We start from the raw sequence: 1,153,433 nt of genomic DNA on the forward strand, positions 1-1,153,433 counted from the left end.
CGTAGAGACTGTAGAAAGAGAAATATCTAAACAGTTCCCATGGCAGTAATCTCCCCATTCAATGATCTCCCTGGTTTGCCAATCCACCAACGGATTATGTTTCACCAACCAGGGTAGACCGAAAACAATTGGGGTGGGAAGACCTTCCAGGGCATAGCAAGGGATTATCTCCCAATGAACCGACCCCACCTTCAGTTTTACATTGTTTACAATCTGAGTGAAAGGTTTCTGTGCAAGTGGCACTGAGTCAATGGCAAAGATGGGAATAGGGATATTCTAGTTAATATTCTATTATAGTACAGCAAGCTATCAACCATGCTGACTCCATCTCCACTGTCAACAAACACAGACATTTTTGCTCTCTAGCACCACCTCTGCTATCAGGACAAACCGGGAACTGCAGGTTGATGATAAATGCACCCCTTGCTTATTCAACTCCAGACTACCAAGGGTTAATCGAGTTTCCTTTTGCTTAGGAATTGAAGGACAGGCCCCAATAAAATGTCCCTTTTTCCCACACAAAAAAAATGTTTGTTTTTTTTGCGAATCTCTGGGTAAATGTATAATGCAGAGGCACCCCCTAACTGCATGGGTTTCTCCACCTCCCCGATGACTGGTTCACTGCCAGACCACTGCTCCAGCAAGGGGGCATAACCCCAACAAGAAGGCCCCGGAGCAGGTTGTCTCACCCTCTTATCCCGAAGGCGTCTATCAACATGTATAGCCAACGACATGGCAGACTCCAAGGACTCAGGGGTTCATACACTGCCAAAGTATCTTTCAACCTTTCAGTAAGGCCCTGACAAAATTGGCTTCTAAGAGCTGAGTCATTCCATTTTGTATCCATTGCCCATCTACGGAATTCAGAGCTGTACGTCTCCACTGACCGATTCCCCTGCTGAAGGCGACATAGTCTAGACTCAGCCAAGGAGACTCGGTCAGGGTCACCATAGATGAAGGCCAAGGCCCCCAAAAAAACCTCCACAGTCTGGAGACAAACCGAATCCTGCGGTAAAGAAAAAGTCCAGGATTGAGGATCTCCCTTCAACAGTGAGATCACAATTCCCACTCGTTGCTCCTCATTTCCAGATGAGTAAGGACAAAGTTTAAAATACAGTTTGCAGGCCTCATTGAACACAAAAAAACTTGTCCCTACCGCCTGAAAGCCTGTCCGGGAGGCAACATTGGGTTCAAGCTGGACCGGCCTACCTGCCGCAACATTAGCGACCTGCAGCCGTTGATGCTGATGCTGAAACTCACAGCGGAGGTTAGTCAGCTCCAGAGACAGACAGCGCAGCTGCTCTATCAGCTCTGCAACCCAATCCATAGCCAAAGGAGGAAGAGAAAAAAAAAACACGCCCGAAAAAAAACCCCACACAAATAAAACCACGTGTCAGGTTTTTTTTCTAAATATATATGCACGGCCAGTGATAATGTCACGCACAGTGTAGGAAAACAAAGTGCAACACGAAGGGATGAGGGGAAGGGAGCCCAGACAATAGGGAAAGGGAGAGTGGAGACCTCCTAGGCTGATCTAATATCACCCTGTCTCCCCTCCATCCCTATATTGGTTCATCACCAATCACTGAACAGGAAACTTAAGCCCTGTATATACCTAGAGCTTGGCCTTGGATAGGGAAGGGGGGTGAGCACTAGTCAGTCCCCACTAACAACTAAAGGCAACAAGGAAGACAAACAGGGGGAAGCAACTTAGATTGAGCCGACTTCAGAGAGATTACACAAAATGTCCTCCAAGCACCAGAGAGGAAGTAAGTAGACTGCAATAGCTCCAAGCCTTCACAACGGAACACGTGAACATCACCCGCGTCTCCCTGTAGCAAACAAAATATTTAAACACCCAGGCCAGGGTGTCAATCAGAGAAGGAGGGAGGTAGCCGCTGGGTCCTAAAGTAAGATGTCACTGACTGGCATGAGCGTGGTTAGTGATCCCACTAGACCATGAACCGAGGAGTGCCTGGAGGGGCTGACTAAGTATCAACTCGATCCGACCAAGGTCGCATGGTGGCTCAATTGACTCCGTGAACCAGGGAGGAACCGAGCAGAGGGACCAGGTGCTACTCCAGGTCAAACCCCAGTCACAGCTGTTGACCCACACCGGGGAATGCAGGAGCAGGCAGGTTAGGCTGGCATACTGACAGGTGGGTACTGGCAGGCACGGCTGGTATGCAGACAGGTGGGTACTGGAAGACATGGCTGGTATGCAGACAGGTGGATACTAGCAGGTAGAAACGCAGGCAGGATAGGGACCAGTACAGACTGGGATTCAGGAACAGAGCACCAAGTGCATCAGACAAGCAGAACAGAGCAAAACCCGCAGGTGTGGTAGACGAGCAGAGCAGAGCAAAACCCGAAGGTGCGGTAGACAAGCTGAGCAGAGCAAAACCCGCAGGTGCGGTAGATAAGCAGAGCAGAGCAAAACCCGCAGGTGCGGTAGACAAGCAGAGCAGAACAAAACCCGCAGGTGCGGTAGACAAGCAGAGCAGAGCAAAACCAGCAGGTGCGATAGACAAGCAGAGCAGAGCAAAACCCGCAGGTGCATTAGACAAGCAGAGCAGAGCAAAACCCGCAGGTGCGGTAGACAAGCAGAGCAGAACAAAACCCGCCGGTGCGGTTGACAAGCAGAGCAGAGCAAAACCTACAGATGCGGTAGACAAGCAGAGCAGAGAAAAGCCCGCAGGTGCGGTAGACAAGCAGAGCAGAGAAGAACCCGCAGGTGCGGTAGACAAGCAGAGCAGAGCAAAACCCGCAGGTGCGGTAGACAAGCAGAGCAGAGCAAAACCCGCAGGTGCAGTAGACAAGCAGAGTTGAGCAAAACCCGCAGGTGCGGTACACAAGCAGAGCAGAGCAAAACCCGCAGGTGCGGTAGACAGGCAGAGCAGAGCAAAACCCGCAGATGCGGTAGACAAGCAGAGCAGAGCAAAACCCGCAGGTGCGGTAGACAAGCAGAGCAGAGCAAAACCCGCAGGTGCGGTAGACAAGCAGAGCAGAGCAAAACCTGCTGGTGCGGTAGACAAGCAGAACAGAGCAAAACCCGCAGGTGCGGTAGACAAGCAGAGCAGAGCGAAACCCGCAGGTGCGGTAGACAAGCAGAGTAGAGCAAAACCCGCAGGTGCGGCAGACAAGCAGAACAGAGCAAAACCCGCAGGTATGGTAGACAAGCAGAACAGAGCTAAACCCGCTGGTGTGGTAGACAAGCAGAGCACAGCAAAACACGCAGGTGCGGTAGACAAGCAGAGCAAATACACACAAGGTACTTACAAAGAAGTAGCGAGTGGACACTAAACTCACAAACAGAAGTACAGAGACGAGTTGGAGTTAGGTGCAGGTTCAGACACTGCAGGAAAAGGAAAGATATGAACATTGAGACAAACAAGTAATAGGCTAGGACACTGGTCAGACAGGAACTGAACCAGGAACAAGATACAGGAACAAACCTGGTAACTCAGCCCCCAGGGTGGTGGAAACAGACTAGAGGTCACAGATACAGGCAACGGGCCTGGGTATACAGCCCCCAGGGTGGTGGAACAGACTAGAAGTCACAGATACAGGTAACAGGCGTGGGTACTCAGCCCCCAGAGTGACGGAAACAGACAAGATACAGAACAGGACCTGGCAACTCAGTTGCACAGAACACACTGAAAGTGTTGCTCAGTCCCCTCCTACTGGGTGGAGGGGTTTAAGTATCCAGTGACTCACAACAATTGGCTGGGGACACATTAGGAGTGCGCACACAGTAACTATAAGAATCAGGCAGTATCCGCACCGCCGCCCTAAGCAATCAGACCAGAGACATGCACACAGAAGGTACTGGAGCAAAGTGTACAGCCTGGACTGATAGGTAAGATGGCGGTCTTGCATGGTGGGAGGTGGTAAACCATCCCAGCACGCCGCCAGGGATGTTACAGTACCCCCCCTTTACGCCCCCTCTTCTTCAAGCCTGCAAGGATTTTCTGCAGAGAATTTGGAGACCGATCCTTCTCTTCAAGAAGATTACCTCTTCTGTCCACTAGAGGGAACGAAACTGGTCTCACCATCTTGGTGACTAGGATGCTTCCTCCCATCGAGCCATCCTCAGCAACAGATGAAGTGAGTGAAGTACCAGGAACAAGACACAGGAAGGTCTCTCTCCATTTGTTAATATCAGGTAGCACCCCAAAGTATTCACGGGACAGTTGGAAGTCCTCCGTCTGATTGGAAGGGTGCATAGACTTGGAGGTAGCCACCGCCTTGATGGACTTATTGCCAGATTTATTAGAGATGGAGGATCCTTGTTTAGGGACCAACTTTAGTCTGGTTTCTGAGATGACACGTCGGCAAGGCGGGGCAGTACCTGAAGCCAGATCATTGGTACAATCGTCGAGACTGTGTGGGGACAATGCCTCCGCTTCCCTTCCTTCGGAGACTTCAGCGCACAGTGAGTCAGCGACTAGCAGATCTGGTGAAGAGGAAGAAGAAGACACTGCTGACTGTCCTGAAGATATGGGGACTGGACACCCCTTGTACTTCAGCAGTCCCCCAGGAAACACCATGCAGGATCTCCAGACCTGAGTGGGCACTAGATCTCTCGGCTCTAGACGACCTGTGGGTAAACCAGACAGCACCTGGAATGTGAACTTCTTCATGTGTAATGCTCCAATCTGGAGCTTAATTTGTACAGACATATTTTGAGTGTTTCTGAGTAGGGCTCGTCCTTCCGCTGACAATGCCCAAACCGGATTCTGGAGTTGTCGGACGGGAATCAGACACCGACTCTTCAAGGCTTTATGCCCGAAGCTTCCGGTTAATCCAAGGCCTTCACTTGCCACGGAGACAGTCACGGTCATCTGTGGAGAGGAAACACTAACGCCAAGGGCAGCCTCTCCTACAGGCCTAATGTCTTGGGATTCTCCAACCTTCGCTGGACAAAGACCGTCAAGGGGTCCCAAACAACCGCAGCGGGACAGCAATCCGATTTTGTGACTGAGTTCCGGCCTCTGCTTTGCCTGACAAACATGGTCATCCTTCATAGATTCTGTGTGGATAGCTGCCTCTACAGGCTGGGGAACAGGAGGTCTTTGGGAGGACAGAACCTGGCGTGACAGTTTACTTCTACGCCTTGCACGTCTGGACTGCCTCTTGAGGTTGGGAAGAGAAGTATTCTGTGGAGCATTGTCATCCTGTGTGGATTCTGTGTGGGCAGCAGCCTGAAGAGGTGGGCAACTGGTGGGCTACCTACACGCATCACCCATCGGAACTGCTCCAGGATATTGGGAAGGGAAGCTTTAGCAGAAGCTTCAGGGTTAGGGTCATCGAAGACCATTAGAAAGGCCACCAGGAAGGCCTGCAGGTCAGAGACGATAGGATCCCATACTTTCCATAGGGGAGGTGATCCAATTCAAGGCATCACCCGCTAGGTAGGACATCAGAAATGCTACTTTAACCCGATCAGTGGGAAAATAGTGAGCATAGAATTTGAAATGCAGCATGCATTGCTCCACAAGCGCATAGCTTTGTTTTGGATCCCCATAGTACCGTGGTGGATCCGCAGGAACGAGTGCTAATAGCTCCATTTGGGCTGGTGCGTAAATCTCCTGGACCTCAGCTTGAGAAAAAATGTTTTCCTTGGTGCACGTATTCGCCAGACAAGGATTCAAATGTCTCCAAGAGCAAAGGGCCGTGGGGCTCAACGGGGACCATGGCCTGAGCAAACTGTTACGCTCACGCCCGGACTGACTGGCGTGAGCGTGGTTAGGGATCCCACTAGACCATGAACCGAGGAGTGCCTGGAAGGGCGTGACTAAGTATCAACTCGGTCCAACCAAGGTCGCATAGCGGCTCAATCGACTCCGTTAACCAGGGAGGAACCGAGCAGAGGGACCAGGTGCTTCTCCAGGTCAGACCCCGGTCACAGCTGTTGACCCACAACGGGGAATGCAGGAACAGGCAGGTTAGGCTGGCATACTGACAGGTGGGTACTGACAGGCACAGCTGGTATGCATACAGGTGGGTACTGGCAGGCACGGCTGGTATGCAGACAGGTGGATACTAGCAGGTAGAAACGCAGGCAAGATAGGGAACAGTACAGACTGGGATACAGGAACAGAGCCGCAAGTGCGGTAGACAAGCAGAGCAGAGCAAAACCCGTAGGTGTGGTAGACAAGCAGAGCAGAGCAAAACCCACAGGTGCGGTAGACAAGCTGAGCAGAGCAAAACCCGCAGGTGCGGTAGACAAGCAGAGCAGAGCAAAACCCGCAGGTGCGGTAGACAAGCAGAGCAGAGCAAAACCCACAGGTGCGGTAGACAAGCAGAGCAGAGCAAAACCCGCAGGTGCGATGGACAAGCAGAGCAGAGCAAAACTCGCAGGTGTGGTAGACAAGGAGAGCAGAGCAAAACGCGCAGGTGCGGTAGACAAGCAGAGCAAAGCCCGCAGGTGCGGTAGACAAGCAGAGCAAAACCCGCAGGTGTGCTGCGTCCCATCCGCAGCGAACACTTATCGTGTGCACATAGGGTGCACCCTTAGGGTTTCTCTCAATGGTCTATAGTTAGTGGGTATTATTACCCTACATTTTCATGCATACCTGGAAACTCCGTATTAAGATGTTTAACATTTATAATTTAATTATTGAACATATGCAGAATTTGCCAGTGATGTTTCCATTTTAATGATAAAGGTAAACTTATACTGTATATGTTTTACATTGTGCTGAATAAAGGGTCACCTGGTAATTTTTCTTATTTTTCTGATTCTTTTTCAAGTGAAGCATGAGTTCTATCTCCTCTTTTCAGACACATCACTGAATATGTTATGCTATGATTGCTACCACAGTTATGAGAGACGCAGGAGTAAATTCAGTAGGGATGGAATGTGTAATGTGGAAAAATTTGGAGCTACGAGTCTTTTTGAAGTCTTGAATGTCTGAAAAATTACTTCTTACGCCTGGAGTTGTACATAAGTAAAAGAAAAGAAAATGTATTTTTTTATATGGTACATGGAAAATTGAGTTATAATGTACTTTGTAAAGAAAATGTGACAAAAAAATCTGATTATTTGATATGCTTTTCTGTTATGTATGCTGTAATGCAATCATTTACAATGTAACATTACATGCACTTTTATTTAAAAAAAAAAACAAATTTGTGACCCACTGACTATGTATGTCATGCAAAATATGGGCTTTATATTTCCATTCACATTCAGATTTTTCAGCTTTACTTACCAAAGAGCTCCACTGGTATTATTATTCTTATTTATTAGCTACTGTATATGGGCAGCCTCTCTGCTGTTTACCACTAGTGGATCTCAAACTTTTTAGCCTTGAAAGACAAATTTCCATTTAACCGATGCTGTGGAAAAACATTAACTATGCTGTCATTTTTAGGGCATGTGCACACAATGTTTTTTTCAGGCAGATTCCACATGGAAGCCAACTGAAAAACTGCTAAAAAAATGCCCAAAAGAAATGACTTGCTGTGCATAGGTTCCATCTTTTGTCATATCTTTTGACTTTTTTTTAGGACTTTTTCAAGCAGGTTTCATGCCGTACTCTTTATGGTCTATCATTAGGCTCAAAAGCTGATTCATAATGGTCTTACTCCTAGATCGCCTTCCAAACACTGTCCCAGGCATGGTGGAGGAAAACAAACGATAAAATCTGATTTTATGAAAATTAATTCTAAAAATTATTAAAGAAGTTATCGAACAATAAACTATTTATTTCATTTGTCAAACTAATTTCCATCAGTGTGCTGGATCAGATTTTCTTCAATGTTTGGTCTATATGCCCGTTTTTACATTCCATATTTTACCCTTCTTATTCTCATGGAAAAAAAAATCCAAACTTTTACAACAGAACCTATTAACAGTAAAAAATTGGCAGCACTTGGATGGCATTTGTCTGTTTTTTTACAGACTCATTGATTTGAATGGGGGGGGGGGATGCTCCATGACTTGGATAAATATGTCTCTGTTTTTTTGGTGGACACACAGCCACATGACGAGCCACACAGATAATAATGAGTATGTGTTCTATGCGTGAAAAAAAAACACGCGGGTGCTTGTAAAATGTATGTCTGAATTAGGCCTTAATTAAAAATAAAATGTTCCTGTGACTAGATATTGCTATTACATATTATACTCTCTGAAAAAACACATAATGCCCAGTGTCAATAAGAAGAAACAATAATATTTTTTTTAATTTTTATAGCGCGAACATATTCCGTGGCACTTTACAATTTTAGGGGGGACTTGTACAGATAATACCGATGTTACAGAATAAGCATAACTCAGATATCAAAAGGAGTGAGGGCCCTACTCGCAAGCTTACAGTTTATAAAGAAATAGGGGGGACACAAAAGGTAACATGTGCATATGTTGTATAATACAGCCATGATATGCTAAATAGGGTATGTACATAACACTACACAAACTGGTCGCCAGTCAGTATGTGTACTGTAGAGACAGAGGCTATTAAGTGCATATATGGTATGAACATGATTTTTCAGAAAATTTTAATATGAGCCAAACTAGGGCAGTTAGATAAGTATGTTGAGATGATAGGCCAGTCTAAAGAAATGTTTTTTTACGGCACACTTAAAATTGTGGGTATTGGGAATTAATTGAATTGTCCTGGGTACTGAATTCCAAAGAATTGGTGCAGCACGTGAGAAATCTTGGAGACGGGAGTGGCAAATTCGGATTATGGATGATTTTAGTTTTAAGTCATTGGCAGAACGGAGGGCTGAGATGAGGGAGGATATGTAGGGTGGTGCTGAAGCATGGAGCACTTTGTGGGTAAGAGTGATAAGTTTATATTGAACTCTGTAGTGGAAGGGCAACCAGTGCAATGACTGGCACATGGAAGAGGCATCGGTGTAGCGATTGGCGAGGAATATGATCCAGGCTGCTGCGTCCAAGACAGATTGGAGAGGGGAAAGTTTAGTAAGAGGGAGACCGATTAGTAAAGAGTTGCGAAAGTCCAGAGGAGAATGATTAAGAGCTACAGTAAGAGTTTTGCCGAGTCAAAGGTAGGAAAAGTTATGATTCTAGAGATGTTTTTGAGGTGTAGATGGCATGAGCAAGCGAGTGATTTGATGTGAGGGGTGAAGGAAAGAAACAGTTTCTAGAGTATTAACATAGTGAATATTGCACATTTAGCCAAAAAAGTTGGCATAGAATTGTAGTATTTTTCTTAGGATACTTACTAGTGATGAGCGAGCACTAAAATGCTCGGGTGCTTGATATTCAGGTTGAGCACACTGGAATACTCGGGTGCTCGACCCGAGCAACGAGCCCAATGTAAATCTATGGTAAACTTGAGCATTTTTCAGGCGGCTCCCCCCGGCGGTCGGCAGAGGGCCTAAAAATTGCCCAAATCGATGGGAACAGTGCTCAAATGACATGGGGACAGTATGGAAAAGACCCCTGGAAGCATTTCTGACTCCCAGATCACTTCTGTCAACAACGTTGTCAGAGGTATTACGCCACTTTTGCGGACTCACAATAAAATATACCAAAACGAAACCAAAATGGATTTTCCTGGGAAATATGTTAAGGAACATCCTTTCCAGGGTAATGATTTGTATATAAAGCAAAATAAATAACCAAAAACAAAAATGCTCCTCCACACCTTGGGCTATGTTCACATGTAGCGTTTTTGATGCGTTTTTTCCCTTTTGCATTGCTTTCAACCGTGACAAATGCATTCACCAGGAAATGTAATTTTAACATTTTACAACCTTATCTGGCCATGTGGTGTGTGAGATATCATCAGACACATCGTGATTCATTTATGAAGGAGGGACTCTCAAAGTCACAAAGCCTATTTTTATAGGGCCATCAGGCGGCCTTTACTATTCTTAAAGGGCCAGCAATCGGCCCTCATTATTCTTAGAGAGCCATCAGCTGGCTATGTTTTATTGTTCCCATTACTAAAGAGTGGGTCTCCTATACTGTTATTGAACATGCAGTGAGTGGCAGGGCTGCCCAAAATTTGGATGCACCCCAATACCACTTTGAAAATTTGGATGCACCTCAATACCCCTTTGAAGAGACTTAGAGGAGGGCCTACTGAAAACAATGTTCACATTATTAGGAAGTGGGTCTCCCATTGTGTTTGCCTATGCAGTGAATGCAAGGGTTGCCAAAAATTTGGAGGCACTCCAATGCCCCTTGGAAGAAAAGTAGAGGAGGGCCTCCTGAAAAAAAAATGTTCCCATTATTAGGAAGTGGGTCTCCCATTGTGTTTGCCTATGCAGTGAATGCAAGAGCTGCCAAAAATTGATAGGCACTCCATAGTCCCTTGGAAGAGACGTGGAGGAGGGCCTCATAAAAAAATGTTCCCATTAGAAAGGAGCGGGCCTCCTATACTTTTAATGCCCATGCACTAAGTGTATGGGCTGACAAACATTTACCCATGGGGGGTATACATGAACTGAACATACTGTATAAAAATTTTTTTTTACGGGCATCATAAACACCCTTTAAAAAAACTATGTGGGTGTAGCATCACGGAGCACGTTCACCTTGGTGATATGGTGGTGGAGGATGAGGATGAGGAGAAGAAGGAGGATAAGAGCAAATAGCCAAAATCAGGAAGCGTATACCCAAGTGTGGGAGTGAGGAGGTGCATGGGAATACACCTCCCAAAAAAAGACACTGGATTTGAGTTTATGTTACGTTGCTATCATTCGGTGGTGTTGAGAAGTCTGGCCCAATACAGCTCTTGTTAATTTTTATAAGAGTCAGACTGTCAGCATTTTCAGTTGACAGGCAGATGCACTTATCAGTTATAATTCCACCAGCAGCACTAAAAACACGCTGTGATAAAACGCTGGCGGCAGGACAGGCCAGGACCTCCAAGTCATAGAGAGCCAGTTCATTCCACGTATCCAGCTTGGATACCCAATAATTATAAGGTACAGAAGAATCATGGAGGACGTTGGTATGGTCGGCAAGGTACTCCCTTTGCACTCCTTGTGAGAGTACCCCGCTCCTCAGGGCTTGTGCGATGGGAGGGACTGAGAAAATTCTCCAAGAACTTTGACAGTGTTCCCCTGCCTCTGCTGGATTGAAGTTGTGTCTCTCTAGCCTGTACTCCTTGGTTGTCCAGCGAACTGTGACCTCTACCTCCAGCGTTTTCAGATGGGAATTTTTTTAATAGTTCCGCAACAAGGGCCTTCTGGTACAGCCCCATTTTTGTAGACCTGTCCGCCTCAGGAATAAGAGATATAAAGTTCTCCTTGTAGTGTGGGTCTAGAAGTGTCACCAACCAGTAATGACTGTCACCCAAAATTTTGAGAACGCGAGGGTCATGGGAAAGGCAGCGTAACATAAACTCAGCCATGCACGCCAGACTGCTAAAAGGCAAGACTTCCGTGTCCTCACCAAGAGGATGACTGACCATGCTCTCCTCCTCCTCCTCCTCTCTGTCCTCTGGCCATCCACGCTAAATAGAAGGTATGACAGCCGTGCAGGTAGTACCATCTATAGTGCATGAAACTAGCTCCTGTTCTTCCTCCTCCTCCTCTTCCTCACTGTCACCCAATCCACATTGGGATGAGATGAGGCTGGGCTGTGTGTAATCACCCTGTAAGGTTCCTTGCTACATCGTGCTCTGCCTGCAATGCATCCTTTTTGATTGTGAGCAGAGAGCATTTCAGAAGACAGAGAAGCGGATGGTGACGCTAATTATGGAGTCATCGCCGCACACCATCTTGGTGGAGTTCTCAAAATTTTGGAGGATGGTACATATGTCTGACATCCATGTCCACTCCTGAGGTCTTATGTGTGGAGTCTGAACTGAGTCTGTACTGACTACCGACGGCCTTGTTGATGCTGGTACTCAACAAATGCCCTCTTCTACTCACAAATCCTTCCCAACATCTGCAGTGTAGAGTTTCAATGTGTGGGAACATCACACACCAGTCTGTGAGCCAGAAGCTGCAAACATTGCTGAAACATGGCTGTAGGTGACTTTCTAAATTGGGCACACAGGCGGCATACTTTAACAAGCAGATCCGGCAGCTCTGGGTAGGATTTGAGAAACCGCTGAACCACGAGGTTAAGCACATGGGCCAGGCATGGTAGGTGTGTGAACTAGGTTCCGGCCGTTGTCACACAAGACCATGCCTGGCTATAAGTTCAGCAGTGTGAGCCACAGATCTGCCTGCTCTTTCAGAACTGTCCACAACTCTTCAGCATTGTGTGGTTTGTCACCTTAGCATATTAGCTTCAGCACAGCTTGTTGCCGCTTGGCAGAGGCAGTGCTGCAGTGCTTCCAGCTTGTGACTGATGTGGTCATTTCGGAGATAGAGGCTGAAGAGGAGGAGGAGGCTGAGGAGGATGAGGTGCAGGAGCTGTAGACCGTGGGGGCAAGCCTGATTGACCTAGGGCCCTCAATCCTTGGCCTCGGGAGGACGTGTTCTGTCCCAAGGTCCGACTGGGTTCTGGCTTCCACTATGTTAACCTAGTGAGCCGTCAGCAAGATGTATCTTCCCTGCCCACAAGCACTTGTCCACGTGTCCGTTGTTAGGTGGACTTTCCCAGTAACTGCGTTGTTGCGGGCACGGCTAATGTTTTGGGACACGTGCTTGTGTAATGTGGGGACGGCACACCGGGAGAAATAGTGGCGGCTGGGGACCGAGTACCGAGGGACGGACGCCGCCATCAGGTTACGGAATGGTTCCATCTCCACGAGCCAAAAAGGCAACATTTCGAGCGCAAGCAGTCATGAAATGTGAGAATTTAGTAGTGTGGCCTGTGGGGCGTTGGCTGCGTATTTGCGCTTGCTTTCCAAGGACTGGGGTATGGACAACTGAACACTGCGCTGGGACAAGGATGTGGACATGCTTCCTGATGTGCTACTTGAGAGTGTGCAATGACAGGTGCAAGGCAGGAGGCATCTTTGCATGCACCATGGACAGGGGATTGGCTTGCATGCACAACAGCGGAAGAAGCAACGGTGCCACCCACAGACACTGTTCCTGGACCCTGGGGTTTGGCCCACCAAGTCGGGTGCTTTGCTGCCATGTGGCTGATCATGCTGGTCGTTTTACCACCCCTGCTGATGCTGGCCTGGCAGGTGGTGCAAATGGCCTTTTTGGGGTTATCGGCAGAGCCTTTAAAAAACAACCAGACTCGGGAAGACCTAACAGTTGTACTGGCAACTTGCTTCGTGTTGGTATTACGGGGACTGGTTGCCTGCCTTCTGTCTGCGGCCACCGGGAATTGGATGTTTCACCCCCAGCAGTTTGCCCCCAGCAGTTCGCCCCCAGCAATTCACCCCCGGGTACATTTCGCACCCGCACATTTCATCCCCAGCATTTGGCCCCAGGATGTTTTGCCCCCGCACATTTCATCCCCGCACATATCGCCCCCAGTTCACCCCGATCCCGGGGCGAAACGTGTGGGGATGAAATGTGCGGGGGTGAATCTTCCTGGGGACGAAATGATAGGGGTTAAATGTGCGGGGGCGAAATGTACCTGGGGGCAAATTGCTGGGGGCGAACTGCTGAGGACGAAACTTCCTATAACCGCGGCCACCACACTGCTTCTTCCTGCCTGTTGGGGTGCTCTGCCTCCCTCCCCCTGTGTGCTGCTGTCCTCGCTCTGCATGTCCTCCTGCCTGGTTGGGTCAGTTACTATATCATCCACCACCTTGTCTTCCACTTCCGCACCCTGGTCCTCCTCCTGACTTTCTGGCAATTGTGTGTCATCATCGTCCACCTCTTGTGACACTTTCCCACCAATGCCTTCATGTGACCGTGGCTACTCAAATATTTGGGCATCTCTACATGCGATCTCCTCTTGCCCCTCTTCAAGTGGACCGAGCGAGAGGCCCGAATCTATAAATGGAAAGGTGAACAGCTCTTCAGAGTGTCCAAGAGTGGAATCCTTTGTCTCCGGACACTCGGCATGGTGGGAGGAAGGAGGATCAGGGTGAGGGATATGTGGTCCAGACTCACGGCTACTGAGACTTGACCGTGTGGAAGACAGGGTGGTGGCGGCTAAGTGACTGGAAGCATTATCCGCTATCCAACCAACAACCTTTTGACACTGCTCTGGGTTCAATAGTGGTGTGCTGTGGTCCCCTAGGAATTGGGACAGGAATGTCGGGCGAGAAGATGTGCGTGTTTGTTGTGGTACAATTTCAGCTTGCCCACAGCCTTGGCCTCGGCCTCTGCATGCACCATCACCATCACATTCAGTTCCCCGTCCCTTGCCATGTGCCTTGCCTATTTTAAATGGAGGATAATATCTTCCACGCTCACTACAAATGGCTGAATTTGGAGCGAAGTTATATGTAATCCGTGTGATGGAGAAACCACAGTTTTAAATACCTGGCCTGTAGGTAACTATTTTGAACAGCAAACCGGTGCCAAAAACTTTGCTGACACACTGAAAAAAAAATTTGAATGGAGGCCAAAAATGGCAGTATGTTCAGCACAATTATATGTGAATGTGGTCCATGTGACGGAGAAACCACAGTTTTAAATACTTGGCCTGTAGGTAACTGTTTTGAACAGCAAACCGGTGTCAAAAACTTAGCTGACACAGTGAAAAAAAATATGAATGGAGGCCAAAAATGGCAGTATTTTCAGCGCAAATATATGTGATCTGTGTGACGGACAAACCACAATTTTAAATAGCTGGATTTTTAGCTCTGTCATATGGAAAGGACCTGGCTGTATTCTGCAGTGCCAACAAGCAAATGGCGCAGAAAAACGGTGTTCTCTGGATTGCTTTTTCTCCGCAGATGGTTTAGTCCTAAGAAGGACTGTTAGTTAAGATGGATATGTGTATCATATATGGTGGTATACCTACACTAACTAAGAAACAAGCAAATCTCTCCCTAGCTCAGCAGCACCTCTTTCTACACTGCCTGATTGCGGAGTAGACTGATGAGCACAACGACTGATATAGACCTGATGACGCTGTGCGGCCAGCCAATCACTGTAATGCCACAACCACCATGGCTGCGGCATTACAATGAGTGGCAGGCAATCCCTGCATGTTGATTGGCGCACTAAAGAGCGCCAAACATGCAGGGAGGGGACCCGAGCATCCGTCTGAGCATCTCGCAAGTACTCGGCGAGCTCCAAGCATCTTGAGTACTGAGATGCTCATGTGATGCTCACAGCCCACCCTGGGAAATGGGGTTACTCGGAACCGGGTCAGTGTAGGTGTCTCGAGGTTGCAGTCGTGGCCCGGATCCGGTCTGTGCCCAGAGCGGTCACATAAAAGATTTAATGGGCTTTCAGGGTTGAGTGGTATTTTCCAACTACGCCACCTACGGTTCCCGGTGATGGACACCAGCGCTGCTTCAGTCCACTGAGGCCGGTGTTACAGGCAGCTTAGATGGGACGGCTCCCCGCAGGCGGAGCAGGCCTCAGGGCAGTGTGAGGAAGGAATGGTGGGTGCAGTGCCGCGCAGGAAATAACAGGCTGAAGCGGGGTGTGAAGTCATCCAGGGTTTTTACTCACATTAAGATGAACTTTAGCCGCAAAGCTTCACCCTGTGTTCGCCGCATACTGCAGCCACCGGGAAGGGGGTCCAGCACTTTCCAGGTAGATCAGGAGCACCTATCGAGACCCCTCTGGTGTGTGTGTTCCTCTCCTTGGTGAGTTCTCCACTAAGTCTTCTCCTGACTGTATGTGTGGTTAGAACTAGGTGTAAGGCAGGGTCCCTCTGGATAAACGCAGGTAGAGAGATACAGGTGGGGTATGCCGCTCCGTCCGTATCCCTCCTGGGATCCAGTAAGCCTCCGGGCTTTTCTGACTGAGACGTGAAGTAACAAAGTCAGATATCGGAGGCCGGTCACCCCTCTTGCAGCAGAAGTCCCTTTGACTAGGCCAGAGTAAGAAATACAGGTGGCGTATGCCGCTCCGTCCATATCCCCCTGGGATCCTTTTGCCTGTGGAGCTTGTCTCCTCTGCTCCCCTCCAGGCCTTCTTAGGTCAGGACCTTGACTGGGTAGAGGCAGTGGTTAACTCTGACACGCTCCTCGCCTCAAGGCCAGAGAACGAGGACCGTGTATCTTCAGTTGGATGAGGCCTATTGATGAACTCTGGTGGGTGACCACAATCAGAGACGGAGACCACAATCACTGATGAAGATCACAATCAAAGACTTTGAACCTAAGATGGTTGTAGATTAAATATGAATGAGTAAGTGTACCCTAAAAGTGTGTCCTCCACCCTCACCCACTACATGATTCCCCCTATCTTTGGTTCCCCCCATCTCCTATATTCCGGGACGGGGCAGCACCCTGGTGCATTTAGGCCCCCTGCAGGACAGGAGTGGTGTAATGTTGAATGGTGAAGTGGGGTCCTGAGAATTGCTCCATCCTTACCTGGAAGAGGAGATACCACACCTCGGGCTGAGGTGCAGTACCCCTGTGGCGACTGAACCCTCAGGGGCGCCACACTCAGGCGAGTACCGAGTACTTGCGCGTATGCTTGCTTATCACTAATATTTACACATTTATACAGTCCTTGTCTCAGAGCACTATATCAGAGTTTCTGCCAGAATCACTGAAAAACAGTGTACTGACTTGAACGCTTATAGAGCCCCAATGGAACCATTAAATTAAATGAAGCCGACAATGTTATTGTGGCTACTGTCTGGCATCAGTTCAGGCAGTATTCGTCTTTTTAAACATATATAAAAACATGATCTGACGCTTTTTTCTGCATGTCTGAAAAAAGACTTATACTGGTAGACCACTTTTTTATGCATGTCTAAAAAAGATGAATACTTCCAGGACAGGAGCCAGACAGTGTCCACAGTGACTCCATCAGCTTCATTCAAGTGAATGGCTCCAACAGGAATTGCTCTATTAGCAGCCCTGACATAGTGGAGAACACTATATTTCTATGAACCCAGCCTTAGAAGTTGATATGTATGCATTTTTATGAAGGAGTAATTTTGAGGCAGAATCAAATATTTTTAGACAGTCTAATACTTGCACTTACAGAAGTTGATTTGGGAAAGATTCTCAGTGATTTTAATTCTTTGTTTGTAGCAAGGCTCTATAAGTCTGCAAGGCACAGGGTGACAGATGCACCATGTCATTCAAACTGACATAGATGTTAGAATCTGCGTTTTCATTTCGTAGTATTTTGAAGAAAGCCACAAAAACACATCTTTCATCTTATCACCAAAGATTGCAGTCTCAATCACTTTCCATTGAAAAGATAAAAATAAAGAGAGATCATTTGAAAATCTCTGATCCTTTTAAAAATCCACATATATATTATCCTGTCAGCCAAATTTTCTTCTTTAACCCTAAAAGCTTTGTATATGAACAGAACTCAGAATTAATAAATATTGATTTTTAGATTAGCTGAAACCCAAAAGATGAATTCGTACAAACTAGCTGTATTTTTATTTCACTCTGCTTGAATTTGCTTTTCAGAGCATATTATATTACCTCATTCTTGTCTAGGAGACATCACATAGTGCCTAAACTGCAGATGTAATCAGGATTCTGGACACATTCATGCAAATTAGCACATTCTGAGTCAATTCTTTAGCATCTGCCCTTTGCAGGGATATCTCAAAGCATTAGCTTTCTGCATTAAGCAGTTTGGATGGTTAAACCTGGGTTAAGGACATACACAGACAAAGATGCACTTGGGAATACCAAAGACACCCCACTGGAGCTCATCAAACTAATTTCCAATATAAAGCATTGTGTAATAGATTTTCTACTGCATTTATTGTTTTGACTTTAGGACTTTAATTTACTATTATGCTCAGTTATCTGTGCGTGAAGATTTGGAACATCTGGCAATAGAACATTTTTAGTTACAGACTCCCAGTGCTATTTAATGTGATGTAGCAAGGAACAATTAGTTATCGTACAGAGCATTATAAAGTGAACACTTCATTTTTATTCCATGTTGGTGGACCTGCTTTCAATAGTCAATAGGATTAAGAAAAAAATGGCATTTGCTTCCTTCCATATCAATTGGTTAACCTTGATGTTCTTAAAGGTTTGATAGTATGAATCAGAACCTGGCTGCACAATTGCAGCCAGGTATGTTTTTTTCTTAATCGCTCTGACGTTTCAGAAAAATCATAGCTTTAGATTCAGTTGGGAGAGATGAGACAAGTCTGATGCAGCTTCTCCTCACCCTGTTCCAGGCAATTAACAAGGCTCTCCCTATCTACATACAGCAGAGGTGACTCTTGGTCTTCCTTTGCTGGGGCAGTCCTCATGTGAGCCAGTTTCTTTGTAGCGCTTGATGGTTTTTGCAACTGCACTTAGGGACACTTTCAAAGTTTTCCCAATTTTTCGCACTGACTGACCTTCATTTCTTAAAGTAATGATGGCCACTCATTTTTCTTTACTTAGCTGCTTTTTTCTTGCTATAATACAAATTCTAAGAGTCTATTCAGTAGGACTATCAGCTGTGTATCCACCAGACTTCTGCACAACACAACTGATGGTCCCAACCCCATTTATAAGGCAAGAAATCCCACTTATTAAACCTGACAGGGCACACCTGTGAAGTGAAAACCATTTCCGGTGACTACCTCTTGAAGCTCATCAAGAGAATGCCAAGAGTGTGCAAAGCAGTCATCAAAGCAAAAGGTGGCTACTTTGAAGAACCTAGAATATAAGACATATTTTCAGTTGTTTCACACTTTTTTGTTAAGTATATAATTCCACATGTGTTAATTCATAGTTTTGATGACTTCAGTGTGAATGTACAATTTTCATAGTCATGAAAATACAGAAAAATCTTTAAATGAGAAGGTGTGTCCAAACTTTTGGTCTGCACTGTACATGGAAGAAACTTGTCAATCCCCTGTAGTGGGACAGGGAAAAGCCCCATCAGTCTCGTCTCAACTTTCTTGCCTGGTTCTTGAAACTATGTTTTCTCTAAAAGCTTACCTGGCTGCAGTAGTGCAGCCAGGCTCTAATTCATTCTGCCCATGGTTTGGCAGCATGGATCAATTGACATGTCCCCTTTAAAGACTTTACGTTTATGAAAACTTTTAGTTGTGGATTTATATACTATACTTTATGTCTATTTAACATTATAATCAGCTTGACTGTCAGTGAGCTATAAAAATATCATTCATCTTATGTTCAAGCCAACACCATTGTGACGGCCACTCTGCAGCAGCCGTGAGTTTTTTGAATCTGTGAGCTTAAATCTCCACAGAGGTAGATATCACTTTAAATTGTTCAATCACAGGCAAATAACATCTTTATGGACACACTGGAAAACCATAATAATTAAATAGTAGATAATAAAATATAATTCTAATAAATAAACATTTCTTTTTAAAGCTTATCAAACTTATATGAACACATGATGGTAATTACAATCATAATGACCTGCACAAGTTCCTTCAACTTCAAAGAAAATTCAGACAGTTCAAATATCTTTACAGAGACAAAAAAATATCTCCTTTTTTTACAGACTGTGTAAATTTACAGATGTTTGGCAACACTGGCTGTGTACTGCTATCGCTAAATCTAGGGGATTGAAAGCGGAAAAACAGAAAGATATGACATTACCAAAAGCAATGTGCTATCTCAAAATTATCAAAGCAGCCAGTTATGTGCATGAGATGCACAGGCTCTACGGCGACACTATATACATAGATTATTAATTTTGCTTTTATAAAGCAAATGAACAATAAAATGAATTTCAGTGCAAAAGTGTTTGTAGCTTTAACCTCTAGAGGCACCACGACATATATGTACATCATATAACTCCTTTATCTACGCACCATGTGTACATGCACATTTCACTTATTATATGTGCACAAAAGCCGGGCTCATGGAACCCTCATAGAGACCAACAGTGATCGATAGTTGATCTCCTGCTGTAGCAGCTGTAATCAGAGAAACCTCTGAGTCAAGCTGTTTAATCCTTTAGAATTGGGCAGTCAATAGCAACGGTTTACAGTGGGAGGAGGATCCCTCTAAGATGCCTGTGGAGCCAAACCAACCAAAATTGCAGCCACCAATAAAATAAGGTTAATTTAATGGTACCATTAAAAAATGTCACCAATCTCACTGAGAACAAACAGGTTAGAACTCTCTGGAATCAGTATTTAGTATTTCCATCAGGAAACATGCTTTTATTGAGGCAAGCACTAAAATGTCAATAAAACTAGATTTATTTGGTGTCAACATGTTTGTACCGAACCCAGACAATAAAGTTTTAATACAAAGAACAATGCATTTTCAAGACAAAAAATCTATAAATGCTAATCAATAAATCATATGTACCCCAAAATAATGTCATTGAAAAATATAACTTGTCCTGTAAAATACAGTTCCTCAGACAGATGCATGGATAGATAAATAGAAAAGTTATAGCTCTTGAAATCTGATCAATTCCAAGAAAATGATAATCACTTTGTTCTTAACCTCTTCCCAATATGTGAAGTAATTGTACGTCCCATGTTGGCTGTCGATATTTGGCATGGAAGAAACTTCATAACGCATCTCTCAACTGAGTTAAGTTTTGGTACTATATTTATTTGCTGTGCTTGGTTCTGGTTGTTTATGCATGTGCTGTGATTTGTTCTGGCACCATATATATGTACTGGACTTTCTTCTGGTAAAATATTTATGTATAATACAAAGCTAATTTATGGTACCCTATTTATGAATTATGCATGCTTCTATTACCATATTTATGAACTTGTTTCTGTTACTTTATATATGTATCGAGTATATCTTGGTGCCATATATTTATTTATTAAGCTTAGTTCATCTTATATATTCATTATTCATGAACTGAGCATGGTTCTCACACAGTATTTATGTAACAAACTGTGTTCCAATACTATATTAATATACTAAAATTATTTTTGGTACCATATTTATGTAATGTGCTTTTTTCCTAAATACATCTATGATTCTGAGTATGTTTGTATAATGGAAGAGTTTTATAGTGAATGTGAGTAGCTTGGTATGCTGTTTATTTATTTGCATGCAAGTAATATACTGCCAAGTGTATGCAGCATATGATCAAAAGTTTTATAAATCTTGCATACTTTTAAAAAATGTATTCTGTAAAATTTAAAAGTAAAAAAAAATTGTTTTTCTTTCTTCCTTATCTGTCCTCTATCCCCATTCCCAGCCTGGACTTGAAAAATGTATTATGCAGCCATTCATGTATTATTATGAAATAAAATGCCAGACCGCTTAAGGTTCAAAATAGCGATTCTATTAAAATGTAAAGAAATGTAATTATAAATTCTTAAATTTAGATTTAGCAAAGCACACTAATTTTATCCAAGAACATAGTAACTATAGAACTAAACTGGTTCCTGTCTTGTTATACTGACAGAAACCTGTCCTAAAATGTTAAGAGGACAGGTACATATGAACGCATGCAGTAGATGTCTCCACTGCTGAGACCTAGAGATAATCTATACCACATACTGTCAATCTGTCGCCAGATTATAGCAGCTACTTAGCATTTAGAAAGAAAAGGGACACAGAAGTTGGATTGTCTTCCTCATATCTTAGTATAGTTGGTAAAATTAGATCAGAAAGACAGGGTGGACAGCAGTATGTGCAGTGTGAGTGGCCTCTTGCACTGATGGTATCTTTGGTATTATATCAGAAAGACAGGGTGGGGAGCAGTGTGAGCAACCACTCATAACTTCAGTACCCATGGTATCTCCAGAACTAGATAAAAAAAGACAGGATGGAGAGCAGTGTGAGCTGCCTCTTCTTACGTTAGCACTCCTGGTATCTCCAGTAGTAGATTAGAAAGACATTATAGACAGTAATGTTAACAGCCTTACCTTACATCAGCACATCTGATATCTAATGCATTAGATCAGAAAGACAGGGTGGACAGTGGTATAAGTGGTATTTTCTTAACTCAGTACTCAAGGTATCTCCAGTACTAGATAAGGCAGACGTGGTGGAAAGCAGTGTGATTGATCAAAATATCTCCAGGAGCATGGTCTAAGAGGCTTCTGTCAATGTAATACTGACAGATGATGTATAATGTATTGCAGTGCTGGTGCATTGCAATGCAAGATACCAGCGATCAAATCAATGAAAGTTAAAGTCCAATAAAGGGACTAAGTAAAAAGTAAAAACGTTTAAAAAAATAAAAATAAAATAGTAAAATATTTTTTTTAAAAAATCACAAAATAACAAAAAAAAGAAAAAAATGTTTTACCCATAAATACGTATGTTTATATATATATATATATATATCTATATATATAAATATATATAAAAAATAAACTAAAAAAGTACACATATATGGTATTGCAATGTCCAGAACGACCTAATCTATAAAACTGTCATACTAGTTAACCCCTTCAGTGAGCACCGTAAAAAGAAAAAAATTTGCAAAAAACTATGCTTTTTAATCATATTGTCCAAAAAAATGGAATTAAATGGAATCAAAAGTCAAATGTAAATAAAAATGGTATTACTGAAAACATTATCTCATCCCACAAAAAACATGCCACCATATAGCTCCATCAGTGGACAAAAAAAAAGCTGTTTTTATTGTGTAAAAGCTGCAAAACATAAAAAAATGATGTCAAGGAATTTATCACAGGCCAGGAAGATCACGCAGAACCACCCAGTGTTGAACAGCCCTCTGCTTCACCCTATCGCCCGGACAATTACGCGATTGGCCGACCATCAACGGAGGAGGCCACATGCTGTCTCCACTAATAGGCCGGTTATCGGAAAACTAACAGTAAGTGTATGGTATATACACCTCCTGATTCCAGCGCATGCAGTATATTTATATACCCCCCGTATGATCACTGCTAACTCCACCCCAGACTACTTGCTGCCACCACCAGTCGTTTTTTAAAATACCTGCTGACTGGAGGCCCGGTTCTGGTTCTGGTAGTGTATGGCTTTGGGCGCAGATAACAGAACAAAAGGAACGGAACTATTCCATTTTATATTTAATCCAAAGGAAGGCAGTGTTTATGAAAACTATACAAAAGATTTTTACAAAGGGGAAAAAAAAAAAAATAGCATATACAGTTACAGAAAATGAAAGGGATTAACAATGAAAACTTACTATGCAGCTCGCAGAGACGAGTCAACTTAGCCAAAGGAGAGTGCTTTGCTTAAGGCCGTTCAGTAAACAAGATTCCTGCATACACAATGTGTATATCTCTACATGAACACAGATCATAATTCGGCTTGATCTTTTATCAGCCCCTGAGTTCCAACCACACCCCCCCTGTGATAACTTATGCTATAACTTCTCTTCAGATAATCGCAGAAGTTCACGATTGCCGCCATCTTTTCCATCGGAATGTTATCTTTACTTAGAGATCAAACATGGCATGGCTGTTGTCAATTATCTGGTCACAATGGATTTGTGGCTCATAGACAGGGGTTACAGTTATGAGAAAAACTGCGTATTCTTCCCTGGTTCGCCCTGACTTTGAAGATGTATAGCCCATCCCTCTCAGATTTATACAAACTCCAATATTCTGTCAGGAATTGTGGTTCTGTGCTCCCACCTGGGAATGGATCAAGTCTGGTGATATGCTACACTGGTCGCAGGCGCTGCCATTGTCCTGACCCTGGAGGTGGAGTTACTACTCATGCAGGCAAACCATCCCAATCTTATGGAGCATCACGTTCTGGTGTTATAGGATGTGTGAGGGTGCGGGATGCCATGTCTCTCACTGATTTCTCTGCCCAGGGAACATGGGATACTGTGTTCCCCGGTTGTCAGGCAATGCAGGACGCTGCTGATGCTGGCACTAAGCAGTGATGGAATATTGTCCATTCAGCTTGATGACACCCTCCCAGCGTCCATACCCTCATGACCGGTATTTTTGACAAGGAGGGAAAAGTTTTAAAAGATGATCAAGCAATACTTGGCTGACTAAAACGGCATACTCCATAATGCCTCTGCGACCTGTTGGGTCTCAAATGCCTTGGTGGTGTTGTGCTGCCCTGCAGCTAGCGTCTTTTTTGAGTGGATTTTTAGTGCCACAGGGGGGTCATAACAGACAGGTGCTTTCGCCCGTCAACAGAAAGTGCGAGCATTAGGAATTGCTCGGTTCGAGTAACAGGCATATGAGCATTTTAGTGCTCGCTCATCTCTAGTTAATCACCCACCAAAAGAAATTCAGTGACTTTTGCACTCGCAAATCCAAATGCCCCCTTCCTTCTGGGCCCCAGTGTGCCTAAAACACATTTAGCATCTACAAGTTTGGCATTTATGTAGCGATGAGTACAGGTCTCCAGAAGCACAAGCTGGGCATAATGTATTGGGCACTACAACATACTGGACACTGCAATGTACACGCACTACAATGGCAGATTTGCAATTTTCACTTAGCAACATTCATTGCTGCTTGTTATCTGGAAAGCACCCATTGAGTCAAAATCATCACTACACCTTTAGATAAATTCCCAAAGGGGTGTAATTTCCAAAATGGGGTCACTTGAAGGGAGGATTATTCTCTTTTGGCACTTAGGGGCTCTGTATATGGAGTCCGCAAACTATTCTACGATTTGTTCTTCAAGTGTCAAATAGTGTTATGTCCCTCCTGAGTCTCACCGTGTTGCTAAGCAGTACTGTACAGCCACAAATTCGGTATTGCCACGTTATTTCCATGTTAAGCAGAAATTGTGACACATTTTAGTGCCATTTTTACCCATAAAATCTGAGGGTAAAACAAAATGTTTGTGGTAAAAATGTAACTATTTTTTACTCACTGCCCAGTGGTATAAAATTCTATGACACATTTGTGGTGTCAATTAGAGATGAGCGTTGTTCTACTCGAACTGTTCGCCAATCTCAAATTCGAGCTGTTTTGGGCGGTGTTCGAGCCGGTCGGCGAACACGAACAATTTGAGAAAAATTCGGCTGTTCGAGGTTATGTTCGATAACTGTTCGTGCACCAAAATCATAACTGGATTTTTTCTCAGTAATGATGAAAATTAATGTTAATACGCAGTTTGAGTGTACAGCGGGGCGGGGGGAGGGGCAGGGGATGGATCTCTGCAGGAACAATGAAGATCTCCATTTTTTTTTCTCTTTCCCGCATTTGCAGTGGGGAGGTGCAATCTGTCAGCCTATCAGCAGCGCACACACGGAGCGAAGTGCTTTTTTTCACACAAGCAAGGGCATGTGTGATTGGCAGTGTATGTCACATGTCCTTGCCCTATAAGACCAAGCCATTTTCCCCGTCGCCACCATTTTCTCACTGCTGCAGCTGCGTGTTAGACGGCACCGCTGTTGCTGTGTGCGCTATACCTTGTTAATTTCAAGCCAATTTTCGCACAAATATACAGATAGCTTGGGAGTAGGGAATAGTTGTGATTGCAGTCCTTTTAAGGACTAGGTTACAGCATTTCCTACGACTTTTATCAGGCAGGTCTGTGCTCTTAAATAGATAGATTGTGGGAGTAAAGACTAATTGTAATTGGAGTCCTTTTCAGGACTAGGTTACATCAGTTCCTATCAGTTTTTGCCAGGCAGGTCTGTGCCAGTGCTGTGCAAGTTTTTTTCACAGCATTTGGCTGAATCTAGCAAAGCTAATCCTTTTTGGCCTATTGCAGAGTGTGTTAGTCAGTGGAGTAGCCTATCTGTGTTGCAAGATATACCACCTGTGTATAGAATACCAATTTTTTTACTGCACCTAGTGAAGTAAAATCTTTTGGGCATAGCATCATTCTATTAGTCCATCTATACTGACCTCCATCAGGTTGCAAACTGAATATAATTTTTTTCTGCATCTAGCTCTGAAAAAATATTTGGGCTTCTAGCAGTGTGTGGGACTTGGTCTATTAGTCCATCTATACTGACCTCCATCAGGTTGCAAATTAAAAATAATTTTTTTCTTCATTTAGCTCTGAAAAAATATTTGGGCTTCTAGCAGTGTGTGGGACTTGTTCTATTAGTCCTTCTATACTGACCTCCAGCAGGTTGCAAATTGAATATAATTTTTTTCTGCATCTAGCTCTGAAAAAATATTTGGGCTTCTAGTGGTGTGTGGGACTTGGTCTATTAGTCCATCTATACTGACCTCCATCAGGTTGCAAATTAAAAATATTTTTTTTCTGCATCTAGCTCTGAAAAAATATTTGGGCTTCTAGCAGTGTGTGGGACTTGGTCTATTAGTCCATCTATACTGACCTCCATCAGGTTGCAAATTAAAAATAATTTTTTTCTGCATCTAGCTCTGAAAAAATATTTGGGCTTCTAGCAGTGTGTGGGACTTGGTCTATTAGTCCATCTATACTGACCTCCATCAGGTTGCAAATTGAATAAAAAAATTTTCTGCATCTAGCTCTGAAAAAATATTTGGGCTTCTAGCGGTGTGTGGGACTTGGTCTATTAGTCCATCTATACTGACCTCCATCAGGTTGCAAATTAAAAATAATTTTTTTCTGCATCTAGCTCTGAAAAAATATTTGGGCTTCTAGCAGTGTGTGGGACTTGGTCTATTAGTCCATCTATACTGACCTCCATCAGGTTGCAAATTAAAAATAATTTTTTTCTTCATTTAGCTCTGAAAAAATATTTGGGCTTCTAGCAGTGTGTGGGACTTGTTCTATTAGTCCTTCTATACTGACGTCCAGCAGGTTGCAAATTGAATATAATTTTTTTCTGCATCTAGCTCTGAAAAAATATTTGGGCTTCTAGCGGTGTGTGGGACTTGGTCTATTAGTCCATCTATACTGACCTCCATCAGGTTTCAAATTAAAAATAATTTTTTTCTGCATCTAACCCAGCCAATAGTTTTGGCCTAATACCACAGTTTGGCCACTCAGCTCTGCTCGGTTACCATCCATTGTTTTTTTGTGCAAACAACTCCAGAGTTGTGAATTAGTTAACCACCAAAATGAGTGGAAAAAGGCCTGCTGCTGGTGGAAAGGGGAATAGGCGTGTTGGGAAGGGGAAAAAAAGGTTGTGTCCGTGGGGTAGGTGCAGAAGAAAGACCATCTTCCAGCCAAACTAAAATGTCTACTTCTTTTAGCGGACAATGTGATAAGATCCCTTTCTTACGGCCACGCCAATCGCTACAAATTCCAGATGAGGCACAAAAACAGCAGGTGCTTCAACGGATATCAAGTGCTCCTTTAAGTGGGCTCTCCTCCACATCAACTTCAACATCACAAATACTCCAGTCCTCAAAGGTGTCACCCAAATCGCACTTGCTTCCTCACAGCTCCCAAATCTCCAGCTGCCCGTCTGAGTATGAGGTAGAACAGATGGTTGAGTCTGCAGAGCTGTTTACTCATACTATAGCCTGGGAATCAGAGGTCGACTCCAGCGCTTCTGTGAATCCAGACGAGGAAATGATCTGCACTGATGCCCAGAATCTTTATGAGTCGGATCCAGGACCAAACGCAGAAGGTTCTGACCATAATGTAGACCCTCATTCCCAAACTGTAACTCCTGTTGGTGGAGACAATGAGGAAGACGATGATAAGACTCAAATACCTGATTGGAGCGACAACTTTAGTTTTTTGTCAGGGCAGGAACAGGTTGGCTCTGAGGACGACGGGTGTGATAACGCACAGGGTGATGATGATGAGGTCGGAGATCCCACTTACTGTCAACCCACAGTCAGCCAAGAGATGAGGTCAGCAGAGGAGGTGGAGGAAGATGCTAGTGACGACGAGGTCAGGTTGCGCCTTCCTGGACAGAGACGTAGTACTGGAAGCACGTCAACAACTGCATCCTCAAACACAACTCTGCCTCTCACCACAAGTCGTGGTGGCTCTTCAGGTCGCATGGGTGCTAAGCCTTGCATAGCCTGGGCATTTTTTCAGATCGATAAAGATGACCCAACTCGTGTTATCTGTAACATTTGTCAGCAAAAGCTAAGTAGAGGCCAAAAAATACATAGTTTGAGTACTTCATGCATGAACCGGCACATGGACATGAAGCATAAGTTGCAGTGGGAAGCTCAGTGTGCTACAATGCGGTCTAGCCGGCCGGGCCAACCACCGTCTGCCATATCTTGTGCATCCGCGGCCTCTTCATCCTCTGTGACTGGGGGGACAGCAGTCACACCTGTTTTGGGGCGCAGACCTGCCACCTCTTTACCCGCAACAGCCAGCGTGATTGGCAGGTCATCATTTTCTTTGGAGGTGGTAACACCAGCTGGTCTTGAGCGCTGTCCGACATCGATAGCACCACCTTTGGATCAAGGCAACCTAACATGTCCGCCTGCATCTTCCTCACAGACCGGCAGTTTGCCGGGGACACCCTTATCAACCCCGTCTAAGCACAATAGCCAGCCCTCGGTCCCTCAGATGTGGACAAGTAAAAGACCATTTCCTCCTAGCCATGAGAAAGCTAAGAGGTTGAATTTCACCATCTGCAAGCTCTTGGCTACAGAAATGCTGCCTTTCCGCCTGGTGGACACAGAGGATTTTCGAGACCTTATGTCCGTCGCAGTGCCCCAGTACCAGATGCCCAGTCGGCACTACTTCTCAAAGAAAGGTGTGCCTGCGCTCCACCAGCATGTCGCACACAACATCACCGCTTCTTTGAGAAACTCTGTGTGTGACAGGGTGCATTTCACCACAGACACTTGGACGAGTAGGCATGGACAGGGGCGTTACATGTCGCTGACTGGGCACTGGGTAACTATGGTGACAGCAGGACAAGGGGCTGCTGTCCAAGTCTTGCCGTCCCCACGAGTTGTGCGTCAATCCTCTTTATGTCATTTTTCCTCCACTGCTTCTGCCTCCTCAACCTCCTCTCGGTCTTCCACCTGCACCCAAAGCCTGTCTGGTCATGCCACAAGCTTTCTACCTGCGCAGAAGGGATCCTGCACACCTCCTTACTATGCTGGCAGTAGGGCTCAACGTCATCAGGCGGTTTTTACATTGAAATGTCTGGGAAATGTGAGTCACACAGCTGAGGAGTTGTGGTCAGCTCTGGAGAACCAATTTCATGAATGGTTGTCTCCACTGGACCTGAAACCAGGGAAGGCCGTGTGCGACAATGCTGCAAACCTGGGTGCGGCCCTTCGCCGGGGCAATGTCACACACGTGCCTTGTATGGCTCACGTGTTGAACCTGGTTGTCCAGCAATTTTTAGCCCACTATCCCAGACTAGATGGCCTTCTGCAGAGGGCACGGTCGCTGTGTGCTCACTTCCGCCGTTCGCATCCCGCAGCTCAGCGACTTACATCTCTACAGAAGTCGTTGGGCCTGCCACTTCACCGGCTAAAATGCGATGTGCCTACCCGGTGGAATTCAACTCTGCACATGTTGCAGCGACTGTGGCAGCACCGACAAGCCCTGGTGCAATACGTTCTGACGTATAGCCTGGGCCAGCGAGATTCAGAGGTGGGTCAAATCACGCTGGAGGAGTGGTCTCAGATCAGGGACCTATGCACCCTTCTGCACAGTTTTGAAATGGCGACGAAGATGTTTAGTGCTGACGATGCCATTATCAGCATGACTATTCCGGTGATTTACATGCTGGAGCACATGTTAAACAGAATTCGGAGTCAGGTGGTGGCACAAGAGGAGGTGGAGGAAGTAGAGGAGGAGGAGTTGTATGCGGAAGGGCTAACATCTGCAAGGTTCAGACGGTCGGCAGCACCAGGGCGGCAGGCATGTGAGGGTGGGGGAGATGATTTTACCAGGGTGCATGGTAGCAGCCAAACTAGTGAGGAAGGTGCAGGAGCCCAGGAAGAAGTGGAGGACGAACTGATGGAAGACTCATCAGATGAGGGAGACCTTGATCACATTTCTGTTGTGCGAGGTTGGGGGGAGAGGACAGAGGAAGGAAGCATGATTGTTACCTCGCCACCAACACAACAGGGACTTGGTGCTCCTGGATGCGCAACACACATGAGTGCCTTCTTGCTGCACTACCTGCAACATGACCCTCGAATTGTGAGAATTAGAAATAATCCTGGCTACTGGGTTGCCACACTGTTAGATCCCCGGTACAAAAGTAAATTTGCAGAAATTATTCCTGCCATAGAAAGGGATGCACGCATGCAGGAGTATCAGCAGAGACTGTTGCAGAATCTTACATGTGCTTTTCCACAAAATACCAGTGGTGCACGTAGTGAATCTCACAGTTCCAACTTGCCAACCGTGGTCTGTATGGAATTGTTCAATAAAGGGCCCAAAATTAAGATAACATAGATGGGAGAGGTCTCTATGAATAGGAATTCCTAAGTATTTGATACCCTGTGAGGGCCAGGCAAAGGGAAAGTTGGACTGGATGGAATCCTATATGGATTTAGGGAGGGAGACATCGAGGGCCTCAGACTTCGCTGCATTGATTTTAAAATCTTACCATGTAACAAAGTGATCTATTTCAGCCATAACAGCAGGGATGGATATATGTGATTGAGTGATATATACTAGGACATCATCAGCAAATAGAGAGTACTCGGTGCCTCCCACCTCAATCCACCTAATATTGGGGTTATGGCGAATTGATGAGAGCAGGTGCTCCGTCACTAGGATGTATAAGAGAGGGGACAGAGGACATCCCTGCCTTGTCCCATTGGTGATTGTGAAAGGTGATGAAAATGTTCTGACGCACCCCCTGGGCTTGGGACACCCGGAGCCGGACCCTTTTTGGTGGATGCTGGTGGTTGTAGTCTTCGTGGCGGCGATCCGGTTCCGTGGCTCAGGGCGGTCAAACCAGTGGCGGAACTATTTATGTGGTTTTGATGTTTAAATGTCCGACTACGCCACCCGTGGATTTCGGTCAGAGTGAACCGCCGCTACAGGGCAGACCGCTAAGGCTGGTGTTGTGGGTGCAGCAGAGCGTAGCATAACTCCCCACGGGAGGAGTATAGCCTCAGGGCAGTGTATGCGGAGGATGGGGGTGATGGTGCAGGGCAGCAGCAGTAACGACACGGAGTCAGTGATGCAGTTCAGGGCCTTTACTCACAGTTCTTATTATCCAGACCACGTCTGCAGGTAACGGCTGCCCACGTCGTACTGTGCTCACCAGGTGAGGGGCTCAGACAACTCCCAGATAACTTTGGAGCGCTTCACAGGACCCCCTTTGTGTGTCCTTTGTCTGGCCTTTCTTACCAACACTTCTGTCCGGCTGCCTCGGGCCTCCTCTTGGTAAACTTGGCGCCAGTTTCCCTGACCCTATGTGGTGCCTTCCTAGCGGGTGGAGCAAGGGGCTGCGCCACATAAAATGTCAGAGCCTCCGGTTTCTAGCTGAGGGTCGTTTCCTGCCTCCACTAGTTCGGGGACCGGTCTCCCCCTTTGGCCTGACCCCTCCACGCAGGTGGATTCGGGCGTGCGGTGGCGACTCGCCCGTCCGCACCCCTGGGATCCCTTCATTCCTCGTTCCTGGAGCCTTCTCCGCTCCTCTTCCTTCCTTCTCCCTCTTGCAGGCCTGGGCCTCTGTTACTAGGCCCGCCTCCGGAGCAGAGCTCATGCAGAGCCCCTGCTCCCTGCCACTTCTGCTCAGACTTCTCTGCACTGAACTAAGATGGTGCCCACCTTTTATACTCCCTTCTCAATGCACCCAGGAACTGCTTCCTCCCTGCTCCTGCACTGCAGGGTTCCCCTTCCTCAGTGTTCCCTCCCCCCACTCCAGCCAGGGACAGGGACTGTCGTGCCCATCTCAGGGGCATATTGGTCGCCCTGCCCCACGGCAATGTGGTGTAATGCATGCAGGTGTCGGGTCCTGATCCACACTCCATCCTTATCTGAGAGTGAGATATCACACCTCTGGGTGAGGTGCAATACGTCTGTAGCAACCGAGCCCTCGGTGCTACAGTTCCATTTATCTTCAGCCTAGGTGACGTATTGTGATACAGGGCCGTGATTTTGGCTATAAAAGGGTCCCCTAGACCCCTACCCCAAGCTTTTTAAGAGAATCATATATGGCGTGCCAGGAGACTCTATGGAATGCTTTCTCAGCATCCAACGAGAGTATCTACTTACAAATTTTTAACTGCATCTAGCCCAGGAAATACTTTGTGCCTAGTAGCAGTGTCTGCTAGTCAGCGGATTATCCCGGCTGTTAAGCAAGCTACACCACCTGTAGTTTGGACACTTAATTTTTTCAAAGGAAATGCTTCGGGACCACGGGATACTTAGTGAAGAGCATCAGGAGGCACCCCAAGGCATAGGGGCTGGGACTGGCACTAGGATGCCTTGCGGTGGACAGCCGAGCTCGATCCTTATAAAAGCTTTTTAACTGCAGCAGCTTTAGTGGACGCTACTGGAGCTGGAATTACGCGGCTGCTGGCATGAGACTTGCCCTCCAATAGATCCTTGTAAATGGATTTAAAGTGTATTCATTCAAATTAGAGGGACAATTTAAATTAAAAAGCTTAGAGCTGCCTCCACCACAGGGGGGCTCTCTCGACCCACCAGCGGACAGGCACCAGTATTGGGAGAGGGGGGCTGGCCGTCAGGGTTCACCGCGGCTCTGGCACAAACCCGGCGACACGGAGGTGGCACGGGCAGGAGCGGACTGGCCGTCTCGGCTTCTCACTTTTTGGATTTTAGAAGGGCATGACATGCCTATATCTGTGTCTCCCCCTCCTTTTACTCCTCCACCTCTTTTCTTTTCGCATGACTATATGTACTTGTCACTTTTCCATGTGTTAGTTGTGTCTTCTGAGCAGTTTGTCAGCTTTTGGACACCTTTGAAGGTGTTTTCTATGTGTTTCTATGTGTTTTTGTTTGCCTGCCATTGGTTTTAACGGTGTTCGAAGGTGTTCGACGAACAGTTCGACGAACAGTTCGGCGAACACACGGGTGTTCGACGAACCGAACCGAACTCGAACACTACGGGGGTGGCTCAACACTAGTGTCAATATGATCTCTGCACCCTTTGATGAATTCATTGATAGGTGTAGTTTGTAAAATGCGGTCACTTATGGGGGGGATTCTGCTGTTATGGCACCTCAACGGCACTTACAGTGTGTCATGGCACCCGCAAACCATAACAGCAAAATTTGCACTATAATATGACGCTTCTTTCCTTCTGAGCTTTGCACTGTGTCTGAAAAGTAGTTCTCAAATACATGTAAGGTATTGGCGCACTCAGAAGAAAATGCAGAACAAACTGTGAGGTCCAATTTTTCCTATTAGCCCTTACAAAAATTAAAAATTTAGGACTAAAACAACATTTTAGTGGTAAAAATGTAACTATTCTTTCTTCACCGTCAAATTGTATAAAATTCTGTGAGACACATGTGGTGTCAACATGCTCACCCATAGATGAATTCACTGGGGGTGTATTTTGTAAAATTGGATCACTTATGGTGGGTTCTGCTGTTCTGGCATGTCAGGAACTCTGCCAATGTGATATGCCCCCCTCAACCATTCGAGCAAAATCTGAACTCCAATATGGCACTTCTTCCCTTCTGAGCTTTGCACTATGCCTCATTTGGGGTATTGGCGTACTCAGGAGAAATTGCGTAACAAATTGTACAGTTAATTTTCTCCTATTATCCCTTTTGAAAATTAAAAACATGGGGCTAAATCAACATTTTAGTGAAAAAATGGTAATTTTTTTATTTACTCAGCCCAATGTTAGACAATTTTGTGAATCGCCTGATGGTTAAAAATGCTTGCTACACCTCTAAATGAATTCCGTGATAGGTATAGGTTTTCAAAATGGGGTTACTTTGGGTGTTTCTGCTGTTTTGGCATGTCAGAGGCTCTTCAAATGTGACATGGCATCTGCAATCTATTCCAGCCAAAATTGCACTCCAGAGCTCAAATGGCGCTCCTTCCTGTCTGAGCCCCACCATGTGCTCAAACAGTAGTTTTGCACCACATATGGGGTATGAAAAATACCCTTTGTGAAAATGAAAAATTTGAGGCTGAAGCAACATTTTTGCTGTAAAATTATTTTTTTCATTTTCACGGCTCAACATCATAAAATTGTGTGAAGCACCTGTGGGTTCAAGGTGCTCACCACACCCTACATAAATTCCTTGAGTTGTGTAGTATCTAAAATAGGGTCACTTGTGGGGCTCTGCAAACGTGACATGGCATCCGCTATCTTTTCCACTTAGTTTTGCAATCCAAAAGTCAAATGGTGCTCCTTCTCTTCCTAACACTGCTGTGCACCTAAACACCACATATGGGGTATTAGTATACTCAGGAGAAATTGGAAAACAAATTTTATGGTCTGTTTTTCTCCTGTTTCGCTTGTGAAATGCAACATTTAGGGCTAAAACAACATTTTTATTGGAAAAAGGTAATTTTTTATTTTCACTGCTCAACATTATAAAACTCTATGAAACATCTGCGAGTTCAAGATGCTCACCACACCTCTAGATAAGTTCCTTGAGGGGTGTAGCTTCCAAATTAAGGTCACTTGTGGGGGGTTTCCATTGTTTGAGCACATTAGGGGCTCTGCAAACACGACTTGGTGTCTGCTATCAGACAATTTTGTGTTCCAAAAGTCAAATGGTGCTCCTTCCCTTCCGAACACTGCCATGCATCCAAATAGTAGTTTTTCACCACATGTGGGGTATCGTCATACTCAGGAGCAACTGCACAACCAATTTCTATGGTCCATTTTCTGTAGTTACTCTTGTGAAATTGCAAAATGTGGGGTTTAAGCAACATTTTTATGGGAAAAAGTAACATTTTAATTTTTTCTTCGACATTATTTAATTCCTGTGAAACACTTGAAGGGTTAAAAAACTTACTGAATGTAGTTTTGAGCACTTTGAGGGATGCGCTTTTTAAAATGTTGTCACTTTTGGGTATTTTATGTCACACAGGCCCCACAAAGTCACTTCAAATGTCATGTGGCACCTACAAAAAATGGTTTTGTCAATTTTGTTGGAAAAATGAGAAATTGCTGTAAAACTTTTAACCCTTCTAACCTCCTAACAAAATAAAATATATTTCAAAAATAATGTTGATGTAAAGTAGATATGTGGTAAATGTTATTTATTAACTTTTTGTGTGATATAATTATCCGGTTTAAGGGATTAAAATTAAAAGTTTGAAAATTGTGAAATTTTCAAAATTTAAACCCTTTTTGACATTGTCAGTAATAGTACGTCCCTGTGCCCTGGGCCTATTGTACTATTACGCACAATGTGATCGTGTCCGTTCAGAAGCTGTGCAGGGCGATCGCCGCAAAGTGTACTGTGTGCCAGGAGCGGTCCCGCACCACTCCCCTCACATTAACCCCTAAAATGCTAAAATCTAAGTTGATCACAGCATTTCTGGGGCAGGCAGAGGCAGGGTCGGACTGGGGTGCCTAGGGCCCACCAGGGGAACCGACTCTAGGGGCCCACACTATAGCCACCATAAACGGTACTATAATACATGATTGGGCGCACTGTGGAGCACCAAGCGGCAGGACTTTGTTTGAATAGTCATTCCGTACTGACAGAGTCCCTTTAATGGTAACTTGTCACCTTGAGAAACACTATTTATTTGCAGATATGGGGTTAATCTGCAGGTAAATAGGGTTTAAAGCCTGGTTAGATGGCTTAATGAAATAGTGTTGGCTACAGGGAGAAAATTATGTTTTATTCTCCCTGCCGCCACTCGCTTCCTGTCATAGGGTCTGTGCAAGGAGGGAGACATTACAGTCACCGCTAACTACAAAGTAAGCGTACTGCAATAACGTCTGGCACCTTGATTGGGATATCTTCCATGGAGCCCAACCTCAGGCTGAGCTTCATTGAATGACTAATATGGCAGCAACACCTGGCAACTAGTGCTGAGCTAGCGTGGCCGGATAAGGTGTGATCCGCGCATGCTCGGGTGTTATCTGAGTATCTTGCAATGCTCTGCTAATGTGCTTGAGTCCCCGAGGTAGCATGTTTTGCAGCGGTAGACAGATGCAACACATGCAGGAATTGCCTGTTTATTAGGTAATCCCTGCATGCGTTGCTTCTGTCTACCGCAAAACATGCTACCACAGGGACTCGATCATATTAGCAGAGCACGCCGAAGATACTCAGATAACATCCAAGCATGCTGAGATAACACCTTATCTGACCATGCTCACTCAGCACTAATGGCAACCTATCAGCAACCTGCAACTGCATCACAGGGGGCTGAAGGGAGCAGATGACTGCATGCACCAGCCATCGTGCTATCTAAATGCCACTGTCAGTGATTGACAAGGGCACTTAAATACTCATAACAGCAGCAATCAAGGTGAGCTCTGAACACTGCTGTTACAGGCAGACGCTGGCGATGTATCACAGCCTACATGTGCCTGGTATGGAGCAGGCTCAGCTCCTGAACCCGCTCCATACAAGCACATCCCTATGGTGACAGTTATGAAGAGGTTAGCAAATTTCACTTGTCTGTTCCCAAATGTGGAAAGACAAATGGAATTCCCTAACACATGTGAAAGAGTCCTAATAGATTTAGTAAATGTGCGCCGAGCATATGAAAGTTATTACACACCATAATGCACTGTTACAGTGCTGGCCAAAAGTATTGGCACCCCTGCAATTCTGTCAGATAATACTCAGTTTCTTCCTGAAAATGATTGCAATCACAAATTCTTTGGTATTATTCTCTTCATTTAATTTTCTTGCAAGGAAAAAACACAAAAGAGAATGAAGCAAAAATCAAATCATTGATCATTTCACACAAAACTCCAAAAAAGGGCCGGACAAAAGTATTGGCACCCTCAGCCTAATACTTGGTTGCACAACCTTTAGCCAAAATAACTGCAAACAACCACTTCCGGTAACCATCAATGAGTTTCTTACAATGCTCTGCTGGAATTGTAGACCATTCTTCTTTGGCAAACTGCTCCAGGTCCCTGATATTTGAAGGGTGCCTTCTCCAAACTGCCATTTTGAGATCTCTCCACAGGTGTTCTATGGGATTCAGGTCTGGATTCATTGCTGGCCACCTTAGAAGTCTCCAGTGCTTTCTCTCAAACCATTTTATAGTGCTTTTGGAAGTGTGTTTTGGGTCATTGTCCTGCTGGAAGACCCATGACCTCTGAGGGAGACCCAGCTTTCTCACACTGGGCCCTACATTATGCTGCAAAATTTGTTGGTAGTCTTCAGACTTCATAATGCCATGCACACGGTCAAGCAGTCCAGTGCCAGAGGCAGCAAAGCAACCCCAAAACATCAGGGAACCTCCGCCATGTTTGACTGTAGGGACCGTGTTCTTTTCTTTGAATGCCTCTTTTTTTTTCCTGTACACTCTATGTTGATGCTTTTTCCCAAAAAGCTCTACTTTTGTCTCATCTGACCTGAGAACATTCTTCCAAAACGTTTTAGGCTTTCTCAGGTAAGTTTTGGCAAACTCCAGCCTGGCTTTTTTATGTCTCGAGGTAAGAAGTGGGGTCTTCCTGGGTATCCTACCATACAGTCCCTTTTCATTCAGACGCCGACGGATAGTACAGGTTGACACTGTTGTACCCTCGGACTGCAGGGCAGCTTGAACTTGTTTGGATGTTAGTCGAGGTTCTTTATCCACCATCCGCACAATCTTGCGTTGAAATCTCTCGTCAATTTTCCTTTTCCGTCCACATCTAGGGAGGTTAGCCACAGTGCCATGGGCTTTAAACTTCTTGATGACACAGGAACATTCAGGTCTTTGGAGATGGACTTGTAGCCTTGAGATTGCTCATGCTTCTTCACAATTTGGTTTCTCAAGTCCTCAGACAGTTCTTTGGTCTTCTTTCTTTTCTCCAAGCTCAATGTGGTACACACAAGGACACAGGACAGAGGTTGAGTCAACTTTAATCCATGTTAACTGGCTGCAAGTGTGATTTAGTTATTGCCAACACCTGTTAGGTGCCACAAGTAAGTTACAGGTGCTGTTAATTACACGAATTAGAGAAGCATCACATGATTTTTCAAACAGTGCCAATACTTTTGTCCACCCCCTTTTTTAGGTTTGGTGTGGAATTATATCCAATTTGGCTTTAGGGCAATTCTTTTTGTGTTTTTTCATTGAAGACAAATTAAAGGAAGAGAATAATACCAAAGAATTTGTGATTGCAATCATTTTCAGGAAGAAACTGAGTATTATCTGACAGAATTGCAGGGGTGCCAATACTTTTGGTCTGCACTGTACATACACACATCTTACAAAAATACATACAAAATTACATACGCAAACACGCAGAAGCGCACAAACACTTAAGTACATGAATACATCATCTGAACCACCATCAATTGTAATGTCAGTTCAGCCCCATATATCTTTGTATCGCATGAACCTACAACTCCCAGTATGTAATTAACAATAGAGATACTGGGAGTTGTTGTTACCAATCATCATCAGACTGTGGACCATACAGGAACAACAGTATTGATGATATGTAGTCAGTATCATAAATAAACATTTACATCCAGGTACCTTACCTGAGACGTCTTCTCTGATTAGAGTCGTTCTCTTTCTTTTCATCTCCATCTTGTCCAGACCCCTTCAGGACTTTTTTCATCCACAGCCGTCCCTGCAGACTTCCATCTTCTCTGGTCTTCTGCAGCACATCCCGACACGGTGCCCTTAAAGATAGCAGTGTGATTATAATGCTCCTGAGTAAATATATCTTCCCTACACTGAGCCCCTGAATAAACTTAACTCTTACAATGCTCCCTCCACAAAATATGACCCCTACACTCTCCCTCTTATGGCACATGCTCACCACACTGCCCCCTCCTTACCACACTGAACCCCCTCTTCACACTGTCCTCTAATATGGTGTCCCCCCTATACCGCCTAGTCTCTATTCTGTGCACCTTCATCACACTCCCCCTCCTCAGCATACTGTTCCCTCCTTGCTGTGCCCTCACACTGTTCCCCCCATACTGCCGCATCTCTCTACCTTTCCCCACACTACCTAGTCTCTATTCTGTGACCCCTCACACTTATCTCCCGCAATACTGTCTCCTCACACTATTCCCCCACTCTCCATACTGTCTCCTCATATATCACCCCTTCCCTAGTTCACCAAACTGTTTCTACACACATCTCCCCATACGGTCTCCTAAAATTTCTCTCCCATCTCTTCCCAAATATAATAAACCTTCCGAAGAGCACACAGACATGCACAAAGACACACACAAACATGCAGAAGCGCGCATACACACACGAAAACAAGCGCACACACAGGCATACACTAAGGCTTTTTTCACACGTCAATGTTTTCGGTACATGTGGTGACAGTTTCCACACGTACTGGAAACACTTACACATGTAGACCCATCAAATGAATGTGTCTGTGCACACCTCAGTGTGTTTTCACTTTCCACAGACCATGTGTCCGTCGGCAAAACATGCTGACATGTCTGTTTTTTACCCGCTGCACGGGCCGCAAAACGTCCCACACTGATGACATGGATGATAATTAGCGCTGTTCCCAAGTGCCAGGTGCTGAACTCTGTCCTCATCATTGTTCCCTGTCAGTGCTGCGATCAGCACCAGCAAGGACAGTGATGAGGGTAGTAGTGTCTGCTCCCGTAGTGTCTAACTGTAAAAATAAGAATAAAATAAAAAAATCCTTAAACTCACCTCTCCTAAGTGTCCCCCGCTGTATTCCATGCGACTGCTGATGCTGAGGAGAATGACTCCTGCAGCGAGCGGGCCCCGGAGCTGCGCTCAGTGAATGACAGGACACCACTTGTTGAGCGCAGCTCCGGGGCCCGCTCGCTGCAGGAGTCATTCTCCTCGGCGTGAGCAGTCGCATGGAATACAGCGGGGGACACTTAGTAGAGGTGAGTATGAGGATTTTTTATTTTATTCTTATTTTTTCAGTTGTACACTGTGGGAGTAGACCACTACTCTCATCATTGTTCCTGCTGGTGCTGATCGCAGCGCTGTCAGGGGACTATGATGAGGGCAGCGTTCACCACCGAGCACTTGGGCACAGCGCTAATTGTACCGCTGATTCCCAGGCGCCAGTACATGTGCTCCTTGTGTGGCACACATGTGCCACTCAGGTGGACACCGATATCTCCGATACTGGTTTCTCCAGTCCCGTAAATATCAGGACATGTGAAAGAGCCCTAATATATGACGCGCCCCCTCGGCCTGTGTTGTGAAGGGAATACCCGGAGCCGGATCGCTGGGGGTTGTAGTCTCCATGGCGCTGACCCGGTCCGTGCCCAGGGTGGTCAATTCAGTGGCAGTCTTATTAGTGAGATAATAGTCCGACTACGCCACCCATGGATTGCGGTCAGTGGGGACAGCCGCTGCAAGGCAGACTGCTGAGGCCGGTGTTGTGTGTGCAGCTAAGAACGGGATGACTCCCCACGGAAGGAGTATAGCCTCAGGGCAGTTAGTGTGGATGATGGGAGTGATGGTGCGCGAGTGCAGCAGGAATAACTCAGAGTCCATGCAGTGCAGTTCAGGGTCTTTACTGATGTTGTAAAGCAGACCCTCCCGGGAGTACTGGCTAGCAGTAGAGGCCTTGTCAGTCTGAGAGCTAGCAGGATCTCCCCTGGCCAGGTGGAGTTGTAGGCCTCCCCGTCTATCTGTACTCTTTCCTGGCTACCTTGCTGTGTGCGGGTAGGAGTAGCCCACGTCCCTGAGTATACCGTGTGGTGCTCACCCGTACGGCTGGTGACTTGGGGCCTTCTGTTAGCCTCCGCTTCACGATGGCGGTGCTGGTCCCTTGCTTATGACCGTGCCTCCGGGCTTCTCTGGCCAGAGGACATGGAATCCCCTGCCGGTTGGATTCTGCTGCTGGACCTGGATGTCCCCACAGCCTTGGACTCCGTGTCCGGTCTTAATGTCTTCAGCCAGGGCGAGCTATCTAGCTTCCAGCCCCTGGCACTCGCTCCTGCTCCTACAGAGCTCCTTGCTGACACTTTTGCTGTGTCTGGAACTGTCTCCAGGCTCTGACTCATTTAATCCCGCCCCAGACTAGCTTATAAGGGTAGATTCCTCCCCTCCCAGGTCTGGGCGGGCGGTGTTGCATGCTTAGGGCTCCTGACTAGAGATGAGCGGTGTTCGACTTGAACTGTTCGCCAATCTCAAATTCGAGCTGTTTTGGGTGGTATTCGAGCCGTTCGGCGAACACGAACGATTTGAAAAAAATTCGGCTGTTCGAGGTTATGTTCGATAACTGTTCGTGCACCAAAATCATAACTGGATTTTTTCTCAGTAATGATGAAAATTAATGTTAATACGCAGTTTGAGTGTACAGCGGGGCAGGGGGAGGGGCAGGGGATGGATCTCTGCAGGAATAATGAAGATCTCCATTTTTTTTTTCTCTTTCCCGCATTTACAGTGGGGAGGTGTAATCTGTCAGCCTATCAGCAGCGCACACACGGAGCGAAGTGCTTTTTTTCACACAAGCAAGGGCATGTGTCATTGGCAGTGTATGTCACATGTCCTTGCCCTATAAGACCAAGCCATTTTCCCTGTCGCCACCATTTTCTCACTGCTGCAGCTGCGTGTTAGACGGCACCGCTGTTGCTGTGTGCGCTATACCTTGTTAATTTCAAGCCAATTTTCTCACAAATCTACAGATAGCTTGGGAGTAGGGAATAGTTGTGATTGCAGTCCTTTTAAGGACTAGGTTACAGCATTTCCTACGACTTTTATCAGGCAGGTCTGTGCTCTTAAATAGATAGGTTGGCAGTAAAGACTAATTGTAATTGCAGTCCTTTTCAGGACTAAGTTAGATCAGTTCCTATCAGTTTTTGCCAGGCAGGTCTGTGCCAGTGCTGTGCAAGTTTTTTTCACAGCATTTCGCTAAATCTAGCAAAGCTAATCCATTTTGGCCTATTGCAGAGTGTGTTAGTCAGTGGAGTAGCCTATCTGTGTTGCAAGCTACACCACCTGTGTATAGAATACCAATTTTTTTACTGCACCTAGTGATGTAAAACCTTTTGGACATAGCATCATTCTATTAGTCCATCTATACTGACCTCCATCAGGTTGCAAATTGAATATAATTTTTTTCTGCATCTAGCTCTGAAAAAATTTTTGGCCTTCTAGCAGTGTGTGGGACTTGTTCTATTAGTCCATCTATACTGACCTCCATCAGGTTGCAAACTGAATATAATCTTTTTCTGCATCTACCTCTGAAAAAATATTTGGGCTTCTAGCTGTGTGTGGAACTTGTTCTATTACTCCATCTATACTGACCTCCATCAGGTTGCAAACTGAATATAATCTTTTTCTGCATCTACCTCTGAAAAAATATTTGGGCTTCTAGCTGTGGGTGGGACTTGTTCTATTAGTCCATCTATACTGACCTCCATCAGGTTGCAAATTGAATATAATATTTTTCTGCATCTAGCTCTGAAAAAATATTTGGCCTTCTAACAGTGTGTGGGACTTGTTCTATTAGTTCATCTATACTGACCTCCATCAGGTTGCAAATTGAATATATTATTTTTCTGCATCTAGCTCTGAAAAAATATTTGGCCTTCTAGCAGTGTGTGGGACTTGTTCTATTAGTCCATCTATACTGACCTCCATCAGGTTGCAAATTGAATATAATTTTTTTCTGCATCTAGCTCTGAAAAAATATTTGGGCTTCTAGCTGTGTGTGGGACTTGTTCTATTAGTCCATCTATACTGACCTCCATTAGGTTGCAAATTGAATATAATATTTTTCTGCATCTAGCTCTGAAAAAATATTTGGCCTTCTAGCAGTGTGTGGGACTTGTTCTATTAGTCCATCTATACTGACCTCCATCAGGTTGCAAATTGAATATAATATTTTTCTGCATCTAGCTCTGAAAAAATATTTGGGCTTCTAGCAGTGTGTGGGACTTGTTCTATTAGTCCATCTATACTGACCTCCATCAGGTTGCAAATTGAATATAATATTTTTCTGCATCTAGCTCTGAAAAAATATTTGGCCTTCTAGCAGTGTGTGGGACTTGTTCTATTAGTCCATCTATACTGACCTCCATCAGGTTGCAAATTGAATATCATTTTTTTCTGCATCTACCTCTGAAAAAATATTTGGGCTTCTAGCTGTGTATGGGACTTGTTCTATTAGTCCATCTATACTGACCTCCATCAGGTTGCAAATTGAATATAATATTTTTCTGCATCTAGCTCTGAAAAAATATTTGGCCTTCTAGCAGTGTGGGGGACTTGTTCTATTAGTCCATCTATACTGACCTCCATCAGGTTGCAAATTGAATATAATATTTTTCTGCATCTAGCTCTGAAAAAATATTTGGGCTTCTAGCTGTGTGTGGGACTTGTTCTGTTAGTCCATCTATACTGACCTCCATCAGGTTGCAAACTGAATATAATTTTTTTCTGCATCTACCTCTGAAAAAATATTTGCGCTTCTAGCTGTGTGTGGGACTTCTTCTATTAGTCCATCTATACTGACCTCCATCAGGTTGCAAATTGAATATAATATTTTTCTGCATCTAGCTCTGAAAAAATATTTGGCCTTCTAGCAGTGTGTGGGACTTGTTCTATTAGTCCATCTATACTGACCTCCATCAGGTTGCAAATTGAATATCATTTTTTTCTGCATCTACCTCTGAAAAAATATTTGGGCTTCTAGCTGTGTATGGGACTTGTTCTATTAGTCCATCTATACTGACCTCCATCAGGTTGCAAATTGAATATATTATTTTTCTGCATCTAGCTCTGAAAAAATATTTGGCCTTCTAGCAGTGTGGGGGACTTGTTCTATTAGTCCATCTATACTGACCTCCATCAGGTTGCAAATTGAATATAATATTTTTCTGCATCTAGCTCTGAAAAAATATTTGGGCTTCTAGCTGTGTGTGGGACTTGTTCTGTTAGTCCATCTATACTGACCTCCATCAGGTTGCAAACTGAATATAATTTTTTTCTGCATCTACCTCTGAAAAAATATTTGCGCTTCTAGCTGTGTGTGGGACTTGTTCTATTAGTCCATCTATACTGACCTCCATCAGGTTGCAAATTGAATATAATATTTTTCTGCATCTAGCTCTGAAAAAATATTTGGCCTTCTAGCAGTGTGTGGGACTTGTTCTATTAGTCCATCTATACTGACCTCCATCAGGTTGCAAATTGAATATAATATTTTTCTGCATCTAGCTCTGAAAAAATATTTGGTCTTTTAGCAGTGTGTGGGACTTGTTCTATTAGTTCATCTATACTGACCTCCATCAGGTTGCAAATTGAATATAATATTTTTCTGCATCTAGCTCTGAAAAAATATTTGGCCTTCTAGCAGTGTGTGGGACTTGTTCTATTAGTCCATCTATACTGACCTCCATCAGGTTGCAAATTGAATATAATTTTTTTCTGCATCTACCTCTGAAAAAATATTTGGGCTTCTAGCTGTGTGTGGGACTTGTTCTGTTAGTCCATCTATACTGACCTCCATCAGGTTGCAAACTGAATATAATTTTTTTCTGCATCTACCTCTGAAAAAATATTTGGGCTTCTAGCTGTGTGTGGGACTTGTTCTATTAGTCCATCTATACTGACCTCCATCAGGTTGCAAATTGAATATAATATTTTTCTGAATCTAGCTCTGAAAAAATATTTGGGCTTCTAGCAGTGTGTGGGACTTGTTCTATTAGTCCATCTATACTGACCTCCATCAGGTTGCAAATTGAATATGATATTTTTCTGCATCTAGCTCTGAAAAAATATTTGGGCTTCTAGCTGTGTGTGGGACTTGTTCTATTAGTCCATCTATACTAACCTGCATCAGGTTGCAAATTGAATATAATATTTTTCTGCATCTAGCTCTGATAAAATATTTGGGCTTCTAGCAGTGTGTGGGACTTGTTCTATTAGTCCATCTATACTGACCTCCATCAGGTGGCAAATTGAATATAATATTTTTCTGCATCTAGCTCTGAAAAAATATTTGGGCATCTAGCAGTGTGTGGGACTTGTTCTATTAGTCCATCTATACTGACCTCCATCAAGTTGCAAATTGAATATGATATTTTTCTGCATCTAGCTCTGAAAAAATATTTGGCCTTCTAGCAGTGTGTGGGACTTGTTCTATTAGTCCATCTATACTGACCTCCATCAGGTTGCAAATTGAGTATAATTTTTTTCTGCATCTACCTCTGAAAAAATATTTGGGCTTCTAGCTGTGTGTGGGACTTGTTCTATTAGTCCATCTATACTGACCTCCATCAGGTTGCAAATTGAATATAATATTTTTCTGCATCTAGCTCTGAAAAAATATTTGGCCTTCTAGCAGTGTGTGGGACTTGTTCTATTAGTCCATCTATACTGACCTCCATCAGGTTGCAAATTGAATATAATATTTTTCTGCATCTAGCTCTGAAAAAATATTTGGCCTTCTAGCAGTGTGAGGGACTTGTTCTATTAGTCCATCTATACTGACCTCCATCAGGTTGCAAATTGAATATAATATTTTTCTGCATCTAGCTCTGAAAAAATATTTAACCTTCTAGCAGTGTGTGGGACTTGTTCTATTAGTCCATCTATACTGACCTCCATCAGGTTGCAAATTGAATATAATTTTTTTTTGCATCTACCTATGAAAAAATATTTGGACTTCTAGCTGTGTGTGGGACTTGTTCTATTAGTCCATCTATACTGACCTCCATCAGGTTGCAAATTGAATATAATATTTTTCTGCATCTAGCTCTGAAAAAATATTTGGCCTTCTAGCAGTGTGTGGGACTTGTTCTATTAGTCCATCTATACTGACCTCCATCAGGTTGCAAATTGAATATAATATTTTTCTGCATCTAGCTCTGAAAAAATATTTGGCCTTCTAGCAGTGTGTGAGACTTGTTCTATTAGTCGTTCTATACTGACCTCCATCAGGTTGCAAATTGAATATAATACATTTCTGCATCTAGCTCTGAAAAAATATTTGGCCTTCTAGCAGGGTGTTGGACTTGTTCTATAAATCCATCTATACTGACCTCCATCAGGTTGCAAATTGAATATAATTTTTTTCTGCATCTACCTCTGAAAAAATATTTGGGCTTCTAGCTGTGTGTGGGACTTGTTCTATTAGTCCATCTATACTGACCTCCATCAGGTTGCAAATTGAATATAATATTTTTCTGCATCTAGCTCTGAAAAAATATTTGGCCTTCTAGCAGTGTGGGACTTGTTCTATTAGTCCATCTATACTGACCTCCATCAGGTTGCAAATTGAATATAATACTTTTCTGCATCTACCTCTGAAAAAATATTTGGGCTTCTAGCTGTGTGTGGGACTTGTTCTATTAGTCCATCTATACTGACCTCCATCAGGTTGCAAATTGAATATAATATTTTTCTGCATCTAGCTCTGAAAAAATATTTGGGCTTCTAGCAGTGTGTGGGACTTGTTCTATTAGTCCATCTATACTGACCTCCATCAGGTTGCAAATTGAATATAATATTTTTCTGCATCTACCTCTGAAAAAATATTTGGGCTTCTAGCTGTGTGTGGGACTTGTTCTATTAGTCCATCTATACTGACCTCCATCAGGTTGCAAATTGAATATAATATTTTTCTGCATCTAGCTCTGAAAAAATATTCGGCCTTCTAGCAGTGTGTGGGACTTGTTCTATTAGTCCATCTATACTGACCTCCATCAGGTTGCAAATTGAATATAATATTTTTCTGCATCTAGCTCTGAAAAAATATTTGGGCTTCTAGCAGTGTGTGGGACTTGTTCTATTAGTCCTTCTATACTGACCTCCATCAGGTTGCAAATTGAATATAATATTTTTCTGCATCTAGCTCTGAAAAAATGTTTGGCCTTCTAGCAGGGTGTTGGACTTGTTCTATTAGACCATCTATACTGACCTCCATCAGGTTGCAAATTGAATATAATTTTTTTCTGCATCTACCTCTGAAAAAATATTTGGGCTTCTAGCTGTGTGTGGGACTTGTTCTATTAGTCCATCTATACTGACCTTCATCAGGTTGCAAATTGAATATAATATTTTTCTGCATCTACCTCTGAAAAAATATTTGGGCTTCTAGCTGTGTGTGGGACTTGTTCTATTAGTCCATCTATACTGACCTCCATCAGGTTGCAAATTGAATATAATATTTTTCTGCATCTAGCTCTGAAAAAATATTTGGCCTTCTAGCAGTGTGTGGGCCTTGTTCTATTAGTCCATCTATACTGACCTCCATCAGGTTGCAAATTGAATATAATTTTTTTCTGCATCTACCTCTGAAAATATATTTGGGCTTCTAGCTGTGTGTGGGACTTATTCTATTAGTCCATCTATACTGACCTCCATCAGGTTGCAAATTGAATATAATTTTTTTCTGCATCTAGCTCTGAAAAAACATTTGGCCTTCTAGCTGTGTGTGGGATTTGTTCTATTAGTCCATCTATACTGACCTCCATCAGGTTGCAAATTGAATATAATTTTTTTCTGCATCTAGCTCTGAAAAAATATTTGGCCTTCTAGCTGTGTGTTGGACTTGTTCTATTAGTCCATCTATACTGACCTCCATCTGGTTGCAAATTGAATATAATATTTTTCTGCATCTAGCTCTGAAAAAATATTTGGCCTTCTAGCAGTGTGTGGGAATTGTTCTATTAGTCCATCCATACTGACCTCCATTAGGTTGCAAATTGAATATAATATTTTTCTGCATCTAGCTCTGAAAAAATATTTGGCCTTCCAGCAGTGTGTGGGACTTGTTCTATTAGTCCATCTATACTGACCTCCATCAGGTTGCAAATTGAATATAATATTTTTCTGCATCTAGCTCTGAAAAATATTTGGCCTTCTAGCAGTGTGTGGGACTTGTTCTATTAGTTCATCTATACTGACCTCCATCAGGTTGCAAATTGAATATAATTTTTTTCTGCATCTAGCTCTGATAAAATATTTGGCCTTCTAGCAGTGTGTGGGACTTGTTCTATTAGTCCATCTATACTGACCTCCATCAGGTTGCAAATTGAATATAATATTTTTCTGCATCTAGCTCTGAAAAAATATTTGGCCTTCTAGCAGTGTGTGGGACTTGTTCTATTAGTCCATCTATACTGACCTCCATCAGGTTGCAAATTGAATATAATATTTTTCTGCATCTAGCTCTGAAAAAATATTTGGCCTTCTTGCAGTTTGTGGGACTTGTTCTATTAGTCCATCTATACTGACCTCCATCACGTTGCCAATTGAATATAATTTTTTTCTGCATCTAGCTCTGAAAAAATATTTGGGCTTCTAGCTGTGTGTGGGACTTGTTCTATTTGTCCATCTATACTGACCTCCATCAGGTTGCAAACTGAATATAATTTTTTTCTGCATTTAACCCAGACAATAGTTTAGGCCTAATACCACAGTTTGGCCACTCAGCTCTGCTCGGTTCCCATCCATTGTTTTTTTGTGCAAACAACTCCAGAGTTGTAAATTAGTTATCCACCAAAATGAGTGGAAAAAGGCCTGCTGCTGGTGGAAAGGGGAATAGGCGTGTTGGGAAGGGGAAACAAGGTTGTGTCCATAGAGTAGGTGTTAAAGCAACAGTAACATCTGCAGAAGAAAGACCATCTTCCAGCAAAACTAAAATGTCTACTTCTTTTAGCAGACAATGTGATAAGATCCCTTTCTTACAGCCACGCCAATCGCTACAAATTCCAGATGAGGCACAAAAACAGCAGGTGCTTCAACGGATATCAAGTGCTCCTTTAAGTGGGCTCTCCTCCACATCAACTTAAACATCACAAATACTCCAGTACTCAGAGGTGTCACCTCAATCGCACTTGCTTCCTCACAGCTCCCAAATCTCCAGCTGCCCGTCTGAGTATGAGGTAGAACAGATGGTTGAGTCTGCAGAGCTGTTTACTCATACTATAGCCTGGGAATCAGAGGACGGCTCCAGCGCTTCTGTGAATCCAGACGAGGAAATGATCTGCACTGATGCCCAGAATCTTTATGAGTCGGATCCAATACCAGACGCTGAAGGTTCTGACCATAATGTAGACCCTCATTCCCAAACTGTAACTCCTGTTGGTGGAGACAATGAGGAAGACGATGATGAGACTCAAATACCTGATTGGAGCGACAACTTTAGTTTTTTGTCAGGGCAGGAACAGGTTGGCTCTGAGGACGACGGGTGTGATAACACACAGGGTGATGATGATGAGGTTGGAGATCCCACTTACTGTCAACCCACAGTCAGCCAAGAGATGAGGTCAGCAGAGGAGGTGGAGGAGGATGCTAGTGACGACGAGGTCAGGTTGCGCCTTCCTGGACAGAGACGTAGTACTGGAAACACGTCAACAACTGCATCCTCAAACACAACTCTGCCTCTGACCACAAGTCGTGGTGGCTCTTCAGGTCGCATGGGTGCTAAGCCTTGCATAGCCTGGGCATTTTTTCAGATCGATAAAGATGACCCAACTCGTGTTATCTGTAACATTTGTCAACAAAAGCTAAGTAGAGGCCAAAAAATACATAGTTTGAGTACTTCATGCATGAAACGGCACAAGGACATGAAGCATAAGTTGCAGTGGGAAGCTCACTGTGCTACAATGCGGCCTAGCCGGCCGGGCCAACCACCGTCTGCCCCATCTTGTGCATCTGCGGCCTCTTCATCCTCTGTGACTAGGGGGGACAGCAGTCACACCTGTTTGGGACGCAGACCTGCCACCTCTTTACCCGCAACAGCCAGCGTGATTGGCAGGTCATCATTTTCTTTGGAGGTGGTAACACCAGCTGGTGTTGAGCGCTGTCCGACATCGATAGCACCACCTTTGGATCAAGGCAACCTAACATGTCCGCCTGCATCTTCCTCACAGACCGGCAGTTTGCCGGGGACACCCTTATCAACCCCGTCTAAGCACAACAGCCAGCCCTCAGTCCCTCAGATGTGGACAAGTAATAGACAATTTCCTCCTAGCCATGAGAAAGCTAAGAGGTTGAATCTGCAAGTTCTTGGCTACAGAAATGCTGCCTTTCCGCCTGGTGGACACAGAGGATTTTCGAGACCTTATGTCCGTCGCAGTGCCCCAGTACCAGATGCCCAGTCGGCACTACTTCTCAAAGAAAGGTGTGCCTGCGCTCCACCAGCATGTCGCACACAACATCACCGCTTCTTTGAGAAACTCTGTGTGTGACAGGGTGCATTTCACCACAGACACTTGGACGAGTAGGCATGGACAGGGGCGTTACATGTCTCTGACTGGGCACTGGGTAACTATGGTGACAGCAGGACAAGGGGCTGCTGTCCAAGTCTTGCCGTCCCCACGAGTTGTGCGTCAATCCTCTTTATGTCAAAGTTCCTCCACTGCTTCTGCCTCCTCAACCTCCTCTCGGTCCTCCACCTGCACCCAAAGCCTGTCTGGTCATGCCACAAGCTTTCTAACTGCGCAGAAGGGATCCTGCACACCTCCTTACCAAGCTGGCAGTAGGGCTCAACGTCATCAGGCGGTTTTTACTTTGAAATGTCTGGGAAATGTGAGTCACACAGCTGAGGAGTTGTGGTCAGCTCTGGAGAACCAATTTCATGAATGGTTGTCTCCACTGGACCTGAAACCAGGGAAGGCCGTGTGCGACAATGCTGCAAACCTGGGTGCGGCCCTTCGCTGGGGCAATGTCACACACGTGCCTTGTATGGCTCACGTGTTGAACCTGGTTGTCCAGCAATTTTTAGCCCACTATCCCGGACTAGATGGCCTTCTGCAGAGGGCACGGTCGCTGTGTGCTCACTTCCGCCGTTCGCATCCCGCAGCTCAGCGACTTACATCTCTACAGAAGTCGTTGGGCCTGCCACTTCACCGGCTAAAATGCGATGTGCCTACCCGGTGGAATTCAACTCTGCACATGTTGCAGCGACTGTGGCAGCACCGACAAGCCCTGGTGCAATACGTTCTGACGTATAGCCTGGGCCAACGGGATCCAGAGGTGGGGCAAATCACGCTGGAGGAGTGGTCTCAGATCAGGGACCTATGCACCCTTCTGCACAGTTTTGAAATGGCGACGAAGATGTTTAGTGGTGACGATGCCATTATCAGCATGACTATTCCGGTGATTTACATGCTGGAGCACATGTTAAACAGAATTCGGAGTCAGGTGGTGGCACAAGAGGAGGTGGAGGAAGTAGAGGAGGAGGAGTTGTATGCGGAAGGGCTAACATCTGCAAGGTCCAGGAGACAAGAAGTCTGACACATAGTTAACGCCTAGACACGATGGTACAGGAGTATCTCCAAGTAAACATTGAAGCCATGACTGTGTCACTAGTAGTGTTGAGCCACCCCCGTAGTGTTCGGGTTCGGTTCGGTTCGTCGAACACCGGGATGTTCGAGGAACTGTTCGTCGAACTGTTCGTCGAACACCTAAGAACACCGTCAAACACCGTTAAAACCAATGGCAGGCAAACAAAAACACATAGAAACACATAGAAAACACCTTCAAAGGTGTCCAAAAGCTGACAAACTGCTCAGAAGACGCTCTCTTTAAAAAAGCCGGCCGGCAATTCAGCAGCGGTACCCGACAATTTATAACAGAAAGAATAGAGCATCACACATAGATAGATATAAACATGCCAATCACATATATAATAAGTACAGTGACAGTGTTGGTTACTGTACTTGTCATTTAGTGTAAAGGATTTATTTTAAAAAATAATAGTGTTTTCATGCACCGTCTCTTTAAAAAAGCCGGCCGGCAATTCAGCCTCGGTACCCGACAATTTAGAACAGAAAGATAGAGCATCACACACAGATTAGATAGATAGAAACATGTCAGTCACATATATAAGAAGTACAGTGATAGTGCTGATCACTGTATTTGTCATTTAGTGTTAAAATAAAGGATTTATTAAAAAAAAAATTGGCGTGGGTTTCCCCGTAATTTTAGGCTCTAGCGGAGGTTAAGCAGACGCTGGGGCAGATGTTTGAAGCCTGGGAAGGGGGTAATACCCACGGAGCTTCCCAGGCTACTAATATCAGCCCCCAGCTGAATACATAGCCTTTACTAGCTATTAAAATGGGGGACCCCCCCAAAAAAATGACGTGGGGTCCCCCCTATTTAAATAGCTAGCAAAGGCTAAGCAGACAGCTGGGGGCTGATATTAATAGCCCAGGAAGGGTGCCATGAATATTGGCCCCCTCCCAGGCTAGAAACACCAGCCATCAGCTGTCCCAGAAATGGCGCTTCCATAGGATGTGCCAATTCTGGCACTTAGCCTCGCTCTTCCCACTGCCCTGTAGCGGTGGCAGTGGGGTAATAGGGCTAGGGTTGATGTCAGCTTATAATGCCAGCTGACATCAAGCCCAGGTTAGTAATGGAGAGGCGTCTATAAGACACCCCCATTACTAACCCCATAGTCAAAGTTAAAAGAAAACACAAACACCCAGAATAAAGTCCTTTAATTGAAATAAACACACAATTCTTTATTGTTCTAAATTAAACCATACTTACCATCACGCCCATTCCAGCTGAAGCCAACGATCTCCTGCAATAAAAGTAAAATAATAAACCAACCTCATCCTTACCTTTCCATGGTTCCCACGACAGCTTCAGCTCTGCTACATCGAGATGACAGGCTGGACCGCAGCAGAACGGTGCCATCCAGCCTGTCATACCGCAGACACTGAGAAGCGCAGGCATGCTTGCGCTCCTCAGTGTCTGGCTGTGACGGCATAAAGATGAGCCGAGGTCATGTCCAATGATCTCAGCTCACCTCATGCACGTCACTGACAGCGTGGGAGAATTCTCACGCTGAAGCGCTGAGTGCAGGAAAATTTTCCCACGCTGTCAGTGATGAGCATGAGGCTGATATTTAAATTTGGCGCACAAATCGGTGATTGGTCGCGGGCAGCGTCCGCGACCAATCAGCACAGTAGTGTTTAACTTTGGCGGCAAGATCAGTGATTGGTCACGGTCAAGACGGTGACCAATCACCGATTTGTGCGGCACATTTAAATAGCGGCCGCGACCAATTGGTTGTCAGCGCCGCTCCCCGGTTCTCCCTTCACGCCCTAGCCGCATGGATGTCAGCGGCGCTGCCTGTGCGGATACTTCCGCTGCGAGAACCCGGGACATGAGCGGGCGCTCGGAGCAGAAGTATCCCGACCCGCAGCGCCGCTCCCCGGTCCTCCCTTCACACCCTAGCCGCTGATGTCCCCACAGTATCCGCATGGTGTTACAAAGGTCCGGACATTTGTGTTAAAAATCGCTGATTGGTCGCTGGCGCTGCCCGCGACCAATCACCGATTTGGGCGCCAAATTTAAATATCGGCCGCGACCAATCATCCATCTTGGCTCCACATTTAAACACCGCTGTACTGATTGGTCGCGGACGCTATTTAAATGTGGCGCCAAAATCGGTGATTGGTCGCGTCCAGCGTCGGCGACCAATCAGCACAGCGGTGTTTAAATGTGGAGCCAAGATCGGTGATTGGTTGTGGCCGATATTTCAATTTGGCGCCCAAATCGGTGATTGGTCGCGGGCAGCGCCAGCGACCAATCAGCGATTTTTAACACAAATGTCCGGATCTTTGTAACACCATGCGGATACTGTGGGGAGATCAGCGGCTAGGGTGTCAAGGGAAGACCGGGGAGCGGAGCTGCGGGTCGGGATACATCTGCTGCGAGCAGTCGCTCATCTCCCGGCTTCTCGCAGCGGAAGCATCCGACCAGGCAGCGGCGCTCCCCGGTCCTCACCAATACGATTCGCTGATTGGTCGCGCTCTCCGCACGCGACCAATCAGTGATCTTGGCGCTAAAGTTAAACACCGCTCTGCTGATTGGTCGCGGAAACTGCCCGCGACCAATCACCGATTTGGGTGCCACATTTAAATAGCGGCTGCCACCAATCAGTGAGATTGGCGCCAAATTTAAACAACGCTCTGCTGATTGGTCGCGGACTCCAGCCGCGACTAATCAGCATTATTGGCGCCAAATTTAAACACCGCTCTGCTGATTGATCGCGGTCGCCGTCTGCAACCAATCAGCAGTATTGGCGCCAAATTTAAACCCTGCTCGGCTGATTGATCATGGTTGCTGGCCGTGACCAATCAGCAGTATTGGCGCCAAATTTAAACCCCGCTCTGCTGATGGGTCACGGTTGCCGGCCTCGACCAATCAGCGATTTTGGCGCCAAATTGAAACACCGCTCTGCTGATTGGTCGCGGCCGGCGATTGCGACCAATCAGCATTATTCGCGGCAAATTTAAACCCCGCTCTGCTGATTGGTCGCGACTGCCGGCCGCGACTAATCAACATTGTTGTCACCAAATTTAAACACCGCCCTGCTGAATGGTCGCGGTCGTGACCAATCACCGTTATTGGCGCCAAATTTAAACACCGCTTTGCTGATTGGTCGCAACCGCAACCAATCAGCATTATTGGCGCAAAATTTAAACACCGCTTTGCTGATTGGTCGCGACTGCGACCAATCAGCATTATTGGCGCAAAATTTAAACCCCGCTCTGCTGATTAGTCGCAACCGCCGGCCGTGACCAATCAGCGATATAGTCGCCAAATTTCAACACCGCTTTGCTGATTGGTCGCGGTTGCTGGCTGCGACCAGTCAGCGATTTTGGCGCCAAATTTAAACACCGCTCTGCTGATTGCGCCGGGTCTGCCGCATACATATTCTAGAATACCCGATGCGTTAGAATCGGGCCACCATCTAGTTTCATGAAATAATTAAAAAAAAAATTGACGTGGGGCTTCGCACTATATTTGTGTCCAGCCAGGTACAGCAGGCAGGAACGGGCTGCCCCCAACCACCAGCTGCCTATTTGTACCTGGTTGGACACAACAATATAGGGAAGCCCTTTTTTTCTTAATTATTTCATGAATTTCATGAAATAATTAAAAAAAAAAATACGTGAGGCTTTGCCCTATTTTTGTGTCCAGCCAGGTACAACTAGGCAGCTGGGGGCTGGAATCTGCAGCGCAGGGAGGCCCAAGCTTTCTGGGTCCCCCCCGCTGCAAATTGCAGTCCGCAGCCACTCCGGAAAATGGCGCGTTCATAGAAGCGCCATCTTCTGGCGCTGTACCCAACTCATCCAGGGCCCTGGTGCGGTGGCTCACTGGGTAATAAAGAGGTTAGGGCCAGCTTGGCATTATCAGCTGGCCCTAAGCCCGAAATTCATGGGGTCACGCCAATATTAGACATGACCGCCATGAATTTCTAGTAAAGTATTTAAAAAAAACACAAACACCCAGAAAAAAGTCCTTTAATTGAAATAAACACACAATTCTTTATTGTTCTAAATTAAACCATACTTACAGTCATGCCCATTCCAGCTGAAGCCAACGATCTCCTGCAATAAAAGTAAAATAATAAAGCAACCTCATCCTTACCTTTCCATGGTTCCCACGACAGCTTCAGCTCTGCTACATCGAGATGACAGGCTGGACCGCAGCAGAACGCTGCCATCCAGCCTGTCATCCCGCAGACACTGAGAAGGGCAGGCATGCTTGCGCTCCTCAGTGTCTCGCTGTGACGGCATAAAGATGAGCCGAGTTCATGTCCAATGATCTCAGCTCACCTCATGCACGTCACTGACAGCGTGGGAAAATTCTCCTGCACTCAGCGCTACAGCTTGAGAATTCTCCCACGCCGTCAGTGACGTGCATGAGGTGAGCTGAGATCATTGGACATGAATGAGCTCACCTCATGCACGTCACTGACAGCGTGGGAAAATTCTCACGCTGTAGCGCTGAGTGCAGGAGAATTCTCCCACGCTGTCAGTGACGTGCATGAGGTGAGCTGAGTTCATTGGACATGAACTCGTCTCATCTTTATGCCGTCACAGCGAGACACTGAGGAGCGCAAGCATGCCTGCGCTTCTCAGTGTCCGCGGCATGGCAAGCTGGATGGCAGCGTTCTGCTGCGGTCCAGCCTGTCATCTCGATGTAGCAGAGCTGAAGCTGTCGTGGGAACCATGGAAAGGTAAGGATGAGGTTGCTTTATTATTTTACTTTTATTGCAGGAGATCGTTGGCTTCAGCTGGAATGGGCGTGGTGGTAAGTATGGTTTAATTTAGAACAATAAAGGAATGTGTCTTTATTTCAATTAAAGGACTTTATTCTGGGTGTTTGTGTTTTTTTTTAACTTTGACTATGGGATTAGTAATGGGGGTGTCTTATAGACGCTTCTCCATTACTAACCTGGGCTTGATGTCAGCTGGCATTATAAGCTGACATCAACCCTAGCCCTATTACCCCACTGCCACCGCTACAGGGCAGTGTGGAAGAGCGAGGCTAAGTGCCAGAATTGGCGCATCCTATGGATGCGCCATTTCTGGGGCTGCTGACGGCTGGTGTTTCTAGCCTGGGAGGGGGCCAATATTCATGGCACCCTTCCTGGGCTATTAATATCAGCCCCCAGCTGTCTGTCTAGCCTTTGCTAGCTATTAAAATAGGGGGGACCCCACGTCATTTTTTTGGGGGGTGTCCCTCATTTTAATAGCTAGTAAAGGCTAGGTATTCAGCTGGGGGCTGATATTAGTAGCCTGGGAAGCTCCATGGGTATTACCCCCCTCCCAGGCTTCAAACATCTGCCCCAGCCGTCTGCTTAACCTCCGCTAGAGCCTAAAATTATGGGGACCCCCACGCCAATTTTTTTAAAAATAAATCCTTTATTTTAACACTAAATGACAAGTACAGTAAGCAACACTGTCACTGTACTTCATATATATGTGACTGACATGTTTCTATCTATCTAATCTATGTGTGATTCTCTATTCCTTCTATTCTAAATTGTCGGGTACCGCTGCTAAATTGCCGGCCGGCTTTTTTTAAAGAGACAGTGCATGAAAACACTATTATTTTTTTTAATAAATCCTTTACACTAAATGACAAGTACAGTAAGCAACACTGTCACTGTACTTCATACATGTGACTGACATGTTTCTATCTATCTAATCTATGTGTGATTCTCTATTCTTTCTATTCTAAATTGTCGGGTACCGCTGCTGAATTGCCAGCCGGCTTTTTTAAAGAGACGGTGCATGAAAACACTATTATTTTTTTTGATAAATCCTTTACACTAAATGACAAGTACAGTAAGCAACACTATCACTGTACTTCGTATATATGTGGCTGACTTGTTTCTATCTATGTAATCTATGTGTGATGCTCTATTCTTTCTGTTCTAAATTGTCGGGTACCGGTGTATGCCGCTGCTGAATTGCCGCTTTTCATGTTTCACTGTGAGCACTGTTCCCATCGATTTGGGCAATCACTGTAATGCCACAACCACCATGGCTGTGGCATTACAGTGAGTGGCAGGCAATCCCTGCATGATTGGTGCTCAAAATAGCGCCAGACATGCAGGACACGCTTTTGGTGCACGAACAGTTATCGAACATAACATCGAACAGCCGAATTTTTTGCAAATCGTTTGGGTTCGTCGAACAACTCGAACACCGCCCAAAACAGCTCGAATTTGAGATTGGCGAACAGTTCTAGTAGAACACTGCTCATCTCTAGTCACTAGACCCTTGCTCTTTTTGGGCTTCCAATCTGGATAAATGGCCGGAGCTCACCACTTACGCCTTGGAGATCTTGTCATGCCCCGCAGCCAGCGTTCTGTCTGAACGTGTGTTCAGCACTGCTGGTGGTGTGCTGACAGATAAGCGCACGCGGCTCTCCACTGATAATGTAGACAGACTCACGTTCATAAAGATGAACAAATCATGGAACCGAAACGACTTTTCTACCCCTGTGTCATCCTGGGTAGAGTAAAATCTTGATGATTGGTTAAAATCGCCTCACCAACCGTTTTAAGCTTTCAAATTACTAATCATGTTTATTTGTATATTGGCTGGAAAATAATTTGGGCTTTGTAGCAGTGTGCAGTACTGATTCTATTAGGCCATCTATACTAAGCTCCACCAGATTTAAAATTAATAATAATTTTTAGCTGCATCTAGCCCGGAAAATAATTTTGGGGCTCCGAGATGCGCAAGACACATAAGTGCCTTCTTGCTGCACTACCTGCAACATGACCCTCAGATTGTCAGAATTCGAAGTAATCCTGACTACTGGGTTGCCACACTCTTAGATCCCCCACACTCTTCGATCAACCTTTTCATTTTAATAAAGACCAAAAAAATGGTCATTTTTGAAATTATAAGCATTAGCAGGTTATTAGAAACTGAAATCAAACAGTTTTCAACTCAAAACTTTATTCTAGGTGATGTTACATTTGCACATAGGACCCTTGTTCGAAAGGAGCTTCTGAACTCTCTCATCCATTGAATTTGTCAGGTTTTGGATGGTTTCTGCTTCAATTGTTTTGCATGAGGACAGAATACCCTCCCAGAGCTGTTGCTTAGATGTGAACTGCCTCCCGCCATCATAGACACTACTTTTGATGATGCTCCAGAGGTTCTGAATGGGGTAGAGGTCAGGGGAGCATGGGGGTCACACCATAAGTTTGTCCCCTTTTATGCCCATATCAGCCAGAGATGCAGATGTGTTATGTGCAGCATGAGACGGTGCATTATCATGCATGAAAATGATCTTGCTGCGGAATACACGGTTTTTCTTCTTGAACCATGGCAGGAAGTGCTGTTTGAGAAACTCCACATACATTATGGAGTTCATCTTTACCCCTTCAGGGATCCTAAAGGGGCTGACAATCTCTCTTCCCATGATTCCAGCCCAAAACATTACTCCACCTCCTCCTTGCTGGCGCTGTTGTTCGGGGGACGTTGGAGGCACCAGCAGCTTCAAAAACTTGTCTGCTGCTATGACAAGGCTTTTTTGCCGCTGCTCTTTTAACCTGACATAATTGCCTGTAGGAAAGAGTCCTCAATTTGCCCCAATCAGCACGCACACGTGTGTACTGTAAATCAGCTACATACTTCTTGATTGCCAAGACACTTCATCCTGATCATCGCACAATGTTGATTGTAGTCATGCCTTGACCTAAACACTCCACAATTTGTTGCTTCTCAGCAGCCGACACATCCTTTTTCTTTCCCATTTTGGCAGAAAATGTAGGCTGCTTAATAATGTGGGACAGCCTTCTTAAGTAGTCTTGCCGTTCATTGGACACACCTGCCAAACTAATTAGCACAGGTGTGTGCAATTGCTTACAGTGATATAAAGAGCCCTGACACACATCACCATCAATGAGTTTAACTGACAAACAAATTCTTCCCTTATCACTCCTAAACACATTTTGCATAATAATTTGGAACACAGTGTACATGTGCTTTTCCACAAAACACCAGTGGTTCACGTAGTAAATCTTACAGTTCTAACTTGCCAACCGTGGTCTGTTTGGAGTTGTTCAATAAAGGGCCCAAAATTAAGATAACATAGACGGGAGAGGTCTCTATGAATAGGAATTCCTAAGAATTTGATACCCTGTGAGGGCCAGGCAAAGGGAAAGTTGGACTGGATGGAATCCTGTATGCATTTGGGGAGGGAGACATCGAGGGCCTCAGACTTCGCTGTATTGATTTTAAAATTTGACCATGTAACAAAGTGATCTATTTCAGCCATAACAGCAGGGATGGATATATGTGATTGAGTGATATATACTAGGACATCATCAGCAAATAGAGAGCACTTGTACTCGGTGCCTCCCACCTCAATCCACCTAATATTGGGGTTATGGCGAATTGATGAGAGCAGGTGCTCCGTCACTAGGATGTATAAGAGAGGGGACAGAGGACATCCCTGCCTTGTCCCATTGGTGATTATGAAAGGTGATGAAAATGTTCTGATGCGCCCCCTGGGCCTTGGGACATCCGGAGCCGGACCCTTTTTGGTGGATGCTGGTGGTTGTAGTCTCCGTGGCGGCGACCCGGTTCCGTGGCTCAGGGCGGTCAAACCAGTGGCGGAACTATTTATGTGGTTTTGATGTTTAAATGTCCGACTACACCACCTGTGGATTGCGGTCAGAGTGAACTGCCGCTGCAGGGCAGACCGCTGAGGCTGGTGTTGTGGGTGCAGCAGAGCGTAGCATAACTCCCCACGGGAGGAGTATAGCCTCAGGGCAGTGTATGCGGAGGATGGGGGTGATGGTGCAGGGCAGCAGCAGTAATGACACGGAGTCAGTGATGCAGTCCAGGGCCTTTACTCACAGTTCTTATTATCCAGACCACTTCTGCAGGTAACGGCTGCCCACGTCGTACTGTGCTCACCAGGTGAGGGGCTCAGACAACTCCCAGATAACTTTGGAGCGCTTCACAGGACCCCCTTTGTGTGTCCTTTGTCTGGCCTTTCTTACCAACCCTTCTGTCCGGCTGCCTCGGGCCTCCTCTTGGTAAACTTGGCGCCTGTTTCCCTGACCCTATGTGCTGCCCTACTAGCGGGTGTAGCGAGGGGCTGCGCCACATAAAATGTCACAGCCTCTGGTTTCTAGCTGAGGGTCATTTTCCGCCTCCACTAGTTTCGGGGACCGGTCTCCCCCTTTGGCCTGACCCCTCCACGCAGGTGGATTCGGGCGTGCGGTGGCGACTCGCCCATGCACACCCCTGGGATCCCTTCGTTCCTCGTTCCTGGAGCCTTCTCCGCTCCTCTTCCTTCCTTCTCCCTCTTCCAGGCCTTGGCCTCTGTTACTAGGCCCGCCTCTGGAGCAGAGCTCATGCAGAGCCCCTGCTCCCTGTCACTTCTGCTCAGACTTCTCTGCACTGAACTAAGATGGTGCCCACCTTTTATACTCCCTTCTCAATGCACCCAGGAACTGCTTCCTCCCTGCTCCTGCACTACAGGTTTCCCCTTCCTCAGTGTTCCCTCCCCCCACTCCAGCCAGGGACAGGGACTGTCGTGCCCATCTCAGGGGCATATTGGTCCCCCTGCCCCACGGCAATATGGTGTAATGCATGCACGTGTCGGGGTCCTGATCCACACTCCATCCTTACCTGAGGGTGAGATATCACACCTCTGGGTGAGGTGCAATACGTCTGCAGCAACCGAGCCCTCGGGTTGCTACAGTTCCATTTATCTTCAGCCTACGTGACGCATTGCGATACAGGGCCGTGATTTTGGCTATAAAAGGGTCCCCTAGACCCCTACCCAAAGCTTTTTAAGAGAATAATATATGGTGTGCCAGGAGACTCTATGAAATGCTTTCTCAGCATCCAACGAGAGTATCTAATTACAAATTTTTAACTGCATCTAGCCCAGGAAATACTTTGTGCCTAGTAGCAGTGTCTGCTAGTCAGCGGATTATCCTGGCTGTTAAGCAAGCTACACCACCTGTAGTTTGGACACTTAATTTTTTCAAAGGAAATGCTTCGGGACCATGGGATACTCAGTGAAGAGCATCAGGAGGCACCCCAAGGCATAGGGGCTGGGACTGGCGGTAGGACGCCTTGCGGTGGACAGCCGAGCTCGATCCTTATAAAAGCTGTTTAACTGCATCAGCTTTAGTGGATGCTACTGGAGCTGGAATTACGCGGCTGCTGGCATGAGACTTGCTCTTCAATAGATCCTTGTAAAAGGATTTAAAGTGTATTCATTCAAGTTAGAGAGACAATTTAAATTAAAAAGCTTAGAGCTGCCTCCACCACAGGGGGGGCTCGCTCGACCCACCAGCGGACAGGCACCAGTATTGGGAGAGGGGGGCTGGCCGTCAGGGTCCACCGCGGCTCTGGCACAAACGGAGGTGGCACGGGCAGGAACGGACTGGCCGTGTCGGCTTCTCACTTTTTGGATTTTAGAAGGGCATGACATGCCTATATCTGTGTCTCCCCCTCCCTTTACTCCTCCACCTCTTTTCTTTTCTCATGACTATATGTACTTGTCACTTTTCCATGTGTTAGTTATGTCTTCTGAGCAGTTTGTCAGGTTTTCGACACCTTTGAAGGTGTTTTCTATGTGTTTCTATGTGTTTTTGTTTGTCTGCCATTGGTTTTAACGGTGTTCGAAGGTGTTTGACGAACAGTTCGACGAACAGTTCGGCGAACACAAGGGTGTTCGACGAACCGAACTCGAACACTACGGGGTGGCTCAACACTACTCCTGACCAGAGAAACCTCCCACTTGCTCTCAGACGTAATATTTCTATTACTGTGGTAACCAGACCCCTGGGGTGCCACATTCCCCCCTAGTAAAATTTAGTACTCCTGGACTAAACATATTTTTAAAGAAACATAAATGCAGGGTATAAGAATAACAAGACAACATCAAAAAGTACATTTTGTGGTCACGGCGTTTCCGTAACCGGGTGTCCATATCACCCAAGGAGAAGTTTTTGAGAAGAGGTAGGGGACCTGTCCAAAGAAAACCCCTTGCGTTGGCCTTGGGCGTGGCTGCAAGGCTGAAGCTAGCTACTTTGGGCCGCAAGGAGGCCACGCCAGACAGGTTTTCTCTTCCGCGGCCGTCTTTGCAAGAGGCACAATGTACAACTATCTACTAGAATTTTTCCGGTTATCCAGCGTCCATAACCTGTTAGTCCATAGAAATCTGCAGGGTAACTGAGAAACATAATTAATAACAGGCAACAACAAAAGCCATAAACATTTTCAAGAAACAGGTAAATTTACAGTGCATTATTTTATATTCTCCAGCGAGCGGGCATCTGACCTCTAGTGACTCTAGTGGACCTAGGGAGCTCACTAACTGGTCCTGCACTACAGGGTGTAGGAGGTGTTATGGGTAAGCTGGGCAGCTGTCTGCATACTCTTTGGCTCACTAGGGGCACTTCAGGCTCACTACTAGCAGAGGGTTGATCCTCCTGCTCTGCTGGTGTGGACTCTTCTGCCTCCTGGGCCGGCTGCTCTTCCAGCTCTACCTGGTCTTCTGTAGGCACTTGAGGGGCTGGCTGGAGAAAGGTGAGGACGGGCACCACGATAGCGTTGTTTACTTGTGTCCAGGACCGGGGAAAATCTCCGAGTACGGTGCTGATCATTTCCTCCTTTTCTTCTACGGGTTGAGGGTCTTCCTGATCTTCATCCGTGCTTTGAAACTTCTCGGGGCACTTTTTCAGGTGGTCTCTGGAGACAGTGGCTGTGGTCTCTCCTCCATCCTTGCTGATGACGTACACCTTTGGATTATTGTGGCTTGAGGGCAGTACGGTGTACGGTTCCTTTTCCCACTGGTCGTACAACTTATGGAGCCGCCTTTTTCTTTTCAAGACCTGCTCTCCAGGTACCAGGGGAACAGCGGGAGCATGTTGGTTATAAGTCCTCTCATGCCTTTCTCTTGATTGACAGAGACTTCGCTCGACGCTCTCCTGTACTTTCCGGTACTGCTGCTGCCGTTCTGTATCCCAGTCTGCCTCCGGCGAGGTGTCCTCGGGTGTCAGGACTCCCATATCCAGGTCAACAGGCAGCTTACCAGGTCTTGCTCACATTAGGTAAGCCGGGGTACAGTTGGTGGAACCTACCGGGATGTGGTTATACAGGTCCACCAGATCGGGCAGTTTCTCAGGCCACAGACTGCTTTCTTCCAGGGGCAATGTTTTTAGCAGATCTATCACCACCTGGTTCATCTTCTCGCAGAGTCCATTGGTTTGGGGGTGATAGGGCGTTGTTATTATCTTCTTGCAGCCATAAAGGTTGCAGAACTCCTGGAAGACCTCCGCTTCGAAGGCTGGTCCTTGGTCCGTCAGTACTTGGTCCGGGTACCCGTGTGGGCGGCAGAAGTGCAGCTGGAAGGCTCTGGCTGCTGTCTGAGCCATCAAGTCTTTGACAGGGACCACCACCAGGAACCGGGAGTAGTGATCCATGATGGTTAGGGCGTAGACATACCCGCTTCTGCTTGGAGCCAGTTTAACATGGTCCAGAGCGACCAGTTCCACCGGCTGCCTGGTGAGGATGGGCTGCAGGGGAGTCCTCTGGCTGGCACGGTCCCTTCTTCTTAGATTGCACGGGCCACAGTCTCTACACCATCTCTCAATGGCTCTTCTCATGCCTATCCAGTAGAACCGTTCACGCAGCAGGAACTCCAGCTCTTCCATCCGAAGTGCCCTGCCCCATTGTGGTAGGCCTCCAGCCTCGGTACCACAACCTGCCAGATCAGTTAATGAGTCCGGGAATTGACCACTCTGCGGCACAACTTCTCCTTGTAGAGAAACAGTCTGCTTTTTTCCGTCCACAGTTGCTTGGTCTCTTCCGGAGCGTCTGGGTCCAGGCTGGCGTCAGCCTGGGTCAGCATCTCCTTCACCAGACGGACTGCGGGGTCACTGTCTTGCATCTCCGCCCAGTTGTAGTGGGGTAAGGGTTTGAACATAGCAGATCGCTGGCCCCTCACACGGTGGGAATACTGGGTAATCCCATGACGGTGGAACGCAGGGAGCTCGACCTCTTCCAGTTCTTCTGGATCTTCCCCTCCGTCCGGTAGGTTTGGCATCCTGGACAGGGCGTCCGTGTTGGTATTGGAGCGTCCTGCCCGGTATTTGATCGGGAACTCATAATTGGACAGGCGGGCCATCCATCTCTGCTCCAGGGCACCCAGTCTTGCAGTGTCCAGGTGTGTCAACGGGTTGTTGTCCGTGTATACGGTGAACCTGGAAGAGGCAAGGTAATGCTTAAAACGTTCGGTTACCGCCCACACCACTGCCAGGAACTCTAGCTTAAACGAGCTGTAATTCTCAGGGTTTCTTTCCGTGGGTCGCAGTTTTCGGCTGGCGTAAGCAGTTACCCGTTCTCTCCCCTGCTGGATCTGGGACAGTACGGCTCCTAGCCCGATGTTGCTTGCGTCCGTGTGGAGGATAAAGGGCTGGGGTACGCCAGGATTTCATCCCCCGTGAGAGCCATCTTCAGCTGGCGGAATGACTCCTCTTCCAGCTTTTCCCATCTGAAGGGTGGCTTCTGGTTTTTGGCCTTCCTGGACTGGCCTATCAGGAGGTCCTGCATAGGAGCTGCCTTCTTGGTAAAACCGGGAATGAATCTTCGGTAGTAGCCTACCAACCCGAGGAACTGCCGCACTTCCTTTATGCTGGATGGTCTTGGCCAGTCCTTAATCATGGTGATCTTGTCAGGGTCGGGGGCCACTCCGTCAGCACTCACCACGTGTCCCAGGTACTGTACCTTTGGCTTCAGTAGATGACACTTTGAGGGTTTTACCTTTAGGCCATAGTTTGCCAGGGCTTCAAACACTTCTGCCAGGTGTTCCAGATGGTCCTCAAAGGTCTTGGAATAGACGATGACATCGTCCAGGTATAATAGGACGGTCTCGAAGTTCCGGTGTCCCAGAGAGCATTCCATCAACCGTTGGAAGGTTCCTGGTGCGTTGCAGAGCCCGAACGGCATAAAGTTAAATTCGCTGAGTCCCATCGGGGTGGTGAATGCGGTCTTCTCCCGGTCCGCCTCTGCTACAGGAACCTGCCAGTACCCGCTAGTGAGATCCAAAGTAGAGAAGAAGTTAGCAGATTTTAATGCAGCTAAGGACTCTTCTATCCTTGGTAACGGGTACGCATCTTTGTGTGTGATACGGTTGACCTTCCTGTAGTCCACACACATTCTCATGGTGTTGTCTTTCTTTTTCACTAGGACTAGAGGAGCTGCCCAGGGGCTACAGCTGTCCCTAATTACCCCAGCCTCCTTCATGTCTTTTAGCATCCCCTTGGCGTGTTGATAGTGTGCAGGGGGTACGGGTCGGTATCTCTCCTTTATGGGAGGATGGCCTCCCGTCGGGATGTGATGTTCTACCCCCTTTACTCGCCCAAAGTCCAGCGGGTGTTTACTAAACACTCTCTCGTACTCTTGAACCACCCGATAGACTCCCTGTTTTTGGTGTGAGGGAGTGGAGTCAGTACCCAAATGCAGTTGCTGACACCAGTCCTCTATTGGTTTCTTAGAGCCGTTACCTTCCTCTGGTTGAGATGGAGGCAAGGGTTCCATGGCCTGTACAGAGTTCTGGTTGATGGTGAACAATTTGGCTAGCGTGGCATACCGGGGCAGGTATACTTCTCTCTCCCCGATATTTATGATGCGGACGGGCACCCTCCCATGGCGTACATCGACCACCCCCCGTGCTGTCAAAATGGTGGGCCTACTGTCTGAGTAGACGGGTTCTACCATTGCTTGGTTGTCTCTACCTCTTAGACAAATAGCTGCCCGGCACCAAATCATCATCTCACTTTTCGGGGGCATGGCGACAGGGAACGGGTCACACATTCTCACGCTACCAATCTCACCACCAGATAGTTCCACCTGTTGCCGTTTCATCAGTGCCCGGATCTCTTTTTGGAGGACACGCTGCTGGCTGGAACTGGCGTTCTTGGCAACCTGTTGCAAAATAAGAATCACCTCTGCAAGACAGTTTTCGATTACGTTAGTACCTAGGGTTATTTTTGGGTGACTCTCGCGACGGTCAATGTCCACAATGATCAGTCCTTGTGCCGGCAGTTCAACTTTACCGACCTTGATGGTCACCTCTTTAAATCCTATCTGTGGCACGGGCTGACCATTGCTGGCGATAATGCTCAGGTCGTCATCTGGGTAGCGGGTTATGTCCGAGTCATTCCATTACCGCTTGAAGAGCACGTACGGGATGGTAGTCATCTGTGACCCAGTGTCTAGTAGGGCACTCATAGGAATGCCATCCAGTACCACAGGCAAGACCGGACGTCCCCCTACGCATTTATCACGCCAGTTCGATGGGCCTGATGATCTTATGCCTGGGGGTTGGCCCTCTACCCCAGGTTGTGCCCGTTTAAATGATAGTACCTTGCCATATGTCCGGGTTGATTGCAGCGGCGGCAGAGGGGTTGTCCGTCCTCGTTGTATCGGTCGCTGGGTCTTCCTCTGGCCGGTGGGGTCCTCCTCAGTCGGCGCAACGGGACGTCCTCCGGTCCGGATGCCAGCTGGATCTTTTCTGGAGAAGAGACCTGTAAAGACTGCACAGTTCTGGTTAGCGCGGCAACGCTCTTAGTCAGCTCTTGGACCTGATGGTGCAGGTCTGTAGCCGGGTTATTGTTCAAAGCCTGCGCATCAGCTCCCACAGGCCCTGCAGGCAAGGGCGCCGCGTCCTGGTGATAAGTGATAGCAGGGCGCCTGTGGGTCACAGCGCCACCTGGTGCCGGTTCTCGGAGCACGCGGATGGCTCTGTCCTTGAACTGTGCAAAGTCCAGGTCAGGGTCCTGTAAGGCCATTGCCCGCAACTGGGTTCGGTGGGTATTGCACAGTAGACCCTCAATAAATTGTTCGGTCAACAGCTTGTCTTCATTCCCCACGCTGTCAGGGTCTGCCTGCTTAATGGCTCTCAGGGCCTCTTGTAGGTTTAGAGCATAGTCTCTTATACTTTCATGTGCCCATTGTTTGCACACGTAAAATCTGAGCTTTATTTCGGCTGAGGTGCGGGTATCAAATGTGTCTTTCAGCCGGGCTAGTATTTCTCTGACAGTCCTCTTCTTCCTAGGTGGCCAGGACTTTACCTCCCTTTGGGCTGCCCCAATTAACTGGGCCACCAGGATGCTCATTTTTTGCTCTTCCATGAGGGGGTATACCTGGAAGAGGCTATCCAGTCTTTCCCTAAAGTCACTTAGGGTATGCGACTCCCCTGAGTACTGGGGTAGCCAGGTTGCCCCCGGGATATAGGGCATGGTGAATGGCATGACCGCAGCAGCGGTTGCGCTGGCGGCAGCTGTGGCGGTGGAGCTCCCCTCGGTATCCGACATCCTCCTTCCCCCCTAGTGAACCGTGGCCTACCTTGCGATGCTCTTCTTCTGTAGGCCGCGGCTCCGCAATCGAACGTCGGGGTCGAGGACCTTGCGTCGCGCTCCTGTGACGTCAGCGTCGCTCCCTCTCCCTTCCAGGACCTTGCGCAGCATCAGCGCGTGGGGCGGAGCTTCGGATCTCGCGCGCTTTCGGCGTCCACGCCCCTCTTCTTCCCGCGCGGTGTCCCCAAGATGGCGTCCGTTGGCGGGAAGTGGCTGCGGATGGCGGGAAGACGACAGAAGATGGCGGGAAACCACCCAAGATGGCGTCCGATGGCGGGAAACGACTCCGGACGGCGGGAAACTTCTCTCAGGTAAGTGCAAAAGTCTTTTTTCAGGCACGCAATACCCGTTGGGGCGGGTTGGTTTGAATCCTGCCGACTACGCCAAAGTTGACGTGCCCCCTGGGCCTGTGCTGTGCAGGGAATACCCGGAGTCGGATCGCTGGGGGTTGTAGTCTCCGTGGCGCTGACCCGGTCCGTGCCCAGGGTGGTCAATTCAGTGGCAGTCTTATTAGTGAGATAATAGTCCGACTACGCCACCCGTGGATTGCGGTCAGTGGGGACCGCCGCTGCAAGGCAGACCACTGAGGCCGGTGTTGTGTGTGCAGCTAAGAACGGGATGACTCCCCACGGGAGGAGTATAGCCTCAGGGCAGTTAGTGTGGATGATGGGAGTGATGGTGCGCGAGCGCAGCAGGAATAACTCAGAGTCCGTGCAGTGCAGTTCAGGGTCTTTACTGATGTTATAAAGCAGACCCTCCCGGGAGTACTGGCTAGCAGTAGAGGCCTGGTCAGTCTGAGAGCTAGCTGGATCTCCCCTGGCCTGGTGGAGTTGTAGGCCTCCCCGTCTATCTGTACTCTTTCCTGGCTACCTTGCTGTGTGCGGGTAGAAGTAGCCCACGTCCCTGAGTATACCGTGTGGTGCTCACCTGTACGGCCGGTGACTTGGGGCCTTCTGTTAGCCTCCGCTTCACGATGGCGGTGCTGGTCCCTTGCTTGTGACCGTGCCTCCGGGCTTCTCTGGCCAGAGGACATGGAATCCCCTGCCGGTTGGATTCTGCTACTGGACCTGGATGTCCCCACAGCCTCGGACTCCGTGTCCGGTCTTAATGTCTTCAGCCAGGGCGAGCTATCTAGCTTCCAGCCCCTGGCACTCGCTCCTGCTCCTACAGAGCTCCTTGCTGACACTTTCCCTGTGTCTGGAACTGTCTCCAGGCTCTGACTCACTTAATCCCGCCCCAGACCCAGTTTATAAGGGCAGATTCCTCCCCTCCCAGGTCTGGGCGGGCGGTGTTGCATGCTTAGGGCTCCTGACCAGAGAAACCTCCCACTTGCTCTCAGACGTAATATTTCTATTACTGTGGTAACCAGACCCCTGGGGTGCCACAATATACACCCGCAGATACACATACTCACAGAAATGGGGACACGTACACACGCAGGCAAGCACACACAGAAATGCACACACACACTCAGACAATCACACATACAAAAATGCAGACATGCAGGGAAGCACGCACACACGTGTGAAAACACATATACACATGTAGACACGCACACACAGACATGCAGGCACTCAAATACATACACACAAATGCACACATAAACACAGACACGCACAGAAATGCATATGCAGACACACACATGAAGGCATAGACACACACACATGCATGCAGGCATATATACACACACACACACATACACATATCCAGGCATATATACACACACACACATGCAGGCATATATACACAAACACATATGCAGGCTTATATACACACGCACACACATGCACATGCAGGCATATACACACTTGCAGGCATATACACACACACACATGCAGGCATATACACACACACACACATACAGGCATATATATACACACACACACGCAGGCATATACACACATACACATGCAGGCATATACATAAAAACTCATAGAAACACACACAAATGTTACACTACCTTGGCTTGTCTCCAGTGTGGCCCATAGAGTATACAGAAGCTCTCCTAAGGCAGGAGACTGCAGTGCAGGGCGCGCTGTGATGTCACTTTTAGCAGACATGCGGCCAAGTCTGCTAAGTGTGACGCTGCAGTGCAGCCCCTGCTCTCCTGCTCCCAGGCCACGCCCGCTACTGTCCTGGGCATCGCGGCGGTGAAAGTACGTGCGCGAGGCCATTAAAGGGCCCGTGACCACTTTTTTTTTTTTTTTTAATTCTCCGCTGACTTCGACACTGTCTTCTCTGCAGGTGGCCCGGGGCCCACGGGGAATTTTCCCGGCACCCTGCCAGGCCAGTCCGAGCCAGGGCAGAGGTAAGAGTGCGCCTTGAATCAGAGACCCTGTGCTGTGTGCGCGGCGTCCCGATCGTTGCCATGGTGACATGATGTCGTCATGACGACATCCGGGTCACCAGGCATCAGAAAGTTAGATAGATCATGCTCAATGCACGATCTATCTAACTTGTGTCTGCAGGGCTGATAGGCTGCCTAGCATAGGGATGCTGCTGCTACTGCATCTCTATACTATGCAAGCGATCGCCTGCAAAACATGAAAGTCCCATAGTGGTACAAAATGTAAAAGTGAAGAACATTGTCAGAAAGTGAAAAAAAATTAAATAGTTTTTAAAAAATATATATATATGTAAAAAAGAAAAAATAATCCCCAAAAAATTAAAATATACTGTACCCATATTATTATGAAAAAAAACCCAAAACAATAAAAGTACACATATTTGGTATCGCCGCATCCGGAATGACCTAACCTATAAAACTGTTCCATTAGTTAACCCCTTTAGTGAACACGGTAAAAAAATAAATAAAAAATGAAGCAAAAAACGATGCTTTATCATCATACCGCCAAACAAAAAATGGAATAAAACGCGATCAAAAAGACGAATGTAAATAAAAATGGTACTGCTGAAAACGTTATCTAGCTCTATCAGCCAAAAAATAAAAAAGTTATAGCTCTCAGAATAAAGCGAAATTTTTTTTTTTTTTCTATAAAATAGTTTTTATTGTGTAAAAGCGGCAAAACATAAAAAAGATATAAATGTAGTATCGTTGTAAATGTACTGACCCGAAGACTAAAGCTGCCTTATCAATTTTACCACATGCGGAATGGCATAAAGAAAGCCCCCCAAAAAAATAATTCCTGAATTGTTGGTTTTTGTTTATTCTGCCTCCCGAAAATCAGAATAGAAAGCGATCAAAAATGTAATTTACCCGAAAATGGTACCAATAAAAACATCAACTTGTCCCGCAAAAAACAAAAAACAAGGCATTATATGACTCTTTCAGCCGAAATATGGAAAAATAATTGCAAAAACTAGTCTTTGCAAAAAAAAGCGTCTTTTAGTGTGTGACAGCTGGCAAACGTAAAAACCTGATATGAATCGCACCGACCTGAAGAATAAAATCGTCTAATCACTTATACTGCACGAGGAACGGCATAAAAATAAACTCAATGGTTAGGGATGTGTTGGAGTTAGGGTTATGGTTGTGCTAGGGTTATGGTTGTGCTAGGGTTAGGGTTGTGCCCAGAGTTAGGGTTGTGCTAGGGTTAGGATCATGCTAGGGTTAGGGTTGTGCTAGGGGTAGGGTTGTGCTAGGGTTAGGATTGTGCTAGGGTTGTGTTAGGGTTAGGGTTGTGCTAGGGCTGTGTTAGAGTTAGGGTTGTGCTAGGGTTAGGGTTGTGTTAGGGATGTTTTAGAGATGGGGTTGTATTAGGGTTGTGGTTAGGGTTGTGTTCGGGTTGGGATTTTTTCAAAAGTAAAGAAAAAAAATGATGACGATATGGTGACTAGTGTTGAGCCCAAGTGCTCGCTACTTGAGTTTGCATTGGGTGCTCGGGTATGCACCGAGTATCGCGGGTGCTCGAGTGACATGCTCGAGTCTCCTCCCCATATGTTTCACGTCTGTTATACAGCCAAAAAAACCTCACGGGGGTTGCCTGCCATGCATGAGCGATCCCTGCATCTTTTTATGGATAAAATAACCGTGAAACATGCAGGGCGGGGACTCGAGCATGTCACTCGAGCTCCCGCAATACATGATGCATACCCGAGTACCTGATGCAAACTCAAGTAGAGAGCACTTGCGCTCAAGACTAATGATAACTTATTCAATATGATGACCTAATGTTATCAAATTCTGTGTCGTATCTCTGGGCTCAAAATGTTCACTATACCCCTTGATAAAATCCTGGAGGGGTCTAGTTTCCAAAATGGGGTCACTTGGAGGCGGTTTCCACTGTTTTTTGGGTCTATTTTTTCATTTTACCCTTGTGAAAACAAAAAATTTGGGACTAAAAGATAATTTTGTGGAAAAAGTTTGATTTTTTTATTTACATGGCTCTACGTTATAAACTTCTGTGAAGCACCTGTGGGTTCAGGGTACTTAACACACATCTAGAGAAGTTCCTTGAGGGGTCTAGTTTCCAAAATGTCAGTTCTCGGAGGTTTCCACTGTTTAGGCACATCAGGGGCTCTCCAAACGCGACATGGTGTCCGCTAATTATTCAAGCAAATTTTACATTCAAAAAGTCAAATGGCGCTCCTTGCCTTCCGACCCCTGCCGTGTACCAAAACAGTGTTTTTCCCCCACATATGGCATATCGGCATGCTCAGGAGAAATTGCACAATAAATTTTGTGGTCCATTTTTTCCTGTAACCCTTGCAAAAATAAAAAAATTGGGTCTAAATTAATGGTGAAAAAAATGTAAAAGTTAATTTTTTTCTTCCACATTTCAAACATTTCTGTGAAGCACCTGAAGGTTTAATAAACTTCTTGAATGTGGTTTTAAGCACCTTGAGGGGTGCAGTTTTCAAAATGGTGCAACTTTTGGGTATTTTCTGTCACAAAGGCCCCTCAAAGTCACTTCAAATGTGATGTGGTCCCTAAAAAAATGGTTTTGTAAATTTTGTTGGGAAAATGAGAAATCGCTGGTCAAATTTTAACCCTTATAACATCCTAACAAAAAAAAAAATTTTGTTCCAAAATTGCGCTGATGTAAAGTAGACATGTGGGAAATGTTATTTACAGTGGGTATGGTACGTATTCAGACCCCTTTAAATTTTTCACTCTTTGTTTCATTACAGCCATTTGGTAAATTCTAAAACGTTCATTTTTTTTCTCATTAAAGTACACTCTGCACCCCATCTTGACTGAAGAAAAACAGAAGTGTAGACATTTTTGCAAATTTATTGAAAAGAAAAACCGAAATATCCCATGGTCATAAGTATTCAGACACTCATATTTAAGTCACATGCTGTCCATTTCCTTGTGATCCTCCTTGAGATGGTTCTACTCCTTCATTGGAGTCCAGCTGTGTTTAATTAAACTGATAGGACTTGATTTGGAAAGGCACACACCTGTCTATATAAGACCTCACAGCTCACAGTGCATGTCAGACCAAATGAGAATCATGAGCTCAAAGGAACTGCCCAAGGAGCTCAGAGACAGAATTGTGGCAAGGCACAGATCTAGCCAAGGTTACAAAAGAATTTCCGCAGTTCATAAGAGCACAGTGGCCTCCATAATCCTTAAATGGAAGAAGTTGGGGACTAACAGAAGTCTTCCTAGAGCTGGCCGTCCAGCCTAACTGAGCAATCATGGGAGAAGAGCCTTGGTGAGCGAGGTAAAGAAGACATCAAAGATCACTGTGATTGAGCTCCAGAGATGCAGTAGGGAGATGGGAGAAAGTTCCACGAAGTCAACTGTCACTGCAGCCCTCCACCAGTCGGGCCTTTATGGCAGAGTGGCCCAACGGAAGCCTCTCCTCAGTGCAAAACATCTGAAAGCGCGCTTAGAGTTTACTCAAAAACACATGAAGGACTCCCAGACTACGAGAAATAAAATTCTCTGGTCTGATAAGAAGATGATAAAACTTTTCGGTAAGAATTCTAAGCGGTATGTGTGGAGAAAACCAGGCACTGCTCATCACCTGCCCAATACAATCCCAACAGTGAAACATGGTGGTGGCAGCATCATGTTATGGGGGTGTTTTTCAGCTGCAGCGACAGGACAACTGGTTGCAATTGAAGGAAACATGAATGCGGCCAAGTACAGAGATATCCTGGATGAAAACCTCTTTCAGAGTGCACTGGACCTCAGACTTGGCCTAAGGTTCACCTTCCAACAAGACAATGACCCTAAGCACACAGCTAAAATAACAAAGGAGTGGCTTTAGAACAACTCTGTGACCATTCTTGACTGGCCCAGCCAGAGCTCTGACCTAAACCCAATTGAGCATCTCTGGAGAGACCCGAAAATGGCTGTACAGCAACGTTCACCATCCAACCTCACGGAACTGGAGGGGATCTGCAAGGAAGAATGGCAGAGGATTCCCAAATCCAGGTGTGAATAACTTGTTGCATCATTCCCAAGAAGACTCATGGCTTTACTAGCTCAAAAGGGTTCTTCTACTCAATACTGAGCAAAGGGTCTGAATACTTATGACCATGTGATATTTCAGTTTTTCTTTTTTAATAAATTTCCAAAAATGTCTACATTTCTGTTTTTTTTCAGTCAAGATGGGGTGCAGAGTGTACATTAATGAGAAAAAAATGAACTTTTTAGAATTTACCAAATGGCTGCAATGAAACAAAGAAAAATTTAAAGGGGTTACTTTCTGTACCCACTGTATTAACTATTTTGTGTGACATATCTCTCTGATTTAAGGGCATGAATATTCAAAGTTTGAAAATTGCAAAATTTTCATCATTTTCGCCAAATTTTCGATTTTTTCACAAAGTAACGCAATTCATATAGAAGAAATTTTATCACTATCATGAAGTACAATATGTCATGAAAAAACAATCTTAGAATCAGGGGGATCAGTTGAAGTGTTCCAGAGTTATTACCTCATAAAATAACAGTGGTCAGAATTGTAAAAATTGCCCTGGTCATTAACGTGCAAACCACCTTCGGGGGTAAAGGGATTAAGGATTCCAAATACATTTATTTTTTTTATTTTTTCATTTTTTTTTATTTTTAACATGGGAAGACTGGTTGATTTGAATTTTTATTTTTTTTAAATTGTACTTTTATATTTTTAACAACTTTTTAAGTTTTATTTTTTAGTTCACTCAGGGGACTTGAATCTGCAATTGCTTAATTGCTTTTATTACATTCTGTAATTGTCACGCTGTCTCTGTATACTGGAGGTAGGGGGCCTAAGCTGACCCTAAGCTGGGGCCCTGACTAGTCCCTCAACCTGGAGGTACTGTTAAAGGTACAGAGGTCCAGGCCGCCAGCGTAACCCCTACCTCCTGAGGATCCCTGCACCTAAGTAATCTAGTCCTGAGAAGGACCCCGATCACAACAAAAGGGGACAAGTAATAATATGCCCACACACAGTACTTAGACGAACGAGACAGTACAAGGGAAAAACCAAAACCACCTTGCATACAACAACTACACAACTACAACAGAGGGAACACCAACGGGAAAGGAGATAAATGATAAAGCAAGGAAGGGAAAAAACACTCTAAATACACTTATCTCAGAAACTCCAAACACCACGATCCGCTCTGTTAGTCTGAATGAAATGCTTTCACCGACACTTCCCAAACAGACCAGCAGGCATTTGAAGGAGTCTCACTACAGCAGTATTGATTGCAGCTGGGCGAGGCTGGACCTCGTCTAGCACAGAGAGAGAGAGAATTAACTCCCTCACTGCCGAAAAACACAAAGCACCAACAAGTCAGCTGCGAGAAGTCAGGCTGTGTACTCGTGACGATCTTCGTGGCGACACACCCGTGACAGTACCCCCCCTTCTACGAGGGGCCTCCGGACCCTCAGGGCCAGGTTTATCCGGGTGAGTCGTGTGGAAGGCCCGAACTAATCGGTCTGCGTTAATATCCGACGCAGGAACCCACATCCTCTCCTCAGGACCATACCCTTTCCAATGAACCAGGTACTGAAGGGACCGGCGATTAAAGCGTGAATCGATGACCCTCGATACCTGGAACTCCAAGTTACCATTGACCACCACTGGAGGGGGAGGTAAAGGTGACGGTACCACCGGCGCCACATACCTCTTAAGCAACGATCTGTGGAACACGTTGTGAATTTTAAACGTAGGGGGGAGGTCAAGACGGAATGCCACCGGATTAATAATAGAACTGATTCTGTACGGCCCGATGAACCTGGGACCCAGTTTCCAGGAGGGAACCTTAAGTTTAATATTCCTGGTAGACAACCATACCCGATCGTTCACACTTAGGTCCGGACCAGACACTCTCCTCCTATCAGCCATACGTTTGTATCGGTTCCCAATAGTATTCAGATTCTTCAGCACCCCTCTCCATACTGAAGCGAGTGATGAGGAAAATCGTTCCTCCTCAGGAACCCCCGAAGAGCCCCCCCTACTGAAAGTACAAAACTGGGGGTGAAACCCATATGCCCCAAAAAACGGGGACTTACCAGTGGACTCGCTCCACCTATTATTAAGAGCAAACTCTGCCAGAGGTAAGAAAGAAGCCCAGTCCTCCTGGTTCTCTGACACAAAACACCGGAGATATGTCTCCAAGCTCTGGTTCATACGTTCCGTCTGACCATTGGTCTGAGGATGAAAAGCCGATGAGAATGACAAATGCATCCCCCGCCGTGCACAAAACGCCTTCCAGAACTTGGACACAAACTGAGACCCCCGATCAGACACCACCTCGGAGGGTACCCCGTGAAGCCTCACAATCTCCCCAATGAACACCTGCGCAAGAGTTTTAGCATTAGGGAGAGCCGGAAGAGCGATAAAATGTGCCATCTTGCTGAACCTGTCCACTACAACGAGTATGACCGTTTTACCCGAAGACGGAGGGAGGTCCGTAATAAAGTCCATAGACAGATGAGTCCAAGGACGCTCCGGGATCTTCAAAGGTAAGAAGGCCCCAGACGGACGGGTATGTGAGGTCTTAGAGCGCGCACAAACCCCACAGGACGCGACAAAAGTTACCACCTCCTTATGTAAGTTAGGCCACCAAAACCGACGCGAGAGGAGATCCACAGTTGCTTTACTCCCCGGGTGTCCTGCAAAAACTGAGTTATGGTGTGCCTCGATCACCTTTTGTCGCAACTGATCTGGAACAAACAGTCTCCCCGGAGGTCCAACAGGGGCGTCCCCCTGAGCCTCCAATACCTCCTCCTCCAGCTCAGAGCATACTGCCGAAACCACCACCCCCTCCTGAAGGATAGGAATCGGGTCGTCCGTATTCCCGGCCCCAGGGAAACTACGAGATAAGGCATCCGCCTTTACATTTTTTGACCCAGGACGATATGTAACGACAAAATTAAACCTGGTAAAAAACAATGACCACCTAGCTTGTCTGGGATTCAGACGTTTCGCGGACTCCAGATATAGCAGGTTCTTGTGATCGGTGATGACGGTGACCGGATGGACTGCCCCCTCCAAAAAATGGCGCCACTCCTCAAAAGCTAACTTAATGGCCAAGAGTTCCCTATTGCCGACATCGTAATTCCTCTCAGCGGACGACAATTTTTTAGAGAAAAAGGCGCACGGATGCCACTTACCAGGGGACGAACCCTGTGACAATACTGCTCCCACCCCTACCTCGGAAGCGTCTACCTCTACAATGAATGGCTGTGACGCATCAGGTTGAATGAGTATGGGTGCCGAGGCAAAACATTTTTTCAAGGAGGAGAATGCTTGACAAGCCTTGTCAGACCACCTAGAAAAATCCATCCCCTTTTTAGTCATGTCTGTGAGAGGCTTAACCATGGACGAGAAATTACGAATGAACTTCCGGTAATAATTAGCAAACCCCAGGAAACGTTGTAGTGCCTTAAGATTCTCTGGCCGATCCCACTCAAGAACTGCCCGCACTTTCCCAGGGTCCATACGAAAACCGGACGCTGAAACCAGGAAGCCTAAAAACTGGAGTTACTGTACGGCGAACACACACTTTTCCCATTTGGCATACAGTTTATTATCCCGCAAGATCTGTAACACCTGCCTAACGTGCTCCTGTAGAGACACCAGATCCGGCGAGTAAATTAAGATATCATCCAGATATATGACAACAAACTGTCCCACCAGGCGGCGAAAAATGTCATTAACAAAGTGTTGGAACACCGCCGGGGCATTAGTCAGACCGAATGGCATGACAAGGTTCTCATAATGCCCCTCCGGAGTGTTAAACGCCGTCTTCCACTCATCCCCCTCCTTCATCCTAATCAGATTGTACGCCCCCCTGAGATCCAACTTAGAGAACCATTTGGCGCCCACGATCTGATTAAAGAGATCGGGAATAAGTGGGAGCGGATACGGATCTCGGACCGTAATCCGATTAAGTTCACGGAAATCCAGGCAAGGGCGTAGGCCTCCATCTTTCTTCTTAACAAAGAAGAACCCCGCAGCCACCGGTGAAGATGAAGGTCTAATATGCCCCTTAGCCAGACTTTCTGAAATATAATCCTTCATGGCCTGCCTCTCAGGACCAGAAAGGTTATACAACCTAGCTTTAGGTAACTTGGCCTCAGGGAGCAGTTTTACAGAACAGTCATACTCGCGATGAGGAGGTAGTTCCTGACACCCTTTCTCCGAGAATACATCCTCAAAGTCTGCCAGAAATGGAGGTAAGACCCAAGGAGTAACCGCACCGATGACCGTGCTCATGCAGTTTTTATTACAGAATTGACTCCATTGGCTTATCTCTCTGGTTTGCCAATTAATAACCGGGTTATGCTTAGCTAACCAAGGAAGGCCCAACACTATAGGAGTGGGAAGACCCTCCAACACGTAGCAAGACAACAGTTCTTTATGTATCGCCCCCACTTGAAGTTTTACGTCATGCACAGCTTGCAAAAAACTTCCCTGACCGAGAGGCCTGGCATCGATCGAGAATATGGGGATGGGTTTAGCCAACTCACTCAATCGCATACCTTGAACCCGGGCAAACCGAGCATCAACCAGATTAGCCCCGGCCCCACTATCCAGAAGAACAGATATCCTCTCAGTTCTCGTACCCACCACCACCTCCGCCGGTACGAGAAACTGAGACGAACCTAGGGACGAAATACCTACTCCCAGATTGCCGTCCACCACACAACCTGGGATCAACAGTTTTCCGACGACTCTTCACTCTGCAAGGGACGGGATGGACACCCCCCAATAAAATGTCCCTTTCTCCCGCAGAAGAAACACCTTCCTGTCTTATGGCGCACCACCGGTCCCCTCCCCCGAAATGATGTCCCTCCTAATTGCATAGGCTCCTCTGGACTGACCAGGGGAACCACCATATGAGGGGACCTTGTAGGAGGTGGAGTCATCACAGGGGGTAGAGTTATCCCGCACCTCTCCCGAAGCCGTCTGTCAACGCGAATAGCAAGGGCCATAGCGGCTTCCAGTGACGCGGGAGAGTCATACTGTGCCAACACATCCTGTAATTTGTAGGATAAACCATGACAAAACTGGCTCCTAAGAGCCGGGTCATTCCACTGGGTGTCCGTGGCCCACCTACGGAACTCCGAACAGAATTCCTCCGCCGGACGATCTCCCTGCTGGATCCTACGTAACTTAGACTCAGCAAGGGAGATCCGATCTGGGTCATCATATACGAGTCCCAGAGCAGCGAAAAACCTATCCACTGACTGGAGAGCCGGGGAGCCCGGGGGAAGAGAGAACGCCCAAGATTGTGGGTCCCCTTGTAGGAGCGAGATGACAATTCCCACCCTTTGTTCTTCACTCCCCGATGACCGAGGCCGCAGCCGAAAGTACAACTTGCATGCCTCCCGGAAAAGAAAAAACTTGTCCCGCCCCTCAGTGAACCTGTCAGGGAGAGCTACTTTAGGTTCTGGTCCGGCTTGCTCCTGAGGATGCAAAACCTTGGACCTAACGTCCGCCAGCTCCATGGACAAACTCTGCAACTGCCGAGCTAGACCGGCTACTGGATCCATGGTAGCTGGAGAAAAACTAAGTGGGTCGGTGAAAATGTCACGCTGTCTCTGTATACTGGAGGTAGGGGGCCTAAGCTGACCCTAAGCTGGGGCCCTGACTAGTCCCTCAACCTGGAGGTACTGTTAAAGGTACAGAGGTCCAGGCCGCCAGCGTAACCCCTACCTCCTGAGGATCCCTGCACCTAAGTAATCTAGTCCTGAGAAGGACCCCGATCACAACAAAAGGGGACAAGTAATAATATGCCCACACACAGTACTTAGACGAACGAGACAGTACAAGGGAAAAACCAAAACCACCTTGCATACAACAACTACACAACTACAACAGAGGGAACACCAACGGGAAAGGAGATAAATGATAAAGCGAGGAAGGGAAAAAACACTCCAAATACACTTATCTCAGAAACTCCAAACACCACGATCCGCTCTGTTAGTCTGAATGAAATGCTTTCACCGACACTTCCCAAACAGACCAGCAGGCATTTGAAGGAGTCTCACTACAGCAGTATTGATTGCAGCTGGGCGAGGCTGGACCTCATCTAGCACAGAGAGAGAGAGAATTAACTCCCTCACTGCCGAAAAACACAAAGCACCAACAAGTCAGCTGCGAGAAGTCAGGCTGTGTACTCGTGACGATCTTCGTGGCGACACACCCGTGACAGTACCCCCCCTTCTACGAGGGGCCTCCGGACCCTCAGGGCCAGGTTTATCCGGGTGAGTCGTGTGGAAGGCCCGAACTAATCGGTCTGCGTTAATATCCGACGCAGGAACCCACATCCTCTCCTCAGGACCATACCCTTTCCAATGAACCAGGTACTGAAGGGACCGGCGATTAAAGCGTGAATCGATGACCCTCGATACCTGGAACTCCAAGTTACCATTGACCACCACTGGAGGGGGAGGTAAAGGTGACGGTACCACCGGCGCCACATACCTCTTAAGCAACGATCTGTGGAACACGTTGTGAATTTTAAACGTAGGGGGGAGGTCAAGACGGAATGCCACCGGATTAATAATAGAACTGATTCTGTACGGCCCGATGAACCTGGGACCCAGTTTCCAGGAGGGAACCTTAAGTTTAATATTCCTGGTAGACAACCATACCCGATCGTTCACACTTAGGTCCGGACCAGACACTCTCCTCCTATCAGCCATACGTTTGTATCGGTTCCCCATAGTATTCAGATTCTTCAGCACCCCTCTCCATACTGAAGCGAGTGATGAGGAAAATCGTTCCTCCTCAGGAACCCCCGAAGAGCCCCCCCTACTGAAAGTACAAAACTGGGGGTGAAACCCATATGCCCCAAAAAACAGGGACTTACCAGTGGACTCGCTCCACCTATTATTAAGAGCAAACTCTGCCAGAGGTAAGAAAGAAGCCCAGTCCTCCTGGTTCTCTGACACAAAACACCGGAGATATGTCTCCAAGCTCTGGTTCATACGTTCCGTCTGACCATTGGTCTGAGGATGAAAAGCCGCTGAGAATGACAAATGCATCCCCCGCCGTGCACAAAACGCCTTCCAGAACTTGGACACAAACTGAGACCCCCGATCAGACACCACCTCGGAGGGTACCCCGTGAAGCCTCACAATCTCCCCAATGAACACCTGCGCAAGAGTTTTAGCATTAGGGAGAGCCGGAAGAGCGATAAAATGTGCCATCTTGCTGAACCTGTCCACTACAACGAGTATGACCGTTTTACCCGAAGACGGAGGGAGGTCCGTAATAAAGTCCATAGACAGATGAGTCCAAGGACGCTCCGGGATCTTCAAAGGTAAGAGGGCCCCAGACGGACGGGTATGTGAGGTCTTAGAGCGCGCACAAACCCCACAGGACGCGACAAAAGTTATCACCTCCTTATGTAAGTTAGGCCACCAAAACCGACGCGAGAGGAGATCCACAGTTGCTTTACTCCCCGGGTGTCCTGCAAAAACTGAGTTATGGTGTGCCTCGATCACCTTTTGTCGCAACTGATCTGGAACAAACAGTCTCCCCGGAGGTCCAACAGGGGCGTCCCCCTGAGCCTCCAATACCTCCTCCTCCAGCTCAGAGCATACTGCTGAAACCACCACCCCCTCCTGAAGGATAGGAATCGGGTCGTCCGTATTCCCGGCCCCAGGGAAACTACGAGATAAGGCATCCGCCTTTACATTTTTTGACCCAGGACGATATGTAACGACAAAATTAAACCTGGTAAAAAACAATGACCACCTAGCTTGTCTGGGATTCAGACGTTTCGCGGACTCCAGACTGCCCCCTCCAAAAAATGGCGCCACTCCTCAAAAGCTAACTTAATGGCCAAGAGTTCCCTATTGCCGACATCGTAATTCCTCTCAGCGGACGACAATTTTTTAGAGAAAAAGGCGCACGGATGCCACTTACCAGGGGACGAACCCTGTGACAATACTGCTCCCACCCCTACCTCGGAAGCGTCTACCTCTACAATGAATGGCTGTGACGCATCAGGTTGAATGAGTATGGGTGCCGAGGCAAAACATTTTTTCAAGGAGGAGAATGCTTGACAAGCCTTGTCAGACCACCTAGAAAAATCCATCCCCTTTTTAGTCATGTCTGTGAGAGGCTTAACCATGGACGAGAAATTACGAATGAACTTCCGGTAATAATTAGCAAACCCCAGGAAACGTTGTAGTGCCTTAAGATTCTCTGGCCGATCCCACTCAAGAACTGCCCGCACTTTCCCAGGGTCCATACGAAAACCGGACGCTGAAACCAGGAAGCCTAAAAACTGGAGTTCCTGTACGGCGAACACACACTTTTCCCATTTGGCATACAGTTTATTATCCTGCAAGATCTGTAACACCTGCCTAACGTGCTCCTGTAGAGACACCAGATCCGGCGAGTAAATTAAGATATCATCCAGATATATGACAACAAACTGTCCCACCAGGCGGCGAAAAATGTCATTAACAAAGTGTTGGAACACCGCCGGGGCATTAGTCAGACCGAATGGCATGACAAGGTTCTCATAATGCCCCTCCGGAGTGTTAAACGCCGTCTTCCACTCATCCCCCTCCTTCATCCTAATCAGATTGTACGCCCCCCTGAGATCCAACTTAGAGAACCATTTGGCGCCCACGATCTGATTAAAGAGATCGGGAATAAGTGGGAGCGGATACGGATCTCGGACCGTAATCCGATTAAGTTCACGGAAATCCAGGCAAGGGCGTAGGCCTCCATCTTTCTTCTTAACAAAGAAGAACCCCGCAGCCACCGGTGAAGATGAAGGTCTAATATGCCCCTTAGCCAGACTTTCTGAAATATAATCCTTCATGGCCTGCCTCTCAGGACCAGAAAGGTTATACAACCTAGCTTTAGGTAACTTGGCCTCAGGGAGCAGTTTTACAGAACAGTCATATTCGCGATGAGGAGGTAGTTCCTGACACCCTTTCTCCGAGAATACATCCTCAAAGTCTGCCAGAAATGGAGGTAAGACCCAAGGAGTAACCGCACCGATGACCGTGCTCATGCAGTTTTTATTACAGAATTGACTCCATTGGCTTATCTCTCTGGTTTGCCAATTAATAACCGGGTTATGCTTAGCTAACCAAGGAAGGCCCAACACTATAGGAGTGGGAAGACCCTCCAACACGTAGCAAGACAACAGTTCTTTATGTATCGCCCCCACTTGAAGTTTTACGTCATGCACAGCTTGCAAAAAACTTCCCTGACCGAGAGGCCTGGCATCGATCGAGAATATGGGGATGGGTTTAGCCAACTCACTCAATCGCATACCTTGAACCCGGGCAAACCGAGCATCAACCAGATTAGCCCCGGCCCCACTATCCAGAAGAACAGATATCCTCTCAGTTCTCGTACCCACCACCACCTCCGCCGGTACGAGAAACTGAGACGAACCTAGGGACGAAATACCTACTCCCAGATTGCCATCCACCACACAACCTGGGATCAACAGTTTTCCGACGACTCTTCACTCTGCAAGGGACGGGATGGACACCCCCCAATAAAATGTCCCTTTCTCCCGCAGAAGAAACACCTTCCTGTCTTATGGCGCACCACCGGTCCCCTCCCCCGAAATGATGTCCCTCCTAATTGCATAGGCTCCTCTGGACTGACCAGGGGAACCACCATATGAGGGGACCTTGTAGGAGGTGGAGTCATCACAGGGGGTAGAGTTATCCCGCACCTCTCCCGAAGCCTCTGTCAACGCGAATAGCAAGGGCCATAGCGGCTTCCAGTGACGCGGGAGAGTCATACTGTGCCAACACATCCTGTAATTTGTCGGATAAACCATGACAAAACTGGCTCCTAAGAGCCGGGTCATTCCACTGGGTGTCCGTGGCCCACCTACGGAACTCCGAACAGAATTCCTCCGCCGGACGATCTCCCTGCTGGATCCTACGTAACTTAGACTCAGCAAGGGAGATCCGATCTGGGTCATCATATACGAGTCCCAGAGCAGCGAAAAACCTATCCACTGACTGGAGAGCCGGGGAGCCCGGGGGAAGAGAGAACGCCCAAGATTGTGGGTCCCCTTGTAGGAGCGAGATGACAATTCCCACCCTTTGTTCTTCACTCCCCGATGACCGAGGCTGCAGCCGAAAGTACAACTTGCATGCCTCCCGGAAAACAAAAAACTTGTCCCGTCCCCCAGTGAACCTGTCAGGGAGAGCTACTTTAGGTTCTGGTCCGGCTTGCTCCTGAGGATGCAAAACCTTGGACCTAACGTCCGCCAGCTCCATGGACAAACTCTGCAACTGCTGAGCTAGACCGGCTACTGGATCCATGGTAGCTGGAGAAAAACTAAGTGGGTCGGTGAAAATGTCACGCTGTCTCTGTATACTGGAGGTAGGGGGCCTAAGCTGACCCTAAGCTGGGGCCCTGACTAGTCCCTCAACCTGGAGGTACTGTTAAAGGTACAGAGGTCCAGGCCGCCAGCGTAACCCCTACCTCCTGAGGATCCCTGCACCTAAGTAATCTAGTCCTGAGAAGGACCCCGATCACAACAAAAGGGGACAAGTAATAATATGCCCACACACAGTACTTAGACGAACGAGACAGTACAAGGGAAAAACCAAAACCACCTTGCATACAACAACTACACAACTACAACAGAGGGAACACCAACGGGAAAGGAGATAAATGATAAAGCGAGGAAGGGAAAAAACACTCCAAATACACTTATCTCAGAAACTCCAAACACCACGATCCGCTCTGTTAGTCTGAATGAAATGCTTTCACCGACACTTCCCAAACAGACCAGCAGGCATTTGAAGGAGTCTCACTACAGCAGTATTGATTGCAGCTGGGCGAGGCTGGACCTCGTCTAGCACAGAGAGAGAGAGAATTAACTCCCTCACTGCCGAAAAACACAAAGCACCAACAAGTCAGCTGCGAGAAGTCAGGCTGTGTACTCGTGACGATCTTCGTGGCGACACACCCGTGACAGTAATACAACAGTTTTGTAATATAAAATGAAAATATTGGGCTCTTTTGAAGCTCAATGTGGTGTTAAGCTTCAAAGGAGCACCTAGATGACAGAGACAGGGGTTTTCAGAAGATCCCTAGCTATCATGGTAATCCATAAGTTCCCCACAATCGCATTGTGGAAAGCCGGTGCTTTTGAGCACTGGTGCACATTCCATTAAAATGCCAGTGTAATAAACTGAGTGTTTAAACAATTAACACCACTGATTAAAGATTAGCTCTGTTTGAGGCTGTTAGATACAGATGCCGGCTATTTAATTTAGCCAGCATCTGATACGTATGGAGCCGTCTGAGTTCCTGAGCCTACTCCACAAACTCAAATCCGCTCCATGCTGAATATTTCTGTAATAAATTGTTGGGGTTAAAAAGTTTTTTTAAAATATATTTACAAAAATACATTTTCTTTAGTCATTTATTTTTTTTCTATATGAGATTAAACACAAAAGTAAAATTCTCATTTCACAGCATTGGATTACTGTAAAATATATTTACAGTTTTTTATACTCTTCTTTTGATTATTTTTGGGTTCATGCTCATACAAGTATAACTGAAAATATATGAAACTTGGCAGGCTTTTTAAAGCACATTGAATAGAATGGAATGGAAATGTTAATCTTTTCAGTAATGTTGTGAGAGAATGGACTGTGCCATCAAGTGCTTAAGTATACATTTTAGAACATCAATGAAATACACATTTGTTTAATTTGAAATATTACTGGTAATGCCAAAACCTTGTATATTCATTTCCACAACAAGATACCCCCGAATTGGGTTACTGCCCAGTTCATTCTGTCGGAGTCCTCTCTCTTCAAACTTTACACTCAGTGTCTGTACCAGATGACTGCAAGTACACAAATAATGGGCGCTTTGTAAGATTAACAGGCATGTTCTAGTCCATCTCTCACTTGCTATGGAAAACAAAGAATATTGACAAACAGAACCAGTTCTGCGGCTGCTATTTAGGCAGTAATCTTCCAATATTGCTATTATTTCTTCATGAATAAAAGAATCCAAGTGACAGATGTAGCAGTTCAAATTTCATCTTCCCCTCTTCAAGGCTCTATGACAAAAGACACTGAAGTTTCTATCTCTTTCTTCTTTAATGATAAAGCTGGCATTACAGCCTGAAGTTACCATCAGTTACTATCATTATATACAGTTATTTTTACTAGTAGAAAAAATTGATGTGTTTTTTAGCTCTAGAGACTCACTTGTTGAAACAGGCTGAGAAATAAGCTATATCTGAACTTAGTTTAATCTCTATTTACAAGTGGTTGTCCTAAAATCTCCACTATTATAGTATATTGCTAGAATTGCATCCGTGTGCACCTGACTTCAAAACATATTGTGAAATCAAATTCTCTTGTCTTATTCTGTTAAAACCAAGTACGTATAGTGTTGACTCATTACTTAGGCTACAAATGTGTTCTAAGCCAAAAAGAAAAGTTATTCAGTCCATGACGAAGTGAAAAAAGTCTAGATATGATAAAAAGTAAAACATAGGAGTTGTAAAGTACTGCCTTTCTTTTTTACAGCTTATTTTGCTAAAGACCGGTAACATGGAAACATCTCGTACACAGTAAATATAAATCGATGTTTAAAAGAGAAGTTAAAGCACCACTCCAGCATTTCTTTTTTTCAGAGCTGGAGTGGCACTTTAAATATAAGCCCCTTATCTCTCTGGTCATAAACTCTCCTTTGGCGTCTTCACTGTTTTTCAGCACCGCTCCGGTCTTGCACCATTTTGTGAGCGCAGCTTTCTGACTGGCCGGAAGTAAGAAGCTATGTCACAGGCTCTCAATGCAAGTCTATGAGAGAAAGAATGAGGCTCTAATAGACTTGTATTGAAAAGTGACCTCCGTGCCGCTCCATGAAACACTGGAGTTGCTGGCAGGTTCCTTTACGCCGGAGACCGACGGGAGCAACACTGGAAAATGATGAAGTTTGCAGCAGGTGAGTATGAGACAGGGGGCAGGAGAATTACATTTAAAGCACCACTCCAGCGGTGCAATAAAAAAAACATCTGGAGTGGTGCATTAAGAAAATATGTATACATCTATGAATTGAAAAAAAAATATGTTGTCCTCCTCCTACTCTGTCTAATATCATATGAATGTACAAAAAATGCTCAATTATTAAAAATACTACAACATACAGTAATTTATTGAATGACAATACTATGTGCCAATAAAACAGGTAAGGGTATGTGTACACATTAAGTATTTGTTGTAGACATTTCTGCATCAAAAACATGTCTCTTGACAGTAAGCCCACGTTCACACATTCAGTATTTGGTGAATTTTTTTTACATCAATATTTGTAAGCCAAAACCAGGAGTGGGTGAAAAATACAGAAGTGGTGACGTGTTTCTATTATACTTTTCCTCTGATTGTGCCACTCGTGATTTTGACTTACAAATACTGAAGTAAAATAATGACCAAATACTGAAAGTGTGCACCTGGCATAAATATGCTACTTAAAAAATGTGCGCTTTTGCCACATTTTTTATTTTTCCCCCAATCATTAACCCCTTCGTGACCTTGTCATTTTCTGTTTTTGTGCTTTCGTTTTTTCCTCCCCTTCTTCACAGAGCCATAACTTTTTTACTTTTTTATTTTTCCATCAATATAGCCATATGAGGGCTTATTTTTGTGGGACAAGTTGTACTTTTGAATGACACCAGCGATACCAAATATGTGTATTTTTTTTATTGTTTTATTTACAATGGGGCAAAGGGGGGGTGATTTGAACTTTTGTGTTTCTTTATTTTTATAATACACTGCTCAAAAAAATAAAGGGAACACTTAAACAACAGAATATAACTTCAAGTGAATCAAACTTCTCTGAAATCAAACTGTCCACTTAGGAAGCAACACTGATTGACAATCAATTTCACATGCTGTTGTGCAAATGGAATAGACAATAGATGGAAATTATTGGCAATTATTAAGACACCCTCAATAAAGGAGTGGTTCTGCAGGTGGGGACCACAGACCACATCTCAGTACCCATGCTTTCTGGCTGATGTTTTGGTCACTTTGAATGTTGGTTGTGCTTTCACACTCGTAGTAGCATGAGACGGACTCTACAACCCACAGAAGTTTCTCAGATAGTGCAGCTCATCCAGGATGGCACATCAATGTGAGCTGTGGCAAGAAGGTTTGCTGTGTCTGTCAGCGTAGTGTCCAGAGGCTGGAGGCACTAACAGGAGACAGGCCAGTACACCAGGAGACATGGAGGGGCCGTAGGAGGGCAACAACCCAGCAGCAGGACCACTACCTCCGCCTTTGTGCAAAGAGGAACAGGAGGAGCACTGCCAGAGCCCTGCAAAATGACCTCCAGCAGGCCACAAATGTGCATGTGTCTGCACAAACGGTTAGAAACCGACTCCATGAGGGTGGTATGAGGGCCCAACGTCCAAAAATGGGGGCTGTGCTCACAGCCCAACACCGTGCAGGATGCTTGGCATTTGCCACAGAACACCAGGATTGGCAAAGTCACCACTGGCGCCCTGTGCTCTTCACAGATGAAAGCAGGTTTACACTGAGCACATGTGACAGGCGTGACAGAGTCTGGAGACGCCATAGAGAGCGAGCTGCTGCCTGCAACATCCTTCAGCATGACCCGTTTGGCAGTGGGTCAGTAATGGTGTGGAGTGGCATTTCTTTGGAGGGCCGCACAGCCCTCTATGTGCTCGCCAGAGGTAGCCTGACTGCCATTTGGTACCAAGATGAGATCCTCAGACCCCTTGTGAGACCATATGCTGGTGCGGTTGGCCCTGGGTTCCTCCTAATGCAGGATAATGCCAGACCTCATGTGGCTGGAGTGTGTCAGCAGTTCCTGCTAGATGAAGGCATTGAAGCTATGGACTGTCTCGCCAGTTCCCCAGACCTGAATCCGATTGAGCACATCTGGGACATCATGTCTCGCTCCATCCACCAACGTCACGTTGCACCACAGACTGTCCAGAAGTTGGCGGATGCTTTAGTCCATGTCTGGGAGGAGATCCCACAGGAGACCATCTGCAACCTCATCAGGATCATGCCCAGGCATTGTAGGGAGGTCATACAGGCATGTGGAGGCCACACACATTACTGAGCCTCATTTTGACTTGTTTTAAGGACATTACATCAAAGTTGGATCAGCCTGTAGTGTGTTTTTCCACTTTAATTTTGGGGGTGACTCCAAATCCAGGCCTCCATTGGTTAATAAATCTGATTTCCATTGATGATTTTTGTGTGATTTTGTTGTCAGCACATTCAACTTTGTACAGAACAAAATATTCAATGAGAATATTTCATTCATTCAGATCTAGGATGTGTTATTTGAGTGTTCCCTTTATTTTTTTGAGCAGTGTATTTTTTTAAATTTTTTTCTTTACTTTTTACTGACTTCAATAGTCCCCTTAGTAGACCTGAAGCTGCAATCATCCGATCGCCTGTGCTACATATAGCAGTGCATCAGCACTAGAAATGAGCGAATGTTTCAATATTCGGTTCGGATTATGATCGTCGAATTTGCAATATTCGCCGATTTATTTGTTGAATATTCACCGAACATTACGGAACACCATAGGATTCAATGGGGGGCAAAAACAAATGCCTACACAACACCTTCAAATGGGCCCAAAAGCTGCCAAAACACATCAAATTAGGGGCAGACACCAGGAAAGAGCCATCAATTGACGCAGAGTACAAGTACTAAAATTATCATTATTATTTTTATAGTGACAATTATTTTGTGGTGCTTTATATGTGAAAAGAGGTCACCGTCTGGTGTAAGAGGAGAGAGGACCCTGCCCGCGAGGGCACACAAACAATCTACAAGGAATAGGTGAGGATACAGTAGGTCACTACAGCTGGTTGTGCAGCGGTATGCTGGAGCGAGGGTTACAGCAGATTGTACGCTTGTCAAAAGAAGTGGGTCTTCAGATTCCTTTTCAAGGTTTCCACGGTAGGCGAGAGTCTGATGTGTTAGGGTAGCGGAGATGCATGGGACAAATCTTGTATGCGATTGTGGCAAGAAGAGATAAGAGGGAAGTAGAGAAGAAGATGGAGGTTGGGAGGTTGCATGCAGGTAACTAGAAGAGGGAGACTAGGTCACACATATATATGAATGAGACAGGTTTTCAATGGCTGGTATGTCAAAGTCAGGCTTTTCAACTGGAATCTCTGGGCAACAGGAAGCCAGCACAGGGATTGACAGTGCGGAGAAGACTAGGAATAGTGGGGTGACAGGTGGATTAGTCGGTCAGCACAGTTTAGGATACATTGGGTAGGATAGGGTGCGAGAGTGGTAGAAGGGAGGCCACAGAGCAGGAGCTTGTAGTAGTCGAGGAAGATGACGGTGTGCACTGGTGTTTTTGTAGATTTACGGTTGAGGAATGTGCGGATCCCTGAGATATAGGAGTTGGAGTCAGCAGCAAGTGGAAAGGGCTTGGATCTGATGTTTGAAGGACAGATGAAAGTCAAGCTTGCGGAATGGGGACAGTGGGCAGCCATTCACTTTGATGGATAGGTCAGTTGGGGGGGATGAATGAGATGATGGAAAGATGATGAATTTGTTTTTTTCCATGTTAGGTTTTACAAATCTAGCAGAGAAGAAAGATGAAATAGTGGACACACATTGTGGGATTCTGGTTAGTAAGGAAGGGATATCAGGTCCAGAGAGGTAGATCTGTGTGTCATCAGCATAAAAGTGATACTGAAAGCCGTGAGACTATGAGCTGTTTCAGGCAGAAGGTGTAGATGAAGAAGAGCCTGGGTCCTAGAACTGAACCTTGGGGGACACCGACACATAAGGGGTAAGATGAGGAGGTGGTGTGTGAGTGGGAGACACTGAATGTCCGGTCGGTTAGGTGTGAAAAGATCCAAGATAGGGCCAAGTCTGTGATGCCGAGAGATGAGAGTCTGTAGTAAGAGGGAATGGTCTACTGTGTCTAAGGCAGATGACAGGTCTAGGAGGAGGAGGACAGAGTAGTGTTGCTTGGATTTGGCACTTAGTATGTCTTTGGTGACTTTAGTCAGGGCAGTTTCAGTGGAATGGAGCTGTCGGAAGCCAGATTGTAAGCAGTCAAAGAGGGAGCAGGAGGAGAGGTGGGAAGACCGTTCAAAATGGACGTGTTGTTCCAGTAGTTTGGAGGCATAGGGGAGAAGTGAAATGGGGCGATAGCTAGACATAGGATGGGTCAAGGGAGGGCTTTTTGAGGATGGGTGTGATCGAGGTATGTTAGTGACAGGTTGAAGAGCAAGGTTAGGCTTGGGATGAAGACTGTAGTACGGTTTGGAATGAGGTAGGATGGTATTGGGTCAAGTTCACAGGTGGTGAGATGTGATTTGGAGCATAAAGATGATCTTCCATGATGGCGGAGAAGCTGGTTTTGGAGGAGGATAGTTGAGTAGTTATGAGGAGGGGCTGTGGGGACTTTAAGCAAAAGCTTTGCCCTATGTTGTCAATCTTCTGCTTGAAGAATGAGGCTAAGTCTTCAGCTGAGATGAGAGAAGATGGAGGGGGAGCTGGTCGACAGAGGTGAGACTTGAAAGTACTGAATAGCTGTTTAGGGTTGTGAGACAAGTATGATATGAGAGATGAGAAGTAGGTTTGTTTTGCTGCAGTGAGAAATTGTGCAGCATTTTGACAACTTCTGTTACTGGGCTCCACTCCCTTTCTTTGGCAGCCGCACAGGGGTACACCTTGTAGATGAGGGCCAGAAAGAACATGTGCTCCAGTAGATGACAAGCGCTGCATCAAGTGGCCTCTGCCTCTCTTCTTCCACCTTAACATCACATACAGTACAGTCCTCAGAGGTGGAACCCCAATTACTCTTGTTTTCACCCGTGTCACAACTCTCCAACTGCCCAACTGACTGTGGGGAAGCACAGATGGGCAAGTCTGCAGAGCTGTTTACACAGTCTATTACGGGGTGTCAGAGGTCTGATCCAAAGCTTCACAGACTCAAGAGGGGAGAAAAAGGGGAAGCAATGCCCCAAATTTTTTTCAGTTGATCCAGGCCAGGACGAAGTAGGGTCCGAGCAGAATCCAAACCCTCATCACTAGATGTTAACCCCTGGGGTGGGCATGGATGGGTTGGAGAACGAAACAAATACACACCAGAACATGGAGAACTAAACTAACATACAACAAGGGCTGGAAAACTAAACTACTAAACAGCTAGGGTTGGAGAACTAAACTACTACACACAAGGGGATGGAGAACTAAACCACTAGGCACCAGAAGATGGAGAACCAAACTAATAGACAACAGGGGTTGGAGAACTAAAATACTAAACAGCTAAGGTTGGAGATTGAAACAAATACACACAAGAACATGGAGAACTAAACTAATAGAAAACAGGAGTTGGATAACTAAACTAATAAGACTTCAGGGGTTGGAAAACTAACCTACTAAACAGCTAGGGTTGGAGAACTAAACCACTACACACCAGGGGATGGAGAACTAAACCACTAGACACCAAAGTGTCACTAGACAGAAAGTGTTGGAATCCCCAAGGCTTGCGGGACAAATCTCTATATCTAACACTTCCTCCAGCGCTTCTTCACCTCCTCTAGGGCCTCCACCTGTGCCCTCAAACTCTGCCTTAATGAGACACATGTTCCAACAGTGCAGATACAACCCCCCCACCTCTGTACAGCGCAGCCAGGTCTCACCGCAATCAAGCAGTGTTAAAATTAATATGCCTTGGAGATCGCAGTCATACAGCTGAAGGGTTGTGGACAGCTCTCCAGACTGAGTTTGAGCAATGACTGTCTCCACTGAACCTGGAGAAAGGGAAGGCTGTGTGCGATAACGGTGCAAATCTGGTGGCGGCCCTACGCCAAGGTAACCTCACACACGTGCCTTGCATGGCTTGCATCCTCAACCTGATGGTACAGCAATTTCTCCACCACTATCCCGGCCTGGATGCACTGCTTCAGAAACCATGATCTCTGCATGCTCACTTAAAACTATAAAAACACCAGGATCTTAGTATAAAAAACAGACTTGTCAATGTAACCTCTTAATTCTCGCAAGCTTCAACACAATGTTCACAAGGTAGACAGTAGCGGTGGTTGGTCCTCTAGGCAATGAGCAAACTCCTTCATGATCATGAGGCCCCATCTCCTTAGCTTGCTGGTACTTTTCTGTGGGAATGAGCTTGTCTCCAACCAGCCAGGAATATCCAGTGAATGGCATGCCATGGTTTGGTATTAGCACCCAGTACCAGAAGCAAAGCCATCCACAATTCCCATACCTCAGGAATTTTATTTGGTAGACTGGCTTCCCAAACATTAGTTTCTCACAAAGGAGCAGTAGGTTCAAGTTTCTCCAGCATGACCTGTTGTTTTTGTTAGATATCAGAGGGAGAACAGAATTGGGCTTTGCCAAGGTGCCATATTGCATCTTCAGTCTTATAGACCCTGCACTTGCAGGCTTATATTCTGCAGGATGGTGGGGAAAGAGACAGTAGGTTGTGAAGTTGCAGTAGCTCCGGTGGTGTTGAGGTGGCAGTGTGGTAATGGCAGACTGTAGGCTGTTTTGAAGAGATGGGTTTTCAGATTCCGTCTGAAGGATCCAAATGTGGTGGCTAATCGGACATGTTAAGGCACAGAATTCCAGAGGATAGGGGATATTTGGTAGAAGTCTTGGAGGCGATTGGGTGAGGAACAAATAAGTGTGGAGCAGAGAAGGAGGTCTTGGGAAGACCGGAGATTACGTAAGGGAATATATCGGGAGATTAGTTGAGAGATGTACGGAGAAGAAAGGTTATGGATGACTTTGTAGGTCAGTGTTAGTAGTTTGAACTGGATACGCTGGGAAATTGGGAGCCAGTGAAGCAATCTTATAGATTGAAATCTTATAGATTGCTGGAGCCAGTCTATAGTTAAAAAGCAGCCATAGAGTATCTGTGAACCTTCACACAGACTTTTCTTAGCCAGGGCTGCTTCTCGGCAGGGTTGGACGGGCCCACCAGAGAACCGGATACTCCTCCGGTGGGCCCTGAGTTCTCCTTCAGGAGAGTTCATAGTGCAAACCTTGCAGCTGCTATGGGGCTCTTGAGCGGGGGAGAAAGGTTGTCCCTCAGAATCAAATCCTCTGGTGGGCCCAATGTTCTTTAGTCTGACACTGCTTCTTTAGCTCAGTGAAAGGACTGGCTGTCACGCAAGGTGTAGGAAAGACTAAGTGCAACATGAAGGGAAGAGGAGAAGGGAGCCCAGACACTAGGGAAAGGGGGAGTGGAGACCTCCTAGGCTTATCTGATATCACCTTATCTCCCCTAATGTCCCTATATTGGATCATCACCAATCGCCGCAAAGGAACCTAAACCCTGTATTTCCCTAGAGCTTGGCCCTGGGTAGGGAAGGGGGGAGGGTGAGCACTCGTCAGTCCCCACTAACAACTAAAGACAACAAGGGAGACAAACACGGGGGACAGAAACTTAGCTTGAGCCGACTTTAGAGAGATTACACCAAACGTCCTCCTAGGCACCAGAGAGGAAATAGGCAGACTGCAATAGCTCCAAGCCTTCAGAAGGGAACATGTGAATATCACCAGCACCTCCCTGTAGCAAACAGAAAGTATTTAAACACCTAGGCCTAGATGTCAATTAGCAGGAGGGAGGTAGCCACTGGGTCCTAGAGTGAGACAGATCTAAAAAGGTGTCTGTAATGCCAAACGAAGAGATATTCTGCAACCAAGAGTAGGACGACTGTCTGTCACATCTGACACACCCGTGACACTGGCATAGAGGGAAACTGTATCTACTTCGGCTGTCATTTCTCCCAGGAAAGTCCTCTAATGCAGCTTGTTCCATAAGCAATGACAGCCCATCCAACATCAGCTAACAGTTCTCGGTGGTGCTTCGACATACAAAGATCTTTCTTTGCACCTTGAATTTCATGACTACAGAGTTGGGCAATGGCCAGACACAGAAGATAGAGACCCAACCAGGAGTGTTCACATTTCAAAAAATTAGGGCCTGACACCACTATTTCCGTGGCCAACAAATTGGAGATGGTGGAGTTCAATCTCTTAGCTTTGTTGTGTGTGGGAGCAAACAATCTTTTATGTGACCACAACTACGGGACCGAGAGCTGGCGGCAGTGCTGAGAGAAGGCGGAGTATGGTGAACCGGTACAAACTGCTAGACCATGAGTGAGGTGCAGGTGGAGATGTTACGATGGATTAATAAATTTGTGGTGTGCTTATTCTCTGAGATCAGTCAAAAACAGCAGGAATGTCCACTTCTGTTACAACTGACAGGCTCTCACTCAACCTGACTGGAGCGGGTAAAGAACCAGAGGTTCTGTGGTCAGAGACCTGCTTGACAATACTTAGCACAGTAACAGAGGAGGAGGAAGAAGCAGCAGATGTGATTGATGGGGCGGCTGATGGTTGTTGAGGTCCGCTTGCCCGCATTTTATCGCAGTGAGATTGCCAGTGTAAAGCATGTTAATTGCGTATTTGTTGGCTCATGAATGTAGTAGTCAAATAATTGCAGTTTTTCCCTCTACTGAGTTTTTTCTTGCAAAGTTTGCAGATAACGTGAATTGGCTCATCCTTTCCGGTCTCAAAAAAAGCCATGGCTAGGCAACCCTTGCCACCCCTGTGAGCTGCAGACCCACGACCGCTGCTGGCCACAGCCACAGTCAGAGCCGGTGTCAGCACCCGGCGCACCCGGGCAAGTGCCGGGGCCCTGAACAGGTGGGGGGCCCAATCGCTGTTGGGCACCCCGCCGGGCTATGGGCGGAGGAAGCGGTGTCAGCGCCCACCCTTCTCCCCCGCTTGCTCAGGGCCCCAGCAGCCGGACACTTACCTCTCCCTGTGCCCCCGCAGATCTGCTGTCTTCCTTCTGTGCGCTCCCTGTGACGGCTCAGGTCAGAGGGTGCGGTGACGTCTCTCCACAGCACCCTCCCCTGAGCTGTCACAGGCAGCACACAGCGGGACGACGCCGGCGGCGCTGGAGTCCGCACCTGAGAAGCAGGTGAGGAGGAGTGAGGTATTTAATTTTTTTTTTAATGTATGGAGGCATGGGCATTATATGGGGGGAGACATCCTGCATGGGCCATTATAAAGAGGGGGGTGACATCCTGCATGGGGCATTATATGGGGGGGTGACATCCTGCATGGGGCATTATATGGTGGGGGAAAGGGACATCCTGCATGGGGCATTATATGGGGGGGAGGTCACATCCTGCATGGGCCATTATATGGAGGGGAAAGGGACATCCTGCATGGGGCATTATATGGGGGGGAGGGACATCCTGAATGGGACATTATATGGGGGGGCATCCTGCATGGGGCATTATATGGGGGGGAGAAGTGACATCCTGCATGGGGCATTATATGAGGGGTGACATCCTGCATGGGGCATTATATGGGGGGTGACATTATAAGGGGGGAACAGCCTGCATAGGGCATTGTGTGGGGGGAACAGCCTGCATGGAGCATTATATGGGGGCCAGTATCCTGTATGGAGCGTTATAAGGGGACCAGTATCCTGTACAGAGCATTATATGGGGGCCAGTATCCTGTATGGAGCGTTATATGGGGGCCAGTATTCTGTATGGAGCATTTTATAGGGGCCAGTATACTGTGTGGAGCGATTCACCGGTTTCTGAGCTAGTGTAGAATTTACAATAGATATCGGTCATGTAATGTAAAAAGTGAAATCTTTGCATTGTACTATACCTATATTTCTCTGCGGTATCTGTGCATCAGGAATCGTGGTATGTGTTAAAGGGGCCCACTGAGACTCTTTCGCCCGGGGCCCAGAAAAATCTGGAGCCGGCCCTGGCCACAGTTGTGGCTAAGGATGCTGTGTCTGTGCCAGAGGACGCAAGGTAACCTCCTCGTGTTCCTCCTCCTTTACCGCCTCAGATAAGCTACTCAGCTGTGTTCCTCTGGGTTCACATCAAGTGGGATCCACAACCTCATCATCATCCAATGTGTTATCCCATTCCTCGCCGTAACAGTCACCCTCCTCCTCTTCTTGTACTGACAGCACAGTACAGTCTTGGTGACCCTCAGGTATCTGAGTCTCATCAGGATAACCTCCCCCCAGTAGTTAATGTCTAGTGATGAGGGTCAGGAAGCTGCTCGGACCCAACTCCCCCCCCCCCCCGTATGGAGAACAATATTTGCCCCAAATAATTTTAAGCTGAGATGTAGTCTTCTTTCTATACCAATTCTATACTAATTTATCATGTCTGTGTACCCCTGTGTGGAGAACAATATCTGCACCAAAAAATTAAAAGAATTAAAATATAGCCTGTTTTATATTCCATCGTAGAAAGAAAACCAATTTCTATTTTATCATGTGTACCCCTGTGAAAATAATATCTACATCAAAGAATTAATTTCAATAGAGTATAACTATTATAATGGGGACCAACACCTCTTCCACTACAGCGAACCCAGCAAACGGAGACACAATCAGGAGTGTTCACATTTCCCTAAATTAGGGCCTAACACCACTGAAGTAGCATCAATTTTATTAGAGTAGAAGTAGTATAATGGGGGCAGACACATTTTCCACTACAGCCAACCCAGTAGATGGAGACCCAATCAGGATTCCCCACATTTACAAAAATTAGTGGCAGACACCAGCGAAGTGGCATCAATTTCAGTACAGTAGAAATTGTACAATTAGCAATGACACTTCTTCCACTACAACCAACCCAGTAGATGGAGACCAAATTAGGATTATCCATATTTACAAAAATTAGCGGCAGACACCAGCAAAGTGGCATCTATTCCAGTACAGTAGAAATTGTAGAATTAGGAATGACACCTCTTCCACTATACCCAACCCAGCAGATGGAGACACAATCAGGACTGTTCACATTTAAAAAAATTAGGGCCTAAGACCACCAATTCCATGGCCAACAAATTGGAGATGGTGGAGTTCAACCCCTTAGCTTTGTCATGTGTAAGAGGAAACAATCTTTTACGCGACCACAACTGTGGGACCGAGGGCTGGCTGCAAGAGAGGGCGAAGTACGGTGAAACAGACAAACGGTTGGACCGTGAGTGAGGTGCAGACAGAGATGTTACGGTGGATTGAGAAACATGGGGTGTGCTCGGTGAAAGAAACAAAGCAGGCATGTCCGCTTCCTTTACATCTGATGGGCTCTCACTCAGCCTGACTGGAGCGGGTAAAGAACCGGAGGTTCTTCAATCAGAGACATGCATGACAATACTTGGCACAGTAACAGAGGAGGAGGAAGAAGCAGCAGATGCGTTTGATGGGGCAGATGATGGTTGTTTATTGAAAACCAATTTTGAGTTTATCATATTTGTGTATCCCAGTGTGGAAAACAATATCTGCACCAACAAATTAATTTCACTAGAGTATAACTATTATAATGGAGACCAAAACCTCTTCCACTACAGGCAACCCAGCAGTTGGAGGCCCAACCAGGAGTGTTCACATTAAAAAAATTAGGGCCTGACGCCTCCGAAGTGGCATCAATTTCAGTAGATTAGAAGTAGTTTAATGGGGGTAGACACATCTTCCACTACAGCCAACCCAGTAGATGGAGATCCAATCAGGATTCTCCATATTTATAAAATTAGTGGCAGAGACTATCAAAGTGGCATCAATTTCAGTACAGAAGAAATAGTAGAATTAGGACCAATACCTCTTCCACTACAGCCAACCCAGCAGATGGAGACTCAATCAGGAGTGCATCATCCTGTCCAGTCGTTCACCATGTGTCAGACTTGTACTTTGTTGTGCTGGTGCACGAGCTGATCTAAAAAATGTGTGAAAGGACTCACAGAAATTGCTTCTGCCACTTACTCTACTGCTGCTGCTAAAATTTTGGCGTTAACGAATAGACGTGCCGGAGGTTGGAAGTGTATATCTGCGATGCACATTGCGTGCCTCACTGCTGTCTTGGGGAAAACCTACCTTATGATTGTGTAAAAGCATGTTTTGATACTCCAGCATTCACGGGTCCCTTTCCAGGGCGGGAACCATCTGGCAAAATATACTCTTATAACGTGGATCTAACAGAGTGGCAACCCAGTAGTCAGCACTACTTCAAATCGTAACTATACAGGGATCATGTTGCAGATAGTGCAGCAAGAAGGTACTCATATGTCAGGCTCTTCCATAAGGTTCAAGCCCATGCTGTGTTGGTGGCTGGGTAACTCTGATGCTTGTTTCCTCCGCCTCCTCCCGCCAAACACGAACAGAGAGAGGGTGATTATCCTCGTCATCTTCTGACTGTTGCTTGCCTATCATAGAATCATAGAATCATAGAATGGTAGAGTTGGAAGGGACCTCCTGGGTCATCTGGTCCAACCCCCTGCTCAAAGCAGGATTCACTAGATCATCTCAGACAGATGTCTGTCCAGCCTCTGTTTGAAGACGTCCATTGAAGGGGAACTCACCACCTCTCGTGGCAGCCTGTTCCACTCATTAATCACCCTAACTGTCAAAAAGTTTTTTCTAATATCTAATCTGTGTCTCCTCCCATTTAGTTTCATCCCATTGCTTCTAGTCTTTCCTTGTGCAAATGAGAATAAAGATGATCCTTCTACAATGTGACAGCCCTTGACATATTTGTAGACAGCTATTAAGTCTCCTCTCAGTCTTCTTTTTTGCAAGCTAAACATTCCCAAATCCTGCAACCGTTCCTCATAGGACATGGTTTGCAGACCAGTCACCATTCTGGTCGCTCTTCTCTGAACTTGCTCCAGTTTGTCTATGTCTTTTTTAAAATGTGGTGCCCAAAACTGTACACAGTATTCCAGATGAGGTCTGACCAAAGAGGAGTAAAGACCGATAATGACTTCACGTGATCTAGACTGTATGCTTCTGTTAATACATCCCAGAATTGTATTTGCCTTTTTTGCTGCTGCATCACACTGTTGACTCATGTTCAGTCTATGATCTATTAGTATACCTAAGTCTTTTTCACATGTACTGTTGCTTAGCTCTATTCCTCCCATTCTGTATATGCTTTTTTCATTTTTATTGCCCAGATGTAGTACTTTGCATTTTTCCCTGTTAAAAACCATTCTGTTGGTTGCTGCCCACTGCTCCAGTTTATTTAGGTCTTTTTGAATCCTCTCTCTCTCTTCTCTAGTATTAGCTATCCCTCCTAGCTTTGTGTCATCAGCAAATTTAATCAGTTTACCCTCAATTCCTTCATTTAAATCATTGATAAAGATGTTGAACAATACAGGTCCCAGGACGGAGCCCTGTGGTACCCCACTTGAGACATTCATCCAGCTGGATGTGAAGCCATTTACAACCACCCTTTGAGTCCGATCACTAAGCCAGTTATGAATCCACCTAACAGTTGCCTGGTCCATTGCATACTTGGTCATTTTTTCAATAAGGATGATGTGAGATACTTTGTCAAATGCTTTGCTGAAGTCAAGATATACTATATCTACAGCATTTCCCTGATCCACCCAGTCAGTGATTCTGTCATAGAAGGAAATTAAGTTAGTCTGACATGACTTGTTAGTTACAAACCCATGCTGACTCTGGTTAATCACTTCATTCTTATCCATGTACTTACTTACTTACTTACTTATCCATGTACTTACTTATCTTCCTCTTCAATTTGTTCCTTGCCTCTTGCACCTTTACTAACAGTTTGTCTGGTATCACCAACCCCCCTTGATCGCAGTGATCCAACCTCCCTTGGCACCCTGAGATGTCACCTACTGTATGATGTTATTAACAGAAGAAAGTATTTTTTTGTGTGAATGATGCCTTTATAACATTCGAGATATTCTCCAAACTATTTCAAACTGAGATGTCCCCTGCTGTATAATGTTAGAAACAGAAGAAAAAGTATATTTTTTATTGTGGATGAGGCCTGTATAGCATACAAGATATTCTCCAAACTATTTCAAACTGAGATGTCCCCTGCTGTATAACGTTAGAAACAGAAGAAAGTATTTTTTTTATTGTGGATGAAGCCTGTATAACATACGAGACATTCTCCAAACTATCTCAAACTGAGATGTCCCCTCCTGTATAATGTTAGGAACGGAATAAAGTACTTTTTTTACTGTGAATGAGGCCTGTATAACATAGAATATATGCTCCCAGATATTTCAAACTCAGATCTAGCCTTCTGTATCACATTAGTCACAGCAAAAAATAGATTTTTTTTCTCTGTGTTAGCTCTACATACAGCTGAATTTCACCGCCACAAAAGGACTGGGTGGCGTATGGCAGACTATATCACGTTTGTCACAGAAAAAAATATTTTTTGGACTGACTAGAAATTGAAAAAAATCTATTTTTTTACTCTGAAAACAGCTGAAGTTCAATGCCACTAAAGTACTAGGTGGCTCATAGAGTGTATCACGTTTGCGACAAAAAATTTTTTTTTGTGAACTCTGGCTAGCAACACAAAATTTTTTATTTTAACTCTGAAAACAGCTGACGTTCAATGTCACTCAAGTACTAGGTGGCTTATAGCAGAGTGTATCATGTTTGTGACAGAAAAAAAAATCTCTTTTGGATTCTGCCAAGCAACAGAATTTTTTTTTTTTTTTACTGTGCATACAGCTGAATTTCACCTACAAAAAATGACAAGGTGGGCTACTATAGCTTGCGCTAACACATTAGCAAATGAAAAAAAAAGAGTTTTGTGCTCTGCAGAGTCTGTATATTGCTGAATTTCAAATGCAAAAAATGAAAAGGTGGGCTACTAGGGCTTGCTTGCTTTATCACATTAGCAAGTTAAAAAAATATATGGAAGGGATACTGGTGCATAGAGCACAACACAGTTCTATGCCATGGGCCCTGCTGTTTTTTTCTGAACCTCAGTAATTGCACAAGAAAAAAAAAAGTGCTGCAAGGTTGATTTCACAGGCACACAGCAGACTACATTTCTAAATTATCTGACTTCCAAACAACCACCTATCTATCTAGTTAAAATCGCTCTTTACACAGAAGCACAGTCAGCAGCAGCGTCTGTGAGCAGTGGCATGCATAAAATGGCACTGAGGTAACATGACCTTTCTTTATATAGAGAGGACATGTCATTTCAGCAGTCAATGGCAGAAGCCCTTGTGTCTGGACAGTGTGGATGCTTCCTGTGCTTTGATTGGCTAGCCACGATTTGCACACTTAAAGTTACAGAGAAAATCTTCTGCAGACCCCTGCTGTCATGACGCCCCGTGATCACATGACAGGGTTGCATATGGGCGGGATTTGTGACGTGCTTCTGGCAGTCGCATTTTGAATGCCGCTGTCAATGATTGACAGCGGCATTTAACTGATTAACAGCCATGGGTGGTGGTTTGAGGCTTAAGTTAATCAGCCGCCAAGTGCGGGGAAAAATGTGGACTCAGCGTCAGAGCCCGATTCATTGGCTGGGACACCTGTACGTCAAAGGTCGTGAAGAGGTTAAAATGGGTAAAAAACTGTAAAAACGCTGAAAGAATTAAAATATTGCAGATTTGAAACTGCTTCAAATGTGCAAGAAAAGAATAAGCAACAAGTACATGAGATTTCAGAAATCATATTCACTTTGCTAGGACAGTAAAATTCTGTATTTTTTACGGTTAAAAACTAACAGCAAAAATGAGACAAAAACACAACGTGTGAAAATACCCTGAGTGTGCAACATGGAGGTATGGTTGCATGACCCATGCCCCTTGGTATTATAACAGCCAACATACAGTACAGACCAAAAGTTTGGACACACCTTCTCATTTAAAGATTTTTCTGCATTTCCATGACTATGAAAATTGTACATTCACACTGAAGGCATCAAAGCTATGAATTAACACATGTGGAATTATATACGTAACAAAAAAGTGTGAAACAACTGAAAATATGTCTTATATTCTAGGTTCTTCAAAGTAGCCACCTTTTGCTTTGATGACTGCTTTGCACACTCTTGGCATTCTCTTGATGAGCTTCAAGAGGTAGTCACCGGAAATGGTTTTCACTTCACAGGTGTGCTCTGTCAGGTTTAATAAGTGGGATTTCTTGCCTTATAAATGGGGTTGAGACCATCAGTTGTGTTGTGCAGAAGTCTAGTGTATACACAGCTGATAGTCCTACTGAATAGACTATTAGAATTTGCATTATGGCAAGAAAAAAGCAGCTAAGTAAAGAAAAACGAGAGGCCATCATTACTTTAAGAAATGAAGGTCAGTCAGTCTGAAAAATTGGGCAAACTTTGAAAGTGTCCCCAAGTGCAGTTGCAAAAACCATCAAGCGCTACAAAGAAACTGGCTCACATGAGGGCCGCTCCAGGAAAGGAAGACCAAGAGTCACCTCTGCTTCTGAGGATAAGTTTATCTGAGTCACCAGCCTCAGAAATCGCAGGTTAACAGCAGCTCAGATTAGAGACCAGGTCAATGCCACACAGAGTTCTAGCAGCAGACACATCTCTTGAACAACTGTTAAGAGGAGACTTTATGCAGCAGGCCTTCATGGTAAAATAGCTGGTAGGAAACCACTGCTAAGGACAGGCAACAAGCAGAAGAGACTTGTTTAGGCTAAAGAACACAAGAAATGGACATTAGACCAGTGGAAATCTGTGCTTTGGTCTGATGAGTCCAAATTTGAGATCTTTGGTTCCAACCACCGTGTCTTTGTGCGACGCAGAAAAGGTGAACGGATGGACTCTACATGCCTGGCTCCCACCGTGAAGCATGGAGGAGGAGGTGTGATGGTGTGGGGGTGCTTTGCTGGTGACACTGCTGGGGATTTATTCAAAACTGAAGGCTTACTGAACCAGCATGGATACCACAGCATCTTGCAGCGGCATGCTATTCCGTCCGGTTTGCGCTTAGTTGGACCATCAATTATTTTTCAACAGGACAATGACCCCAAACACACCTCCAGGCTGTGTAAGGGCTATTTGACCAAGAAGGAGAGTGATGGCGTGCTACACCAGATGACCTGGCCTACACAGTCACCAGACCTGAACCCAATCGAGATGGTTTTGGGTGAGCTGGACCGCAGAGTGAAGGCAAAAGGGCCAACAAGTGCTAAGCATCTCTGGGAACTCCTTCAAGATTGTTGGAAGACCATTTCCGGTGACTACCTCTTGAAGCTCATCAAGAGAATGCCAAGAGTGTGCAAAGCAGTCATGAAAGCAAAAGGTGGCTACTTTGAAGAACCTAGAATATAAGACATATTTTCAGTTGTTTCACACTTTTTTGTTAAGTATATAATTCCACATGTGTTAATTCATAGTTTTGATGCCTTCAGTGTGAATGTACAATTTTCATAGTCAAGAAAATACAGAAAAATCTTTAAATGAGAAGGTGTGTCCAAACTTTTGGTCTGTACTGTATATATTCATCATATTTATGGATTCTATTTTGTATCGAGCTCTGGACTACTTTTGCATTGTAAAAAATGTAGGAAGTAGCGGCATCCTGTTTTTTGTAAATGCTAGAGGCAAAATTATTTTTTTCTAAAGCCAAACATATTTGTGTAGATTATTATGACTATTTCTTTTTAAGACCAATTTGTTTTAGGTGCAAAAAACTGAATTTAGGGTACATAACATACTATAAGTATACTTACAAAACATAAACATTATCCCAAACGTAATGGTTACCTTGAGGCACCTTGTGAGACTTGGGAAATGTGGAGATATTTTTATAAACATTTTTTGCAACCAGAGTTTTTTTTGGCCAAACTTTGTTTTAAACTGCTAAAGGGCTGAGTGTGCTGAATAATGAGGAGTACTTCTACTAAACATGCTGCTGATTTTACAGCACTTACATTCATTTATTTATTCTTCTCTTCACATTAATTCTACAGAAAAAAAAAATATAGGAACATTGTACTTGAGAATTTGCTGAAATGTTTATGATAACAAAGTTAGTGTAATAAACCATTTGACTGCAGAGATCAGAAATTATAGTGTATCTTCAGTTCCAGTGTTTCTGCTGCTTAAATGTTATTGAGATAAAGTAAATCACAAATTATCCACTGGGTCATTGATCAGTAACTGAATCAATACAATGTGAGCTTAATGGGCCTTGACATTTGGTCTCTTTGATTTGTAGTTAAAATCAATAACAGAACTTAAAATACTTTAGGCGCAATGTCTTTGTCAGTCACCCAAAGAAGTCTAGCTCTAGAGCACTGTAATCAATAAAGGAAGTCTGTCAGCACAAAATGACCGTTCAAACCAAGCACAGAACCTTGCAGGGGACATATTCAGAATAAAAAAATAAAAATCAAGTAGGTGGATAGGATCACTTAACTGCTCAGCCACACAGAAAGCGCTCCGAGCACCTAATTAGCAGACTTAAATAAAGAAGGTTTCTGGCAAACACAACAGATTTGGACACTAAAGGTATGATCTGAATTGATGCGTCTTTGGACACACATTCAATTGAAATGTATTGCCAAGTTCTCTACACAACAATACCAATGCCAGCAGCTGACAACGGCGTGGCGGCCCAGCGGCATATGATGTCACTGCCATGCGCCATGTCAGTTGCTGGCATTGGTATTACTGTGTAGAGAGCTTGTCTCTGTGTGGCAATACATTTCAATTAAATGTGCATTCAAGAACACACCTTCAACTGCAATAAAGCACTATCCTCAGTCGACCCCCAAACCGGGCCACGATCGTCAAGGGGTGTAGTGTGCTTGCGAGAAGCATGAAGCAGCCTCAGGGGCCGCATGCGGCCAGGGGTCACATGTTTGAGACCACTGCTTTAAGCAAAGTAGGTGCAAGGCCGCAGCGCTTCTGAGATAACCCTGCTTATTAGACATGGTCCCTCCTGAGCCCTCTCCTACAACAGCCAAGCAGGGACGTTCCTTATTCCCAGGCCATTAGAACTTCTATTTAGAGATGACTGATAGTAGCTTAGGACAAAGAGACATCTCTCATGCAGCAGCTACCGTTGGCTGTCTAGTGTGACAAAGGAGTGTTCTGATAGGGTAGACATCTTTATTGATTGAAAGACAAAGTTAGCTGTTTGTATGATGAGCTCAACGTGTGTGATTGCTGTTTGAGTTCTGTACTGGTACTTGTTGGCTCACATAGTAATGGTGGGGGGGAAGCAGAAGCCTAATGCTAAAGTACAAGTTCTTAGGAACAGAATGTTCCTCTGGTTTACAGAAGAAATCTCACATTGACTTATGCTGTGCTGATTACTGGGCTCTACTATTATTATTAGCTGCTTATATGCCTTATTTTTTTTAACACTAATATGAGGCATAGTGATATTTCAAATGGAAAGCACATTGAATTATTTAATATACCTGTGAGGTGGATTTCTTTACTAAAGGGAGGTACATGGGAGTAATATGATGTTCATTGGGTTTCCTACTATCAATGTGGAATCAGCAAATTAGAATAAATCTTTAACATCACATGCTTCTCATTAAGCCTGCTTCCGCAAGTCACAGTTAAATGGTATTTTTCTCCTTTACTTTTTTTCAAAATCGCAGCCCCATGTGCTTTACATTAATGATCAGTATCATGTGTCTTTAACAGGGCAGTGCCCAGTTACCAAACTGTTCTGCTTAACAAGTAGGGTTAGAGGGAGAATTGCTTTAGAGTGGTTCTCAAGTGAATGGTCTTTGTCTTGATTACATAATATGGCAAAGCAAAAAATTATTGGACTGTGCCCTAGTCTCCTATAGTTTTTAGCTAACCAACTCTTGATTATATGTTATATTGTTTTAATATAGGTGATTGCTAAATGTTTAACGATGAATAAAAACATGGAAGGTGGTGGTACTAAAATTGTAAAAAATATATTGTTATCACTCATGTTGGTAATATTGTATTAGCCAATAGTTATAACACAAGCTTTTTTCCCCATTATCTTCAATAGATTAAAATGCAAATGGGTGATATTTTTACAGCTTTTACAGTGTGCATGGTTGTTAGAAAAAATAACACTTTCTTTCTTTTTTAAGTAAGAGCACGACAAGGAATGATTGGACGTTCAATATAAAATTGTGTGGATAAAACAAAACGGTTTAATGTTCATTCAACAGTGGTTACAAAAATGAAGAAAAATAAGTTGATAGCGCCCAATAAAAAAGTTTTAGGTTACAAAAGAGAAAACAAAACATTCATTGGTTCTTAATGTGGTTCATGTTGAGATTCCCAAAGAATGAGAGATCTGACCTCCACTTATCTCTAGGCCGGTCTAAATACTATTTTCTTCCATAGACTTACATTAGTTACTATTTTTTCTCTCTCATTGCCGCATATGGTGGCATGCTTGTGTCAAGGTAGTTTCTACCATATTAGAAGAACTCCACTGACTTGTGGAATATGCATTTTAGTTTTTTGCATATTACCTCATTTTGGGACACTTAAAACCTGTATCTATAACATTTGAGTACTGCATTTGTTATTCTCAAATAGCCATTTTGACATTTCAGTCCTATAGTTCTGACATACAGACCAGCCGTCTCAGTCAAGATTCTCAGAATAACTCAGTTACTCTCTAATACTAAAGTATTTACTTGAGATCCTAAGCATCTTAGATTTTGTAGACTGTGAGCCCTCGCGGGCAGGGTCCTCTCTCTTCCTGTACCAGTCGCTGACTCGTTTTTGTTCAAATTATTGTACTCGTCGTTTGATGTGTATACCCCTTTTAAACATATAAAGTGCCATGGAATCAATGGCGCTATAATAATAAATAATAATTTTAATACATATATATATACAGTGGTGGCCAAAAGTATTGGCACCCCTGCAATTCTGTCAGATAATACTCAGTTTCTTCCTGAAAATGATTGCAATCACAAATTCTTTGGTATTATTATCTTCATTTAATTTGTCTTCAATGAAAAAACACAAAAAGAATTGCCCTAAAGCCAAATTGGATATAATTCCCCACCTAACCTAAAAAAGGGGGTGGACAAAAGTATTGGCACTGTTTGAAAAATCATGTGATGCTTCTCTAATTCGTGTAATTAACAGCACCTGTAACTTACCTGTGGCACCTAACAGGAGTTGGCAATAACTAAATCACACTTGCAGCCAGTTAACATGGATTAAAGTTGACTCAACCTCTGTCCTGGGTCGTTGTGTGTACCACATTAAGCATGGAGAAAAGAAAGAAGACCAAAACTGTCTGAGGACTTGAGAAACCAAATTGTGAGGAAGCATGAGCAATCTCAAGGCTACAAGTCCATCTCCAAAGACCTGAATGTTCCTGTGTCTTCCGTGCGCAGTGTAATCAAGAAGTTTAAAGTCCATGGCACTGTGGCTAACCTCCCTAGATGTGGATGGAAAAGAAAAATTGACGAGAGATTTCAGCGCAAGATTGTGCGGATGGTGGATAAAGAACCTCGACTAACATCCAAACAAGTTCAAGCTGCCCTGCAGTCCGAGTGTACAACAGTGTCAACCCGTACTATCCGTCAGCGTCTGAATGAAAAGGTACTGTACATTCACACTGAAGGCATCAAAACTATGAATTAACACATGTGGAATTATATACTTAACAAAAAAGTGTGAAACAACTGAAAATATGTCTTATATTCTAGGTTCTTCAAAGTAGCCGGCAGGCAATTCAGTGTTAGAACCTTGCTCTTAGGTTTTTTCCTTTGCTGGTCACATGACCTTGTTGGCCTATTTAATCCTGCTCCGCCCTTCTGGCTTTGCTGGACTTCATTGTATAACTACTTTCTAGCTAGCCTGTGCTCTGTATCTAACTCTGTTAGTTTGCTTGGTCTACGGACCTCTATGTTCTATATATTTTGTTTGTTCGTCTGTCTGCTACTATTTCTGTTAGGAGGTGTCCCATTTTCCTCCCAGTCCTTAGTACTTGTAGGGATTCCTTCCCCACATCTATAGGTCTCCGTACAGACTAGCTTAGGACTTTAGCAGGTCTGATCGCAGGATCAGGTTCCCTGTTACATCATAGGGATTCAGCTGAGTTCTATCGTAGGGACAGATCTCCTCTCTTTCCTTAGCTCTGGTAGCAGAACATAACAGTAAGTCCAGCCTGCAAATTCTCTAAGGAAAGATTTTTCTGTTCCATCATGGTGTCGGTTCAGGATTTGGCTAAACACCTGCAGGGACTCTCTCTGGAGGTGGCCGAGCTCCGTCAGCACGTGAGTAACTGTCCTGGAGCACATTTCTTGGAGCCTAAGGTATGTTTGCCGGATTTATTTTTTGGTGAACACCGAGAATTTTTTTCATTTAAAAATGCTTGCTTATTGTATTTTCGTTTGAGACCCAAGTCCTCTGGGGATGAATCCCAGCGCATAGGGTTCATAATGTCACTTTTGTGCAAAGAGCCTCAGGAGTGGGCCTTTTCTTTGCAACCTAGTGATACATGCTTCAGATCAGTGGATAGTTTTTTTCTGCTTTGGGACTATTATATGATGATCCTGACCGTGTCGCATCAGCTGAGACTGAGTTGAGACGTTTGAAACAGGGATCAGGTAATGTGGAAAAATATTGTACTCATTTCCGTCGATGGTCTACTCAAACAGGGTGGAACGATTCTGCTCTGAAAAGTCTATTTCTTGCTGGGCTCAATGAAAGGGTTAAAGACCTGCTAATTGCTTATCCTACACCTGAAGATTTGCAACAGGCTATGCAATTAGCTATACGGGTGGATAGGAGACTGCGTGCAAGGGTTAATGAGAGCAAATCCTCTGCTATGTCAGTTTCTGGTTATGTGAATGTGTGTACTAACAGTGGTGAACCGATGGAGATTGGATCGGTGGCACCTCGTTCTCAAGAAAAAGACCGTCGATTTTCTGAAGGCTTGTGTTTCTATTGCGGAAAATCTGGTCATTTGATTAAAGGCTGTGATGCCCGTATTGCCTGTTTAAATTCCAAGGGTGTATTTTTAGCTGCTTCCACGATTGCTCAGGAAAAATTAATGGAATTTCGGGTGTTTGTTGATTGTGGGTCTACTCTGAATGTAATTGATGGGGGATTCTTGGAAAGACTCAATTTAAAACCCGAACCTTTATCATCCCCCATTGCTGTGGTTTCTGTGGATGGTTCCCCTTTGAAGAATATTACTCTCAAGGTCTGTGAATTTCCTCTCACTATTAATGGTGTTCACCATGAGAAATTGGATTTGGTAGTTTTGAATAACTTGCCTTCTCCAGTAATATTGGGATTGCCCTGGTTAAAATTTCACAATCCTGTACTGGATTGGTCTACCAGTGAAATTAAATCCTGGAGCCATAAATGTTATGACAAGTGTTGTAACGGGCGTATTGCAGCTTTGGATAGGGGAGAATTGCCTGTTCCTATTCAGGATTTTTAGAGAGTTTTTTCTGAGAAGGAATCGCAGGTTTTGCCTCCCCATAGAGACTATGATTGTTCTATTGAATTTGTCCCTGGAGCGACTCTTCCAAAAAAAAAAGTTTATTTAACCTTACTATTCCTGAGAGGAAGGCTTTGGAGGAATACATACAGACAAGTTTGGCCGCCGGTCACATTAGGCCCTCTAAGTCTCCTGTGGCGGTTGGATTTTTTTTTGTAAAAAAAAAGGACGGCGGTTTACGTCCTTGTCTGGATTTTCGTGAGATTAACAAAATTACTGTACGCAATCCTTACCCACTGCCATTGATTCCTGATCTGTTTAACCAGTTAATGGGGGCCAAGTGGTTCTCTAAAATTGACCTTAAGGGGGCATACAATCTGTTGCGCATGAAGGAGGGTGATGAATGGAAGACTGCTTTTAACACTCCTGTGGGTCATTTTGAGAACCTGGTTATGCCTTTTGGTCTTACTAATGCTCCTGCATTTTTTCAGAATCTTATTAATGACATCCTTAGACCTTTGATCGGCAAAAATGTGGTTGTGTATTTGGATGACATTTTGATTTATTCGCCGGATCTGGAGTCTCATTGGCGGAGCGCACGTGAGGTATTACAGTTATTAATGGACAATTCGCTTTTTGCTAAGCTGGAGAAATGTGAGTTCGCTGTACAGAGAATCAGTTTTTTGGGTTACATTATCTCCAGCGAAGGTTTTGAGATGGACCCGGTTAAAGTTCAAGCTGTACAGGAATGGCCTAGGCCTATTGGTTTGAAATCGATACAGAGGTTTTTGGGTTTCGCCAATTATTACAGAAAATTCATAAAAAATTTTTCTAGTATTGTCAAACCTCTGACCGATCTCACCAGGAAAGGTGCTGATGCGGTTCAGTGGTCTTCTGAGGCCATTGAAGCTTTTGTGTATCTCAAGGAGAGGTTCACCTCTGCTCCCATCCTTATGCAGCCTGATGTGACTAAGCCGTTTTTGGTTGAGGTTGATGCTTCCTCTGTGGGGTTTGGCGCAGTATTGTCTCAGGATAACGGGGATGGATTACATCCCTGTGCCTTTTTTTCAAAAACATTTGCGGAGACTGAACTGAATTACGATATTGGTAATCGGGAATTATTGGCTATTAAACTCGCATTTGAACACTGGCGCCACTTCTTGGAAGGTGCGGAATTTCCCGTTCAGGTTCTTACGGATCATAAAAATCTGATATATCTTGATGCTGCCAAGCGCCTGAATGCCCGTCAGGCTAGGTGGGCACTGTTTTTCTCGCGGTTTAATTTCTCCATTACTTACATCCCTGGTGCTAAGAATGTTAAGACGGATGCCTTGTCTCGCAGTTTTTCTCCCATAGTCGGTGCTGAGAAAGAGGAGAACATTTTACAAGAAGGTGTTGTGATAGCTGCTTTGGACTCCGTTTTGGAAGATGAGATTCTTAAAGCACAGGAGAATGCCCCATCTAACACTCCTCATGGGAGGTTGTTTGTGCCTGGGACCTTTAGGAGAGATTTGTTTGTTGAGTGTCACGAATCTCGGTTGGCAGGTCATCCCGGAATCTCTGAGACCAAGAGACTGGTGGGTCGCAGTTTTTGGTGGCCTGGATGGCAGAAGGAAGTCATTAAGTGGGTGCGTCAATGTACTATATGTGCTAGATCTAAGTCCTCACATACTCCTGCTGCGGGGTTGCTTTGTCCTTTGGAGGTTCCCAGTGCTCCTTGGACACATTTGGCTATGGACTTTATAACTGACCTTCCCCCCTCTGAGGGTTTTACTGTCATCTGGGTGGTCGTGGACCGTTTTAGCAAGATGTGTCACTTGGTTCCCTTCGTCAAACTGCCCTGCGCTAAAACTCTCGCTAAGGCCTTTGTCAAGGAAATTGTCAGACTTCATGGCGTTCCTACTGACATTGTTTCTGATAGGGGTCCTCAGTTCGTGGCTCGTTTTTGGCGTGCCTTTTGTGACAGGTTGGGAGTTCATTTGTCGTTCTCGTCCGGATATCATCCTGAATCTAATGGCCAGACAGAAAGGAAAAACCAGGATGTTGAGCAGTTCTTGCGTTGTTTTGTGGCAGACAATCAAGAGGGGTGGTCTGAGTTTCTGCCACTTGCTGAATTTGCTCTGAACAATCATACATCTTCTTCTGCTGGTTGTTCGCCTTTTTTTTTGTTGTTTTGGGAGACATCCGTCGTTTGGGTCGTTCTCCAAGTTGGGATCTGCCGTGCCTGAGGAGGAGAATTTTTCCGGTGATTTGGAGAGAGTTTGGACGGATGTGCGTGGTAATCTTCAGGAGGCCAACAGAAAATCTAAAGACTACTTTGATAGGAAACGACAGGAGGTTTTGTTCGCTGTTGGTGACATGGTCTGGTTGTCCTCTAGGAATCTGCGGTTGAGGATTCCTTCTAAGAAATTGGGTCCCAAGTTTGTAGGGCCCTTTAAGGTGCTCCAGGTTGTCAACCAATCTGCTGTTAGGTTGGAGGTTCCTACCTCCTGGAGAATTAATCCGGTATTTCATGTCTCTCTGTTAAAAAAAGCTGTTGTGTCGGATGGTGACGCCTCTGCCTCTGTTCCTCCGGTGGTGGAGGACGGGGAATATGAAATTTCTCGCATCCTTAACTCTAGACGGTATAGAGGTAGTTGGCAATATCTTGTGGCCTGGAAAGGTTTCGGACCCGAGGATAACTCTTGGGTGAGGTCAGATGATGTTTCCGCGTCCAGACTTATCAGAGCGTTTCACAGGAGATTTCCTGATAAGCCTGGTCCTAGGGGATCCGGAGGATCCTCTTAGAAGGGGGGGTACTGTTAGAACCTTGCTCTTAGGTTTTTTCCTTTGCTGGTCACATGACCTTGTTGGCCTACTTAATCCTGCTCCGCCCTTCTGGCTTTGCTGGACTTCATTGTATAACTACTTTCTAGCTAGCCTGTGCTCTGTATCTAACTCTGTTAGTTTGCTTGGTCTACGGACCTCTATGTTCTATATATTTTGTTTGTTCGTCTGTCTGCTACTATTTCTGTTAGGAGGTGTCCCATTTTCCTCCCAGTCCTTAGTACTTGTAGGGATTCCTTCCCCACATCTATAGGTCTCCGTACAGACTAGCTTAGGACTTTAGCAGGTCTGATCGCAGGATCAGGTTCCCTGTTACATCGTAGGGATTCAGCTGAGTTCTATCGTAGGGACAGATCTCCTCTCTTTCCTTAGCTCTGGTAGCAGAACATAACATTCAGCATCTGTACCCGACAATTTAGAATAGAAGGAATAGAGAATCATACATAGATTAGATAGATAGAAACATGTGGGAGTCTGACTAGTCTGCTTTAAGAACAAGAGATCATGCAGAAGAAGAGTGGGAGTCGCTCCAAACCACGCACAGTCTTTACTTTACCCCGTTTATTGTTAATAATTTAACTTTAAGACATTTAAATTATTTCATGAGATGCAACTGATAAGGAACCTGACACATTGTTCTGCAGTAATATCTTTGGGAAGCATGGTATACAGCAAATTGAACCAAGGAGACAAATAATACATATTGTTGATAAAAATTCTTGTATTTCAGTGCTTAGGAGTCCCATGGATTGACAGGCTTCCTTATGTACAGAGGTATATGTCAAGCACTAAGGTATGACTGCCCACTGGGATCATAAACCAGATATGAACAGGGATTTAAATAAATGAAATACAATTTATACTGAGTCTTTCTATACAAAACTATATCCCAATCTATCCAGCTCTTCCTACACTAGTATATGCTGTACCCAGATCAGAACCCATGTTCAGCATTACATGTTTCTTTTAAGGCTGGATAATATCATATTGACTTACGCAAAGAAGAGCTGATGAGTTTTGCTCTATGGTTTGCGCTACTTAAAATATAATTTTGATATTTCTGAAATTCTAGCTTTAAAACAGACACACGTAAGCTTGTAGAGTTTTGCAGTTTTCTTTGTTCATTGTTTTACTAATTTTAAGTGATTTTCGTTTTCTCCATTCATATGCATTGGATTGATACAGTTGTCTAAAGATCTGTTGCTCACTTACCGATGCAAAAGTGAGAAGGTTTGGGCAACCCCTTTAACAAGTGTAACTGTTAGCATAAACTAGAACTGTGTGACGTCTGTGATACAAAAATGCAGAAAACTGGTAGTAGTTTATAAATTCTACATTTATTTTTAGACATGATCAGAGATGATATTGTCATATACTTGGAGCAAGAAAAGCAAAGTTTTCCAAAGTTACCCAAGTTTCTGTATATATTTTAACCATGGTATCATAATAGAAGTTTTCCTTTCAATCCTAGTCTTTCCCATTGACTTTCCAAGTAGTCTTAAAAACATATTTTCCTCCTTCTTTCCTTTGAATGGATAGAGTTAACAGCTGAATAACACGCAGTACAGATCTATATCCACCACACAAGTGAGTCTGCCGAAATTGATCGTCAGTGAGTCTGTGCAAAAAAAAAAGTCTTCTCAGAGGAATATCCTCTGCAATATATATTGATCGGAAATTCTGTTTCAGAACCTTGTAGCTGCATTATATGATTAAGAAGTTATCTGTATAGTGAGGACAAAGACATGAAGATCCCGCTGCATAGATAGGGAATGTGACATGGTAAGATCTTGCCTTAGGGACTTGCTGCACAATGTTGCTATTCATAAAGTAGTTATCTGTAAGTTATCCCTTGCATCAGTCCGAGGGTTTATTGTCTGGAAGAGTGTCTTTAGTGAAATGTTGCTCATACTTAACAAGCAGGTAGAACTAGTCCAACTTTTCAAGTCTTTCAAATGTTATGATGACCTCTAGCCTATTTTAGAAACAGAAAAAAGGGCCATATGAACACATAAAATTTTCTAAGTACTTATAAATGAAAGGGACAAAACAGCTAAAAACACTTAAAATATACAAATACAAAACTGTTGGGGCGGTCATATGGCTTACATTGGTGTGTTGGCGCAGGCACAAAAGTATATTACAGTTTAACGACCATATAACTTATTTTGTGTCACTAGGTCTGGAGGTTGTGTTCACAGCAATGAGCAAGGCAAACACGATAATAAATCTTACTCACCTTCTCTATGTCAAGAGAAGGTAAACCACAGCTGCACAATCTCTTGCAAGCTGCTTACTATGCAGTGACGTTTTAGAACGTCACTGCAGAGTAAAGTGTGGACTTCCAAGATGTTTACAGTCTATGAGCAAACCAGAAATAGTTGTACATTTTAGACTTGGAGCTCACACATTGCTTCCTCTTCACCAATTCACCAAGGAGTGCCAGCAATATCTTTTAAGTTAGCTATTGTTTATGTAGGTGAAGAATATTTGGGGTAATTTTTAGTGTCTTTGGCAATGAATCTTTCTGTCTTAGTCTTTGCTGCCTCGATTTTTAAAGCCTTGACACTGCCCTGTCGTTTTAGTAGTCTAAACTTTGATTTTATTCTGCCATTTATTGCGCCCCTTCCAAATTTATTGAGCCAAAGTGATTTTCTCCTATTTTTGTGTATTCCCATATGGAATATACAGTTGAAACCAGAAGTTTACATACACTATATAAAAAGACACATATGCATGTTTTTCTCAATATCTGACATGAAATCAGAATAAACCTTTCCCATTTTAGGTCAGTTAGGATTACCATAATTTTTAATATTTGCCAAATGCCAGAATAATGCGAGAGAGAAAGTTTTAAGGCATTTTTATTACTTACTGCAAAGTCAAAAGTTTGCATACAATAAGATTACTATGCCTTTAAACAATTCTTGACTGCCTACATGATGATGTCATGTGTTTGGAAGCTTCGGATAGGTTTTTTTGGCAACATCTGAGTTAATTAGAGACACACCTGTGGATGTATTTTAATGCACACCTGAAACACACTGATTCTTTGTGTAGCATCATGGGAAAGTCAAAAGAAATCAGCCAAAATATCAGGAAGAGAATTGTGGACTTTGCACAAGTCTGGCTCATCCTTGGGTAAAAATCCAGGTACCTGAAGGTGCCTAATTCTGTACAAATAATTATATGCAAGTACAAACAAGATGGGAATGTCTAGCCATCATATCGCTCAGAAAGAAGATGGGTTCTGTGTCCCAGAAATGAACGTGTTTTGGTCCCACATGTGCATATCAACCCAAGAACAAAAGCAAAAGACCTTGTGAAGATGATGGCAGAAGCCGGTAAGATTTTGTCAATATCCACAGTGAAACGAGTACTGTATCAACATGGGCTGAAAGGCTACTGTACCAGGAAGAAGTCATTACTCCAAAAGAAACAAAAAAGCCAGATTAGTGTTTGCAAATGCACAAAGGAACAAAGACCTTAATTTTTGGAGACTTGTCCTGTTGTCTGATGAAACTAAAATGGAACTTTTTGGGCATAATGACCATCGTTACGTTTGGAGAAAAAAGAGAGAAGCTTTGAAGCTTAAGAACACCATCCCAACTATGAAACACGGGGGGTGGCAGCATCATGTTGTGGGGTTGTTTTGCTGCATGAGGGACTGGTGCACATCACAAAATAGATGGCATCATGAGAAAAGAAGATTATGTGGCAATACTGAAGCAACATCTCAAGACACCAGCCAGGAAGTTAAAGCTTGGGCGGAAATGGGTCTTCCAAATGGACAATGACCCAAAGCATACTGCCAAAATGGTAACAAAGTGGCTTAAGGATAAAAAAGTCAATGTTTTGGAGTGGTCATCAGAAAGCCCTGATCTCAATCCTATTGAAAATTTAAGGGCAAAGCTGAAAAGGCAGGTGCGAGCAAGGCGACCTACAAACCTGGATCAGTTACACCAGTTTTGCCAGGAGGAATGGGCCCAAATTCCGACCAACTTTTGTGAGAAGCTTGTGGAAGGATATCCTAAACATTTGACCCAAGTCATTCAGTTTAAGGGCAATAGTACTAAATACTAATGAAATGTATGTAAACTTTTGACTTTGCAGTAAGTAATAAAAATTCCTTAAAACATTCTCTCTCTTTCATTATTCTGGTATTTGACAAATGTGGATCACTAAAAAAAATGCCGGAACCATTTCACACACAATGCCTTGCAGTTATTACATCACATGATCTTGAGGATTTTACTTATGACTTGAAGGCCAGAGCTCACAACTCATCATTAGAGAAATGGATGGAAAGGCCTAAAACAGAATGTCACATTTGGATTTATGTGGATCGCTAAAAAAATGCCATTAACATTTCCCACATAATGCCTTGCAGCTATAACATCACATGGTCTAGAACAGCAAATCATGGGGGTCTATCACAGACACTATGAAAGATGAGGCAGGAAACCATTTTAGGATTTTATTTATAGCTAAGAGGCCTGAGTGCACATCATTACAGACAGGGATAGAAAGGCCTAAACGAACTATTGTATAATGCTGCAGCACTGAAGAACATAGAAAATGGGAGTTGTAGTCTCAGACTATGAGCAATACATAGATTTAAGTGAAGGGGAAGTGTAACATACCTGGCGACGTCCTTGCATCATGGTCCATCTCCCACTGTGCAAGAGCGCGCACTTGACTTCCAGTCCAGACTATCACTTTGGCTTCTTTCCATATGGTCTGCTCTGCTCTGCTCTGTCTGCTTAGGGCGACGCCCGCTGAACTTCCTGTTTCTTGTAGCTGCTGCAGACACACCCCTGAAGCTTCCTCAGCCTATTGCTGTCTGTCACCTGGTATTTAACCCAGCTCCTCCCTGGAATCCTTGCCTGAGCATCTTGTTCTGTCAGTTGGCGTCTAGCCACTGATGTGCCAGGTCCTGTCTATGTTTCCTGCCTTGCGGTATCAGTTCCCATGTCTGAACTGTGTCCTGTCTGTGTACTCTAGCCAGCTGCCTTTCCTGGAGGCTGTAATTCCAGGCCCGTGCGAACACGCTCTTAGCCTGTTCCTTCCGCCCTCTAGGGGCCGCATACCTAGATCTGTTGTCTGTGTCCTTTCCCAGAGTCTGTTCCTGCCCTAACCATCTTCCAGCCTGTGTCCCGTTTCTCTCTACGCCCATATCTTCCCTTTTTCTGCAGAGTCTGAACTCGTACCTAACTCCTGCTCGTTGTCACTGTACTTCCGTTTGTGAGTTTGTGGTCCACTCACTACTTCACTGCAAGTACCCTGTGGGTATCTGGTTCTGCCTTTCCCTTCCTGTCTGTTCCGTGTGAACAGAGCCCTGTACCCTCTGCTTTACCTTGCTCGCCGCTCCGGCGGTTCTTGCCTGCTGTGCCTTGCTCACCGCTCCAGCGGTTCTTGCCTGCTCTGCCTTTGCTCTCCGCTCCAGACGGTCTCGCTCTGCTCTGCATTTGCTCACCGCTCCAGGCGGTCTCGCTCTGCTCTGACCCTTTGCTCGCTGCTCCGGCAGTCTCATCCTGCTCTGACCCTTTGCTCGCTGCTCCGGCAGTCTCGCTCTGCTCTGACCCTTTGCTCACTGCTCCAGCAGTCTCGCTCTGCTCTGACCCTTTGCTCGCTGCTCCAGCAGTCTCGCTCTGCTCTGACCCTTTGCTCGCTGCTCCGGCAGTTTTGTTCTGCTCTGACCCTTTGCTCGCTGCTCCGGCAGTCTCGCTCTGCTCTGACCCTTTGCTCGCTGCTCCGGAAGTCTCACTCTGCTCTGACCCTTTGCTCGCTGCTCCGGCAGTCTCTCTCTGCTCTGACCCTTTGCTCTCTGCTCCAGGCAGCCTCGTCCTGCTCTACTCTCGCTCACCGCTCCAGGCGGTCTCATCTTGCTCTGCTCTTGCTCGCCGCTCCGGGTGGCCTCACTCTGCTGTGTTTGTCCACCGCATCTGCGGTTCTGTTCCTGAGTCCCAGTCTGTACTGGGTCCTATCCACTCTGTGCTCCAACCTGTCGTACCTGCCAATACCTCCCTGCCTGCATACCAGTCGTGCTTACCAACATCCACCTGCCTGCATACCGGCCGTACCTGCCAGTACCTCCCTGTTTGCATACCAGTCGTGCTTGCCAGCATCCACCGTCTGAATACCTGCCATGTCTGCCTGTACCCACCAGTCTGTGTGCCAGCCTAACCTGCCTGTTCCTGTATTCCCCTGTGTGGGTCAACAGTAGAGATGAGCGGTGTTCGACTAGAACTGTTCGCCAATCTCAAATTCGAGCTGTTTTGGACGGTGTTCGAGTTGTTCGACGAACCCGAACGATTTGCAAAAAATTCGGCTGTTCGAGGCTATGTTCGATAACTGTTCGTGCACCAAAAGCGTGTCCTGCATGTCTGGCGCTATTTAGAGCACCAATCATGCAGGGATTGTCTGCCACTCACTGTAATGCCACAGCCATGGTGGTTGTGGCATTACAGTGATTGCCCAAAATCGATGGGAACAGTGCTCACAGTGAAACATGAAAAGCCGGCAATTCAGCAGCGGCATACACCGGTACCTGACAATTTAGAACAGAAAGAATAGAGCTTCACACATAGATTAGATAGATAGAACCATGTCAGCCACATATATATGAAGTACAGTGACAGTGTTGCTTACTGTACTTGTCATTTAGTGTAAAGGATTTATCAAAAAAAATAATAGTGTTTTCATGCACCGTCTCTTTAAAAAAGCCGGCCGGCAATTCAGCAGCGGTACCCGACAATTTAGAATAGAAAGAATAGAGAATCACACATAGATTAGATAGATAGAAACATGTCAGTCACATATATGTGAAGTACAGTGACAGTGTTGCTTACTGTACTTGTCATTTAGTGTAAAGGATTTATTAAAAAAAATATTAGTGTTTTCATGCACTGTCTCTTTAAAAAAGCCGGCAGGCAATTCAGCATCTGTACCCGACAATTTAGAATAGAAGGAATAGAGAATCATACATAGATTAGATAGATAGAAACATGTCAGTCACATATATATGAAGTACAGTGATAGTGTTGATTACTGTACTTGTCATTTAGTGTTAAAATAAAGGATTTATTTAAAAAAAAATTGGCGTGGGGTTCCCCGTAATTTTAGGCTCTAGCGGAGGTTAAGCAGACAGCTGGGGCAGATGTTTGAAGCCTGGGAAGGGTGTAATACCCACGGAGCTTCCCAGGCTACTAATATCAGCCCCCAGCGGAATACCTAGCCTTTACTAGCTATTAAAATGGGGGACCCCCCAAAAAAATGACGTGGGGTCCCCCCTATTTTAATAGCTAGCAAAGGCTAGGCAGACAGCTGGGGGCTGATATTAATAGCCCAGGAAGGGTGCCATGAATATTGGCCCCCTCCCAGGCTAGAAACACCAGCCGTCAGCCGCCCCAGAAATGGCGGATCCATAGGATGCGCCAACTCTGGCACTTAGCCTCGCTCTTCCCACTGCCCTGTAGCGGTGGCAGTGGGGTAATAGGGCTGGGGTTGATGTCAGCTTATAATGCCAGCTGACATCAAGCCCAGGTTAGTAATGGAGAGGCGTCTATAAGACACCACCATTACTAACCCCATAGTCAAAGTTAAAAGAAAACACAAACACCCAGAATAAAGTCCTTTAATTGAAATAAAGACACAATCCTTTATTGTTCTAAATTAAACCATACTTACCGTCACGCCCATTCCAGCTGAAGCCAACGATCTCCTGCAATAAAAGTAAAATAATAAAGCAACCTCATCCTTACCTTTCCATGGTTCCCACGACAGCTTCAGCTCTGCTACATCGAGATGACAGGCTGGACCTGCAGAACGCTGCCATCCAGCCTGTCATCCCGCAGACACTGAGAAGCGCAGGCATGCTTGCGCTCCTCAGTGTCTCTCTGTGACGGCATCCAGATGAGCCGACAATGAACTCGGCTCACCTCATGCACGTCACTGACAGCGTGGGAGAATTCTCACGCTGAAGCGCTGAGTGCAGGAGAATTTTCCCACGCTGTCAGTGACGTGCATGAGGTGAGCTCATTTATGTCCATTGAACTCAGCTGACCTCATGTACGTCACTGACAGCGTGGGAGAATTCTCACGCTGAAGCGCTGAGTGCAGGAGAATTCTTCCACGTTGTCAGTGACGTACATGAGGTGAGCTGAGTTCATTGGACATGACCTCGGCTCATCTGGATGCCGTCACAGCCAGACACTGAGGAGCGCAAGCAAGCCTGCGCTTCTCAGTGTCTGCGGGATGACAGGCTGGATGGCAGCGTTCTGCTGCGGTCCAGCCTGTCATCTCGATGTAGCAGAGCTGAAGCTGTCGTGGGAACCATGGAAAGGTAAGGATGAGGTTGCTTTATTATTTTTCTTTTATTGCAGGAGATCGTTGGCTTCAGCTGGAATGGGCGTGATGGTAAGTATGGTTTAATTTAGAACAATTAAAGAATTGTGTGTTTATTTCAATTAAAGGACTTTTTTCTGGGTGTTGTGTTTTTTTGTAACTTTGACTATGGGGTTAGTAATGGGGGTGTCTTATAGACGCCTCTCCATTACTAACCTGAGCTTGATGTCAGCTGGCATTATAAGCTGACATCAACCCCAGCCCTATTACCCCACTGCCACCGCTACAGGGCAGTGGGAAGAGCGAGGCTAAGTGCCAGAATTGGCGCATCCTATGGATGCTCCATTTCTGGGGCGGCTGACGGCTGGTGTTTCTAGCCTGGGAGGGGGCCAATATTCATGGCACCCTTCCTGGGCTATTAATATCAGCCCCCAGCTGTCTGCCTAGCCTTTGCTAGCTATTAAAATAGGGGGGACCCCACATCATTTTTTGGGGGGGGTCCCCCATTTTAATAGCTAGTAAAGGCTAGGTATTCAGCTGGGGGCTGATATTAGTAGCCTGGGAAGCTCCGTGGGTATTACCCCCTTCCCAGGCTTCAAACATCTGCCCCAGCCGTCTGCTTAACCTCCGCTAGAGCCTAAAATTACGGGGACCCCCACGCCAATTTTTTTTTTAATAAATCCTTTATTCTAACACTAAATGACAAGTACAGTAATCAACACTGTCACTGTACTTCTTATATATGTGACTGACATGTTTCTATCTATCTAATCTATGTGTGATTCTCTATTCCTTCTATTCTAAATTATCGGGTACAGATGCTGAATTGCCAGCCGGCTTTTTTAAAGAGACAGTGCATGAAAACACTATTATTTTTTTAAATAAATCCTTTACACTAAATGACAAGTACAGTAAGCAACACTGTCACTGTACTTCATATATATGTGACTGACATGTTTCTATCTATCTAATCTATGTGTGATTCTTTATTCTTTCTATTCTAAATTGTCGGGTACTGAATTGCCGGCCGGCTTTTTTAAAGAGACGGTGCATGAAAACACTATTATTTTTTTAAATAAATCCTTTACACTAAATGACAAGTACAGTAACCAACACTATCACTGTACTTATTATATATGTGATTGGCATGTTTATATCTATCTATGTGTGAAGCTCTATTCTTTCTGTTATAAATTGTCGGGTACCGCTGCTGAATTGCCGGCCGGCTTTTTTAAATAGACGGTGCACGAAAACACTATTATTTTTTTAAATAAATCCTTTACACTAAATGACAAGTACAGTAAGCAACACTGTCACTGTGCTTCTTATATGTGTGACTGACATGTTTCTATCTATCTAATCTATGGGTGATGCTCTATTCCTTCTTGTCTAAATTGTCGGGTACCGGTGTATGCCGCTGCTGAATTGCCGGCCGGCTTTTTTAAAGAGAGCGTCTTCTGAGCAGTTTGTCAGCTTTTGGACACCTTTGAAGGTGTTTTCTATGTGTTTCTATGTGTTTTTGTTTGCCTGCCATTGGTTTTAACGGTGTTCGACGGTGTTCTAAGGTGTTCGACGAACAGTTCGACGAACAGTTCCTCGAACATCCCGGTGTTCGACGAACCGAACCGAACCCGAACACTACGGGGGTGGCTCAACACTAGTCAACAGCCGTGTCCGGGGTCTGACCTAGAGTAGCACCTGGTCCCTCTGCTCGGTCCCTCCTTGGTGCACTGGCATCGTATGCCGTTGTGCGACCTTGGTCGGATTGGGTGGATACTTAGTTATGCCCCTCCAGGCATTCACTCTCCGGTACGGTCCAGTGGAATCACTACATATACACGCACACGCCAGTCAGTCCGGGCGTGTGCATTACAGGAAGATAGAGATAGAAGAGGTGCAGGAGATACAGAATCTACTTAACTATGGCTTGATTGATCCGTGATATATAGAAGTACCGTATTTTTTGGACTATAAGACGCACCGGACCCTAAGACGCACCTAGGTTTTAGAGGAGGAAAAAAAAAAAAAAGTAAGCAAAATATGTGGTCATGATGCACTTTTAAGAGGAAGGGGGTCTTCTGCTGACTTTGGTATAGGGGTAATGTCCCCCAATTCTGACAATATCCCCCATCCTGGTATATATGCCCCCCCCCCTTCCTTTTGTACGTGGTCCCCATCCCCATGCCTGGCATCCCTCCATCTTGGTATGCATGGAACCCCTCCATCCTGGTATGCATGGCACCCCTCATCCTTATCCTAGCATGCATGGCACCCCTCATCCCTATCCTGGTATGCATGGCACCCCTCGTCCCTGTACTGGTATGTATGGCACCCCTCATCCCTGTCCTGGTATGCATGGCACCCCTAATCCCTATCCTGGTATGCATGGCACCCCTCATCCCTGTCCTGGTATGCATGGCACCCCTAATCCCTATCCTGGTATGCATGGCACCCCTCATCCCTGTCCTGGTATGCATGGCACCCCACATCCCTGTCTTGGTATGCATGGCACCCCTAATCCCTATCCTGGTATGCATGGCACCCCTAATCCCTATCCTGGTATGCATGGCACAGCAATCCCCAATCCTGGTATGCATGGCACAGCAATCCCCATCCTGGTATGCATGGCACCCCTCATCCCTATCCTGATATGCATGGCACCCCTCATCCCTGTCTTAGTATGCATGGCACCCCTCATCTGTGTCCTAGTATGCATGGCACCCCTCATCTCTGTCCTGGTATGGATGGCACCCCTCATTCCTGTCCTGGTATGCATGGCACCCCTCATCCCTGTCCTGGTATGCATGGCACCCCTAATCCCTATCCTGGTATGCATGGCACCCCTAATCCCTATCCTGGTATGCATGGCACCCCTCATCCCTGTCCTGGTATGCATGGCACCCCTCATCCCTGTCCTGGTATGCATGGCACCCCTAATCCCTATCCTGGTATGTATGGCCCCCTCATCCTTACCCTGGTATGTATGGCCCCCTTATCCTTACCCTAGTATGCATGGCCCCTCTAATCCCCATCAGGCTGCACATAAAAAAAATAAACACTCCTACTCACCTCTCTTCTCTCTCCTCCAGCGCTGCGTCCTGTCTGCCCGCACTGATCTCTCCATGTGAGCCGCGCATGACGTCACTACCATGCGTGGCTCACAAGGAGAGATCAGCTGCCGGAAGTCACTGCTCCTCACGCCAGGACTGTGTGCGCGGGGAGCAGTGACTTCACTCTCCTTCATAGCCGGCACACAGCAGAGCCGCGCTGCGGCTCCTGCTGCTGCCGGCTATCTCGTGTGCCCGCTTATTAAAGGGCATGAATATTCACCCCCTCCCCACGCCCATGGGCATGGAGAAGTTGAATATTCATGCCCTTTAACAGCGGGCACAGGCGATTCCGGCAGCAGCAGGAGACGCAGCGTGGCTACACTGAGTGCCGCTATTAAGGAGCATGAATATTCAGTGCTCCTCACGCCCCATGGGCGTGGGGAGCAGTGAATATTCATTTTCTTTAGCAGCGGGGACAGTGTAGGCTGCAGCGGGCGGCTGCTGCCTCCTGTGCCCCACTCCTCCACCACTACTGCTCCCCCCACACCCCACATATATATACCCCCCAACATTTGGACTATAAGACTCACCCCCCATTTTCCTCCAAAATTTTGGAGGAAAAAAGTGCGACTTATAGTCTGAAAAATAAGATACATAGTCTTTATTACATCAATGTTTTTCATTAAAGGAGAATTCCCATCTCCAAGATCCTATCCCAATATGTAGTGGTTGTAATAATAATAATAATAATAGCAAATACTTCCAATTAGAAATGTAGTATAGTTTTTCTGATTTGCTTTGTAGCTTACCTTATGTGCAGGGCATTGCAGTAGCTTAAGTATCCATGGTTACGACCACTAGCAACTAACTATCTATGACTATGTGAGTGGTTGCAACCATTGATATCTAAGCTATTGCAATGCCCTGCATATGGATATTTGCTAATACTATTATTATTACACCTACTACATATTAGGATAGGACCTTGGAGATGGGAATACCCCTTTAAGTTTAAATCCCCTCATTCTTTCCTAAAGCTTGTCTGTCTGAGAGAATGTGCTTCATGGCTCATAAGACTGACATCTTATTGCATTTACTTTTTTCTGTTTGCAAAAGACAAAAGAAAATTCCAAACAGTGAGAGGTAGGGGAAAATGCGATAAAGCGCTGCCACACTGGATTATAAGTCAACCTGACATGTTAGCAGTCCAGCCCATTTTGGGAGGTGTGCACAGATGAGAGGTGCAAAGTAAGGAAAAGTCCTGCTACTGGGTGGTGGAGAAAATGAGTCAGCAGTGAGTAGTGAAGTGAAGCAAGTTCCAGGGAGTGTGACAGACAAGGCCACATAGCGATAAATGTGTGAATGGAAGAAGTAGAACAGAGATAGCAAGATTCTGTAACTGTATCCAGTGGTAATAAGACTGGAGAACTCTGGATCCTGTGTGGTGAAGTGTATTAGAGAAAGAAGGAGAATTCAGCTGCAGTTTGATGCATCTAGGAGCCCAAAGCAGCCATACCTGTGGGTTAGTGGGTAACTCTGAGACAGCACAGGCGAAGTGGGGCAGTAACCAGGGCCAGACTGGGACAAAAAAGCAGCCCTGGCACAGAAACACCACCAGCCCACATACTATAACACCCATCACCCCCGATCAGTGAATTTTACTTTTACTTTGTCTTACCCCTCAGCACTCTCCTAAAGGAGTTATTTGAAGAGCCACATATGAATGGCACACTAGTGCACATGATTGACCACAGCTCCTTTTACATGGTGCTCTTAAGAGCTCTTTTTCTTGGGATCGTGGGGTCGCAGCATTCTGATTCCCAGTGATTGTAAAATTATCATATATCCAGAAGATAGGTGAGGACTTCCAAATTTGGGATAACCAATTTCAACAGTTTTTTCAAGATTTATTTTTATTTGCTCAGGAATGTAGAAAAAAACCTCAATAATGACAATCCTGAAATCCAATGAAGCCTCTCCAACAACAGGACAGAAGTGGTACTGTGCAGTGTATGTTGAGCTACTTGAATTGTTCAAGTTTGATTGTTTTACTGCAAACAACAAAAAAATTTACTCATAGATGCAACTTTTAATGAGGGTTGAATCATTTTGATTGCAACTATAAGTGCTAGCAATAGCACCTGACAGTGCCAATATAGTATATCTAGAGCTCAAATGTCAATTTTTTAACCCTGCAAAACCAATATTTTATTGATTTTGGAACGATATTAAACAGTGTATAAATTCAAATTGTATACATTATTAATCCTCAATGTGTTCATTAATATCCCAAATTAATCAAATGTTGTCATTGGCAATACTTTTTTGCTGATCAGCATTTTTCTGGTAACTGGCTCTAGCAACAATTGAAAAATATAAATAGTAGTTACCTGGCATCTGTTGTTTGCATGTCGTACGTTGGCCATCTGGAGTTGGAGATAACTGATATATTACAATTCTAAACTAGGGATGTTACTTAAATGAACCTTGCAAGTAGAAATGTTGGTGTGTATTGGACTTGTCAAGTGTATCTTTTATATCCTCTAATCATGGTTTAGCTTCAACATCTGGTTGCACGGCAGATAAAATACATATCTGTGATATGGAAATAGATGTAGTGATATGTGTCTCAAATGTAAAATATGCAAACCTGTGATTGGGGTAATGCACTTAATTACTTTATGAAATTATTGAAATATAAAAATTTAGTAATTAAGGGATTAAAGCGAACTTGTCACCATATTTCACCGATGTGAGATAAGTCCACCACCTTTCAGGCCTGATACACAGCATTCTATAATGCTGTATGTATGCTCCCAACCTGACCTGCAAGGCAAGAAAAAGAGCTTTCATTATACTCACCTGGGGGGCGGTCCGTTCCAAGGGGTGTCGCTGTTCCTGGTCCGGCACCTCCCTTCTTCTTTAGATGTCGTCCTTCTTCTTCCTTTGTGTGGATGACGCATCCCTACGTCATCCACACAGTCTCACTGGCATTACGCTCCTGCGCAGGCATACTTCTCTACTCTGACGAGGGCAGAGCAAAGTACTGCAGTGTGTACAGTAGTTACCGGGAAAGGTCAAGGAGCCCTGGCACCTGTGCACTGCAGTACTTTACTCTGCCTTAGCCAGGGCAAAGAAGTACGCCTGTGCAGGAGCGTGATTCCAGGGAGACCGTATGGATGACATAGGGATGCTTCATCCACATGAAGCAAGAAGGAGGACGGCATCGAAAGAAGGGAGGCATTGGACCAGGACCAGCTACACCCCTCGGACAGGACTGCCCCCAGGTGTGTATAATAAAAGCTCTTTTTTTTTGTTTTGCAGGTTGGGTTAGGGGCATATATACAGCATTATAGAATTCTGTATATCAGGGCTGAAAGGTGGTCGGCTTATCTCATACCGGTCAAACCTGGTGAAAGGTTCCCTTTAAAGACCTGAAATAGCTAAATACCCACTGATGGAGTGGGCATCCGAATAGTGTGGAATATACCATCAGTGTGCTTCGTTAACACAGTTTTAATCATTCACTAAGGTAGATACCTATTACAACTGAAGAAATCATAACACCCAAACCCTTAATTTATCAAGTTGCCTCCCTCCCGATAAGACGGTCCTCAAATAAACTCACTGAACACATTACTCTTTGTTGGAGGGAGTCGACCACAGCTTTAATTTTCCTCTTTTACATGACCATTCTCTTTTACCATAAAATGTGTGTATCAGCCGGAGTCTGAAATGGTATGCATCATCGGACTCCCAGTGAGCAAGTCTTCAGCTCCATACTATCCATACCAATAGATTTTACTGCCATAACGGGGCTTGTGTAGCCCTATATTGAGACCCAACCTCCACTTTGCAAAAACAAGGCCTGCTCGATCCCGTCCTGAAGGCCTGATAGGAATATGTCCATGCTTATGTCGATCACGTGAACACTGTCCTGACCCATCATGTGGCTGTTATCCCAGTCCAACTGCCTATGACATACAACAACCACGGACTTGGTCTTACAGGCTTTTTGAACAGCGACAGCATCCCAAGCACCCTGCCAAGTGATTCGTGGGATTATCTCGGACCATACCAATGTCACCTTAGAGACAAAAACAGCGATTCGGTCTGAACGCATCAGCGTTATCTGCTCAGTCATTTTGAGGAAGCATAAATCATTATCCCCTGCATGTACTACCAAACTAATTGGGGAACAAGCTAATTTCCATAATTTCAGGTAAGACCTGAGACGAGGTAGGGCTGCAGATTCCTCTCCACATCACCTCAATATCTTGGAAACCCAAGATCTTTCCACCAGGTCTGCATATGGCTCTCTGGGCAGCCCAAAAATGTAAGAATGCCTCAGTATCTACAATGAGGAACCCCAAGAACTTGTAAATAAAAAACTAATTAATTTAACAGCTCGAGGCAAATATAACCCGCAAAACAATCTAACTGTAAACATTCAATTAGTTTGACCTCCCCATGAGACATGCCCACTCTTGATGTTTCTGTAGCTGCTCTGATCCTGAAAGAATGATTGTCAAAATCCCTGGGCTATACACCAATCTGGACCAAGCAACTCTTCAATGCAGCCTGAAATTGATAGCGTAAATGTGGTACCACTCCAGCCTGGCTTGCCCCATGGCACGACCTCATGGCCAACTGAGAAGGCTCCCACCTCTTACGTTGGCTAGACCTGCTCAAAGCAAAACTGCAAGAACTGTCACCGGACGAGGATGGTGAACGCCACAGAGATGATCAGGAGCAGTGCGATCTCCTGCTCCTTCTGGACAATCTAGAAGAATGTCTGAGGTGACGTCCGCACCTTTCAGAGCCTTTGAAACAAGACTGGCGTATAGACCTTGATGAAGCCCTCCTGACGCAGTACCTGGAGCAGTAGCTTGGGAAATGGTTCCCATATGGGGTCTGGGAAGAGGGTGCTCAGAGGCATAATAGAATCTGGCCTCACTCTCAGTTCTAGCTGAGGCCTGCATAGGGTACACTGTGACCCCTTCCCTAGGCTGAGTAGCTGGGGGAAGTCAAAGGTTCCTCCACAGAGGAGCTGCTTGGCTTATTGCCCATGTTTGGAACTAGTGCCAGCAGCAACACAACCTGAGGACAGCACTGATAATGTAGAAGATGGTGCTGAAGGAAAAAAGGGGCAGAGCTACGCTCTGTGTACCAGGAAGTGCTGAGGAAACCTCAGACACTGCCTGGGCCTCCAATCTCCTAACTTATACGGCGTCGGGTGACTGCAGTGGAGCTGGGACTGAGTCTCTGTGGTGGACGGGAACCCCGAGCGGACTGCTGACCACCCGCACTAACCTGCACACCCAATAATGTCAGGGAAACAGGAGCTGGGGAAGCATCAAGGTCAGACAGAAAGCACAGGATAAAACCCTGACCCTCAGCCTGCATGCATGCTCTCAGGGTGGATAACAGCTCTTCGTCGGACATCTATCTGCTGGTGGGACACTCCGCAGATGAAGCTCAAACAGCAGTTACTGGTGAAGGGACAGAAAAAGCCCGGGAGACAACATTAATTAAGGGAAAGTACTAGTGTTGAGCCACCCCCGTAGTGTTCGGGTTCAGTTCGTCGAACATCAGGATGTTCGTGGAACTGTTCGTTGAACACCTTGGAACACCGTCGAACACCGTTAAAACCAATGGCAGGCAAACAAAAACACATAGAGACACATAGAAAACACATAGAAAACACCTTCAAAGGTGTCCAAAAGCTCACAAACTGCTCAGAAGACACTCCCTTTAAAAAAGCCGGCCGGCAATTCAGCAGCGGCATACACCAGTACCCGACAATTTAGAACAGAAAGAATAGAGCATCACACATAGATTAGATAGATAGAAACATGTCAGTCACATATATAATAAGTACAGTGACAGTGTTGGTTACTGTACTTGTCATTTAGTGTTAAAGGATTTATGAAAAAAAATAATAGTGTTTTCATGCACCATCTCTTTAAAAAAGCCGGCCGGCAATTCAGCAGCGGCATACACCAGTATCCGACAATTTAGAATAGAAAGAATAGAGCATCACACATAGATTAGATACATAGAAACATGTCAGTCACATATATAAGAAGTACAGTGATAGTGTTGATTACTGTACTTGTCATTTAGTGTTAAAATAAAGGATTTATTAAAAATAAAATTGGCGTGGGGTTCCCCGTAATTTTAGTCTCTAGCGGAGGTTAAGCAGACGGCTGGGGCAGATGTTTGAAGCCTGGGAAGGGGGTAATACCCACGGAGCTTCCCAGGCTACTAATATCAGCCCCCAGCTGAATACCTAGCCTTTACTAGCTATTAAAATGGGGGACCCCAAAAAAAATGATGTGGGGTCCCCCCTATTTTAATAGCTAGCAAATGCTAGGCAGACAGCTGGGGGCTGATATTAATAGCCCACGAAGGGTGCCATGAATATTGGCCCCCTCCCAGACTAGAAACACCAGCCATCAGCCACCCCAGAAATGGCGCATCCATAGGATGCGCCAATTCTGGCACTTACCCTCGCTCTTCCCACTGCCCTGTAGCCAGTGGGCTAAAAGGGCTGGGGTTGATGTCAGCTTATAATGCCAGCTGACATCAAGCCCAGGTTAGTAATGGAGGGGCGTCTATAAGACACCCCCATTACTAACCCCATAGTCAAAGTTAAAAAAAAAAACACAAACACCCAGAATAAAGTCATTTAATTGAAATAAACACACAATTCTTTATTGTTCTAAATTAAACCATACTTACCATCATGCCCATTCCAGCTGAAGCCAATGTCTTCTGCAATAAAAGTAAAATAATAAATTAACATCATCCTTACCTTTCCATGGTTCCCACAACGGCTCCAGCTCTGCTACATTCCCATGACAGGCTGGATCGCAGCCGAAAGCTGCCATCCAGCTTGCCATGCTGCAGACACTGAGAAGCGCAGGCATGCTTGCGCTCCTCAGTGTCTGGCTGTGACGGCATAAAGATGAGCCGAGGTCATGTCCAATGAACTCAGCTTACCTCATGCACGTCACTAACAGCGTGGGAGAATTCTTGCGCTTGCAGTGAGCGTGAGAGAATTCCCCCTGCTGAAGCGCCGAGCGCAGGAGAATTTTCCCACGCTGTCAGTGACGTGCATGAGGTGAGCTCATGTCCAATGAACTCAGCTCATCTCATGCACGTCACTGACAGAGTGGGAGAATTCTCTTGCGCTTGCAGTGAGCGTGAGAGAATTCTCCTGCTGAAGCGCTGAGCGCAGGAGAATTTTCCCACGCTGTCAGTGACGTGCATGAGGTGAGCTCATGTCCAATGAACTCAGTTCACCTCATGCACGTCACTTGCAGCGTGGGAGAATTCTCCTACGCTCAGCGCTTGAACAGGAGAATTCTCCTATGCTGGGATGGCATTGAGATGACTGGCTGGATCGCAGCTGAGCGCTGCCATCCAGCTTGTCATATTTCAGAGACACTGCAGAGCGCAAGCATGTCTGTGCTCTGCAGTGTCTATGAAGGATGGCATGCTGGATGGCAGCGCTCAGCTGCGATCCAGCCTGTCATCTCAATGCCATTCCAGCGTGGGAGAATTCTCCTGCTGAAGCGCTGAGCGTAGGAGAATTTTCCCACGCTGTCAGTGACGTGCATGAGGTGAGGTGAGTTCATTGGACATGAACTTGACTCATCTGGATGCCATCACAGCCAGACACTGAGGAGCACAAGCATGCCTGCGCTTCTCAGTGTCTGTGGCATAGCAAGCTGGATGGCAGCTTTCGGCTGCGATCCAGCCTGTCATGTGAATGTAGCAACGCTGAAGCTGTCCTGGGAACCATGGAAAGGTAAGGATGAGGTTGCTTTATTATTTTACTTTTATTGCAGAAGACATTGGCTTCAGCTGGAATGGGCGTGATGGTAAGTATGGTTTAATTTAGAACAATAAAGAATTGTGTGTTTATTTCAATTAAAGGACTTTATTCTGGGTGTTTGTGTTTTTTTTTAACTTTGACTATGGGATTAGTAATGGGGGTGTCTTATAGACGCCTCTCCATTACTAACCTGGGCTTGATGTCAGCTGGCATTATAAGCTGACATCAAACCCAGCCCTATTACCCCACTGCCACCGCTACAGGGCAGTGGGAAGAGCGAGGCTAAGTGCCAGAATTGGCGCATCCTATGGATGCGCCATTTCTGGGGCGGCTGACGGCTGGTGTTTCTAGCCTGGGAGGGGGCCAATATTCATGGCACCCTTCCTGGGCTATTAATATCAGCCCTCAGCTGTCTGCCTAGCCTTTGCTAGCTATTAAAATAGGGGGGATCCCGCGTGGGGTCCCTCATTTTAATAGTTAGTAAAGGCTAGGTATTCAGCTGGGGGCTGATATTAGTAGCCTGGGAAGCTCAGTGGGTATTTCCCCCTTCCCACACTTCAAACATCTTCCCCAGCTGTCTGCTTAACCTCCGCTAGAGACTAAAATTACGGGGAACCCCACGCCAATTTTTTTTTAAATAAATCCTTTATTTTAACACTAAATGACAAGTACAGTAATCAACACTATCACTGTACTTCTTATATATGTGACTGACATGTTTCTATGTATCTAATCTATGTGTGATGCTCTATTCTTTCTATTCTAAATTGTTGGGTACCGATGCTGAATTGCCGGCCGGCTTTTTTAAAGAGACTGTGCATGAAAACACTATTATTTTTTTAAATAAATCCTTTAAAACTAAATGACAAGTACAGTAACCAACACTGTCACTGTACTTCTTATATACATTATGTGACTGACATGTTTCTATGTAACTAATCTATGTGTGATGCTCTATTCTTTCTGTTCTAAATTGTCGGGTACCGGTGTATGCTGCTGCTGAATTGCCGGCTTTTCATGTTTCACTGTGAGCACTGTTCCCATCGATTTGGGCAACCACTGTAATGCCACAACCACCATGGCTGTGGCATTACAGTGAGTGGCAGACAATCCCTGCATGATTGGTGCTCTAAATAGTGCCAGACATGCAGGACATGCTTTTGGTGCACGAACAGTTATCGAACATAACCTCGAACAGCCGAATTTTTTGCAAATCTTTCGCGTTCGTCGAACGACTCGAACACCCCCCAAAACAGCTCGAATTTGAGGTTGGCGAACAGTTCTAGTCAAACACCGCTCATCTCTAGAAAGTACCAACTACAAATCAAAAGATGAGGGCAGGAACAGAAACTCAACCCCAACAGTTATTATGTATCTATAAGAGAGGAGGAGAAAATGGGGGAAAAAAGTGACCACCCCTGGTACAATAGGACAATGCCCTGTACCTAAATGTTTAACCCCGAAAACTCTAGCATCAGAAAAGAAAGGGAAAAAACAGCGAGGAGGGAGGAAAGAGTCTAAAACATATAACTTTATTATCCTCAATGTCTCTGCAGTCATGGACCCCTTCCCTATTTGGCCCGTGGTCCTCAAATCACAAGATAGTTGTGCTGTTAATGAATGAGATGAGGGTGTTTAGCAGTTTAATGCTTGTGAAAATGCATATAACTGATCACTGCATGAAAGGCTGTTATCATTTAATAGTAGAGCAGGAAATAACAATGCTCCCTAGGTTGAACTGGTGCTCACTTTAATGCAATTGTGATATGTAGATGTAATATATGAACATCTTTAGGGGTGACATAAAGTACTTTACAAAAGTTTTAGGCAGCTGTGAAAAAGTTCTTCAAAGTAAGACTGCTTTCAAAAATATGTGTTAAAAGTATATTTTTATTAACAAAATGCTAACTGAATTAAAGAAGGAGAAATCTGAATCAAATAAATATTTGGTATGACCACCCTTTGTCTTCAAATCAGCACATTTTTGTCTAGGTACTTTTGCACAAAGTCAGGGATTTTGTAGGATTAAAGAGGACCTTTGACCACATTTTTCATGTTAAATTAGACAGAATATAATAGACGATGCAGATAATAAAAAAACATCTTTATTTTTATTTTGCCTCAATATTTTGGAGCTATTAGCAATTTGCCACTGGAACAGTTAATTTTTTCAAGTCCAAGTGGGCATTATCAAATAGATTTCACTGGAGGCATGCATGTCTTATTATTTCTGACTAGCTATTGAACCCGTTCTACGCCCGGGTGGCGAGCATTTTTATTGGTATATGGTCTCCCATGCTGGTATGTGCTGTCCCCCTCCTTGTATTTGTGCTGCCCCCATCCTGTCCCCACCATCCAATCCTGGTATGCGTGGCACCCCTCACCCCCAATCCTGGTATGCGTGGCACCCCTCACCCCCAATCCTGGTGTGCGTGGCACCCCTCACCCCCAATCCTGGTATGCGTGGCACCCCTCACCCCCAATCCTGGTATGCGTGGCACCCCTCATCCCTATCCTGGTGTGTATGGTATCCCTCATCCTGGTATGCATGGCAACCTATCCCTCACTCCCAATCCCGGTATGCGTGGCACCCCTCATCCCCAATCCCGCTATGCGTGGCACCCTTCATCCCCAATCCCGGTATGCGTGGCACCCCTCATCCCCAATCCCGGTATGCGTGGCACCCCTCATCCCCAATCCTGGTATGTGTGGCACCCCTCATCCCCAATCCCGGTATGAGTGGCACCCCTCACCCTCAATCCTAGTATACATGGCCCCCTCACCCCTCAATCCTGGTATGCATGGTACCCCTCACCCCCCAATCCTGGTATGCGTGGTACCCCTCACCCCCCAATCCTGGTATGTGTGGCACCCCTCACCCCCCAATCCTGGTATGCGTGGCACCCCTCACCCCCCAATCCTGGTATGTGTGGTATCCCTCACCCCCCAATCCTGGTATGTGTGGCACCCCTCACCCCCCATCCTGGTACGTGTGGCACCCCTCACCGCCCAATCCTGGTATGCGTGGTACCCCTCACCCCCAATCCTGGTATGTGTGGTACCCCTCACTCCCCAATCCTGATATATGCATGGTCCCCTCACTCCACAATCCTGTTATGTGTGGCCCCCTCATCCCTTTCACACTGTACACACATACAAAAAAAATAAACAGCTATACTCACCTTTCTTCTCTGTACTCCAGCGCTGCTGCGTCCTTCTGCCGGAGGCCGGGGGAGGAGTGCGGCGCTGGAGCACCGCGCTGTCCAGCGCCATTTTGCTGAAGACACACTCCGCCCCCGGTCTCCAGCGAAGAGAGGCGCCGCGGCAACGCTCCTCCCGGTCAGGTAAGTATCTAAGTATGGCGCCGGAGATCGCTGTATGCTTTCAGTGTCTACGCATACCGCGATCTCCGGCGCCATACACCCCCTCTAACCTGTAATGTCTGGATGCCTGCTTCTGTCTGGAGCCAGACTGCGCGTCACGCATGAGCAGTCTATCGAGGCTTCAGACAGAGACACGCATCCCCGGTTATATTATAGATACTGAAAAATCAAAAGCAGGCAGTAACACACTTGGCAAAGAAGAGCAAGCCCCCACAATGGCAATGGCAAAGAATCAGCTCTCCTTACTGCATTGTGATGAGATGCTGAAGCACAGCAGATATGAGCGTGATTGACTGACTACTTTCAGCTCTCATCTCTGACAGTCTCGTTATAAACACTTCTAGTATCTCTCCTCTCAGAATGCTGCCAGCTCTGAAAATCATAAGCTGGCATCCATATACAAGGAGAAAAAGAACACGCCTCCATTATAGCTTAGAAAAGGACGTGTGTGACACATAATGACACAGCATTCAGTGAGGGAGAAGGTGCAGTACATCAGAGTTGGCAGCACTACACTTTCTTTGGTAATTCTAATGTGTATGTGACCATCATTTGAATTTGAGAATAGAGTTACTAGAAGTGTTTCTAATGTTACTCAATTTCTGCAATGCAGCCCAGCTCCCCACACTAAATGCCTGAGATGAGAGAGTTAAGCCCCCGTCTCACATAGCGAGATCGCTGCTGAGTCACGGTTTTGGTGATGCAACAGCGACCTCACCAGCGATGTCGCTATGTGTGACACTTTGCAGCGATCAGGCCCCTGCTGTGAGGTCGCTGATCGCTGCAAAGTGTCCTGGACCATTTTTGGTCGTTGCCCTCCCGCTGGTCAGCACACATCGCTGTGTGTGACCAGCGGGAGCAGTGATCAGGCTGGTAACCATGATAAACATCGGGTTACTAGGGGCACACGCGCACCTAGTAACCCGTTGTTTATCATGGTTACCAGCCTGCTAAAGTGAGCGGTAACCTCCCGCTCACTGTAGCAGAGTGGTAACCATGATAAACAACGGGTTACTAGGTGCGCGTGTGCCCCTAGTAACCCGATGTTTATCATGGTTACGAGCCTGCTAAAGTGAGCGTTAACCTCCTGCTCACTGTAGCAGAGTGGTAACCATGATAAACAACGGGTTACTAGGTGCGCGTGTGCCCCTAGTAACCCGATGTTTATCATGGTTACGAGCCTGCTAAAGTAAGCGGTAACCTCCCGCTCACTGTAGCAGAGTGGTAACCATGATAAACAACGGTTTACTAGGTGCGCGTGTGCCCCTAGTAACCCGATGTTTACCATGGTTTCCAGCCTGCTCCTGCTTCAGCAGGCTGGTAACCAGGAGCAGAACATCGTGGAAAGATTGTATGGCTGTATGCTGCAGTGCCAACAAGCAAATGGAGCAGAAAAATGGTGTACTCTGGATTGCTTTTTAAGCAAATAACCAGGATTAAGATAAAAAAAAAATGCCTTTCTATGTCTAGAAATATCTGTAATTATTACAGCAGCAGCAGACAGGACGTTCAATGGACCCTCTTGTGTTGTATCATACACTGCAGTCTGCCACATACACTGCCTGCCTAGCACGGATTATATGCAGCTGGATTAGTCCTCAGAAGGACTGTTAGTTCAGATGAATATTATAGATATATGTTGTGGAATACCTATACTAACTCTAAACAAGCAAATCTCTCCCTGACGCAGCAGCACCTCTCCCTACTCTGCCTGATTCCGGGGTAGACTGTGATGAGCATGGCGGCACCCGGTCTTATATACACCTGATGATGCTGTGCGGCCAGCCAATCACTATAATGCCCACAACCAATATGGCTATGGCATTAAAGTGCGTTGCAGGCAATTCCTGCATGTTCATTGGCTCTCTAAAGAGCACCAAACATGCAGGGAGGAGACCCAAACTCCCTCCCGAACAACCCGGAAATACTCACCGAGCATCTCGAGCAGTGAGATGCTCGGGCAAGTACCGAGCAGTGGCGAGCATGTTTGTTCATCACTAATGGACACCCAATCAGGATTCTCCACATTTCCAAAAATTAGTGGCAGACACCATCAAAGTGGCATCAATTTCACCAGAGTAGAAGCAGTTTAATGGAGACAGAAACCTCTTTCACTACAGGCAAACCCAATAGATGGAGACTCAATCAGGATTCTCCACATTTCCAATAGTTAGTGGCAGAAACCAGCAAAGTGGCATCAATTTCACTACAGTAGAAATAGTGTAATTAGGACCGATGCCTCTTCCAGTACAGCCAACCCCGTAGATGGAGACACAATCAGGAAAGTTCTCATTTAAAAAAATTAGGGCCTAAGACCTTTCTGTGGCCTACAGATTGGAGATGGTGGAGTTCAACCTCTTAGCTTTGTCATGTGTAGGAGGAAACAATCTTTTACGTGATCACAACTGCAGGACCGAGGGCTGGCTGCAGTGCTGAGAGAGGACGGAGTAAGGTGAAACGGACAAACTGCTAGACCATGAGTGAGATGCAGGCGGAGATGTTACGGTGGATTGAGAAACGTGGTGTGCTCAGTGAAACAAACAAAGCAGGCATGTCCGCTTCTGTTACAGCTGACGGGCTCTCACTCAGCCTTACTGGAGCAAGTATACAACTATAGGTTCTGCGGTCGGAGACCTGCATGACAATACTTGGCACGGTAACAGAGGAGGAGGAAGAATCAGCAGATGCATTTGATGGTTGTTTATTGAAAATCAATTCTGAGTTTATCATGTTTGTGTACCCCTTTGTGGAGAACAATATCTGCACCAAATAACTAATTTCACTACAGTATAACTATAATGATGGATGGAGACCAAAACCTCTTCCACTACAGACAACTCAGGAGATGGAGACTTAACCAGGAGTGTTCACATTTCCCTAAATTAGGGCCTAACACCAACAAAGTGGCATCAATTTCACTAGAGTAAAGTAGTATAATGGAGGCCAAAATCTCATCCACCACAGTCAACCCAGTAGACGGAGACCCAATCAGGATTCTCTACATTTCTAAAAATTAGTTGCAGACACCAGTAAAGTGCCATTAATTTCACCAGATTAGAAGTAGTTTAATGCAGACAGAAACCTCTTCTACTACAGCCAAACCCAATAGATGGAAACCCAATCTGGAGTTTTCACATTTTAATAAATTAGGGCCTAAAACCACCAAAGTGGCATAAATTTCACTAGTGTTTAAGTAGTATAATGGGGACCGACATCAGTTCCACTACAGCCAACCCAATAGATGTAGACCCTATCAGGATTCCCCACATTTCCAAAAATTTGTGGTAGACACCAGCAAAGTGGCATAAATTTTACTACAGTAGAAATTGTACAATTAGGAATCAAAACCTCTTCCACTACAGCCAACCCAGTAGATGGAGACTCAATCAGGAGTGCACCATACTCTCCAGTCGTTCACCACGTGTGAGACTTGTACTCTGTTGCGCAGGTGCACGAGGTAGTCTAAAAAATGTGTGAAAGGACTCACAGAAATTGCTTCTGCCACTTACACTACTGCTGCTTCTAGTATTTTGGCATTGACAAATTGACGTGCCGGAGGTTGGAAGTGTAGAGCTGAGATGAACTCTGTGTGCCTCACTGTTGGCTTGGGGAAAACCTATGTTAAGGTTGTGTAATAGCGTGCTTCGATACTCCAGCATTCGCGGGTCCTTTTCCAGGGCGGGAAGCATCTGGCAAAATTTACTCCTATAACGTGGATCAAATAGAGTGGCAACCAAGTAGTCAGCATTATTTTGAATCATAACTATACGGGGATCATGTTGCAGATAGTGCAACAAGAATGCACTCATATGTGGGGCTCCTTCATGAGGTTCAAGCCCATGCTGTGTTGGTGGCTGGGTAATTCTGATGATTGTCTCCTCCGTCCCCTCCCGCCAAAAATGAACAGAGAGGGGATGATTATCCTCTTCATGTTCTGACTGTTTCTTGCCCATCACCTTTTTTTCTTCCATTTGTTCCTCGCCTTCACTAACACCTTCACTAACAGGTTTTCTGGTATCACCAACCCCCCTCAATCGCAATGAACCACACTTCCTTGGCACCCTGAGATGTCCCCTAGTGTATGACATTAGTAACAGAAGAAAGTATTCGTTTTACTGTGGATGAGGTCTATATAACATACGAGATATTCTCCAAACTATTTCAAACTCCGATCTAGCCTGCTGTATCACGTTAAGAACAGCAAAAAATAGATTTTTTTACTCTGCATAAGCTCTGAATACAGCTGAATTTCACCGCCACTAAAAGGACTAGGTAGCTTATAGCAGAGTGTATCATGTTTGCCACACAAAAAAATCTTTGGTGTACTGTGGCTAGCAACAGAAAAAAAATTTTTTTTTACTGTGAAAGCAGCTGAAGTTCACCGCCACTAACGTAGTACCTGAAGTATAGCAGAGTATATGACGTTTGCCACACAAATAAATCCTTGGTGGACTCTGCCTAGCAAGACAAAAAATATTTTTTTTTACTTTGAAAACAGCTGAGGTTCACCACCACTAAGATAGAAGATGGCTTTTAGCAGAGTGTATTACGTTTGCCACACCAAAAAATCTTTGGTGGACTGTGGCTAGCAACAGAAAAAATATATTTTTTTACTCTGAAAACAGCTGACGTAGAGCAGAGTGTATCACGTTTGCGACACAAAAAAAATGTTTGGGACTCTTCCAGCCAACAGATAAAATATATTTGTCTTACTGTGCATACAGCTAAAGTTTACCCACCAAAAAAATGACAAAATGGTCTATCACAGCTTGCACTATCACATTAGCACATGAAAAAAAAAGGTTTTTGTGCTCTGCACTCAGAAGCTCTGCACTGACAAGCTCTGCAGATAGCTGAATTTCAACCCCACAGAATGAAAAAGTGGCCCACAAGGGCTTGCTTGCTTGCTTTATCTCATTAGCAAGTGAAAAAATAGATTGAAGGTATACTCCCTCATGGAACACAGTACAACAGGTGCACAACACTGTTTTATGGCATGGGCCCTGCTCTTTCTGTCAGAATCTCAGTAACTGCATAAGAAAAAAAAAGTGCTGCAAGGTGAATCTCAGTAACTGCATAAGAAAAAAAAAGTGCTGCAAGGTTGATTGAACAGGTACACAGCACAGGACTTATCGACACTATCTTACTACCACACAAGCGCCCATCTATCTAGCTAATATCTCTCAGTACACGGGCGCACACTGAGCAGCATCTGTCTCCAGCAGTGTGACATGGATAAAATGGCCAGTTTTTATATAGAGAGGACATGTGATTTCAGCAGCCAATTGCAGAAGCCCTTGTGTCTGGACACAGTGGATGCTTCCTGCTCTCTGATTGGCTAACCGCGCTTTCCTACAGGGAAGAAAAAAAAAAAAGCGCTGACCTGTTCTGAGCAATCACCAGCCCCCCCACTTATCTACCACGTCCCCCCGCTCATCATACAGAAGCACTATGCTAGCAAAACTGTTAAAAACACTGTAGTTGCCCCGCAATCACGGTCTCGCATTTATTTGCCAAACGTTGCTGATTTTTCCCAAATTTAAGAAATTTTGCTCGCATTTGTGATCATGAATCCGAATGTGCCATATTTGTGTCGAATTTCAGTTGTAAGTTCGGATTACGAACAAATTTGCTCATCACTACTGGTTGAGATTAAAGCTGCATTTACACTGCAAGATAATTGTGAATGAGCATTATTTAAAAAGCTAATATTCTTTCAGTGTAAACAAGCTGACGATCACATAAATGAGCAAAACGCTTGTTAATTGGGTGAAATGATCTTTTGTGCACCACATAAAATCATTGTTCTCAGAGGTGCATTGTTATTTGTAAACAGGACTCACACTGCCAAGAACCATGGCAGCCTATGTGCACTAAGCGATCCATTACAAATCTCACTGTGCACATTGTTTACTTTGACATACTTGTGTAAACAGGCAATTAAATGACCATATGTGGACTGGTAAATAAAGCAGACACATATTGATGAATTCATATTCATGAAAGACTTTTAGATATGATTGGCCACGTTTCTGAGGCTGCATAGGAATTTGATAGGTACCAGTACAGTTTGTCTGTTATATGTACTAATAACATGGAATGCTATATCTATAATTACTTTGTCCTTTGAATATACTCATGAGTAATTTAGTTTGTGCTTTTAGATTCCCACTAAAGGATACATCTAGACATCATTAATGGCTATGATGGTAATTTAAGGCAAGTCTTCTTTTTGCAAGTGAACCAGTTTTGCTGAGGAACCTTTGCTATGAGTCATAGAGTTAGAATATAGATAGTACCTTCTTTTGAATAACTAGCTCCTGTATTCCATTATCTTTGAAGGCCTCTTGTCTATTTGGTGTACCATAAATTGTGTAATATATATGTGGTTTTTCTTTGTTTTTTTTAATGTAATTTATCAATAAATAATGTATTAGGGGATAGGTTTCTGTAAGTTTTTCAGCTATTTATGCTATTGATCTTCTTTATGTAATCCATACTGGACTGCCAATGGCGAAGGAAGAGAAGGGGATATAAATTAGGTGTACATATTACGCAGTCTTGTTGTGTGCTATTTTTAACACCTTCACCACCTTGCCATTTTCCGTTTTTACACTTTAGTTTTTTCCTTCCTTTCTTCCCAGAGCCATAACCTTTTTATTTGTCTGTCAATATAGCTGTACGAGGTTTTGTTTTTTTGCAAGACAAGTTGTACTTTTGAATGACACCACTGATTTTACCATATAGTGTACTGGAAAACAGGGAAAAAATTCCAAGTGTGGTAAAATTGCCAAAACAATACAATTCCACAAATGTTTCTTGGGTTTTTAATTTACCATATTCACTAAATGCTAAAACAGATCATCCAGTATGATTCTCCAGGTCAGCACGAGTACGATGATACCAAACATGTATTGGTTCTTTTTTATTTAAGTGGTGAAAATTTTTTTTTATTTATAAAAGTTTATATATATATAAAAAAAGTCGTCATTTTCCGAGTACCATGGTGTCTCCATTTTTCGTGTTCTGGTGCTGGGTAAGAGCTTATTTTTTGTGCGACGAGCTGATGTTTTTATTGATACCATTTTGGGTTAGATATGATGTTTTTATCAGCTGTTATTGCATTTAATTGCAATGTTGCGGCGACCAAAAAAACGTAATTCTGGTGTTTTGATTTTTTTTCTGTTATGCCGTTTACCGATCGGATAACTTTACTTTATATCTTGATAGTTTGGACATTTTTGAATGTAGTCATAGTAAATATGTAATTTTTTTATTCTTTTATTTTGAATGGGGCAAAAGTGGAATGATTTGAACTTTTTTCTTAATATTATTTAACCCGTTTACCCCGAAGATGGTTTGCACGTTAATGACCGGGCCAATTTTTACAATTCTGACCACTGTCACTTTATGAGGTAATTACTCTGGAACGCTTCAATGGATCCCCCTGATTCTGAGAATGTTTTTTCATGACATAATGTACTTCATGATTGTGGTAAAATTTCTTCGATATCACTTGCGTTTATTTGTGAAAAAAACAGAAATTTGGCGAAAATTGTGAAAATTTTGCAATTTTCAAAATTTTAATTTTTATGCCCTTAAATCAGAGAGATATGTCACACAAAATAGTTAATAAATAACATTTCCCACATGTCTACTTTACATCAGCACAATTTTGGAACCACAATTTTTTTTTGTTAGGGAGCTATAAGGTTAAAATTTGACCAGCGATTTCTCATTTTTCCAGCAAAATTTACAAAAACATTTTTTTAGGGACCACATCACATTTGAAGTGACTTTGAGGGGCCTTTGTGACAAAAAATACCCAAAAGTGACACCATTCTAAAAACTGCACCCCTCAAGGTGCTCAACACCACATTTAAGAACTTTATTAACCCTTCAGGTGCTTCACAGGAATTTTTGGAATGTGGAAGAAAAAAATTAACATTTAACTTTTTTCACAAAAATGTTGCTTTAGATCAAATTTTTTTATTTTCGCAGAGGTAACAAGAAAAAATAGACCCAAATTTTTTTTGGGCAATTTCCCTTGAGCACGCAGATACCCCACACATGGGGAAAAAACACTGTTTGGGCGCACGGCAGGGTTCGGAAGGGAAGGAGTGTCATTTGACTTTTTGATTGTAAAATTAGCTTGAATAATTAGCGGACCCCATGTTGAGTTTGGAGAGCCCCTGATGTGCCTAAACAGTGGAAACCCCCCACAAGTGACACCATTTTGGAAACTAGACCCCTCAGGGAACTTATCTAGATGTATGGTGAGCACCTTGAACCCCCAGGTGCTTCACAGAAGTTTAGAACATTGAGCTGTAAAAATAAAATTTTCACATTTATGCAACAAAAATGTTTTTAGCCTCCAATTTTGCATTTTTATGAGGGTAACAGGAGAAATTGCACCATGCAATTTGTTGTGCAATTCCTCCTGAGTATGCCGATACCCCATATGTGGGGGAAAACCACTGTTTGGGCGCACGGCAGGGCTCGGAAGAGAAGGAGCGTCCTTTCAATTTTTGAATGTAAAATTTGCTTGAATAATTAGTGGATGTGCCCCTGATGTGCCTAAACAGTGGAAAACTCCCACAAGTGACACCATTTTGGAAACTAGACCCCTCAGGGAACTTATCTAGATGTGCGGTAAGCACCCTGAACCCCCAAGTGCTTTATAGAAGTTTATAACATGGAGCTGTGAAAATAAAAAAATCAAACTTTTCCGCAAAAATGATGTTTTAGCCCCAATTTTTTTATTTTCACAAGGGTAAGAGGAGAAAATGGACCCAAAAAACTGTTGTGCAATTTCTCCTGAGTACGCCAATACCCCATATGTGGGGAAAATACAGTGTTTGGGCGCACGGCAGAGTTCAGAAGGGAAGGAGCACTGTGTGATTTTTTGAACGCAAAATTGGCTGGAATTGAGAGCGGATGCCTTGTCGCGTTTGGAGAGCCACTGATGTGCCTAAATAGTGGAAACCTCCCACAAGTGACCCCATTTTGGAAACTACACCCCTCTAGGATTTTATCAAAGGGTATAGTGAACATTTTGAACCCAGAGGTACGACACAGAATTTGATAACATTAGGTCATCATATTGAATAAGTTGTCATTAGTCTTGAGTGCAAGTGCTCAATATTTGAGTTTGCACCGGGTACTCGGGTATGCACCATGTATCGTGCGTGCTCGAGTGACATGCTCGAGTCCCCGCTCACATGTTTCACGGTTATTAGCCACCCAAAAAAAACCATGCGGGGATCGCTCGTGCATGGCAAGCAATCCTCGCGAGTTTTTTTGGCCACGAAGCATATGTGGTGGAGACTCGAGCATGTCACTCGAGCACCCGCGATACTCAGTGCATACCCGAGCACCCGATGCAAACTCCAGTAGCAAGCACTTGCGCTCAACACTAGTCGCCATATTGTCATCCTTTTTTTTTACTTTTGAAAAAAATCCCAACCCTAATACAACCCCAACCCTAAACCTAGCCCAACCCCAACCCTAACCCTAGCCCAACCCTAACCCTAACCCCAACCCTAGCTCAACCCTAACCCCAACTCTAATACAACCCAAACCCTAACCCTAGCCCAACCCTAACCCCAACCTCAACCCTAGCCCAACCCTAACCCAAACCCTAACCCCAAACCTAGCCCAACCCTAACCCCAACCCTAACACAACCCAAACCCTAGAGTTTATTTTTTTACGCCGTTCCTCGTGCGGTATAAGTGATTAGACGACTTTATTCTTCGAGTCGGTGCGATTACAGCGATACCAAAATCATATCGGGTTTTTATGATTGACAGCTGTCACACACTAAAAGACGCATTTTTTTTGAAAATCTAGTTTTTGCATCGCCATATTTTGAGTGCTATAATTTTTCCATATTTTGGCTGACAGTCATGTGACTGCTTGTTTTTTGCGGGACGAGTTGACGTTTTTGTTGGTACCATTTTCTGGCACTTGACATTTTTTGATCATTTTCTATTCCGATTTTTGGGAGGCAGAATAAACAAAAACCAGCAATTCCGGAATTGTTTTTATGGTTTTTTTTTTATGCTGTTCCGCGTGTGGTAAAATTGATAAGGTAGCTTTATTCTTCGGGTCAGTACGTTTACAGCGACACTACATTTATATAGTTTTTCGATGTTTTGGCGCTTTTACACAATAAAAGCTAATTTATAGAAAAAAATATTTTTTTGCATCGCTTTATTCTGAGAGCTAAAACTTTTTTATTTTTAGGCTGATTGAGCTGTATGGCAGCTTGTTTTTTGCGGGACAAGATGACGTTTTTAGCGGTAACATTTTTATTTATATTCGTTTTTTTGATCGCGTGTTATTCCATTTTTTATTTGGCGGTATGATGATAAAGCATTGTTTTTTGCTTAGCTTTTTTTTTTTTTTTTTTTTTTACCGTGTTCACTAAAGGGGTTAACTAGTAGGCCAGTTTTATAGGTCAGGTCATTCCGGACGCGGCAATACCAAATATGTCTACTTTTATTGTTTGTTTGTTTTTTTCATAATAATATTTATTGATGGTTACATTATATTTTTATTTTTGGTGGATTATTTTTTTTTATATTTTTACAATTTTTTTTTTCATTTTTTAACACTTTTCGACTTTTATTTTGTGTCCCACTATGGGTCTTTCACTTTTTTTATTCTGATCGACTGTATAGCACAGGGATGGAGCACCATCCCTGTGCTATATAGGCTGTCAGCGCTGCAGATGCAGAAGATACTTTGGTCATGCACTGCGCATGACCAAAATATCTTCCTGCTGTCTGGTGACCTGGATTTTGTTATGACAACATCGGGTGGTCATGGCAACATCCGGGAAGCCGCGGCAGACAGCTCTGGAGGCCGGGAGAGGAAGTAGAATTATAGAATTATAGAATTATAGAATGGTAGAGTTGGAAGGGACCTCCTGGGTCATCTGGTCCAACCCCCTGCTCAAAGCAGGATTCACTAAATCATCTCAGACAGATGTCTGTCCAGCCTCTGTTTGAAGACGTCCATTGAACGGGAACTCACCACCTCTCGTGGCAGCCTGTTCCACTCATTAATCACCCTAACTGTCAAAAAGTTTTTTCTAATATCTAATCTGTGTCTCCTCCCATTTAGTTTCATCCCATTGCTTCTAGTCTTTCCTTGTGCAAATGAGAATAAAGATGATCCTTCTACAATGTGACAGCCCTTGACATATTTGTAGACAGCTATTAAGTCTCCTCTCAGTCTTCTTTTTTGCAAGCTAAACATTCCCAAATCCTGCAACCGTTCCTCATAGGATATGGTTTGCAGACCAGTCACCATTCTGGTCGCTCTTCTCTGAACTTGCTCCAGTTCGTCTATGTCTTTTTTAAAATGTGGTGCCCAAAACTGTACACAGTATTCCAGATGAGGTCTGACCAAAGAGGAGTAAAGACCGATAATGACTTCACGTGATCTAGACTGTATGCTTCTGTTAATACATCCCAGAATTGTATTTGCCTTTTTTGCTGCTGCATCACACTGTTGACTCATGTTCAGTCTATGATCTATTAGTATACCTAAGTCTTTTTCACAAGTACTGTTGCTTAGCTCTATTCCTCCCATTCTGTATATGCTTTTTTCATTTTTATTGCCCAGATGTAGTACTTTGCATTTTTCCCTGTTAAAAAACATTCTGTTGGTTGCTGCCCACTGCTCCAGTTTATTTAGGTCTTTTTGAATCATCTCTCTCTCTTCTCTAGTATTAGCTATCCCTCCTAGCTTTGTGTCATCAGCAAATTTAATCAGTTTACCCTCAATTCCTTCATCTAAATCATTGATAAAGATGTTGAACAATACAGGTCCCAGGACGGAGCCCTGTGGTACCCCACTTGAGACATTCATCCAGCTGGATGTGAAGCCATTTACAACCACCCTTTGAGTCCGATCACTAAGCCAGTTATGAATCCACCTAACAGTTGCCTGATCCATTGCATACTTGGTCATTTTTTCAATAAGGATGGTGTGAGATACTTTGTCAAATGCTTTGCTGAAGTCAAGATATACTATATCTACAGCATTTCCCTGATCCACCCAGTCAGTGATTCTGTCATAGAAGGAAATTAAGTTAGTCTGACATGACTTGTTAGTTACAAACCCATGCTGACTCTGGTTAATCACTTCATTCTTATCCAGGTACTTACATACATGTTGTTTAATAATTTGTTCAAAGATCTTTCCTGGTATAGAAGTCAGACTCACCGGCCTATAGTTCCCTGGGTCCACCTTCTTCCTCTTTTTGAAGATAGGAACAACATTTGCTCTTCTCCAGTCTTCTGGGACTTCTCCTGTTCTCCAAGAATTTTCAAAGATTATGGAGAGTGGTTCTAAAATTTCTTCTACGATCTCCTTCAGTACTCTGGGGTGTAATTCATCTGGACCTGGAGACTTGAACTCATTTATGTTAGCTAAATATTCCCTCACAATCTTTCTGTTTACAGATAACTTGGATTCTTCTATTCCTTTAAAAGGACAGTGAAGATCAGTTGATGTTACATTTTCTTTCTGAGAGAAAACAGATGCAAAATAGGAATTAAAAAGTTTGGCCTTCTCAACATCCTCTCTTACCATTTCTCCATTTTCATCCTGTAAAAATCCTATAGCATCTTTGACTTTTCTTTTACTTTTGACATACCCCCCAAATCCTTTTTTATTGCTTTTGACATCTCTTGCAAGCCTTAATTCATTGTCAGCTTTAGCTAACCTGATACTTGCCCTGCAGGATCTGCAGACTGCATTATAATCTTCTTTAGATATGCCTCCCTCTTGCCATTTAATAAACATTTCTTTCTTTCTTTTTAGCATGTGTTTAAGTTCTGTGTTCATCCATCCTGGTTTCCTTAAATGCTTCCTATTCTTCCTACTTTTCGGGATTGTTAACGATTGTGCTTTGAGAATCTCATTTTTAAAAATTTCCCATCCTTCCTGGACATTTTTGTCCTTAAGGACATCCAGCCATTGGATCCCTCCTATTCTCTTTCTGAGGCTCTTAAAATCTGCCTTTCTAAAATCTAACCTTGAAGTTTGAGTCTTCACATGTCTTCCTCCTCTAGTTATCCAAAATTCTATAATAGCATGATCGCTGCCTCCTAGGGTCCCAGCCACCTTTACCTCCTCAACCATTTCCTCCCTGTTTATAAGGATTAGATCCAAAGTAGCAGATCCCCTTGTTTTCTCCCCTACATTTGGAAGATAAAGTTGTCAGCAAGAGAGGATAAGAATTTGCTTGACCTGTTAGTTTTACTTGAGAGAGATTCCCAACAAATGTCTGGATAGTTGAAATCTCCCATGACCACTACGTCATATTTTTTTGAGAACTTGGTCATTTGATACATAAAGAGTTCATCCATATCTTCAGCTTGCCCAGGTGGCCTGTAGTAAATGCCTACAATGGTGTCCTTTCCGTTGTTCTCTCCTTGTATTCTTACCCAAACAGTTTCCACAGAACTCCCAGTCTCTGAAGCTTCAATCTCTGTGCAGATATATGCTTTTCTAACATACAATGCGACACCTCCTCCTCGCTTATCAAGTCTGTTTCTTGCAAATAAGTTGTATCCTTTTAGCCTTTTATTCCAATCATGTGTATCGTCCCACCAAGTTTCAGTGATTCCAATGACATCATATTTCTTTTCTTGCGTTAGTAGTTCCAATTCTCCTTGTTTGTTGCCCATGCTTTGTGCATTTGTATAAAAACATTTTAGTTTGTGATTGGTTTCTCTTCCTCCCATATTTTTATTATTTAAATTGTTTTGTCTTTGTTCTTCCTTTCCACTTCCAGTAGCAGAGATCTCAATAGTATTTGTCAGCAGTATGGCTTTTTCTGGCCTTTTGCTTCCCTTCCCACATTGTTCTAGTTTAAAGCTCTCCTGATGAGTGTAGCAAGGCGACTTCCAAATACATGTTTTCCAGTCTTCGTAAGGTGCACCCCATCTCTAGCAAGTAGTCCATCGTATAGGTAATAGGTAAGTGAGGTATAGGTATAGGTAAGTGAGTATTGCAATCACCTCCCCTTGCCCCCGCAATGCTGCGATCGACTTTGATCGCAGCATTGAGGGGGTTAATGTGCCGGGAGCGGTGCAGGACCGCTCCTTGCACATAGCACCGGGTGTCAGCTGTGACTATCAGTTGATACCCGGCAGCGATCACCCGGCACCGCTTGTGTGCGGGCGCGATCGCCATGTGAGCTAATAGTACTTCATTGGTCCAATCGGCCCAGGTCACCATGACGTACTATTATGTCACACGTCAGAAAGGGGTTTAAAATATTATTTTTTACTTTTTACTGGCTTCACTAATCCCCTTAGGAGACTTGAAGTTGCCATCATCTGATCGCCTGTGTTACACATAGAAGGGCTTAAGCCCTGTTATGTGTAACATAAATCATGATCTCCAATGAATGTTGAACAAGGGCCAGCATTCATTGGAGATTTTCAATGACAAGCTCTCATGACAACCCATCAGCGCCCCTGTCAAGTGATCGGGGAGTGTGTCTAGTGAAGCGCTTTTGCTCGGCACAGGTTAAATGTCGCTGTCAGAGATTGATAGCGGCATTTAACTTGTTAACAGCAGCGGGTGGATCGCAAATTCATGCACATGAATGCTGATGAGAATAGTTGTCATGTGCATGGAAAGATGCAGGCTCAGCGCCAGGACCCACATCAAAGGCAGTGACATGACTTGATCTTGGATGTACCTATACGTCCAAGGTCATAAAGGGGTTAATATAGCAATAAAAGTTTAATTTTATGTGTATTTAAACGCTTATTCAGTGAAATTTTCATCTTCGGGATTTATAGATGATACAGTCGAGCATCAGTGATTTAATTATTGGAATACACCTCTATATAATTGTACTGCATTATTATTATTTCCAATTAAATTTAGGATATTTTATATTAGAAAAACTCAAATTATTAGTAGGTGGCTCAAACTGAAATAAAACACAATTAGATATTTTAGCAATAAACTGCTTAGTGAGCCATAGAGATTGCCTTCTGCCAAATGAGCCATTTAAGTCTTCAGAACAGCTTCAAGATTTTCAGATATTCTTTCAACATTTTTTAATGAAATAAAGGAAGCAAAAAACTTACATTTCACCAGCTTATTTCAGTATGATGGTTTATGTTCATAAATTTACTTTAGCAAGCATCTTTCCTCTATATTTACCCACCATTTAGATTTTATATATTTTTCCTTGTCTAGGGCACAGAATATGATTTTCTCTATTGATTGCCTCATTTGTATTTTTTAAATGTTTTTATTTTTTTATAGTATTGTGTGTCATGACTGTTTTAGCTGTATCATAAAAAGTATACACTATATTTATTTGGTTTTTAGATGTGTGCATAATTTTTGTGTATAGCTTTTTTAATATTTCTTTAACAATTTGGTCTTTTTATACACATACAGCCCTGCCACCAGGAATTTCAGGGCCTCTTACTGGCAAAATTTTCAGGCCCCTTTGAGACTCCGCCCAGGCTCCACCCCAGCTCTGCCTCCACCCCTCGAACCTTCCACAGTTACACCGCCCACTTTTGAAAAAACTCCACTTCAGCACCTTGTCCTCAACAATCACATATTAACAGTTCCCATCGAACACCATATAACACACATAGCCAGCAGCTTTTGTTTTGGCCAAAAGATTTTTTAAGTCGCCACCCGACAAGGTAGACTCTTCTAGAAGGGCCCTATTCTACTCTAACCTATTCAAAATTTGTTAAAATACACCAGTGACATTATAGACAGGAGCTCTGTGTATAGTGTCAGTGTACAGATAATACAATGATCACCGGCGATATTATAAACAGGAGACCTCTGTATATAGTGTCAGTGTATAGTGTAAGTGTACAGGTAACACACTGACGTACCAGTGACCTAGTTGAAGATATTCATTTTCGCTTTGCTTCTTCATTCAGTGCATACTGTCATCACTTCTTCCAGCCAGGACTCCTCTCTGCAGAAAATATCACAGTTATCATCTAGAGCACATTTCCTAATTTTTCCCAAACTTCTACACTATGCCAGATCAAGAACAAAAGCAAGTGTCACCCTGCACAGTAACAGGGACTCCCTATAGTTCGTACAGTAATAATGTTCTACATCCTGGCCCCTTCCTGTTAAAACGTCCCCTATGTGTCTCCATCTTGCTACCATATGTCCTCCCATCATGGTCCCATGTGTTTCTATCCTGCTTCCCCCCCCACATGTCTCCATCCTGCCCCACCCACATGTCCTCTCACCCTGGCCCCACATGTCTCCATCCCATCCTGCCCCCATATATGTCCTGCCATCCTTGCCCCCTTGTGTATCATTCCTGGCCCCCTTGTGTCTCATTCCTGACCCCATGTGTCTCCATCCTGCTCCCATATGTCCTCCCATCATGGCCCCATATGTCTCCATCCTGCCCCCCACATGTCTCCATCCTGCCCCCCATATGTCTCCATCCTGCCCCCCATATGTCTCCATCCTGCCCCCCCCCACATGTCTCCATCCTGCTCCCCTCAAGTCTCCATTATGCCCCCCATATGTCTTATCCTGGCCCCACATGTCTCCATCCAGCCCCCATATATGTCCTCTCATTTTGGCCTCACATGTCTCAATCCTGCCCCATCACATGTCTCAATCCTGCCCCCCTATGTCTCCAACCTGCCCCCCCCACAGGTCTCCATCCTGTTCCCCCACAAGTCTCCATCCTGCCCCCCTACATCTCCCTCCTGCCCCCCACATGTCTCCATCCTGCCCCTCCCAACATGTCTCCATCCTGCCCACATATATGCCCTCTCATCCTGACCCCAAATGTTTCCATCCTGCCCCAATATACGTCCTCTCATCGTGGCCCCACATGTCTCCATCATGCCCCTGTGGCGTCCTGCTGCGCATTGTGCCACAGATCCTCGAGGGGTGCATGGACTGATTCCTCCACAAGAGGCCCTCGTAGCATTCACCTTCCACCTCAGACCACCAGAGGGAGCCCATTAGGGATATAAATAGGGAAGGTGGAGCTAGGCAGTTCAGTCTGGAGTAAGTCTGAAGTCTGTAAGGAGTCCAGTTACAGTCAGTCTGGAATCTGCAGTCAGTCTGCTGCAGCCAGAGAGGTTGTAAGTCCAGCCCAGACTCAGGGAGCTCAGGTTAGTGAGCCCAAGGCGTGCCGACGCCATAAGAGTGGTGAAGAGTAGCGAGGCCTACTGCCAGTGTGAAGCCTAGTGAGGGCCCCGAGCGCGGCCGAAGGCAAGTGGAGTAAGCGAGCTACATAGGAGGCAGAGGAGCTTAGCCAGCTCACCCCAAGACCATATACCGGACATCGGGTCCGTGTCTGCAAGGATCTCTAGGACCAGCAGAAACAACTGGAACCCCTGGTGAACTACTTGTCCCAGGAACACCAGAAGCTGACCATTATCCCAGGGTCAGGAATCAGAGAGACCCAAGAGACCAGGGAGTGTGATCTCCAACAGAAGGCCCTACCACCAGGCCAGCAGGTGCAAGACAGAGACCAAGTTAGGCCTAGCTTCAGGCAGGTAATAAACTTATCAGGAAAAGGCAAGAAACAGAAGGCCCCACACCCACTCACTGGGGAGAGCCCTGAAATGCTCCCTTCACCCTACAGTGCCCTGGAGCGTGCCTGAAACACCACCAGTAAAAGTACTGAAGTGAACTGTTATGTGTGTGCCTATTCTTCTCCTGACCCGGCTGGGTCCCCTCTGTCCTGCATCCCTTCTCCTACACTGCCCTGAGGCCCCACTCCACCTGTGGGGAGCCGCACCAACTAAGCTGCCTGACCACTGGCCTCAGAGGACTGTAGCAGCGCTGGTGATCCTCACCAGACACCACGGGTGGCGTCACGAACTTTCCCTATCCCATACACCTTTCCCACCATTCCTTGCTTTTAAGAGTGACCCCAGGGTACGGCCTCGGGAGCCGGCCACCGCGGCATCCCCCCAAAACTAACAGCAAGGCCTGGGCGCCGAGTCATCCCCATCCCCTGGGCGCGTCATCTCTTCCTGGCATCACGAACAGAATTCTGTGCCCGCTGCAATGACGGAGTGTTGTGCCCGTTGCCACCGGGTACTGTGCGCCTTTAATCAAAAACTGTGTATTTAACTGTGGCGAAGATTGCCGCCATTGTTGGGCAGCCGAGCGGGAAGAAGGGCGTAACCGCGGGAAACTGAGAGGCATACCTACTGAAGCCCCGGACACGCCCCACGCCTCAACGTCAAACCAGGAAGCGCCAGGTCCTGGAAGGAGCGCCGGTGAACGCTCTGACGTAGGACGCAAGCGACGCAAGGTCCTGAAGAAGGCCGTCACCTGCGGAGCTGCGGCCTACTGGAAGAAAAGAAAAGAAGGTAGGCCACGGTTCGCTAGGGGGGCGCCAGAATGTCCGAAGAACAGCACAACGCCGGAGTACCGGTTAACCGCCCTGATGTTCAACCCGCCGCTCGGCGCCGAGAAGGCCGAACCAGCCGCTCCACCATGTAACCTGTAACCCCTGTCATACCCATGGCTCTACCGTACATCCCTGGAGCGAAGTGGCTCCCCCAGTACAGCGGCAAACCAGATACCCTGTCTGGATTCAAAAGGAAGATATGCGGTATACTGGACATGTACTCTATGACAGGCAAGCAAAGAGCCGCTGTTGTATTGGGACAATTGACTGGTGCTGCGGAGCGAGAAGTAGAAACCTGGTTGGCCACAGACCAGAAGTCAGTGTCCGCAATCTTTGAAAAGTTACAGACTGTCTTTGAGAATCGTACTGAGACAGACCAACGGTTAAGGTTCTACAACTGCTCTCAGCAACCGGAGGACAGTGTCCGGGACTATGCCTGGCATTTACAAGGGGCCCTGCGAGCTCTGAAACAGGTTAGTCCAACCAGCATCGATAATGAAAATAAAAGCTGAAGGAACAGTTTATCCGGGGACTGAGGTCCCAAGAGGAGAGCAGGACTGTGCGTTGGTGGTCCCTGGATCATCAAGATGCCACCTTTGACACCCTGGAAACAACTGCTATCTAGTGTTGAGCGAGCATGCTCGACACTGCTCGGTACTCGCCCGAGCATCACGCTACTCGGGATGTTCGGCGAGCACTGAGCATTTTCGGGTTACTCGGGCGGGAGCTCGGGTCTCCGCCCTGCATGTTTGGCGCTCTTTACAGAGCCAATGAGCATGCAGGGATTGCCAGCCAGTCACTGTAATGCCGCAGCCATGTTGGTTGTGGGCATTACATTGATTGGCTGGCCGCACAGTGTCACCTCGAGTATTTAAAACCGGGCGTCGCCATCTTGAACACAGACGGCTGGGATCAGACAGTGTAGGGACAGCGCTGCTGATTTAGGGAGAGATATATACTGCGAAATAGTTAGTGTAGGGTCTGTAAAGGCTGCCAGATCAAACAAACAGTCCTTCTCAGGACTAATATCCATCCCAGATATCAGGCAGGTGGGCAGGCTGTATAGGAGACGCAGTGGTTATACCAGCAAACCCTGCATTACAGTCCTGTGTGCTCCTGTTGGTGAAATTGCTGGACTTAGCTCCAGGTCTTGGGGGCCAGGAAAAATCCTATTTTTTCCATCTAAATCCTCTTTTTTTTTTCCTCCTTCACACTGTATAAATACCCGTCTTATTAACCTTTTGGTGTCCCCCCCCCTCCAAAAAAAAAAAAGTGTGTCTCTGATTTTTCAGACACAAATATATCTGTTGAAAATAGTCTGGTGTAGGCTAGAGAAACAGAAGTGTTGTTTTGCAGTTCCACGGTTCAAACCAATGTATTATCCACTTTTGGGCCATTTGTATCTAAAAAAAAACAGTTTGAGTGTGTCGCTCACTGTTCAGCCGCAAATATATATATTTAAAAAAGTCTGGTATACACCAGTAAATTATAACTGTGGATTTGCTGTTCCACGGTAAAAAATCTCTATTATCCTGCTTTTGGCATTTTTTGTCATAAAAAAAAAACTAATAGTGTCTCCCTGATTTTTCAGACACAAATATATCTGTTGGAAATAGTCTGGTGAAGGCCAGAGAAATAGAAGTGTGGTTTTGCAGTTCCATGGTTCAAACCTCTGTATTATCCACTTTTGGGCCATTTGTATCTAAAAAAAAACAGTTTGAGTGTGTCGCTCAATGTTCAGCCGCAAATATATATATTTAAAAAAGTCTGGTATGCACCAGTAAATTATAACTGTGGTTTTGCTGTTCCACGTTAAAAAATCTCTATTATCCTGCTTTTGGCATTTTTTGCCATAAAAAAAAACCTAATAGTGTCTCCCTGATTTTTCAGACACAAATATATCTGTTGAAAATAGTCTGGTGTAGGCCCGAGAAATAGAAGTGTGGTTTTGCAGTTCCACTGGTCAAATCTCTGTATTATCCTGCTTTTGGCATTTTTTGCCATAAAAAAACCTAATAGTGTCTCCTGATTGTTCAGACACAAATATATCTGTTGAAAATAGTCTGGTGTAGGCCCGAGAAATAGAAGTGTGGTTTTGCTGTTCCACTGGTCAAATCTCTGTATTATCCTGCTTTTGGCATTTTTTGCCGTAAACAAAAACTAATAGTGTCTCCCTGATTTTTCAGACACAAATATATCTGTTGAAAATAGTCTGGTGTAGACCCGAGAAATAAAAGTGTGGTTTTGCCGTTCCACGGGTCAATTCTCTGTATTTTCATGATTTTGGCATTTTTTGCCGTAAAAAAAAAATAATAGTGTCTTCCTGATTTTTTCAGACACAAATATATCTGTTGAAAATAGTCTGGTGTAGGCCAGAGAAACAGAAGTGGGTTTTGCAGTTCCATGGTTCAAACCTCTGTATTATCCACTTTTGGGCCATTTGTATTTAAAAAAAAACAGTTTGAGTGTGTCGCTCACTGTTCAGCCGCAAATATATATATTTAAAAAAGTCTGGTATACACCAGTAAATTATAACTGTGGTTTTGCTGTTCCACGTTAAAAAATCTCTATTATCCTGCTTTTGGCATTTTTTGCCATAAAAAAAACCTAATAGTGTCTCCCTGATTTTTCAGACACAAATATATCTGTTGAAAATAGTCTGGTGTAGGCCCAAGAAATAGAAGTGTGGTTTTGCAGTTCCATGGGTCAAATCTCTGTATTATCCTGCTTTTGCCATTTTTTGCCATAAAAAAACCTAATAGTGTCTCCTGATTGTTCAGACACAAATATATCTGTTGAAAATAGTCTGGTGTAGGCCCGAGAAATAGAAGTGTGGTTTTGCAGTTCCACGGGTCAAATCTCTGTATTATCCTGCTTTTGCCATTTTTTGCCGTAAAAAAAAACTAATAGTGTCTCCTGATTGTTCAGACACAAATATATCTGTTGAAAATAGTCTGGTGTAGGCCCGAGAAATAGAAGTGTGGTTTTGCAGTTCCACGGGTCAAATCTCTGTATTATCCTGCTTTTGGCATTTTTTGCCGTAAAGAAAAACTAATAGTGTCTCCCTGATTTTTTAGACACAAATATATCTGTTGAAAATAGTCTGGTGTAGGCCCGAGAAATAGAAGTCTGGTTTTGCAGTTCCACGGGTCAATTCTCTGTATTATCATGATTTTGGCATTTTTTGCCGTAAAAAAAAAATAATAGTGTCTTCCTGATTTTTCAGACACAAATATATCTGTTGAAAATAGTCTGGTGTAGGCCAGAGAAACAGAAGTGGGTTTTGCAGTTCCATGGTTCAAACCTCTGTATTATCCACTTTTGGGCCATTTGTATCTAAAAAAAAACAGTTTGAGTGCGTCGCTCACTGTTCAGCCGCAAATATATATATTTAAAAAAGTCTGGTATACACCAGTAAATTATAACTGTGGTTTTGCTGTTCCACGTTAAAAAATCTCTATTATCCTGCTTTTGGCATTTTTTGCCATAAAAAAAAACCTAATAGTGTCTCCCTGATTTTTCAGACACAAATATATCTGTTGAAAATAGTCTGGTGTAGGCCCGAGAAATAGAAGTGTGGTTTTGCAGTTCCATGGGTCAAATCTCTGTATTATCCTGCTTTTGCCATTTTTGCCATAAAAAACCTAATAGTGTCTCCTGATTGTTCAGACACAAATATATCTGTTGAAAATTGTCTGGAGTAGGCCCGAGAAATAGAAGTGTGGTTTTGCAGTTCCACGGGTCAAATCTCTGTATTATCCTGCTTTTGCCATTTTTTGCCGTAAAAAAAAAACTAATAGTGTCTCCTGATTGTTCAGACACAAATATATCTGTTGAAAATAGTCTGGTGTAGGCCCGAGAAATAGAAGTGTGGTTTTGCAGTTCCACGGGTCAAATCTCTGTATTATCCTGCTTTTGGCATTTTTTGCCGTAAAGAAAAACTAATAGTGTCTCCCTGATTTTTTAGACACAAATATATCTGTTGAAAATAGTCTGGTGTAGGCCCGAGAAACAGAAGTGGGTTTTGCAGTTCCATAGTTCAAACCTCTGTATTATCCACTTTTGGGCCATTTGTATCTAAAAAAAAACAGTTTGAGTGCGTCGCTCACTGTTCAGCCGCAAATATATATATTTAAAAAAGTCTGGTATACACCAGTAAACAATAACTGTGGTTTTGCTGTTCCACAGTAAGAAATCTCTATTATTCAGCTTTTGGTATTTTTTCCGTAAAGAAAAACAGTAATAGTTTCTCCCTGATTGTTCAGATTGTTTAAAAGAGTCGGATGTAGGCCAGAGAAATAGAACTGTGGTTTTCCTCTTCCACGGTTCTAATCTACTTTTTATTACCCTTTTTCCATTGATAGTGCGAGTGTAAGCTATTTTACTTCCTTTACAATGGGCAAGGCGCGTGGCAAGGGACATGGAACTGGACGTTCTGGTGATGGTGCGTGCAGAGGACGGGGCCGTGGCCAAGGTGAAAATGTGCCACAACCAACAGCCACATCTTCTCACTCACACTTCTTGACCGAACTACTAGGGAAGCACAGAACAACACCAGTATTGCGAACTGATCAGTGTGAACAGGTTATTAATTGGATAGCAGATAATACTTCCAGTTACCTGGGCACCACCACCTCCAGTCTGTCTTCCACACGGTCAACTCTTAGTAGTCGTGAGTCTCGACCATATACTCCTCCTCATCCTGATGCTCTTTCCTCCCACCATGCCGAGTGTCATCAGACAGCAACTGATCCTACACTTGGACACTCTGAAGAGCTGTTCACTGGTCCATTTCCAGATTTGTGCCCCTCGCCTGCTCTGCTTGAAGTGGTGGAAGAGGAGATCCCATGTAGCGATGCCCAAATATTTGAACAGCCACGGCCACAGGAAGTCCACGCTGGCAATTTGTCACAAGAGGTGGACGATGACGAGACACAATTGCCAGGAAGTGAGGAGGAGGATCGTGGTCCGCAAGTGGAAGAGGAGGAGGTGGTGGATGATCTAGTAACTGACCCAACGTGGCAGGGGGACATGCAGAGCGAGGCCAGCAGCACACAGGGTGAGGGAGGCCGAGTACCCCAACAGGCAGGAAGAAGCAGTGTGGTGGCCGCACACAGAAGGCAGGCAACAGTTCCCCGTAAAACCAACACGAGGGACGTTGCCAGTACAACCTGTAGGTCTTCCAGAGTCTGGAATTTTTTTAAAGACTCTGCTGATAACCCCAAAAAGGCCATTTGTACCACCTGCCATGCCAGCATCAGAAGGGGTGACAAAACTACCAGCCTGACCACCACCAGCATGATCAGGCACATGGCAGCAAAGCACCCGACTTTGTGGGGTGAACCCCAGGGACCACGACCAGTGTCAGCGGGTGTCACCACTGCTTCTTCCGCTGTTGTGCGTGCAATAGAACCCCCTGTTGTGTGTGCAAGGCAATGCCCTGTCCATAACGCATGCAAAGATGCCCCCTCCTCTCAGTCTTCACTTGTTCTGGCAGTTTCTCAAGAAACAGCATCAACGTCCACGTCCCACCGCATCGTTCAATTGTCCATATCCCAGACCTTTGAACGAAAGCGGAAATTCGCAGCCAATGCCCCACAGGCCACAGTACTAAATTCGCACATTTCACGACAGCTTGCATTGGGAATGCTGCCTTTTAGGCTTGTGGAGACGGAATCCTTCTGCAACCTTATGGCGGTGGCTGTCCCTCGGTACTTGGTCCCCAGCCGACAATATTTTGCCCGGTGTGCCATCCCCGCACTACACAAGCACGTGTCCCAAAACATCTGCCGTGCCCTCAACAACGCAGTTACAGGGAAAGTCCACCTGACAACGGACACGTGGACAAATGCTTGTGGCCAGGGACGGTACATCTCCCTAACGGCACACTGGGTAAACATAGTGGAAGCCGGGACCCAGTCGGACCTTGGGATGGAACACATCCACCCCACACCGAGGATTGCGGGCCCTATGTCAGTCAGAGTTGCCCCCACAGTGTATAGCTCCTGCGCTTCATCCTCCTCCTCCTCCTCATGTTCAGCCTCCATCTCAGATATCACCACATCAGTTACAAGCTGGAAGCACTGCAGTACTGCCTCCGCCAAGCAGCAACAGGCTGTGCTGAAACTCATAAGCTTAGGCGAGAAACCTCACACTGCTTGTAAGTTGTGGACAGCTGTGAAAGAGCAGGCAGATCTATGGCTGAGACCACTGAACCTACATCCAGGCATGGTCGTGTGTGACAATGGCCGTAACCTGGTGGCGGCTCTGAGGTGAGGCGAGATCACACACGTATCATGCCTGGCTCATGTGCTTAACCTCGTGGTTCAGCGGTTTCTTAAATCCTACCACGAGTTGCCAGATCTGCTCGTCAAAGTACGCCGCCTGTCAGCTCATTTTTGCAAGTCGGCTACAGCTTCCACCGCCCTTGCTGTGTTGCAGCAGCGTTTGCAGCTTCCGCCACACCGACTGGTGTGTGATGTCCCCACACGTTGGAACTCTACCCTCCACATGTTGCAAAGGATTTGTGAGCAGAAGAGAGCAGTTATGGAGTACCAGCTGCAACAAGGCCGTCGATATTCAACTCAGACTCCACACATAAGACCTCAGGAGTGGACCTGGATGTCTGACATATGTACCATCTTGACAAACTTTGAGGAGTGGCGATGATGCCATCATTAGCGTCAGCATTCCACTTGTCTGTCTTTTGCAACGCTCTCTGCAGAGAATTAAAAGGGAGGCATTGCAGCCAGAGTATGATGAGATGGATCAAGCAGACGTAGCGGTCGATTACACACAGCCCAGCCTCATCTCATCCCAACGTGCATTGGGGGACAATGAGGGAGAGGAGGAGGAGGAGGAAGAACAGGAGCTTGTATCATGCGCTGTAGATGGTAGTACCTGTACAACTGTCATATCGTCGGTTCAACGTGGGTGGCCTGAGGACAGGGAGGAGGAGGTGGAGAGCATGGTCAGTCGTCATCTTGGTGAGGACACGGAAGTCTTGCCTGTTACCAGTCTGGCACGCATGGCTGACTTTATGTTACGCTGCCTTAACCATGACCCTCGCATTGTCAAAATGTTGGGTGACAGTCATTACTGGTTGGTGACACTTTTAGACCCCCGCTACTAGGAGAACTTTCACTCTCTTATTCCTGAGGTGGAGAGGTCTACAAAAATGGGGCAGTACCAAAAGGCGCTTGCTGCAGAACTGTTAAAAAAATTCCCATCTGAACACGCTAGCGGCAGAGGTCACAGTTCATTGCCCAACCAAGGCGTACATGCGAGAGAGACGCAACTCCAATCCAGCAGAGGCAGGGGAACACTGTCAACGTTCTGGGACAGTTTTCTCAGACCATCCCTTCGGACAGACCCTGAGGCGCGGGGTACTCTCACAAGGAGTGGAAAGTTTCAAAAGATGGTGAGGGAGTACCTTGCTGACCGTACCAGCGTCCTCCGTGATTCCTCTGTGCCTTTTAATTATTGGGTATCCAAGCTGGACACTTGGAATGAACTTTCTCTGTACACCTTGGAGGTCCTGGCCTGCCCTGCCGCTAGCGTGTTATCGGAGCGTGTTTTTAGTGCCGCTGGGGGAATTAAAACTGATAAGCGCACTCGCCTGTCAACTGACAATGCTGACAAGCTGACCCTTATCAAAATGAACAAGGGCTGGATTGGGCCAGACGTCTCATCACCACCAAATGACAGCAGAGTAACATAAAGTCAAATCCACTGTGTTATTTCGGGAGGTGTATTCACATGCACAGCTTCACACCCACACATGGGTATACGCTTCCTCATTTCGGCTGTTTTATGTTCTTCTCCTTATCCTCAGCCTCCACCACCACTATACCACCAGGGTGCCCGTTGTCCATGTTGCCATTGTTGAAAGTTCCTCCGTCCTTATTTTTGTCAGCTTTTGCTTGGAAGGCATAAGCAAAGACTGCGGGAGACCCACTCCCCAATAATGGGAATAATATTTTTAAGATGCTGTACTGTATGGCTCTTTTAAGGGGCATTAAAACCGTATTGTTAAGCTACTGGGACCTCCACGTCTCTTGCAAGGGGCATTCAAACCATCTTGTTAAGCTACTGCGACCTCCACCACTTTTCCAAGGGGCATTCAAACCGTCTTGTTAAGCTACTGTGACCTCCACCACTTTTCCAGGGGGCATTAAAATCGTCTTGTTAAGCTACTGGGACCTCCACGTCTCTTCTGAGGGGCATTAAAAGTGTCTTGTTAAGCTAATGTGACCTCCACCACTATTCCAAGGGGCATTAAAACCGTCTTGTTAAGCTACTGGGACCTCCACATCTCTTCCAAGGGGCATTCAAACTGTCTTGTAAAGCTACTGGGACCTCCACGTCTCTTCCAAGGGGCATTCAAACCACCTTGTTAAGCTACTGCGACCTCCACCACTTTTCCAAGGGGCATTAACACCGTCTTGATAAGCTACTGTGACCTCCACCACTTTTCCAAAGGGCATTCAAACCGTCTTGTTAAGCTACTGTGACCTCCACCACTTTTCCAAAGGTCATTAAAACCGTCTTGTTAAGCTACTGAGAACTCCACGTCTCTTCTGAGGGGCATTAAAAGTGTCTTGTTAAACCACTCTGAACTCCACAGCTCTTCCAAGGGGCATTGAAATGTTGTTTTTAATTAACTCTAACCTCCACGACTCTTCGAACGGGCATTGCATTTCCTCCTAATTTTTGGCAGCTTTTGCTTGGAAGGCATGAGCAAAGACTATGGGAGAACCACTCCCCAATAATGGGAATAATGTTTGTAATATGCTGTACTGCATGGCTCTTGTAAGGGGCATTAAAATCGTCTTGTTAAGCTACTGTGACCTTCACCACTTTTCCAAGGGGCATTAAAACTGTCTTGTTAAGCTACTGGGACCTCCACATCTCTTCTGAGGGGCATTAAAAGCGTCTTGTTAAGCTACTGCGACCTCCACCACTTTTCCGAGGGGCATTAAAACCATCTTGTTAAGCTACTGGGACCTCCATGTCTCTTCCAAGGGGCATTCAAACCGTCTTGTTAAGCTACTGCGACCTCCACCACTTTTCCAAGAGGCATTCAAACCGTCTTGTTAAGCTACTGTGACTTCCACCACTTTTCCAAGGGGCATTAAAACCATCTTGTTAAGCTACTGGGACCTCCACGTCTCTTCCGAGGGGCATTAAGACTGTCTTGTTAAGCTACTGTGACCTCCACGTCTCTTCAAAGGGGCATTAAAAGCGTCTTCTTAAGCCACTCTGAACTCCACAGCTCTTCCAAGGGGCATTGAAATGTTGTTTTTAATTACCTCTAACCTCCACGACTCTTCCAACGGGCAATGCATTTCCTCCTAATTTTAGTCAGCTTTTGCTTTTCAATGCAAAGGCGAAAACTAAGGGAGACCCACTCCCCAATCATGGGTAGAAGGTTTTTAGTATGCTGTAATCCACGTCTGTTTCAAGGGGCATTGCAGTTCCTCATAATTTTTGGAAAGCCTTCCATTCACTGCTTAGGCCAACAGTGTACAGGAGACCCAGTTGCTATAAATGGAAAAAACGGTTTAGTTAAGGCCCTCTGACCTCCATGTCATTTCCAAGGGGCATTGGAGTGCCTCAAAATTTTTGGTAGGCATTGCACTCACTGTATGCCCTATAACTGTGTAGCCGAACCGCTCCTTTTGTTACAGAAACATATCCTACAAGACATATGTGGTTGACTGGCCTGATATTGATGTGAATGGTCCCTGTTCCTCCTGCTCTTTCTCCTTTGCCACCACCTCATCCATCATTTATCACCTGAAGCTTTGTTTTAACAGGAGTCATAGAACTGGGATAGTAGCAGGAAAACATCCAGCAATCCTCGGAGGAGGTAGGATATGCGCCAAAACGCTGACCACCTCAGGCCTAGCTGCTATTACATACATGCGCTTGCATTCCAAGAAAACAAAGCAGATGCTAACTTCTATCATCATCATCATGCTCCTCACCTTGGCACTCTCAACTCCCCTGATGGAGAAGCCAGGGCCCACCGGAGGAGTCTGGTTCTCTGGTGGGCTCGTCCAATGATGCCCTAAAGCAGGCCGGGCTAAGAAAAGTGTGTGGGGGAAGTTGACAGGAGAAATAGGGGCGGCTGGGGACCATTTTTGGACACCCGGCCGCCCCCAGGCGGCTGGGGACTGTGTGTGGACACTCGTCCGCGGGGCGGCTGGGGACCGAGTATGGACACCCAGCTGCCCCCTGGCGGCTGGGGACCGAGTGTGGACATCCGGCCGCCTGGCGGCTGGGGACTGAGTATGGATACCAGGCCGCCAACGCAGCCATGACGTGGTGGCCTGATTCCGCCTCCACATGCCTAAAAGGCCCAATTTCAAGTGCAAGCAAGCAGTATGGTATTGCAGCCTGGGGGTGGGTGTGTGGCAGGATGCATACTTGCGCTTGCATTGCAAGGAATGGGAGAGGTACAATTGAACACTGCCCTGGGAAAAGGACTTGAACGGGGATAGTTGCAAGTCTGCAACGACAGGTGCAGGGTGGAAGGCATCTTCGCATGTACCATGAAAAGGGGTTTGGCATGAACACACTACAGCGGAATAGGCTGTCCTTCCCACTAAATGCACTGGGGAGGGCACAGGTAATGTTTTGTTATGCGCGCTTAATCTTATGTATAAGGCACACCGGGACAAATAGGGGCGGCTGGGGGCTGAGTATGGATACCTCGCTGCCGAAGCAGCCATGAGGTAGTGGCCAGCTTCGGCCTCCTCCAAACTAAAAGGCCCCATTTTAAGTGCAAGCTAGCAGTATGGTATTGCAGCCTGGGGGTGGGTGGGTGGCAGGCTGCACACTTACGCTTGCATTCCAAGAAAACAAAGCAGATGCTAACTTCTATCATCATCATCATGCTCCTCACCTTGGCACTCTCAACTCCCCTGATGGAGAAGCCAGGGCCTACCGGAAGAGTCTGGTCCTCTCGTGGGCTCGTCCAATGCTGCCCTAAAGCAGGCCAGGCTGAGAAAAGTGTGTGGGAAGGTGACAGGAGAAATAGGGGCGGCTGGGGACCGTTTATGGACACCCGACCGCCCCCAGGCGGCGCCTCTGCAAGACCTCCTGGTAGGACAGTCCCCCAGAGGCAGAAATCCCCCGTTCCAGTGGGGTAAGGAGCAAGCTGAATCCTTTAATGTGATGAAGGAGATCCTGACCGGCGAAGAGATCCTAGCCTACCCTGACTACAGCCAACCGTTCCTGTTGTACACTGATGCCAGCAATGAAGGATTAGGAGCTGTACTGAGTCAGAAGCAGAATGGCAAAGAGAAGGTGATCCCCTATGCAAGCAGGAAGCTCCTCCCGACCGAGAGGAACCCGGAGAACTATAGCAGCTTCAAGCTAGAGTTCCTGACCCTGGTCTGGGCCATCACCGAGCGGTTCAAGCACTACCTAGCCTCCAGTAAATTCACTGCCTTCACTGATAACAACCCCTTGACTCATCTAGAAACAGCCAGGTTAGGAGCCATGGAGCAACGATGGATGGCTAGGCTGTCAAGCTACCAATTCACTATTAAGTACTGGGGGGGCCGCAAGAACGCCAACGCCGATGCCCTGTCCAGGATGCCTCACCAGTCGGACACTGAAGAAGAAGTGGATGACCTGGAGGAGATTGAACTACCTGCCTTTCATCGGAATGGAATGGTCCACGAGCAACGGGCCTCCAGGAGGCCTCGTGATAAGACACTAAACCCCCTGCCTCACCACTGCTGGGAGGAGACCCAGGACAGCGACCCGGTTGTCAGCCGTATTAAAGAACTGATAACCCAGGAAGGTTCCTCCCTGGAGAAGGAAGCATCTCTCCAAGCCAAGCTTGGAATGAGAAGAGCCGGCTGTTCATCTATAGAGAGAAGCTGTGCCAGAGGTACGTCAACCCCAAAACCCATGAGATGGTATGCCAGATAGTGGTGCCCAAGACAGACATCCAGATGGTGTTGGAAGCCTACCACGATCAGGCGGGGAACTTTGGCTGGAAGAAGCTAGAAACTCTGCTGAAATGTCGGTTTTATTGGGTAGGAATGCGCAGTTCCATTGAGAGGTGGTGCCGGAATTGTGGACCCTGTAGCCTCAGAAGAAAAGACTACAGCAGCCAGAAGGCACCCCTGCAACCCATCAAGACAACTCGTCCCTTGGAGATCGTGGCCCTGGACCATGTCAAGCTGTCACCCAGCAGGTCAGGATATTCTTATGCCCTGACCATGGTGGATCACTACTCCCGGTTCCTGGTGGTCGCCCTCGTCAAGGATCTGACGGCAGAAACTGCGGCGAAGACGTTTCAGGCGTACTTCTGCAGGCCCCATGGATACCCGGAGCAGGTGCTGACAGATCAAGGCCCAGCCTTTGAAGCCGAACTGTTCAAGGAGTTCTGCCATCTGTACGGGTGTAAAAAGATCAGGACTACACCTTACCAACCCCAAACAAACGGTCTCTGTGAAAAGATGAATAACATCGTCATCGACCTGCTGAAGACCTTACCACTAGAGGAAAGAAATCAGTGGCCAGACCTACTACCCGACCTGGTAGATCTGTACAACCATATGCCTGTGAGTTCCACCAATTGTACTCCAGCATATCTCATGCGAGCCCAACCCGGGAAGTTGCCCATGGACCTGGAGCTTGGTGTAGTAGAACAAGAAGCAGATATGTCCACTGAGGACTGGGACACGACCAGACAGGAGCAGTACAGAAGAGTACAGTCCTGTGTCGAAGACAGTCTCACTCGGGTGAGGGACAAGCAGGAAGCCCACTACAATAAAAGTGCGCCCGCAGAACCCTTCACACCAGGAGAAGTGGTGTTAAAGAGGAAAAGGAGAAACCACAAACTTGATGACCAGTGGGAGAGAGAACCCTACACTGTGTTAAATTCAAGATTTAATAGCAAGAAGACCTGTTTGATGAGCAAAGACGGAGGAATAACGACTGCAACGGTATCTAGAGACCACCTGAAGTTGTGTCCAGACCTGCTAAAGCCCCAAGAAGAAGTGCCTCTCACCGTACCGGAGGAGCCTAAAGAAGCGGTACTCCATACTGACTGAGATTTCCCGGCAGATTGGCCTCAACTAGGAGGAGCAGTAATAATCCCTGTGATCCACTTCTTTCAACAGCCAGAAGACCCTCCACAGCAAGTAGAGCCTGTAAGTGCTTCAGAAGAGCCAGCTCAAGAAGAATCCCCGGAAGAAGGATCCCTGGTTGGAGCAGAGCAAGAAGGCCCAGCCAATGGTACACTTGCCAGTCCAATAGAGAGGTTAAGGCAGTTTTACAATCTACCCACACGTAGAACTGACAGGGTAGCAGACGGTGCAGACACAGATACCATCCACACTCCCGTACTACCAGATCGACACGTAGCACATGAGGTCAGACCCCTGTCAGATACAGAGAGTAAAGAAGGAAACTCTGACAGTGTAAATAGTTGCCCCTGGGGTATTACATTGTGTATTTTCATATATGTATTTAATAACTTGTGTTTTGCCTTATAATGGACAATCTAAGTGAATTGAACACTTTTCTTGTTTGCCTCTAACTACCCATCAGGGTACATACAGAACTTTGTGGCTGAGGACTATGTGCAGCCCAAAAACTATTTCTTGTAAATAATTGCACTCCCTGGAGTGCCCCTTTAGGTGACCTCAGAAGGAAAACCTGTCTGGTGTGGCACTAACGGAGGTCCAACTCAGGATCGCCATGCCCTGCAGCCACCCCAGGGCCTACGTTGAGGATTTGGGACAGGTCCCTCAAGCTACCAAGTACTCTACCCTGTGAGATGGACAGCCTGTTGGGAACCTCACCGAAAGAGACTTGAATTCTGGGGTTGCTTATTGTATGTATATATCTATTTATTATTTATAATGTTTTATATGTAACGTTTAAGCCAAGTGCCTCTCATAAAGGGAAGAGTTATTATTGTTGTTATAAAAAGTACTTCAGTCCGGGAGTACTGAGCTTTGCTAGGGGGGGAATGTGACGCCCTGCTGCGCATTGTGCCACAGATCCTCGAGGGGTGCATGGACGGATTCCTCCACAAGAGGCCCTCGTAGCATTCACACACCTCCACCTTCTACCTAAGACCACAAGAGGGAGCCCGTTAGGGATATAAATAGGGAAGGTGGAGCTAAGCAGTTCAGTCTGGAGTAAGTCTGAAGTCTGCAAGGAGTCCAGTTACAGTCAGTCTGGAATCTACAGTCAGTCTGCTGCAGCCAGAGAGGTTGTAAGTCCAGCCCAGACTCAGGGAGCTCAGGTCAGTGAGCCTAAGGCGTGCCGACGCCATAAGAGTGGTGAAGAGTAGCGAGGCCTACTGCCAGTGTGAAGCCTAGTGAGGGCGCCGAGCGCGGCCGAAGGCAAGTGGAGTAAGCGAGCTACATAGGGGGCAGAGGAGCTTAGCCAGCTCACCCCAAGACCATATCCCGGACACCGGGTCCGTGTCTGCAAGGATCTCTAGGACCAGCAGAAACAACCGGAACCCCTGGCGAACTACATGTCCCAGGAACACCAGAAGCTGACCGTTATCCCAGGGTCAGGAATCACAGAGACCCAAGAGACCAGGGAGTGTGATCTCCAACAGAAGGCCCTACCACCAAGCCAGTAGGTGCAAGACAGAGACCAAGTTAGGTCTAGCTTCAGGCAGGTCATAAACTTATCAGGAAAAGGCAAGAAACAGGAGGCCCCACACCTGCTCACTGGGGAGAGTCCTGAAATGCATCCTTCACCCTACAGTGCCCTGGATCGTGCCTGAAACACCACCAGTAAAGGTACTGAAGTGAACTGTTGTGTGTGTGCCTATTCTTCTCCTGACCTGGCTGGGTCCCCTCTGTCCTGCATCCCTTCTCCTACGCTGCCCTGAGGCCCCGCTCCACCTGTGGGGAGCCGCACCAACTAAGCTGCCTGACCACCGGCCTCAGAGGACTGTAGCAGCGCTGGTGATCCTCACCAGACACCACGGGTGGCGTCACGAACTTTCCCTATCCCATGCACCTTTCCCACCATTCCTTGCTTTTAAGAGTGACCCCAGGGTACAGCCTCGGGAGCCGGCCACCGCGGCATCCCCCCAAAACTAACAGCAAGGCCCGGGTGCCTAGTCGTCCCCATCCCCTGGGCGCGTAATCTCTTCCGTTTTGTGATGCCCTCCCTGAGCGGTGGGGTTACTCGCAGCCGGGTCAGTGTAGGTGTTGCGGGGATGCAGTCATGGCCTTGACCCGTTCCGTGCCCAGGGCTGTCACATGAAAAATGGGCTTTTGGATAAGTGGTTGTTCGACTACGCCACCTGTGGTTTCTGGTGAAGGCCACCAGCGCTGCAACAGTCCTCTGAGGCTGATGTTCTGGCAGCTTGGTTGGTACTACTCCCCACAGGCGGAGTAGGCCTCAGGGCAGTGTTTGATGAACTGTGTGGAGGTATGGTGGGTGCAGTGCCGCGCCGGAATAAACAAGCGGAGGCGGTAAATGAAGTCATCCAGGTCTTTACTCACTTTAGATGAACTTTCAGCCGCAAAGCTTCTCTCTGCTACACACGGCGTACTGCGGCCACCAGGAAGGGGATTCAGCACTTCCCAGGTAGATCAAGACCACCTGTCAAGACCCCGCTGGTGTGTTGCTCTCCTTAGTAAGTTCTCCCACTGAGTCTTCTCCTGACTATGTGTGTTATGAACGTGGGGTAAGGCCGGGTCCCACTGGGTAAACGCAGTTTGAGAGATACAGGTGGCGACTCAGCTCTGTCCGTATCCCCCTGGGATCCACTAAGCCTCGGGGCTTTTCTGACTGAGACGTGAAGTGACAAAGTCAGATATCGGGGGCTGGTTACCCCTTTTGCAGCAGGAATCCCTCTGGCTAGGCCAGAGTGAAGAATACAGGTGGCGACTCCGCTCCGTCCGTATCCCCCTGGAATCCTTTTGCCTGTGGAGCCTATTGTAACGGGTCTGGGAGGCGGAACCTCTGAGCTACTATACAAGGGGGCGGTCCTTGTAAGGGAGCGGGTGGCGACCAGGCAGGCAGTCACAGCAGGTGACCGGGACAGTCTCTGGAAGAACGGGCAGGAGATCACGACAAGTGACTGGGGCAGTCTCTGGGTGAACGGGCAGATGGTCACGGCAAGTGACCGGGACAGTCTCTGGAAGAACGGGCAGATGGTCACGGCAAGTGACCGGGGCAGTCTCTGGGTAAAGGGTTGGTACGACCTGTGGCGGCTGATGGTAGACTTGAGCTCCCAGGTGAGCAGGCGAGAGTCTCTGGATAAACGGGTGGTCACAGCATGTGACGGCGGAGCCTCCAGGAAGACCAACAGACAGGCGGCAGATGAGCGCTCCCAGGTGAGCGGGCAGAAGTCTCTGGACAGGCGGGTGGTCACAGCACGTGACGGCAGAGCCTCCAGGTAGGCTAGCAGACAGGCAGCAGATGAGCGCTCCCAGGTGAGCGAGCAGGAGTCACAGGACAGGCAGGTGGTCACAGCATGTGACGGCGGAGCCTCCAGGTAGACTAGCAGGCAGGTAGCAGGTGTGTGCTCCCAGGTGAGCGGGCAAGCTGGTCCATAGACAGACTGACGGGAGTAGGAAGGCAGACCGTCGGACCTCAGGCAAGCAGGCAGGTGGCTGGTGTGCGCTCCCAGGTGAGCGGGCAGGCTGGTCCTTAGACAGACTGACAGGAGTAGTAAGGCAGACCTTCGGACCTCAGACTAGCAGGCAGGTAGCAGATAATCAGGCAGGAATCTGGCAGGTAACTGGCAGGTAACTGGCAACGGGACCTGAGGGCTGAAGCAGAGTAGTGAACAGTGCAACAACATTGCTCGGGCACCTCCATTTTGGAGGAGGTGCCTTATATATGGTGAAGTCCTCCGGCCATTGGCCGGGGACTCCTTAGGACGGCGCGCGCGGCCCCTTTAAGAGGAAGGGAGAGCGCGCGCGCGCGCCCTAAGCACAGTGGCCGGGAAGGAGCGCGCGCTGCCAGCAGAGCGGGAGGAGGACGCCGGGCACGGAGCAGGGAGGTGAGGGGAACAGCGTCCCTGCCTAGCAGAGGGCAGGGACGCCGGCGCTACAGTACCCCCCCCTTTAGGCCCCCCCTTTTTTAGGCCAGACAGAAATTTAGCAAGGATAAGAGGGGCATGGATGTTCTCCCGGGGCTCCCACGTTCTCTCCTCAGGACCAAACCCCTTCCAATCTACTAGAAAAAAGGTCTTTCCTCTTACCCTTTTGGTGGCAAGAATGTTCTCTACCTCAAACTCGTCCTCAGCAGAAACCGGAGCAGGAGGCGTACTTGTAGACTTGGAAAAAGAGTTAAGTACCACAGGTTTGAGGAGAGATACATGGAAGGAGTTAGGGATCCGTAAGTTGGCTGGGAGTTTCAATTTATAGGCCACCGGGTTGATCTGACTGATGACCTCCAGGGGGCCGATGAACCGAGGCCCTAACTTGTAAGAAGGTATCTTGAGCCGGACATATTTAGATGAGAGCCAGACTTTATCTCCGGGACGAAATTGTGGAGGATCCAGGCGTTTTTTGTCAGCGTGTCTTTTCATCCGTTCGGACGACTGAAGGAGTGCGGATCGGGTACTCTCCCAAATGGAGGAAAATTTGCTAACGAGAGATTCCGCAGCCGGGTTGTCCACAGAGGTGGAGACAGGAAAAGGAATCCGAGGATGCTGACCGAAGACTACAAAAAACGGGGATTTGGAGGAGGATTCGCTCTCGTGATTATTATAAGAGAACTCTGCCCATGGTAGGAGATCCACCCAGTCAGAATGATGGGCATTAACGAAGTGCCGGAGGTAACTGGTCAGGTTCTGATTGATCCGCTCCACTTGACCATTGGACTGTGGGTGGTAAGCGGAAGAGAAGTCCAGGGTGACATCTAGCAGTTTACAAGTGGCTCTCCAGAAGCGTGAGGTGAACTGTACCCCACGATCCGACACGATGTGGAGGGGCAGGCCATGAAGACGAAAGATGTGATGAATAAAGTCTTTAGCTAGCTCGGGTGCAGACGGGAGGCCTGGCAGGGGAACGAAATGAGCCATCTTGGAGAAGCGGTCAGCGACCACCCAAATGACCGTACAACCGGCAGAGACTGGGAGGTCTGTTATAAAGTCCATTGCTATATGCTGCCAGGGGGCAGCAGGTACTGGGAGCGGAAGGAGGCGACCGGCTGGCAGATGTCTCGGAACCTTGTTGCGGGCGCAGGACACACAGGCAGAAACAAAGTCTATTACGTCCTTGTGCAGGGTAGGCCACCAGTAGTGCCGGGTAATAAGCTGGAGGGTCTTTTTCTGACCGGCATGGCCAGCTAGTTTAGACGAGTGACCCCAGTGAAGGATCTTCTCCCGATCAGGTACTGATACGAACGTCTTTCCGGGAGGGAGACGATTTAGACTCACGGGAGCCACCTGCATTACTCTGGCGGGATCGATGATGTGTTTCGGATCTTCCTCGAGATCAGACACCAGAAAGGATCGAGACAAGGCGTCCGCCTTGACGTTTTTGTCAGCCGGGCGAAAATGAAGAACAAAATCAAAGCGAGCAAAAAACAAGGACCACCGAGCTTGGCGCGGGTTAAGTCTCTGGGCATGCTGGAGGTAAGCCAAGTTCTTGTGGTCAGTGTAAATTATTACCGGGTGAAGAGCCCCCTCGAGCAGGTAACGCCACTCCTCCAATGCCAGCTTGATGGCCAATAACTCTCGGTCTCCTATGGAATAATTGCGCTCAGAGGAGGAGAAGAGTTTAGAGAAGAAGCCGCAAGTTACCATCCTCCCGGAAGATGATTTTTGAGTAAGTACCGCTCCGGCTCCAGAGGAGGAGGCGTCAACTTCCAGGAAGAACTGCTTGTTGCCGTCCGGGCGATGCAGCACCGGGGTGGAAGAGAAGGCCTGTTTTAAGGAAAGAAAGGCCTCCTCTGCTTCGGGCGGCCACTCTTTGGGATTAGTACCCTTACGGGTGAGCGCGGAAATTGGGGCAGTCCGGGAAGAGAAGTGTGGTATGAAGAGGCGGTAGTAGTTGGCGAAGCCCAGGAACCGCTGAATGGCCTTCAACCCCTCCAGTCGGGGCCATTTCTCGATGGCAGACAGTTTCTCTGGATCCATTCGTAGGCCGGTCTGAGAAATAATGTAGCCCAAAAACGGAAGCGAGGTCTGCTCAAAGAGGCACTTCTCGTATTTAGCGAAGAGGTGATTCTGCCTGAGCCTGAGCAGGACCTGACGAACGTCCCTCCGGTGAGTCTGGAGATCCGGAGAGAAGACCAAGATGTCGTCCAGGTACACCACTACGCAGGAGTAGAGAAGGTCCCGGAAGATGTCATTGACCAACTCTTGAAAGACGGCAGGAGCGTTACAGAGACCAAAGGGCATTACCAGATATTCATAGTGGCCGTCCCGGGTGTTGAATGCCGTCTTCCATTCATCCCCCTGACGGATACGAACCAGGTTGTAAGCCCCACGGAGGTCCAGTTTGGTGAAGATTCTAGCCCCTCTCAGACGATCAAATAACTCCGGAATGAGCGGAAGGGGGTACTTATTTTTCACCGTGATCTGGTTAAGACCTCTATAGTCTATACAGGGACGGAGAGAGCCGTCCTTCTTTTTTACGAAGAAGAAGCCTGCTCCCGCCGGGGAGGTAGACTTCCGGATGAATCCCCTGGCCAGATTCTCCTCAATATATTCGGACATCGACCGGGTCTCAGCAGCGGATAATGGATAAATACGCCCACGGGGAGGAGTAGTACCGGGTAACAAGTCGATAGGGCAGTCGTATGGTCTATGAGGGGGTAGTGTCTCTGCTTCCTTTTTATTAAAGACATCAGCATAAGATCAATAAGGAATCGGAAGTCCAGGTAGATTAGCTGGGGTAGGAGAAGGACGGACGGGATGGACGGGAACCAGACAGGTCTTATGGCAGTCCTGTCCCCAGCGAAGGACTTCTCCGGTCTGCCAGTCAAGCACGGGTGCATGTCTCTGGAGCCAAGGTAGACCTAGCAGGAGGGCGTGAGAGAGTCCAGGCAGAACATGAAAGGAGATACTCTCAGAATGCAGCATTCCCACCTGCAGAGTAATGGATTCGGTGATGAGTTGGATGGGGCGTGGTAAGAGACCCCCATCCACGGCAGCAACAGACAAGGGTACAGCCAGGGGTTTGGTGGGGATGCGGTACTTCTCTACCAGGGACTGTGAAATAAGATTCCCGGCTGCTCCAGAGTCCAGTTGGGCTAGTTCGAAATAACGGTTCTCCCCGCAGACGATTGAAACTGACAGCAGCAGAGATGGAGAGGATTTATTCTTGTCTAGGTCGACCTCTCTGAGCGAACCTAGACACAGGCGTTTCCCGACCTCTCTGGGCAGGCACGGATCCGGTGCTCCTTACTGCCACAGTAGAAGCAGCTCCCCTCGGCATGGCGTAAGTCCTGACGGGTTTTGACCATCTTGGTCTGGTCGACCTGCATAGGCTCAGGAGAGTGTACCTGGGGAGAGACGGAGGGAGTGACGGGTTTCTGAAAAGTAGGAGCTAGACGTGGAAACCTCCTCTCACGGGTGACCTCTTTGGCACGCTCCAGGAACCGTAGGTCAATCCGGGTGGCAAGAGTTATTAGGTCATCGAGAGTGGTAGGAACGTCCCGACCGGCAAGTTCATCTTTAATACGGCCGGACAGACCCTCCCAGAAGACGGATACCAGAGCGTCGTTATCCCAGGCCAGCTCCGAGGCAAGGGTACGGAACCGTATGGCATATTGGCCCACGGTGAGACTTCCCTGACGGAGGCGTAGCAGAGACGATGCGGATGAGGTCTTCCGTCCGGGTTCGTCGAAGACTTTCCGGAAAGCCGTGAGGAAGGCAGGCAAGTCGGACACCAGGGGGTCTCCTCTCTCCCATAGAGGATTTAGCCAGGCCAGGGCCTCCCCGGTGAGATGGGACATGATGAAGGCAATTTTGGCCCGGTCGGAGTTAAACTGGTGGGACAATAGTTCAAAGTGCAGGGTGCACTGATTAATGAAGCCCCGAGCCTGGGCGGAGTCGCCTCCGAAGCGAGGAGGTGCAGAAAGCCGGGGTCCGGGGTAGGATACCATGGTATTGGTGGGCAGCGGAGCTGCCGGGTTGCGAGTCATGGCACTGGCGGTGGTTGCTGGTGGAGCAGTCAGAGTGTCCAGGCGAGAATTGACATTCCGCAGGTGACCCAGGATGGACTCCTGTTGGGACCTCTGACGGGACAGTTCATGACAGAGGTCCGAGAGCGAGGGAGCTTGGGTGCCACCGGGTTCCATGGCCCGAGCAAACTGTAACGGGTCTGGGAGGCGGAACCTCTGAGCTACTATACAAGGGGGCGGTCCTTGTAAGGGAGCGGGTGGCGACCAGGCAGGCAGTCACAGCAGGTGACCGGGACAGTCTCTGGAAGAACGGGCAGGAGATCACGACAAGTGACTGGGGCAGTCTCTGGGTGAACGGGCAGATGGTCACGGCAAGTGACCGGGACAGTCTCTGGAAGAACGGGCAGATGGTCACGGCAAGTGACCGGGGCAGTCTCTGGGTAAAGGGTTGGTACGACCTGTGGCGGCTGATGGTAGACTTGAGCTCCCAGGTGAGCAGGCGAGAGTCTCTGGATAAACGGGTGGTCACAGCATGTGACGGCGGAGCCTCCAGGAAGACCAACAGACAGGCGGCAGATGAGCGCTCCCAGGTGAGCGGGCAGAAGTCTCTGGACAGGCGGGTGGTCACAGCACGTGACGGCAGAGCCTCCAGGTAGGCTAGCAGACAGGCAGCAGATGAGCGCTCCCAGGTGAGCGAACAGGAGTCACAGGACAGGCAGGTGGTCACAGCATGTGACGGCGGAGCCTCCAGGTAGACTAGCAGGCAGGTAGCAGGTGTGTGCTCCCAGGTGAGCGGGCAAGCTGGTCCATAGACAGACTGACGGGAGTAGGAAGGCAGACCGTCGGACCTCAGGCAAGCAGGCAGGTGGCTGGTGTGCGCTCCCAGGTGAGCGGGCAGGCTGGTCCTTAGACAGACTGACAGGAGTAGTAAGGCAGACCGTCGGACCTCAGACTAGCAGGCAGGTAGCAGATAATCAGGCAGGAATCTGGCAGGTAACTGGCAGGTAACTGGCAACGGGACCTGAGGGCTGAAGCAGAGTAGTGAACAGTGCAACAACATTGCTCGGGCACCTCCATTTTGGAGGAGGTGCCTTATATATGGTGAAGTCCTCCGGCCATTGGCCGGGGACTCCTTAGGACGGCGCGCGCGGCCCCTTTAAGAGGAAGGGAGAGCGCGCGCGCGCGCCCTAAGCACAGTGGCCGGGAAGGAGCGCGCGCTGCCAGCAGAGCGGGAGGAGGACGCCGGGCACGGAGCAGGGAGGTGAGGGGAACAGCGTCCCTGCCTAGCAGAGGGCAGGGACGCCGGCGCTACACCTATCTCCTCTGCTCCCCTCCGAGGCCTTCTTAGAACAGGACCCTGACCGGGCAGAGACACTTGTTAACTCTGACCCGCTTCTCGTCTCAAGGCCAGAGAGCGAGAACCGCGAATCTTCAGCCAGCTACAGACTCTTGCTGGACCCTGACAGAAGACCCTCAATCAAAAGACCTTGAACTAAAGATGGCCATATATTATATATGATTCTATAAGTGCTTCCTGTAAGTGTTTCCTCCACCCTCACCCACTACTTGGTTCCCCCTATCTTTGGTTCCCCCCATCTCCTCTATCCCGGGCCGGGGGAGCACCCTGGTGCATTTAGGCCCCCTACAGGACAGGAGTGGTGTAGTGTTGAGTGTGAAGTTGGGTCCTGAGTGATGCTCCATCCTTACCTGGAAGAGGAGATACCACACCTCTATCTGAGGTGCAGTACCCCTGTGGCGACTGAACCCTCAGGGGCGCCACCCCCCCCATATGTTCTCTCATCCTGCCCCCCCACATGTCTCCATCCTGCCTCCATATATGTCCTCTCATCCTGACCCCAAATTTCTCTATTATACCCCCATATATGTCCCCTCATCCTAGTTCCACATGTCTCCATCATGCCCCCATAGGTCCTCTCATCCTTCCCTACCACATGTCTCCATCCTGCCCCACCACATGTCTCCATCCTGCCCACCACATGTCTCCATCATGCCCCCCACATGTATCCATCTTGTCCCCCTATGTCTCCATCCTACCTCCCCACATGTCTCCATCCTGTCCACCCCACATGTCTCCATCCTGCCCCTCATATGTCTCCACCCTGCCCCCCATATATGTCCTCTCATGCTGGCCTCAAATGTCTCCATCCTGCCCCCATATATGTCCTCTCATCCTGGCCCCACATGTCTCCACCCAGACCCCATATATGTCCCCTCATCCTGGCCTCACATGTCTCCATCATGCCCCCCACATGTCTCCATCCTGCCCCCATATATGTCCTCTCATCATGGCCCCAAATGTCTCCATCCTGCCTCCATATATGTCCTCTCATCCTGGCCCCAAATGTCTTCATCTTGCCCCCATATGTGTTCTCTCATCCTGGCCTCACATTTCTCCATCCTGGCCCCACATATGTCTCCCCATATGGCGGATATTAGTTAAAAAAAAAAAAAAGTTTATCCTTAACCGGCCGTGGTCCAGCAGTGTCCTGTCCTCTTCGTCAACCATTTGAGGCGCGGTCTCGCCGGCACATGAGAGTGACAACATATGCCAGCGACGTGCATGCTGATGTCAGCTGCCAGTCTCTGATTGGCTGGTGGCTCCTATTGCTGTATAGGAAGCGGCTCCTGCACGGCAACAGAGTTCAATTGAGTGAGTGGCCGACTCCTGCCCCTGGGTCCCCGTGAGAAGGGGGCCCCAGATTGGGCCCCCTCCTCACTGTGCCGCATATGCCAGTAAGGGCAGTAATGCCCTGATGGTGGCCCTGTACACATAGGCAGCACTCTTATTTACTTTTATGGTGGTGCTTACGTTTTGTACTTTCAATAAATTTGAGATGGTCTTTCAACGTCTAAAAAAATACTCCAGTCCAATCCAGAAGCAAAAACATTTAAAATCATCAGAAATACCTTCTACATCTGTAGAAGTTGTCAAACCAATTTTTCACGATGTTGTACTGCTGTCAACACCGTACAGCAGTCAATCACTGTCTATTTACTTAATTCTTCTTATGGCACATGAAGGGAAATCTGAAAAAATGTAACGGACTTGTCCATTTTAGCTTTATTTTAAGAAATGTGTTGGAGACATGATTTTGTGCCTTTTCTTGCAGTGGCTTGCGAAAGTATTCACACCCCCAAGCTCCCTGGCATTTCTTGTATTTGGCTAACAACCTGGAATTTCACTGCTTTCACTGTCATTTTCTCCTGGCATTTTTTGTATTTTGCTATCTAACAACCTGGAATTTCACTGTAGTTCATGTAAAGAACATGCTTACAACTGTGAACAAGTAGGGTATGTGCACACGATGCAGAAATGAAGCAGAAAATTTCTGCATCATTTCTGCATCTCCCTGGCAGAAAAAACGCATGCAGATTGTGCATGCGTTTTTCCTGCAGAATACATGCGGATCCACATGCAGATTCACATGCGTTTCCGCATGCAGATTGACAAGCGCTTTCCAGGCGATTTTAGCATCACCTGGAAAGTGCTTGATAACTAGGTCACACTATATAAATCCATGCAAACAGCATGGATTTATACAGTGTGAACCGAGAGAGTGTATATACTTACCTCTGATGGCCCGCGCTGTCCTGCTCACTCCGTTCTCCCGGCTGCCGGCAACTTTGAATTGAAAGACCTGCCGACGTCAGCGTCACGTGACCCGTCACATGACTCTGACGTCACCGCAGGTCCTACAACTCACTGCAAGTGCCGGGAACCAAGCGGGAGCGCTGCGCGGGCCGACAGAAGGTAAGAATACATTTATTTTTTATTTTATTCTTCTTTTTACAGCTTTTTTAATGGTACCTGGGTGTGGATGAGACTCTCCTCTCCTCCACACCAGGGTACCATCCGCACATTAGAACGCACCAATTACGCAAGTACAAATGCTGTCTTGCGGAATTGGCGCGTTCTAATGCAAGTCAATGGCGGCGAAATCGCCGCGTTTCCGCAAAATTAATTGACATGCTGCGGATTTTTGACCGCAGCGTTAACGCTGCGGAAAAATCCGCATCATGGGCACAGCACATGCGGATTTCCATTGGGGAACATTGCTGCCCTTCTACCATGCGTTTTTCATGCGTTTCCGCGGCGTTTACGCAACTGCAAAAACGCCGCGGAAACGCATGAAATACGCATCGTGTGAACACAGCCTTAGTTTTTTTTATTATTATGAAGCAAACAACAGATAAGACAAAATAACTGAAAACTTAAGTGTGCATAACTATTCACCCTCCTAACTCTGCAGTTCCTTCAGGGTTATCATTAGTCTCTGTGCTTCCTCTCAGATTAATGCCCTCCTTGCCAGGGCTGAGAGTTTTGGTGGGAGGCCCTCTTTTAGCAGGTTTGCTGTGGTACCATGTTCTTTCCAGTTGATGATAATGGATTTAAAGGTGCTCCGGGGGATCATCACAGATTGGAATACTTTTTTATAACTCAACCCTGAATTGTACTTCTCAACAACTTTGTCCCTGACTTCTTTGGAGATCTCCTTGGTCTTCATTGTGTTGTTTGGTTAGTGGTGCCTTAATGGTGTTGTAGCCTCTTTTGCCTTTCAGAAAAGGTGTTCATATACTGACAGACCATGAAACTTAGATTGCACACAGTTGGACTTCCTTTCACTAAGCTTGTGACTTATGAAGGTAATTGCTTGCAAAATAAATTTTTAGGGGCTTCATAACAAAGGGGATGAATACATATCACATGCACATGCCAATTTTTAGTTATTTGATCCCATAAATTAAATGTATGCCTATATTTTTCTCACTTTATCAACCTAGACTATTTAGTGCAATCATACACAAATCAGATTACAAAATGTTTAAACACAGGATGTAATTAGTAATGAGTGAACGTGCTCGCCACTGCTCGGTCAGGTCCCCTCCCTGCATGTTTGGCGCTCTTTAGAGAGCCAATGAACATGCAGGGATTGCCTGCCATGCACTGTAATGACGTAGTCATGTTGGTTGTGGGCATTACAGTGATTGGCTGGCGGCACATCATCATCAGGTGTATATAAGACCGGACGCCGCCATGCTCGTCACAGTCTACAGTCATGGCCAAAAGTATTGAGAATGAGACAAATAGTAATTTTTCCAAAGTTTACTGCTTCATTTTTTGTAATGGCAATTTGCATATACTCCTGAATGTCAAAGAGTGATCAGCTTAACAGCAATTACTGTACTTGCAAAGTCAATATTTGCCCAGAAAATGAACTTTAACCCCCAAAACACATTTCAACATCGTTGCAGTCCTGCCTTAAAAGGAGCAGCTAACATCGTTTTAGTGATTGATCCATTAACACAGGTGTGGGTGTTGATGAGGACAGGGCTGGCGATCAATCAGTCATGATTAAGTAAGAATGACATCACTGGACACTTTAAAAGTAGGCTGGTTCTTGGTATCATTGTTTCTCTTCAGTTAACCATGGTTATCTCTAAAGAAACACGTGCAGCCATCATTGCACTGCACAAAAATGGCCTAACAGGGAAGAGTATCGCAGCTACAAAGATTGCACCTCAGTCAACAATCTATCGCATCATCAAGAACTTCAAGGAGAGAGCTTCCATTGTTGTCAAAAAGGCTCCAGGGCGCCCAAGAAAGACCAGCAAGCGCTAGGACCGTATCTTAAAACTGTTTCTGCTGCGGGATCGGACTACCAGCAGTGCCGAGCTTGCTCAGGAATGGCAGCAGGCTGGTGTGAGTGCTTCTGCACGCACTGTGAGGCGGAGACTCTTTGAGCAAGGGCTGGTTTCAAGGAGGGCAGCAAAGAAGCCACTTCTCTCCAGAAGAAACATCAGGGACCGACTGATATTCTGCAAAAGGTACAGGGAGTGGACTGCTGAGGACTGGGGCAAAGTCATTTTCTCTGATGAATCCCCTTTTCGATTGTTTGGGACATCTGGAAAACAGCTTATTCGGAGAAGAAGAGGTGAGCGCTACCACCAGTCTTGTCTCATGCCAACTTTAAAGCATCCTGAAACCATTCATGTGTGGGGTTGCTTCTCAGCCAAGGGAATCGGCTCACTCACAGTCTTGCCTAAAAACACAGCCATGAATAAAGAATGGTACCAGAATGTCCTCCAAGAGCAACTTCTCCCAACCGTCCAAGAGCAGTTTGGCGCCCAACAATGCCTTTTCCAGCATGATGGAGCACCTTGCCATAAAGCAAAGGTGATAACTAAATGGCTCATGGAACTAAACATAGAGATTTTGGGTCCATGGCCTGGAAACTCCCCAGATCTTAATCCCATTGAGAACTTGTGGTCAATCATCAAGAGACGGGTGGACAACCAAAAACCAACAAATTCTGGCAAAATGCAATCATTGATTATGCAAGAATGGACTGCTATCAGTCAGGATTTGGTCCAAAAGTTGATTGAGAGCATGCCAGGGAGAATTACAGAGGTCTTGAAGAAGAAGGGGCAACACTGCAAATATTGACTTGCTGCATTAACTCATTCTAACTGTCAATATAACCTATTGGTACTCATAATATGATTGCAATTATATTTCTGTATGTGATATAAACATCAGACAAACACTAATAAAAACCAGAGGCCAGCAGATCATGTGAAAATATAATTTTGGTGTCATTCTCAAAACTTTTGGCCATGACTGTACCCCGGAATGAGGCAGAGTAGGGAGAGCTGCTGCTGCATCAGGAAGAGATTTGCTTGCTTAGAGTTAGTATAGGCACTCCACAACATATATCTATATCCATCTGAACTAACAGTCCTTCTGAGGACTAATCCAGCTGCATATATTCAGTGGTGATAGCAGGAGTTAGGCAGGCAGGCAGTGTATGTGGCAGACTGCAGTGCATGATACAGCACAAGAGGGTCCATTGATCGTCCTGTTAGTATAGGTATTCCACAACACATATGTATATATCCATCTGAACTAACAGTCCTTCTGAGGACTAATCCAGCTGCATATATTCAATGCTAGGCAGGCAGGCAGTGTATTTGGCAGACTGCAGTGTATGATGCAGCACAAGAGGGTCCATTAAACGTCCTGTCTGCTGCTGTAATAATTACAGATATTTCTAGACATAGAAAGGCAAATTTTTGTTTGATCTTAATCCTGGTTATTTGCTTAAAAAGCAATCCAGAGTACACCATTTTTCTGCTCCATTTGCTTGTTCTCACTGCAGAATAAAGCCATATCTGTTCCATATTTCAGAGATAAAAATCCCAAAAATCCAAAAATTTGAACTGAACGTGGAAAACATTGGCATCCTTTTCCATTCTATTTCAGTGTGTCGGTGAAGACTGTTCAAAAATCAGACATTTCTTCCATTTTTATTCTGTTGCAGTGTGTCCGTCAAGCTATTCACACTAGCTGTCTGTGAAGGATAGTATTAGCAAATTAAAGGCCAGCTATTTAAAACCGTGGTTATCTGTCAGACATAACACCTATAAGAGTTTTCCAAAATCAGACATTTCTTCCATTTTCATTTTGTTGCAGTGTGCCGGTCAAGGTATTCACACTAGGTGTCTGTGAAGAATAGTATTAGCAAATTACAGGCCTGCTATTTAAAATTATGGTTCTCTGTCAGACGTATCACATATAACTGCTTTCCAAAATCAGCCATTTCTCGTGAACGTGGAAAATATTGTCCTCCATTAACCCCTTAACAACATTTGACGTACTAATACGCGTCTGTGTCCTGGGACTTAAGAGCCAGACCTGTATTAGTACGTCATGGCGATGGCGCGCGCACACAGGCTGTGCGGGCGCGATCGCCGCTGGGTGTCAGCTGATTGTCACAGCTGACACCCGGTACTATGTGCAGGGAGCGGTCATGCACCGCTCCCAGCACATTAACCCCCGCGATGCTGCAATCGAAGTCGATCGCAGCATTGCGGTGGCAAGGGGAGGTGATCGCAGATACTCACCTCCTCTTCCGGCTTCCAGTGCTGTCTGCCGTGGCTTCCAGGATGTTGTCATGACGACCCGATGTCGTCATGACAACATCCGGGTCACCAGACAGCAGGAAGATTTTTTGGACATGCGCAGTGCATCTCCAAACAATCTTCTCCCTGTCCGGCGCTGACAACCTGCATGGTGATGGTGCTGCATTCCTGTGCCATGCAGGCGATCAGAGAAAAAAAAGTGAAAGTACCATAATGGGACAAAGTGATAAAGTATAAAAACTATCAGAAAGTGAAAAAAAAATAAAAAAAAAATTGCAAAAATATAAAAAAATAAATAAATAAAATAATCCACCAAAAATAAAAATATAATGTACCCATCAATAAATATTATTATAAAAAAAAAAACAAAAAAACAATAAAGTACACATATTTGGTATCGCCGCGTCCGGAACAACCTGACCTATAAAACTGTCCCACTAGTTAACCCCTTCAGTGAACACGGTAAAAAAAAAAAAAAAAAAACGAAGCAAAAAACAATGCTTTATCACCATACCGCCAAACAAAAAATGGAATAACACGTGATCAAAAAGACAAATATAAATAAAAATGGTACTGCTGAAAACATCATCTTGTCCCGCAAAAAATAAGCTGCCATACAGCTCCATCAGCCGAAAAATAAAAAAGTTATAGCTCTCAGAATAAAGCTATGCTAAAAAATAATTTTTTCTATAAAAATGCTTTTGTTATGTAAAAGTGCAAAACATAGAAAAACGATATAAATGTGGTACCGCTGTAAACGTACTGACCCAAAGAATAAAGCTGCCTTATCAATTTTACCTCACGCGGAACAGAATAAAAAAAAACAAAAAAAACAATTCCTGAATTGTTGGTTTTTGTTTATTCTGCCTCCCAAAAATCGGAATAGAAAGCGATCAAAAAATGTCACATGCCTGAAAATGGCACCAATAACAACGTCAACTCATCCCGCAAAAAACGAGCCGTCACATGACTGTCTGCCAAAATCTGGAAAATTATAGCTCTCAAAATATGCCGATGCAAAAACTAGATATTACAAAAAATGTGTCTTTTAGTGTGTGACAGCTGTCAGTCATAAAAACCCCATATGATTCTGGTATTGCTGCAATCACACCGACCCGAAGAATAAAGTCGTCTAATCACTTATACCGCACGAGGAACGGCGTAAAAAATAAACTCTCGTGTTAGGGTTGGGCTAGGGTTAGGGCTGGGTTTGGGGTTAGGGTTGTGATGGGGTTGGGATTTTTTTCAAAAGTAAGAAAAAAAGATGACGATATGGCGACTAGCGTTGAGCGCAAGTGCTCGCTACTTGAGTTTGCATCGGGTGCTCTGGTATGCATTGAGTATCGTGGGTATTTGAGTGACATGCTCGAGTCTCCGCCCCATATGCTTCGCGGCCAAATAAACTTTGCGGGGATTGCCTGCCATGCACGAGCGATCCCCGCATGTTTTTTTGGGGTGTCTAATAACCGTGAAACATGCGGAGCAGGGACTCGAGCATGTCACTCGAGCACACGCTGTACATGGTGCATACCTGAGTACCCGATGCAAACTGAAGTAGCGAGCACTTGCGCTCAAGACTAATGACAACTTATTCTATATGATGACCTAATGTTATCAAATTCTGTGTCGTACCTCTGGGTTCAAAATGTTCACTATACACCTTAATAAAATCCTTGAGGGGTATAGTTTCCAAAATGGGGTCACTTGTGGGGGAGCTCCACTGTTTAGGCACATCAGGGGCTCTCCAAACGAGACATGGTGTCCGCTAACAAATTGAATGGAAAATCGGCTCAAATTGTTAGCGGACGCCATGTTGCGTTTGGAGAGCCCCTGCGTGACTAAACATTGGAGCTCCCCCACAAGTGACCCCATTTTGGAAACTAGACCCCCCAAGGCACCTATATAGATGCATAGTGAGCACTTGGAACCCCCAGGTGCTTCACAAATTGATTCGTAAAAATGAAAAAGTGAAAAAAAAACACTTTTTCATTTTTATGAATCAATTTGTGAAGCACCTGGGGGTTCCAAGTGCTCACTATGCATCTAGATAGGTGCCTTGGGGGGTCTAGTTTCCAAAATGGGGTCACTTGTGGGGGAGCTCCAATGTTTGGGCACACAGGGGCTCTCCAAATGCAACATGGTGTCCGCTAACAATTTGAGGGGACAATTTGTTAGCGGATACCATGTTGCATTTGGAGAGTGTTTTTTTTTTCACTTTTTCATTTTTATGAATCAATTTGTGAAGCACCTGGGGGTTCCAAGTGCTCACTATGCATCTAGATAGGTACCTTGGGGGGTCTAGTTTCGAAAATGGGGTCACTTGTGGGGGAGCTCCAATGTTTGGGCACACAGGGGCTCTCCAAACGCAACATGGTGTCCGCTAACAATTTGAGCCGATTTTCCATTCAATTTGTTAGCGGACACCATGTTGCATTTGGAGAGTCCCTGTGTGCCCAAACATTGGAGCTCCCCCACAAGTGACCCCATTTTGGAAACTAGACCCCCCAAGGCACCTATCTAGATGCATAGTGAGCACTTGGAACCCCCAGGTGCTTCACAAATTGATTCATAAAAATGAAAAAGTGTTTTTTTTTTCACTTTTTCATTTTTATGAATCAATTTGTGAAGCACCTGGGGGTTCCAAGTGCTCACTATGCATCTAGATAGGTGCCTTGGGGGGTCTAGTTTCCAAAATGGGGTCACTTGTGGGGGAGCTCCAATGTTTGGGCACACAGGGGCTCTCCAAACGCAATATGGTGTCCGCTAATTATTCAAGCAAATTTTACAATCAAAAAGTCAAATGGCACTCCTTCCCTTCTGAGCCCTGCCGTGCGCCCAAACAGTGTTTTTTCCCCACATATGGGGTATCTGCGTGCCCAGGGGAAATTTCACAACAAATTTTGGGGTCCATTTTTTCTTGTTACCCCTGTGAAAATAAAAAAAATTTGGTCTAAAATAACATTTTTGTGAAAAAAGTTAAATGTTCATTTTTTTCTTCCACATTCCAAAAATTCCTGTGAAGCACCTGAAGGGTTAATAAAGTTCTTGAATGTGGTTTTGAGCACCTTGAGGGGTGCAGTTTTTAGAATGGTGTCATTTTTGGGTATTTCTGTCATAAAGACCTCTCAAAGTGACTTCAAATGTGATGTGGTCCCTAAAAAAATGGTTTTCTAAATTTTGTTGGAAAATTGAGAAATTTCTGGTTAACTTTTAACCCTTATAGCTCCCTAACAAAAAAAAATTTTGGTTCCAAAATTGTGCTGATGTAAAGTAGATATGTGGGAAATGTTATTTATTAACTCTTTTGTGTGACATATCTCTCTGATTTAAGGGCATAAAAATTCAAATTTTGAATATTGCAAAATTTTCAAAATTTTCGACAATTTTCAGTTTTTTTCACAAATAAACGCAAGTGATATCGAAGAAATTTTACCACAATCATGAAGTACAATATGTCACGAAAAAACTTTCTCAGAATCAGGGGGATCCGTTAAAGTGTTCCAGAGTAATTACCTCATAAAGTGACAGTGGTCAGAATTGTAAAAATTGGCCTGGTCATTAACGTGCAAACCACCCTCGGGGGTTAAGGGGTTAAAAATGGGCAATGTGCGTGGCAAGGGATGGGGAAGTGGACATGATGGTGATGGTGCATGCAGAGGCCGAGGACGTGGTGTTGGGCAAGCTGAAATTGTGCCACAAAAAACACCCACATCTTGTCGCTCAACCTTCCTGTCCCAATTAATAGGGGACCGCAGAACACAACTACTGAACATAGAGCAGTGTTAAAAGGTTGTTGGTTGGATAGCGGTTAATGCTTCCAGTCACTTAGCCACCACCACCACTACCACCCTGTCTTCCACACGGTCAAGTCTCAGTAGCCGTGAATCTGGACCGCATATTCCTCACCCTGATCCTCCTTCCTCCCAACATGCCGAGTGCCAGGAGACAACTGATCCCACACTTGGACACTCAGAAGAGCTGTTCACTTTTCCATTTGTAGATTCGGGCCTCTCGCCCGGCCAGCTTCAAGCGAGTCAAGAGAGCGCGTGTAGCGATGCCCAAATATTGGCGCAGCCACAGTCACTTGAAGGTGACGGTGAGAAAGTGCAATTACTGTAACAAGAGGTGGATGATGATGATGATGAGACACAATTGCCAGAAAGTCAGGAGGAGAACCAGGGTGCGGAAGTGGAAGACGAGGTAGTGGATGATATAGTAACTGACCCAACCTGGCTGGGGAACATACAGCGCGAGGAAAGCAGCACATAGGGGTAGGGAAGCGTAGCACCACAACAGGCAGGAAGAAGCAGTGAGGTGGCCGCAGACACAAGGCAGGAAAGCATTCCTCGTAACGCCAACATGACGGAAGTTGCCAGCACAACTGTTAGGTCTTCCCGAGTCTAGTTATTTTTTAAAGACTGCAGATAAACCCATTTGCACCACCTTCCAGGCCAGCATCAGCAGGGGTAGCAAAACTAGAAGCCTGACCACCACCAGCATGATCAGGCACATGGCAGCAAAGCACGTGACTAAGTGGGCCGAACCCCAGGGTCCAGCAACAGTGTCTGCGGGTGACACCACTGCTTGTTCCGCTATTGTGCATGCGCGCCAATCCCCTGTCCATGGCGCATGCCAAGATGCCTCCCATCCTGCATCTTTCATTGCACACTCTCAACTAGCACTATCAGCAAGTACGTCCACATCCTTGTGCCAGCGCAGCGTTCAGTTGTCCCTACCCCAGTCCTTGGAACTCAAGCGCGAATACGCAGCCAACGCCCCACAGGCCACACTACTAAATTCACACATTTCGTGTATGCTTGTGCTCGAAATGTTGCCCTTTAGGTTCGCGGAGACGGAAGCTTTCTGCAGCTTGATGGCGGTGGCCGTCCCTCGGTACTCGGTCCCCAGCCGCCACTATTTCTCCCTGTGTGCCACTCCTGCATTACACAAGCACGAGTCCCACAACATTAGACGTGCCCTCAAAAACGCAGTTACTGGGAAAATCAACCTAACCACGGACACATGGACAAGTGCTTGTGGGCAGGGATGGTACATCTCTCTAACGGCACACTGGGTTAATATAGTGGAAGCTGGGACCCAGTAGGACCTTGGGACGGTACACATCCTCCCTATGCCAAGGATTGCGGGCCCTGGGTCAATCAGGGTTGCCCCCACATTCTACAGCTCCTGCACCTCCTCCTCCTTTTCAGCCTCCATCTCCGAAATGACCACATCAGTCGCAAGCTGGAAACACTGCAGCACTGCCTCGGCCAAGCGGCAACAGACTGTGCTGAAGCTAATATGCTTAGGTGACAAACCACACAACGCTGAAGAGTTGTGGACAGTTCTGAAAGAGCAGGCAGATCTGTGGCTGACACCGCTGAACCTACAGCTAGGCATGGTCGTGTGTGACAATGGCCGGAACCTGGTGGCGGCTTTGAGTCGAGGTGAGCTCACACACGTACCATGCCTGGCCCATGTGCTTAACCTCATACTTCAGCGGTTTATCAAAATCTACCCGGATCTGTCGGATCTGCTTGTCAAAGTACGCCGCCTGTGTGCCCATTTTAGAAAGTCAGTTACAGCTTCCGCCACCCTTGCCGTGCTTCAGCAGTGTTTGCAGCTTCCAGCTCACCGACTTTCTGCGATGTCCCCACACATTGGAACTCTATATTGCAGATGTTGGGAAGGATTTGTAAGCAGGAGAGGGCATGTGTTGACTACCAGCATCAACAAGGCCATCGGTATTCAGGTCAGACTCCACACATGAGACCTCAGGAATGGGCATGGATGTCAGACATGTGTACCATCCTTCAAAACTTTGAGGACTCCACCAAGATGATGAGCGGCGATGAAGCCATAATTAGCATCACCATCCCGCTTCTCTGTCTTTTGAAACGCTCTCTGCTCACAATTAAAGAGGATGCATTGCAGGCAAAGCATGATGAGATGGAGCAAGGAACTATACAGGGTGATTACACACAGCCCAGTCTCATCTCATCTGGGTGCAATGAGGAAGAGGAGGAGGAGGAAGAACAGGAGTTAGTTTCCTGCGCTATAGACGGTACTACCTGCACAACTGTCATATCGTCTGTTCAGCGTGGATGATCTTAGGACAGGGAGGAGGAAGAAGAGGAGAGAATGGTCAGTCGTCCTCTTGGTGAGGACACGGAAGTCTTGCCTCTTTGAAGTCTGGCACACATGTCTGAGTTTATGTTATGCTGCCTTTCCCATGACCCTCGCGTTGTCCAAATTTTGGGTGACAGCCATTATTGGTTGGTGACACTTCTAGACCCACGCTACAAGGAGAACTTTCTGTCTCTTATTCCCTTGCAGGACAGGCCTAATAAAATGGTGCAGTACTAGAAGGCCCTTGTTGCGCATAGTGAAAAAATTCCCAACTGAAAACACTGGCGGCAGAGGTCACAGTTCGTTGGACAACTAAGGAGTACAGGTGAGAGACACACAAATGCAATTGAGCAGAGGCAGAGGAACACTGTCAAAGTTCTGGGACAGTTTTCTCAAACTGACCCTCCCATCGCACAAGTCCTGATGCTCGGGGTACTCTCTCAATGAAGGAAAAGTTTCAGAAGATGGTGAGAGAGTGCTTTGCCAACCGTACCAATGTCCTCCGTGATTCCTCTGTGCCTTACAATTATTGGGTATCCAAGCTGGACATGTGGCATGAACTGGCTCTCTACGCCTTGGAGGTCCTTTTCTGCCCTGCCGCTAGCATTTTGTCAGAGCGGGTTTTTAGTGCCGCCGGTGAATTTATAACTGATAATAACAGAACGGGCTGACTCTTATAAAAATGAACAATGACTTGATTGGGCCAGACTTCTCAAGACCACCGAATGATAGCAGCGTAACATAAACTCAAATACGGTGTATTTTTTTTGGAGGTCTAACTCTATTCCCATGCACCTCAGTCTTCACACCCAGACATGGGTACATGCTTCCTGATTTTGTCTTATTTGCTCTTGTCCTCCTCCTTCTCCGCATTCTCATCCACCACTACTATATCACCACCATATGTACCATATCAACATATCTACGTCTCTTGCAAGGAACATTGGAGTTCCTCCAAATTTTTGGCAGCTGTTGCTTCACTGCATAGGCAAACAGTATGGGAGACCCACTTCTTAATAATAGGAACATTGTTTTCACGAGGCCCGCCGAACATCTACGTCTCTTGCAAGGGGCATTGGAGTTCCTCCAAATTCTTGGCAGCCGTTTCTTCACTGCATAGGCAAACAGTATGGGAAACACACTTACTAATAATGGGAGCATTTTTTGCAGGAGGCCCTCCGACCTCTACGTCTCTTGCAAGGGGCGTTGGAGTTCCTCCAAATTTTTCGCAGCCGTTGCTTCACTGCATAGGCAAACAGTTTTGGAGACACACTTCCTAATAATGGGAGCATTTTTTGCAGGAGGTCCTCTGACCTCTACGTCTCTTACAAGGAGCATTGGAGTTCCTCCAAATTTTTGGCAGCTGTTGCAGTCACTGCATGCGCAATAACAGTATAGGAGACCCACTTGTTAATAATGGGAACAACAAAGCATAGCCGGCTGATGGCTCTCATAGCAAGAGCCGACTGCTGGCCCTTTAAGAATAGTAAGGGTCGCCTGATGGCCCTATAAAAATAGGCTTTGTGACTTTCAGAGTCCCTCCATCATAAATGAAACAGGATGTGTCTGATGATGTGTCACACACCACATGGTCAGATAAAGTTGTAAAATGTTAAAATTACATTTCCTGGTGAATGCATTTGTCTTGGTATTTGTATGTTTTATTGTGAGTCCGTAAAAGTGACGTAATACCTCTGACAATGTTGTTGACAGCAGTGACCTGTGAGTCAGAAATGCTTCCAGGGGTCTTCCCCATGCTGTTCCCGTGTCATTTAAGTACTGTTCCCATCGATTTGGGCAATTTTAGGCCCTCTGCAGACTGTCGGGGGCAGCCAGAAAAATGCTCGAGTTTCCCATAGACTTACATTGGGCTCATTACTCGGTCCGAGCACTCGAGCATTCCAATTTGCTCGACTTGAACAACGAGTACCTGAGCATTTTAGTGCTCGCTCATCACTAGTTGTAATGTAACAAAATAGGTAAAAATCCAAGGGGATGAATACTTTTGCAAGCCACTTGATACACTCAACATTGAAATTGCAACACCAGAAAGGAAAAGTTGTGGAATAATGAAAATCACAGGATTGATAGACATGTTAATAATATAAAAATTATGACAAAATGGAAACAACATTTTCAAAATACCTTGATTTATTCTGTATTGAGTACGAACGCCACATACTCACAAATCTTGTTTGCTGTCATTGAAGTTTTTAATGGTTGTCTGAGGAATACCACACTGAATGCACTTGGGCACTCAAATAATCAAGATCTGCTGCTGTCAGTTTTCTTTGCAATGCCATCACAGATATGCTCAATGGGAGACACATCCCGGAGATGCTGCAGGCCATGGTAACACATTTAGGCCACGCATGCTGCTCACAGTAGCACAAGCAACACGTGGCTTACCATTTTCATGTTGAAAAATGGCTCCTGGGATACTTTGAAGATATGGCCATACCACTGGTCCAGAACCAAATCAATATAACGCTAAAATGTTAGTGTCCCTGGAAAGAAGACTAGAGGTGTCTAGGCTACTGTACATTACAATCACAGGAATATAATCAATGTCTTGTTACCTTGTAAAGTAATCTTCATGGTGTTTCCCACAAGGTCTCCACATAAATATCTAGCTATCATTGTGTCCAAGACAAAGCAGGCCTCATCACTGAAAAGAATAGACCTCCATTCCCGCCCCATTGTCATCTTGCTCCACACCGTTAATTATAGCCTTTGAGAGTGGTAGCATGAGGACAATGCAATATCTGTCACTTGAAGTGCATACAATTAGGATCAATTTTGGAACTAGTGGTAGAACCATTTCTCCAAGCTGTACCAACAACCGTTTTTCAACACAACAGTGCCAGGTCATATGCTGCTTGTGCTACCGTAAGCAGCCTACGTGGCCTAAACATGCTACTATAGCATGCAGTATCTTTGGACTTGTTTTTCCTATTTAGTGTATGTGGAACATCTTTGGTCAGCAATTGCATAGGGAATCCTCCACGGGCAGCAATTTTGTTGACCAGATAACTGTGCAGTCTGTGATAAAGGCTGAACTAACAAATGCTAGAGGAGAAACTGTAATTCTTAATTATTAATAAGTGCCACAAATCATATCCACAGCACATTTGGGGAATTTCTCACACTATAGTGGAAGTTTATTTTACAAATTATATTTAGAAAAGTAATAAAAAAATAAACTTTAAGTTGTATTTAGGCTGTAAGCATTTTCATACACTGATTTTTATCGAAATCCAATGGGGTATCCCCGCACAGGTTCGAATCCTGTTCGTGACGCCAAACTGAGTCGGTCGACAGGGGTAGGGGTACTCGGATACCGGAATGGATGGGTTACTTCTGTGGGGATCACGGTTGGTCGGTTCCCGGTTCCGTGCCCTGGACTGTCAGTAAAGGGATGGGGGTCAGGTTGATGGGAGTATTGTCTCTTTTTCCTGACGCCTCCTGTGGTAACTGGTAAAATCGGTTACAAGCACTGTGTATGGTTGCTGAGGTGATCGGCATATGGCTTGTTCGAACGCTATGGGCAGTAATGTCAAAGTAGGCACACACACACATTAAGTCTTTGTTTCAGGACCTTTCTTTTACTGATGTCCGGTAACAGGTACAGTTCAGGAGGGTAACCAGGTTTTCGGTGCAGGTAGAGATATTAACTCTGGAGATTTGTGAGGCCTCCTCTAACAATGTGTGCGTTGTTTGGGATCAGTCCTGCCTTAAGCTGAACCTGCCACCTTTTACTTTCTTTTGGGTCCTTCTCCACAACTGACAATGAGGACCTTTCCTTGGTGCTATTAATTCTCTTTCTGGGCCCCTGGTCCTATACTTGGTCAAGTTTGGCAACTCTTTCCCCTTCTTCTTCAGGAGGAGTAGATCCTCCTGATCTGTCCGGGTTTTCTATGCTATTCCTGAATTAATAGTAATCTCGGACTCTGGTGTCCGGGTGAGCTAAAGGGATAATAGTTTTATCTCTTTCTCTCTCCTTTTAGCCTCCATCCCTCTCTCTAGGGTGCTTCACAACTCAATACAGTTTCCTAGTTCAGGGCTTCACTGGTCCTCAGCCAACAGCTCTCTGTCTCACTCCTCCTTCACCCCTCACAAGACCAACTGCCGCTTTGCTGTCTCCCTGGAAACTGACTCCTCCCCTCAGACCTGGGGTGGAAGGTGTTGTGTGTGCCCAAGTGTACATCTCCCCCTGCACCTATGGATCCTGTGGTAATCCCCCGCAGGACCAGTTAAGCCCTGAGCTAGGAAACAGTTCTGTGTTGTGAAGCGCCCTAGAGAGAGGGGCGGAGGCTAGAAGGAGAAAGAAAGATAAAACTATTATCCCTTTAGCTCACCCGGACACCGGAGTCCGAGATTGCTATTAAATTCAGGAATAACATAGAAAACCCGGACAGATCAGGAGGATCTACTCCCCCTGAAGAAGAAGGGGAGACAGTTGCCAAACTTGACCAAGTATAGGACCAGGGGCCCAGAAAGAGAATTGGTAGCCCCAAGGAAAGGTCCTCATTGTCAGTTGTGGAGAAGGACCCCAAAGAAAGTGAAGGTGGCAGGTTCAGCTTAACGCAGGACTGATCCCAAACAACGCACACATTGTTAGAGGAGGCCTCACAAATCTCCAGAGTGAAAATCTCTACCTGCACCGAAAACCTGGTTACCCTCCTGAACTGTACCTGTTACCGGACATCAGTAAAAAAAAGGTACTGAATCAAAGTCTTAATGTGTGTGTGTGCCTACTTTGGCATTACTGCCTATAGCGTTCGTACAAGCCGTAAGCAGATCACCTCAGCAACCATACACAGCGCTGGTAGCCGATTTTACCAGTTACCACAGGAGGCGTCAGGACACAATACTCCCATCTTCCTGACCCCCATCCCTTTACTGACGGTCCAGGGCACGGAACCGGGAATCGACCAACCGTGATCCCCATAGAAGTAACCCATCCATCCCGGTATCCGAGTACCCCTACCCCTGTCGACCGAACAGTTTGGCGTCACGAACAGGATACCGGGCCCGGTAGAACCGGGTACTGTTTGCTTAAATTGGACTTTATTGAAAGTTTGTGTACTGTAAAACGGGCCGTCATTACTGCGTCAAAGAGAAATTAAACTGCGTCACAGAGCGGAGAGAGTTGTGTGGGCGCGGCTAAAGGAGCTCGAGGATAGCCCCGCCGTTTTTTTTTTTTAGAGTCACCGGTTACTGAAGGAGTAAATTGTAGTGGCTGGCAACGGTTAACTAGGGGGGCACCATCATGAGTGAAGCAAACAATATCCGACACCTTGAGGAAGGGAATGCCCAAGACACAGCAGCAGCCGGTTCCTCAGTTGGTGAAGGAGCCACAGCATCTGGAGCGATGGCCCCGATAATGCCAATTGCCTTGCCGTATGTCCCGGGGGCCAAATGGTTACCGACGTATGAAGGTAAACCCGGTACCTTAGCAGCTTTCAAACGTAAAATGTGTGCAGTGCTGGACATGTATGCAATGACAGGAAAGCAGTGAGCCTCCGTTGTGCAGGGACAATTAATAGGTGCAGCGGAGCAAGAAGCTGAGACTTGGAGTGATGCTGATGGAGACTCTATAGAAAATGTGTTTGATAAGCTCAAAGCTGCTTTTGAAAAACGCACACAGTCTGAACTAAGGATGCTATTCTACCAATGCAAGCAGAGACCGCAAGATACCATCAGAGACTTTGCCCTACGTTTACAAGCGGCACTCCGGTCCATAAAACAGGTAGATCCAGCAAGTGTGCAAGACGAAGATAAATTGCTTGCAGAACAGTTTATGAATGGGTTGAGATCAGACTTTCACCATCAGCAGGTGCACATGTGGGTCCTAGATCATCCAGATGTGGATTTTAATACCTTAAAGGACTGTGCTATAACTGTACTACGAGACCCATTACCTGCAAAACCTGCAATCCCATCCTGGCAGGTTAATTCCTCTCACATGAACTTAGAGCCTACCCCTAAAAACTCTGTAGAAGCGGTAGGGCAAGCTGTTGCACCCGAATCTGCTGATGACCTACGTAATCAGGTGTTACAACTAACCAAAAACATGGACTACGTGTTAAAACTCTTGCAAGCCAGACCGGAGGCACAACCACCAAGCAAAATCCAGTTAGCTGAATCCCCTGAGGATGTTCCGTGGATGAGAAGAAAGTTCATGTCGCCTGTACAGGGGACCAACGCACCATTCCAACGCAGAGTCATGTCGCCCATGGAGGGAATCAACAAGTCGCCCGTTCAGGGGACCAATGCACCATTCCGACGCAGAGCCACCGACCACACGGATTCTTCAGGACAACCTATTTGCCTTCGTTGCAACAAACCGGGCCACTTTGCAAGAAGATGCCGTTTAAACCCGAGATTCCTTTGTCCCAGGGCCAACCCCCAGGAATAAAACAGCAGGGCCCATATAACTGGAGTAGTCGGTATGTGGGAGGCCGCCCGTACCTCAACATTACGCTAGAAGGAATCCCCACATCGGCCCTATTGGACACTGGGTCACAAATCACCACCATCCCACATATCCTTTACAAGCAATTTTGGTCTGATGCTGATCTTAGTCCCCCAGACTCTAGTCTTGTCATTTTAGCAGCTAATGGTCAACCACTGAATCAGGTTGGGTTTAGAGAAGTGACAATAAAGCTGGGGAGGGTGGAGTTGAGAGGCCAAGGGTTATGTGTGGTAGAAGATGACCCCAATAACAAATGTCCTTACATGGTGCTTGGTACTAATGTGATTGAAAACTGCCTTGAAGAAGTGATGTTTTTACTCCAACAGATTACAGAGACTGCTGGCATTGGGCGGAGGAGAGTCCTTCAAAGAGAAATCCGTGCCTTAATTCACAAGCAACAGGTAAATCTGTCTGGGGGGGAGATTGGCAGTGCGCTGGTAACAGACCCGTTTCCCATTGTATTACCACCAAACAGTGAAATGATGATATGGTGTCGAGCAGCTATGGGTATCAGAAGAAAGGAATACCAGGCAATTGTAGAACCGGTATATTCAGAGCATAGACCTACACTGCTGACAGCTAGAGGGGTGGTGGATGTACGCAGGGGAAGAGTACCAATCCGTATGTTGAATTGTGGTGAGGAAGAAGTGAAACTACCCTGGTATGCTACTGTAGCAAAGCTGTACACTGTCAGTAATAACAACATACAGACACTAGAGCCCTTGCCCCCATCAAGTCAGGCGGAGGACAACAACCCCAAGGGACAGCTGGAGGAGTGGTGTCAGCAGTTGCACATAGGGACTGATGCCACTCCCGACCACCAGAAGCAAGGAGTTTACCGGGTAGTGCAAGAGTTTAGCCAAGTATTCAGTAAGCATCCATTAGATTTTGGGAGGATAAAAGGGGTACGCCATCACATACCAACAGGAGATCATCCCCCGATTAAAGTGAGACATAGACCCATCCCACCAAACCACTACCAGTGTGCTAAAGAGATGCTGCAGGACATGAAGGAGGCCGGGGTTATAAGAGATAGCTGTAGTCCCTGGGCGGCCCCCTTAGTCTTAGTCAGAAAGAAGGATGGCACTATGAGGATGTGTGTGGATTACAGGGAGGTCAATAAGATCACTCACAAAGATGCTTACCCGTTACCCCGGATAGAGGAGTCTCTTGCTGCATTAAAGACTGCTAAGTATTTCTCCACATTAGATCTCACTAGTGGGTATTGGCAGGTCTCCGTTGCAGAAGAAGACCGGGAGAAAACAGCATTCACAACACCAATGGGCCTATGCGAATTCAATAGCATGCCATTTGGGTTATGCAATGCACCGGGGACGTTTCAGAGACTCATGGAGTGCTGCCTGGGACACCGGAATTTTGAGACGGTACTTTTATACCTGGATGACGTCATAGTGTATTCCAAAACCTATGAAGAACATCTGGAACACCTGGTGGAGGTATTTACAGCTCTAACAAAGTATGGAATGAAGCTCAAACCATCTAAATGTTACCTGCTGAAGCCAAAAGTCCAATACCTAGGGCATGTGGTCAGCGCGGATGGCGTAGCACCAGATCCGGAAAAAGTGACAGCTATCCATGACTGGCAGAGGCCAACCATCATCAGAGAGGTACGTCAGTTCTTAGGTTTGGTTGGGTATTACAGAAGATTTATTAAGGGCTACACGAAGATGGCAGCGCCCCTACAAGATCTTCTAGTAGGCCAAGCTAAGAAGAGAAGGTCTGCAGAGCCGCCGTTGGAATGGGGAAAGAAACAAGAACACTCCTTCCAACAAATGAAACAGGCCCTGACCGGTGAGGAAATCTTGGTGTACCCAGATTATAACCTACCATTTGTCCTCTACACGGATGCAAGTAATGTAGGTCTGGGAGCAGTACTGTCCCAAATACAAGAAGGCAAGGAAAGAGTAATTGTCTACGCCAGTAGAAGACTTCGACCTACCGAGAAGAACCCGGAAAATTACAGTTCCTTTAAGTTGGAGTTCCTGGCCTTGGTCTGGGCAGTCACGGAGAGGTTCAAGCATTACTTAGCAGCTTCAAAATTTACCATCTAAAAAGACAATAATCCGCTAACACACTTGGATACTGCAAAGCTTGGTGAATTGGAGCAGCGCTGGATGGCCCGGCTATCGAACTACGACTTTACCATCAAGTACCGAGCAGGCCGTGGAAATGCAAATGCTGATGCCCTCTCCAGAAACCCTCAAGTACATTTGCAAGGGCTTGAAGAAGAAACAGGTGACTTGGAGGAAATAGAACTTCCAGCTTTCCATAAAAGTAGAAAATGGAAAATGACAGAAACCCATATCTACCAGAACCGTCAGGATGTTGCACTAAACCCGCTGCCTCATTATGGATGGAAAGAAACCCAAGACAGCGATCCGGCAGTGAGCCTAGTGAAGAGGCTGGTAACCCAACCGGATTCCAAAATTGAGAAGAATGCTCCCCCAGAGGCCCAATACCTGTGGAAAGAAAGAAGCAGGTTATTTATCTATAAAAACCAATTGTGCAGACGGTATATCAATCCAAGGACGCATGAAATGGTATGGCAAGTTGTGGTTCCAAAGAGAGACGTCCAAATGGTATTGGAAGCATACCATAATGGAGCAGGACACTTTGGATGGAGAAAACTGGAAATACTGTTACGTGAGAGGTTTTATTGGATTGGCATGAGGTCTTCCATAGAAAAATGGAGTAAAAATTGTGGCCCATGCTCATTAAGAAGAGGAGATCGTAACAACCAGAAAGCACCACTCCAGCCTATCATAACCAAACAGCCCTTGGAACTAGTAGCCTTGGATCATGTCAAACTCACACCCAGTAGATCAGGCTATACTTATGCTCTTACCATGGTGGACCACTATTCCAGATTCCTAGTGGTAGCTCCTGTGAAGGACTTGACAGCTCAGACAGCAGCAAGAACCTTTCAAGCTTATTTCTGCAGGCCACATGGATATCCAGAACAGGTATTGACAGATCAGGGTCCTGCCTTTGAAGCGGAAATATTTCAAGAGTTTTGTAGCTTGTATGGATGCAAGAAAATTCGTACCACGCCTTACCATCCCCAAACTAACGGAATGTGTGAAAAAATGAATCACGTGGTAATAGAATTGCTGAAGACTCTACCCTTGGAAGACAGAAACAAATGGCCAGAGAAATTACCAGATCTTATTGACATCCATAACAACATCCCAGTAAGCTCAACTAATTGTACCCCGGCATATTTGATGAGAGCAAGATCAGGAAAATTGTCAGTGGACTTTGAAATGGGCATTGTAGTTCCTGAGGAAAACTCCTCAAGTACAGATTGGGATACTAGAAGAACAGAACAATACAAGAAAATACAGGAGTGTGTTGAGAAAAGTCTAGAAAAATCCAGAGAAAGACAAGAAACCAATTTCAATAAAAACGCACAAGAAATCCCGTTAACCCCCGGAGAATTGGTTTTGAAAAGGAAAAAGAGACTTCATAAGCTAGATAATCAATGGGAAGAAGAACCATACACTGTATTACCATCCAATTTTGACAACCAGAAAACTTGTCTAATCAGCAAGGATGACGGAAAAACAACAGCAACAGTGTCCCGAGACCACTTAAAGAAGTGTCCTCAACCCTTACAGCAAAAAGAATATATCCCTTGTCCCATACCAGAAGAAGAGACGCCAAGGACAATTAAAACAATCTTAGGAGAGTTACCCGCAGATTGGCCCCAAATAGAAGGAGCATATTTAATTCCCATGTTGACATTCCCACAACCAGTAGAAGGAATAAGAGCAGAAGAACCACCTGCTGCAGCCGAGCTAGGGAATCCTGCAATCGGTGTACCTGCCATTCCCACTAGGGGAGTGGGAAGACACTCCGGCATACCTGTGCTACGTAGACCAACACAAGAGTCAGTAAGTAGTGTTCGCTCCACACCAGGCTTACGCACCAGTGGGATACCAGTTTTACGGAGGTCATCACGTATTAATTTTGGACACCCACCACTCAGATACAGGGAGTAAACCATAACAAAAGGGAAATGTAAATAGGTTCAAAAATGTAAATATGTAGTTAAAGTCAGTATATAGAAGGGTGACGAGTAGACCAAAACAGGTTACACCAGGTACACAACATAAAAAAGGGGTGAGTAGAGTTGGCGTAAGAAGCGGTCTAGGGAGAGCAAAATCTTGGCCAATAGGTGACCCCAGGGCCAAAGGGCCTACAGTGCTTATGACCGGGAGAGGCCCCTGCAGTACCTAGGACCCTTGCGCCGAGGCACACGTAGTAAATGTTTTGTTGTGTATTGTGAATTATTAAGTCTATTTGAATCTTTAAGCCTAAAGAGACTATACCTGTTTGGACATCTGAAACTTTTTGCAAATTTTTAAAAATGGACCGAAGCCACAGGACTGGTGGTGTCAAAAACACTTTCCCTTTAACAGCTTGCAGCAGATAGACTAGCGTTGTATGGACTGGTTATCCATCTTTCCCATTATCCCTGGTTTTTGTAAATTTTATTTTTGAGACTCTGTTCAAATTACAAATATAAATGTTAATGTTATGTTATCTTTGTTAAAAAAAAAAATGTTTCAGTCCCGGAGGACTGAAGTTAACTAGGGGGGAATGTGGCACCCCTGCGGGGGATTACCACAGGATCCATAGGTGCAGGGAGAGATGTACACTTGGGCACACTCAACACCTTCCACCCCAGGTCTGAGGGGAGGAGTCAGTTTCCAGGGAGACAGCAAAGTGGCAGTTGGTCTTGAGACGGGTGAAGGAGGAGGGGAGACAGAGAGAGCTGTTGGCTGAGGACCAGTTAAGCCCTGAACTAGGAAACAGGTCGGTGTTGTGAAGCGCCCTAGAGAGAGGGACGGAGGCTAGAAGGAGAAAGAAAGATAAAACTATTATCCCTTTAGCTCACCCGGACACCGGAGTCCGAGATTGCTATTAAATTCAGGAATAGCATAGAAAACCCGGACAGATCAGGAGGATCTACTCCCCCTGAAGAAGAAGGGGAGACAGTTGCCAAACTTGACCAAGTATAGGACCAGGGGCCCAGAAAGAGAATTGGTAGCCGCAAGGAAAAGTCCTCATTGTCAGTTGTGGAGAAGGACCCCAAAGAAAGTGAAGGTGGCAGGTTCAGCTTAAGGCAGGACTGATCCCAAACAACGCACACATTGTTAGAGTAGGCCTCACAAATCTCCAGAGTGAATATCTCTACCTGCACCGAAAACCTGGTTACCCTCCTGAACTGTACCTGTTACCGGACATCAGTAAAAGAAAGGTCCTGAAACAAAGTCTTAATGTGTGTGTGTGCCTACTTTGACATTATTGCCTATAGCGTTCGTACAAGCCGTAAGCAGATCACCTCAGCAACCATACACAGCGCTGGTAACCTATTTTACCAGTTACCACAGGAGGCGTCTGGACACAATACTCCCATCTTCCTGACCCGCATCCCTTTACTGACGGTCCAGGGCACGGAACCGGGAATCGACCAACCGTGATCCCCACAGAAGTAACCCATCCATCCCGGTATCCGAGTACCCCTACCCCTGTCGACCGACTCATATCCACAGCACATTTGGGGAATTTCTCACACTATAGTGGAAGCTTATTTTACAAATTATATTTAGAAAAGCAATAAAAAAATAAACTTTAAGTTGTATTTAGGCTGTAAGCATTTTCATACACTGATTTTTATTTTATTCGTAATTTTTCAAAAGCCCTAGGAAATAAAATGAAGTAATTTATGTGTGGTTTGAAAAAAGGAAATTCATTGTAAATTTTCTAATGCATTTTCCACACACATCCAGCCTACTGAAAGTTACTATATTGGTGAACATGATATGTGAAATATATAATATCTGCGATTAACAGTAGCTGATGCATTTCCTAAAATAACTGTTTTGGGTCTATGGCAGCTTTGCAAGTTTATTAGGTTGTCAACACAAAGAACATCCATTTGTAAACCTATATGTGCAAGTGGAGTTTTATAGCACTATTCACTAACTATCAATGAGATATCATTAACGAATTGTCAATAAGATAGCTCTTTTATCACATAGAACATGGACAGATATGGAGAGGATGAGATACGGAGAGGAAAACATGCACAGATATGGAGAGAAGCAGTCAATATCTGTGACTGACCAAAAACCAAAGAATTTATCAGCAGAATGTATGCAGTAATTTGCAAACACTAAATATAGGCCATTTAGACTGCATTGCTGCTATATAGAATGTACTTATAAAACAAAGATATTTAGAACACAAATTGGCCAATTGTGTGCACCCTCCAGCTAACACAAGGCGACCTTTCTCTGGAGGGATCCTAATCATTTCTATCAGACAGCCTCTTCTAGGTCAGAAACCTACAATTTTAAAGGGCAGGTAGGATCCAGCACTTCTCTAAGGGAATCTGTCAGTAGGATCAGCCCTCCTAAGCCGTCTCTATGGGCATGTAGGTCATAGGAATCTGAATAAAGTGATATGTTGATATCAGTTTTTCTTATTGTGGCACCCTGCTACACACAGGTGCCACAGGACCCAAAAGTGTACATGGACGGACTTCTCCACAAGAGGCCCTTAGTACACACAGACACCTCCACCCTTCCACCTCATACCACCAGAGGGAGCCTGTTAGGGATATATATACAGGAGGGTGGAGTTAGGTAGGCAGAGTGTGCTGGCACTTGAGATCAGTGAAGAGGCAGCACCTGTTGAGCTGCTGTGCTGAGGGCAAGCTAAGGCCTAAAGCATGTGCTGAAGCCTGAGGGCCTAGAGCATGGCCGGAGGCAAGGAGAGGAGAGAGAAGTGTTGGGGGGCAGAGGAGCATCTTAGGCTCACCCCACAACACAAGCTGGACACCTGGTCCGCGCCTACGGGGTCCTCTATGCCCAGTAGGAATAACTGGTATACCAAGGGGATTCTAGACCCCTGGTCAACCTGAAGCTACAATCATCTACAGAACTAGGAACCACAAATGCCCCAGCGTCCAGGGATAGTGGTAGCCAGAGAAAAGTTCTTACTACCAAGCAGACAGGTGAGAGAGTGAAACAGTGCAGAAGCTAGGCCTAGTTTCAGGCTGGTCAGGAGCTTCAGAGAGAGAGAGGAAGAAACAGATCAGGAGGCCTACTACCCGCTCACTGGGGAGAGTCCAGAAGTGCACCCTTCCTACTAATTACCCTGGACCATACCTGCCATTCACACCAGTAAAGGTACTGAAGCGAATCCCCTGTGTGCTTGCCTGTTATTCCCCCCCTGACCCAGCTGGGCCACTGCTCACCTGCATCCCTTCCATCAACCCTGCCCCGGGGCCCTCTCCGCCTGTGGGGAGCAGAAACATCTCAGCTGCCATCCCATCACCCCCAGAGGACTGCAGCAGTGCTGGTTCCTATTACCAGGAACAACAGGTGGCGTCACGAGGCAAAACCGTTTATCATCCCTTCAAGCAACTGTACCCTCTAGCCAACACAAGGCGACCTTTCTCTGGAGGGATCCTAATCATTTCTATCAGACTGCCTCTTCTAGGCCAGAAGCCTACAATTTTAAAGGGTAGGTAGGATCCAGCACTAGTCTAAGGGAATCTGTCAGTAGGATCAGCCCTCCTAAGCCGTCTCTATGGGCATGTAGGCCATAGGAATTTGAATAAAGTGATACGCTGATATCTGTTTTTCTTATGTGTAAATGTTAAGATGTTCAGATCTATGGGCTGTTTTACATGAGAATCTGCCTCCAGGACTTATTTTATTTTGTTTTTCAATCACTTTTATTAACATTACATAACAAGTAAATAGGGGAAAAGGGGTGTGGGATAGGGGAAGGCTTGAAGGGAATGGGAAGAATAATTTATTAACATTTTATAACAGATTAAGAGGAGAGGATGGGGTAAAGGGGAAGTGAATTTTGGGGAAAGGGAAAGGAATGTATAGGAAGTTGGAAGGAGTAAGGGAAAGGAGAAATCAAAATTAAATAGAAATTCATCAACATTAGAATATATTATAACAACAAATAATTTAAGATGATAGATTTGTAAATATAAAATAACCCAATCGATCTTGATAGAAACCCACCGATATAGAATGAATAAGTAGATAAGTAAAATTGAGTAGCAATCAGGAGTGTTCTTCAGGCCAATGTGCCCATTGGATTTATAGTTATTTTTTTGAATCTGGGAAGGGTGAAAATATCAATTATGAATAGATCTATACGTGATGCCGAATTATGAGCATCCGAGAAGTGTGTGTATTCCTTTGAGGAGGTATTAATACATCTAAATATGTCGAAAAGTTCATTTTTATATAGCCAATTGTTTAGCGTGGAAGAAAGGTGACGCGTTGGGGAAGATAAAATCCATAAGACCGTCAGGGACAATGTTGAAGTCTCCAATTAGAATTAGTTCCCCCTTTTTAATTGTTGAGACCTTTTTAATTAACTTGTCTAAGAAATTAAAGTGGTGTTTATTAGGGGCATATACATTAGTAATTGTGTAAAGTTGTTTATTTAATTGACAAACCAGGATATGGAATCTTCCTGGGCAATCACAGTATTCTTCTATAAATTCAAAAGGGATGGTATTTTTGATTATTGTGGCCACTCCTGCTTTCTTTCTTGTATTTAATGATTCGTATACTGTATATGAGGGAAATTTTTGTGGAAAAATCTGGAATGGTTTTCTTTTGAAAATTTTGTTTCCTGAAGACAGATTAGATCAGCATGTGATTTCCTAATCTCCTTCCACAAGGAGAATTTTTTATGAGGGTTGTTAAGTCCTCTAACGTCATATGTCATTAGATTGATACTCATAGCGGTGGGTTATAGCATAAATAATGAAATTATAATGTAGTAGTTTTCTGAACTTATGTGTTGTTAAGGAATATCACGTGGGTACTCCAAGATCAACCAGGCTATGCATCGTCAAAAGTGAAAATTTAAAGTTGATTACAAAGTTTAATAAGTAACAATAACAAAATATATTACTAAAAGAACAATACAATACAAAGTTGGTTAATACCAAATAACAAAGTCCTCCAGAATGTATCCAATAAATAGGTGGATACTGTTTCTTCTTCTTGGGGGGGGAAAGTTTGTGAAAGAGGACTGTGGGTGGGTATCCATAGATATGAAAAGGAAGCAGAATAAGATAAATTTTGAAACCAATATTATATCTTAGCAGTAAAGAAATAAATATTGTAACAATTATTAGTAGATTAATCAGGAACAAGCGGGTATTGATTAATTAAATTTTACAGTTTAATGTATAGCCGTAGGGGAGGAGGGAGGGTTATTATTTTGGTAAGAGGTTTTTTTTTATGGATGAAATAAAGTTTAAGCCTTCTTCGGGGGAGTTAAGGGTGATGGTTCTCCCCTTATAATATACTAAGAGTTTTGTTGGGAAACCCCATCTATAGGTTATGTTCAAATTTCTTAGGGTAGAAGTAGTATCTCTGAAGGATTTGTGAGTGTCTATTGTTTCCTTTGATAAGTCAGCAAAAATTTTTAGGTGGTTATATGGTTCTGGGAATTTTTTCTCTTCTTTAATAAAATTCTGAATCCTCTCTTTAGTATTGAAAAAATGGATTCAGAGAATTGTGTCTCCGGGGGAATCTACGGACATGGATGCTGGGCGGGGTAGACGATGGATTCTACCAATTATTAGTTCGGTATTAGTTAAGTTTGGGATAATTTTTTTTGAAAAATGTTTTAGTATAGTCTAAAAGGTTTATGGGGTTATGTTCTCTGGGTTCCCCCGAATTTTTAAATTGTTTCTTCTACTGTGGTCTTCTAGGCCCGCTAGTTTGTTTTTTAATCTTCGAATCTCTATATTTGTGTCTAGGTTGGTTTTTAAAAGTTTGTCAGTGTTAGTTTCAACTATAGTTAGTCTCTTATCATGGTCGTCTAGATTTTTATTAAAGATGTTGAATGTTGATTGAAAAAGATCAGCCTGTCTTTCAAAACCTATGTTCATATTTTTGTTTATTTTGTTAGCTAGGTCCGCCAAATAATTTTTTGCATTGCTTGTTCCTGGTCTGGGAAGTTCTATCAGATTAAATGAGGTGAGGTTAGTAATACCAGAAGGGGAGGTGTAGTCAAAATATTTTTTTGAGTGGTTCTTGACCGGACTTAGGTTTGGGAATGAGTTGTTGTATTCAACCTCAGAGACATCATGAGACGAAGAGTATTTTTGGCCCCAATTGCCCGGTTCTTTCCTTTTGGAAGATATAGATATGTCCATAACTTCTGATAAAGTTTTAGTTAGTGATAATTTTGTTTTTGACTCCAAATTAGAGGTTTTGTCTAAGTTTCCCTCATTTGTAGAAGTAGAAGAAGGGTTAGCTAAGAAAGGTTTTGTCAAGTCTCCTTTTTTAACAGAAATGGAGTAAGAAGGTGATGTGATTGGTTTGGTTAGTTCAAGTAGGGAGTCGTTCTTTTTAAGGGGGGACCTAGATTTAAAAGGGCTAGTGGTATTAGGAGAATCATCTGAGGGGTTGCATAGAGAATGTTGTTGGGAGTATTTCCCCTTTTGGGGTTTGGGTGGATTGTTTAAGGAAGAGATGGTGGTTTTGGGTTTAGCGCCAATTTTACTCATTTTGTTTGTGTAAAACTCGGTTAACAAAGAGATATAAGTCAAAATATACTTATATGACATATAGAAAGGAGAAACAGATTAATTGCTTTACCAGCGAGAATGACTAAAATAGTAATATTTGAATTTTATAACGAACCGATTACTGAAAACTCAACCTGAAAAGTACCAGGGTAAAGAGTTTTAAGTGTTAGGTAATTCCTATGTAATCAGATTTTAGTTATAAAATTAGTTCTATTTAATATAATCCTATATTATGTAACTAAATTAGTGTTGAGCGAGCATGCTTGACACTGCTCGGTACTCACCCGAGCATCTAACTACTCGGGATGTTCGGCGAGCACCGAGCATTTCCGGGTTACTCGGGCGGGAGCTTGGGTCTCCGCCCTGCATGTTTGGCGCTCTTTACAGAGCCAATGAACATGCAGGGATTTCCAGCCAGTCACTGTAATGCCGCAGCCATGTTGTTTGTGGGCATTACAATGATTGGCTAGCTGACCAGCGTCACCTCGAGTATTTAAAACCGGGTGCTGCCATCTTGGATCTCGCTCCGGATCAGAAGGTGTAGGGAGAGTGCTGCTGAGCTAGGGAGAGATTTATTCTGCGAAATAGGTAGTGTAGGATCTCTAAAGCCTGCAAAATCAAACAAACATTCCTTCTCAGGACTAATATCCATCCCAGATATCAGCCACTCAGACAGGCAGGCTGTATAGGAGACGCAGTGGTTATACCAACAAACACTGCATTACAGTCCTGTGTGCTCCTTTTCAAATTGCTAGACTTAGCCCCAGGTCTCAGTGGCCAGGAAAAATCCTTTTTTTTTCATCTAAATCCTCTTTTTTTTTTTTTTTCCCTCAGTCAGACTGTAGAAATACCCGTCTTATTAACCTTTTGGCATTCCCCCCCCCCCCAAAAAAAAATAAATTGAGTGTGTCTGTGAGTGTTCAGACACAAATATGTCTGTTTAAAAGAGTCTGGTGTAGGCCAGATAACTAGAACTGTGGTTTTGCAGTTCCACGGTTCAAATCTCTGTATTATCCACTTTTTTGCCTTTTTTCCATAAAAAAAAACATTTTGAGTGTCTCGCTGACTGTTCAGACACAAATATATCTGTTTAAAAGATTCTGGTGTAGGCCAGATAACTAAAACTGTGGTTTTCCTCTTCCACGGTTCAAATCGGGGTGTAATCCATCTTTTTGCATAAAAAAAAAACAGTTTCAGTGTCTCGCTGACTATTCAGACACAAATATATCTGTTTAAAAGAGTCTGGTGTAGGCCAGATAACTAGAACTGTGGTTTTCCTCTTCCACAGTTCAAATCTGGGTGTAATCCACCTACTTGCATAAAAAAAAAAACATTTTGAGCGTCTCGCTGACTGTTCAGACACAAATATATCTGTTTAAAAGAGTCTAGTGTAGGCCAGATAACTAGAACTGTGGTTTTCCTCTTCCACGGCTCAAATCTCTGTATTATCCACTTTTTTGCCTTTTTTCAATAAAAAAAGCATTTTGAGTGTCTCGCTGACTGTTCAGACACAAATATATCTGTTTAAAAGATTCTGGTGTAGGCCAGATAACTAGAACTGTGGTTTTCCTCTTCCACGGTTCAAATCTGGGTGTAATCCACCTTTTTGCATAAAACAAAACATTTTGAGTGTCTCGCTGACTGTTCAGACACAAATATATCTGTTTAAAAGAGTCTGGTGTAGGCCAGATAACTAGAACTGTGGTTTTGCAGTTCCACGGTTCAAATCTCTGTATTATCCACTTTTTTGCCTTTTTTCAATAAAAAAAAACATTTTGAGTGTCTCGCTGACTGTTCAGACACAAATATATCTGTTTAAAAGAGTCTGGTATAGGCCAGATAACTAGAACTGTGGTTTTCCTCTTCCACGGTTCAAATCTCTGTATTATCCACTTTTTTGCATTTTTTCAATAAAAAAAACATTTTGAGTGTCTCGCTGACGGTTCAGACACAAATATATCTGTTTAAAAGAGTCTGGTGTATGCCAGATAACTAGAACTGTGGTTTTCCTCTTCCACGGTTCAAATCTCCTTTTTATTACCCTTTTGCCATTGATAGTGTGAGTGTAAGCTATTTTACTTCATTTACAATGGGCAAGGCGCGTGGCAAGGGACGTGGAACTGGACGTTCTGGTGATGGTGCGTGCAGAGGACGGAGCCGTGGCCAAGGTGAAAATGTGCCACAGCCGACAGCCAAATCTTCTCGCTCCCAGTTCTTGACCGAATTACTAGGGAAGCACACAACAGCACCACTATTGCAAACTGATTAGTGTGAACAGGCTATTAATTGGAAAGCAGATAATACTTCCATTCACCTGGGCACCACCACCTCCGGTCTGTCTTCCACACGGTCAAGTGTTAGTAGCCGTCAGTCTCGACTGCATACTCCTCCTCACCCTGATGCTCCTTCCTCCCACCATGCCGAGTATCATCAGACAGCAACTGATCCCACAGTTGGACACTCTGAAGAGCTGTTCACTGGTCCATTTCCATATTTGGGCCCCTCGCCTACTCCGCTTGAAGTGGTGGAAGAGGAGATCCCATGTAGCGATGGCCAAATATTTGAACAGCAACGGCCACAGGAAGGCGACGCTGGCAATTTGTCACAAGAGGTGGACGATGACGAGACACAATTGTCACGAAGTGAGGAGGATGACCGTGGTGCGGAAGTGGAAGAGGAGGAGGTGGTGGATGATCTAGTAACTGACCCAACGTGGTAGGAGAACACGCAGAGCGAGGCCAGCAGCACACAGGGTGAGGGAGGCAGAGTACCCCAACAGGCAGGCCGCAGACAGAAGGCGAGAAACCATTCCCCGTAACACCAACACGAGGGACGTTGCCAGTACAACCTGTAGGTCTTCCAGAGTCTGGAATTTTTTTAAAGACTCTGCTGATAACCCCAAAAAGGCCATTTGTACCACCTGCCAGGCCAGCATCAGCAGGGGTGACAAAACTACCAGCCTGACCATCACCTGCATGATCAGGCACATGTCAGCAAAGCACCCGACTTTGTGGGGTGAACCCCAGGGTCCACGACCAGTGTCAGCGGGTGTCACCACTGCTTCTTCTGCTGTTGTGCGTGTCAGAAAAACCCCTGTTGTGCGTGCAAGGCAATCCCCTGTCCATACTGCATGCAAAGATGCCCCCTCCTCTCAGTCTTCACTTGTTATGGCAGTTTCTCAAGAAACAGCATCAACGTCCACGTCCACATCCCACCGCAGCGTTCAATTGTCCATATCCCAGACCTTTGAACGAAAGCGCAAATTCGCAGCCCACGCCCCACAGGCCACAGTCCTAAATTCGCACATTTCATGACTGCTTGCGTTGGAAATGCTGCCTTTTAGGCCGGTGAAGATGGAACCTTCCGCAACCTTATGGCGGTGGCCGTCCCTCGGTACTCGGTCCCCAACTGACACTATTTTGCCCGGTGTGCCATCCCCGCACAACACAAGCACGTGTCCCAAAACATCTGCCGTGCCCTCAACACCGCAGTTACAGGGAGAGTCCACCTGACACCGGACACGTGGACAAATGCTTGTGGACAGGGACGGTACATCTCCCTAACGGCACACTGGGTAAACATAGTGGAAGCCAGGACCCAGTCGGACCTTGGGACGGAACACATCCTCCCCACACCGAGAATTGCGGGCCCTATGTCAGTCAGAGTTGCCCCCACAGTGTACAGCTCCTGCGCATCATCCTCCTACTCATGTTCAGCCTCCATCTCAGATATCACCACATCAGTTACAAGCTGGAAGCATTGCAGTACTGCCTCCGCCAAGCGGCAACAGGCTGTGCTGAAACTCATAAGCTTAGGTGATAAACCTCACACTGCTTGTGAGTTGTGGACAGCTGTGAAAGAGCAGGCAGATCTGTGGCTGAGACCGCTGAACCTACATCCAGGCATGGTCGTGTGTGACAATGGCCGTAACCTGGTGGCGGCTCTGAGGCGAGGTGAGATCACACACGTACCATGCCTGGCTCATGTGCTTAACCTCGTGATTCAGTGGTTTCTTAAATCGTACCCCGAGTTGCCAGATCTGCTCGTCAAAGTACGCCGCCTGTCAGCTCATTTTTGGAAGTCGGCTACAGCTTCCGCCGCCCTTGCTGTGTTGCAGCAGCGTTTGCAGCTTCTGGCACACCGACTGGTGTGTGATGTCCCCACACGTTGGAATTCTACCATCCACATGTTGCAAAGGATTTGTGAGCAGAAGAGAGCAGTTGTGGAGTACCAGCTGCAACAAGGCCGTCTTTATTCAGGTCAGACTCCACACATAAGACCTCAGGAGTGGACCTGGATGTCTGACATATGTACCATCCTGACAACCTTTGAGGAGTTCACCAAGATCGTGAGTGGCGATGACGCCATCATTAGCGTCAGCATCCCACTTGTCTGTCTTTTGCAACGCTCTCTGCAGAGAATTAAAGAGGAGGCATTGCAGCCAGAGTATGATGAGATGGATCAAGAAGCCGCAGCGGGTGATTACACACAGCCAAGCCTCATCTCATCCCAACGTGCATTGGGGGACAATGAGGGAGAGGAGGAGGAGTAGGAGGAGGAAGAACAGGAGCTGATATCATGCGCTGTAGACGGTAGTACCTGTACAACTGTCATACCGTTGGTTCAGCGTGGGTGGCCTGAGGACAGGGGGGAGGAGGAGAGCATGGTCAGTCATCATCTTGGTGAGGACATGGACGTCTTGCCCATTACAAGTCTGGCACGCATGGCTGACTTTATGTTACGCTGCCTTAACTGTGACCATCGCGTTGTCAAAATGTTGGGTGACAGTCATTACTGGTTGGTGACACTTTTAGACCCCCGCTACAAGGAGAACTTTCACTCTCTTATTCCTGAGGTGGTCTACAAAAATGGGGCAGTACCAGAAGGCCCTTACTGCAGAACTGTTAAAAAAATTCCCATCTGAATATGCTAGCGGCAGAGGTCACAGTTCGTTGCCCAACCAAGGCGTACAGGTGGGAGAGACGCAACTCCAATCTAGCAGAGGCAGGGGAACACTGTCAATGTTCTGGGACAGTCTTCTGAGACCCGCCCAGCTTACAGGCCCTGAGGCGCGGGGTACTCTCACAAGGAGTGGAAAGTTTCAAAAGATGGTGAGGGAGTACCTTGCCGACCGTACCATCGTCCTCCATGATTCCTCTGTGCCTTTTAATTATTGGGTATCCAAGCTGGACACTTGGAATGAACATGCTCTGTACGCCTTGGAGGTCCAGGCCTGCCCTGCCACTAGCGTGTTATCGGAGCGTGTTTTTAGTGCCGCTGGGGGAATTATAACTGATAAGTGCACTCGCCTGTCAACTGACAATGCTGACAAGCTGACCCTTATCAAAATGAACAAGGGCTGGATTGGGCCAGACTTCTCATCACCACCAAATGACAGCAGAGTAACATAAAATCAAATTCACTGTGTTATTTCGGGAGGTGTATTCACATGCACCGCTTCACACCCACACATGGGTATACGCTTCCTCATTTCGGCTGTTTTTTGCTCTTCTCCTTATCCTCTGCCTCCAACACCACTATACCACCAGGGTGACCATGGTCCGTCTTGCCAGCATTGTAAGTTCCTCCATCCTAATTTTTGGCAGCTTTTGCTTGGAAGGCATAGGCAAAGACTATGGGAGACCCACTCCCTAATAATGGGAATAATGTTTTTCATATGCTGTACTACATTACTCTTATAAGGGGCATTAAAACCGTCTTGTTAAGCTACTGTGACCTTCACGTCTCTACCAAGGGGCATTAAAACCGTCTTGTTAAACCACTCTGAACTCCACGTCTCTTCCAAGGGGCATTAAAATCGCCTTGTTAAGCTACTGTGACAACCACATCTCTTCCAAGGGGCACTGATATTGTCTTTTTATTCCACTGCGACCTCCACCACTCTTCCAAGGGGCATTGATATTGTCTTTTTATTCCACTGTAACCTCCACCACTCTTCCAAGGGGCATTGATATGGTCTTTTTATACCACTGGAGCCTCCATGTCTCTTCCAAGGGGCATTAAAACCGTCTTGTTAAACCACTCTGAACTCCACATCACTTCCAAGGGGCATTAAAATCGCCTTGTTAAGCTACTGTGACAACCACATCTCTTCCAAGGGGCACTGATATTGTCTTTTTATTCCACTGCGACCTCCACCACTCTTCCAAGGGACATTGATATGGTCTTTTTATTCCACTGTAACCTCCACCACTCTTCCAAGGGGCATTGATATGGTCTTTTTATACCACTGGAACCTCCATGTCTCTTCCAAGGGGCATTAAAACCGTCTTGTTAGACCACTCAGAACATAACATCTCTTCCAACAGGCATTAACACTGTCTTGTTAAACCACTCTGAACTCCACGTCTCTTCCAAAGGGCATTAAAACCATCTTGTTAAGCTACTGTGACCTCCACGTCTCTACCAAGGGGCATTAAAACCATCTTGTTATACCACTCTGAACTCCACGTCTCGTCCAAGGGGCATTAAAATCGCCTTGTTAAGCTACTGTGACAACCACATCTCTTCCAAGGGTCACTGATATTGTCTTTTTATTCCACTGCGACCTCCACCACTCTTCCAAGGGGCATTGATATTGTCTTTTTATTCCACTGTAACCTCCACCACTCTTCCAAGGGGTATTGATATGGTCTTTTTATACCACTGGAACCTCCATGACTCTTCCAAGGGGCATTAAAACCGTCTTGTTAAACCACTCTGAACTCCACGTCTCTTCCAAGGGGCATTAAAACCATCTTGTAAAACCACTCTGAACACCACGTCTCATCCAAGGGGCATTAAAACCATCTTGTTAAGCTACTGTGACCTCCACTTCTCTTCAAAGGGGCATTAAAACCATCTTGTTAAACCACTCTGAACTCCACGTCTCTTCCAAGGGGCATTAAAATCGTCTTGTTAAGCTACTGTGACCTCCACGTCTCTTCCAAGGGGCATTGATATTGTCTTTTTATTCCACTGCAACCTCTTCCACTCTTCTAAGGGGCATTGATATTGTCTTTTTATTCCACTGTAAACTCCACCACTCTTCCATGGGGCATTGATATTGTCTTTTTATTCCACTGTAACCTCCACCACTCTTCCAAGGGGCATTGATATTGTCTTTTTATTCCACTGGGACCTTCACGTCTCTTCCAAGGGGCATTAAAACCATCTTGTTAAACCACTCTGAACTTCATGTCTCTTCCAAGAGGCATTAAAACCGTCTTGTTAAGCTACTGTGACCTCCACGTCTCTTCCAAGGGGCATTAAAACCGTCTTGTTAAACCACTCTGAACTCCACGTCTCTTCCAAGGGGTATTAAAATCGTCTTGTTAAGCTATTGTGACCTCCACGTCGCTCCCAAAGGGGCTTGATATTGTCTTTTTATTCCACTGCTACTTCCACCATTTTTCCAGGGGGCATTGATATTGTCTTTTTATTCCACTGTAACCTCCACCACTCTTCCAAGGGGCATTGATATTGTCTTTTTATTCCACTGAGACCTCCAAGTCTCTTCTAAGGGGCATTAAAACCGTCTTGTTAAGCTACTGTGACCTCCACGTCTCTACCAAGGGGCATTGATATTGTCTTTTTATTCCACTGCATCATCCACCACTTTTCCAAATGGAATTGATATTGTCTTTTTATTCCACTGTAACCTCCACCACTCTTCCAAGGGGCATTGATATTGTCTTTTTATTCCACTGTAACCTCCACCACTCTTCCAAGGGGCATTGATATTTTCTTTTTATTCCACTGTAACCTCCACCACTCTTCCAAGGGGCATTCATATTGTCTTTTTATTCCACTGGGACCTCCACCACTCTTCCAAGGGGCATTGATATTGTCTTTATATTCCACTGAGACCTCCAAGTCTATTCTAAGGGGCATTAAAACCGTCTTGTTAAGCTACTGTGACCTCCACGTCTCTTCCAAGGGTCATTGATATTGTCTTTTTATTCCACTGCATCCTCCACCACTCTTCCAAGGGGAATTGATATTGTCTTTTAATTCCACTGTAACCTCCACCACTCTTCCAAGGGGCATTGATATTGTCTTCTTATTCCACTGTAACCTCCACCACTCTTCCAAGGGGAATTGATATTTTCTTTTTATTCCAATGTAACCTCCACATCTCTTCCAAGGGGCATTATATCCGTCTTGTTAAACCACTCTGAACTCCACGTCTCTTCCAAGGGGCATTAAAACCGTCTTGTTAAGCTACTGTGACCTCCACGTCTCTTCCAAGGGGCATTAAAACCGTCTTGTTAAACCACTCTGAACTCCACGTCTCTTCCAAGGAGTATTAAAATCGTCTTGTTAAGCTATTGTGACCTCCACGTCGCTTCCAAGGGGCTTGATATTGTCTTTTTATTCCACTGCGACTTCCACCATTTTTCCAGGGGGCATTGATATTGTCTTTTTATTCCACTGTAACCTCCACCACTCTTCCAAGGGGCATTGATATTGTCTTTTTATTCCACTGAGACCTCCAAGTCTCTTCTAAGGGGCATTAAAACCGTCTTGTTAAGCTACTGTGACCTCCACGTCTCTACCAAGGGGCATTGATATTGTCTTTTTATTCCACTGCATCATCCACCACTTTTCCAAGGGGAATTGATATTGTCTTTTTATTCCACTGTAACCTCCACCACTCTTCAAAGGGGCATTGATATTGTCTTTTTATTCCACTGTAACCTCCACCACTCTTCCAAGGGGCATTGATATTTTCTTTTTATTCCACTGTAACCTCCACGTCTCTTCCAAGGGGCATTAAAACCGTCTTGTTAAACCACTCTGAACTCCACGTCTCTTCCAAGGGGCATTAAAACCGTCTTGTTAAGCTACTGTGACCTCCACGTCTCTTCCAAGGGGCATTAAAACCGTCTTGTTAAACCACTCTGAACTCCACGTCTCTTCCAAGGGGCATTAAAATTGTCTTGTTAAGCTACTGTGACCTCTACGTCTCTTCCAAGGGGCTTGATAATGTCTTTTTATTCCACTGCGACTTCCACCATTTTTCCAAGGGGCATTGATATTGTCTTTTAATTCCACTATAACCTCCACCACTCTTCCAAGGGGCATTGATATTGTCTTTTTATTCCACTGAGACCTCCAATTCTCTTCTAAATGGCATTAAAACCGTCTTGTTAAGCTACTGTGACCTCCACGTCTCTTCCAAGGGGCATTGATATTGTCTTTTTATTGCACTGCATCCTCCACCACTCTTCCAAGGGGAATTGATATTGTCTTTTTATTCCACTGTAACCTCCACCACTCTTCCAAGGGGCATTGATATTTTCTTTTTATTCCACTGTAACCTCCACCACTCTTCCAAGGGGCATTGATATTGTCTTTTTATTCCACTGGGACCTCCACCACTCTTCCAAGGGGCATTCATATTGTCTTTTTATTGCACTGCATCCTCCACCAATCTTCCAAGGGGAATTGATATTGTCTTTTTATTCCTCTGTAACCTCCACCACTCTTCAAAGGGGCATTGATATTGTCTTTTTATTCCACTGTAACCTCCACGTCTCTTCCAAGGGGCATTGATATTTTCATTTTATTCCACTGTAACCTCCACCACTCTTCAAAGGGGCATTGATATTGTCTTTTTATTCCACTGGGACCTCCACCACTCTTCCAAGGGGCATTAATATTGTCTTTTTATTCCACTGGAACCTCCACGTCTCTTCCAAGGGGCATTAAAACCATCTTGTTAAACCACTCTGAACTCCACGTCTCTTCAAAGGGGCATTAAAACCATCTTGTTAAACCACTCTGGACTCCACGTCTCTTCCAAGGGGCATTAAAACCGTCTTGTTAAGCTACTGTGACCTCCACGTCTCTTCCAAGGGGCATTAAAACCGTCTTGTTAAACCACTCTGAAATCCACGTCTCTTCCAAGGGGCATTAAAACCGTCTTGTTAAGCTACTGTGACTTCCAAGCCTCTTCCAAGGGGCACTAAAACTGTCTTGTTAAACCATTCTGAACTCCACCACTCTTCCAAGGGGCATTGATATTGTCTTTTTATTCCACTGTAACCTCCACCACTCTTCCAAGGGGCATTGATATTGTCTTTTTATTCCACTGGGACCTCCGTGTCTCTTCCAGGGGGCAGTAAAACCGTCTTGTTAAACCACTCTGAACTCCACGTCTCTTCCAAGGGTCATTAAAACCGCCTTGTTAAGCTACTGTGACCTCCACGTCTCTTCCCAGGGGCATTAAAACCGTCTTGTTAAACTACTCTGAACTCCACGTCTCTTCCAAAGGATCATTAAAACCGTCTTTTTAAGTTACTGTGACCTCCACGTCTCTTCCAAGGGGTATTGATATTGTCTTTTTATTCCACTGCGAACTCCACCACTCTTCCAAGGGGCATTGATAGTGTCATTTCATTCCACTGTAACCTCCACCACTCTTCCAAGGGGCATTGATATTGTCTTTTTATTCCACTCGGACCTCCACGTCTCTTCCAAGGGGCATTAAAACCATTTTGTTATGCTACTGTGACCTCCACGTCTCTTGCAAGGAGCATTAAAACCGTCTTGTTAAGCTACTGTGACCTCCACGTCTCTTCCAAGGGGCATTAAAACCGTCTTGTTAAACCACTCTGACCTCCATGTCTCTTCCAAGGGGCATTAAAACCGTCTTGTTAAACCACTCTGTGATCTCCACGTTTCTTCCAAGGGGCATTAAAACCGTCTTGTTAAACCACTCTGAACTCCACGTCTCTTCCAAGGGGCATTAAAATCATCTTGTTAAGCTACTGTGACCTCAACGTCTCTTCCAAGGTGCATTAAAACCGTCTGGTTAAACCACTCTGAACTTCACGTCTCTTCCAAGGGGCATTAAAATCGTCTTGCTAAGCTACTGTTACCACCACGTCTCTTCCAACGGGCATTAAAACAGTCTTGTTAAACCACTCTGAACTCCACAGCTCTTCCAAGGGGCATTGAATTGTTGTTTTTACTTACCTCTAACCTCCACGACTCTTCCAACGTGCATTGCATTTCCTCCTAATTTTAGTCAGCTTTTGCTTTTCAATGCGTAGTCAAACACTAAGGGAGACCCACTCCCCAATAATGGGTAGAAGGTTTTTAGTACGCTGTAATCCACGTCTGTTTCAAGGGGCATTGCAGTTCCTCATAATTTTTGGAAAGCCTTCCATTCACTGCTTAGGCCAACAGTGTACAGCAGACCCAGTTGCTATAAATGGAAAAAACGGTTTAGTTAATGCCCTCTGTCCTCCCTGTCACTTCCAAGGGGCATTGGAGTGCCTCGAAATTTTTGGTAGGCATTGCACTTACTGTATGCCCTATAACTGTGTAGCCGAACCGCTCCTTTTGTTACATAAGCATATCCTACAAGACATATGTGGTTGACTGGCCTGATATTGATGTGAATGGTCCCTGTTCCTCCTGCTCTTTCTCCTTTGCCACCACTTCATCCATCATTTTTCACCTGAAGCTTTGCTTTAATCGGAGTCATAGAACTGGGATAGTAGCAGGAAAACATCCAGCAATCCTCGGAGGAGGTAGGATATGCGCCAAAACACTGACCACCTCAGGCCTAGCCGCTACTACATACATGCGCTTGCATTCCAAGGAACAGAAAGCAAAGAAGATGGATGGCCTCATGATCATGAATAATTTACTCGTTGTGTAAGAGGCCGACCACTGCTGCTGTCTACCTTCTGAACTTTGTGTTGAAGCCTGATTGACCCAGGACCCGCAATCCTCTATGTCAGGAGGACATGTTGCATCCCAGTGTCCAACTGTGTCCCGGCTTCCACAATATTAACCCAGTGTGAAGGCGTCAGTGAGATGGACCATCCCTGGCCACATTCACTTGTCCACGTGTTTGTGGTTAGGCTGTCCTTCCCACTAAATGCACTGGGGAGGGCACAGGTAATGTTTTGGTATGCGCTCTTGTGTATAAGGCGCACTGGGACAAATAGGGGCGGCTGGGGACCGTTTATGGACACCCGGCCTCCCCCAGGAGGCTGGGGATCATGTGTGGGCCGATGCTTCCAGGGGTCTTCCCCATGCTGTTCCCATGTCTTTTCAGCACTGTATGCAGATGTCACACAGCACATGGCCAGGTAAGGTTGTAAAATGGTAAAATGACATTTCCCGGTAAATGCATTTGTCACGGTTGAAAGCAATACAAAAGTGCAAAAACGCATTAAAAATGCTACTTGTGAACATAGCCCAAGGTGTGGAGGAGTATTTTTGTTTTTCGTTATTTATTTTACCTTATACACAAGTCTTTACCCTGGAAAGGATGTTCCTTAACGTATTTCACAGGAAAGCAGTTTCAGTTTAATTTTTGAACTTTTTATTGTGAGCCCGTAAAAGTGCCTTAATACCTCTGACCACATTGTTGACAGCAGTCACCTGGGAGTCAGAAATGCTTCCTGGGGCAATCCCCATGCTGTCCCCATGTCATTTGAGCACTGTCACTATCGTTTTGGGCACTTTGTAGGCTTTCTACAGACTGCCGGGGGTGTCGCCGCAAAAATGCTCGAGTCTCCCATAGACTAACATTGGGATCATTGCTCGGGTCGAGCACCCGAGTATCACGGTGAGCTTGGCCTGAGCTTCGAGCACCCGAGCATTTTAGTGCTCGCTCAACACTAAACTACATCCAAGAATTTTGGAATAAATTATTTGTGATTTATTTAGTATTTGTATTTGTCTGGTTAGTGAAGTGGTAAGGTAATCCAAGACATTATTATGACAAAAGTATTGGACTATACCATAGAAGTGAGATAAGAAGTCTAAATGTAGAAATTGCAGAGAAAAGTATTGAATCCACTGTGTTGTAACTCAGTACAATGATATCCGCTGATTAAGATGTTGATAATAGCTTTGTTTTGCCAGTCAGTTTGGAAAACCTTTCCACAATTGGGTCCTCTACCTCAAAAGGATGCAAATGGATCCACAGAAACTGGACAGATCCCAATAACAGGTAGCTTTCTGCTGGGTCAGAGGAGTATGCTGTAAATCATAAGACAGATGTCCACACCCTCTGGTGGGTTGTCAATGAGATTCACAGACTCCGCCGCTGATCCAGCAGGCGCTGTATCTCGAGTGCGGTTCGTTCTCAGGAAGAGCAATGGGAGCATGAGCCGACCTGGCCACGCGGTCTCAGAGCGGGTGGCAGCGGAGATAAGCAGTGTCAGTAATGATGTATTTAGTATGCAGTAGCTGTGTCACCAAATGTAATAGCCGTGGAATTTGAGGTTTTGTTATCGGTAGATAGCGATCTCCTGACAGCCACGGCTAATTTGCAGGGTGCCGGCTTTTCTGTTGGCAGGAGCGCGAGCGAATTTGAATTCCCGGCTCTACTCACAGCTGTTTAGGGTGACTGAAGCGCTGAACGGGGTTATGAGGAAATTAAATCCAATATCTAGCGGTTGTGACTCCGAGCACAGCAGCTGTGAACTTCGCTGCCCTCGCCACCGGACAACAGCAATCTCTTATCTTTCATAGCTGAGCCAAAGGACACCAGCTCCTCTGTCAGCAGGAGAGCGAGCGCGCCCGAAATCCCGACACCATACCCAGCTGTACAGGGAGATGGCGGAAATGAACGGGATTATAAGGGACTGAAGTATGGTGTTGTCATTTGTCTAGTGATCCCCGGGTATCACTGGGACTTGTGGTACTCCGGTAAGACGGTAGTTAAAAGCGCACTCTGCCTGTTTAACAGAATGCTCTGAGGTAAAATTCCTGCTTGACAGACACTGCAGGTGAGGTCACACTGGGCTTATTTTAAATAGAGTTACCAGTGTGAAATGTAATGGCCGCTCTCTGCTCTCCAGATCTCACTGCAGAGCTGTGTGTGATTATAACTGATACATCTGCAGGTTCCTCTCAGCTTTTGCTTCCATCTCAAGGCAGCCAGTGTTGTAATATTGTTGTAATACAGCAGAACTGTGGGAGCTGCAGCAAATATGTTTGTAATGAGACATAGTTCAGTTCTACTGTCCTGTGATTGTTACATGTCTCACATTGGTAATGCCTCTTTCATTTAAAATAAGCTCTGGAGGTGGAGTCTCATGCAGATCAGTGTCCGGCCCATAGTCCTGAAGAGCCTGTTTACATATAAGAAAAATGTGGACTATTCTGGAATTACACATTGGCTCGAAGATCTCAAGGTATGATTTTATGCAGCTTTCTGTGACCTATATGCCCATATAGGCTTAGGAGAGTTGATACTACTGAAAAATTCCCTTTAAAACAGCATTAAACTGATGGGAGGAATGGTCAGCCAACTATGGAGGCAGTAATTGCTTTCAGTCGCATGGAGTTAGTGACTGAGTGACAAGGCTACAAAAGGGTTACCTTTAACTACAACTTTCTCAGTTGGCAGAGCTGGAGCATAAAAAGTTGCTCTAATGAAGAAAACATTTTTAGGCTCATGTACCTATTTTTTTTCAAAATTAATTTTTAAATCTTATGGCCGGCATCTTTTGATTTTGTGATACGATGGAATTTGGTGTATGGGGTGATATGATTAAGAAGTGATATCATTCAGATTATTTCACCCTTCTAATAAAATAACCCATGTCTAAGCGGCATGTGCCAATCAAAGTATGTCATTAGTAAATTCAACAGTGGTCAGTCTACCATCTATTTTATTGTGTGGAAATTTCCTTCTTGACATAGATGTCAGAGCCTATCTGGGCTTTCCTTCCTAAGTGCCCTGGGCATTCACATTAAATAGAATTTGATAGTTCTAAAATTAGATCCTGTGTTCATAACCCATTCAGTGCTGTGAAGGGACCAAATAGCAACACTCCTTGCCCTTGCAGCTCTAAGTGGATTTAACATGGTAATGAAACCCTTCTGTTCTCAGATGACACAGCGGAGACATTGAAATCTGCCACAGAGGCAGTTGATGTGATGTGTTGACGCAGGAGTCATGTTGCTATAATAGGAAGTGTTTATTTGAATAATAAGGTCAGGGAGTTAAGTATTTGGTATTCCACTCAGATGAAGCCGTTTGCACAGTGTCACTAATAATTAAAGGGCTTTTTTTCAACTAATCTAGCAGCTCTACCTAAATATACTCCACAATGTTCAAGAAACTCATCAAAGCAGTAAAGTGATCTTCGAGGTTATTAATCTCTTCTGCTCCACAGCTGGAGCAAATTTATTTGCTTGAATTAGCATGTAATAAACTTATGATAAAGCTGCCACATTCCTGGTTTTAGAGAGATACTATTGGTAAATGGTTGGCAATATCATTCAATCAAAAATCATATTCACCATTTTATCACCTCCAGAGCCACAGTAAAAATTCAATATTAGTCCAAATAAGTAGCTAAAGTGTACCACGATGAAAGTTTAGCTGTAATAATGATAATAATAATAAGCACCTTTCTTACATAGAGCAGCCCAAATCTATGGGGAATTTGCTTCTACTTGGTTATATTGACCCTGGACTCTCCTTGCTGTAGTCATTAATTTTTCTATGAATTTCAATGAATTTTATATTGCAATGCCTACATTTAACCCTTTTAAAAGAGATTCCCATATGTACTTGAATCTGAAGACTATTTTATTTATTAGAAATTTGACTGTTCATGCAGATCTGTTCTGGAAAGCTTACTAAACATATTGATTGAGGTTCTAACTTTTGTAGTTGATAAACAGCTGGTTAATATAATGAGTTGGTGTCTCATCACATCTATTAAATGGCCCCAGCTTACAGCAACTGTCAACAACATTAGCAAAGTTTTTACAAAATTGCTTTGAGCATATAAAGTTCCATTTTTAAGCTAGGTTGTACTGTACATACTACGAATATGAAAATTGTGCCAATATCAGAATACATGTTGTGGGACAAAGCTGCACCACACCAATCATGAATATTGGGCAAAAATGCCACAGCAAAGGCATCGCCGAAAGTGTGGGCATCATTTAAAAAATTTCAGAAAATTAAGTATTTCTCCCAAGAAGGTTATTACAATTATGCATGTTTTATTATACATATGTTTATTTCCTTTGTGTGTATTGGAACAACACAAAAAAACTGAGGAAAAAAGGCAAATTGGACATCATTTCACACTAAACCCCAAAAATGAGCCAGACAAAATTGTTTGCACCTGTCCAAAAATGTGGATAAACAACTTTGTTTCAAGCATGTGATGCTCATTCAAACTCACCTGTGGAAAGTAACAGGTGTGGGTAATATGAAAATCACACCTGAAACCAGATAAAAAGCAGAGAAGTTGACTCAATCTACACATTGTGTGTCACACACTATGCATGGAGAACAGAAAGAGAAGAAAATTGTCTGAGGACTTGAGAACCAAAATTGTTGAAAAATATATGAACAATCTCAAGGTTACTCAAGATTACGAGTCCGTCTCTAGAGATTGTGATGTTCCATTGTCCACAAAACATGTGTAATTGCAATCATTTTCTGGGAGAAATAATTCATTTTTTCGAACAATTTCAAGGGTGCCAACACTTTTAGCCATGACTGTATACTTTTTTTGTAATTGCAGAAAGCCATTTTTTTTGCTAACAACTAAATGTAGAAAATGTTTATTGAGCATCTTCTGTAACATGAGATGATTCTTCTAGTGTGGCATAAGTGTGTCTCACAAGATGCTGCACATCTGCTAATAAATATGGTCCATATAATAAGTAATGCATAGCAATGCTTATAAGAAGAAAAGTAGGTGAAAACTACAGGTAATCAGTCTCTGACTCATTTTATTGACAACTAAAATTGCTTGAAAACAGGTACTGTATAAAGTAGGAAGTTAAATAACATTTGTAAATTTCTGGACAATCCTTAAAAAATGTATATATATATTTTCTCCAGTAAAAAACACAATAGGGTCTTATCCGATAAACTGGTTTATGATGGAAAGAACATGAACGCCATGCCAAACACTGTAGAGGAACACGGGAAGATGGAATGAGCAGGCGTGAGATTTCCAGATGAGCTCCCAATGTCATAGGGACAGAGTGAACTCTGGGAGGTGATAAATAGGATAATGTTAATCTTCTTTGTTGATCTATGGAAAATATTGAATACAAGACTACAGATCTATCATAATTAGTGATGAGCGAACGTGCTCGCCACTGCTCAGTACTCGCCCGAGCATCACTGTGCTCGACGAGCTTGGCGCTCGGCGAGTATTTCCGGGTTGCTCGGGCGGGAACTCAGGTCCCCTCCCTGCATGTTTGGTGCTCTTTAGAGAGCCAATGAACATGCATGGATTGCCTGCCATGCACTGTAATGCTGTAGCTATGTTGGTTGTGGGCATTACAGTGATTGGCAGGCCGCACAGCATCATCAGGTGTATATAAGACCAGGCGCCACCATGCTCGTCACAGTCTACCCCGGAATCAGGCAAAGTAGGGAGAGCTGCTGCTGCATCAGGGAGAGATTTGCTTCTTCACAGTTAGTATTGGTATTCCACAACATATATATACAGTGGGTACGGAAAGTATTCAGACCCCTTCATTTTTTTCTCATTAAAGTACACTCTGTACCCCATCTTTACCGAAAAAAAACAGAAATGTAGACATTTTTTGCAAATTTATTAAAAAATAAAAACTGAAATATCACATGGTCAGTGTTCAGACCCTTTGCTCAGACACTTATATTTAAGTCACATGCTGTCCATTTCCTTGTGATCCTCCTTGAGATGGTTCTACTCCTTCATTGGAATCCAGCTGTGTTTAATTAAACTGATAGGACTTGATTTGGAAAGGCACACACCTGTCTATATAAGACTTCAAAGCTCACAGTGCATGTCAGACCAAATGAGACTCATGAGCTCAAAGGATCTGCCCAAGGAGCTCAGAGACAGAATTGTGGCAAGGCACAGATCTGGCCAAGGTAACAAAATAATTTCTGCATTACTCAAGGCTCCTAAGAGCACAGAGGCCTCCATAATCCTTAAATTGAAGAAGTTTAGGACCACCGGAAGTCTTCCTAGACCTGGCCGTCCAGCCAAACTGAGCAATCATGGGAGAAGAGCCTTGGTGAGAGAGGTAAAGAAAAACCCCAAGATTATTGTGGCGGAGCTCCAAAGATGCAGTAGGGAGATGGGAGAAAGTTCCACAAAGTCCATCACGGCAGCCCTCCACTAGTTAGGCCTTTATGGCAGAGTGGCCCGACGGAAGCCTCTCCTCAGTGCAAGACATATGAAAGCCGGCATAGAGTTTGCTCAAAAACACATGAATGATTCCCACACTATGAGAAATAAGATTCTCTGGTCTGATGAGATGAAGATAGAACTTTTTGGTGATAATTCTAAGCAATATGCGTGGAGAAAACCAGGCACTGCTCATCACCTACCCAATACAATCCCAACAGTGAAACATGATGGGGGCAGCATTATGCCATGGGGGTGTTTTTCAGCTGCAGGGACAGGATAACTGGATGCAATTGAAGGAAACATGAATGTGGCCAAGAACAGAGATATCCTGGAAAAAAAAACTCTTCCAGAGTGCACTGGACCTGAGACTTGGCCGAAGTTTCACCTTCCAATAAAACAATGACTCTAAGCACACAGCTAAAATAACAAAGGAGTGGCTTCAGAACAACTTTGTGACCATTCTTGACTGGCCCAGCCAGAGCCCTGACCTAAACCCAATTGAGCATCTCTGGAGAAACCTGAAAATGGCTGTCCGCCAACGTTCACCATCCAACCTGACGGAACTGGAGAGGATCTGCAAGGAAGAATGGCAGAGGATCCCCAAATCCAGGTGTGAATAACTTACATCATTCCCAAGAAGACTCATGGCTGTACTAGCTCAAAAGGGTGCTTCTACTCAATACTGAGCAAAGGTTCTGAATACTTATGACAATGTGATATTTCAGTTTTTCTTTTTTTATAAATTTGCAAAAATTTCCACATTTCTTGTTTATTCAGTCAAGATGGGGTGCAGAGTGTACTTTAATGAGAAAAAAAATGAACTTTTTAGAATTTACCAAATGGCTGCAATGAAACAAAGAGTGAAAAATTTAAAGGGGTCTGAATACTTTCCATACCCACTGTATATCCAACTGAACTAACAGTCCTTCTGAGGACTAATCCAGCTGCATATATTCAGTGGCGATAGCAGGAGTTAGGCAGGCAAGCAGTGTATGTGGCAGACTGTAGTGCATGATGCAGCACAAGAGGGTCCATTGAACGTCCTGTTAGTATAGGTATTCCACAACATATATATATATATATATATATATATATATATATATATATATACAGTACAGACCAAAAGTTTGGACACACCTTCTCATTTAAAGATTTTTCTGTATTGTCATGACTATGAAAATTGTACATTCACACTGAAGGCATCAAAACTATGAATTAACACATGTGGAATTATATACTTAACAAAAAAGTGTGAAACAACTGAAAATATGTCTTATATTCTAGGTTCTTCAAAGTAGCCACCTTTTGCTTTGATGACTTCTTTGCACACTCTTGGCATTCTCTTGATGAGCTTCAAGAGGTAGTCACCGGAAATGGTCTTCCAACAATCTTGAATATATATGTATATATATATATGCATCTGAATTAACAGTCCTTCTGAGGACAAATCCAGCTGCATATATTCAGTGGTGATAGCAGGAATTAGGCAGGCATGCAGTGTATGTGGCCCATTGCAGTGCATATAGTGCAAAAGGGTCCATTGAACATTCCTGCTGCTCCTGTTCTTACAGATATTTGTAGACATAGCCCCAGATATCAGGGGCCAGGGAAACATTTTTTTTATCTTAATCCTGATCCTGGTTATTTGCTTAGAAAGCAATCCAGAGTACACAATTTTTCTGCTTCATTTGCTTGTTCTCACTGCAGAATAAAGCCAGATCTGTCCCATATTTCAGCAATAAAAATCCAGAAATTTAAACTGAATGTGAAAAATATTGGTCTCCTTTTCCATTCTGTTGCAGTGTGTCGGTGAAGCTATTCACACTAGGTGTCTGTGAAGGATAGTATTAGCAAATTACAGGCCTGCTATTTAAAACTGTGGTTCTCTGTCTGACATAACACCTATAAGAGTGTTCCAAAATCAGACATTTCTTCCATTTTCATTCCATTGCAGTGTGTTGGACAAGCTATTCACACTAGGTGTCTGTGAAGGATAGTATTAGCAAATTAAAGGCCTGTTATTTAAAACCGTGGTTCTCTGTCAGACATAACACCTATAAGAGTGTTCAAAAATCTGACATTTCTTCCATTTTCATTCCGTTGCAGTGTGTCGGTCAAGCTATTCACACTAGGTGTCTGTGAAGGATAGTATTAGCAAATTAAATGCCTGCTATTTAAAACCATGGTTCTCTGTCAGACATAACACCTATATGAGTGTTCCAAAATCAGACATTTCTTCCATTTTCATTCCGTTGCAGTGTGTCGGTCAAGCTATTCACACTAGGTGAAGGATAGTATTAGCAAATTAAAGGCCTGAAATTTAAAATTGTGGTTCTCTGTCAGACGTATTACATATAAATGCATTCCAAAATCAGCCATTTCTCGTGAACATGGAAAATATTGTCCTCCATTAAAAATTGGCAAGGTGCGTGGCAAGGGGCAGGGAAGTGGACGTGATGGTGATGGTGCATGCAGAGGCCAAGGCCAAGGCCGTGGACAAGCTGAAATTGTGCCACAACAAACACCCACATCTTGTCACTCGACCTTCATGTCCCAATTAATAGGGGACCTCAGAACACCACTATTGAACACACAGCAGTGTCAAAAGGTTATTGGTTGGATAGCAGATAATGCTTCCAGTCACTTAGCCACCACCACCACTACCACCCTGTCTTCCTCACGGTGAAGTCTCAGTAGCTGTGAATCTGGACCCCATATTCTTCACCATGATCCTCCTTCCTCCCAACATGCCAAGTGCCCGGAGACAACTGATCCCACACATGGACAATCAAAAGAGCTGTTCACTTTTCTATTTGTAGATTTGGGCCTCTCGCCCAGCCAGCTTCAAGCGAGTCAAGAGGAGAACGCGTGTAGTGATGCCCAAATATTGGAGCAGCCACGGTCACACGAAGGAGACGGTGAGAAAGTGCAATTACTGTTGCAAGAAGTGGATGATGATGATGAGACACAATTGCCAGAAAGTCAGGAGGAGGACCAGGGTGCGGAAGTGGAAGACGAGGTGGTGGATGATATAGTAACTGACCCAACCTGACAGGGAGACATACAGAGTGAGTACAGCAGCACACAGGGGGAGGGAAGCGTAGCACTACAACAGGCAGGAAGAAGCAGAGTGGTGGCTGCAGACACAAGGCGGGAAAGTGTTCCTCATAACTCCAACACGACAGAAGTTGCCAGTACAACTGTTAGGTCTTCCCGAGTCTGTTTTTTTCTTAAAGACTCTGCAGATAACCTCAAAAAGGCCATTTATACCACCTGCCAGGCAAGCATCAGCAGGGGTAGCAAAACTAGCAGCCTGACCACCACCAGCATGATCAGGTACATGGCAGCAAAGCACCTGACTAAGTGGGCCGAACGCCAGGGTCCAGCAACAGTGTCTGCGGGTGACACCACTGCTTGTTCCGCTGTTGTGCGTGCACGCCAATCCCCTGTCCATGGCACATGACAAGATTCCACCCGTCCTGCACCTGTCAATGCAGACTCACAACTAGTACCATCAGCAAGCATGTCTACATCCTTGTTCCAGCACAGCGTTCAGTTGTCCCTACCCCAGTCCTTGGAATGCAAGCGCGAATATGCAGCCAACGCCCCACAGGCCACACTACTAAATTCACACATTTAGTGAATGCTTGCACTCGAAATATTGCCTTTTAGGCTCGTGGAGACGGAAAATGATGGCAGCGGCTTTCCCTCGGTACTCGGTCCCCAGTCACCACTATTTCTCCCAGTGTGCCATCCCCTCATTACACGAGCACATGTCCCACAACATTAGACATGCCCTCAACAACGCAGTTACTGTGAAAGTCCACCTAACCATGGACACATGGACAAGTGCTTGTGGTCAGGGATGGTACATCTCGCTGATGCACACTGGGTCAATATAGTGGAAGCCGGGACCTAGTCGGACATTGGGATGGAACACGTCCTCCCGACGCCGAGAATTGCGGGCCCTGGGTCAATCAGGGTTGCCCCAACATTCTACAGCTCCTGCACCTTCTCCCCATCAGCCTCCATCTCCGAAATGACCACATCAGTCACAAGCTGGATGCACTGCAGCACTGCCTCGGCCAAGAGGCAACAGGCTATGTTGAAGCTAATATGCTTAGGTGACAAACCGCACAATGCTGAAGAGTTGTCGACATCTCTGAAAGAGCAGGCATATTTGTGCCTAACACCGCTGAACATACTGCCAGGCATGGTTGAGTGTGACAATGGTCAGAACCTGGTGGTGGCTCTGAGGCGAGGCGAGCTCACACACGTACCATGCCTGGCCCATGTGCTTAACCTCGTGGTTCATCGGTTTCTCAAAACCTACTCGAATCTGTCGGATCTGCTTGTCAAAGTATGCCACCTGTGTGCCCATTTTAGAAAGTCAGCTACAGCTTCCACCACCCTTGCCGTGTTTCAGCAGCATTTGCAGCTTCCAGCTCACTGACTGATCTGCGATTTCCCCACGCGTTGGAACTCTACATTTCAGATGTTAGGAAGGATTTGTGAGCAGAAGAGGGCAGTTGTTGACTACCAGCATCAACAAGGCCATCGGTATTCAGGTCAGACTCCACACATAAATCCTCGGAATGGACATGGATGTCAGAAATATGTACCATCCTCCAAAACTTTGAGGACTCCACCAAGATGGTGAGCGGTGATGATGCCATTATTAGTGTCATCATCCCGCTTCTCTGTCTTCTAAAATGCTCTCTACTCACAATTAAAGAGGATGCATTGTAGGCGGAGCACGATGAGATGGAGCAAGAAACCATACAGGGTGATTCCACACAGCCCAGCCTCATCTCATCCCAAAATGGATTGGGTGTCAATGAGGAAGAGGAGGAGGAAGGACAGGAGCTAGTTTTCTGCACTATAGCCGGTACTACCTGCACAACTGTCATACCGTCTGTTCAGCGTAGATGGCCTGAGGACAGGGAGAAGGAAGAGGAGGAGGAGGAGGAGGAGAGCATGGTCAGTCGTCCTCTTGGTGAGGACACGGAAGTCTTGCCTCCTTGCAGTCTGGCACACATGCCTGAGTTTATGTTATGCTGTCTTTCCCGTGACCCTCGCGTTGTCCAAATTTTGGGTGACAGTCATTACTGGTTGGTGACACTTCTAGACCCACGCTGCAAGGAGAACTTTCTGTCTCTTATTCCCTTGCAAGACAGGCCTAATAAAATGGGGCAGTATGAGAAGGCCCTTGTTGCGGAATGATTAAAAAAATTCCCATCTGAAAACACTAGCGGCAGAGGTCACAGTTCATTGGACAACCAAGGAGTACAGACAAGAGAGACACAAATGCAATTGAGCAGAGGCAGAGCAACACTGTCAAAGTTCTGGGACAATTTTCCCAGACCCTCCCATCGCACAAGCCCTGATGCTCGGGGTACTCTCTCAAGGAAGGAAAAGTTTTGGAAGATGGTGATGTTGTACCTTGCTGACCGTACCAACGTCCTCCGTGATTCCTCTGTGCCTTATAATTATTGGGTATCCAAGCTGAACACGTGGCATGAACTGGCTCCCTCCGCTAGCGTTTTATCAGAGCGGGTTTTTAGTGCCGTCGGTGTAATTATAACCGATAGGTGCATCCGCCTGTCAACTGAAAATGCTGACAGGCTGACTCTTATAAAAATGAACAAGGGCTGGATTGGGTCAGACTTCTCAACACCACGGGATGATAGCAGCATAACATAAACTCAAATACAGTGTATTTTTTTTGGGAGGTCTAACTCTATTCCCATGCACCTCTGTCTTCAAACCCAGACATGGGTATACGCTTCCTGATTTTGTCTATTTGCTCTTGTCCTCCTCCTGGGCATCCTCATCCTCCACCACCATATCACCACCATATGTACCATATCAACATATCAGCGTCTCTTGCAAGGGGCATTGGAGTTCCTTCAAGTTTTTGGCAGCTGTTGCTTCACTGCAGAGGCAAACACTATGGGAGACACACTTCAGGAGGCCCTCCGACCTCTACGTTTCTTGCAATGGGCATTGGAGTTCCTCCAAATTTTTGGCAGCCGCTGCTTCACTGCATAGGCAAACAGAATAGGCGACCCACTTCCTAATAATGGGAACATTGTTTTCAGGAGGCCCTCCGACCTCTACGTCTCTTGCATGGGGCATTGGAGTTCCTCCAAATTTTTGGCAGCCGTTGCTTCACTGCATAGGCAAACAGTATGGGAGACACACTTCCTTATAATGGGAGCATTTTTTACAGGGGGCCCTCCGACCTCTACGTCTCTTGCAAGGGGCATTGGAGTTTCTCCAAATTTTTGGCAGCTATTGCAGTCATTGCATATGCAATACGCAATAACAGTATAGGAGACCCACTCATTAATAATGGGAACAACAAAGCATAGCCAGCTGATGGCTCTCTAACAATAGCGAGGGCCGACTGCTGGCCCTTTAAGAATAGTAAGGGTCGCCTGATGGCCCTATAAAAATAGGCTTTGTGACTTTCAGAGTCCCTCCATCATAAATGAAACAGGATGTGTCTGATGATGTGTCACACACCACATGGCCCGATAAGGTTGTAAAAGGTTAAAATAACATTTCCTGGTGAATGCATTTGTCTTGGTTGAAAAGAATGCAAAAGTGCAAAAACGCATCAAAAACGCTACGTGTGAACATAGCCCAAGGTGTGGAGGAGCATTTTTGTTTTTGTATATTTATTTTGCCTTATATACAAGTCATTACCCTGGAAAGGATGTTCCTTAACATATTTCCCAGGAAAATCCATTTTGGTTTCGTTTTTGTATGTTTTATTGTGAGTCCGTAAAAGTGGCGTAATATCACTGACAAAGTTGATGACAGCAGTGACCTGGGAGTCAGAAATTCTTCCAGGGGTCTTCCCCATGCTGTTCACATGTCATTTGAGCACTGTTCCCATCGATTTGGGATATTTTTAGGCCCTCTGCAGACCGCTGGGGGGAGCTGCCGGAAAAATGCTTGAGTTTCCCATAGACTTACTTTGGGCTCGTTACTCGGTCTGAGCACTCGAACATTCCAATTTGCTTGACTCGAACAATGAGTACCCGAGCATTTTAGTGCTCACTCATCACTAATCATAATCTTTGTTGGTGCCTCCTGTGTTACCATAACACATTTTCCGCTATTTAGTAAATCAGAGTCTTGAAACTGACTGCATTTAATTTCTTTTGCTACTTACCAGTGATCTTTTATACCTGTGATTCAAGTTTACTTATTTGCCTTGTGAACTTAGAAACTAAATTAAATGCCAAATCTGACATGAGAGGGATCTGTTGATCTCTTCACCATGTGGTATATATGGAAATTTAGACCAACTTTTATTCTTCCTAGTTATAGCTTTACTGTTTTAGACACTCTGATAACTCCAACTTGACATTAATGGTTGACTAATAATCTAGCAGTCTGTTAGGATATACAGTGGCATGGAAAATTTTAGGCACCCCTGGCCAAAATTACTGTTATTGTGAATAGCTTAGCAAGTTGAAGATGCAATGATCTCTAAAGTGCCCAAACTTAAAGATAACACATTACCTTTGTATTTTTTACATTTTAAAAATTACAAAAAGGAAAATGGGCCAATGCAAAAGTTTGGCCACCCTTGAAGATTTGTGTGCTCAGATTACTTTGACCAAGGTTTCAGACCTTTATTAGCCTGTTATGGTTATGGCTCGTTCACTATCAGCATTGGGAAAGGCCAGGTGATGCAAATTTCCTGGCTTTATAAAAACCCAGCCTCCTCTAACCTTGCACCAAAAACAGCAGCCATGGGTTCTTCTAAGTAGTTGCCTAGCACTCTGAAAATGAAAGTCGTAGAGGCCCACAAAGCAGGAGAAGGCTATAAAAAGATATCAAAGTGTTTTCAAGTTGTCTTTTCCTCAGTTTGAAATGTAATTAAGAAATGGCAGTTAACAGGAACAGTGGAGGTCAAGATAAGTTCCTGGAAGACCAAGCAAAATTTCAGTGAAAGCTGCCAGTAGGATTGCTAGAGGGGAAAATCAGAACCCCTGCTTGACTGCAAAAGACCTTCAGGAAGATTTAGCAGACTCTGGAGTTGTTGTACATTGTTCTACTGTTCAGAGACAATTGCACAAATATGACCTTCATGGAAGAGTCAGCAAAAGAAAACCTCTCCTATGTCCTCACCATACAATTCAGCGTCAGAAGCATGCAAAAGAACATCTAAATACAGGTGCATCTCACTAAATTAGAATATCATCAAAAAGTTAATTTATTTCAGTTCTTCAATACAAAAAGTGAAACTCATATATAGTGTCATTGTAAACAGAGTGATCTATTTCAAATGCTTATTTCTGTTAATGTTAATGATTATGGCTTACAGCCAATGAAAACACAAAAGTCATTAACTCAGTAAATTAGAATACTTAACAAAAACATCTGCAAAAGCTTCCAAAGCATTTAAAAAGGTCCCTTAGTCTGTTTCAGTAGGCTCCATAATCATGGGGAAGACTGCTGACTTGACAGATGTTCCCCAACTCCAGTCCTTAAGAGCCACCGAAAGGTCATGTTTTCAGGATTACTTCAGTATTGCACAGTTGAAGGAATTATTGCCTGTGGAGGTGATTCAATTATCTCCTGGTGAATACTAAGGAAATCCTGAAAACATGACCTGTTTGTGGTTCTTGAGGACTGGAGTTGGGGAGCACTGATCTAAGTGGAAGTAGAAGAAAAAAAATAGAGTAGTGAGGAAAAGATAGGGAATTTTAAATTAAAGTACAGTACATACCAAAAGTTTGGACACACCTTATCATTTAAAGATTTTTCTGTATTTTCATGACTATGAAAATTGTACATTCACACTGAAGGCATCAAAACTATGAATTAACACATGTGGAATTATATACTTAACAAAAATGTGTGAAACAACTGAAAATATGTCTTATATTTTAGGTTAAAGGTTGTTGGAAGACTATTTCCGGTGACTACCTCTTGAAGCTCATCAAGATAATGCCAAGAGTGTGCAAAGCAGTCATCAAAGCAAAAGGTGGCTACTTTGAAGAACCTAGAATATAAGACATATTTTCAGTTGTTTCACACTTTTTTGTTAAGTATATAATTCCACATGCGTTAATTCATAGTTTTGATGCCTTCAGTGTGAATGTACAATTTTCATAGTTCTGAAAATACAGAAAAATCTTTAAATGAGAACGTGTGTCCAAACTTTTGGTCTGTACTGTATATTAGAAAAAAAGATTAGATTTTGACACTAAATAGATAGAAATTTAGGAGTAAAATAAAATTTACTTTCAAACCCCTTTCAATAGTCTCTTTTTTTGGGTTTAAAGTTAACTAATTCATCAATTTATATAAAAATTTTCTGGGGGTTAAGGGAAAAGACTGTAATTTAGACATTGATTTTGCATATAAAACTTTGTGGCTTGTCTTTGCTGAAAAACATGTAGTTTTATTCTATAATATTGATACTAGAGATGAGCAGATCAATTCACGGAGGATCGAGTTGAAGTTGAATTTCCTGAAATTTGTGCTTTTATGCGAATTCGAACATTCTAAAATTCAATTTTCAGCTGGCAAAAAAAAAAACTTGCCCTGCACCTTTTCCCACACTGCAAGAGGGCTGATGTAATTTTGCGTTGCTGCACAGGCCTCCCCATAATGCCCAGAAGCTATGTCATCTTACGGATTATCATACCTTGTACAGTGGTTGTCAGTAACTGGGCCATCATAGATATGCGGTTCCTAGTGGAAGCGGAGGATAGTGTGTACGGCAGAGTCATTTTTATCTCCAGAGTCACTGGATAAGTCTCTCTCTTCTGTAGAGTGTAGACTCTTATGGTCAGCAGGGTTCTCTTGCTGTCTCTCCTTTCCTGTAGAGTGTAAGCTCGTTATGATCACAAGAATCCTCTCTGTCTTTCTCTTATAGAGTGTAAGCTCTAATGGTCAGCAAGGTTCTCTCTCTCCTGTAGAGTGTAAGATCTTATGGACCCTGTAGAGTGTAAGATCTTATGGACAGCAGGGTCCTCCCTCTCCTCCAAAACGTATTTTCTGAAAAAAATGTATTCTCCACAAATTGAGTTTTTAGGGAAAATTTCTCAGTCGACAAATTTTAATTTCAAGAGATCCGCTCATCTCTAATTACCATATAAACAGTGAGGAAATTTGACACAGTGCCGATTTTACAATTTTTCCCACCTAAAAAGAATGGAGATAACTGTAATTTTTATCGTAGGTACACTTCAACTGTGAGAGACAGAATCTAAAAAAAAATCCAGAAAATCACATCGTATGAGTTTTACATACCTTATATTTTGGACTATAAGACGCACTGAACCATAAGACGCACCTAGGTTTTAGAGGAGGAAAATAGGAAAAAAAAATGTAAGCAAAAATGCTATTGGGGAAAATGTACCCAAATTCTGTTAATATCCCCCTTCCTGGTATATATGGCCCCCTCCTTCCTGTTATACGTGGCCCTCATCCCCATCCTGATATGCATGGCACCCCAATCCACCATCCTGGTATGCATGGCACCCCAATCCCCCATCCTGGTATGTATGGCCCTCCTCATCCCTCTTCATGGTATGTATGGCCCCCCCATCCCTCATCTTGGTATGTATGGCACACCTCATCCCCATCCTGGTATGTATGGCACCTTCATCCCTCTTCCTGGTATGTATGGCACCTTCATTTCTCTTCCTGGTATGTATGGCACTCTTCATCCCTGTATGTATGGCCCCCCTCATCCTGGTATGTATGGCTCCCTTCATCCCTGTATGTATGGCCCCCTTCATCCCGGCATGTATGGCTGCCTTCATCCCTGTATGTATGGCCCCCTTCATCCTTCATCCCTGTATGTATGGCCCCCCTCATCCCCATCCTGGTACGTATGGCACCTTCTTCCCTCTTCCTGGTATGTATGGCTCCCCATCCCTCATCCAGGTATGTATGGCACCCTTCATCCCCATCCTGGTTTGTGTGGCACCTTCATTCCTCTACCTGGTATGTATGGCACTTTTCATCCCTGTATGTATGGCTCCTTCATCCCGGTACGCACGGTCCCCTTCATCCCTGCATGCACGGCCCCCCTCATGCCTCATCCCTGTACGTATGGCCCCCTCATCCTTGTATGCACGGCCCCCCTCATCCCGGTATGTATGGCCCCCATCATCCCTTTTCCTGGTATGTATGGTACCCTTTATCCCTGTATGTATGGCCCCCCTCATCGTGGTATGCTTTCCACCCCCTGATCCCCGTCACGCTGCACAGAAAAAAAATAAACAATTATACTCACCTCCTCTCTCCTCCAGCGCTGCGTCCTGCTCTGTTGCTGACAGGGTTCTCACTGTGCGAGCCGCACATGGCGTAAACTGCCATGCACTCTCACACAGCAAGATGCTCTCGTGGAATAGTCTCTGCTCCCCATGCCGGGACTGTGTGCATGGGAGCAATGATAATTCATTCCCCCTAATAGCACGCACACTGTAGCCGCAGCGCGGCTCCTGCTGCGCTCGGCGGTCAGTGTGCCCGCTATTAAAGTGCATGAATATTCACCACACCCATGGGAGTGGGTGTGGTGAATATGAGTGAAGCTGATACCAAAAGGTTCTATTTTGGTCTCATCTGGCCACATTATCTTCTCGCATGCCTCCTCTGGATCATCCAGATGGTAATTGGTAAACTTCAAATGGGCCTGGACATATGCTGGCATGAGCAAGGGGACCTTGCATATCCTGCAGGATTTTAATCCATGATGGCGTAGTGTGTTACTAACGGTAATGTTTGAGACTGTGGTCCCAGCTCTCTTCAGGTCATTGACCAGGTCCTCTCATGTATTTCTGGGTTAATTCCTAACCTTTCTCAGAATCATCCTAACCCCAAGAGGTGAGATCTTGCATGGAGCCCAAGACCGAGGAAGGTTGACAGTCATCTTGTGTTTCTTCCATTTTCTAATAATTGCGCCAACAGCTGTTGCCTTCTCACCAAGCTGCTTGCCTATTGTCCTATAGTCCATCCAAGCCCTATGCAGGTCTACAATTTTTTACCCTGGTGTCCTTAGACAGCTCTTTGGGTTTTACCATGGTGGAGAGGTTGGAGCATGATTGATTGTGTGGACAGGTGTCTTTTATACAGGTAACAAGTTCAAACTGATGCAATTAATACAGGTAATGAGTGCAAAGTAGGAAGGCTTTCTAAAGAAAAACTAACAGGTCTGTGGGAGCTAGAATTCTTGCTGGTTGGTAGGTGATCAAATATTTATTTCATGCAATAAAATGCAATTTCACTATTTAAAAATCATACAATGTGATTTTCTGGATTTTTTTTTAGATTCCATCTCTCACAGTTGAAGTGTACCTACAATAAAAATTACAGACCTCTCTTTTATTTGTAGGTGGGAAAACTTGCAAAGTTGTCAGTGTATCAAATACTTATTTTCCCCACTGTATATTTCGAAATTTATATTTTACTACTTTTTCACAATAATTGAACATCTCTTACTTTGTCTAATCCGTTGTTCGCTATTGTGCCTGCATGACCACCATGAAGTACAGTTGAGACCAAATATTTTGAGACTGATACAAATTTTGGTATTCACAAAGTTAGCTACTTCAGTTTTTATAGTGGCAATTTGCATTAACTCTACATTGTTATGAAGAGTGCTCAGATGAATTGCAAAAAATTTAAAAGTCAATCCTTGCCATAAAAGTTAATTTAATTATAAAAACTCCATTTTCCCTGAATTTCAGCCCTGTTACAAAAAGTCCTGCTTACATACTATATTTTTAGTGAAGGAAGAAAGTAAAAGTGGCACTCATTATAAGTGTCTTTTATCTTCATTAGGGATAAAAAAAAGTGGCAGCTAGGATACAGCTGGAGAAAGTTGGTGAATGTGGGCAATGGCCATTTTGCACTGCTCTGCGCTTCGTCAGGCCTATGTAACGATCATCACCCACATGCAACAGCTTACTTCTGCTATATCCTAATATGCCTAATAAAGATACAATACACTTATGGTGAGAGCTGCTTCTTCTTTCTTCCTTATATTTTTTTACTCTACTGATTTTTTTCATACAAAGCACCACCTGTTGTCATCTTTGCAGAGTAGACAGAGTTATTTGTTGCACATCTAGTTACCTTTGTGCCATTCAGTATTTGCCATCGATAGCCTTCAAACACACAAGAGAAGACTGGTTGCTTTAAAAGGGGGCTACTACTTGAAATCATTGTCTTCTTCTATGAACCATGGTTACCTCCAAGGAAACGTGCAGTCATCATTGCTTTGCATTCAAAGGGCTTTATGGGCAAGGACATTGCTGATGGCCCCATAATCAACTATTTATCGGATCATCAAGAACTTCAAAGAGAGAGATTCATTTGTTGCTAAGAAGGCATCAGTGCGACCCAAAAAGTACAGCAAGTGCCATGACCATCTCCTAAAGCAGAGCTTGCTCAGGAATGGCAGCAGGCACAGTGAGGTGAAGGCTTTTGGAGGCCTCTCTGGTGTCAAGAAGCTACTTCTCTCCTACAAAGATATAAAGGGTAGACAAAGATACTGCGTTTGGACTGCAGAGGACTGGAGGAAAGGTATTTTTTCTGATAAAAGCCCCACTTAGGCTGCGTTCACACATTGCGCATTTTCACGCGCTTTTTTGCGCGCGCTTTTTCAAAATACGCAATGTGCCTTGTGTCTGCCAGCAAAGTGAATGGGAAATTCACTTTGCCATTCAGACACTGTGTTATTTTACGCAGCGCGAAAGCGCAGCTGCGTAAAGAATTGACATGTCAATTCTTTACGCAGCTGCGTCCTGCGCTTTCTCCTATTGTGCCCATTATAAGCGATGGAATTACGCAGCGGTGTTCACACACTGAGTAATTCCAGTGCTTTATTATGGAGGCGCAGGAGAAACTATGGATACTCACCTATCCGATGGATGGGAGAGGCGTCTGCTCCGGTCCCGCGGCTTCCAGCATCTGCCGGAGAACCGTTCAGTTGACTGATCGCTTCACGGCAGATGCTGGAAGCCGCGGGACTGGAGCGGACGCCTCTCCCATCCATCGGATAGGTGAGTATCCATAGTTTTTTTCTTTTAAAGCAGTGTATGTGACGCGCCCCTGGGCCTGTGTCGCGCTGCGTTGCGCACGCGGGAGCTTACCCGGAGCCGGATCTGTTGAGAGTTGTAGTCTCGTGGCGGTGACCCGGTCCGTGCCCAGGGAGTCAAACTGAGCGGCGATGTATCAGCGGAGATGTTGGACGACTACGCCACCCGTTGAGTACAGCTAAGGAGCTGCTGCTGCAGGGCAGACCGCTGAGGCCGGTGGTAGGATTGTGCAGCGTGATAGTATAACCCCCAACGGGAGGGGTATGGCCTCAGGGCAGCCGACGTGGATGATGGGGGTAGCAGGAACCACTCGGAGACGGTACGGTGTAGTTCAGGGTCTTTACTGGTGACAAAGATAGACCCTCCCGGAGTACTGGCTAGCGATTGGGGCCTGGTCAGTCCTTGAGCAGATGGGATCTCCCCTGGCCAGGCGGAGTTGTAGGCCTCCCAAACTAACTGTACTCTTCTGGCTACCTTGCTAGAGGCGGGTATAAGTAGCCCACGTCCCTGAGTGTACCGTGTGGTGCTCACCCGTATGGCCGGTGACTCGGGGCCTTCTAGTAGCTTCCGCTCCACGACGGCGGTGCTGGTCCCACGCGTGTGACCGTGCCTTCGGGTTTCTTGGCCAGAGGACCTGGAATCCCCTGCCTGACGGATTCTGCTGCTGGGTAGGAGTTAGTCCCCTCAGCCTCGGACTCCGGGTCCGGTAAGAAATCTTCTCAGTCAGGGCGAGCTCTGCAGCTGCCAGCCCCTGACTCCTTGTAACACTGCTCCCACAGAGCTCCTGATGTTCTGTTCCTATATTTGCTTCTTTTCTCTGTCTCTACTTCTTCTCTACTCACTAACCCTGCCTCAGCCCCAGTTTTATATAGGGGAAGTTCTTCCCCTCCCAGGACTGTGCAGGAGGTGTGGTATGCATAGGATTCCTGACCAAGAGACCTCCCACCTGCTCTCAGACGTAATATCTCTATCACTGTGGCAACCAGACCCCTGGGGTGTCACATTCCCCCCTAGTGAAATTTAGTACTCCGGGACTAAACATATTTTAGAAAAACATAACAAGATATAACAATAACAATACAATAAAGAAACACATAAAGGTGGTCACGGCATGTCCGTAACCGGGTGCAGTCTTTGAAGAAAGCAAGGTGTCCATTTCACCAAAACAGGGAGACGTAACCAGGTAGGGGTCTGTCCTGCCCCGAGTCCTTAACAGTCTTTAGTCCGTCCTGGGTTACGCTCCAACTATGTACACAGGATTCCCGGTAAATCCACCAAAGACTCCTATAAACAACTAGAAACACATAATTATACACAAGCAACAAGAAAAACAGGTAACCACAAATAAAACAATTTATACACTTCAAATCCTCCAACGTGCGGGTAACTGGCCTCTAGTGGCCCTAGTGGACCTACGGAGCTGACTGTCTGGCCCTGAACTACAGGGTGTAGGAGCTGTCAAGGGTAAATTGGGCAGCTGTCTACGGGCCCTTTGGCTCACTAGGGATATGGCAGGCTCACTGCAAGCAGAGGGTTGATCCTCCTGATCTGCTGGTGTGGGGTCTTCTGCCTCCTGGACCGGCTGTTCTTCCAGCTCTACCTGTTGCTCCGTAGGTGCTTGGGATGCTGGTTGGAGGAAGGTGAGTACGGGTACCACAACTGCACCATTGACTTGAGTCCAAGACCGAGGGAAGTCTCCGAGCACAGTACTAACCATATCTTCCCTTTCCTCTACGGGTCGATGGTCTTCTTGTTCCTCTTCAGGGTTCCGTAGCTGTTCAGGACACTTCTTCAGGTGATCCCGGGATACAATGGCTGTGGTCTCCCCTCCGTCTTTACTGATGGTACAGACCTTCGGGTTCTCGTGGCTTGAGGGCAGTACGGTTTACGGGTCCTTCTCCCACTGGTCGTCCAACTTATGGAGCCGTCTTTTCCTCTTCAAGACCTGCTCTCCGGGCACCAGGGGAACAGCGGGAGCATACTGGTTGTAAGTTTTCTCTTGTCTCTCCCTAGCCTGACAGAGACTTTGCTCCACGCTCTCCTGTACTTTCCGGTACTGCTGCTGCCTCTCTGTGTCCCAGTCTGCTTCTGGTGAAGTGTCCTCGGGTGTCAGGACTCCCATTTCCAGGTCAACAGGTAACTTACCAGGTCTCGCCCTCATTAGGTAAGCCGGGGTACAGTTGGTTGAACCTACCGGGATGTGGTTGTATAGGTCCACCAGATCGGGCAGCTTCTCAGGCCACAGACTGCGTTCTTCCAGGGGCAACGTTTTCAGAAGATCCATTACCACCTGGTTCATTTTCTCACAAAGTCCATTAGTTTGCGGATGATAGGGTGTCGTCCTTATCTTCCGGCAGCCATACAGATTGCAGAATTCCTGGAAGACCTCCGCTTCAAAGGCAGGTCCCTGGTCCGTCAGCACTTGGTCCGGGTACCCGTGTGGACGGCAGAAGTGCTGCTGGAAGGCTCTAGCTGCTGTTTGAGCCGTTAAGTCCTTGACGGGGATGACAACCAAGAACCGGGAGTAATGATCCACGATGGTTAACGCGTAGACGTAGCCACTTCTGCTTGGGGTCAGTTTTACATGATCCAAGGCTACCAGTTCCAACGGCTGCCGGGTGACGATGGACTGCAGGGGAGTCTTCTGGCTGGCACGGTCCTTCCTCCTCAGGTTGCAAGGGCCACAGTCTCTGCACCACCTCTCGATGGATCCCCTCATGCCTACCCAATGGAACCGCCCGCGCAGCAGGAACTCCAGCTTCTTCCATCCGAAATGCCCAGCTCCATCGTGGTATGCCTCCATCACCATGGCTGCGTCTCGTCGTGGCACCACTACTTGCCAGATTAGTTCATGCGTCCGGGAGTTAACCATCCTGCGGCACAACTTCCCCTTGTAAAGGAACAGTCTACTCTTTTCTGCCCACAGTTGCTTGGCTTCCTCCGGAGCGTCTGGGTCAAGGCGAGCCTCTGGCCGAGTTAGCATCTCCTTCACCAGCCGGACGGCAGGGTCACTGTCTTGCGTTTCCGCCCAGTTGTAGTGAGGTAAGGGGTTAAGCGTAGCGCCTTGCTTACTCCTTACCCGATGGGAATACTGGATAGTCCCATGACGGTGAAACGCGGGGAGTTCGACTTCTTCCAGTCCCTCTGGATCTTCTCCTACGTCCGGTAGGTTTGGCATCCTGGACAGGGCGTCCGCGTTGGTATTGGAGCGTCCTGCCCGGTATTTGATGGTGAACTCGTAGTTGGACAGGCGGGCCATCCATCTCTGCTCTAGGGCACCGAGTCTTGCCGTGTCCAGGTGTGTCAACGGGTTGTTATCCGTGTACACGACGAACCGGGAAGAAGCGAGGTAGTGCTTAAAGCGTTCGGTGACTGCCCACACCACTGCCAGGAACTCTAGCTTAAATGAGCTGTAATTCTCAGGGTTTCTTTCGGTGGGTCGCAGTTTTCGGCTGGCGTAAGCGATTACTCGCTCTTTCCCCTGCTGGATCTGGGACAGCACGGCTCCTAGCCCGATGTTACTTGCATCGGTGTAGAGGATAAAGGGCTGGCTGTAATCCGGGTACGCCAGGATTTCATCCCCCGTGAGGGCCATCTTCAGCTGGCGGAAGGACTCTTCTTCCAACTTCTCCCATCTGAAGGGCGGCTTCTGGTTCTTGGCCTTCCGGGACTGGCCTATCAGGAGGTCCTGCATAGGAGCTGCCTTTTTGGTGAAACCGGGGATGAACCTGCGGTAGTAGCCTACCAACCCGAGGAACTGCCGCACTTCCTTTACACTGGAGGGACTTGGCCATTCCTTAATTGCGGTGATCTTATCAGGGTCGGGAGCCACTCCGTCAGCGCTCACCACGTGTCCCAGGTACTGCACCTTTGGTTTCAGGAGGTGACACTTGGAGGGTTTCACCTTTAGGCCGTAGCTTGCCAGAGCTTCGAACACTTCCGCCAGGTGTTTCAGGTGGTCCTCATAAGTCTTAGAATATACGATGACATCCTCCAGGTACAACAGGACCGTCTCGAAGTTTCTGCGGCCCAGACAGCACTCCATTAATCGTTGGAAGGTTCCTGGTGCGTTGCAGAGTCCGAACGGCATACAGGTAAACTCGCTAAGTCCCATCGGGGTGGTGAATGCGGTCTTCTCCCGGTCCGCCTCTGCTACAGGAGCCTGCCAGTACCCACTAGTGAGATCCAAGGTAGAGAAGAAGTTAGCAGATCTTAAAGCAGCCAAAGACTCCTCTATCCTTGGTAAGGGGTACGCATCCTTGTGTGTGATACGGTTGATTTTCCGGTAATCTACACACATCCTCATGGTGTTGTCTTTCTTTTTGACTAAGACTAGTGGAGCTGCCCAGGGGCTACAGCTATCCCTGATCACCCCAGCCTCCTTCATGTCTCTAAGCATCCCCTTGGCGTGTTGGTAGTGTGCAGGGGGTACGGGTCGATACCTCTCTTTTATGGGAGGATGGTCTCCCGTGGGGATGTGGTGTTCTACCCCCTTGACTCGCCCGAAGTCTAACGGGTGTTTACTAAACACTCTCTCGTACTCTTGAACCACCCGATAGACTCCCTGTTTCTGGTGTGAGGGAGTGGAGTCAGTACCCAAATGTAGTTGCTGACACCAGTCCTCCATTGTTTTCTTAGAGCCATTACCTTCCTCCGGGTGAGATGGAGGCAAGGGTTCCACAGATTGTATAGCATTTTGGTTAATGGTATATAATTTGGCTAGCGTGGCATACCGGAGCAGGTACACTTCCCTCTTCCCGATATTGATTATGCGAACGGGCACCCTCCCATGGCGTACATTAACCACCCTCCGTGCTGTCAAGATGGTGGGCCTACTGTCTGAGTAAACTGGTTCTACCATTGCCTGGTAATCTCTACCTCTCAGACCAATAGCTGCCCGGCACCAAATCATCATTTCACTTTTTGGGGGCATGGCAATAGGGAAAGGGTCACACATTCTCACGCTACCAATCTCACTGCCGGAGAGTTCCACCTGTTGCCGTCGCATCAGTGCCCGGATCTCTTTTTGGAGCACTCGCTGCTCGCCGGAGCTGGCGTTCTTGGCAACCTGCTGTAAAAGGAAAATCACCTCTGCAAGACAATTTTCAATTACATTAGTTCCTAGAGTTATCTTTGAGTGACTCTCGTGTTTGTCAATGTCTACAATGATCAGTCCCTGTGCTGCCAGTTCAACTCTACCAATTTTAATGGTCACCTCTTTAAATCCGATCTGTGGCACGGGCTGACCATTGCTGGCGATGATACTCAAGTCGTCGTCAGGGTAGCGGGTAATATCCGAGTCATTCCAGTACTGCTTGAAGAGCACGTACGGGATGGTGGTGACCTGTGACCCGGTGTCCAGTAGGGCACTCATAGGAATGCCATCCAGTACCACAGGCAAGACTGGACGTCCTCCCACATATTTGTCGCGCCAGTTCGATGGGCCTGATGATCTTTTTCCTAGGGGTTGGCCCTCTACCCTAGGTTGTGCCAGTTTAAAGGACAGTACCTTGCCATATGTCCGGGTTGATTACAGCGGCGGCAGATGGGTCGTCCGTCCTCGTTGTATCGGTCGCTGGGTCTTCCTCTGGCCGGTGGGGTCCTCCTTGGTCGACGCCACGGGATGTCCTCCGGTCCGGATGCCAGCTGGATCTTCCCTGGAGTAGAAACCTGTAAAGACTGCACAGTTCGGGTTAGCGCAGCAACGCTTTTAGCTAGCTCTTGGACCTGATGGTGCAGGTCTGGAGCCGGGTCATTGTTCAAAGCCTGCGCATCAGCTCCCACAGGCCCTGCCGACAAGGGCGCCGCCTCCTGGTGGTAAGTGGTAGTGGGGCGTCTGGGGGTCACAACGCCACTTGGTGCCGGTTCTCGAAGCCCCCGGATGGCTCTGTCCTTGAACTGTGCAAATCCCAGATGAGGGTCCTGTAAGGCCATTGCCCGCAACTGGGTTCGGTGGGCATTGCAATATAAACCCTCTATAAATTGTTCAGTCAACAGCCTGTCCTCGTCTCCCACGCCGTCAGGGTCGGTCTGCTTAATGGCTCTCAGGGCCTCTTGTAGGTTCAGGGCATAGTCCCTTATACTCTCATGTGCCCGCTGTTTGCACCCGTAGAATCTAAGCTTGATCTCGGCTGAGGTGCGGGTATCAAAGGTGTCCCTCAGCCGGGTTAGTATCCCTGCGACAGTCCTCCCCCCAGGTGGCCAGGACTTTACCTCCCTTCGGGCTACCCCAGTTAATTGGGACACCAGGATGCTCACTTTTTGCTCTTCTGTGAGGGGATACACCTGGAAGAGGCTATCCAGCTTTTCTCTAAAGTCATGCAGGGTATGTGACTCCCCTGAGTACTGGGGTAGCCAGGCCGCTCCCGGGATATAGGGCATGGTGAAAGGCATGACTGCAGCAGCGGTGGCGCTGGCGGGGGTTGAGGCAGTGAAGCTCTCCTCCGTATCCGACATCCTCCTCCCCCCTAGTGGACCGTGGCCTACCTTGCGATGATCCTCTTCCGTAGGCCGCGGCTCCGCAGTAGATCGTCAGGGTTGAGGACCTTCCGTCGCGCTCCTGTGACGTCGGCTTCTGCTGGGCTCCTTCCAGGACCATACGCGACGTCCGGACGTGAGGCGGGGCTTCAGTTCTCGCGCGCTTTCGGAGTCCACGCCCCTCTTCTTCCCGCGCGACGTCTTCAAGATGGCGTCCAACGGCGGGAAAACTCCACGGAAGGCGGGAAGAAGGCTGGAAATGGCGCCGGATGGCGGGAATCTTCACCGATGGGGGAAGAAGGCTGAAGATGGCGCCGGATGGCGGGAATCTTCACCACAGGTAAGTTTGAACAGTCTTTTTCAGGCACGCAGTACCCGGTGGTTGCGGGCACGAGATCCTGCCGACTACGCCAAAAGTTGACGCGCCCCTGGGCCTGTGTCGCGCTGCGTTGCGCACGCGGGAGCTTACCCGGAGCCGGATCTGTTGAGGGTTGTAGTCTCGTGGCGGTGACCCGGTCCGTGCCCAGGGAGTCAAACTGAGCGGCGATGTATCAGCGGAGATGTTGGACGACTACGCCACCCGTTGAGTACAGCTAAGGAGCTGCTGCTGCAGGGCAGACCGCTGAGGCCGGTGGTAGGATTGTGCAGCGTGATAGTATAACCCCCAACGGGAGGGGTATGGCCTCAGGGCAGCCGACGTGGATGATGGGGGTAGCAGGAACCACTCGGAGACGGTACGGTGTAGTTCAGGGTCTTTAGTGGTGACAAAGATAGACCCTCCCGGAGTACTGGCTAGCGATTGGGGCCTGGTCAGTCCTTGAGCAGATGGGATCTCCCCTGGCCAGGCGGAGTTGTAGGCCTCCCAAACTAACTGTACTCTTCTGGCTACCTTGCTAGAGGCGGGTATAAGTAGCCCACGTCCCTGAGTGTACCGTGTGGTGCTCACCCGTATGGCCGGTGACTCGGGGCCTTCTAGTAGCTTCCGCTCCACGACGGCGGTGCTGGTCCCACGCGTGTGACCGTGCCTTTGGGTTTCTTGGCCAGAGGACCTGGAATCCCCTGCCTGACGGATTCTGCTGCTGGGTAGTAGTTAGTCCCCACAGCCTCGAACTCCGGGTCCGGTAAGAAATCTTCTCAGTCAGGGCGAGCTCTGCAGCTGCCAGCCCCTGACTCCTTGTAACACTGCTCCCACAGAGCTCCTGATGTTCTGTTCCTATATTTGCTTCTTTTCTCTGTCTCTACTTCTTCTCTACTCACTAACCCTGCCTCAGCCCCAGTTTTATATAGGGGAAGTTCTTCCCCTCCCAGGACTGTGCAGGAGGTGTGGTATGCATAGGATTCCTGACCAAGAGACCTCCCACCTGCTCTCAGACGTAATATCTATTTCACTGTGGCAACCAGACCCCTGGGGTGTCACATATGTACTGCAGCCAGAAGCTGTCTGTACATACACTGCTAGGGGGACACTCACACACACGACACATAGACACAGACAGTACACACAGACACATAAATTACATTACATACAGGTGTCTATGCTCCTCACACTTCATTTCTCCTGCACCTGCGTAAAAAAACGCAGGAAAAAACGCAGTGTGTGAATGGAGATGCAGTTTTTACCTGCGTAAAAAAACGCAGGAAAAAACTGCAGGAAAATACGCGCGCGTAAAAAATACGCAATGTGTGAACGCAGCCTAAGACTCTTTAGGACATCTGGAAGAATGATTATATCATGGAAAAGAAATGTGAGTGATACCATGAGTCCTTTGTCAGGCCAATAGTAAAGCATCCTGAAACCATTCATGTGTGGGGTTGCTTTTCATCCAAGAGAGTGGGCTCACTCTAAATGTTGCCTAAGAACACTGTCACCAATAAAGAATTTAATCATCCTCCAAGAGCAACTTCTCCCAACGATCTGGGAACAATTTTTGGATGAACAATGTTTTCTCCATCATTATAGAGCACATGTCACAAGAGAAAAGTGATAACTACAGTGAAGGAAATAATTATTTGATCTCTTGCTGTCTATAATTTTAAGGGTAGGTTAATTTTAACATTGAGAGATAGAATATCGCCCAAAAATCAAGAAAATCACATTGTATAAATTAGATAAATTTATTTGCATTTTGCAGTGAGAAATAAGTATTTGATCCACTACAAACCATTATGAGTTCTGCCTCCTACAAACCAGTTAGACGCTCCTAATCAACTTGTTACCTGCATTAAAGACAGCAGTCTTACATAGTCACCTGTATAAAAGACTCCTGTCCCCAGACTCAATTAATCAGTCAGACTCTAACCTCTACAACATGGACAAGACCAAAGAGCTTTCTAAGGATGTCAGGGACAAGATCATAGACCTGCACAAAGCTGGAATGGGCTACAAAACCATAAGTAAGACGATGGGTGAGAAGGGGACAACTGTTGGTGCAATAGTAAGAAAATGGAAGAAATACAAAATGACTGTCAATCGACATCGATCTGGGGCATCATGCATAATCTCACCTCGTGGGGTATCCTTGATCATGAGAAAGGTGAGAGATCAGCCTAATACTACACAGGGGAACTTGTTAATGATCTCAAGGCAGCTGGGACCACAGTCACCAAGAAAACCATTGGTAATACATTACACCTTAAAGGTTTAAAATCCTGCAGTGCCCGCAAGGTCCCCCTGCTCAAGAAGGCACATGTGCAGGCCCATCTGAAGTTTGCCAATGAACACCTGGATGATCCTGTGAGTTATTGGGAGAAGGTGCTGTGGTCAGATGAGACAAAAATTTGGCATTAACTCAACTCGCCGTGTTTGGAGGAAGAGAAATGCTGCCTATGACCCAAAGAACACTGTCCCCACTGTCAAGCATGGAGGTGGAAACATTATGTTTTGGGGGTGTTTCTCTGCTAAGAGCACAAGACTACTTCACCACATCAATGGGAGAATGGATGCAGCCATGTACCGTAAAATCCTGAGTGACAACCCCCTTCCGTCCGCCAGGACATTAAAAATGGGTCGTAACTGGGTCTTTCAGCAAGACAATGACCCAAAACATACAGTCAAGGCAACAAAGGAGTGGCTCAAAAAGAAGCACATTAAGTTCATGCAGTGGCCTAACCAGTCTCCAGACCTTAATCTTATAGAAAACTTATGGAGGGAGTTGAAGCTCCGAGTTGCCAAGCGACAGCCTCAAAATCTGAATGATTTAGAGATGATCTGCAAAGAGGAGCGGACCAAAATTCCTCCTGACGTGTGCGTAACCCTCATCATCAACTACAAACAACGTCTGACTGCTGTGCTTGTCAACAAGGGTTTTGCCACCAAGTATTAAGTGTTGTTTGGCAGAGGCGTCAAATACTTATTTCTCACTGCAAAATGCAAATAAATTATACAATGTGATTTTCTTGATTTTTTTTTGGATATTCTATCTCTCAATGTTAAAATTAACCTACCCTTAAAATTATAGACTGTTCATGTCTTTGTCAGTGGGCAAACTTACAAAAACAGCAAGTGAACAAATAATTATTTCTTTCACTATAAGTGGATCAGTGGACAAAACATCACAATTTTTGATCTATGGCAGAAAAATCCCCAGATCTCAATCCTAGTGAGAACCTGTGGTCAATCCTTATAAAAATAGCTGAACAAACAAAAACACAGAAATTGTGACAAATTACAAGCACTGATTAGTAAAGAATAGGTTGCCATCAGTCAGAATTTGGCCAAAAGGTGATGTTCAGCATGTCAGAGATAATTGTAGAAATTTTTTTTAAATAAAGGTCAACACTGTAACTATTGAGTCTTTGCATAAACTTGATGTATTTGTCGATAAAAGTTTAAATACTTATAACTGTACTTCAGTAACCATAGAAACATGGGAATAAAAAATCTAAAAAAATAAAGCCGCAAACTTTGTGAAAAACAAAATTTGTCAGTCACTACTGTACAGTAACTTGCCTTTTGGTGCCTTAAACGGGTATTCACATCTACAAGATGCTATCCCAATGTGTAGTAGGTGTAATAATAATAATATTAGTAAATACCTCTAATTAGAAATGTAGTATAGTTCTCCTGATAACCTATGTTGCTTACCCCATGCAAGGAATTGTATTTACTTAAGTATCCATGGTTACGACCACTAACAGCTGACTAACTGTCACTATATGAGTGGTCATAACCATGGATACCTAAGCTACTGCAATGCCCTGCACATGGGGTAAGAGACATAGAGAATCCGAAGAACTAAACTACATAGGAGGTTTTTACTAATATTATTATTATTATTACTACATCTACTAAATATTGAGATACGATCTTGAAGATGGGAATACCCTTTAAATGTATGCAGATCTTAAGCATCAGGGTTCAGAAATATAATATAAAAAATAAGGAAAACATTGCCAATCAGTTACTACTTTCAAATTCTTTTTTTCTTCGCAGTAAACCTTGCAAAAATGATTTTGTTTTATTTATTATGCAAACAGCAACTACGTGATCAGTGACATGAAAATACTAGCCCATAAAACTACTGAACATTTCCCAATTGTTTCTGATTGGTAAAGCAGATCAGTGTTGAGAAGAGGTTGTCGTAAGCATCAGTATTTTATGTGCCTGAGATAAGATATGCTTCAATGGAGCAGCAACTGATGTTATTGAGCAGATTTTATGTACATATCTGGGATATATGCCAGATATAATGTGGATAATAGGAAAAAATAAAATACCAACCGCAAAATAGCAATGAATGCTCATTGAACTTCCTGGACATCTACATTTGGTCCACCAACTAAAAGGCTACACCAATGGCAGATATAACACTGTCTCCCACCAATAATGTAACTTTTTCATGAAATTTTTTTTCCATCACATGCTTGTAAAATGCTCTACATCCTCTTATTATTTTGCAATGGTAGTGACTTTTCAATAACTCACTTCCAATGAGTAAAGCCTTTTATGTTTCCTATGAAAAATTATGAAAAATTACTTTAATCGCAACAATTTAGTCTTTACCAATTCATCAACTGACATTACATATTTTCTAAAGATAAAGTTTATGTAGCACAACATTTTTCAAGCAAAAATCCACAAATTGCAATATTCGTTTTAAAAGCTAATTCACATTCATGACAGATTAAACATGCATTTATGTTAATATATGCCAATTTAGTGATTGAGTAGCTGTAGTTTCTTGTAATCAAGGATTTTGAACCTTCAATACTATTTATTACACACCCTTACAGTTATAATAAATTATAGTGATTTCAAATGATAACAGATCTCTTGGCTGTTCTAAGGTTACTTAATAATATTATGTTACACAGTAAATTAGCTCAATCGTCTACTGGCAAACCCAGTAGTGTTGAGCCACCCCCGTAGTGTTCGAGTTCGGTTCGGTTCGTCGAACACCCGTGTGTTCGCCGAACTGTTCGTCGAACTGTTCGTCGAACACCTTCGAACACCGTTAAAACCAATGGCAGGCAAACAAAAACACATAGAAACACATAGAAAACACCTTCAAAGGTGTCCAAAAGCTGACAAACTGCTCAGAAGACACAACTAACACATGGAAAAGTGACAAGTACATATAGTCATGCGAAAAGAAAAGAGGTGGAGGAGTAAAAGGAGGGGGAGACACAGATATAGGCATGTCATGCCCTTCTAAAATCCAAAAAGTGAGAAGCCGAGACGGCCAGTCCGCTCCTGCCCGTGCCACCTCCGTGTCGCCGGGTTTGTGCCAGAGCCGCGGTGAACCCTGACGGCCAGCCCCCCTCTCCCAATACTGGTGCCTGTCCGCTGGTGGGTCGAGAGAGCCCCCCTGTGGTGGAGGCAGCTCTAAGCTTTTTAATTTAAATTGTCCCTCTAATTTGAATGAATACACTTTAAATCCATTTACAAGGATCTATTGGAGGGCAAGTCTCATGCCAGCAGCCGCATAATTCCAGCTCCAGTAGCGTCCACTAAAGCTGCTGCAGTTAAAAAGCTTTTATAAGGATCGAGCTCGGCTGTCCACCGCAAGGCATCCTAGTGCCAGTCCCAGCCCCTATGCCTTGGGGTGCCTCCTGATGCTCTTCACTAAGTATCCCGTGGTCCCGAAGCATTTCCTTTGAAAAAATTAAGTGTCCAAACTACAGGTGGTGTAGCTTGCTTAACAGCCGGGATAATCCGCTGACTAGCAGACACTGTTACTAGGCACAAAGTATTTCCTGGGCTAGATGCAGTTAAAAATTTGTAAGTAGATACTCTCGTTGGATGCTGAGAAAGCATTCCATAGAGTCTCCTTGCACGCCATATATGATTCTCTTAAAAAGCTTGGGGTAGGGGTCTAGGGGACCCTTTTATAGCCAAAATCACGGCCCTGTATCACAATACGTCACCTAGGCTGAAGATAAATGGAACTGTAGCACCGAGGGCTCGGTTGCTACAGATGTATTGAACCTCACACAGAGGTGTGATATCTCACTCTCAGATAAGGATGGAGTGTGGATCAGGACCCGACACCTGCATGCATTACACCACATTGCCGTGGGGCAGGGCGACCAATATGCCCCTGAGATGGGCACGACAGTCCCTGTCCCTGGCTGGAGTGGGGGGAGGGAACACTGAGGAAGGGGAACCCTGCAGTGCAGGAGCAGGGAGGAAGCAGTTCCTGGGTGCATTGAGAAGGGAGTATAAAAGGTGGGCACCATCTTAGTTCAGTGCAGAGAAGTCTGAGCAGAAGTGGCAGGGAGCAGGGGCTCTGCATGAGCTCTGCTCCGGAGGCGGGCCTAGTAACAGAGGCCCAGGCCTGCAAGAGGGAGAAGGAAGGAAGAGGAGCGGAGAAGGCTCCAGGAATGAGGAATGAAGGGATCCCAGGGGTGCGGACGGGCGAGTCGCCACCGCACGCCCGAATCCACCTGCGTGGAGGGGTCAGGCCAAAGGGGGAGACCGGTCCCCGAACTAGTGGAGGCAGGAAACGACCCTCAGCTAGAAACCGGAGGCTCTGACATTTTATGTGGCGCAGCCCCTTGCTCCACCCGCTAGGAAGGCACCACATAGGGTCAGGGAAACTGGCGCCAAGTTTACCAAGAGGAGGCCCGAGGCAGCCGGACAGAAGTGTTGGTAAGAAAGGGCAGACAAAGGACACACAAAGGGGGTCCTGTGAAGCGCTCCAAAGTTATCTGGGAGTTGTCTGAGCCCCTCACCTGGTGAGCACAGTACGACGTGGGCAGCCGTTACCTGCAGACGTGGTCTGGATAATAAGAACTGTGAGTAAAGGCCCTGAACTGCATCACTGACTCCGTGTCGTTACTGCTGCTGCCCTGCACCATCACCCCCATCCTCCGCATACACTGCCCTGAGGCTATACTCCTCCCGTGGGGAGTTATGCTACGCTCTGCTGCACCCACAACACCAGCCTTAGCGGTCTGCCCTGTAGCGGCGGTTCACTCTGACCGCAATCCACGGGTGGCGTAGTCGGACATTTAAACATCAAAACCACATAAATAGTTCCGCCACTGGTTTGACCGCCCTGAGCCACGGAACCGGATCGCCGCCACGAAGACTACAACCACCAGCATCCACCAAAAAGGGTCCGGCTCCGGGTGTCCCAAGGCCCAGGGGGTGCGTCAGAACATTTTCATCACCTTTCACAATCACCAATGGGACAAGGCAGGGATGTCCTCTGTCCCCTCTCTTATACATCCTAGTGACGGAGCACCTGCTCTCATCAATTCGCCATAACCCCAATATTAGGTGGATTGAGGTGGGAGGCACCGAGTACAAGTGCTCTCTATTTGCTGATGATGTCCTAGTATATATCACTCAATCACATATATCCATCCCTGCTGTTATGGCTGAAATAGATCACTTTGTTACATGGTAAAATTTTAAAATCAATGCAGCAAAGTCTGAGGCCCTCGATGTCTCCCTCCCTAAATCCATATAGGATTCCATCCAGTCCAACTTTCCCTTTGCCTGGCCCTCACAGGGTATCAAATACTTAGGAATTCCTATTCATAGAGACCTCTCCCATCTATGTTATCTTAATTTTGGGCCCTTTATTGAACAATTCCATACAGACCACGGTTGGCAAGTTAGAACTGTAAGATTCACTACGTGAACCACTGGTGTTTTGTGGAAAAGCACATGTACACCGCGTTCCAAATTATTATGCAAAAAGTGTTTAGGAGTGATAAGGGAAGAATTTGTTTGTTTGTCAGTTAAACTCATTGATGGTGATGTGTGTCAGGGCTCTTTATATCACTGTAAGCAATTGCAGACACCTGTGCTAATTAGTTTGGCAGGTGTGTCCAATGAAAGGCAAGACTACTTAAGAAGGCTCTCTCACATTATTAAGCAGCCTACATTTTCTGCCAAAATGGGAAAGAAAAAGGATGTGTCGGCTGCTGAGAAGCAACAAATTGTGGAGTGTTTAGGTCAAGGCATGACTACAATCAACATTGTGCGATGATCAGGATGAAGTGTCTTGGCAATCAAGAAGTATGTAGCTGATTCACAGTACACACGTGTGCGTGCTGATAAGGGCAAATTGAGGACTCTTTCCTACAGGCAATTACGTCAGGTTGAAAGAGCAGCGGCAAAAAAGCCTTGTCATAGCAGCAGACAAGTTTTTGAAGCTGCTTGTGCCTCCAACGTCCCCCGAACAACAAGATGCAGGGTCCTTCAGAGGTTTGCAGCTGTGCATACGCCATCCTGTCGACCTCCTCTATCCACTTCACACAAGCAGAAACGGCTCCAGTGGGCCAAACATTACATGAAGACTGATTTCAAAACTGTTTTGTTCACGGATGAGTGCCGTGCAGCGCTCGATGGTCCAGATGAATGGAGTGGAGGATGGCTGGTTGATGGACACCCCACGCAAACACGGCTACAGCGCCAACAAGGAGGAGGTGGAGTAATGTTTTGGGCTGGAATCATGGGGAGAGAGATTGTCGGCCCCTTTAGGATCCCTGAAGGCGCTAAAGATGAACTCCATAATGTATGTGGATTTTCTCAAACAGCACTTCCTGCCATGGTTCAAGAAGAAGAACCGTGTATTTCACAGCAAGATCATTTTTCTGCATGATAATGCACCATCTCATGCTGCACATAAAACATCTGCATCTCTGGCTGATATGGGCATAAAAGGGGACAAACTTATGGTGTGACCCCCATGCTCCCCTGACCTCTACCCCATTCAGAACCTTTGGAGCATCATTAAAAGGAGTGTCTATGATGGCGGGAGGCAGTTCACATCTAAGCAACAGCTCTGGGAGGGTATTCTGTCCTCATGCAAAACAATTGAAGCAGAAACCATCCAAAACCTGACAAATTCAATGGACGAGAGAGTTCAGAAGCTCCTTTCGAACAAGGGGTCCTATGTGAAAATGTAACATCACCTAGAATAAAGTTTTGAGTTGAAAACTGTTTGATTTCAGTTTCTAACAACCTGCTAATGCTTATAATTTCAAAAATGACCATTTTTTTGGTCTTTATTAAAATGAAAAGGTTGATCGAAAAGTTTGGGGGATCTAAGAGTGTGGCAACCCAGTAGTCATGATTACTTCGAATTCTGACAATATGAGGGTCATGCTGCAGGTAGTGCAGCAAGAAGGCACTTATGTGTCTTGCGCATCTCGGAGCCCCAAAATTATTTTCCGGGCTAGATGCAGCTAAAAATTATTTTTAATTTTAAATCTGGTGAAGCTTATTATAGATGGCCTAATAGGATCAGTGCTGCACACTGCTACAAAGCCCAAATTATTTTCCAGTCAAGATACAGATAAACATGATTAGTAATTTGAAAGCTTAAAACGGTTGGTAGGGTGATTTTAACCAATCATCAAGCTTTTACTCTCCCCAGGATGACACAGGGGTAGAAAAGTCGTTTCGGATCCATGATTTGTTCATCTTTATGAACGTGAGTCTGTCTACATTATCAGTGGAGAGCCGCGTGCGCTTATCTGTCAGCACACCACCAGCAGCGCTGAACACACGTTCAGACAGAACGCTGGCTGCGGGGCATGACAAGATCTCCAAGGCGTAAGTGGCTAGCTCCGGCCATTTATCCAGATTGGAAGCCCAAAAAGAGCAAGGGTCCAGTGACACAGTCGTGGCTTCAATGTTTACTTGGAGATACTCCTGTACCATCGTCTCTAGGCGTTGACTATGTGTCAGACTTCTTGTCTCCTGTGGCCTTGCAAAGGATGGGCTAAAAAAGTGGTGAAATGATTCCGCAAAATTGATGTTACCAGCAGATACTGTGGTTCTGTTACGGTTTGAGTGCTGAACACTTGACGGTCCCACGGTTGGCAAGTTGGAACTGTGAGATTCACTACGTGCACCACTGGTATTTTGTGGAAAAGCACATGTAAGATTCTGCAACAGTCTCTGCTGATACTCCTGCATGCGTGCATCCCTTTCTATGGCAGGAATAATTTCTGCAAATTTACTTTTGTACCGGGGATCTAACAGTGTGGCAACCCAGTAGTCAGGATTATTTCTAATTCTCACAATTCGAGGGTCATGTTGCAGGTAGTGCAGCAAGAAGGCACTCATGTGTGTTGCGCATCCAGGAGCACCAAGTCCCTGTTGTGTTGGTGGCGAGGTAACAATCATGCTTCCTTCCTCTGTCCTCTCCCCCCAACCTCGCACAACAGAAATGTGATCAAGGTCTCCCTCATCTGATGAGTCTTCCATCAGTTCGTCCTCCACTTCTTCCTGGGCTCCTGCACCTTCCTCACTAGTTTGGCTGCTACCATGCGCCCTGGTTAAACCATCTCCCCCACCCTCACATGCCTGCCGCCTTGGTGCTGCCGACCGTCTGGACCTTGCAGATGTTAGCCCTTCCGCATACAACTCCTCCTCCTCTACTTCCTCCACCTCCTCTTGTGCCACCACCTGACTCCGAATTCTGTTTAACATGTGCTCCAGCATGTAAATCACCGGAATAGTCATGCTGATAATGGCATCGTCAGCACTAAACATCTTCGTCGCCATTTCAAAACTGTGCAGAAGGGTGCATAGGTCCCTGATCTGAGACCACTCCTCCAGCGTGATTTGCCCCACCTCTGAATCTCGTTGGCCCAGGCTATACGTCAGAACGTATTGCACCAGGGCTTGTCGGTGCAGCCACAGTCGCTGCAACATGTGCAGAGTTGAATTCCACCGGGTAGGCACATCGCATTTTAGCCGGTGAAGTGGCAGGCCCAACGACTTCTGTAGAGATGTAAGTCGCTGAGCTGCGGGATGCGAACGGCGTAAGTGAGCACACAGCGACCGTGCCCTCTGCAGAAGGCCATCTAGTCTGGGATAGTGGGCTAAAAATTGCTGGACAACCAGGTTCAACACGTGAGCCATACAAGGCACGTGTGTGACATTGCCCCGGCGAAGGGCCGCACCCAGGTTTGCAGCATTGTCGCACACGGCCTTCCCTGGTTTCAGGTCCAGTGGAGACAACCATTCATGAAATTGGTTCTCCAGAGCTGACCACAACTCCTCAGCTGTGTGACTCACATTTCCCAGACATTTCAATGTAAAAACCGCCTGATGACGTTGAGCCCTACTGCCAGCATAGTAAGGAGGTGTGCAGGATCCCTTCTGCGCAGTTAGAAAGCTTGTGGCATGACCAGACAGGCTTTGGGTGCAGGTGGAAGACCGAGAGGAGGTTGAGGAGGCAGAAGCAGTGGAGGAAAAATGACATAAAGAGGATTGACGCACAACTCGTGGGGACGGCAAGACTTGGACAGCAGCCCCTTGTCCTGCTGTCACCATAGTTACCCAGTGCCCAGTCAGCGACATGTAACGCCCCTGTCCATGCCTACTCGTCCAAGTGTCTGTGGTGAAATGCACCCTGTCACACACAGAGTTTCTCAAAGAAGCGGTGATGTTGTGTGCGACATGCTGGTGGAGCGCAGGCACACCTTTCTTTGAGAAGTAGTGCCGACTGGCCATCTGGTACTGGGGCACTGCGGCGGACATAAGGTCTCGAAAATCCTCTGTGTCCACCAGGCGGAAAGGCAGCATTTCTATAGCCAAGAGCTTGCAGATGGTGAAATTCAACCTCTTAGCTTTCTCATGGCTAGGAGGAAATGGTCTTTTACTTGTCCACATCTGAGGGACCGAGGGCTGGCTATTGTGCTTAGACGGGGTTGATAAGGGTGTCCCCGGCAAACTGCCGGTCTGTGAGGAAGATGCAGGCGGACATGTTAGGTTGCCTTGATCCAAAGGTGGTGCTATCGATGTCGGACAGCGCTCAAGACCAGCTGGTGTTACCACCTCCAAAGAAAATGATGACCTGCCAATCACGCTGGCTGTTGCGGGTAAAGAGGTGGCAGGTCTGCGCCCCAAAACAGGTGTGACTGCTGTCCCCCCAGTCACAGAGGATGAAGAGGCCGCGGATGCACAAGATATGGCAGACGGTGGTTGGCCCGGCCGGCTAGACCGCATTGTAGCACACTGAGCTTCCCACTGCAACTTATGCTTCATGTCCATGTGCCGGTTCATGCATGAAGTACTCAAACTATGTATTTTTTGGCCTCTACTTAGCTTTTGCTGACAAATGTTACAGATAACACGAGTTGGGTCATCTTTATCGATCTGAAAAAATGCCCAGGCTATGCAAGGCTTAGCACCCATGCGACCTGAAGAGCCACCACGACTTGTGGTGAGAGGCAGAGTTGTGTTTGAGGATGCAGTTGTTGACGTGCTTCCAGTACTACGTCTCTGTCCAGGAAGGCGCAACCTGACCTCGTCATCACTAGCATCTTCCTCCACCTCCTCTGCTGACCTCATCTCTTGGCTGACTGTGGGTTGACAGTAAGTGGGATCTCCGACCTCATCATCATCACCCTGTGCGTTATCACACCCGTCGTCCTCAGAGCCAACCTGTTCCTGCCCTGACAAAAAACTAAAGTTGTCGCTCCAATCAGGTATTTGAGTCTTATCATCGTCTTCCTCATTGTCTCCACCAACAGGAGTTACAGTTTGGGAATGAGGGTCTACATTATGGTCAGAACCTTCTGCGTCTGGTCCTGGATCCGACTCATAAAGATTCTGGGCATCAGTGCAGATCATTTCCTCGTCTGGATTCACAGAAGCGCTGGAGTCGACCTCTGATTCCCAGGCTATAGTATGAGTAAACAGCTCTGCAGACTCAACCATCTGTTCTACCTCATACTCAGACGGGCAGCTGGAGATTTGGGAGCTGTGAGGAAGCAAGTGCGATTTGGGTGACACCTTTGAGGACTGGAGTATTTGTGATGTTGAAGTTGATGTGGAGGAGAGCCCACTTAAAGGAGCACTTGATATCCGTTGAAGCACCTGCTGTTTTTGTGCCTCATCTGGAATTTGTAGCGATTGGCGTGGCCGTAAGAAAAGGATCTTATCACATTGTCCGCTAAAAGAAGTAGACATTTTAGTTTGGCTGGAAGATGGTCTTTCTTCTGCACCTACCCCACGGACACAACCTTTTTTCCCCTTCCCAACACGCCTATTCCCCTTTCCACCAGCAGCAGGCCTTTTTCCACTCATTTTGGTGGTTAACTAATTCACAACTCTGGAGTTGTTTGCACAAAAAAACAATGGATGGTAACCGAGCAGAGCTGAGTGGCCAAACTGTGGTATTAGGCCAAAACTATTGGCTGGGTTAGATGCAGAAAAAAATTATTTTTAATTTGCAACCTGATGGAGGTCAGTATAGATGGACTAATAGACCAAGTCCCACACACCGCTAGAAGCCCAAATATTTTTTCAGAGCTAGATGCAGAAAATTTTTTTATTCAATTTGCAACCTGATGGAGGTCAGTATAGATGGACTAATAGACCAAGTCCCACACACTGCTAGAAGCCCAAATATTTTTTCAGAGCTAGATGCAGAAAAAAATTATTTTTAATTTGCAACCTGATGGAGGTCAGTATAGATGGACTAATAGACCAAGTCCCACACACTGCTAGAAGCCCAAATATTTTTTCAGAGCTAGATGCAGAAAAAAATTATTTTTAATTTGCAACCTGATGGAGGTCAGTATAGATGGACTAATAGAACAAGTCCCACACGCTGCTAGAAGCCCAAATATTTTTTCAGAGATAAATGAAGAAAAAAATTATTTTTAATTTGCAACCTGATGGAGGTCAGTATAGATGGACTAATAGACCAAGTCCCACACACTGCTAGAAGCCCAAATATTTTTTCAGAGCTAGATGCAGAAAAAAAATATTTTTAATTTGCAACCTGATGGAGGTCAGTATAGATGGACTAATAGACCAAGTCCCACACACTGCTAGAAGCCCAAATATTTTTTCAGAGCTAGATGCAGAAAAAAATTATTTTTAATTTGCAACCTGATGGAGGTCAGTATAGATGGACTAATAGACCAAGTCCCACACACCGCTAGAAGCCCAAATATTTTTTCAGAGCTAGATGCAGAAAATTTTTTTATTCAATTTGCAACCTGATGGAGGTCAGTATAGATGGACTAATAGACCAAGTCCCACACACTGCTAGAAGCCCAAATATTTTTTCAGAGCTAGATGCAGAAAAAAATTATTTTTAATTTGCAACCTGATGGAGGTCAGTATAGATGGACGAATAGACCAAGTCCCACACACTGCTAGAAGCCCAAATATTTTTTCAGAGCTAGATGCAGAAAAAAATTATTTTTAATTTGCAACCTGATGGAGGTCAGTATAGATGGACTAATAGACCAAGTCCCACACACTGCTAGAAGCCCAAATATTTTTTCAGAGCTAGATGCAGAAAAAAATTATTTTTAATTTGCAACCTGATGGAGGTCAGTATAGATGGACTAATAGAACAAGTCCCACATGCTGCTAGAAGCCCAAATATTTTTTCAGAGATAAATGAAGAAAAAAATTATTTTTAATTTGCAACCTGATGGAGGTCAGTATAGATGGACTAATAGACCAAGTCCCACACACTGCTAGAAGCCCAAATATTTTTTCAGAGCTAGATGCAGAAAAAAATTATTTTTAATTTGCAACCTGATGGAGGTCAGTATAGATGGACTAATAGACCAAGTCCCACACACCGCTAGAAGCCCAAATATTTTTTCAGAGCTAGATGCAGAAAAAAATTATATTCAGTTTGCAACCTGATGGAGGTCAGTATAGATGGACTAATAGAATGATGCTATGCCCAAAAGATTTTACTTCACTAGGTGCAGTAAAAAAATTGGTATTCTATACACAGGTGGTATATCTTGCAACACAGATAGGCTACTCCACTGACTAACACACTCTGCAATAGGCCAAAAAGGATTAGCTTTGCTAGATTCAGCCAAATGCTGTGAAAAAAACTTGCACAGCACTGGCACAGACCTGCCTGGCAAAAACTGATAGGAACTGATGTAACCTAGTCCTGAAAAGGACTCCAATTACAATTAGTCTTTACTCCCACAATCTATCTATTTAAGAGCACAGACCTGCCTGATAAAAGTCGTAGGAAATGCTGTAACCTAGTCCTTAAAAGGACTGCAATCACAACTATTCCCTACTCCCAAGCTATCTGTATATTTGTGCGAAAATTGGCTTGAAATTAACAAGGTATATCGCACACAGCAACAGTGGTGCCGTCTAACACGCAGCTGCAGCAGTGAGAAAATGGTGGCGACGGGGAAAATGGCTTGGTCTTATAGGGCAAGGACATGTGACATACACTGCCAATCACACATGCCCTTGCTTGTGTGAAAAAAAGCACTTCGCTCCGTGTGTGCGCTGCTGATAGGCTGACAGATTGCACCTCCCCACTGCAAATGCGGGAAAGAGAAAAAAAAATGGAGATCTTCATTGTTCCTGCAGAGATCCATCCCCTGCCCCTCCCCCCGCCCCGCTGTACACTCAAACTGCGTATTAACATTAATTTTCATCATTACTGAGAAAAAATCCAGTTATGATTTTGGTGCACGAACAGTTATCGAACATAACCTCGAACAGCCGAATTTTTCTCAAATTGTTCGTGTTCGCCGACCGGCTCGAACACCGCCCAAAACAGCTCGAATTTGAGATTGGCGAACAGTTCGAGTAGAACAACGCTCATCTCTAAAACCCAGCCTGAACACATTCTTTAATTTTTCTTTGCAAAGTGACAAAACTGTGTAGACTATAAAGTTACCCACATCTCATATCATAATAGATTGAAGGCCCTGATTCATCATTTACGTTTTTTTAAGTCACTTTCCTTTTTTGTATTACAGTATTAATTGCCTTTTTTGTGCCAAATTCTTGAATATGGGGCACACAATTCATGAATTTGGAACAAAGTCAAAAATGGTCTTTGTGAAGACACGGGTTCTTCCGTGGGCATAATACTACTCAGACAACACAGGGTGAGAGTAAAATAGTGTGGCAAAAGTTTATCGAACCACAAAACAGGCATTAAACACATAGAACAGTCCCAACAAATTCCCAAGATGGTACAACATTACACAGTCTCACCCTTCCGTTGGCCTGCCTGGGATAGAACAGCTGCGACTTTGGGACTTCCAGGGCCAACTACCTCAACCAGTGGCCCCCTGCTTCTGGTGGGCCCCCACAGATAGAAGATAGCGGCAAGCTTAGGAAGCTAGCAGTCCATCGAGGTACAAGGCCAGGAGACCCAAGGGTCCCACCCTGGCCTCTCCGAGAGTTTCTATGGGGCCAGATGACTGACTGGTCCCAATCTGGCTTCTCCGAATGTCTCCATGGGTTCCAGGCGACAGGAGGGTCCCACCTGGCAACCCCAAACAACATATCCATGGGGCCAGGTGACTTCATCGTCCCAACCTGGTCTTCCCAAATGTATCCATGGGCTCTCTGATGGTCAATGGAGCAGATCCATATCTTTCCAGTCAGGGCCATATACCCTTAGGCTGGAATTTTGTAGAATCCAAATCTGTGTCCCTGTGTCTTTGGATAAATCCATGCTACCAAGCTGATGTTCTGAAGAGAGTCTGATCTTTGATTCTCCTTCTAAAGTCTCTTTCAATTCTCTGTTTCAAATCTCCCTGCTACAGAGGCATATGTTCCTTAAATAGTTCACATTTGTTTTTCAAGTACAAATCCACAGGGCAAGGATTAGGGAGGGCATTATTCCATAGGGCTCAAGTCTCATTGTTTGAGCCTTTAATCAACCCACACAGCCTACATAGCAGGGGGCTCTCTAAATCAACATCTAGCTGGCTTTAGTAGAATATGCAATCAGCATAGTAACAAACATCAATGTTTTAAAACCAAGAGAAGACAACAATCAGGGTTACACAAATACTGGTCTGTCCTTCTTGACCAACCATAGAAACACACATACATTCACAAGTCAACACAAACAAAATAGGGTATTTCTCTTGGCTTAACAAATCTAGATGTCTGGCTGATTAAGTTTAGAAGCTGTATCATGACTGTATTCTTTTCTGCTCTGAACATTTTTCGTGTTAAAAGTCGCACATTTTGCAAATGGCACAAAATTGCACCAAAATACTGGCATACTCAAAAATGCACCAAGTGGGACTCGAGTGGAGATGTGCCAAGTTTTAAAATTGTAAAAATTCACAATTCATGAATCAGGTGAAAACATTTGGAATCTCTAAACTTTGACCACAAAGTGAAAAACAAAAAGACAAATAAAAAAACAGTGAGCACATATAAAATAGACTTCAAAAAAAGGTGCTAATAGACTAAAGAATTGGGTCCAAACAAAATAAAAGGTGCAAAACACACATAAAAAGAGGCGCATAGGCAATGATGAATCGGGGCCCAAGAATCATGTGAAAAGTAGTACAGAAAGGGAAAAAAAGTTCAAAATATTGAGACATGCCTTTGTTCACTACTGTTTAATACAAAGCATCACAGATAAAAACGCCAATGAAGTTTGCAGTCACTTTGTGTGACTGCCAACCTCTGAATCCTCACAGCGTGCAGTGTGCACGCTGTCAGGATTCTCTGGCGCATGACTGGTTACATGTCAACTAGACGTGCACGACCTCGCTTAATACCGCAACAACGGACATGTCGAGACTGAATGTGGCTGGAAGCATGCAAATCACATACTTGCAGTCACATGACCATCCTCTCCTGGCACCAGTCTTGGAAATTCCTCACAGCGCTCACTATAAGGATTCTCAAGTCTGCAGTCACGTGACACAAGTGACTGCAGACATGAACCACAAGCCTGGACAACCCCTTTAATGTTTAAAACTGGTGTTTGGAGACATTGCAGAGTAGACAAGGATGAACCCTCCTGCTATGTTTTAAGAAAGATTGCTATATCAGTGGAGAACATAGCTCTAAGAAAATGTACATTCTGGATGATTATTAGTGTCATAGCCAGATGAAATTAATGGGAAAAAGGTATATAATTGTCTTGTGAACAATTATGACATTTTCTACTATACCCGTGAATCTATTTGATGGTCTTCATTATGTCTGCCCACAGTCATTACATACAAATCTTCACTGTTTGTTTCCAAGAGATGAATATCTGTCCTGATCAGCCCGAATAACTGTACTATAACTTATGTCGCAAATTATACTAGAAGACTGGTATAACATTTCATCATGTCAAGAATAAATTTCAAGGAGTTATCCCATGAATTATTTTCATACCAAAAGATCTAAAAGGTTGTTAATAGCTGTTTAAATGTAATAAAGCTGTGTTTCTGGTATAAAAATATATTTCTCGTCATTTTATTGTTTACATGTTTGCAACTTATTGTTCCTTCTAAGTTCTGCACAGAATCAGCCTCCCTCCTCTTCTGGCATCTAACAATATAGTACTTTTCATACTTTTCCTGCAAAATATGTCTTCTGAGTTTTACTACCATGCTACTGTAGATAGGAAATTGATAAGGAATTATTATCTTTACCATAGATAACCTGGATAACTTTTTGGAACACAACTTTCAGTCGAACCATTATAATGTGGTATTGATGCAAATTTAATTGAATATCTCACATGGAACATGTTTCAAGGCTCCAATAGCCCATTTGCCATTATGGTAATTCTCAGGGCTCTTGAACCTCCATATTGTACATTTTTGTGGATATTTAGCAGTCACCTGACAAAAGATGCTGTATATCCCACTGATATTGAAATGAAAAGAAATAATATGATTTTTATGTAGTCTCTCAGGCTCATAACATAAATGTCTTAGGTTCATGGCATAGTGAGAGTGGAATACTAGTTTTGGCTCTTAAATTTAATCTTTTGTGAAATCAAGGATGCCAAGTTGCCAATCATTTATGCCTTTCATTGTCTATTTAATAGGACCCGTTCATTTTATAGGTGAAACTTCATAGCTCTTATGAAACTTTATAGCTCTTATTGGAGCCTAAATATCACTCAATATTGTGTATAGTATTATATTATAGTGTTATATACATAGTTATATAGTGTTATATTGAATTCTGGAAAATCGTCATCGTTCAGCAATGATTTATATATAACACTGGGTGCAGAAAATATTCACCTATTTTTCTACAGCTCGATAGTCGTAGAGACAGACAAGTGTCAGCTAAATAAAACTTTTGTTTATTGTAGTATTTACTAACTGTATTACATCACTTCTTTGTGTGTATATAATTACAGCATTATATCACAGTAATATAGAGTTTCATTCTATTTCCCTGCTTCAGTGCCCAAATGTAAATTGGCATTTCTCGTCCAAAGCAATTAATAATCCTGCACAATAGTTTTCTGAAGCCATACAGAATCTGATCTATTTAAAATTAGAAGCTGAATATGTGGAAAAAAATTATTAACTGTTTGCATCTTCACATAATGCATATTTCACATGGTACACTAATTCATTGCAGTTCTATTCAAGCTGTTGGATCACATGACCCAGAAAGTATATATATATATATATATATATATATATATATATATACAGCACAGACCAAAAGTTTGGACACACCTTCTCATTTAAAGATTTTTCTGTATTTTCATGACTATGAAAATTGTACATTCACACTGAAGGCATCAAAACTATGAATTAACACATGTGGAATTATATACTTAACCTGTCAGGTTTAATAAGTGGGATTTCTTGCCTTATAAATGGGGTTGTGACCATCAGTTGTGTTGTGCAGAAGTCTGGTGGATACACAGCTGATAGTCCTACTGAATAGACTGTTAGAATTTGTATTATGGCAAGAAAAAATCAGCTAAGTAAATGTGTCACCCTGGCCTGGATGCCACAAATATAATAAAGCTGTGTCTGAGAGCAAGGGGGAGGTTCTCTGGTCAGGGGAACATTAGCATGCAATACCTCCTGTCTCAGGCCAGTAGGGGGAGCAGGCTGCCCCTATAAAAGGTGGAACTGGGGGCAGGGTTAGAGAGAACAGGAACGACCTGTCTCTGGATTGAGAGGTGTCCCAGAGCCGTGAGGGACAGTTGTATTGCACCCTAAGAGGACGTGTGGCAGTAGGAGAGCCACAAGCCAGGGACAAGAGGTGAAGTGCGCCTGTCCTGGCAGACAAAGAACCCAATTTACCAGACTTTGGCGTCTGAGGCTGTGAGGATTCCACATCCTACAGCAGATAACCAGTCCGCAGGGGACTGTATGTTCCTTGGCCTAAGAAGCCCGGAGGTTCCGCCACACCAGAAGGGACCAGCAAAGCCGTACCAGGCCGGGAATAGAAAGGGACCCAAGTTGCAGGCCATACGGGCGAGAAGACACGGTGAGCTCGGGAACGTGGGCTGTTACCCTATAAGGAAGAAATAGCCAGAAGGAGCGCAGAGAGCACGGTAGGCCTACACTCTCACCCTGACCAGGGCCAATTTCCCGTTTGCTCTCAGACGTCCAGGCCCCCTCCTCCTAGCCGGGCCTGTTTGTGGGTCAGTTCACCTGTTCTAGTAAAGACCCTGGACTTCAACCTGTTGTCTGTGTGCTCCTTGCTCCTCCAGCACTAACGGCGCTGGGACGCCCTACACCATCACCCCCATCTTCCACTATACTGCCCTGGGGCCACACTCTTCCCGTGGGGAGTCACACTACCCCAGCTGCATACACCATCAGCCTCAGCGGTCTGCTCGCAGCGGCGGTTCGCACTGACCGCAATCCACGGGTGGCGTAGTCGGACATAACCAACAGCGCATGGCAGGTTACCAATGGTCTGACCACCCTGAGCCATGGAACCGGGTTGCCACTACTACCCCCATTGTTTCCCGATTGCCCGGCTCCGAGTGCCCCATGGCCCAGGGGGCGAGTCAGCTTTGGCGTAGTCGGCAGGATAGTAACTAAACAGGTATTGCGTGCCTGAAAAAGACTATACACGCACCTGAAAAGAGGTTTCCCGCCATCCGGAGCCGTCTCCCGCCATCTTCCATCGGTTCCCGCCATCTTCAGCCGTGTTCCCGCCAGCGGACGCCATCTTCAGGACACCGCGCGGGAAGAAGAGGGGCGTGGACGTCCAAACCGCGCGAGACCCGAAGCTCCGCCCCACGCACCGATGCTGCGCAAGGTCCTGGAAGGGAGAGAGAGCGACGCTGACGTCACCAGGACGCGACGCAAGGTCCTCGTCCGGAGCAGCACCAGCGGAGCCGCGGCCTACAGAAGAGGATCGTCGGAAGATAGACGACGCTTAACTAGGGGGGAGGAAGATGTCAGACACGGAGGCGCCCACTACCACCAGCGCAGCTGCAGCAGCGGTGATGCCATTTTCCCTGCCTTACATCCCTGGAGCGGCCTGGCTGCCTATGTATTCAGGGGAGCCCCATGCCCTAACTGACTTTAAGGAAAGGCTGTACAGTTTATTCCAAGTTTACCCCCTGACAGAGGAACAGAAGGTTAGCATACTGACAGGGCAGTTAACTGGCGCAGTCCAGCGGGAGGTAAAGTCATGGCCCACTGAGGAGAAAAGAACTGTGAAGGGTATTCTGGCCCGACTGCGGGGTACCTTTGACACATGTACCTCTGCTGAAATTAAAATGAGGTTCTATGGATGTAAGCAGCGGACACAGGACAGCATCAGAGACTATGCCCTAAATTTGCAGGAAGCCTTGAGGGCTATCCAACAAACTGACCCTGGCAGCGTGCAAGATACGGATAAGCTACTAACGGAACAGTTTATAGAAGGCCTGCTGTCTAGGGCCCACAGGACCCAGCTGCGCCTCATGTCCTTTCAGAACCCTGGTCTGACCTTTGCCCAATTCAAGGACAGGGCCATAAGGGTGCTCCGTGAACCCGCAACCAGTGGCGCTATAAACCCTCGGCGCCCTGCTCTCACCTACCTCCAGGAGGCAGCGTCCTCCCCTATGGACTCTGTGGAGGCTGGTGTTGACCAGGACCGTCCAGGTGTTACAAGTGGAACCGTCAAGACCCATCGAGCTGGCTTCAAGTCCGGAGGATGTCCCGTGGCGTCGACAGAGGAGGATCCCGTCGTTCCGAGGGAGGTCCACAGACTGCTACGCAGAGGATGGACAGCCCATTTGCTGTCGATGCAACCAGCCCGGACACATTTCCAGGTACTGTAATTTAAACGGGTCCAACCTGGGGCAGAGGGCCAACCCCCAGGCATAAGGTCACCAGGCCCTTATAATTGGCGTGATAAGTACGCTGGGGGGCGCCCGGTTTTACTCGTGGTGCTGGACGGTATCCCTATGAGCGCCTTGCTGGATACTGGGTCGCAAGTAACCACTATCCCTTATGTACTTTTTAAGCAGTATTGGACTGATGCTGATATAACGCGGTATCCAGACAGTAACTTGAGCATCATCGCCAGTAATGGCTTGCCCGTGTCGCAGATGGGGTTTAAGGAGATGACCATTAAAATTGGTAAAGTTGAACTACCGGCACAGGGAGTGATTATTGTGGACATTGACCGTCGTGAAAGTCACCCTAAAATAACTGTGGGTACTAATGTGATTGAAAATTGTCTTTCAGAGGTAATTGTAATTCTACAACAGGTGGCGGTGAATGCTAGTTCCAGCCAACAGAGAATCCTCAACAAGGAGATAAAAGCCCTGATGAGATGGCAGCAGGTAGAACTGTCTGGTGGTGAGATCGGTAGCGTAAGACTGAGTGACCCATTCCCCATTTCCATGCCTCCCAAAAGTGAAATGATGATCTGGTGTCGGACTGCAATCGGGTTGAGAGGTAGAGACTACCAAGCCATGGTAGAACCCGTGTACTCAGACAGCAGGCCCACCATTTTGACCGCCCGGGGGGTGGTTGATGTCCGTCATGGGAGGGTGCCCGTTCGCATTCTCAACATTGGGGAGAGAGAGGTACACTTACCCAGGTACGCTACACTTGCCAAACTGTTTGTTGTCGAACACAAAGCTATCAGGACCGTGGAGCCTTTGCCTCCATCTCCACAGGCGGATGGTAATGGCTCCCAGAAACAAAAGGAGGACTGGTGCCAGAAACTCCATGTGGGTGCTGACTCCACTCCCCTGCACCAAAAACAAGGAGTCTACCGGGTGGTATAGGAGTACGAGAGAGTCTTTAGTAAGCACCCGCTGGACTTCGGCAGAGTAAAAGGGATAGAACACCACATCCCCACAGGGAGCCACCCACCAATAAAAGAGAGACACAGGCTTGTACCCCCTGCACATTATCAGAACGCAAAGGGTATGCTGCGGGAAATGAAAGAAGCTGGGGTCATTAGAGATAGCTGTAGCCCCTGGGCAGCCCCCCTGGTTCTGGTAAAAAAGAAAGACGGCACCATGAGAATGTGCGTGGACTATAGACAAATCAACCGTATCACCCACAAAGACGCATATCCGCTGCCTAGAATAGAGGAGTCTTTAGCCGCACTAAAATCAGCTAACTTCTTTTCTACTTTGGACCTTACTAGCGGGTACTGGCAGGTTCCTGTGGCAGAGGCTGACAAGGAGAAGACCGCCTTCACCACCCCGATGGGACTGAGTGAGTTCAACTGTATGCCCTTCGGGCTCTGCAACGCACCAGGGACCTTCCAGAAGCTGATGGAATGCTGTCTAGGGCACCGAAACTTCGAGACGGTCCTCCTTTACCTGGACGACGTGATCGTCTATTCGAAGACTTACGAGGACCATCTAAAGCACCTGGCCGAGGTGTTTGAAGCCCTGGCAGGCTATGGTCTGAAGGTGAAACCATCAAAGTGTCACCTGTTGAAACAGAAGGTCCAGTACCTATGGCACGTGGTAAGTGTGGAAGGAGTAGCCCCCGACCCTGACAAGGTCAAGGCAATCAAGAGTTGGCCAAGCCCCTCGAACATCAAAGAAGTGAGGCAGTTCCTCGGGTTGGTAGGCTACTACCAAAGGTTCATCCCCGGGTTCACTAAGATGGCAGCTCCTATGCAGGACCTCCTGATAGGACAGTCTAAGTCCAGAAGCCAAAAGCCACCCTTCAAGTGGGATAAGCCAGAAGAGGAGTCCTTCCGCCAGTTGAAAATGGCCCTCACAGGGGATGAGATCCTGGCCTACCCTGATTATGGCCAGCCTTTTATTCTCCACACAGACGCCAGTAATGTGGGACTGGGAGCCGTACTGTCACAAAACCAACAGGGCAGAGAAAGGGTGATCGCATACGCCAGCCGGAAGCTGAGGCCCACCGAGAGGAAACCAGAGAATTACCACTCCTTCAAGCTAGAATTCTTGGCAGTGGTGTGGGCCATAACGGAACGCTTCAAGCATTACCTGGCCTCCGCAAAGTTCACTGTGTATACGGATAACAACCCGTTAACACACCTAGACAGTGCAAGACTTGGTGCCCTGGAACAGCAGTGGATGGCCCGTCTCTCCACTTATGACTTCGTGATCAAGTACCGGGCAGGCAAAACCAATGCCAACGCTGACGCCCTATCGAGAATGCCTCACTTACCTGAAGGTGACGAAGACCCGGAAGAGCTGGAGGAGGAAAAACTCCCCGCGTTTCACCGGTATGGAGCCGCTCAATACTCCCACCGTGTGAAGGAGGAGGATTTAACAACTGTTATGATCAATCCCCTACCTCACCACAGCTGGGCCGAGACCCAAGATAGTGACCCTGCAATCCGCCTGGTGAAAGATCTGCTGACCCAGGAAGACGCCCGCTTAGGTCCGGATGCTCCAGAGGAAGCCAAGCAGCTATGGAAAGAGCAGAGCAAGCTGTTCCTCTACGAAGGCAAGCTGTGAAGACCACTTGTCAACCACCGGACTCACGAGCTGACCTGGCAAGTCGTGGTCCCAAGGCGGGATGCAGCTATGGTCCTGGGGGCTTACCATGACAGAGCGGGGCACTTCGGTTGGAAGAAACTGGAGTTCCTGCTAAGAGGACGTTTTTTTTGGGTCGGCATGAGAGGGGCTGTAGAGAAGTGGTGCAGGGACTGTGGCCCTTGTAACTTAAGGAGAAAAGACCGCACCAGCCAGAAGGCACCCTTGAAGCCCATCGTCACCCAGCAGCCTCTTGAGCTGGTAGCCCTGGACCACGTCAAATTGGCTCCAAGCCGGTCAGGATACATCTACGCCCTGACAATCGTGGACCACTATTCCCGTTTTTTAGTGGTGGTCCCGGTAAAAGACTTGACAGCCCAAACGGCGGCCAGAGCCTTCCAGCAATACTTCTGCCGCCCACACGGGTATCCAGAACAAGTTCTGACAGACCAGGGTCCAGCGTTCGAGGCCGAAATCTTCTGCAACCTGTATGGCTGTAAGAAGATTCGGACAACGCCTTACCACCCACAAACCAACGGGATGTGTGAGAAAATGAACAATATAGTCATTGATCTCCTGAAGACGTTGCCCCTGGAGGAATGCAGCCTGTAGCCAGAAAAACTGCCGGATCTAATAGACTTATACAACCATATCCCGGTGAATGCTACAAACTGCACCCCGGCTTACCTGATGCGAGCCAGACCAGGTAAGCTGCCAGTAGACCTGGAGATGGGAGTCCTAACACCTGAGGACACCTCCCTGGATGCGGACTGGGATACGGAAAGGCGACTGCAGTACAAGAAGGTACAGGAGAGTGTGGAGAAGAGCTTGGCCCAGGTGAGAGAAAGGCAAGAAAGATTCTTCAACCAACATGCCCCTGCTGGTCCCCTAGAACCTGGTGAGCAGGTCCTGAAGCGCAAGAGAAGGCTACATAAGTTGGACGACCAGTGGGAAAGGGAACCCTACACTGTACTGCAGTCTGACCACGACAACTCGAAGGTGTGCGTGATCACCAGGGATGGAGGAGAAACCACTAGTACCGTCTCCAGAGACCACCTAAAAAGGTGCTCCGAGCAACTCCGTAATGCAGAAGAGGATCAAAGTGACCTTGAACCCGCAGAGGACAAGGAAGAAATGATCAGCACCATTCTCGGAGAGTTTCCTCAGTCCTGGACTCGAATAAACGATGCCATAGTGGTACCCGTCCTGCATTTCCTGCAACCGGCTCAGCAACAACCTACACCAGAGCCGGAAGGTGAAGAAGAGCAAGCAGCTCCAGAGGCAGAAGAGCCTGTACCAGCAGCCCAGGAGTCAACCCTCTGCTGACAGTTAGCCTGCCATGCCTGCGGTAAGCCAAAGGACCCGCAGACAGCTGCCTGCCCTACCTGTACACCAAGCTGGTAGCTGTACCCCTAACGCTAGTGGGGAAAGCCAGGTTGGTCCACCACCAGGCAGTGGGTTACGCAGGTCAACCAGGAGCACAAAGGGGCAGATACCCGCTCGCTGGAGAATATAGGGTGCACTAAAATTGTAAATAACCCTGTTGCCAAGTGTTGAAATGTTTGCAAAGTTACATGCATGATTGGTAATTCTGTGTTTCAGTTTCTTACAGTTACCGTACGGACTCAAAGGTTATGGACTTTTAATAACCGGGACTTTGTATGGACTGCGTATGGAGCGTGACAAAGGAATGAACTAATACTGTAAAGGACTTGGGGCTAGGACAGACCGCAACCTGGTTAATGTGTTGGTGATATGGACACCCGGTCACAGACCACACTGTGACCTTAAGAACTCAATCTGTGCGTCGTTTGTCTACTAATGTTTTATAGTCATGTATATTATCTTTGTTTACTGTTTAGTCCCGGAGTACTAAATTCTACTAGAGGGGAATGTGTCACCCTGGCCTGGATGCCACAAATATAATAAAGCTGTGTCTGAGAGCAAGGGGGAGGTTCTCTGGTCAGGGGAGCATTAGCATGCAATACCTCCTGTCTCAGGCCAGTAGGGGGAGCAGGCTGCCCCTATAAAAGCTGGAACTGGGGGCAGGGTTAGAGAGAACTGGACGACCTGTCTCTGGATTGAGAGGTGTCCCAGAGCAGTGAGGGACAGTTGTATTGCACCCTAAGAGGACGTGTGGCAGTAGGAGAACCATAAGCCAGGGACAAGAGGTGAAGCGCGCCTGTCCTGGCAGACAAAGAACCCAATTTACCTGACTTTGGCGTCTGAGGCTGTGAGGATTCCACGTCCTACAGCAGATAACCAGTCCGCAGGGGACTGTATGTTCCCTGGCCTAAGAAGCCCTGAGGTTCCGCCACACCAGAAGGGACCAGCAAAGCCGTACCAGGCCGGGAATAAAAAGGGACCCAAGTTGCAGGCCATACGGGCGAGAAGACACGGTGAGCTCGGGAACGTGGGCTGTTACCCTATAAGGAGGAAATAGCCAGAAGGAGTGCAGAGAGCACGGTAGGCCTACACTCTCACCCTGACCAGGGCCAATTTCCCGTTTGCTCTCAGACGTCCAGGCCCCCCCCCCTCCTAGCCGGGCCTATTTGTGGGTCAGTTCACCTGTTCTAGTAAAGACCCTGGACTTCAACCTGTTGTTTGTGTGCTCCTTGCTCCTCCAGCACTAACGGCGCTGGGACGCCCTACACCATCACCCCCATCTTCCACTATACTGCCCTGGGGCCGCACTCTTGCCGTGGGGAGTCACACTACTCCAGCTGCATACACCATCAGCCCCAGCGGTCTGCCTCGCAGCGGCGGTTTGCACTGACCGCAATCCACGGGTGGCGTAGTCGGACATAACCAACAGCGCATGGCAGGTTACCAATGGTCTGACCACCCTGAGCCACGGAACCGGGTTGCCACTACTACCCCCATCGCTTCCCGATTGCCCGGCTCCGAGTGCCCCACGGCCCAGGGGGCGAGTCATAAAGAAAAACGAGTGGCCATCATTACTTTAAGAAATGAAGGTCAGTCAGTGCGAAAAATTGGGAAAACTTTGAAAGTGTCCCCAAGTGCAGTTGCAAAAACCATCAAGCGCTACAAAGAAACTGGCTCACATGAGGACCGCCCCAGGAAAGGAAGACCAAGAGTCACTTCTGCTTCTGAGGATAAGTGTATCCGAGTCACCAGCCTCAGAAATAGCAGGTTAAGAGCAGCTCAGATTAGAGACCAGGTCAATGCCACACAGAGTTCTAGCAGCAGACACATCTCTTCAACAACTGTTAAGAGGAGACTTTGTGCAGTAGGCCTCCATAGTAACATAGCTGCTAGGAAACCAATGCTAAGGACAGGCAACAAGCAGAAGAGACTTGTTTGGGCTAAAGAACACAAGAAATGGACATTAGACCCGTGGAAATCTGTGCTTTGGTCTGATGAGTCCAAATTTGAGATCTTTGGTTCCAACCACCATGTCTTTGTGCGACACAGAAAAGGTGAACGGATGGACTCTACATGCCTGGTTCCCACCGTGAAGCATGGAGGAGGAGGTGTGATGGTGTGGGGGTGATTTGCTGGTGACACTGCTGGGGATTTATTCAAAATTGAAGGCATACTGAACCAGCATGGCGACCACAGCATCTTGAAGCGGCATGCTATTCCATCCGATTTGCGTTTAGTTGGACCATCATTTATTTTTCAACAGGACAATGACCCCAAACACACCTCCAGGCTGTGTAAGGGCTATTTGACCAAGTAGGAGAGTGATGGGGTGCTACGCCTGATGACCTGGTCTCCACAGTCACCAGACCTGAACCCAATCGAGATGGTTTGGGGTGAGCTGAACCGCAGAGTGAAGAGGCCAACAAGTGCTAAGCATCTCTGGGAACTCCTTCAAGATTGTTGGAAGACCATTTCCGGTGACTACCTCTTGAAGCTCATCAAGAAAATGTCAAGAGTGTGCAAAGCAGTCATCAAAGCAAAAGGTGGCTACTTTGAAGAACCTACAATATAAGACATATTTTCAGTTGTTTCACGCTTTTTTGTTAAGTATATAATTCCACATGTGTTAATTCATAGTTTTGATGCCTTCAGTGTGAATGTACAATTTTCATAGTTATGAAAATGCAGAAAAATCTTTAAATGAGGTGTGTCCAAACTTTTGGTCTGTACTGTATATATATTTATAATACTATGCAGATGTTTCAGGCAAATGTAAAGTGAATGAGAAAAAGAAAATCAATATTTCTTGTCACCACCATTTCTCTGCAAAATGGCATCAGAACATCAATTCTTCTAAGTACACTTGCACACAGTTTTTGTAGACACAGATCTTCTTTGGATATAGGATTGCAAATATTTTTCTATCTCTTCATGTAATTCCACACACACTTGATGATGAGATCAGGGCTCGGTGGAGGCTATGTGTAGTAGAGGGGTTACAAGGACACTAAACTTCAGGAAGGCAAATTTCCAACAGTTGAGAGATGAACTTAGTGCAATAAATTGGGACGATATCCTGAAACATTAAGCTACACAAAGCAAATGGGAGACTTTTATTAGCATCCTGAATAGGACCTGTGCACAATATATACCCTATGGGAATAAACATGCTAGAAATAGGAGGAAACCACTATGGCTAAATAGAGCTGTAAAGGGCGCAATAAGTGAAAAAAAGAAAGCATTTAGAGAACTAAAGCAAGTAGGTAGTGATGAGGCATTGAATAAATATAGAAAATTAAATAAATTCTGTAAAAAACAAATCAAGGCAGCAAAGATTGAGGCAGAGAGAATCATTGCCAGAGAAAGTAAAAATAACCCCAAAATATTGCTACATAAATAGTAAAAAACTAAAAAATTATAGTGTTGGCCCCCTTAAAAATAGTCTGGGTGAAATGGTGGATGAGGATGAGGAAAAAGCCAATATGCTAAATGATTTTTTTTCAACCGTATTTACACAAGAAAATCGCATGACAGAAAACATAATTAGTGATAACAAAAATTCTCCAGTAAATGTCACTTGCTTAACCCAGCAGGAAGTACAGCGACGTCTAAAAATCACTAAAGTTGACAAATCCCCGGGTATGGATGGGATACACCAGCGAGTACTGCAGGAATTAAGTAACGTCATAGATAGACCATTATTTTTAATCTTTAAAGATTCCATAATAACAGGGTCTGTACCACAGGACTGGCGTATAGCAAATGTGGTGCCAATATTCAAAAAGGTGACAAAAACTGAACTTGGAAATTATAGGCCAGTAAGCTTAACCTCTACTGTGGGTAAAATCCTGGAGGGTTTCCTAAGAGATGCTATACTAGAGTGTCTGAAGAACAATAACCTCATGACTAGTGTTGAGCGATACCTTCCGATATCAGGAAATATCGTATCGGATTGGATCGGGCCGATACCCAAAAAGTATCGGATATCGCCGATTCCGATACCGGAAACCAATGCAAGTCAATGGGACACAAATATCGGAATGAAAATAAACCCTTTCTTTCCTTGTAGGTTAATTCTACATGAAGTAAAACAACTAAGAATAATGTAGAATGACATGAAAAGCCGGCAATTCATCAGCGGCATTCACCGGTACCCGACAATTTACAACAGAAAGAATAGAGCTTCACACATAGATTAGGTAGATAGAACCATGTCAGTCACATATATATGAAGTACTGTGACAGTGTTGCTTACTGTACTTGTCATTTAGTGTAAAGGATTTATTTAAAAAAATATTAGTGTTTTCATGCACCGTCTCTTTAAGAAAGCCGGCCGGCAATTCAGCATCTGTACCCGACAATTTATAATAGACAGAATAGAGCTTCACACATAGATTAGATAGATAGAAACATGTCAGTCACATATATATGAAGTACTGTGACAGTGTTGCTTACTGTACTTGTCATTTAGTGTAAAGGATTTATTTAAAAAAATATTAGTGTTTTCGTGCACCGTCTCTTTAAAAAAGCCGGCCGGCAATTCAGCATCTGTACCCGACAATTTATAACAGACAGAATAGAGCTTCACACATAGATTAGATAGATAGAAACATGTCAGTCACATATATATGAAGTACAGTAATAGTGTTGATTACTGTACTTGTCATTTAGTATTAAAATAAAGGATTTATTTAAAAAAAAAATGGCGTGGGGTTCCCCTTAATTTTAGGCTCTAGCGGAGGTTAAGCAGACAGCTGGGGCAAATGTTTGAAGCCTGGGAAGGGGGTAATACCCACGGAGCTTCCCAGGCTACTAATATCAGCCCCCAGCTGAATACCTAGCCTTTACTAGCTATTAAAATGGGGGAACCCCCCCAAAAAAATAACGTGGGGTCCCCCCTAATTTAATAGCTAGCACAGGCTAGGCAGACAGCTGGGGGCTGATATTAATAGCCCAGGAAGGGTGCCATGAATATTGGCCCCCTCCCAGGCTAGAAACACCAGCCGTCAGCCGCCCCAGAAATGGCGCATCCATAGGATGCGCCAATTCTGGCACTTAGCCTCGCTCTTCCCACTGCCCTGTAGTGGTGGCAGTGGGGTAATAGGGCTGGGGTTGATGTCAGCTTATAATGCCAGATGACATCAAGCCCAGGTTAGTAATGGAGAGGCGTCTATAAGACACCCCCATTACTAACCCCATAGTCAAAGTTAAAGAAAAACACAAACACCCAGAATAAAGTCCTTTAATTGAAATAAACACACAATTCTTTATTGTTCTAAATTAAACCATACTTACCATCACGCCCATTCCAGCTGAAGCCAACGATCTCCTGCAATAAAAGAAAAATAATAAAGCAACATCATCCTTACCTTTCAATGGTTCCCAGGACAGCTCCAGCTCTGCTACATCGAGATGACAGGCTGGACCGCAGCAGAACGCTGCCATCCAGCCTGTCATCCCGCAGACACTGAGAAGCGCAGGCATGCTTGCGCTCCTCAGTGTCTCTCTGTGACGTCATCCAGATGAGCCGAGTTCATGTCCAATGAACTCAGCTCACCTCATGCACGTCACTGACAGCGTGGGAAAATTCTCACGCTGAAGTGCTGAGTGCAGGAGAATTTTCCCACGCTGTCAGTGACGTACATGAGGTGAGCTGAGTTCATTGGACATGACCTCGGCTCATCTGGATGCCGTCACAGCCAGACACTGAGGAGTGGAAGTATGCCTGCGCTTCTCAGTGTCTGCGGGATGACAGGATGGATGGCAGCGTTCTGCTGCGGTCCAGCCTGTCATCTCGATGTAGCAGAGCTGAAGCTGTCGTGGGAGCCATGGAAAGGTAAGGATGAGGTTGCTTTATTATTTTACTTTTATTGCAGGAGATCGTTGGCTTCAGCTGGAATGGGCGTGATGGTAAGTATGGTTTAATTTAGAACAATAAAGAATTGTGTGTTTATTTCAATTAAAGGACTTTATTCTGGGTGTTGTGTTTTTTTAAATACTTTACTAGAAATTCATGGTGGTCATGTCTAATATTGGCGTGACCCCATGAATTTCGGGCTTAGGGCCAGCTGATAATGCCAAGCTGGCCTTAACCCCTTTATTACCCAGTGAGCCACCGCACCAGGGCCCTGGATGAGTTGGGTACAGCGCCAGAAGATGGCGCTTCTATGAACGCGCCATTTTCCGGGGCGGCTGCGGACTGCAATTTGCAGCGGGGGTGGCCCAGAAAGCTTGGGTCTCCCTGCGCTGCGGATTCCAGCCCCCAGCTGCCTAGTTGTATCTGGCTGGGCACAAAAATAGGGCGAAGCCCCACGCATTTTTTTTTTTAATTATTTCATGAAATTCATGGAATAATTAAGAAAAAAAGGGCTTCCCTATATTGTTGTGTCCGGCTAGGTACAAATAGGCAGCTGGTGGTTGGGGGCAGCCCGTTCCTGCCTGCTGTACCTGACTGGACACAAATATAGGGCGAAGCCCCACATAATTTTTTTTAAATTATTTCATGAATTTCCTGAAATAATTAAAAAAAAATTGACGTGGGGCTTTGCACTATATTTGTGTCCAGCCAGGTACAGCAGGCAGGAACGGGCTGCCCCCAACCACCAGCTGCCTATTTGTACCTGGTTGGACACAACAATATAGGGAAGCCCTTTTTTTCTTAATTATTCCATGAATTTCATGAAATAATTAAAAAAAACAAAACGTGGAGCTTCTCCCTATTTTTGTGTCCAGCCAGGTACAACTAGACAGCTGGGGGATGGAATCTGCAGCGCAGGGAGGCCCAAGCTTTCTGCCCCCCCGCTGAAAATTGCAGTCTGCAGCCGCCCCGGAAAATGGCGCGTTCATAGAAGCTGGATGCTGTACCTGGCTGGCATACAAAAATATGGCGAAGCCCACGTCAAAAGTTTTGGGAAAAATTAATTAAAAAATAAATAATAATTTAGGGACTGCATCTTTATTAACTCCTCAAATGTCATTTAGTGTTAAAATAAAGGATTTACTTAAAAAAAAATGGCGTGGGATCCCCCATAATTTTAGTCTCTAGCGGAGGTTAAGCAGACGGCTGGGGCAGATGTTTGAAGCCTGGGAAGGGGGTAAAACCCACGGAGCTTCCCAGGCTACTAATATCAGCCCCCAGCTGAATACCTAGCCTTTACTAGCTATTAAAATGGGGGACCCCCCCCAAAAAAATGACGTGGGGTCCCCCCTATTTTAATAGCTAGCAAAGGCTAGGCAGACAGCTGGGGGCTGATATTAATAGCCCAGGAAGGGTGCCATGAATAATGGCACTTAGCCTCGCTCTTCCACGCTGCCCTGGTGCGGTGGCAGGGGGTAATAGTGGTGGGGTTCATGTCAGCGCCAGCTGCCATGAAGCCCAGGTTAGTAATGATGGGCGTCTATAAGACACCCCCATTACTAACCTACAAAGTGTTAAAAAGAAAAAACACACACTACACCCAGAAAAAAATAATTTATTTGAAATAAAACACACAATTTTATTTAATTCTTAGTTTACTAAAAATAATAGTTACCTGTCCACGTTCCTGCGCTGATCTCCCATGCACAGCTGTCACATCTGGAGATGGTGACAGCTGTCATGGCTGCTGTAAGCTCACGCTGCCGGGAACACGTCCGCTCCCGGCAGCGGGAGCCACTGACTGAGGTCACCGGAGTGCATTCAGGCAGCGCAGCTCCGGAGACCTCCTTTACGGCACTGCTGTACCGTGGGAATTTCTCACGATACAGCAGGGCCGTAAAGGAGCTAACCGGAGCAGCGCTGCCTGAACTCCGGTGAACCCTTACGGCCCCGTCATTCTAGCAGCGGCAGCGGTTCAGAGCGGTCACATTCTATGTGGCTGCTCTGAACTGGAGATCTTCGTGGGACACTCGTGGACTACTCCGGAGGGGTAAGGATAAGGTTGTGGTTTATTATTTTATATTTTATTACAGGAGATCGATGGCTTCGGGGAATTAGGTGTCTAGGTGAGTATAGGTGTAGTTTTTTATTTTTTACTTTATTTTAGGTGGCGATCGGCGGGGACAGGTAATGTATGAACTAATTTCTTTTAGGTAACCACTGGCCACCAATGACATGTATTTAACATTTATTGGGGACACAGTAGGGCAATTTAAATAGCAGGATCAGGCTGATGGGAACTACTGCTCCCATCGAGCTGATCCTGCTGGCAGGAGTGGACGGGGGACAGACATAGGCCGATGGGAGTAGTAGTGTCACATCGGCCTATGTCTGCCTGCACGCACAGACACCGCGCACACCCGCACAAACATCGCACAGACACCCCGCACACACACCCCGCACACATCGCACAGACACCGCACACACCCGCACAAACATCGCACACACACCCCGCACACACACCCCGCACACACACTAATCATGACGGGTCTGGGAGGTGAGGCTGACCTGTGCGGCCGTGGGAAAGTTCATGTGAGTTCATGCAGTCAAGCATGAACTCACATGAACCCTCTGAGGGCACCGCGGCGACTTCAAATGAACAGCTGATCGGCATCACCTGATACCTCAGCTGTTCATTTGAAATAACCGGCGGGAAAGCGCAGCACAGAACGGGAAAGCCGGCGGTGAAGTCTTTTCACTACCGGCTTCCCCGCCCGGGTCCTTCGCTCCTTGGTGCTGCGCTCCCCGCCCGGTCCTAATTTACGATTGGGATTGGAGGTGGCGAGGGGAGCGGAGGATCGGGGTGGGAGGCTGCGGGGAAGCAGTATGGGGCTGTGTGATTGTTTAAAAGCCAGCGGCTTTTACCGCCCGCCGGCTTTTAAACAATCAGGAGAATTCTCCCCCGCTGGGATGGCATTCTGATGACAGGCTGGATCTCAGCTGAGCGCTGCCATCCAACTTGTCATCCTTCACAGACACTGCAGAGCGCAGGCATTATGGGAACTTCCGATTCCGGTATCCGATATTGTAAAAGTATCGGAATTAAGTATCAGAATTCCGATACCGCGAATATCGGCCGATACCCGATATTACAGTATCGGAATGCTCAACACTACTCATGACCCAATATCAACATGGGTTTACGAGGGACCGTTCCTGTCAAACTAATCTGATCAGTTTTTATGAGGTGGCTAGTTCCGGACTGGACCAAGGAAATGCTGTGGATGTTGTGTATATGGACTTTTCAAAAGCTTTTGATACAGTTCCACACAAAAGGTTGATACATAAAATGAGAACAATGGGGATAGGGGAAAATATATGTATGTGGGTTAAGAATTGGCTCAGTGATAGGAAACAAAGGGTGGTTATTAATGGAAAACACTCAGACTGGGTCTCAGTTAACAGTGGGGTACCACAGGGGTCAGTATTGGGCCCCCTTCTTTTTAACATATTTATTAATGACCTTGTAGGAGGCATACAGAGTAATATTTCAATATTTGCAGATGACTCTAAACTCTGCAGGGTAATCAATACAGAGGAGGACAATTTTATATTACAGGAGGATCTATGTAAACTAGAAGCTTGGGCTGATAAATGGCAAATGAGCTTTAATGGGGATAAATGTAAGATAATGCACTTGGGCAGAGGAAATAAAATGTATAATTATATGCTTAATTGTAAAACACTTGGCAAAACTGTAGCTGAAAAAGACCTGGGTGTATTGGTGGACGACAAGCTCACGTTTAGTGGTCAGTGTCAGGCAGCTGCTGCAAAGGCAAATAAAATAATGGGATGCGTTAAAAGAGGCATAGATGCTCATGAGGAGAACATAATTTTACCTCTATACAAGTCATTTGTGCGACTACACTTAGAATACTGTGTACAGTTCTGGTCTCCGGTGTATAAGAAAGACATAGCTGAACTAGAGAGGGTGCAGAGAAGAGCGACCAAGGTTATTAGAGGAATGGGGGGGTCTGCATTACCAAGACAGGTTATTACACTTGGGGTTATTGACTGTGGAAAATCAAATGCTTAGAGGTGATCTTATTACTATTTACAAGTATATGAGGGGACAGTACAAAGACCTGTCTACAGATCTTTTTACTCTGAGGCCAGAGACGGGGACAAGGGGGCATCTTCTACGTCTGGAGGAAAGAAGGTTTAAGCATAATCACAGACGGGGATTCTTTACTGTAAGAGCAGTGAGACTATGGAACTCTATGCCGCATGATGTGGTAATGAGTGATTCACTATTAAAATTTAAGAAGGGCATGGATGCCTTTCTTGAAAAATATAATAATACAGGTTATATATACTAGATTCCTTGATAGGGCGTTGATCCAGGGAACTAGTCTGATTGTCGCATGGAATCGGGAAGGAATTTAAATTCTTTTCCCCAATGTGGAGCTTAGTGTTTTCCACATGTTTTTTTTTGCCTTCCTCTGGATCAACATGTTAGGCTATGGGTTGAACTAGATGGACTTAGTCTTCCTTCAACCTTAAAAACTATGTTACTATGTTACTTCTAGGACTCCTTGTTCTTCTTTACACTGACAACAGTACTTAATCATATTGTTTGTATTATTGTATGCTGCAGATAGAGCCAATCAGATGCCTCCCTGATGGTATTGCATTATAGATAAGTATTTGCCTATATATCTCTATGCGTAAAACACCAAGAAATACTAACGTTCAGTACAGTACAGTAGAAGCAGTGACAGGCCAACAAATTTTAGCGTAGCAGATGAAAGACACATCATGCTTACTTCCCTTCGACTGTTCTACATATTTTAAAAAGTTGTCAGGCTCAGTTATGAAATGAGCCATTTATTGATGATTTTGACCTTCTAAATTCAAATTTGACAATGAAAATTTGTTTTTGGCTCTTGTTTTTTTTATGTTCGGAAGTTATAAGGGTTAAAAGTTGACCAGCAATTTCTCATTTTTCCAACAAAATTTACAGAACCATTTTTTTAGGGACCACATCACATTTGAAGTGACTTTGAGGGATTTATATGATAGAAAATACCCAAAAGTGACACCATTCTAAAAACTGCACCCCTCACGGTGCTCAAAACCACATTCAAGAAGTTTATTAACCCTTCACGTGCTTCACAGGAACTGAAGCAATGTGGAAGGAAAAAATTAACATTTAACTTTTTTTCACAAGATCTTTACTTCAGACCCAATTTCTTTATTTTCACAAGGGTAACAACCACAACATTTGTTGTGCAATTCCTCCTGAGTAAGCTTATACCCCATATGTGGGGGAAAACGACTGTTTGGGCGCACGGCATGGTTCGGAAGGGAAGAAGCGCTATTTGACTTTTGAATGTAAAATTTGCATGAATAATTAGCGGACACCATATCGTGTTTGGAGAGCCCCTGATGTGCCTAAACAGTGGAAACCCCCCACAAGCAACACCATTTTGGAAACTAGACCCCTTATGGAATGTATCTAGATGTGTGGTTAACACCTTGAACCCCCAGGTGCTTCACAGAAGTTTAAAACATTGAGCCATAAAAATACAATTTTCACATTTTTCCAACAAAAATGTATTTCAGCCTTCAATTTTGCATTTTCCTAAAGGGTAACAGGAGAAATTGCACCATACCATTTGTTGCGCAATTCCTCCTGAGTAAGCCGATGCCCCATATGTAGGGAAAAACTGTTTGGAGCCCGGCAGGGTTTGGAAGGGAAGGAGCACAATTTGGCTTTTTGAATGTAAAATGTGCTTGAATAATTAGCGGATGCCATGTCATGTTTGGGGAGCCCCTGATGTGCCTAAACAGTGGAAACCCCCCACAAGCAACACCATCTTGGAAACTAGACCCCTTATGGAACTTATCTAGATGTGTGGTTAACACCTTGAACCCCCAGGTGCTTCACAGAAGTTTAAAACATTGAGCCGTAAAAATACAATTTTCACATTTTTCCAACAAAAATGTTTTTCAGCCCTCAATTTTGAATTTTCCTAAGGGTATCAGGAGAAATTGCACCATAGCATTTGTTGCGTAATTCCTCCTGAGTAAGCCGATACCCCATATGTAGGGAAAAACCACTGTTTGGGAGCCCAGCAGGGTTTGGAAGGGAAGGAGCACAATTTGACTTTTTGAATGTAAAATTTGCTTGAATAATTAGCGGAGGCCATGTCGTGTTTGGGGAGCCCCTGATGTGCCTAAACAGTGGAAACCCCCCACAAGCAACACCATTTTGGAAACTAGACCCCTTATGGAACTTATCTAGATGTGTGGTTAACACCTTGAATCCCCAGGTGCTTCACAGAGGTTTATAACATTGAGCCATAAAAATAAAATTTTCACATTTTTCCCTCAAAAATGTTTTTCAGCCCCCAATTTTGCCTTTTTATAAGGGTAACAGGAGAAATTGCCCCATACCTTGAACTGCCAGGTGCTTCACAGAAGTTTATAATGTAGAGCCGTGAAACTAAGGAATCAAATTGTTTGCCACAAAAATTTACTTTTAGCCCCAATTTTTTTATTTTCACAAGGCTAACAAAAGAAAATAGATCCCAAAACTTGTTGTGCAATTGCTCCCAAGTACGGGCATACCCTATATGTAGAGGAAAACTATTGTTTGGGAATACAGCAGGGCTTAGAAAGGAAGGAGTGACGTTTGGAACACAGATTTTGATGGAATGGTTACTGGTGTCATGTCACGTTTGGAGAGCCCCTGATGTGCCTAAACAGTGGAAAACCCCGACAAGTTACCCCATTTTGGAAACTACACCCCTCAAGGATTTTATCCAGGGGTAGAGTGAGCATTTTGAACTCACAGGTACTACACAGAATTTGATAACATTAGGTGGTCATGCTAAATGAAGTTTTAGCCCCAAATTTGTAATTTTTGCAATGGATAATAGAAGAAAATGGACCCCATAATTTGTTATGCTATTTCTCCCAAACGCGATGATGCCCCATATGTCAACATAAATTACTGTTAGGCCACACGTCAGGGCTGAGAAGGAAGGAGCACTATTTGGCTTTTGGAGCATAGATTTTGGTAAAATAGTTTGTCGGCGACATTTGCGGAGCCCCTAAGGTGTCAGAATAGCAGAAAAACCCCAAAAGTGAACCCATTGTAGAAATTTCACATCTCAATGAATTCATTTACTGCTGCAGTGACTATTATGTAACATCTACGCCAGGCTTTATTCTTATGCCAGTTCAGTGCCCATACATTGTGCCCCCATAAAGTGTAGTGCCCCCATACTCCTGGTGACACATATCCTGTAAATGAAGTGCTCTCCCCGCTACAATAATGCCAAACATGTGGCTTCTTACTGCAGTTTAGGCACAGTGAGGCTCAGAAAGAAGGGGCATTTGGATTTAGGATCGCGGAATTCACTGGAATTTATTTGAGGGGTCGGGAGCCATGTCGCTTTTCCAGAGTCTTTGTTCTACCAGTAATGTGGGATCCCCTATAATCCCAGTAACAGATGATGGACCTGAGAGGGGGCTGGTTTTGTGTGGGATAAATTAGGGGTTTTATTGGTAACATTTTGGGGTAAATAATTTTCGATTGCTTCCAGAATAAGGCTGGATCACATTCTTGTGTTCTACACTGAGCATTTATGTCGGGGTCTCCGTGTAAATCCCACAAAAATCCGATTCTGATGAAACCCCCAACGGAACCACCCACCACAAAGAGGCTGATCGAGACACTTCGGAGTCCATTTGGCGTCTGCTCCGGTGGTATCCATCTTTTTAGTCATGCCCAGATCTGGATTATGACTTATCTTCAGAGCTTCCATTAAACTGTTGATGTTCTCACATGCCACAAGATCACCCTACATGAAAAAGTATTGGACAAGATCTTTATCGTGGTTGCAGAACAAAGGAATCCAAAAATCACCTGCTAGGAGATTCCACTGCTGTTGCTGTAACCTTAGAGCTCAGCCTTACTCTTGGGCAGATTCACATCTCTAAAAAGATCATTCAGTTCACTTTGTGTTATAACATGTGGTTCAGTTGAGGTTGCTGACAGAAAGTTTGGGTCATGAGAGTAAGATGCTTCATGACACCAAGCACCCTCTGCTTCCTTGACTCGACTAATAATAATCATTTTATTTCTATAGTGCCAACATATTCTGCAGCACTTTACATTTTAGTGGGGACTTGTACAGACTTGTAGTCGACTGAAAATGTTTCTGGTGCTTTTGGAACAGACAGTTTTTCTGTATGTGGTACTAGGCGTATTTTAGAAGGAATGGTTAAATATTGTAAAGTCCACTTCTTCTTCCTTGAAAATACTTTCCTAATGGGGGGCACCATGCAGAAATAGTAACTGGTAAATTAGTATTGCCATCGGTTGGCTCTCTCCAGATCATTGGGACTGAAAAATGCATAGATTGTAGATAATTGTAAAGCGCTGCGTAATATTAAAAGGTTATTATTATTATTATTAGATTGATTCTTCCCATGGAAACAGTGGGCAAGATGTGATGAACATCTATTGCAGCATATGTGTGGATCCCAACTCTTGTCCTGATCTCCTATTCTGCAACCAAAATACAGGTTGTAGGCTTTCCTTATCACGGTAGTGAAGTTTTGCCTTTGTGACATAAAAGTGACCTCTCCATGTTAATAATGCAAGAATGAGGCATATCTGAAAAAAACATATAGAAACATGTCAATCTGCTAAAAAAATAGCTAAAAAATTCTAAAATGGTATACCTTACACAGAGAGCATTTATAAAAAATAGGTGATGCAACTGTAATTAGGATTACGTCATCGGAGCTGAGTTGGCATTTTTTGATTGGTCACCCTAAGATGATAGAATACTGATGGCTCAATAGACTAAATAGTTGATGTAATAGACTAGCTACTAACAATGCAATAATAATAGGGCAGCATGGTGGCTGACTGGATAGCACTGCAGCCTTGCAGCAAGGGATCCTGGGTTCAAGTCCCACCAAGGACAACATCTGCAAGGAGTTTGTATGTTCTCCCTGGGTTTGCATGGGTTTCCTCCAGGTTCTCTGATTTCCTTCCACACCCCAAAGACATACTGATAGGGAATTTAGATTGTGAGCCCCAATGGGGACAGTGCCCATAATGTCTGTAAAGCGCTGTGGAATTAATGGTGCTATATAAATGAGTAAAATAAATAAATAAATGATGGTGAAATAATAAACACACAATAATTTCTATAAGCCTGCATGAAAGGTATCATAATTAATTACAACCTCCTCTGGATCTTGAAAATTAGAGCCAATCAGCAAATTTAAGCATTATATTTGTTTTCAGCACCACAAAATTAGTTGGGTTCAACTGTTTTCATCCCTGAACCAACAGTTGAACCCAACAGTAGAACAGTGCGTACAAGGTCCAGCAGTGAGATCAGCTCAGAATTGGCAGCAGCCACTGAGACCCAGCTATACCCATCTACTGTTTGGATAATTCTAGCCATAAGTGGTCTTCATGGAAGAATTGTGGACATAAACCATATATTCGACATGAAAACAAGGCCAAGTTACTTAACTGCACTAACATAGGAAATGGGGTGCAGAGTAATGGCAGCAGGTACTCTGTACTGATGAGTTCAAATGTAAAATATTTGACTGTAAAAGAAAGCAGTTTGTTTATGAAGGGTATCGGAGCAGTACAATTATCAACATTGTAGCATGATGGAGATTCTTTCCAAGTTTGAGGCTGCATTTCAGCAAATGGAGTTGGGAATTTGGTCAGGATTTATGCTGCCCTCAATGCTAAGAAATACCAGCAGTAACTTATTCATGTAATACCATCAGAGAGGCATCTGGTTAGCTCCAAATTCATCTTGCAGCAGCACAATGACTGCAAGTGTGGCACCCCAGGGGTCTGGTTTTCCACAGTAATGTAATGTTATGTCTGAGAGCAGGTGGGAGGTCCTTTGGTCAGGGATCCTGTGCATGCCACACCTCCTGCCCAGTCTTGGGAGGGGAAGAACTTCCCCTGTAAAAACCCGGGGCTGAGGCAGGGAGAGTCAGACAAGGAGAGTGGAGACAAGAAGCAGCATAGGAAACAGCAGAGTTACAAGGAGTCAGGGGCTGGCAGCTGCAGAGCTCGCCCTGACTAAGAAGATTCTTTACCGGACCCGGAGTCCGAGGCTGTGGGGACTAACTCCTACCCAGCAGCAGAATCCGTCAGGCAGGGGATTTCAGGTCCTCTGGCCCAGAAGCCCGAAGGCACGGTCACACGCGTGGGACCAGCACCGCCATCGTGGAGCGGAAGCCATTAGAAGGCCCCGAGTCACCGGCCATACGGGTGAGCACCACACGGTACACTCAGGGACGTGGGCTACTTACATCAGCTTCTAGCAAGGTAGCCAGAAGAGTACAGTCAGTTTGGGAGGCCTACAACTACGCCTGGCCAGGGGAGATCCCATCTGCTCAAAGACTGACCAGGCCCCGTTTGCTAGCAAGTACTCCGGGAGGGTCTATCGTTGTTACCAGTAAAGACCCTGAACTACACCGTACCGTCTCTGAGTGGTTCCTGCTACCCCCATCATCCACGTCGGCTGCCCTGAGGCCATACCCCTCCCGTTGGGGGTTATACTATCACGCTGCACAATCCTACCACCGGCCTCAGCGGTCTGCCCTGCAGCAGCAGCTCCCTGGCTGCACTCAACGGGTGGCGTAGTCATCAACTATTTACTACTAATAGACAGCCGTCTAGTTTGACTCCCTGGGCACGGACCGGGTCACCGCCACGAGACTACAACCCTCCACTGATCCGGCTCCGGGTAGGCTCCCGCGTGCGCAACGCAGCGCGACACAGGCCCAGGGGCGCGTCACAAGCATAACATCCAATGTCATTAAGATATATATTTAGAAAAGCAAGACATCATGCAAGTGATGATATGGCCCCCACATAGCCCTGATCTCAACATCATCAAGTCTGTCTGTGATTACATAAAGAAAATGATGGATATACAGTGCATTGTGAAAGTATTTGGCCCCCTTGAACTTTTATACCTTTTGCCACATTTCTGGCTTCAAACCAAACATAAAGATATAAAATTCAAATTTTTTTGGGAAGATTCAACAACAAGTGGGACACAATCGTGAAGTGGAACGAAATTTATTGGATATTTTAAACTTTTTTAACAAATTAAAAACTGAAAAGTGGGGAGTGCAATATTATTCGGCCCCCTTGAGTTAATACTTTGTAGCGCCACCTTTTGCTGTGATTACAGCTGCAAGTCGCTTGGGGTATGTCTCTATCAGTTTTGCACATCGAGAGGCTGAAATTCTTGCCCATTCTTCCTTGCAAAACAGCTCGAGCTCATTGAGGTTGGATGGGGGCGTTTGTGAACAGCAGTTTTCAGCTCTTTCCACAGATTCTCGATTACATTCAGGTCTGGACTTTGACTTGGCCATTCTAACACCTGGATATGTTTATTTTTGAACCATACCATTGTAGATTTTGCTTTATGTTTGGGATCATTGTCTTGTTGGAAGATAAATCTCCATCACAGTCTCAGGTCTTTTGCAGACTCTAACAGGTTTTCTTCCAGAATGGTCCTGTATTTAGCTCCGTTCATCTTCCCATCAATTTTAACCATCTTCCCTTTCCCTGCTGAAGAAAAGCAGGCCCAAACCATGATGCTGCCACCACCATGTTTGACAGTGGGGATGGTGTTTTGAGGGTGATGAGCTGTGTTGCTTTTACGCCAAACATATCGTTTTGTATTGTGGCCAAAAAGTTCGATTTTGGTTTCATCTGACCAGAGCACCTTATTCCACATGTTGGTGTGTCTCCCAGGTGGCTTGTGGCAAACTTCAAATGAGACTTTCTATGGATATCTTTGAGAAATGGTTTTCTTCTTGCCACTCTTCCATAAATTCCAGATTTGTGCAGTGTACGACTGATTGTTGTCTTATGGACAGACTCTCCCGCCTCAGCTGTAGATCTCTGCAGTTCATCCAGAGTGATCATGGGCCTTTTGGCTGCATCTCTGATCAGTCTTCTCCATGTTCGAGATGAAAGTTTAGAGGGACGGCCGGGTCTTGGTAGATTTACAGTGGTCTGATACGCCTTCCATTTCAATATTATCGCTTGCACAGTGCTCCTTGAGATGTTTAAAACTTGGGAAATCTTTTTGTATCTAAATCCAGCTTTAAACTTCGCCACAACAGTATCTCAGACCTGCCTGGTGTATTCCTTGGTCTTCATGATGCTCTCTGCACTTGAAACAGAGCCCTGAGACTATCACAGAGCAGGTGCATTTATACGGAGATTTGATTACACACAGGTGGATTCTATTTATCATTACCAGTCATTTAGGACAACATTGGATCATTCAGAGATCCTCACTGAACTTCTGGAGTGAGTTTGCTGCACTGAAAGTAAAGGGGCCGAATAATATTTAGACTTTTCAGTTTTTAATTTGTTAAAAAAGTTTAAAATATCCAATAAATTTCGTTCCACTTCACGATTTTGTCCCACTTGTTGTTGATTCTTCCCCAAAAAATTAGAATTTTATATGTTTATGTTTGAAGCCAGAAATGTGGCAAAAGGTATAAAAGTTCAAGGGGGCCAAATACTTTCACAATGCACTGTATGCAAGCCGCGGAAGGTCTGTGGTTAGTTCTCCAAGATGTTTGGAACCGCCTCCTTGCTGAGTTCCTTCGAAAACTGTGTGCAAGCGTACCTAGAAGGATTGATGTTTTATTGCTGTTTTGAAGGCAAAGGGTGGTCACACCAAATATTGCTTTGATTTAGATTTCTCTTTTGTTAATTCACTTTGCAATTTATTTTTTCATATAATTAAACTATTAACAATCCAATTTTTAAAAACATTCTTACTTTGCATCATTTTTTCCACACATGCATAAAACTTTTGCACAGTTACAGTATGTATACACACCTTGTATATATATATATAAACTGGTAATCTGTTCACTGCATATTTTTGAAACATCTATTAAAAATAGTTAAATATAAAGTACAATAATGAACCACTTAAACTTCCCAGGTAAAAAAACTAATTACTTTTGATTTCTACCTCTATATTATACACAGGAGGACAGCTCCGGAAAGGCTTTGAGATTATACAACATTTTACTACTTATTCTCAGTCTTCTTTTAACTTTTAATTAGGAGAAGTTACTAAAAATGTGTTCATAAAATAGAAAAATGGAAAAATCAAAGTCTTCAGGTTTTTTTTCCATCTATTGGCTAACACGGTACAGAGATATATTTTTCCTGTTATTAAAATGCAAACATTAGGTTTTAGTTTTTACAGTATATTATCAACAATTGTACATAATGGAATTAAATTTACTACATTATATTAACAATTCTTCCCCCAAAAGTTAAATATTGTTACATACCTTCACAACTTTCCCACTTCATTATGTACTATTATTTCATGGGCAACAGTGTTGGACTTAGGTGCCTAGGTCCCACAGGTAGAATTAGCACTATAGAGCCACACTATACCTATACTCAAATAACTGTTAAGGTATGTGCCCACGATGCAGAAATGCTCAGGATTTTTTCCTGAGCGTTTCTGCATCTCCCTGGCAGAAAAACCGCATGCGGATTGTACATGCGTTTTTCCTGTCAGGGACATGCGAAAGTGAAGCGTTCTTCACATGCATTTCCGCATGCGGGTTGACAAGCACTTTCCAAGCGATTTTAGCATCACTTGGAAAGTGCTTGACAACTTGGTAACACTATATAAATCCATGCAACCGCATGGATTTATATAGTGTGACCGAAAGAATGTTAAAAAATAAAAAAATAAATATATACTTACCTTCTGATGGCTCCCGGAGTCTTGCTTCGCTCCGTCCTGGCTTGCCGGCAGCTCGGGGTACACTACACTGAAGGACCTGCCGTCACATGACTATGACGTCAGCGCAGGTCCTTCAGTCCACGGCGAGCTGCCGGCAAGTGAAGACGAGCGCACCGCGGGCCATCAGAAGGTAAATATAATATTTATTTTTTATTTTATTCTTTTTTTTTACAGGTTCTATTATACCCGGGTAAGGAGGAGAGTCTCCTCTCCTCCACACCCGGGTACCATCCGCACATTGAAATGTTTGGATTCCGCATGTACAGATGCAGTGATGCGTAATCCATGCGTTCCAATGAAAGTCAATGGCGGCAAAAACGCAGCGCTTCCGCAAAATAATTGGTAGTGCTGCGTTTTTTTCTGCAATGATAACCCGCAGCGGAAATTTCCGCAGCATGTGCACAGCACATGCGGATAATCATTGGGGAACATGGAGGCCTTCTACCATGCGTTTTTTAATAGTTTCTGCAGCGTTTTTGCAGCTGCGGAAACGCTTAAAAAACGCATCGTGGGCACACAGCCTTAGGCATTATCCTCTTTAGACTGTAATGTTGACTGTAAAATACAGATGGCTCCTGCATATCTGCTGTGCCCACACCATACTCTGTTGTGCAATTATGATGGCTTGCATCAAAAAGCTACTCTGGTGAAAACAAGATGGATGATAACTTATTGATCATTGGTGGTCTGACCCCTGGGAACCATACCAATCGGCAAATTGGTGAACAATTATTCTTGAATGTGAATTTAAATCTCCATTTCAAAATTTAGCACCACAACTGATGCCAGACTGCCAGTCAATTCATTCTCTATGGGGGCGCAAGAAAAAGCAGAGATTAAATGGAGTGGCAATTGAATATGCTGCTCCACTCTAAAGAGATTAAAAGTTCCCTGTTTTGCTGATTGTTGCGGGTCCCATCAGTCAGAATACCAATGAGATACGCAAACAGAACATACAAGCTCCTTGCTGTCCTTTGTGGGATTTGAACTCAGGATCCTAATGCTGCAAAGCAACAGTGCTAACCACTGAGCCACTGTGCTACCTAGATACAGGCCTACATATAAGGTACATATACCATAACATCATGACCAGACTACATATTACAACAACATAGTGTCACGCAAGGTGTGGGAAAGACTTAGTGCAACACAAATGGAAGAGGGAGAGGGAGCCCAGACTCTAAGGAAAGGGGGGAAATGGAGACCTCCTAGGTGGATCTAGCTTCATCCTGTCTCCCCTAACAACCCAGTATTGGCTCTTCACCAATCGCCGCACGTATACCTTGCCCTGTCTTTCCCTGGCGTATGGCTCCTGCCCAGGAGCTGTGGTATGTTCTGACCATGTTCCTGTACGGTCAGACACAGACATTACACAGTACACATCAGGGGAACATTTATAAGATTATCTCAGCACAGGAACATTTTTTTAATACATCCAGTTGTGAAACGTATTTTTATTCCAAGATCTATTGATAAAAGTATATTATGTTAGTGGAACAACTTCTCTAATACTCTCATATTGCCCATTAGAATACATTATCTTACTGCTCATTATAAAAAACAGTACTAGCACTAATATTACCACCAATGACAGTAATACAAAGGAGCTTTGCACTTAGTATATAGAGTTTAATATAAGTGTACAGGTATATCCAGTGACTTACCGATGACGTTTCCAATTGAAGTAACTAATTTTTCCTTTCTTTCTTCATCAGGCACAGACAACTATGACTTCTTACAGCCAGAACTCATCTCTGCAGAATGCAATAGACAGACATATATTGCTAATCGCTTCTAGAGCACCCTTGTTCCTCCACTTATAAATGCGATAGATGTAGAGAAAAGTGCTGAAGCGCCATGCTGGTGCCCTACATAGTAGCAGTACTCTGCTATGTTCCCTCCACAGTACCAGTATCCACAAAGGTATTTAGAAAAATAGCATATCATACAGTATGGATGTTTCCCTTTCTGACCCCTTCAGAGTATAAATGTCATCCTCTGTGGCCCCCATACAGTACTAATGCATGTTTCCCCTTTTGTGCCCCCTGTACAATAGTAAAATTCCCCATTGTGCCCCCATACAGTAGTAATGTCTGTCTTTGTGTTCAGATACAGCAGTAATGCCCCACTCCCCAATGGCATCCATACAATTGTAACATCCACCTTTTCTGCACCATACACTAATAACATCCACCTTTTATACAGTTGGAAAATTGTGGCTTCTAAATTAAAAATGTATGAGGCCCCATACAGTAATATTCTTCCCATTCTGGCATCAAGCAGTACTAATGTGCCCATTGTGGCAATTATACCGTAATAATGTTCCCCATTCTTGCCTCCATGCATTAGTAATGCACCCCATTTTGGCCCCCTTACACTAATAATATTTCCTATTCTGGCCCCATACAATAATTATTATTATTATTTATTTTTAGAGCACAATTGATTACATGGTGCTGTACATAAGAAGGGATTACATACAAAATACAGATATCACTTATAGTGAAGAAACTACAATGCCAGACTGGTACAGAGGGGGAGAGGGATAATGGGGAAGGAGACAGTAGGTTGACGGGGTTGCAGCAGCTTCAGTGGTGGTGAGGTGGCACCAGGGTTATTGCAGGCTGTAAGCTTTCTTAAAGAGATGCATTTTAAAGTTTCGTCTGAATGTCCCAAAACCGGCGGATAATCGGACATGTTGGGGCACGGAATTCCAGAGTATGGGGGATGTTTGTGAGACGCCTTGGAGGCGATGAGGTGAGAAACGTGTAAGTGTGCCGGAGAGAAGGTCTTGAGAGGGCCGGAGATTACATGTTGGAACATAACGGGAGATTAGTTCGGAGATATACGGAGGAGGCAGATTTTGGATGGCTTTGTAGTCAATGTTGATATTTTGAACTGGATACATAGGTGGATTGGGAGCCAATAAAGGGATTTGTAGAGGGGAGAAGCGGAGAACTAGCGAGAGGTGGATTAGTTGTGCAGCAGAATTAAGGACGGACTAGAGAGGTATGAGAGTGTTAGCAGAGAGGCCACAGAGGAGGATAATAATACTATTTATTCTGGCCTCAGTGCAGTAATATAATAAGGTACCCCATTTTGGTGCTCTTAGCATAGCAATTTATAAATAAAACAAAACAACAACAAAAACTAACCTGATTCCTCGCACCTGTCACTGCTGTCACAATCAGCGGCTTCTTCTTTCTCCTTCTTCTCCATTCGCAAGCAACGCAAGCCAATGATATCATTTCATCACCTGCGATGGAACAACATCAGTTTCATGCCACTGAAGGGCTAGAGGTGTGTACAGGTACGGTGGAGAAGGGAAACAGGGATTCTCTGCTCTGCATTACTCTTCATTTGGATCTATATTCAAGGATGTACATCCAGCTTCAAGTAGCGCAGGAACCGGCAAGCCATAATCAGCCCCATGCCCAGTTGTTGCACCTCTATAACCCTGCTCAAGGGCCTACTAAGCAATTCCCTAGTCCCCCGATGGGCCAATCCAAGTCTTAAGGGAACTATGCATTATCCACAAATGAACATAACTGTAAAGAGCTATGCATTCAGTGTTAGGTTTATTAGACAGGCCAACACTGACAGTGAAGGCCCCACCTCTTTCAGGCCCCACCTGTCTAAACACATACAGATTTTCATGCATTATTCACTTAAAACACACACATATGAGTACCTCAGACCATGATAGCTGTTACCCTATCAGCTATCATGAAAAATAATTATTGGGTGAATCAGGGTGACTATGTGTGCTTATCTAGTGAGGGCTTAACAGGATGCCTGTTAGAGTTGCACTGACAGGCATAATAAGACATAATCACACGTAAGTGATGTTTTTGAAGTCTACAAAAAGAGACTATTTTTCATCAGTGTGCTGGTCCATTATTCATCTGTTTTAGGTCCATGCGTCCATTTTTACTATCCAGTAGTCATTTGTTCTCCTTGTATGCATAAAAAAAGAATGGTGGTTTTCCAAGATTCTCTTAGAATTCAGTCAAGGAATATTGACAGGACTGGATTCAACCAGGATGACATCTGTGTGATGATCAATTTTTTGTATACCTAGTCACTAAAATGGGCTAGCTCTTTCCTCAAAATAGACCAGAGTAGAACATGTCTTCATTTTAATTCGGACAAAAACTGACATGTGAATAGCTCCAAATGATTTAATGTGTCATTGTTCATCCCACAAAAAATAGAATAAAAAGAAATAAAACAGAATTATTTTTTTATTCAAAATGATTCCAATGAAAATGTCAACAACTCCCACAAAAAAATAAAATGTTATATCTCTCAGAATATGACTACACAAAATCATTTTTTAAAGCATTTTTATGTTATAAAAGTTGTAAAAACATACAGTATTGTTCAAATGTTTTAGGCAGGTGTGGAAAAAAATGGTGCAAATAAAGAAAGTTTCAAAAATAACAGTGTTAATAGTTTATTTATTATCAATTAACAAAATGCAAATTGAATGAACTAAAGAGAAATCTCAAAGTAATATTTGGTGTGACCACCCTCTGTCTTCAAAAGAGCATCAATTCTTCTAGGGAGATACCCACAGTTTTTGGAGGATATTGGCAGGGAGATTATTCCAAGCATCTAGCAGAACCAAGAACAGATTTACTATGGATATAGGCTTAATGTGGATGTAATCCTTAATGTTCTTAATACAATATCAGACAGCCTCGATGATGTTGAGATCAAGGTTCCGTGAGGGCAATATCTGCACTTCCAGGTCTCATTGTTCTTTTTTGCAACGTTGATCATTTGGTCAGAATTAGAGATGAGCGTTGTTCGACTCGAACTGTTCGCCAATCTCAAATTCGAGCTGTTTTGGGCGGTGTTCGAGCCGTTCGGCGAACACGAACGATTTGAGAAAAATTCGGCTGTTCGAGGTTATGTTCGATAACTGTTCGTGCACCAAAATCATAACTGGATTTTTTCTCAGTAATGATGAAAATTAATGTTAATACGCAGTTTGAGTGTACAGCGGGGTGGGGGGAGGGGCAGGGGATGGATCTCTGCAGGAATAATGAAGATCTCCATTTTTTTTTCTCTTTCCCGCATTTACAGTGGGGAGGTGCAATCTGTCAGCCTATCAGCAGCGCACACACGGAGCGAAGTGCTTTTTTTCACACAAGCAAGGGCATGTGTCATTGGCAGTGTATGTCACATGTCCTTGCCCTATAAGACCAAGCCATTTTCCCCGTCGCCACCATTTTCTCACTGCTGCAGCTGCGTGTTAGACGGCACCGCTGTTGCTGTGTGCGATATACCTTGTTAATTTCAAGCCAATTTTCGCACAAATCTACATATAGCTTGGGAGTAGGGAATAGTTGTGATTGCAGTCCTTTTAAGGACTAGGTTACAGCATTTCCTACGACTTTTATCAGGCAGGTCTGTGCTCTTAAATAGATAGATTGTGGGAGTAAAGACTAATTGTAATTGCAGTCCTTTTCAGGACTAGGTTACATCAGTTCCTATCTGTTTTTGCCAGGCAGGTCTGTGCCAGTGCTGTGCAAGTTTTTTTCACAGCATTTGGCTGAATCTAGCAAAGCTAATCCTTTTTAGCCTATTGCAGAGTGTTTTAGTCAGTGGAGTAGCCAATTTTTTTACTGCACCTAGTGAAGTAAAATCTTTTGGGCATAGCATCATTCTATTAGTCCATCTATACTGACCTCCATCAGGTTGCAAATTGAATATAATTTTTTTCTGCATCTAGCTCTGAAAAAATATTTGGGCTTCTAGCAGTGTGTGGGACTTGTTCTATTAGTCCATCTATACTGACCTCCATCAGGTTGCAAACTGAATATAATTTTTTTATGCATCTAGCTCTGAAAAAATATTTGGCCTTCTAGCAGTGTGTGGGACTTTCTCTATTAGTCCATCTATACTGACCTCCATCAGGTTGCAAATTAAAAATAATTTATATCTGCATCTAGCTCTGAAAAAATATTTGGCCTTCTAGCAGTGTGTGGGACTTTCTCTATTAGTCCATCTATACTGACCTCCATCAGGTTGCAAATTAAAAATAATTTTTTGTCTGCATCTAGCTCTGAAAAAATATTTGGCCTTCTAGCAGTGTGTGGGACTTTCTCTATTAGTCCATCTATACTGACCTCCATCAGGTTGCAAACTGAATATATTTTTTTTCTGCATCTACCTCTGAAAAAATATTGGGCTTCTAGCTGTGTGTGGGACTTGTTCTATTAATCCATCTATACAGACCTCCATCAGGTTGCAAACTGAATATATTTTTTTTCTGCATCTACCTCTGAAAAAATATTTGGGCTTCTAGCTGTGTGTGGGACTTGTTCTATTAATCCATCTTTACAGACCTCCATCAGGTTGCAAACTGAATATAATTTTTTTCTGCATCTACCTCTGAAAAAATATTTGGGCTTCTAGCTGTGTGTGGGACTTGTTCTATTAGTCCATCTATACTGACCTCCATCAGGTTGCAAACTGAATATAATTTTTTTCTGCATCTAGCTCTGAAAAAATATTTGGCCTTCTAGCAGTGTGTGGGACTTTCTCTATTAGTCCATCTATACTGACCTCCATCAGGTTGCAAATTAAAAATAATTTTTATGTGCATCTAGCTCTGGAAAAATATTTGGCCTTCTAGCAGTGTGTGGGACTTTCTCTATTAGTCCATCTATACTGACCTCCATCAGGTTGCAAATTAAAAATAATTTTTTGTCTGCATCTAGCTCTGAAAAAATATTTGGCCTTCTAGCAGTGTGTGGGACTTTCTCTATTAGTCCATCTATACTGACCTCCATCAGGTTGCAAATTGAATATAATTTTTTTCTGCATCTAACCCAGCCAATAGTTTTGGCCTAATACCACAGTTTGGCCACTCAGCTCTGCTCGGTTCCCATCCATTGTTTTTTTGTGCAAACAACTCCAGAGTTGTGAATTAGTTAACCACCAAAATGAGTGGAAAAAGGCCTGCTGCTGGTGGAAAGGGGAATAGGCGTGTTGGGAAGGGGAAAAAAGGTTGTGTCCATGGGGTAGGTGTTAAAGCAACAGTAACATCTGCAGAAGAAAGACCATCTTCCAGCCAAACTAAAATGTCTACTTCTTTTAGCGGACAATGTGATAAGATCCCTTTCTTACGGCCACGCCAATCGCTACAAATTCCAGATGAGGCACAAAAACAGCAGGTGCTTCAACGGATATCAAGTGCTCCTTTAAGTGGCCTCTCCTCCACATCAACTTCAACATCACAAATACTCCAGTCCTCAAAGGTGTCACCCCAATCGCACTTGCTTCCTCACAGCTCCCAAATCTCCAGCTGCCCGTCTGATTATGAGGTAGAACAGATGGTTGAGTCTGCAGAGCTGTTTACTCATACTATAGCCTGGGAATCAGAGGTCGACTCCAGCGCTTCTGTGAATCCAGACGAGGAAATGATCTGCACTGATGCCCAGAATCTTTATGAGTCAGATCCAGGACCAGACGCAGAAGGTTCTGACCATAATGTAGACCCTCATTCCCAAACTGTAACTCCTGTTGGTGGAGACAATGAGGAAGACGATGATGAGACTCAAATACCTGATTGCAGCGACAACTTTAGTTTTTTGTCAGGGCAGGAACAGGTTGGCTCTGAGGACGACGGGTGTGATAACGCACAGGGTGATGAGGATGAGGTTGGAGATCCCACTTACTGTCAACCCACAGTCAGCCAAGAGATGAGGTCAGCAGAGGAGGTGGAGGAAGATGCTAGTGACGACGAGGTCAGGTTGCGCCTTCCTGGACAGAAACATAGTACTGGAAGCACGTCAACAACTGCATCCTCAAACACAACTCTGCCTCTCACCACAAGTTGTGGTGGCTTTTCAGGTCGCATGGGTGCTAAGCCTTGCATAGCCTGGGCATTTTTTCAGATCGATAAAGATGACCCAACTCGTGTTATCTGTAACATTTGTCAGCAAAAGCTAAGTAGAGGCCAAAAAATACATAGTTTGAGTACTTCATGCATGAACCGGCACATGGACATGAAGCATAAGTTGCAGTGGGAAGCTCAGTGTGCTACAATGCGGCCTAGCCGGCCGGGCCAACCACCGTCTGCAATATCTTGTGCATCCGCGGCCTCTTCATCCTCTGTAACTGGGGGGACAGCAGTCACACCTGTTTTGGGGCGCAGACCTGCCACCTCTTTACCCGCAACAGCCAGCGTGATTGGCAGGTCATCATTTTCTTTGGAGGTGGTAACACCAGCTGGTGTTGAGCGCTGTCCGACATCGATAGCACCACCTTTGGATCAAGGCAACCTAACCTGTCCGCCTGCATCTTCCTCACAGACCGGCAGTTTGCCGGGGACACCCTTATCAACCCCGTCTAAGCACAATAGCCAGCCCTCGGTCCCTCAGATGTGGACAAGTAAAAGACCATTTCCTCCTAGCCATGAGAAAGCTAAAAGGTTGAATTTCACCATCTGCAAGCTCTTGGCTACAGAAATGCTGCCTTTCCGCCTGGTGGACACAGAGGATTTTCGAGACCTTATGTCCGTCGCAGTGCCCCAGTACCAGATGCCCAGTCGGCACTACTTCTCAAAGAAAGGTGTGCCTGCGCTCCACCAGCATGTCGCACACAACATCACCGCTTCTTTGAGAAACTCTGTGTGTGACAGGGTGCATTTCACCACAGACACTTGGACGAGTAGGCATGGACAGGGGCGTTACATGTCGCTGACTGGGCACTGGGTAACTATGGTGACAGCAGGACTAGGGTCTGCTGTCCAAGTCTTGCCGTCCCCACGAGTTGTGTGTCAATCCTCTTTATGTCAAAGTTCCTCCACTGCTTCTGCCTCCTCAACCTCCTCTCGGTCTTCCACCTGCACCCAAAGCCTGTCTGGTCATGCCACAAGCTTTCTAACTGCGCAGAAGGGATCCTGCACACCTCCTTACTATGCTGGCAGTAGGGCTCAACGTCATGAGGCGGTTTTTACTTTGAAATGTCTGGGAAATGTGAGTCACACAGCTGAGGAGTTGTGGTCAGCTCTGGAGAACCAATTTCATGAATGGTTGCCTCCACTGGACCTGAAACCAGGGAAGGCCGTGTGCGACAATGCTGCAAACCTGGGTGCGGCCCTTCACCGGTGCAATGTCACACACGTGCCTTGTATGGCTCACGTGTTGAACCTGGTTGTCCAGCAATTTTTAGCCCACTATCCAAGACTAGATGGCCTTCTGCAGAGGGCACGGTCGCTGTGTGCTCACTTCCGCCGTTCGCATCCCGCAGCTCAGCGACTTACATCTCTACAGAAGTCGTTGGGCCTGACACTTCACCGGCTAAAATGCGATGTGCCTACCCGGTGGAATTCAACTCTGCACATGTTGCAGCGACTGTGGCAGCACTGACAAGCCCTGGTGCAATACGTTCTGACGTATAGCCTGGGCCAGCGAGATCCAGGGGTGGTGCAAATCACGCTGGAGGAGTGGTCTCAGATCAGGGACCTATGCACCCTTCTGCACAGTTTTGAAATGGCGACGAAGATGTTTAGTGCTGACGATGCCATTATCAGCATGACTATTCCGGTGATTTACATGCTGGAGCACATGTTAAACAGAATTCGGAGTCAGGTGGTGGCACAAGAGGAGGTGGAGGAAGTAGAGGAGGAGGAGTTGTATGCGGAAGGGCTAACATCTGCAAGGTCCAGACGGTCGGCAGCACCAAGGCGGCAGGCATGTGAGGGTGGGGGAGATGGTTTTACCAGGGCGCATGGTAGCAGCCAAACTAGTGAGGAAGGTGCAGGAGCCCAGGAAGAAGTGGAGGACGAACTGATGGAAGACTCATCAGATGAGGGAGACCTTGATCACATTTCTGTTGTGCGAGGTTGGGGGGAGAGGACAGAGGAAGGAAGCATGATTGTTACCTCGCCACCAACACAACAGGGACTTGGTGCTCCTGGATGCGCAACACACATGAGTGCCTTCTTGCTGCACTACCTGCAACATGACCCTCGAATTGTGAGAATTAGAAATAATCCTGACTACTGGGTTGCCACACTGTTAGATCCCCGGTACAAAAGTAAATTTGCAGAAATTATTCCTGCCATAGAAAGGGATGCACGCATGCAGGAGTATCAGCAGAGACTGTTGCAGCCTCTTACATGTGCTTTTCCACAAAACACCAGTGGTGCACGTAGTGAATCTCACAGTTCCAACTTGCCAACCGTGGGACCGTCAAGTGTTCAGCACTCAAACCGTAACAGAACCACAGTATCTGCTGGTAACATCAATTTTGCGGAATCATTTCACCACTTTTTTAGCCCATCCTTTGCAAGGCCACAGGAGACAAGAAGTCTGACACATAGTCAACGCCTAGAGACGATGGTACAGGAGTATCTCCAAGTAAACATTGAAGCCATGACTGTGTCACTGGACCCTTGCTCTTTTTGGGCTTCCAATCTGAATAAATGGCCGGAGCTAGCCACTTACGCCTTGGAGATATTGTCATGCCCCGCAGCCAGCGTTCTGTCTGAACGTGTGTTCAGCGCTGCTGGTGGTGTGCTGACAGATAAGCGCACGCGGCTCTCCACTGATAATGTAGACAGACTCACGTTCATAAAGATGAACAAATCATGGATCCGAAACGACTTTTCTACCCCTGTGTCATCCTGGGGAGAGTAAAAGCTTGATGATTGGTTAAAATCACCCTACCAACCGTTTTAAGCTTTCAAATTACTAATCATGTTTATCTGTATCTTGGCTGGAAAATAATTTGGGCTTTGTAGCAGTGTGCAGCACTGATTCTATTAGGCCATCTATAATAAGCTCCACCAGATTTAAAATTACTAGTCATGTTTATCTGTATCTTGACTGGAAAATAATTTGGGCTTTGTAGCAGTGTGCAGCACTGATCCTATTAGGCCATCTATACTAAGCTCCACCAGATTTAAAATTAATAATAATTTTTAGCTGCATCTAGCCCGGAAAATAATTTTGGGGCTCCGAGATGCGCAAGACACATAAGTGCCTTCTTGCTGCACTACCTGCAACATGACCCTCATATTGTCAGAATTCGAAGTAATCATGACTACTGGGTTGCCACACTCTTAGATCCCCAAAACTTTTCGATCAACCTTTTCATTTTAATAAAGACCAAAAAAATAGTCATTTTTGAAATTATAAGCATTAGCAGGTTATTAGAAACTGAAATCAAACAGTTTTCAACTCAAAACTTTATTCTAGGTGATGTTACATTTTCACATAGGACCCCTTGTTCGAAAGGAGCTTCTGAACTCTCTTGTCCATTGAATTTGTCAGGTTTTGGATGGTTTCTGCTTCAATTGTTTTGCATGAGGACAGAATACCCTCCCAGAGCTGTTGCTTAGATGTGAACTGCCTCCCGCCATCATAGACACTCCTTTTGATGATGCTCCAGAGGTTCTGAATGGGGTAGAGGTCAGGGGAGCATGGGGGTGTGACACCCCAGGGGTCTGGTTGCCACAGTGATAGAGATATTACGTCTGAGAGCAGGTGGGAGGTCTCTTGGTCAGGAATCCTATGCATGCCACACCTCCTGCACAGTCCTGCGAGGGGAAGAACTTCCCCTATATAAAACTGGGGCTGAGGCAGGGTTAGTGAGTAGAGAAGAAGTAGAGACAGAGAAAAGAAGCAAATATAGGAACAGAACATCAGGAGCTCTGTGGGAGCAGTGTTACAAGGAGTCAGGGGCTGGCAGCTGCAGAGCTCGCCCTGACTGAGAAGATTTCTTACCGGACCCGGAGTCCGAGGCTGTGGGGACTAACTCCTACCCAGCAGCAGAATCCGTCAGGCAGGGGATTCCAGGTCCTCTGGCCAAGAAACCCGAAGGCACGGTCACACGCATGGGACCAGCACCGCCGTCGTGGAGCGGAAGCTACTAGAAGGCCCCGAGTCACCGGCCATACGGGTGAGCACCACACGGTACACTCAGGGACGTGGGCTACTTACACCCGTCTCTAGCAAGGTAGCCAGAAGAGTACAGTTAGTTTGGGAGGCCTACAACTCCGCCTGGCCAGGGGAGATCCCATCTGCTCAAGGACTGACCAGGCCCCAATCGCTAGCCAGTACTCCGGGAGGGTCTATCTTTGTCACCAGTAAAGACCCTGAACTACACCGTACCGTCTCCGAGTGGTTCCTGCTACCCCCATCATCCACGTCGGCTGCCCTGAGGCCATACCCCTCCCGTTGGGGGTTATACTATCACGCTGCACAATCCTACCACCGGCCTCAGCGGTCTGCCCTGCAGCAGCAGCTCCTTAGCTGTACTCAACGGGTGGCGTAGTCGTCCAACATCTACCGCTGATACATCGCCGCTCAGTTTGACTCCCTGGGCACGGACCGGGTCACCGCCACGAGACTACAACCCTCAACAGATCCGGCTCCGGGTAAGCTCCCGCGTGCGCAACGAAGCGCGACACAGGCCCAGGGGCGCGTCAACTTTTGGCGTAGTCGGCAGGATTTCGTGCCCGCAACCACCGGGTACTGCGTGCCTGAAAGAGACTGTTCAAACTTACCTGTGGTGAAGATTCCCGCCATCCGGCGCCATCTTCAGCCTTCTTCCCGCCATCGGTGAAGATTCCCGCCATCCGGCGCCATTTTCAGCCTTCTTCCCGCCTTCCGTGGAGTTTTCCCGCCGTTGGACGCCATCTTGAAGACGCCGCGCTGGAAGAAGAGGGGCGTGGACTCCGAAAGCGCGGGAGAACTGAAGCCCCGCCTCACGTCCGGACGTCGTGTAAGCTCCTGGAAGGAGCCCAGCAGACGCCGACGTCACAGGAGCGCGACGGAAGGTCCTCAACCCTGACGATCTACTGCGGAGCCGCGGCCTACGGAAGAGGATCATCGCAAGGTAGGCCACGGTCCACTAGGGGCGAGGAGGATGTCGGATACGGAGGAGAGCTTCACTGCCTCAACCCCCGCCAGCGCCATCGCTGCTGCAGTCATGCCTTTCACCATGCCCTATATCCCGGGAGCGGCCTGGCTACCCCAGTACTCAGGGGAGTCACATACCCTGCATGACTTTAGAGAAAAGCTGGATAGCCTCTTCCAGGTGTACCCCCTCACAGAAGAGCAAAAAGTGAGCATCCTGGTGGCCCAATTAACTGGGGCAGCCCGAAGGGAGGTAAAGTCCTGGCCACCTGGGGGGAGGACTGTCGCAGGGATACTAACCCGACTGAGGGACACCTTTGATACCCGCACCTCAGCCAAGATCAAGCTTAGATTCTACGGGTGCAAACAGCGGGCACATGAGAGTATAAGGGACTATGCCCTGAACCTACAAGAGGCCCTGAGAGCCATTAAGCAGACCGACCCTGACGGCGTGGGAGACGAGGACAGGCTGTTGACTGAACAATTTATAGAGGGTTTATATTGCAATGCCCACCGAACCCAGTTGCGGGCAATGGCCTTACAGGACCCTCATCTGGGATTTGCACAGTTCAAGGACAGAGCCATCCGGGTGCTCCGAGAACCGGCACCAGGTGGCGTTGTGACCCACAGACGCCCCACTACTACTTACCACCAGGAGGCGGCGCCCTTGTCGGCAGGGCCTGTGGGAGCTGATGCGCAGGCTTTGAGCAATGACCCGGCTCCAGACCTGCACCATCAGGTCCAAGAGCTAGCTAAAAGCGTTGCTGCGCTAACCCGAACTGTGCAGTCTTTACAGGTTTCTACTCCAGGGAAGATCCAGCTGGCTTCCAGACCGGAGGACATCCCGTGGCGTCGACCAAGGAGGACCCCACCGGCCAGAGGAAGACCCAGCGACCGATACAACGAGGACGGACGACCCATCTGCCGCCGCTGTAATCAACCCGGACATATGGCAAGGTACTGTCCTTTAAACTGGCACAACCTAGGGTAGAGGGCCAACCCCTAGGAAAAAGATCATCAGGCCCATCGAACTGGCGCGACAAATATGTGGGAGGACGTCCAGTCTTGCCTGTGGTACTGGATGGCATTCCTATGAGTGCCCTACTGGACACCGGGTCACAGGTCACCACCATCCCGTACGTGCTCTTCAAGCAGTACTGGAATGACTCGGATATTACCCGCTACCCTGACGACGACTTGAGTATCATCGCCAGCAATGGTCAGCCCGTGCCACAGATCGGATTTAAAGAGGTGACCATTAAAATTGGTAGAGTTGAACTGGCAGCACAGGGACTGATCATTGTAGACATTGACAAACACGAGAGTCACCCAAAGATAACTCTAGGAACTAATGTAATTGAAAATTGTCTTGCAGAGGTGATTTTCCTTTTACAGCAGGTTGCCAAGAACGCCAGCTCCGGCGAGCAGCGAGTGCTCCAAAAAGAGATCCGGGCACTGATGCGACGGCAACAGGTGGAACTCTCCGGCGGTGAGATTGGTAGCGTGAGAATGTGTAACCCTTTCCCTATTGCCATGCCCCCAAAAAGTGAAATGATGATTTGGTGCCGGGCAGCTATTGGTCTGAGAGGTAGAGATTACCAGGCAATGGTAGAACCAGTTTACTCAGACAGTAGGCCCACCATCTTGACAGCACGGGGGGTGGTTAATGTACGCCATGGGAGGGTGCCCGTTCGCATAATCAATATCGGGAAGAGGGAAGTGTACCTGCCCCGGTATGCCACGCTAGCCAAATTATATACCACTAACCAAAATGCTATACAATCTGTGGAACCCTTGCCTCCATCTCACCCGGAGGAAGGTAACGGCTCTAAGAAAACAATGGAGGACTGGTGTCAGCAACTACATTTGGGTACTGACTCCACTCCCTCACACCAGAAACAGGGAGTCTATCGGGTGGTTCAAGAGTACGAGAGAGTGTTTAGTAAACACCCGTTAGACTTCGGGCGAGTCAAGGGGGTAGAACACCACATCCCCACGGGAGACCATCCTCCCATAAAAGAGAGGTATCGACCCGTACCCCCTGCACACTACCAACACGCCAAGGGGATGCTTAGAGACATGAAGGAGGCTGGGGTGATCAGGGATAGCTGTAGCCCCTGGGCAGCTCCACTAGTCTTAGTCAAAAAGAAAGACAACACCGTGAGGATGTGTGTAGATTACCGGAAAATCAACCGTATCACACACAAGGATGCGTACCCCTTACCAAGGATAGAGGAGTCTTTGGCTGCTTTAAGATCTGCTAACTTCTTCTCTACCTTGGATCTCACTAGTGGGTACTGGCAGGTTCCTGTAGCAGAGGCGGACCGGGAGAAGACCGCATTCACCACCCCGATGGGACTTAGCGAGTTTACCTGCATGCCGTTCGGACTCTGCAACGCACCAGGAACCTTCCAACGATTAATGGAGTGCTGTCTGGGCCACAGAAACTTCGAGACGGTCCTGTTGTACCTGGACGATGTCATCGTATATTCTAAGACTTATGAGGACCACCTGAAACACCTGGCGGAAGTGTTCGAAGCTCTGGCAAGCTACGGCCTAAAGGTGAAACCCTCCAAGTGTCACCTCCTGAAACCAAAGGTGCAGTACCTGGGACACGTGGTGAGCGCTGACGGAGTGGCTCCCGACCCTGATAAGATCACCGCAATTAAGGAATGGCCAAGTCCCTCCAGTGTAAAGGAAGTGCGGCAGTTCCTCGGGTTGGTAGGCTACTACCGCAGGTTTATCCCCGGTTTCACCAAAAAGGCAGCTCGTATGCAGGACCTCCTGATAGGCCAGTCCCGGAAGGCCAAGAACCAGAAGCCGCCCTTCAGATGGGAGAAGTTGGAAGAAGAGTCCTTCCGCCAGCTGAAGATGGCCCTCACGGGGGATGAAATCCTGGCGTACCCGGATTACAGCCAGCCCTTTATCCTCTACACCGACGCAAGTAACATCGGGCTAGGAGCCGTGCTGTCCCAGATCCAGCAGGGGAAAGAGCGAGTAATCGCTTACGCCAGCCGAAAACTGCGACCCACCGAAAGAAACCCTGAGAATTACAGCTCATTTAAGCTAGAGTTCCTGGCAGTGGTGTGGGCAGTCACCGAACGCTTTAAGCACTACCTCGCTTCTTCCCGGTTCGTCGTGTACACGGATAACAACCCGTTGACACACCTGGACACGGCAAGACTCGGTGCCCTAGAGCAGAGATGGATGGCCCGCCTGTCCAACTACGAGTTCACCATCAAATACCGGGCAGGACGCTCCAATACCAACGCGGACGCCCTGTCCAGGATGCCAAACCTACCGGACGTAGGAGAAGATCCAGAGGGACTGGAAGAAGTCGAACTCCCCGCGTTTCACCGTCATGGGACTATCCAGTATTCCCATCGGGTAAGGAGTAAGCAAGGCGCTACGCTTAACCCCTTACCTCACTACAACTGGGCGGAAACGCAAGACAGTGACCCTGCCGTCCGGCTGGTGAAGGAGATGCTGACTCGGCCAGAGGCTCGCCTTGACCCAGACGCTCCGGAGGAAGCCAAGCAACTGTGGGCAGAAAAGAGTAGACTGTTCCTTTACAAGGGGAAGTTGTGCCGCAGGATGGTTAACTCCCGGACGCATGAACTAATCTGGCAAGTAGTGGTGCCACGACGAGACGCAGCCATGGTGATGGAGGCATACCATGATGGAGCTGGGCATTTCGGATGGAAGAAGCTGGAGTTCCTGCTGCGCGGGCGGTTCCATTGGGTAGGCATGAGGGGAACCATCGAGAGGTGGTGCAGAGACTGTGGCCCGTGCAACCTGAGGAGGAAGGACTGTGCCAGCCAGAAGACTCCCCTGCAGTCCATCGTCACCCGGCAGCCGTTGGAACTGGTAGCCTTGGATCATGTAAAACTGACCCCAAGCAGAAGTGGCTACGTCTACGCGTTAACCATCGTGGATCATTACTCCCGGTTCTTGGTTGTCGTCCCCGTCAAGGACTTAACGGCTCAAACAGCAGCTAGAGCCTTAGAGCAGCACTTCTGCCATCCACACGGGTACCCGGACCAAGTGCTGACGGACCAGGGACCTGCCTTTGAAGCGGAGGTCTTCCAGGAATTCTGCAATCTGTATGGCTGCCGGAAGATAAGGACGACACCCTATCATCCGCAAACTAATGGACTTTGTGAGAAAATGAACCAGGTGGTAATGGATCTTCTGAAAACGTTGCCCCTGGAAGAACGCAGTCTGTGGCCTGAGAAGCTGCCTGATCTGGTGGACCTATACAACCACATCCCGGTAGGTTCCACCAACTGTACCCCGGCTTACCTAATGAGGGCGAGACCTGGTAAGTTACCTGTTGACCTGGAAATGGGAGTCCTGACACCCGAGGACACTTCACCAGAAGCAGACTGGGACACAGAGAGGCAGCAGCAGTACCGGAAAGTACAGGAGAGCGTGGAGCGAAGTCTCTGTCAGGCTAGGGAGAGACAAGAGAAAACTTACAACCAGTATGCTCCCGCTGTTCCCCTGGTGCCCGGAGAGCAGGTCTTGAAGAGGAAAAGATGGCTCCACAAGTTGGACGACCAGTGGGAGAAGGACCCGTACACCGTACTGCCCTCAAGCCACGAGAACCCGAAGGTCTGTACCATCAGTAAAGACGGAGGGGAGACCACAGCCATTGTATCCCGGGATCACCTGAAGAAGTGTCCTGAACAGCTACGGAATCCTGAAGAGGAACAAGAAGACCATCGACCCATAGAGGAAAGGGAAGATATGGTTAGTACTGTGCTCGGAGACTTCCCTCGGTCTTGGACTCAAGTCAATGGTGCAGTTGTGGTACCCGTACTCACCTTCCTCCAACCAGCATCCCAAGCACCTACGGAGCAACAGGTAGAGCTGGAAGAACAGCCGGTCCAGGAGGCAGAAGACCCCACACCAGCAGATCAGGAGGATAAACCCTCTGCTTGCAGTGAGCCTGCCATATCCCTAGTGAGCCAAAGGGCCCATAGACAGCTGCCCAATTTACCCTTGACAGCTCCTACACCCTGTAGTTCAGGGCCAGACAGTCAGCTCCGTAGGTCCACTAGGGCCACTAGAGGCCAGTTACCCGCACGTTGGAGGATTTGAAGTGTATAAATTGTTTTATTTGTGGTTACCTGTTTTTCTTGTTGCTTGTGTATAATTATGTGTTTCTAGTTGTTTATAGGAGTCTTTGGTGGATTTACCGGGAATCCTGTGTACATAGTTGGAGCGTAACCCAGGACGGACTAAAGACTGTTAAGGACTCGGGGCAGGACAGACCCCTACCTGGTTACGTCTCCCTGTTTTGGTGAAATGGACACCTTGCTTTCTTCAAAGACTGCACCCGGTTACGGATATGCCGTGACCACCTTTATGTGTTTCTTTATTGTATTGTTATTGTTATATCTTGTTATGTTTTTCTAAAATATGTTTAGTCCCGGAGTACTAAATTTCACTAGGGGGGAATGTGACACCCCAGGGGTCTGGTTGCCACAGTGATAGAGATATTACGTCTGAGAGCAGGTGGGAGGTCTCTTGGTCAGGAATCCTATGCATGCCACACCTCCTGCACAGTCCTGGGAGGGGAAGAACTTCCCCTATATAAAACTGGGGCTGAGGCAGGGTTAGTGAGTAGAGAAGAAGTAGAGACAGAGAAAAGAAGCAAATATAGGAACAGAACATCAGGAGCTCTGTGGGAGCAGTGTTACAAGGAGTCAGGGGCTGGCAGCTGCAGAGCTCGCCCTGACTGAGAAGATTTCTTACCGGACCCGGAGTCCGAGGCTGAGGGGACTAACTCCTACCCAGCAGCAGAATCCGTCAGGCAGGGGATTCCAGGTCCTCTGGCCAAGAAACCCGAAGGCACGGTCATACGCATGGGACCAGCACCGCCGTCGTGGAGCGGAAGCTACTAGAAGGCCCCGAGTCACCGGCCATACGGGTGAGCACCACACGGTACACTCAGGGACGTGGGCTACTTATACCCGCCTCTAGCAAGGTAGCCAGAAGAGTACAGTTAGTTTGGGAGGCCTACAACTCCGCCTGGCCAGGGGAGATCCCATCTGCTCAAGGACTGACCAGGCCCCAATCGCTAGCCAGTACTCCGGGAGGGTCTATCTTTGTCACCAGTAAAGACCCTGAACTACACCGTACCGTCTCCGAGTGGTTCCTGCTACCCCCATCATCCACGTCGGCTGCCCTGAGGCCATACCCCTCCCGTTGGGGGTTATACTATCACGCTGCACAATCCTACCACCGGCCTCAGCGGTCTGCCCTGCAGCAGCAGCTCCTTAGCTGTACTCAACGGGTGGCGTAGTCGTCCAACATCTACCGCTGATACATCGCCGCTCAGTTTGACTCCCTGGGCACGGACCGGGTCACCGCCACGAGACTACAACCCTCAACAGATCCGGCTCCGGGTAAGCTCCCGCGTGCGCAACGCAGCGCGACACAGGCCCATGGGCGCGTCAGGGGTCACACCATAAGTTTGTCCCCTTTTATGCCCATATCAGCCAGAGATGCAGATGTTTTATGTGCAGCATGAGATGGTGCATTATCATGCAAAAAAATGATCTTGCTGTGAAATACACGGTTCTTCTTCTTGAACCATGGCAGGAAGTGCTGTTTGAGAAAATCCACATACATTATGGAGTTCATCTTTAGCGCCTTCAGGGATCCTAAAGGGGCCGACAATCTCTCTCCCCATGATTCCAGCCCAAAACATTACTCCACCTCCTCCTTGTTGGCGCTGTAGCCGTGTTTGCGTGGGGTGTCCATCAACCAGCCATCCTCCACTCCATTCATCTGGACCATCGAGCGCTGCACGGCACTCATCCGTGAACAAAACAGTTTTGAAATCAGTCTTCATGTAATGTTTGGCCCACTGGAGCCGTTTCTGCTTGTGTGAAGTGGATAGAGGAGGTCGACAGGATGGCGTGTGCACAGCTGCAAACCTCTGAAGGACCCTGCATCTTGTTGTTCGGGGGACGTTGGAGGCACCAGCAGCTTCAAAAACTTGTCTGCTGCTATGACAAGGCTTTTTTGCCGCTGCTCTTTTAACCTGATGTAATTGCCTGTAGGAAAGAGTCCTCAATTTGCCCTTATCAGCACGCACACGTGTGTGCTGTGAATCAGCTACATACTTCTTGATTGCCAAGACACTTCATCCTGATCATCGCACAATGTTGATTGTAGTCATGCCTTGACCTAAACACTCCACAATTTGTTGCTTCTCAGCAAGGCTGTTTAATAATGTGAGACAGCCTTCTTAAGTAGTCTTGCCTTTCATTGGACACACCTGCCAAACTAATTAGCACAGGTGTCTGCAATTGCTTACAGTGATATAAAGAGCCCTGACACACATCACCATCAATGAGTTTAACTGACAAACAAACAAATTCTTCCCTTATCACTCCTAAACACTTTTTGCATAATAATTTGGAACACAGTGTACATGTGCTTTTCCACAAAACACCAGTGGTTCACGTAGTGAATCTTACAGTTCTAACTTGCCAACCGTGGTCTGTATGGAGTTGTTCAATAAAGGGCCCAAAATTAAGATAACATAGATGGGAGAGGTCTCTATGAATAGGAATTCCTAAGTATTTGATACCCTGTGAGGGCCAGGCAAAGGGAAAGTTGGACTGGATGGAATCCTATATGGATTTGGGGAGGGAGACATCGAGGGCCTCAGACTTCGCTGCATTGATTTTAAAATTTGACCATGTAACAAAGTGATCTATTTCAGCTATAACAGCATGGATGGATATATGTGATTGAGTGATATATACTAGGACATCATCAGCAAATAGAGAGCACTTGTACTCGGTGCCTCCCACCTCAATCCACCTAATATTGGGGTTATGGCGAATTGATGAGAGCAGGTGCTCTGTCACTAGGATGTATAAGAGAGGGGACAGAGGACATCCCTGCCTTGTCCCATTGGTGATTGTGAAAGGTGATGAAAATGTTCTGATGCACCCCCTGGGCCTTGGAAACACCCGGAGCCGGATCCTTTTTGGTGGATGCTGGTGGTTGTAGTCTTCGTGGCGGCGACCCGGTTCCGTGGCTCAGGGTGGTCAAACCAGTGGCGGAACTATTTATGTGGTTTTGATGTTTAAATGTCCGACTACGCCACCCGTTGATTGCGGTCAGAGTGAACCGCCGCTGCAGGGCAGACCGCTGAGGCTGGTGTTGTGGGTGCAGCAGAGCGTAGCATAACTCCCCATGGGAGGAGTATAGCCTCAGGGCAGTGTATGCGGAGGATGGGGGTGATGGTGCAGGGCAGCAGCAGTAACGACACGGAGTCAGTGATGCAGTCCAGGGCCTTTACTCACAGTTCTTATTATCCAGACCACGTCTGCAGGTAATGGCTGCCCACGTCGTACTGTGCTCACCAGGTGAGGGGCTCAGACAACTCCCAGATAACTTTGGAGCGCTTCACAGGACCCCCTTTGTGTGTCCTTTGTCTGACCTTTCTTACCAACCCTTCTGTCCGGCTGCCTTGGGCCTCCTCTTGGTAAACTTGGCGCCAGTTTCCCTGACCCTATGTGGTGCCTTCCTAGCGGGTGTAGCGAGGGGCTGCGCCACATAAAATGTCACAGCCTCCTGTTTCTAGCTGAGGGTCGTTTCCTGCCTCCACTAGTTTCGGGGACCGGTCTCCCCCTTTGGCCTGACCCCTCCACGCAGGTGGATTCGGGCGTGCGGTGGCGACTCGCCCGTCCGCACCCCTGGGATCCCTTCATTCCTCGTTCCTGGAGCCTTCTCCGCTCCTCTTCCTTCCTTCTCCCTCTTCCAGGCCTGGGCCTCTGTTACTAGACCCGCCTCCGGAGCAGAGCTCATGCAGAGCCCCTGCTCCCTGCCACTTCTGCTCAGACTTCTCTGCACTGAACTAAGATGGTGCCCACCTTTTATACTCCCTTCTCAATGCACCCAGGAACTGCTTCCTCCCTGCTCCTGCACTACAGGGTTCCCCTTCCTCAGTGTTCCCTCCCCCCACTCCAGCCAGGGACAGGGACTGTCGTGCCCATCTCAGGGGCATATTGGTCGCCCTGCCCCACGGCAATGTGGTGTAATGCATGCAGGTGTCGGGTCCTGATCCACACTCCATCCTTACCTGAGAGTGAGATATCACACCTCTGGGTGAGGTGCAATACCTCTGTAGCAACCGAGCCCTCAGGGTGCTACAGTTCCATTTATCTTCAGCCTAGGTGACGTATTGTGATACAGGGCCGTGATTTTGGCTATAAAAGGGTCCCCTAGACCCCTACCCCAAGCTTTTTAAGAGAATCATATATGGCGTGCCAGGAGACTCTATGGAATGCTTTCTCAGCATCCAACGAGAGTATCTAATTACAAATTTTTAACTGCATCTAGCCCAGGAAATACTTTGTGCCTAGTAGCAGTGTCTGCTAGTCAGCGGATTATCCCGGCTGTTAAGCAAGCTACACCACCTGTAGTTTGGACACTTAATTTTTTCAAAGGAAATGCTTCGGGACCACGGGATACTCAGTGAAGAGCATCAGGAGGCACCCCAAGGCATAGGGGCTGGGACTGGCAGTAGGATGCCTTGCGGTGGACAGCCGAGCTCGATCCTTATAAAAGCTTTTTAACTGCAGCAGCTTTAGTGGACGCTACTGGAGCTGGAATTACGCAGCTGCTGGCATGAGACTTGCCCTCCAATAGATCCTTGTAAATGGATTTAAAGTGTATTCATTCAAATTAGAGAGACAATTTAAATTAAAAAGCTTAGAGCTGCCTCCACCACAGGGGGGCTCGCTCGACCCACCAGCGGACAGGCACCAGTATTGGGAGAGGGGGGCTGGCTGTCAGGGTTCACCGCGGCTCTAGCACAAACCCGGCGACACGGAGGTGGCACGGGCAGGAGCGGACTGATCGTGTCGGCTTCTCACTTTTTGGATTTTAGAAGGGCATGACATGCCTATATCTGTGTCTCCCCCTCCTTTTACTCCTCCACCTCTTTTATTTTCGAATGACTATATGTACTTGTCACTTTTCCATGTGTTAGTTGTGTCTTCTGAGCAGTTTGTCAGCTTTTGGACACCTTTGAAGATGTTTTCTATGTGTTTCTATGTGTTTTTGTTTGCCTGCCATTGGTTTTAACGGTGTTCTAAGGTGTTCGACGAACAGTTCGACGAACAGTTCGGCGAACACACGGGTGTTCGACGAACCGAACCGAACTCGAACACTACGGGGGTGGCTCAACACTAGTCAGAATTTATGTTGTCGTCAATGCTGAGAAACACAGGCTGATACTTAGTAATTATGCAATAACATCAGTGAGGCTTCTGATTGGGTCCAAATTTATTCTGCAGCAGGAAAACAGCCCCGAACACATGGCCAATGACATTAAGTACTGGTTTCAGCATAAAGAAGAACAAGGCATCATGGAAATGATGACATGGCCTCCACGGATCCCTGATCTGACCATCATCAAGGCTGTCTGGGATTTTATGAAGAGAATGATGTACAGTGCTACCTACCATTATTGGCACCCCTTCATTTTTTTCATAGACTGTACAATATTACAATATCTTCAGAAATAAAAGGAAATTTACCAAAGTTATATCCTCAGGATTTTTTAATTAGTGGTCCAAAGTAATACAACAATAAAACATAGTTTTTCAACTTCCATGTTGCAATTTCAAAGAAGAAACAGAATAAACAGCATGTGCAGCAATAAAGGCACCCCTAATTAATACTTGGTTGCACCCTCTTTGGCATTGATGACAACCTCCAAATGTTTCTTGTAGCCATCTATAAGCTTCTTGCACTTCTCAGCTGGAATTTCCTCCCACTCTTCCTTTGCAGTTTGTTTAAGCTCTTGAATGTTTGCAGGGTTCTTTTTCCCAATGGCAGATTTCAGCTCACCCCAAAGATTTCCAATGGGATTGAGATCAGGACTCATTGCTGGCCATTTTAAAACAGTCCATTTTTTCTTTTTCAACCATTCCTGTGTACTTTTGGAAGTGTGCTTTGGGTCATTGTCTTACTGGAGGACCCATGGGTAGAGCATTTCACTCTAAAATCTCTTCATAATTCTCTGATTTTATGATTCCTGTGATACGGTCAAGGCCTCCAGTACCAGACCCAGCAAAGCAATCCTACAATATGATAGATCCTCCACTAAGCTTAACTGTTGGTAGGGTGTTCTTTTCCTTATAAGCTTCATTGCGCCTTCTGTAAACAACCTTTTGCACCTTCTGTAAACAACCTTTTGCTTTGCATTGCCAAAAAGCTCTATTTTTGTTTCATCTGTCCACAGAACATTTTCCCAGAAGGATTGTGGTTTGTGGAGGTACTCTTTGGCAAAGATCAGTCGTTCCTTTTGATGTCTTTTCTTCAGCAATGGTTTCTTCCTTGGCCTTCGCCCATAAAGCTCTGATTGGTTTAGTGTGAAGCATATAGTACTGTTCCAGGTTGGCCTTCAGGTCTTTGGATGTTTGATATGGTGCTTTTTCCACCATTTGCACTAACCTTGGAAGACATCTCTTTCCTCTTTCCACCACATCCAAGGAGGTTCTTGACGGTTCCATGCTTGGCTAACCTCCTAATAACATTGCGCACTATTGAAACTGGGATACCACGGTCTTTGGAGATAGCCTTATACCCTTTGGAAGTCTTGTGTTTGCTAATAATAGCAGTTCTGATGTCCTCAGACAGCTCCTTTGTATTCACCATTGTGAAAAAGGATCAGGGCCTACCATGTGGCTTTTTAAAACACTGAAGTCATCATTCATTGGCTAATTCATGTCACATGGGCACCGAAAATTAATCACAGGTGAATATCTTTTGTGATTTACCACAGGCGAGTCAAAATGTGTTTCCATACTAAATTAATGTAAAAGGTGCCAATACCAGTGACACAGCAAGCTTTAGCTTTTTCTATTTTTCCCTCCCATTGCTTTTTGTTTAAAATTATTGTTTATCAATTTCTCTTTTGTATTTAACACGAGTGCTCTACACAAAAAAACTGTTTTACTTGATTAATTTTTTTCAGGAGAAATTCCATTCCATTATGTACTTAAACTTCATGGGTGTTGTGAAGAATATTCTAGAATAATCACATGTGCCCTGGTTGTCAGGTCTCCAGGCATAGTGTAATTCGACCCGCAGCTGTAGGAGATGAAGGATGGGGGCTTCAATATGAGTGTCTCTCTGCAGTGTGAGCTGAGTGGACAGGAAGGGCCACCTTTAGTGATCCCTTCCTTTCTTACACAACATGTGCTCTATTGTGTAAGGTACTATACTTCCATACCGAGTTGTGGAAGAACTATATGTCCCAGCTCTTCACAAAATGGATTTTCTAGCTCAGGGGGAGATAGCAAATTCCAGACTGCATCCCAGCCCAATCTAGCGGGTAGGGATGAGGAGATACACGTCCCTGCCTTTTAGAAACTCCTAGGACCAGTGAGTTTGGTCTCCAAGCGTAGCAGGGGCCCAGCTGGATCCGATGACTCCAGAACCGGTTCTCTAGGAGCATCCAGTAAGGAATTGTAGCTCATTTTAGTTTTTGGAGTCTCTTAGCTAAGAGGGAACAGGGGTGGAGATTCGCACTTGAGCAGGGGGCAGTAGGGGGAGTAACCCAAAGAGTTTAAAAACTCCTGCAGGTCTCCTCCCAGCTGTCTTTTCCTGGGGGAGCTCATGACATCAAGACACGTGGGAGAAGTCCACTAGCCAAGCAGGGCCCACAACCTCCCCCATATGGCCGCCTTTCCTCCTAGCCAGGCTTTCCATCTAAACTGGTAACTGACTTTAATTTCTGCTTAGACTTGTTGTACCATGCTTTTATATTTGTAACTCTGACCACTGTATAAGTATAACCCTGATGTACAGTGCATTGTGAAAGTATTTGGCCCCCTTGAACTTTTCTACCTTTTGCCACAAAATCTTTGTGGCAAAAGGTAGAAAAGTTCAAGGGGGCCAAATACTTTCACAATGCACCGTATATAGTAGATTGTTTAGTGAGCCCTTATGGTGATTAAATATATAATTTAATCTTGGGCTGTTCTTTATTCTTGACCCCCGAACCTTTCGTGTGTTGTTCGGTCCAACGAACACGCTGTTCTTCAGGATTCTTCATTGTCCTCAATGCCGCTGAATGGGTGCCCTGTTGCTGCCTGCAACTGACTAGCTGATTTTTATCCCATGGATTAGAGAGGTGATGTAGTGGACTCAAACTGCTGAGCCCAGTGTTTGGCTGCAGCGGTCACATGCTCTGTAGTCATGATGTCACTGCTGTAACCTGTCAACAAAAACAGGGCAGCGGCAGAGAGGCAGTGCTGGAACTAGTGAGAATGAGTTTAGCTGTTTTTGTTATTTTTTATTTCTGTAAGGGGCCAATGGGAATTAATCCCAGACAAACGCTATGTAATGTTTCATCATTTCCTTTTCCTTTTCAATCCTGCGTTAGCCATAAGACTAACATGTAAGCCAATGAATTACAGGTTGTTGTAGGTCATCCATACAGTGGTAGAGGAGGGCTGTGAGAAATCCTAAAAACCAGCATATTATCAAGCTTTGTATTATTTTAACTAATTGTATTATTTAAACTATTTTAATATTTTTTTTCACCTGAAAGATGTCTTTAATCTCTTGATATTTAGATACTATTTATTCAATTTGCTTCTTTTTCCTTTAAATACAGACATTTTATCTCTGCAATTAACAGTGAATATTTTGTTACTATGAGATATGAGTGCCGACATGTCAATTTCTAACCATAGTATTATCAGTATGTGATCCTTATGACAGTAGATTCAAGACTTGCTGGTAAATAAGACAATTTATGTATTAAAATGACATCTCCAGCACTAGATAATCCTATGGAATAGAAAATGGAAAAGCATCTTGTCAGCCATTTATATTAAAGTTACCTTCCTTATCTGATATCAATGAGTTATAATATGCTGAAAATAATAGCGTTGGCTGTCATCTCCTCGAAGTGGAACCTTTTGCCTTTTGAGCCTGTGCTACATTATCTAGGCCACAAGAAACACAGATATTTTAAGATGAGGATGTCAGGAAGGGTCATTTTCAACTTGGTTATCAAAACGAGCAGTCAAGATGAGAGGATGTACCTCAGACTGCTGGGGCACATCAATCACACTGACAAGCCCTAATCAGACAAAAGGAGTCTTTTCAGAAGTTGTGTGGAGATTAAAAAGGTGGTGGAAAGAGTATTATTGTTCAAATCAAACAAATGATTTAGGAAGGAAGTTTTAAGCCAACAAGCAAGACCCTTAGCCCTAACATCACTCGCATGTGGTCCTGCAATCTTATATATTTCTAGTCATCTGCTTCTGCTCTGTCAGATCTTTCCTCTGCTTTCATTTTTTTCATTTTCAGGTGACATTACTGTCTTTCTTTCAAATTTCTGCTCCCATTTTCCAATCTTGATTCTGATCTCGGCTAACGTGACTGGGATGCTCAAATGTATCTTTGCAGGGAGGTAAGGTAAATAGAAACATATCGGTGTTATTTTTCAAACAGCTTTTTGTCAGGGCTGTAAGATGACAGAATTATTCATATGGAAAGGTGGAGAGAGACTTTTGTTTCGCTTCTACATATTCAGAGAGCCTGACAGAACACAGCACAGTTTTTGGAGAATGCAAGATGAAGAAAAAACAAACAAAAAAAAACCGCATCTAATATAAAAGAAAACAAAATATACCAGCATTTTTTACAGATTGACTCATCGAAAATAGAAAACTGCCTCTTTTGTTCTCTAATCAATATTAAATTACCAAATGTTAAGTAAGACCATGTGGATAATTGGGATATTTAATAAAATACACTGGGGGTGGGGGGTTCAATTAGTTGTCTGAGTTGAAAAAAAAATAAATTTAATTCTCCTGTGTCCAGATATTGCTGTTACATACAAAGGTTACACCTTCTTAACACGACATACAACGTCACCGATTCATTAAGACTAGCGTTGTACATGCCATTCCTAATGAAGGTGCATGATGGAGTAAGAGGCACCAGATTTATTAAGAGGTGCACACCTCTTAAAGAGGTGGTCTGAAACTAAAAATGTATTTTAATCGTAAATCTCTAGTTAATGTCATAATCTAATCTCTTTTCTAATATACTTTAATTAAAAAATCGCTATTCCCTCACTACTGTATCTAACTGTTTTATTATTTTTTTTCTACTTCCTGTGTGATGATACCTCATTTGAAAATCCCAGTGCATGCTGGGACTCCCAAAGCATCATCAGTTACATCTGTTTCAGAGGCTGGGCTAGTCCCTGCTCTACTGAGCATGCATTAGATGTCAATTCCGACAGAAGCTCAGTAGGATCTTGTCACTGTGCAATTTTCTTCTCAGTGCACAGTGACAATGCGCTCCTTTGCTGGTTCTGATAATAAGTGAGAATGCACTGTCAGGGTGCGTGCCCACGATGCATTTTTCAAGCGTTTTTGCTGCGGAATTTGTTCAGCGTAAACGCTTGTAAAACGCTTGGCAATCAGTCCCCCATGGTCACCAATGACATTCCGCAAGTTCAATGCCCATGTTGCGGAATTTTCCGCAGCTTTTTTGATGTGCGGAAATATCCGCAGCATGTCCATTATTTGTGCATTTACGCATGCGGAATTGCCTTCTTCAATGCATTAGAAAAACGCAAGGCAATTCCGCATATCCAAAACACTTAAAAAACTCTCGAAAAATGCGTGTGAAATTCCGCATGCGTTTTTCCAGGCAAGGACATGCAGAAATGAAGCGGAAATTTTCCGCTTCATTTCTGCATCGTGGGCACATAGCCTTAGTGTGCATTGTAAGGAGAGAACAAGTGAGCAGAGACCAGCCCAACCCCCACAAGTGATATCATGTACTGGGAATGTCAAACGATACATCATTACATAGGAGCTAGTAAAACAAAAAAATAAAGATGTTAGATAGAGTAGAGAGGGAATGATTGGGACATTTTGACTAAAGTATATTAGAAAAAAGATTAAATTATGACATTAAATAGACAGACATTTAAGATTAAGGTAAATTTTAGTTTTGGACCACCTCTTTTAATGAATCAGGCACATCTTAGTGGAGTGCACATTGCCAAAACTTTTACTCCAGTCCGTAAGTGGATTAAGATTTCTAGCATAAGGTATGCCACTTCTTGTCATAAATTATAGGGTTGGCATTGTCACGCTCCTGTCCCACTGATGATCTACCCATTTCAGTGGTGTTGGCTGGTACTGGCGTGAAAACGTCAAAAGTCACAAAATTCTTGTGCAACTTCACGAAGGAACAAAAAAACTTTTCAGAGTGTTTTACCACAGTTTTCTGAATCAATGCATGTGTCATGGTAAGAAACATTAATCATCAAGACTGGTGCATTGCACAGTTGAAATTGTGACAAACAATGAATTTGGTGAATCTTTCTACAGCGCACTAAGAAGTGTGGACCTTTTAAAGAACTTAAACTTTTTAGCTGCTCTGCACCAGTGTAAGACACATACGCCAATCAAGGGCTGCAGTACATTCCTGTCACAATTTATGCCATAATATTTGCCTTTTTTGGCGTAATTTATGATGAAATTGTGGGGCGCAGTCGAACTTGCATCCTCCCTGCTAAGCTTTGCCCACTTTTCTGTAACTTGGCAAAGCTGGCTGAGACTAGTGAAAAACTAGCAGGAGTCAATGAATTTTGAGCAAGTACTGGTTGTGCAAATATTTTGAGACATTTCAATCAGTTTAAAACAGACAATTGGCAAAAACGGCTTGAATTTGGTGCCTCATAGTGTTCTTTATGTTTCCTCTTAGTACATCCACTTAAAGTAGTTGTCCAGTACTTTAATACCCATGGCTTATCTTTAGGATAGAACGGCTCACAAAGGACATGAATTCAAGAAAAAACACAAAAATACGGCCTTACCAATAGAGTTGAGCTACCCCCGTAGTGGTCGAGTTCAGTTCGGTTCGTCGAACACCCGTATGTTCGCCGAACTGTTCTTCGAACTGTTCGTTGAACACCGTCGAACACCGTTAAAACCAATGGCAGGCAAACAAAAACACATAGAAACACATAGAAAACACCTTCAAAGGTGTCAAAAACCTGACAAACTGCTCAGAAGACACAACTAACACATGGAAAAGTGACAAGTACATATAGTCATGCGAAAAGAAAAGAGGTGGAGGAGTAAAAGGAGGGGGAGACACAGATATAGGCATGTCATGCCCTTCTAAAACCAAAAAAGTGCGAAGCTGACACGGCCAGTCCTTTCCTGCCCGTGCGACCTCCGTGTCGCCGGGTTTGTGCCAGAGCTGCAATGGACCCTGACGGCCAGCCCCCCTCTCCCAATACTGGTGCCTGTCCGCTGGTGGGTCGAGCGAGCCCCCCTGCGGTGGAGGCAGGTCTGAGCTTTTTAATTTAAATTGTCTCTGTAATTTGAATGAGTACACTTTAAATCTTTTTACAAGGATTTATTGGAGGGCAAGTCTGATGCCAGCAGCCGCGGGAATTCCAGCTCCAGTAGCGTCCACTAAAGCTGCTGCAGTTAAAAAGCTTTTATAAGGATCGAGCTTGGCGGTCCACCGCAAGGCGTCCTACCGCCAGTCCCAGCCCCTGTGCCTTGGGGTGCCTCCATGATGCTCTTCACTGAGTGTCCCAGGGGCCCGAAGCATTTCCTTTGAAAAAATTAAGTGTCCAAACTACAGGTGGAGTAGCTTGCTTAACAGGTGGGATAATCCGCTGACTAGCAGACACTGCTATTAGGTCCAAAGTATTTCCTGGGCTAGATGCAGTTAAAAATTTGTAATTAGATCTACAGGCGGTGGCTACTCCGCTGACTAGCAGACACTGCTACTAGGCCCAAAGTATTGCCTGGGCTAGATGCGGTTAAAAATTTGTAATTAGATACTCTCATTGGATGCTGAGAAAGCATTCCATAGAGTCTCCTGGCACGCCATATATTATTCTCTTAAAAAGCTTGGGGTAGGGGTCTAGGGGACCCTTTTATAGCCAAAATCATGGCCCTGTATCGCAATCCGTCAGCTAGGCTGAAGATAAATAGAACATTTTCATCATCTTTCATAATCACCAATGGGACAAGGCAGGGATGTCCTCTGTCCCCTCTCTTATACATCATAGTGATGGAGCACCTGCTCTCATCAATTCGCGATAACCCCAATATTAGGTGGATTGAGGTGGGTGGCACCGAGTACAAGTGCTCTGCATTTGCTGATGATGTCCTAGTATATATCACTCAATCACATATATATATCCCTGCTGTTATGGCTGAAATAGATCACTTTGTTACATAGTCAAATTTTAAAATCAATGCAGCGAAGTCTGAGGCCCTCGATGTCTCCCTCCCCAAATCCATACAGGATTCCATCCAGTCCAACTTTCCCTTTGCCTGGCCCTCACAGGGTATCAAATACTTAGGAATTCGTATTCATGGAGACCTCTCCCATCTATTTTATCTTAATTTTGGGCCCTTTATTGAATAACTCCATAAAGATCTTATTTCTTGGACGGTGAAGGATTTTTCCTGGTTCGGCAGAATAAGAATACTAAAAATGAACGTCCTACCTAAACTCTTATACCTCTTCCAAACCATTCCCGTGGTAATTCCCTCAAATTTTTGGAAAAGACTATGCAGTAGCTTTTAGTCTCCCCAGGATGACACAGGTGGGGCAGATGGTGGTTGTCCCGGCCGGCTAGGCCGCATTGTAGCACAGTGAGCTTCGCACTGCAACTTATGCTTCATATCCATGTGACGGTTCATGCATGAAGTACTCAAACTATGTATTTTTTGGCCTCTACTTAGCTTTTGGTGACAAATGTTACAGATAACACGAGTTGGGTCATCCTTAGCGATCTGAAAAAATGCACAGGCTATGCAAGGTTTAGAGCCCATGCGACTCTGCTACTAGCAATACTATCAAATGATTGGCTGAGTTAGATGCAGAGCGTCTGGGTTTGGTTGGGGGTCCCCACAGTCTGCCTAGGCTAGATGCAGTTAAAAATTCTCATTAGACACACAGGCGGTGCAGCTTGCTTCACAGCTGGGCTAATACACCCAAAGTATTGGTAGACTCTATACTAAATAAGGAAGGATTCACTGACTGTGGTGGCCCCTCCGTGGGCCCTGGCGATTGGTGGAGATTTGGTGGATGATTATATGAGAAAGCTCCTTAATAGAGAAAATACACGTGTACCAGCGGGGTTAAACATCAGACATGATTTGATGTATCATTATGAGTAGAGATGTGCGGTGTTCGACTCGAACTGTTCGCCAATCTCAAATTCGAGCTGTTTTGGGCGGTGTTCGAGCCGTTCAGCGAACACGAACAATTTGAAAAAAATTCGGCTGTTCGAGGTTATGTTCAATAACTGTTCGAGCACCAAAATCATAACTGGATTTTTTCTCAGTAATGCTGAAAATTAATGTTAATACGCAGTTTGAGTGTACAGAGGGGCGGGGGGAGGGGCAGGGGATGGATCTCTGCATAAATATTGAAGATCTCAATTTTTTTTTCTCTTTCCCGCATTTACAGTGGGGAGGTGCAATCTGTCAGCCTATCAGCAGTGCACACATGGAGCGAACTGCTTTTTTTCACACGAGCAAGGGCATATGTCATTGGCAGTGTATGTCACATGTCCTTGCCCTATAAGACCCAGCCATTTTCCCCGTCGCCACCATTATCTCACTGCTGCAGCTGTATGTTAGACGGCACCGCTGTTGCTGTGTGCGCTATACTTTCAGTGTTAATTTCAAGCCAATTTTCGCACAAATCTACAGATAGCTTGGGAGTAGGGAATAGTTGTGATTGCAGTCCTTTGAGGACTAGGTTACATCATTTCCTACGACTTTTATCATGCAGGTCCGTGCTCTTAAATAGATAGGTTGGGAGTAAAGACTAATTGTAATTGCAGTCCTTTTGAGGGCTAGGTTACATCAGTTCCTATCACTTTTATCAGGCATGTCTGTGCTCTTAAATAGATAGGTTGGGAGTAAAGACTAATTGCAATTGCAGTCCTTTTGAGGGCTAGGTTACATCAGTTCCTATTACTTCTTGCCAGGCAGGTCTGTGCCAGAGCTGTGCAAGTTTATTTCACAGCATTTGGCTAAATCTAGCAAAGCAAATCCTTTTTGGCCTCTTGCAGTGTGTGTTAGTCAGTGGAGTAGCCTATCTGTGTTGCAAGCTACACCACCTGTGTATAAAATACAATTTTTTTACTGCACCTAGTGAAGTAAAACCTTTTGGGCATAGCATCATTCTATTAGTCCATCTATACTAACCTCCACCAGGTTGCAAATTCAAAATAATTTTTATCTGCATCTAACCCAGCCAATACTTTTGGGCTAATACCACAGTTTGGCCACTCAGCTCACTCGGTTCCCATCCATTGTTTTTTGTGCAAACAACTCCAGAGTTGTCAATTATTTAACCACCAAAATGAGTGGATAAAGGCCTTCTGCTGGTGGAAAGGGGAATAGGCGTGTTGGGAAGGGAAAAAAAGGTTGTGTCCGTGGGTTAGGTGTTAAAGCAACAGTAACATCTGCAGAAGAAAGACCATCTTCCAGCCAAACTAAGATGTCTACTTCTTTTAGCGGACAATGTGATAAGATCCCTTTCTTATGGCCACGCCAATTGCTACAAATTCCAGATGAGGCACAAAAACAGCAGGTGCTTCAACGGATATCAAGTGCTCCTTTAAGTGGGCTCTCCTCCACCTCAACTTCAACATTACAAATACTCCAGTCCTCAGAGGTGTCACCCCAATCGCACTTGCTTCCTCACAGCTCCCAAGTCTCCAGCTGCCCATCTGAGTATGGGGTAGAACAGATGGTTGAGTCTGCAGAGCTGTTTATCCATACTATAGCCTGGGAATCAGAGGTCGGCTCCAGAGCTTCTGTGAATCCAGATGACGAAATGATCTGCACTGATGCCCAGAACCTTTATGAGTCGGATCCAGGACCAGACGCAGAAGGTTCTGACCATAATGTAGACCCTCATTCCCAAACTGTAACTCCTGTTGGTGGAGACAATGAGGAAGACGATGATGAGACTCAAATACCTGATTGGAGCGACAACTTGAGTTTTTTGTCAGGGCAGGAAGAAGTTTGCTCTGAGGACGACGGGTGTGATAACACACAGGGTGATGATGACGAGGTTGAAGATCCCACTTACTGTCAACCGACAGTCAGCCAGTCGATGAGGTCAGCAGAGGAGGTAGAGGAGGATGCTAGTGACGACGAGGTCAGGTTGCGCCTTCCTGGACAGAGACGTAGTACTGGAAGCACGTCAAGAACTGCATCCTCAAACACAACTCTGCATCTGACCACAAGTCGAGGTGGCTCTTCAGGTCGCATGGGTGCTAAGCCTTGCATAGCCTGTGCAATTTTTCAGATCGATAAGGATGACCCAACTCGTGTTATCTGTAACATTTGTCAGCAAAAGCTAAGTAGAGGCCAAAAAATACATAGTTTGAGTACTTCATGCATGAACCGGCACATGGATATGAAGCATAAGTTGCAGTGGGAAGCTCACTGTGCTACAATGCGGCCTAGCCGGCCGGGCCAACCACCATCTGCCACATCTTGTGCATCCACGGCCTCTTCATCCTCTGTAACTGGGGGGACAGCAGTCACACCTGTTTTGGGACGCAGACCTGCCACCTCTTTAACAGCAACAGCCAGCGTGATTGGCAGGTCATCATTTTCTTTGGAGGTGGAAACACCAGCTGGTGTTCAGCGCTGTCCGACATTGATAGCACCACCTTTGGATCAAGGCAACCTAACCTGTCCGCCTGCATCTTCCTCACAGACCGGCAGTTTGTCGGGGACACCCTTCTCAACCCCGTCTAAGCACAACAGCCAGCCCTTGGTCCCTCAGATGTGGACAATTAAAAGACCATTTCCTCCTAGCCATGAGAAAGCTAAGAGGTTGAATTTGACCATCTGCAAGCTCTTGGCTACAGAAGTGCTGCCTTTCTGCCTGGTGGAGACAGAGGATTTTCGAGACCTTATGTCCGTCGCAGTGCCCCAGTACCAGATGCCCAGTCGGCACTACTTCTCAAAGAAAGGTGTTCCTGCGCTCCACCAGCATGTCACACACAACATCACCGCTTCTTTGAGAAACTCTGTGTGTGACAGGGTGCATTTCACCACAGACACTTGGACGAGTAGGCATGGACAGGGGCGTTACATGTCGCTGACTGGGCACTGGGTAACTATGGTGACAGCAGGACAAGGGGCTGCTGTCCAAGTCTTGCTGTCCCCACGAGTTGTGCATCAATCCTCTTTATCTAGAAGTTCCTCCACTGCTTCTGCCTCCTCAACCTCCTCTCAGTCCTCCACCTGCATCCAAAGCCTATCTGGTCATGCCACAAGCTTTCTAACTGCGCAGAAGGGATCCTGCACACCTCCTTACTATGCTGGCAGCAGGGCTCAACGTCATCAGGCAGTTTTTACTTTGAAATGTATGGGAAATGTGAGTCACACAGCTGAGGAGTTGTGGTCAGCTCTGGAGAACCAGTTTCATGAATGGTTGTCTCCACTGGACCTGAAACCAGGGAAGGCCGTGTGCGACAATGCTGCAAACCTGGGTGCGGCCCTTCGCCAGGGCACTGTCACACACGTGCCTTGTATGGCTCACGTGTTGAACCTGGTTGTCCAGCAATTTTTAGCCCACTATCCCGGACTAGATGGCCTTCTGCGGAGGGCACGGTCGCTGTGTGCTCACTTCCGCCGTTCACATCCCGCAGCTCAGCGACTTACATCTCTACAGAAGTCGTTGGGCCTGCCACTTCACCGGCTAAAATGCGATGTGCCTACCTGGTGGAATTCAACTCTGCACATGTTGCAGCGACTGTGGCAGCACCGACAAGCCCTGGTGCAATACGTTCTGATGTATAGCCTGGGCCAACGAGATCCAGAGGTGGGGCAAATCACGCTGGAGGAGTGGTCTCAGATCAGGGACCTATGCACCCTTCTGCACAGTTTTAAAATGGCGATGAAGATGTTTAGTGCTGACGATGCCATTATCAGCATGACTATTCTGGTGATTTATATGCTGGAGCACATGTTAAACAGAATTCGGAGTCAGGTGGTGGCACAAGAGGAGGTGGATGAAGTAGAGGAGGAGGAGTTGTATGCCAAAGGGCTAACATCTGCAAGGTCAAGACGGTCAGCAGCTCCAAGGCGGCAGGCATGTGAGGGTGAGGGAGATGGTTTTACCAGGGTGCATGGTAGCAGCCAAACTAGTGAGGAAGTTGTAGGAGCCCAGGAAGAAGTGGAGGACGAACTGATTAAAGACTCATCAGATGAGGGAGACCTTGATCACATTTCTGTTGTGCGAGGTTGGGGGGAGAGGGCAGAGGAAGGAAGCATGATTGTTGCCTCGCCACCAACACAACAGGGACTTGGTGCTCCTGGATGCGCACGACACATGAGTGCCTTCTTGCTGCACTACCTACAACATGACCCTCGAATTGTGAGAATTAGAAATAATCCTGACTACTGGGTGGCCACACTGTTAGATCCCTGGTGCAAAAGTAAATTTGCAGAAATTTTTCCAGCCATAGAAAGAGATGCACGCATGCAGGAGTATCAGCAGAGACTGTTGCAGAATCTTACATGTGCTTTTCCACAAAACACTAGTGGTGCACGTAGTGAATCTCACAGTTCCAACTTGCCAACCGTGGGACCGTCGAGTGTTCAGCACTCAAACCGTAACAGAAACACAGTATCTGCTGCTAACATCAATTTTGCGGAATCATTTCACCACTTTTTTAGCCAATCCTTTGCAATGCCACAGGAGACAAGAAGTCTGACACATAGTCAACGCCTAGAGACGATGGTACAGGAATATCTCCAAGTAAACATTGAAGCCATGACTGTGTCACTGGACCCTTGCTCTTTTTGGGCTTCCAGTCTGGATAAATGGCCAGAGCTCGCCACTTACGCCTTGGAGATACTGTCATGCCCCGCAGCCAGCGTTCTGTCTGAACGTGTGTTCAGCGCTGCTGGTGGTGTGCTGACAGATAAGCGCACGCGGCTCTCCACTGATAATGTAGACAGGCTCACGTTCATAAAGATGAACAAATCATGGATCCGAAACGACTTTTCTACCCCTGTGTCATCCTGGGGAGAGTAAAAGCTTGATGATTTGTTAAAATCACCTCACCAACCGTTTTAAGCTTTCAAATTACTAATCATGTTTATCTGAATCTTGGCTGGAAAATAATTTGGGCCTTGTAGCAGTGGGCAGTACTGATTCTATTAGGCCATCTATACTAAACTCCACCAGATTTAAAATTACTAATCATGTTTATCTGTATCTTGGCTGGAAAATAATTTGGGCCTTGTAGTAGTTTGCAGTACTGATTCTATTAGGCCATCTATACTAAACTCCACCAGCTTTCAAATTTATAATAATTTTTAGCTGCATCTAGCCCGGAAAATAATTTTGGGTCTCATAGATGCGCAAGACACATGAGTGCCTTCTTGCTGCATTACCTGCAACATGACCTTCAGATTGCCAGAATTCGAAATAATCCTGACTACTGGGTTGCCACACTCTTAGATCCCCCACACTCTTCGATAAACCTTTTCATTTTAATAAAGAACAAAAAAATGGTCATTTTTGAAATTATAAGCATTAGCAGGTTATTAGAAACTGAAATCAAACAGTTTTCAACTCAAAACTTTATTCTAGGTGATGTTACATTTTCACATAGGACCCCTTGTTCGAAAGGAGCTTCTGAACTCTCTCGTCCATTGAATTTGTCAGGTTTTGCATGGTTTCTGCTTCAATTGTTTTGCATGAGGACAGAATACCCTCCCAGAGCTGTTGCTTAGATGTGAACTGCCTCCCGCCATCAAAGACACTACTTTTGATGATGCTCCAGAGGTTCTCAATGGGGTTGAGGTCAGGGGAGCATGGGGGACACACCATAAGTTTGTCCCCTTTTATGCCCATATCAGCCAGAGATGCAGATGTGTTATGTGCAGCATGAGACGGTGCATTATCATGCATGAAAATGAACTTGCTGCGGAATACACGGTTCTTCTTCTTGAACCATGGCAGGAAGTGCTGTTTGAGAAACTCCACATACATTATGGAGTTCATCTTTACCCCTTCAGGGATCCTAAAGGGGCCGACAATCTCTCTCCCCATGATTCCAGCCCAAAACATTACTCCACGTCCTCCTTGTTGGCGCCGTAGCCGTGTTTGCATTGGGTGTCCATCAACCAGCCATCCTCCACTCCATCCATCTGGACTATCGAGCGCTACACTGCACTCATCAGTGAACAAAACAGTTTTGAAGTCAGTCTTCATGTATTGTTTGGCCCACTGGAGCCGTTTCTGCTTGTGTACAGCGGATAGAGGAGGTCGACAGGATGGCTTACGCACAGCTGCAAACCTCTGAAGGACCCTTCATCTTGTTGTTCGGGGGACGTTGGAGGCACCAGCAGCTTCAAAAACTTGTCTGCTGCTATGACAAGGCTTTTTTGCCGCTGCTCTTTTAACCTGACGTAATTGCCTGTAGGAAAGAGTCCTCAATTTTCCCTTATCAGCATGCACATGTGTGTACTGTGAATCAGCTACATACTTCTTGATTGTGCGATGATCAGGATGAAGTGTCTTGGCAATGTTGATTGTAGTCATGCCTTGACCTAAACACTCCACAATTTGTTGCTTCTCAGCAGCCGACACATCCTTTTTCTTTCCCATTTTGGCAGAAAATGTAGGCTGCTTAATAATGTGGGACAGCCTTCTTAAGTAGTCTTACCTTTCATTGGACACACCTGCCAAACTAATTAGCACAGGTGTCTGCAATTGCTTACAGTGATATAAAGAGCCCTGACACACATCACCATCAATGAGTTTAACTGACAAACAAAAAAATTCTTACCTTATCACTCCTAAACACTTTTTGCATAATAATTTGGAACACAGTATACATGTGCTTTTCCACAAAACACCAGTGGTTCACGTAGTGAATCTTACAGTTCTAACTTGCCAACCGTGGTCTGTATGGAGTTGTTCAATAAAGGGCCAAAAATGAAGATAACATAGACAGGACAGGTCTCTATTAGTGTTGAGCGAACATGCTCGACACTGCTCGGTACTCGCCCGAGCATCACGCTACTCGGGATGTTCGGCGAGCACCGAGCATTTCCGGGTTACTCGGGCGGGAGCTCGGGTCTCCGCCCTGCATGTTTGGCGCTCTTTACAGAGCCATTGAACGTGCAGGGATTGCCAGCCAGTCACTGTAATGCTGCAGCCATGTTGGTTGTGGGCATTACAGTGATTGGCTGGCCGCACAGCGTCACCTCGAGTATTTAAAACCGGGCGCCGCCATCTTGGACACAGTCGCTCCGGATTAGACAGTGTAGGGACAGCGCTGCTCATTTAGGGAGAGATATAAACTGCGAAATAGTGTAGGGTCTGTAAAGGCTGCCAGAACAAACAAACAGTCCTTTTCAGGACTAATATCCATCCCAGATACCAGGCAGGCAGGCTGTATAGGAGACACAGTGGTTATACCAGCAAACGCTGCATTACAGTCCTGTGTGCTCCTGTTGCTCAAATTGCTGGACTTAGCACCAGGTGTCGGGGGCCAGGAAAAATCCTTTTTTTTTCCATCTAAATCCTCCTTTTTTTTCCTCCTTCACACTGTACAAATACCCGTCTTATTAACCTTTTGGTGTGTCCCCCCCCCCCCCAAAAAAAAAAGCGTGTCTCTGATTTTTCAGACACAAATATAACTGTTGAAAATAGTCTGGTGTAGGCTAGAGAAACAGAAGTGTTGTTTTGCACTTCCACGGTTCAAACCTCTGTATTATCCATTTTGGGCCTTTGGTATCTAAAAAAAAAGCAGTTTGAGTGTGTCGCTCACTGTTCAGCCGCAAATATCTCTATTTAAAAAAGTGTGGTATACCCCAGTAAACAATAACTGTGGTTTTGCCATCCCGCGGTAAAAAATCTCTATTATTCAGCTTTTGGTAGTTTTTTCCGTAAAGAAAAACAGTAGTGTCTCCTGACTGTTGTGACACAAAAATATATCTGTTGAAAATAGTCTTGTGTAGGCCCGACATCCCAGTGTGGTTTCGCAGTTCCATGGCTCAAATCGCTGTACTATCCAGTTTTGGGCCTTTGGTATCTAAAAAAAAAGCAGTTTGAGTGTGTCGCTCACTGTTCAGCCGCAAATATCTCTATTTAAAAAAGTGTGGTATACCCCAGTAAACAATAACTGTGGTTTTGCCATCCCACGGTAAAAAATCTCTATTATTCAGCTTTTGGTATTTTTTTCCGTAAAGAAAAACAGTAGTGTCTCCTGACTGTTGTGACACAAAAATATATCTGTTGAAAATAGTCTTGTGTAGGCCCGACATCTCAGTGTGGTTTCGCAGTTCCACGGGTCAAATCGCTGTACTATCTAGTTTTGGGCCTTTGGTATCTAAAAAAAAAGCAGTTTGAGTGTGTCGCTCACTGTTCAGCCGCAAATATCTCTATTTAAAAAAGTGTGGTATACCCCAGTAAACAATAACTGTGGTTTTCCTCTTCCACGGTTCTAATCTACTCTTTATTACCCTTTTTCCATTGATAGTGCAAGTGTAAGCTATTTTACTTCATTTGCAATGGGCAAGGCGCGTGGCAAGGGACGTGGAAGTGGACGTTCTGGTGATGGCTTGTGCAGAGGACGGGGCCGTGGCCAAGGTGAAAATGTGCCACAACCAACAGCCACATCTTCTCGCTCCCACTTCTTGACCGAATTACTAGGGAAGCACAGAACAACAATAGTATTGAGAACTGATCAGTGTGAACAGGTTATTAATTGGATAGCAGACAATACTTCCAGTTACCTGGGCACCACCACCTCCGGTCTGTCTACCACACGGTCAACTCTTAGTAGCCGTGAGTCTCGACCGCATACTCCTCCTCACCCTGATGCTCCTTCCTCCCACCATGCCGAGTGTCGTCAGACAGCAAGTGATCCCACACTTGGACACTCTGAAGAGCTGTTCACTGGTCCATTTCCATATTTGGGCCCCTCGCCTGCTCTGCTTGAAGTGGTGGAAGAGGAGATCCCATGTTGCGATGCCCAAATATTTGAACAGCCACGGCCACAGGAAGTCGACGTTGGCAATCTGTCACAAGAGGTGGACGATGACGAGACACAATTGCCAGGAAGTGAGGAGGAGGATCGTGGTGCGCAAGTGGAAGAGGAGGAGGTGGTGGATGATCTAGTAACTGACCCAACGTGGAAGGAGGACATGCAGAGTGAGGCCAGCAGCACTCAGGGGGAGGGAGGCAGAGTACCCCAACAGGCAGGAAGAAGCAGTGTGGTGGCCGCAGACAGAAGGCAGGCAACCGTTCCCCGTAACACCAACACAAGGGACGTTGCCAGTACAAGCGGTAGGTCTTCCAGAGTCTGGAATTTTTTTAAAGACTCTGCTGATAACCCCAAAAAGGCCATATGTTCCACCTGCCATGCCAGCATCAGCAGGGGTAACAAAACTACCAGCCTGACCACCACCAGCATGATCAGGCACATGGCAGCAAAGCACCCGACTTTGTGGGGCGAAACCCAGGGTCCACGACCAGTGTCAGCGGGTGTCACCACTGCTTCTTCCACTGTTGTGCGTGCAATAGAACCCCCTGTTGTGTGTGCAAGGCAATCCCCTGTCCATACTGCATGTAAAGATGCCCCCTCCTCTCAGTCTTCACTTGTTATGGCAGTTTCTCAAGAAACAGCATCAACGTCCACGTCCCACCGCAGCGTTCAATTGTCCATATCCCAGACCTTTGAACAAAAGCGGAAATTCGCAGCTAACGCCCCATAGGCCACAGTCCTAAATTCGCACATTTCACGACTGCTTGCATTGGAAATGCTGCCTTTTAGGCTGGTGGAGACGGAATCCTTCCGCAATCTTATGGCGGTGGCCGTCCCTCGGTACTCGGTCCCCAGCCGACACTATTTTGCCCGGTGTGCCATCCCCGCACTACACAAGCACGTGTCCCAAAGCATCTGTCGTGCCCTCAACAACGCAGTTACTGGGAGAGTCCACCTGACAACGGACACGTGGACAAGTGCTTGTGGCCAGGGACGGTACATCTCTCTGACGGCACACTGGGTAAACATAGTGGAAGCCGGGACCCAGTCGGACCTTGGGACGGAACACATCCTCCCCACACCGAGGATTGCGGGCCCTATGTCAGTCAGAGTTGCCCCCACAGTGTACAGCTCCTGCGCATCCTCCTCCTCCTCCTCCTCATGTTCAGCCTCCATCTCAGATATCACCACATCAGTTACAAGCTGGAAGCATTGCAGTACTGCCTCCGCCAAGCGGCAACAGGCTGTGCTGAAACTCATAAGCTTAGGTGATAAACCTCACACTGCTTGTGAGTTGTGGACAGCTGTGAAAGAGCAGGCAGATCTGTGGCTGAGACCGCTGAACCTACATCCCGGCATGGTCGTGTGTGACAATGGCCGTAAACTGGTGGCGGCTCTGAGGCGAGGTGAGATCACACACGTACCATGCCTGGCTCATGTGCTTAACCTCGTGGTTCAGCGGTTTCTTAAATCGTACCCCGAGTTGCCAGATCTGCTCGTGAAAGTACGCCGCCTGTCAGCTCATTTTCGCAAGTCGGCTACAGCTTCCGCCGCCCTTGCTGTGTTGCAGCAGCGTTTGCAGCTTCCGGCACACCGACTGGTGTGTGATGTCCCCACACGTTGGAACTCTACCCTCCACATGTTGCAAAGGATTTGTGAGCAGAAGAAAGCAGTTGTGGAGTACCAGCTGCAACAAGGCCGTCGATATTCAGGTCAGACTCCACACATAAGACCTCAGGAGTGGACCTGGATGTCTGACATATGTACCATCCTGACAAACTTTGAGGAGGCCACCAAGATGGTGAGTGGCGATGACACCATCATTAGTGTCAGCATCCCACTTGTCTGTCTTTTGCAACGCTCTCTGCAGAGAATTAAAGAGGAGGCATTGCAGCCAGAGTATGATGAGATGGATCAAGAAGCCGTAGCGGGCGATTACACACAGCCCAGCCTCATCTCATCCCAACGTGCATTGGGGGACAATGAGGGAGAGGAGGAGGAGGAGGAGGAAGAACAGGAGCTGCTATTATGCGTTGTAGACGGTAGTACCTGTACAAGTGTCATACCGTCGGTTCAGCGTGGGTGGCCTGAGGACAGGGGGTAGGAGGAAGAGGAGGAGGAGAAGGAGAGCATGGTCAGTCGTCATCTTGATGAGGACACGGAAATCTTGCCCATTACCAGTCTGGCACGCATGGCTGACTTTATGTTACGCTGCCTTAACCGTGACCCTCGCGTTGTCAAAATGTTGGGTGACAGTCATTACTGGTTGGTGACACTTGTAGACCCCCCGCTACAAGGAGAACTTTCACTCTCTTATTCCTGAGGTGGAGAGGTCTACAAAAATGGGGCAATACCAGAAGGCCCTTGCTGCAGAACTCTTAAAAAAATTCCCATCTGAACACGCTAGCGGCAGAGGTCATAGTTCGTTGCCCAACCAAGGCGTACAGGCGAGAGAGATGCAATTCCAATCCAGCAGAGGCAGGGGAACACTGTCAACGTTCTGGGACAGTTTTCTGACACCCGCCCAGCTTACAGGCCCTGAGGCGCGGCGTACTCTCACAAGGAGTGGAAAGTTTCAAAAGATGGTGAGGGAGTACCTTGCCGATCGTACCAGAGTCCTCCGTGATTCCTCTGTGCCTTTTAATTATTGGTTATCCAAGCTGGACACTTGGAATGAACTCGCTCTGTACGCCTTGGAGGTCCTGGCCTGCCCTGCCGCTAGCGTGTTATCGGAGCGTGTTTTTAGTGCCGCTGGGGGAATTATAACTGATAAGCGCAATCGCCTGTCAACTGACAATGCTGACAAGCTGACCCTTATCAAAATGAACAAGGGCTGGATTGGGCCAGACTTCTCATCACCACCAAATGACAGCAGAGTAACATAAAGTCAAATCCACTGTGTTATTTCGGGAGGTGTATTCACATGCACCGCTTCACACCCACACATGGGTATACGCTTCCTCGTTTCGGCTGTTTAATCTTCTTCTCCTTATCCTCCGCCTCCACCACCACTATACCACCATGGTGCCAGCATTGCAAGTTCCTCCGTCCTAATTTTTGGCAGCTTTTGCTGGGAAAGCGTAAGCAAATACCATGGGACACCCACTCCTCAATAATGGGACTTATGTTTGTAATATGCTGTACTGCATGGCTCTTGTAAGGGGCATTGCAAGTTGCTCCGTCCTAATTTTTGGCAGCTTTTGCTGGGAAAGCATAAGCAAATACTATGGGAGACCCACTCCCCAATAATGGGACTTATGTTTGTAATATGCTGTACTGCATGGCTCTTGTAAGGGGCATTGCAAGTTGCTCCGTCCTAATTTTTGGCAGCTTTTGCTGGGAAAGCATAAGCAAATACTATGGGAGACCCACTCCCCAATAATGGGACTTATGTTTGTAATATGCTGTACTGCATGGCTCTTGTAAATGGCATTGCAAGTTGCTCCGTCCTAATTTTTGGCAGCTTTTGCTTGCAAGGCATAAGCAAATACTATGGGACACCCACTCCGCAATAATGGGACTTATGTTTGTAATATGCTGTACTGCATGTGACGCGCCCCCTGGGCCGTGTGTACACGTGTGTGGGATACCCGGTGCCGGGTCTCTGGGGTCTGTAGTCTCCGTAGCGGTGACCCGGTCCCGTGGCTCAGGCTGGTCAAACCAGTGGCAGTCTTTCTTAGGTTTTGAGGTTAATTGTCCGACTGCGCCACCCGTGGATTGCGGTCAGGGAGTACCACCGCTGCGAGGCAGACCGCTGAGGCTGGTGTTGTGTGCGCAGCATAGAATGGGATAACTCCCCTCGGGAGGAGTATAGCCTCAGGGCAGTGAGTGTGGATGATGGGGGTGATGGTGCACGAGCGCAGCAGGAACGACTCAGAGTCTTTGCAGTGCAGTTCAGGGTCTTTACTGATGATTATAAGGTAGACCCTCCCAGGAGTACTGGCTAGCGTAAGAGGCCTGGTCAGTCTGTGAGCAAGCAGGAGTTCCCCTGGCCAGGTGGAGTTGTAGGCCTCCCCGTCTGTCTGCACTCTTCCTGGCTACCTTGCTGTAAGCGGGTAGAAGTAGCCCACGTCCCTGAGTGTACCGTGTAGTGCTCACCCGTATGGCTGGTGACTTGGGGCCTTCTGTTAGCCTCCGCTCCACGACGGCGGTGCTGGTCCCTTGCTTGTGACTGAGCCTCCGGGCTTCTATGGCCAGAGGACCTGAAATCCTCTGCCGGCTGGTTTCTGCTGCTGGATATATAAGTCCTCACAGCTTCGGACTCCTGTGTCCGGTTCCTATTGTCTTCTGCCAGGGTGAGCTTTGCTCAGCTTCCAGCCCCTGGTCTTTAGCTCCTAGCTCCTACAGAGCTCCTTGCTGTTACTTTCCCTTGCTCTCACTCTGACTGTTCTCTGACTCACTCAACCTCACCCCAGATCCAGTTTATAAGGCTAGAATTCTCCCCTCCCAGGACTGGGGCAGGAGGATGTTGCATGTTTAAGGGATCCTGACCAGGAAACCTCCCACTTGCTCTCCGACGTAATATCTCTATTACTGTGGTGACCAGACCCCTGGGGTGCCACACATGGCTCTTGTAAGGGGCATTGCAGTTCCTCATATTTTTGGAAAGCCTTCCATTCACTGCTTAGGCCAACAGTGCACGGGAGACCCAGTTGCTATAAATCGAAAAAAAGGTTTAGTTAACGCCTTCTGACCTCCATGTCATTTCCAAGGGGCATTGGAGTGGCTCGAAATTTTTGGTAGGCATTGCACTCACTGTATGCCCTATAACGGTGTAGCCGAACCGCTCCTTTTGTTACAGAAACATATCCTACAAGACATATCTGGTTGACTGGCCTGATATTGATGTGAATGGTCCCTGTTCCTCTTGCTCTTTCTCCTTTGCCACCACCTCATCCATCATTTATCACCTGAAGCTTTGTTTTAACGGGAGTCATAGAACTGGGATAGTAGCAGGAAAACATCCAGCAATCCTCGGAGGAGGTAGGATATGAGCCAAAACGCGGACCACCTCAGGCCTAGCCGCTACTACATACATGCACTTGCATTCCAAGAAAACAAAGCAGATGCTAACTTCTATCATCATCATCATGCTCCTCACCTAGGCACTCTCAACTCCCCTGATGGAGAAGCCAGGGCCCACCGGAGGAGTCTGGTTCTCTGATGGGCTCGTCCAATGCTACGCTAAAGCAGGCCAGGCTAAGAAAAGTGTGGGGGAAGGTGACAGGAGAAATCAGGGCGGCTGGGGACCGAGTATGAACACCTGGCCGCCACCTGGCGGCTGGGGACCGAGCGTGGACACCCGGCCGCCGGGCGGCTGGGGACAGAGTATGGATACATCGCTGCCGAAGTGGCCATGAGGTAGTGGCCAGCTTCGGCCTCCTCCAAACTAAAAGGCCCCATTTCAAGTGAAAGCTAGCAGTATGGTATTGCAGCCTGCGGGTGGGTGGGTGGTTGGCTGCATACTTGCGCTTGTATTGCAAGCTATGTGGGAGGTACAATTGAACACTGCCCTGGGACAAGGACTTGCACGGGGATAGTTGCAAGTCTGCATCTTCTGATGCGGCAAGGATCACTTCTGATGGGCTCACTTTTAGGCAGTGACCTGGGTGTCAGAGATGCTTCCAGGGGTCTTCCCCATGCTGTTCCCATGTCTTTTTAGCACTGTATGCATGTGTCACACAGCACATGGCCAGATAAGGTTGTAAAATGTTAAAATGACATTTCCCGGTGAATGCATTTGTCACGGTTGAAAGCAATACAAACGTGCAAAAACGCATAAAAAATGCTACTTGTGAACATAGCCCAAGGTGTGGAGGAGTATTTTTGTTTTTGGTTATTTATTTTACCTTATTCACAAGTCTTTACCCTGGAAAGGATGTTCCTTAACCCCTTTCCTACCTGGTCAGTAATAGTACGCACCAGGTCGGGAAGGCCGGTTCAGCGGGGGCTCCGGCGGTGAGCCCGCACTGAAGCGAGCACATGTCAGCTGATTATTGGAATCGCAATCCACCCGCGGCTGTTAACATGTTAAATCTCTAACAGTGGCATTTAACTCGCGCTTCCGGGAGTCCTAAGCCCCGCCCATCAGTGACCCCGTCACGTGATCGCGGGTCACCAATGGGTGGGCATGACAACTCAGGGTCTGCAGCAGACGCCTGTGGTTGTCATGTCTCAATTGTTATGAGCGCCACCTAGTGGTCAGCGCTCATAGCAAGTGAGCATTTCTCCTGCATACAAGCGATCTGCTCCTCTGGAGACTATAGAAGCAAGCAGAAAGTTGAAAAAAAAAGTTTTAAAAAAAATAAAAAAAATAAAAAATATATAAAAGTTTAAGTCACCCCCCTTTCGCCCCATTCAAAATAAAATATATATATATAAAAAAAAAACACATACACATATTTGGTATCGCCGCATTCAGAATCGCCCGATCTATCAATATAAAAGAAGAATTAATACAATCAGTAAACGGCGTAACGAGAAAAAAATTTTAAATGCCAGAATTACGTTTTTTTGGTCGCTACAACTTTGCAATAAAATGCAATAACGGGCGATCAAAACATCAGATCTACCCCAAAATGGTATCAATAAAAACGTCAGCCCGACACGCAAAAAATAAGCCCTCAACTGGCCCCAGATCCCGAAAAATGGAGAAGCTAAGGGTCTCGGAAAATGGCGTCATTTTTTTTTGTTTTTTTAGCAAGCTTTGGATTTTTTTTTCACCACTTAAATAAAAAAGAACCTATACATGTTTGGTGTCTATGAACTCGTAACGACCTGGAAAATAATTATGGCAGGTCAGTTTTAGCAATCTGTGAACGTGGTAAAAAAAGGACCCAAAAAACAACTGTGGAATTGCATTTTTTTTGCAGTTTCACTGCACTTGGAATTTTTTTCCCATTTTCCAGCACACGATATGGTAAAACCAGTGATGGTGTTTAAAAGTACAACTCGTGCCGCAAAAAATAAGCCCTCACATGGCCATATTGAACGAAAATTAAAAAAGTTCTGGCTCTGGGAAGAAGGGGAGCAAAAAAGGAAAACACAAAAACAGAAAGACCCATGGTCGTTAAGGGGTTAACATATTTCACAGGAAAGCACTTTCACTTTCGTTTTTGAACGTTTTATTGTGAGCCTGTAAAAGTGGCTTAATACCTCTGACCACGTTGTTGACAGCAGTGACCTGGGGGTCAGAAATGCTTCCAGGGGCGATCCCCATGCTGTCCCCATGTCATTTGAGCACTGTCACTATCGTTTTGGGCACTTTTTAAGCTTTCTACAGACTGCCGGGTGAGCCGCCGCAAAAATGTTCAGGTCTCCCATAGACTAACATTGGGCTCGTTGCTCGGGTCGAGCACTCGAGTATTACAGTGAGCTCGGCCCGAGCTTCGAGCACCCGAGCATTTTAGTGCTCGCTCAACACTAGTCTGTATGAATACGAATTCCTAAGTATTTGATACCCTGTGAGGGCCAGGCAAAGGAAAAGTTGGACTGGATGGAATCCTGTATGGATTTGGGGAGGGAGACATCGAGGGCCTCAGACTTCGCTGCATTGATTTTAAAATTTTACCATGTAACAAAGTGATCTATTTCAGCCATAACAGCAGGGATGGATATATGTGATTGAGTGATATATACTAGGACATCATCAACAAATGCAGAGCACTTGTACTCGGTGCCACCCACCTCAATCCACCTAATATTGGGGTTATCGCAAATTGATGAGAGCAGGTGCTCCGTCACTATGATGTATAAGAGAGGGGACAGAGGACATCCCTGCCTTGTCCCATTGGTGATTATGAAAGGTGATGAAAATGTTCCATTTATCTTCAGCCTAGGTGACGTATTGCGATACAGGGCCGTGATTTTGCCTATAATGGGGTCCCCTAGACCCCTACCCCAAGCTTTTTAAGAGAATAATATATGGCGTGCCAGGAGACTCTATGGAATGCTTTCTCAGCATTCAACAAGAGTATCTAATTACAAATTTTTAACTGCATCTAGCCCAGGAAATACTTTGTGCCTAGTAGCAGTGTCTGCTAGTCAGCGGATTATCCCAGCTGCTAAGCAAGCTACACCACCTGTAGTTTGGACACTTAATTTTTTCAAAGGAAATGGTTCGGGCCCCCGGGACACTCAGTGAAGAGCATCGGGGAGGCACACCAAGGCACGCAGGCTGGGACTGGCGGTAAGACGCCTTGCGGTGGACCGCCAAGCTCGATCCTTATAAAAGCTTTTTAACTGCAGCAGCTTTAGTGGACGCTACTGGAGCTGGAATTACGCGGCTGCTGGCATCAGACTTGCCCTCCAATAGATCCTTGTAAAAGGATTTAAAGTGTACTCATTCAAATTAGAGAGACAATTTAAATTAAAAAGATTAGACCTGCCTCCACCGCAGGGGGGCTCGCTCGACCCACCAGCGGACAGGCACCAGTATTGGGAGAGGGGGGCTGGCCATCAGGGTCCACCGCGGCTGTTGCACAAACCCGGCGACACGGAGGTCGCACGGGCAGGAACGGACTGGCCGTGTCGGCTTTGCACTTTTTTGGTTTTAGAAGGGCATGACATGCCTATATCTGTATCTCCCCCTCCTTTTACTCCTCCACCTCTTTTCTTTTCACATGACTATATGTACTTGTCACTTTTCCATGTGTTAGTTGTGTCTTCTGAGCAGTTTGTCAGCTCTTGGACACCTTTGAAGTGTTTTCTATGTGTTTCTATGTGTTTTTGTTTGCCTGCCATTGGTTTTAACGGTGTTCGAAGGTGTTCGACCAACAGTTCGACGAACAGTTCGGCGAACATATGGGTGTTCGACGAACCGAACCGAACTCGAACACTATGGGGGTGGCTCAACACTAATTATGAGTGATCATTTATAGATTATTATTATATATATGCTCCTTTTTTCTTCTTTTCTTTTTCTTTTTGATTATTTACATTTATATGCATTGTTTCTATGCTATACGATTTTAACATGGTATGTGTGTTTAAATTTCTGATTAACTCAGCCTTGAACAGGTGCATAGCAGGACATGACATTTAAATACCACTTCCTTGCTGTTTTTTTGCTATGCAATGATTAAGAACTCGTATATATATTGTGCAGAAAGAAGGGTGAAAGTCTGCCCAGGTGGAAGGAAATTGGAATTTCATAACACATATTTGAACTGGAGAGGTATTAGAGGCCTGCAATGGCCACAGGTACTAATGGAGGTAATCAAGGTAGGGAGAGAGGCAAGAGGTCCGGTCATCTTAGTTATACAGGCCGGGGGAAACGACATAGCTTATCACAAGAGCGCATAACTAATGGCAATAATGAAACTAGACACTGAGCGCTTCAGAGAATTTTTCACAAAACTAACTATAGTATGGTCAGAGATTGTGCCGAGAACAGTATGGCAAGGTGCGTGAGACATCACGGCCATCGAACGGGCAAGGCATGTTATAAAAATTCGGATGGCAAAATTTATAAGAGACAGAGGCTGTGTAGTGATACGACACCGACAACTGGAAGGAGATAAAGCAGGCCTCATACGGCCCGACGGTGTTCACTTAATGGATATTGGACTGGACATATTACTGTCAGGACTCCAGGACGGAGTGGAACAAGCGTTAAGAGTGATGGATGGGGGTCAGAGTCCTGCATACGAGTAAGCAGGATCCTCCGTGGCCTGGAAATAGAAAGGACATGATGGAGAGTTACACTTGTTGGCCAACTTGCCGTTGTGGAGACTGGAGACACAGGGCATGCTGCAACAAGCTGGATTATTTTAGAAATAAAATACATTTCTAATGGAATGAGTATAAACAGTTAATAAAGCTGTGACCGATCCTCACCCATCCAGTTGTAAGAGTTACATGATTGTATTGTCAATGAAAGGGGGGCGTTAGGGGCTGAGCGTCTGGGTTTGGTTAGGGGTCCCCACAGTCTGCCTAGGCTATATGCATTTAAAAATCATTATTAGATACACAGGCGGTGCAGCTTGCTTCGCAGCTGGGTTACTACGCTGACTAGCAGACACTGAAGCTTTGGAGCAGACCTCTGAGTAAACAGCTCTTCAGACTCAACCATCTGTGTTACCCCAAGCCATAGTGTATGTATTTTCTTATGGTTAAAAGGGGGGGGGGGGGGAGACCCAACCCACCTCTAATTGACGATGGCAACGTCACGTAAAACAAAGCAAGGGGACTCCAAAAAGAGTCTCCATTTTTTCCAAAAATTTGTGGCACAGACACCACTTAAGTGGCATCAATTGCCCCAGAGTTGCTTAAAACGGTTGGTTAGACTGAGCACCACACACTGCTACTATGCCCAAAATTATTTTCCAGACAAGATGCAGCTAAAAATTATTTGTAATTTGCAAGCTGGTGGAGCGTAGTATAGATGGCCTAATAGAATGAGTATCACACACTGCTACAGGCCCAAAATTATTTTCCAGACAAGATGCAGCTAAAAATTATTAGTAATTTGCAAGCTGGTGGAGCTTAGTATAGATGGCATAATAGAATGAGTACCGCACACTGCTACAGGCCCAAAATTATTTTCCAGACAAGATGCAGCTAAAAATGATTAGTAATTTGAAAGCTTAAAACGGTTAGTGAGGTGATTTTACAAAATCCTCAAGCTTTTACTCTCCCCAGGATGACACAGGAGTAGAAAAGTCCTTGCGGATCCATGATTTGTTCATCTTTATGAACGTGAGTCTGTCTACATTCTCAGTGGACAGCCACGTGCGCTTATCTGTCAGCACACCACCAGCAGCGCTGAACACATGTTCAGAGAGAACGCTGGCTGCGGGGCATGACAAGATCTCTAAGGCGTAAGAGGCGAGCTCCGGCCATTTATCCAGATTGGAAGCCCAAAAAGAGCAAGGGTCCAGTGACACAGTCATGGCTTCGATGTTTACTTGGAGATACTCCTGTACCATCGTCTCTAGGTGTTGACTATGTGTCAGACTTCTTGTCTCCTGTGGCCTTGCTAAGGATGGGCTAAAAAAGCTGTGAAATGATTACGCAAAATTGCTGTTACCAGCAGATGCTGTGTTTCTGTTACGGTTTGAGTGCTGAACACTCGACAGTCCCTGATCTAAGACCACTCCTCCAGCGTGATTTGTCCCACCTCTGGATCCCGTTGGCCCAGGCTATACGTCAGAACGTATTGCACCAGGGCTTGTCGGTGCTGCCACAGTCGCTGCAACATGTGCAGAGTTGAATTCCACCGGGTAGGCACATCGCATTTTAGCCGGTGAAGTGACAGGCCCAACGACTTCTGTAGAGATGTAAGTCGCTGAGCTGCGTGATGCGAACGGTGGAAGTGAGCACCCAGTGACCGTGCCCTCTGCAGAAGGCCATCTAGTCCGGGATAGTTGGCTAAAAATTGCTGGACAACCAGGTTCACCACTGAGCCATACAAGGCACGTGTGTGACATTGCCCCGGCGAAGGGCCGCACCGAGGTTTGCAGCATTGTCGCACACAGCCTTCCCTGGTTTCAGGTCCAGTGGAGACAACCATTCATGAAACTGGTGGAGCTTAGTATAGATGGCCTAATAGAATGAGTACCACACACTGCTACTATGCCCAAAATGATTTTCCAGACAAGAGGCAGCTAAAAATTATTTGTAATTTGCAAGCTGGTGGAGCTGAGTATAGATGGCCTAATAGAATGAGTACCACACACTGCTGCTATGCCCAAAATTATTTTCCGAGCTAGATGCAGCTAAAAATTATTTGTATTTTGCAAGCTGGTGGAGCTTAGTATAGATGGACTAATAGAATAAGTCCCACACACTGCTACAGGCCCAAAATTATTTTCCAAGCTAGATGCAGCTAAAAATTATTTGTAATTTGCAAGCTGGTAGAGCTTAGTATAGATGGCCTAATAGAATGAGCACCACACACTGCTACTATGCCCAAAATTATTTTCCAGACAAGATGCAGCTAAAAATTATTTGTAATTTGCAAGCTGGTGGAGCTTAGTATAGATTGACTAATAGAATAAGTCCCACACACTGCTACAAGCCCAAAATTATTTTCCAAGCTAGATGCAGATAAAAATTATTAGTAATTTGCAAGCTGGTGGATCTTAGTATAGATGGCCTAATAGAATGATGCTATGCCAAAAAGGTTTTACTTCGCTAGGTGCAGTAAAAAAATTGTATTCTATACACAGGTGGTGTAGCTTGCAACACAGATACGCTACTCCACTGACTAACACACACTGCAAGAGGCCAAAAAGGATTTGCTTAGCTAGATTTAGCCAAATGCTGTGAAAAACACTTGCACAGCACTGGCACAAACCTGCCTGGCAAAAAGTCCTAGGAAATGCTGTAACCTAGTCCTCAAAAGGACTGCAATTACAACTAATCCCTACTCCCAAGCTGTCTATTTAAGAGCACAGACCTGCCTGCTAAAAATCATAGGAAATGCTGTAACCTAGTCCTCAAAAGGACTGCAATTACAAGTAGACCCTACTCCCAACCTATCTATTTAAGAGCACAGACCTGCCTGCTAAAAGTCGTAGGAAATGCTGTAACCTAGTCCTCAAAAGGACTGCAATCACAACTATTCCCTACTCCCAAGCTATCTGTATATTTCTGTGAAAATGTGCTTGAAATTAACACTGAAAGTATAGCACACACAGCAACAGCGGTGCCGTCTAACACGCAGCTGCAGCAGTGAGAAAATGGTGGCAACGGGGAAAATGGCTGGGTCTTATAGGGCAAGGACATGTGACATACACAGCCTATGACACATGCCCTTGCTTGTGTGAAAAAAAGCAGTTCGCTCCGTGTGTGCGCTGCTGATAGGCTGACAGACTGCACCTCCCCACTGTAAATGCGGGAAAGAAAAAAAAAAATGGAGATCCTCATTATTTATGCAGAGATCCATCCCCTGCCCCGCTGTACACTCAAACTGCGTATTAACATTGATTATCAGCATTACTGTGAAAAAATCCAGTTATGATTTTGGTGCACGAACAGTTATCGAACATAACCTCGAACAGCCAAATTTTTTTCAACTCGTTCGTGTTCGCCGAACGGCTCGAACACCGCTCAAAACAGCTCGAATTTGAGATTGGCGAACAGTTTGAGTCGAACACCGCTCATCTCTACTTACCTACTCCAGGTCAGATTACCAATACACTAGCAGGATGCAGCAGACCCCCATGATAGAGATGGGGGCAGCATAGGTGTAAAATACTGATGGAGCAATCACTCACAGACCTACCAATTCAAGGAGGGGGTGGTTGAATTGCATTAACCCTCCGTCACATACAATATCGGTTCTAACGAGTTCACATACAATGTGACTGTCAGGCGCAGGCTAGAAAAATACCTATAATATCTAATGTTTGCAATTTCAGTGCTCTAAAAGTGATCAGTGACCTTCATAGGGATGTAATAAAAGAGACTACACATAATCAGGTGCAAAAAAAAATCATTTACTTAACATAAAACTAATAACTCTGAAATTCAAACATTTCAAAACTCCCGCCAAATAGTCCCCAGTTCGACTCTGTCAAAAAACTCTACAAAGAAAATTTATGGAAACAAACTTAATTTTAAGGTACCTTAAGTACTATTAACCCCTTTACAACCCAAGGTGGTTTGCACGTTAATGACCAGGCCAATTTTTACAATTCTGACCACTGTCACTTTATGAGGTAATTACTCTGGAACACTTCAATGGATCCCCCTGATTCTGAGACTATTTTTTCGTGACATATTGTACTTCATGATTGTGGTAAAATTTCTTCGATATCACTTGCGTTTATTTGTGAAAAAAATGGAAATTTGGCGAAAATTTTGAAAATTTTGCAATTTTCAAAATTTGAATTTTTATGCCCTTAAATCAGAGAGATATGTCACACAAAAGAGTTAATAAATAACATTTCCCACATGTCTACTTTACATCAGCACAATTTTGGAACCAAAATTTTTTTTTGTTAGGGAGCTATAAGGGTTAAAAGTTGACCAGCGATTTCTCATTTTTCCAACAAAATTTACAAAACAATTTTTTTTAGGGACCACATCACATTTGAAGTCACTTGGAGAGGTCTTTATGACAGAAAATACCCAAAAGTGACACCATTCTAAAAACTGCACCCCTCAAGGTGCTCAAAACCACATTCAAGAACTTTATTAACCCTTCAGGTGCTTCACTGGAATTTTTGGAATGTGGAAGAAAAAAATGAACATTTAACTTTTTTCACAAAAATGTTACTTTAGACCTAATATTTTTTATTTTCGCAGGGGTAACAGGAAAATATGGACCCCAAAATTTGTTGTGCGATTTCCCCTGGGCACGCTGATACCCCATATGTGAGGAAAAACCACTGTTTGGGCGCACGGCAGGGCTCGGAAGGGAAGGAGCGCCATTTGACTTTTTGATTGTAAAATTTGCTTGAATAATTAGCGGATGCCATGTTGCATTTGGAGAGCCCCTGATGTGCCTAAACAGTGGAAACCCCCCACAAGTGACCCCATTTTGGAAACTAGACCCCCCAAGGCACCTATCTAGATGCATAGTGAGAACTTGGAACCCCTAGGTGCTTCACAAATTGATTCGTAAAAATGAAAAAGTATTTTTTTTCCCACTTTTTCATTTTTACGAATCAATTTGTGAAGCACCTGAGGGTTCCAAGTGCTCACTATGCATCTAGATAGGTGCCTTTGGGGGTCTAGTTTCCAAAATGGGGTCACTTGTGGGGGAGCTCCACTGTTTAGGCACATCAGGAGCTCTCCAAACGCAACATGGTGTCCGCTAACAAATTGAATGGAATATCGGCTCAAATTGTTAGCGGACACCATGTTGCGTTTGGAGAGCCCCTGATGTGCCTAAACAGTGGAGCTCCCCCACAAGTGACCCCATTTTGGAAACTAGACCCCCCAAGGCACCTATCTAGACACATAGTGAGCACTTGGAACCCTCAGGTGCTTCACAAATTGATTCGTAAAAATGAAAAAGTGGGAAAAAAAATACTTTTTCATTTTTACGAATCAATTTGTGAAGCACCTAGGGGTTCCAAGTTCTCACTATGCATCTAGATAGGTGCCTTGGGGGGTCTAGTTTCCAAAATGGGGTCACTTGTGGGGGAGCTCCACTGTTTAGGCACATCAGGGGCTCTCCAAACGCAACATGGTGTCCGCTAACAATTTGAGACGATTTTCCATTCAATTTGTTAGCGGACACCATGTCGCGTTTGGAGAGTCCCTGATGTGCCTAAACAGTGGAGCTCCCCCACAAGTGACCCCATTTTGGAAACTATACCCCTCAAGGATTTTATTAAGGGGTATAGCGAACATTTTGAACCCAGAGATACGACACAGAATTTGATAACATTAGGTCATCATATTGAATAAGTTGTCATTACTCTTGAGCGCAAGTGCTCTCTACTTGAGTTTGCATCGGGTACTCAGGTATGCACCATGTATCACGGGTGCGCAAGTGAAATGCTTGAGTTCCCGCCCGCATGTTTCACGGTTATTAGACACCCCCAAAAAAACACACGGGGATCGCTCGTGCATGGCAGGCAATCCCCGCGAGGTTTTTTGGGTGCGAAGCATATGGGGCGGAGACTCGAGCACCCGCGATACTCAGTGCATACCCGAGCACCCGATGCAAACTCAAGTAGCGAACACTTGCGCTCAACACTAGTCACCATATCGTCATCTTTTTTTTTTTTTTTTTTTACATTGGAAAAAAAAAACAACCCCAACCCTAACATTAGCACAACCACAACCCCAGCCCTAGCGTTTATTTTTTACGCCGTTCCTCATGCGGTATAAGTGATGAGATTACTTTATTCTTCGGATCGGTGCAATTACAGCGATACCAGAATCATATCGGGTTTTTATGATTGACAGCTGTCACACACTAAAAGACACATATTTTGTAAAATCTAGTTTTTGCATCGCCATATTTTGGCCGACAGAGTCATGTGATGGCTTGTTTTTTGCGGGATGAGTTGATGTTTTTATTGGTGCCATTTTCAGGCACGTGACATTTTTTGATCGCTTTCTATTCCTATTTTTGGGAGGCAGAATAAACAAAAACCAACAATTCAGGAATTGTGTTTTTACATTTTTTTATTCTGCTCCGGGTGTGGTAAAATTGATAAGGCAGCTTTATTTTTCAGGTCAGTACATTTACAGCGGTACCACATTTATATAGTTTTTCTATGTTTTGGCGCTTTTACACAGTAAAAGCTATTTTATAGAAAAAATTATTTTTTTGCATCGCTTTATTCTGAGAGTCCTAACTTTTTGATTTTTCAGATGATGGAGCTGTATGGTGGCTTGATTTTTGCGGGATGAGATGACGTTTTCAGCGGTACCATTTTTATTTATATTCGTCTTTTTGATCGCGTGTTATTCCATTTTTTGTTTGGCGGTATGATGATAAAGCATTGTTTTTTGCTTTGTTTTTTTACCGTGTTCACTGAAGGGGTTAACTAGTGGAACAGTTTTCTAGGTTAGGTCGTTACGGACGCGGCGATACCAAATATGTGTACTTTTATTGTTTGTTTGTTTTTTTTCATAATAATATTTATTGATGGGTACTTTATATTTTTATTTTTAGTGGATTATTTTTTTTATTTTTTATTAATATTTTTACAATTTTTTTTTAATTTTTTTTTTCACTTTCAGACAGTTTTTTACTTTTTTACTTTGTCCCACTATGGAACTTTCACTTTTTTTATTCTGATCGCCTGCATGGCACAGGAATGCAGCACCATCCCTGTGCCATGCAGGCTGTCAGCGCTGGACAGGGAGAAGATTGTTTGGAGATGCACTGCGCATGTCCAAACAATCTTCCTGCTGTCTGGTGACCCGGATGTTGTCATGACGACATCGGGTCGTCATGGCAACACCAGGGAAGCCGCGGCAGACATCGCTGGAAGCCGGAAGAGGAAGTGAGTATCGGCGATCACCTCCCCTTGCCACCGCAATGCTGCGATCGACTTCGATCGCAGCATCGCGGAGGTTAATGTGCTGGGCGTGGTGCAGGACCGCTCCCTGCACATAGTATCGGGTGTCAGCTGTGACAATCAGCTGACACCCGGCGGCGATCGCCATGACGTACTAATACGGGTCAGGCTTTTAAAGCCCAGGGCACAGACGCGTATTAGTATGTCATGGGCTTTAAAGGGGTTAAACACATATTCAATCAGAATTAGATCCTGAAGTTTCCCCAGAAAAATTACACTTGCAGAGCAAACAGCAAGAATTACACATCATTTTTGCATGTGTCAGGCAGATTGCATTATGACATTTGCGACATTCATAATTAGAAAGCCTTCTGATTCCGCTTTCCGTGGTGCAGGTGGTGCATCTCCTTCTTGTGGGAGGTGGTGCAGGTGGTGAATTTTCACTATCATCTTCTGGGCGAAATCTTTTGAGCTGAACTTGAAGGCGAGAGGGGATATCGATTGTTTTCATACTTCTGCGTAGCTCTCCAAGCACTAGTTCATGGGCCAATTTTTTCAGATAGAATCGTCTACGGAGTGGTTCAAGCTTGTTTTCAAGGTAAATGACTTGTGAATTTATACCACCCAAATTCAACATAGCAAAAAATATGACCATTGGCCAGCGTTTGGTGTTTCTGCTGACGTTGAAAGTTGAGCACATCTGATCAGCTGTATCAACACCCCCTTTGGTTGCGTTATAAAATGTAATTATTTCCGGGGTTTTTTGTGCCTCAGTCCCAGGATCGATGGCATCATCATTATGAAGTGTTGATAGAAGAAGTACAATTTTTTTTGCTTGTGGTACATAGGAAACCATAACCTTTCCATTATGGAATGCAAACATACTGCTGTACTGTTGTCTCCCTTTCACACTTACAAACTGTGTAGGCAATTCTTTTTTATTTTTTCTTACAGTTCCGACATATGAAAGCTTCTGCATTTTCAGATAATCAATCAGATCACAATTTGAAAACCAATTGTCAGCTGTTATATTGCGACCCGATCCAAATAAGTGCTCAGCCAGTCTTTTTACAACATCACTGGATTTGTTGCTGACACAGTAAGGACCTTCTGGTTGTTTTCCTGCATAAACTTCCAGGTTGTAAGTGTAGGTCTTACTGGCATCAACAAGGGCATACATTTTTATTCCATATTTGTTAGGCTTTGATGGAATATATTGACGAAAGGCACATTTACCATGAAAATCAGGGAGCATTTCGTCAATAGTGAGATTCTCCCAAGGGCAATAGCTTTTTTTACAGTTTTCAACAAATTTTTGGAATATATCATGAATTGGAGCAAGTCGGTCATGTGTTTTACGTTCGGTTCGGGTAGTTCTGTCGTCAAACCGAAGGCAACGAATTAGAAGCTTGAATCTGTTTATGGACATAACAAGGCCAAATTTTTCAACTCCATCCCCATCTTTACTCCAAAGTTCCTCGAAACTTTGTCTATTTGCCCTATAAGCTCCTGCAAGGTATAATAATCCAAAAAAAGCACGCAGTTCTATTTCATCTGTGGCCTTGATGGTTCTGTTGCAGATGAACTTGTCCTTTATAATGTCTATATATTGGTTGGTATATGTGACAATAGAGTTCAGAATGTCATCTGTGAATAAACTATTCCAGCATTCAACTGCAGTTTTTGCATTACTTGCAGTTCCTATAACTGCAGGAAGGTGAGTAATAACGTTTTGAGGTTCCCTACGTTTTTTCTGGAGTGGCTTCTTGTTCCATTGTTTTTTTTTATCTTTTCCCATATAATAAGATTCTACATCTTCATCCTCATCACTGTCACCATCTTGCTCTGTTTCAGAATCCACTTCACATACTTCCACCTCATCATCAGAATCAATCTCACTTTCCTCTCCTAAATCCTCATTCAGTGTGGGGTCTGCATCATCTAACAGCATGTTTGTTACTTCCTCAGCATCAAGGTTTTTTGATAAATTGTACATTTTCCTCTCCATTTCAGCAGATAATCTGAAGCAAGAGAAGGAATATGTGTTAGGGAACTACTGTATATGCCTGAGCAGCACACTTTCTTTTTTAATCTGCCTTATTTCTATGAAATATCCTCACACTTTGTGCTATACATTCATAAAACAAGCTAAATAAACAATTGTGATGAATAAAAACATAAAATACCAACCTTATTGAGTGTGACGTGTTCACATACAATGAGCCTGAGAGATTAGCGCAGTTATATCTGTCCTCCTGAAGCTCTGCAATCCAACTGTGGTATGAGGTTTCACAGAGCTGCTAGAGACAGGAGACTATCTGGAGGGAGGGGATTTCCTCACAATCTGATGAGGAAGGAGAAATGAAAGTAAAAGAGATGTGCCTGTCAGGCCTATTGTATGTGACGGAGGGTTAAAAATGCACACAGATGAGGCTTGCATAGGACACCAGTCACACAGGTACGTTTGATGCACAGTGTTTGGCTTAGAGCCTATCTATGACACCCATACTATTAGTTCAAGCAGGCTGCCCAGCTCTATATAAGTGCACCCCACATCATCCAACCAACAGTAAAGGGCCTGACTGAACCCTGCAAAAAGGTGGAAAAATGATGTATGAAATCCATGAGATATTGGTCTATATTTTGGCCAAATATGCAAGCTCGCAACCCACGTCAAGGGTCCTCATATTTGCGAGTGCTAACACTAAATTAAAAAATGGCTCACATAGGACATGAATTCAAGAAAAAACTCAAAAATACAGCCTGTCCAACTTCAGGTCAGATTACCAATACACTAGCAGGATGCAGCAGACCCACATGATAGAGGTGGGGACAGCACAGGTGCAAAATACAGATGGAGCAACCACTCACATCCAATACCTCATGGATTTTATACATCATTTGTCCACATTTTTGCAGGGTACAGCCAGGTCCCTTACTGTTGTTGGGTGATTTGGAGTTTCTGTCGTGTGCACTTATACACTGTGTTCCAAATTATTATGCAAATAATATTTTCTCAGATTTTCCCAAATTACCTATATGAATTGCAGTCATTGTAATTTTCCAGTCAAATAACTATTAGAGTACAAATGAAAGGTTTTTGTACAAACTGCCTATGATAACAGTATATTAAAAAAAAAATAAAACACTCAAACTGCACTCAAAATGCATGTTCCAAATGATTATGCACAGCAGAGTTTTCAACCTTTTCATTTTAATAAAGAACAAAAAAATGGTCATTTTTGAAATTATAAGCATTAGCAGGTTATTACAAACTGAAATCAAACAGTTTTCAACTCAAAACTTTATTCTAGATGATGTAACATTTGCACATAGGACCCCTTGTTCGAAAGGAGCTTCTGAACTCTCTCATTCATTGAATTTGTCAGGTTTTGGATGGTTTCTGCTTCAATTGCTTTGCATGAGGACAGAATACCCTCCCAGAGCTGTTGCTTAGATGTGAACTGCCTCCCGCCATCATAGACACTCTTTTTGATGATGCTCCAGAGGTTCTCAATGGGGTTGAGGTCAGGGGAGCATGGGGGCCACAACATAAGTTTGTCCCCTTTTATGCCCACAGCAGCCAGAGATGCAGATGTGTTATGTGCAGCATGAGACGGGGCATTATCATGCATTGTTGGTTTTGCTCATAGAGCAAAAGCTAGGATTCTCATAAAGCCATGGAAGCCATGGATATTTAGGCCATGATAGTGTGGCACCCCAGGGGTCCGGTTGCCACAGTGGCATTGCCTCCCTCACAAGAGGTGATGCCATGCCTGGAAGCAAGCAGGGGTCCCCTAATTAGTTTTTGCTAAGCATGCAACACTGTCCTGGCTCCAGACCAGCAAGGGGAGCTCCTCCCCTTGGCAACTGAGATCTGGGGGCGGGGTTAGCTAGACTTAATGTGAGGAGTTGAAGTGAGGATGTCGAGAAGAGAGGAGCTGGGGATTGGAGCTGCGCGGCAGTTCACCCCAGAAGGAACCAACACAGAGGAACCGGACACGGGAGTCCGAGGCTGTGGGGCACTGAAGGCCCAGCAGCAGAAACCGGAGGTCAGGAGACTGCAGGTCTCCTGGCCCCATCAGACGCCCGGAGGCTCAGCAGCACCGCAGGGCACAGCACCGCCACGTGGGAGTGATGCATCAGCAAGGCCCGAGCTGCCTGCCATACGGGTGAGCACAAAGACGTTGCACTCAGGGACGAGGGCCACCGCACAGCTACAAGCAGCAGGGCCAAAGAGATTAGTGGAAAGGGAAGGCCTCCAACTTCACCTGGTGAGGTGGATTCCATACTTGCTTCCAGGCTGCCCTGACTTCCACTTTTAGCCAGTACCCTAGTCCCGGTTTGCCTAATCACCGCCAGTAAAGATAAGAGGAAACCGCCATTAAGTTGTGGACTGATTATTGCTGCGCCATCAACCCCTGCACTACAATGCCCAGCATCACCTATAACATCTACACTGCCCTGGAGCTAAGCTCTACCTGTGGTAGAGTGTAGCTTTGCTGCACTAACATCAGCTCCAGAGGACCTGCTCCGCAGCGCCGGCTCCCTCACAAACTTTGTACATAAATACTATAAAATCCCCTTTTTACTGACCGTCCTGGGTCACGGACCGGGTCACCGCCACTGTGACATCTCCCCTAGCAACGACCGGCCCGGCACCGAGTACCCCAAGGCCCAGGCGGCGCGTCAACTTGGCGTCACGAACAGGATTCACGAAGCCCGGTATAACCGGGTCCTGTGTGCCATAGACTACTAAACGGTGTTATCACGTGGTTTGCTGCCCGCCGAGGAAAAGCAAAAGGCCCGATCCGGAACCGCCGGGTAAGAGATCCCTCCGCCTGCAGAGCAGCATACTGGTATGTCAGCAGACGCCCAGGACCTGGCTGAGGTTCACTGGGGGGAGGAAGATGCCCAACCAGGGGGAGGATTCAGCCGCAGGCGCGGCTGCCGCCACTGTAATGCCGTTAACAATGCCGTACATACCGGGGGCGGCGTGGTTGCCCCAGTACTCAGGGGAGTCGCACACCCTGAACGACTTTGAGGAGAGACTGCGCAGTTTGTTTAAAGTGTACCCCCTGTCTGAGGAACAAAAAGTCAGCATCCTCATAGGCCAGCTAATCGGTGCAGCCCAGAGAGAGGTGAAGTCCTAGCCGGGCAGAGACAAAGGCACTGTAAATTAAATACAGGCCAGATTGAAGGATACCTTTGACACCCGCACCGCAGCAGAAATTAAGATGAAGTTCTACGGGTGCAAACAAAAGATGCAGGACAGTGTACGGGACTATGCTCTAAACCTGCAGGAGGCGCTGCGGGCCATCAAACAGGTAGACACCGACAGTGTGAGAGATGAGGACAGCTTGCTGACTGAGCAGTTTATTGAGGGGCTCCTGTCTGGCGCTCACAGGATACAGCTGCGCATTATGGCTCTGCAAAACCCTGATCTGGGCTTTGCGCAATTTAAAGACCGAGCCATCCGGGTGCTGCGAGAATCAACTCCAGGCAGCGCTGCATCCCTCCGGCGCCCCGCTATCACATACCACCAGGAGGTGGTGTCCTTTTCCCCAGCACCTGTGGAGGCTGACGCGCAGACCCTAGATAATGATCCCTCTGCAGACCTGCGCCTTCAGGTCCAGGAGCTGACCAAAAGTGTGGCTACACTAACCAAAACCGTGCAGGCCATGCAAGTGTCTCCCAAGGAAAAGATCCAGCTGGCTTCCAATCCAGATGACGTCCCGTGGTGACGACAGAGAAAAATTCCACTGACGAGGGAGGAACAGCGATCGCTACGACCAGGACTGACAACCCATCTGCCGCCGCTGTCAAAAGGCGGGGCACTACGCAAGATTCTGTAATTTAAACGAGAAACCCCTGGGGTAAAGGGCCAACCCCCAGGAGTAAGATGACCGGGCCCACAAAGCTGGCGAGGCAAGTGCGTGGGAGGACGACCGGTCCTGCCTGTCGTACTTGATGGCATCCCAATGAACGCGTTGCTGGACACTGGGTCCCAGGTGACCATGATGCCATATATCCTTTATAAGCAATACTGGACTGATTCAGAAATTACCCGACGTCCAGATGAACATCTTAGTATCTATGCCAGCAATGGTCAGCCCTTGCCTCAGATGGAGTATAAAGAGGTGACCATAAAAGTTGGCAAAGTAGAATTGCCATCACAAGGAATGATTATTGTTGATATTGATCGCCGAGAAAGTCACCCTATGATAACCTTAGGCACCAATGTGATAGAAAATTGTCTTGGAGAAATAATTTTTTTGTTGCAACAGGTCGCAGAGACTGCCAGTTCCAGTCAGCAGCGAGTTCTGCAGAAGGAAATCAGAGCCCTGATGAAAAGACAACAGGTAGAGTTGTCTGGTGGAGAAGTTGGCAGTGTCAGGATGAGTGATCCATTCCCCATTGCAATGCCCCCTAGGACTGAAATGTTAATATGGTGTCGGGCAGCAATAGGTCTCTGTGGTCAAGATTATCAGGCCCTGGTAGAACCCGTGTACTCTGACAGTAGGCCCACCATCTTGACAGCCAGGGGGGTAGTTGATGTCCGCAAGGGGAGAGTACCGATACGCATCCTGAATTGTGGGGAGAAAGAGGTCCGTTTACCCTGGTATGCTACCCTTGCTAAGCTGTTCACTGTCAGTAACAATGCAATAAAGGCAGTGGAACACTTGCCTCCATCCAAACCGGTGGAGGATAACGGCTCCAAGGGGCAGATGCAGGATTGGTGTCAGAAGCTACAAGTAGGCGCTGACTCCACCCCTTTGCACCAAAAGCATGGAGTATACCGGGTGGTCCAAGAATATGAGCGAGTCTTCAGCAAACACCCACTAGACTTTGGGCAGGTAAAAGGGGTCCCACGCCATATCCCCACAGGAGATCATTGGCCCATTAAAGAGAGGTACCGGCCTGTACCCCCAGATCACTATCAATGTGCCAAAGGAATTTTATGGGAGATGAAGGAGGCTGGGGTGATCAGAGATAGTTGTAGCCCCTGGGCAGCTCCATTAGTTCTTGTCAGAAAGAAAGATGGTACAATGAGGATGTGTGTTGATTACAGGCAGATTAACCGCATTACACATAAGGACGCCTACCCATTACCCAGAATTGAGAAATCATTAGCTGCACTAAGATCTGCTAATTATTTCTCCACTTTGGATCTTACCAGTGGGTACTGGCAGGTTCCCGTGGCAGAGGCGGACAGAGAAAAGACCGTGTTTACAACACCAATGGGCCTCAGCGAGTTCAACAGCATGCCATTCGGGCTCTGCAATGCCCCAGGAACCTTCCAGCGGTTAATGGAGTGTTGTCTAAGACACAAAAAATTTGAAACCGTCCTGCTGTACCTAGACAATGTAATTGTCTACTCGAAGACAAATGAAGACCACCTGGAGCACCTGGCCGAGGTGTTCGAAGCCCTATCTGGTTTTGGCCTGAAGGTAAAGCCGTCCAAGTGCCACCTGCTGAAGCCCAAGGTGCAGTACCTAGGTCATGTGGTAAGCGCCGAAGGTGTAGCACCAGACCCAGAAAAAGTCACCCTGATCAAAGACTGGCCAAGACCCTCCACTATTAAGGAAGTGTGGCAGTTCCTCGGACTGGTAGGCTACTACAGGAGATTTATCAAGGATTTCACCAAGATAGCGGCACCAATGCAGGACCTCCTAGTGGGCCAGTCCAAGAAGGCCAAGAACCAGAAAGCTCCGTTCAAATGGGGTAAACCAGAAGACGAATCTTTCATTCGACTGAAAATGGCTCTTACTGGAGACGAAGTCCTGGCCTACCCCGACTATGGCCAACCCTTTATACTTCATACTGATGCCAGCAATGTGGGATTGGGAGCGGTGCTGTCCCAGGTACAGCAAGGCAGAGAGAGAGTGATTGCCTACACCAGCAGGAAGCTCCGTCCTACGGAAAGGAACCCCGACAACTACAGTTCCTTCAAGTTGGAGTTTCTCGCCATAGTCTGGGCTGTAACAGAGGGCTTCAAACACTATCTCGCCTCCTCCAGATTTACAGTCTTCACAGATAACAACCCGCTGACGCACCTGGAGACTGCGAAGCTTGGTGCCCTAGGACAACAATGGATGGCCCGACTGTCTAACTATGAGTTTACCATCAAGTATCGGGCGGGGCATAAAAATGCAAATGCTGATGCGCTGTCCAGGATGCCCAACTTGCCAGAAGACCCGGAAGAGCTGGAGGAGATAGAGCTACCCGTTTTCCATCGTCACGGGGTGATCCAGTGCTCCCACTGTTTAAGGGACAAGCGCTCCGCCAACAGAGAGGCCACATTCAACCCATTGCCCCACCATGGATGGGCAGAAACGCAAGATAGCGACCAGGCTATCCACCTGGTAAAAGAGTTGCTGACACAGGCGGACTCGCACCCTAATCCAGATGCTCCACAGGAGACCCAACAGTTGTGGAAGGAGAAGGGCAAGCTGTGCCGAAGGGAAAGCTGTGTTGAAGAAGTATCAACTCCCGGACACACGAACTGGTCTGGCAGGTGGTAGTCCCGAGGCGGGATGCGCCAATGGTCTTAGAAGAGTACCACAATGGAGCAGGACACTTCGGGTGGAAAAAATTGGAAGTCCTGCTACGTGAGCGATTCTACTGGGTTGGCATGAGGAAAGCAATCGAGAGATGGTGTCGAGAATGTGGTCCATGCAACCTGAGACGGAAAGACCGAGACAGCCGGAGGGCTCCCCTGCAGCCCATAATCACCAAACAACCACTTGAACTGATAGCCTTGGACCACTTGAAACTAGCTCCAAGCCGGTCAGGCTATGTCTACGCTCTCACCATAGTAGACCACTACTCCCGGTTCTTGGTAGTAGTGCCAGTGAAAGACCAGACGGCTCAGACGGCAGCCAAAGCGTTCCAACAGCACTTTTGTCGCCCGCACGGTTACCCTGAACGGGTGCTTACCGACCAAGGTCCAGCCTTTGAAGCAGAGGTGTTCCAGGAATTTTGTAACTTGTACGGCTACAAGAAAATAAGGACAACGCCGTATCATCCCCAGACCAACGGGTTGTGTGAGAAGATGAACCAGGTGGTAATAGACCTGTTGAAGACATTGCCCCTTGAAGAACGTAGCCTGTGGCCAGAGAAGTTACCAGATTTGGTGGACCTATATAACCACATCCCGGTGAACTCCACCAACTGTACACCCGCTGAATTGGTAAGTCTGTGAGTGGTTGCTCAATCAGTATTTTGCACCTGTGCTGCCCCTGCCTCTATAATGGAGGTCTGTTGCATCCTGCTAGTGTGTAGTAATCTGACCTGAAGTTGGTAAAGCTCTATCCTTAGGATAGGTCATCAATATCCTATTCTCTGCTGATCCCCAGTTTCTGGTGCCGGTGGTGACTGGATGCGCTTAGTTGCAGAGTTGAACAATACAGCTGTTATTTTAAAGAATGTGGGACAAAAAATGGCAACAAATACCACAAGACAAAAAAGAAAAGAGACTTAAAAAATGTAAAATAATGAATCAGGGTCTATGGTTTTTCTGAACACCGAATAAAGATTTAGGGGCCTAGTCACCAAGGATGCTTAGGCTGTGCCAGTCTTGCTGTAGTAGAAGGTACCAAATTCATTAAGAGACACACACTGGTTAATATATTTGGCACCTCTTCTGAGTGCTATGTGCCTCTGTGCACAGCATCAGAAATACTCCTTCAGTCGATGACTGGAGTAACATTTCTGATGTACAAAACACTGGCTCTCTTGATGAATTTCATGAGTGCGCATTGCCACACCATGCCCCGTCCCAACACGGCTCCTCCCCAGCTCTGCCTAGTTCAACTAAGCTGATTCAAACTAATGTGAAAACACCACAAGTTAGTAATGGAGAGTTGCGCAAAAAAATTGTGACTTTTCAAAGCTTTTATGCCAGTTTTCTTGTATAAAAGCTTTGATAAATCGGCACCATATTGTTTTAAAGCCTGGATGCTGTGACCATTACTGCTACTGTGCAACAACTCATTAGCACCTGCGCTATAAGGGAATATGGACTTTCCCACAGGGAATTCCCTTATTCCTGCCCCAGAGTAGTCTCTGTTAGATACAGTGATCTGCAACAACACCTTAATGGACAGTGGCATCTTTTTTTGTTGGTTTTGCTCATAGAGCAAAAGCTAGGATTCTCATAAAGCCATGGAAGCCATGGATATTTAGGCCATGATGGTGTGGCACCCCAGGGGTCCGGTTGCCACAGTGGCATTGCCTCCCTCACAAGAGGTGATGCCATGCCTGGAAGCAAGCAGGGGTCCCCTAATTAGGTTTTGTTAAGCATGCAACACTGTCCTGGCGCCAGACCAGCAAGGGGAGCTCCTCCCCTTGGCAACTGAGATCTGGGGGCGGGGTTAGTTAGACTTAATGTGAGGAGTTGAAGTGAGGACATCGACGAGAGAGGAGCTGGGGATTGTAGCTGCGCGGCAGTTCACCCCAGAAGGAACCAACACAGAGGAACAGGACACGGGAGTCCGATGCTGTGGGGCACTGAAGGCCCAGCAGCAGAAACCGGAGGGCAGGAGACTGCAGGTCTCCTGGCCCCATCAGACGCCCGGAGGCTCAGTAGCACCGCAGGGCCCAGCACCGCCACGCGGGAGCGACGCATCAGCAAGGCCCGAGTTGCCTGCCATACGGGTGAGCACAAAGACGTTGCACTCAGCGACGAGGGCCAACGCACAGCTACAAGCAGCAGGGCCAAAGAGATTAGTGGAAAGGGAAGGCCTCCAACTTCACCTGGTGAGGTGGATTCCTTACTTGCTTCCAGGCTGCTCGGACTTCACCTTCTATCCAGTACCCTAGTCCCGGTTTGCCTAATCAAGGCCAGTAAAGATAAGAGGAAACCGCCATTAAGTTGTGGACTGATTATTGCTGCGCCATCAACCCCTGCACTACAACGCCCAGCATCACCTATAACATCTACACTGCCCTGGAGCTAAGCTCTACCTGTGGAGAGCCACACCAGCTTTGCTGCACTAACATCAGCTCCAGAGGACCTGCTCCGCAGCGGCGGCTCTCTTTAGCCGCATACCACAGGTGGCGTCCCGAACTTTGTACATAAAAACTATAAAATCCCCTTTTTACAGACCGTCCTGGGTCACGGACTGGGTCACCGCCACTGTGACATCTCCCCTAGCAACGACCGGCCCGGCACCGAGTAACCCACGGCCCAGGGGGCGCGTCAATAGAATCAGAAGCATTTACTCATTTAATTCACACTGGCCTTTTAAAAGGCCACAAGTCTGCACATGACCCAGAATAAAGCAGTGCAATGCAGGAATATAACAGTTTGGAGGAGAACAGCAGGACCAGCGAAAGAATGCTGAGCCCTGAGGCATGTAAGTTGATGTTCCATTCCCACTCTATTACAAACCAATATGGCTGTAAGGTTTCAACAAAATCCCTTCCCTGACATGGGGGCTAGGCATCAGTCGAATCGCCTGGGGTAGTGCAATCCAGAGAACTGGCGCAGCATGAGACAAGTCTTGGAGACGGAGGTGTGAGGTTCGGATTATGGGGGATGTTAGTCTCCATTCTACAAATGACCTAAGGCTAACATCCCCCATAATTCGAACCTCGCACCTCCGTCTCCAAGACTTCTCTCGTGCTGCGCCAGTTCTCTGGAATGCACTACCCCAGGCGATCCGACTGATGCCTAGCCCCCATGTCTTCAAGTTCGCTTTAAAAACCCATCTCTTTAAACAAGCCTAACTTTCCCCTGTTCCCTCCTAAATATTATTCTGAATCTGTTCCCTACTCTTCATCTGTCTCCACACCCTCCATGCACAAGATAACTACACTCGGTACTTGAGTATTGCACTTAAACATACTGGCTGATGACCAGATCATACAGCTTTATATGAAAATCCCTATTTATTATAATTGCCAGACCTGAAATAACAAACACTTTTCACCTATTGTGTCCCCCCATTTCCTTGTAGATTGTAAGCTTGTGAGCAGGGACCTCACTGTTTAAACTGTCTCACCTTGTACTGAATTTATTGTATGTAAATGTTCCCGCTTAATTGTAAAATGCTGCGGAATATGTTGGCACTATATAAATAAACATTATTATTATTATTCCCTACTATTCTCTCAGAAGATGAGGTATGGTAACTTACATCACCTAGTGAAGCCCCTGAGATGTCTGACAAAGAAAAATGGAAGGTATCAGTTATGCAATGGTAAGCAATGTTCTACCATTACAAACTGGAGAGACACTCATGTAGGCCCAAATTAATAAATATAAACTTAAAAAAGTATAAATCAGTAAGTACCCCACTAACAAATTTCTATTATTCCCATAGCAGAGAGGGTTCTGGGAGGGTGCATGGATAGCTTGATGGACATTCAAGGCAAGAGTGTGTCCAAGGGTTGAATATTCAGGACTTGGGGTGAAAGTTAAGATTCAAAAACTTTAATACATATACATAAATATTGTTGCCAGTAGCAGAAAGGCCAAGTGTTTCAACAAAAACAATGTTGCTCTTGGTCAAAATAACAAATATTTGATCAGTTTGCAAAATTTTCCACATGATCTTGACACAGTTTTCCCAGTTCCATTCTTGTTTATAGGTTAAACATGGACAAATTCTTTCATAAAATATGTATTATTATATATGATGTGCTACAGAGTCATCAGTACCTTAATGTACTTATTTAAATAATACGTGCCTTGTAAGTGTCTGGGAGAGTAAAGTTTTATTTATGAGTGTCCTTAAGTAAACCACCGTAACCAGATAATGGTTTTGAAGCTAATGATCAGTGGATAATTGCAGAAAAGTTCTTGACGAAATTAAATATTGCAGGCAAAGTTAAAATTATGTTTTATTACTGTTATATTCAGTTTTGTTTTTGGAGGTTTTATGTTATTGAGAACATTTTAATGAAGTTGTGACCAATTAATAAAAAGTTGATAGAATAGGATAAAATGCTGAATATATAAAATATGACAATATACCTATTTTTTTCCCAATGGGTTGATACATACAGTACAGACCAAAAGTTTGGACACACCTTCTCATTTCAAGATTTTTCTGTATTTTCATGACTATGAAAATGGTACGTTCACACTGAAGGCATCAAAACTATGAATTAACACATGTGGAATTATATATTTAACAAAAAAGTGTGAAACAACTGAAAATATGTCTTATATTCTAGATTCTTCAAAGTAGCCACCTTTTGCTTTGATGACTGCTTTGCGCACTCTTGGCATTCTCTTGATGAGCTTCAAGAAGTAGTTACCGGAAATGGTCTTCCAACAATCTTGAAGGAGTTCCCAGAGATGCTTAGCACTTGTGGCCTTCACTCTGTGGTCCAGATCACCCCAAACCATCTCGATTGGGTTCAGGTCTGGCGACGGTGGAGGCCAGGTCATCTGGCGTAGCACCCCATCACTCTCCTTCTTAGTCAAATAGCCCTTACACAGCCTGGAGGTGTGTTTGGAGTCATTGTCCTGTTGAAAAAGAAATGATGGTCCAACTAAACGCAAACCGGATGGAATAGCATGCCGCTGCAAGATGCTGTGGTAGCCATGCTGGTTCAGTATGCCTTCAATTTTGAATAAATCACCAACAGTGTCACCAGCAAAGCACCCCCACACCATCACACCTCCTCCTCAATGCTTCACGGTGGGAACCAGGCATGTAAAGTCCATCCGTTCACCTTTTCTGCATCGCACAAAGACAAGGTGGTTGGAACCAAAGATCTCAAATTTGGACTCATCAGACCAAAGCACAGATTTCCACTGGTCTAATGTCCATTCCTTATGTCATTTAGCCTAAAGAAGTCTCTTCTGCTTGTTGCCTGTCCTTAGCAGTGGTTTCCTAGCAGCTATTTTACCATGAAGGCCTGCTGCACAAAGTCTCCTTTTAACAGTTGTTGAAGAGATGTGTCTGCTGCTAGAACTCTGTGTGGCATTGACCTGGTCTCTAATCTGAGCTGCTGTTAACCTGCGATTTCTGAGGCTGGTGACTCGGATAAACTTATCCTCAGAAGCAGAGGTGACTCTTGGTCTTCCTTTCCTGGGGCGGTCCTCATGTGAGCCAGTTTCTTTGTAGCGCTTGATGGTTTTTGCAACTGCACTTGGGGACATTTTCAAAGTTTTCCCAATTTTTCAGACTGACTAGCCTTCATTTCCTAAAGTAATGATGGGCACTCGTTTTTCTTTACTTAGAATTTGTATTATGGCAAAAAAAAAAGCAGCTAACAGTCTATTCAGTAGGACTATCAGCTGTGTATCCACCAGACTTCTGCACAACACAACTGATGGTCCCAACCCCATTTATAAGGCAAGAAATCCCACTTATTAACCTGACAGGGCACACCTGTGATGTGAAAACCATTTCCGGTGACTACCTCTTGAAGCTCATCAAGAGAATGCCAAGAGTGTGCAAAGCAGTCATCAAAGCAAAAGGTGGCTACTTTGAAGAACCTAGAATATAAGACATATTTTCAGTTGTTTCACACTTTTTTGTTAAGTATATAATTCCACATGTGTTAATTCATAGTTTTGATGCCTTCAGTGTGAATGTACATTTTTCATAGTCATGAAAATACAGAAAAATCTTTAAATGAGAAGGTGTGTCCAAACTTTTGGTCTGTACTGTATATATTAACAGTACAAATTGAAGATCACTTCTTTATCTGCTTTGGAGATTTTTATTTTGATACTATTTTACATAAAGAAAAATTCACTAGAGATTTCATTCCAACTTTTCAGTCTGTGTGCATAAATTTGTCAAATATTTTTGGTTACTAGCGGAAATAGCAGATCAAAAAGAGACTTGCGTGAGTGTGTGTTGTGCTTCCCATCTCAATTTTCACCTTATGCTCTAGATTTCAGGTTTAAAATTCTTTTGAAAACTTGATAAAAATTCAATGCAAGATAAAAAAAGAAAAATAGATGTATGAAATGTAATAGGCGTTCAGTGTGCATAGAATGTGTGTGTCTTTATTTAAAATTTCATCTGTTCAATAGACTCATTGAGATGCCAAATCTTGTTTCACTATGTATCCAGAGGGACTCTGGGCCACCATAAAGGAACTTCAATAAATCAGTTGTTCTACTCACATATATAAACCATGAGCTTGTAGAACTAAGAAATGGAAATATACCAATAAAGACTGTCTGTTGCAATACAGGTAGCATAACAGCTTATTAAAAATGAATAACTACCTCCCATACATAGTCAATGGAGATCTTTACCCACTGAGCGCAGACATAACATATCAATAATTCTGTAAATGGCTTTAAAATAATTTACTTTGCTAAACAGTTCTGATGTTTATAGATAAAACAACAGTGGGAAGCAAATTCTTGACCACTTAGAAGATACCCAGAATACAGATCCTCTGTTTGTAGGAGCTATTGAAGGAAAATAAAATAGCTGTAAGTACAGGAATAATATTATTGATCACTCTGCACATAATCTTTTTATGAATTCTAATAAGCCTAAACAAAATCTTAGTCCCTTTGGACAAGTATAAAGAAAAAACGTGGGTTATTGATAATTTAGTGACAAAAAATGTATAACTGGTGGAGAAAGGTTGAACTTGATGGACCTACATCTTTCAACCGATGTAACTATGAAGTTAAATGATAGGCAACTAAAAGATTTACAAAGCCATATTTTACATTCCTGACCAGGTAAAAATTTTCAAGTCAAATTTTTCGGATTATAAGACGCATTTTTTTTCCTCCAAATTTGAAGTGAGCTTACTGGGTGGGCAGGCGGTTGTGGAGCGGGGTCACAGGAGGCGGGGTCGCTGCTTCAGTAGGCCGGCGACGGCAGGAGTGGGGTGATGTTGCAGGCCCTGGGTTTTCATAACATGTCGGTGCCGGTGAGCGGAGATTTCCCTTCAGTGGGCTTAGGAAAAATGGTCGCCTCCGGTGGCTCATGTGCAGGTTACGTTTGCGGGAGACGTTCTACCAAGATCTCAATCGACGCATGTGCCACCTCCAGCGACCATTTTCCTAAGCCCACCGCAGGGGAATCTACGGGAAAGGGGTTTTCACTCACCGGCGCCGACATCTTATGAGAGCTCAGGACATGCAGCATCGCCCCACTCCTGCCGCCGCCGGTCTACTGAAGCAGTGACATTGCCTCCTGTGACCCCGCTACCATTGAAAAAGACTATAAGACACACTACCATTTTATTTAAAAATGTTTTCTTCCTATTTTCCACTCCAAAATTTCGGGTGCGTCTTATGGTCTTGTGCGTCTTATAGTCCGCAAAATACGGTAGGTGGTAATAATTCTGTAATGATTCTAAATATCCCAGTGATTCATTTTGTGATACATTGTGCTTTGCTTTTTTGTAAAGTTAGGGCGATATGATTTGCATTTTCATGAAAATTTGGCCAAAATTTTGAAAAATTGACAATTTACAAATTTAGATTTTTTTATGCCCCCAAGGCGCACTAATACATATCTGGGCCCTGGGCCTTATGGACCAGATTCGTATTAGTACGCCTTGGCGATTTCGCCCGCACACAAGCGGTGTGGGCAAGATCTCCGCCGGGTGTCAGCTGATTGTCACAGTTGACACCCGGTGCTATGTGCAGGGAGTGGTCCCGCACCGATTCCTGCACATTAACCCCCATAATGCTGCGATCGAAATCAATTGCAGCATTCCGGTGGCATGAGGAGGTAAGCGCGATATTTTCCTTCTCTGCCGGCATCCCGCGGCGTCTGAGTCCGGTCCCGGATGTTGTCATGGTGACCCGATGTCATCAAGACAACATCCGGGTCACCAGAAGGCAGGAAGTTACTTTGGTCATGCGCAGTGCACGACCAAAGTAACTTCTCCCTGTGCAGCGCTGACAGGCTGCATAGCATAGGGAGCTGCTGCTCTGTCTGCTATACAGCCGATCAGGCTGCAAAAAGTGAAAGTCCCATAGTGGGACAATGTGCAAAAGTAATAAAAACGTCAGGAAGTGAAAAAAAAAAAAATTGTAAAAAAAAAAATAAAAAAAAAAATAAAAAAAAGATATATATTGTACCCATAAATAAATAATCTTATGAAAAAATAAATAAACCAATAAAAGTACACATATTTGGTATCGCTGCGTCCGGAACCACCTGAACTATAAAACTGTCCCTCTAGTTAACCCTTTAGTGAACACTGTAAAAAAAATAAATAAATAAACTTAAAACGATGCTTTATCATCATACCGCTAAACAAAAAATAGAATATGTTATGCTCGCGCCTGCACTGACTGGCATGAGCGTGATTAGTGATCCCACTGTACCACGAACCGAGGAGTGCCTGGAGGGGCGTAACTAAGTATCAACTCGGTCCGACCAAGGTCGCACGGCGGCTCAGTCGACTCCGTGAACCAGGGAGGAACCGAGCAGAGGGACAAGGTGCTACTCCAGGTCAGACCCTGGTCACAGCTGTTGACCCACACCGGGGAATGGCAGGTTAGCTGGTATGACGGCAGGTGGGTACTGGCAGGCGCGGCTGGTATGCAGACAGGCGGGTGCTGACAGGCATGGCTGGAATTCAGACAGGCAGATACTGACAGGTAAGAACGCAGGCTGGATAGGGACCAGTACAGACTGGGATACAGGAACAGAACCACAGGTGCGGTGGACTAGCAGAGCAAAACTGCAGGAGCGGTGAACAAGCAGAGTGGAGCAAAACCGCAGGTGCGGTGAACAAGCAGAGCGGAGCAAAACCGCAGCTGCGGTGAACAAGCAAAGTGGAGCAAAACCGCAGGTGCGGTGAGCAAGCAGAGCGGAGCAAAACCGCAGGTGCGGTGAACAAGCAGAGCGGAGCAAAACCGCAGGTGCGGTGAACAAGCAGAGAAGAGCAAAACCGCAGGTGCGGAGAAGCAGCAAAGCGGAGCAAAACCGCAGGTGCGGAGAACAAGCAGAGCGGTGCAAAACCGCAGGTGCGGTGAACAAGCAGAGCGGAGCTAAACCACAGGTGCGGTGAACAAGCAGAGTGGAGCAAAACCGCAGGTGCGGAGAACAAGCAAAGCGGAGCAGAACCGCAGGTGCGGTAAGCAAGCGAAGCAGAACGGAACCGCCGGAGCGGTGAACAAGCAGAGCAGAACAGAACCACAGGTGCTGTAAACAAGCGGAACAGAGAGGAACCGCCGGAGCGGTGAACAAGCAGAGCAGAACAGAACCGCAGGTGCGGTAAACAAGCGGAGCAGAGCGGAACCGCCAGAGCGGTGAACAAGCAGAGCAGAACAGAGCAGAAGGTGAAGGCAAAAAGGACAGGGCTCTGTTCACATGGAACAGACTGGAAAATACAGGAAGATGGCTAGAACACAGGAGGTAGATACGGAGGCAGGGAAAGGGGACAAGCAGAACCAGATACACACAAGGTACTTACAATGAAGTAGCGAGTGGATACAAAACTCACAAACAAAAGTACAGAGACAACGAGTTGGAGTTAGTTGCAGGTTCAGACACTGCAGGCAAAGGGAAGGTACGGACATAGAGAGAAACAAGTAACGGGCTAGGACACCGTTCAGACAGGAACTGAACCAGGAACAAGATACAGGAACGAGCCTGGGAACTCAGCCCTCAGGGTGGCGGAAACAGACTAGAAGTCAGAGATACAGGTAGCGGCCCTGGGTACTCAGCCCCCAGGGTGGCAGAAGCAGACTAGAAGTCACAGGTACAGGAAAAGGCCCTGTATACTCAGCCCCCAGGGTGGTGGACAGACTAAAGTCAGGACAGGACCTGGCACCTCAGTGGCAAAATACAAACTGAGTGAAAGTGTTACTCAGGCACCTCCTCCTGGGTGGAGGGGGTTTAAGTATCCAGTGACTCACAGCAATAGGCTGGAGATGCATTAGGACTGTGCACACAGTAGCTATAAGAAACAAGCAGAAAGCCGCGCCGACGCCCTAAGCAATCAGACAAGAGACACGGACACAGCAGGTACTGGAGCAAAGACTGCAGCATGGACTGACAGGTATGATTGCGGTCTTGCATGGTGGGAGGTGGTGCACCATGCAAGCACGCCGCCAGGGATGTTACAGAATAAAACGCGATCAAAAAGACCAATGTAAATAAAAATGTTACCGCTGAAAACATCATCTTGTCCCGCAAAAAAGAAGCTGCCATACAGCTCAAACGGCCGAAAAATAAAAAAGTTATAGCTCTCAGAATAAAGCGATGCAAAAAACAATTCTTTTTTCTATAAAATAGTTTTTATTGTGTAAAAATGCCAAAACATAAAAAAACAATATAAATGTGGTAACGCTGTAAACGTACTGACCCGAAGAATAAAGCTGCCTCATCAATTTTACCACACGCAGAAAAAAAAAAAAAAAACAATTCCTGAATTATTGGTTTTTGTTTATTCTGCCTCACAAAAATCGGAATAGAAAGCGATCAAAAAATGTCACGTGCCCAAAAATGGTACCCATAAAGAATAAAGTCGTCTAATCACTTATACAGCATGAAGAACGGCGTAAAAAATAAACTCTAGGGTTAGGGTTGTGCTAGGGTTAGGGTTGTGCTAGGGTTAGGGTTGGGCTAGAGTTAGGGTTGGGCTAGAGTTAGGGTTAGGGTTGTATTAGGGTTGGGGTTAGGCTTGTGTTGGGGTTGGGATTTTTTCATAAATAAAGAAAAAAATGATGACGATATGGTGACTAATGTTGAACGGAAGTGCTCGCTACTTGAGTTTGCATCGGGTGCTCGGGTATGCACCGAGTATAGCGGGTGCTCGAGTGACATGCTCGAGTCTCTGCCCCAAATGTTTTGAAGCTGTTATACAGCCAAATAAACCTTGTGGGAATTGCCTGCCATGCACGAGCAATCCCCGCAAGTTTTATTTTGTGGGTGTCTAATAACTGTGAAACATGCGGGCGGGGACTCAAGCATGTCACTTGAGCACCCGCGATACTTGGTGCATACCCGAGTACCCGATGCAAAATCAAGTAGCGAGCATTTGCAAGACTAATGACAACTTATTCAATATGATGACCTAATGTTATAAAATTCTGTGTCGTACCTCTGGGTTAAAAATGTTCACTATACACCTTGATAAAATCCTTGAGGGGTCTAGTTTCCAAAATGGAGTCACTTGAGGGGGTTTCCATTGTTTAGGCACATCAGGGACTCCCCAAACGCAACATGGAGTCCGCTAATTATTCGAGCAAATTTTACATTCAAAAAGTCAAATGGCGCTCCTTCCCTTCCGAACACAGCCGTGCACCCAAACAGTGGTTTTCCCCCACATATGGGGTATTGTTTTACTCAGGAGAAATTGCACAACAAATTTCATGGTGCAATTTCTCCTGTTACCCTTATGAAAATGCAAACTTGGAGGCTGAAAAACATTTTTGTTGGAAAAATATGAAAATTTTATTTTTACGGCTCAATGTTATAAACTTCTGTGAAGCACCTGGGGGTCCAGGGTGCTCACCATATATCTAGATAAGTTTCCTGGGGGTTCTAGTTTCCAAAATGGGGTCACTTGTGGTCGGTTTCCACTGTTTAGGCACATCAGGGGCTCCCCAAGCGCAACATGGCATCCGCTAATTATTCAAGCAAATTTTACATTCAAAAAATCAAATGGCATTCCTTCCCTTCCGAACCCTGCCGTGCGCCCAAACAGTGGTTTTCCCCCACATATGGGCTATCAGCGTGCTCAGGCGGAATTGAACAACAAATTTTGAGGTTAATTTTTTAATGATACCCTTGCGAAAATAAAAAAATTGGGGTCTAAAGTAACATTTTTGTGAAAAAAAATAAATGTTCATTTTTTTCTTCCACATTCCAAAATTCCTGTGACACACCTGAAGGGTTAATAAACTTCTTGAATGTGGTTTTGAGCACCTTAAGGGGTGCAGTTTTTAGAATGGTGTCACTTTTGGGTATTTTCTGTCATAAAGGCCCCTCAACGTCACTTCAAATGTGATGTGGTACCTAAAAAAATGGTTTTGTAAATTTTGTTGTAAAAATGAAAAATCGCTGGTCAATTTTTAACCCTTATAGCTCCCTAACAAAAAAAAATTTGGTTTCAAAATTGTGCTAATGTAAAATAGACATGTAGGAAATGTTATTTATTAACTATTTTGTGTGACATATCTCTCTGATTTAGGCTATGTGCCCACGATGCAGAAAGCACCGGATTTTTCCTGAGTGTTTCTGCATCTCCCTGGCAGAAAAAAACGCATGCGGATTGTACATGCATTTTTCCTGCCAGGGACATGCAGATGTGAAGCGTTCATCACATGCATTTCCGCATGTGGGTTGACAAGTGCTTTCCAAGCGATTTTAGCATCACTTGGAAAGTGCTTGTCAACTTGGTCACACTATATAATCCATGCAACCGGCATGTATTTATATAGTGTGACCGAAAGAATGTCAAAAAATAAAAAATAAATCTATAGTTACCTTCTGATGGCCCCCGGAGTCTTGCTTCACTGGGTCCTGGCTGCCGGCAGATCGCTGTACACTGAAGGACCTGCCGACGTCAGCGTCGCGTGACCCGTCACATGACTATGACGTCAGCACAGGTCCTCCAGTCCATCGCGATCTGCCGGCAAGGGAGGAGGAGCTCACCGGGGGCCGTCAGAAGGTAAGTATCATATTTATTTTTCAATTTATTCTTTTTTTTTTAGAGTTTCTATGGTACCCGGGTCCGGAGCTCTAGACCTGGGTACCATCCGCACATTGAACGCATGTATTCCGCATGTGCTTATCTAGTGAAGTGGAATACATGCGTTCTAATGCCAGTCAATGGCGGCGAAAATGCAGCGCTTCCGGAAAATAATTGGTAGTGCTGTGTTTTTTTCCGCAATGATAATCTGCAGCGGAAATTTCTGCAGCATGTGCACAGCACATGCAGATTATCATTGGGGAACATGGGAGGCCTTCTACCATGCGTTTTTTAAACGTTTCTGCAGCATTTTTGCCGCTGCGGAAATGCTTAAAAAACGCATCGTGGGCACACAGCCTTAAGAGCATGGAAATTCAAAGTTTGAAAATTGCGAAAGTTTCAAAATTTTCGCCAAATTTCTGTTTTTTTCACAAATAAACGCAAGTGATGTCGAAGAAATGTTACTACTATCATGAAGTACAATATGTCACAAAAAAATATTCTCACAATCAGTGGGATCCATTGAAGCGTTCCAGAGTAATTACCTCATAAAGTGACAGTGGTCAGAATTGTAAAAATTGGCCTGGTCATTAACGTGCAAACCACCCTCGGGGATAAAGGGGTAAAAGAGAAACTTTAATTGCATGAATCAATAGTATACATTAAAATACATAACTTTATAATACACTAAATCTTATCAGAGAAAACTGCTTTGTTCTCCACCAGGACTGATCATTCATTTTCAAAATTCTCAATTCATGGGTAAAATCTGCATTCAGTGAAGACAGATTTTTAACTTACTGAGGTAGGAGATGACAGATTTTATCTAGGAATTGAGAATTTTGAGAATGAATAATCAGTCCAGGAAGAGAGAGAAGCAGATTTCTCAAATAAGATATATTACAAAGTTACTTATTTTCACATGTAATATTGAATTATGAAATGAAAATGTAAACAATGATTACTGTTTAAATCATACAGTTATAAAACCATACAGTTATATAAAGTCATACCATACAAAATAGTTAATAGATCTACCATGTATCTATTTTACTTTAGCATCATTTTTCATACATCTTTTTTTTAGAATATTAAAAGTAGAAATGAGTAGATTGCTTTTGTGTAACCCTGGTCCATGGTCCAGATCCAATGCTCTTTGGCTGTGGACAGGAACTGTGCAAATTTCAGGAAATACGTGCAGCTTCTGTCCACTGCCAGAGGGCACTGACTTGGATTGTGGACTATGGGCTAGGCAAAGAAATCTACTCATCTTTAGCAATCCGTTTACCAGCAATTTTTCAGTTTTTTCAATAAAATTTACAAACCCTGTTTTTTTTAGAGAACACTTCACTTTTGAAATGACTTTGAGGGGACTAGATGTCAGAAAACACACAAAGAAGATCATATTTAAAAACTGCATCCCAAGATATTCAAAACTGCATTCAGAACATTTGCCAACCCTTCAAGGGCTTCAATTTTTTAATTTCCACAGGGGTGATAGAAGAAGAAATTTCTTCTGAGTATGCGAATTCCTGAAATGTGTCCAGAAACTACAGGGAAGGACCGCTAATTGACTTTTGGAACATAAATTTGGCAGTAAACTATGACTGATGCCATTGAATATTTGCAGAGCCCCTGAGGAACCAAAAGCAGAAACCTCCTCCTCACAAGTGACCCCATTTTAAACATCCCTTAAAGAGATTGGCCACTTCTTTTTAATTGATGAGGATAGGCCATCAATATCTGATCAGTAGGGGTGCGACACCCAGAATCCTGATGATCAGCGGTTTCCTGCCGCTGGAAGTTGTTAGATGTTGCCAGAACACAGCAGCTCCGTATAAACTATAGTGGCTGTGACCAAGTACTACACATCCACCCCCTATTCATTTAAATCATCAAAAGGAGTGGTGAGCATTTCGCTTTTGCCCTCAATTTGTTTGTTTTCACAAGAGGGAACAGGAGAAAATGAGCCCCGCAATTTCCTGTGCAATTATCTTTAGTACGTTGATACCCGTTTGTCGTAAATGCATGTTTGGGCACAGGGCAGGGCATAGAAGGGAAGAAACACTTTTTGCCTTTTGAAATGCAGTTTTAACTGACCTAGATTGCAGATGTAATGACACATTTTCAGTGCCCCTGAGGTGAAAAAACCCCTTCAAATGACCCCATTTTGGAAACTGCACTACTCAAGTAATTAATCTACGGGTGTGGTGAGCATCTTAAACCCACAGGTGATTTACAGAATTTTTTTTAACAGTGGGCCATGAAAATGAAAAATCACATTTTCTCCACTAAAATGTTGCTGAAGCCCCAAATTTTTAATTTTCTAAGGGTATTAAAAGAGAAAATGGACCCCACAGTTTATCATGTAATTCATCTTGAGTATACCAATACCTCATATGTGGCTAAAAATTAGAGTTCTGGCACACTGCTTATCTGAAAAGGGAAGTAGTGCCATTTTGGAGTACAAATTTTGCTGTAATGGTTTGTGGATGCCATGTTACATCACCAGAGCCTCTAAGGTGCCAGAAATGCTGACCATTCTTCCCCAAAAGTGACCCAATTTACAAACTACACCCCTCAATGAAATCATCCAGAGGTTTAGTGAGCATGATGACATCATAGATGTTTAGTGTAATTTTATACATTTGGATGGTGAAGATAAAAAATACTTAATTTTTTTAAAAAAATGTTACTTTAGCCCCAGATTTTACATTCTTATGAGGGTACACCAAAATGTGTTGTGCAATTTTTTCCAAATGCAACACTATCTCTTACCATACGTGGTCATATAGTATTGTAGGGAAAATGGAAGAGCTTGTAAGTAAGCAGCACTAGTTGACTTTTGCAGTACAGATTATCCTAGAATATATTGTGGTCATCATTTGCCGAACCCCTGAGGTGCCAGAACAGCTGAACATGTTCCAAAGTGTTCCCATTTTGCAATTTATATATTCTGGGAATTTCTCTATGGTTGAGGTGACTATTTTGACTTCAAAAGGTGTTTTTCAGAAATGAACACTCAATTGATGTTGCAAAATGAAAATTGTAAATATGCCAGCTTAGTGCCTGCTATATTGTACCCAGCTTTTGATTCTGGAGATATGCACCCTGTGGGCTCTTATAGCTACAGTACTACCAAACATGTGGACACTAACTGTGGTTTGGACACACTGTGGCGCGCAGCAGGGGTGAGAGCATTTGGATTTGGGAGCACAGATTTGTCTGGATTATTTTGGGTGGGGCCATGTCACTTTTTCAGAGCCTTTGTGCTACTAGTATCTTGGAAACGTCCTATCCATGAATATGGAGGACTACATGGTAGCAAGTTTACTAGATCTCTCGTGATAATTACCTTCTGATAAAACAGTGATTCTATAAAAACTACAGCAAGCAGCCCAGTAAGTGACACATTGCTGTAATCAAGATGCCTGTCTCTATATTATCCTGCATTCAGATTAGGTGGCAAAAACCTGGTGACATATTTACCTGAGGTTAGGCTAAGGACAATCTAGATTTACATTTATTTTGTATTTTTATACAAAGAGATGTATCATATGATGCGTGACACTTCGATAAATATGTTGATGTTGCCAAGATCACTCAGACTCAGGGGCGGACATACCGCCACTGCAGCCATGGCAGATGCAACAAGACCCATAGGTGGAGGCGGGCCCTTGGAGGGTGGCTAATAATGAGGCCAATCTGGCCTGTTTCTCAGAGCTTGAGGCACCGGTGGGTACCATGGCCAGACTACCCTCATCATGTGCGGCAGCAGAGAGTGATTTCTGCAGCTCCACTGCCTACAGGAGAAAATGGCAGCTGAGCTGCAGGAATCCTGCTTTGCTTCCTGCCTGGCACTTTCTGTCTGACACAGACGCATGCGGCATGATGACGTCAGCATGCCTGTGTGAGAGAGGAAGTTGCTGGCGACAATGATGCTGCGGGAGAACGGACAGAGAGGTGAGTGTTGTGGTGTTTTGTTTTTTTTTTCTCTTTTTTAACAATACATGGGGGAGAACAATGATGGAGGTGGGGGAGAATAATGATGGAGGTGGTGGGGGAGAACAATGATTTTTTTATCAGATGAAACACGGACTCGTAGAGTTTTCTAGGTCCATTCACACATCAGTGAAAATCACGGATATGAGAATGAGATCCTTGTGGGTCTGAGAATGTCCTGTTCTGATCCGATTTTGAGGATCAGAATAGGACATGCTCAATGCATCTGTAAAAGCAGGCAGCACACCGACACTGCACACGGATAAAGGAATGTAGTCTTATTATGTATAGCACAGTCCCTTAGTATATAGTGTACTCACTTATTATGTATTGCGCCGTCCTTAGTTACATACAGTAGATAGTTACATAGTTTCCTCTTTTATTATGTATAACACTGTCCCTTATTACGTACCATCCTCTCTAGTTATTTATGGTGTTGGCCCTTATTATATAGCTTCCTCTTCTGTTATGTACAGTGCTGTCCCTTACATAGAGTATTCCTGTTATTTTTGTTATTCACAGCACCCTCTTTTATAACATAGTTCTCTCTTGCTAGATATAAAATGACTGCTGATGGAACAGTCGGTGACCAGAAGACCAGTTCATCAGCCACCTCCATTAGAAAATAAGCTTTCCCAAGCTTCATCAGCAGTCAATGCATTATATATCTAACAAGAGAGGACGCTATGTAATAAAAAACAGGGCTCTATATAATCCGATATGTAAGGGACGGAGCTGTACCAAACAAGAGAGGGCACTGTGCAATAAGGGGCAGCAATGTACATAATAAAGGAGACAATGTAATATATATATATATATATATATATATATATATATATATATATATATATATATATATATATATATCTCTCTATATCTATATCTATCTATCTATCTATCTATATACCTGTCCTGGTATGCATGGCACCCCTAATCCCTGTCCTAGTATGCATGGTCCCTCTAATCCCCTTCAGGCTGCACATTAAAAAAAACAAACACTCCTACTCACCTCTCTTTTCTCCTCCAGCGCTGCATCTGGTCTGCCTTCACTGATCTCTCCATGTGAGCCACGCATCACGTCACTGAAGTGCGCGGCTCACAAGGAGAGATCAGCTGCCAGAAGTCACTGCTCCCCACGCCAGGACTATGTGTGCGGGGAGCAGTGACTTCACTCTCCTTCATAGCCGGCACACAGCGGAGCCGCGCTGTAGCTGCTGCTGCTGCCGGCTATCTCCTGTGCCCGCTCATTAAAGGGCATGAATATTCACCCCCTCCCCACGCCCATGGGCGTGGAGAGATGTTGAATATTCATGCCCTTTAACAGAGGGCACAGGAGATGGCCAGCAGCAGCAGCAGCCGCAGCGCGGCTGCACTGTATACCACTGTTAAGGAGCAGTGGGGCGTGGGGAGCAGTGAATATTCATTTTCTTTAGCAGCGGGGACAGTGTAGGCTGCAGCGGGCAGCTGCTGCCTCCTGTGCCCCGCTCCTCCACCGATACCACTCCCCCCACACCACACATAAATATACACCCCGCCCAACATTCAGACTGTAAGACGCACCCCCCATTTTCCTCCAAAATTTTGCAGGAAAAAAGTTTGTCTTATGGTCCGAAAAATACGGTAGCTCTTTGGCATTAACTCAACTAGCCATGTTCGGAGGAAGAAAAAGGATGAGTACAACCCTAAGAACATCGTCCCAACCGTGAAGCATTGTTGGGGGAAACATTATACTTTTGGGGTGCTTTTCTGCAAAGGGGATATGATGAATGCACCGTACTGAAGGGAAGATGGATGGGGTCACGTATCGCGAGATTTTGGCCAACAACTTCCTTCCCTCAGTAAAAGCATTGAAGATGGGTCATGGCTGGGTATTCCAGCATGACAATGACCCAAATCGTACAGCCAAGGCAACAAAGGAGTGGCTCAAAAAGAAGCACAGTAAGGTCATGGAGTGGCCTAGTCAGTCTCCAGACCTTAATCCCATAGAAAACTTATGGAGGAAGTTGAAGCTCTGACTTGCCAAGCGACATCCTCAAAATCTTAATGATTTAGCGATGATCTGCAAAGAGGAGTGGACCAAAATTCCTCCTGCCAAGTGCGCAAACCTCATCAACTACAAAAAACGTCTGACTGCTGTGCTTGCCAACAAGGGTTTTGCCACCAAGTATTAAGTGTTGTTTGCCAGGGGAATCAAATACTTATTTCTCACTGCAAAATGCAAATAAATGTATTTAATTTATACAATGTGATTTTCTAGATTTTTTTGGGATATTCGATCTCTCAATGTTACAATTAACCTACCCTTAAAATTGTAGACTGTTCATGTCTTGTCAGTGGGAAAACTTACAAAAACAGCAAGTGATCAAATACTTATTTCCCCCACTGTATACATATACATACACATATTATATATACCGTACAGACCAAAAGTTTGGACACACCTTCTCATTTCAAGATTTTTCTGTATTTTCATGACTTTGAAAATTGTACATTCACACTGAAGGCATCAAAACTATGAATTGACACATGTGGAATTATATACTTAACAAAAAAGTGTGAAACAACTGAAAATATGTCTTATATTCTAGGTTCTTCAAAGTAGCCACCTTTTGCTTTGATGACTGCTTTGCACACTCTTGGCATTCTCTTGATGAGCTTCAAGAGGTAGTCACTGGAAATGGTTTTCACTTCACAGGTGTGCCCTGTCAGGTTTAATAAGTGGGATTTCTTGCCTTATAAATGGGGTTGGGACCATCAGTTGTGTTGTGCAGAAGTCAGGTGGATACACAGCTGATAGTCCTACTGAATAGACTGTTAGAATTTGTATTATGGCAAGAAAAAAGCAGCTAAGTAAAGAAAAATGAGTGGCCATCATTACTTTAAGAAATGAAGGTCAGTAAGTCTGAAAAATTGGGCAAACTTTGAATGTGTCCCCAAGTGCAGTTGCAAAAACCATCAAGCGCTACAAAGAAACTGGCTCACATGAGGACCGCCCCAGGAAAGGAAGACCAAGAGTCACCTCTGCTTCTGAGGATAAGTTTATCCGAGTCACCAGCCTCAGAAATCGCAGGTTAACACCAGCTCAGATTAGAGACTAGGTCAATGCCACACAGAGTTCTAGCAGCTGACACATCTCTACAACAACTGTTAAGAGGAGACTTTGTGCAGCAGGCCTTCATGGTAAAATATATAAACCTATAAAGATATCACTAGAAAAGTGAGATCAATCCCCAATATAGTGAAAAACCAAAAACAACGAATTCCCAAATCTATATCACCAAACTGGTGATCTATCATTATTATATTCCATTAGGAACAGACAGGAATTCAGGCAAACTGTGGGGCCAGTTTTATGAAAAGATGATAAATTTTATTCAATACAATATAAATATACAGCATAGAAATAGATTATATAAAAGGTTTGGGATGAAAAAAAGAAAGGACTGACATGGCATTATGCACAAAATAATGAAATGTCCATCACAGTGAGGGAGTTACAGAGACACACTGGATCCCACGCATATGAGTGAGGTTTCCTAATGATCATATAAAGCCATGGAGCATACTGAGATGTTACTGGTGATTAGTTTTATAGGTCATCACAAAGGATTGTATGCAACCTGATTCTATCCCTGTATGTCCCAATATAGGCTTAGGGACAGTATATAGTATAGGAATTACCTTGTGTCATGATGTACGATAAATTAGAATATGCTGGGGGTCCGTACGCTAGCCTCGACGCGCGTTTCACCTTCCGGCTTCGTCAGGAGGCGTGGTTTAGAAGTTAAAAGCAGGTGCTATATCAGGAAATGAGACAAACCGCTAGCGAATCGGCGCGCAGCTCGTCATGTTGCTCCACCCCGTGGCGCGGCCAGCCGGCGTCCGCAGAGAATGACGGGGAGGAGGACAGACGTCACCCCGGCAACCCGTCCTGCCAGCGACGCCACACGGCGTGAGCAGCGCATGTACGAGGCGCGTCTGCGCCATATGAAAAGAGGGGCATAATGAGATTAAAGTAAGTGTATTTAAATGTATAAACCTGCACCTATGTCTATATTAATAAAGGAAAAAGATATCAAGCTCTCACCCATCCGGACTCGATCCTTCCACACCTATGTTACTATGTGGAAGGAAAGAGTGACATTGGCCAGATACTACATGTAGTGTTCTCCCCTAATATAACAGATAGATAACTTATACAATAATCTTATATCACAAATAACGGTACCATCAACAGTATAATATCCCAGCCAGATGAAAAGCATCACCATTTACCACAATAAGCAATCAAATGTACAATACAAGATTATACTATAATCTACAATCATATGACATCATTTCTAAAAAAAAAAATGGCTATTTCAACATACATGTAATTCCACATATATATATATATATAAAGAGACCTACGCACGCACATGAAGTGCACATGCCAGCACTATATGTATGGGGATGATCACATCACTGGAATATCATATCTATTTATAAATATAATAATTATCTGATAATGTACATACATCCACACACACACAGAAACTGCATACAAATATAGCAGCCATTAAATCTTACATGTGGATCCACACACATATATGGACCGTGCGTACATCCTAAATGCACACACCAGCACCATATGATGGGGATGGCCACATTACAAATGTATTGTGATTATTAATGCGTATATTAATTACTTGATCATACACGTACATTAGCATGCACATAGGAACTACGTGCACATATCCAAAGGTGTACATACCAGTGTCAAAACAGTCACTTTTCAGATAAAACATCAAGCAGTAATGAGTGTCATATTTTTAAGATCTTATTATAATATACAAGGAAAGCCACCATATAGACAAAAATGGTAATGGTTGAAAACATAAAATACATATCGGATGAAGGGATTATCAAAATACAATCATCAGGTAATAGATCAATAATAGATCTTCTTAAATGTTTGTCAGATGAGAACGAATCATTTGAGAATTCCTGATCAGAAGAGTAAGGGCAGGCAATTAGGCTTGTATTCTTCAAATGGCTGCAAGATGGAAGATCGCGGCGAGGAAAAGTTCCAAAACTAAGAGAAATAAGCAGACAAAAATCAAACACATATCTATATAAAATCACACCTAGCACCTGCGATTAAAATAAAAAAAGCAGTCAAGGAAATTAAAGAAAAGACTTGAAACTGATGGCTTCATTAAGGCCGTTGGGGACTAGCGTATCCAATGTGACCATCCATTTTGTTTCTTTTTGTAACAGTTTTTGTTTGATGTTCCCGCCTCTAATCCCTATATAAATGCGATCAATGCCACAAGCCGCAAAACCCTTGGGGCTACAGTTGTGGCGTTCAAAGAAATGTCTGGGGATTGTTTTTAGTAGTTGGGGTTCAGTACAGTTGATTGCATTTTTTATATCTCGAATATGTTCCTGTATTCTTATTTTTAATGCTCTGGTGGTCATGCCTATATATAAGCCCACAAGGGCATTTAATATAATAGACCACTGCTTCTGTCTCGCATGTGATCTGATGGACAATTTTAAAATCCTTGTTATTTTTAGAGTTGGAGAAAGACTTAGTCCTCAGGATATATTTGCATGCCGAGCAGCCTCCGCATGAAAAACATCCCCAAGTGGGACCGGGGCTGTCAAATAGGAATTTACTTTTAGGTGGTACATAGTGGCTTTTGCAAAGTATATCTCCCAATGTACGCGATTTTCGCCAGGTAATAGATGGGTATTTTGGAAGTTCGTATTGCAAACTTCTGTCTGTCCATAGTACTGACCAGTGCTTAGATAGAATCCTTTTAATATCCTTCCAATTTGTGTTGAAGGTAGTAATAAATCTTGGTGGAGCATGCATTACGGGTGGTGTTTTTCTATCCTGTCCCATTAGAAGGGCCTGTCTGTTGGTTTCCTTTGCACGATTAAAGCCTCTGCAAATGTCCCGGTATTTGTAGCCCCTATGTAAAAATCTACATGATAGATCCTTTCAGGGGCGGACACAGACTGTAATGGGCCCCTGTGCAAGAAATTTTTGGGCCCCCCCCTCCTGCCCTTCATAAGGCAACAAAGTTATGTAAACATAACCCCCCCCATGTGCATCTCTCATCCCCCCCCATGTGCATCTCTCATACCCCCCATGTGCATCTCTCATCCCCCCCCCATGTGCATCTCTCATCCCCCCCGTGCATCTCATCCCCCCCGTGCATCTCATCCCCCCCGTTCCTAGTTAATTAATTGTATTTAAAAAAAATAAAACTTGTTATACTTACCCCCATGCGATCCCTGCAGAATCCTGGCGCTCGTCCACGTCGCTGTCACCAGGTTCTCCTGACGTTCGGCCATGTGACGGCGCCACATACATAGCCAGCAGCTTTTGTTTTGGCCAAAAGATTTTTAAAGCCGCCACCACGATAAGGTAGACTCTTCTGGCCGGGCCCTACTCTAACCTATTAAAATTTTCTTAAAATATCCAATACTCTTTTTAGATATATTTTTATTTCGTTTTCTTTAAGGGAATGTGTCATATACATTTTTTTTTTAAATGACCAATAATACCACATACAGGGAATACCGCCACACCATGACCAGACCACATATTACCACAACATAGTGACCGAATAATACCACACAGAAGGAAGAAAAACTGCCACACCATGACCAGACCACATATTACCACCACATTACTAATATTACCACCACATTACTAATATTACCATAAGTGTCATTATACACGGGAGCTCTATACATGGTATGTATAATTTAAGTGTCCAGGTAATCTAGTGATCACCAGTGACATTATACACAGGAGCTCTGTATATAGTGTCAGTGTACAGGTAATACAGTGATCACCAGTGACATTATACACAGGAGCTCTGTATATAGTGTCAGTGTACAGGTAATACAGTGATCACCAGTGACATTATACACAGGAGCTCTGTATATAGTGTCAGTGTACAGGTAATACAGTGATCACCAGTGACATTATACACAGGAGCTCTGTATATAGTGTCAGTGTACAGGTAATACAGTGATCACCAGTGACATTATACACAGGAGCTCTGTATATAGTGTCAGTGTACAGGTAATACAGTGATCACCAGTGACATTATACACAGGAGCCCGGTACATAGTATATAGTGTAAGTGTACATGTAATACACTGACTCACTGGTGACGTCTCTAGGTGAAGTCCTTCAGCTACGCTTTTCTCCTTCATCCAGCACAGACCGCCATCACGTCTTCCAGCCAGGACTCGTCTCTGCATAAAATAACACAGTTATCTAGAGCACATTCCCCAACTTCTACATTACGCAGCTGAATACAGACGTGCACCCACCATTAATATATAGTTATTATGCAACCCACCATTCCAAATATAAATAGTAATCCACCCCGGTGCCCCCATTAACTGTAAATAGGCACTTAATATATAATTTAATTAGAACCTCTACTCTTTCCACCAATTTGTTACCAGTTACACTCCTGCATCCGCAACGCCCCCTACTCTATACTTCCTGCTCCCCGCATTCATTATTTACATGCACCCCCTGCCCCAATTCATTATATCATGTCCGTGCTCTCCCCACCCCATCATCATTTACTCTCCCCCACCCCACATTCATTATGGGCAGCTCATTATCCCCCTACTCCCAATTCCCCCATGTGCAGCTCATTTTCTCCCAATTCCCCCATGTGCAGCTCTCATCCCCCCCATGTGCACATCTCTCATCCCCCTCCCCCACATGTGTCCCTCTCTCATCCCACCCCATGTGCATCTCTCATCCCCCCACATGTGCAGCTCTCACCACCCCCCCATGTGCCCCTCTCTCATCCCCCCCATGTGCACCTCTCTCATCCCCCTCCCCCACATGTGCACCTCTCTCATCCCCCTCCCCCACGTGCACCTCTCTCATCCCCCTCCCCCACATGCACCTCTCTCATCCCCCTCCCCCCCAAGTGCACCTCTCTCATCCCCCTACCCCCCATGTGCATCTCCCATTCCCCCCCCGTGTGCATCTCCCATTCCCCCCCATGTGCATCTCCCATTCCCCCCCCCCATATGTGCATCTCCCATTTCCCCCCACTCCTAGTTAATTGTATTTAAAAAAAATAATAAAACTTGTTATACTTACCCCCATGCGATCCCTGCAGAATCCTGGCGCTCGTCCAAATCGCTGACACCAGGTTCTCCTGACTTCCGGTCATGTGACGGCGCGGTCACATGACCGGAAGTCAGGGGAATCATAAAGGCGCTCCCGCAGCAGAGCAGCGCAGCGCTGAGATGTCCCGGACCCGGCGCTTAGCATGGGGCCGGGGGCCCCATGAGGAGAGAGACGCACAAGAGGGGGGGCTCCGAGGGGGCCCCTACCGGCCGGGCCCCATACTGGAGTCAGGGCAGTCATGCCCTGATGGCGGCCCTGCTGGAGGCTGGAGGGGCCCCCTCTCCCTGGGGGCCCCCGTTCAATGAACCGGCTGCACGGTCGGTAGTTCCGCCCCTGGATCCTTTGCCTGCTCATAAAAACGTGAATCGTCTGAGCAGATGCGACGTGCTCTAAGATATTGGCCTACTGGGATAGATTTTTTAAAATTGGGTGGATGTGATGACTCAAAGTGCAAAAGTATTAATTGATGTTTCTTTTCTAAAGATATCTGTTCTTATGGTACCGTCCGATGATTTGATGATAAGTAAATAGAGGAAATCAATCTGAACTTGACTATACTTCCACGTAAGCCTAATATTGATATCATTACTATTGAGTTGGTTAAGGAACATGTCAAGCTGCGATGTGGAGCCCTGCCATACAAACAGTATGTCGTCGATATACCGTGACCAGGAGACCACATGCTGATGACCAGATGTGCCAAGGACCGTATCCCTCTCCCACAGCCCCAGGAAAAGGTTGGCATATGAGGGCACACAAGAGGCCCCCATCACCGTTCCCTGGAGCTGTAGGAAGGGGCGGTCCTGGAACACAAAACAATTGTGTGTCAGAGCAAATTGTAATAAAGATACAATAAAGGTAATCAGATCCGAATCCAAATTAGTCATGCTTAGATAGAATCTTGCGGCCTCAATCCCATGGTCGTGGCATATCTACGTGTAAAGGGACTCCACGTCGCAGGTGACAAGCCACATATCTTCGTCCAGAACAATCCCCTCAAGTCTCCTCAGTACATCAGTAGTATCCCTCACAAATGAGGGAAGAGTTTCTACACATTTTTGTAGGTAAAAATCAATAAATTGGCAGGCAGGTTCACAAAGACCCCCTATGCCGGATACTATGGGTCTCCCCGGTGGGCAGAGGGGGTCTTTGTGAACTTTGGGGAGCAAATAAAAAGTGGGTACAATAGGGTATTCAGGTAGTAATGCCTTTCCCATTTTTGGGGGGATGATGGATGATGCAACTCCCTCAAAGTAAATCAGAAAGTTGTTGTTTAAATTTAGATGAGGGGATTGTATCTAATTTTTTGTACCAGTCTATTCTATTGCCTTATAAATGGGGTTGGGACCATCAGTTGTGTTGTGCAGAAGTCAGGTGGATACACAGCTGATAGTCCTACTGAATAGACTGTTAGAATTTGTATTATGGCAAGAAAAAATCAGCTAAGTAAAGAAAAATGAGTGGCCATCATTACTTTAAGAAATGAAGGTCAGTCAGTCCGAAAAATTGGGCAAACTTTGATGTGTCCCCAAGTGCAGTTGCAAAAACCATCAAGCGCTACAAAGAAACTGGCTCACATGAGGACCGCCCCAGGAAAGGAAGACCAAGAGTCACCTCTGCTTCTGAGGATAAGTTTATCCGAGTCACCAACCTCAGAAATCGCAGGTTAACAGCAGCTCAGATTAGAGACCAGGTCAATGCCACACAGAGTTCTAGCAGCAGACACATCTCTACATCAACTGTTAAGAGGAGACTTTGTGCAGCAGGCCTTCATGGTAAAATAGCTGCTAGGAAACCACTGCTAAGGACAGGCAACAAGCAGAAGAGACAAGTTTGGGCTAAAGAACACAAGGAATGGATATTAGACCAGTGGAAATCTGTGCTTTGGTCTGATGAGTCCATATTTGAGATCTTTGGTTCCAACCACTGTGTCTTTGTGCGATGCAGAAAAGGTGAACGGATGGACTCTACATGCCTGGTTCCCACCGTGAAGCATGGAGGAGGAGGTGTGATGGTGTGGAGGTGCTTTGCTGGTGACACTGTTGGGGATTTATTCAAAATTGAAGGTATACTGAACCAGCATGGCTACCACAGCATCTTGCAGCAGTATGCTATTCCATCCGGTTTGCGTTTAGTTGGACCATCATTTATTTTTCAACAGGACAATGACCCCAAACACACCTCCAGGCTGTGTAAGGGCTATTTGACCAAGAAGGAGAGTGATGGGATGCTACGCCAGATGACCTGGCCTCCACAGTCACCAGACCTGAACCCAATCGAGATGGTTTGGGGTGAGCTGGAGCGCAGAGTGAAGGCAAAAGGCCCAACAAGTGCTAAGCATATCTGGGAACTCCTTCAAGATTGTTGGAAGACCATTTCCGGTGACTACCTCTTGAAGCTCATCAAGAGAATGCCAAGAGAGTGCAAAGCAGTTATCAAAGCAAAAGGTGGCTACTTTGAAGAACCTAGAATATGAGACAGATTTTCAGTTGTTTCACACTTTTTTGTTAAGTATATAATTCCACATGTGTTAATTCATAGTTTTGATGCCTTCAGTGTGAATGTACAATTTTCAAAGTCAGGAAATACAGAAAAATCACTGATTGACAATCAATTTCACATGCTTTTGTGCAAATGGAATAGAAAATAGATGGAAATTAGTGGCAATTATCAAGACACCCTCAATAAAGGAGTGGTTCTGCAGGTGGGGACCACAGACCACATCTCAGTACCAATGCTTTCTGGCTGATGATTTGGTCACTTTTGAATGTTAGTTGTGCTTTCACACTCATGGTAGCATGAGACATTCTATCTCTCAATGTTAAAATTAACCTACCCGTAAAAGTATAGACTGTTCATGCCTTTGTCAGTGGGCAAACTTCCAAAAACAGCAAGGGATCAAATACTTATTTCCCCACTGTATATATGTGTATGTATATATATATATATACATACATATATTGTAATGCAGCGACTCGCTGACTTTACGGTAATGGTCTAGGATGTGTTTTACCTGACCATATGCCTTTCCCCTCAGGTGACTGGTCACATGACTGTGACATCACACAGGTCCTGTATGCACAGTAAAGGTCTGTACACATGACTGGGACAGCACACAGGACCTATACACACAGCTGACTGATCACATGACTGTGACATCAGCAAGGTCCTGTCAGTATGTGTGTGTGTGTGTGCACAGGATATATAAACCCTGGTAATTTGAGACAGGTGTGTTCGGTGTGAGGCCTGTGCTCCGTGTGTGTGGGACACCGTTTGTGAGAGGCCTAGTGAGGCCGAGAGTGAAGCCTGGCAGCCTGAAAGTCCGAGCCTAGATCCTGTGCGTGGATGTCAGTGGCCTTTGAGGGAGAGCCGGCTTGGTGCAGAACCCTGAAAGGCGCAGGCTGGATGTCAAGTGTGGAAGACATACCAGTAGCCTACGAGGGGACGACGGCTAGAGACTCCCACCTTGGAAAGCCGCAAAGCCACAGTGGTGGCGGAATAAACTGACTGTAGCAGCCAAAACCCGCTAAAGGTAAAAACGCTGCGTTATATGGACATTTATGTTGTAGCCTAGCCGAGGGCTATAATGGGAGCCAAGTGGACGTATCTGTCGCTGGAAAGGCTCCCGAATTGTGATTGTGTAATATGCCGGTCTGCCACTTGAGAAGCTCCCGGAGGTAATAGGTGTAAACATGCCGGGCGTATACTAAGATGGACTGTGTGATTAGCGGTTTATGACGAAATAATAAACTGCATTATGAATTATCGGAAGGACATTGCTTATGTGCCTTAATTGACCCGGTGCAGCGAGTATCCCCCATTATGATGACTAGCGCTGCCTTACATATGGTTCGAGAATGCGGGTGACTCGCCCCCTGGGCCGTGGGGCACTCGGATCCGGGCAGTAGGGGAACGATGGGAGTAGTAGTGGCAACCCGGTTCCGTGGCTCAGGGTGGTCAGGCCAGTGGTAGTCCGTTATGCGCTGATGATTATGTCCGACTACGCCACCCGTGGATTGCGGTTATTAGGAACTGCCACTGCATGCAGACCGCTGGGGCTGATGAGGTGTGCAGCTAGGGTAGTGTCACTCCCCACGGGAAGAGTGCGGCCCCAGGGCAGTATAATGGATGGTGGGAGTGATGGTGGTGAGAGTCCCAGTACCGGTAGTGCAGGTGGCGCGAAGGAGCACACAGACAACAGGTTGCTGTCCAGGGCCTTTACTAAAACAGGTAAACTGACCCATAAACAGTCCCGGCTAGGAGGGGACCTGGATGTCTGAGAGCAATGGGGAAATTGGCCCTGGTCAGGGTGAGGGTGTAGGCCTACCATGCTTTCTGTGCTCCTTCTGGCTATCTCCTCCTTATAGAGTAACAGCCCACGTTTCCGAGCTTTCCGTGTACTCTCGCCTGTATGGCCTGCGACGTGGGTTCCTTTCTGCTCCCGGCCTGGCACGGCTTTACTGGTCCCTTCTGTTGTGGCAGAGCCTCCAGGTTTCTTAGGCCAAGGAACATACAGTCCCCTGCGGACTGGTTATCTGCTGTGGGATGTGGAATCCTCCCAGCCTCAGACACCAAAGTCTGGTAAATTAAGTCCTTTATCTGCTAAGACAGGCACACTTCGCCTCTTGTCTCTGGCTTGTGGCTCTCCTCCTGCCACACTTCCTCTTAGGTGCAATACAACTTTCTGTCCCTGCTCTGCTCCGGGACAAGTCTCAGTACTGAGACAGGTCATCCAGTTCTCTCTAACCCTGCCCCCAGTTCCAGCTTTTATAGGGGCAGCCTGCTCCCCCTACTGGCCTGAGACAGGAGGTACTGCATGCTAATGTTACCCTGACTAGAGAACCTCCCCCTTGCTCTCAGACACAGCTTTATTATACTTGTGGCATCCAGGCCAGGGTGACACATTCCCCCCTAGTAAAATTTAGTACTCTGGGACTAAACAATAAACAAAGACAATATGCAAAACCATAAAACATTATCAGGAAAGTGACGCACAAATTGAGTTCTTAAGGTCACCGTGTGGTCTGTGACCGGGTGTCCATATCACCAATACAACGGGGAGCCTTAACCAGGTGGGGGTCTGTCCTACCCCAAGTCCTTTACAGTCTTAGTTCATCCCTTGGTTAGGCTCCGAACGCAGTCCATACAAGGTCCCGGTTATAAAAAAGTCCATAACCTTTGAGTCCTTACGGTAACTGCAATAAACTGAAACACAGAATTACCAAACATGCATGTAACTTTGCAAACATTTCAACATTTGGCAACAGGGTTATTTACAATTTTAGTGCACCCTATATTCTCCAGCGAGCGGGTATCTGCCCCTTTTTGCTCCTGGTTGACCTCCTTAACCCACTGTCTGGTGGTGGACCGACCAGGCTTTCCCCACTAGCGTTAAGGGTACAGCTACCAGCTTGACTTACAGGCAGGGCATGCAGCCGTCTGCGGGTCCTTTGGCTTACAGCAGGCATGGCAGGCTCACTGTCAGCAGAGGGTTGATTCTCCTGGGCTGCTGGTACAGGCTCTTCTGCCTTTGGAGCTGCTTGCTCCTCTTCACCTTCCGGCTCTGGTGTTGGTTGTTGTTGTGCCGGTTGCAGGAAATGCAGGACAGGTACCACTATGGCATCGTTTATTCAAGTCCAGGACTGAGGGAGCTCTCAGAGAACGGTGCTGATCATTTCTTCCTTGTCCTCTGCGGGTTCAAGGTCACTTTGATCCTCTTCTGCACTACGGAGTTGCTCGGGGCATCTTTTGAGGTGGTCCCTGGAGACGGTACTAGTGGTTTCTCCTCCGTCCTTGGTGATTAAGCACACCTTCGGGTTGTCGTGATCAAACTGCAGTACGGTGTAGGGTTCCCTTTCCCACTGGTCGTCCAACTTGTGAAGCCTTCTCTTTCGCTTCAGGACCTGCTCACCAGGTTCTAGGGGACCAGCAGGGGCGTGTTGGTTGAAGAGTTTTTCTTGCCTCTCTCTCACCTGGGCCAGGCTCTTCTCCACACTCTCCTGTACCTTCTTGTACTGCAGTTGCCTTTCTGTATCCCAGTCCGCATCCGGGGAGGTGTCCTCAGGTGTTAGGACTCCCATCTCCAGATCTACGGGCAGCTTACCTGGTCTGGCTCGCATCAGGTAAGCCGGGGTGCAGTTTGTAGCATTCACCGGGATATGATTGTATAAGTCTATCAGGTCCGGCAGTTTTTCTGGCCACAGGCTGTGTTCCTCCAGGGGCAACGTCTTCAGGAGATCAATGACTATATTGTTCATTTTCTCACACATCCCGTTGGTTTGTGGATGGTAAGGCGTTGTCCGAATCTTCTTACAGCCATAGAGGTTGCAGAACTCTTGGAAGATTTCAGCCTCGAATGCTGGACCCTGGTCCGTCAGGACCTGTTCCGGATACCCATGTGGATGGCAGAAGTATTGCTGGAAGGCTCTGGCCGCCGTTTGGGCTGTCAAATCTTTCACCGGGACCACCACTAGAAAACGGGAATAGTGGTCCACGATTGTCAGGGCGTAGATGTATCCTGACCGGCTTGGAGCCAATTTGACGTGGTCCAGAGCTACCAGCTCAAGAGGCTGCGTGGTGACGATGGGCCTCAAGGGTGTCTTCTGGCTGGCACAGTCCTTCCTCCTTAGGTGACAAGGGCCACAGTCTCTGCACCACTTCTCTACAGCTCCTCTCATGCCAACCCAAAAGAACTGTCCTCTTAGCAGGAACTCCAGTTTCTTCCAACCGAAGTGCCCCGCTCTGTCATGGTAAGCCCCCAGGACCATAGCTGCATCCCGCCTTGGAACCACGACTTGCCAGGTCAGCTCGTGCGTCCGGTGGTTGACAATCCTTCTACACAGCTTGCCTTCGTAGAGGAACAGCTTGCTCTTCTCTTTCCATAGCTGCTTGGCTTCCTCTGGAGCATCCGGATCCATGCGGGTGTCTTCCTGGGTCAGCAGATCTTTCACTAGGCGGATGGCACGGTCACTATCTTGGGTCTCAGCCCAGCTGTGGTGAGGTAGGGGATTGATCATCACGGTTGTTAGATCCTCCTCCTTCACGCGGTGGGAGTATTGAGCGGCTCCATACCGGTGAAACGCGGGGAGTTCTACCTCCTCCAGCTCTTCTGGGTCTTCGTCACCTTCAGGTAAGTGAGGCATCCTCGATAGGGCGTCAGCGTTGGCATTGGTTTTGCCAGCCCGGTACTTGATCACGAAGTCATAGTTGGAGAGACGGGCCATCCACCGCTGTTCTAGGGCACCCAGTCTTGCATTGTCCAGGTGTGTCAACAGGTTATTGTCCGTGTGCACGGTGAACTTTGCGGAGGCCAGGTTATGCTTGAAGCGTTCTGTCACGGCCCACACCACCGCCAAGAATTCTAGCTTGAAGGAGCTGTAATTCTCCGGGTTCCTCTCGGTGGGCCTCAGCTTCCGGCTGGCGTACGCGATCACCCTTTCTCTGCCCTGTTGGTTTTGGGACAGTACGGCTCCCAGTCCCACATTACTGGGGTCCGTGTGGAGAAGAAAAGGCTGACCATAATCAGGGTAGGCCAGGATCTGATCCGCCGTGAGGGCCATCTTCAACTGGCGGAAGGACACCTCTTCCGGTTTATCCCACTTGAAGGGCGGCTTTTGGCTCCTGGATTTAGACTGTCCGATTAGGAGGTCCTGCATAGGAGCTGCCATCCTAGTGAACCCGGGGATGAACCTTCGGTAGTAGCCTACCAATCCGAGAAACTGTCTCACCTCTTTGATGTTCGAGGGGCATGGCCAGCTCTTGATTGCCGTGACCTTGTCAGGGTCGGGGGCCACTCCTTCCGCGCTTACCACGTGCCCTAGGTACTGGACCTTTGGTTTCAGCAGGTGACACTTCGATGGTTTCACCTTCAGGCCGTAGCCTGCCAGGGCTTCGAACACCTCGGCCAGGTACTTTAGATGGTCCTCGTAGGTCTATGAATAGACGATCGCGTCGTCCAGGTAAAGGAGGACCGTCTCGAAGTTTCGGTGCCCTAGACAGCATTCCATCAGCCTCTGGAAGGTCCCTGGTGCGTTGCAGAGCCCAAAGGGCATACAGTTGAACTCACTCAGTCCCATCGGGGTGGTGAAGGCGGTCTTTTCCTTGTCAGCCTCTGCCACAGGAACCTGCCAGTACCCGCTAGTAAGGTCCAAAGTAGAAAAGAAGTTAGCTGATTTTAGTGCGGCTAAAGACTCCTCTATTCTAGGCAGCGGATATGCGTCTTTGTGGGTGATACGGTTGATTTGTCTATAGTCCACGCACATTCTCATGGTGCCGTCTTTCTTTTTTACCAGAACCAGGGGGCTGCCCAGGGGCTACAGCTATCTCTAATGACCCCAGCTTCTTTCATTTCCCGCAGCATACCCTTGGCATTCTGATAATGTGCAGGGGGTACAGGCCTGTGTCTCTCTTTTATTGGTGGGTGGCTCCCTGTGGGGATATGGTGTTCTATCCCTTTTACTCTGCCGAAGTCCAGCGGGTGCTTACTAAAGACTCTCTTGTACTCCTGTACCACCCGGTAGACTCCTTGTTTTTGGTGCAGGGGAGTGGAGTCAGCACCCACATGGAGTTTCTGGCACCAGTCCTCCTGTTGTTTCTGGGAGCCATTACCCTCTGCCTGAGGAGATGGAGGCAAGGGTTCCACGACCCTGATAGCTTTGTGGTCGACAACAAACAGTTTGGCAAGTGTAGAGTAACTGGGTAAGTGTACCTCTCTCTCCCCAATGTTGAGAATGCGAACGGGCACCCTCCCATGGCGGACATCAACCACCCCCCTGGCTGTCAAAATGGTGGGCCTGCTGTCTGAGTACACTGGTTCTACCATGGCTTGGTAGTCTCTACCTCTCAACCCGATTGCAGTCCGACACCAGATCATCATTTCACTTTTGGGAGGCATGGAAATGGGGAATGGGTCACTCAGTCTTACGCTACCGATCTCACCACCAGACAGTTCAACCTGCTGCCGTCTCATCAGGGCTTTTATCTCCTTGTTGAGGACTCTGTTGGCTGGAACTAGCATTCACCGCCACCTGTGGTAGAATTACAATTACCTCTGAAAGACAATTTTCAATCACGTTAGTACCCATAGTTATTTTAGGGTGACTTTCACGACGGCCAATGTCCACAATAATTACTCCCTGTGCCGGCAGTTCAACTTTACCAATCTTAATGGTAATCTCCTTGAACCCCATCTGCGGCACGGGTAAGCCATTACTGGCGATGATGCTCAAGTTACTGTCTGGATACCGTGTGATATCAGCATCAGTCCAATACTGCTTAAAAAGTACATAAGGGATAGTGGTTACTTGCGACCCAGTATCCAGCAAGGCGCTCATGGGGATACCGTCCAGCACCACGGGTAAAACCGGGCGCCCCCCAACGTACTTATTACGTCAATTGTAAGGGCCTGGTGATCTTATGCCTGGGGGTTGGCCCTCTGCCCCAGGTTGGACCAGTTTAAATTACAGTACCTGGAAATGTGTCCGGGCTGGTTGCATCGGCTGCAAATGGGCTGTCCATCCTCTGCGTAGTGGTCTGTGGGCCTCCCTCGGAACGACGGGATCCTCCTCTGTTGACGCCACGGGACATCCTCCGGACTTGAAGCCAGCTCGATGGGTCTTGATGGGTCCACTTGTAACGCCTGGATGGTCCTGGTCAACACCGCGATGCTCCTGGTCAGCTCCTGGACTTGGTGGTGCAGATCTTTCGACAGGGCTTGGTTCAGGGCCTGTGCATCAGCCCCCACGGAGTCCATAAAGGAGGGCGCCGCCTCCTGGTGGTAGGTGAGAGCAGGGCGCCGGGGGTTTATAGCGCCACTTGTTGCGGATTCACGGAGTACCCTTATGGCCCAGTCCTTGAATTGGGCAAAGGTCAGATCAGGGTTCTGAAAGAACATGAGGTGCAGCTGGGTCCTGTGGGTGCTAGACAGCAGACCTTCTATAAATTGTTCTGTTAGTAGCTTATCCGTTTTCTGCACGCTGCCAGGGTCAGCTTGTTGGATGGCCCTCAAGGCTTCCTGCAAATTTAGGGCATAGTCTCTGATGCTGTCCTGTGCCCGCTGCTTACATCTATAGAACCTCATTTTAATTTCAGCGGAGGTACGTGTGTCAAAGGTACCTCCTGCCAGAATACCCTTCACGGTCCTTTTCTCCTCAGTGGGCCATGATTTTACCTACCTTTGGGCTGCACCAGTTAACTGCCCTGTTAATATGCTGACCTTCTGTTCCTCTGTCAGGGTGTAGACTTGGAACAAACTGTACAGCCTTTCCTTAAAGTCAGTTAGGCATGGGGCTCCCCTGAGTACTTGGGCAGCCAGGCCGCTCCAGGGATGTAGGGCAGGGAAAATGGCATCACCGCTGCTGCAGCTGCGTTGGTGGTAGTGGGCGCCTCTGTATCCGACATCTTCCTCCCCCCTAGTTAAGCGTGGCCTACCTTCCGACGATCCTCTTCTGTAGGCCGCGGCTCCGCTGCTGCTGCTCTGGACGAGGACCTTGCGTCGCGTCCTGGTGACGTCAGCGTCGCTCTCTCTCCCTTCCAGGACCTTGCGCAGCGTCGGTGTGTGGGGCGGAGCTTCGGGTCTCACGCGGTTTGGACGTCCACGCCCCTCTTCTTCCCGCGTGGCATCCTGAAGATGGCGTCAGATGGCGGGAAAACGGTTGAAGATGGCGGGAACCGATGGAAGATGGCGGGAGACGGCTGGAAACTGCTCCGGATGGCGGGAAACCTCTTTTCAGGTAGGTGCACAGTCTTTTTCAGGCACGCAGTACCCGGTGGTTGCGGGCACGAAATCCTGCCGACTACGCCAAAGCTGACTCGCCCCCTGGGCCATGGGGCACTCGGATCCGGGCAGTAGGGGACCGATGGGAGTAGTAGTGGCAACCCGGTTCCGTGGCTCAGGGTGGTCAGGCCAGTGGTAGTCCGTTATGCGCTGATGATTATGTCCGACTACGCCACCCGTGGATTGTGGTTATTAGGAACCGCCACTGCATGCAGACCGCTGGGGCTGATGAGGTGTGCAGCTAGGGTAGTGTGACTCCCCACGGGAAGAGTGCGGCCCCAGGGCAGTATAATGGATGGTGGGAGTGATGGTGGTGAGAGTCCCAGTACCGGTAGTGCTGGAGGCACGAAGGAGCACACAGACAACAGGTTGCAGTCCTGGGCCTTTACTAAAACAGGTAAACTGACCCATAAACAGTCCCGGCTAGGAGGGGACCTGGATGTCTGAGAGCAATGGGGAAATTGGCCCTGGTCAGGGTGAGGGTGTAGGCCTACCGTGCTTTCTGTGCTCCTTCTGGCTATCTCCTCCTTATAGGGTAACAGCCCACGTTTCCAAGCTTTCCGTGTACTCTCGCCTGTATGGCCTGCGACATGGGTTTCTTTCTGCTCCCGGCCTGGTACGGCTTTACTGGTCCCTTCTGTTGTGGCAGAGCCTCCAGGTTTCTTAGGCCAAGGAACATACAGTCCCCTGCGGACTGGTTATCTGCTGTGGGATGTGGAATCCTCCCAGCCTCAGACACCAAAGTCTGGTAAATTAAGTCCTTTATCTGCTAAGACAGGCTCACTTCGCTTCTTGTCTGTGGCTTGTGGCTCTCCTCCTGCAACACTTCCTCTTAGGTGCAATACAACTTTCTGTCCCTGCTCTGCTCCGGGACAAGTCTCAGTACTGAGACAGGTCATCCAGTTCTCTCTAACCCTGCCCCCAGTTCCAGCTTTTATAGGGGCAGCCTGCTCCCCCTACTGGCCTGAGACAGGAGGTACTGCATGCTAATGTTCCCCTGACTAGAGAACCTCCCCTTTGCTCTCAGACACAGCTTTATTATACTTGTGGCATCCAGGCAAGGGTGACACATTGGTAACGGCAACCCGGTTGCTAGCGGCAACGACAACCCGGTTGCTAGGGACAACGGCACAGGACAACGAGTGTGGATAAAGCATCTTGCTGCAACTCGGCGGGGTTGCGAAGATTGTCGTCGCACTCAAATCCGGTTGTTTGCTGCAACTCGGCGGGGTTGCGAAGATTGGCGTCGCACTCAAACCTGGTTTGCTGTGGCTCGGCGGGGCTCACGAAATTAAAAGCATCTGGCTGCAACTCGGCGGGGTTGCGAAGATTATCGTCGCACTCAAACCTGGTTTGCGGTGGCTCGGCGGGGCCACGAATATTTTTCTGGGAGAGCGGTGAAGTTCTAGTGTGAACAGCGTACCACGATGGCTGTGAGCAAAGCAGCAGATCTGTCTGGAGCTATTGAGCGGTTGAAGGGCCGGTTGGGACCGGAGCAGGTATTTGGGAAACTTTTACTGGACATGGTGCAGGAACTGCAGGAGCTGTGGGCACCATATGGAATGGCGGCAGTGGACCATTCTATGGACTCTCCGGGGGCACCAGTGTTGTCCCAGAGTGCCCGGGGAGGTGGTCAGAGATGTTGTGAACTGAGTCCTAAGACTACTGCTGATTTTTTGTGTAAAAATTACCCTGCCGGTGTGGTTGTTAAAAAGGGGGAGTCTAAAAAAGGGGCGGATTTTCACAAGAGTGTGGACTGCAGAAAACTGGAAATTGTTACTGGTTGTGGGTTGGTACCTTCTAAAAATAACAATGTGACCGTTGATAACGGGGTAACTCCAGTAGAAGGGGGTGACGTCAAAGTGGGAGGTGACCTGTTAGTCCACAACACCATGGGGAGTGACACAGACCCCGTAGCTGACTGACACTATGAAAGTAAAAAGTGAGTTCGGTCAGGAGGGGCTAGACGAGGGGAGAGAGTCCCCCTCTCGTCGTCGACGGCGCAAGGGCCACAAAAAGGTTGCTCCGGTAGTACTCCCTGAAAATGAAAATAAAGAGAATATAGTACTGTGTGCCTATGCTTCAAGTGTGGATCCTCCTTTAGAGGTAGAAGAGGAGATGACGTTGCCAGTAGCATCCTCCGGTACGGTACTGAGACTGACGGATCAGGATCCGACAGCCCTGAAAGGGGAGGCGGCCAGTCATGACCAAGAGCTGGAGCCTATCAGGCCGCAGTGTCAGATTGACGTGCAGCAGTTATGTGAAAACCTGGGGAACGTGTCCTCAGACCAGCTGAACCTGGAGTCTGAGCAGCAGAAAATATACCAGGTTATGAGGAACTGGCAGCGAGACATGGAGGGAAGCAACGCGGAAATTAACCATTGGAAGGAAATGTTCTACGGAATTAAGGAGGACCGCCGTAAAATCAAGGAGGAGGTTTTTCAATTACAGATTGACAAAGCGGTGTATGAAGATGAGTTATGCGAGGTGAAAGATCGCTTCTCCCTGGTACAGTTAGAGCTGTCTGTCCTCAAAGAGGCGCTGCAGCATGAAGTTGCTGGGCGTGAACAAAACCTAGAACGATTGCGCGAACAGTTCAACCAGGAGCTGTGTGACTCCAAGAAGGAGTGTGATGAAAAGTTCGGTATGGAACTGCAACAACTTGAGAGATTATGAGGATCTCCTCAAGGTAAAAGAAAAACTAGAGGAGGATAAGGCGGGTGCAGAGCAAGTGCGCCAAGTGGGTGAGACCACTCTGCAAGAGACCCGTAAGGAGAATGATGATCTCCGTGGAAAGACCCTAGGTCTGGAAGCTCAGGTGAAGGAGCTACAGATGTCCTGTGAAACTCTCCAGAGGGCGGAGACGTGCCTTAAAGAAACAGTCAGCAAGATGGAAGCTGAGTGGGAAAAGATGGAGGAGTCCATCGGAGAAGCCACAGACCAGGGCCAGGAGTTGGCCGCTGGTGAGGGGAGGTATGAAGCAGATACCTCCTCGAGTGATGCGAGCTTGGATGATTCGGTGGAAGTAAGAGCCGAGATCAGGGAGCTCAAGGAATTGCTTCAGGTCCATTTGAAGCAAGAGAGGTCTGAGAGAACTCTACTGTTAAAAGAGCAGTTGAAACAGGAAGAGCTTCAGAGACGGGCCGCTGAGAGGCGAGTGACTGAACTAGAGGAAGAGGTTTCCGGGCTCAAAAGTCGCCTGACAAAGAATTACTCGGTGAACGAGGCCTCCTTGGAGAAGGAAAAGGGCAAACATGTTGCACTCACTCCCTTATACCATGATAAGGTGGACCTGAGGAGAGCTAAGAGCATGGTAACAGAAGACAAATATGAAGTGGAAGTGGTCAAGACGAAAATTCGTGAATTTGTAGCTGTGAGTCAGCTCAGGGTAAGCATACAGGGGGAAGAAGCTGAAAGTCAGTTGTCCCTGAACCCTGAGCAGGTTGATCATCTGGAAACTACTGGTGAGACCGAAACGTCTTGGTACAAATGCCTCGTAGATGTACCCGAGGATTTGAGGGAAGAATGCACCCGTGAGTCCGTGCATGAAGAGTTTAAGAAAACTGTGGGAGCCTGTAAGGTGTACTTGACCTCCGAAGCTAAACAGCTGGTGGTTCTGTCCATGACCGAAGTCACAGTGAAGAGGGTGGCGATCCTAAGTGATATGCATTGGCGATGTATTCGCACGAAGCGGTTTCTCCGGTTGAAGACGGAACAAGCCGTTAGACAACTGGAGCTGATGAGGAAAGCTCACAGTATGCATGAAGAGGTCATCCGGGTGCCTCATGTTCTGGTGAGAAAGCTCACTGGGAGAAGCGGTCGAGCCATGCAGATGATGGTCAAGAAGTCTGGTGTGGTGAAAGTAAGCAGTCCACGTGATCATCAGGACTGGATACCAGACGAAGACGGCATGGTGTCCTTCTCCGCTGTAGGAACAGAAGAAAGCCTAGAATATATACGCATGCTGATTGAGTACCGAGTGACCTACCTGCAGGAGGTAGAACAATTGAATCTCGCTAGACTGCGAGTAGATAGACAGCATCATCTGAGCAGCAGAAGATGGAAGCCGTCTAGAAATAGTGAGACCCGACAGAGAAAGGGCCCCCTAAATAACAGAACAGCTACAGCTGGAGTTAGGGACCTTTCAAGATGTCCTGAGAGTAGTGGGCGTGGGTTTAGAGGTAGTGAGACCTCCAGTAACTCAGGTTTGAGCAGCCCATACAAACGACCCCATAGAGGACAGGACAGTACGGAGTCGAACCGGTCCTTAGCCTTAGATACCAGGGCATGTGAGTCACACCGCAGTATGACTGACTGCTGGGAGCGGGGGAGGTCTGACAAGATTATGACTGACCGCTGGGAGCGGGGGAGACCTGACAAGGTTACAACTGACCGCTGGGAGCGGGGGAGCTCTGACAAGGTTACGACCCCGAAAGGTGACCCGACGAAGTGAGTGACAGTGACAAATGGTAGGTCCCTAAGGAATGGGCTAATGTCGTTGACTAATATTCCAGGGGCTGAACAGCGCAATTGACAAGTACATGGTCTCGGTATGAGCTGTGGGATATGAGGTGATTGTGTATATTATGTGTTCAACCCCACAAGTTTGAACAGAGGGGGGGGATATGTAATGCAGCGACTTGCTGACATTACGGTAATGGTCTAGGATGTGTTTTACCTGACCATATGCCTTTCCCCTCAGGTGACTGGTCACATGACTGTGACATCACACAGGTCCTCTATGCACAGTAAAGGTCTGTACACGTGACTGGGACAGCACACAGGACCTATACACACAGCTGACTGATCACATGACTGACATCAGCAAGGTCTTGTCAGTATGCGTGTGTGTGTGTGCACAGGATATATAAACCCTGGTAATTTGAGACAGGTATGTTCGGTGTGAGGCCTGTGCTCCGTGTGTGTGGGACACCGTTTGTGAGAGGCCTAATGAGGCCGAGAGTGAAGCCTGGCAGCCTGAAAGGCCGAGCCTGGATCCTGTGCGTGGATGTCAGTGGCCTTTGAGGGAGAGCCGGCTTGGTGCAGAACCCTGAAAGGCACAGGCTGGATGTCAAGTGTGGAAGACATACCAGTAGCCTACGAGGGGACGACGGCTAGAGACCCCCACCTGGGAAATCTGCAAAGCCACAGTGGTGGCAGAATAAACGGACTGTAGCAGCCAAAACCCGCTAAAGGTGAAAACGCTGCGTTATATGGACATTTATGTTGTAGCCTAGCCGAGGGCTATAACGGGAGCCAAGTGGACGTATCTGTCGCTGGAAAGGCTCCCGAATTGTGATGTGTGTAATATGCCGGTCTGCCACTTGAGAAGCTCCCGGAGGTGATAGGTGTAAACATGCCGGGCGTATACTAAGATGGACTGTGTGATTAGCGGTTTATGACAAAATAATAAACTGCATTGTGAATTATCGGAAGGACATTGCTTATGTGCCTTAATTGACCCGGTGCAGCGAGTATCCCCCATTATGATGACTAGCGCTGCCTTACAATATATATTTATATATATATATATATATATATATATATATATATATATATATATATATATATATATATATATATATATATATATATATATATATACACATACACACACACACACACACATACATATGTAGCTTTGTGGGGGCCCAGGCACATTTCTTGCACAGGGGCCTCAAACTGTCCACCCCTGCTCAGACTGCACCATTATTAACAAACTTGTGTGACAGCATCTTGTCTATTCATATTGTCACAGTAAATACTATGTAAACCAATGAAAGTAGCATGGCATTAGGAAAATGTTAAATATATTTTTTGGAGTCAGGATCGATTTACTTGGGACTCACAGTGCTGTTCAGTGGTTGATTTTTAGAGGGCTTTAGAACAACTTGTGCGGTACATGAAATCTTAGCAGAGCTTCTGTGAAGAGTTGATTGGACTTAACCACCTGTTTGCAATGTTCTTTACTTGAGAAGTGCTTTTTACAAGCTGCTCATGCAATTCTACAAGGAAATGTCAGAGCCAGGGCAACAGTGCTATTCTTGTAATAGTCTCTATATGGCCCCTGAGAGACAAAATCATAAGAGCAAAGTCTGAGTGATGTGTTATTGTTGCCAAACAGCTAAAGTATCAGACTGTTTTATAGCACATGGTCTAAGTACCTTTTATTACATTACAATGGATTTTTCTTATAAAGCTGCACTACTGAGACCAGGAAAAAATGTTCTCATAAAAAGGATGTTTTTATTTGTGGTCTTACTGGTAACAAGGGTGAATGACTCAGTGGAATCTTAAATTGATACTGTAGATGGCGGAACAATGCAGCTCTCTTTATATTAACATTACATTATGTACAATTTCTTTGTTGGACATGAACTGATGATCTACTTAGATAAAGAAAGGACGATGAGACAATGACAAGGGAAGGTAAGGTTGTTCTTCGGTCATACAGGAACAAGAAATTCTAAAGATAACGTTAGAAAAACTAAGGCCATAGATAATGTAGATCAAAAGCTCTAGTGGAAGGAAGCTTTTACATCTCATTGAAATATATACATTTTATTAGATTTCTTGAAGATGTAGTTGAAGTGTAAAAAGTAGGAGGATGTTCCTATAAAAGATATAACTTGCTTTTATAGAATAATTATTGCTGTTATATATATTAAAGCCACGTTCAGAATGTTCAGGGTGTATGAAAATTTATCTCATTTTCATCTGTTTGACATCCATGTGTCTATGTGCAATCAGTTTTTTACATTCGATTTTAAAGAAAGATGCTCAAACATTTGAAACTCCACAAAAAGTCACCTTGCTGCAAAAACGTAATTTTCACCTCCTCCCAGATTTGGCTTTTGTGATATTCCAACCATGCCAAAATAACACGATGAAACCTGTTGACCATTCCTTTATGGTCTGGCTGGTGTCCCGAACAGGGACAGACATACCGCCGGCGCAGTCAGATTGCCCTCATCATAGGCAGCATGCCGGGCAGGGAGTTCCTGCAGCTCTGCTGCTCACAGTAGAAAAATGGCTACGGCGGCACAGGAAATCATCCTCGGTTTCCTGCCTGGTGATTTCTCTGTGATACAGGCGTTCGCTGCGTGTGATTGTGTCATTAAAAAAGTACCCATTAAGAAGAGGAAAGAAGCAATGTAGTGGGTGAACGTACAGAGAGGTGAGTTATTTTTTTTTCAATACACTGGGGAGAGCACAATGAAGGGGTCGGCTTGTAAGGGGTGGTAGAAGGTGGCATCAGGGACCTATAATGAATGGGGGGGGGAGGGCTTTAGATACAGATTTATAATGAATTGGGTAGTGCGAGAGGATGCTAAGTCCCTGATAGCATTCTCTCCCACTCCCCAATTCATGATAAGACCCTGATAGCATTATAATGAGTTGGGGGTGGGAGAAAATCAGGGACTTGTAATGAATTGGAGAGTGGAAGAAGAGGGAGTAAGGGGGATAGGACACTTTGTAATGAATTGGTGGGTGGTAGAGAATGTTATGTGGGACTTATAATGAATAGGGTGGGTGAATGACATTACACAGGGATTATAATGAATTGAAGGAAGGATTGGAGAGGATGGCATCAGGGACCTATAATGAACAGTGGGAGGGGGGAGAACTTTTGATATGGATCTATAATGAATTGGGTGGTGCGAGAGGCTGCTAAGTCTCTGATAGCGTCCCCAAATCCCCAACTCATGATAAGGCCCTAATAGCTTATTCTCCCACCCCCCGATTCATTATAATGCTTTCAGGGACTTATAATAAATTGGGGCGTGGGAGAGGAGGGGTAAAGGGGATAAGACACTTTGTAATGAATTGGAGGGGTAGGAGAGGATGCTACGAGGGACTTATAATGAATAGAGGTGGTGGACGACATTATACAAGGGAGTATAATGAATTCAAGGTTGGGAGAAGATGCGATCAGAGACTTGTAATGAATTGGGAGGTGGGGGAGGATGCTTAGTACCTGATAGTACCTGATAGCATCCTCCCCCACTCACCTATTCACCCCAATAACGTCTTCTGCTACCCCTAAGTCATTATGATGCTATTCATATTGCTTCTGCTGCAAGTCCTGATGTGTTGACAGTAAAAAGTGCTGCATAAAATACGCATGTTTGCTGAGCTTTTTGCATGGATTTTGCTGCATATTTTTCCCCAAGCAGAATGTTTGAAATATGCTTCAAAAATGCTGCAAGAATTAACATGCTGCAGATTTGAATCCGCAGCAAATCTGCATGTAAAAAACAACAACATATGCATGAGATTCCAAAAATCTCATTCACTTTGCTAAGCTTTACCATGTTCAATCAGCAGTCATTTCATTTCAACAAGAGAGGACACTGATATAAAGAGAGGGCGCTATACATAACAAGAGGGCATTATATATATATATATATATATATATATATATACACACACACACACAGTACAGACCAAAAGTTTGGACACACCTTCTCATTTAAAGATTTTTCTGTATTTTCATGACTATGAAAATTGTACATTCACACTGAAGGCATCAAAACTATGAATTAACACATGTGGAATTATATACTTAACAAAAAATATATTCTAGGTTCTTCAAAGCAGCCACTTTTTGCTTTGATGACTGCTTTGCACACTCTTGGCATTCTCTTGATGAGCTTCAAGAGGTAGTCACCGGAAATGGTCTTCCAACAATCTTGAAGGAGTTCCCAGAGATGCTTAGCACTTGTTGGCCCTTTTGCCTACACTCTGCGGTCCAGCTCACCCCAAACCATCTCGATTGGGCTCAGGTCTGGTGACTCTGGAGGCCAGGTCATCTGGCGTAGCACCCCATCACTCTCCTTCTTGGTCAAATAGCCTTTACACAGACTGGAGGTGTGTTTGGGGTCATTGTCCTGTTGAAAAATAAATGATGGTCCAACTAAACGCAAACTGGATGGAATAGCATGCCGCTGCAAGATGCTGTGGTAGCCATGCTGGTTCAGTATGCCTTCAATTTTGAATAAATCCCCAACAGTGTCACCAGCAAAGCACCCCCACACCATCACACCTCCTCCTCCATGCTTCACGGTGGGAACTAGGCATGTAGAGTCCATCCATTCACCTTTTCTGCGTCGCACAAAGACACGGTGGTTGGAACCAAAGATCTCAAATTTGGACTCATCAGACCAAAGCACAGATTTCCACTGGTCTAATGTCCATTCCTTGTGTTCTTTAGCCCAAACAAGTCTCTTCTGCTTGTTGCCTGTCCTTAGCAGTGGTTTCCTAGCAGCTATTTTACCATGAAGGCCTGCTGCACAAAGTCTCCTCTTAATAGTTGTTGAAGAGATGTGTCTGCTGCTAGAACTCTGTGTGGCATTGGCCTGGTCTCTAATCTGAGCTGCTGTTAACCTGCGATTTCTGAGGCTGGTGACCCGGATAAACTTATCCTCAGAAGCAGAGGTGACTCTTAGTCTTCCTTTCCTGGGGCGGTCCTCATGTGAGCCAGTTTCTTTGTAGCGCTTGATGGTTTTTGCTGCTGCACTTGGGGACACTTTCAAAGTTTTCCCAATTTTTCGGACTGACTGACCTTCATTTCTTAAAGTAATGATGGCCACTCAGTTTTCTTTACTTAGAATTTGTATTATGGCAAGAAAAAAAGCAGCTAACAGTCTATTCAGTAGGACTATCAGCTGTGTATCCACCAGACTTCTGCCAACACAACTGATGGTCCCAACCCCATTTATAAGGCATGAAATCCCACTTATTAAACCTGACAGGGCACACCTGTTAAGTGAAAACCATTTCCGGTGACTACCTCTTGAAGCTCATCAAGAGAATGCTAAGAGTGTGCAAAGCAGTCATCAAAGCAAAAGGTGGCTACTTTGAAGAACCTAGAATATAAGACATATTTTCAGTTGTTTCACACTTTTTTAAGTATATAATTCCACATGTGTTAATTCATAGTTTTGATGCCTTCAGTGTAAAAGTACAATTTTCATAGTCATGAAAATACAGAAAAATCTTTAAATGAGAAGGTGTGTCCAAACTTTTGGTCTGTACTAATATATATATATATATATATATATATATATATATATATATATATATATATATATACACACACATATATATATATATATATATATATATATATACACATATATATATATATATATATATATATATACACATATATATATATATATACACATACATACATACATACATACACACACACACACATATATATATATATATATATACACAAACACTGCTCAAAAAAATAAAGGGAACACTTAAACAACCAAATAAATCAAACTTCTGTGAAATCAAACTGTCCACTTAGGAAGCAACCCAGGGGGAATATAGGGGACTCGGTACCCGGGCCTTTTACCTTGTTTAGGAGGTCACGGCAGTCGGCTCCGGGGCCCATACTCTGGGTTTCTCTTTAAAAAGGGGTTTTTAGTGTACAGTTTGTCTCATGACGCCACCTGTGGTTTCCGGTAATGGTTACCGGCGCTGCTGCAGATCACCGGGGGGTGATGGGATGGTAGCTGGGATGTCTCTGCTCTCCACAGGTGGAGCGGGCCCCCGGGGCAGTGTAGGTGCAAATGGTGGTGATGCTGGGGCTTGAAGTGCAGGAGAGATGGCGCAGCAAGAGTAACTGACAGAGACAGGGGATTCACTTCTGTACCTTTACTGGTGGGGATGTCAGGTACGGTCCAGGGTACTCTGTAGGAAGGGTGCACTTCAGGACTTCTCCCCAGTGAGCGGGTATAAGGCCTCCTGGTCCGTGTCTCCCTCTCTCTAAGCTCCTGGCCAGCCTGCAACTGGGCCTAGCTTCTGTGTCATGCTGTTCCTTCACCTGTCGCTTGGTAGTAGGACCTTTTTCTGGCAACCACTATCCCTGGATGCTGGGGCCTTCGTGGTTCCTAGTCCTGTCAAGGGTTTAGCTTCAGGTCGACCAGGGACTTGTAGTCCTCCTGGTATGCCGGTGATTCCTACTGGGTATAAAGGACCCTGTAGGCGCGGACCCGGTGTCCGGTTTGTGTCTTGCGGTGAGCCTATGATGCTCCTCTGCCCCCTCAACTCCTCTCTCCTCTCCTCCTTGCCTCCAGCCACACTCGGGGCCCTCAATACAGCAGCTGACGTGCTGCGTCTTCACTGCTCTCAGTGGCAGCACACTCTCTGACTAAACTGAACTGCCTGGCTCCACCCTCCAAATATATATCCCTATCCGGGCTCCCTCTGGTGGTATGAGGTGGAAGGGTGGAGGTGTCTGTTTGTAATGAGGGCCTCTTGTGGAGAAGTCCATCCATGCAAACTTTTGGGTCCTGTGGTACCTGTGGACAGCAGGGTGCCACAATGGAAATTATTGGCAATTATCAAGACACCCTCAATAAAGGAGTGGTTCTGCAGTTGGGGACCACAGACCACATCTCAGTACTAATGCTTTCTGGCTGATGTTTTGGTCCCTTTTGAATGTTGGTTGTGCTTTCACACTCGTTGTAGCATGAGACGGACTCTACAACCCACAGAAGTTGCTCAAGTAGTGCAGCTCATCCACGATGGCACATCAATGCGAGCTGTGGCAAGGTTTGTTGTGTCTGTCAGCGTAGTGTCCAGAGGCTGGAGGCGCTACCAGGAGACAGGCCAGTACACCAGGAGACGTGGAGGGGGCCATAGGAGGGCAAAAACCCAGCAGCAGGACCACTACCTCCGCCTTTGTGCAAGGAAGAACAGGAGGAGCACTGCCAGAGCCCTGCAAAATGACCTCCAGCAGGCCACAAATGTGCATGTGTCTGCACAAATGGAATAGAAACCAACTCTATGAGGGTGGTATGAGGGCCCGACGTCCACAGATGGGGGTTGTGCTTACAGCCCAACACCGTGCAGGACGCTTGGCATTTGCCACAGAATACCAGGATTGGCAAACTCGCCACTGGTGCCCTGTGCTCTTCACAGATGAAAGTAGGTTCACACTGAGCACATGTGACAGACGTGACAGAGTCTGGAGACGCAGTGGAGAGTGATCTGCTGCCTGCAACATCCTTCAGCAAGACCGGTTTGGCAGTTTGTCCGTAATGGTGTGGGGTGGCATTTCTTTGGAGGGTCGCACAGCCCTCCATGTGCTCGCCAGAGGTAGCCTGACTGCCATTACCATTAGGTACCAAGATGAGATCCTCAGACCCCTTGTGAGACCATATGCTGGTGAGGTTGACCCTGGGTTCCTCCTAATGCAAGACAATGCCAGACCTCATGTGGCTGGAGTGTGTCAGCAGTTCCTGCAAGATGAAGGCATTGAAGCTATGGACTGCCCCCCCCCCCCCCGTTCCCCAGACCTGAATCCGATTGAGCACATCTGGGACATCTGGGACATTATGTCTCGCTCCATCCACCAATGTCATGTTGCACCACAAACTGTCCAGGAGTTGGGGGATGCTTTAGTCCAGGTCTGGGAGGAGATCCCACAGGAGACCATCCGCAACCTCATCAGGAGCATGCCCAGGTGTTGTAGGGAGGTCATACAGGTATGTGGAGGCCACACACAATACTGAGCCTCATTTTGACTTGTTTTAAGGACATTACATCAAAGTTGGATCAGCCTGTAGTGTGTTTTTCCACTTTAATTTTGGGGGTGACTCCAAATCCAGGCCTCCATTGGTTAATAAATTTGATTTCCATTGATGATTTTTGTGTGATTTTGTTGTCAGTACATTCAACTTTGTACAGAACAAAGTAGTCAATGAGAATATTTCATTCATTCAGATCTAGGTTGGAGTGACCCCTTTATTTTTTTGAGCAGTGTATATATATATATATAAAGCCCAGCTGTGCTTGGTATCACAAATCCTAGAAGGGTGTATTGAAGGATTCCTCCACAAGAACCATTCACACATCTCCACCTTCCACCTCAGACCACCAGAGGGAGCTCCTTAGGGAGATATAAAAGGGAAGGTGGAGCCAGGCAGCAGTCAGTCTTGAGACTACAGTCTGTGTGAGTCTAGTCTATTCTGGTATAGCAGTGAGTCCAGTACAGCCTGAGAGGAGTTACCTCAGAGGACAAAAGCCTGTTCAGCTCCTGAAATTGCTATCCTGCAGTGGAGCTTATCCAGATCGAGACTCGGTGCAGCTCCGTGAGGTGAGCTTTAGGTGTGCCGGCACCATAAGATCGGTGAATCGCAGCACGCTGCCGTTTGTGTGAGTAGCCTATTGAGGGCTTGAGTAGGTCGAAGGCGAAGGAGTAGAGAGTTAGTACATAGGGGGGCAGAGGAGCCTTACTAGCTCACCCCTAAGAAGCAGTTACCGGACACCGGGTCCAAAGCTTGCCGGGATCTCCATGACCCAGTAAGATAAACCGGAATCCCTGGAGAACTACAAGTCCCAGGATCGCTAAAGTGCTGATACGTACCAGAGCCAGGAGACACATAGGCCCCGTAAGTCGGGAGCGTGCACTCCAAGAGAAGGCCCTACCACAAGGTCAGCCAGCGCAGGACAGAGACAGTTAGGCCTAGCTCCAGGCAGGTCAGAAACTTATTACGCAGCAGCAAGAACCAGGAGGCCCAAAACCTGCTCACTGGGGAGGATCCGGACATACACCCTTCACCCTACAGTGCTCCGGGGAGTGCCTGATTTTCCATCAGTAAAAGGTACTGAAGTGACTTTTGTGTCCGTCCCTGTTCGTGCTCCAACTCGGCTGAGTCTCCTTGTCCAGCATCCCCGTTCTTATACTGCCCTGAGGCCCAGCTCCACCTGTGGGGAGCCATACCATCTAGCTGCCTTATCACCGGTCTCAGTGGACTGCGCAGCGCTGGTGAATATCATCAGAAACCATAGGTGGCGTCACGAACATTTTTATAAACTTAACAGCTAACAACGCCTTTTTAAAGAGTGACCCCAGAATACGGGCCCGGGAGCCGACCACCGCGACCTTCTTAAGGCTAAAGGCCCGGGTAACCGAGTCATCCCCATCCCCTGGGCTAGTCATCTCTTCTGGCGTCACGAACAGGATTGCGTGCCCGCTGCGACGAAGTGTTTTGCCCGTTGCCACCGGGTACTGTGCGCCTTTATTTGAACTGTGCACGTAAAGTTGTGGTGAAGATAGCCGCCATTGTTGGGTCGCCGAGTGAGAAGAAGGGCGTAACCGCGGGAAAGTAAGGGGCGTACCTGCAAAAGAGAGCGAAGTCCCAGACACGCCCCACGCCTCGACGTCAAATCAGGAAGCGCCAGGTCTTGAAAGGAGCATCGCTGAACGCTCTGACGTAGGACGCAAGCGACGCAAGGTCCTGAAGACAACCGTCACCTGCGGGGCTGCGGCCTACCGGAAGAAAAACTAGGAGGTAGGCCACAGTTAACTAGGGGGGCGCTAAGATGTCCGTCGAGCAGCAGAACGCCGATCTACCGGTCAACGTCCCTGAAGCCCAGCCCGCACCCGATAATGGGCAGGCAGAAGCCGCAGCTCCACCAGCAGCGCCTGTAACACCTGTTATTCCTATGACTTTACCGTACATTCCTGGAGCAAAGTGGCTCCCACAGTACAACGGCAAACCAGATACCCTGTCTGGATTTAAACGGAAGATATGTGGTATCTTGGACATGTACTCTATGACCGGCAAACAAAGAGCTGCCGTTGCATTAGGACAACTGACCGGTGCTGCAGAACGGGAAGTGGAAACATGGTCAGCCGCAGACCAGGAGTCAGTGTCTGCAATATTCCAAAAGTTACAGACTGTATTTGAGGACCTTACTGAGGCGGACCTCCGGATGAGGTTCTACAGCTGCTCCCAACAACCAGAGGACAATGTTCGGGACTACGCCTGGCGTCTCCAAGGGGCCCTGCGGGCTCTAAACCAGGTTAGTCCAACCAGCGTTGAGAATGAGAACAAAATGCTGAAGGAACAGTTTGTCAGGGGACTGAAGTCTCCAGAGGAAAGCAGGACTGTGCGTTGGTGGTCCCTGGATCATCCAGATGCCACCTTTGACAATCTCAAGGACATGGCTATAAAAGGACTGCAGCCCCTGGAAACAAATGCCATCCAACGTTACCAGGGTGGGGCTACTCCAGTGCCTGCTACACCCACCTTCTCCCCAGTGGCTGCTGAAGTTAAAGTCCCAGCAACGTCCCCTAAAGAACTGGACAGTCTGCGCACTGAGGTGCGTCAGTTGAGCAAAACCCTGACCACCGTGCTGAGTGCCCTGCAGCTGCGGACGGAGCCGAGGAAGGAGGGAAGATCCTGCTAGCCAAAAGCCCTGAAGATGTCCCCTGGATGCGCAGGAGGAGGAGGCCAATACCACCCTCGCCAAGGACCAGTGACCAGCGCCGCCCACCAAAGGATCCCACCTGCTACCGCTGCCGCAAGACTGGACACATCGCTCAGAATTGTCCTTTAAATGGGAAAACCCTGGGTCAGAGGGCCGCCACCCAGGAGTAGACTCACCAGGCCCATCAGACTGGTACAACAGGTTCGTCGGAGGAAGACCTTTCCTGTCCATTGTATTGGACGGGATCCCGACGCATGCCCTGCTGGACACAGGATCTCAGGTAACCATCATGCCTGAAGTCCTCTACAAGAGGTTCTGGTCCATGGACGATTTACGTCCGCCAGCTCCAAATTTGTCTGTCTATGCTTCAAATGGACTCCCCCTTAACCTACTCGGGGTTAAGAATGTGACTGTTAAAGTGGGGTGAGTAGAGCTGAAGGACCAGGGACTAATTGTAGTGGAGACTAACCCTGATTACAGCAACCCATATATGGTACTTGGCACTAACATTGTTGGTAACTGTTTGGGAGAGGTTGTGTTCTTACTCCAACAGATCGCTGACACTGCAAGACCGAGACAAAGGAGGGCACTGCAAAAGGAGATCCGAGTCCTGATGTATCAACAGCAAGTAAAGTTAACAGATGGTGAAATTGGTAACGTGAGGGTAACAGACCCAATACCCATGGTCGTTCCCCCAATGAGTGAAATGCTCATCTGGTGTAGAGCTGCCATAGGTCTTAGAGGACAGAGCTACCAGGCGGTAGTAGAACCCCTTTGCTCCGAACATAGACCCACGCTCTTAACCGCCAGGGGAGTGGTAGATGTACATAATGGGAGGGTGCCTGTCCGTCTTAACCTAGGGGAAGATGAGGTCAAACTGCCACGTTATGCCACTGTTGCCAAATTACATGCTGTCAATAATAACTGCATCCATGAGGCGGAGTCCTTAACCTCACCAGACGAAGTAGAGGATAATGACCCTGCAACCCAGGTGGAGGATTGGTGTCAACAGCTCCATGTTTGGACAGACACCACTCCTGCCCATCAAAAACAGGGTGTACACCGGGTGGTGCAAGAATACTCGCAGGTGTTCAGTAAACATCCACTAGACTTCGGGAGGATTAAGGGGGTTCAACATCATATCCCCACAGGCAACCATTCCCCAATCAAAGAACGTTATAGGCCTATACCCCCAGCTCACTACCAGAAGGCAAAAGAAATGCTGCATGACATGAGGAAGGCGGGAGTGATAAGGGATAGTTGTAGTCCCTGGGCGGCTCCCCTAGTGCTGGTTAGGAAAAAGGACGGGAGCATGAGAATGTGTGTAGATTACCGTCAAGTAAATCGCATTACACATAAAGATGCATACCCTTTACCACGCATAGAGGAGTCCCTAGCTGCATTAAAGTCTGCAAATTACTTTTCCACCCTTGACCTGACTAGTGGATACTGGCAGGTAGCTGTGGCTGAGGAGGATCGGGAGAAGACGGCCTTCACCACCCCGATGGGACTCTGCGAGTTCAACAGCATGCCATTTGGACTCTGCAATGCCCCCGGAACGTTCCAGAGATTGATGGAGTGCTGCCTGGGACACCGCAACTTCGAGACTGTGTTACTTTACCTGGATGATGTAATTGTGTACTCCAGAACGTACGAGGACCACTTGAAACACCTTGTAGAGGTATTTGAGTCACTGTCCCGGTACGGGATGAAGTTGAAGCCCTCAAAGTGACACCTGCTCAAGAAGAAGGTACAGTACCTGGGACACATTGTCAGTCCGGAAGGCGTAGCACCAGACCCGGAGAAAGTCACAGCCATCCAGAAGTGGCCGGAGCCGAAGAACCTCAAGGAGGTGCGTCAGTTCTTGGGACTAGTAGGGTACTACCGGAGGTTCGTAAAGGACTACACAAAGAAAGCAGCTCCTCTGCAAGACCTCCTGGTAGGGCAGTCCCCCAAAGGCAAAAACCCTCCATTCCACTGGGGTAAGGAGCAAGCAGAGTCGTTTCAGGAGATGAAGGAGATCCTGACAGGTGATGAGATCCTAGCCTACTCTGACTACAGCCAACCGTTCCTGCTGTATACGGATGCCAGCAACGAAGGCCTGGGCGCTGTCTTAAGTCAGAAGCAGAATGAGCAAGAGAAAGTCATCGCGTACGCAAGCAGGAAGCTCCGTCCGACTGAGAGGAACCCAGAGAACTATAGCAGCTTCAAGTTGGAGTTCCTGGCCTTGGTCTGGGCCATCACTGAAAGGTTCAAGCACTATCTGGCTTCCAGCAAATTCACTGCCTTTACTGATAACAACCCCCTGACCCATCTTGAAACAGCTAAGTTGGGGGCTCTGGAACAACGATGGATGGCTCGGCTGTCAAACTACCAATTTACAATTAAATACCGGGCGGGCCACAAGAACGCCAATGCCGATGCCCTGTCTAGGATGCCTCACCAGTCAGACACAGAAGAAGAAGTGGATGACCTGGAAGAGCTAGAGCTACCTGCCTTTCACCGGAGTGGGATGATCCATGAGCAACGAGCCTCCAGGAAGCCGCGTGAAAAGACGTTAAACCCCCTTCCTCACCACAGCTGGAAAGAGACCCAGGACAGCGACCCAGTTGTCAGCCGCATCAAACAGCTGATAACCCAAGAAGGTGCCTCCCTGGAGAAAGATGCGTCTCTGCAAGCAAAGCAGCTGTGGAACGAGAGAAGCCGGCTGTTTATCTACCGTGAGAAGCTGTGCCGGAGGTACGTTAATCAAAGAACCCATGAGATGGTATGGCAGATAGTGGTCCCAAAGACAGACATCCAGATGGTATTGGAAGCTTACCAGGATCAAGCGGGGCACTTTGGCTGGAAAAAGCTAGAGACCCTGCTGAAATGTTGATTCTACTGGGTAGGAAGGCACAGCTCCATTGAAAGGTGGTGCCGGGACTGTGAACCCTGCGGCCTAAGAAGGAAAGACTTCAGCAGCCAGAAGGCACCCCTGCAACCCATCAAGATGACTCGACCCCTGGAGATCGTGGCCCTGGACCATGTCAAGCTGTCCCCCAGCAGGTCAGGGTACTCCTATGCTCTGACGATGGTGGATCATTACTCACGTTTCCTGGTGGTCGCCCCTGTCAAAGACCTGACAGCAGAGACAGCAGCAAAGACGTTCCAAGCGTACTTCTGCAGACCCCATGGATATCCTGAGCAGGTACTGACTGACCAAGGCCCGGCCTTTGAGGCTGAATTGTTCAAGGAGTTCTGCCATCTCTATGGGTGTAAAAAGATAAGAACTACACCTTACCACCCACAAACCAACGGTCTCTGCGAAAAGATGAACAACATCATCATCAACCTTCTAAAGACCATACCACTTGAGGAGAGAAACCAGTGGCCAGACCTACTACCAGACCTAGTGGATCTGTACAATCTTATACCAGTCAGTTCCACCAATTGCACTCCGGCATATCTCATGCGGGCAAGGCCAGGAAAGCTGCCCATGGATTTGGAGCTTGGTGTTGTTAAACCTGAAGCTGATATGACCACTGAGGACTGGGACACCACCAGACAAGAGCAGTACAGAAGGGTACAAGCTTACTCGGGTGAGAGAAAAGCAGGAAATGCACTACAACAAAAACGCACCAGCAGAACCTTTCACACCTGGTGAAACAGTACTAAAAAGGAAAAGACGTAACCACAAACTCGACTACCAGTGGGAAAAAGACCCCTACACTGTGTTACCATCAAGATTTGACAACAAAAAGACTTGTATAATCAGTCGAGATGGAGGAAAAACATCTACAACAGTGTCAAGGGACCACTTAAAGTTGTGTCCAGAATTACTGAAACCCCAAGAAAAAGTGCCTCTCACAATCCAGGAAGAACCTAAAGAAGTGGTGATACACACTGACCTTGGAGACTTCCTAGCTGATTGGCCTCAAATTGGAGGTGCAGTGATCATTCCAGTACTCCAATTCTATGCACAGCCAGAAAACCCTCCACAGCAAGTTGAACCTGTAAGTGCTGCAGAAGAGCCAGCTCAAGAAGTATCCCCGGATGAAGGATCCCCGGCAGGAGCTGAGCAAGAGGGCCCAGCCAATGGTAGACTTGCCAGTCCAATAGAGAGGTTAAGGCAGTTTTACAACATGGTTACACGTAGAACTGGTAGAGTAACTGAGGATACAGATACTGACACTCCAACCACAGCACTACGCAGATCAGTACGCAGCACGAGAGGTAAACCCCCTGCTAGGTACACTGAGTAAAGTAGCAAAATTTCAGAGAGTGTAGATAGTTACCCCTGGGGTATTGAGTATTAAATTGTAATGTACTGCATAATTGTTTATTTTCCATGCAAATGTATATTATTTTGTGTTTTGCTTATTTTTGAACAGTTTAAGTGATATGGACACTTTGCCTATTTACTTCTTTATTTATCAAAGGACTGCGTGGCTGAGGACTGTGTGCAGCTCAAAAACTTTTATTGTATATAATTGCGCTCCCTGGAATGCCCTTTAGGTGACCTCAGAAGGAAAACCTGTCTGGAGTGGCACGTGTGGAGGTCCAACTTGGGATCTTCATGCCCTGCAGCCACCCCAGGGCCTACGTAGAGGGTTTAGGACAGGTCCCTCAAAAACCCACCAAAGTACTCTACCTTGTGAGATGGACATCCTGTATGGGAACCTCACCACAAGAGACTTGGATTCTGAGGACACTCTGTAATTGTTATGGTTATGCAACGTTTAAGATTCGTGCCTCCCATAAAGGGAAGATTGTTTAGTATTGCTTATATTTCCAATTGTTATTGTTTTATAAAATGTACTTCATCCCGGGAGTGCGGAGTTTAACTAGGGGGGAATGTGAAGCCCAGCTGTGCTTGGTATCACAAATCCTAGAAGGGTGTATTGAAGGATTCCTCCACAAGAGGCCCCCATAACCATTCACACATCTCCACCTTCCACCTCAGACCACCAGAGGGAGCTCCTTAGGGAGATATAAAAGGGAAGGTGGAGCCAGGCAGCAGTCAGTCTTGAGACTACAGTCTGTGTGAGTCTAGTCTATTCTGGTATAGCAGTGAGTCCAGTACAGCCTGAGAGGAGTTACCTCAGAGGACAAAAGCCTGTTCAGCTCCTGCAATTGCTATCCTGCAGTGGAGCTTATCCAGATCGAGACTCGGTGCAGCTCAGTGAGGTGAGCTTTAGGTGTGCCGGCGCCATAAGATCGGTGAATCGCGGCACGCTGCCGTTTGTGTGAGTAGCCTATTGAGGGCTTGAGTAGGCCGAAGGCGAAGGAGTAGAGAGTTAGTACATAGGGGGGCAGAGGAGCCTTACTAGCTCACCCCTAAGAAGCAGTTACCGGACACAGGGTCCGAAGCTTGCCGGGATCTCCATGACCCAGTAAGATAAACCGGAATCCTTGGAGAACTACAAGTCCCAGGATCGCTAAAGTGCTGATACGTACCAGAGCCAGGAGACACATAGGCCCCGTAAGTCGGGAGCGTGCACTCCAAGAGAAGGCCCTACCACAAGGTCAGCCAGCGCAGGACAGAGACAAAGTTAGGCCTAGCTCCAGGCAGGTCAGAAACTTATTACACAGCAGCAAGAACCAGGAGGCCCAAAACCTGCTCATTGGGGAGGATCCGGACATACACCCTTCACCCTACAGTGCTCCGGGGAGTGCCTGATTTTCCATCAGTAAAAGGTACTGAAGTGACTTTTGTGTCCGTCCCTGTTCGTGCTCCAACTCGGCTGAGTCTCCTTGTCCAGCATCCCCGTTCTTATACTGCCCTGAGGCCCAGCTCCACCTGTGGGGAGCCATACCATCTAGCTGCCTTATCACCGGTCTCAGTGGACTGCGCAGCGCTGGTGAATATCATCAGAAACCATAGGTGGCGTCACGAACATTTTTATAAACTTAACAGCTAACAACGCCTTTTTAAAGAGTGACCCCAGAATACGGGCCCGGGAGCCGACCACCGCGACCTTCTTAAGGCTAAAGGCCCGGGTAACCGAGTCATCCCCATCCCCTGGGCTAGTCATATACACCGTATTTTTCGGACTATAAGACGCACCGGACCATAAGACGCACCTAGGTTTTAGAGGAGGAAAATGAAAAAATAAAAATTTAAGCAAAAAATGTGGTCATGATGCTCTTTTAAGGGGAGGGAGTCTTCTGCTGACACTGGTATAGGGGTATGTCCCCCAATTCTGGCAATATCCCCCATCCTGGTATATATGCCACCCCCTTCCTTTTATATGTGGTCCCCATCCCCATCCTGGAATGCCTGGCATCCCTCCATCCTGGTATGCATGGCACCCCTCATCCTTATCCTGGTATGCATGGCACCCCTCATCCCTATCCTAGTATGCATGGTACCCCTCATCCCTGTCCTAGTATGCATGGCACCCATCATCCCTGTCCTGGTTAGCATGGCACCCCTAATCCCTGTCCTGGTATGCATGGCACCCCTAATCCCTGTCCTGGTATGCATGGCACCCCTAATCCCTATCCTGGTATGCATGGCACCCCTAATCCCTGTCCTGGTATGCATGGCACCCCTCATCCCTGTCCTAGTATGCATGATCCCCATAATCCCCATCAGGCTGCACATTAAAAAAAAAAAAAAAAACACTCCTACTCACCTCTCTTCTCTCCTCCGGCGCTGCGTCTGGTCTGCCTGAGCTGATCTCTCCATGTGAGCCATGCATGACGTAACTGAAGTGCGCAGCTCACAAGGAGAGATCAGCTGCCGGAAGTCGCTGCTCCCCACGCCGAGACTTCACTCTCCTTCATAGCCGGCACACAGCGGAGCCGCGCTGTGGCTGCTGCTGCTGTCGGCTATCTCCTGTGCCTGCTCATTAAAGGGCATGAATATTCACGCCCTCCCCACACCCATGGGCGTGGAGAGAGGTTGAATATTCATGCCCTTTAACAGAGGGCACAGGAGATAGCTGGCAGCAGCAGCAGCCGCAGCACGGCTGCACTGTATACCGCTATTAAGGAGCATGAATATTCAGTGCTCCCAACGCCCCATGGGCGTGGGGAGAAGTGAATATTCATTTTCTTTAGCAGCGGGGACAGTGTAGGCTGCAGCGGGCGGCTGCTGCCTCCTGTGCCCCGCTCCTCCACCGATACCGCTCCCCCCACACCACACATAAATATACACCCCCCCCAACATTCGGACTATAAGACGCACCCCCCATTTTCCTCCAAAATTTTGGAGGAAAAAAGTACATCTTACGGTCCGAAAAATACGGTATTTATATATATATATATATATATATATATATATATATATATATATATATATATTTATATACACACACACACACACACACACACACACACACACACACACACACACAACCGTTCAACAGTTTGGGGTCATTTAGGAATTTCTTATTTTTGAAAGAAAAGAACATTTTTTTTCAATGAAGCTATCATTAAATGAATCAGAAATACACTCTATACATTGTTAATGTGGTAAATGACTATTCTAGCTGCAAACGTCTTGTTTTTATTGCAATATCTACATAGGTGTATAGAGGCCCATTTCCAACAACCACCACTCCAGTGTTTTAATGGTACATTGTGTTTGCTAACTGTGTAAGAAGGCTAATGGATGTTTAGAATGGATGTCTCCCTATATCAAAATGGAAAAATATTTAGATTTGAGATTCCTCAGTGGTTTATATTCGGAGACTCTGCTTTCTGAGATTTTAAGTTACCTTTAAATACTAGTAATTTCATATATTTTATGCTATGATCAGGGGAACAAAAATGCTCGGCTACAGGCAGATCTATTCTTTTTTCTTTTATTGTGTGGCGATGATGATTCATCCTTGTTCTAAGTTTTTGCCGTGTCTCCCCTACATACATACTGATGATGACCTTTAACACTTTCAGAGCAGGAATGAATGTGTCGCATGGATTTATGTCATTCTACATCAACTAAGGAATGTGCTCCTCAGACCTGTGAGGCCATCACAACACTGGACACAGGACAATAAAACCTTCACAATCCTTATCTATTAACTGCTAAAATATTTATAGCCAGAACTGTTTATCTCTTCCATAATAACTCTGCTTTTCATCACCTGTCTTACCTATTGCATTTTTTTTTCTTGTGTGTCTTATTGTGTATAAATATGTGACTCTTCAGATTTTGTGGTATACTATGCCTGATGAAGAGACCTGAGTAGTCTCGAAAGCTTGCAATTTGTTACCATCTTTTCAGTTAGCCATTAAAAGATATCAACCACTGAGGACTCTCAAATCTAAATATTTTTCTATCTACTGGCTAACATGGTACAAGAATATATATTTTCCCTATATCAAAATGGAGGATACCAGAATGTACCGCATCTTCATGGAACTTAAGCCACTTCTGAAGAAACGTGCACAATTGGACAGCGACATATTTTTCTTATCTAAATGCAAAAATGAGAATCTAATTCCCAAAGGACTCTGGATTACAAACCCAATTCTTCATACCTACAATACTCATTATGCACAAAACCGGACTTCTGAGAGACTAAGGAACCTCCTTTTGCATGTCTTCTACAGCATCAAGAGTAAAGTCCAAGGGCAATTTGAAACTCGGAGGAAAACACTTACAGAAAACACAGAGCAAAAATTACAGCAATACTATAACAAACTACGGACCCTTCTGATTCATAACAAGGAAAAGAAGCTGCACAGATTGTACCTAAACTCAGGTTGCTATACAAACAGTTACAAAACAAAGCCAAAACCTGACAATTTGGACAACCACTCCATTCCAGACACAGAAGCATCTAACTGTGTCATCAATCTCTCAGATTATACACCCAACAAAGTGGAGTTGTCTGTGCTTTCTAGGGGACTCTCATTTTGTCCTGCTAAGGCTCTAGATAAAACTGAACTCTGTAGTGATATGGAAAATTATTTCAGGAGACTGCGCCTGAGGGAATACTTCAATGTTACAGAAGATTCAGAACCCACCCTAACTGAAGGAAAAGGGATCTTGACAACCAAGAAGAGGTCAGATTGGACACCTTCACCTGGACGAAACCCTCATTTGGATACATATATAGACTCCTTCAGACATGTGATAAAATCCACTATCTTAGACACAAACAGGAGACAAGCATCCAACATCAGTGCCCAGGAGAGAAAGGCCATACAATCTTTGAAAACCAACAAAGAAATCATCATTAAATCTGCTGACAAGGGTGGTGCAATAGTCATGATGAACACATAAGACTACATGAAGGAAGCAAACAGACAACTGATTGACACGTGCTACTACAAAAAACTGGAGTCTGAACCTACACAGGACTATTACAAGGAACTAAACAAGTTGGTTTCGTGTCTGCCTGACAAATCCATAAGAGCAGATGACCTGATACCAGAGAGTCCAAGAATAGGGACATTCTATATGCTCCCCAAAATCCACAAATCTGAAAATCCAGGAAGACCAATTATTTCATGTGTGGGCACCCTTACTGAGCAAGTTTCTGGATGGGTAGAGTGTGTACTTAAACCACTGGTAAAGAGTACACCCAGCTACATTCAGGACACGACAGACCTACTGAATAAACTAGCAGCAATAGGTCCTCTACCAGAAGGAACCATACTGGCCACCATGGATGTGGAATCTTTGTATTCGAATATCCCACACAAGGATGGATTAAATGCCTGCAAAATCTTCATAGAAAATACAGGAATTGTTGCCGATTCTGTGGTCAAACTTACAGAATTCATCCTCACCCACAATTACTTTGAATTTGATAACAACATATATCTACAAGAAACTGGTACAGCGATGGGAAGTAAAATGGCTCCACAGTACGCAAATCTTTTCATGGCCAAGCTTGAAAATGACTTTTTGTCCTCATGTCCCATCAGGCCTCTGGCCTACTATCATTTCATTGACGATATTTTAATCATCTGGACGGGGTCTGAGCAACAGCTGAAGACATTCCATGAACACTTTAATCGATTTCATCCCACCATCAACCTAACACTCAACTACTCCTGTACTGAAATTAACTTTTTGGACACCATCATCAAGCTACAGAACAATGAAATAGAGACATCCGTGTACCGGAAACCATGGGACAGTTTCCATCCAAAACACATAAAAAACTCTATTGTTTACAGCCAAGCCATCAAATACAATCGGATATGTTCCATCCAGATGGATAGAGACAAACACCTTGATGGCCTCAGAAAGACCATTTTGAAACAGGGCTACCATCCAAGAACAATTGAGAACCAGATTACAAGAGCCACCAGAATATCAAGGAATCATCTCCTACATTACAAAACCGAACAAGAAAACAACCGGGTGCCTCTAGTAGTCACCTACAATCCAAATCTGGAGGCGCTAAGAAGAGCTGCATGGAAACTACAACCCTTACTACAAAAAGATGCCCGATTACAATCCATATTTCCAGACCCCCCCACTTCTGTGTTTCAGGCAGCCCCCAAATCTAAGAAGCATCATTGTCAGAAGCTCCCTGTCATCTCCACCAGCTACAGGTACCTTTCCTTGCAACCAGAAAAAATGTAAAACCTGTCCGTTTATAACGACCACAGACAGAGAAGATAAAGATTCCCAATTCACATCAGGACTATAACATCCCAGGTACGTTGAGCTGTATCACATCTAATGTAGTGTATTTAATTATATGTACCAAATGTCCAGCTGGGGGTCTTTATGTAGGGGAGACAGGGCAAAAACTTAGAACAAGGATGAATCATCATCGCCACACAATAAAAGAAAAAAGAATAGATCTACCTGTAGCCAAGCATTTTTGTTCCCCTGATCACAGCATAAAAGACATGAAATTACTGGTATTAAAAGGTAGCTTCAAATCTCAAAGAGAAAGAAGAATCTCAGAATATAAACTGATGGTGACCTTTAACACTTTCAGAGCAGGAATGAATGTGTCGCATGGATTTATGTCATTCTACATCAACTAAGGAATGTGCTCCTCAGACTCTCAGACCTGTGAGGTCATCACAACACTGGATCTAGTCACAGGACAATAAAACCTTCACAATCCTTATCTATTAACTGCTAAAATATTTATAGCCAGAACTGTTTATCTCTTCCATAATAACTCTGCTTTTCATCACCTGTCTTACCTATTGTATTTTTTGTGTCTTATTGTGTATAACTATGTGACTATTCAGATTTTCAGATTTTGTGGTATACTATGCCTGATGAAGAGACCTGAGTAGTCTCGAAAGCTTGCAATTTGTTACCATCTTTTCAGTTAGCCATTAAAAGGTATCAACCACTGAGGACTCTCAAATCTAAATATTTTTCAGAAAACCCTAGAAAACCCTTGTACAATTATGTTAGCCCAGCTGAAACCGTTTTGGCTGATATCAGAAACTATAAAATTGACCTTCCTTTGAGCTAGCTGGGAATCTGGAGCATTACATTTGTTTGGTCTATGGAACTTTCAAAATGGCCAGAAAAAGAGAACTTTCATGTGAAACTCGACAGTCTATTCTTGTTCTTAGAAATGAAGGCTATTCCATGCAAGAAATTGCCAAGAAACTGAAGATTTCCTACAACGTTGTGTACTACTCCCTTCAGAGGAGAGCACAAACAGGCTCTAACCAGAATAGAAAGAGAAGTGGGAGGCCCCGCTGCACAACTGAGCAACAAGACAAGTACATTAGAGTCTCTAGTTTGAGAAATCGATGCCTCACAGCTCTTCAACTGGCAGCTTCATTAAATAGTACACGCAAAACACCAGTGTCAACATCTGCAGTGAAGAGGCGACTCTAAGATGCTGGCCTTCAGGGCAAAGTGGCAATGAAAAAGCCATATCTGAGACTGGCTAATAAAAGGAAAAGATTAATATGGGCAAAAGAACACAGACATTGGACAGAGGAAGATTGGAAAAAGTTTTATGGACAGACGAATCAAAGTTTGAGGTGTTTGGATCACACAGAAGAACATTTGTGAGACGCAGAACAATTGAAAAGATGTTGGAAGAGTGCCTGACGCCATCTGTCAAGCATGGTGGAGGTAATGTGATGGTCTGGGGTTGCTTTGGTGCTGGTAAAGTGGGAGATTTGTACAAGGTAAATGGGATTTTGAATAAGGAAGACTATCACTCCATTTTGCAACACCATGCCATACCCTATGGACAGCGCTTGATTGGAGCCAATTTCATCCTACAACAGGACAATGACCCAAAGCACATCTCCAAATTATGCATGAACTATTTAGGGAAGAAGCAGGCAGCTGGTATTCTATCTGTAATGGAGTGGCCAGTGCAGTCACCAGATCTCAACCCCATTGAGCTGTTGTGGGAGCAGCTTGACCGTATGGTACGCAAAAAGTGCCCCTCAAGCCAATCCAACTTGTGTGAGGAGCTTCAGGAAGCATGAGGTGAAATTTCTCAAGATTACCTCAGTAAATTAACAGCTAGAATGCCAAAGGTCTGCAATGCTGTAATTGCTGCAAAGGGAGCATTCTTTGACGAAAGCAAAGTTTGAAGGAGAAAATTTTTCTTTCAAATAAAAATCATTATTTCTAACCTTGTCAATGTTTGGACTATATTTTTTATTCATTTTGCAACTCATTTGATAAATAAAAGTATGCGTTTTCATGGAAAACACAAGATTGTCTGGGTGACCCCAAACTTTTGAACGGTAGTATATTATATATATATATATATATATACACATACATACATACATACATACATACACACATACATATACACACACGCAGATAAAGAAAGCGCAGCAGCACTCCATTATGGCCAAGATACATAAAGACAATAAAAACATTTGATCTAAACTGTGTTATTACTCAGTAAGCTTTACTTACAAAAAAATGGAGGTTCTTAGCACATAAATTGGCCAATTTATGTGTGCACATCAACCGCTGAAAGGTGACCTCCCGTCTGATGGGTACTACTCTGCCTACATGCCTCTGCAGCTAGCACCTATTCACACTTAGGTTGTGCTGGTCAGTTTTCTTATGATATATTACTATAGGAGGTTGTAACTGCCTCCTGTCTGACTTTGCACTCCTCCCATTTAACCAGCAGGTGATGTATATTCTAAATTGTACGTGTTTTAGCCCAGAAGTGATATGATTCCAGAGTTGTAGGCTTGTAGCCCAAGAGAGGCATGTAGGCAGAGTAGTACCCATCAAACGGGAGGTCACCTTGCAGCGGTTGATGGGCACACATGTGCTGGTCAGTTTTCATATATATACTGTATATATACAGTACTGACCAAAAGTTTGGACACACCTTCTCATTTAAAGATTTTTCTGTATTTTCATGACTATGAAAATTGTACATTCACACTGAAGGCATCAAAACTATGAATTAACACATGTGGAATTATATACTTAACAAAAAAGTGTGAAACAACTGAAAATATGTCTTATATTCTAGGTTCTTCAAAGTAGCCACCTTTTGCTTTGATGACTTCTTTGCACACTCTTGGCATTCTCTTGATGAGCTTCAAGAGGTAGTCACCGGAAATGGTCTTCCAACAATCTTGAAGGAGTTCCCAGAGATGCTTAGCACTTGTTGGCCCTTTTGCCTTCACTCTGCGGTCCAGCTCACCCCAAACCATCTCTATTGGGTTCAGGTCTGGTGACTGTGGAGGCCAGGTCATCAGGCGTTGCACCCCATCACTCTCCTTTTTGGTCAAATAGCCTTTACACAGCCTGGAGGTGTGTTTGGGGTCAGTGTCCTGTTGAAAAATAAATGATGGTCCAACTAAACGCAAACCGGATGGAATAGCATACCGCTGTAAGATGCTGTGGTAGCAATGCTGGTTCAGTATGCCTTCAATTTTGAATAAATCCCCAACAGTGTCACCAGCAAAGCACCCCCACACCATCACACCTCCTCCTCCATGCTTCACGGTTGGAACCAGGCATGTAGAGTCCATCCGTTCACCTTTTCTGCGTCGCACAAAGACACGGTGGTTGGAACCAAAGATCTCAAATTTGGACTCATCAGACCAAAGCACAGATTTCCAATGGCTTAATGTCCATGCCTTGTGTTCTTTAGCCCAAACAAGTCTCTTCTGCTTGTTGCCTGTCCTTACCAGTGATTTCCTAGCAGCTATTTTACCATGAAGGCCTGCTACACAAAGTCTCCTCTTAACAGTTGTTGTAGAGATGTGTCTGCTGCTAGAACTCTGTGTGGCATTGACCGGGTCTCTAATCTGAGCTGCTGATAACCTGCGATTTCTGAGGCTGGTGACTCGGATAAACTTATCCTCAGAAGCAGAGGTGACTCTTGGTCTTCCTTTCCTGGGGCGGTTCTCATGTGAGCCAGTTTCTTTGTAGCGCTTGATGGTTTTTGCAACTGCACTTGGGGACACTTTCAAAGTTTTCCCAATTTTTCGCACTGACTGACCTTCATTTCTTAAAGTAATGATGGCCACTCGTTTTTCTTTATTTAGAATTTGTTTTATGGCAAGAAAAAAGCAGCTAACAGTCTATTCAGTAGGACTATTAGCTGTGTATCCACCTGACTTCTGCACAACACAGTGATGGTCCCAACCCCATTTATAAGGCAAGAAATCCCACTTATGAAGCCTGACAGGGCACACCTGTGAAGTGAAAACCATTTCCGGTGACTACCTCTTGAAGCTTATCAAGAGAATGCCAAGAGTGTGCAAATCAGTTATCAAAGCAAAAGGTGGCGACTTTGAAGGACCTAGAATATAAGACATATTTTCAGTTGTTGCACACTTTTTTGTTAAGTATATATTTCCACATGTGTTAATTCATAGCTTTGATGCCTTCAGTGTGAATGTACAATTTTCATAGTCATGAAAATACAGAAAAATCTTTAAATGAGAAGGTGTGTCCCAATTTTGTCGGTACTGTATATATATATACTGTATATATATATAGTATAAATAATCTTTCTATATAAGTCCAGATCTGCACATCAATTAAACAGTTAATTGCCTCAAATTGGCTCAAAACATATCAAAGAGAAGAGCTATTACGTCAAAGAGCATATGCTCAAGTATATGCTCAAATACAGTCACTTTGTATATATCACATTGGTAATTGCAAAAATGTGTCATTTATCAGATATAAAAAATAAAGTGCTGTCAATGTATATAATTCAGTGTAAGCATAGATTGCATAAGTAACAGACTCTCAGAATGATAATAAACCTAAATATGATAATTTCCCATCATATGTCACAGCAGTACACCAGCCACTGACCCCAATGTGCGTTTCACATGCCTAGCTTCTTCAGGGGGCGTGATTACTTGTGTACACTAGATTCAGCCAATTACAGTGACCTCTGTGGTGTATGTGCGCCCGGGTCCACAGTTCCTGATCCTCCCACCCATTCGTTATGCCTTTGTTATAGCAGAAGATGGAGTCCCTCAAGTTTAAAGGCCCCATCTATGCTATATAAGTCTGACAGTTATTTTAGGTAAAAAAACAGCAAGCTGAAATGTTCCTTCTTGTATCAATAGCATGTCCTTGCTAAAAAGATAACATGTACTCCCTGGCCAGATGTTTCTTCTTGTAGCAATAATGTGTTCTTGCAAGAAGATAAAATGGCCTTGCTAACCAGATAAGTCTAATTAAATATTTTAAAGCATACAGAAACTAGCTTTTTTCGCTTGTTCAGCTAAACTGTATAATCGAACCATATATGGCAAATCCGTTTCCTGCCTTCAGGGTGTATATTAGCCCTGTGTTTTGTAATAAAGGTTAGAGTATGTTTAGACACAAACATCCTGTCCTGTGTCTTCTCTCCGATATCGTAATCCAAAGGATAGAAGACCAAGAATGCAGTGACGACAGCTGGCGCCTCGAACAGGGACCTTGAGTTAATCTACCCAGGGGTGATCGACCGGTCCGAGACGTGGGACGAGTGAAGCTCTCTGTTGGTGATATATACAGCGCTGAGGTAAGAATAACTGTTATATTCTACCTAATTATATCACTGCATAGAAGAGACTCCCTCACCCCCGAGCGGTCGGCTCCCCAGGTAATTCACAGATTGTTGTCTGGCTCAGGTCCCTTTGAACCAGTACAATCCCTCAGATCAGTCCTGCCTTCTATCCTTTGGAGAATTTAAAAATGAAAGTATGGATCCGATGATTGTGTTGTGGATGTGTCCCGGGATTGATGTTTTTGGTCTGTTTTTCTGGCTGGCGTATAAGTCCTAGAGAGGCTAGTAGTGGAATGGTTCAGAAACCTTTGTGGCCCATTGTCTAAGTGACCATTGTCTAAGTGACTGAGGAGTCTCTTCTAGGTGAGGAGAACCGGAAAAAAAAATGGGGAACCAAAATGCCAAGGAAGGCATTATAGCCAAAGACTTAGTGGTACGCAGAGAAGGGAAACAGGCACTGATTGAAATTGACAAAATATTGTGTAAAGCGGGAATGAATGAGAATGGAGAGATGAATGGAGAGAAATGGAAATCCTTCTTTAACTCCTATCATGGATGGCTGAAAGATAAGGGTCTGTTAGGGACAGTAGATGTAAGGATGAATGCATGCGCTTATTTTGAAGGAAAGATTGAAAAATTAGGAGACGGACGTTACAGACTGACAAAAACCGGAATGACAGATTTTCCTCCCTGTCCGCTCCCGACGTCACCCCCACCCCAGTATCAGAATTCCCAGGAACCTAAATGTTGGGTTTGCCCCAGATGTGGACAGCAGAACCCCTTGACAGTAGACATCTGTGTGGCATGTGGAGGACCGAGACCCCACCCAGCTAGACAATTCCCAATGAGGACGGTAGTTGTGCCAGGAGCACCGGGAGCAGCAGCAGCAGGGGGGGGATGCAGTGGTTCCAGGTCAGGAAGCTCGTACAATGTTAATGTATAGACCATGGAGTCCTTCAGAGCAGTTGGCACTGATCTCCCAGCTGCCAGACCCATCCCAGTCCCCTATGGGTTTCGCTAGAATGATCACCACCATACAGGATACGTACCATGCCACTAGAATAGATCTGCAGGGGGTAATTAAGGGAAAATTGGCAGGTGAAGCCCGCTATGATAGGTTGATAGATGAGACAAAAAAACAGTATGCCAATAGGACCGGACCCGTAGATGCAGAATCTAATGATGCAGCAGCTGGAGTCCTATTCGCAGCAGCGTTGGTAAAAGCATGTCAAGACAGGCAAGCAGAAAAGCAAGTTACACTAGAAGATAGAGTGCAAGGGAAGGAGGAAGATCCTAAGGATTATTTCTATGCACCAAAGAAAACCTGGTCAGAAATGGGGTTCAACCCCGGGAATAAGACTAGTGAGAGGGTATTAGCAAGTGCTTTCATGAATGGACTAAAGAAAGATTGCAGAGAAGGTAAAAGCAAGTAGACCGGACTGGAGATCAGTGAAGGCAGAAGATTTAGCTAGAATAGCTCAGGGGGCACAGCATGACATAGCGCAGGCAAAAAGAGCTGCCAGAATACATATAGTAGAGACGACCCCCAGAAACAACAGAGGCAGAGGACGGACTGAAGGAGGAGGACAGAAACTGTGTTACGGATGTAAAAAGCCAGGACATTTTAGAAAGAACTGTAGGACCAACCCATATCCAAATGCTCAGAGTACGGGTCCTCCAGCTGACCAAACAACACCCCCATAGGATGAGGGTAGCTTGCACATGAACCCCCTCATCTCCTTACCCCCCAACTCCCAGTTGTATAGTGCAGGTGAACCTACCAGGGGGACATGAAATCGATTTCCAAGTAGATACGGGGGCCGACAATTCTGTAATTACGCAAGGTGATTGGCCATATACTGACACTGATTTTTCACATCATGTCATTGCCACCCCCTTCAATTCCCCGTCTGTCTTGCTCCCTGTCACTAAAAGAATTCCCCTGCAAATTCAAGGAGCTACTGTACATAGCCAGCTCATGGTATCGCCCCAAGGCCAATGTAATCTATTGGGAAATGATGTGTTGTCCCAATTACAAGCACATATAGAGTATCATCCCGATGGCACTGTGACCATGACCCTAGGTTTAAAACCAAGTACCCTTTGCAAAATTATGTCACTAGATATTGCCAGCATAGAAGAGACAAATGAGTTTCCCCTGATATTAGAGCAGGCTGTGCCACATGATTTTTGGGCCTCAGACAAAACAGATGTTGGTAGGTTAAGAGTTCAACCAGTAATGGTAAAATTAAAACCAGGAGCAATCTTGCCTCAACAGAGGCAGTATCCCCTTAGCTCGGCTCAGGAGAATGCCATAGCCCAGCAAGTCCAAAAATTACTACAGAGAGGAGTCCTAGTCAAAACCCAGTCCCCTTGCAACACTCCCCTGTTCCCAGTAAAGAAAAAGAGCGTGCCAGGACAACCAGCCGCATATAGAATGGTCCATGACCTCCGGTTGGTTAACAAAGCCACAGAACTTCTAACACCAGTTGTGCCCAACCCGCATTCTCTTCTGTCACAGATACCTTCTAACTCTCTTTGTTTTTCAGTGGTCGATTTGGCAAATGCATTTTTCAGTGTACCATTACATCCTGACTGCCAGTACTTGTTTGCTTTCACATTCCAGGGTAGTCAATATACATGGACAGTGTTGCCACAGGGTGCCCAGAATTCACCCACAATGTACACTGCAAGTCTGCAGGAAATACTGGAGGGATGGTCTGAACCACATATCGTTGTTTTGCAATATGTCGATGACCTGCTCATTTGTGCCCCCTCCAGGAAACAATGTCATAGTGCAACTATATCGCTTATGTTGTTTCTCTATCGCGCTGGCTGCAAGGCATCGAAAGATAAGCTTCAGTTTTGTAAATCTTCAGTCACCTTTTTGGGACATTGCATTACACCAGGAGCTCGTCATTTAACAAATGAACGCAAACAAGCATTAATGTTGCAGCCCTCAGAACTTTTCTTGGACTTGTTTCCTATTGCAGACAGTGGATTCATGCCGTCTCTGTTTTAATGCAGCCCCTCTATGACTGTCTTACTCCAACACCTTTTGTACTAACACCAGAGGCAAAAGACTGTTTTTATTCTCTCAAGAACCGTATTTTGGCCGCTCCAGCTTTGGGTACCCCTAATTATGAGCTCCCATTTACTCTGTACCTTCATGAACAAGCCGGACATGCAGCAGGAGTTTTAACTCAAACACACGGTGATAATCAGAGACCTGTTTCCTATTTTAGTGGCAGATTAGACGCAGTAGCCAGAGGTGCACCATCCTGCGTACGTGCTCTCCATGCTGTTGGACTATTACTCCATAGATCCGCAGACATTGTTCTAGATCACCCGCTCACCGTGCTAACACCTCATGATGTCTACACTATATTGAACCAAGTGCAACCCGCTCACCTCTCAGCAGCACGTCATCTCAGGTTACAATGTGCACTGTTAATGCCTCCCAATGTTTCTTTACAGAGGTGTACTACCCTGAATCCAGCAACTTTGTTACCTCTCTCGGATCTAAAGGAGGAGTCAGGTACTGTGCTTTTTAAGGAAGATCCAAGAGAGGAAGTTCCTCATGACTGTGTACAAATGATGGCACAAGAAACGGCAGGTTTACCTACTGTATTTGAACATGAATTACAAAATGCAGATTTTGAATTTTTTGTAGATGGATCCCGTCATCAGGACGATTCAGGTACCTTCCATACTGGATATGCAGTTGTCTCCCTCAATGCAGTAATCAAGGCAGAACCAATGCTCCCACACCAATCGGCTCAAGAAGCTGAACTTAGGGCCCTAACCGAGGCCTGTAAACTAGCGGAAGATAGTATTGTTAACATTTACACAGATTCTAGGTACGCATTCGGTATATCGCATGATTTTGGTCCCATATGGAAGTCAAGAGGTTTCCTGATGGCAGCAGGACACCCCATTAAGAATGCTGATGCGGTCCAGCAGTTAATTGATGCGCTACAACTACCCAAACAAGTAGCTGTCATAAAGGTAAGAGCACATACCAGACGCACCGACCAGGTAAGCAGAGGAAACACGATGGCAGATGCAGCGGCAAAAACAGCAGCCTGTAAGCCGCAACAAGGGTCAACAGTACGTCAGTTAAGTGCCCCTAAAAACCCCTTTGTGTCGGAGGACATCTTATCCCAAATGCAGGCTCAGGCTCAAAAGGAGGAGGTTGATAAGTGGTTAAAGGAAGGTGCATGCCTGAATGAAGCAAATGGGGTATGGGGGAAAGGGACACGACGATGCCTTCCAAGGGCACTGTACCCAGCAGCTGCCCAGATACTACATGGGCCGACACACCAATCTAAAACGGGTGTGATGAGTGTGATGCAGAAACATTGGGTGGCACCAGGATTCTCCACCTGTATTGAAAACCTGGTACAAGGGTGCATGATATGTGCTACACATAATCAGGGTAGAGTAGTTAAAACACCACCCAAACACACCCCCCGGCCCCTCTATCTATTCCAGAGACTGCAAATTGATTATATTCAGCTGCCAAAGTCAGGATCATGGGAATATGTGTTGGTCTGTTGTTGGTCTGTATTGATTTGTTCTCAGGATGGCCAGAGGCTTTCCCGATTGCCAAAGCCACGGCTGCGGCAACCGCAAAGAAACTGCTTGCGGAGGTGGTCTGCAGGTATGGGGTACCAGAGGTAATTGAGAGTGACAGAGGTACACACTTCACAGGTGAAATAATGAATGAAGTCATGTCAGCTCTAGGAATTCAACAAGCATTCCACACCCCATATCACCCACAAAGTAGTGGTAAAGTGGAAAGACTGAATGGGACATTGAAATTAAAAATTCAGAAAGCCATGGCTGGACTGTTTACCGCTTGCTCTGTTTTCAGTAAGATACACGCCTAATAGAAAGACTGGACTCTCTCCATATGAGATATTGTTTGGCAACGTACCCAGCCTAGGGTGTTTCTATCCGCAAGCATTAGAAATGAACAACCATGTGCTAAGTTCCTATGTGAGGGCTTTACACAAAAAGATTAAGCAAGTACATGATAATGTCTTCAGTTCTCTTCCAGATCAAGACTCTAGCAGCCATACGCTGCAACCTGGAGACTGGGTGGTTATAAAAAGACACGAGAGGAAAAGCCTAGATCCACGGTTTGACGGACCCTTTCAAGTTCTGCTGACCACAAGTACAGCCGTTAAGCTAGAGGGAAAAGAGACCTGGATCCACGCGTCCCATTGCAAAAAGATACTAGGAGAACCAGCGGACAAAGAATGAAGACATTGTTTATAATTACCTGCATCCTTACAACCACAGGTGCATGGACTAGGTTGAGCGCCACAGATGGAGACGACAATAGATTCATTAAACACCATCTTGCTCTAATCGATGGACTAAAGGAGCAAAACCAGACCATTGCTAACTGTTGGATATGTACACATGCCCCTGTGACATCCACTAGCATACCCTTTCTCGCTGTCCCAGTCTCATGGGAAGAGATAAACTTTTGGGTGAACTGTTCAGATACTTTGGCCAATAATTCCACACAGATTTTCCTTTCTAAATCCCGCAAATTGGTTTAAAGGTATCGGTGGGTGGTTGGCTGGTATAGTGCAAGCTATTTTACAGGTTTTGCTAATGTGTCTTGCAGTTTATTTGGTTTTTAAGCTTTTTCTAATGTGTATACAGCGTTGTACTAAAAGAAAACAGAGATTCGTATTGATAAATGAAGGAACAAAAGGATGGAATGTTATAGCAGAAGATGGAGTCCCTCAAGTTTAAAGGCCCCATCTATGCTATATAAGTCTGACAGTTATTTTAGGTAAAAAAACAGCAAGCTGAAATGGTCCTTCTTGTATCAATAGCGTGTCCTTGCTAAAAAGATAACATGTACTCCCTGGCCAGATGTTTCTTCTTGTAGCAATAATGTGTTCTTGCAAGAAGATAAAATGGCCTTGCTAACCAGATAAGTCTAATTAAATATTTTAAAGCATACAGAAACTAGCTTTTTTCGCTTGTTCAGCTAAACTGTATAATCGAACCATATATGGCAAATCTGTTTCCTGCCTTCAGGGTGTATATTAGCCCTGTGTTTTGTAATAAAGGTTAGAGTATGTTTAGACACAAACATCCTGTCCTGTGTCTTCTTCTCTCCGATATCGTAATCCAAAGGATAGAAGACCAAGAATGCAGTGACGACACCTTATAGTGCATGTCCATGGCGGCTGGCACCCAACGGCATACCAGGCATGTGCGATTGGCACATTGACAATGAGTGAAACTTGAGGAAGCATAGGAGCTGGATAAGCACACGCGCTGATCACCATGGATAACAAAAGCTGTACTCAATGAATAAAAATGGTCAAAATGAGAATTCTAATGCACATATTATCCAAAGGTGCTTAATATATGCTGTAGGTGAATATTAATTGGTCATAAAGTGATTAGTGACAGATGATACTATATAGTATATAAATAAATGTATTTTATCTGAATAAATAAATATGTAAATATAAAATGTTATTTGTATTCGAGCATTTGCAGTTTGATTTAATGTCTAAAAGATATTGGCATACAGCCATTTAGAGTGCGGAAAATAAGTATTTGATGCACTACGGATTTTGCAAGTTTTCCTGCCTACAAAGAATGGAGAGGTCTGTAATTTTTATCGTAGGTACACTTCAACTGTGAGAGACAGAATCTAAAAAGAAAATCCAGAAAATCACATTGTATGGGGTTAATCTGCAGGTTAATAGCATTCTGAATTTGCCCAGCGCCCGCACTTATAGCTCCGCAGTCGGGAGGTAATTTATAGTGATGGGTGAGCACTAAAATGCTTGGGAGCTCGATTCTCGGGTCGAGCAAATTAGAATGCTCGGGTGCTCGACCCGAGCAACGAGCCAAATGTACGTCTATGGAAAAATCGAGCATTTTTCAGGCGTCTCCCCCCGGCGGTCTGTAGAGGGCCTAAAAATTGCCCAAATCGATGGGAATAGTGCTCAAATGACATGGGAACAGCATGGGGAAGACCCCTGGAAGCATTTCTGACTCCCAGGTGACTGCTGTCAACAACGTTGTCAGAAGTATTATGCCACTTTTACAAAACATACAAAAACGAAACCAAAATGGATTTTCCTGGGAAATATGTTAAGAACATCCTTTCCATTGTAATGACTTGTATATAAGGCAAAATAAATAGCCAAAAACAAAAATCCTCCTCCACACCTTGGGCTATGTTCACACGTAGCATTTTTGATGCATTTTTGCACTTTTGCATTGCTTTCAACCGTGACAAATTTATGAAGGAGGGACCCTGAAAGTCACAGCCTATTTTTATAGGGCCATCAGGCAGCCTTTACTATTCTTAACGGGTGAGCAGTCGTCCCTCACTATTATTAGAGAGCCATCAGCCAGCTATGCTTTGTTGTTCACATTACTAAAGAGTGGGTGTCCTATACTGTTATTGCGTATGCAGTGAGTGGCAGGGCTGACCAAAATTTGGACACACCCCAATACCCCTTTGAAAATTTGGATGCACCCCAATACCCCTTTGAAGAGACTTAGAGGAGGACCTCCTGAAAACAATATTCCCATTATTAGTAAGTAGGTCTCCCATTGTGTTTGCCTATGCAGTGAATGCAAGGGTTGCCAAAAATTTGAAGGCACTCCAATGCTCCTTGGAAGAGACGTGAAGGTAAGAGGGCCTCCTGAAAACAATGTTCCCATTATTAGGAAGTGGGTCTCCCATAGTGTTGGCCTATGCAGTGAATGCAAGGGCTGCCAAAAATTGGGAGGCACTCTAATGCCCCTTGGAAGAGACATAGAGGGCCTCATGAAATTTTTTTCCCATTATTAGGAAGTGGGTCTCCCATAGTATTGGCCTATTCAGTGAATGCAAGGGCTGCCAAAAATTTGGAGACACTCCAATGCACCTTGGAAAAGACATGGAGGATGGTCTCATAAAAAATGTTCCCATTAGAAAGGAGCGGGCTCCTATACTTGTAATGCCCAGGCACTAAGTGTATGGGCTGACAAACATTTACCCCTGGGGGGTATACATGAACATACTGTATAATTTATTTTTTTTCGTGGGCATCATAAACACCCTTTAAAAATATGGGTGTTGCCTCACGGACCACGGTCACCCTTGTGATATGGTGGTGGAGGATGAGGATGAGGGGAAGGAGGAGGACAAGAGCAAATAGCCAAAATCAGTAAGCGTATACCCATGTGTTGGTGTGAAACGGTGCATGGGAATACACCTCCCAAAAAAAGACACTGGATTTGAGTTTATGGTATGCTGCTATCATTCGGTGGTGTTGAGAAGTCTGGCCCCAATCCAGCCCTTTTTCATTTTTATAAGAGTCAGCCTGTCAGCATTTTCAGTTGACAGGCGGCTGCGCTTATCAGTTATAATTCCACCAGTGGCACTAAAAACCCGCTCTGATAAAGCGCTAGCGGCAGGGCAGGCCAGGACCTCCAAGGCATAGAGAGCCAGTTCATTCCACGTGTCCAACTTGGATACCCAATAATTATAAGGCACAGAGGAATCACGGAGGACGTTGGTACGGTCAGCAAGGTACTCTCTCAGCATCTTCCCCACTTTGCACTCCTTGTGAGAGTACCCCGCGCCTCAGGGCTTGTGCGATGGGAGGGGCTGAGAAAACTCTCCCAGATCTTTGACAGTGTTCCTCTGCCTCTGTTGGATTGGAGTTGTGTGTGTCTCGCCTGCAGTCCATGGTTGTCCAACGAACTGTGACCTCTGCCACCAACGTTTTCAGATGGGAATTTTTTTAATAGTTCAACAACAAGGGCCTTCTGGCCCGGCCCCATTTTTGTAGACCTGTCCGCCTCAGGAATAAGATATAAAGTTCTTCTTGTAGCGTGGGTCTAGAAGTGTCACCAACCAGTAATGACTGTCACCCAAAATGACAGGGTCGCGAACATGAGGGTCACGGGAAAGGCAGCGTAACAAACTCAGCCATGAGTGCCATTGTCGCACACGGCCATGCCTGGCTGTAGGTTCAGTGGTGTGAGCCACATATCTGCCTGCTCTTTCAGAGCTGTCCACAACTCTTCAACGTTGTGCGATTTGTCACCTAAGCATATTAGCTTCAGCACAGCCTGTTGCCGCTTGGCCGAGGCAGTGCTGCAGTTCTTCCAGCTTATAACAGATGTGGTCATTTCGGAGATGGAGGCTGAAGAGGAGGAAGAGGCTGAGGAGGAGGAGGTGCAGGAGCTGTAGACTGTGGGGGCAACCCTGATTGACCTAGGGCCCGCAATCCTCGGGATCAGGAGGATGTGTTCCATCCCAAGGTCCAACTGGGTTCCCGGCTTCCACTATGTTAACCCAGTGTGCCGTCAGCAAGATGTACTGTCCCTGCCCACAAGCACTTGTCCATGTGTCCGTGGTTAGGTGGATTTTCCCTGTAACTGCATTGTTGAGGGCACGACTAATGTTGTGGGACACGTGCTTGTGTAATGTGGGGACGACACGGGGAGAAATAGTGGCAGCTCAGGACTGAGTAGAAAGGGACGGCCGCTGCCATCAGGTTGCGGAAAGCTTCCGTCTCCACGAGCCCAAAAGGCAACATTTCGAGCGCAAGCAGTCGCGAAATTTGGGAATTTTGTAGTGTGGCCTGTGGGGTGTTGGCTATGTATTTGCGCTTGCGTTCCAAGGACTGGGGTATGGACAACTGAACGCTGTGCTGGGACAAGGACGTGCTTGCTGATAGTGCTAGTTGAAAGTGTTCAACGACAGGTGCAGGGCAGGAGGTATCTTCGCATGCACGAAGATAGATGCATGAACAATAGCGGAAGAAGCAGTGGTGTCACCTGCAAAAACTGTTCCTGGACCCTGGGGTCGGGCCCACAAAGTCGGGTGCTTTGCTGCCATGTGCCTGATCATGCTGGTGGTGGTCAGGCTGGTAGTTTTGCTACTCCTGCTAATGCTGGCCTGGCAGGTAGGGCAAATGGCCTTTTTGGGGTTATCTGCAGAGTCTTTAAAAAACAACCAGACTCGGGAAGACCTAACAGTTGTACTGGCAACTTCCGTCATGTTGGTGTTACGGGGAAAGGTTGCCCGCCTTCTGTTGGCAGCCACCACACTGCTTCTTCCTGCCTGTTGGGGTGCTCTGCCTCCACCTGTGTGCTGCTGTCCTTGCTCTGCATGTCCTCCTGCCAGGTTGGGTCAGTTGCTATATCATCCACCACCTCGTCTTCCACTTCCGCACCCTCGTCCTCCTCCTGACTTTCTGGCAATTGTGTCTCATCATCGTCCACCTCTTGTGACACTTTCCCTCCAACGCCTTTGTATGACCGTGGCTGCTCAAATATTTGGGCACCGCTATATGCGATCTCCTCTTGTCCCGCTTTAAGTGGACCAGGCGAGAGGCCCGAATCTATAAATGGAAAAGTGAACAGCTCTTCGGAGTGTCCAAGTGTGGGATCAGTTGTCTCTGGGCACTCGGCATGGTGGGAGAAAGGAGAATCAGGGTGAGGAATATGCGGTCCAGACTCACGGCTACTGAGACTTGACCGTGTAGAATACAGGGTGGTGGTGGCTAAGTAACTGGAAGCTTTATCTGCTTTCCAACCAATAACCTTTTCATACTGCTCTGTGTTCAATAGTGGTGTTCTGCGGTCCCCTATTAATTGGGACAGGAAGGTCGAGCGAGAATATGTGGGTGTTTGTTGTGGCACAATTTCAGCTTGCCCACGGCCTCAGCCTCTGCATGCATCATCACCCACCATCACGTCCAATTCCCCGTCCCTTGCCCATTTTAAATGGAGGACAATATCTTCCATGCTTACTACAAATGACTGAATTTGGAGCGAACTTATATGTGATCCATGTGACGGACAAACCACAGTTTTAAATAGCTGGCCTGTAGGTATGTATTTTTAACAGCGCCGACCTCGTGTCAATAAGTTCACTGACACAATGCAACAAAATTTCAAGAACTGGCAATATTTTAAGCGTAATTATATGTGATCCGTGTTACGGACAAACCACAGTTTTAAATAGCTGGCCTGTAGGTAACTATTTTACTATATTAAGTGGTACAGCTTAACATGGTTGGATGGCTGTTACAGGTCCAGATGGTGGAACCACTGCGCTGTGGAACAAGGAGGGACAGGAGGGGCATAACTATGGGCCTCACCTAGACCGACCCTGGCAATATGGCGGCTTAGTCGACTCCGTGAGCCAGGTAGGGACCGGGAAGGTGGACCAGGTGCTACTCCAGGACCGACCTCGTGTGAGAGCAGGTGACTCCCACAAGACTGATGACAGACATCGACTGACACGGCAGATATGCTGGCAGATGAGCATGGCTGGTAGGCAGGCAGGAACTGCTGGTAGGCGGACTGGCATGACTGGTAGGCAGACAGGCGAGCATGGCTAATAGGCTGGCGGGCTCAGCTGAAAGACAAGCTGGCGGGCATGGCAGATAGACAGGGTGGCGGGCACGGCTGGTAGGCAGGCTGGCGGGCACGGCTGAAAGACAGGCTGGCGAGCAGCACTGGAGCCTGAGGGCTGGAGAGAGTGTTAGCACACAAACTACAACATTACACAGTCAACTCCATTTTGGGCCTTAAATAGAAGATGTACTCTGGCCATTGGCTGGGGACATTATAGGACGACATGCGTGGCCCCTTTAATAAGCAGGGAGCGCGCGTGCTCTCTAAGCATAGTGCCCGGGGATCTGCACGCGGTGTGCGCACCCTGGGCAGTCACAGCATGGTAGACAGGAGGAGGAGCGGTGGAAGCAGGACCGGGGCCACGGCGGTAAGGGGATCAGCGTCTCTGCCGGGCAGGACGGCGCTACAGTTTTCCCCCTTTACGCCCCCTCTTCTTCAAGCCCGCAAAAAAAATTTCCAGGAGAAGAGGAGCGTGAATGTTCTCCCTGGGCTCCCATGACCTCTCCTCAGGAAAACGCCCTTTCCAATCCACAAGAAAAAACGTTTTTCCTCTGACCTCTTACCCTCTTAGTAGCCAGAATGTTCTCTACCTCATAAACGTCCTCAGCACAAACTGGGGCTGGAGTGGTACCTGGATCATCAGAGAAAGGATTGAGGACAACAGGCTTGAGGAGAGACACATGAAAGGAGTTGGGAATCCGTAAGAAGGCAGGGAGGTTCAGCTTGCATGCCACTGCATTAATCTGCCTCAAAATCTCGAAAGGGCTGATGTACTTCGGACCGAACTAGTATGAAGGTATTTTGAGACAAACATACTTGGGTGATAACCAGACCTTGTCCCCTGGACGAAATACCGGCGGATCCAGGCGTTTCTTCTCTGCATGTCTCTTCATCCACTCAGAGGCCTGTAGCAATGAAGACTTTGTATCCTCCTAGATCACAGAAAAGTTTTTAACAAGAGATTCTGCAGCACGATTGTCATCAGAAGTGGAAACAGGAAATGGGACATTGGGATGCTGCTGACCGTATACCACAAAAAACAGAGATTTGGCAGAGGATTCGCTCACATGATTATTGTAGGAAAATTCGGCCCAAGGCAGGAGTTCCACCCAGTTGCTATGGTGGGCATTGACAAAGTGCCGAAGGAAGCTAGTGAGGATCTGACTGATATGCTCAACCTGGCCATTAGACTGTGGGTGATAAGCCCATGGGAAATCCAATGCGACATTCAGAAGCGTGCATGTGGCATAAAGTGAGCCATCTTGGAGAAGCGGTCAGCTACCACCCAACTGACAGTACAACCGTCCCATCCAGGGAGATCTGTGATGAAATCCATCGCAATATGCTGCCACTGAGTGGAAGGCACAGGTAAAGGAAGCAGTCAACCTGTCGGAAGTTGGCTCGAAGTCTTATTTCGGGCACAAGAAGAGCATGCAGCGACGAAATCCGCAACATCCTTGCATAGAGTCGGCCACTAATAATGTCGGGAAATAAGCAGAGTCGTTTTCTTCTGTCTGGCGTGGCCTGCCAATTTAGATGAATGAACCCCGAGTAGGATCCTCTTCCTATCAGGAGCCGTCACAAAAGTCTTACCTGGGGGAAGACGAGACAGATCAAACGGAGCAACCATAATAATTCTGGAGGGCTCAATGATGTGCTGAAGCTCCTCCTCTTGGTCAGTTGACAGAAATGATCTGGAGAGTGCATCTGCCTTGTTATTTTTATCACCTGGCCGGAAGTGGAGAATATAATTGAAGCGGGCAAAGAACAGAGACCATCTGGCCTGACGAGGGTTAAGTCATTGAGCGGACTGCAAGTAGGCGAGATTCTTATGATCCTTGTAGATGACCACCGGATGCAGGGCCCCCTCTAGTAAGAATCGCCATTCCTCCAGTGCCAGCTTGATGGCAAGCAGTTCCCAATATGAAATGGAATAATTGCGTTCCGAGGGGAGAGAAGAGCTTGGAAAAGAAGCCGCAGGTCACCATTCGCCCAGACGAGGATTTCTGGGTGAGGACTGCTTCGGCACCAGAAGAAGAAGCATCTACCTCCAGGAAGAACTGCTTGTTACCGTCAGGACGATGCAGTACTGGAGCAGAAGAGAAGGCTTGTTTCAAGGACACGAAGGCACTTCAGCCTCGGGAATCCATTCCTTGGGATTAACCCCTTTGCGGGTCATGGCAGAGATGGGAGCAATCCGGGAAGAGAGATGAGGAATGAACAGGCGGTAATAATTTGAAAATCCTAGAAACCGCTGATTAGCTTTCAGTGCCTCAGGTCAGGGCCACTTCAGAATGGCAGATACCTTCTCGGGATCCATCTTAAGGCCGGTCTCTGAGATTATGTATCCCCGGAATGGAAGAGAGGTCTGCTCAAAAACGCATTTCTCAAATTTGGCATATAAATGATTCTTCCTGAGCCTCTGCAAATTGTCTCTTCAGAGAGGAAGAGGACCAGAACTCTAGTGCCACCTACAGGAAGTTGCAATCCTAAAAGTCAATAGTGACCCTTTAACGAGCCTTATCACATGACTTAGGATATAAGCCAGAACCAGAAACTCAATTTGCAGACACTGTGTTTCGGGGTACTGCCCCTCATCAGTACAAAGTGTGACTTCTGGTTTGGCTGTGTGAGAGGCATCAGACCAGTATCCAAGGGGTAACATTTCTCCTTGCAGAGAATGACATGTTAAGCATTTCACAGTGAGGAGACTTTTAAAGCCGCAATGCTCCTCTGGGAGCATCTGTAATACCTATCGAACAGCTCTCCGATGTGAGGGCAGATCTGGAGAGAACACCAAGATATCGTCCAGGTACACCACCACGCACGTGTATAAAAGATCTCGGAAGATGTCACTCACTAGCTCCTGAAAGACTGCAGGTGCGTTGCAGAGTCTGAAGGGCATCACGCGGTACTCATAGTGGCCATACTGAGTGTTGAATGCCGTCTTCCATTCGTCACCCTGGCGAATCTGGACCAGATTGCATGCTCCACAGAGATCAAGCTTAATGAAGATCTTTGCGCCTTTGAGGCGATCAAATAACTCGGAAATCAGAGGCAGTGGATACTTATTATTAATAGTTATTTGATTAAGTCCCCTATAGTCGATACAAGGCCGAAGAGAGCTGTTCTTATTCTTGACAAAGAAGAATCCTGCTCCAGCTGGAGAGGTGGATTTCTGGATAAATCTCATAGCAAGATTCTCCTCAATGTATTCTGACATGGCATGGGTCTTGGCCAAGGACAGGGGGTAGATTCGACCACGGGGAGGTGAGGCACCGGGGATGAGGTTCGATGGGACAGTCATACGGCCTATGAAGAGGTAGTGTCTCAGCCCCTTTCTTGTCAAAGACATCCCCATAAGACCAGTAGGGTGCCGGTAAGCCAGGTGGATTAGATGGAGTGGAAGGAGGTCAAGCAGGACAAACAGAAACCAGGCAGGTTTTGTGACACTCCTGACCCCAGTGGGGCACCTCTCCTGAACTCCAATTCAAGAACAGCTCGTGTCTCTGTAACCGTGGAAGACCTAACAATAGGGAATGGGAGAGACCGGACAGCACATAGGAATGCTGCATGAGAAAATCTCCTTCTATCTGAAGAATCACCGGCTCGGTGACGAACAGAATGGACTCGGCGAGGGGTCTCCCATCCACCAAAAAAACTGCCAATGGATCCGGGAGACGTTGGGTAGGGATCTGGAGGAGAGCGGAGGCTGTGGAGGACGCATGGCCGGGCTCCTCGAATACCCTCCGGAAGGTCTCGTGGAAAGCCTGGAGATTAGACACCAGAGGGCCCCGACATAGAGCGGGATCACTGTCAAATCGTGGAGGGGCAGACAGTTGGGGTCCAAAGCTGTTTACAGCACAGCTACCAGGTTGAGGTGCCGCCAGAGCGGTTAACGCTTGGGTAGAGGCAGACACAGCTGGGGTAAACAGTATTGTATGCTGTTGCGATCTCTGGCAGGAGACCTCTTGGTAAAGGCTTGAGACTGAAGGGGCCCGGATTCTATGACCTGTGCAAACAGTTACGGGTCCGGATGGTGGAACCACTGTGCCATGGAACAAGGAGGGACCAGAGGAGCATAATTATGGGCCTCACCCAGACCAATCCTTGCAATACAACGGCTTAGTTGACTTTGTGAGCCAGGGAGAGACCGGGAAGTTGGACCAGGTGCTACTCCGGGACCGACCTCATGTGAGAGCAGGCGACTCCCGGGGGACTGATGACAGGCCCTGACTGACACGGCAGATAGGCTGGCAGATGAGCACAGCTGGTAGGCAGGCAGGCACTGCTGGTAGGCAGACTGACACAGCTGGTAGGCAGACAGGCAGGCTTGGCTGTACTAATTCACACACGTAAAAACTTGCAATTTACGCAAAATTTTGCATTGATCTTCCACATATGGTTCCACGCTTATTTGACAGTGGGAAGTATAGTACCATGCTTGAAATAATGGTGTAGTTTGCATCAAATTCATAATTAGGCTAAGTTCCCATTATGAGTATTTGGTGCATTTTTTTGATTGCGGATCTTCTGCAGCATTTATGCACCAGTTAGCTAAATTAGACCACTTACGTACATAAATATTTATTGCATTTTTAGAGCTTTTTTACATGTATTTTTATTACATTTTCCAGCTGCAGTTTGTCTCCTAACGGTATGGTACAGTATTTTTTAAATAAATCTGATTTGTTTTGGATACTTCCTGTAACTTCGCTTTGATAAAACTTTATTGATAAATTCATGCTCAGATTATTTGCATTTTAGTGCGTTTCTAGCATCCCCATATGCATTAGACCGTCGGTTGAACCAATTGATATAAATGGATTTGACTGACAGTAGTCTAATGTGTATGGGGGGCCTTTAGACTCCACAAATCAGTTAAGTCAATACCAGTTGGATTGCAGTTTAGAGGGCTTACCTCCACTACTGGTGTAACATTAGTTAAGAGGCTTCAAATTGGATATATGATATTATTTATACTATTTATATTTTATAATCAATGATTGTTTTGAAAAAATGTATGGTCTGACTCTGAACAAAGTTCAGCAGCAGTACAATGAATCAGCATATCATTGTTTATAACTTTAGTGTACAACAGTCAAGTTAGTAGAAATCTACTCCATGGCCATCTTTTAGGAGCAATAGCCCACTTGTCCTTCCTCCAGTGATGTCTATGGGATTCCAGAAACTATCAAGTCTAATGTCTGAAGTTGGGTTTACCTAACCTTAGGTTTTTGTGTTAAATGTATTTCTTAAACATTGGCAATGTTTTTCCCATATTACAATCTGCATTAAAAATAAAAATCCTAAATCTTGTATTTTTTACACTGGCCACTGTGGCTCTTCTAGATTTATACTTCTTAGTCTTTCAGAAAATCCACATGAACATTAGCAGAGACTCTATTTTTTGCATTGAAGCATCTAATGACATACCTCCCAACTTTCCAAAGGTCAGTGTGAAAATTGCAAGATTTTTCAGAAAAGCAGGCAAATTTTCACCTGTGTCCTCTTCAAAATATACTCACATATTCCATTTATTACAGTCCTCTTAACTCCCATGGGCACTTCATTCTGTTTGAGGTCTATGTTGAGGGTTACTCCAGGTATGGGGTCTGTAGTATAAGTATTTAGTGCAGATTTGATGCAGCATTTTTAATGTTTAATACTGGGACTGCACTTACAAACAGGCAGAGGGGCCCACTGGCGGTCGCGCACCCCGCTGGGCTATGGGCGGAGGAGAGTGGTGTCAGCGCCCGCCCTTCTCCGCCGCTTGCTCAGGGCCCCGGCAGCCCGATACTTACCTCTCCCCGTGCCTCCGCAGATCAGCTGTCTTCCTGCTCTGCGCTCCCTGTGACGTCTCAGGTCAGAGGGCGCGGTGACGTCTTTACACCGCGCCCTCCCCTGAGCCGTCACAGGGAGCGCTGAGCGGGAAGAAACGACAACGCTGGAGTTCGGAGCCGAGCAGCGAGCGGCGGGCAGCAGGCAGCGGGCAGCAGGTAGCAGGTGAGGAGAAGGGAGGTGAGTATTTGATTTTTTTTTTTTTTTTTAATGTATGGAGGCATGGGGCAGTATAAAGAGGGGAGGGGGGGCATCCTGCTTGGGGCATTATAAAGAGGGGGGGGCATCCTGCATGGGGCATTATAAGGTGGGGAACAGCCTGCATGGGGCATTATAAAGAGGGGGGGATTCCTGCTTGGGGCATTATAATGAGGAGGGGTGACAGCCTGCATGGGGCATTATAAGGTGGGGACCAGCCTGCATGGGGCATTATAAAGAGGGGGGGATTCCTGCTTGGGGCATTATAATGAGGAGGGGTGACAGCCTGCATGGGGCATTATAAGGTGGGGACCAGCCTGCATGGGGCATTATAAGGTGGGGAACAGCCTGCACGGGGCATTATAAAGAGAGGGGGGGACATCCTGCATGGGGCATTATAAAGAGGAGGGGTGACAGCCTGCATGGGGCAGTATAAAGAGGAGGGGTGACAGCCTGCATGGGGCAGTATAAAGAGGAGGGGTGACAGCCTGCATGGGGCAGTATAAAGAGGAGTGGTGACAGCCTGCATGGAGCATTATAAAGAGGAGGGGTGACAGCCTGCATGGGGCATTATAAAGAGGAGGGGTGACAGCCTGCATGGGGCAGTATAAAGAGGAGGGGTGACAGCCTGCATGGGGCATTATAAAGAGGGGGGGCAGCCTGTATGGGGCATTATGTGGGGGGTAACAGCCTGCATGGAGCATTAAAAGGGGGGGGCCTGTATGGGGCATTATGTGGGGGGGGAACAGCCTGCATGGAGCATTAAAAGGGGGGGGCCTGTATGGGGCATTATGTGGGGGGGGAACAGCCTGCATGGAGCATTATATGGGGACCGGTATCCTGTATGGAGCGTTATATGGGGGCCAGTATCCTGTATGGAGCGTTATATGGGGGCCAGTATTCCGTATGGGGTCTTATATGGGGGCCAGTATTCCGTATGGGGTCTTATATGGGGGCAAGTATTCCGTATGGGGCCTTATATGCGGGCCAGTATTCCGTATGAAGCGTTATATGGGGGCCAGTATTCCGTATGGGCGTTATATGGGGACCAGTATTCCGTATGGAGCCTTATATGGGGGCCACTATTCTGTGTGGAGCGATTCACCGGTTTCTGAGCTATTGTAGAATTTACAATAGATATCACTCATGAAGTGAAATCTTTGCATTGTACTATATATATATTTCTCCGCCGTATCTCTGCATCATGAATCGTGGTATGTGTTAAAGGGGCCCACTGAGACTCTTTCGCCCGGGGCCCAGAAAAACCTGGAGCCGGCCCTGCCGCTGACAGCTAGCTCCGCGGCCCTGCGCCTGGTCAGAACTCGCTCTGTGTGGATTTATAATGTTTTCTGCCATAGCCGTGACAGCTCGCAGCTCCCGGCAGAGAACATTATGCAGGACGGGGTGGGGCGTCGGGCGGGTCTTAGTGACGCAGCCCTCCACAGCACAGCATGGTACCTGTTGTACGTCACGGGGCGGGTCTTAGTGACGCGGCCCTCCTGCACAGCATGGTGTGTTCCTGACTTGGTGGGGCGGCAGGCTCTCCTCACTGACACGCCCCCGGCAGAACATGTTATGTGGGGCGTGCTGGGGCAGCAGACTGGCTTCAGTGACGCGGCTCCCGGTACCGGTGTTCAGTGTGTAGCGCTGTTAAGCAGCAGCGCTGTATACACTGACGTTCAATGTACAATGCTGCTACTTAGCAGCGCTGTACACCGAGGTCCCGCCAGCATCCTCCCCATACAGCTCCACCCCTCCATAACCCCACCCCCATATGACCAAAGCCCCGCCCCCACCCCCACCGGGCCATGGAAAACTGGTCTTGCTTAAAGCCGGTCCCTGGTGCAAAAAAGGTTGGGGACCTCTGATATAGAGTATAGTGTAAGTGTACAAGTAACACACTGACTTACCAGTGACATCTCTAGTTGAAGATATTTATCTTCGTTTTGCTTCTTCATTCAGTGCAGACCGCTATCACTTCTTCCAGCCAGGACTCGTATCGGCAGAAAATAACACAGTTATCTAGATCACATTTCCCAATTTTTCCCCAACTTCTATACTATGCCAGATGAAGAAGAAAAAGCAACAATATCACCCTGCTCAGGAACCCCTCCCCCACTGAAAACAGTATTCTCAAAAATAAAATACATCACAGCAGTAATAATATCCCTTAGTTAGCCCCTACACTAATAATGTCCTACATCCTGGCACCTTCCTGTAATAACGTCCCCCATCCTGGCCTCCATGTGTCTCATTCCTGTCCCCATATGCCTCCATCTGCTCCCATATATCCTCCCATCATGACCCCATGTTTCTCCATCCTGCCCCTATATGTCCTTCCATGCTGGCCCCATATATGTCCTCCCCATCCTGGCCCCATATGTCTCCATCCTGCTCTCCCATATGTCATTTCATCATGGCCCCATATGTCTCCATCCTGACCCTCATATGTCTCCATCCTGTCCCCCTCATATGTCTCCACCTTGCCCCCCATATGTCCTCCCATTCTGCTCCCCATATGTCTCCATCCTGCCTCAGTACTCGAGATGCTCGGAGCTCGCCGAGTACTTGCGAGATGTTGGGCGGATGCTCGGGTGCCCTCCCTGCATGTTTGGCGCTCTTTAGAGCGCCAATCAACATGCAGCGATTGCCTGCCACTCATTGTAATGCCGCAACCATGGTGGTTGTGGCATTACAGTGATTGGCTGGCCGCACAGCGTCATCAGGTCTATATCAGAACTGGCGCCGCCGTGCTCATCACAGTCACTCCGGAATCAGGCAGTGTAGGGAGAGGTGCTGCTGAGCTAGGAAGAGATTTGCTTGTGTATTGGGTAGTGTAGAGAGAAAAACTGTACATTACACATATCCATCTTAACAAACAGTCCTTCTGAGGACTAATCCATCTGCAGAGATATCTGGCAGGTAGTATATATAGGCAGGCAGAGTTTATAGCAGACTGCAGTGCATATAGCACAAGAGGCTCCATTCTAATTCTGCCTTCTGCTGCTGTTATACATTTCTAGACAAAGGCCCAGGTCTCAGGGGCCAGGAATACTTTTTTTTGGATCTTAATCCTCATTATATGCTTAAAAAGCAAACCGGAGAACACCGTTTTTCTGCGCCATTTGCTTGTTGGCACTGCAGAATACAGCCAGGTCCTTTCCATATTACAGCGCAAAAAATCCAGATATTTAAAACTTTTCTCCATCACACAGATCACATATACGTTTTCATAAACTACTGCCATTTTTGGCCTCCATTCAAATTTTTTTTCACTGTGTCAGCGAAGTTTTTGACACCGGTTTGCTGTTCAAAATAGTTACCTACAGGCTAGGTATTTAAAACTATGTTTTCTCCGTCACACGGATCACATATACGTTTTCAGAAAATACTGACATTTCTGGCCTCCATTAAAAATTTGTTTCAGTGTGTCAGTGAAGCAATTGACACAAGTTTGTTGTTTAACCCTAGAACGCGCAACCATAGAAATCTACACTTTCACATACCTGGGGCCTTTTAGGCCTGTGTGCAAATAACATGGAGGAACTCAAATAGAAATACTTTTCAAAGTTTATTTGAGATGTGAATATTTCAAAACATTATAATTATGTGCATAAAACAAAAAAAAGTAATTACACCGGCTTAAAGCGCCCAATATATGCATTCTATATAATTCACATATTATATTATATTATATTATATATATATTATATTATAATATATATATATATATATATATATTATATTTATTTATAATATATATATATTATATTTATTTATATATTTATATATATATATATTTATATATATATATATATATATATATATATATATATATATATATATATATATATATATATATATATACATACATACATATACATATACACACATACATACATACATACACATATATAATTTTTTTGTCGAAAAGGTTTTTTATATAAAAGTTGTAGTAAACATGGTGCAGGAATATTTCTTTTTCAAAAACTTTCCTTTTCAACTTTACTGATTACCCCAACAATTTTCACATATTTTTTCAGAAGAATGTTCCTTGCAGACATTTTGTCCACAGGTAGTACAGAAACGCTCAGATTTCCTTTCCTTCTTTGCTGGATAAATATAACAGCGCTTTCTTTTTTTTCTCTTGGCTCTGGATGTTCCTGAAAATGTATACCACATCGGATCATAGCTTTCGTAATTTGCCTTGGCAAGCATTTCATGTTGCTTCGCTCCATCATGGTAGGCATCAAAAGTTCATAGCAAAGTTTCGTCAAGAATAGACGTCTCTTGTCCTTCCTGTTGGCATGGAATTCTGGATGAGGTTCACTATAAACAATCTAGCTATGACGCAAAGGATATTATAAAAAATGACTACAGGCCAAAGTTTTGTCTGCCTCTTGCACGAATACTCTCCAATAATTTCATCCATCTTGTCCACACCTCCTTTTGTTTTATTATAATGCAGTATGATTTCAGGTTTCTGTTTCCTGTCATCGGTGTCAATACTTCCATCATGATGCATTGTACTCAGTAATATCACGGATTTTTATTTCTTTGCTTTATAAGATACCATTGTCTCTTGATTGCAGAAACCAAAGACACTCTCATAAAGTGGTCGCTTGGGATTGTGCTTCATGATTGGAGGAATTTCGTGGCGGTTTGGCCTCATAGTACCAACAAGTGTGAGTTTTTTCTGAAGCAAAAATTTGCCCAGTTCCAGATTGGTAAAGTAGTTGTCCATTGTTATATTTTTTCCAGAATTGAAAATTGGTACTGCAAGTTTTTTTACTATGTCAGAACATAGGACTTTCTGGACTGGAGCATCAGCTTCTTTGCCACAGTAAATCAGACCATTCATGCCATAATAGCTTGCAGAATCACACATCCAGAAAAATTTTATGCCATACTTGACAGGTTTACTGGGCATGTACTGAATGAATTTGCAATGTCCCCTAAGGGCAAGAAGGTGCTCATCCACTGTCACATTGTCATTAGGATGGTAAAGCTTTGTACAGTTTTTGATGAAAAGATTCCTGATTTAGCTAATAGGGGCTAATTTATCTGTTTCCAACCTCACAGGACGAGTTCTCTTATTATCAAAACGAAGGCTTCTCCGAATATTCTGAAATATATTGACTGACATTGTAGCTTTGTAGTGTGGATCTGAAAAAGGGTTCAGAAATAATTCTCTGATTGGAACATCGTACGATTTTGTACACCCTGCCAGAAGAGTAAGGGCAATATAACCATATAGTTCCTCTTTTATTATATTTTTCCATGTTTTTTTTCTTCATGAAGCGATATGTTTTCCTTCTAAGTAACAGTACAGACAAAAAGACTGAAGATCACATGTAAACCAAGTACAGGCCTAAAAGGCCCCAGGTATGTGAATATGGGGTAGTCCCAAAAAAGAGTTGTTTTACCGAAATGCCTATAACAAAAATATATGAACAACTGGAAATTACTCACAACTATATACCTGAGGAATACCTAGAGTTTCAAAATTCTAACTAAAGTAATCTTGCAGAAAATAGAAAACAAGTAACCTAGCAGGCTTGCGAGGCCCCAGGTATGCATTCTAGAGTTAAAATAGTTACCTACAGGCCGGGTATTTAAAACTGTGGTTGCTCCGTCACACGGATCACATAAGTTCTCTCCAAATTCAGTCATTTGTAGTGAGCATAGAAGATATTGTCCATTTAAAATGGGCAAGGCACTTGGCAAGGGATGGGGAACTGGACGTGATGGTGATGGTGCAAGGAGAGGCCGAGGACAAGGCCGTGGGCAAGCTGAAATTGTGCCACAATAAACACCCACATCTTCTCGCCCGACCTTCCTGTTCCAATTCCTAGGGGACCGCAGCACACCACTATTGAACCCAGAGCAGTGTCAAAAGGTTGTTGGTTGGATAGCGGATAATGCTTCCAGTCACTTAGCCACCACCACCACTCTTTCTTCCACATGGTCAAGTCTCAGTAGCCGTGAGTCTGGACCGCATATTCCTCTCCCTGATCCCACACTTGGACATTCTGAAGAGATGTTCACTTTTCTATTCATAGATTCGGGCCTCTCGCCCGGTCCACTTAAAGCGGGGCAAGAGGAGATCGCATGTAGCGATGCCCAAATATTTGAGCAGCCACGGTCACATGAAGGCGTTGGTGGGAAAGTGTCACAAGAGGTGGACGATGATGAGACACAATTGCCAGAAAGTCAGGAGGAGGACCAAGGTGCGGAAGTGGAAGATGAGGTGGTGGATGATATAGTAACTGACCCAACCTGTCAGGAGGACATTCAGAGCGAGGACAGCAGCACACAGGGGGAGGGAGGCAGAGCACCCCAATAGGCAGGAAGAAGCAGTGTGGTGACCGCAGACAGAAGGAAGGCAACCATTCCCCGTAACACGAAGGAAGTTGCCAGTACAACTGTCAGGTCTTCCCGAGTCTGGTTGTTTTTTAAAGACTCTGCCGATAACCCCAAAAAGGCCATTTGCACCACCTGTCAGGCCAGCATCAGCAGGGGTGGCAAAATGACCAGCCTGACCACCACCAGCATGATCAGGCACGTGGCAGCAAAGCAGCCGACTTTGTGGGCCGAACCCCAGGGTCCAGGAACAGTGTCTGCAGTTGGCACCATTGCTTCTTCCGCTGTTGTGCATGCAAGCCAATCCCCTGTCCATGGTGCATGCGAAGATGCCTCCTGCCCTGCACCTGTTGCACACTCAAGTAGCAGCATCAGGAAGCACGTCCACATCCTTGTCCCTGCGCAGCGTTCAGTTGTCCATACTTCAGTCCTTGGAACGTAAGGGCAAATAAGTAGCCAATGCCCCACAGGCCACACTACTAAATTCTCACATTTCACGACTGCTTGTGCTCGAAATTTTGCCTTTTAGGCTCGGAGAGACGGAAGCATTCCACAACCTGATGGCGGCGGCCGTCCCTCGGTACTCGGTCCCCAGCCACCACTTTCTCCCGGTGTGCCGTCCCCGCATTACACAAGCACGTATCCCAAAACATTAGCCGTGCCCTCAGCAATGCAGTTACCGGGAAAGTCCACCTAACCACGGACATGTGGACAAGTACTTATGGTCAGGGACGGTACATCTCGCTGATGGCACACTGGGTTAACATAGTGGAAGCCCAGTCGGACCTTGGGACGGAACACGTCCTCCCGATGCCAAGGATTGCGGGCCCTAGGCCAATCAGGATTGCCCTCATGGTCTACAGCTCCTGCACCTCATCCTCCTCAGCCTCCTCCTCCTCTTCAGCCTCCATCTCCGAAATGACCACATCAGTCACAAGCTGGAAGCACTGCAGCACTGCCTCGGCCAAGCGGCAACAGGCTGTGCTGAAGCTAATATGCTTAGGTGACAAACCGCACAATGCTGAAGAGTTGTGGACAGCTCTGAAAGAGCAGGCAGATCTGTGGCTCACCGCTGAACCTACAGTCAGGCATGATCGTGTGTGACAATGGCCAGAACCTGGTGGCGGTTCTGAGGCGAGCTCACACACGTACCATGCCTGGCCCATGTGCTTAACGTCGTGGTTCAGCGGTTTCTCAAATCCCATACAGAGCTGCCAGATCTGCTTGTTAAAGTACGCCGCCTGTGTGCCCATTTTAGAAAGTCACCTACAGCTTCCGCCACCCTTGCCGTGTTTCACCAGCGTTTGCAGCTTCAGGCTCACAGACTGGTGTGTGATGTCCCCACGCATTGGAACTCTACAATGCAGATGTTGGGAAGGATTTGTGAGCAGAAGAGTGCAGTTGTTGAGTACCAGCATCAACAAGGCCATCGGTATTCAGTTCAGACTCCACACAAGACCTCAAGAGTGGACATGGATGTCAGACATCTGTACCATCCTCCAAAACTTTGAGGACTCCACCAAGATGGTGAGCGGCGATGACACCATAATTAGAGTCACCATCCCGCTTCTCTGTCTTCTGAAACACTCTCTGCTCACAATCAAAGAGGATGCATTGCAGGTGGAGCATGATGAGATGGAGCAAGGAACCATACAGGGTGATTACACACATTCCAGCCTCATCTCATCCCAATGTGGATTGGTTGACAATGAGGAAGAGGAGGAGTAGGAGGAGGAAGAACAGGAGCTAGTTTCATGCGCTATAGACGGTAGTACCTGCACAGCTGTCATACCGTCTGTTCAGCGTGGATGGCCAGAGGACAGAGAGGAGGATGAGAGCATGGTCAGTCATGCTCTTGGTGAGGACACGGAAGTCTTGCTTGTTAGTGGTCTGGCACGCATGGTTGATTTATGTTACGCTGCCTTTCCCATGACCCTCGTGTTCTCAAAATTTTGGGTGACAGTCATTACTTGTTGGTGACACTTCTAGACCCATGCTACAAGGAGAACTTTCTCTTATTCCTGAGGCGGACAGGTGTACAAAAATGGGGCTGTACCAGAAGGCCCTTGTTCCGGAACTATTAAAAAAATTCCCATCTGAAAACGCTGGGAACAAAGGGCACAATTCGTTGGACAATGAAGGAGTACATGCGAGAGAGACACAACTTCAATCCAGCAGAGGCAGGGGAACATTGTCAAAGTTCTGGGACAATTTTCTCAGCCCCTCCCATCGCACAAGCCCTCAGGCGCAGGGTACTCTCACAAGGAGTGCAAAGTTTGGGAAGATGCTGAGGGAGTACCTTGCCGACCATACCAATGTCCTCCATGATTCCTCTGTGCCTTATAATTATTGTGTATCCATGATGGTTACGTGGAATGAACTGGCCTGCCTTGGAGGTCCTGGCCTGCCCTGCCGCCAGCGTTTTATCAGAGCGAGGTTTTAGTGCCGCTGGTGGAATTATAACTGATAAGCGCATCCGCCTGTCAACTGAAAATGCTGACAGGTTGACTCTTATAAAAATGAACAAGGGCTGGATTGGGCCAGACTTCTCAACACCACCGAATGATAGCAGCGTAACAAACTCAAATCCAGTGTCTTTTCTTGGGAGGTGTATTCCTATGCACCTTTTCACACCCAGACATGGGTATTTTGGCGATTTGCTCTTGTCCTCCTCCTTCTCCTCATCCTCCATCACCATATCACCAGGGTGACCATGGTCCGTGATGCAACACCCACATAATTTTTTTAAAGGGTGTTTATGATGCCCGTAAAAAAATAGTTTTATACGGTATGTTCATGTATACCCCCAGGGGTAAATGTTTGTCAGCCCATACACTTAGTGCATGGGCATTACAAGTATAGGAGGCCCGCTCCTTTCTAATGGGAACATTGTTTTCAGGAGGCCCTCTGACCTCCGCGTCTCTTCCAAGGGGCATTGGAGTGCCTCCAAATTTTTGGCAACCCTTGCATTCACTGCATAGGCAAACACAATGGGAGACCTACTTACTAATAATGGAAACATTCTTTTCAGGAGTCCCTCCTCTAAATCTCTTCAAAGGGGTATTGGGGTGCATCCAAATTTTCAAAGTGGTATTGGGGTGCGTCCAAATTTTGGGCAGCCGTGCCACTCACTGCATATGCAATAACCGTATAGGAGACCCACTCTTTAGTAATAGGGACAATAAAACATAGCCGGCTGATGGCTCACTAAGAATAGTAAAGGCCGCCTGATGGCCCTATAAAAATAGGCTTTGTGACTTTCATAGTCCCTCCTTCATAAATGAAACATGATGTGTCTGATGATATCTCTCACACCACATGGCCAGATAAGATTGTAAAATGTTAAAATTACATTTCCTGGTGAATGCTCTTGTCACGGTTGAAAGCAATGCAAAAGTGAAAAAAGGCATCAAAAACGTTACATGTGAACATAGCCCAAGGTGTGGAGGAGCATTTTTGTTTTTGGTTATTTATTTTTCTTTATATACAAGTCATTACGCTGTAAAGGATGTTCCTTAATATATTTCCCAGGAAAATCCATTTTGGTTTCGTTTTGGTATGTTTTATTGTGAGTCCGTAAAAGTAGCGTAATACCTCTGACAACGTTGTTGACAGAAGTGACCTGGTAGTCAGAAATGCTTCCAGGGGTCTTCCTCATGCTGTTCCCATGTCATTTAAGCACTGTTCCCATCGATTTGGGCAATTTTTAGGCCCTCTGCAGACCGCCGGGGGGAGCCACCTGAAAAATGCTTGAGTTTCCCATAGATTTACATTGGGCTCGTTGCTCGGGTCGAGCAACCGAGTATTCCAATGTGCTGGACCCAAGCATCGAGCACCCGAGCATTTTAGTGCTCGCCCATGACTAAACCTTACGTCTCCTGTAGTGCCTCAGCATAAAAGAAAAGGACAAAGGTCCTGAGGCTTAAGGGGGCCCATGGTCAAATTGCATTCTGTATACTCTTTATAGTCTTTTAGTGGCATGTTGGGCAGGGAGCATTCCTGCAGCTCCTCTGCCAGCACTAGTAGCAGCGGAGCAGCCTGATGCTATTTCTATGACTCAGGTTGTGTGATGATGTAACCGTGCCACCAGCATCATCTAGCATCTACCTGGTCAGGAGAGAATGAGAGCAAGACCACGGGGTTTTTCTGTAGAGGTAAGTGATACTTTAATTTTTTTAATACAAAGGGGAAGAGTATGATAAAGGTGTGGATGGTAGGTTGGAGAGAGGACATAATACAGGGACTCATAATAAGTTGGAGGGGGGTGGAAAGTGGGCATAATACAGGGAATCATAATGAATTATGGAGAAGGGAGGGAGAGAGTATACAATAAAGTGACTTATATTGATTTGAAAGGGGGGAAAGCACAGAATGCAGGGACTTATTATCAATTTGGGGGGGAGAGGAACGTTTATTGAATTGTGTAGGGGGAGAGACAGAACAGACAAGATACTATACACAGGCTTATAATGAATTGGTGAGTGGGAGAGAGGACATAGGAAAAGGACTTAGAATGAAATGGGGAGGATAGAAGACACAGTACAGAGGCTTATAATGAATTGGATAGAGGGGAAAGGACATAATACAGGGATTTATAATGAACTGGGGGAGAGAAGACACAGGACAGTGACTTTAAATGAATTAGGGGTATAGAAGATGCTGTACAGGGGTATATAATGAATTGGGAAGTGGAAAGGGCACAGGACAGGTGCTTATAATGAATTGGGGGTGTAAGAAAGGTGTGACGACAAAGGATTTCTTCTTAATGTAACACCCCTTTAGGGCTACCACGGTACACTGGGTGTTATGGGGGGTCTCACCTCTCTAGAGCGCAGTGCCTCCACCCGAATCTTGATTGGAGCTCTCTCTCTGGGACTGCAGAAGGACGGTTGTCTTCTGCCAGGGGCTGATTCGGGAAGCCCCTGCCACAGCTCAGTACACACTCAGAGGGAACTGGAGTAAAATCTTTAACAGGTTTATTGCTATGCAGCAGAATTAGGGTGGGTTTCAAGGAATAGCATACAATACAAGTAACGGTGCTCTATAAAAGTCATATACACATCACAATCTACTTCTACTACGACCATGCAAATATAACGTAGCAGGTTTTCCCTTTTTGTATTAACTCAGTCCAAACGTTGGGGCCCAGTTGCCGAGGATGTTGGCGCGCAAATTAGAACCGTTGGTGCACTTAGATGAATATTAATGTCAATAGTCTGGGTTGTAGTGTACTCACTGTAAATAGCGCTAGTAGAACCACAAGTCTCAGAAGGGCACTCACTGTGTGTCTCAAATGGTCGGATGGTTCTCTGGACACCAGCTGGGGGCAGCAGTATTCAGGCCTTTATACGGTGGGAGTGCCGGCAGAACTCTTCGAGTCCTTTATGCAACTTGCTTCAGAGGGTGACAAGGCTGCGCTCTCTCCTGCAGCGCGGGTATCTCAGAGGGGGCAGCCACACTCTGCAGCTTAGAGGAATGCCAATCCACACCGCTCCATCCCTCACAGCAAGCTGCCACGCTCTTTCTCCTCTGAACTTTCACTTTCACTTCCTGCCCAGCTCCCTCCCCCAAGTCCCTCCTCATCCAATCCATTCTCTCTCCTTCTACCCTTCCAGGCTGTGTCATCTGACTGAAACAAGGGACCCTGGGAATTGTAGTCCACTGCACCTCAGGGGAAAATTGGTTAATGTCTATAGGTCCCTGTTTAACAGCAGCTGCAAAGCTCTTCTTAGTGTCTGCAAGTTCCAGTATACTGGTAGTTGCCCTGACAGTTCCCTGTGCAGGTGTTACATTCTTCCCCTGGTGAGTCATTGAAAGTGTCCCATCACGACATGAGGACTCACCACCTGAAACATGAATGGGGTTTAGGCATCCTGTCTAACACCAAATTTACAAGCACACAAACCACCACCTAGACACATGGGAGATACCGGGAAATAAGGCCAAACAGAATTTGAATTAGGGTGCATCAGCCTGGGGACCTCAGTGGTATGTCCCATTCTATCATAGGTCAGCATCATGGGTGGCCTAGTGTCCCGTTTGGGACGAGTGTGTACCGAGGGGGCCCCCTCCTCAGCCCCCGACTCTTGTCTCTCAAGAACGGGCTCCTCCAGATGGATCTCTTCATTCAATAAATGTCCCACTTCTGAACTCTCCCCCAATTGTGGGCAGAGCGCACTAGCCTCCTGACAAAAGTCCTTTTGTGTTTCCACTTCAGGAGTCTGGTTTACAGGGTCCGCGCCTATGGGGCATGGGTCCTCGGTCCATCTGTAGCTCCATTGACCGTCGGGTCCCCATTCATCCCCAGACTCGCTGTCACTTCCTCCTGAGGCAACCCCAGGCTGGGGTGGTTGTTTACACCTACAACTTCTCCTATTGCACGGAAGGGTGGTATGACCTCCTTGGATTGGCAATGGTGGTAAAGGGATGTTTTTTCCCACAGGCAACAGATGGTGTCGATCGGTTTTGACAGCTCCGCCCCCTTTCTCGGGCTTCACTCTGTACGTCGCGATACCGGGCCGCTTCTCCATCACCACATAAGGGTCAGGACACCACCGATCAGCAAGCTTGTGCTTCCCAGGAAGGCCTAGAAGTTGGATAAGGACTCTATCTCCAGGCAGTAAAACTTGTTCTCGAACTCTACAGTCATAGCGAGTCTCATTGCGCCTCCCTGACCAACCAGAGGCCTGCTCTGCCAATCTGTAGGCTTTTTTCAAATCTTCTTGTAGCTGGGACACATATTTCAAGTAGGTCTTCCCATTAGAACTGTCAAAGGATGTCCCAAAACTAATATCCACTGGTAGCCGGGCTTTTCTTCCAAACATGAGGAAATAAGGCGAGTATCCAGTTGACTCATTTGTGGTGCAATTGTAGGCATGAACCAACTGACTCACATGCCTGTTCCAGTGTCCCTTCTTCCTGGGATCCAAAGTGCCTAACATGTTCAGAAGGGTATGGTTGAACCTCTCAGGTTGAGGGTCCCTTGGGGGTGATATGGTGTGGTTCTGGATTTCTTGATCCCACAGATGGCGCATAGCTCCTTGATTAGTCTACTTTCGAAATCTCTTCCTTGATCAGTATGGATGCGGGCTGGCAGCCCGTAATGTACGAAGAACTTCTCCCATAGAGTTTTTGCCACAGTAATTGCCCTTTGATCTTTAGTGGGGTAGGCTTGGGCATATCGGGTGAAATGGTCAGTGACCACTAACACATTACTGACATTACTTTCATCAGGCTCGATGGAGAGGAAATCAATGCACACTAGCTCAAGTAGGCCATCACTGGAATGTTCACAAGGGGGGCTGTTCTCAAAGGCAAGGTTTTTCTCAACACACACCGGGAGCATGATTTGCAGTATTCTTCAATATCTGCTTCCATCCGAGGCCAGCAAAATCGGTCGGCCACAAGACCCGTGGTTTTTTCGATGCCAAGATGTCCATAATCATCATGCAGGGACTTCATGCCCATCCTCCGAAATCGGGTGTGTAACACCAGCTGTCTACAACCTCCTCCGTTCTGGCGCTTTGCCTCCCGGTATAGTAGTCCATTTCTTACTACTAGAGACTCTAGCTGCCGAGTCAGCAGGACAGACTCCTCTGTTCTTAATGCATTCTTTTCGGGCCTCCAGCCCCTTTTAACCCACCATCAGACTACCCTCACCGACCGATTCTCCTGCTGCGCCTTTCTGACTTGATTACGAGTCAGTTGAGGGAGAGAGTCTGGGGTTACATTTGTCACTCGGCAGTACAACAACGGGAGCGCTTCACTGGATGCTCCTAAGAATTTAGGACAGCACTGCATAAGGAGGGCATTAGTTTGATGTCTATGGCACAGAGTCTTCACCTCAGGGGCAGGGACCTCTATCCATCCTCCTTCTTCCTCATTTAAGGATTCCCTAGGCAGACGAGAGTGTGTGTCTGCATCAATGTTACTGATCCCTGGTCTATATTTTAAGCTGAAATCGCACAAAGAGAGTGCGGCAAGCCACTGGTACCCCGTGGCATCCAGTTTTGCTGTGGTTCTCATGTAGGTTAATGGATTGTTGTCGGTATGAACCACGAAGCGTGCCCCATAGAGGTAGTCATGCAGCGTGTCCACTACAGCCCATTTCAGAGCCAGAAACTCCGGTTTGTGAGCTGGGTAGTTGCGTTCACTGGGAGTCAATCCTAGACTAATGTAGTAAACGGGACGTAGACAGCCATCATGGTCCTGGTAGAGAATCCCTCCTAGTCCGTCAAGAGAAGCATCTACATGTTACACATATGGTTTACTGGGGTCTGCATAGGCAAACACTGGAGTTTAGGTCAAACATGACTTCAGTTTCTCGAATGCCTCATCGCATACAGGTGTCCATCTTTTCCCAAGCAGTTCATTATCTCGGAAGTAGACCCTCTTTCCTGACCTTGAGGAGTGGGCTGTCCTTCCGGAAGGGGGATACCCCTGGGTAAGGGCAGTTAACGGCTTCGCAATCCGAGAGTACTGGGGTACAAGTCTTCGGTAATATCCACAAAATCCTAAAAAGGACCTAAGCTCCCTCAGTTTGGTGGGCTTAGGCCAGTTTACAACAGCCTCCACTTTGGCGGGGTCGGTGGAAATTCCTTCTCTGCTGACTATGTACCCGACATATTTCACAGTCTTCTGGCAAATCTGGCACTTGTCAAGCCTCCTTCAACCGATCCAGCACCTTGAACAACCGCTGGTTGCGTTCTTCCAGAGTCTTCCCAAAAACAATAAGATCATCTAGATAAACCAGGACCCCCACTACTTTGTCCATACATCTCTGAAAAGTGGCTGGAGCACCTGTCAGTCCTTGAGGCAGTCTCTGAAACTCGAAGAACCCAATGGGGCAGATAAAAGCGGTCTTCTCTTGATCTTCTTTTGACATGGGTATCTGATAGTAGCCACTCCGGAGATCTAACACAGAAAACCATTGGCTCCCTTGCAGGCAATCCAAAGCTTCATCAATTCGGGGCACAGTGTACTGGTCAGGGACCGTACGTTTGTTCAAGGTACGATAATCCACACACATCCGAATAGCTCCATTTTTTTTCTGAGCTATCACGATGGGGGAAGCATAGGGGCTACTAGACTCTATGATGACTCCTGTTTCTAACATACCGCGTAGATGCTGCCTGACATGTTCGATATCCGCCGGGGCCAATCTTCGGGATCTCTCTCGGAAAGGCTTTTGATCCTTCAACCGAATGCGATGCTCTACTCCTTGGGCGAAGCCCATGTCCCATTCGCCTAAAGAGAAAGCTGCCCCCCCATCATCATGCCGTCGATGACCAGCCCCCTCTCTTCTCCTTTCAGCTCACTTCCTTGAAAACAAGGGTCAAAGCTTTCAGGCTGTAGTTCCCTCTTCTCCTCCTCCTTTCTCACATAGGCTTCCAGACAGATTGGGTGGATGGATAGGGTCTGCGAGTAATTTTCTCCCCCAACTTCCCGACACAACTGAGCTAATGTACGGAAGATGTTGGCATTTGTTCCCACTATGACAGGTGTTGGTCTCTCATCTGCCTCTGCCTCCGGGCAGATTAGCACTATGATGGGTATCACTTTATCCACTCCAACAACAGTCTTTGGGAATCGTAGTGTCATGGACACGTACCCTCTGTAGGGGTAGCTGTGCTCACTCAGTCCCCACACCACGAGTCCAGACAACGGTTTCAGAGGCACATTGGATAAATATCTCTTATACCATCCTTTGAAGATGATGGACACTAGAGACCCGCTCTCCAGCAATACTGTACAAGGTTGACCATTGATATATGCGGGGACATGTGGGGCTGGTCCCACTAAACCTTCAGGCAGTGTTTTCGATGAGGCACTATTGTATGGGGCGGTAGAGTAGGTCTTAGTTGCTGATGAGGGCTCAGTATGGGGTTCTACTGGCCCCCCTTTCCCGTTTCCCGACTGCCTCTGAGTGTGATGGGGAAGATGTGAAGAGTTCTTTGAGTTCCACCTCTTCTGACAATGACGAGCTATATGGCCTGGACTCCCACAGACAAAGCACCCTTCTGGTTTCCTACTCTCTACTCTACAGAGGTAATCATTCTCGCTTCCTGAAGCCAGGGTTTGCTTCTCGGCTACCTCCGCAGCACTTCGTAGCTGCTGTATTGTCTTGGCCTGGGCACTTAACAATTGTGTAATCTGCTCCCCCTGTTTCTCGATGACTTTCAACAGTTCCATCTCTCGGCAGTCGGCTGCTGGCTTCAGGGCAACCGTAGTCACCCGAGGGGAAGTCTTCTCTCTAGCGGACAAAATAACATCCTCCTTGCGAACTTTCTTAAGCAACTCATGAAAAGAACCAGGAATCTTCTCTCTATCACAAGACCTCATCTGCTGGGCAATTGGATCATGCGTGAGAGCTCCTCTGAGTACTTGTTGCAGACGACACTGATCAACTTGTTTAGGGCTGACTCCACCTTTAGATACTATTCTATGAACCAGCATATCTAGTCGGTATGGATAGTCGGACATCTTCTCATCTGGCTGTTGGTAGGTGGTACGGAGTTTATAGAGTAGATCAGTAGCATCTTCAGGGGATCCAAAAGCATCTTCTAAAGCACTCATATAATCTTGATAAGTTGCTAGTGGCTTGCTCCGCCAAGCAGCCTGCATCACTTCCATAGCAGTACCCTTCAAACTTTCTACTATTCTCTGCTTCTTTACGGCATCAGTTCACTGCCACTCTTCTAAGCACAGTAAAGTGACATCCCTCCAAGTATCATATCCTTCTTCTCCAGCAGGGGTGGGGAGGGAACCCGAGAAAGTTCTTAGACGATGGTAGTTCCCTTCTGGCTGCATCTTTGCAAACTGACTGACTAACTTTTGCATAGCTGTCATAAGCACATCAGCAGGGGCCGCTGTCTCTTCAGGACTGGCTCTAAGTGGAGTAGAGGGCGGACATATACTAGTCTTTCTAGGCTGAGTGGTTGATTCCTGTTGGACTCAGTAGGCCAAGTGATCTTCCATTGTCGACCATACTCTGGGGACATGGCTACCATGGATGGGAAGTATTCTTTCCACAAGATCTGCCCGGTTGAGATCAGGGCTGTGGGTAACTGTCCCCCCTTTTCCTTCCTGCGGTCGACCACTTTAGGGTGGGCGAGTTCAGTGAGTCGGTTAACTATTTTCAGTATCTCTTCATCAGACGCATCTCAGAGCTCACCACTCACTGCAAAGCTTTGTTTAGCTGTAACATCCATCTCTTCACGCCACAAATACACTTCTTGCTCTGTTAAAGTCTCCATAGTAAATACTCCTGTGTTAGTTCTGGATCTCAGCAGTGCCTCCACTGTAACACCCCTTTAGGGCTACCATGGTACACTGGGTGTTATGGGGGGTCTCACCTCTCTAGGGCGCAGTGCCTCCACCCGAATCTTGATTGGAGCTCTCTCTCTGGGACTGCAGAGGGATGGTTATCTTCTGCCAGGGGCTGATTCGGGAAGCCCCTGCCACAGCTCAGTACACACTCAGAGGGAACAGGAGTAAAACCGTTTAACAGGTTTATTGCTATGCAGCAGAATTAAGGTGGGTTTCAAGGAATAACATACAATACAAGTAACGATGCTACTTCTACTCTGACCATGCAAATATAACGTAACAGGTTTTCCCTTTTTGTATTAACTCAGTCCAAACGTTGGGGCCCATTTGCCGAGGATGTTGGCGTGCAAATTAGAACCGTTGGTGCACTTAGATGAATATTAATGTCAATAGTCTGGGTTGTAGTGTACTCACTGTAAATAGCGCTAGTAGAACCACAAGTCTCAGAAGGGCACTCACTGTGTGTCTCAAACGGTCGGATGGTTCTCTGGACACCAGCTGGGGGCAGCAGGATTCAGGCTTTTATACGGTGGGAGTGCCAGCAGAACTCTCCGAGTCCTTGATGTAACTTGCTTCAGAGGGTGACAAGGCCGCGCTGTCTCCAGCAGCACGGGTATCTCAGAGGAGGCAACCACACTCTCCAGCATAGAGGAATGCCAATCCACACCGCTCCGTCCCTCACAGGAAGCTGCCACGCTCTTTCTCCTCTGAACTTTCACTTTCACTTCCTGCCCAGCTCCCTCCCCCAAGTCCCTCCTCATCCAATCCACTCTCTCTCCTTCTATCCTTCCAGGCTGTGTCATCTGACTGAAACAAGGGTCCCTGGGAATTGTAGTCCACTGCACCTCAGGGGAAAATTGGTTAGGTCCCTGTTTAATAGCAGCTGCAAAGCTCTTCTTAGTGTCTGTAAGTTCCAGTATACTGGTAGTTGCCCTGACAGTTCCCTGTGCAGGTGTTACATTAATTATGCAAAATGTAAATTCCGTAGAGGCATAATAATAATAGACTATGGTCTGAATTATTGACTGTTTCTTTCTTCGGTTGATTAAGACACACAGACTTTTGTCATGAGTCTGAATGTTGACTCTTCTTGTAGGTTGAGTTGATATGTGTTAATTCATGAATGGCTGTTATTTACCTCTTATATCAGCTCCTACAGTTTATTGTACTGTTATTTTTGCATGACAGGGATGCAGGGTCACTTAATGATGTCTGCTAATATGTTGATTACGCATTATACCAGGCCATGCAGTTTGTTGACTTGCATTGCTTGGGTATTTATAGTTTATCCTCCAATGTTTGCAAGTCAACATTGGGGGATGAACAGCGATGCTCAAGTAATGCGAGTTAATATCACCACCCCTTTCTTTTGACCTATGGATGATGACTTGAAGGACAGTTGTGGACTATATAAAGGGCTCTCTACCTCTGTTCCAAGTGACTCTACATCCTAATTACCTTTGTTTCTCCCCATGTCACAAATCTCCAACCGCCCAACTGACTGTGGGGAACTACAGATGGGCGAGTCTGAAGAACTGTTCACACATTCTATGATGGGCATCAGAGGTCTGATCCAAAGCTTCACAGACTCAAGAGGTATAAAGCATGTGCAGCGATGCCCAATTTTTTTTTCTGTTGGATCCAGGGCAAGACGAAATAGGGTCCAAGCAGGATCCAGATGTTAACCCCCGAGGGGGGAGGTGATCCTGATGAGACTCGGATATTTGAGGCGCACGCAGACTGTACTGAGCTGTCAGGGCAGGAAGAGGAGGAGTGTGACTCTCAGGGCATGGAGTGGGAGAACAGAGAGGGTAACGATGAGGTTGTAGAACCCACTCAGTGTGAACCCAGAGGTACACTGCAGAGTATCCCAGCAGAGGAGGTGAAGGAGGAGGAAGACGAGCAGGTTACGTTGTGGCCTCCCACACAATCCTGCAGCTGTGGTCACGTAAAAGATTGTTTCCTAGCACACATGTCAAAACTAAGAGCTTGAACTCCACCAACTCCAATCTGTTGGTCACAGAAATGCTGTCTTTCGCCTGGTGGGTACAGACGGTTTCCGAAAGATGATGGCCGTTGCAGTCCCCCAGTACCAGTTGCAGTCCCCCAGTACTGTGCCTGCGCTACCCCAGCATTTTGAATGCCTGGACGAGCAAGCAGGGGCATTACATCTCGCTGAATGGGCACTGGGTGACTCTGGTGGCTGTGGGGGCAGGAGGGGAAGGTGCTGCTCCACAAGTCTTGGAATACCCAAGGCTTGCGGGACAAACCACTGCATTTAACACTTTCTCCAATGCTTCTTCCCTTCCCCCTCCTCTAGGGCCTCTATCTGTGCACTCAACCTGTGCCTTAATGAGACACCAGTTCCAACAGTGCAGAGAGAATTCCCACCACCTCTGTACAGCGCAGACAGGGTTCAGCGCAATCAGGAAGTGTTAGGCTATGTGCCCACGATGCAGAAATTAAGCGAAAAATTTCCGCTTCATTTCTGCATGTCCTTGTCCACGGAAAAACGCGTGCGAAATTTGACACGCGTTTTTCAAGCGTTTGGACATGTGGAATTGCCTTGCGTTTTTTAATGCATTGAGAAGGCAATTCCGCATGCGTAAACGCACAAATAATGAACATGCTGCGGATTTTTCCCCACATAAAAAACGCTGCGGAAAATTCCGCAGCAGGTGCATTGAAATTGCGGATTGTCATTGGGGACCATGGGGAACCTCACACACTTGTCTTGCATGGCTCACGTTCTCAACCTGGTGGTTCAGCATTTTCTCAGCCACTATCCGGCCTGAATGCACTGCTGCAGAAAGCACAGTCGCTGTGTGCTCACTTCCGCCGTTCGATCCCCACAGGTCATCGAGTAACATCGCTTCAGAGGTCTTTGGCCCTACCGGTTAACTGGTTGATATCCAATTCGCCAACATGGTGGAATTCCACTCTGCACATGTTGCAGCAACTGTGGCAGCTGCGACGAGCCCTAACAAAGTATCTTATTTTGCATAGCCTGAGCCAATGCCGTATGGACATGGTGCAAATCACATTTGCGGAGTGGGCATAGATTAAGGACCTCTGCACCCTTCTGCACATTTTGGAAATGGCTACTAAGATGGTTAGTGCTGACGATGCTGTCATCAACATGACTATTCTAGTCATCTACAGGTGCATCTCACTAAATTAGAATATCATCAAAAAGTTAATTTCAGTTCTTCCATACAAAAAGTGAAATTCATATTATATAGAGTCATTACAAACAGAGTGATCTATTTCAAGTGTTTATTTCTGTTAATGTTGATAATTATATGAGTTTCACTTTTTGTATTGAAGAACTGAAATAAATTAACTTTTTGATGATATTCTAATTTAGTGAGATGCACCTGTATATGCTGGAGCACACTTTGAATAGTCTGTGAGAAGAGGTGGTGATCTCGCAGGAAGAGGAAGAAGCAGAGGAGAATGCAAAAGGGATAACAATATCTCTAAGTTCCACACTGTCATCGCACAGGCGGGTGCCAAGGGAGGGTGAATTACAGTGATCGAGGGGGGTTCATGGTACCAGACAAACTGTTAGTGATGGTGCAGGAGCTGAGGAACAAATGGAGAAGGACGAGGAGGACAAGGAGGAAGAGGTGATTGAAATGCAACAGTCAGGAGATTAAGAGGATAATAATCGCCTCTATGTTGTCCGTTGTTGGCGGGAGGGGATGATGTTAGCCCGCCATCAACAAACCATGGACTTGGACCTCATGGAAGAGCCCGACACATGAGCGCCTTTTTGCTGCACTATTTGCAACATGATCCCCATATTGTTAGGATTCGAAATAGTGCTTACTACTGGGTTGCCACTGTTAGATCCACAGCACAAGAGTAAATTTTACCAGATGCTTCCCACCCTGGAAAGGGACGCGCGCATGCTGAAGTATCAAAACACGCTTGCAGACAACCTTAAGAGTGGTTTTCCCCAAGACAGCAGTGAGGCACACAGTGTGCATCGTAGCTGTAGTCTTCCAACAAAGGGGAATGTCAATTCGTCAAAGCAAAAACACTAGCAGCAGCATTGTAAGTGGCAGAAGCAATTTCTGTGAGTCATTTCACATATTTTTTAGACCAGCCTGTGCACCAGCAGAACAGAGTACAAGTCTGACAAGTAGTGAACTACTGGAGAGTGTAGTGCCGGCGTCCCTGCCCTCTGCTAGGCAGGGACGCTGCTCCCCTCACCGCTCTGCCCCGTGCCCGGCGTCCCTCTCCCGCTCTGCTGTCAGCGCGCGCTCCTTCCCGGCGTCCTCCTCCCGCTCTGCTCTCAGCGCGCGCTCCTTCCCGGCCCCTGTGCTTAGGGCGCGCGCGCTCCCCTCCTCTTAAAGGGGCCGCGCGCGCCGTCCTAAGGAGTCCCCGGCCAATGGCCGGAGGACTTCATCATATATAAGGCACCTCCTCCAAAATGGAGGTGCCCGAGCAATGTTGTTTGCACCTGTGTCTCACCTGTGCTTCAGCCCTCTGGTCCCGTTGCCAGTTACCTGCCTGTTACCTGTCAGATTCCTGCCTGATTACTTGCTACCTGTCTGCTAGTCTGAGGTCCGACGGTCTGCCTTACTACTCCTGTCAGTCTGTCTAAGGACCAGCCTGCCCGCTCACCTGGGAGCGCACATCAGCTACCTGCCTGCTTGCCTGAGGTCCGACGGTCTGCCTTACAACTCCAGTCAGTCTGTCTATGGACCAGCTTGCCCGCTCACCTGGGAGCGCTTCTCCGTTACCTGCCTGCTTGCCAGCCCGGAGGCTCCGCTGTCACGTGCTGTGACCACCAGCTACTTCAGACTCTTGCCCGCTCACCTGGGAGCGCTTCTCCGCTACCTGCCTGCTTGCCTGCCCGGAGGCTCCGCTGTCACGTGCTGTGACCACCAGCTATTCCTGAGACTCTTGCCCGCTCACCTGGGAGCGCTTCTCCGCTACCTGCCTGCTTGCCTGCCCGGAGGCTCCGCTGTCACGTGCTGTGACCAGCTATTCCTGAGACTCTTGCCCGCTCACCTGGGAGCGCTTCTCCGTTACCTGCCTGCTTGCCTACCTGGAGGCTCCGCCGTCACGTGCTGTGACCACCTGCTATTCCAGAGACTCTCGCTTGCTCACCTGGGAGCACACATTCTTCATCTGCCTTGCTAGCCTACCTGGAGGTTCAGCCATCACAGGTCGTACCTATCCTTTATCCAGAGACTGCCCCGATCACTTGCCGTGTCCTCCTGCCCGTACACCCAGAGACTGTCCTGGTCACCTCCTGTGACTACCTGCCTGGTCGCCACCCGCTCCCTTACAAGGACCGCCCCCTTGTATTGTAGCCCAGAGGTTCCGCCTCCCAGACCCGTTACAGTTTGCTCGGGCCATGGAACCCGGTGGCACCCAAGCTCCCTCGCTCTCGGACCTCTGTCTTGAACTGTCCCGTCAGAGGTCCCAACAGGAGTCCATCCTGGGTCACCTGCGGAATGTCAATACTCGCCTGAACACTCTGTCTGATCCACCAACAACCTCCGCCAGTGCCATATCTTGCAATCCGGCAGCTCCGCTGCCCACTAATACCATGGTATCCTACCCCGGACCCCGGCTTTCTGCACCTCCTCGCTTCGGAGGCGACTCCGTCCAGGCTCGGGGCTTCTTAAATCAGTGCACCCTGCACTTTGAACTTTTGTCCCACCAGTTTAACTCCGACCGGGCCAAAATTGCCTTCATCATGTCCCATCTCACCGGGGAGGCCCTGGCCTGGCTAAATCCTCTATGGGAGAGAGGAGACCCCCTGGTGTCCAACTTGCCTGCTTTTCTCACGGCTTTCCGGAAAGTCTTCGACGAACCCGGACGGAGGACCTCATCTGCATCATCGTTGCTACGCCTCCGTCAGCAGAGTCTCACCGTGGGCCAATATGCCATACGGTTCCGTACCCTTGCCTCGGAGCTGGCCTGGGATAACGACGCTCTGGTTTCCGTCTTCTGGGAGGGTCTGTCCGGCCGTATTAAAGATGAACTTGCCGGTCGGGACATTCCTACCACTCTCGATGATCTAATAACTCTTGCCACCCGGATTGACCTACGGTTCCAGGAGCGTGCCAGAGAGGTCACCCGTGAGAGGAGGTTACCACGTCTAGCTCCTACTTTTCAGAAACCCGTCACTCCTTCTGTCTCTAACCAGGTACACCCTCCTGAGCCTATGCAGGTTGACCAGACCAAGATGGTCAAGACCCGTCAGGACTTACGCCGTGCCGAGGGGACCTGCTTCTACTGTGGCAGTAAGGAGCACCGGATCCGTGCCTGCCCGGAGAGGTCGGGAAACGCCTGTGTCTAGGTTCGCTCAGAGAGGTCCACCTAGACAAGAATAAATCCTCTCCATCCCTGCTGTTGTCAGTTTCAATCGTCTACGGGGAGAACAGTTATTTCGAACTAGCCCAACTGGACTCTGGAGCAGCCGGGAATCTTATTTCACAGTCCCTGGTAGAGAAATACCGCATCCCCACCAAACCTCTGGCTGTACCCTTGTCTGTGGCTGCCGTGGATGGGGGGCTCTTACCACGCCCCATCCAACTCATCACCGAATCCATTACTCTGCAGGTGGGAATGCTGCATTCTGAAAGTATCTCCTTTCATGTTCTGCCTGGACTCTCTCACGCCCTCTTGCTAGGTCTGCCTTGGCTCCAGAAACATGCACCCGTGCTTGACTGGCAAACCGGAGAAGTCCTTCGCTGGGGACAAGACTGTCATAAGACCTGCCTGGTTCCCGTCCATCCCGTCCGTCCCTCTCCTACCCCAGCTAATCTACCTGGACTTCCAATTCCTTATTGGTCTTATGCTGATGTCTTTAATAAAAAGGAGGCAGAGACATTACCCCCTCATAGACCATACGACTGTCCCATCGACCTGTTACCCGGTACTACTCCTCCCCGTGGGCGTATTTATCCTTTATCCGCTGCTGAGACCCGGTCGATGTCCGAATATATTGAGGAGAATCTGGCCAGGGGATTCATCCGGAAATCTACCTCCCCGGCGGGAGCAGGCTTCTTTTTCGTCAAAAAGAAGGACGGCTCTCTCCGTCCCTGTATAGACTATAGAGGCCTAAACCAGATCACGGTGAAGAATAAGTACCCCCTTCCGCTCATTCCAGAATTATTTGATCGTCTGAGGGGGGCTAGAATCTTCACCAAACTAGACCTCCGTGGGGCGTACAACCTGGTTCGTATCCGTCAAGGGGATGAATGGAAGACGGCATTCAACACCCGGGACGGCCACTATGAATACCTGGTAATGCCCTTTGGTCTCTGTAACGCTCCTGCCGTCTTTCAAGAGTTGGTCAATGACATCTTCCGGGACCTTCTCTACTCCTGCATAGTGGTGTACCTGGACAACATATTGGTCTTCTCTCCGGATCTCCAGACTCACCGGAGGGACGTTCGTCAGGTCCTGCTCAGGCTCAGGCAGAATCACCTCTTCGCTAAATACGAGAAGTGCCTCTTTGAGCAGACCTCGCTTCCGTTTTTGGGCTACATTATTTCTCAGACCGGCCTACGAATGGATCCAGAGAAACTGTCTGCCATCGAGAAATGGCCCCGACCGGAGGGGTTGAAGGCCATTCAGCGGTTCCTGGGCTTCGCCAACTACTACCGCCTCTTCATACCACACTTCTCTTCCCGGACTGCCCCAATTTCCGCGCTCACCCGTAAGGGTACTAATCCCAAAGAGTGGCCGCCCGAAGCAGAAGAAGCCTTTCTTTCCTTAAAACAGGCCTTCTCTTCCGCCCCGGTGCTGCATCGCCCGGACGGCAACAAGCAGTTCTTCCTGGAAGTGGACGCCTCCTCCTCTGGAGCTGGAGCGGTACTTACTCAAAAATCTTCTTCCGGGAGGATGGTAACTTGCGGCTTCTTCTCTAAACTCTTCTCCCCCTCTGAGCGCAATTATTCCATAGGAGATCGAGAGTTATTGGCCATCAAACTGGCATTGGAGGAGTGGCGTTACCTGCTTGAGGGGGCTCTTCACCCGGTAATAATTTACACTGACCACAAGAACTTGGCTTACCTCCAGCATGCCCAGAGACTTAACCCGCGCCAAGCCCGGTGGTCCTTGTTTTTTGCTCGTTTTGATTTTGTCCTTCAATTTCGCCCGGCTGACAAAAACGTCAAGGCGGACGCCTTGTCTCGATCCTTTCTGGTATCTGATCTCGAGGAAGATCCGAAACACATCATCGATCCCGCCAGAGTAATGCAGGTGGCTCCCGTGAGTCTAAATCGTCTCCCTCCCGGAAAGACGTTCGTATCAGTACCTGATCGGGAGAAGATCCTTCACTGGGGTCACTCGTCTAAACTGGCTGGCCACGCTGGTCAGAAGAAGACCCTCCAGCTTATTTCCCGGCACTACTGGTGGCCTACCCTGCACAAGGATGTAATAGACTTTGTTTCTGCCTGTGTGTGCTGCGCCCGCAACAAGGTTCCGAGACATCTGCCAGCCGGTCGCCTCCTTCCGCTCCCAGTACCTGCTGCCCCCTGGCAGCATATTGCAATGGACTTCATAACTGACCTCCCACTCTCTGCCGGTTGTACGGTCATTTGGGTGGTCGCTGACCGCTTCTCCAAGATGGCTCATTTCGTTCCCCTGCCAGGCCTCCCGTCTGCACCCGAGCTAGCTAGAGACTTTATTCGTCACATCTTCCGTCTTCATGGCCTGCCCCTCCACATCGTGTCGGATCGTGGGGTACAGTTCACCTCACGCTTCTGGAGAGCCACTTGTAAACTACTAGACGTCACCCTGGACTTCTCTTCCGCTTACCACCCACAGTCCAATGGTCAAGTGGAGTGGATCAATCAGAACCTGACCAGTTACCTCCGGCACTTCGTTAATGCCCACCATTCTGACTGGGTGGATCTCCTACCATGGGCCGAGTTCTCTTACAATAATCACGAGAGCGAATCCTCCTCCAAATCCCCGTTTTTTGTAGTCTTTGGTCAGCATCCTCGGATTCCTTTTCCTGTCTCCACCTCGGTGGACAACCCGGCTGCGGAATCTCTCGTTAGCAAATTTTCCTCCATTTGGGAGAGTACCCGATCCGCACTCCTTCAGTCGTCCGAGCGGATGAAAAGACACGCTGACAAAAAACGCCTGGATCCTCCTCAATTTCGTCCAGGAGATAAGGTCTGGCTCTCATCTAAATATGTTCGACTCAAGATACCCTCTTACAAGTTAGGGCCTCGGTTCATCGGACCTCTGGAGGTCACCAGTCAGATCAACCCGGTGGCCTATAAATTGAAACTCCCGGCCAACTTACGGATCCCTAACTCCTTCCATGTATCTCTCCTCAAACCTGTGGTACTTAACTCTTTTTCCAAGTCTACAGGTACGCCTCCTGCTCCGGTTTCTGCTGAGGACGAGTTTGAGGTAGAGAACATTCTTGCCACCAAAAGGGTAAGAGGAAAGACCTTTTTTCTGGTAGATTGGAAGGGGTTTGGTCCTGAGGAGAGAACGTGGGAGCCCCGGGAGAACATCCATGCCCCTCTCATCCTAGCTAAATTTCTGTCTGGCCTAAAAAAGGGGGGGCCTAAAGGGGGGGGTACTGTAGTGCCGGCGTCCCTGCCCTCTGCTAGGCAGGGACGCTGCTCCCCTCACCGCTCTGCCCCGTGCCCGGCGTCCCTCTCCCGCTCTGCTGTCAGCGCGCGCTCCTTCCCGGCGTCCTCCTCCTGCTCTGCTCTCAGCGCGCGCTCCTTCCCGGCCCCTGTGCTTAGGGCGCGCGCGCGCGCGCTCCCCTCCTCTTAAAGGGGCCGCGCGCGCCGTCCTAAGGAGTCCCCGGCCAATGGCCAGAGGACTTCATCATATATAAGGCACCTCCTCCAAAATGGAGGTGCCCGAGCAATGTTGTTTGCACCTGTGTCTCACCTGTGCTTCAGCCCTCAGGTCCCGTTGCCAGTTACCTGCCTGTTACCTGTCAGATTCCTGCCTGATTACTTGCTACCTGTCTGCTAGTCTGAGGTCCGACGGTCTGCCTTACTACTCCTGTCAGTCTGTCTAAGGACCAGCCTGCCCGCTCACCTGGGAGCGCACATCAGCTACCTGCCTGCTTGCCTGAGGTCCGACGGTCTGCCTTACAACTCCAGTCAGTCTGTCTATGGACCAGCTTGCCCGCTCACCTGGGAGCGCTTCTCCGTTACCTGCCTGCTTGCCAGCCCGGAGGCTCCGCTGTCACGTGCTGTGACCACCAGCTACTTCAGACTCTTGCCCGCTCACCTGGGAGCGCTTCTCTGCTACCTGCCTGCTTGCCTGCCCGGAGGCTCCGCTGTCACGTGCTGTGACCACCAGCTATTCCTGAGACTCTTGCCCACTCACCTGGGAGCGCTTCTCCGCTACCTGCCTGCTTGCCTGCCCGGAGGCTCCGCTGTCACGTGCTGTGACCACCAGCTATTCCTGAGACTCTTGCCCGCTCACCTGGGAGCGCTTCTCCGTTACCTGCCTGCTTGCCTACCTGGAGGCTCCGCCGTCACGTGCTGTGACCACCTGCTATTCCAGAGACTCTCGCTTGCTCACCTGGGAGCACACATTCTTCATCTGCCTTGCTAGCCTACCTGGAGGTTCAGCCATCACAGGTCGTACCTACCCTTTATCCAGAGACTGCCCCGATCACTTGCCGTGTCCTCCTGCCCGTACACCCAGAGACTGTCCTGGTCACCTCCTGTGACTACCTGCCTGGTCGCCACCCGCTCCCTTACAAGGACCGCCCCCTTGTATTGTAGCCCAGAGGTTCCGCCTCCCAGACCCGTTACAGAGAGGATGGTGCAGGAGTATCTCAAGGTCAATATCAATGTCATCAGGGAGGGTTTGAAATTTAGTCTTCAAAATAGAAGAGTGGCCTGAGCTTGCCTGTCAGCATTCTCTCAGAATTTGTCTTCAGCGCTGCTGGTGGTGTCCTGACAGATAAGAGCATCCAGCTGTCCGCTGAAAGTGTAGACTGCCTAACTTTCAGCAAGATGAACAAGTCATGGATCTCCAAGGATTTTTGCACCCCAATCGCAGACTGTGCAGACTGGGCGATGGTGTAGTTTTTAGTGTGCTGCATTGATCTTGCATTATTGCAGTCTGTGACACCTTTGTCATGGCTTTTGTGCCTGTTTTTGCTACTGCTGCTGATGTTATCAATAATTTTTAGAAATGTGGAGACCCCTGGTTGGGTCTCTATCTGGTGTGTTTCCTGTCGTGGAAGGGGTTTTAGTGCCCTATTATACTATTTCTACTCTACTGAAATTGATGCCACTTTAGTGGTGTGTAGCAATAATTTTTAGAAACGTGGAGACTCCAAGTTGGGTCTCCTTCATGTGTGTTGCCTGTAGCAGTAAGGCTCCCAGACCGGCAGGCTTGCACTTACTTTCAGTGAACTACCTGTGTTACTATCCTTAAATATTTCTAGCAATAGTAGTCTACAAAACTGATATATGTGTCACCTGAGTGTGGCTGAGCAGAAAAGCAGCTTGAGCTGTTGCATGTGGTATCAGGGCTCCCAGCACAGCAGACCTACACTGATCCCTCACCCACCTCATCTTAATTTGAAGTTAAATTCAAAGCTGTAAATTCTGGCCCAGGCCCTGATACCTCTTACATGGTCTATTGCTGACTGCCGCTGTGCCATAATAAAATTTGAGCTGTTTAGCCAGCTTTTGGGCCCCCTTAAAGGTGTTGTGTATGCGTTTGGTTTTGCCTCCCATTGAATGTAATGGGATTCGGATATGTTCAACGAACTGTTCGATGAACTGATCGGCAAACATCGGGAATGCGTCGGTCGCAACCAAATTGAACCTAGAAAGGTTTGCTCATCTCTAGTCAGGACACATGGACTTTTGTTATGAGTCTGAATTTTAACTCTTCTTGTAGGTAAAATTTATATTTATTAATTGATGAATGGCTGTTATTTACCTCTTATATCAGCTCCTGCAGTTTATTGCACTGTTATCTTTGCAAGACGGTGATGCAGGGTCACTGAACAATTATGTCTGATAATATGTTGATTATGCATTATACCAGGTCATGCAGTTTGTTGACTTGCATTATTTGGGTATTTATAGTTTATCCTTCAATGTTTGCAAGTCAACATTGGGGGATGAATGGTGATCTCAAGCATTTCGAGTTAATATCACCACCCCTTTCTTTTCACCTGTGGATGATGGCTTGAAGGACAGTTGTGGACTATATAAAGGGGTCTCTGCCTCTGTTCCAAGTGACTCTACAGGATGGCAGCATAGGGGATCACGGCCCCAGCTGGAAGAACACAGATCTGCTCTATTGACCATCACTGTCTGTTGGTGGTTCAATAAATTATTACCACACTGTTTTACCCTCACCCTGTGTTGTCTGAGTAGTGTTCTGCCCATGGAAAAGAGAGCGGGTGTTCAGTGGGATGAGCCCTGGTCCATGTGGTCTTTCTAAAGACAGCCAGGCCAGGGACGAGAGCACCCACTGACCCCCATATCTCTACAAAAGGTCACAAAACAAAGACTTATAATGAATTAGGAGTGAAAGAGAGGACACAAGGCAGGGATTTGTAATTGATTTGAGGGTGGGAAATAAGATAGAGTACAGGGATTGGTAGTGGATTTGGGGGGAGAGTCACATTGGTTAATCAATTTATAATGGGTGACGTAAAATTGGACAATTATAGTTAATGGGCTGTATAGTGCTGGTTTATCAGTTTACACTGACGAGCAAAAAGGTACCAATGTTTTGAACTTTTGACTTTCAGTCTCCATATCTCCCTATCCACTATCGCTTAGAACGTGAGACTAGAATCATTTTATAGACAATCATCCTTGCTACCACATACATAAAATTGACTTGCAAGTATTTAGCATATGATTAGTTATGGGGATTCTTGTCATGTCACTGCATTATTACTGTTTGAACCTGGTGGTGGAAAAACTTTCTTCCTGTATACTACAAAATACAACTTGTTCTCACATTCCCTAATAGCTCAGTGTGTTATTAGGTTGATTCCCAAGAGAAATGTCACTGGCTCGAATCAAGGAGCAACCATGAAGAAGATTTCCCAATAAAAGAGAAACAGCATCATCCAGCTCATCGATACCAGTCTCTCGGCCAAGAAAAGTGCCAAACTGCATCATGTGCGTGCCATGATAGTTGGAAGAATATGAAATGAAGTCTGTCCATTCACTCAAAAGCCAAAAGTTGGATGTCCAAGTAAAATATGGGTGTCAACAAGTCGGTTCATCACTAGGTCTATCAGTTCTGGCGCAACACCATCGCCGTGGAGGTGGCTCGTATACTTCATAATAGCGAAATGACAGACATCCATGCGAGCACCATGCGACGCATGTTAGACAAGTCTAGAATGGTGGGCGAAAAAATACTTCAATATCGTCATAAAAAGCGTTAGCTCAAGTTTTCAAAAAAGTTCAAAAAGTAGACAGTAGAAGATTGGAAACCAGTGATTTGGAGCAATGAGACGATTAGTGATGATAAATCAGATTAAGCTCTGATGGGTGCAAATGGGTCTGAAAGAAACAAAGGAAAAAGGGGCTAAGGGATCAAGAAATTGAAAGAACTGTCAAGTTCGGCAGAGGAAGCCTGATGATATGGGATTATTTCACAGTCAAAGGCGATGAATGCTTGACCAGGATCGATGGTGGTCTCAATGCTGAGCTACTGAGTCTATTAGTACGCATCAACTTTAGGAACGTATAGAAGAGATCTGAGATCACATTTCAGTCAAGACATGCTTGAATCTGCTCTAGAGCATGCCCAGAAGGATTCAGGCAGTGTTGAAAGCCAAAGGTGGATTTAAAAAATATGATAGTTATACACTGTCTAATATTAAAAACCTTACCATGTGTCAAAATTAACCTCTGTGTGAATAAGGCAGACAAAGGACCAGTTCCCAAACTGTGGACACCAGCCAAGGAAAGCTTTTTAAATGTATTATTATTATTTATTATAGCACCATTATCCAACTCTATGAAGAGAGGCCACACCCTGGTTTGCACAGAATGCAAAAAATACAATAAAAAACCCCACAAAATTTGAGCTTGGTTGAAGTTGTCATACATGCAGCACATAAATGCATGTCTCACAATGGCCATGAATCATAAAAACCTACAAGAAGCAAAATAAGCACAAACCCTGCTGTAAATAAAACAAAAAGCAAGTGCATTCAAATAAAATAGGGCTCTTAATAACACTGTTTTTGATCAAAAATAGCATAAAAGCTATCCCATCATGACAAGGTGAACCCGTTCGGGATAGTCCTACACTGTCTAATATTAAAAACCTTACCATGTGTCAAAGTTGACCTCTGTGTGAATAAGGGCAGACAAAGAACCAGGTCCCAAACTGTTGACACCAGCCAAGGGAAGCTTTTTAAATGTATTATCCAGCTCTAGGAAGGGAGGCCACACCCTAGTTTGCACAGAATGCAAAAAAATACACAAAAAAACACAACATTTGAGCTTGGTTTAAGTTGGTATACATGCAGCACATAAATGCATGTCTCAACGGCCACGAATCAGAAAAACCTACAAGAAGCAAAATGAACATAAACCCTGCTGCAAATAAATAAAAAGCAAGTGCATTTAAATAAAATAGGGTCCTTAGTAATACTGTTTTTGATCAAAAATAGTATATAAGCTATCCCACCATGACAAGGTGAATCCATTTGGGATAGTCCTACACTGTTTAATATTAAAAACCTTACTATGTGTCAAAGTTGACCTCTGTGAGAATAAGGTCAGACAAAGGACTGGGTCCCGAACTGTGGACACCAGCCAAGGGAAGCTTTTTAATTGTATTATCCTGCTCTAGGAAGGGAGGCCACACCCTGGTTTGCACAGAATGCAAAAAATAAAAAAAACACAAAATTTGAGCTTGGTTTAAGTTGGTATACATGCAGCACATAAATGCATGAGCTACTGAGTCTACTAGTAAGCATCAACTTTAGGAATGTGTAGAAGAGTCCTGGGATCAGATTTCAGTCAAGACATGCTTGGATCTAGAGCATGCCCAGAAGGTTTCAGGCAGTGTTGAAAGCCGAAGGTGGATTTACAAAATACTAACAAAATAATAAAAATTAGAATTTAGATTTTTAGGAGCAAAACAGTAACAATGCAGTGACATGATAAGAACTTGCATAATTAATCATATTCTCAATAGTTGCAAGTCAAATGTATTTAAGAGATAGCCATGGTTATTGTCTATAAAGTTATGGTTGTCTCACATTTGAAGCAGTAGTGTGTGGTGAGATATGGAGCCTAAAAGTCAAAAGTTGTTACCTTTTGCTCATCAGTGTATATTGTGAGTGTTACATACATAATTGTACACTGCTCAAAAAAATAAAGGGAACACTCAAATAACACATCCTAGATCGGAATGAATGAAATATTCTCATTGAATACTTTGTTCTGTACAAAGTTGAATGTACTGACACCAAAATCACACAAAAATCATCAATGGAAATCAAATTTATTAACCAATGGAGGCCTGGATTTGGAGTCACCCCCAAAATTAAAGTGGAAAAACACACCACAGGCTGATCCAACTTTGATGTAATGTCCTTAGAACAAGTCAAAATGAGTCTCAGTATTGTGTGTGGCCTCCACGTGCCTGCATGGCCTCTCTGCAATGCCTGGGCATGCTCCTGATAAGGTTGCGGATGGTCTCCTGTGGGATCTCCTCCCAGACCTGGACTAAAGCATCTGCCAACTCCAGGACAGTCTGTGGTGCAACGTGACATTGGGGGATGGAGTGAGACATGATGTCCCAGATGTGCTCAATCTGATTCAAGTCTGGGGAATGAGCGGGCCAATCCATAGCTTCAATGCCTTCATCTTGCAGGAACTGCTGACACACTCCAGCCACATGAGGTCTGGCATTGTCCTGCATTAGGAGGAACCCAGGGCCAACCGCACCAGTATATGGTCTCACAAGGGGTCTGAGGATCTCATCTCGGTACCTAATGGCTGTCAGGCTACCTCTGGCGAGCACATGGAGGGCTGTGAGGCCCTCCAAAGAAATGCCACCCCACACCATTACTGACCCACTGCCAAACCGGTCATGCTGAAGGATGTTACAGGCAGCAGATCGCTCTCCACGGCGTCTCCAGACTCTCACGTCTGTCACATGTGCTCAGTGTGAACCTGCTTTCATCTGTGAAGAGCACAGGGCACCAGTGGTGACTTTCCCAATCCTGGTGTTCTGTGGCAAATGCCAAGCGTCCTGCACGGTGTTGGGCTGTGAGTAGTGTTGAGCCACCCCCGTAGTGTTCGAGTTCGGTTCGGTTCGTCGAACACCCGTGTGTTCGCCGAACACCTTCGAACACCGTTAAAACCAATGGCAGGCAAACAAAAACACATAGAAACACATAGAAAACACCTTCAAAGGTGTCCAAAAGCTGACAAACTGCTCAGAAGACACAACTAACACATGGAAAAGTGACAAGTACATATAGTCATGCGAAAAGAAAAGAGGTGGAGGAGTAAAAGGAGGGGGAAACGCAGATTTAGGCATGTCATGCCCTTCTAAAATCCAAAAAGTGAGAAGGCGACACGTTCAGTCCGCTCCTGCCCGTGCCACCTCCGCGTCGCCGGGTTTGTGCCAGAGCCGCGGTGAACCCTGACATCCAGCCCCCCTCTCCCAATACTGGTGCCTGTCCGCTGGTGGGTCGAGCGAGCCCCCCCTGTGGTGGAGGCAGCTCTAAGCTTTTTAATTTAAATTGTCTCTCTAATTTGAATGAATACATTTTAAATCCATTTACAAGGATCTATTGGAGGGCAAGTCTCATGCCAGCAGCCGCGTAATTCCAGCTCCAGTAGCGTCCACTAAAGCTGCTGCAGTTAAAAAGCTTTTATAAGGATCGAGCTTGGCTGTCCACCGCAAGGCATCCTACTGCCAGTCCCAGCCCCTATGCCTTGGGGTGCCTCCTGATGCTCTTCACTGAGTATCCCGTGGTCCCGAAGCATTTCCTTTGAAAAAATTAAGTGTCCAAACTACAGGTGGTGTAGCTTAACAGCCGGGATAATCCGCTGACTAGCAGACACTGCTACTAGGCACAAAGTATTTCCTGGGCTAGATGCAGTTAAAAATTTGTAATTAGATACTCTCGTTGGATGCTGAGAAAGCATTCCATAGAGTCTCCTGGCAGGCCATATATGATTCTCTTAAAAAGCTTGGGGTAGGGGTCTAGGGGACCCTTTTATAGCCAAAATCACGGCCCTGTATCACAATACGTCACCTAGGCTGAAGATAAATGGAACTGTAGCACCCTGAGGGCTCGGTTGCTACAGAGGTATTGCACCTCACCCAGAGGTGTGATATCTCACTCTCAGGTAAGGATGTAGTGTGGATCAGGACCCGACACCTGCATGCATTACACCACATTGCCGTGGGTCAGGGCGACCAATATGCCCCTGAGATGGGCACGACAGTCCCTGTCCCTGGCTGGAGTGGGGGGAGGGAACACTAAGGAAGGGGAACCCTGTAGTGCAGGAGCAGGGAGGAAGCAGTTCCTGGGTGCATTGAGAAGGGAGTATAAAAGGTGGGCACCATCTTAGTTCAGTGCAGAGAAGTCTGAGCAGAAGTGGCAGGGAGCAGGGGCTCTGCATGAGCTCTGCTCCGGAGGCGGGCCTAGTAACAGAGGCCCAGGCCTGGAAGAGGGAGAAGGAAGGAAGAGGAGCGGAGAAGGCTCCAGGAACGAGGAACGAAGGGATCCCAGGGGTGCGGAAGGGCGAGTCGCCACCGCACGCCCGAATCCACCTGCGTGGAGGGGTCAGGCCAAAGGGGGAGACCGGTCCCCGAAACTAGTGGAGGCAGGAAACGACCCTCAGCTAGAAACAGGAGGCTGTGACATTTTATGTGGCGCAGCCCCTCGCTACACCCGCTAGGAAGGCACCACATAGGGTCAGGGAAACTGGCGCCAAGTTTACCAAGAGGAGGCCCGAGGCAGCCGGACAGAAGGGTTGGTAAGAAAGGCCAGACAAAGGACACACAAAGGGGGTCCTGTGAAGCGCTCCAAAGTTATCTGGGAGTTGTCTGAGCCCCTCACCTGGTGAGCACAGTACGACGTGGGCAGCCGTTACCTGCAGACGTGGTCTGGATAATAAGAACTGTGAGTAAAGGCCCTGGACTGCATCACTGACTCCGTGTCGTTACTGCTGCTGCCCTGCACCATCACCCCCATCCTCTGCATACACTGCCCTGAGGTTATACTCCCCCCGTGGGGAGTTATGCTACGCTCTGCTGCACCCACAACACCAGCCTCAGCGGTCTGCCCTGGAGCGGCGGTTCACTCTGACCGCAATCCACGGGTGGCGTAGTCGGACATTTAAACATCAAAAACACATAAATAGTTCCGCCACTGGTTTGACCGCCCTGAGCCACGGAACCGGGTCGCCGCCACGGAGACTACAACCACCAGCATCCACCAAAAAGGGTCCGGCTCCGGGTGTTTCCAAGGCCCAGGGGGTGCATCAGAACATTTTCATCACCTTTCACAATCACCAATGGGACAAGGCAGGGATGTCCTCTGTCCCCTCTCTTATACATCCTAGTGACGGAGCACCTGCTCTCATCAATTCGCCATAACCCCAATATTAGGTGGATTGAGGTGGGAGGCACCGAGTACAAGTGCTCTCTATTTGCTGATGATGTCCTAGTATATATCACTCACATATATCCATCCATGCTGTTATGGCTGAAATAGATCACTTTGTTACATGGTCAAATTTTAAAATCAATGCAGCGAAGTCTGAGGCCCTCGATGTCTCCCTCCCCAAATCCATATAAGATTCCATCCAGTCCAACTTTCCCTTTGCCTGGCCCTCACAGGGTATCAAATACTTAGGAATTCCTATTCATAGAGACCTCTCCCATCTATGTTATCTTAATTTTGGGCCCTTTATTGAACAACTCCATACAGACCACGGTTGGCAAGTTAGAACTGTAAGATTCACTACGTGAACCACTGGTGTTTTGTGGAAAAGCACATGTACACTGTGTTCCAAATTATTATGCAAAAAGTGTTTAGGAGTGATAAGGGAAGAATTTGTTTGTTTGTCAGTTAAACTCATTGATGGTGATGTGTGTCAGGGCTCTTTATAATCACTGTAAGCAATTGCAGACACCTGTGCTAATTAGTTTGGCAGGTGTGTCCAATGAAAGGCAAGACTACTTAAGAAGGCTGTCTCACATTATTAAGCAGCCTACATTTTCTGCCAAAATGGGAAAGAAAAAGGATGTGTCGGCTGCTGAGAAGCAACAAATTGTGGAGTGTTTAGGTCAAGGCATGACTACAATCAACATTGTGCGATGATCAGGATGAAGTGTCTTGGCAATCAAGAAGTATGTAGCTGATTCACAGTACACACGTGTGCGTGCTGATAAGGGCAAATTGAGGACTCTTTCCTACAGGCAATTACGTCAGGTTGAAAGAGCAGCGGCAAAAAAGCCTTGTCATAGCAGCAGACAAGTTTTTGAAGCTGCTGGTGCCTCCAACGTCCCCCGAACAACAAGATGCAGGGTCCTTCAGAGGTTTGCAGCTGTGCATACGCCATCCTGTCGACCTCCTCTATCCACTTCACACAAGCAGAAACGGCTCCAGTGGGCCAAACATTACATGAAGACTGATTTCAAAACTGTTTTGTTCACGGATGAGTGCCGTGCAGCGCTCGATGGTCCAGATGGATGGAGTGGAGGATGGCTGGTTGATGGACACCCCACGCAAACACGGCTACAGCGCCAACAAGGAGGAGGTGGAGTAATGTTTTGGGCTGGAATCATGGGGAGAGAGATTGTCGGCCCCTTTAGGATCCCTGAAGGCGCTAAAGATGAACTTCATAATGTATGTGGATTTTCTCAAACAGCACTTCCTGCCATGGTTCAAGAAGAAGAACGGTGTATTTCACAGCAAGATCATTTTTTTGCATGATAATGCACCATCTCATGCTGCACATAAAACATCTGCATCTCTGGCTGATATGGGCATAAAAGGGGACAAACTTATGGTGTGACCCCCATGCTCCCCTGACGTCTACCCCATTCAGAACCTTTGGAGCATCATTAAAAGGAGTGTCTATGATGGCGGGAGGCAGTTCACATCTAAGCAACAGCTCTGGGAGGGTATTTTGTCCTCATGCAAAACAATTGAAGCAGAAACCATCCAAAACCTGACAAATTCAATGGACGAGAGAGTTCAGAAGCTCCTTTCGAACAAGGGGTCCTATGTGAAAATGTAACATCACCTAGAATAAAGTTTTGAGTTGAAAACTGTTTGATTTCAGTTTCTAACAACCTGCTAATGCTTATAATTTCAAAAATGACCATTTTTTTGGTCTTTATTAAAATGAAAAGGTTGATCGAAAAGTTTGGGGGATCTAAGAGTGTGGCAACCCAGTAGTCATGATTACTTCGAATTCTGACAATATGAGGGTCATGCTGCAGGTAGTGCAGCAAGAAGGCACTTGTGTCTTGCGCATCTCGGAGCCCCAAAATTATTTTCCGGGCTAGATGCAGCTAAAAATTATTATTAATTTTAAATCTGGTGAAGCTTTAGTATAGATGGCCTAATAGGATCAGTGCTGCACACTGCTACAAAGCCCAAATTATTTTCCAGTCAAGATACAGATAAACATGATTAGTAATTTGAAAGCTTAAAACGTTTGGTAGGGTGATTTTAACCAATAATCAAGCTTTTACTCTCCCCAGGATGACACAGGGGTAGAAAAGTCGTTTCGGATCCATGATTTGTTCATCTTTATGAACGCGAGTCTGTCTACATTATCAGTGGAGAGCCGCGTGCGCTTATCTGTCAGCACACCACCAGCAGCGCTGAACACACGTTCAGACAGAACGCTGGCTGCGGGGCATGACAAGATCTCCAAGGCGTAAGTGGCTAGCTCCGGCCATTTATCCAGATTGGAAGCCCAAAAAGAGCAAGGGTCCAGTGACACAGTCGTGGCTTCAATGTTTATTTGGAGATACTCCTGTACCATCGTCTCTAGGCGTTGACTATGTGTCAGACTTCTTGTCTCCTGTGGCCTTGCAAAGGATGGGCTAAAAAAGTGGTGAAAGGATTCCGCAAAATTGATGTTAACAGCAGATACTGTGGTTCTGTTACGGTTTGAGTGCTGAACACTTGACGGTCCCACGGTTGGCAAGTTGGAACCGTGAGATTCACTACGTGCACCACTGGTATTTTGTGGAAAAGCACATGTAAGATTCTGCAACAGTCTCTGCTGATACTCCTGCATGCGTGCATCCCTTTCTATGGCAGGAATAATTTCTGCAAATTTACTTTTGTACCGGGGATCTAACAGTGTGGCAACCCAGTAGTCAGGATTATTTCTAATTCTCACAATTCGAGGGTCATGTTGCAGGTAGTGCAGCAAGAAGGCACTCATGTGTGTTGCGCATCCAGGAGCACCAAGTCCCTTTTGTGTTGGTGGCAAGGTAACAATCATGCTTCCTTCCTCTGTCCTCTCCCCCCAACCTCGCACAACAGAAATGTGATCAAGGTCTCCCTCATCTGATGAGTCTTCCATCAGTTCGTCCTCCACTTCTTCCTGGGCTCCTGCACCTTCCTCACTAGTTTGGCTGCTACCATGCGCCCTGGTAAAACCATCTCCCCCACCCTCACATGCCTGCCGCCTTGGTGCTGCCGACCGTCTGGACCTTGCAGATGTTAGCCCTTCCGCATACAACTCCTCCTCCTCTACTTCCTCCACCTCCTCTTGTGCCACCACCTGACTCCGAATTCTGTTTAACATGTGCTCCAGCATGTAAATCACCAGAATAGTCATGCTGATAATGGCATCGTCAGCACTAAACATCTTCGTCGCCATTTCAAAACTGTGCAGAAGGGTGCATAGGTCCCTGATCTGAGACCACTCCTCCAGCGTGATTTGCCCCACCTCTGAATCTCGTTGGCCCAGGCTATACGTCAGAACGTATTGCACCAGGGCTTGTCGGTGCTGCCACAGTCGCTGCAACATGTGCAGAGTTGAATTCCACCGGGTAGGCACATCGCATTTTAGCCGGTGAAGTGGCAGGCCCAACGACTTCTGTAGAGATGTAAGTCGCTGAGCTGCGGGATGCGAACGGCGGAAGTGAGCACACAGCGACCGTGCCCTCTGCAGAAGGCCATCTAGTCTGGGATAGTGGGCTAAAAATTGCTGGACAACCAGGTTCAACACGTGAGCCATACAAGGCACGTGTGTGACATTGCCCCGGCGAAGGGCCGCACCCAGGTTTGCAGCATTGTCGCACACGGCCTTCCCTGGTTTCAGGTCCAGTGGAGACAACCATTCATGAAATTGGTTCTCCAGAGCTGACCACAACTCCTCAGCTGTGTGACTCATATTTCCCAGACATTTCAATGTAAAAACTGCCTGATGACGTTGAGCCCTACTGCCAGCATAGTAAGGAGGTGTGCAGGATCCCTTCTGCGCAGTTAGAAAGCTTGTGGCATGACCAGACAGGCTTTGGGTGCAGGTGGAAGACCGAGAGGAGGTTGAGGAGGCAGAAGCAGTGGAGGAACTTTGACATAAAGAGGATTGACGCACAACTCGTGGGGACGGCAAGACTTGGACAGCAGCCCCTTGTCCTGCTGTCACCATAGTTACCCAGTGCCCAGTCAGCGACATGTAACGCCCCTGTCCATGCCTACTCGTCCAAGTGTCTGTGGTGAAATGCACCCTGTCACACACAGAGTTTCTCAAAGAAGCGGTGATGTTGTGTGCGACATGCTGGTGGAGCGCAGGCACACCTTTCTTTGAGAAGTAGTGCCGACTGGGCATCTGGTACTGGGGCACTGCGACGGACATAAGGTCTCGAAAATCCTCTGTGTCCACCAGGCGGAAAGGCAGCATTTCTGTAGCCAAGAGTTTGCAGATGGTGAAATTCAACCTCTTAGCTTTCTCATGGCTAGGAGGAAATGGTCTTTTACTTGTCCACATCTGAGGGACCGAGGGCTGGCTATTGTGCTTAGACGGGGTTGATAAGGGTGTCCCCGGCAAACTGCCGGTCTGTGAGGAAGATGCAGGCGGACATGTTAGGTTGCCTTGATCCAAAGGTGGTGCTATCGATGTCGGACAGCGCTCAACACCAGCTGGTGTTACCACCTCCAAAGAAAATGATGACCTGCCAATCACGCTGGCTGTTGCGGGTAAAGAGGTGGCAGGTCTGCGCCCCAAAACAGGTGTGACTGCTGTCCCCCCAGTCACAGAGGATGAAGAGGCCGCGGATGCACAAGATATGGCAGACGGTGGTTGGCCCGGCCGGCTAGGCCGCATTGTAGCACACTGAGCTTCCCACTGCAACTTATGCTTCATGTCCATGTGCCGGTTCATGCATGAAGTACTCAAACTATGTATTTTTTGGCCTCTACTTAGCTTTTGCTGACAAATGTTACAGATAACACGAGTTGGGTCATCTTTATCGATCTGAAAAAATGCCCAGGCTATGCAAGGCTTAGCACCAATGCGACCTGAAGAGCCACCACGACTTGTGGTGAGAGGCAGAGTTGTGTTTGAGGATGCAGCTGTTGACGTGCTTCCAGTACTACGTCTCTGTCCAGGAAGGCGCAACCTGACCTCGTCGTCACTAGCATCTTCCTCCACCTCCTCTGCTGACCTCATCTCTTGGCTGACTGTGGGTTGACAGTAAGTGGGATCTCCAACCTCATCATCATCACCCTGTGCGTTATCACACCCGTCGTCCTCAGAGCCAACCTGTTCCTGCCCTGACAAAAAACTAAAGTTGTCGCTCCAATCAGGTATTTGAGTCTTATCATCGTCTTCCTCATTGTCTCCACCAACAGGAGTTACAGTTTGGGAATGAAGGTCTACATTATGGTCAGAACCTTCTGCGTCTGGTCCTGGATCCGACTCAAAGATTCTGGGCATCAGTGCAGATCATTTCCTCGTCTGGATTCACAGAAGCGCTGGAGTCGACCTCTGATTCCCAGGCTATAGTATGAGTAAACAGCTCTGCAGACTCAACCATCTGTTCTACCTCATACTCAGACGGGCAGCTGGAGATTTGGGAGCTGTGAGGAAGCAAGTGCGATTGGGGTGACACCTTTGAGGACTAGAGTATTTGTGATGTTGAAGTTGATGTGGAGGAGAGCCCACTTAAAGGAGCACTTGATATCCGTTGAAGCACCTGCTGTTTTTGTGCCTCATCTGGAATTTAATATAAGTTTCTCAATTGGTGCTTATTAAAGATAGTATATATCTTGCTAAATAGCTAGCACCTACTGGTGGAAATCTAGGTTAGGTCGTTTAAACATAGATAAATACTTGAAGAGAGAAAATACGACCATATCAACCCAAAACAATTATAAAAATTAACTTTTATTCATAAATAGTATAAAAAGTTTACTTCATAGTCAATATAAGGCACAATACAGAAATACAGAAAGACACATATCATGTAGAAAAAACCGTCTCACTGAAGGGACGATGCGGTCCACATATGAAAGGGGGCCTCGGCGCCACAGCAAAAGCATATATATCTAGTCCTTCATCTGTCATACCAATAAAGAGGACTATCAAATGGCCACAGTGTAATACCCATAATAATATCCATATAGTAGTGCATATCACAAGCAGTATCAAAGTACTTAAAAATACCTCATAGAGGACTCATAATCAATACTGTCAGAATGCCATATGCCAGCAGCTAAACTGTGCTTTTCATCATATCAAATGCACAGTATAAAGATAAATAGGTACAAAATGGGGTAAGAAACAAGTACTGCATTGTATCAAGAGGATTACCTGGGCCACAAGCTGTGATGTCAAGGCACCCCCACGTGGACCGCTCGCCCACCCCAACGCACGTTTCGGCGTTTGCCTTCTTCAGGGTAGATAGATATATATGCTTTTGCTGTGGCGCCGAGGCCCCCTTTCATATGTGGACCGCATCGTCCCTTCAGTGAGACGGTTTTTTCTACATGATATGTGTCTTTCTGGATTTCTGTATTGTGCCTTATATTGACTATGAAGTAAACTTTTTATACTATTTATGAATAAAAGTTAATTTTTATAATTGTTTTGGGTTGATATGGTCGTATTTTCTCTCTTCAAGTACTCATCTGGAATTTGTAGCGATTGGCGTGGCCGTAAGAAAGGGATCTTATCACATTGTCCGCTAAAAGAAGTAGACATTTTAGTTTGGCTGGAAGATAGACTTTCTTCTGCAGATGTTACTGTTGCTTTAACACCTACCCCACGGACACAACCTTTTTTCCCCTTCCCAACACGCCTATTCCCCTTTCCACCAGCAGCAGGCCTTTTTCCACTCATTTTGGTGGTTAACTAATTCACAACTCTGGAGTTGTTTGCACAAAAAAACAATGGATGGGAACCGAGCAGAGCTGAGTGGCCAAACTGTGGAATTAGGCCAAAACTATTGGCTGGGTTAGATGCAGAAAAAAATTATATTCAATTTGCAACCTGATGGAGGTCAGTATAGATGGACTAATAGAACAAGTCCCACACACAGCTAGAAGCTCAAATATTTTTTCAGAGGTACTGTAGATGCAGATAAAAATTATTTTTAATTTGCAACCTGATGGAGGTCAGTATAGATGGACTAATACAACAAGTCCCACACACAGCTAGAAGCCCAATATTTTTTCAGAGGTAGATGCAGAAAAAAATATATTCAGTTTGCAACCTGATGGAGGTCAGTATAGATGGACTAATACAACAAGTCCCACACACAGCTAGAAGCCCAATATTTTTTCAGAGGTAGATGCAGAAAAAAATATATTCAGTTTGCAACCTGATGGAGGTCTGTATAGATGGACTAATACAACAAGTCCCACACACAGCTAGAAGCCCAATATTTTTTCAGAGCTAGATGCAGAAAACAATATATTCAATTTGCAACCTGATGGAGGTCAGTATAGATGGACTAATAGAATGATGCTATGCCCAAAAGATTTTACTTCACTAGGTGCAGTAAAAAAATTGGTATTCTATACACAGGTGGTATATCTTGCAACACAGATAGGCTACTCCACTGACTAACACACTCTGCAATAGGCCAAAAAGGATTAGCTTTGCTAGATTCAGCCAAATGCTGTGAAAAAAACTTGCACAGCACTGGCACAGACCTGCCTGGCAAAAACTGATAGGAACTGATGTAACCTAGTCCTGAAAAGGACTGCAATTACAATTAGTCTTTACTCCCACAATCTATCTATTTAAGAGCACAGACCTGCCTGATAAAAGTCGTAGGAAATGCTGTAACCTAGTCCTTAAAAGGACTGCAATCACAACTATTCCCTACTCCCAAGCTATCTGTAGATTTGTGCGAAAATTGGCCTGAAATTAACAAGGTATAGCGTACACAGCAACAGTGGTGCCGTCTAACACGCAGCTGCAGCAGTGAGAAAATGGTGGCGACGGGGAAAATTGCTTGGTCTTATAGGGCAAGGACATGTGACATACACTGCCAATGACACATGCCCTTGCTTGTGTGAAAAAAAGCACTTCGCTCCGTGTGTGCGCTGCTGATAGGCTGACAGATTGCACCTCCCCACTGTAAATGCGGGAAAGAGAAAAAAAAAATGGAGATCTTCATTGTTCCTGCAGAGATCCATCCCCTGCCCCTCCCCCCACCCCGCTGTATACTCAAACTGCGTATTAACATTAATTTTCATCATTACTGAGAAAAAATCCAGTTATGATTTTGGTGCACGAACAGTTATCGAACATAACCTCGAACGGCCGAATTTTTCTCAAATTGTTCGTGTTCGCCGAACGGCTCGAACACCGCCCAAAACAGCTCGAATTTGAGATTGGCGAACAGTTCGAGTAGAACAACGCTCATCTCTAGTTGTGAGCATAACCCCCATCTGTGGACGTCGGGCCCTCATACCACCCTCATGGAGTCGGTTTCTAACCGTTTGTGCAGACACATGCACATTTGTGGCCTGCTGGAGGTCATTTTGCAGGGCTCTGGCAGTGCTCCTCCTGTTCCTTCTTGCACAAAGGCGGAGGTAGCAGTCCTGCTGCTGAGTTGTTGCCCTCCTATGGCCCCCTACACGTTCTCTTGGTGTACTGGCCTGTCTCCTGGTAGCGTCTCCAGCCTCTGGAGACTACGCTGACAGACACAGCAAACCTTCTTGCCACAGCTCGCATTGATGTGCCGTCCTGGATGAGCTGCACTACCTTAGCAACTTCTGTGGGTTGTAGAGTCCGTCTCATGCTACCACGAGTGTGAAAGCACAACCAACATTCAAAAGTGACCAAAAAATCAGCCAGAAAGCATTGGTACTGAGATGTGGTCTGTGGTCCCCACCTGCAGAACCATTCCTTTATTGAGGGTGTCTTGATAATTGCCAATAATTTCCATCTATTGTCTATTCCATTTGCACAACAGTATGTGAAATTGATTGTCAATCAGTGTTGCTTCCTAAGTGGACAGTTTGATTTCACAGAAGTTTGATTCACTTGGAGTTACATTCTGTTGTTTAAGTGTTCCCTTTAATTTTTTGAGCAGTGTATATTAACCCCTTAAGCCCCGAGGGTGGTTTGCACGTTAATGACCAGGCCAATTTTTACAACTGTGACCACTGTCATTTTATGAGGTAATTACTCTGGAACGCTTCAACGGATCCCCATGATTCTGACACTGTTTTTTCGAGACATACTGTACTTCATGATTGTGGTAAAATTTCTTCGATATCACTTGCGTTTATTTGTGAAAAAAACGGAAATTTGGCTAAAATTTTGAAAATTTAGCAATTTTCAAAATTTGAATTTTTATGCCTTTAAATCCGAGAGATATGTCACACAAAAGAGTTAATAAATAACATTTCCCACATGTCTACTTTACATCAGCAGAATTTTGGAAACAAAATTTTTTTTTGTTAGGGAGCTATAAGGGTTAAAAGTTGACCAGCGATTTCTCATTTTTCCAACAAAATTTACAAAACCATTTTTTTTAGGGACCACGTCACATTTGAAGTCACTTGGAGAGGTCTTTATGACAGAAAATACCCAAAAGTGACACCATTCTAAAAACTGCACCACTCAAGGTGCTCAAAACCACATTCAAGAACTTTATTAACCCTTGAGGTGCTTCACAGGAATTTTTTGAATGTGGAAGAAAAAAATGAACATTTAACTTTTTTCACAAAAATGTTACTTTAGACGCAATTTTTTTATTTTCACAGGGGTAACAAGAAAAAATGGGCGCCAAAATTTGTTGTGCAATTTCCCCTGGGCACGCAGATACCCAATATGTGGGGAAAAAACACTGTTTGGGCGCACGGCAGGGCTCGGAAGGGAAGGAGCGCCATTTGACTTTTTGATTGTAAAATTTGCTTGAATAATTAGCGGACGCCATGTTGTGTTTGGAGAGCCCCTGTGTGCCCAAACATTGGAGCTCCCCCACAAGTGACCCCATTTTGGAAACTAGACCCTCCAAGGCACCCATCTAGTTGCATAGTGAGCACTTGGAACCCCCAGGTGCTTCACAAATTGATTCGTAAAAATGAAAATGTGTTTTTTTTTTCACTTTTTCATTTTTACGAATCAATTTGTGAAGCACCTAGAGGTTCCAAGTGCTCACTTTGCATCTAGATAGGTGCCTTTGGGGGTCTAGTTTCCAAAATGGGGTCACTTGTGGGGGAGCTCCAATGTTTGGGCACACAGGGACTCTTCAAATGCAACATGGTGTCCGCTAACAAATTGTCGGCTCAAATTGTTAGCGGACACCATGTTGCGTTTGGAGAGCCCCTGTGTGCCTAAACATTGGAGCTCCCCCACAAGTGACCCCATTTTGGAAACTAGACCCCCAAGGCACCTATCTAGATGCATGGTGAGCACTTGGAACCCCAGGTGCTTCACAAATTGATTCATAAAAATGAAAAAAAAAACACTTTTTCATTTTTATGAATCAATTTGTGAAGCACCTGGGAGTTCCAAGTGCTCACCATGCATCTAGATAGGTGCCTTTGGGGGTCTAGTTTCCAAAATGGGGTCACTTGTGGGGGAGCTCCAATGTTTGGGCACGCAGGGGCTCTCCAAACGCAACATGGCGTCCGCTAACAATTTGAGCCGATTTTCCATTCAATTTGTTAGCGGACACCATGTTGCGTTTGGAGAGCCCGTGATGTGCCTAAACAGTGGAGCTCCCCCACAAGTGACCCCATTTTGGAAACTATACCCCTCAAGGATTTTATTAAGGTGTATTGTGAACATTTTGAATCCAGAGGTACGACACAGAATTTGTTTACATTAGGTCATCATTTTGAATAAGTTGTCATTAGTCTTGAGCGCAAGTGCTCGCTACTTCAGTTTGCATCGGATACTCAGGTATGCACCATGTACAGCGTGTGCTCGAGTGACATGCTCGAGTCCCTGCTCCGCATGTTTCACGGTTATTAGACACCCAAAAAAAAACATGCAGGGATCGCTCGTGCATGGCAGGCAATCCCTGTAAAGTTTTTTTGGCCGCGAAGCCTATGGGGCAGAGACTCGAGCATGTCACTCAAATACCCACGATACTCAATGCATACCAGAGCACCCGATGCAAACTCAAATAGCGAGCACTTGCACTCAACACTAGTCGCCATATCGTCATTTGTTTTTCTTTTGAAAAAAATCCCAACCCCATCACAACCCTAACCCAACCCCAGCCCTAACCGTAGCACAACCCTAACCCTAGCACAACCCTAACCCTAGCACAACCCTAACCCTAGCACAACCCTAACCCTAGCACAACCCTAACCCTAGCACAACCCTAACCCTAGCACAACCCTAACCCTAGCACAACCCTAACCCCAAACCCAGCCCTAACCCTAGCCCAATCCTCACCCAAGAGTTTATTTTTGACGCCGTTCCTCGTGCGGTATAAGTGATTAGACGACTTTATTCTTCGGGTCAATGTGATTACAGCAGTACCAGAATCATATGGGGTTTTTATGACTGACAGCTGTCACACACTAAAAGACGCATTTTTTTGCATCGCCATATTTTGAGAGCTATAATTTTTCCAGATTTTGGCAGACAGTCATGTGACGGCTTGTTTTTTGCGGGATGAGTTGACGTTATTGGTGCCATTTTCAGGCACGTGACATTTTTTGATCGCTTTCTATCCCGATTTTTGGGAGGCAGAATAAACAAAAACCAACAATTCAGGAATTGTGTTTTTTTTGTTTTTTTTTATTCTGTTCCACGTGTGGTAAAATTGATAAGGTAGCTTTATTCTTCGGGTCAGTACATTTACAGCGGTACCACATTTATATCGGTTTTCTATGTTTTGCACTTTTACATAATAAAAGCAATTTTATAGAAAATTTTTTTTTTTAGCATAGCTTTATTCTGAGAGCTATAACTTTTTTATTTTTCAGCTGATGGAGCTGTATGTTGGCTTGTTTTTTGCGGGACGAGATGTCGTTTTCAGCGGTACCATTTTTATTTATATTTGTCTTTTTGATCGCGTGTTATTCCATTTTTTGTTTGGCGGTATGGTGATAAAGCATTGTTTTCTGCTTCGTTTTTTTTTTTTTTTTTTTTTTTACCGTGTTCACTGAAGGGGTTAACTAGTGGGACAGTTTTATAGGTCAGGTTGTTCCGGACGCGGCGATACCAAATATGTGTACTTTTATTGTTTTTTTGTTTTTTTTTATAATAATATTTATTGATGGGTACATTATATTTTTATTTTTGGTGGATTAATTTTTTTTTATTTTTTTATTTTTTTATTTTTTTCACTTTCTGGGTGTTTTTACACTTTTTTACTCTGTCCCACTCTGGCACTTTCATTTTTTTTTCTCTGATCGCCTGCATGGCACAGGAATGCAGCACCATCCCTGTGTCCTGCAGGCTGTCAGCGCTGGACGGGGAGAAGATTGTTTGGAGATGCACTGCGCATGTCCAAACAATCTTCCTGCTGCCTGGTGACCCGGATGTTGTCATGACGACATCAGGTCATCATGGCAACACCCGGGAAGCCTTTGCAGACAGCGCTGGAAGCCGGAAGAGGAGGTGGGTATCTGCGATCACCTCCCCTTGCCCCTGCAATGCTGCGATCGACTTCGATCGCAGCATCGCGGGGGTTAATGTGCTGGGAGCGGTGCAGGGCCGCTCCCTGCACATAGTATCGGGTGTCAGCTGTGACAATCAGCTGATACCCGGCGGCGATCGCGCCCGCACAGCCTGTGTGCGCGCGCGATCGCCATGACGTACTAATACGGGTCTGGCTCTTAAGTCCCAGGGCACAGACGCGTATTAGTACGTCAGATGTTGTTAAGGGGTTAATGGTGTGGCTTATATTTGCATTTGGGGCTCAGTGTTGGGGATTTTTTCAGGAGGCAAATGAGTATATGCAGTATATGTCACCTTATTATTTTCAGGTCCTCAATGATCAAAGTGGCAAGATGAGTCTTGACTGGAAGATGTTGGCATGAAGGTCTAACCAGATGAAGATGAAACAACAAAAAATGACTAATCAGATGAGATTTTAGCAGTAAGTCAATGTATGTAAATATTTTCTCTACAACCATATTGTATGACTCGCAGACAAATAATGGGAGGAATAATCTTGTTTGTAAAATAACCCTCCCTTATTATGTATAGCACCATCCCTTAGTTTATAGTGTGTACTCTTATTATGTATAGCGCCATCCCTTATTTGAAAGCATGCTCCCTTGTTCAGTATAGCGTTGTCCAGGGGCGTACATAGGAATCATGGGGCTCCATAGCAGAAGCTCTAATTGGGCCCCCCCCCAAAAAAAAAATGTAAATAATTGTCGGGGTCACCAAAGATCAGATCTCACAACTTTCCATCCTTTACATAGTAATTTTACTCCTGCTGACGTCCTAGATCTCTCTTTCATTGCCCCATAAAGTGTGATGCCAATAAAAGGGCCCCCCAAACACGGTATGAAGCCCCCATGGTGAATTCCTCCACAAGCACAGTATAATGACCCTACTGTACCCCACCTCAACTCCCAGGGTAAAGTATGCTGACCCCAACACAGTATGATCCTCCAACTGTGAGCCGCTAGAGAGGATGGTACATAATAAGGGCCGGCGCTATACATAATAAGTGGGTACACTATATACTAAGGGACTGTGCTATACATAATACATTCCTGCATCTGTGTGCAGTGTCAGTGTGCTGTTTTACTGATGCATTGAGCATGTCCTATTCTAATCCTCAAAATCGGATCAGAACAGGACATTCTCTGACCCTCTTAGATCTCATTCTCAGATCCGTGATTTTCATGGATGTGTGAATGGATCTATAAAACTGTACAAGTCCGTGGACCATCCGATAAAAAGATCTGGCAGCACACGGACATTTCACACAAATGTGAGAATGCAGCCTAAGGGATTTTACAGATAACATTATCACTTCAAGTCACACAGTGCTGATATAGAATAATATTTACATCCAGGCACTTACTGCTGACGTCTCATCTGATCAGAGTCGGTTTCTGCTGCTTCTTCATCTGGTCAGACCTTCATGTCGACATCTCCCAGCCACGACTCGTCTTGTCACGATGATCTCCAGCCTAGAAAATAACAAGGTCATATATTGTATGCATACATGTGTCTCCCCCGCTCTGTGTCCTCGAATACAGATATGTAACCCCCCCATTAATATACTATTAGCCACTTAGTAATCAAAATATAAAGTGATAAGCAGCACTGTGCCCCCCATTAACTATAATCTGCACCGGCCAATAATATAAATTATTCAGTCTCTGTGACTCTCCCCAATTAACTGTAAGGCTATGTGCACACGGAAAACATACAAGGCTTCACAGTACAAGCAAAGTGACCGCCACGTGCAGGGAGCAGCTTCAGCTTGCGTGCCCCTTGGTGCAGCTGCATGGTGGGGACCCGGCGCAGCTGCAGCGGCGGCGGTATGTCCACCCCTGGACTGCTATGGGGCCATACATACCAGGATAATGATGATGGGGGCCATGCATACCAGGATAAGGATGAGGGGTGCCATGCATACCAGGATATGGGTGAGGGGTGCCATGCATACCAGGATATGGGTGAGGGGTGCCATGCATACCAGGATAAGGGTGAGGGGTGCCATGCATACCAGGATAAGGATGAGGGGGCCATACATACCAGGAAAATGATGAGGGGCCATACATACCAGGAAAATGATGAGGGGCCATACATACCAGGATAAGGATGAGGGGAATCATACATACCAGAATAAGGATGATGGGGGCCATGCATACCAAGATAAGGATGAGGGGGGTTATACATACTAGAATAAGGATGAGGGGGTCATGCATACCAGGATAAGGATGAGGGGTGCAGTGCATACCAGGATAAGGATGAGGGGTGCAGTGCATACCAGGATAAGGATGAGGGGTGCAGTGCATACCAGGATAAGGATGAGTGGTGCCATGCATACCAGGATAGGGATGAGGGGTGCCATGCATACCAGGATAAGGATGAGGGGTGCCATGCATACCAGGATAAGGATGAGGGGTGCCATGCATACCAGGATAGGGATGAGGGGTGCCATGCATACCAGGATAGGGATGAGGGGTGCCATGCATACCAGGATAGGGATGAGGGGTGCCATGCATATCAGGATGGAGGGGTGTCATGCATAATAGGAAGGGGGGCATATCTACTAGGATGGGGGATATTATCAGAATTGGGGGACATTACCCCTATACCAGTGTCCTAAGCAGACCCACTTTCCCTTAACAGTGCATCGTGACCACATTTTTTGCTTACATTTTTTTCTATTTTCCTCCTCTAAAACCTAGGTGCGTCTTATGGTCCGGTGTGTCTTATAGTCCGAAAAATACGGTATTCCCGAGTGCACGGAAACTTATGGAAGTCCAAATACAGAATCTTGTAGAAAAGTTCAGCAGCATGACATAAACTTGCAAAAATATATGTGACTTCATTTTAAATGTGCAACACAGTAAACGACAAAATAAACTGCATTCCATAAGTCAACAATTTCGAAGACTTGAAAAAGAACTGTTCATTCGAAATGTTTTATATTTTCTTTTACTGTGTTGAACATATGAAACAAAGTCACTTCTTTTTTCAAAGTTTATCTGCTGCTTATTAGCTTTCTTCAAACATATACAGTACAGACCAAAAGTTTGGACACCTTCTCATTTAAAGATTTTTCTGTATTTTCATGACTATGAAAATTGCACATTCACACTGAAGGCATCAAAACTATGAATTAACACATGTGGAATTATATACTTAAAAAAGTGTGAAACAACTGAAAATATGTCTTATATTCTAGGATCTTCAAAGTAGCCACCTTTTGCTTTGATGACTGCTTTGCACACTCTTGGCATTCTCTTGATGAGCTTCAAGAGGTAGTCACCGGAAATGGTTTTCACTTCACAGGTGTGCCCTGTCAGGTTTAATAAGTGGGATTTCTTGCCTTATAAATGGGGTTGGGGCCATCAGTTGTGTTGTGCAGAAGTCTGGTGGATACACAGCTGATAGTCCTACTGAATAGACTGTTACAATTTGTATTATGGCAAAAAAAAAGCAGCTAAGTAAAGAAAAATGAGTGGCCATCATTACTTTAAGAAATGAAGGTCTGTCAGTCTGAAAAATTGGGCAAACTTTGAAAGTGTCCCCAAATGCAGTTGCAAAAACCATCAAGCGCTACAAAGAAACTGGCTCACATGAGGACCGCCCCAGGAAAGGAAGACCAAGAGTCACCTCTGCTTCTGAGGATAAGTGTATCCGAGTCACCAGCCTCAGAAATAGCAGGTTAACAGCAGCTCAGATTAGAGACCAGGTCAATGCCACAGAGTTCTAGCAGCAGACACATCTCTACAACAACTGTTAAGACGAGACTTTGTGCGGCAGGCCTTCATGGTAAAACACATGCTAGGAAACCACTGCTAAGGACAGACAACAAGCAGAAGAGACTTGTTTGGGCTAAAGAACACAAGGAATGGACATTAGACCAGTGGAAATCTCTGCTTTGGTCTGAGGAGTCCAAATTTGAGATCTTTGGTTCCAACCACCATGTCTTTGTGTGACGCAGAAAAGGTGAATGGATGGACTCTACATGCCTGGTTCCCACCGTGAAGCATGGAGGAGGAGGTGATTTTCTGGTGACACTGTTGGGGATTTATTCAAAATTGAAGGCATAATGAACCAGCATGGCTACCACAGCATCTTGCAGTGACATGCTATTCCATCCTGTTTGCGTTTAGTTGGACCATCATTTATTTTTCAACAGGACAATGACCCCAAACACACCTCCAGGCTGTGTAAGGGCTATTTGACCAAGAAGGAGAGTGATGGGGTGCTACGCCAGATGACCTGGCCTCCACAGTCACCAGACCTGAACCCAATCGAGATGGTTTGGGGTGAGCTGGACCGCAGAGTGAAGGCAAAAGGGCCAACAAGTGCTAAGCATCTCTGGGAACTCCTTCAAGATTGTTGAAGACCATTTCTGGTGACTACCACTTGAAGCTCATCAAGAGAATGCCAAGAGTGTGCAAAGCAGTCATCAAAGGAAAAGGTGGCTACTTTGAAGAACCTAGAATATAAGACATATTTTCAGTTGTTTCACACTTTTTTGTTAAGTATATATTTCCACATGTGTTAATTCATAGTTTTGATGCCGTCAGTGTAAATGTACAATTTTCATAGTCATGAAAATACAGAAAAATCTTTAAATGAGGTGTGTCCAAACTTTTGGTCTGTACTGTATATTGTATATATTTATATAGTGAAAATCTGAGGGGCAAGACCAGGAAGGCATACCTAAAGATCATAGAGATACGACAAAAGTTTCAACCAAGAGTGGGCATGTTGAAAGATGCCAACGGCAACAAACTAACTGAGCCAGAACAGATCAAGGAAAGATGGATAGAGTACACGGAGCACCTCTACAAGAACGACTATGGGAAGAAACTGAGACTGGAAAAGATAGAGAGCCAAACATCCTGAAAGACGAAGTCATTGCTGCGATAAAGCTCTGTCAAACAACAAAGTGCTTGGATGTGACATTATTCCAATAGAGCTAATAAAGTCTTCTGAAGCAGCAGTTGATGTCATCACATGCATGTGTCAACAGATATGGACAACTGGTAAATGGCCGAAGTACTGGAAAAGAATGGTGCTTATTTCTACAGGTGCATCTCACTAAATACGAATAACAAAAAGTTAATTTATTTCAGTTCTTCAATACAAAAAGTGAAACTCATATAGAGTCATTACAAATAGAGTGATCTATTTCAAGTGTTTATTTCTGTTAAAGTTGATGATTATGGCTTACAGCCAATGAAAACAGAAAAGTCATTATCTCAGTAAATTAGAGTAATTAACAAAAGACACCTGCAAAGGCTTCCTAAGCATTTAAAACAGCGCCTTAGTCTGTTTCAGTAAGCTTCACAATCATGGGGAAGACTGCTGACTTGACAGATTTCCAGAAGGCAGTCATTGACACACTCCACAAGGTCTCGGAGTTCCAATTTTCATTTGGAAATAAAGGTCCCAGAGTCAGGAGGAAGAGTAGAGAGGCACACAATTCAAGCTTCTTGAGGTCTAGTGTGAAGTTTGCACAGTCAGTGATGGTTTGGGGAGCCATGTTATCTGCTGGTGTAGGTCCACTGTGTTTTATCAAGAGTCCAAAGTCAGCGCAGCCGTCTACCAGGAAATTTTAGAGCACTTCATGCTTCCCTCTGCCGACAAGCTTTTTGGAGATGAAATTTTCATTCTCCAGCAGGATTTAGCACCTGCCCACACGGCCAAAAGTACCAATACCTGGTTTTAAAACAGTGTCACTGTGTTTGATTGGCCAGAAAACTCGCCTGACCTTAACCCCATAGAGAATCTATGCGGTATTGTCAAGAGGAAGATGAGAGACACCAAACCCAACAATGCAGATGAGCTGAAGGCTGCTATCAAAGCAACCTGGGCTTGCATAACACCTCTGCAGTGCCACAGGTTTATTGCCTCTGTGCCATGCCGCACTGATGCAGTAATTGATGCAAAAGGAGCCCAGACCAAGTATTGAGTGCATTTACTGAACATACATTTCAGTAGCCCAACATTTCAGATTTTAAAAACATTTTTCAAGCTGTTCTTATAAAGTATTCTAATTTACAGAGATAATGACTTCTGTGTTTTCATTGGCTGTAAGCTATAATCATCAAAATTAAAAGAAATAAACACTTGAAATAGATCACTCTGTAATGACTCTATATAATATATGGGTTTCGTTTTTTGTATTGAAAAACTGAAATAAATAAATTTTTTGATGATATTCTATTTTGGTGAGATGCACCTGTATTCTGAAGAAGGAAGATGCTATCAACTGTGGAAATTATCGGACTATTGCACTCATACCTCATGCTAGCCAAATGCTACTGAAGATCCTTCAAAGACGGTTATAGCCTTACTTTGACAAAGCAGCTGCTAGAGGAACAAGCAGGATTCAAGAAAGGCAGAGTAACATATACTGACTCCAAAGTTAAGTTGCGAGCGAGTGTGGGTCTCTTGAGACATTGTTTCTTGGCTTTCTCTATGTACCAGTACTCAAAGGGAGTGATTTAATCAGATAGCTTGGCTTGACTGCAGAGGCAGATATGAAGATTCCAGAAGGTGGTTTATTTTCAAGCTCAATTCTTGTAGTTATGCACAATTACAGTAGTAGTAGTTGCAACAGCTGCAGTAGGTAAAAAAAGACTACACTGAACCAGAGCTGCAAGGCATGAGGTTCTTAATATGGCAGACATACAGAGAATGAGGAGGAAGAAGGGAGGGGTTACTGATAACAGAGCTAGTGAGGCAGAAGGGAGAGAGGAAGAACAAACGTCAAGCAAACTTTATTGTATAGCTATGCAAAAGCAACAATACAATACTGTATGATTCTCAAGTCATGGGACATGATAGAACTAGAGATGTGATTACTAACATTAGATGGATGATGGAAAAGGCCAAAGAATACAACATGGAGATCTACTTTTGATGCATCAACTACAGCAAAGCCTTCAACTGTGTTGCTCACCATAAACTTTGGAATACCATGAAGGATATGGTTTGCCAAACAGCCTCATTAGGAATCTATACGTTGACAAAGAAGCAACAGTCCATACAGAACACTGTGACGTGGCACGGTTCAAAGTAGAGCGAGGTGTCAGACAAGGCCGCATCCATTTGTCATCATATTTCAATAGGAGAATAGCTAGGGGTAAGTCAACAATGAAGTCACTGGAAAAGGACTTCAAATTGAGGAATATTTCATTGTCGACGAAGACACGTCTCGTACATACCGTAGTTCGGTCTTTTCTGTGATAACATATGGATGTGAAACCTGGGCGGTAAAAAAAACAAGACAGAAGAAGAATCGACACCTTTGAAATGTGGTGCTGGAGAAGGATGTTATCAAGGATGGCAAGTAGAACAAACAAATCAATTTTGGAACAAGTGAAGTCAGACATGTCCCTCAAAGCAAGGATCACCAACCTATCACTATCCTACTTTGGACACATCATATGAAGAGCGCAATCACTGGTGAAGGGCGTCATGGTCGGAAGAATAGAAGGATCAAGACGAAGAGAAAGATCAGCAACTCAATGGCTTGATACTATCAAGATAGCGGCTGAGAAGACCCTGGTGGACCTTTCTAGGCTTGCACAAGATTGATCTTCCTACAGATCATTCATCCATCAAGTCGCTATGGCTCAAAATGGAGCCGAAGGTTGAATAATAATACATACATACATACATACATACATACATACATATATATATTACATCTGTAGCTTTGTCACCAAAAAAAGGAATGAGACCCAGACACTTCTTGCATTGCACAGGAGACCCAAGCTCTCAGTATCCACCCCTACATATTGATCAGAGGTCAATGGCATTCTGCATTTATCCTGACAGGATGAGCACTGCTTCTGACCTCTGTAGTTCTCCACACTGATCCTAGGGATTAGTAGGTTTTAATAAATGATACATGTGTGACTGATATCGCTCATCTCACCTTGACACCTGGTTAATCCTGCCAATAGAATATGCTATTGGTATGACAATGCTATTAAACTGCAAATATTGGGTTAATCTGAGAACAGTGGCTGTAAGTATGCCCCGACACTGACTGACAGCCAGCTCTGTACTGATGCACTGCTGTACTGTGGTCGGGCACCTTCATAATGCTATTAATCTGCAGATTTACCATATTCAGTGGGTATGGAAAGTATTCAGACCCCTTTAAATTTTTCACTCTTTGTTTCATTGCAACCATTTGGTAAATTCTAAAAAGCTAATTTTTTTTCTCATTAAAGTACACTCTGCACCCCATCTTGACTGAAAAAACAGAAATGCAGACATTTTTGCTAATTTATTAAAAAATAAAAACTGAAATATCACATGGTCATAAGTATTCAAGACTCTTTGCTCAGACACTGATATTTAAGTCACATGCTGTCCATTTCCTTGTAGTTCTCCTTGAGATGGTTCTACTCCTTCATTGGAGTCCAGCTGTGTTTAATTAAACTGATAGGACTTGATTTGGAAAGGCACACACCTGTCTATATAAGACCTCACAGCTCACAGTGCATGTCAGACCAAATGAGAATCATGAGCTCAAAGGAACTGCCCAAGGAGCTCAGACAAAATTGTGGCAAGGCACAGATCTTCCCAAGGTTGCAAAAGAATTTCTGCATTACTCAAGGTTCCTAAGAGCACAGTGGCCTCCATAATCCTTAAATGGATGAAGTTTGGGACCACAAGAAGTCTTCCTAGACATGGCCATCCAGCCAAACTGAGCAATCGTGGAAGAGGAGCCTTGGTGAGAGAGGTAAAGAAGATCCCCAAGATCACTGTGGCTGAGCTCCAAAGATGCAGTAGGGAGAAAGTTCCACAAAGTCAACTATCACTGCAGCACTCCACCTGTTGGGCCTTTATGGCAGAGTGGCCCAACGGAAGCCTCTCCTCAGTGCAAGACATATGAAAGCCCACAGCGTTTGCTATGAGAAATAATATTCTCTGGTCTGATGAGACGAAGATAGAACTTTTTGGTGATAATTCTAAGTGGTATGTGTGGAGAAAACCAGGCACTGCTCATCACCTGCTCAATACAATCCCAACAGTGAAAAATGGTGGTGGCAGCATCATGCTATGGGGGTGTTTTTCAGCTGCAGGGACAGGACGACTGGTTGCAATTGAAGGAAACATGAATGCGGCCAAGTATAGAGATATCCTGGATGAAAACCTCTTCCAGAGTGCTCTGGACCTCAGACTTGGCAGAAGGTTCACCTTCCAACAAGACAATGACCCTAAGCACGCAGCTAAAATAACAAAGGGGTGGCTTCAGAACAACTCTGTGACCATTCTTGACTGGCCCAGCCAGAGCCCTGACCTAAACCCAAATGAGCATCTCTGGAGAGACCTAAAAATGGCTGTCCACCAACGTTCACCAACCAACCTGACGGAACTGGAGAGGATCTGCAAGGAAGAATGGCAGAGGATCCCCAAATCCACGTGTGAAAAACTTGTTGCATCATTCCATAGAAGACTCATGGCTGTACTAGCTCAAAAGAGTGCTTCTACTCAACACTGAGCAAAGGGTCTGATGAATACTTATGACCATGTGATATTTCAGTTTTTCTTTTTTAATAAATTTGCAAAAAACTTTCTACATTTCTGTTTTTTTTCAATCAAGATAGGGTGCAGAGAGTACTTTAATGAGAAAAAAAATGAACTTTGACGTGGATGGTGCAATAAAACTGAATGACTAATAGTAATTAACCTTTTCACACTCAATTGTGTACCATTACGTCATGGAGTGTATCTGGGACTTTGAAGTGGGCTCAAAAACAAAGCCCGCTATACACAAGGCAGATACCTGCAATATTATATAGCCAGCATCTGCCTCTAACAACAGTTATTGATACATCCGCTGATCACTGCTGTTAAACACTTAAATGCTGCTCTCAATAACTGACAGTGGCATTTAGCCTAGACTTTAGTTGGTCCTCCTACGACACGAATGCAGGGAGCCGATGGGTTGCTATGACTGACTCAGGCTCGCTGAATGACTTTGCGCCTGTCAAATGATCTCTCCTGTGATTTTGAACCTGCAGCAGGGTGTCATAGAAGACTGTGATTTTCAATATAAAAATCAATACTGCAATCTTGCTGTACACAGCACAAGCAATTAGATAATTACAGGTTCAAGTCCCCTACAAGGACTACGAAATGTAGTAAAAACATGAAAAAACTTTAAAAATAATATAAATTATCTAAAAATTCAAATCATTACTTTTTTCCCTCAATTGACAATAAAGCAATGAAAAAAATAAAAAAAAGCCTATTTGGTATTGATGAGCCCCAAAAAAGTTTGACCTATGAAAAGTGAAAATTAATTGAGCCAATTGGTGAACGCAATAATTAGAAAAAAAATTCAAAACGCCACAATTGTATTTTTTTTGTCGCCGCAATAATGCTAAAAATTCAATAAATGATCAAAGTGTAGTATGTATGCCAAAATTGTGTGAATAAAAACACCAGCTTGCCACGCTAAAAACAAGCCCCCACAGAGCTCTATTGATAGTAAAATAATAAAGTTATGGGTTTCAGAAAACACAAACAGTTTTTTTTTTTTTTTTTACAAAATTCAAAATTTTTTCAAGGCAATAGAATAGTAAAAAGCAATAGATGTTTGGTAGCTACGTAATTGTGCTGACCCAGGGAATCATTTTTCAGGTAATTTTTACTATATCAAGAACACCATAAAAATAAAATTCCAATTTCCAAATTTCACCATTTCACTGCATTTGGAATTTTTTTTTTGCAATTTTCCCTTGCTATATAAGGTAATATGAATTATGTCATTCAAAATTACATCTTGTGCCAAACACAATAAATCTTCATATGTCTATGTCAGTGCAAAAATAAAAAGGTTATGGCTATTTAAAAAAAGAAGAGTAAAAAATTAAAACAAAAATGAAAATTGGTTAAGGAGGGTCATGTACATGGTCAGTACACAATATGTCCGGGTCAATACGTGATATGTTACTAAATTACTACAGTATGAACAGGCGCTAATAAAGCTTTAAACTCCAGTGGATGCTGACAAATATTCCTCTTCCTACTACCAAATCTAGTTCTGGAACTTTGAACATTAGCTATTTTAACCCTCATAATTACAAGCACTGCCAACCCTTACAGTGTGTATGTATGAACATATACAATTTGTCATAACGGTTACATTTTTTTGTCGACATGAAGCATAGACATTTCGATTATCTGTGCTGAAGTGACCATATGTTTGTGCTTTCGGACTTCAGTTTAGACAGAATATCGGCAATGTATATAATGATGACTGAACGCCAAGAGGCTGTAATCAATGAGCAACATTATCTAGAATCATTTCACCCTATATGGAAGGGGAATAGGGAACATGAATTTCCTGATTCAGTGCATCAAAGTTTTATTTCAACATCTAATCGACATTTCATATGTATGAACTGCTCCAGCCTGTGATATATACCTGTAGGGTCCTATTTATTCATTGTTTGTTTGCTTTTTTTTCTAAGGGGAATAATTGTAGTTCTCCATAACAAGACACATAATGTGCCTCAGATTGCTGCTTCATTCATTTTTAACAGATCATTTCAATGTGTTCAATCCGCACTGCGTTATACCCTCAGGTATAATATCTGCATAGATCGTGCCAGAATATGAAGCTGGTACTGCTTCAGTTACAGAAAATGACACTGCGGGGTAGCAAATATCAGTCTATATGGACAACCTAGGTCTCAGCAATTCACTAAAAACTACAGGGCAGAAAGTCTTCTGCTATTTAATGCAGTTTTTCATACTTAGTAGACACCATGCTTTCTTTTTACTTTATATAAACATGTTGTTATTAATGGTATTTACAGAACTTCAAAAAATGTAACTAACAACATTTTTGAACTATAAAATGTACTTTTTAGCAAGAAAAATCTCGTTAAAAAAGTGTGTGTTCAGAGGCAGCTTCCACATATTGGGTATTTCCACATTCAAGAGAAATTACATTGCAGAAATTACGGGGTCCATTTTTCCTAATATTGCTTTTCAAAATGAAAAATCTGGGGAAAAATTATCATTTTAGGGGAAAATGTAAAATTTTTCGTTTTCACGTCCCAGCATCATACAAGTTTGTGAAAGATGAAGCTCTTGGGGGTATTAGTTTCTAAAATGGGGTAACTTTGTATGTTTTCTCCTGTTCTAGCTACTGCAAACTTTTCCAGCCAAATTTGTGCTCCAAAGCTAAATAGCATTTTTTTTCTGAGCCCTGCTATGAGAACAAACAGTAGTTTTCATAAGAAATTGCTTTGTAAACTTTACCTTCCATTTTCTTTAATTACCCTTTGTGAAAATCTGTAATATAATCGGCGGAGTGTCCCTCTGTCTGAAGCCTCTATAGACTGCATGTGCGACGCGCAGTCTGGCTCCAGACAGAAGAACACATGGAGCCGTTACAGGTAAGAGGAGTGTATGGCGCCGGAGATCGCGGTATGCGTAGACACTGAACGCATACCGCGATCTCCGGCGCCATATTTGGATTCTTACCTGACCGGGAGAAGCGTTGCCGCGGCGCCTCTCTTCTGGCTGGAGACTGGGGGCGGAGTGAAGGCGCCGGAATCGGCGCATAGCGCTATCCGGCGCCATTTTACTGAAGACACATTTGCAGTGTGTCTTCAGCAAAATGGCGCCGGAGAGCGCTGTGCTCCGGCTCCACACTCCTCCCCTGGCCTCCAGCAGAACAGGACTAGTGTTGCGCCACCCCCGTAGTGTTCGAGTTCGGTTCGGTTCGTCGAACACCCGTGTGTTCGCCGAACTGTTCGTCGAACTGTTCGTCGAACACCTTCGAACACCGTTAAAACCAATGGCAGGCAAACAAAAACACATAGAAACACATAGAAAACACCTTCAAAGGTGTCAAAAACCTGACAAACTGCTCAGAAGACACAACTAACACATGGAAAAGTGACAAGTACATATAGTCATGCGAAAATAAAAGAGGTGGAGGAGTAAAAGGAGGGGGAGACACAGATATAGGCATGTCATGCCCTTCTAAAATCCAAAAAGTGAGAAGCCGACACGGCCAGTCCGCTCCTGCCCGTGCCACCTCCGTGTCGCCGGGTTTGTGCCAGAGCCGCGGTGAACCCTGACGGCCAGCCCCCCACTCCCAATACTGGTGCCTGTCCGCTGGTGGGTCGAGCGAGCCCCCCTGTGGTGGAGGCAGCTCTAAGCTTTTTAATTTAAATTGTCTCTCTAATTTGAATGAATACACTTTTAATCCATTTACAAGGATCTATTGGAGGGCAAGTCTCATGCCAGCAGCCGCGTAATTCCAGCTCCAGTAGCGTCCACTAAAGCTGCTGCAGTTAAAAAGCTTTTATAAGGATCGAGCTCGGCTGTCTACCGCAAGGCATCCTACTGCCAGTCCCAGCCCCTATGCCTTGGGGTGCCTCCTGATGTTCTTCACTGAGTATCCCGTGGTCCCGAAGCATTTCCTTTGAAAAAATTAAGTGTCCAAACTACAGGTGGTGTAGCTTGCTTAACAGCCGGGATAATCCGCTGACTAGCAGACACTGCTACTAGGCACAAAGTATTTCCTGGGCTAGATGCAGTTAAAAATTTGTAATTAGATACTCTCGTTGGATGCTGAGAAAGCATTCCATAGAGTCTCCTAGCACGCCATATATGATTCTCTTAAAAAGCTTGGGGTAGGGGTCTAGGGAACCCTTTTATAGCCAAAATCACGGCCCTGTATCACAATACGTCACCTAGGCTGAAGATAAATGGAACTGTAGCACCCTGAGGGCTCGGTTGCTACAGAGGTATTGCACCTCACCCAGAGGTGTGATATCTCACTCTCAGGTAAGGATGTAGTGTGGATCAGGACCCGACACCTGCATGCATTACACCACATTGCCGTGGGGCAGGGCGACCAATATGCCTCTGAGATGGGCACGACAGTCCCTGTCCCTGGCTGGAGTGGGGGGAGGGAACACTGAGGAAGGGGAACCCTGTAGTGCAGGAGCAGGGAGGAAGCAGTTCCTGGGTGCATTGAGAAGGGAGTATAAAAGGTGGGCACCATCTTAGTTCAGTGCAGAGAAGTCTGAGCAGAAGTGACAGGGAGCAGGGGCTCTGCATGAGCTCTGCTCCGGAGGCGGGCCTAGTAACAGAGGACCAGGCCTGGAAGAGGGAGAGGGAAGGAAGAGGAGCGGAGAAGGCTCCAGGAACGAGGAATGAAGGGATCCCAGGGGTGCGGACGGGCGAGTCGCCACCGCACACCCGAATCCACCTGCGTGGAGGGGTCAGGCCAAAGGGGGAGACCAGTCCCCGAAACTAGTGGAGGCAGGAAACGACCCTCAGCTAGAGACCGGAGGCTGTGACATTTTATGTGGCGCAGCCCCTCGCTACACCCGCTAGGAAGGCACCACATAGGGTCAGGGAAACTGGCGCCAAGTTTACCAAGAGGAGGCCCGAGGCAGCCGGACAGAAGGGTTGGTAAGAAAGGCCAGACAAAGGACACACAAAGGGGGTCCTGTGAAGCGCTCCAAAGTTATCTGGGAGTTGTCTGAGCCCCTCAACTAGTGAGCACAGTACGACGTGGGCATCCGTTACCTGCAGTCGTGGTCTGGATAATAAGAACTGTGAGTAAAGGCCCTGGACTGCATCACTGACTCCGTGTCGTTACTGCTGCTGCCCTGCACCATCACCCCCATCCTCCGCATACACTGCCCTGAGGCTATACTCCTCCCGTGGGGAGTTATGCTACGCTCTGCTGCACCCACAACACCAGCCTCAGCGCTCTGCCCTGCAGCGGCGGTTCACTCTGACCGCAATCCACGGGTGGTGTAGTCGGACATTTAAACAACAAAACCACATAAATACTTCCGCCACTGGTTTGACCACCCTGAGCCACGGAACCGGGTCGCCGCCACGAAGACTACAACCACCAGCATCCACCAAAAAGGGTCCGGCTCCGGGTGTTTCCAAGGCCCAGGGGGTGCATCAGAACATTTTCATCACCTTTCACAATCACCAATGGGACAAGGCAGGGATGTCCTCTGTCCCCTCTCTTATACATCCTAGTGACGGAGCACCTGCTCTCATCAATTCGCCATAACCCCAATATTAGGTGGATTGAGGTGGGAGGCACCGAGTACAAGTGCTCTCTATTTGCTGATGATGTCCTAGTATATATCACTCACATATATCCATCCATGCTGTTATGGGTGAAATAGATCACTTTGTTACATGGTCAAATTTTAAAATCAATGCAGCGAAGTCTGAGGCCCTCGATGTCTCCCTCCCCAAATCCATATAGGATTCCATCCAGTCCAACTTTCCCTTTGCCTGGCCCTCACAGGGTATCAAATACTTAGGAATTCCTATTCATAGAGACCTCTCCCATCTATGTTATCTTAATTTTGGGCCCTTTATTGAACAACTCCATACAGACCACGGTTGGCAAGTTAGAACTGTAAGATTCACTACGTGAACCACTGGTGTTTTGTGGAAAAGCACATGTACACTGTGTTCCAAATTACTATGCAAAAAGTGTTTAGGAGTGATAAGGGAAGAATTTGTTTGTTTGTCAGTTAAACTCATTGATGGTGATGTGTGTCAGGGCTCTTTATAATCACTGTAAGCAATTGCAGACACCTGTGCTAATTAGTTTGGCAGGTGTGTCCAATGAAAGGCAAGACTACTTAAGAAGGCTCTCTCACATTATTAAGCAGCCTACATTTTCTGCCAAAATGGGAAAGAAAAAGGATGTGTCGGCTGCTGAGAAGCAACAAATTGTGGAGTGTTTAGGTCAAGGCATGACTACAATCAACATTGTGCGATGATCAGGATGAAGTGTCTTGGCAATCAAGAAGTATGTAGCTGATTCACAGTACACACGTGTGCGTGCTGATAAGGGCAAATTGAGGACTCTTTCCTACAGGCAATTACGTCAGGTTGAAAGAGCAGCGGCAAAAAAGCCTTGTCATAGCAGCAGACAAGTTTTTGAAGCTGCTGGTGCCTCCAACGTCCCCCGAACAACAAGATGCAGGGTCCTTCAGAGGTTTGCAGCTGTGCATACGCCATCCTGTCGACCTCCTCTATCCACTTCACACAAGCAGAAACGGCTCCAGTGGGCCAAACATTACATGAAGACTGATTTCAAAACTGTTTTGTTCACGGATGAGTGCCGTGCAGCGCTCGATGGTCCAGATGGATGGAGTGGAGGATGGCTGGTTGATGGACACCCCACGCAAACACGGCTACAGCGCCAACAAGGAGGAGGTGGAGTAATGTTTTGGGCTGGAATCATGGGGAGAGAGATTGTCGGCCCCTTTAGGATCCCTGAAGGCGCTAAAGATGAACTCCATAACGTATGTGGATTTTCTCAAACAGCACTTCCTGCCATGGTTCAAGAAGAACCGTGTATTTCACAGCAAGATCATTTTTTTGCATGATAATGCACCATCTCATGCTGCACATAAAACATCTGCATCTCTAGCTGATATGGGCATAAAAGGGGACAAACTTATGGTGTGACCCCCATGCTCCCCTGACCTCTACCCCATTCAGAACCTTTGGAGCATCATTAAAAGGAGTGTATGATGGCGGGAGGCAGTTCACATCTAAGCAACAGCTCTGGGAGGGTATTCTGTCCTCATGCAAAACAATTGAAGCAGAAACCATCCAAAACCTGACAAATTCAATGGACGAGAGAGTTCAGAAGCTCCTTTCGAACAAGGGGTCCTATGTGAAAATGTAACATCACCTAGAATAAAGTTTTGAGTTGAAAACTGTTTGATTTCAGTTTCTAACAACCTGCTAATGCTTATAATTTCAAAAATGACCATTTTTTTGGTCTTTATTAAAATGAAAAGGTTGATCGAAAAGTTTGGGGGATCTAAGAGTGTGGCAACCCAGTAGTCATGATTACTTTGAATTCTGACAATATGAGGGTCATGCTGCAGGTAGTGCAGCAAGAAGGCACTTATGTGTCTTGCACATCTCGGAGCCCCAAAATTATTTTCCAGGCTAGATGCAGCTAAAAATTATTATTAATTTTAAATCTGGTGAAGCTTTAGTATAGATGGCCTAATAGGATCAGTGCTGCACACTGCTACAAAGCCCAAATTATTTTCCAGTCAAGATACAGATAAACATGATTAGTAATTTGAAAGCTTAAAACGGTTGGTAGGGTGATTTTAACCAATCATCAAGCTTTTACTCTCCCCAGGATGACACAGGGGTAGAAAAGTCGTTTCGGATCCATGATTTGTTCATCTTTATGAACGTGAGTCTGTCTACATTATCAGTGGAGAGCCGCGTGCGCTTATCTGTCAGCACACCACCAGCAGCGCTGAACACACGTTCAGACAGAACGCTGGCTGCGGGGCATGACAAGATCTCCAAGGCGTAAGTGGCTAGCTCCGGCCATTTATCCAGATTGGAAGCCCAAAAAGAGCAAGGGTCCAGTGACACAGTCATGGCTTAAATGTTTACTTGGAGATACTCCTGTACCATCGTCTCTAGGCGTTGACTATGTGTCAGACTTCTTGTCTCCTGTGGCCTTGCAAATGATGGGCTAAAAAAGTGGTGAAATGATTCCGCAAAATTGATGTTACCAGCAGATACTGTGGTTCTGTTACGGTTTGAGTGCTACCATGCGCCCTGGTAAAACCATCTCCCCCACCCTCACATGCCTGCCGCCTTGGTGCTGCCGACCGTCTGGACCTTGCAGATGTTAGCCCTTCCGCATACAACTCCTCCTCCTCTACTTCCTCCACCTCCTCTTGTGCCACCACCTGACTCCGAATTCTGTTTAACATGTGCTCCAGCATGTAAATCACCGGAATAGTCATGCTGATAATGGCATCGTCAGCACTAAACATCTTCGTCGCCATTTCAAAACTGTGCAGAAGGATGCATAGGTCCCTGATCTGAGACCACTCCTCCAGCGTGATTTGCCCCACCTCTGGATCTCGTTGGCCCAGGCTATATGTCAGAACGTATTGCACCAGGGCTTGTCGGTGCTGCCACAGTCGCTACAACATGTGCAGAGTTGAATTCCACCAGGTAGGCACATCGCATTTTAGCCGGTGAAGTGGCAGGCCCAACGACTTCTGTAGAGATGTAAGTCGCTGAGCTGCGGGATGCGAACGGCGGAAGTGAGCACACAGCGACCGTGCCCTCTGCAGAAGGCCATCTAGTCTGGGATAGTGGGCTAAAAATTGCTGGACAACCAGGTTCAACACGTGAGCCATACAAGGCACGTGTGTGACATTGCCCCGGCGAAGGGCCGCACCCAGGTTTGCAGCATTGTCGCACACGGCCTTCCCTGGTTTCAGGTCCAGTGGAGACAACCATTCATGAAATTGGTTCTCCAGAGCTGACCACAACTCCTCAGCTGTGTGACTCACATTTCCCAGACATTTCAATGTAAAAACCGCCTGATGACGTTGAGCCCTACTGCCAGCATAGTAAGGAGGTGTGCAGGATCCCTTCTGCGCAGTTAGAAAGCTTGTGGCATGACCAGACAGGCTTTGGGTGCAGGTGGAAGACCGAGAGGAGGTTGAGGAGGCAGAAGCAGTGGAGGAACTTTGACATAAAGAGGATTGACGCACAACTCGTGGGGACGGCAAGACTTGGACAGCAGCCCCTTGTCCTGCTGTCACCATAGTTACCCAGTGCCCAGTCAGCGACATGTAACGCCCCTGTCCATGCCTACTCGTCCAAGTGTCTGTGGTGAAATGCACCCTGTCACACACAGAGTTTCTCAAAGAAGCGGTGATGTTGTGTGCGACATGCTGGTGGAGCGCAGGCACACCTTTCTTTGAGAAGTAGTGCCGACTGGGCATCTGGTACTGGGGCACTGCGACAGACATAAGGTCTCGAAAATCCTCTGTGTCCACCAGGCGGAAAGGCAGCATTTCTGTAGCCAAGAGCTTGCAGATGGTGAAATTCAACCTCTTAGCTTTCTCATGGCTAGGAGGAAATGGTCTTTTACTTGTCCACATCTGAGGGACCGAGGGCTGGCTATTGTGCTTAGACGGGGTTGATAAGGGTGTCCCCGGCAAACTGCCGGTCTGTGAGGAAGATGCAGGTGGACATGTTAGGTTGCCTTGATCCAAAGGTGGTGCTATCGATGTCGGACAGCGCTCAACAGCAGCTGGTGTTACCACCTCCAAAGAAAATGATGACCTGCCAATCACGCTGGCTGTTGCGGGTAAAGAGGTGGCAGGTCTGCGCCCCAAAACAGGTGTGACTGCTGTCCCCCCAGTCACAGAGGATGAAGAGGCCGCGGATGCACAAGATATGGCAGACGGTGGTTGGCCCGGCCGGCTAGGCCGCATTGTAGCACACTGAGCTTCCCACTGCAACTTATGCTTCATGTCCATGTGCCGGTTCATGCATGAAGTACTCAAACTATGTATTTTTTGGCCTCTACTTAGCTTTTGCTGACAAATGTTACAGATAACACGAGTTGGGTCATCTTTATCGATCTGAAAAAATGCCCAGGCTATGCAAGGCTTAGCACCCATGCGACCTGAAGAGCCACCACGACTTGTGGTGAGAGGCAGAGTTGTGTTTGAGGATGCAGTTGTTGACGTGCTTCCAGTACTACGTCTCTGTCCAGGAAGGCGCAACCTGACCTCGTCGTCACTAGCATCTTCCTCCACCTCCTCTGCTGACCTCATCTCTTGGCTGACTGTGGGTTGACAGTAAGTGGGATCTCCAACCTCATCATCATCACCCTGTGCGTTATCACACCCGTCGTCCTCAGAGCCAACCTGTTCCTGCCCTGACAAAAAACTAAAGTTGTCGCTCCAATCAGGTATTTGAGTCTTATCATCGTCTTCCTCATTCCTTTTTTCCCCTTCCCAACACGCCTATTCCCCTTTCCACCAGCAGCAGGCCTTTTTCCACTCATTTTGGTGGTTAACTAATTCACAACTCTGGAGTTGTTTGCACAAAAAAACAATGGATGGGAACCGAGCAGAGCCGAGTGGCCAAACTGTGGTATTAGGCCAAAACTATTGGCTGGGTTAGATGCAGAAAAAAATTATATTCAGTTTGCAACCTGATGGAGGTCAGTACAGATGGACTAATAGAACAAGTCCCACACACAGCTAGAAGGCCAAATATTTTTTCAGAGCTAGATGCAGACAAAAAATTATTTTTAATTTGCAACCTGATGGAGGTCAGTATAGATGGACTAATAGAGAAAGTCCCACACACTGCTAGAAGGCCAAATATTTTTTCAGAGCTAGATGCAGATATAAATTATTTTTAATTTGCAACCTGATGGAGGTCAGTATAGATGGACTAATAGGGAAAGTCCCACACACTGCTAGAAGCCCAAATATTTTTTCAGAGCTAGATGCAAACAAAAAATTATATTCAGTTTGCAACCTGATGGAGGTCAGTATAGATGGACTAATAGAACAAGTCCCACACACTGCTAGAAGCCCAAATATTTTTTCAGAGCTAGATGCAGAAAAAAATTATATTCAATTTGCAACCTGATGGAGGTCAGTATAGATGGATTAATAGAATGATGCTATGCCCAAAAGATTTTACTTCACTAGGTGCAGTAAAAAAATTGGTATTCTATACACAGGTGGTATATCTTGCAACACAGATAGGCTACTCCACTGACTAACACACTCTGCAATAGGCCAAAAAGGATTAGCTTTGCTAGATTCAGCCAAATGCTGTGAAAAAAACTTGCACAGCACTGGCACAGACCTGCCTGGCAAAAACTGATAGGAACTGATGTAACCTAGTCCTGAAAAGGACTGCAATTACAATTAGTCTTTACTCCCACAATCTATCTATTTAAGAGCACAGACCTGCCTGATAAAAGTCGTAGGAAATGCTGTAACCTAGTCCTTAAAAGGACTGCAATCACAACTATTCCCTACTCCCAAGCTATCTGTAGATTTGTGCGAAAATTGGCTTGAAATTAACAAGGTATAGCGCACACAGCAACAGCGGTGCCGTCTAACACGCAGCTGCAGCAGTGAGAAAATGGTGGCGACGGGGAAAATGGCTTGGTCTTATAGGGCAAGGACATGTGACATACACTGCCAATGACACATGCCCTTGCTTGTGTGAAAAAAAGCACTTCGCTCCGTGTGTGCGCTGCTGATAGGCTGACAGATTGCACCTCCCCACTGCAAATGCGGGAAAGAGAAAAAAAAATGGAGATCTTCATTGTTCCTGCAGAGATCCATCCCCTGCCCCTCCCTCCACCCCGCTGTATACTCAAACTGCGTATTAACATTAATTTTCATCATTACTGAGAAAAAATCCAGTTATGATTTTGGTGCACGAACAGTTATCGAACATAACCTCGAACAGCCGAATTTTTCTCAAATCGTTCGTGTTCGCCGAACGGCTCGAACACCGCCCAAAACAGCTCGAATTTGAGATTGGTGAACAGTTCGAGTCGAACAACACTCATCTCTAAACAGGACACAGCAGCGCAGGAGCACAGGGAAGAAAGGTGAGTATAAGTGGTTTTTTTTGTATGTGTGCAGAGGAGTACCATGCATACCAGGATTGAGGGGTGAGGGGGCCACACATACCAGGATTAGGGGATGAGGGGTACCATGCATAACAGGATTGGAGGAGGAGGGGGTACCATGCATACCAGGATTGGGGGAGGAGGGGTACCATGCATACCAGGATTGGGGGAGGAGGGGTGCCATGCATACCAGGATTGGGGGAGGAGGGGTGCCATGCATACCAGGATTGGGGGAGGAGGGGTGCCATGCATACCAGGATTGGGGGAGGAGGGGTGCCATGCATACCAGGATTGGGGGAGGAGGGGTGCCATGCATACCAGGATAGGGAATGGGGGGTGCCATGCATGCGAGGATTGGGGATGACGGGTGCCATGCATGCGAGGATAGGGATGAGGGGTACCATGCATGCGCGGATAGGGATGAGGGGTACCATGCATACCAGGATGATGGATGAGGGAGCCATGCATACCAGGATGAGGGGCGCCATGCATGACAGGATTGGGATGAGGGGTGCCATGCATGCCAGGATTGGGGATGAGGGGTGCCATGCATGCCAGGATTGAGGGGTGAGGGGTACCATGCATACCAAGATTGGAGGTGAGGGGTGCCATGCATACCAGGATAGGGATGAAGCGTGCCATGCATACCAGGATGAGGGTGAGGGGTGCCATGCGTACCAGCATTGAGGGTGAGGGGTGCCATGCGTACCAGCCTTGAGGGTGAGGGGTGCCATGCGTACCAGCATTGAGGGTGAGGGGTGCCATGCGTACCAGCATTGAGGGTGAGGGGTGCCATGCGTACCAGCATTGAGGGTGAGGGGTGCCATGCGTACCAGCATTGAGGGTGAGGGGTGCCATGCGTACCAGCATTGAGGGTGAGGGGTGCCATGCGTACCAGCATTGAGGGTGAGGGGTGCCATGCGTACCAGCATTGAGGGTGAGGGGTGCCATGCGTACCAGCATTGAGGGTGAGGGGTGCCATGCGTACCAGCATTGAGGGTGAGGGGTGCCATGCGTACCAGCATTGAGGGTGAGGGGTGCCATGCGTACCAGCATTGAGGGTGAGGGGTGCCATGCGTACCAGCATTGAGGGTGAGGGGTGCCATGCGTACCAGCATTAAGGGTGAGGGGTGCCATGCGTACCAGCATTGAGGGTGAGGGGTGCCATGCGTACCAGCATTGAGGGTGAGGGGTGCCATGCGTACCAGCATTGAGGGTGAGGGGTGCCATGCGTACCAGCATTGAGGGTGAGGGGTGCCATGCGTACCAGCATTGAGGGTGAGGGGTGCCATGCGTACCAGCATTGAGGGTGAGGGTAGCACATAACAGGTTGGGGGAACAGGATTGGGGAGCACAAATACCAGGATGGGGGCAGCACAAATACCAGGATGGGAGACCATATAGCAAATGCTCGCCACCCAGGCGTAGAACGGGCTGAATAGCTAGTTAGATATAAGGGGCTAAAGCAACATTTTAGGGGCAAAAATCTAATATCTCATTTTTCTGTCGTTATTAGTGATGAACAAGCACTAAAATGCTCGGGTACTCGTTGTTAGAGTCGAGCAAATTGGGATGCTCGAGTGCTCGATCCGAGCAATGAGCCCAATGTAAGTCTATGGGAAACTTGAGCATTTTTCCATTTGCTCCCCCCCGGCGGTCTGCAGAGGGCCTGAAAATTGCCCAAATCGATGGGAACAGTGCTCAAATGATATGAGAGCTGCATGGGGAAGACCCCTGGAAGCATTTCTGACTCCCAGGTCAATGCTGTCAACAATGTTGTCAGAGGTATTACGCCACTTTTACGGTAAAACATACTAAAACGAAACCAAAATGGATTTTTTTGGGAAATATGTTAGGGAACATCCTTTCCAGGGTAATGACTTGTATATAAGACAAAATAAATATGCAAAAACAAAAATGCTCCTCCACACCTTGGGCTATGTTCACACGTAGTGTTTTTTGATGCGTTTTTGCACTTCTGCATTGCTTTCAACCAAGACAAATGCATTCACCAGGAAATGTAATTTTAAAAGTTTATAACCTTATCTGGCCATGTGGTGTGTGACACATCAGACACATCCTGTTTCATTTATGAGGGACTCTGAAAGTCACAAAGCCTATTTTTATAGGGCCATCAAGCGGCCCTTACTATTCTTTAAGGGCCAGTAATAGGCCCTCACTATTTTTAGAGAGCTATCAGCTGGCTATGCTTTGTTGTTCCCATTAATAACGAGTGGGTCTCATATACTGTTATTGCGTATGCAGTGACTGCAAGGGCTGCCAAAAATTTGGATGCAGCCTAATACCCCTTTGAAGAGACATAAAGGAGTATCTCAGTAAAAAAACGTTCCCATTATAAAGAAGTGAGTCTCCTATAGTGGTAATGTCCATGCTGCGACTCCAAGGGCTGCCAAAATTTGGGAAAAACCCCACTAACAATTTAAAGACACATACAGCTGGGCCACAGTAATGAGTAACGACATGTTCCCATTAGAAAGGAGAGGGTCTGCTATCCAGTTATAGGGTATGCATTGAGTCAAACGACTGCCAAAATTTAGGAAAAACCCCTCTAACTGTGTGCATGATTTGCGACTGTTTGATAGCTTTAGTACATGTGAGGAATATGTAAGAAATAGACATTCCTTACATGTATTGAAGCTGTCAAACAGTCGCAAATCATGCACACGGGAGTGATTCAAACATAACACCGAGCAGCTGTAACTACTCGGTGCTCGGCCCGAGCATACTCGCCGAAAGGGTTAACAGAACATACTCGCTCATCACTAGTCCTCACCAAGAGGACGACTGACCATGCTCTCCTCCTCATCTTCCTCCTCTTCCTCCTGCTCCCTCCCTTTCCTCAGGCCTTCCACGCTGAACAGAAGGTATGGCAGTTGTGCAGGTAGGATCATTTAAAGCGCAGGAAACTACAGTAGCTCCTGTTCTTCCTCCTCCTCTTGCTCATTTTCACCCAATCCACGTTGGGATGAGATGAGGCTGGGCTGTGTGGAATCACCCTGTATGGTTCCTTGCTCCATCTCATCATGCTCCGCCTGCAATGCATCCACTTTAATTGTGAGCAGAGAGCGTTTCAAAAGACAGAAGCGAGATGCTGACGTTAATTATGGCGTCATCGCCGCTCACCATCTTGGTGGAGTCCTCAAAGCTTTGGAGGATGGTACAGATGTCTGACATCCATATCCACTCCTGAGGTTTTATGTGTGGAGTCTGACCTGAATACCAATGGCCTTGTTGATGCTGGCAGTCAACAACTGTCCTCTTCTACTCACAAATCCTTCCCAACATCTGCAGCGTAGAGTTCCAATGCGTGGGGTCATTGCAGATCAGTCGGTGAGCTGGAAGCTGCAAATGCTGCTGAAGCATGGCAAGGGCAGCGGAAGCTTTAGCTGACTTTCTAAAATGGGCCCACAGGCGGCGTACTTTGACAAGCAGATGTGGCAGACCCGGGTAGGTTTTGAGAAACTGCTGAACCACGAGGTTAAGCATATGGGCCAGGCATGGTACGTGTGTGAGCTTGTCTCGCCTCAGAGCCGCCACCAGGTTCCGGCCATTATCACACATGACCATGCCTGGCTGTAGGGTCATCGGTGTCAGCCACAGATCAGCCTGCTCTTTCAGAGCTGTCCACAACTCTTCCCCATTGTGCGGTTTGTCACCTAAACATATTAGCTTCAACACAGCCTGTTGCCGCTTGGCCGAGGCATTGCTGCAGTGCTTCCAGCTTGCGACTGATGTGGTTATTTCAGAGATGGAGGCTGAAGAGGAGAAGGAGGTGCAGGAGCTGTAGAATGTGGGGGAAACCCTGATTGACCCAGGGCCCGCAATCCTCGGTGTCGGGAGGACGTGTTCCATCCCAAGGTCCGACTGGGTCGACTCTGGGTCGACAGGTTGACTCTCCCTGATTCGGGATACACTGTGACGAGCAAGAGCTCTAAAGAGAGAGTCAAACATGCAGGGCGGGGACTCGAGTTTCCGCCCGAGCAACTCGGAAATACTCGCCGATCTTGTCGAGCACAGTGATGCTCGGGCGAGTACCGAGCAGTGGTGAGCACGTTCACTCATCACTAGTCATAATATTATAAACTTTTATGAAGCACCTATAGGTTCAAAATGGGTTCTACACTCCTGTATGAATTCCTTAAGGAATGTAATTTCCAAACTGGGGTTATTTGTGGTGTGTTTTTGCTGCTTTGGCACCACCAGTGATCTGTTAATACGACAAGGTATTCCAGCAAAATTTGAGATCCAAAACCCAAATAGCACAACATCATTTTTTATACAAGGTTGTGTACCCAAACAGTAGATTTTGTCCACAAATGGGATATTGCCACTTTCAGGAGAAATTGGGTAACAAATTGTTTGGCTTATCCTGCTACGTCTTGAGAAAATGTAAAATTTGAGGCTAAAGCAACATTGTACTGTAACAGCATAATTTTTCATTTTTGTGTCCCAAAGTTATACATTTGTATGAAGTAGGTATGAGTCCAAAATAGTCACTATACCCCTAGATGAATTCTTTTAGTTTTGTAGTTTCTAAAATGGGGTCATTTTCAGCTGAAATTTGTGATCTAAGGCCACGTTCACACGCTCAGTATTTGGTCAGTATTTTACATAAATATTTGTCAGCTAAAACCAGGAGTGGAACAATCAGAGGAAAAGTATAATAGAAACACGTCACCACTTCTGCATTTATCACCCACTCCTGGTTTGGGCTTAAAAATACTGATGTAAAATACTGACCAAATACTGAGTGTGGGAACGTGGCCTACAGGTCAAATAGCATACCTTCCTTTCTGTGCCAATCCATGTAGTCAAAAAATAGATTTCAACCATATATAGGATATTGTGCTCAGTAGAAATTGCATAACAAGTTGTTTTGTTCATTTTCTCTCATTACATACTTCTCAAAAAAATGATAACTTTGCAGCTACAGCATCATTTTAGTTGAAAGAATGTAATTTTTAATTTTTTTCATTCCAAATTGCATTAACTCCTATGAAGCACCTGGAAGAATTAATAATGTTCCTGAATACAGATTTCAATAATTCAAGTTGTGCCGCTTTTAAAATGCTATCACTTGGGGGTTTTCTGAAATATAGGTCCATCAAAGTCACGTTAAAACTGAATAGGTCTGTAAATAATATTTTTTTTTAATTCTGTTGAAAAAAAATTAAATGTTTAGCAACAATTTTTCATCATTCTAACATCCTAAATAGCATGACATTTCAAAAATGATGTCATTGTGAAGTATGCATATGGGAAATGTTATGCATGATCTATTTTGTTGGGTATGATTATTTGTTATTACGACATAAAAAGTCAAAGTCTGAAAATTAAATTTTTTTTTAATTTCCGATATTTTCATAAATAAATGCAAATTTTATTAACCTAAATTCATTGTTGGCATTCCAATTGTCTTGATAAAACAGTATCAGAATCACTATGAATAGAAGAAGCATTCCAAAGTTAGTACTACATAAAGTGACACATGGTAGATTTGGGCTGATGGGTGGTTAGGACAGTGCGACCTCTGAGCAGCACGCTGTAAATGCCACTGTGAGAATGACAGCAGCATTTAACAGGTTAACAGCTGTGGGCAGAGATTCATCAAACAGCTAGTATCTGCGGGAATGGAGTTAAAGATATGTGTACATGGGACTGATAAATATTAACTGGGCCGGACATCTGCAGCATATCCAAGTACAAGTATTTTGGATCATATTTACAAAAGAATCCTGCAGGGAAAATTTACTGACCCTGCACTATTGAAATATGCACCATTTCAATCTATTATTTTCACTGTGGGTGCAAAAAAAGATGAGATCTGAAGCAAATCTGCAGAATTTATGCAATAAAAATTATCCACACAACTTGATATGGAAAATGCTGCTGAGGATTGCCTTGTAAAATTTCCCCTGCTGAGAAGTGAGATGTGCACATATCCCAAAGATTACTATTGTTATTGATAGCACTAAAATGAATTATGGGATTTTTTTCCCCCTGTTTATTCCAAAAAAATTCTTGCAAAAGATAAAGAAGGCTTTCATGGACTGCTTAAAAACCTTGATAGTATATACTGATAATATACAGTACTTAGGGAGCTGGAAAAAATGGAGAAGTAAAGGTAGATTCCACAGAGAACCTATTAACTATAAAAGTGATCCAGCAAGAACACTCAGTCACTGATGCCTGGATATGGATTTGCTGTCACTCTATTGACAAACCAATTAAGCTACATCAATTTTGACACAGCTCAGCTCAACTTACACTTCTATATTCCCTATAAGCTTACCGTTAGATTTCAATGTGTTTGCCAGGTAACATGGTGGTAAAAGTTTATCATCTATCTATCATCTATTTTTCTATCTTTGTTGATTCTGGTATTATTATTTCAAAGTGGGGTATAGAGAGTAGGTGGCTATGTGTACTATATCCATTTTATGGGGCACTTTTTCCAATGCTTTTTTGAAAAAGACGCTATGTGCACATACCCACTGAGCAGAAACTTTCCAAGTCTTCCTAAAAACTCAAAACTCCTCAAAATGTTAGACCCCACACTCAGTTTCTGCTCCAAAAACGTAGGTACGGACTTATTGTGCATAGTGTCTTCGGCATTTTACCTGAAGCTTAAAATACGCTGACATCTATTTAGGCTATGTGCCCACGATGCAGAAAATTTCTGCAGCATTTCTGCATCTCCCTGGCAGAAAAAAACGCATGCAGATTGTGCATGCGTTTTTCCTGCAGAATACATGCGGATCCACATGCGGGTTCACATGCGTTTCCGCATGCAGATTGACAAGCACTTTCCAGGCGATAGCATCACTTGGAAAGTGCTTGACTACTAGGTCACACTGTATAAATCCAAGCAAGTCTACTCTCCTCCAGAACTGGGTACCATCCGCACATAGAGACGCATAGAAGCCGCTTGTAAAAATGTACAGTCGCGGTTTCTGTGCGTTTCAATGCAAGTCAATGGCGGGAGTTCCGCTGCACTTCCGCAAACTTAAATGACATGCTGCGGATTTTTGTACGCAGCATAAACGCTGCGGAAAAATCCGCAGCATGTGCATAGAACATGCGGAATCCCCTTGGGGACCATGGGGTGCGGATTACCTAGCATTTTACAAGCGTTTCCGCTGCGGAAATTCCGCAGCATAAACGCTTGAAAAACGCTACGTGGGCACACAGCCTTAGGCCTCTTTTGTTGCAGCTATTTACATGCTATATATAATAAAATAAAGGGCATCTTACTAGCGGAAGCCATCAAGGTGTTTCCCAAACCCCGTCCTCACGGCCCCCCAACACATCATGTTTTCAGGATTTCCTTAGTATTGAACAGGTGAGAGAACCTGTGGCAGTTTCTAATGTCTTAATAATATTTCCATCACCCGTATAATACTGAGGATATCCTGAAAACATGACGTGTTGGGGGCCATGAGGACTGGAGTTTTGGAAATACTGTTTAAGCAGCTTTATGACTTTCGAAGCTTCAAGCGGTTTTGACATTGCTCTGCATATGTTCATTACTTTTCAATTTTTTTCTATTGGAATCCGCTTGAAAAACCTTTTAGAATTTTTGGAGGGGTTTTTCTTTTTATGAAGCATTCTTTGCAGCCTTTTGATTGGATAGTATCTGGCTTGGAGAGATGACTTTCATGGTCTTCTTCAAAGAAATGACATGCACTTTATTTTTCTACCAGGCACTTTTCATAACTTTTTCAGGAAAAAAAATGCTGCAAAAACTCTTCAATTAAAATTGAATTTGTCATGCAAGAGAATCAGATCACCCTGATCAGAGTGTGATTAGGGTGTGATTAGCATAATTGACCTTGGATGCAGTGGTATACCGCCAATGGCAGCTGACCACGCAGCTGCTATGGGTCCCGTCAGTCGGGGAGGGCAGTGCCAATGCAGGCACTGGGTACCCCTCCCAGCATCGCACTTTCAACTGTATCTGCATCCTGGTTGCCAATACAGTTGAAAGCAATGATGGAAGATGGAGCGTCAGCCGACACTCCCTCCTCCTTCATTCTTCCTCTGCTTCTCACATCTCAGCTCAGTGGGCGCAATGACATCGCTACAACGCACCTACTGTGTCAAGCAGTACAGAGCTGCTCAGGAACTCGAAATAGTGGGGGACCAGGAAGAGGTATTTTATTTATTTATTTTTAATCAGTAAGTACTTGTGGGGGCCATTATATTATATGGAAGGCAATGTGGGGTCATTACATTATATGGAGGGCTATGTGGGGCTCAGTATAGAGCTGCTCAGGACGTCAGAGTAGTGGGGGACCAGGAAGAGGTGAGTATTTTATTTATTTATTTATTTTTAATCAGTAAGTACTTGTGAGGGCCATTATATTATATGGAAGGCAACGTGGGGTCATTACATTTTATGAAAGACTATGTAGGGATACTACATTACATGGAAGGGAGGCTATGTGGGGCCAATTCCATTAAATGAAAGGCTATGTGGGGGCTCAATATATTATTTGGAAGGCAATGTGGAGTCATTATACTATATGGAAGGCAATATGGGGCCATTGCATTAAAAGGAAGACTATAGTGGGTACGGAAAGTATTCAGACCCCTTTAAATTTTTCACTCTGTTTCATTGCAGCCATTTGGTAAATTCTAAAAAGTTCATTTTTTTCTCATTAAAGTACACTCTGCACCCCATCTTGACTGAAAAAAAAACAGAAATGTAGAAATTTTTGAAAATTTATTAAAAAAGAAAAACTGAAATATCACATGGTCATAAGTATTCAGACCATTTGCTCAGTATTGAGTAGAAGCACCCTTTTGAGCTAGTACAGCCATGAGTCTTCTTGGGAATGATGCAACATGTTTTTCACACCTGGATTTGGGGATCCTCTGCCATTTTTCCTCGCAGATCCTCTCCAGTTCCGTCAGGTTGGATGGTAAACATTGGTGGACAGCCATTTTCAGGTCTCTCTACAGATGCTCAATTGGGTTTAGGTCAGGGCTCTGGCTGGGCCAGTCAAGAATGGTTACAGAGTTGTTCTGAAGCCACTCCTTTGTTATTTCAGCTGTGTGGTTAGGGTCATTGTCTTTTTGGAAGGTGAACCTTCGGCTAAGTCTGAGGTCCAGAGCACTCTGAAAGAGGTTTTCATCCAGGATATCTCTGTACTTGGTTGCAATCATGTTTTCTTCAATTTCAACCAGTCATCCTGTCCCTGCAGCTGAAAAACACCCCCATAGCATGATGCTGCCACCACCATGTTTCACTGTTGGGATTGTATTGGGCAAGTGATGAGCAGTGCTTGGTTTTCTCCACACATAATTCTAAGCAGTATCAGCAAAAATTTCTATCTTTGTCTCATCTGACCAGAGAATCTTATTTCTCATAGTCTGGGAGTCCTTCATGTGTTTTTGAGCAAACTCTATGCTTGCTTTCATATGTCTTGCACTGAGGAGAGGCTTCCGTCGGGTCACTCTGCCATAAAGGCCCGACTGGTGGAGGGCTGCAGTGATAGTTGACTTTGTGGAACTTTCTCCCATCTCCCTACTGCATCTCTCGAGCTCAGCCACAGTGATCTTGGGGTTCTTCTTTACCTCTCTCATCAGGATTCTTCTCCCTCGATTGCTCAGTTTGGCTGGATGGCCAGGTCTAGGAAGACTTCTGGTGGTCCCAAACTTCTTTCATTTAAGGATTATGGAAGCCACTGTGCTCTTTGGAACCTTGAGTAATGCAGAAATTCTTTTGTAACCTTGGCCAGATCTGTGCCTTGCCACAATTCTGTCTTTGAGCTCCTTTCGCAGTTCCTTTGAGCTCATGATTCTCATTTGGTCTGACATGCACTGTGAGCTGTGAGGTCTTATAAAGACAAGTGTGTGCCTTTCCAAATCAAGTCCTACCAGTTTAATTAAACACAGCTGGACTCCAATGAAGGAGTAGAACCATCTCAAGGAGGATCACAAGGAAATGGAGAGCATGTGACTTAAATATGAGTGTCTGAGCAAAGGGTCTGAATACTTATGACCATGTGATATTTCAGTTTTTCTTTCATAAATTTGCAAAAATGTCTACATTTCTGATTTTTTTCAGTCAAGATGGGGTGCAGAGTGTACTTTAATGAGAAAAAAAATGAGCTTTTAGAATTTACCAAATGGCTGCAATGAAACAAAGTGAAAAATTTAAAGGGGTCTGAATACTTTCCATACCACTGTATGTGGAACCGTTATATTAAATGGAAGGCAATGTTGGGCCCATTGTACTACATGAAAGGCTACGTGGAGCCCATTACATTATATGAAAGGCAATGTGGGGCCCATTATATTATATGGAGGGCTATGTGGGGCCCATTATATTGTATGGAAGGCTATGTAGGGCCATTATATTATATGGAAGGCTATATGGAGCCATTATATTATATGGAAGGCTATGTGGGGCTCGTGATAGTATATGGAAGGCTATTTGGGGCTCATGATATTATATGGAAGGCTATGTGGAGCCCACTATACTATATAAAAGGCTATGTGGGGACCATTATAATGTTTGGAGGGCTATGTGGAGAGAGCAATATTGTTATGCACACGCCCGGGCTAAGCGGCGTGTGCGTGTGATTGGTAGTGATTCCACTGGACCGTGCCGGAGAGTGAATGCCTGGAGGGGCGTGACTAGGTATTCACCCGATCCGACCAGGGTCGCACGACGGCATACGACGCCAGTGCACCAAGGAGGAACCGAGCAGAGGGACCAGGTGCTACTCCAGGACAGACCCCGGACACGGCTGTTGACCCACACAGGGGAATACAGGAACAGGCTGGTAGGCTGGCACACAGACTGGTGGGTATAGGCAGGCACGACTGGTATGCAGGCAGGCGGGAAAGCAGGCAGGGGGGTACAGGCAGGTAGGAACACAGGCGGGATAGGACCCAGTACACACTGGGACTCAGGGACAATACAGGCAAAGGGGTACAGGCAAGCACGGCTAGAGTGCAGACAAGGCTGAGCAGGGAGGAACACAGGCGGGATAGGGCCCAGTACACACTGGGACTCAGGAACATTACAGGCAGAAGGGTAAAGGCAAGCACAGCTAGAGTGCAGACAGGGAGGCACTAGCAGGTAGGAACACAGGCGGGATAGGACCCAGTACACACCGGGACTCAGGAACAATACAGGCAGAGGGTTACAAGCAAGCACAGCTAGAGTGCAGACAAGGCTGAGCAGGGAGGACAGGGCTCTGTTCACACGGAACAGACAGGAAGGGAAAGACAGAGCCAGATACTCACACAGTACTTGCAGAGACAACAAGCAGGAGTTAGGTACGAGTTCAGACTCTGCAGAAAAAGGAAGGGAACGGACATAGAGGCAAAACAGGTAAAGGACAGGAGAGAGTTCAGACTGGAACTGAGTGTACGGAGGAGACCGACACTGCAGAGGGATACAGGAGCGGGTCTGGGAATACGGCCCCCAGAGAGGCGGAACGAACAGGCAAGAAGCGTGTTCAGACAGGACTGACCAGACGCAGGAGCGGGTCTAGGAAATCGGCCACTAGAAGGCGGAACGAACAGGCAAGGAGCGTGTTCAGACAGGACAGACCAGACACAGGAGCGGGTCTAGGAAATCGGCCACTAGAAGGCGAGAGGAACAGGCTAGGAGCGTGTTCAGACAGGACAGACAAGAGAGCACAGAAAGGACTCAGTTCAGACACGGGAGCTGATACCGCAAAGCAGGAGACATACAGGACACAGTTCAGACACGGGAGCTGATACCGCAAAGCAGGAGACATACAGGACACAGTTCAGACACGGGAGCTGATACCGCAAAGCAGGAGACATACAGGACTCAGTTCAGACACGGGAACTGATACAAAAAGCAGGAGACATACAGGACTCAGTTCAGACAGGCCTGGAAATACAGCCTCCAGGAAAGGCAGACAAGGAAACAAAGACGGGACCTGGCACCTTCAGAGTGCAAGCACACACTGAAGGAAAACACTTATGCTCAGGCAGGGATAGAAGGGAGCTGCTGAGCTATATACCAAGTGACAGACAGCAATAGGCTGAGGACGCACAAGGGGTGTGACCCACAGCAGGTACAAAAGGCAGGAAGTGATCGGGCGCCGCCCTTAAGCAGCAGAAACAGACACAAATAGACAGCATGGAGGGAAGCCAGAGAGACATTCTGGACAGGAGATCAAGTGCGCCCTCTTGCACAGTGGGAGATGGACCACCATGCAAGGACGCCGCCAGGTATGTTACAGTACCTCCCCCCTTACGCCCCCTCTTCTTCAGGCCTGCCAGAATCTTCCGCAGGGAATTCGAGGGCCAGTCGTTCATTGGGTTGGAGGGGGACAGAGACTTAAGGGTAATCTCTGCTTCGAGGTACATCTTGTCAAGCTCACAGGAAGAAATAGACGGGTTATCAGGTACATAATGAGGAAAAGTCACTGTCTCTTTGTTATCTGGTGGTATCCTGGAGGATTCAGGAAACAACTGGAGGTCCTCCGCCGGGTCAGAAGAGTGCAGAGGCTCAGAGAAAACAACTGCTTCAGAGTACACTAGGTCGGACTCACTGGAGGAAGCAGGCGAGGTATCGGGTACCGAGTATAGGAAAGTCTCTGTCCATTCACCACCAGGTGGCACCCCGAAGGGTTCTGAACACAACTGGAGGTCCTCCGCCTGGTCGGAGGGGTGTAGAGACTCGGGAGTAACCTCTGCTTCGGAGTACACTAGGTCGGACTCACTGGACGAAGCGAGCGAGGTATCAGGTACAGAGTATAGGAGAGTCTCTGTCCTTTCGCTACCAGGTAGCACCCCGAAGGGTTCAGGAGACAACTGGAGATCCTCCGCCTGGTCGGAGGGGTGTAGAGACTCGGAGGTAACTACCACTTTGGGGTACCCATTGTCAGGCTCACAGGACGAAGCGGACAAAGTATTGAGTACCGGGTGTAGAGAAGTCTCTCTCCATTTGTCATCGAGTGGTATCCCGGAGGGTTCAGGAGGCAACAGGGGATCCTCCGCCAGGTAGTAGAGGTGCACAGACTCTGAGGTAACCACAGCTTTGGAGCATCCTTGGACATGCACACTGGTTAAAGAGAAAGAAGCATCTGATGCCGGGTGCAGGAAGTTCTCCTGTGTGGAGTCTGGATGGGCAGGAGTCTCTTCGGCCAGGAGAACTGGTGCACTACCCACGCACATTACCCATTGGGGTTTCTCCGGGATACAGGGAGATGAAGCTTCAGTAGGGACTTCAAGGTTGGGGTCAGGAGGTCTCAGGGAGGACAGACCCTGGCGTGACGGCTTGCCTCTAAGTCTAGCACGTCTGGACTGCCTCTTGAGGTTGAGAGAAGTATTCCGGAAAGCGTAGTCACCCTGTGAGGATTCTGGGTGGGCAGTAGTCTCATTGGGCTGGAGGACTATTGCGCTACCCACACACATTACCCATCGGGGCTGCTCCGGGATATTGGGAGGTGAAGCTTCAGCAGGAGCCTCCGGGTTAGGATCATCGAAGACCATTAGAAAGGCCACCAGGAAGGCCATTAGGTCCCGGAGGATCGGATCCTGTGTTTCATATAGGGGGTTGATCCATTCCAAGGCATCACCCGCCAGGTAAGACATAATAAAGGCCACTTTAGCCCAATCGGAAGGAAAATAGAGAGGGTAGGCCTTAAAGTGTAGCATGCATTGCTCCACAAATGCACGACACTGTCTTGGATCCCCATAGTAACGTGGCGGATCCGCAGGAACGAGAGCTGATAGATCCATCTGGACGGTGCGTAATTTCGCCTGGAACTCAGCTAAGAGAAAAAAAAATTTATTTATTTATTTTAATGCATATATTCGCTGGACAACTTCTCAGAGAGCGAAGGCCGTGGGGCTCAACGGGAACCATGGCCTGAGCATGCTGTTATGCACACGCCCGGGCTAAGCGGCGTGTGCGTGTGATTGGTAGTGATTCCACTGGACCGTGCCGGAGAGTGAATGCCTGGAGGGGCGTGACTAGGTATTCACCCGATCCGACCAGGGTCGCACGACGGCATACGACGCCAGTGCACCAAGGAGGAACCGAGCAGAGGGACCAGGTGCTACTCCAGGACAGACCCCGGACACGGCTGTTGACCCACACAGGGGAATACAGGAACAGGCTGGTAGGCTGGCACACAGACTGGTGGGTATAGGCAGGCACGACTGGTATGCAGGCAGGCGGGAAAGCAGGCAGGGGGGTACAGGCAGGTAGGAACACAGGCGGGATAGGACCCAGTACACACTGGGACTCAGGGACAATACAGGCAAAGGGGTACAGGCAAGCACGGCTAGAGTGCAGACAAGGCTGAGCAGGGAGGAACACAGGCGGGATAGGGCCCAGTACACACTGGGACTCAGGAACATTACAGGCAGAAGGGTAAAGGCAAGCACAGCTAGAGTGCAGACAGGGAGGCACTAGCAGGTAGGAACACAGGCGGGATAGGACCCAGTACACACCGGGACTCAGGAACAATACAGGCAGAGGGTTACAAGCAAGCACAGCTAGAGTGCAGACAAGGCTGAGCAGGGAGGACAGGGCTCTGTTCACACGGAACAGACAGGAAGGGAAAGACAGAGCCAGATACTCACACAGTACTTGCAGAGACAACAAGCAGGAGTTAGGTACGAGTTCAGACTCTGCAGAAAAAGGAAGGGAACGGACATAGAGGCAAAACAGGTAAAGGACAGGAGAGAGTTCAGACTGGAACTGAGTGTACGGAGGAGACCGACACTGCAGAGGGATACAGGAGCGGGTCTGGGAATACGGCCCCCAGAGAGGCGGAACGAACAGGCAAGAAGCGTGTTCAGACAGGACTGACCAGACGCAGGAGCGGGTCTAGGAAATCGGCCACTAGAAGGCGGAACGAACAGGCAAGGAGCTTGTTCAGACAGGACAGACCAGACACAGGAGCGGGTCTAGGAAATCGGCCACTAGAAGGCGAGAGGAATAGGCTAGGAGCGTGTTCAGACAGGACAGACAAGAGAGCACAGAAAGGACTCAGTTCAGACACGGGAGCTGATACCGCAAAGCAGGAGACATACAGGACACAGTTCAGACACGGGAGCCGATACCGCAAAGCAGGAGACATACAGGACACAGTTCAGACACGGGAGCTGATACAAAAAGCAGGAGACATACAGGACTCAGTTCAGACACGGGAACTGATACAAAAAGCAGGAGACATACAGGACTCAGTTCAGACAGGGGAACTGATACAAAAAGCAGGAGACATACAGGACTCAGTTCAGACACGGGAACTGATACCGCAAAGCAGGAGACATACAGGACTTAGTTCAGACACGGGAACTAATACCGCAAAGCAGGAGACATACAGGACACAGTTCAGACACGGGAGCTGATACCGCAAAGCAGGAGACATACAGGACTCAGTTCAGACACAGGAACTGATACAAAAAGCAGGAGACATACAGGACTCAGTTCAGACACGGGAACTGATACAAAAAGCAGGAGACATACAGGACTCAGTTCAGACAGGCCTGGAAATACAGCCTCCAGGAAAGGCAGACAAGGAAACAAAGACGGGACCTGGCACCTTCAGAGTGCAAGCACACACTGAAGGAAAACACTTATGCTCAGGCAGGGATAGAAGGGAGCTGCTGAGCTATATACCAAGTGACAGACAGCAATAGGCTGAGGACGCACAAGGGGTGTGACCCACAGCAGGTACAAAAGGCAGGAAGTGATCGGGCGCCGCCCTTAAGCAGCAGAAACAGACACAAATAGACAGCATGGAGGGAAGCCAGAGAGACATTCTGGACAGGAGATCAAGTGCGCCCTCTTGCACAGTGGGAGATGGACCACCATGCAAGGACGCCGCCAGGTATGTTACAAATATACTGTTTGGAGGGCTATATGGGTGCCATTATTTTATTTGAAGGGCTATGTGGGAGCCATTATACTGTTTGGAGGGCTGTGGGGGATTATTATACTGATTGGATGGCTATGTGGGGGCCATTATACTGTTTGGATGGTTATGGGGGGGCATCATATTGTGTGGAGTGCTTTGTTGGGGTCACAGTTGGGGCAACATACAGTGTGGAGGTCACTGTACTTTGCCAAGTGGGTACAGTAGGGTCATCATTCTGTGCATCTGGAGTGTGCTATGTAGGAGTTCACTGTGTGGGTATCATACTGTGTTTGGGGGGCACTTTTGTTGGCATCATAGTTTATGAGGGCAATAAAAGGGGAAGCTAGGGCTTCAAAAGGAGGAAAATTACTCAGTAAAGGTGGCAAAGTTGTGAGATATGATCTTCTGTGCCTGACAAATATTTTTTGGGGAGGTGAGAGGGGGTCAGAAGTTCTGCTATGGGGCCTCATGATTTCTATGTATGCCTAAGCTCGGATGAGAGAATATACGCTTGTGTGACCCTAGTCTTCTGTGATTGCAGCAAAAAAATGCACGGCAGTCACACCATGTGAATGCAACAATACTATATTAAGGAAAATATGGATGAAAATCACAATGCCAATAAGTGAATGCAAGCACAGGAAAAATATACAAGTTTCCACGGGGGCACATGAAAGATTTAAGAATTGGTTATTACAGTTACTTTGAAATTTACATTGCTGTTACTTGTGAATTCTTTTTCAAGATTTTCATCAAATAGCAAACTCATTAAAGTGTCTGTATTCTAGGATAATAGGCCTACACCTCTGATGCCACAAGGCCTATGAGTTACATGTGTTATTCAGTTTTATCATGCTTCTTTATTGTGATTACAAAAATCGCTTTTTACAAAATTGTTATGGTTTCAACAAAATCATAAAAATCGTATGTACATACATTACAGACCAAAAGTTTGGACATACCTTGTCATTTAAAGATTTTTCTGTATTTTCATGACTATGAAAATTGTACATTCACACTGAAGGAATCAAAACTATAAATTAACACATGCCAAGAGTGTGCAAAGCAGTCATCAAATCAAAAGGTTACTTCTTTGAAGAACCTAGAATATAAGACATATTTTCAGTTGTTTCACACTTTTTTGTTAAGTATATAATTCCACATGTGTTAATTCATAGTTTTGATGCCTTCAGTGTGAATGTACAATTTTCATAGTCATGAAAATACAGAAAAATCTTTAAATGAGAAGGTGTGTCCAAACTTTTGGTCTGTACTGTAAATAAAAACTAAAAAAAACACTTTAATGTAAATATACCAGAAGGCATGTGGAAGGTATCTAAAAAAAATACTAAATCTCAAAGCTTAAAGTTGTCAGTTTGAGGGTCACCGTTCATTTTGTTGAAAACATATGACATTTATAAACCACATACAAGATGTTTTACAAGTGCGGACAGAAGAAATGTACAAATAATGCAAATTTAAGATATTTTTCAACATTTGTGAAGCATTTCATTTCTGTCAGATGTCAAAATGTAATCAAATTTCTCTCTTGTCTTACATTTGTAAGTGGCAAGGTGATAAAACCATAAATTTGAAAGAATAAAAAAAAAACAATAAGTACCTTAATCATATGCATTCACATACTTTAAAGATGTTTGAGCCGTCATTCAAGTAAAATGATGATAACTGTAATGGGGCTTATTATTTGCTATGAGAGTTTATGGGTTGTCATCACATTGATCAGTGAAATCTGAATGGTAAAATATAGTAGCGCAATTGTACATTACTTTCTGATCCTTTCCATTTCACTTGTTTCACCTGTTTAATGAATGTAATAAAAATAAAAAAGATGAAGAAAAAGCAATGAATAAAAGTTGTGTATGTAATAAAAAAATATATATACTCAAGAATGAGCATACAAGTGGAAAGAGGCTCATGTATAAAACATAAAGAAAGATAAAACAAGTATTCCCAGCAACTTGTCCTTTTAATGTTTTTTTAGTTCGTAGTTACTCTATGAGGTTTGCACTGATTCGGACCTCCAACAACACAAACTCATAATTGGTGCCTAACAGGGAAACCATCAGTCTTTATCCCTTACACGTAAAGGAGTATTCTCATCTCCTAGATCCTATCACAATATGTAGTAGGTGTAATAATAACAATAAGATTAGAAAATACCTCCAATTAGAAATGTAGTATAGTGCTTCTGATTCGCTATGTCGCTTATTATGTACAGGGCATTGCAGTAGCTTAAATATCCATGGTTACGACCACTAACAACTAAGTAACCAACTGTCACTTTTTTATGAGTGGTCGTAAACATGGATACCTACCTAAGTTACTGCAATTCCCTGCACATTAGGTAAGCAACATAGCGAATCAGAAGAACTGTACTACATTTCTAATTTCTAATTGGAAATATTTGCTTATGTTATTATTATTACACCTACTACATAATGAGATAGGATCTTGGAGATGGGAATACTCCTTTAACCCACAGTGTTATAAACAGCTAAAGAGTCTGAAAGATCATGACACTTGCTGCATGGGCTTAGTTTTCCTATGTTTACTTTATTGGCTGGAACCCCTTGTTACTTCAACAACTACCATGCTTTCATCTGTGACATCATTAGTCATGCTGAAACCGTAAAGGCAATGTGTCCCTGACAGTTTGTTCTATGATGTCACCAGACTTGTAATGTCATTTAAGGGAACCTGTCACCAGGTTTTTCCCACATAAAGTAGGGCCAGCACCTGTAAGCCCTGTTTGACAGTATTCTAGAATGCTGTCTATATGCCCCCAATGTGCTCTCCATAAAACAAAAAATAGCTTTTCTTATACTCACCTATGGGGAGGTCTGGTCCAATTGGCGTCGCTAGCCTTGATCCAGCACCTCCTCTATTCTTGCTTCATGTGGATGACGCGCTCTTTGTCATTAACACAGTGTCCTTGGCATTGCGCTAATGTGCAGGCGGACGTCTCTCCGCCCTGCTGAGAGCAGAGTAAAGTACATGTAATGCACATGTGCGGGGACAGCGCCGGCGCATATGTACTACAATATACTTTTCTCGGCCCTCAGCTGACAGCTGATCTGTTTTTTCCTGTTTTCCAGTACACTAAATGGTAAAATCAATAGTGTCTTTCAAAAGTAAAACTTGTCCCTCAAAAAACAAGCTCTCACAGCCATATTGATGGAAAAATAAAAAAAGTTATGGTCCTGGGAAGAAGGAGAGCAAAAAACAAAAGCGCAAAAACTGAAAAACCCAAGGTGGTAAAGGATTAATGTACTGATGGTGGTTCTGGTGATGCATTCATGCACTGATGGTGGTTGTGGTGATTCATTGATGTATTAATGGTGGTTCTGGTGCGGTATTCATGTACTGATGATGGTTCTGATGATGTATTCATGAACTGATGGTGGTTCTAGTGACCTATTTATTTACTGATGATGGTTCTGGTGCCATATTTATGTACTATTTATGTACTGATGATGATTTTGCTTTCATACTCATGTACTGATGATGGTTCTGGTGATTAATACAGCATCAGATCCATCATCACTACTTGAATACATCACCAGAGCCGTCAGCAGTACATGAATACAGCATCAGAACAACCATCACTATATGAATGTCACCAGAACCACCATCAGTACAGTAATATGACACCAGAACCACCACCAGTACACAAATACATTACTAGAACCAACATCAGTTTTGTTGCAAATTGTATGCAAAAATCATCATATGTATCCCTTTATCTATGATGGGGTCTGTTTAGGTTCCACTAGTCTATTCATCAAGTGCTGGACACCATTTCCTTATAGATTACAAGCTTGCGAGCAGGGCCCTCACTCCTCTTGGTATCTGTTGAATTATGTGTTAACTCTTTTATACCTTTATTGTCTGTACAAGTATCCTCTGTAATGTAAAGTGCTGCGGAATATTCTGGCATTATAGAAATAAATAATTAATATTATTACATCACCACGTTCATTCCTCCTTCAGATGAACAATTTTCTTGCCCATCAAAAAAGCACATCTTTCTTCCTCACAACAATATCACCATGTACTCTCAGCAGCGTATATTCCCCTCCTTTCGAATGAGCACATCTTTTCATCCTCTATCTAGAAAATAGCTGTTCACATATGAATCCCCAATCCTGGGACTTTTACCTAGGAAATTCTAATTTGCAGCACATCAGCGTGAGCTCCAAGAAAAACAATCGGAAGTTATAAGATGGTGGTGAGTGTGAGATGTGCTATGAATAGTGTTGAGCGATACCTTCCGATATCGGGAAATATTGGATCGGATTGGATCGGACCGATACCGAAAAAGTATCGGATATCGCCGATTCCAATACCGGAAACCAATGCAAGTCAATGGGACAGAAATATCGGAATGAAAATAAACCCTTTCTTTCCTTGTAGGTTAATTCTACATGAAGGAAAACAACTAAGAATAATGTAGAATGTATTGGGGGAGGTGGGGGAGACAATAAAGGCATAGAGGTTTAGCCCAATCAAATGGAATAGCAGGAATTAATATTTTTTTTAAGACGTTCTGAGTTACAGAAATATTGACTATGTTAAGTATTTTTATATTTTGTCAGATATTTATGTTTCACTACTTCCATGCTCTTCACCTTCTTTTTTACTTCTCCCACACTTTCTCCTTCATCATCCTCAGCATCAGCATCTTTTTCATCCACTTCTTCTTCTTCTTCTTCTTCTTCTTCTTCTTCTTCACCTTCTTCGTATTATTCTTTTTTTTTACATTCTTCATATTCTACTTCTTCATCTTCTTCTTCTTCATCATATTCTTATTTGTGGCAGGCATTCCTGTAGTTGTTATCTCTAAAAGGTTGGACATTACACCTTTCGTTCTGCCCGTCACAAAAGATTTACAACAGGATTTGTCCGCGTTCAGTTTGGCCTGCAGCAGCAGGTCTTTTCCAGGGGCACCACGAGTAGGAACGGACTCACCCCCATACACTGCTTAGTCATCTTCTGCTTATAATTTAGATATTATCTTTTGCTCTGATTTTTAGTCTTATGCTTAATGTTTTTCCGCTTTTTGTTCTGCAGCTTCTTGTATTTCTGCTTCTTGGTTTTCTGTCTCTTGTTCTTCTGCACCTTGGTGCTTGTCTTCTCTTCTTTGTCCTCTTGGTCAACTTCTTCAGGGTCATCTTCTTGGTCTTCTTCGGGGTGGTCTTCAGGGTCGTCGTCTTCGGGGGTCCTTGTCTTCGGGGTCCTCGTCTTCTTCGGGTTGGTCTTCTGGGTCCTCGTCTTCGGGGTCCTCGTCTTCTTCGGGGTGGTCTTCAGGGTCCTCGTCTTCTTCAGGGTGGTCTTCAGGGTCCTCGTCTTCAGGGTCGTCATCTTCGGGGTCCTCGTCAGGGAGATCTAGAGTGATTACCAAGAACCATTTCAAAAAGCTTGAACATGGAAATGTAGCAGAAGGTACAAGAAAGCTGAGGAACTACCGAGGACCAGCTGACTGTACTGGAACCCGGATGGGTAGCAGAAGGTACAAGAGCCAATGGAACTGCCGAAGACCAGCTGACGGTACTGCAACTCGGTTACTAAGCAGGAGGTACCTGTGCCAGAAAGCACTACCAAGGACCAGCAGACGTTGGTGGAACTTGGATACCGAGAAGGAGGCACCTAATCCAAAGGCACTGCCGAGAACCAGCTGACGGTACTGGAACCCGGATGGGTAGTAGAAGGTACAAGAGCAAATGGAACTGCCGAGAACCAGCTGGCGGTGCTGGAACCCAGGGTAAATACTAAAAAAGGAGGAGCCAGAGGTGTAATTGGAGCAAGTTTTAAATCCATAGTACAGTGGATGTGGACAAAGCAGGAGAATTTGCCGGACACACAGCTGGGGATCAGCTGACGTTACTGAACCCCAATAACACTGGAGCAAGCGTTGACTGTGCAGACGGCACTTCTGAGCAGCAACTAGCGGTATTGGAGCCCAGGGTAAATACTAAAAACGGAGGAGCCAGAGGTGTATTTGGAGGAGGTTTTAAATCCGTAGTACAGTGGATGTGGACAAAGCAGGAGAATTTGCCGGACACACAGCTGGGGATCAGCTGACGTTACTGAACCCCAATAACACGGCAGCAAGTGTTGACTGTGCAGACGGCACTTCCGAGCGCCAACTGGCGGTGTTGGAGCTCAGGGATAATACTGAAAACAGAGGAGCCAGAGGTGTAATTGGAGAAACTTTCAAATCTGTAGTAGTGAGAATGTGGACAAAGCAGGAGAATTTGCCGGACACACAGCTGGGGATCAGCTGACGTTACTGAACCCCAATAACACGGCAGCAAGTGTTGACTGTGCAGACGGCACTTCCAAGCGCCAACTGGCGGTGTTGGAGCTCAGGGATAATACTGAAAACAGAGGAGCCAGAGGTGTAATTGGAGAAACTTTCAAATCTGTAGTAGTGAGAATGTGGACAGAGCAGGAGAAATTGCCGTCCGCAAAGCAGGGGAACAGCTGACGTTACTGAACCCCAATAACATGGCAGCAAGTGTTGACTGTGCAGACGGCACTTCCGAGAGCCAACTGGCGGTGTTGGAGCTCAGGGATTACAGTTCAGGTGGTAGAAACATGAACAGAACAGGAGACCTGGATACTGTTGCCAACCAATTATTTATTCTGGAAGAGGACTGGCAAATTCATGAGAGATCCAGGCCTTGTTCATTTTGAGAAAAGTAAGCCGGTCAACGTTATCGGAGGATAGTCGCATGCGACGGTCTGTTAGTACACCACCTGCGGCACTAAAGACGCGTTTCGATAATACACTAGCAGCAGGGCAAGCTAGCACCTCCAATGCATACTGACTAAGCTCTGGCCATGTATCCAGCTTACAGACCCAAAACTTGAAGGGAAAAGAGCCGTCTGGGAGTACACTAAGAGGGCAAGACATGTAGTCTGTCACCATCTGACGGAAACGTTGCCTCCTGCTGACTGGAGCCGTCTGTGATGGTGTAGACATTTGTGGCGGCGGGGACACAAAACTTTGCCACATTTCGGCCATACTGGTCTTGCCTTGTGCTGAGGCGCTGCTTCTGCTCCCTCTTTGTGCAGAGCTTCCTCCACTGCCTCGACGCACTGAGATGCTTTGTAAAGCACTAGCAGCACTGCTCTCGGTTGGAATGGAGAACATGATGGAATGCACCAGTGCGTCTTGGTACTCCCGCATTTTACGCTCCCGGTTCAACGGTGTTATGAGGCTTTGTAAGTTGTCCCGGTAGCGAGGATCTAGGAGGGTGGACACCCAATAATCAGCCGTGTTGAGAATGTGGGCGATGCGGCGGTCGTTTCTCAGGCACTGCAGCATGAAATCAACCATGTGCTGCAGACTGCCAACTGGCCAAGAAACACTGTCCCCTGCTTGAGGCGTGATCTCTGCCTGCTCTGCATCACCCCACCCTCGCTCTAGATACTGACTACTAGAGCATTGTGTACCTCCCTCCTCTGGACAGATGTCTTCCTCATCCATTGACTCCTCCTCATCCTCCTCACAAAGTGTCCCCTGCCTAGGCCTTTGTGAGGAACCACGTTGCGCAGACTGTAGAGAAGCAGATGGCATTTGTGACTCCTCATCCTCCACCTCTTCCAAATCCTCGTCCCTTAGTGCTTGCAGTGTTTTTTCAAGCAGGCAGATAAGGGGGATAGTCATGCTGACTAGTGCATCATCTGCACTCGCCATCCGCGTGGAATAATCGAAGGCACGCAAAACGTGGCAAATGTCCTTCATAGAGGCCCACTCAGTGGTGGTGAAGTGTGAACGGCGCGCACTGCGACTTGTTTGCACCTGCTGCAGCTGGTACTCCATTACTGCTGCCTGCTGCTCACACAACCTCTCCAACATATGTAACGTTGAATTCCACCTGGTGGGTAGGTCACATATGATGCGATGTTCCGGAAGATGTAATCAGCGCTGCAGAGCTGCAATGCGTGATCTTGCATTGCTGGAACGCTGCAAGTGAGCGCACTCTATGCGGACCTTGTGAAGCAGTGCATCAAGATCCGGATAGTCCCTCAAAAAACTCTGCACGACCAAGTTGAGCACATGTGCCAGACATGGGATGTGAGTGAGGTTGCCTAGGCCCAGAGCTGCCACCAGATTTCGGCCATTGTCACACACTACCATGCCTGGCTGGAGATTCGCTGGCACAAACCACACGTCGCTCTGCTGCTTGATGGCATTCCAGAGCTCCTGCGCTGTGTGGCTTCGATTCCCCAAAGAAATTAATTTTAATACGGCCTGTTGACGTTTGGCCACGGCTGTGCTCATATCGGTCATCATAACAGGTAACCGTTCACGGGTCGATGTGGAGGTAGACCGTGACGGCTCCTGCAGCACTGATTCAGAGGAACTGGAGCATGAGGAGGAGTCAATGTGTACAGACTGGATTCCTGCAATCCTTGGAGTTGGCAGAACACGTACAGCGCCACTCTCAAGATCTGTACCCGGATCCACAACATTTACCCAATGGGCAGTGAGGGAAAGGTATCGTCCCTGTCCATGCTTACTGGTCCACGCATCGGTGGTCAGGTGGACCTTGCTACTGACGGCGTTTTGTAGCGCATGTTTAATTTTTCCCTCCACATGATGTTGCAGGGCAGGGACGGCTTGCCTGCTGAAATAAAAGCGGCTGGGCACGTTGTATTGTGGGACTGCCAATGCCATAAAGTTACGGAATGTGTCAGTCTCCACCAGCCTGAATGATAGCATTTGAAGGGCCAGTAGTTTAGCAATGCCAGCATTCAGAGCCTGTGCTCGGGGGTCGTTTGCCGAGTATGGGCGCCTTTTCTCCCATGCCTGTGCTAACGATGGCTGTAGACTGGCCTGGGAGTGTGAGGATGACTGGGAAAGTGGTGCTGTGGGTGGAATTACACTGTGTCTCTGTACAACAGTGCCAGAGATTCTTCCATGGCGATCCTGTGAGGAAGCCAAACCAGCTGTGTGTGAGCTGGAGGAAGAGGCTACAACACGAGCTGAAGAGGTGGTAGGTGGCGCTGTAGGTTGGCCTAGGTCTTCAGTGTGTTTTTGTAACTCCACCACGTGCTTGGTCCGCACATGTTTCCACATATTTGTGGTATTGAGGTTGCTGACACTTTTCCCTCTTTTCACCTTCTGATTACACAGCTTGCATTTGACAAAGCAAATGTCATCTGCAACTGTGTCAAAAAAGGACCAGGCACTGCAAGTCTTGGGAGCGCCCGCTTTGGATTTTGGAAAAGCCATGCTCCTAATGGGTGCCGAAGTGGAGGCTACAGGCAACCAAGTCTGCCCCCTCCCTCTCCCTCCTTTTTGGGCCGTTCGGGGAATCTCTTCCTCAGAGCTGCTCCCACCACCTTCCTGTCCCTCACGCCATGATGGGTCAAGGACCTCATCATCTACACCACCCTCTTCAAACAACTGCTTCTCCTGGGTAGTCTCGACAGCACAGTACGCACCAGAAAGTGGCACCTGAGTCTCATCATCAGATGCGTACTGAGGTGTGCTGCTGACCATAGGCACTGGCCCACCCGCCTCTTCAGATTCAGAGAGACAAAACGGTTGCGCATCACTGCATACTACCTCTTCTTCAAATTCTAGAATTCTGCTTGGCTGGCCCCCTCTTTCCAAGCCAAGAGATTCAGAGAACAGAAGTAGAGATGGCTCCTGTCCAGGGCTCTCTGACTGCCTGGGCAATTTGGCAGGTGGTGAAGAGACAGATGGGTGCTCTTCAGTGCTCAGGACCTGAGAGGATCTGGAACTAATTGAAGTCGATGCGTTAGCTGCCATCCATCCGACAACGGCTTCAATTTGGTCCTCGCGCAGCAGTGGGGTACGGCTAGCTCCTACAAAGCTGCGCATAAAGGACTGTTCCCTGGTAAAACTGGGGGATGCTGAGTCACTGGTGCCCACAGTAGGCACAGAATCCCCACGTCCTCTCCCTGCAGGCACAGAATCCTCACGTCCTCTCCCTGCAGAAACTCCACGCCCACGCCCACGACCACATGCCTTACTCCCTGCCTTCTTCATCTTGGTAGACTGATAAAGATAGGCAGAAAAGTACTAAGGGCTTAGTGTGCTTATTCCTGAACAGCTGCTAACAGGTATAAGAAACACTAATTTTATAAAGTGTGGACTAGACTTTAATATGAGCTAATGTGGCATACACAACTGTAAAGTGGAGTGTTTGGTGAACTTTATTTAGGTTTTTTTTGTCACAAAAAGACACTGGATGTGCCTAAAGATGTAATAACGATAGTATCACAAACTTTTTGTAGCTATTACAATGTAGGAAGGTAACCTACAATGCAATAGATGAGGCTGCAAAAAATAGGCTAATACTAATCTGGCTGGGGCTGCAGGGCTCAATGCTGCAGAAAGGCTCCTCTATCTACTCCTATATAGTGTGTTTGGAACCAATTTAGCTGAATACGGATTGAACCACCACACTAATAGGAGATATCAGGAAAAATTATGAATTGGCAATAAAGGACAATGTATGAGGCAGTGACACACACTGAGTGCACTACAACCAGACGGGGTTGAAGCACACACTACAGGGTGAGCTGCACTCACAGAGACCTTGCAGAAAGCGGTGAACAGCACAGAGAACTGTGCACTAGCACTGCAAGGCACAGCGATTTATAAAGTAGCTTGGGTAAAGCAGAATAGACCAAATAGGTAGCTAAAACTGTCCCTCAGAACAACAACATCCTATCCCTAACTGAATTCACAGCAGAGTGAGCTCAAAATGGCGGCGGCTTTTATAGTGCATCATGACATCATTTCAGCAGCCAATCACAGCCATGCCATTAGTTAAGATGCCTACATGCCTAACAGGATGTGCCCACACTTCTTAGGAACCTCATTGGCTGAATAAAATGAAAATGGCTCATTGCATTATGGGAACTTCCGATTCCGGTATACGATATTGCAAAAGTATCGGAATTAAGTATCGGAATTCCGATACTGCGAATATCGGCCGATACCCGATATTTCAGTATCGGAATGCTCAACACTAGCTATGAATGATGTATGCATAAGAATTACATTATGTATGATATACGAGATGAGTAGTGTACGAGGTATAGAAAGTCCACATCATGCCCTTAAAACCATATAGACTATCTCTACCACATTGGAGTTTTAAAAACCTTATTCACTAACACTGTACTTTTATTTGCTTTGCATTTTCAGCACAGAATCAGTACCAAAATCCACACCATGTCCACTATGTCTGAATGTGAAATATCCCTGGGTTTGAATGTCCACTAGTGTCAATAATAATTTCTGTCTCACTCTGTTTGCATGTGTGTTAAGCCTACAAGTCTGTCAATGACCCTGCCTATCCATACATTGTAATTATTAGGTAATATAATTCTATCCCTGATTGTCAATCTTCGCAGACTACACAGAATGCTCTAATTTTTCATGTTGATGTTTTTCTATTACATGTTGAGGTATTTAAACCCCTATACACTTGTATTTAACTATAAATTGCTGTGGATTTGTGTTGCAGAATTTGCCCTGGTTATTCACCGCCTTTACCATTTACCATTTGGATTGCATGTCAATTTAAAGGGAACATGTCTCTTGCAAAAATGCTATTTAATTACAGATATAGTGGTCATGTGCAGGTAAATAGTGTTTAAATAATTTATTATTTTATATTATATGCTGTATGTATTCTAATATAGCTCGAGACAGGTATGCGTACCTGAATGTATACATTTGTTTTCTTTTCTTTTTTTACCCGTTGTACATATCACTTTATTACCTTTATAGCTTTTATTCTAATTGTTGTCAATTGTTGTTCTTACATGTGTATTTCTTTATTTTAGTGTACAACCTGAAGAAGGTCATAGAGACCAAAACGTCAAATTATCTATACAATATACTGCAATTGCAGTAAAAATCTTTAAATGAGTGCTGGATTCTACTTAATTGTTATATTAGAAGGATTGGGACCATATCCATGCACCATAATTAATAAGGAGTGCCATTCTTCCTTTTATGTAGTGTTTAAATCATGTTTGTCAAGCTTACTGGGGCAGCAGCTACAGGGAGAAAAGTAGGTTTCATTCTCCCTGCAGTCACTCACTTCTAATCTTTTTGGGAGGTGCAAGGGCTGTAACAGTCACCACTCAGTACACAGTGAGTGGGCTATAATCATTCATCCTGCACATTAATTGACAGACTGCTCTGCACACACACGCTGCACACATTGACTGACAGCCTACTCTGCAGTGTATGTGCCGGGGAGTGATTACTGTATAGCGAGCTGCTTCCTGCACTGCTCCGATGACTGGAAGCGAGTAACTGCAGGGTCAATAAAAGTCATCTTTTTCCTGTAGCAACACTTCCAGTAAGCCTGCCAGATGTGATTTAAATGTGATTTACCTGCAGATTACCATTAAATATACATATAATAGAATTTTTGGAGGTGACAGGTTTCCTTTAAGCAGTGGACTTTCTCTGCAGCATGTGAATGAGATTTTGTAAAATAATAATAACATATTCCACTTGTGTAGCCGCTCACTATCGACCAATTTAAGGCCTCATTCAGACATCTGATTTTTTATCTGAGTTTCATCAGTGTTTGGTCCGCTTATCAGTTTTTACCATCAGACTTTCATTAGTTATTTTCTCCCTTGAAAAATAAATAAATGATAAAGCTTCTCCTATTTATTGCAATGGTAATGACGGACGGCACACTTATGTCATCCATGTGCGGTCTGTGATTTTCATGGACCCATAGACTTGTATAGGTAATTTTGATCTGTGACTCAGATCAAAAATGGACGTCTCCGAGATTTTTTTTATGAACACATGGTCAGTCAAAAAAGCACAGATATGTGAACAGCACTATAAATTTATTGGGTACGTGTTCTATCCTAGAGAATTAAGGATAGAACACATACATGAAAAATGGCCGCCCGAATGAGGCCTAACAGAAAGTGAGGAGAACAGAAGACATTGAATTGATGTCCTTTCTGCTAGCCACAGCCTGCAAAGCACAAGATGGGTCAATTCTTTCCTGTATTGTGTTAATTTGCGTAAAATTTTCTATGTGATAAAAGGGGCCTAGGGTAGAGAGTGGCCAAAATAGGAGCGCTAACATCATCAATAATGCATCAAGGATACATAGAAGAAAACAAACATTCAAACAATATTCATCATTTGTTTTGCAGGATACTATATACACAGCGCAATCACAATATACAATGTAAGCTGCCAAAGGATTATTAAAACACAGAAATAGCTCCAATTTTTGTGCTAAAACATATTGCTGAGGACCCAGTAGAAACCAGAGGAATAGCTGAGCTTCAGTACCTGTGGAAATAGCTTCTCAATTCTCACATCTAGCTGACATAAAACATTTGGAGCTGTCCCTACAGGGAATACTATAAGTGGAAATCTACCCCACAGAGAAAACTCCTTACCCAAGCATGTCTTTGCAGACTTGCAAAGTCACTGAAACCCATTTGCTTTTCCTGACGTCTTTGTCTCATTGAATGAAAATTAGCAGGAAATTGTTATTATCCACAGAAGCTAATGACTCTGTTTCATAGCCACCTTTTTCTATGCTAGTATTTAAAGAGCAGTTACCCAGATGCTTCCTGACTCTCCAATGCAAACGGTAAGGAGATAAATATGAATAATTAGAAACACTTCAGCTGTATTTCAGAACACTCCACCTAGGGCAAGAGCTGCATTTTTAAGTGCATCCCATAGTCAATCTTCTTAAATTTCCCCATTAAATATTGATCAACCCCTGAGACTCCTAATATTTGCTTAGTGCAGATATGTTAGACTTGAATATAAACTGTTTTGCCTTACAGCTAATCCACATATTCAAGCAGAATTGATGACAGATGAGCTCTGTTTAGTTAAAGTCAAGCCTGCTGGAGCACCGTTAATGTCAAATAAAGGTGTTTAACATCTCTTCTCTGAACACAATGTGGAAGATGTTGTTATTCACTTATTCCTGGAAGCCATTAATTCCATCTCATGTCTGTACCCATTGTAGGGATGGTACTCACTCAGGTGCGTTGAGAGGCAAACAGGAGGCAGGTTCCTTTAAATGTCCACAACGGTTTATTCACTTCATAAACTGGCAAAAGTAAAAAGTGCAAATAAACAGCCTTTGGAGCAGGCAAAACAAAGGAGAACAGTACTTTTAACAAAGTCTCTGCTACACCGAACCTGTGGTCACACAGGCTGGTGAGTGTACAGCACACAGCTCAGTCTTGGCATTACACACAGGAGGCCTTATCCCTCCAAACACATCCCATGTGTCAAGCAACAGCCTTTCTTATATAGGCTGGAAACCACACCCAGAGGTGAGGTATGTGGGTTGCTGGACCTGCCCATCTTTCCTAGCAACCCGTACCCCGGCTTCTAGGTGCAACAATTAATCCTCTTAGTGCATGCATGCACTAGAGAAAATACATTGGGTTACATCCCAGAGACCAGTTATCTCTGGGATACATACCTCCCATCGATTACAAGACCATTAGCCACCTTACACCATGTACAAAAAGTAGTATATTGTAAATAAAAAACAGAGGTCACCCAATTAGAAACTTTATTCTTCCTATAATCTACTGTACATGTAAATACCTTCTGTTTAGAGAAGGGCTTGATGTATTACAATGTGCTGAAGTTATAGGTGTTGTGGTTCCTATTAGCCCTTTTTAGTATAATCAAGCTACCTTCTGTGGATTGGGATCTCTCAAACCCCACCTCCATGGACCCACAGTTTCTATTCAATGTACAACCACTGATTATGAAGGACCATGAAGGGCATTTAAGCAAATATGGCTGTCACAATGTGACTGTAGGGTAGCAAGAACTGTGGGCACTAGTTTAGACCCACAAGCTAAGGGGACCCAAGACTATCCCTGTACACAAAATTACCCCTGATGGTGGGGATGCCTGGGTCTCGTACCTCGCTATTCTCCTGCATCAAACTAATCTGATCCCCTCCCCCACCCAGGAAAAAATGGGCTGAAGTAAAAGGGTTAACACAGAAAAGACTGATAGGGAAAAACAGAAACTCAGTCGTACAGAACTCACACAGGAATAGATACTAGGGAACAGGAGTAAGAAGCCAAGGAGACGACGAAACTACATGAAATGCCAAAGGGAAAGGAAAAGGTTTTCATCAAAAACTGCAGACAACTATCACAGAGCAACAACCAGGAATGCCTGAATATCTCCACCTCTCCAGTAGTGTTGAGCCACCCCCGTAGTGTTCGAGTTCGGTTCGTCGAACACCCTTGTGTTCGCTGAACTGTTCATCGAACTGTTCGTCGAACACCTTCGAACACCGTTAAAACCAATGGCAGGCAAACAAAAGCACATAGAAACACATAGAAAACACCTTCAAAGGTGTCCAAAAGCTGACAAACTGCTCAGAAGACATAACTAACACATGGAAAAGTGACAAGTACATATAGTCATGCGAAAAGAAAAGAGGTGGAGGAGTAAAAGGAGAGGGAGACACAGATATAGGCATGTCATGCCCTTCTAAAATCCAAAAAGTGAAAAGCCGACACGGCCAGTCCGTTCCTGCCCGTGCCACCTCCGTGTCGCCGGGTTTGTGCCAGAGCCGCGGTGGACCCTGGCGGCCAGCCCCAGTCTCCCAATACTGGTGCCTGTCCGCTGGTGGGTCGAGCGAGCCCCCCTGTGGTGGAGGCAGCTCTAAGCTTTTTAATTTAAATTGTCTCTCTAATTTGAATGAATACACTTTAAATCCTTTTACAAGGAGGGCAAGTCTCATGCCAGCAGCCGCGTAATTCCAGCTGCAGTAGCGTCCACTAAAGCTGCTGCAGTTAAAAAGCTTTTATAAAGATCGAGCTCGGCTGTAGCGCCGGCGTCCCTGCCCTCTGCTAGGCAGGGACGCTGTTCCCCTCACCTCTCTGCTCCGTGCCCGGCGTCCTCCTCCCGCTCTGCTGGCAGCGCGCGCTCCTTCCCGGCCACTGTGCTTAGGGCGCGCGCGCGCTCTCCCTCCCTCTTAAAGGGGCCGCGCGCGCCGTCCTAAGGAGTCCCCGGCCAATGGCCGGAGGACTTCACCATATATAAGGCACCTCCTCCAAAATGGAGGTGCCCGAGCAATGTTGTTGCACTGTTCACTACTCTGCTTCAGCCCTCAGGTCCCGTTGCCAGTTACCTGCCAGATACCTGCCAGATTCCTGCCAGCTTGCTGTCTTATTCCTGCCTGATATTCTGCTACCTGCCTGCTAGCCTGAGGTCCGACGGTCTGTCTTACAACTCCTGTCAGTCTGTCTAAGGACCAGATTGCCCGCTCACCTGGGAGCGCACATCAGCTACCTGCCTGCTTGCCTGAGGTCCGACGGTCTGCCTTCCAACTCCTGTCAGTCTGTCTATGGACCAGCTTGCCCGCTCACCTGGGAGCGCACATCTGCTACCTGCCTGCTAGCCTACCTGGAGGCTCCGCCGTCACGTGCTGTGACCACCTGCCTGTCCAGTGACTCCTGCCCGCTCACCTGGGAGCGCTCATCTGCTGCCTGTCTGCTAGCCTACCTGGAGGCTCTGCCGTCACGTGCTGTGACCACCCGCCTGTCCAGAGACTTCTGCCCGCTCACCTGGGAGCGCTCATCTGCCGCCTGTCTGTTGGTCTTCCTGGAGGCTCCGCCGTCACATGCTGTGACCACCCGTTTATCCAGAGACTCTCGCCTGCTCACCTGGGAGCTCACGTCTACCATCAGCCGCCACAGGTCGTACCAACCCTTTACCCAGAGACTGCCCCGGTCACTTGCCGTGACCATCTGCCCGTTCATCCAGAGACTGCCCCGGTCACTTGCCGTGACCATCTGCCCGTTCATCCAGAGACTGCCCCAGTCACTTGCCGTGATCTCCTGCCCGTTCTTCCAGAGACTGTCCCGGTCACCTGCTGTGACTGCCTGCCTGGTCGCCACCCGCTCCCTTACAAGGACCGCCCCCTTGTATAGTAGCTCAGAGGTTCCGCCTCCCAGACCCGTTACAGTTTGCTCGGGCCATGGAACCCGGTGGCACCCAAGCTCCCTCGCTCTCGGACCTGTGTCATGAACTGTCCTGTCAGAGGTCCCAACAGGAGTCCATCCTGGGTCACCTGCGGAATGTCAATTCTCGCCTGGACACTCTGACTGCTCCGCCAGCAACCTCCGCCAGTGCCATGACTCGCAATCCGGCAGCTCCGCTGCCCACTAATACCATGGGCAGCGGAGGCTCGGGGCTTCATAAATCAGTGCACCCTGCACTTTGAACTATTGTCCCACCAGTTTAACTCCGACCGGGCCAAAATTGCCTTCATCATGTCCCATCTCACCGGGGAGGCCCTGGCCTGGCTAAATCCTCTATGGGAGAGAGGAGACCCCCTGGTGTCCGACTTGCCTGCCTTTCTCACGGCTTTCCGGAAAGTCTTCGACGAACCCAGACGGAAGACCTCATCCGCATCATCTCTGCTACGCCTCCGTCAGGGAAGTCTCACCGTGGGCCAATATGCCATACGGTTCCGTACCCTTGCCTCGGAGCTGGCCTGGGATAACGACGCTCTGGTATCCGTCTTCTGGGAGGGTCTGTCCGGCCGTATTAAAGATGAACTTGCCGGTCGGGACATTCCTACCACTCTCGATGACCTAATAACTCTTGCCACCCGGATTGACCTACGGTTCCAGGAGCGTGCCAAAGAGGTCACCCGTGAGAGGAGGTTTCCACGTCTAGCTCCTACTTTTCAGAAACCCGTCACTCCCTCCGTCTCTCCCCAGGTACACTCTCCTGTGCCTATGCAGGTCGACGAGACCAAGATGGTCAAAACCCGTCAGGACTTACGCCGTGCCGAGGGGAGCTGCTTCTACTGTGGCAGTAAGGAGCACCGGATCCGTGCCTGCCCGAAGAGGTCGGGAAACGCCTGTGTCTAGGTTCGCTCAGAGAGGTCGACCTAGACAAGAATAAATCCTCTCCATCTCTGCTGCTGTCAGTCTCAATCGTCTGCGGGGAGAACCGTTATTTCGAACTAGCCCAACTTGACTCTGGAGCAGCCGGGAATCTTATTTCACAGTCCCTGGTAGAGAAATACCGCATCCCCACCAAACCTCTGGCTGTACCCTTGTCTGTTGCTGCCGTGGATGGGGGTCTCTTACCACGCCCCATCCAACTCATCACCGAATCCATTACTCTGCAGGTGGGAATGCTGCATTCTGAGAGTATCTCCTTTCATGTTCTGCCTGGACTCTCTCACGCCCTCTTGCTAGGTCTACCTTGGCTCCAGAGACATGCACCCGTGCTTGACTGGCAGACCGGAGAGGTCCTTCGCTGGGGACAGGACTGCCATAAGACCTGTCTGGTTCCCGTCCATCCCGTCCGTCCTTCTCCTACCCCAGCTAATCTACCTGGACTTCCGATTCCTTATTGGTCTTATGCTGATGTCTTTAATAAAAAGGAGGCAGAGACACTACCCCCTCATAGACCATACGACTGCCCTATCGACCTGTTACCCGGTACTACTCCTCCCCGTGGGCGTATTTATCCATTATCCGCTGCTGAGACCCGGTCGATGTCCGAATATATTGAGGAGAATCTGGCCAGGGGATTCATCCGGAAATCTACCTCCCCGGCGGGAGCAGGCTTCTTTTTCGTCAAAAAGAAGGACGGCTCTCTCCGTCCCTGTATAGACTATAGAGGCCTTAACCAGATCACGGTGAAGAATAAGTACCCCCTTCCGCTCATTCCGGAGTTATTTGATCGTCTGAGGGGGGCTAGAATCTTCACCAAACTGGACCTCCGTGGGGCGTACAACCTGGCTCGTATCCGTCAGGGGGATGAATGGAAGACGGCATTCAACACCCGGGACGGCCACTATGAATATCTGGTAATGCCCTTTGGTCTCTGTAACGCTCCTGCCGTCTTTCAAGAGTTGGTCAATGACATCTTCCGGGACCTTCTCTACTCCTGCGTAGTGGTGTACCTGGACGACATCTTGGTCTTCTCTCCGGATCTCCAGACTCACCGGAGGGACGTTCGTCAGGTCCTGCTCAGGCTCAGGCAGAATCACCTCTTCGCTAAATACGAGAAGTGCCTCTTTGAGCAGACCTCGCTTCCGTTTTTGGGCTACATTATTTCTCAGACCGGCCTACGAATGGATCCAGAGAAGCTGTCTGCCATGAGAAATGGCCTCGACCGGAGGGGTTGAAGGCCATTCAGCGGTTCCTGGGCTTCGCCAACTACTACCGCCTCTTCATACCACACTTCTCTTCCCGGACTGCCCCAATTTCCGCGCTCACCCGTAAGGGTACTAATCCCAAAGAGTGGCCGCCCGAAGCAGAGGAGGCCTTTCTTTCCTTAAAACAGGCCTTCTCTTCCGCCCCGGTGCTGCATCGCCCGGACGGCAACAAGCAGTTCTTCCTGGAAGTTGACGCCTCCTCCTCTGGAGCCGGAGCGGTACTTACTCAAAAATCATCTTCCGGGAGGATGGTAACTTGCGGCTTCTTCTCTAAACTCTTCTCCTCCTCAGAGCGCAATTATTCCATAGGAGACCGAGAGTTATTGGCCATCAAACTGGCATTGGAGGAGTGGCGTTACCTGCTCGAGGGGGCTCTTCACCCGGTAATAATTTACACTGACCACAAGAACTTGGCTTACCTCCAGCATGCCCAGAGACTTAACCCGCGCCAAGCCCGGTGGTCCTTGTTTTTTGCTCGCTTTGATTTTGTTCTTCATTTTCGCCCGGCTGACAAAAACGTCAAGGCGGACGCCTTGTCTCGATCCTTTCTGGTGTCTGATCTCGAGGAAGATCCGAAACACATCATCGATCCCGCCAGAGTAATGCAGGTGGCTCCCGTGAGTCTAAATCGTCTCCCTCCCGGAAAGACGTTCGTATCAGTACCTGATCGGGAGAAGATCCTTCACTGGGGTCACTCGTCTAAACTGGCTGGCCATGCCGGTCAGAAAAAGACCCTCCAGCTTATTACCCAGCACTACTGGTGGCCTACCCTGCACAAGGACGTAATAGACTTTGTTTCTGCCTGTGTGTCCTGCGCCCGCAACAAGGTTCCGAGACATCTGCCAGCCGGTCGCCTCCTTCCGCTCCCAGTACCTGCTGCCCCCTGGCAGCATATAGCAATGGACTTTATAACTGACCTCCCAGTCTCTGCCGGTTGTACGGTCATTTGGGTGGTCGCTGACCGCTTCTCCAAGATGGCTCATTTCGTTCCCCTGCCAGGCCTCCCGTCTGCACCCGAGCTAGCTAAAGACTTTATTCGTCACATCTTTCGTCTTCATGGCCTGCCCCTCCACATCGTGTCGGATCGTGGGGTACAGTTCACCTCACGCTTCTGGAGAGCCACTTGTAAACTGCTAGACGTCACCCTGGACTTCTCTTCCGCTTACCACCCACAGTCCAATGGTCAAGTGGAGCGGATCAATCAGAACCTGACCAGTTACCTCCGGCACTTCGTTAATGCCCATCATTCAGACTGGGTGGATCTCCTACCATGGGCCGAGTTCTCTTATAACAATCACGAGAGCGAATCCTCCTCCAAATCCCCGTTTTTTGTAGTCTTCGGTCAGCATCCTCGGATTCCTTTTCCTGTCTCCACCTCTGTGGACAACCCGGCTGCGGAATCTCTCGTTAGCAAATTTTCCTCCATTTGGGAGAGTACCCGATCCGCACTCCTTCAGTCGTCCGAACGGATGAAAAGACACGCTGACAAAAAACGCCTGGATCCTCCACAATTTCGTCCTGGAGATAAAGTCTGGCTCTCATCTAAATATGTCCGACTCAAGATACCTTCTTACAAGTTAGGGCCTCGGTTCATCGGTCCTCTGGAGGTCATCAGTCAGATCAACCCGGTGGCCTATAAATTGAAACTCCCGGCCAACTTACGGATCCCTAACTCCTTCCATGTATCTCTCCTCAAACCTGTGGTACTTAACTCTTTTTCCAAGTCTACAGGTACGCCTCCTGCTCCGGTTTCTGCTGAGGACGAGTTTGAGGTAGAGAACATTCTTGCCACCAAAAGGGTAAGAGGAAAGACCTTTTTTCTAGTAGATTGGAAGGGGTTTGGTCCTGAGGAGAGAACGTTTGAGCCCTGGGAGAACATCCATGCCCCTCTCATCCTTGCTAAATTTCTGTCTGGCCTAAAAAAGGGGGGGCCTAAAGGGGGGGGTACTGTAGCGCCGGCGTCCCTGCCCTCTGCTAGGCAGGGACACTGTTCCCCTCACCTCTCTGCTCCGTGCCCAGCGTCCTCCTCCCGCTCTGCTGGCAGCGCGCGCTCCTTCCCGGCCACTGTGCTTAGGGCGCGCGCGCGCGCTCTCCCTCCCTCTTAAAGGGGCCGCGTGCGCCGTCCTAAGGAGTCCCCGGCCAATGGCCGGAGGACTTCACCATATATAAGGCACCTCCTCCAAAATGGAGGTGCCCGAGCAATGTTGTTGCACTGTTCACTACTCTGCTTCAGCCCTCAGGTCCCGTTGCCAGTTACCTGCCAGATACCTGCCAGATTCCTGCCAGCTTGCTGTCTTATTCCTGCCTGATATTCTGCTACCTGCCTGCTAGCCTGAGGTCCAACGGTCTGTCTTACAACTCCTGTCAGTCTGTCTAAGGACCAGCTTGCCCGCTCACCTGGGAGCGCACATCAGCTACCTGCCTGCTTGCCTGAGGTCCGACGGTCTGCCTTCCAACTCCTGTCAGTCTGTCTATGGACCAGCTTGCCCGCTCACCTGGGAGCGCACATCTGCTACCTGCCTGCTAGCCTACCTGGAGGCTCCGCCGTCACGTGCTGTGACCACCTCCCTGTCCAGTGACTCCTGCCCGCTCACCTGGGAGCGCTCATCTGCTGCCTGTCTGCTAGCCTACCTGGAGGCTCTGCCGTCACGTGCTGTGACCACCCGCCTGTCCAGAGACTTCTGCCCGCTCACCTGGGAGCACTCATCTGCCGCCTGTCTGTTGGTCTTCCTGAAGGCTCCGCCGTCACATGCTGTGACCACCCGTTTATCCAGAGACTCTCGCCTGCTCACCTGGGAGCTCACGTCTACCATCAGCCGCCACAGGTCGTACCAACCCTTTACCCAGAGACTGCCCCGGTCACTTGCCGTGACCATCTGCCCGTTCATCCAGAGACTGCCCCGGTCACTTGCCGTGACCATCTGCCCGTTCATCCAGAGACTGCCCCAATCACTTGCCGTGATCTCCTGCCCATTCTTCCAGAGACTGTCCCGGTCACCTGCTGTGACTGCCTGCCTGGTCGCCACCCGCTCCCTTACAAGGACCGCCCCCTTGTATAGTAGCTCAGAGGTTCCGCCTCCCAGACCCGTTACATCGGCGGTCCACCGCAAGGCGTCCTACCGCCAGTCCCAGCCCCTATGCCTTGGGGTGCCTCCTGATGCTCTTCAATGAGTATCCCGGGGTCCCAAAGCATTTCCTTTGAAAAAATTAAGTGTCCAAACTACAGGTGGTGTAGCTTGCTTAACAGCTGGGATAATCCGCTGACTAGCAGACACTGCTACTAGGCACAAAGTATTTCCTGGGCTAGATGCAGTTAAAAATTTGTAATTAGATACTCTCATTGGATGCTGAGAAAGCATTCCATAGAGTCTCCTGGCACGCCATATATTATTCTCTTAAAAAGCTTGGGGTAGGGGTCTAGGGGACCCTTTTATAGCCAAAATCACGGCCCTGTATCGCAATACGTCACCTAGGCTGAAGATAAATGGAACTGTAGCACCCCGAAGGCTCGGTTGCTACAGAGGTATTGCACCTCACCCAGAGGTGTGATATCTCACTCTCAGGTAAGGATGGAGTGTGGATCAGGACCCCGAAACCTGCATGCATTACACCACATTGCCGTGGGACAGGGCGACCAATATGCTCCTGAGATGGGCACGACAGTCCCTGTCCCTGGCTGGAGTGGGGGGAGGGAACACAGAGGAAGGGGAACCCTGTAGTGCAGGAGCAGGGAGGAAGCAGTTCCTGGGTGCATTGAGAAGGGAGTATAAAAGGTGGGCACCATCTTAGTTCAGTGCAGAGAAGTCTGAGCAGAAGTGACAGGGAGCAGGGGCTCTGCATGAGCTCTGCTCCGGAGGTGAGCCTAGTAACAGAGGCCCAGGCCTGGAAGAGGGAGAAGGAAGGAAGAGGAGCGGAGAAGGCTCCAGGAACGAAGGGATCCCAGGGGTGCGGACGGGCGAGTCGCCACCGCACGCCCGAATCCACCTGCGTGGAGGGGTCAGGCCAAAGGGGGAGACCGGTCCCCGAAACTAGTGGAGGCGGGAAATGACCCTCAGCTAGAAACCGGAGGCTGTGACATTTTATGTGGCGCAGCCCCTCGCAACACCCGCTAAGAAGGCACCACATAGGGTCAGGGAAACTGGCGCCAAGTTTACCAAGAGGAGGCCCGAGGCAGCCGGACAGAGGCGTTGGTAAGAAAGGCCAGACAAAGGACACATAAAGGGGGTCCTGTGAAGCGCTCCAAAGTTATCTGGGAGTTGTCTGAGCCCCTCACTGAGCACAGTATGACGTGGGCAGCCGTTACCTGCAGAAGTGGTCTGGATAATAAGAACTGTGAGTAAAGGCCCTGGACTGCATCACTGACTCCGTGTCGTTACTGCTGCTGCCCTGCACCATCACCCCCATCCTCCGCATACACTGCCCTGAGGCTATACTCCTCCTGTGGGGAGTTATACTACGCTCTGCTGCACCCACAACACCAGCCTCAGCGATCTGCCCTGTAGCGGCAGTTCACTCTGACCGCAATCTACGGGTGGCGTAGTCGGACATTTAAACATCAAAACATCAAAAGCCACTGGTTTGACCGCCCTGAGCCACGGAACCGGGTCGCCGCCACGGAGACTACAACCACCAGCATCCACCAAAAAGGGTCCGGCTCCGGGTGTCCCAATGCCCAGGGGGTGCATCAGAACATTTTCATCACCTTTCATAATCACCAATGGGACAAGGCAGGGATGTCCTCTGTACCCTCTCTTATACATCCTAGTGACGGAGCACCTGCTCTCATCAATTCGCCATAACCCCAATATTAGGTGGATTGAGGTGGGAGGCACCGAGTACAAGTGATGTCCTAGTATATATCACTGAATCACATATATCCATCCCTGCTGTTATGGCTGAAATAGATCACTTTGTTACATGGTCAAATTTTAAAATAAATGCAGCGAAGTCTGAGGCCCTCGATGTCTCCCTCCCCAAATCCATACAGTATTCCATCCAGTCCAACTTTCCTTTTGCCTGGCCCTCACAGGGTATCAAATACTTAGGAATTCCTATTCATAGAGACCTCTCCCGTCTATGTTATCTTAATTTTGGGCCCTTTATTGAACAACTCCATACAGACCACGGTTGGCAAGTTAGAACTGTAAGATTCACTACATGAACCACTGGTGTTTTGTGGAAAAGCACATGTACACTGTGTTCCAAATTATTATGCAAAAAGTGTTTAGGAGTGATAAGGGAACAATTTGTTTGTTTGTCAGTTAAACTCATTGATGGTGATGTGTGTCAGGGCTCTTTATATCACTGTAAGCAATTGCAGACACCTGTGCTAATTAGTTTGGCAGGTGTGTCCAATGAAAGACAAGACTACTTAAGAAGGCTGTCCCACATTATTAAGCAGCCTACATTTTCTGCCAAAATGGGAAAGAGAAAGGATGTGTCGGCTGCTGAGATCAAAAAATTGTGGAGTGTTTAGGTCAAGGCATGACTACAATCAACATTGTGCGATGATCAGGATGAAGTGTCTTGGCAATCAAGAAGTATGTAGCTGATTCACAGTACACACGTGTGCGTGCTGATAAGGGCAAATTGAGGACTCTTTCCTACAGACAATTACGTCAGGTTAAAAGAGCAGCGGCAAAAAAGCCTTGTCAAAGCAGCAGACAAGTTTTTGAAGCTGCTGGTGCCTCCAACGTCCCCCGAACAACAAGATGCAGGGTCCTTCAGAGGTTTGCAGCTGTGCGTAAGCCATCCTGTCGACCTCCTCTATCCACTGCACACAAGCAGAAACGGCTCCAGTGGGCCAAACAATACATGAAGACTGACTTCAAAACTGTTTTGTTCACGGATGAGTGCCGTGCAACACTTGATGGTCCAGATGGATGGAGTGGAGGATGGCTGGTTGATGGACACCCCACGCAAACACGGCTACAGCGCCAACAAGGAGGAGGTGGAGTAATGTTTTGGGCTGGAATCATGGGGAGAGAGATTGTCGGCCCCTTTAGGATCCCTGAAGGGGTAAAGATGAACTACATAATGTATGTGGAGTTTCTCAAACAGCACTTCCTGACATGGTTCTGACGCGCCCCCTGGGACATATTCCTTTTTGAGGGGAATACCCGGCACCGGATCAGATGGGGGGTTGTAGTCTCCGAGCGGCTGTGACCCGGTCCCGTGCCCAGGGCGTCAAGCTCAGTGTGATGTGGCAGTTCTATAGATGTTGCTAAAGTTCTTTTGTGTCGACTACGCCACCCGTTGTGATGCGGTCACTGTGGCCGCCGCTGCAGCAGGGTCCGCTGAGGCTGATGGTGGATGCGCAGCTTGGTGGGATCACCCCCAACGGGAGGGGTATAGCCTCAGAGGGGACAGGCGCAGAGGATGGGGGTTGTGGTGGTGCGGTGCAGCCGCAATGAAGACAGACTCGGGTTGTGCAGTTAAGGGTGTTTACTTACTGCAGATGTTGTACTGGTCACTCCAGCTGCTAGTGACCACCCGAGCCGTGCTGCGTCCACCAGGTCCTGGATCCAGCCAACCCCCAAACAAGTCCGGAGCGTGGCCCTGAGCTCTCCCTCTGTCCTTTCTTCAGCCGTCCCCACCAGTGATTCACCTAGGTCCAGCTCCCTCGGGCCTTCTGTTGGGACACCCTTGGCCCTGGGTTCCCTGACCCTTCATGTGGTGTGCCTTCGGGGTGAATGTGGTGGGTGACCGTGGCAAACGCTGCCCACGATCTCCGGTCTCTGGCTAGGGATTGTTTTTGCCCCCACCAGCTTGGGTTCCGGTACCCTTTTGCTGACTCCTCACCCGGTGCTCTAATTTGGGTTCTTGGGTCCCTTCTGTTTTCCCCTCTGGGTACTCCTTCTTTGCTCCTCTCTCACTCAGGGTCTCTCTCTTGCTGCAGGCTGACTTCCTCTCTGCTGGCTGTCTGCTCCTCTGCAGCTGTCTTGCTCTCTGCGCCTGACTTGTTCTCTGCATCTGACCCTGATCTTAGTTGGTGCCCACCTTATATATCCCTCTATGTGTGAGCTCAGGTGACCAGCACCCAATGAGCTCCTATCTTTACCCAGGCTGCTCCCCCTATCTGCCCCTACACTACATGGGATGTTCCACCCCCCTCCCACTCCAGCCAGGAACAGGCTCGGTTGTACCTGCACATTTCCAAGTGGGAGTACCGTCGGCCTGCTCCTCTGAAATGGGATGTATGTAGTGCATGCAGTCTATCTGAGCTCAGTTCCACACTCCTTCCTTACCCGGGAGTGGAATATCACACCTCTGGGTTGAGGTGCAATACCCCTGTAGCAGCCGAATCCTCAGGGTGCTACAGTTCCAGAAGAAGAACCGTGTATTCCACAGCAAGATCATTTTCATGCATGATAATGCACCGTCTCTTGCTGCACATAACACATCTGCATCTCTGGCTGATATGGGCATAAAAGGGGACAAACTTATGGTGTGACCCCCATGCTCCCCTGACCTCAACCCCATTCAGAACCTCTGGAGCATCATAAAAAGGAGTGTCTATGATGGCGGGAGGCAGTTCACATCTAAGCAACAGCTCTGGGAGGGTATTCTGTCCTCATGAAAAACAATTGAAGCAGAAACCATCCAAAACCTGACAAATTCAATGGACGAGAGAGTTCAGAAGCTCCTTTCGAACAAGGGGTCCTATGTGCAAATGTAACATCACCAAGAATAAAGTTTTGAGTTGAAAACTGTTTGATTTCAGTTTCTAATAACCTGCTAATGCTTATAATTTCAAAAATGACCATTTTTTTGTTCTTTATTCAAATGAAAAGGTTGATCGAAGAGTGTGGGGGATCTAAGAGTGTGGCAACCCAGTAGTCAGGATTACTTCGAATTCTGACAATCTGAGGGTCATGTTGCAGGTAGTGCAGCAAGAAGGCACTCATGTGTCTTTCGCATCTAGGAGCCCCAAAATTATTTTCCGGGCTAGATGCAGCTAAAAATTATTATTAATTTTAAATCTGGTGGAGCTTAGTATAGATGGCCTAATAGAATCAGTACTGCACACTGCTACAAAGTCCAAATAATTTTCCAGCCAAGATACAGATAAACATGATTAGTAATTTTAAATCTGGTGGAGCTTAGTTTATATGGCCTAATAGAATCATTACTGCACACTGCTACAAAGCCCAAATTATTTTCCAGCCAAGATACAGATAAACATGATTAGTAATTTTAAATCTGGTGGAGCTTAGTATAGATGGCCTAATAGCATCAGTACTGCACACTGCTACACAGCCCAAATAATTTTCCAGCCAAGATACAGATAAACATGATTAGAAATTTGAAAGCTTAAAACGGTTGGTGAGGTGATTTTAACCAGTCATCAAGTTTTTACTCTCCCCAGGATGACACAGGGGTAGAAAAGTCGTTTCGGATCCATGATTTGTTCATCTTTATGAACGTGAGTCTGTCTACATTATCAGTGGAGAGCCGCGTGCGCTTATCTGTCAGCACACCGCCAGCAGCGCTGAACACACATTCAGACAGAACGCTGGCTGCGGGGCATGACAAGATCTCCAAGGCGTAAGTGGCGAGCTCCGGCCATTTATCCAGATTGGAAGCCCAAAAAGAGCAAGGGTCCAGTGACACAGTCATGGCTTCAATGTTTACTTGGAGATACTCCTGTACCATCGTCTCTAGGCGTTGACTATGTGTCAGACTACTTGTCTCCTGAGGCCTTGCAAAGGATGGGCTAAAAAAGTGGTGAAATGATTCCGCAAAATTGATGTTAACAGCAGATACTGTGTTTCTGTTACGGTTTGAGTGCTGAACACTCGACGGTCCCACGGTTGGCAAGTTGGAACTGTGAGATTCACTACGTGCACCACTGGTGTTTTGTGGAAGAGCACATGTAAGATTCTGCAACAGTCTCTGCTGATACTCCTGCATGCGTGCATCCCTTTCTATGGCAGGAATAATTTCTGCAAATTTACTTTTGTACCGGGGATCTAACAGTGTGGCAACGCAGTAGTCAGGATTATTTCTAATTCTCACAATTCGAGGGTCATGTTGCAGGTAGTGCAGCAAGAAGGCACTCATGTGTCTTGCACATCCAGGAGCACCAAGTCCCTGTTGTGTTGGTGGCGAGGTAACAATCATGCTTCCTTCCTCTGTCCTCTCCCCCCAACCTCGCACAACAGAAATGTGATCAAGGTCTCCCTCATCTGATGAGTCTTCCATCAGTTCGTCCTCCACTTCTTCCTGGGCTCCTGCACCTTCCTCACTAGTTTGACTGCTACCATGCGCCCTGGTAAAACCATCTCCCCCACCCTCACATGCCTGCCGCCTTGGTGCTGCCGACCGTCTGGACCTTGCAGATGTTAGCCCTTCCGCATACAACTCCTCCTCCTCTACTTCCTCCACCTCCTCTTGTGCCACCACCTGACTCCGAATTCTGTTTAACATGTGCTCCAGCATGTAAATCACCGGAATAGTCATGCTGATAATGGCATCGTCAGCACTAAACATCTTCGTCGCCATTTCAAAACTGTGCAGAAGGGTGCATAGGTCCCTGATCTGAGACCACTCCTCCAGCGTGATTTGCCCCACCTCTGGATCTCGTTGGCCCAGGCTATATGTCAGAATGTATTGCACCAGGGCTTGTCGGTGCTGCCACATGTGCAGAGTTGAATTCCACCGGGTAGGCACATCGCATTTTAGCCGGTGAAGTGGCAGGCCCAACGACTTCTGTAGAGATGTAAGTCGCTGAGCTGCGGGATGCGAATGGCGGAAGTGAGCACACAGAGACTGTGCCCTCTGCAAAAGGCCATCTAGTCTGGGATAGTGGGCTAAAAATTGCTGGACAACCAGGTTCAACACGTGAGCCATACAAGGCACGTGTGTGACATTGCCCCGGCGAAGGGCCGCACCCAGGTTTGCAGCATTGTCGCACACGGCCTTCCCTGGTTTCCGGTCCAATGGAGGCAACCATTCATGAAATTGGTTCTCCAGAGCTGACCACAACTCCTCAGCTGTGTGACTCACATTTCCCAGACATTTCAAAGTAAAAACCGCCTGATGACGTTGAGCCCTACTGCCAGCATAGTAAGGAGGTGTGCAGGATCCCTTCTGAGCAGTTAGAAAGCTTGTGGCATGACCAGACAGGCTTTGGGTGCAGGTGGAGGACCGAGAGGAGGTTGAGGAGGCAGAAGCAGTGGAGGAACTTTGAGATAAAGAGGATTGACGCACAACTCGTGGGGACGGCAAGACTTGGACAGCAGCCCCTTGTCCTGCTGTCACCATAGTTACCCAGTGTCCAGTCAGCGACATGTAATGCCCCTATCCATGCCTACTCGTCCAAGTGTCTGTGGTGAAATGCACCCTGTCACACACAGAGTTTCTCAAAGAAGCGGTGATGTTGTGTGCGACATGCTGGTGGAGCGCAGGCACACCTTTCTTTGAGAAGTAGTGCCGACTGGGCATCTGGTACTGGGGCACTGCGACAGACATAAGGTCTCGAAAATCCTCTGTGTCCACCAGGCGGAAAGGCAGCATTTCTGTAGCCAAGAGCTTGCAGATGGTGAAATTCAACCTCTTAGCATTCTCATGGCTAGGAGGAAATGGTCTTTTACTTGTCCACATCTGAGGGACCGAGGGCTGGCTGTTGTGCTTAGACGGGGTTGATAAGGGTGTCCCCGGCAAACTGCCGGTCTGTGAGGAAGATGCAGGCGGACATGTTAGGTTGCCTTGATCCAAAGGTGGTGCTATCGATGTCGGACAGCGCTCAACACCAGCTGGTGTTACCACCTCCAAAGAAAATTATGACCTGCCAATCACGCTGGCTGCTGCGGGTAAAGAGGTGGCAGGTCTGCATCCCAAAACAGGTGTGACTGCTGTCCTCCAAGTCACAGAGGATGAAGAGGCCGCGGATGCACAAGATGTGGCAGACAGTGGTTGGCCCGGCAGGCAAGGCCGCATTGTAGCACAGTGAGCTTCCCACTGCAACTTATGCTTCATGTCCATGTGCCGGTTCATGCATGAAGTACTCAAACTATGTATTTTTTGGCCTCTACTTAGCTTTTGCTGACAAATGTTACAGATAACACGAGTTGGGTCATCTTTATCGATCTGAAAAAATGCCCAGGCTATGCAAGGCTTAGCACCCATGCGACCTGAAGAGCCACCACGATTTGTGGTCAGAGGCAGAGTTGTGTTTGAGGATGCAGTTGTTGACGTGCTTCCAGTACTACGTCTCTGTCCAGGAAGGCGCACCCTGACCTCGTCGTCACTAGCATCCTCCTCCACCTCCTCTGCTGACCTCATCTCTTGGCTTACTGTGGGTTGACAGTAAGTGGGATCTCCAACCTCATCATCATCACCCTGTGTGTTATCACACCCGTCGTCCTCAGAGCCAACCTGTTCCTGCCCTGACAAAAAACTAAAGTTGTCGCTCCAATCAGGTAATTGAGTCTCATAATCGTCTTCCTCATTGTCTCCACCAACAGGAGTTACAGTTTGGGAATGAGGGTCTACATTATGGTCAGAACCTTCTGCGTCTGGTCCTGGATCCGACTCATAAAGATTCTGGGCATCAGTGCAGATCATTTCCTCATCTGGATTCACAGAAGCTCTGGAGCCGACCTCTGATTCCCAGGCTATAGTATGAGTAAACAGCTCTGCAGACTCAACCATCTGTTCTACCCCATACTCAGATGGGCAGCTGGAGATTTGGGAGCTGTGAGGAAGCAAGTGCGATTGGGGTGACACCTCTGAGGACTGGAGTATTTGTGATGTTGAAGTTGAGGTGGAGGAGAGCCCACTTAAAGGAGCACTTGATATCCGTTGAAGCACCTGCTGTTTTTGTGCCTCATCTGGAATTTGTAGCGATTGGCGTGGCCGTAAGAAAGGGATCTTATCGCATTGTCCGCTAAAAGAAGTAGACATTTTAGTTTGGCTGGAAGATGGTCTTTCTTCTGCAGATGTTACTGTTGCTTTAACACCTACCCCACGGACACAACCTTTTTTCCCCTTCCCAACACGCCTATTCCCCTTTCCACCAGCAGCTGGCCTTTTTCCACTCATTTTGGTGGTTAATTAATTCACAACTCTGGAGTTGTTTGCACAAAAAAACAATAGATGGGAATCGAGGAGAGCTGAGTGGCCAAACTGTGGTATTAGGCCAAAAGTATTGGCTGGGTTAGATGCAGATAAAAATTATATTGAATTTGCAACCTGATGGAGGTCAGTATAGATGGACTAATAGACCAAGTCCCACACACTGCTAGAAGCTCAAATTTTTTTTCAGAGCTAGATGCAGAAAAAAATTATATTGAATTTGCAACCTGATGGAGGTCAGTATAGATGGACTAATAGACCAAGTCCCACACACTGCTAAAAGCCCAAATATTTTTTCAGAGCTAGATGCAGAAAAAAAATATTTTTAATTGGCAACCTGATGGAGGTCAGTGTAGATGGACTAATAGACCAAGTCCCACACACTGCTAGAAGCCCAAATATTTTTTCAGAGCTAGATGCAGAAAAAAATTATATTCAATTTGCAACCCGATGGAGGTCAGTATAGATGGACTAATAGAACAAGTCCCACACACTGCTAGAAGCCCAAATATTTTTCCAGAGCTAGATGCAGAAAAAAATTATATTCAATTTGCAACCTGATGGAGGTCAGTATAGATGGACTAATAGAACAAGTCCCACACACTGCTAGAAGCCCAAATATTTTTTCAGAGCTAGATGCAGACAAAAAATTATTTTTAATTTGCAACCTGATGGAGGTCAGTATAGATGGACTAATAGACCAAGTCCCACACACTGTTAGAAGTCCAATTTTTTTTTCAGAGCTAGATGCAGAAAAAAATTATATTCAATTTGCAACCTGATGGAGGTCAGTATAGATGGACTAATAGACCAAGTCCCACACACTGCTAGAAGCCCAAATTTTTTTCAGAGCTAGATGCAGAAAAAAATTATATTCAATTTGCAACCTGATGGAGGTCAGTATAGATGGACTAATAGAACAAGTCCCACACACTGCTAGAAGCCCAAATATTTTTTCAGAGCTAAATGCAGTAAAAAATTATTTTTAATTTGCAACCTGATGGAGGTCAGTATAGATGGACTAATAGAATAAGTCCCACACACTGCTAGAAGCCCAAATATTTTTTCAGAGCTAGATGCAGAAAAAAATTATATTGAATTTGCAACCTGATGGAGGTCAGTATAGATGGACTAATAGAACGATGCTATGCCCAAAAGGTTTCACTTCACTAGGTGCAGTAAAAAAATTGGTATTCTATACACAGGTGGTATATCTTGCAACACAGATAGGCTACTCCACTGACTAACACACTCTGCAATAGGCCAAAAAGGATTAGCTTTGCTAGATTTAGCCAAATGCTGTGAAAAAAACTTGCACAGCACTGGCACAGACCTGCCTGGCAAAAACTGATAGGAACTGATCTAACTTAGTCCTGAAAAGGACTGCAATTACAATTAGTCTTTACTCCCAACCTATCTATTTAAGAGCACAGACCTGCCTGATAAAAGTTGTAGGAAATGCTGTAACCTAGTCCTTAAAAGGACTGCAATCACAACTATTCCCTACTCCCAAGCTATCTATAGATTTGTGCGAAAATTGGCTTGAAATTAACAAGGTATAGCGCACACAGCAACAGCGGTGCCGTCTAACACGCAGCTGCAGCAGTGAGAAAATGGTGGCGACGGGGAAAATGGCTGGGTCTTATAGGGCAAGGACATGTGACATACACTGCCAATGACACATGCCCTTGCTTGTGTGAAAAAAAGCACTTCGCTCCGTGTGTGCACTGCTGATAGGCTGACAGACTACACCTCCCCACTGTAAATGCGGGAAAGAGAAAAAAAAATGGAGATCTTCATTATTCCTGCAGAGATCCATCCCCTGCCCCTCCCCCCGCCCCGCTGTACACTCAAACTGCGTATTAACATTAATTTTCCGCATTACTGAGAAAAAATCGAACATAACCTCGAACAGCCAAATTTTTTTCAAATCGTTCGTGTTCGCCGAACGGCTTGAACACCGCCCAAAACAGCTCGAATTTGAGATTGGCGAACAGTTCGAGTCGAACACCGCTCATCTCTACTCTCCAGTCCAGGTTTAGACAAGCTATAACTGGCACTACCTGAATAGTCCAGCATACATTTATAGGGGAAGAGAAAATATTACTGGTTCTTCCAAAGCATGTGATGAAGGAGTATTAACAACCTAGCCCAGAAGAGATTTAACTCTTAGCAACCTGTCTAGGAGCTACAAGTATTTGAGTCAACTCCCAGGTCTCACTGCACTGATTACAGCCATTAGTGAAGTTACAAGGAAGAATGCCAGAACCTACAGATTCTACAGATCCTGACACCACCATTACAGTCTTTGGTGTTTGTAAATACCTCCTTGCAACAATGGCACTCCTCATAGATTGCTGTTACTGTACAGAAATTTAACTAGCTCATTTTTGATTAATTTAACCTTATAGGGAACCTGACAGCTGTTAAATGCTGGCCGATCCATGAGCAGCATCTAACAGACATTGGCTTTATGATTTCAGGCAGATATGTTTGACTCACTCTGAAACATTGGGAGACTAGTCGAAAAGATGGGAAAGATGGTGATATGTCTCTCTCTATACACGTACGCAGGGAAAGACCTATCACTCAAGGATAGTGGGCCAGGGGAGAGTTCGAATAGTCTCCCAGGTGGCTTGATCCGCAGCGTTTCAGACTCAAACATATCTGACTGAAATCATACAGCCAGTGCCTGGTGGATGGATCAGGTGGCATATATCAACTGTCAGGTTCCCTTTAACCAGTAAAAAAGTGGTGTAGAAAAGTCACAAATTTTTAGGCATTACATAGTAAGGCCCATCAGATTAATTATGACACAAAGTGGCAGAAATGATAGCTAAAAAGTATTATAGTCCATGAATTAAATATTTTACTGACTGTGGCTTATAAAAACCAAAAACAAGCAAAATACCCAAATAACTGGAAGTAAATGGATAAATCGCACAGTGCAAAAATAATGATAAATAATAAAGGGTATTTAGTTAACATAATTTTGATCAAAATAATGTAAAAGCCATCCCACCATGTCACAGTAACCCTTATGGGACAGTCCTAACTCTAATATTAAAACCTTACCATTTGTCAAGTGACATACATATGGATAAGGGCAGAGAGACTGAACCCGTAGTAGAGGCATAGACCTAAGAGGCAGAATGAACCTTTCAGCTCAGACAAAGGGCGGCCACACCCTTAAATGCACTAAAGCACACTAAACTGCAAAGAAAAAACCTGGGAGTCTGAACTGAAACGTAAATTGATGTGCATGCAAAATGTAAATGCATGTTCACACAAGGCCACTAGACAGAGAAAAACAAAAAACAAGCAAAATACCCAAATAACTGGAAGTAAATGGATAAATTGCACAGTGCAAAAATAATGATAAATAATAAAGGGCATTTAGTTAACATAATTTTGATCAAAATAATGTAAAAGCCATCCCACCACGTCACAGTAACCCTTATGGGACGGTCCTAACTCTAATATTAAAACCTTACTAGTTTTGAGCGAGTATGTTCTGTCCAAATATGCTCGGGCCGAGCTCCGAGTATTTATAGCTGCTCGGTGATATGGTTGAATCGCTCCCGTGCATGATCTGCAACTGTTTGACAGTTTTATTACATGTGAGGAATGTGTAAGAAATAGACATTCCTCACATGTAATAAAACTGTCAAACAGTTGCAAATCATGCACACTGGAGCGATTCAACCATATCACCGAGCAGCTATAAATTCTCGGAGCTCGCCCGAGCATACTCGGCGAAAGGGTTAATAGAACATACTCGCTCAACACTAAACCTTACCATTTGTCAAGTGACATACATATGGATAAGGGCAGAGAGACTGAACCCGTAGTAGAGGCATAGACCTGAGAGGCAGAATGAACCTTTCAGCTCAGACAAAGGGCGGCCACACCCTTAAATGCACTAAAGCACACTAAACTGCAAAGAAAAAACCTGGGAATCTGAACTGAAATGTAAATTGATGTGCATGCAAAATGTAAATGCATGTTCACACAAGGGCACTAGACAGAGAAAAACCAAAAACAAGCAAAATACCCAAATAACTGGAAGTAAATGGATAAATCGAACAGTGCAAAAATAATGATAAATAAATGACAAGAGTTGGCAGCCAAGAGTGTTCACAGTCGGGGAAAAAAATGCCCTCCGAGAAACTTTGGTACCTCCCTACAAAGTACTTACCACCTCTCCACATAAAATTGGGCTTGATGAAGCAATTCGTAAAATCACTTCCAAGAGATGAGGAATCCTTCAAATATTTGGTCTCCAAGTTTCCAAGCCTATCGGAGGCAAAATTGAAGGGAGGTGTGTTCGTCAGACCAGACATTAGAAGGCCTATACTGTAGCTGATAAAGAGTTTGTCAATACCATGATGGATCCTCAAAAAGAAGAGTGGATTGCATTTAAAGAGGTCGTAGAGAAATTTTTAGGCAATAAAACAGATCCTGACTACAAAAAGATCGTCGGACGAATGCTGAAAGTATTTCAAGCTTTAGGTTGCCTGATGAGTTTGAAAATGCATTTCCTCCATTTCCACCTTGACTACTTTCCTAAAAATTTGGGAGCTGTGAGTGAAGAGAAAAAGTGAATGGTTCCACCAGGACATTAAAGAGATGGAAAGAAGATACCAGGGAAAATGGAGCAATACAATGATGGCAGACTAATAAATAATGTATGTAAAGCGCTGCGGAATATGTTAGCGCTATATAAAAATAAAGATTATTATTATAGACTACTGTTGGATGCTTCAGAGAGACATTCCAGATGCTACTCACAAGCATAAATGTACCAAGAGGAGCCTCACAGGGGAAAAAAATAGATTTTAGTGAGTTCATTTCAGTTCAAAAATGATTTTCTTGAAAAATTTGTAATAAAAAATGAATTTTAAAATTCTAATTTCATTTATTTTGTCGTATTGCTTTTTTTAACATAGTTGCCTAAATTGTCAGGAACCATGATGTTCTTTGACAAAACAGAGGTCATTTTCAGATTCAGCACACCAAAAAACTTAAAGATTACGTAGAATAACCAAAACAGCTCTTGAAATTTAATTTTTTGCAGACCTATGTACTCTTTCAGTAGGATAATGTGCCCCAATGCAATGCAAAAGTAGTTCACAAATGGTTTGATGAACCTGACAATTGAAGGCCATGATCCGACTGAGCATCTCAGGGATGTGGTGGAAAATAAGTCCAATCCAGGAGTACTACACCTAGCAGCTTACAAAATGACTGCAGACTTGTATATCCTAACAGTGTGTGATTCTTGGGAGCTGACGGCGAGACAGGGATGTCATGTGACTACAAGTATGCAATACTACCTGTCTGCATCTGCCGTGACTATCTGTACATCAGCTGTACCTGCCAGCACCTGCTGTGCCAGTCTTCATACCAGCCGTACCTGCCTGCACCTGCCGTGTCTACCTGTATTTCAGAAATACCTGCCAGTACCTGCCATGCCAGTCTGCACACTAGCCGTACCTGCCTGCACCTGCCGTGCCTACCTGTATATCAGCCATACCTGCCTGCACCTGCCTTGCCTACCTGTATATAAGCCATACCTGCCGGTACCTGCTGTGCCAGTCTGCACACTAGCCATACCTGCCTGCACCTTCCGTGCTCACCTGTATATCAGCCATACCTGCCAAGACTTGCTTTGCATGCCTGTATAGCAGTCGTACCTGCCTGCACCTGCCGTGCCTACCTGTATATCAGCCGTACCTGCCAGCACCTGCCGTGTACCAGCCGTACCGGCCTGCACCTGGGGGGCCTACCTATAAATCAGCCATACTTTCCAGTACCTGCTGTGCCAGTCTGCAAACTAGCCGTTCCAGTCTGCACCTGCCATACCTACCTGTATATCAGCCATACCTGCCAGCACCTGCTGTGCCTGCCTGTATACCAGCCGTACCTGCCTGCACCTGCTGTGCCAGTCTTCATACCAGCCGTACCGGCCTGCACCTGCCTTGCCTACCTGTATATCAGCCATACCTTCCAGTACCTGCTGTGCCAGTCTGCACACTAGCCATACCTGCCAGCACCTGCCTTGCCTACCTGTATATCAGCCATAACTACCAGCACCTGCTGTGCCTTCCTGTATACCAGCCGTACCTGCCTGCACCTGCTGTGCCTACCTGTATATCAGCCGTACCTGCCAGTACCTGCTGTGCCAGTCTTCATACCAGCCGTACCTGCCTGCACCCGCCGTGCCTGCCTGTATATAAGTCATACCTGCCTGTACCTGCCGTGTTTACCTGTATATCAGCCGTACCTGCCAGCCCTTGCTGTGCCTGCCTGTATACCAGCCGTACCTGCCATACCAATCTGTATGCCAGCTGTACCCACCTGCACCTGCCTTGTCTTCCAGTATACCCGCCGTGCCTGCCTGTACCAGCCAAGCCTTCTCATTCCTGGCATTCTATCTTCCTGCCCCTTTGGGGGTCAACTGCTGTTTGGGGGTCAGCTGCCTGGCCGCTCCATCTTCCTGCCCCTTTGGGGGTCAGGGGCTCTAGTGAAGAGTCAGGTGTTTGCCTAGTCTCGCCCGTCCAGGCTCTCCTTGGTCCAATGCTTTTTTGTATATGTTTTTCAATTAATTTCCTGTGTTCTTTTCTGCGTTTTGTCTGTGTGTCAGATGAGTATATGCTCTAAATGGATGCCTACATAAATTAGCAGCAGGAGAAAGATGTTTAAATGTATCTATTTATTTAGCAACCAAAATTAAGATATACTGAGGCAGGAGTCATAGAAGAATAATCAGTAATCTGCCTATGGTTATGTTGTAGTAAATGTAGAAAGAAAGGCACCCGAGTAAAATGAAGGGGTAGGAGCGTAGCATATGTAGAAGATCCAGAGAAAAGGTTAAATGCTTTGGACAAGAAAAGAGTACAAGGTCAGAAAGGGCTGAACATTTATTTTTCTGTAATTCGTTTATTTGTATTACTTCAAAGATTATTAAACATATTAAATCGAATATTTGAAATTAATAATCTAAGTGTTACTGTACATTTATACATTTCTTGTAAAAATAGACATATAGGATATTGCTAATTCCAATTGTTTATGTCATCTCTAGACATCAAACAATCGGAAATCTTGGGTTACTCAGTTATCTTGTTTGAATCTGATAAAAAAAGAACCTGCATCAGATAAAGCTAACTGTAACATGGATAGTAGAGACACCTACTGGAGATTTACGAAAATCTTTGTAATAACCTTCTACAATGATAGTTATCATTGTTAGATTCTTCCCAAGGTTCCTACCAATCTGAAGATCTGAAGAGTAAGGCCATGTTCACACATCCATTCCTTATTACTGTTTTTGAATCCGGTTTCAGATGATAAAACAGAAATAAAATGATTCAGTACAGGATCTATTCATTTGAATAGATACGGAAATGTACTAAAATGATTTCCATTTGACTTTGAGAAGGCAGATCAATCCGCAAAGGATCAAGTTTGAGTTGAATTTCCTGAAGTTCTCTCTCCTGTAGAGTGTAAGCTCTTATGATCAGCAGGGAACTCTCTATCTCCTGTAGAATGTAAGCTCTACTGATCAGTGGAGTCCTCTCTTTCTCTCTCCTGTAAAGTGTAAGCTCTTATAATCAGCGGGGTCCTCTTTCACATATTAGGGAAAGGGAAAGCTGCACGGGATAAATAGTGCACACCCATTGTTGAAAAAATATAAGTTTACTAGAATGAAATAACAATACAACAAGAAATAACACTTAAAAGCAATAAAAATAAAAACAGGGATGCTTACAATAATCCAAAAAGTAACTCTGATATCAGGCAAATGCAAATACAATTGTTAGGTCACCTCGATGGGGCCATATGTGCAAAAATAGTTGAATAAATGTGACGCGCCCCCTGGGCCGTGGGGTACTCGGTGCCGGGCCAGTCGGTGCAGGGGATGTCACAGTGGCAGTGACCCGGTCCGTGACCCACGGCTGTCAATAAAAGGGGATTATAGTTTTTATAGTTTAATGTTCGTGACGCCACCTGTGGTATGCGGCTATATGAAGCTGCTGCTGCGTGCAGATCCTATGGAGCTGCTGGTGACACAGCGGAGTTGGTTCAGCTCTACACAGATAGAGCTAAGCTCCAGGGCAGTACAGTGATGATTAATGAGGTAGATGCTGCTGTGCAGTGTAGTGCAGGGGATGGCGCAGATAATAATTCTAGGACACAGTGGGGTGCAGTCTTCAAGGTTTACTCACAGTTGTTCAAGACTCCAGGTTACCAAGGCCAGTGAGTAACCTCCCACGTCATCCTGCGTTCACCAAGAAAGGGGTTCAGCAGCTCTCAGGTACGTCAGGAGTACTTAAATGGGACTCCGTTCTATGTGCCTTCCTCGGTCATCTTCCTGCACTGGTTCTCACCCTCCTGCCCTGCGCCTCACAATCAGTGTCCCAAGCCGGTAGCCTCGGATCTTGTCGGGCAACCTGCAGTCCCCTGGACCCTCTGTGGACACCTTTTCGGCGATGTAATTGTGGTGGTTGGCAGCTGCACCTTGCAAGTACAGCAGCCTCCGGTTTCTAGCTGAGCCTTGTAGTTCTCCACTAGTTAGGGGCCGGTCTCCTCTGCGGCCTGATCCCTCCACGTCCTGGTAGATTCGGGCTCATGGGTCGCATCGGCACTTCCCGTGCCCCTGGAATCCCCTCTGTTTCTCTTGGAGCCTTCCCTCTGCTCCCGTCCTCTTCCAGCCCTTCCTCCTGGGCCTCTCAACTCAGGCCCGCTCCTCTGAGCAGAGCTCCTACAGCGCTCCTGCTCCCACTACTTCTCCTCAGACTGAACTCACTCTCTCAAGATGGCTCTCCTTTTTATATACCTACTGAAGTGCTCCCATAAACTACTTCCTCCACCCACATCCACTACATGGTTCCACAATCCAGCTAGGAACCAGGGACTGTGCTCTCCCTTAGGAGCAATCTTGCTCCTCTGAAATGGAGTGTAATGGATGCAAGTGTGTGGTTCCCGGGCAGTACTCCATCCTTACCTGAGACTGGGATACCACACCTCTGGGTGAGATGCAGTACCTCTGTGGCAACTGAACCCGCAGAGGCGCCACAAATGCATCACATATATATGTGAATTTTAAAAGACTTAATAAAGAAAATAATAAACCCAATAAAAGTTAGCTGTTATGAAATAAAATATAAGATGAAATAAACATCTATAATATAACGGTAGATGCGTCCCTCTGTGCGAAGCCTCTATAGACTGCGCAAGCGCATCTGGCTCCAAACAGAAGACCGCATCCAGCCGTTACAGGTAAGAGGAGTGTATAGCGCCGGAGATCGCGGTATGCGTAGTCACTGAACGCATACCGCGATCTCCAGCACCATAAGGACATACTTACCTGACCCAGAGGAGTGTTGCCGCGTCGCCTCTCTTCTGGCTGGAGGCCGGGGCCGGACTGTGGCGCTGGGATCGGCGCATGCACATAGCGCACTATCCGGTGTCATTTTACTGAAGACACATTTGCAGTGTGTCTTCAACAAAATGACACCGGACAACGCGGTATGGGCACGCGTACTCCGGCGCAACACTCCTTCCCCGGCCTTCGGCAGAGCGGTACGCAGCACTGGAGCACAGGGAAGAGAGGTGAGTAGAAGTGTTTTTTTTTTTGTGCGTGTGCAGCGTAATGGGGATGAGAGGCCATGCATACCAGGATTGGGGGATGAGGAATACCTTGCTTACCAGGATATGGATGAGGGGCCATACATACCAGGATAAGGATTAGGGGGGAAATGCATACCAGGATTGGGGATGAGGTGTACTATGCTTACCAGGATAGGGATGAGGGGTACCATGCTTACCAGGATATGGATAAGGGGCCATACATAAAAGGATAGGAATGAGGACGCCATACATACCAGGATTGGGGGATGAGGGGTACCAAGCTTACCAGGATAGGGATGAGGGGCCATACATACCAGGATAGGGATGAGGGGGTACCATGCATACCAGGATAGGGATGAGGGGCCATACATACCAGGCTAGGGATGAGGGGGGCCATGCATACCAGGATAGGGTTGAGGGGGGCCATACAAACCAGGATAGGGACGAGAGGGGCCATACATACCAGGATTGGGATGAGGGGGGCAATCCATACCAGGATAGGGATGAGGTGTACCATACATACCAGGATTGGTGATGAACGCCATGCATACCAGGATAAGGATGAGGAGTGCCATACATACCAGGATTGGGGATGAGGGGTACCATGCTTACCAGAATTAGGGATGAGGGGTACCATGCTTACCAGGATAGGTATGAGGGGTACCATGCATAACAGGATATGGATGAGGGGCCATACATACCAGGATATGGATGAGGGACCATGCATTTACTAAGATTGGGGATGAGCAGGCCATACATACCAGGATAGGGATGAGGGGTGCAATTCATACCAGGATGGGGATGAGGGATGCCATACATACCAGGATAGGGATGAGGGGCCATGCATACCAGGATTGGGGATGAGGGGGTACCATGCATACCAGGATAGGGATGAGGGGTGCTATGCATACCTGGATAAGGATGAAAGGGGCAGTACATACCAGGATAGGGATGAGGGGCCATGCTAGGCATGAGGGGCCATGCAAACCAGGATACGGATGAGGGGTCATATATACCAGGATTGGGGATGAGGGTGGCCATACATACCAGGATATGGATGAGGGGCCATGCATACCAGCTTACGGATGAGGGGCAATGCATACCAGAATATGGATGAGGGGCCATTCATACCAGGATAGGGATGAGGGGGTACCATGCATACCAGGATAGGGATGAAAGGGGCCATGCATACCAGGATTGGGGATGAGGGGGTCCATGCATACCAGAATTGGGGATGAGGGGTAGAATGCATACCAGGAGAGGGATGAGGGGTACCATGCTTACCAGGATAGGGATGAGGGGCCATACATACCAGGATATGGGTGAGGCAGGCCATACATACCAGGATAGGGATATGGGGCCATGCATACCAGGATTGGGGATGAGGGGTGCCATGCATAACAGGATTGGGGGATGAGGAAGCCATACATACCAGGATAGGGATGAGGGGTGTTATACATACCAGGATACGGATGAGGGGTCATATATACCAGGATTGGGGATGAAGGGTACCATGCATACCAGGATTGGGGATGAGGGTGGCCATACATACCAGGATATGGATGAGGGGCCATGCATACCAGCTTACGGATGAGGGGCCATGCATACCAGAATATGGATGAGGGGCCATTCATACCAGGATAGGGATGAGGGGGTACCATGCATACCAGGATAGGGATGAAAGGGGCCATGCATACCAGGATTGGGGATGAGGGGGTCCATGCATACCAGAATTGGGGATGAGGGGTAGAATGCATACCAGGAGAGGGATGAGGGGTACCATGCTTACCAGGATAGGGATGAGGGGCCATACATACCAGGATATGGGTGAGGCAGGCCATACATACCAGGATAGGGATATGGGGCCATGCATACCAGGATTGGGGATGAGGGGTGCCATGCATAACAGGATTGGGGGATGAGGAAGCCATACATACCAGGATAGGGATGAGGGGTGTTATACATACCAGGATACGGATGAGGGGCCATGTATACCAGGATTGGGGATGAGGAGGTACCATGCATACCAGGATAGGGATGAGGGGGTACCATTCTCCAGGATATGGATGAGGAGTGCCATGCATACTAGGATAAGGATGAGGAGTGCCATGCATACCAGGATTGGGGATGAGGGGGGCCACACATACCAGGATAAGGTTTAGGGGTTCCATGCATATGAGCATAGGGATTAGGGGTGCCATGCATATCAGGATAGGGAAAAGGGGTGCCATGCATACCAGGATAGGGAATGAGTGGTGCCATGCATACCAGGATAGGGAATGAGTGGTGCCATGCATAGCAGGATGAGGATGAGGGGTACCATGCATACTAGGATAGGGGATGATGGGTGCCATGCATACCAGGATAGGGGATGAGGGGTGCCATGCATACCAGGATTGGGGATGAGGGGTACCACGCATACAAGGATAGGGATGAAGGGTGCCATGCATACCAGGAAAAGGGGTGCCATGCATACCAGGATAGGGATGAGGCAGGCCATACATACCAGGATAGGGATGAGGGGCCATGCATACCAGGATTGGGGATGAGGGGTGCCATGCATACCAGGATTGGGGGATGAGGAAGCCATACATACCAGTATAGGGATGAGGGGTGTTATACATACCAGGATACGGATGAGGGGCCATGTATACCAGGATTGGGGATGAGGAGGTACCATGCATACCAGGATAGGGATGAGGGGGTACCATTCTCCAGGATAGGGATGAGGAGTGCCATGCATACTAGGATAAGGATGAGGAGTGCCATGCATACCAGGATTGGGGATGAGGGGGGCCACACATACCAGGATAAGGTTTGGCGGTTCCATGCATATGAGCATAGGGATTAGGGGTGCCATGCATATCAGGATAGGGAAAAGGGGTGCCATGCATACCAGGATAGGGGATGAGTGGTGCCATGCATAGCAGGATAAGGATGAGGGGTGCCATGCATAGCAGGATAAGGATGAGGGGAACCATGCATACCAGGATTGGGGATGAGGGGTACCATGCATACAAGGATAGGGATGAGGGGTGCCATGCATACCAGGAAAAGGGGTGCCATGCATACCAGGATAGGGATGAGGGGCCATACATACCAGGATAGGGATGAGGCAGGCCATACATACCAGGATAGGGATGAGGGACCATGCATACCAGGATTGGGGATGAGGGGTGCCATGCATACCAGGATTGGGGGATGAGGAAGCCATACATACCAGTATAGGGATGAGGGGTGTTATACATACCAAGATACGGATGAGGGGCCATGTATACCAGGATTGGAGATGAGGAGGTACCATGCATACCAGGATAGGGATGAGGGGATACCATTCTCCAGGATAGGGATGAGGAGTGCCATGCATACTAGGATAAGGATAAGGAGTGCCATGCATACCAGGATTGGGGATGAGGGGGGCCACACATACCAGGATAAGGTTTAGGGGTTCCATGCATATGAGGATAGGGATTAGGGGTGCCATGCATATCAGGATAGGAAAAAGGGGTGCCATGCATACCAGGATAGGGGATGAGTGGTGCCATGCATACCAGGATAGGGGAAGAGTGGTGCCATGCATACCAGGATAAGGATGAGGGGTGCCATGCATAGCAGGATAAGGATGAGGGGAACCATGCATACTAGGATAGGGGATGAGGGGTGCCATGCATACCAGAATAGGGGATGAGGGGTGCCATGCATACCAGGATTGGGGATGAGGGGTACCATGCATACAAGGATAGGGATGAAGGGTGCCATGCATACCAGGAAAATGGGTGCCATGCATACCAGAATAGGGATGAGGGGTGCCATACATACAAGGATAGGGATGAGGGGCCATGCATCCCAGGATAAGGATGAGGAGTGCCACGCATACCAGGATTGGGGATGAGGGGGGCCATACATACCAGGATAAGGTTTAGTGGTGCCATGCATATGAGGATAGGGATTAGGGGTGCCATGCATACCAGGATTGGGGATGAGGGATGCCATGCATAGTAGGATAGGAATGAGGGGTACCATGCATACCAGTATAGGGATGAGGGGTACCATGCATACCAGGATATGGATGAGGCACCATACATACCAGGATAGGGGATGAGGTGTGCCATGCATACCAGGATTGGGGATGAGGGGTGCCATGCATAGCAGGATAGGAATGAGGGGTACCATGCTTACCAGGATAGGGATGAGGGGTACCATGCATACCAGGATACGGATGAGGGGCCATACATACCAGGATAGGGATGAGGCAGGCCATACATACCAGGATAGGGATGAGGGGCCATGCATACCAGGATTGGGGATGAGGGGTGCCATGCATACCAGGATTGGGGGATGAGGAGGCCATACATACCAGGATAGGGATGAGGGGTGCTATACATACCAGGATACAGATGAGGGGCCATGTACACCAGGATTGGGGATGAGGAGGTACCATGCAAACCAGGATAGGGATGAGGGGGTACCATTCTGCAGGATAGGGATGAGGAGTGCCATGCATACCAGGATAAGGATGAGGAGTGCCATGCATACCAGGATATTGATGAGGGGCCATGCATACCAGGATTGGGGATGAGAGGTGCCATGCATACCAGGATTGGGGGATGAGGAGGCCATACATACTAGAATAGGGATGAGGGGTGCTATACATACCAGGATACAGATGGGGATGAGGGGGGCCATACATACCAGGATAAGGTTTAGGGGTGCCCTGCATATGAGGATAGGGATGAGGAGTTCCATGCATACCAGGATAGGGGATGAGGGGTGCCATGCATACCAGGATTGGGGATGAGGGGTGCCATGCATACAAGGATAGGGATGAGGGGTGCCATGCATACCAGGAAAAGGGGTGCCATGCATACCAGGATAGGGATGAAGGGTGCCATGCATTTGAGGATAGGGATGAGGGAGGCCTTGCATACTAGGATAAGGATGATGGGGGCCTTGCATATAAGGATGATGGGGGCCTTGCATATAAGGATGAGGGATGCCTTGCATATCAGGATGGGGATCAGGGGTGCCATGCATACCAGGATGGAGGGATGCCATGCATACTGGGATGGAGGGATGCCATGCATACCGGGATGGAGGGCTGCCATGCATACTGGGATGGAGAGGTGCCATGCATACCAGGATGGAGGGGTGCCATATACCAGGATAGGCGTATATTAACAGAATTGGGGGACATCTATAATATAACCAGGGATGTGTTCTTCTGTCCGAAGCCTCTACAGGCTGCACAAGCGCGACGCGCCTGCGCGATCTGGCTCCAGACAGAAGAATGCATCCAGTTGTTACAGGTAAGAGAAGTATATGGCGCCGGAAATCTCGGTATGTGTAGACACTGGAATGCATACCGCGAGCTCCAGAATACCTGACCCAAATGAATGTTGCCGCGGCATCTGTTTTGGCCGGAGTCCGGGGGAGGAGGGCAGCGTCGGAATCGGTGCATGCACGTAACGTGATATCCGGCGCCATTTTAGTGAAGACACAGTGGCGACGGACAGCGCGGTATGGGCCCACGCGTACTCTGGTGCCACACTCCTCCCCCGGCCTCCGGATCGGGGCAGCACATAAGAGGATGGGGGAAGCACATAACAGGATGGGGGCGCAGGATGGGGGCTGCACATAGCAGGATGGGGGCTGCACATAACTGGATGGGGGCACAGGATGGGGGCTGCACATTACAGGATGGGGGCTGCACATAACTGGATGGGGGCACAAGATGGGGGCTGCACATTACAGGATGGGGGCTGCACATAACAGGATGGGGGGGTGGCACGTAACAGGATGGAGGCGGCACATAACACGATGGGGCGGCACGTAACAGGATGGGGGGGGCACGTAACAGGATGGGGGTGGCATGTAACAGGATGGGGTGGCACGTAACAGGATGGGGGAGCATATACCAAGAAAAATGCTCGACACCCGGGCATAGAACGGGTTCAATAGCTAGTACAATATGTAACCAGATAATACCAGGGGAACAAGGTTTGTCTAATGTAGTGTGTTCTTACGCATTTTGCATGGTCAGTAGAGTCCTCTCTCTCTCCTGTAGAGTGTAAGCTCTTATGATTAGCAGGGTCCTCTCTCTCTCCTGTAGAGTGTAAGCTCTTATGGTCAGCAGGGTTCTCTCTGTCTTCTATAGTGTGTAAGATCTAATTGTCAGTGGAGTCCTGTCCCACAGCTGCTTCTAATAAAAATGATCCATTAGACATGGAAGAAATGCAAAGCAGAAACCAAAGTGTGCATCCATTTTTGCTCATTTTGTATCAGATCCTGTTTTTGAAATTTTAGATCAAACGGATGACAACTGGACATGTGAACAGAGCCCAGGGGGCTGTGCACTCATTGTGTATTTGCAGCATTTTTTCAGTCCATTTTTTAGTGCATAAGAAACGTTGAGTTTCACAGTATCAGCAAAATGAATGAGATTTCTGAAATCTCATGCAGAAGTTGCGTTCTTTTCTTTGCATATTTTACCCTTCAATTAGTTTTCTTCAAATCTGCAATATGTCTATTATTTCAGTGTTTTTCAGTGTTTAGGCACCATTTTTCTCCCATTCAAATGAATGCATAAAAAATACAAATAAAAATGCATCAAGAACACATCAAACAGTGCATATTGTACGCTGGCAAGAGACACAGTTTTAAGGCATTAACATCTGCTGCAAATACTCACCGTGTGCACATATCCTAAAGGTTAAACAGTAAATAATTTTTGTATGAATACAAAAACACTCATCTCAGATGACTGTTTTCATACAAACAGAAATATTCATGGCAAATTTCTCTTCCCTAATATAATTTCCAGATTACTTAAAAATGATTTACATCAAAATTAAAAAGGAAACTGTTTAGTATGATATATGATCAGGATGTCACTTCCCCCCATATAATGCCCCATGCAGGATGTCACTTCCTCACCATATAATGCTCCATGCAGGATGTCACCTTTCCCCCCCATATAATGCCCCATGCAGGATGTCACCTCTCCCTCCATATAATGCTCCATGCAGGATGTCACCTCTCCCCCCATATAATGTCCAATGCAGGAGGTCACCTCTCCCCCCATATAATGCCCCATGCAGGATGTCACTTCCTCACCATATAATGCTCCATGCAGGATGTCACCTCTCCCCCCATATAATGCCCCATGCAGGATGTCACTTGTTCCCCCCCATATAATGCCCCATGCAGGATGTCACTTGTCCCCCCATATAATGCCTCATGCAGAATGTCACTTGCCCCCCCATATAATGCCCCATGCACGATGTCACTTGTTCCCCCCCATATAATGCCTCATGTAGGATGTCACTTGTTCTCCCCCATATAATGCTCAATGCAGGATGTCACTTGTTCCCCCCTTATAATGCCCCATGCAGGATGTCACTTGTCCCCCCATATAATTCCTCATGCAGAATGTCACTTGCCCCCCCATATAATGCCCCATGCACGATGTCACTTGTTCCCCCCCCCATATAATGCCTCATGCAGGATGTCACTTGTTCCCCCCATATAAAGCCCCATGTAGGATGTCACTTGTCCACCCCCCCTCATATAATTCCCCATGCAGGATGTCACTTGTCCTCCCCCATATAATGCCCCATGAAGATGTCACTTGTTCCCCCCCCCATATAATGCCCCATGCAGGATGTCACTTGTTTCCCCCCCATATAATGCCCCATGCAGGATGTCACCACTCCCCCTCATATAATGCCCCATGCCTCCATACAAAAAAAAAACTTCTCACCTGCTGCTGCTCCACACTCCTCACCAGCATCGCCGTCTTCCCGCTCTGTGCTGTGACTGCTCAGGAGAAAGCGCGGTGTAAAGACGTCACTGCGCCCTCTGACCTGAGACGTCAGTCAGCGGACGCAGAAGAGACCGGAGCTGCTGCGGAGGCACGGGGAGAGGTAAGTATTGTGTGGGCTCACTCAGCAAGCGGGGGGGAGCGGGCGCTGACACCGCTCACGGGTCCCATAGTGCGCAGTGGTGCCCAACAGTGAGTGGGCCCCCCCGCCTGCTCATTGCCCCCGCACTTGCCTGGGTGCGCCGGGTGCTGACGCCGGACCTGCTTCCACTATACACAGCAATATTAAAGTATTGCTGTATATATAAAAAATCACAGTCTCTTTTGAAACCTATCAACAGGCTGGGATTCAATGGAGCTCCGTGATGACAGACATGTAGGTCTTCAACAGACCCTCAGCTGTCATAGCAACACATTGGCTCCCCATGTTTACCCTAATGCTGTAAGCTGTTCATATTGCTATCAGAGATTGACAGTAGCATTTAACATGACTGTTAGAGGCAGGTCATGGTTGGCTGATGGGTATGAGGCAGGTTCAACTTGTGAGCCTGCTCCATTCACAGACTTCCGACTTGCACTGTACATGTATGTATTTCAGGAAGGGATTAATAGTTTCAATGTAAAAATGTTTACTTTCTTGGTGGGCACTGAAAATAGCATTGAAGAAAAAAATATTTTTAGGTGAGAAATAAAAGTTAAAGCTGATCTTTACTATAAGACTATGTAAGCTGGCCCCCGTGGTAGTCATGTGAGTAGGCTGCCCTTTCCACGCTGGGGATAGTTACAGAACATTGAATATTGTGGGTGTGCATGTGTGACGTTACTCCTGAATTCTGATTTACTTAGTGCAGTATCTCTCCCTTTAACCCTTTCAATGAGCAAGCCAGGCCAGTTCTTACAGACAATGTACTTTTTATGCACGGCCAAACTAGTGAACAGGGAGTAACAGGTTAAACATTATTCATTGCCATTCATACAATACACCGTCTTCTTTCCCACAGTTACAGTTAGCATTTTGCTTATGGCAACAGGTACGGCAAAGGAATGGGAAGAAATTTGGAATGCTTGCATTTTCTTAGGTGTACGGTCATACGGGTCCAAGGTGTGTTGCTATGACCCTGATACCCTGTTTCTTTGCTTATATCAGTCCCAGAGGCCTCTCGTAGAGTCATTGCTCCCCGTATCAGTACCCACAGAAGGGCGCTACCTTGTCCCAAAGTCTCCTTATCGCTGGACAGTACAATTCCCGGACTTGTAAGCCTCTCCCTTGCAGTGGTCTCCACTTGCCTGTGATGTCTTGCCACCTCGGTAACTAGTCCCTCTTCATGCTGAGTCTTATAGTTCCACCATGCATCTCACTGTCCTCTCCCTTTCACCTGCTCTCCAACACTGACTGCTCACTTCCTATATCCCTAAACACTCTCCTACTGGTCCCCCTAGGAATCCGCCTCCCTCCAGGGGCAGGCCTTGCAGTTAACCCTGCAGAAATTCATCACAAATGACAGCCATAGAGATTAATACTTTTTTTTAATAATAATCAGAAACACAACTAAACATAATTTTATCACACACTGCCATGACATCTTCATGAGGGGAACATGACACCTTGTCCACCCTCTTACAACTATACTTATGTAAGAGTAGTATAGTATTTGAACAGGTCCTAAAAATATTGAGGCAGATTTACTAATTCCTTAATGCTCATGACACGTGTATCATTATGGAGCATGTCAGGGTGTTTGGAGTGGGCTCAGGAGCTGAGCCTACTCCACGCAGGGTTTCTGGCTTTAATTGCAATGATTAGTGCTACCATCGATCACTGCTGTTAATCTCTTCAATGCTGCTGTCAGTCTCTGACAGCGACATTTAAGTGCCACGATCTCGCCCAGAAGTTTGTTCAGGTACCCATAAGACTCCTGTGATGGGTTGAAGACCCTCATGCCTGTCATGTTAACTCTCCTGTGATGTTTAGCTATGTCATAGGAGCCGGTGATTTTTACTATATACAGCAGTGCTACGGTATTGCTGTATATAGTACAAGCAATCAGTTCTAGTCCCCTAAGGTGACTAAAAAATGTAGTGGAAAGTGGAAAAAATGGAAGTTTTTGAAAATATAAAAAAACATAAATATTAGAATCACCACTCTTTTTGCAGCTAAAAAAAATGTTTTATCGGCTAGCAGTCAGCCCAATGTTATACTATGGGGCAGTGCAGATCAGTGATTATTTCCTCATGCCAATTCGGTATGAGAAAACAATCACAGCATGCTGCGATTGGCAGTGAGACTCGGCTTATACGCACTCATACAAGTCTGGTAGTGCATGTGAAACACTGGACTGCACTCGGATGTCATCCCAGTGCAGTCCGATATACGCAGAGACAGGCAATGGAGAAATTACTCATGCGAGGGAATTGGAGCACAGTGCACTGACACTCAGCTCACGCGCGCAGCAGAGTTTGAACCAATGAAATTATCATATCACATCCGATGTTCTCGCATCGTATGTTATATGCTTGTGTGATTCCTTTTAACAAGGTATTAATATAATATTGATTTTTATTGGATGAGGAACTTTTTTCTTTTTTGTTAGACACGTTCGTGTGATTCTAGCCAAAAACGTTATGTTTGGTATCACAGTAATCGTATTGACCTGAAGAACCATGTTGTCAGGTCAGAATTGCATTTTTTGCATTAGTTCATCACATTTTTAATTTCTTTGCCATTTTTTCTTACTTAATATGGTAAAATGAATGGTGCCATTTAAAGCCACAACTCATCCTGAAAAAAACAAGTCCTCAAACAGAAAAATACACCATACCTCAAGAAGGCGTCTGCTATGCCAAGCGCAGTGACCTTCTACAGCGGATCCAGAGTGACTGTCTGTCACACTTGATACACCCGTGACAGTACCCCCCTTCTACGAGTGGCCTCCCGACACTCAGGACCAGGTTTCTCAGGATGACAGGTGTGGAACAAACGAACTAGGGGCATTCACCTCTGATGCCGAAACCAACATCCTTTCCTCTGGACCATAACCCCTCCAGTGCACCAAGTACTGTAGGGAATGATGCTGGAGACGAGAATCCACAATCCTCAAAATTTGAAACCCCAAATTACCATCAACCATGATTTGGGGTGGCGGCAGGAGAGAGGACTGAAGAGGTTTTATATATTTGTTGAGCAGAGACCTGTGAAACACATTGTGCATCTTAAGGGCCTGAGGTAGCTCAAGACAAAACGCTGCTGAGTTAATGATGGCGGTTATTTTATAGGGACCAATAAATCTAGGTCCCAACTTCTAGGAAGGAACCTTCAACTTTTAACACATAGGTCCGGACCTGGTGACCATTTACAGTCAGCCATACGTTTGTATGTCTCCCATGATCTTCAAATTACTCTGAACCCCCCCGCCATACAGAGGAGAGTGACAAAGCAAAACGTTCCTCATCAGGAACTCCCAAAGCCCCTCCTCTATTAAAAGTACCAAACTGTGGATGGAAATCGTATGCACCAAAGAACGGTAACCTGCCGGAGGATCCTTGACCATGATTATTAACAGCAAACTCGGCCAACGGTAAGTAAGATGACCAATCCTCCTGGTTTTAGGAGACAAAACACCTGAGGTAAGTCTCTAAATTCTGATTAATGCGCTTGGTCTGTCCATTCAACTAAGGATGGAAGGCAGAGGAAAAGGACATCTGCACCCCCAATCGAGTACAGAAAGCTTTCCAGAAATTAGAAACAAACTGGGTCCTCCGATCTGACCACATCGGAGGGAACCCCGTGAACCTATTTATAAATACCCAAGCAAAAGTTTTGGCATTCGGAAGTGCTGGTAATGCAATGAAGGGAACCATTTTACTGAACCTATCTACAACCACCAGAACCACAGTCTTGCCTGCAGATACCAATAGATCAGTAATAAAATCAATGGACAAGTGTGTCCATGGCCTGCTAGGAATAGGTAGTGGAAGAAGAGGACCAGACTGACGAGTATGTGATACTTTAGAACGTGGGCAAATACTACAATCAGACACATGTTCAACCACGTCCTGATGCAACCCCGGCCACCAAAAACAATGAGAAAGGAGGTCTGCAGTTGCCTTACCACCTGGATGACCAGCAAGCACTGAGTTATGATGTTCCCTAATTACTTTACGGTGCGGATTAGATGGTACAAATAACCTCCCCGGAGGACAGGAGGAGGGCATCCCCCTTAGCCTTCAACACCTCACCCTCCAGGTCAGGGTACAATGCCAAAATTACTACCCCCTTCTGCAAAATCGGGGCAGAGTTCTTATGATCACCGCCACCAGGGAAGCTCCGGTACAAAGCATCAGCCTTGATGTTTTTGACCCCTGGACGGAAAGTGACAACAAAATTGAACCTAGTTAAAAACAGGGACCATCTAGCTTGCCTAGGGTTGAGACGTTTACTAGGTTGAAGATATGACAGGTTCTTATGGTCCGTGATAACAGTAATAGGATGGAAAGCGCCTTAATACCCACATCATAATTTCTCTCGGCCAAAGATAATTTCTTGGAAAAGAAAGCGCATGGATGCCATTTACCATGGGACAGACCCTAAGACAACATAGTCCCAACCCCCACCTCCGACGCATCAATTTCAACTTAAAAGATTGCGAAACATTGGGTTGACTGAGTATAGGTGCTGTGGCAAAATAACTCTTTAGGGAGGAAAAAGCCTGCTGGGCGGCATATGAACATTTAGAAAAATCAGACCCCTTCCTTGTCATGTCAGCGAGTGGTTTCACAATTACCGAATAATTTTGGATGAATTTATGGTAAAAATTAATAAAGCCCAGAAAACGCTGTAAAGTCTTCAGATTCTTGGGATGGTCCCAATCAAGTACAGCACGGATCTTCTCCGAATCCATCCAAAAACCCGAAGATGACAACAGGTACCCCAAAAACTGCACCTCCTGGATGGCGAAAACACATTTTTCTAGTTTGGCACATAGTTTGTCATCCCTTAATATCTGGAGCACCCGTTTAACATGCCCCCGATGTGTCTCAAAATCAGGTGAGCAAACTAAAATATCATCCAGGTAGGCCACCACAAACCCGCCCACCAAATGATTGAAAATGTTATTTATAAAAAGCTGGAGAACCGCGGAAGCATTGGTCAGACTAAAAGGAAAATCCAGACTCTCGAAATGACCCTCAGGAGTATTGAATGCCATTTTCCATTCATTACCTTCTCTGATTCTAATCAGATTGTAGGCTCCCCTTAAATCCAACTTGGAGAACACCTTAGCTCCGACAACCTGGCTGAACAAATCTGTAATCAGAGGAAGAGGGTATGGATCTCAGATGGTAATTTGATTCAATTCCCGGAAATCTAAACAAGGACGGAGACTGCCATCTTTCTTCTTCATGAAGAAGAACCCTGCCACCATGGGTGAAGATGAGGATCTGATATGTTCCTTCTCCAGACTCTCCACAATGAAATCCTTCATGGCTTGTCTCTCAGGGTCAAAAAGATTATACAGTATGGACTTTGGTAGTTCAGCTCTGGGGGTCAAGTTAATTGGACAGTTATATGCACGATGAGGAGGTAAATCCTGACACCCCTTCTGAGAAAAAATGTCCTACAAAACAGACAAGAATGCAGGTAAGGTCTCCAAAGAGACTGCAGAAAGGGAAATGTTTAAGCAGTTCTCATGGCAGTAATCTCCCCATTCAACAATTTCTCTGGATTGCCAATCCACTAGCGGATTATGTTTCACCAACCAGGGTAGACCCAGTACAATCGGAGTAGGAAGGTCCTCCAGGACATAACAAGGAATTATCTCATATTGAAAAGACCCCACCATCAGTCTCACATTATGTACAATCTGAGTCAGAGCTTTCTGTGCAAGTGGCTCTGAGTCAATGGCATAAATAGAAATGGCTTAGCTAAAGTACAGCAAACAAGCCAATGAGTTCTCACAAACTCAGCATCAACCATGGTGACTCCAGCTCCACTGTCTACAAACACAGAAATGTTTTCAGTCCTGCTCTCTAGCACCATCTCTGCTGTCATTACAAACCGAGAACTGCAGGTTAACGACAAACACACTCCCTGATTATCCAACTCCAGACTGCCAAGGGTTAATCGAGTTTATTTTTGCTTAGGAATCGAGGGACAGGCCCCAATAAAATGTCCCTTTTTCCACAAAAAAAAACACACGCCCTTTTTCTTGCGGATCTCAGGGGAAACATACGACACAGGCGTACCCCCTAACTGCATTGGTTCATCCAACTTCACAAGTATTGGTTCACCCCCAGACCGCCCCCCGGCCAAGGGGCATTACCCTGAAAAGTAGATTCCGGAGAAGATGATCTCACCCATGGCAACTTCCAAGGACTTCGGGGTTTTATACACTGCCAAGGCATCTTTCCACCTTTTAGTGATGCCTTGACAAAATTGGCTTCTAAGAGCCAGGTTATTTCATTTGGTATCAGTTGCCCATCGACAGAATTTGGATCATACGTCTCAACTGACTGATACCCTTGCTGATGTCACGGGTTTGTCAGAGGTGACAGTCGCCCTCCAGTGGGTTGCAGGAGATCTCTATGTTTGGCATTGCAGACAGCTTCCTAGATAAGAGGCTGTCTTTAGGACCAAACGGCTGCCTCTCTCTTGCTAATTAGCTCTCTAGTCTGGGTGTATATATACCTGGTGTCTGAGAGGGAGTCGCCGGCTATATCCATTTCTACTTGTGAAGCTTAGCAGAAGCAGTACTTCGTCCTCTCTGGAGCTTGAGGCCATGTGCTTATTTGGAGCTCATCTAAAGCTAAGACATTTCCCCTGTTTTGTCCACCCTTGTTGTCTATAGAGTTTAGTGGAGGTTGACTGGTGCTCATCTCCTTCCGTCCCTAGCCATAGCTATACGCCAGGGAGAGTAGGGCGAGGCACGCATGCGGCGATTGCTGAGGAGGCAATATAGGGGCGGTAGTTGAAACAGGGTGACGCTAGACCAGACTAGGAGGTCTCCTCCACTTCCCCCCCCTTTCCCTAGTGTCTGGGCTCCCTTTCCCTTTTCCCTCTGAGTTGCACTAAGTCTTTCCCACACCTGGCATGACAGCTGAAGGTGACGCAGCCTGGACTCAGCCAAGGAGATTCGGTCAAGGGGCTGGAGCCCCGAAAAAACCCTCTACTGACTGGAGAAAATCAGAACCCTGTAGCAAAGAGAAATTCCAGGATTGAGGATCTCCTTGCTACAGTGAGAACACAATCTCCACTTGCTGCTCCTCATCTCCAGAGAAGTAAGGATGAAGTTTAAAATATAATTTGCAAGCTTCTTTATATACAAAAAAATTGTCTTACCTTCTGAAAACCTGTCTGGGAGGGCAATTTTGGGTTCATGCTGGACCGGCCTACCCGCAGAGTCCCCAACATTAGGAGTCTTCAGCCGCTGCCGTTGCTGCTGAACCTCAGAGCAAAGATCAGTCACCTCCAGTAACAGCCTGTGCAGCTGCTCAGCCAGCATTGCAATGAGATTCATGAACCAAGGGAGAGGGAAAAAAAAAAAACACAAAAAACCCACACACAAAAAAACACGTGTCTGTTTTTTTTTTTTATATGTTTGGTCGGTGATAATGTCACGCAAAATGAGGGAAGGAACAAGTGTACAACTATGCGAAGAGGGGGAAGGGAGCTAAAAAATAGGGAAAGGGGGAGTGGAGACCCCTAGGCAGATCTTATATCACTTTGACTACCCTATCGTCCCTATATAGGTTCTCCACCTAATGCCGAGTAGGAAACCTAATTCCTGAATGTCCTTAGACCTAGGCACTAGGTAGGGAGAGGATGGGGTGAACACTAGTCAGGCCCCACTGTAACTAAAGACAAAAAGGTAAACAAACAAAGTGGATACACTTAGCTTGAGAAGACACCAGAGAGATAACGCCAACTGTCCTCCAAGGGAAGTCCAAGAAGAAACTAGCCGACTATTAGTACTCCAGGCATGGACAGAGGAATATAGAACTATCACCGGCGACTCTCTGGCGATACTGAGAGTTTTTAACTACCAAGCAAGGGTGTGTCAATTAGCAGCAGAAGGTGGAGGTCGCTGCTGGGTCCTAAAGGAAGAAGGATATCACTACACTACAGAGATGAGAGGATCACGAAGACGTCTGCAATGCTAAGTGCAGTGACCTTCTACAGCTGGATTCAGAGCGACAGTCTGTCACACTTGATATACCCGTGACATACACTAGTTGAATATGTGACGCCATTTTTATAAAAGAATGACACCTGATTAAAAAAAGTTGCCAGTGTCGCAACATTGTCATTCTTCTTGATGCTCAAGGCTAGCTTCCATAAGACCAGGTTAGTAAATTACTTAAAGTCTGTGTTTCAGCTATTTCACTAAATATAGCTGTAAAATAAACCTCCATGACCAGCAACAAAAGAGTTACACATTTCTATGTTAGGGAACCAGTGGTTACTGATTATAAAATAGTCATTGAGAGTGAGAGTGATTAAAGTCAATTGCTCTTCTGTGAATGTTACTTCCTGGCACTTTGGCTATCCGAGATCTGAAAGTAAATAAAGAAACATAAGTAAAATACAGTATATTAGAACTATACTTTTTTCTATAGCTGTCAAGCATAGTTAAACTTATATATATATGCTTCCTTTCCATACAATATAACTATATTTAATTTGAATATTTACAGGAAGTAAACCCTGATATCATTAAGCCACATGTGCAGTATGTATATTTTATAGACAAAAGTTACGGGACACATACACACTACACCTACGGTAGCCGTTATAACCTCTTATTCTAAATCTGTACTCATATATCATTGAGAAATATCTTGGTATACCAAAGCTTTAAAGAGAATCTGTTAGCAGGATTACCCCTTACTAAAACATTTATATGGGCATGTAGGTCAAAGAAAGTTGAATAAAATGATACTTTGATATTTGCGATCTGATGTCTTTTTTCAGAGAAATTCACATTTTCTGTAAATGAGCAGTTAAGCTCTATGGGCAGAACATAGATCTCCCTGAGAAACTGCCTCCACAGATTATTATAAATGAAAGGGTGCGTTAGCAGTGTGAGACATGTAATAACTGACAGTCTGCTCTCCTACATATCAACACAAAGTAGCAAGTATTTGTGAAGTCTAAAACAAATGCTTTGCACATCTAGAGACTGAAATGTTTGTCCATTCTTCTTTGCAAAGTAGCTCTAGCTCACTGAGATTCAATGGCAAGCGTTTCTAAACAGCAATTTTCAAGTCTTCCACAGATTTTCAATTGGATTTAAATCTGGACTTTGATTGGGCCATTCAAACACATGAATATGGTTTGATCTGAACCATTCAATTCCAGCTCTGGCAGTATGTTTATGGTCGTTGTCCTGCTGGCAGGTGAACCTACGCCCCAGTCTCAAGTTTTTGCAGCCTCTAACAGTTTTCCTCCAAGATTTCCCTGTATTTAGCTCCATCCAACTTAACATCAATTCTGACCCGCTTTCTTGTCCCTGCTGATGAAAAGCATCCCCACAACATGATACTGCCACCACCATGTTTGACGGTGGGAATTGTGTTATCAGCATGATGTGTAGTGTTCATTTTCCGCCACACATAATGTTTTGCATTTAGCGCAAAAAGTTCTACTTTGATGTCATATGACCAGAGAACCTTTTTCATCATGATAGCTGTGTCCCCTATATGGCTGCATATCGGACTTCTTTTGGCTTGCTTTTAAAAATGGATTTCTTCTTGCCACTCTTCCATAAAGGCCAGATTTGTGGAGTATATATCTAATAGTTGTCCTGTGGACAGATTCTCCAACCTGAGCTGTTGATCTCTGCAGTTCTCCATAGTGACCATGGGTCTCTTAGCTGTTCCTCACTCTTCCATAAAGGCCAGATTTGTGGAGTATACGACCTGTGGACAGTTTCTCCTACCTGACATGTGGATCTCAGCATCTCCTCCAGAGTGACCATGGGCCTCTTGACTGCTTCTCTAATTAGTGCCCTCCTTGCTTGGGATGTCAATTTAGGTGGACGACCATGTCTGGGTAGGTTGCAGCTCTGCCATACTCCTTCCATTTTTGGATGATGGATTGAACAGTGCTCCGTGAGATGTTCAGAGCTTGGGCTGTTTTTTTTTAAATAACTTAACCATCCTTTACTCTTCTCCACAACTTTATCCCTGACTCTATGCTGTGTTGTTTGGTTTTCATGATGCTGTTTGATCCCTAATGTGGGTACACCTTGTTGTAGTTGGATGGCTTTTATGCTTTTTTGATCAAAATAGTGTTAACTAAGTGCCCTATGTTATTTACATATACTATTACTATTTACTTATTACAAGGTATATATTTATTTTGTTTTTTTCTTGGGTTTTGTCTGTGAAATGGCCACAATGTGAATATGCTCCTATGCATACAAATTATGCTCCGGCTCATTTCTTTGATTTTGCTGATATCTGGGTGATCTTGGCTTCCAGTCTGCTATCTGTGAAAAATGTCTAGATGTTTAGCCACCTGTTTTTTTGTTTTAAGAACTGAATTTTTATTATTTAAAATGTGTAGTCTAAGTTCCTATTATATTGCAAGCCAATTAGCTAAATCCGTGATTGATTACAGATAAGTAATGATATGTGTCTACTTAACATATTTTTATAAGTTTTATAAGTTTTCTAAGTTATGATTGGAGGCCTATACCCGAGCATGGTCAAGTGATTGGAATCACATCATATGACATTGCATTGTGGCAACTATTTGTGATCAATGACTTATTAGTAAACATAAACTGAACTTGAGGTCTGCCCTCTCAGACTTTGTTATACACCACTCTGTGTCTGCGTATCTCTGTCTCCCAGCCGTTGACTTCCAGAAACTCGATAACTTCTCTTGTATGAATTATTCTAACACTATTTTATGAGCACTAGGTACTTTATCTTGACTTATTTTATTGATTACTTGCTATTTTATGATCATGACCACTATCCATTGCATACCTTGGATTCTTGATATTTGTCTCCTTTTTATAGACTATTTTTATCTGCCTTTTTTTAACCTGAGTAATTTAGCCTTAGTTTTGTAGAAATATATTTTGAAAGAATATTTTTAATGACTAGTAATACAGACTATTGCCGACCTTTGTGTGATTTTCATTATTCTAATATTATGCCGAAACCATTTACTCTGTGTGTTAATCATTCATATGGATGTGATGCAGTGATTAACCTAATACAATCTTATTATCATGGTAAACCTTGAGGATAAGTGATAATCTTTGTAAATGTTTGGGGGCCAGGAAAGAAAAGGAGGGAAATTTCCCCTTGATTAATTGCCAGAGTTATGAAACCCTGCAGCAAAGGCACTAAAAATATCTGCATTCTAACCAAGGTGTTTCTGCGCTAGCAAAATTTCACAGCACCAGGTCCTTTCCGCATATCATTTTTCATAATTTGACACTGATAAAGGGTTGTAGCACGGCTGCATCTTCATACAGCTGTATACATATCCATATCAAAAATGTTTGCATCTCTCTTCCACAAACAGACTTCCACCTATTTTGTTGGCCTAGTTTCCTTTTAAATCTCTTTTTCATATAAAATAGGATGTTTCTGTTTCTCTGTTCTGTCACTGCTTGCTATAGAGCAATAGATCTTATAATAATGGATGCTTTGCACAGCTGACAGTGCATTAAACACTATACAAAGCACAGTTTAAAAGCACAATTAATCTGCTTAAGAAGAATCTGAGCCTAGACAGTGACTGTAATAGTGTGAGATAAAGTCACATGTGCAAGGTCAAAGCAAATAGTCTTGAAAAATGTCTCTGTATTTGTACAGCTTTATGTGCCTCACTGTAAAGCACACTTTATTACCTACATTACATCTGCTTCAGAATGCAAATATTTTATCAGTCAATCATGCGGCACAACGCAAAACATGAAAGCGTGAAGATATGGTCATCAGGCTCTTGTTTAAACCAAATGTGGCACCCCAGGGGTCTGGTTACCACAGTAATAGAGATATTATGTCTGAAAGCAAGTGGGAGGTTTCTCTGGTCAGGAGCCCTAAGCATGCAACACGGCCCACCCAGACCTGGGAGGGGAGGAATCTGCCCTTATAAACTGGGTCTGGGGCAGGATTAGGTTAGTCAGAGCCTAGAGTGAAGTCCCAGACAGAGACACAGTCAGGTCTGGAGGACAGCAGACACAGGGAAAGGAAGACCTAGGAACTCTGTAGGAGCAGGAGCGTGTGTCAGAGGCTGGAAGCTAGAAAGCTCGCCTAGGCTGAAGACACTAAACCCGGACACGGAGTCCGAGGCTGTGGGGACATCCAGGTCCAGCAGCAGAATCCAACCGGCAGGGGATTCCATGTCCTCTGGCCTTAGAAACCCGAAGGCACGGTCACAAGCAAGGGACCAGCACCGCCATCGTGAAGCGGAGGCTAACGGAAGGCCCCAAGTCACCGGCCATACGGGTGAGCACCACACGGTATACTCAGGGACGTGGGCTACTTCTACCCGCATAGAGCAAGGTAGCCAGGAAAGAGTGCAGATAGTCGGGGAGGCCTACAACTCCACCTGGCCAGGGGAGTTCCTGCTTGCTCACAGACTGACCAGGCCCCTACTGCTAACCAGTACTCCCGGGAGGGTCTGCTTTATACCATCAGTAAAGACCCTGAACTGCACCACACGTCTCTGTGTTTCATCGCCGCACCAGCACCATTACTACTGGGACGCTCACACCATCACTCCCATCATCCACATTAGCTGCCCTGAGGCAATACTTCTCCCGTGGGGAGTTATCCCATACTCGGCTGCGCAAACAACATCAGCCTCAGCGGTCGGCAGCGCAGCGGCGGTCCCCACTGACCGCAATCCACGGGTGGCGTAGTCGGACATTGTTATTACTTAAGACCGCCACTGGTTTGACCGCCCTGGGCACGGACCGGGTCACCGCCACGGAGAACTACAACCCCCAGCGATCCGGCTCCGGGTATCCCCCTGCACAGCACAGGCCCAGGGGGCGCGTCAACTTTGGCGCAGTCGGCAGGATTTCGTGCCCGCAACCACCGGGTACTGCGTGCCTGAAAAAGACTTTTGAACTTACCTGTGGTGAAGTTTCCCGCCGTCCGGAGTCGTTTCCCGCCATCCGGAGCCGATTCCCGCCATCAGACGCCATCTTGGACCGTTTCCCGCCGTCTTCTGCCTTCTTCCCGCCATCCGCAGCTGCTTCCCGCCTTCGGACGCCATCTTCGGGACGCCGCGCGGGAAGAAGAGGGGCGTGGACGCCGAAAGCGCGCGAGATCCGAAGCTCCGCCCCACGCTCCGCCCCACGCTCCGACGCTGCTTAAGGTCCTGGAAGGAAGGAAGAGCGATGCCGACGTCATCGGAGCGCGACGCCAGGTCCTCAACCCTGACGATCGACTGCGGAGCCGCGGCCTACGGAAGAAGAGCATCGCAAGGTAGGCCACGGTCCACTAGGGGGGAAGGAGGATGTCGGACACCGAGGGGAGCTCCACCGCCACACCGGCCGCCAGCGCAACTGCAGCAGCGGTCATGCCATTCACCATGCCCTATATCCCGGGGGCAACCTGGCTACCCCAGTACTCAGGGGAGTCACATACCCTGAGTGACTTTAGGGAAAGACTTGATAGCCTCTTTCAGGTATACCCCCTCACAGAAGAGCAAAAAGTGAGCATCCTGGTGGCCCAGTTAATCGGGGCAGCCCAAAGGGAGGTAAAGTCCTGGTCAGCTGGGAAGAAGAGGACTGTCAGAGAGATACTAGCCCGGCTGAAAGACACGTTTGACACCCGCACCTCAGCCGAGATAAAACTAAGATTTTACGGGTGCACACAAAGGGCACATGAAAGTATAAGAGACTATGCCCTAAACCTACAAGAGGCCCTCAGAGCCATTAAGCAGGAAGACCTTGACAGCGTGGGAAATGAAGACAAGCTGCTGACCGAAAAATTTATTGAGGGTCTACTGTGCAATGCCCACCGAACCCAGTTGCGGGCAATGGCCTTACAGGACCCTGACCTGGACTTTGCACAGTTCAAGGACTGAGCCATCCGGGTGCTCCGAGAACCGGCACCAGGTGGCGCTGCGACCCACAGGCGCCCTGCTATCACTTATCACCAGGAGACGGCGCCATTGTCTGCAGGGCCTGTGGGAGCTGAGGCGCAGGCTTTGAACAATGACCCGGCAACAGACCTGCATCATCAGGTCCAAGAGCTGACTAAGAGCGTTGCAGCGCTAACCAGAACTGTGCAGTCTTTACAGGTCTCTTCTCCAGGAAAGATCCAGCTGGCATCCGGACCAGAGGACGTCCCGTGGCGCCGACTGAGGAGGACCCCACCGGGCAGAGGAAGACGCAGCGACAGATACAACGAGGACGGACGACCCATCTGCCGCCGCTGCAATCAACCCGGACATATGGCAAGGTACTGTCATTTAAACGGGCACAACCTGGGGTAGAGGGCCAACCCCCAGGCTTAAGATCATCAGGCCCATCAAACTGGCGTGACAAATACGTAGGGGGACGTCCGGTCTTGCCTGTGGTACTGGATGGCATTCCTATGAGTGCCCTACTAGACACCGGGTCACAGGTCACCACCATCCCGTACGTGCTCTTCAAGCGGTACTGGAATGACTCGGACATAACCCGCTACCCAGATGATGACCTGAGCATTATCGCCAGCAATGGTCAGCCCGTGCCAGAGATAGGATTTAAAGAGGTGACCATCAAGGTCGGTAAGGTTGAACTTCCGGCACAAGGACTGATCATTGTGGACATTGACCGTCGCGAGAGTCACCCAAAAATAACCCTAGGTACTAACGTAATTGAAAACTGTCTTGCAGAGGTGATTCTTATTTTGCAACAGGTTGCCAAGAACGCCAGTTCCAGCCAGCAGCGTGTGCTCCAAAAAGAGATCCGGGCACTGATGAAACGGCAACAGGTGGAACTATCTGGTGGTGAGATAGGTAGCGTGAGAATGTGTGACCGGTTCCCTATTGCCATGCCCCCAAAAAGTGAGATGATGATTTGGTGCCGGGCAGCTATTGGTCTAAGAGGTAGAGACTACCAAGCAATGGTAGAACCCGTCTACTCAGACAGTAGACCCACCATTTTGACAGCACGGGGGGTGGTCGATGTACGCCATGGGAGGGTGCCCGTCCGCATCATCAATATCGGGGAGAGAGAAGTATACCTGCCCCGGTATGCCACGCTAGCCAAATTGTTCACCATCAACCAGAACTCTGTACAGGCCGTGGAACCCTTGCCTCCATCTCAACCAGAGGAAGGTAACGGCTCTAAGAAAACAATGGAGGACTGGTGTCAGCAACTGCATTTGGGTACTGACTCCATTCCCTCACACCAAAAACAGGGAGTCTATTGGGTGGTTCAAGAGTACGAGAGAGTGTTTAGCAAACACCCGTTAGACTTTGGGCGAGTAAAGGGGGTAGAACATCACATCCCAACGGGAGACCATCCCCCCATAAAGGAGAGATACCGACCCGTACCCCCTGCACACTATCAACACGCCAAGGGGATCTTAAAAGACATGAAGGAGGCTGGGGTAATTAGGGACAGCTGTAGCCCCTGGGCAGCTCCACTAGTCTTAGTGAAAAAGAAAGACAACACAATGAGAATGTGTGTAGACTACAGGAAGGTCAACCGTATCACACACAAAGATGCGTACCCGTTACCAAGGATAGAAGAGTCCTTAGCTGCATTAAAATCTGCTAACTTCTTCTCTACTTTGGATCTCACTAGTGGGTACTGGCAGGTTCCTGTAGCAGAGGCGGACCGGGAGAAGACTGCATTCACCACCCCGATGGGACTCAGCGAATTTAACTGTATGCCGTTCGGGCTCTGCAACGCACCAGGAACCTTCCAACGGTTGATGGAATGCTGTCTGGGACACCGGAACTTCGAGACGGTCCTATTATACCTGGACGACGTCATCGTCTATTCCAAGACCTATGAGGACCATCTGGAACACCTGGCAGAAGTGTTTGAAGCCCTGGCAAACAATGGCCTAAAGGTAAAACCCTCAAAGTGTCATCTACTGAAGCCAAAGGTACAGTACCTGGGACACGTGGTGAGTGCTGACGGAGTAGCCCCCGACCCTGACAAGATCACCGTGATTAAGGACTGGCCAAGACCATCCAGCATAAAGAAAGTGCAGCAGTTCCTCGGGTTGGTAGGCTACTACCGAAGATTCATTCCCGGTTTTACCAAGAAGGCAGCTCCTATGCAGGATCTCCTGATAGGCCAGTCCAGGAAGGCCAAAAACCAGAAGCCACCCTTCAAATGGGAAAAGCTGGAAGAGGAGTCCTTCCGCCAGCTGAAGATGGCCCTCACGGGGGATGAAATCCTGGCGTACCCTGATTACAGCCAGCCCTTTATCCTCCACATGGATGCAAGCAACATCGGGCTAGGAGCCGTACTGTCCCAGATCCAGCAGGGGAGAGAACGGGTAATTGCTTATGCCAGCCGAAAACTGCGACCCACGGAAAGAAACCCTGAGAATTACAGCTCGTTCAAGCTCCAGTTCCTGGCAGTGGTGTGGGCAGTGACCGAACGATTCAAGCATTACCTTGCCTCTTCCCGGTTCACCGTGTACACGGACAACAACCCATTGACACACCTGGACACTGCAAGACTGGGTGCCCTGGAGCAGAGATGGATGGCCCGCCTGTCCAATTTTGAGTTCACGATCAAGTACCGGGCAGGACGCTCCAATACCAACGCGGACGCCCTGTCCAGGATGCCAAACCTACCGGACGAAGGGGAGGATCCAGAAGAATTGGAAGAGATCGAACTCCCTGCGTTCCACCGTCATGGGATTACCCAGTATTCCCACCGTGTGAGGGGCCAGCGATCCGCTATGTTCAACCCCTTACCCCACTACAACTGGGCGGAGACGCAAGACAGTGACCCCGCAATCCGTCTGGTGAAGGAGATGCTGACCCAGGCTAACGCCCGCCTGGACCCAGACGCTCCGGAAGAGACCAAGCAACTGTGGACGGAAAAGAGCAGACTGTTCCTCTACAAGGAGAAGTTGTGCCGCAGAATGGTCAATTCCCGGACACATGAGCTGATCTGGCAGGTGGTGGTACCGAGACGGGACGCAGCTATGGTGCTGGAGGCCTACCACAATGGGGCAGGGCACTTCGGATGGAAGAAGCTGGAGTTCCTGCTGCGTGAACGGTTCTACTGGATAGGCATGAGAGGAGCCATTGAGAGGTGGTGTAGAGACTGTGGCCCGTGCAATCTAAGAAGAAGGGACAGTGCCAGCCAGAGGACTCCCCTGCAGCCCATTATCACCAGGCAGCCACTGGAACTGGTCGCTCTGGACCATGTTAAACTGGCTCCAAGCAGAAGCGGGTATGTCTACGCCCTAACCATCGTGGATCACTACTCTCGGTTCCTGGTGGTGGTCCCTGTCAAAGACCTGATGGCTCAGACAGCAGCCAGAGCCTTCCAGCTGCACTTCTGCCGCCCACACGGGTACCCGGACCAAGTGCTGACGGACCAAGGACCAGCCTTCGAAGCGGAGGTCTTACAGGAGTTCTGCAACCTGTATGGCTGCAAGAAGATAAGAACAACGCCCTATCACCCCCAAACCAATGGACTCTGCGAGAATATGAACCAGGTGGTGATAGATCTGCTAAAAACATTGCCCCTGGAAGAAAGCAGTTTGTGGCCTGAGAAACTGCCCGATCTGGTGGACCTGTATAACCACATCCCGGTAGGTTCCACCAACTGTACCCCGGCTTACCTAATGCGAGCAAGACCTGGTAAGCTGCCTGTTGACCTGGATATGGGAGTCCTGATACCCGAGGACACCTCGCCAGACACAGACTGGGATACAGAACGGCAGCAGCAGTACCGGAAAGTACAGGAGAGCGTCGAGCGAAGTCTCTGTCAATCAAGAGAAAGGCAGGAGAGGACTTATAACCAACATGCTCCCGCTGTTCCCCTGGTACCTGGAGAGCAGGTCTTGAAAAGAAAAAGGCGGCTCCATAAGTTGGACGACCAGTGGGAAAAGGACCCGTACACCGTACTGCCCTCAAGCCACAATAATCCAAAGGTGTACGTCATCAGCAAGGATGGAGGAGAGACCACAGCCACTGTCTCCAGAGACCACCTGAAAAAGTGCCCCGAGAAGTTGCAAAGCACGGATGAAGATCAGGAAGACCCTCAACCCGTAGAGGAAAAGGAGGAAATGATCAGCACCATACTCGGAGACTTTCCCCGGTCCTGGACACAAGTAAACAACGCTATCGTGGTGCCCGTCCTCACCTTTCTCCAGCCAGCACCTCAAGTGCCTACAAAAGACCAGGTAGAGCTGGAAGAGCAGCCGGCCCAGGAGGCAGAAGAGTCCATACCAGCAGCCCAGGAGAATCAACCCTCTGCTAGTAGTGAGCCTGCCGTGCCCCTAGTGAGCCAAAGAGTGCGCAGACAGCTGCCCAGCTTACCCATAACACCTCCTACACCCTGTAGTGCAGGACCAGTTAGTGAGCTCCGTAGGTCCACTAGAGTCACTAGAGGTCAGATGCCCGCTCGCTGGAGAATGTAAACTAATGCACTGTAAATGTACCTGTTTCTTGAAAATGTTTATGGTTTACGTTTGTTGCCTGTTACTAATTATGTTTCTCAGTTACCCTGCAGATTTATTTGGACTAACAGGTTATGGACACTGGATAACCGGAACAGTTTTGTAGATAGTTGCACATTGTGCCTCTTGCGAAGACGGCCGCGGAAGAGAAAACCTGTCTGGCGTGGCCTCCTTGCGGCCCAAAGTAGCTAGCTCCAGCCTTGCAGCCACGCCCAAGGCCAACGCAAGGGGTTTGCTTTGGACAGGTCCCCTACTTCGCTTAAAACTTCACCTTGGGTGATATGGACACCCGGTTGCGGACACGCCGTGACCTTTAAAGAACTAAAGCTTCTTGTAAATATGTTATTGTATTATTGTTTATACCCTGTATTTATGTTTCTTTAAAAATGTGTTTAGTCCCGGAGTACTAAAATTTACTAGGGGGGGAATGTGGCACCCCAGGGGTCTGGTTACCACAGTAATAGAGATATTATGTCTGAGAGCAAGTGGGAGGTTTCTCTGGTCAGGAGCCCTAAGCATGCAACACGGCCCACCCAGACCTGGGAGGGGAGGAATCTGCCCTTATAAACTGGGTCTGGGGCAGGATTAGGTTAGTCAGAGCCTAGAGTGAAGTCCCAGACAGAGACACAGTCAGGTCTGGAGGACAGCAGACACAGGGAAAGGAAGACCTAGGAATTCTGTAGGAGCAGGAGCGTGTGCCAGAGGCTGGAAGCTAGAAAGCTCGCCTTGGCTGAAGACACTAAACCCGGACACGGAGTCCGAGGCTGTGGGGACATCCAGGTCCAGCAGCAGAATCCAACCGGCAGGGAATTCCATGTCCTCTGGCCTTAGAAACCCGAAGGCACGGTCACAAGCAAGGGACCAGCACCGCCATCGTGAAGCGGAGTCTAACAGAAGGCCCCAAGTCACCGGCCATACGGGTGAGCACCACACGGTATACTCAGGGACGTGAGCTACTTCTACCCGCATAGAGCAAGGTAGCCAGGAAAGAGTGCAGATAGTCGGGGAGGCCTACAACTCCACCTGGCCAGGGGAGTTCCTGCTTGCTCACAGACTGACCAGACCCCTACTGCTAACCAGTACTCCCGGGAGGGTCTGCTTTATACCATCAGTAAAGACCCTGAACTGCACCACACGTCTCTGTGTTTCATCGCCGCACCAGCACCATTACTACTGGGACGCTCACACCATCACTCCCATCATCCACATTAGCTGCCCTGAGGCAATTCTTCTCCCGTGGGGAGTTATCCCATACTCGGCTGCGCAAACATCAGCCTCAGCGGTCGGCAGCGCAGCGGCGGTCCCTACTGACCGCAATCCACGGGTGGCGTAGTCGGACATTGTTATTACTTAAGACCGCCACTGGTTTGACCGCCCTGGGCACGGACCGGGTCACCGCCACGGAGAACTACAACCCCCAGCGATCCGGCTCCGGGTATCCCCCTGCACAGCACAGGCCCAGGGGGCGCGTCACAAACATCAGAATCTTAAAGAAATGGCTCAGAGTAAGTGAACATGGAATGGTTGTTGGCACCACTTGAGGTAGTTTTAGATATCTAAAAAACTGTTGATCTTCTATGATTCCACGTGCTGCATAAAATGGTGTTGTAAAACAAATGTATCTAGCAAGCAACCTACATGCACTTGTATGATAAAGAGCTTGCAGTACCATTTTTAGCCACCAGTGACATAGTGTGTGTGTGTGTGTGTGTGTGTGTGTGTGTGTGTGTGTGTGTGTGTGTGTGTGTGTGTGTGTGTGTGTGCGCGCGCGTGGGGGGAAGTGGTCGTAAATATTAAAAACTATAGGATTTAGAACAAGTGCTGGGGCTGCACAGGTGGGGAATCTCCAATAAGTAGCAAGTAGTTCTGTTTCCTCTTTGAGTTGCAGTAAGCAGAGAAAGTATTGCAGCCTGCAGCTGCTTTGTCTTAGCCACTGTCAACAGTGTCTGAGCAGAGCAAAGCAACTGACATGACAAAGCTCAGAATAATGAAGTATTGAATCTAAGATTGTGTACATTCAATACCTCATTATACTGATCTTTGTCATCTTGATCACCACCTGTGCAAAGTTCAGCAGCATTCAACTACTGTGCTCTGCAAAGGCAGTGATCAAAATCCCAGATATTAAGCCGTTCTTAGTATAATAAAATATTGAATCATGGGCAGAGCTGCTGCTGATAAAGTCATCTCAGCTGCTGTGCTCAGCATATACACAGAGACCCTTTTTTTGTAAGAAGTAAAAGCGGGGGTTGCACTTATTTAGTCATATCTCGAAAGGAACACCTGACGCATTTCCCCCCTTCCTCTGTGCATGCATTTTGCATGAGGGTGCACATTGAGACACCTTTGCTCTCCTACAACCAGCCCCTGATGAACCCCAAATATGAGGAAGGGGGGAAACGCATCAGGTTTTTCTTTGGAGACATGACTAGATAAGTGCAACCCTCGTTTTTTCTTGTTCTTATTGAAGGCTTAAGAGTGTTTTTGCCTAAGATATCCTGTGCATCTTGATATTTCTGTCTTATTTTGGATGCTATACATAGATATATAATGAGAAGATTGTCTCGTGTATATGAGATGCAAGGATTGTGAAGCACTTTTAAATACTTGCTGTGGACCAATTTGTAACCCTATGTCTTCTAATCATGATTATCCTTTATTTGCGTCTAGTATGCTTTCACTCACATCTCACAAGATTGATGGAAAGGGTGATGTGGTGTCACCTCTAGCCAGGTTAGCTGACTGTTTCTGTCTACTCTTTGGTCCCCACTAGGTGGTACCACCCCTAAGCACTGTAGGACTCTTGTAGGGACCAAGAGGGTCAGCCGACGATGAGCGGGAGTACCATTACATTAGGGTTTTACCTCCACTGTTAGGCAGGGATTTTTTGCTACGTCTAAAAGTAGGCCCCAAGATAAATTTCTCCCTGCCGCCTTTGCATCTAATTTCTCCCTGTCCTATAAGCTGATCAATTTGGAGTTCTCTGATTATTTAGTGACACCACAATGTTGTGTATATGACTATATGGACGTAGGGTGAAATAGGGACCTACAGGGTCAGACTACGCAGAGTGGGGGCGCCAATCTCGATCATCATTCAGGTGCCAACCTCCTCAGTTAGGCAGGGGAAAATATATGGTCCAGTTATCGCCGATATAGTACTGTATCAATTTTTTGTGTTGTTTGTCTTTCTGTGTGGTATTATCAACAATATTCTAAATTATATTTAATAAAGAGTATTTTTAGAGGTTTTTTTCTGTGCTTTGGGTTTGTTAATGGGCCCCTTTGAATTATGTTTTTTGGTTTTGTTGATCAATGGGGGTGCCAGGATTCAGACACTGATCAGATATTAAATATTAGTTCATCAATATTAAAGTCCCAGAAAACCACTTTAAATAATAGTGCATTACGACAGCGTATAAAAAAGAACTTTGTAAAGTGGAAGTATACAGATGTAACTGTACGGGTGTGACAGAGACTGTTGTGTACCTGCCCTTGAAGGCAGCAAATTCTGTAGTGTGAACTATTGATATTTATTGTGTTTTATTGTGAAATGGGAAATGTGTAGAGTGTAATGTGACTAATGTATAGTGAAATAAGTACTGATGCTGCTGTGTGGGTACAGCAAGGTAACGCCTAAGGTAACTCTGGTACACTCAACTCAGGGGTAGGGAAAGCATAGAACATATTTTAGTGACTTTAGATATAGATTAGGGTTTAGGGCCTACATCAATGGCAGATAGAGCAAAACAGGTAGTGGTGGGCCTTATTAGTGTATAAGTGATAGGAATAGTGTATGATATAGTTAAATGTTTTAGACCAGCCCAGGATGGGAGCGGTTGGTCAAGTAAAAGGGGAATTACTTCCTGGTTTAGTTCGTTAGATATGGTGTCAGGTTCGTGTAAAGATCAAGTTCAAGGTACAGTGGGCTAGAGGCATGTGGAATGCTTCGTTCTGGCAGCATAAGGTTGCACCAAATTTCCTGCAGACCTTCCTGTAATGTTCGGAACCTATGGCCCAAGTTAGGCACTGAGGAGTGTGCCTTAATCCCTTCCATATGGGGAAGCGCGTGAGGGAAACATAACGGTTCTCAGAAATGCTGCGGTGCTGGATGGTTAATCCCTAGGGCTAACAGACGCTGTTAAAATAGGGACAGACCAAGCTGAATGTAAGCAAAGGCTTGAAATGTACTGTGTTGATGAAACTGGAACTGAAGGGTGCTGTGTCTGATGCTGCGTGTTAAGGACTGAGGTACTTGAACTGTCCAGTAAAGTTGAACTTGTTAAAACAAACCGAGTGTCCCTTGATGTGTGTGCAGTTAATTCTGGAACCAAGAACATGGAGCAGTGGAGGCCTGTGGCTTACAAGTGAGTGCAAGGCAAACTTCACAGCACAACTGTGATGCTGAGTCACTTCTCACGGACAAGCAGTGAGTTGGGATAGTCAAGGAATCAGAGGTCAATAGCCAGGAGGGTATGTCATAAACGGAGGGAAGAGACAAAGTCATAGTCAGGTAATGGTTTGAGGTTAAAATAACAGGAGGATAGCGGATCAGAGCAAAGGGGTTAAACAGACAGATGGTCAGAATGAGGTCCAAGGTCAGGCAGCGATACATAAACAAGCAAAATACAAAGCACAGAGTAAATCAACCACACTTAGCTGAAGCTATGGCTGACAGCTACAGTATCTGGGACTGCCAGCTCAGTTAAATATCTAAATAATCTCTAGAACCAGGAGCAGCGTCTGACAACAGCTCAGCACCTCACAGTCTCAGATTGGAAGGCTGAGCAGTCATAGCAAACACAGACAGCTCAGCATGCCCCTGCACCAGACTGGACTACTGAGCTGTCAATCACTGATCAGACAGCTCAGCACTGAGGGGGGGAATCTTTTCAGTACCCCCTCTTCTAGGGGGGCCACTGGACCCCCAGGATTCCCAGAAAACTTCAGATGAAAGGCCCCGAATAACTGCTCGGCCTTCACATCTCGAGCTGGGACTCAGGATTTCTCCTCAGGTCCTATCCCCTTCAGTGGATGACATACTAGGGGGAATTTTGGACCCTACGAGAGTCCACAACTCACTGTACCTCATATTTAACAACCGGAGCAGGTGGAGACAAGGGTGACATCACCAAGGGAACAAACTCCTTCAACAGGGATTTATGGAAGGGATGTTAGGGATGCGGAGAGATGGAGGAAGCTTCAACCTAGAGGCCATGCGATTGACCACTTCCAGAATTTCATAGGGACTGATGAACTTCGGACCCAATTTCGCCAATGGTATCTTAAGTTTGATGTTTCTGGATGACAGCCAAACCCTATCCCCAACCTTAAAAACAGGATCCACCAAACGTCTTTTATCGGCCTTCCATTTTTGGCGATTCTGAGCGGTCCCAATATTCTTTTGAACCTCCCTCCAGACATCCCCAAGCCTCTGCACAATGACTTTTACCCCAGAACATTCAGAACTAATCCTAGAAAAATCACCAAAATGGGGATGAAAACCATAATTACAAAAAAATGGTGAGGTTCCCGTAGACTGATTTACCCGATTGTTAAAAGCAAACTCAGCGAGCAGTAAAAACGAAGAGCTGTCCTGCCAAGCTGCTACAAAGCACATGAAAAATGTGTTCAAAAGATTGATTTGTCCTCTCGGTCAGAATGTTGGCTTCAGGGTGGTAGACAGAGGAAAATGACAAGTCAGTACCCAATTTACAGCAAAAAGCTCTCTAGAATTTAGAGACAAACTGCACTCATATATCAGACATAATGTTAAGGTGATGTAACCTTACAATATGAGAAATAAACAACTTGGAGAGTGTCTCCGCATTTGGTAATCCTGACAAAGGAACAAAATGAGCTTGTTTGCTGAATCGATCAGCTACCACCCAAATATTAGTTTTCCCACCAGACAGAGGCAAATCCTTGATGATATCCATGGACAGATGAGTCCATGGTCTTTCTGGATTTGGCAATGGAGCCAATTTCTGTGCCGGCCAGCTATGACTGACTTTGTGCGTGCCCCGATTTCACAAGCAGATACAAAATCTTTAATATTATTATGCATGAACAGCCACCAAAAAAGTCTAGCAATTGTTTTTCATGTAGCAGTAACCCCAGGATGCCCACTCAAGACAGAATCATGAAACTCCTGTAACAGACACAATCTTAAGTATACAGGCACAAATAATTTGGATCCTGGAGTAGCGGAAGGAGCCAATGACTAGACTTTATGGATCTCCTCTTCCAACTCCAAGGTTACCATAGAAACCAAATTGAGGATTTTCAAAAAGATCCTCAAACATTAAGAAAGCAGTTTTCCACTCATCACCCTTCCGGATGCGTATCAAATTGTAAGCCTCTCTAAGATCAAGTTTAGAAAACCACTTAGCCCCCAGAAGCTGATTATACACTGCTCAAAAAAATAAAGGGAAAACTTAAACAACAGAATATATCTCCAAGTAAATCAAACTTCTGTGAAATCAAACTGTCCACTTAGGAAGCAACACTGATTGACAATCAATTTCACATGCTGTTGTGCAAATGGAATAGACAATAGATAGAAATTATTGGCAATTATCAAGACACCCTCAATAAAGGAGTGGTTCTACAGGTGGGGACCACAGACCACATCTCAGTACCAATGCTTTCTGGCTGATGTTTTGGTCACTTTTGAATGTTGGTTGTGCTTTCACTCTCGTGGTAGCATGAGACGGACTCTACAACCCACAGAATTTGCTAAGGTAGTGCAGCTCATCCAGGATGGCACATCAATGCGAACTATGGCAAGAAGGTTTGCTGTGTCTGTCAGCGTAGTGTCCAGAGGCTGGAGGCGCTACCAGGAGACAGGCCAGTAAACCAGGAGATGTGGAGGGGACCGTAGGAGGGCAACAACCCAGCAGCAGGACTGGTACCTCCCCCTTTGTGCAAGGAGGAACAGGAGGAGCACTGCCAGAGCCCTGCAAAATGGCCTCCAGCAGGCCACAAATGTGCATGTGTCTGCACAAACTGTTAGAAACCGACTCCATGAGGGTGATATGAGGGCCCGACATCCACAGATGGGGGTTTTGCTCACAGCCCAACACTGTGCAGGACGCTTGGCATTTGCCACAGAACACCAGGATTGGCAAAGTCGCCACTGGCGCCCTGTGCTCTTCACAGATGAAAGCAGGTTTACACTGAGCACATGCGACAGACATTAAAGAGTCTGGAGACACCGTGGAGAGCGATCTGCTGCCTGCAACATCCTTCAGCATGACCGGTTTGGCAGTGGGTCAGTAATGGTGTGGGGTGGCATTTCTTTGGAAGTCCGCACAGCTCTCCATGTGCTCGCCAGAGGTAGCCTGACTGCCATTAGGTACCGAGATGAGATCCTCAGACCCCTTGTGAGACCATATACTGGTGAGGTTGGCCCTGGGTTCCTCCTAATGTAGGACAATGCCAGACCTCATGTGGCTGGAGTGTGTCAGCAATTCTTGCAAGATGAAGGCATTGAAGCAATAGACTGGCCCGCTCGTTCCCCAGACCTGAATCCGATTGAGCACATCTGGGACATCATGTCTCGCTCCATCCACCAATGTCACGTTGCACCACAGACTGTCCAGGAGTTGGTGGATGCTTTAGTCCAGGTCTGGGAGGAGATCCCACAGGAGACCATCCGTAACCTCATCAGGAGCATGCCCAGGAGTTGAAGGGAGGTCATACAGGCACGTGGAGGCCACACACAATACTGAGCCTCATTTTGACTTGTTTTAAGGACATTACATCAAAGTTGGATCATCCTGTAGTGTGTTTTTCCACTTTAATTTTGGGGGTGACTCCAAATCCAGGCCTCCATTGGTTAATAAATTTCATTTCCATTGATGATTTTTGTGTGATTTTGTTGTCAGCACATTCAGCTTTGTACAGCGCAAAGTATTCAATGAGAATATTTCATTCATTCAGATCTAGGATGTGTTATTTGAGTGTTCCCTTTTTTTTTTGAGCAGTGTATATGTCGGGGATGAGTGGAAGTGGGTAAGTATTTTTAACCGTGATTTTTTTAGTTCTATGAAATCGAGGCAGGGACAGAGGACACCATCTTTCTTTTTTACAAAGAAAAATCCGGCAGCTACAGGGGAGGAGGAAGGATGGATATGACCCTTACTTAAACTTTCGTTAAAATATTCTTTCTTGACAGTCCATTCAGGCCTAGGCAAATTGTAAAAGCGAGTTTTAGGTAATTAGGCATTAGAGACAAGATTAATAGTATAATCATAAGGACGATGTGGAGGTATTATCTCTGATTCTTTTTCCGAGAATACATCTCCAAAGTCCGTCAGGCATCCCGGCAGAACCTTCATACTAGCGGAGCATATTTGTACAGACTTTAGCCATTTCTTGTAACAATTGACGCTTCATTCAACAATTTCCTTCTGACACTAATCAATAACAGGATTTTGAATACGCAGCCATGGAAGACCCAGTACCAACCCAGCAGGTAAATTATCCAAAACAAAACAAGAGATGGATTCAGAGTGGAATGCTCACACTTGGGGTGTGAAATCCACCGTTACCCTCTTGATCAGATTCCGGGCTAACGGTGTCTTTTCAATGGTGAAGATTTGAATGGGTCTTTCTAAACTAACTGTCCCTAATCCTAATTTTAGTGCCAGTCCTGAATCAATAAAGTTAGTAGCAGACCCACAGTCAATGAACGTCAATGCTGATAACACCTGGTCCTTGAAGGATAACACTGTATTCATCAGTACTTTGTCAGAGGAAGAAAAGGTACCTGGGAGTCTGGATGACCTCCTCGGCCATCACCCAGACTCAGACGTTCTCCTCATGGTTTGCTTGCCTGAGGATGAGTTGGACAATTCTTGACAAAATGTCCAGTGAGACCACAGCAGAGACAGAGGACAAGATCTGGTCTACGTTTTCTCTCCACAAGACGAAGACTGGTGAATCTAACCTACAATGGATCCACCTCTGGTAAATGGACCTGCTCCAGGGAAGTATAACGGGCAGCCCTCTGTTTACCACATCTCTCACAGATTCTGCGGTCCATTTGAATAACCTAGGTCATGGCCTCTGCCAGAGAACAAAGGGCATAAAGAACCAGAGCATCTTTAAGAGTCACAGAAAGACCTCTGTGGAACTGACACCTGATTGCTTCATCATTCCACAGAACTTCAGTGGACCACTGCCGAAACTCAGTGCAGTAGTCCTCAGTAGTGTGGCCCCCTGTGTCAGGTTCATGATCTTTGCCACTTGGCTCCTGTCAGGTTCGTCATAGATCAGAACTAAAGTGTCAAAAAGTTGTCCACAGAAGACCAAAATGTCCAGGTCTGAGGACACACTCGCAATAGGGGCATGATTATTCCCACCTACTGGAATTCATCCCCTGATGACCAGGGATGCAGGATAAAAAAGAACCTACAGCTTTCATTGAAAACCTTAAACTGTTTTTTCTCTTCCGAAAATGTATCAGGGAGGGCTAGGTTTAGGAGAAACCAACTGTACGTCAGAAGGTACTGATGTCACAGCCACTGCCGGCAGTGGAGGGCTATTGGGAGTCTTCATAAAACTAACGTATTGGTCTGCCATAATGAGACACTGAGACCCTTCTCATGGACAAGCAGTGACTCGGGATAGTCGAGGAGTCTGAGGTAAATAGCCAGGAGGGTATGTCATAAACAGGGAAGAGACAAACTTGTATTCAGGTAACGGTCCGAGGTCAAAATACCAGAGCTAGTTCTTCCCCCTTTCCTTCCTCCTTTCCTATTTCCTTTCTCTCCTTTTTCTCTCTCCCTTTTTTCCTCCTTCTTTAATCCTGACTTCTTTCCTTGTTTTTTCCTTCCCCATTAGATAGTTGGGGGAAGGGAAAAACAATTTGTAATTTGTAATTTAATTTGTATTGCTCATTATATATGTTTATTATGTCTTCCCCTTTCCCCCTGTTATATGTTAAAAATCCCCAGAATAAAAACTATTTGAGCAACAAAAATACTAGAGCAAAGGGGTTAAATAGATGAATGGTCGGAACGAGGTCCAAGGTCAGGCATCGATACATGAACAAGCAAAAGACAAGGCACAGTATTAACCAACCTCACTTAGCTGAAGCTATGGCTCACAGCTATCTGGGACTGCCAGCTCAGTTAAATAGCTGAATAATCAAGGGAACTGGAATCACTAGACAAGAGCTCAGCACCTCCGAGTCTCAGATTGGATAGCTGAGCTGTCACTCAAAACACAGACAGCTCAGCACACCCCTGCACCAGACTGGACAACTGAGCTGTAAATCACTGCACAGACAGCTCAGAACTGAGGAGTGGAATCGTTACAACACATATAGACTGAGGCACTGTGTACTTGTAAAGTGCCAGGCCGTGGAGGAGCAGCAGCTCGCCCACAGCTACTACCCTGGGCACCTTACATAACATCTCTTAACCTAACATACCATGATGTAGCAAGATATCATTGTGCAGAAAAGAAGAATTCTTCACCTAATTTAACATGTTCAATGCGTTTTTCTGTGTTAAGCGTCCAGTGATAGTTTTCTGCACTGTGATACCTTTTTGTGATGTTGTATAATTTAAAGGAAACTTAACAGAAGGTATTAGGAGCATGTCACTAGCTTTCTCATAATGTTTTTAATGAGCACCATATTATCAGTAAGCGCTGTTGCTGTAGGATTAAAAAAAGATGTTTATTGCCATATTGCCAGCACCATGCTCTCGAACTAGTTATGTTCAGAAATTCTATATCTGAATGCAGAAAACCACATCGGGTTCCAATATTATCTGCTAAGAACAGGTCACCAAGTCTAGGGGAAAATGAAAAAAATGTTAGCTGTTCAATTTGTAATATATTGTACAAAAGGTAGGGTCACCATTACAGTAAGCACTTGCATTTTAGACTACTCGAGTTGGTGTGTGCATGCAGCAATTTCTTGGTACTGATTAGACTTCTTTACACAAGTTTGACACCCGTTGAGTATTGTCCTGTAGTTGCCCTTGTGTTTGGCCGAACCCTGCTGATGATGTCTGTAAATTGCTGTAGAAGAAATGGAGCTATGTAAATGAGTAAACTAAATATAAGAAATCTACTAAAGGTTATGTCCAAAAGAATAAAACACCAAATAACAAGTCATGCATCATTTCAAGCTGCTCACACAAATAACAGTGAGTTTTATCTAATACAATTCAGAAGGAAAAAGGAAAAATAAGGGGGCAGATATGTTCCAGGTGCTGTGATGGAGAAGACCAGCCTATTCACAAGATGAGACGTTTAATGGCACTACGCGTTTCAGGGAGTGTCCATCCTCTTCATCAGGTGCATACAAATTAGAGACACCCACAGCCTTTTTATAGCCGTGACATAAACAGTAATTTAAAAAACATGTTATGCGTTAACCATCATAAGAAGCAGAAAATGAGGAACAAGCTATGGAATACAATTAATATCTCCCAGAAATATGTATATCCATATATATATATATATATATATACAGTACAGACCAAAAGTTTGGACACACCTTTTCATTTAAAGATTTTTCTGTATTTTCATGACTATGAAAATTGTACATTCACACTGAAGGCATCAAAACTATGAATTAACACATGTGGAATTATATACTTAACAAAAACGTGTGAAACAACTGAAAATATGTCTTATATTCTAGCTTCTTCAAAGTAGCCACCTTTTGCTTTGATGACTGCTTTGCACACTCTTGGCATTCTCTTGATGAGCTTCAAGAGGTAGTCACCGGAAATGGTTTTCACTTCACAGGTGTGCCCTGTCAGGTTTAATAAGCAGGATTTCTTGCCTTATAAATGAGGTTGGGACCATCAGTTGTGTTATGCAGATGTCTGGTGGATACACAGCTGATAGTCCTACTGAATAGACTGTTAGAATTTGTATTATGGCAAGAAAAAAGCAGTTAAGTAAAGAAAAACGAGTGGCCATCATTACTTTAAGAAATGAAGGTCAGTCAGTCCAAAAAATTGGGCAAACTTTGAAAGTGTCCCCAAATGCAGTTGCAAAAACCATCAAGCTCTACAAAGAAACTAGCTCACATGAGGACCGCACCAGGAAAGGAAGACCAAGAGTCACCTCTGCTTCTGAGGATAAGTTTATCCGAGTCACCAGCCTCAGAAATCGCAGGTTAACAGCAGCTCAGATTAGAGACTAGGTCAATGCCACACAGAGTTCTAGCAGCAGACACATCTCTTCAACAAATGTTAAGAGGAGACTTTGTGCAGCAGGCCTTCATGGTAAAATAGCTGCTAGGAAATAGAGATGAGCGGTGTTCGACTCGAACTGTTCGCCAATCTCAAATTCGAGCTGTTTTGGGCGGTGTTCGAGCCGTTCGGCGAACACGAACGATTTGAAAAAAATTCGGCTGTGCGAGGTTATGTTCGATAACTGTTCATGCACCAAAATCCTAACAGGATTTTTTCTCAGTAATGCTGAAAATTAATGTTAATACGCAGTTTGAGTGTACAGCAGGGCGGGGGGAGGGGCAGGGGATGGATCTCTGCAGGAATAATGAAGATCTCCATTTTTTTTTCTCTTTCCCGCATTTACAGTGGGGAGGTGCAATCTGTCAGCCTATCAGCAGCGCACACATGGAGCGAAGTGCTTTTTTTCACACAAGCAAGGGCATGTGTCATTGGCAGTGTATGTCACATGTCCTTGCCCTATAAGACCCAGCCATTTTCCCCGTTGCCACCATTTTCTCACTGCTGCAGCTGCGTGTTAGACGGCACCGCTGTTGCTGTGTGCGCTATACCTTGTTAATTTCAAGCCAATTTTCGCACAAATCTACAGATAGCTTGGGAGTAGGGAAGAGTTGTGATTGCAGTCCTTTTAAGGACTAGGTTGCATCATTTCCTACAACTTTTATCAGGCAGGTCTGTGCTCTTAAATAGATAGGTTGGGAGTAAAGACTAATTGTAATTGCAGTCCTTTTCAGGACTAAGTTACATCAGTTCCTATTAGTTTTTGCCAGGCAGGTCTGTGCCAGTGCTGTGCAAGTTTTTTTCACAGCATTTGGCTAAATCTAGCAAAGCAAATCCTTTTTGGCCTATTGCAGAGTGTGTTAGTCAGTGGAGTAGCCTATCTGTGTTGCAAGCTACACAACATGTGTATAGAATACCAATTTTTTTACTGCACCTTGTGAAGTAAAACCTTTTGGGCATAGCATCATTCTATTAGTCCATCTATACTAACCTCCACCAGGTTGCAAATTCAATATAATATTTTTCTGCATCTAGCTCTGAAAAAATATTTGGGCTTCTAGCAGTGTGTGGGACTTGGTCTATTAGTCCATCTATACTGACCTCCATCAGGTTGCAAATTCAATATAATTTTTTTCTGCATCTAGCTCTGAAAAAATATTTCGGCTTCTAGCAGTGTGTGGGACTTGGTCTATTAGTCCATCTATACTAACCTCCACCAGGTTGCAAATTAAAAATAATTTTTTTCTGCATCTAGCTCTGAAAAAATATTTGGGCTTCTAGCAGTGTGTGGGACTTGGTCTATTAGTCCATCTATACTGACCTCCATCAGGTTGCAAAAAAATATTTCGGCATTTAGCAGTGTGTGGGACTTGTTCTATTAGTGTCACGGGTGTGTTGCCACGAAGATCATCACGAGTACACAGCCTGACTTCTCGCAGCTGACTTGTTGGTGCTTTGTGTTTCTCGGCAGTGAGGGAGTTAATTCTCTCTCTCTCTCTGGGCTAGATGAGGTCCAGCCTCGCCCAGCTGCAATCAATACTTCTGTAGTGAGACTCCTTCATATACCTGCTGGTCTGTTTGGGAGGTGTCGGTGAAAGCATTTCATTCAGACTGACAGAGCGGATCGTGGTGTTTGGACTTGCTGAGATAAGTGTATTTGGAAGTGTTTTTTCCCTTTCCTTGCTTTATCATTTATCTCCTTTCCCGTTGGTTTTCCCTCTGTTGTAGTTGAGAAGTTGTTTGTATGCAAGGTGGTTTTGGTTTTTCCCTTGTACTGTCTCGTTCGTCTAAATACTGTGTTTGGGCATATTATTTCTTGTTCCCTTTGGTTGTGATCGGGGTCCTTCTCAGGACTAGATTACTGAGGTGCAGGGATCTTCAGGAGGTAGGGGTTACGCTGGCGGCCTGGACCTCTGTACCTTTAACAGTACCTCCAGGTTGAGGGATTAGTCAGGGCCCCAGCTTAGGGTCAGCTTAGGCCCCCTACCTCCAGTATACAGAGACAGCGTGACATTTTCACCGACCCACTTAGTTTTTCTCCAGCTACTATGGATCCAGTAGCCGGTCTAGCTCGGCAATTGCAGAGTTTGTCCATGGAGCTGGCGGATGTTAGGTCCAAGGTTTGGCATCCTCAGGAGCAAGCCGGACCAGAACCTAAAGTAGCTCTCCCTGATAGGTTCACTGGGGGGCGGGACAAGTTTTTTGTTTTCCGGGAGGTATGTAAATTGTACTTTCGGCTGCGGCCTCGGTCATCGGGGAGTGAAGAACAAAGGGTGGGAATTGTCATCTCGCTCCTACAAGGGGACCCACAATCTTGGGCGTTCTCTCTTCCCCCGGGTTCCCCGGCTCTCCAGTCAGTGGATAGGTTTTTCGCTGCCCTGGGACTCGTATATGATGACCCAGATCGGATCTCCCTTGCTGAGTCTAAGTTACGTAGGATCCAGCAGGGAGATCGTCCGGCGGAGGAATTCTGTTCGGAGTTCCGTAGGTGGGCCACGGACACCCAGTGGAATGACCCGGCTCTTAGGAGCCAGTTTTGTCATGGTTTATCCGACAAATTACAGGATGTGTTGGCACAGTATGACTCTCCCGTGTCTCTGGAAGCCGCTATGGCCCTCGCTATTCGCGTGGACAGACGGCTTCGGGAGAGGTGCGGGATAACTCTACCCTCTGTGATGACTCCACCTCCTACAAGGTCCCCTCATATGGTGGTTCCCCTGGTCAGTCCAGAGGAGCCTATGCAATTAGGAGGGACATCATTTTGGGGGAGGGGACCGGTGGTGCGCCATAAGGCAGAAAGGTGTTTCTTCTGGGGGAGAAAGGGACATTTTATTGGGGGGTGTCCATCCCGTCCCTTGCAGAGTGAAGAGTCGTCGGAAAACTGTTGATCCCAGGTTGTGTGGTGGACGGCAATCTGGGAGTAGGTATTTCGTCCCTAGGTTCGTCTCAGTTTCTCGTACCGGCGGAGGTGGTGGTGGGTACGAGAACTGAGAGGATATCTGTTCTTCTGGATAGTGGGGCCGGGGCTAATCTGGTTGATGCTCGGTTTGCCCGGGTTCAAGGTATGCGGTTGAGTGAGTTGGCTAAACCCATCCCCATATTCTCGATCGATGCCAGGCCTCTCGGGCAGGGAAGTTTTTTGCAAGTTGTGCATGATGTAAAACTTCAAGTGGGGGCAATACATAAAGAACTGTTGTCTTGCTACGTGTTGGAGGGTCTTCCCACTCCTATTGTGTTGGGCCTTCCTTGGTTAGCTAAGCATAACCCGGTTATTAATTGGCAAACCAGGGAGATAAGCCAATGGAGTAAATTCTGTAATAAAAACTGCATGAACACGGTTATTGGTGCGGTTACTCCTTGGATCTTACCTCCATTTCTGGCGGACTTTGAGGATGTATTCTCGGAGAAAGGGTGTCAGGAACTACCTCCTCATCGCGTGTATGACTGTTCTGTAAAACTGCTCCCTGAGGCCAAGTTACCTAAAGCTAGGTTGTATAACCTTTCTGGTCCTGAGAGGCAGGCCATGAAGGATTATATTTCAGAAAGTCTGGCTAAGGGGCATATTAGACCTTCATCTTCACCGGTGGCTGCGGGGTTCTTCTTTGTTAAGAAGAAAGATGGAGGCCTACGCCCTTGCCTGGATTTCCGTGAACTTAATCGGATTACGGTCCGAGATCCGTATCCGCTCCCACTTATTCCCGATCTCTTTAATCAGATCGTGGGCGCCAAATGGTTTTCTAAGTTGGATCTCAGGGGGGCGTACAATCTGATTAGGATGAAGGAGGGGGATGAGTGGAAGACGGCGTTTAACACTCCGGAGGGGCATTATGAGAACCTTGTCATGCCATTCGGTCTGACTAATGCCCCGGCGGTGTTCCAACACTTTGTTAATGACATTTTTCGCCGCTTTTTGGGACAGTTTGTTGTCATATATCTGGATGATATCCTAATTTACTCGCCGGATCTGGTGTCTCATCAGGAGCACGTTAGGCAGGTGTTACAGATCTTGCGGGATAATAAACTGTATGCCAAGTGGGAAAAGTGTGTGTTCGCCGTACAGGAACTCCAGTTTTTAGGCTTCCTGGTTTCAGCGTCCGGTTTTCGTATGGACCCTGGGAAAGTGCGGGCAGTTCTTGAGTGGGATCGGCCAGAGAATCTTAAGGCACTACAACGTTTCCTGGGGTTTGCTAATTATTACCGAAAGTTCATTCGTAATTTCTCGTCCATGGTTAAGCCTCTCACTGACATGACTAAAAAGGGGACGGATTTTTCTAGGTGGTCTGACAAGGCTTGTCAAGCATTCTCCTCTTTGAAAAAATGTTTTGCCTCGGCGCCCATACTCATTCAACCTGATGCGTCTCAGCCATTCATTGTAGAGGTAGACGCTTCCGAGGTAGGGGTGGGAGCAGTATTGTCACAGGGTTCGTCCCCTGGTAAGTGGCATCCGTGCGCCTTTTTCTCTAAAAAATTGTCGTCCGCTGAGAGGAATTACGATGTCGGCAATAGGGAACTCTTGGCCATTAAGTTAGCTTTTGAGGAGTGGCGCCATTTTCTGGAGGGGGCAGTTCATCCGGTCACCGTCATCACCGATCACAAGAACCTGCTATATCTGGAGTCCGCGAAACGTCTGAATCCCAGACAAGCTAGGTGGTCATTGTTTTTTACCAGGTTTAATTTTGTCGTTACATATCGTCCTGGGTCAAAAAATGTAAAGGCGGATGCCTTATCTCGTAGTTTCCCGGGGGCCGGGAATACGGACGACCCGATTCCTATCCTTCAGGAGGGGGTGGTGGTTTCGGCAGTATGCTCTGAGCTGGAGGAGGAGGTATTGGAGGCTCAGGGGGACGCCCCTGTTGGACCTCCAGGGAGATTGTTTGTTCCAGATCAGTTGCGACAAAAGGTGATCGAGGCACACCATAACTCAGTTTTTGCAGGACACCCGGGGAGTAAAGCAACTGTGGATCTCCTCTCGCGTCGGTTTTGGTGGCCTAATTTACATAAGGAGGTGGTAACTTTTGTCGCGTCCTGTGGGGTTTGTGCGCGCTCTAAGACCTCACATACCCGTCCGTCTGGGGCCCTCTTACCTTTGAAGATCCCGGAGCGTCCTTGGACTCATCTGTCTATGGACTTTATTACGGACCTCCCTCCGTCTTCGGGTAAAACGGTCATACTCGTTGTAGTGGACAGGTTCAGCAAGATGGCACATTTTATCGCTCTTCCGGCTCTCCCTAATGCTAAAACTCTTGCGCAGGTGTTCATTGGGGAGATTGTGAGGCTTCACGGGGTACCCTCCGAGGTGGTGTCTGATCGGGGGTCTCAGTTTGTGTCTAAGTTCTGGAAGGCGTTTTGTGCACGGCGGGGGATGCAGTTGTCATTCTCATCGGCTTTTCATCCTCAGACCAATGGTCAGACGGAACGTATGAACCAGAGCTTGGAGACATATCTCCGGTGTTTTGTGTCAGAGAACCAGGAGGGCTGGGCTTCTTTCTTACCTCTGGCAGAGTTTGCTCTTAATAATAGGCGGAGCGAGTCCACTGGTAAGTCCCCGTTTTTTGGGGCATATGGTTTTCACCCCCAGTTTTGTACTTTCAGTGGGGGGGGCTCTTCGGGGGTTCCTGAGGAGGAACGATTTTCCTCATCACTCGCTTCAGTATGGAGAGGGGTGCTGAAGAATCTGAATACTATGGGGAACCGATACAAACGTATGGCTGATAGGAGGAGAGTGTCTGGTCCGGACCTAAGTGTGAACGATCGGGTATGGTTGTCTACCAGGAATATAAAACTTAAGGTTCCCTCCTGGAAACTGGGTCCCAGGTTCATCGGGCCGTACAGAATCAGTTCTATTAATAATTCGGTGGCATTCCGTCTTGACCTCCCCCCTACGTTTAAAATTCACAACGTGTTTCACAGATCATTGCTTAAGAGGTATGTGGCGCCGGTGGTACCGTCACTTTTACCTCCCCCTCCAGTGGTTGTCAATGGTAACTTGGAGTTCCAGGTATCGAGGGTCCTTGATTCACGCTTTAATCGCCGGTCCCTTCAGTACCTGGTTCATTGGAAGGGGTATGGTCCTGAGGAGAGGATGTGGGTTCCTGCGTCGGATATTAACGCAGACCGATTAGTTCGGGCCTTTCACACGACTCACCCGGATAAACCTGGCCCTGAGGGTCCGGAGGCCCCTCGTAGAAGGGGGGGTACTGTCACGGGTGTGTTGCCACGAAGATCATCACGAGTACACAGCCTGACTTCTCGCAGCTGACTTGTTGGTGCTTTGTGTTTCTCGGCAGTGAGGGAGTTAATTCTCTCTCTCTCTCTGGGCTAGATGAGGTCCAGCCTCGCCCAGCTGCAATCAATACTTCTGTAGTGAGACTCCTTCATATACCTGCTGATCTGTTTGGGAGGTGTCGGTGAAAGCATTTCATTCAGACTGACAGAGCGGATCGTGGTGTTTGGACTTGCTGAGATAAGTGTATTTGGAAGTGTTTTTTCCCTTTCCTTGCTTTATCATTTATCTCCTTTCCCGTTGGTTTTCCCTCTGTTGTAGTTGAGAAGTTGTTTGTATGCAAGGTGGTTTTGGTTTTTCCCTTGTACTGTCTCGTTCGTCTAAATACTGTGTTTGGGCATATTATTTCTTGTTCCCTTTGGTTGTGATCTCCGTCCTTCTCAGGACTAGATTACTGAGGTGCAGGGATCTTCAGGAGGTAGGGGTTACGCTGGCGGCCTGGACCTCTGTACCTTTAACAGTACCTCCAGGTTGAGGGATTAGTCAGGGCCCCAGCTTAGGGTCAGCTTAGGCCCCCTACCTCCAGTATACAGAGACAGCGTGACAATTAGTCCATCTATACTAACCTCCATCAGTTTGCAAATTCAATATAATTTTTTTCTGCATCTAGCTCTGAAAAAATATTTCGGCTTCTGGCAGTGTGTGGGACTTGTTCTATTAGTCCATCTATACTGACCTCCATCAGGTTGCAAATTCAATATAATTTTTTTCTGCATCTAGCTCTGAAAAAATATTTGGGCTTCTAGCAGTGTGTGGGACTTGGTCTATTAGTCCATCTATACTAACCTCCACCAGGTTGCAAATTCAAAATAATTTTTATCTGCATCTAACTCTGAAAAAATATTTGGGCTTCTAGCAGTGTGTGGGACTTGTTCTATTAGTCCATCTATACTGACCTCCATCAGGTTACAAATTCAATATAATTTTTTTCTGCATCTAGCTCTGAAAAAATATTTCGGCTTGTAGCAGTGTGTGGTACTCATTGTATTAGGCCATCTATACCAAGCTCCCCCAGCTTTGAAATCAATAATAATTTTTAGCTGCATCTAGCCCTGATAATAATTTTTCTTCCCAATAGTGGTAGCAATAGAAATATGGGGCCCGCGCCTGGCTAACAAAAATATACGCTTCATAACAAAAAACACCAGCCTAGCGCATTGCATTAATAAGATGGCATCATCGTCTCTCCCAGTGCTAGGCCTACTACAGCGGCTAGCATTCCTGTGCCTAAAACACAATGTATGGGTCCGCGCTAGCCACTATGCTGAGGGGTGTAAAGCTGCTGCTAACGCTTTATAACAATTCAGTTGGCAGATTTTCACAGAGCTCTTCCCCAACGCCCACCCATCGGGCAGCAGTTGCCCACCCTCCCTATGGGATCTAGTGGCGAATAGTTGATGCCATTTTTCAGAGCGTCAGTTGCCCCGTCGACGTGGCAAGCATACGGTAAGGCATGGGAAGAGTGGACACGACTAGTAGCAGGCAGACGGGTTGACCAATGTGAACAAGCCAGATCACAAGTCACCATAGAATTTCTCCACCAGCTAATGATGAGGGGCATATCAGGGGCATCAGCACAGCGGTGTCTGACCGGAGTAGCATTTCACTTCCAACTACTTAATTGGGGAGATGTGACAAAGATTCATCATTAGACAATCCATAAAAGGGTGGAAAAGGGGTCAGCCAAGTCAGGAGTGTAGACGTCCCGTCCTGTGTCACTAAAACTGATTTCTCACAACATATCCCTAACACCATTAACATGACACTCACAATTTGAAGCAACACTACTGTCTACTGCATTTGTGATCGCCTTCTTCGGGGCGCTATGCATAAGCGAATTAGTCCCTCAATCCAAAATTACCACCAGTGGAGGCTTATTACACCAGGACGTAGTCATAGCCAATAATGCAATACGTCTACGCTTACGCCAATCGAAAACAGTTCCAGCGGGCAGGGGCATTTGGGTACTTCTACAACCCACAAACGGTACACTGAGTCGGGTAACAATAATAAAAACATATATAACCATCAGATCACAAAGTAATTTCTTCCTATCACACATTGATGGAATGCCATTATCAAGATACCAGTTCCAAGCTATATTTAATAAATGCATAAAATCGGCAGGGAACCACCCCAAAGATTACGGGACACACTCATTCCGCATAGGTGCGGCCACGGAAGCAGCAAGAGCAGGACTGTCAGAAACGGAATTTCAGAGGATAGGGAGATGGCGATCCACGTGTTTGGCGAGATACATAAGACCGGACTTGTTATCCTAACGTGGTTTGTTTCTTTTACAGGTGACGCTAAGCCAACAGTGTGGGTGATAGGCCACTCGTGTATATATATTGGGCAGATTAAAGGGCGAAAGTCCGCCCAGGCGGGAGGAAATTAGAGTTTCATAACACATATTTCAACTGGAGAGGTATTAGAGACCTGCTATGGCCACAGGTACTAATGGAGGTAATCAAGGTAGGGAGAGAGGCAAGAGGTCTGGTCATCTTAGTTATACAGGCCGGGGGAAACGACCTAGGTCATCACAAGAGCGCATAACTAATGGCAATAATGAAACTAGACACTGAGCGCTTCAGAGAATTTTTCACAAAACTAGCTATAGTATGGTCAGAGATTGTACCGATAGTGGTATGGCAAGGTGCGCGAGACATCACGGCCATCGAACGGACAAGGCGGGTAATAAATATTTGGATGGCAAAATTTAGAAGAGACAGAGGCGGTGTAGTGATACGACACCGACAACTGGAAGGAGATAAAGCAGGCCTCATACGGCCCGACGGTGTTCACTTAATGGATATTGGACTGGACATATTCCTGTCAGGACTCCAGGACGGAATGGAACAAGCATTAAGAGTGATGGGTGGGGGTCAGAGTCCTGCATACGAGTACGCAGGATCCTCCGTGGCCTGCAAATAGAAAGGACATGTTGGAGAGTTACACTTGTTGGCTAACTTGCCGGAGTGGAGACCCAGGGCATGCTGCAACAAGCTGAATTATTTTAGAAATAAAATGCCTTTCTAATGGAATGAGTATAAAGAGTTAATAAAGCTGTGACCGATCCTCACCCATCCAGTTGTAAGAGTTACATTATTGTATTGTCAAGGAAAGGGGGACGGTAGGGCGGCTGAGCGTCTGGGTTTGTTTCGGGGTCCCCACAGTCTGCCTAGGCTAGATGCATTTAAAAATTCTTATTAGATACACAGGCGGTGCAGCTTGCTTCGCAGCTGGGCTACTATGCCCAAAGTATTGCCTAGGCTAGATACAGTTAAAAATTCTACGCTGACTAGCAGACACTGAAGCTTTGGAGCAGACCTCAGAGTAAACAGCTCTTCACACTCAACCATCTGTGTTACCCCAAGCCATAGTGTATGTAGTTTCTTACAGTTTAAAAGGGTGGGGGGAGCGACCCAACCCACCTGGAATTGACGATGCCAACGTCACGTAAGACACAGCAAGGGGACTCCAAAAAGAGTCTCCATTTTTTCCCAAAATTGTGGCACAGACACCACTTAACCCTAGAACGCATACCTGGGGCCTCACAGGCCCACCCTGTTAATTGTTTTCTATTTTCTGCAAGATTACTTTAGTTAGAATTTTGAAACTCTAGGTATTCTTCATGTATATAGTTGTTTGTCATTTGAGTTTGAGTTATTCCATGTTATTTGCACACGGGCCTAAAAGGTCCCAGGTATGTGAAAGTGTAGATTTTTATGGTTATGTGTTCTAGGGTTAAGTGGCATCAATTGCCCCACAGTTGCTTAAAACGGTTGGTGAGGTGATTTTACGAAATCCTCAAGCTTTTACTCTCCCCAGGATGACACAGGCGTAGAAAAGTCCTTGCGAATCCATGATTTCTTCATCTTTATGAACGTGAGTCTGTCTACATTCTCAGTGGACAGCCGCGTGCGCTTATCTGTCAGCACACCACCAGCAGCGCTGAACACACGTTCAGAGAGAACGCTGGCTGCAGGGCATGACAAGATCTCCAAGGCGTGAGTGGTGAGCTCCGGCCATTTTTCCAGATTGGAATCCCAAAATGAGCAAGGGTCCAGTGACACAGTCATGGCTTCGATGTTCACTTGGAGATACTCCTGTACCATCCTCTCTAGGCGTTGCATCCTCTCCTGTGGCCTTGCAAAGGATGGTCTAAAAAAGTGGTGAAACAATTCCACAAAATTGCTGTTACCAGCAGATACTGTGTTAGTCTTACGGTTTGAGTGATGAAGACTCGACAGTCCCACGGTTGGCAAGTTAGAACTGTGAGATTCACTACGTGCACCACTGGTGTTTTGTGGAAAAGCGCATGTAAGATACTGCAACAGCGTCTGCAGATACTCCTGCATGCGTCAATCCCTTTTTATGGCAGGAATTATTTCGGCAAATTTACTTTTGTACCGGGGATCTAAGAGTGTGGCAACCCAGTAGTCGGGATTACTTCGAATTCTGACAATCCGAGGGTCATGTTGCAGGTAGTGCAGCAAGAAGGCACTCATGTGTCTTGCTCATCCAGGAGGACCAAGTCCTTGTTGTGTTGGTAGCGAGGTAAGAATCATACTTCCTTCCTCTGCCCTCTCCCCCCAACCTCGCACAACAGAAATGTGATCAATGTCTCCCTCATCTGATGAGTCTTCCATGCCCATCGCCAGTTCGTCCTCCACTTCTTCCTCGGCTCCTGCACCTTCCTCAACAGTTTGGCTGCTACCATGCGCCCTTGTTAATCCCTCTCCCCCACCCTCCCATGCCTGCCGCCTTGGTGCTGCCGACCGTTTGGACCTTGGAGATGTTATCCCTTCCGCATACGACTCCTCCTCTACTTTCTCCACCTCCTCTTGTCCCACCACCTGACTCTGAATTCTGTTTAATGTGTGCTCCATCATGTAAATCACCGGAATAGTCATGCTGATAATGGCATCGTCGTCAGCACTAAACATCTTCGTCGCCATTTCAAAACTGTGCAGAAGGGTGTGTGGCGCCCCTGAGGGTTCAGTCGCCACAGAGTTACTGCATCTCACCCAGAGGTGTGGTATCTCACCCTCAGGTAAGGAAGGCGTATGGCTCGGGACCCTAACACCTGCATCCAACACATACCCGCAGTGGGGGTAGGGCGAGATTACTCCTAAAGGAGAGCACAGTCCCAGGTCCCTAGCTGGCGAGAGGCTCCTATGTAGTGGGTGCTTAGGGGAGCAGCTTAGGGGAGCACATGACAGGGAGAGTATAAATAGGAAGCCATCTTAGAAAGAGCAAGCCAGTCAGAGGAGGAAAAGTGACAGGAGCAGAGGCTCTGCATGAGCTCTGCTCCGGAGGCGGGCCTAGCCTGGGAGGCCCAGGACTGAAGGAGAGAAGAGAGGAGTGGGAGCAGGAAGGCTCCAGGAACCGAAGGGACCCTAGGGGTACGGGCCGTGCAGAAGGCCACCCGTACTCCCGCTGCTACCAGGAGGTAGAGGGGTCAGGCCAGATAAGGGGAACCGGTCCCTCAACTAGCGGAGAAACAGCAAGGCTCAACTAGAAACTGGAGGCTGCAGCATTTCATGTACTGCAGGCCAAAGTCCACACCAGTCTCACTAAGAAGGTAGCCACATAGGACCCAGGGGACGGAACACACGTCGCCCGCCAAGGCCCGAGGATACCGGATAGAAGTGTCACTGGGTGTGAGGTGCAGGGAGAAGGCCAGAGAAAGGACACACAGAAGGGGGTCCTGCTAAGTACTCCAGAGCTATCTGGGGGTGGACTGAGCCCCTCACTGAGTACGCACAGCACGACGGAGGAGATTTCTCTGGTACCTGTAATCTGGACTGCAACAACTGTGAGTAAAGATCTTGGGACTGCATCACACGGACTCTGTGTTCATTACTGACTCCCTGCACTACAACCACCATCATCCACCCACACTGCCCTGAAGCTACACTCTTCCTGTGGGGAGTAATAATACCATTGCTGCAAAACCACCAGCTTTAGAGGACTGTTCCGCAGCGGAGGCCCCTTTTGCCGCACTCCAGAGGTGGCGTAGTCGGACATTATAAAACCCATATATACAAATTACTCTTGGATTGACCGCCCTGGGTCACGGACCGGGTCACCGCCACAGTGACTACAACCCCCAGCGTCTATCGGCCCAGCTCCGGGTACCCCACGGCCCAGGGGGCGCGTCAACTTCATAGGTCCCTGATCTGAGACCACTCCTGCAGCTTGATTTGCCCCACCTCTGGATCTCGTTGGCCCAGGCTATACGTCAGAACGTATTGCACCAGGGCTTGTTGGTGCTGCCACAGTCGCTGCAACATGTGCAGAGTTGAATTCCACCATGTCGGCACATCGCAGTTCAGCCGGTGAACTGGCAGGCCCAACGACTTCTGCAGCGATGTAAGTCGTTGAGCTGCGGGATGCGAACGGCGGAAGTGAGCACACAGCGACCGTGCCGTCTGCAGAAGGCCATCTAGTCCAGGATAGTGGGCTAAAAATTGATGGACAACCAGGTTCAACACGTGAGCCATACAAGGCACGTGTGTGACATTGCCCCGGCGAAGGGCCGCACCCAGGTTTGCAGCATTGTCGCACACGGCCTTCCCTGCTTGCAGGTCCAGTGGAGACAACCATTCATGAAACTGGGTCTCCAGAGCTGACCACAACTCCTCAGCTGTGTGACTCACATTTCCCAGACATTTCAAAGTAAACACTGATGCCGTTGAGCCCTGCTGCCAGCATAGTTAGGAGGTGTGCAGGATTCTTTCTGCACAGTTAGAAAGCAGGTGGCATTACCAGACAGACTTTGGGTGCAGGTGGAGGACCAAGAGGAGGTTGAGGAGGCAGAAGCAATGGAGGAACTTCAAGATAAAGAGGATTGACGCACAACTCGTGGGGACGGTAAGACTTGGACAGCAGCCCCTTGTCCTGCTGTCACCATAGTTACCCAGTGCCCAGTCAGCGACATGTAACGCCCCTGTCCATGCCTACTCGTTCAAGTGTCTGTGGTGAAATGCACCCTGTCACACACAGAGTTTCTCAAAGAAGCGGTGATGTTGTGTGCGACATGCTGGTGGAGCGCAGGCACACCTTTCTTTGAGAAGTAGTGCCGACTGGGCATCTGGTACTGGGGCACTGCGACGGACATAAGGTCTCGAAAATCCTCTGTGTCCTCCAGGCGGAAAGGCAGCATTTCTGTAGCCAACAGCTTGCAGATGGTGAAATTCAACCTCTTAGCTTTGTCATGGCTAGGAAGAAATGGTCTTTTACTTTTCTACATCTGAGGGACCGAGGGCTGGCTGTTGTGCTTAGACGGGGTTGAGTAGGGTGTCCCCGGCAAACTGCCGGTCTGTGAGGAAGATGCAGGTGGACATGTTAGGTTGCCTTGATCCAAAGGTGGTGCTCTCGATGTCGGAGAGCGCTCAACACCAGCAGGTGTTTCCACTTCCCAATGAACTGACGACCTGCCAATCACACTGGCTGTTGCGGGTAAAGAGGTGGCAGGTCTGTGTCCAAAAACATGTGTGACTGCTGTCCCCCCAGTCACAGAGGATGAAGAGGCTGCGGATGCACAAGATGGGGCAGACAGTGGTTGGCCCGGCCCGCTAGGCCGCATTGTAGCACAGTGAGCTTCCCACTGCAACTTATGCTTCATATCCATGTGACGGTACATGCATGAAGTACTCAAACTATGGATTTTTTGGCCTCTACTTAGCTTTTGGTGACAAATATTACAGATAACACGAGTTGGGTCATCCTTATTGATCTGAAAAAATGCCCAGGCTATGCAAGGCTTAGAGCCCATGCGACCTGAAGAGCCACTACGACTTGTGGTCAGAGGCAGAGTTGTGGTTGAGGATGCAGTTGTTGACGTGCTTCCAGTACTCCGTCTCTGTCCAGGAAGACACAACCTAACCTCATCGTCAATAGCATCTGTGACGCCCCGCTGCGCTTGGTATCACAGATCCTAGAAGAGTGCATTGATGGAACACTCCACAAGAGGCCCCCATAAACATTCACACATCTCCACCTTCCACCTCAGACCACCAGAGGGAGCCCGTTTGGGATATAAATAGGGAAGGTGGAGCTAGGCAGTTCAGTTCCTCTGAAGAGTTCCTGCAGTAGAGAAGCCTAAGAGAGGTCAGTCTGCAGTGGAGCTCAGTCTAGTCTAGAGAACTCAGTTAATAGTTCAGCAGTGGAGCACGAGGCTCCTGCTAGCTAGATTCAGGGAGCCCAGTTAGAGCTTAAGGTGTGGCGGCGCCATAAGATCGGTGAAGCGCGGCAAGCTGCCGTTAGTGTGTATAGCCTAGTGAGGGCCCGAGTAGGCCGAAGGCGAGTGGCGAGTTAGTACATAGGGGGCAGGGGAGCTTAACCAGCTCACCCCGAAGAATTTACCGGACACCGGATCCGAGCTTACCGGGATCTCTATGACCCAGTAAGGCATAACCGGAATCCCTGGAGAACTACAAGTCCCAGGATCGCTAAGGTGCTGATACATAACAGAGCCAGGAGACGCTTAGGCCCCGCATACTGGGAGCGTGAACTCCAAGAGAAGGCCCTACCACAAGGTCAGCCAGCGCAGGACAGAGACGTTAGGCCTAGCTCCAGGCAGGTCAGAAACTTGCTACGCAGAGGCAAGAAACAGGAGGCCCTACACCCGCTCATTGGGGAGGATCCTGATATGCACCCTTCACCCTACAGTGCTCCGGGATGTTCCTGAATTTCCACCAGTAAAAGGTACTGAAGTGACTACCGTGTTCGTTCCCGTTCTTGCTCTGACCCAGCTGGGTCTTGCCTGTCCTGCATTCCCCCTGCATACGCTGCCCTGAGACCTAGCTCCACCCTTGGGGAGCTATACCATCGAGCTGCCTTATCACGGGCCTCAGTGGACTGCTGCAGCGCTGGTGCTTCTCACCAGATACCCCAGGTGGCTTCACGAACTCTTATAAAATTAACAATTATCCACCCTTTTAAAGAGTGACCCCAGGGTACGGGCCAGGAAGCCGACCACCGCGACATCCCCAAGGCCAGGCAAAGGCCCGGGTACCGAGTCATCCCCATCCCCTGGGCTAGTCACATCCTCCTCCACCTCCTCTGCTGACCTCATCGATTAGCTGACTGTGGGTTGACAGTAAGTGGGATCTCCAACCTCGTCATCATCACCCTGTGTGTTCTCATACCCGTCGTCCTCAGAGCCAACCTCTTCCTGCCCTGACCGAAAAGTCAAGTTGTCGCTCCAATCAGGTATTTGAGTCTCATCATCGTCTTCATCATTGTCTCCACCAACAGGAGTTACAGTTTGGAAACGAGGGTCTACATTATGCTCAGAACCTTCTTCATCTGGTCCTGAATCCGACTTATCAAGATTCTGGGCATCAGTGCAGATCATTTCCTCGTCTGGATTAACAGAAGCTCTGGAGCAGACCTCCGTTTCCCAGGCTATAGTATGAGTAAACAGCTGTGCAGACTCAACCATCTGTGTTACCCCATATTCAGACGGGCAGCAGGAGACTTGGGAACTGTGAGGAAGCAAGTGCGATTGGGGTAACACCTCTGAGGACTGGAGTATTTGTGATGTTGAAGTTGAGGTGGAGGAGAGCCCACTTGAAGGAGCACTTGATATCCGTTGAAGCACCTGCTGTTTTTGTGCCTCATCTGGAATTTGTAGCGATGGGCTTGTCCATAAGAAAGGGAGCGTATCACATTGTCCACGAAAAGAAGTCGACATCTTAGTTTGGCTGGAAGATGGTCTTTCTTCTGCAGATGTTACTCGACCCACCAGCGGACAGGCACCAGTATTGGGAGAGGGGGGCTGGCCGTCAGGGTCTACCGCGGCTCTGGCACAAACCCGGCGACACGGAGGTGGCACGGGCAGGAACGGACTGGCCGTGTCGGATTCGCACTTTTTAGTTTTAGAAGGGCATGACATGCCTATATCTGTGTCTCCCCCTCCTTTTACTCCTCCACCTCTTTTCTTTTCGCATGACTATATGTACTTGTCACTTTTCCATGTGTTAGTTATGTCTTCCGAGCAGTTTGTCAGCTTTTGGACACCTTTGAAGGTGTTTTCTATGTGTTTCTATGTGTTTTTGTTTGCCTGCCATTGGTTTTAACGGTGTTCGAAGGTGTTCGACGAACAGTTCGACGAACAGTTCGGCGAATACACGGGTGTTCGACGAACCGAACCGAACTCGAACACTACGGGGGTGGCTCAACACTACTAGGAAACCACTGCTAAAGACAGGCAACAAGCAGAAGAGACTTGTTTGGGCTAAAGAACACAAGGAATGGACATTAGACCAGTGGAAATCTGTGCTTTGGTCTGATGAGTCCAAATTTGAGATCTTTGGTTCCAACCACCGTGTCTTTGTACGACGCAGAAAAGGTGAACGGATGGACTCTACATGCCTGGTTCCCACCGTGAAACATGGAGGAGAAGGTGTGATGGTGTGGGGGTGCTTTGCTGGTGACACTGTTGGGGATTTATTCAAAATTGAAGGCATACTGAACCAGCATGGCTACCACAGCATCTTGCAGCGGCATGCTATTCCATCTGGTTTGCGTTTAGTTGGACCATCATTTATTTTTCAACAGGACAATGACCCCAAACACACCTCCAGGCTGTGTAAGGGTTATTTGACCAAGAAGGAGAGTGATGGGTTGCTACGCCAGATAACCTGGCCTCCACAGTCACCAGACCTGAACCCAATCGAGATGGTTTGGGGTGAGCTGGACCGCAGAGTGAAGGTAAAAGGGCCAACAAGTGGTAAGCATCTCTGGGAACTCCTTCAAGATTGTTGGAAGACCATTTCCGGTGACTACCTCTTGAAGCTCATCAAGAGAATGCCAAGAGTGTGCAAAGCAGTCATCAAAGCAAAAGGTGGCTACTTTGAAGAAGCTAGAATATAAGACATATTTTAAGTTGTTTCACACTTTTTTGTTAAGCATATAATTCCACATGTGTTAATTCATAGTTTTGATGCCTTCAGTGTGAATGTACAATTTTCAAAGTCATGAAAATACATAAAAATCTTTAAATCTTTAAATGAGAAGGTGTGTCCAAACTTTTGATCTGTACTGTATATATATTATATATATAGATATATATATATATATATATATGGAAAACAAAAAGTTAAATAGAAGAATAAAATAAAAAAACAAATAAAAAACACAAACACATATATTAGGGTAACAATGCGTTCTAGAGAAAAAATAAAAATTAGTTTTATTCAAAGTCTCACACCCTATAATTGATACATACTGTATCTTTTGATTGTATTTAAAAGGTGGCTCAATGTCCTCAATGTCAGCCATTGAACACTTAATAGCCATTAAAATAGGATTTGGGAAGTTTTAATATAGAGCAGCAATAAGAGCCCCATCACTATTATTTAGCAGAAAGAGCCATTGAGTTTGCAGTGTAAGCACCGCATTCACAAGCTCATTTTTGCAAGTGTTTTTGATAAATTGTGGCTGGCATCAACAGGTCGAAATATAAGTTGTTTGAGAGATTTTCAGCTGCCTGGAATCAACTGAATAAAACCAAGTTTTAGGCTGGAATGAAAGATGACATAGTCTCAACTGAGCTAGGTCCTCTTAAGAAGTGTCTGGTATAATTTTGAACCAACCAGCTTGCACAATGCGACCCAAGAGATGATTACAAGGAATTGTTAACACTGGCACTCCTGTTCCTTGGTTCGACAGCAAACCCAAACGTACACATCAACACTCCAGGTGCCTACCATCGGGCCCGATGATTGGCCAAAGTGATATACAGTGGCGACCAAAAGTTTTGCATTTTTTTAAAAAGTGTAATTACTTCTGTCTGGTTGTTGTGATGCCATTTTTCTGGTGATTTTAGTAAACCGGAAGCAAATGGTTGTCAGCTATAAGGACGAAAATTGTGTTTGACATTGTTTTATCCCTTTATGTGTTAGTTTTCAGCATTTGCTGGGCCAAATGTGTTGCATATTTTGTCATGGGTAGTTGAATTTTGCCTAATTTTTTTTTTCTTTACGTGTGTGTTTTTAGGTTAAAACATGGCAAAGACAAAGCCAAATTTATCACCAGATGTCAGGAAGCTTATTATTCTGAGAGTGAAGTTAGGCAAAAGCCAAAAAGAGGTAGCTATTAGTGTTGAGCCACCCCCGTAGTGTTCGAGTTCGGTTCGGTTCGTCGAACACCCGTGTGTTCGCCGAACTGTTCGTCGAACTGTTCGTCGAACACCTTAGAACACCGTTAAAACCAATGGCAGGCAAACAAAAACACATAGAAACACATAGAAAACACCTTCAAAGGTGTCCAAAAGCTGACAAACTGCTCAGAAGACATAACTAACACATGGAAAAGTGACAAGTACATATAGTCATGCGAAAAGAAAAGAGGTGGAGGAGTAAAAGGAGGGGGAGACACAGATATAGGCATGTCATGCCCTTCTAAAATCCAAACAGTGAGAAGCCGACACGGCCAGTTCGTTCCTGCCCGTGCCACCTCCGTGTCGCCGGGTTTGTGCCAGAGCCGCGGTAGACCCTGACGGCCAGCCCCCCTCTCCCAATACTGGTACCTGTCTGCTGGTGGGTCGAGCCACCCCGCGGTGGGGGGGGAGTAACATCTGCAGAAGAAAGACCATCTTCTAGCCAAACTAAGATGTCGACTTCTTTTCGTGGACAATGTGATACGATCCCTTTCTTACGGACACGCCCATCGCTACAAATTCCAGATGAGGCACAAAAACAGCAGGTGCTTCAACGGATATCAAGTGCTCCTTCAAGTGGGCTCTCCTCCACCTCAATTTCAGCATCACAAATACTCCAGTCCTCAGAGGTGTCACCCCAATCGCACTTGCTTCCTCACAGCTCCCAAGTCTCCAGCTGCCCATCTGAGTATGGGGTAACACAGATGGTTGAGTCTGCAGAGCTGTTAACGCATACTATAGCCTGGGAAACGGAGGTCTGCTCCAGAGCTTCTGTTAATCCAGACGAGAAAATGATCTGCACTGATGCCCAGAATCTTTATAAGTCGGATCCAGGACCAGATGAAGAAGGTTCTGAGCATAATGTAGACCCTCGTTCCCAAACTGTCACTCCTGTTGGTGGAGACAATGATGAAGACGATGATGAGACTCAAATACCTGATTGGAGCGACAACTTGACTTTTCGGTCAGGGCAGGAAGAGGTTGGCTTTGAGGACGACGGGTATGAGAACACACAGGGTGATGATGACGAGGTTGGAGATCCCACTTACTGTCAACCCACAGTCAGCCAGTCGATGAGGTCAACGGAGGAGGTGGAGGAGGATGTGACTAGCCCAGGGGATGGGGATGACTCAGTACCCAGGCCTTTGCCTGGCCTTGGGGATGTCGCGGTGGTCGGCTCCCTGGCCCGTACCCTGGGGTCACTCTTTAAAAGAGTGGATAATTGTTAATTTTATAAGAGTTCGTGACACCACCTGTGGTATCTGGTGAGAAGCACCAGCGCTGCAGCAGTCCACTGAGACCCGTGATAAGACAGCTCGATGGTATAGCTCCCCACAGGTGGAGCTAGGTCTCAGGGCAGCGTATGCAGGGGGAATGCAGGACAGGCGAGACCCAGCTGGGTCAGAGCAAGAACGGGAACGGACACGGTAGTCACTTCAGTACCTTTTACTGGAGGAAATTCAGGCACATCCCGGAGCACTGTAGGGTGAAGGGTGAATATCAGGATCCTCCCCAATGAGCGGGTGTAGGGCCTCCTGTTTCTTGCCTCTGCGTAGTAAGTTTCTGACCTGCCTGGAGCTAGGCCTAACTTTGTCTCTGCCCTGCGCTGGCTGACCTTGTGGTAGGGCCTTCTCTTGGAGTTCACGCTCCCACTATGCGAGGCCTAAGCGTCTCCTGGCTCTGTTACGTATCAGCACCTTAGTGATCCTGGGACTTGTAGTTCTCCAGGGATTCCGGTTATGCCTTACTGAATCTAGCTAGCAGGAGCCTCGTGCTCCACTGCTGAACTATTAACTGAGTTCTCTAGACTAGACTGAGCTCCACTGCAGACTGACCTCTCTTAGGCTTCTCTACTGCAGGAACTCTTCAGAGGAACTGAACTGCCTAGCTCCACCTTCCCTATTTATATCCCTAACGGGCTCCCTCTGCTGGTCTGAGGTGGAAGGTGGAGATGTGTGAATGTTTATGGGGGCCTCTTGTGGAGGATTCCATCAATACACTCTTCTAGGATCTGTGATACCAAGCACAGCGGGGCGTCACAGATGCTATTGACGATGAGGTTAGGTTGCGCCTTCCTGGACAGAGACGGAGTACTGGAAGGACGTCAACAACTGCATCCTCAACCACAACTCTGCCTCTGACCACAAGTCGTAGTGGCTCTTCAGGTCGCATGGGCTCTAAGCCTTGCATAGCCTGGGCATTTATTCAGAATGATAAGGATGACGTAACTCGTGTTATCTGTAATATTTGTCACCAAAAGCTAAGTAGAGGCCAAAAAATCCATAGTTTGAGTACTTCATGCATGTACCGTCACATGGATATGAAGCATAAGTTGCAGTGGGAAGCTCAATGTGCTACAATGCGGCCTAGCAGGCTGGACCAACCACCGTCTGGCCCATCTTGTGCATCCGTGGCCTCTTCATCCTCTGTGACTGGGGGGACAGCAGTCACACATGTTTTTGGACGCAGACCTGCCACCTCTTTACCTGCAAGAGCCAGTGTGATTGGCAGGTCGTCAGTTCATTGGGAAGTGGAAACACCTGCTGGTGTTGAGCGCTCTCTGACATCGAGAGCACCACCTTTGGATCAAGGCAACCTAACATGTCCGCCTGCATCTTCCTCACAGACCGGCAGTTTGCCGGGGACACCCTACTCAACCCCGTCTAAGCACAACAGCCAGCCCTCGGTCCCTCAGATGTGGAAAAGTAAAAGATCATTTCCTCCTAGCCATGAGAAAGCTAAGAGGTTGAATTTCACCATCTGCAAGCTCTTGGCTACAGAAATGCTGCCTTTCCGCCTGGAGGACACAGTGGATTTTCGAGACCTTTTGTCCGTCGCAGTGCCCCAGTACCAGATGCCCAGTCGGCACTACTTCTCAAAGAAAGGTGTGCCTGCGCTCCACCAGCATGTCGCACACAACATCACCGCTTCTTTGAGAAACTCTGTGTGTGACAGGGTGCATTTCACCACAGACACTTGGACGAGTAGGCATGGACAGGGGCGTTACATGTTGCTGACTGGGCACTGGGTAACTATGGTGACAGTGTAGCACCCTGAGGATTCGGCTGCTACAGGAGTATTGCACCTCAACCCAGAGGTGTGATATTCCACTCCCGGGTAAGGATGGAGTGTGGAACTGAGCTCAGATAGACTGCATGCACTACATACATCCCATTCCAGAGGAGCAGGCCGACGGCACTCCCACTTAGAAATGTGCAGGTGCGACCGAGCCTGTTCCTGGCTGGAGTGGGAGGGGGGAGGAACATCCCATGTAGTGTAGGGGCAGATAGGGGGAGCAGTCTGGGTAGTGGTAGGAGCTCATTGGGTGCTGGTCACCTGAGCTCACACATAGAGGGATATATAAGGAGGGCACCAACTTAGAATCAGGGTCAGTTAGCTGCAGAGGACAAGTCAGATGCAGAGAGCAGGAAACAGCAGCCCTGGAGAGAGAGAGAGTGGAGTGAAGAAAGACCCAGAGGGGGACAAAGAAGGGACCCAAGAACCCAAATAAGAACACCGGGTGAGGAGTCAGCAAGAGGGTACCGGAACCCAAGCTGGTGGGGGCAAAGACATTCCCCAGCCAGAGACCGGAGACCGTGGGCAGTGTCTGTCACGGTCACCCACTACATTCACCCTGAAGGCACACCACAGGAAGGGTCAGGGAACCTAAGGCCAAAGGTTGCCCAACAGAAGGCCCGAGGGAGCTGGACTTAGGTGAATCACTGGTGGGGACGGCTGAAGTAAGGACAGAGGGAGAGCTCAGGGCCACGCTCCGGACTTGTTTGGGGGTTGGCCGGATCCAGGACCTGGTGGACGCAGCACGGCTCGGGAGGTCACTTGGAGCTAGAGTGACCAGGAACATCTGCAGTAAGTAAAGACCCTTAACTGCACTACCCGAGTCTGTCATCATTACCGGCTGCACCGCACCACCACAACCCCCATCCTCTGCGCCTGTCCCCTCTGAGGCTATACCCCTCCCGTTGGGGGTTATCCCACCAAGCTGCGCATCCACCATCAGCCTCAGCGGACCCTGCTGCAGCGGCGGCCACAGTGACCGCATCACAACGGGTGGCGTAGTCGACACAACGAACTTTAATAACATCAGTAAAGACTGCCACATAACCCTGAGCTTGACGCCCTGGGCACGGGACCGGGTCACAGCCGCTCGGAGACTACAACCCCCCATCTGATCCGGTGCCGGGTATTCCCCTCAAAAAGGAATATGTCCCAGGGGGCGCGTCAACTTTGGCGTAGTCGGCAGGATTACGTGCCCGCAACACCCGGGTACTGCGTGCCTGAAGAAAAGTGCAAGTTTACCTCAGAAAGAAGTCTCCCGCCGGTTCCGGAGGGTCCACGCCATCGGACTCCATCACCAGTCGTTTCCCGCCGATTGTCCGCCATTTCCAGCTTGTTCCCGCCAAAACCGCAGATTTCCCGCCTTGGAAGAGCAGCGGACGCCATTATGGGCGTGCCAAAGGAGGGCAAGAGGCCACCTCCCATCGTGGGCCAGGACAGAAAATGGCGCCAAAAGTGGAAACCGCCCCCACCAACAGAGACTGTGATGCTGGAGGTGTCTGTCAGCGTGAAAGAACTACCCCTGGAGCTGACAGTCACCGAGTTGCCCCGGGACCGCCCTCGGAGGGGGAGGAGACGAAAGAAAAGAGCAAAGATGGGTGTCGCTTGGAGCAGTCTAGAACGAGCGCACCCGGAGGCAAGGTGTCCAGAGCGAGAGCACCCGGAGTCGAGAAGAGAAAGAGTAGACCCGGGAATGGAGCGGCAGCAGAGCAGCACCGGCCCGCTGGCCAGGAGCCTGCAGAAGGAAGAAGGAGGAGAGCAGAGCAGCACCGGCCCGCTGGCCAGGAGCCTGCCGGAAGCAGAGCAGAGCAGCACCGACCCGATGGTCAGGAGCCTGCTGGAGTCAACAACCCCGCTAGGCTTAGCGGAGATCCTGGCGCAGCTTCCCCGAGATCGGGAGTGCGCGCGGAGTGCCCTGGAGGGCCTCGCGGGAAGGATGGCCCGAGTGCAGAGGGAGATCCTGGCGGAGTGGGGCCGGGAGATGGCCCAGCAAGCTGGAATCCGTCCACGGAACCCGCTCCCTTGGAAGAAGACACCGACTACCTCTGCGGATGACGCGGGAGGACCTAAGGCCGGAGACGGCGCAGAAGAGGGAGCGAGACGCATGGCAGCAGGTAAGGGGGACGCCTATACCCCATACCGGAAGACCGCTTATCTGCCCCAGCTCCCCGTCGCAGAGCCCGAAGGTCCCCCGGCCGTACCCGAGACCGCCATGACACCGCCACCGACTAGGCCCCGACCGGAAGCCGCCGTCGCGACCCCGGTGACGTCACGCGTCGTGACCCGGAGCGTGGCGAAGGAAGGGAAGCCTCCGGCCTGGTCGCAAGGCCTAGCGTTTCCGGGCGCCGCATCCCCAGCAGAGCCATCTACCTCCGCGGAGCCTCCGGCCTGGTCGCAAGGCCAGGTGGCCCAGGGTGCCGCCGTGTTAACAGTTCCATTTACCTTCCAGATGCCCCAGGCCTGGCCGCAAGGCCTGGGCAACCTGGGCGCCCCCACCATCGCGCCCGCACCCGTAACATCAAGGGTGCCAAATCTGGGAGAGGACCCCTTCAGCCAGCTAGCGTGGCCGGACGGGCGGCCTTTCATCTGGCCCAAAGAATTCTTGGAACTGGAGCGACAAAAGAAGTTAGGTCCCCTGTGTGAGCCCCTGATCCCGGCTCCAAAGCCCGTGACTCGGGTCTCGCCTCCACTCGAGGAAGCCCAGTTCGTGTGGGACCCCACGGGAGAAGATTTGATGGGGTTCACCGGAGAGACTCGGGCAGCTGCAGCAGAGCGTACCGAGTGTTGCCGTCAACAGCTGGCAGAGTTCAAGAGAGAGCGGGAGGAGAGGCGGGCCAGAGAGCAATGGGCCCGGACCCGCAGCGCGGAGCAAAAGAGTCGGACCAGAAGGGACCCCTATGCAGCAGATCGTCCCCGTACCATCGGGACGGTAATAAAGTTTAATGCGCAGCATGGGTGGGGCTTCATAAAGGACCGGAACACCATGGGTGACGTCTTCGTTACCCGACGGGATGTCGAGTCTCACCTGCCAGAGGGTCACAAAGGCCGTGACCTCTACGTCGGTGACGAGGTAACGTTCACCCGGCACAAGTGTGCCAAGGGACCTTACGCCCTCCACGTGCATCGCCTGACAGAGGAGGAGTTGCGGTGTAGGGAGGAGGAGCCAGAAGACCCGGACGGGTTCAAGGCTAGAAGGTACTATGACTGAAATAGTACAAAGCAGATGTAAATAGTTACCCGTCGGGGTACACAAGTAACCGTGGCTGCTTTAAAGTTTAGTCCCCGTTGGGACCAGTGAACAGTTTAACCCGTGTGTCCCCTACCCAAACCAGGCTGAGGACTGTGAGCAGCCATCCCATTCCCTTTACTTGGCCGGGGACTGAGAACGGCCAAAACTTCCCTGTACATAGTTGCGCTTCCTAAGGCGCCCCCTACTGGTTTTATGAGAAACTGCTTATCAAAAGACTGTCGCACTTTACCTGGTCACGAGTTGCACGGTGACCAGAGGAGGAAGAAAGAAAGAGACGACGAGAATGTTATAATGATGTCTATATGAAAAAGTTATATATATATAATATTTTATATGTTTTATATGTTTATAAAAATTTGTATGTTTTGGTGTTTTTGTCTTTGCAGCCCGAGGACGTGCTGTGATTTACCAGGGGGGAATGTAGCACCCTGAGGATTCGGCTGCTACAGGAGTATTGCACCTCAACCCAGAGGTGTGATATTCCACTCCCGGGTAAGGATGGAGTGTGGAACTGAGCTCAGATAGACTGCATGCACTACATACATCCCATTCCAGAGGAGCAGGCCGACGGCACTCCCACTTAGAAATGTGCAGGTGCGACCGAGCCTGTTCCTGGCTGGAGTGGGAGGGGGGAGGAACATCCCATGTAGTGTAGGGGCAGATAGGGGGAGCAGTCTGGGTAGTGGTAGGAGCTCATTGGGTGCTGGTCACCTGAGCTCACACATAGAGGGATATATAAGGAGGGCACCAACTTAGAATCAGGGTCAGTTAGCTGCAGAGGACAAGTCAGATGCAGAGAGCAGGAAACAGCAGCCCTGGAGAGAGAGAGAGTGGAGTGAAGAAAGACCCAGAGGGGGACAAAGAAGGGACCCAAGAACCCAAATAAGAACACCGGGTGAGGAGTCAGCAAGAGGGTACCGGAACCCAAGCTGGTGGGGGCAAAGACATTCCCCAGCCAGAGACCGGAGACCGTGGGCAGTGTCTGTCACGGTCACCCACTACATTCACCCTGAAGGCACACCACAGGAAGGGTCAGGGAACCTAAGGCCAAAGGTTGCCCAACAGAAGGCCCGAGGGAGCTGGACTTAGGTGAATCACTGGTGGGGACGGCTGAAGTAAGGACAGAGGGAGAGCTCAGGGCCACGCTCCGGACTTGTTTGGGGGTTGGCCGGATCCAGGACCTGGTGGACGCAGCACGGCTCGGGAGGTCACTTGGAGCTAGAGTGACCAGGAACATCTGCAGTAAGTAAAGACCCTTAACTGCACTACCCGAGTCTGTCATCATTACCGGCTGCACCGCACCACCACAACCCCCATCCTCTGCGCCTGTCCCCTCTGAGGCTATACCCCTCCCGTTGGGGGTTATCCCACCAAGCTGCGCATCCACCATCAGCCTCAGCGGACCCTGCTGCAGCGGCGGCCACAGTGACCGCATCACAACGGGTGGCGTAGTCGACACAACGAACTTTAATAACATCAGTAAAGACTGCCACATAACCCTGAGCTTGACGCCCTGGGCACGGGACCGGGTCACAGCCGCTCGGAGACTACAACCCCCCATCTGATCCGGTGCCGGGTATTCCCCTCAAAAAGGAATATGTCCCAGGGGGCGCGTCAACAGCAGGACAAGGGGCTGCTGTCCAAGTCTTACCGTCCCCACGAGTTGTGCGTCAATCCTCTTTATCTCGAAGTTCCTCCACTGCTTCTGCCTCCTCAACCTCCTCTCGGTCCTCCACCTGCACCCAAAGCCTGTCTGGTAATGCCACCGGCTTTCTAACTGCGCAGAAGGAATCCTGCACACCTCCTAACTATGCTGGCAGCAGGGCTCAAGGCATCAGTGTTTACTTTGAAATGTCTGGGAAATGTGAGTCACACAGCTGAGGAGTTGTGGTCAGCTCTGGAGACCCAGTTTCATGAATGGTTGTCTCCACTGGACCTGCAACCAGGGAAGGCCGTGTGCGACAATGCTGCAAACCTGGGTGCGGCCCTTCGCCGGGGCAATGTCACACACGTGCCTTGTATGGCTCACGTGTTGAACCTGGTTGTCCATAAATTGTTAGCCCACTATCCCGGACTAGATGGCCTTCTGCAGAGGGCACGGTCGCTGTGTGCTCACTTCCGCCATTCGCATCCCGTAGCTCAACGACTTACATCTCTACAGAAGTCGTTGGGCCTGCCAGTTCACCAGCTGAAATGCGATGTGCCGACACGGTGGAATTCAACTCTGACCATGTTGCAGCGACTGTGGCAGCACCGACAAGCCCTGGTGCAATACGTTCTGACGTATAGCCTGGGCCAACGAGATCCAGAGGTGGGGCAAATCACGCTGCAGGAGTGGTCTCAGATCAGGGACCTATGAAGTTGACGCGCCCCCTGGGCCGTGGGGTACCCTGAGCCGGGCCGGTAGACGCTGGGGGTTGTAGTCACTGTGGCGGTGACCCGGTCCGTGATCCAGGGCGGTCAATCCAAGGGTAATTTGTATATATGGGTTTTATAATGTCCGACTACGCCACCTCTGGAGTGGGGCAAAAGGGGCCGCCACTGCGGAACAGTCCTCTGAAGCTGGTGGTTTTGCAGCAATGATATTATTACTCACCACAGGAAGAGTGTAGCTTCAGGGCAGTGTGGGTGGATGATGGTGGTTGTAGTGCAGGGAGTCAGTAATGAACACAGAGTCCGTGTGATGCAGTCCCAAGATCTTTACTCACACTTGTTGCAGTCCAGATTACAGGTACCAGAGCAATCTCACCCGTCGTGCTGTGCGTACTCAGTGAGGGGCTCAGTCCACCCCCAGATAGCTCCGGAGCACTTAGCAGGACCCCCTTCTGTGTGTCCTTTCTCTGGCCTTCTCCCTGCACGTCACACCCAGTGACACTTCTATCCGGTATCCTCGGGCCTTGGCGGGCGACTTGTGTTTCGTCCCCTGGGTCCTATGTGGCTACCTTCTTAGTGAGACTGGTGTGGACTTTTACCTGCAGTACATGAAATGCTGCAGCCTCCGGTTTCTAGTTGAGCCTTGCTGTTTCTCCGCTAGTTGAGGGACCGGTTCCCCTTATCTGGCCTGACCCCTCTACCTCCTGGTAGCAGCAGGAGTACGGGTGGCCTTCTGCACGGCCCGTAGCCCTAGGGTCCCTTCGGTTCCTGGAGCCTTCCTGCTCCCACTCCTCTCTTCTCTCCTTCAGTCCTGGGCCTCCCAGGCTAGGCCCGCCTCTGGAGCAGAGCTCATGCCGATCCTCTGCTCCTGTCACTTTTCCTCCTCTGCCTGGCTTGCTCTTTCTAAGATGGCTTCCTATTTATACTCTCCCTGTCATGTGCTCCGCTAAGCTGCTCCCCTAAGCACCCACTACATAGGACCCTCCCACCAGTTAGGGACCTGGGACTGTGCTCTCCCTTAGGAGCAATCTCGCCCTACCCCCACTGCGGGTATGTGTTGGATGCAGGTGTTAGGGTCCCGAGCCATATGCCTTCCTTACCTGAGGGTGAGATACCACACCTCTGGGTGAGATGCAGTAACTCTATGGCGACTGAACCCTCAGGGGCGCCACACACCCTTCTGCACAGTTTTGAAATGGCGACGAAGATGTTTAGTGCTGACGACGATGCCATTATCAGCATGACTATTCCGGTGATTTACATGCTGGAGCACACATTAAACAGAATTCAGAGTCAGGTGGTGGGACAAGAGGAGGTGGAGGAAGTAGAGGAGGAGTCGTATGTGGAAGGGATAACTGTCACGGGTGTGTTGCCACGAAGATCGTCACGAGTACACAGCCTGACTTCTCGCAGCTGACTTGTTGGTGCTTTGTGTTTCTCGGCAGTGAGGGAGTTAATTCTCTCTCTCTCTCTGGGCTAGATGAGGTCCAGCCTCGCCCAGCTGCAATCAATACTTCTGTAGTGAGACTCCTTCATATACCTGCTGGTCTGTTTGGGAGGTGTCGGTGAAAGCATTTCATTCAGACTGACAGAGCGGATCGTGGTGTTTGGAGTTGCTGAGATAAGTGTATTTGGAAGTGTTTTTTCCCTTTCCTCGCTTTATCATTTATCTCCTTTCCCGTTGGTTTTCCCTCTGTTGTAGTTGAGTAGTTGTTTGTATGCAAGGTGGTTTTGGTTTTTCCCTTGTACTGTCTCGTTCGTCTAAATACTGTGTTTGGGCATATTATATCTTGTTCCCTTTGGTTGTGATCGGGGTCCTTCTCAGGACTAGATTACTGAGGTGCAGGGAACTTCAGGAGGTAGGGGTTACGCTGGCGGCCTGGACCTCTGTACCTTTAACAGTACCTCCAGGTTGAGGGATTAGTCAGGGCCCCAGCTTAGGGTCAGCTTAGGCCCCCTACCTCCAGTATACAGAGACAGCGTGACATTTTCACCGACCAACTTAGTTTTTCTCCAGCTACTATGGATCCAGTAGCCGGTCTAGCTCGGCAATTGCAGAGTTTGTCCATGGAGTTGGCGGACGTTAGGTCCAAGGTTTGGCATCCTCAGGAGCAAGCCGGACCAGAACCTAAAGTAGCTCTCCCTGATAGGTTCACTGGGGGGCGGGACAAGTTTTTTGTTTTCCGGGAGGCATGTAAATTGTACTTTCGGCTGCGGCCTCGGTCATCGGGGAGTGAAGAACAAAGGGTGGGAATTGTCATCTCGCTCCTACAAGGGGACCCACAATCTTGGGCGTTCTCTCTTCCCCCGGGTTCCCCGGCTCTCCAGTCAGTGGATAGGTTTTTCGCTGCCCTGGGACTCGTATATGACGACCCAGATCGGATCTCCCTTGCTGAGTCTAAGTTACGTAGGATCCAGCAGGGAGATCGTCCGGCGGAGGAATTCTGTTCGGAGTTCCGTAGGTGGGCCACGGACACCCAGTGGAATGACCCGGCTCTTAGGAGCCAGTTTTGTCATGGTTTATCCGACAAATTACAGGATGTGTTGGCACAGTATGACTCTCCCGTGTCTCTGGAAGCCGCTATGGCCCTCGCTATTCGCGTGGACAGACGGCTTCGGGAGAGGTGCGGGATAACTCTACCCCCTGTGATGACTCCACCTCCTACAAGGTCCCCTCATATGGTGGTTCCCCTGGTCAGTCCAGAGGAGCCTATGCAATTAGGAGGGACATCATTTCGGGGGAGGGGACCGGTGGTGCGCCATAAGGCAGGAAGGTGTTTCTTCTGCGGCAGAAAGGGACATTTTATTGGGGGGTGTCCATCCCGTCCCTTGCAGAGTGAAGAGTCGTCGGAAAACTGTTGATCCCAGGTTGTGTGGTGGACGGCAATCTGGGAGTAGGTATTTCGTCCCTAGGTTCGTCTCAGTTTCTCGTACCGGCGGAGGTGGTGGTGGGTACAAGAACTGAGAGGATATCTGTTCTTCTGGATAGTGGGGCCGGGGCTAATCTGGTTGATGCTCGGTTTGCCCGGGTTCAAGGTATGCGGTTGAGTGAGTTGGCTAAACCCATCCCCATATTCTCGATCGATGCCAGGCCTCTCGGGCAGGGAAGTTTTTTGCAAGTTGTGCATGACGTAAAACTTCAAGTGGGGGCAATACATAAAGAACTGTTGTCTTGCTACGTGTTGGAGGGTCTTCCCACTCCTATTGTGTTGGGCCTTCCTTGGTTAGCTAAGCATAACCCGGTTATTAATTGGCAAACCAGGGAGATAAGCCAATGGAGTAAATTCTGTAATAAAAACTGCATGAACACGGTCATTGGTGCGGTTACTCCTTGGGTCTTACCTCCATTTCTGGCGGACTTTGAGGATGTTTTCTCGGAGAAAGGGTGTCAGGAACTACCTCCTCATCGCGTGTATGACTGTTCTGTTAAACTGCTCCCTGAGGCCAAGTTACCTAAAGCTAGGTTGTATAACCTTTCTGGTCCTGAGAGGCAGGCCATGAAGGATTATATCTCAGAAAGTCTGGCTAAGGGGCATATTAGACCTTCATCTTCACCGGTGGCTGCGGGGTTCTTCTTTGTTAAGAAGAAAGATGGAGGCCTACGCCCTTGCCTGGATTTCCGTGAACTTAATCGGATTACGGTCCGAGATCCGTATCCGCTCCCACTTATTCCCGATCTCTTTAATCAGATCGTGGGCGCCAAATGGTTTTCTAAGTTGGATCTCAGGGGGGCGTACAATCTGATTAGGATGAAGGAGGGGGATGAGTGGAAGACGGCGTTTAACACTCCGGAGGGGCATTATGAGAACCTTGTCATGCCATTCGGTCTGACTAATGCCCCGGCGGTGTTCCAACACTTTGTTAATGACATTTTTCGCCGCTTGGTGGGACAGTTTGTTGTCATATATCTGGATGATATCCTAATTTACTCGCCGGATCTGGTGTCTCATCAGGAGCACGTTAGGCAGGTGTTACAGATCTTGCGGGATAATAAACTGTATGCCAAGTGGGAAAAGTGTGTGTTCGCCGTACAGGAACTCCAGTTTTTAGGCTTCCTGGTTTCAGCGTCCGGTTTTCGTATGGACCCTGGGAAAGTGGGGGCAGTTCTTGAGTGGGATCGGCCAGAGAATCTTAAGGCATTACAACGTTTCCTGGGGTTTGCTAATTATTACCGAAAGTTCATTCGTAATTTCTCGTCCATGGTTAAGCCTCTCACTGACATGACTAAAAAGGGGACGGATTTTTCTAGGTGGTCTGACAAGGCTTGTCAAGCATTCTCCTCTTTGAAAAAATGTTTTGCCTCGGCGCCCATACTCATTCAACCTGATGCGTCTCAGCCATTCATTGTAGAGGTAGACGCTTCCGAGGTAGGGGTGGGAGCAGTATTGTCACAGGGTTCGTCCCCTGGTAAGTGGCATCCGTGCGCCTTTTTCTCTAAAAAATTGTCCTCCGCTGAGAGGAATTACGATGTCGGCAATAGGGAACTCTTGGCCATTAAGTTAGCTTTTGAGGAGTGGCGCCATTTTCTGGAGGGGGCAGTTCATCCGGTCACCGTCATCACCGATCACAAGAACCTGCTATATCTGGAGTCCGCGAAACGTCTGAATCCCAGACAAGCTAGGTGGTCATTGTTTTTTACCAGGTTTAATTTTGTCGTTACATATCGTCCTGGGTCAAAAAATGTAAAGGCGGATGCCTTATCTCGTAGTTTCCCGGGGGCCGGGAATACGGACGACCCGATTCCTATCCTTCAGGAGGGGGTGGTGGTTTCGGCAGTATGCTCTGAGCTGGAGGAGGAGGTATTGGAGGCTCAGGGGGACGCCCCTGTTGGACCTCCAGGGAGATTGTTTGTTCCAGATCAGTTGCGACAAAAGGTGATCGAGGCACACCATAACTCAGTTTTTGCAGGACACCCGGGGAGTAAAGCAACTGTGGATCTCCTCTCGCGTCGGTTTTGGTGGCCTAATTTACATAAGGAGGTGGTAACTTTTGTCGCGTCCTGTGGGGTTTGTGCGCGCTCTAAGACCTCACATACCCGTCCGTCTGGGGCCCTCTTACCTTTGAAGATCCCGGAGCGTCCTTGGACTCATCTGTCTATGGACTTTATTACGGACCTCCCTCCGTCTTCGGGTAAAACGGTCATACTCGTTGTAGTGGACAGGTTCAGCAAGATGGCACATTTTATCGCTCTTCCGGCTCTCCCTAATGCTAAAACTCTTGCGCAGGTGTTCATTGGGGAGATTGTGAGGCTTCACGGGGTACCCTCCGAGGTGGTGTCTGATCGGGGGTCTCAGTTTGTGTCTAAGTTCTGGAAGGCGTTTTGTGCACGGCGGGGGATGCAGTTGTCATTCTCATCGGCTTTTCATCCTCAGACCAATGGTCAGACGGAACGTATGAACCAGAGCTTGGAGACATATCTCCGGTGTTTTGTGTCAGAGAACCAGGAGGACTGGGCTTCTTTCTTACCTCTGGCAGAGTTTGCTCTTAATAATAGGCGGAGCGAGTCCACTGGTAAGTCCCCGTTTTTTGGGGCATATGGTTTTCACCCCCAGTTTTGTACTTTCAGTGGGGGGGGCTCTTCGGGGGTTCCTGAGGAGGAACGATTTTCCTCATCACTCGCTTCAGTATGGAGAGGGGTGCTGAAGAATCTGAATACTATGGGGAACCGATACAAACGTATGGCTGATAGGAGGAGAGTGTCTGGTCCGGACCTAAGTGTGAACGATCGGGTATGGTTGTCTACCAGGAATATAAAACTTAAGGTTCCCTCCTGGAAACTGGGTCCCAGGTTCATCGGGCCGTACAGAATCAGTTCTATTATTAATCCGGTGGCATTCCGTCTTGACCTCCCCCCTACGTTTAAAATTCACAACGTGTTTCACAGATCATTGCTCAAGAGGTATGTGGCGCCGGTGGTACCGTCACCTTTACCTCCCCCTCCAGTGGTTGTCAATGGTAACTTGGAGTTCCAGGTATCGAGGGTCATTGATTCACGCTTTAATCGCCGGTCCCTTCAGTACCTGGTTCATTGGAAGGGGTATGGTCCTGAGGAGAGGATGTGGGTTCCTGCGTCGGATATTAACGCAGACCGATTAGTTCGGGCCTTCCACACGACTCACCCGGATAAACCTGGCCCTGAGGGTCCGGAGGCCCCTCGTAGAAGGGGGGGTACTGTCACGGGTGTGTTGCCACGAAGATCGTCACGAGTACACAGCCTGACTTCTCGCAGCTGACTTGTTGGTGCTTTGTGTTTCTCGGCAGTGAGGGAGTTAATTCTCTCTCTCTCTCTGGGCTAGATGAGGTCCAGCCTCGCCCAGCTGCAATCAATACTTCTGTAGTGAGACTCCTTCATATACCTGCTGGTCTGTTTGGGAGGTGTCGGTGAAAGCATTTCATTCAGACTGACAGAGCGGATCGTGGTGTTTGGAGTTGCTGAGATAAGTGTATTTGGAAGTGTTTTTTCCCTTTCCTCGCTTTATCATTTATCTCCTTTCCCGTTGGTTTTCCCTCTGTTGTAGTTGAGTAGTTGTTTGTATGCAAGGTGGTTTTGGTTTTTCCCTTGTACTGTCTCGTTCGTCTAAATACTGTGTTTGGGCATATTATATCTTGTTCCCTTTGGTTGTGATCGGGGTCCTTCTCAGGACTAGATTACTGAGGTGCAGGGAACTTCAGGAGGTAGGGGTTACGCTGGCGGCCTGGACCTCTGTACCTTTAACAGTACCTCCAGGTTGAGGGATTAGTCAGGGCCCCAGCTTAGGGTCAGCTTAGGCCCCCTACCTCCAGTATACAGAGACAGCGTGACAATAACATCTCCAAGGTCCAGACGGTTGGCAGCACCAAGGCGGCAGGCATGGGAGGGTGGGGGAGAGGGATTAACAAGGGCGCATGGTAGCAGCCAAACTGTTGAGGAAGATGCAGGAGCCGAGGAAGAAGTGGAGGACGAACTGGCGATGGGCATGGAAGACTCATCAGATGAGGGAGACCTTGATCACATTTCTGTTGTGCGAGGTTGGGGGGAGAGGGCAGAGGAAGGAAGCATGATTCTTACCTCGCTACCAACACAACAAGGACTTGGTCCTCCTGGATGCGCAAGACACATGAGTGCCTTCTTGCTGCACTACCTGCAACATGACCTTCAGATTGTCAGAATTCGAAGTAATCCCGACTACTGGGTTGCCACACTCTTAGATCCTCGGTACAAAAGTAAATTTGCTGAAATAATTCCTGCCATAAAAAGGGATTGACGCATGCAGGAGTATCTGCAGATGCTGTTGCAGAATCTTACATGTGCTTTTCCACAAAACACCAGTGGTGCACGTAGTGAATCTCACAGTTCTAACTTGCCAACCGTGGGACTGTCGAGTCTTCATCACTCAAACCGTAACAGTAACACAGTATATGCTGGTAACAGCAATTTTGTGGAATCGTTTCACCACTTTTTTAGACCATCCTTTGCAAGGCCACAGGAGACAAGAAGTCTGACACATAGTCAATGCCTAGAGAGGATGGTGCAGGAGTATCTCCAAGTGAACATCGAAGCCATTACTGTGTCACTGGACCCTTGCTCATTTTGGTATTCCAATCTGGAAAAATGGCCGGAGCTTGCCACTCACGCCTTGGAGATCTTGTCATGCCCTGCAGCCAGTGTTCTCTCTGAACGTGTGTTCAGCGCTGCTGGTGGTGTGCTGACAGATAAGCGTACGCGTCTGTCCACTGAGAATGTAGACAGACTCACGTTCATAAAGATGAACAAATCATGGATTTGCAAGGACTTTTCTACCCCTGTGTTATCCTTGGGAGACTAAAACCTTGAGCATTTGGTAAAATCACCTCACCAACCGTTTTAAGCAACTGTGGGGCAATTGATGCCACTTAACCCTAGAACGCATGACCATAAAAATCTACACTTTCATATACCTGGGGCCTTTTAGGCCCGTGTGCAAATAACATGGAATAACTCAAACTCAAATGACAAACAACTATATACATGAAGAATACCTAGAGTTTCAAAATTCTAACTAAAGTAATCTTGCAGAAAATAGAAAACAATTAACAGGGCGAGGCCCCAGGTATGCGTTCTAGGGTTAAGTGGTGTCTGTGCCACAATTTTGGGAAAAAATGGAGACTCTTTTTGGAGTCCCCTTGCTGTGTCTTACGTGACGTTGGCATCGTCAATTCCAGGTGGGTTGGGTCGCTCCCCCCCCTTTTAACTGTAAGAAACTACATACACTATGGCTTGGGGTAACACAGATGGTTGAGTCTGAAGAGCTGTTTACTCAGAGGTCTGCTCCAAGTCTTCAGTGTCTGCTAGTCAGCGTAGAATTTTTAACTGCATCTAGCCTAGGCAATACTTTGAGCGTAGTAGCCCAGCTGCGAAGCAAGCTGCACCGCCTGTGTATCTAATAAGAATTTTTAAATGCATCTAGCCTAGGCAGACTGTAGGGACCCCCAACCAAACCCAGACGCTCAGCCCCCCTACCGCCCCCCTTTACTTGACAATAGAATAATGTAACTCTTACAACTGGATGGGTGAGGATCGGTCACAGCTTTATTAACTCTTTATACTCATTCCATTAGAAAGGCATTTTATTTCTAAATAATTCAGCTTGTTGCAGCATGCCCTGGGTCTCCACTCCGGCAAGTTGGCCAACACGTGTAACTCTCCAACATGTCCTTTCTATTTCCAGGCCACGGAGGATCCTGCGTACTCGTATGCAGGACTCTGACCCCCACCCATCACTCTTAACGCTTGTTCCACTCCGTCCTGGAGTCCTGACAGGAATATGTCCAGTACAATATCCATTAAGTGAACAACGTCGGGCCGTATGAGGCCTGCTTTATCTCCTTCCAGTTGTCGGTGTCGTACCACTACACCGCCTCTGTCTCTTCTAAATTTTGCCATCCGAATATTTATTACCCGCCTTGTCTGTTCGATGGCCGTGATGTCTCGCGCACCTTGCCATACCGCTATTGGCACAATCTCTGACCATACTATAGCTAGTTTTGTGAAAAATTCTCTGAAGCGCTCAGTGTCTAGTTTCCTTATTGCCATTAGTTATGCGCTGTTGTGATGACCTAGGTTGTTTCCCCTGGCCTGTATAACTAAGATGACTGGACATCTTGCCTCTCTCCCTACCTTGATTACCTCCATTAGTACCTGTGGCCATAGCAGGCCTCTAATACCTCTCTAGTTGAAATATGTGTTATGAAACTCTAATTTCCTCCCGCCTGGGCAGACTTTCGCCCTTTTTTCTGCCCAATACATATACGAGTGGCCTATCACCCACACTGTTGGCTTAGCGTCACCTGTAAAAGAAACAAACCACGTTAGGATAACGAGTCCGGTCTTATGTATCTTGCCAAACACGTGGATCGCCATCTCCCTATCCTCTGAACTTCCGTTTCTGACAGTCCTGCTCTTGCTGCTTCCGTGGCCGCGCCTATGCGGAATGAGTGTGTCCCGTAATCTTTGGGGTGGTTCCCTGCCAATGTTATGCATTTATTAAATATAGCTTGGAACTGGTATCTTGATAATGGCATTCCATCAATGTGTGATAGGAAGAAATTACTTTGTGTTCTGATGGTTAGATATGTTTTTACTATTGTTACCCGACTCAGTGTACCGTTTGTGGGTTGTAGAAGTACCCAAGTGCCCCTGCCCGCTGGAACCGTTTTCGATTTGTGTATGCGTAGACGTATTGCATTATTGGCTATGACTACGTCCTGGTGTAATAAGCCTCCACTGGTGGTAATTTTGGATTGAGGGACTAATTCGCTTATGCATAGCGCCCCGAAGAAGGCGATCACAAATGCAGTAGACAGTAGTGTTGCTTCAAATTGTGAGTGTCATGTTAATGGTGTTAGGGATATGATGTGAGAAATCAGTTTTAGTGACACGGGACGGGACGTCTACACTCCTGACTTGGCTGACCCCTTTTCCACCCTTTTATGGATTGTCTGATGATGAACCTTTGTCACATCTCCCCAATTCAGTAGTTGGAAGTGAAATGCTACTCCGGTCAGACACCGCTGCGCTGACGCCCCTGATATGCCCCTCATAATTAGCTGGTGGAGAAATTCTATGGTGACTTGTGATCTGGCTTGTTCACATTGGTCAACCCGTCTGCCTGCTACTAGTCGTGTCCACTCTTCCCATGCCTTACCATATGCTTGCCACGTCGACGGGGCAACTGACGCTCTGATTAATGGCATCAACTATTCGCCACTAGATCCCATAGGGAAGGTGGGCAACTGTTGCCCGATGGGTGGGCGTTGTGGAAGAGCTCTGTGAAAATCTGCCAATTGAATTGTTATAAAGCGTTAGCAGCAGCTTTAGACCATAGTGGCTAGCGCGGACCCATGCATTGTGTTTTAGCCACAGGAATGCTAGCCTGGGTAGTAGGCCTAGCACTGGGAGAGACGATGATGCCATCTTATTAATGCAGTGCGCTAGGCTGGTGTTTTTTGTTATGAAGCATATATTTTTGTAAGCCAGGCGCGCGCCCCATATTTCTATTGCTACCACTATTGGGAAGAAAAATTATTTTCAGGGCTAGATGCAGCTAAAACTTATTATTAATTTAAAAGCTGGTGGAGGTCAGTATAGATGGACTAATAGACCAAGTCCCACACACTGCTAAAAGGCCAAATATTTTTTCAGAGCTAGATGCAGACAAAAATTATTTTTCATTTGCAACCTGATGGAGGTCAGTATAGATGGACTAATAGAGAAAGTCCCACACACTGCTAGAAGGCCAAATATTTTTTCAGAGCTAGATGCAGACAAAAATTTATTTTGAATTTGCAACCTGATGGAGGTCAGTATAGATGGACTAATAGAGAAAGTGCCACACACTGCTAGAAGGCCAAATATTTTTTCAGAGGTAGATGCAGAAAAAAATTATATTCAGTTTGCAACCTGATGGAGGTCAGTATAGATGGACTAATAGAACAAGTCCCACACACAGCTAGAAGGCCAAATATTTTTTCAGAGCTAGATGCAGAAAAAAATTATATTCAATTTGCAACGTGATGGAGGTCAGTATAGATGGACTAATAGAACAAGTCCCACACACAGCTAGAAGCCCAAATATTTTTTCAGAGGTAGATGCAGAAAAAAATTATATTCAGTTTGCAACCTGATGGAGGTCAGTATAGATGGACTAATAGAACAAGTCCCACACACAGCTAGAAGGCCAAATATTTTTTCAGAGCTAGATGCAGAAAAAAATTATATTCAATTTGCAACCTTATGGAGGTCAGTATAGATGGACTAATAGAATGATGCTATGCCCAAAAGGTTTTACTTCACTAGGTGCAGTAAAAAAATTGGTATTCTATACACAGGTGGTGTATCTTGCAACACAGATAGGCTACTCCACTGACTAACACACTCTGCAATAGGCCAAAAAGGATTAGCTTTGCTAGATTCAGCCAAATGCTGTGAAAAAAACTTGCACAGCACTGGCACAGACCTGCCTGGCAAAAAGTGATAGGAACTGATGTAACCTAGCCCTGAAAAGGACTGCAATTACAATTAGTCTTTACTCCCAACCTATCTATTTAAGAGCACAGACCTGCCTGATAAAAGTCGTATGAAATGATGTAACGTAGTCCTTAAAAGGACTGCAATCACAACTATTCCCTACTCCCAAGCTATCTGTAGATTTGTGCGAAAATTGGCTTGAAATTAACAAGGTATAGCGCACACAACAACAGCGGTGCCGTCTAACACGCAGCTGCAGCAGTGAGAAAATGGTGGCGACGGGGAAAATGGCTGGATCTTATAGGGCAAGGACATGTGACATACACTGCCAATGACACATGCTCTTGCTCGTGTGAAAAAAAGCACTTCGCTCCGTGTGTGCGCTGCTGATAGGCTGACAGATTGCACCTCCCCACTGTAAATGCGGGAAAGAGAAAAAAAAATGGAGATCTTCATTATTCCTGCAGAGATCCATCCCCTGCCCCTCCCCCCGCCCCGCTGTACACTCAAACTGCGTATTAACATTAATTTTCCTCATTACTGAGAAAAAATCCAGTTATGATTTTGGTGCACGAACAGTTATCGAACATAATCTCGAACAGCCGAATTTTTCTCAAATCGTTCGTGTTCGCCGAACGGCTCGAACACCGCCCAAAACAGCTCGAATTTGAGATTGGCGAACAGTTCGAGTCGAACAACGCTCATCTCTAGTAGCTATGGAATACAACTGTTCTCAAAGTCAAGTGTCACGTAAATGAAAGAAAGAAAAAGAAGGTTATGGAACAGTTGACAAACCTAGAAATGGACGAGCATGGAAAACTTCCTCCAGAGTTGATCACATTATTAAGAAAAAGTCAGTATCTGATGTCCATAAAAGTGCTGTACAGATTTTCCACGAAATGAACGAAGAATATGGGGTCAAAGTGATTCGCCAAACTGTGGTGCGACAACTAAGAGCAGTAGGGTTGAATGCACGAGTTCCAGTCAAGAAGCCTTTCATCTTCGCAAAGAAAAGGAAGGTATATAAGGAAAAAAAGGGGAAATTTCAGCCTACCATGCATATGCCATAAGGGTCCACTGGTGCACGGAAATCCTTGGTAGCAAGTCCAGGGATGAGAAGCAGTAGGAAGTAGTTTAGAAAAACTCCAGCACCTTCTCCGTATCCATCGCAAGAAATGTAAAGTTAAAACGTCCATTTTATTAGTTCCATTAAAAAAGCGCCATAAGTAAGGCAGATCTTACGCGTTTCGAACCAAGCAAGGGTTCTTAATCATAGGTTACATTGCTATAGATAAAAGACATATATATACATATGGACTCAAAACAAAAGAGAAAATACTACCTCCTAAAGAAAAGGAAGGCCCGACTTAAATTTGCCAAAGAACATAGCCAATGGAAAGAGACAGATTGGTCTAAGGTGTTGTGATTGGATGAATCCCAGTTTAATCTGTTTGGTCGTGATGGCAAGCACCGTATATACCGCCCAAATTGAAAACGTAATGATATAAGGTACCAAACAACTACAGTGATACATGCTGGTGGCAATGTCATGGTTTGGGGCTGCTTTTCTGCATCTGCAATTGGCCCTCTGCATAGAATTGATGGAAATAAGGCTGTCATGTACAAGGATATACTGGAGAATATAATGCTGCCACATGGTAAGCGCACATCCAATTTAGTAAAAAATTGGTTAGCAAACAAAAATGTTCACCTGTTGCAATGGCCAAGCCAATCACCTGATTTCAACCCTAACCTCCCAACCTTTGGGATGGGTTTGGGATGAGTTAGGGCGATGAGATGGGGCCCATACCCATATGAATAAAGTTGAATTGCTTGCAGGTTTGCAAATCGAATGGAGCAAGATCCCTCAAGATGTCTTGAATACCCTAGTGGCTTCAATGCCCTGTCGGTGTAGTGCAGTAATTAAAGCAAGAGGTTATGCTACAAAATACTAAGTTAGGGCATTGTAAACAATGAATTACTCTCTATGTTGTGATCAATAAATAGTATATGCAAAACTTTCGGCAGTCAGTTTTCTTTAATTAAATGACCATACCTATATTCAAAAGCATTTTGGTTAAAATTAAGGTCTTGCAAGATGACAACTTCATGCACTTTCAATTCATCACCAGGGAAATGACATCACAACAACCAGACAGAAGTAATCACACTTAAAAAAATGCAAAACTTTTGGTTGCTACTGTACGCTCGCTCTGAAGATCTTCATGTTTGTCACCAATTTCGTTTAACTTTGACAGAGTTTAAAAATCTCCATCAATTTTGCACTTTTACTGTTCGTTTATACTTGAAGGCTTGGTACGTCTGTCAGATCCCAGCCACATCACCGCAAAATGACTTAACATTATTGCAAGAACTCGTAGCATACAAAGGAATCAACGCAACTGTTGCTGAGGCAGCAATAAAAACTTTCAACAGACACCTGTGGTACCTCGGTGAGATTATGGTGGGTCTGGCTTTTTTTTGGCAGTGAGGTTCCAACCGCAGAGAAGATTGAGAAGGTACTGGCTTGGCAGAAAGAAGGCAACGATGTCTGCTTAACTCACGTGCTGCTTGCCGAAGACCTTGTGTGACACAAGAAGCATCATCACTTCATGTCGTCCAACACAAAAAAATTGTTCATTGCACTGGAAATAAACCAAGATATTCAAGATCCTTGTCTGTGGCACACTAATGCAAGTTATATCGATGCATCCTTAAACGTCGCCGGATTGAAAATCGTGAATGATGCTGCATTGCACTAATGAGTACATTCAATTCGTCACTGAGCACTCAAGAAGACCAGAAACAGTTTATTCTCCAGTGTGTGGAGAAGCATCTCCATGACTATCCTGAACTAAATAAAGCGTATTTTTGTTAAAAAAAAGGTGAAACCATGAAACTACTGTAAAATTCTACATTTACTTTGCTGCAAGACATTTATTTAAAATAATTGTTAGTTTTGTAATGATTGAGTCACCAGTAAGCAATGTTGCAATGTTACGAAACTTTGTGTATATTACAATCACACCAAAGGGAATTATTCCCTGGGGTGAGACCTAAAAATTTGCACAAAAATTTTTTGACTGTCACACTAACGTATACAGTATATATACATATATATATATATATATATATATATACTGTATATATATACTATATATGTACAGTATATATGTCTATCTATACACATACGCACACACATATATTTCTAAATTAAAGTGTATTAAAGTGTAAACACCTTGAAATTGTTCCAGAAAATGAAGTATTTCTGCCATAAAATTATTGCAATTACAAATTTTTTTTACATACAGTTGAAACCAAAAGTTTACATGCACAATATAAAAAGACACATATGCATGTCTTTCTCAATATCTGACATGAAATCAGAATAAACCTTTCCCATTTTTGGTCAATTATGATTACTATAATTTTTAATATTTGCCAAATGCCAGAATACTGAGAGAGAGAGAGAATGTTTTAAGGCATTTTTATTACTTACTGGAAAGTCAAAAGTTTACATACACTAAGATTACTATGCCTTTAAACAATTCTGGACTGCCCATAAAATGATGTCATGTGTTTGGTTTTTTGGCAGCATCTGAGTTAATTAGAGACACACATGTGGATATATTTTAATGCACACCTGAAACACACTGCTTCTTTGTGTAGCATCAGGGAAAAGTCTAAATAAATCAGCCAAGATATCAGGAAGAGAATTGTGGACTTGCACAAGTCTGGCTCATCCTTGGGTACAATTTCAAAATATGTGAAGGTGCCTCGTTCATCTGTACAAACAATTATATGCAAGTACAAACAAGATGGGAATGTCCAGCCATCATACTGCTCACGAAGGAGATGGATTCTGTGTCCCAGAGATGAACGTGGTTTGTTCCGCCATGTGCATATCAACCCAAGAACAAAAGAAAAAGACCTTGTGAAGATGATGGCGCAAGCTGGTAATATTGTGTCAACAACCATAGTGATACGAGTACTGTATCAACATTGGCTGAAAGGCCACTCTGCCAAGAAAAAGCCATTACTCCAAAAGAAACATGAAAAAGCCAGATTAATGTTTGCAAATGCACACAGGAACAAAGACCTTAATTTTTGGAGACATATTCTGTGGTCTTATGAAACTAAAATTGAACTTTTTGGGCATAATGACTATCCTTACGAGTGGAGGAAAAAGGGGAGAAGCTTGGAACCCTAAGAACACCATCCCAACTGTGAAACAAAGGAGGTGGCAGCATCATGTTGTATGTTTGTTTTGCTGCAGGAGGGACTGGTGCACTTCATAAAATAGATGGCATCATGAGAAAAAAAGATTATGTGGCAATACTGAAGCAACATCTCAAGACCAGGAAGTTAAAGCTTTGGTGGAAATGGGTCTTCCAAATGGACAATAACCCAAAACATACTGCCAAAATGGAAACAAAGTGGCTTAAGGATTACAAAGTTAATGTTTTGGCGTGGCCATCACAAAGCCCTGATCTCAATCCTATTCTTATTTCATGTCAGATATTGTGAAAAACATGCATATGTGTCTTTTTATATAGTGTATGTAAACTTCTGGTTTCAACTGTGCATGTTTATTTCCTTTGTGTGTATTGGAACAACACAAAAAACTTGAAAAAAAGGCAAATTGGAGATAATTTGAAACAAAACCCCCAAAATGACTTTGATAGCAGCCTTCAGCTCATTTGCATTGTTGGGTCTGGTGTCTCTCATTTTCCTCTTGACAATACCCCATAGATTTACTTGCAAAAAATGCAAAATTTACTTTCATCTGAAAAAACACCTTGGACCACTGAGCAAAAGTCTAGGTCTTTTTCTCCTTGGCCCAGGTAAGATGCTTCTGGTGTTGTCTATAGGTCATGAGTGGCTTGGACACAAGGAATGGAACTCTTGTAGCCCATGTCCTGGATACGTCTGTGTGTGGTGGCTCTTGAAGCAATGACTCCAGCAGCAGTCCATTGCTTGTGAATCTCCCCCAAATTTTTGCATGGTCTTTTCTTAACAATCCTTACAAGGCTGTGGTTATCCCGGTTTCTTGTGCACCTTTTCCTACCACACTTTTTTCTTCCACTCAACTTTCCATTAATATGCTTGGATACAGCACTCTGTGAACAGCCAGCTTCTTTCGCAATGACCTTTTATGGCTTACCCGCTTTGTGGAGTGTGTCAATGACTGCCTTCTGGACATCTGTCAAGTCAGCAGTCTTCCCCAAGATTGTGGAGCCTACTGAAACAGACTAGGGACATTTTTAAATGCTTAGGAAGCATTTGCAGGAGTTTTTGTTAATTATTCTAATTTACTGAGATAATGATTCTTAAATTAAAGTGTATTAAAGTGTAAACTCCTTGAAATTGTTCCAGAAAATGAAGTATTTCTGCCATAAAATTATTGCAATTACAACTTTTTTTTACATACAGTTGAAACCAAAAGTTTACATACACAATATAAAAAGACACATATGCATGTCTTTCTCAATATCTGACATGAAATCAGAATAAACCTTTCCCATTTTAGGTCAATTATGATTACTATAATTTTTAAGATTTGCCAAATGCCAGAATACTGAGAGAGAGTGAGAGAATGTTTTAAGGCATTTTTATTACTTACTGGAAAGTCAAAAGTTTACATACACTAAGATTACTATGCCTTTAAACAATTCTGGACTGCCCATAAAATGATGTCATGTGTTTGGTTTTTTGGCAGCATCTGAGTTAATTAGAGACACACATGTGGATGTATTTTAATGCACACCTGAAACACACTGCTTCTTTGTGTAGCATCAGGGAAAAGTCTAAATAAATCAGCCAAGATATCAGGAAGAGAATTGTGGACTTGCACAAGTCTGGCTCATCCTTGGGTACAATTTCAAAATATGTGAAGGTGCCTTGTTCATCTGTACAAACAATTATATGCAAGTACAAACAAGATGGGAATGTCCAGCCATCATACTGCTCACGAAGGAGATGGATTCTGTGTCCCAGAGATGAACGTGGTTTGTTCCGCCATGTGCATATCAACCCAAGAACAAAAGAAAAAGACCTTGTGAAGATGCTTCTGGTGTTGTCTATAGGTCATGAGTGGCTTGACACAAGGAATGGAACTCTTGTAGCCCATGTCCTGGATACGTCTGTGTGTGGTGGCTCTTGAAGCAATGACTCCAGCAGCAGTCCATTGCTTGTGAATCTCTCCCAAATTTTTGCATGGTCTTTTCTTAACAATCCTTACAAGGCTATGGTTATCCTGGTTTCTTGTACACCTTTTCCTACCACACTTTTTCCTTCCACTCAACTTTCCATTAAAATGCTTGGATACAGCACTCTGTGAACAGCCAGCTTCTTTAGCAATGACCTTTTATGGCTTACCTGCTTTGTGGAGTGTGTCAATGACTGCCTTCTAGACATCTGTCAAGTCAGCAGTCTTCCCCAAGATTGTGGAGCCTACTGAAACAGACTAGGGACATTTTTAAATGCTTAGGAAGCATTTTCAGGAGTTTTTGTTAATTATTCTAATTTACTGAGATAATGATTCTTGTGTTTTCATTGGCTGAAAGCCATAATCATCAACATTAGCAGAAATAAACACTGCAAATAGATCACACTGTTTGTAATGGCTCTTTATAATATATGAGTTTCACTTCTTGTATTGAAAAACTGAAATAAATTAACTTTTTGATGATATTCAAATTTTTTGAGAAGCACCTGTATATATATATGTATATATATATATATATATATATATATATATATATATATATATATACATACATATATATATATAAAGAAGGACGGAGCTTACAAAATTGATATCCTAAAAAAGAACTGTTATCAGTGGTACTTCTTTGGAACTATTAGTAATTAGTAGACAATTCTTTGGAAAAATGCAAACTTTTCAATATTTGAACTTTTTTGTAAACACATTCATGAGGATGACATTAAAAATGTTTGCCAGGCTTAGCAAAACATGGCTAGAATGGAAACAAGTCAACTGGCTTTGTCTTGTATTGCAGCTTAGCATCTTTGAAATGAATGAGACTGAGCTACAATATGGCACCCATGCTGACAGATGTGGAAAAAAAACATTTTCGCAATCCTGCACTACCACTCTAATATTAATTGAAGGTTTTTGGTGGCTGATAGCTATTACAATATCTTATAATGTCAGGTAACGTTCAAATTGAATTATCTAATATTCAATTGTATTCTATTCCTGGGATATGGGAACAATTTAAAGTGGCAATGGAAGACCTTGGGCAATGGTGGGACATGTTGCTGTTGCCCAAGTCTAAAAGTATCAAGTGTGAGATGTGGAAACATCCTATAACCAGCCATATAATTGCAATGCACACAGTGGTGTGGTGTGTTCTAGCTAAATTAAATGCATGTCCAAATTTAAGAATATTTCAAGAGTTAAATCACAAAATGTTGGCATGGGGAAAATCAATTTAGGACTGTAAAATAAGATGTACTCCTGCATGAAATGCCATTCACACATCTTGCCTGTTTATTGTCACAAGCTTCGCTGGATATTAGAATTACATTTACGCCACAATAAAGTTGTACACAACTAGCTGTATAGTATGTCATACAAGCACGCAAGCATATCTGTGACTGAGATAAGTGAGCATTGCTTAGCTATTCCAGCTATAGCAGCGGCATCTTTATGCAGTGCAAATCTAATATTCAGTATTTTTTGCCCTGAGGCTTGACAGCTCTCAATTCACAAGTATGATTAGCTGGGATAAAGTTATGCTACAGAAAGTAAATTGGCATTATTAATATGTATTTATATCTGGTATAATTTAATTTTAATATGCATAATTTTCCACATAAAGTACAGGACTCAATTCGATACATAAAAGAGACAGTTTTTCCACTCTAAATATGCTCACCCCAGAATACAAGTGATGGAATTTTTTCAGCAATTTCTGTATTAAATTTTACATTTCAAACTATATATACGAGGTCTGTTTCGATGCTTGGCTCTAGATTTCAATTTTTCTTGTTTTTCCATTTTGAAAATTTTAGTTTGTTTTGCTTGGTATCCCCCTTGCTTTTCTTTCCATTTCTCCAGATTATTGGTATACCTGTCTACACATTGTTACTCTGAGTCACTGGCACGCATTGACACATTCTGAACCAGGAATAGCCACCAAATTGAATTTCTTTTGATCCCCTGCTTCCTAGAATTCCATTTCTGCTTCCACTTCTGACTTGCACCATCACTGACAACATGACATGCTGAGAACAGCAAGCTTATCCTGTATAACCGACTTTATCTGAGCATTTAATATTTTACCATGCATGTTTTTATATAAAATTACAGGTCCAATCTGCTATATTGAAGTAATAGTAAGCCAATTATCACACCTCTATACATAAACTAACTGAGAAAATATATCAAGTCATATTAGCACATAGCAGAAGGATTACAAGACTGGTTAATTATAGATTAATGACTAAGGAAAGCTTGCAATTTACAAGTGCTAAATAATTCCAGTATTTATATCTTGTAATAGTAAATGGCATGTGGATGTAGATTTTCTGGGGGGGGGGGATCTAAATGCAAGGCTAGATTAACTGTAAATTGATGAAAATAGTTGCAATTGAGACTACATTTTTGGACTTTTTTTTAGGATATCACAAAGTGTTGTGTCTTTTATAGGATGGGCTGATATGTCCTAATTGGATTTGCACTGAAATAAAAAGCAATGATTCAGTCAAACACGAGAGTGCCGGGATTTACTTCCTTTTGTATACATCTCCTCCATGAGCACCATGCCATAGCACAGCGTGTCGACCCATTTTTTTGCATTCTTACCATATTTGACGAGGGCACGAGCACACAATTTATCCATGGCTGTGGTGTGATGTCATTTCCTTGATGTAATTCTTTATAAACCTATCTTTGCATCTTGACTGCATTGTTGAGAAAAGCCTGGTATAGGCTGAAACGTCCTAATTGGATTTGCACTGAAATAAACAGTTATTATTCATTCAAAAACATGAGTGCTGGGATTTACTTCTTCTGGCATACTTCTCCTCCATGAGCACCACGCCATAGCACGGAGTGCCGACAAGAGCTGATCGAACTTGTTCATAAAACGTTCGCCAATCTCAAAGTCAGCATGAACATTGCACATTCGGATTCGTTATAAGATCCCCGGGCATTTTCCTCAAAATCGGCAAAGTTCGGTAAATGATCGAGTGGTGCTGTATGATGAGCAGGGGTGCGTGTTTGATGAGCGGAGGGGGTGGAGAGAGGTCAGAGAAGTGGCAGACTGTTTTTGTTTTTATTAACTTAATGATTCCAGCAGCCAATAAGGGCACAGAAACCATCCACAACGTCCAGACACAAGGACTTGTGTCATTGGCTGCTGAAGTCACATGTCCCTCTCCATATAAAGAGTGAACATGTTGTTTTGGCACCATTTTCCCAGTGTAACAGCGCAGAGAGGCTGCTCCTGCTGCTGTAACAGGATAGTCAGATAGTCATCTAGGCAGTTAATTGTCAGTCAGCTAGTTCAGATAGATAGGATCCTGTGTGACTGTGAAATCGACCTTCCAGCATATCAATCCTTTGTGCTAATTGTGTGGTCCAGACATCAGGCTACATTTCAGCATATAAATATTTTGTGATAATAATGTGCTCCAGCCAGGAGTACACATTTCAGAACCTAAATTCTTTGTGCTAATAGTGTGGTCCAGAAACAAGGCCACATTTCAGCATATTTATTCATTTTACTCACTTATATAGCGCCATTAATTCCACAGCGCTTTACAGACAATATCGGCACTGTCCCCATTGGGGCTCACAATCTAAATTCCCTATCAGTATGTCTTTGGAATGTGGGAGGAAACCGGAGTACCCGGAGGAAACTCACGCAAACACGGGGAGAACATATAAACTCCTTGCAGATGTTGTCCTTGGTGGGATTTGAACCCATGACCCCAGCCCTGCAAGGCTGTAGTGCTAAGCACTGCGCCACCGTGCTGCCTAATAAATCTAATTGTGCTAATAATGTGGTGCAGAAACTAGGCCAAATTCAAGCATATAAATCCTTTGTGCTAATATTGGGCTCCAATCAGGAGTCCACATTTCTGTTATGTAATTCCCAGAGGGACCCAGCAAGACCGGCACCAAACTAGCAAAGGGTCGGGAATACTCTTCACGCAGCTCTAAGTAAATGGAAGGGGGACTTTGGCAAAGCCCTTCCCAGGCCCACTGTTGCTGGACAGCTGGTGTCTGGTGATGTGGCTGGTGTCTAGTCAAGGACCATGTGTGTACCTCTGCAAGAACCCCAGGAAGTGAAACCAGAAGAGAAAAGATAAGACGCCTGAAAAGATAGCAAAACCTAATGCTAGCACTGCTCACCACCAAGCAAATAGGGAACTGCAAACTGCAATAAACAGTAAAGGACTGAGCAGGGAGCAGGGTTAAATAGCCGCCTATTGATCAGGTGTTGATAACCTCCCAATCATCCCCAGACAGCCACTCCCTGCTAGCTTCAGCAGCAGACTGACCATAATCCCACCACTGCTCAGTACTAGACACAACAGCGTCCTGCATCCTCACACACTCCACAACACCAGAACGCAACGCTCCACAAAATTGGGACCATTTCTCTGCACACGTAGTAGCACCCCCTCCAGGGTCAGGACAATGGCGGTGCTTGCAACCAGAGTAGCATAACACCGGACCTGCTGTATTCCCAGGTGGGAGCACAGAACTACTGCCCAGCCACACTATCTCAGAAAATAAATACTGATTGGTAATTTAGTGATAGGTGACTGACAGGTCTGGGCCTAGGGTTATGAAACAGTTGTTTAAAAGAGGAGAAGGGTACATCCAACATGAGTGGGAAAAAAAGAGGTCGTGTTGGAAGGGCGAATAGGCTTGGTGTTCAAGGTGTATGTGGGGTAGGTGGTAATGTTACTGAAATCTCTACTGAACAAACATCATCTTGTCCTATCCAAAGACAACTGACAACTTCTGTTACTGGATGGGCTACTCTACTCCCTTTCTTTGGCAGTCGCACAGCAGTACACCTTGTAGACAAGGGCCAGAAAGAATAAGTGCTCCAGTGGATGGCAAGCGCTGCATCAAGTGGCCTATACTCCTCTTCCTCCACCTTAACATCCCACACAGCGCGGTCCTCAGAGATGGCACCCCAAGTACCCTTTCCCCCCACGTCACAACTCTCCAACCGCCCAACTGACTGTGGGGAACCTCAGATGGGCGAGTCTGCAGAGCTATTCACACATTCTATTCCATGGGTATCAGAGGTCTACTCCAAAGATTCACAGACTCAAGAAGAGGAAAGCATCTGCACCGATACCCAAAAAATTTTTCAGTTGGATCCGGGACCGGACAAAGTAGGGTCCTTGCAAAATCCAGACACTCATCACCAGACGATAACTCCAGGGGTGGAGGTGATCCTGATGAGACTCAGATACCTGAGGCATACGCAGACTGTACTGTGCTGTCAGGGCAGGAATAGGAGGTGGGTGACTCTGAGGGCGAGGAGTGAGAGAACAGAGAGGATGACGATGAGTTTGAAGAACCCAGAGGCACGCAGCTGAGAAGCTCAGCAGAGGAGAAGGAAGACGTAGCTGCTTCATGCAGAGACACAGAGTGATGCAACCTCGACAAGCACTGCATCCTCAGCCAAAGCTCTGCAGTGGCGGCAAGGGTTTCCTAGCCCAGGCCTTTTATGACATCGCAAAGGATGGCTCAACTCACGGTATCTGTGAACTTTGTAAAAAAATGACTCAGTAGAGCTAATAATTGCAATAATTTGACTACTACATGCATGAACCAGCACATGCACGATCAACCTGAGTTAGTCTGGGAATATCACTGCGCTAAAATGCGGTCTAGTGGGCCTCGTCAACCACCGGCCGCAGAACCTCCACTTGTTTACCTGCTACAGTAAGGGGGAATGAGAGCCCGTCAGCTGTTATGGAAGTGGACATGCCTGCTGTTTTTATTCCACCGAGAACACCACATATTTCTCAATCCACCATAGCATTTCTGCCTGCACCTCACTCACAGTCCAGCAGTTTGTCATGTTCATCCTACTCCACTCTCTCTCAGCACAGCAGCCAGCCCTTGGTCCCACAGTTGTGGTCACATAAAAGATTGTTTCCTCCTACACATGCCAAAGCTAAGAGCTTGAACTCCACCATCTCCAATCTGTTGACCATGGAAATGATGTCTTTCCACTTGGTGGATACAGACAATTTCCAAAAGCTGATGGCTCTCGTAGTCCCCCAATACCAGTTGCCCAGTCGCCATAACTTCTCTAAGAAAGCACTGCCTGCGCTGCACCAGCATGTCGTAGACAACATCACCCTTTCCGTGAAAAAATCTATGTCTGACGGTCCATTTCACCACTGACACCTGGATGAGCAAGCATGGCCAGGGGAGTTACATCTCGCTGACTGGGCACTGGGTGAATCTCGTGGCTGTGGGGGCAGGCAGAGAAGGGGCGGCTTCACAAGTCTTGGAATCCCCAAAGCTTGCGGGACAAAACTCTGTATCGAACACTTCCTCCACTGCTTCTGCCTCCTCCACCTCCACCAGGGCCTCCACCTGTGCCTTCAACCTCTGCATTAATGAAACACACGTTCCAACAGTGCAGAGAGAGTCCCCCCCCTCCTCCGTACTGTGCAGCCAGGGCTCACTGCAATCAGGCAGTATTTAAATTGATTAATTGACCTACTGTGGGTCAATTGATCAGTCAACTGCCTGGGTTACTATCCTTAAATTTTTCTACCAATAGTAGTCTACGAAACTGATGTTTGGGCCACCTGAATGTGGCTGAGCAGAAAAGCAGTTTGAGCTGTTGCATGAGGTATCAGGGCTCCCACCAGTTCCTCACCCACCTCACCTTAATTTGAAGCTAAATTCAAATTAAGGTGCATGGCCCATGGCTGACTGCTGCTGTGCCATTCTAAAATTTCTACTGTGGCTCAATTAATGCCACTTTTCCTGGTGTCTAACCCTAATTTGAGCTGTTTTGGCAGCTTTTGGGTTCCCCCTAAAGGTGTTGTCTATGCATTTGGTTTTGCCTTCATGTTCGGCGAACTGTTTGGCGATCATGGGGACGTTCTCCGATTCGAACCTAACCAAACCTTGAAAGATTTGCTCATCTCTAGTGCCATTCCATTTTTTTCATTCTTACCATATTGGACGGGGGCACGAGCACACGATTAATCCATGGCTGTGGGGTGATGTCATTTCCTTGATGTAATTCTTTATAAACCTATCTTTGTATCTTGACTGTATTGTTGAGAAAAGTCTGGGATGGGCTGAAACGTCCTAATTGGATTTCCACTGGAATAAACAGCAATTATTCATTCAAACACGTGAGTGTCAGGATTTACTTCCTTTTGCATACTTCTCCATGTGAACTGACGTGACCTCAGTAAGCTTACCGCAGTTCATTGGCTATGAACTGTGATAACCTTAGTGACGTCATCGCTCATCACAACAGCCGGATTGACAAGCTACTGTTAGTGTGTTCTGGCTGCTCATGCTGAGCGGTCACCTTACTAACGTTACCGCTCAGCATGCATCTGGATGTAGCAGAGTCGGCGATCTTTGTGAGACCTCATCATTATGGATTAACGGCGGACAGGTGAGGACTACTTTGATTTTTTTTTTTTAATTTTATCTTAACATTTCAGTTCATATATATTCAGCTCTGGCTCGGGATAGCACGCGTGATGGGTCACGCGTGCAATAGATTTAAAGTGCAATAGTTAAAAGTGCAGTTATACATGGCAGTTGGACAGGGCAGGAGACAGGTAAGGTGCATAAGAGATTCATACAAACATGCTTCTCGGTCAGTTATACTGCATTATGCATTAGTCTTATCAATCTGCTTTTTATTTGTTTTCACTTCTGCTTTCTCACAACTCACCCGCCCTTTATCACATTCTGTGTACTCACTCTATATCAGGCTCTCCCTTCTCCCCTCTCCCATGTATAACTCTGAGGCTCTACTGACATTCCTCACCCACTGCAAACCATCCTCTACCTCCATACAGCACTCAAAACGTTCATACAAATCATTGCACCACCTGCTCTTTCTCTTCTTTCTCCTTTTACTAGTCGCAGGTGACATCTCCCCCAACCCTGGGCCCCCCTCCACTAGCATACATTACTCTCCTCCAGCTGCATACAGAAACCCTGCTAATCTTATTAACGTTCAGTGCATGCCCTCTCCGATCGATTTCCATTGTGCTTTCTGGAACGCACGGTCTGTGTGTAACAAACTAACTTACATCCATGATTTTTTCCTCTCTAATTCCCTTAACCTTCTGGCTATCACTGAAACCTGGATTCAGCAGCCAGACACCACCGCTGCTGCTGCTCTCTCGTTTGGTGGGCTGAAATTTTCACATACCGCCAGACCTGGCAACAGACAGGGTGGAGGTGTTGGTCTGCTCCTTTCCTCACAATGTGCTTTCCAGGTCACCCCCCCCCGGTTCCCTCACTTATGCTTCCTTCCTTTGAAGTCCACACCATCAGACTCTTTAAACCCTTCTCCCTGCGAGTAACAGTTGTGTATCGCCCTCCAGGCTCCTCCCACCAGTTCTTGGATCACTTTGCCGCCTGGCTTCCTCACTTTCTATCCTGTGACATCCCCACTCTCATCATGGGCGACTTTAACATCCCCATCTATGTTCCCCTCTCCCAATCTGCCTCTCATCTACTATCTCTAACCTCTTCATTCCGTCTCTCACAGTTTACTAATTCTCTTACCCATGAAGACGGGAATACTCTGGACCTGTTTTTTTCCAGTCTCTTCTTGCTGGATGACTTTACCAACTCCCCTCTCCCGCTCTCGGACCACAACCTTCTTTCCTTCTCTGTTAAGAATTGTCTCCTCACCCGGGACACCCCCACTTACCACACTTATAGGAATACACGTACCATTAATACCCAGCAGCTTATGGACAATCTCCACACATCTTTAGCCCCTATCTCCTCCTTCTCCTGTCCAGACTTAGCATTGTCACACTACAATAATACACTGAAGAGTGCCCTAGATGAAGCAGGTCCTTCTACTCGCAGAAAGACACGACACAGACAACGGCAGCCCTGGCACACGATGCAAACACGTTTTCTTCAACGTTGCTCAAGGTGTGCTGAGCGTCAGTGGAGAAAATCTCTTTTAGCAGAGGACTTCATCCACTATAAATTCATGCTCAAAACCTATTAATCTGCCCTTCATCTGGCCAAACAATCCTACTTCACCACCCTCATCACTTCAATGTCCAACAATCCAAAACGACTTTTCGAAACCTTAAACTCCCTCCTGAAACCTAAAGCACAGGCCCCCACCACCAACCTCAGTGGGGAGGATCTGGCCACTTATTTCTTTGAAAAAATCAACCACATCCATCAGGACATCTCAGCCCAATCTCCTCAGTGCCTGGATCCCCTTCCCTGCCGCACTTCAAGCTCACTTGCCATCTTTGAGCCTGTTACAGAAGAAGAAGTTACCCAGCTCCTCGCTTCTTCTCGGCCTACAACCTGCAACAGTGACCCCATTCCTTCACATCTCCTGCAGTCTCTCTCACCGGTGGTCACCACTCACATGACTAAAATATTTAACCTCTCTCTTTCTTCAGGTATCTTTCCCTCCTCATTTAAACATGCCATCATAACCCCTTTACTTAAAAAGCCATCCCTGGACCAGAACTGCACTGCTAACTACAGACCTGTCTCTAATCTTCCTTTCATCTCTAAACTCCTGGAATGCTTGGTCCACTCCCGTCTAATCCGCTATCTCTCAGATAACTCTTTCCTCGACCCTCTACAATCTGGTTTCCGCTCCTTAAGACCCCGTCACACTAAGCGACGCTACAGCGATCCCGACAACGTTATGACCTGTCACGGATCGTTGCTGCATTGCTATGTGGTCGCTGGTGAGATGTCAAACAGTCAGATCTTCCCAACGACGCAGCAGCGATGCAGCGACCCGTAACGATCTGTATAACGATGCACGCCTATGTGTTTCTGTGTCGTCAACAAGGTCGTTGGTAAGGTGTCAAACACACCGATACATGCTACCCAGCGGGGCCTCAACGATCAAAGAAATGTTCAGACCTTTCCGACACGACCAGTGATCTCACAGCAGGGGCCTGGTCGCTGCTAAGTGTCAAACCTAGCGAGATCGCTACTGAGGTCGCTGTTGCGTCACAAAACTTGCTTTTGATCTCGCTTAGTGTGATGGGGGCTTTATATTTCACTGAAACTGCCCTCACTAAAGTCTCTAATGATCTACTAACAGCCAAATCCAAAGGTCACTGCTCCCTACTGATTCTCCTGGATCTCTCTGCAGCATTTGACACTGTGGATCACCAGCTCCTCCTCACTATGCTCCGCTCTATAGGCCTCAAGGAAACCGTTCTCTCCTGGTTCTCCTCCTACCTCTCTGACCGCTCCTTCACTGTATCTTTTGCCCGCTCCTCTTCCCCTCCTCATCCCCTTACTATCGGGGTTCCGCAGGGCTCAGTCCTAGGCCCCCTCCTCTTCTCTCTATACACTGCCCCTATTGGACAAACAATCAGCAGATTTGGGTTTCAGTATCATCTCTATGCTGACGACACCCAATTATACACTTCTTCCCCTGACATCACCCCTACCCTAATACAAAATACCAAGGATTGTTTGTCTGCTGTGTCTAACATCATGTCCTCCCTCTATCTTAAACTGAATCTCTCCAAAACTGAACTTCTTGTGTTTCCCCCCTCTACTAACCTAACTCTACCTAACATCGAAATTACCTTGGAAGGTTCAACCATAACTCCCAAGCAGCACGCCCGCTGCCTTGGGGTCATATTCGACACTAACCTTTCCTTTTCTCCCTATATCCGATCACTCACTCGCTCTTGTCACCTGCATCTTAAAAACATCTCCAGAATCCGATATTTTCTCACTTTTGAAACTGCTAAAACTCTTACTGTCGCTCTTATTCACTCTCGTCTGGACTACTGCAACTCTCTTCTGATCGGTCTTCCTCTTACCAAAATTTCCCCTCTCTAGTCTGTCCTGAGGAGGAGTCCTGAGGAGATAATTTGCATATTCCCACTGCATTTTGGGGTAAGTGAAGAGTCTCCGCGAGCTCAAAGAACACTGGATTTTGGCTGTTGGAGCTGAAAAGAGGAGATCGGTAAACCGCGCGCATTTTGAAGCTTTTTTTTGAAGCTTTTTTCACTGTTTTCAGAACATTAACAATAAGAACATGGAAGAGTCCAGGAGCCATTTGGTGAGCTGCATATCCTGCTACATGTTCACAGACTTGCCAGTGGAAAAGCCAAACTTCACATGCCAGAAATGCAAGCTTGTGTCCCTATTGGAGGAAAAGTTGCGAAATCTAGAAGAGAGGTTAACTACCTTGAAAATCATTAAGGAAGGTGAAGAGTTCTTAGACAGAGCAGAATTATCTCTTCATGATTCAGAAAGAGAAGAAATTCGAACTGCACCTGACGAAACAGAGGAATGGAAGCATGTGACCCACAGAAGCAGGAGGATCGAGAGGCAGTCAGCACCCATACTGCTCAGGAACCAGTACCAGGCTCTCACGCAAGAGAACCATGAAGAAATACAGCAAAATAAGACTTTGCCAGCAATGAATAACCTTGTAAGCCCTCAGAATCCTCCTGGATGGAGAAAGAAGAATGTTGTGAAGAAAAAACGGAGAGTGGTGGTCATGGGGGATTCCCTGTTAAGAGGAACAGAGGCCGCTATCTGCAGACCAGACATAACCTCAAGAGAAATGTGCTGTCTTCCAGGAGCAAAAATTAAAGATGTGTCTGACAGGATATCAAGACTCTTCAGACCTACAGATCACTACCCATTCCTGCTAATACATGTGGGGACAAATGACACCGCAAGAAAGGACCTGGAAACCATCTGCAGTGACTTTGAAGACTTAGGCAAGAAAGTGAAAGAATTGGGAGCGCAGGTGGTCTTCTCATCCATCCTCCCAGTGGATGGCCATGGAACAATGAGGTGGAATAAGATTCTACAGGTGAACAACTGGCTACGTCGATGGTGCAGTCAACAAGGATTTGGATTTCTGGATCACGGAATGAATTACCTATACGATGGACTACTTGCTAGAGATGGGGTGCACCTTATGAAGACTGGAAAACATGTATTTGGAAGTCGCCTTGCTACACTCATCAGAAGAGCTTTAAACTAGAACAATGTGGGAAGGGAAGCAAAAGGCCAGAAAAAGCCATACAGCTGACAAATACTATTGAGATCTCTGCTACTGGAAGTGGAAAGGAAGAACAAAGACAAAACAATTTAAATAATAAAAATATGAGAGGAAGAGAAACCAATCACAAACTAAAATGTTTTTATACAAATGCACAAAGCATGGGCAACAAACAAGGAGAATTGGAACTACTAATGCAGGAAAAGGAATATGATGTCATTGGAATCACTGAAACTTGGTGGGACGATACACATGATTGGAATAAAAGGCTGAAAGGATACAACTTATTTGCAAGAAACAGACTTGATAAACGAGGAGGAGGTGTTGCATTGTATGTTAGAAAAGCGTATATCTGCACAGAGATTGAAGCTTCAGAGACTGGGAGTTCTGTGGAAACTGTTTGGGTAAGAATACAAGGAGAGAACAACGGAAAGGACACCATTGTAGGCATTTACTACAGGCCACCTGGGCAAGCTGAAGATATGGATGAACTCTTTATGTATCAAATGACCAAGTTCTCCAAAAAATATGACGTAGTGGTCATGGGAGATTTCAACTATCCAGACATTTGTTGGGAATCTCTCTCAAGTAAAACTAACAGGTCAAGCAAATTCTTATCCTCTCTTGCTGACAACTTTATCTTCCAAAAGGTAGGGGAGAAAACAAGGGGATCTGCTACTTTGGATCTAATCCTTATAAACAGGGAGGAAATGGTTGAGGAGGTAAAGGTAGCTGGGACCCTAGGAGGCAGCGATCATGCTATTATAGAATTTTGGATAACTAGAGGAGGAAGACATGTGAAGACTCAAACTTCAAGGTTAGATTTTAGAAAGGCAGATTTTAAGAGACTCAGAAAGAGAATAGGAGGGATCCAATGGCTGGATGTCCTTAAGGACAAAAATGTCCAGGAAGGATGGGAAGTTTTTAAAAATGAGATTCTCAAAGCACAATCGTTAACAATCCCGAAAAGTAGGAAGAATGGGAAGCATTTAAGGAAACCAGGATGGATGAACACAGAACTTAACCACATGCTAAAAAGAAAGAAAGAAATGTTTATTAAATGGAAAGAGGGAGGCATATCTAAAGAAGATTATAATGCAGTCTGCAGATCCTGCAGGGCACGTATCAGGTTAGCTAAAGCTGACAATGAATTAAGGCTTGCAAGTGATGTCAAAAGCAATAAAAAAGGATTTTGGGGGTATGTCAAAAGTAAAAGAAAAGTCAAAGATGCTATAGGATTTTTACAGGATGAAAATGGAGAAATGGTAAGAGAGGATGTTGAGAAGGCCGAACTTTTTAATTCCTATTTTGCATCTGTTTTCTCTCAGAAAGAAAATGTAACATCAACTGATCTTCACTGTCCTTTTAAAGGAATAGAGGAATCCAAGTTATCTGTAAACAGAAAGATTGTGAGGGAATATTTAGCTAACATAAATGAGTTCAAGTCTCCAGGTTCAGATGAATTACACCCCAGAGTACTGAAGGAGATCGTAGAAGAAATTTTAGAACCACTCTCCATAATCTTTGAAAATTCTTGGAGAACAGGAGAAGTCCCAGAAGACTGGAGAAGAGCAAATGTTGTTCCTATCTTCAAAAAGGGGAAGAAGGTGGACCCAGGGAACTATAGGCCGGTGAGTCTGACTTCTATACCAGGAAAGATCTTTGAACAAATTATTAAACAACATGTATGTAAGTACATGGATAAGAATGAAGTGATTAACCAGAGTCAGCATGGGTTTGTAACTAACAAGTCATGTCAGACTAACTTAATTTCCTTCTATGACAGAATCACTGACTGGGTGGATCAGGGAAATGCTGTAGATATAGTATATCTTGACTTCAGCAAAGCATTTGACAAAGTATCTCACACCATCCTTATTGAAAAAATGACCAAGTATGCAATGGACCAGGCAACTGTTAGGTGGATTCATAACTGGCTTAGTGATCGGACTCAAAGGGTGGTTGTAAATGGCTTCACATCCAGCTGGATGAATGTCTCAAGTGGGGTACCACAGGGCTCCATCCTGGGACCTGTATTGTTCAACATCTTTATCAATGATTTAGATGAAGGAATTGAGGGTAAACTGATTAAATTTGCTGATGACACAAAGCTAGGAGGGATAGCTAATACTAGAGAAGAGAGAGAGAGGATTCAAAAAGACCTAAATAAACTGGAGCAGTGGGCAGCAACCAACAGAATGGTTTTTAACAGGGAAAAATGCAAAGTACTACATCTGGGCAATAAAAATGAAAAAAGCAGATACAGAATGGGAGGAATAGAGCTAAGCAACAGTACATGTGAAAAAGACTTAGGTATACTAATAGATCATAGACTGAACATGAGTCAACAGTGTGATGCAGCAGCAAAAAAGGCAAATACAATTCTGGGATGTATTAACAGAAGCATACAGTCTAGATCACGTGAAGTCATTATCGGTCTTTACTCCTCTTTGGTCAGACCTCATCTGGAATACTGTGTACAGTTTTGGGCACCACATTTTAAAAAAGACATAGACAAACTGGAGCAAGTTCAGAGAAGAGTGACCAGAATGGTGACTGGTCTGCAAACCATGTCCTATGAGGAACGGTTGCAGGATTTGGGAATGTTTAGCTTGCAAAAAAGAAGACTGAGAGGAGACTTAATAGCTGTCTACAAATATGTCAAGGGCTGTCACATTGTAGAAGGATCATCTTTATTCTCATTTGCACAAGGAAAGACTAGAAGCAATGGGATGAAATTAAATGGGAGGAGACACAGATTAGATATTAGAAAAAACTTTTTGACAGTTAGGGTGATTAATGAGTGGAACAGGCTGCCACGAGAGGTGGTGAGTTCCCCTTCAATGGACGTCTTCAAACAGAGGCTGGACAGACATCTGTGTGAGATGATCTAGTGAATCCTGCTTTGAGCAGGGGGTTGGACCAGATGACCCAGGAGGTCCCTTCCAACTCTACCATTCTATGATTCTATGATTCTATGAATGCGGCAGCCAGGGTCGTATTTCTGTCCAGCCGCTTCACCGATGCCTCCACCTTGTGCCAGTCATTACACTGGTTACCCATTCGCTACAGGATCCAATATAAACTCATTGCTCTCACCCACAAAGCTCTCCACAGTTCTGCACCACCTTATATTTCCTCTCTCATCTCAGTCTATCGTCCTACACGTGCCCTCTGTTCCACAAATGACCTAAGACTAACATCCCCCCTAATCCGAACCTCGCACCTCCCTCTCCAAGACTTCTCTCGTGCTGCACCAGTTCTCTGGAATGCTCTACCCCAGACGATCCAATTGATGCCTAGCCCCGATGTCTTCAAGCGTGCTTTAAAAACCCATCTCTTTAAACAAGCCTACCACCTCAAATACCCAGTAAACTAACTTTCCCCTGTTCCCTCCTAAATACTATTCAAAATCTGCTACCTACTGTTCATCTGTCTCTACACCCTCCATGCACACGATAACTGCACTCGGTAATTGAGTATTGCACTTGAATATACAGGCTGATGACCAGATCATACAGCTTTATATGATAATCTCGACTTATTATAATTCCCAGACCTGAAATAGCAAGCACTTTCCACCTATTGTGTCCCCCCATTTCCTTGTAGAATGTAAGCTTGAGAGCAGGGACCTCACTCCTGATGTAACTGTTTAAACTGTCTCACCTTGTATTGAATTTATTGTTTGTACATGTCCCCGCTTAATTGTAAAGTGCTGCGGAATATGTTGGCGCTATATAAATAAAAATTATTATTATTATCTTAATAAATGGGTGAAAGTGATATTTGTCGGGAGTGTTTTGTTCAATTAACTTGTTCAATTAAAGGACTTTTCTCTATGCGTGTGTCTTTCTTACTTTTGACTAAGGGGTTAGTAATGGTGGTGTCTTATAGATGCCTCTTCGTCACTAACCCCTGGGTATGATGTCAGCGGACATAAAACAGCTGATATCAACCCCAAAACCATTACCCCGCTTGCCAACACACCAGGCCAAGCGGGAAGAGCCAAGTCTAAGCACCAGAAATGGCACATCTAATGGATGCTCCATTTCTCGAGTGGCTGGGGCTTTTGTTTTTAGTCTGGTAGTTGGCCAATATCTATGGCCCTTTCCCAGCCTATTAATATTAGCCCACAGCTATCTATACAGCCTTTGCTGGTTATTAAATATAGGGGGAACCCCACATAATTTTTTTTGGGGGGCCCCCCATTTTAAATTCCAGTAAAGGTTATGCAGACAGCTGTGAGCTGATATTAATAGGCTGGGAAGATCGATGGATATTGGCCCCTTCCCAGAATAATATCACCAGCTCATAGTTGTCTGATTTTCTTACTAATGGGATTTAACTCTGGGTGGGTTTCAATGAATGGATGGATATGTACACATGACACTGATAAGAACAGTCTACATTGACTTACATTATTTTTGGACTGTGTGTTTTCTAGCCTCACACCATTCTATTAATTCTATCAAGCCTGTTGGGTAAACTAATTAACTCAATGTTTACTCACTAATTTAAAGCATTTAAGTAATTTTTCTATCCACATTTGTTTACAGGACAATTGTTCTGCTCTTACCCTCATTTTGCTTCCTTTTGCAGCCCCTTAGCCCTTACTACCACCATTTTATAGCCATTTTACAGCACCAAAGTTCGGGTCCCCATTGACTTGTATTGGGTTCGGGATCAAGTTTGAACCCGAACCGATCTTTTAACTGTACGTTCGTCGAACCTGCTGAACCCAAACATCCACGCATCTGCTCAGCCCTAGTGATAATTCCATCACCTAGGCAATACAAAGGAAATTCTGAAAACATGATAATTCCATCACCTGTGTAATACTAAGGAAATTCTGAAAACATGATAATTCCATCACCTGTGTAATACTAAGGAAATTCTGAAAACATGATAATTCCATCACCTGTCTAATACTAAGGAAATCCTGAAAACATGATAATTCCATCACCTGGGCAATACTAAGGGAATCCTGAAAACATAATTATAAAAAACAGTCAATTTTTTTCCTTTTTCAGCCATTCCTGTGTACTTTTGGATGTGTCATTGTCATTGTGCTGGGTCATTGTCTTGCTTGAGGACCCATAATCTTTGACTCAAACCAAGTTTCTTACACTGGGTAGGACATTTCGCTCTAAAATCTCTTGATAATTCTCAGATTTCATGATTCCTGTGATACGGTCAAGGCCTCCAGTACCAGACGCAGCAAAGCAACCCCTACAGTATTAAGAATCCTCCACCATGCTTAACTGTTGGTAAGGTGTTCTTTTCCTTATAAGCTGCATTGCACCGTCTGTAAATAAACTACTGCTTTGCATTGCCAAAAAGCTCTATTTTTGTTTCATCTGCCCACAGAACATTTTGCTAGAAGGATTGTGATTTGTCAAGGTACTCTTTGGAAAAGATCATTTATTCCTTTTTATGTCTTTTCTTCGGCAATGGTTTCTTCCTTGGCCTTTGCCCATAAAGCTCTGCTTGGTTTAGTGTGTGGCATATGGTACTTATTGAAACCATGACTCCAGACTGTTCCAGGTTGGCGTTCAGATCTTTGGATGTTTGGTGTTTTTTCCACCATAAGCATCAACCTTTGAAGACATCTTGTAACGGGTCTGGGAGGTGGAACCTCTGAGCAACGATACAAAGGGGCAGTCCTTGTAAGGAAGCGGGTGGCTCCCAGGGAAGGCGGGCAGGTAGTCACGGGAAATGACAGGGACAGTCTCTTGACAGGCGGGTGGTCATGGCAAGTGACAGCAGTGTAAGAGTCTCTAGACGGGCAGGTGGTCACGGCAAGACAGCAGGGTAAGAGTCTCTAGACAAGCAGGTGGTCACAGCAAGTGACGGCAGAGCCTCCAGGTAGGCTAGCAGGCAGGTAGCAGGTGAGCGCTCCCAGGTGAGCGGGCAAGAGTCTCTGGACGGCAGGTGGTCACAGCAAGTGACGGCTAAGCCTCCAGGTAGGCTAGCAGGCAGGTAGCAGGTGAGCGCTCCCAGGTGAGCGGGCAAGAGTCTCTGGACAGGCAGGTGGTCACGGCAAGTGACGGCAGAGCCTCCAGGTAGGCTAGCAGGCAGGTAGCAGGTGAGCACTCCCAGGCGAGCGGGCAAGAGTCTCTGGACAAGCAGGTGGTCACAGCAAGTGATGGCAGAGCCTCCAGGTAGGCTAGCAGGCAGGTAGCAGGTGAGCGCTCCCAGGTGAGCGGGCAAGAGTCTCTGGACAAGCAGGTGGTCACAGCAAGTGACGGCAGAGCCTCCAGGTAGGCTAGCAGGCAGGTATCTGGCAGGTACTTCCTGGTCCGCAGGCAGACTGATCCATAGACAGACTGGCAGGAGCTGATAGGCAGACTGTCGGACCACAGGATAGCAAGCAGGTAAGCAGATATCAGGCAGGTATCAGGCAGGTATCAAGCAGGAATCTGGCAGGTGACTGGCAACTAACTGGTAACGGGACCTGAGGGCTGAAGCAGAGTTGAAAGGCTTTGCAGCAACATTGCTCGGGCACCTCCATTTTGGAGGAGGTGCCTTATATATGGTGAGGTCCTCCGGCCATTGGCCGGGGACTCCTTAGGACGGTGCGCGCGGCCCCTTTAAGAGAGGGGGAGCGCGCGCGCCCTAAGCACAGAGGCCGGGAAGCAGCACGCGCTGCCAGCAGAGCGGGAGGAAGATGCCGGGCACGGAGCGGAGAGGTGAGGGGAACGGCGTCCCTGCCTAGCAGGAGGCAGGGATGCCGATGCTACAGTACCCCCCCCTTTAGGCACCCCTTTTTTAGGCCAGACAGAAATTTATCTAGGATGAGCGGGGCATGGATGTTCTCCCGGGGCTCCCATGTTCTCTCCTCAGGACCAAACCCCTTCCAGTCCACTAGAAAAAAGGTCCTTCCTCTTACCCTTTTGGTGGCCAGAATGTTCTCTACCTCAAACTCGTTTTCAGCGGAAACCGGAGCAGGAGGCGTACCTGTAGACTTGGAAAAAGAGTTAAGTATCACGGGTTTGAGTAGAGATACATGGAAGGAGTTGGGAATCCGCAAATTGGCCGGGAGTTTCAATTTATAGGCCACTGGGTTGATTTGTTTGATAACTTCCAGTGGGCCGATGAACCGAGGTCCTAACTTGTAGGAAGGAATCTTGAGCCGGACATATTTGGACGAGAGCCAGACTTTATCTCCAGGACGGAATTGTGGTGGATCCAGACGTCTCTTGTCAGCCTGTTTTTTCATCCGCTCGGATGACTGAAGAAGTGCGGATCTGGTACTTTCCCAAATGGAGGAAAATTCGTTAATGAGAGATTCCGCAGCCGGATTGTCCACCGAGGTGGAGACGGGAAACGGGATCCGAGGATGCTGACCGAAGACTACAAAAAACGGGGATTTGGAGGAAGATTCGCTCTCGTGATTATTGTAAGAAAATTCGGCCCACGGTAAAAGATCCACCCAGTCAGAATGGTGAACATTAACAAAGTGCCGGAGGTAACTGGTTAAAATTTGGTTGATCCGTTATATTTGGCCATTGGACTGTGGGTGATAAGCGGAAGAAAAGTCCAAGGTGACTCCCAGCAGTTTACACATGGCTCGCCAAAAACGAGAGGTGAACTGAACCCCTCGGTCGGATACGATGTGGAGAGGAAGACCATGAAGACGGAAGACATGATGGATAAAGTCTTTAGCTAACTCTGATGCAGACGGGAGACCCGGCAGGGGAATAAAGTGAGCCATTTTGGAAAAGCGGTCAGCGACCACCCATATGACCGTACAACCGGCAGAGACAGGGAGGTCCGTTATAAAGTCCATAGCTATATGCTGCCACGGCAGGTACAGGAAGTGGAAGGAGACGGCCGGCTGGCAGATGTCTCGGAACCTTGTTGCGGGCGCAGGACACACAGGCTGAAACAAAGTCTATTACGTCCTTGTGCAGGGTAGGCCACCAGTAATGCCGGGTAATAAGCTGGAGGGTCTTTTTCTGACCAGCGTGGCCAGCTAGCTTGGACGAGTGTCCCCAGTGTAGAACCTTCTCACGATCAGGAACAGTTACGAACGTCTTAACGGGTGGAAGACGATTTAGATCACGGGGGCCACCTGCCTTACTTTGGCGGGGTCGATGATGTGTTTAGGCTCCTCTTCAAGATCAGAGACCAAAAAGGATCGGGATAAGGCATCAGCTTTGATGTTTTTGTCAGCCGGGCGAAAATGAAGAATGAAATTAAAGCGGGCGAAGAACAAGGACCACCGGGCTTGGCGCGGGTTAAGTCTCTGGGCACTCTGGAGGTAAGCCAAGTTCTTGTGGTCCGTGTAAATTATTACCGGGTGAAGAGCCCCCTCGAGCAGGTAACGCCACTCCTCTAGTGCCAGCTTAATGGCCAACGATTCTCGGTCTCCTATAGAATAATTACGCTCAGAAGAGGAGAAGAGTTTGGAGAAGAAGCCGCAAGTTACCATTTTTCAGGAAGACGACTTTTGGTTAAGTACTGCTCCGGCTCCGGAGGAGGAAGCGTCAACTTCTAGAAAGAATTGTTTGTTGCCGTCCGGACGATGCAGCACAGGGGCGGAGGAAAAAGCTCGTTTTAAGGAAAGGAAGGCCTCCTCTGCTTAGAGCGGCCATTCTCTGGGATTAGCGCCCTTACGGGTGAGCGCCGAGATAGGGGCAGTTTGGGAAGAGAAGTGCGGAATGAAGAGGCGGTAGTAGTTGGCGAAGCCCAGGAACCGCTGAATAGCCTTCAACCCCTCTGGTCGGGGCCACTTCTGGATGGCAGACAGTTTCTCAGGGTCCATTTGTAGGCCGGTCTGAGAGATTATGTAGCCCAGAAACGGAAGAGAGGTCTGCTCAAAGAGGCACTTCTCATATTTAGCGTAGAGGTGGTTCTGCCTGAGCCTGAGCAGGACCTGACGAACGTCCCTCCGGTGAGTGAGAAGATCCGGAGAGAAGACCAAGATGTCGTCCAGGTACACCACCACGCAGGAGTAGAGAAGGTCACGGAAGATGTCATTGACCAACTCTTGAAAGATGGCGGGAGCGTTACAGAGACCGAAGGGCATTACAAGATATTCATAGTGGCCATCCCGGGTGTTGAATGCCGTTTTCCATTCATCCCCCTGACGGATACGGACCAGATTATACGCCCCACGGAGGTCCAGCTTGGTGAAGATTCTAGCCCCCCTCAGACGGTCAAATAATTCAGGAATGAGCGGAAGGGGGTATTTATTCATCACTGTGATCTGGTTAAGGCCTCTATAGTCTATACAGGGACGGAGTGAGCCGTCCTTCTTTTTGACGAAGAAGAAGCCTGCTCCCGCCGGGGAGGTAGATTTCCGGATAAATCCCCGGGCCAGATTCTCCTCAATATATTCAGACATGGACCGGGTCTCAGCAGCGGACAAAGGGTAAATACGCCCACGGGGAGGAGTAGCGCCAGGCATTAGGTCAATTGGGCAGTCGTATGGTCTATGAGGGGGTAATGTCTCTGCTTCTCTTTTATTAAAGACGTCCGCAAAAGACCAATAGGGAGCCGGTAGGCCGGGTAGATTGGCTGGGGTAGGAGAAGGACGAGCAGGATGAACGGGAACTAAACAAGTCTTATGGCAGTCCTGTTCCCAGCGAAGAACTTCTCCGGTCTGCCAATCAAGCACGGGTGCGTGTCTCTGGAGCCAAGGTAGGCCTAGCAAGAGGGCGTGAGAGAGTCCAGGCAGAACATGGAAGCAGATCCTCTCAGAGTGCAGCATTCCCACCTGCAGAGTTATGGATTCGGTGATGAGTTGGATGGGATGTAGTAAGAGGCCCCCATCCACGGCGGCGACAGATAAGGGTACAGCCAGAGGTTTGGTGGGAATGCAGTATTTCTCTACCAGGGACTGAGAAATGAGATTTCCGGCAGCTCCAGAGTCAAGTTGAGCCCGTTCAAAATAACGGTTCTCCCCGCAGATGATAGAGACCGACAGCATTAGAGATGGAGAGGGTTTATTTCTGTCTAGGGTGACCTCTCTGAGCGATCCTAGACACAGGCGTTTCCCGACCTCTCCGGGCAGGAACGGATCCGGTGCTCCTTACTGCCACAGTAGAAGCAGCTCCCCTCGGCACGGCGTAATTCTTGACGGGTCTTGACCATCTTGGTCTGGTCGACCTGCATAGGCTCGGGTGAGTGCGCCAGAGGAGTAACGGAGGAAGTGACGGATCTCTGGAAGGTAGGGGCAAAGCGTGGAAACCTCCTCTCATGGGTGACCTCCTTGGTGCGCTCCTGGAACCGGATGTCAATCCGGGTGGCAAGTGTAATCAAGTCGTCGAGAGTGGTAGGAATGTCCCGACCGGCGAGTTCATCTTTAATACGGCTGGACAGACCCTCCCAGAAGACGGACACCAGGGCGTCGTTATCCCAGGCAAGCTCCGAAGCAAGGGTACGGAACCGTATGGCATATTGGCCCACGGTGAGACTCCCTTGGCGGAGGCGTAGCAGAGATGAGGCGGATGAGGTCCTCCGTCCTGGTTCGTCGAAGACCTTCCGGAAAGCCGAGAGAAAGGCTGGCAGATTGGACACCAGGGGGTCTCCTCTCTCCCATAGAGGATTTAGCCAAGCCAGTGCCTCCCCCGTGAGATGGGACATGATGAAGGCTACTTTGGCTCGGTCGGTGGAAAACTGGTGTGCCAACAGTTCGAAGTGCAGAGTGCACAGGTTAATGAAGCCCCGTGCCTGACTGGGATCTCCGCCAAAACGAGGCGGGGCGGTGAGGCGGGGACCGGCAAGAGATGCCATGGAATTGATGAGCAGCGGCGCTGAAGGGGTAGGAGTCGTGCGACTGGAAGCCGGTCCCGAAGATGTAGTCAGTGTGTCCAGGTGGGAGTAAGCACTACGCAGGTGGCTCAGGATGGACTCCTGTTGGGACCTCTGACAGGACAGTTCATGGCATAGGTCCGAGAGCGAGGGATCTTGGGTGCCACCGGGTTCCATGGCCCCAGCAAACTGTAGCGGGTCTGGGAGGTGGAACCTCTGAGCAACGATACAAAGGGGCAGTCCTTGTAAGGAAGTGGGTGGCTCCCAGGGAAGGCGGGCAGGTAGTCATGGCAAATGACAGGGACAGTCTCTTGACAGGCGGGTGGTCACGGCAAGTGACAGCAAGGTAAGAGTCTCTAGACGGACAGGTGGTCACGGCAAGACAGCAGGGTAAGAGTCTCTAGACAAGCAGGTGATCACAGCAAGTGACGGCAGAGCCTCCAGGTAGGCTAGCAGGCAGGTAGCAGGTGAGCGCTCCCAGGTGAGCGGGCAAGAGTCTCTGGCAGGCAGGTGGTCACGGCAAGTGACGGCAGAGCCTCCAGGTAGGCTAGCAGGCAGGTAGCAGGTGAGCGCTCCCAGGTGAGCGGGCAAGAGTCTCTGGACAAGCAGGTGGTCACAGCAAGTGACGGCAGAGCCTCCAGGTAGGCTAGCAGGCAGGTATCTGGCAGGTACTTCCTGGTCCGCAGGCGGACTGATCCATAGACAGACTGGCAGGAGCTGGTAGGCAGACTGTCGGACCACAGGATAGCAAGCAGGTAAGCAGGCAGGTATCAAGCAGGAATCTGGCAGGTGACTGGCAGGTAGCTGGTAACGGGACCTGAGGGCTGAAGCAGAGTTGAAAGGCTTTGGAACAACATTGCTCGGGCACCTCCATTTTGGAGGAGGTGCCTTATATATGGTGAGGTCCTCCGGCCATTGGCCGGGGACTCCTTAGGACGGCGTGTGCGGCCCCTTTAAGAGAGGGGGAGCGCGCACGCCCTAAGCACAGAGGCCGGGAAGCAGCGCGCGCTGCCAGCAAAGCGGGAGGAAGACGCTGGGCACGGAGCGGAGAGGTGAGGGGAACGGCATCCCTGCCTAGCAGGAGGCAGGGACACCGACGCTACACATCTCTTGTCAATTTTCCTCTTTCCGCCACTTACAGGGTGTTACTTGACGACTCTATGCTTGGCAAACTTCTTAATAACATTGTGCACTGTTGAAACTAGGACACCAAGGTCTTTGGAGATGGCCTTATACCCTTTAGAAGTCTTGTGTTTGCTAATAATAGCAGTTCTGTTGTCCTCAGACAGCTCCTTTGTCTTCATCACTGTGAAAAAGGATCAGGGCCTACCATGTGGCTTTTTAAAACAGTCAAGTCGTCATTCATTGACTAATTCATGTCACATGGGCACTGACAATTAATCTCAGGAGAATCTCTTTTGTGACTTACCACAGGCAAGTCAAAATGTGTTTCCATACTAAATTAATGTAAAGGGTGTAAAGGTAAACTTCATGGATGCCAATAATGACAAGCATGACTGTACATTGTGTCTTTTACTCTGATGCAACACACATAATTAAAAACACCAATGCACAACAGTTGAATAAAAAAGAACAAAGAATGGCACAATGAAGTTACATTAATTTACCATTTCAGTAAACAGACAGTTATTTTACTATTAAAGAGTAACTGTTGTTTTAATTTTTTTTCACAAATTAATAGCACATGTGAAAATAAGAAACTTTGCAATATATCTTATCAGAGAAATTCACTGATCATTCATTCTCAAAATTCTCAGTTCACGGGTAAAATTAGTGAATACAGATTTTCCCATTACTGAACTAGGAGATGGCATTTGGTGCTCATAAGGTTCTATGAAGTTGTAACTTTCATTTTAGGAGAACTTGCAGCAGATTGTTGGTGTCTGCCTCTAACTCCTTCCTTCCCCTTCCCTCTTATAAAATCTTTTAAAGCGTAACCATTGTTTCTATTTTTATTTAATAAATCAACAGTACACATGAAAATAAGCAATTTTGTAATGTATCTTATCTGAGAGATATGCTTATGTAAAAATCTATTAGTAGTAACTGTCATCTCCTATACCAGTAATGTAAATATTTGTATTCAATTAAGACAGATTTTACCCAGGAATTGAGACTTTTCAAAATGAAAGATCAGTCCAAGTGGAGAAAGAAGCAAATATCTCTATCGATTTAAGGAATAAAAATTACAACAAAATTTATGCTTTAACCCCTTCACGAAATTTGACATCAGTTTACGTTGTGGTCGAAAAGTAATGTAAAAAATATATATATTTCAGCTCACCTGGGTCAGCCTGTCGTGGTCGAAAAGGTATTCCCACAAAATTACATAAACTTACGTCATGACAATCATGCGGGCACAAAAGCAGTGCCCACATGATCGCCACAGGGAGCTTAGCTTAAGTCAATGCCTAGCCCAGGCTGACTCAGCCCGGAGCTGTGCCAGAACTCCCCCCCACCCCAGGCCATTTTACCCCCTAAATGACATGATTAATAGCAATCGCAGCATTTAGAAGGCTGGGAGAGAGAGGGATCTCCACCCGATTGGCACCCCAGCAACTTTATAGCGGGCTGCCGATCATTGCCATGGCAACCTGAAGCCGCCATGACGAACTCTGTGTCTGCCAGCTACAGTGGCCTGTTTAGACCTTGCTAGGAGTAGGAATGGGTGTAAAAAAAATAAACAAAAAAAATACACATATTTGGTATCCAGAATCTATAAAACGGTCACACTTCAGTGAACTCCGTAAAAAAAAAAACACATGGCATTTAAACTATGCTTTATCATACTACCAAAAAAAAGTGGAAGACACAATTAAAAAGTCAAATTTAAATAAAAATGGTATCGCTGAAAATGTCATTTTGTCCCTGAAAAAACAAACTGCCAATCAGCTTCATCAGCTGAGAAATAAAAAAGTTATCGCTCTCAGAATATAGTGAAACATAAAAAATGTGGTATCGCTGTAATCGTATTGAGCTGAAGAATAAAGCTGCCTTATCACTTTTACCACATGGTGAGCGGCATAAAAAAAAATAAAAAATAAAATTCCTGAATTGCTGTTTTTTGTTCATTCTACCTTCCAAAAATTAGAATAGAAAAAGATCAAAAAATGTTATGTGCCCTAAAATGGTACCAATAAAAACATCAACTTGTCTCGCAAAAAACAAGCCCTCACATGACTCTGTAGGCAGAAAAATTGAAAAATTATAGCTCTCCAAATATGGTGATGCAAAAACTTTTTTTGCAAAAATAAAACAACAACGTTTTTTAGTGTGTGATAGTAGCTAAAGATAAAAAAACTGTATAAATCTGGTATCGCTGTAATCTCACCGACCCGACAAATAAAGTCATCTAATCACTTATACTGCACGGTGAACGGCGTAAAAAATAAATAAAAGCAATTCTCAACCTGCTGTCGATTTGTTCATTCTGCCGACCCAAAGATCGCAGTGAGGCTCGGCTTACATTTATTTCATAGTATTCTGGACAATCAGGTGCAGCGGTCTATCGAAGATGCAGGGGGGACATGCGGGAGACAAGAGGACGACGGCCGTTTTGCATCTTACTAATGTTTCTACGGGTCCATATAATGCCCCATGCAGGATATCACCTCTCCCCCCCATATAATGCCCCATGCAGGATGTCCCTTTCCCCCACCATATAATTCTCCATGCAGGATATCATCCCCCCTCTCTTTATAATGCCCCATGCAGGATGTCACCCCCCCATATAATGCCCTATGCAGGATGTCACCCCCCCATATAACACCCCATGCCTCCATACATTAAAAAAAAAAAATCAAATACTCACCTCACTCCTCCTCACCTGCTGCCGCTGCTCAGGTCCGGACTCCAGCGTCGCCGGCAACTTCCCGCTCTGTGCTGCCTGTGATGGCTCAGGGGAGGGCGCGGAGGAAAGACGTCACCGCACCCCCTGACCTGAGACGTCACTGGGAGCGCACAGCAGGAAGGCAGCGGATCTGCGGAGGCACAGGGAGAGATAAGTATCTGGCTGCCGGGGCCCTGAGCAAGCAGGGGAGAAGGGTGGGCGCTGGCACCGCTCTCATCCGCCCATAGCCCGGTGGGGTGCCCGACCGCTAGTAGGTCCCCGCCTGCTCAGGTCCCGGGCACTTGCCCAGGTGTGCTGGATGCTGACGCCGGCCCTGATGGTACTTTTCTGTGGGAATCTGCTTGCCTCCTACCAGCCTGTAATATTTCTAGTGAACTATGGTACGACGCCATGGTATTAGCACTGCCCCGAGTACCAGTAGCGAAGCCATCCCCAATTTTTTTCTCAGGAATTCTATTTGGTAGACTGAGTAGCTGCCCAAATACATTAGTTTCTCACAAAGGAGCAGAAGATAGAGTGGCAGTAGGTGCAAGTTTCTCCAGCCAGTTAGATATTAGAGGGTGAATGGCAGCACATTGGCTCAGTGGTTAGCACTGAAGTCTTGCAGCGCTGGGATCCTGGGTTCAAATCCCAGCAAAGACAACATCTGCAAGGATTTTGTATGTTCTCCCCGTGTTTGCCTGGGTTTCCACCTCAGTAAAAAAGGAGCCATAGAGTGTCCAGGAACCTTCCCAAAATGGAATGCTTCTTGGCAGGGTTGGACAGCACAACCAGAGAGTCCTCTGGTGGGTCCTGGCTTCTCCATCAGGAGAGTTCATGATAGCGCAAACTTTGCAGCAGCTATGGGGCTCTTGAGTGGGGGAGAAAGGTGAGCCCTCAGAATCAAATCCTCTGGTGGGCCCAATGTTTTTCAGTTTGAAAATGCTTCTCAGTGGGAGTTGTATTTCACCACAGCCATATTCTTTAGCTCGGTGAAAGGACTGACATAGAGGGAATCTGTACCTACTCCGGCTGTCATTTCTCCGTCACCAGGTTCCGACTATTGTCACACACGACTATGCCTGGCTGTATGTTCAGCGGTGAGAGCCACAAATCAGGCTGCTGTGTTACAGCTTTCAACAACTCTGCAGCGCTTGGCGGTTTGTCACCTAAGCATTAAGCATGTTATCTTCAGCACAGCCTGTTGCCCCTTGGCCAAGGCAGTGCTGCAGTGATTTCAGCTTGTGACTGATGTGGTTATTTTGGAGATGGAGGAGGAGGTGCATGAGCTGAACAGTGTGATTACATTGAGGTTACATTGGCGAATCTGTTTTTTATACTAAAGAAAGATCCTACTGTTTGTTTGGTTTTTTTTTACGTTATTTTTTCAGACAAATGCATTCACCCGGAAATGTCATTTTAACATTTTACAACCTTATCTGGCCATGTGGTATGTGACACATCATCAGACACATCCTGTTTCATTTATGATAGAGGGACTCTGAAAGTCACAGAGCCTATTTTTATAGGGCCATCAAGCGGCACTTACAATTCTTAAAGAGCCAGCAGTCAGCCCTCGCTATTGTTAGAGAGCCATCAGCCGGCTATGCTTTGTTGCTCCCATTAACCATTGGGTCTCATATACTGTTATTGCGTATGCAGTGACTGCAAGGGCTGCCAAAAATTTGGACGCAACCCAATACCCCTTTGAAGAGACATAGAGGAGGGTCTCAGTATAAAAAATGTTCCCATTACAAAGGAATGGGTCTCCTATAGTGGTAATGCCCATGCTGTGACTGCAAGGGCTGCCAAAATTTGGGAAAACCCCACTAACAATTTAAAGACACATAGAGCAGGGCCACAGTAATGACTTGCTTCCATTACAAAGGAGCGGGTGTGCTATACAGTTATAGGGTATGCAGTGAGTCCAAAGGCTGACAAAATTTAGGAAAAACCCCACTAACAATTTAAAGACACATAGAGCAGGGCCACAGTAACGACAAATTCCCATTAGAAAGGAGAGGGTCTCCCATACTGTTTGCCTATGCAGTGAAGCAATGGCTGCCAAAAATTTGGAGGAATTACAATGCCCCTTGCAAGAGACGTAGATGTCGGAGAGCTTCCTAAAAGCAATGTTCCCATTATGAGGAAGTGAGTCTCCCATAGTGTTGGCCTATGTAGTGAATGCAAGTGCTGCCAAAAATTGTGAGGCACTCCAATGCCCCTTGGAAGAGACGTGGAGGAGGGCCTCATAAAAATATTTTCCCATTAGAAAGGAGCGGGCTCCTATACTTGTAATGCCCAGGCACTAAGTGTATGGGCTGACAAACATTTACCCCTGGGGGTATACATGAACATACTGTGCAAAATTACCCAAAAATTTTTTTATGGGCATCATAAACACCCTTTAAAAAAATTATGTAGGTGTTGCATCACGGACCACGGTCACCCTGGTGATATGGTGGTGTAGGATGAGGATGAGGAGAAGGAGGTGGACAAGAGCAAATAGCCAAAATCAGGAAGTGTATACCCATGTGTGGGTGTGAAAAGGTGCATGGGAATACACCTCCCAAGAAAAGACACTGGATTTGAGTTTATGTTACGCTGCTATCATTCGGTGGTGTTGAGAAGTCTGGCCCAATCCAGCCCTTGTTCATTTTTATAAGAGTCAGCCTGTCAGCATTTTCAGTTGACAGGCAGATGCGCTTATCAGTTATAATTCCACCAGCGGCACTAAAAACCCGCTCTGATAAAACGCTAGCGGCAGGGCAGGCCAGGACCTCGAAGGCGTAGAGAGCCAGTTCATTCCACGTATCCAGCTTGGATACCCAATAATTATAAGGCATAGAGGAATCACGGAGGACGTTGGTACAGTCAGTAAGGTACTCCCTCAGGATCTTCCCAAACTTTGCACTCCTTGTGAGAGTACCCCGCTCCTCAGGGCCTGTGCGATGGGAGGGTCTGAGAAAATTCTCCCAGATCTTTGACAGTGATCCCCTGCCTCTGCTGGATTGAAGTTGTGTCTCTCTCGCCTGTAGTCCTAGGTTGTCCAACGAACTGTGACCTCTGCCGCCAGCGTTTTCAGATGGGAATTTTTTTAATAGTTCCGCAACAAGGGCCTTCTGGTACTGTCCCATTTTTGTAGACCTGTCCGCCTAAGGAATAAGAGATATAAAGTTCTCCTTGTAGCATGGGTCTAGAAGTGTCACCAACCAGTAATGACTGTCACCCAAAATTTTGAGAATGTGAGGGTCATGGGAAAGGCAGCGTAACATAAACTCAGCCATGCGTACCAGACTGCGAACAGGCAAGACTTCCATGTTCTCATCAAGAGGATGACTGATCATCCTTCTCCTCCTCTCTGTCCTCAGGCCATCCACACTGAACAGACGGTATGACTGTCGTGCAAGTAATACCGTCTATAGCGCATGAAACTAGCTCCTGTTCTTCCTCCTCCTCTTCCTCATTGTCACCCAATCCACATTTGGATGAGATGAGGCTGGGCTGTGTGTAATCACCCTGTATGGTTCCTTGCTACATCTCATTGTGCTCCGCCTGCAATGCATCCTCTTTGATTGTGAGCAGACAGCATTTCAGAAGACAGAGAAGCGGGATGGTGACGCTAATTATGGCATCATCACCGCTCACCATCTTGGTGGCGTCCTCAAAGTTTTGGAGGATGGTACATATGTCATAGAATCATAGAATCATAGAATGGTAGAGTTGGAAGGGACCTCCTGGGTCATCTGGTCCAACCCCCTGCTCAAAGCAGGATTCACTAGATCATCTCAGACAGATGTCTGTCCAGCCTCTGTTTGAAGACGTCCATTGAAGGGGAACTCACCACCTCTCGTGGCAGCCTGTTCCACTCATTAATCACCCTAACTGTCAAAAAGTTTTTTCTAATATCAAATCTGTGTCTCCTCCCATTTAGTTTCATCCCATTGCTTCTAGTCTTTCCTTGTGCAAATGAGAATAAAGATGATCCTTCTACAATGTGACAGCCCTTGACATATTTGTAGACAGCTATTAAGTCTCCTCTCAGTCTTCTTTTTTGCAAGCTAAACATTCCCAAATCCTGCAACCGTTCCTCATAGGACATGGTTTGCAGACCAGTCACCATTCTGGTCGCTCTTCTCTGAACTTGCTCCAGTTTGTCTATGTCTTTTTTAAAATGTGGTGCCCAAAACTGTACACAGTATTCCAGATGAGGTCTGACCAAAGAGGAGTAAAGACCGATAATGACTTCACGTGATCTAGACTGTATGCTTCTGTTAATACATCCCAGAATTGTATTTGCCTTTTTTGCTGCTGCATCACACTGTTGACTCATGTTCAGTCTATGATCTATTAGTATACCTAAGTCTTTTTCACATGTACTGTTGCTTAGCTCTATTCCTCCCATTCTGTATATGCTTTTTTCATTTTTATTGCCCAGATGTAGTACTTTGCATTTTTCCCTGTTAAAAACCATTCTGTTGGTTGCTGCCCACTGCTCCAGTTTATTTAGGTCTTTTTGAATCCTCTCTCTCTCTTCTCTAGTATTAGCTATCCCTCCTAGCTTTGTGTCATCAGCAAATTTAATCAGTTTACCCTCAATTCCTTCATCTAAATCATTGATAAAGATGTTGAGCAATACAGGTCCCAGGACGGAGCCCTGTGGTACCCCACTTGAGACATTCATCCAGCTGGATGTGAAGCCATTTACAACCACCCTTTGAGTCCGATCACTAAGCCAGTTATGAATCCACCTAACAGTTGCCTGGTCCATTGCATACTTGGTCATTTTTTCAATAAGGATGATGTGAGATACTTTGTCAAATGCTTTGCTGAAGTCAAGATATACTATATCTACAGCATTTCCCTGATCCACCCAGTCAGTGATTGTGTCATAGAAGGAAATTAAGTTAGTCTGACATGACTTGTTAGTTACAAACCCATGCTGACTCTGGTTAATCACTTCATTCTTATCCATGTACTTACATACATGTTGTTTAATAATTTGTTCAAAGATCTTTCCTGGTATAGAAGTCAGACTCACCGGCCTATAGTTCCCTGGGTCCACCTTCTTCCCCTTTTTGAAGATAGGAACAACATTTGCTCTTCTCCAGTCTTCTGGGACTTCTCCTGTTCTCCAAGAATTTTCAAAGATTATGGAGAGTGGTTCTAAAATTTCTTCTACAATCTCCTTCAGTACTCTGGGGTGTAATTCATCTGGACCTGGAGACTTGAACTCATTTATGTTAGCTAAATATTCCCTCACAATCTTTCTGTTTACTGATAACTTGGATTCCTCTATTCCTTTAAAAGGACAGTGAAGATCAGTTGATGTTACATTTTCTTTCTGAGAGAAAACAGATGCAAAATAGGAATTAAAAAGTTCGGCCTTCTCAACATCCTCTCTTACCATTTCTCCATTTTCATCCTGTAAAAATCCTATAGCATCTTTGACTTTTCTTTTACTTTTGACATACCCCCAAAATCCTTTTTTTATTGCTTTTGACAACTCTTGCAAGCCTTAATTCATTGTCAGCTTTAGCTAACCTGATACGTGCCCTGCAGGATCTGCAGACTGCATTATAATCTTCTTTAGATATGCCTCCCTCTTTCCATTTAATAAACATTTCTTTCTTTCTTTTTAGCATGTGTTTAAGTTCTGTGTTCATCCATCCTGGTTTCCTTAAATGCTTCCCATTCTTCCTACTTTTCGGGATTGTTAACGATTGTGCTTTGAGAATCTCATTTTTAAAAATTTCCCATCCTTCCTGGACATTTTTGTCCTTAAGGACATCCAGCCATTGGATCCCTCCTATTCTCTTTCTGAGTCTCTTAAAATCTGCCTTTCTAAAATCTAACCTTGAAGTTTGAGTCTTCACATGTCTTCCTCCTCTAGTTATCCAAAATTCTATAATAGCATGATCGCTGCCTCCTAGGGTCCCAGCCACCTTTACCTCCTCAACCATTTCCTCCCTGTTTATAAGGATTAGATCCAAAGTAGCAGATCCCCTTGTTTTCTCCCCTACCTTTTGGAAGATAAAGTTGTCAGCAAGAGAGGATAAGAATTTGCTTGACCTGTTAGTTTTACTTGAGAGAGATTCCCAACAAATGTCTGGATAGTTGAAATCTCCCATGACCACTACGTCATATTTTTTGGAGAACTTGGTCATTTGATACATAAAGAGTTCATCCATATCTTCAGCTTGCCCAGGTGGCCTGTAGTAAATGCCTACAATGGTGTCCTTTCCGTTGTTCTCTCCTTGTATTCTTACCCAAACAGTTTCCACAGAACTCCCAGTCTCTGAAGCTTCAATCTCTGTGCAGATATACGCTTTTCTAACATACAATGCAACACCTCCTCCTCGTTTATCAAGTCTGTTTCTTGCAAATAAGTTGTATCCTTTTAGCCTTTTATTCCAATCATGTGTATCGTCCCACCAAGTTTCAGTGATTCCAATGACATCATATTCCTTTTCCTGCATTAGTAGTTCCAATTCTCCTTGTTTGTTGCCCATGCTTTGTGCATTTGTATAAAAACATTTTAGTTTGTGATTGGTTTCTCTTCCTCCCATATTTTTATTATTTAGATTTTTTTGTCTTTGTTCTTCCTTTCCACTTCCAGTAGCAGAGATCTCAATAGTATTTGTCAGCTGTATGACTTTTTCTGGCCTTTTGCTTCCCTTCCCACATTGTTCTAGTTTAAAGCTCTTCTGATGAGTGTAGCAAGGCGACTTCCAAATACATGTTTTCCAGTCTTCGTAAGGTGCACCCCATCTCTAGCAAGTAGTCCATCGTATAGGTAATTCATTCCGTGATCCAGAAATCCAAATCCTTGTTGACGGCACCATCGACGTAGCCAGTTGTTCACCTGTAGAATCTTATTCCACCTCATTGTTCCATGGCCATCCACTGGGAGGATGGATGAGAAGACCACCTGCGCTCCCAATTCTTTCACTTTCTTGCCTAAGTCTTCAAAGTCACTGCAGATGGTTTCCAGGTCCTTTCTTGCGGTGTCATTTGTCCCCACATGTATTAGCAGGAATGGGTAGTGATCTGTAGGTCTGAAGAGTCTTGATATCCTGTCAGACACATCTTTAATTTTTGCTCCTGGAAGACAGCACATTTCTCTTGAGGTTATGTCTGGTCTGCAGATAGCGGCCTCTGTTCCTCTTAACAGGGAATCCCCCATGACCACCACTCTCCGTTTTTTCTTCACAACATTCTTCTTTCTCCATCCAGGAGGATTCTGAGGGCTTACAAGGTTATTCATTGCTGGCAAAGTCTTATCTTGCTGTATTTCTTCATGGTTCTCCTGCGTGAGAGCCTGGTACTGGTTCCTGAGCAGTATGGGTGCTGACTGCCTCTCGATCCTCCTGCTTCTCTGGGTCACATGCTTCCATTCCTCTGTTTCCTCAGGTGCAGAGAGAATTTCTTCTCTTTCTGAATCATGAAGAGATAATTCTGCTCTGTCTAAGAACTCTTCACCTTCCTTAATGATTTTCAAGGTAGTTAACCTCTCTTCTAGATTTCGCAACTTTTCCTCCAACAGGGACACAAGCTTGCATTTCTGGCATGTGAAGTCTGGCTTTTCCACTGGCAAGTCTGTGAACATGTAGCAGGATATGCAGCTCACCAAATGGCTCCTGGACTCTTCCATGTTCTTATTGTTAATGTTCTGAAAACAGTGAAAAAAGCTTAAAAAAAAGCTTCAAAATGCGCGCGCCGGTAGGCGCGCGGTTTACCGATGTCCTCTTTTCAGCTCCAACAGCCAAAATCCAGTGTTCTTTGAGCTCGCGGAGACTCTTCACTTACCCCAAAATGCAGTGGGAATATGCAAATTATCTCCTCAGGACTCCTCCCCTGGTTTACCGATGTCCTCTTTTCAGCTCCAACAGCCAAAATCCAGTGTTCTTTGAGCTCGCGGAGACTCTTCACTTACCCCAAAATGCAGTGGGAATATGCAAATTATCTCCTCAGGACTCCTCCCCTGGTTTACCGATGTCCTCTTTTCAGCTCCAACAGCCAAAATCCAGTGTTCTTTGAGCTCGCGGAGACTCTTCACTTACCCCAAAATGCAGTGGGAATATGCAAATTATCTCCTCAGGACTCCTCCCCTGGTTTACCGATGTCCTCTTTTCAGCTCCAACAGCCAAAATCTAGTGTTCTTTGAGCTCGCGGAGACTCTTCACTTACCCCAAAATGCAGTGGGAATATGCAAATTATCTCCTCAGGACTCCTCCCCTGGTTTACCGATGTCCTCTTTTCAGCTCCAACAGCCAAAATCCAGTGTTCTTTGAGCTCGCGGAGACTCTTCACTTACCCCAAAATGCAGTGGGAATATGCAAATTATCTCCTCAGGACTCCTCCCCTGGTTTACCGATGTCCTCTTTTCAGCTCCAACAGCCAAAATCCAGTGTTCTTTGAGCTCGCGGAGACTCTTCACTTACCCCAAAATGCAGTGGGAATATGCAAATTATCTCCTCAGGACTCCTCCCCTGGTTTACCGATGTCCTCTTTTCAGCTCCAACAGCCAAAATCCAGTGTTCTTTGAGCTCGCGGAGACTCTTCACTTACCCCAAAATGCAGTGGGAATATGCAAATTATCTCCTCAGGACTCCTCCCCTGGTTTACCGATGTCCTCTTTTCAGCTCCAACAGCCAAAATCTAGTGTTCTTTGAGCTCGCGGAGACTCTTCACTTACCCCAAAATGCAGTGGGAATATGCAAATTATCTCCTCAGGACTCCTCCCCTGGTTTACCGATGTCCTCTTTTCAGCTCCAACAGCCAAAATCCAGTGTTCTTTGAGCTCGCGGAGACTCTTCACTTACCCCAAAATGCAGTGGGAATATGCAAATTATCTCCTCAGGACTCCTCCCCTGGTTTACCGATGTCCTCTTTTCAGCTCCAACAGCCAAAATCCAGTGTTCTTTGAGCTCGCGGAGACTCTTCACTTACCCCAAAATGCAGTGGGAATATGCAAATTATCTCCTCAGGACTCCTCCCCTGGTTTACCGATGTCCTCTTTTCAGCTCCAACAGCCAAAATCCAGTGTTCTTTGAGCTCGCGGAGACTCTTCACTTACCCCAAAATGCAGTGGGAATATGCAAATTATCTCCTCAGGACTCCTCCCCTGGTTTACCGATGTCCTCTTTTCAGCTCCAACAGCCAAAATCTAGTGTTCTTTGAGCTCGCGGAGACTCTTCACTTACCCCAAAATGCAGTGGGAATATGCAAATTATCTCCTCAGGACTCCTCCCCTGGTTTACCGATGTCCTCTTTTCAGCTCCAACAGCCAAAATCCAGTGTTCTTTGAGCTCGCGGAGACTCTTCACTTACCCCAAAATGCAGTGGGAATATGCAAATTATCTCCTCAGGACTCCTCCCCTGGTTTACCGATGTCCTCTTTTCAGCTCCAACAGCCAAAATCCAGTGTTCTTTGAGCTCGCGGAGACTCTTCACTTACCCCAAAATGCAGTGGGAATATGCAAATTATCTCCTCAGGACTCCTCCCCTGGTTTACCGATGTCCTCTTTTCAGCTCCAACAGCCAAAATCTAGTGTTCTTTGAGCTCGCGGAGACTCTTCACTTACCCCAAAATGCAGTGGGAATATGCAAATTATCTCCTCAGGACTCCTCCCCTGGTTTACCGATGTCCTCTTTTCAGCTCCAACAGCCAAAATCCAGTGTTCTTTGAGCTCGCGGAGACTCTTCACTTACCCCAAAATGCAGTGGGAATATGCAAATTATCTCCTCAGGACTCCTCCCCTGGTTTTCTGACATCTGACATGGTTGTCTGACATCCATGTCCACTCCTGAGGTCTTATGTGTGGAGTCTGAACTGAATACCGACGGCCTTGTTGATGCTGGTACTCAACAACTGCCCTCTTCTGCTCACAAATCCTTCCTAACATCTACAGTGTAGAGTCCCAACGTGTCGGGACATCACACACCAGTCTGTGAGCCGGAAGCTGCAAACGCTGCTGAAACATGGCAAGTGTGGCGGAAGCGGTAGGTGGCTTTCTAAAATGGGCACACAGGCGGCATACTTTAACAAGCAGATCCAGCAGCTCCGGGTAGGATTTGAGAAACCACTGAACCATGAGGTTAAGCACATGGGCCAGGCATGGTATGTGTGTGAGCTCGCCTCGCCTCAGAGCCGCCACCAGGTTCCGGCCATTGTCACACATGACCATGCCTGGCTGTAGGTTCAGCGGTGTGAGCCACAGAGCTACCTGCTCTTTCAGAGCTATCCACAACTCTTCAGCATTGTGCGGTTTGTCACCTAAGCATATTAGCTTCAGCACAGCCTGTTGCCGCTTGGCCGATACAGTGCTGCAGTGCTTCCAGCTTGTGACTGATGTGGTCATTTCGGAGATGGAGGCTGAAGAGGAGGAGGAGGCTGAGGAGGATGAGGTGCAGGAGCTGTAGACTGTGGCGGCAACCCTGATTGACCTAAGGCTCACAATCCTTGGTGTCGGGAGGCCGTGTTCTGTCCCAAGATCCGACTGGGTCCCAGCTTCCACTATGTTAACCCAGTGTGCCATCAGCGAGATGTACCATCCCTGCCCACAAGCATTTGTCCACGTGTCCGTAGTTAGGTGGACTTTCCCGGTAACTGCGTTGTTGAGGGCATGGCTAACGTTTTGGGACACGTGCTTGTGTAATGTGGGGATGGTACACCGGGAGAAATAGTGGCAGCTGGGGGCCGAGTTCCACCGCCATCAGGTTGCGGAATGCGTATTTGCACTTGCGTTCCAAGAACTGGGGTATGGACAAGTGAACGCTGCGCTTGGACAAGGACGTGGACGTGCTTCCTGATTCCTGATGCTGCTACTTGAGAGTGTGCAATGACAGGTGCAGGGCAAGAGGAATCTTTGCATGCACCATGGACAAGGGATTGGCTTGCATGCACAACAGCAGAAGGAGCAGTGGTGCCACCCACAGACACTGTTCCTGGACCCTGGGGTTCAGCCCAAAAAGTCGGGTGCTTTGCTGCCACATGCATGATCATGCTGGTGGTGGTCAGGCTGGTCATTTTGCCACCCCTGCTGATGCTGGCCTGGCAGGTGGTGCAAATGGCCTTTTTGGGGTTATCGGCAGAGTCTTTAAAAAACAACCAGACTCGGGAAGACCTAACAGTTGTACTGGCAACTTCCTTCGTGTTGGTGTTACAGGGAACGGTTGCCTGACTTGTGTCTGCGGCCACCACCCTGCTTCTTTCTGCCTGTTGGGGTGCTCTGCCTCTCTTCCCCCTGTGTGCTGCTGTCCTTGCTCTGCATGTCCTCCTGCCAGTTTGGGTCAGTTACTATATCATCCACCACCTCGTCTTCCACTGCCGTACTCTGGTCCTCCTCCTGACTTTCTGGCAATTGTGTCTCATCATCGTCCACCTCTTATGACACTTTCCCACCGTCTCCTTCGTGTGACCGTGGCTGCTCAAATATTTGGGCATCGCTACATGCGATCTCCTCTTGCCCCGCTTCAAGTGGACCAGGCGAGAGGCCCGAATCTATAAATGGAAAAGTGAACAGCTCTTCAGCGTGTCCAAGTGTGGGATATGTTGTCTCTGGGCACTCGGCATGGTGGGAGGAAGGAGGTTCAGTGTGAGGAACATGCGGTCCAGACTCACGGCTACTGAGACTTAACTGTGTGGAAGACAGGGTGGTGGTGGTGGTGGCTAAGTGACTGAAAACATTATCTGCTACACAACCAATAACCTTTTTACACTGTACTGTGTTCATTAGTGGTGTTCTGCGGTCCCCTATTAATTGGGACAGGAAGATCGAGCGAGAAGATGTGGGTGTTTGTTGTGGCACAATTTCAGCACGTGCCTTGCCCATTTTAAATAGAGGACAATATCTTCCACACTCACTACAAATGGCTGAAATTGGAGCGAACTTTTATGTGATCCGTGTGACGGACAAACCACAGTTTTAAATAGCTGGCCTCTAGGTAGCTATTTTGAACAGCAAACTGGTGTCAATAGTTTCACTGACACGCTGAAACAAATTTTTAATGGAGGCCAGAAATGGCAGTATTTTCTGAAAACGTATATGTAATCCGTGTGACGGAGAAAACACAGTTTTAAATAGCTGGCCTGTAGGTAACTATTTTGAACAGCAAATTGGTGTCAATACCTTCACTGACACACTGAAACAAATTTTAATGGAGGCCATATGCAAATTGCCCCTTCAGAGAAAAAGAGGACTTGTACTCTATAGCGCCACCTATTGGAAGCAGCAATCCTACAAGTCACAATCAACCCTTTAACGAGTCGTGCAATATGACTTAGGATAAAAGCCAAATCAGAATCTCAATTTGCAGACAATGGAGGCCAGAAATGGCAGTATTTTCTGACAACGTATATGTGATCCGTGTGACTGAGAAAACACGGTTTTAAATAGCTGGCCTATAGGTAACTATTATGAACAGCAAACTGGTGTCAATAGCTTCACTGACACACTGAAACAAATTTTTAATGGAGGCCATAAATGGCAGTATTTTCAGCGCAATTATATATGATCCATGTGATGGACAAACCATAGTTTTAAATAGCTGGAATTTTAGCGCTGTATTCTGCAGTGCCAACAAGCAAACGGCGCAGAAAAACAGTGCTCTCTGGATTGCTTTTTAAGCAAATAAAGAGGATTAAGATCCCAAAAAAATTATTCCTGGCCCCTGAGACCTGGGCCTATCTCTAGAAATATCTAACAGCAGCAGCAGCAGACAAAACTGGAATGGAGCCTCTTGGCTCTATGCACTGCAGTCTGCTATGTACGGTGCCTGCCTGATATCTCTGCAGATGGATTAGTCCTCAGAAGGACTGTTTGTTGAGATGGATATGTGTCTCTAATATAGTTTGGTATACCTACACTAATTAGAAATAAGCAAATCTCTCCCTAGCTCAGCAGCACCTCTCCCTACACTGTTTGATTCCGGAGTGATGTGACGAGCACAGCGGCGCCAGGTCGGATATAGACCTGATGACGCTGTGCGGCCAGCCAATCACTGTAATGCCACTGTAATGCCACAATCAACATGGCTGCGGCATTACAGTGAGTGGCAGATAATCCCTGCATGTTCATTGGCTCTGTATAGAGCGCCAAACATGCAGGGAGGGGACCCGAGCTCCCGCCGAGCAACCCCGGAAATACTCGGCGAGCAATGAGATGCTCGGGCGAGCACCGAGCAGTAGCGAGCATGCTCGCTCATCACTGGTTAGTAAGATGCGAAACGACCGTTGTCCTCTTGTCTCCCCGCATGTCTCCCCTGCATCTTTGATAGACCGCTGTACCTAATTGTCCAGAATGCTATGAAATAAAGGACTTTTTAGCCGAAGGACTTGGTGAGTGCTGCTATTCATTTTTCTGCTTGTTGCACGGATGCTATACTTCAGTCTTGCACCACCATCCTGGTCCGTTACCACTGCTGGTGTTCATTAATATAAATACTACACAGTGGTGCCTAAAGATTTTTTCCATACTTCTGTTTGATCGGCTTACATTCATCCTGCGCTTTACGCTGAGCGATTACAGGGTTTCCATATAAATCTCTAAAATACATGATTCAGACAGAACCCTCAGTGGAAGACTCCCTAAAATGAGGCAGGTGGAGACATTGTGGATGCCATCTGGCTATAATCCAGCGGTTTCCATCTTTTTAAGCATGCATAAGCGTACATAAAAGCGCAGTTGGCCACAGTTTTGTGACCCTCTGAAAAGAAGAACACCACTGAACAGAGTAACTCTGCTGCCTCATTATAGTGAATGCATCCCTCAGGGATTTCATCTGAATCACGTCATTTGGAGATTTAGATGGAAACCCCAACGTAAATGCTCAGCATAGAGCACAGGATAAATGTTATACAAAATGTTATGTAAAATGTTCCTAATAAAAGTTTCAACTCAATCCATAAAAAAGCAAGTCCCCATTCAGGTCTGTTATCTGTCACATATACGTTGTCAGAAAATACTGCCATTTCTGGCCTCCATTAAAAATTTCATTTAGTGTGTCAGTGAAGCAATTCACCGCAGTTTGCTGTTCAAACGACTTACCTACAGGCCAGGTAATTAAAACTCAGTTATCTCCATAACACGGATCACATATAAGTTCGCTCCAAACTCAGTCATTTGTAGTGAGCGTGGAATATACTGTCCTCCATTTAAAATGGGCAAGGCATGTGGCAAGGGGCGGGGAACTGGACTTGATGGTAATTGTGCATGCAGAGGCCGAGGACAAGGCCGTGGGCAAGCCGAAATTGTGCCACAACAAACACCCACATATTCTCGCCTGACCTTCCTGTCCCAATTTCTAGGGGACCGCAGCACACCACTATTGAACCCAGAGCAGTGTCAAAAGGTTGTTGGTTGGATAGTGATAATGCTTCCAGTCACTTAGCCACGACCACCACCACCCTGTCTTCCACACGGTCAAGTCTCAGTAGCCGTGAGTCTGGACCGCATATTCCTCACCCTGATCCTCCTTCCTCCCACTATGCCGAGTGCCCAGAGACAAGTGATCCCACACTTGGACACTCTGAAGAGCTGTTCACTTTTCCATTTATAGATTCGGGCCTCTCGCCCGGTCCACTTGAAGCGAGGCAAGAGGAGATCGCATGTAGCGATGCCCAAATATTTCAGCAGCCACGGTCACACGAAGGCGATGGTGGGAAAGTCTCACAAGAGGTGGACGATGATGAGACACAATTGCCAGAAAGTCAGGAGGAGGGCCAGGGTGCGAAAGTGGAAGACGAGGGTTGCCCCCAAGGTCTACAGCTCCTGCACCTCATCGTCCTCAGCGGTGGATGATATAGTAACTGACCCAACCTGGCAGGAGGACATGCAGAGCGAGGACAGCAGCACACAGGGGGAGGGAGGCAGAGCACCCCAGCAGGCAGGAAGAAGCAGTGTGGTGGCCGCAGACCGAAGGCAGGCAACCGTTCCCAGTAACACCAGCACGAAGGAAGTTGCCAGTACAACTGTTAGGTCTTCCCAAGTCTGGTTGTTTTTTAAAGACTCTGCCGATAACCCCAAAAAGGCCATTTGCACCACCTGCCAGGCAGCATCAGTAGGGGTGGCAAAACAACAAGCCTGACCACCACCAGCATAATCAGGCACATGGCAGCAAAGCACCTGACTTTGTGGACCAAACCCCAGGGTCCACTAACAGTGTGGCACCATTGCTTCTTCCGCTGTTGTGCATGCAAGCCAATCCCCTGTCAATGGTGCATGCAAAGACGCCTCCTGCCCTGCATCTGTCGTTGCACACTCTCAAGTAGCAGCATCAGGAAGCACATCCATGTCCTTATCCCAGCGCAGCGTTCAGTTGTCCATACCCCAGTCCATTGAACGCAAGCACAAATATGCAGCCAACGCCCCACAGGCCACACTACTAAATTCTCACATTTCACGACTGCTTGCGCTCAAAATGTTGCCTTTTAGGCTCGTGGAGACTGAAGCATTCTGCAACCTGATGGCGGCGGCCATCCCTTGGTACTCGGTCTCCAGCCGCCACTATTTCTCCCGGTGTGCCATTCCCGCATTACACAAGCACGTGTCCCCAAACATTAGCCATGCTCTCAACACGCAGTTACCGGTAAAGTCCAGCTAACCACGGACACGTGGACAAGTTCTTGAGGGCAGGGACAGTACATCTCGCTGACGGCACACTGGGTTAACATAGTGGAAGCCGGGACCCAGTCGGACCTTGGGACGAAACACGTCCTCCCGACACCAAGGATTGTGGGCCCTAGGTCAATCAGGGTTGCCCCCAAGGTCTACAGCTCCTGCACCTCATCTTCCTCAGCCTCCTCCTCCTCTTCAGCCTCCATCTCCGAAATGACCACATCAGTCACAAGCTGGAAGCACTGCAGCACTGCCTCGGCCAAGCGGCAACAGGCTGTGCTGAAGCTAATATGCTTAGGTGAAAAACTGCACAATGCTGAAGAGTTGTGGACAGCTCTGAAAGAGCAGGCAAATTAGTGGCTCACATCGCTGAACCTACAGCCAAGCATGGTCATGTGTGACAATGGCCGGAACCTGGTGCTGGCTCTGAGACGAGGCGAGCTCACACACATACCATGACTGGCCCATGTGCTTAACCTCGTGGTTCAGAGGTTTCTCAAATCCTACCCGGAGCTGCCGGATCTGCTTGTTAAAGTATGCCGCCTGTGTGCCCATTTTAGAAAGTCAGCTACAGCTTCCGCCGCCCTTGCAGTGTTTCAGCAGCATTTGCAGCTTCCAGCTCACAGACTGGTGTGTGATGTCCCAAAGCGTTGGAACGCTACACTGCAGATGTTGGAAAGGATTTGTGAGCAGAAGAGGGCAGTTGCTGAGTACCATCATCAACAAGGCCGTCAGTATTCAGTTCAGACTCCACACATAAGACCTCAGGAGTGGACATGGATGTCAGACATATGTACCATCCTCCAAAACTTTGAGGACTCCACCAAGATGGTGAGTGGCGATGACGCCATAATTAGCGTCACCATCCCGCTACTCTGTCTTCTGAAATACTCTCTGCTCACAATCAAAGAGGATGCATTGCAGGCGGAGTACGATGAGATGTAGCAAGGAACCATACAGGGTGATTACACACAGCCAAGCCTCATCTCATCCCAACGTGGATTGGTGACAATGAGGAAGAGGAGGAGGAGGAAGGACAGGAGCTAGTTTCATACACTATAGACGGTACTACCCCTCACAGCTGTCATACCGTCTGTTCAGCGTGGATGGCCAGAGAACAGAGAGGAGGAGGAGGAGAGCATGGTCAGTCATCCTCTTGGTGAGGACACAGAAGTCTTGCCTGTTAGTAAACTGGCACACATGGCTGAGTTTATGTTACGCTGCCTTTCCCATGACCCTCGCATTCTCAAAATTTTGGGTGACAGTCATTACTGGTTGGTGACACTTCTAGACTCACGCTACAAAGAGAACTTTATATCTCTTATTCCTTAGGCGGACAGGTCTACAAAAATAGGGCTGTACCAGAAGGCCCTTGTTGTGGAACTATTAAAAAAATTTCCATCTGAAAACACTGGCGGCAGAGTGCACACTTCTTTGGACAACCAAGGAGTACAGGCAAGAGAGACACAACTTCAATCCAGCAGAGGCAGGGGAGCACTGTCAAAGTTCTGGGAGAGTCTTCTCAGACCCTCCCATCGCACAGGCCCTGAGGAGCGCTGTATTCTCACAAGGAGTGCAAAATTTGGGAGGATGCTGAGGGAGTACCTTTCCGACCGTACCAACATCCTCCGTGATTCCTCTGTGCCTTATAATTATTGGGTATCCAAGCTGGATACATGGAATGAACTGGCTCTCTATGCCTTGGAGGTCCTGGCCTGCCCTGCCGCCAGCGTTTTATCAGAGCAGGTTTTTAGTGCCACTGGTGGAATTATAACTGATAAGCGCATCCGCCTGTCAACTGAAAATGCTGACAGGCTGACTCTTATAAAAATGAACAAGGGCTGGATTGGGCCAGACTTCTCAACACCACTGAATGATAGCAGCGTAACATAAACTCAAATCAAGTGTCTTTTCTTGGGAGGTGTATTCTCATGCACCTTTTCACACCCACACATGGGTATACACTTCCTGATTTTGGCTATTTGCTCTTGTCCTCCTCCTTCTCCTCATCCTCCACCACCATATCACCAGGGTGGTCCATGATGCAACACTCACATAATTTTTTTAAAGGTTGTTTATGATGCCCGTCAAAATAATTTTTTATACAGTATGTTCATGTATACCCCCCAGGGGTAAATGTTTGTCAGCCCATACACTTAGTGCATGGGCATTACAAGTATAGGAGGCCCGCTCCTTTCTAATGGGACCATTTTTTTATGAGGCCCTCCTTCACGTCTCTTCCAAGGGTCATTGAAGTGCCTCCAAATGTTTTGCATCTCTTGCATTCACTGCATAGTCCAACACTATGGGAGACTCTCTCCTTTCTAATGGGAATTTGCCATTACTGTGGCCCTGCTCTATGTGTCTTTAAATTCTTAGTGAGGTTTTTCAAAAAAATTGGTCAGCCGTTGGACTCACTGCATACCCTATAACTGTATAGCAGACACTCTCCTTTCTAATGGAAACATGTCGTACCTTGTTACTGTGGTCCTGCTCCGTGTGTCTTTAAATTCTTAGTGGGGTTTTTCCTAAAATTCGTCAGCCGTTGGACTCACTGCATAACCTATAACTGTATAGCAGACCCTCTCCTTTCTAATGGGAACATGTCGTACCTTGTTACTGTGGTCCTGCTCTATGTGTCTATAAATTCTTAGTGGAGTTTTTCCTAAAATTCATCAGCCGTTGGACTCACTGCATAACCTATAACTGTATAGCAGACCCTCTCCTTTCTAATGGGAACATGTCGTACCTTGTTACTGTGGCCCTGCTCTATGTGTCTTTAAATTCTTAGTGGGGTTTCCCTAAAATTCATCAGCCGTTGGACTCACTGCATACCCTATAACTGTATAGCAGACTCTCTCCTTTCTAATGGGAATTTGTTGTTACTGTTGCCCTGCTCTATGTGTCTTTAATTTCTTAGTGGGTTTTTCCTAAATTTAGTCAGCCGTTGGACTCACTGCATACGCTATAACTGTATAGCAGACCCTCTCCTTTCTAATGGGAACATGTCGTACCTTGTTACTGTGGCCCTGCTCTGTGCGTCTTTAAATTCTTAGTGGGGTTTTTCTTAAATTGGTCAGCCGTTGGATTCACTGCATAGCCTATAACTGTACAGCAGACTCTCTCCTTTCTAAATGCCATTTGTCGTTACTGTGGCCCTGCTCTGTGTGTCTTTAAATTCTTAGTGGGGTTTTTCCCAAATTTTAGCAGCCCTTGCAGTCACAGCATGGGCATTACCACTATAGAAGACCCGCTCCTTTATAATGGGAACATTTTTTTACTGAGACCCTCCTCTATGTCTCTTCAAAGGGGTATTGGGTTGCGTCCAAATTTTTGGCAGCCCTTGCAGTCACTGGATATGCAATAACAGTATAGGAGACCCACTTGTTAATAATAAGAACAACAAAGCATAGCTGGCTGATGGCTCTCTAACAATAGCGAGGGCCGACTGCTGGCCTTCCAAGAATAGTAAGGACCATCTGATGGCCCTATAAAAAAAGGCTTTATGACTTTCAGAGTCCCTCCATCATAAATAAAACAGGATGTGTCTGATGATGTGTCACACACCACATTGCCAGATAAGGTTTTAAAATTTTAAAATGACATTTCCCGGTGAATGCATTTGTCTTAAAAAATAACGTAAAAAATAGAAAACAATAGGATCTTTCTTTAGTATAAAAAACAGCGTCAACAATTTAACCTCAATATAATCACATTGTTCAGCTCATTCACCTCCTCCTCCATCTCCGAAATGACTACATCAGTCACAAGCTGACAGCACTGCAGCACTGCCTTCGCCAAGCGGCAACAGGGTGTGCTGAAGATAACATGCTTAATGCTTAATTGACAAACCGCCCAGCGCTGCAGAGTTGTTGAAAGCTGTAACACAGCAGCCTGATCTGTGGCTCTCACCGCTGAACATACAGCCAGGCATGGTCATGTGTGACAATGGGCAGAACCTGATGACGGAGAAATGACAGCCGGGGTAGATACGGTTTCCCTCTATGCCAGTCCTTTCACCGAGCTAAAGAATATGGCTGTCGTGAAATACAACTCCCACCGAGAAGCTGTTTCAGATTGAAAAACATTGTGCCCACCAGAGGATTTGATTCTGAGGGATAACCTTTCTCACCCTCTCAAGAGCCCCATAGCAGCTGCAAAGTTAGCGCTATCATGAACTCTCCTGAGGTAGAAGCCAAGGCACACCAGAGGATTCTCTGGTGGGACCGTTCAACCCTGCCGAGAAGCAGTCCTTGCTAAGAAAAGTGTGTGTAAAGGTTCCCGGACACTCTATTTTTTCTGAGGAGGAAACACACGCAAACACGGGGAGAACATACAAAGTCCTTGCAGATGTTGTCCTTGCTGAGATTTGAACCCAGGATCCCAGCGCTGCAAGGCTTCAGTGCTATCCACTGATTCAATGTGCTGCCATTCACCCTCTAATATCTAACTGGCTGGAGAAACTTGCACCTACTGCCACTCTATCTTCCGCTCCTTTGTGAGAAAATGTATTTGGGCAGCCACTCAGTCTACCAAATAAAATTCCTGAGAAGGAAATTGGGGATGGCTTCACCACTGGTACTGGGGGCAGTGCTAATACCATGACTTCGTACCATAGTTTTCTGTAAATATTCCAGGCTTGTAGGAGGCAAGCAAATTCCCACAGAAAAGTACCAGCAGTAATGTTCAGGACACATTTCAAGTGCAAGTGACGCGCCCCTGGGCCTGTGCTGAGTAGCGTTGCGCAAGCGGGAGCCTACCCGGAGCCAGATCTGATAGGGGTAGTAGTCTCGTGGCGGTGACCCGGTCCGTGCCCAGGGAGTCAAGCTGAGTGGCGATATATTAGCAGTAGATGTAGGACGACTACGCCACCCGTTGAATGCAGCTATGGAGCTGCCGCTGCAGGGCAGACCGCTGAGGCCGGTGGAAGGATGGTGCAGTGTGCATGGTATAACCCCCAACGGGAGGGGTATGGCCTCAGGGCAGCCGACGTGGATGATGGGGGTAGTAGGAACCACTCAGAGACGATGCGGTGTAGTTCAGGGTCTTTACTGGTGACAAAGATAGACCCTCCCGGAGTACTGGCTAGCGGTCGGGGCCTGGTCAGTCCTTGAGCAGATGGGATCCCCCTTGGCCAGGCGGAGTTGTAGGCCTCCCCAACTAATTGTACTCTTCTGGCTTCCTTGCTAGAGGCGGGTAAAGGTAGCCCACGTCCCTGAGTGTACCGTGTGGTGCTCACCCGTATGGCCGGTGACTCGGGGCCTTCTAGTGGCTTCCGCTCCACGACGGCGGTGCTGGTCCCACGCGTGTGACCGTGCCTTCGGGTTTCTTGGCCAGAGGACCTGAAATCCCCTGCCGGGCGGTTTCTGCTGCTGGGTCTGGGTTAATCCCCACAGCCTCGGACTCCGGGTCCGGTGGTAACTCTTCAATCAGGGCGAGCTCTTCAGCTGCCAGCCCCTGATTCCTTTTAGCACTGCTCCCACTGAGCTCCTGATCTTTCTTTCCTATGCTGCTCCTCTTCTTCTCTCTACTCTTCTTCTCTACTAACCCTGCCTCAGCCCCAGTTTTATATAGGGGAAGTTCTTCCCCTCCCAGGACTGGGCAGGAGGTGTGGCATGCATAGGATTCCTGACCAAGAGACCTCCCACCTGCTCTCAGACATAACATTGCTATTACTGTGGAGACCAGACCCCTGGGGTGCCACACAAGCAGCTTTAGAGGACTTCCTGGAAGAAATGACACACAGGATAGATATGGTTTCCCTCTATGCCAGTCCTTTTACCGAGCTGAATACAACTCTCTGCAAAAAAAGTTGTGGACTGGCTCCGTACCGTCCCTGGCCACATTCACCTGTCCACGTGTTTGTGGTTAGGCGGTCCTTCGCAATAAGTGTACTGGGGAGGGCACAGGTAATGTTGTGGGACCCGTGCTTGTGGAAGGTGGAGGCGATACCGGGAAATATAGTGGCGGCTGGGGACCGAGTATGGACATCCGGCCGCCGCCGGCATGAGGTTATGAAAAGCTTCCACCTCCACGAGCCTAAAAGGCCACATTTCAAGTGCAAGCAGCTGTCAAAAATTTGGCTGCCTGCATGCTTGCGCTTGCATCCAAGGAATGGGGTAGCGACAACTGAACGCTGCAGTGGGACAATGACGTGGACGGTGATTATTGCAAGTCTGCACCGACAGGTGCATGGCGGGAGGCATCTTCGCATGCGCCAAGGATCACTTATGATGGGCACACTTTTAGGCAGTGACCTGGGAGTCAGAGATGCTTCCAGAGGTCTTCCCCATGCTGTTCCCATGTCTTTTCAGCACTGTATGCATGTGTGTGATGATGTGTCACACACCACATGGCCAGATAAGGTTGTAAAATGCTAAAATGACATTTCCTGGTGAATGCATTTGTCACGGTTGAAAGCAATGCAAAAGTGCAAAAATGCATCAAAAACTCTACGTGTGAACATAGCCCAAGTTGTGGAGGAGTATTTTTGTTTTTGGTTATTTATTTTACCTTATATACAAGTCATTACCCTGGCAAGGATGTTCCTTAACATATTTCCCAGGAAAATCCATTTCGGTTTCGTTTTTTGTATGTTTTATTGTGAGTCCATAAAAGTGGCGTAATAGTCTGACCACATTGTTGACAGAAGTGATCTGGGAGTCAACGATGCTTCCAGGGGTCTTCCCTATGCTGGTACCATGTCATTTGAGCACTGTTCCCATTGACTTGGGCAATTTTTAGGCCCTCTGCAGACCGCCGGGGGGAGCCGCCAGAAAAAAGCTCGAGTTTCCCATAGACTTACCTTGGGCTCGTTGCTCGGGTCGAGCACCCGAGTAATCCAATGTGCTCGACCCGAGCAACGAGTACCCGAGCATTTTAGTGCTTGCTCATAATTCTTTGCCCTTTCTGTGGCTGCTGGGATGTCCATGTTACACTATGATTCACTATCTACATCTCCCATGTTTTTCTATAGTATGACATTACACTTGGCAATTACTGTTGAGCGAGCATGATTGTTTAACACTTTAAAAGAGCACGCTCTGGTGCTCGCCGAGTAGTTTTGGCGTGCTCGGCATCTCTATTTGAGCCACGGTTGTTAGCTGTGTCACAGCTGTCTAATTGCCGAGACACATGCAGCAGTGATGGCTCAAACAGAGATGCCGAGCATGCCAAAACTACTCGTCAGCACCCGAGAGTGCTCTTTTAAAGGGTTAAACGAGCATGCTCGTTCAACACTATTGGCAATTTATATGTCCTCTAATTTTGACACATGTGGAGTGTTATGTATACCTTATTTTTTTCAGCCAGCTGAATCTTATTATCTATGCGTGTATATTAGGTTCTTTGCTATTATGGTTTGACTCAGCCTTTATATTGCACTGACACTTTATGTAAAATCTACATGACTATGTTTATTTACTCCTTTGTACTTCTATATACATTTTAAATATTGCAGTCATCTATTGCATCCTTACACACCTTTTGTTGTATCTTATCCCATGTCTGTTTGGATCTCCATTTATTTATTTTTATATTTATTAAAATATCTCAATAAAGATTAATTAATGTTTATACTTCATGTCTGGCATATTGTCTTATTTTTGCGTCCTATATACACTGTATGTCAATGTCTAAGACATTATACTTTGCTGGTTGATTGCTGTGTTGGATTAGAAAAAAAGGGTTATAGCTCTCAGAATATTGTGAGGCAAAAATCAATACAATTTTTGTTCAAAAGTGTTTTTATTGTTCAAAAATAGCAAATTATAAAAACTATATAACCCTGGTGTTGCTGTAATCGTGTTAAAAAATGGCATGGAAAATAAAGTCATCTTATCACTATTACTGCACTCTGTACAACGTAAAATGTCATCAAAAAATAAAGACAATTCCTGAATTGCTGTTTATTTGTTCATTCAGTTTGCCAAAAATTGGAATAAAAAGTAATTTAAAAATGTTGTGTACCCCCAAATGGCAGCAGTCAAAACTTCACCTCATCGTGCAAAAAACAAACCCCTATTAAGATCCGTCATCTGTCAATGGAAAAATAGAGGTTGTTCAATTTTCATGTTACTAGAAACTAAGATGAGCAGATTCGAACTTGAAAGTTCGGGGTTCGTACCGGGCAGTGAGTGTCCGATGATAAACGCCGAACACAAACTTCTCCGGGTCTCATTCTGTACTCCTCTGGGTCTCGCGGAGTACACCGTGAGAGACGAAATAATGAGCAGTGACATGACAGCAAGTAACTTGTGCAGCCTCGTTCTCGTCACTCAGGGTCAAGCCTCACAGGCTCACTTCTCATGTTACTGACCCAGCATTGGCTGCTGCCTCAGTCTATGGAGCCCTGACGGGGATCGTCATGGGACCTCCATTTGGACTACGGTGGACCGGTGTTTTTTTTTTTAATAAATGGGTGAAAGAGAGAAATTGGAGGGGAGTTTTAATTCAAGTAAAGATTTTTTTTGTGTGTTTATATTTTTTGACTTTGATTTTTAATGGGGGTGTCTGACAGATTTCTCTCCACTACTAACTCGTGGGCTTGATGTCAGCTCCAGCTGCTGACATCAACCCCACAATCTCATTACCCCAACTGCCACTGCACCAGGGCAATCGGGAAAAGCCAAAGCTAAGCACCAGAATTGGCACATATAATGGATGTGCCATTTCTGGTGTGGCTGCGGGCATGTCTTATTAGACTGGGAAGGGGTCAATATCCATGGACCTTTCCAGCCTATGAATATCAACCCCTAGCTGTCTGCTTTGCCTTGGATTGTTATTAAAACTAGGAGGGACCCCTTCAATTTTTGGGGGATCCCCCATTTTTAATAACCAGAAAACACAAAGCAGACAGCTGGTTGCTGATATTAATAGGTTGGGAAGGTCCATTGATATTGGCCCCTTTCCAGCATAATAAGACCAGCTCACAGCTGTCTGATTTTCCTTAGCTGGTTATTAAAAAAAGGGGGGGACCAATTTTCACTTATTTATTTTACACTGTCCCTCACTCAAACAGCATCGCCACCTGTGATCTGGTGGTTATAAAGGCCGGGTCACGGGTGGCACTGGCCAATCACAGACATGCCAATGGCACTCTAACCTTTGAACAACTTTATTAAGCATTCGAACTCCGAATAGTAACACGGACTTCCGGGAGAAGTCCATGTTCAGATTTCAGCACTAAACACTAGGTATCTGGTACGAACCCCAAACTTTACGGTTTGGGTTCGCTCATCCCTATTGATGACCTATAGGCTTGATAGTTCATCAATAGAGATGAGTGAACCCGAACTTTAAAGTTCGTGATTTATACCAGACACCAGATAGTGTTTGGTGTTGAACTCCAAATACTGACTTCTCCCGGAAGTCCGTGTTAGTGTTCGGAGTTCCGGACGAACTCCGGGAGGAGAGAGAGAGACACTTTGGCAACCCCATAGCACTTACTACAGCCATTTTACAGCACCAAAGTTTGGGTCCCAATTGACTTTTATGGGGTCCGAGTTCTAGTTAAAGTTCGGGTAGAGTTCTGGTACCCGATTCAAACTTTGGACTAAAGTTCAGTCGAACTCGATGAACCCGAACTTCCACGGGTCCGCTCATTCCTATTCCTCAATATGAGAATAGTCCATTCAGCTCATATTGGCCCCTTCTCAGCATAATAAGACCAGCTCACAGCACCAAAGTTTGTGTCTCAACTGACTTTTATGGGGTTCGGGTTCTGGTTAAAGTTTGGGTAGAGTTCTTGTACCTGTACCAAACTCGACGAACCCGAACTTCCACGGGTCAGCTCATTCCTGTTCCTCAATATGAAAATAGTCTATTCAGCTCATATCTTTTAGTTCTGGCCGCTGCTGGAGCAGTTTTCAGCTGGTCGGTCCCCACCAATAACAATTGATGACTTATTTCAATTTGAGAAGTCCTAGACAACCAATTTAACAATTTATGGGGTACATGTATCCCGAAGCACAAGCTGGGCACTATGTAATGGGCACTTAAATGCCATATCTGCAATATTCACTTAGCAACAGCCTCTGTGCACTAATTTTTGGGAGATGTCAGTCAGGTCAAAATAGTCACTATACATGTAGATGAATACCCTAAGTGCAATTTGCAAAATGGGGTCACATTTGAGGGATTTCTGCTTCTTTGGCACTTTAGTGGCTTTGCAAATGATGACCACAAACTACTCCAGGAAACTCTGTGCCCTAAAAGCCAAATGGTCTTTCTTTTCTTCTGAGCCCTGCCATGTGCCCAAACAGTAGTGTATGACCACATGTACCAGGGTATTGCCGTGCTTGGGAGAAATAAGGAAATTAATTAAAAAGTACTATTTTTCATTTTAGCCAAGGCAAATATGAACATCTTTTACCTAAATCCATTTATTATTTTAACAAATCATTTTCTCACATCTCAATGGTAAAGAAACTTTTGGGATAAAGATGTTCACTACACCCTTACATGAATTACATGAGATGTTTAACCCTGCAGTCCATTTCCTTTGATTACCTCTTATGAAAATAAAAACCTTGGGGTTAAAATATATTAGTGGAAAAAACTTAAATGTTTCCTTTACATGACCCATTAGAATTCTAAAATTATGAAGCATTTCTTGAGTACTGTAGTTTTCAAAATGGGGTATTTTTTGGGCTGTTCTGGCACCTTGAGGGCTCTGCAAGTGGTGTCCGCAAACCATCCCAGACAAATTTGCGCTCCAAAAGCCAAATATAATTTTTACTTCTCCAAAATCTGCCATGTATCCAGTAATGTGGAATATTGCGATGTTCAAGAGAAAATGGTTTACAAATTGTGGCATCCATTTTTCCTCCATTAGTCTTTTATGAAAATGAAAAATTTGGGACTATAACATCATATTAAAGGAAAACACTTTCTTTTTTCATTTTCATGTCCCATTATTATAAACTATCGTGAAGCACCTATGTGTCCAAGAAGGTCACAACAAATCTAAATGAATTTCTTGAGGGATTCAGATTCCAAATTGGGGTCACTTGCTGTGAGAGTTTCTACTGTTTCAGAACTTTGGGGGCTCTGCAAATGCAACTTTGTATCCACAATCAATTCCAGCAAAAAAAAAATCGCACTTCAACAGTCAATTAATGCTCCTTCCCTTCTGTGCTATCGGCACGTTCAGTAGAATTTGCTTAACAAACATGTTGGTGCATTTTCTCTCATTACAGCTGGGAAAATGCAAAATTTGAGGTATAAGATACATTTTAGTTGAAAGAACATAATTTTTCATTTTTTCATTCCACCTTGCATTAATTTTTTTGAAGTGCCTGAAGGGTTAACAAATATCCTGAACGCAGTTTTAAATACTTCAAGGGGTGCCATTTAAAATACACTGCTCAAAAAAATAAAGGGAACAGTCAAGTAACATATCCTACTGTAGATCTGAATGAATGAAATATTCTAATTGAATACTTTGTTCTGTACAAAGTTGAATGTGCTGACAACAAAATCACACAAAAATCATTGATGGAAATCAAATTTATTAACCAATGGAGGCCTGGATTTGGAGTCACCCCCAAAATTAAAGTGGAAAAACACACTACAGGCTGATCCAACTTTGATGTAATGTCCTTAAAACAAGTCAAAATGAGGCTCAGTATTGTGTGTGGCCTCCACGTGCCTGCATGACTTCCCTACAATGCCTGGGCATGCTCCTGATGAGGTTGCGGATGGTCTCCTGTGGGATCTCCTCCCAGACCTGGACTAAAGCATCCGTAAACTCCTGGACAGTCTGTGGTGCAACGTGATGTTGGTGCATGGAGCGAGACATGATGTCCCAGATGTGCTCAATCGGACTCAGGACTGGGGAACGGGCGGGCCAGTCCATAGCTTCAATGCCTTCATCTTGCAGGAACTGCTGACACACTCCAGACACATGAGGTCTGGCTTTGTCCTGCATTAGGAGGAACCCAGGGCCAACTGCACCAGCATATGGTCTCACAAGGGGTCTGAGGATCTCATCTCGGTACCTAATGGCAGTCAGGCTACCTCTGGAGAGCACATGGAGGTGTGTGGCCCTCCAAAGAAATGCTACCCCATACCATTACCGACCCACTGCCAAACTGGTCATACTGAAGGATGTTGCAGGCAGCAGATCACTCTCCACGGCATCTCCAGACTGTCACGTCTGTCACATGTGCTCAGTGTGAACCTGCTTTCATCTGTGAAGAACACAGGGCGCCAGTGGTGACTTTGCCAATCCTGGTATTCTGTGGCAAATGTCAAGCGTCCTGCACGGTGTTGGGCTGTGAGCACAACCCCCATCTGTGGACGTCGGGCCCTCATACCACCTTCATGGAGTCGGTTTCTAACCGTTTGTGCAGACACACGCACATTTGTGGCCTGCTGGAGGTCATTTTGCAGGGCTCTGGTAGTGCTTCTCCTGTTCCTCCTGCTGGGTTTTTGTCCTCCTATGGCTTCCACCACATCTCCTGGTGTCTACTCCATGCTCTGGACAGTGTGCTGACAGACACAGCTACCCTTCTTGCCACAGCTCGCACTGATGTGCCATCCTGGATGAACTGCACTACCTGAGCAACTTTTGTGGTTTGTACTGTAGACACCACCTCATGCTACTGTACCTCTAGGGGTGAGAGCAATGGCAAAATGAAAAAGTGACCTAAACAACAGCCAAAAAGGATGAGAACAGAGAAATGGTCTGTGGTCACCACCTGCAGAACCACTCCTTTATAGGGAGTATCTTGCTAATTACCTATCATTTCTACCAGTTGTCTGTACCATTTGCACAACAGCAGGAGAAATTGATTCACAATCAGTGTTGCTTCATAACTGGACAGGTAGATGTGGTGCCCCTGAGGGTTCAGTCGCCACAGAGATACTGAACCTCATCCATAGGTGTGGCATCTCCTTCTCTCAGGTAAGAATAGAGTACTGCCAGGGACCCCAACACCTGCACTCAACACTACACTACTCCAGGCCGGCTGGAAGGGCATTATGCACTTCTTCTGCTGCCCCGTCCCTGGCTGGAGTGGGGGGAACCGAAAGTGAGGGGGAACCAAGTAGTGGGTGTGGGTGAAGGATGCAGAATAGGGGAGCACTTGAAGATATATATATATATATATATATAGGGGAAGCCATCATTTTAGGAGCGTGAGAGTGAGTCAGAGGAGGAGAAGTGAAAGGAGCAGAGGCTCTTCAGGAGCTCTCCTCGGGAGGCAGGCTCGGCATATCATGCCCAAGGCTGAGAGAGGAGTGGGAGCTAGGGAGGAAGGCTCCAGTAACAGTAGGGATCCCAGGGGGTACGGTGAGTGCAGGACGACACCCGTACGCCAGAATCTGCCAGGCGTCAGAGGGATCAGGCCGCAAGAAGGGAACCGGTCCCTGGACTAGCCGAGTTACTTTAAGTCTCAGCTAGAAAACCGGAGGCTTCTGCACTTTCAAGGTGCAGTTGCCACATTCACACCTAAGCCGCCGAAAAGGGCACCATGCCAGGTCCGGGAACTTCAAGTTGCCCAGAGGGATCTCAAGGTACCCGATCGGGACTTTGTGTGGTGGGGCGCAGAGCAGGAGGGAGAGACCCAGCGCGGGAAGATGGCTAAGAAAGGAACATACAGAGAGGGGTCCCATTGAGTGCTCTTGAGAAACTTGGGGGAGTGCTGAACCCCTGTCTGGTGAACGCAGCGCGACGTGGGAGACTGTCAGCTGTATAGTGCCACCTGAGGAATCTAAATAACTGTGAGTAAACTCTGATGACTGCACCCCCACTGCTTCTGTCAGTTATTTCTACCACGCTATCCCTCCTGCACTACAACGCCCAGCATCACCATCTGCACCTACACTACCCTGGAGCTGTGCTCTGCCTGTGGAGAGCAGCACCAACTCAGCTGCCCTAACATCTGCCCCAGAGGTCTGCAGCAGCGCCGGTACCCATTACCGGGAACCACAAGTGGCGTCACGAGACAAAACCGTTTATCATCCCTTCAAGCAACAACCCCTTTTTAAGAGTGACGCAGGGGACAGGCCCGGGAGCCGACCGCCGTGACATCCCAAGAAGGTAAAGGCCCAGGTACCGAGTCCCCCATATCCCACTGGGCGAGTAATAGATTTCACAGAAGTGTTATTGACTTGGAGTTACATTGTGTTGTTTAAGTGTTCCCTTTATTTTTTTGAGCAGTGTAGTATCACTTTTGGGATTTTCTGACATGTAAGTCCCTCAAAGTCTCTCCAAAACTGAATAAGTCTGTGTAAAAAATAGATTTTGTAAATTTTTTGATAAAAGAAATGAAAATTGCTGCTACTATCCCAAGAAAATAAAAGGTTTCAAAAATGATGCTGATGTAAATAAGATATATGCTAAATATTATTAAGGACTTTGTGTGATATGATTACCGTAACTGTTTTAACAGCATAAAAAATCAAGGTTTTAAATTTTTTTGCCAAATTTCCCAATATTTTTATGAAAAAACAAAAATTTTATCGACTTAAATTTTTACACTATCAAGAATGAGGCTGCGTGCCCACGATGCGTTTTTCATGCGTTTATGCTGCGGAATTTCCGCAGCGGAAACGCATCAAAAACGCATGGTCCCCAATGGCATTCCACAATGTCAATGCACATGCTGCGGATTTTTCCGCAGCGCTTCTGCAGCGCAAATAAATCCGCAGCATGTTCATTAATTTTGCGGAAGCGCCGCCATTGACTTGCATTTAGATGCATAGAATCCGTGTCTGTACATTTGTACAAGCGGATTATATGCGTCTCTATGTGCGGATGGTACCCAGTTCTGGAGGAGAGGAGACTCTCATCCAGACCTGGGTACCATTGGACCTGTGAAAAAAAGAATAAAATAATAAATAAAGTTTATATTCACCTGTCCGGCGGCCCCTGCAGCGCTTCTCCTTCCAGGACCTGAGATGACGTCGCAGGCTGTCTCGCGAGATGCCGGCAACCCGGAAGAAGCCAGGACGAGCGCTGCAGCACACGCGGCGGGGGATCAGGGGTAAGTATAGCTTTATTTTTTTATTTTTACGGTCACACTATATAAATCCATGCCTTTTGCATGGATTTATATAGTGTGACCTAGTCGTCAAGCACTTTCCAAGTGATGCTATCGCCTGGAAAGTGCTTGTTAGTCCGCATGCGGAAACACATCCGCATGTATTCCGCATGTATTCTGCAGGAAAAATGCCACGGAGATGCAGAAATGCTGCAGAAATTTTCTGCTTCATTTCTGCATCGTGGGCACATAGAGAAACCAAAGACAAGAAAAATACCCAAATGATTAAATGTAAATGTAAAAATCGCACAGTGCAAAAATAATAATAAATAATAAAGGGTATTTAGTTAACATAATTTTGATCAAAATAATGTAAAAGCTGTCCCGCAACGTCACGGCATCCCTTGTGGGACAGTCCTAACTCTAATATTAAAAACCTTACCATTTGTCAAGTGACATACATGGACAAGGACAGAGAGACTGGATCCCTGGTGCAAGCATAAAACCGAGGCAGGATCAGCGTCCCAGCCCAGACAAAGGGCGGCCACACCCTTTTATATGCACTCAAGCATACTAACTGCAAAGAAAAAACCTGAAGGTGTGAACTGGAACATAAATTGATGTACATGCAAAATGTAACTGCATGTTCACACAAGGCCATTAGACAAAGAGAAACCAAAGACAAGAAAAATACCCAAATGATTAAAAGTAAATGTAAAAATCGCACAGTGCAAAAATAATAATAAATAATATGTATGTCACTTGACAAATGGTAAGGTTTTTAATATTAGAGTTAGGACTGTCCCACAAGGGATGCCGTGATGTGGCGGGACAGCTTTTACATTATTTTGATCAAAATTATGTTAACTAAATACCCTTTATTATTTATTATTATTTTTGCACTGTGCGATTTTTACATTTACTTTTAATCATTTGGGTATTTTTCTTGTCTTTGGTTTCTCTTTGTCTAATGGCCTTGTGTGAACATGCAGTTACATTTTGCATGTACATCAATTTATGTTCCAGTTCACACCTTCAGGTTTTTTCTTTGCAGTTAGTATGCTTGAGTGCATATAAAAGGGTGTGGCCGCCCTTTGTCTGGGCTGGGACGCTGATCCTGCCTCGGTTTTATGCTTGCACCAGGGATCCAGTCTCTCTGTCCTTGTCCATATGTATGTCACTTGACAAATGGTAAGGTTTTTAATATTAGAGTTAGGACTGTCCCACAAGGGATGCCGTGACGTGGCGTGACAGCTTTTACATTATTTTGATCAAAATTATGTTAACTAAATACCCTTTATTATTTATTATTATTTTTGCACTGTGCGATTTTTACATTTACTTTTAATCATTTGGGTATTTTTCTTGTCTTTGGTGTCTCTTTGTCTAATGGCCTTGTGTGAACATGCAGTTACATTTTGCATGTACATCAATTTATGTTCCAGTTCACACCTTCAGGTTTTATCGTGGGCACATAGCCTGACAATGTGTCATGATGAACAAAGCTTTTCATTCCAAAGTTAAAAAGGTCAGATATGAAAAAAATGGGGCACTTACAAGAAGGTGTAAACGGTGTTTAGTACATGGAAGAAAAATATATACTATTATCATTCCATAAGGAAACTCCTATGTTAATCAATGTTGTATTCACACATGACATTTTTTCCTTTTTCAATTATGCACTTTTTAATTTATTTTTACAAAAACTTTTCCTTTCTACATGTATGTACAATTTTATAGAAGCCTTATTAGCTCTCCTGATATATCTAGTTCTGTAAATACCTGTGTTCTCAATAAAATACCAATTCTGTGGAACCTTTCGTTTGGAATTTTGTGTTGTGCTGTTCCTCTAATTTTCCTAATGGAAATGTTAGAATAAGTAGGACACAAACCATTCCTCTAGTTCCTTTACACTTGGAAACTATCTAACTAGTGCTGCCAATGTCAGAAAATATAAGGATGTACCCTATTAACAAGGGAAATGGTAACAATCCAGTTGTCAATGACTTCATACATTTCCAGAAGTAACAGCGAAATGGCACAATTCAGGGTTCTAAAAACTAGATGACTTATATTACCTTGGTTACTCCCTTTATGTCTTTCTCTATTTAGATATATATTGATTTAACATATTTATTTATTTTTTATGATTTTGCTATTATGAGATAGACATTTCTTTTTGGTTACATACTTTGTTAGGGGAGATTTCTAAATAGATAGTGGAGAATTTGCACTGCATAGGTTGTTTTGTTCTAAAAACTAGATGTCTATAGTGATGAGCGAGCATGTTCGGCTAGCATGCTCGGGTGCTCGCCGAGTATCTTCAGCGTGTTCGGGTGTTATGTTTTAGTCACTCCATGCTCATGATTTGCGACTGTTTGACAGCTTTAATACATGTGAGGAATGTCTAAGAAACAGGCATTCCTCACATGTATTAACGCTGTCAAACAGTCGCAAATCATGAGCACGGCGTGACTAAAACATAACACCCGAGCACGCCAAAGATACTCGGAAAACACCCAAGCATGCTCGTAAATCTCAAATAACGAGCATGCTCGCTCTTCACGAGATGTCTACTATTATTTCATGACAGTTAGTTTACCTAAGTTGATTGTTTTATCTGGAGTGGCCAAAATCCAGAGTAATTTCCATATTTAAATGTCAATGTCTTGAAGATTTTAATTAAAACAAAAATAAGTACAATGCAGCATTAGTAAATTTAGACATTAGTTTTAGAAATAACATATTTCAGATAGAATTCTATGGAAAACATGTTACAGTTTAGAATTGCTCAGTGAGCGTGATACATCAGAGTGGGAAGATAATATTTCAAGCAACGAGCTTCAAGCAGTACATCACTAGAGCAAAGGTCTATTTCTCTTTACCTCACTTCAATGATTTGTGGACTAGGATTGTATCCACCGAAATCACTGTAAGATCACCTGCCACAGACGAATATGGTATTTACTGGGCTGAGTAGGGTGAACTCAGCAGCAGCTGGAAACCCTAAAGCTACTAATGAATTCTGTTCTCATCAGCAGGTGCCGTCGCACTAAATTGAAATCACTCCAAGAGGTTTCAGGGACACCAAGACAATTACAAGAGCCAACAGAAAGCATGCAAAAATGATATAGAAAGAGAAATGTTAAATCCCAACCACGAAACATGAAAGGTTGGGGACTCCTTCCTCTCATTAGGCTAAGTGAATGTGACATATGGGTCCCTGGGATGCAATGTGCCATGCATAATTGTGCTGATAGTGAGTGATGGCTCTTTCCAGGTTTCTCGCCATCAGGAGATGCATGGAGGTCATTAAACGTATATTTATAGTCCCTAAATCATTTGCAGGGATGCAATGCAGGAGATATGCTTTTCTGGTTCTTAAGTAAAAAACTATAATGTATAAAGTTTGAAACATTTTATTTCTCAATCGCTAGCATTCTTACAGTGGCATAAAAATATCAACAATTGATTATTTCAGAAGTTGGCAAACACTTGAAAACACCTTAGTTCTCATATATTCCCAGCAAACTGTTAAAGGGAATTTGTCACCAGGTTTTTGTCATGTAATCTAAGAGCAGTATGACATAGAGACAGAGACCCTGATTCCAGCAGTGTATCACTTACGCGGCTGCTTGCTGTAGTTTTGATAAAAACACTATTTTATCAGCAGGAGATTATCACTAGAGGACTAGTAATCCTGCTGCCAAATAGTCTTCCATTTTAATGTGCTCTGTATAACCCCGCCCCCACCGCTGATTGGCAGCTTTCTGTGTACACTGTAAACAAGCAGAAATCTGCCAATCAGTGGTGTGTGTGGGATAATACAGAGCTCAGCATGAAGAGAACTGGTAGATTTGTAACAGAGAACTCAGTGATTGTATCAAAATGACAGCAAGTAGCCCAGTAAGTGACACATCACTGGAACCATGGCCTCTGTCTCTACATTATGTTGCTTCCGATGGGTTAGCAAAAACCTGATGACAGATTCCCTTTAAGATAATAGATGGTTTGAGTGCTTGTTATATCAAAGGAGTTTTCCAACCTTTGAAAAAAAAAAATAAAAACAGCAGTACATGTTATAAAATAACAAAAAAGTACTTACCAGTCCCCTTCAGAAGTAGTGCAAAAGTTCTGATAGTTCCCTACTATGAGCATCATGTCTCCCATGCTGAGTAGTGATTACAGAAGTGCAGTATGTTACCACGTACCGCCACTGGCTGCATCAATTATGCTTTAACCACTTGTAAAGCAGCCAATAGTGGGTTTTTGTTATATTTAACAAAAGGCTGGATAATATATATTTTCACCTACTTCACTAGCACTGCTCCTCCTTTCTGTTGCCAGCATCCCCCACAAGAAGATCATGTAACCAACAGGTGATGAAGAGGACAGCAAAATAGAATAGCAGCACATATGCAGTAGATGAGGTGAGTATATTTTACTTTTCTTTTTTTAAAGCACCTTGGAAAGTTTTAAAAGCAGTGGACAACTCTTGTTTATTTTAATAATGTATAGAATCATAATAGCATATAACATTCAGTGAAAAATGTGTGATTTATTATACTAGATATGCTTAAGAGTCAAGCAACAGTTAAAGGGAATCTGTCATGTCCAGAAACACTATTTACCTCTAGATATAGAGTTAATTTGCAGGTAAATAGTGTTAAAATAATGCCTGGCTGCCTTACTGGAGCGACTACAAGGAGAAAATGAACCTATATCCTTCCTTTAGCTGCTCGCTTCTATTCAGAGGGACGGTGCCGGAAGCTGTTACCACTCACTATACAGTGAGCACAGGTGTAATCACTCCCCGGTATTGTAATTAATAAAGCCGATAGAGAAAAATGCAAGGCACAAAAGAATACATAAAATGACATTTTTATTTTAACATAGGTAAAAAAATATAGCACAACAAAGTAACAATGAAAAATAGGACCTCATAAGTAATAAGGGGCATACCACTAAATATTAGGTAAGCAAAAGAGGGACCATAAGTGTTTAAAAAAACCCAGAATAAAGCGTAGTTAGAACACCATATGTTGACTAAAAAAGGTGAATACTTTATTTGAATATTTAAAAAGACACATAGGTATAAATTACATGTATAAACAGACATAACATGGGCATATGAGGCAACAGAGGGTAGATAGAGACACAGCTGGTATCAAATTTACACGGGACCTATAATAGGTCACATAGTCCAACCCATACAATCCATTGATCATTCACAACAAAAGTGTGCAGGAAAAGTTATAGTTACATAAATCATATGACCTGTATTAGGTGAAATATAGACAGTCATCAAAAATCCTGCAACACACAGAAAATACAGGTATCACATGGATAAGGTTAAATAAGACATACTTAGTGAAGGTAAAAGGATAACCAGCAGTGCCAGGGGAAGCCTCGACATGAAGTTTCCCTACTTCCTCAGGGGACAGCTGTGTCTGTATCTACCCTCTGTTGCCTCATATGCCCATGTTATGTCTGTTTACACATGTAATTTATACCTATGTGTCTTTTTAAATATTCAAATAAAGTATTCACCTTTTTTAGTCAATATATGGTGTTCTAACTATGCTTTATTCTGGGGTTTTTGAAACACTTATGGTCCCTCTTTTGCATAGGTAAAAAATATTATTAAGAAAGTACATGTATGACACAGGATAATCATAGCTGATCAGAAAAAATAGGCAGCATGATATCAATTTCCAAAGTAAATTCGATGTATAAATGCAATATAATAGTTGCTCAAATAAATATATGAGTATAACATACAATATATAGTACAAATATTACAGACGGATACCAATGCAGAGGGAATATAAAGGAAAAGACTAATCATGCGTAGAGACTATAGTTAGAATAAGGTACCATAAAGTGAAGAAACCATACAACAGGGAGTATAAGCACAGTGGCAAAAGAAAAGAGGAAATCTCACCAGACCATGAGGAGAACCGCACCCGACGTGCGTTTCGCACCAAGCTTCCCTATTGGCTTTATTCTATTCTTATGTGCGTTCTGGCCTACTTACTCTATGCTCCTCATATATACAGTACAGACCAAAAGTTTGGACACACCTTCTCATTTAAAGATTTTTCTGTATTTTCATGACTATGAAAATTGTACATTCACACTGAAGGCATCAAAACTATGAATTAACACATGTGGAACTATATACTTAACAAAAAAGTGTGAAAGAACTGAAAATATGTCTTATATTCTAGGTTCTTCAAAGTAGCCACCTTTTGCTTGGACTGCACTTGGGGACACTTTCAAAGTTTTCCCAATTTTTCACACTGACTGACCTTCATTTCTTAAAGTAACGATGGCCACTCATTTTTCTTTGCTTAGTTGCTTTTTTCTTGCCATAATACAAATTCTACCAGTCTATTCAGTAGGACTGTCAGCTGTGTATCCACTAGACTTCTGCACAACACAACACAACACAACTGATGGTCCCAACCCCATTTATAAGGCAAGAAATCCCACTTATTAAACCTGACAGGGCACACCTGTGAAGTGAGAACCATTTGCGGTGACTACCTCTTGAAGCTCATCAAGAGAATGCCAAGAGTGTGCAAAGCAGTCATCAAAGCAAAAGGTGGCTACTTTGAAGAACCTAGAATATAAGACATATTTTCAGTTGTTTCACACAGAAGAAAAAAAGGAATCATGTGCATGAGATTTATGAAATCTCGCTGCTTTTGCTGGTACTGTAAAAAGCAGCTTTTAATTTTCATTAAAAAATTATTTAAAAAAAACTGCAAAAATGCAACATGCTTTTGGGAATTATACAACCCTTCTTATAATGTCATTGGCAAGAAAGACTCCTCTCAACGTATTGCTTCTGCAAGCATAGCTGCCATTGACCTCAAGAAACATTTGAGGACTCCAATCTCGTTACTACATATAACTTAGTATTGTTATGAGAACTTTTATAAGGTGGACGGACAGCGACGTCACCTGTATCTGAAACAGCCTTTCTTATGCTTGATATATTTGTAGCATGTTATTTCTCACTGATAACTATGCTTTTCTTAATATTGTTTATATTTGCTTTATAAGACTTCTCACTAAATTAGAATATCATCAAAAAGTTAATTTATTTCAGGTTTTCAATAAAAAAAGTGAAACTCATATATTATATAGAGTCATTACAAACAGAGTGATTTATTTCAAGTGTTTATTTCTGTTAATGTTGATGATTATGGCTTACAGCCAATGAAAACACAAAAGTCATTATCTCAGTAAATTAGAATAGTTTATAACAACAGCTTGAAAAATGTTTTTAAGAGCCGAAATGTTGGCCTACTGAAATGTATGTTCAGTAAATGTACTCAATACTAGGTCGGAGCTCCTTTTGCATCAATTACTGCATCAATGCGGCCTGTGGACCTGCTGAGGTGTTATGGAAGCCCAGGTTGCTTTGATAGCAGCCTTCAGCTCGTCTGCATTGTTTGGACTGGTGTCTCTCATCTTCCTCTTGACAATACCCCATTGATTCTCTATGAGGTTAAGGTCAGGCGACTTTGCTGGCCAATCAAGCGCAGTGACGCTATTGTTTTTAAACCAGGTATTGGTACTTTTGGCAGCGTGGACAGGTGCCAAGTCCTGCTGGTGAATGAAATTTCCATCTCCAAAAAGCTTGTCGGCAGGGGGAATCATGAAGTGCTCTAAAATTTCCTGGTAGATGGCTGTGCTGACTTTGGTCTTGATAAAACACAGTGGACCTACACCAGCAGATGACATGGCTCCCCAAACCACCACTGATTGTGGAAACGTCACACTAGACCTCAAGCAGCTTGCATTGTGTGCCTCTCCACTCCAGACTCTGGGACCTTGAAGCTATGACTCCAGCAGCAGTCCACTCCTTGTGAATCTCCCCCAATATTTGAATGGTCTTTGCTTACCAATCCTTTCAAGGCTGCAGTTATCCCGGTTGCTTGTGCACCTTTTTCTACCACACTTTTTCCTTCCACTCAACTTTCCATTAATATGCTTGGATACAGTACTCTGTGGACAGCTAACTTCTTTAGCAATGACATTTTGTGGCTTACCCTCCTTGTGGAGTGTGTCAATGATTGACTTCTGGACATCTGTCAAGTCAGCAGTCTTCCCCATGATTGTGGAGCCTACTGAAAGAGACTAAGGGACCTTTTTAAATTCATCAGAAGCCTTTGCAGGTGTTTTTTGCTAATTATTCCAATTTACTGAGATAATGACTTTTGTGTTTTCATTGGCTGTAAGCCATAATCATCAACATTAACCGAAATAAACACTTGGATTAGATAACTCTGTTTGTAATGACTCTATATAATATATGAGTTTCATTTTTTTGTATTGAAGAACTGAAACAAATTAACTTTTTGATGATATTCTAATTTTGTGAGAAGCACTTGTATGTAAATAAATTTACATTTTGTGATTGGATTGGTTGATTATTTATAGGGGTTTAAAGAGAACCTGTTACCAGGTTTTCCCTATATAAACTGTATCCGGCACCCTTGTTTAGTAGAACAAAGCAGCATACCTAAGAAGATGCCTTTTATAATTAATTGTTCCTTTCACATATGCTAATCGTCATCAAGTAATCCAATGGGCGTCACCAGACTGTGCTTAGTGCTCCGGACTGCGGAATGGCTGCCCCTCCAGCCTTGGTTAACATGACTGACATTCTCTAAGTCATCCACAGTCTGTTCAACTCTTGAGCTTGCACAATAAGTAACAAGAGCTGCATAGGCATTACAAGCTGTGTGGAAGGTGTCAACAATGTCAACCAAGGCTGGAAAGACTGGGACTGTGAGACAGAGGGGTGCCAATTAGCATATGGAGAGGACCAATTACAAAAAGCATTTTCTTAGGTATGCGAGGGAGTTGTGCAGGAGTGTTAATAAAGGCAGCATGGATGGTGGTGGATACAGTATATAAAAGGAAAAAAAATGGGATAGATTCCATTCAAATAGTCACTGTCATTTCAACAAACTTTGCATAATTATATAGAATAAGCTAATATAACAAAATTTGTAATACATCTTATGAAAGAAATCTGCTTCATTCTTCACTTATGAGCCATGTCTTCTCCTCTTCCTCCCATTTCCTGAACTTGCCATCCATTTTGAAAAAACAGCCCAAATCTAACATTGCCAAAGCAATATGGGCTTAGTGACCTCTTAGGTTGCAGCTCCTATTAAACTCTAAGAAAGGGGAGAGGGAAGTCAGGAGGAATCAGTGAAATGAAAAACAGGGAGATCATGATGCAGCTTTAAGTAACTGTTTTACCTTTTTACAGAGCTGAATTCCCAGCCACACAGGTTAGTACTGCTGTATAATGCCCCCATGGTAGTGCTTCTGTTTGTGTACTAAAGACGGAGAGAGAAAAGCAGAAATCCATCTCTATGTGTATTTTGTATGAGAGACATTATAGCAGATAGTTTTCTCTCACCAACTCAGAAAGAAGTGAAAATTAGAAGAAAAGTGTGCAGATTGAAAACTGGTAAAAATGTATGAGACAAGTGACACAATGACCATTAAGAGTGTTATTCCTCATGAATACCCCAGTATAGCATATTTAAAAAAAATGCTAGGAATGACAGGTTATGTTTCAGCAAATTGACTTGTGACATTTGCACCTGTCACCAGGTGACCTGAATAATATAATGTATGCATTTTACCAAAGCGGGATGTTAACAAAATATAACAAAATATATCCCATTAAAAAAATATAATCTTCATGAAATTGTCAATGATTCTGCCAATTAATCTGAACTATCTGATTTTACCATGCATGCAATAGCCTATCATAATGGCACTTCCTAGGTTTGAGATTTGGGATTAAAATCTTGTTTTTAAAGGGAACCTGATAGGTCCGAAAATTCTAATAATCTGCAGATGTAGGGTTAATCTGTAGGTTAATAACATTATGAACGTGTCCAGCACTGTGCTGAAAGTGTGACACCAGAAGAAAATTAACTTTATTTCTTCTGGGAGACGCTGGCTTTCAGTCATGCAGGAGTGCCCAGAGCAATTATAGTTATCCCTCATAGTACTGAGAGCAGTGGCTGTAAGCACTCATGGTGCTGACTGACAGCCGGCTCCACAGTGCATCAGTGCAGAGCCGGCGGCCAGTCAGTGCCAGGACGTGCTTTCACTCGCTGCTCTCAGAGCTGTGAGTGGTGACTGTTTTTGCTCTGGGCAAGTCTGCATGACTGAAAGCTGGTGGCTCTGAGAAACAAAGTTCATTTTTTCCCAGGTGCCACATTTTCAGTACAGCAGCTGAGAACTGCCAAAGCGCTATTAACCTGCAGATTATCCTATGTCTGCAGGTTAATGGCATTATTGGATCTTACAAGTTCCCTTAAATGCTGCACAAAACCTTCCATGACACCCAGTTGAAGTCTTTATGTCATGCTAGTCTTTTTATCAGAGGGTCATATAAACTACAGTATGGATCTTGATATGTGCCTGATATCTTCATGACATAAAAATGTTAAAAAAATTAACAAATTTGTGAAACATGGGTTCCCTAGCTTTACACTGTATTTTGCTATTTTGGCCATCTACACTTTCAGTTGTCAGAGATGTATGTAAGTTCAGGGGTTTTCAACTCCGTCTGAGCTGAATTTGCTTTCTTGTCAACACAATTTGTGACAAGAGAAAAGATGCTAGAATCAATCACAGATGTAATAATATGGCATGTATTTGTGCTCCTCTATCTTCTCAATATGTTGTTGCAGGGAGTTCAAAGTTCATAAGGAATGTCATTAATCATCTTCCTCAGTGCTGTATGCCTATTGGACACCCCTATTAATCAGAGTCCTATCAGACCTACAGCATGGTTAGGTCTCCATTGTCCTGTTCCCTACCTATCATACAAAGATAAGATTATCAGTGACAAGCGAGACACCCATTGAGCAACAGCAGAGTAAGGGGATAAAAAAAGAGGATTTTTTTTCTTTATTTATCCTCCTGTCTTGAAGATGAGCTGTTTCTTGTCTTGTCAAACTGCATCCTTTTCTTTACAGAATCCGCTTTAAGAAACCAATTTGTCACACCGGACAATCATGTGAGGTTCCATAAAAGCCACAGCAGCTTTAGGGAAAAAAATAAATCAGAAAGCTTTAAACTCGGACAGAAGGGGTTTTGAAATCCAGTTGAGTGGCCAATATCAATTAATCTTTAGGATACAAGGGGATTGTGAGGATGAACTGGTAGTGAAGTGTCAAAAGCTTTAGATGAAAGAAAGTATTGATATTTCTTTTCTATGTTATTGTTTCAGTCCCATGTGGTATGAAACGGCTCTGGTGATGTCATCGCATTAAATGCCCAATGTGCGGTGGACTTTAACCTCTTCACTCTAAGCACTTATTATGGTGAAATACTTTATTCAGTCTTAGAAGATACATGATGAAGGTTCTGTGTACATCAACATTCCCACATATCACCCACCAAAGCATCTTCTATAGAAATGAATGCAATACCACGTTACATTATGTGTGCATTATGCATGCAGTCATATCTACTACCTACTACAGGCTAGGAATTCACTCATGCCATTAAAGCTCATCAGATATACCTTCTCTTGCTTTTCATGGCTGTTCTTTTTATTGTCTCTACAGACAGATAATGCATAAAATATGCTCTATGTGTTTAATATATTTAATTTGCTTATTCTGTATTCTCCTTTGCTCTGTGATTCCATTATTATGCATATAGCTTTCATTGTGTCATATTGTTTAAATGCTCAATTACTAGTCTCAATGCACACAACATGAAAAACATCAAATATAATGATCCTATTTCTCATACTATCACATACTTATATACATAAATATATACTATGAATACATATCCAATCATCCTTAATATACACCTTGCATTATTTGTTTCGCTATTAAGATGGTTTGGGCATTGGTTATAGTAAATAAATACATTATATCATATGCATTTCCTTGTATGAGATATTATTGTGCAATTGTGCACACGCTTTGTAGTACATTATATATAGATATAGATAGTGATAGATAGATAGATAGATAGATAGATAGATAGATAGATATGGGGTAGATAGATAGATAGACAGATAGATATGGGATAGATAGATAGATAGATAGATAGATAGATAGATAGATAGATAGACAGATAGATATGGGGTAGATAGATAGATAGACAGATAGATATGGGATAGATAGATAGATAGACAGATAGATATGGGGTAGATAGATAGATAGACAGATAGATATGGGGTAGATAGATATGGGGTAGATAGATAGATAGACAGATAGATATGGGGTAGATAGATAGATAGACAGATAGATATGGGGTAGATAGATAGATATGGGGTAGATAGATAGATAGATAGATAGATAGATAGATAGATATAGTGTAGATAGATAGATCGATAGATAAGACAACATGTAGGAAGTAGCCAGTAATTTATTAGTAGAAATTATTCAATTAATTAATCTAAAATGCTTTTATTGATGAGCTGAAATTAACATGTAGTGTCTGACTAAACTGAAAAAGTACTTCAGAATGGTAAGACAACATCACTGATTTGCATACATATAATGACCATGTAATTAATAAAATATTGAATCTTTTATTTATTAATTTGATAATCATCATTGATCGAATATGATCAGATTTAATCATTTTATTAAGAATATAAAGTAGAGAAATGTCAGTAGCATTGACTAGAACACGTTCACACTAATGTTATTTTCCATAAGGATAAGGGAATCACAAGTCTTTTTTTGCGTTGTGTCCAAGTTATTTCATTCTCCTGGCAACAAGTTTCATTCAGAGATGGAGCTGCAGAGGTGGAGATGGCTTATCCTGACTTTCATGATTCCTTGGTGAGCTTTCAATAACTGAGAGAGAAATTGAAGTAGAAGGGAAGAGAAAAACAACAGTGTTTCATCCTCCACAACATGCTGTTTATGTTGCAAATATTTAAGCAGGATATCCTTGTGAAAGCTTGTTAACCCGCTTATTGAACTCCGAGCAGAGCTGACATTGTCATATAAAGCAGAAAAGATTCCTAGGCTGCTTTATGAAACTCGACAATCCTCCCGTTCTCCATTATAAGCCTTTTTGTTATGCCACAATTCTGAAAAAAAAAGATAAATAGCAGTGGCTGAAACCTGTGGTCTGCCAGGCAGATTGCAAATATTCAGGAAAGACAGTGGGGCTTAGAAAATAAAATCAAGACCTTGGTAAATGAGGTGTTTGGATGAATGTACACAATCACCTGAAATAGCACAGGATTTCCGTACATACTTAATGAAAGCTGACAGCCCATATTGTTCGCCTTTTTTTATGGAAACCAAGGAGGAGAGATCTGGCAGGGGAAAGGCTGAGACAGAAAGTGCCATTAGATAAAAGGATGGGAAGGGCATGTTATGAATGGGCTGAGATTGACAAGTGACATAAAGGGTCTTCAAAACTTCCCTTTAGTCTTTTATGTCTGCAGCGTCGACAGTTATGTTGCTCTCTCATTTTTGTCAAATACAATACATGAAATGTGACAAGTTACCAATGCATAGGAATATACAAATTCCTAAATAAATATTCCCACAAGATCTGGTATTGCTATTACACATGTAAGCACATATAAAGGAATTGGTTCCACTGGCCGCTATGAAATGGGTGGACATTTTTATCAGGTGAGTGTATTAATAGAACACTGTAAAAGAGCTATTCTTCAAGGTTCAACATAAGGACGAAGGTTGATAAACGACCAAAGTTCAGTCATGGGTTCCAGCAATCCTGAATGGACAAAGGAATTAATGTCTACCAAGTCACACTGCTGTAATGTACGACAGCAATCATCTCTATTAGACTGAACCCAACTGTCCTGTTTTCTTTAATTCCCCCAGAGCTAAATGTTCCTCTGTTCAGATAGTGGGTAAGGCAAAGCACATAAAGCAGTGATATTGTCTTTGTGATTTATCAGTGCTATTTCTCTCTTGCCGGAAAGAGATTTATAAACTTCATGTCTCCAGGAGCATGTATCCAATAGAACATGTGTCCCCAATGTAGGTCACCTGTCTGAGACAATATTAAAAGAGAGGCAGTAGATAATAATTTCCTGAAAGTGCCAGGCAGAATATATGCCACAATTATTTGTTTAGGCATAGAAATAGCTACAGCATCTGCCATTTCATTATAGTATTGGACATAACAATTGTCTAAGTATAAAGGAGATCCAACTCAAGACGAAGTAAAAAATTCCAGACTTTATTGAAGTGCGTTAAAATAATGATAATATCAGAAAAAATTCACTGATCAGCAAGTAGCACCTACGCATGGCTGGTACATATAGCGTAGGTGCTACTTGCTTATCAGTGTGTATCCTTGATTAAGGGTGCTATATGTGGCACCCCAGGGGTCTGGTTGCCACAGTGGTAGAAATACCATGTCAGAGAGCGAGCATGGGTTTTCCTGGTCAGGAGCAATATTGCATGCCACACCTCCTGTCCCAGTCCAGGGAGGGGAGGAACCTGCCCTTTATAAACTGGATCTGGGACGAGGTTAGTGAGTCGAGTCTAGTCCAGAGGAAGGGACAGAGCAGCAGCAAGGAGCTCTGTAGGAGCCAGGAGCTGAAGACCAGGGACTGGAAGCTAGCAGATCTCGTCCTGGCAGAAGACGCAGAGAACCGGACACCGGAGTCCGAGGCTGTGGGGATATCTACACTCAGCAGCAGAAACCACCTGGCAGGGGATTTCAGGTCCTCTGGTCATAGAAAGCCCGGAGGCTCAGTCACACGCAAGGGACCGGCACCGCCATCGAGGAGCGGAGGGAACCAAAGGCCCCAAGTCACCAGCCATACGGGTGAGCACCACACGGTACACTCAGGGACGTGGGCTACTACACGACTACAGCAGGGTAGCCAGGAAGAGTGCAGTCAGACAGGAAGGCCTACACCTCCACCTGGCCAGGGGGACTCTTGTTCGCTCACAGACTGACCAGGCCTCTAATGTTAGCCAGTACTCCCGGCAGGGTCTTCTTCGTTACCAACAGTAAAGACCCTGAACTGCACTGCACGGACTCTGAGTCATTTCTGCTGCGCCTATGCACCACAACCCTCACCATCTACACACGCTGCCCTGAGGCTATACTCCTCCCGTGGGGAGTTATACTACCCTCTGCTGCACACACAACATCAGCCTCAGCGGTCTGCCCCACAGCGGCGGTTCTCAGTGACCGCAATCCACAGGTGGCGTAGTCGGACATTTAAACATTACAAAACCAAAGAAACAGATCCGTCACTGGTTTGACCACCCTGAGCCACGGGACCGGGTCGCCGCCACGGAGACTACAACCCCCAGCATTACACAGAGACCCGGCTCCGGGTATTTCCCCACGCACGGCCCAGGGGGCGCGTCAACTTTGGCGTAGTCGGCAGGATTTCGTGCCCGCAACCACCGGGTACTGCGTGCCTGAAGAAAGACTGTGCTTTTTACCGTGGTGAAGTTTCCTGCCATCCGCAGCCGTTTTCCCGCCATCCGCCGCCATTTTCCCGCCATTTTGGCGCCATTTCTGGGGCGCCGCGCGGGAAGAAGAGGGGCGTGGACGCCAAAAGCACGCGGGAGCCGAAGCCCCGCCTTACGCACTGACGCTGCGCAAGGTCCTGGAAGGAGCCCATCGGACGCCGATTTCAACAGCGCGCGACGCAAGGTCCTCGACCCCGACGATTGCCTGCGGAGTCGCGGCCTACGGAGAAGAAGCAATGGAAGGTAGGCCACGGTTAGCTAGGGGGGAGGAAGACACCAGGAATGGAGGGAGCTCCCACTGCCAGCGCGGCTGCTGCCGCAGTGATGCCGTTCATGATGCCGTATATCCCCGGAGCAGCATGGTTACCCCAGTACTCAGGGGAGTCGCATACCCTGAGCGACTTTAAAGAAAGACTGTATAGCCTATTCAAAGTATACCCCCTGTCCGAGGAACAAAAAGTGAGCATCCTGACAGGCCAGTTAATTGGGGCAGCCCAAAGAGAAGTGAAATCCTGGTCAGCCAGGGAAATAGGGACTGTAAAGGAAATACTGGCCCGTCTAAAGGACACTTTTGATACCACCACCTCAGCAGAGATCAAACTAAAATTTTATGGATGCAAACAGCTGGCACAAGACAGTATACGGGACTATGCTTTGAATTTGCAGGAGGCCCAGAGAGCCATTAAGCAGGCAGACCCTGACAGCGTGCGGAATGAGGATAAGCTGTTGACTGAACAGTTCATTGAGGGTCTACAGTCCAGCGCCCACCGAACCCAGTTGCGTGTAATGGCCTTGTAGAACCCTGATTTGGACTTTGCGCAGTTCAAAGACAGGGCCATCCGGGTGCTCCGAGAACCGGCACCAGGTGGCGCTGTAACCCACAGGCGCCCTGCTATCACTTATCACCAGGAGGCGGCTCCCTTGTCTGCAGAGCCTGTGGGAGCTGATGCACAGGCTTTGGACAAAGTCCCGGCTGCAGACCTGCACCATCAGGTCCAAGAACTGACCAAAAGCGTTGCCGCGCTAACCAGAACTGTGCAGTCTTTACAGGTGTCTTCCCCAGGAAAGATCCAGCTGGCTTCCAGTCCGAAGGACGTCCCTTGGAGCCGACGGAGGAGGATCCCATCGACCAGAGGAAGGCCCAGCGACCACTATGACCAGGACGGACAACCCGCCGCTGCAACCAACCAGGACATATGGCAAGGTACTGTCATTTAAGAGGGGCTCAACCTGGCGCAGAGGGCCGACCCCCCAGGCATAAGGCGATCAGGCCCATCGAGCTGGCGTGATAAGTACGTAGGGGGACGACCAGTCTTGCCTGTGGTGCTGGACGGCATTCCTATGAGTGCACTACTGGACACCGGGTCACAGGTAACCACCATCCCCTACATAGGCGGATTATAATGAGGGCAATCCGGTCTACCGCCCGGGGCCCGGTGCAGGGGGCCGCGGCTCTGGGTGGGGTGTCTATGCCGGATTGCCCCCATTATATGTGCGGGCCGCCGCGGCACATACCGGTAGCAGTGGCGGGAGGGGGGGCCCCGGACCGCTTCCTCAGCAGCGGCCACCGCTACTTCTTCATCGGCCGGGCTAGCACTGCAGCAGTTAACTTCCCTGTGCTGGCCCGGCCACGTCACTGCTAGGAGACACGGCCCTGTGCTCGGCCGTGTCTCCTAGCTGTGACGTCACGCAGTGCGCGCCCCGGCCTGCACTGCTGCAACGGAGAAGTCAGAGCAGGCAGGAAGAATGGAGCCGGGGGATGGTGAGTCTGTGTGTGTATGTATGTGTGTGTCATGTATGTATGTGTGTGTGTGTGTATGTGTGTGTGTGTGTGTGTAGGCAGATATCATTGTGTGATGTCTGTTTATATGTATTTTTGTGTTTCAAATGTGTTTATGCATGTATGTATATGTCTGTATATGTTTGTGTGTGTGTGTGACTGCATGCGTGACTGCGTGCGGCCTCCTGCTGAGTATAGTTGGCGCTGTGCAGCCTCCTGCTGTCTCTGGGGGGGGTGCGCCGTGCGGCCTCCCACTATGTATAGATGGCGCAGTGCGGCCCCCCACTGTGTATAGATGGTGCCGTGCGGCCCCCCGCTGTGTATAGATGGCGCCGTGCGGCCCCCCGCTGTGTATAGATGGCGCCGTGCGGCCCCCTGCTGTGTATAGATGGCTTCGTGCGGCCTTCTGCTGAGTATAGATGGCGCGGTGCGGCCTCCTGCTGTCTCTGGGGGGGCGCCGTGCGGCCTCCCGCTGTGTATAGATGGCGCCGTGCGGCCTCCTGCTGTGTATAGATGGCTACATGCGGCCTCCTGCTGTGTATAGATGGCTACGTGCGGCCTCCCGCTGTGTATAGATGGCACCATGCTGCCTCCCGCTGTGTATAGATGGCTACGTGTGCTCAATATTGAGTCATACAATTAATTTAAGGCTATGTGCCCACGATACAGAAATGTTCCGGATTTTTTTTGAGCGTATCTGCATCTCCCTGGCAGAAAAAACGCATGCGGATTTTACTTGCGGATTGTACATGCGGATTTTACATGCGGATTGTACATGAGTTTTCCTGCCAGGGACATGCGGATGTGAAGCGTTCTTCAGTTGCATTTCCGCATGCGGATTGACAAGCGCTTTCCAAGCGATTTTAGCATCACTTGGAAAGTGCTTGACAACTTGGTTACACTATATAAATCCATGCAACCAGCATGGATTTATATAGTGTGACCGTAAAAGAATGGTAAAAAATAAAAAATATATACTTACCTTCTGATGGCCTGCCGACGTCAGCGGTCGCGTGACCCGTCACATGACTAAATGACATCACGGCAGATCCTTTTCAGACCATCGCGAGCTGCTGGCAAGCCAGGACGCATCGGATAAAGACACCGGGGGCCATCAGAAGGTAAGTATAATATTTATTTTTTATTTTATTCTTTTTTTACTGGTTCTATGGTACCCGGGTCCGGGGGAGAGTCTCCTGTCCTCCACAGCCGTGTACCATCCGCACATTGAAACGCATGGATTCCGCATCTACAGATGCAGGGATGCGGATTCCATGCGTTCTAATGCAAGTCAATGGCGGCGAAAACGCCGCGCTTCCGCAAAATAATTGGTAATGCTGCGGATTTTTCACCAATGATAATCCGCAGCGGAAATTTCCGCAGCATGTACACAGCACATGCGGATTATCATTGGGGAACATGGCAGACCTTCTACCAAGCATTTTTTAAGCGTTTCTGCAGCGGAATTGCCGCTGCGGAAACGCTTAAAAAACACATATTGGGCACACAGCCTAAAAAAAAATATTATAATTAATATTGTGCCAAATTAATGTCACGTGAACTATCACATGATCTATCACAGGGGATCATGTGACATGTCACATGATAAATCAGGTGTGTGTGTGTGTGGGGGGCCCGCGCCTTCTAAACTGCCTGGGGCCCTTGCTACTCTTAATCCACCCCTGATCCTCTATGTGCTCCTTAAGCGGTACTGGAATGACTCAGATATTACCCGCTACCCAGATGACGATTTGAGCATCATCGCCAGCAATGGTCAGCCCGTACCGCAGGTGGGATTCAAGGAGGTAACCATCAAAATTGATAAAGTTGAACTGCCAGCGCAAGGACTGATTATTGTGGACATTGACCGTCGTGAAAGCCACCCTAAGATACTAATGTTATTGAAAATTGTCTTGCAGAGATAATTGTCATATTACAGCAGGTTGCGATGAACGCCAGCTCCAGCCAGCAGCGTGTCCTACAAAAAGAGATCAGAGCCCTGATGAAAAGGCAACAGGTAGAACTGTCTGGTGGTGAGATTGGTAGTGTAAGGATGAGTGACCCGTTCCCTATCGCCATGCCCCCAAAGAGTGAGATGATGATCTGGTGTCGGACTGCAATCGGGTTAAGAGGAAGGGACTACCAAGCCATGGTAGAACCCGTCTACTCAGACAGTAGGCCCACCATTTTGAGAGCACGGGGTGTGGTCGATGTACGCTATGGGAGGGTACCCGTCCGTATCCTAAACATTGGGGAAAGAGAAGTATACCTGCCCCGGTATGCCACTCTAGCCAAATTGTTCACCGTTAACCAAAACTCTGTAAAGGCAGTGGAACCTATGCCTCCATCTCAACCAGAGGAGGGTAACGGCTCCAAGAAACAAATGGAGGACTGGTGTCAGAAGCTGCATGTCGGCACCGACTCCACTCCCTCACACCAAAAACAGGGGGTCTATCGGGTGGTGCAGGAGTACGAAAGAGTCTTTAGCAAACACCCGCTAGACTTTGGGCAAGTAAAGGGGGTAGAACACCACATCCCCACAGGAGACCATCCACCCATAAAGGAAAGATACCGACTTGTACCCCCTGCACACTATCAGAATGCCAAGGGAATGTTACGAGAAATGAAGGAGGCTGGGGTAATCAGGGACAGCTGTATCCCCTGGGCAGCTCCACTAGTTCTTGTGAAAAAGAAAGATGGCACCATGAGAATGTGTGTAGACTATAGGAAGGTCAACCGTATCACACACAAAGATGCATACCCGTTACCTAGAATAGAAGAGTCCTTAGCTGCATTAAAAACTGCTAACTTCTTTTCCACTTTGGACCTTACTAGCGGGTACTGGCAGGTTCCTGTAGCAGAGGCAGACAAGGATAAGACTGCATTCACCACCCCGATGGGTCTCAGCGAATTCAACTGTATGCCGTTCGGGCTCTGCAACGCACCAGGAACCTTCCAGCGGTTGATGGAGTACTGTCTGGGGCACAGGAATTTTGAGACGGTCTTGCTATACCTGGACGATGTCATCGTGTACTCCAAAACATATGAGGACCATCTGAAACACCTGGCAGAGGTGTTTGATGCCCTGGCAGGCTACGGCCTAAAGGTGAAACCCTGCAAGTGTCATCTACTGAAGCCAAAGGTACAGTACCTGGGACACATGGTGAGTGCTGACGAAGTAGCTCCAGACCCTGATAAGATCACAGTGATTAAGGACTGGCCAAGACCCTCCAGGATAAAGGAAGTGCGGCAGTTCCTCGGGTTGATAGGCTACTACCGAAGATTCATCTCCGGGTTCACCAAAATGGCAGCTCCTATGCAGGACCTCCTGATAGGCCAGTCCAGGAAGGCCAAAAACCAGAAGCCACCCTTCAAATGGGACAAGCTGGAAGAGGAGTCTTTCCGCCAGCTGAATATGGCCCTCACGGGGGATGAAATCCTGGTGTACCCTGATTACGGCCAGCCTTTTATTCTCCACACAGACGCGAGCAACATCAGGCTAGGGGCGGTGCTGTCCCAGATCCAACAGGGCAGAGAACGGGTAATCGCTTATGCCAGCAGGAAGCTCCGGCCCACAGAAAGGAATCCTGAAAATTACAGCTCCTTCAAGCTAGAGTTCCTTGCGGTGGTATGGGCAGTGACCGAGCGCTTTAAACATTACCTTGCCTCTTCCAAGTTCACCGTGTACACGGACAACAACCCGTTGACACACCTGGACAATGCAAGACTTGGTGCCCTGGAGCAAAGATGGATGGCCCGGCTGTCCAACTATGAGTTCACCATCAAGTACCGGGCGGGACGCACAAATGCCAACGCAGATGCCCTGTCCAGGATGACGAACTTGCCGGACGGAGGGGAAGATCCAGAAGAACTGGAAGAGATTGAACTCCCCGCGTTCCACCGTCGTGGGATTACCCAGTGTTCCCACCGTGTAAGGGACAGGCACTCTGCCACGTTCAATCCCTTACCCCACCACAGCTGGGCGGAGACGCAAGACAGTGACCCAGCCGTCCACCTTTTAAAGAGATGCTGACACAGGCTGATGCCCGCCTTGACCCAGACGCTCCGGAAGAAACTAAACAGCTGTGGAAGGAGAAGAGTAAACTGTTTCTCTACAAGGGGAAGCTGTGCCAGAGAATTGTCAACTCCCGGACACACGAGCTGACCTAGCAGGTAGTGGTCCCGAGACGAGACGCGGCTATGGTCCTGGAGACATACAACGACGGAGCAGGGCACTTTGGATGGAAGAAGTTGGAGTTCCTGTTGCGTGAACGGTTCTTCAGGGTAGGCATGACAGGGGCCATTGAGAGATGGTGCAGAGACTGCGGCCCATGCAACCTGAGAAGAAAGGACCGTGCCAGCCAGAAGACTCCCCTGCAGTCCATCATCACCAAGCAGCCACTAGAACTGGTAGCCCTGGACCATGTGAAGCTGGCTCCAAGTAGGTCCGGGTACGTCTATGCCCTCACCATCGTAGACCACTACTCCCGGTTTCTGGTGGTGGTCCCTGTCAAGGACTTAACAGCTCAGACAGCAGCTAGAGCCTTCCAGCAGCACTTCTGCCATCCACACGGGTATCCGGAGCAAGTGTTGACTGACCAAGGTCCAGCCTTCGAAGCGGAGGTCTTCCAGGAGTTCTGCAACCTCTATGGCTGCAAGAAGATAAGGACAACGCCCTATCACCCCCAAACCAACGGATTGTGCGAGAAGATGAACCAGGTGGTGATAGACTTGCTGAAAATGTTGCCCCTGGAAGAACGCAGTCTGTGGCCTGAAAAACTGCCTGATCTGGTGGACTTGTATAACCACATCCCAGTAAATTCCACGAACTGCACCCCGCCTTACCTAATGAGAGCAAGACCTGGTAAGCTGCCTATTGACCTGGACATGGGAGTCCTGACACCAGAGGACACCTCGCCAGAGGCAGACTGGGATACAGGACGGCAGCAGCAGTACCGGAAAGTGCAAGAGAGTGTTGAGAGAAGTCTGTCTCAAGCAAGAGAAAGGCAAGAGAGGACTTACAACCAGCATGCTCCCGCTGTTCCCCTGGCACCTGGAGAGCAGGTCTTGAAGAGGAAGAGGCGGCTCCATAAGTTGGATGACCAGTTGGAGAAAGACCCGTACTGCCCTCAAGTCATGAAAATCCGAAAGTATGCGTTATCAGTAAGGATGGAGGAGAGACCACTGCCACTGTCTCCAGGGACCACCTGAAGAAGTGTCCCGAGCAGCTGCAAAGCACGGATGAAGACCAAGATAGCCCTCAACCCGCAGAGGAAAGGGAAGAAATGGTCACTACAGTACTCCGAGAATTTCCCCGGTCCTGGACACAAATTAACAACGCTATTGTGGTACCCTCCTTACCTTTCTCCAGCCAGCTGCTCAAGGGCCTACAGAAGAGCAAGTAGTGTTGGAAGAGAAATCGGCCCCGGAGGCAGAAGATCCCATACCAGCAGCCCAGGAGAATCAACCCTCTGCTAGTAGTGAGCCTGCCGTGCCCGTAGTAAGCCAAAGAGTACGCAGAAAGCTGCCCAGCCTACCCATAACAGCTCCAAACACCTGTAGTGCAGACACTAGTGAGCCCACTACACAAGGGGTGGAAACAGGGGACCCAGAAAGAACACCACCAGATAGTGTGTTACGAACGTCCACCAGGAGCACAAGAGGTCAGATGCCCGCTCGCTGGAGAATTTAAAATGTGATATAAATGCCTGTATATTGCAAATATTAAAATGGTTGTTGCCTGCACACTAATTATGTTTTTCTAGTTACCCGACAGGGTTCATGGACTAACAGGTTATGGACAATGAATAATCAGAACTGTACCTTGTATATAGTTGCACCCATGGAGGTGGCTGAAGACGTGGTCCAACACCGGATCATTGATGCCCTGTAGCCACCCCAGGGCCTACGTGGAGGGTTTGGGACGGGTCCCTCAAAATGCATCTTGGGTGACATGGACACCTGGTCATGGAAGCGCCGTGACCTCTAAAGACTAAACTTCTTGTACATATGTTGTTGTGTTATTGTTTATACCCTGTTATGTTATGTTTTCATAAAATGTGCTTAGTCCCGGAGTACTAAAATTTACTAGGTGGGAATGTGGTACCCCAGGGGTCTGGTTGCCACAGTGGTAGAAATACCATGTCTGAGAGCGAGCATGGGTTTTCCTGGTCAGGAGCAATATTGCATGCCACACCACCTGCCCCAGTCCAGGGAGGGGAGGAACCTGCCCTTTATAAACTGGATCTGGGGCGGGGTTAGTGAGTCTGGCAGGGGATTTCAGGTCCTCTGGCCATAGAAAGCCCGGAGGCTCAGTCACACGCAAGGGACCGGCACCGCCATCGAGGAGCGGAGGGAACCAAAGGCCCCAAGTCACCAGCAATATGGGTGAGCACCACACGGTACATTCAGGGATGTGGGCTACTACACGACTACAGCAGGGTAGCCAGGAAGAGTGCAGTCAGATGGGAAGGCCTACACCTCCACCTGGCCAGGGGGACTCTTGTTCGCTCACAGACTGACCAGGCCTCTAATGTTAGCCAGTACTCCCGGCAGGGCCTTCTTCGTTACCAACAGTAAAGACCCTGAACTGCACTGCACGGACTCTGAGTCATTTCTGCTGCGCCTTTGCACCACAACCCTCACCATCTACACACGCTGCCCTGAGGCTATACTCCTCCCGTGGGGAGTTATACTACCCTCTGCTGCGCACACAACATCAGCCTCAGCGGTCTGCCCCGCAGCGGCGGTTCTCAGTGACCGCAGTCCACGGGTGGCGTAGTCGGGCATTTAAACATTACAAAACCAAAGAAACAGATCAGCCACTGGTTTGACCACCTTGAGCCACAGGACCGGGTCGCCGCCACGGAGACTACAACCCCCAGCATTACACAGAGACCTAGCTCCGGGTATTTCCCCACACACGGCCCAGGGGGCGCATCACTACACCTATCAGAAATGCATAGGTGCTACTTGCTGAGTAGTGCATTTTTTCTGATGCTATCAATATTTTAAAGTCTCCTCACCATGACATGTTTAAGAAATGTTACCCCTTAGATACCGGTCTGACGCCTCTCACCCAGCCAAACCAGAACTCACACTTTGCACTGACGAGGGGCAGTACCCTGAAACACTGTGTCTGCAAATTGAGTTTCTGATTCTTGCTTTTATCCTAAGTCATGTTACAAGGCTCGCTAAAGGGTCAATATTGACTTTTAGGATTGCTACTTCCTATAGGTGGCACTAGAGTTCTAGTCCTCTTCCTCTCTGAAGAGACAATTTGCATATTTCCCAGAGGAGCATTGTGGCTTAAAAAGTCTCCTCACCTTGACATGCTTAACATGTCACTCTCCGCAAGGAGAAATGTTACCCCTTAGATATCAATATTTTAACACGCTTCAATGAAGTCTGGAATTTTTACTCTGTCTTGAGCTGGATCTCCTCTATATCATTAACCGTTTGATGTCCATGGCAGTGGCTATATTCCGGGCACCGGAGGATGTATTGCTTCATTGATGAGCTGGCTTTTTCTGTTTTTTTTTTCTACCAATTGTCTGTTCATTTATGCATATATACTACATATACTGTATAAAAGGAGGTTAAGAAGAGGAAACAAAATTAACTGATTTGGAAAATGTCCAGTCCAGTATTTTAATTGCATATTTTATCCAAATACAAATGGTGAGAGATAATGCGTTATAATTTTGAATTTATTGTTGTCATGGCTCGGCTTCAGAACTCGACCTGGTAACCTTGTGCTGTGTGGTCTTTTTCCTTCTCTGTTGAGCCACAGCCCAATTAGTCTCTGGCAAATGCTGATGGTCCTTTTGTCCTTGCTTTCCTTTTCTTGGTTTTCTTCACTTCAGGTGTTTTCCATTTTCTTTTCTGGTTCTGTCCTATCACATTTTGGGGTGGGCTTTATATAATCACCTCTCACTGACATTTTTCCTGACTTTACTTCTATGTAGATGGTGTTAGGAGTTCCAGCTCCTCAACTTGGGATTATCTTGCTTAATTAACCACAGTTGCTTTTCCTGTGTTCTGACTGTGAGTCCTCCTCCGCAGCACCCTTCTCTTTATTTTATGTTTGGGGATCTGGGAGGGTTTTTACTTAGTCAGTTTATTTTTTTGGTTCTCTGTATTTTTCCCTGTCTATCCTGTGTGAGCGTGTTAAGTTTCTTACCCTAGGTTCTCGTGTCACTCTCTGCACGCTCTCCTTTCCCTTTGTAGGATTTGTGTTGCGGCCTCCCCTCTGGTTCCTCAGGAGGCATTAAAAAACCCTCAACAGCCGTTTAGGGAGCCAGGTTCAAGGAGGTGTTATTTAGTTGTGTGGTTAGGGACTTTCCTAGTCTGTACAGGGACCAGTTGGCTGCAGGTATGGTGTCTCTCTTTGTAAGTCCTTTCCTTCAATCATTACCCATTTCAGTGCATGAAACATTCATAACAATAGTATTTTAGCTATCTTTTAATATTTCATTATTCTTAGCAATTGTTAAAAATACAGGAAAAGCTTTCCTCGACTTTAAGAGTTCATTCAGACAAGTGTATAATACGGACATGTTCTGTCCTAGAATAATTTGAACAGCACACTGACCAATGGGATTTTACTGGGCTGTTCAGTTTTTCACATGGACTGAGTGTCCGTGTAAAAAAAAAAATCACAGCAAATCTTCCATATTTCGGATGAGACTTGCCCATTTAAAAAAGTTTATGGGTGCATAAAAAATTGGATCATCTGTGTAGCATCCGATTTTTACGGATACATTGCCATTATTTACCCAGGAAACTGTATTTGATCATGTACATTGTAAACTCTTGATGTATAAAATTGAATGCTACATGGATGTCACACAGACGTAAAAAACAGACAAACAGCTGGGACACAGATGACACTATGGATTAAAACAGTCCAAGGTTTCTGGATGAAAAAAAACAACAATAAAACAAAGATTTAGTTAATTGTCCAAGCCCTTGACCAAGGTGGATTAGTGCCAGGCATTGGTGCTGCATAGTGCCACAACAAGAACCCAGTAACCAGAAAATGCAACAAAGATCACAGTTATGCAATATAGGTTTGACATGCAAAAAAAATATAGGAAAAATGTAATTTTGTTATTCTCTTAAATGTAGTAAAATATCATAAACAACCCACAAAGAACAATGCATGGATATTTGCAACTCATTTGACTTACGTATAGCATCTGGCAGCCCAATAAAAACAAAAATGGAAAATATGAATTTAGCTGCAGTGTATTTTCCAATTTAACATTTTGTTTAGAGTTTTCGTTTAGGTTTTTATTTTATTGAAATATGTATATAATAATTTTGCACAGGTAGAAGCAAATCCACCTAATATTGTCTACCGTCCTATCCCCAAGTCATCCCCTGACTTACAGTAATCTGAATCATAAGCTACTATTGAGTGGTATATAAGTACTCCATGAACCACGCGGGTGACTAAATAATGATTGGCTATGAGACTATGTACAATTAGTAGAACTGCTCATAGATAAATCCAAATGAGAAGTTATAGAAAGAGTTAAGTTTGCTGTACTGATTTGCTAAGCCAACTAGGATCCGAGCAGAACTAAAGATTTGTTAATGCATTATTCTATCATTTTCCTTTTTATGTGGTACAGCACCATCTGGTAAGTAAGAACTTCAGTTAGAACTGCCAAATCACTGGGTGAAAGTAGCCTGTCCACCTGCAGTGAGCTCACAAATCTTCAAATGATGATAAACCTTGCTTTGTGCAGATTTCTGGAAATAATGTATTAATCGGATGGAAATATTGAGCATTGGTCATTCTTCTGCACACACAAGCACAGCAAGCCCTTTGGCTAAAGCTAGTTAGATGTACTATGCTATAGGGATTACTACTAGCAGGATATAGATGTGATTTGGAGAAGACCTTATTAAAGGCCAAGTCCGATGCTGGTAGTAAGATTTGATACAAGGCACATAAAACATTTTAAATTAATATTTATCATTTATTAATATTTGTCTTCTACAAATTTACCTTTTAAACTGTTTTCAAAGGGCTGGTACTTTGCAATCATATTATGTTACAAGCATAGCATCAAAGCTTAGTTTATTAGGATGTGCCAGTTGGAATCCTGGTTAAAGGGCGGACCAAAGGACAAATACATTTTCATCTAAATCCTTATCTATTTAGTGCCGTAGTCTAAACTAATTTCTAATATGCCTTAAAAATTCCAGACTGTTCCCTAACTACACTATCTAACTGCTATTGTATTTTTCCCTTAGTCTTACAAATGTTATGACATTTCATTTTAGAATCCCAGTACACGTTGGAATACTCAAACGAAGCATTATTGGCGGCAGAGGCTGTGGTCACTGCCACAGCCTTTGCACCCTCTCTGAAACAAAGCGTCATAACTAGTGTTGAGCATTCCGATACTGAAATATCGGGTATCGGCCGATATTCGCGGTATCGGAATTCCGATACTTAATTCCGATACTTTTGCAATATCGTATACCGGAATCGGAAGTTCCCATAATGCAATGAGACATTTTAATTTTATTCAGCCAATGAGGATCCTAAGAAGTGTGGGCACATCCTGTTAGGCATGTAGGCATCTTAACTAATGGCATGGCTGTGATTGGCTGCTGAAATGATGTCATGATGCACTATAAAAGCCACCGCCGCCATTTTGAGCTCACTCTGCTGTGAATTCAGTTAGGGATAGGACGCTGTTGTTCTGAGGGACAGTTTTAGCTACCTATTTGCTCTATACTGCTTTACCCAAGCTACTTTCTAAATCACTGTGCCTTGCAGTGCTAGTACACAGTTCCCTGTGCTGTTCACCGCTGTCTGCAAGGTCTGTGTGTGTGAGTGCAGCTCACCCTGTAGTGTGTGCTTCAGCCAAGTCTGGTTGTAGTGCACTCAGTGTGTGTCACTGCCTCATACATTGTCCTTTTTTGCCAATTCATAATTTTTCCTGATATCTCCTATTAGTGTGATGGTTCCATCTGTATTCAGCTAAATTGGTTCCAAACACACTATATAGGAGTAGATAGAGACATTTTTTTCCGTCTTGCAGCACTAGTGCACAGTGCTCTGCATCTGTACTGTTCACCGCTGTCTGCAAGGTCTGGTGTGTGAGTGCAGCTCACCCTGTAGTGTGTGCTTCAACCCCGTCTGGTTGTAGTGCACTCAGTGTGTGTCACTGCCTCATACATTGTCCTTTATTGCCAATTCATAATTTTTCCTGATATCTCCTATTAGTGTGGTGGTTCCATCCGTATTCAGCTAAATTGGTTCCAAACACACTATATAGGAGTAGATAGAGAAATTTTTTTGGTCTTGCAGCGCTAGTGCACAGTGCTCTGCATCTGTACTGTTCACCGCTGTCTGCAAGGTCTGGTGTGTGAGTGCAGCTCACCCTGTAGTGTGTGCTTCAACCCCGTCTGGTTGTAGTGCACTCAGTGTGTGTCACTGCCTCATACATTGTCGTTTTTTGCCAATTCATAATTTTTCCTGATATCTCCTATTAGTGTGGTGGTTCCATCTGTATTCCGCTAAATTGGTTCCAAACACACTATATAGGAGTAGATAGAGAAATTTTTTTCCGTCTTGCAGCGCTAGTGCACAGTGCTCTGCATCTGTACTGTTCACCGCTGTCTGCAAGGTCTGGTGTGTGAGTGCAGCTCACCCTGTAGTGTGTGCTTCAACCCCGTCTGGTTGTAGTGCACTCAGTGTGTGTCACTGCCTCATACATTGTCCTTTTTTGCCAATTCATAATTTTTCCTGATATCTCCTATTAGTGTGGTGGTTCCATCCGTATTCAGCTAAATTGGTTCCAAACACACTATATAGGAGTAGATAGAGAAATTTTTTTGGTCTTGCAGCGCTAGTGCACAGTGCTCTGCATCTGTACTGTTCACCGCTGTCTGCAAGGTCTGGTGTGTGAGTGCAGCTCACCCTGTAGTGTGTGCTTCAACCCCGTCTGGTTGTAGTGCACTCAGTGTGTGTCACTGCCTCATACATTGTCCTTTATTGCCAATTCATAATTTTTCCTGATATCTCCTATTAGTGTGGTGGTTCCATCCGTATTCAGCTAAATTGATTCCAAACACACTATATAGGAGTAGATAGAGGAGCCTTTCTGCAGCCTTGGGCCCTGCAGCCCCAGCCAGATTAGTATTAGCCTATTTTTTGCAGCCTCATCTATTGCATTGTAGGTTACCTTCCTGCATTGTAATAGCTACAAAAAGTTTGTGATACTATCGTTATTACATCTTTAGGCACATCCAGTGTCTTTTTGTGACAAAAAAAAACCTAAATAAAGTTCACCAAACACTCCACTTTACAGTTGTGTAGGCCACATTAGCTCATATTAAAGTCTAGTCCACACTTTATAAAATTAGTGTTTCTTATACCTGTTAGCAGCTGTTCAGGAATAAGCACACTAAGCCCTTAGTACTTTTCTGCCTATCTTTATCAGTCTACCAAGATGAAGAAGGCAGGGAGTAAGGCATGTGGTCGTGGGCGTGGGCATGGGCGTGGGCGTGGAGTTTCTGCAGGGAGAGGACGTGAGGATTCTGTGCCTGCAGGGAGAGGACGTGGGGATTCTGTGCCTGCTGCGGGCACCAGTGACTCAGCATCCCCCAGTTTTACCAGGGAACAGTCCTTTATGCGCAGCTTTGTAGGAGCTAGCCGTACCCCACTGCTGCGCGAGGACCAAATTGAAGCCGTTGTCGGATGGATGGCAGCTAACGCATCGACTTCAATTAGTTCCAGATCCTCTCAGGTCCTGAGCACTGAAGAGCACCCATCTGTCTCTTCACCACCTGCCAAATTGCCCAGGCAGTCAGAGAGCCCTGGACAGGAGCCATCTCTACTTCTGTTCTCTGAATCTCTTGGCTTGGAAAGAGGGGGCCAGCCAAGCAGAATTCGAGAATTTGAAGAAGAGGTAGTATGCAGTGATGTGCAACCGTTTTGTCTCTCTGAATCTGAAGAGGCGGGTGGGCCAGTGCCTATGGTCAGCAGCACACCTCAGTACGCATCTGATGATGAGACTCAGGTGCCACTTTCTGGTGCGTACTGTGCTGTCGAGACTACCCAGGAGAAGCAGTTGTTTGAAGAGGGTGGTGTAGATGATGAGGTCCTTGACCCATCATGGCGTGAGGGACAGGAAGGTGGTGGGAGCAGCTCTGAGGAAGAGATTCCCCGAACGGCCCAAAAAGGAGGGAGAGGGAGGGGGCAGACTTGGTTGCCTGTAGCCTCCACTTCGGCACCCATTAGGAGCATGGCTCTTCCAAAATCCAAAGCGGGCGCTCCCAAGACTTGCAGTGCCTGGTCCTTTTTTGACACAGTTGCAGATGACATTTGCTTTGTCAAATGCAAGCTGTGTAATCAGAAGGTGAAAAGAGGGAAAAGTGTCAGCAACCTCAATACCACAAATATGTGGAAACATGTGCGGACCAAGCACGTGGTGGAGTTACACAAACACACTGAAGACCTAGGCCAACCTACAGCGCCACCTACCACCTCTTCAGCTCGTGTTGTAGCCTCTTCCTCCAGTTCACACACAGCTGGTTCGGCTTCCTCACAGGATCGCCATGGAAGAATCTCTGGCACTGTTGTACAGAGACACAGTGTAATTCCACCCACAGCACCACTTTCCCAGTCATCCTCACACTCCCAGGCCAGTCTACAGCCATCGTTAGCACAGGCATGGGAGAAAAGGCGCCCATACTCGGCAAACCACCCCCGAGCACAGGCTCTGAATGCTGGCATTGCTAAACTACTGGCCCTTGAAATGCTATCATTCAGGCTGGTGGAGACTGACACATTCCGTAACTTTATGGCATTGGCAGTCCCACAATACAACGTGCCCAGCCGCTTTTATTTCAGCAGGCAAGCCGTCCCTGCCCTGCAACATCATGTGGAGGGAAAAATTAAACATGCGCTACAAAACGCTGTCAGTAGCAAGGTCCACCTGACCACTGATGCGTGGACCAGTAAGCATGGACAGGGACGATACCTTTCCCTCACTGCCCATTGGGTAAATGTTGTGGAGCCGGGTACAGATCTTGAGAGTGGCGCTGTACGTGTTCTGCCAACTCCAAGGATTGCAGGAATCCAGTCTGTACACATTGACTCCTCCTCATACTCCAGTTCCTCTGAATCAGCGCTGCAAGAGCCGTCACGGTCTACCTCCACATCGACCCGTGAACGGTTACCTGTTATGATGACCGATATGAGCACAGCCGTGGCCAAACGTCAACAGGCCGTATTAAAATTAATTTCTTTGGGGAATCGAAGCCACACAGCGCAGGAGCTCTGGAATGCCATCAAGCAGCAGAGTGACGTGTGGTTTGTGCCAGCGAATCTCCAGCCAGGCATGGTAGTGTGTGACAATGGCCGAAATCTGGTGGCAGCTCTGGGCCTAGGCAACCTCACTCACATCCCATGTCTGGCACATGTGCTCAACTTGGTCGTGCAGAGTTTTTTGAGGGACTATCCGGATCTTGATGCACTGCTTCACAAGGTCCGCATAGAGTGCGCTCACTTGCGGCGTTCCAGCATTGCAGCTCTGCAGCGCCGATTATGTCTTCCGGAACATCGCATCATATGTGACCTACCCACCAGGTGGAATTCAACGTTACATATGTTGGAGAGGTTGTGTGAGCAGCAGGCAGCAGTAATGGAGTACCAGCTGCAGCAGGCGCAAACAAGTCGCAGTGCGCGCCGTTCACACTTCACCACCACTGAGTGGGCCTCTATGAAGGACATTTGCCACGTTTTGCGTGCCTTCGATTATTCCACGCGGATGGCGAGTGCAGATGATGCACTAGTCAGCATGACTATCCCCCTTATCTGCCTGCTTGAAAAAACACTGCAAGCACTAAGGGACGAGGTTTTGGAAGAGGTGGAGGATGAGGAGTCACAAATGCCATCTGCTTCTCTACAGTCTGCGCAACGTGGTTCCTCACAAAGGCCTAGGCAGGGGACACTTTGTGAGGAGGATGAGGAGGAGTCAATGGATGAGGAAGACATCTGTCCAGAGGAGGGAGGTACACAATGCTCTAGTAGTCAGTATCTAGAGCGAGGGTGGGGTGATGCAGAGCAGACAGAGATCACGCCTCAAGCAGGGGACAGCGTTTCTTGGCCAGTTGGCAGTCTGCAGCACATGGTTGATTTCATACTGCAGTGCCTGAGAAACGACCGCCGCATCGCCCACATTCTCAACACGGCTGATTATTGGGTGTCCACCCTCCTAGATCCTCGCTACCGGGACAACTTACAAAGCCTCATAACACCGTTGAACCGGGAGCGTAAAATGCGGGAGTACCAAGACGCACTGGTGCATTCCATCATGTTCTCCATTCCAACCGAGAGCAGTGCTGCTAGTGCTTTACAAAGCAGCTCAGTGCGTCGAGGCAGTGGAGGAAGCTCTGCACAAAGAGGGAGCAGAAGCAGCGCCTCAGCACAAGGCAAGACCAGTATGGCCGAAATGTGGCAAAGTTTTGTGTCCCCGCCGCCACAAATGTCTACACCATCACAGACGGCTCCAGTCAGCAGGAGGCAACGTTTCCGTCAGATGGTGACAGACTACATCTCTTGCCCTCTTAGTGTACTCCCAGACGGCTCTTCTCCCTTCAAGTTTTGGGTCTGTGAGCTGGATACATGGCCAGAGCTTAGTCAGTATGCACTGGAGGTGCTAGCTTGCCCTGCTGCTAGTGTATTATCGGAACGCGTCTTTAGTGCCGCAGGTGGTGTACTAACAGACCGTCGCATGCGACTATCCTCCGATAACGTTGACCGGCTTACTTTTCTCAAAATGAACAAGGCCTGGATCTCTCATGAATTTGCCAGTCCTCTTCCAGAATAAATAATTGGTTGGCAACAGTATCCAGGTCTCCTGTTCTGTTCATGTTTCTACCACCTGAACTGTAATCCCTGAGCTCCAACACCGCCAGTTGGCGCTCGGAAGTGCCGTCTGCACAGTCAACACTTGCTGCCGTGTTATTGGGGTTCAGTAACGTCAGCTGTTCCCCTGCTGTGCGGACGGAAATTTCTCCTGCTCTGTCCACATCCACTGTACTACTGATTTAAAACCTCCTCCAAATACACCTCTGGCTCCTCTGTTTTCAGTATTATCCCTGAGCTCCAACACCGCCAGTTGGCGCTCGGAAGTGCCGTCTGCACAGTCAACACTTGCTACCATGTTATTGGGGTTCAGTAACGTCAGCTGTTCCCCTGCTGTGCGGATGGCAATTTCTCCTGCTCTGTCCACATTCTCACTACTACAGATTTTAAAGTTGCTCCAATTACACCTCTGGCTCCTCTGTTTTCAGTATTATCCCTGAGCTCCAACACCGCCAGTTGGCGCTCGGAAGTGCCGTCTGCACAGTCAACACTTGCTGCCGTGTTATTGGGGTTCAGTAACGTCAGCTGTTCCCCTGCTGTGCGGACGGCAATTTCTCCTGCTCTGTCCACATCCACTGTACTACTGATTTAAAACCTCCTCCAAATACACCTCTGGCTCCTCTGTTTTCAGTATTATCCCTGAGCTCCAACACCGCCAGTTGGCGCTCGGAAGTGCCGTCTGCACAGTCAACACTTGCTACCATGTTATTGGGGTTCAGTAACGTCAGCTGTTCCCCTGCTGTGCGGATGGCAATTTCTCCTGCTCTGTCCACATTCTCACTACTACAGATTTTAAAGTTGCTCCAATTACACCTCTGGCTCCTCTGTTTTCAGTATTATCCCTGAGCTCCAACACCGCCAGTTGGCGCTCGGAAGTGCCGTCTGCACAGTCAACACTTGCTGCCGTGTTATTGGGGTTCAGTAACTTCAGCTGTTCCCCTGCTGTGCGGACGGCAATTTCTCCTGCTCTGTCCACATCCACTGTACTACTGATTTAAAACCTCCTCCAAATACACCTCTGGCTCCTCTGTTTTCAGTATTATCCCTGAGCTCCAACACCGCCAGTTGGCGCTCGGAAGTGCCGTCTGCACAGTCAACACTTGCTACCATGTTATTGGGGTTCAGTAACGTCAGCTGTTCCCCTGCTGTGCGGACGGCAATTTCTCCTGCTCTGTCCACATTCTCACTACTACAGATTTTAAAGTTGCTCCAATTACACCTCTGGCTCCTCTGTTTTCAGTATTATCCCTGAGCTCCAACACCGCCAGTTGGTGCACGGAAGTGCCATCTGCACAGTCAACACTTGCTGCCGTGTTATTGGGGTTCAGTAACGTCAGCTGTTCCCCTGCTGTACGGACGGCAATTTCTCCTGCTTTGTCCACATCCACTGTACTACACATTTTAAAGTTGCTCCAATTACACCTCTGGCTCCTCTGTTTTCATTCTTATCCCTGGGCTCCAACACCGCCAGTTGGCGCTCGGAAGTGCCGTCTGCACAGTCAACACTTGCTGCGGTGTTATTGGGGTTCGGTAACGTCAGCTGTTCCCCTGCTGTGTTCACGGCAATTTCTCCTGCTCTGTCCATATTCACTGTGCTACTTATTTAAAACTTGCTCCAATTACACCTCTGGCTCCTCTCTATTTTTATTCTTATCCCTGGGCTCCAGCACCGCCAGTTGGCGCTCGGAAGTGCTGTCTGCACAGTCAACACTTGCTGCCGTGTTATTGGGGTTCGGTAACGTCAGCTGTTCCCCTGCTGTGTTCACGGCAATTTCTCCTGCTCTGTCCATATTCACTGTGCTACTTATTTAAAACTTGCTCCAATTACACCTCTGGCTCCTCTCTATTTTTATTCTTATCCCTGGGCTCCAGCACCGCCAGTTGGCGCTCGGAAGTGCTGTCTGCACAGTCAACACTTGCTGCCATGTTATTGGGGTTCGGTAACGTCAGCTGTTCCCCTGCTGTACGGACGGCAATTTCTCCTGCTTTGTCCACATCCACTGTACTACACATTTTAAAGTTGCTCCAATTACACCTCTGGCTCCTCTGTTTTCATTCTTATCCCTGGGCTCCAGCACCGCCAGTTGGCGCTCGGAAGTGCCGTCTGCACAGTCAACACTTGCTGCGGTGTTATTGGGGTTCGGTAACGTCAGCTGTTCCCCTGCTGTGTTCACGGCAATTTCTCCTGCTCTGTCCATATTCACTGTGCTACTTATTTAAAACTTGCTCCAATTACACCTCTGGCTCCTCCGTTTTTAGTATTTACCCTGGGCTCCAATACCGCTAGTTGCTGCTCAGAAGTGCCGTCTGCACAGTCAACGCTTGCTCCAGTGTTATTGGGGTTCAGTAACGTCAGCTGATCCCCAGCTGTGTGTCCGGCAAATTCTCCTGCTTTGTCCACATCCACTGTACTACGGATTTAAAACCTCCTCCAAATACACCTCTGGCTCCTCTGTTTTTAGTATTTACCCTGGGCTCCAGCACCGCCAGCTGGTTCTCGGCAGTTCCATTGGCTCTTGTACCTTCTGCTACCCATCCGGGTTCCAGTACCGTCAGCTGGTCCTCGGTAGTTCCATTTGCTCTTGTATCTTCTGCTACCCATCCGGGTTCCAGTACCGTCAGCTGGTTCTCGGCAGTGTCTTTGGCACGGGTACTCCCTCCTGCCCAGCCTGGTTCCAGCACGCCAGCTGTTTCCGGGTAGTGTCAACGTCACTTTGCTCCAATGCGTTGTCCTGTCGTGTTGCGGTCGGGTTAGCCGACTCTATGGTGCCTGCAGTTTAGGTGACTCCTATGTGGGCTGCGGGATCTGGCAATGAAGGCTGGTTCCATAGTGCCAATAGGACAAGCACCCCCTGTAGGACTGTGGGTTTTGGTAACTGCGGCCGGCTCGCGGCCTTGAACTTTTTTTTACATGGGTACCTTCTGCTACCCATCCGGGTTCCAGTACCGTCAGCTGGTTCTCGGCAGTGCCTTTGGATTAGGTGCCTCCTTCTCAGTATCCAAGTTCCACCAACGTCTGCTGGTCCTTGGTAGTGCTTTCTGGCACAGGTACCTCCTGCTTAGCAACCGAGTTCCAGTAACATCAGCTGGTCCTCGGTAGTTCCATTGGCTCTTGTACCTTCTGCTACCCATCCGGGTTCCAGTACCGTCAGCTGGTCCTCGGTAGTTCCATTTGCTCTTGTATCTTCTGCTACCCATCCGGGTTCCAGTACCGTCAGCTGGTTCTCGGCAGTGTCTTTGGCACGGGTACTCCCTCCTGCCCAGCCTGGTTCCAGCACGCCAGCTGTTTCCGGGTAGTGTCAACGTCACTTTGCCTCCAATGCGTTGTCCTGTCGTGTTGCGGTCGGGTTAGCCGACTCTATGGTGCCTGCAGTTTAGGTGACTCCTATGTGGGCTGCGGGATCTGGCAATGAAGGCTGGTTCCATAGTGCCAATAGGACAAGCACCCCCTGTAGGACTGTGGGTTTTGGTAACTGCGGCCGGCTCGCGGCCTTGAACTTTTTTTTACATGGGTACCTTCTGCTACCCATCCGGGTTCCAGAACCGTCAGCTGGTTCTCGGCAGTGCCTTTGGATTAGGTGCCTCCTTCTCGGTATCCAAGTTCCACCAATGTCTGCTGGTCCTTGGTAGTGCTTTCTGGCACAGGTACCTCCTGCTTAGTAACCGAGTTCCAGTAACATCAGCTGGTCCTCGGTAGTTCCATTGGCTCTTGTACCTTCTGCTACCCATCCGGGTTCCAGTACCGTCAGCTGGTCCTCGGTAGTTCCTCAGCTTTCTTGTACCTTCTGCTACATTTCCAAGTTCAAGCTTTTTGAAATGGTTCTTGGTAATCACTCTGGATCTCCCTGACGAGGACCCTGAAGACGAGGACCCTGAAGACCAACCCTAAGAAGACGAGGACCCCGAAGACAATGACCCTGAAGACGAGGACCCTGAAGACCACCCCGAAGAAGACGAGGACCCTGAAGACCACCCCGAAGAAGACGAGGACCCTGAAGACCACCCCGAAGAAGACGAGGACCCCGAAGACGAGGACCCAGAAGACCAACCCGAAGAAGACGAGGACCCCGAAGACGAGGACCCCCGAAGACGACGACCCTGAAGACCACCCCGAAGAAGACCAAGAAGATGACCCTGAAGAAGTTGACCAAGAAGACAAAGAAGAGAAGACAAGCACCAAGATACAGAAGAACAAGAGACAGAAAACCAAGAAGCAGAAATACAAGAAGCTGCAGAACAAAAAGCGGAAGAACATTAAGCATAAGACTAAAAATCAGAGCAAAAGATAATATCTAAATTATAAGCAGAAGATGACTAAGCAGTGTATGGGGGTGAGTCCATTCCTCCTCGTGGTGCCCCTGGAAAAGACCTGCTGCTGCAGGCCAAACTGAACGCGGACAAATCCTGTTGTAAATCTTTTGTGACGGGCAGAACGAAAGGTGTAATGTCCAACCTTTTATAGATAACAACTACAGGAATGCCTGTCACAAATAAGAATATGATGAAGAAGAAGAATATGAAGAAGATGAAGAAGTAGAATATGAAGAATGTAAAAAAAAGAATAATACGAAGAAGGTGAAGAAGAAGAAGGTGAAGAAGAAGTGGATGAAAAAGATGCTGAGGATGATGAAGGAGAAAGTGTGGGAGAAGTAAAAAAGAAGGTGAAGAGCATGGAAGTAGTGAAACATAAATATCTGACAAAATATAAAAATACTTAACATAGTTAATATTTCCGTAACTCAGAACATAATAAAAAAAATAGTAATTCCTGCTATTCCATTTGACTGGGCTAAACCTCTATGCCTTTATTGTCTCCCCCACCTCCCCCAATACATTCTACATTATTCTTAGTTGTTTTCCTTCATGTAGAAATAACCTACAAGGAAAGAAAGGGTTTATTTTAATTCCGATATTTATGTCCCATTGACTTGCATTGGTTTCCGGTATCGGAATCGGCGATATCCGATACTTTTTCGGTATCGGTCCGATCCAATCCGATCCGATATTTCCCGATATCGGAAGGTATCGCTCAACACTAGTCATAAGTTATGCTCGTTACAGGGGCTGGGTTAGTCCCTGCTCTGCCTCAACGTACTGTGCACTGTGACAGTCCACACTCTGTGTTGCCAGGTCAGATCAGAAGGGACAAGCAACACAAAGCACTGTTAAAGCATGGTGTGAGAATACCCGGTGGCATGCAGACAACAATGCCACCCCAACAAATGATGTTACTTGCGGGAGCAGTGCTGTTGTTTGCATGCCAGGTAGCCTGATACTGCACTCTGACAGTGCGCTCTCCTTTGAGTTGCCAGCTCGTCACTGCTGATCTGAGCTGGCAACACAGAGTGAGCATACATATCGTACAATGCGCTGAGGCAGAGCAGGGGCTAGCCTAGCCCCTGGAACAAGTTTCACTGATGACTCTTTATTTCAGAGAGGGTGCAGATGTTGCTGCAGTCTCTTCCCCAGATGATACTTTGATTATCCCAGTGTAACATAGTGGACAAGAGAGAAGATGAATATAGTAGATGCCTAGCTGAGTAACTGCAAGTGAACACCGTCATCTGTTGTCAAAGGCGAAAATGAAAATAAATAAAGAATTACAGTAGTAGGAACCTTATAGTAGGAACAGATGTTCACACAGAAGAAGATTAAAGATGACACCAGGTCAGGTGACACCTGTGTCGCAGTTAGTATTTATAAAAGGCCTGCAGAGGGCAAAGGGGTAGTTGGCGCCAGAACCTGTACCAGGACAGATCATTTGGCAGCTAGGTGGGCTTACAGCCACCATCGCCACAGAAGGGAGGGAGATCTATGCCCCATGCCAGTAGAAGTCTATGACCAGCGCCAGTAGAAGTCCGTAAGCAGCGCAATTAGAAGTCTGTAAGCAGCGCCAGTAGGGGTCCGTAAGCAGCGCCAGTAGAAGTCCATGAACAGCGCCACAGAAGTCCATAACCAAGGCCAGTAGGAGACCTTGAGCAGTGCCAGTAATAGTCCATGACCAGATCTGAACCAAGCTCAGGAGACGATCCGGCTGCAGCAGAGGACCGTTCCTGTGGGCTGTTACTTTCAACGTAGACGTACAGTACAGGGTGTGGACTGGGGCCGCGCTTCAGGGACCGGAGACGGCAAGTATGACGAACGCATTGTATACCCAGTGACTCACATATCTAGGACTTGAGGCCTAACGGAAAATACCGGTGACCTCCGCTAGGGTCAGTGTAATGATCAGAAGTATTTATAGAGACTACGATGGGGACAGGCCTAGTACTGAGAGGGAAGTTCGTTAAGTTGAGATATAAAGGCATTAACAGTCGTTTAACTGCTAGATGACAAGAACAGTGTATGTAATAGAATAATAATACAATAATAGATGCATAGATATTGTATTTAGTCGCATTGCTGGGTCATAATATACTGTATTGACCCTGTTACTGTAACCCGCTATATAGTGCTTACTTGTATACACTGCTCAAAAAAATAAATGGAACACTCAAATAACACATCCTAGATCTGAATGAATGAAATATTCTCATTGAATACTTTGTTCTGTACAAAGTTGAATGTGCTGACAACAAAATCACACAAAAATCATCAATGGAAATCAAATTTATTAACCAATGGAGGCCTGGATTTGGAGTCACCCCCAAAATTAAAGTGGAAAAACACACTACAAGCTGATACAACTTTGATGTAATGTCCTTAAAACAAGTCAAAATGAGGCTCAGTATTGTGTGTGTGGCCTACACGTGCATGTATGACCACCTTCCAATGCCTGGGCATGCTCCTGAGGAGGTTGTGGTTGGTCTCCTGTGGGTTCTCCTCCCAGACCTGGACTAAAGCATCCGCCAACTCCTGGACAGTCTGTGGTGCAACGTTGGTGGATGGAGCGAGACATGATGTCCCAGATGTGCTCAATCGGATTCATGTCTGGGGAATTGGCGGGCCAGTCCATAGCTACAATGCCTTCATCTTGCAGGAACTGCTGAAACACTCCAGCCACATGAGGTCTGGCATTGTCCTGCATTAGGAGGAAACCAGGGCCATCCACACCAGCATATGGTCTCACAAGGGGTCTGAGGATCTCATCTTGGTACCTAATGGCAGTCAGGCAACCTCTGGCGAGCACATGGAGGGCTGTGTGGCCCTCCAAAGAAATGCCACCCCACACCATTACTGACCCACTGCCAAACCGGTCATGCTGAAGGATGTTGCAGGCAGCAGATCGCTCTCCACGGCGTCTCCAGACTCTGTCTCGTCTGTCACATGTGCTCAGTGTGAACCTGCTTTCATCTGTGAAGAGCACAGGGCACCAGTGGTGACTTTACCAATCCTGGTTTTCTGTGGCAAATGCCAAGCGTCCTGCACGGTGTTGGACTGTGAGCACAACCCCCATCTGTGGACGTCGGTCCCTCATACCACCCTCATGGAGTCAGTTTCTAACCGTTTGTGCAGACACATGCACATTTGTGGCCTGCTGGAGGTCATTTTGCAGGGCTCTGGCAATGCTCCTCCTGTTCCTCCATGCACAAAGGCGGAGGTAGCGGTCCTGTTGCTGGGTTGTTGCCCTCCTATGGCCCCCTCCACATTTCCTGGTGTACTGGCCTGTCTCCTAGTAGCACCTCCAGCCTCTGGAAACTACACTGACAGACACAGCAAACCTTCTTGCCACAGCTCGCATTGATGTGCCATCCTGGATGAGCTGCACTACCTGAGCAACTTCCGTGGGTTGTAGAGTCCGTCTCATGCTACCACGAGTGTGAAAGCACAACCACATTCAAAAGTGACCAAAATATCAGCCAGAAAGCATTGGTACTGAGATGTGGTCTGTGGTGCACACCTGCAGAACCACTCCTTGATTGAGTGTGTCTTGATAATTGCCAATAATTTCCATCTATTGTCTATTCCGTTTGCACAACAGCATGTGAAATTGATTGTCAATCAGTGTTGCTTCCTTAGTGGACAGTTTGATTTCACAGAAGTTTGATTGACTTGGAGTTATATTCTGTTGTTTAAGTGTTCCCTTTATTTTTTGAGCAATGTATATACTTATAAATAGATTTTCCTTCTGTGTTAGTCAAATAAATAGTGTTGGTTAAGTACCACTGTCTCCTCATTGTCTGCGCTGTTGCATCCAAGTAACCTGCTTACACCAGCATGCCCTGGGATTCTCAAACAAAGCGTCATCACGCAGAACTAGGGGAAAAATACAATAGCAGTTAGATAGTGTAGATAGGGAACAGTAAGGAATTTTTAATGCAAGTATATTAGAAATTAGTTTAGATTATGGCACTAGAATAGATAAGGATTTAGATGAAAATTTATTTGGCCTTGAGACCACCCCTTTAAGCTTTTAGATAATTGTAAATGACACTCCATTTAAGGACTTCTGAGTTTTAATAGAAATGTGGCAACCACAAAAATATTCATACAAATGTGACAGTCTCAGTAGTGCTGATTTACATATACAGTGGCATGTAAAAGTTTGGGCAACCCTGGCCAAAATTACTTTTATTGTGAACAGTTAAGCAAGCTGAAGATGAAATGATCTAAAAAGGGCTAAAGATTAAAGATGACACGTTCCCTTTGTATTTTAGGCAATATGTTTTCATCATTTACATTTTAAAAATTACAAAAACGAAAATGAGCCGATGCAAAAGTTTGGGCACCCTGCATGGTTAGTACCTAGTAGCACCCTCTTTTGCAAGTATCACAGCTTGTAAACACTTTTTGTAGCCAGCCAAGAGTCTTTCAATTCTTGTTTGAGAGATTTTCATCTATTCTTCCTTGGAAAAGTCTTTCAGTTCTGTGAGGTTCCTGGGTCGTCTTGCATGTACTACTATTTTGAGGTCTAGCCACAGATTTTCAAAGATGTTCAGATCAGAGAACTGTGAGGGCCATTGTAAAACCTTCAGCTTGCACCTTTTTAGGTAGTTTATTGTGGATTTTGATGTGTGTTTAGGATCATTATCCATTTGTAGAAGCCATCGTCTTTTCAACTTCAGCTTTTTCACAGATGGTGTTATGTTTGCATAAAGAATTTGTTGAAATTTCGTTGAGTCCATTCTTCACTCTACCTTTGAAATGTTCCCCATGCCATTGGCTGCAACACAACCTCAAAGCATGATTGATACACTCCCATGCTTAATGGTTGGTGAGATGTTCTTTTCCTTAAATTCTGTGCCCTTTTCTCAACACATACCTTTGATCATTGTGGCCAAAGAGTTCTATTTTAACCTCATCGGTCCACAGGACTTGTTTTCAAAATGCATCAGGCTTGTTTAGATGTTCTTTTGCATACTTCTGAGGCTGAATTTTATGGTGAGGACACAGGAGAGATTTTCTTCTGATGACTCTTCCATGAAAGCCATATTTGTGCAGGTGTGACTGAACAGTAGAACAATGTACCACAACTGAAGAGTCAGCTAAATCCTTCTGAAGGACTTTTTCAGTCAAATGGAGGTTCTGATTTGCCTCTCTAGCAATCCTATGAGCACCTCTAACTGAAATTTTGCTTGGTTTTCCAGATCTTATCTTGACCTCCACTGTTCTTAATTACATTTCGAACTGAGGAAAGGGCAACTTGAAAACGCTTTGCTATCTTCTTATAGCCTTCCCCTGCTTTGTGGGCCACCATTTTCATTTTCAGAGTGCTAGGCAGCTGCTAAGAAGAACCAATGGCTGCTTTTTTTTTTGGTATAAGGTTAGAGGAGGCTGGGTTTTTATAAAGCTGGGAAATTTGCATCATCTGGCCTTTCCTAATGATGATAGTGAACAAGCCATAACGCTAACAGTCTAATTAAAGTCTAAAAACCTTGGTCAAAGTTATCTGAGCACAGAAATCTCCAAGGGTGCCCAAACTTTTGCATGGGCCCATTTCCTTTTTGTAATTTTTAAAATGCAAATAATGACAATTTTTTTGCCTAAAATACAAACGAAATGTGTTATCTTTAACTTTAGGCCTTTTAGAGATCATTTAAAAAGGCTACACGCTGAAGTGGCCATGCACATGTGCCAGGTGAAATGGGCATGTAAAAGTGCACATATAAAGAAGTAGCCACTCGTAAAAATACAAAAGAAAGTTAACTCTTAACACAACAAAAGCCATTCAATTTGAATTGTTAGATCTTGAGTTACACTATTCTGCATCAGGATATTTTTCTGCATCATTATGTATATTTGTCATTTTAGAATGGCTACCTCTGTATCAGTGTCTACCATGGTTACCCTATCAGAGTGTCAGCTCTACGTACTAAATAATAATGTCAAGTGTGCTGCCCCTGTCAACTATTCTGCTATAGTTTCCTTATAATACTTTCAAAAACCAGAAATATTTCTCTTTATCTCACTGTATAAATGAAAATAACATTTATCTCATTTTGCACACAGATAAGTATTGCTCCCATCAGCCCTTCCCCAGTAATTTCACATCTCTCAGGAAGCCAGTTAAACCTATTAGTGTGTTTTATAATATGGAAGGAATCTATAATACCTAAGAAAAATACTTACAAAACCATTCAGCTGTTGATCCCAGTTGGATGCTAACCAAGAAACCCTGTGCAGCAGAGTAAAACTACTGAGCTGTCACGTGGTTCATAATATTGCAGGCAATATGGTACTGTAGGTAACTTCTTAGAAACAGTGCCATGTGTCCATATAAAACAATTCTACATTCAAGATGCTACAAGTACAATACGTCCTTCATCTCTGCTACAACTGTATTACATTGGCATAGCAGCAATGTACACGTATTTAGTAAAGTGACCTGGGGTTAGATGTTACCACCAGGAGAGAAGTATGGAGTCTTGAGACATTGAAAAGGTTGCATAGCTACTACATACAGAAGTAATTAGTTCCAAAACTTGATGTCAAAGAAGACAACGGAGAGATCATGCAGAATCCCACCGATGCCACCAATTTGTTAAAGATCGCAGCCATGGGGGTCGTTTCGCAACTCACCCGCTTTTATCTTTGGAGTGAACAGTTCTCTGCTGCCCCCTGTCGTTTGGACAATTACTCGATTGACTAACGATCAACGGAGGAGGCCGCAGGCTACTTCTACTAGTAGGCCAGTTATTGTGAGACTAACAGTGAGCGTATGGTATATCTGATTCCAATGCATGGAATATATGTATATACCCCTGTCAATGCTAACTCCACGATAACCCGAGTACTACTCGCTGCCACCACTAGTCGTGTTTTATACAGGCTGACTGGAGGCCTAGTTCTGGTAGCATATGGTTTTGGGGTGCGGTTTACAGAACAAAAGGAACAGAACTATTACATTTTATATTGAATCCAGAACAATAGGCAGTGTTTATGAAAAATATACAAAATATTTTAGAAAGGGTACAAAATAATACAGAATATACAGCTACATAACATAAAATGGATAAAACAAAAGAAACTTGCTACGCCGACCACAGAGATGGCTCAGCTAGCAGATGGAAGCAATCTGAATGAAAACGTCTGGTTAACGAGACACTGACATGTATCTTGATTAGCATTGAACACAAATCATAATTTGCTTTGATCTTTTATCAGCACATGAGTTACCTGATGACCTCACATGGGCCAGGTTGTGGGCTATCCTCAGCCCTTCAGGATTTTATGAAATTCCCAACTTATGCGATAACTCCTCTCTGGATAATTGCAGAAACTCGAGATCGCCACCATATTTTTTATTGGGATTTTACTGTTACCCATAGACGAAACATGACATGGCTGCTGTCAGTGATTTGCCCATTATTGATTTGTGGCTTTTAGGCAGTGTTACAGTTAGGAAAAAATATGCATATTCTTCCCCTAATAGTCCTGAAGCTGAAAATGTATGTCCCATCACTATCGGATCTGTACAAGAACTGATTTTCATAACTTTTCACCAGTGCCTCTGCGTCTGCCAATCACAGGAATTATTAGTGGATGTTTGTTGTGCAAAACAGCAGGCACCTGCAGGGCATTGTGCATGCTCAGCATGTCAGCCCGCTTCCTATAAATCCTCCAAACTTCTGACATTCTGTGAATGTCAGGAAAAGTGAATGTACACAAGGCAAGGGGCTTGGCTAGTAATGGCAGGCCACACAACCGTTTTGGGGCCCCGTGTTCAAGAGCCCCATAACAGTCACATGGCAGAACATCACTGAAGAAAGTCAGATGTACAAGTTGTTTTAGGAATTAAATGTTATTGCAATGCCTATTGAAAATGTAATGCATGATAATGTGTAAGTTTTTTTTTTTACCCAGTGTGTTATATAAGAATGGTTTAAAAATTATATTGTCATGGAGCTGTTCAATTACATTGATGATTGGAGTCGCAGTCAGCTTGACACTGGCTAGAATGGAGTTTCTAAGATCTAAAACCTAAGAAATCCCATTGGTTTTTACACTTTAACCGCTGCAAGGAAATGTTGACTTCACTGCAGGAGATCCCTAGGTTGTAGACCCAGAACTGTGACCAATTGGAGGATGGAAGACAGGTGTGGAGGTAATGTAGTTGTAACTAGAGCCAGAGGTTGTTGCCAGAAAATAATCAGGAAATACCTTAAATCAGTCAGAAGCTTAGTTAGGTGCAGTTCAAGGGTTAAACTAGAAACTACAAGCACTCAGTCAGTGGGTTACTTGGCCAGATGGTTGGGCTTCCTTATCTGCCCTCTTGCTCTGATTGACTAGGTAGGCTATGCATATGTAGGACATGCCCCTAGATGTCATCACCAGCCTAAATGAGAACACTATTGCTACAATGGCGGGTAGGTGGCAAAATGAGTTCATTATAGTTATTCTCTCATATAAACCCTATATTAAGTAAAGAAATATAGAAACATTCATAAACCTTCTAGAACAGTAAAATTAATATGGATCCATAGTAGCAACATTCCTACATTTTACTATTAGGCTAAGTTCACACACATACAGGTGCTTCTCACAAAATTAGAATATCATCAAAAAGTTAATTTTTTCAGTTTTTCAATACAAAAAGTGAAACTCATATATTATATAGAGTCATTACAAACAGAGTGATCTATTTCAAGTGTTTATTTATGTTAATGTTAATGATTATGGCTTACAGCCAATAAAAACACAAAAGTCATTATCTCAGTAAATTAGAATAATTAACAAAAAACTACTGCAAAGGCTTCCTACGCATTTAAAAATGTCCCTTAGTCTGTTTCAGTAGGCTCCACAATCATGGGGAAGACTGCTGACTTGACAGATGTCCAGAAGGCACTCATTGACACACTGCATAAGGAGGATAAGCCACAAAAGGTCATTGCTAAAGAAGCTGGCTGTTCACAGAGTGCTGTATCCAAGCATATTAATGGAAAGTTGAATGGAAGGAAAAAGTGTGGTGGAAAAAGGTGCACAAGCAACCGGGATAACCGCAGCCTTGAAAGGATTGTTAAGAAAAGGCCATTCAAAAATTTGGGGGAGATTCACAAGGAGTGGACTGCTGCTGGAGTCATTGCTTCAAGAGCCACCACACACAGACATATCCAGAACATGGGCTACAAGTGTCGCATTCCTTGTGTCAAGCCACTCATGACCAATAGACAACGCCAGAAGCATCTTACCTGGGCCAAGGAGAAAAAGACCGGGGCTGTTGCTCAGTGGTCCAAGGTGTTGTTTTCAGATTAAAGTAAATTTTGCATTTCACTTGGAAATCAAGGTCCCAGAGTCTGGAGGAAGAGTGGACAGGCACACAATCCAAGCTGTTTGTGGTCTAGTGTGAAGTTTCCACAATCAGTGATGGTTTGGGGAGCCATGTCATTTGCTGGTGTAGGTCCACTGTGTTTTATCAAGACCAAAGTCAATGCAGCCATCTACCAGGAAATTTTAGAGCACTTCATGCTTCTCTTTGCCGACAAAAACATAGTAACATAGTAACGTAGGTTGAATAAAGAGCTATCTATGTCCATCCAGTTCAACCTTTCTCCCCCAATTGTACCTCCTACACTAACACACTAACTTACTGGGACTAGGCCTCACAAATGTATCATTACCATTTTTATTATTGCTGCACTATTACAGTCACAATTAAAAATGAACCCGTTTATAATTTTTTAATTCGTTTTATATTTTTTATTACTCTTGTGATTCTAATAATGGTATTACTAAAATCCCTATGCCTAAATCTTTTGATCCAGAAGAAGTCAAAAACCCCAGGACACATTCTGCCAATTTGCATCACGAGGAAAAATTCCTTCTTGACCACAAGAAAAAGCAATCAATCCTAGAACCCTGGATCAAACCAAATTATGATACTAGTTATGTAATTACTATTATTGTTTTAAATGTACTACTATAGGTGTAATATTTTGTCTAATTTAACTGTAGCCCACAATGTTATGTGTATCGAGGAAATCGTCCAGCCCTTTTTGAAAGCTGTTATAGTGCCTGCCTCTTGTGGTAGGGAATTCCGCGGTCCAACTGCTCTTACTGTGAAGAAACCTTTCCTGTTTAGGTGCCGGAATCGCGGTCCTTAGTATAGTCTTTGGAAGGAATAAGTCATGCGCTAGTCCTTTGTACTGACCACACATATATTTATACATGTAAATAAGATCTCCTCTGAGGCATCATTTTTCTAAGCTAAACAGACTCAACTTTTTCAACTTCTCATCATATGAGATGCCTTCTGTGAAGAAACGGCACCACGGTGCCCCGCAGAATCCTATTGTCGACGCTTCTTCGGTGGATCCACACCCTGCCTCCCATCTGACGTCACACTATTCCAGATGGAGCACGTGATATGGATCTAACCTTTACACCAACGTGATGTTCCGCAACCCCCCAAGGACGCGTAAGGTCAGATTGGTACAGTTTTACACCGTCACCTCCTGTCCACGCGGGTACAGAGAGGCACCAATGAGTGAGAAAAGGTGGTCCACTCAGGCACTGATGTGGCCCCACACTCACTCACACCGCTGACAGACTGAGAGGCTCTTTTACTACTCCAGTGAAGCAGAGCCTCGTCGGCCTCGTAGAGCTGCCACCAGTCTCTATTTCATGTAATAGACTTATATCGGGCTAGAAACCAGCTCGGTAGCGTGTTCGTTGGACCGAACAACTGACATAAGATTCGGGGGTAGAGATAAAAGAACAGCCCAAGATTAAATTATATATTTAATCGCCATAAGAGCTCACCAAACAATCTACTATATACATAAGGGTTACTTATACACTGGTCAGAGTTACAAATACAAAAGTATGGTACAACAAGTATAAGTAGATCTTAAAGTCAGTTACCAGTTTAGATGGAAAGCCTGGCTCGGGGGATGGGGGGACACAAGGGGGAGTTTGTGGGTCTTCACTTGGTTGGTGGACTTCTCCCAAACGTCTTGATGACACGAGCTCCCCCAGGAAAATACAGGTGGGAGGAGACCTGCAGGAGTTTCTAAACTCTCTGGGTTACTCCCCTTACTGTCCCCTGCTCAAGCCTAAGTCTTCACCCCTGTTCCCTCTTAGCTAAGAGACTCCAAAAACTAAAATGGGCTATACCTCCTTACTGGATGGTCCCAGGGAACCGGTTCTGGAGTCATTGGATCCAGCTGGGCCCCTGCTACGCGTGGAGACCAAACACACTGGTCCTAGGAGCTTCCAAGAGGCTGGGGCGGATATCTACTCGTCCTTACATGCTAGATTGGGCTGGGATGCAGTCTGGCATTCGCTATCTCCTCCTGAGCTAGAAAATCCATTTTGTGAAGAGCTGGGACATATAGTTCTTCCACAACTTGGTATTGAAATATAGTACCTTACATAATAGAGCACATATTGTGTAAGAAAGGAAGGGATCACTACAGGGGGCCCTTCCTGTCAGCTCGGCTCACAGCTGCAGAGAGACACTCGTACTGAAGCCCCCCTCCCTCCTCTCCTACAGCTGCGGGTCGGATTACACTGTGCCCGGAGACCGATCAAACAGGTCACAGTGATTGACATGGGTGATCTTGCATTTTCTTCACACCTTCCATCCCTTGTAATAATCTAGTTGCCCGCCTTTGAACTGACTCTAACTTCTGAATATCCTTTTCAAAATGTGAAGCCCAAAACTGGATCCCATATTCCAGATGTGGCCTCACCAGTGATTTATAAAGGGGTAACAATACACTGGGATCGCAGGATTTTATTTCTCTTTTTATACATCCTAAAATCTTGTTTTCTTTAGCGGCAGCTGCTTGACATTGAGTACTGCTACTCAGTTTACTTGTAACCAGAATAGCCAAGTCATTCTCCTGTTCTGAAGTCCCGAGTATACTCCCATTTAATGTGTATGTAGCAATAGCATTACTCCGTCCCAAGTGCATTACTCTACATTTATCCATATTAAACCTCATCTGCCAAGTCTTTGCCCATTCAGTCATTTAATCCAGATCGTTCTGCAATATTGTAATGTCAAAATCAGATTTTAATATCCTACATAGTTTGGTGTCATCAGCAAAAACTGACACTTTACTCTCAATCCCATCCTTAAGGTCATTAATAAAGAGGTTAAAAAGAATTGGTCCCAGCACAGATCACTGCAGCACCCCACTGTTGATGATATCCCATTTAGAGAGCGTACCATTTATGACCACTCTTTGTTTCCTATCATTTAGCCAATTCCTTACCCATCTGCATATAGTGTCCCCAAGTCCTTGCTTCTGTAGCTTCAGTATAAGGCTGCTATGTGGTACAGTATCAAATGCCTTTGCAAAGTCCAGATAAATCAGATCAGCCGCATTACCAACATCCAGATTTGCACTTACCTCCTCATAGGACCCCAACATGTTGGTTAGACACGACCTATTTTCATGAATCCATGCTGATTATCATTTATTATATTATTCTCTGCGATATAACTCTGCAGGTCATCTCTTATGTTGCCCTCAAAATCTTTGCACACTACTGATGTCAGACTTACCAGACGGTAGTTACCTGGATCGACCTTTTTACCTTCCTTAAATATTGGTACCACATCGGCTATCCTCCAATCCCTTGGCATTACCCCTGTTACCAGAGAGTCTAAGAATATGAGATACAGTGGTTTGTCAATTAGTGAGCTTAATTCTCTCAGTATCCGTGGATGAATACCATCTGGGCCGGGGGATTTGTCAATGTTTAATTTGCTCAGATGCAGGCGTACTTCTTTTGGTGTTAAACTAGTTATATTAGGTGGTGAACTTTGATTTTTGCCCTGTTGAAAGATCCCAGGAACGGTTTTTGCATATTCTTTTTGAAATGTTTTATTGAATATTACATTGAAACTTACCATTTTATGGTCGCTGTTTCCCAAATGCTCTCGGACCTGTAGATCTGAAACAGTATCTGGTCTATTTGACAGAACCAGATCCAGCAGAATACCTCCCCTGGCTGGTTCATCTACCAGTTGAGAGAGGTAATTGTCCTAAACTGTGGATAAGAACTTGCAACTTTTAGCACAACTGGACGATTCTATGTCCCATTGAATATCTGGATAGTTAAAATACCCCCTAATAAGGACCCTATTATTATTTGCTGCTTTTTAATTTGTTCCAGCATTTCATCCTCTACCAGTTCAGCTATATTAGGAGGCTTGTAACAAACTCCAATTAAAAGCTTTCCATTATGGTCATCCCCATGTACATTAACCCAGACTGACTCTACATTGTGCAGCTTCCCCCAATGTTGTCATTGAGCACAGGTTTTAAGTTGGATCTTATGAAAATACACACCCCTCAACCTTTTTTGTCTTTCCTGTCCTTTCTAAATGTAGTATATCCCTCCATGTTTGTCACCCAGTCATGGCTTTCATCCAGCCAGGTTTCCATAATACCCACCACATTATATTCCGTAACCGACATAAGAGTATCCAGCTCAGCCATTTTGTTTGCGAGACTTCTTGCATTTGCCAGCATTTAATACCAGTAGCACATTTGTTACTTCTACTCAGCTCCCTACTTTCCTTGCATATCCCAGCCTCCCCTAGATCTTCTTTAACCCCTTCTGTCCCACTCTCTCTGTCTATTCTATTTATCCCCTTATTAGCATGAATACCCCCCCCCCAGATCCTAGTTTAACAGCTCCTCCATCCGTCTGACCATTTTTTCCCCCAGCATGGCTGCACCCTCCTCATTGAGATGCAGCCCGTCCCTACCATAGAGCCTGTAGCCGACAGCGAAGTTGGCCCAGTTCTCTATGAACCCAAACCCTTCCTTTCTGCACCAATTTCTGAGCCACTTATTTATCTTCCTAAGCTCTCGCTGTCTATCTAGTGATGCACGTGGCACCGACAGTATTTCTGAAAACACCACCTTGGAGGTCCTGGCCTTCAGCTTCTCTCCTAGTTCCCTGTAATCATTTTTAAGGTCCTTCCACCTCCCTCTAACTTTGTCATTGGTACCGATGTGTACCATGACCGCGGGGTTTTCCTCAGCCCCACCCAGCAATCTGTCTATCCGATACACAATCTGTCGAACCCGAGCACCCGGCAGACAATACACTGTTCGGCATTTGTGGTGCCCTGCTACGCACAGGTGCCACAGAACCCAGTAGGGTGCATGGATGGACTTCTCCACAAGAGGCCCTCATTACATACAAACACCTCCACCCTACCACCTCAGACCAGCAGAGGGAGCCCATTAGAGATATATATAGGGAGGGTGGAGCCAGGCAGTTCAGTTAGTTGTTAGTTGGAGAGCGTGCTGACGCTGAGAGCAGCAAAGACGCAGCTCGTCTGCTGCTGCCGTAGTGAGGGCCCTGAGTGCGGCCGACGGCAAGGAGGAAAGGAGAGAGGAGTTGAAGGGGCAGAGGAGCGTACCAGGCTCACCCCGAAATATACACCGGACACCGGGTCCGCGCCTACAGGGTCCTTTACACCCAGTAGGGACCACCGGACACCTGGAGGACTACAAGTCCCAGGTCGACCAACGCTGACTACTGTACCAGGGCTAGGAGTCACGGAGGCCCCAGCGTCCAGGGAGAGTGATCTCCAGGAGAAAGCCCTACCACCAGGTCAGCAGGTGCAAAAGAGAAAGAGAGACAGTAATAAAGCCAGGCCTAGCTTCAGGCAGGTCAGAAGCTTAGCAAGTGAACGCAACGGATCAGGAGGCCCTATACCCGCTCACTGGGGAGAGTCCAGAAGTGCACCCTGCGTACCGAGTACCCTGGACCATACCTGCATCAAGACCAGTAAAGGTACCGAAGCGAACCCCCGTGTGAGTGTCGTCATTTCTTTCTGTACCGACCTGGCCATCTCTCCCCTGTACCACCATCCATTACCCCACGCTGCCCTGAGGCCCGCTCCACCTGTGGGGAGCCGTTCCATCACAATCTGCCCTAACACCTGCCTCAGAGGACTGCTCCGCAGTGGCGGCTCCCTTTAGCCGCATTCCACAGGTGACGTCACAAACTTTCCAAATCCCCTATAAATAATCCCCCTTTTGGGTGACCGCCCTGGGCCACGGACCGAGCCAGCCACCGTGATATCCCCCACCGGCATCCATAGAGGCCCGGCTGCCGAGAACCCCATTGCCCCGAGGGCGTGTCACATTCACGGTCTCAGCTGCAGATGACCCTGTCTGTTCGCCTAATAATAGAGTCCCCTACCACCAACATCTGTCTGGCCTTTGCTGCACTCCTATTTCCCTCCTTCCTACAGCAGTCGTCTTCCTGGTTACTAGGAGCAACGTCCTGCTGCAGTGATCCCAGCCCTGGGCTAGCAATCCTAATATCAGCCAAACAGGCATATTTACTATTTGTGCCAGATCAGGACTGGGCTCCCTGGCACTTTTCCTCCTACCCCTTCTTCCAACTGTTACCCAGCTACCTACTTCTTGGTCCTGATCTTCCCCACCTCCACCCTCCTCCATATCACTGGCCCCAGCCAGTGCATGCTCCGTGAGCTCTAAACTCCTCTCCAGGTTTGCAATGCTCCGGAGTGTTGCTAGCTGCATGGTTAGATCCAGTATCTGGGCTTCCAAACATGTAACTCGCAAACATCGAGTGCAGACATATTCACACTCAAACGGCAGTTCAAGGCAAGCATATATCTCAAAAGACCCACACCAGGTAGCATTGTCCATGGAGCTCATATTAAATGGGGATAAACACTACAGGTACAAGCAGAAAAATGAAAAGAAGGCTAGTAAGGAAAACACCAAACTATGCTCTTGCCTTAAACTATGTTATTGCGTTTAACTATGCACTTATCTGCCCCTCTGTACTTATGCCTCCTCTGGGACGCTCAATCAGCCTCTGCACACTCGGTAGCCTTGCTGGTCAGTTTTGCACTTGAAACAGATAATCTATCAACAGTTATACCAGCTAGCACAACTATGTTATTGCGTTTAACTATGCACTTATCTTCCCCTCTGTACTTATGCCTCCTCTGGGACGCTCAATCAGCCTCCAGCTTTTTGAAGATAGAAATGTCATTCTCCAGCAGGACTTGGCACCTGTCCACACAGCCAAAAGTACCAATACCTGGTTTAAAGAAAACAGTATCACTGTGCTTGATTGACCTGCAAACTAGAGAATCTATGGGGTATTGTCAAGAGGAAGATGAGAGACACCAGACCCAACAATGCAGACGAGCTGAAGGCTCCTATCAAAGCAACCTGGGCTTCCATAACACCTCAGCAGTGCCACAGGCTGATCGCCTCCATGCCACGCTGCATTGATGCAGTAATTGATGCAAAAGGAGCCACGACCAAGTATTGAGTGCATTTACTGAACATACATTTCAGTAGGCCAACATTTCGGATTTTAAAAACATTTTTCAAGCTGTTGTTATAAAGTATTCTAATTTACTGAGATAATGACTTTTGTGTTTTCCTTGGCCATAATCATCAACATTAACAGAAATAAACACTTGAAATAGATCACTCTGTTTGTAATGACTCTATATAATATATGAGTTTCACTTTTTATATTGAAGAACTGAAATAAATTAACTTTTTGATGATATTCTAATTTTGTGAGAAGCACCTGTATGTTTCGTTACGTTGAATCCTCAAAAAACTGTGTATGATGGAATCCCTGACGGAAACCCAACAGAATCATTCACTTAAATGGGTTGTCCAATACTTTAAAAAAAAAATGCCCAAAACCCTGCAGCCACCGGTGGCACGCGGAAGAGGGACCCTTGGCTGCAGCCGGGACTTTTTGTGACGTCAGTGGATGTCAGAGCCGGCTGCAGCTGGGGGTCATATTTTTAAAAGTACTGGACAACCCTTTTAAATGAAACTAATGGGGTCACTGATAACACTGTCTCACCTCCAAAGTTAACACTTTAAACAGTTCAAAACTAAAGATCATTAAATCTGGTACTTAAAGGATTTTAAACAATAAAGGGGTATTTCCATCTCCAAGATCCTAACCCAATATGTAGAAAGTGTAATAATAATAATATTAGCAAATACCTACAGTTAGAAATGTAGTATAGTTTTTCTGATTCGATATGTCTCTTGTGCAGGGCATTACAGTAGCTTAGGTATCCATACACATAGCAAATAAGAAGAACTATACTACATTTCTAAGTGGAGGGATTTACAGATTATTGTTATTATTATTACACTTAATACATATTGGGATAGGATCTTGGAAATGGGAATACCCCTTTAATGTGGTTTTCTTACAGGACAACCCCTGTCCATATAAAATATGAGAGCATAAGAATATCATAGAGGAGGGTCTTCTCCTTAGGGCCACCATCATATGCCAGAATGTAGAGCTCTTCTGACAAACATTTGAATGGCCAGCAAGTAATACCTGAAAGCTTTGCAGAGCTGCAGTACCCGAAGATGGCCAATGCACTGTGTACAGAGCTGTGTTGTTTTGTCTCTTTACATCATATATACGTATTTGGCTATCTTGGGAGCAGCAAGCAACTGATTGGTGTGGGTGCTGGGTGCTGGGTTTTGGACCCTCAGCAATCTGTTAATCACCTAACCTAAGAACAATCATTAAAGGGTTGCTTCACTACTTTGAAAGTGATGACCTATCCAGGAGATAGGCCATCAATATCAGATCTGTGGCGGTCTGACACCTGGCAACTACACGAATCAGCTGTTCTCAGTGCTGCTTGCAGACAGATGTTAGCAGTTGTGGAGCTGAACAGCACAGCTCCGTCACCTGTGTAATAACTGCTGCTAAGTACTGAAGATACAATCCTATTGAAATGAATAAGAATGGATTTGCATTACCTAGCAGCTGCCACTACATCTGGCTGTCACTGGCACAAAACATAGCTGATTGGTTGGGGTGCTGGGTGTCAGACCCTCACTGATCTGATATTGCTGATCTATCCAGTGGGTAGCACTGCTGCTTTTACAACACTGGTTTCCTGCGTCTAATCTCAGCAAGGACACCATCTGCAAAGATGCAAGGGTGTGAGAGTTGTCCAAAGACATACTGTACATATAGGGGGTTTACATTGCAAGCTTGAATGGGGACAGTCATAATAATGTCTGTGGAATATGATAGCGCTATGTAAGCGAGTATAATAATAATAATTCATGGGATAGGTGATCAAAATAAACGTAGTGGAGCAACCCTTTAATATCGTAAGCCCCCAGAAACACTTTAAAGAGTGTTTATCTTCAAGAATATTCACGTTCTGCCCCCCTAAAATGTATAATTTAGCATCTTTCTCTACATTCTGTCATCTGACTATCCTTTCAAATGTCACCATATTCATTGCTGATTAACAATAATAGTGATTGGTTTCATTCCTTTGAAGCTCCAGCTTTTAAATTCCTATAAAATTACTTTAAATTTGTACTAAAATTGAAGACAATTCTTCAAGAATATAATCAAGAAAATAATGTAATCTAACTTTGTTACTCAAAACCAGTGACCTTTAAATTATAGGAACATTGGTTGGCTGTTTTATCATTGCGGCAGAGTTGGTATAAAATAATCCAAATGTTGAAACCACATGGAATACAAATGTATACGTACAATTTTATAATGGTTCTGTTTTGCCTTGGAGTTCTGTACTCAAGGCAATTATTAAAATCTTATAATTTCACACCTAAACATTAAACAAGTTCATTTTTTATTTTAGCATACACAGCTAATGATCCAGAACTCAAGACTGGAATCTTAATCTCTTCCATGAACTGCAATCCCTCCCAAGGGCAAAAGCAATGTTCCTTGCCTTTAAAACCCACAAACTCAATGGACTTTAAAAGGTTACATAAAGGTTAGCATGTATTTTTTCGCTAAGAGTCAGATTTGTTTGTTTTCTGTTTACATTAGTGAGTAATATCCCTAATTAATATTTCAGGTTGATATACCGTATGTCCTGAATGCAATGTGTATACAATATGTATGTTGAACAGGGCTACAGCCATGATGTATTACTAGAAGTATCTGTTCTGACAGCTGGCTCTATAATATGTCACCAGTGTTGATCATTTCTTTCATTATCAGGACAGCTGATATCTTGCTTGATCTATATCTGTGAAATACAGATAGTATATAGATGTAATGAGTGCAGGGGACTTTGGCACTGCTTACTGAATACTACTATATATTAAATAAATTAAAGTTTTTTTATTCCTCAAATCTGAACTAGGCACCTCAATACTAGTAGGTATTATAATACAATTTTAGCAAAAAAAATGTTGACTTTTTACTTAAATGTAACATTTACTGGATTTCCTTATGCTTTATTACAAGCTGTCTGCGGGTAGCAGTACAATTCAGCGTCATCATACAGCACTGCAATGCAGCACTTCTAGCAGGTGGCACTTTGTTGTGACAACACTAAATGCTGCATCTATGTCTACAAGGGACAGTCTATTCTTAACACAGACCTCAGGAAGAAATAACATGAGAACTTTAAGTTTCAAAACAAAAGCTGGACTGCATTCGTTTGAATGGTATTATTCCCCAGAATAAAAATGTAATTTGCTTAGACATTTATAAAAGATTTCCAGATTTTATCAAATAAAGTAGGGAAGTATTGTTAAAGAACCACTCCCGGAAAAAAATATATTCCTAAATCTTTTATCGATATGTATGTAGTGTAGTGGTTAAATGCTTACCTATCACCTTCTTCGGTTCCCAGCAAAGTTCCAGCTTCACTGACAACAAAACTCTCATAAAATTACATTAAAGGGGTTGTCCGGCCGTAGGATACATGTCTGCAGTCACTCTCTGTAACAGGTAACAACAACAATTACAATTACACATAGAAAATTTTCAAAGTTACAGTGAGTCCCATAACCAGGTGTCCATCTCACTGGTGAAGGTGCAACATGAGCAACATGAGGGACCCATCTTAAAACCCTCAACGTAGGTCCTGGGCGTGGCTACAGGGCATAAGTGATCTAGGTGTTGGACCATGTCTTCGGCCACGTCAAACGGGTTTTTGTTCAGTGGTCTTTTGACATAAAACCAATAGAGGGCACTTTAATAAGTGCAACTATTTACAATGGACAGTTATAGAACTGCCTCAACATCTGTATAGGACTGGCAAGTGCACAGTTTACTGGACCGTCAGGTTCTGCTTCAACTGGGGATCCTCCTCTTACTGGGGACTCTTCCTGTTTCTGAGCAGGTTCTTCTAGGGTGCTCACAGGCTCTTCTTGTGGTGGAGGTTCTTCTGGTGGCTGACAGAAGTGTATCACTGGTATGATAACTGCTCCATCGAGTTGAGGCCAGTCCGCGGGGAAGTCTCCTAGAACTGTATGAACTACATCTTCCTTGGGTTTTTCTGGTATTGTAAGAGGTACTTCTTCTTCCTGTGTCTTCAGTAGACCTGGGCACAATTTCAAGTGGTCTCTTGAGACTGTTGTGGTTGTCCTACCTCCATCCTTGCTGATCAGGCAAGTTTTGGTGTTGTCAAATTTGGAATTTAACACGGTGTAGGGCTCTCTTTCCCACTGGTCATCGAGCTTGTGACCTCTTCTTTTCAGCTTTAGCACTATTTCTCCGGGTGCCAAGTGTTCTGCTGGTGCATGCTTGTTGTTCTGGCCTTCTTGTCTTTCCCTGACTTTGTTTAGGCTGTCTTCAACACAGGTCTATACTTTCCTGTACTGCTCTTGTGGATTTGTGTCCCAGTCTTCAGTGGACATATCTGCAGCAGGTTCTACCACTCCGAGCTCCAGGTCCATGGGCAATTTTCCAGGTCTTGCTCTCATGAGTAGTGTTGAGCCACCCCCGTAGTGTTCGAGTTCGGTTCGGTTCGTCGAACACCCGTGTGTTCGCCGAACTGTTCATCGAACTGTTCGTCGAACACCTTCGAACACCGTTAAAACCAATGGCAGGCAAACAAAAACACATAGAAACACATAGAAAACACCTTCAAAGGTGTCCAAAAGCTGACAAACTGCTCAGAAGACATAACTAACACATGGAAAAGTGACAAGTACATATAGTCATGCGAAAATAAAAGAGGTGGAGGAGTAAAAGGAGGGGGAGACACAGATATAGGCATGTCATGCCCTTCTAAAATCCAAAAAGTGAGAAGCCGACACGGCCAGTCTGCTCCTGCCCGTGCCACCTCCGTGTCGCCGGGTTTGTGCCAGAGCCGCGGTAAACCCTGATGGCCAGACCCCTCTCCCAATACTGGTGCCTGTCCGCTGGTGGGTCGAGCGAGCCCCCCTGTGGTGGAGGCAGCTCTAAGCTTTTTAATTTAAATTGTCTCTCTAATTTGAATGAATACACTTTAAATCCATTTACAAGGATCTATTGGAGGGCAAGTCTCATGCCAGCAGCCGCGTAATTCCAGCTCCAGTAGCGTCCACTAAAGCTGCTGCAGTTAAAAAGCTTTTATAAGGATCGAGCTCGGCTGTCCACCGCAAGGCATCCTACTGCCAGTCCCAGCCCCTATGCCTTGGGGTGCCTCCTGATGCTCTTCACTGAGTATCCCATGGTCCCGAAGCATTTCCTTTGAAAAAATTAAGTGTCTAAACTACAGGTGGTGTAGCTTGCTTAACAGCCGGGATAATCCGCTGACTAGCAGACACTGCTACTAGGCACAAAGTATTTCCTGGGCTAGATGCAGTTAAAAATTTGTAATTAGATACTCTCGTTGGATGCTGAGAAAGCATTCCATAGAGTCTCCTGGCACGCCATATATGATTCTCTTAAAAAGCTTGGGGTAGGGGTCTAGGGGACCCTTTTATAGCCAAAATCACGGCCCTGTATCACAATACGTCACCTAGGCTGAAGATAAATGGAACTGTAGCACCCTGAGGGCTCGGTTGCTACAGAGGTATTGCACCTCACCCAGAGGTGTGATATCTCACTCTCAGGTAAGGATGGAGTGTGGATCAGGACCCGACACCTGCATGCATTACACCACATTGCCGTGGGGCAGGGCGACCAATATGCCTCTGAGATGGGCACGACAGTCCCTGTCCCTGGCTGGAGTGGGGGGAGGGAACACTGAGGAAGGGGAACCCTGTAGTGCAGGAGCAGGAAGGAAGCAGTTCCTGGGTGCATTGAGAAGGGAGTATAAAAGGTGGGCACCATCTTAGTTCAGTGCAGAGAAGTCTGAGCAGAAGTGGCAGGGAGCAGGGGCTCTGCATGAGCTCTGCTCCGGAGGCGGGCCTAGTAACAGAGGCCCAGGCCTGGAAGAGGGAGAAGGAAGGAAGAGGAGCGGAGAAGGCTCCAGGAACGAGGAATGAAGGGATCCCAGGGGTGCGGACGGGCGAGTCGCCACCGCACGCCCGAATCCACCTGCGTGGAGGGGTCAGGCCAAAGGGGGAGACCGGTCCCCGAAACTAGTGGAGGCAGGAAATGACCCTCAGCTAGAAACCGGAGGCTGTGACATTTTATGTGGCGCAGCCCCTCGCTACACCCGCTAGGAAGGCACAACATAGGGTCAGGGAAACTGGCGCCAAGTTTACCAAGAGGAGGCCCGAGGCAGCCGGACAGAAGGGTTGGTAATAAAGGCCAGACAAAGGACACACAAAGGGGGTCCTGTGAAAAACTCCAAAGTTATCTGGGAGTTGTCTGAGCCCCTCACCTGGTGAGCACAGTACGACGTGGGCAGCCGTTACCTGCAGACGTGGTCTGGATAATAAGAACTGTGAGTAAAGGCCCTGGACTGCATCACTGACTCCGTGTCGTTACTGCTGCTGCCCTGCACCATCACCCCCATCCTCCGCATACACTGCCCTGAGGCTATACTCCTCCCGTGGGGAGTTATGCTACGCTCTGCTGCACCCACAACACCAGCCTCAGCGGTCTGCCCTGCAGCGGCGGTTCACTCTGACCGCAATCCACGGGTGGCGTAGTCGGACATTTAAACATCAAAACCACATAAATAGTTCCACCACTGGTTTGACCACCCTGAGCCACGGAACCGGGTCGCCGCCAAGAAGACTACAACCACCAGCATCCACCAAAAAGGGTCCGGCTCCGGGTGTCCCAAGGCCCAGGGGGTGCATCAGAACATTTTCATCACCTTTCACAATCACCAATGGGACAAGGCAGGGATGTCCTCTGTCCCCTCTCTTATACATCCTAGTGACGGAGCACCTGCTCTCATCAATTCGCCATAACCCCAATATTAGGTGGATTGAGGTGGGAGGCACCGAGTACATGTGCTCTCTATTTGCTGATGATGTCCTAGTATATATCACTCAATCACATATATCCATCCATGCTGTTATGGCTGAAATAGATCACTTTGTTACATGGTCAAATTTTAAAATCAATGCAGCGAAGTCTGAGGCCCTCGATGTCTCCCTCCCCAAATCCATATAGGATTCCATCCAGTCCAACTTTCCCTTTGCCTGGCCCTCACAGGGTATCAAATACTTAGGAATTCCTATTCATAGAGACCTCTCCCATCTATGTTATCTTAATTTTGGGCCCTTTATTGAACAACTCCATACAGACCACGGTTGGCAAGTTAGAACTGTAAGATTCACTACGTGTACCACTGGTGTTTTGTGGAAAAGCACATGTACACTGCGTTCCAAATTATTATGCAAAAAGTGTTTAGGAGTGATAAGGGAAGAATTTGTTTGTTTGTCAGTTAAACTCATTGATGGTGATGTGTGTCAGGGCTCTTTATATCACTGTAAGCAATTGCAGACACCTGTGCTAATTAGTTTGGCAGGTGTGTCCAATGAAAGGCAAGACTACTTAAGAAGGCTGTCTCACATTATTAAGCAGCCTACATTTTCTGCCAAAATGGGAAAGAAAAAGGATGTGTCGGCTGCTGAGAAGCAACAAATTGTGGAGTGTTTAGGTCAAGGCATGACTACAATCAACATTGTGCGATGATCAGGATGAAGTGTCTTGGCAATCAAGAAGTATGTAGCTGATTCACAGTACACACGTGTGCGTGCTGATAAGGGCAAATTGAGGACTCTTTCCTACAGGCAATTACGTCAGGTTGAAAGAGCAGCGGCAAAAAAGCCTTGTCATAGCAGCAGACAAGTTTTTGAAGCTGCTTGTGCCTCCAACGTCCCCCGAACAACAAGATGCAGGGTCCTTCAGAGGTTTGCAGCTGTGCATACGCCATCCTGTCGACCTCCTCTATCCACTTCACACAAGCAGAAACGGCTCCAGTGGGCCAAACATTACATGAAGACTGATTTCAAAACTGTTTTGCTCACGGATGAGTGCCGTGCAGCGCTCGATGGTCCAGATGGATGGAGTGGAGGATGGCTGGTTGATGGACACCCCACGCAAACACGGCTACAGCGCCAACAAGGAGGAGGTGGAGTAATGTTTTGGGCTGGAATCATGGGGAGAGAGATTGTCGGCCCCTTTAGGATCCCTGAAGGCGCTAAAGATGAACTCCATAATGTATGTGGATTTTCTCAAACAGCACTTCCTGCCATGGTTCAAGAAGAAGAACCGTGTATTTCACAGCAAGATCATTTTTCTGCATGATAATGCACCATCTCATGCTGCACATAAAACATCTGCATCTCTGGCTGATATGGGCATAAAAGGGGGCAAACTTATGGTGTGACCCCCATGCTCCCCTGACCTCTACCCCATTCAGAACCTTTGGAGCATCATTAAAAGGAGTGTCTATGATGGCGGGAGGCAGTTCACATCTAAGCAACAGCTCTGGGAGGGTATTCTGTCCTCATGCAAAACAATTGAAGCAGAAACCATCCAAAACCTGACAAATTCAATGGACGAGAGAGTTCAGAAGCTCCTTTCGAACAAGGGGTCCTATGTGAAAATGTAACATCACCTAGAATAAAGTTTTGAGTTGAAAACTGTTTGATTTCAGTTTCTAACAACCTGCTAATGCTTATAATTTCAAAAATGACCATTTTTTTGGTCTTTATTAAAATGAAAAGGTTGATCGAAAAGTTTGGGGGATCTAAGAGTGTGGCAACCCAGTAGTCATGATTACTTCGAATTCTGACAATATGAGGGTCATGCTGCAGGTAGTGCAGCAAGAAGGCACTTATGTGTCTTGCGCATCTCGGAGCCCCAAAATTATTTTCCGGGCTAGATGCAGCTAAAAATTATTATTCATTTTAAATCTGGTGAAGCTTTAGTATAGATGGCCTAATAGGATCAGTGCTGCACACTGCTACAAAGCCCAAATTATTTTCCAGTCAAGATACAGATAAACATGATTAGTAATTTTAAATCTGGTGGAGCTTATTATAGATGGCCTAATAGAATCAGTGCTGCACACTGCTACAAAGCCCAAATTATTTTCCAGCCAAGATACAGATAAACATGATTAGTAATTTGAAAGCTTAAAACGGTTGGTAGGGTGATTTTAACCAATCATCAAGCTTTTACTCTCCCCAGGATGACACAGGGGTAGAAAAGTCGTTTCGGATCCATGATTTGTTCATCTTTATGAACGTGAGTCTGTCTACATTATCAGTGGAGAGCCACGTGCGCTTATCTGTCAGCACACCACCAGCAGCTCTGAACACACGTTCAGACAGAACGCTGGCTGCGGGGCATGACAAGATCTCCAAGGCGTAAGTGGCTAGCTCCGGCCATTTATCCAGATTGGAAGCCCAAAAAGAGCAAGGGTCCAGTGACACAGTCGTGGCTTCAATGTTTACTTGGAGATACTCCTGTACCATCGTCTCTAGGCGTTGACTATGTGTCAGACTTCTTGTCTCCTGTGGCCTTGCAAAGGATGGGCTAAAAAAGTGGTGAAATGATTCCGCAAAATTGATGTTACCAGCAGATACTGTGGTTCTGTTACGGTTTGAGTGCTGAACACTTGACGGTCCCACGGTTGGCAAGTTGGAACTGTAAGATTCACTACGTGCACCACTGGTATTTTGTGGAAAATCACATGTAAGATTCTGCAACAGTCTCTGCTGATACTCCTGCATGCGTGCATCCCTTTCTATGGCAGGAATAATTTCTGCAAATTTACTTTTGTACCGGGGATCTAACAGTGTGGCAACCCAGTAGTCAGGATTATTTCTAATTCTCACAATTCGAGGGTCATATTGCAGGTAGTGCAGCAAGAAGGCACTCATGTGTGTTGCGCATCCAGGAGCACCAAGTCCCTGTTGTGTTGGTGGCGAGGTAACAATCATGCTTCCTTCCTCTGTCCTCTCCCCCCAACCTCGCAGAAATGTGATCAAGGTCTCCCTCATCTGATGAGTCTTCCATCAGTTCGTCCTCCACTTCTTCCTGGGCTCCTGCACCTTCCTCACTAGTTTGGCTGCTACCATGCGCCCTGGTAAAACCATCTCCCCCACCCTCACATGCCTGCCGCCTTGGTGCTGCCGACCGTCTGGACCTTGCAGATGTTAGCCCTTCCGCATATAACTCCTCCTCCTCTACTTCCTCCACCTCCTCTTGTGCCACCACCTGACTCCGAATTCTGTTTAACATGTGCTCCAGCATGTAAATCACCGGAATAGTCATGCTGATAATGGCATCGTCAGCACTAAACATCTTCGTCGCCATTTCAAAACTGTGCAGAAGGGTGCATAGGTCCCTGATCTGAGACCACTCCTCCAGCGTGATATGCCCCACCTCTGAATCTCGTTGGCCCAGGCTATACGTCAGAACGTATTGCACCAGGGCTTGTCGGTGCTGCCACAGTCGCTGCAACATGTGCAGAGTTGAATTCCACCGGGTAGGCACATCGCATTTTAGCCGGTGAAGTGGCAGGCCCAACGACTTCTGTAGAGATGTAAGTCGCTGAGCTGCGGGATGCGAACTGCGGAAGTGAGCACACAGCGACCGTGCCCTCTGCAGAAGGCCATCTAGTCTGGGATAGTGGGCTAAAAATTGCTGGACAACCAGGTTCAACACGTGAGCCATACAAGGCACGTGTGTGACATTGCCCCGGCGAAGGGCCGCACCCAGGTTTGCAGCATTGTCGCACACGGCCTTCCCGGTTTCAGGTCCAGTGGAGACAACCATTCATGAAATTGGTTCTCCAGAGCTGACCACAACTCCTCAGCTGTGTGACTCACATTTCCCAGACATTTCAATGTAAAAACCGCCTGATGACGTTGAGTCCTACTGCCAGCATAGTAAGGAGGTGTGCAGGATCCCTTCTGCGCAGTTAGAAAGCTTGTGGCATGACCAGACAGGCTTTGGGTGCAGGTGGAAGACCGAGAGGAGGTTGAGGAGGCAGAAGCAGTGGAGGAACTTTGACATAAAGAGGATTGACGCACAACTCGTGGGGACGGCAAGACTTGGACAGCAGCCCCTTGTCCTGCTGTCACCATAGTTACCCAGTGCCCAGTCAGCGACATGCAATGCCCCTGTCCATGCCTACTCGTCCAAGTGTCTGTGGTGAAATGCACCCTGTCACACACAGAGTTTCTCAAAGAAGCGGTGATGTTGTGTGCGACATGCTGGTGGAGCGCAGGCACACGTTTCTTTGAGAAGTAGTGCCGACTGGGCATCTGGTACTGGGGCACTCGACGGACATAAGGTCTCGAAAATCCTCCGTGTCCACCAGGCGGAAAGGCAGCATTTCTGTAGCCAAGAGCTTGCAGATGGTGAAATTCAACCTCTTAGCTTTCTCATGGCTAGGAGGAAATGGTCTTTTACTTGTCCACATCTGAGGGACCGAGGGCTGGCTATTGTGCTTAGACGGGGTTGATAAGGGTGTCCCCGGCAAACTGCCGGTCTGTGAGGAAGATGCAGGCGGACATGTTAGGTTGCCTTGATCCAAAGGTGGTGCTATCGATGTCGAACAGCGCTCAACACCAGCTGGTGTTACCACCTCCAAAGAAAATGATGACCTGCCAATCACGCTGGCTGTTGCGGGTAAAGAGGTGGCAGGTCTGCGCCCCAAAACAGGTGTGACTGCTGTCCCCCCAGTCACAGAGGATGAAGAGGCCGCGGATGCACAAGATATGGCAGACGGTGGTTGGCCCGGCCGGCTAGGCCGCATTGTAGCACACTGAGCTTCCCACTGCAACTTATGCTTCATGTCCATGTGCCGGTTCATGCATGAAGTACTCAAACTATGTATTTTTTGGCCTCTACTTAGCTTTTGCTGACAAATGTTACAGATAACACGAGTTGGGTCATCTTTATCGATCTGAAAAAATGCCCAGGCTATGCAAGGCTTAGCACCCATGCGACCTGAAGAGCCACCACGACTTGTGGTGAGAGGCAGAGTTGTGTTTGAGGATGCAGTTGTTGACGTGCTTCCAGTACTACGTCTCTGTCCAGGAAGGCGCAACCTGACCTCGTCGTCACTAGCATCTTCCTCCACCTCCTCTGCTGACCTCATCTCTTGGTTGACTGTGGGTTGACAGTAAGTGGGATCTCCAACCTCATCATCATCACCCTGTGCGTTATCACACCCGTCGTCCTCAGAGCCAACCTGTTCCTGCCCTGACAAAAAACTAAAGTTGTCGCTCCAATCAGGTATTTGAGTCTTATCATCGTCTTCCTCATTGTCTCCACCAACAGGAGTTACAGTTTGGGAATGAGGGTCTACATTATGGTCAGAACCTTCTGCGTCTGGTCCTGGATCCGACTCATAAAGATTCTGGGCATCAGTGCAGATCATTTCCTCGTCTGGATTCACAGAAGCGCTGGAGTCGACCTCTGATTCCCAGGCTATAGTATGAGTAAACAGCTCTGCAGACTCAACCATCTGTTCTACCTCATACTCAGACGGGCAGCTGGAGATTTGGGAGCTGTGAGGAAGCAAGTGCGATTGGGGTGACACCTTTAAGGACTGGAGTATTTGTGATGTTGAAGTTGATGTGGAGGAGAGCACACTTAAAGGAGCACTTGATATCCGTTGAAGCACCTGCTGTTTTTGTGCCTCATCTGGAATTTGTAGCGATTGGCGTGGCCATAAGAAAGGGATCTTATCACATTGTCCGCTAAAAGAAGTAGACATTTTAGTTTGGCTGGAAGATGGTCTTTCTTCTGCAGATGTTACTGTTGCTTTAACACCTACCCCACGGACACAACCTTTTTTCCCCTTCCCAACACGCCTATTCCCCTTTCCACCAGCAGCAGGCCTTTTTCCACTCATTTTGGTGGTTAACTAATTCACAACTCTGGAGTTGTTTGCACAAAAAAACAATGGATGGGAACCGAGCAGAGCTGAGTGGCCAAACTGTGGTATTAGGCCAAAACTATTGGCTGGGTTAGATGCAGAAAAAAATTATATTCAATTTGCAACCTGATGGAGGTCTGTATAGATGGATTAATAGAACAAGTCCCACACACAGCTAGAAGCCCAATATTTTTTCAGAGGTAGATGCAGAAAAAAATATATTCAGTTTGCAACCTGATGGAGGTCAGTATAGATGGACTAATACAACAAGTCCCACACACAGCTAGAAGCCCAATATTTTTTCAGAGGTAGATGCAGAAAAAAATATATTCAGTTTGCAACCTGATGGAGGTCTGTATAGATGGATTAATAGAACAAGTCCCACACACAGCTAGAAGCCCAATATTTTTTCAGAGGTAGATGCAGAAAAAAATATATTCAGTTTGCAACCTGATGGAGGTCTGTATAGATGGATTAATAGAACAAGTCCCACACACAGCTAGAAGCCCAATATTTTTTCAGAGCTAGATGCAGAAAAAAATATATTCAGTTTGCAACCTGATGGAGGTCTGTATAGATGGATTAATAGAACAAGTCCCACACACAGGTAGAAGCCCAATATTTTTTCAGAGGTAGATGCAGAAAAAAATATATTCAGTTTGCAACCTGATGGAGGTCTGTATAGATGGATTAATAGAATAAGTCCCACACACAGCTAGAAGCCCAATATTTTTTCAGAGGTAGATGCAGAAAAAAATATATTCAGTTTGCAACCTGATGGAGGTCTGTATAGATGGATTAATAGAACAAGTCCCACACACAGCTAGAAGCCCAATATTTTTTCAGAGGTAGATGCAGAAAAAAGTATATTCAGTTTGCAACCTGATGGAGGTCTGTATAGATGGATTAATAGAACAAGTCCCACACACAGCTAGAAGCCCAATATTTTTTCAGAGGTAGATGCAGAAAAAAATATATTCAGTTTGCAACCTGATGGAGGTCAGTATAGATGGACTAATACAACAAGTCCCACACACCGTTAGAAGCCCAATATTTTTTCAGAGGTAGATGCAGAAAAAAAATATATTCAGTTTGCAACCTGATGGAGGTCTGTATAGATGGATTAATAGAACAAGTCCCACACACAGCTAGAAGCCCAATATTTTTTCAGAGCTAGATGCAGAAAAAAATATATTCAGTTTGCAACCTGATGGAGGTCTGTATAGTTGGATTAATAGAACAAGTCCCACACACAGCTAGAAGCCCAATATTTTTTCAGAGGTAGATGCAGAAAAAAATATATTCAGTTTGCAACCTGATGGAGGTCTGTATAGATGGATTAATAGAACAAGTCCCACACACAGCTAGAAGCCCAATATTTTTTCAGAGCTAGATGCAGAAAAAAATATATTCAGTTTGCAACCTGATGGAGGTCTGTATAGATGGATTAATAGAACAAGTCCCACACACAGCTAGAAGCCCAATATTTTTTCAGAGCTAGATGCAGAAAAAAATATATTCAGTTTGCAACCTGATGGAGGTCTGTATAGATGGATTAATAGAACAAGTCCCACACACAGCTAGAAGCCCAATATTTTTTCAGAGGTAGATGCAGAAAAAAATATATTCAGTTTGCAACCTGATGGAGGTCAGTATAGATGGACTAATACAACAAGTCCCACACACAGCTAGAAGCCCAATATTTTTTCAGAGCTAGATGCAGAAAAAAATATATTCAGTTTGCAACCTGATGGAGGTCAGTATAGATGGACTAATACAACAAGTCCCACACACAGCTAGAAGCCCAATATTTTTTCAGAGGTAGATGCAGAAAAAAATATATTCAGTTTGCAACCTGATGGAGGTCTGTATAGATGGATTAATAGAACAAGTCCCACACACAGCTAGAAGCCCAATATTTTTTCAGAGGTAGATGCAGAAAAAAATATATTCAGTTTGCAACCTGATGGAGGTCTGTATAGATGGATTAATAGAACAAGTCCCACACACAGCTAGAAGCCCAATATTTTTTCAGAGCTAGATGCAGAAAAAAATTATATTCAATTTGCAACCTGATGGAGGTCAGTATAGATGGACTAATAGAATGATGCTATGCCCAAAAGATTTTACTTCACTAGGTACAGTAAAAAAATTGGTATTCTATACACAGGTGGTATATCTTGCAACACAGATAGGCTACTCCACTGACTAACACACTCTGCAATAGGCCAAAAAGGATTAGCTTTGCTAGATTCAGCCAAATGATGTGAAAAAAACTTGCACAGCACTGGCACAGACCTGCCTGGCAAAAACTGATAGGAACTGATGTAACCTAGTCCTGAAAAGGACTCCAATTACAATTAGTCTTTACTCCCACAATCTATCTATTTAAGAGCACAGACCTGCCTGATAAAAGTCGTAGGAAATGCTGTAACCTAGTCCTTAAAAGGACTGCAATCACAACTATTCCCTACTCCCAAGCTATCTGTAGATTTGTGCGAAAATTGGCTTGAAATTAACAAGGTATAGCGCACACAGCAACAGCGGTGCCGTCTAACACGCAGCTGCAGCAGTGAGAAAATGGTGGCGACGGGGAAAATGGCTTGGTCTTATAGGGCAAGGACATGTGACATACACTGCCAATGACACATGCCCTTGCTTGTGTGAAAAAAAGCACTTCGCTCCGTGTGTGCGCTGCTGATAGGCTGACAGATTGCACCTCCCCACTGCAAATGCGGGAAAGAGAAAAAAAAATGGAGATCTTCATTGTTCCTGCAGAGATCCATCCCCTGCCCGTCCCCCCACCCCGCTGTACACTCAAACTGCGTATTAACATTAATTTTCATCATTACTGAGAAAAAATCCAGTTATGATTTTGGTGCACGAACAGTTATCGAACATAACCTCGAACAGCCGAATTTTTCTCAAATTGTTCGTGTTCGCCGAACGGCTCGAACACCGCCCAAAACAGCTCGAATTTGAGATTGGCGAACAGTTCGAGTAGAACAACGCTCATCTCTACTCATGAGGTACGCTGGGGTACAATTAGTAGAACTCACAGGTATGTGGTTATACAGGTCCACTAGGTCAGGTAGCTTTTCTGGCCACTGGTTCCTCTCCTCCAAAGGTAGGGTTTTTAATAGGTCAATGACGATGTTATTCATTTTCTCGCACATACCATTGGTTTGAGGATGATACGGTGTAGTCCGGATCTTCTTGCATCCGTACAGGTGACAGAATTCTTTAAACAGCTCAGCTTCAAAGGCAGGGTCTTGATCTGTTAGCACCTTGTCCGGGTATCCATGGGGCCTGCAGAAGTAGGGTTGGAATGTTCTTGTTGCCGTTTCTGCTGTCAGATCCTTGACAGGGGCTACCACCAGGAACCGAGAATAGTGATCCACCATGGTCAGGGCATAGGAATAGCCTGACCTGCTGGGCGACAGTTTGACGTGATCCAGAGTGACAATCTCCAGGGGTTGGGTTGTTTTGATGGACTGCAAGGGTGCTTTTTGACTCCCGTAGTCTTTCCTTCTGAGGCTACAGGGCCCATAATTCCGGCACCACCTTTCTATGGAACTCCGCATTAAAACCCAATAGAACCGGTCCTTCAGCAGGGTTTTCAGCTTCTTCCAGCCAAAGTGACCTGCTTGGTCATGGTAGACCTCTAGCACCATCTGGATATCCGTCTTGGGTACTATAATCTGCCACACCATTTCATGGGTTCTAGGGTTGACATACCTCCTGCACAGCTTTTCTCTGTAGATGAACAGCCGGCTTCTCTCATTCCACAGGTGTTTGGCTTGTGAAGGAGCATCCTTCTCCAGGTGAGAACCTTCTTGGGTTATCAGTCCTTTGATGAGGCTGACAACCGGGTCACTGTCCTGGGTCTCCTTCCAGCTGTGATGAGGTAAAGGGTTTATCGTCTTACCATGACGTCTTCTGGAGGCGTGTTGCTCGTGGACCATTCCATTCCGGTGGAAAAGCAGGTAATTCAATTTCTTCTAGGTCATCCAATTCATCCTCGGTGTCCGACTGGTGGTTCATTCTTGACAGGGCATCAGCACTGGTGTTCTTGTGACCTGCCCGGTACTTGATTGTGAACTGGTAATTTGACAATCTGGCCACCCAACGCTGTTTCATGGGTACTAACCTGGCTGTATCCAGGTGTGTCAAGGGGTTATTGTTGGTAAAGGCTGCAAATTTAGTTGATGCTAGGTAATGTTTGAATCTTTCAGTGATAGTGACGCACCCCCTGGGCCGTGTGGGGAACCCGGAACAGGGCCTTTTGTGGGATGCTGGGGGTTGTAGTCTCCGCGTGGCGGTGACCCGGTCCCGTGGCTCAGGGTGGTCAAACCAGTGGCAGTCTATTTATGGTGTTTGTTATTATTTAGAAATTGTCCCACTACGCCACCCGTGGATTGCGGTCACTGAGAACCGCCGCTGCGTGGCAGACCGCTGAGGCTGATGTTGTGTGCGCAGCAGAGGGTAGTATAACTCCCCACGGGAGGAGTATAGCCTCAGGGCAGGGAGTGCAGATGGTGGGGGTGATGGTGCGCGGGAGCGGCAGTAACGACACGGAGTTAGTGATGCAGTCCAGGGTCTTTACTCACAGTTCTTATACTCCAGGCCAATTCTGCAGGCAATGGCCGCCCACGTCATTCTGCGCTCACCAGGTGAGGGGCTCGGCCAACTCCCAGGTACCTTTGGAGTTTTTCACAGGACCCCCTTCGTGTGTCCTTTCTCTGACCTGTCATATCCCATAAGTTACCACGCTTCTGTCCAGCTGCCTCGGGTCTTGGCGGGCAAACGCATGTTCCGTTTTCCTGGACCCTATATGGTGCCTTCCTAGCGAGTGTAGTGAGGGGCTGTGATGCATGGAACGCCACAGCCTCCGGTTCCTAGCTGAGGGTAGTTTCGCTCCTCCAATAGTAAGGGATCCGGTTCCCTCTCTTGGCCTGACCCCCCTACTCCGGTAGCGACGGGCGTGCGGTGGCGACTGGCCGGTCCGCACCCCTGGGGTCCCTTCCCTCCTCTTCCTGGAGCCTCCTTCTCTCCTCTCCTTTCCTTTTCTTCTCCTCCTGGCTCGGGCCTACTGACAGGGCCTGCCTGCGGAGCAGAGCCCATGCAGAGGCTCTGCTCCCTGTCTTCTCCTCTCACTCTGAGCCCTGATCTAAGATGGCTCCTCTCTTTTATATCTCTCTCTCCTGTGCGCCCAGGAGCTACTCTCCCTACCCATGCACTACAGGGTTCCCCCTTCCTAGGTGTTCCCTCCCCCCACTCCAGCCAGGGACAGGGAATGTCGTGCTCTACTTGGAGCATATCGGTCGCCCTGCCCCCCGGAAATGTGGTGTAATGCATGCAGGTGTCAGGGTCCTGATCCACACTCCATCCTTACCTGAAAGTGAGATATCGCACATTTGGTTGAGATGCAATACCTCTGTAGCGACCGAACCCTCGGGGCGCTACAATAGCCCAGACCAAGGCAAGGAACTCCAGCTTAAAGGAACTGTAATTCTCCGGGTTCCTCTCAGACATCAGGTATAATGGTTACTAGTGTTGAGCGAGCACTAAAATGCTCGGGTGCTCGAAGCTCGGGCCGAGCTCGCCGTGATACTCGGGTGCTCGACCCGAGCAACGAGCCCAATGTTAGTCTATGGGAGACTCGAGCATTTTTGCGGCGGCTCCCCCGGCAGTCTTTTAAAAGCCTAACAAGTGCCCAAAGCGATAGTGACAGTGCTCAAATGACATGGGGACAGCATGGGGATCGCCCCAGGAAGCATTTCTGACCCCCAGGTCACTGCTGTCAACAACGTGGTCAGAGGTATTAATACACTTTTACAGGCTCAAAATAAAACGTTTAAAAACGAAAGTGAAAGTGCTTTCCTGTGAAATATGTTAAGGATAGTGTTGAGCGATACCTTCCGATATCAGGAAATATCGTATCGGATTGGATCGGACCGATACCCAAAAAGTATCGGATATCGCCGATTCCGATACAGGAAACCAATGCAAGTCAATGGGACACAAATATCGGAATGAAAATAAACCCTTTCTTTCCTTGTAGGTTAATTCTACATGAAGTAAAACAACTAAGAATAATGTAGAATGTATTACGCGAAAAGCCGGCAATTCAGCAGCGGCATACACCGGTACCCGACAATTTACAACAGAAAGACTAGAGCTTCACACATAGATTAGATAGATAGAAACATGTCAGTCACATATATATGAAGTACAGTGACAGTGTTGCTTACTGTACTTGTCATTTAGTGTAAAGGATTTATTTAAAAAAATAATTGTGTTTTCATGCACTGTCTCTTTAAAAAAGCCGGCCGGCAATTCAGCTGCGGTACCCGACAATTTATAACAGACAGAATAGAGCTTCACACATAGATTAGATAGATAGAAACATGTCAGTCACATATATATGAAGTACAGTGACAGTGTTGCTTACTGTACTTGTCATTTAGTGTAAAGGATTTATTTAAAAATATAATAGTGTTTTCATGCACCGTCTCTTTAAAAAAGCCGGCCGGCAATTCAGCATCTGTACCCGACAATTTAGAATAGAAGGAATAGAGAATCACACATAGATTATATAGATAGAAACATGTCAGTCACATATATATGAAGTAAAGTGACAGTGTTGATTACTGTACTTGTCATTTAGTGTTAAAATAAAGGATTTATTAAAAAAAAAATTGGCGTGGGGTTCCCCTTAATTTTAGTCTCTAGCGGAGGTTAAGCAGACGGCTGGGGCAGATGTTTGAAGCCTGGGAAGGGGGTAATACCCACGGAGCTTCCCAGGCTACTAATATCAGCCCCCAGCTGAATACCTAGCCTTTACTAGCTATTAAAATGGGGGACCCCCTCAAAAAAATGACGTGGGGTCCCCCCTAATTTAATAGCTAGCAAAGGCTAGGCAGACAGCTGGGGGCTGATATTAATAGCCCAGGAAGGGTGCCATGAATATTGGCCCCCTCCCAGGCTAGAAACACCAGCCGTCAGCCGCCCCAGAAATGGCGCATCCATAGGATGCGCCAATTATGGCACTTAGCCTCGCTCTTCCCACTGCCCTGTAGCGGTGGCAGTGGGGTAATAGGGTTGGGGTTGATGTCAGCTTATAATGCCAGCTGACATCAAGCCCAGGTTAGTAATGGAGAGGCGTCTATAAGACACCCCCATTACTAACCCCATAGTCAAAGTTAAAAAAAAAACACAAACACCCAGAATAAAGTCCTTTAATTGGAATAAACACACAATTCTTTATTGTTCTAAATTAAACTATACTTACCATCACGCCCATTCCAGCTGAAGCCAACGATCTCCTGCAATAAAAGAAAAATAATAAAGCAACCTCATCCTTACCTTTCCATGGTTCCCAGGACAGCTCCAGCTCTGCTACATCGAGATGACAGGCTGGACCGCAGCAGAACGCTACCATCCAGCCTGTCATCCTGCAGACACTGAGAAGCGCAGGCATGCTTGCGCTCCTCAGTGTCTCTCTGTGACGGCATAAAGATGAGCCGAGGTCATGTCCAATGAACTCGGCTCACCTCATGCACGTCACTGACAGCGTAGGAAAATTCTCCTGCACTCAGCGCTTCAGCGTGAGAATTTTCCCACGCTGTCAGTGACGTGAATGAGGTGAGGTCATGTCCAATGAACTCAGCTCACCTCATGCACGTCACTGACAGCGTGGGAAAATTCTCCTGCACTCAGCGCTTCAGCGTGAGAATTTTCCCACGCTGTCAGTGACGTGCATGAGGTGAGCTGAGTTCATTGGACATGACCTCACCTCATTCACGTCACTGACAGCGTGGGAAAATTCTCACGCTGAAGCGCTGAGTGCAGGAGAATTTTCCCACGCTGTCAGTGACGTGCATGAGGTGAGCCGAGTTCATTGGACATGACCTCGGCTCATCTTTATGCCGTCACAGAGAGACACTGAGGAGCGCAAGCAAGCCTGCGCTTCTCAGTGTCTGCGGGATGACAGGCTGGATGGTAGCGGTCTGCTGCGGTCCAGCCTGTCATCTCGATGTAGCAGAGCTGAAGCTGTCGTGGGAACCATGGAAAGGTAAGGATGATGTTGCTTTATTATTTTTCTTTTATTGCAGGAGATCGTTGGCTTCAGCTGGAATGGGCGTGATGGTAAGTATAGTTTAATTTAGAACAATAAAGAATTGTGTGTTTATTTCAATTAAAGGACTTTTTTCTGGGTGTTGTGTTTTTTTTAAATACTTTACTAGAAATTCATGGTGGTCATGTCCAATATTGGCGTGACCCCATGAATTTCGGGCTTAGGGCCAGCTGATAATGCCAAGCTGGCCTTAACCCCTTTATTACCCAGTGAGCCACCGCACCAGGGCCCTGGATGAGTTGGGTACAGCGCCAGAAGATGGCGCTTCTATGAACGCGCCATTTTCCGGGGTGGCTGCGGACTGCAATTTGCAGCGGGTGGGGCCCAGAAAGCTTGGGCCTCCCTGCGCTGCGGATTCCAGCCCCCAGCTGCCTAGTTGTACCTGGCTGGACACAAAAATAGGGCGAAGCCCCACGTATTTTTTTTTAATTATTTCATGAAATTCATGAAATAATTAAGAAAAAAAGGTCTTCCCTATATTGCAGTGTCCGGCCAGGTACAAATAGGCAGCTGGTGGTTGGGGGCAGCCCGTTCCTGCCTGCTGTACCTGGCTGGACAGAAATATAGTGCGAAGCCCCACGTCAATTTTTTTTAAATTATTTCATGAAATAATTTTTTAAAAAAAGGGCTTCCCTATATTGTTGTGTCCGGCCAGGTACAAATAGGCAGCTGGTGGTTGGGGGCAGCCCGTTCCTGCCTGCTGTACCTGGCTGGACACAAATATAGTGCGAAGCCCCACGTCAATTTTTTTTAAATTATTTCATGAAATAATTTTTTAAAAAAAGGGCTTCCCTATATTGTTGTGTCCGGCCAGGTACAAATAGGCAGCTGGTGGTTGGGCGCAGCCCGTTCCTGCCTGCTGTACCTGGCTGGACACAAATATAGGGCGAAGCCCCACATCAATTTTTTTTTAATTATTTCATGAATTTCCTGAAATAATTAAAAAAAAATTGACTTGGGGCTTCGCACTATATTTGTGTCCAGCCAGGTACAGCAGGCAGGAACGGGCTGCGCCCAACCACCAGCTGCCTATTTGTACCTGGCCAGACACAACAATATAGGGAAGCCCTTTTTTTCTTTATTATTTCATGAATTTCATGAAATAATTAAAAAAAAAAATACGTGGGGCTTCTCCCTATTTGTGTGTCCAGCCAGGTACAACTAGGCAGCTGGGGGATGGAATCTGCAGCGCAGGGAGGCCCAAGCTTTCTGCCCCCCCCGGTGCAAATTGCAGTCCGCAGCCACCCCGGAAAATGGCGCGTTCATAGAAGCTGGATGCTGTACCTGGCTGGCATACAAAAATATGGCAAAGCTCACGTCAAAATTTTTGGGAAAAATTAATTAAAAAATAAATAATAATTTAGGGACTGCATCTTTATTAACTCCTCAAATGTCATTTAGTGTTAAAATAAAGGATTTATTTTAAAAAAAATTGGCGTGGGGATCCCCCATAATTTTAGGCTCTAGCGGAGGTTAAGCAGACGGCTGGGGCAGATGTTTGAAGCCTGGGAAGTGGGTAATACCCACGGAGCTTCCCAGACTACTAATATGAGCCCCCAGCTGAATACCTAGCCTTTACTAGCTATTAAAATGGGGGACCCCCCCAAAAAATGATGTGGGGTACCCCCTATTTAATAGCTAGCAAAGGCTAGGCAGACAGCTGGGGGCTGATATTAATAGCCCAGGAAGGGTGCCATGAATATTGGCCCCCTCCCAGGCTAGAAACACCAGCCGTCAGCCGCCCCAGAAATGGCGCATCCATAGGATGCGCCAATTCTGGCACTTAGCCTCGCTCTTCCACGCTGCCCTGGTGCGGTGGCAGGGGGTAATAGGGTTGGGGTTCATGTCAGCGCCAGCTGCCATGAAGCCCAGGTTAGTAATGATGGGCGTCTATAAGACACCCCCATTACTAACCTACAAAGTGTTAAAAAGAAAAAACACACACTACACCCAGAAAAAAATAATTTATTTGAAATAAAACACACAATTTTATTTAATTCTTAGTTTACTAAAAAAAAATAGTTACCTGTCCACGTTCCTGCGCTGATCTCCCATGCACAGCTGTCACATCTGGAGATGGTGACAGCTGTGCATGGCTGCTGTAAGCTCACGCTGCCGGGAACACGTCCTCTCCCGGCAGCGGGAGCCACTGACTGAGGTCACCGGAGTGCATTTAGGCAGCTCAGCTCCGGAGACCTCCTTTACGGCACTGCTGTACCGTGGGAATTTCTCACGATACAGCAGGGCCGTAAAGGAGCTAACCGGAGCAGCGCTGCCTGAACTCCGGCGAACCCGCTTATGCAATGACGGGGCTGCTTTACGGCCCCATCATTCTAGCGGCGGCAGCGGTTCAGAGCGGTCACATTCTATGTGGCTGCTCTAAACTGGAGATCATCGTGGGACACTCGTGGACTACTACGGAGGGGTAAGGATAAGGTTGTGGTTTATTATTTTATATTTTATTACAGGAGATCGATGGCTTCGGGGAATTAGGTGTCTAGGTGAGTATAGGTGTATTTTTTTATTTTTTACTTTATTTTAGGTGGCGATCGGCGGGGACAGGTAATGTATGAACTAATTTATTGTAGGCAACCACTGGCCACCAATGACATGTATTTAAAATTTATTGGGGACACAGTAGGGCAATTTAAATAGCAGGATCAGGCTGATGGGAACTACTGCTCCCATCGAGCTGATCCTGCTGGCACGAGTGGACGGGGGACAGACATAGGCCGATGGGAGTAGTAGTGTCACATCGGCCTATGTCTGCCTGCACGCACACACCCGCAGACATCCCGCACACATCGCACAGATACCGCACACACTTGCAGACATCGCACAGACACCGCAGACATTGCACAGACACCGCGCACACCCGCACACATCGCACAGACACCGCACACACCCGCAGACATCGCACACACTCGCAGACACACGCACAGACACCCACACACACCAATCATGACGGGCTGATCGTCTGGGAGGTGACGCTGTGCGGCCAGCCAATCACTGTAATGCCCACAAACAACATGGCTGCGGCATTACAGTGACTTGCTGGCAATCCCTGCATGTTCATTGGCTCTGTAAAGACCACCAAACATGCAGGGCGGAGACCCGAGCTCCCGCCCGAGTAACCCGGAAATGCTCGGTGCTCGCCGAACATCCCGAGTAGCGTTATGCTCGGGCGAGTACCGAGCAGTGTCGAGCATGTTCGCTCAACACTAATGTTTACCTGTGACCCGGTGTCCAGTAGTGTAGGTGTTGCTATGCCGTCCAGCACAATGGACAGGAAAGGTCTTCCTCCTACAAACCGGTCGTACCAGCTCGATGGGCCTGGTTGATCTACTTCTGGGTGTCGGCCCTTGGCCCCAGGGTTTGCCTGTTTAAAGCACAGATCCGTGTGGTGTGGCCTGCCTTGTGGCAGCGGTAACAAATGAGTTCACCTGGAGGGCGAGGTCGGTCGTTTGTCCTCCCACTGAGTGGCGCTGTCCTCCCTCTTCTCCTCATCCAGGGGACATCCTCAGGACTGTCGGCGAGTACGATCCTTCCTTCCGGCTCGGGCTCTGTCTGTAGCTACAGGGAGCTCAGGACAGTGGCCAGGGTTTTACTTAGCTGACGCACTTCAGAGCGCAGACTGTCCAGCTCGCTAGGGGACGCTGCTTTCACTTTTGCCTCAGCCGCTAATGAAGGGGCAGTGAGTGCCGTGGGCGTTGGGGTGGCCCCAACCTGGTAACACTGGATAGCGGTATCTGATGTTTCCAGGGGCTGAAGGCCCTTGATAGCCATGTCCTTCAGAGCGTCAAAGGTGGCACTTGGATTATCTAAGGCCCACCACCGTACAGTTCTGCTCTCCTCCTGGGACCTTAACCCCCGGATGAATTGTTCTATCAACATTTTGTCTTCATCATGTACAGCACAGACCAAAAGTTTGGACACACCTTCTCATTTAAAGATTTTTCTGTATTTTCATGACTTTGAAAATTGTACATTCGCACTGAAGGCATCAAAACTATGAATTAACACATGTGAAATTATATACTTAACAACAAAGTGTGAAACAACTGAAAATATGTCTTATATTCTAGGTTCTTCAAAGTAGCCACCTTTTGCTTTGATGACTGCTTTGCACACTCTTGGCATTCTCTTGATCAGCTTCAAGAGGAAGTCACCGGAAATGGTTTTCACTTCACAGGTGTGCCCTGTCAGGTTTAATAAGTGGGATTTCTTGCCTTATAAATGGGGTTGGGACCATCAGTTGTGTTGTGCAGAAGTCTGGTGGATACACAGCTGATAGTCCTATTGAATAGACTGTTAGAATTTGAATTATGGCAAGAAAAAAGCAGCTAAGTAAAGAAAAGTGAGTGACCATCATTACTTTAAGAAATGAAGTTCAGTCAGTGTGAAAAATTGGGCAAACTTTGAAAGTGTCCCCAAGTGCAGTTGCAAAAACCGTCAAGCGCTACAAAGAAACTGGCTCACATGAGGACCGCCCCAGGAAAGGAAGACCAAGAGTCACCTCTGCTTCTGAGAATAAGTTTATCCGAGTCACCAGCCTCAGAAATCGCAGGTTAACAGCAGCTCAGATTAGAGACCAGGTCAATGCCACACAGAGTTCTAGCAGCAGACACATCTCTTCAACAACTGTTAAGAGGAGACTTTGTGCAGCTGGCCTTCATGGTAAAATACCTGCTAGGAAACCACTGCTAAGGACAGGCAACAAGCAGAAGAGACTTGTTTGGGCTAAAGAACACAAGGAATGGACATTAGACCAGTGGAAATCTGTGCTTTGGTCTGATGAGTCCAAATTTGAGATCTTTGGTTCCCACCACCGTGTCTTTGTGCGAAGCAGAAAAGGTGAACGGATGGACTCTACATGCCTGGTTCCCACCGTGAAGCATGGAGGAGGAGGTGTGATGGTGTGGGGGTGCTTTGCTGGTGACACTGTTGAGGATTTATTCTAAATTGAAGGCATACTGAACCAGCATGCCTACCACAGCATCTTGCAGCGGCATGCTATTCCATCCGGTTTGCGTTTAGTTGGACCATCATTTATTTTTCAACAGGACAATGACCCCAAACACACCTCCAGGCTGTGTAAGGGCTATTTGACCAAGAAAGAGAGTGATGGGGTGCTACGCCAGATGACCTGGCCTCCACAGTCACCAGACCTGAACCCAATCTTGAAGGTTTGGGGTGAGCTGGACCGCAGAGTGAAGGCAAAAGGGCCAACAAGTGTTAAGCATCTCTGGGAACTCCTTCAAGATTGTTGGAAGACCATTTCCGGTGACTACCTCTTGAAGCTCATCAAGAGAATGCCAAGAGTGTGCAAAGCAGTCAACAAACGCATCAAGATGCATTTTTAACGTGCTTCTGCTGCGTTTTTGCAGCTGCGGAAACGCATTAAAAACGCATGGTAGAAGGGTAGCAATGTTCCCCAATGATAATCCGCATGTGCTCTGCACATGCTGCGGAAATTTCCACTGCGGATTATCATTGCGGAAAAAAACGCAGCACTACCAATTATTTTGCGGAAGTGCTGCGTTTTTGCCGTCATTGACTTGCATTAGAACGCGCCAATTCCGCATGACTGCATCTGTACTTGCGTAATTGGCGCGTTCTAATGTGCGGATGGTACCCTGGTCTAGAGGACAGGAGACTCTCCTCCGGACCCGGGTACCATTAAAAAATCTGTAAAAAAAGAATAAAATTAAAAATAAATGTATATTTACCTTCCGGCGGCCCGCGCTGCACTCCTCCTTGCTTCCCGGCACTTCGCGGTGGATTGAAGGACCTGCGCTGACATCAGAGTCATGTGACAGGTCACGCGACACTAACGTCAGCAGGTCTTTCAATCCAACGCTGCCGGCAAAGGAGAACGGAGTGAGCAGGACAGCGCGGGCCATCGGAAGGTAAGTATACATTTATTTTTTTATTTTTAACCACTCTCTCGGGTCACACTATATAAATCCATGCTTGTTTGCATGGATTTATATAGTGTGACCTATTTGTCACAAGTAGAGGTGAGCGTTGTTCGACTCGAACTGTTCGCCAATCTCAAATTCGAGCTGTTTTGGGCGGTGTTCGAGCCGTTCGGCGAACACGAACGATTTGAAAAAAATTCGGCTGGATCTCTGCAGGAATAATGAAGATCTCCATTTTTTTTTCTCTTTCCCGCATTTACAGTGGGGAGGTGCAATCTGTCAGCCTATCAGCACACACGGAGCGAAGTGCTTTTTTTCACACAAGCAAGGGTATGTGTCATTGGCAGTGTATGTCACATGTCCTTGCCCTATAAGACCCAGCCATTTTCCCCATCGCCACCATTTTCTCACTGCTGCAGCTGCGTGTTAGATGGCACCACTGTAGCTGTGTGCGCTATACCTCGTTAATTTCAAGCCAATTTTCGCACAAATCTACAGATAGCTTGGGAGTAGGAAATAGTTGTGATTGCAGTCCTTTTAAGGACTAGGTTACAGCATTTCCTATGACTTTTATCAGGCAGGTCTGTGCTCTTAAATAGATAGGTTGTGGGAGTAAAGACTAATTGTAATTGCAGTCCTTTTCAGGACTAAGTTACATCAGTTCCTATCAGTTTTTGCCAGGCAGGTCTGTGCCAGTGCTGTGCAAGTTTTCTTCACAGCATTTGGCTAAATCTAGCAAAGCTAATCCTTTTTGGCCTATTGCAGAGTGTGTTAGTCAGTGGAGTAGCCTATCTGTGTTGCAAGCTACACCACCTGTGTATAGAATACCACTTTTTTTACTGCACCTAGTGAAGTAAAACCTTTTGGGCATAGCATCATTCTATTAGTCCATCTATACTGACCTCCATAAGGTAGCAAATTGAATATAATTTTTTTCTGCATCTAGCTCTGAAAAAATATTTGGCCTTATAGCTGTGTGTGTGACTTGTTCTATTAGTTCATCTATACTGACCTCCATCAGGTTGCAAACTGAATATAATTTTTTTCTGCATCTACCTCTGAAAAAATATTTGGGCTTCTAGTTGTGTGTGGGACTTGTTCTATTAGTCCATCTATACTGACCTCCATCACGTTGCAAATTGAATATAATTTTTTTCTGCATCTAGCTCTGAAAAAATATTTGGCCTTCTAGCAGTGTGTGGGACTTGTTCTATTAGTCCATCTATACTGACCTCCATCAGGTTGCAAATTCAAAATAATTTTTATCTGCATCTAGCTCTGAAAAAATATTTGGCCTTCTAGCAGTGTGTGGGACTTGTTCTATTAGTCCATCTATACTGACCTCCATCAGGTTGCAAATTGAATATAATTTTTTTCTGCTACTAGCTCTGAAAAAATATTTGGGCTTCTAGCAGTGTGTGGGACTTTTTCTATTAGTCCATCTATACTGACCTCCATCAGGTTGCAAACTGAATATAATTTTTTTCTGCATCTACCTCTGAAAAAATATTTGGCCTTCTAGCAGTGTGTGAGACTTGTTCTATTAGTCCATCTATACTGACCTCCATCAGGTTGCAAACTGAATATAAATTTTTTCTGCATCTACCTCTGAAAAAATATTTGGGCATCTAGCTTTGTGTGGGACTTGTTCTATTAGTCCATCTATACTGACCTCCATCAGGTTGCAAATTGAATGTAATATTTTTCTGCATCTAGCTCTGAAAAAATATTTGGCCTTCTAGCAGTGTGTGGGACTTTTTCTATTAGTCCATCTATACTGACCTCCATCAGGTTGCAAATTGAATATAATTTTTTTTTGCATCTAGCTCTGAAAAAATATTTGGCCTTCTAGCAGTGTGTGGGACTTGTTCTATTAGTCCATCTATACTGACCTCCATCACGTTGCAAATTGAATATAATTTTTTTCTGCATCTAGCTCTGAAAAAATATTTGGGCTTCTAGCAGTGTGTGGGACTCGTTCTATTAGTCCATCTATACTGACCTCCATCAGGTTGCAAATTGAGTATAATTTTTTTCTGCATCTAGCTCTGAAAAAATTTTTGGGCTTCTAGCAGTGTGTGGGACTTGTTCTATTAGTCCATCTATACTGACCTCCATCAGGTTGCAAACTGAATATAATTTTTTCCTGCATCTACCTTCAAAAAATATTTGGGCTTCTAGCAGTGTGTGAGACTTGTTATATTAGTCCACTATACTGACCTCCATCAGGTTGCAAACTGAATATAATTTTTTTCTGCATCTACCTCTGAAAAAATATTTGGGCTTCTAGCAGTGTGTGGGACTTGTTCTATTAGTCCATCTATACTGACCTCCATCAGGTTGCAAACTGAATATAATTTTTTTCTGCATCTAGCTCTGAAAAAAATATTTGGCCTTCTAGCAGTGTGTGGGACTTGTTCTATTAGTCCATCTATACTGACCTCCATCAGGTTGCAAATTGAATATAATTTTTTTCTGCATCTAGCTCTGAAAAAATATTTGGCCTTCTAGCAGTGTGTGGGACTTGTTCTATTAGTCCATCTATACTGACCTCCATCAGGTTGCAAACTGAATATAATTTTTTTCTGCATCTACCTCTGAAAAAATATTTGGCCTTCTAGCAGTGTGTGGGACTTGTTCTATTAGTCCATCTATACTGACCTCCATCAGGTTGCAAATTGAATATAATTTTTTTCTGCATCTAGCTCTGAAAAAATATTTGGCCTTCTAGCAGTGTGTGGGACTTGTTCTATTAGTCCATCTATGCTGACCTCCATCAGGTTGCAAATTGAATATAATTTTTTTCCGCATCTAGCTCTGAAAAAATATTTGGCCTTCTAGCTGTGTGTGGAACTTGTTCTATTAGTCCATCTATACTGACCTCCATCAGGTTGCAAATTGAATATAATTTTTTTCTGCATCTAGCTCTGAAAAAATAGTTGGCCTTCTAGCAGTGTGTGGGACTTGTTCTATTAGTCCATCTATACTGACCTCCATCAGGTTGCAAATTGAATATAATTTTTTTCTGCATCTAGCTCTAAAAAAATATTTGGCCTTCTAGCTGTGTGTGGGACTTGTTCTATTAGTCCATCTATACTGACCTCCATCAGGTTGCAAACTGAATATAATTTTTTTCTGCATCTAACCCAGACAATAGTTTTGGCCTAATACCACAGTTTGGCCACTCAGCTCTGCCCTGTTCCCATCCATTGTTTTTTTGTGCAAACAACTCCAGAGTTGTGAATTAGTTAACCACCAAAATGAGTGGAAAAAGGCCTGCTGCTGGTGGAAAGAGGAATAGGCGTGTTGGGAAGGGGAAAAAAGGTTGTGTCCGTGGAGTAGGTTTTAAAGCAACAGTAACATCTGCAGAAGAAAGACCATCTTCCAGCAAAACTAAAATGTCTACTTCTTTTAGCGGACAATGTGATAAGATCCCTTTCTTATGGCCACGCCAATCGCTACAATTTCCAGATGAGGCACAAAAACAGCAGGTGCTTCAACGGATATCAAGTGCTCCTTTAAGTGGGCTCTCCTCCACATCAACTTCAACATCACAAATACTCCGTCCTCAGAGGTGTCACCCCAATCGCACTTGCTTCCTCACAGCTCCCAAATCTCCAGCAGCTCGTCTGAGTATGAGGTAGAACAGATGATTGAGTCTGCAGAGCTGTTTACTCATACTATAGCCTGGGAATCAGAGGTCGGCTCCAGACGAGGAAATGATCTGCACTGATGCCCAGAATCGTTATGAGTCGGATCCAGGACCAGAGGCAGAAGGTTCTGACCATAATGTAGACCCTCATTCCCAAACTGTAACTCCTGTTGGTGGAGACAATGAGGAAGACGATGATGAGACTCAAATACCTGATTGGAGCGACAACTTTAGTTTTTTGTCAGGGCAGGAACAGGTTGGCTCTGAGGACAACGGGTGTGATAACACACAGGGTGATGATGATGAGGTTGGAGATCCCACTTACTGTCAACCCACAGTCAGCCAAGAGATGAGGTCAGCAGAGGAGGTGGAGGAGGATGCTAGTGATGACGAGGTCAGGTTGCGCCTTCCTGGACAGAGACGTAGTACTGGAAGCACGTCAACAACTGCATCCTCAAACACAACTCTGCCTCTCACCACAAGTCGTGGTGGCTCTTCAGGTCGCATGGGTGCTAAGCCTTGCATAGCCTGGGCATTTTTTCAGATCGATAAAGATGACCCAACTCGTGTTATCTGTAACATTTGTCAACAAAAGCTAAGTAGAGGCCAAAAAATACATAGTTTGAGTACTTCATACATGAACCGGCACATGGACATGAAGCATAAGTTGCAGTGGGAAGCTCACTGTGCTACAATGCGGCCTAGCCGGCCGGGCCAACCACCGTCTGCCCCATCTTGTGCATCTGCGGCCTCTTCATCCTCTGTGACTGGGGAGACAGCAGTCACACCTGTTTTGGGACGCAGACCTGCCACCTCTTTACCTGCAACAGCCAGCGTGATTGGCAGGTCATCATTTTCTTTGGAGGTGGTAACACCAGCTGGTGTTGAGGGCTCTCCGACATCGATAGCACCACCTTTGGATCAAGGCAAGCTAACATGTCCGCCTGCATCTTCCTCACAGACCGGCAGTTTGCCGGGGACACCCTTATCAACCCCGTCTAAGCACAACAGCCAGCCCTCAGTCCCTCAGATGTGGACAAGTAAAAGACCATTTCATCCTATCCATGAGAAAGCAAAGAGGTTGAATTTCACCATCTGCAAGCTCTTGGCTACAGAAATGCTGCCTTTCCGCCTGGTGGACACAGAGGATTTTCAAAACCTTATGTCGGTCGCAGTGACCCAGTACCAGATGCCCAGTCGGCACTACTTCTCAAAGAAAGGTGTGCCTGCGCTCCACCAGCATGTCGCACACAACATCACCGCTTCTTTGAGAAACTCTGTGTGTGACAGGGTGCATTTCACCACAGACACTTGGACGAGTAGGCATGGACAGGGGTGTTACATGTCGCTGACTGGGCACTGGGTAACTATGGTGACAGCAGGACAAGGGGCTGCTGTCCAAGTCTTGCCGTCCCCACGAGTTGTGCGTCAATCCTCTTTATGTCAAAGTTCCTCCACTGCTTCTGCCTCCTCAACCTCCTCTCGGTCCTCCACCTGCACCCAAAGCCTGTCTGGTCATGCCACAAGCTTTCTAACTGCGCAGAAGGGATCCTGCACACCTCCTTACTATGCTGGCAGTAGGGCTCAATGTCATCAGGAGGTTTTTACTTTGAAATGTCTGGGAAATGTGAGTCACACAGCTGAGGACTTGTGGTCAGCTCTGGAGAACCAATTTCATGAATGTTTGTCTCCACTGGTCCTGAAACCAGGGAAGGCCGTGTGCGACAATGCTGCAAACCTGGGTGCGGCCCTTCGCCGGGGCAATGTCACACACGTGCCTTGTATGGCTCACGTGTTGAACCTGGTTGTCCAGCAATTTTTAGCCCACTATCCCGGACTAGATGGCCTTCTGCAGAGGGCACGGTCGCTGTGTGCTCACTTCCGCCGTTCGCATCCCGCAGCTCAGCGACTTACATCTCTACAGAAGTCGTTGGGCCTGCCACTTCACCAGCTAAAATGCGATGTGCCTACCTGGTGGAATTCAACTCTGCACATGTTGCAGCGACTGTGGCAGCACCGACAAACCCTGGTGCAATACGTTCTGATGTATAGCCTGGGCCAACGGGATCCAGAGGTGGGGCAAATCACGCTGGAGGAGTGGTCTCAGATCAGGGACCTATGCACCCTTCTGCACAGTTTTGAAATGGCGACGAAGATGTTTAGTGCTGACGATGTCATTATCAGCGTGACTATTCTGGTGATTTACATGCTGGAGCACATGTTAAACAGAATTCGGAGTCAGGTGGTGGCACATGAGGTGGTGGAGGAAGTAGAGGAGGAGGAGATGTATGCGGAAGGGCTAACATCTGCAAGGTCCAGACGGTCGGCAGCACCAAGGCGGCAGGCATGTGAGGGTGGGGAAGATGGTTTTACCAGGGCACATGGTAGCAGCCAAACTAGTGAGGAAGGTGCAGGAGCCCAGGAAGAAGTGGAGGACGAACTGATGGAAGACTCATCAGATGAGGGAGACCTTGATCACATTTCTGTTGTGCGAGGTTGGGGGGAGAGGACAGAGGAAGGAAGCATGATTGTTACCTCGCCACCAACACAACAGGGACTTGGTGCTCCTGGATGCGCAAGACACATGAGTGCCTTCTTGCTGCACTACCTGCAACATGACCCTCGAATTGGGAGAATTAGAAATAATCCTGACTACTGGGTTGCCACACTGTTAGATCCCCGGTACAAAAGTAAATTTGCAGAAATAATTCCTGCCATAGAAAGGGATGCACGCATGCAGGAGTATCAGCAGAGACTGTTGCAGAATCTTACATGGGCTTTTCCACAAAACACCAGTGGTGCACGTAGTGAATCTCACAGTTCCAACTTGCCAACCGTGGGACCGTTGAGTGTTCAGCACTCAAACCGTAAGAGAAACACAGTATCTACTGGTAACATCAATTTTGCGGAATCATTTCACCACTTTTTTAGCTCATCCTTTGCAAGGCCACAGGAGACAAGAAGTCTGACACATAGTCAATGCCTAGAGACGATGGTACAGGAGTATCTCCAAGTAAACATTGAAGCCATGACTGTGTCACTGGACCCTTGCTCTTTTTGGGCTTCCAATCTGGATTAATGGCCGGAGCTCGCCACTTACGCCTTGGAGATCTTGTCATGCCCCGCAGCCAGCGTTCTGTCTGAACGTGTGTTCAGCGCTGCTGGTGGTGTGCTGACAGATAAGCGCACGCGGCTCTCCACTGATAATGTAGACAGACTCACGTTCATAAAGATGAACAAATCATGGATCCGAAACGACTTTTCTACCCCTGTGTCATCCTGGGGAGAGTAAAAGCTTGATGATTGGTTAAAATCACCTCACCAACTGTTTTAAGCTTTCAAATTACTAATCATGTTTATCTGTATCTTGGCTGGAAAATAATTTGGGCTTTGTAGCAGTGTGCAGTACTGATTCTATTAGGCCATCTATACTAAGCTCCACCAGATTTAAAATTACTAATCATGTTTATCTGTATCTTGGCTGGAAAATAATTTGGCCTTTGTAGCAGTGTGCAGTAGTGATTCTATTAGGCCATCTATACTAAGCTCCACCAGATTTAAAATGAATAATAATTTTTAGCTGCATCTAGCCCGGAAAATAATTTTGGGGCTCCGAGATGCGCAAGACACATAAGTGCCTTCTTGCTGCACTACCTGCAACATGACCCTCAGATTATCAGAATTCAAAGTAATCCTGACTACTGGGTTGCCACACTCTTAGATCCCCCACACTCTTCGATCAACCTTTTCATTTTAATAAAGACCAAAAAAATGGTCATTTTTGAAATTATAAGCATTAGCAGGTTATTAGAAACTGAAATCAAACAGTTTTCAACTCAAAACTTTATTCTAGGTAATGTTACATTTGCACATAGGACCCCTTGTTCGAAAGAAGCTTCTGTACTCTCTCGTCCATTGAATTTGTCAGGTTTTGGATGGTTTCTGCTTCAATTGTTTTGCATGAGGACAGAATACCCTCCCAGAGCTGTTGCTTAGATGTGAACTGCCTCCCGCCATCATAGACACTCCTTTTGATGATGCTCCAGAAGTTCTGAATGGGGTAGAGGTCAGGGGAGCATGGGGGTCACACCATAAGTTTGTCCCCTTTTATGCCCATATCAGCCAGAGATGCAGATGTGTTATGTGCAGCATGAGACGGTGCATTATCATGCATGAAAATGATCTTGCTGTGGAATACACGGTTCTTCTTCTTGAACCATGGCAGGAAGTGCTGTTTGAGAAACTCCACATACATTATGGAGTTCATCTTTACCCCTTCAGGGATCCTAAAGGGGCTGACAATCTCTCTCCCCATGATTCCAGCCCAAAACATTGCTCCACCTCCTCCTTGTTGGCGCTGTAGCCGTGTTTGCGTGGGGTGTCCATCAACCAGCCATCCTCCACTCCATCCATCTGGACCATCGAGCGTTGCACGGCACTCATCCGTGAACAAAACAATTTTGAAATCAGTCTTCATGTAATGTTTGGCCCACTGGAGCCGTTTTTGCTTGTGTGCAGTGGATAGAGGAGGTCGACAGGATGGCGTACGCACAGCTGCAAACCTCTGAAGGACCCTGCATCTTGTTGTTCGGGGGACGTTGGAGGCACCAGCAGCTTCAAAAACTTGTCTGCTGCTATGACAAGGCTTTTTTGCCGCTGCTCTTTTAACCTGGATAGAGGAGGTCGACAGGATGGCGTACGCACAGCTGCAAACCTCTGAAGGACCCTGCAACTTGTTGTTCGGGGGACGTTGGAGGCACCAGCAGCTTCAAAAACTTGTCTGCTGCTATGACAAGGCTTTTTTGCTGCTGCTCTTTTAACCTGACGTAATTGCCTGTAGGAAAGAGTCCTCAATTTGCCCTTATCAGCACGCACACGTGTGTACTGTGAATCAGCTACATACTTCTTGATTGCCAAGACACTTCATCCTGATCATCGCACAATGTTGATTGTAGTCATGCCTTGACCTAAACACTCCACAATTTGTTGCTTCTCAGCAGCCGACACATCCTTTTTCTTTCCCATTTAGGCAGAAAATGTAGGCTGCTTAATAATGTGGGACAGCCTTCTTAAGTAGTCTTGCCGTTCATTGGACACACCTGCCAAACTAATTAGCACAGGTGTCTGCAATTGCTTACAGTGATATAAAGAGCCCTGACACACATCACCATCAATGAGTTTAACTGACAAACAAACAAATTCTTCCCTTATCACTCCTAAACACTTTTTGCATAATAATTTGGAACACAGTGTACATGTGCTTTTCCACAAAACACCAGTGGTTCACCTAGTGAATCTTACAGTTCTAACTTGCCAACCGTGGTCTGTATGGAGTTGTTCAATAAAGGGCCCAAAATTAAGATAACTTAGATGGGAGAGGTCTCTTTGGATAGGAATTCCTAAGAATTTGATACCCTGTGAGGGCCAGGCAAAGGGAAAGTTGGACTGGATGGAATCCTGTATGGATTTGGGGAGGGAGACATCGAGGGCCTCAGACTTCGCTGTATTGATTTTAAAATTTGACCATGTAACAAAGTGATCTATTTCAGCCATAACGGCCTGCTGATAGATATATGTGATTGACATCTTCAGCAAATGCAGAGCACTTGTGTAATAGTGCGGAAGGATGTAGCCTTCCCTAGGCACTGAAGTAGTTAAGGAAAATGTTCCCTTAGTTAATCCTCTCTGAACTGTGGTAGGCCAAGCTAAGGGGTTAGCTTCAGTGGTCCAGTCAGTAGAGTAGAGGGGGAACTTAGTGCCCGGATGTAGCCTTGAGTGATATAGAGCTTGTTCCTGGCATAATTCATTGTTGGCTGCAGTACCTGTAAACAGCCACAAGATGCCACTGTCCTGGGTGCAGATGTCAGGTTGAGTCTGCTAGCAGTGTTACAGACAGGGTTGAGTTAATGCTGTGTGATGACAGCTCACTGAGGGTGGGCACATTAGGAAAATCTCTGTTTAGTTTCCAGAATCAGGAAGTGATTCTTCAGTAAGAGACAGTACGAGTTGAGACAGCAAGTTGTTCAGACAGCCTGACTATAGTGGCTGCTAGGGTAGACGGGAGCTCCGTACCCTCAGACAGTGAGATCCTAGTGCGCAATTCTCCCCACACAAGAGCGCGAGTCCTGTTCGCCCGCCGGAGAAACTCATCAAACGTTAGTGAGGACACGGGGCACTTCTAGGCTGCAGGAAGCAGAGAAAGATAAATAGGACTCCAGGCTAAGACGTGGGGGAGAGATATCGGATCCAGGTCACTGTTAATACAGAAGAGTCTCTTGGTCCAGAGATTAGGGTCACAGAGATGCTTCGCTTAAAGAGGGAGCCAGGGCTGAAGGAGTTACCAGCACCTGTGAGAGAGATGATAACCTGTCGGGCCTTACCCATTATATCTGCCTGTAAATATTGTACATATTCCTCTTCCCAAAGTAAAGTCCAAGTTCTGGTTAAGAACCTCGTGTCCTCTGAAATTATTGCTGCCCTGGTCCCAGAAGAAAAATGCCTGGAGACGGCCGCGATCGGATGGCTTGAAGTAAGTGAAGAGCACCACATACACAGCCACACTTCAGAGGGAGGACACGTATTGTCTGTAGCGAGAGGGGATTACAGCTCGCTTACAACTACCTCGCTGGGGCACCTTACACTTGTACTCGGTGCCTCCCACCTCAATCCACCTAATATTGGGGTTATGGCGAATTGATGAGAGCAGGTGCTCCATCACTAGGATGTATAAGAGAGGGGACAGAGGACATCCCTGCCTTGTCCCATTGGTGATTATGAAAGGTGATGAAAATGTTCCGACGCGCCCCCTGGGCCTTGGGACATCCGGAGCCGGACCCTTTTTGGTGGATGCTGGTAGTTGTAGTCTCCGTGGCGGCGACCCGGTTCCGTGGCTCAGGGCGGTCAAACCAGTGGCGGAACTATTTATGTGGTTTTGATGTTTAAATGTCCGACTACGCCACCCGTGGATTGCGGTCAGAGTGAACTGCCGCTGCAGGGCAGACCGCTGAGGCTGGTGTTGTGGGTGCAGCAGAGCGTAGCATAACTCCCCACGGGAGGAGTATAGCCTCAGGGCAGTGTATGTGGAGGATGGGGGTGATGGTGCAGGGCAGCAGCAGTAACGACACGGAGTCAGTGATGCAGTCCAGGGCCTTTACTCACAGTTCTTATTATCCAGACCACTTCTGCAGGTAACGGCTGCCCACGTCGTACTGTGCTCACCAGGTGAGGGGCTCAGACAACTCCCAGATAACTTTGGAGCACTTCACAGGACCCCCTTTGTGTGTCCTTTGTCTGGCCTTTCTTACCAACCCTTCTGTCCGGCTGCCTCGGGCCTCCTCTTGGTAAACTTGGCGCCAGTTTCCCTGACCCTATGTGCTGCCCTCCTAGCGGGTGTAGCGAGGGGCTGCGCCACATAAAATGTCACAGCCTCCGGTTTCTAGCTGAGGGTCGTTTCCTGCCTCCACTAGTTTCGGGGACCGGTCTCCCCCTTTGGCCTGTCCCCTCCACGCAGGTGGATTCAGGCGTGCGGTGGCGACTCGCCCGTCCACACCCCTGGGATCCCTTCGTTCCTCGTTCCTGGAGCCTTCTCCGCTCCTCTTCCTTCCTTCTCCCTCTTCCAGGCCTGGGCCTCTGTTACTAGGCCCGCCTCTGGAGCAGAGCTCATGCAGAGCCCCTGCTCCCTGTCACTTCTGCTCAGACTTCTCTGCACTGAACTAAGTTGGTGCCCACCTTTTATGCTCCCTTCTCAATGCACCCAGGAACTGCTTCCTCCCTGCTCCTGCACTACAGGGTTCCCCTTCCTCAGTGTTCCCTCCCCCCACTCCAGCCAGGGACAGGGACTGTCGTGCCCATCTCAGGGGCATATTGGTCGCCCTGCTCCACGGCAATGTGGTGTAATGCATGCAGGTGTCGGGGTCCTGATCCACACTCCATCCTTACCTGAGAGTGAGATATCACATCTCTGGGTGAGGTGCAATACCTCTGCAGCAACCGAGCCCTCGGGGTGCTACAGTTCCATTTATCTTCAGCCTAGGTGACGCATTGTGATACAGGGCCGTGATTTTGGCTATAAAAGGGTCCCCTAGACCCCTACCCCAAGCTTTTTAAGAGAATAATATATGGCTTGCCAGGAGACTCTATGGAATGCTTTCTCAGCATCCAACGAGAGTATCTAATTACAAATTCTTAACTGCATCTAGCCCAGGAAATACTTTGTGCCTAGTAGCAGTGTCTGCTAGTCAGCGGATTATCCCGGCTGTTAAGCAAGCTACACCACCTGTAGTTTGGACACTTAATTTTTTCAAAGGAAATGCTTCGGGACCACGGGATACTCAGTGAAGAGCATCAGGAGGCACCCCAAGGCATAGGGGCTGGGACTGGCGGTAGGACGCCTTGCAGTGGACAGTCGAGCTTGATCCTTATAAAAGCTTTTTAACTGCAGCAGCTTTAGTGGACGCTACTGGAGCTGGAATTACGCGGCTGCTGGCATGAGACTTGCCCTTCAATACATCCTTGTAAAAGGATTTAAAGTGTATTCATTTAAATTAGAGAGACAATTTAAATTAAAAAGCTTAGAGCTGCCTCCACCACAGGGGGGCTCGCTCGACCCACCAGCGGACAGGCACCGGTATTGGGAGAGGGGGGCTGGCCGTCAGGGTCCACCGCGGCTCTGGCACAAACGGAGGTGGCACGGGCAGGAACGGACTGGCCGTGTCGGCTTCACACTTTTTGGATTTTAGAAGGGCATGACATGCCTATATCTGTGTCTCCCCCTCCTTTTACTCCTCCACCTCTTTTCTTTTCGCATGACTATATGCAGGGGTGGATTAAGAGTAGCAAGGGCCCCGGGCAGTTTAGAAGGCGCGGGCCCCCCCCCCCACACCTGATTTATCAAGTGACATGTCACATGATCCCCTGTGATAGATCATGTGATAGTTCACGGGAAATTAATTTGGCACAATATTAATTGTGCTGCCCCATCTGAGAGCAGCACAATATAGGGGCAGATACCCTGATTTCAGCGATGTGTCACTTTTTCAGCTGCTTGTTGTCATTTTGAGAAAATCACCGTTTTATCTGCTGCAGATCTAGCAGCTCTCTGAATGCTGCGCTCTGTATAGCCCCGCCCACACCACTGATTGGCAGCTTTCTGCCCATGCACAGTGTACACAGAAATCTACTGATCAGTGATGGGGGTGGGGTCCTACAGAACTTACTAGTCAATTACCTTCTGACAAATCAATGATTTTATCAAAACAACACTAAGCAGCCCAGTAAGTGACACATTACTGGAATCAGTGCCTCTAACCCTACATTATGCTGCTCTCAGATTAGGTGGCAAAACCTGATGACAGATTCTCTTTAAAGGAGCTGTAAAGACAAAAAAGTTTGTATTAAAAAAAATACAAGCCATTTGTGAAATTAACTTTTTTTCATTGTTAATTCACATTAGACTGTATCTTCAACACTTTTGTCAGCAGGTCTTATTACAGACTCTGAATAGGGCAGCTCTCTCCCTCTCCCTCAGCAGAAAGTCATAGCATGGTTAAAAAACGGGATCTTTTATGATTTTCTCATAATAAATAAAAAAGGACATGCAAGTCCTCCAAACTATTTTCCGTTTCTGTATGGGGGAGGTCCTAAATCTTTCTTGTTCTTTAGTTGATCACATGTCAAAAAGGCAAAGCATTTACTATGAACTCGCCTAAAAAAATATACACTTGGAGAGTAATATCATCATCTGCATGTAAATATTCCTTGACTCTAAGGGCTCGCTCACACTGTCGTATAACACGGCCGAATGCTATGTGATGTTTTATCGGATAGAACTCGGCCCTATGTTATACTATGGGACAGTGCAGATCTGCGATTATTGGCATGAGAAAATAATCTCATTCGATATTCGGACCATGTGCACCCATACAAGTCTACGGGTGCAGGTAAAACATTGGACTGCACTCGGATGTCATCCAAGTGCAGTCCGATGAACACTCACAGAGACTATGGAGAAGATGGAGAAATTAAGTTCTCCATCTTCTCCATATCTGTGCTGCGAGAGAATCGGATCACACTCAGTTGAAGCTCTGACAGAGTTTGAGTGTCATTAGCATAATTAGCCCTATTCTCTTGCATGAGAGAATATATGGCTTAGTGAGTGGACCCTAAAACTGAATAGTAGTGATGGACAGGCACCTCACAAGCGGGATCCATGTAGCTCTCAGATGTCATGTAGGTAGGGCTTCATTCCATGGGGTAGGGCTTAATTTAAAGGTATATAAAAAAAATGGACTTCAAATAAAAATTAAATGAACACAAAAAGCACTAATTCAATTATTTTTTTCGTATTTATGTTTGCAGCCCCTTTAAAAACCCTTTGAGGATCAAGGCACATATATGTCCCATAGTTTTAAACTGGAAAAAAAATTGATTGAATAAAATTTAAGGTCCTCCAAGGTTTAAGTAGGTCATAAATTCATATGAATACTTGCTCATACAATTGCACATGCCAAAAGATGAAGAAGAACAGAATCAAAAATATGACATTAAGTGGAGCACTTACAGGTATTCAAGGTGAAAGAGACCAGCAAAGGCATCTTCTCGAATGACAGTAAATGAGTTAGAATTCAGCAAGCTGAAAATGAAGACAGCAGGTTAGAAGCGAACCAGACTTTATGGTGCTCAGAATTAGTCAAGCAGAATTTATTGACTGCTGTTGCAAAGCACTGAGACTCCCGCTGTATATAGATGGCGCCGTGCGGCCTCCCGCTGTGTATAGATGGCGCCGTGCGGCCTCCCGCTGTGTATAGATGGCGCCGTATAGATGGCTACGTGCGGCCTCCTGCTGAGTATACGTGTATAGATGGCTACGTGCGGCCTCCTGCTGAGTATAGATGCCGCACGGCGCTCCCCCCAGAGACAGCAGGAGGCCGCACAGCGCCATCTATACTCAGCGGGAGACCGCACGTAGCCATCTATACACAGCAGGAGGCCACACGGCGACTTCTATACTCAGCGGGGGGCGCACGTAGCCATCTATACACAGCGGGGGGCCGCACGGCGCCGTCTATACACAGCGGGGGGCCGCACGTAGCCATCTATACACAGCGAGGGGCCGCACATAGCCATCTATACACAGCGGGAGGCCGCACCGCGCCCCCCCCAGAGACATCAGGAGGCCGCACGGCGCCAACTATACTCAGCAGGAGGCCGCATGCAGTCATACACACACACAAATATATACAGACACGCATAAACACATTTGAAACACAAAAATACATACAGACAGACATCACACAATGACATCTGCCCACACACACACACACAAACAGACAGACATCACACACACACACACCTGCCCACACAGACACACACCTGCCCACACACACCTGCCCACACACACATCTGTGTGTGTGTATGTATAGTGTGTGTGTGTGTATAATGTTTGTGTATGTATAGTGTGTGTGTATGTATAGTGTGTGTGTGTGTATAGTGTGTGTGTGTGTATAATGTGTGTGTATGTATAGTGTGTGTGTATGTATAGTGTGTGTATGTATAGTGTGTATAATGTGTGTGTATGTATAGTGTGTGTGTATGTATAGTGTGTGTGTGTGTGTATAATTTGTGTGTGTGTATTTTTTTTTTAAGTTAAAAACAAGTAAAATGCATGTGGCATCAATATCAAGACTCCAGATATAAGGGACTGAATTTTGCAATGCATTCATCTCCTCTTTCCAGGCTTCTATCTAAATCCCTGAAAAATGGCATTCAGATGGGCCTTGACATAGCCATTGATTTGAACAAAGGCAAACCGAGGCTAAAGTCTGAATCTTTAGGCTCCATTTGCTCTGCTTTCAGATGTCTCAGTTCAGACAGCACAATCCTGAATTTCAGGGATACAGTTGTAAGCCTTGTGTAAAGACCTGAATGCAGCGCTGAATGTAGTGTGAATAGGTCCTTACATCCTACACCACCTCAGGGGATTGTTGTTATGGAGTATTGCCCCTGGGTGGCCGCAGTTATGACCACCACCAGGACTCGCGGTCACCCACCCTAGCTTTGGTATTCTGGGGAGCTGGTATAATGAATATCTGAGAAGAGCCCTAGAGAAGCAAGAACATTGGACAACCAAGAGGTGGTGGCCTCAAGTCAGGTGTGGTGTTCAACAGGGCAAGACTTTCTAACCTGCCTACACACACACACACACACACACTCCCCATCCCCCGGCTCCATTCCTCCTGCCTGCTCTGTCTCTTTTCCGGTGCAGCACTGCAGGCCGGGGCGCACTGCGTGACGTCACAGCTAGGAGACACAGCCGCGCACAGGGCCATGTCTCCTAGCAGTGACGCGGCCGGGCCAGCACAGGGAAGTTAACTGCTGCAGTGCTGGCCCGGCCGATGAAGAAGTAGCGGGGGCCGCTGCTGGGGGAGCGGTCCGGGCCCCCCCCTCCCGCCACTGCTACCGCTATGTGCCGCGGCGGCCCGCACATATAATGAGGGTAATCCGGCATTAGACACCCCGCCTGGAGCCGCGGGCCCCCTGCCGGCTCGGGGCCCCGGGCGGTCGCCCGGATTGTTCTCATTATAATCCGCCTATGACTATATGTACTTGTCATTTTTCCATGTGTTAGTTATGTCTTCTGAGCAGTTTGTCAGCTTTTGGACACCTTTGAAGGTGTTTTCTATGTGTTTCTATGTGTTTTTGTTTGCCTGCCATTGGTTTTAACGGTGTTCGAAGGTGTTCGACGAACAGTTCGACGAACAGTTCGGCGAACACAAGGGTGTTCGACGAACCGAACCGAACTCGAACACTACGGGGGCGGCTCAACACTAGTCACAAGCACTTTCCAAGTGATGCTAATCACTTGGAAAGCGCTTGTCAACCCGCATGAGTAAATGCATGTGAAGAACGCTTCACATCCGCATGTCCCTGGCAGGAAAACGCATGTACAATCCGCATGCGTTTTTTTCTGCCAGGGAGATGCAGAAACGCTCAGGAAAAAATCCTGAGCATTTCTGCATCGTGGGCACATAGCCTTAAAGCAGTTGCAGAAATTCTGCAACAAATCCCCTGTGTGTGAATTCAGTCTTTAGATCAAACATGTCATTTAAAATTCTGTGAAATCTCCAAAACAACAATCATTCCTACTCATTAGGCACATTTCACATGTCCAATTAAAAAAGTACATATGAGACAGTCTACTATTACTATCCATGTAATTTTCTGTTGGCCGTCTGTGTGTACGTGTGTACCATCCGAGTGTACGTGTGTATCATTCGTGTGCTGCCCATGTGACATCTGAGTGCCATCGGTGTGACATGTACCGGAATAGAATGCAGAATAGAAATTACAGATTTGTAGGTGTTAGGGTTCGCTCACACTAGTGTATAAAAAATCCTTCCTATTCTCATCCAGGAGAGTGGAGCGATTTTTTTCTCACTTGTCATCCGTATGCAATCTGTTTTTTTACAGCAGCAGCTTCGATTTTTTTCTCATGCCAAATAGAGCTGGGAAAAAATATGTATATCTGCACTGCCTCATTGAATAACATTTGTTCAAGTGCAATCCAATTTTTTTCTTTTATTGCACTTGTCCGATTTATACACTAGTGTTTAACCCCTTAGGTTGGGATCACATGAGCGTACGTTCTTTTGTGTGAGAGAATCAGGGCCGACTATGCAAATGATACTCTGCTCAAACTCCATGCAAATGACACACCGCTCGGCCCCATTACCCCAAATGCCAGCACACAAAGGCATCGGAAAGAGCTAAGGAAAAACACCAGAACTTGTGTAGGCTGGTATTTTTAGGCTGGTAAGGATCTAATATAATAACCATCGACCTTCCCAGCCTGATAATGCAAGCCCATAGCTGTCTGCTTTACCTTTGCTGGTTACTAAAAATAGGGGGAACCCAAGTAGTTTTTTTCATTTATTTATTAGGTTAATACATATACAATAAGCTACACATGCAAGGTACAAATGATATATCTCAAGGATATCTATTTATCCATCTATTATCTATTTATCTATCTAACATCTGTTTATTCCATATCTATCTATCTATCTATATCTTTGCACAACTTTAACACATAAAAATCTGTAACTTCTATTCTGCATTCTATTCCGGTACATGTCCCTCGGACGGCACATGGATGTGGTCCATGTGCAGTACGTGTTTTATATGGATCGATAGACTTGTATGGGTCTGTGTAATCCGTGCTGCCGGTAAAGAAGACATCTCTGTGTGAAAACGGATGACACATGTACTGGAAACACAGACGTGTGAAGGAAGCCTAAAAATATGGAACTAAACATAACATGATGCCTGGTTTTGAAGCGGAACTTTTATAATAAAGAGGTTGGAATTTATCAGATAGCTAATAAGCAACATGTCTTTGGGGCAGGCATCACTGATAAGTTAAACAGAAAGAAACAAAGCAAACATATATTTAGTTATAGCCACAGGTCAAATTGATAGCCAAGACAAATGTCATCGTCATTGGCATCATTTCAAATACAAGAGACAAGACAGGGGTCAGGGTCACTGATTTATATTTATAAGTTATTGATTCCCAAGAATTATTACTAGAGAAAGTTCATACATTACAAACGACACAACCTTTGAATTGGCAGCTGATGGGATGAAAGAATATGTTTACACATGTATACAATATATGGGAGCAACTGATAAGATTCTAAACCGAGGAAATATGTCCCTAGAGGTATAATCTAGTGATGAGCGAGCATGCTCGCTACTGCTCGGTGCTCGCCCGAGCATCTCACTGCTCGAGATGCTCGGCGCTCGCCGAGTATTTCCGGGTTGCTCGGGCGGGAACTCGGGTCCCCTCCCTGCATGTTTGGCGCTCTTTAGAGAGCCAATGAACATGCAGGTATTGCCTGCCATGCACTGTAATGCCATAGCCATGTTGGTTGTGGGCATTACAGTGATTGGCTGCCCGCACAGCGTCATCAGGTCTATATCAGACCGCCATGCTCGTCACAGTCACTCCGGATCAGACAGTGTAGGGAGAGCAGGGACAGATTTGATTGTGTATTAGGTAATGTAGGGAGAAAAACCGTACATTACACATATCCATCTTAACAAACAGTCCTTCTGAGGACTAATCCAACTGCAGAGATATCAGGCAGGCAGGGTGTATAGGCAGGCAGTGTTAATAGCAGACTGTAGTGCATATAGCACAAGAGGCTCCATTCCAATTCTGCCTTCTGCTGCTGTTAAATATTTTTATAGAAAGGCCGAGGTCTCAGGCGCCAGGAATACTTTTCTTTGGATCTTAATCCTCATTATTTGCTTAAAAAGCAATCCAGAGAACACCGTTTTTCTGCGCCAATTGATTGTGTAGGGAGAGGTGCTGCTGTGTCAGGGACAGATTTGCTTGTGTATTAGGTAGTGTAGGGAGAAAAACCGTACATTACACATATCCATCTTAACAAACAGTCCTTCTGAGGACTAATCCATCTGCAGAGATATCAGGCAGGCAGTGTATATAGGCAGGCAGGCAGGATATATAGCAGACTGCAGTGCATATAGCATAAGAGGCTCCATTCCAATTCTGCCTTCTGCTGCTGTTAGATATTTCTATACAAAGGCCCAGGTCTCAGGGGCCAGGAATACTTTTCTTTGGATCTTAATCCTCATTATTTGCTTAAAAAGCAATCCAGAGAACACCATTTTTTCTGCGCCATTTGCTTGTTGCAGAATACAGCCAGGTCCTTTCCATATTAGAGCGCTAGAAATCCAGCTATTTAAAACTGTGTTTTCTCCATCAAACGGACCACATGTACGTTGTCAGAAAATACTGCCATTTCTGGCCTCCATTAAAAATTTCCTTTAGTGTGTTATTGAAGCAATTCACCGCAGTTTGCTGTTCAAAGTACTTACCTACAGGCCAGGTATTTAAAACTCTGTTTTCTCCGTCAAACGGATCACATATACGTTGTCAGAACATACTGCCATTTCTGGCCTCCATTAAAAATTTCCTTTAGTGTGTCATTGAAGCAATTCACCGCAGTTTGCTGTTCAAACTACTTACCTACAGGCCAGGTATTTAAAACTCTGTTTTCTCCGTCAAACGGATCACATATACATTGTCAGAAAATACTGCCGTTTCTGGCCTTCATTAAAAATTTCCTTTAGTGTGTCAGTGAAGCAATTCACAGCAGTTTGCTGTTCAAACTACTTACCTACAGGCCAGTTATTTAAAACTCTGTTTTTTCCGTCACATGGATCACATATAAGTTCGCTCCAAACTCAGTCATTTGTAGTGAGCGTGGAAGATACTGTCCTCCATTTAAAATGGGCAAGGCACGTGGCAAGGGACGGGGAACTGGACGTGATGGTAATGGTGCAAGCAGAGGCCGAGGACAAGGCCGTGGGCAAGCCAAAATTGTGCCACAACACCCACATCTTCTCGCCTGACCTTCCTGTCCCAATTACTAGGGGACCACAGCACACCACTATTGAACCCAGAGCAGTGTCAAAAGGTTGTTGGTTGGATAGCGGATAATGCTTCAGTCATTTAGCCACCACCACCACCACGACCCCTTCCACATGATCAAGTCTCAGTAGCCATGAGTCTGGACCGCATATTCCTCACCCTGATCCTCCATCCTCCCACCATGCCGAGTACCCAGAGAAATCTGATCCCACACTTGGACACTCTGAAGAGCTGTTCACTTTTCCATTTATAGATTCTGGTCTCTCGCCCGTTCCACTTGAAGCGGGGCAAGAGGAGATCGCGTGTAGCGATGCCCAAATATTTGAGCAGCCACGGTCACACGAAGGCGACAGTGGGAAAGTGTCACAAGAGGTGGACGATGATGAGACACAACTGCCAGAAAGTCAGGAGGAGGACCAGGGTGTGGAAGTGGAAGACGAGGTGTTGGATGATATAGTAACTGACCCAACCTGGCAGGAAGACATGCTGAGCGAGGACAGCAGCACACAGGGGGAGGGAAGCAGAGCACCCCAACAGGCAGGAAGAAGCAGTGTGGTGTCTGCAGACAGAAGGCAGGCAACCTTTCCCCGTAACACCAACACAAAGAAGTTGCCAGTACAACTGTTAGGTCCTCCCGAGTCTGGTTGCTTTTGAAAGACTCTGCCGATAACCCCAAAAAGGCCATTTGCACCACCTGCCAGGCCAGCATCAGCAGGGGTGGCAAAACAACCAGCCTGACCACCACCAGCATGATCAGGCACATGGCAGCAAAGCACCCGACTTTGTGGGCCGAACCCTAGGGTCCAGGAACAGTGTCTGCGGGTGGCATCATTGCTTCTTCCGCTGTTGTGCATGCAAGCCAATCCCCTGTCCATGGTGCATGCGAAGACGCCTCCTCCCCTGCACCTGTCATTTCACACTCTCAATTAGCAGCATCAGGAAGCACGTCCGTGTCCTTGTTCCAGCACAGCGTTCAGATGTCCATACCCCAGTCCTTGGAACACAAGCGGAAATATGCAGCAAACACCCCACAGGCCACACTACTAAATTCTCACATTTCACGACTGCTTGCGCTCGAAATGTTGCCTTTTAGGCTCATGGAGGTGGAAGCATTCCGCAACCTAATGGCGGCGGCCATCCCTCGGTACTCGGTTCCCAGCCGCCACTATTTCTCCTGGTGTGCCGTCCCCGCATTACACAAGCACGTGTCCCAAAACATTAGCCGTGCTCTCAACAACGCAGTTACCGGTAAAGTCCACCTAACCACGGACATGTGGACTAGTGCTTGTGGGCAGGGACGGTACATCTCGCTGACGGCACACTGGGTTAACATAGTGGAAGCCGGGACCCAGTCGGACCTTGGGACGGAACACGTCACCCCAACGTCAAGGATTGCGGGCCCTAGATCAATCAGGGTTGCCCCCACTGTCTACAGCTCCTGCACCTCATCCTCCTCAGCCTCCTCCTCCTCTTCAGCCTCCATCTCCGAAATTACCACATCAGTCACAAGCTGGAAGCACTGCAGCACAGCCTCGGCCAAGCGGCAACAGGCTGTGCTGAAGCTAATATGCTTAGCTGAAAAACCGCACAATGCTGATGAGTTGTGGACAGCTCTGAAAGAGCAGGCAGATCTGTGGCTCACACCGCTGAACCTACAGCCAGGCATGGTCGTGTATGACAATGAACGGAACCTGGTGGCGGCTCTGAGGCGAGGCGAGCTCACACATGTACCATGACTGGCCCATGTGCTTAACCTCGTGGTTCAGTGGTTTCTCAAATCCTATCCGGAGCTGCCGGATCTGCTTGTTAAACTACGCCGCCTATTTGCCCATTTTAGAAACTCAGCTACAGCTTCCGCCGCCCTTGTTGTGCTTCAGCAGCATTTGCAGCTTCCGGCACACAGACTGGTGTGTGATGTCCCCATGCGTTGGAACTCTACACTGCAGATGGTGGGAAGGATTTGTGAGCAGAAGAGGACAGTTGTTGAGTACCAGCATCAACAAGGCCGTCGGTATTTAGTTCAGACTCCACACATAAGACCTCAGGAGTGGACATGGATGTCAGACATATGTACCATCCTCCAAAACTTTGAGGACTCCACCAAGATGGTGAGCGGCGATGACGCCATAATTAGTGTCACCATCACGCTTCTCTGTCTTCTGAAACGCTCTCTGCTCACAATCAAAGAGGATGCATTGCAGGCGGAGCACGATGAGATGGAGCAAGGAACCATACACGGTTATTACACACAGCCAAGCCTCATCTCATCCCAAAGTGGATTGGGTGACAATGAGGAAGAGGAGGAGGAGGAAGGACAGGAGCTAGTTTCATGCACTATAGACGGTACTACCTGCACAGCTGTCATACCGTCTGTTCAGCGTGGATGGCCAGAAGACAGAGAGGAGGAGGAGACCATCCTCTTGGTGAGGACACGGAAGTCTTGCCTGTTAGTAGTCTGGCACGCATGGCTGAGTTTATGTTACGCTGTCTTTCCCATGACCCTCGCGTTCTCAAAATTTTGAGTGACAGTCATTACTGGTTGGTGACACTTCTAGACCCATGCTACAAGGATAACTTTCTATCTCTTATTCCTGAGGCGGACAGGTCTACAAAAATGGGGCTGTACCAGAAGGCCCTTGTTGCGGAACTATTAAAGAAATTCCCATCTGAAAACGCTGGCGGCAGAGGGCACACTTCGTTGGACAACCAAGGAGTACAGGCGACAGAGACACAACTTCAATCCATCAGAGGCAGGGGAACACTGTTAAAGTTCTGGGAGAGTTTTCTCAGACCCTCCCATCACACAGGCCCTGAGATGCGGGGTACTCTCACAAGGAGTGCAAAGTTTGGGAAGATGCTGAGGGAGTACCTTGCCGACTGTACCAACGGCCTCCGTGATTCCGCTGTGCCTTATAATTATTGGGTATCCAAGCTGGATATGTGGAATGAACTGGCTCTCTACGCCTTGCAGGTCCTGGCCTGCCTTGCCGCCAGCGTTTTATCAGAGCGGGTTTTTAGTGCCGCTGGTGGAATTTAACTGATAAGCGCATCCGCCTGTCAACTTAAAATGCTGACAGGCTGACTCTTATAAAAATGAACGAGGGCTGGATTGGGCCAGACTTCTCAACACCACCGAATGATAGCAGCGTAACATAAACTCAAATCCAGTGTCTTTTCTTGGGAGGTGTATTCCCATGCACCTTTTCACACCCACACATGGGTATACGCTTCCTGATTTTGGCTATTTGTTCTTGTCCTCCTCCTTCTCCTCATCCTCCACCACCATATCACCAGGGTGACCGTGGTCCGTGATGCAACACCCACATAATTTTTTTAAAGGGTGTTTATGATGCCCGTAAAAAAAAATTTTTATACAGTATGTTCATGTAAACCCCCCAGGGGTAAAAGTTTGTCAGCCCATACACTTAGTGCATGGGCATTACAAGTATAGGAGGCCCGCTCCTTTCTAATGGGAATATTTTTTATGAGGCCCTCCTCCATGTCTCTTCCAAGGGTCATTGAAGTGCCTCCAAATTTTTGGCAGCCCTTGCATTCACTGCATAGGCCAACACTATGGGAGACTCTCTCCTTTCTAATGGGAATTTGTCATTACTGTGGCCCTGCTCTATGTGTCTTTAAATTATTAGTGGGGTTTTTCCCAAATTTTGGCAGCCCTTGCAGTCACAGCATGGTCATTACCACCCGCTCCTTTGTAATGGGAACATTTTTTTTGCAGTTACTGGATACGCAATAACAGTATAGGAGACCCACTTGTTAATAATTGGAACAACAAAGCATAGCCGGCTGATGGCTCTCTAACAATAGCGAGGGCCGACTGCTGGCTTTTTAAGAATAGTAAGGGCCGTCTAATGGCCCTATAAAAATAGGCTTTATGACTTTCAGAGTCCCTCCATAATAAATAAAACAGGATGTGTCTGATGATGTGTCACACACCACATTGCCAGATAAGGTTGTAAAATGTTAAAATGACATTTCCCGGTGAATGCATTTGTCTTAAAAAATAACGTAAAAAAAAACAAAACAATAGGATCTTTCTTTAGTATAAAAAACAGCGTCACCAATTTAACCTCAATGTAATCACATTGTTCAGCTCATGCACCTCCTCCTCCATCTCCGAAATTACTACATCAGTCAAAAGCTGACAGCACTGCAGCATTGCCTTGGCCAAGCGGCAACAGGTTGTGCTGAAGATAACATGCTTAATGCTTAATTAACAAACCGCCCAGCGCTGCAGAGTTGTTGAAAGCTGTAACACAGTAGCCTGATCTGTGGCTCTCACCGCTGAACATACAGCCAGGCATGGTCGTGTGTGACAATGGGCGGAACCTGGTGACGGAGAAATGACAGCTGGGGTAGATACGGTTTCCCTCTATGCCAGTCCTTTCACCGAGCTAAAGAATATGGCTGTGGTGAAATACAACTCCCACTGAGAAGCTGTTTCAGATTGAAAAACATTGTGCCATGAGAGGATTTGATTCTGAGGGATAACCTTTCTCACCTGCTCAAGACCCCCATAGCAGCTGCAAAGTTAGCACTATCATGAACTCTCCTGAGGGGACTGTTCAACCCTGCCGAGAAGCAGTCCTTGCTAAGAAAAGTGTGTGGGAAGGTTCCCGGACACTCTATTTTTACTGAGGAGGAAACACACGCAAACACGGGGAAAACATACAAAGTCCTTGCAGATATTGTCCTTTCTGGGATTTGAACCCAGGATCCCAACGCTGCAAGGCTTCAGTGCTAACCAAAGACACGATGGTTGGAACCAAAGATCTCAAATTTGGACTCATCAGACCAAAGCACAGATTTCCACTGGTCTAATGTCTAATCCTTGTGTTCTTTAGCCCAAACAAGTCTCTTCTGCTTGTTGCCTGTCCATAGCAGTGGTTTCCTAACAGCTATTTTACCATGAAGGCCTGCTGCACAAAATCTACTCTTAACAGTTGTCGAAGAGATGTGTCTGCTGCTAGAACTCTGTGTGGCATTGACCTGGTCTCTAATCTGAGCTCCTGCTAACCTGCGATTTCTGAGGCTGGTTTCTCGGATAAACTTATCCTCAGAAACAGAGGTGACTCTTGGTCTTCCTTTCCTGGGGTGGTCCTCATGTGAGCCAGCTTCTTTGTGGAGCTTGATGGCTTTTGCAACTGCACTTGGGGACACTTTCAAAGTTTTCACAATTTTTCGGACTGTCTGACCTTCATTTCTTAAAGTAATGATGGCCACTCGTTTTTCTTTACTTAGCTGCTTTTTTCTTGCCATAATTCAAATTCTAACAGTCTATTCAGTAGGAATATCAGCTGTGTATCCACCAGACTTCTGCACAACACAACTGATGGTCCCAACCCCATTTATAAGGCAAGAAATCCCACTTATTAAACCTCACATGGCACACCTGTGAAGTAAAAACCATTTCCGGTGACTACCACTTGAAGCTCATCAAGAGAATGCCAAGAGTGTGCAAAGCAGTCAACAAAGCAAAAGGTGGCTACTTTGAAGAACCTAGAATATAAGACATATTTTCAGTTGTTTCACACTTTTTTGTTAAGTATATAATTCTACATGTGTTAATTCATAGTTTTGATGCCTTCAGTGTGAATGTACAATTTTCAAAGTCATGAAAATACAGAAAAATCTTTAAATGAGAAGGTGTGTCCAAACTTTTGGTCTGTACTGTACATTGGGCTCGTTGCTCGGGTCGAGCACCCGAGTATTCCAATTTGCTCAACCCGAGCAACGAGTACCCGAGCATTTTAGTGCTCGCTCATCACTAGTATAATCCTAACATAATTTTCTGGCTAGCAATAGTCAAGGGAAGCCACTTTAGGTCTACAGAAAGAAATCCAAAAGTTTTCAAACAGTCAGAAATTATGAACTACATCTGGATATAGATAAAACAGTCACTTCCAGGCTTTCACGAGAGGTGGTGAGTTCTCCTTCAATGGAAGTCTTCAAACAGAGGCTGGACAGACATCTGTCTGAGATGGTTTAGTGAATCTTTCATTGAGCAGGGGGTGGGACACGATGACCCTGGAGGTGCCTTCAATCGCCAACATTCTATGATTCAATGTAGGTCATTCACCACCATAACACAGAATCTGTCACCACCTACTTAGTAGCATAAATGTAAAAAATTAATTGAATATCTCAAGATTTCACTGGTATAAGTATAGGAATGATGTTAAATTTGAATATAACAGGGTTTTGCCATACAATATTTTCTCCCAACGAACAGAGAAAACCTTTCTCTAGATATTTGATGCAAATTGAATCTGCAACTCAGATGAGAACATTGTAACATTGGAAAAGTAATATCTGTTCACAAGCAAAATATATCACAAAAGATGCCAAAATTATGATCTATCCTGCTCTACATGTTCTCTCGTGACTTAAAGAGGTTGTCTACTACTTTAACATTGATGTCCTATCATCAGGATAGGTCATCATTGAATGATCGGTGGGTGTGCGACAATCGGCACCCCCGCCAATCAGCTGTTCTCCGTGCCAGCGCCTGACGGAAGTGCTCAGTTACAGAGCTGCTCCATCTACTGATAGTGGCCATGGCTAGGTACTGCACATCCGCCGCCTATTAAAATCAATAGGGTTAAGATATGCAGTACCCAGCTGCAGCCACTTTTAGTAGACAATGTTAAAATAGTGGACAACTTCTTTAAAGGTAGAAAGTGATCTATACCGGAAGAGACTGATTTATACATCTTATTCTAGTAGCCTCCACGGTCATAATTTGCGCCAGTTTGTACATTTTTGTGCCCGGTTTTATTTTTTTTTCATTCTTATAAACCTTTTTACTCATCATTATTTATTAATTTTTTGCCAGGCGTGAAATGAGGCAGACAGACATTGTGGGTCAATTTGGCATGTTTTTACCATACCACAGCAAAAACAGCACTGAATATCATTAATGCCAGGCTTTAGAGAATGCTACCAATGAGGCCTCATTTATCAATCATTTATCAAAGCTGTCTCATAGAAAAACTGTCTTTGTTTCCCACACCAGCCAATCAATTTTTTAAACTGCTTTAATTATAAAACACCCGTCAGATTTATGGTATACCAATAGCCATTCATTTGAATTACCTTGCTGAAAATAAATGCTGTGGATCACTAGAAGTGCGTAATAACATTTTACTTTTATTTGTTCAATCAAAACCACCAAAACTCAATGGGCCCCATTCATTAAGGCTGGTTGTGATCTTTCATGTACTTTGGCAGAAATGTTACTCCAGTCAAGGGCTGGAGTACATTTCCAGCGCAAGTTACACCACCAAAGTGGCGTAACCTTTGAAGAATTTGTCAGCGGGCATTGCCGCACCATGTCCTGCCCATGATCCACCCGCTTTGGCAGATCTTGACGAAACGGGCATGAAATCTGGCTAAAACACATTGATGAATCACGACTATAGTGTCACATCAACCTTTTGACACTAATATACATAGTGCTTTATACAATAGCTCCAAATCAATTAGTTAACCAGAAAAGTCTTACCGTGATTTAGATATGCCATCGCATTCTAATCAACATCTCAGGTATGCAACCTAATTTTTCCTATGCTGTGATTTCTCCCTCCTTTGCAGGCATTAGTCTCTGGTTTGCAACCCAACTTTTCCTATGCTGTGATTTCTCCCTCCTTTTCTGGCATTAGTCTCTGGTATGCATTTCACCTACTCACTGTTCTACCCTCACCCTTATTTATGACCTCCTTGTTTACTCTGGCTTAAATATCCTGCATCTGGCCCAGTGTTAATTATCTGATATAGATGAGCAGAGGCCACTCCCCTCTGTTTAACAGCTGCCTGCACTTTGTAGCAAATATATTTGTGAGCTGTACATCTGCAGGACGTCGTTTACCAGCGTAGCATATAAGTGTAGCATACAAGTGTACTGAAGAAGTATACAGCTCTGAATTAGACCTGAATTGAACCTGAAGGGAACTGAAGGTAATTGGATACTCAGTCACAGTAAGCAATGTTCCTGTTTCTTTTCACTCTCTCCTCTATAATCCTTCCCTACTAACCCCCATAATTCCTACACCAAGTAAGGAACTGGTCATCTCTTCCTCCATCCTCCCCATCCACCTCACCTCCTCCTCAGAACTATTCCTCAACATACAATCCTGCATCTCTAAGCTAACACTGCCTCTGCTCCTCCTCACTGCTGGTGATATCTCTCCAAATCCCTGCCCCCCCCCACCACATCCCCACAGTCACTTCTACCTTTCATCCTAGATCTAGCACACATTTCCGCAACCTCTCTAACCTAATACCCATCTGCCCAGCCCCCGCTTCCCCAGTCCCACTAACAGGAGCTCTATGGAACGCTCGCTCCGTCTGCAACAAACTTTTGTACATCCATGATATTTTCATCACTAACAAACTTTCCTTCCTCGCCATCACCGAAACCTGGCTCACCACCTCTAACACAGCCTCTCCAGCTGCACTTTCATATGGCGGACTCCCATTTTCCCACATCCCCCGCCCCAGCGGCAAGCATGGTGGAGGAGTTGGCTTTTTCATGTCAGACAACTGCTCCTTCTCACATATCCCACTGCCACCCTCCATTACCCTCCCCTCTTTTGAAGCGCACTGAGTGTACATTTACTCCCCCTTCAACCTCCAACTGGCTGTCATTTACCGCCCTCCAGGGCTAGCCACCACCTTCTTACCTTCTTAGACCACCTCACCAGCTGGCTACTTCACTTCCTTTCCTCTGACATCCCCACTATCATCATGTGTGATTTCAACATCCCCATTGACACTTCCCACTCATCTGTCTCTAAGCTTCTATCCCTCACTTCCTCCTTTGACCTTGGTCAATGGTCTTCAGCCCCCATTCACAAAGATGGCCACACACTGGACCTCATCTTCACCCACCTGTGTTCCCTATCCAATCTCTCTAACTCTCCTCTCCCTCTTTCTGACCACAACATACTCACATTCTCTCCCCTCTCCTCTCCAGGTCCACAATCCCCCATCCAGAAACTTGCATACCCTCGCAGAAATCTCAAACACCTCAACCTACACTCACTCTCTAAATCCCTCCTCCCTCTTACAGGCATAAATTCATTACACGATGCAGATGCTGCTGCCACCTTATATAACACCACAACAGCTGCAGCTATTGAATCGGTCTCCCCCCTCATGCATACCAAAGTTCACACAATCAACAGGCAACCCTGGCACACCAGCCTGACTAAAGAACTGAAACAGGTTTCCAGGGTTGCTGAGCAGAGATGGAAAAGGTCCCACTTCAAAGAGCACTTCGTCGCATTCAAACAAGCCCTCACTACTTTCAGGTCCACACTCACGGCAGCAAAACCAACATACTTTTCATCTCTCATATCCTCCCTGTCTCACAACCCTATACAGCTATTCAGTACTTTCAATTCTCTCCTCCGTCCCCCAGCACCTCCTCCCTCTCCTCTCATCTCAGCTGAAAACATTGCCTCATTCTTCAAGCAGAAGATTGACACCATCAGACAAAGCTTATGCCATAAGTCCCCACAGTCCATCCTCATATCTACTCAACTCTCCTCCTCCGAAACCAGCTTCTCCACCATCACGGCAGATCAACTATCCGCTTTACTCTCCAAGTCACATCTCACCACCTGTGAACTTTACCCAATCCCGTCCCACCTCATCCCAAATCTCACCGCAGTCTTCATCCCAAACCTAACCAACCTCTTCAACCTGTCACTAACAACTGGTGTCTTCCCCTCATGCTTCAAACATGCCTCGATCACACCCATCCTCAAAAATCCATCCCTTGACCCATCCTCTCTGTCTAGCTAATGTCCCGTATCACTTCTCCCCTATGCCTCAAAACTACTGGAACAACACGTCCATCTTGAGCTGTCCTCCCACCTCTCCTCCTGCTCCCTCTTTGACCACCTCCAATCTGGCTTCCGACCTCACCATTCTACTAAAACTGCCCTGACTAAAGTCACCAATTACTTACTGACCACCAAATCCAAGTGACACTACTCTGTCCTTTTCCTTCTGGACCTGTCATTTGCCTTTGACACAGTAGACCATTCCCTCTTACTACAGACACTCTCATATCTCGGCATCACAGACTTGGCCCCATCTTGGATCTCCTTATACTTAACAGACCGAATATTCAGCATCTCCCACTCACACACCACCTCCTCATCTCGCCCCCTATCTGTCGGTGTTCCCCAAGGCTCAGTTCTAGGACCCCTGCTCTTCTCCATTTGCACCTTTGGCCTGGGACAGTCTCACGGCTTTCAGTATCACCTCTATGCTGATGACACACAGATCTACCTCTCTGGACCTGCTACCACCTCCTTACTAACCAGAATCCTACACTGCCTGTCCGCTATTTCATCTTTCTTCTCTGCTAGATTCCTAAAACTTAACATGAATAAAACTGAATTCATCATCTTTCCACCATCTCGCTCAACCCCCCTATCTGACCTAACAAAGTCAATGGCTGTCTATTCTCCTCAGTCCCACATACTCGCTGCCTCGGGGTAACCCTTGACTCTGATCTTTATTTTAAACCTCATATCCAAGCCCTTTCTGTTATGATCTGCTACAGGGACTAAGGAAAGACAGGAGATCTGTCCCTACAATAGAACTAAACTAAATCCCTACGATGTAACGGGGAACCTGATCCTGCGATCAGACCCGCTAAAGTCCTCGGCTAGTCTGTACGAAGACCTATAGATGTGAGGGAGGGATCCCTACAAGAACTAGGGACTGGGATAAGTTGGACACCTCCTAGCAGAAATAGTAGCAGTCAAAGACAAACACACAACAAAAAGCATAGAGGTCAGAAGACCTAGCAACACTAACAGAGAACTGCAACAGAGCACCAAGCTAGCTCAAGAGTAGTAAATACAATGAAGTCCAGCAAGGCCAGGAGGGCGGAGCCGGATTAAATAGGCAAAAATGGTCATGTGACCAGCAAACTAAAAAAAAACTAACAGGAGAGTTCTAACAGTACCCCCTCTTCTAAGAGGATCCTCCGGATCCCCTAGGCCCAGGCTTACCAGGAAACCTCCTGTGAAACGCTCTGACAAGTCTGGAAGCAGAAACATCATCCGCCCTCACCCATGAGTTATCCTCAGGTCCGAAACCCTTCCAAGCGACGAGATACTGCAAACTCCCTCTATACCGTCTAGAATTTAGGATGCGGGAAATTTCATATTCCCCGTCCTCCACCACCGGAGGAACAGTGTCAGAGGCGTCACCATCCGACACATCAGCTTTTTTCAACAGAGAAACATGAAACACCGGGTTAATCTTCCAGGACGTAGGAACCTCCAACCTAACAGCAGATTGGTTAACTACCTGAAGCACCTTAAAGGGCCCTACAAACTTGGGACCCAATTTTTTAGAAGGAATCCTCAATCGCAGATTCTTAGAGGACAACCAAACCATGTCACCAACAGCAAACAAAACCTCTTGACGTTTCCTATCAAAGTACCTCTTAGATTTTTTGTTAGCCTCCTGAAGATTACCACGCACATCTGTCCAAACTCTCTCCAAATCACCGGAAAAACTCTCCTCCTCAGGCACAGCCGAAACCAATTTGGAGAATGACCCAAAAGATGGATGTCTCCCAGAACAACAAAAAAAAGGCGAACACGCAGCAGAAGAGGATGTATGGTTGTTAAGAGCAAATTCAGCAAGTGGCAGAAACTCAGACCACCCCTCTTGATTGTCTGCCACAAAACAACGCAAGAACTGCTCAACATCCTGGTTCTTCCTTTCTGTCTGGCCATTAGACTCAGGATGATATCCGGATGAAAACGACAAATGAACTCCCAACCTGTCACAAAAGGCACGCCAAAAACGAGCCACGAACTGAGGTCCCCTATCAGAAAGAATGTCAGTAGGAACACCATGTAGTCTGACAATTTCCTTGACAAAGGCCTTAGCGAGTGTCTTAGCGCAAGGCAGTTTGATGAAGGGAACCAAGTGACACATCTTGCTAAAACGGTCCACGACCACCCAGATGACCGTGAAACCTTCAGAGGGGGGAAGGTCAGTAATAAAGTCCATAGCCAGATATGTCCAAGGTGCACTAGGAACCTCCAGAGGGCAAAGCAACCCCGCCGCAGGAGCATGCGAAGACTTGGATCTAGCACACACAGTACATTGGCGCACCCACTTAATAACTTCCTTCTGCCATCCAGGCCACCAAAAACTGCGACCCACAAGTCTCTTGGTCTCAGAAATTCCTGGATAACCTGCCAACCAAGACTCATGACACTCAACAAACAAATCTCTCCTAAAGGTCCTAGGCACAAACAACCTCCCATGGGGAGTGTTAGATGGGGCATTCTCCTGAGCTTTAAGAATCCCATCCTCCAAAAAGGAGTCCAAAGCAGCAATCACAACACCTTCTTGTAAAATACTCTCCTCTTCCTCCTCAACACCGACCATGGGAGAAAAGCTGCGAGACAAAGCATCCGCTTTAACATTCTTGGTACCCGGGATGTAAGTAACGGAAAAATTAAACCGCGAGAAAAAAAGTGCCCACCTAGCCTGACAGGCATTCAAGCGCTTGGCAGCATCGAGATAGATCAGATTTTTATGATCAGTGAAAACCTGAATGGGAAATTCAGCACCTTCCAAGAGGTGACGCCAGTGTTCAAATGCGAGTTTAATCGCCAGCAATTCCCGATTACCAATATCGTAATTAAGTTCAGTCTCAGAAATTTTTTTTTAAAAAAAGTCACAGGGATGTACTCCATCCTTGTTTTCCTGAGACAACACCGCACCGACCCCCACCGAAGAAGCATCAACTAAACCAAAAACGGCTTAGTCACATCAGGCTGCATAAGGATGGGAGCAGAGGTGAACCTCTCCTTTAGAAATACAAAAGCTTCAATGGCCTCAGAAGTCCACTGAACCGCATTAGCACCTTTCCTGGTGAGATCGGTCAGCGGTTTGACAATAATAGAAAAATTTTTTATGAATTTTCTGTAATAATTGGCGAAACCCAAAAACCTCTGTATCGATTTCAAACCAATAGGCCTAGGCCATTCCTGCACAGCTTGATCTTTAACCAGGTCCATCTCAAAACCTTCACTGGAGATAATGTAGCCCAAAAAACTAATTCTCTGTACAGCGAACTCACATTTCTCCAGCTTAGCAAAAAGCGAATTGTCCATTAATAACTGTAATACCTCACGTACGCTCCGCCAATGAGACTCCAGATCAGGCGAATAAATCAGAATGTCATCCAAATACACAACCACATTTTTGCCGATTAAAGGTCTAAGGATGTCATTAATAAGATTCTGAAAAAATGCTGGAGCATTGGTAAGACCAAAAGGCATCACCAGATTCTCAAAATGACCCACAGGAGTGTTAAAAGCAGTCTTCCATTCATCACCCTCCTTCATGCGCAACAAATTGTATGCCCCCCGGAGATCAATTTTAGAGAACCACTTGGCCCCCACTAACTGGTTAAATAAATCAGGAATCAATGGCAGTGGGTAAGGATTGCGTACAGTAATTTTATTAATCTCACAAAAGTCCAGACAAGGACGTAAACCGCCATCTTTTTTTTTTACAAAAAAAAATCCAACAGCCACAGGAGACTTGGAAGGCCTAATGTGACCGGCGGCCAAGCTTGTCTGTATGTATTCCTCCAAAGCCTTTCTCTCAGGAATAGTAAGATTAAATAAACGACTTTTAGGAAGAGTCGCTCCAGGGACAAATTCAATGGTACAATCATAGTCTCTATGGGGAGGCAAAATTTGTGACTCCTCCTCAGAAAAAACTCTCCAAAAATCCTGAATAGGTACAGGTAATTCCCCTTTATCCACAGCAGCAATGCGCCTGTTACAACACTTGTCATAACACTTAGGGCTCCAGGACTTAATTTCATTGGTAGACCAATCCAGTACAGGATTGTGCAATTTTAACCAGGGTAACCCCAATATTACTGGAGAAGGCAAATTATCCAATACCACCAAATCCAAATTCTCTTGATGAATACCATTAATAGTGAGGGGAAATTCACAGACCTTATGAGTAACACTCTTCAAGGGAGAGCCATCAACAGAAACCACAGCAATAGGGGATGACAAAGTTTTAGGTTCTAATCTAAGTTTTTCCAAGAATCCCCCATCAATCACATTCAGAGTAGAACCACAATCCACAAATACCCGGAATTCAATTAATTCATCCTGAGCAGCAGTAGTGGCACATAGGAATACTCCCTTAGAATTTAAACAGGCTATACGTGCATGACTGACCATTTTTTTTTCTTTCTTCATACGAAGCACACAGTTCTTAATAAAATGACCAGAATTTCCACAATAGAAGCACAAGCCTTCAGAAAGCCTGCGGTCTTTTTCCTGAGAGCGGGGTGCCATCGCCCCAATCTCCATCGGCTCTCCATTGTCAGCACAGACCCTCTCAGGACTCGGAGCTGACATAGCAGAGGATTTGCTCTCATTAACCCTTGCACGCAGTCTCCTGTCCACCCGTATAGCTAATTGCATTGCCTCCTGCAAGTTTCCAGGTGTGGGATAAGCAATCAGTAAATCCTTAACCCTTTCACCTAGCCCTGCAAGAAACAAGCTTTTCAAAGCTGAATCGTTCCACCCCACCTGGGCAGACCACCGACGGAAGTGAGAACAATATTTTTCCACATTACCTGATCCCTGCCTCAGATGTCTCAATTCAGACTCAGCAGATGAGACACGATCAGGATCATCGTACAACAAACCCAAAGCAGAAAAAAAACTATCCACTGATCTAAAGCACGGATCACTAGGTTGGAGAGAGAAGGCCCATCCCTGAGGATCTTTGCGCAAAAGTGACATTATGAACCCTATGCGCTGTGATTCATCACCAGAGGATCCGGGTCTCAAACGAAAATACAATAAACAAGCATTTTTAAAAGAAAAAAAATCTTGTTGTTCGCCAAAAAATAAATCAGGCAGACGTACCTTTGGTTCCACAAAATGTGCTCCAGAACAGCTACTCACGTGTTGTTGGAGCTTGGCCACCTCCAGAGAGAGTCCCTGCAAGCGTTGAGCCAAATCGTGAACCGAGACCATGATGGAAAACTGGAGGTCTTTCCTTAGAGAAATTTTTTTTATCTTTTAGGGCTGGACTTACTGTTATGATCTGCTACAGGGACTAAGGAAAGACAGGAGATCTGTCCCTACAATAGAACTAAACTAGATCCCTACGATGTAACGGGGAACCTGATCCTGCGATCAGACCCGCTAACGTGCTCGGCTAGTCTGTACGAAGACCTATAGATGTGAGAGAGGGATCCCTACAAGAACTAGGGACTGGGATAAGTTGGACACCTCCTAGCAGAAATAGTAGCAGTCAAAGACAAACACACAACAAAAAGCATAGAGGTCAGAAGACCTAACAACACTAACAGAGAACGGCAACAGAGCACCAAGCTAGCTCAAGAGTAGTAAATACAATGAAGTCCAGCAAGGCCAGGAGGGCGGAGCCGGATTAAATAGGCAAAAATGGTCATGTGACCAGCAAACTAAAAAAAACCTAACAGGAGAGTTCTAACACTTTCCACTTCCTGCCGACTCTATCTCAAAAATATTTCCCGGATCCGCACATTCCTCAACCATGAATCTGCAAGAACCCTAGTGCACGCCCTCATAGTCTCTCCCCTCGACTACTGCAACCTCCTGCTCTGTGGCCTCCCTTCAAACACTCTCGAACAACTGCAATCTATCCTAAACTCTGCTTCCCAACTAATCCACATGTCCCCCCCACTATTCCCGGCCTCTCCTCACTGTCAATCCCTTCACTGGCTCCCCATTGCCCAGGGACTCCAGTTCAAAACCCTAATCATGGCATATAAAGCCATCCACAACCTGTCTCCTCCATACATCTGTGACCTTGTCTCCCGGTACTTACCTGCACACAACCTCTGATCCTCACAATATCTTCTTTTCTACTCCCCTCCTATCTCCTCTTCCCACAATCGCATACAAGATTTCTCCCATGCATCCCCCCTACTCTGGAACTCTCTACCCCAACTTATCAGACTCTCGCCTACTGTGGATACCTTCAAAAGAAACCTGAAGACCCGACAAGCCTACAACCTGCAGTAACCCTCGCTCCACCATAACACTGCACGACCAGATCTACCCTCACCTACTGTATCTTCACCCACCTCTTGTAGATTGTGAGCACTCGAGGGCAGGATCCTCTCTCCTCCTGTACCAGTTGCTGACTCGTTTTTGTTCAAATTCTTCTAATTGTTTTTGCTATGTATACCCCTTTCACATGTAAAGTGCTAAGGAATAAATGGCGCAGTGGGGGCTGCACCTAATAAGGGGTGGTCTTTAGCTAACCTAATCTTATATTATATGCCTTGTCCTTATCGTACCCTGATCCTGACCCTATCACTACAATTTGCTTCTTCTTCAGATTCCTCATGGGGGATAGCAATCTAAGGCCAGGTAATGGAAAGTATAAAAGTTGTATGCAAGCTTCACCCCAAAAAGTTTGCCACACTATGACTATCTGTAGTTAACAGTTCTAAGTCCTCAGCTTCAGGAGAGATACCTGTTGGGGGATGTTCTGCCAAAGGGCGATCCTCTGTTTTAGATTGAAGTATATAGTTGGAATTGCAGTATACGGTCAAAACAAAATCTGTTATGAAGCCCAGCAAAGACTAGGCTTCATGGAAGTAGAAAGTTGCTAGCGACAGCAACAAAGATGGCAACGACCATATGATCATGTTGCAGGGAGGTGAAGATAGGCTCCTGAATAGACACTCAAATAGCACAATGCCACTTAATGCTTCTGAAAGAGATTGACAGCAACATTTAACAAGTTAAATAGAAGCAATCAGAGGTAGCTCTTATCACTGCTGTTACAGGCAGGTGCTGGCTGTATAACACAATTGGCACCTGCACTGCATGTAACAGACTTAGCTGCTGAGCCCTCTGCATATACATGTTACCAACCTGGTGAATATATGTCACATGCTGGTAAGGGGTTAAAAGAGTTCATCTCATAATCGTAAAATACAATATTTTGTTTTATAGTTACATATGGGTGAAAATTCTATTCAAACATTTTGTAGAATTGTCCTCTCCTTAGGTTGAAAAATATGTTAACCATTATATAATTTGCTTTGTAATTGTCATTTTTGTCTTTCCAATGTTTACCATAGGGAACAGTAAAGGAAATCAGTAGAACGTAACGATCATACGCAGCAATATAGACTTTGCAGTCCCATGAAGAATCCATTAAGTAGAGTTATTGCCGTGACTTTATGATCACTTTAGGCTTTAGCCACTATCACACTAAGTATTTTGATTATTAAATCTCTTCTCGGGCGAGAGGGGAAGCTTTTGAAATGCCAGTCACCTCCTCAGAAAGTTTGTGAAATGACTGATAATTAGCACAGCATGAAGCTTTAAGTGGTGTCTGCTGCAGCAGATGGCCCTCAGGAATAAACCATATCTTGTCTATCTTGATTAGCGCTTACTTGATGGAATCTGTACATGCAAAATGACACCTGCATTACTTTATCTGACTATACGCTAATATGAGCAAGTAACTTTTCATTGGTAAATTTTAGATTTCTATTCTATCTCATCTATATTCAAATTCTTGTGTTACAGGGGTTGTCAAGGATTTACATACTGATGACCTGTCAGTAGGACAGGTGTGGTCCCATTCACTTAAATTGGAAATAAACTGCAGTTCCCAGCAGTGGCCACTAATCAGGGACTGGGGACTGCTGTGTTCTGCTCCATACATTGTTTACAACTGGCCTCTACTGGAGCAGATATCAGCTGAACAATGGGGGTACTGAATGTCGGACCCCCATCAATCTCATATTGATATGTCCTCCTAAAATATTTGATAAAAATGCATTTTCTGTATCATGCTGCCACAATTTATGTTAATAGAGAGCTCTAATAAAAATTAAAGAAACACAGAAATGTTTTATACTTTACTAACTAAATCTCTCATTGAGAAGCCTTCCTATGTCTCCCTAGGTTTGTGATGCCGCTTCTCTAAAAAGGGGCTCTGCAAAATTTGGTTGGAGCTTTTTTCAATAGACACCATCTTGATTCCGCCCCTCAGCATTGTATAAAACACATCCCGGACATCTCGGTCAGGAAAAGTTCATCTGTATAGAAGAATGTTTCTATAACTTACTGAAAGAAACCTTTAAACAACTTACTGCGGAAGACTTGCAACCACAAATCAGAAAAGGGATGAAGACTAATATGTAGTATGCCGTTCATTGTCAATCTGTGAGATGTTTATAAATGTTGCGACTTTCAAGTATAAAAAAAATTCTAGTAAAAAGTGTAAGCATAGAACATAGCAGTAAATCAGATTCTTGTTCTTTTTTATTGCTTCACAGCATATTTTAAAATGATATGATGGCTGCTAAGTGCAACACTGTAATATTAGTATATTACGTTTATGTATCACTTGTTTCACAAAAAAGAAATGGAGTAAATATCAGGATAAATGGTGTTTGAAACTCTTTAAGATTCATCTCATTTATTATCTTACGTACAGATAGATGCCTGAAAACTATAAGAAGTGACAAGAAGTTAGTTGCAATATTAAAATTGTATTATATTTCATGTTTTTCCAGTAATTTGGCATCCAGAAATGCCAAAAATAAATGAATGCTAGATATACAAATTTGCTGAATTAGTAACCAGCTTGTTTGTTTTGTGATATCTCACTACTTTCATCCAAAAAATCCACAATAGGGTTGCCATACAAGTGCTTCCATAAGTATCCAGTTTTCTACGGACATATAAGAAAACATGCAATCTCCATTGAACTCCATATTCCCAGAGATATTAGGTATTCTCCCTTAAAAATGCATTCTTTATAGGAAATATGTCTCCATATACTGTATATGGCACCAGAGAATGAGAAAATCACAGATAACATGTCAGGCTATCACAATGATTAGATGACAGATGAAGAAAATAACTCTGCTCTATTACTATCCTTAGCTTCACTACTTTGTGGGCTTATAAATTGGCATTGAATCTTTATTACCTTTTATACAGTATCATGCATTTGGTGGATCCCTCAAGAAGGAAGCAGAACATTGAATAGAGGCTGTTAAATTTAAGGGCCCCATATTTGTACAATATTGCCTATTAAAAAAAAGCCCATAATCTTTAAAGGGAATCTGTCACCAGGTTTTTGTTAACCCATCTGAGAGCAAAATAATAATTTAGAGGCATTGACCCTAATTCTAGTAATGTGTCACTTACTTGGGTGACTGCTTTAGGCTATGTGCCCACGTTGCATTTATGAAGCAGAAAATTTCTGCTGCATAAATGCAAGTCCTCTCCCGGAAAAACGCATGCGGAATTCCGCACGCGTTTATCGCGCATTTTTCGCGCGTTTATCACGCGTTTTCCACATGCGGAATTGCCTTGCGTTTTTTATGCATTGGACAAAGGCAATTCCGCTTGCGGAAACGCAAAATTAAATGACATGCTGCGGATTTTTGAACGCGGCATAAACGCTGCGGAAAAATCCGCAGCATGTGCATAGAACTTGCGGAATCCCATTGGGGACCATGGGGTGCGGATATACATGCGTTTTTCAAGCATTTACGCTGCGGAAATTCCGCAGCATATACGCTTGAAAAATGCTACGTGGGCACACAGCCTTAATCTTAATAAAATCCCTGTTTAATGGGCAAGAGATTCTCACTAGAGGGCATATATACCTGCTGCCACTTAGTCATCCATGTTCATGAGCTTTGTATAACCCTGCCTCCACCACTGATTGGCATCTTTCTGCCTATGCACAGTGTACACAGAAATCTGCAAACAGGGGTGTGGGTGGGGTTATACAGAGCTCAACATTCAGAGAACTGGTACATCTGCAGCGGATAAAACAGTGATTTTATCAAAACCGCAGCAAGCATTCCAGTAAGTGATATACTGCTGAAATCAGGGTCTCTTACCCTACATCATGCTGGGTTCAGATTGAGTAACAAAAATCTGGTTAAAGATTCCCTTTAATATAACTATTACTATGTGGACCCGATGTAGTTGATTCAAAGAGGTGGGTGGCTATGCACATGTGAGGTCCATTTTTGGATTCTTTAATCTGGGCCCTTGACTACAGTACTCGCTAGAGTTCCCTGCTTCTGGTATTGTATATATATACAGTATATGTGAGAGAGAGAAGTAATATAATGAGATTAGAAAACTGAAGCAAGCAGCCCAGTAAGTGATACATTTCTGGAATCAGGGTCTCTTACCCTACATCATACTGCGTTCTTATGGGAAAGCAGATATCTGGTGAAAGATTCCCTTTAATATAACTTGACCTGATCCAGTTGCTTCAAAGAGGTGGGTGGTGTGAGGTCCATTTTTGGATTCCTTAATCTGGTGTTGTATATTTGTACAGTATATGTGAGAGAGAAGTAATATAATGAGATTAGGAAACAGCATGGCATAGTCAATGCTCACAATTAATATCAGCCAACTATGAATTAGCATACAAAAAACATAGCTCCATTTCTGCAGCATTGCCCAATATCATTATTATAATGTGATTATATAGGTTTTAAAAGCTCTGAACTTTCAGCGTAATAATCTTGGCATAATTATTACTATATGATTATTTCTTTCTACTGTTGCAGGGCTGAATTTTCATATTTAGCTCGTATATCCAGATCATTCTGTTTTCCATCACTGCTACCTATTATCATCAGTAATGGAGAGGTGCTCATAAACCACTACAAAACATCCTAACACTGTGTAATAAGCCTGGGAATACGAAGCTTCAGGCTAGGAATATAATTGGTTATGTAACTGGAGAAAATAAATATTTAGTGTTTGTGTTTTGATAGAAAGTGCAGTAGAGCTGGTGGCGCCTGTCACTGACACTGTGCCAACAATTAGAGGGAGCTGAAGTCTGGAACAGTGGTAATCATGGCAGCATTCTGCAGCTCATGCACCCAGAGTCATCAACACAGACAAGGACACTTGCTCAAGACCAACAGCAACTAAAATATACTGTTAGATTACATTATGCATTTATTTCATCAGCTCTGCCGCTCATTGGCGTGCTTCTTACTTTTGTCACTTTTCATATAGGTTCCTGCTCAGACTGCTGTAAACACATATTCTTCCTTGTCAGGTGAATGTTTAAGCCCCATTCCCTTGCATTAAAAGACTGATTCACTGCATATTGAGTATATGAATTCATCAGCATAAATCTTCACAGCTTTGCAAGAATACCAAAATATTTATTTCTTCATACTAGAGATGTCTTTTTTTTTTATACTACCAGCAATTATTCGGTTGAAATGTTCATATAATTTAAAATAGGAGGTTATAGGGATGACAGTAAATGGCTATTAATTACACAAATTAGATTTCACGTTATTAGCTACTAATGACGGGATCTAACCCCCCTCTCCATGCTAAACACTATATATTAATGGTTGCTGCCATCTATGGACTCTTTCAATTGATTTGCCAAAGGCAAAGTCTACACTAGAATGAGGGTCACTTCCTCCGTAGTCGGCTTCTTTTAGGGAAATTCTCATTTCAGAATCTGAATAATTTAACTGAGCTCTTTTCACTGTTGATTTATGGGCTAGATCTAACATGTTTCTTTGATGCAGAGGTCTGGACTGTCTCTATTCATAATACTTTGAAGATATTGCAGCGAGCTTCAACATTGAAGAGTTGTCTGGATCCGTCTACCCACCACTGGTGAGACCATGTCTCCAGTACTGGAAGTATTTGTCTGTCACATTTGCCTACATAATCTCCTTGTATTAAATTGTTCTATTTAACTGTGCTCCTGCCTCCATTATCTATGCAATTTCTCATGCACTATGGTGATGAATGTGCCAGTATTATCCTGCCATCATGCAGTTTATTAGAAATGCAGTCCATGCTTCTTGAACTTCCATATCTTTTTAAACATTTCACTTGCCTCCGATTTCTCTATTTCACACTTCGATTTCCTTTTGCACTCTATATTCATCTCGGTCATCCAGTCAAGTTTTTTCCTTCTTTCCTTGGTTTCTTATCGTTCCCTGTGCAGCTTAAAAACATCCACGTTATCTGTACAAAAGATAAAACTATCAGTCATAATCCGCAGATTATTTTGATACATTGGTGCCAAAATCCAAAAGAAGTTTTTGAAGTAGTTGTCATAGGATGTAGACATTAATATAGTTTAAAGACAGCAGTTCCTGTGCTGGTTTTCAAGGTGAAATGAATTTCCTGCCATAACCTGAGAAAACTTTCAGTATATTCAATTCTCTTTTTGCAGGTTTTTCTTCCTATTGTCATTCTCCAATGTTGTCAATCATCCTCCATTCTTTGTTTAATAATCCCTGTCACAAAATATATTTATTCTTCTCTGATAAGAAACGCTCAGTCTTTTTCTCTCAGAAATCGCAATCTATGTTTGATAGACTTTAAATTATTTTTTTCAGGTTAAGAGGACCACTGCTGTATTTTACTCTACTGTTAACAAAAGATAAAAAAGTGGGCTTAGTCATACAATTGTGGTGAGGATGAATGGGATTTGACTGTGTATAGCCTTGACACACCATAAAGTAGAAGTTCTACTCATCCTTCCAACCAACCAAAGGTAATAAAAAAGAATTTGTCACACATGAATGTTTATTAACTAGGTAATTGTCTTCTAAGTGCAAATGGATATAGTTTATAATTCCCTGTTTCTTTATTATAGAAAAATCAACCAAAGATCTTATCCTCACTGGATATTTGAATAAAAAGAAAATTTGCCACCTGATCACAAAGTGTACAAATTGGATCCATACTGGCAAGATAAAAGGTATACGGCAAGTCGTAATGTGACGAGGCTTGTAAACGTTACGTCTCATGGACAAGCCATGAGGCAGGGAAGTCAAAAGGTCCGGGGTCAAATACCAAGAGAGTTCATCATAAACAGAGGCTCAAGACAAAAGAGTAAACAGGTCACAGTCCAAGGTCAGAATTCCGGGAAGGTAGTAGATTGAGACAAAGGGGCTAGGCCAACAGATGGTCAAAGGCAAGGTCCAAGTTATGGCAGCAAAAGATCAAAATAACAGAGCACTAGAGGACAAGGTACACACGGCACCGAGCTAAACCTACAACTGACAGTGTTCTAACCATTGTCAGCAAAGTAAATAGCCAAGCAATAAATCAGAACAGGAGACATCTGGACGAAACCCAACTGGCCTGACCTAGATGGGCGGCTGGGCTGTCACTCACAATACTGACAACCCAGCATGCCCTACCACTCATTGGGCGACTGGACTGTTACTCACAATACCGACAGCCCAGCATGCCCCTGCCACTGATTGGGCAGCTGGGATGTCATTCACAAAACTTACAGTCCAACAATTTTTACTCTCAGACGTCGAGTTTCTATGCATGCCCAGACCAAGGAATGTTGAACAACAGTAATAATTAAACAATTCATAAGCAAACATTAACAATTATTAGTTTTCAAGGTTAATTCAGGTGCAGGAGAATATAACAGCATCTTACAAAACATTCTAATAATATCTGCAGGCTGTAATGATAGTTTTACCTTTTTTCCCAAGTGAGTTGCTAGACTAACAACTGCACCTTACCCTGCCGGGTTCCTGTACAGACTAGAGATCCTGAGCCCACAGTCCCTAGTGGTTCCTGAGTGAGCTGAGATAGCGCTAAACACAGACTAGGAGATGACAACTGGGACCTATGATGCCTGAAAGGCTGTTGAGCGCTTCACGTTCCTCCTATATAACCGGAGTGCAGAGCAGAGTGTAAATTACCTACAGAAGGGAAAGTGTGCTGAAATAGAAAAAGATACCAGTGTAAGTAAAACAAACCACAAAATACAAAATAAAAGGTTAAACGTACTGTTAGAAAATATGCCATCTACTTCCTAAAAAGAAATGGAAGATAAGTGCACGGTAAAAAACATAAACAGCAAAGAGATAAACTCTAGCTGGTCTTCCACTGACTGGCTTAAACTACAGCAGTATGGCTAGACATTCAAATGAGACTATCACCAGCATGAAATACCAGCAGGGAAAAAGTATATAAAGCCACACCCGAAAGGTGATAGGACAGACAAATGAGTAAATGAAAACACATGTTACCCTAAAAATTCTGCAGCAAGGATAACAGAAACTAAACACCCAGAGAAACAGTGCATCTGCTGTGGCTTGGGGGACAGAGAAGCTGATCACAAAGCACAGGCTCAAGGGATTGAACTCAGATGCAAGAATCAGGAACAGCCTTAGTTTCTATTTGCTGAAACAAAGCATGATTTTATAAAGCTGTTAAATAACGGGCATACAACAAATAACATAACGTATTAGTAAATTATGGATTATAATAGCTGTATGGATTATTTTCTTTTTCTTTTTTTTATACAGCCCCAATATATTCTGCATCTTTATACAGATATTGTAATAACCTATACCAGTCCCTGCATCCAAAAGGTTGAAGAAAAATCACAAAATTGAAACATACACTTACAAATACTGGGGAAAATGTTATAGGAAGTCAATTTACCTATTTTTATATTTTTGAATGGGAAGAAAAGTAATTTGCATGTTTTCCCATGAAGCATTGCCAATTGTATTCCAATAGCATATATATCAACTAAGTATTTGGAGTATAATTAATAGAAAATATATCACAAACTGTGAAATCTGCAGAAAACCGACCGCCAGATGCTTTGTTAACTAAATATACAGTAGCTGTGGAACGTTTGCTATTTTTATATATGTGCCTCATATTGTTCCGGGTCATGTGAAGGAGCATTTTCTCACAAAACTAAAAACTCACGAAGTGGATTCTGATATCACCTCAACTTCATATATGTGATACGTCTGACTCTAATAAGCATTTTGCTCCATTTTTTGTAACACAAGTTAGTTTTTCAAATTAAAAAAACACAAAGCTCATAGATCCGCTGTAAGATGCCATTACACTTTGAGATTGGTTTGTCCTCTTTGAAAAAAGGCGTTGCTATGAGCTCGAAAACTAGAGATCGAGATGATTTATCAAAACTAACGCAAATAAAACAGTGGTAATTGTTTAACATTTTCCAAAATGCCACAGAGCAAATTTTAAAGACAAAAATATTCCATGTAAAGTTGGAAATTTGTAGCAAAATATATCTGATGCATTGCATTATTTTGAAAATTCTCAGCATGTTTTATTTTCCTGAGTAGGATTTTTCAGTTATTTGTTTGAAATAAACCATCAACAATTACTGTATTGTAACTTGACACCAATTTGCGCTGCAGAATCCAAACTACTAGTTTATATTTTATTTATTTATTTATTTTACTCACTTATATAGCGCCATTAATTCCACAGAGCTTTACAGACATTATCGGCACTGTCCCCAATGGGGCTCACAATCTAAGTTCCCTATACCCTGTGTGCAGAATTATTAGGCAAGTTGTATTTTAGAGGATTATTTTTATTATTGATCAACAACTATGTTCTCAATCAACCCAAAAGACTCATAAATATCTAAGCTTAATATTTTTGGACGTTGGAGTAGGGGTTTTTTTTAGATTTGGCTATCTTAGGAGGATATCTGTTTGTGAAGGTAACTATTACTGTGCAGAATTATTAGGCAACTTAATAAAAAACAAATATAATCCCATCTCACTTGTTTATTTTCACCAGGTAAACCAATATCAGTGCACAAAATTTAGAAATAAACATTTCTGACATACAAAAACAAAAAAACAAAAAATTTGTGATGACTATAGCCACCTTTCTTTATGATGACACTCAACAGCCTTCCATCCATAGATTCTGTCAGTTGCTTGATCTGTTTTCGATCAACATTGCGTGCAGCAGCCACCACAGCCTCCCAGACACTGATCCGAGAGGTGTACTGTTTTCCTTCCCTGTAGATCTCACATTTTATGATGGACTACAGGTTCTCTATGGGGTTCAGATCAGGTGAACAAGGGGGCCATGTCGTTATTTTTTCTTCTTTTAGACCTTTACTGGCCAGCCACGCTGTGGAGTAGTTGGATGCATGTGATGGAGCATTGTCCTGCATGAAAATCATGTTTTTCTTGAACGATACCGACTTCTTTCTGTACCACTGCTTGAAGAAATTGTCTTCCAGAAACTGGCAGCAGGTCTGGGAGTTGAGCTTCACTCCATCCTCAAACTGAAAAGGTCCCACAAGTTCATCTTTGATGATACCAGCCCATACCAGTACCCCACCTCCACCTTGCTGGCGTCTGAGTCGGAGTGGAGCTCTCTGCCCTTTATTGATCCAGCCTCTAGCCCATCCATCTGGCCCATCAAGAGTCACTCTCATTTCATCAGTCCATAAAACCTTTGAAAAATCAGTCTTAAGATATTTCTTGACCCATTCTTGACGTTTTATCTTATGTTTCTTGTTCAAAGGTGGTCGTTTTTCAGCCTTCCTTACCTTGGCCATATCCCTGAGTATCGCACACCTTGTGCTTTTTGATACTCCAGTAACGTTGCAGCTCTGAAATATGGCAAAACTGGTGGCGAATGGCATCTTGGCAGCCTCATGCTTGATTTTCCTCAATTCATGGGCAGTTATTTTGCGCCTTTTTTGGCCAACACGCTTCTTGCGACCCTGTTGGCTATTTGCCATGAAACACTTGATTGTTCAGTGATCACACTTCAAAAGTTTGGAAATTTCAAGACTGCTGCATCCCTCTGCAAGACATCTCACAATTTTGGACTTTTCAGAGCCCGTCAAATCTCTCTTCTGACCCATTTTGCCAAAGGAAAGGAAGTTGCCTAATAATTAAGCACACCTTATATAGGGTGTTGATGTCATTAGTCAACACCCCTCCTCATTACAGAGATGCACATCACCAGATTTACTTAATTGGTAGTTGGCTCTCCAGCCTATGGAGCTTAGAGTAGGACAATAACTATAAAAAGTATCATGTGATCAAAATACTCATTTGCCTAATAATTTTGCACGCGGTGTAAATATGTCTTTGGAGTGTGGGAGGAAACCCGAGAACCTGGAGGAAACCCACACAAACATGGGCTCTAGAACAGCATGAAAGTGGCCTATAAGTTTAAGAATTCGTTTTCTCACACTGCTACAAACTAGCAGTAATAAACTGTAAATATTGCATAAAGAAAAAAAGAAAATATGAATAAGTTAGTGTCTAAAGTGAACAAATGAGTTGTGATTCTAATCAGAGCAATATTCTGAAATAGGGACTTCATTTCATTTTCAATAATACATAAAGCACTTGAAAGATGGTAAATAAAACTGTTAAAAAGTAATTTAAACTTATAGTGGAAAACATTGCTCTTATGTCTACGTCCAAGGAGACGTTAGTAAGAACTAAACTAGCAGAGTATGAACTGCATCATTTTTGTAAAGTGCTTTAGCAGCCTTCAACAGATTTCCAAACTTAAGCTGCCAATTTACCAAACATAGGCATAGTCTAGAAATCATGTTTGATAAAATAGTATGTAGTCTTTATCAATCTGCTTCCGGTAGTCATACCTCATTTACAATTATACACACAAAGAAGTATCAAATCATATATATACTTTATATACTGCACACAATGAAAAATTTCAGCTCCAAAATGCTTTCCAATTAAAGTATTCTTGTCATTAGGATTGGAAATTTTCAGAATCCTATACACCATGTTATTTGTGCTATTCTGCCACTTCTTTTACCTCCTTGTTATTTCCATGCCTCTCCAGCTGCCTGATTTACTGACAGCAATATTTTCAGTCCACTCAAGAGCAGGGGACATGTACTGTGGGAATTGAGCTTGCAAGCGATAGGTGCTCACACTTCGTTTCCCTTAGTGCCCACATGCAATGCTTGATTTTGTACTGCTGATACTATAAGGCTATGTGCCCACGATGCAGAAATGCTCAGGATTTTTTCCTGAGCGTTTCTGCATCTCCCTGGCAGAAAAAAACGCATGCGGATTGTACATGCGGATTGTACATGCGGATTGTACTTGCAGATTGTACATGTGGATTGTACATGCGGATTGTACATGCGTTTTTCCTGCCAGGGACAAGCGGAAGTGAAGCGTTCTTCACATGCATTTCCGCATGCGGGTTGTCAAGCGCTTTCCAAGCGACTTTAGCATCACTTGGAAAGTGCTTGACAACTTGGTCACACTATATAAATCCATGCAACCGTCATGGATTTTTATAGTGTGACCGAAAGAATGGTAATAAATAAAAAATAAATATATACTTACCTTCTGATGGCCCCCGGTGTCCTTGTCTTGGCTTGCTGGCAGCTCACGGTAGACTAAAGGACCTGCCGACGTCAGCGGTCGCGGGACCCGTCACATGACTAAATGACGTTATGGCAGGTCCTTTTTAGGCCATCAAGAGCAGCCGGCAAGCCAAGATGCATCGCTAAGGACACCGGGGGCCATCAGAAGGTAAGTATAATGCATATTTTTTATTTTATTTTTTTTTTTACAGGTACTATGGTACCCGGGTCCGGAGGAGAGTCTCGTCTTCTCCAAACCCGGGTGCCATCTGCACATTGAAACGCATGGAATTCGCATCTGCAGATGCAGTGATGCGGATTCCATGCGGTCCAAGTCATTGGCGGCGAAAACGCCGAGATTCCACAAAATAATTGGTAGTGCTGCGGATTTTTCCGCAATGAAAATCCGCAGCGGAAATTTCCGCAGCATGTGCACAGCACATGCGGATTATCATTGGGGAACATGGCAGACCTTCTACCAAGCATTTTTCAAGCGTTTTTTAAGCGTTTCTGCAGCAGAATTGCCACTGCGGAAACGCTTAAAAAACGCATAGTGGGCACACAGCCTTAGAACGAAAGAGGCAAATGGATTACAGCTGCAGAGGGAAATTGCCAAACATGTCTGGGGTGAAGAAAGAAGGAGACCATAGAAGTTGCTAATTAGAAATGATCAAAATAATTCTATGTGAACGGAATTTTTACGAAATTCACAGGTCCTTGTGAAATTTGAATAATTTACTATCAAATTCATGTGAATTGTCAAAAAATGCCTCCTGCCTTTTTACAAATTGCAGAAGATTATATCAGTAGCCAAACACTTGAATGACCTCAGGCGTGACCCCATAATTCCTTGCAGCTATCACATCACATGGTATAGCTCAGCCTTTAACTAACCCTTTCACTCCGAAGCTTGTTTTCACCTTCCTGACCAGGACAATTTTTTGAATTCAGACCAGTGTCACTTTATGAGTAGTGTTGAGCGATACCTTCCGATATCGGGAAATATCGGATCGGATTGGATCGGACCGATACCGAAAAAGTATCGGATATCGCCGATTCCGATACCGGAAACCAATGCAAGTCAATGGGACATAAATATCGGAATTAAAATAAACCCTTTCTTTCCTTGTAGGTTAATTCTACATGAAGGAAAACAACTAAGAATAATGTAGAATGTATTGGGGGAGGTGGGGGACACAATAAAGGCATAGAGGTTTAGCCCAATCAAATGGAATAGCAGGAATTACTATTTTTTTAAGATGTTCTGAGTTACGGAAATATTAACTATGTTATGTATTTTTATATTTTGTCAGATATTTATGTTTCACTACTTCCATGCTCTTCACCTTCTTTTTTACTTCTCCCACACTTTCTCCTTCATCATCCTCAGCATCTTTTTCATCCACTTCTTCTTCACCTTCTTCTTCTTCACCTTCTTCGTATTATTCTTTTTTTTACATTCTTCATATTCTTCTTCTTCATCATATTCTTATTTGTGACAGGCATTCCTGTAGTTGTTATCTATAAAAGGTTGGACATTACACCTTTCGTTCTGCCCGTCACAAAAGATTCACAACAGGATTTGTCCGCGTTCAGTTTGGCCTGCAGCAGCAGGTCTTTTCCAGGGGCACCACGAGGAGGAACGGACTCACCCCCATACACTGCTTAGTCATATTCTGCTTATAATTTAGATATTATCTTTTGCTCTGAATTTTAATCTTATGCTTAATGTTCTTCCGCTTTTTGTTCTGCAGCTTCTTGTATTTCTGCTTCTTGGTTTTCTGTCTCTTGTTCTTCTGTATCTTGGTACTTGTCTTCTCTTCTTTGTCCTCTTGGTCAACTTCTTCAGGGTCATCTTCTTGGTCTTCTTCAGGGTGGTCTTCAGAGTGGTCGTCTTCCGGGTCCTCGTCTTCGGGGTCCTCGTCTTCTTCGGGTTGGTCTTCTGGGTCCTCGTCTTCGGGGTCCTCGTCTTCTTCGGGGTGGTCTTCAGGGTCCTCGTCTTCTTCGGGGTGGTCTTCAGGGTCCTCGTCTTCTTCGGGGTGGTCTTCAGGGTCCTCGTCTTCAGGGTCCTCGTCTTCTTCGGGGTGGTCTTCAGGGTCCTCGTCTTCAGGGTCGTCGTCTTCGGGGTCCTCGTCTTCTTCGGGTTGGTCTTCAGGGTCCTCGTCTTCAGGGTCGTCGTCTTCGGGGTCCTCGTCTTCTTCGGGTTGGTCTTCAGGGTCCTCGTCTTCAGGGTCCTCGTCAGGGAGATCCAGAGTGATTACCAAGAACCATTTCAAAAAGCTTGAACTTGGAAATGTAGCAGAAAGTACAAGAAGGCTGAGGAACTACCGAGGACCAGCTGACGGTACTGGAACCCGGATGGGTAGCAGAAGGTACAAGAGCCAATGGAACTACCGAGGACCAGCTGATGTTACTGGAACTCGGTTACTAAGCAGGAGGTACCTGTGCCAGAAAGCACTACCAAGGACCAGCAGACGTTGGTGGAACTTGGATACCGAGAAGGAGGCACCTAATTCAAAGGCACTGCCGAGAACCAGCTGACGGTACTGGAACCCGGATGGGTAGCAGAAGGTACCCATGTAAAAAAAAGTTCAAGTCCGCGAGCCGGCCGCAGTTACCAAAACCCACAGTCCTACAGGGGGTGCTTGTCCTATTGGCACTATGGAACCAGCCTTCATTGCCAGATCCCGCAGCCCACATAGGAGTCACCTAAACTGCAGGCACCATAGAGTCGGCTAACCCAACCGCAACACGACAGGACAACGCATTGGAGGCAAAGTGACGTTGACACTACCCGGAAACAGCTGGCGTGCTGGAACCAGGCTGGGCAGGATGGAGTACCCGTGCCAAAGACACTGCCGAGAACCAGCTGATGGTACTGGAACCCGGATGGGTAGCAGAAGATACAAGAGCAAATGGAACTACCGAGGACCAGCTGATGGTACTGGAACCCAGATGGGTAGCAGAAGGTACAAGAGCCAATGGAACTACCGAGGACCAGCTGATGTTACTGGAACTCGGTTGCTAAGCAGGAGGTACCTGTGCCAGAAAGCACTACCAAGGACCAGCAGACGTTGGTGGAACTTGGATACCGAGAAGGAGGCACCAAATCCAAAGGCACTGCCGAGAACCAGCTGACGGTACTGGAACCCGGATGGGTAGTAGAAGGTACAAGAGCAAATGGAACTACCGAGGACCAGCTGACGGTACTGGAACCCGGATGGGTAGCAGAAGGTACAAGAGCCAATGGAACTACCGAGGACCAGCTGATGTTACTGGAACTCGGTTACTAAGCAGGAGGTACCTGTGCCAGAAAGCACTACCAAGGACCAGCAGACGTTGGTGGAACTTGGATACCGAGAAGGAGGCACCTAATCCAAAGGCACTGCCGAGAACCAGCTGACGGTGCTGGAACCCGGATGGGTAGCAGAAGGTATCCATGTAAAAAAAGTTCAAGTCCGCGAGCCGGCCGCAGTTACCAAAACCCACAGTCCTACAGGGGGTGCTTGTCCTATTGGCACTATGGAACCAGCCTTCATTGCCAGATCCCGCAGCCTACATAGGAGTCACCTAAACTGCAGGCACCATAGAGTCGGCTAACCCGACCGCAACACGACAGGACAACGCATTGGAGGCAAAGTGACGTTGACACTACCCGGAAACAGCTGGCGTGCTGGAACCAGGCTGGGCAGGAGGGAGTACCCGTGCCAAAGACACTGCCGAGAACCAGCTGGCTGTGCTGGAACCCAGGGTAAATAATAAAAACAGAGTGGAGTCAGAGGCCTAATTGGAGCAAGTTTTAAACAAGTAGCACAGTGAATGTGGACAGAGCAGGAGAAATTGCCGTGAACACAGCAGGGGAACAGCTGACGTTACTGAACCCCAATAACACCGCAACAAGTGTTGACTGTGCAGACGGCACTTCTGAGCGCCAACTGGCGGTGCTGGAGCCCAGGGATAAGAATAAAAACAGAGGAGCCAGAGGTGTAATTGGAGCAACTTTAAAATGTGTAGTACAGTGGATGTGGACAATGCAGGAGAAATTGCCGTGAACACAGCAGGGGAACAGCTGACGTTACTGAACCCCAATAACACCGCAGCAAGTGTTGACTGTGCAGACGGCACTTCTGAGCGCCAACTGGCGGTGCTGGAGCCCAGGGATAAGAATAAAAACAGAGGAGCCAGAGGTGTAATTGGAGCAACTTTAAAATGTGTAGTGCAGTGGATGTGGACAAAGCAGGAGAAATTGCCGTGAACACAGCAGGGGAACAGCTGACGTTACTGAACCCCAATAACACCGCAGCAAGTGTTGACTGTGCAGACGGCACTTCTGAGCGCCAACTGGCGGTGCTGGAGCCCAGGGATAAGAATAAAAACAGAGGAGCCAGAGGTGTAATTGGAGCAACTTTAAAATGTGTAGTGCAGTGGATGTGGACAAAGCAGGAGAAATTGCCGTGAACACAGCAGGGGAACAGCTGACGTTACTGAACCCCAATAACACCGCAGCAAGTGTTGACTGTGCAGACGGCACTTCTGAGCGCCAACTGGCGGTGCTGGAGCCCAGGGATAAGAATAAAAACAGATGAGCCAGAGGTGTAATTGGAGCAACTTTAAAATGTGTAGTACAGTGGATGTGGACAAAGCAGGAGAAATTGCCGTGAACACAGCAGGGGAACAGCTAACGTTACTGAACCCCAATAACACCGCAGCAAGTGTTGACTGTGCAGACGGCACTTCCGAGCGCCAACTGGCGGTGTTATAGCTCAGGGATAATACTGAAAACAGAGGAGCCAGAGGTGTAATTGGAGAAACTTTCAAATCTGTAGTAGTGAGAATGTGGACAGAGCAGGAGAAATTGCCGTCCGCACAGCAGGGGAACAGCTGACGTTACTGAACCCCAATAACACGGCAGCAAGTGTTGACTGTGCAGACGGCACTTCCGAGCGCCAACTGGCGGTGTTGGAGCTCAGGGATAATACTGAAAACAGAGGAGCCAGAGGTGTAATTGGAGAAACTTTCAAATCTGTAGTAGTGAGAATGTGGACAGAGCAGGAGAAATTGCCATCCGCACAGCAGGGGAACAGCTGACGTTACTGAACCCCAATAACACGGCAGCAAGTGTTGACTGTGCAGACGGCACTTCCGAGCGCCAACTGGCGGTGTTGGAGCTCAGGGATAATACTGAAAACAGAGGAGCCAGAGGTGTAATTGGAGAAACTTTCAAATCTGTAGTAGTGAGAATGTGGACAGAGCAGGAGAAATAGCCGTCCGCACAGCAGGGGAACAGCTGACGTTACTGAACCCCAATAACACGGCAGCAAGTGTTGACTGTGCAGACGGCACTTCCGAGCGCCAACTGGCGGTGTTGGAGCTCAGGGATAATACTGAAAACAGAGGAGCCAGAGGTGTAATTGGAGAAACTTTCAAATCTGTAGTAGTGAGAATGTGGACAGAGCAGGAGAAATTGCCGTCCGCACAGCAGGGGAACAGCTGACGTTACTGAACCCCAATAACACGGCAGCAAGTGTTGACTGTGCAGACGGCACTTCCGAGCGCCAACTGGCGGTGTTGGAGCTCAGGGATAATACTGAAAACAGAGGAGCCAGAGGTGTAATTGGAGAAACTTTCAAATCTGTAGTAGTGAGAATGTGGACAGAGCAGGAGAAATTGCCGTCCGCACAGCAGGGGAACAGCTGACGTTACTGAACCCCAATAACACGGCAGCAAGTGTTGACTGTGCAGACGGCACTTCCGAGCGCCAACTGGCGGTGTTGGAGCTCAGGGATAATACTGAAAACAGAGGAGCCAGAGGTGTAATTGGAGAAACTTTCAAATCTGTAGTAGTGAGAATGTGGACAGAGCAGGAGAAATTGCCGTCCGCACAGCAGGGGAACAGCTGACGTTACTGAACCCCAATAACACGGCAGCAAGTGTTGACTGTGCAGACGGCACTTCCGAGTGCCAACTGGCGGTGTTGGAGCTCAGGGATTACAGTTCAGGTGGTAGAAACATGAACAGAACAGGAGACCTGGATACTGTTGCCAACCAATTATTTATTCTGGAAGAGGACTGGCAAATTCATGAGAGATCCAGGCCTTGTTCATTTTGAGAAAAGTAAGCCGGTCAACGTTATCGGAGGATAGTCGCATGCGACGGTCTGTTAGTACACCACCTGCGGCACTAAAGACGCGTTCCGATAATACACTAGCAGCAGGGCAAGCTAGCACCTCCAATGCATACTGATTAAGCTCTGGCCATGTATCCAGCTTACAGACCCAAAACTTGAAGGGAGAAGAGCCGTCTGGGAGTACACTAAGAGGGCAAGACATGTAGTCTGTCACCATCTGACGGAAACGTTGCCTCCTGCTGACTGGAGCCGTCTGTGATGGTGTAGACATTTGTGGCGGCGGGGACACAAAACTTTGCTACATTTCGGCCATACAGGTCTTGCCTTGTGCTGAGGCGCTGCTTCTGCTCCCTCTTTGTGCAGAGCTTCCTCCACTGCCTCGAGGCACTGAGCTGCTTTGTAAAGCACTAGCAGCACTGCTCTCGGTTGGAATGGAGAACATGATGGAATGCACCAGTGCGTCTTGGTACTCCCGCATTTTACGCTCCCGGTTCAACGGTGTTATGAGGCTTTGTAAGTTGTCCCGGTAGCGAGGATCTAGGAGGGTGGACACCCAATAATCAGCCGTGTTGAGAATGTGGGCGATGCGGCGGTCGTTTCTCAGGCACTGCAGCGTGAAATCAACCATGTGCTGCAGACTGCCAACTGGCCAAGAAACGCTGTCCCCTGCTTGAGGCGTGATCTCTGCCTGCTCTGCATCACCCCACCCTCGCTCTAGATACTGACTACTAGAGCATTGTGTACCTCCCTCCTCTGGACAGATGTCTTCCTCATCCATTGACTCCTCCTCATCCTCCTCACAAAGTGTTCCTTGCCTAGGCCTTTGTGAGGAACCACGTTGCGCAGACTGTAGAGAAGCAGATGGCATTTGTGACTCCTCATCCTCCACCTCTTCCAAAACCTCGTCCCTTAGTGCTTGCAGTGTTTTTTCAAGCAGGCAGATAAGGGGGATAGTCATGCTGACTAGTGCATCATCTGCACTCGCCATCCGCGTGGAATAATCGAAGGCACGCAAAACGTGGCAAATGTCCTTCATAGAGGCCCACTCAGTGGTGGTGAAGTGTGAACGGCGCGCACTGCGACTTGTTTGCGCCTGCTGCAGCTGGTACTCCATTACTGCTGCCTGCTGCTCACACAACCTCTCCAACATATGTAACGTTGAATTCCACCTGGTGGGTAGGTCACATATGATGCGATGTTCCGGAAGACGTAATCGGCGCTGCAGAGCTGCAATGCGTGATCTTGCATTGCTGGAACGCCGCAAGTGAGCGCACTCTATGCGGACCTTGTGAAGCAGTGCATCAAGATCCGGATAGTCCCTCAAAAAACTCTGCACGACCAAGTTGAGCACATGTGCCAGACATGGGATGTGAGTGAGGTTGCCTAGGCCCAGAGCTGCCACCAGATTTCGGCCATTGTCACACACTACCATGCCTGGCTGGAGATTCGCTGGCACAAACCACACGTCGCTCTGCTGCTTGATGGCATTCCAGAGCTCCTGCGCTGTGTGGCTTCGATCCCCCAAAGAAATTAATTTTAATACGGCCTGTTGACGTTTGGCCACGGCTGTGCTCATATCGGTCATCATAACAGGTAACCGTTCACGGGTCGATGTGGAGGTAGACCGTGACGGCTCCTGCAGCGCTGATTCAGAGGAACTGGAGCATGAGGAGGAGTCAATGTGTACAGACTGGATTCCTGCAATCCTTGGAGTTGGCAGAACACGTACAGCGCCACTCTCAAGATTTGTACCCGGCTCCACAACATTTACCCAATGGGCAGTGAGGGAAAGGTATCGTCCCTGTCCATGCTTACTGGTCCACGCATCGGTGGTCAGGTGGACCTTGCTACTGACGGCGTTTTGTAGCGCATGTTTAATTTTTCCCTCCACATGATGTTGCAGGGCAGGGACGGCTTGCCTGCTGAAATAAAAGCGGCTGGGCACATTGTATTGTGGGACTGCCAATGCCATAAAGTTACGGAATGTGTCAGTCTCCACCAGCCTGAATGATAGCATTTCAAGGGCCAGTAGTTTAGCAATGTCAGCATTCAGAGCCTGTCCTCGGGGGTGGTTTGCCGAGTATGGGCGCCTTTTCTCCCATGCCTGTGCTAACGATGGCTGTAGACTGGCCTGGGAGTGTGAGGATGACTGGGAAAGTGGTGCTGTGGGTGGAATTACACTGTGTCTCTGTACAACAGTGCCAGAAATTCTTCCATGGCGATCCTGTGAGGAAGCCGAACCAGCTGTGTGTGAGCTGGAGGAAGAGGCTACAACACGAGCTGAAGAGGTGGTAGGTGGCGCTGTAGGTTGGCCTAGGTCTTCAGTGTGTTTTTGTAACTCCACCACGTGCTTGGTCCGCACATGTTTCCACATATTTGTGGTATTGAGGTTGCTGACACTTTTCCCTCTTTTCACCTACTGATTACACAGCTTGCATTTCACAAAGCAAATGTCATCTGCAACTGTGTCAAAAAAGGACCAGGCACTGCAAGTCTTGGGAGCGCCCGCTTTGGATTTTGGAAGAGCCATGCTCCTAATGGGTGCCGAAGTGGAGGCTACAGGCAACCAAGTCTGCCCCCTCCCTCTCCCTCCTTTTTGGGCCGTTCGGGGAATCTCTTCCTCAGAGCTGCTCCCACCACCTTCCTGTCCCTCACGCCATGATGGGTCAAGGACCTCATCATCTACACCACCCTCTTCAAACAACTGCTTCTCCTGGGTAGTCTCGACAGCACAGTACGCACCAGAAAGTGGCACCTGAGTCTCATCATCAGATGCGTACTGAGGTGTGCTGCTGACCATAGGCACTGGCCCACCCGCCTCTTCAGATTCAGAGAGACAAAACGGTTGCGCATTACTGCATACTACCTCTTCTTCAAATTCTAGAATTCTGCTTGGCTGGCCCCCTCTTTCCAAGCCAAGAGATTCAGAGAACAGAAGTAGAGATGGCTCCTGTCCAGGGCTCTCTGACTGCCTGGGCAATTTGGCAGGTGGTGAAGAGACAGATGGGTGCTCTTCAGTGCTCAGGACCTGAGAGGATCTGGAACTAATTGAAGTCGATGCGTTAGCTGCCATCCATCCGACAACGGCTTCAATTTGGTCCTCGCGCAGCAGTGGGGTACGGCTAGCTCCTACAAAGCTGCGCATAAAGGACTGTTCCCTGGTAAAACTGGGGGATGCTGAGTCACTGGTGCCCGCAGCAGGCACAGAATCCCCACGTCCTCTCCCTGCAGTCACAGAATCCTCACGTCCTCTCCCTGCAGAAACTCCACGCCCACGCCCACGACCACATGCCTTACTCCCTGCCTTCTTCATCTTCGTAGACTGATAAAGATAGGCAGAAAAGTACTAAGGGCTTAGTGTGCTTATTCCTGAACAGCTGCTAACAGGTATAAGAAACACTAATTTTATAAAGTGTGGACTAGACTTTAATATGAGCTAATGTGGCCTACACAACTGTAAAGTGGAGTGTTTGGTGAACTTTATTTAGGTTTTTTTTTGTCACAAAAAGACACTGGATGTGCCTAAAGATGTAATAACGATAGTATCACAAACTTTTTGTAGCTATTACAATGTAGGAAGGTAACCTACAATGCAATAGATGAGGCTGCAAAAAATAGGCTAATACTAATCTGGCTGGGGCTGCAGGGCCCAATGCTGCAGAAAGGCTCCTCTATCTACTCCTATATAGTGTGTTTGGAACCAATTTAGCTGAATACGGATGGAACCACCACACTAATAGGAGATATCAGGAAAAATTATGAATTGGCAATAAAGGACAATGTATGAGGCAGTGACACACACTGAGTGCACTACAACCAGACGGGGTTGAAGCACACACTACAGGGTGAGCTGCACTCACACACCAGACCTTGCAGACAGCGGTGAACAGAACAGATGCAGAGCACTGTGCACTAGCGCTGCAAGACCAAAAAAATTTCTCTATCTACTCCTATATAGTGTGTTTGGAACCAATTTAGCTGAATACGGATGGAACCACCACACTAATAGGAGATATCAGGAAAAATTATGAATTGGCAAAAAAGGACAATGTATGAGGCAGTGACACACACTGAGTGCACTACAACCAGACGTGGTTGAAGCACACACTACAGGGTGAGCTGCACTCACACACCAGACCTTGCAGACAGCGGTGAACAGTACAGATGCAGAGCACTGTGCACTAGTGCTGCAAGACGGAAAAAAAATTCTCTATCTACTCCTATATAGTGTGTTTTGAACCAATTTAGCTGAATACAGATGGAACCACCACACTAATAGGAGATATCAGGAAAAATTATGAATTGGCAAAAAAGGACAATGTATGAGGCAGTGACACACACTGAGTGCACTACAACCAGACTTGGCTGAAGCACACACTACAGGGTGAGCTGCACTCACACACACAGACCTTGCAGACAGCGGTGAACAGCACAGGGAACTGTGCACTAGCGCTGCAAGGCACAGTGATTTAGAAAGTAGCTTGGGTAAAGCAGTATAGAGCAAATAGGTAGCTAAAACTGTCCCTCAGAACAACAGCGTCCTATCCCTAACTGAATTCACAGCAGAGTGAGCTCAAAATGGCGGCGGCGGCTTTTATAGTGCATCATGACATCATTTCAGCAGCCAATCACAGCCATGCCATTAGTTAAGATGCCTACACGCCTAACAGGATGTGCCCACACTTCTTAAGATCCTCATTGGCTGAATAAAATGAAAATGGCTCATTGCATTATGGGAACTTCCGATTCCGGTATACGATATTGCAAAAGTATCGGAATTAAGTATCGGAATTCCGATACCGCGAATATCGGCCGATACCCGATATTTCAGTATCGGAATGCTCAACACTATTTATGAGGTAATTACTCTGGAACGCTTCAATGGATCCTGGTGATTCTGAGATTATTTTTTCGTGACATATTGTACTTCATGATAGTGGTAAAATGTATTTGATAAGACTTACGTTTATTTGAAAATAATTGGAAATTTGGCAAAAATTGCAAAAATTAACAATTTTCCAACATTTAATTTTCATGCCCTTAAATTAGAGTCAAGTCATACAAAATAGTTAATAAATAACATTTTGTAGAAATACAGAACAAATCTATGCACTAGCGCTACCACTATATGTGATGTTCGAAAAGCTGCGTTCCAAAGGCACTGTTTGCCCACGTGCTGGAATCAACGAATGAAAACTAGTAGATGTGGTACGTGCTAAACTTAACTGGGAAGGCGTATGGGAGCCTACCTGGAATCGGTGCAGCCCTGTGGATGGTCCGATATGAATGTGTCTGGCTTGCTTCGGGGATTCACAAGTAAGTGTGCAGGCTGCAGCACCTCGTTGCAGGACAATCCACGTGCCGTAGAAGCAGTGTGCCGGCCGGTCACACCTGCACTACTTCTGGCTAGAAATGTTTTTGGTGTCTGTGTGTGTGACATCATTGGGACTATGGGCTTCCTTCTGTGGCAAGAAGGTTCCCCTAGCATTATCCAACGCGTTTCTGAGACTCCGACCTCCTTCATCATATTTAGAGAGCCGCAGATGTGCCTAAACAGTGGAAACCCCGCACAAGTGACACCATTCTGGAAACTAGACTCCTCAGGAAACTCATATAGATGTGTAGTGAGCAACTTGAACCCCCAGGTACTTCACAGAAGTTTAGAATGTTGAGCCATGAAAATAAAAAAATCACATTTTTCACACACAAATGTTTTAGCCCCATATTTTCAATTTTCACAAGGGTAACAGGAGAAATTGTGCCATGCAATTTGTTGTGCAATTTCTCCTGAATACACTGATATCCCACATGTGGTGGAAAACTACTGTTTGGGCGCACGGCAGGGCTTGGAAGTGAAGGAGCGCCATTCGACTTTTTGAATGCAAAATTTGCTGGAATAATTAGCGGACTGCATGTCACATTTGGAGAGCCCCTAATGTTCCTAAACAGTGGTAATCCCCCACCATATTGGAATTCAGATTTTGCTGGACTGGTTTGAGGGTGCCATGCAGGGCCGGCATCAGCACCCGGTGCACTCGGGCATACTGGGGCCCTGAGCAGGCGGGTGGGCCCACTCATCGTCGGGCACCCCGCCGCGCTATGGGATCCGTGAGCGGTACAGTGCCAGAGCCCGCTCCCCCCGCTTGCTCAGGGCCCGGCAGGCGGCACAATACTTACCTCTCCCCGTACCTCCACAGCAGCTCCGGTCTCTTCCGCGGCTGCTGCACTGTGACATCTCAGGTGACGTCTTTACACCGCGCTCTCTCCTGAGCCATCACAGGCAGTGCAGAGCGGGAAGATGCTGGCGATGCTGGAGTCCAGTGCAGCGGCAGCAGGTGAGAAGTGAGGTGAGTATTTGATTTTATTTTTTATGTATGGAGACATGGGGCATTTTATGGTGTGGAACAAGTGACATCCTGCATGGGGCATTATATGGGGGGATGACAAGTGACATCCTGCATGGTGCATTATAAGGGAGGGGGGTGTGTTTCATCCTGCATGGGGCATTAAAAGGGGGGTTGTCATCCTGCATGGGGCATTATATGAGGGGGTGACATCCTGCATGGAGCATTGTAAGGGAGGGGAGGGGTGACATCCTGCATGGAGCATTATTAGGGGGGGTGATATCCTGCATGGAGCATTAAAAGAGGGGAAGTGACATCCTGCATGGGGCATTATAAGGGAGAGGGTGAGTGTGACATCCTGCATGGGGCATTATAAGCGGGGGAGTGACATCCTGCATGGGGCATTATAAGGGGGGAGTGACATCCCGCATGGGGCATTATAAGGGGGGAGTGACATCCTGCATGGGGCATTAAAAGGGGGGGAGTGACATCCTGCATGGGGCATTAAAGGGGGGGGTGACATCTTGCATGGGGCATTATAAGGGGGAGTGAAATCCTGCATGGGGCATTATAAGGGGGGGAGTGACATCCTGCATGGGGCATTAAAAGAGGGGGAGTGATATCCTGCATAGGACATTATAAGGGAGGGGGTGTGTGACATCCTGCATGGGGTATTAAAGGGGGGGGTGACATCCTGCATGGGGCATTAAAAGGGGGGGAAGTGCCATCCTGCATGGGGCATTAAAAGGGGGGTGACATAGTGCATAGGGCATTATAAGAGGGGTGATATCCTGCATGGGGCATTATAAGGGGGGGTGACATCCTGCATGGGGCATTATATTGGGGGAACAGCCTGCATGGGGCATTATGTGGGGGGAACAGCCTGCATGGGGCATTATGTGGGGGGAACAGCCTGCATGAGGCATTATGTCAGGGGAACATCCTGCATGGAGCATTATGTGGGGGCACAGCCTGCATGGAGCGTTATATGGGGCCCAGTATTATGTATGGAGCGTTATATGGGGGCCAGTATCCTGTATGGAGCGTTATATAGGGGCCAGTATCCTGTATGGAGAGTTATATGGGGGCCAGTATCCTGTATAGAGTGTTATATGGGGGCCAGTATCCTGTATGGAGCGTTATATGGGGGCAGTATCCTATATGGAGCATTTTATGGGGGTCACTATCCTGTATGGAGCGTTATATGGGGGCCAGTATCCTGTATGGAGCATTATATGGGGACCTGTATCCTGTATGGAGCGTTATATGGGGGCCAGTATCCTGTATAAAGCATTTTATGGGGGCCAGTATTCTGTATGGAGCGATTTGCCGGTTTCTGAGCTATTGTGGGATTTACAATAGATATCAGCCATGTAATGTAAGAAGTGAAATCTTCGGCATTGTACTATATATATATATATATATTAGTCCAAAAAGTGAAAAGCCTATTTGGTACAATACTTCTATTCAACAAACACCCAATCAGGTCAAAGAAGTATAGATGCACAAGTTTGATAAAAAAGATTTGGAACTTTTGTTGAATTATTTAAATGAAATTTATAAAAACATACATAGAGGGGAAGTGAACCAATGAAGGTGCCTGCAGTGCTAGTAACAAGGGTAATCAATCATGTATTCTGTTTAACAAGACTAACAAAAGGAGATCATATCAATGAACCCAGTGATAAATATATGAAGAATTAAATAAATAAATAAGTAAAAGGATCAGTATCCAAAATTCATTCATCTAGTAAGCATTAGTGGATAACAAGTACACACCTTAAAGTATCCAGCATAGAAAAATGTAGTCAGAATGCCGTGAAAGTATATATCTATAAATATGTCAATAGATCATATAGAGAGAAGCCATAAAGCCCACAAGTGGTAGACAAGTGTCAATATAGGGCAAAGTCAATCATGGCCCACAAAATACAGATGGCATCATCAAGCATGGAAATAAACAGATGGTATCATCAGGCATAGAGATAAACAGAATGTAAATAAAGACAATACAACCTTTCAACTGCAGGAAAGGACAGCCCCAATGCGTATTTCGCAATCAGCTTCTTCGGGGGCAGTATGTATATATATATATTTCTCTGTGGTATCTGTGCATCATGAATTGTGGTATGTGTTAAAGGGGCCCACTGAGACTCTTTCGCCCAGGGCCCACAAAAACCTGGAGCCAGCCCTGGTGCCATGTCACATTGGTAGAGCCCCTGAGGTGTCAGATCAGTTGAACCCCCCCATAAGTGACCCCATTTTACAAACTACACCTCTCAATGAATTCATCTAGGGGATCATATTCACACCACAGGTTTGTCACAGCATTTTATACCATTGGGCAGTGAAGAAAAAATAATTACATTTTTACCACCAAAATTTTGTTTTACCCCCAGATTTTACATTTTCACACTGGCAAAAGGGTAAAAATGGCACCAAAATTTGTCGCACAATTTCTGCTGAATTTAGAAATACCCCATATGTGCAGTACTGCTTAGCCATATGACGAGACTCAGCAGGAACGAAGCACTTTTTGCCTCCTGGAGTGCAGATTTTCTTAGTATAGTTTGTGGACTCCATATACAGAGCCCCTGTTCTAGAAGAGCAGAATCCCCCTCAAGTGACCCCATTTTGGAAATTATACACCTTCGAGAATTTATCTGCAGGTGAAGTGATGATTTTGACTCCACGGATGTTTTCCAGAAACAAGCAGCAGTGGATCTTGCTACATGAAGATTGAAAACTGCTATTGAATAAAACGTTGTAGTGACCAGTACGTTGTAGTAATCATTACGTTATGCCCAGCTCGTGCTTCTGGAGACATGCACCAGTAAATTAGGCAGGCTCTCATCACTACAGGAATGCCAAACATGTGGACGCTAACTGTGGTTTAGACACACTGTGGAGATCAGAAGGGAGGGGGTCATTTGATTTGGGAGCGCAGAATTCGCTGGTTTTCTTTTGGAGGGCAAAGTGCCCTTTCGTTTTTCAAGAGCCTTTGTGCTACCAGTAACATGGAAGCCCCCTATATTTCCTTTAGCAGATGATGGATCTGAGTGGGGATTTGCTTTTTTTGTGAATAGAGCTGAAGCTTTTATTGGGAACATGTTACATAACATTTGGGATCATATTTATCTTGCGCTCTACACTGATCACTTATATCATGGTTTCCATCTAAATCTCTGAGTGACGTGATTCCGATGAAAACCTCAAGGGATCCATTCACTATAATGAGGCAGCAGATTTACCCTGGACTCCATCTGACCTCTGTTCAGCATCATCCTTCTTTTCAGAAGTGCACAAAACTGTGGCCAACGGCACTTTTATGCACACCTAATAAAAAGACGAGCACCACCGGATCATGGGCCAGATGGCGTCCACAGTGCCTCTTATAGGGAATCTTCCACTGGGGTTTCCATCTGAATCATGTATTTCGGAGATTTACATGGAAACCCCGATATAAGCGCTCAGCGTAGAGCGCAGGATAAATGTGAGCTGAGCCTTACTGCGATCTTTGGGAGGCAGAATGAATAAATCAACAGAAGGTGAAGAATTAGTTTTATTTATTTATTACGCCGTTCCTTGTGCAGTAGAGTGATTAGGCGACTTTATTCTTCGGGTCGGTGCTATTACAGCGATACCAGACTTATATCGGGATTTTCTGTTTGGCTGCTGTCACACACTAAAAGACGCTTTCTATTGCAAAAACAAGTATTTTAGCCATATTTTGATAGCTATAATTTTTCCATATTTTTTTCAGACAGAGTTATATGATAGCTTGCTTTTTGCGGGACGAGGGGACGTTTTTATTGTTACCATTTTCGGGCAAATGACATCTTTTGATCGCTTTCTATTCCATTTTTTTGGAGGCTGAATAAACGAAAACCAGCAATTCAGGAATTGTTTTTTGGGGATTTTTTTTGTGCCATTCTGCATGTAGTAAAATTGATAAGGCAGATTTATTCTTCGGGTGAGTATGATTACAGCGATACCACATTTTTTATGTTTTGTCACTTTTACACAATACTTACTTTTACACAATAAAAACTCTTTTATACAAAAAATTATTATTTTTGCGTCACTTTATTCTGAGAGCTGTAACTTTTTCATTTTTCCGCTGACAAAGCTGTATCATGGCTTGTTTTTTGGGGGACAAGATGATGTTTTCAGCAATACCATTTTTATTTATATTCATAATTTTGATCTTGTTTTATTCCACTTTTTGTTTGGCGGTATGATGATAAAGCATCGTTTTTTGCCTTGTTTTTAATTTATTTTTACGGTGTTCACTGAGGGGGTTAACTAGTGGGACAGTTTGATAGGTTGGGTCGTTCTCGACATGGTGATACCAAATATGTGTACTTTTTTAGTTGTTTTTTTTTACAGAGATAAATGTATTCATTGGATTAATATTTATTTATTTTTATTTTTTTTATTTCGTGATTTGCTTCATATTTTCATTAACATTTTTTTTTTACTTTATTACATTATCCCACTATGGGACATCAACTTTCCCTGCCCTGATCGCCGATCTAATTCTCTGCAGTGCATCTGCACTTCAGAGCATCAGATCAGCGTCTGACAGGCAGGAAGGAGGCATCTCAGCTCCTGCTCTCTGAGCAGGCACTGAGTGGCCACCTTTCTGCAGAAACCTGAAGGACTTCGCGGCCATCTTGGGACTGGGAATTTCCATGGAGATCACATTGTGCTGATGGAAAGAGAAAGGGAGCTCACTCCATGTGGGATGCCCTGCGATGTCTCTGTCAGTAATGACAGCGGCATCACAGGAGTTAAACGCCTTTGATCAGTGATAACACCGATCATGGATATTGCTGCGGGGTGCCAGCTCTCACATAGAGCTGACACCTGCACTCGATCGCGGCAGCGGCATATATATACGGCGCTTTGCGGGAATGCAGCTCCTGCCGCGCCGTAACGGCGCATGTTGTGAGGGGGTTAAAAAGCCTAGACAGGGAGTGCAGCAGCCATTTTAGAGTGATTTGGGATAGTGAGAAAATGTCTGAGCTCAAAGCTTAGCAGTACAGACAGGAATAAAAAGCTCTAAAACCTTAGAAAAAAACACCACACAGTATTGTGTTGTACATAGTGTTGAGCGATACCTTCCGATATCAGGAAATATCGTATCGGATTGGATCGGACCGATACTCAAAAAGTATCGGATATCGCCGATTCCGATACCGGAAACCAATGCAAGTCAATGGGACACTAATATCGGAATGAAAATAAACCCTTTCTTTCCTTGTAGGTTAATTCTACATGAAGTAAAACAACTAAGAATAATGTAGAATGTATTATGCGAAAAGCCGGCAATTCATCAGCGCATACACCGGTACCCGACAATATACAACAGAAAGAATAGAGCATCACACATCGATTAGATAGATAGAAACATGTCAGTCGCATATATAAGAAGTACAGTGACAGTGTTGCTTAATGTATTTGTCATTTAGTGTAAAGGATTTATTAAAAAAAATAATAGTGTTTTCATGCACCGTCTCTTTAAAAAAGCCGGCCGGCAATTCAGCAGCGGTACCCGACAATTTATAACAGACAGAATAGAGCTTCACACATAGATTAGATAGATAGAAACATGTCAGTCACATATATATGAAGCACAGTGACAGTGTTGGTTACTGTACTTGTCATTTAGTGTAAAGGATTTATTAAAAAAAATAATAGTGTTTTCATGCACCGTCTCTTTAAGAAAGCCGGCCGGCAATTCAGCATCTGTACCCGACAATTTAGAATAGAAGGAATAGAGAATCATACATAGATTAGATAGATAGAAACATGTCAGTCACATATATATGAAGTACAGTGACAGTGTTGATTACTGTACTTGTCATTTAATGTTAAAATAAAGGATTTATTTAAAAAAAAATTGGCGTGGGGTTCCCCTTAATTTTAGTCTCTAGCGGAGGTTAAGCAGACAGCTGGGGCAGATGTTTGAAGCCTGGGAAGGGGGTAATACCCACGGAGCTTCCCAGGCTACTAATATCAGCCCCCAGCTGAATACATAGCCTTTACAAGCTATTAAAATGGGGGACCCCCCCAAAAAAATGACGTGGGGTCCCCCCTAATTTAATAGCTAGCAAAGGCTAGGCAGACAGCTGGGGGCTGATATTAATAGCCCAGGAAGGGAGCCATGAATATTAGCCCCCTCCCAGGCTAGAAACACCAGCCGTCAGCCACCCCAGAAATGGCGCATCCATAGGATGCGCCAATTCTGGCACTTAGCCTCGCTCTTCCCACTGCCCTGTAGCGGTGGCAGTGGGGTAATAGGGCTGGGGTTGATGTCAGCTTATAATGCCAGCTGACATCAAGCCCAGGTTAGTAATGGAGAGGCGTCTGTAAGACACCCCCATTACTAACCCCATAGTCAAAGTTAAAAAAAACCACAAACACCCAGAATAAAATCCTTTAATTGAAATAAACACACAATTCTTTATTGTTCTAAATTAAACCATACTTATCATCACGCCCATTCCAGCTGAAGCCAACGATCTCCTGCAATAAAAGAAAAATAATAAAGCAACCTCATCCTTACCTTTCCATGGTTCCCAGGATGGCTTCAGCTCTGCTACATCGAGATGACAGGCTAGACCGCAGCAGAACGCTGCCATCCAGCCTGTCATCCCGCAGACACTGAGAAGCGCAGGCATGCTTGCGCTCCTCAGTGTCTCTCTGTGACGGCATCCAGATGAGCCGACAATGAACTCGGCTCACCTCATGCACGTCACTGACAGCGTGGGAGAATTCTCCTGCACTCAGCGCTTCAGCGTGAGAATTTTCCCACGCTGTCAGTGACGTGCATGAGGTGAGGTCATGTCCAATGAACTCAGCTCACCTCATGCACGTCACTCACAGCGTGGGAGAATTCTCACGCTGAAGCGCTGAGTGCAGGAGAATTCTCCCACGCTGTCAGTGACGTGCATGAGGTGAGCCGAGCTCATTGGACATGACCTCACCTCATGCACGTCACTGACAGCGTGGGAAAATTCTCCTGCACTCAGCGCTTCAGCGTGAGAATTTTCCCACGCTGTCAGTGACGTGCATGAGGTGAGCCGAGTTCATTGGACATGACCTCGGCTCATCTGGATGCCGTCACAGAGAGACACTGAGGAGCGCAAGCATGCCTGCGCTTCTCAGTGTCTGCGGGATGACAGGCTGGATGGCAGCGTTCTGCTGCGATCCAGCCTGTCATCTCGATGTAGCAGAGCTGAAGCTGTCGTGGGAACCATGGAAAGGTAAGGATGATGTTGGTTTATTATTTTTCTTTTATTGCAGGAGATCGTTGGCTTCAGCTGGAATGGGCGTGATGGTAAGTATAGTTTAATTTAGAACAATAAAGAATTGTGTCTTTATTTCAATTAAAGGACTTTATTCTGGGTGTTGTGTTTTTTTTAAATACTTTACTAGAAATTCATGGTGGTCATGTCTAATATTGGCGTGACCCCATGAATTTCGGGCTTAGGGCCAGCTGATAATGCCAAGCTGGCCTTAACCCCTTTATTACCCAGTGAGCCACCGCACCAGGGCCCTGGATGAGTTGGGTACAGCGCCAGAAGATGGCGCTTCTATGAACGCGCCATTTTCCGGGGCGGCTGCGGACTGCAATTTGCAGAGGGTGGGGCCCAGAAAGCTTGGGTCTCCCTGCGCTGCAGATTCCAGCCCCCAGCTGCCTAGTTGTACCTGGCTGGACACAAAAATAGGGCGAAGCTCCACGTTTTTTTTTTTTTAATTATTTCATGAAATTCATGAAATAATTAAGAAAAATAGGGCTTCCCTATATTGTTGTGTCCGGCGAGGTACAAATAGGCAGCTGGTGGTTGGGGGCAGCCCGTTCCTGCCTGCTGTACCTGGCTGGACCCAAATGCAGTGCGAAGCTCCACGTCAATTTTTTTTTAATTATTTCATGAAATAATTTTTTTAAAAAAGGGCTTCCCTATATTGTTGTGTCCGGCCAGGTACAAATAGGCAGCTGGTGGTTGGGCGCAGCCCGTTCCTGCCTGCTGTACCTGGCTGGACACAAATATAGGGCGAAGCCCCACATCAATTTTTTTTTAATTATTTCATGAATTTCCTGAAATAATAAAAAAAAAAATTGACGTGGGGCTTCGCACTATATTTGGGTCCAGCCAGGTACAGCAGGCAGGAACGGGCTGCCCCCAACCACCGGCTGCCTATTTGTACCTGGCCGGACACAACAATATAGGGAAGCCCTTTTTTTCTTTATTATTTCATGAATTTCATGAAATAATTTAAAAAAAAAATACGTGGGGCTTCTCCCTATTTGTGTGTCCAGCCAGGTACAACTAGGCAGCTGGGGGATGGAATCTGCAGCGCAGGGAGGCCCAAGCTTTCTGGGCCCCCCCCGCTGCAAATTGCAGTCCGCAGCCACCCCGGAAAATGGCGCGTTCATAGAAGCTGGATGCTGTACCTGGCTGGCATACAAAAATATAGCAAAGCCCACATCAAAATTTTTGGGAAAAATTAATTAAAAAATAAATAATAATTTAGGGACTGCATCTTTATTAACTCCTCAAATGTCATTTAGTGTTAAAATAAAGGATTTATTTAAAAAAAAAATTGGCGTGGGATCCCCCATAATTTTAGTCTCTAGCGGAGGTTAAGCAGACAGCTGGGGCAGATGTTTGAAGCCTGGGAAGGGGGTAATACCCACGGAGCTTCCCAGGCTACTAATATCAGCCCCCAGCTGAATACTTAGCCTTTACTAGCTATTAAAATGGGGGACCCCCCCAAAAAATGACGTGGGGTCCCCTCTATTTTAATAGCTAGCAAAGGCTAGGCAGACAGCTGGGGGCTGATATTAATAGCCCAGGAAGGGTTCCATGAATATTGGCCCCCTCCCAGGCTAGAAACACCAGCCGTCAGCCGCCCCAGAAATGGCGCATCCATAGGATGCGCCAACTCTGGCACTTAGCCTCGCTCTTCCACGCTGCCCTGGTGCGGTGGCAGAGGGTAATAGGGCTGGGGTTCATGTCAACGCCAGATGCCATGAAGCCCAGGTTAGTAATGATGGGCGTCTATAAGACACACACTACACCCAGAAAAAAATAATTTATTTGAAATAAAACACACCATTTTATTTAATTCTTAGTTTACTAAAAAAAAAAAATAGTTACCTGTCCACGTTCCAGCGCTGATCTCCCATGCACAGCTGTCACATCTGGAGATGGTGACAGCTGTGCATGGCTGCTGTAAGCTCACGCTGCCGGGAACACGTCCGCTCCCGGCAGCGGGAGCCACTGACTGAGGTCACCGGAGTGCATTCAATCAGCGCTGCTCCGGAGACCTCCTTTACGGCACTGCTGTACCGTGGGAATTTCTCACGATACAGCAGGGCCGTAAAGGAGCTGACCGGAGCAGCGCTGCCTGAACTCCGGTGAACCCGCTTATGCAATGACGGGGCTGCTTTACGGCCCCATCATTCTAGCGGCGGCAGCGGTTCAGAGCGGTCACATTCTATGTGGCTGCTCTAAACTGGAGATCATCGTGGGACACTCGTGGACTACTACGGAGGGGTAAGGATAAGGTTGTGGTTTATTATTTTATATTTTATTACAGGAGATCGATGGCTTCGGGGAATTAGGTGTCTAGGTGAGTATAGGTGTAGTTTTTTATTTTTTACTTTATTTTAGGTGGCGATCGGCGGGGACAGGTAATATATGAACTAATTTATTGTAGGTAACCACTGGCCACCAATGACATGTATTTAAAATTTATTAGGGACACAGTAGGGCAATTTAAATAGCAGGATCAGGCTGATGGGAACTACTGCTCCCATCGAGCTGATCCTGCTGGCACGAGTGGACGGGGGACAGACATAGGCCGATGGGAGTAGTAGTGTCACATCGGCCTATGTCTGCCTGCACGCACACACCCGCACACATCGCACAGACACAGTGCACACCCGCACACACTCGCAGACATCGCACAGACACCGCGCACACCCGCAGACATCGCACAGACACCCACACACCCGCAGACATCGCACAGACACCCCGCACACACCAATCATGACGGGCTGATGGTCTGGGAGGTGAGGCTGACCTGTGTGGCCGTGGGAAAGTTCATGTGAGTTCATGCAATGCAGTCAAGCATGAACTCACATGAACCCTCTGAGGGCATCGCGGCGACTTCAAATGAACAGCTGATCAGCATCACCTGATACCTCAGCTGTTCATTTGAAATAACCAGCGGGAAAGCGCAGCACAGAACGGGAAAGCCGGCGGTGAAGTCTTTTCACTGCCGGCTTCCCCGCCCGGGTCCTTCGCTCCCCGCTCCTTGGTGCTGCGCTCCCCGCCCGGTCCTAACTTACGATTGGGATTGGAGGTGGCGAGAGGAGCGGAGGATCGAAGTGGGAGGCTGCGGGGAAGCAATATGGGGCTGTGTGATTGTTTAAAAGCCGGCGGCTTTTTACCGCCCGCCGACTTTTAAACAATCAGGAGAATTCTCTCACGCTGGGATGGCACTCTGATGACAGGCTGGATCTCAGCTGAGCGCTGCCACCCAGCTTGTCATCCTTCAGAGACACTGCAGAGCGTAGGCATTATGGGAACTTCCGATTCCGGTATTCGATATTGTAAAAGTATCGGAATTAAGTATCGGAATTCCGATACCGCGAATATCGGCCGATACCCGATATTTCAGTATCGGAATGCTCAACACTAGTTGTACAACTTCAGCAGTGAAAAAGATGGGAGTAGAAATCTTGGAATGATGCAGAGATTCAATTGATAGGGAAGTAGGAGAATCGCGGCCAGGAGAGGTCCATGACTGCTGTGAGCTGAAAGAGATCAGCACATTGCAACAGGCAGGTAGTTAGCCAATAAGTGTTTAGCTTCATAGAAAAAAAAAGTCCTGAATAACCCATTTAAGGAGTTTTCATCTGTTTCTGCCTCTTCTTGGTTGTGGTTCATGATCTATCATTCAGAATCTAAGTTGGCTCACACTGTGTGCTTCAAAAAAATGTTTGGGGATTGGTAGTTCAGTCATTTTTCTCCTAATAGTCAACCCTGTGCAGATATGGTTGCTAAGATTATGCAGATATCTGGACCTTTGGAGTTTTTTATCTATGGGGCTAAGAACTTACGACGATATGTTCCAGCTCAAGTGGTGATTCTCCGGCTTCATTTGACCTCACTTCAACAGGACATCTCTTTCACTCCTGGTCTGCTGTGTTTCTAGTGTGTCACTGCTGATGTCATGCTGATTGACAACTAGCTCCCCGCTATTTGTCAACAGGGAGCTGACTAACAATCAGCATGATGTCGGCAGTGATAGCTCCGTTGACAGAGCAGAGAAAAAGATCTTAGCCCCATAGCTAAAAAACACAAACAAAGTCCTGGATAGCCTTTTTGTTTTAAATTTTACCTGAAATAAACACTTCTCCCAAATAGTGGAGGAAGGTTGAACTTGGTGGACCTAGGTCTTTTTTCAACCTATGTAACTATGTAATTATGTAACAATGTTCTATATTATACGGATGCTTACTACCTACTAGTTTTCCCACCTACAAATGGAGAGATCTGAAATTTTTATTGTAGGTACACTTCAACTGTGAGAGACAGGAACTCACATTGTATGATTTTTACATAGTTAATTTGCATTTTATTGCATAAAATAAGTATTTGATACAATAGAAAAACAGAACTTAATATTTTGTACAGAAACATTTGTTTGCAATTACAGAGGTCAGACGTTTCCTGTAGTTCTTGACCAAGTTTGCACACACTGCAGCAGGGATTTTGGCCCACTCCTCCATACAGATCTTCTTGGCCATGGTGGAGAGGTTGGAGTGTGATTGAGTTTGTGAACAGGTGTCTTTTATACAGGTAACAAGTTCAAGCAGGTGCAATCAATACAGGTAATGAGTGCAGAGTAGGAGGGCTTCTTAAAGAAAAACTAACAGGTCTGTGAGAGCTAGAATTCTTGCTGGTTGGTAGATGATCAAATACTTATTTCATGCAGTAAAATGAAATTTAATAATTTAAAAATCATACAATGTGATTTTCTGGTTTTTATTTTAAGATTCTGTCTCTCACAGGTGAAGTGTACCTACGATAAAAATTACAGACCTCCATTCTTTATAGGTGGGAAAACTTGCAAAATCGGCAGTGTATCAAATACTTATTTTCCCCACTGTATGTTTAGAAGCGCTTGTATTACTCTGTACTGTGGTTATTGTTGGCTTTTGCTTTGTACCCATCTATTTTGTTGGGCAAGAGAAGAGCTGGAAAGTACACATATTACAGGAGCTGGCCCAGAAGACATTAGTTGCTGAGAAGCATTTCTTAATATCCATGGTAACCTAGTATTCGGCATTTGTCCAGGTCTGATACAAACATGTTACAAAGAGGATTTAAAGTAAATGAGCCAACCAGTCAAAATCCTTCCTATCCGATGTGAAGTCAATGCTTAGTAAATATCTTTATGGCAAGCTCTTCTCCTGGGGTATCTCATTATTTGATTCTGCTTCCTCCTCACAGGGGACAGAGCTTGGCATTCAGTGTATAAATGACTGTGGCGATGCTCATGTGTGGTATCTGTGTTTGTCAGGCAGTAGTGAATGCTGTTCTGTTTAGAAAAAAATGCTTGTTGTACTGTCAGAAACATTACTTTACTTGCTATTGGGTGCGTTTATGCCAGTAAAGTCTTAGGAGAGTAAGCTTAGCCAGACAAATAGGGCATGGCATGTGGCACCCGCCTTCTCTTTGGTGTGCTTGAGACGGTGAAGGATAAGATAAGACACCATGACACGAGTAGATAATTTCTCATTTTGCATCAAATGACGGCCTGAAAGATGACTAATATAATTTCTTCTCCTGGGATTGAGACTTTGCCCTTGAAGACTGTTAGCAATCAGTGAATGCAGCAAAATCTGGAATTTTGAGGATGCTTTTTCCTTTGTTTTACATCTGCCAATAAAATATACGTTTCTGAAGACTTCTTTATGCTAATTGTGACCCATTGTACAAGATTTGCTTCTACTTTTCTGTAAAAATCAAAGCAATTACTACATTTCTGTGTCCACTGAGATTGACGTGACATTGCAGGTCTAGAAATGTGTAATATCTTCTCCTACTTATTTTTTTTGTTTTAAGGTTACACACGAATTGACATAAATCCAAATGAAATATACAGCATATTTACAATCCCTCTTGTTTTTTATTCTTTTTAATGGAATTTTAAATATAAAGGGCATCATTTCTGTCTTTAATTGTTGCTATTCCTTTGTGCTTGTAATCCTGTTATCAGCAGGAAAAGGGCACGCGGTGCTATGATTGCCACCGTCTTTGAACACAAGGTTTGTTTCCTTGTGAAACCAAGTAAGTCATCCTAATTTTCTGCTAATGATCTATAAACTACAACAGATTCTAAGCAGTTCTATACAGGCACTGTGCCCATATAATGCCTGTGTGGCTCAGATTTCTCCATAGAACAGCTGGTTTGTCATTCAGCTCACACAAAGCTATTTCTTTACAGAAAATAAGGTTTTGTAATGTTTTTTGTTTATATATTGTTTTTCTTTAAATACTTTACATTTTAATTCAGATTCATCCATATTTATAAAAGGTTGGTAGTTTGAATATTAAGTTGGTAATCTAATACCCTATCCCTTAGACTATCTTCTGACTCACCTGGATCTCTCTGCAGCATTTGACACTGTGGATCCTCCTCCTCACTGTGCTTCGCTCTATCAGTCTCAAGGAAACCATTCTGTCTTGGTACTTCTCCTATCTCTATGACCGCATCTTCACTGTATCTTTTGCTGGCTCTTCTTCCCCTTAGTTCCCCAGGGTTTAGAATTGTACTCGTGTGACACTCATCTTTCTTTTCTGGATGAAAATCTGAGCGATTTTTGGTACACAGATGTGAGCGAGGCTTAAGGCTGTTTTTAATTAATACTAGATCCTACCTGCCCTTTAAATTTGTAGGCTTATAGTCCGGGAAAGGCATGTTTGATAAATATTAGGTTTAGGGTCCCATCAAAGAAAGGTCACCTTGCCATGGTTGATGGGCAAACATGAATTGGTCAATTTATGAGCTAAGTACCTTCATTTTTATAAGTATATTCTATGTAGCAGTAATGCAGTTCAAATTTCATATATTCAATGTTTGCATACATCTTAGCGCTTACAGAGGCTGTATTCTCTTGTTTGTTGGTTTTAAGTACCATGTTTATGCTGTTGACACCTAATTATTCACATCTTCTCTTTACATCACACTTACATTACTGCAAAATATCAGTGCTTCTCTCTCTGCTATCTCTAACAGCATGTTCTCCCCGTATCTGAAACTGAATCTGTCCAAAACTGAACTTCTTGTGTTTCCTTCCGCTACTTATTTACCTAAACCTGAAACTGCTATTTCCGTGGGTGATACCATAACTCCAAAAACAGAATACTCGCTGTCTTGGGATTATACAGTGGCTTGTGAAAGTATTCACTCCTATGGCATTTTTTGTGTTTTGTTACCTCACAATCTGGAATTTTTTGAGGGTTTGCATCAATTCATGTAAAGAACATGCCTGCAACTGTGAACATTTGATTTTCTTTTTATTGTGAAGCAAATAAATGGGTCAAAATAACTGAAAACTTCAGTGTGCATAACTATTTTTCCCCCATCCAAAAGTCAGTACTTTGTAGAACCTCCTTTTGCAGCAATTATAGCTGCAAGTCGCTTTGGATAAGTCTGTATCAGCTTTCCACATCTTGACACTGGGATGTTTGTCCATTCCTCAAGGCAAAACTGCTCCAGCTCCTTTAAGTTAGATGGTTTCCTCTGGTGAACTGCAATCTTCAAGTCTGACCACAGATTCTCAATTGCATTAAGGTCTCGGCTTTGACTAGGCCACTCCAAAATATTTACACGTTTCCCCTTAAACCACTCGAGTGTTGGTTTAGCAGTATGCTTTGGGCCATTGTCTTGTTGGAAGGTGAACCTTGTCCCAGTCTCAAATCACTGACAGACTGAAACAGGTTTTAAACAAAAATATCCCTGTATTTCGCACCATCCACCTTCCTCTCGACTCGGACCATTTCCCTGTTCTGCTGCCGAAAAACATGCCTACAGCATGATGCTTCCACCACCATGTTTCACTGTGGGGATGGTGTTTTTGGGGTGGTGCGCTGTGTTGGTTTGGTGCCAGATATAGCATTTATCTTGGTGGCCAAAAAGTTCAATTTTGGTTTTATCCAACCAAAGCACTTGCCTCCATACATTTGGGGAGTCTCCTACATGTATCTTGACAAATACAAAATGAGCCTTACAATTTTTGTGTGTAAGTAAAGGTTTTTTTCTGCCCACTTTTCTATAAAGGCCACCTCTATGGAGTGTACTGCTTATTGTGGTCGTATGGACACATACTCCAATCTCTGCTTGGGAACTCTGCAGCTCCTTCAGGTTTACCTTTGATCTCTGTGCTGCCTCTCTGCTTAAAGAAGTTGTCCATTATTTTTCCATTGATGCCCTATCAATGTTTGATCGGCCGGGGTCCCGCACCTGGCACCCCGCCGATCAGCTGATATCGGTGCCGGTGGCAGATGCCGGAAGTCCTTACTTGCGGTGCTTGGCCGTCTAACTGTAGTGGCTGCCGCGGGGTACTGCAAATCCACCGGTTGGATAGATCCACCTTTCGGCACCGATAGCGGCTGATCGGCAGGTGTGCGCAGTGCAGGACCCCGGACGATCAAACCTTGATGGGGCATCAATAGAAAAGTAGTGGACAACTTCTTTAATGCCCTCCTTGACTGGGCTGAGAGCTTTGGTGGGTGGTCCTCTCTTGGCAGGTTTGTTGTGGTACCATGTTCTTTCCGTTTGATGATAATGGATTTAATGGTGTTCCGGGAGATCATCAGAGATTGGGATATTTTTTATAACCCAAACCTGACTTGGACTTCTCAACAACTTTGTCCATGACTTGTTTGGAGATCTCCTTGGTGTTCACGGTGTTGTTTGGTTAGTGGTGGCTCTTGCTTAATGTTGTTGCAGCCTCTGTGGCCTTTCAGAAAAGGTGTGTATATACTGACAGACCATGTGACACTTTGTTTGCACACAGGTGGACTTCCTTTCACTAAGCATGTGACTCATGAAGGTAATTGCTTGCACCAGAAATGTTTAGGGGTTTCATAGCAAAAGGGGTAAATATATACGCAGACGCCAATTTTTAGTTATTTGATCCCATACATTTAATTTATGCCTATATTTTTCTCACTTCACCAACTTAGATAATTTAGTGCATTACTCACAAATTGGATTACAAAAGTATTTAAACACAGGTTGTAATGTAATAAAATAAGTAAAAAGTCAACGGGGTGAATACTCGCTAGCTCACGTCACACTTCAAAAACACCTTGAAAATCTGTATTTTTATTAGTTTTGACATAGCAGAATCTCTAACTGTTGCTCTGATTTATTCTCAACTGGATTAGTGCAATTCTCTATTTATTGGTCTCCCTCTTGATAATCTTTCCCCACTCCAATCTATCCTGTATACAGGGTCATAATTTTGTCCATCCGCTATACTGATGCCTCCACCATATGCCATGGTTGCCCATCTACTACAGACTATAATATAAATTTATTACTGTCACCAACAAAGACCTCCACAGTTCTGCACCACCCTTTATCCCCTCCCTCATATCTGCCCACCAATTTGGATTAGAAGTTACAGGTTAAAAGGTCTAGGCTGTGCAAAGGGCCAGCGTTAGGGCAGGCAGACCAGGCATTCCCTCAGGGGCCCTTAGCCAGTGGCATGCCGCTAATAGCAGCACATCGCGTAGCTGCTATGGGGCCCGTGAGTCAGGAGTGCCCGGCAGCAGCATCTGCCCCAATTCCCCCATCGCACCTTCAACTGTATCGGCATTATAGATGCCAATACAGTTGAAAGCAATTATGGAGGAGGGAGCATCATGTGATGCTCCCTCTCCCATCATTCTCCCTGTGTCTCCGACACAGCAGTTGCGATGATGTTATCGCGTGCCACGCTGTGCTGGGCAGTGGAGCTGCTGAGATACACTACTGAGTCTGGAGCAGCGGGGGAAAGAGAAGTAAGTATTGTATTTATTTTATATATACAGCTCTGGCAAAAATTAAGAGACCACTGCAAAATTTTAGAAAACTGTTTAGATATTTCCCTTGCTACAGTCTCTACGGAAATATTACCTGCTTTTCTGTCTGGTTTTGAGGACATTTTTTTCTGAGAGGGGGTATCAGGATTTGCTTCCTCATCGTGCATATGACTGTCCTAGTAACCTGACCCCCGGAGCTAAACTACTGAAGTCCAGACTATATAATCTTTCTGGCCCTGAGAGACAAGCCATGAAGGATTTCATTGCGGAAAATCTGGAGAAGGGTCACATTGGGCCCTCATCTTCGCCTGTGGCGGCAAGGTTCTTCTTCATGAAGAAAAAAGATGGTGGTCTACGTCCCTATTTAGATTTCCGGAAATTAAATCAAATTACCATCCGAGATCCATACCCTCTTCCTCTGATTCCAGATTTGTTCAGCCCTGTTGTAGGAGCTAAGGTATTCTCCAAGTTGGATTTAAGGGGAGCCTACAATCTGGTTAGAATCAGAGAAGGGGACGAATGGAAAACAGAGTTCAATACTCCTGAATAGTGTTGCGCCACCCCCGTAGTGTTCGGGTTCGGTTCGTCGAACACCGGCATGTTCGCCGAACGGTTCGTCGAACGGTTTGTCGAACACTGTCGAACACCGTTAAAACCAATGGCAGGCAAACAAAAACACATAGAAACACATAGAAAACACATAGAAAACACCTTCAAATGTGTCCAAAAGCTGACAAACTGCTCAGAAGACACAACTAACACATGGAAAAGTGACAAGTACATATAGTCATGCAAAAAGAAAAGAGGTGGAGGAGTAAAAGGAGGAGGAGACACAGATATAGGCATGTCATGCCCTTCTAAAATCAAGAAAGGCTGGAGTAAAAATCTAAAATCAGCCTACGAACACCCAGACGTCGTGACAAGAAAATTAAAAAAAGAAATATCTTTAGGTAGAATGGCGGTTCCATTCAGAACACTTTCCTTACAAGACGTAGTGGTATCCCCGTTGGGAGTCGTGCCAAAAACGGAACCCAATACATTCGGACTAATCCACCATTTGTCATATCCAAGGGGCAGGTCAGTAAACAATAACATCGATGCGGAATCAAGAAGTTGGTAGGGGCACCCTAATGGCTAAAACAGACATTGAGGGGGCGTTCCGGTTACTTACTACCTGTGCCTCCGAATAGTGTCCGCCTATTGGGCTGCTTCTGGGAAGGAGCATACTATATAGATCGCTGTTTGCCCATGGGGTGCTCCATATCCTGCTCACTATTTGAGGCGTTTAGTTGCTTCCTCGAATGGGTCGTCATGGACGTTTCTAAGGGGGCACATATTATCCATTGCCTCGACGACTTTTAGGCCTGGGACCAAAAGATTCGCCACGGTGTGAATACACGCGGTAGTCCACCTGTGAGAAGGAGAGAGCTGGAGGGAGAGTGGACACCACAGAGCCGAGGGGTTAGATGGAGAACGGAAGAAGGAAAGAGGGTGAGGGAGGAAAGGCCGACCTGAGCTCCCCCACGTTCCTGCTGGGCGGGGAACAGCCCTGGGAAGAAAAGTCACTTGCGCATCCCTTTGAGGTTACGGGCGCGAGCGGGCAGAGGGACTACGCTGGAGTGCGAAGCCGACACGGCCAGGCCGTTCCTGCCCGTGCAACCTCCGTATCGCCGGGTTTGTGCCAGAGCCGCAGTGGACCCTGGCGGCCAGCCCCCCCTCTCCCAATACTGGTGCCTATCCACTGGTGGGTCAAGACCCCCCACGGTGGAGGCAGGTCTAAGCTCTGTAATTTAAATTGGCTCTGTAATTTGAATGAGTACACTTTAAATCCCTTTACAAGGATCTATTGGAGGGCAAGTCTGGTGCCAGCAGCCACAGTAATTCCAGCTTCAGTAGCGTCCACTAAAGCTGCTGCAGTTAAAAAGCTTTTATAAGGATCGAGCTTGGCGGTCTTCCGCAAGGCGTGCTACTGCCAGTCCCAGCCCCTTTGCCTTGGGGTCCCTCCCCGATTCTCTTGACTGAGTGTCCCGGGGGCCCGAAGCGTTTCCTTTGAAAAAATTAAGTTTTCAAAAGCACAGGTGGTGAAGCTTGCTTAACAGATGGGCTACTCCGCTGACTTGCAAACACTGCTACTAGGCCCAAAGTATTGCCTGGGCTAGATGCAGTTAAAAATTGTTATTAGATACAAAGGCGGTGTAGTTTGCTTCAGATGGGCTACTCCACTGACTACGAGACACTGCTACTAGCCCAAAAGGATTTCCTGGGTTAGATGCAGTAAAAAATTGTTATTAGATACACAGGCGGTGTAGCTTGCTTCACAGCTGGGCTACTATGCTGACTAGCAGACACTGAAGCTTTGGAGCAGACCTCTGATTCCCAGACTATAGTATGAGTAAACAGCTCTGCAGACTCAACCATCTGTGTTACCCCATACTCAGACGGGCAGCTGGAGACTTGGGAGCTGTGAGGAAGCAAGTGCAATTGGGGGTGACACCTCTGAGGATTGGAGTATTTGTGATGTTAAAGTTGAGGTGGAGGAGAGCCCACTTGAAGGAGCACTTGATATCCATTGAAGCACCTGCTGTTTTTGTGCCTCATCTGGAATTTGTAGTGATGGGCGTGTCCGTAAGAAAGGGATCATATCACATTGTCCACGAAAATAAGTAGACATCTTAGTTTGGCTGGAAGATGGTCTTTCTTCTGCAGATGTTACTGTTGCTTTACCACCTACCCCACGGACACAACCTTTTTTTCCTTCCCAACACGCCTATTCCCCTTTCCACCATCAGCAGGCCTTTTGCCACTAATTTTTGTGGTTAACTAATTGGCAACTCTGTTTGCACAAAAAACGATGGATGGAAACCGAGCAGAGCTGAGTGGCCAAACTGTGGTACTAGCCCAAAAGGATTGGCTGGGTTAGATGCAGTAAAACAATTTTATTAGATACACAGGCGGTGTACCTTTCTTCACAGCTGGGCTACTCCAATGACTACGAGACACTGCTACTAGGCCCAAAAGGATTTCCTGGGTTAGATGCAGTAAAAAATTAGAATTAGATACACAGGCGGTGTAGCTTCCTTCACAGGTGGGCTACTCCGCTGACTACGAGACACTGCTACTATGCCCAAAAGGATTTACTGGGTTTGATGCAGTAAAAAATTGTTATTAGATACACAGGTGGTGTAGCTTGCTTCAGATGGATTACTCCACTGACTACCAGACACTGCTACAGGCCCAAAAGGATTGGCTGAGCTTCATTTCGCCAAATGCTGTGAAAAACACTTGCACAGCACTGGCACAGACCTGCCTGGCAAAAAGTGCTATGAACTGCTGTAACCTATCCCTCAAAAGGGCTGCAATTAGAACTAGTCCCTACTCCCTAAACCTATCTCTCCATGTAACTGGAAATTCGCTCGCAATTCACACAGTTATACTGTATAGCGCCCACAGCAGCAGTGGTGCCGTCTAACATTCAGCTGCAGCAGTGAGAAAATGGTGGCGACGGGGAAAATGGCTGGGTCTTATAGGGCAAGGACATGTGACATACACAGCCAATGACACATGCCCTTGCTTGTGTGAAAAAAAAGCACCTCGCTGCGTGTGTGCGCTGCTGATAGGCTGATAGACTACACCGCCCCACTGTAAATGCGGGAAAGAAAAAAAAAATGGAGATCGCCATTATTTCTGCAGAGATCCATCCCCTGCCCCTCCCTCTGCCCACTCTACACTGAAACTGTCTATTAACATTGATTAACAATATTACTGTGAAAAAGTCCAGTTACGCTTTTGGTGCACGAACAGTTATGAACATAACCTCGAACAGCCGAATTTTTTGCAAATCGTTCGAGTTCGTCGAACGACTCGAACACCGCCCAAAACAGCTCGAATTTGAGAATTGGCGAACAGTTCGAGTCTAACACCGCTCATCTCTACTCCTGAAGGGCATTTCAAGAGTCTGGTTATGCCTTTTGGTTTGACCAATGCACATGTGGTGTTCCACCATTTCATAATTGACATTTTCCATCATTTGGTGGGGAGGTTTGTGGTGGTCTTTCTGGATGATATTTTGGTTTACTCACCTGATTTTGAGACACATTGGGGGCATGTTAAACAGGTGCTCCATATGTTAAGGGATAACAAACTATATGCTAAACTAGAAAAATGTGTTTTCTCCATCCAGAAGGTGCAGTTTTTGGGGTACCTGTTGTCATCTTCGGGTTTTCGGATGGATCCGGAGAAGATCCGTGCAGTCCTTGATTGAGACCGTCCCGAGAACCTGAAGGCTCTACAACATTTTCTGGGCTTTACTAATTTTTACCATAAATTCATCCAAAATTACTCAGTAATTGTGAAACCCCTTACTGGCATGACTAAGAAGAGGTCTGATTTTTCCAAATGGTCGGATGCCTCCCTCCAGGCTTTTTCTTCCTTAAAGAATTATTTTGCCACTGCTCCTATACTCTGTGAACCCGATGTTTCCCAACCCTTTATTGAGGAAATTGATGCGTCGGATGTGGGGGTTGGGGCTGTGTTGTCTCAGGGTCCGTCCCCTGGTATATGCCATCCATGCACCTTCTTTTCTAAAAAATTGTCTTCGGCTGGGAGAAATTAAGACTTGGGTAATAGGGAACTTTTGCCTATCAAATTGGCATTCGAAGAATAGCGACATTGGTTGGAGGGGGCTGTCCAACCTATTACTGTTATTACTGACCATAAGAACCTGTCAAATCTCCAGTCAGCTAAACGTCTCAACCCTAGGCAAGCCAGATTTGTTGTCTCTTTTCATCCAGGGGTCAAAAATGTCAAGGCTGATGCTTTGTCCCGGAGCTTCCCTGGTGGTGGTGACCCTGTCCCAATATTACAGGAGGGGGTAGTCATTTTGGCATTATATCCTGAACTGGAGGGTGAGGTGTTGGAGGCTTAGGGGGATGCTCCTGCCTCCTGCCCACCAGGAGGTTATTTGTATCATCTAATCTGCACCGTAAAGTAATTAAGGAACATCATAACTCTGTGCTTGCTGGTCATCCAGGTGGTAAGGCAATCGTGGACCTCCTCTCTCGTCACTTTTGGTGGCCGGGGTTGCATCGGGATGTAATTAAACACGTATCTGCTTGTAGTATTTGCTCGTGTTCTAAGGTTTCGCATACCCGTCCGTCTGGTACTCTGGTATTAAGTTGAAAGTCCGTTCCTGGAAGCTGGGACCTAGGTTTATTGGTCCCTATAAAATAATCGCTGTCATTAACACAGCAGCGTTTCGTCTTGAGCTTCCTCAGGCCCTTAAGGTCCACAATGTTTTCCACAGGTCCTTACCCAAGAAATATGTGGAACCTCTTGACCCCTCACCTCTACCGCCGCCCCCCAGTAATGGTTGATGGTAATCTGAAGTTTAAGATTTCGAGGATTGTAGATTCTCATCTCCAACGTCGTTCCCTACAATACTTGGTGCACTGGAAGGGTTATGGTTCAGAGGAGAGGATGTGGTCTTCAGCATCAGAGGTGAATGCTCACAGGTTGGTTCATTCATTCCACACCTCTTATCCTGAGAAACCTGGTCCTGAGGCCACTCGTAGAAGGGAGGGTACTGTCATGGGTGTGTCAGATGTGACAGACAGTCACCCTGAAGTTGGTTGCAGAAGATCTCTTCATTTGGCATTACCGACACCTTCTTAGCTGTTTCTCTCTAAGACCCAGCGGCGACCTCTCTCCTGCTCTGATTGACACCCTTGCCTGGGTGTTTAAATAGTTTCACTTTGCTGCAGGGCGGTGCCGGTGATATTCACATGTTTCCTTGTGAAAGCTTGGAGCGAGTGCAGTCTGTTTACTTGCTCTCTGGTGCTAAGAGGACGTGTGTGTTATCTCTATGAAGTCGGCCCAAGCTAAGTAATTTTTCCCCCATGTCTGTCTATCTTGTTGTCTTTAGTTGTTAGTGGGGATTGACTAGTGCTCAACCCCCCCCCCCTTCCCTACCCAGGGCCAAGCGCTAGGAAAATACAGGGGTAGGTTCCTGCGGCAATTGGTGAAGAACCAATATAGGGACGGTAGGCGAGACAGGGTGATATCAGATCAGCCTAAGAGGTCTCCACTCCCCCCTTTTCCTAGAGACTGAGTTCCCTTCCCCTCTTCCCTTTGTGTTGCACTTAGTCTTTCCCACACCTTGCATGACAACTACATGGAGTACTAATGGGTGTGCATTTTACTATATGGAAGGCTATGGGGAGTGTATTATACTATATGGAGGGCTATGGTGCACATTATACTATATGGAGGGCTATGGGGCACATTATACTATATGGAGGACTATATGGTGTGCATTATACAATATGGAGGACTATGGCATGCATTATACTATGTGGAGGATTATGGGGTGCATTATACAATATGAAAGACTATGGGGTGCATTATACTATGTGGAGGACTATGGGAAATATTATACCAAGCAAGCAAAATACTGTCTATTCATCGAGTGATTGGATTGTTTATGCCGGAACAAAAACCATTGTTCACAGCAGCACATCGCCCGGTGAAAACTGCAGATATGCTGCTGATAACATGATACTGTATGTGGACAGATTGATCTATTAGTGATTGTTGTGTGTTCATCATTCTTCCTCAGCCACTGTAAAGAGGCCAGGAAACAAGCATCGAATGACTGTGAACGACTTGTCGATCACGCTCGTTTGGCGGCCTGAACTCAGCGCTTGTAAATATAACCGAAATGTTTCTGTGTAATGGTTCAATATGTTAGCATTTGGGGCCCCACTTTAAACTTTTGACCAGGGCCCCACTTTATCTAAAGCCGGCCCTGGCTGTGCCTACTATACTGTACATGTGCTACTGCTATCAGGGCTGGCCCTGCTTTCCCGTACTTCATGAACAGAATAAGTGGTAGGCCTATAGGATGGAGCAACAACACTTACAGCTAAAGGGAATGAGTCACCAGTTTTTTTACATCTAATATAAGAACAGCATAATCTAGAGACATAAACCCTGATTCCAGAGTCAATTGTTGGGCTGCTTGCTTTAACTCTTTCACCCTGAAGCCTGTTTTCAACTTATTGACCAATCCAATTTTTTTAATTCTGACCAATGTCACTTTATGAGGTAATAACTCAACGCTTCAATGGATCCTGGTGATTCTGAGAATGTTTTTTCATGACATTTGTATTTCATGATAGTGATAAAATTTCTTTGATATGACTTATGTTTATTTGTGAAAAAAATGGAAATTTGGCCAAAATTGTGAAAATTTTGCAATTTTCAAACTTTTAATTTTTATGCCCTTAAATCAGTCATGTCACACAAAGTAGTTAATAAATTCAATTTCCCACAAGTCTACTTTACATCAGCACAATTTTGGAAACGCTTTTTTTTTATAGGAAGTTATAAAGGTTAAAAGTTGACCAGCAATTTCTCATTTATTCCAACAAAATGAAGACTTAACTTTTTGAAAGGAAAAAATTAACATTTAACCTTTTTTCACAAAAATTTTACTTTAGACCCAATTTTTTCACTTTCACAAGGGTAACAGGAGAAAATTGACCCCAAAATTTGTTGTACAATTTCTCCTGAGCACACCGATACCCAATGTACCCCCATGTGCTTCATAGAAGTTTATAACGTTGAGCCATGAAAATAAAAAAAATCACATTTTCCCACACAAATGTTTTTTAGCCCCAGATTTTGCATTTTCACAAGGGTAACAGGAGAAAATTGCACCATGCAATTTGTTGTGCAATTTCTCCCAAGTATGCTGATACCACATATGTAGGGGAAAACTAGGGTTTGGACGCACAGCAAGGCTTGGAAGTGAAGGAGCGCCATTTGACTTTTTGAATTCAAAATTTGCCGGAATAATTAGCGGACACCATGTCGCATTTGGAGAGCCCCTAATGTTCCTAAACAGTGGAAACCCCCCACATGTGACACCAATTTGAAAAATAGACCCCTCAGGGAACTTATCTAGATGTGTGGTGAGCACCTTGAAACCCCAGGTGCTTCACAGAAGTTTATAAAGTTGAGCCATGAAAATAAAAAAAAATCTAATTTTTCTCGCAACAATGTTTTTTAGGCCCAAATTTTGCATTTTCACAAGGGTAACAAGAGAAAATGGACCCCAAAATTTGTTGTGCAATTTCTCCTGAGTATGCAGATACCACATATGTGGTCAAAAACTACTTTTTAGGCATAGTGCAAAGCTCAGGAGGGAATAAGCGACATATTGAAGTTCAGATTTTGCTGGACTAGTTTGAGGGTGCCATGTCACATTGGTAGAGCCCCTGAGGTGCCAGATCAACCAAATACCCCATAAGTGACCCAATTTAACAAACTACACCTTTCAAGGAATTCATATAGGTGATCATATTGACACTATAGGTGTGTCACAGCATTTTAATTCATTGGGCAGTGAAGAAAAAAATATTTAATTTTTAACATCAAAATTTTGTTGTAGCCCCAGATTTTACATTTTCACGCTGGAAAATGGGTAAAAATGGCACCAAAATTTATCCCACAATTTCTGCTGAATGTAGAACCCCATATGTGGCTGTGCAGTACTGCTTAGCCATATGGCGAGACTCGGGAGGGACGGAGCGCTTTTTGCCTCCTGGAGCGTAGATTTTTTTAGAATAGTTTGCAGACTCCATATACAGAGCCGCTATGTGCTAGAAGAGCAGAATTCCCCTCAAGTGACCCCATTTTGGAAATTATACACCTTTGTGAATTTATCTACAGGTGTAGTGATGATTTTGACTCCATGGGTGTTTTCCAGAAACAAGCAGCAGTGGATGTTGCTAAGTGAAAATTGCAAATTGCCGTTGTAGTAACCAAAACGTTGAAGTGACCAGTACGTTGTAGTGACCAGTACGTTGTAGTGACTAGTACGTTATGCCTAGCTCGTGCTTCTGGAGACATGCACCCGTAAATTAGGCAGGCTCTTATCGCTACAGGAATGCCAAACATGTGGGCCCTAACTGCGGGTTAGGCCCACTATGAAGCTCAGTAGGGAGTGGGCCATTTGGATTTGGGAGTGCAGAATTCGCTGGATTTCTTTTGGAGGGCAAGGAGCCATTTCATTTTTCCAGAGCCTTTGTTCTACCAGTAACGTGGAAGCCCCCTATATTTCTGTTAACATATGACAGACCTGAGTGGGGAATTTATTTTTTTGTGAATGGAGTTGAAGCTTTTATTGGGAACATTTTACATAACATTTGGGATCACATTTATCCTGCACTCTACGCTGAGCATGTATATCGGGGTTTCCATCTATATCTCGTGATTAAGATGAAACCCCCGATACCTATAATGAGGTAGCATAGTTACTCTGAACTCTGTCTGGCCTCTGTTCAGCATCGTCCTTCTTTTCAGAAGTGCACAAAACTATGGCCAACGGCATTTTTTTGCATGCCTAATAAAAAGACGGACACTGCCGGATCATAGGCCAGACGGCGTCCACAGTGCCTCCATCTGCATCATTATAGGGAATCTTCCACCGGGGATTCTGTTTGAATCACGTATTTCAGAGATTTACATGGGAATCCCGGTATAAGCACTCAGCACAGAGCACAGGATAAATGTGAGCTGAGCCTTACTGCAATCTTTGGGAGGCAAAATGAACGAATCAACAGAAGGTGAAGAATTTGTTTTATTTATTCTTTACACCGTTCCTCGTGCGGTATAAATGATTATGCGACTTTATTCTTCAGGTCGGTGCGATTACAGCGATACCAGATTTATATCTGGTTTTTATAATTGGCAGCTGTCACACACTAAAAGACGCTTTTTATTGTAAAAACAAGTTTTTGCATCGCCATATTTTGATAGCTATAATTTTTCCATATTTCTGCCACCAGAGTCATGTGACAGCATGTTTTTTGCGGGAAGAGTTGACATTTTTATTGGTACCATTTTCAGGCAAATGACATCTTTTGATCGCATTCTATTACGGAAGCAGAGAGGGAGACACTCCCTCTCCGATGCCCTGCGATTTCGCTGTCACTATTGATACGATAGTGGGCGTTGCTGCCGGGTGTCAGCTCTCACATAGAGCTGACACCCGCACTCGATCGCAGCGGTGCTCAGCATAAGACCGCGTGATCGCAGCGCCATATGGCGCCGCATATATACGCCGCTTTGCGGGAACGCAGCTCCCACAGCACTGTGTATATGGCACATGTCGGGAAGGGGTTAATTTAGATAAAATCACTGTTTTATCAATAGTAGATTATCACTAGAGGATTAGTAAACCTGTTGCCATGTTGTACACAATATTCATGGAGTAAAATCTTACCCCCACTACTGATTGGCAACTCTGCCTATGCACAGTGTACACAGAAAACTGTCAATCAAAGGTTTGGACTGGGTTATACAGTGCTCAACATTCTGACAACTGGTAAATCTGCAGCAGATAAATCATTCACAATTGCAGTAATCAGGATTTCTGACCTTATATGAAGCTGCTTCATAATTGGCTTCTTGTACTCGTACCTTCACGTGTTTACAAAATAAATGAATGTCCTATTTTGTAAGTCTACACAAAGGGACATTTATGATGGTACCTTAGTTGTCTTAGGTTATGATTGCTCAGTCAATCCCTTAAGTGATGAGCGATGCAAGATTCCACTCTGCTCATTATCCTTTCTAGATCATCACTGTATTAAATGACTAAGAAGCCTGTGGGTTGCATCTCAAGAACTTCTACCTCTGACTCACGCTCAATACCCAGGGCCACATTGCAAAAATGATTCAAGGTACTCAGTTTTATGTACTATTTCCAGCTCAGACTTCTGTGAAGCATTGACATAATATGAAGTAATAAAATGAACAGCAGCAATATCCAGACAAGTCAGCACATGTTTAATTAGTTTCTAATCATGAAGTCTATTCTTACAAGTTCATGAAAATTTACGTTGATTTCACATTATTCTCATAATAAGAAAACCCTGCTGTGTTAAGCATTTGCTTTTTCTTTCCTTGCATATAAACTCCAAATTGTGTTCTAGAATTTCTCTCATATAAATTACCTACAATTCTTTATGTAGTTGTACACTACGTTAGTGACAGTCCTGTTGAAGAAAATAGAACAAGACTTTAAAATCTCTTTCTTTCATGACCTAGCTATTGATTTGTTCTGATTTATGTGGTATACAGTGTAGTACTAAGAACTCAATGTTTTACTCGTTTTAGAGTGAAGCCAGTGAGTTGTAATTTCTAATGAACCACCATAATTATTTATTTAAAGGGATGCGTAGTCTACCGTCTGTTTGGAAGCAGTTTTCTCAAAGACTACACTAGTGATGTATGGAAGAAAATTGGTAGAGCTGTGATTAAAACTATCATTCCAACATAGTTTAAGTTGGTAAAAAATTATTTTAAAACACAATCCATCACTATACAGAAAATGTATTCATATTGAGTTGTTGCCTATATTGAAACTTTAAATACAACTTGAAATTTTAATAGTTCAGCTTAGTATGGCAAAACTATTTGCTAGTTTTGCAAAATCAATGGTCTAACATTTGAAGTGAATAGTCCTTACATCAATCATAGTCCAGAACCCAAAGCAGTTAATTCTACAGTTATATAATCATTTAGTGAAGATAAGTGATGAGCGAACGTGCTCGCCACTGCTCGGTACTCGCCCGAGCATCACTGTGCTCGAGTATTTCCGAGTTGCTCGGACAGGAACTCGGGTCCCTCCCTGCATGTTTAGTGCTCTTTAGATAGCCAATGAACATGCAGAGATTCCCTGCCATGCACTGTAATGCCTTAGCCATGTTGGTTGTGGGCATTACAGTGATTGGCTGGCCGCACAGCATCATCAGGTGTATATAAGACCAGGCGCCGCCATGCTCGTCACAGTTTACCCCGGAATCAGGCAGAGTAGGGAGAGCTGCTGCTGCGTCAGGGAGAGATTTGCTTCTTCATAGTTAGTATAGTTATTCCACAACATATATCTATAACCAACTGAACTAACAGTCCTTCTGAGGACTAATCCAGCTGCATATATTCAGTGGTGATAGCAGGAGTTTGGCAGGCAGGCAGTGTATGTGGCAGAGTGCAGTGCATGATACAGCACAAGAGGGTCCATTTAAAGTCCTAATAGTATAGGTATTCTACAACATATATATATATATATATATATCCATCTGAACTAACAGTCCTTCTGAGGACTAATCCAGCTGCATATATTCAGGGTTGATAGTAGGAATTAGGCAGGCAGGCAGTGTATGTGGCAAACTGCAGTGCATATAGTGCAATAAGGTCCATTGAATGTTCCTGCTGCTGCTGTTCTTACAGATATTTGTAGACATAGCCCCAGATATCAGGTGCCAAGGAAAAAAAAAATGTGACCTTAATCCTGGTTATTTCCTTAAAAAGCAATCCAGAGTACACCATGTTTCTGCTCCATTTGCTTGTTCTCACTGCAGAATAAAGCCAGGTCTGTTCCATATTTCAGCAATAAAAATCCAGAAATTTAAACTGAACGTGGAAAATATGGGCCTCTTTTTCCATTCTGTTACAGTGTGTCGTTCAAGCTATTCACACTAGGTGTCAGTGAAGGATAGTATTAGCCAATAACAGGCCTGCTATTTAAAATCGTGGTTCTCTGTCAGACATAACACCTATAAGAGTGTTCCAAAATCAGACATTTCTTCCATTTTCATTCTGTTGCAGTGTGTCAGTCAAGCTATTCACACTAGGTGTCTGTGAAGGATAGTATTAGCAAATTACAGGCCTGCTATTTAAAACCGTGGTTCTCTGTCAGACATAACACCTATAAGAGTGTTCCAAAATCTGACATTTCTTCCATTTTCATTCCGTTGTAGTGTGTCGGTCAAACTATTCACACTAGGTGTATGTGAAGGATAGTATTAGCAAATTACAGGCCTGCTATTTAAAATTGTGGTTCTCTGTCAGACGTATCACATATAACTGCGTTCCAAAATCAGCCATTTCTCGTGAACGTTGAAAATATTGTCCTCCATTAAAAATGGGCAAGGTGCGTGGCAAGGGACAGTGAAGTGGACGTGATGGTGATGGTGCATGCAGAGGCCGAGGCCCAGGACGTGGGCAAGCTGAAATTGTGCCACAACAAACACCCACATCTTGTCGCTCGACCTTTCTGTCCCAATTAAGAGGGGACCGCAGAACACCACTCTTGAACACAGAGCAATGTCAAAAGGTTATTGGTTGGATAGCAGATAATGTTTCCAGTCACTTAGCCACCACCACCACCACCACCACCCTGTCTTCCACATGGTCAAGTCTCAGTAGCCATGAGTCTGGACCGCATATTCCTTACCCTGATCCTCCTTCCTCCCACCATGCAGAATGCGCGGAGACAACTGATCCCACAATTGGAGACTCAGAAGAGCTGTTCACTTTTCCATTTATAGATTCGTGCCTCTCGCCAGGCCAGCTTCAAGCGAGTCAAGAGGAGAACTCGTGTATCGATGCCCAAATATTGGAACAACCACGGTCACACAAAGGTGACGGTGGGAAAGTGCAATTACTGACACAAGAGGTGGATGATGATGATGATGAGACACAATTGCCAGAAAGTAAGGAGGAGGACCAGGGTGCAGAAGTGGAAGACGAGGTGGTGGATGATATAGTAACTGACTCAACCTGGCAGGGGGACATACAGAGCAAGGACAGCAGCACACAGGGGGAGGAAGGCGTAGCACCACAACAGGCAGGAAGAAGCAGTGTGGTGGCCGCAGACACAAGGCGGGAAAGTGTTCCTCGTAACGCCAACATGACGGAAGTTGTCAGTACAACTGTTAGGTCTTCCCGAGTCTGGTTATTTTTTAAAGACTCTGCAGATAACCCCAAAAAGGCCATTTGCACCACCTGCCAGGCCAGCATCAGCAGGGGTAGCAAAACTAGCAGCCTGACCACCAGCAGCATGATTAGGCACATGACAGCAAAGCACCCGACTAAGTGGGCTGAACCCCAGGGTCCAGCAACTGTGTCTGCGGGTGACACCACTGCTTGTTCCGCTGTTGTGTGTGCACACCAATCCCCTGTCCATGGCGCATACCAAGATGACTCCTGCCCTGCACCTGTCGTTGCACACTCTCAAGTAGCACCATCAGCAAGCACGTCCACGTCCTTGTCCCAGCGCAGCATTCAGTTGTCCCTACCCCAGTCCTTGGAACGCAAGTGCAAATACGCAGCCAATGCCCCACAGGCCACACTACTAAATTCACACATTTCGTGAATGCTTGCGCTCGAAATGTTGCCTTTTAGGCTTGTCGAGATGGAAGCTTTCTTCAACCTGATGGCGGAGGCCGTCCCTCGGTACTCGGTCCCCAGCCGCCACTATTTCTCCCGGAGTGCCGTCCCCGCATTACACGAGCACGTGTCCCATAACATTAGACATGCCTTCAACAACACAGTTACTGGGAAAGTCCACCTAACCACTGACATGTGGACAAGTGCTTGTGGGCAGGGACAGTACATCTCGCTGACAGCACACTGAGTTAATATAGTGGAAGCCGGGACCCAGTCGGACCTTGAGACGGAACACGTCCTCCCGACGCCGAGGATTGTGGGCCCAGGGTCAATCAGGGTTGCCCCCACATTCTACAGCTCCTGCACCTCCTCCTCTTCAGCCTCCATCTCCAAAATGACCACATCAATCGCAAGCTGGAAATACTGCAGCACTGCCTCGGCCAAGAGGCAACAGGCTGTGCTGAAGCTAATATGCTTAGGTGACAAAACGCACAACGCTGAAAAGTTGTGGACAGCTCTGAAACAGCAGGCAGATCTGTGGCTGACACCGCTGACCCTACAGCCAGGCATGGCCGTGTGTGACAATGCCCGGTACCTGGTGGCAGCTCTGAGGCGAGGTGAGCTCACACACGTACCATGCCTGGCCCATGTGCTTAACCTCGTGGTTCAGCGGTTTCTCAAAACCTACCCGGATCTGTTGGATCTGATTGTCAAAGTATGCCGCATGTGTGCCAATTTTAGAAAATCAGCTACATCTTCCGCTGCCCTTACCGTGCTTCAGCAGCGTTTGCAGCTTCCAGCTCACCGACTGATCTGCGATGCCTCCACGCGTTGGAACTCTACATTGCAGATGTTGGGAAGGATTTGTGAGCAGAAGAGGGCAGTTGTTGACTACCAGCAACAACAATGCCGTCGGTGTTCAGGTCAGACTCCACACATAAGACCTCAGGCGTGGACATGGATGTCAGACATATGTACCATCCTCCAAAACTTTGAGGACTCCACCAAGATGGTGAGTGGCGATGATGCCATAATTAGCATCATCATCCTGCTTGTCTGTCTTCTGAAACGCTCTCTGATCACAATTAAAGATGATGCATTGCAAGTGGAACACGATGAGATGGAGCAAGGAACCATACAGGGTAATTCCACACAGCCCAGCCTCATCTCATCCCAACGTGGATTGGGTGACAATGAGGAAGAGGAGGAGGAGTAGGAGGGGAAGAACAGTAGCTAGTTTCCTGCACTATAGACCGTACTACATGCACAACTGTCATACTGTTCAAAGTGGATGGCCTGAGGACAGGGAGGAGGAGGATGAGAAGGAGAGCATGCTTAGTCATCCTCTTGGTGAGGACACAAAAGTCTTGCCTCTTTGCAGTCTGACACACAAGGCTGAGTTTATGTTACGCTGCTTTTCCCGTGACCCTCGTGTTGTCCAAATTTTGGGTGACAGTCATTATTGGTTGGTTACACTTCTAGACCCACGCTACAAGGAGAACTTTCTGTTTCTTATTGCCTTGCAAGACAGGCCTAATAAAATGGTGCAGTGCGAGAAGGTCCTTGTTGCGGAATTATTAAAAAAATTCCCATCTGAAAACGCTGGCGGCAAAAGTCACAGTTCGTTGGACAACCAAGGAGTTCAGTCACGAGAGACAAAAATGCAATTGAGCAGAGGCAGAGGAACACTGTCAGAGTTCTGGGACAGTTTTCTCATACCCTCCCATTGCAAGCCCTGATGCGCGGCGTGCTCTCTCAAGGAGGGAAAAGTTGCGGAAGATGCCTTGCCGACTGTACCAACGTCCTCCGTGATTCCTCTGTGCCTTATAATTATTGGGTATCCAAGCTGGACACGTGGCATGAACTGGCTCTCTACGCCTTGGAGGTCCTGGCCTGCCCTGCCGCTAGCAGTTTGTCAGAGCGGGTATTCAGTGCCGCTGGTGGAATTATAACCGATAGGCGCATCTGCGTGTCAACTGAAAATGCTGACAGGCTGACTCTTATAAAAATGAACGAGGGCTGGATTGGGCCAGACTTCTCAACACCACCGAATAATAGCAGCGCAACATAAACTCAAATACAGTGTCTTTTTTTGGGAGGTCTAACTCTATCCCCATGCACCTCTGTCTTCACACCTAGACATGGGTATACGCTTCCTGATTTTGTCTATTTCCTCGTGTCCTCCTCCTTCTCCGCATCCTCATCCTTCACCACCATATCACCACCATACAGTGCATTGTGAAAGTATTTGGCCCCCTTGAACTTTTGTACCTTTTACCACATTTCTGGCTTCAAACATAAAGATATAAAATTCTAATTTTTTGGGGAAGAATCAACAACAAGTGGGACACAATCGTGAAGTGGAATGAAATTTATTGGATATTTTAAACTTTTTTAACAAATTAAAAACTGAAAAGTGGGGCGTGCAATATTATTCGGCCCCCTTGAGTTAATACTTTGTAGCGCCACCTTTTGCTGCGATTACAGCTGCAAGTCGCTAGGGGAACGTCTCTATCAGTTTTGCAGATTGAGAGGCTGAAATTCTTGCCCATTCTTCCTTGAAAAACAGCTCGAGCTCATTGAGGTTGGATGGAGGGCGTTTGTGAACAGCAGTTTTCAGCTCTTTCCACAGATTCTCGATTGGATTCAGGTCTGGACTTTGACTTGGCCATTCTAACACATGGATATGTTTATTTTTGAACCATTCCATTGTAGATTTTGCTTTATGTTTGGGATCATTGTCTTGTTGGAAGATAAATCTCCGTCCCAGTCTCAGGTCTTTTGCAGACTCCAACAGGTTTTCTTCCACAATGGTCCTGTATTTGGGTCTGTCCATCTTCCCATCAATTTTAACCATCTTCCCTGTCCCTGCTGAAGAAAAGCAGGCCCAAACCATGATGCTGCCACCACCATGTTTGACAGTGGGGATGGTGCTTTGAGGGTGATGAGCTGTGTTGCTTTTACGCCAAACATATCGTTTTGCACTGTGGTCAAAAAGTTCGATTTTGGTTTCATCTGACCAGAGCACCTTATTCCACATGTTTGGTGTGTCTCCCAGACTTGTGGCAAACTTCAAACGAGACTTTTTATGGATATCTTTGAGAAATGGCTTTCTTCTTGCCACTCTTCCATAAAGGCCAGATTTGTGCAGTGTACGACTGATTGTTTTCCTATGGACAGACTCTCCCACCTCAGCTGTAGATCTCTGCAGTTCATCCAGAGTGATCATGGGCCTTTTGGCTGCATCTCTGATCAGTCTTCTCCTTGTTCGAGATGAAAGTTTAGAGGGACGGCCGGGTCTTGGTAGATTTGCAGTTGTCTGATACTCCTTTCATTTCAATATGATCGCTTGCACAGTGCTCCTTGAGATGTTTAAAACTTGGGAAATCTTTTTGTATCCAAATCCGGCTTTAAACTTTGCCACAACAGTATCTCGAACCTGCCTGGTGTGTTCCTTGGTCTTCATGATGCTCTGTGCACTTGAAACAGAACCCTGAGACTATCACAGAGCAGGTGCATTTATACGGAGACTTGATTACACACTGGTGGATTCTATTTATCATTACCAGTCATTTAGGACAACATTGGATCATTCAGAGATCCTCACTGAACTTCTGGAGTGAGTTTGCTGCACTGAAATTAAAGGGGCCGAATAATATTGCACGCCCCACTTTTCAGTTTTTAATTTGTTAAAAAAGTTTAAAATATCAAAAAATTTCATTCCACTTCACGATTGTGTCCCACTTGTTGTTGATTCTTCCCCAAAAAATTAGAATTTTATATCTTTATGTTTGAAGACAGAAATGTGGCAAAAGGTAGAAATGTTCAAGGGGGCCAAATACTTTCACAATGCACTGTATGTACCATATCAACATATCTACGTCTCTTGCAAGGGACATTGGAGTTCCTCCAAATTTTTGCCAGCCGTTGCTTCACTGCATAGGCAAACAGTATGGGAGACCCTCTTCCTAGTAATGGGAACTTTGTTTTCAGGAGACCCCACGACCTCTATGTCTCTTGTAAGGGGCATTGGAGTTCCTCCAAATTTTTGGCAGCCGTTGCTTCACTGCATAGGCAAGCAGTATGGGAGACACACTTCCTAATAATGGGAACATTGTTTTCAGGAGGCCCTCCAAACTCTACGTCTCTTGTAAGGGGCATTGGAGTTCCTTCAAATTTCAGCCGTTGCTTCACTGCATAGGCAAACAGTATGGGAGACACACTTCCTAATAATGGGAGCATTTTTTGCAGGAGGCCCTCCGACCTCTATGTCTCTTGCAAGGGGCATTGGAGTTCCTCCAAATTTTTGGCAGCCGTTGCTTCACTGCATAGGCAAACAATATAGGAGACACACTTCCTAATATTGGGAGCTGTTTTTGCAGGAGGCCATCCGACCTCTACGTCTCTTGCAAGGGGCATTGGAGTTCCTTCAAAATTTTGGCAGCCGTTGCTTCACTGCATAAGCAAACAGTATGAGAGACACACTTCCTAATAATGGGAACATTTTTGCAGGAGGCCCTCCAACCTCTATGTCTCTTGCAAGGGGCATTGGAGTTCCTCCAAATTTTTGGCAGCCGTTGCAGTCACTGCATACGCAATAACAGTATAGGAGACCCACTCATTAATAATGGGAACAACAAAGCAGAGCCAACTGCTGGCCCTTTAAGAATAGAAGTGCCGCCTGATGGCCCTATAAAAAGTCTTTGTGACTTTCAGAGTCCCTCCATCATAAATGAAACAGTATTTGTCTGATGATGTGTCACACACCACATGGCCAGATAAGGTAATAAAATGTTAAAATTACATTTCCCGGTGAATGAGACTCGCCCCCTGGGCCATGGGGCACCTGGAACCGGGCTTCAGTGCGATGATGGGGGTAGTAGTGGCAACCCGATCCCGTGGCTCAGGGTTGTCAGACCAAATGGCGGCAGTCTATTTATAGAGTTATGAATGTCCGACTACGCCACCCGTGGATTGCGGTCAGAGATGACCGCCGCTGCAAGGCAGACCGCTGAGGCTGGTGTTGGTGTGCAGCACAGCGATAGGATAACTCCCCACGGGAAGAGTGTAGCCGCAGGGCAATGTAGGTGGATGCTGGGGTGATGGTGCAGGCGCAGCATAAATCACACAGAGTCCAATGGTGCAGTTCAGGCCTTTTACTCACAGTTGTCATCCAAGTCACTTCCGTCGGCAAGGACGGCCTGAGCCGTGCTGCGTCCACCAGGTGTGGGGCTCGGTCAACCCCCAGGCAATTCAGGAGTATGGCACAGAACCCCATTCTATCCTTTCTCTGGCCTCTCGTGCCCCACCAGTGACCACGCTTCTGTCCAGCTGCCTCGGGCCTTCTCTGGTAAAACTTGGCGCCAGTTTCCCTGACCCTATGTGGTGCCTTCCTAGCGGGTATAGCAAGGGGTCGCACCAATAAATGATCACGACCTCCAGTTCTTGGCTGAGGGATGATTTACCTCCACCAACTTGGGAATCCGGTACCCTTCTACGGCCTGACCCTTCACCCGATATAACGCGGGCTTGCAACGGTTTCTGTCCGTTCTGCTCTCTTAGGGTCCCTTCTGCCTTCTTGTTTCTGGAGCCTTTCTACTCCTCTGTCTCTCCTCTTTCCTTTCTTCTCCTTCTCCTCTTTCTCCCTTCTTCTCTCTGGCCCCGGGCCTTCTCTCTAGGCTTGCCTCGTGGAGCTGAGCTCAGGCCGAGCCTGTCAGCTCCCTCTCCCTTTCTGCTCTCCCTCTCTGCTCCTACATCACTGGGTTCTCTCCCCCCTCCCCACTCCAGCCAGGGACATGGTCAGTTGTGCCTGCATAAATGGGTGCACCGTCGAGCTGTCCCCCGGAAATGGGGTGAGTGTAAGTGTATGTATGCAGCTAACTGAGCCCTGGTCCACACTCCATCCTTACCTGGGAGTGGAATATCACACCTCTGGTTGAGGTGCAATACCCCTGTGGCAACCGAACCCTCGGGGCGCCACAAATGCATTTGTCTTGGTTGGAAGCAATGCAAAAGTGCAAAAACGCATCAAAAACGCTACATGTGAACATAGCCCAAGTTGTGGAGGAGCATTTTTGTTTTTGGTAATTTATTTTGCCATATATACAAGTCATTACCCTGGAAAGGATGTTCCTTAACATATTTCCCAGGAAAATCCATTTTGGTTTTGTTTTTGTATGATTTATTGTGAGTCCGTAAAACTGGCATAATACCTCTGACAACGTTGTTGACAGCAGTGAACTGGGAGTTAGAAATGCTTCCAGGGGTCTTCCCCATGATGTTCCCACATCATTTGAGAACTGTTCCCATCGATTTGGGCAATTTCTAGTTCCTCTGCAGACCGCCGGGCGGGAGCCGCAGGGGGAATGCTCAAGTTTCCCATAGACTTAAATTGGGCTCATTACTCGGTCCGAGCCCTCGAGCATTCCAATTTTCTTGACTCGAATGATGAGTACCCGAGCATTTTAGTGCTCGCTCATCACTAGTGAAGATGAAGATCCTAGTAAAACAATACCTGTGAAACAAGGCTGGCCCTATGCTGGTACACTATGCAGTAAGTACACTTAATGCCCCTACCAATTATATACCATATTGTACATGCTTGCCATATTTTCTTGAACATTTAGAAAAAAGGGGAGCTCTCCAGTAGTGTTGAGCCACCCCCGTAGTGTTCGGGTTCGGTTCGTCGAACACTGGTATGTTCGCCGGACTGTTCGTCGAACTGTTCATCGAACACCATCGAACACCGTTAAAGCCAATGGCAGGCAAACAAAAACACATAGAAACACATAGAAAACACCTTCAAAGGTGTCCAAAACCTGACAAACTGCTCAGAAGACACAACTAACACATGGAAAAGTGACAAGTAAATATAGTCATGCGAAAAGAAAGAGGTGGAGGAGTTAAAGGAGGGGGAGACAGAGATATAGGCATGTCATGCCCTTCTAAAACCAAAAAAGTGAGAAGCCGACACGGCCAGTCCGTTCCTGTCCATGCGACCACCGTGTCGCCGGGTTTATGCCAGAGCTGCGGTGGACCCTGACGGCCAGCCCCCCTCTCCCAATACTGGTGCCTGTCCGCTGGTGGGTCAAGCCCCCCCGCGGTGGAGGCAGGTCTAAGCTCTGTAATTTAAATTGTCTCTCTAATTTGAACGAGTACACTTTAAATCCTTTTACAGGGATCTATTGGAGGGCAAGTCTGATGCCAGAAGCCGCGGTAATTCCAGCTCCAGTAGCGTCCACTAAAGCTGCTGCAGTTAAAAAGTTTTTATAAGGATCGAGCTTGGCGGTCCACCACAAGGCGTCCTACCGCCAGTCCCAGCCCCTGTGCCTTGGGGTGCCTCCCCGATGCTCTTCACTGAGTGTCCCGGGGGCCCGAAGCATTTCCTTTCAAAAAATTAAGTGTCCAAACTACAGGTGGTGTAGCTTGCTTAACAGCTGGGATAATCCACTGACTAGCAGACGCTGCTACTAGGCCCAAAGTATTGCCTGGGCTAGATGCAGTTAAAAATTTGTAATTAGATCTACAGGCGGTGGCTACTCCGCTGACTAGCAGACACTGAAGCTTTGCAGCAGACCTCTGAATCCCAGGCTATAGTATGAATAAACAGCTCTTCAGACTCAACTATCTGTGTTACCCCAAGCCATAGTGTATGTACTTTCTTACGGTTAAAAGGGGGGGTAGAGACCCGACCCACCTGGAATTGACGATACCAACGTCATGTAAAACACAGCAAGGGGACTCCAAAAAGAGTCTCCATTTTTTCCAAAAATTGTGCCACAGACACCACTTAAGTGGCATCAATTGTCCCAGAGTTGTTTAAAATGGTTGGTGAGGTGATTTTCCAAAATCCTAAAGCTTTTAGTCTCCCCAGGATGACACAGGTGGGGCAGATGGTGGTTGGACCGGCCCGCTAGGCTGCATTGTAGCATAGCGAGCTTCGCACTGCAACTTATGCTTCATATCCATGTGACGGTTCAAGCATAAAGTACTCAAACTATTGTTTTTTTGGCCTCTACTTAGCTTTTGGTGACAAATGTTACAGCTAACATGAGTTGGGTGATCCTTAGACATCTCAAAAAATGCCCAGGCTATGCAAGGTTTAGAGCCCTTGCGACTCTGCTACTAGCAATACTATCAAATGATTGGCTGGGTTAGTAGCAGTAAAAAATTCTTATTAGATACACAGGCAGTGCAGCTTGCTTCGCAGCTGGGCTACTACGCCCAAAGTATTGGTAGACTCTATACTAAATAAGGAAGGATTCACTGACAGTGGTGGCCCCTCCGCGGGCCATGGCGATTGGTCATCCACTTTCGCTGCCCCTTACTCAACGAATTCACAAACATCTCCCGTCGGCTTGGAGTCCCATTATGCCCAACCAAAAACATAGGCCCCACAACAAAGATATCGTTCTTAGGCATCGAAATCGACACCACAGCAAGGTTGTTCCGCCTCCCATGGGAAAAAATACCAAAACATTACACCTGATCTAGGTTTTTCAGTATGGAAAGTAACACTACAGCAGATGCAAGTATTACTAGGTCTCCTCGTGTTTGCGAGCCAGGTGATGCCAGTCAGAAGGGTTTTTTCTCTTCATTTATTGCCCGCAACAAAAGGGGCATCTAAACCGAGTCATACAATCAGAATCAGCAGGTAGCTACGGGCGGACTTAGAGGTGTGGAAAACCTTCTTATAATCATTCAACGGTCACACGTTATTTATGTCAGCAGAACAGTCCAACATTGAACTAAGATTATTCACTGGGGCGGCAGAATCAGGCGGATATGCAGTGATACTAAAAAACCAATGGTGCACAAGCTTATGGCCTCCGTATTGGGCAGAACAAGTGCTGACAAAAAAACAGACAGTCCTGGAACTGTTTCCAATAGTGGTAGCAATAGAAAAATGGGGCACGCGTCTGGCTAACAAAAATATATGCTTCATAACAAAAAACACCAGCCTAGCGCACTTCATTAATAATATGGCATCATCGTCTCTCCTAGTGCTAGGCTTACTACACCGGCTAGCATTCCTGTGCCTAAAACACAATGTATGGGTCCGCGCTAGCCACGATGCTGAGGGGTCTAACGCTGCTGCTAACACTTTATCACAATTCAATTGGCAGATTTTCACAGAGCTCCTCCCCAACGCCCACCCATCGGGCAACAGTTGTCCAGCCTCCCTATGGTATCTAGTGGCGAATAGTTGATGCCATTAATCAGAGCGTCAGTTGCCCCGTCGATGTGGCAAGCATACGATAAGGCATGGGAAGAGTGGACACGACTAGTAGCAGGCAGACGGGTTGACCAATGTGAACAAGCCAGATTACCAGTCACCATAGAATTTCTTCACCAGCTAATGATGAGGGGCATATCAGGGGCGTCAGCGCAGCGGTGGCTGACTGGAGTAGCATTTCACTTCCAACTACTGAATTGGGGAGATGTGACAAAGAGATTCATCATCAGACAATCCATAAAAGGGTGGAAAAGGGGTCAGCCAAACCAGGAGTGTAGACATCCCGTTCCGTGTCACTAAAACTGATTTCTCACATCATATCCCTAGCACCATTAACATGACACTCACAATTCGAAGCATCACTACTGTCTACTGCATTTGCGATCGCCTTCTTCGGGGCGCTATGCATAAGCGAATTAGTCCCTCAACCAAAAATTACCACCAGTGGAGGCTTATTACACCAGGACGTAGTCATAGCCAATAATGCAATACGTCTACGCATACGCAAATCGAAAACGGTTCCAGCGGGCAGGGGCACTTGGGTACTTCTACCACCCACAAACGGTACGCTGAGTCGGGTAACAATAGTAAAAACATATATAACCATCAGATCACAAAGTAATTTCTTCCTATCACACATTGATGGAACGCCATTATCAAGATACCAGTTCCAAGCTATATTTAATAAATGCCTAACATCGGCAGGGAACCACCCCAAAGATTATGGGACACACTCATTCCGCATAGGTGCGGCCACGGAAGCAGCAAGAGCAGGACTGTCAGAAATGGAAGTTCAGAGGATAGGGAGATGGCGATCCACGTGTTTGGCGAGATACATAAGACCGGACTTGTTATCCTAACGTGGTTTGTTTCTTTTACAGGTGACGTTAAGCCAACAGTGTGGGTGATAGGCCACTCGCATATATATTGTGCAGAAAAAGGGTGAAAGTCCGCCCAGGCGGGAGGAAATTTGAGTTTTATAAAACATATTTCAACTGGAGAGGTATTAGAGGCCTGCAATGGCCACAGGTGCTAATGGAGGTAATCAAGGTAGGGAGAGAGGCAAGAGGTCCGGTCATCTTAGTTATACAGGCCAGGGGAAACGACATAGGTTATCACAAGAGCGCATAACTAATGGCAATAATGAAACTAAACACTAAGCGCTTCAGAGAATTTTTTACAAAAATAACTATAGTATGGTCAGACATTGTACCGAGAGCGGTATGGCAAGGTGCCCGAGACATCACGGCCATTGAACGGACAAGGCGGCTAATAAATATTTGGATGGCAAAATTTATAAGAGACAGAGGCGGTGTACTGATACGACACCGACAACTGGAAGGAGATAAAGCAGGCCTCATACGGCCCGACAGTGTTCACTTAATGGATATTGGACTGGACATATTCCTGTCAGGACTCCAGGACGGAGTGGAACAAGCGGTAAGAGTGATGGATGGGGGTCAGAGTCCTGCATAAGAGTACGCAGGATCCTCCGTGGCCTGGAAATAGAAAGGACATGTTGGAGAGTTACACTTGTTGGCCAACTTGCCGGTGTGGAGACACAGGGCATGCTGCAACAAGCTGAATTATTTTAGAAATAAAATGCCTTTCTAATGTCATGAGTAAAAACAGTTAATAAAGCTGTGACCGATCCTCACCCATTCAGTTGTAAGAGTTACATGATTGTATTGTCAATGAAAGGGGGGCGGTAGGGGGGCTGAGAGTCTGGGTTTGGTTGGGGGTCCCCACAGTCTGCCTAGGCTAGATGCAGTTAAAAATTATTATTAGATACACAGGCGGTGCAGCTTGCTTCACAGCTGGGCTACTACGCTGACTAGCAGACACTGTAGCTTTGGAGCAGACCTCTGAGTAAACAGCTCTTCAGACTCAACCATCTGTGTTACCCCAAGCCATAGTGTATGTAGTTTCTTATGGTTAAAAGGGGGGGGGGAGACCCAACCCACCTGTAATTGACGATGCCAACGTCACGTAAAACACAGCAAGGGGACTCCAAAAAGAGTCTCCATTTTTTCCAAAAATGTGTGGCACAGACACCACTTAAGTGGCATCAATTGCCCCAGAGTTGCTTAAAACGGTTGGTGAGGTGATTTTACCAAATCCTCAAGCTTTTAGTCTCCCCCGGATGACACAGGGGTAGAAAAGTCCTTGCGGATCCATGATTTGTTCATCTTTATGAATGATCTATATCATAATCATGATATAATCATGAATAATCATCTTTTAGAATGTCTATATTCTCAGCGGACAGCCGCGTGCGCTTATCTGTCAGCACTAGTGTTGAGTGATACCTTCCGATATCGGGAAATATTGGATCAGATTGGATCGGACCAATACCCAAAAAGTATCGGATATCGCCGATTCCGATACCGGAAACCAATGCAAGTCAATGGGACAGAAATATCGGAATGAAAATAAACCCTTTCTTTCCTTGTAGGTTAATTCTACATGAAGGAAAACAACTAAGAATAATGTAGAATGTATTGGGGGAGGTGGGGGAGACAATAAAGGCATAGAGGTTTAGCCCAATCAAATGGAATAGCAGGAATTAATATTTTTTTTAAGACGTTCGGAGTTACGGAAATATTGACTATGTTAAGTATTTTTATATTTTGTCAGATATTTATGTTTCACTACTTCTATGCTCTTCACCTTCTTTTTTACTTCTCCCATACTTTCTCCTTCATCATCCTCAGCATCAGCATCTTTTTCATCAACTTCTTCTTCACCTTCTTCATCTTCTTCTTCACCTTCTTCGTATTATTCTTTTTTTTTACATTCTTCATATTCTTCTTATTCAACTATTATTCTTCTTCATATTCTACTTCATCTTCTTCATATTCTTCTTCTTCATCATATTCTTATTTGTGACAGGCATTCCTGTAGTTGTTATCTATAAAAGTTTGAACATTACACCTTTTGTTCTGCCCGTCACAAAAGATTTACAACAGGATTTGTCCGCGTTCAGTTTGGCCTGCAGCAGCAGGTCTTTTCCAGGGGCACCACGAGGAGGAACGGACTCACCCCCATACACTGCTTAGTCATCTTCTGCTTATAATTTAGATATTATCTTTTGCTCTGATTTTTAGTCTTATGCTTAATGTTCTTCCCCTTTTTGTTCTGCAGCTTCTTGTACTTCTGCTTCTTGGTTTTCTGTCTCTTGTTCTTCTGTATCTTGGTGGTTGTCTTCTTCTTCTTTGTCCTCTTGGTCAACTTCTTCAGGGTCATCTTCTTGGTCTTCTTCGGGGTGGTCTTCAGGGTCCTCGTCTTCAGGGTCCTCGTCTTCGGTGTCCTCGTCTTCTTCAGGTTGGTCTTCAGGGTCCTCGGCTTCAGGGTCCTCGTCTTCGGGGTCCTCGTCTTCTTCGGGGTGGTCTTCAGGGTCCTTGTCTTCAGGGTCCTCGTCAGGGAGATCCAGAGTGATTACCAAGAACCATTTCAAAAAGCTTGAACTTGGAAATGTAGCAGAAGGTACCAGAAGCCAAGAAGGCTGAGGAACTGCCGAGAACCATCTGATGGTACTGGAACTCGGTTACTAAGCAGGAGGTACCTGTGCCAGAAAGCACTACCAAGGACCAGCAGACGTTGGTGGAACTTGGATACCGAGAAGGAGGCACCTAAGCCAAAGGCACTGCCGAGAACCAGCTGACGGTACTGGAACCCGGATGGGTAGTAGAAGGTACAAGAGCAAATGGAACTACCGAGGACCAGCTGATGGTACTGGAACCCAGATGGGTAGCAGAAGGTACAAGAGCCAATGGAACTACCGAAGACCAGCTGATGGTACTGGAACTCGGTTACTAAGCAGGAGGTACCTGTGCCAGAAAGCACTACCAAGGACCAGCAGACGTTGGTGGAACTTGGATACCGAGAAGGAGGCACCTAAGCCAAAGGCACTGCCGAGAACCAGCTGACGGTACTGGAACCCGGATGGGTAGTAGAAGGTACAAGAGCAAATGGAACTACCGAGGACCAGCTAACGGTACTGGAACCCGGATGGGTAGCAGAAGGTACCCATGTTAAAAAAAGTTGCAAGGCCGCGAGCAGGCCGCAGTTACCAAAACCCACAGTCCTACAGGGGGTGCTTGTCCTATGGGCACTATGGAACCAGCCTTCATTGCCAGATCCCGCAGCCCACATAGGAGTCACCTAAACTGCAGGGACCATAGAGTCGGCTAACCCGACCGCAACACGACAGGACAACGCATTGGAGGCAAAGTGACGTTGACATTACCCGGAAACAGCTGGCGTGCTGGAACCAGGCTGGGCAGGAGGGAGTATCCGTGCCAAAGACACTGCCGAGAACCAGCTGACGGTACTGGAACCCAGATGGGTAGTAGAAGGTACAAGAGCAAATGGAACTACCGAGGACCAGCTGACGGTATTGGAACCCGGATGGGTAGCAGAAGGTACAAGAGCCAATAGAACTACCGAAGACAAGCTGACGGTACTGGAACTCGGTTACTAAGCAGGAGGTACCTGTGCCAGAAAGCACTACCAAGGACCAGCAGACGTTGGTGGAACTTGGATACCGAGAAGGAGGCACCTAAGCCAAAGGCACTGCCGGGAACCAGTTGACGGTACTGGAACCCGGATGGGTAGTAGAAGGTACAAGAGCAAATGGAACTACCGAGGACCAGCTGATGGTACTGGAACCCGGATGGGTAGAAGAAGGTACAAGAGCCAATGGAACTACCGAAGACCAGCTGACGGTACTGGAACTCGGTTACTAAGCAGGAGGTACCTGTGCCAGAAAGCACTGCTGAGAACCAGCTGACGGTACTGGAACCCGGATGGGTAGCAGAAGGCACCCATGTAAAAAAAAGTTGCAAGGCCGCGAGCCGGCCGCAGTTACCAAAACCCACAGTCCTACAGGGGGTGCTTGTCCTATTGGCACTATGGAACCAGCCTTCATTGCCAGATACCGCAGCCCACATAGGAGTCACCTAAACTGCAGGCACCATAGAGTCGGCTAACCCAACCGCAACACGACAGGACAACGCATTGGAGGCAAAGTGACGTTGACACTACCCGGAAACAGCTGGCGTGCTGGAACCAGGCTGGGCAGGAGGGAGTACCCGTGCCAAAGACACTGCTGGGAAACAGCTGGCGGTGCTGGAGCCCAGGGTAAATACTAAAAACAGAGGAGCCAGAGGTGTAATTGGAGCAAGTTTTAAATCAGTAGTACAGTGGATGTGGACAAAGCAGGAGAATTTGCCGGACACACAGCTGGGGATCAGCTGACGTTACTGAACCCCAATAACACGGCACCAAGTGCTGACTGTGCAGACAGCACTTCTGAGCGCCAACTGGCGGTGTTGGAGCTCAGGGATAATACTGAAAACAGAGGAGCCAGAGGTGTAATTGGAGCAACTTTACAATCTGTAGTAGTGTGAATGAGGACAGAGCAGGAGAAATTGCCGTGCGCACAGCAGGGGAACAGCTGACGTTACTGAACCCCAATAACACGGCAGCAAGTGTTGACTGTGCAAACGGCACTTCCGAGCGCCAACTGGCGGTGTTGGAGCTCAGGGATAATACTGAAAACAGAGGAGCCAGAGGTGTAATTGGAGCAACTTTAAAATCTGTAGTAGTGTGAATGAGGACAGAGCAGGAGAAATTGCCGTCCGCACAGCAGGGGAACAGCTGACGTTACTGAACCCCAATAACACGGCAGCAAGTGTTTATTGTGCAGACAGCACTTCCGAGCGCGAACTGGCGGTGTTGGAGCTCAGGGATAATACTAAAAACAGAGGAGCCAGAGGTGTAATTGGAGCAACTTTAAAATCTGTAGTAGTGTGAATGAGGACAGAGCAGGAGAAATTGCCGTCCGCACAGCATGGGAACAGCTGACATTACTGAACCCCAATAACACGGCAGCAAGTGTTGACTGTGCAGACAGCACTTCCGAGCACCAACTGGCGGTGTTGGAGCTCAGGGATAATACTGAAAACAGAGGAGCCAGAGGTGTAATTGGAGCAACTTTAAAATCTGTAGTAGTGTGAATATGGACAGAGCAAGAGAAATTGCCGTCCGCACAGCAGGGGAACAGCTGACGTTACTGAACCCCAATAACACGGCAGCAAGTGTTAGCTGTGCAAACGGTACTTCCGAGCGCCAACTGGCGGTGTTGGAGCTCAGGGATAATACTAAAAACAGAGGAGCCAGAGGTGTAATTGGAGCAACTTTAAAATCTGTAGTAGTGAGAATGTGGACAGAGCAGGAGAAATTGCCGTCCGCACAGAAGGGGAACAGCTGATGTTACTGAACCCCAATAACACGGCAGCAAGTGTTGACTGTGCAGACAGCACTTCCGAGCACCAACTGGCGGTGTTGGAGCTCAGGGATAATACTGAAAACAGAGGAGCCAGAGGTGTAATTGGAGCAACTTTAAAATCTGTAGTAGTGTGAATATGGACAGAGCAAGAGAAATTGCCGTCCGCACAGCAGGGGAACAGCTGACGTTACTGAACCCCAATAACACGGCAGCAAGTGTTGACTGTGCAAACGGCACTTCCGAGCGCCAACTGGCGGTGTTGGAGCTCAGGGATAATACTGAAAACAGAGGAGCCAGAGGTGTAATTGGAGCAACTTTAAAATCTATAGTAGTGTGAATGAGGACAGAGCAGGAGAAATTGCCGTCCGCACAGCAGGGGAACAGCTGACGTTACTGAACCCCAATAACACGGCAGCAAGTGTTTATTGTGCAGACAGCACTTCCGAGCGCGAACTGGCGGTGTTGGAGCTCAGGGATAATACTAAAAACAGAGGAGCCAGAGGTGTAATTGGAGCAACTTTAAAATCTGTAGTAGTGTGAATGAGGACAGAGCAGGAGAAATTGCCGTCCGCACAGCATGGGAACAGCTGACATTACTGAACCCCAATAACACGGCAGCAAGTGTTGACTGTGCAAACGGCACTTCCGAGCGCCAACTGGCGGTGTTGGAGCTCAGGGATAATACTAAAAACAGAGGAGCCAGAGGTGTAATTGGAGCAACTTTAAAATCTGTAGTAGTGAGAATGTGGACAGAGCAGGAGAAATTGCCGTCCGCACAGAAGGGGAACAGCTGATGTTACTGAACCCCAATAACACGGCAGCAAGTGTTGAGTGTGCAGACAGCACTTCCGAGCACCAACTGGCGGTGTTGGAGCTCAGGGATAATACTGAAAACAGAGGAGCCAGAGGTGTAATTGGAGCAACTTTAAAATCTGTAGTAGTGTGAATGTGGACAGAGCAAGAGAAATTGCCGTCCGCACAGCAGGGGAACAGCTGACGTTACTGAACCCCAATAACACGGCAGCAAGTGTTGACTGTGCAAACGGCACTTCCGAGCACCAACTGACGGTGTTGGAGCTCAGGGATAATACTAAAAACAGAGGAGCCAGAGGTGTAATTGGAGCAACTTTAAAATCTGTAGTAGTGAGAATGTGGACAGAGCAGGAGAAATTGCCGTCCGCACAGCAGGGGAACGGCTGACGTTACTGAACCCCAATAACACGGCAGCAAGTGTTGACTGTGCAGACAGCACTTCCGAGCGCCAACTGGTGGCGTTGGAGCTCAGGGATAATACTGAAAACAGAGGAGCCAGAGGTGTAATTGGAGCAACTTTAAAATCTGTAGTAGTGTGAATGTGGACAGAGCAAGAGAAATTGCCGTCCGCACAGCAGGGGAACAGCTGATGTTACTGAACCCCAATAACACGGCAGCAAGTGTTGACTGTGCAGACAGCACTTCTGAGCGCCAACTGGTGGTGTTGGAGCTCAGGGATTACAGTTCAGGTGGTAGAAACATGAACACAGCAGGAGACCTTGGAACTGTTGCCAACCAATTATTTATTCTGGAAGAGGACTGGCAAATTCATGAGAGATCCAGGCCTTGTTCATTTTGAGAAAAGTAAGCCGGTCAACGTTACCGGAGGATAGTCGCATGCAACGGTCTGTTAGTACACCACCTGCGGCACTAAAGACGAGTTCCGATAATATACTAGCAGCAGGGCAAGCTAGCACCTCCAATGCATACTGACTAAGCTCTGGCCATGTATCCAGCTTACAGACTCAAAACTTGAAGGGAGAAGAGCCGTCTGGGAGTACACTGAGAGGGCAAGACATGTAGTCTGTCACCATCTGACGGAAACGTTGCCTCCTGCTGACTGGAGCTGTCTGTGATGGTGTAGACATTTGTGGCGGTGGGGACACAAAACTTTGCCACATTTCGGCCATACTGGTCTTGCCTTGTGCTGATGCGCTGCTTCTGCTCCCTCTTTGTGCAGAGCTTCCTCCACTGCCTCGACGCACTGAGCTGCTTTGTAAAGCACTAGCAGCACTGCTCTCGGTTGGAATGGAGAACATGATGGAATGCACCAGTGCGTCTTGGTACTCCCGCATTTTATGCTCCCGGTTCAATGGTGTTATGAGGCTTTGTAAGTTGTCCCGGTAGTGAGGATCTAGGAGGGTGGACACCCAATAATCAGCCGTGTTGAGAATGTGGGCGATGCGGCGGTCGTTTCTCAGGCACTGCAGCATGAAATCAACCATGTGCTGCAGACTGCCAACTGGCCAAGAAATGCTGTCCCCTGCTTGAGGCGTGATCTCTGCCTGCTCTGCATCACCCCACCTTCGCTCTAGATACTGACTACTAGAGCATTGTGTACCTCCCTCCTCTGGACAGATGTCTTCCTCATCCATTGACTCCTCCTCATCCTCCTCACAAAGTGTCCCCTGCCTAGGCCTTTGTGAGGAACCACGTTGCGCAGACTGTAGAGAAGCAGACGGCATTTGTGACTCCTCATCCTCCACCTCTTCCAAAACCTCGTCCCTTAGTACTTGCAGTGTTTTTTCAAGCAGGCAGATAAGGGGGATAGTCATGCTGACTAGTGAATCATCTGCACTCGCCATCCGCGTGGAATAATCGAAGGCACGCAAAACGTGGCAAATGTCCTTCATAGAGGCCCACTCAGTGGTGGTGAAATGTGAACGGCGTGCACTGCGACTTGTTTGCGCCGGCTGCAGCTGGTACTCCATTACTGCTGCCTGCTGCTCACACAACCTCTCCAACATATGTAACGTTGAATTCCACCTGGTGGGTAGGTCACATATGATGCGATGTTCCGGAAGACGTAATCGGCGCTGCAGAGCTGCAATGCGTGATCTTGCGTTGCTGGAACGCCACAAGTGAGCGCACTCTATGGGGACCTTGTGAAACAGTGCATCAAGATCCGGATAGTCCCTCAAAAAACTGTGCACGACCAAGTTGAGCACATGTGCCAGACATGGGATGTGAGTGAGGTTGCCTAGGCCCAGAGCTGCCACTAGATTTCGGCCATTGTCACACACTACCATGCCTGGCTGGAGATTCGTTGGCACAAACCACACGTCGCTCTGCTGCTTGATGGCATTCCAGAGCTACTGTGCTCTGTGGCTTTAATTTCCCAAAGAAATTAATTTTAATACGGCCTGTTGACGTTTGGCCATGGCTGTGCTCATATCGGTCATCATAACAGGTAACCGTTCACGGGTCGATGTGGAGGTAGACCGTGACGGCTCCTGCAGCGCTGATTCAGAGGAACTGGAGTATGAGGAGGAGTCAATGTGTACAGACTGGATTCCTGCAATCCTTGGAGTTGGCAGAACACGTACAGCACCACTCTCAAGATCTGTACCCGGCTCCACAACATTTACCCAATGGGCAGTGAGGGAAAGGTATCGTCCCTGTCCATGCTTACTGGTCCACGCATTGGTGGTCAGGTGGACCTTGCTACTGACGGCGTTTTGTAGTGCATGTTTAATTTTTCCCTCCACATGCTGTTGCAGGGCAGGGACGGCTTGCCTGCTGAAATAAAAGCGGCTGGGCAAATTGTATTGTGGGACTGCCAATGCCATAAAGTTACGGAAGGTGTCAGTCTCCACCAGCCTGAATGATAGCATTTCAAGGGCCAGTAGTTTAGCAATGCCAACATTCAGAGCCTGTCCTCGGGGGTGGTTTGCCGAGTATGGGCGCCTTTTCTCCCATGCCTGTGCTAACGATGGCTGTAGACTGGCCTGGGAGTGTGAGGATGACAGGGAAAGTGGTGCTGTGGGTGGAATTACACTGTGTCTCAACAGTGCCAGAGATTCTTCCATGGCGATCCTGTGAGGAAGCCGAGCCAGCTGTGTGTGAGCTCGAGGAAGAGGCTACAACACGAGCTGAAGAGATGGTAGGTGGCGCTGTAGGTTGGCCTAGGTCTTCAGTGTGTTTTTGTAACTCCACCACGTGCTTGGTCCGCACATGTTTCCACATATTTGTGGTATTGAGGTTGCTGACACTTTTCCCTCTTTTCACCTTCTGATTACACAGCTTGCATTTCACAAAGCAAATGTCATCTGCAACTGTGTCAAAAAAGGACCAGGCACTGCAAGTCTTGGGAGCGCCCGCTTTGGATTTTGGAAGAGCCATGCTCCTAATGGGTGCCGAAGTGGAGGCTACAGGCAACCAAGTCTGCCCCCTCCCTCTCCCTCCTTTTTGGGCCGTTCGGGGAATCTCTTCCTCAGAGCTGCTCCCACCACCTTCCTGTCCCTCACGCCATGATGGGTCAAGGACCACAGTACGCACCAGAAAGTGGCACCTGAGTCTCATCATCAGATGCATACTGAGGTGTGCTGCTGACCATAGGCACTGGCCCACCCGCCTCTTCAGATTCAGAGAGACAAAACGGTTGCGCATCACTGCATACTACCTCTTCTTCAAATTCTCGAATTCTGCTTGGCTGGCCCCCTATTTCCAAGCCAAGAGATTCAGAGAACAGAAGTAGAGATGGCTCCTGTCCAGGGCTCTCTGACTGCCTGGGCAATTTGGCAGGTGGTGAAGAGACAGATGGGTGCTCTTCAGTGCTCAGGACCTGAGAGGATCTGGAACTAATTGAAGTCGATGCGTTAGCTGCCATCCATCCGACAACGGCTTCAATTTGGTCCTCCCGCAGCAGTGGGGTACGGCTAGCTCCTACAAAGCTGCGCATAAAGGATTGTTCCCTGGTAAAACTGGGGGATGCTGAGTCACTGGTGCCCGCAGCAGGCACAGAATCCCCATGTCCTCTCCCTGCAGGCACAGAATCCTCATGTCCTCTCCCTGCAGAAACTCCACGCCCACGCCCACGACCACGACCTCATGCCTTACTCCCTGCCTTCTTCATCTTGGTAGACTGATAAAGATAGGCAGAAAAGTACTAAGGGCTTAGTGTGCTTATTCCTGAACAGCTGCTAACAGGTATAAGAAACACTAATTTTATAAAGTGTGGACTAGACTTTAATATGAGCTAATGTGGCCTACACAACTGTAAAGTGGAGTGTTTGGTGAACTTTATTTAGGTTTTTTATGTCACAAAAAGACACTGGATGTGCCCAAAGATGTAATACCGATAGTATCACAAACTTTTTGTAGCTATTACAATGTAGGAAGGTAACCTACAATGCAATAGATGAGGCTACAAAAAATAGGCTTATACTAATCTGGCTGGGGCTGCAGGGAACAATGCTGCAGAAAGGCTCCTCTAACTACTCCTATATAGTGTGTTTGGAACCAATTTAGCTGAATACCGATGGAACCACCACACTAATAGGAGAAATCAGGAAAAATTATGAATTGGCAAAAAAGGACAATGTATGAGGCAGTGACACACACTGAGTGCACTACAACCAGAAGTGGCTGAAGCATACACTACAGGGTGAGCTGCACTCACACACACAGACCTTGCAGACAGCGGTGAACAGTGCAGATGCAGAGCACTGTGCACTAGCGCTGCAAGACAAAAAAAATTATCTACTCCTATATAGTGTGTTTGGAACCAATTTAGCTGAATACGGATGGAACCACCACACTAATAGGAGATATCAGGAAAAATTATGAATTGGCAAAAAAGGACAATGTATGAGGCAGTGACACACACTGAGTGCACTACAACCAGACGTGGCTGAAGCACACACTACAGGGTGAGCTGCACTCACACACACAGACCTTGCAGACAGCAGTGAACAGCACAGAGAACTGTGCACTAGCGCTGCAAGGCACAGCGATTTATAAAGTAGCTTGGGTAAAGCAGAATAGACCAAATAGGTAGCTAAAACTGTCCCTCAGAACAACAGCGTCCTATCCCTAACTGAATTCACAGCAGAGTGAGCTCAAAATGGCGGCGGCGGCTTTTATAGTGCATCATGACATCATTTCAGCAGCCAATCACAGCCATGCCATTAGTTAAGATGCCTACATGCCTAAAGCCTACAATACGGGAGGATGTATGGGAGGGAAATGAGGAGGTCGAGTCCTTATGGGTGGAGATACATGGGGCAAAAAACAATAATAAAATTATCATAGGAGTCTGTTATAAACCACCAAATATAGCAGAAGCCACGGAAAGTCTATTAATGAGACAAATAGACGAAGTAGCAAAAAATGACGAGGTGATTATTATGGGGGACTTCAACTACCCCGACATAGACTAGGAAACTGAAAGCTGTAGATCTCAGAAAGGAAACAGGTTTCTGTCAATTATCAAAGACAATTATTTGTCACAACTTGTGCAGGAACCAACTAGAGGGACGGCCCTTTTAGACTTAATATTAACTAACAGGCCAGACAGAATAACTGAGGTGCAGGTCGGGGGGCACCTGGGAAATAGTGACCACAACATTATACAATTCCACATGTGCTTCAGTAGGGTGCCCAGCAAGGGAGTCACAAAAACATTGAACTTCAGGAGGGCAAAGTTTGATCAGCTAAGAGATGCCCTTCACCTTATAGACTGGGATAGTATCTTTAGTAATAGGAGCACGGATAGAAAATGGGAAATTTTCAAAACAGTCCTACATAGTCACTGTAGAAGGTACATACCTTATGGGAATAAAAGGGCTAGGAATAGGAGGAAGCCAATGTGGCTAAATAAGGAAGTCAAGAGGGCAATGAAAAACAAAAAAAGGGCTTTCGGTAAACTTAAACATGAAGGCAGCGAGGAAGCGCTAATATCTTATAGGGAAAAAAACAAAATCTGTAAGAAACAAATAAGAATAGCAAAAGAGGAGACAGAGAGACTAATTGCCAAGGAAAGTAAAACGAATCCCAAACTGTTCTTTAACTATATAAACAGTAAAAGGATTAAAACTGATGGAGTTGGCCCATTGAAAAATAACCTGGGTAAAATCATAGAGGGCGATGAGGGTAAAGCAAACCTACTCAATAGCTTCTTCTCCACTGTTTTCACAAAAGAAAACAATTTATCGGAGGAAATGCAGAGTGATAAAGTAAACCCTCCGCTAAATATCACCCACCTAACCCAGGAGGAAGTTCAGAAACACCTAAATAATATCAAAATAGACATGTTACCAGGCCCAGATGGCATACACCCCCGGGTACTAAAAGAATTAAGTAATGTGATAGACAGACCGCTGTATCTTATATTCAAGCACTCTTTATGGACAGGGACTGTCCCACTAGACTGGCGCCAAGCAAATGTGGTACCAATATTCAAAAAGGGGTCTAAAAGTGACCCTGGGAACTATAGACCAGTCAGCTTAACGTCTGTTGTGGGTAAATTGTTTGAAGGATTTCTTAGAGATGCTATTGTAGAATATCTTAATGATAATAACTGTCTAACTCCATATCAACATGGATTCATGAGGGATCGCTCCTGCCAAACAAACCTGATCGCCTTCTACGAGGAGGTGAGCTCACAGCTGGACCGGGGAGATTCAGTGGATGTTGTATACCTTGACTTCTCCAAAGCGTTTGATACTGTGCCACACAAAAGGTTGGTTTATAAAATGAGAATGCTTGGTCTGGGGGATAATGTGTGCAAGTGGGTAAATAGCTGGCTGAGTGATAGAAAGCAGAGGGTGGTTATCAATGGAGTAAGCTCAGGGGGTGTCAGGGTTACTAGCAGGGTGCCTCAAGGGTCTGTCTTGGGCCCTATATTATTTAATATATTTATTAATGATCTAGTGGAAGGGTTGCATAGTAAAATAGCAATATTTGCAGATGATACTAAACTTTGTAAAGTAGTTAATACAGATGAGGATAGGGCACAGCTACAGGAGGATTTAGATAAATTGGGGAGTTGGGCCAAAAAATGGCAAATGGGGTTCAATGCCGATAAATGTAAGGTCATGCACATGGGAAAGAAAAACAGCAGTCACCCATACATATTAAATGGGAAACCGTTGGGGAAATCTGACATGGAGAAGGACCTGGGCGTCTTGGTTAATAGCAAATTAAATTGGAGTGCCCAGTGTCAGGCAGCAGCTGCGAAGGCAAATAGAGTCATGGCATGCATAAGAAGAGGAATAGGGGCATATGATGAGAACATTGTTCTTCCTCTGTATAAAGCGCTGGTAAGGCCGCACTTAGAATATTGTGCACAGTTCTGGGCTCCGGTGCTCAGGAAAGACATATTGGAGCTAGAGGGGGTACAAAGGAGGGCGACTAAGGTAATAAAGGGAATGGAGGGCCTAGAATACCCAGAGAGGTTGTCAAAATTAGGCCTATTTACGTTGGAAAAGAGAAGGCTTAGGGGAGACCTCATAAACATGTATAAATACATCAGGGGGCAGTACAGAGATCTCTCCCATGACCTGTTTATACCAAGGATGGTGACAAAGACGAGGGGGCACACTATGCGTCTGGAGGAAAGGAGGTTCCTGCACCAGCATAGAAGGGGATTTTTTACGGTCAGAGCCGTGAGACTCTGGAACTCTCTGGGAGAGGAAGTGGTGATGTCCAACTCACTTAATGAGTTCAAGAGAGGCCTGGACGCCTTTCTTGAGAACAATAAAATTACATCTTATGCTTAGTTAATTAATCCAGGGATTTAATCTGACTGCCAGATTGGTGTCGGGAAGTGAATTTTTCCTCAATGATGTAAATTGGCCTATACCGCATGGTTTTTTGTTGCCTTCCCCTGGATCAACGCTGCGGAATAGCTGCAGTGCACAAGAAATAGGCTGAACTGGATGGACGCTTGTCTTTTTTCGGCCTTATAAACTATGTAACTATGTAACTATGTAACTATGTAACAGGATGTGCCCACACTTCTTAGGATCCTCATTGGCTGAATAAAATGAAACTGGCTCATTGCATTATGGGAACTTCCGATTCCGGTATACGATATTACAAAAGTATCGGAATTAAGTATCGGAATTCCGATACCGCGAATATCGGCCGATACCCAATATTTCAGTATCGGAATGCTCAACACTAGTCAGCACACCACCAGCAGCGCTGAACACACATTCAGAGAGAACGCTGGCTGCGGGGCACGACAAGATTTCCAAGGCGTGATTGGTGAGCTCAGGCCATTTTTCCAGATTGGAAGCCCAAAATGAGCAAGGGTCCAGTGACACAGTCATGGCTTCGATGTTCACTTGGAGATACTCCTGTACCATCGTCTCTAGGCGTTGACTATGTGTCAGACTTCTTGTCTCCTGTGGCCTTGCAAAGGATGGGCTAAAAAAGTGGTGAAATGATTGCACAAAATTGCTGTTACCAGCAGATACTGTGTTTCTGATACGGTTTGAGTGCTGAAGACTCGACAGTCCCAGGGTTGGCAAGTTAGAACTGTGAGATTCACTAAGTGCACCACTGGTGTTTTGTGGAAAAGCATATGTAAGATTCTGCAACAGTCTCTGCTGATACTCCTGCATGCGTGAATCCCTTTCTATGGCAGGAATTATTTCAGCAAATTTACTTTTGTACCGGGGATCTAAGAGTGTGGCAACCCAGTAGTCAGGATTATTTCGAATTCTGACAATCCGAGGGTCATGTTGCAGGTAGTGCAGCAAGAAGGCACTCATGTGTCTTGCGCATCCAGGAGCACCAAGTCCCTGTTGTGTTGGTGGCGAGGTAAGAATCATGCTTCCTTCCTCTGCCCTCTCCCCCCAACCTCGCACAACAGAAATGTGATCAAGGTCTCCCTCATCTGATGAGTCTTCCATGCCCATCGCCAGTTCGTCCTCCACTTCTTCCTCAACAGTCCTCCTGCACCTTCCTCAACAGTTTGGCTGCTACCATGCGCCCTGGTTAATCCCTCTCCCCCACCCTCCCATGCCTGCTGCCTTGGTGCTGCCGACCGTCTGGACCTTGCAGATGTTAGCCCTTCCGCATACAACTCCTCCTCCTCTACTTCCTCCACCTCCTCTTGTCCCACCACCTGACTCCGAATTCTGTTTAACGTGTGCTCCAGCATGTAAATCACCGGAATAGTCATGCTGATAATGGCATCATCAGCACTAAACATCTTCGTCGCCATTTCAAAACTGTGCAGAAGGGTGCATAGGTCCCTGATCTGAGACCACTCCTCCAGCGTGATTTGCCCCACCTCTGGATCTCGTTGGCCCAGGCTATACGTCACAACGTATTGCACCAGGGCTTGTCGGTGCTGCCACAGTCGCTGCAACATGTGCAGAGTTGAATTCCACCGTGTCGGCACATCGCACTTCAGCCGGTGAAGTGGCAGGCCCAACGACTTCTGTAGAGATGTAAGTCGCTGAGCTGCGGGATGCGAACGGCGGTAGTGAGCACACAGCGACCGTGCCCTCTGCAGAAGGCCATCTAGTCTGGGATAGTGGGCTAAAAATTGCTGGACAACCAGGTTCAACACGTGAGCCATACAAGGCACGTGTGTGACATTGCCCCGGTGAAGGGCCGGACCCAGGTTTGCAGCATTATCGCACACGGCCTTCCCTGGTTTCAGGTCCAGTGGAGACAACCATTCATGAAACTGGTTCTCCAGAGCTGACCACAACTCCTCAGCTGTATGACTCACATTTCCCAGCCATTTCAAAGTAAAAACCGCCTGATGACGTTGAGCCCTGCTGCCAGCATACTAAGGAGGTGTGCAGGATTCCTTCTGCGCAGTTAGAAAGTGAGTGGCATTACCAGACAGGCTTTGGGTGCAGGTGGAGGACCGAGAGGAGGTTGAGGAGGCAGAAGCAGTGGAGGAACTTCGAGATAAAGAGGATTGACGCACAACTCGTGGGGATGGCAAGACTTGGACAGCAGCCCCTTGTCCTGCTGTCACCATAGTTACCCAGTGCCCAGTCAGCGACATGTAACGCCCCTGTCCATGCCAACTCGTCCAAGTGTCTGTGGTGAAATGCACCCTGTTACACACAGAGTTTCTCAAAGAAGCGGTGATGTTGTGTGCGACATGCTGGTGGAGCGCAGGCACACCTTTCTTTGAGAAGTAGTGCCGACTGGGCATCTGGTACTGGGGCACTGCGACGGACATAAGGTCTCGAAAATCCTCTGTGTCCACCAGGCAGAAAGGCAACATTTCTGTAGCCAAGAGCTTGCAGATGGTGAAATTCAACCTCTTAGCTTTCTCATGGCTAGGAGGAAATGGTCTTTTACTTGTCCACATCTGAGGGACCGAGGGCTGGCTGTTGTGCTTAGACGGGGTTGAGTAGGGCGTCCCCGGCAAACTGCCGGTCTGTCAGGAAGATGCAGGCGGAAAAGTTAGGTTGCCTTGATCCAAAGGTGGTGCTCTTGATGTCGGAGAATGCTCAACACCAGCTGGTGTTTCCACTTCCAAATGAAATGATGACTGCCAATCACACTGGCTGTTGCGGGTAAAGAGGTGGCAGGTCTGCGTCCAAAAACATGTGTGACTGCTGTCCCCCCAGTCACAGAGGATGAAGAGGCTGCGGATGCACAAGATGGGGCACACGGGGGCTGGCCCGGCCCGCTAGGCCTCATTGTAGCACAGTGAGCTTCCCACTGCAACTTATGCTTCATATCCATGTGACGGTTCATGCATGAAGTACTCAAACTATTGATTTTTTGGCCTCTACTTAGCTTTTGGTGACAAATGTTACAGATAACACGAGTTGGGTCATCCTTATCGATCTGAAAAAATGCCCAGGCTATGCAAGGCTTAGAGCCCATGCAACCTGAAGAGCCACCATGACTTGTGGTCAGAGGCATAGTTGTGTTTGAGGATGCAGTTGTTGACGGGCTTCCAGTACTACGTCTCTGTCCAGGAAGGCGCAACCTAACCTCGTCGTCACTAGTATCCTCCTCCACCTCCTCTGCTGACCTCATCGACTGGCTGACTGTGGGTTGACAGTAAGTGGGATCTCCAACCTCGTCATCATCACCCTGTGTGTTCTCACACCCGCCGTCCTCAGAGCCAACCTCTTCCTGCCCTGACTGAAAACTCAAGTTGTCGCTCCAATCAGGTATTTGAGTCTCATCATCATCTTCATCATTGTCTCCACCAACAGGAGTTACAGTTTGTCAACGAGGGTCTACATTATGCTCAGAACCTTCTTCATCTGGTCCTGGATCCGACTCATAAATATTCTGGGCATCAGTGCAGATCATTTCCTCGTCTGGATTCACAGAAGCTCTGGAGCAGACCTCTGATTCCCAGGCTACAGTATGAGTAAACAGCTCTGCAGACTCAACCATCTGTGCTACCCCATACTCAGATGGGCAGCTGGAGACTTGGGAGCTGTGAGGAAGCAAGTGCGATTGGGGTGACACCTCTGAGGACTGGAGTATTTGTGATGTTGAAGTTGAGGTGGAGGAGAGCCCACTTAAAGGAGCACTTGATATCCATTGAAGCATCTGCTGTTTTTGTGCCTCATCTGGAATTTGTAGCGATAGGCGTGGCCGTAAGAAAGGGATCGGATCTTATTGTCCACGAAAAGAAGTAGACATCTTAGTTTGGCTGGAAGATGGTTTTTCTTCTGCAGATGTTACTGTTGCTTTAACACCTACCCCACTGACACAACCTTTTTTTCCCTTCCCAACACGCCTATTCCCCTTTCCACCAGCAGCAGGCCTTTTGCCACTCATTTTGGTGGTTAACTAATTGACAACTCTGTAGTTGTTTGCACAAAAAACGATGGATGGAAACAGAGCTGAGTGGCCAAACTGTGGTACTAGCCCAAAAGGATTGGCTGGGTTAGAAGCAGTAAAACAATTTTATTACATACACAGGTGGTGGAGCTTGGTATAGATGGCCTAATAGAATGAGTACCACACACTGCTACAGGCCCAAAATTATTTCCCGGGCTAGATGCAGCTAAAAATTATTATTAATTTCAAAGCTGGTGGAGCTTGGTATAGATGGCCTAATACAATAAGTACCACACACTGCTACTATGCCCAAAATTATTTTCCGGGCTAGATGCAGCTAAAAATTATTATTCATTTCAAAGCTGGTGGAGCTTGGTATAGATGGCCTAATACAATGAGTACCACACACTGCTACTATGCCCAAAATTATTTTCCGGGCTAGATGCAGCTAAAAATTATTATTAATTTCAACGCTGGTGGAGCTTGGTATAGATGGCCTAATACAATGAGTACCACACACTGCTACTATGCCCAAAATTATTTTCCGGGCTAGATGCAGCTAAAAATTATTATTCATTTCAAAGCTGGTGGAGCTTGGTATAGATGGCCTAATACAATGAGTACCACACACTGCTACTATGCCCAAAATTATTTTCCGGGCTAGATGCAGCTAAAAATTATTATTAATTTCAAAGCTGGTGGAGCTTGGTATAGATGGCCTAATACAATGAGTACCACACACTGCTACTATGCCCAAAATTATTTTCCGGGCTAGATGCAGCTAAAAATTATTATTCATTTCAAAGCTGGTGGAGCTTAGTATAGATGGCCTAATAGAATGAGTACCACACACTGCTACAGGCCCAAAATTATTTTCCGAGCTAGATGCAGCTAAAAATTATTATTAATTTCAAAGCTGGTGGAGCTTGGTATAGATGGCCTAATACAATGAGTACCACACACTGCTACTATGCCCAAAATTATTTTCTGGGCTAGATGCAGCTAAAAATTATTATTCATTTCAAAGCTGGTGGAGCTTGGTATAGATGGCCTAATACAATGAGTACCACACACTGCTACTATGCCCAAAATTATTTTCCGGGCTAGATGCAGCTAAAAATTATTATTCATTTCAAAGCTGGTGGAGCTTAGTATAGATGGCCTAACACAATGAGTACCATACACTGCTACAGGCCCAAAATTATTTTCCGAGCTAGATGCAGCTAAAAATTATTATTAATTTCAAAGCTGGTGGAGCTTGGTATAGATGGCCTAATACAATGAGTACCACACACTGCTACTATGCACAAAATTATTTTCCGGGCTAGATGCAGCTAAAAATTATTATTAATTTCAAAGCTGGTGGAGGTTAGTATAGATAGCCTAATAGAATGAGTACCACTTACTGCTACAGGCCCAAAATTATATTTCCGGGCTAGATGCAGCTAAAAATTATTATTAATTTCAAAGCTGGTGGAGCTTGGTATAGATGGCCTAATACAATGAGTACCACACACTGCTACTATGCCCAACATTATTTTCTGGGCTAGATGCAGCTAAAAATTATTATTAATTTCAAAGCTGGTGGAGCTTGGTATAGATGGCCTAATACAATGAGTAACACACACTGCTACTATTCCCAAAAGGTTTTACTTGGCTAGGTGCAGTAAAAAATTTGTATTACATACACAGGTGGTGTAGCTTGCAACAGAGATAGGCTACTCCACTGACTAACACACACTGCAAGAGGCCCAAAAGAATTTGCTTAGCTAGATTTAGCCAAATGCTGTGAAAAACACTTGCACAGCACTAAAACAGAACTGCCTGGCAAAAAGTCCTAGGAAATGCTGTAACCTAGCCCTCAAAAGGGCTGCAATTACAACTAGTCCCTACTCCCAACCTATCTGTCTATTTATGAGCAAATTCGCTTGCAATTCACACAGTTAGAAAGAATAGCGCCCACAGCAGCAGCGGTACCGTCTAACACTCAGTTGCAGCAGTGAGAAAATGGCTGGGTCTTATAGGGCTAGGACATGTGACATACACAGCCAATGACACATGCCCTTGCTTGTGTGAAAAAAAGCACTTCGCTGCGTGTGTGCGCTGCTGATAGGCTGACAGACTGCACCTCCCCACTGTAAATGTGGGAAAGAAAAAAAAATGGAGATCTTCATTATTTCTGCAGAGATCCATCCCCTGCCCCTCCCCCCACCCCGCTATACACTCAAACTGTGTATTAACATTGATTAACAGCATTACTGTGAAAAAATCCATTTACGATTTTGGTGCACGAACAGTTATCGAACATAACCTCTAATAGCCGGATTTTTTTCAAATCGCTCGTGTTCGTCGAACACCGCCCAAAACAGCTCGAATTTGACATTGGCGAACAGTTCGAGTCGAACACCGCTCATCTCTACTCTCCAGAACTCCCAGGTGAATCATCAAATTACCCTGGAGCCACCAGTCTTCCTGGAAAGCAGCTCTTCAAGTCTTTGCCCTTATCTATTATAGTTATGCCCAGGGGCGTAACGATCGTGGTCGCAGAGGCCACGACCATGACCAGGCCCGTGCAGGTGAGGGACCCCCAGTTGCAAGTGCAAACTTTAACTGTATGTGCGTCCTCGGGGCATGGGAGTAGAGCGAAGGTGATTAGATTCATTTATTTTCTCTATGCATTAAAGAACAGCAGCAGAAGTGGGGGATATATATACCATGATGGGGTATATATTTATTAGGATGGGGAAAATACATACCAGGATGGGGGATAAATATACCAGGATAAAGGACATATATACCAGGATAAGGGACATATATACCAAAGTGGGGGATATATATACCAGGATGGGGCCCAGGATAAGGTCAAATAAGGTGAAATAAGATAAGGTCACCCGGGCTCTAGGAGCATAAAGCATGGACTCCAAGGGACCACTTGGCAGTGATATGGAAAAAGAGAAAAAATTCAGCTTCATAGATAAAATCATCCGAATTTATTTCAAATCCAAGACAGCTTAAAAAATGGAAACAGCAAGCGCATTTCGAACGCACATAGCATTCTTTTTCATAGCTCTGCAGCTCAGAGCATTGCAGTAACTTCTCCCAATAATAGTACCTAACAGCTTCTTCTATTTGTGCTCATGACATCAGAACAGGAAGCTCGCCCATCATTAATGACAAGCAATTTGTGCTGTGTGAATGCATAAATCACACATCTCTAATGCGTAAAAGCATAGTAGAAAGTCATAAATGCATATTAAAGTGTGCTATGCTATTTGATCTGCTGGATTAGTGCAGTTAATGTTAAAAGTGATACCATAGAAGCCACACCACCAATCTCGGCAGCCTTTACAGCAGGTCACCGGAAAGCTGTCTGGTCACTTTTTGATCAATCCTTACTTATTCTATTCCTTTAAAAGCAGGCTGCTTGGATGGTCATCTGCAGATTGTGAAATTATGCATTCAAGGAAAATATCAAGAGCACCGGTTGTTAAAAAATGTTGGTGATCTAATGTTAGAATTTTTCTTATAAGCTATAAGGTACAATTGTGTTCTTCATGGCACCAGTAGAAAACACCTAAAGCCTTCTGAAGCAGCAGATCTTAATGAGACATAAGGTTTTCCAGGATGCTTTCCCTAAGTAAATCTGTGACCCAATCAAGTTGATTGCACTGAAGATAAGTGCCAATCAGAAGTTTAAAAAAAGTAAGAGAATAATAATGTTGCTTTGGAGTGGGGGTTTCTAAGGCCCTTTGCCTTTATACAGTATTCCTCAGTACAGGAGATTAAACAGGTGGAACTTCATATTTCTGTATTAATTACATTAAATTCAGGGCTAGTAATTAATGAGGGTCCATATAGGTGAAACGGTGGGGGATTGAGCACGATAAACATTTATCACGATTCTAATATCACTTGCCTTGCAGTGAACACTTTTGAGAACTAAACCTAAGATAGAAACAAAATGACCATATACCCTGCTGTAAGTAAATAAGTAAAAGCAATAGTGCATACAAATAACACAGGGTACTTAGTAAACACTGTTTTTGATAAAAAAAAGCATAAAAGCATAAAAGCCATCCCACTGCGACAAGGTGTACCCAAATCAGGACGGTCCTAACTTCTAGTATTACAACCTTACCATGTGTCAAAAATGACCTCAATGTGAATAAGGACTGAGCAAGACTGGGGCTCGACTATGGACACCCAGCAATGGGAAGCTATATAAACTTAACGTCCAGCTCAAATAAAGGGAAGCCACGCTCTTGTGTGCACTGAGAGCAACAAACTACAGCAAAACCGAAAGAAATGAACTGGATTATAAGTTGGTATAGATGCAATGTGTAGAAGCGTGTTCACACTGGACATTAAGCAGACAAAACCCAAGACTGAACCAAAATAAACATATACCCTCCTGTAAGTAAGTAAAAAGCAATAGTGCATGTAAATAACATAGGGTGCTTTTTACTTACTACAGTTCAGTTATTTTCTTTCGTTTTAACTTTTGAGAACTAGGAAAGTTTTGTGCTGCAAGCATAATATGAATCCTGGATTCATTTCACACGAAGGACATTTTAATAATGATGAAATTAGTGTAATTGGAGGATACAGATGCAGAATAAATGGATTTGGTTTGAAATAAAGTGTGTTCCTTTTGTTCTCATTGAAGACGGGTCTGTTCTTGTCATTTAATCTGTAACTTTATGCCTAAACTTGTGTGACTCTCATACTCCGCATAGACAGTAGCCTAGGTCTTGAACAGGCAATCAAAGTACAGAGGAAACAAAAATATTAAGGTGCTGGAATAAATGAGTGCCTAGATACAGTACAGACCTTTTCATTTAAAGATTTTTCTGTATTTTCATGACTATGAAAATTGTACATTCAAACTGAAGGCATCAAAACTATGAATTAACACATGTGGAATTATATACTTAACAAAAAAGTGTGCAACAACTGAAAATATGTCTTATATTCTAGGTTCTTCAAAGTAGCCACTTTTGCTTTGATGACTGCTTTGCACACTCTTGGCATTCTCTTGATGAGCTTCAAGAGGTAGTCACCGGAAATGGTCTTCCAACAATCTTGAAGGAGTTCCCAGAGATGCTTAGCACTTGTTGGCCCTTTTGCCTTCACTCTGCGGTCCAGCTCACCGCAAACCATCTCGATTGGGTTCAGGTCTGGTGACTATGGAGGCCAGGTCATCTGGCGCAGCACCCCATCACTCTCCTTCTTGGTCAAATAGCCCTTACACAGCCTGGAGGTGTGTTTGGGGTCATTGTCCTGTTGAAAAATAAATGATGGTCCAACTAAACGCAAAACGGATGGAATAGCAGACCGCTGCAAGATGCTGTGGTAGACATGCTGGTTCAGTGTGCCTTCAATTTTGAATAAATCCCCAACAGTGTCACTAGCAAAGCACCCCCACACCATCACACCTCCTCCATGCTTCACGGTGGGAACCAGGCACGTAGAGTCCATCTGTTCACCTTTTCTGCGTCGCACAAAGACATGGTGGTTGGAACCAAAGATCTCAAATTTGGACTCATCAGACCAAAGCACGGATTTCCACTGGTCTAATGTCCATTCCTTGTGTTCTTTAGCCCAAACAAGTCTCTTCTGCTTGTTGCCTGTCCTAAGCAGTGGTTTCATAGCAGCTATTTTACCATGAAGGCCTGCTGCACAAAGTCTCCTCTTAACAGTTGTTGTAGAGATGTGTCTGCTGCTAGAACTCTGTGTGGCATTGACCTGGTCTCTAATCTGAGCTGCTGTTAACCTGCGATTTCTGAGGCTGGTGGCTCGGATAAACTTATCCTCAGAAGCAGAGGTGACTCTTGGTCAGTTTCTTTGTAGCGCTTGATTGTTTTTGCCACTGCACTTGGGGACACTTTCAAAGTTTTCCCAATTTTTTGCACTGACTGACCTTCATTTCTTAAAGTAATGATGGCCACTCGTTTTTCTTTACTTAGCTGCTTTTTTCTTGCCATAATACAAGTTCGAACAGTCTATTCAGTAGGTCTATCAGCTGTGTATCCACCAGACTTCTGCACAACACAACTGATGGTCCCAACCCCATTTATAAGGCAAGAAATCCCACTTATTAAACCTGACAGGGCACACCTGTGAAGTGAAAACCATTTCCGGTGACTACCTCTTGAAGCTCATCAAGAGAATGCCAAGAGTGTGCAAAGCAGTCATCAAAGCAAAAGGTGGCTACTTTGAAGAACCTAGAATATAAGACATATTTTCAGTTGTTTTACGCTTTTTTGTTACGTATATAATTCCACATGTGTTAATTCATAGTTTTGATGCCTTCAGTGTGAATGTACAATTTTCATAGTCATGAAAATACAGAAAAATCTTTAAATGAGAAGGTGTGTCCAAACTTTTGGTCTGTACTGTACATAAAACCATATTATACACAGATAGCAAGAAAACTTTACTCAAGTAACCTTGGTGCATTAAGAAATTTACAAAAGATACATTTTCCATGAAATCTTTACTAAAAACACTAAATTTCCACAATCCACATATATAAAACTGAATATATGAATTACAGCAGTGTTGTATTGCAATAGAACATGCTGACAAATGGCACATTTGTTTACTGTTGGAAGCCGTCCTTAAACCATCTTAATTGTATTGCTTTGATGTATTCGCCAGACTGAAAGGAGTCCTGACACCATGGTATTACATGCTGAGAAAATGCTCCCACATTGAGATTTTATTAAGCAAGAAGTCAAAGCTGCACTGCAATGCTTATTTTCCAAACATGGCCCAATGAGCTCTGTTGTGAACCACTGACAAGCTCTGAAGATTAATGGCAAAAGGCAAATTGTAAGCTAAGTTTCACTTGTCCAAAATGGATTCATAGCATAATTGATTATTATGATTATTATGGGGTCTGTCACGGTTCTGTTATGTGTCCATTTTTAGAGTGGAAGAAAAAGTTCTATATGATGTGCTTTTTCCTTTGTTCTAATGACAGACATATATAAAGGGAAAAAAATGGACCCTATAATAATCAATTGGTCTCTTTGCTTTTATTTGCATCAGTTATGTATCTGATCCATTTTTTACATTATTTTGTTTGTTTGTTCCTAAAACCATAACCAACCAAATGGAAATGCGATAAAGTAATACTATATGTTACAGATCACTCAGTTTGCATTGTTTACTTTGGTTTGTCTGTGTAAACAGGCTCCCTTAGTGACCATTAGATGTCTTTTTACTGACCTGCAATATAAGAGACTAGGGTTCCCTGACAGGTGACAATCCTGTAACTGTCACCTGTACACTATAGCTGACAACTTGCTGCATCAGCCACAATCAGTGTTGGCATCGATCATGGACGTTTAACCCCTTAGTTTCTGCTTTATTTGGCAGTTCATGGCCAAATAAAGACCTTAGAGTCTGCTGGCTATAGCTGCCTGTTTAGAAGTTATCAAAATTTAGGTGGTAAAAATAAACTTTTTCATTCTTGTCATGCCACTTTCCATTACTTCCTGAAAAGAACTAGAAGGGTTAATGAACTACCTGAAAGCAATTTTAAATACGTTGAGGGGTGCGGTTTTTAAAATGGTATGACTTTTGGGTGGTTTCCAACATATAGGACTCCCAAAGTCACTTCAAAACTGAACAGGTCCCTATAAAAATAAGTTTTGTAAATTTCCTTGAAAAAATGAAAAATTACTGCTATATTTTTAAACCTTCTAAAATAACAAACAAAATAAAACAACACTTTACAAATGGTGCTGATGTTAAGCAGACATGAGAGAAAGGTTATTTAGCAATGTTTTTGTGTGGTATGACAATCGGAATTAAAGGGACAGTCATTCAAAGTTTAAAAATTGCAATTTTTAAAACATTTTTGTCAAATTTATGATATTTTTATAAATTAGTGCAAAACATATCAACCTAAATTTACCATTATTATAAAGTATCATGTGTCACAAAAGAACATTCTCAAAATCAATGGGATTTGTTGAAGCGTTCCAGAGTTATTACTACATAAAATGATACTGGTCAGATTTAAAAAAATTGGATCGGTCACTAAGGGGTTAAACAACCACCGATCGGTAAAGTTTTACTGATTGGTGTTCATTTATTGCTGCTAATTAGTTGTCAGACCCTTTGACAACTGGTCATGGCAGAAGTCTTCCTGCTGTTCCCTGTCTGAAGTATGATGTAAGATCGCTAAACTTTGCAACCTTAGAAGATTAACCTTGTCTTTCCTGCAGGAGAGCTACAACATTGACTATTTCAGGGTCATACATTACGCAGATTAACAATGAAGACAACCATATTTCTTGTTTAATTTATTAATTAATTTCTAGGACCCTGAGACCTGGTGGGGGGGATCACATCCATAGGCCAGATCTCAAATAGTGGACAATGACAGTTTCACACTGCTCAAACTACGGTATTTACTGCTACAACTGTTTATTCCCTCCTCATATTGAGAGTTCTGCTTCGCATACATCCTTTGTCTTATCGTTATAGAGCCAATTTTAACCTTAATGGCCAAGCCTCATTTTTCAAATCTGACCAGTGTCCCTTTATGTGGTAATAACTATGGAATGTTTACACATATCTCAGTGATTCTGAGATTGTTTTTTCATGACATATTATACTTTATGTTCGCGGTTAATTTAGTTCAATATGCCTTGTATTTTTTTGTGAAAATATCTGAAATTTGATGAAAATTTGTAAAAAATTAGCCATTTTTGAACGCTGAATGCTTATATCCTTAAAGAAGACCTTTCACCAAATTTTTCATGTTAAACTGGACACAGAATGTAATTGTGGCTGCAGAGCGGAATAAGATGTTTTTGATTTTTTTTTAATTGTGTCTCTCTGTTGTAGAGATATTTTGCAATCACAGTATTTGGCATCAAGCTTTTGTTAAGTTCAAGTCGGTGTTGTCAGATTGCAATTGGTATATTGAGAAGTACACAGCCTAATAATTACACTGTTTCCACTAAAATATTGCTTTAGGCACAAGTTTTTCATTTTCACAAGGGCTAATAGGAGAAAATGGAGCCCAAACTTTATTACGCAATTTCACCCCAATGTGGCAATACCCCATAAGTGTTCAAAAACTGCAATTTGTCATATGGCATTGCTCGGAGGGAAAGAAGTGCTAATTGGTATTTGGAGGATACATTTGGCTGGAATAGATTGTGGACACCATGTTTCATTTTTAGAGCCCCTAAGGAGCCAAAACAGCAGAAAGCCCCCCCAAAAAGCAGAAAGTGACCCCAATTTGAAAACTAGATAGACCCTACAAATAATTCATCTAGGTGTATTGACCTTTTTTTACCCATAGTGTTTCACAGAAATCGGGTTGAGAAAGCAACTATTGATATTCGCAATCACGATCAAGGTTCACCGACAGGTTTAAAGAGAAAGCCCTCTCCTTCTTTCAAAGAAGATGTTTCACCTAATTCTTCATGTTGAACTGGACACACAAAGTAATAGTGGCTGCAGAGCGGAACAAAAATTTTTTGTATTTTTTATTATTATTAATATTTTGTCTCTCCGTTTCGGCAATATTAGCAATCAAATATTTGGCTCCTAATGACTTAACTTTAGTTAAGTCCAAGTAGGTATTACTAAATAGTTTTCACTGAGAGCTTGTACTTCTGCCTCCTGTATGACACTGACCAATCTCAAGCAGGCAGCAACATAGAAATGCAGAAGGACCTGTCATGATGTCATCAGGATCACATGACCAGAGTCAACATGTCCTGCCAGCTAGAGTGTGTCCCCTAAATAAGTACTTTAGATATGTTACACAGCTTAAAAGTGTAGAGCTATTAACTCTCCATATGGGAACTCTAGAAACTAAGCAATAGGACATTTTCTAATTATCACCTATTGCAAAATTGTTTTATTTCTAATTTCAAATGCACACTGGCAATATAAACAGTGTTGCAATGGTTAACTAAGCGGATTTAGAGACATTAATGTCTATAGAGGTTAAAAAAATAATCTAGTTTGCTACAGTTTGTCTCGTTAATAACACTGCACAGATGAGAAGAGTCAGACTGGTTAAAGAAAACACTAAGGTCTTAAAGGGAACCTGTCACCAGGTTTTTTCCATAAAAAGTAGGGCCGGCACCCTAAAAAGTAAGCCCTTATATGCAGCATTCCATAATTCTGTATATATGTCCCCAATGTGCTCTGCATAACACAAAAACAAGCTTTTATTATACTCCCAGATGCATGGTCTGGTCTGATGGGTGTCTCTGGTCTTGATCCAGTGCCTTCTCTCTTCTTGATATCACTGCCCTCCTACTTGCTTCATGTGGATGACGCATCCTACATCATCTACCTAGTGTCCTCCATCGCGCTCTACACATGCCGAGGGCATAGCAAAGTACTGTAATGCGCATGTGAAAGTGCAAAGAGCATCGGCACACTACAATACTTTGTGTCACAACAGTGGTATGGCAAGATAGGAGCCTACAGCATGGTTGCAGAAGAAAAAACTAAGAAATTAAGTGCAATTTACTGAAACTAAATAGCAGCAATCTTGTTTTCCACTGCATCAGGCATGGTAGGGATAGGGCAGCAGGTTGCATAATGCACATGAATCTACAAATATATCATTGGAATGTATTGTTGCTGAGTTTGCACATTCAGTTTTGGCTGCAGCCTATCCAACTTCCACTTGCTACCTGCAGCAATATAACAAACCTGCTCATAGTAGAATGTAAAGTAATCAGACTCTAATCCAGTTGAACACTTTTGAGACTTCAAAGAATGGGATATTTGCTGAATGAATGAACAATTGACAAATCTACAGCAACCTAGAATCCCTAAAACATGCATTGAAGGAGAATTCAACAAAAGAGACGTGGGGCAGCTTAGATCTAATAATCAAGACAAAGAGGGAGACATAGGGTCTGATTTATGGAAGAAAACCAGAGAACTTGCCATTATCAGGGGACATACAGTATGTGTATGTGATAAAACTTTCTTTTCTGTGCAGTTAGACTTTGCTCCGCATCTATAAAGGTATGTTTGAAAATATCTTTCACACCCCTCCCTGACACTGTCATTAGTTTAATGGTAAAAAAGGACTACCTATAAACACCTTTAAACATTTTTCTTCCATTTCTTGCAGCTACCTACGGAGCTCAGGGTAGTGCCACTTTTCTTATCATTTTTAACATAATAGAAGAACAAGCCAGTGAATGCACTTAATGCTGAAGTCCTGCCACATTGGTTCTCAGATCCTGCTGTGTTTTTAACAACCTAATTGCTGTACCCATTCAAGGTGTTCTGGATGTTTCACATCTCTCCTGTGAGTGTACGTCTGCATATTTATACTTATCTGCTTCTTTACACACATACAGTGTATAGCAGTCAGCTCCAGTGCTTTCTTGGTTTCTCTATGGATTTACTGTATATAGTTTATTGCCTACATACACATTAGGTAGCTGTCGGCTGAACGATCATTCAGCTGACAGCTATCTCTCCAGTTGCATGCATATGACGCGCCCCCTGGGCTGTGGGGTAATCGGTGCCGGGCCGGTCGTTGCTAGGGGAGATGTCACAGTGGCGGTGACCCGGTCCGTGACCCAGGGCGGTCAGTAAAAAGGGGATTTTATAGTTTTTATGTACAAAGTTCGTGACGCCACCTGTGGTATGCGGCTAAAGGGAGCCGCCGCTGCGGAGCAGTCCTCTGGAGCTGATGTTAGTGCAGCAAAGCTGGTGTGGCTCTCCACAGGTAGAGCTTAGCTCCAGGGCAGTGTAAATGTTATAGGTGATGCAGGGCGTTGTTGTGTAGGGGTTGATGGCGCAGCAATAATCAGTCCACAACTTAATGACAGTTTCCTCTTATCTTTACTGGCGGTGATTAGGCAAACCAGGACTAGGGTACTGGCTAGAAGTGGAAGTCCGGGCAGCCTGGAAGCAAGTAAGGAATCCACCTCACCAGGTGAAGTTGGAGGCCTTCCCTTTCCACTAATCTCTTTGGCCCTGCTGCTTGTAGCTGTGTGGTGGCCCTCGTCCCTGAGTGCAACTTCTTTGTGCTCACCCGTATGGCAGGCAGCACGTGGCGGTGCTGGGCCCTGCGGTGCTGCTGAGCCTCTGGGCGTCTGATGGGGCCAGGAGACCTGCAGTCTCCTGCCCTCCGGTTTCTGCTGCTGGGCCTTCAGTGCCCCACAGCCTCGGACTCCCGTGTCCGGTTCCTCTGTGCTGGTGATTCTGGGGTCAGCTGCCGCGCAGCTCCACTCCCCAGCTCCTCTCTCGTTGACGTCCTCACTTCAACTCCTCACACTAAGTCTAACTAACCCCGCCCCCAGATCCCAGTTGCCAAGGGGAGGAGCTCCCCTTGCTGGTCTGGAGCCAGGACAGTGTTGCATGCTTAGCAAAACCTAATTAGGGGACCCCTGCTTGCTTCCAGGCATGGTATCACCTCTTGTGAGGGAGGCAATGCCACTGTGGCAACCGGACCCCTGGGGTGCCACACATACACCAGAACACTTGGCATGGAAGAGTGTCAGGAAGAGTAGGGAGACCCCATACACAATAGACTGTCATCCTATCCTACCAATATTGGCAGGTTCAACCGACTTTAGTCTATATTGTTTTTTTAGTCATGGACAGGCTCATACCTCCAAGGACCAAGTTGCTTACATGAGCCTCTATCTTTCAACATGGATATGACTGTACCTGCTCTTCCCATTTTTCCAAACTGGACTCTAAACTAGGTAAAAAAATAAACCTGCTCTGCATATCTATTTGCTATAGCAAAAGAAACGTTTTGGAATTTTCCAGTACTTAGTCATAGGAACAAATTTGTGAAGCTAGATGCATCAGAATTCGCCAAAAAAACTGTATTTCATGACTTTCAACATATTTATTTATGTGTTTTAGATACTTTCTGCATCTATTCTGACAAGGAAGTGTGACATTGCTGAAATAGGCCAAGACTTAGCAGAAAAGGGGCATGACCTAAAAAGCACAACCATGCACCAAAAAGGTTTCAAAATTTTGATGCAAATTTTTGCCGCAAAGTAGGCCAACTAAACGTAAAAACTTAGACTATAAAGTCTAAAGATTTATCAAACTGCATGAATCACTGTAAGCAGATCACTGGATGCAACACGCAGACAAGGACAAGGCGAAAGTAACCAATTTTATTTATTTTCTGAGCGCAAGCATAGAAAGAGGGTGGTTTGAACAGAAAATAAATTGTGTGGAACAGGGTATTTCCAGCCTACAATATTCAATATACAATAATAGCAAAGTTGTTATCAACGCACTATATCTCTTGCAGCGGGAATTCACTATGTTATATTGTTAAGGATATTAATATACAATGAAGATATACAAAATGTTGACACTCTGTACCACATCTGTGTTAGGTTCAGAGGCTTTATAAGATATGGACATTTATCTGCTTCATGCTCATATGGACATTGTTCTGCTTGCTCTGATTTTGCAAATTAATTGTGAATTTGTTAGCAATGATCATAAATAAATTTAATAATTGAACCTTTCAGCAATGATCAAGAAAAAAGAAAAGCATCATTGGAACCACCCAAGACATTTTCTATATAAACTTGTGTAACTTGCTTAATAAACAGAATTCATGCTTTGACTCCAGACTGGCAGTCAAGTGTCATCATTTCTCCGTGTACGTGCATGCACCTCCGTATCAGATTTGGTAGCAGACAATTAAGAAGATTGCACACCCTTAGAGTGTATCCCAAATCAGTTGCCATTCAAATGTGGGGCTAGAACGAGGCGTCCGGATGATGGCAGCCGCGCCAGCACTTCTACTTCCAGTATGGACCACACCCGAGGGGGAGACTGCAGCTCCGCAAAAGGTAAGAAAATTATTTATCTTGCCTAACACCCTCTCGTGTCTCCATGCAGGGATAGAGGCAGTTGGCTGTCAGACTCGGACATAGTTGACCGATACTGACAAGTCCTAGCCTGAACCCCCGGTCAAAACAATTTCCTTAATTGTCTGCTTTATTTGTCTGTATAAGTGAATGTTGTCTTAGACAGCCTGAAAAGACAGGTAGACGTTCTAAGTAGATAATCCACAATCACTCTGGTTCAAGCCTCTGATACAGCTAATGAGTTTATGGTTCCAGCCTCTACAACTGATGACTTTAAAGTGTCCCGTCCAAAACTGCCTAACTAATGTCTGCATCCCGGTTGTACTACGACAGGCGGAAGGATAATTAAATTGAGTGTAGTGATTGCTGTCTCCCTTCTTGATGATGTGTACGTTGTGCCGGCAGGGTGCAGAACTTGTTATTTCAGCATCAGGCTGTTAGATAGTGAGGGTTCTGGATACACCCTTTGCAAGACAGGTGACCGGTTATAAACTGTTCTCAGATAGGTATCCAGGACTGAGAGTGTTCAGAGTAAATATTCACGCATTAGAGAGCTTTAAAGTGATAAGATTAGCTTTGCTTAAACTTGTATGATCCAGACAGTGGCTTGAGAATTGATGTCTAGTGCAGTTAATAAGTTACTAGCATTCAGTCTGCCACTCGCCTAATTTGAGGTTTGAAGTCCCTGTTGTGGTGGTAACTAAAATAAATAGATATTAATAGCTATCTAGCGTCTTAAATGACGTGTTCTCTCTGTGTTCAAGCTCTTGTACTGGCCGTATCAGAGGGGGGCTGGTGTGTCACCAAATTGGTTGAGACCCCCTTCCCCAGAACTCAGAAAAGATATACAGCTTTCTCACCCACGTTCCAGGAGCTGAAAGTATTTAGGTTAAACATACACGCTAGGATAACAGTTCCAAATCTAGAGGGAACTTTATTACTAGAGATAGAAGACAGGAGATTACATAATCCCATATATACACCCTTCAGGTGCAGGAGAAATCGAAGCAGTCTAGAGAGAGAAACTGCCCTGGCGAGAGAAGAAGTACTGCATTTAGGATTCAGATTACAACATGGGTGGTAACAATCAGTCAGTACCCACAGCATATACGGCCAAAGCACTATTGGCTGAAAGAGACGGGAAAAAGATATGTGAAAAGTGTAAAGACCCTCCTCAAATTGTCAGGGCTATTAGCCACTGGATGAAAGCTAGATGAGAAGGAATGGAAGGATGTGTTAAGAAATAAAAAGGGACTCCTTAGGGATGATGAAGCCCTAAAGGACGCTGAGGCATGGTACAGAATGGCATGGGAAGTGAAAAGACAGATTTGGAGAGAAAAATATAATATTGATACTGGATGTTATACTTATCAGCCACCCCCCGAGAAAATGGCGCTGGCTGCAGCAACCACACCTGAGCAATCCAGACCTCCCCCATACTCCCCGACAGGCTGAACATGCACAGTCTGCCAAACGCAGAACCCAGACTGGCGGGCCTGCTCTATCTGTGGGGCGCCACGCCCACACAAACCTACTTCCCTGTACCCGGTAATGCAGCTGGCACGCCCTACACCCCGACAGCCATCTTAGCTCATTGTACTTCCTTCCCAGTGGCCATCTTTGGTCAGGGCACTCCCTCCCCAGCAGCCATCTTGGGTCAAGGAATCTTCACCAATGGTACTGAGTCAGGAGAAGATGATCCAATAGAGCAATACCAGGGAAAACAGGAATTAGAAACTCAGGCTGATAAATCCCAACTTGGGGAACTAAGTGCCAGCTGCACTCCACGGCACCGCCTAAATACCTTGGTACCAATTGGTGATCTTCTGGCACCCTCATATTTTACCCCTCGCTCCCCCCTTCAAATGTCACCACATGAGGGTACTTAATCCACTTCCACTCCCCAAAGCATCCAACGCGGCCCCCGCTATGTTTCCTGGAAATCTGGAGAAACTAACATTCTGGTAGACAGCTTACCAGATTCGGACAAGCATCCCATGCCCTTTTGCAGGAAAATGAGCCAGATACAGAAAACACATTCTGCCCCATGGAAGGACCTCGAAGGAATCACTGAAATCAAAGGATCGCCTGGCAGACCAGGCCACTTCATTGGAGGATGTCATGCAGAAAAAAGGAGAGACTGTGAAAAAATTTTTCCACTGGCTGAACCAGATGTTCACTTATCTCAGGTTTGAGACCCAGGAGAAGTCCAATAAGCAAATCTTGATACAGGCCTTTGTTCAAGGTCTCCATGAACCTATCCGGAAACAGTTGCAGAATACAAGACCTGAATACCGAAATCTAGACATGCGCATTCTCTTCCAAGTGGCAAGAGGGGTGGAAATTAACCAAATATCCAAGCCCCCTTGCACAAACCTCCGAACGGCACACAAACTCCTCCACAGAACACGGATGCACAGAGACCCAGAATCACCTGCTATAACTGCGGCAAAGTGGGATACCTGAAGAGGAACTGCAGGTCAGCTCCTCAAATGGACCACCAGGCCCCAGACCATATTAGAACATTGGCAAGTTGGATCCACCACAAGGACCAGAACCACTTATACTTTTACACTCCACCAGACAACCGAGTGGACCAACCTCCACCATCCATATAGAGGTTAAGAGCAAACCCCTCAGTTTTTGGTGGATACTGGTGCAGCCAGTAGTGTAATAAGGAATATTGACTTACCAGACCCAGATTGTCTCACAGATAAAGTGCTGCCTTGTGTGGAGGTGGATGGAACCACACGATACACACCAATGACCAAACCCCTACACTTAGGCCTACAACCTGCACAGAGTGTGCTGTCTCAGTTAGTTGTTTCCACAACCTGTCCAGTAAACCTACTTGGATCAGATCTACTGTCAAAAATCCAGGCCAATATTCAATTTCATGAGGATTGGACTGTGACTCTGACCACTCCACTATCACAGGAACACTCAGTTGAAATATATGGCCTCTTCACACTACAGGACATACCTGCTGACCCATTGGATGCAACACTGATAGCATAAGTCCCGAATACCCTATGGGCACAAGGCTCAGAAGACATTGGAAGACTCCAGGTTCAGCCTGTGGAAGTAAAATTTAAACCAGGAGCTCTGTTACCATGCAAACCCAAGTACCCACTCTCCATTCCACAATCTGCTGCTATCACCCACCAACTCAAAATATACCTCAGGAATGGATCTGTCATCCCCACCAAGTCACCATGCAATACCCCTTTGTTTCCGGTGATGAAGAAAACACCAAAGGGTCAACCCACCAAGTTCTGCATGGTACAGGATTTGCATGCAGTAAATGAAGCCATGGTACTGGACACCCAAATTGTACCAAACCCGCACACTCTTCTATCATCTACTCTGTCTACTTTTCCATGGTTTACAGTGATTGATTTGGCCAGTGCTTTCTTCAGTGTTCCATTACACCCTAACAGCCAATATCTGTTTGCCTTCACAAGGAGGGCCAGAGGCACACATGGTCTGTGATGCCTCAAGGAGCACAGAAAAGTCCCTCCATGTTAAGCCAAGCCATTACTACTGTCTTGAAGCTCTGGAGGATGACACTCCACCATTATGCTCGTACAATATGTTGACAACCTCCTCCTGTGTTCAGATTCCAAGGAAGAAGCACAGAAAAAGTCAATCTCATTACTCCAGTTCTTGGCACACAATGGCTGCAAGGCATCCAGAGACAAGTTGCAATTCTGCCAGGACAAGGTTGTGTTCCTAGGACACTGTATCTCACATCGGAAAAAGCATCGCACTGAAGATAGGAACACAGCTGTGAAGAACATACCTTTACCAACAAATCCGACACAGCTTTAGTCTTTTCTTGGACTTGTATCCTACTGCAGCCTCTGTATGACTGCCTCAAGAACATTTCTTTTTAACCAAAGAAGCCATTGATGGGTTTTACGTACTAAAAGAGTACAATCACATCTTCCTCCGCTCTAGGGCTACCTGACTACCAGAAACTATTCTGCCTATTTGTTATGGAGAAGAGAGGACATGCAACTGGAATCCTGACACAAGCTCATGGAGGGAGACAGCGTCCATTTGAGTACTACTCTGCCAGATTAGCCCCAGTTGCCCTTCGAGCACCAACCTGAATGAGAGCTCTGTTTGCAACCCACTTGTTGCTGGACAAGACTTCTTACATCATTCTGGGCCACAGGTTGAAGATAATGGCACCTCATGACATCACTACCATTCTGGCCCAGACACAACCAAGACACCTATCTGCTGCCCGTCATTTGTGTCTACAATACTCACTTCTGCTCCCAGACAAAGTCACTATCTCCAGGTTAGATGTCCTTAACCCAGCTACTCTCCTACCTCTACCAAGGGGGAAGATCACATCAAGTACGTCCCGGTGTCTCTGCCGTGGCACCCCTCCAAGCACACGTCCTGCTGCTCTTTCTGTTTGCCTTCCCGCCTTGCCTTTTATATCAGGGAACTGCTCTCTAATGTCACATGACCTGGAGCTCCATCTAGACTTGCCCTTCTCTAAACACTTCAGCCTCTTATTTGTTCCACAGGGTTCCATTTGGGCAGTAGGTGGCAGTCTCCAGTCAGAAATGCCGCACAGCTCTGGGGAATCTCATCTTCCACGGCACACCCACTTACACCACTATGATAAATTTTTAACACTGTCTGTCTAGTGTAAGTTTTCACTATCTGAGAATCAAACAGTATTGTTAAATAAGCCACATATTATTGTATCAATATCACAAGAGCGATAGACATGTTAATGATATGCAAATTATGAAAAAATGGATACAACATGTTATTCAATATTGAGTATAAGGATCATATGAAGAAATACATGCATTTACACATCTTAGCATGATATGAATGAGGTTATTAACGGTTGTCTGAAGAATGTTCTGAATGCTGAATGCACTGGGGCACGCAAATCAAGAAGATCCGCTGCTGGCAGGTCCCTTTGCCATTGTTGACCAATGACCAGCCAAATGTGCTCGATGGGAGACATAGTAGCACGAGTAACTTGCGGCCTGGTGTTGAAAAACAGCTCCCTGGACACTTTGGAGAAATGGGCATACTACTGGTTCCACAACCAAATTAATGTGATTCTGAGCTGTTAGTGTACTGTAATGAAGACTAGAGGGGTCCAGATATCACACATAATGCCACCCTACATCATAATACTAGGTGTAGGACTGGTGTCACGTTTCCTTGTGAATGCCTCTTCATGGCATTGAACACATGGTGTCCAGACCAATCTCTGACTATCATTGCATCCAAGACAAAAACGGAATTCATTGCTGAAGAGGATAGACTTATATTCCAGCCTTCATTGTCATCTTGCTCTGCACCATAGGACATAAAGAAATGGTAACAGGTTATCAGCATTGAAAAAGTGGCCTCCAATCCTAGAGATAGAGATACTAAGAAGCGGCTTCTGGACCATGAGGTATTTTGGATGTATAACTTGGATACATGCCACCATAGTGGCTTGAATATGCGCCGAAAATTCATGTTTCACTACTGATTGCTTGATCCTGCATGTTCATATGCAAAAGAACTTGCTCCGTTTTTGAAATGTTTATATGTATTTGAGTGTTTTGTATACGTATGTGATGTTTTGATTGGATTGTGTCATTTAACCATGTGATTCCATTCTCCACCTCTAGTGGTGGATGGGTATATAAATTAATCTGTATCCAGCAAATGTGCAGCTTTGAAAAAGAATGCAGGCTTGTGTTCGAAGCATGTTGCTGTCTCTATTCTTGCCATGGAAACATGTTAATTCAAAAAATTTTGCAACTCATTGAATTGCAATCCTTTCCTTTTTCCTTGCTCTGCACCATGACAGCCTTTGAAAACGGTGGCGTGAGGTCAATAGAATACATTTAGCTGGATGTCTGGCTCCCAGCCCAATGTCTTGCATATGCTTTCTGATGGTTTGTGTAGACATTGTTTGATGACTTTTGCTTGGTACTTGTTTTCCAATTTAACTTGCGTGGTGCTCATACTCAATACTAAATAACCCAAGATGTATTGAAAAATTTCAATCCTGTGATTTCCATAATTCCACGAGTTTTCCTTCTTGGTGTTGCAATTTCAATGTAGAGAAATGTATATTGTGACAAAGTCACTGGCAGAGTACTGGAAGGGAGATATGTTTCACTGAGGCTTCAGTGATGTGAAACATGGACATTTCTCCTGCATAGTAGGTGCAGAGAGGGTTAAACAGCCATTTACAAAGGGCATATTTTATAGGTGGATGGCTGCAGTGCGGGCGGGAGGCCATCCACCATATCTCCACCCCAGGGTGGGGTCTGAGCTTTAAATAGCTAGCCTTTTCACTCTGGTGTTGTTCAGTGTGTGCAAGCTAGCTCCCAAGAGAGAGAGGAGCTCATTCTTGTATTAAGCTGGACCATGTGCTATTGCTAACCCTGAGTGGCCCAGATCCCGGCCAAAATTTGGACTGTTCTGTTCCTTTTTCCTTTTGTTTCCTGTTATGCCAGAAAGGTTATGTTTATGTTTTGCACTTGGCCGTGGTTTATGCTGCTTCTTACAATAAACCACCAAGTCATTTAAAGAGACAGTGTCCTGTATCTACCTCTGAGTGCAGAAGAGCGAGACACGCTACCACAAGTGGTTCGAGAGTGCGTGCAAGATCCCAGGAACACGTGTACCTGCCACAGAGAATGGTGGATGTCCTGAGTAAAGTCCGTCAGCCAGCAGGAATTGTGTGGCAGCATGGAGGACGTAATAAAACACCTGGTCCTGTTGCATCAGCAGCAGCAGGAGACGAAAAAGCTGTTGCTACAGCAGATACGTCAACAACAGCAGGATCTACAGCAGCAGATGCAGCTTTTGGTGACCACCATCCAGAGCTGACAGACCACCCCAACCCCAGGTCCGGTTGATGACTCCCACGTCCGGAAGGCAGTAAGACGTGCAATGCAAAAAATGACACGGGGTGACGATATATAGAGGCCTTTCTGACCATTTATGAAAGGGTGACCAAGAGGGAAAAACTTCCGCCAGAACAATGGGCAGAGGTGCTGGCGCCATACCTGACAGGGGAACCCCAGAAGGCATATTATGATTTGGCCTTGCAAGATGCCAAAGAGTATGGGAAGTTAAAAACTGAAATTTTAGCACGCTTGGGGGTAACAATGTCTGTCAGGGCACAGCGGGTCCACCGCTGAGTGTATCACCGCGAGAAACCCCCTCAGTCCCAAATGTATGACCTGTTGCACCTGGTCCAAAAATGGCTGTAGCTGGAGTCCTCTACCCCAGCGTAGATGGTAGAGCGAGTGGTGATGGACCGATTTGTACATTCCCTGCCAAGGCCAATACAGACTTGGGTTGCCCAGGGTGATCCCCGGAACGCTGATGACCGGGTTGGTCTGATCAAGAGGTATCAGGGGGCCAAGGGTTCCTTGGGAAAGCAGCCCACCCCAAAAATGGGTAGGGTGTCCAAGGTCCAAAGGGGTGAGGGAGGTAATGCTCAAGGTCCCTGTGGGTGATATTATATGCTGGAGATGTCATCGCCCAGGCCATGTAGCTGCCCGCTGCCCCCTGACCACAGAACAGATGGACTGTAGCTTGGGATGCCTCTGTTCCTGCTATGCCTACCCCTCCTGCAGTGTGGACTATCAGCCCGGTGAGGAGCCACAGTCATGTCCCGTGACCATTAATGGGGTATTGGTGGCAGGACTCTTGGACTCAGGGAGTTTGATGACTCTAAGGGCCGCGCTCCCCCACCAGTTGATCCCCGAGAAAAACGTGGGTGTACGGTGCATTCACGGGGATGCCAAGGATTACCCTATTGCTAGAGTGACTATACAAACTGACTTTGGGGCTGATTCCCATGAGGTTGGAGTGGTTAAGGACCTCCACCCAGTAATAATAGGGTCGGACTTCACCCTGTTCTGGGACTTGTGGCAGAAAGTGAGGATACCAAATGTCTTGAACAGGAGCCGGTTACACCATGATGCCTCACCGTCACAGTCAGAAGCAGATGAGTTCCCCCTGTGTGTCCTTGCTGGTGACAAGGACAAGACGGTGACCCTGCAGGCCAAGATTCTGGATTTGGGGGTGTCTGGGGGAAATTTTGATACTGTGCAAATGCAGGATCTTACCTTGAAGAATGCAATTGATAATGTGTCTGTAATCAATTGGGTTGCTCAAGAGCCAGGGGCTGACACCAGGTTCCCATATTTTACACTCAATGGGAAACTTCTTTAACGGGTCACTAAGCCAAAAGGGGAAGTGATAGAGCAGTTGGTGGTGCTGGGTCCCTATAGGCATAAGGTATTAGACCTGGCCCATTCTCATATCTTGGGTGGGCATCAAGGGGTAGACAAAACTTGGGAGTGGGTCCTGCAGAGGTTCTACTGGCCTGGATGTCACCGAGAAATTGTGAACTACTGCTGGTCCTGCCCCACCTGTAAGCTAACTGCTCCCATATCCCACTTTCGCAGCCCCCTAGTACCATTGCCTATTATAGAGGTCCCATTTGACCTGGTTAAGTTCGCCAGGAGGAACCAATACATCCTAGTAGTGTTGGACTATGCAACTTGGTATCCAGAGGCGGTACCATTGAGAAACCCCTCAGCCAGGAGTATCGCCAGAGACCTTGTGCATATTTTCTCCCGGACTCGCCTACCAAAGGAGATCCTGACGGACCAGGTAACGCCTTTTATGTCTAAGGTGAGGAGGGAGTTGTGTAATTCTCTCCAGATTACACAACTCTGGATGTCTGTATACCATCCGCAGATGGACGGCCTGGTGGAGAGATTCCACAAGACCTTGAAGTCTATGCTGAAGAAGGTCGTAGAGAAGGATGGGCGAGACTGGGATTGCCTATTGCCATACCTGCTTTTCTCCATTTGGGAAGTTCCCCAGAGCTCTATGGGATTCTTACCGTTTGAGCTGCTATATGGACGGCACCCTCGGGGACTTTTGGACATAGCGAAGGAGACCTGGGAAGCAGAGATTACACCCCACCGGAGCGTCATAGAGCATGTGGCCCAAATGCAGGACTGGATCGAGAGGGTGATGCCAATTGTGAAGGAAAGCCTATGTGGCGCCCCTGCTGCGCATGAGTGCCACAGATCCTAGAGGGGTGCATAAACGGATTTCTCCACAAGAGGCCCCCACAGCATACACACACCTCCACCTTCCACCTCAGACAACCAGAGGGAGCCGATTAGGGATATAAAAAGGGAAGGTGGAGTAGGCAGTTCAGTCTAGTCCAGAGAACTCAGCTAATAGTTCAGCAGTGGAGCACGAGGCTCCTGCAAGCTAGACTCAGGGAGCTCAGTTAGAGCCCAAGGTGTGCCGACGCCATAAGAGCGGTTAAGCGCGGCAAGCTGCCGCTAGTGTGTATAGCCTAGTGAGGGCCTCGAGTGAGGCCGATGGCGAGAGGAGTGAGTAGCATTGGGGGCAGAGGAGCTGTACAAGCTCACCCCAGAAAACATATACCGGACACCGGGTCCACGTCTACAGGGCCGTATATCCCCCTGTAGAGACAACCGGAGACCCCTGGAAGACTTCAGGTCCCAGGACCACCAAAGAGCTGATACGTACCAGAGCCAGGAGTCACAGAGGCGCCGCAAGCTGGGAGCGCGTACTCCAAGAGAAGGCCCTACCACAAAGTCAGCTGGTGCAGGACAGCGACAAAGTTAGGCCTAGCTCCAGGCAGGTCAGAAACTTACTACACAAAGGCAAGAAACAGGAGGCCCTACACCCGCTCACTGGGGAGGATCCCGATATGCACCCTTCACCCTACAGTGCTCCGGAATTTGCCTGAACTTCCATCAGTAAAAGGTACTGAAGTGAACTGTGTGTTTGCCTATCCTTCTTCAGACCCAGCTGGGTCTCCTCTGTCCTGCATCCCTTCTCCTACGCTGCCCTGAGGCCTAGCTCCACCTGTGGGGAGCTATACCACCCAAGCTGCCTTAACACCGGCCTCAGTGGGCTGCCGCAGCACTGGTGATCCTCACCAGACACCACAGGTGGCGTCACGAACTTATATATATAATTATCCACCCTTTTAAAAGAGAGGCCCAGGGTACGGGCCCGGGAGCCGACTACCGCGACATCCCCCAGAAACAACAACGAGGCCCGGGCGCCGAGTCCTCCCCATCCCCTGGGCGCGAGACCTACTACAGGTACAAGAAACCCAGGCGAGGGTCTACAATCGGGCATCAAGGATGAGACAATTCAGTCCTGGAGACCTGGTATTAGTGTTAGTACCAACAGTCGAAAGTAAATTTCTGGCCAAGTGGCAAGGGCCGTACGAGGTGGTCAAGAAGTTGAGTGAAGTCAATTATAAAATCCACCAGCCAGAAAGAAGAAAGCTGTACCAGATCTGCCACATCAACATATTTAAGCCGTGGAGGGAGAGGGAACCGGTGGAAGCTACGTGTCTGGGGACCGATCCTGAAGCCAGGGTCGAGGATGTCACAGTGGCAGAGACACTATCACTGTTAGAACCTTGCTCTTAGGTTTTTTCCTTTGCTGGTCACATGACCTTGTTGGCCTATTTAATCCTGCTCCGCCCTTCTGGCTTTGCTGTACTTCATTGTATAACTACTTTCTAGCTAGCCTGTGCTCTGTATCTACTCTGTTAGTTTGCTTGGTCTACGGACCTCTGTGTTCTTTATATTTTGTTTGTTCGTCTGTCTGCTACTATTTCTGTTAGGAGGTGTCCCATTTTCCTCCCAGTCCTTAGTACTTGTAGGGATTCCTTCCCCACATCTATAGGTCTCCGTACAGACTAGCTTAGGACTTTAGCAGGTCTGATCGCAGGATCAGGTCCCCTGTTACATCGTAGGGATCAAGCTGAGTTCTATCGTAGGGACAGATCTCCTCTCTTTCCTTAGCTCTGGTAGCAGAACATAACAGTAAGTCCAGCCTGCAAATTCTCTAAGGAAAGATTTTTCTGTTCCATCATGGTGTCGGTTCAGGATTTGGCTCATCGCCTGCAGGGACTCTCTCTGGAGGTGGCCGAGCTCCATCAGCACGTGAGTAACTGTCCTGGAGCACATTTCTTGGAGCCTAAGGTATGTTTGCCGGATTTATTTTTTGGTGAACACCGAGAATTTTTTTCATTTAAAAATGCTTGCTTATTGTATTTTCGTTTGAGACCCAAGTCCTCTGGGGATGAATCCCAGCGCATAGGGTTCATAATGTCACTTTTGCGCAAAGAGCCTCAGGAGTGGGCCTTTTCTTTGCAACCTAGTGATACATGCTTCAGATCAGTGGATAGTTTTTTTCTGCTTTGGGGCTATTATATGATGATCCTGACCGTGTCGCATCAGCTGAGACTGAGTTAAGACGTTTGAGACAGGGATCAGGTAATGTGGAAAAATATTGTACTCATTTCCGTCGTTGGTCTACTCAAACAGGGTGGAACGATTCTGCTCTGAAAAGTCTATTTCTTGCTGGGCTCAATGAAAGGGTTAAAGACCTGCTAATTGCTTATCCTACACCTGAAGATTTGCAACAGGCTATGCAATTAGCTATACGGGTGGATAGGAGACTGCGTGCAAGGGTTAATGAGAGCAAATCCTCTGCTATGTCAGTTTCTGGTTATGAGAATGTGTGTACTAACAGTGGTGAACCGATGGAGATTGGATCGGTGGCACCTCGCTCTCAAGAAAAAGACCGTCGATTTTCTGAAGGCTTGTGTTTCTATTGCGGAAAATCTGGTCATTTGATTAAAGGCTGTGAGCTTCGTATGAAGAAAGAAAAAAAAATGGTCAGTCATGCCCGTATTGCCTGTTTAAATTCCAAGGGTATATTTTTAGCTGCTTCCACGATTGCTCAGGAAAAATTAATGGAATTTCGGGTGTTTGTTGATTGTGGGTCTACTCTGAATGTAATTGATGGGGGATTCTTGGAAAGACTCAATTTAAAACCCGAACCTTTATCATCCCCCATTGCTGTGGTTTCTGTGGATGGTTCCCCTTTGAAGAATATTACTCTCAAGGTCTGTGAATTTCCTCTCACTATTAATGGTGTTCACCATGAGAAAATGGATTTGGTAGTTTTGAATAACTTGCCTTCTCCAGTAATATTGGGATTGCCCTGGTTAAAATTTCACAATCCTGTACTGGATTGGTCTACCAGTGAAATTAAATCCTGGAGCCATAAATGTTATGACAAGTGTTGTAACGGGCGTATTGCAGCTTTGGATAGGGGAGAATTGCCTGTTCCTATTCAGGATTTTTGGAGAGTTTTTTCTGAGAAGGAATCGCAGGTTTTGCCTCCCCATAGAGACTATGATTGTTCTATTGAATTTGTCCCTGGAGCGACTCTTCCTAAAAGTCGTTTATTTAACCTTACTATTCCTGAGAGGAAGGCTTTGGAGGAATACATACAGACAAGTTTGGCCGCCGGTCACATTAGGCCCTCTAAGTCTCCTGTGGCGGTTGGATTTTTTTTTGTAAATAAAAAGGACGGAGGTTTACGTCCTTGTTTGGATTTTCGTGAGATTAACAAAATTACTGTACGCAATCCTTACCCACTGCCATTGATTCCTGATCTGTTTAACCAGTTAATGGGGGCCAAGTGGTTCTCTAAAATTGACCTTAAGGGGGCATACAATCTGTTGCGCATGAAGGAGGGTGACGAATGGAAGACTGCTTTTAACACTCCTGTGGGTCATTTTGAGAATCTGGTTATGCCTTTTGGTCTTACTAATGCTCCTGCATTTTTTCAGAATCTTATTAATGACATCCTTAGACCTTTGATCGGCAAAAATGTGGTTGTGTATTTGGATGACATTTTGATTTATTCGCCGGATCTGGAGTCTCATTGGCGGAGCGTACGTGAGGTATTACAGTTATTAATGGACAATTCGCTTTTTGCTAAGCTGGAGAAATGTGAGCTCGCTGTACAGAGAATTAGTTTTTTGGGTTACATTATCTCCAGCGAAGGTTTTGAGATGGAGCCGGTTAAAGTTCAAGCTGTACAGGAATGGCCTAGGCCTATTGGTTTGAAATCGATACAGAGGTTTTTAGGTTTCGCCAATTATTACAGAAAATTCATAAAAAAAATTTCTAGTATTGTCAAACCTCTGACCGATCTCACCAGGAAAGGTGCTGATGCGGTTCAGTGGTCTTCTGAGGCCATTGAAGCTTTTGTGTATCTCAAGGAGAGGTTCACCTCTGCTCCCATCCTTATGCAGCCTGATGTGACTAAGCCGTTTTTGGTTGAGGTTGATGCTTCCTCTGTGGGGGTTGGCGCAGTATTGTCTCAGGATAACGGGGATGGATTACATCCCTGTGCCTTTTTTTCAAAAAAATTTTCGGAGACTGAACTGAATTACGATATTGGTAATCGGGAATTATTGGCTATTAAACTCGCATTTGAACACTGGCGCCACTTCTTGGAAGGTGCGGAATTTCCCGTTCAGGTTCTTACGGATCATAAAAATCTGATATATCTTGATGCTGCCAAGCGCCTGAATGCCCGTCAGGCTAGGTGGGCACTGTTTGTCTCGCGGTTTAATTTCTCCGTTACTTACATCCCTGGTACTAAGAATGTTAAGGCGGATGCCTTGTCTCGCAGTTTTTCTCCCATAGTCGGTGCTGAGAAAGAGGAGAACATTTTACAAGAAGGTGTTGTGATAGCTGCTTTGGACTCCGTTTTGGAAGATGAGATTCTTAAAGCACAGGAGAATGCCCCATCTAACACTCCTCATGGGAGGTTGTTTGTGCCTGGGACCTTTAGGAGAGATTTGTTTGTTGAGTGTCACGAATCTCAGTTGGCAGGTCATCCCGGAATCTCTGAGACCAAGAGACTGGTGGGTCGCAGTTTTTGGTGGCCTGGATGGCAGAAGGAAGTCATTAAGTGGGTGCGTCAATGTACTATATGTGCTAGATCTAAGTCCTCACATACTCCTGCTGCGGGGTTGCTTTGTCCTTTGGAGGTTCCCAGTGCTCCTTGGACACATTTGGCTATGGACTTTATAACTGACCTTCCCCCCTCTGAGGGTTTTACTGTCATCTGGGTGGTCGTGGACCGTTTTAGCAAGATGTGTCACTTGGTTCCCTTCGTCAAACTGCCCTGCGCTAAAACTCTCGCTAAGGCCTTTGTCAAGGAAATTGTCAGACTTCATGGCGTTCCTACTGACATTGTTTCTGATAGGGGTCCTCAGTTCGTGGCTCGTTTTTGGCGTGCCTTTTGTGACAGGTTGGGAGTTCATTTGTCGTTCTCGTCCGGATATCATCCTGAATCTAATGGCCAGACAGAAAGGAAAAACCAGGATGTTGAGCAGTTCTTGCGTTGTTTTGTGGCAGACAATCAAGAGGGGTGGTCTGAGTTTCTGCCACTTGCTGAATTTGCTCTTAACAACCATACATCTTCTTCTGCTGGTTGTTCGCCTTTTTTTTGTTGTTCTGGGAGACATCCGTCGTTTGGGTCGTTCTCCAAGTTGGGATCTGCCGTGCCTGAGGAGGAGAATTTTTCCGGTGATTTAGAGAGAGTTTGGACGGATGTGCGTTGTAATCTTCAGGAGGCCAACAGAAAATCTAAAGACTACTTTGATAGGAAACGACAGGAGGTTTTGTTCGCTGTTGGTGACATGGTTTGGTTGTCCTCTAGGAATCTGCGGTTGAGGATTCCTTCTAAGAAATTGGGTCCCAAGTTTGTAGGGCCCTTTAAGGTGCTTCAGGTTGTCAACCAATCTGCTGTTAGGTTGGAGGTTCCTACCTCCTGGAGAATTAATCCGGTATTTCATGTCTCTCTGTTGAAAAAAGCGGTTGTATCGGATTGTGACGCCTCTGCCTCTGTTCCTCCGGTGGTGGAGGACGGGGAATATGAAATTTCTCGCATCCTTAACTCTAGACGGTATAGAGGTAGTTTGCAGTATCTTGTGGCCTGGAAAGGTTTCGGACCCGAGGATAACTCTTGGGTGAGGTCTGATGATGTTTCCGCGTCCAGACTTATCAGAGCGTTTCACAGGAGATTTCCTGATAAGCCTGGTCCTAGGGGATCCGGAGGATCCTCTTAGAAGGGGGGGTACTGTTAGAACCTTGCTCTTAGGCTTTTTCCTTTGCTGGTCACATGACCTTGTTGGCCTATTTAATCCTGCTCCGCCCTTCTGGCTTTGCTGGACTTCATTGTATAACTACTTTCTAGCTAGCCTGTGCTCTGTATCTACTCTGTTAGTTTGCTTGGTCTACGGACCTCTGTGTTCTTTATATTTTGTTTGTTCGTCTGTCTGCTACTATTTCTGTTAGGAGGTGTCCCATTTTCCTCCCAGTCCTTAGTACTTGTAGGGATTCCTTCCCCACATCTATAGGTCTCCGTACAGACTAGCTTAGGACTTTAGCAGGTCTGATCGCAGGATCAGGTCCCCTGTTACATCGTAGGGATCAAGCTGAGTTCTATCGTAGGGACAGATCTCCTCTCTTTCCTTAGCTCTGGTAGCAGAACATAACAATCACTGGCCCAAAAACAACAGTGCCGAAAACTGCTGTGGAAAACCGAGACCTGTTCTCAGAGTTGCCTGGATGTACTCAAGTTGTGGAGCATGAGATCGATGGAACCGCATGTATGGGTGAACCAGAGGCCATATCGAATCTCCGAAGCCTGCCGGGAGGTGATCTCCAAGGAAGTGTGGAGAATGTTGAGCCTGGGCGTCACCGAGGAGTCTAAGAGTGGTTGGTCCAGCCCCAATGTTCTTGTACCGAAGCTGGACGGAGAATGGCGCTTCTGTAAATATTACAGAAAACCAAAACCAAGTGTCTAAGTTTGACGCATATCCAATGCCCCCGGTCGATGAACTCATTGAAAGGCTGGGGCCTGCCAGGTACATCAGTACCCTGGACCTAACAAAGGGGTACTGGAAAAGCCTCTTGTCCCCAGGTGCCAAGGAGAACACTGCCTTCTCAACACCCGACGGGTGTTTTCAGTACACCAGGATGCCGTTCAGTCTGCAGGGAGCCGCAGCTACCTTCTAGAGGGCTATGGACCGGATCCTAGCCTCGCACAAAAAGTACGCCAACGCCTACCTGGATGACATCGTGATCATCAGCCCAGATTGGAAAAGTGACCTGCAGAAGATCCAGGCGGTACTGGGGGCACTGAGAAAGTAGGGGTTTACCATAAACTCCAAAAATGCACCATAGGAAGAGAAGAGGTGAAGTACTTGGGCTATGTCATTGGAAGGGGCGAAATAAAGCCGCAAGTGAACAAGGTGGAAGCAATCCAGAATTGCCCGCGACCGGCCTCCAAGAAACAGGTTCAGATGTTTCTGGGAATTGTGGGATACTATCAGCAATTTATCCCGAATTTCGCCATGATAGCGGCACCCCTGACCGACCTGCTTAAAGGTACGAAAATGGCGATGGCCAAGTGGTATTCTGAGGCAGAGGTCGCATTCCAGGAATTGAAGCTCGCCCTATGTAAGCAGACGGTTTTGATAGCGCCTGACTTTAATAAAGAGTTTGTGGTCCAGGCGGATGCCTCAAAGGTTAGCCATCTTATCCCAAGAAGTAAATGGGGAGGAACACCCCATTCTTTATCTAAGCTGAAAACTCTCGGCCTGCGAAAAGAACTATGCTATTGTGGAAAAAGAGTGCATGGCCATCAAGTGGGCAATTGACACCCTGAGATACTACTTATTAGGCCGGAAGTTCAACCTATTCTCAGATCACGTTCCCCTAAGATGGATGAGGGAAAGGATGGGGAAGAATGCTCGGGTGACTAGGTGGTTCCTGGTACTCCAGAACTTTAGTTCTTAGATGGAGCACAGGCCCGTAAAACTACATGGTAGTGCGGATGCCCTGTCCAGACTTCCATGTTTAGTAAGCAAAGGTGCCAAAACCCCCGGCTTTGGGCAGAGGGGGGGATATGTGACAAAGTCACTGGCAGAATACTGGAAGGGAGATATGTTTCACTGAGGCTGTTCACTTCAGTGATGTGAAACATGGAAGCTTCTCCTGCGTAGTAGGTGCAGAGAGGGTTACACAGCCATTTACAAATGGCATGTTTTATAGGTGGATGGCTGCAGTGTGGGCGGGAAGCCATCCACCATATCTCCACCCCAGCCTTTTCACTCAGGTGTTGTTCAGTATGTGGAAGCTAGCTCCTGAGAGAGAGGAGCTTGGGTTTGTGCTAAGCTGGACGATGTGCTATTACTAACCCTGAGTGTCCGGACCCCGGCCGAAGTAAGGACTGTTCTGTACCTTTTTCCTTTTGTTTCTTTTTATGCCAGAAAGGCTACATTTATGTTTTGCACTTGGCTGTGGTTTATGCCGCTTCTTACAATAAATCCCCAAGTCATTTAAAGAGACAGTGTCCTGTATCTACCTCTGAGTGCAGCAGAGCAAGAGACTCTAAATCTCACATACCATTGTCCGCATTCTTTGAATATACAGTATTTGTACTCACTGCAGATATCATATAGTTGTGCTCAAAAGTTTACATACCCCGGCAGAATTTTTCCTTTCTTGGCCTTGCTTCAGAGAATTTTCTCCACTCATGATTATTGGTTGGGTGAAGCCATTTATTGTCAAACTACTGTGTTTCTCGTTTTAAATCTTAATGACAACCAAAAACATCCAAATGACCCTGATCAAAAGTTCACATACCTCAGTTCTTAATACTGTGTATTGCCCCCTCTAACATCAATGACAGTTTGAAGTCTTTTGTGGTAGTTGTAGATGAGGTTCTTTAATTTCTCAGATGGTAAAGCTGCCCATTCTTCTTGGCAAAAAGCCTCCAGTTTATGTAGATTTCTGGGCTGTCTAGCATAAACTGCACACTTGAGATCTCCCCAGAGTGGCTCAATGATATTGAGGTCAGGAGACTGAGATGGCCACTCCAGAACCTTCACTTTGTTCTGCTGTAGCCAATGACAGGTCGACTTAGCATTGTGTTTTGGATCGTTGTCATGTTGGAACGTCCAAGCACGTCCCATGCGCAGCTCCTGGGCTGATGAGCTCAAATTTGCCTCCAGTAGTTGCTCATAATGTGCTGCATTCATCTTTCCTTCAACTTTTACCAAGTTTCCTGTGCCTTTGTAGCTCACACAACCCTAAAACATCAGCGATCCACCTCCATGCTTTACTGTAGGAATGGTGTTCCTTTTATCATAGGTCTTGTTGACCTCTCTCCAAATGTAATGTTTATTGTTGTGGCCAGATAGTTAAATTTTGGTCTCATCACTCCAAATTACCTTGTTCCAGAAGTTTTGAGGCTTGTCTCTGTGCTGTTTGGCATATTGTAGGCGAGATACTTTGTGGCATTTGCGCAGTGTTGGCTTTCTTCTGGCGACTCGACCATGCAGCCCATTTTTCTTCAAGTGCCTCCTTATCGTGCATCTTGAAACAGCCATACCGCTAGTTTTCAGAGAGTCCTGAATTTCCGCTGATGTTATTTGTGGGTTTTTCTTTGCATCCCGAACAATTTTCCTGGCAGTTGTGGCCAAAATTTTTGTTGGTCTACCTGACCATGGTTTGGTTTTTACAGAGCCCCTGATTTTCCATTTATTAATCACAGTTTGAATGCTGCTGACTGGCATTATCAATTCCTTGGATATTTTTTTGTATCCCTTTCCTGTGTTATACAGTTCAACTACCTTTTCCCGTAGATCCGCTGACAATTCTTTTGCTTTCCCCATGACTCACCATCCAGAAATGTCAGTGGCTGGATGAAAGATGCAAGAGTCTGTCTGGATCCCAGAAACTTACTCAGCTTTTATGAACACACACTGATTACAAGCCATTCAAACCCATTTGTGACAAATTCCGTGCATGTTATCAGGCCAAAATCACCAGGGTACGTGAACTTTTGATCAGGGTCATTTGGATGTTTTTGGTTGTCATTAAGATTTAAAAAGAGAAAACACAGTAGTTTGACAATAAAGGGCTTCACTCAACCAATAACCATGAGTGGAGAAAAAGTTTTTTTTGTTACCATTCATATTCTCTGAAACAAGGCCAAGAAAGGAAAAATTCTGCCGGGGTATGTAAACTTTTGAGCGCAACTGTATATTAACAGTTCATGCATGTCAAATATCACAATGAAAATTGTGTAAATATTTAGCCAGCATCCGAGTATTTTATTGCCGACACTTTAAAGGTGGAGAAGATGGCGTAACAACCTCTCTGAATACCCCTGTTGTACTGTGTGTGAGCTGTATTTTATGGTGTGTTTTATCCTCAGGTAGGCTGCTGTGCCTGTTAGTCAGGGGTGACAGGGTCAATTGTAGGACCAGCCCATAGTTGAGGAGGAGTAAACAGGAACAAGTGTTTTGGTTCCTGGTTTTTAGAGCAGTCTGTAGAGAGCTGTAGAGAAAGAGAGAACACCCTCAGAGAGTTCTGTCATCATTGAGTGTGTGTGAAGAAACAGATCTGCAAGGGAGCATGTCTCAGCAAGCCATATACAGTAGCGGCAGTTTTCCTCATAGGAAGCAAGTTGGGGCACCTATGCAAGACAAATTAAAATAAGTCTCAGTGTTAGCCAGACCTGGAGGTCTTAGTGAAAGAATATGGTGTCAGCCAGGTTGGGGCACATCCTTTAGGTGGTAGCTAGTGAGAGCTCCCTTACACCATTCACAAGAGTGCAGCTAGGGAGAAGGTGCACAGTATAACACATTGACCCGTGTGGCCTTGTAGCGGTAAAATGGAGGCCCCCAGGGTAACCTGTTATGCATTTTTCAATGTTCCTCTCAAGTAATGTGCTGCCATCTGAAACAGTTATGCCAAACCTCTGTCATGTAATGCAAAATAAAAGGCCAAGTATTTTTACTGCTGCCGTTTGTATTTTTGCAAAACTGTCTGTTTTCTTCATTGGGAAGTTAAAGGGGTCCGATGCTGCACAAAATGTGCCAGAACGTGTCTGCAACTAAAACGTAACCACATGCACACAACCAGGGACCCCTGTGTATGGTGTTTAGGAAGGTGGAAATAGATGTCAGCCAAATTCCCCCCTTACAACTGAATAAATGTAATCTAAAATAAAATCTTCCTTTAAAGGGAACATGTCACTTGATTCATGCTGCAAAAAACACAGACAGTATTGCACAATTGCAGCTAGGTATATAATTCTCTGAAACGCTTGAGAGAAAATATAGCTTGAAGCCTGATCTCGCTGGGCACCAAAGTTTGAGACCAAACTAGTCCAGTTTCGTCCCAACTGGCTTTTCCCATTGATGATTGACAAGTCTCTCACATAGCAAGAAATATGTCAATCACCTACAGCGATGAGGATAGAAGCTGGTAAAGAGTAATTGCCAGAGACGAGACTGGAGCGTTTCAAAGAAAAAAATACCTGGTTGCAATTGTTCAGCCAAGCTCTGATTCATACTGCTCGTGATTTGAGCAGCAAAAATCAAGTGACAATTTCCTTCAAATAATGAAATATGTAGACTGTAAGGTAATTTCATAATTTATGATACATACATATGTAGAGGAAGATATGTAAATATCTACATAATATAAAGTGGTTTAATAGTTAATCTGTTTGTGACATTTTGTTGGGATGACTTCAAAGGTTCTTTTGGCACTTAGATGAGAGCAAGGTTCTTTTTGGGAGGGAGTAGTCTGCACAAGCTGCAGTGAAACATTATGTCCTGTGCTTTGCTTGGATAGGGACATGTGGGCGCTCTAGGAGTTGTATTTGTTGCTTCTTTGTTACTAGGGGACTTGCTTCGCTGATGGCCCTACCTTTTAAGTTGTACCATGCAGTGTTATAGCTATCACTGAGCCATCACATGTATAAGGCAGCTGCAAATGTTTTCACAGGTCAACTCTGACATTTATGATGTCATAGCTCTTTTGTCCTCAATCCCCTCCTGTAGCTCTTTTCAAATGCTTTCCTTTAACCCTATGCTTGTAACTAATACACATGACTTCTACGTAATAAAGCTGACAATTTATATTAAATTATCTGTCCCATCTGTTCTGTTCCCTCGACTCATTACACATGGATTTATATTTAAAGAATAGCTCCAAACTATCTATGAAGCTTATAGCATAAAATCTGTTATACTATAAAGGTATAAAAACTGACAAAGTAGTGTATTTAAGCTACATATGCTAAAAATGTAAATCATGATTTAGTTATTCTTGAAGAAGACCTCTATTTAGAAGTAGACAATGGCAAGGGAGTTAAATAATCTGCAATTCAATGAAAAATTTTCATTAGCTGAATTGCTACAAGCAGAATCATCACCAGCTGGAGGACAGTGAAGGGGAAAACAGATTGTCCATGGTTGTCCATGACGCTCATCATCACACCATAAACATAGATTTCCTCTATGGATGCTAAAGTCTGTAGCTCATCATAGACAGGCTGAGAGAACGTCACAGCAAATGTGATTTCCTTACTGTTCCCAAGTCTTGATAAAAATCATTTCTGCTTGTAGCAGAACTATTTCACCTAATGAAAATAAAGGCCTGTTTACACATAGCAATACTCATAACAACTCTTTAGTTTCTCAATGATTATAGAGATTATTACCTACTCTAATTGCAATGTAAAAAGAGCTGAAGGATTTCACCTGTGGAAAACTATAACTGTTTGTACAATATAATATATAATATGATTTTAGTAACTCTAAACTGAACATTGGAATTAATCAAACTGGATGTTATTCAATTATTTAGCACTTAATGGCAGCACACCACTCTCTGCCTCCACACACGTGCTCAAACTTGATAATGGCCTTGTTCCACACAAAGACTAAAATGTGGCATGTTCTACTGTGACTACTTATTTTTATGATGACATTGCTTTAAATATTACTTAAAGAGAACCTATCATCAGATTCATCTTGCCCAAATCTTCTCTGTGCCCACCGAAAACTGTGTGATGTTCTCTTATCAGCATGGGCTGGAAGAATACATGCCATAAAAAAATCTGACTTTCGTATGACTATGAGGATAGGCCATAATAATAATAATGATAAGGATGGCTTTTTTTAGTTAAAAAATGAAGTTCCTAGCACAAAACAAGCAGCGTTCCATTTTACATGCAACCAGGAGGGTAGGAGGCTCTCTACCCTTTATTACGAAGGATCCCCTGATGAACAGATTGACTTGATACATAGGGGGGAAATGCATCAGGTGGGGCTAAGGAAACTTACAATTAGATAACTCGATCTTTTTCCTATGACTTGATATGTAGGGCTGTTTATTTAGCCTTTGGTCTTTAAGTTCCCATTGTTGAAAAAAGCATGGGACAGGCTGAAACGTCCACTGGAATTGGCAATGAAATAAAAGAGCAATTATTCACTGAACACGTGAGTGTCGCTAATTACCATATTTTTCGGACCATAAGACGCACTTTTTCCCCCCAAATTTGAGAGGAAAATGGGGGGTGCGTCTTATGGTCCAAATGTAAGCTTACCGGACAGTTGCAGTAGTGGTGGAGCGGGATCGCAGGGCCCTCCGTTCCCTCCCTCAGGAACCCGGCGGTTGCAGCAGAAGAGGTGAGGTGCTGCGGTGTGGGTCGGTGTCTGGCTGTCAGCGGTGAGGCAGAGCGGCGCGCGCTGCTTTCCGGTGGCCACGGCCACATTCCTGAAGCGTGATCTACAAGAAAACGGCCGCTCGATTCGGTGCATGCGCAGACTGAGATTTCGGCGGCCATTTTCCTGTAGATCACAGCTTCAAGAAGATGACTGCGGCCTCACAGCCAGACAACCTCACAGCCAGACAGACAGCCTCACAGCCAGACAGCCTCACAGCCAGACAGACAGCCTCACAGCCAGCCAGACAGCCTCACAGACAGCCTCACAGCCAGACAGCCAGACAGACAGCAGCCCCGCAGCATCTCACCTCTTCTGCTGCCGAGTTCCTGAGGGAGGGAGGGAACGGAGGGCCCTGTAATCCTGCTCCACCACCACCGCAACTCCCCGCTGCTGGAGCACCGCTTTCTCGCACCTAGGGTCCGCAGCATTCCTCCATTTCTGCTGGCTTCCTGAAGGACCCTGCCTCCTGTGACCCCTGCTCCACCGCCCCCCAGGTATGATATCGTACCTATTCAGACTATAAGATGGACCCTCATCTTATAAAAAATATTTTTTTTTCCTATTTTCCACCCCAAAATCTGGGGTGTGTCTTATGGTACGGTGCGTCTTATAGTCCGAAAAATATGGTACTTCCTTTCTACATACTTTACTCCACGTGCACGACACTAACGGAGTGCTGATCCACCATTTCTGTGTCCATACATCATATAATAGGCTTATGGTTTAGCTGAATGTGATAATTGTTTGCTTCTTGTTTACCTTCTTTAATAGACCACTAATTGTCTAGGTTATATATGTATATACACTACCGTTCAAAAGTTTGGGGTCACCCAGACAATTTTGTGTTTTCCATGAAAATTCATACTTTTATTTATCAAATGAGTTGCAAAATGAATAGAAAATATAGTCCAGACATTGACAAGGTTAGAAATAATGATTTTTATTTGAAAGAATAATTTTCTTCTTCAAACTTTGCTTTTGTCAAAGAATGCTTCCTTTGCAGCAATTACAGCATTTCAGACCTTTGGCATTCTAGCTGTTAATTTGCTAAGGTAATCTTGAGAAATTTCACCTCATGCTTCCTGAAGCCCCTCCCACAAGTTGGATTGGCTTGATGGGCACTTTTTGCATACCATGCGGTCAAGCTGATCCCACAACAGCTCAATGGGATTGAGATATGGTGACTGCGCTGGTCACTCCATTACAGATAGAATACCAGCTGCCTGATTCTTCCCTAAATAGTTCATGCATAATTTTGAGGTGTGCTTTGGGTCGTTATCCTGTTGTAAGATGAAATTGGCTCCAATCAAGCGCTGTCCACAGGGTATGGCATGGCATTGAAAAATGGAGTGACAGCCTTCTTTATTCAAAATCCCATTTGCCTTGTACAAATCTCCCACTTTACCAGCACCAAAGCAACCCCAGACCATCACATTACCTCCACCATGCTTGACAGATGGCGTCAGGCACTCTTCCAGCATTTTTTCAGTTGTTCTGTGTCTCACAAATGTTCTTCTGTGTGATCCAAACACCTCAAACTTTCATTTGTTTGTCCATAAAACTTTTTTCCAATCTTCCTCTGTACAATGTCTGTGTTCGTTTGCTCATATTAATCTTTTCCTTTTATTAGCCAGTCTCAGATATGGCTTTTTCTTTGCCCTGAAGGCCAGCATCCCGGAGGCGCCTCTTCACTGTAGACGTTGACACTGGCGTTTTGCGTGTACTATTTAATGAAGCTGCCAGTTGAGTAGCTGTGAGGCGTCGATTTATCAAACTAGAGACTCTAATGTACTTGCCTTGTTGCTCAGTTGTGCAGCGGGGCCTCCCACTTCTCTTTCTACTCTGGTTAGAGCCTGTTTGTGCTCTCCTCTGAAGTGACTAATACACACGGTTGTAGGAAATCTTCAGTTTCTTGGCAACTTCTCGCATGAAATAGCCTTCATTTCTAAGAACAAGAATAGACTGTCGAGTTTCACATGAAAGTTCTCTTTTTCTGGCCATTTTGAGAGTTTCATAGAACAAACAAATGTAATGCTCCAGATTCTCAACTAACTCAAAGGAAGGTCAATTTTATAGCTTCTCAAATCAGCCAAACCGTTTTCAGCTGGGCTAACATACTTGTGCAAGGGTTTTCTAGGGTTTTCTAAACATCCATTAGCCTTCTTACACAGTTAGCAAACACAATGTACCATTAAAACACTGAAGTGGTGGTTGTTGGAAATGGGCCTCTATACACCTATGTAGATATTGCAATAAAAACAAGACGTTTGCAGCTAGAATAGTCATTTACCACATTGTATAGAGTGTATTTCTGATTCATTTAATGTTAGCATCATTGAAAAAAAAGTGCTTTTCTTTAAAAAATAATGACATTTCTAAATGACCCCAAACTTTTGAACGGTAGTGTATATATATATATATATATATATATATATATATATATATATATATATATAAATATATATGTTTATACATAATTGTTACTAGCTATTGAACACGTTCTACGCCCGGGTGGCGAGCATTTTTATTGGTATATGGTCTCCCATGCTGGTATGTGCTGCCCCCCTCCTGGTATTTGTGCTGTCCCCACCATCCTATCCTGGTGTGCATGGCACCCCTCACCCCTAATCCTAGTATGCATGGCACCCCTCATCCCCAATCCTGGTATGCGTGGTACCCCATCCCTCATCCCTATCCTAGTATGTATGGTATCCCTCATCCTGGTATGCATGGGCCCCTCACCCAACATCATGGGTTCACTTTTGTTGCAAAACCTTAAAAATGTTTATCATAATTATTTTTAAATATATGAATCACCCCTCATCCCCATCCTGGTATGCATGGCCCCTTATCCGAATCCTGGTATGCATGGCACTCCTCATCCCTATCCTGGTATGCATGGCCCCTCATCCGAATTCTGGTATGCATGGCACCCCTCATCACCAATCCTGCAATGCATGGCACCCCTCATCCCCAATCCCGGTATGTATGGCACCCCTCATCCCCAATCCTGCTATGTATGGCACCCCTCATCTCCAATCCCGGTATGCATGGCACCCCTCATCCCCAATCCTGGTATGCATGGCACCTCTCACCTCCAATCCTGGTATGCATGGCACCCCTCATCCCCAATACTGGTATGCATGGCTCCCTCATCCCCAATCCTGGTATGCATGGCTCCCTCATCCCTAATCTTGGTATGCATGGCTCCCTCATCCGCAATCCTGGTATGCATGGCACCCCTCATCCCTAATCCTGGTATGCATGACACCCCTCATCCCCAATCCTGGTATGCATGGCTCCCTCATCTCCAATCCTGATATGTATGGCACCCATCATCCCCAATCCTGGTATGCATGGCTCCCTCACCCCCATCCTGGTATGCATGGCACTCCTCATCCCTATCCTGGTATGCATGGGCCCCTCATCCCCAATCCTGGTATACATGGTACCCATCATCCCCAATCCTGGTATACATGGCACCCCTCATCCCTATCCTGGCATACATGGTAACCTCATCCCTATACTGGTATGCATGGTACCCCGCATTCCTATCCTGGTATGTATGGTACCCCCATCCCTATTCTGGTATGCATTGCACCCCTCACATCCCTATTCTGGTATGAATGGCACCCCTCACCCCCAATCCTGGTATGCATGGTCCCCTCACCCCCCAATCCTGGTATGCATGGTCCCCTCTCCTCCAAATCCTGGTATGCATGGTCCCCTCACCCCCCAATCCTGGTATGCCTGGTCCCCTCACCCCCCAATCCTGGTATGCATGGTCCCCTCACCCCCCCAATCCTGGTATGTGTGGTACCCCTCACCCCCCAATCCTGGTAAGCATGGTCCCCTCACCCCCCAATCCTGGTATGTGTGGTAACCTTCATCCTGGTATGCATGATTCCCTCACCCCACAATCCTGGTATATGTGGTACCCCTCACCCCCAAATCCTGGTATGCATGGTCCCATCACCCCGCAATCCTGGTATGTGTGGTACCCCTCACCCCCCAATCCTGGTATGCATGTTCCCCTCACCCCCAAATCCTGGTATGTATGGTCCCCTCACCCCCCAATCCTGGTATGCATGATCCCCTCACCCCCCAATCCTGGTATGTGTGGTACCCCTCACCTCCCAATTCTGGTATGCATGGTCCCCTCACCCCCCAATCCTGGTATGTGTGGCACCCCCCAATCCTGGTATGCATGGTCCCTTCACCCCCGAATCCTGGTATGTGTGGTACCCCTCACCCCCCAATCCTGGTATGCATTGTCCCCTCACCCCCCAATCCTGGTATGTATGGTACACCCTCATCCTGGTATGCATGATCCCCTCACCCCACAATCCTGGTATGCATGGTCCCCTCACCCCACAATCCTGGTATGTGTGGCCCCTTCAACCCCCAATCCTGGTATGTGTGGCCCCCTCATCCCTTTCACACAGTACACACATGCAAAAAAATAAACAGTTATAGTCACCTTTCTTCTCTGTTCTCCAGCGCTGATACTCACCTTCCACACTGACAATGTCCCAGCGATGTCACTGCCAGGTCTCATGGCGCTCGCATAACATTGTTATGCCACATGTGCGCTGTAGCCATCCAGCAGCAAATAAATGGGTTCCTTCCCTCACATTTCCTGAAAACAAAAGTCCGAACATCCGAGGAAAGTGTGAGAATTGCAGACTATAAGAGGCCACTAATTGGCTGCAGCACTCACGTGGCATAACAATGTGATGCAAGCGGCAGGAGATCCAACACTGACATTGCTGGAATGAAGCCAGTGTGGTAGGTGAGTATACAGTACAGACCAAAAGTTTGGACACACCTTCTTATTTAAAGATTTTTCTGTATTTTCATGACTATGAAAATTGTACATTCACACTGAAGGCATCAAAACTATGAATTAACACATGTAGAATTATATACTTAACAAAAAAGTGTGAAACAACTGAAAATATGTCTTATATTCTAGGTTCTTCAAAGTAGCCACCTTTTGCTTTGATGACTGCTTTGCACACTCTTGGCATTCTCTTGATGAGCTTCAAGAGGTAGTCACCGGAAATGGTTTTCACTTCACAGGTGTGCCCTGTCAGGTTTAATAAGTGGGATTTCTTGCCTTATAAATGGGGTTGGGACCATCAGTTGTGTTGTGCAGAAGTCTGGTGGATACACAGCTGATAGTCCTACTGAATAGACTGTTAGAACTTGTATTATGGCAAGAAAAAAGCAGCTAAGTAAAGAAAAACGAGTGGCCATCATTACTTTAAGAAATGAAGGTCAGTCAGTGCGAAAAATTGGGAAAACTTTGAAAGTGTCCCCAAGTGCAGTGGCAAAAACAATCAAGCGCTACAAAGAAACTGGCTCACTTGAGGACCGCCCCAGGAAAGGAAGACCAAGAGTCACCTCTGCTCCTGAGGATAAGTTTATCCGATTCACCAGCCTCAGAAATCGCAGGTTAACAGCAGCTCAGATTAGAGACCAGGTCAATGCCACACAGAGTTCTAGCAGCAGACACATCTCTTCAACAACTGTTAAGAGGAGACTTTGTGCAGCAGGCCTTCATGGTAAAATAGCTGCTAGGAAACCACTGCTAAGGACAGGCAACAAGCAGAAGAGACTAGTTTGGGCTAAAGAGCACAAAGAATGGACATTAGACCAGTGGAAATCGGTGCTTTGGTCTGATGAGTCCAAATTTGAGATCTTTGGTTCTAACCACCATGTCTTTTTGCGATGCAGAAAAGGTGAATGGATGGGCTCTACATGCCTGGTTCCCACCGTGAAGCATGGAGAAGGAGGTGTGATGGTGTGGGGTGCTTTGCTGGTGACACTGTTGGGGATTTATTCAAAATTGAAGGCATACTGAACCAGCATGGCTACCACAGCATCTTGCAGCGACATGCTATTCCATCCGGTTTGCGCTTAGTTGGACCATCATTTATTTTTCAACAGGACAATGATCCCAAACACACCTCCAGGCTGTGTAAGGGCTATTTGACCAAGAAGGAGAGTGATGGGGTGCTACGCCAGATGACCTGGCCTCCACAGTCACCAGACCTGAACCCAATCGAGATGTTTGGGGTGAGCTGGACCGCAGAGTGAACAACAAGTGCCAACAAGTGCAAAGCATCACTGGGAACTCCTTCAAGATTGTTGGAAGACCATTTCCGGTGACTACCTCTTGAAGCTCATCAAGAGAATGCCCAGAGTGTGCAAAGCAGTCATCAAAGCAAAAGGTGGCTACTTTGAAGAACCTAGAATATAAGACATATTTTCAGTTGTTTCACACTTTTTTGTTAAGTATATAATTCCACATGTGTTAATTCATAGTTTTGATGCCTTCAGTGTGAATGTACAATTTTCATAGTCATGAAAATACAGAAAAATCTTTAAATGAGAAGGTGTGGCCAAACTTTTGGTCTGTACTGTATATATTTTTTATTTTACACTGGGGGGGCACATAATTTAAGAAGGATTTGTTCGAGAAGTGGGAAACCCCTTTAAGTCTATTAGCTCTTTCTCTGACCATCACAGAAAATTAGCTAGCCTTACCAACACCAAGTCAGATTACCAATGCACTAGCATTAGGTGAATTGGGGTGTCTGTCTTGTGGGGTGAACATTTATAGTGCTGGGCAGCCTGCTTGATTTAAAATTATAGGCATCATTAATATTCTGTAAGCCAGACACTGTGCATCACACGTATCTGTGCGACTGGCTTTCTATGCAAGCCCCATCTGTGTAGATTTGTAATACTACACAGCCACCCCCTCCATGAATTGGCAGGTTTGTGAGTGGCCGTCGCATCAGTATTTTCCACCTGTGCTGCCCCTGCCTTTAGTATGGGGGTCTGCTGCATCCTGCGTGTACATTGGTAATCTGACCTGTTGTTGGTAAGGCTGCTTTCTTTTCTGTGATGTTTTTTGAATTTATGTCCTTTTCTGTGAGCTGCTCTTTCTCTTACCACAGACCAGTGCCTATGATTGTACTTTTGGCCAGGATGGGTCTGACAATGCTTTTGCTCTGAGTTCTGAGTACCAGAAGATGCATCAGCAAGCCATACTGGATGACTATAAAGCCACGTTGAACAGTTTCTATAGTTGGTTTCTTTCCGGTGGAGTCAGTGTTTTCTCAATACTTACTACAGAGGGCACAGTGACATTTGGTTTGCCTGCTCCTTCTTACATTTTGTTACATTTTGTTTTTTACTTTAAATATAAATTTGTAAATGCCAAAGGAAACCTATCCCTCAATACATGCTGTCACACCATGGGCATCATGAATCAGAGAATGGCTGCACAAACTGAACTTTTGCCCCTGGATAAAAAATTTGAATAAAAATTCCACTACTTATATGTCCTAAAATGTGGAAATTCCTATGAACATATCATAATTTTTTAAGATATTCCAGGATGCATCACATTTTGGAAATAAATTGGAAAGCTAAATAGTTCCCTTTGTACAACAATTTAGTTGCCTATAATTTTATATAAATGTAGAATAACTTTGAGATTATAGCACCACTTACTGGCAGGTCGTGGTTTAAGCTGTAACTAAAGGTTAGAACTATGATGTTAGAATTATTCCTATGTTTTTATTACTGGTGTTATAAACCAGTCTAACATTCTATTAGATTTAACATGTTTCAGGCCAAGATACCATGGACTTATCAAACATCAGATCAATAAAACCATTTCCTAAAACTTGTTGCAACAAAATTACACTGTATTAAAAATAACATGAAGAGTAAATGTCCAGCTATGATTATTGGCTAGATATGTTTTGAAGCTATTTTTCACTATGGTAAAAGAAATCATTAATGGGTCCAGAGTGGCGAAAACATAAAAATAAATAAATATTGATGCCTTAGATGATTGAAATTGAAATGATGCCATTCCCCACAGTGAAATATAAACTTGCAATGAATAAATGCAATTCAGCCATTGTTTTCTGCGTTTTGTTTTTACTGTGCTCTTTGTATTGTAAAAATGATTTGGAAACATGATTTTTCGGGTCAGTACACTTACGGAGATACCAAACTTGCATTGATTTTTTTTTTATTTAAGTGGTAAGGTGAGTAAAAAATCCAGAAGTTTGTAAAAACAATTTTGGTCTGTTCCAACATTTTCAGACACTTGCATAAATTTTATTTTTCCATTGATTGCGGGTGTGAGAGTCAGAATTTTGCTTGGTGAGCTGACAGTTTTTCTTACATAAATTTGAGGCACAGACAATGTTTTTTCTCTTTTAATTGATTTTTATTAGGGAACTGAAGTTACCAAAAATGCTATTCTTTGCTTATATTTTTTTTTCTCTTTATGGCATTTACCATAGAGCTTAAATAACTTTATATTTTGATAGACCCAACTTACCCAACTTACATAGATGTGGTTATACCAAATATTTTTGTTTTTTAATTTTTAATTTTGAATATTTTAAAAAACTTTTTTTTTTTTTTTAATTCTTCACTTTATTTTTCAGTCCACCCAGGGAGACAACAAAATGTCATCTGGATGGCCACTATTTTGCTTGAAAATAAGCAAGTTTGCAATTGACTTTATCTATCTGCTGTCATTTTAATAGAGTAAAAAGGTTCAAATAAAAAAATATACATTAAACGTAGCTGTCCTAGACCCTCAGCTGACTCTTTTTGCTCAACAACTTTCCTGGTCCTTTGCATGGGTCTTCAGTTATTCTGGTGCAGAGGACCATTCAGTCACTTGTAGAGCCAAATCACATCATTGACCTTAATGTGGGCACTTTAGACTTGGACCAAATTGAATCTGACGACCGATTTGAGCTAATCTGCCTGAAACTAATTTTAATTTTTTTTTATTACAAATTAAGTGAGTGTAACTGTTACCACCTGAAATAGTATAATTTTCTGTGAATTTGAGATATGGTAAAGGGCTGATTAAAATATCAAGCATGATTTCAACATGACAGAAATTTCTTGCGATACTGTTTAGAAAGTTGTTCTTGTACAGGTTCCAAGACTTTACTAAACTTTGAGTGACCGAAAATTATTGGTATAGTATTGGTATATTGCTTTTTACATTATTGTAACAATGTTGTTCTTTACTTCAAATATTAAATTGTAAACGCAAAAGGGAAAATGGGACTAGATACACGGGCAGCATGAATCAGAGCTTGGCTGCACAATTGCAGTCAAGTACATTTTTGTCTGAAACACTTTGGAGTTTTAGAGAAAAGATAGTTTGAAAAACTGGCTGTGGACCATAGCGAGAGACAAGACTAGTCCATCAGCTTCTCCTTGCACCTCCCCGGGTGACTGACAGATCTCTCCATATATATATATATATATATATATATATATATATATATATATACACTGCTCAAAAAAATAAAGGGAACACTCAAATAACACATCCTAGATCAGAATGAATGAAATATTCTCATTGAATACTTTGTTCTGTACAAAGTTGAATGTGCTGACAACAAAATCACACAAAAATCATCAATGGAAATCAAATTTATTAACCAATGGAGGCCTGGATTTGGAGTCACCCCCAAAATTAAAGTGGAAAAACACACTACAGGCTGATCCCACTTTGATGTAATGTCCTTAAAACAAGTCAAAATGAGGCTCAGTATTGTGTGTGGCCTCAACGTACCTGTATGACCTCCCTACAACGCCTGGGCATGCTCCTGATGAGGTTGTGGATGGTCTCCTGTGGGATCTCCTCCCAGACCTGGACTAAAACATCCGCCAACTCCTGGACAGTCTGTGGTGCAACGTGACGTTGGTGGATGAAGCGAGACATAATGTCCCAGATGTGCTCAATCGGATTCAGGTCTGGGGAATGGGCGGGCCAGTCCATAGCTTCAATGCCTTCATCTTGCAGGAACTGCTGACACACTCCAGCCACATGAGGTCTGGCATTGTCCTGCATTAGGAGGAACCCAAGGCCAACCGCACCAGCATATGGTCTCACAAGGGGTCTGAGGATCTCACCTCGGTACCTAATGGCACTCAGGCTACCTCTGGCGAGCACATGGAGGGCTGTGCGGCCTTACAATGCTACCCAATAGAGTGTATGGTATATATCATTTGACTTGGGTAACACAAGAGCAAAAATAAGAAAACCAAAAATGAGAGGGGATGCAGACAAAACAAAAAAGAGCTTAGTTTATCCACAAGTAAAATCAGAACACAGCTCAGCCAGTCATTGTACATACCGTACTGAACAGTTATCATCTGAGAGCTCAACTTTGCATTAGACCACCCAGACTCGCCCTGTCAACACTTCACCAGTGAGAAGCTGCTCACTGCATCACCGTCCTATTTTACAAAGAAGAAGGGCATTAGAGAAAGGTCTTTCTAAATAAAAACATTGCCTTTCTGTTGAGTCATTTGAAAGCTGCTCTAGCTTCTTGGCTATCTTCCAATCGCTTAATGCATGCAGATCTATACATGCTGCACTGTGCGTCTCCGATAAACAACGACTTAGAGATTAACAAGATTTTATGCAATAGTCTGCCAGTGCTTTTTTAAGCAATTAAAACAAAGCAATAGGGTGTCCATGATACACTTAAAATGAAAAAACATTATAATCTTGGCTGGGAATATGTTTATAACCTGGAAGTTTTGTAGTAAAATATCAAATTGTTCTGGGAATCTGTAAACATCTACAAGGTCAGAATTGGAACCGTGGATAGTATCATCCAACTCTATTATGAATCGTCATAAGAAGCTTATGTTTAATTCCAAAGAAGTCATTGAAAACTGAGGGAGTTTATTTCAGACATATGGCGCATTGCAGTAGCTGTGTAACCGAGCATACCGCACAAGGCCCACTAACGAAAGCCGCAATCACCTTCACAAAGTATGTCGCTCTATCAGAGATATACAGATTGGAAGCCATAAAAAAATGACAGCAAGATCTGAAAGTTTATCCGAATGTCACGTTAAACCCGGCAGTGCCTAAGGCTCGTAAATATAGGCATAGCACAGTTCTATACAAGCTTTACTGTCCTATGTTTGCCTTTGATTTCATACAAAGGCATAAAGAGTCTTTTCCATATGGAACCCAGCAAAAAATTATTATATCTGTAGCAAGATTTAACATTAGAAACTGCATACATTACTAAACAGTTGCCATAGACCTGATGAGGCTGGTGTACTTACTTTGAAAATCCATGTAAGAATGGCAAGTTTTTCCTCCCGATATTAAAATTAACATTTTGGGAATACAGCTAGAGCTGGACTTATAGTACGCTCATCATAATATTAGAACTAAGCAATCATTATGACATGGATTTTTCAAAGTAAGTATAGCAGCCTCATGAGGTCTAAGAAAGCTACACAGTTTATATTCTGAAATCTGGTGACACAAAAATTATGCATATTTTGTGTTTGTTAAATGCATCCCGAGCCATGTTTTTTCCTTATATACATTTTAAGTGTCCTTTAATCTTTGACTTTAACATATTTATTGATACTTTCTACATAGTAAGAAAACATAGTTTGTTTTCATGCAGTTTATTTAGATTTTTTAATAGTTTTAATTGGTTATTTACAGAGATGTAACAACAAGTATATAAGCAATACATACAAGCAGATGAAAGTGATAAAAGTACTGGCATAGAAGCCTATAACAATATATACAGAGAAGTCATTTATGTGTATAAAAAATGGTAACAATGAAAGCATTACTTATTTTGCACTAATCTTCAGTTGCAAGCCTGTCACCTGATGCCCCCTGCCGGAAGAGAAAGCCAGGAGACCGGAGGGATACAAAATTACATAATACAAAATTCCAGAAAAACAAGAATGTGTTGTAAAGTTTTAAAACTTCTCTGATCAATTTTTACACATACAAGATAAAAACTTGAATGTTAATAAACTCAGCAGTATAGATAAAAAAGAATATAATCTGGGCGCACGAATGGAAAACATGAAGTATCGACCATAGGATGTGAAGATAATATTCACTAGACTTGACATTGTATTGACATACAAGAAGCAGATAGAAATTGCTGGCTTATATAGTACAGAGGTGTGAAGTGAAAACCATTCAATGATGTCAGTCTCTCTTGAAATGTGAAATGTCCATTGATCTACTGTTTGTTAGAGGGATGATCACCAAGCTACAAGGTTCACTTATGGAGCTTTGCTCAGTCACTTATTTCAGATTAGATGTTTGTCTATGATAGGACCATTATTCCTGGGAGGATTTCTGATATTTCATCTTTATATAGCAAACACTAGGCTGTCGTAACTTGATGTGACCTACACAACTAATCCTTGTTATACAGGGTTTTTACAGGACAAATTGTTCATTGTTCAAGAGAATTATGTATTTCATAAAGACCAAAATCATGTTTGTCTCAACCCTGTATGTCATAGGTTCACTGTTGTATCGTATAGTCCTAGTTGATATCAGTCGATCTTATATGGCAGCTTAGCACAAAGTGGAAACACTGAGATGTCATATAAGATGACATGTTGATATAAGATGTCTCTGTTTCCAGTGGGTACAGATTTTCCCAAAAAACACTTATACATTCTCTACCGCCTAAAGCCTGAAGGTCTAAGGGGCTGTCCGGTACTTTACATTGATGGCCTATCCTTAGGATAGGTCATCAATACTGGATCAGTGGGTGTGCAACACTCAGCATCCCTGTTGATCAGTTGTTTTCAATGCCAGTGGTAGACAGATGTGCTCACTTGTGGAGCTGAACTACACAGCTGTACAGAGGTACTGCACATGCACCCCTATATGAAAAAATAGGGGTGGATCTGCAGTAATCCGCTGCGGCAACTATACAGTTGATGGATCTGTGAAGTTCTGCTTTGCAACTGATTATCTCTGGCTGCCACTGGCAAAGAGTACGGCTGTACAGCTTATCAGCGAGGGTGCTGGGTGTCACACCCCCACAAAGTAATAATGATGCCCTATCCTAAGTATAGGCTATCAATATAAAGTACCGGACAAGCCCCTTTAAACAAGAGAGTTCTAAGAATTTCCTTGGTTTATTACGAAATCTGATCCTTATATCTCCAAATTCTAGTAGGAGGCAAGATTTCTCAAATAAGGCAATATTTCTCAATCTCTGCCTATCCGTCTGAGCCTGTGCCCACTGTAGCCTCAGCTTTTTGTTTCTAGCAGACCAGACAGGAGTGTCGTCTGGTCCTCCATTGCTGTAGGCCATTCACTATACAGTATACAAGTGCTTCTCACTAAATTAGAATATCCTCAAAAAGTTAATTTATTTCAGTTCTTCAATACAAAAAGTGAAACTCGTATATTATATAGAGTCATTACAAACAGTGATCTATTTCTGTTAATGTTGATGATTATGACGTACAGCCAATTAAAACATAAAAGTCATTATCTCAATAAATTAGAATACTTTATAACAACAGCTTGAAAAATATTTTTAAAATCCTAAATGTTGGTCTACTGAAATGTATGTTCAGTAAATGCACTCAATACTTGGTCAGGGCTCCTTTTGCATCAATTACTGCATCAATACGGCGTGGCATGGAGGCAATCAGCCTGTGGCACTGCTGAGGTGTTATGAAAGCCCAGGTTGCTTTGATAGCAGCCTTCAGCTCATCTGCATTGTTGGGTCTGGTGTCTCATCTTCATCTTGACAATACCCCATAGAGTCTCTTTGGGGTTAAGGTCAGGCGAATTTGCTGGCCAATCAAGCACAGTGATAATGTTGTTTTTAAACCAGGTATTGGTACATTTGGCAGTGTGGACAGGTGCAAAGTCCTGCTGGAGAATGAAATTTCCATCTCCAAAAAACTTGTCGGCAGAGGGAAGCATGAAGTGCTCTAAAATTTCCTGGTAGACAGCTGTGCTGACTTTGGTCTTGATAAAACACAGTGGACCTACACCTGCAGATGTCATGGCTCCCCAAGCCATCACTGATTGTGGAAACTTCACACTAGACCTCAAGCAGCTTGGATTGTGTGCCTCTCCACTCTTCCTCCAGACTCTGGGACCTTGATTTCCAAGTGAAATGCAAAATTTACTTTCATCTGAAAACAACACCTTGGACCACTAAGCTACAGTCCGGGTCTTTTTCTCCTTGGCCCAGGTAAGATGATTCTGCCGTTGTCTATTGGTCATCAGTGGCTTGACTCAAGAAAGGCGACACTTGTAGCCCATGTCCCAGATATGTCTGTGTGTGGTGGATCTTGAAACAATGACTCCAGCAGCAGTCCACTCCTTGCGAATCTCCCCCAAATTATTGAATGGCCTTTTCTGAACAATCCTTTCAAGGCTGCAGTTATCTCATTTGCTTGTGCACCTTTTTCTACCACACTTTTTCCTTCCATTCAACTTTCCATTAATTTGCTTGGATACAGCACTCTGTGAACAGCCAGCCTCTTTAGAAATGACCTTTGGTGGCTTATCCTCCTTGTGGAGTGTATCAATGACTGCCTTCTGGACATTTGTTAAGTCAGCAGTGTTCCCCATGATTGTGGAGCCTACTGAAACAGACTAAAAGACCTTTTTAAACGCTTAGGAAGCTTTTGCAGGTGTTTTTTTGTTAATTATTCTAATTTAATGAGATAATGAGTTTTGTATTTTAATTGGCTGTAAGCCATAATCATCAACATTAACAGAAATAAACACTTGAAATAGATCACTCTGTTTGTAATGACTCTATATAATATATGAGTTTCACTTTTTGTATTGAAGAAATGAAATAAATTAACTTTTTGATGATATTCTAATTTTGAGAGAAGCACCTCTATGTATTGTCTGTTTACCAGTTACCTAGTGTGAGTTTTTTAAATTAGAATGTTTTAGTACCTGCTTTTTCTTATGCTTTTTTTGTCTTGTTTATGACATTACAAGTCACAGATGATGAAATTCTAAACATTTTAGAATTACAAGACTTGTAATGTCAAAAATGCATTAAGCAACCCATGAAAAAAGCAACACATGCAATTCTTTAACAAAATAAGGGGTAAAAAATAGTAGAGGTTATGGAGAAAGATGCCACAACTGCCTGAAAAAAAAATAAAGCATGTAGGGATTTAAAAAAAAAATGGAAAAAAGGCACCAAAAAACACAGTTTATATATTGAGTTTAATATTTGTCAACTGACTCCCAGCAAAAATGTGGCAAAAAAACTACGGGGGACTTAGGTACAGTATCCTAAGTTCCCCGTAAACCTGAAATTTCCTGATCATACAGTTTTAATAAAAACTCATTTATAAATCACTGTTCATCACCAGCTTGTTGTTCACTAACAAGTTTGATTTTGAGTAACACATTTGATTAACAATGTTAATGATAAGGGCAAGTGGAACATATGTTCAATTATTTCTGTAACCATTCATTGTCATTTTCTAATGCTTACATGCTTAGAAACTTTTATAATTGAGCCGACCAGCACCACTTTCACTTGGGTAATTTGGTAACAATTTTGCATAACAATATGTCAGAAAAAAATAGGAGTGTTTTCATCCCTAGATGAGGTATAGATCTTTCAATTTTACTTTTTGTCAATGTACTGTAGGTCTAGTCTTAGCTTATGATCACTAATGCTGACTAAACAACCGTCATCTAAAAGTGACCAAAAGTCATCAGATTTGTTTCATATTGTGGCTTTTATATTGATTGCCTCAGTCAGATGCCACCGACAATGCCACTGACAATGCCAATTAGGTGGAATAGCTAACAAAGTAGCCACAAGAGCTGGTCAGTGGACCAAGAAACAGGTAGGTTCCACAACCAATCCATAAACCTGGTCCTCTATTTAGACGGAATCTCTCACAGGGTTTTTGCCACCTAATCTGAGAACACCAAAATCTGAAACTCGGATTCCAGCGATGTGTCACTTACTGTTCTGCTTGCTTTATTTTGATAAAATCACTCTTTTAACAGCAGGAGAATATTATTAGAGGACTAGTAAAACTACTGCCATCTAGACCTTCATTTTCATTAGCTCTGCATAACCTCGACCCCATCACTGATTGGAAACTTTTTAGCTATGCACAGTGTACTGGTACATCTGCAGCAGATAGAACAGTGATTTTATCAAAATGACAGTCCAGATGACATGCAGCCCAGTAAGTGACACATCACTAGAATCTGTCTCTAAATCATGCTATTATCAAATGAAGTAGCAAAAACCTGGTGACTATTTCCCTTTAACTAGCTATTCACTGTTACCTGTGACAGCTACTTTGTACTCGTTTGGTTACTACCTTGGTGCACTATTTGGACTCAAGTTCCATGTTCTGAACTGGTTGTGTTTCTTTCCTCTGATTAACTTAACCAAATTGACCCTTGGACTTCCTGACACTTTTTATGCCCGTTTTCTCTGATTTACTCTTTGTACTCTAGCTACAACTACCTAAGCAGGTGGATCCCACTTTGTCCTTTTCCCCATCTTTCTTGTATTGATCCAGATTTTTAAGTAAGCCCTCAGATTGTTCCACCTTTCCAGTTTCAACTCTAGTGCCCCTGCTATGCATTTTTACTTAAAATCAGCAAAAATCGCCACCGTTAGGCGAATAAGTGCGGGAAAGTGATTGCGGGGCAACTTCAGCGTTTTTAACAGTTTTGATAGCATAGTGCTTGTGTATGATGACCAGGGGGGCGTGGTTGATGAGTGTGGGGGCTAGTGATAGCTCAGAACAGGTCAGATCAGTGGCGAGCTTGTAATTTTTTTTTTCCCTGTAACTTTAAATGAGGAAAGCACGGCTAGCCAATCACAGCGCAGGAAGCATCCACATTGTCCAGACACAAGGGCTTCTGCCATTGGCTGCTGAAATCACATATCCTCTCTATATAAAAAGCGGCCATATTCCCTCAGCGCCATTTTATCCATGTCACTGCTGGAGACAGACGCTGCTCAGTGTACTACTGTGTAATGACAGATATTAGCTAGATAGATGGGTGCTTGTTTGGAAGTCAGATAGTGTAGATAAGTCCTCTGCTGTGTACCTGTTCAATCGACCTTGCAGCACATTTTTTTTCTTGTGCAATTACTGATATTCAGACAGAAATAGCAGGGCCTATGCCATAAAACAGTGTTGTGCACTGGTTGTATTGTGCTGTGTGCACGAGTATACCTTCAACCTATTTTTGCACTTGCTAATGTGATAAAGCAAGCAAGTCCTTGTAGGCCACATTTTGATTTTGTGGGTTTGAAATTCAGCTGTATGCAGACTCTGCAGAGCTTCTGAGTGCAGAACACAAAAACCTTTTTTTTCATTTGCTAATGTGATAATGCTAGCTGCGATAGCCCAGTTTGTCATTTTTTTGGTTGTTGAAATTCTGCTGTATGCACAGTAAAACAAATATATTTTTTCTGTTGGCAGACAGAGTCCACAAAAGATTTTTTTGTGTCGCAAATGTGATACACTCTGCTAAAAACCACCTACTACATTAGTGGCGTTGAAGTTCAGCTGTTTTCAGAGTAAAAAAAAAGATTTTTTTGTCTTGCTAGGCAGAGTCCACAAAAGATTTTTTTGTGTCGCAAACGTGATACACTACTAAAAGGCACCTACTATTTTAGTGGCATGAACTTCAGCTGTTTTCAGAGTAAAAAAATCGATTTTTTTGTCTTGCTAGGCAGAGTCCACAAAATATTTTTTTGTGTTGCAAACGTGATGCACTCTGCTAAAAGACACCTACTACATTAGTGGCGTCGAAATTCAGCTGTTTTCAGAGTAAAAAAATAGATTTTTTTCTGTTGTTAGCTAGAGTCTAAAAAAAAATCTAATTTTGTTTTGCTAATAGCATGCTCCTATCACAGTATCTGAGCAACACGAGTGGGAAAAAGAGAAGTCGTGGTGGAAGGAGGAATAGGCTTGGTGTTCAAGGTATACGTGGGGTAGGTGGTAATGTTAGTGAAAGCACTAGTGAACCAACACCGTCATGTCCTATCCAAAGACAACTGACAACTTCTGTTAGTGAACGGGCTACTCCACTCCCTTTCTTTGGCTGTCGCCCTGCGATACGCCTTGTTGATAAAGGTCAGAAAGAGCAGGTGCTCCAGTGGATGCAAGCGCTGCTTCAAGTGGCCTCTCCTCTATTCTTCCACCTCAACATCACACATAGTACAGTCCACAGAGGTGGCACCCCAATTACCCTTGCTTCCCCCCACGTCACAACTTGACAAATGCCAAACTGACTGTAGCGAACCACAGATGGATGAGTCTGTAGAACTGTTCACCCATTCTATACTATGGGCATCAGAAGTGTACTCCAAACATTCCCAGAGTCAAGAATAGGAGGAAAGCATCTGCACCAATGCCCAAATTTTTTTTAGGTTGGATTCGGGGCTGGATGGAGTAGGGTCTGAGCAGGTTCCTGACCCTCATCACCAGACATTAAACATCGAGGAGGGAGGTGATCCTGATGAGACTCAGATACCTGGGGCTCATGTGGACTGTACTGTGCTGTCAGGGCAACAAGAGGAGAAGGGTCACTCTGAGGGCAAGGGATGGGATAAACACATTGGATGAAGAAGAGGTTGAAGATCCTACTTGGTGTGAACCCAGAGTCACACAGCTGAGTAGCTCATCTGAGGAGGTGAAGGAGGAAGACGAGGAGGTTACCTTTCACCCTACGGCGTAGAGACGGAGTGATGCAGGCACAAGGAGCACTGCATTCTTAGCCACAAATGTGGCTGTGCCCAGCACCAGTTGTGGGTCTGCAGCTCACATGGGTGGCAAGGGTTGCCTAGCCTGGGCCTTTTTTGAGACCGCAAACAATGAGCCAACTCACGTTATCTGCACACTTTGCAAGAAAAAATTCAGTAGAGGGAAAAAGTGCAATAATTTGACTACTACATGCATGAACCTTCACATGCACACACAACATGCGTTATGCTGGGAATGTCACTGCACTAAAATGCAGACCAGCGGACCTCAATAACTAACAGCTGCCCCATCAACTGCATCCGCTGCTCCTTCCTCCTCTATTACCGTGCCAAGTATTGTAACGCAGGTCTCCCACCGCAGAACCTCCAGTTCTCTACCTGCTCCAGTCGGGCTGAGTGAGAGCCCGTCAGCTGCAACAGAAGTGAACAAGCCTGTTTGTTTCACAGAGCACACCACATGTTTCTCAATCCACCGTAACATCTCATTCACAGCCCACCAGTTTGTCCATTTTACCGTACTCCGCTCTCTCTCAGCACTGCAGCCAGCCCTCGGTCTCACAGTTGTGGTCAGGTAAAAGATTGTTTCATCCTACACATAAGAAAGCTAAGAGGTTGAATTCCACCATCTCCAATCTGTTGGCCACTGAAATGCTGCCTTTCCGCCTGGTAGATACAGATGGTTTCTGAAAACTGATGGCCGTCGCAGTCCCCCAGTACCAGTCTCCCAGTCGCCATTATTTCTCTAAGAAAGCTGTGCCTGCGCTACACTAGAATGTCACAGATAACATCACCCATTCCTTGAGTAAATATATGTCTGCCAGGGTGTATTTCACCCCAGACACCTGGACGAGTAAGCATGGTCAAGGGCGTTACATCTCACTGACTGGGCACTGGGTGACTCTGGTGGCTGTGAGGGCAGGCAGGGAAAGGGCTGATCCACAAATCTTGGAATCCCAAAGGCTTGCAGACCAAACCTCTGTATTTCACACTTCCTCCACTGCTTCCACCTCCTCTACCTCCTATGGGGCCTCCACCTGCACTCTCAACCTCAGCCTTAATGTTCCAACAGTGCAGAGCAAATCCACACCACCTCCGTACTGCACAGTCAGGGCTCACTGCAATCAGGCTGTCTTAAAATTAATATGCTTTGGAGATCGCAGTCATACAGCTGAAGAGTTGTGGACAGCTCTCCAGGCTCAGTTTGAGCAATGGCTGTCTCCGCTGAACTTAGAGCCAAAGAAAACCGTGTACGATAATGGTGCAAACCTGGTGGCGGTCCTAGACCGAGGCTAGCTCACACACGTGCCTTGCATGGCTCACGTCCTCAGCCTGGTGGTACAGCGATTTCTCCACCACTATCCCGAACTGGATGAGCGGCTTCAGAAAGCACGGAAGCTGTGTGCTCACTTTCGCCGTTTGCACCCCTCATGTCATCGACTAGCATTGATACGGAGGTCTTTGTCCATGCCAGAAAACAGGTTGATGTTACGGGGTTACCGTGACAGGATGGACCAGGAGACCTCAGCACCAGAGGGCTTCTGCTCCAACTCTGAGAAGAAGTACTTCTCCGTCATTTTAAATGTATTTATTTCTTCCAGCAGAACAGGGATTAATCGGCCATGTTGGATTTCCCTGTGCTCACAGCTGAGCTCGGTTAGCCACTCCCTTTCCCTTTATAACCTGGGCTCTGATGCTAAGTCCTTGTCAGAGCTAGCATTTGCTGCATGGCTAAGGAGAGTGAGGAGCTCTATGAGAAGGAGTTTGGGAGAAATAACTTGTGACTGTTGCCTGGTATGTATGCATGGTTATTCCTTATCCTTCTCCATTTTGGTTTATTCCCCCTACCTACACACCCTGGTGCTTCCCTCTGTTATATGTGAGAGAATATTTTGTGTGCCTGGAGTTTTCTGTTTATCCCTGTCCCTGTTGCCTTGTTTGTTGGGTGGGTGTACTTTGGTGCACAGTAGAGCCCCTCTTCCCCGGTTGGGGGAGGAGAACAAGCAGAGGGCTAACTCAAGAGTTAGGGCACGGGCAGAGGGTAGGAGCCCCTGATCCCTGGTCACCCACCAGCTGTGTCGTGACAGTTGATATGCGATGTGCCGACACAGTGGAATTCCACTCTGCACATGTTGCTGCAACTGTGGCAGCAGCAATGAGCCCTGACGCAGTATGTGATGTCGTATAGCCTGGGCCAATGTAGTACGGATGTGGGGCATATCACGTTTACAGAGTGGGCACAGATTAAGGACCTCTGCACCCTTCTGCACAGTTTTGAAATGGCACCTAAAATAGTTAGCGGTGACGATGCCATCGTCAGCATCAGTATTCCGGTCATCCACATGCTGGAGCTGCTTTGAATAGTTTGCGGCAGGAGGTGGTTGTCCCAGAAGAAGAGGTGGAGGCGAAAGGGATAAGAATGTCTCAAAGTTCCAGACTGTCGTCACACAGGCGGATGCCAAGTGACGGCAGATTACTGCGATCGAGGGAGGTTGGTGATACTAGACAAACTTTTAGTGAAGGTGCCGAGGCACAAATGGAGGACAAAGAGGTGATGGGCGAGCAACAGTCAGAAGATTAAGAGGATAATCATCCCCTCTCTGTTGAATGAGATGGTTAGCAGGAGGGAAGGAGGAAACAAGCATCAGTGTTACACAGCCATCAATACAGCCTGGCTTTGGACCTCCTGCAACATGATCTCCGTATAGTTAAGATTCAAAATAATGCTGACTACTGGGTTGCCACTCTGTTAGATCCACGTTATAAGAGTAAATTTTGCCAGGTGCTACCCGCCCTGGAAAGGGACCCGCTAATGCTGGAGTATTGAAACCAGCTTTTAAGCAACCTTAAGAGAGGTTTTCCCCAAGACAGCAGTGAGGCACACAGTGTGCATCGCAGCTGTAGTCTTTCAACCGCCATCTTTCACGTCAGGTTGTGAATGCCAAAACATTAGCAGCAGCAGAGTAAATGGCAGAAGGAATTTCTTTGAGTCCTTTCACACATTTTTTACACCAGATCGTGCACCAGCACAACAGAGGACAAGTCTGACACGTGGTGAATGACTGGGGAGGATGGTGCAGGGGAATCTAGAGCTCAATATGACTGCCATCAGGGAGGATGTGGACCCTTTTGCATTTTGGTCTTCAAAAATGGATGAATGGCCTGAGCTCGCCTGTCACGCCTTTGAGGTTTTATCATGCCTAGCAGTCAGCGTTCTCTCAGAAAGTGTCTACAGCGCTGATGGTGGTGTCCTGATGGATAAGCGCAGCTGGCTGTCCCATGAAAGTGTAGATCGCCTAACTCTCATAAAGATGAACAAGTCATGGATATCCAAGGACTTTTGCACCCCAATAGCAGACTGTACAGACTAGGCGATGTTGTAGTTTTTAGTGTGCTGCAGTCTGTGATATGGCTTCTATTCCTGCTCTTGCTGCTGCTGCAGGTTTTAGGCCCTATTTTTTTTAAATGTGAACACTCCTAATTGTGTCTCCATCTGCTGGGTTGGCTGTAGTGGAAGAGATGTCTGTCTACATTATACTACTTATACTCTAGTTAAATTTATACCACTTTGGTGGTTTTAGGCCCTCATTTTCTTAAATGTGAACACTCCTGATTGTGTCTCCATCTGCTGGGTTGGCTGTAGTGGAAGAGGTTTGGGTCTCCATTAAACTACTTGTACTCTGGTGAAATTGATGCCACTTTGCTGGTGTCTGCCACTAATTTTTGAAAATGTGGAGAATCCTGATTTGGTCGCCATCTATTTGGTTGGCTGTAGTGGAAGAGGTGTCATTCCTAATTTTACAATTTCTACAGTAGTGAAATTGATGCCACTTTGCTGGTGTCTGCCACTAATTTTTGGAAATGTGGAGAATGATGATTGGGTCTCCATCTATTGGGTTGGCTGTAGTGGAATAGGCTTTGGTCTCCATTAAACTACTTCTACTCTGGTGAAATTGATGCCACTTTGCTGGTGTCTGCCACTAATTTTTGGAAATGTGGAGAATCCTAATTGGGTCTCCATCTATTGGGTTGGCTGTAGTGGAAGAGGTGTCATTCCTAATTCTACAATTTCTACAGTAGTGAAATAGATGCCACTTTGCTGGTGTCTGCCACTACTTTTTGGAAATGTGGAGAAGTCTGATTGGGTCTCCATTAGTTATGAGCGAGCACTAAAATGCTCGGGTGCTCGAAGCTCGGGTCGAGCACATTGGAATACTCGGGTGCTCGACCCGAGCAACGAGCCCAATGTAAGTCTATGGGAAACTTGAGCATTTTTCTGGCGGTCCCCCCCGGCGGTCTGCAGAAGGTCAAAAATTGCCCAAATCGATGGGAACAGTGCTCAATTAAACGTCAGGCAGGCAAAATATATAGGCAGACAAGCAGGCAGGGTATATAGGAGGGTGCATGAAAAACATAGCAGGGGAATAGGAACACACTAATGCCCTCCGATTTTCATGCACCCGTCTCTTTAAAAAAGCCGGCCGGCAATTCATCAGCGGCATACACCGGTACCCGACAATTTAGAACAGAAAGAATAGAGCATCACACATAGATTAGATAGATAGAAACATGTCAGTCACATATATAATAAGTAGAGTGACAGTGTTGGTTACTGTACTTGTCATTTAGTGTTAAAATAAAGGATTTATTAAAAAAATTAATAGTGTTTTTGTCTCTTTAAAAAAGCCGGCCAGCAATTCATCAGCAGCATACACCGGTACCAGACAATTTAGAACAGAAAGAATAGAGCATCACACTTATGTAACGGGTCTGGGAGGCGGAACCTCTGGGCTACTATACAAGGGAGCGGTCCTTGTAAGGGAGCGGGTGGCGACCAGGCAGGCCGTCACAGCAGGTGACCGGGACAGTCTCTGGGTGTACGGGCAGGAGGTCACGGCAAGTGATCAGGGCAGTCTCTGGAAGAACGGGCTGGAGGTCACGGCAAGTGACCGGGGCAGTCTCTGGAAGAACGGGCTGGAGGTCACGGCAAGTGACCGGGGCAGTCTCTAGGTAAAGGGTAGGTACGACCTGTGATGGCTGAACCTCCAGGTAGGCTAGCAAGGCAGATGGAGGATGTGTGCTCCCAGGTGAGCAAGCGAGAGTCTCTGGAATAGCAGGTGGTCACAGCACGTGACGGCGGAGCCTCCAGGTAGGCAAGCAGGCAGGTAGCAGAGAAGCGCTCCCAGGTGAGCGGGCAAGAGTCTCTGGAATAGCTGGTGGTCCCAGCACGTGACAGCGGAACCCCCGGGCAGGCAAGCAGGCAGGTAGTGGAGAAGCGCTCCCAGGTGAGCGGGCAAGAGTCTGGAATAGCTGGTGGTCACAGCACGTGACAGCGGAGCCTCCGGGCAGACAAGCAGGCAGGTAGCGGAGAAGCGCTCCCAGGTGAGCGGGCAAGCTGGTCCATAGACAGACTGACCGGAGTTGTAAGGCAGACCGTCGGACCTCAGGCAAGCAGGCAGGTAGCTGATGTGCGCTCCCAGGTGAGCGGGCAAGTTGGTCCTTAGACAGACTGACCGGAGTTGTAAGGCAGACCGTCGGACCTCAGGCAGGCAGGCAGGTAACAGGAAATCAGGCAGGATTAGGACAGCAAGCTGGCAGGAATCTGGCAGGTAACTGGCAGGTAACTGGCAACGGGACCTGAGGGCTGAAGCAGAGTAGAACGGTGCAACAACATTGCTCGGGCACCTCCATTTTGGAGGAGGTGCCTTATATATGGTAAAGTCCTCCGGCCATTGGCCGGGGACTCCTTAGGACGGCGCGCGCGGCCCCTTTAAGAGGGAGGGAGGGCGCGCGCGCCCTAAGCACAGTGGCCGGGAAGGAGCGCGCGCTGCCAGCAGAGCGGGAGAGGGACGCCGGGCACGGAGAAGAGCGGTGAGGGGAACAGCGTCCCTGCCTAGCAGAGGGCAGGGACGCCGGCACTACAGTACCCCCCCCTTTAGGCCCCCCCTTTTTTAGGCCAGATAGAAATTTAGCTAGGATGAGAGGGGCATGGATGTTCTCCCGGGGCTCCCACGTTCTCTCCTCAGGACCAAACCCCTTCCAATCTACCAGAAAAAAGGTCTTTCCTCTTACCCTTTTGGTGGCAAGAATGTTCTCTACCTCAAACTCGTCCTCAGCAGAAACCGGAGCAGGAGGCGTACCTGTAGACTTGGAAAAAGAGTTAAGCACCACGGGTTTGAGGAGAGATACATGGAAGGAGTTAGGGATCCGTAAGTTGGCCGGGAGTTTCAATTTATAGGCCACCGGGTTGATCTGACTGATGACCTCCAGAGGACTGATGAACCGAGGCCCTAACTTGTAAGAAGGTATCTTGAGTCGAACATATTTAGATGAGAGCCAGACTTTATCTCCTGGACGAAATTGTGGAGGATCCAGGCGTTTTTTGTCAGCGTGTCTTTTCATACGCTCGGATGACAGAAGGAGTGCGGACCGGGTACTCTCCCATATGGAGGAAAATTTGCTAACGAGAGATTCCGCAGCCGGGTTGTCCACAGAGGTGGAGACAGGAAAAGGAATCCGAGGATGCTGACCAAAGACTACAAAAAACGGGGATTTGGAGGAGGATTCGCTCTCGTGATTATTATAAGAGAACTCGGCCCATGGTAGGAGATCCACCCAGTCAGAATGGTGGGCATTAACGAAGTGCCGGAGGTAACTGGTCAGGTTCTGATTGATCCGCTCCACTTGACCATTGGACTGTGGGTGGTAAGCGGAAGAGAAGTCCAGGGTGACATCTAGTAGTTTACAAGTGGCTCTCCAGAAACGTGAGGTGAACTGTACCCCACGATCCGACACGATGTGGAGGGGCAGGCCATGAAGATGGAAGATGTGGCGGATAAAGTCTTTAGCCAGCTCGGGTGCAGACGGAAGGCCTGGCAGGGGAATAAAGTGAGCCATCTTGGAAAAGCGGTCAGCGACCACCCAAATGACCGTACAACCGGCAGAGACGGGGAGATCAGTTATAAAGTCCATTGCTATATGCTGCCAGGGGGCAGCAGGTACAGGAAGCGGAAGGAGGCGTCCGGCTGGCAGATGTCTCGGGACTTTGTTGCGGGCGCAGGACACACAGGCAGAAACAAAGTCTATTATGTCCTTGTGCAGGGTAGGCCACCAATAGTGCCGGGCAATAAGCTGGAGGGTCTTTTTCTGACCGGCGTGGCCAGCTAGTTTAGACGAATGGCCCCAGTGTAGGATCTTCTCCCGATCAGGTACTGAAACAAACGTCTTACCGGGAGGGAGACGATTTAGACTCACGGGAGCCACCTGCATTACTCTGGCGGGATCGATGATATGTTTAGGTTCTTCCTCGAGATCGGACACCAGAAAGGATCGGGACAAGGCGTCTGCTTTGACGTTTTTGTCAGCCGGGCGAAAATGAAGAACAAAATCAAAGCGAGCAAAAAACAAGGACCACCGGGCTTGGCGCGGGTTAAGTCTCTGGGCATGCTGGAGGTAAGCCAAGTTCTTGTGGTCAGTGTAAATTATTACCGGATGAAGAGCCCCCTCGAGTAGGTAACGCCACTCCTCCAATGCCAGCTTGATGGCCAATAACTCTCGGTCTCCTATGGAATAGTTGCGCTCAGAAGAGGAGAAGAGTTTGGAGAAGAAGCCACAAGTTACCATTCTCCCGGAAGATGATTTTTGAGTAAGTACCGCTCCGGCTCCAGAGGAGGAGGCGTCAACTTCCAGGAAGAACTGCTTGTTGCCGTCCGGGCGATGCAGCACCGGGGCGGAAGAGAAGGCCTGTTTTAGGGAAAGAAAGGCCTCCTCTGCTTCGGGCGGCCACTCTTTGGGATTAGTACCCTTACGGGTGAGCGCGGAAATTGGGGCAGTCCGGGAAGAGAAGTGCGGGATGAAGAGGCGGTAATAGTTGGCGAAGCCCAGGAACCGTTGAATAGCCTTCAACCCCTCTGGTCGGGGCCATTTCTCGATGGCAGACAGTTTCTCAGGATCCATTTGTAGGCCGGTCTGAGAGATAATGTAGCCCAGAAACGGAAGCGAGGTCTGCTCAAAGAGGCACTTCTCATATTTAGCGTAGAGATGGTTCTGCCTGAGCCTGAGCAGGACCTGACGAACATCCCTCCGGTGAGTCTGGAGATCCGGAGAGAAGACCAAGATGTCGTCCAGGTACACCACTACGCAGGAGTAGAGAAGGTCCCGGAAGATGTCATTGACCAACTCTTGAAAGACGGCAGGAGCGTTACAGAGGCCAAAGGGCATTACCAGATATTCATAGTGGCCGTCCCGGGTGTTGAATGCCGTCTTCCATTCATCCCCCTGACGGATACGAACCAGGTTGTACGCCCCACGGAGGTCCAGTTTGGTGAAGATTCTAGCCCCCCTCAGACGATCAAATAACTCCGGAATGAGCGGAAGGGGGTACTTATTCTTCACCGTGATCTGGTTAAGGCCTCTATAGTCTATACAGGGACGGAGAGAGCCGTCCTTCTTTTTGACGAAAAAGAAGCCTGCTCCCGCCGGGGAGGTAGATTTCCGGATGAATCCCCTGGCCAGATTCTCCTCAATATATTCGGACATCGACCGGGTCTCAGCAGCGGATAATGGATAAATACGCCCACGGGGAGGAGAAGTACCAGGTAACAGGTCGATAGGGCAGTCGTATGGTCTATGAGGGGGTAGTGTCTCTGCCTCCTTTTTATTAAAGACATCAGCATAAGACCAATAAGGAATCGGAAGTCCAGGTAGATTAGCTGGGGTAGGAGAAGGACGGACGGGATGAACGGGAACCAGACAGGTCTTATGGCAGCCCTGTCCCCAGCGAAGGACTTCTCCGGTCTGCCAGTCAAGAACGGGTGCATGTTTCTGGAGCCAAGGTAGGCCTAGCAAGAGGGCGTGAGAGAGTCCAGGCAGAACATGGAAGGAGATACTTTCAGAATGCAGCATTCCCACCTGCAGAGTAATGGATTCGGTGATGAGTTGGATGGGGCGTGGTAAGAGCCCCCCATCCACGGCAGCAACAGACAAGGGTACAGCCAGAGGTTTGGTGGGGATGCGGTATTTCTCTACCAGGGACTGTGAAATAAGATTCCCGGCTGCTCCAGAGTCCAGTTGGGCTAGTTCGAAATAACGGTTCTCCCCGTAGACGATTGAAACTGACAACAGCAGGGATGGAGAGGATTTATTCTTGTCTAGGTGGACCTCTCTGAGCGAACCTAGACACAGGCGTTTCCCGACCTCTCCGGGCAGGCACAGATCCGGTGCTCCTTACTGCCACAGTAGAAGCAGGTCCCCTCGGCACGGCGTAATTCCTGACGGGTCTTGACCATCTTGGTCTGGTCGACCTGCATAGGCTCAGGAGGGTGTACCTGGTTACAGACAGAAGGAGTGACGGGTTTCTGAAAAGTAGGAGCTAGACGTGGTAACCTCCTCTCACGGGTGACCTCTCTGGCACGCTCCTGGAACCGTAGGTCAATCCGGGTGGCAAGAGTTATTAAGTCATCGAGAGTGGTAGGAATGTCCCGACCGGCAAGTTCATCTTTAATACGGCCGGACAGACCCTCCCAGAAGACGGAAACCAGAGCGTCGTTATCCCAGGCCAGCTCCGAGGCAAGGGTACGGAACCGTATGGCATATTGGCCCACGGTGAGACTTTCCTGACGGAGGCGTAGCAACGATGATGCGGATGAGGTCTTCCGTCCGGGTTCGTCGAAGACTTTCCGGAAGGCCGTGAGAAAAGCAGGCAAGTTGGACACCAGGGGGTCTCCTCTCTCCCATAGAGGATTTAGCCAGGCCAGGGCCTCCCCGGTGAGATGGGACATGATGAATGCAATTTTGGCTCGGTCGGAGTTAAACTGGTGGGACAATAGTTCAAAGTGCAGGGTGCACTGATTTATGAAGCCCCGAGCCTGGGCTGAGTCGCCTCCGAAGCGAGGAGGTGCAGAAAGCCGAGGTCCGGGGTAGGATATCATGGTGTTAGTGGACAGCGGAGCTGCCGGATTGCGAGACATGGCACTGGCGGAGGTTGTTGGTGGAACAGTCAGAGTGTCCAGGCGAGTATTGACATTCCGCAGGTGACCCAGGATGGACTCCTGTTGGGACCTTTGACGGGACAGTTCATGACACAGGTCCGAGAGCGAGGGAGCTTGGGTGCCACCGGGTTCCATGGCCCGAGCAAACTGTAACGGGTCTGGGAGGCGGAACCTCTGGGCTACTATACAAGGGAGCGGTCCTTGTAAGGGAGCGGGTGGCGACCAGGCAGGCAGTCACAGCAGGTGACCGGGACAGTCTCTGGGTGTACGGGCAGGAGGTCACGGCAAGTGATCAGGGCAGTCTCTGGAAGAACGGGCTGGAGGTCACGGCAAGTGACCGGGGCAGTCTCTGGAAGAACGGGCTGGAGGTCACGGCAAGTGACCGGGGCAGTCTCTAGGTAAAGGGTAGGTACGACCTGTGATGGCTGAACCTCCAGGTAGGCTAGCAATGCAGATGGAGGATGTGTGCTCCCAGGTGAGCAAGCGAGAGTCTCTGGAATAGCAGGTGGTCACAGCACGTGACGGCGGAACCTCCAGGTAGGCAAGCAGGCAGGTAGCGGAGAAGCGCTCCCAGGTGAGCGGGCAAGAGTCTCTGGAATAGCTGGTGGTCCCAGCACGTTACAGCGGAACCCCCGGGCAGGCAAGCAGGCAGGTAGTGGAGAAGCGCTCCCAGGTGAGCGGGCAAGAGTCTGGAATAGCTGGTGGTCACAGCACGTGACAGCGGAGCCTCCGCGCAGACAAGCAGGCAGGTAGCGGAGAAGCGCTCCCAGGTGAGCGGGCAAGCTGGTCCATAGACAGACTGACCGGAGTTGTAAGGCAGACCGTCGGACCTCAGGCAAGCAGGCAGGTAGCTGATGTGCGCTCCCAGGTGAGCGGGCAAGTTGGTCCTTAGACAGACTGACCGGAGTTGTAAGGCAGACCGTCGGACCTCAGGCAGGCAGGCAGGTAACAGGAAATCAGGCAGGATTAGGACAGCAAGCTGGCAGGAATCTGGCAGGTAACTGGCAGGTAACTGGCAACGGGACCTGAGGGCTGAAGCAGAGTAGAATGGTGCAACAACATTGCTCGGGCACCTCCATTTTGGAGGAGGTGCCTTATATATGGTAAAGTCCTCCGGCCATTGGCCGGGGACTCCTTAGGATGGCGCGCGCGGCCCCTTTAAGAGGGAGGGAGGGCGCGCGCGCGCGCCCTAAGCACAGTGGCCGGGAAGGAGCGCGCTGCCAGCAGAGCGGGAGAGGGACGCCGGGCACGGAGCAGAGCGGTGAGGGGAACAGCGTCCCTGCCTAGCAGAGGGCAGGGACGCCGGCACTACAACTTAGATTAGATAGATAGAAACATGTCAGTCACATATATAATAAGTACAGTGATAGTGTTGATTACTGTACTTGTCATTTAGTGTTAAAATAAAGATTTATAAAAAAAAAAATTGGCGTGGGGTTCCCCGTAATTTTAGTCTCTAGCAGAGGTTAAGCAGACAGCTGGGGCAGATGTTTGAAGCCTGGGAAGGGGGTAATACCCACGGAGCTTCCCAGGCTACTAATATCAGCCCCCAGCTGAATACCTAGCCTTTACTAACTATTAAAATGGGAGACCCAAAAAAAAAATGACATGGGGTCCCCCCTATTTTAATAGCTAGCAAAGTCTAGGCAGACAGCTGGGGGCTGATATTAATAGCCCAGGAAGGGTGCCATGAATATTAGCCCCCTCCCAGGCTAGAAACACCAGCCGTCAGCCGCCCCAGAAATGGCGCATCCATAGGATGTGCCAATTCTGGCACTTAGCCTCGCTCTTCCCACTGCCCTGTAGCAGTGGCAGTGGGGTAATAGGGTTGGGGTTGATGTCAGCTTATAATGCCAGCTGACATCAAGCCCAGGTTAGTAATGGAGAGGCGTCTATAAGACACCCCGATTACTATCCCCATAGTCAAAGTTAAAAAAAAACACAAACACCCAGAATAAAGTCCTTTAATTGAAATAAACACACAATTCTTTAATGTTGTAAATTAAACCATACTTACCATCACGCCCATTCCAGCTGAAGCCAACGATCTCCTGCAATAAAAATAAAATAATAAGCCAACCTCATCCCTAACTTTCCATGGTTACCAGAACGGCTCCAGCTCTGCTACATTCACATGACAGGCTGGATCGCAGCAGAAAGCTGCCATCCAGCTTGCCATGCCGCAGACACTGAGAAGCGCAGGCATGCTTGCGCTCCTCAGTGTCTGGCTGTGACGGCATCCAGATGAGCCGAGTTCATGTCCAATGAACTCAGCTCACCTCATGCACATCACAGACAGCGTGGGAGAATTCTCCTGCGCATGCGGTGAGCGTGAGAGAATTCTCCTGCTCTCACTGCAAGCGCAGGAGAATTCTCCCACGCTGTCAGTGTCATGCATGATGTGAACTGAGTTCATTGGACATGAACTCGGCTCATCTGAATGCCGTCACAGCTAGACACTGAGGAGAGCAAGCATGCTTGCGCTTCTCAGTGTCTGCGGCATGGCAAGCTGGATGGCAGCTTTCGGCTGAGATCCAGCCTGTCATGTGAATGTAGCAGAGCTGAAGCTGTCCTGGTAACCATCGAAAGATAAGGATAAGGGTGCTTTATTATTTTACTTTTATTGCAGAAGACATTGGCTTCAGCTGGAATGGGCGTGATGGTAAGTTTGGTTTAATTTAGAACATTAAAAAATTGTGTTTATTTCAAGGACTTTATTCTGGGTGTTGTGTTTTTTTAAATACTTTACTATAAATTCATGGCGGTCATGTCTAATATTGGCGTGACCCCATGAATTTCGGGCTTAGGGCCAGCTGATAATACCAAGCTGGCCCTAACCCCATTATTACCCAGTGAGCCACCGCACCAGGGCCCTAGATGAGTTGGATACAGCGCCAGAAGATGGCGCTTCTATAAACGCGCCATTTTCTGGGGTGGCTGCGGACTGTAATTTGCAGCAAGGGGTGCCCAGAAAGCTTGGGCCTCCCTGCGCTGCGGATTCCAGCCCCCAGCTGCCTAGTTGTACCTGGCTGGACACAAAAATAGGGCAAAGCCCCACGCTTTTTTTTTTTTTAATTATTTCATGAAATTCATGAAATAATAAAAAAAAAAAAAGGGCTTCCCTATATTGTTGTGTCTGGCCAGGTACAAATAGGCAGCTAGTGGTTGGGAGCAGCCCGTTCCTGCCTGCTGTACCTGGCTGGACACAAAAATAGGGCGAAGCCCCACGTCAATTTTTTTTTTACTATTTCATGAATTTCATGAGCCCGAAATTCATGGGGTCACGCCAATATTAGACATGACCGCCATGAATTTATAGTAAAGTATTTAAAAAAAACACAACACCCAGAATAAAGTCCTTTAATTGAAATAAACACACAATTTTTTAATGTTCTAAATTAAACCATACTTACCATCACGCCCATTCCAGCTGAAGCCAATGTCTTCTGCAATAAAAGTAAAATAATAAAGCAACCTCATCCTTACCTTTCCATGGTTCCCAGGACAGCTTCAGCTCTGCTACATTCACATTACAGGCTGGATCGCAGCCGAAAGCTGCCATCCAGCTTGCCATGCCGCAGACACTGAGAAACGCAGGCATGCTTGCGCTCCTCAGTGTCTGGCTGTGACGGCATCCAGATGAGCCGAGTTCATGTCCAATGAACTCAGCTCACCTCATGCACGTCACTGACAGCGTGGGAAAATTCTGCTGCGCTTGCAGTGAGCGCAGGAGAATTCTCTCACGCTCACCGCATGCGCAGGAGAATCCTACTTTATGTACCATATTTTATTTTCATGTGTTCTCCCGTGAGAACAATATCTGCACCAAACAAATAATTTAAATTGAGTATAAGCATTATAATGGGGACCGACACCTCTTCCACTACAGCCAAATCAGCAGATGGAAACACAATCAGGTGTGTTCACATTTAAAAAAATTAGGGCCTAACACCACCATTTCCGTGGCCAACAGATTGGAGATTTTGGAGTTCAACCTCTTAGCTTTGTCATGTGTAGGATGAAACAATCTTTTACGTGACAACAACTGCTGCAGTGCTGAGAGAGGGTGGAGTACAATGAACCGGAAAAACTGCTGGACCGTGAGTCAGGTGCAGGTGGAGATGTTAGGGTGGATTGATAAAGATGCGGTGTGCTCGGTGAAACAAACACAGCAGGTATGTCTGCTTCTGTTGCAGCTGATGGACTCCCCCTCAGCCCGACTGGAGCGGGTAGAGAACCAGAGGTTCTGCGGTGGGAGACCTGCTTGACAATACTTGGCATGGTAACAGAGGAGCAGGAAGAAACAGCGGATGCGGATGATGGGGCAGCTGATGGTTGTTGAGTTCCGCTGGTCTGCATTTTAGCGCAGTGAGATTCCCAGCGTAACACATGTTGTGTGCGCATATGAAGGTTCATTCATATTGTAGTCAAATTATTGCACTTTTTCCCTCTACTACTACAGTGCCTACAAGTAGTATTCAACCCCCTGCAGATTTAGCTGGTTTGATAAGATGCAAATAAGTTAGAGCCTTCAAACTGCAAACGAGAGTAGGTTTTATGAACAGAAGCATAAATCTTACAAACCAAAAAGTTATGTTGCTCAGTTGAATTTTATTAAATTTTAAACATAAAAGTGTGGGTCAATTATTATACAACCCCTATGTTTAATATTTTGTGGAATAACCCTTGTTTGCAATTACAGCTAATAATCATCTTTTATAAGACCTGATCAGGCCGGCACAAGTCTGTGGAGTTATCTTGGCCCACTCCTCCATGCAGATCTTCTCCAAGTTATCTAGGTTCTTTGGGTGTCTCATGTGGACTTTATTCTTGAGCTCCTTCCACAAGTTTTCAATTGGGTTAAGGTCAGGAGACTGACTAGGCCACTCCAACACCTTGACTTTTTCCCTCTTGAACCAGGCCTTGGTTTTCTTGGCTGTGTGCTTTGGGTCGTTGTCTTGTTGGAAGATGAAATTACGACCCATCTTAAGATCCTTGATGGAGGAGCGGAGGTTCTTGGCCAAAATCTCCAGGTAGGCCGTGCTATCCATCTTCCCATGGATGCGGACCAGATGGCCAGGCCCCTTGGCTGAGAAACAGCCCCACAGCATGATGCTGCCACCACCATGCTTGACTGTAGGGATGGTATTCTTGGGGTCGTATGCAGTGCCATCCAGTCTCCAAACGTCACGTGTGTGGTTGGCACCAAAGATCTCGATCTTGGTCTCATCAGACCATAGAACCTTGAACCAGTCTGTCTCAGAGTCCTCCAAGTGATCATGAGCAAACTGTAGACGAGCCTTGACATGACGCTTTGAAAGTAAAGGTACCTTACTGGCTCGTCTGGAACGGAGACCATTGCGGTGGAGTACGTTACTTATGGAATTGACTGAAACCAATGTCCCCACTGCCATGAGATCTTCCCGGAGCTCCTTCCTTGTTGTCCTTGGGTTAGCCTTGACTCTTCGGACAAGCCTGGCCTCGGCACGGGAGGACACTTTCAAAGGCTGTCCAGGCCGTGGAAGGCTAACAGTAGTTCCATAAGCCTTCCACTTACGGATGATGCTCCCAACAGTGGAGACAGGTAGGCCCAACTCCTTGGAAAGGGTTTTGTACCCCTTGCCAGCCTTGTGACCCTCCACGATCTTGTCTCTGATGGCCTTGGAATGCTCCTTTGTCTTTCCCATGTTGACCATGTCTGAGTGCTGTTCACAAGTTTGGGGAGGGTCTTAAATAGTCAGAAAAGGCTGGCAAAAGAGATCTTTAATCCACACATGTGAAGCTCATTATTCTTGGTGCCTGAACTACTTCTTAATACTTTAAGGGGACCAAACAGAATTCTTGTGGTTTGAGGGGTTGAATAATAAATGACACTCTGAATTAACTTTTAACGTTTTTAAAAAAAAAAAAAAAAAAATTTGCTGCAGTGCATTTCCCACTTCCAGGCTGATCTACAGTACAAATGTCACAATGCCAAGTTAATTCCGCATGTGTCAACCAGCTAAATCTGCAGGGGGTTGAATACTACTTGTAGGCACTGTATATGCATGAACCTTCACCTTCACAAAATAAGCCCTCACATAGCCATATTGGCCAAAAAAATAAAAAAAGTTCTGACTCTGGGAAGAAGAGGAGCAAAAGCTAAAGCGCAAAAATGGAAAATGACCCGGGAGTGAAGGGGTTAATTTCCCCGTTGAGAATAATGAACACAGCGAAAATTTGAAAAAACAAGTTTTCAAAAGTATTTAAAAAATAAAAAAACTTAAAATTCTAATCTAAAAAATCTGAAATTCTTTAACCCATATTGTAAGTGCATTACTGAAAATAAAAGTCAAAGTGCCAAAATTGCTGTGTTTTGGTTTTCATATTTCACCTCAAAAGTCATAAAAAACTATGAAAAAATATAAAAATTCTTTATGTATCCAAAAATGTTTCCCTTAAAAAGTATCAGCCCATCACACAAAAAAACAAACCCTCATACAGCTTCATCAATGACAAAATAGAATTATGGCTCTCGGAAAATGGTGACAAAATAATTATTTTTTTTTCACCACTTATATAATAAAATATATGTATCAGTTTGGTATCAATCTAATTAGACTGACCTGAATAAAAATGATGCCAGTAAATTACAGGTCATACTAGATAATGAACGCCATAAAAACAAAACACAAGAAACAATGGCTTAATTGCAATATTTTCACCATTTCACAATATTTAGATTTTTTCCCGTTTTAATGTAAATTATATGGTAGAATGAATTGTGTAATTTAAAACTACAACTTGTCCCACTAAAAACAATTTTTTATACAGCTATGTAAGTACCCATAACCTGTAATATTATATTTTTCTTATGGTAAAGAATCTGCCTCTGTGATTATGATTAAACCTTCTTTCCTGTAAACATAGAAAATGCCCCCTTGTCACCGTTGCAGGCCTAGGTGTAAGTGTGGCTGCACTAATGCGCTAGGTGCACAAGTGTGACTAAATGTGGCTGCACTAGTGATTTGTATAGAGGAAAAACTATGTTCTTGTCATGAGCATCTATGCCTCTTTTAATACATCCCACTATTTTATTTGCCTTGGCAGCAGCTGCCTGGCACTGGTCACTAAAGTTGAGTTTGATGTTCACCCACATGCTCATGTCTTTTCCAGTGACAGTTTTACTCAGTGTTTTACATTGTAGAACATACTTGTACATTTTATTTCCTCTGCTTAAGTTTATGACCTTATATTTATCTACATTAAACTTCAATTGCCATTTCTCAACCCAAGTCCCCAGCTTATGTAAATCCCTCTGTAACATTAAATTATTCTCCTTTGTGTTGATTACCTTGCAGAGTTTACCATCATCTGAAAATATTGAAATTCTACTCTGCATGTTCTCTACAAGGTCATTAATAAATACTGTATGTTAAAAAGAAGAGGGCCCAATATTGACCCCAGTGGTACTCCCCTGTTAACTGTGACCTAATTTGAGTGTGTTCAATTAATAACCACCCTTTGTTTCCTATCAATGAGCCAGTTGTTAACACTGTTACACATATTTTCCCTAGTCCCATTACTCTCAAGTTATATACCAATGTTTTTGTATGGCACATATCAAACGCCTTTGAAAAGTCTATATAGACAACATCCACTGTGTTTCCCTGCCTCAATCTGGAATTCACCACTTCATAGAAGCTGATCAGATTAGTTTGACAGGACCGATCTCTCATAAACCCATATTGATGCTGGGTCATGAGGTTATTCTTATTGATATACTCCAGGAAAGCAATTCTTAGCAAACCCTTACAAATTTTACCCACAGTAGAGATTAAATTTACTGGCCTATAATTTCCAGGTTCAGATTTTATCCTGTTTTTGAAAATTGGCACCACCTTTGCTATGCGCTAGTCCTGGTGTACAGACCCTGTTATTATGGAATCTTTGAATGGTAGAAATAATGGTCTGTCTTTCACGGTACTTAATTCCTGCAGTACTTGGGGATGTATGGCATCCAGGCCAGGGATTTGTTTACTTTAGTGATTTTGAGGTGACGCAGTACTTCCTGCTGGGTTTAATCAGGTGACATTTAATAGAGAATTTCTGGTATTCCTAATCATGTTGTTTTTCTTGTGTAAATACTGTAAAACAAAAGGCGTTTAGTAGATTGGCCTTTCACTCATCCTCTTCTATCATTTCACCCAGACTATTTTTGAGGGGCCAACACTATCATTTTTGAGTTTGTTACAGTTTATGTAGGTGAAGATTATTTTTTAATTATTTTTACTTTCTTTGGCAATGAGTCTTACTGTGTTAATCTATGCCACGATTCTGTTGCTTTAATTCTCTAAGCGCTTTTTTTTTGTCATTTATTGCGTCCCTTACTGCTCTATTTAGCCATAATGATTTTGTCTTATTTCTCGCTTGTTTATTCCCATAAGATATATATTTTGCACAGGTCCCATTAAGGTTTATAGCACTAAGATCATCTCGCTTTCCTAAAGTGTCCTTATAGTCCTTCTACTATAAATCTTACAGGGATATGTGAAAACTTAATGTTTTGTGATCACTATTACCCAAATGACCCCCTCAAACTGTACATTTAATATTCTACCTGGTCTAAAGGTTAAAACTAGGTCTAAAAGTGCCCACCCCTCTTTCTTGTTAGGTCCTGCATCAGTTGTTAAAGGAAAGTAATTGTCTTTCAATTGTCAAAAACATGTTTCCTTTGCTGTACCTGCAGGTTTTTGCTCCCCAATTTATATCAGGGTAGTTGAAGTCTACCATAATAATTACTTCTCTCTGATTTGCTGCCTCATCTATTTGCTTTATGATGAAATTTTCTGCCACTTCCATTATATTTGGAGACTTATAACAAATCCTATTAGTATTTTATTATTCTTTTTTCCTCCTCTCATCTCCACCCACAGGGACTCTATATTTTCATTAGCCTCACAAATATTATCATGCAGGGTGCATTTTAGGGACGATTTTACATATAAACAAACCTCTCCCCCTCGCTAATTTGTAGTCATTCAGACTATAGCCCTAAAAATTAACATCACAGTCATAGTTGTCATTCAGCTATATCTCCATTATCTTCACAATATCATAATTTTCTTCCAACAATATTCTAATTTCTCCATCTTGTTGGTGAGGCTTCTGGTATAAGCACTTTATGTATTTCTCTGCATTTGCTTAGTGTATAGACTGCCATAACTTAACCCATGATACCCCTAATTTCATTACTTATGTCTAGGTTACTATCTACAGTATCATCTCCTCCTGTACAATAGCCCTCCCAACACCACCCCCACCACCCCCAAGTCCATAATTTAAACACTCCTCCAACCTTCTAGCTATTCTTTCCCCCAGCACAGCTATACCCTTCCCATTGAGTTGCAGCCTATCCCTAGCATAGAGCCTGTAGCTAACAGAGAAGTCAACCCAGTTTTCCAGAAACCCAAAACCTTCCGTCTAACACCAATTCCTGAGCCACTTATTCGTCTAATTAATCTCCTGCTGCCTATCTGCCTTTGCACATGGTACAGGCAGTATTTTGGAAAATACTACCTTCGACGTCCTTGCTTTAAGCTTACAGCTTAATTCTCTGATATTATTTTTAAGGACCTTCCACCTATCTCTAAATTTGTCATTGATGCCGATATGCACTATGACCACTGGGTCCTCACCAATCTCCTCAGTAATCTGTCAAACCGATTAGTGATAGACCAAAATCGAGTGCCAGGAATATAACACACCGTTCGGTGATGCCTGTTTTTGTCAAAGATTGTCCTGTCTGTTCCCTTAAGAATGGAATCCCCCTGTCTGGTATACTGTTCACTCCTATTCCCCCCCCCCCCCTTTACTGGAGCAAAGATATGTCCTCTTCTTTCAGAGGACATATCTTCCTGCAATAGTGCTACTCCTTAACTGATACCCCGTCATATGCCTACTTTGCTAACATGTTGTGGTGTGCCAGATCAGGACTAGCCTACCTGATACTCTTCCCTCTACCCTGCCTTCTGTCAACCAGCTAGCCGTCTCACAGTCCTGAAGCTCCCTATTATAATCACCCCCCCAGAAAGAAATATCAACAACTAGATAAACAAGTAAATATAGTAATTCAGTACAAATTACTCTCTTCTAAATTCCCTGAATCCAAAGTCACTGAATCGCAAGTCACACTCTTAGGTCACAGCCCCACTATCAGTATATGGTCAGTATTCGGTCAGTATTTTGTCTCAGGAATGGGAGCCAAAACCAGGAGTGGGTGATAAATGCAGAATTGGTGCAGTTGTTTCTTTTATACCTTTTCTCTGATTGTTCCTCACCTGATTTTGGCTCCCACTCCTCAGAAAAAATACTGACCGAATACTGACCAAATACTGATAGTGGGGCCGTGGCCTTAGGCCAAATCACTCGCAAGTTCTTTCACTCGCTTTATCAGATGCTTTAAATGCAGTTGCTTTTCCTTTAGCTGCAATACAACCTGCAACTCACTGCAATGTTTGCAAAGGAAAATTAATAAGTATAGAATGCATTTTTTTTTTTACAATAACAAATATATCGGTATAAAGACATAAATATTATGATTGTGAAAACTCGAGGGCAAATCAGAGATGACCTTTTCTGGGTTAAGATCTTTGACACAGGATGAAAAATCTCTCTAAAATGGTGGTTTACCTGCCTGCAACAAGCTTTATTTTATAGTCATACAGTTAAATAAGGTGATCAAAAGTGCAAAATAAACATCTGTCAACTAGGTTCTAACTAAAAATTATGTAAGCTTCCAATCCTTAAAAGTCCAGGCCAAGACCTAGCATAGCTAGTCTTGCTAAGAAACTTAGCTTTCTTTTCTCCTGTTGAAGGTTCAATATGTTTGTGTGTATAGTATATACATATATTTGTGTACTTAGCATGTTTTGTAACCGAAGCACAACCTGAATGACCACTTGACACAAGATTTACATATGTGAGCTAAATTTAATTGTTTATACTATAGAGAACTCTGTAGACCGCTAACTAACCTGTGGTCGGCTGCTCGTGCTGCACTCACCACTCACTTTGAAGCACTATAAAGGGATGTACAGCGCCAACATCAAAGCGCCTTAGAGAGATGTGCATATATATATACTGGATATTGAGCCTGCAATAGCAGGAGAGATATTTTGAGAGGTTTTCATTATCATAATCTTTAATTTTAAGTACAGATAATTATCTAGGAACACCAGACTTTCCACTGAATTATACTGCAGCATGCCTCTCCCCACTTTGCCCTTGATAAGATTATAAGCAATAATGAAACTAAATTAAATTATATTCTCTCAAATAAACGTGTAAATAGTCATTTGCTTGTATATTAATATAAGGCAGCATGTGTTTAATGATGCTTATAAATATTCACAACATTCACAGAATGTAAAGGAAGACCAGAAATTAGTATATATATATATATATAAATAGCCCTTGTAAAATAGACTTCACACTGACCTGAATGTCTCAAACAAGCAGAATTCGTTTGCGTAGTCATTTTTTTTCTGTACATTAAAACAAAGGTTGCTGAAATTTACAAACACTCAGCAGAAATCAGAACTATGTTTAACACCTCTCACTGCTGCACGGGTTTGCAATGCATCATAATGTGTCCTTATCCCCTCCAGCAGCGAGTGAGCAATAGCACAAAAACAAGTAAAATGGCCCCGAAATGTTGGGAAAGTGGCAGAAATTTTGGCCACTTTGGAGCGGTTTTACATTTAGACAGCAGGTGCGCTCCAAGATGTGGTTATGGCAACAAAATAAATGATGGATAATTGCTTTTGTGACAACTTGCCAATTAAATTAGACTCAGCAGAATAACATAATGACAATTTGTTATGCTCTGGTGGGCACTAACATACCAATCATAATTAAATGCTATGACTGAAATAGAATGCTCTTCGACGCACGAATATATAACCCCAATTCCCTCTCAGTGAAACATTATAGGCTGAGACTTGATTTTAATTTCTGTGAGATAATAACATTAGTACACATCAGAATTTGTTTTCATCTGCATGCATGTGCTTACAAGAGTCTGGGGTTCGAGGTGATATAGCATATTCCTCTGCTATATGTCACTTCTAGTGATGAGCGAGCACTAAAATGCTCGGGTGCTCGATGCTCGGGTCGAGCACATTGGAATACTCGGGTGCTCGACCCGAGCAACGAAACTATGGGAAACTCGAGCATTTTTCAAGCGGCTCCCCCCGGCAGTCTGCAGAGGGCCAAAAAATTGCCCAAATCGATGGGAACAGTGCAAAAATGACATGGGGAAGACCCCTGGAAGCATTTCTGACTCCCTGGTCACTTCTGTCAACAACGTTGTCAGAGGTATTACGCCACTTTTACAGACTCACAATAAAACATACCAAAACGAAACCAAAATGGAATTTCCTGGGAAATATGTTAAGGAACATCCTTTTCAGGGTAATGACTTGTATATAAAGCAAAATAAATAACCAAAAACAAAAATGCTCCTCCACACCTTGGGCTATGTTCACACGTAGTGTTTTTGATGCATTTTTTCACTTTTGCATTGCTTTCAACCGTGACAGATGCATTCACCAGGAAATAACATTTTAACATTTTACAACCTTATCTGGCCATGTGGTGTGTGAGATATCATCAGACACATCGTGTCTCATTTATGAAGGAGGGACTCTGAGAGTCACAAAGCCTATTTTTATAGGGCCATCAGGCGGCCTTTACTAATCTTAAAGGGCCAGCAGTCGGCCCTCACTATTCTTAGAGAGTCATCAGAAGGCTATGTTTTATTGTTCCCATTACTAAAGAGTGCGTCTCCTATACTGTTATTGCGTATGCAGTGAGTGCCAGGGCTGCCCAAAATTTGGACGCACCCCAATACCACTTTGAAAATTTGGATGCACCCCAATACCCCTTTGAAGAGACTTAGAGGAGGGCCTCCTGAAAACAATATTCCCATTATTAGGAAGTAGGTCTCCCATTGTGTTTGCCTATGCAGTAAATGCAAAGGTTGCCAAAAATTTGGAGGCACTCCAATGCCCCTTGGAAGAGACGTGGAGGTCAGAGGGCCTCCTGAAAACAATGTTCCCATTATTAGGAAGTGGGTCTCCCATTTTGTTTGCCTATGCAGTGAATGCAAGGGTTGCCAAAAATTTGGAGGTACTCCAGTGCCCCTTGGAAGAGACGTGGAGGTCAGAGGGCCTCCTGAAAACAATGTTCCCATTATTAGGAAATGGGTCTCCCATTGTGTTTGCCTATGCAGTGAATGCAAGGGTTGCCACAAATTTGGAGGTACTCCAATGCCCCTTGGAAGAGACGTAGAGGGCCTCATAAAAAAATATTCCCATTATTAGGAAGTGGGTCTCCCATAGTGTTGACCTATGCAGTGAATGCAAGGGCTGCCAAAAATTGGGAGGCACTCCAATGCCCCTTGGAAGAGACGTGGAGGAGGGCCTCATAAAAAAATGTTCCCATTAGAAAGGAGCGGGCCTCCTATACTTGTAATGCCCATGCACTAAGTTTATGGGCTGACAAACATTTACCCCTGGGGGGTATACATGAACATATTGTATAAAAAAAATTTTTACGGGCATCATAAACACCCTTTAAAAAAAATAAGTGTGGGTGTTGCATCACGGACCACGGTCACCCTGGTGATATGGTGGTGGAGGGTGAGGAGAATGAGGAGGACAAGAGCAAATAGCCAAAATCAGGAAGCGTATACCCATGTCTGGGTGTGAAAATGTGCATGGGAATACACCTCCCAAGAAAAGACACTGGATTTGAGTTTATGTTACTCTGCTATCATTCGGTGGTGTTGAGAAGTCTGGCCCAATCCAGCCCTTGTTCATTTTTATAAGAGTCAGCCTGTCAGCATTTTCAGCAATTCCACCAGCGGCGCTAAAAACACGCTCTGATAAACTGATGGCGGCAGGGCAGGCCAGGACCTCCAAGGCATAGAGAGCCAGTTCATTCCACGTATCCAGCTTGGATACCCAATAATTATAAGGCACAGAGGAATCACGAAGGACGTTGGTACGGTCGGCAAAGTGCTCCATCAGCATCTTCCCAAACTTTGCACTCCTTGTGATAGTACCCCGCGCCTCAGGGCCTGTGCGATGGGAGGGGCTGAGAAAACTCTCCCAGAACTTTGACAGTGTTCCCCTGCCTCTGCTGGATTAGAGTTGTGTCTCTCTCGCCTGTAGTCCTTGGTTGTCCAACGAAGTGTGCCCTCTGCCGCCAGCGTTTTCAGATGGGAATTTTTTTAATAGTTCCGCAACAACGTCCTTCTGGTACAGCCTCATTTTTGTAGACCTGTCCGCCTCAGGAATAAGAGATATAAAGTTCTCCTTGTAGTGTGGGTCTAGAAGTGTCATCAACCAGTAATGACTGTCACCCAAAATTTTGAGAACGCGAGGGTCATGGGAAAGGCAGCGTAATATAAATTCAGCCATGCGTGCCAGACTACTAACAGGCAAGACTTCCATGTCCTCACCAAGAAGATGACTGACCATGCTCTCCTCCTCCTCCTCCTCCTCCCTGTCCTCTGGCTATCCACGCTGAGCAGACGGTATGACAGATGTGCAGTTAGTACCGTCTATAGCCCATGAAACTAGCTCCTGTCCTTCCTCCTCCTCTTCCTCATTGTCACCCAATGCACGTTGGGATGAGATGAGGCTGGGCTGTGTGTAATCACCCTGTATGGTTCCTTGCTCCATCTCATCGTGCTCCGCCTGCATTGCATCCTTTTTGATTGTGAGCAGAGAGCATTTCAGAAGACAGAGAAGCAGGATGGTGATGCTAATTATGGCGTCATCGCCGTTCACCATCTTGGTGGAGTCCTCAAAGTTTTGGAGGATGGTACATATGTCTGACATCCATGTCCACTCCTGAGGTTTTATGTGTGGAGTCTGAACTGAATACCGTCGGCCTTGTTGATGCTGGTACTCAACAACTGCCCTCTTCTGCTCACAAATCCTTCCCAACATCTGCAGTGTAGAGTTCCAATGCGTGGGGACATCGCACACCAGTCTGTGAGCCGGAAGCTGCAAACGCTGCGGAAACATGGCAAAGGCGGCGGAAGCTGTAGGTGACTTTCTAAAATGGGCACACAGGCGGCGTACTTTAACAAGCAGATCCGGCAGCTCCGGGTAGGATTTGAGAAACTGCTGAACCACGGGGTTAAGGACATGGGCCAGGCATGGTACGTGTGTGAGCTCACCTCGCCTCAGAACCACCACGAGGTTCCGCCATTGTCACACACGGCCATGCCTGGCTGTAGGTTCAGCGGTGTGAGCCACAGATCTGCCTGCTCTTTCAGAGCTGTCCACAATTCTTTAGCATTGTGCGGTTTGTTACCTAAGCATATTAGCTTCAGCACAGCCTGTTGCTGCTTGGCCGAGGCAGTGCTGCAGTGCTTCTAGTTTGTGACTGATGTGGTCATTTCAGAGATGGAGGCTGAAGAGGAGGAGGAGGCTGAGGAGGATGAGGTGCAGGAGCTGTAGACCGTGGGGGCAACCATGATTGACCTAGGGCCCGCAATCCTTGGCATCGGGAGGATGGGTTCCATCCCAAGGTCCTACTGGGTCCCGGCTTCCACTATGTTAACCCAGTGTGCCATCAACGAGATGTACCGTCCCTGCCCACAAGCACTTGTCCACGTGTCCGTGGTTAGGTGGACTTTACCAGTAACCGCGTTGTTGAGGGCGCAGCTAATGTTTTGGGACACGTGCTTGTGTAATGCGGGGAACGGCACACCGGGAGAAATAGTGGCGGCTGGGGACCGAGTACCAAGGGACGGCCGCCGCCATCAGGTTGCTTAATGCTTCAATCTCCACGAGCCTAAAAGCCAACATTTCAAGCCCAAGCAGTTGTGAAATGTGAGAATTTAGTAGTGTGGCCTGTGAGGCGTTGGCTGTGTATTTGCGCTTGCGTTCCAAGGACTGGGGTATGGACAACTGAACGCTGCGCTAGGACAAGGACGTGGACGTGCTTCCTGATGCTGCTACTTGAGAGTGTGCAACGACGGGTGCAGGGCAGGAGGCATCTTCGCATGCACCATGGACAGGGGATTGGCTTGCATGCACGACAGCGGAAGAAGCAGTGGTGCCACCCGCAGACACTGTTTCTGGACCCTGGGGTTCGGCCCACAAAGTCGGGTGCTTTGCTGCCTTGTGCCTGATCATGCTGGTGGTGGTCAGGCTGGTCGTTTTGCCACCCCTGCTGATGCTGGCCTGGCAGATGGTGCAAATGGCCTTTTTGGGGTTATCGGCAGAGTCTTTAAGAAACAACCAGACTTGGGAAGACCTTATAGTCGTACTGGCAACTTCCTTCGTGTTGGTGCTGTGGGGAACAGTTGCCTTCTTTCTGTCTGTCTGTCTTTTTGCCACCACACTGCTTCTTCCTGCCTGTTGGGGTGCTCTGCCTCCCTTCCCCTGTGTGCTGCTCTCCTCGCTCTGCATGTCCTCCTGCCAGGTTGGGTCTGTCACTATATCATCCACCACCTCGTCTTCCACTTCCGCACCCTGGTTCTCCTCCTGACTTTCTGGCCATTGTGTCTCATCATCGTCCTCCTCTTGTGACACTTTCCCACTGTCGCCTTTGTGTGACCGTGGCTGCTCAAATATTTGGGCATCGCTACATGGGATCTCCTCTTGCCGCCCTTCAAGTGGACCGAGCGGGAGGCCCTAATCTATAAATGGAAAAGTAAACAGCTCTTCAGAGTGTCCAAGTGTGGGATCAGTTGTCTCCGGGGACTCGGCATGGTGGGAGGAAGGAGGATCAGGGTGAAGAATATGCGGTCCAGACTCACGGCTGCTGAGACTTGACCGTGTGGAAGACAGGGTGGTGGTGGTGGCTAAGTGACTGGAAGCATTATCCGCTATCCAACCAACAACCTTTTGACACTGCTCTGGGTTCAATAGTGGTGTGCTGCGGTTCCCTAGGAATTGGGACAGGAAGGTCGGACGAGAAGATGTGGGTGTTTGTTGTGGCACAATTTCAACTTGCCCACGGCCTTGTCCTCGCCCTCTGCATGCACCATCACCATCACGTCCAGTTCCCCGTCCCTTGCCACGTGCCTTGTCCATTTTAAATGGAGGACAGTATCTTCCACGCTCACTACAAATGACTGAGTTTGGAGCGAACTTATATGTGATCCGTATGACGGAGAAAACAGAGTTTTAAATACCTGGCCTGTAGGTAGCTAGTTTGAACAGCAAACTGGTGTGAATTGCTTCACTGACACACTGAAAGAAATTTTTAATGGAGGCCAGAAATGGCAGTATTTTCTGACAACGTATATGTGATCCATGTGACGGAGAAAACAGAGTTTTAAATACCTGGCCTGTAGGTAACTAGTTTGAACAGCAAACTGGTGTGAATTGCTTCACTGACACAGTGAAAAAAAATTTGAATGGAGGCCAAAAATGGCAGTATTTTCTGAAAACGTATATGTGATCCATGTGACGGAGAAAACACAGTTTTGAATAGCTGGATTTCTAGTGCTGTAATATGGAAAGGACCTGGCTGTATTCTGCAGTGCCAGCAAGCAAATGGTGCAGAAAAATGGTGTTCTCTGGATTGCTTTTTAAGCAAATAATGAGAACTAAGATCCAAAAAAAATTATTCCTGGCCCTTGAGACCTGGGCCTTTGTATAGAAATATCTAACAGAAGCAGAAGGCAGAATTGGAATGGAGCCTCTTGTGCTATATGCACTGCAGTCTGCTATATTCACTGCCTGACTATATACCCTGCCTGATATCTCTGCAGATGGATTAGTCCTCAGTAGGACTGTTTGTTAAGATGGGTATGTGTAATGTACGTTTTTTCTCCCTACACTACCTAATACACAAGGAAATCTCTCCCTGACGCAGCAGCACCTCTCCCTACTCTACCTGATTCCGGAGTGACTGTGACGAGCGCAGCGGCGCCAGGTCTGATGACGCTGTGCGACCAGTCAATCACTGTAATGCCACAACCACCATGGCTGTGGCATTACAATGAGTGGCAGGCAATCCCTGCATGTTGATTGGCGCTCTAAAGAGCCCCAAACATGCAGGGAGGAGACCCGAGCATCCGCCCGAGCATCTCGCAACTCGCAAGTACTTGGCGAGCTCCGAGCATCTCGAGTACTGAGATGCTTAGGCGAGTACTGAGTACTTGCACGTGTGCTTGCTCATCACTAGTCACTTCCTTTCCATACAGTGGGCAGATTTGTATAGACTGCAACTTAACCCCTTTACAACCCAAGGTGGTTTACACGTTAATGACCAGGCCAATTTTTACAATTCTGACCACTGTCATTTTATGAGGTAATTACTCTGGAATGCTTCAACGGATCCCCCTGATTCTGAGACTGTTTATTCGTGACATATTGTACTCCATGATAGTGGTAAAATTTCTTCGATATCACTTGCGTTTATTTGTTAAAAAAATGGAAATTTGGTGAAAATTTTGAACATTTTGCAATTTTCAAAATTTGAATTTTTATGCCCTTAAATCAGAGAGATATGTCAAACAAAATAATTAATAAATAACATTTCCCACATGTCTACTTTACATCAGCACAATTTTGGAACCAAAATTTTTTTTTATTGGGGAGCTATAAGGGTTAAAAGTTGACCAGCGATTTCTAATTTTTCCAACAAAATTTACAAAACCATTTTTTTTAGGGACCACATCATATTTAAAGTCACTTTGAGGGGTCTTTATGACAGAAAATACCCAAAAATGACATCATTCTAAAAACTGTACCCCTCAAGGTGCTCAAAACCACATTCAAGAACTTTATTAACCCTTCAGGTGCTTCACAGGAATTTTTGGAATGTGGAAGAAAAAAATTAACATTTAACTTTTTTCACAAAAATGTTACTTTAGACCCAATTTTTTTTATTTTCGCAGGGGTAACAAGAACAAATGGACCCCAAAATTTGTTGTGCATTTTCCCCTTGGCACGCAGATACCCCATATGTGGGGAAAAAGCACTGTTTGGGCGCACGGCAGGGTTCGGAAGGGAAGGAGCGCCATTTGACTTTTTAAATGTAAAATTTGCTTGAATAATTAGCGGACGCCATGTTGCATTTGGGGAGCCCCTGATGTGCCTAAACAGTGGAAACTGCCCACAAGTGACAACATTTTGAAAACTAGACCCCTCAGGGAACTTATCTAGATGTGTGGTGAGCACCTTGAACCCCCAGGTGCTTCACAGAAGTTTATAACATTGAGCCGTCAAAATAAAATTTTCACATTTTTCCCACAAAAATGTTTTTCAGCCCCCACTTTTGCATTTTCATAAGGGTAACAGAAGAAATTGCACTATGCAGTTTGTTGCGCAATTTCTCCTGAATTAGCAGATACCCCATATGTGGGGAAAAACCACTGTTTGGGCGCGCGGCAGGGTTCGGAAGGGAAGGAGCGCCATTTGACTTTTTGATTGTAAAATTTGCTTGAATAATTAGCGGATGTGCCCCTGATGTGCCTAAACAGTGGAAACCCCCCACAAGTGACACCATTTTGGAAACTAGACCCCTCAGGGAACTTATCTAGATGTGTGGTGAGCACCTTGAACCCCCAAGTCCTTTACAGAAGTTTATAACATGGAGTCATGAAAATAAAAAAATCAAACTTTTTCCACAAAAATGATGTTTTAGCCCCAATTTTTTAATTTTCACAAGGGTAAGAGGACAAAATGGACCCCAAAAACTTTTGTGCAATTTCTCCTGAGTACGTCAATACCCCATATGTGGGGAAAATACAGTGTTTGGGCGCACGGCAGAGTTCAGAAGGGAAGGAGCACTGTGTGAGTTTTTGAACACAAAATCGTCTGGAATCGAGAGCGGACGCCATGTCGTGTTTGGAGAGCCCCTGATGTGCCTAAATAGTGGAAACCTCCCACAAGTGACTCCATTTTGGAAACTACACCCCTCAAGGATTTTATCAAGGGGTATAGTTAACATTTTGAAGCCAGAGGTACGACACAGAATTTGATAACATTAGGTCATCATATTGAATAAATTGTCATTAGTCTGGAGCGCAAGTGCTCACTACTTGAGTTTGCATCAGGTACCCAGGTATGCACCATGTTTCACGGGTGCTCAAGTGAAATGCTCGAGTCCCCGCCCGCATGTTTCACGGTTATTAGACACCCCCAAAAAAACATGCGGGGATCGCTCGTGCATGGCAGGCAATCCCCACGAGGTTTTTTTGGCCGCGAAGCATATGGGGCGGAGACGCGAGCACCCGCGATACTCAATGCATACCCAAGCACCCGATGCAAACTCAAGTAGCGAGCACTTGCGTTCAACACTAGTTGCCATATCGTCATCTTTTTTTTTTTTCTTTTACTTTTGAAAAAACAACAACCCTAACCCCAACCCTAACCCTACCCTAGCCCAGCCCTAACCCCAACCCTAACATTAGCACAACCCTAACCCCAACCCAAGCTCTAGCGTTTATTTTTTACGCCATTCCTAGTGAGGTATAAGTGATTAGGCGACCTTATTCTTCGGGTCGGTGCGACTGCAGAGATACCAGAATCATATCGGGTTTTTATGATTGACAGCTGTCACACACTATAAAACACATATTTTGTAAAATCTAGTTTTTGCATCGCCATATTTTGAGAGCTATAATATTTCCATATTTTGGCCGACAGAGTCATGTGATGGCTTGTTTTTTGCGGGATGAGTTGATATTTTTATTGGTGCAATTTTCAGGCACGTGACATTTTTTCATCGCTTTCTATTCCAGCTTTTGGGAGGCAGAATAAACAAAAACCAACAATTCAGGAATTGTTTTTTTTAAAAAATTTTTATTCTACTCCGCATGTGGTAAAATTGATAAGGTAGCTTTATTCTTCGGGTCAGTACGTTTACAGCGGTACCACATTTATATAGTTTTTCTATGTTTTGGCGCTTTTACACAATAAAAGCTATTTTATAGAAAAAAATATTTTTTTGCATCGCTTTATTCTGAGAGCTATAACTTTTTGATTTTTCGCATGATGGAGCTGTATGGTGGCTTGTTTTTTGTTTGACAAGATGACATTTTCAGCGGTATCATTTTTATTTATATTCGTCTTTTTGATCGCGTGTTATTCCATTTTTTGTTTGGCGGTATGATGATAAAGGATTGTTTTTTGCTTCGTTTTTTTTTTTTTTTTTTTTACCGTGTTCACTGAAGGGGCTAACTAGTGGGACAATTTTATAGGTCAGGTTGTTACGGACGCGGCAATACCAAATATGTGTACTTTTATTGTTTTTTGTTCTTTTTTTCATACTAATATTTATTGATGGGTACATTATATTTTTATTTTTGGTGGATTATTTTTTTTATTTTTTTTAAATATTTTTTTTTAAAAAATATATATATATTTTTTTCACTTTCTGACAGTTTTTTTATTTGTTTATTTTGTCCCACTATGGGACTTTCACTTTTTTTATTCTGATTGCCTGCATAGCATAGGGATGGAGCACCATCCCTGTGCTATGCAGGCTGTCAGCGCTGCACAGTGAGAAGATAGTTTGGTCATGCACTGCGCATGACCAAAAAATCTTCCTGCTGTCTGGTGACCCGGATGTTGTCATGACGATATCGGGTCGTCATGGCAACACCCGGGAAGCCGCGGCAGACAGCGCTGGAGGCCAGAAGAGGAGGTGAGTATACCGATCACCTCCCCTTAGCCACCGCAATGATGCGATCGACTTCGATCGCAGCATTGCGGGGGTGAATGTGCCGGGAGCAGTGCGGGACCGCTCCCTGCACATAGTACTGGGAGTCAGCTGTGACAATCAGCTGACACCCGGCGGCGATCGTGCCTGCACAGCCTGTGTGCGCGCGCGATCGCCATGACGTACTAATACGGGTCAGGCTCTTAAGTCCCAGGGCACAGACTCATATTAGTATGTCATGGGCTTTAAAGGGGTTAATACATGCTCCAAAGAGATGACTCAGTGCTACTCATCCCCACTTGTCATTCATAGATCATGGGATACTACTTTGTAATTCACTTATAAAACCCCTGGCAAAAATTATGGAATCATCGGGCTCGAAGGATGTTCATTCAGTTGTTTAATGTTGTTGAAAAAAAGCAGATCACAGACATGGCACAAAACTAAAGTCATTTCAAATGGCAACTTTAGGGCTTTAAGAAACACTAAAAGAAATCAAGATTAAAAATGTGGTACTCAGTAAGGGTATTTTTTTTCAGACCAAGCAGAGGGAAAAAAAATTATGGAATCACTCAATTCTGAGGAAAAAATTATGGAATCATGAAAAGCAAACACACAAAAGGACACTCCAATACATCACTAGTATTTTGTTGCACCACCTCTGGCTTTAATAACAGCTTGCAGTCTGAGGCATGGACTTAATGAGTGACAAACAGTACTCTTCATCAATCTGGCTCCAACTTTCTCTGATTGCTGTTGCCACATTAGCTTTGCAGGTTGGAGCCTTGTTATGGACCATTTTCTGATTGCTGGCAACAGGCAATCTTGATTTCTTTTAGTGTTTCTTAAAGCCCTAAGTTGAATAAACATCCTCTAAGGATGCCAGGGGGTGTAAGTATTAGTGAGTTATATTATTCATTAAAATGATATCAACAGTACAATAAGAACATTGCTCTTTAAAAAGTAATCCTATAATAAAGAAATATACTATATAGGGAAAATATGGAAAGAAAATATTGGATAAAAGAAATTTGTCAAAATTCACCTAATTAAAGGGAATCTGTTATCAGATTTTTGCTACTTCACATGAGAGCAGCAAGATGTAGTGGCAGAGACTCTTATTGCAAGGAAGTATCCCTTTCTAGTCTTTGTGCTCCCGTTTAACCCCTTAGGGATGGCGCCAATTATGTCCTTAATGACCAAGCCAAATTTTACAATTCTGATCATTGTCACTTTATGAAATAATAACGCTGGAACGTTTCAACGGATCCCACTGATTCTGAGAATGTTTTTTCGTGACATATTGTAATTCATGATATGGCTTGCATTTATTTGTGAAAAAACCCGAAATTTGGCGAAAATTTTGAAAATTTTGCAATTTTCAAACTTTGAACTCTTATACCCGTAAATCAGAGATTTATGTCACACAAAATAGTTAATAAATAACATTTACCACATGTCTAATTTACATCAGCACAATTTTTTAAACATTTTTTTTTGTTAGGAAGTTATAAGGGTTAAAAGTTTCTCATTTTTTTAGGGACCACAACACATTTGAAGTGACTTTGAAGGGTCTATGTGACAGAAAATACCCAAAATGTGACACCATTCTAAAAATTGCACCCCTCAAGGTGCTCAAAACCACATTCAAGAAGTTTATTAACCCTTGACGTGCCTCACAGGAACTGAAGCAACGTGGAAAGGAAAAATGAACATTTGACTATTTTTACAAAAAATTTAATTCAGACCCCAATTTTTTTATTTTCACAAGAGTAACAAGAGAAAATGGACCACAAAATTTGTTGTGCAATTTCTCACGAGCATGCTGATACCCCATATGTAGGGCAAAACTACTGTTTGGGCACACGGCAGGGCTCGGAAGGGATGGAGCATTGTTTCACTTTTTGAAAGCAAAATTGGCTGGAATCTAGAGGTCGTGTTTGGAGAGCCCCTGAAATGCCTAAACAGTGGAAACCCCCACAAGTTATCCCATTTTGGAAACTAGACCCCTCAAGGAACTTATCTAGATGTGTGGTGAGCACCTTGAACCCTCAGATGCTTCACAGTAGTTTATAACGTAGAGCTGTGAAAATAAAAAAATCTAACTTTTTTCACAAAAATGATCTTTTAGCCCCAATTTTTTTCTTTTCACAAGGGTAAGAGGAGAAAATTGGCCACAAATATTGTTGTGCAATTTCTCCTGAGTACGCCGATACCCCATACGTGGGGAAAAATCACTGTTTGGACGCACGTCAGGGCTTGCAAGGGAAGGAGCACTGTTTGACTTTTTGAATGCAAAATTGGCTGGAATCGCATTTCGAGAGCCCCTGATGTGCCTAAACAGTGGAAACCCCCCACAAGTGACCCCATTTTGGAAACTACACCCCTCAAGGATTTTATCAAGGGGTATATTGAGCATTTTGAAACCAGAGGTATGACACAGATTTGATAACATTAGGTCGTCATATTGAGCATGTTGTCATTAGTGTTGAACGCAAGTGCTCGCTACTTGAGTTTGCATTGTTTGCTCGGTTATGCACCAAGTATCGCGGGTGCTCAAGTGACATGCTCGAGTCCCCACCCTGCATGTTTCACAGCTGTTATACACCCAAAAAAAAACATGCAGGATTGCCGGTGTATGGCAGGCAATCCCTTCATGTTTTTTTTGTTTTTGGCTGTCTAACAGCCTCGAAACATGTGAGGTGGGGACTCAAGCATGTCAGTCGAGCACCCGCGATACTCGGTGCAATTGCACTCAACAATAGTTGTCATATCGTCATCATCTTTTTTTTCTTTCCTATTGAAAAAATCCCAACCCTAACCCCAACCCCAAACCTAACCCTAATCTTAACCCTAATACAACCCTAATCCTAACCCTAGCACAACCCTAACCCTTATCACAACCCTAACCCTAGCATAGCCCTAACTTTAACAGCAAAGGATGGAAAAATATATATTTTATTTCATAATTTTTATCTAACTAAGGGGGGGAGGGAGATTTGATTTACTATTTTTATGCTTTTGATCATTGTGATAGAGTTTATCACAGTGATCAAAAGGAATCAATAGGAAAAATTCCCTATTGTTGTCGGGTACCGACCATCAGATCTCAGTGGGCGCACTGCGCCTGACATTTTTTTTTACAGGAAGATGACAGAGGACTGGGGAACGGATCAGGAGGTCCCGGGGATGGCGGAGGTACCGGAGGGGCTCGGGGGGCATCATTTCTCTCTCCTCTGACATGTATATCATGTAAGAGGAGAGAGAAATCATTGAAACCGCGGGCACACTTTATTTTTTCCATGATCACCGTTTTTCACTGAATAACCATGATCACGTAATTGGGGACCGGAAAATCAGTCCTGATCATGTTCTCCAGGGTCTCAGCTACCCACTGTAGCTGACACCCCGAAGAACTTCCGACTCTGGGGGACGCTACAGCCTTATTTACGATCGCCTTTTTAAAATGGCAATGAGGTAATAAGGCCCATTAGCGGTCACCGTTTTAATGTGTATCGGCGATCATTAAGGGGTTAAATAAAACACCAGTTAGAGATAAGCAGATTATTTTTAAATTCTAATTCGCCAACTTCACAGAATTTTTCCCAAATAATCGATTTGGGGAAAATACGTTTATGTGCATTGCATAAATAAAATGCCTTTCATTGCCTGGAAAATATGTGTAAAACACTAAGTTACACTTGAAGCCAATTGAACATGTTTTGAGCTCTGTAATGCAAACACAGCCTTTTTAATGTGCAAATGACTTCAACCTATCTGGTTATGGAAAAATTAATCATTACTAGAGGTAACCAACAGTCTATTTAACAACACACTGCAGTATCAGACTTTTTAGGCTATCTAAATTGCATAAATGGTGTAAAAATTATCACATATGCATGCATTGCTGTTGTTTATAGGCAAGTGATGCAAACGGAAAAAGTCATGGCATTTTTGCGTGGTTAGGTGGAAAAATTATCCCTGTTTGTTGAGTATAAAAAGTTTTTCAATTTGCTAAATGAAGAAGTAATAGCTTTTTGTAAGCCATCTAAAAATTATCCCCTTAATTAGGCAAAACAGATGGTCTGTACTGTTTTGAATGTGAAGGAATAAAGGTCTCGCACCTAGAAGTGAAAAAAAATCATCTGGTTTGCTAATCACAAAATGATTAGGCAATTACAAATGCTTTTTATCAAGCTGTTCAAAAATGATCCCCTTCTTTCTGGAGGCAAAACAGTTGCACTTTTTTGAACTTGAAGAAGTTACAGTCCTGCTCATTGTTATTGGCACCCATGAAGCTTAAGTACATAATGTGGAATACCTCCTGAAAAAAATTAATAACGTGAAACAGTTTTTATGTATAGAGCACTCGTGTTAAATGTAAAAGAGCAAATGATAAACAATAATTTAAAACAAAAAACAATGGTGAAGACAAAGGAGCTGTCTGAGGACATCAGAACTGCTATTATTAGCAAACACAAGACTTCCAAAGGGTATAAGGCCATCTCCAAACACCTTGGTATCCCAGTTTCAACAGTGCGCAATTTTATTAAGAAGTTTGCCAAGCATGGCACTGTCAAGAACCTCCCTGTACGTGGGAGAAAGAGGAAAATAAAGAAGAGATATCTTCAAAGGTTGGTGCGAATGGTGGAAAAAACACCATGTCAAACATACAAAGACCTGAGGGCCAACCTGGAACAGTCTAGGGTCATGGTTTCAACAAGTACCACACGCCGCACACTAAACCAAGCAGAGCTTTATGGGCAAAGGCCAAGGAAGAAACCATTGCTGAAGAAAAGACATAGAAAAGAACAACTGATCTTTGCCAAAGAGTACCTTGACAAACTACAGCCTTCTGGGAAAATGTTCTGTGGACAGATGAAACAAAAATAGAGCTTTTTGGCTATGCAAGCAACAGTTTGCTTACCGAGGTTGCAAGAAAGCTTATAAATGCTGTGGGGTTGGTTTGCTGCGTCTGGTACTGGAGACCTTGACCTTATCACAGGAATCATGAAATCAGATAATTATCCAGAGATTTTAGAACGAAATGTCCTACCCAGTGTAAGAAAATTTGGTTTGAGTCAAAGATCATAGGTCCTCCAGCAAGACAATGACCCAAAGCACATATCCAAAAGTACACAGGAATGGCTGAAAAATAAAAAATGGACTGTTTTAAAATGGCCAGCAATGAGTCGTGACCTCAATACCATCAAAAATCTTTGGCGTGAGATGAAATCTGCTATTGGGAAAAAGAACCCTGCAAACATTCAAGAGCTTGAACAAACTGCAAAGGAAGAGTGGGAGAAAATTCCAGCTGAGAAGTGCAAGAAGATTATAGATGGCTACAAGAAACATTTGGAGGCTGTCATCAATGCCAAAGGGTGTGCAACCAAGTATTAATTAGGGGTGCCCTTATTGCTGCACATGTTGTTTATTCTGTTTTTTCTTTGAAATTGCAATATGGAAGTTAAAAAACAATGTTATATTGTTGTATTACTTTGGACCAATAATTAAAAAATCCTGAGGATATAACTTTGGTACATTTTTCAGTTATTTCAGAAGATATTGTACAGTCTATGAAAAAAATGAAGGGATGCCAATAATGGTGAGCAGCACTGTATGCCTTGTTGTCACCAAGCTTGCTTCATGAGGATACAAAATCATGAGTATGTTTCCCAGCATCAGTACTGTCTAGCACTACAAAACACAGTGGGCAGCTATGAGTTTTATGGCTGTGCAGCTGCTGTGCATAGCAAGGTCGTGAGTTAAGATGGGGGAGGCAACGAGTACTACAGTCTAGATGACATGATGGACAGGGAATAAATGCCTGGCAAAGCAAAGTCCAGCAACACTGGTGGCAACAGAATGATGTAGATGACAGTCAACAGACATACAATTAAGCAGTTGGTACAGTCAATTTAATCATTGTCATCAGCCAATAGTCCATGAAAATCTGCAGTTATCCATGCTTGATTCATTTTGACAAATATTAGGTATTTCACACTTGTAGCCAACAACCTGGTCTGCTTTGGTGTGACAAATTCACCATGCTGAACATGCTCTCTGACATTACACTGGGGCTGAACATATAGTATGGCCATAGCACACTGGGCCAGTTCTTCCCACTGGCTCAATCTGTTGACCCAGAAATCTATAGGATTGGGGAGTGTGGCTCAGTGTATCTGTTTGAGAAAGGACACAATCTAGATTGTACTGAACATGGCTGTTCAGGTGGTGAAATTCTGTTTGCTGATGTACATCAGTTTTTCTGTATTGGCAGAAAAATCATCTGGTTCACCATGTTATTTATATATTGTAATTGATGCTGCTGTTGCCTCGGTTATTTGTAAAATTGTAAAAAAAACAAAAAAACATTGCACTTATGGAATTCAAAGAATTTGTTTTTGAAAAATGCAATTTGTCCATTTCTGATCATTTTTCCCTTTCTGGCCTGCTCTTCACAGGGACCAAACACTTGGTGAAGTGTTGACTCTGCAGGAACTGCATAGTGGTCACTTCGTCATGCATGTGGTCGGGAACCGCCCACTATATAAAAGCATCTCCAACTCATAATTCTTTGGTAATCTGCCAATTCCCCCGCCCAAAAATGTTAATGATTTAGAAAACATTGATCATTTTTTGACATAAATTTTCAGTTAAGGAATTCAACACATACCAAGAAGTGTCAAGGAGCTCATAGTGGTCACCCAATCATAATTTCAGTTGGCAACTATCCACTGTGCAAAAGCTTTACCAATCAGTCATTTCATGTTTCCTTGGTAATACGGCAATTCCAACACTTAAAAATTTCTTAATAATTTTGGAAACAGTTGATCATTTTTTGACAGACAATTTCATTTACAGAATTCAAATAATTTTAGCTTAATAATTCTAAACAATGTAGTCCTTTCTGACCTGCTCTACACAGGGACCACACTCATGGAGAAGTTTTTTTAATTATTTAAATAAATAATTTAAAAAATGTCGTGGGGTTCCCCCTATTTTTGATAACCAGCCAAGGTAAAGCAGACAGCTGGGGTCTAGTATTCTCAGGCTGGGAAGGTTCATAGATATTTGGCCCTCCCCGGCCTAAGAATAGCAGCCCATAGTTACCCCAGAAAAGGCACATCCATTAGATGTGCCAATTCTGGCACTTTGCCTGGCTCTTCCCACTTGCACTGGTGCATTGGCAAGCAGGGTAATATTTGGGGTTGATGTCAGCTGTGTAATGTCCACTGACATCAAGCCCAGGGGTTAGTAATGTTGAGGCGTCTATCAGACACCCCCATTACTAAACCCATAGTCAAAAGTAATAAATACACACACAGAGAAAAATCCTTTAATTGTACAAAACACTTGGCGACCCTCTTTCAACCATTTATTATCTTTAAAAATACCAACATCCCACGACGATCCTCAACTTCAGTGGGGTTATGACTGGTCAGAGCCGGTGTTTTTCACGATGTCACACAGATGGCAGCGTGGGAACCGCCGGATGTTCGGGCCCCCCATTCACTGAAATGGAGTCCGGGTTCGGGATCAAGTTCAAGTACCGTTCTGGTACTCGAACAAAACTTTTTTATAATGTTCGGCAGAGCCCGACAGACCTGAACATCTACTGATCCGCACATCCCTACTGACAATTCAATTGAGGTAGAGAATGAAGTGTATGGAAAGCAGAAGGTGAAGAAGATGATAATGTTGCTGATGACAATGATAAGGCCGGACCTTCGGGTGCGGACTGGTTACCAGAAAGATGATTAGAAGGAGAGGAAAGAGGAGAGGAAAGAGGAGAGCTGGAGCCTTGCTCATTTTGCTGAGCAGTTATCTTTCTCCACATGAGCAGGTGATGCCATTTCATTGTCATGGGTGTGCCAGAAGTGACAGACAGTCGCCCTGCAGTTGGTTGCAGGAGATCTCTACGTTTGGCATTACAGACACCTTCTTAGAGGCTGTCTCTCTAGGACCCAGCAGCTACCTTCCTCTGGTTAATTTTAACACCCTGGCCTGGGTGTATAAATACCTACTGTCTGCTAGAGGGAGGTGCCAGCGATACTCATATACCCCTTGTGAAAGCTCGGAGCATGTGCATTACTTCTTCCTCTCTGGGACTATGAGGACGAGTGTTCATTTCTCTGAAGCCGACAAAGGCTAAGCTATCTTTCCTTGTTTGTTCCCCCTTGTTGTCTTTAGTTGTCAGTGGGGATCGACTAGCGCTCATCCCCCTCCCTTCCCTAGTCAGGGCCTAACGCCAGGGAAAGACAGGGCGAGGTTCGAGTGCGGCGATTGGTGAAGAACCAATATAGGGACGTTAGTGGAGACAGGGTGATATTAGATCAGCCTAGGAGGTCTCCACTTCCCCCTTTCCCTTGTGTCTGGGCTCCCTTTCCCTCTTCCCTTTGCGTTGCACTAAGTCTTTTCCACACCTTGCTTGACATTATCGCCGGCCAAACACATTTTGAAAAGGAAGAAGAACAAAAACTGACACTTCGGTGTTTTGGGTTTTTTTGCGTGTGTTTTTTTGGGCATGTTCTTTTTTCCTTTCTTCTTGGTATGGGTTCAGCTGCAGAGCAGCTGCGCAGTCTGTCTCTGGAGGTGAATGACCTCCGCTGTGAGGTTCAGCAGCTGCATCAGCGGCTACAGGTCGCCAAAGTGGGGGTCTCTGCAGGTAGGCCTGTCCAGCGTAAGACTCAGTTTGTATCCAGTCTGTGGAGGGATTTTTCGGGGCTCTGGCCCTCATCTATGATGAACCTGACCGAGTCACCTTGGCTGAGTCTAGGCAACGTCGCCTTCAGCAGGGAAATCGGTCAGTGCAGACGTACAGTTCTGAATTCCGCAGATGGCCAACGGATTCCAAATGGAAAGACTCAACCTTTAGAAGTCAATTTTGTGAGGGTCTTACTGAAAGGTTGAAAGATGCCCTGGCAGTATATGAAACCCCTAAGTCTTTGGAGGCTGCCATATCGTTGGCCATACGTCTTTATAGACGCCTTCAGGATAGACTGGTGAGACCACCTTCTCCGGGGCCTTCTTGTCGGGGTTGTGTACCTCTGTCGGGGGAAGTGGTGTGGGGGTGAACCAGTACTGTTGGAGGTGGAGGAACCCATGCAGTTAGGGGGCGTCTCTGCATCATACATTTCCTCAGAGATTTGCAAGACAAAAGGCGTATTTTTTTTGAGGAAAAAAGGACATTTTGTTGGGACCTGTCCTTCAATTCCTAAACAAAAGGAGACTCGATTAACTCTTAGTAGTCTGAAGTTGGATAAACAAGGGATGCATTTGTGGCCAACCTGCAGTTCCCAGTTTGTCTTGACAACAGAGGAGGTGCTAGAGAGCAAAACCAAGAACATTTCTGTGTTTGTTGACAGTGGAACAGGAGTCAGCACGGTTGATTTTGTGAAAACTCATGGTCTTGCTTGCTGTACTTTAGCTAAACCTATTTCCATCTTAGCCATCGGTTCGGCGCTACTTGCACACAAAGCATTTACTCAGATTGTAGATAAGGTAAAACTGAGGGTGGGGTCAGTTCATTGTGAAATAATCCCTTACTATGTCCTTGACAATCTTCCCACAACTATTGTTTTGGGAATTCCTTGGCTTGTTAAACATAATCCGTTGGTGGATTGGCAAACCGGAGAGATTATTGAATGGGGAGATTACTGCCATGAGAACTGTTTAGATATTTCCCTTGCTACTGTCTCTATGGAAATATTACCTGCTTTTCTGTCTAGTTTTGAGGATGTTTTTTCTGAGAGGGGGTGTCAGGATTTGCCTCCTCATCGTGCATATGATTGTCCTATTAACCTGACCCCCTGAGCTAAACTACCGAAGTCCAGACTGTATAATCTTTCTGGCCCTGAGAGACAATCCATGAAGGATTTCATTGCAGAAAGTCTAGGGAAGACATATTAGACTCTCATCTTCGCCCGTGGTGGCAGGGTTCTTCTTTGTGAAGAAAAAAGATGGCTATCTATGTCACTGTTTAGATTTTAGGGAATTGAATCAAATTACCATTCGTGATCCATACCCTCTTCCTCTGATTCCTGATTTGTTCAGCCAGGTTGTAGGAGCTAAGGTATTCTACAAGTTGGATTTAAAGGGAGACTACAATCTGGTTATAATCAGAGAAGGGGACTAGTGATGAGCGACCGTGCTCGCCACTACTCGGTACTTGCCCGAGCATCATGGTGCTCGACAAGCTCGCCGCTCGGCGAGTATTTCCAGGTTGCTCGTGCAGGAGCTCGAGTCCCCGCCCTGCATGTTCGGCGATCTTTAGAGAGCCAATGAACATGCAGTGATTGCTTGCCATGCACTGTAATGCCGTAGCCATGTTGGTTGTGGGCATTACAGTGATTGGCTGGCTGCACCATCAGGTCTATATAAGACCTGGCGCCGCTATGTTCATCACAGTCTACCCCGGAAACAGGCAGAGTAGGGAGAGCTGCTGCTGAGTCAGGGAGAGATTTGCTTGTCTATAGTTAGTATAGGTATTCCACAACATATATATATATATATATATATATATATATATATCCATCTGAACTAACAGTCCTTCTGAGGACTAATCCAACTGCATATTTTTCGTGGTGAAGGTGATAGCAGGAGTTAGGCAGGCAGGCAGGCAGGGTATATGACAGACTGCAGTGCAAGATACAGCACAAGAGGGTCCATTGCACGTTCAACTTCTGACTGATCCTGCTGTGACAAATATTTGTTAACATAGCCGCAGATATCAGGGGCCAAGGCTAATTTTGTTATCTTAATCCTGATTATTTGCTTAAAAAACAATCCAGAGTATTCAATTTTTCTGCTCCATTTGCTTGTTAGCACTGCAGAATACAGCCAGATCTTTTCCATATTATAGTGATAAAAATCCAAAAATTTGAACTGAACGTGGAAAATATTGGCCTCCATTTCCATTTTGGTGCACTGTGTCGGTCAAGCTATTCACAAGAGGTCGCTGTGAAGAATAGTTTTAGTAAACTACAGGCCTGCTATTTAAAACCATGGTTCTCTGTCAGACATATCACATATAACTGCGTTCCAAAATCAGCCATTTCTGGCTTCCATTTCCATTTTGTTTTAGTGTGTCAGTCAAGCTATTCACATGAGGTCTCTGTGAAGAATAGTATTAGCAAACGACAGGCCTGCTATTTAAAACCGTGGCTCTCTGTCAGATGTATCACATATAACTGTGCTCCAAAATCAGCCATTTCTAGTGAACGTGGAAAATATTGTCCTCCATTTGAAATGAGGAACATGTGTGGTAAGGGACGGGGAAGTGATGGTGCATGCAGAGGCCGAGCCCGTGGCCGTGGGCAAGATGAAATTGTGCCACAACAAACACCCACATCTTGTCGCTCAACCTTTCTGTCCCATTTACTAGGGGACCACAGAACACCACTATTGAACACAGAGCAGTGTCAAAAGGTTGTTGGTTGGATAGCAGATAATGCTTCCAGTCACTTTGCAACCCCCACCACCACCCTGTCTTTCACACGGTCAAGTCTCAGTAGCCGTGAGTCTGAGCCGCATACTCCTCACCCTGATCTTCCTTCCTCCCACCATGCCGAGTGCCCAGAGACAACTGAACCCACACTCAGAAAAGCTGTCCACTTCTCCATTTATAGATTCGGGCCTGTCATCCGGCCAGCTTCAAGCGAGTCAAGAGGAGAATGCGCATAGAGATGCCCAAATATTGGAGTAGCCACGGTCACATGAAGGCAACGGTGGGAAAGTGCAATTTCTGTCACAAGAGGTGGGTGATGATGATGAGACACAATTGCCAGAAAGTCAGGAGGAGGACCAGGGTGCAGAAGTGGAAGACTAGGTGTTGGATGATATAGTAACTGACCCAACCTGGCAGGGGGACATGCAGAGTGAGGACAGCAGCACACAGGGGGAGGGAGGTGTAGCACCACAACAGGCAGGAAGAAGCAGTGTGGTGGCCTCAGACACAAAGTGGGAAAGCGTTCCCATAACGCCAACACGACGGAAGTTGCCAGTACATCGCCTATCCTCTGTCCATGGCGCAATCAAAGATGCCTCCCACCCTGCACGTGTCATTGCACACTCTCAACTAGCACCATCAGCAAGCACATCCACGTCCTTGTCCCAGCACAGTGTTAAGTTGTACCTACCCCAGTCCTTGGAAAGCAAGCGCAAATACGCAGCCAACTCCCCACAGGCCACACTACTACTTGCGCTCGAAATTTTGCCTTTTAGGCTCATAAAGACTGAAGCTTTCCGAACCTGATGGCGGCGGCCATCCCTTGGTACTCGGTCCCCAGCTGCCACAATTTCTCTTGGTATGCCGTCCTCGCATTACACGAGCATGTGTCCCACAACATTAGCCGTTCCCTCAACAACGCAGTTACTGGGAAAGTCCACCTAACCACGGACACATGGACAAGTGATTGTGGGAAGGGATGGTACATCTTGCTAACGGCACACTAGGTAAATATAATGGATTCCGGGACCCAGTCAAACCTTGGGATGGAACACACCCTCCCGATGCCGAGGATTGCGGGTCCTGGGTCAATCAGGGTTGCCACCACATTCTACAGCTCCTGCACCTCTTCCTCCTCAGCCTCCATCTCTGAAATGACCACATCAGTCACAAACTGGAAGCACTGCAGCACTGCCTCAGCCAAGCGGCAACAGGCTGTGCTGAAGCTAATATGCTTAAGGTGCATAAGGTGACAAACCGCACAATACTCATGAGCTGTGGACAGCTCTGAAAGAGCATACAGATCTGTGGCTGACACCGCTGACCCTACAGCCAGGCATGGTCATGTGTGACAATGGCCGGAACCTGGTGGCAGCTCTGAGGAGAGGCGAGCTCACACACATACCATGCCTGGCCCATGTGATTAACCTTGTGGTTCAGCAGTTTCTCAAAACCTACCCGGATCTGCCAGATCTGCTTGTCAAAGTACGCCGCCTGTGTGTGCCCATTTTAGAAAGTCAACTACAGCTTCTGCCGCCCTTGCCGTACTTCAGCAGCGTTTGCAGCTTCCAGCTCACAGATTGGTGTGCGATGTCCCTATGCGTTGGAACTCTACATTGCAGATGTTGAGAAGGATTTGTGAGCAGAAGAAGGCAGTTGTTGACTACCAGCATCAACAAGGCCATCGGTATTCAGGTCAGACTCCACACATAAGACTTCAGTAGTGAACATGGATGTCAGACATCTGTACCATCCTCCAAAACTTTGAGGACTCCACCAAGATGGTGAGCAGTGATGATGCCATAATTACAGCCACCATCCCGCTTCTCTGCCTTCTAAAATGCACTCTGCTCACAATCAAAAAGGATGCGTGGCAGGCGGAGCATGATGAGATGTAGCAAGGAACCATAAAGCGTGATTCCACACAGCCCAGCTTCATCTCATCCCAATGTGTATTGGGTGACAATGAGGAAGAGGAGGAGGAAGAACAGGAGCTAGTTTCCTGTGCTATAGACGGTACTACCTACACAACTGTCTGTCTGTTCAGCGTGGATAACCTGAGGTCAGGGAAGAGGAGGAGGATGAGGAGAGCATGGTCAGTCGTCATCTTGGTGAGGACATGGAAGTCTGGCCTGTTAGTAGTCTGGCACACATGGCTGAGTTTATGTTACGCTGCCTTTCCCGTGACCCTCGCTTTGTCCAAATTTTGGGTGACAGTCATTACTGGTTGGTGACACTTCTAGACCCACGCTATAAGGAGAACTTTCTGTGTCTTATTCCCACACCGGACAGGCCTAATAAAATGGGGCAGTACCAGAATGCCCTTGTTGCAGAATTATTAAAAAATTCCCATCTGAAAACGCTGGCGGCAGAGGTCACAGTTCGTTGGACAACCAAGGAGTACAGGCGAGAGAGACACAAATCCAATCAAGCAGAGGCAGGGGCACATAGGCGCGGGGTACTCTCACAAGGAGGGAAAAGTTTCGGTAGATGCTGAGGGAGTACCTTGCCGACCGTACCAACGTCCTCCGTGATTCCCCTGTGCCTTAAAATTATTGGGTATCCAAGCTGGACATGTGGCACGAACTCGCTCTCTATGCTTTGGAGGTCCTGGCCTGCCCTGCCGCTAGCATTTTGTCAGAGTGGGTTTTTAGTGCCTCTGGTGGAATTATAACCGATAGGCGCATGTGCCTGTCAACTGAAAATGCTGCCAGACTGACTCTTGTAAAAATGAACAAGGGCTGGATTGGGCAAGACTTCCCAACACCACCGAATGATAGCAGCGTAACATAAACTCAAATACAGTGTCTTTTTTTTGGGAGGCCTAACTATTCCCATGCACCTCTGACTTCATACCCAGACATGGGTATATGCTTCCTGATTATGTCTATTTGCTCTTGTCCTCCTCCTTCTCCTGATCCTCATCCTCCACCATCATATCACCACCATATTTACCGTATCACCATATCTACGTCTGTTGCAAGGGACATTGGAGTCCCTCCAAATTTTTAGCAGCCGTTGCTTCACTGCATAGGCAAACAGTATGGGAGACCCTCTTCCTAATAATGGGAACATTGTTTTTAGGAGGCCCTCCGACCTCTACGTCTCTTGCAAAAGGCATTGGGGTTCCTCCAAATTTTTGGCAGCTGTTACATTCACTGCATAGGCAAACAGTATGGGAGACCCACTCCTTTCTAATGGGAACATGTCTTTACTGTGGCCCACCTCTATGTGTCTTTAAATTGTTATTGGAGTTTTTCCTAAATTTTGGCAGCCATTGTACTCACTGCATACCCTATAACTGGATAGCAGACCAACTCCTTTCTAATGGGAACATGTCATTAAAGTGGCCCAGCTCTATGTGTCTTTAAATTGGTATTGGGTTTTTTCCCAAATTTTGGCAGCCGTTGTACTCACTGCATACCCTATAACTGGATAGCAAAACCGCGTCTTTCTAATGGGAACATGTCGTTAATGAGGCCCACCTCTATGTGTCTTTAAATTGTTATTGGGGTTTTTCCTAAATTTTGGCAGCCGTTGTACTCACTGCATACCCTATAACTGGATAGCAGACCCACTCCTTACTAATGGGAACATGTCATTAAAGTGGCCCAGCTCTATGTGTCTTTAAATTGGTATTGGGTTTTTTCCCAAATTTTGGCAGGCGTTGTACTCACTGCATACCCTATAACTGGATAGCAAAACCACGCCTTTCTAATGGGAACATGTCGTTAATGAGGCCCACCTCTATGTGTCTTTAAATTGTTATTGGGGTTTTTCCCAAATTTTGGCAGCCGTTGTACTCACTGCATACCCTATAACTGGATAGCAAAACCACGCCTTTCTAATGGGAACATGTCGCTAATGAGGCCCACCTCTATGTGTCTTTAAATTGTTATTGGGGTTTTTCCCAAATTTTGGCAGCCGTTGTACTCACTGCATACCGTATAACTGGATAGCAGACCCACTCCTTTATAATGGGAAAAAAAATTAATGACACCCTCCTCTGTGTCTCTTAAAAGGGGTATTGGGGTGCATTCAAATTTTTGTCAGCCCTTGAGGTCACTGCATACTCAATAACAGTATAGGAGACCCACTCTTTAATAATGGGAACAACAAAGCATAGCCAACTGCTGGCCCTTTAAGAATAGTAAGGGCTGCCTGATGGCCCTGTAAAAATAGTGTTTGTGACTTTCAGAGTCCCTCCTTCATAAATGAAACAGGATGTGTCTGATGATGTCTCACAAACCACATGGTAAGATAAGGTAGTAAAATGTTAAAATTACAGTTACCGGTGAACACCGTTGAAAGCAATGCAAAAGAGGAGACAGACAGACTAATTGCCAAGGAAAGTAAAATGAATCCCAAACTGTTCTTTAACTATATAAACAGTAAAAGGATTAAAACTGACGGAGTTGGCCCATTGAAAAATAACCTGGGTAAAATCATAGAGGGCGATGAGGGTAAAGCAAACCTACTCAATAGCTTCTTCATCACTGTTTTCACAAAAGAAAACAATTTATCGGAGGAAATGCAGAATGATAAAGTAAACCCTCCACTAAATATCACCCACCTAACCCAGGAGGAAGTTCAGAAACGCCTAAATAATATCAAAATAGACAAGTCACCAGGCCCAGATGGCATACACCCCCGGGTACTAAAAGAATTAAGTAATGTGATAGACAGGCCACTGTATCTTATATTCAAGCACTCTTTATGGACAGGGACTGTCCCACTAGACTGGCGCCAAGCAAATGTGGTACCAATATTCAAAAAGGGGTCTAAAAGTGACCCCGGGAACTATAGACAAGTAAGCTTAACGTCTGTTGTGGGTAAAGTGTTTGAAGGATTTCTTAGAGATGCTATTGTAGAATATCTTAAAGATAATAACTGTCTAACTCCATATCAACATGGATTCATGAGGGATCGCTCCTGCCAAACAAACCTGATCGCCTTCTATGAGGAGGTGAGCTCACAGCTGGACCGGGGAGAGTCAGTGGATGTTGTATACCTTGACTTCTCCAAAGCGTTTGATACCGTGGCACACAAAAGGTTGGTATATAAAATGAGAATGCTTGGTCTGGGGGATAATGTGTGCAAGTGGGTAAATAGCTGGCTGAGTGATAGAAAGAAGAGGTTGGTTATCAATGGAGTAAGCTCAGGGTGTGCCAGGGTTACTAGCGGGGTGCCTCAAGGGTCTGTCTTGGGCCCTATATTATTTAATATATTTATTAATGATCTAATGGGTTGCATAGTAAAATAGCAATATTTGCAGATGATACTAAACTTTGTAAAGTAGTTAATACAGATGAGGATAGTGCACAGCTACAGGAGGATTTAGATAAATTGGGGAGTTGGGCAAAAAAATGGCAAATGGGGTTCAATGACGATAAATGTAAAGTCATGCACATGGGAAAGAAAAACAGCAGTCACCCATACATATTAAAAGGGAAACCGTTGGGGAAATCTGACATGGAGAAGGACCTGGGCGTCTTGGTTAACAGCAAATTAAATTGGAGTGCCCAGTGTCAGGCAGCAGCTGCGAAGGCAAATAGAGTCATGGCATGCATCAGAAGAAGAATAGGGGCATATGATGAGAACATTGTTCTTCCTCTGTATAAAGCACTGGTAAGGCCGCACTTAGAATATTGTGCACAGTTCTGGGCTCCGGTGCTCAGGAAAGACATATTGGAGCTAGAGAGGGTACAAAGGAGGGCGACTAATGTAATAAAGGGAATGGAGGGACTAGAATACCCAGAGAGGTTGTCAAAATTAGGCCTATTTACGTTGGAAAAGAGAAGGCTTAGGGGAGACCTCATAAACATGTATAAATACATCAGGGGGCAGTACAGAGATCTCTCCCATGACCTGTTTATATCAAGGATGGTGACAAAGACGAGGGGGCACACTATACGTCTGGAGGAAAGGAGGTTCCTGCACCAGCATAGAAGGGGATTCTATACAGTCAGAGCCGTGAGACTCTGGAACTCTCTGGGAGAGGAAGTGGTGATGTCCAACTCACTTAATGAGTTCAAGAGAGGCCTGGACGCCTTTCTGGAGAACAATAAAATTACATCTTATGCTTAGTGATAGTTAATTAATCCAGGGATTTAATCTGACTGCCAGAGTCGGGAAGTGAATTTTTCCTCAATGATGTAAATTGGCCTATACCGCATGGTTTTTTTTGCCTTCCCCTGGATCAACGCTGCGGAATAGCTGCAGTGCACAAGAAATAGGCTGAACTGGATGGACGCTTGTCTTTTTTCGGCCTTATAAACTATGTAAACTATGTAACTATGTAAATGCAAAAGTGCAAAAACGCATCAAAAACGCTACGTGTGAACATAGCCCAAGGTGTGGAGGAGCATTTTTGCTTTTGGTTATTTATTTTGGCTTATATACAAGTCATTACCCCGGAAAGGATGTTCCTTAACATTTTTCCCAGGAAAATCCATTTTGGTTTCGTTTTTGTATGTTTTATTGTGAGTCCATAAAAGTGGCATAATACTCTGACAACAGTGACCTGGGAGTCAAATATGCTTCCAGGGGTCTTCCCTATACTGTTCCCATGTAATTTGAGCACTGTTCCCATCGATTTGGGCAATTTTTAGGCCCTCTGCAGACCGCCGGGGGGCCGCCGGAAAAATGCTCGAGTTTCCCATAGACTTACTTTGGGCTCATTGCTCGGATCGAGCACTCGAGCATTGCAATTTGCTTGACCCGAGCAATGAGTACCCGAGCATTTTAGTGCTCACTCATCACTAAATGGGACGAATGGAAAACAGCATTCAATACCCCTGAAGGGCATATCGAGAGTCTGGTTATGCCTTTCGGTTTGACCAGTGCACCTGCGATATTCCAGCATTTCATAAGTGATATTTTCCATCATTTGGTGGGGAGGTTTGTGGTGGTCTATCTGATATTTTGAGACACATCGGTGGCATGTTAAGCAGGTACTCCAGATATTAAGGGATAACAAACTTTATGCCAAACTGGAAAAATGTGTTTTTGCTGTTCAGGAGGTGCAGTTTTTGAGATACTTGTTGTCATTTTAGAGTTTTCGGATGGGTCCGGAGAAGATCCGTGCAGTCCTTGATTGGGACCGTCCCGAGAACCTGAAGGCTCTACAACGTTTCTGGGCTTTACTAATTTTTACTGGAAATTCATCCAAAATTACTCTGTAATTGTGAAACCCCTTACTGACATGACTAAGAAGGAGTCTGATTTTTCCAAATGGTCCGATGTCTCCCTCCAAGCTTTTTCTTCCTTAAAGAATCATTTTGCCACTGCAACATATACTCAGTCAACCCAATGTTTCCCAACTCTTTATTGTGGAGGTTGATGCGTCGGATGTTGGGGTTGGGGCTGTGTTCTCTCAGGGTCCGTTCCCTGGTAATTGGCGCCCATGCCCCTTCTTTTAAAAAAAAATTGTCTTCGGCTGAGAGAAATTATGACATGGGTAATAGGGAACTTTTGGCGATTAAATTGGCATTCGAAGAATGGCGACATTGGTTGGAGGGGGCTGTCCATCCTATTACTGACCTTAAGAACCTGTCACATCTCCAGTCAGCTAAACGTCTCAACCCTAACAAGCCAGATGGTCCCTGTTTTTTACTAGGTTCAATTTTGTTGTCACTTTTCGTCCAAGGGTCAAAAATGGCAAGGCTGATGCTTTGTCCCGGAGCTTCCCTGGTGGCGGTGACCATGAGAACCCTGCTCCGCTATTGAAGAAGGGGGTAGTCATTTCGGTATTGTATCCTGAACCTGAGGGTGAGGTGTTGGAGGCTCAGGGAGACGCCCCTGTCTCCAGCCCTTCAGGAAGGTTATTTGTACCATATAATCTGTGCCGCAAAGTAATTAATGAACATCATAACTCTGTGCTTGCTGGGGATCCAGGTGGTAAGGCAAATGCGGACCTCCTCTCTCGTCATTTTTGGTGGCCGGGATTGCATCGGGATGTGATTGAACACGTATCTGCTTGTAGTATTTGCGCGCGTTCTAAGGTTTCGCATACCCATCCGTCTGGTACTCTTCTTCTGCTACCTATCCCTAGTAGGCCATGGACACAATTGTCCATGGATTTTATTACTGACCTACCGGTTTCTGCTGGAAAAATGGTGGTTTTGGTGGTTGTGGATAGATTCAGTAAAATGGTTCACTTTGTCGCATTACCTGCACTTCCAAATGCCAAGACACTTGCTCACGTGTTCATAAATGAGATTGTGAAGCTTCACGGGGTTCCCTCCGATGTGGTTTCAGATCGGGGGACCCAGTTTGTTTCTGAGTTCTGGAAAGTTTTCTATATTCGGCTGGTGGTGCAACTGTCCTTTTATTCTGCCTTCCACCCTCAGTCGAATGGACAGACCGAGCGTGTCAATCAGAATTTGGAGACCTACCTCAGGTGTTTCGTCTCTGAAAATCAGGAGGATTGGGTATCCAACTTACCGCTGGCAGAATTTGCCATTAATAATCATCGTCAATAATCCACTGGCAGGTCACCGTTCTTCAGTGCATATGGTTATCAAGCACAGTTTGGTACCTTTAGTGGAGGAGGAGCTTCGGGAGTTCCTGAGGAGGAACGGTTTGCTTCGTCACTCTCCTCGGTATGGCAGGGTGTTCTGAGTAATTTAAAGATCATGGGAGACAGGTATAAACGTATGGCTGACAGAAAACACTTGCCACGCCCAGACCTGAATGTGAATGACTTTGTGTGGTTGTCTACCAGGAATATAAGATTGAGGGTGCATGCCTACGATGCATTTTTCAAGCGTTTTTGCTGCGGAATTTGCGCAGCGTAAAGGCTTCTAAAACGCCTGGTAATCCGTCCCCCATGGTCCCCAATGACTTTCCGCAAGTTCAATGCCCATGCTGCGGAATTTTCCGCAGCGTTTTTGATGTGCAGAAAAATCCGCAGCATGTCCATTATTTGTGCGTTTACGCATGCAGAATTGCCTTCTTCAATGCATTAGAAAAACGCAAGGCAATTCTGCATGTCCAAAACGCTTCAAAAACGCACGAAAAACGTGTGTGAAATTCCGCATGCATTTTTCCAGACAAGGACATGCAGAATTGAAGCGGAAATTTTCCACTTCATTTCTGCATCGTGGGCACATAGCCTTAAAGTTCCTTCTTGGAAGCTGGGACCTAGGTTTATTGGTCCCTATAAAATAACCGCTGTCATTAACCCAGCAGCGTTTTGTCTTGAACTTCCTCAGGCCCTTAAGGCCCACAACTTGTTCCACAGGTCCTTACTCAAAAAGTATGTGGAACCTCTTGAGCCCTTACCTCTACCACCACCCCCAGTAATGTTTGATGATAATCTGGAGTTCCAGGTATCGAGGATTGTAGAATCTCGTCTTCAACGTCGTCTACACTACTTGGTGCACTGGAAGGGTTATGGTCCAGAGGAGAGGATGTGGGTTTCAGCATCAGAGGTGAACACTCCCAGGTTTGTTCATTCATTGCACACCTCTTATCCTGAGAAACCCAGTCTTGAGTGTCCGGGGGCCACTCGTAGAGGAGGGGGTACTGTCACGGGTGTGTCAGAAGTGACAGTCGCTCTGCAGTTGGTTGCAGGAGATCTCTACGTCTGGCATTACAGACACCTTTTTAGAGGCTGTCTCTCTGGGACCCAGCAGCTACCTTCCTCTGGCTAATTAACACCCTGGCCTGCGTGTCTAAATACCTGCTGTCTGCTAGAGGGAGATGCCAGCGATACTCATATACCCCTTGTGAAGGCTCGGAGAAAGTGCATTACTTCTTCCTCTCTGGAGCTATGAGGACGGGTGTTCATCTCTCTGCAGTCAACTAAAGCTAAGCTATCTTCCCTTGTTTGTTCCCCCTTGTTGTCTTTAGTTGTCAGTGGGGATCGACTAGTGCTCATCCCCCTCCCTTCCCTAGCCAGGGCCTAACGCCTGGGAAAGACAGGGCGAGGTTCGCATGTGGCGATTGGTGAAGGACCAATATAGGGACGTTAGTGGAGACAGGGTGATATTAGATCAGCCTAGGAGGTCTCCACTTCCCCCTTTCCCTTGTGTCTGGGCTCCCTTTCCCTCTTCCCTTTGTAGTCTTTCCCACACCTTGCGTGACATTCATGTGCTGACAGAGTGATGTAGTTCCTATTCGATTTGTGCCAGGATAGTGTATATCCGGCTTATTTTTCCAACAGCACAGACTGCACAATGCAACAGAATGGTACTCCAGCAACATGGCAAAGAATTCCTACACCTGAGAAGATCTCACTTATGACTTGACATCACCACGACCAGACCTTTTAGGTGCTGTGGAGTCTCCTCCGCCAAGGGCATGTGCGGAATTTTCTGCTCCAGAGCTGAAGACAGGAAAAGCTTATTTGGACCCAGAGAATGTTATTGACGTATGTCGCTTGCGCTGATGCCAGCAACCTTCTTCTCTATGGAATTCGACTCCTCATCACCCCTGTCTGCTTCCCAGATTTTGATTAACACAAAATCATCATCATCATCCATGATTTGGCTGACAGGTTCATTTGTGTGTTAAATGGCCAGCGCTCTTTGTCCCCCTTTCAGCCTGATTCCCTATCACCTCGGCTCGCAAATCTTGCAACACAGATTAGCATTAGAATCGTGTTGTCCATCATCCCCAGCACCATGTCTTCCAAGAACAAAGACTGTTCATGTCTTCCAAAATATCAAATGGAAACATTTTTTATGGCGTACTATGTTCCTTAGCCCCCAGGGTGCTGTGGATTAGGAGACTTTGGGGCAGAATAGAAACAGGTGTCATTGATAGATTTGAAATTTCACTATGTACAACAATAACTGTTATTATGGGGGAGGAAGTAGACTGAGCAGAATGCTAAATCTAGCTGATGGTGTTGCAGTCAGAGGCGACATCATCCTGCTAGAATTGAAATGAGGAATGGGACATATACTCCATTACGCCCCTTGCTTCCTCTTTGCTAATGTATTTGCCAAAGTTTGCAAAGGAGGCCAAATATGACTTGCATTTAGTACTACTACTGTTAGGATGGTTGCTGCCAGTACTTCCGGTGGTATTATAGCTGCTGCTAGCAGCATCCACATTCTTATTTGTGATATTAATTTTTTTTTTTCTATTGCCGTGCCACATCCATTTCCCATGCTATGTTTACTTTGTTTATAAACTTTGTTAACAAATGTAACTAATTGTTGGTTTCATATTCTCCCACCCTTGAACAAAAAGCTTAACTCTAAATAAAGATGTCGCTATTTACGTATACGCATGGAAAGTAATTTGTGGCAACAGTCAGCATTTTTGTTGAGAGGTCTACAATTGTTAAATGTGACTAGTCAAACATGTGCAAAACCTTAACCTCATATTATTGTGTTTTTTTTGTACATACACTGCTCAAAAAAATAAAGGGAACACTCAAATAACACATCCTAGATCTGAATGAATGAAATATTCTCACTGAATACTTTGTTCTGTACAAAGTTGAATGTGCTGACAACAAAATCACACAAAAATCATCTTTGGAAATCAAATTTATTAACCAATGGAAGCCTGGATTTGGCGTCACCCCCAAAATTAAAGTGAAAAAACACACTACAGGCTGATCCAACTTTGATGTAATGTCCGTAAAACAAGTCAAAATGAGGCTCAGTATTGTGTGTGGCCTCCACGTGGCTGTATGACCTGCCTACAATGCCTGGGCTTGCTCCTGATGAGGTTGCGGATGGTCTCCTGTGGGATCTCCTCCCAGACCTGGACACAAGCATCGCCAACTCCTGGACAGTCTGTGGTGCAACGTGACGTTGGTGGATGGAGCGAGACATGGTGTCCCAGATGTGCTCAATCGGATTCAGGTCTGGGGAACAGGCGGGCCAGTCCATAGCTTCAATGCCTTCATCTTGCAGGAACTGCTGACACACTCCAGCCACATGAGGTCTGGCATTGTCCTGCATTAGGAGGAACCCTGGGCCAACCGCTCCAGCATATGGTCTCATAAAGGGTCTGAGGATCTCATCTCGGTACCTAATGGCAGTCAGGCTACCTCTGGCGAGCACATGGAGGGCTGTGCGGCCCTCCAAAGAAATGCCACCCCACACCATTACTGACCCACTGCCAAACCGGTCATGCTGAAGGATGGTGCAGGGAGAAGATCACTCTCCACAGCGTCTCCAGACTCTGTCATTTCTGTCACATGTGCTCAGTGTGAACCTGCTTTCATCTGTGAAGAGCACAGGGCGCCAGTGGCAACTTTGCCAATCCTGGTGTTCTGTGGCAAATGCCAAGCATCCTGCACGGTGTTGGGCTGTGAGCACAACCCCCATCTGTGGACGTCGGGCCCTCATACCACCCTCATGGAGTCAGTTTCTAACCGTTTGTGCGGACACATGCACATTTCTGGCTTGCTGGAGGTCATTTTGCAGGGCTCTGGCAGTGCTCCTCCTGTTCCTCCTTGCACAAAGGCAGAGGTAGCGGTCCTGCTGCTGGGTTGTTGCACTCCTACGGCCCCCTCCACGTCTCCTGGTGTATTGGCCTGTCTCCTGGTAGCGCCTCCAGCCTCTGGACACTACGCTGACAGACACAGCAAACCTTCTTGCCACAGCCATCCTGGATGAGCTTCACTATCTGAGCAACTTCTGTGGGTTGTAGAGTCTGTCTCTTGCTACCACGAGTGTGAAAGCACAACCAACATTCAAAAGTGACCAAAACATCAGCCAGAAAGCATTGGGACTGAGATGTGGTCTGTGGTCCCCACCTGCAGAACCACTCCTCTATTGAGTGTGTCTTGATATTTGCCAATAATTTCCATCTATTGTCTATTCCATTTGCACAACAGCATGTGAAATTGATTGTCAATCAGTGTTGTTTCCTAAGTGGACAGTTTGATTTCAGAGAAGTTTGATTTACTTGGAGTTATATTCTGTTGTTTAAGTGTTCCCTTTATTTTTTTGAGCAGTGTATATATTTATACATATATATTTTTTCTTTTTTTCCCAAATAATAATGTTTTCTTTTTTTTCCTAAATAATAATGTTGAACCAAACAGAAAAGTAATTTAATAAAACCTAAAATGCAAAGTTGCTATATTTAGGGTTATGACTGATAGCAAACATGCGGTAACAAAAGCAGCATGACTGTGGGCTGTATGGTATCGAGAGTCAACAATTAACACAGGTATTCCAAAAATAAAGAGAGACCTTTTCATTGAATAAAGATGAAGAAGAAAAAAAGGCCACATGCCTTTAAAAATTGGATGGGACCAGAAAATGTAGGTAGAAAAACTTCCGATAAGCAAGCAAGTGTAACTGGCTGCTGTATTCAGGTGGCGTTTATACGCTTCTAATATTAGAATATTGGAGCAATGAAGAAGGTTTAAAATGTTTTAAAACAATGTGCACACTTTAGTAGGTAAACACTTGTGTTTAAGTTTTAGAATTATGTAGCTTTCTCTAAAAAAAAAAATTTTAAAAAATGAAAAAAAAACTAAAAAAGGCCACGTGCCTTTACAAAATAGGATTGTACCAAATAATGAAGACAGAATCATGTCCCAATAACAAGCATCTGCAACTGGCCGCAGATAAACAGGTGGCCTGTGTATGTGTCTAATGTTAGACTACTGGAGCAATGCATCAGACTCAAAAATTATTTTAAACAATGCCCACACTTTAGTAGGTAAACACTTGTGTTTAAATTTGAGGATTTTGGAGATTTATCTTTAAAAAAATGGCACTTTACAAAACATAGGGATCACACTTTCATTTCCAAACAGAAACAAGGCTTGAATTCAGAATTTAAATTTAGCTGCAAAAATGGCAATGAATGGTTTAATACTACCCATGTTTGCTATTATTGTGTGAAAAAAACAGCTATTGTGTGAAAAAAACAGCTATTAAGGTGCTGTTTCTGCAGAATATCACAGTTGTCACAATCACACACTGAGCAGTGATGATGAGACTGTTACAGTAGTACACTGTATAGCACTTGAATCTTGGATTTCTATTCACTTTCACTCCCATTTTCAATCTGGTACATCAGCACTGAAGTAGTACACCACAATTACATTAGGTCTGTTTTTATCTCTATGCTGTATGCTCTGAGCTCCTATCCCTACACAGTACAGGCATAAAATAGTGTTCCTTGCCTGGCCCTATGTTTTATACTGGCTGTGATAGCCCCCGTGATTGGCTGTGCTACACCATATCATCGGATTGAGGCAAAGCTTTATAGGGAAGCCTGCTGTACTGCTCCTGATACCAATAGCCCATACTCTGGGTGTGCAGCATGTGGATTTTAGGAAATTCAACTTAAATTTGATTATCCATGGATCGATCCACTCATCACTAAATTCTCTGTTCTATCCAATGCAGATCAACCTGCTCTCTGAATGCTGAGCTCTGTATAACCTCGACCAGACTACTAATTGTAAGCTTTTTGTGTACACTGTACATGGGCAGAAAGCTGATAATCAGTGTTTGGACTGGGGTATAATAGAGCTCAATAGAGGGAGGACTACTTTTCAGCAAGCCAGCTAGTCTTCTAATGATAATTTCTTGTGGATAAAGAAATGATTTTATCAAAACTACAGCATGGAGACCAGTAAGTGGTACATCACTTGAATTAGCGTCTCTGCCCTACATCTTGCTACTTTCAGATCAAGAAGGAAACATCTGGTGACACATTTCTTTAAAACTGACTAGTTCACATTAGAAGATCGTACTAGAAAAGGCTGGTTAAGTGTTATGATTTGTAAAGCTGTCAATGAGTAATACCAAAGATGAATATTAATAAAGCTTCATGAAAATATGCCATATGTGACCTTACTTTACCCAAGCAAGAAAATACTAGTAAAATACATTTAGTCATTATATGGGCTGCAGGACAAAATGCAGTGCTGATTCTATTTGGTAAGAGAAAAAATAAAGTAGCTTCTCAATTTAGAAGTTCATTTAAAAAAATAATTCCTGATTCTAGATGTTATAATAAACCTTTTGAAATTAGTGGTCAGCTCCCTCTTTTCCTCATTGCTGTGGTCACTTGCAAACAGAGAAAACACTATTTTATGTTTAACAAAAGGAGCAGAGTTAAAAGGAGAGTGAAAGAGAGAAGCACAGATGGACAGTGTGGAGGCTTACTTGTGTTAGCTGTGATGTATGTGACTCACCGCCAGGGCCGTGGGGTACTCGGCAGCCGGGCCTTATGGCTTCTTTTGGGGGAGATCACGGTGGCTGGCCCGGTCCGTGACCCAGGGCGGCCAGTGCAAAAAGGGGATATTTATAGGGGGATTTGTCGTGACGCCACCTGTGGTGTCTGGTGAGGATCACCAGCGCTGCGACAGTCCTTTGAGGCAGGTGTTAGGGCAGCTTGAGATGCAACGGCTCCCCACAGGTGGAGCAGGCCTCAGGGCAGTGTAAATAAATGGAAGTGCGCTGGGCGTTGTAGTGCAGGGAGGAAAATGGCACCGGCGAAAGAAAGTAACGGAGGTAGCTCAGTGCAGTCATCCAAGATTTACTCACAGTTCTTAGACAGTCCACAGGTGCACTGTACTGGTGCAAGCCTCCCGCGTCGCACTGCGTTCACCGGGCAGGGGTTCAGTCCTTCCTCAGGCAGCTCGGATGTACCTGGCGGAACCCCACTTTCTTATGTACCTCTCTAGACCGACTTCACACTGGGTCTTACTCCCTCCTGCCCTGCGCTTCCCACTGTGAATCCTGTTCTGGTGCTGCAAGGTCCCCCCTGTCCGTCGGAGTTGCACAGACCTGCTTGACCTTACTAGGATTGGAGTGGGGGTTTGGCTTCTGGCTATAGAAGTCAGAAGACTCCGGTTTTTCCAACTGAGGCTTGAAGCTGCACGACTGGGCCAGAGGCCGGTCCCCTTCTTGCGGCCTAGATCCTCCTGACACTTGGCAGGTTCGGTGTGTACGGGTGCCGCCTGCACTCGCCGTACTCCCCTAGGATCCCTTCTGCAGAACGGAGCTTACTCCCTGTTCCCCTCTTGGGCCTCAGTCCTGGGCCCTTGTAGTGGAGCAGAGCTCCTACAAAGACTCTGCTCCCAGACTGTTCCTACCCAACCAACGACTCCAACTCCAACTGCCGTTTTAAGATGTCTACCTTTTTATATATCTACTGGATGAGTGTTCCCATAAACTACTGCTTCCACTCACACCCACTACTGGTTCCCCCTACCTTTGGGTTCCCCCCACCCCAGCCAGGGACAGGGCTCAGCAGAAAACTACATTGCGTCTTGCCCCTCCTGCTGGCCTGGGGTAGTGTAGTGTTGGATGTAGGTGTTGGGGTCCCGTGCAGCACTCCCTCCTTACCTGAGAGAAGGGAGACACCACACCTCTGGGTGAGGTGCAGTACCTCTGTGGCGACCGAACCCTCAGGGGCGCCACATATGTCCCCCATGCGGCTGCTTCTTCTGATTCTGTGGTGGTATCATAGCAGCTAGTCTTCACCCACTGAAAATTACAGGTAAAATCTGTAGACGAGAAGAAGCGAGAAAAAAATACAGGGTACAAGTCATATAAATATACACTTCTCAACAATAAAATTGCAACACCTGGAAGGAAAAGTCAAGCAATTATAGTGAAGACCTCTTCATGGCGTTGCCGACATGGTCTCCTGATGGAGATCGGAGGCTGGAATGGAGATCTATACTCTTCAGGTATGAGTACTGCTTTTGTCTTAGACACATTGATAGTTAGAGATTGGGCTGGAGACCACATGTGCAACACCAAGCAGGGACTTTCATGAGAGAGCATCACATTGGTCTCACATAGACCAGGCGTCCACGTCCCCTGAAGAAGGTAACGCCGAAACGCGCGTCGGGGTGGACGCGAGGTCCATGTAAGAGCATCCCCTCAGTCAGCCCTCAGCCCAGGTATATATTAGCACTATACTAAGTGGTCATTAATACTTTTATTGTTATGTTCTGCTACCAGAGCTAAGGAAAGAGAGGAGATCTGTCCCTACGATAGAACTCAGCTGAATCCCTACGATGTAACAGGGAACCTGATCCTGCGATCAGACCTGCTAAAGTCCTAAGCTAGTCTGTACGGAGACCTATAGATGTGGGGAAGGAATCCCTACAAGTACTAAGGACTGGGAGGAATATGGGACACCTCCTAACAGAAATAGTAGCAGACAGACGAACAAACAAAATATATAGAACATAGAGGTCCGTAGACCAAGCAAACTAACAGAGTTAGATACAGAGCACAGGCTAGCTAGAAAGTAGTTATACAATGAAGTCCAGCAAAGCCAGAAGGGCGGAGCAGGATTAAATAGGCCAACAAGGTCATGTGACCAGCAAAGGAAAAAAAAACCTAAGAGCAAGGTTCTAACAGTACCCCCCCCTTCTAAGAGGATCCTCCGGATCCCCTAGGACCAGGCTTATCAGGAAATCTCCTGTGAAACGCTCTGATAAGTCTGGACGCGGAAACATCATCCGACCTCACCCAAGAGTTATCCTCAGGTCCGAAACCTTTCCAGGCCACAAGATACTGCAAACTACCTCTATACCGTCTAGAGTTAAGGATGCGAGAAATTTCATATTCCCCGTCCTCCACCACCGGAGGAACAGAGGCAGAGGCGTCACAATCCGATACAACAGCTTTTTTCAACAGAGAGACATGAAATACCGGATTAATTCTCCAGGAGGTAGGAACCTCCAACCTAACAGCAGATTGGTTGACAACCTGAAGCACCTTAAAGGGCCCTACAAACTTGGGACCCAATTTCTTAGAAGGAATCCTCAACCGCAGATTCCTAGAGGACAACCAAACCATGTCACCAACAGCGAACAAAACCTCCTGTCGTTTCCTATCAAAGTAGTCTTTAGATTTTCTGTTGGCCTCCTGAAGATTACCACGCACATCCGTCCAAACTCTCTCCAAATCTCCGGAAAAATTCTCCTCCTCAGGCACGGCAGATCCCAACTTGGAGAACGACCCAAACGACGGATGTCTCCCAGAACAACAAAAAAAAGGCGAACAACCAGCAGAAGAAGATGTATGATTGTTCAGAGCAAATTCAGCAAGTGGCAGAAACTCAGACCACCCCTCTTGATTGTCTGCCACAAAACAACGCAAGAACTGCTCAACATCCTGGTTTTTCCTTTCTGTCTGGCCATTAGATTCAGGATGATATCCGGACGAGAACGACAAATGAACTCCCAACCTGTCACAAAAGGCACGCCAAAAACGAGCCACGAACTGAGGACCCCTATCAGAAACAATGTCAGTAGGAACGCCATGAAGTCTGACAATTTCCTTGACAAAGGCCTTAGCGAGAGTTTTAGCGCAGGGCAGTTTGATGAAGGGAACCAAGTGACACATCTTGCTAAAACGGTCCACGACCACCCATATGACAGTAAAACCCTCAGAGGGGGGAAGGTCAGTTATAAAGTCCATAGCCAAATGTGTCCAAGGAGCACTGGGAACCTCCAAAGGACAAAGCAACCCCGCAGCAGGAGTATGTGAGGACTTAGATCTAGCACATATAGTACATTGACGCACCCACTTAATGACTTCCTTCTGCCATCCAGGCCACCAAAAACTGCGACCCACCAGTCTCTTGGTCTCAGAGATTCCGGGATGACCTGCCAACTGAGATTCGTGACACTCAACAAACAAATCTCTCCTAAAGGTCCCAGGCACAAACAACCTCCCATGAGGAGTGTTAGATGGGGCATTCTCCTGTGCTTTAAGAATCTCATCTTCCAAAACGGAGTCCAAAGCAGCTATCACAACACCTTCTTGTAAAATGTTCTCCTCTTTCTCAGCACCGACTATGGGAGAAAAACTGCGAGACAAGGCATCCGCCTTAACATTCTTAGTACCAGGGATGTAAGTAACGGAGAAATTAAACCGCGAGAAAAACAGTGCCCACCTAGCCTGACGGGCATTCAGGCGCTTGGCAGCATCAAGATATATCAGATTTTTATGATCCGTAAGAACCTGAACGGGAAATTCCGCACCTTCCAAGAAGTGGCGCCAGTGTTCAAATGCGAGTTTAATAGCCAATAATTCCCGATTACCAATATCGTAATTCAGTTCAGTCTCCGAAAATTTTTTTGAAAAAAAGGCACAGGGATGTAATCCATCCCCGTTATCCTGAGACAATACTGCGCCAACCCCCACAGAGGAAGCATCAACCTCAACCAAAAACGGCTTAGTCACATCAGGCTGCATAAGGATGGGAGCAGAGGTGAACCTCTCCTTGAGATACACAAAAGCTTCAATGGCCTCAGAAGACCACTGAACCACATCAGCACCTTTCCTGGTGAGATCGGTCAGAGGTTTGACAATACTAGAAAATTTTTTTTATGAATTTTCTGTAATAATTGGCGAAACCTAAAAACCTCTGTATAGATTTCAAACCAATAGGCCTAAGCCATTCCTGTACAGCTTGAACTTTAACCGGGTCCATCTCAAAACCTTCGCTGGAGATAATGTAACCCAAAAAACTAATTCTCTGTACAGCGAACTCACATTTCTCCAGCTTAGCAAAAAGCGAATTGTCCATTAATAACTGTAATACCTCACGTACGCTCCGCCAATGAGACTCCAGATCCGGCGAATAAATCAAAATGTCATCCAAATACACAACCACATTTTTGCCGATCAAAGGTCTAAGGATGTCATTAATAAGATTCTGAAAAAATGCAGGAGCATTAGTAAGACCAAAAGGCATAACGAGATTCTCAAAATGACCCACAGGAGTGTTAAAAGCAGTCTTCCATTCGTCACCCTCCTTCATGCGCAACAGATTGTATGCCCCCTTAAGGTCAATTTTAGAGAACCACTTGGCCCCCATTAACTGGTTAAACAGATCAGGAATCAATGGCAGTGGGTAAGGATTGCGTACAGTAATTTTGTTAATCTCACGAAAATCCAGACAAGGACGTAAACCGCTGTCCTTTTTTTTTACAAAAAAAAATCCAACCGCCACAGGAGACTTAGAGGGCCTAATGTGACCGGCGGCCAAACTTGTCTGTATGTATTCCTCCAAAGCCTTCCTCTCAGGAATAGTAAGGTTAAATAAACGACTTTTAGGAAGAGTCGCTCCAGGGACAAATTCAATAGAACAATCATAGTCTCTATGGGGAGGCAAAACCTGCGATTCCTTCTCAGAAAAAACTCTCCAAAAATCCTGAATAGGAACAGGCAATTCTCCCCTATCCAAAGCTGCAATACGCCCGTTACAACACTTGTCATAACATTTATGGCTCCAGGATTTAATTTCACTGGTAGACCAATCCAGTACAGGATTGTGAAATTTTAACCAGGGCAATCCCAATATTACTGGAGAAGGCAAGTTATTCAAAACTACCAAATCCAATTTCTCATGGTGAACACCATTAATAGTGAGAGGAAATTCACAGACCTTGAGAGTAATATTCTTCAAAGGGGAACCATCCACAGAAACCACAGCAATGGGGGATGATAAAGGTTCGGGTTTTAAATTGAGTCTTTCCAAGAATCCCCCATCAATAACATTCAGAGTAGACCCACAATCAACAAACACCCGAAATTCCATTAATTTTTCCTGAGCAATCGTGGAAGCAGCTAAAAATACACCCTTGGAATTTAAACAGGCAATACGGGCATGACTGACCATTTTTTTTTCTTTCTTCATACGAAGCTCACAGCCTTTAATCAAATGACCAGATTTTCCGCAATAGAAACACAAGCCTTCAGAAAATCGACGGTCTTTTTCTTGAGAGCGAGGTGCCACCGATCCAATCTCCATCGGTTCACCACTGTTAGTACACACATTCTCATAACCAGAAACTGACATAGCAGAGGATTTGCTCTCATTAACCCTTGCACGCAGTCTCCTATCCACCCGTATAGCTAATTGCATAGCCTGTTGCAAATCTTCAGGTGTAGGATAAGCAATTAGCAGGTCTTTAACCCTTTCATTGAGCCCAGCAAGAAATAGACTTTTCAGAGCAGAATCGTTCCACCCTGTTTGAGTAGACCAACGACGGAAATGAGTACAATATTTTTCCACATTACCTGATCCCTGTTTCAAACGTCTCAACTCAGTCTCAGCTGATGCGACACGGTCAGGATCATCATATAATAGTCCCAAAGCAGAAAAAAAACTATCCACTGATCTGAAGCATGTATCACTAGGTTGCAAAGAAAAGGCCCACTCCTGAGGCTCTTTGCGCAAAAGTGACATTATGAACCCTATGCGCTGGGATTCATCCCCAGAGGACTTGGGTCTCAAACGAAAATACAATAAGCAAGCATTTTTAAATGAAAAAAATTCTCGGTGTTCACCAAAAAATAAATCCGGCAAACATACCTTAGGCTCCAAGAAATGTGCTCCAGGACAGTTACTCACGTGCTGACGGAGCTCGGCCACTTCCAGAGAGAGTCCCTGCAGGTGTTTAGCCAAATCCTGAACCGACACCATGATGGAACAGAAAAATCTTTCCTTAGAGAATTTGCGGGCTGGACTTACTGTTATGCTCTGCTACCAGAGCTAAGGAAAGAGAGGAGATCTGTCCCTACGATAGAACTCAGCTGAATCCCTACGATGTAACAGGGAACCTGATCCTGCGATCAGACCTGCTAAAGTCCTAAGCTAGTCTGTACGGAGACCTATAGATGTGGGGAAGGAATCCCTACAAGTACTAAGGACTGGGAGGAATATGGGACACCTCCTAACAGAAATAGTAGCAGACAGACGAACAAACAAAATATATAGAACATAGAGGTCCGTAGACCAAGCAAACTAACAGAGTTAGATACAGAGCACAGGCTAGCTAGAAAGTAGTTATACAATGAAGTCCAGCAAAGCCAGAAGGGCGGAGCAGGATTAAATAGGCCAACAAGGTCATGTGACCAGCAAAGGAAAAAAAAACCTAAGAGCAAGGTTCTAACATTTATATAGCCAAGCAGCTAGGCTGAATGAGTTTTTGATCACTAGATACACACTACCTAGGTTATATATTAGAGATCAGTAGATTAGATGCATTAGGGTCTAGTACTATAGACCTTGTGGGTGTCTCAATTGTGGACCTTGGTGTCCATTGAGCATGATGGTATTTTATATATGTATGTCTTGCATTGTCTCTGCCATATTTTTGGTGTACTTTTTTCTTAAATTATATATTTAATAAAAGTTAAATTTTATGATTAAATCACCTGCTGAGTAGTTTTGATCGCGTTTTTTCTCCTTCGCTGTATACTAACAGCTCAACGTCATTTGGTGATGATACCAGTGGTACAGCCATTTCTCCAAATTATCTTAGGGGCTATTTTTCAAAATGTCAGCCTTCAAACAAATCATCATCAGGGGGCAGTGCTGGTGTTGCTCACTACTTCCATCACCACCCTCTGATGACAATTCATTTGAAGTTGGTGCTACAAACTGTGGGGCAGGCCTGGTGTGACTCACTGCTTCTATCTCCACTGTGAGGCAGTGACGGGGATCGTATACGAGGGGCGGTATATATCCCCCAGAATGTGTACAGAGACCTATTAAATCCATTGGAGTGCATTGCAGTCACAGACACCCCTGCGGCTGCAATGCAGGAATGAAGGTGAGCATTGACCTGGCCAGGCTATCTGGCTAAGGCAGATTAGTAAATCCCGGCAGGGCCTTCATTTCTTGGAGGAGGCTATAGGAAGGCAGTGGGGCGGCCTCCTCCCTCCAACCCGGGTTTTCCAGTGGCTCTTGCCACAGGTCCTTTAAAAACCCTGCATTAAGGATTAGTGTTGTTCAGTGTTGGGACCTGCTAGGGGTATAGCAGGAAAGCTCGGCATGCCTGTCTGTAGCTGAACCCATGCCTGGGAAGGCTCTGCACCTGTCAGGCTCTAAGTGGCCCGGCGCAGCCGTTGCCCACGTTATGTTAACCCGGCTGCGAACCGGAGGACTTTTCTGTTTACCCGTAAGTTGCTGAATAAAAGCTGTTTATGTTGGACTTGCTTGGGTCACTGCCTCAATTACTGCACGGTGTGAACACCGCCACCTTACACCACCTACTGTCAGAGAAGCAGTGGTGGCGAAGATACAAGCAGAGTGCTGGCACTGCGCTCACATGTCCCGCAACGTCTATCACAATGGATCCAGGACATATTCAGAGGCCGACGATGCAATAAAAACTGTAGTAAGTAACTGCAGTGCCGCCCCCTGATGACGTTCTGTTCCAGGGGAGACAATAGATGCTCTGGGCAAGTTAGTGCATCTCCAGCCTCCTGTGACATCCTGTTTGAGATCCTCTCAAATGAAACATCAGAGTAGTAGTAAAAAAAAATGCATTTATTGATTAGCTAGATAGGGAGAAGTGTAGGGTATAATAAGGCTAATTACAAAAGAGGTTAGGGTGTAAAGATAGATCCTTAGAAAGGATATTTTAGGTACCCGACCACCCCTTTAAACTGCAGGTAGTGAACCGTTAAGTGGCAGTGGAACTGTCAAGCTACCTCAGCCTTCAGTTCTTATGGAAGTTTTCAACTCAAACCTTTATCCTCTGAAAGTGCACCTAACTATTTGACTGCACATTAATATTTCATACAGTTTTGCCACGGAATCTGGGTATAGCAAACAATGATATCCCTTCACAGGGATAATAAATCTACCTTTGGGGGATACACATGTTCAGTCTTTCTTCTCTCTGCCCAGTTGGGTATGCAGAAGAATCTCTGGTTTGGTGAGCCTGAAGTTTATGAAGCTGCAGCGTTTTCTCTCTTCTCTACTCGTTAGAGCAAATGCTACTGCAGTAATTCTGTCAGTAATGCAAATGACGCGCTCCCAGGGCCGTGGGGTACTTGGCAGCCGGGCCTATGGATGCCGGTATAGGGGATATCACAGTGGCTGGCCCGGTCCGTGACCCAGGGCGGTCAGTGCAAAAAGGGGATATTTTATAGGGGATTTGGAAAGTTTGTGACGCCACCTGCGGATTGCGGCTAGAGAGAGCCGCCGCTGTGGAGCAGTCTTTTGGAGCTGGTGTTACGGCAGCAGGGATGGCATGGCTCTCCACAGGTAGAGCTAGCTCCAGGGCAGTGTAAGGTTTAAGATGGTGGTAGTGCTGGGCGCTGTGGTGCAGAGAGGGAATGTTGGCGCAGACGAAATAATTGGACAGAGGTGGTGCGGTGCAGTCATCCGTGTCTTTACTCACAGTTCTTTAGTTCCTCAGGGTGCACTGTCAGCTTACAGCCTCCCGCGTCGCGTTGCGTTCACCAGGCAGGGGTTCAGTTCTTCCTCAGGGGATTTGGGAATGCCTGGCTGAACCCCACTTTCCTGTGTTCCTCTCTAGACCGACTTCACACTGGGTCTTTCTCCCTCCTGCTCTGCGCTGCCCACTCTTAATCCGGCTCGGGTGCTCTGAAGTCCCTCCTGTACGTCGGAGTTTACAGACCTGCTTGACCCTCATGGGGATTAGAATGCGGCTTACGATCCCTCTGTCTTCTGACAGATTTGGGGCGTACGGGTGCCGTCCTGCACTCGCCATACTCCCTAGGATCAATTCTTAGAGCGGAGCCTACTCCCTGCTCCCCTCCTGGGCCTCTGACACTGGGCCCTACTTGTGGAGCAGAGCTCCTAATGAGACTCTGCTCCCGGACTGTTCTTCTGAACTGTCCTGAGCTGTTCTTCTGAACTGCTCTCCTTCTACTACTCACTCCACTATCTAAGATGGCTTCCCTATATATACTCCTACCACAGTGCTCCCACTAACTACTTCCTCCACCCACACCCACTACTGGTTCCCCCTACCTTTGGGTTCCCCCCACTCCAGCCAGGGTCAGGGCTCAGCAGAAAACATACATTGCGTCCTGCCCTTCCAGCCGGCCTGGAGTTGTGTAGTGTTGGATGCAGGTGTTTGGGGTTCCGAGCAACACTCCCTCCTTACCTGAGAGAAGAGAGACACCACACCTCTGGGTGAGGTGCAGTACCTCTGTGGCGACTGAACCCTCAGGGGCGCCACACAAACGGCATGGATTTATATAGTGGGACCTTAAAGAATGTTTAAAAATAAAAAAATAAATCTATACTTACCTTCCGATGTCCCCCGGAGTCTTGCTTCGCTCCGTCCTGGCTTGCTGGCAGCTCGCGGTGCACAACACTGAAGGACCTGCCATCACATGACTAAATGACGTCAGCGCAGGTCCTTCAGTCCACCGCGATCTGCCGGCAAGGTAGGACAAGCGCAGCGGGGGCCATCAGAAGGTAAATATGATATTTATTTTTTATTTTATTCCCTTTTTACAGGTTCTATGGTACCCGGTTCCGGAGGTGAGTCTCCTGTCCTCCACACCTAGGTACCATCCGCACATTGAAACGTTTGGATTCCGCATCTCCAGATGTGACACGCCCAGGGGATGATGGGGGGAGGCGACTCGGCGCCCGGGCCTTGTTGATGGTGTTGGGGGATGCCGCGGTGGCCGGCTCCCGGGCCCGTACCCTGGGGTCTCTCTTAAAAGCAAAGAATGGGGGAAGGTTATATGGGATAGGGAAATGTTCGTGACGCCACCCGTGGTATCTGGTGAGAATCACCAGCGCTGCGACAGTCCTCCGAGGCCGGTATTCTGACAGCTTAGTTGGTGCTGCTCCCCATAGGTGGAGCAGGGCCTCAGGGCAGTGTAGTGGGAGAGTAAAGAATAGAGATGAGCGTTGTTCTACTCGAACTGTTCGCCAATCTCAGATTCGAGCTGTTTTGGGCGGTGTTCGAGCCGTTCGGCGAACACGAACAATTTGAGAAAAATTCGGCTGTTCGAGGTTATGTTCGATAACTGTTCGTGCACCAAAATCATAACTGGATTTTTTCTCAGTAATGATGAAAATTAATGTTAATACGCAGTTTGAGTGTACAGCGGGGTGGGGGGAGGGGCAGGGGATGGATCTCTGCAGGAACAATGAAGATCTCCATTTTTTTTTCTCTTTCCCGCATTTGCAGTGGGGAGGTGCAATCTGTCAGCCTATCAGCAGCACACACGGAGCGAAGTGCTTTTTTTCACACAAGCAAGGGCATGTGTCATTGGCAGTGTATGTCACATGTCCTTGCCCTATAAGACCAAGCCATTTTCCCCGTCGCCACCATTTTCTCACTGCTGCAGCTGCGTGTTAGACGGCACCGCTGTTGCTGTGTGCGCTATACCTTGTTAATTTCAAGCCAATTTTCGCACAAATCTACAGATAGCTTGGGAGTAGGGAATAGTTGTGATTGCAGTCCTTTTAAGGACTAGGTTACAGCATTTCCTATGACTTTTATCAGGCAGGTCTGTGCTCTTAAATAGATAGATTGTGGGAGTAAAGACTAATTGTAATTGGAGTCCTTTTCAGGACTAGGTTACATCAGTTCCTATCAGTTTTTGCCAGGCAGGTCTGTGCCAGTGCTGTGCAAGTTTTTTTCACAGCATTTGGCTGAATCTAGCAAAGCTAATCCTTTTTGGCCTATTGCAGAGTGTGTTAGTCAGTGGAGTAGCCTATCTGTGTTGCAAGATATACCACCTGTGTATAGAATACCAATTTTTTTACTGCACCTAGTGAAGTAAAATCTTTTTGGCATAGCATCATTCTATTAGTCCATCTATACTGACCTCCATCAGGTTGCAAATTGAATATAATTTTTTTCTGCATCTAGCTCTGAAAAAATATTGGGCTTCTAGCTGTGTGTGGGACTTGTTATATTAATCCATCTATACAGACCTCCATCAGGTTGCAAACTGAATATATTTTTTTCTGCATCTACCTCTGAAAAAATATTGGGCTTCTAGCTGTGTGTGGGACTTGTTCTATTAATCCATCTATACAGACCTCCATCAGGTTGCAAACTGAATATATTTTTTTCTGCATCTAGCTCTGAAAAAATATTGGGCTTCTAGCTGTGTGTGGGACTTGTTCTATTAATCCATCTATACAGACCTCCATCAGGTTGCAAACTGAATATATTTTTTTCTGCATCTACCTCTGAAAAAATATTGGGCTTCTAGCTGTGTGTGGGACTTGTTCTATTAATCCATCTATACAGACCTCCATCAGGTTGCAAACTGAATATATTTTTTTCTGCATCTACCTCTGAAAAAATATTGGGCTTCTAGCTGTGTGTGGGACTTGTTGTATTAGTCCATCTATACTGACCTCCATCAGGTTGCAAACTGAATATATTTTTTTCTGCATCTACCTCTGAAAAAATATTGGGCTTCTAGCTGTGTGTGGGACTTGTTGTATTAGTCCATCTATACTGACCTCCATCAGGTTGCAAACTGAATATATTTTTTTCTGCATCTACCTCTGAAAAAATATTGGGCTTCTAGCTGTGTGTGGGACTTGTTCTATTAATCCATCTATACAGACCTCCATCAGGTTGCAAACTGAATATATTTTTTTCTGCATCTAGCTCTGAAAAAATATTGGGCTTCTAGCTGTGTGTGGGACTTGTTCTATTAATCCATCTATACAGACCTCCATCAGGTTGCAAACTGCATATATTTTTTTCTGCATCTACCTCTGAAAAAATATTGGGCTTCTAGCTGTGTGTGGGACTTGTTCTATTAATCCATCTATACAGACCTCCATCAGGTTGCAAACTGAATATATTTTTTTCTGCATCTAGCTCTGAAAAAATATTGGGCTTCTAGCTGTGTGTGGGACTTGTTCTATTAATCCATCTATACAGACCTCCATCAGGTTGCAAACTGAATATATTTTTTTTCTCCATCTACCTCTGAAAAAATATTGGGCTTCTAGCTGTGTGTGGGACTTGTTGTATTAGTCCATCTATACTGACCTCCATCAGGTTGCAAACTGAATATATTTTTTTCTGCATCTACCTCTGAAAAAATATTGGGCTTCTAGCTGTGTGTGGGACTTGTTGTATTAGTCCATCTATACTGACCTCCATCAGGTTGCAAACTGAATATATTTTTTTCTGCATCTACCTCTGAAAAAATATTGGGCTTCTAGCTGTGTGTCGGACTTGTTCTATTAATCCATCTATACAGACCTCCATCAGGTTGCAAATTGAATATAATTTTTTTCTGCATCTAACCCAGCCAATAGTTTTGGCCTAATACCACAGTTTGGCCACTCAGCTCTGCTCGGCTCCCATCCATTGTTTTTTTGTGCAAACAACTCCAGAGTTGTGAATTAGTTAACCACCAAAATGAGTGGAAAAAGGCCTGCTGCTGGTGGAAAGGGGAGTAGGCGTGTTGGGAAGGGGAAAAAAGGTTGTGTCCGTGGGGTAGGTGTTAAAGCAACAGTAACATCTGCAGAAGAAAGACCATCTTCCAGCCAAACTAAAATGTCTACTTCTTTTAGCGGACAATGTGATAAGATCCCTTTCTTACGGCCACGCCAATCGCTACAAATTCCAGATGACGCACAAAAACAGCAGGTGCTTCAACGGATATCAAGTGCTCCTTTAAGTGGGCTCTCCTCCACATCAACTTCAACATCACAAATACTCCAGTCCTCAAAGGTGTCACCCCAATCGCACTTGCTTCCTCACAGCTCCCAAATCTCCAGCTGCCCGTCTGAGTATGAGGTAGAACAGATGGTTGAGTCTGCAGAGCTGTTTACTCATACTATAGCCTGGGAATCAGAGGTCGACTCCAGCGCTTCTGTGAATCCAGACAAGGAAATGATCTGCACTGATGCCCAGAATCTTTATGAGTCGGATCCAGGACCAGACGCAGAAGGTTCTGACCATAATGTAGACCCTCATTCCCAAACTGTAACTCCTGTTGGTGGAGACAATGAGGAAGACGATGATAAGACTCAAATACCTGATTGGAGCGACAACTTTAGTTTTTTGTCAGGGCAGGAACAGGTTGGCTCTGAGGACGACGGGTGTGATAACGCACAGGGTGATAATGATGAGGTTGGAGATCCCACTTACTGTCAACCCACAGTCAGCCAAGAGATGAGGTCAGCAGAGGAGGTGGAGGAAGATGCTAGTGACGACGAGGTCAGGTTGCGCCTTCCTGGACAGAGACGTAGTACTGGAAGCACGTCAACAACTGCATCCTCAAACACAACTCTGCCTCTCACCACGGGTCGTGGTGGCTCTTCAGGTCGCATGGGTGCTAAGCCTTGCATAGCCTGGGCATTTTTTCAGATCGATAAAGATGACCCAACTCGTGTTATCTGTAACATTTGTCAGCAAAAGCTAAGTAGAGGCCAAAAAATACATAGTTTGAGTACTTCATGCATGAACCGGCACATGGACATGAAGCATAAGTTGCAGTGGGAAGCTCAGTGTGCTACAATGTGGCCTAGCCGGCCGGGCCAACCACCGTCTGCCATATCTTGTGCATCCGTGGCCTCTTCATCCTCTGTGACTGGGGGGACAGCAGTCACACCTGTTTTGGGGCGCAGACCTACCACCTCTTTACCCGCAACAGCCAGCGTGATTGGCAGGTCATCATTTTCTTTGGAGGTGGTAACACCAGCTGGTGTTGAGCGCTGTCCGACATCGATAGCACCACCTTTGGATCAAGGCAACCTAACATGTCCGCCTGCATCTTCCTCACAGACCGGCAGTTTGCCGGGGACACCCTTATCAACCCCGTCTAAGCACAATAGCCAGCCCTCAGTCCCTCAGATGTGGACAAGTAAAAGACCATTTCCTCCTAGCCATGAGAAAGCTAAGAGGTTGAATTTCACCATCTGCAAGCTCTTGGCTACAGAAATGCTGCCTTTCCGCCTGGTGGACACAGAGGATTTTCGAGACCTTATGTCCGTCGCAGTGCCCCAGTACCAGATGCCCAGTCGGCGCTACTTCTCAAAGAAAGGTGTGCCTGCGCTCCACCAGCATGTCGCACACAACATCACCGCTTCTTTGAGAAACTCTGTGTGTGACAGGGTGCATTTCACCACAGACACTTGGACGAGTAGGCATGGACAGGGGCGTTACATGTCGCTGACTGGGCACTGGGTAACTATGGTGACAGCAGGACAAGGGGCTGCTGTCCAAGTCTTGCCGTCCCCACGAGTTGTGCGTCAATCCTCTTTATGTCAAAGTTCCTCCACTGCTTCTGCCTCCTCAACCTCCTCTCGGTCTTCCAACTGCACCCAAAGCCTGTCTGGTCATGCCACAAGCTTTCTAACTGCGCAGAAGGGATCCTGCACACCTCCTTACTATGCTGGCAGTAGGGCTCAACATCATCAGGCGGTTTTTACATTGAAATGTCTGGGAAATGTGAGTCACACAGCTGAGGAGTTGTGGTCAGCTCTGGAGAACCAATTTCATGAATGGTTGTCTCCACTGGACCTGAAACCAGGGAAGGCCGTGTGCGACAATGCTGCAAACCTGGGTGCGGCCCTTCGCCGGGGCAATGTCACACACGTGCCTTGTATGGCTCACGTGTTGAACCTGGTTGTCCAGCAATTTTTAGCCCACTATCCCAGACTAGATGGCCTTCTGCAGAGGGCACGGTCGCTGTGTGCTCACTTCCGCCGTTCGCATCCCGCAGCTCAGCGACTTACATCTCTACAGAAGTCGTTGGGCCTGCCACTTCACCGGCTAAAATGCGATGTGCCTACCCGGTGGAATTCAACTCTGCACATGTTGCAGCGACTGTGGCAGCACCGACAAGCCCTGGTGCAATACGTTCTGACGTATAGCCTGGGCCAACGAGATTCAGAGGTGGGGCAAATCACGCTGGAGGAGTGGTCTCAGATCAGGGACCTATGCACCCTTCTGCACAGTTTTGAAATGGCGACGAAGATGTTTAGTGCTGACGATGCCATTATCAGCATGACTATTCCGGTGATTTACATGCTGGAGCACATGTTAAACAGAATTCGGAGTCAGGTGGTGGCACAAGAGGAGGTGGAGGAAGTAGAGGAGGAGGAGTTGTATGCGGAAGGGCTAACATCTGCAAGGTCCAGACGGTCGGCAGCACCAAGGCGGCAGGCATGTGAGGGTGGGGGAGATGGTTTTACCAGGGCGCATGGTAGCAGCCAAACTAGTGAGGAAGGTGCAGGAGCCCAGGAAGAAGTGGAGGACGAACTGATGGAAGACTCATCAGATGAGGGAGACCTTGATCACATTTCTGTTGTGCGAGGTTGGGGGGAGAGGACAGAGGAAGGAAGCATGACTGTTACCTCGCCACCAACACAACAGGGACTTGGTGCTCCTGGATGCGCAACACACATGAGTGCCTTCTTGCTGCACTACCTGCAACATGACCCTCGAATTGTGAGAATTAGAAATAATCCTGACTACTGGGTTGCCACACTGTTAGATCCCTGGTACAAAAGTAAATTTGCAGAAATTATTCCTGCCATAGAAAGGGATGCACGCATGCAGGAGTATCAGCAGAGACTGTTGCAGAATCTTACATGTGCTTTTCCACAAAATACCAGTGGTGCACGTAGTGAATCTTACAGTTCCAACTTGCCAACAGTGGGACCGTCAAGTGTTCAGCACTCAAACCGTAACAGAACCACAGTATCTGCTGGTAACATCAATTTTGCGGAATCATTTCACCACTTTTTTAGCCCATCCTTTGCAAGGCCACAGGAGACAAGAAGTCTGACACATAGTCAACGCCTAGAGACGATGGTACAGGAGTATCTCCAAGTAAACATTGAAGCCACGACTGTGTCACTGGACCCTTGCTCTTTTTGGGCTTCCAATCTGGATAAATGGCCGGAGCTAGCCACTTACGCCTTGGAGATCTTGTCATGCCCCGCAGCCAGCGTTCTGTCTGAACGTGTGTTCAGCGCTGCTGGTGGTGTGCTGACAGATAAGCGCACGCGGCTCTCCACTGATAATGTAGACAGACTCACGTTCATAAAGATGAACAAATCATGGATCCGAAACGACTTTTCTACCCCTGTGTCATCCTGGGGAGAGTAAAAGCTTGATGATTGGTTAAAATCACCCTACCAACCGTTTTAAGCTTTCAAATTACTAATCATGTTTATCTGTATCTTGGCTGGAAAATAATTTGGGCTTTGTAGCAGTGTGCAGCACTGATTCTATTAGGCCATCTATAATAAGCTCCACCAGATTTAAAATTACTAATCATGTTTATCTGTATCTTGACTGGAAAATAATTTGGGCTTTGTAGCAGTGTGCAGCACTGATCCTATTAGGCCATCTATACTAAAGCTTCACCAGATTTAAAATTAATAATAATTTTTAGCTGCATCTAGCCCGGAAAATAATTTTGGGGCTCCGAGATGCGCAAGACACATAAGTGCCTTCTTGCTGCACTACCTGCAGCATGACCCTCATATTGTCAGAATTCGAAGTAATCATGACTACTGGGTTGCCACACTCTTAGATCCCCCAAACTTTTCGATCAACCTTTTCATTTTAATAAAGACCAAAAAAATGGTCATTTTTGAAATTATAAGCATTAGCAGGTTGTTAGAAACTGAAATCAAACAGTTTTCAACTCAAAACTTTATTCTAGGTGATGTTACATTTTCACATAGGACCCCTTGTTCGAAAGGAGCTTCTGAACTCTCTCGTCCATTGAATTTGTCAGGTTTTGGATGGTTTCTGCTTCAATTGTTTTGCATGAGGACAGAATACCCTCCCAGAGCTGTTGCTTAGATGTGAACTGCCTCCCGCCATCATAGACACTCCTTTTAATGATGCTCCAAAGGTTCTGAATGGGGTACAGGTCAGGGGAGCATGGGGGTCACACCATAAGTTTGTCCCCTTTTATGCCCATATCAGCCAGAGATGCAGATGTTTTATGTTCAGCATGAGATGGTGCATTATCATGCAGAAAAATGATCTTGCTGTGAAATACACGGTTCTTCTTCTTGAACCATGGCAGGAAGTGCTGTTTGAGAAAATCCACATACATTATGGAGTTCATCTTTAGCGCCTTCAGGGATCCTAAAGGGGCCGACAATCTCTCTCCCCATGATTCCAGCCCAAAACATTACTCCATCTCCTCCTTGTTGGCGCTGTAGCCGTGTTTGCGTGGGGTGTCCATCAACCAGCCATCCTCCACTCCATCCATCTGGACCATCGAGCGCTGCACGGCACTCATCCGTGAACAAAACAGTTTTGAAATCAGTCTTCATGTAATGTTTGGCCCACTGGAGCCGTTTCTGCTTGTGTGAAGTGGATAGAGGAGGTCGACAGGATGGCGTATGCACAGCTGCAAACCTCTGAAGGACCCTGCATCTTGTTGTTCGGGGGACGTTGGAGGCACAAGCAGCTTCAAAAACTTGTCTGCTGCTATGACAAGGCTTTTTTGCCGCTGCTCTTTCAACCTGACGTAATTGCCTGTAGGAAAGAGTCCTCAATTTGCCCTTATCAGCACGCACACGTGTGTACTGTGAATCAGCTACATACTTCTTGATTGCCAAGACACTTCATCCTGATCATCGCACAATGTTGATTGTAGTCATGCCTTGACCTAAACACTCCACAATTTGTTGCTTCTCAGCAGCCGACACATCCTTCTTCTTTCCCATTTTGTTAGGAAAGAGTCCTCAATTTGCCCTTATCAGCACGCACACGTGTGTACTGTGAATCAGCTACATACTTCTTGATTGCCAAGACACTTCATCCTGATCATCGCACAATGTTGATTGTAGTCATGCCTTGACCTAAACACTCCACAATTTGTTGCTTCTCAGCAGCCGACACATCCTTCTTCTTTCCCATTTTGGCAGAAAATGTAGGCTGCTTAATAATGTGAGACAGCCTTCTTAAGTAGTCTTGCCTTTCATTGGACACACCTGCCAAACTAATTAGCACAGGTGTCTGCAATTGCTTACAGTGATATAAAGAGCCCTGACACACATCACCATCAATGAGTTTAACTGACAAACAAACAAATTCTTCCCTTATCACTCCTAAACACTTTTTGCATAATAATTTGGAACGCAGTGTACATGTGCTTTTCCACAAAACACCAGTGGTTCATGTAGTAAATCTTACAGTTCTAACTTGCCAACCGTGGTCTGTATGGAGTTGTTCAATAAAGGGCCCAAAATTAAGATAACATAGATGGGAGAGGTCTCTATGAATAGGAATTCCTAAGTATTTGATACACTGTGAGGGCCAGGCAAAGGGAAAGTTGGACTGGATGGAATCCTATATGGATTTGGGGAGGGAGACATCGAGGGCCTCAGACTTCGCTGCATTGATTTTCAAATTTGACTATGTAACAAAGTGATCTATTTCAGCCATAACAGCATGGATGGATATATGTGATTGAGTGATATATACTAGGACATCATCAGCAAATAGAGAGCACTTGTACTCGGTGCCTCCCACCTTAATCCACCTAATATTGGGGTTATGGCGAATTGATGAGAGCAGGTGCTCCGTCACTAGGATGTATAAGAGAGGGGACAGAGGACATCCCTGCCTTGTCCCATTGGTGATTGTGAAAGGTGATGAAAATGTTCTGATGCACCCCCTGGGCCTTGGGACACCCGGAGCCGGACCCTTTTTGGTGGATGCTGGTGGTTGTAGTCTTCGTGGCGGCGACCCGGTTCCGTGGCTCAGGGTGGTCAAACCAGTGGCGGAACTATTTATGTGGTTTTGATGTTTAAATGTCCGACTACGCCACCCATGGATTGCGGTCAGAGTGAACCGCCGCTGCAGGGCAGACCGCTGAGGCTGGTGTTGTGGGTGCAGCAGAGCGTAGCATAACTCCCCACGGGAGGAGTATAGCCTCAGGGCAGTGTATGCGGAGGATGGGGGTGATGGTGCAGGGCAGCAGCAGTGACGACACGGAGTCAGTGATGCAGTCCAGGGCCTTTACTCACAGTTCTTATTATCCAGACCACGTCTGCAGGTAACGGCTGCCCACGTTGTACTGTGCTCACCAGGTGAGGGGCTCAGACAACTCCCAGATAACTTTGGAGTGCTTCACAGGACCCCCTTTGTGTGTCCTTTGTCTGGCCTTTCTTACCAACCCTTCTGTCCGGCTGCCTCGGGCCTCCTCTTGGTAAACTTGGCGCCAGTTTCCCTGACCCTATGTGGTGCCTTCCTAGCGGGTGTAGCGAGGGGCTGCGCCACATAAAATGTCACAGCCTCCGGTTTCTAGCTGAGGGTCGTTTCCTGCCTCCACTAGTCTCGGGGACCGGTCTCCCCCTTTGGCCTGACCCCTCCACGCAGGTGGATTCGGGCGTGCGGTGGCGACTCGCCCGTCCGCACCCCTGGGATCCCTTCATTCCTCGTTCCTGTAGCCTTCTCCGCTCCTCTTCCTTCCTTCTCCCTCTTCCAGGCCTGGGCCTCTGTTACTAGGCCCGCCTCCGGAGCAGAGCTCATGCAGAGCCCCTGCTCCCTGCCACTTCTGCTCAGACTTCTCTGCACTGAACTAAGATGGTGCCCACCTTTTATACTCCCTTCTCAATGCACCCAGGAACTGCTTCCTCCCTGCTCCTGCACTACAGGGTTCCCCTTCCTCAGTGTTCCCTCCCCCCACTCCAGCCAGGGACAGGGACTGTCGTGCCCATCTCAGAGGCATATTGGTCGCCCTGCCCCACGGCAATGTGGTGTAATGCATGCAGGTGTCGGGTCCTGATCCACACTCCATCCTTACCTGAGAGTGAGATATCACACCTCTGGGTGAGGTGCAATACCTCTGTAGCAACCGAGCCCTCAGGGTGCTACAGTTCCATTTATCTTCAGCCTAGGTGACGTATTGTGATACAGGGCCGTGATTTTGGCTATAAAAGGGTCCTCTAGACCCCTACCCCAAGCTTTTTAAGAGAATCATATATGGCGTGCCAGGAGACTCTATGGAATGCTTTCTCAGCATCCAACGAGAGTATCTAATTACAAATTTTTAACTGCATCTAGCCCAGGAAATACTTTGTGCCTAGTAGCAGTGTCTGCTAGTCAGCGGATTATCCCGGCTGTTAAGCAAGCTACACCACCTGTAGTTTAGACACTTAATTTTTTCAAAGGAAATGCTTCGGGACCATGGGATACTCAGTGAAGAGCATCAGGAGGCACCCCAAGGCATAGGGGCTGGGACTGGCAGTAGGATGCCTTGCGGTGGACAGCCGAGCTCGATCCTTATAAAAGCTTTTTAACTGCAGCAGCTTTAGTGGACGCTACTGGAGCTGGAATTACCGCGGCTGCTGGCATGAGACTTGCCCTCCAATAGATCCTTGTAAATGGATTTAAAGTGTATTCATTCAAATTAGAGAGACAATTTAAATTAAAAAGCTTAGAGCTGCCTCCACCACAGGGGGGCTCGCTCGACCCACCAGCGGACAGGCACCAGTATTGGGAGAGGGGGGCTGGCCATCAGGGTTCACCGCGGCTCTGGCACAAACCCGGCGACACGGAGGTGGTACGGGCAGGAGCGGACTGGCCGTGTCGGCTTCTCACTTTTTGGATTTTAGAAGGGCATGACATGCCTATATCTGTGTCTCCCCCTCCTTTTACTCCTCCACCTCTTTTATTTTCGCATGACTATGTGTACTTGTCACTTTTCCATGTGTTAGTTATGTCTTCTGAGCAGTTTGTCAGCTTTTGGACACCTTTGAAGGTGTTTTCTATGTGTTTCTATGTGTTTTTGTTTGCCTGCCATTGGTTTTAACAGTGTTCGAAGGTGTTCGACGAACAGTTCGACGAACAGTTCGGCGAACACACGGGTGTTCGACGAACCGAACCGAACTCGAACACTACGGGGGTGGCTCAACACTAGTAAAGAATAGAGCATTGGCGGGTGCAGAGCCGCGGAGGAAAGAACAGACAGAGGCAGTAGTTGAAGTCATCCAAGTCTTTTACTCACAGTAGTGTTTTCTCAGCTCAGAGCTTCTCTCTCTGCTGTCACACGGCGAGCTGCAGCCACCAGGGTGGGGTTCAGCACACTCCAGGTAGTTCAGGCGTGCCTGACAGGACCCCCGCTCTAAAGTGTTCCTCTCCTACTCTACTTCTCCTGCCTTGTGTCCCCCACTGTGTCCCATATGGGTACTGCGATGTCCTTTTGGGTAGCGTATAGCTCCCGGACCGACTGGGTGCCCTTCTTGGTTACTAGTGGTGAGAACTTGGCGCAAGGCCAGGTCCCTCTGTATGAACTCAGATTAGGGAATACAGGTGGTGACTCTGCTCCATCCGTATCCCCCTGGGATCCACATAAGCCTCCGGACTTCTCCAACAGAGACGTGAAGTGCAAAGTCAGATAATCGGGGACCGGTACCCCCTCTTGCAGCAGGGTCTCTCTGGCTGAGCCAGAATAAGGTATGCAGGTGGCGACTCCGCTCCGTCCGCATCCCCTGAGATCCTTTTGCCTGTGGAGCCTATCTCCTCTGCTCCCCTCCTGGGCCTTCTTAGTTGGACTCTGACCGGGGACAGAGCCGGTTATAACTCTGCCCCAATCCCCCGTATCGAGGCCTGAGACCGGGAACCGTGGACCCTGAGGCGGCTGCAGCCTTATGCTGACCTGCCGTCCCAAAGACCCACGACTAAAGACCCGGTTCTTAAAATGGCCTCCAGTTATATATGATTCTATTAAGTGCTAAAGTAAAGTGCTTCCTCCACCCTCACTTACTACTTGGTTCCCCCTAACTTTGGTTCCCCCTAACTCCTCCATTCCGGACCGGGGCAGCACTATGGTGCTTTAGGCCCCCTTCAGAACTGGAGTGGTGTAGTGTTGAGTGTGTGGTTGGGGTCCTGTGTGGCACTCCATCCCTACCTTGGAGAGGAGATACCACACCTCATTCTGAGGTGCAGTACCCCTGAGGTGACTGAACCCTCAGGGGCACCACATTCCCCCCTGGTGAAACACAGCTCGTCCGCGGGCTGCAATAGAGCAAAGACATGGTATTTTCAGACTTTCAAAAATATATTTTTTTCATAACAATAACAATCTTCCCTTTATGGGAGGCACCTTATTAAACGTTGCAGGTTATACATTATAATTACAAAGACATTATGCATATAGAAATACAGTAGAAAATATTATTTAAGTGCGAGTTCAGCAGCATGAGGGACCTGTCCAAAGCAAACCCTCCACATAGGCCCTGGGGTGGCTGCAGGGCATGGCGATCCTGAGTTGGACCTCCGTTAGTGCCACCCAGACAGGTTTTGCTTCTGAGGTCAGATGTTGTACCTATAAAACCAATAGGGGGCACCTTAATAGGTGCAAACTATTTACAATCCAGTCTGTTGACTGCTCACCGTCCGCAGGCATAATGTCTTAATAAAACATAAGTACAACCAAAACAAAAAAAACATGGAAGTTCAGCCTCCGGGGCCGCATTACTGATGGTATTCCCACCGGGGGTACGGTTCACGTTTGCCCACAGAACCGGACCGGTCTCCAGTGGCAATGCGCAGGGAGCCATCCTCCTTGAACACCCGGTGCACCTCTAGAGCGTACCAACCACGTACTCCGTGGTGGCGGGTGTAGGAGACCAAGTCTCCCGGGTACAAATTGCGGTCGGGGTGTCCTTGCTCCAAATGGGGCTCCACGTCCCGCCGATTTACAAAGATGTCTTGTGTGAACTGGGGGCTGCAGATAAAGCCCCATCCCGCTTCCTGATGAAATCGGACTATTAGTCCTTCCTCCCGGGGGCTAAAGCGGGAGGCCTGCGCCTGTTGGGCTTGGGTCTTGGCGGCTTTTGACCGCACCTCCAGCTGCTCACAGCGGACCCTCCGGGTGCGCCGCTCTTTCTCTAGCTGGAGGAGCTCACTTCTGCAATGCTCCTCCCGCCGTCAAGCCTCAGCTTGGGTCTCCCGGGGAAACCCCATTAGATCCCCCCCCTGGTTGTCCCATCTAAACTGCTCTCCTTTAGGGCATGCATCCGGGGGCGCTGGTAACGGCGTTAATGGGGGCCGCTATTGGTCCTCCATCTTAGCGGACCAGTCCGGGTGTGAGTGCGTATACACCTAGGCGAGGGCAGGTGCTGACGGTTCCGGGAGTGTGAGGGGTAGCAGGCTTCCGGAGGTTGCGGCGGCTTGGGCCTCAGGTTCCGGGGCTAGTAGCTGCTCCCAGACGGTAGCACCCGGGGATGGAGGTGGCGGTAGGAAGTCAAAGAGGAGGTCGGCGCACTCGGCGCCTGGGGCAGGGGTTTCCTCCTTACCCGCTCCTGCGCTGGATGCGGCCTCCTGGCCCTGTTCCATTTCCGCTTGGGCAGGGGCATCGCTGACGGGGCGCGACATGTCTTGGCGTCGGGCCGCAAGCTTCCCCAGCAGGTCCTCTCTCCAATCCGCGACTGCTCTCCGCTGGGCCTCCTCGACTCTTCGGGTCAGATCCTGTGTCTCACCATGGAGGAACTCGGCCTCCTCCGCTGTCAAATGCACGCTGTACCCGTCCAGGGTGAGAGAGGTGGCTGCTGGTGGGCCAGCGATGGAGGGCATATCCTGCGCTGCTTCCATCGCTGCTGCCAGGTGTATTCTGTCTAGACTTGCCCAGGCCATACCTTGACTCCCTGTCTTTCTCCTCCTCTTTCGGGGGTGGTTCAGTGGCTACTCGCAGACGGGCAATCCTTGGGACGTCCCATCCGTCTTGACGGACACAACTATGCAGACAGTCTCTAAGGCAATGGGCGGTCTGAGCTTTTGGCGTCATTGGGGAACCTGGCCCACGATCGAAGGGCTTAAGTTGTTGTTGTTTTCCCAGCACATAATGGCGCCCGTTCTTCTTGGGCGGGCGCCACATTGAATGCGGAGATACAGTCTTTAGGAAAGGCGCACAGTACCCGGTGGCAATGGGTATAGACTTCTGCCGTTGCTACGGGCACAAAATCCTGTTTGTGACGCGAGGAAGAGATGACGCGTCCAGGGGATGATGAATAGAGTGTTGGCGGGCGCAGAGCCGCGGACGAAAGAACAGACAGAGGCAGTAGTTGAAGTCATCCAAGTCTTTTACTCATGGTAGTGTTTTCTCAGCTCAGAGCTTCTCTCTCTGCTGTCACACGGCGAGCTGCAGCCGCCAGGGTGGGTTTCAGCACACTCCAGGTAGTTCAGGCGTGCTTGACAGGACCCCCGCTCTAAAGTGTTCCTCTCCTACTCTACTTCTCCCACCACGTGTCCCCCACTGTGTCCCGTACGGGTACTGCGATGTCCTTGATGGGTAGCGTATAGCTCCCGGACCAACTGGGTGCCCTTCTTGGTTACTAGTGGTGAGAACTTGGCGCAAGGCCGGGTCCCTTTGGATGAACTCAGATTAGGGAATACAGGTGGTGACTCTGCTCCATCCGTATCCCCCTGGGATCCACATAAGCCTCCGGACTTCTCCGACAGAGACGTGAAGTGCAAAGTCAGATAATCGGGGACCGGTACCCCCTCTTGCAGCAGGGTCTCTCTGGCTGAGCCAGAATAAGGTATGCAGGTGGCGACTCCGCTACATCCGCATCCCCTGAGATCCTTTTGCCTGTGGAGCCTATCTCCTCTGCTCCACTCCTGGGTCTTCTTAGTTGGACTCTGACCGGGGACAGAGCCGGTTATAACTCTGCCCCAATCCCCCGTCTCGAGGCCTGAGACCGGGAACCGTGGACCCTGAGGCGGCTGCAGCCTTGTGCTGACCTGTCGTCCCAAAGACCAACGACTAAAGACCCGGTTCTTAAAATGGCCTCCAGTTATATATGATTCTATTAAGTGCTAAAGTAAAGTGATTCCTCCACCCTCACTTACTACTTGGTTCCCCCTAACTTTGGTTCCCCCCAACTCCTCCATTCTGGACCGGGGCAGCACTATGGTGCTTTAGGCCCCCTTCAGAACTGGAGTGGTGTAGTATTGAGTGTGTGGTTGGGGTCCTGTGTGGCACTCCATCCCTACCTTGGAGAGGAGATACCACACCTCATTCTGAGGTGCAGTACCCCTGTGGCGACTGAACCCTCAGGGGCGCCACAGATGCAGTGATGCGAAATCCAAGCCATTCAATGCAAGTCAATGGCGGCGAAAACGCAGCGCTTCCGCAAAATAATTGGTAGTGTTGCATTTTTTCCGCAATAATAACCTGCAGCGGAAATTTCCGCAGCATGTGCACAGCACAGGTCATCTACCATGCGTTTTTTAAGCATTTCTGCAGCGTTTTCGCCGCTGCGTAAACGCTTAAAAAACGCATCGTGGGCACACAGCCTTACCCTGTCACCACTTGCTCAGCATCTTCTTTGACCAGTAGATAGTATGCTGCAGCCTTAAAAACAGCCGATTCACCACAACTGGGATCCCAGGGAAGCAAAGACAGAGGCAAGATACATTGGACACCGAAAATGCTATTTATTATAAACAACAGGGGGTATTATTCAAATATTAAACCTGGATGATCTGGTGATAAACATATTTTCTAAATAATTGAATATACAAAAATAGTTTAGAATTATGTGCTGGATCTAACAATATTCAGGATCTCTACTAATCTCTCTACTGATCTCTACTGATCTGTCTCCATCTAATCAAACTTTCTCCTGTCCAATCCATCCACGGTCGTATTTCTGTCCAGCCACTACGCTGATGCCTCCACCTTGTGCAATCATTGCACTGGTTGCACATTTGCTACAGAATACAATATATACTTATTTCTGTCCACCATCCTACCCTTGCTCTCCATTCTGCAACTGATCTGAGACAAACATCCTCCATAATCCGAACTTCTCACTTCTATCTCCAAGACTTCTCTTGTGCTGCGCCAGTTTTCTGGAATGCACCAGGATTTGACTAATACATGGTCCTTCCCATTTTTAAGTGCGCTTTAAAAACACATCTCTTTAGACAGGCTTATCATCTCACTTAACTAATCTAACTCTTCGTGTTTCCTTCTTTCTAAATTTTCCTGACACTGGCCCTTCCTATTCATCTGTCTCCACATCCTCCATGCACCCAATATCGCTTGGTAACTGTACTTAGACAGATACTGGCTGATGCAAGTTTTTGAAATGCCCCATTTATTATAATGATGACTGGACCATACATGATAAGCACTTTTTACCTATTGTTTCCCCCTATTTCCTAATAGATTGTAAGCTTGTGAGCAGGGCCCTCGATCCTTCTGTAAGTGGGGAACTATGTGTTACTATGTAATGTCTTTATTGGGGGTACATGTCCCCACTTAATTGTAAAGTGCTGCCAAATTTGTTGGTGCTACATAAATACAATTATTATTATTATTATGAATATTATTAGCACAACCTCTTTGAAGGCCTTTTACCTGTATGTATAGACCACACCATACACAATAAATATCAACAGCTTTGTTTGTGTATTGCTGTTAATAGTTTTGAGCCATTGTAAAGATATAACTGCGAGGCTTGAGATACACAAAGACTTTGCAGTAACTTTCCATTATGCGGTCTAAATTTGAAAAGGCCATGGGAATAAATCTAAGGTTAATGAGCCCATCTAAAATAACGCAAGCAGCCCAGCGATGCCACCCGTGTCAGAAATAAGCAGGACGTTGGTGGGTTTAAAACCAGTGAAAAGGTCTTTCCCTTTTTACTTGTATCTGCCCTTAGTGATCAAGAGAATTTCATGCTGTGACTAACCTTCATGCATTTTTTAGTATTAGTAATATCAGGTCATAAAAATTACTAAATGCCAAGTAACATGAATGGATATACAGTACAGACCAAAAGTTTGGACACACCTCATTTAAAGATTTTTCTGTATTTTCATGACTATGAAAATTGTACATTCACACTGAAGGCATCAAAACTATGAATTAACACATGTGGAATTATATACTTAACAAAAAAGTGTGAAACAACTGAAAATATGTCTTATATTCTAGGTTCTTCAAAGTAGCCACCTTTTGCTTTGATGACTGCTTTGCACACTCTTGGCATTACCAGTAATCATTAAAGGAACATTTAACCTAGAAATTAATGATAAAAGTAAACATGGTTATTTTGCCCATAGTGTTATTCAGTTATTACCATACCATGGAACACTGTGAAGAAGTGGCTTGAATATAGCACAACAGTGACTAGAACTGGGCATCCTTCAAAAACTGTTGAAAAGACAAGGAAAAAAATTGTTCTGGGAGGCTAGCAAGAGGCCCACAGCAAAATTAAGGGAGCTGCAGGCATTTCTGGTAAGTACTGCCTGTGTACTGCAAGTGATAACAATCTCCAGTATTCTTCATATACCTGGGCTATGAGGCAAGGTGGCAAGATGGAAGCCTTTTCTTACAAAGAAAAATATCAAAGTCTGGCTATGTTTGCCAACATCTTCATCAGGTCTGCCAAACGTATGTGTGAAAACATATTGTGTTCTGATGAGATCAGGTTTCATTTTTTGGCCGTAAGCTATGTTTGACGCAAAGCCAACACGTTTACATCACCAAAAGAACACCTACAGTGAAGCATAGTAGATGTGGCATTATGCTATGAGGCTGTTTTTTGGCAACTTGAACCGGGGCTTTAGTCATGGTGGAGAGAACTATGATCAGTCAATTTTGATACAAAACCTTCGGGCCTCTACTAAAAGATAAAGATTAAGGGGAATTTCACCTTTCAGCAAAACAATAACCTTAAGCATACTTCCAAATCAACAAAAGAATGGCTTTGCCAGAAAATCAAAGTTTTGGAATTGCCCAGCCACAGCCCAGACCTGAAATCAATAGAGAATCTGTAGGTTGACCAGAAGAGAACTGTACACAAGAGATACCCTTGCAATCTAACAGATTTGGATTACCAATTCTAGATGTACCATGCTGAGAGACTCCTACCCAAAAAAGACTGAACACTGTCATAAATTTAAAGGTTACTGCAACAAAGTATTAGTTTAAGGGTGTGAATATTTTTGCAACTACATTATTTTAGCTTGAATTGTACAGATTGTGGGCGATATTAAAGGTGGAAAAAGTTTGGAAATGATTCTTCTTGGTATGATTTCTTTTACAAGACAAAAATGTGGTATTTTAATAAGGGTGTGTAGACTTTATATCCCCTGTGTAAAAATATAGCTTTTCATAAAGGATGCATATATTTTTTTTCTTTATCACATGCAATACTTTGTGCTCCTAGCACATTTGTTTGACTCATATTTCTGACTTAGAATTAATAAACTGTCAGGGGTGAAGGGTTCAGGCGTAGATTTTTTTCAGTTATAGACTATCTGACATTGCTTTGTGAATAATGCCACCTTATGTTCTCAACTCTTAACTAGCATTGATTGATTATTTAAAAGCTAAAGGGGTGATTTGATATATTAGTATTTCATAAACCTCAGTATCGCTAAAGCAATTACGTAGTATTCAGTAAGTTATAGTGTTTTTCTCAAGAGCTTAGTGACACATTCACAGCAAGATTTCATACTATGAATCATACCACATATTTCACAGCACAGCACAAGAGAGGCCTGTGGCCCACAGGGAGGTTATCAGACTGCCTGACGTATGAAAATGGAAATCAAAGTGACCCTCAATTTGTCGCTAAGATAATAAATCAAACACTTTGCTTATCAATACAAAATTCACTGATCTACATTAATTAGCCCCTTCTGATTTATTAAACATGTAAGTTTGACAGCAATGGTGGTGCATTTGTTCTATCACACCCATTTGAAAATACCCTATTAAAATTTCTGACATAATATTTTAAGATTGTTTTTAATAATTCTAGTGACATAATTAAGAGGGATACCTTGTTCAGGATCCATAATAAGGAGTGGCTGCTTGAAGTGTCTCTTACACTTGAGGATCCAACCATAGCAAAGAGTGTGTGCTAAGAGTATCTCTTGCTCTAGAGGATCCAACCATAGTAATGAGTGGCTGCTTAGGGTGTGTCTTACACATGAGGTTCCAAATATGTCAAAGTGTGGGTGCCAAGAGTGTCTCTTGTACTGGAGGATCCAATGATGGCAAAGAATAGGTGCTAACAGTGTCTCTTGCTCTAGAGGATCCAGCCATAAGAAGGAGTGGCTGCTAAGAGTGTCTCTTGTTGTGGGCGTTCCAACCATAGTAAGGAGTAGCTGCTAAAAGTGTCTCTTGCTCTGGAGGATCTAACGAATATAATGAATGGCTGCCAAGAGTGTCTTTTGATCTGGAGGACCCAACCATAATAAGGAGTGGGTGCTAAGAGCATCTCTTGCTCTAGAGGATCCAACCATAATAATGAGTGCTTAGGGTGTGTCTTACTCAGGAGGATCCAAATATGTCAAAGTGTGGGTGCTAAGATTGTCTCTTGCACTGGAGGATCCAATGATGGCAAACAGTGGGTGCTAAGAGTGTCTCTTGCTCCAAAGGATCCAACCATATTAAGGAGTAGCTGCTAAAAGTGTCTCTTGCTCTGGAGGATCTAACGAATATAATGAATGGCTGCCAAGAGTGTCTCATGATCTGGAGGACCCAACCATAGTAATAAGTGGCTACTAAGTGGGTCTATTGTTCTGGAGGATCCAACCATAATAAGGAGTGGCTGCTTATAGTGTCTCCTGCTCTGTAAGATTCAAACATGGCAAGTAGTGGCTGCTAAGAGTGCCTCTTGCTCTGGAGGATCCAACCATAGTAAGGAGTGGCTGCTAAAAATGTCTCTTGCTCTGATGAATACAGCCATAGTAAAGAGTGGCTACTACGAGTGTCTCTTGCTCTGGAAGAAATGACCAATGCAGGTGTGACCATAGTCTAAAATATCTAAAACTATAGATTTTTGACACCATTACATGGAGCTGAATGCATTTGGGTTTATTAAAGGGTTCAATAATAGTTGTTCAATTTCCGATTGTGCTGAACCCCTCTAGCGATGGTTGCTGGCAGCCAAGTTTATATTATGTAACTCTATAACTGTGTTAGTGGAATCAAGGGATTGGAGATCTGTGTCATACCAATTAGGTCTTGATCTCTAATAAATTGTAGATTCAATTTCCCTTTATTAAATTCATCCATTAGCTAGTTAACTATTGGCAATTTTATTTAAATTTCTATACAGTTTAAAAAAGGGTAAGAGCACTCTCTGCATTTCCCCCTGATTTCAATACAATACAGAATTCAACAGGACATCCATTATAATTTGCTGGTGCAATATGAATTTTAGAATGTATACATGATGAAGGCCTTCTGTTACATCTATGTATTTTCAAGGTTTTGTAGAAGCATGACCTACTCTAATTAAAGGCAATCTGTACCTTTTAATCTATTAAAATTGACAATTATCAATTGTGAAAGACATTTCATCCCGATTGGGGAGGCAAAGGCCTAATGTACAAATGTTAATGAATTAATTTATATATTTTATTCCAGAGAGGGTTGTGCTCAAGCTACAAACATTACACTTTACAGAATTCAACAGGTCGTCTAATCACATTTGTAAGAATTAATTCACGATTGAACATTGTCTAATTCGTGCTAGGATGATTGAGATAATAGATGCAGATTTGCCGCAGTTGAAATGAATTTGCATTATTTGCTAGCTTTGTCATTGATTTTCTACCTGGCTGGATACTTAGCTGCATAGTAAAATGCACATTAATTATTATTCACCCAGAAAACACATTCCTTGTATAATATACTAAGAATTTTTAATGTTGTCACTTGTCATATTTTAGAGCCAAAATGAGGCAGATTTATCAATATTGTGGTATGTAATGGGTTTAGTGCTATGAAAAAACAATCCTTAAAGGGGTTGCACAATAATAACAAGTTATCACCATTACCATGAATAGGTGATAACATGTTAATTGGTGAGAGTCTGACCACTGAGACCTACACTGATTGTCAGAAAGGCAAACTTTTATTCCCATTAGAATGGAGCAGCAGTAACCATGTGAGACCTGCACTCCATTCACTCACAAGCACTGTGCTCAGCTTTTTTCGGCAGCCCCCTTAGACACTCAATGGAGTCTAGTGTCTGACCTGTCATGCCATCTAGTAACAGAGATAAAAGTTCCCATATCTATCAATCGGTGCCTGGCCCAGAGGTAGGACACCCACTGATAAGCAAATTATCACCTATCCTAGGTAATAACACGTTTTAACCAGACAACTCCTTTAACTTGAGCTTCAGCTAAAACATTATCACAAGACTCAAGATGAATACTAATACTATGGCCTATTTTGGGGAGAAACTCTTGTACATGGAGTATGTATGATGGCAGCACTTAGGAGCAGAGATGAGCGGTGTTCGACTAGAACTGTTCGCCAATCTCAAATTCGAGCTGTTTTGGGCGGTGTTCGAGTCGTTCGACGAACGCAAATGATTTGCAAAAAATTCGGCTGTTCGAGGTTATGCTCGATAACTGTTCGTGCACCAAAAGCGTAACTGGATTTTTTCACATCATGTAGGGATTGTCTGCCACTCACTGTAATGCCACAGCCATGGTGGTTGTGGCATTACAGTTGTTGCCCATATCGATGGGAACAGTGCTCACAGTGAAACATGAAAAGCCGGCAATTCAGCAGCGGCATACACCGGTACCCGACAATTTAGAACAGAAAGAATAGAGCATCACTCATAGATTAGATAGATAGAAACATGTCAGTCACATATATAAGAAGTACAGTGACAGTGTTGGTTACTGTACTTGTCATTTAGTGTTAAAGGATTTATTTAAAAAAAAATAGTGTTTTCATGCACCGCTTCTTTAAAAAAGCCGGCCGGCAATTCAGCATCGGTACCCGACAATTTAGAACAGAAAGAATAGAGCATCACACATAGATTAGATAGATAGAAACATGTCAGTCACATATATAAGAAGTACAGTGACAGTGTTGGTTACTGTACTTGTCATTTAGTGTTAAAGGATTTATTAAAAAAAATAATAGTGTTTTCATGCACCGTCTCTTTAAAAAAGCCGGCCGGCAATTCAGCATCGGTACCTGACAATTTAGAACAGAAAGAATAGAGCATCACACATAGATTAGATAGATGGAAACATGTCAGTCACATATATAATAAGTACAGTGATAGTGTTGATTACTATACTTGTCATTTAGTGTTAAAATAAAGGATTTATTTAAAAAAAAATTGGCGTGGGGTTCCCCGTAATTTTAGTTTCTAGCGGAGGTTAAGCAGACTGCTGGTGCAGGTGTTTGAAGCCTGGGAAGGGGGTAATACCCACGGAGCTTCCCAGGCTACTAATATCAGCCCCCAGCTGAATACCTAGCCTTTACTAGCTATTAAAATGGGGACCCCCAAAAGTAATGACGTGGGGTCCCCCCTATTTTAATAGCTAGTAAAGGCTAGGCAGACAGCTGGGGGCTGATATTAATAGCCCAGGAAGGGTGCCATGAATATTTTCCCCCTCCCAGGCAAGAAACACCAGCCGTCAGCCGCCCTAGAAATGGCGCATCCATAGGATGCGCCAATTCTGGCACTTAGCCTCGCTCTTCCCACTGCCCTGTAGCAGTGGCAGTGGGGTAATAGGGCTGGGGTTGATGTCAGCTTATAATGCCAGCTGACATCAAGCCCAGGTTAGTAATGGAGAGGCATCTATAAGACACCCCCATTACTAACTCCATAGTCAAAGTTAAAAAAAGACACAAACACCCAGAATAAAGTCCTTTAATTGAAATAAACACACAATTCTTTAATGTTCTAAATTAAACCATACTGAAAATCACGCCCATTCCAGCTGAAGCCAACGATCTCCTGCAATAAAAGTAAAATAATAAACCAACCTCATCCTTCCCTTTCCATGGTTCCCAGGACGGCTTCAGCTCTGCTACATTCACATGACAGGCTGGATCGCAGCAGAAAGCTGCCCTCCAGCTTGCCATGCCGCAGACACTGAGAAGCGCAGGCATGCTTGCACTCCTCAGTGTCTCGCTGTGACGGCATCCAGATGTCCACGCTGTCAGTGACGTGCATGAGGTGAGTTGAGTTCATTGGACATGAACTCAGCTCATCTGGATGCCGTCACAGCGAGACACTGAGGAGCGCAAGCATGCCTGCGCTTCTCAGTGTCTGCAGCATGGCAAGCTGGATGGCAGCCTGTCATGTCAATGTAGTAGAGGTGAAGCTGTCCTGGGAACCTTGGAAAGGTAAGGATGAGGTTGGTTTATTATTTTACTTTTATTGCAGAAGACATTGGCTTCAGCTGGAATGGGCGTGATGGTAAGCATGGTTTAATTTAGAACATTAAAGAATTGTGTGTATATTTCAATTAAAGGACTTTATTCTGGGTGTTGTGTTTTTTTAAAATACTTTACTAGAAATTCATGGCGGTCATGTCTAATATTGGCGTGACCCCATGAATTTCGGGCTTAGGGCCAGCTGATAATACCAAGCTGGCCCTAACCCCTTTATTACCCAGTGAGCCACCGCACCAGGGCCCTGGATGAGTTGGGTACAGCGCCAGAAGATGGCACTTCTATGAACGCGCCATTTTCTGGGGTGGCTGCGGACTGCAATTTGCAGCGGGGGGGGGGCCCAGAAAGCTTGGACCTCCCTGCGCGGCGGATTCCAGCCCCCAGCTGCCTGCTGTACCTGGCTGGACACAAAAATAGGGCGAAGCCCCACATATTTTTTTTTTTAATTATTTCCTGCAATTCATGAAATAATTAAAAAAAGGGCTTCCCTGTATTTTTGTTTCCAGCCAGGTAGAAATAGGCATCTGGGGGTTGGGGCAGCCCGTTCCTGGATGCTGTACCTGGCTGGGCACAAAAATAGGGCGAAGTCCCACGTATTTTTTTTTTTAATTATTTCATGAATTTCATGAAATAATTTAAAAAAAAATGGCATGGGGCTTCGCCCTGTTTTTGTGTCCAGCCAGGTACAGCATCCAGGAAAGGGCTGCCCCCAACCACCAGCTGCCTATTTGTACCTGGCCGGACACAACAATATAGGGAAGCCCTTTTTTTTATTATTTCATGAATTTCATGAAATAATTTTAAAAAAAAAATACGTGGGGCTTCGCCCTATTTTTGTGTCCAGCCAGGTACAGCAGGCAGGAACGGGCTGCCCCCAACCACCAGCTGCCTATTTGTACCTGGCCGGACACAGCAATACAGGGAAGCCCTTTTTTTATTATTATTTCATGAATTTCATGAAATAATTAAAAAAAAAATACGTGGGGCTTCGCCCTATTTTTGTGTCCAGTCAGGTACAACTAGGCAGCTGGGGGCTGGAATCCGCAGCTCAGGGAGGCCCAAGCTTTCTGGGCCCCCCTCCCCCACTGCAAATTTCAGTCCGCAGCCACCCCAGAAAATGGCACGTTCATAGAAGCGCCATCTTCTGGAGCTGTACCCAACTCATCCAGGGCCCTGGTGCGGTGGCTCACTGGGTAATAAAGGGGTTAGGGCCAGCTTGGTATTATCAGCTGGCCCTAAGCCCGAAATTCATGGGGTCACACCAATATTAAACATGACCGCCATGAATTTCTAGTAACGTATTTAAAAAAAACACAACACCCAGAATAAAGTCCTTTAATTAAAATATACACACAATTCTTTAATGTTCTAAATTAAACCATACTTACCATCACACCCATTCCAGCTGAAGCCAATGTCTTCTGCAATAAAAGTAAAATAATAAACCAAGCTCATCCTTACCTTTCCATGGTTCCCAGGACGGCTTCACCTTTGCTACATTGACATGACAGGCTGGATCGCAGCAGAAAGCCGCCCTCCAGCTTGCCATGCCGCAGACACTGAGAAGCGCAGGCATGCTTGCGCTCCTCAGTGTCTCGCTGTGACGGCATCCAGATGAGCCGAGTTCATGTCCAATGAACTCAGCTCACCTCATGCACGTCACTGACAGCGTGGGAAAATTCTCCTGCGCTTGCGGTGAGTGTGAGAGAATTCTCCTGTGCTCACGGCAAGCGCAGGAGAATTCTCCCACGCTGTTAGTGACGTGCATGAGGTGAGCTGAGTTCATTGGACATGAACTCGGCTCATCTGGATGCCGTCACAGCGAGACACTGAGGAGCGCAAGCATGCCTGCGCTTCTCAGTGTCTGCGGCATGGCAAGCTGGAGGGCAGCTTTCTGCTGCGATCCAGCCTGTCATGTCAATGTAGCAAAGGTGAAGCCGTCCTGGGAACCATGGAAAGGTAAGGATGAACTTGGTTTATTATTTTACTTTTATTGCAGAAGACATTGGCTTCAGCTGGAATGGGTGTGATGGTAAGTATGGTTTAATTTAGAACATTAAAGAATTGTGTGTATATTTTAATTAAAGGACTTTATTCTGGGTGTTGTGTTTTTTTTAAATACGTTACTAGAAATTCATGGCGGTCATGTTTAATATTGGTGTGACCCCATGAATTTCGGGCTTAGGGCCAGCTGATAATACCAAGCTGGCCCTAACCCCTTTATTACCCAGTGAGCCACCGCACCAGGGCCCTGGATGAGTTGGGTACAGCTCCAGAAGATGGCGCTTCTATGAACGTGCCATTTTCTGGGGTGGCTGCGGACTGAAATTTGCAGCGGGGGAGGGGGGCCCAGAAAGCTTGGGACTCCCTGAGCTGGGGATTCCAGCCCCCAGCTGCCTAGTTGTACCTGGCTGGACACAAAAATAGGGCGAAGCCCCACGTATTTTTTTTTTAATTATTTCATGAAATTCATGAAATAATAAAAAAAAGGGCTTCCCTATATTGCTGTGTCCGGCCAGGTACAAATAGGCAGCTGGTGGTTGGGGGCAGCCCGTTCCTGGATGCTGTACCTGGCTGGACCCAAAAATAGGGCGAAGCCCCACGCCATTTTTTTTTTAATTATTTCATGAAATTCATGAAATAATTTTTAAAAAAAAATACGTGGGGCTTCGCCCTATTTTTGGGTCCAGCCAGGTACAGCATCCAGGAACGGGCTGCCCCCAACCCCCAGATGCCTATTTCTACCTGGCTGGAAACAAAAATACAGGGAAGCCCTTTTTTTAATTATTTCATGAATTGCAGGAAATAATTAAAAAAAAAAATATGTGGGGCTTCGCCCTATTTTTGTGTCCAGCCAGGTAGAGCAGGCAGCTGGGGGCTGGAATCTGCAGCGCAGGGAGGTCCAAGCTTTCTGGGCCCCCACCCCCCCGCTGCAAATTGCAGTCCGCAGCCACCCCAGAAAATGGCGCGTTCATAGAAGTGCCATCTTCTGGCGCTGTACCCAACTCATCCAGGGCCCTGGTGCGGTGGCTCACTGGGTAATAAAGGGGTTAGGGCCAGCTTGGTATTATCAGCTGGCCCTAAGCCCGAAATTCATGGGGTCACGCCAATATTAGACATGACCACCATGAATTTCTAGTAAAGTATTTTAAAAAAACACAACACCCAGAATAAAGTCCTTTAATTGAAATATACACACAATTCTTTAATGTTCTAAATTAAACCATACTTACCATCACACCCATTCCAGCTGAAGCCAATGTCTTCTGCAATAAAAGTAAAATAATAAACCAACCTCATCCTTACTTTTCCAAGGTTCCCAGGACAGCTTCATCTCTACTACATTGACATGACAGGCTGCCATCCAGCTTGCCATGCTGCAGACACTGAGAAGAGCAGGCATGCTTGCGCTCCTCAGTGTCTCGCTGTGACGGCATCCAGATGAGCCGAGTTCATGTCCAATGAACTCAGCTCACCTCATGCACGTCACTGACAGCGTGGACATCTGGATGCCGTCACAGCGAGACACTGAGGAGCGCAAGCATGCCCGCGCTTCTCAGTGTCTGCGGCATGGCAAGCTGGAGGGCAGCTTTCTGCTGCGATCCAGCCTGTCATGTGAATGTAGCAGAGCTGAAGCCGTCCTGGGAACCATGGAAAGGTAAGGATGAGGTTGGTTTATTATTTTACTTTTATTGCAGGAGATCGTTGGCTTCAGCTGGAATGGGCGTGATTTTAAGTATGGTTTAATTTAGAACATTAAAGAATTAAATATATTTCAATTAAAGGACTTTATTGTGGGTGTTTGTGGTTTTTTTTAACTTTGACTATGGAGTTAGTAATGGGATGTCTTATAGATGCCTCCTCCATTACTAACCTGGGCTTGATGTCAGCTGGCATTATAAGCTGACATCAACCCCAGCCCTATTACCCCACTGTCACTGCTACAGGGCAGTGGGAAGAGCGAGGCTAAGTGCCAGAATTGGCGCATCCTATGGATGCGCCATTTCTAGGGCGGCTGACGGCTGGTGTTTCTAGCCTGGGAGGGGGAAAATATTCATGGCACCCTTCCTGGGCTATTAATATCAGCCACCAGCTGTCTGCCTAGCCTTTGCTAGCTATTAAAATAGGGGGGACCCCACGTCATTACTTTTGGGGGTCCCCCATTATAATAGCTAGTAAAGGCTAGGTATTCAGCTGGGGGCTGATATTAGTAGCCTGGGAAGCTCCGTGGATATTACCCCCTTCCCAGGCTTCAAACACCTGCACCAGCCGTCTGCTTAACCTCCGCTAGAGACTAAAATTATGGGGAACCCCACGCCAATTTTTTTTTAAATAAATCCTTTATTTTAACACTAAATGACAAGTACAGTAATCAACACTATCACTGTACTTATTATATATGTGACTTACATGTTTCTATCTATCTAATCTATGTGTGATGCTCTATTCTTTCTGTTCTAAATTGTCGGGTACCGATGCTGACTTGCTGGCCGGCTTTTTTAAAGAGACGGTGCATGAAAACACTATTATTTTTTTTAATAAATCCTTTAACACTAAATGACAAGTACAGTAACCAACACTGTCACTGTACTTCTTATATATGTGACTGACATGTTTCTATCTATCTAATCTATGTGTGATGCTCTATTCTTTCTGTTCTAAATTGTTGGGTACCGATGCTGAATTGCCGGCCGGCTTTTTTAACGAGACGGTGCATGAAAACACTATTTTTTTTTTAATAAATCCTTTAACACTAAATGACAAGTACAGTAATCAACACTGTCACTGTACTTCTTATATATGTGACTGACATCTTTCTATCTATCTAATCTATGTGTGATGCTCTATTCTTTCTGTTCTAAATTGTCGGGTACCGATGCTGAATTACCGGCCGGCTTTTTTAAAGAGACTGTCTTCTGAGCAGTTTAGCAGCTTTTGGACACCTTTGAAGGTGTTTTCTATGTGTTTTTGTTTGCCTGGCATTGGTTTTAACGGTGTTCGATGGTGTTCGACAGTGTTCTAAGGTGTTCGACGAACAGTTCCACGAACATCCCGATGTTCGACGAACCGAACCCGAACACTACGGGGGTGGCTCAACACTACTTAGGAGCAGTGACATACATGGAATATAGAAGGTCAATATCAAGGATTAATAGGAACCTGTCAACATAATTTACAGTCCTATCTGTAGGCATCATGTTATAGAGCAGGAGGAGCTGAGTCGATTGATATATAGTTTTATGAGAAAAGATTCAGTATAACCTGTGATTTAATCACATAAACCTCTGTTCTTGAATGTTTGGTCCAGTTGGTGGTCCTATCAGTGACTGACAGCTACCTCTGTAATCACACTTATACAAAGAAAGCTGTCAATCACTAATAGGACTACCAACTTGACCGAAAATCACAGAAAGAGCGGAGGATTAAATATTTAAATCACAGATTATACTGAATCTTTTCTCACAATACTACAGTATACATTAATCTACTCAGCGTCATCTGCTCTATAACATGATACCCGCAGATTCAACTGCATCTTCATGGTGACAGGTTCCCCTTTAAACTTTTCCCTCAATTATGGTGGCAAGTTTTTTCAAAGAGGACTTAGCATTGGGCCATGACCCTTGGGACAATTTTTCATCCATTATTTTGCTACAAAGGAGTCCTATACAGGTTCTTCACACCTAACTGTAAATGCATTTAGACCAACAAGGACTGCTTACTCTCATCCCAGGGGCCCTTTGCATCCACTTGGTCAGCCTCCATGATAAACATATGGGAATATCTGCTGTTCCATACTACAGAGTTGTAGTCACTGTGTATGTCACTACATGGTACCTGTGCATGTAATTATATTACGGAGACATTTTTCTAGGGGGAGGGGTGCCTCCATAATGTGCCATCTGATGGTTCAATATTTTTTTCAGTATGATATGCTAAACAGCATGTGCCCTTTTGTGTGCAATGGCTTCACACTATATAGGACCGGTTCATAATATTAGAAAAATGATACATTAATTGGTTTAGTAAGATGTTTCCAGTTATTAATTTACTCTGCAACTTAATGAATCACTGTCACGCTTCTGCACCTCTGGAAAGTGTGGGTTCATTATGGTGTTATTTCACATCCACAGGCATCTGTAATTCTGAAGCACATTTTTTCTCATTCAACAACTGGTAGCAACATAACCAGAAATCTTATCAGAAATTTTCATACACGTGTTATTTCAAATATGGCCCCAGGTATTTGTTCATCCATATTTATAGTCTGTCATAGGGAGATGAAGCCCCATGCTTCAGAGGAATGCAGATTCATAATCAAGATAAGCAACTAATTCGGTTAATTAAAACTATAGAGCGAGCTTCGCTGCTATCTTGTGCATAATTTGCATATCTCCTAAATATCATTCCAGTAAATAGCAATTGATGTCTTTAAAAGTATTAATAAAATAAAGTATATGAGCAGAAATAAATCAGATTTGGTAGCTTTTCAAATGAAACTTTGTTGCGGGTGTTTTCTGATCTTCTAGTGCAGGCCTGAACAACATATGGTCCGCAGGCTGCATGAGGCCCACCAAAGGATGCTGTGTAGCCTGCAGAGCTGACCGGGAGACACTGCTCCCTACTTCCTAAATTTAAAAGTATTGACATCTTTCAGATGCGAATACATTTGAACACTGTGGCGGCGGGACAGGAGCAGAGCAGCACTCGTCAGTAGAGATGAGCGGTGTTCGAATCGAACTGTTCACCAAACTCAAATTCGAGCTGTTTTGGGAGGTGTTCGAGCCGTTCGACGAACACGAACGATTTGAAAAAAATCCGGCTGTTCGAGGTTATGTTCGATAACTGTTCGTGCACCCAAATCGTAACTGGATTTTTTCACAGTAATGCTGATAATCAATGTTAATACGCAGTTTGAGTGTACAGCGGGGCGGGGGGAGGGGCAGGGGATGGATCTCTGCAGGAACAATGAAGATCTCCATTTTTTTTTCTCTTTCCCGCATTTACAGTGGGGAGGTGCAATCTGTCAGCAGCGCACACACGGAGCGAAGTGCTTTTTTTTCATACAAGCAAGGGCATGTGTCATTGGCTGTGTATGTCACATGTCCTTGCCCTATAAGACCCAGCCATTTTCCCCGTCGCCACCATTTTCTCACTGCTGAGCTGAGTGTTAGACGGCACTGCTGCTGCTGTTAGCGCTATATTGTGTAACTGAATTGCAAGCGAATTTTCTCTTAAATAGACAGAAAGGTTTAGGGAGTAGGGACTAGTTTGTAATTGCAGCCCTTTTGAGGGCTAGGTTACAGCAGTTCCTAGCACTTTTAGGAGGCAGGTCTGTGCTCTTAAATCGACAGATAGGTTGGGAGTAGTGACTAGTTGTAATTCCAGCCCTTTTAAGGGCTAGGCTACATCAGTTCCTATCACTTTTTGCCATGCAGGTCTGTTTTAGTGCTGTGCAAGTGTTTTTCACAGCATTTGGCTAAATCTAGCTAAGAAAATCCTTTTGGGCCTCTTGCAGTGTGTGTTAATCAGTGGAGTAGCCTATCTGTGTTGCAAGCTACACCACCTGTGTATGTAATACAAATATTTTACTGCACCTAGCCAAGTAAAACCTTTTGGGCTTAGTAGCAGTGTGTGGTACTCATTGTATTAGGCCATCTATACCAAGCTCCACCAGCTTTGAAATTAATAATAATTTTTAGCTGCATCTAGCCTGGAAAATAATTCTGGGCTTAGTAGCAGTGTGTGGTACTCATTGTATTAGGCCATCTATACCAAGCTCCACCAGCTTTGAAATTAATAATAATTTATAGCTGCATCTTGCCTGTAAAATAATTTTGGGCATATTAGCAGTGTGTGGTACTCATTCTATTAGGCCATCTATACTAAGCTCCACCAGCTTTCAAATTACTAATAATTTTTAGCTGCATCTTGCCTGTAAAATAATTTTGGGCATATAAGCAGTGTGTGGTACTCATTCTATTAGGCCATCTATACTAAGCTCCACCAGCTTACAAATTACTAATAATTTTTAGCTGCATCTTGCCTGTAAAATAATTTTGGGCATATAAGCAGTGTGTGGTACTCATTCTATTAGGCCATCTATACTAAGCTCCACCAGCTTTTAAATTACTAATAATTTTTAGCTGCATCTTGCCTGGAAAATAATTTTGGGCCTGTAGCAGTGTTTGGTACTCATTCTATTAGGCCATCTATCCCAAGCTCCGCCACCTGTGTATCTAATAAAATTGTTTTACTGCTTCTAACCCAGCCAATCCTTTTGGGCTAGTACCACAATTTGGCCACTCAGCTCTGCTCGGTTTCCATCCATCGTTTTTTGTGCAAACAACTCCAGAGTTGTCAATTAGTTAACCACCAAAATGAGTGGCAAAAGGCCTGCTGCTGGTGGAAAGGGGAATAGGCGTGTTGGGAAGGAAAAAAAAGGTTGTGTCCGTGGGGTAGGTGTTAAAGCAACAGTAACATCTGCAGAAGAAAGACCATCTTCCAGCCAAACTAAGATGTCTACTTCTTTTAGTGGACAATGTGATACGATCCCTTTCTTACGGCCACGCCCATCGCTGCAAATTCCAGATGACGCACAAAAACAGCAGGTGCTTCAACGGATATCAAGTGCTCCTTTAAGTGGGCTCTCCTCCACCTCAACTTCAACATCACAAATACTCCAGTCCTCAGAGGTGTCACCCCAATCGCACTTGCTTCCTCACAGCTCCCAAGTCTCCAGCTGCCCGTCTGAGTATGGGGTAGAACAGATGGTTGAGTCTGCAGAGCTGTTTACTCATAGTATAGCCTGGGAATCAGAGGTCGGCTCCAGAGCTTCTGTGAATCCAGACGAGGAAATGATCTGCACTGATGCCCAGAATCTTTATGAGTCGGATCCAGGACCAGATGAAGAAGGTTCTGAGCATAATGTAGACCCTTGTTCCCAAACTGTAACTCCTGTTGGTGGAGACAATGAGGAAGACAATGAAGAGACTCAAATACCTGATTGGAGCGACAACTTGAGTTTTTTGTCAGGGCAGGAAGAGGTTGGCTCTGAGGACGACGGGTGTGAGAACACACAGGGTGATGATGACGAGGTTGCAGATCCCACTTACTGTCAACCCACAGTCAGCCAGTGGATGAGATCAGCCAAGGAGGTGGAGGAGGATGCTAGTGACGACGAGGTCAGGTTGCGCCTTCCTGGACAGAGACGTAGTACTGGAAGCACGTCAACAACTACATCCTCAAACACAACTCTGCCTCTGACTAGAAGTCGTGGTGGCTCTTCAGGTCGCATGGGTTCTAAGCCTAAGACCTGCCACCTCTTTACCCGCAACAGCCAGTGTGACTGGCAGGTCATCATTTCATTTGGAAGTGGAAACACCAGCTGGTGTTGAGCGCTCTCCGACATCGAGAGCACCACCTTTGGATCAAGGTAACCTAACTTTTCCACCTGCATCTTCCTCACAGACCGTCAGTTTGCCGGGGACACCCTACTCAACCCCGTCTAAGCACAACAGCCAGCCCTCGGTCCCTCAGATGTGGACAAGTAAAAGACCATTTCCTCCTAGCCATGAGAAAGCTAAGAGGTTGAATTTCACCATCTGCAAGCTCTTGGCTACAGAAATACTGCCTTTCCGCCTGGTGGACACAGAGGATTTTTGAGACCTTATGTCCGTCGCAGTGCCCCAGTACTAGATGCCCAGTCGGCACTACTTCTCAAAGAAAGGTGTGCCTGCGCTCCACCAGCATGTCGCACACAACATCACCGCTTCTTTGAGAAACGCTGTGTGTGACAGGGTGCATTTCACCACAGACACTTGGACGAGTAGGCATGGACAGGGGCATTACATGTCGCTGACTGGGCACTGGGTAACTATGGTGACAGCAGGACAAGGGGCTGCTGTCCAAGTCTTGCCGTCCCCACGAGTTGTGCGTCAATCCTCTTTATCTCAAAGTTCCTCCACTGCTTCTGCCTCCTCAACCTCCTCTCGGTCCTCCACCTGCACCCAAAGCCTGTCTGGTCATGCCACCCGCTGTCTAGCTGCGCAGAAGGGATCCTGCACACCTCCTTACTATGCTGGCAGCAGGGCTCAACGTCATCAGGCGGTTTTTACTTTGAAATGTCTGGGAAATGTGAGTCACACAGCTGAGGAGTTGTGGTCAGCTCTGGAGAACCAGTTTCATGAATGGTTGTCTCCACTGGACCTGCAACCAGGGAAGGCCGTTTGCGACAATGCTGCAAACCTGGGTGCGGCCCTTCGCCGGGGAAATGTCACACACGTGCCTTGTATGGCTCACGTGTTGAACCTGGTTGTCCAGCAATTTTTAGCCCACTATCCCGGACTAGATGGCCTTCTGCAGAGGGCACGGTCGCTGTGTGCTCACTTCCGCCGTTCGCATCCCTCAGCTCAGCGACTTACATCTCTACAGAAATCGTTGGGCCTGCCACTTCACCGGCTAAAATGCGATGTGCCAACAGGGTGGAATTCAACTATGCACATGTTGCAGCGACTGTGGCAGCACCGACAAGCCCTGGTGCAATACGTTCTGACTTATAGCCTGGGCCAACGAGATCCAGAGGTTGGGCAAATCACGCTGGAGGAGAGGTCTCAGATCAGGGACCTATGCACCCTTCTGCACAGTTTTGAAATGGCGACGAAGATGTTTAGTGCTGACGATGCCATTATCAGCATGACTATTCCGGTGATTTACATGCTGGAGCACATGTTAAACAGAATTCGGAGTCAGGTGGTGGGACAAGAGGAGGTGGAGGAAGTAGAGGAGGAGGAGTTGTATGCGGAAGGGCTAACATCTGCAACGTCCAGACGGTCGGCAGCACCAAGGCGGCAGGCATGGGAGGGTGGGGGAGAGGGATTAATCAGGGTGCATGGTAGCAGCCAAACTAGTGAGGAAGGTGCAGGAGCCCAGGAAGAAGTGGAGGATGAACTGGCGATGGGCATGGAAGACTCATCAGATGAGGGAAACCTTGATCACATTTCTGTTGTGCAAGGTTGGGGGGAGAGGGCAGAGGAAGGAAGCATGATTCTTACCTCACCACCAACACAACAGGGACTTGGTGCTCCTGGATGCGCAAGACACATGAGTGCCTTCTTGCTGCACTACCTGCAACATGACCCTCGAATTGTCAGAATTCGAAATAATCCTGACTACTGGGTAGCCACACTCTTAGATCCCCGGTACAAAAGTAAATTTGCCGAAATAATCTCTGCCATAGAAAGGGATTCACGCATGCAGGAGTATCAGCAGAGACTGTTGCAGAATATTACATGTGCTTTTCCACAAAACACCAGTGGTGCACGTAGTGAATCTCACAGTTCTAACTTGCCAACCGTGGGACTGTCGAGTCTTCAGCACTCAAACCGTAACAGAAACACAGTATCTGCTGGTTACAGCAATTTTGCGGAATCCTTTCACCACTTTTTTAGCCCATCCTTTGCAAGGCCACAGGAGACAAGAAGTCAGACACATAGTCAACGCCTAGAGACAATGGTATAGGAGTATCTCCAAGTGAACATCGAAGCCATTACTGTGTCACTGGACCCTTGCTCTTTTTGGGCTTCCAATCTGGATAAATGATCGGAGCTCGCCACTCACGCCTTGGAGATCTTGTCATGCCCCACAGCCAGCGTTCTCTCTGAACGTGTGTTCAGCGCTGCTGGTGGTGTGCTGACAGATAAGCGCTGACAATGTAGACAGACTCACGTTCATAAAGATGAACAAATCATGGATCCGCAAGGACTTTTCTACCCCTGTGTCATCCTGGGGAGAGTAAAAGCTTGAGGATTTGTTAAAATCACCTCACCAACCGTTTTACGCTTTCAAATTAATAATAATTTTTAGCTGCATCTAGCCCGGAAAATAATTTTGGGCCTGTAGCAGTGTGTGGTACTCATTCTATTAGGCCATCTATACTAAGCTCCCCCAGCTTTCAAATTACTAATAATTTTAGCTGCATCTTGCCTGGAAAATAATTTTGGGCCTGTAGCAGTGTGTGGTACTCATTCTATTAGGCCATCTATACTAAGCTCCACCAGCTTTCAAATTAATAATAATTTGTAGCTGCATCGTGTCTGGAAAATAATTTTGGGCATAGTAGCAGTGTGTGGTACTCATTCTATTAGGCCATCTATACTAATCTATACTAAGCTCCACCTGAGTCGGTCGACAGGGGTAGGGGTACTCGGATACCGGGATGGATGGGCTACTTCTGTGGGGATCACGGTTGGTCGGTTCCCGGTTCCGTGCCCTGGACCGTCAGTAAAGGGATGGGGGTCAGGATGATGGGAGTATTGTGTCCTCACGCCTCCTGTGGTAACTGGTAAAATCGGTTACCAGCGCTGTGTATGGTTGCTGAGGTGATCGACATATGGCTTGTACGAACGCTATAGGCAGTAATGTCAAAGTAGGCACACACACGCATTAAGTCTTTGTTTCAGTACCTTTCTTTTACTGATGTCCGGTAACAGGTACAGTTCAGGAGGGTAACCAGGTTTTCGGTGCAGGTAGAGATATTCACCCTGTAGATTTGTGAGGCCTCCTCTAATAATGTGTGCGTTGTATGGGATCAGTCCTGCCTTAAGCTGAACCTGCCACCTTTTATTTTCTTTGGGGTCCTTCTCCACAACTGACAATGAGGACCTTTCCTTGGGGCGACCAATTCTCTTTCTGGGCCCCTGGTCCTTTACTTGGTCAAGTTTGGCAACTCTTTCCCCTTCTTCTTCAGGGGGAGTAGATCCTCCTGATCTGTCCGGGTTTTCTATGCTATTCCTGAATTAATAGCAATCTCGGACTCTGGTGTCCGGGTGAGCTGAAGGGATAATAGTTTTATCTCTTTCTTTCTCCTTCTAGCCTCCGTCCCTCTCTCTAGGGCGCTTCACAACACAGATCTCTTTCCTAGTTCAGGGCTTAACTGGTCCCCAGCCAACAGCTCTCTGTGTCCCTCCTCCTTCACTCGTCTCAAGACTAACTGCCACTTTTGCTGTCTACCTGGAAACTGACTCCTCCCCTCAGACCTGGGGTGGAAGGTGTTGTGTGTCCGCAAGTGTACATCTCTCCCTGCACCTATGGATCCTGTGGTATTCCCCCGCAGGGGTGCCACATTCCCCCCTAGTTAACTTCAGTCCTCCAGGGCTGAAACATTTTTTTTTTTTAACAAAGATAACATAACATTAACATTTACATTTGTAATTTGAACAGAGTCTCAAAGATAAAATTTACAATAACCAGGGAAAATGGGAAAAACGGATAACCAGTCCATACAACTTTAGTCGATCTGCTGCAAGCTGTTAAAGGGAAAGTGTCCTGTTGCTTCGGTCCATTCTTAAAAAAAAATTCAAAATGTTTCACACGTCCAAACAGGTAAAGTCTCTGTAGGCTTAAAGATTCAAATAAACTTAATAATTCACAATACACAACAAAACATTTACTACGTGTGCCTCGGCGCAAGGGTCCTAGGTACTGCAGGGGCCTCTCCCGGTCATAAGCACTGCAGGCTCTTTGGCCCTGGGGTCACCTATTGGTCAAGATTTTGCTCTCCCTAGACAGCTTCTTACGCCAACTCTACTCACCCCCTATTTTTTATGTTGTGTACCTGGTGTAACCTGTTTTGGTCTACTCGTCACTCTTCTATATACTGACTTTAACTACATATTTACATTTTTGAACCTATTTACATTTCCCTTTTGTTATGGTTTACTCCCTGTATCTGAGTGGTGGGTGTCCAAAATTAATATGTGATGACCTCCGTAAAACTGGTATCCCACTGGTGCGTAAGCCTGGTGTGGAGCGAACACTACTTACTGACTCATGTGTTGGTCTACGTAGCACAGGTATGCCGGAGTGTCTTCCCACTCCCCTAGTGGGAATGGCAGGTACACCGATTACAGGATTCCCTAGCTTGGCTGCAGCAGGTGGTTCTTCTTCTCTTGATCCTTCTACTGGTTGTGGGAATGTCAACATGGGAATTAAGTATGCTCCTTCTATTTGAGGCCAATCTGCGGGTAACTTTCCTAAGATTGTCTTAATTGTCCTTGGCGTCTCTTCTTCTGGTATGGGACAAGGGATATATTCTTTTTGTTGTAAGGGTTGAGGACACTTCTTTAAGTGGTCTCGGGACACTGTTGCTGTTGTTTTTCCGTTATCCTTGCTGATTAGACAGGTTTTCTGGTTGCCAAAATTGGATGGTAATACAGTGTATGGTTCTTCTTCCCATTGATTATCTAGTTTATGAAGTCTCTTTTTCCTTTTCAAAACCAATTCTCCGGGGGTTAACGGGATTCCTTGTGCGTTTTTATTGAAATTGGTTTCTTGTCTTTCTCTGGATTTTGCTAGACTTTTCTCAACACACTCTTGTATTTTCTTGTATTGTTCTGTTCTTCTAGTATCCCAATCTGCACTTGAGTGGTCTTCCTCAGGAACTACAATGCCCGTTTCAAAGTCCACTGGCAATTTTCCTGGTCTCGCTCTCATCAAGTATGCTGGGGTGCAATTAGTTGAACTTACTGGGATGTTGTTATAGATGTCAATAAGATCTGGTAATTTCTCTGGCCATCTGCTTCTGTCTTCCAAGGGTAGAGTCTTCAGCAATTCTATTACCACGTGATTCATTTTTTCGCACATTCCGTTAGTTTGGGGATGGTAAGGCGTGGTACGAATTTTCTTGCATCCATACAAGCTACAGAACTCTTGAAATATTTCCGCTTCAAAGGCAGGACCCTGATCTGTCAATACCTGTTCTGGATATCCATGTGGCCTGCAGAAATAAGCTTGAAAGGTTCTTGCTGCTGTCTGAGCTGTCAAGTCCTTCACAGGAGCTACCACTAGGAATCTGGAATAGTGGTCCACCATGGTAAGAGCATAAGTATAGCCTGATCTACTGGGTGTGAGTTTGACATGATCCAAGGCTACTAGTTCCAAGGGCTAAAAAACCAAAAAACTCTGTTCTGGAGAAAGAAATTGCAATACGGGAGAGTTCCAAGGGCTGTTTGGTTATGATAGGCTGGAGTGGTGCTTTCTGGTTGTTACGATCTCCTCTTCTTAATGAGCATGGGCCACAATTTTTACACCATTTTTCTATGGAAGACCTCATGCCAATCCAATAAAACCTCTCACGTAACAGTATTTCCAGTTTTCTCCATCCAAAGTGTCCTGCTCCATTATGGTATGCTTCCAATACCATTTGGACGTCTCTCTTTGGAACCACAACTTGCCATACCATTTCATGTGTCCTTGGATTGATATACCGTCTGCACAATTGGTTTTTATAGATAAATGACCTGCTTCTTTCTTTCCACAGGTATTGGGCCTCTGGGGAAGCATTCTTCTCAATTTTGGAATCCGGTTGGGTTACCAGCCTCTTCACTAGGCTCACTGCCAGATCGCTGTCTTGGGTTTCTTTCCATCCATAATGAGGCAGCGGGTTTAGTGCACCATCCTGACAGTTCGGGTAGATATGGGTTTCTGTCATTTTCCATTTTCTACTTTTATGGAAAGCTGGAAGTTCTATTTCCTCTAAGTCATCTGTTTCTTCTTCAAGCCCTTGCAAATGTACTTGAGGGTTTCTGGAGAGGGCATTAGCATTTGCATTTCCACGGCCTGTTCGGTACTTGATGGTAAAGTCGTAGTTCGATAGCCGGGCCATCCAGCACTGCTCCAATGCACCAAGCTTTGCAGTATCCAAGTGTGTTAGCTGATTATTGTCCGTAAAGATGGTAAATTTTGAAGCTGCTAAGTAATGCTTGAACCTCTCCGTGACTGCCCAGACCAAGGCCAGGAACTCCAACTTAAAGGAACTGTAATTTTCCGGGTTCCTCTCGGTAGGTCGAAGTCTTCTACTGGCATAGGCAATTACTCTTTCCTTGCCTTCTTGTATTTGGGACAGTACTGCTCCCAGGCCTACATTACTTGCATCCGTGTAGAGGACAAATTGTAGGTTATAATCTGGGTACGCCAAGATTTCCTCACCGGTCAGGGCCTGTTTCATTTGTTGGAAGGAGTCTTCTTGTTTCTTTCCCCATTCCAACGGTGGCTCTGAAGACCTTCTCTTCTTAGCTTGGCCTACCAGAAGATCTTGTAGGGGCGCTGCCATCTTCGTGTAGCCCTTAATAAATCTTCTGTAATACCCAACCAAACCTAAGAACTGACGTACCTCTCTGACGGTGGTCGGCCTCTGCCAGTCCTGGATAGCTGTCACTTTTTCCGGATCTGGTGCTACGCCATCCGCGCTGACCACATGCCCTACATATTGGACTTTTGGCTTCAGCAGGTAACATTTAGATGGTTTGAGCTTCATTCCATACTTTGTAAGAGCTGTAAATATCTCCACCAGGTGTTCTAGATGTTCTTCATAGGTTTTGGAATACACTATGACGTCATCCAGGTATAAAAGTACTGTCTTAAAATTCCAGTGTCCCAGGCAGCACTCCATGAGTCTCTGAAACGTCCCCGGTGCATTGCATAACCCAAATGGCATGCTATTGAATTCGCATAGGCCCATTGGTGTTGTAAATGCTGTTTTCTCCCGGTCTTCTTCTGCAACGGAGACCTGCCAATACCCACTAGTGAGATCTAATGTGGAGAAATACTTAGCAGTCTTTAATGCAGCAAGAGACTCCTCTATCTGGGGTAACGGGTAAGCATCTTTGTGAGTGATCTTATTGACCTCCCTGTAATCCACACACATCCTCATAGTGCCATCCTTCTTTCTGACTAAGACTAAGGAGGCCGCCCAGGGACTACAGCTATTTCTTATAATCCCCGGCATCCTTCATGTCCTTTTGCATCTCTTTAGCACACTGGTAGTGGTTTGGTGGGATGGGTCTATGTCTCACTTTAATCGGGGAATGATCTCCTGTGGGTATGTGATGGCGTACCCCTTTTATCCTCCCAAAATCTAATGGATGCTTACTGAATACTTGGCTAAAGTCTTGTACTACCCGGTAAACTCCATGCTTCTGGTGGTCGGGAGTGGCATCAGTCCCTATGTGCAACTCCTGACACCACTCCTCCAGCTGTCCCTTGGGGTTGTTGTCCTCCGCCTGACTTGACGGGGGCAAGGGCTCTAATGTCTGTATGTTGTTATTACTGACAGTGTACAGCTTTGCTACAGTAGCATACCGGGGTAGTTTCACTTCTTCCTCACCACAATTCAACACACGGATTGGTACTCTTCCCCTGCGTACATCCACCACCCCTCTAGCTGTCAGCAGTACATCCACCACCCCTCTATGCTCTGAATATACCGGTTCTACAATTGCCTGGTATTCCTTTCTTCTGATACCCATAGCTGCTCGACACCATATCATCATTTCACTGTTTGGTGGTAATACAATGGGAAATGGGTCTGTTACCCGCGCACTGCCAATCTCCCCCCCAGACAGATTTACCTGTTGCTTGTGAATTAAGGCACGGATTTCTCTTTGAAGGACTCTCCTCCGCCCAATGCCAGCAGTCTCTGTAATTTGTTGGAGTAAAAACAGCACTTCTTCAAGGCAGTTTTCAATCACATTAGTACCAAGCACCATGTAAGGACATTTGTTATTGGGGTCATCTTCTACCACACATAACCCTTGGCCTCTCAACTCCACCCTCCCCAGCTTTATTGTCACTTCTCTAAACCCCTCCTGATTCAGTGGTTGACCATTAGCTGCTAAAATGACAAGACTAGAGTCTGGGGGGCAAAGATCAGCATCAGACCAAAATTGCTTGTAAAGGATATGTGGAATGGTGGTGATTTGTGACCCAGTGTCCAATAGGGCCGATGTGGGGATTCCTTCTAGCGTAATGTTGAAGTACGGACGGCCTCCCACATACCGACTACACCAGTCATATGGGCCCTGCCGTTTTATTCCTGGGGGTTGGCCCGCGGACCCAGGAATCTCGGGTTTAAACGACATCCTCTTGCAAAGTGGCCCGGTTTGTTGCAACGAAGGCAAACAGGTTGTCCTGAAGAATCCGTGTGGTCGGTGGCTCTGCGTCGGAATGGTGCGTTGGTCCCCTGAACGGGCGACATGGCTCTGCGTCGAAATGGTGCGTTGGTCCCCTGCACGGTCGACATGAGCTTTCTCCTCATCCACGGAACATCCTCAGGGGATTCAGCTAACTGGATTTTGCTTGGTGGTTGTGCCTCCGGTCTGGCTTGCAAGAGTTTTAGCACGTAGTCCATGTTTTTGGTTAGTTGTAACACTTGATTACGTAGGTCATCAGCAGATTCGGGTACGACAGCTTGCCCTACCGCTTTTACAGAGTCTTTAGGGGTAGGCTCTAAGTTCAATTGAGAGGTATTAACCTGCCAGGATGGGATTTCAGGTTTTGCAGGTAATGGGTCTCATAGTACAGTTATAGCACGGTCCTTTAAAGTATTAAAATCCACATCTGGATGATCTAGGACCCACATGTGTACCTGCTGATGGTGAAAGTCTGATCTCAACCCATTCATAAACTGTTCTGCAAGCAATTTATCTTCATCTTGCACTCTTGCTGGATCTACCTGTTTTATGGAACGGAGTGCTGCTTGTAAACGTAGGGCAAAGTCTCTGATGGTATCTTGCGGTCTCTGCTTGCATTGGTAGAATAGCATCCTTAGTTCAGACTGTGTGCATTTTTCAAAAGCAGCTTTGAGCTTATCAAACACATTTTCTATAGAGTCTCCATCAGCATCGCTCCAAGTCTCAGCTTCTAGCTCCGCTGCACCTATTAATTGTCCCTGCACAACGGAGGCTCGCTGCTTTCCTGTCATTGCATACATGTCCAGCACCGCACACATTTTACGTTTGAAAGCTGCTAAGGTACCGGGTTTACCTTCATACGTCGGTAACCATTTGGCCCCCGGTACATACGACAAGGCAATTGGCATTATCGGGGCCATCGCTCCAGATGCTGCGGCTCCTTCACCAGCTGAGGAACCGGCTGCTGCTGCGTCTTGGGCATCCCCTCCCTCAAGGTCTCGGATATTGTTTGCTTCACTCATGACGGTGCCCCCCTAGTTAACCGTTGCCAGCCGCTACGATTAACTCCTTCAGTAACCGGTGACTCAAAAAAAAAAACGGCGGGGCTATCCTCGCGCTCCTTTAGCCGCGCCCCCGTGACTTTCTCCGCTCTGTGACACAGTTTAATTTCTCTATGGCGCAGTAATGACGGCCTTTTTTTTTTTTTACAGTACACAAAATTTCAATAAAGTCCAATTTAAGCACACAGTACCCTGTTCTACCAGGCCCGGTAACCTGTTCGTGACGCCAAACTGAGTCGTGGCGACAGGGGTAGGGGTACTCGGATACCGGGATGGATGGGCTACTTCTGTGGGGATCACGGTTGGTCGGTTCCCGGTTCCATGCCCTGGACCGTCAGTAAAGGGATGGGGGTCAGGATGATGGGAGTATTGTGTCCTCACGCCTCCTGTGGCAACTGGTAAAATCGGTTACCAGCGCTGTGTATGGTTGCTGAGGTGATCGGCATACGGCTTGTACGAACGCTATAGGCAGTAATGTCAAAGTAGGCACACACACACATTAAGTCTTTGTTTCAGTACCTTTCTTTTACTGATGTCTGGTAACAGGTACAGTTCAGGAGGGTAACCAGGTTTTCGGTGCAGGTAGAGATATTCACCCTGTAGATTTGTGAGGCCTCCTCTAACAATGTGTGCGCTGAATGGGATCAGTCCTGCCTTAAGCTGAACCTGCCACTTTTTGCTTTCTTTGGGGTCCTTCTCCACAACTGACAATGAGGACCTTTCCTTGGGGTGACCAATTCTCTTTCTGGGCCCCTGGTCCTATACTTGGTCAAGTTTGGCAACTCTTTCCCCTTCTTCTTCAGGGGGAGTAGATCCTCCTGATCTGTCCGGGTTTTCTATGCTATTCCTGAATTAATAGCAATCTCGGACTACGGTGTCCGGGTGAGCTAAAGGGATAATAGTTTTATCTCTTTCTTTCTCCTTCTAGCCTCCGTCCCTCTCTCTAGGGCGCTTCACAACACAGACCTCTTTCCTAGTTCAGGGCTTAACTGGTCCCCAGCCAACAGCTCTCTGTGTCCCTCCTCCTTCAGCCGTCTCTAGACTAACTGCCGCTTTTGCTGTCTCCCTGGAAACTGACTCCTCCCCTCAGACCTGGGGTGGAAGGTGTTGTGTGTCCGCAAGTGTACATCTCTCCCTGCACCTATGGATCCTGTGGCAATCCCCCGCAGGGGTGCCACACACCAGATTTCAAATTAATAATTATTTTTGTTCTATCTGAACGTGTGTTCAGCGCTGCTGGTGGTGTGCTGACAGATAAGCGCACGCGGCTGTCCACTGACAATGTAGACAGACTCACGTTCATAAAGATGAACAAATCATTGATCAGCAAGGACTTTTCTACCCCTGTGTCATCCAGGGGAGAGTAAAAGCTTGAGGATTTGTTAAAATCACCTCACCAACCGTTTTAAGCAGCTCTGGGGCAATTGATGCCACTTAAGTGGTGTCTGTGCCCCAAATTTTGGGAAAAAATGGTGACTCTTTTTGGAGTCCCCTTGCTGTGTTTTATGTGACGTTGGCATCATCAATCACAGGTGGGTTGGGTCTTTCCCCCCCCCCTTTTAACCGTAAGAAACTACATACACTATGGCTTGTGGTAACACAGATGGTTGAGTCTGAAGAGCTGTTTACTCAGAGGTCTGCTCCAAAGCTTCAGTGTCTGCTAGTCAGCATAGTAGCCCAGCTGTGAAGCAAGCTGCACCGCCTGTGTATCTAATAATAATTTTTAACTGCATCTAGCCTAGGCAGACTGTGGGGACCCCCAACCAAACCCAGACGCTCTGCCCCCCTACTGCCCCCCTTTCATTGACAATACAATCATGTAACTCTTACAACTGGATGGGTGAGGATCGGTCACAGCTTTATTAACTGTTTATACTCATGACATTAGAAAGGCATTTTATTTCTAAAATAATTCAGCTTGTTGCAGCATGCCCTGTGTCTCCAGTCTCCACAATGGCAAGGTGGCCAACAAGTGTAACTCTCCAACGTGTCCTTTCTATTTCCAGGCCACGGAGGATCCTGCATACTCGTAGGCAGGACTCTGACCCCCATCCATCACTCTTGACGCTTGTTCTACTCCGTCCTGGAGTCCTGACAGGAATATGTCCAGTCCAATATCCATTAAGTGAACACAGTTGGGCCGTATGAGGCCTGCTTTATCTCCTTCCAGTTGTCCGCCTCTGTCTCTTATAAATTTCGGCATCCAAATATTTATTAGCCGCCTTGTCCGTTCGATGGCCGTGATATCTCGGGCACCTTGCCATACCGCGCTCGGCACAATCTCTGACTATTTTTGTGAAAAATTCTCTGAAGCGCTCAATGTCTAGTTTCATTATTGCCATTAGTTATGCGCTCTTGTGATAACCTAGGTCGTTTCCCCCGGCCTGTATAACTAAGATGACCAGACCTTTTGCCTCTTTCCCTACCTTGATTACCTCCATTAGTACCTGTGGCCATTGCAGTCCTCTAATACTTCCCCAGTTGAAATATGTGTTATGAAACTTTTATTTTCTTCCCGCCTGGGTGGACTTTCACCCGTTTTTCTGCCCAATATATATACGAGTGGCCTATCACCCACACTGTTGGCTTAGCGTCACCTGTAAAAGAAACAAACCACGTTAGGATGACAAGTCCGATCTTATGTATGTCGCCAAACACGTGGATCGCCATCTCCCTATCCTCTGAACTTCCGTTTGTGACAGTCCTGCTCTTGCTGCTTCCATGGCCGCGCCTATGCGGAATGAGTGTGTCCTATAATCTTTGGGGTGGTTCCCTGCCGATGTTATGCATTTATTAAATATAGCTTGGAACTGGTATCTTGATAATGGCGTTCCATCAATGTGTGATAGGAAGAAATTACTTTATGATCTGATGGTTATATATATTTTTAGTATTGTTACCCGACTCAGTGTACCATTTGTGGGTTGTAGAAGTACCCAAGTGCCCCTGCCCACTGGAACCGTTTTCGATTTGCGTATGCGTAGACGTATTGCATTATTGCCTTTGACTACGTCCTGGTGTAATAAGCCTCCACAGGTGTTAATTTTGGATTGAGGGACTAATTCGCTTATGCATAGGGCCCCAAAGAAGACGATCGCAAATACAGTAGACAGTAGTGTTGCTTCGAATTGTGAGTATCATGTTAATGGTGTTAGGGATATGATGTGAGAAATCAGTTTTAGTGACACGGGACGGGACGTCTACACTCCTGACTTGGCTGACCTCTTTTCCACCCTTTTATGGATTGTCTGATGATGAATCTCTTTGTCACATCTCCCCAATTCAGTAGTTGGAAGTGAAATGCTACTCCGGTCAGACACCGCTGCGCTGACGCCCCTGATATGCCCCTCATCATTAGCTGGTGGAGAAATTCTATGGTGACTTGTAATCTGGCTTGTTCACATTGGTCAACCCGTCTGCCTGCTACTAGTCATGTCCACTGTTCCCATGCCTTACCGTATGCTTGCCACATCGACGGGGCAACTGAAGCTCTGATTAATGGCATCAACTATTCTCCATTAGATCCCATAAGGAGGCTGGGCAACTGTTGCCCGATGGGTGGGCGTTGGGGAGGAGCTCTGTGAAAATCTGCCAATTGAATTGTGATAAAGCGTTAGCAGTAGTGTTGAGCCACCCCCGTAGTGTTCGAGTTCGGTTCGGTTCGTCGAACACCCGTGTGTTCGCCGAACTGTTCGTCGAACTGTTCGTCGAACACCTTCGAACACCGTTAAAACCAATGGCAGGCAAACAAAAACACATAGAAACACATAGAAAACACCTTCAAAGGTGTCCAAAAGCTGACAAACTGCTCAGAAGACACAACTAACACATGGAAAAGTGACAAGTACATATAGTTATGCGAAAAGAAAAGAGGTGGAGGAGTAAAAGGAGGGGGAGACACAGATATAGGCATGTCATGCCCTTCTAAAATCCAAAAAGTGAGAAGCCGAGACGGCCAGTCCGCTCCTGCCCGTGCCACCTCCGTGTCGCCGGGTTTGTGCCAGAGCCGCGGTGAACCCTGACGGCCAGCCCCCCTCTCCCAATACTGGTGCCTGTCCGCTGGTGGGTCGAGAGAGCCCCCCTGTGGTGGAGGCAGCTCTAAGCTTTTTAATTTAAATTGTCCCTCTAATTTGAATGAATACACTTTAAATCCATTTACAAGGATCTATTGGAGGGCAAGTCTCATGCCAGCAGCCGCGTAATTCCAGCTCCAGTAGCGTCCACTAAAGCTGCTGCAGTTAAAAAGCTTTTATAAGGATCGAGCTCAGCTGTCCACCGCAAGGCATCCTAGTGCCAGTCCCAGCCCCTATGCCTTGGGGTGCCTCCTGATGCTCTTCACTGAGTATCCCGTGGTCCCGAAGCATTTCCTTTGAAAAAATTAAGTGTCCAAACTACAGGTGGTGTAGCTTGCTTAACAGCCGGGATAATCCGCTGACTAGCAGACACTGCTACTAGGCACAAAGTATTTCCTGGGCTAGATGCAGTTAAAAATTTGTAAGTAGATACTCTCGTTGGATGCTGAGAAAGCATTCCATAGAGTCTCCTGGCACGCCATATATGATTCTCTTAAAAAGCTTGGGGTAGGGGTCTAGGGGACCCTTTTATAGCCAAAATCACGGCCCTGTATCACAATACGTCACCTAGGCTGAAGATAAATGGAACTGTAGCACCGAGGGCTCGGTTGCTACAGACGTATTGCACCTCACCCAGAGGTGTGATATCTCACTCTCAGATAAGGATGGAGTGTGGATCAGGACCCGACACCTGCATGCATTACACCACATTGCCGTGGGGCAGGGCGACCAATATGCCCCTGAGATGGGCACGACAGTCCCTGTCCCTGGCTGGAGTGGGGGGAGGGAACACTGAGGAAGGGGAACCCTGCAGTGCAGGAGCAGGGAGGAAGCAGTTCCTGGGTGCATTGAGAAGGGAGTATAAAAGGTGGGCACCATCTTAGTTCAGTGCAGAGAAGTCTGAGCAGAAGTGGCAGGGAGCAGGGGCTCTGCATGAGCTCTGCTCCGGAGGCGGGCCTAGTAACAGAGGCCCAGGCCTGCAAGAGGGAGAAGGAAGGAAGAGGAGCGGAGAAGGCTCCAGGAACGAGGAATGAAGGGATCCCAGGGGTGCGGACGGGCGAGTCGCCACCGCACGCCCGAATCCACCTGCGTGGAGGGGTCAGGCCAAAGGGGGAGACCGGTCCCCGAACTAGTGGAGGCAGGAAACGACCCTCAGCTAGAAACCGGAGGCTCTGACATTTTATGTGGCGCAGCCCCTTGCTCCACCCGCTAGGAAGGCACCACATAGGGTCAGGGAAACTGGCGCCAAGTTTACCAAGAGGAGGCCCGAGGCAGCCGGACAGAAGTGTTGGTAAGAAAGGCCAGACAAAGGACACACAAAGGGGGTCCTGTGAAGCGCTCCAAAGTTATCTGGGAGTTGTCTGAGCCCCTCACCTGGTGAGCACAGTACGACGTGGGCAGCCGTTACCTGCAGACATGGTCTGGATAATAAGAACTGTGAGTAAAGGCCCTGAACTGCATCACTGACTCCGTGTCGTTACTGCTGCTGCCCTGCACCATCACCCCCATCCTCCGCATACACTGCCCTGAGGCTATACTCCTCCCGTGGGGAGTTATGCTACGCTCTGCTGCACCCACAACACCAGCCTTAGCGGTCTGCCCTGTAGCAGCGGTTCACTCTGACCGCAATCCACGGGTGGCGTAGTCGGACATTTAAACATCAAAACCACATAAATAGTTCCGCCACTGGTTTGACCGCCCTGAGCCACGGAACCGGATCGCCGCCACGAAAACTACAACCACCAGCATCCACCAAAAAGGGTCCGGCTCCGGGTGTCACAAGGCCCAGGGGGTGCGTCAGAGCATTTTCATCACCTTTCACAATCACCAATGGGACAAGGCAGGGATGTCCTCTGTCCCCTCTCTTATACATCCTAGTGACGGAGCACCTGCTCTCATCAATTCACCATAACCCCAATATTAGGTGGATTGAGGTGGGAGGCACCGAGTACAAGTGCTCTCTATTTGCTGATGATGTCCTAGTATATATCACTCAATCACATATATCCATCCCTGCTGTTATGGCTGAAATAGATCACTTTGTTACATGGTAAAATTTTAAAATCAATGCAGCGAAGTCTGAGGCCCTCGATGTCTCCCTCCCTAAATCCATATAGGATTCCATCCAGTCCAACTTTCCCTTTGCCTGGCCCTCACAGGGTATCAAATACTTAGGAATTCCTATTCATAGAGACCTCTCCCATCTATGTTATCTTAATTTTGGGCCCTTTATTGAACAATTCCATACAGACCACGGTTGGCAAGTTAGAACTGTAAGATTCACTACGTGAACCACTGGTGTTTTGTGGAAAAGCACATGTACACCGCGTTCCAAATTATTATGCAAAAAGTGTTTAGGAGTGATAAGGGAAGAATTTGTTTGTTTGTCAGTTAAACTCATTGATGGTGATGTGTGTCAGGGCTCTTTATATCACTGTAAGCAATTGCAGACACCTGTGCTAATTAGTTTGGCAGGTGTGTCCAATGAAAGGCAAGACTACTTAAGAAGGCTCTCTCACATTATTAAGCAGCCTACATTTTCTGCCAAAATGGGAAAGAAAAAGGATGTGTCGGCTGCTGAGAAGCAACAAATTGTGGAGTGTTTAGGTCAAGGCATGACTACAATCAACATTGTGCGATGATCAGGATGAAGTGTCTTGGCAATCAAGAAGTATGTAGCTGATTCACAGTACACACGTGTGCGTGCTGATAAGGGCAAATTGAGGACTCTTTCCTACAGGCAATTACGTCAGGTTGAAAGAGCAGCGGCAAAAAAGCCTTGTCATAGCAGCAGACAAGTTTTTGAAGCTGCTTGTGCCTCCAACGTCCCCCGAACAACAAGATGCAGGGTCCTTCAGAGGTTTGCAGCTGTGCATACGCCATCCTGTCGACCTCCTCTATCCACTTCACACAAGCAGAAACGGCTCCAGTGGGCCAAACATTACATGAAGACTGATTTCAAAACTGTTTTGTTCACGGATGAGTGCCGTGCAGCGCTCGATGGTCCAGATGAATGGAGTGGAGGATGGCTGGTTGATGGACACCCCACGCAAACACGGCTACAGCGCCAACAAGGAGGAGGTGGAGTAATGTTTTGGGCTGGAATCATGGGGAGAGAGATTGTCGGCCCCTTTAGGATCCCTGAAGGCGCTAAAGATGAACTCCATAATGTATGTGGATTGTCTCAAACAGCACTTCCTGCCATGGTTCAAGAAGAAGAACCGTGTATTTCACAGCAAGATCATTTTTCTGCATGATAATGCACCATCTCATGCTGCACATAAAACATCTGCATCTCTGGCTGATATGGGCATAAAAGGGGACAAACTTATGGTGTGACCCCCATGCTCCCCTGACCTCTACCCCATTCAGAACCTTTGGAGCATCATTAAAAGGAGTGTCTATGATGGCGGGAGGCAGTTCACATCTAAGCAACAGCTCTGGGAGGGTATTCTGTCCTCATGCAAAACAATTGAAGCAGAAACCATCCAAAACCTGACAAATTCAATGGACGAGAGAGTTCAGAAGCTCCTTTCGAACAAGGGGTCCTATGTGAAAATGTAACATCACCTAGAATAAAGTTTTGAGTTGAAAACTGTTTGATTTCAGTTTCTAACAACCTGCTAATGCTTATAATTTCAAAAATGACCATTTTTTTGGTCTTTATTAAAATGAAAAGGTTGATCGAAAAGTTTGGGGGATCTAAGAGTGTGGCAACCCAGTAGTCATGATTACTTCGAATTCTGACAATATGAGGGTCATGCTGCAGGTAGTGCAGCAAGAAGGCACTTGTGTCTTGCGCATCTCGGAGCCCCAAAATTATTTTCCGGGCTAGATGCAGCTAAAAATTATTTTTAATTTTAAATCTGGTGAAGCTTATTATAGATGGCCTAATAGGATCAGTGCTGCACACTGCTACAAAGCCCAAATTATTTTCCAGTCAAGATACAGATAAACATGATTAGTAATTTGAAAGCTTAAAACGGTTGGTAGGGTGATTTTAACCAATCATCAAGCTTTTACTCTCCCCAGGATGACACAGGGGTAGAAAAGTCGTTTCGGATCCATGATTTGTTCATCTTTATGAACGTGAGTCTGTCTACATTATCAGTGGAGAGCCGCGTGCGCTTATCTGTCAGCACACCACCAGCAGCGCTGAACACACGTTCAGACAGAACGCTGGCTGCGGGGCATGACAAGATCTCCAAGGCGTAAGTGGCTAGCTCCGGCCATTTATCCAGATTGGAAGCCCAAAAAGAGCAAGGGTCCAGTGACACAGTCGTGGCTTCAATGTTTACTTGGAGATACTCCTGTACCATCGTCTCTAGGCGTTGACTATGTGTCAGACTTCTTGTCAACTGTGGCATTGCAAAGGATGGGCTAAAAAAGTGGTGAAATGATTCCGCAAAATTGATGTTACCAGTAGATACTGTGGTTCTGTTATGGTTTGAGTGCTGAACACTTGACGGTCCCACGGTTGGCAAGTTGGAACTGTGAGATTCACTACGTGCACCACTGGTATTTTGTGGAAAAGCACATGTAAGATTCTGCAACAGTCTCTGCTGATACTCCTGCATGCGTGCATCCCTTTCTATGGCAGGAATAATTTCTGCAAATTTACTTTTGTACCGGGGATCTAACAGTGTGGCAACCCAGTAGTCAGGATTATTTCTAATTCTCACAATTCGAGGGTCATGTTGCAGGTAGTGCAGCAAGAAGGCACTCATGTGTGTTGCGCATCCAGGAGCACCAAGTCCCTGTTGTGTTGGTGGCGAGGTAACAATCATGCTTCCTTCCTCTGTCCTCTCCCCCCAACCTCGCACAACAGAAATGTGATCAAGGTCTCCCTCATCTGATGAGTCTTCCATCAGTTCGTCCTCCACTTCTTCCTGGGCTCCTGCACCTTCCTCACTAGTTTGGCTGCTACCATGCGCCCTGGTAAAATCATCTCCCCCACCCTCACATGCCTGCCGACTTGGTGCTGCCGACCGTCTGGACCTTGCAGATGTTAGCCCTTCCGCATACAACTCCTCCTCCTCTACTTCCTCCACCTCCTCTTGTGCCACCACCTGACTCCGAATTCTGTTTAACATGTGCTCCAGCATGTAAATCACCGGAATAGTCATGCTGATAATGGCATCGTCAGCACTAAACATCTTCGTCGCCATTTCAAAACTGTGCAGAAGGGTGCATAGGTCCCTGATCTGAGACCACTCCTCCAGCGTGATTTGCCCCACCTCTGAATCTCGTTGGCCCAGGCTATACATCAGAACGTATTGCACCAGGGCTTGTCGGTGCTGCCACAGTCGCTGCAACATGTGCAGAGTTGAATTCCACCGGGTAGGCACATCGCATTTTAGCCGGTGAAGTGGCAGGCCCAACGACTTCTGTAGAGATGTAAGTCGCTGAGCTGCGGGATGCGAACGGCGGAAGTGAGCACACAGCGACCGTGCCCTCTGCAGAAGGCCATCTAGTCTGGGATAGTGGGCTAAAAATTGCTGGACAACCAGGTTCAACACGTGAGCCATACAAGGCACGTGTGTGACATTGCCCCGGCGAAGGGCCGCACCCAGGTTTGCAGCATTGTCGCACACGGCCTTCCCTGGTTTCAGGTCCAGTGGAGACAACCATTCATGAAATTGGTTCTCCAGAGCTGACCACAACTCCTCAGCTGTGTGACTCACATTTCCCAGACATTTCAATGTAAAAACCGCCTGATGATGTTGAGCCCTACTGCCAGCATAGTAAGGAGGTGTGCAGGATCCCTTCTGCGCAGTTAGAAAGCTTGTGGCATGACCAGACAGGCTTTGGGTGCAGGTGGAAGACCGAGAGGAGGTTGAGGAGGCAGAAGCAGTGGAGGAACTTTGACATAAAGAGGATTGACGCACAACTCGTGGGGACGGCAAGACTTGGACAGCAGCCCCTTGTCCTGCTGTCACCATAGTTACCCAGTGCCCAGTCAGCGACATGTAACGCCCCTGTCCATGCCTACTCGTCCAAGTGTCTGTGGTGAAATGCACCCTGTCACACACAGAGTTTCTCAAAGAAGCGGTGATGTTGTGTGCGACATGCTGGTGGAGCGCAGGCACACCTTTCTTTGAGAAGTAGTGCCGACTGGGCATCTGGTACTGGGGCACTGCGACGGACATAAGGTCTCGAAAATCCTCTGTGTCCACCAGGCGGAAAGGCAGCATTTCTGTAGCCAAGAGCTTGCAGATGGTGAAATTCAACCTCTTAGCTTTCTCATGGCTAGGAGGAAATGGTCTTTTACTTGTCCACATCTGAGGGACCGAGGGCTGGCTATTGTGCTTAGACGGGGTTGATAAGGGTGTCCCCGGCAAACTGCCGGTCTGTGAGGAAGATGCAGGCGGACATGTTAGGTTGCCTTGATCCAAAGGTGGTGCTATCGATGTCGGACAGCGCTCAAGACCAGCTGGTGTTACCACCTCCAAAGAAAATGATGACCTGCCAATCACGCTGGCTGTTGCGGGTAAACAGGTGGCAGGTCTGCGCCCCAAAACAGGTGTGACTGCTGTCCCCCCAGTCACAGAGGATGAAGAGGCCGCGGATGCACAAGATATGGCAGACGGTGGTTGGCCCGGCCAGCTAGGCCGCATTGTAGCACACTAAGCTTCCCACTGCAACTTATGCTTCATGTCCATGTGCCGGTTCATGCATGAAGTACTCAAACTATGTATTTTTTGGCCTCTACTTAGCTTTTGCTGACAAATGTTACAGATAACACGAGTTGGGTCATCTTTATCGATCTGAAAAAATGCCCAGGGTATGCAAGGCTTAGCACCCATGCGACCTGAAGAGCCACCACGACTTGTGGTGAGAGGCAGAGTTGTGTTTGAGGATGCAGTTGTTGACGTGCTTCCAGTACTACGTCTCTGTCCAGGAAGGCGCAACCTGACCTCGTCATCACTAGCATCTTCCTCCACCTCCTCTGCTGACCTCATCTCTTGGCTGACTGTGGGTTGACAGTAAGTGGGATCTCCGACCTCATCATCATCACCCTGTGCGTTATCACACCCGTCGTCCTCAGAGCCAACCTGTTCCTGCCCTGACAAAAAACTAAAGTTGTCGCTCCAATCAGGTATTTGAGTCTTATCATCGTCTTCCTCATTGTCTCCACCAACAGGAGTTACAGTTTGGGAATGAGGGTCTACATTATGGTCAGAACCTTCTGCGTCTGGTCCTGGATCCGACTCATAAAGATTCTGGGCATCAGTGCAGATCATTTCCTCGTCTGGATTCACAGAAGCGCTGGAGTCGACCTCTGATTCCCAGGCTATAGTATGAGTAAACAGCTCTGCAGACTCAACCATCTGTTCTACCTCATACTCAGACGGGCAGCTGGAGATTTGGGAGCTGTGAGGAAGCAAGTGCGATTTGGGTGACACCTTTGAGGACTGGAGTATTTGTGATGTTGAAGTTGATGTGGAGGAGAGCCCACTTAAAGGAGCACTTGATATCCGTTGAAGAACCTGCTGTTTTTGTGCCTCATCTGGAATTTGTAGCGATTGGCGTGGCCGTAAGAAAGGGATCTTATCACATTGTCCGCTAAAAGAAGTAGACATTTTAGTTTGGCTGGAAGATGGTCTTTCTTCTGCACCTACCCCACGGACACAACCTTTTTTCCCCTTCCCAACACGCCTATTCCCCTTTCCACCAGCAGCAGGCCTTTTTCCACTCATTTTGGTGGTTAACTAATTCACAACTCTGGAGTTGTTTGCACAAAAAAACAATGGATGGTAACCGAGCAGAGCTGAGTGGCCAAACTGTGGTATTAGGCCAAAACTATTGGCTGGGTTAGATGCAGAAAAAAATTATTTTTAATTTGCAACCTGATGGAGGTCAGTATAGATGGACTAATAGACCAAGTCCCACACACCGCTAGAAGCCCAAATATTTTTTCAGAGCTAGATGCAGAAATTTTTTTTATTCAATTTGCAACCTGATGGAGGTCAGTATAGATGGACTAATAGACCAAGTCCCACACACTGCTAGAAGCCCAAATATTTTTTCAGAGCTAGATGCAGAAAAAAATTATTTTTAATTTGCAACCTGATGGAGGTCAGTATAGATGGACTAATAGACCAAGTCCCACACACCGCTAGAAGCCCAAATATTTTTTCAGAGCTAGATGCAGAAAAAAATTATATTCAATTTGCAACCTGCTGGAGGTCAGTATAGAAGGACTAATAGAACAAGTCCCACACACTGCTAGAAGCCCAAATATTTTTTCAGAGCTAAATGAAGAAAAAAATTATTTTTAATTTGCAACCTGATGGAGGTCAGTATAGATGGACTAATAGACCAAGTCCCACACACTGCTAGAAGCCCAAATATTTTTTCAGAGCTAGATGCAGAAAAAAATTATTTTTAATTTGCAACCTGATGGAGGTCAGTATAGATGGACTAATAGAACAAGTCCCACACGCTGCTAGAAGCCCAAATATTTTTTCAGAGATAAATGAAGAAAAAAATTATTTTTAATTTGCAACCTGATGGAGGTCAGTATAGATGGACTAATAGACCAAGTCCCACACACTGCTAGAAGCCCAAATATTTTTTCAGAGCTAGATGCAGAAAAAAATTATTTTTAATTTGCAACCTGATGGAGGTCAGTATAGATGGACTAATAGAACAAGTCCCACACGCTGCTAGAAGCCCAAATATATTTTCAGAGATAAATGAAGAAAAAAATTATTTTTAATTTGCAACCTGATGGAGGTCAGTATAGATGGACTAATAGACCAAGTCCCACACACTGCTAGAAGCCCAAATATTTTTTCAGAGCTAGATGCAGAAAATAATTATTTTTAATTTGCAACCTGATGGAGGTCAGTATAGATGGACTAATAGACCAAGTCCCACACACAGCTAGAAGCCCAAATATTTTTTCAGAGCTAGATGCAGAAAAAAATTATATTCAATTTGCAACCTGCTGGAGGTCAGTATAGAAGGACTAATAGAACAAGTCCCACACACTGCTAGAAGCCCAAATATTTTTTCAGAGCTAAATGAAGAAAAAAATTATTTTTAATTTGCAACCTGATGGAGGTCAGTATAGATGGACTAATAGACCAAGTCCCACACACTGCTAGAAGCCCAAATATTTTTTCAGAGCTAGATGCAGAAAAAAATTATTTTTAATTTGCAACCTGATGGAGGTCAGTATAGATGGACTAATAGACCAAGTCCCACACACCGCTAGAAGCCCAAATATTTTTTCAGAGCTAGATGCAGAAAATTTTTTTATTCAATTTGCAACCTGATGGAGGTCAGTATAGATGGACTAATAGACCAAGTCCCACACGCTGCTAGAAGCCCAAATATTTTTTCAGAGATAAATGAAGAAAAAAATTATTTTTAATTTGCAACCTGATGGAGGTCAGTATAGATGGATTAATAGACCAAGTCCCACACACTGCTAGAAGCCCAAATATTTTTTCAGAGCTAGATGCAGAAAAAAATTATTTTTAATTTGCAACCTGATGGAGGTCAGTATAGATGGACTAATAGAATGATGCTATGCCCAAAAGATTTTACTTCACTAGGTGCAGTAAAAAAATTGGTATTCTATACACAGGTGGTATATCTTGCAACACAGATAGGCTACTCCACTGACTAACACACTCTGCAATAGGCCAAAAAGGATTAGCTTTGCTAGATTCAGCCAAATGCTGTGAAAAAAACTTGCACAGCACTGGCACAGACCTGCCTGGCAAAAACTGATAGGAACTGATGTAACCTAGTCCTGAAAAGGACTCCAATTACAATTAGTCTTTACTCCCACAATCTATCTATTTAAGAGCACAGACCTGCTTGATAAAAGTCGTAGGAAATGCTGTAACCTAGTCCTTAAAAGGACTGCAATCACAACTATTCCCTACTCCCAAGCTATCTGTATATTTGTGCGAAAATTGGCTTGAAATTAACAAGGTATAGCGCACACAGCAACAGCGGTGCCGTCTAACACGCAGCTGCAGCAGTGAGAAAATGGTGGCGACGGGGAAAATGGCTTGGTCTTATAGGGCAAGGACATGTGACATACACTGCCAATCACACATGCCCTTGCTTGTGTGAAAAAAAGCACTTCGCTCCGTGTGTGCGCTGCTGATAGGCTGACAGATTGCACCTCCCCACTGCAAATGCGGGAAACAGAAAAAAAAATGGAGATCTTCATTGTTCCTGCAGAGATCCATCCCCTGCCCCTCCCCCCACCCCGCTGTACACTCAAACTGCGTATTAACATTAATTTTCATCATTACTGAGAAAAAATCCAGTTATGATTTTGGTGCACGAACAGTTATCGAACATAACCTCGAACAGCCGAATTTTTCTCAAATTGTTCGTGTTCGCCGACCGGCTCGAACACCGCCCAAAACAGCTCGAATTTGAGATTGGCGAACAGTTCGAGTAGAACAACGCTCATCTCTAGTTAGCAGCAGCGTTAGACCCCTCAGCATCGTGGCTAGCGCGGACCCATACATTGTGTTTTAGGCACAGGAATGCTAGCCGGCGTAGTAGGCTTAGCACTGGGAGAGACGATGATGCCATATTATTAATGAAGTGCGCTAGGCTGGTATCTTTTGCTATGAAGAGTATATTTTTGTTAGCCAGGCGCACGCCCTATATTTCTATTGCTACCACTATTGGAAACAGTTCCAGGACTGTCTGTTTTTTTGTCAGCACTTGTTCTGCCCAATACGGAGGCCATAAGCTTGTACACCATTGGTTATTTAGTATCGCTGCATATCCGCCTGATTCTGCCGCCCCCGTGAATAATCTTAGTTCAATGTTGGACTGTTCTGCTGACATAAACGTGTGACCGTTGAATGATTATAAGAAGGTTTTCCACACCTCTAAGTCCGCCCGTAGCTCCCTGCTGATTCTGATTGTATGACTCGGTTTAGATGCCCCTTTTGTTGCGGGCGATAAATGAAGAGAAAAAACCCTTCCGACTGGCATCACCCGGCTCGCAAACACGAGGAGACCTAGTAATACTTGCATCTGCTGTAGTGTTACTTTCCATACTGCGCAAAAAACCTAGATCAGGTGTAATGTTTTGGTATTTTTTCCCATGGGAGGCAGAACAACCTTGCTGTGGTGTCGATTTCGATGCCTAAGAAAGATTTTTTTTAGTTGTGGGGCCTATGTTTTTGGTTGGGCATAATGGGACTCCAAACTGACAGGAGATGTTTGTGAATTTGTTGAGTAAGGGGCAGCGAAAGTGGATGACCAATTGCCACATGGCAGAAAAAGAAAGGAAAAAACAGCTCACCCACCTAGAAGATCAACAGCACGGAGCCAGGAGTGCTACCAGACGAACATGAAGAACCAGGAAGATCCAGCTGAACAAATCTTCTAAAATCCACTTTTTATTGGGTCATACAAAAAATATTTTAAAAGTCCACCTTGGAGAAGAACAGCAAATGCGTTTCGAACTAAAGGTTCTTAATCATTGCATAGCAAAAAAACAGCAAGGAAGTGGTATTTATATGTCATGTCCTGTTATGCACCTGTTCAAGGCTGAGTTAATCAGAAATTTAAACACACATACCATGTTAAAATCGTATAGCATGGAAACAATACATATAAATGTAAATAATCCAAAAGAAAAAGAAAAGAAGAAAAAAGGAACATATATATAATAATAATCTATAAATGATCATTCATAATGATACATCAAATCATGTCTGATGTTTAAACCCGCTGGTACACGTGTATTTAAAGTATAAATCCACCAACTTTCTCTATTAAGGAGCTTTCTCCTATAATAATCCACCAAATCTCCACCAATCACCACGGCCCATGGAGGGGACACCACAGTCAGTGAATCCTTCCTTATTTAGTATAGAGTCTACCAATACTTTGGGCGTATTAGCCCAGCTGCGAAGCAAGCTGCACCGCCTGTGTTTCAAATAATAATTTTTAACTGCATCTAGCCTAGGCAGACTGTGGGGACCCCCAACCAAACCCAGACGCTCTGCATCTAACCCAGCCAATCATTTGATATTATTGCTAGTAGCAGAGTCGCATGGGCTCTAAACCTTGCATAGCCTGTGCATTTTTTCAGATCGATAAGGATGACCCAACTCGTGTTATCTGTAACATTTGTCACCAAAAGCTAAGTAGAGGCCAAAAAATCCATAGTTTGAGTATTTCATGCATGAAACGTCACATGGATATGAAGCATAAGTTGCAGTGCGAAGCTCACTGTGCTACAATTGTAACATACCTGGCGGCGTCCTTGCATGGTGGTCCATCTCCCACTGTGCAAGAGGGCGCACTTGATCTCCTGTCCAGAATGTCTCTCTGGCTTCCCTCCATGCTGTCTGTTTGTCTGTTTCTGCTGCTTAAGGGCGGCGCCCGATCACTTCCTGCCTTTTGTACCTGCTGTGGGTCACACCCCTTGTGCGTCCTCAGCCTATTGCTGTCTGTCACTTGGTATATAGCTCAGCAGCTCCCTTCTATCCCCGCCTGAGCATAGTGTTTTCCTTCAGTGTGTGCTTGCACTCTGAAGGTGCCAGGTCCCGTCTTTGTTTCCTTGTCTGCCTTTCCTGGAGGCTGTATTTCCAGGCCTGTCTGAACTTAGTCCTGTATGTCTCCTGCTTTGCGGTATTAGTTCCCGTGTCTGAACTAAGTCCTGTATGTCTCCTGCTTTTCGGTATTAGTTCCCGTGTCTGAACTGAGTCCTGTATGTCTCCTGCTTTTTGTATCAGTTCCCGTGTCTGAACTGAGTCCTGTATGTCTCCTGCTTTTTGTATCAGTTTCCGTGTCTGAACTGAGTCCTGTATTTCTCCTGCTTTGCGGTATTAGTTCCCGTGTCTGAACTAAGTCCTGTATGTCTCCTGCTTTTTGTATCAGTTCCCGTGTCTGAACTGAGTCCTGTATGTCTCCTGCTTTTTGTATCAGTTCCCGTGTCTGAACTGAGTCCTGTATGTCTCCTGCTTTGCGGTATCAGCTCCCGTGTCTGAACTGTGTCCTGTATGTCTCCTGCTTTGCGGTATTAGTTCCCGTGTCTGAACTAAGTCCTGTATGTCTCCTGCTTTGCGGTATTAGTTCCCGTGTCTGAACTGAGTCCTTTCTGTGTTCTCTTGTCTGTCCTGTCTGAACACGCTCCTTGCCTGTTCGTTCCGCCTTCTAGTGGCCGATTTCCTAGACCCGCTCCTGTTTCTGGTCTGTCCTGTCTGAACACGCTCCTTGCCTGTTCGTTCCGCCTCTCTGGGGGCCGTATTCCCAGACCCGCTCCTGTATCCCGCTGTAGTGTCGGTCTCCTCCGTACACTCAGTTCCAGTCTGAACACTCTCCTGTCCTTTACCTGTTTTGCCTCTATGTCCGTTCCCTTCCTTTTTCTGCAGAGTCTGAACTCGTACCTAACTCCTGCTTGTTTTCTCTGCAAGTACTGTGTGAGTATCTGGCTCTGTCTTTCCCTTCCTGTCTGTTCCGTGTGAACAGAGCCCTGTCCTCCCTGCTCAGCCTTGTCTGCACTCTAGCAGTGCTTGCCTGTAACCCTCTGCCTGTATTGTTCCTGAGTCCCGGTGTGTACTGGGTCCTATCCCGCCTGTGTTCCTACCTGCTAGTGCCTCCCTGTCTGCACTCTAGCTGTGCTTGCCTTTACCCCCCTGCCTGCATACCCGCCTGCCTGCATACCAGTCGTGCCTGCCTATACCCACCAGTCTGTGTGCCAGCCTACCAGCCTGTTCCTGTATTCCCCTGTGTGGGTCAACAGCCGTGTCCGGGGTCTGTCCTGGAGTAGCACCTGGTCCCTCTGCTCGGTTCCTCCTTGGTGCACTGGCGTCGTATGCCGTCGTGCGACCCTGGTCGGATCGGGTGAATACTTAGTCACGCCCCTCCAGGCATTCACTCTCTGGCACGGTCCAGTGGAATCACTACCAATCACACGCACACGCCGCTTAGCCCGGGCGTGTGCATAACAGCATGCTCAGGACATGGTTCCCGTTGAGCCCCACGGCCTTCGCTCTTTGAGAAGTTTTTCCAGCGAATACATGCATTAAAATAAAATAAATAAATTTTTTCCCCCCTTTAGCTGAGTTCCAGGCGAATTACGCACCCGTCCAGATGGATCTATCAGCCCTCGTTCCTGCGGATCCGCCACGTTACTATGGGGATCCAAGACAGTGTCGTGCATTTGTGGAGCAATGCATGCTACACTTTAAGGCCTACCCTCTCTATTTTCCTTCCGATTGGGCTAAAGTGGCCTTTATGATTGACTACCTAGCGGGTGATGCCTTGAAATGGGTCACCCCCCTATGGGAAGCATGGGATCCTGTCATCCTTGACCTGCAGGCCTTCCTGGTGGCCTTTCGTATGGTCTTCGAGGACCCTAACTCTGAAGCCCCTGCTGAAGCTTCACTTCCCAATATCCCGGAGCAGCCCCGACGGGTAATGTGTGTGGGTAGCGCAATAGTCCTCCAGCCCAATGAGACTACTGCCCACCCAGAATCCTCACAGGGTGACTACGCTTTCCGGAATACTTCTCTCAACCTCAAGAGGCAGTCCAGACGTGCTAGACTTAGAGGCAAGCCGTCACGCCAGGGTCTGTCCTCCCTGAGACCTCCTGACCCCAACCTTGAAGTCCCTACTGAAGCTTCATCTCCCTGTATCCAGGAGAAACCCCAATGGGTAATGTGCGTGGGTAGTGCACCAGTTCTCCTGGCCGAAGAGACTTCTGCCCATCCAGACTCCACACAGGAGAACTTCCTGCACCCGGCATCAGATGCTTCTTTCTCTTTAACCGGTGTGCATGTCCAAGGATGCTCCAAAGCTGTGGTTACCTCAGAGTCTGTGCACCTCTACTACCTGGCGGAGGATCCCCTGTTGCCTCCTGAACCCTCCGGGATACCACTCGATGACAAATGGAGAGAGACTTCTCTACACCCGGTACTCAATACTTTGTCCGCTTCGTCCTGTGAGCCTGACAATGGGTACCCCAAAGTGGTAGTTACCTCCGAGTCTCTACACCCCTCCGACCAGGCGGAGGATCTCCAGTTGTCTCCTGAACCCTTCGGGGTGCTACCTGGTAGCGAAAGGACAGAGACTCTCTTATACTCTGTACCTGATACCTCGCTCGCTTCGTCCAGTGAGTCCAACCTAGTGTACTCCGAAGCAGAGGTTACTCCTGAGTCTCTACACCCCTCCGACCAGGCGGAGGACCTCCAGTTGTGTTCAGAATCCTTCGGGGTGCCACCTGGTGGTGAATGGACAGAGACTTTCCTATATCCTGGATCTGATACCTCGCTTGCTTCGTCCAGTGAGTCCGACCTAGTGTACTCTGAAGCAGAGGTTACCCGTGAGTCTCTACACCCCTCTGACCAGGCGGAGGACCGCCAGCTGTCTCCAGAACCCTTCGGGGTGCCACCTGGTGGTGAATGGACAGAGACTTTCCTATACTCGGTACCCGATACCTCGCCTGCTTCCTCCAGTGAGTCCGACCTAGTGTACTCTGAAGCAGAGGTTACCCGTGAGTCTCTACACCCCTCTGACCAGGCGGAGGACCGCCAGCTGTCTCCAGAACCATTCGGGGTGCCACCTGGTGGTGAATGGACAGAGACTTTCCTATACTCGGTACCCGATACCTCGCCTGCTTCCTCCAGTGAGTCCGACCTAGTGTACTCTGAAGCAGTTGTTTTCTCTGAGCCTCTGCACTCTTCTGACCCGGCGGAGGACCTCCAGTTGTTTCCTGAATCCTCCGGGATACCACCAGATAACAAAGAGACAGTGACTTTTCCTCATTATGTACGTGATAACCCGTCTATTTCTTCCTGTGAGCTTGACAAGATGTACCTCGAAGCAGAGATTACCCTTAAGTCTCTGTCCCCCTCCAACCCAGTGAACGACTGGCCCTCGAATTCCCTGCGGAAGATTCTGGCAGGCCTGAAGAAGAGGGGGCGTAAGGGGGGAGGTACTGTAACATACCTGGCGGCGTCCTTGCATGGTGGTCCATCTCCCACTGTGCAAGAGGGCGCACTTGATCTCCTGTCCAGAATGTCTCTCTGGCTTCCCTCCATGCTGTCTGTTTGTGTCTGTTTCTGCTGCTTAAGGGCGGCGCCCGATCACTTCCTGCCTTTTGTACCTGCTGTGGGTCACACCCCTTGTGCGTCCTCAGCCTATTGCTGTCTGTCACTTGGTATATAGCTCAGCAGCTCCCTTCTATCCCCGCCTGAGCATAGTGTTTTCCTTCAGTGTGTGCTTGCACTCTGAAGGTGCCAGGTCCCGTCTTTGTTTCCTTGTCTGCCTTTCCTGGAGGCTGTATTTCCAGGCCTGTCTGAACTTAGTCCTGTATGTCTCCTGCTTTGCGGTATTAGTTCCCGTGTCTGAACTAAGTCCTGTATGTCTCCTGCTTTTCGGTATTAGTTCCCGTGTCTGAACTGAGTCCTGTATGTCTCCTGCTTTTTGTATCAGTTCCCGTGTCTGAACTGAGTCCTGTATGTCTCCTGCTTTTTGTATCAGTTTCCGTGTCTGAACTGAGTCCTGTATTTCTCCTGCTTTGCGGTATTAGTTCCCGTGTCTGAACTAAGTCCTGTATGTCTCCTGCTTTTTGTATCAGTTCCCGTGTCTGAACTGAGTCCTGTATGTCTCCTGCTTTTTGTATCAGTTCCCGTGTCTGAACTGAGTCCTGTATGTCTCCTGCTTTGCGGTATCAGCTCCCGTGTCTGAACTGTGTCCTGTATGTCTCCTGCTTTGCGGTATTAGTTCCCGTGTCTGAACTAAGTCCTGTATGTCTCCTGCTTTGCGGTATTAGTTCCCGTGTCTGAACTGAGTCCTTTCTGTGTTCTCTTGTCTGTCCTGTCTGAACACGCTCCTTGCCTGTTCGTTCCGCCTTCTAGTGGCCGATTTCCTAGACCCGCTCCTGTTTCTGGTCTGTCCTGTCTGAACACGCTCCTTGCCTGTTCGTTCCGCCTCTCTGGGGGCCGTATTCCCAGACCCGCTCCTGTATCCCGCTGTAGTGTCGGTCTCCTCCGTACACTCAGTTCCAGTCTGAACACTCTCCTGTCCTTTACCTGTTTTGCCTCTATGTCCGTTGCCTTCCTTTTTCTGCAGAGTCTGAACTCGTACCTAACTCCTGCTTGTTTTCTCTGCAAGTACTGTGTGAGTATCTGGCTCTGTCTTTCCCTTCCTGTCTGTTCCGTGTGAACAGAGCCCTGTCCTCCCTGCTCAGCCTTGTCTGCACTCTAGCAGTGCTTGCCTGTAACCCTCTGCCTGTATTGTTCCTGAGTCCCGGTGTGTACTGGGTCCTATCCCGCCTGTGTTCCTACCTGCTAGTGCCTCCCTGTCTGCACTCTAGCTGTGCTTGCCTTTACCCCCCTGCCTGCATACCCGCCTGCCTGCATACCAGTCGTGCCTGCCTATACCCACCAGTCTGTGTGCCAGCCTACCAGCCTGTTCCTGTATTCCCCTGTGTGGGTCAACAGCCGTGTCCGGGGTCTGTCCTGGAGTAGCACCTGGTCCCTCTGCTCGGTTCCTCCTTGGTGCACTGGCGTCGTATGCCGTCGTGCGACCCTGGTCGGATCGGGTGAATACTTAGTCACGCCCCTCCAGGCATTCACTCTCCGGCACGGTCCAGTGGAATCACTACCAATCACACGCACACGCCGCTTAGCCCGGGCGTGTGCATAACAACAATGCGGCCTAGCGGGCCGGGACAACAACCATCTGCCCCACCTGTGTCATTCTGGGGTGACTAAAAGCTTGAGGATTTTGGAAAATCACCTCACCAACCATTTTAAGCAACTCTGGGACAATTGATGCCACTTAAGTGATGTCTGTGCCACAATTTTGGGAAAAAATGGAGACTCTTTTTGCTGTGGGTCGGGTCTCCCCCCCCCCCTTTTAACCTTAAAAAACTACATACACTATGGCTTGGGGTAACACAGATGGTTGAGTCTGAAGATCTGTTTACTCATACTATAGCCTGGAAATCAGAGGTCTGCTCCAAAGATTCAGTGTCTGCTAGTCAGCGGAGTAGCCACCCCCTGTAGATCTAATTACAATTTTTTTTTTCAAATTCAAGTTTTTTTTATTTTTGTGTTGAAAAAGTACAAGAAAATACAATATACATAGTAAAAGGGGTAGTATAACTATAAATCTATTCATAACGACAGTACATTGGGGGGTACAGGGAGGGTTTTCCATCAATATCCAAATCAAGCATGTATTTTTCCATATGAAAGATAGAGAGAGAGGGAGCGAACCACGGCAGACCACCAATCAATAGAGTGCGATTATGATCATTGTTGTGCCGACATCACGGATAACTTTAGTTGGGGGCTAGATGGTAGGCGTCAGAGTTTTGCAAATCAATCCAATCCCTCCAAATCACACAGTATCTATCAACATCAGCCGGTGAGATGGCAATCAGATGCTCCATCCTATTAAGGAGGGAGATCTCCGCTAACCATTCCTCCACAGTGGGTGGGTCTCTGCTTTTCCAGTGTCGTGGAATGACATTCTTAGAAGCATGTATTAGGTAGCCTATTGATGACCTTTCATAACTACGTTTACTTATTGGTAACATTGATAAAATGAGGGCTTCTGGCGTATTAGGGATAGTCAAACCAGTTATTTTCTCAATCATGGGAACCACCTTTGCCCAAAATGCATTTATTATAGGGCATGCCCACCATATGTGTGACATTGTCCCTTCCCCCTCCCCACATCTCCAACATCTATCTGAGACCACTGGATACCATCTATGAAGGACTGCTGGTACCCGGTACCATCTAGAGATAATTTTGAAGGAGGTTTCCTGAGCTTTGGACCCTATTGAGGTTTTATGTGTTAGGAAGAAACATTTATCCCATTGTGAGTCAGAGAAGGACTTCCCCAGTTCCCTTTCCCATGCACCGCAGAATCCTGGCCTATTGTCAGTTACCTGGGCAATGAGGAGATTATACAGTAGGGAGATGGAGTGTGTAGGGGGTGACAATGATAGGCTCAATTTTTCAAAGTTTGTGAGATCTCTATGAAGATGTGTGCGCTTCTTCACAGTTGAATAGAAGTGTTGTAACTGGCTATATTCAAAATTAGCCTTCGGGGAAGTGGCTCTTCCCTGTAACAAGTCATTGAGGGGGAGCAGCGAAGTATTGGAGTTGACATGAGAAAATAATATCGGATGGGATTTATTTGAACCGAGAAATCTATTTGCAGATAGTCCTGGTGGGAAATCTGGATTATCTGAAATCGGGAGCAAGGGGCCCTGGGGGTCGATTGAGGATAAGCTTTTTTTTGGGGATCTCAAAGCCAAAGCAGTGGCATAAATACTATATGACATGAGGCCAAGAGAGGGGACAATTAAATGGGCGCACCGTGGGAGAGTGGTAAGAGCTTTAGGACAAATGGATTGAGCTATTTTGACACACAATTTCCCCTCCGAATGATGTAAGAAGTCCAGGATTCTAGCGTGTACTGCTGCCATGTAATACCTTCTACAATCTGGAAGGCTAAGGCCCCCCTTTTGTTTGTGTCTGATCAGAACGTCCCCCCGAATGCGTGGACGCCCACTTGCCCAGATAAATCTGCAAAAGCTACTGCGTAGTCTTTTCCAAAAATTTGAGGGAATTACCACGGGAATGGTTTGGAAGAGGTATAAGAGTTTAGGTAGGACGTTCATTTTTAGTATATTTATTCTGCCGAACCAGGAAAAATCCTTCACCGGCCAAGAAGTAAGATCTCTATGGAGTTGTTCAATAAAGGACCCAAAATTAAGATAAAATAGACGGGAGAGGTCTCTATGAATACGAATTCCTAAGTATTTGATACCCTGTGAGGGCCAGGCAAAGGGAAAGTTGGACTGGATGGAATCCTGTATGGATTTGGGGAGAGAGACATCGAGGGCCTCAGACTTCGCTGCATTGATTTTAAAATTTGACCATGTACCAAAGTTATCTATTTCAGCCATAACAGCAGTGATGGATATATGTGGTTGAGTGATATATACTAGCACATCATCAGCAAATGCAGAGCACTTGTATTCGGTGCCTCCCACCTCAATCCCCCTAATATTGGGGTTATCGTGAATTGATGAGAGCAGGTGCTCCATCACTAGGATGTATAAGAGAGGGGACAGAGGACATCCCTGCCTTGTCCCATTGGTGATTATGAAAGGTGATGATAATGTTCCATTTATCTTCAGCCTAGCTGACAGATTGCGATACAGGGCCATGATTTTGGCTATAAAAGGGTCCCCTACCCCAAGCTTTTTAAGAGAATAATATATGGCGTGCCAGGAGACTCTATGGAATGCTTTCTCAGCATCCAACGAGAGTATCTAATTACAAATTGTAACTGCATCTAGCCCAAGCAATACTTTGGGCCTAGTAGCAGTGTCTGCTAGTCAGCGGATTAACCCAGCTGTTAAGCAAGCTACACCACCTGTAGTTTGGACACTTAATTTTTTCAAACGAAATGGTTCGGGCCCCCGGGACACTCAGTGAAGAGCATCGGGGAGGCACCCCAAGGCACAGGGGCTGGGACTGGTGGTAGGACGCCTTGGGGTGGACCGCCAAGCTCGATCCTTATAAAAGCTTTTTAACTGCAGCAGCTTTAGTGGACGCTACTGGAGCTGGAATTACCGTGGCTGCTGGCATGAGACTTGCCCTCCAATAGATCCTTGTAAAAGGATTTAAAGTGTACTCATTCAAATAGGAGAGACAATTTAAATTAAAAAGATTAGACCTGCCTCCACCGCAGGTGTGCTCGCTCGACCCACCAGCGGACAGGCACCAGTATTGGGAGAGGAGGGCTGGCCGTCAGGGTCCACCACAGCTCTGGCACAAACCCGGCAACACGGTGGTCGCACGGGCAGGAACGGACTGGCCGTGTCGGCTTCGCACTATTTTGGTTTTAGAAGGGCATGACATGCCTATATCTGTGTCTCCCCCTCCTTTTACTCCTCCACCTCTTTTCTTTTCGCATGACTATATGTACTTTTCACTTTTCCATGTGTTAGTTGTGTCTTCTGAGCAGTTTGTCAGCTTTTGGACACCTTTTGAAGTGTTTCTATGTGTTTTCTATGTGTTTCTATGTGTTTTTGTTTTCCTGCCATTGGTTTTAATGGTGTTCGAAGGTGTTCGACAAACAGTTCGACGAACAGTTCGGCGAACATACGGGTGTTCGACGAACCAAACTCGAACACTACGGGGGTAGCTCAACACTACTCGTCAGCCCTGGCACCGATGTGCATCGGTGTGATGAGGTCAGCACGCTGCTAATGTCATCACACTGCTGCTGGCGCCAGACCACAGAGGTGGCATGAATGCAGCAGGCACCAGTAAGCACTCCAGGAGGAGCTGAAGATTAAATGTGTTTGTTTTGTGCTTGGTGTTACTTTCCAGGGAACATTATGGTGCAATGGGGGACTTTATGAAGGCAATTATGGGGCAGTGGTAGACATTATAGAGCAATGGGGGCCATTATGGGGCAACGTGGGACATTATGGAGCAATGGGGGACACTATGGGGGGACATTATTGGGCAATGGGGGACATTATGGGGAAAATTATGGGGCAATAGGGAACACTATGGGACAATGGGGAAGATTGTGGGGCAATGGGGGACATTATCAGGCAATGTGGAACATTATGGGGCAAGAGGGGGACATTATAGAGCCATTAAGGTGCAATGGGGGGCATTATAGGGCAATGGGGAACATTATGGGGCAAGAGGGGGGCACTATGTGGGCCATTATAGGGCAATAAGGAACATTATGGAGCAATGGGGGACACTATGGGAGCCACTATGGTGCGATTGGGGACGTTATGGAGCTATTTGGGACATTTTTGGGCAATTAGGGGGAATTGTGAAAGGGATATAGTATAGTGTACAGTGGAGGGCACTTTATGTAGAGAGGCAGTGTGGGAGAGATATTACAGAAAGGAGCAAGTTGGAAGAGGGGCCCTGTGAGTGTGGACATTACGGAAAGGGACAGTGTGAGGGAACATTAAGAAGAAGGACAGTGTGGGGGGATATTATGAAGAGGGGTATTATGGGGGGCATTATGGAGAGGGGTAGTATGGGGGAATACTATGGAGAGGGTCAGTGTGAGGGGCATATTTTGTGCAGGAAGCACAGTGGGGGAAATTGTTTATTCAGGGGCGCAGCATGGGAGATATTTATATTTATGGAAAAGTATATTGATACTTTTATTTCTAAGGGCACAATGTCAAGAAGTGCTGCTGAAGACAAAGAAGAAAGAAGTCTGTAAAGACTAGCACTGGGCATGAAATCTCATCATGGCATCTGTACCACATGGAGATAACAGGGATGGGAATGACTTGAATCAGAGAAGATGTTACCTGTAAGGTACCTGGTTGCAAATGTTTATGTGTGATCCTGCCTGTGTCTTATCAATGCTATGGTTCCTGTATGGTCCGCAGTCTGATGATGGCTGGTAACAAAAACTCCCAGTATATTCTTATAATTGTTAAGGAATTACTGGGAATTGTAGGTTCAAGTAATACAATTATATATGGGGCTGACCTGACCTTACAATTGATCACTACTAAGCTTGGTGCTGCATTCATGTACTGACGGTAGTTCTAGGGCTGCATTTGTGTACTGATAGTGGTTCTGGCTCTACATTCATGTACTAATTGTGGTTCTGATGCTGTATTCATGTATTGATGGTGGTTTTGGTGCCACATACATGTGCTTACGGTAGTTCTGATCTTGTGCACTTGTAGCAATCCACAATGTGCTTCATGGCTTTGTTAAAATTTAAAAATCTTCAAAACTTAAAGATTTGAGATTTTGAGGAGGATTTGGCAAGTTTCTGCTGCAAAAACTCAGTTTAAGTTGTCGTGTGTTCATACTGAATTTTTTGGAGCAGAAACTCTCCAAATCCTGCTAAAATACTGAAAACTTGATTCTGGTGATGTGCTAATGTACTGATCGTGGTTCTTGTGGTGTATACATGTAAGCACCCATTTAAATATTTTTGCCGCTCTTGGGATTTGTTCAGTATGGTAATATTGCCCTTGCACCAAAAAAATATTGTGCACCTCTGTTCTAGTGAAAGATTCAACAACACCCATTCCTATTACCGACAGAATGGCAAAAGTAAAACTTTTCATCATAAATACAGTATTTGCACAAATTGAAAAAATCCCCCAAAAAATTGCATAACAACAAAAAATTTTAATTTAAATTGTCTGCAGTATTATTTTTTTCCCCTACTGTTGTTGATATTACTGCACCAAAATCCTTTAATTCTGACAGATAAAGCACAATATTTCTACTGCCTCTTTCCTCAAAACTGGCTCATACCGTGCATGTCCTATACTCATGCGCATGTTGCTAATCAAACTTGGCTATTCAAGTCTTTGGGAATCTCCAAGAATGGAAGAAAAACTGGAGACTTCTAGTTTTCATCCAGTTATGGGAGGGTTCACAAGAGTATATAAAAAATTGGTCAGAGTTTCACCCAGAAAACTGGGAGGATTAATTTCTTACTCGTCATCCATCTGCAATAAGTTTTTTTTGACAGCAGCAGCTTTTAATAATTGTTACAGAAATGCAATGTATCCGTAAGAATCGGATGCTGTCTTTTTTTTTTCTTTTTTTTTTACACACCCACATACTTGAACAGGTGAGTCTTATCCGATTTACGGGAAAAACTAGTGCATGCTGCAATTTTTTTCCACAGATTCCATCAGTGAAAAAAATCGTTCTTCTTCACTGCCCCATTGAATAATATTGGTGCGAGTGCTATCCGTTTTTTTCCCGAATAGCAATCGGACCGAAAATATGGCCATGTGAATGAGCCCTTTGCTCGATCCACTGCTAAGTGTCAGACAGTTCAGAAATTATTCCTCCTTTACTTTTTAAAAATGGATGAGAAAAAAAATGGATGCAAAAGAATGATACGTGGGAGAAAAATTGTCCATTTTTGACAGATGTGAAAAGGGAAACAATTGTGTGGGTATCACCTTATATATATCATTGGAAGTTAGTCATTTCTGATGTAGCAAAATTTAAACATTTCTGTCTACAATTCTTTTTATCTGGTATATATAAGGGACCAATATATATCAATTCAAATTCATACTGCCAGCTCCTAAGAAACATTAGTGTAGGTCAGCTAGGACTATGTACCTCAGAGACACAATTTTGAAGATCGTTTACTGCGCTTTCATCACCATTACAGCTTTATGGGAGAGGAAAAAACAGCATATCCATTATGCATCAGTTTGTATAGAATTGTTTGCCTACTTATCATAGAATCATAGAATCATAGAATGGTAGAGTTGGAGGGGACCTCCTGGGTCATCTGGTCCAACCCCCTGCTCAAAGCAGGATTCACTAAATCATCTCAGACAGATTTCTGTCCAGCCTCTGTTTGAAGACGTCCATTGAAGGGGAACTCACCACCTCTCGTGGCAGCCTGTTCCACTCATTAATCACCCTAACTGTCAAAAAGTTTTTTCTAATATCTAATCTGTGTCTCCTCCCATTTAGTTTCATCCCATTGCTTCTAGTCTTTCCTTGTGCAAATGAGAATAAAGATGATCCTTCTACAATGTGACAGCCCTTGACATATTTGTAGACAGCTATTAAGTCTCCTCTCAGTCTTCTTTTTTGCAAGCTAAACATTCCCAAATCCTGCAACCGTTCCTCATAGGACATGGTTTGCAGACCAGTCACCATTCTGGTCGCTCTTCTCTGAACTTGCTCCAGTTTGTCTATGTCTTTTTTAAAATGTGGTGCCCAAAACTGTACACAGTATTCCAGATGAGGTCTGACCAAAGAGGAGTAAAGACCGATAATGACTTCACGTGATCTAGACTGTATGCTTCTGTTAATACATCCCAGAATTGTATTTGCCTTTTTTGCTGCTGCATCACACTGTTGACTCATGTTCAGTCTATGATCTATTAGTATACCTAAGTCTTTTTCACATGTACTGTTGCTTAGCTCTATTCCTCCCATTCTGTATATGCTTTTTTCATTTTTATTGCCCAGATGTAGTACTTTGCATTTTTCCCTGTTAAAAACCATTCTGTTGGTTGCTGCCCACTGCTCCAGTTTATTTAGGTCTTTTTGAATCTTCCCTCTCTCTTCTCTAGTATTAGCTATCCCTCCTAGCTTTGTGTCATCAGCAAATTTAATCAGTTTACCCTCAATTCCTTCATCTAAATCATTGATAAAGATGTTGAACAATACAGGTCCCAGGACGGAGCCCTGTGGTACCCCACTTGAGACATTCATCCAGCTGGATGTGAAGCCATTTACAACCACCCTTTGAGTCCGATCACTAAGCCAGTTATGAATCCACCTAACAGTTGCCTGGTCCATTGCATACTTGGTCATTTTTTCAATAAGGATGGTGTGAGATACTTTGTCAAATGCTTTGCTGAAGTCAAGATATACTATATCTACAGCATTTCCCTGATCCACCCAGTCAGTGATTCTGTCATAGAAGGAAATTAAGTTAGTCTGACATGACTTGTTAGTTACAAACCCATGCTGACTCTGGTTAATCACTTCATTCTTATCCAGGTACTTACATACATGTTGTTTAATAATTTGTTCAAAGATCTTTCCTGGTATAGAAGTCAGACTCACCGGCCTATAGTTCCCTGGGTCCACCTTCTTCCCCTTTTTGAAGATAGGAACAACATTTGCTCTTCTCCAGTCTTCTGGGACTTCTCCTGTTCTCCAAGAATTTTCAAAGATTATGGAGAGTGGTTCTAAAATTTCTTCTACGATCTCCTTCAGTACTCTGGGGTGTAATTCATCTGGACCTGGAGACTTGAACTCATTTATGTTAGCTAAATATTCCCTCACAATCTTTCTGTTTACAGATAACTTGGATTCCTCTATTCCTTTAAAAGGACAGTGAAGATTAGTTGATGTTACATTTTCTTTCTGAGAGAAAACAGATGCAAAATAGGAGTTAAATGTTCGGCCTTCTCAACATCCTCTCTTACCATCTCTCCATTTTCATCCTGTAAAAATCCTATAGCATCTTTGATTTTTCTTTTACTTTTGACATACCCCCAAAATCCTTTTTTATTGCTTTTGACATCTCTTGCAAGCCTTAATTCATTGTCAGCTTTAGCTAACCTGATACGTGCCCTGCAGGATCTGCAGACTGCATTATAATCTTCTTTAAATATGCCTCCCTCTTTCCATTTAATAAACATTTCTTTCTTTCTTTTTAGCATGTGTTTAAGTTCTGTGTTCATCCATCCTGGTTTCCTTAAATGCTTCCCATTCTTCCTACTTTTCGGGATTGTTAACGATTGTGCTTTGAGAATCTCATTTTTAAAAATTTCCCATCCTTCCTGGACATTTTTGTCCTTAAGGACATCCAGCCATTGGATCCCTCCTATTCTCTTTCTGAGTCTCTTAAAATCTGCCTTTCTAAAATCTAACCTTGAAGTTTGAGTCTTCACATGTCTTCCTCCTCTAGTTATCCAAAATTCTATAATAGCATGATCGCTGCCTCCTAGGGTCCCAGCCACCTTTACCTCCTCAACCATTTCCTCCCTGTTTATAAGGATTAGATCCAAAGTAGCAGATCCCCTTGTTTTCTCCCCTACCTTTTGGAAGATAAAGTTGTCAGCAAGAGAGGATAAGAATTTGCTTGACCTGTTAGTTTTTCTTGAGAGAGATTCCCAACAAATGTCTGGATAGTTGAAATCTCCCATGACCACTACGTCATATTTTTTGGAGAACTTGGTCATTTGATACATAAAGAGTTCATCCATATCTTCAGCTTGCCCAGGTGGCCTGTAGTAAATGCCTACAATGGTGTCCTTTCCGTTGTTCTCTCCTTGTATTCTTACCCAAACAGTTTCCACAGAACTCCCAGTCTCTGAAGCTTCAATCTCTGTGCAGATATACGCTTTTCTAACATACAATGCGACACTTGCTCCTCGTTTATCAAGTCTGTTTCTTGCAAATAAGTTGTATCCTTTTAGCCTTGTATTCCAATCATGTGTATCGTCCCACCAAGTTTCAGTGATTCCAATGACATCATATTCCTTTTCCTGCATTAGTAGTTCTAATTCTCCTTGTTTGTTGCCCATGCTTTGTGCATTTGTATAAAAACATTTTAGTTTGTGATTGGTTTCTCTTCCTCCCATATTTTTATTATTTAAATTGTTTTGTCTTTGTTCTTCCTTTCCACTTCCAGTAGCAGAGATCTCAATAGTATTTGTCAGCTGTATGGCTTTTTCTGGCCTTTTGCTTCCCTTCCCACATGGTTCTAGTTTAAAGCTCTCCTGATGAGTGTAGCAAGGCGACTTCCAAATACACGTTTTCCAGTCTTCGTAAGGTGCACCCCATCTCTAGCAAGTAGTCCATCGTATAGGTAATTCATTCCGTGATCCAGAAATCCAAATCCATGTTGACGGCACCATCGACGTAGCCAGTTGTTCACCTGTAGAATCTTATTCCACCTCATTGTTCCATGACCATCCACTGGGAGGATGGATGAGAAGACCACCTGCGCTCCCAATTCTTTCACTTTCTTGCCTAAGTCTTCAAAGTCACTGCAGATGGTTTCCAGGTCCTTTCTTGCGGTGTCATTTGTCGCCACATGTATTAGCAGGAATGGGTAGTGATCTGTAGGTCTGAAGAGTCTTGATATCCTGTCAGACACATCTTTAATTTTTGCTCCTGGAAGACAGCACATTTCTCTTGAGGTTATGTCTGGTCTGCAGATAGCGGCCTCTGTTCCTCTTAGCAGGGAATCCCCCATGACCACCACTCTCCGTTTTTTCTTCACAACATTCTTCTTTCTCCATCCAGGAGGATTCTGAGGGCTTACAAGGTTATTCATTGCTGGCAAAGTCTTATTTTGCGGTATTTCTTCATGGTTCTCCTGCGTGAGAGCCTGGTACTGGTTCCTGAGCAGTATGGGTGCTGACTGCCTCTCGATCCTCCTGCTTCTGTGGGTCACATGCTTCCATTCCTCTGTTTCATCAGGTGCAGTTCGAATTTCTTCTCTTTCTGAATCATGAAGAGATAATTCTGCTTATTTTTCCTAAGCTAACATTCTAGAGATACACTGGAGAAAATAAGTATTTGATACACTGTCGATTTTGCAAGTTTTCCCACCTACAAAGAATGGAGAGGTCTGTAATTTTTATCATAGGTACTCTTCAACTGTGAGAGGCAGAGTCTAAAAATAAAAAACATAAAATCACATTGTATGATTTTTAAATAATTAAATTGCATTTTATTGCATGAAATAAGTATTTGATCACCTACCAACCTGTAAGAATTCTGGCTCTCACAGACTTGTTAGTTTTTCTTTAAGAAGCCCTCCTACTCTGCACTTAGTACCTGTATTAATTGCTCCTGTTTGAACTCGTTACCTGTATAAAAGACACCTGTCCACACACTCAATCAATCACACTCCAACTTCTCCACCATGGCCAAGACAAAAGAGCTGTCTAAGGAAGCCAGGGACAAAATTGGAGACCTGCACAAGGCTAGGATGGGCTACAGGACAATAGACCAAAAGCTTGGTGACAAGGCAACAACTGTTTGCACAATTATTAGAAAATGGAAGAAGCACAAGATGACTGTCAATCTTTCTCAGTCTGGGGCTCCATGCAAGGTCTCGCCTTAAGGGGTAAGGATGATTATGACAAAGGTAAGGAATCAGCCCAGTACGACTTGGTCAATGACCTGAAGAGAGCTGGGACCACAGTCTCAAACATTACCGTTAGTAACACACTATGCAGTCATGAATTAAAACAAGGTGCCCAAGGTCACACTAACACATGTCCAGGCCCTTTTGAAGTTCACCAATGACCATCTGGATGATCCAAAAGAGGCATGGGAGAAGGTCTTGTGGTCAGATGAGACAAAAATAGAACTTTTTGGTATCAACTCCACTTGCCGTGTTTGGAGGAAGAAGAAGGATGAGTACAACCTAAAGAACACCATCCCAACTGTGAAGCATGGTGGGGGAAACATCATACTTTGTGGGTTCTTTTCTGCAAAGGGGACAGGACAACTGCACCATATTGAAATGGAGGATGGATGGGGTCATGTATCGCAAGAGTTTGGCCAACAACATCCTTCCCTCAGTAAGAGCATTGAAGATGGGTTGAGGCTGGGTCTTCCAGCATGACAATAACCTGAAACACACAGCCAGGGAAACAAAGAAGTGGCTCTGTAACAATCATTTCAAGGTCCTGGAGTGGCCTAGCCAGTCTCTAGACCTGAACCCAATAGAAAATCTTTGGAGGGAGCTGAAACTCAATGTTGCCCAGCGACAGTCCTGAAATCTTACAGATCTGGAGAAGATCTGTATGGAGGAGTGGGCCAAAATCCCTGCTGCAGTGTGTGCAAACTTGGTCAAGAACTACAGGAAATGTCTGACCTCTGTAATTGCAAACAAAGATTTATGTTCCAAATATTAAGTTCTGTTTTTCTATTATATCAAATACTTATTTCATGCAATAGAATGTAAATTAATTATGTAAGAATCATACAATGCGATTTTCTGGATTTTTAAGATTCTGTCTCTCACAGTTGAAGTGTATCTACGATAAAAATTACAGACCTCTCCATTCTTTGTAGGTGGGAAAACTTGCAAAATCGGCAGTGTATCAAATACTTATTTTACTTATTTTCTCCACTGTATCTCTAGAATGTTAGCTTAGGAAAAATAAGTAGACAAACAATTCTATACAAACTGATGCATAATGGACACACTGTTTTCTCAAAATTAGCAGTGTATCAAATGCTTATTTTCCCCACTGTATTTGCTGGCAGTGTAAAGAAATAAGTAGGCGGTAAGTAGGATCGATTTCTTAACTGTTGGGTTTAAAGGGAACCTGTCATGTGAATAAATGTTAATAACCTGCAAATATGGGGTTAATCTGCAGGTTAAAAGTGTTTTGAACCTGCCTGGCGCTGGCACTTAGATCCCTGCAGCCGGGATGAAATTAACTTTATTCAGTGTTCGGTTTTCAGTCACGGGAGTGACTATACACCCAGCTCTGTGTATAGAATGTGGCGGCTGTAACCATGTACCCGGCCCGGCACTGACTGAAAGCAGCTCAGCATTAGAGCAGCTGTCAGTCATTCCTGGGGGTGCAGTTACAGCCGCCGCGCTCTATACACAGAGCTGTGACTGAACCCACACCGACGCCACTCCCGTGTCTGAAACCTAAACGCAGCCCGGAGGAATAAAGTTAATTTCCTCCCAGCAGCGGGGCTCAAAGTGTGGGTGCCAGGCAGGTGAAGAATGCTATTAACCCCATATCTGCAGGTTAATAGCGTTTTTTCACGTGACAGGCTACTTTTAAAGTGAATCTGTCACCAGGTTCTTGCATCCCATCAAAGACCAGTATGATTCCAGCGATATATCACTTACTTTGTTAGTTGCTGCAGTCTACATAAAATCACAGTTTTATCTGCTGCAGATCTACCAGCTCTCTCAATGTTGTCTCCATATAAAAGAAATATATTAGAAAGTTGTAGAACTTTTCATTTACACAGGAACCAAGCTTTAATAAAATAACACCAGAAAACCCTCTTTACAAGAAATTCATATTTTTTGTGCCATATAACATGCAAACATTTTCTAAATTTAAATACAATAAGGGTGTAATTGTACTCAGGAATACCATGGGTCAATATGGATAGGCAAGAATACAGCGCATTGAATAACATTGACTAAGTTTAATGAAAAGTAAATCTACTGCTTGTCTGATCTGAGGATGAGTCAGTTATAGGCAGAATCAGGCTCAGAGAATATCTACAGGAAGCCATTCAATCAGATGCAAGTGTATAGCTGAATATTGCAGCTTTAACTCTCTGGCAGCAACATTAAAGGCTGGTGTTAATTTTAACCTAAGTCCAACTTAATTAAGAGTCTTTAAAGAGGCTTTGAAACCTGGAGCCTTAGGAATTGACCTTGGTGTGTGAATGTCACACATGTGCTTTAGAAAGTCTTGTATTTTTATGCTGTACACTTGTTTCAATGGTAAGGCCACAGCTTCAAGCAAATTAGGAAAGCTCAGTTTTATCTCTCGGCCAAAATCTGCTTTTTTCATCTCTGGCACGGACTACAACATGCACATGTACAAAGCAATAGGGCTTATATCACATCTATTAAAATGACAACTAAATCTTGTCAGCATATTATTCTGCATGGTTTGCTATGCTGTTTTATCCACTAGGGTCGACTGAAAAAATGCACTTTTTCTCTGTAACTAATTCACCTACAGATGTTCCTCCAAGAAAGTTATGCTAAAATATTTCATTACATGTTGATTTTCAGCCATCTTCTGATATACAGAATCAATGAGACTTGTCAAAAGATGTCATTCATGGGGGTCTATGTGTATACCATCATATGTTTAAGGGGATAACTTCACTTTAACCCCTTTCTGACGTGAGACGTATCTATACGTCCCTGTGGCCTGGGCCTTAAAGACCAGGTACGTATAGATACGTCTGGGTGATCGCGCCCACATAGAGGCTGAGCATGCGCGATCGCCGCCGAGTGTCAGCTGATTCTGACAGTTGACACCCAGCACTCAGTGCCAGGAGCGGTGCGCACTTTAACCCCATAAATGCAGCGAGCAAAGTAGTTAGATCATGCACAGTTCATGATCTAACTACCTTGCGTCTGCAAGGCTGACAGCTATAAGGCATAGCGGTGATCTTGCACTGCTATGCCTTATAGCAGCGATAAGACTGCAGAAAGTGAAAATCCAATAATGGGACTAAGTAAAAAATTGAAGAAAAAGTTAAAAAGTTTTTAAAAAAAAATCACAAAATAATAATAATAAAAAATATATATATACAGGTGCATCTCAATTAATTTAGAATATCATCAAAAAGTTAATTTATTTCAGTTCTTCAATACAAAAAGTGAAACTCATATATTATATAGAGTCATTACAAACAGAGTGATCTAGTTCAAGTATTTATTTCTGTTAACGTTGATGACTATGGCTTACAGCCAATGAAAACACAAAAGTCATTATCTCAGTAAATTAAAATAATTAACAAAAAACAACTGCAAAGGCTTCCTATGCATTTAAAAAGGTCCCTTAGTCTGTTTCAGTAGGCTTCACAATCATGGGGAAGACTGCTGACTTGATAGATGTCCAGAAGGCAGTCATTGACACACTCCACAAGGTCCCAGAGGTCCAATTTTCATTTGGAAATCAAGGTCCCAGAGTCTGGAGGAAGAGTGGAGAGGCACACAATTCAATCTGCTTGAGGTCTAGTATGAAGTTTCCACAATCAGTGATGGTTTGGGGAGCCATGTCATCTACTGGTGTAGGTCCACTGTGTTTTATCAAGACCAAAGTCAGCGCAGCCGTCTACCAGGAAATTTTAGACCACTTCATGCTTCCCTCTGCCGACAAGCTTTTTGGAGATGGAAATTTCATTCTCCAGCAGGACTTGGCACCTGTCCACACTGCCAAAAGTGCCAATGCCTGGTTTAAAAACAACAGTATCACTGTGCTTGATTGACCAGCAAACTCACCTGACCTTAACCCCATAGAGAATCTATGGTGTATTGTCAAGAGAAAGATGAGAGACCCCAGACCCAACAATGCAGCCAAGCTGAAGGCTGCTATCAAAGCAACCTGGGCTTCCATAACACCTCAGCAGTGCCACAGGCTGATCGCCTCCATGCCACTCCGCATTGATGCAGTAATTGATGTAAAAGGAGCCCCAAACAAATATTGAGTGCATTTACTGAACATACATTTCAGTAGGCCAACATTTCGGATTTTAAAATCATTTTTCAAGCTGTTGTTATAAAGTATTCTAATTTACTGAGATAATTACTTTTGCAGTTTCATTGGCTGTAGGCCATAATCATCAACATTAACAGAAATAAACACTTGAAATAGATCACTCTGTTTTTAATGACTCTATATAATATATGAGTTTCACTTTTTGTATTGAAGAACTGAAATAAATTAACTTTTTGATGATATTCTAATTTAGTGAGATGCACCTGTATATACAGTAGTACGCATAAATAAATATTATTATGGAAAAAAAAACAATACAAGTACACATATTTGGTATGGCCGCGTCCGGAATGACCTGACCTATAAAACGCTCCCGCTAGTTAACCCCGTTTTAACAGTAAAAAAATGAGTAAAAAACAAAGTAAAAAACAATGCTTTATCATCATACCGCCGAACAAAAAATAGAATGAAACGCAATCAAAAAGATGAATATAAATAAAAATTGTACCGCTAAAAATGTCGTCTTGTCCTGAAAAAAACAAGCTGCCATACAGCTCCATCAGTGGAAAATTAAAAAAAGTTATAAGTCTCAGAATAAAGCGATGCAAAAAAATTTATTTTTTCTATAAAATAGTTTTAAGTGTGTAAAAGCGCTAAAATATAAAAAAGATATAAATGTAGCATCGCTGTAAACGTACTGACCCGAAGAATAAAGCTGCCTTATCAATTTTACCATGTCGGAACGGCATAAAAAAAAAAAAAAAAAAACAATTCCTGAATTGTTTTTTGTTTATTCTGCTTCCCAAAAATCGGAATAGAAAGCGATCAAAAAATGTCACGTGCCCGAAAATGGTACCAATAAAAACGTCAACTTGTCTCATAAAAAACAAGCCCTTACATGACTCTGTCAGCCGAAATATGGAAAAATTAAAGCTCTCAAAATATAGCGATGCAAAAACTAGTTTTTACAAAAAAAAGGATTAGTGTGTGACAGCAGCCAAACATAAAAACCCCATATAAATCTGGTATTGCTGTAATCGCACCAACATGAAGAATAAAGTTGTCTAATCACTTATACCGCACAAGGAACAGCGTAAAAAAAAAATAAAACCAATTCTTCTCCTGCTGCTGATTTGTTCATTCTGCCTCCCAAAGATCGCAATATGGCTAGGCTCACATTTATCCTGCGCTCTGGGCTGAGTGCTTCCACTGGGGTTTCTGTGGAAATCTCTGAAATACATGATTTAGATGGAACCACAGGCAGAAGATTTCCGGTAATGAGGCAGATGGAGGCACTGTGGACGCCGTCTGGCCTGTGATCCCACAGTGTCCGTCTTTTTATTAGGCATGAATAAGAGTGCCGTTGGTCACAGTTTTGTGAACCTCTGAAAAAAAGGACACCGCTAAACAGAAGCCAGACGGAGTCTAGAGTAACTCTGCTGCCTCATTATAGTGAATTGATCCCTCGGGGGTTTCATCTGAATTACATCACTTGGAAATTTAAATTGAAACCCCAATATCAGTGCTCAGCATAGAGCAGAGTATAAATAGGAACATTTTACATAACACTTTGGATCACAATAAAAGCTTTGACTGAATCCATAGAAAAAGTCCCCAGTCAGGTCCATCATCTGTTAACAGAAATATAGGAGGCTTCCACGTTACTGGTAGCACAAAGGCTCTGGAAAAGCAAAATGGCCTTTGCCCCCCAAAAGAAATTCAGCAAATTCTATGCTCCCAAATACAAATTCCCACCTCCCTTTTGAGCCCCACAATATGTCTAAACCACAGTTAGCGTCCACATGTATGGCATTACTGTAGCGATGAGAACCTGCCTAATTTACGGGTGCATGCCTCCAGAAGAATGAGCTGGGCATAACATACTGGTCACTACAACGGCATTTTCCAATTTTCACTCAGCAACATCCACTGCGGCTTGTTTCTGGAAAAAACTCATGTAGTTAAAATCCTCACCAGACCTGTAGATAAATTCCCATAGGGGCATAATTTCCAAAATGGGGTCACTTGAGGGGGGATTCTGCTCTTCTAGCACTTAGGTTTCTCTGTATATGGAGTCTGCATACTATTCTAGGAAAATCTGCGCTCCAGGAGGCAAATGGCGCTCCATCCCTCCAGAGTCTCGATGTATGGCTAAGCAGTATGGGGTATTTCTACATTCAGAAAAAAATGATGTGACAAATTTTGGTGCTATTTTTACCCATTTCCAAGCGTGAAAATGTAAAATCTGGGACTAAAACAAAACTTTGGTGGTAAAAATGTAATTATTCTTTCTTCACCGCTGTGAGGCACATGTGGTGTCAACATGATCACTGCTTCCCTAGATTAATTCATTGAGAGGTGTAGTTTGTAAAATGAAGTCTCTTATGGGGGGTTCTGCTGTTCTGGCACCCTATGGGCTCTGTCAATGTGACATGGCACCGTCAAACCAGCCCCGCAAAATATAAACTCCAATATGGCGCTTCTTCTCTTCTGAGCTTTGCACTGTGATTCAAAAGTAGTTTTTGACCACATCTGGGGTATCAGCATATTCAGGAGAAATTGCACAACAAATTTCGGGGTCCAATTTCTCTTGCTATCCTTGTAAAAATGAAAATATTGGAGGCTAAAACAACATTTTTGTATGAAAAATATTTTTTTTTTCATTTTTACAGATCCACATTGTAAAATTCTGTGAAGCACCTGTGGGTTCAATGTGCTCATCATACATCTAAATAAATTCCTTGAAGGGTCAAGTTTCCAAAATGGTGTCACTTCTGGGGGGTTTCCACTGTTTAGGCACATCAGGGGCAGGGGCTCTCCAAACGTGATATAACACCCGCAGACCATTCCATCAAAGTCTGTGTTGCTAAAATGTCACTCCTTCCTTTCTGAGCCCTGCCGTGTGCCCAAACAATTGTTTTCCCCAACATATGGGGTATCTGCATGCTCAGGAGAAATTGCACAACAAACTTTGAGGTCAATTTTCTCCTGTTACCCCTTTGAAAATAAAAAAAATTTGCTGCTAAAAAACATTTTTGCGGGAAAAATGGGATTTTTTTATTTTTACTGCTGCACGTTATAAACTTCTGTGAATTGTTTTGGGAGTTCAAAGGGTTCGAAAATTGTGCTGATGTAAAGTAGACATGTGGGAAATGTTATTTATAAACTATTTTGTGTGACATATCTCTCTAATTTAAGGGCTTGAAAATTCAAATTTGGATTTTATTTTTTATTCTAATAAAAATTACTTTTTAAGACATTTATATGCACCATCATTTTTTGGTTGTTGGATTTATTATATACAGGTTCTTCTCACAAAATTAGAATATCATCAAAAAGTTAATTTATTTCAGTTCTTCAATACAAAAAGTGAAACTAATATATTATATAGAGTAATTACAAACAGAGTGATCTATTTCAAGTGTTTATTTCTGTTAATGTTGATGATTATGGCTTACAGCCAATGAAAACGTATACAGCAGCTATAGCCATTAGAGTCTGCTTAGCAACTGGAGAAAAAGTAGCATCATAATCTTCACCATATTTCTGAGAATATCCTTTTGCGTCTAATCTTGCTTTAAATCTGTGAATTTTGCCTTCAGAGTCATACTTGGTCTTAAAAAACGATTTTCATTTGATTGCTTTTTTTGCCTTTTGGGGGAGTTTGGTGACTTTCCAAGTTTGAAGTTGATGAAGGGACTTTATTTCCTCATTAGCAACATTAATCCAATTCAGTTTTTCATGAACAGGTAGTTGTTGCATCTCATCCCATGACTGAGGCTCTGACTCAGGTAGTGTTTTGACAAAGTAAGATAGGATAGGATAGACGCTTAGCTAGCATACCCATGTTGAATCTTGGCGATCTCCTGACTTCAGGTTCACCTGATTTTTCTGTTGCTTCTTGAGTGAAGAACCTAACCAAACTTCTACATTATTTTCCTTGTTGTTTTGAAATTGTGACTGAGATTGTTGTTGCTTCAGCTAGACTACTGGTATAATGTCATGAAACTTGAGTGACATGAAGTTCTCATCAATCATTACATCTCTGCTTATTGTGATCTTGTTTACTTCTGGGTACAAGATTCTATATCCTTTCTGGGTTTCACTGTAGCCCACCTGGTTTACCCTCTTTTGCATGAGATACCCACATGGTACGTTTTTCTTTGGGAAATGTACAAATACTTTACTCCCAAATACTCTTAGGTGTTGTAGTTCAGGCTTCTTGCTGTTCCATTGCTCAAATGGAGTTTTCTCAGTAGCTTTTTCTGGTAGTCTGTTTTGAAGATAGCAAGCTGTCATGATTGCTTCACCCCAATATGTGGTTGGCAAACCTGCATCAAATAGCATACTTCTTCCACTTTCACAAAGTGTTGAGTTCCTTCTTTCTACTACACCATTTTGTTCAGGGTTGTATGGTACAGTGGTCTGAAACACAATTCCATTTTTCCTTAAACGCTTTGTGTCTCATTACTTGTATATTCAGTTCCATTATCTGCACGCAGAATTTTTGGCATTCTCCCAAATTTGTTATACAGTGATGAGCAAAAGGGTAACAATGTTTTGATCTCTTGAATTTCAGACTCCATATCTCACCATCCACTACTGCTTCGAATGTGAGACTACCATCATTTTATAGACAATCATCTTGGCTATCTCACACATTAATTTGACTTCTAACTATTTAACATATGTTTAAAAACATCAGACGCTGAGGTCCGGGCTTGTTATGCTCATGTTCGCGGGACAGTGCATGATTACATGCTGCACATGAGGTAGGGTATATAATGTTTGTGTTCTTGTCTAGTATCACCCCTTCTTGAAGAAGCTCGTGCGAAACGCGCGTTAAGGGGGACATTTCTGTGTGGCTGACCATCCCTTATTTGGTAATTATGTTACAAAAAATTCATGAGGATTTGTGTGCTGTGATGGTGCTCTCTGGAAATTGATATATTATGTTATAATGTGTTTAGATTGTGTCACTGTCTAATGCCCATGTTGCACCATTAGCACGACAAGTAACAGGACGGTAATAGTGCATAGAAGTCTGTGGTAAAAAAATAGATTTTTGAGTCATTAAAATAAATATTTGTTGTCTGTTTTTTATAAGACATCTTCACTAGATGGCGACATTGTAGTATTTTACTAGCACTATGCACTTTAAAGATTTGTATGTCATATATCCTGTTTATGAATAAAGATTTAATGCTTATTGGTCATGCCACTAGATGCCCATTACTGCAATATTTTCATACCATTTTTATTTTGTGTCGTTTTTAATTATGTATGAAATAAAGAGTTGTTAAATTTTATAAAGAAACCTCCGTTTGTTTATATTGGTTTTCTTGATGAATTAAAGAGGTTATTATAGAGTTGGCCCATTTATTGGTATTATTTAGCATATGATTAGTTATGCCATGTTCTTGTCATGTCACTACGTTGGTACTGTTTTGCTCCTGGTGATGGAAAAATCTTTTTCTTCCTGTATATTACAAAATACAACCTGTTCTCAAATTCCCTAATAGCTCAATGTGTTATTAGGTTGATTCCCAAGCAAAAGGTCATTAGTTTGAATCAAGAAGCAGCCATGAATAAGATTTCACAAAAAAAGACAAACAGCATCATCCTGCTCATTGATAGCGGTCTCTCGGCCAAGAAAATTGCCAAACAGAATCACATGTGTCATGACTGTTGGAAGAATATGAAATTAAGTCCATCCATCCATTAAAAAGCCAAGACGTGAACGCCCAGGCAAAATATCAGTGAACAAGTCAGCTCATCACAAGGTCTATCAGTTCTGGCCTGAAAAACACGACAGTAGAGTGGGCTCGTATGTATCATAATAGTGAGACCACATATGTCCATGCAAGTACCATACAATGCACATTACACAAGTCTGGAATGGTGGCCTATAAAAAGGTACAGAAGCCTCAACTTCAATATCGTCATTAGAAGCGTCAGCTCGAGTTTGCAAAAAAAGTATGACAAGTGGACAGTAGAAGATTGGAAACTGGGGATTTGGTGCGATGAGACGAAAGTCAATAGACTAGGCTCTGATGGGTTCAAATGGGTCTGGAAGAAATAAGGCAAAAAGAGGCTAACGGATCGAGAAATTGAGGGAACAGTCAAGTTCAGTGGAGGAAGCCTGATGATATGGGATTGTTTCACAGCCAAAGATGTTGGATACGTGACCAGGATCAATGGTGGTCTCAATGCTAAGTTATATGTGAGTATCCTACAAGACGAGTTACTTCATACACTTGAGTACTATGGGTAGGAAAAAGACGACATAGTGTTCCAGCAAGACAACGACCCGAAGCATACGTCGAGATTGGTGAAGAAATGGTTCAATGATAATGAGGTAGAGGTGCTGGATTGACCCCCACAGTCCCCAGACCTCAACCCAATTGAACACTTGTGGGTAGAGTTGAAAAAAAAACTGTCTACATACCCAAGTGAGTCGACCAGTATGCAACAACTTTGGGAACGTGTAGAAGAGACCTGGGATCAGATTTCTGTCGAGACATGTTTGAATCGAGAGCATGCCCAGAAGGATTCAGGCAGTGTTGAAAACAAAAGGTGGATTTACAAAATACTAACAAAATAATACAATTAAAATTTAGATTTTTAGGAGCAAAACAGTAACAATGCAGTGACATGACAAGAATCTGCATAACTAATCATATGCTAAATAGTTGCAAGTCATATTAATGTATGAAACAGCCAAGATGATGGTCTATGAAATGATGGTAGCCTCACATTCGAAGCAGTAGTGGATGGTGAGATATGGAGCCTGAAAGTCAAAAGTTCAAAACATTGTTACCCTTTTGCTCATCACTGTATACTTCAGCGAGATATATTTCAAGTCTCTCTGGAATTTCATCTTTGCTGTTAAGCAGATAGATGACTGTATATCTTGAATAATCATCTATAAATGTGAGTGCTGATTGGACCACAAACATCTGTGTGTATTAAGTCCAGAAGCTTCTCTAATTTTGTATTACTATTCTTAGGAAAGGATTTTCTTGACATTTTCCCTTTAAGACAGCTAGTACATTTCATTGTCTGATTACACAGATCGACTGTAATACCATCAGCAAGTTGTTTTTTAAATAACTTTCTTATTGCTACTGGGTCTTTACATGCCATACATGCATACAATACTTGTGCTGTTCAAGTTTCGCAGTGTATACACTTTCCTTGTATTTTAGATGGTACAGCTCATCTTTGATTTTTCATTCTGCTAGTGTCATCTTTAAATGTAGCATAATTTCCTTGACTTGTGAGTTTCTTCACAGATAACAGATTGCTTTCAAGACTAGGGAAATAGAGCACATCCTTTACTGGGATCTTTCCACTTTGTGTTGGGGAGACTTGACAATTAATGTAACCATCTCCTATTCCCTTTGAATTCATATTCTGACCATTAGCCAAGATCACTTTCTCTGACTTACTTTGGTCAAGGTTAGAGAAAAAGTTTCTGTCATTAGTCATATGACTCATTGCATCAGAGTCTATACACCATGAAAGCTTTGATGTACTTGCATTAACAGTAAATCCAGCTCTAGTACTTGAAGTGTTATATTCTTCAGTAATGGCACTTTTAACCCATTGATGATTATTTTGCATTTTTTAAATGATTCATTTTAGTTTTCCAGACTCTGCAGTCAGCCTTTAGGTGTGCTGATTTCTTGCAGACAAGACACTCACGGGTTTCCTTCAAATTAGTTTATTTTTGGGTAGATCTTGGGTTTTTAAAGCAAATTCTGCTTTGGATACCCCACTGCTGCTTACACTTTCTGTCTTTCGCTCATACTCATTTACAAGTTTCCTCTGACATACTCCAATGTAAGCTCATAATCTGGGCGCACATCTAGTGCAGTTACAAGTGTGTCATAGCTTTCGGTTAGACCGCTTAGTAGTAGAGCAGCAACATGGAATTCCTTTAGTTCTTCCCCAATACCCCACAGGCAATCCACAATTTCTAGAGTATTTCTTATGCAATCCTGCATATCTTGGCCCTTATTTAGCTTAGACTGATATGGCTTTCTCATTTAACACAGTTTATTGCTGAGATTTATCCTTTCATGCACTTTCTGCAGCTGTTCCCACATTTCTTTTACAGTTTCACGTTTACATACATGCCCAATCATATCATCATCTATACTGAGAGAGTTAGTGCTTTGCGCTTTTTAATCTTTCTCTACCCAATCTTCTGGTAGTGGTTCAGGTCTAGACTCCTATGTGTATTTCCATGTACCTTCTCTTATCCGGAGCATCTTTACCTTGAATTTCCAGGATTGGCAGTTCTGGTTAGTCAGATTTGGCACTGTGAACTTCACAGAGTTGCTTCTGGCAGCCATCTTTGCTTCTTCTTCATACACTGTACACTGTTGTTCTCTCTCCTCTGGGCTGTTCTATGAGTCTTTGGGTTTCTGGGTCTCTGGGCCCATAAACTGTTGGCAGCGGATTAACCTCTACGCTGTCCAGCCATTTAACAGTGAATATATAAAGATAACACAGCTTACAACTGGTAGTTCTTATAGCTTAGGATCTTGGCATCTTGTCTGTCAGTTTTCAAAATGAACATAAAAATGTGATTCAGCTACACACAGTGAACATGAACTTTCTGGTTCTTATTTTTTAAACAATGCATTACTGCCAATATAACACTATTCATGGAGTCAGAAACTCATGCACTATTAAACAGTAGTAAGTAGTTGATGCAATATGTACAATAGTAAGCATTATTCCAACACTGCATGCTCAGTTTTACACTCTGCAATCAGTGTGGCTAAATGAACTGAACAATTAGTAGGAATGTCCACATATTTTTTGTAATACAGCACGTGTATGTTACTCTCTCTCTTTCTCTATATACAGTACAGACCAAAAGTTTGGACACACCTTCTCATTTAAAGATTTTTCTGTATTTTCATGACTATGAAAATTATACATTCACACTGAAGGAATCAAAACTATGAATTAACACATGTGGAATTATACACTTAACAAAAAAGTGTGAAACAACTGAAAATATGTCTTATATTCTAGGTTCTTCAAAGTAGCCACCTTTTACTTTGATGACTGCTTTGCACATTCTTGGCATTCTCTTGATGAGCTTCAAGAGGTAGTCACCGGAAATGGTCTTCCAACAATCTTGAACGAGTTCCCAGATATGCTTAGCACTTGCACCTATTGGCCCTTTTGCCATCTCGATTGGGTTCAGGTCTGGTGTCTGTGGAGGCCAGGTCATCTGGCTTAGCACCCCATCACTGTCCTTCTTGGTCAAATAGCCCTTACACAGCCTGGAGGGGTGTTTGGGGTCATTGTCCTGTTGAAAAATAAATGATGGTCCAACTAAACGCAAACCGGATGGAATAGAATGCCGCTACAAGATGCTGTGGTAGCCATGGTGGTTCAGTATGCGTTCAATTTTGAATAAATACCCAACAGTGTCACCTGCAAAGCACCCCCACACCATCACACCTCCTCCTTCATGCTTCACAGTGGGAACCAGGCATGTAGAGTCCATCCGTTCACCTTTTCTGCGTCGCACAAAGACACGGTGGTTGGAACCAAAGATCTCAAATTTGGACTCATCAGACCAAAGCACAGATTTCCACTGGTCTAAAGTCCATTCCTTGTGTTCTTTAGCCAAAACAAGTCTCTTCTGATTGTTGCCTGTCCTTAGCAGTGGTTTCATAACAGCTATTTTACCATGAAGGCCAGCTGCACAAAGTCTCCTCTTAACAGTTGTTGTAGAGATGTGTCTGCTGCCAGAACTCGGTATGGCATTGACCTGGTCTCTAATCTGAGCCTCTGTTAACCTGCAATTTCTGAGGCTGGTGACTCAGATAAACTTATCCTCAGGAGCAGAGGTGACTCTTGGTCTTCCTTTCCTGGGGCGGTCCTCATGTGAGCCAGTTTCTTTGTAGCGCTTGTTGGTTTTTGCAACTGCACTTGGGGACACTTTCAAAGTTTTCTCAATTTTTCGGACTGACTGACCTTCATTTCTTAAAGTAATAATGGCCACTCGTTTTTCTTTACTTAGCTGCTTTTTTCTTGCCATAATGCAAATTCTAACAGTCTATTCAGTAGGACTATCAGCTGTGTATCCACCTGACTTCTGCACAACACAACTGATGGTCCCAACCCCATTTATAAGGCAAGAAATCCCACTTATTAAACCTGACAGGGCACACCTGTGAAGTGTAAACCATTTCCGGTGACTACCTTTTGAAGCTCATCAATAGAATGCCAAGAGTGTGCAAAGCAGTCATCAAAGCAAAAGAACCTAGAATATAAGACATATTTTCAGTTGTTTCACACTTTTTTGTTAAGTATATAATTCCAGATGTGTTAATTCATAGTTTTGATGCCTTCAGTGTGAATGTACAATTTTCATAGTCATGAAAATACAGAAAAATCTTTAAATGAGAAGGTGTGTCCAAACTTTTGGTCTGTACTGTATATAAAGAGAGCGCTGTCTCAAGTCTGCCTTCTCCAAACTGCATGCTTCAACTCCTTCCACAGATGTTCAATTTGACTTATATCAGGCTTCAAGAACACCACTTCAAAATAGTTCAATGTCTTGCTCTTAAATATTCTTAGATTTTTTCAGCTGTGTTTTTGGATCATTCTCCTGTAGGAGGACCCATTACCTGTGACTCAAATCTAAGTTTTGCGACAATGGGCAGTATATTTCGCTCCATAATGCCTTGATAGTCTTAATATTTCATTGTACCCTGTAAAGATTCAAGACACCCTGTGCCAAATGCAGCAAAGAAGCCCCGAGCCTCCTCCTTGTTTCACAGTAGATATACTGTAATGCTCTTTTCTTTGTATACTTCATTTTGCATCTGTGAAGATAGAGCTGATGAGACTTTCTCCAGTTTTGTCTCATCTGTCCAAAGATCACTCTCCTAGGAGCTTTATGGCTTGTCAGTATGCATTTTGGCAAATTCCAGTCTCGCTTTTTTATGATTTGCTTTAAACAGTGGTAATCTTCCATGAAGTCCACTTTGACCAAGACAAAGACAGATGATGCGATCTGATATGGATGTTCCTTGACTTTGGAGTTCTCCTCTGATCTCTTTGGAAGTTTTTCTGGGCTCTTTAGTTACTACTGGTATTTTCTGTCTCTTCAATTTGTCATCAATTTTCCTCTTGTGGCCACACCCAGGGAGATTGGCTACAGTCCCATAGACCATAGGCATCTGAATAATATGTGCAATTGTAGTAACAGAAACATCAGGCTGTTTGGAAATGGTCTTAGAACCTTTATCTTTAACATGTTTGTCTATAATTGTTTTTTAATCCCCTGAGACAACTCTCTCCGTAGCTTTCTTTGGTCCATGTGCAGTGTGATACAAACCATGATGTCAAACAGTACAGTGACTACTTTTCACTCTTGAAATAGGCAGACTGACTGATTACAAGTTTGTAAACACCTATCCTAACTATAGGACAAAATATTTTCAATGTTTTCTAGGAGTACCATCATTTTTGTCCGGACCATTTTCATTAGTTTATTTTTTAACATTTTTCTGTTGAACCACAATTCAAAAGCAACGTCTGATTTTCATTAATTGATATTCAGTAAATTTAAATTGAAAATTACTTTTGTCAGTTTCAAGTTATTTCAGTGACCATTGTGGGTTATTCTTATAGAAGGGTACCAACAATTTTGTCAACGTCTGTTTATATGTAGTGACTTTAAAAAGTCTACTCACCCCTGTTCAAACACAAGGTTTTTTTCATGTAAAAAAGACACACCAGGAAGAAGAATTTCATAACTTTTTCCACCTTTAATGTGACTCATAATTTGTACAATTCAATTGAAAAAAAAACTGAAAAGTTTTTGGGTGGAAAAATAAAAATATAGAACTAAAATAGTGTGATTGCATAAAAATGCACATCCTTAAACTAACACTTTGTTGAAATACCTTTTGAATTTATGACAACATTCTGTCTTTTTGGGTAGGAGACTATCAGCATGGCACATCTAGATTTTGTAATCTTTGCCCACTCTTCCTTGCAGTAGCACTCCAAATCTATGAGATTACGAGAGCATTTCCTGTGTACAGCCCTCCCCTCAGGTCAACCCACAAATTGGCAGTTCAAGTCTAGGCTCTGGCTGGGCCAGTCGAAAATTTTTATTTTCTTCTGGCAAAGCCATTCTTTTGTTGATTTGGAGATATGCTTAGGGTCAATGTCGTTCTAAAAGGTGAAATTCCTATTCATCTTCAGCTTTTTAGAAGAGGCTTGAAGGTTTTGATGCAAATTTGACTGATATTTGGAAGTGTTCATAATTCTCTCCACCTTCAATAAAGCCCCAGGTCCAGCTGCCTGAAAAACAGCCCCCAAAGCATAATGTTGCTTCTACCATGCTTCACTGTGGTATGGTGTTCTTTTGGTGATACGCAGTGTTGACTTCGTGTCAAGCATACCTTTTGGACTTATGGCCAAAAAGTTCATCCTCGGTCTCATCAAAATATAACATGTTTTCCCACAAGATTTTGGCAGACTTTATGTAGGATTTGACAAAACAGCCAAGCATGGATATTTTTCGTTTTAAGAAAAGGCTTCTGTTCTGCCACCTTACTCCACAGGTTAGACATATGAAGAATATTGAATATTGCTGTCACATGCAGTACACAACCAGTACTTGCTGAAATTCCTGCAGCTACTTTAATTTAGCTATAGACCACTTGGAACCTCACAAACCAGTTTTCTTCTTGTTTTGTCATCAGTTTTTGAGGGACATCCAGTTCTAGGTAATGTCACTGTTGTGAAAAATTTAAGCCACTTCTTGACAACCATCTTCACATTGTCATGATCTTCTGCATCAAACTCACTCAGACATGCCTTTATTGACCCTGCTTTGTGCACTGGGGCACAGTCATGCTGGAAAAGAAAGGGGCCTTCCACAAACTGCACAAAATTGGAAGCATATAATTGTCCAAAATGTCTTGGTATTGTAATGCAGCGGCTTGCGGCATTACTGTAATGGTCCAGGGTGTGTTTTGGCCGACCATGTACCTCCCTCAGATGACTGGTCACATGACTGTGACATCGCACAGGTCCTGTGCACACAGAAGGTCTGATCACATGACTGTGACATCAGCACAGGTCCTGTGTGTGCATTGGAAGATATATAAACCCTGGTAGTTTTGAAACAGGTGTGTAAGGCATGAGGCCTGTTCCCGTGTGGGACACCGCTAGAGTGTGAGGCCTAGTGAGGCCTTTTGAAGCCTGGTGAAGCCTGAAAGGTAGAGGCTGGATCCTTAGGTGTAAGGGATCCCAGAAGCCTTGGAGGGCCAGAGGCTTAGAAGGCAAGAGTCCTGGAAGGCAGAGGCTGGATGTGAGGTGAGACCACATACCAGTAGCCTTTGAAGGAACGAGGGCTGGAGACCCCCATCTGGGAAGCCGTAAAGCCACAGTGGTGGCAGAACAAGTCTGAAGCAGCTAAAACCCGGCAAAGGTAAAACACTGCTTGATGTGGACATTTCTATAAGTGACTTTGCTGGAGGCTGTAACTGGAGCCAAGTGGGCCTGTCTGTCACTTGAAAGGCTCCTGGACATTATATGTAATATGTTGGCGAGCCACTGAGTTGGACTCGGTTATAGCAGTTATGAAGTAAAATAAACTTCTGGTTTGTGAAATACTGGAAAACGTGGCTGGTGTGCTTTAATTGACCCGATGCAGCGAGTGTCCCCCAGCTTGAAGACTAGCGCTGCCTTACAGTATGATCAAGCATTAACCCCTTCCCGACATGCGCTATATACGGCGTCGCAATCGCGCTGGCTTCCGCTGATCGCCATCGTGATTGAGTGCGGGTGTCAGCTCTATGTGAGAGCTGAAACCCCGCAGCAATGCCCACGATCGGTGCTGGCATTTAACTCCTGTGATACCGCTGTCAATAGTGACAGTGACATCGCAGGGCATCACAGAGGGTGTGAACTCCCTCTGTGCTTCCATCAGCACAATGTGATGTGATCCGATTGTCTGCATGGTGATCCCCTGTCCCAATAGGGCTGCGGGGTTCTTCAGGGTCCTGCAGGAAGGTGGCCTGTCAGCACCTGCTCAGAGAGCAGGAGCTGAGATGCCTCCTTCCTGCCTGTCAGATGCTGATCTGATGCTCTGAAGTGCAGAACATTGCAGAGTATTAGATCAGCGATCAGGGCAGAGAAAGTTGATGTCCCATACTGGGACAATGTGAAACAGTAAAAAAAATATAATCAAAATTTATAAAATTATAAAAATATTTAAAAAAAACACAAAATAAAGAATAAAAGAAAAAATAGTAATCCAATAAATACATTCATCTGTGTAAAAAAAAAAAAAAAAGTACATACTGTATATTTAGTATTGCTGTGTCCAGAATGACCCAACCTATAAAACTGTCCCACTAGTTAATCCCTTCAGTGAACACCATAAAAAAATAAATGAAAAACAAGGTAAAAAACTATGCTTTATCATCATACCACCAAACAAAAAGTAGAATAAAATGCGATCAAAAAGACAAATGTAAATAATAATGGTATAGCTGAAAACGTCATCTTGTCCCGCAAAAAAACAGCCACCATACAGCTCTGTTGGCGGAAGATAAAAAAGTTTTTGCTCTCAGAATAAAGCGACGCAAAAAAAAAGTGTTTTTTCTATAAAATAGTTTTTATTGTGTAAAAGCATCAAAACATAAAAAACTATATAAATGTGGTATCGCTATAAATGTACTGACTCAAAGAATAACACTGCCTTATCGTTTTACCACACACAGAATGGCATAAAAAAATCCCCAAACAACAATTCCTAAATTGCTGGTTTTCGCTCATTCTGCCTCCCAAAAAACGGAACAGAAAGCGATCAAAAAATGCCATCACATGACTCTGTCAGCAGAAATAAGGAAAAATTACAGCTATTAAAATATGGCAATGTAAAAACTTGTTTTTACAATAAAAAGCGTCTTTTAGTGTGTGACAGCTGCCAATCATAAAAAACCCAGCATAAATCTGGTATCACTGTAATCACACCAACCCATAGAATAAAGTCACCTAATCACTTATACCGTATGAGGAACGGCGTAAAAAATAAATAAAACTAATTCTTCGCCTTCTGTTGATTTGTTCATTCTGCCTCCCAAAGATCGCAATAAGGCTCAGCTCACATCTATCCTGCACTCTACGCTGAGCGCTTATACTCGGGTTTCCGTGTAAATCTCTGAAATACGTGATTCAGACGGAAACCCCGGTGGAAGATTCCCTGTAAAGAGGCAGATGTAGGCACTGCCGTCTGGCCTATGATCCGGCGGTGCCCGTCTTTTTAATAGGCGTATATAAAAGTGCTGTCGGCCACAGATTTGTGCACTTCTGAAAAGAAGGACGACGCTGAACAGAGGCCAGACGGAGTCCAGAATAACTCTGCTGCCTCATTATAGTGAATGGATCCCTCGGGGTTTCATCTGAATCACGTCACTCGGAGAAACCCCGATATAAGTGCTCAGTGTAGAGCGCAGGATGTAAAATGTTCCCAATAAAAGCTTCAACTCCATTTACAAAAAAAGGCAAGTCCCCACTGAGGTCCATCATCTGTTAATGGAAATATAGGAGGCTTCCACATTACTGGTAGCACAAAGGCTCTGAAAAAACAAAATGGCTCCTCGGCCGGCAAAAGAAATCCAGCAAATTCTGCCCTCTGAAATCCAAATGTCCCCCTCCCTTCTGAGCTCCACAGTGTGCCTAAACACAATTAGCTTCCACATGTTTAACATTCCTGTAGTGATGAGAACCCACCTAATTTACTGGTGCATGTCCCCATAAACACCAACCCTGAAGTGCGCCCAAACATTGCTTTTCACCCACATATTGGGTAACAGCGTGCTCAGGAGAAATTGCACAACAAATTTTGGAGTCCATTTTCTCCTGATACCCTTGTGAAAGTCAAAAAATTGGGTCTAAAGTAAAATTTTTATGAAAACAATTTAAATGTTTATTTTATCCTTCCACATTCCATTAATTCTTGTGGAGCACCTGAAGGGTTAATAAACTTCTTGAATGTGGTTTTGAGCACCTTGAGGGGTGCAGTTTTTGGAATGGTGTCAATTTTGGGTATTTTCTGTCATATAGGTTCCTCAAAGTAACTTCAAATATGATGTGGTCCCTAAAAAAATGATTTTGTAAATTTTGTTGTAAAAATAAGAAATCACTGGTAAACTTTTAACCCTTCTAACTTTGTAACAAAAAAAATGATGTTTCCTAAATTGTGCTGATGTAAAGTAGACATATGAGAAATTTTATATTAACTATTTTGTGTGACATGACTCTCTGATTTAAGGGCATAAAAATTAAAAGTTTGAAAATTGCAAAATTTTCAAAATTTTCGCCAAATTTCCAATTTTTTCACAAATAAATGTAAGTCATATCAAATAAATTTTACCACTATTATAAAGTGTAATATATCACGTTGAAGCATTCCAGAGTTATTATCTCATAAAGTGACACTGGTCAGAATTTAAAAAAATTGGCCTGGCCTGGTCAGGAAGGTGAAAACAGGCTTTGGGGTGAAAAGGTTAAAGGGAACCTGTTATGTAAAAAAAATACTATTTACTTGCAGATGTAGGGTTAATCGGCAGGTAAATAGCATTTAAATCCTCTCTGGCAGGTTTATTGAGGGTGCGGCTTCAGCAAGAAAATTAACTTATAACTTCATTAAAGTCGATTGCTTCAAGTCATGGGAGCTGTGCAAGGAGCTATTACAGTCACAGCTCACTAGACAGTGAGTGTAGCTGCAATCAGCCACTGTCACCTTGTCTGACAGCCTGCTCTGCAGCATGTGTATGTCTTGCAGGTTGTCAATCAGACGCATTTCCTAGACATCCCATCTTCTAAATCAGAGGTCCCCAACTCCAGTCCTCAAGGCCCACCAACAGGTCATGTTTTCAGGATTTCCTTAGTATTACACAGGTGATGGAATTATTGCCTGTGCAGGTGATGTAATGATCACCTGTGCAATGCCAAGGAAATTCTGAAAACATGACTTGCTGGGTGGGCCTTGAGGACTGGAGTTGGGGAACACTGTTCTAAATCTAGTATGTAGACTATGGGGTCCATTATACTATATGGAGGGTTATTATAATATTTGGAGGGATATGTGAGGGCCATTATAATATTTGGAGGGCTAAGTGTGGGCCATTATAATATTTATAAAATTTGAAGGGCTATGTGGGAGACATTATACTTTGTGGAGGGATATGTGGGGGCCATTATACTGTATGCAAGCAATTATACAGTGTGAAGATTTGTGTGGAGGGCTAGTGGGAGCCATTATACAGTGTGGACAGGTATGGGGCCATTATACTATATGTAGGCTCATTATACTTCACAAAGGGCTGTGTGCGGGTCAAAGATGGGGGATCATACTGTGTTGAGGTCACCATACTTTGCTGGGGAGCTGAGGTGGGTACAGTAGGGTCATCATACTGTGCATGTGGAGGGTATTGTGGAGAAATCCACGATGGGACTATGACAGGGGCGGACCTACCGCCCGTGCAGCCCGTTCTTTGAACGGGGGCCCCGAGGGAGAGGGGGCCCCTCCAGCCTCCAGCAGGGTCGCCATCAGGGCATGACTGTCCTGACTCCAGTATGGGGCCCGGCCGGTCGGGGCCCCCTTGGAGCCCCCCTCTTGTGCGTCTCCTCATGGGGCCCCCGCAGGGCCGGCGTCAGCACCCGGCGCATCCGGGCAAATGCCGGGGCCCTGAGCAGGCGGGGGGGCCCTCACCATTGGGCACCCCGTGCGCTATGGGACCCGTGAGCGGAGGAGAGTGGTGTCAGCGCCCGCTCCCCCCCCCACTTGCTCAGGGCCCCGGCACCCGGCACAATACTTACCTCTCCCCGTGCCTCCGCAGCAGCTCCTGCATCCACTGTGACATCTCAGGTCAGAGGGCGTGGTGAGCGGGATGAGGCCGGCGACGCTGGAGTCCGGAGCAGCAGCAGCAGGTGAGACGTGAGGTGAGTATTTGATTTTTTTTTTTATTGTATGGAGGCCTTTGGAAGTATAAGGGAGGGGGGTGAGGTGGGGGTGAGTGACATCCTGCATGGGGCATTATAAGGGGAGGGGGTGTGTGTGACATCCTGCATGGGGCATTATAAGGAAGGGGGGTGTGTGACATCTTGCATGGGGCATTATAAGGGGAGGAGAGTGTGTGTGACATCCTGCATGGGGCATTATATGGGAGGGGGGGTGACATCCAGCATGGGGCATTATAAGGGAGGGGGGGGTGACATCCTGCATGGGGCATTATAAGGGAGGGGTGTGTGTGTGACATCCTGCATGGGGCATTATAAGGGAGGGGGGGGTGACATCCTGCATGGGGCATTATAAGGGAGGGGGGTTGTGACATCCTGCATGGGGCATTATAAGGGAGTGGAGTGTGTGTGACATCCTGCATGGGGCATTATCAGGGAAGGGGGGTGTGTTACATCCTGCATGGGGCATTATAAGGGGGGTGATATCCTGCATGGGGCATTATAAGGAAGGGGGGTGTGTGACATCCTGCATGGGGCATTATAAGGGGGGGTGACATCCTATATGGGGGGGAACAGCCTGCATGGGGCATTATGTGGGGGGAACAGCCTGCGTGGGGCATTATGTGGGGGAAGCAGCCTGCATGGAGCATTATATGGGGGCCAGTATTCTGTATGGAGCGTTATATGGGGCCAGTATCCTGCATGGAGCGTTATATGGGGTCCAATATCCTTCATGGAGCATTATATGGGGGCCAGTATTCTGTATGGAGCATTATATGGGGGCCAGTATCCTGTATGGAGCGTTATATGGGGGCCAGTATCCTGTATGGAGCGTTATATGGGGGCCAGTATTTCGTATGGAGCGTTATATGGGGGCCAGTTTCCTGTATGGACTGTTATATGGGGGCCAGTATTCCGTATGGAGCGTTATATGGGGGCCAGTATTCTGTATGGAGCATTTTATGGGGGCCAGTATTCTGTATGGAGCATTTTATGGGGGCCAGTCTCCTGTATGGAGCATTTTATGGGGGCCAGTATACTGTGTGGAGTGATTCGCTGGTTTCTGAGCTATTGTGCAATTTACAATAGATATCACTCATGTAATGCAAGAAGTGAAATCTTTGCATTGTACTATATATATATATATATATATTTCTCTTCGGTATCTGTGCATCATGAATCGTGGTATGCGTTAAAGGGGCCCACTGAGACTCTTTCGCCCGGGGCCCACAAAAACCTGGAGCCGGCCCTGGGCCCCCGGCCCCATGCTGAGTGCTAAGCGCCGGGACATCTCAGCGCTGCTTTCCTCTGTGTAGAGGTGCAGCGCTTCTACAGCAGCGCCTTCATGATTCCCTTGACTTCCGGTCATGTGACGGCGCCGGAAGTCAGGAGAACCTGGTGGCAGCGACATTGATGAGCGCCAGGATTCTGCAGGGATCGCATGGGGGTAAGTATAACAAGTTTTATTTTTTTTAAATACAATTAATTAACTAGGAGTGGAGGGAATCAGATGCACGGGGGGGGGGGGGGATGAGATGCACCGGGGGGGGTGAGATGCACGGGGGGATGAGATGCACGGGGGGGCTGAGATGCACGGGGGGATGAGATGCACGGGGGGTGAGAGCTGCACATGGGGGGATGAGAGCTGCACATGTGGGGATGAGAGCTGCACATGGGGGAGGGATGAGAGATGCACGGGGGGATGAGATGCACATGGGGAGAATGAGAGCTGCACATGGGGGGGGTGAGAGCTGCACATGGGGGGGTGAGAGATGCACATGGGGGGGTTATGTTTACATAACTTTGTTGCCCTATGAAGGGCAGGGGGGGGGGGGCAAAAATTTCTTGCACAGGGGCCCACTACAGTCTGTGTCCGCCCCTGGACTATCATACAGTGTGGGGTACTCTTGTTATCATACTTTATGGGGGCAATAAAAGGGGAATCTATGGCTTTAGTAGGAGGAAAATTACTATGTAAAGGCTGCAAAGTTCTGAGATCTACTCTTCTGTGACTGCGCCGAATATTATTATTATTTTTTTGGGGGGGAGGAGGCAAAGTAGAACTTTTGCTCTGGGGCTCCATGATTTCTATGTACGCCCCTGCGCATAGGCTATACACATATTGCAGTCAATGATCTAGTGACACTATATTACGGCACTGTCAGTAATGACCTTCCCTAAAATTAAAGCATGTTTTCCGGAAAATAATAGCTACACTTTAACATTCAGAACTTCTTAAGACTCATGGGGTAATGAAGACAGAAGACTTTGAGGCATCTTAGCGTGTAGGAGCCCCGCTGCACAGTCCAGACATTAGAAGACTTCATTGTTGCTGAGCTGCAGGACAGTAAATGCAGTAAACATTACTGACAGCTAATAGCCAGGAACAGAAATTGCTTTGGACAATCAGGTGACATCTCAATTAATATTTGGTCAGACTTTTTCTATTGAAAATAATCTGTTAATTAGTGTTAATCATGACAGATCAATAATTTAACCTTCTTCTACTTTAAGTGAACCACATACTACACTCTATAATCCTGGGTGATGTTATCTCAAATGTGAAAATACATTTTTGTGACTTTAGATGAAGTACTGATAAAGTGGAGGAGATCCTAGTTATGAATCTCAATTAAGGTAGGGAGGATCTGTTAATACTGGTCCAGTGGCTACATCAGTCACTTGTTAAATTTAGTCCACTGCGCTGTCATTGATTATAATAGAAATATTGCATAAAAAATCTTGCAGCACCATCATGTGGCAGAAAGGTGCATTGCAGCTGCTGAAAACTCATGAAGTGTCCTTAGTGGAAAGTCACAGTAACCTAGATGGTTCTGAAATAAGGCTGCCATCAAGGTGAATGGGGCCTCATTGGTTCCTGAAGGTGAAATGTTTATTGTAGTTTCAATATTAATGGTGAAAAAAAACACAGGCCTCTGCCTCTAGATAATTTTTTATTAACTGGAAATTAAAGTAATACATTTGAATCTTAAGAAAGAAAGATAACTAAATAATATGGGCCAGTCCAAAACTACAAAATGTGGATGCATCCTGTGCAAGGGCTGCTCTAAAGATTAGTGTGGGACAGTGGTGCAGCTTCAGGTACACAGGCAGTAAGGGACAAGGGAGTCACCTGCAGTGACCACATAGGTCAGACGCACATCTAAAATTAAGTTCTGGCTGGGAGGATGTATTAATTGTTGGCCGAATTTGGTCAGATTCACTGTGTATTGCAGTAAAAGGTCTTTATTTGGTTGAAATGTAAAATTAAGCTATCCACTGGTGCTTATTAAGTCCACCCGCATATCACCTGCTGCAATGTAACACTCCAAACTACTTTGGGATAAATGAATTTAATCTGCAAATAAGCACACTACTTGCACATAGTGATAAAAGTGGAACATATGTATTATTAGGCCACGGCCCCACTATCAGTATTTGGTCAGTATTTTTTCTCAGGAGTGGGAGCCAAAACCAGGAGAGGAACAATCAGAGAAAAGGTATAATAGAAACAAGTCACCAATTCTGCATTTATCACCCACTCCTGGTTTTGGCTCCCACTCCTGAGAAAAAATACTGTCCAAATACTGATAGTGGGGCTGTGGCTTAACACGCACATATATATCACTGTACCAAGTACTCTAGACCTCATAGGATCAATAGTCTACGCTAAAAACATATTGTAGATATGCCAACCTGTCACTGTATAAGAGTCTGTAGGTCTACTTTTCTTCTTTTCTTGTTCAAAGACTGTAAAGCACAGTTCGCTCCAGTCCTATAACTCAAATAAATCCAAAATGATGCTATGAGTCCTTCAGTAGTGACCCGGCCGGTGGCAACTACCTATAAAAGACCTACGGACTCTTATACACCGACAGGTTGGCGTAGCTACTATATGTTTGTAGTGTAGTTCATTGATCCTATGAGTTCTAGAATACTTGTATACCCAGTGCTATACAGGGTTGTCCAAAAGTAGGTGGACAGAAAGTGTAATAAGGTTATGAAGGGGGAGATTTATCAAACATGGTGTAAAGTGAAACTGGCTCAGTTGCCCTTAGCAACCAATCAGATTCCACTTTTCATTCCTCACAAGGTTTATAGTCGAAAACCAAAATGTGTCAGTGATTTGAAAAATTACATAAGAGATGCATAAAGAAATTAATACCCAAAGAGACTTGTGCAAAAAAGTTTGTCGAAGCTTAAGAGGAAGACTTCAAAGCTGTGCAAATTGTAATGGAAAACAGTTTGAGCACCTGCATTGATAAAATTTAAGGGCTTTTGTATTATTGTTCAGAATAAAATTTAATTGTCAATGTTATGCTTGTGTTAGTAAATATAATTTTATATATAAATCAAAATAAATATTATTATTTTCTGGCCACCTTCTTTTGGACCACCCTGTATATGTGTTATAATACAAATGTTCTACTTTTATCACTATGCGCAAGTAGCATGTTTATTTGCAGATGTGTGAAATTACTGCAAAGGTCTATTCACACTGGAACAGGGTTCAGTTTCCCACAACTTTTTAACAGATAACATCGTATAGTCTACAACTCTGTGTTTGCCATAAAAAAATTAAAATGGAGGCCCTATTAAAGATTAATAGTGTCCACCAGGATTTTTTGGGATCCATTTAAAAACAGATCGGTCCCAGCTATAAAGGTACAGTTAACAAGTAAAGTCATGCTGGCAATATGGATAAAGATAAATAACTACCTTTGAGTAGGGATGAGAGAAGCCGAACTGTAAAATTCGGAGTTCATACCGGAGAGCTAGTGTCCGGTACCGAAACCCGAACACGGACTTTTTACTAGTTTGTTGAAAGGCTGCAGGGCAGCCAATCAATAAGCTTTTAGGCTGTGGGCACTTCCAGAGTCATCACAGCCATGTCAAATATTAACGTGGCTGCGATTGGCTGGCGCACCACATGACCCAGACTGTATAAAAGCCGCTGCCATCCTGCTCTGCTTAGCATAGGGACAGGATGCAGCTGGAGTGACGAACAGTATTAGGTTTGGTGTGGGCAGTTTTCCAAAAAGCCTCTCTGTGTGTACTCTGCACCAGTGTCTGTGGGAGTAGTGTGCCTACAACCAATTTTTTCTTCTCTGCACCCTTGTCTGTGGAATGTAATGCAAAAATAAAGAATACAAGGGTGTTATGTGTGAGATTATTTTGATTTCTAAGACAAAAGTAAGAGACCTATAGTAGAATAATTGTACTGTGGACTAACGAAGTGAACAAATGAAAAGGCAAGAGAAAAAAACTTCGCAAAAAAGTCCAAGGGGTCATTTAAAAAAGTTTTAATTTTATTAATAATTGCAAGTAAAAATAATGGATAACAGACACATAGCGGTAGAGGGGCATCAGAGAAAGAGTGTGGTCAGTAATGCTAATCAAGCAGCAAAAAAACATATATAGCTTCAGTTAATAATCTTGTCAAATATGACATATAGTATAAGGGAAATCAAAATAGCTGCTTGAATATACATGCATGTAACACCTAAAGTGCTTACATCAGCTGTGGATTGAGCACACTCCTCAATGCTTATAATCCTTAATAAAATTAAAACTTTTTTAAATGACCCCTTGGACTTTTGTGCAAAGTTTTTTTCTCATGCCTTTACCCTTGTCTGTGGGAGTAGTGTGCCTAAAAACAATTTTTTTCTACTCTGCATCTGTGTCTGTGGGCGTAGTGTGCCTAAAACCATTTTTTCACACTATCCACCGTGTCTGTAGGAGTATTGTGCGTAAAAACAAATTGTTCCACTCTGCACCCATGTCTTTGGAAGTAGTGTGTCTAAAACCAATTTTTTCTACTCTACACCTGTGTCTGTGGGAACAGTATGCATAAAAACAAATTGTTCTACTCTGCACGCATGTCTGTGGAAGTAGTGGGCGTAAAAACAAGTTGTTCTTCTCTGCACCCATGTCTGTGAGAGTAGTGTGTCTAACCAATTTTTTCTACTTTGCACTCATGTCTGTGGCATTAGTGTGCCTAAAACCAATTTTTTATACTCTGTAACTGTGTCTGTGGAAATAGTATGCATAAAAAGAAATTGTTCTACTCTGCACCCATGTTTGTGGGAGTAGTGTGCCTAAAAACAAAGTGTTCTACTCTGCACCCATGTCTGTGAGAGTAGTGTGCCTAAAACCAATTAGATACACTGGCAATTATGGCCACAACCGTACCTTCCCAAGTTGCGGTGACCACGGTTGCAACCCTATGTTTCTGGACCTCGTCTGTCTGCTCCCCCATGCTATGGCGGAGACCCTGCGCTATGTAGGGGTTTTATCAACCAGTGCACACTGCACTTCAAACTCCTGACTCACCAGTTCATCTCGAACGTAGCCAAAGTGGATTTCATTATGTCCCACCTCTCTGGCGAAGCTCTGGCGTGGCTCCTCTGGGAGCGAGGGGACCCCCTGGTGTCAAACCTCCAGTCCTTCTTAGAGGCCTTCCGTAAGGTCTTTGATGAGCCCGGCCATGCTTCTTATACTGCTTCCTCTACGCTAGGGTAACCTCATGGTGAGTCAGTACGCTGTGCGTTTCTGCACCCTCTCGTCTGAACTCACCTAGAATAATGAGGCGCTAGTGGCTACCTTCTGGGAGGGCCTCTCCAGGCGAATCAAGGATGAGCTGGCCAGTCGGGAAATACTCACCTCATTGGATGACCTGGTGACCCTGGCAACACGGATAGACATTAGGTTCCAGGAGCGATCCAAAGAGGTGACCTGCGAAAGATCTGTGCACCTAGCTCCTTCATTCCAAAGGCCAATCACCCAGGAAGCCTCTGCTGCGGTTCCTCTCCTTGAGTCCATGCTGATTGACCAGTTGAAATTTGCTAAGTGGCGCAAGGAGGTTCGTCGCACAAAAGGTGCATGTTTCTATTATGGCAGTGCCGAACACCTAATCCGATCCTGCCCCGAGAAACTAGGAAACTCCAGTGCCTAGGGTCTGTTGGAAAGTATACCTTGGGCAAGGATCACTCCTCTCCATCACTGACTCTGACAGTATCGGTCTCCTGTGGTAACATTCATTTTGTTGAGTCGGCTTACCCGGACTCTGGTTCTGCAGGCAATCTCGGCCGTTGTCGAACGGTATAAAATCCCAATCCAATGTCTGCACGATCCGTTGTCGGTTTCATCAGTGGATGGAAAGCCTCTCTCTGAGACCATTTGGTTCATCACCGAACCCATGGAACTTCGGGTTGGGGTTCTGCACTCTGAGAAGATTCCCTCTATGTGCTGTCTGGCCTGTCTCGCCCTCTGCTGTTGGGTTTGCAATGACTGAGGAGACACGAGACTGTGTTGGACTGGAGATCTTGAGAAGTACTCCGTTGGGGACAGAAATGCCATGAAACCTGTTTGATCCCCATTTGTCCAGCTCATCCTCCGGCTACTCCATTCAACTCCCTGGCTTGCCGGCACCATATTGGTAATACGCCGACGTCTTTGACAAGAATGAGGCTGAAATCCTACCACCTCATAGGCCGTATGACTGCCCTATTGATCTCCTCCCAGGCGCATCACCTCCACGAGAGTGAATCTACTCCCTGTCACAGGCAAAGACCCGAGCCATGTCTGAATATATCAAAGATAATCCTCTGCCTCTATCTCCAAGCTATTCGATCGCCTTAAAGATTCCAGAGTCTTCATTAAACTTGACCTTCTGGGGCGTACAACCTCATCTGTATTCGGCAGGGGGATGAATGGAAAACTGCTTTTAATACCCGTTATGGCCACTACGAGTATCCGGTTATGCCCTTTGAATTCTGTAACACACCGGCAATTTTTCAAGAACTAGTAAACAACATCTTCCGGGATCTTCTCTACATGTGTGTAGTAGTGTACTTGGACGATATCTTGGTGTTCTCCCCCAACTTGCCTCCGCACCGCAGAGATGTTCATCAGGTTCTGCAGAGGCTTAGAAACACTGTCTGTACACCAAATTTGAGAAGTACATTTTTGAACAGACTTCTCTCCCGTTTCTAGGATACATAATCTCTGAGACTGGTCTGGAAATGGATCCCGATAAGGTGTTCGCTATCCTAAATTGGCCCAGTCCAGGTGGTCTTAAAGTCATCCAGTGGTTTCTCGGATTCACAAACTACTACCACCAGGTCATTCCCCACTTCTCTTCTCGGACTGCCTCTATCTCTGCCCTGACTCGCAAGGAGGCCATCCCCAAGATATGGATGCCTGAAGCTGAAAGCGCTTTTGTATCTTTAAAGCAAGCTTTTTCCTCTGCTCTTGTGCTGCATCGCCCGGACAATAATAAGCAGTTCTTTCTGTAGGTGGATGCTTCTTCATCAGGGGCCGGAGCCATTCCCAACCAGAAGTCCTCATCTGATCGCATGGTGATGTGCGGTTTCTTTTCTGCTCCAGAATGCAATTATTCAATTGGCGATCGGGAACTGCTTGCGATAAAAATGGTGCTGGAGGAATGGCGGTTCTTGCTGGAGGGGGCTATACATCCGGTGGTTATCTAAATGGACCACAAGAATCTTACCTATTTACAGTCTGCAACAACGACAGGCTAGGTGGTCGTTCGTTATTCTTCGCATGCTTCAACTTTGTTCTCCATTTCTGGCCGACAGAGAAGAACATCAAGGCAGACACACTCTCCAGATCGTTCCTGTCTTCCGATCTGGAGGAGGATACTCAAAATATTATTGAGCCCCCCAAAATAATTACGGTTGCCCCGTTGGATTTGTCTCGTCTTCCCTCCAGGAAGACATTCGTTGCAGAGTTAGATAGGAAGCGGGTTCTTCTCTGGAGTCACTCATCTAAACTGGCAGGTCATGCTGGACAGAGGAAGACGATTCTCCTCATTTCCCAACACTTTTGGTGGCTGACCCTGCACAAAGATGTCATGGATTTCGTCTCTGCCTGTCCTTCTGGTGCCCAAAATAAGACTCCCAAACAGATTCTAGCTGGTCAGTTACACCCTTTGCTCATGCCATCAGCCCCCTGGCAACATATTGCCATGGATGTCATCACGGATCTGCAGGTGTCGGCTGGGTGTACCGTCATATGGGTGGTTGTGGATTGTTTCTCCAATATGGCTCACTTCATCCTGCTCCCCGCTATTCCATCTGCACTTGTGCTTGCAGAGAAGTTTATCTTGCATATTTTCCGCCAGCATGGTCTACCACTCCACATTGTCTCCGATAGAGGCGTCCAGTTTACTTCTCACTTCTGGAGGACTACCTGTAAGCTACTGAATGTTTCCTTGGACTTCTCATCGGCTTACCATCCTCAGTCCAATGAAAAAGTGGAGCAGGTCAATCAGATCCTAACTACTTTTCTTCAGCACTTCGTCAATGCCCACCACAGTGACTGGGTTGGTCTCCTGCCTTGGGCCGAATTCTCATAAAATAACCATGTGAGTGAATCTTTGGTCAAATCTCCATTCTTTGTGGTCTACGGACAACATCCCCATATCCCGTTCCCAGTATCGACCACCTTTGATATTCCTGTTGCTGATTCACTCATCAAGAGATTTCTGGAAATCTGGAGGGTCACTAAGTCTTCCTTATTAAAGTCCTCAGTGCGGATGAAAAGACACGCAGACAAGAGATGTCTGAATTCGCCTCTGTTTCGTCCTGGGGATAAGGTTTATCTGTTGTCCAAGTATGTCTGTCTGAAGGTACCATCGTTCAAACTGGGTCCTCCCTTCATAGGTCCCTTCGAGGTGTTGAAACAAATCAATCTGGTAGCCTTCAAGCTCAAACTCCCGGCCTCCTTACGAATCCCCAATTCCTTTCATGTGTCTCTTCTCAAATCTGTTATCCTCAGTTCTTTCTTCAAAGACCCTGGTACCACTCCTGCTCCAGTCGGCTCTGAAGATGTTTTCGAGGTAGAGAACACCAAGAGGGTAAGAGAAAAAAAATTTCTTGTGGATTGGAAGGGGTTAGGTCATGAGGAGATGTACTGGGAGCCCAGGGAAAACATCCATGCCCCTCTACTCATGGAAAAATTTCTTGCGGGCTTGAAAAAGTCAGGGCGTAAAGGGGGAGTACTGTAATGCCGGTGCCTCTGACTTCTGCCTCTCTCCCCCGGCAGAGACGCTGACCCTATCACCGCCATAGCCTCGGCCGGAAGGTCCTGCTCTTCCTCCCTCTCCCGGCGCTGATGCTGCCCGGGGTGCTCGTATGGTGAGTAGATCCCTGGGCACTGTGCTTAGAGGACAAGCGCAAGCTCCCTGCTTCTTAAAGGGGCCACGTGTGCTGCCCTAAAGTGTCCCCAGCCAATTGCTGGAGGACACTTACTATTTAAGGTACCTCCTCCAAAATGGAGGTGCCTGAGCAACATGTTAAATTGGTGATAACTCCCTTGTTAGTTCTCAGGTCCCAGTGCGTATATATATACCTATATACCTGCCTGTCTTTCAGCTGTACCCGCCTGCCTATCAGCCGTGATCGCCTGCCTATAAGCCGTACCCGCCTGCCTGTCTACCAGCCGTGCCAGCCTGCCTGTCGTCCATCCTCCGTGCCTCCCTGTGCTTGCCAACTCTAACATCCCTGGCCGTGCCTGCCTCCTGTCACTTGGGGATCATCTGACATTTTCAGAGGTTTGTCCCGGAGTAGTACCTGGTCCGCCTCCCTCGTCTCTCCTCAGATCACAGTATCATCTAGCTGCCGTACATCCGAGGTCAGAATTGGCTCTCCTCATATCATGGCACAGTGGTTCCACCACCAAGCCCATTACAATGTTGAGGCAGTGTTAGATTTGATAGCTAAGAGTGCCTTCAGTTCCTTCCTATTATCTTCCACCCAGTCTACTGCAGAAAGCATAGATTTGGCACCTGACGACCATGGTCATCCAGCTTCCACATCACCCTTTGCATATGAGCCAAGCAGTCTGAGCCCCAAGTCATGCAGTAGTCTCTTCTACTTTTTGATGAGTCCGCTGGCTGGGGTTCCGTGGCTCATCCCCCTGGCACTGACCCAGAAGTGGAAGAAACTGAGTGCACTGATGCCAAACCACTTGTAAAGTTGGAGAATGAGTACATGGGAGGGCTAGTGCACAAGGTCAGTGGACCATCGCAGCACATCTCAGAGGATGACGAAACACAGTTGCCAACTGCAGCGTCTTTCTGCAATGTGTAGACCGGCAAAGAGGGCAGGGGTGAGGAGTGCGTGGAAGATGATGCATGTGATGGTGATGTCCTAAACCCCACATGGAGCAAAGGCCATAGTAGTGACATGCACAGTTTGGAGGAAGAGTGGGGTGTCGCGTTTTGCCAGCCACACAGCAAGAGAGGGAGCAGGGTGCAAAAGCACAGCGGGCGACCCCTAGCCAGTAAGTCGGCTGGTACTGCCCACTGCACCAGGGAAATGAGCAAATCAAAGCTAGCTCAAAGGAGCTCCCTGGCGTAACATTTCTTCAGCCAATGTGCTGACGACAAGACACTTCAACCAATGTGCTGACAATATAAATGTTTTAAACCTGAGCACCACCTGCATGACGAGGCATCTGAATTTAAAGCACAAGGTGCTGTGGAGTGTACACCTTAAAATGCAAGACAGATCTGAGCCTCCTCCTGGTTCTTCTTCTGCTGTAGTCTTGGCCTCTTCTTCCTGCTCATGATCAACAAGTCCATGAGAATGAGGAAGAGGAACCGTGTTCACAGCAAGGTGGCACTCAATGCAGCTCATGGTCATCACTGGAGTGTGGCTGGGGTATACAGAGTACCCAGACCATACACCTCCCTCCGAGGACAGCTTGTCGTTGCCTCTGGGCAGCCTGGCACACATGAGCCAATAAATGTTGCTGTGCCTGCCCCTCGACCGCCGAGTTGCCCGGATGGTTAACAGTGCTGATTACAGGGTGGCCATCCTGCTGGATCCCTGCTACAAGGACAATGTGCCATCCTTAATTTCTGTTACTGGATCGGGATTGCAAAATGTGTGAATACAAGCACATGCTGGTAGAGGCACTACTGACGGCATTCCCACCTGACAGTGGAGGCTCAGTGGAAGAACCAGGCAGAGGAGGAAGTCACCAATGCAGCTGGGGCACCACTTCCACCTCGGAAGACAGGGCAAGCATGGCCCAAATGTGACAAAACTTTCTCTAAATGCCACAACATCTGGCACCACCATCTGATATGGTCCGTATTAGTAGGAGGCAACGTTACAATAACATGGTAGAAGAGTATGTGTACACACGTCTCCATGTACCAACTGATGGGTCTGCCCAATTTAACTTCTGAATCTCCAAATTGGACACATGGCCTGAGCTTGCCCTTTATGCCTTGGAGGTGCTGGCCTGCCTTGTGGCAAGTGCACTGTCGAAACGCGTGTTTAGCAGGGCAGGGGGTGTGATCGCAGACAGGCGCATACACCTGTCCACAGCCAATGTGTGGGAGCTAACATTCATTAAAATGAAACAGGCATGGATTGTACAGTACTTGTCCATACTTTTGGCTGACTAGACAACTATGCCAGTCGCACCCTGCCATTGTTCAACTCTATTTGCCATTCGTTTAATTTTGGGGCCTCCCCAAATGAATAAAACAAAAAAACTGTGTTGGCTACCTCCACCTCCTCCACTTTCTCTACCTCCTCCACTTGGAACTCCACCTTCTGGTACTAGATTTTTTTTAAAATTCTATGTTCTTTTAGGTCAGTTGCCTAAAAAAAAGCAAAAAAAAAACCCAGAAAAACACAAAAACAGGGTTATATTCCTCCTCCCCTGTCTCATCCACCTACACCGCCATGTCCAATTCCACCTTCTCCACCTCTACTTGGACCTCTGCCTCCTGATTCTAGATTGTTATTTTTTTTAATTCTATGTTCTTTTAAGTCAGTTCCCTTCAAAACAAACAAAAAAAGCAAAAAAAATAAACAAAAAAACTCCAGAAAAACACAAAAACAGTGTTGGATTCCTCCTCCCCTGCCTATCCACCTGCACCGCCACGTCCACCTCACCTTCTCCATCTACTTCACTACCTCCTCCATTTGGACCTCCACCTCCTGGTTCTAGATTATTTTTAGTTTTTTTTATTCTATGTTCTTTTAAGTCAGTTCCCTAAAAAAAAAAAAAACAACACAGATGTGTTCTGCAGCAGTTGAGTTATGATTTTCTGCAGCAGCTGAGGTATGTATTATGATGTCCTGTAGCAGCTGAGGTGTGTATAATGAGGTTCTCCAGAAGCTGAGATGTGTATTATGAGGTGCTGCAATAGCTGAGGTGTATATTATGGTGTTCTGTTGCAGCTGAGGTATGTTCTACAGAGACTGAAGTGTGCATTATGAGGTTTTTCAGCTGCTGAAGAATGTTTGGCAGAGGATAAGGTGTGTATTATAATGTTCTGTTGCAGCTGAGATGTGTATTATGATGTTCTGCAGCAACTGAGATGTGTGTTATGCTGTTCTGCAGCAGCTGAGGTGTGAATTATGAGGTTCTGCAGCAGCTCGGGTGTATACTATGAGGATCTGCAGCAGCTAGGATGTGTATTATGATGTTCTGCAGCAGCTGAGATGTGTATTATGCTGTTCTGCAACAGCAGAGGTGTGTATTATGAGGTTCTGCAGCAGCTGAGTAGTGGATTATGTGATACTACAACAGCTGAGGTGTCTAATATCAGGTTCTACATCAGCTGAGTTGTGTATTATGAGGTTCTGCAGCAGCTCAGGTGTATACTATGAGGATCTGCAGCAGCTAGGATGTGTATTATGATGTTCTGCAGCAGCTGAGATGAGTATTATGCTGTTCTGCAGCAGCAGAGGTGTGTATTATGAGGTTCTGCAGCAGCTGAGTAGTGGATTATGTGATACTACAACAGCTGAGGTGTCTAATATGAGTTCTACAGCAGCAGAGGTGTGTATTATGAGGTTCTGCAGCAGCTGAAGTGTCTAATATGAGGTTCAGTAGCAACTGAGGAGTGTATTACGACGTTCTGCAGCAGCTGAGGTGTGAATTATGAGGTTCTGCAGCAGCTCAGGTGTATAATATGAAGATCTGCAGCAGCTAAGATGTGTATTGTGCTGTTCTGCAGCAGCTGTGGTATATATTATCAGGTTCTACCACAGTTGAGCTGTGTATTATGCTGTTCTGCAGCAGCTGAGTTGTGTATTATGGTTTTCTGAAGCAACTGAGGTGTGTATTATGAGGTTCTACAGCAGCTGAGGTATGTATTATGGTGTTCTGTAGCCGCTGAGGTATGTATTATGAGATTCTGCAGCAGTTGATGTGCATGTGTGGCGCCCTGCTGCACATTGGTGCCACAGAACCCAGAAGGGTGCATGGATGGACTTCTCCACAAGAGTCCCTCACACATTCACACACCTCCACCTTGCCACCTCAGACCACCAGAAGGAGCCCTGATAGTGTTATATATAGGGAGGGTGGAGCCAGGCAGCTCAGTTAGTTCAGTGAGTAGTGAGCTGAGAGTTGAGCAGAGAGCGTGCTGACGCTCAGAGAGCAGCGAAGAGGCAGCACGCTGGCTACCGTGCTTAGGCGAGCCAAGGCCTACAGCTCGAGTGAAGGCCTAGTGAGGGCCCTGAGTGTGGCCGAAGGTGAGAGGAGAAGGAAGAAGTAGCGAGGGGGCAGAGGAGCATATCAGGCTCACCCGAGATATATACCGGACACCGGGCCCGCGCCTACGGGGTCCTTTTATACCCTGTAGGGACCACCGGAACCCCTGGAGGACTACAGGTCCCAGGTTTACCAAACGCTGATTACAGTAACAGGGCTAGGAGTCACGGAGGCCCCAGCATCCAGGGAGAGTGATCTCCAAGAGAATGCCCTACCACCAGGTCAGCAGGTGCAAGAGAGAGACAGTAACCAAGCTAGGCCTAGCTCCAGGCAGGTCAGAAGCTTAGCGAGTAAAGCCACATAGTTACATAGTTTATAAGGCCGAAAAAAGACAAGCGTCCATCCAGTTCAGCCAATTTCTTGTGCACTGCAACTATTCCGCAGCGTTGATCCAGGGGAAGGCAAAAAAAAACATGCGGTATAGGCCAATTTACATCATTGAGGAAAAATTCACTTCCCGACACCAATCTGGCAGTCAGATTAAATCCCTGGATTAATTAACTATCACTAAGCATAAGATGTAATTTTATTGTTCTCAAGAAAGGCGTCCAGGCCTCTCTTGAACTCATTAAGTGAGTTGGACATCACCACTTCCTCTCCAAGAGGGTTCCAGAGTCTCACGACTCTGACCGTAAAGAATCCCCTTCTATGCTGGTGCAGGAACCTCCTTTCCTCCAGAAGCATAGTGTGCCCCCTCGTCTTTGTCACCATCCTTGGTATAAACAGGTCATGGGAGAGATCTCTGTACTGCCCCCTGATGTATTTATACATGTTTATGAGGTCTCCCCTAAGCCTTCTCTTTTCCAACGTAAATAGGCCTAATTTTGACAACCTCTCTGGGTATTCTAGTCCCTCCATTCCCTTTATTACCTTAGTCGCCCTCCTTTGTACCCTCTCTAGCTCCAATAGGTCTTTCCTGAGCACCGGAGCCCAGAACTGTGCACAATATTCTAAGTGCAGCCTTACCAGCGCTTTATACAGAGGAAGAACAATGTTCTCATCATATGCCCCTATTCCTCTTCTGATGCATGCCATGACGCTATTTGCCTTCGCAGCTGCTGCCTGACACTGGGCACTCCAATTTAATTTGCTATTAACCAAGACGCCCAAGTCCTTCTCCATGTCAGATTTCCCCAACGGTTTCCCATTTAATATGTATGGGTGACTGCTGTTTTTCTTTCCCATGTGCATGACCTTACATTTATCGGCAATGAACCCCATTTGCCATTTTTTGGCCCAACTCCCCAATTTGTCTAAATCCTCCTGTAGCTGTGCCCTATCCTCATCTGTATTAACTACTTTACAAAGTTTAGTATCATCTGCAAATATTGCTATTTTACTATGCAACCCTTCCACTAGATCATTAATAAATATATTAAATAATATAGGGCCCAAGACAGACCCTTGAGGCACCCCGCTAGTAACCCTGACACCCCCTGAGCTTACTCCATTGATAACCACCCTCTGCTTTCTATCACTCAGCCAGCTATTTACCCACTTGCACACATTATCCCCCAGACCAAGCATTCTCATTTTATATACCAACCTTTTGTGTGGCACGGTATCAAACGCTTTGGAGAAGTCAAGGTATACAACATCCACTGACTCTCCCCGGTCCAGCTGTGAGCTCACCTCGTAGAAGGCGATCAGGTTTGTTTGGCAGGAGCGATCCCTCATGAATCCATGTTTATATGGAGTTAGACAGTTATTATCATTAAGATATTCTACAATAGCATCTCTAAAAAATCCTTCAAACAATTTACCCACAACAGACGTTAAGCTGACTGGTCTATAGTTCCCAGGGTCACTTTTAGACCCCTTTTTGAATATTGGTACCACATTTGCTTGGCGCCAGTCTAGTGGGACAGTCCCTGTCCATAAAGAGTGCTTGAATATAAGATACAGCGGTCTGTCTATCACATTACTTAATTCTTTTAGTACCCGGGGGTGTATGCCATCTGGGCCTGGTGACTTGTCTATTTTGATATTATTTAGACGTTTCTGAACTTCCTCCTGGGTTAGGTGGGTGATATTTAGCGGAGGGTTTACTTTATCACTCTGCATTTCCTCCGATAAATTGTTTTCTTTTGTGAAAACAGTGGAGAAGAAGCTATTGAGTAGGTTTGCTTTACCCTCATCGCCCTCTATGATTTTACCCAGGATATTTTTCAATGGGCCAACTCCATCAGTTTTAATCCTTTTACTGTTTATATAGTTAAAGAACAGTTTGGGATTCGTTTTACTTTCCTTGGCAATTAGTCTCTCTGTCTCCTCTTTTGCTATTCTTATTTGTTTCTTACAGATTTTGTTTTTTTCCCTATAAGATATTAGCGCTTCCTCGCTGCCTTCTTGTTTAAGTTTACCGAAAGCCCTTTTTTTGTTTTTCATTGCCCTCTTGACTTCCTTATTTAGCCACATTGGCTTCCTCCTATTCCTAGCCCTTTTATTCCCATAAGGTATGTACCTTCTACAGTGACTATGTAGGACTGTTTTGAAAATTTCCCATTTTCTATCCGTGCTCCTATTACTAAAGATACTATCCCAGTCTATAAGGTGAAGGGCATCTCTTAGCTGATCAAACTTTGCCCTCCTGAAGTTCAGTGTTTTTGTGACTCCCTTGCTGGGCACCCTACTGAAGCACATGTGGAATTGTATAATGTTGTGGTCACTATTTCCCAGGTGCCCCCCGACCTGCACCTCAGTTATTCTGTCTGGCCTGTTAGTTAATATTAAGTCTAAAAGGGCCATCCCTCTAGTTGGTTCCTGCACAAGTTGTGACAAATAATTGTCTTTGATAATTGACAGAAACCTGTTTCCTTTCTGAGATCTACAGCTTTCGGTTTCCCAGTCTATATCGGGGTAGTTGAAGTCCCCCATAATAATCACCTCTTTATTTTTTGCTACTTCGTCTATTTGTCTCATTAATAGACTTTCCGTGGCTTCTGCTATATTTGGTGGTTTATAACAGACTCCTATGATAATTTTATTATTGTTTTTTGCCCCATGTATCTCCACCCATAAGGACTCGACCTCCTCATTTCCCTCCCATACATCCTCCCGTATTGTAGGCTTTAGACACGTCTTTACATATAGACAGACTCCACCCCCTTTCCGATTTCTTCGATCCCTTCTAAACAGACTGTAACCCTGTAAGTTAACTGCCCAGTCATAGCTTTCATCTAACCATGTCTCGGTTATTCCCACTATGTCATAGTTACCTGTAGATATTTCTGCTTCCAGTTCATCCATCTTGTTTGTCAGGCTTCTGGCATTTGCTAGCACGCAGTTTACATGATTTTGTTTTGTTCCAATCTTCACCCTGTGGATTGTATTAGAAATTTTCTTACCTCCCTTCCAAGTATCTTGTCTTGGACCTTCTTTGTCGCTCTTCATATCTTTCATTAGTATGTTCTCTGGTTGCATGTTCATGTCCGGCGTTTTTCTTCCCATCCCCTCTTCTTCTAGTTTAACGCCCTCCTGATGAGTGCTGCGAGTCTCCTGGCGAATGTGTGTTTCCCGGGTTTGTTGAGGTGTAGTCCGTCTCTGGCAAGGAGTCCGTCATAGGGGTTATTCACACCATGGTCCAGGAATCCAAATCCTTGTTGTCTGCACCATCGTCTCAGCCAGTTGTTCACATCAAGGATCCTGTTCCATCTCCTGACGCCATGCCCGTCTACTGGAAGGATAGAAGAAAAACTACCTGCGCATCCAGTTCTTTTACTTTCTTCTCCAATGCTTCAAAGTCCTTGCAGATTGTCGGTAGGTCCTTCTTTGCCGTGTCATTGGTGCCAACATGTATCAGAAGAAATGGGTGTACATCCTTGGAACTCATGAGCTTCGGTATCCTAACGGTAACATCCTTGATCTTCGCCCCTGGGAGGCAGCATACTTCTCTTGCTGTTATGTCCGGTCTGCAGATAGCTGCTTCTGTTCCTCTCAGTAGTGAGTCTCCCACCACCACCACTCTTCTTCCCTTCTTGACTGTCCTTTTTCTTGTCGCTTCTGGGTGTTTCTGGGTGCTCTTTTCTTTTTTGCTTGCTGGTAGTGCCTCATCCTTAGGTGTGCCATCTTCGTCCTCCTCAAGTCCTTGGAATCTGTTTCTCAGTTGTGTGGTTGGTGGTGTCTCCATGGTCTTCTTGCTTCTTTTGCTCACTTGCCTCCACATGTCTGCCTCTGGAGGATCTCTGACGCTTCCTTCACTTTCCGTGACCAGTAGTGACGCTTCTGTTCTGTCCAGGAAGTCTTCATTTTCCTTGATGAGTTTTAATGTCGCAATTCTTTCTTCCAGTCCCCGCACCTTTTCTTCTAAAAGAGCCAGTAGTCTACACTTCTGGCAGGTGAAGTTGGTTTCAGCTTCTGGTCGATCTGTGAACATGTAGCACATGTTGCAGCTCACCATGTAGGTTGTCACATCTGCCATGATGCTTCTTGTCCCTGCTGACTTGATGTCTGTCTTCTTTCTTGTGATACCCTAGGATAAACAAATTAAACAAATTCACGCACCGTCAGGCGCGTGGTTTGGTGATGCTGTACCCAACGATCTTCTAGCTGAAGGAGACTCTTCACTTTTCCCAGAAGGCACCTGGAATATGCAAATTGTCCTCTTCAAGCTTCAATCCCTGATTTGGCGACGTTTTCCAAGCAGCTGGTCCCGGCTGTACCCAACGATCTTCTAGCTGAAGGAGACTCTTTGCTTTTCCCAGAAGGCACCTGGAATATGCAAATTGTCCTCTTCAAGCTTCAATCCCTGGTTTGGCGACGCTTTCCAAGCAGCTGGTCCCGGCTGTACCCAACGATCTTCTAGCTGAAGGAGACTCTTTGCTTTTCCCAGAAGGCACCTGGAATATGCAAATTGTCCTCTTCAAGCTTCAATCCCTGGTTTGGCGACGCTTTCCAAGCAGCTGGTCCCGGCTGTACCCAACGATCTTCTAGCTGAAGGAGACTCTTCGCTTTTCCCAGAAAGCACCTGGAATATGCAAATTGTCCTCTTCAAGCTTCAACCCCTGGCTTGACGATGCTTTCCAAGCAGCTGGTCCCGGCTGTACCCAACGATCTTCTAGCTAAAGGAGACTCTTCGCTTTTCCCAGAAGGCACCTGGAATATGCAAATTGTCCTCTTCAAGCTTCAACCCCTGGTTTGGCGATGCTTTCCAAGCAGCTGGTCCCGGCTGTACCCAACGATCTTCTAGCTGAAGGAGGCTCTTCGCTTTTCCCAGAAGGCACCTGGAATATGCAAATTGTCCTCTTCAAGCTTCAACCCCTGGTTTGGCGATGCTTTCCAAGCAGCTGGTCCCGGCTGTACCCAACTATCTTCTAGCTGAAGGAGACTCTTCGCTTTTCCCAGAATGCACCTGTAATATGCAAATTGGCCTCTTCAAGCTTCAACCCCTGGTTTGGCGATGCTTTCCAAGCAGCTGGTCCCGGCTGTACCCAACGATCTTCTAGCTGAAGGAGACTCTTCGCTTTTCCCAGAAGGCACCTGGAATATGCAAATTGTCCTCTTCAAGCTTCAACCCCTGGTTTGGCGATGCTTCAAAGTAGCTGGTCCCGGCTGTACCCAATGATCTTCTAGCTGAAGGAGACACTTCGCTTTTCCCAGAAGGCACCTGGAATATGCAAATTGTCCTCTTCAAGCTTCAACCCCTGGTTTGGCGATGTCACGGGTGTGTCGCCACGAAGATCGTCACGATTACACAGCCTGACTTCTCGCAGCTGACTTTTTGGTGCTTTGTGTTTTTCGGCAGTGAGGGAGTTAATTCTCTCTCTCTCTGTGCTAGACAAGGTCCAGCCTCGCCCAGCTGCAATCAATGCTGCTGTAGTGAGACTCCTTCAAATGCCTGCTGGTCTGTTAGGGAAGTGTCGGTGAAAGCATTTCATGCAGACTAACAGAGCGGATCGTGGTATTTGGAGTTTCAGAGATAAGTGTATTCGGAGAGTTTTTTCCCTTCCTCGCTTTATCATTTATCTCCTTTCCCGTTGGTGTTCCCTCTGTTGTAGTTGTGTAGTTTTTGTATGCAAGGTGGTTTTGGTTTTTTCCCTTGTACTGTCTCGTTCGTCTAAGTACTGTGTGTGGGCATATTATTACTTGTCCCCTTTTGTTGTGATCGGGGTCCTTCTCAGGACTAGATTACTTAGGTGCAGGGATCGTCAGGAGGTAGGGGTTACACTGGCGGCCTGGACCTCTGTACCTTTAACAGTACCTCCAGGTTGAGGGATTAGTCAGGGCCCCAGCTTAGGGTCAGCTTAGGCCCCCTACCTCCAGTATACAGAGACAGCGTGACAGGCGATGCTTCAAAGTAGCTGGTCCCGGCTGTACCCAATGATCTTCTAGCTGAAGGAGACACTTCGCTTTTCCCAGAAGGCACCTGGAATATGCAAATTGTCCTTTTCAAGCTTCAGCCCCTGGTTTGGCGATGCTTTCCAAGCAGCTGGTCCCGGCTGTACCCAACGATCTTCTAGATGAAGGAGACTCTTCGCATTTTCCCAGAAGGCACCTGGAATATGCAAATTGTCCTCTTCAAGCTTCAACCCCTGGTTTGGCGATGCTTCCAAGCAGCTGGTCCCGGCTGTACCCAACGATCTTCTAGCTGAAGGAGACTCTTCGCTTTTCCCAGAAGGCACCTGGAATATGCAAATTGTCCTTTTCAAGCTTCAACCCCTGGTTTGGCGATGCTTTCCAAGCAGCTGGTCCCAGCTGTACCCAACGATCTTCTAGATGAAGGAGACTCTTCGCTTTTCCCAGAAGGCACCTGGAATATGCAAATTGTCCTCTTCAAGCTTCAATCCCTGGTTTGGCGATGCTTTCCAAGCAGCTGGTCCCGGCTGTACCCAACGATCTTCTAGCTGAAGGAGACTCCTCGCTTTTCCCAGAAGGCACCTAGAATATGCAAATTGTCCTCTGCAAGCTTCAATCCCTGGTTTGGCCATGCTTTCCAAGCAGCTGGTCCCGGCTGTACCCAACGATCTTCTAGCTGAAGGAGACTCTTCGCTTTTCCCAGAAAGCACCTGGAATATGCAAATTGTCCTCATCAAGCTTCAATCCCTGGTTTGGCGATGCTTTCCAAGCAGCTGGTCCCGGCTGCACCCAACGATTTTCTAGCTGAAGGAGGCTCTTCGCTTTTCCCAGAAGGCACCTGGAATATGCAAATTGTCCTCTTCAGGAGACCCTATACCCGCTCCCTGGGGAGAGTCCAAAAGTGCGCCATTCGTCCGGAGTACCCTGGACCGTGCCTGCATCATCACCAGTAAAGGTACTGAAGCTTACCCCCATGTGAGTGTCCGTCTTTCCTCCGGGACCATCCTGCCGTCTCTCACCCGGATCGACCATTCACCCCTACACTGCCCTGGAGCTAGCTCTACCTGTGGAGAGCCACACCATCCCTGCTGCCGTAACACCAGCTCCAGAGGACTGCTC

This window comes from Phyllobates terribilis, unplaced genomic scaffold (assembly GCF_046119375.1).
Source record: "Phyllobates terribilis strain yellow unplaced genomic scaffold, ASM4611937v1 Scaffold_2__4_contigs__length_985480577, whole genome shotgun sequence".
Taxonomy (NCBI): domain Eukaryota; kingdom Metazoa; phylum Chordata; class Amphibia; order Anura; family Dendrobatidae; genus Phyllobates; species Phyllobates terribilis.